The sequence below is a fragment of the Pleurodeles waltl genome, chromosome 8, assembly GCF_031143425.1.
Source record: "Pleurodeles waltl isolate 20211129_DDA chromosome 8, aPleWal1.hap1.20221129, whole genome shotgun sequence".
NCBI lineage: Eukaryota > Metazoa > Chordata > Amphibia > Caudata > Salamandridae > Pleurodeles > Pleurodeles waltl.
In genome coordinates, this window is record NC_090447.1 from 510688599 (window position 1) to 511842031 (window position 1153433).

Consider the following 1153433-nt stretch of genomic DNA (forward strand, 5'->3'; position numbering starts at 1 on the left):
GATGAGGTCAGCCCACCGGTGCTTCAGCTGGTGGTCACTCCTCTGGCTGGCATACACATGCTGCAGGTGATGCAGCACCTTTCCCCACCGGCTTCTGCGCGCCTCTGTTGGATATCCCTGTATCACCCTGCCCCCTGCCTCAATCATGAGTGGCAAGAAATGGCACACAAGCCATATGAACCCCCCCCCCCCAACTCCTCTTCACCCATCCTGCCAAGACGTGGCCTACCAGACATAGTGGAAATGTGAAAGGGAAAAGGGGCTAAATAAATAGAGAGGGGAAAAGGGGGAAAGTAGGGGTACAAATACAGGTGAAAAGTAAACTTAACCACTAAAAGAGCCCAACTATCCCCAAACTAACACTACCCACAACAGACTCCCACAAACAACAAAAACACTAGAATACTGGAAAAATGTAGACAAAACACAGTAGTACAGTATACACCAACAATATTTATTTCACAAATTGACAATACAGATAGCACACAGGACAAAAAAGCACAAAATCTCAGGACACCACTCTACACAGCCACACGGTCTAGAAGAATCATAAGACTGCAAAGTGAAAGTACACCCACAATACATGATCTGTAAACAGGATATCCTATTACATCACTTCCTGTATGAAATGTCTGCCCTTTTTCACGTTATGCGTCATTTTTTGTCCACCAAAACTGTATTTGCGTAATTTTTTTTGACGCACAGGAGTGAAAATTAGCCCGCATCCAAATAATAGTACATGGCCTGTACAAATATCTGGATGCGGGCTAATTTTCACTCTTGTGCGTCAAAAACAAATGACGCAAATACAGTATTGGTGGGCAAAAAATTACGCATGACGCATAACGCTAGGAATGTCAAAATTTCAGTGCATTAACTGGTTTGGGGCAATTTTCCTGTTTTTTTGTTATGTTACATTTGGGACACATCAGAGATAGGCTGATTGAACACACTATGGTGTTGATGGTGAATGTTCACATGTGTGACATCATACTGCAGCAGACCATGATCTGCTACTCCCTTCACAGTATTTTTACGGTTGGCTGACGCAATAGATGGTCATAAGTGTGGCCTACATATATGTGTTGCACAAATTGGGCATGTTTGGCATAAGGAGAGGATAGCAATGTGACGCACATATGCACAATACCTAAATGCCTTTGTCTCAAAGTGTGTGCTTTGGCAACTAATGTATTTGTTGACCAAGTGTGTGTGTATCACATGAAGCAGTATTGCACATATGCTTGTATGAATGTGACATCCATGTGTCCAATCCTTAGATGCAAGTCATTGTGGAAGCGAGAGAGGGCATGTGTTAGTCATGCATGTAGCAACATCCGTAATGTGGACTTCCAAGATTTAGGGTAACGTAGACACCACGTGTGACAAAGCATGCACCAGATAGATGGCAGACGCTTGTTCATGTCAATGGTCCACATTTTCAACATCCTATGTCCTAGAGTTTTGGTAACAGCTTCCTCGGCACTAGTTGGTGAATCCCACAGTGAGTTATACACATGCATTGAGGAAGTGGGTACCATGTAGTTTGCCCAGACAGCCAAAGGTGAACCACAAATGTATGATGACACCACAGTTGAGGCCATAGAAGTGAGCCCCAACTATCAAGTGGCTGTGGTGGACCAGCATACAAGACAGCACGTGTCCACATATTTCCAGTGATCAATTGCACATAGGTGTCTTGTTCATGTGTGTGGTCCAATGATGATCCTGTATATAGTTTGGGGTGTAATTTGTCACAGTTCGGTCCAGGACTCATCATGAGTCAGTGGCAGCTATTCCTGTATCTACTGAGTATCCTTGGTTGATCAATGTGAGTAAAGTGGATGAGGACATGTGAACCTACATGGGGATGGTCCCACCCTGTCACGAAAGACGTGTAATGAGACAGTCAACAGGGCAACCTTGGTGTGCTGAGTGAGATAATGTCTCAGGTGTCATGTTCCGGCAGGTGTCATTACAACATTTGTACACAGGTTAGCCTCTGCAATTCCCACTGCATCTGGGAACATCATAGCCTCTGTGCTGATTATTCTCGCAGCTATTAACCACACACAGCCCAGCAATATGTTGTGAGCACTGTGATTCTGTGTTTGAACTGTCATGGTCCTGACATGTGTATTTTTCATGGACATTATCAGAGGTTGCTGGTTCTGGGACACTGTCACACTTTGTCATTCATGCATAAATGAGACCCAGACAAGGGATGGGCCATGAATTTTGCTTTTCCCAGAGGATTTAACTCAAATGGTACAGTTAAAAGGCAGATGATGCTATCCAATGTATTTGTGTATGCATTGAAGAAGCCCATGCCCAAATACCCCCTGATGAATGAGAGGTTTGCTAACGCAAGTGTGGTACATATGTAGACACAGGGATACTTTAGTGATACGCACAGACAGATGCCAGTCAGGCTGACAGAATGCAGGGTGATTCAGGATCCAGCAATTTCACAAGTTACATAATCAGTGGTCTGACTCAGACTGTTTGGAGGACGAACTAGACAGTTGACATGTCAAACTGTGTACGTCCTTTGTTTTTGAAGGTGAAAAATGAACCCAAGGGTTGTGTTACACAGCTTAATTAGTATCAATGCTTAACGGTGTATTTGACAAAATGGCAACTCCTATGCTGTTCCAGGCATCAGCAGGGGCAGTGCTTTTTTAAATTGGTGGTGTGCATGGAGGTGATCACAGGTGTGGGCTGCATCTGTTTCTCACCAGTCCTGTAGGTGAAATTTGCATTCAAAGGGCCAACAGACATTTTCACATGGGAAGCAATCTACAGGTGCTGACAGGGCTTTGAAACTAGAAGACAGTGTATAAATTAACCTGACGTCCATGCAGTCAGATGTTCAATGACAATGGCATACCATAGGAAAGGGTGTAGCACACTGGATTGCTATTGTTAGTCTGTGTGTGTAGAGGAGGTAATATCAGGGTACACATCTTAGTATTCCAGGGACCTCTTCAGACAGGTGGGTTGTGACCAGGTGCATGGGTGTGTCAGGAGTTGGGAAATGGGCTGACGTACATGGAATGTCATGTGTGCAATGCTGCTCATATGTGTGGCACTAGCGCTGTCTATGTTCTGCTTCTATGGAACTCTGGTCACAGATAGTCCTTGCAAATATTGGATGCAGTTGGACTTACTGCTGTCAAGGGTCTGGTCAGACATTCCTGTTACTGATGCTAAAGCACATCGACTGCCTCATGTATGAGGCTTGTTTTCCCCTTATTGAGTGATGGTGTCTTAGTTGTGTGCCATATGCTGCGTTGGACCTTGATTTCAACAGGTATGTGTGAAATGGGTGTGGTCCTCTGCTATTGGCCTTCAAAGGAGAAATGTACATGATATATGTAATTTAAAGTGTGTCTATGTGACCATTGTATGTTACGCATCACATTAGCTCTGGGATTTTCAGTGTCCTAATCAGTATCTCAGCAATGCTCCATGAGGCAACACTCTTAGGGCCATATTTATACTTTTCGACGCAAAACTGCGCTAACGCAGTTTTGCGTCAAAAAGTTTAGCGCCGGCTAACGCCATTCTGAGGCACCATGTGGGCGCCGTATTTATTGAATGGCGTTAGCCGGCGCTAGCAGACCGACGCTGCCTGGTGTGCGTGGAAAAAAACCACGTACACCAGGCAGCGCCGGCGTTGGGGAAAATGGCGTTAGGGCGTCTTAAAATGGGGCAAGTCAGGTTGAGGCAAAAAAAATCGCCTCAACCCGATTTGCGCCATTTTTAACGACGCCCAGACGCCATTTACATGACTCCTGTCTTAGTAAAGACAGGAGTCATGCCCCCTTGCCCAATGGCCATGTCCAGGGGACTTATGTCCCCTGGGCATGGCCATTGGGCATTGTGGCATGTAGGGGGGCACAAATCAGGCCCCCCTATGCCACAGAAAAATATAAAATAAAAAAATATATATACTTACCTGAATGTCCCTGGGATGGGTCCCTCCATCCTTGGGTGTCCTCCTGGGGTGGGCAAGGGTGGCAGGGGGGGTCCCTGGGGGCATGGGAGGGCAGCTGTGGGCTCATTTTGAGCCCACAGGTCCCTTAACGCCTGCCCTGACCCAGGCGTTAAAAAGAGGCGCAAATGCGGGGTTTTTTGACCCGCCCACTCCCGGGCGTGATTTTTGCCCGGGAGTATAAATACGACGCATTTGCGTCGCAGTCATTTTTCTAGATGGGAACGCCTACCTTGCATCTCATTAACGCAAGGAAGGCGTTCACGCAAAAAAATTACGCTCATTCCTCATACTTTGGCGCTAGACAGGTCTAACGCCAAAGTATAAATATGGCGTTAGTTTTGCGCCGAATTTGCATCGAAAAAAACGACACAAATTCGGCGCAAACGGAGTATAAATATGCCCCTTAGTCTGATAAGTAGAGATGAAGGTGTGCAAAAATGAATAGCCAGACCATGATATGGTGATTATTATAGGTGTTTATTTAAATTAGTTAACTAAAGTGGTGAAGGTGATTATATTTAAAAGAAATTGTTGACAATATGTTGCCGCCTGCGTATACCAGCGGCCGTGTTCTGTAGTTCCCCCTCATGTTGGAGGCCAGCATCATCCTCTTCCGCCTCTTCAGGCATGTGTGGCTCTGGTTCCAGGAGGGGAATGTTCCTTTTGATGCAAATGTTGTGCAATATTGCACATGTCAGGATGATCTTACAGACCATCTCCGGGGAATATAGGAGGCTACCACCAATGATGTTGAGGCACCGGAACCTTGACTTGAGGTTTCCGAAGGTCCTCTCGACTATGCTGCGTGTCCTCCTATGTGCGTTGTTGTAGGCACACTCTGCAGCAGTACTCGGGTTGCAAATAGGTGTCATAAACCATGGCTGGATGCCATACCCCTGATCAGCTGCAAGAGAAAACAAATGGGATCATGTTGATGCAGCTGGCCCTATTGAAATGACCTTGCATGGCAGTAGTTGTGTTGTCTGTGACTCTTTTGTGTTATAATGTAGCATCCTAAGCTTGTAGGATGTACCATCTGCATTGTGTTGTTTCCTTGGCTGAACAAGTGTTTGGCTGCTGACCGTTTGTCAGCAGAATGTTTTGGGATTTGCAGTACAGTGTGCCCTCCCTAGCATGGTGACTTGTGATACAGGTGTCCCTGTGTCTTCACTGGGGGTGAGATGATAGTTCCATACACAGGTTAAAATTGACAGTGTTGTTAACATGTTCTAATCAATGTACCCTGGACATCCCATACCTTTACACTTATGCAATGGATTAATGTAAACGTCATTGGGACACTTACAATTTGCAAGGTGACATTTAGGCAACCCTCTCCACACGTAATCTTTGACATCTTAACATTAGGCTGTACAGTAATTTCAGATGTGTGACAGGTTCACTGCAGACCTAAGAAACATTGCTAGCGATGTCACGACCTCAGTGTGTTCCTGTTCACATGTTGCTGTTGTATGTGTTGTGTGTCCTAGAGGGTTGCTGTGCAGTGTGTATATAAGTAGGTTTTTGTACTTACCAACAAGTAGTCCATTGCCATACCGTCCATCCTGGAAGTGCTCATTGATGGTGCAGTGACGGAAGATGAAGGAGTCATGTACACTCCCAGGATATTTAGCCACGATGTTGGTGATCGACAATAGCCTGCACGTTGATGGAATGTGTGTGCTTCCTGTTGCGGTAGAGGTGTTCAGTTGCAGCAGGTGGCACAAGGCGTACATGTGTGCAGTCGATTGCACCAAGGACGTGTGGCAAGCCACTGATGAGGTAGAACTCCTGTTTTGTTTCCTGCTGCTTCTGCAGTGTGTTAGGGAAGCAGATGTGGCAGGGTGTCAGTCCAATGATGGCATCCAGTACTTTGGCCAAAAAGGCAGAGAATAATGGTTGTGATATTCCAGCAACCAGGGCACCAGTTGTTTGAAAAGAGCCACTTGCCAGCATGTGAAGTACGGCAAGCAGCTTGGTTTCTGTTGAGATGGTGCAGGGTGTCAGCAAAGTGGGGGCCAACTGCGGTTCAATGTTGTGCAGCAGCTGCTGAACGGCCTGCCAGTTCAACCTGTACCTCTGGATGATGTTGTGTTCCCTGAGGCCATGAAGGGTTGTTCTGGGGCGGAATATCCTCTCCTGCCTTCTGCGCTGCCTTTGGGGTCCCTGCTGGTGGTGTTGTAGCTGCTGTTGTTGCTGCTGGGCTCTGCGTCTGCGTGCACGCTGGATTAGAATCACCTCCATGTCTCCCTGTTGCTGCTCTGCTGCTGCTTCTGTCTGTTCTGATTAAATACAGGTGTGTTTGCCCCATTTTAACGCCTGCCCTGACCAGGCATTAATTTTTTACGCAAATCGGGCTGTGCGTCATTTTCTGGCTCTGTCTCCCGGCCGTGCGTCATTTTTGCCCGAAAGCATAAATACGACACACGCCCGTTTAAGTCATTTTTTGGACGGGAATTCCTACCTTGCATATGATTAACGCAAGGCAGGTTGCCGCATCCAAAAAATGACACACACAGCGGAATTTTGTCGTCAGCGGGCTCAGGCGTCAAAGTTTAAATACGGGGCAACGTTTGCGCTGAATGTGCGTAAAAAATGTTGACGCACATTCAACGCAGATGGAGTATAAATATGCCCCTAAGTCCGCAGCAGGTCAACCTTTCAGTGGATGCAGATGGTGCGAAGTATGGAAATGTTTCTGGATCCAATCTGGTATCGGGGAGGATTCAAGATCTGTTAATTGTGGGTAGTATTCATCAGAAATCCTTACATTATGAAAAGTGCAGGCATTGTTAGTAAATTTCTTTCCTGTAGGTTGTTAAGCCCATTTATAACTCAATCACAATACTTGATCCACTGACACTCAGTTTGGACGGCAAACATCATCCACTCACAGGGGTTGGAGATTGTTTTTATCTTTTACCATCGGATATTCTGGTCATGGTTACATTCTGGGTAATGTGCAATTTGCAGTAGATTCTACTTCAAACCTGTATTAGAGCACCTTAAGTTGATGTAGGCAGGCTGCTGCATTGCACATTAATATCTCACACAAAAGTGGCAAACTAATATGCATCAAAACATTTTGTCCCACTGCCAACCAGATAGTTAAGGCCAGTCAATGTAACTGGCATAGTTTAGGTGCAGGAAATGTAATGCTTGAATCCCTGTGATCTGAAAGCGAAAGGGGACATTGTTTTAAAGATCATTTGGTCCAACCTGTAACACAAAGAGTAAACTGATCACTTCATCAGAAGTCAGTGGGGTCTCTCCATACCCCTCCAAATCATGGGCCAGTGATAGTTGCTTTGTTTGTGACAACACTAGGGCCTAGATTTATAATTTTTGAGGCAAATCTGCATTGTGCAGTTTTAGTTCAAAAAGTAGAGCGCTGGCTTGCGCCATTCCAGGAAGGCAGCCGGGCACGAAATTTATGGAATGGCAAATCTGGCGCAAAGGGTGGGCCAACATCATGTAAAATTACGTTAACCTGGTGGGGGTGGCGGTATGGGAGAATGGTGTTTTGCACCAAAAAAATGACATTAGGCTGGTTAGAGTAAAAAAAAAAAAAAAGATGACTACCCAGATTAGCGTCATCTCGATGCAAAACAATCCATAACACATGACTCCTGTCTAATAAAAGGTGAGGGAGGATTTGGAAGCACAGGAAGAAAAGTATGGGTGAAACATCCAGGGAAAAAGCCAGAGGCAGGAGAGATATTGAGTCAAGGGGTGGGGAGTACGTATATTGTACTTTTATAGAACTCTAATGTACCTGTGTTTGTACCTGCAGTGAGACTTACCCCACGGTCATAAACGATGACATCTGCGTCGATGACATGGTTCCTGTTTGCGGTCAGACCGAATGTAGCAGAGAATGTCGTTACGCACCTTCATGTCACTTTTGCATCTCAAGCCGCTAACGTAACTGATGACCAGAGATATGTTTCACTTTGCAACGTGAAGGTACCTGGAGGCAAGTGGATGGCTGCCACAGTTGTGAGCTGTGACCTGGAAGGTAACTGGACAGCAAATCCGAGATGCCAATGGATTGAACGAGTTGCAAGGGACGCCAGCAACAGTACAGGCTTTGAATTACACGCTAAACATGATATGTAAATATTATAATACCAGGACATATAGTGGTTGTTACAATGAACAATGGAACCAAAGGAGTTCGATACTCCAAACCACTAACCTTCATGTTTTATGTAACCGAAAGACGCATGATTGGCAACTTAAGCACCACTTCTATAGCTCAATATAGAATAGGATGTAAGCAAGCTCTGCATGCAAGTATAATTAATCGTATTGTGTTACAGATAAATATTGCCAAGAGGAATGTCTCAAAGTATGATCCATTATGTGCACCACAGTTATGGCCCTTTCCAAAGTTAGGCATTAGAAGAGATCTAGGGTCCTTGATAGCTGGGGCCATCGGAATCGGGGTAGGGGTTCTGAATTCTTTTGAAGTTGAAGCCATTATGAATAAGCTATCTTCTACAGGATATAGTACAGGAGAGGCCATAAAAGTAATTTCTCAATGGGGGCCCACACACTCACAAGAAGTATGGAAAGTCCTGCGTGGGTTGTATCACGATTGGCAATGGCGTAATTTCACTTATGAACAATTTGTAAAAAAGCTTTTAAAACACACAAGCAGTGTCCAAGGGCATCCAGTGCATACTATGGCAAAGCATTGTTAATCAACAGTATGCAGACTTTAAAGCAGAATGGGGACAGCTTCAGGGTGAATATTGGAGACAATTACATTTGCCTGAAGAAATATGGGTAAAGCCCATACAGGTTCACTGTGAGGAAGAAATGTGTTATGCTCTTTTTGATATAGCAAGAAGTGATCTTCCTCCTGCCATATGGTGCCCCTTTATATTGCTCCCCGTAGTGATAAGTAAAAGAATGGTGGATACCTCACACTGACAAAAAGTGGATTGATTAAACAAATCACACTATAGATCCCACTAGATGTGCAGATTGGTCTAAGGGGTGGGTATGTACCCACACTGGACGGGTGCTAGATCCATGTCTTCACATAATACCGGGAGAATGTGAATTACCTTATCCTATGCGGTTACCTTATCCTAATAAATGGCACAGACTTATATCAGATAGGGACAGAAAGCATATGTTATGTCATTAATCATCCCTTACTTATTAACGGATTTATACAAACCACAGGAGAGCAAGTAATGTGTATGCGCAATATTACCAGCAATATTGACATAAGCACTCACATCTTGTACCGACCGACTAAGTTCACCATAACCACATTACAGACGCAAATGCGTGCGCAGTTAGAGTGGAACATCTCGCTTGTTGTTAAGCTACCCAGATTAGAGGCGATCAGGCACTACGCACAAGTTACCTTTGCTAAATTTGATATGGCAGCTAAATACACCAAGGATACAGCCATACTGATGACCATAAATGCTAAACAGCTTATGCACACTCCTTCATGCATCCAGCAAATAACTGAGCATCATTGGTATGACATCTTCTTAGGCTGGGCACTAGGAGCTATGAAGACGCTAAATGGAAAATGTCACTTACCCAGTGTACATCTGTTCGTGGCATGTTGCGCTGCAGATTCACATGCTGTGCATTATCCTGCCATCTAGTGTTGGGCTCGGAGAGTTACAAGTTGTTTTTCTTCGAAGAAGTCTTTTCGAGTCACGGGACCGAGTGGCTCCTCCCTTTCGGCTCCATTGCGCATGGGCGTCGACTCCATCTTAGATTGTTTTCCCCGCACAGGATGAGGTAGGAGTTGGTAAAGTAAGGATACTAGAGGTGCCCATGCAGTGGAGTAGAAATGTATGTACATATTGTGTATCAAAGGAATGTTTATTTACATATTTACAATTTACATGCAACTAAAACAGCTACAGGCTCCCGGGGAGGTGGGAGGGCGCATGTGAATCTGCAGCGCAACATGCCACGAACAGATGTACACTGGGTAAGTGACATTATCCGTTCGATGGCATGTGTAGCTGCATATACACATGCTGTGCATAGACTACAAAGCAGTAATCTCCCCAAAAGCGGTGGTCAGCCTGTAGGAGTTTCCGTTGTCTGAAATAATGTTCTCAGTACAGCCTGTCCTACTGTGGCTTGTTGTGTTGCTAACACATCTACACAGTAATGCTTAGTGAATGAATGGGGCATAGACCAGGTGGCTGCCTTACAAATCTCTGTCATTGGTATATTTCCAACAAAATCCATTGTGGCGCCTTTTTTCCTAGTGGAATGTGCCCTTGGAGTAATGGGTAATTCTCTCTTAGCTTTAAGGCAACAGGTCTGAATACATTTGACTATTCATCCGGCAATGCCTTGTTTGGATATAGGGTTACCTGCGTGAGGTTTTTGGAAAGCTACGAATAATTGTTTTGTTTTTCTAAATTGTTTTGTTCTGTCAATGTAATACATTAGTGCCCTTTATGCAACTGATTGTGGTTGTGGAAAGGAGTCTGGGAGTTCCACAGTTTGGTTTAGATGAAACGGTGATATGACTTTTGGTAAAAATTGTGGTTTTGTACGGAGAACCACTTTATGTTTATGTATCTGTATAAAGGGTTCTCGGATAGTAAATGCCTGTATTTCGCTAACTCTTCGTAGAGAAGTGCTGGCTATTAGAAAGGCTACTTTCCAAGTCAAGAATTGGATTTGACAAGAATGCATGGGTTCAAATGGTGGACCCATGAGTCGTGTTAGTACAATATTAAGATTCCACGAAGGTACTGGTGGTGTTCTTGGGGGTATGATTCTTTTTAGTCCCTCCATAAAGGCTTTGATAACTGGGATTCTAAAAAGCGATTTTGTATGTGTAATCTGCAAATAAGCAGTTATTGCAGTGATATGAATTTTAATGGAAGAAAAAGAAAGATTTGCTTTTTGTAAGTGTAGTAAATAACCTGCAATGTTTTGTATGGAGGCGTTTAGCAGCATAATTTGATTAGCCTGGCAGTAGTAAACAAACCTTTTCCATTTATTAGCATAACAATGTCTTGTTGTGGGTTTTCTTGCTTGTTTAATGACCTCCATACACTCTTTTGAGAGGTTTAGATATCCAAATTCTAAGATTTCAGGAGCCAGATTGCTAGGTTGAGCGATGCTGGGTCCGGGTGCCTGATCTGTTGTTTGTGTTGTGTTAACAGATCTGGTCTGTTTGGTAGTTTGATGTACGGTACTACCAAGAAGTCCAACAGTGTGGTGTACCACGGTTGACGAGCCCACGTTGGCGCTATGAGTATTAGTTTGAGTTAGTTTTGACTCAGTTTGTTGACCAGAAAAGGAATGAGCAGGAGAGGGGGAAAAGCGTAAGCAAATATCCCTGACCAGCTGATCCATAGAGCATTGCCCTTGGACTGAGGGTGTGGGTATCTGGACGCGAAGTTTTGGCATTTTGCGTTTTCTTTTGTTGCAAACAGATCTATGTTTGGTGTCCCCCAGTGGTAGAAGTGATCTTTTAGAATTTGGGGATGTATTTCCCATTCGTGAGACTGTTGGTGATCTCGACTGAGATTGTCGGCTAGCTGATTGTGAATGCCTGGTATGTATTGTGCTATCAGGTGAATGTTGTTGTGAATTGCCCAGTGCCAATTTTTTTGCGCTAGGATACACAGTTGTGACGAGTGCGTCCCCCCTTGTTTGTTAAATAATACATTGTTGTCATATTGTCTGTCTTGAAAAGAATATGTTTGTGGGCTAGAAGGGGTTGAAAGGCTTTTATTGCTAGAAAGACTGCTAGCAGTTCTAAATGATTTATATGAAATTGTTTTTGCTGATTGTCCCATTGACCTTGTACGCTGTGATTGTGGAGGTGTGCTCCCCAACCAATCATGGAGGCATCTGTTGTGATAATGGCGTGAGGTACTGGGTCTTGAAAAGGCCGCCCTTTGTTTAAATTTACAGGGTTCCACCATTGAAGCGAAAAGTGTGTTTGGCGGTCTATCAACACTAGATCTTGGAGTTGACCCTGTGTCCATTGTTTTGCTAGGCACTGTTGTAAGGGACGCATGTGTAGTCTTGCATTTGGGACAAAAGCTATGCATAAGGACATCATGCCTAGTAGTTTCATCACAAACCTGACCGTGTATTGTTGGTTTGATTGTATGCTTGATTTTATATTTTGAAACAGCTGGACTCTTTGTGGACTTAGAGTGGCAATTGCTTTTTGCGTGTTGAGTGTTGCTCCCAAGTATTGTTGTATCTGGGATGGTTTTAAATGTGATTTTTGGAAATTTATAGAAAACCCTAGTTTGTGCAGAGTATCTATTACATATTGCGTGTGATTTTGACATTGTTGTTGAGTGTTGGCTTTTATTAGCCAATCGTCTAGATACGGGAATACATGCATGTGATTTCTCCTTATATGAGCTGCTACTACGGCTAGGCATTTTGTAAATACTCAGGGGGCCGTTGTTATTCCGAATGGCAACACTTTGAATTGGTAATGTTTGCCTTGTATTACAAACCTGAGGTATTTCCTGTAATATGGATGGATGGGTATGTGAAAATACGCATCCTTTAGATCCAGTGTTGTCATGTATTCCCCTTGTTTTAGTAAAGGGACTACATCCTGTAGTGTTACCATGTGGAAATGATCCGATTTAATGAAGAGATTCAGTGTTCTGAGATCTAAAATAGGCCTTAACGTTTTGTCTTTCTTTGGTATGAGGATATACAGGTAGTAAACCCCTGTTCCTCTCTGGTGATAATGTACTAGTTCTATGGCTTCTTTAGCTAGTAGTGCTTGGACTTCTATTTGTAATAGGTCTAAGTGTTGTATTGACATTCTGTGCTTTCTTGGGGGAACATCTGGGGGGAATCTTGTGAACTCTATGCAGTAACCATGTTGGATAATTGATAGAACCCACGTGTCTATGGTAACGTGTGTCCAATTGTGGTGGTATTTTGTTAATCTCCCCCCCCCACTGGTGATGTGTGTTGGGGACGTGTGACATTGAAGTCACTGCTTGCTACCAGGGGTCTGCTTGGTAGGCTGGAATTTCCCTCTTCCTCTTGGGAACTGTCCTCTGTAGGAACCACGAAACCCCCCTCTCTGGTACTGAGATTGGTAAGTGGGTTTTGTTTGGGAGGTGGATGGTTCTAAGGGTTGCTGTGTAAACCCTCCCCTAAATTGTGGTTTCCTAAATGTTCCCCTGTATTGAGAGGAGTAGAGCGCGCCCATGGCTTTGGCCGTGTCCTTCTTCATTTTTTCTATTGCAGTATCCACTTCCGGGCCAAATAGTTGATGTTGATTGAACGACATATTCAATACCGCTTGCTGTATCTCTGGTTTAAACCCAGAACTTCGCAACCATGCATGCCTTCTAATTGTTACTGCTGTATTTACAGTTTGTGCCGCTGTATCAGCAGAGTCTATTGCAGAGCGGATCTGGTTATTTGATATGGCCTGTCCCTCTTCAACCACTTGTTGGGCATGTTTTTGATGCTCTTTGGGGAGGTGCTGGATGATGTCTTGCATCTCGTCCCAGTGTGCTCGGTCGTAGCGGGCAAGGAGGGCTTGTGAGTTGGCAATTCGCCACTGATTGGCTGCTTGCGATGCCACTCTTTTCCCAGCCGCGTCGAATTTACGACTTTCCTTATCAGGGGGTGGCGCATCCCATGATGACTGCGAATTAGCCCGTTTTCTTGCAGCCCCCACAACCACTGAGTCCGGAGGGAGCTGTTGTGTAATAAACACAGGGTCTGACGGGGCGGTTTATATTTCTTCTCGACCCTTGGCGTGATTGCTCTCACTTTCACTGGTTCTTGGAAAACCTGTTGTGCATGTTTAAGTATGCCCAGTAACATTGTCAGGCTTTGATTCAATGCATGCGTGGATGCCAGAGTGTTAAACAGGAAGTTGTCTTCCACTGGTTCTGAGTGCATTGTTACATTGTGAAATGTTGCTGCTCTGGCCAGTACCTGCGTGTAGGACGTACTGTCCTCTGGCGGCGAAGGTTTTGTCGGATAACACTCTGGACTATTGTCCGAAACTGGTGGGTCGTATAGATCCCAGGGGCCCGCATCGTCTTGAGTCATTCTAGTATGTGTGGGTGACTGTGCCATTGATGTACCCACTGGTGACAACTGTGGAGACTGAAGTAGGGACGTTTGTGGTGAGAACTGTGGGGGTGGTGATCTTTCTCTAACCACTTTGGCCTTTGGTTGCATCTCTGTCTCGTGAAAAGTTAGTTTTCTTTTGGACTTGAGCGGAGGGATAGTTTGTATCTTCCCTGTATGTTTCTGGATTTCTAGCCTTTGCTGAGTTTGATCATACTCTTCTAGATCCAGTTCCTGCTCAAATCTGTGCTTTTCTTTGAGCTGTAGAGAGGGCCCCTGCTTTTCCGTGTAGGACGCCTTTTTCGGCTCCGAAGCCGTTTTTTTCGGTATCGAAACCCCGATGGAGCTTGTTGGTTTCGGCTCCGAGTGGCTTTTTCGAGGTTTACTTGATTCAATTATTCGATGCAGACTCTTTTCGGTGCCGGTTTCTCAACCGGAGTCGGAAGTCTTCGGCACTGATTTGGCCTTTTTCGGTGCCGATGTTACTTGGTCGCCGTCTTTTCTGTGGGTTGAGCCATGGCCTTCCGGCAGGGACTTCCCCGAGGCCTTTTGTTTCTTGACCTGACCTTGGGTGTGGGATGGGGCAGGTGTACTCACTTTTTGTGCCACCATCGGTGGTCGATCCCAGTCTGATTCATCCGAGTCCGAACCCTGGATGGATATCCGCATCTCTTCTTCCTCGGCGTCGAGATGCTGCAACTGTTTCGATGCCATCTGTAACCGTCTTGCGCGTCGATCTCTTAAGGTCTTTTTGGATCGAAACGCTCTGCAGGCCTCGCAAGTATCCTCTCTGTGTTCGGGCGATAAAAACAGGTTACAGACCCGATGCTGGTCTGTGTAAGGATACTTGGCGTGGCACTACGGACAGAAATGGAAAGGGGTCCGGTCCATTTGTTTTTTGTCGGTGCCGATGTGATAATACTAAACCGGTCCCGAACGCAAACAATACCGGCGAATTTCGATGATTTTCTAAGTTTCCCCGATTCGAATTACAGAGCGAAGAGGAACACGTCTGAACCCGATGGCTGAAAGAAAACAATCTAAGATGGAGTCGACACTCATGGGCAATGGAGCCGAAAGGGAGGAGCCACTCGGTCCTGTGACTCGAAAAGACTTCTTCGAAGAAAAACAACTTGTAACACTCCGAGACCAACACTATATAGCAGGATAATGCACAGCAGGTGTATCTGCAGCTACACATGCCATCGAACATAGTGTTACAACAGCTAATTTGGTTATTGATTGTTTGTGTTACGCTAATGACTATACTATGTAGACTATATGTATGCACAAAACAGCTTTATACTAAGATGCAGGCGCTTAGAATAACGCTGACAAGTATTAGTAGCAACCTAGCTAGCGGAATGTCAAAGTAAATGATATCTGTTTCGCATGCATCGCGCTCATCTAAGGGGTGGAGTGATCAGTATAGGGAAAGGTGCGGAAGACATTGTGAGGCGAAGGGTTAATTAGCTTGAACAGTGTAGATGAGCGTGATGCCTGCTGAAACCTCCGAACAATGTGGAAAAGTTCATGATATTATTTTCAAGCTTGTTTGTGTAGAAGACTCCGTCTCAACCTTGAGAATGAGAGTACAGGGAGAAGATGGAATGAAAACAAAGGCTGGGGAAGGGCAGAGCAGACAAGTGCTGATAACAAAGCTTGGATTCTATCTCTTTCTGGTATTTTCTAGCTATGAGTTATTTTAAGCACTGAAGTGCGGGTGAGGGATTTGAAGCTCGCAGATGGGGTTGTGAAAGCTGCCATGGCCCAGCGCTGTCTCCCTGTTTTGCTTTTCAGAGACCGTGACGCTTGAGGGAGAGAGAGGTCCAAGCAGGCGCTAGAGGGCTTCCCAGCATTTTGTGGACTAAGTTAAGTTCCACACAGGGATGAAAGGCCTTTGTTTCTCTGCTCTATTATTATGATTGATTATTATGCTTGCACTGTGTTGATAATCTGAAGTATTCAGCTTGTTTATATTTAGCTTTTTGAACATCGTAGTGTGAGCTTGCTGCAGTAATTGAAACATGCATTTTGGTATGCAGTTAATCAAAGCTAATCTGAAGTATTCAGCTTGTTTATATTTTTCTTTTTGAACATCGTAGTGTGAGCTTGCTGCACTAACTGAAACATGCATTTTGGTGTGTAGTAAATCAAAGCTTATCTGAAGTATTCAACTCGTTTATATTTTGCTTCCTGAACATCGTAGTGTGATGCATTGTGGTATACAGTTAATCAAAGCTTATATCGGTCAATGAACTCTATGCTTATACATATATGCATAGATGCTCTTTGTAGTGTACTCATATATAAATAGATGCTTTTTCATTGCTGTTCTTATTCTACTATTGTTGATGTGCTAAATACATATATTCACCTGAAATTCTAGTAAAGCTAAATTGTAATCTTAATTGGCGTGTGGTCCTTCATTGAGCGTCCTTATTGACTTATACCGAACAGGTGTCAACCAGTCACCTGGATAAGACACTAGGGCTTCCAGTTTTCTGTCTTTACACATAAAAACAGACATAAAAACTATTTGTTTTCCTGTCTATATTTATTTTTAAATATGGAAAAATACAGAAAATAGGTCTCCTTTGGACGATTATCACTACTGTCAATCGCTAATGTTAGGTTAGTAGATACGCATATTGACAGGTAGGGGAGTTAAAAAAAGAAGCTTATCTAATAAAGCTTAAATAAGTGCAGATATACAGGTGAGTACACTATTCAACAACACACATGTTTTTAGGTGACCGAATTCTACTGTATGTAGCAAAAACCTGCATTCAAATGTGATACAATTCCCAATTAAATAAATGTGGAAATATATCCATCCATTACAACTTCATTTACACTAAATACAAAATAAACATGGATAAATACAGAAAAAATAAACAAGAAAATAAAAATGGATAAATACAGGCAGAAATGACAAAAAATAAACATCATAAAAGAGGCAACCCTATGTATAACATACCAGTAAACACAGAACATTTGGAAATTATTCAAGAGTTGATTACTGCATTTGTGGACGATGCCAAACGGGATTATTGCATTATACAATGCTCTGTAGTTACATGGTCACATCAAGGTAACACTGGATGAATCAGTTTCCACAGTTGTGTCCCTGTGTCTGGAGATGACTGTGTAGATCCTCGAGGACAGACAAGCCTCGGATTTGGGGAATTGTTTTTATGTGAAATAAACACCGTAAGTTTGATATAAGATACGAGGCTATATGGTAAACGCAGAAGACTTATTGAGTGTTAACATTCCCTAAGTAGCAATTCGGGACCAAATTCAGACTGAAGTGGGGTCAGGTTATTTCAGGTTCTGGCCAGCACCAGAGGGCAGACATAACCCCCTGTGACTCAAGACCACAAATAGTCCTGTGTGAAGAGTTGCACGTAACTGTGGCTCCAATTGAGTAATTTGGAGGGGTTAGTAACTGGCCTGTCTAACCAATCTTGTATTCTGTGTGGTCCCATAATCCTTGTTCTCTCCAGCCAGATCTACAAACGAGACTTAAAAAATTGTCTGACGCGGGGTGTCCTTGAGCAGGAAAGAGCTGCATCAAGCTGGTAAAGATGGTTTATAAAAAGAAATATTGAGGCTGAAGTCAAAGGACAGCATTAGAACCGGACAATGTGGTTTGAAACGTAAAGGGATCTGCCATGTACAGAAACAGGGATGATGATGATGGCGGTGGAAGGGGCAATTCATAATACTTCTGCACTGCTTCTAACTCTACGACATTTTACTTTCTGATCTTAAACGAAAATTCAACAACACAACAACACGTGTATGTTTTTAAATCGAAGGCCGGTGGCACAACTAAACTGGACCACAGAGCCAATAAAGTCTTCAGCTGAACAGGCAGGTTTTTAAAGAACTCGGACACCCATGCGGTTCCTTTATCAACTAGATGTCTGAAAAAACGACTAAAAAAGATGCAAAGTGAGAATGAGGAACAACTTACACGCTGCTCTGTTAATAGCTGTAATAATTCGTGGTGGTTATAAAAACGTTATTTATTAATATTGGACAAGCTGCGAAAACGGTATACAAAGATCCCCCTACACCACCCAAATTTAAAAGCAAGGGAACAGATTCATCTGTTAACAGATTCTGTAAGAGGTTGGAAAAATACAGAAACAAAAACAAGGTATTTACATTTAAATATATAACATATTTACATACGTGATTATGTTGCTGTCTAAAAGATAAGCAAGGTACTGGTGATAATAAAAAAACAAAACAAATATGTTTACAATTTGACGGGCGCCCATGTACTCAGTCGACATGTTTTTTTTACGAAATGGGATACTCGAATGCTAGATAATACACCAGGATACCTAGCTCGAATCGGCAAACCTTTAATCGGAATGTATTTTAATCATTAGTAGAAATATCAAAATTTACAGCATATGAAGTACTTTAATAAAATATCTGTATGTAAGACAGAGAATTTCTCGAGGACAGCGATTGGTAAGGTCAGTCCTCATGTCTGCGAGGAAAACATTGTGCTGGCTAGAAATGTACTGATAACACGAATTCCTCTGTGCAAGACAGTCTGGTACAACAATGATATATTTACAGTTCTGCTTAACACCAGGAGCTGGCCGTAATGCCCAAGAAAGGGAAGAAAGACTGTTTGTAGCTCTAGATGGCAGATTCCTGTCTACGACGCATCTGTAGCCGGTGGTAAATTCTGCTGACATTCTTGAAATGTCTTCTTGAAGGAATCAGCCATCGCCTGAGTTTTAAATCTAACGGCAAACTGTTCAGCTCTTTCTACGCCATCTAAAAATGAAAGGGAAAAGACAGCAATTAATGCAAGTTCATGAAATCGAACGAATTGCCTGTAGTTTTATCATTTCGTACTCGCTCAGATTTACAGCCTGGAATATCGTAATTGGAATCATGTGGCCGTGACGAGCTGCAGTAAAGTTCACTTCACAGACATTGCAAGGTAATGCGAACTGAGTTAAGGCCAACACTAACTAGTCACCAAACCTTACGTTTCTTGAAAACAAACAGTAACAAGGAACCGTACTGAAGGAGTTCGGAGCATTACGCAGTTGACAGAATATAAATCTTTGAGAAATTGCAAGTTATGCAAATTTTAAGCACTCCAGGTCTTAAATTTCCATGTTTTAATGGCTGGCAGAGCCAAAGATATCACCAAAGGACCACGCCGAGGGATAGGCTGAAAAGGATACATACCAAGACAATGAAAACACAAGCTGCCCACAATAAGTACTACTCGCCCTAGTAAAGGTCATTCACTGTCATACTACCTACACTGTGCATGGATGGGAAAATAAACAAGAAAAAAACACACACTGGACATATGTTGATACTTCTGTTATCCGTGGGACATTGAAGAGAGGGTTGGATATGCCTGCTACTCTTCCTCAGATTAATGAGAATGGTACTAACACTTTTGAAGGCTGCTGTTTCGCAGGCGCTCCAACACTGACTAGATCAGCATCAATGGTGATTACAATCAGTAACATTCAATAATAATATTTACAAAGTTCTTCTCCTTGGCGGTCTACGGGGAGTGAACCTTGCGATAGGGCTCATGAGGTGGTGCAGTCATACTGCTGTCTGACCTCATACAGAGATCCATCACGGGCGAAAGATGAGCTTCAGTACACACTTAGGATTCTTTGGAAGGAAAGGCACTCTACTGTTTGGAAATGCTAAGTGACTGCCCCAGAGACAGCAGGGTTCCTAGGACTTCAGGAAAAATGGAGCCTGCAACTGAACATTTTCAAGAATAAAGCAATACCCACAGAGCATGAACCCACTAAGCAACAATAAGGCCAATTTGTTATGGAGTGGGTTTGTTGGCCAAAGTAAACAGGTGGCTTAACCGCCACTATCTTACTAAATGAGCTCGTCAATAACGAGCCACAGATCCTTGGTTTGACTACATGAATTATTGGCAACGTTTCCAGGTAGAAATGAATGAGAATCAATCTGAACGTAATTTTGAAGCAAAAGGATCGGTAAGCACTCAGGTCAACAGCTATTAGCTAGCCAATAAAGGAGTCAGGAGGGTACACTGGCAACCCATCTTCAGAAGGGAGTTGCCATCAGCTACAGAGACCTGTCTGCTACATGACATCCCTTAATGACCTGACACTGGTAATGGAACACCTCAACTTCCAACTCCACAGAGATGGAAAAAGCACCATCAGAGGCACCCTTGCCTAGAGACCCCCAGGACTAGGCCCCTGCTTCTGCAACACCATCCCAAAACTCATCGCCGGCAAGCAATCGACTCAGAGAAATACATATTCCTAGGGGACCTCAACTTCCAACTTGACAATCCCAGCAACGCCAACTCCACCAACCTCCTGGAAAGCTGGAGCAGCACTGTCCTCAAGCAGCTTATCACCGACCCAACCCAAATTGCAGGAGACATGCTCGGCCCCATCTTCATCTCCAGCGACAGTCAGGTATATCCACACCACTCATCTGGTCTGACCACGAAAGTGTACACTTAACCATCTCCAGACCCACATACCTCAGCACCGTGTCCCCCAGATCCACACAAAAAACGAAACAAAAAAAAAATAGAAAAAGGTATCAGAAGACCAGTGGAACAACACTCTTTACTCCCATCTCCTCCCAGACTCTACGCACGACCCTGAACAAACAGCAAAGAGCTTCTCCCAGTGGATCAAAGAATGTACTGATGCCATTGCCTCCGCCAAGATCAAAGAACAAAGCAAAAGAGCAAGCTGGTTCACAGAGGAACTGCACTCCTCTAACTGAAACTGCTGACAACTTGAAAGGAAGTGGTGCATCAGCAGAAAATACAGAAGACCGCACTGCCATCAGGACCGCCCTCAACATGTATCACCGCCTCCTGAAAGAAACCAAGAAGAATGCACTAGCAGACCACATCAATGCCAGCAGAAACCACAGAAAATAACTCCTTGCCATTGTGAAGGAGTTCACCAATCCTTCAAGCCACCAAAAATGACATCACTGTCTCCCAGGAACTGTGCAACATCCTCGCAGACTTTTTCCACAACAAGATCTCGGTTATCTACGAAAACTTCAAATGTCAACACTCTGCTGCAGACAGCATCAACCAGCTCACATGCACAAACCCCTTCTCACCCACTGGGAACTCCTCACCACGTAAGACACTATCTGTATTGTGAACTCCCTACACTCACAAGCACCCACATACCCTTGCCCCCACTATGTCTTTAACCACAGAAGCAAGACAATCCGTGACAAGCTCAGAAAGATCCTGAATACCTCCATCACCGCTGCCTCCTTCCCGGATGTCTGGAAACAACCTAAAGTGAGGCCCTCCCCTGAAAAAAAACATCCACCAACCAAGCCAAACTGAAGAACTATGGCCCATCTCTCTGCTCCTATCCAGCATGTCCTTGAGAAATCGATCAACTAGCAACTCAACCAACACCTAGAGCTCCACAATCTTCTGGACCCCTTTCAATCTGGATTTCGAGCTAACCGCAGCATAGAGAAAGCCCCGATTGCAGCCATAGATGACATCAGAGCCCTCCTGGACTGTGGAAAAACAGCAGCCCTCATCCTCCTGGACCTGTCCGCCGCATTTGACACTGTTTCCATCCACATCCAGATCAACAGACTTCACCACATCAGGATTCAAGGAAACACCCTCAAATGGATCGCCTTGTACCTCACCGGCAGAACCTTTATTGAGAGAATCACAGCACGCCACCTGAAGACTCCAGACAATACAGAACTTGGGACCAAGACTCTTAACGACCTCTCCAGAAGGACCCACATCACACCCCATCTAAAAAAAACTACAATGGCTCCAGATTCAGAGGAGATGCCAGTTCAAGATGCCAACCCCATGCCTACAAGGCCCTGCACAACGAAGGACTAGCATACATCAACAAACGCCTGACCTTCCGCCAACTGACCAGAGATTTCCAATCAGCTTCCCTCTCCCTCGCAGACACCCCACAGATCTGTGAAGCCAACAGCGGAGGGCACTCCTGGCCACTAAGACTTGGAACAACCTCCTCCCGCAATCTCACGACTGCACCGTCACTCCAGCTTTTCAGAAGAGAACTAGAGACCTGGATGTTCGAATGATCATTCCTCCACGCAGCAGCATACAGCTCCAGCGCCTCAGGACACTCCATGGTGATTTGCAGAGCTTTTTAAATGTTTGATTGATTGAAAAGAGAAGTTTTCTCAGTCAAACAGTAACGTCTATGAAACTAATTTAAACATATTGCAGGATTTGCACATAGACTGCCCCATGTAAGAGTTAGCTGGCAGCACAGGCTGCAGGATCTCAACGCCTTAAAGAGCTCTACTCAGGAAAGCCCTGTCTATTCTGTTGTCTCCTCATTTACAGTTGTAAGAGTAGCCTGATAAAAACATTTAATTAGTAAAACACAGCTACTCACAAACAACAAAGCAGCCTGGAGTTCCAAAGGGTTGTCTAATTTATCTTGCTTTACTCTCGCTCCATAAGTAAGCAACTGCCCTGTCATCGTCAAGCTAGCAGAAATTTTTATAAAATTAGTGTGATACAACACACAATAAGCCACTGGGTGAATACATTTTATCAATAATTCAGAGGCTTACACCAGCAGTCTCATGATTCAGTGGAAAAATACATCAATATGTAATCCCATCTGGTAAGAGATACGCTTCGTGAAACCTTTGAGTCTTTTCCAGTAAAACCTAAAGTGTTGCCTCATACTGAAGATCTTATTTATGTTACATATGAGTATTTGCTAGACAAGATATGCACAGTTTCTTTTTTACCTAGATGTAGATGGAAAGACAGAGGGAACGCAATGGTGGATGACATATCAGTCGACATCTGCGAAGGCAAAAAAGCCTTACTGTAATGCTAACTAAGCTGAATGTTGCAACTAGTGTGAACCATATTCAATAATTTCCTACCCATTGAAAATTGTGATAGACTAAAAATTAAAAGTGTGTTCAGAACTCTACCTGTATCTAAATATTAACGGTCTCCTCCTAATTTACTATTAAGAGCTTTTCACATTTAGTTGGATGAACAGCACAAGCCAAAAACCATTACCTCAGGCAAATAATTAAAGATAGGTAACTCATCTATCATAGTCGCACATATGTTTCACCTCTCCAAGACACATCGTAACAGTAACAAGGGTAGAAGTGGAAGCCCAACATCCTACCAGAATAAGCGTGGTAGGACAACTCAAAAAGCTGAGTTACCAATATTTCCATAGAAGTCCATAAATACAAGGTATATGACAGGCCAGGCATCTCGCTAGGTGCCATCATGTGTCACAAAATACTGGCTCCCTTCATAAGATCATTTGGTGCACAGCAGATTTCACATGGGTGCAGGGAAGAAGGGCTGAAGGGTGAAAACCACAGCAGAATACATTCATTTCTGGCTTGTCTTTAGAGGCTCTGCATGACCAATGTCCATTTAGGGGGGTGGGAACACCCCAGGTCATCGCCGGCAGCTGCCTCAGCAAGTTTTTGATTGCTTGCAGCTGTGCCTCTAAGACAGTTCTTGAAACAAGGCCCCACCCATTCCAAGACCTCACCCCCTCCTCACATGGTGAACTATTTTTTGTAGTTGGCAGGTCTGTCTGAGTAGCCCTGGGAACAAAGAGAAAGAAACAGATAGTTTGCTCCAATCCTCAGGAAAAGTAACATTTTCCAACCAGATGGCTTGGTTTTCCATGAAAAGGCAGCTTTCAGGTCTTAGGGGCTCTTGTCACTTCTATTTAAAACCAAATGCTACATCAGTTCATCAATGGATGAGGTCTTGGAAACAACTCTGACAAAAACAGAGGATATACAATTTTGAGTAACTAAGCTAAAGAATAGGACAATTTCAGCACACCTAGTCTTGGTTGATAATGGTTTTGAAATAGAATGCAAGAATTTCACTTGTTAGTTTGGCAGGACTAACTAGGACCAAAATACTGACTCTTGACAGCACAGAAGCCCTTCAAATAAAGTTCGATAAGAACATCAAGTTGAAGGCATACATTCATGCATTTGATAAAAAACAAAAGTAGTGCAGATAATCATTACAATTCTCGGAGTTGTATATGAAAGTTTTTTTTAATACATGCAGACAGAGTACTTAATCTTACACACTAGGGTGACCAGGTTATTTTGCCGAACAAGTTGGGAAATATTTACCTCTTGGCATCTAAGTTTGTTATTAAATGTTTTCTCTGAATGTTGGGTCATTGGCAAACTACTCAGAAAAACTAAGGCCTGGATGTAATCACCTCATGTCATTAGAGTCAAGGTCCCCAAGTAGTTTTAGGAATCTTTCACCTTTATCAGCTAAAGCTGCATTATGGCTACCTGGTTTGCTTGTAGTAGATCTAGGGAAGGATCTGCCAACAAGTACCTAAGGTTTTTTTTTGATCCAAAGTAATACAATTTGTTTTGCTAAGCCATTTGGTCTCTTCATCAGATGCCTTTGGTTTTTTTCCAGTATGTTTATTAAGATACATTCAACTTGATTTAGTCTGCACATGCTCTTTCCCATTTCACAGAGCTAAAGGCAGCTGCTAAGAGTAAGCCAGGTAGTCCTAATTTTTTTTTTTAACTTTGTTTATTGGTACTTTTAAAAGCATTACATCTCATAATCAGTGTAGGCATAGCATAGTATTTGGTTCATATACAAGATCCAGTAGTATTATTGTCTTCTGGCAGCTATTGCAGTGGGACCGTGCCCATTTCAGGTTTATACGTTGACACCAGTTTAGACATTCAGCATGAACGTACCCATGGATCATTACAGTAGGGTCATCATTTCTGAGATCAATTATTCAACATTATCTTGGTATTATTAATCAAAACTGTAAGCAAAACTAGAAATATTTAACAAGGTGCCTGAGGAACATTTTTTTGCGGAAGTGTGCAAGGGTAATCATGGTGTGGTGGTGGAGTCCAGTTGGTGGATCCAGTGCTTTTAGGCCTTGCAGTCTCTAGCAACGGGGCAAGGTCCTTCTAATTGGGTATGGGGTGTATCTATAGCCTGCATGTATAGCTGACGCACTTCGGCGTGGCATGCCACTAGCAGTTTCCACCCATCAGCCTCTGCTGACGCTCTCACAGGTTGGTATCTGCGGTGCGTTTATTAGGTGTGTTCCCCTCTTGGGGTCTCATCCACTCAGGGGTTTTGTCAGGGCTTAATCAAGTTTCCGCTCCCTGTCCACTGTTTCCCATTAGTCTTCCCGCCTCTGCCCCTCCCACATCTCCAGCACCTCTGATCACTGGGGGGCAATGGGACGCACCCCCACTTCTTGTGCCTCCTCACTTTTCAACGTGTGTGTCTCTGCTTGTGGCCACTTCGTTACATCACGCCTCCAGTCAGCCTGGAAATCCCCCGTAGGCCCGATCTTGGCAATAACTATACTGTGTTTAGCCAGTACCAAGGCTAGATCCAAAAACGTGTTGCCAACGTTCCTAGGGGTTGGTCTGGGGAATAGCCCTAGCAGGCTGAGAGATGTGCCTGGTGCTAGGGGACCAGTTCAAGACCTCTCCCAGGGTTCCCAGGGCCTGGCACCAAAACTGCCGCACTCTGGGGCAATCACATGTCATGTGGAGCAAATCTGGTTCCGCAGCATTGCATCTGGGGCATCCTCTGGGCTCCCCGCCATATATTGTCGTAAGTCTGTGTGGGGTTAAGCAGGTTCTATAGACATAATTATACTGGGTATATTTGAATCCTAAATTACAGGACACCCTCTGGGGGTAGGTCAGCACCCTCTGCCACTCTGAATCTGTTACCTCTCCTCCCAATGTTGCCTCCCATTTGGTTCTCAGCGTCTGCAGTGACTTCTGAGTCATCTTGTTGAGGGCTCCGTAGAGCCAGGCAACCGAGCACCCTCTCCCATTGTCACTAAGAGGTGGAGTATTTTGTGCACGCCAGGTTCTGCGTTCACCATGCTCCACAGGCCCCTCATAGCATACATCAATGCTCGGTAGGTGAGAAACTGCCCCAGCGGTACTCCAGTCTCTGCTGCGAGATCCTCGAGTGGCATTAGAACACCAGTCCGGAAGCAGCCCCCAGTGTAGTCACCCCTGCCTCCGTCCAGGTCTGCATTTGACATACCATGAAGGGGTGAGCCGGGGTCTCATAAGGTACGCCCGTCAAGGGTAGGTTGGGGCGTATGGGACCTTCACGTCAGTGCGCCCCAGGGTCCTTCGCCAACAGGTCAGGGCCGCCTTAAGAGCATACTCTGGGTCGGAAGGTGAACCTTGGGATCGGGCAACTTAGCTAACAGGTCATTGCTGACCCTCCCCTGGGATATGGCCAGCCAGGTAGTCCTCAAAGAAAGAAGTTTACCTAATAGGAAAAAGACTGCTTATATTTTGTGGGAGCTCAGTAACGACTCACATCAAGACTGTGACCACTCTACCTTTCAGCTTAGCAACCTGGTTTATTACAAACCCTGTCAAACACTGCAAATGAACAACTCCAGAAGCCCCAATTTAAATGACAAGTGCAATGTCATGAATTCCTTAATCAGAAACATTGAAAAAAATCAGAAAGCATATTGACAACACCGAACACACCCCTGTTCGTCCTTTCCCTCCTTGAAATGCAATAAAATTAAGCAAATCTGAACTCATCTGTTCACAGAAAACCACCTCAACTCCCTAAGCGCTACCAAATAAGAAGGTTGACAGGATCCCATTTAAATAAATCCACTGTCTTAATCTAGATGCTCTCCTACCCATTTCAATATATTAAACGACTCCATGGCACAAGGCAGTCTTTCCAGACAGGCTGAAGGTTGGAAAGTTCCTTCCTCCACTGAAACAAAAGTGAATGTCAACTCACAGAGCTTGCCAGTTTTTCACAGTTCTACATTCAACATACCATGGCAAGATACTCCAAAAAGTACCAGTCCAGCAACTACAAGACCAACAAGCATTGGCAAAGCCATTAGGAATCACCTATGCGGGATCTATTGACTTTGTCAATTTTCTTTGTTTAGTGGTGTGCTATACAATGGCCTGACATTCCATATTGTAGTATGGCATGGCATGGCCTGTTATTCTATAGTTTGGTATGGTATGACCTGTCATTCTGTAGTATAGTATGGTATGTTCTGGCCTGCCATTCTTTAGTAGAGCATGGTATGGCCTGTCATTCTGTAGTATGGTATGGTATGGTCTGTTATTCAATGGTATTGAATATATGATATGGCTTGTCATTCTATAGTAAGGTTTGGCCTTTTATTTTATGGAATGTTATAGCATGGCCAGTCATTGTTTGGTATGGTCTGACATTGAACATTATAGTATGGACTATCATTGTCTAGTACAGCCGGTATTGTCTGTCAATATATAGTATGGCATGGCCTTTAATTGTACAGTATAATATGGTATGGTCTGTCATTGTATAATATAGTATGGTACGGCCTGTCACTGTATAGTGTGGTATGGTATAGCCTGTTATGGTATGGACTGCCATCGTAGAGTTTAGTGTGGTATGGTATGGCATGGCCTATCATTGTATTGTATGGCCTGTCCTTGTATGGTATGTTATGGCTGTCACAGTATGGAATGGAATGGTATGGCCGGTCATTGTGTAGTATGTCAATGTGTAGTAGAGTTTAGTATGGTATGGTATGGCCTGTCATTGTAAAGTTCAGTATGGTCTGTTACGGACTGTCATTGTAGAATATGGTATGGTATGGTATGGTATGGTATGGCCTGTCATTGTAGAAGTTTATTATGTTTTAGTACTCCCTTGAATAGTTTAGTAGGGTATGGCTTGACTTTGTATGGTATGGGCTGTCATTATATGGTATGTAATGACCATTCATTGTATAGTATGAAATGGTATGATACTGTGTGGTATGACCTGTCACCGTATAGTATGGTATGGCTTGTCATTGTATAGTATGGTATGGTATGACCTGTTGTTGTATAATATAGTCTAATATAGCCTGCTGTTGTACAGTATAGCATGTTTTGGTATGGGCCGTCACTGTATGGTATGGGCTGTCATTGTAGAGTTTGATATCGTATGGCATATCATTGTATGGTATGGTCTGTCACTGTAGAGTTTGGCATGGTATGGAATGGTATGATCTGTCACTGTAAAGTAAGGTATGGCTGTCTTTGTAAGGCATGGTACGGGCTATCATTTTATGGTATGGTATAGGATGTCAATGTATGGTATGCAGTGTTTAATTTTAGCCAGTGGTTTCTGGTGCTCAGCACCGGCACTCAATTGCCAACACCAGCACTTGTGATAGTCTGTCACAAGGTGGCGCTACCTGGCTAATTTAGAGATGACCACAACAACAGTTAATTCTTAATTCAATCTACATTAAAAATGACTATTACCTGCTGTCCAAGCCATTCACAGCTTTGGGCGTATTGAATAGTCTGCAATGTCATACTTGTAGGAGTGTGATAATTAGTCGTTGTGTTGTTACTATCACTGGCAACATGGCAGGGACAATGTGTGGTGCAAGCGTCAGTGGCCTCCTGACAAGAGCCCTGGCACTTATGTATTTACAAATTAAGCACTGATGGTATGGTATTGTCTGTCAATGTACAGTATGTCTCAGGCAACACCTTAAAAAAAAAAAAGGGCCATATGATGTCTGAGACGGGCCTGGCCTGGCTCTGAATTACACGATTCACTGAATGCTTAGGCTTCACAAAGACAAATAAAATTGGAAAGATAAAAGCTTGCAATGGCGTCAGATTATTTTTACTGCTTAGTGGGTTTAGGAACAGCCCCAGAACAGTTATACTGTATTGAATGTAGGCGTCTATTGAGCTGTGTATCTGTCAGAAATTCAAAGGCTTTCCATGGCTGTGGGCAGAGGAAGGCAGTGAGCTAATGGCGAACAGGTTGAATAACAGCGAGCTCTTTGTGGGATAGGGAGAAAACAAATCGAAACAGGCTAATTAATAAACGTTAATTTCACAACAAATATTAATGGTGGATGTCCATAGTCTTATTTTTTAACGGCTCTGGTTTTTCATGACTTAATATAAATGTGCTGCAGTGGGCTTTGCAGAACCTGTCTCTGGATGCTTTTTTCTCTGCGCTTGTCGCAGGGCGGCTCGAAGGATGGTAATTAGAGAACGTTTGTGACTATTCATTGTTTTATCAGCCAGGTTTCTGCATCACAACAAAATATATTTTTTGTGCAGTTTTATGAGGCAAACTCAACCCGAAAGAATTGTCACTAAGGGATCACGTGATTTACCCAAAATCAAAGGATGCTGAGCCAACGGTAAGACTAACCTGCTTCTAGAGCTCCATAGGAGGCAGCTTTGGCCATGACACCAGATCTCTTCTTAATGAAATACAAATAAAATAAAGAGAGTTGTTGCAAAAGAGCATGAGACTTTAAAACAGTGGTGCATAGCAGTTGTGGTTACATGTTCATTGATGTGCTGTGGACGTTCAGATGAAAACCAGCATTTTGTCGCAATGAGACTGCATTTTGGCAGGATGGCACAGAAATAGCCCTATTTGAATAAGGCACATTCAGGCAGCCTGCAGTCCACTGTTGATGACTGCAATAAAATGCCATTGTTGAAACGTTATATTCCTGTCCAGGTGAGAATCTTGTGAACAGAAGACAAACTGCTGGAAACTAGGAACTAAGACGTCGCCACAAGAATGGCATACGGGGACTGTGGATGGAAAGCAGCCCCTTTACAAAAGTGCCTCATGCCACTCACTTTCATCCTAATTCACAGACATTTTTAGTGAAATTTATGTGCAGCGCACAGCCTAATTTTCCTGTCCAAACACACCATCTTGAAATGAACACTGCGTCACCTTACCACAACAACTGGGAAACCAGCCCAGGGAGGGTTTGAAGGATGAGAAATTGTACCTCAATCACATCATAAGCAGCAGACGGATACTAGTTAAGTTTGATAAATCTGTGCTTGGTCCCTGCTCCACAGAGGCAAGGAAAGTGATGTTTGGCCTGCGCAGGCCAGTTAAGAGGCAGTAAAAAAAGACTGAAGCTGAAGCCAACAAATGAGAAGCAGTGGGTGGGTTGCAAGTCCTTTACTGAGCACAAAAGGGTGGCCCACGAGCACATGTGCTTACAGGCTCAACCCTAAAAAACAAAGGGACAGTTTGACAAAGGTAAATATACATATGTATATCACTTAACTGTATAGTTACTACTATGTCTAGGTGTAATGCAACACTTTGTTATTCACAATTTTAGAGTGTAGAGTTACAGCTTGGTGTAGAATTAAATGCTGGCACCTTCTAAAACATGATTTGTGAGTCTAAAGTTATCACTAGTAACTTAGCACACATAGATTAATGGGGCCTAGGACATCCCTCCTCAAGCCCCTTTTGACCCAGAGACCCCATTCCCTAGGGCCAAGCACATGGGGGAGGGTGGCATGTACCCCCCCCCCCCCCCCCCCAAAGACTATTTCGGCCCGTGGACCCCATCTTCAGGTGCCAGGCACCTTATTCACATAGAAGGGATGCACATGGCCCCTCTCTGCAGGCTGATTTCAGCCCCAGGGACCCAATCCCCCCTTGGCCAGAACAACAAAAGGTAGGTTCCCCTGGTGCTCACTTAGGGCACCCACCGCACTTTCATTGGGGGCTGCAGGGGGAGCCCCAAGGCACTCGCAGCCCCAATCAGTTCTTCCCATCCAGCGGGAGCCAGCGTTGCTCCCGTCTGCAGAGAGCAGCTAAAAATGCTGCTCTCTGCGAGCGGTAACAATCTTTAGATCTGTTTCTGTGCAAGCATCACTGCGGATGTCAGCTCCCAGCAGGCAGCAGCATTTTTCAAAGGCTATTAATGGCTCAGGGAAGTGGGGCGCAGAGCAGCCCTCCTCCACAGTGCATATATGGTGTGGTCCTGGGGGATGGGGTACCTGGGGCAAATAACAGTTGAGCCCTGGGTATGGGGATCCATGGCCTAAAACAGCTGAGACAGGAGGGCTTTGTGTCCTCCCTCACTCTTTACTATGCAACAGAGCCCCAGAGGATAGGGTCCCTCGGGCCCTAATAAGCCTGGGGAGGGGGTGCCCACGTACGCCCCATCCTCCAATTATAAATATTTGTTGCCCCCCAGGAGCTGCCCGGGGGGTGAGGGGTGTGGACAGACGAGGGGGGACACACAACCTTTTATTGTGGATTCATGCCCCTGTCTCTTTTTGCGTTCGTTTTTAGTACTCTAGATGAAGTCCAGAGTCCTAAGATGGCTGCTACCACTTCCTGCCTGAGGTGGTGGCAGCCAATCAGATCTCAGTTTGAGATCTGTCTGGATCCACAAAGCCTCAGTGTCCCTAGATATACACATTTTTTTGCATTATTTGCTCAAAAACAACTGTGTAGATTTATAGCAGAACACAGATCTAACATTCTGCCAAATATGGTATAAATCCGTTCAGTGGTTTAGGCTGTAGCTGTGTCTATAGTTCCTAGGAGAAAATGAATGGAGAAAACAAGTTTTGGGCCCCCTTTTTTTCCCTCTGCCACCTCTTGACGGATCACCCTGAAATTTTCATATGCAAAATAGGCCAAACAACACCCCCCCCCTTTTTGGGAGGGGGGGGGAAGCTGGAACGTTTCATGGAGATTTAGCAATAGCAAAAGGCTACAGCTATAATTTCCCAGTGCGTAATGTATAATAAATAAATATATATTTAGAAAAGCACACAAAATAATTAACATGGGGTGTGTATTTAATTGGGTGTTTCTACTGATTTCTTTTGGAGTGTGTTGCAATACCTGTCGTCTGTAGTTTTGTCTCTGTCATTTCCTGTCATTAAACCCTATCCATGAATTTTCCTAATCCTCTCCCATTTAGTATTAAGTATTCTCCATTTTCCAGGCACTCCCCCTTGTTTCTCCCAAATGCACTACAAAAGGTTAGACGTGTGCAGAGATCTCCGCAGAAGACAGGAGAGGTGAAGATTTCCAGCTGTAAGTTTGTGAACAGCTTTTTGTAGTAAGTAGTCCTTCTGTAGTACTCGGTTACGTATTACAAAATGCAGTTTGTGAACAGGGCCCAACATCCATACTAACAGCATCCCCTTGGCAATGCAATTGCGAAATAGACAATACTGCATCGTGAATAAACAAGGCTGTAGAATATGCCTCCCTGTTGGTAGTCCTAGATCTGGCAGCAGTCTTCCTAACAACCAGCCATCAAGCCCCACTGAACAACTTTCTTCCAAAAACAGGCTTCAACACCACCATGTGGAAATGGTCTACTTCTGACATGTCACAGAGAAATCAAAAAATCAAAATAAACTTCACCAGATTACGATGGGTTGCAATGACCTTTAATACACTGCAAGGGTCTTAGGGCATCTAGCACGTCTACATGAAAGCAATCAGCACACTAACTAATCACAGGAAATTACACACCAACATGACAACTACACTGAACTCTATATGAAAATCTCAAGAAACACCAACATTTTCAGAGACAGAATTGCACTGATCCAAGTCTGGGGCTTTAGATTTATTTTAGCGGTGCGCACATTAATTCTTAAAATCAATGAACTTCTATAGGAACTGCAGACAGCTCGGAAACAGAGGGACAATCATGACTTGGTTCCAAGCTTCAATTGTCTGAAACTCATGCTCTTACTCAAAGATTTTGGGAATTAATTCATGTGCTATAGGCAACACAGTTTTAGAATAATCAGGTGCATAAACCTGTTCTGAGTCTACATAGTGCTAAAATGGGATCACGATACAGCCCCTGGAGGTTAACTGGATATCTGAAATTAAGCCATATTAAAACAGAGCTATCTTCATTGCCAACAGCTCCACCATGTCAGAACTTTACAGTACCACCCCTAAAATACCAGCGCACATTACAGTGAAACTCGAGCAACACCCATCAAAACAACTTATCTGGCAGCAAAAAATCAGCATCTTAAGTTGTTAATTTAATAGTCAGTCTTGATTTTTCCGAAGTAGAAACTCTGATGCAAAAAAATACCTTCTCATGCTATGTTCACAGGATTAACAGCATCCCTCGACAAATCCACTTTGTCCCTTCATTCTACCATTTCAGAAAGAAGCTATAAACACTCGTGACTGAGGGCACTATGAAAAATGGGGCCTTTCTAACATTTAATGCCATAAAATTATTACTCAATATCTGAGGCGCAGGAGACTCGGAACCTCCAGAGTCCTCGTTACTCACCACTATCCTAACCATTGGCAGTTCAAAGAGCATTATTACCACACTATATAAAGCATTGCTCGAAGCAATATGCACTACACTGCCACACGCGAAGGCGCGTTGGGACTCTGTCCTTCCTGCCCCACTACCACAGAAGACCTGGGTTACCGCCCTCGCAACGATTAAATCAATATCCCGCAATCCTTGCCTACGTTACACCCAATTTAATTATCTTCACCAATCATATTTATCACCAGCCCGCATCCAAAGAATCTACCCCAACACAACACCAACATGTCCTAGATGCGCTACGCCAGCAGCTGACTTCTACCACATGGTCTGGAGTTGCCACTCCATAAACTCGGCCTGGCAACGAGTGACGGAGATCATAGCAGATATCTCATCTCATACCCTGGTACCCACGCCTGACTCCTGCTTACTCGGCATACGACATCGAGCCAAAACAGACAAACATACACACAAGTTCATAGACTTGGCATTTGTGGTGTATAAACGTTTGATAGCAACACATAGGAAAGCTCCACATGTCCCTTCCCACGCGACATGGCTGCATGATTTACATAGCCGTTCTCAAGCTGAAGCCCAGACACTTCACCTGCTACAACACAGAGGTCTCATTCTTGAGGGCCCAGAAGTTTGGGACACTTTCGTGGTAGCAATAGAGGTCAGAGACGACATGTATCCCCCGTGAACAGGATACTATACACAAACATCACAGCTTGGGCTGGCACTGTTAATATCTTAGCCACACAACATCAATTCTGGTTGTTCTCAAATGCACTCATCGCTAATATCCTTCTTCTTCCTATCTCTAAGCTGTGCCCAGACACGCCCCACACGTTAATACATGCATGCAACATATATCTATAACACGCAAAATATGCCTGCCCCTGAACCTGTCAACCCCACAGACATTTTATATCCTTGAGGTGATCTCCACCTTAGTTACATTTATTAGCTGTGCTTCTACTCTTTTTTCCCCCCCACGCACTGCAGGGGATCACTTAAATTAGTATTGATACCGATAATGATTGGCCGGACCCTTAAGCTGCAATCAGCTCCCACAATAGCTTGCACGCTAAATGCTGCTGCACCTTCCTTTTACCTTGCCCTTAGTTACTTCGCATTCTTATGATTGTTTACAATTGTTTTCCCCTCCCGTTATCCTCGTTCTCCTCTCTCCCCCCCTTCCCTTCCTTTTTTTGGATACCTTATGGTTTAGCAATGCTGTGTAAAATTATACAAGTGTGTAAACGGACTGCAAAATAACGAACAGCTATTGTATTGTTGTGTGAAGATTGTGTTTAATAAACAGATTTAAAAAAAAAAAAAAAAAGCTATAAACCCTCAACACCATGATCAAGATAGATGGAACAACCTGAACCTCCGCTACCAGAAGACACATATCCCTTTCCCTCATTCCTCTTGTCAACATATGTTTTCTTAGCACTCTGCTGCTCTTGAGAAATGTTGACGCTACACAAGCAGCAACACTAAGCTTAAGTCACAGAACAAAACACAGGAAACACTACATTTCAGTTGCCTAAGTATGCTACTATGCAATAGCCCAAGCAGTTGCACTGTATTGCGTATAGCTGTGGTGCTATGTTAACAGCACTTCTCATGGTCCCAACAGATGTCTATTTTTAAATAAATCTGTTAGCCAAAGCAATAGATTTTCAAGCTATGTATGACTCATTCCATACCATTGGTATCCTATGTGCAAACTGCCATAGGAAATTGGCCTCAAATCTTCTGTGAAAATTCCAGAGATAGGAACAGAAGAAAATGCATCAAAACAAACTATTGGCAGTGTTTGGAAAAACATGTAATTGAAGCATGGGTCTAATGTACCTAACAAATAATCAGACGCATATCATAAAGGAGAAATAATTGATCATGTGAAGCGTTTTTTTAAATCTCTCATTAATGGGGTGGTGCCTATATATGCACTGCACATTCGTGGTCTGAAGGTGTCAGAAGGCCTTGTGCCACCTAGTGTGCTTCACCAGTAGGATGCATGAGGCCATCAGACTAGGCAGTCTCAGGAGTGTCGCTGAGATCCAGGAATAAGGCAGAAACATCAAGATCAAAAAGAAGCAATCACCGCTACACCTTTCGGTAACACTCAGAGTGTACTGTGAGGCCAAAGGGGAGCAATGTAAATGTAAACTGGAAATCCTCTGAGCCCACTGTTAACCGTAGGTACCATCTGTGGGTCCACAAAAAGGGCATGAAAAAGTAACTGCCTTGCAGGTCCTACACTCCCATCCAGTTTCCAGAGTCTAGGGCAGACAGCATCTGGGCAATGGTGAGCATTTGGAACCCCCTGTCTTTTCTCAGGAAGGCATTTGTGATGGCTAAGATCTAGAACAGTGAAGAGGCCACATCCTTTTTCAGCACCAGAACGTAGCAGATGTATCAACCACAACCTGCTTCTGTTGTCAGCACCTGCTCAATGGTTCCTTTGACCAAAAGAGTCTGCACATCTTAAAATAACAAGGATCGATGATCCTCAGACAGTCGTCGTATGGGTGGTGGCATAGAGGGCATGGCTGTGACAAATGGGAGAGTGTAACCCTACCAAACAATCTGCAACAGCCTCTTATCTGAGGTGACATTCTGCCACTCCAGTAAGAAGTGCTGGTTCCTCCTCCCTACCGGATGTTGCTGCCCTGAAGAGGGCACAGTAAAGAGATTTGGGAGGGGTGTAGGAAAGTTTGCTTTTTGACATGGGCACCTCCACTTATTGCCTGGTATTTGATACAATTTTGACAGAAAGTGCTCTGGGTTCCTGCTAGCCAGGTTCCCAGTGCCAGATCTTTTCCCCTAAAACTATACAATTGTTCCCCAGGAGGTAATACATTTAGCACCCCTGTAAGTCCCTAGTAAATGTTACCTCAGGTGCCTAGGGCAGGGGTACCAAAGAGGGTCCCCAAGGGCTGCAGCATGTATTGTGCCACCCTCAGGGACCCCTCCCCTAGCTCATGCAGTATGCCGTTGAAGGCTGTGTGTCTTGGTGCAGCTAAAAGTGAAAACATGGCATGGCACACAGTCTGTGTGCCAGGCCCACTAACACCATGCAAGTTATGCAAGTCACCACCATAGCAGGCCTTCCAGCCCTAAGGCAGGGTGAATTATATAACCTGTGCTGATTTCTGCACGAACAGAGCCCATGCTATGTCTTCAGTTATTCTTAGACATAGCAAGTGATCAGGGGAGCCATTTTAAGTAAATGTGCTGAACACTGGTCAATACGGGTTCCCCAGCTATATGATGTCTTCACTGAAAATAGGGATGTGTGGTATCAAACCTTTTGTATTAATAAACCCTCACATAGTCCAGTGGTGGATTTATTAATACATGCACCCAGAGGGGACCTTAGAGGTGACCCCTGAAAAACCTACCAACTACTAGTGTGCTGGCAAACTGGTCTTAAGAAAGACACGTTTCTGACCCTCCTCTACCGGGAGTGACCAGGGGACAAAAGCCTGATGCCTCAGGACACCTCTGCACCCAGCCACCCCAGACAGAGGAGAAGAGGACCAAAGGTGCCCCTACATTCCAAGCATCGTGAAACCCCCTGGTTGGTGCTGCCGGACTGGTCCCCCAGCCTGCAGCATCTTTTTAACCTGACCGTTCCATGAAGTATAACATTAGGGCATCTGACGCTGAAAAGCACATCTGAACCCAGATGCCCTAGTGCCTCCCGAGGTGACCTTTTGGTACTGCCTTGGACCCTGCCACAAACTCACCCTAAGTCTGGAAGATTGGTCCTGTAAGTTGCTGTAAAGTACCTGTATGCAGTATATGCCATTCCTCCAAAGGATAACATTACCGCTTCAGAAACTGCAATGTGTTGATTTTTCAAACCTGTAAAAATTCATAACTCGAAACGAACTTGCTTGATGAACTTGGTGCCTAAAGTTTTATAAAGATAAGTGTTATTTTTATAAATTGGTGTGGATCTCCTTATTGAGTTGTGTGTATCATTTGACTGAGTGCATGCAGCAAATATATAACACTCCTCCCTGATAAGTCCACTTATAAGGGAACCCCTGGACTCTGCAGGATAGACCACATTTTGGTATACCGTATAAAGAGCTAACTTCCTACAAGGGGCGGCAGAAAGTGGGGTTGAACTGGGCAGAACAGTGTCTTTGCTGACCATGAGGTCTGTGGGAATCTCAGGCACAGCCACAAAAGGGTTGGGAAGCCTGCTGGCCCTTTGGGTATGGCTGATATTTTGGTGGGGGTGGGGAGGGATCTGAGACCCCCATATCGTAGCCATGGAAAAGGTGAAAGGAGAAGAGTGGTTGATGTGGAGCAGTGGACAATTCTAGTGAATGAGCTGTGACCCTACTCTCCTTAAAGCACTCCAACACTGCATCTGCCTGGTCACCAAAAAGGTGAAAGCCAATGGAGACCATGTTCATGAGGCTCACCTGGGCATCCCCTGAAAGGTTTGTTGACTGCAATAAAATGTGGTGCCTAATGGCCCCCATGGAACCCATTGCTCTGCTGAGGGTGTCTGGTTTCTAATCATACCTGATGGTGAACTTTGCTGCGTCACTGCTGGCAAGCATGGCTTGTGTAAGGATCACCCAAGTCTCCTCCGGGAATATGGGCAGCACTTGTGCCAATGAGTCCCTTTCCAAAAGGAAAGCGGTATTCTTATCAAAGGTCTCCAACCTTTTGCTGTCCCGCTCTGTCTCTAGAGGGGTAGTAGGGAAAACGCTTAGGTCGACTCTGGCCATCGAAACCTGCACCTCCAAACTCTCAGGGGTGGGGTGATGTGTGAGGAACGTGGGATCCCCTGTTGCAGGACTGTGATGATGTGCAACCAGACAGTTAACGTGGAAACCAGAACAGTGCTTGGACCAGGTCCCTCGGAGGGCATCCATGAGGGCTTTGTTAAAAGGAAGCAAGGGCTCTGCACTGGAGTGCCCCAGCTGAAGCACCTCAGTTAAGATATTAGGCTGGAACATCTCTGGGAGCAGACCCAAAATAGTCTGCGGAACCAAGATAGTTCCCCAGCCCGTAGAGGATGCAGGGTATTCTGTTGCCCTGACAACCTTCAATTCTCGCTCACGACTCCATCTCTCGGTCCTGAATCACCTTGAGTTACGACGACAAAAAGCCAGAGCAAGTGTTGGAGTGGTGGACTCCCAAGCACCAAAGACAGGCCTAATGAGGATCAGTCACATACACGTCTGACATTACCTCCAAGTTATAAAGCCCCACCTCAACTAATGTCAAGAAAAAGTTGGTCAAAAAGTGAATGAGGTAGCGCTCTGGATCCACAATTGTCAGTACAGAAAAAAATGACCCGACATCAGCATTCTGGAGTAGCGTCTATAAAGGCTCTGTGCACGTTGTCTCTGCTACAACTGACACTGGTGCCACCTACCAGCACGCAGAGGTACTGCTCAAGATTTTCCGTTTCCAGCCTGACATCTGGGGAATATTCCAAGGTCGGAAATATTCCAAGGTAATTAATCTGTGGTTAGAAGTCTCCTCCAGAATATTGTTTTACTAAATATTGTTTGAACATATTTTCTATAATGTTTGTTTCTTTTATACCTCTTTCTGTGGTTAGTTCTAGGGTGTGTCCAGAAAAGCACCATTTACTTGTCTGTGGTTAAAACTTGTCATTGATAACTCAGCACGTGTGCAGCTCAAAGGCCAACTTGTCTTTTCCCGGCTATTGATCATTGTCTCCTGATAACAGACAGATCTAATTTTTGACCTTCGGTTATCTTTGCGGAATTGTCTAATCTTTTTCCAATAAATGCCCTTGAAATTAGGTACAGAATAAAACTCCATTTAATAGATGCAACTTCAGTCTTAACCAATTTGTTGTTCAAAATGTTTTTTGCAGAATTCCACCTTTATCTTTCAGCACTGTCTTACATACTGGTCTTTCGCTTTTACATGCGTGTGCATGGAAATGTCAATGTTAATGTCTTTATCATCCCTTCTGTTTAGGATTCTCACATGATCTCTCGACAAGATGCAGATCTGGATGAAAAAGACAGAATCAAGGTGTTACCTGGAGGAAGGCTGACAGACGGGCTGCTGCAAGGTGAGCATTTTAATTGCCTAGCAAGGTGTGGTGATGGGTGGTAGCAACGGGTAGCATTTAAATAGTTTTGGAACCAAAATTACCTTTGAGAATTGCAGATCTTTCATATCTGGTGGTCTTTATTTTAAGTATCCTCGAATGGCTCCTATACTATGTGTAGCTGTAGGAAAATGGCTCCTTGTTGCAGTTACCCCCCCACGTTTTGCCTTATATTGATGCTGACTTGACAAAGTGTGCTGGGACCCTGCTAACCAGGCCCCAGCACCAGTGTTCTTTCACTAAAAATGTACCATTGTTTCCACAATTGGCACACTCCTAGCACACAGATAAGTCCCTTATAACAGGTACCACTGGTACCAAGGGCCCTGTGACCAGGGAAGGTCCCTAAGGGCTGCAGCATGTGTTGTGCCACCATAAGGGGGCCCTCACCTAACACATGCACACTGCCATTGCAGATTGTGTGTGTTGGTGGGGAGAAAAAGGCAAAGTCAACATGGCATCCCCCTCAGGATGCCATGCACACAAAATACTGCCTGTGGTATATGTAAGTAACCTGTCTAGCAGGCTTTAAAGCCCTAAGGCAGGGTGTACTATACCACAGGTGAGGGTATAGCTGCTTTAGCAATATGCTCCTACAGTGTCTAAGTCTATTCTTAGACATTATAAAGTACAGCTGTGGCCATACTAAGTAAATGGTCTGAGAGTTTGTCAAAATGAACTCAACAGTTCCATAACGGCTACACTGAACACTGGGAAGTTTAGTATCAATCTTCTCAGAATAATAAACCCACACTGATGCCAGTGCTGGATCTATAAATAAATGCACACTGAGGGCATCTTAGAGATGCCCCCTGTATTTCACCCAATCCATCAGTGCAGGATTGACTGGTCTGTGCCAGCCTGCCACTGTGAGAAGAGTTTCTGGCTCCCAGGGGTGAGAGCATTTGTGCTCTCTGGGGCCAGAAACAAAGCCTGCACTGGGTGGAGGTGCTTCACACCTCCCCCCCTGCAGGAACTTTAACACCTAGCTGCGAGCCTCAAAGGCTCAGGCTTCATGTTACAATGCACCAGCCTCTCCAGCTAGTGGAGATGCCCGCCACCCGGACACAGGCCCCACTTTTGGCGGAAAGCCCAGGGAGATAATGAGAAAAACAAGGAGTCACCACCCCCGCAGCCAGGTCCACCCCTATGGTGACCAGAGCTGAAGTGACCCCATCCTCGGAAAATCCTCCATCTTGTTTTGAAGGATTTAGCCCAATAGGGATAGGGATGTGCTCTCCTCCCCAAAGGGAGGGAGCACAAGGAGGGTGTAGCCACCCTAAAGGACAGTAGCCATTGGATACTGCCCTGTGACCCTAACCCACCCCTAAATTCAGTTTTTAGAGGCAACCATGAAATCAGATTCCTGACAACCTAACAAGAAGGACTGCTGACCTGAAAACCCTGCAGAGAAGGAGGAGATGACAACTGGTTTGGCCCCAGCCCTACCAGCCTGTCTCCAGATTCAAAGAACCTGCACCAGCGACCCATCCTGCGGGCCCAGTGACCTCTGCCAACTCAGAGGACTGCCCTGCAACTCCGAAGGACCAAGAAACACTCGTGGATAACGGCTCTGTCCAAAGCAAGAAGAAGAAACCATCTTTAAAGGGACTCTCACCTCACCCCTGAAGCGCAAGTCCCCACCACTCTGCACCGACCCCCCTGGCCCGTGTCCAGAGAAACCAACACTGTAGAGAGGATCCCTAGTCGACTTCAATGACGTGTCCACCCTGAGCTGACCTCCTTGTACCCCTGCGAAGACGATTTCAGAGGGAATGCAGAGGACCCTCTCATGACCGTGACTGCCCAGTAACAAAGAACCCGACGCCTGGAAAAAGCACTGCACCCACAGCCCCCAGGCCCTTGAAGAACCCACCACCGGTGCAGCAACAACCAGCAGGTGGTCCTCACCTTTGCCCAGTCGGTGACTAGCCAGAGAAGCCCCCCTGTGCCCTGCCTGCATCATCAGAGTGACCCCCGGGTCCCTCCTTTAATTTCAATACAAAACCCAACACCTGGTTTGCACACTGCACCCGGCCGCCCCTGTGCCACTGAGGGTGTTTTTTGTGTGCCTGTTTGGGACCCCCCCCCAGTGCTCTACAAAAGCACCCTGGTCTGCTCCCCAAGGACGCAGGAAATTACCTGCTAGCAGACTGGAACCGGAGCACCCCTAGTCTCTATAGGCACCTATGTTATTTGGGCCCCTCTTTGACCTCTGCACCTGACTGGCTCTGTGTTGCTGGTGCTGGATGTTTGGGGCTGACTTGAACCCCCAACGGTGGGCTGCCTATGCCCCAGAGACTGAACTTGTAAGTGCTTTACTTACCTCACAAACTAACCTGTATTTACCTTCCCCAGGAACTGTTGAATTTTGCACTGTGTTCACTTTTAAAATAGCTTATTGCCATTTTATGCCAAACTGTGTACATTGCTGTTTTTATTCAAAGTCCTATCTTTACCTAAGCAAAGTACCATACATTTAATGTACTTACCTGCAATTTGAATCTTGTGGTTCTAAAATAAATTAAGAAAATAATATTTTTCTATACACAAACCTACTGGCCTGGAGTTGTCATTGAGTGTGTGTTCTCATTTATTGCCTGTGTGTGTACAACAAATGCGTAACACAACCCTCTGATAAGCCTAACTGCTCGACCACACTACCACAAATCGAGCATTAGTATAATCTATTATTGCCTCTGTCAAGCCTCTTGGGGAATCCCTGGACTCTGTGCACACTATCTCTCTCTTTGAGATAGTATATACAGAGCCAGCTTCCTACAGTAGCCATTAATGCTTTTTAAGTTGTAACTTTTAGGAGGAAACAAGTGATGAGCTGTCACATTTCCCAGTTTCTCACCTGTCAATTCTACTGACAAGTGACATGCTTCCAAGAAATTGTGCCACTTGAATGTACTCTAGTTCTGGTCATGTCACATAGGCGCCCTATTCCTACACTGGTCAAATCAGCGAAGAACCTGGGCGTCATATTTGACTAAACTCTCAATTTTGACACCCAGACCAATCGTATGACGAGTACGTGTTATCATAGCATCAGAATTCTTATGAAGATTTTCCCTTACATTCCAGAGGACTTAACGCTAGTTGGTCATTATTGCACTCATGATATCACATTTGGAGTATTGCAACTCGTTTAGCTTAACATCAACGCCTCTTCGGTCAACAAACTACAGGTGGTGACGAAGGCAGCTGCACAACTCATTCTGAACACACCTAGGTAGATTTCGGTCAAGGTGGTTTTATGGTCTCTTCATGGACTCCCAACAAAAAAAAAAAAAAGATTGTTTTCAAGGCTTGTGTATTACCTTTCTGGTCCGTCTAGCCCTACACCAACAAAGCTTGGCTCAAAGGAACACCTTATTTCACTGGTATTCTCCTTGTAGACTACTCGGGTCCTCCTCTCATAAACTGGTGCACACATCCAGATTTCATAAAGCCACGTTGCGGGGAGAGAGAGTAGAGCACTCTTGGTGGCGGCCACTAAACTGTAGACCACTATCGGCCCACAGCGTTGTCTTGATGTCTCTCTTGATCTTCAAAAAAACAACTGAAAACATGGCTCTTCAACCTCCATCTTTCTTAAGCACGGTCTCTGCCATGATCTGGGTTTCTTCAGCTAAGCGCTTTGACACTCACAGGTTTATTGCGCTCTACAAATTTCAAATGCATACATATACTATTATTCATGATTTCACTGAGTTCTTTTCTGTTAAGCAGTATTCAGCAATCTTGCAAATATTTTTTTTTCTAAAAGGGCCAGGTTCAAATGTTATGCCATTAACAGCATCCCACCTGATATTTTCATCAATAGAGGCCCTATTCCATCTAGGGTGTTGGTCTGAAGCATAACAGGAGGATATATAAGACATTTTGATCCTATGCCCTTTCTAGATCCTTGCACCACTTTGCAGCAGCCACATCGGTCCAGGCAGGTTTTCTGACTACAAGAGGTGTTCATTTCTTGGCTACTCCTCTAGAGTCATGGTTGTGATGGTCAAGAGCTTAACCAAACATGAGAAAACGTTCACTGTATACTAGGGGATATAAATAGCCTACAACCATGAACCTTCACCAACTCAGCAATATAATATTGTTTTTTGAACCTTGATTGTGCAGCCTAAGTCAACACTACAAGAAAGCCTACAATGATGGGGGTCGAAATGGCCATTCTCAATAGGAGTAGCGTGTTGGGCTCCCACTTTCTGGCCTTTTTCACTGCCCGTAGTCCTATGGCAGCGTAACAGCTTGGGAACAGCTTTGGGAACTTCGGTGCCTACGTCACATAAATGGAGGTCGGTGGTGGATGACAAATCAGTTCTGAGGCCATCCGCACTCCTCACTGAGGTGCATCAGAACATATACCCATGTGACTTCTGCAGTTCCCATACTTCAGCTGGTCTCAGGGTAAGAGGAGAGTCAGTGCAAGGATGCTAGCAGATTGCTAGCAAAGCCATGGCTGGCAGAACAGGCAAGAGGTTGTGCTGTAAAAGGAGCCATGATGTGTGACTGGCTCCCAGGGGGGTTTGGACAGGCCTCTGAACCTAGGGAGTGATATCCATCTGGCAGACGGGAGCCTATTATCCGTTTTTTTTGCTGGGCAGAGGAGCAGCTCCTTGCTGACATCCTCCCTCAAGCAGTAAGCCTGAAATTCTCTGTGGCACCTGCAGCCTGCTGAGATGTCAGAATGGAAGCGCCCCCTAAAGAAAGTGCTAGGGAATTCCAGAACACTTGACTTGAACCCCAGAGTTCTTACAATTTGCCAGGCATAGCAGGCAGAAGAAGGGATAGGAAGGAATTCTTTGAGCCACAAAAAAAACATAGTTGAAAAGAAGCAATGGGGAGGTGTCCCTCTGCCTGTTGATGATGATGCAGCCCTGTCATGGAGCAAGAAATTGCTGTTAAAGAACTACAACAACCCTTTATAGTAGAAGAAACTAGCAGCATTTTCAACCTTGGAGGGATTGGGGCAGTCTTAATTGTGGAGCAAAGATCAATGGGTGCTGCAACCAAGGGGTAGGTCCTGGGGGAATTGTACACAGGATCTGAGGGAGGCGGGAAACAGCAATTACAAAGCAGCCGGAACCAAGCATGCCTTACAACACATGTGTATTTACCACGCATGCATTCGCAATTAATTTTAGTTGTGAAGGCATGAATGGTAAAGGTATATGTGTGGTAAACGTTTTACAGGGAAAATCAAGTATTCCCCAGGGTAAAGAAATGGCTCCCTGTTGCAGTTACCCCCCACCTTTTGCCTGATACTGATGCTGACTTGACTGAGAAGTGTGCTGGGACCCTGCTAACCAGGCCCCAGCACCAGTGTTCTTTCACCTAAAATGTACTGTTGTCTCCACAATTGGCACAACCCTGGCACCCAGGTAAGTCCCTTGTAACTGGTACCCCCTGGTACCAAGGGCCCTGATGCCAGGGAAGGTCTCGAAGGGCTGCAGCATGTCTTATGCCACCCTAGGGACCCCTCACTCAGCACATACACACTGCTTGCCAGCTTGTGTGTGCTGTAGGGGAGAAAATGACTAAGTCGACATGGCACTCCACTCAGGGTGCCATGCCAACCTCACACTGCCTGTGGCATAGGTAAGTCACCCCTCTAGCAGGCCTTACAGCCCTAAGGCAGGGTGCACTATACCACAGGTGAGGGCATAGGTGCATGAGCACTATGCCCCTACAGTGTCTAAACAAAACCTTAGACATTGTAAGTGCAGGGTAGCCATAAGAGTATATGGTCTGGGAGTCTGTCAAAAACGAACTCCACAGCTCCATAATGGCTACCCTGAATACTGGGAAGTTTGGTATCAAACTTCTCAGAATAATAAACCCACACTGATGCCAGTGTTGGATTTATTAAAAAATGCACACACAGTGCATCTTAGAGATGCCCCCTGTATTTTACCCAATTGTTCAGTGCAGGACTGACTGGTCTGTGCCAGCCTGCTGCTGAGAGACGAGTTTCTGACTCCATGTGGTGAGGGCCTTTGTGCTCTCTGAGGACAGAAACACAAGCCTGCTCTGGGTGGAGGTGCTTCACACCTCCCCTCTGCAGGAACTGTAACACCTAGCAGTGAGCCTCAAAGGCTCAGGCTTCGTGTTACAATGCCCCAGGGCACTCCAGTTAGTGGAGATGCCCGCCCCCTGGACACAGCCCCCACTTCTGGCGGCAAGTCCAGGAGAGATAATGAGAAAAACAAGGAGGAGTCACTGGCCAGTCAGGACATCCCCTAAGGTGTCCTGAGCTGAGGTGACTCTGACTTTTAGAAATCCTCCATCTTGCAGATGGAGGATTCCCCCAATAGGATTAGGGATGTGCCCCCCTCCCCTCAGGGAGGAGGCACAAAGGGGGTGTAGCCACCCTCAGGGCTAGTAGCCATTGGCTACTAACCCCCAGACCTAAACACACCCCTAAATTGAGTATTTAGGGGGCCCCAGAACCAAGCAAGATAGATTCTTGCAACCTAAGAAGAAGAGGACTGCTGAGCTGAAAAACCCTGCAGAGAAGACTGAAACACCAACTGCTTTGGCCCCAGCCCTTTCCCCAGGGACCAGCGACCTCTGAATCCTCAGAGGACTGCCCTGCTCTAGAAGGACCAAGAACTCCAGAGGACAGCGGCCCTGTTCACCAAAGACTGCAACTTTGAAACAACGCAGCAACTTTGAAACAACTTGCGTTTCCCGCCGGAAGGGTGAGACTTGCCACTCTGCACCCGACGCCCCCAGCTCGACTTGTGGAGAACAAACACTTCAGGGAGGACTCCACGGCGACTGCGAGACCGTGAGTAGCCAGAGTTGACCCCCCTCAGCAACGCCTGCAGAGGGAATCCCGAGGCTCCCCCTGACCGCGACTGCCTGCTCTCAGATCCAGACGCCTGGTAAAGACTCTGCACCCGCAGCCCCCAGGACCTGAAGGATCCGAACTCCAGTGCAAGAGTGACCCCCAGGAGGCCCTCTCCCTTGCCCAGGTGGTGGCTACCCCGAGGAGCCCCCCCCCCCTGCCTGCATCGCTGAAGAGACCCCTTGGTCTCTCATTGATTTCCATTACAAACCTGACGCTTGTTTGCACACTGCACCCGGCCGCCCCCGTGCCGCTGAGGGTGTACTTTCTGTGTGGACTCGTTTCCCCCCCGGTGCCCTACAAAACCCCCCTGGTCTGCCCTCCGAAGACGCGGGTACTTACCAGCTGGCAGACTGGAACCGGGGCACTCCCTTCTCCATTGAAGCCTAGGCGTTTTGGGCACCACTTTGACCTCTGCACCTGACCGGCCCTGAGCTGCTGGTGTGGTAACTTTGGGGTTGCTCTGAACCCCCAACGGTGGGCTACCTTCGACCCAAACTTGAACCCCGTAGGTGGTCTACTTACCTGCAAAAACTAACAAACTCTTACTCCCTCCAGGAACTGTTGAAAATTGCACTGTGTCTAGTTTTAAAATAGCTATATGTGATTTATGTGAAAAGTGTATATGCTATTTTGCTAATTAAAAGTTCCTAAAGTACCTACCTGCAATACCTTTCATTTGAAGTATTACATGTAAATCTTGAACCTGTGGTTCTTAAAATAAACTAAGAAAATATATTTTTCTATACAAAAACCTATTGGCCTGGAATTGTCTCTGAGTGTGTGTTCCTCATTTATTGCCTGTGTGTGTACAACAAATGCTTAACACTACTCCTTTGATAAGCCTACTGCTCGACCACACTACCACAAAATAAAGCATTGGTATTATCTCTTTTTGCCACTATCTTACCTCTAAGGGGAACCCTTGGACTCTGTGCATACTATTCCTTACTTTGAAATAGTGCATACAGAGCCAACTTCCTACACCCAGGTATTAAGTGTTTTATATATTTTTTTTTTAAGAGAAAAAAATATAGATCTTCACTTCAAAAAAAGCAAAGGTTACAGGGAAGTTATAGTTAGGCTCACATTTTAAACCTATAAAACCATAGAAATTAATCTATCATGGTAAGAGCTATTTCAAGTAACTATAACTCACGCCTTAAGATAACTATAACTTGCGACCCCCCGCACGCATAGTTATCTGATCAATAATTTTACTGCAGATGTTACAGTGACATTATCAATTATGTCATCAAAGATGTCATGAGTGATGTAATTTGTGGGGTAATTAGCAGTGCATGTCCCTGGAACCTTTGTTTTTTTCCAGTAAATTTCTATGTTTTTTTTTTTTAATGTAAAGTAATTTTCATTACTATATGTTAATCCAACCAAGGCGCACATGGCCTATGGCCGTGCACCGAAGTGGCTAGCCGCCAACACCTAAAACAGCCCAACCCCGCGCTGCTCATGGCCTTTGGCCATGTGCAGTAGGAGCTGGCAGCAGGGCCTGCATCCAGCCCCTATAAATACCCAACCTTGCACCGTGCAGTGTCTTTGGCCTTACACAGCCTCAGGGCCCTGCGATAAACCCCTATAACCACCCAACCCTGCGCACGGCCTTTGGCCATGTGTGGCAGGAGTTGGCTGCGGACTATCTTTATGGGTGTGAGAATAGGTGTGAAAGAGTGTATTTGGGTGTGAGTGGCTGTGACATGTCTGTCTGGGTGCGAGAATGGGTGCATCAGTGTCTCAGTGGGTGTGTGAGAGGGGGCGTCAGTGTGTGTGGGTCTGAGGATGGGTGCGTCAGTGTGAGTGGGTCTGTGAGTAAGTGGATCAGTGAGTGAATGCGTGAGGGTCTGAGTAGGGCTGTTAGTGGTTGCACGAGAGTGAGTGGTTCTGTGAGTGGGTGAGTAAGGGTCTGTGTGGATGTGTGAGTGGGAGAAAGATTGAAAGAAACAGAGAAACTGAGAGGGAGAGAGATGTTTAGGTTTTGATGAATGGTATACTTAGAATGTGATATTTCTGGACAAACTGAGAAGGAAAATGTATTTCAATTAAATTAAAAAGAGTGAGATCACCTTTCAGTATGAACCTTAAACTTCTGAAGTTTCAAAGTACTTAAGGAAGGAAAATGACTATGGGCACACCTGTAGTAGAACCCTCAACTTTCCGTGTGAGTTTCTTTGACCTTAACCTTTAGGCCATAGGTGACTCCTTACTGTGATGCTTCCAGACATACCTATGATAGTCAACCCATGCATGTGATTGAAAGAAACATGAATGTTCCATCCCTAGGAAGGCTTAAGGTGTTTTGGTTTAACAGTTGGGGGTGTCCTAATTAGGTTCCCGCATCCTGTGGGAGCCAGCATTGCTCCCAGAAGTAGGGAGATATTTTGTGTGCCAAAGGCCATGCGCGATGGAGGTTGAATTACCGTAAAGATATGAAAATTACTTTACGCTAAAAATAACACACAAATTCACTTAAAAAAAAAAAAAAAAGGTTACAGGGACATTATAGTTAAGCTAACATTTTAAATGTACAAAACAATAGAAATTCACCTGGTATAGTTAGTTTTCTCAAGTAACTATAAATCGTGCCCGAGGTAAATATAACTCGCGTCCTCGCCATGCACTATTGCTGGGGATTCCAGCTCAGGCTCCTGTAGAGACCCTTGGGAATAAGCTATAGGGAGTATTTGGCGATCTTTTGGGTTTGCAGCAAATAAAAAAGTGTGACACTGTCAAAAGACTTTTTGGCCTGCCCACTGCCATAGCGAACTGATCCAAAAGTGATTTCGGCACCACCTTGATCGTTATGAAATCAATGGAGGTAATGGATCAGAATTTGAGAGTGGCAGTATGACAAAGAGGTGCAATGGGTGGAGGAGAGGGGGTAGAAACTAATAGGTGACCTATTTGAGTGAATCTCCTTTTCCCTATATTCTCCATTAGAAGACCGGAGTTGCTATTCAAATTTGTTTAATCTTGTGCTTGCCCATCTTGAATAGATGATTACATTTGTGACTTACTATTAAGCAGGAAAGTATTGAGTGGTATGATCCAAGGCAACTATATTAGTACTTCTGTGATACAAGGGATCCCATTTGACTTCTGGGATTTCCAATAAAGAGATGTAAACACTAAATCAACATTGCAATTGTAGGAAGCTGGCTCTTTATATAGTATGCCAGAAGGAGATATACTGAGTAAAGAGTCCAGTGGTTCCCTTATAATTGGACAGGGGCTTACACTAGAAATCCCCAAATGCTCTCTTAGGGGGTAGTGTGGTTGAGGAGCCTTAGGTTTATCAGAGAGGACTTTCACCATAAGCACACAATCAATAACTGATACACACAACTCAATAAGGAGATCCACACCAATTTATAGAAATAACACATAACTTTATATATTAAGGCACCAGAACCAATAAAATCAGGTAAGTATGTTTTGCTTCAGAAATTATTACAGTTGTAAAAAGTGAACACTTTTCTGAAGCTAAAATGTTAAACTATTGAGGAAAAACAGATACGACAAACAGGTAATCACCAGTGACTTACAGGACATATCTCCCATACTTAAGGTGAGTATGGTCCTAGGCCACACCAACAGGTCACCATGGGCGGCAATGGGGCGGCAATGGGGCGGCTGGGTGCAGTGGTGCAGTTCAGCGTCCGGTGCCCTGCGGAAGTTAATGGCAATCAGTCTGGTCAGGAAGGTGCTACAGGTAGAGACTGGAGGCCGGCCTGAATGAATCAACAAGGGAGTTCAGAACCTGTGATGCTCAGGGACATGGGGACACCTTTGGTGGCAAAATGCAGGGGTGTCCTTAGGCATCAAGTTTCTGTCACTGGAGGTGGTAGAGGGGGGTCTGCAGAAAGAGAAAGCAAGCAGGGACTAGGATTCTAATCTGACCGAACCAACAAGTGGGCTCAGGTCTCACAAGTTCACAAGGCTGGGGGGATGTGGTGACACCTTTGGTCCTCTTCTCCTCGGTCTGGGGCAGCCGGGTGCAGAGGTGTCCTGAGGTGTCAGGTCTTTGGCTACAGGTAACTAGTGGTAGAGGGGAGGGCGCTGCACAAAGAGGCTGCAGGCGAAGGTTACAGTGGGAAGACCTAGGGTGGACTCTGTCTGTGGAGTGTCTGGGGACCCTGCTGGCCCACTTCCACTCAGGCTAGAGAGCACAGGTGCAGCGGTGATGTTAGGTGTTGGGTTTTTATGATCCGGAGTCCTCTCAGTTCTTCTTGGGATGCCTGCAAGATGCAGGGAAGCAGTTCTTCAACTCCACTGGAGTTCCTGGATTCTGTGTGAAGAATAGCAGTCCTCCCAGGTTTTTGAAGGCACAAGGAGCAGCAGGACGAGGCGTCTTTGTTGCAACTGGCGAAGTCAGCAGGCAGGCTGCCAGGGTTGGCACAGAGTCAATCACTGGTCTTCAGTTCTTCTTTTTGCATCTCTGTAGTGTCCTTTGTCTTTCAGGTCAGCAGGATCTGATTTTCTGGTGCCAGAGGCTCCCCTGAATATGGAATTTAGGGGTGTTGAGGGAGTGTAGGGTAGTAGCCAATGGTCTACTTACCCCTTGGATCACTATGCCCCATTTATGACCCCTTCCTGTGGAGTGTGGGCATAACCATGTCCCAGAGTTCCTAGTTCTGCCATCACCAAGGCAATGGCAGACTTTCAAATTTTGTGTCCAAATCAGGAAGATCACCTTAGGGAATATAATTGACCTGAGCAGTGGACAAGCCTCTCTGACTTCTAATTTTCCCACCTATCCAGGTGACAAATGGGCACTGGGGTATTGGCATCTCCTCCTCTGAGAGAAGCCGAATCTGCATACCAAGAAGGGTGAGCTCTTTGAAGCCCCATGCCTTGGAATGCAGATTTGGAGGTCATCTTGTTGGAAGGGGTGTGTTAACACCCCTGCCAGACCAGGCTTTGTTCCTGACCATCAAAAGCATATACTCTCACCCCTAGGGGTCATAGGTGTGTCTGTGGTGGCAGGCTGGCTAAACCTAGTAAGCCAGTATACCAACAGTTGGTAGATTTTTCAGGGGCACATCTGAGGTACCCTCTGGATGTATGTATTACTAAACGCATCACTGGAATCAGTAAGGTTTTATTAATACGAGATGTTTGATACCAAACATCCCTAGTTTCAGTGGAGCCATCATGTAGCTGGGTAAATCGTATTGACCAGTGTCCAGCACATGTCCTTAAAATGGCTTCACTGATCACTCAGAATCGATAGACACAGCACGGGCATATCTGCTCTTGCAGATATGTCCATGCACGAACTTGCATGCAGTGTTAGTGGGCATGGCACACAGGCTATGTGGCATGTCATGTTTTCTGTTTTGACTGCAACAAGACACGCATCCTGCAATGGCAGTCTGTCTGTGCTTGGTGAGAGGGTCCCTGAGGGCGGCACTATACCATCTGAGCCCTTGCGGAACCTCTTTAGTGCTCCTGCCCTAGGTACCTGGGGTACCATTTACTAGGGACTTACATGGGTGCCAAAGGTATTGCCAATTGGGGAACAATTGTACAGTTTTAGGGAAAGAGATCTGGCACTGGGGACCTGGTCAACAGGAACCCAGTGCACATTCAGTCAAAAACGCACTGAATAGCAGATAAAAAGTGAGGGGTGACCATGCCGAAAAAGGGGCACTTTCCTTCAGCAATTATGATTATTTATCATATTAGGCTTATAAAAGGCTTTTTGTTAGAAGACAAATGTGCAAATAATTAAATAAAAATATGGCAAAATAGTAGAATTTAAGAAAAAAAACATTTAAGCTATCTAGTAGTTGAAAAACGTTTGTAATCAATGTTTAAAAACATTCTTAAATACCGTAGGGCTCTTGTAATACTGCACATATGCTATGCTCATGACATGACAGAGCATTCTGAATTTCTAAAACAGTATAATGTTGTTCCTGTATACCTAGCAACTCAGAAGCTGCTAAACCTGCACAGCTGAGCATCGGTCCTAACAGAGATGAAAAAGAAGAACAGTACAACTATTGAAATTAAAGTTGGATTGGCAAATTCTACTCACCAGAATAATCCATAGCTGTCCAAACTAAAGCGTTATTCGATGAAGCCAAGGGCTGGATATCCATCAATGTGGAGAGAACATGGTTGGCACACACTTTGAAGATCTGATCTCTTCTCATCAGAATACGGTAACATTTCTTTTCTGGGCGAAACAGGATTTTGATTTCTCCTTCACCACGCTCCTTCCACTGAGTGACATCCCTGTCCCACCTGTACAGCTTTGCTCGCTCTTTAAATAAAATCTCTTCATCTTCTTCTCCTGATTTAACTTCCACCTACAAAATAATAGGAAAATAAACAATTCATTACATGCAGAAATTGCAGTGCATTGTTGCTTCCTTAAAACCCAGGCGGAACCTGCTTTGAGACAGACATCACAAAGGTAATGCAATCACCAATGACATTTCCAGTCATTCCAATGATAATTTTCGGTATGAACTTACAATGTAAAACTCAAAAATATGGTGGTTAGGTTTAGAAAGGGTACAGCATGAGTTATGCTGGAAGCTATCCATTTGCAAAGAATAAAGTATTTGTACATTTTCACCACATGGCATGTGTGATTTATCAAGAGCACTTGTTATGGTGCCTTATGCCTCTAGTTACAGAACTCAACCATGATCTTTACTACACACATGCACACCAAAAACATGAAAAGTATATTGCTACCTATTATGTAACAGTGTGTTGGGCAGGGAACTGGCTGACAACTTGACATTATGTTGGGGCACACAGAGAACACTATATTTATTAAAGTGGAAAAGGGGTAATGTACACACAGGCACAGAGTGTTTCAGGGAAGTGGCTCATTCTCATCTTTCATGCATTCATTTGTAGATGCACCTTTGCATCATATTACTGTCCGACAATGCTCCTGCTACGCAGGAGTTTTATGAGATCAAGGAAATGGTAAGATACAATTCAAGCTACAAAAAGTACAATCAATCTCTATGTGAATAAACTTTATGGTTTCAAACAGGAAACAAAAAAACAAAATTACATTCCATTTCTTTACCAGAGTTTACGTATAGCCCCTCTTGTAACATCCAAAACCAGATGTGCTTTAGAGGTCTGGGGCAGGAAAATCCTAACAGCAGAGCAAATGTTACATTCATCACAGATAGGTAATGAGGCTTCTCAAAGTCATCCGCTTTGGAAACATCCACAATCTTAACTCTTGGTGCCCTCTGGAACTCTAGGTTGACGCTAAGAATCATGGGGGCAAGGGCAATGGGAAGCCTGCGCAAAGGGCAGAACTTCTAACCCACATTACACATTAGGGCAGTCTAGCTTCTTACATCTTCTCTGTTACTGATGCCTTGCACCCTTTGTGATCAAGCAGATAGGCCAAGTCCAGAATTGCGTATCAAGAGAATAAAAGCATCTGAGAAACACTGCAATTGAACCCACAGTTTAGTTGCAGAATGAAAGGCTTAGCTGGTTATTTTGTGTATATTAAGTGAGCAGGCTTTCTTCATTCCAGGAAAAACACACACACTGGAGGATTAGAAAACTCCCACGAAGTGTCTCCTTATTGATGTTCTGAACGTCCTGAAAAGTACAGAGAAAACAGCTCCTGTACTGTGGATAAAGAATTAAACTAAACTCTGTCTCATACACACACATACAACACCTAACACAAATCCCAGTTGTCTTTACGCTAAAGATGTTCTGCTCACTCCGTAGCCACAAAAGGCAAATATAGCAGCCCCAGGTTGTAAAGGACTTATTGGAAATTTGGAGGGCATTCTGGAGGTGGGCGGGGAAATCCTTCCAGACGCTAGGTACACAAAACATAATCTGCCACTCACACATTTTACTGGCACACTGTAGAAAATAGAATTTACATCACACTGGCATTCAATACATATGGTACATATAAACCCATTGTTCCAGTACAGCAACCTACATGCAAATGTCTGGGCACAATTACACGAAGATTTATTATTATAATGAGACAAACTATACAGGTTCAGGCCGAAGGCCATGAAAGCAGGGCCTTCTTTGTAAAAAGAGCAGTTCTTGGCCAAAATAAACAAAACGAGAGCCACAAACCTGGTACTGGTGAAATGACGGATGTTTTCTCATCAGAACAGTACAGCAGAAACAAGAAGACATGTGAAGCATGAACATAAATAACTAATTGCTGGCTGGCATACATATGGAAGCATAATTCATTGGCCTTAAAATTAGCTACAAATATTTATTTTGTTTGACTAGGCAAGAAAGCTGTGGCAAGCTATAATAAATGTGCATGTTTGGTAACTTGGTAAACAAGCATAGGCAAAGCCAACAGGTCTTGCTTGTACAAGAGCTATTGGGTTTGGCAATGTGTTTTGCCATGGTGTACACCAGTGGGTCTGCTGTTCAGCACGGCTAAACGTTAGTGGCGTGGAGTGTCAGAGTGGAGAAGGGGAGTAGAGTGTTGTAGAGTGAATCTGTTGGAGTGTCGTAGAGTGGAAAAGTGTCGTAGAGTTGAGTAGAGGGAAGTAGAGTTCAGTGGCAAGGAGTGTCACAGGGTGGAGTGGGGTGGAATAGGGTGGAGTGGGTTGGAGTGGATTACGGTAGTTGGGTGGATTGGATTGGGGTAGTGTGGGATAGAATGAGTGGGGTGGATTGGTGGGGGAGGACTGGATTACACTGGGGTGGACTGGATGGATTGACTGGAGTCGGGTGAACTTAACTGGGACGCAGTTGAGTGGCTTGGGATAGGGTGGTTGGTTTGGGATAGTATGGGGTTGAGTAGAGTGGTAGAATGGAATGAGTGGGGTGGATTTGAGTTTTCTGCAGTGGGATGGAGCGATGGACAGGATTGGAGGGCGGTGTGTTGGATTGGATTGGGGTAGATTGTGTTGAGATAGGGTAGATTGGATTGGGGGTGGGGTAGATTAGATTGGAATGGGGTGGGGTGGACTGAACAGGGATGGAGTGGGGTGCCAAGAAGCGAGGTGGATTTCACTGAGGTGAGGTCGAATTGGATTGGCATGGGGTGAAATGGATTGGAGTGGAAGGGAGTGCAGTAGATTGGACTGAGTGGGGTGGATTGAATTTAGTGTGGTAGATTAAGGTGGGATGGGATGGACTGGATGGTGTTGTCCACTGGACTGGGTGTACTGGATTAGATTGGGGTGTGGTGTGGACTGGATTGAAATGGGGTGAATTGGGATGGAGTGGGGTGGGTTGGATTGGGGTGAGGTGGATTGGACTGGAGCGAATTGGAGTGGGGCAGATTGTTTTTGGAATAAACTAGGGCAGATTGGAGTGGGGCACACTAAAATGGATTGGAGTAGGCAGGCTTTTATGGATTGGAATGGGAGAGGTTGGAGTGATGCAGATTGTTTTGGATTGGAGTGGGCAGATTGAAGTGACGCAGATTGTTTTGGATTGGAGTGGGGCAGACCTGGAGTGGGACATATTGTATTAGGGTGGACTGAGTGGGGTGAACTGGACTGGAGTAGGGCAGATTAGATTGGGGTGGAATGGGATGGTGTGGGGTGGACTTGATGGGATTGGGGTGGAATTGAGAGGGTGACCTGGGATGGAGTGGGTGGATTGAGTTGGGGTGTGGTGGGCTGCAGTGGGATGGAGCAATGGAATGGATTGGAGTGTGGTGTGTTGGATTGGATTGAAGTGGATTGTGTTGAGGGGGTGGATTGGAGTGGGGTGGGGTAGATGGAATGGAGTGAAATGGATGGATTTGACAGGTGTGGTGCGGGGTGGATTGAACTGGCATGGAGTAGGGTACCATGAAGGGTGGGGGATTTCATTGAGAAGAGGTTGATTGGATTGGTGTGGGGTGAATTGAATGGGAGTGAATTGGACTGGGTTGAACTGGAGTGGATGAGATGAGGTGGATTGGACTGAGTGGGGTGGATTGGATTCAGTGGGGTAGATTAAGGTGGGGTGGGATGGACTGGATTGAGTGTGGTCGATTGGAATGGGGTAGATTGGATTAGATTGGGGTTGTGGTGTGGACTGGATTGAAGTGGGTTGAACTAGGGTGAGGTGGATTGGAGCAAATTGGAGAGGGACGGATTGTTTTGAAAAAAAAGCGGGACAGTAAAATGGATTGGACTGGTGCAGGTTGTTTTGGATTGAAGTGAGGCAGGTTGGAGTGGCACAGATTGTTTTGGATTGGAGTGGGGTAGATTGTTTTGTATTGGAGTGGGGCAGACTGTATTAGGGTGGATTGGAGTGGGGTGGACCGAACTGGAGTAGGGCAGATTAGATTGGGGTGGATAGAGTTGGTATGGGGTGGACTGGATGTGTCTGGAGAGGGATGGAGGGGGTGAACTGGGATGGAGTGGGGTGGATTGGATTTAGGTGAACTGGACTGGAGTGAGACAGATTGTTTTGAATTGGAGTGGCGCAGACTGGAGTGGGACAGACTGGAGTGCAGAAGATTGTTTTGGATTAGAATGGGGCAGATCGGAGGGGCGGATTGGAGTAGGACAGAATGTCTTAGAGTGGACTGGGGCAGACTGGGATGGGGTGGACTGGGGCAGACTGGGATGGGGTGGACTGGGGCAGACTGGGATGGGGTGGATTGGGGCAGACTGTTTTGGATTAATGTGGGGCAGACTGGAGTAGGGTGGACTGAAGTGGAGCAGATTGTTTTGGATTGGAGTCAGGCAAATTGGAGTGGGACCGATTGTCTTGGACTGGAATGCAGCAGATTGAAGTAGGGCAGATATTTTTGGACTGCCGCAGATTGGAGTGGAGTAGGGCACATTGTTTTGTAGTGGTGCAAACTGTTTTTGGAATGGAGTGGGGCGAGTTGGAGTGGGGCAGATTAGACTGGGGTGGGTTGGGGGATTGGAGTGAGGTGCGTTACAATGGATGGATTGGGGTGAGTGGCTTCGATTGGTGTGAGGTGGGGTGGAGAGGATTGTAGTGGGGCGGAGTGGGGTGTACGGTTCGATGTGTTAAAGCATTTCAGAAATTACACATAACAAAGAGACAATATCACTGCAATATTCAGAACAAGATAATCATCTTTTGAGAACTGCCCACAAGCAAAACAAAAAAACGTGAGTACAAAGTGAGATACGACGACTTGGCAAAATAAAAGAAAGCTGGCTATGATGAATGTAAAATTAAAAAAATAAAATACAACTTTGCAATTTTGTTTGTCCTGCTGGGCACGTTTTTGCCATTCACAAGCCTTCTGTTTGCAGGACACTAGAAGTTAAAAGAACAAAATAGTACCTCACTCACGTCGGGAGCAGCGGATGGGCACTAATTAAGTTGAATCAATCAGTGCTTGGTACCTGCTCCTCACAGAGGAACGGAAATGATGCTTGGCCTGCAGTGACTAATTACGAGGCTGTAAAGCAGAGTGCCACAAAGGCCAACAAATGGTAAGCGACAAACTGGCTCCAAGGCCTTTATAGTGTACACAACAGAGTCTTGCAAGCGAGACGCACGTGCTAGCATGTGAACTCGCAGGCTTGATCCTAAAAAGGCAGCAAAATCAAGTGTTAGCTTTGTGGATGGCAGACAACAGCTTGAGAGGGGGCGGGGTTAGGAGCACTTTGCCTTCTTCCAAATGATTTTCAGATACTAAAAATTTAAACTATTAATTAACAAGCAGTAGAAAGGAGATAACTGCAGTTTCAGCGCTGCCTGCATGAAACATAACTGTACTGCAACAAAAGAGCAATTCCTGTTTCTAAAATATTACAAGACACATCACACCCTTGCCTGAAACACACTCAGTAGGGGATGGGCAGCAGTTTTAATTTAAAAATACAATCTGAAACGCTAATTGTTCAGTCATACCCAACTGTGTTAACACAGAAAATACAAAAACGTCTCTTTATGCACATTTCTGAAGAGACACTTGATTTATTAAACTCATGTGTAAGACAGGTCAAGGATCGCAAAAGATATCATTTGACATGTCAAGCTGTTAAAGTTTTTGTTCAAATATCGATGTAGTTGAAAGAAATAAACTAGTTTTCTTTATACTTTGTTCCAATCTTTTTTCCAGCTTTTATGGTATTGCCATGGTTGTATAGAATTGAGATCTCTATATTTTGTAAGTTTCTTCTAGTGCACGAGTCAACATTTTCTTAATTTTGCCACTTCTAACTCCATGACTGCAGTCTCAGTTTCTTGACAAGCCCGTAAAAAATATACCATTGATGAGAGATGGAGTAGCTGTGGGAATGAAGAAGTCCCTTAGGAGATCATTTACATCAACTAATAAAAAACTAGTTTTAAGACAGCAGACATGCCCCCGCATGGAACAGGCAAATATTATGTTTCAAACTACAGATACATTAAACAACGTTACACCCTGTAGTCCTATCTGTTATGGAAAGGTGTGCCCCCATCCATCGGAGCTCATCAGACAAATGTTCTCATTTGAGCTTCACAACCTCTACCAAATTACATATTAAAATCAATTAAGAACTTGAGAATCTGTGTTATGTTTTGGTATTTTTAGATTTCTACAAAGCACTTCCCCTTTCTTGGGCCTGAATGCTTAAACTGATTGAAAATCCTGTTATGGGTCTTGAGCATTTAACTGCTATGTCCAAAAAAGGTAAAACACAGGGGGGACTGAAAATGCAACACAGCCAGGGTAGTTTGTTTTACAGAAACTACCGTAGATAACATAGATCATTTCGCAAAATCCTTGGTCTTTTACGCATCGAACAGTGAATGTACAAGTACGATAAAGACAACACTTATGTAGCAGATCTGTGCAAACATTTTTCTAGGCTTTGGGGCACCTATAACCTGCAGCCATCAAGTAAGAGCTATTTAAAAATGTGTATTTTCAGAATGGATGTCAGAACAAGGATTCCTGTTGAAGATACTTACATTGGGTTTTCCATCGAAGAATTTCAAAGGTGGGAAGGTGTGTGTCTCAGTAAGCTTTTACTTGATGGTCTTAAATATTTTTCCAGAAGTGAGTCAACAGTGTCAGTCATGTGAGGGGATGTCAGAAAGTTAGTGTATTTGATTATCAGACACAAACATTTGAAAACAATACAATCCTCTACTGTAAACCAGTGAACATCTCAAATTGCCACAGACAGTATCCAACTAACTCTCACTCCTGCATTCTCAGTGGGATTAGAGTGATGAAGATGAAATATGACAATGCCAGACACCTCGGAATACTGATGAAGATTTGAAAAGGGTGGGGGGGCGCAAGATGGTCTTTTCTGCAGAAGAACTAAAGTATTTACCAGTATGAGGGGAATGGTGAAAGGATACAAAAAGTTGGTTAGGCAAGGTGATGGGATATGGAGTGCAGGTTACTTTTCGTGCAACTGCTGTGGAGTTGGTGGTTTAGGAGGAACTAGAGCTAGTCAGAAAACTGAAACAGCAGGGCTTATACAACATCGCATTCACAAAGAATTAGTATTTGGCACAAACACCAGACTATGGGTGCGCAATACTACAGCGTTAGTCCAAAGGCTAGTCAGGGAAGGCAGTAAAGATTAACTCTGTTGCAGAGACCACAAACTCCCAGTTGAGTTCTCCTGGCAAACCAAGTTATGAGATGGATTTTCGAATACCGATCGAAGCTCTTATCCTTTTCAGAATAGATTCGGTCAGTGCGTCATTGGCTGACCCTTACAAATCCTCACTGACATCTAATAAAATAAGGCTGCATCTTAGTCAATACCCAGTCACAAAAAAGGTTTATATTTAACAGACTTCTTGTAGAAAAGGTAAAGTTTAAGATGGTGTGCATGAAAACCAAGTAGTTCATTTTGAGACAAAGATAATACACTAAACGGGGTGGGAAAAAGCACTCTACCATTCCTTTAGGTCTACCATTAAGGCTACCTTGTATCCATACAAAATCAGTTTTGCTGTTGGAAAATGTCTGAAGCAAGCAATCAGCAACATAACATACCTGAAACCCCGTTGTTCCCAAGTATTCACTGCTCTGACTTAAACACAGTGAAAAACGATTTTAGTTTTCAAATGCTCTGGCATACTGCGATCCTCTGTGACAAAGGGTTTACGGACATCTTATCGAGGCAGTGAAAAGGTAAAGGACAGTTTCACAGCTATTTCAGGTCATGGATCTGAAAGGGGTGCTCGAAAGCAGGTGACAGTGCCCTTAGCAAAGAGTCTCTGACAGTGCAGACCTGAGATTGACAGGGGATGTCTTTTCATGTTGGCAGCATGGTGCCTACTCTCGGCTCTCTCATTTCTAAGTAATACGTGCAGTTATATAGGACTCACCTGGAATAACTGCTATTACACTGAAGATCACCTTTGCATGCTATCTCCCATGATCACCATTAATGTAGTAGGAGTCGTAATGGAGGGGTTGCCTGGATTTATCTACCCTAATCTATGGCTGATTGTTGAATCGTGCGCAGAACTGGAAGGTTCACCTGGAGATTGATGCCAATGTATCAGCCTGTGACTTCCATGTTCTTGCCATCCTTGATAGCTATACAAAGATATGCACAGGCACAAATACACAGGGCTTTTCTGTTTCTGGTTAATGCGCTAGACACGTAAGATTACACACAGGCACATTAGGCAGAACATCCCATACTTAAACTATACACCAAACTGCACACTTTTCCAACAGCTCAGACGATCCACAAATATCAATATCTCACTCAGTCTATCACTGATTACTGGTAAAGGGCAGGTTAGTGACCTAAAAGATGCAGAAACAATCTGTTAAACCCTCTTGTCTCACTTCTGCGGCACAACAGTCATACAACCAATGCTTAATAAAAGTATTGCTAAACTGCCATCTAACAGGACCAAAGATGACTCTTGCACAGGATAATAAGCCAAATGCGTTAAATGCAGCACAGCTCTATCAAAGGATCAGATTGGAACAGCCAAAACAATAAACCAAAGGATTCTTGACAACGGTCTGAGATGGAAACCTTAGAGTGGCATTGACGGCTGCTCTGGACCCCGGGCAGCACTGAAAAGCTACACGAATGGTGCATTTTATTCCCTAGACACCCCCAGTAGGATGATACTACTGAGCTACTGCAAGGGCCAATCTCCCTTTTCTGCGATTTACCCGACAAAAACAAGTAGTAGGTTTACATTCATTGCCACCATTAATCATGTGCCCTTCCATATCTTTTCTATAAAGACACCTTTGTTTCTTGCGACAGACATGCTGGAAAAGTAGGTGTTCTTGTTTTTTTGCCAGAAGGTGACCTTGAGAAATGTTTATTCTACTTTCCTTAACCATACCAAAATGACACCCACAAATAACTGGTTAACACAACACAAAAGCTTTACATGACTGAATAGCAATTCAATCTAGTAACAAAGCGATATTAGCACTCTACACTCATTGTATAGCTTGATATTTGCATACGAAAATGATGAATGGTTGTCCAGAGCCACAAATCATACAGTCCTACCTGCGATCCTATCCCTAAACCATATCGCCTCCAATGAGATGGACATTGCTAAGAAGTCAATCAACAGCTCTCTTCTCACTGAACTAAGGTAGCCAAATAAATTAAACAATTTAGTTAGTATACCTACCTTTTGGCACCAAAACATTGGTACGAAGTAATTCTAGAAAGCAGCAAAAACACTACTAACGTCTTACTGAACTTAAAGATCCTACAAAGATCCTACACAGACACCATATGGCCAAACTCTGGCTCAATTAATGAAATGCCTAAAAAAGGCAATCACCTGATCAATGTTGAGATGGCTGACGTACCTTGGTTTCCGCATTCAGTAACCTGCCAACATGCCCCTAACTGTGTGGAGTCGAGGGAAGAGGACAGAGTAGTATAACTGCTTCCCATACTCATCAGTAGCTAGTTGGTGATGTCAGTTTGGTAAAATAGTTAATTATTCCTGTGCAATCTGGTTTTAAATAAAGATCTTAAGGAACACTTATTCACTATGTATTTGTCTGGTTACTGTTTTAGTCGTCGATTTTATACTCCATTTAAGACTGTTCTTAGTTGCTTTATATTGTAAGGTTTCGCTTTGAAGTGCAGTTCTCCAAAACAGATAGAATAAATCGCATCATGTAAAATAACATTCTGTATTATTAAAATGGAGCTAACACTAAGGTAACAGAAATGTAATGTACTATGGTGAAAATTAAATGCCTATGCCACCTGGAACAAACATTCCGTTATAGCTATACGAGGTGTGAGTGATACATTTGATGCCATCTTTACAAGGCCCTGTACAGACCACTGGTGGTTACTGGCTTGCTTAAAAATGACCATGCATCAATTCAAACACTGATGAGGGACGGTGGCCCAGCAAGAAGCGCTAAGACTAAATTAACTAGAAGCTGGTGGGGTGGAAGTGTGGCCTTGCTGGATATCTCGAAATATCAGAACACAGCCCAGCTCATAACAGTAAATGACTGGGCCTTCAATCCAAATAGACAGACTTGTGATGGGAGACAGGAGGTATCCAGAGGCACTTTATGGGAGACAAACCCTGCCTACATTGCCCCCCCACACTAACACAGTAATTAAGCTATGGAAACAGGTGATGAGTTACAGCGGAAGGCAAAACAAACTCATGCAGATACCCTGCAGTGGGGTGAGGTGATCTTGGGATCCCTGAGAGGGCTGCAGGGATTCGCTGCATGGGATTTGCTTAGTATCTGCACATCTGGAGCTCTATGGAGGGGTGTGTAGTACCCCTAACAGAACTTGGAACGGCTGGAACCTGGCAATTAGAGATTTACCAATATATGCAGGTCAGGCACACCCTGAGAGCTACCACTCCATGAGGTACAATGCTAGAGGAATCCACCCCTCTGGAGGGCAGACTACTGGGAGACACTATGCAAAGGAAAGCCAAGTCTCTAACATATAAAAAGAACCAAAACAACTCAACTAACATTTTGCCCGGGGTAAGGACTAAATGGGAAGGGGACATAGGTATCCTTGACAATGAGTGGGAAGAGTAACGTAGAGGCAGAGAGGAAGCAGCAACAAAATCCGGTTTCTGACTGGTTCAGCTCAGAATACTACACGCCCCTTTTATTCTAGAACGACCCTAATAAAAATGGGCAAGGCTTTGTCCAGTCTATACATACAGGGATGCTGACAAAGGTATATATTTATGCATATACTATGGGTCTGTCTAATAATCCAGGTGTTCTGGACGGAATTTACGGATTACATGAAACAGGTAGGAAGGACATGCTTGACTAATGAAGAGAAACAGAACATCTTGAATGTGTGGGGAGAAGCAGAGACCCTGATAAACGAGAAAATATGAACAGTCCTGGGCCTGCGAATAGCGAAAAAGGAATATTGCTCAACTCTGAGAGCTGGGGACAATGCTGGATATTGAAACCTGGGAAAAAAATATGGACTGGGGTATGCTTGCTGAAAATGTGGTACAGAGATGTGTGGGGGTGCAAATAAATGGGAGAAAATCTGACATGGATGGGGTGTCCTTGGAAATATTACCATACATTAGGGAAGCGATATACCGAGATGGTGTCATGGTCGATGACCCACAGGTCGAAAAAAAGACAATTAGGGGTAGAGGTGGGAGGGTAAGGATCAGCAGGATTACTAATTATGCTAGGATACAATATGTGATCTGCAAGACAGTGCATGGTTATACCCATTGGTATTTGTTTTTTCTAATAAAAAATACTACGCATCATCTGTCCTAACTGTCTGTAATGCATATTCTGGAATGTTCTTGGTTTCTTGAGACATGCAAAAGTGAGATCAATCAAACAACCAATCATTTATAAAGCACAGCACAGACACCCCTAGGGGTATCTGGGCACTTTGGAGCGGTCTCTATGTCGAACAGCCAGGTCTTGAGTTTCTTTCTGAAGTCCCCCAGGGAGGGTACAGTTCGGAAGTGGATGGGCACAGCATTCCAGACCTTGCCGGTGACACAGGATAAGATGCAGCCCAGCTGCAATGGATGCAGGGGTGTGGGCGTGTGCAAGAGAGTAGGAGCAAAGGTTTTTTGCGGGTAGATGGAAGTTCAGTGGCTGGTTATTGTAGGGTGGCCCTTGATCGCGTAGAGTATTATAGGGATGCATGAGGATCTTGAACAGGCATCTCTTGTGGATGGGGAGCCAGTGGAGATTTCCGGGGTGGGGTCAGGGTGTCATATAGACATATGGACTAGCTTGGGGATGCCAAGGATGAGTCTGACTGTAGCATTTTGTATGGTCTGGAGTCTTCTGAGGAACTGGATGGAGATGCCAGCGTAGAGGGCGTTGCATTAGTTGAGGCGGCTGGTGACAAGGGCCTGGGTGATCATCTTTCTGATGCTGACTGGGAGTCATCTGAAGATTCTACGGAGCATGTGAAGGATGTGGAAGCAGGAGGAGGAGACTGCACTGATTTGTCGTTTTATGGTCAGTTCGTTGTTGAGGATGATGCCTAGATTGCGTGCATGGTCTGATGTTGTTGGGGGACAGAGTTCTGTGGGCCACAAATGTGGTCTAGACAGAGGTTTTCTTACCAAAGATCAGTACTTCTGCCCTGTTGGAGTTGAGTTTGAGGCAGCTGCCTCTTATCCAGTTGGCGATGTTGGTCATGGCACTGCAGAAGTTGGTTTAGGTGTAGGAGGGGTCTTCATTGTGAGAGGATTGTCATCTGCATAGGAGATTATGTTGAGTCAGTGGGATCTGATGATGTCTCCGAGGGGAGTCATGCAGACATTGAAGAGGGTGGGGCTAAGGGATGATATTTGGGGTACGCCGCGTATGATGTTCTTTGGCTCGGAGGTGAAAGGAGGCCACTGAATGCTCTATGTTCATCCTGTGAAGGAGGAGGCGATCCATTTGAGGGCATTTTGCTGTATGACTATGTTTTAGAGTTTGGTGATGAGGGTTTTGTGAAAGAGGGTTTTAAAGGCAGCAGAGAGGTAGAGGAGGATGAGGGCCAGGCTTTCTCCACTGTCGAGGAGAGTTCTGATGTCATCTATGGCCGCGATTAGCATGGTCGCAGTATCCAGATTGTGAGGAGCCGAGTAGGTGGTTTTGCCTCAGGTATTTGGTGAGCTGTTGGTTGATGGCTTTCTTGAGTACTTTGGACGGGTATGGGAGGAAGGAGATTGGATGATAATTTTGTAGATCAATGAGGTCAGAGGAGGATTTCTTTAGGAGGGGTGTGACATCAACATGTTTCAATCTGTCCAGGAAGGTTGCAGAGCAGATGGAGGTGTTGATGATGCTAGAGAGCTTGGTGCTGATTGGGTTGGATCCGAGGCTGAAGCGGCAATGGTCAGTGGGTGCCAGGAGTGGATGGAGGGCATGATGGCCACAGTGGTCTGAGCGGTGAGTGGAGGCCCCAGGTGGTGATTATTCAGCTTGTGTGTGCTGGTTGGTTGAGGTTGTTGAGGCTGAGAGTGGTGGGTTGGGGGTCGAAATTGTACTAGATGGTGGCAGTCTTGTCATGGAAGTAGTCAGAGAGGGAGCCGCAGAGCTCTTGGAAGGGGTGGATGGTGTTTTCTGTGGCTGCCTTTGCTGATACGTTGGTATCAGATGTCATTTCCCCTGCCTTTCTGCTGCTTCTCTTCCTCTCACCTCCACTTCCATAAATAGTCCTGGGAGGTGGGACAGGCCAGCAGGAAGCTGTAGAAACACAGACAGGCAAGGAGCCAGCAGTGGGATCGTACCTGAGGCTCTGTGAAGTGAAGTGCAGTGCAGACAACTAGCTATGTGAGCCAGGGCTGATGAGGGCAGCACAGAGGGAACAGTGCTCTGGGACGTCATGTGCTGCTCACTGGGGCTGTGCGACGACCTTCATAAATAGTCCTGGGAGGTGAAGGGGCTGGTGGGAAGTGGCAGAAAGGCAGGAGAAATTGAGTCCGATACCAGCTTATTGGTAAAGGCAGCCAGTATCACAAAGGAAAAAGGAATAAGACAGGGGAAAAACGAGGCAAAACAAACCTCAATTACACAAAGTGACAATCGGGCAGAATAAACCAAAATTAAAATGCAGCTAAAATACAGGTAGACAAGGAGCCAAAAGCAGGGATCGAACCTGTAACTCTGGGAACTGTGGTACAGACAACTAGCTCAGTGAGCCAGGGCTGATGTAGGCAGCAGTGGGGGAACGTCTATCAAGACCAGGGAAGTCAAGTTCTGCTGGTCAAATGCTGAGGGCAAGTGCTGCTGAGATCATAGCACTGTTAAAGGAATATACTTTCTTTAAAAGTACTCTGGAGAAAAGAACATCTACTTAGTGATTAATACGGTTACAATTGGCTATTCAGTGTCAACTACAATGTGTAATAGGGATGGGCAGATGAACAAGTAGGGTCATTAACTAAATTAATAAGCCACAAGATCTCCTTTATGGGGTTCCTTCACATCATTTAAACTGTAAAATGTTGAGCTAATTGCTCTCCTAGTCACCTCCACTCTTCAATGCCCACTCTAACCGATTTGAACAGAAATAAGTTATTTGTAGCAGTAAGCATTTAGTGAGGGTTTTGGTTCTGAAAAGCTGCACTAGTGATAACCAAGGGCTTTAGTCTTGGTCTTCTGCATGAATGCTGTAACCAGAAGCTATTAATTTACCAAAGATTTCACATTTCAAGTTTCTGCAAAACAAATGTAATGCAACACAAGCAATCAGAATTACCAGCAACTAAAGGTGCTTTGAATCTCCTATGCTATAAACCTCTAGAGATATAAAAAGAATGAGCTTACCAGTGACTCAGTCATTTGGGTGAGAAAACTGCAATCCTAATGTTGCTATTAGCTGATTGTCAAGGGCTTTCTTTCAGGTGAAATATACAATTGAAGCATTACATTAATACAAATACAGTTTTGCCTGTTAGCCACGCTTTCTTCATCTTCAGGCTGAGCTCCAGAGAGATGAGGAGTGCTAGAACAAATGGACATCACAAAGAACTGAAGTATCTGTGGTTCTAGATCACAGGTCCATCACACAGGCAAGGATATTTCATTATGGTGACCTCACAGGAGCTGATATAAACTTGCCTCCATGGCAACCAGGAAGTGAAAGAAACATTAGAGGCAGCCTTTTATAGCTCCAGAGACACAGAAGCACATCCTAAATGGCACCAGATCAAAACAAAAATCACAAAGATACTAGGACAAGTCTTACATATCAGATGATAATGCTGTTCATCATCAACTTAAAGTCACATTTCATCACAACTTAAAGGAGCAACAAAATTCACATAAAATATGCTGTGGTATCTTAAGTAGGAGGGGATGTAGTTCATATGGTGGTCGAGTGAGTCTGCCAGTAACATGCTGTCAGTATGCTGATGCTTGAATTCCCAGAGGTTCTTTTGATGATGTGTGGATAGGTCAAGCAGGGTGGTTTCAGGCATTCTGGTTAAAAGGGAACAGTTTGTAGGGTCCTTAGAGGCCACAGGTAATTAACTCCTCCTCACATAATATCCATGCAACATCATTTCATTGGTAACAAGGACCATTAAGGGAGACCTCAATTTCCTAAAGGCAGTAACAAACCACTTGCTAAAGTATCATCATGCCTTCAGGATTCCAGAAAACGTTGAATCCACCCTCCTAGTCTGTTAATAGGGAGAAAGGGGATATGGATGTGGCAAGCTGGAGGGTTCAAGGGGTCTCTGCTTCAGTTACGTTCGCTGGAGGATGAAGCTGCAGCAAGAGCAGCTGAGGAGCAACAGTGGAAATAATTTGTTTAATGAGGCCCTTACAAAGTATAGACGGATAGGGAATCTGCAGAGAGCCTAGGATCTCATGGTACATAGTGATTCATAGGCAATGCCAGTATGTTGCCCACTGGCAAATATTTGAATCCACCAATTACTACGTAGGGTGACAATTTCACAGGAAGAGAGTCTCTTTCGAAATCTAGATAGTGAGCTTAATTCTGGAAATATATGAGGAGGCCCTTGATCAGAGTATTTATCACTTTGATACACCTCATGAAGCCATAAACGAACAGAGCCACATACCCCATAGAGTTCCTCTTATATCACAGGTGACTTTTGGAGACAGCAATGAGGAGTATTTTCACATCTCCTCCTATTTAGTCAAACATTTGTTCCAGACAACCTGCATAAGCATCACTCGTATGAAACTGAGACGTGACTTTGGAGAATCACACAACTAATGGCAAATATGTGATTCTTTCATCTTACAGTCTTTCTAATAGTCTCTCTCTCTCTCTCTCTCTCTCTCTCTCTCTCTCTATCTATATATATATATATATATATATATATATATATATATGGAAAATGTCACTTACCCAGTGTACATCTGTTCGATGAAATGTTCTGCTGCAGATTCACATCATGTGCATTAGTCCACCTTCTAGTGTTGGGCTTGGAGTGTTACAAGTTGTTTTTCTTCAAAGAAGTCTTTTCAAGTCTCGAGATCGAGTGACTCCTCCTCTTCGGTTCCATTGCGCATGGGCAACAACTCCATTGTTAGATTGTTTTCCCGCAGAGGGTAAAGGAAAGAGTGATAGAGTATATAGGTATAAAGTAAGAGATGTCCATGCAAATGTAAATGTATCTACATATGTGCAAATGTTTGTAACTTAAACGACTACAGGCTTCTGGGGAGGCGGGAGGGTGCATGTGAATCTGCAGCAGAACATGCCACGAACAGATGTACACTGGGTAAGGGACATTTTCCGTTCAATGGCATGTGTAGCTGCAGATACACATGCTGTGCATAGACTACAAAGAAGTTTGTCCTCCCATAAATTAGCGGTGGTCAGCCTGTAGGAGTTGAAGTTGTTTGAAGTAATGTTCTTAAAACAGCTTGACCTACTGTTGCTTGTTGTCGTGATAATATGTCTACACAGTAGTGTTCAGTGAATGTATGTGGTGTTGACCATGTAGCTGCTTTACATATTTCAGCCATTGGGGTATTCCCTAAACAAGCCATTGTTGCACCTTTTTTTCTTGTAGAATGCGCTTTGGGAGTAACTAAAAGTTGCCTTTTTGCTTTAATGTACAAGTTACTTACCTTCGGTAACGAAATATCTGGTAGAGACATATTCTAGTTGCAGATTACTTACCTTAAAATTTTCCCCCAGGCGTCAGACTGGATCCGGAGATTTTTTCTTCGAGCAATACCCTTGCACGTCGGTCGACTCCGCAGGCATCGTGGTTGCCGTGATGACGTCGGGAGTAGTACATAGACGCCTCCCTCGCGCAGTGACGTCAATTTCTTTTAACGACTTTCCACGCCAGAGCGCAGAGCCGCTAAGAACACTGATATTGGTGCGCCAGAGCTAAGGATCTGAAAGGGGGGAATCCCTGTCCCTAGAAATCAGTTTGCAAGCGGGGAGGATGGGTGGGCGGTAAGGAATCTGCAACTAGAATATGTCTCTACCAGATATTTCGTTACCGAAGGTAAGTAACTTGTACATCTGAGAGAGACTTCTAGTTGCAGATTCCTTACCTCAGAATAGATACCCAAGCAATACCATTCTCGGTGGTGGGCTGCAAACTAAGATCATACTAGAAAGTCCTGCAGGACCGAACGACCAAAGTAGCCGTCCCGACGGACCTGACTGTCCAGGCAGTAATGCTTAGCAAACGTGTGCAGAGACGCCCACGTAGCTGCCTGACAGATATCCAGGACAGGAACTCCGCGTGCTAACGCAGTGGATGCAGCAGTGGCCCTGGTAGAATGAGCCCGCAAGCTAATCAGGAGGTTGCTTTTTCGCCAAAGTGTAGCACATTTTGATGCAAAGAAGCACCCATCGAGAGATGGTACGTTTCTGCACCGCCTTCTCTTTCTTCGCACCCACATAGTCAACAAAGAGTTGATCGTCCACCCGAAAGTCTTTAGTATGATTGAGATAGAACACCAGCGTTCTTCTTGGGTCCAGATGGTGGAGTCTCTCCTCCTCATGGGAAGGATGTGGGGGTGCGTAGAAGGTAGGCAAAGTGATGGACTGGCCTACATGAAACGGTGTAACCACCTTAGGAAGAAAGGAAGCTCTAGTGCGGAAAAACACTTTGTCGGGGTTTACGGACAAGTACGGAGGCTTTGAAGAAAGGGCCTGAAACTCACTCACCCTGCGAGCAGAGGTGAGATGGCGATAAGAAAGACAGTTTTGAATGTGAGGAGCCGTAAGGGACAATTATGCATGGGCTCAAAGGGAGTACACATCAAGAAAGTAAGCACAAGATTAAGATCCCACTGAGGCATGATGAAGGGAGTGGGATGAAATAAGTGGGAGAGCCCCTTTAAGAACCTACTCACAAGAGGAGATTTAAAGAGTGAGGGCTGATCAGGAAGCCTAAGAAAGGCGGAAATGGCAGACAGATACCCCTTAAGGGTGCCCAATGCAGAGCCCTGCTGGGCTAAGGAAAGAATGAATAGAAGAACCTCTGAAAGAGGGGCAGATAGGGGGTCAACAGGTTTGTTGGTGCACCATTCCACAAATTTATTCCAACGACAGGCGTATACAGTTACAGTCGAGGGACGCCTGGCTGCCAAGATAACATTGCAGACTTCGGGTGGAAGTGCAAATGCCGTCAACTGTTGCCGCTCAATCTCCACGCATGAAGGCAGAGGTTGGACAGGTTTGGGTGGAAGACCTACCCCTGCTGCTGCGATAGAAGATCCGCCCGAAGGGGCAGTCTGAGTGGAGGATCGATGGACATGCTCAATAGCTCTGGATACCACACTCTTCAAGCCCAGTCCGGAGCCACCAAGATAACTTGGGCCCGGTCGCTCTTGATCTTCTTGAGAACTCTGGGCAGAAGAGGGATAGGCGCGAAGGTGTAAAGAAGGCCGGAGTTCCACTCAAGACGAAAAGCGTCTCCGAGAGAGTGCCACCTTGGAAACTCCAACGCGTAAAATAGCTGACATTACGCGTACTCTGCGGAGGTGAACAGATCTAACCAAGACTCTCCCCACTTGAGAAAGAGAGCTTGCGCCACCTCCGGATGGAGACGCCATTCGTGATCGACAGAGTGTCCACGGCTGAGTTTGTCTGCTCTGGCGTTGAGAGAGCCCGCCAAATGTTGAACCATCAGGGTAATGCCCTGATGTTCCAGCCATGTCCAGAGGCGTAGTGCCTCCTGACATAAGGGCCCAGGACCCTACCCGCGCCTTGTTTGTTTGAGTACCACATGGCAGTAGTGTTGTCCGTGAACACCTGCACCACTTTCCCTTTGGGAGAGGGAAGGAATGCTTTCAACACAAGTCTGATCGCTCAGAGCTCCAGCATGTTTATGTGGAGTCCCGACTCCGCCGGAGACCAGAGGCCTCTGATCTCCACCTCTCCCATATGGCCCAACCCAGAAGCGACGCATCTGTCACTATTGAGAGATCTGGTTGGGGAAGGGAGAGGGATCTGCCATTGACCCGATTGGGATTCGAAAACCACCACTGCAGGTCTTTCGCAGTCCCCTTCGAGATCTGGACCATGTCGGAGAGATTCCCCTGATCCTGTGCCCACTGGAACTTCAAGTCCCACTGCAGAGCCCGCATATGCCACCTGGCATGTGTTACTAGCAGGATGCAGGAGGCCAAGAGGCCCAGCAGCCTCAGAGTCTGTCTCACCAAAACCCAAGACCAAGGCTGAAAGATCGGAATCATAGCCTGAATGTCTTTGACTCCCTTTTGGGGAGGATAAGCCTGAAACCGCACTGTGTCCAGATCTGCCCAATGAAAGGGAGCACCTGAGAGGAAGTCAGGTGTGACTTTGGCACGTTGATAGTGAACCCCAGCTGGTGCAGGAGGTTTGCTTTAGTCTGGAGGTGTGAGACCACTGTCTGGGGCGAAGGCGCCTTCAACAGCCAGTCGTCTAGGTAGGGGAAGACTGAGAGCCCTAACCTGCGCAGATTGGCTGCAACCACCACCATCACTTTCATGAACACCGAGGGGCACTGGTAAGGCCGAAAGGGAGCACGGTAAACTGAAAGTGCTCATGACCTACCACGAATCGTAGGTAACGTCTGTGGGCAGGCAAAATGGGGATGTGGAAATAAGCGTCCTGCAAGTCCAACACTACCATCTAGTCTCCCAGGTCTAAGGCAGACAGAACCTGAGCCAGGGTGAGCATTTTGAACTTCTCTTTCTTGAGGAAGTAGTTCAGGTCCCGAAGATCTCGGATAGGGTGCAAGCATTTGTCCTTCTTTGGTATCAGAAAGTAGTGGGAATAACAACCACAACCTACTTCTGGCACAGGGACCCTTTCTATAGCTCCCTTGGCCAAGAGAGCTGCGACTTCCTGGCGGAGAAGTACCAAATGATCCTCCGAAAGGGAATGGAAGGATGGTGGCATGTGTGGTGGTGCGGATTCCAAAGGCAGGGAGTAGCCCTTCCGAATTATTTACAAAACCCACCCATCCGTGGTGATATGTTCCCAGTGGGGCAGGTGATGGCAGATTCTGCCACCTACTGGGCAGGAGTGAGGGGACGGACTAGGAAGGTTTGGAGGCTGCTGCGGGGGCAGGGGTGGACTGGACAGACCTCTGGTTCCCTGTCCCATGACCAAGTGGGATTCTGCGCCTCCGGCCACGCATAGGCTGTCCAGCGTGCATGGCCCGGTGGTTGGGTTGAGGACACAACAGGGCGCCACGGAAGGGACAAAAAGGGGACTGTGGGGGGCTTGTGGCAGCAGAAAGGCCAAGGGACCGATCCGTAGCCTTGGACTCCTTGAACCTCTCAAAAGCCGAGTCCGCTTTGTTCTCAAAGAGATGGGTGCCATCAAAGGGCATGTCCGTGAGTGACTGTTGGACATCCCCCGAGAAACCAGAAGTACGTAACCAGGCATGGTGCCCTAAGGCCACTGTCGTAGCAACCAATCTGCCCAGAGAGCCGGTCGTATCCAGCCCACAACAGATTGTGAACTTCGCTGCGTCTCTCCCATCTTTGACTGCTTGGGAGACGATAGCACGGGCCTCCTCCGGTATCTGCGGCAGGACTTGCGCAACCATATCGCAGTATTCACGGACCGCAGCGCGAGGCTGGAGGAAGAAAATAACTTCTTACCAAATTATCCCAGCCTTTTGGATTCCCTATCCGGGATGCGGAAACGAACGTGCCAGAAGAAGAGGACGCCTGGATAACAAGACTCTCAGGCATAGGATGTTGGGACAAGAACTTCGTGTCGTTCAACGCAGGCTGATGGCGACAAGCGATCGTCCTGTTCACAGGAGCCCCTGTGTTGGGTTTGGACCATGTACCCAAAAGGACGTCAGTGAGGGCTTCATTAAATGGGAGAAGGGGTTCAGATGTAGAAGCCCCAGGCTGAAGCACCTCCGTCAGGAGGTTAGACTTGACTTCGACAGTAGGTAGCTCAAGGCCAAGGACCTCATCCGCCCTACTAACCACCATATCATAGGTAGCTCCCTCCGCCGTTGCCACGGTAGGAGACAGCATGCCAGAGTCAGGAGAAGTATCAAGACCACTGGCTTCGCCCAAGTCCTGTGCCCAGTCCATAGTAGGGTCTTCATGGTATTCATAAGGGTCCAGGGACCCCTCCAATTCCTCCCTGTATTCGTACCCATAGAAAAATGGGTCAGAATCTGACCTCAGGCGAATGGGGCCCACTGAAGCCGATGGCAGCGTCGGCCGACACCGCTCTGACTCCGATTCGTCGGGAATGAGAATCGGGTTGACGTCGATAGTGGGCACTACAGACGTCGGGAGCCCCGCGAAACGACCCGGTGCCGGGGAAGGTCTCGACTGTGCGACCGACGTTGGTGCGGATCCGCACACGGATCCGGAGGTGACCTCGGTGGCCGGGGCCGGGGCTGAAGCTGTGGCGCGGAACCCAAAGGCCCCTCAGCCAAGCCTCTTGGGCCCGAAGGCGCCGCATTGGGGTCGGCACGCCCGAAGATGAGGCGCATGGCCTCGTAGAACTCCTTAAGTTGGGCAAGGGTCGCTCCGGCTCCGGGAAACTCGGGGAAGCACGGAGTCGACCCAGACGTAGGCTCCGAGGACGGAGTCATAGTTCATGGACGCTCGTCCCGCGTCGAGTCGACCGAGCAACGGGGTGAAGTCGGAGAGCGATGGGACTTTAACTTCTTCTTACCTTGACCCGAAGATTTCAAAGAAGACGAGTGGTGGTGGCTTCGCGACAGATCTCGAGACCTTCCTCTCGAGCGAGATCTACGTGGAATTGAGTGCCGGGCCGCCATCAGCTTTGGGTCGTGGTCGCGCTCGAGGCACCAGAGGCAGACACGATGAGGGTCCGTCACCGACATCATGCAGTGGCAGTCCTCGCACGGCTTGAACCCGGTCTTCGGGGACATCCTTGATGCACCAAAGGTCGCCCCAAAAAAATTTACAAAATGGTTGAATTCGGCCAAAAAATAGCCGAGGGTAGCTCTCTCTCGGATCAGCGCGTGGCGCGGAAAGAAAAGAACTACCGTCACTGCGCGAGGGCGGCGTCTATGTACTACTCCCGACGTCATCACGGCGCCCACAACGCCTACGGAGTCGACCGACACCACCTACCGACTCGCAAGGGTATAGCTCAAAGAAAAAATCTCCGGATCCAGTCTGACGCCTGGGGGAAAATTCTAAGGTAAGGAATCTGCAACTAGAATATGTCTCTACCAGATATTTCATTACCGAAGGTAAGTAACTTGTACATTAAAGCAAAAAGGCAACTTTTAGTTACTCCCAAAGCGCATTCTACAAGAACAAAAGGTGCAACAATGGCTTGTTTAGGGACTATAACAATGGCTGAAATATGTAAATAAGCTACATGGTCAACACCACATACATTCACTAAACACTACTGTGTAGACGTATTATCACGACAACAAGCCACAGTAGGTCAAGCTGTTCTAAGAACATTACTTCAAACAACTTCAACTCCAACAGGCTGACCACCGCTAAGAAGTCTCTATCAGATATAGCATGTTTGGATGCACCTTACGATCCATCGTGCTAAACCTTGTTTTGATATAGGATTGCCTGTATGTGGTTTTTGGAAAGCTACAAATAGTTGTTTAATCTTTCTAAACGGTTTAGTTCTGTCTATATAGTACATTAAAGCTCTTTTAATGTCCAATGTATGTAGCGCTCTTTCGGCCACAGAATCTCCACTTTTTGATTTAAATGAAATGGTGATACAACTTTTGGGAGAAATTTTGGATTTGTTCTTAGTACAACCTTATGTTTGTGCACTTGGAAGAAATGTTCTTCAAGAGTAAAGGCTTGGATTTCACTTACTCTTCTTAAAGAAGTAATTGCCACTAGGAAGGCAACCTTCCATGTTAGAAATTGAATTTGGTACGAGTACATAGGCTCAAATGGTGGTCCCATAAGTCTTGTAAGCACTATATTTAGATGCCAAGAAGGTACTGGTGGTGTTCTGGGTGGAATGATGCGTTTTAATCCTTCCATGAAAGCTTTAATGACAGGAACTCTAAATAAAGAGCTATGTTCTATATTTTGTAAATATGCTGAAATTGCAGTAAGATTAATTTTTATTGAAGAGAATGCTAAATTTGATTTTTGTAAATGAAGTAAATAACATATCTTGTATTGATGCTGTAAGAGGGTCTATATTTTTGGACTGACACTAATATACACATCTTTTCCATTTGTTTGAATAGCACTGTCTAGTAGTGGGTTTTCTTACTTGCTTAATAACTTCCATACATTCTGATGGGAGTTGTAAATATCCAAACTCTATGACCTCAGGAGCCAAATTGCTAGATTGAGTGTCTTGGGATTTGGATGCCTGATTTGACCTCTGTTTTGGGTCAACAGATCTGGTCTGGATGGGAGTTTGGAGTGTGGTACTACCAACAGATCTAATAATGTTGTTTACCACAGTTGACATGCCCATGTTGGTGCTATGTGTATCATGTTGAGTGAAGTTTGACGCAACTTGTTGACTAGAAACGGAAGGAGTGGGAGAGGGGGAAAAGCGTATGCTAATATCCCTGACCAATTGATCCATAGAGCAGTGCCTTTGGATAGGGGATGTGGGTGCCTGGATGCGAAGTTTTGGCATTTTGTGTTTTTGCTTGTTGCGAAAGTATTTTTGAAGTACTTGAGGATGAATCTCCCATTCTTGAGTTTGTTGGTGATTTCTGCTGAGGATATCTGCCAAAGACTATTCCTGGAATGTATTGTGCTAATAGATGAATTTGGTTGTGGATTGCCACTTCAAAATTTTCTGGGCTAGAACGGACAGTTGGTATGAATGTGTCCCTCCCGGTTTGTTGAGATAATACATGGTTGTCATGTTGTCTGTTTTGATAAGAACATTCCTCTGTGTGAGAAGAGGATGAAAAGCTTTGAGTGCTAGAAAAACAGCTAATAACTCCAAGTGGTTTATGTGTAGCTGTTTGCCTTTGACATCCCATTGCCCTTGAATGTTGTGATTGTTTAGGTGAGCTCGCCAACCAATCATTGATTGTATCTGTTGTGATTATGGCCTGAGGCACAGGGTCTTGAAATGGCCACCTTTTTTTTTAGATTTGTGGAATTCCACCGCTGAAGGGACATTTATGTTTGGTGGTCTATCAACGCTAGATCTTGGAGTTGACTGTGTGTCTATGACCATTGTTGTGCAAGGCACTGTAGTAAGGGCCGCATGTTTAGTCTTGCGTGAGGAACAATTGCAATACATGATGCCATCATTCCTAAAATTCTCATGACAAATCTGACAGTGTATTGTTGATTTGTTTGTATTTGTATGATTATATTTTGTAAAGCTTGTATCCTTTGTGTATTTGGATATGATAGAGTTTGTTGAGTATTTAGTATTGCACCCAAATACTGTTGTATTTGTGCTGGTTGAAGGTGTGATTTGTTTGTAGTTTATTGAGAAACCTAGTGTGTGTAAGGTTTGTATTACATAATGCATATGATTTTGGCATTGTGTATGACTCTGATTTTATTAGCCAATCGTCTAGATATGGAAAGACCTGCATATGTTGTCTTCATAGGTAGGCTGCCACTACTGCCAAGTACTTTGTGAATACCCTTGGCGCTGTTGTTATTCCAAAGGGTAACACTTTGAATTGGTAGCGTTTTTCCCTGAATGACAAATCTGAGATATTTTCTGCGTGCAGGATGGATGGGTATGTGAAAATACGCATCCTTGAGGTCTAAGGCTGTCATGAAGTCTTGTTTTTGTAATAGTGGGATGAGATCCTATAAAGTTACCACGTGGAAATGTTCTGACAGGATGTAAAGATTGAGAGGCCTGAGGTCTAATATTGGCCTGAGGGTGCCATCGTTTTTGGGAATTAGAAAATATAGTGAATAAACTCCTGTTCCTATTTGAGAGTGTGGAACCATTTCTATTGCTTGTTTGAGTAGTAGAGATTGGACCTCTTGTTGTAACAGAATTGTGTGTTCTGTGGATAGTTTGTGTGACCTTGATGGAATATTTGGAGGAGTGTTTATCAATTTTAGGCAATAGCCATTGCGGATAATTGACAACACCCAGCTGTCTGTGGTAATATTTTGCCAATTTGTGTGGAACTGTTGTAGTCTTCCCCCCACAGGAGAGGTGTGGAGTGAAAGGAATGAGGGAAGTCACTGTTTTGGGTGGAGGCTGGTTAGAGGCCTGAAATTTTCCTCTATTTCTGGGGTATTGTCCTCTATATGTGCCCCTAAAACTACCACGTTGGTATTGCGGTTGGTAGGTTGGCTTTGTCTGCGAAGTGGATGCCTCTGAGGGCTGCGTTCTGAAACCACCTTGAAACTGAGGTTTACGAAAGGACCCCCTACATGGTGAAGAGTAGAGTGCACCCATTGCCTTTGCTGTGTCAGAGTCCTTTCGCAATTTTTATATGGCTATGTCTACTTCTGGCCCAAAAATATGTTTTTTGTCAAACGGCATGTTCAACACAGCCTGCTGTATTTCTGGCTTGAATCCAGAAGATCTGAGCCATGCATGTCTGTGTATAGTGACTGCAGTGTTAACACTCCTAGCAGCGGTATCTGCTGCATCTAGGGCAGACCTTATTTGATTGTAATGGCTTGCCCTTCCTCCACTACTTGTTGTGCCCTTTTCTGGTGTTCTTTGGGGAGATGCTGTATTATGTCTTGCATCTCGTCCCAGTGAGTTCGGTCACAGCGAGCTACTAGTGCTTGCAAGTTCGCTATCCTCCACTGATTTGCTGGCTAGGACGCAACTCTTTTCCTTGCAGCATTGAATTTCCTGCTCTCTTTATCAGGAGGGGGTGCATCTCCGGATGACTGACTATTTGCTCTCTTTGTGGCAGCGCTAATTACCACGGAATCAGGAGGTACCTGATGGGTGATATAATCAGGTTCAGAGGGTGCAAGTTTATATTTTTTCTCTATCCTAGGTGTTATGATGCATGCCTTAATTGGTTCACTGAAGATCTGATCCACATGTTTGACCATGCCTGGGAGCATCGGGAGGCATTGATACCTAGAATATGTTTTGGATAGAGTGTTAAATAGGAAATCCTAATCTAGGGGCACTGTATGCATGTTAACACCATGATATGCTGCAGCCCTAGCTATGACTTGATTATAGACAGTACTATCCTCAGGTGGTGATGGTTTAGATGGATAGCGGTCTGGATCGTTACTTGAATGGAATCAGGGTCATAAAGATCACATGGATCCACACTGTCCTGTTGTGAATCGTAAGAATGAGTGGGTGACTGCACTGGTGTAGGGCTGGTAGGAGAAGAGGTAGGTAGGTGGGGGAGAATGAGGAGGAGAGTGAGGAGGAGAAGATTGAGAAGGTGGTGGTTTCTCCTTCTGCTTTGGCACTTTAGCTATAGGCTGCATAGTGTCCAATTCCTCCTGAAAAGTTAGTTTCCTTTTTGTTTTTAAAGAAGGTGCTGTCAGAATTCTCCCATTCTCCTTATGGATGTGGATCGTGGATTGCCTTTCATCCATAATTTCTAGAATTGGTTGTACCGCTAACATCTCTTCAGAGGTTTTGTGGCTTTCTTTAAGTCTTTTTGAAAGTCCATGCTCCTCTGTGCAAGTTGGCCTTTTCGGCTCCGAAGCGTGATTTTTCGGGATCGAAAAAGATGAAGAGGACGTAGGTTTCGACTCTGAAACTGGCTTTCTAATTTTCGACTCTGAAAAGTGGTGCTTAGTGGATATGGAAACGGAGCTCTTAGTTGTCTCCTATGTTTTCGGAGGAGTGGCCTTTTTCGGTGCCGAACTGGGAAGGTGGTCACCAACAGTCTTTTTTGAGCCGAGCCATGGCCTTCCAGCAGTGGCATACCCAAGGCCTTGTCCTTTTTCTTTTGTGAGGGTGCAGGGGCAGACGTACTCACATGTTGTCCTGCTGTGACTGGTCTGTCTTTGTCCGATTCCTGCTCGGACTCTGAATCTGGAACCGAGACTGCAGTTTGCTTCAACTCTTCCTCTTCCACGTTGAGATGTTCCCCACTCCTCTACGCCATTTCGAGCCTTCTTGCTCTTCTGTCTCTAAGAGTCTTTTTCGATCGGAAGGATCGACAGGCCTCGCAGTTTTCTTCCCGATGGTCTGGGCAAAGGCAGAGGTTACAAACCAGATGCTGGTCTGTATAGGGGTACTTCGCGTGGCACAGAGGACAGAATCTGAATGGAGTCCGGTCCATGAGGCTCCCACACGGTCGGCCCGAATAGGCCTGAGTTGGGCATGCGCGCCCCAAAGGGCGAACAAAGTTGTTTTCCCGACGGTAGTGCTGTGTCGATGCAAGAATATGAACCTAATCGATACAATACCAACGAAAAGAGTTTTCTAAAGTTTTCCGTATCGAAATCTCAGAGCAAAGGGAAACATGTCCGAACCAGACGGTGAAAAGGAAACAAACAATGGAGTCGATGCCCTTGCGCATTCGAACTGAAGAGGAGGAGGCCCTCGATCCCGTGACTTGAAAAGACTTCTTAGAAGAAAAACAACTGGTAACACTCCGAGCCCAACACTAGATGGTGGACTAATGCACAGCATGTGTATCTGCCGAGCCCAACACTAGATGGCAGGATAATGCACAGCATGTGTATCTGCAGCTACACATGCCATCGAACGGAAAATGTCACTTACCCAGTGTACATCTGTTCGTGGCATGAGACGCTGCAGATTCACATGCGCCCTCCTGCCTCCCCGGGAGCCTGTAGCCGTTATAAGTTGATGAAACTTGTACATTTGTAAATTTGTAAATATATACTATCCTTTATACACATTATGTACATACATACTCACTCCATTGCATGGGTACTTTTACTATATACACAACTCCTACCTCACCCTCTGCGGGGAAAACAATCTAAGATGGAGTCGACGCCCATGCACAATGGAGCCGAAAGGGAGGAGTCCCTAGGTCTCATGACTGGAAAAGACTTCTTCGAAGAAAACAACTTGTGACACTCCGAGCCCAACACTAGATGGCAGGATAATGCACACTCCGAGCCCAACACTAGATGGCAGGATAATGCACAGCATGTGTATCTGCAGCTACACATGCCATCAAACATATATATATATATATACACACACACACACACACATATATACATACTTATATACATTCACACATACACACACACACACACACACACACACACACACACACACACAATGATGTTTGCAGTAATTCGGGTGGGGTGGAACTTTAACAAAGTTTGAACCAGCAAGGCCAGCAGTGGCCGTGTCACCTCCTAAAACCACCAATGGTAAAGTTGTGTGTGAGAGTGGATCGACTTAGCCTTTGAGGATTGTTGTGTTAAATGACCACAAATGGGATATTGTAGTACACAACTTTATTGTCTGAAGCCTCACAAATTACACGTCCGCTCCTCTCCAGGTCGGCTGTTATCCTTGCATGTCCACATTCAATATGGAACATATGCTTACATGACAACAGCAGAACGTTGGAATGAAGCTTAAAACATAACATCCCCCCTTTTCCTGACAAAATAAAAACCGAACAATAAAACTAAATAACATGGCAAAAATATAATACTCGAAGAATTGTACCTAATTACATAAAAAAATAACACTATAATAATCTTGGCACTGTAATCAATCATTGTTAAAATTCACGTACTTGCAAATGTAGTCCTGGAGCCACTTAGGGGGTTTCCTTGCTCAAGTACCAACCATTACCTCCCCTTTTCTTACTCCTTCTCCCAAATCATCCTCCATGTGTGCCATCAATTCACTTTTCAATGCATCCTTTCCACTAGCATCAACCCTAGATTCACTCACCGTCTACAAGTGGTGGTTCATTACCTCTCACATCCAATTTATCAATACTGGCACTCTCAATTACTTCTCCATCGTTTTCCATAGCATCCTCTAGTGGTCTGTGCTGATCCAGGTCTTTAGATCCTTAACTTTCGAACTCCAGCCATCTGAAATCCTACTTCAGACAACTTCTCTCACCTACCTCTTTACTCACTTTAGCTACTCGTTTCATATTCCATACTTTCCCACTAGTTACTCTGATTGAATAATTAAACACTTCCACCACTTCCTCAGGTTCATAAAATTGATTCTGACCTTTTATGACCTTAACAGGTTTTTTTTTTATCCTGACCCAATCACCTATTTCTATATTTACTGGTTTTACACCATGCTGCTCATCATAAAACTTTTATATTTTTAAATGTTTGTCTGCCACCCTATTCTGAAGTAACTCCAGAGACCATTGTTCAACACACGATTGATTCAGCCAACTTAAATTATACTTTGTTCTGGGTTTACGTCCTGTCATTATCACAAATGGTGATCATCCTGTGACATCACTCTTCATAACCCTGGAAGCCCACACAGCCTTGTGTAATTGTGTTTCCCAATTAACACCGTTTACAAGTGCTGACTGGATTACACCCTTTGCAACCCGTTTGAACCTTTCAACCATACCGTTTCTATTCGGATTGTAAAGAGATGTGGTTTTGTGTTGAACTTTAGTTCCTTTAAAATAGTCTTTAGAAGCATTAGATAGGAATTGTACCCCATTGTCACTTAAAATTGTTTTTGGTAACCCCTCCAATACAAAAACCTTATCCAAAAATTCTAGTACACTCTTAGTATCTGCTTTATCTACAACATCTACAACAGGCCACCTAGAAAATAAATCAATCGGCACAATGACATACTTTTGTTCTTCACCTAACGGACAGGCAAAATCTACAGCTACTAATTCCCAAGGTTGTTTAGGAACAAAATTGTCACACATTGGTGGTCTCAATGTTTGTAAGGTTTTATCTGCACCAGCGAAGCCGATGCATCCTCTCACAAATCTTTCCACCTCTATATCCATGTTCGGCCACCAGAATAAATTCCTTACTACTACTTTTGTTTTTACAATTCCAAAATGCCCTTCATGACACAATTCTATAATAGTTTCCTGTAAACGTTTTGGAGGAATCACTCTTTCCCCTCTTAAGATTGTACCACTATCTACTGACAATTGTGGTTTAACTTCCCAAAAGGGTTTGGTCCCTACAGGTATTACATTTTTTCCAGGCCAACCATCCTGCATACATTTCTTGACAATTGCTAATACATTGTCTTTGCTATATTCAGTTGCCCACTCTTCCTTGCTTATAGCCTGTCTTCCATCACCAGGCACAAAAGTTATTTGAAACTTGTTCCAGTATTCATCTTCACACTCTTCCAACTTGTTCGGTAGCCTAGATAAACAGTCTGCCACAACATTATCTTTACCAGGTAGGTATACTATTTCATTGATATAATTCTGCATTCGCATGGACAGTCTTGTAATTCTCGCTAAAGTATTCACAGTACCTTTGGTTGTCAGTATTTTCAGAAGAGGTTTATGATAACACAATATGGTTACGGGTTTTCCCCATACAAATGTCCTAAAATGGTTTAAAGCCCACATGCATGCTAAAGCTTCCTTCTCAATTATGGGATAGTTCTCTTCAGTGGGAGTCAAGGCTCTAGATGCAAATGATACAAAACATTCCCTTCCTTCTTTGTCCTTTTGACTTAGAACAGCTCCCAAACTTTATAGCTTGCGTCTGTTGTGATGCAGCAGTTTAAGTTAGGATCAAAACTTTGTAAAACAGTATTTTATTTCCATTTCTGATGTCAGATTTAGGAATTCTTCCTGGCATTCCATGGACCACTCAAAATTTGTTTTGTTTTTAAATAATTGACTTATGTGCAAACATTTCTCTGCAAACCTAGGAATATATTTAGTACAATATTCTACCAGCCCCAGAAATGACCTGACTTCATCCCTACATGTAGGAATAGGAGCTTCTTTAATAGCTTTTAGCAAGGTTTCTTTCGGTCTGACTCCTTGCACTCCAATTTCGTGTCCTAAATAAGTGACATTATCTCTTGCAAACTTGCATTTAGAAAATTCCAATGTCAAACCATTTTTGTTTAGAATGTTCACTCCACTCCACAGTCTTGAGTCATGCTCAACCTTATTGCTTCCAAGATAAAAATATCATCCTGAATTTTGTTTTCCCAAGCATTTTCCCCAAACAAGTTGAACATGAGCCTCTGAAAAACTGTGGCAGGAGATGCAAGTCCAAAGGCTTCCTTGTGAATTGGAAACACCCAAAAGGTGTGATAAATGCTGTACATTTCCTAGACTCATGTGTTAGGGAGATATGATGGTAAGCTGCTGATAGATCGATTTTGGATTTTTTTTTTCTTCTTTCAGACACATTACCATTTCATGAATTTTTGGTAAGGGAAACCTGTATCACAATATTATTGTTCAGGTGTTGCAGATCCACACATAATCGTATCTTTCCATTACTACGACCAATGGCGAAATCCATTCAGATTCTTCAATTGGTTCGACCACACCATATGCTTGCAGTTTGTCAAGTTCCTTAGACACTTCCTCTCTTACCATTATAGGAACGTTCCTAAATTTATGTATCTTTGAAGTGGCATTTGATTTCAAAATTATAGGGTGTCCAAACCCTTTCAAATGACCTAAAGTAGCACTGAAAACAGATGGAAAATTATTCAACAATTCCTTTGCAATATCAGTTCCCTCATCCACCACTTTCACTTGTTCCTTAAAATCAGGATCAAGAATGATATACAGTTTCCTCTGGTCACACGAACCAAGGACTGGAGGTCCTTTCTTTGATACATATAATTTAGCTCATGTGCACCTTTGTTTAAATCTGAAAGTTGACCACCTATAACCAAGTATTTCAATTTTCTCTCCACTGTACCCTTGTGGTTGAATATCTGGTTCACATAACTCCAAGTTACCCAATAAATTTTCCCATCCCACAAATCCTCGTTAATTATAGTGTATGGAGAACCAGAGTCAGCAAACATATTTATTTCAACTCCACCAATCCTCATCCGACAAACAGGTTTGTTCTTTATGCATTCTTCACCTATGTTAAGAATAATTTTGATTGAAAGATTCATAACACTTCCAAACTTAGTGTCAGTATCATTTCCATCCTCATCCTCTACATCTGGCTCCCCTGAATCTTCTAATACGCATTTGATATTTTTACTCCTTCTACATGCTCTTGCAACATGTCCTGTAATGCCACAATTGGTACATTTTTGTTTTAATGCAGGACAAGATTTGCAGTATGCTAAATGGTCCTTACTATCACACCTGTAACATCTACCCTTGTCCTTGGAATTGGCTGTATATTGACAGTTGAAGCCTCTAGGTGTTGAGGTGATCTTGCTAACGGTTCCTGCACCCTTGTCCTTAAATAAGATCTCTTTGGCACACCTTCCAGAAATTTCTGCCTTCTGCACTATATGTTTATAACATCTTCAAGTGGTGCATCACCATTCACCCATAACCATTCTTGAATATTTTTTTTACATGCATGACTACTTGGTCTCTAATCAAATCATCCTGTAAAGTTCCAAAATTGCAATCAATAGCTATTTTTTTTTAGCTCTGCTTCATAATTGTCTAATGACTCTTCTGCATTTTGTTTGCGTTGGAAAAACTTGTACCATGTTACTCCAAAGCAGACTTTTGGTGCAAAGTAATTGTCCAAATCTTTCAAAGCAGTTTCAAATACATTAATCGCCCACACTAGTAGCCTTTGGCATCTGGATGTAGACCTTTAACCCATACGGGCCTAAAGAATGTAGTAAAATTATTTTCTTCTGTTTAGATGACATTTTACCAGGCTCATCAACAGTGGCTATGTGTAGGAAGTTGGCTCTGTATATACTATCTCAAAGTAAGAGATAGTGTGCACAGAGTCCAAGGGTTCCCCTTAGAGGTAAGATAGTGGCAAAATTAGATAATTCTAATGCTCTACTTTGTGGTAGTAGGCTTATCAGAGGGTAGTGTTAAGCATTTGTTGTACACACACAATGACTTAACTCCAGGCCAATAGTTTTTATATAGAAAAATATATTTTCTTAATTTATTTTTAGAACCACAAGTTCAAGATTTGAAGTACATACATAAAATGCAAGGTACTCCACACAGGTAGGCTTGGAACTTTGAATTAGAGCAATAACATACAGTTTTTGTTAAAATGGCAATAAGCTATTTTAAAAGTAGACAGTGCAAACATCAACAGTTCCTGGGGGAGGTAAGTAATGGTTAGTTTGTGAGGTAAGTAAAGCACTTACAAGTCTCAGTACCTGGGCATAGGCAGCCCACCGTTGGGGGTTCAGGGCAACCCCAAAATTACCACACCAGCAACTCAGGGCCATTCAGGTGCAGAGGTCAAAGAAGTGTCCAAAACACATAGGCGCCTAGCCTATGGAGAACAGGGGTGCTGCGGTTCCAGTCTGCCAGCAGGTAAGTACCTGCGTCCTCAGCGGGCAGACCAGGGGGATTCTCTAGAGCAGTGGGGGGGGGGGGGGGGGAGAACAAGTAGGCACACAACACAAGCTCAGCGGCATAGGGGCGGCCGGGTGCAGTGTGCAAAGCAGGCATCGGGTTTTGTATTGGATTCAATGAAGGGACCTGGGGGTCCCTCTAGCGGTGCAGGCAGGGCACAGGGGGGGCTTCTCCTCAGGACACCCACCGACTGGGCTAGGCAGAGGGTCGTCTGGTGGTCACTCCTGCACTGAGATTCGGTTCCTTCTGGTCGTGGGAGCTGCGGTGCAGTGCTTGGTCCAGGCGTCGGGTCCCTTGTTACAGGCAGTCGCGGTCAGGGAGAGCCTCTGGATTCTCTCTGCATGCATCACTGTGGGGATCAAAAGGGTCATCTCGGGCTACATACGAGGTCGCAGTTGCCTGGGAGACCTCCCTGTGGTGTTGGTTCTCGAGCCGGGGGCGTCGGGTGCAGAGGGTGAAGTCTCACGCTTCCGGCGGGAAGAGTGAAGTCCTTTAAAAGTTGCAAAGTTGTTGCTGGTGTCCAGCAGAGCTGCTGCTCACAGGAGTTTCTTGGTCCTTTGGTTCAGGGCAGTCCTCTGAGGCTTCAGAGGTCGCTGGTCCCGGTTGGATGCGTCACTATTGCAGGTTTTCGAGTCAGGAGACGGGCCGGTAGGGCTGGGGTCAAAGCAGTTGTCTCTGCAGGGCTTTCAGGTCAGCAGTCCTTCTTAGTCCCGGTTGCAGGAATCGGATTTCCTGGGTTCTTGGGTGCCCCTAAATACTAATTAGGAGTGTGTTTAGGTGTGGGGGGCAGTCGCCAATGGCCACTGTCCTGGAGGGTGGCTACACCCTCTTTGTGCCTCCTCCCTGAGGGGAGGGGGGCACATCCCTAATCCTATAAGGGGAATCCTCCAAAACCAAGATGGAGGATTTCTAAAGGCAGGGGTCACAACTTAGCTCAGGGTACCTTAGGGGCTGTCCTGACTGGTGGGTGACGACTCCTTGTTTTTCTCATTATCTCCTCTGGACTTGCTGCCAAAAGTGGGGGCTGTGTCCAGAGGGGCGGGCATCTCCACTAGCTGGGATGCCCTTGGGTGCTGTAACAAAAGGCATGAGCCTTTGAGGCTCACCGCCAGGTGTTACAGTTCCTGCAGGGGGAGGTGAGAAGAACCTCCACCCAGTGCAGGCTTTATTTCTGTCCTCAGAGGGCACAAAGGCTCTCACCCCAGGGGGGTCAGAAACTCGTCTCAGTGGCAGGCTGCCACTGACCAGTCAGTCCTGCACTGAAGGATTGGGTAAATTACAGGGGGCATGTTCTAAGATGCCCTCTGTGTGCATTTTGTAATAAATCCAACACTGGCATCAGTGTGGGTTTATTATTCTGAGACGTTTGATACCCAACTTCCCAGTATTCCGTGTAGCCATTATGGAGCTGTGGAGTTAGTTTTTGACAAACTCCCAGACCATATACTTAATATGGCCACACTGTACTTACAATGTCTAAGAATGGACTTAGGCACTGTAGGGGCATATTGTGCATGCAGCTATGCCGAACCTGTGGTATAGTGTACCCTGCCTTAGGGCTGTAAGGCCTGCTAGAGAGGTGACTTACCTATGCCACAGGCAGTACTTTGTGTGCATGGCATCCTGAGGGGGATGCCATGTCGACTTTGCCTTTTTCTCCCCACCAACACGCACAATCTGCAATGGCATTGTGCATGTGTTAGGTGAGGGGTCCATTAGGGTGGTCCAACACATGCTGCAGCCCTTAGGGACCTTCCCTGGTCACAAGGCCCTTGGCACCACTGGTACGTTTACAAGGGACTTATCTGTGTGCCAGGGGTGTGTGCCAATTGTGGAAACAATGGTACATTTTTAGTGAAAGAACACTGGTGCTGGGGCCTGGTTAGCAGGGTCCCAGCACCCTTCTCAGTCAAGTCAGCATCAATATCAGGCAAAAAGTGGGGGGTAACTGCAACAGGGAGCCATTTTCTTACACAATGTAATTTACAAAGAACTCCTTAAATTCTGCCCATTTTAGAACAGGTTCGTTACCCGACGGCCAAAACGCCTGTGGTGGGCTGACACTGTCATTTTGAGTGGTCATGTTCCCTGTAATATGCGTTTCCAAGTCTTAATAAATGTGTAATATATTATTCTGCACAAATTCTTACTTCCAAGTGAAGCTGTATTGCTTGAAATTGTTCCTAAAGATCTGAGCGTGCGTAGTGATTTTTTCCCTCTCTTCTCCGTAGTGCGCAATGTTTGGATTTGTTTCCATGCTACTAGTAGTAATCCACTATGGTTCCCACATAAGGTCACGTGCGTGACCTGTACAATAAATATGTGGGCGCCGGCAAACACTCGCGCCTCCTAGGATACGGCACAATTGCTACTTAGCGGCATCTGAATGTAGCGCGGGCTGCATTCCTTCACCGTTTTCTTGAAACGTTACAGCAATATTACTTCCAATCCTAAATTAAAGTCTGCACTTCTTTTAAAAAAAAAAAAAAAAAAAAAAAATGAGGCGGCTTCAACTGTACCTTTTAACTCCTGTGTAGATAGTTTCTGGACGTGTAGGTTAGTTTTGTGAAGATCCTATCATAATTTTCCACATACAATCCTCTGCATAGGTTCTAGCTTCAGACTCTTGTCACCAATTTGTTGTGTTAAATATCCACAAATGGGATATTGTAGTATACAACTTTATTGTCTGAAGCCTCACAGATTACATGTCCGCTCCGCTCCTCTCCAGGTCAGCCGTTCCCCTTGCATGGCCGCATTCTATAAAGAACATATGCTTACATGACAAGAGCAGAACCTTGGAATGAAGCTTAAAACATAACAAGGATGTGTCAGACTAGAAAATTCTGTTAGAATTAGGCAGAGCTGCCAATTTGATATCAGGATCAGAAGCCTTGGGCCACGATGGGCACCTCAGAATGGAGCCAGTTTTCTTTTGGTCACAGGGTACCCCTGAGTGAGCCTGTATATGAAGCATGTGACGACCCTGAGAGTTAGCAAGGAAACTGCCTGCTTCAGCAGACAATGACAAGAGACAACAAGTGAAAACCCAGGAGCATCCATCTTAAGCCAGTACTACTTGTGAGCTGCAAAATCATAGATGTTTTGCAACGTGGTGAATTCATACAGAGAGGAGTATTCACATGCACTTTAGGAAAACGATCAACATATTCAACAAAAGGTGATTGGGACAGGGTCAAAACAATCTCTGCATCGCCCAGCCAACTTTAGAGAAAAGACATTCACTCAAACAGGTATGACATAAGCATATGGTGAAGGTAAACTGAAAAAGAGACTCCCAACTTGTGAAGCACAGTTCAATCACCTCGATCTGATCAAGAGGACAGAGGGTTTTAGGAAAGCAAATGCATAAGGGGCTGTAGCTGTTCTTTTGAAAAGCCAGAATCTAAAATATTATCTGGTAGGCTGAAAATGTATAAATCATACTAAAAAAATGCAAATGGAAAAAAATAGCTCTGTACACTGGGGAAAACAGTGGAACATTAAGATGTGCAGTACTTGGATTTATATTCAACTACAGTCAGGAGGGGAGTGCAGACAGACTGTTGGCCCGAAACTTTAGAAATATCCCACTTTTGACAAAGGCTGCATGCTACATACACCCTATAAATCTTTCTAGGATGAAATCTGCAGGGTGAAAGATATCTTGCACAAGGTTTTTCTTGAGATCATGGATTGTCAGATGTTAGTGGGCTTTACCCCAAATAGGTAAGGTAAATTACCACTATGTTCTAGGACAAACTAGTGCACTCCAAACTGGATAGCCAAAATAATTTTTATTTAGGCCCTTGACAATCTATGTAACTAGGGCAAAAAGTTGAGGCTTACTAACACTGAATAACTTCAATGTTGAGTGAGTGCTTTTCTTTATTAAAAAATGAATACTAACTGGTAATTAACAGTGCACATAGAAACACAACACTTTGGAAACCAAAAGGTTCTAACACCTGCAGAGCCCAAGTTATAACCCCAAATGCCTTTAAAGTGCACCCCCCCTCCACTGCGCTATGTCGTAGAATTCTTCTGGGCACTGAACCCCATGGCCAAATCTATGCAGATGGGGGATGCTTGGGTCATTGGAAGGTGTTACAACAGGTGGCCTTCTGGTCTATCCAGGGAACAAAGATAAATAAAATAAGTATGGGCATTCAAGAGGCATGGGTAAGGTGTGAAGGTGGCTGACCCTTTGACTTCTGAAGGAGATGGAACTGTTACTTGGCTTAGTGATAGACCATGCTTCTTCTAACCAGGGAAGTTGGGGCAACCTCACAGTTTCAAGTTAGAGATGGCCCTGCCAGTGAATGGTGACTTGTGCTGTCTTCTTGAAATCTGGTCTTTCAAGTCAAACAGCATGAAGGGGCAGCAGACTTCCCACACATAGTCCAGTCATGCAGGAGGAGTGAAACCATGTAAAGGTTCACTCCTGGTTTTCATCTTTATCAGTTGTGTGAAAGCACCTTTCGTGCTGGTTAACAGGAGTTAGTGTTTTCTCTCTGGTACTGGAAACCTGCACTAAAGTAAAGAGGCTGGGCTGGACCCTGCCCCCACCCCCTCCGTCCCACCAGTACACTGTTTTTGGAGAGGGTGACAGAAGAGTCTATTAGCAAATACGCATTCTCCCCATTGAGGAGCAAATAAAAAGGACTGCATAATGATTGTATTCATACTGCCACCATCTGCACTAATATAGACCTAGCTGAAAGGGCAGAAGCCACTCTCACTAAAAAGTGGGACACTTTGGGTGGTGCAAACATCAGAGCCCAGCACCATTCTGGGTAATATAAAAAACAGCAAAAGAAAGATCCTCCAGTGGGCTTAGATGATTGCAGAGCTCACTACAGTGCAAAGACACAGCGTTGTCCCGGAACATACAACACCACAGCAGAACAGCTTAATAAAGGAATCAAGGAGACGTTCATGACAACAGTCTATAGTATATTTTAAATCAATTTTCGGGTTTTACAAGCAGTGATCTGAATAGAATTCAAATCACAATTTTTTTTAAAGAATAATTTAGAAAAGCTAGAGATATGCAGTTTGCCTATGCACAACAGAGGCGAATCAAACGAGGAAATGACTTAAGAAGTGAGAAATTGAACGTGTATTTCAAAATTTTAGAATACATTTAAGCAGTCCGCTTTTGACTAAAATTGATTAATGGTGAAATGAATGAGAAGTGCATGACTGGAAAGCATTAATCCCCAAGACACCCTGTGTCTTTGGTGCGCACACTGTTATTAGGCTTGAAATAAAACAAACAGAATACAAAATTTCTATTACGTCAAGTGCATGAGTTTGACTAAGCGTGGTGTTACCTCAGCTAAGGACACGATTGGCTCAAAATGTACATCCTCGTTTTGGGTAGCTTCATCACCATCATCGTCTTCGTTATCACCACTTTTACTGGCTGCTTGTGAAGAAAAAATAACCGCTCCAGAGTTCTCCCATGAGAAGTTCTTATCTACAAATGTGAAGAAAGACTTATTTAGAAAGCAGATGGCAATCTGGCTAAAAAAAGCAAAAAACATGCTTTTGTTTTGCTATTAAAGGAAAGGGCCCCTTTTTGGCACTGTTAGCCCCACACTTTTTGCCTGATATTGCTGCTGACTTGACAGTGTGCTGGGATCCTGCTAACCAGGCCCCAGCATCAGGGTTCTTCCCCCAAACTGTACCATTGTACCCACACTTGGCAACACCCCTGGCACACAGCAAAGTCCCTTGTAAAAGGTACCCATGGTACCAAGGGCCCTGTGGCCAGGGAGGGTCCCCTAGGGCTGCAGCATATATTGTGCCACCCTAAGGGACCCTTCACCAAACACATGCACACTGTCATTACAGTTTGTGTGTGTTGGTAGGGAAAAAAAGGCAAAGTCGGCTTGGCATCCGTCTCAGGGTGCCAAGCCCACAAACTACTGCCTGTGGCATAGGGAAGTCACCCCTCTAGCAGGCCTTACAGCTTAAAGGCAGGGTGCACTATACTACAGGTGAGGGAACAGCTGCTTGAGCAATATGCCCCTACAGTGTCTAAGTCCATTCTTAGACATTGTAAGTGCAGTGTGGCCATACTGAGAACATGGGCTGGAGGTTTGTCATAACGAACTCCACACCTCCATGATGGCTTCACTGAAGTCTGGGAAGTTTGGCATCAAACTCCTCAGCACAGTAAACCCACACTGATGCCAGTGTTGGATTTATTGTAAAATGCACCTAGAGGGCATCTTAGAGATGCCCCATTGTATTTTAACCAACCCTTTAGTGCAGGACTGACTAGTCTGTGCCAGCCTGCCACTACCATACAGGTTTCTGACCTCATGGGGTGAGAGCCTTTGTGCTCTCTGAGGCCAGAAACAAAGCCTGCTCTGGGTGGAGGTGCTTCACACCTCCCACTAAAGGAACTGTAACACTTGGCGGCGAACTTCAAAGGCACAGGACTCCAGTTACAGTGCCCCAGCTCTCTCCAGCTAGCGGAGATGCCCGTCCCTGGAAGAAGCCCCACTTTTGGCGGCAAGTCTGGCAGGAAAATTAGGTAAAACAGGGAGGAGTGACCACTCCAGCTAGGACCACCCCTGGAGTGTCCAGAGCTGAAGTGACCCTCTCCCTGTACAACCTTCCATCTTGGTTTGGAGGACAGGGACCAATAGGGTTAGGTCTGTGACCCCCTCCAGAAAAGCAGAGGACACCAGAAGGGTGTAATCACCCTCAGGGACAGTAGCCATTGGCTACTGCCGTCTGACCCCTGTAACGCCTCTAAATCCAGGATTTAAGGGCTCCCCTGAACCTAGCTCATCAGATTCCTGGCAACCTCAATAAGACAAGAAGACAGAAGGACTGCTAAGCCGAGCCCCCCAGCAGAGAAGACTACAGACACTAACTTACTTGGCCCCAGTCCTACCGGCCTGTTTGCAGCTTCAGAAGCCCTGCTCCAAACAATTGACGCATTCTGTAGGACCAGCAACCTGTCCAAACCACCAGAGGACTGCCTGCCCACCAGAGGACCAAGAACTCCAGAGGTCTGGAACTGACCCCCTGGACCCTGCCTGCCGCATCTTTGTGACCCCCAGGGTCACCCTACTGAAAAGGATTGAGAGCACGCCGCTGTGTTTGCACCCTGCTGCACCTGTGCCGCTGAAGGTGTGTGTTTGGTGCTGACCTGTGGTCCCTCGGTGCTCACCTAAACCCCGCAAGCTCTGCCCTCTGAATTCACAGGTCCCATTCTAAACTCGACAGCAACTTTGACCTCAGCACCCGGCTGACCCGTGTTGCTGTTGGCGTGTGCTTGGGGTTAACTTGAACCCCGACCAGTGGACATCCTAACCCCTGGAGACTGGAACTGTAAGTCAAGTACTTACTGCAAAACTTCACTAACTTCTTCCCCTCCAGGACTGCATTGAAAATTGCACTGTCAACTTTTGTAACAGAAAACTGCTACTTACTTGTAAGCTTTCTTTGCCAAATCTAAACAAAGTGGTGATAAATATGTTTGATACTTACTTGCTAATGTACTTACCTGCACAAGATCCTTTCGGTTCTAGAAACAAAGTAACAAAATATATTTTTGCTATATAAAAACAACTGGACACGAGTTATTTATTAAATGTGTGCTTCATTTATTGCCTGTGTGTGTACAACAAATGCTTTTCACTACCCTCTGATAAGCCTAACTGCTCGACCACACTACCACAAAAGAGAGCGTTAGTACTATCTACTTTAGCCTCTGTTAAGCCTCTGGGGAACCCCTGGATTCTATGCACACTACATCTCATTTTGATATAGCAAGGTTTCTACCTCTACCTTAAGTCTTATCTAGTTTTAAAAATATGAAACTTGTGGGATATGCTACTAGAATATGGAACTTGACTGAATTCAATATCTTGTAAAAGCAAAGTACTTGTTGGCTTCAAAGAAAGGTGATTGGGTATAGTAAAGTTGTCAAAGATCTAAACATGAAAACAATTATAGTCAAAGAACATACAAGTAAAAATGGAGTAGTTATTTGAAAGAGACAGGACAAACTATAGGTTCTTTGAGGAGACACTCCCCATTAGATCGATTTTTGTGCACCTTTTGGAAAGTAGGATTTTGGGGCACGACTGATGCAGTAAAACCCTGAATCTGAATTAGTACTCTAGCACTACTCAATCGAAAAATATTCTTAGAAGTAAAGGTCACATTATGAGACAGTGGAGTGCAGTGATTTTGCTAAGGAGCTAAAGAAGAGGGTATTATAGAAAGGCTTGCAAATGGCTGGCGTAGGATTCCTGGGAAGGCGGCTAGGACAAAAATAGTAAATTAGTTCATGTGAGCAATAGTTAAGAAAGTAAAAGTTGTTATACATCAGGTCTCTGTGTAAAGTGAATATAGTTGTGATCCTTCCTGACCACTCATGACTTCCATCTGACGGAGTCTCAGACTTTGGAAGCATATGAAATGCCCTATCTTTCCACATTTTCAGGTTGCCCCTGAAGATTGTGTCAAAGCTTTTTTATGACAGCAGGGCAGGAAACGGACCGGTGAATTATCTGTGACAACCCAATCATCCAAATGTAACTGTTTCTCCAAAAAAACAACAACATTTTGATCAGCATCCCAGAAAACTGTTCCATAAGCAAATTTACTTTTCTAATCTAATAGGGGCTGAATTAAATGCAACTTAATAGTCATACATAAGGGAAGCAAGTAAATGCATTAATACAACCAAATGGGTTTCATCTATGCCAGAGGTGGAGAAGATACTTTCCCTACTGAGGTTAAAGAAAAGTGAATTGACAAGGTCACTGGCATTTGGCATCCAGCATACAATTGTGGATTTTTCAATAACAGAGTTTGTCGGAAAGAAATATGCAAAACTTTCAACAGATTATGTCGTAAAACTGTGACTGGGGCACATTTCTAAGTCTAACCTGTGATGGTTTTGTGAATTTCTTAAAAGTGTAAAACTACAGCCATCTCAGAGCCTAACTCGCCAGATATAGCATCATGCTTTTGTTTGTGAATTGGGACCACTGTCACCAAACCCGGACAAAGGACTGGTAGAAGGCATCTCGCAAATAAGTTAATGCACAACGAAGCCCATTTCTGCTTCCAAAGACTTGTAGTTAAGGGAACGTTTGCATACTTGTTTGAATACAACCTAGAGCGCATATTTTAATAGACTTACTGGACTGAAACATGGGTCAAAGTGTATAAGCAGCAATCGCTAAACTAGTGGTAGGTACTCTATTCACTTGCTCCCCATTCCAAGGACATTAAGCATTCATACGCCTAAAAATATTACAGCCTGTGGAATTGTGACTGTCCACTGAAGTGTAGCTTTAATCCAAAGTTATTTACCACCCAGTACCAACTCTAGACATTAATTATCCTTTAATAAATTACCAATTATCCATTACTAAACTTACAAAAAGTTAATCAATCACTTGCTCTCAGGTTTAAACACATGATCATCAAACTGAGCTGGATAAACATGCAAGTAGAAATCCTCAGTTATTTCCAACTTGCCATTAAAGCTTAAGCTAGTACCCTGCGGAGCCAGCTTAGTAAAAAGTGAGTTTGTCCTCATGATGTACTTGCCCTATTACTCCTAACTACAGTTTTCACCTTAATATATATTTTTGAGGACATACAGATCTTTGTCAGTCAGCAACCTGTCCTCAGTATGTTTGAAACCGTAAACCACAAATATTAGTCTTCTCTTATGGCTTTGCAATTAAACACTAGTTAAGTTTCTCTCACGATGCTGCTTACGTTAATTTATGAATGCTTAATGGTGCAACATTTTCAGATCTGTAGGGTTTCTACTGCACATTGTGCTCAAACAGCGTTTAGAGGCGAAAATTGTACCAGTTACCATAGTTGAAGTGAAGAACTATTGTTGTGACAATTGGCCACTGTTGCCAACATTCTTTCGCCATCTTGTGCAATAATGGATGTTTGCATATGCCAAATAATTTTTCCTCACACAGCATCTGGTTGGTTAATGACCCTCTAAGCACAAAAGGGAAATCAGGAAGGGCAGAATGCACTACACAGTGTTTCTTAACTGTGGGTCGGGATCTGTTTTTGGTGGGTGGGGAAAGTCAGTGCAATAAATAAAGATGCCATTAAAGTTTGTGTTTACCTTGTAACATTTGCCAGTGCTTTTAAGACAGAGGTCAAATGTCAGGTTATGTTGTCTGACAAACTGTTTATTCTTTTAACATGGGATTGGTGTTTACTTTTCTTTCTCTGACTGCAAAGTAAGAAGAGTTTTTAAAGTGAATTATGTGAAAATCTTGCTGGAGTGCAGATAGTGTGAAAGGAAAAGCAACACAACAAAATCTAAATACTTGTTAACTGAGCACATTTTGCGATTAAGAAAGCAAAAATGAAGCACTTTTTTGTAAAACAGATTTTATTAGGTCCATAACAAATCAAGACACTTTACTTGGTGATGCACAAACGATAAATATTCATATAAACCCGATTTCCACATGTTATCATATGCTTGCTACAGAGTTTTGTCAGTAAAACTGTATGTGCAAAGTAAGTATCCGTTTCAACGGAAAATGTGTTGGCTGTAAATGACAATGTACTACTACACAATGCTTTAGTTACATTACATCGTCCCTCCTCGTCTCCATTAACGGTAGGCGTGTCCCAAAACTTTGTTGTTCTACAAAGTGGGTTGCGGTTGTAAAAAGTGCATATTGGTTCTCAAAAGTCTGGGAACCACTGACTACAAACAGAGGATCTGTGCCTGGTTCACCCCCACCCCCATACTGCTCTTCAGAGGCTAATGCTTAAGTTTTGTAACAGTATTTCAAGTTTATGATGGAGAATACTACAGAGGGACTTGCAGAAAATACTGGGGTCAGGAGACTGTAATGCGCAAGCAATACCCGGAGTGATTGCCAGAGGTTAGACTTATTGCAAGCCTTTCGCCAATCGCCGTTTGTTTGCGCTGGACAATATGGCATTAGCCATTAAAAACAGCTGCAGAGTAATTTGTAAATGTATGCACAGTAGTCCATGAGGAAGTGGTGAAAAGTGTAACTATGGGGTTTGTTTCTGATGTTAACACATGTTAAATCTTGTAAAATATGCTCTAATCTCTAATTTTCGAAATCTGTTCTCAATTCATGAAAGCTGGCTTGGCAGTATAAAACCAATTTGGGGCCAAATTAATTTGTAAAACGCCCACTGCAATATTTGCTCCATAGCACAGCACACATAACAGTAGGGGTTCCAGGCCTTTCATTTCTTCTCAAATTGAGCCATACTGTTCTTTGAACAAACAACCAGTCGTGGCTTACAGTGATTCCTGGTTGCAGGGTGGGCCGGTGCGTGGGGGACTGGTGGGTGATGATGGGAATTACCAGAGGAGGCTGGCCAAACACACATGCGCTCTGAGGGGAGTGCACAGTGCACTCCTCTCTGCTCATCACCCCCAATACTCTGCCCCTTTCACAAGGAAAGGGTAATTAACACAGTTTATTATCTTTTACTTGTGAAAGGATTTGCAGTGGTTGCTGCTGAGGGGGGCCACGCTCCTCTGCCCTTATGGAGGAGCTGCCCCTGCAAACAACATCGTAACAGCCGAACCTTAAGTGAAATCTGAGGCAAAGAGAAATACACCAAGAATGGCAACAGGGTCAAACAAAACAAAAATGTATTAACAGATATTAGTGCTAGGAAGAGCTGTATTTGGATGCTGAATACAGTGGGTTGAAAAATGAAAACACACACTGATCTCCCTGCGGAAGTGGCAACACAAAACACTGTGTTACAAGGTTTAAAAGATGAGTCAGTAAGTACAAACTGAGGTTTTGTGAACACATTTAGAACTGTATTTAAGCCCCACACGCGGAACTGTAATAGCTTGAAACACTTTAAATCCTCTGTGACCTTTTCAGTAACTGACAAAAAAACACACCATATCCCCCAGTTCTCAGTCTATGATCTCAAGTGGTGGAGTTATGGATGCTACAGTCTTAGATCAAATGCTTGACTAGGTGTAGAACGGACAATCCTTTTGTAATGAACTTAGCATCACAGGTAGAGGCAACAGGTACTCAAGAGTATAAAACAGTTTACCTTCAATAATAACCCAACTTGGTGCTTGCATGAAATGTATAGGCCCTCAAATTACAGCTTTAAAAAGATAGACTCAAATACTGGAATTGTCTGGCTGAGAGTGCAGGATAATTCCCTACCTTTGAAACCAGAAGTCCTGAAAAACTGGGAATCTTTCTTGGACGAAGAACGTCATTCATTACAGTTTTGTCAACAAAAGGTGCTTATCACCCCATGAAGTAACTATCTGAATTACTGTGATCCTTCCAACTAAACCCATTGTCCACTGTGTGTATTGCATGGAACAAGAAGGGTGACTTGTAATAAGCAGTGTCTCTGCCAGTCCTAGATTCAATGAACATCGCTTGATTGTATGGTATAGAACTCTGTGCTGAACCCAGGAACTACCACTCAACGTCCCGACGAATGAACTAGGTGAACAAATAGAAAGGCGTTTTTACCATCTTTGTCGAAAAAAAAATGATCCTAAGAAACACACAAAACTTTCATTCTTCAGCTACAGAAATCCTTTTGGACCTGTAAAATGTGTTTATGGGTCCAAAATTATATCTTTAGTGAATACATAATGACAGGGTGCACACTGTTTTGTTTAAACCATTAATTAATTCATTATGATTCAAATCGGGATAACACTTTTTGATGCCATTTTTTCCAACCTGTTGACCAGCTATTGATAAGTGACTCCTGCCAGCTAATTTGTACAGACTCTACAGAGGAGATATCTCAGGCCTCGAGAAATCTACTTGCTCACTCGTTACGGCATGTCAGATTTTATCAGGGCAAGCTACTTTTAGGGCCCACTGGCCCGGTCTGGTGAGAGAGCTCAGACTGGCAAAGAACAGGCGTCCTGCTCATTCAGAAAGTGAATGAGCAAAAAAGATGCCTTTAAATCCTGTTATCTCATCGCATTTGCTCTATGTCTAAAGACAGATGTCAAAGGTCAGCATGACTTCTTACAAATTGCTGCTAATTTTATCCTGGAGATTGGGGTTTACAAAATTCTTTACGTTTGCAGCCAGAAAAAGAAAAGTATAGTGAACTATCTGATAATCGTGCCGAGGTACAGGCAGTGTAAAATTAAGGGCTGTAGGATGTCAGTTTTGAAAAGCAATTTTTTAAAATTCTAAAGGTCGTTGGAAACCAATATTTTAATAGGATCAAAAGAACTAACAATAACACTTTACTTGGTAATGAACATATGATAAATATTTGCTGAAACCTAATTTCCACACATTATTCCTTGTATGCAATATAAATATTGTTTTATCAATAACACTGCATGTCAGTGGGAAGGTTTATTACAATTTAAATACCTTTGAGGATTAGTGTATAAGAAAAATTCTCACTGTTAACATAGATAAGACTAAGATAATGGTGCTGGGGAAAGGACCAGAAGGTTACAATTGGCATTTGGATGGGAATAAAGTGGACGTGGTTCAAAAATATGAATATTTGGGTTTGTGGTTCGATACAAAGGTAAACTGGAGAAAGCATATCGAATCACTAAACTCGAGCGCTTTGACAACCTTATGAGCCTCAAAACAATTTAGGCGTAAGTATGGTGAGTCATCTTTACACCCCATTCTGTCAACTTATTATGCAATGGTCCAACCGCAATTCCAATATGGGGTAGAAATTTTAACCATAGGTGGTAAAATTGGATTGGAATTGCTAAGAAGGTAAATGCATGAAAAGACTCCTTGCACTTCCTCCCTCAGCGAAGGTTCAAGACTTAAGGGTGGAGTGCCAACTTACTGACCGAAGCTACCTGAGCTCAGTAGCCATACTGAGATTTTGGCAGAGACTAACCAGGGAAGGTACCCCTAAAATAGCACATCTTTCTAAAGATGGGTTTGAAAATAGCTAGCTAAAATTGGCTAATCAGACACGCCAAGCATTGACTGGAATTTGTAATAGGTTGGGAATAAAATCCGACCTGTGGAAGAAGAAATTTCAGTGTCAAAATGAGAGTTTTGGACGCTCACGTATAATCGTGCTAGAGAGGATAATCTGCAGTATCCGAGGGGGAAATCTTCCATTCAGTTTTTGTTAAAAGGTTGGATTGAGGATGACAGTTTTTCTTATATCGAGGCCTTACCCAACCCAAAATTTAGGGATGTAATATTGAAGCTTAGGGTTGGGCAAAATCCCTGCTATGTTGATAGGAGGACTAAATTGGCCATGATAGACTGGCAGGGTATGTACACCTGTGTGATGAAGATAAAATGCAATGGCGAACACATTTTATTAGATTGTTTAAGATTTTTAAACATCTAGAAAATGTTTTTTCAACCAATATTAATTAAGTAGGGAACAATAAATCAAGATCAGGCCCTTAGCCTAATGGTGTATATGAGATTTCTGAATCTCCCATGAGCAATTGGGAGATTTTTAATTATGGTCAAGGGGGTTTTAAAAGGTCTGGTAGAAAATATGCAGGGGATTGGTCGGTAAATATGGGACTCCCCGACTCCCTTTCAATGTATGTATTGCCCGTGGGATGTTTTTATTGTATGCGTTTTAGGATGTATTTGTGGTGGCTTTGTAGACATCTGTCTAAATCAACAATGTTTCTGACTGACTGATCATTTCAATAGAAATGCGCTGTCTGTAAATGACAGTGCACTACCATAACATGTTTTAGTAATACTTTTACTAAAAGTGAGAGTTTTTAAAACATGAACAGGGAAACATTCCAGCCCTGATGACAGTGCTATTAGTGAACCTAGGGCCTAGTTAGATGTTAGTGGTGTGGATACTTCATTGCAACGGCAACAGAGTATCCATAACTGCAAGACTGTGGTCCGCCCACCAGATTTATATGCAGGCAACCCTCTGATTTAATCATGGCAGAGACTACTCCATCTCTGCTGTGAATAAACTCCTCTCAGATGGCCTGACCGCCGTGACAGACAGTAATGAATGCTCATTTTGCCATGGGAGATAACCCCCATGGTGAGGAGAGCACTTTCCTTTGTATTTTCAAAAACAAAATCCCACTTTGGGATTTCCTTTTTGGGAAAAAAAGAAAAAAGCAAACAGCTGGATGACGGCTCCATCATGTTGACAGAGCCATGCACCAAACTTCAAAAAGCATTGCCAGGAAACGTTACAGCTGTTCCTGCCTTCTACTGATAAAAGGTTGAACCCAGAAACACATGTCTAGAGATAACAGCACTACCTGCACCAACTTTGGGGAAGAACTACAGAAACTTTGAAAAAAGCATGCTCGTTTAGCAGAATGCAATGGGGTGAAATGTGCTGGGAGGAGAGGCAGTGTCCTTCCTCCCCCCTTTTTGTTGAAAAGGCTCCCTTGAGCTAACAAGCTGACAAGCTCACCTGAGATGCACCTGTGTGCCTAGAGAGTGGTACTGTGACTTGTGAAGACTTGGGCAGCATTTCAGCAATCCCAGATGACTTCTCTCTGCTCTGTACTACTTCTGCCCTCTACTGATGAAAAGTTGAACCCAGAAACATGTGTCTAGATATAACAACATTACCTGCACCAACTTTGGTGAAAAACTACAGCAACTTTGAAGTGTACTGCATTTACCAGAATGCAATGGGGTGAACTGTGTTGGGATGAGAGCCAGTGTGCTTTCTCCCCTCTTGTGTTCCTGCCAATGCCTTAGAAATGACTGCCAACTTGGTGATTGTTTTTTAAATTTGTCAGGTAGAGTAGTCTCAGTCTGGAGGATGCGGAGTCCTTCACCAGCCTAGCAGAGATTTCTCTGTCTGCCAAATTATAAATCCGGCTCTAAGAGGTAAGTCTGGGGCCATGTTTAACCTATATGTGGGCTAGATTTTCATTATACACGGAACCAAAGTTTAGTCTATTAAATAAAACAAACAAAAGAGTTTTTGTACAGCAGACATGCTGAACCCACATTTTAGAAGGTGCTCTCAGATGTGATGAAGAAGAAAAATGTTTGACCAGGATCACACAAATAGAGACCAATTTATGTGTCAATCACATTACAGATAAATCCAGTAGATTATTCAGGTCACTGGACCTGCTGGTAACATTTTTATGATTTTTTTCAGGCTTGCCTCTCATGAGCTATCATGAATAAGGGGCAAATCCACAGCCGTTTATTTAAAACTTAGTTGATGAACAGCACTCAAGGTTGGGGGGTGTCCCTGTTTAACTGCATGCACTAAGACACCATTCTACCCAGGGAAATATGCAAAGACTGCACTTTGTAAAGAACACAGACTTAGGGTCTGGATACGAATATGTCGGTCGGTGCGCCACCATGGCGGCGGCTGGACCGGCATCTGCTTGATGGTTGACCACTGTATTACGATGTTGACAGGCCTACCGAGCAAAGACCCATGGCGGTCGTGTTGCAGTCATTCAATCGTGTTGAAAAACCACCAAAAAGCCTAGGCAAATGCAGTAGTCTGTGAAGAAGGTTTTGCAAGGCTGAAGAGGACCAGCAAGTTCCAGAGGACTCGACCCAAGGAGGGGAGTCCGAGGTGACCTTCAGCAGCGGAAAGAGTCCCAAGAAGAGAAGGCACCAAGCACGTGTGCCATTGTGTTCACAGTCAGTCATTCATAAAGAATGACACATTCACAGCCATTAAGCGCCCCCCTTTGGGCATGAGACTGCACTGCCACATTCCACAAAAACACACGTCTGCCCATCTCAGGCACAGGGGCAGCGAAGTGTACACATTACTGCCACATAACCAACAACAAGTGACACCCTGACATTGCACACATACCATAGACTGTCGTCAGACTGAACACATATATATGGATGTTTCATTCAACACAAACATTCCTTCCTTTAAACATCCTTGTAATGGACACACACATCATCCACAAACGGAGGGATAATGGGATGCACAATAGTGTGAGAGATAAATATCAAAAGTTCACAGTGCAAATAATACCTGCACAATAGGGACGGGGGCATCAGGAACACTCATGGAAAGATGCTGCCCTGGGACACATTATACTTTGCACATGCCCCTAAAACAACATTTGCACAGCAACTGGCCTTTCAGGTATGCCTGGGACAAACAATAGTAGAGCCAAGTGCCATTCCTATCTGCATATTGTGGAAGTGCAAGTCAAGAAAGCAAAAACAACTGCTACAGCATAGGCCATACATCTAGCCAAATGCAAAGGAAGCTAGCATAACTGAATACCCTCCATGTGTGGACAAATTAGGGTGGTAAGTTGAACACCATACATACGGACACTGGACAACACAAGATGAAATACTTACCATATCAAACATAACACAATGCAATGACACACCATTTGGACTAACACCCACATATCCACGGTCAACAACTAACTTCGTCTTGGGTCACAACAGCACTGTCCACAAGGTCATATGGGTGAAAATGCACACAACTGTAGGCATACAACACAATTTACTCTGGAACAACATAAAGGTAGAAAAGGAATTGCAGGACAAATGTGTACCCAAAAACACACAACAATTTGGGTTTATTAATTCAAAATGCGTAAGAGGAAAGGCCATTGGCCAGTCCATATAGATATATCCAAGTACATCACTGTGCCCGCTCGACTCCAATCACTGCAAGTGAACCTCCACAGGAAGGGGCATCAAGTGGGCAGGCAGGCACCTCAGGGATTGTCCTTCAGTGGGTCGGATTTGGGATGGGTGGGCTTGGGGGGTGGGGGGAGAAGAAATGTTTCTTTGGAGGAGCAGGCTTCTTCTCGGAAGGGGTATGAGCGCTAGCGTGAGGGGGCGAAGGTGTGACAGGGGAGGACTTCGATGTAGAATGTAGATGGGATGGGTTGGGATGTAGGTAGGGGCCTGGGGTTTGGAAGGGGGAGGGAGGGAACAGGGTAAAGGGCAAGCTCAAAAAGGAAACCCTCCTTGGGAAAATGAGGAAGGTCAGCAGAAGGGGTTGGGGATTTGGAGGTTGAGGGAGTGGCTGCTTGGTGTGTGGGTGTAGATTTCTTGGGTGTGTTCGTGAGTGAGGTATGCTACTTTTTTAAAAAGTGTCTGTTGCATGTGTGGGGGTTTGCATGTCTTGGGGGGCTGGGAGGTGCTAGGTGATAGATGCGTGTATCAGTTGGGTGGTGTCTGTGTCTATACTGTATGTTGTGGATGTTTGTGCACCTTTTGGGGTGGTGCCTGCGGATATGCTGGATGTGGTGCATGTTTGTGTGTCTGTGTGTCTGTTGGGATGGTGTCTGCAGGTATGCTAGATGTGGTGGATGTGTCTGTGGGTGGTGTAGTGGTGTCTGTGGGAATGGTGGATGTGTCTGTATGTTGTGCTGGTGTTGGGGTGTATGGTGGTGGTGTGGTGGATGTGTCATTGGCTGTTGTGGTGGTGTCTGTGGGCATGATGGATGTGGTGTGTGGGTTGGCGGGGATGGCGTGGGTGTCTGGTGAATTGGTGGCTGATGTGTTTATGGGCATATGTTGAGCACCTGCATGATGATGTGTCTTATGGTGTTTGTGTTGTGTGCTGCTTGTGTGTGTTGAGGTGGGTGTGGGTGGATGTGTCTGTGTGCTTGGGACAGGTGAGGGAATAGAGATTTTGGATTAGGAACAGGAAGGGGGAGGGAGGGAGGAATGTGGGGGGTAACTGGCTTCCGTCAGTGAGGAGGCCAGAGCCTGAAAAGATCTCTATAGGCCAGACTTGGCACTATGAATGCCTTACAGGAAAGCATTGGTCTGATGAAGTTGGCTGGCCAACCCCTGAATGGCATTCACAATGGCAATCTGCCCCTCAGAGATTTTCTTGGGGAGGTCAATAGCCTCCTTACTCAGGGCAGCAGGGGTAACAAGGGCTGGGGCAGAGGGTGCCAGAGGCAAAGGAGAAGCCCACCCTCTTGGGTAAGTGGGCACGGCCAACTGGGTGGCGAGCAACAGGGAGGGTGGCGATAGAACTGGGGGTGGCAGACAAAGATGGTACTGGAGTATATCCTGATGGGTTCACCACCACTAGGGAGTGGCCACTGGAGGTAGAATCAAATGATGACAACGTTGATCACGTCTCCCTCGTGGCACTACCCTCACCCTCCGGGCCACGTGGTCCCTCTGTGTAGATGGTGTCAAGACTGGAGGTACTGTAGTCAGATGCTTCCCCACTTAGTTGAGCCTTGTCTCCTGCGCTTCCCTGGGCTGATGCTGCAAATACAAAGAGGAAAAGGGTCACCACATGTTCCTGAACACACCTGAACAACAGCTGTGACTAACCAACACTACGATGACCTGAAGTAGGCCCCAGCAACAAACTACATCAAAGTGCCTACTATACGCACCATACCATATGCATGCATGTTATCTGAACTGTCAACAGTTGCCCACAGGAAAATCAGGAACTCAGACAACTAAAAATGCATGGCTGAAGTTGTGCAATCACAGTAACCATTGAATAAGAAGGAGACCACATCACCTCCAAAGCTGTGCCTCATGGAGCATACCTCAGTTACCTGTTGTCATACAATAGTAGGACAATGCCAACTTCATTGCCACAGATCTCAAACAAGGTCATGCATACATCTATCTGCCACATGCACAATAACACAACAATAAGAAATGATGCTCCTAAAACCTGCCATGTTGCCGACAACAGTACAGGAGCCTGGAGAAGGTGAAATGGAAATACTAATTTCACACTGGAAACATATTAACAATGCACACTTCACCACGTGAAATGTGTCCTAATGGAGTCATGGAGGTAGTGCTAATGGTGCTCAGATATACTACATATTCGCCATGGCAATGTACACTGTAGACAAAATGTCAGGGAGAGAAGTCTCTAAAAGTCAAAACACAATGAATCAGCAAGCCCAGGGAAATCGCCACTAATGTCTAGTACCCCTTACAATGACATTGACTGACTGCATCAGTAGACACTATTAGTCCTTTGTATGTTGGAGAGACACAGATATTTGTAAGTACTTGTAGAAGGCTCTCAACAAGTTTTGCCAATTAGAAGCTACATCACTGTTTCCATTTTGGTCCTGCAAACCTAGATGTGTGTCGATGAAACGTTGTACCCAACCACATATGATTTCAAAATAACTGCGAGTCACTCCATGATGCATGCCAACAGTCAGGTAACAAACCTTAACCATTACACATGTGCAGTGCACTTTTCCACATGATGCCACACCAATAGCATGGAAATGCAAATTGTGTGTAAAAACTCTAGTCCCACCCGTCATGTCCCTCATTGCTACTGCAGTTGTACATGCCAAAAGACATGATATGACAGGTGACGAGGGTGTGTGTCAGCCAACAATGGTGACACTCATGTCTGCTGCACCACATGAAACTTAGCCCCAATGCAAATATCCTATTCCAAACACAGGCTGGCATGCACATTTATGTGAGGGAATACAGAAAATCATTCCATGAACATAGGTAGCCCATTCATGAAACAGCAGTGTACACATTTTGTCAAAAGAGAAAGGGACACATGCTAACATGTAGGCACAAGAAATGCTGGCAACAGAGACGGCAAATAAATCATGTTGATCGACATTCCCCACTTACCAAGGGAATGTACTGATCTGTAGCTAACCCAAAGAACAATATATGCTGTTTCATGTATGATCATCATTGTCGCATTACAGGCAGTAGTGAGGTACCAGCACTCATCACAGTTGTGTCCTAAATCCCTGGGCCAATGGGCAAGGCACATCAGTATGCACTATATTACATATCTACAGTTACTCATCTAATGTGTCACACATGGCTCATCCCTAATCACCAGGGGGAGATGTCAGAACCTAACACATTAACTTGGCAATGTGACAGACAGGAATATGCCCTGTACTCACCACCTTGTAGCTGCTGTGCCCCGCTCAAACGCCCATCAAGGTCTAGGTACGCCACTGCCAGAATAAGAGCCATTGGGAGGGGGAGGGGTCATGGTCTGAAGTGAACCCCACCCACATTGGGAGGGCAGCCCCAGCTGGACCTCCGCGATTTTCTGGGCCAACGTCTCAGGTTCTCCCACCTCTTGCAACAGGGGGTGCTCTGATGACTGTGGACCCCACAGGGTCAGCACCGTCCGGGCAATGGCTCTCCATATCTCCTCCTTCTAAGGGGCGTTTACGTGTTTGGATGCAAGAGACAAATCAAGCGAACCCAACTGATTGTGTCACACTGGTCACAAACACCAAGCAAAAAATTGTCAATTTGTCAACACACCACAAGTGTAAAGAACACAAGCCAATAAGTACAGGGACATGACTACAGACGTTTGTAGTCATCTGCAGTCTAACCCACTACCCTGCTCATGGCCTACAATGACTAAGCAAGCCTACCCACATCCGGTAGCCCAGTGGTTCCCAAAGTTTTTTGACCTGCGGCTCCCCTGACCTATTGGCCACTGGCCATGGCTCCCCATTATGTTACTTTTTTTGGGCGGGCGGGGGGATGTAAGCCCGGCCTCTGGAGTAGTTCCTTTTTTCACTCTAAAACATAATTGGGATGTAGCCGATGAAGGTACCATATTCATAAATATAACAAAATGAAAATGTAACAATTGTTTAGTTTAAAAAAAAAAAACTTTAATTTGTAAAGTCAGAAATAATACCCTTCAACACTTGGGTGTACATTTGGATTTTTTTAAAACAATAGACCCAAACTGGGCTAACATGACAGGAATTTTCTCAGTTGAGAAAAACGGATTGTTACCCACGCGCAGGAATGGGTTTGCTCAATAAAAAACATAAAGGTGTTTACACAGAACCTGTGGGAAAATATATGTAAGCAGTTTCCCCCTCAACCGGCAGGTTGCCCACATGCTGAGCATTGGAATAACCAAGTTCATTAGGTAATAAATAACCATGCTATGTATATCATACAGAAATAAATGAAGTAGTTTAACATGAAATATTCAATCCCTCTCCAGTAGGTGGCGTCCGAGCCTGTGAAATGCTGTCTATGTAACTAGCATAGTCCTCGATGAAAATGCCAAATTAGGGCTTTGGTATCTGTTTGTATATTTGAATTATGTGACTTTTGTGCAATTTAACAAACTCCAGGAATGAACAAAAAAACGATTATTATATAAATTTACAGTTTTAAAATGTTATTTCCTATTATGTCATAAGATTAAAAGGCACCATCAGCACATAACTTTCATAAATTGCATCTTTTCACAGCGCCCCTTGCTGGCTTTAATGGCGCACCGGGAAGCCGCGGCGCACAGTTTGGGAACCTCTGCGGTAGCCCATACTCCAGCAACATGTACTGTGATGTGAGCCAAAATGAAACACTACACACGTGGCTTCTGAAGAGTAAACTCCTTAAACCTGACTGTACCAACACATTCACTCTATGAGATTGACTCATTGGATACAGTCACTACAGACAACATCCAAAGTACAGACTTCACCCTTACACTTGAGTGACATTGAAGGGGCTGGCATGGTGGGTACAGAAAATGTCTTCCCTGTGCATGTGTGGAAATGTGGCCTACCAAATGCAGAGTCATGCCACTTCAAAGGTGGGAGGGTCCTCAGGTATGTACTTGTAACACTGAACACTCTTTTGACAGATGTGTCTAAACTACAGAGATGGCATCGAATATACAAAGATATGCATTGTACAATTTCTGCTATGTGACCATGTTACTGAGTCACATGTCATGGCCTCCTAGGAATCTACACACTGTCTGCACTACTGTGGGTCTCTCATTTGTTAATAAGCCTGTACTGGAGAAGTATGACTTTTGTCAAGGTGACAACAGAGCTGTGGGAGTAAGGGACCTGTCATTAGTCAAAGACACACATTGACAATGATGTAAAATGCGCATATTGACTACTTTTGGGATGTACCTTTGTACCCATTCCTAATCTATTCAATGGACTGCGGCAGTCAGGGCAAGTTTTGCCACTACTGCATTATAATGTCCACATGACAGGATCTGCAGTTGTACAGGGAGTTGGCACAGCTTCTGCAGTTGCATAGCCAGTGTGACTCTCCCATAATCTGGTTTATGTCCAATACTAGGGGATACATTTGACAGGCCCAGGCCTCTGCAGGCTGAGCATGCAGAACCTACATGGCACTCACATTTCCATCACTTCCATGCACAACAGCACATCATGTGGCTTTCAGCAATGTGGCTTGTGTGGCATCCTGAAGGGCAGTATGAGTCATGATATGCCTTCCAGACAACAGATGCAGGCTGAAAGATCTGTGGCACTATACACATTTCTTACAAGATCCTCAAATGACTCAGACAAGATGCATACCAAGCTCATGCTGTCACGCACGTTGTATAACATTTACAACCATCATATAGAAATAGATGTCATTGGATGGCAGTAAAGTCTCCTTGCCTCACTATGTGCATCCAACACAAGGAGCACATAGAACCACAAAAAACATCACACAACACATGTTAATAAACACAACATACAGTACTGGTCAATAATATCTGCATCATGTACATCCATTCATGCCACACAGAGTTCAACAACAGGCACACTAACTGGCACACAGGGACACATTGTAGCCTGTGAAGAGGGGAAGGATGATGTTGAACACAGTCAATTGTGCACATGAGGTACTGACCTGCTCTATTGGTGAGCCACAGAGCTGGCCATACAGAGCTGTCCTCTGGAGAGAAGGCAGGGGCCCTACCACATACTGGACGTGGCATGATTGTTCCCAGAGGTGGCATACAGCAGCTCAAATAGTGGAGGTGTTGCTGGCAGCAGTGTCAGGAGTCAAGTGAGTAAATATGCACAGCATGGCGGTCATGTCTGTCACGTGCGTGGTCATAACCGCCGACAGACACAGCCACTGGGCTGTGACCACCATAGACATTAATGTTAGCCTATCGCTGTGTCCGCCGTGGTTGGAACTGCCTACCTCTCAGATGATTTCTGCTGGTGGTCATGTGCGGTTCCTAAAGACCAGTGGAGTAGGTCAGGCATCCGTCATTTTGGCCTTCTAAAATGCTGTATATGGCCTTGTAAACTGTCACACCTAAAATATAAGTGTTGTATCATCACAAACATCTTCATTCTGTCTTCTTATGTAGGTCTTACTACACAACGACTAGTGTATTGTGTTGCAGGGCACTGATGGCACATCACGGCTGTGCACGGTCCACCATTGCAGACAGTGTTTTTGGCGGTAGGAAAATACAGTCACATTTTAAGGAGCAATTGTGTAGCAGATAGTTGGGTTTTGCCTGAATCCTTGTTGTGGACATATGTTGACAACCATGGGGCTCACATGTGACCCTTGTATACTTGCAAGCTGGGGTGAGTACTGTGTGTCATGTCTATCCAGTCAGTTCATTTCCCAATTATAAGTTGTGTTATATCCCTCCTATGGTCTTTTACTGTGACACGGTGGCCTCCTCAGGGGTACATCTCCACCTCACCCATCCCCAGGTGAGTTTAGAGTGTTCGAGGAATGGAGGCTCGGTGCAATATTTGAAGCTTTCTCACTTGCGTCAACTGGTCACTGTACCACAGTGGTGTCATGTGGGTAAGCTTGCCCCCCTCCCTCCAACCATCCCAGGTGTTTAGTGGCCTCTCTCTAGGTCCTTACTAAAGTCTGTGTAACTGGAGCATACGTTCACGACCCCAGTCATACAGGGTGGACTGGTAGCCCCGGATCCCCCTAGCCTTGCTGTCGATAGGCTGGGTCACTGACATCGGCAAATACCCACTCATTGATTGTGATCAGCTGTGACCCCCAATAATAGGCATGGATCTCAGAGCTCACCAGGCCCCCCCTTGAAGACTCCACACTGAAGCTGAAGTTCAATCAAGGAAATGCGCAAGCTACCCCCGTCCCACAGAAGTTTGCGTACCACACTGCTGATCCTGGTAAAAAAGTCCAGACACACTATAGGGAGTGTTTTGCAACACATATAAAAGGCGTAAAAACAACACAATTTTAAAGAGTGCCGCTCGCCCCATTAAGGACACCGGAAGTCCCTGCCAGTGGGCTACATCGCTGCGGAGGCTCTCCAACTGTGGTAATAGGTCTTGCCTCTGAAATTCCTCCAGACTTCACATCACGAAGATCCCTTGGTACTGAAAGCGCTCCATCACCACTGAGGCCGCACATCGTCGGGGGTGGCAGGAAGTATGGGCATCCCCTCAGCCAGAGGAAAAACCAGGGATTTATCACAGTTAATGGTGTACCCTGAATTGGTACCAAATATCTGAAAATATGGAGTATCCCATCTATCGTAGTGCGGGGACGCTTGATATATAGTAGGATATCATCCACGTATAGGGAGATTCTCTCTTTCCATCTGCTGTTCCCCTCAATGCCTCTTACAAGCGGCTCCTGTCTCACCCATGTGGCCAGCGGTTCCAGGGCCAGCGCAAAGAGCATTGAAGATGGAGGGCAACCCTTCCTTGTGCCTCTTCTCAAAGTAATGGGGCGAGACAGACCCCTGCTCACTCTCACTCTCGCCAAGGGCCTTTGATATAAGAGCTGGACCCAGCCAGAGAACTGGGGGCCAAAGCCCAGTCTATCAAGGGTTGCAAAAAGGTATGGTCATTTGACACTACTGAACGACATTTTTGCATATAAAGAGAGCAGCACCGCTTCCTCATTAAACGGTGGACTGGTCATATTGAGGACCCCAAAAAGCCGTCTAAGGTTGAGACGTGTACTATGAGGCAGAAAGCCGGATTGATCTGGGTGTATCACAGAGGCCAGTGCTTTCAGTAACCTGATGGCCAGGACCTTAGCCAGGGCCTTGGCCTCTATACTGAGGAGTGAAATTGGGTGGTATGAAACGCACTGTGCTGGTGGCTTACTCTCTGTGAGAACCACAATTAAGGTGGCTAACCAGTAGGACAACCTCACAGCGAGCCGTATAAGACATTTCTAACATGTATTTTGCAACTTTGTCAGACACACATTTGTACAATTCCAGGGGGAGACCATTGGGACCCGCCACTTCGCCAGACCTTATTCCGTAGATTGTACTCCTCACTTCCTCCACCATCAGGTCGAGCTTAAACTCCCTCCTTTCCTCCCCTGAACAATATCTCCCAAGAGTTCTGCACATTCCTCAGTGGTGGTCACATTGGTCGTAGCATATACCCCTTCATAGTATGTTGCGAAGGCCTCTGCTATCGCTTCCCCTACTGTATGCACCTCCCCCTCCTCATCCCTGATGTCTACCCCCCAGTTCCTACCCTTTTCTCTTCTATCTAACCAGGCTAGTAACTTGCCGGTCACATCACCCACCATCATCATAGAGGTGGCATTGCACAGCCAGCACCTGGGACCGAGCAGGATCTTCCGCTAGGTCTTTAAAATCCTGTTGGAGAAGTCAAAGATGGTGCACCCGTGCACAGTCAGGGGGTCCCCCCTCTAGTACAGCTGATTTCAGTTCAGCAGTATCTTACTCTAAAGCCTTGCACTTTAACGTTACTCCTTTTTTTCAGCCCCCCTGTTAACGCCTGGACTTGGCCTCTCAGCATAGTCTGGAAGGCCTCCCATAGGGTGCAGACCAAAGCAACCATACTCTAATTTTCCTGAAAGTATTGCTCCGTATGTTTGAGGAGCTTACTGCGGAGCGATACCTACTTCAGGTACCACAGATTTATTCGGGACCTACATTTGAGTCCGCAGGGGGCCAGTGAGCATCACTTCAACTGAGGAATGGTCAGAAATACCTCTCAACAGGTGCACAGCACTATGGAAGCAACCTGCAGTTGTAGTATGGGTGAATAGATAATCTAGCTGTGCGAAACTATTGTGTGTGGCTGCCAAGTGCGTTTATTGTCAAGCCAGTGGATGGTGCTCGTGCCAGAGATCTACTAGGCCCATTGCTTCTACGAAGGTCCAAAGGGCAATGTTGTTCGATCCCCCCTGCAAAGGAAAATCCTGTCCATGTTCAATGCCATGGTGGCATTCATATCTCCCCCAAGCACCTAAACACCAGCTTGTAGGTCTAAGAGAAGAGTGCTAGGCGCCAGGAGAGTGGCCGCATGTAGTCGTGGTAGTATATAGACTGAACAGAGATTCAATGTGTGCCCCTCTCCTAAGTGCCAGTCTGGGCCTCATAGCGGCCCAGAGGATTTGATTAGGATGACCACCCCACTAGAATTGGAAGCAAACCCTGAGTGGGCTGCAAGGGAGTATCCCATGCGGTTAAGTGCTTTGTATGGATTCCCTTTAAGATGTGTTTCCTGCAACAAGACGATGTTTGGAGAGTGTCTACGAATGTACAGTAGGACCAGAGTACGTTTGTTGTTGTTGCCCAGGCCACTGAAGTTCCACGTCATGACCTTTAACTCTGATCTAGTGTGGGACCCCATATTGTAGAGTAGCGTAGGGCATATCTCCCATAGTGTAGTCTGAAATGTATAAAACCACACATCCTCAAAACCTCAAGCTGCCCCTCCACACTACCCACTGTAGCTGAGCTTGAACACAACAAGCCATGCAAACAATCAGAACATATGGTCACAACTGTTCCCAACCACTAACCCCCACACTGCTACCCTGCACTTAGGTAATTGTCCACCCAGTTCCCCAACTAGCAGAGCGTCCGTAGCCCAACAAATAACAAGAAAAGCACAGCCAAGGGGTGGCCAGCTCAGCCACAACAATCTACGAAACCACAACTTAATAGTTAAACCCCAACTTAGTAGCATAATCTGTTAGTCCCACATCCGTAAGCTTAAACTTTGCAAGCATTCCTAGTTTCAACTTGTACAAGCTTTTAGCTGAGTGACACCTTCAGTGAAGTACATGCAGTGAGAATACATCTCCTTCGGCTTCTAGAGCCCGTTCTCAGTCCCCAGAGTCTCCACTGCCTGGGGCCTAATATTGTCCTTTACTGTCCCCTTCTGCATTGTTTCAGTGGGCTCCCCTTCCTTCCCTCACAAGCGGACCATGCCCATCCACTCCCAGACCTCTGTCAGTGTGGAGATGTATCATGACTTACCATCTGAAAGCACTCGTAGTTTTGCAGGGTAGAGCATCATATATTTAATCTTTTTAGCTCAAAGCCCCCTTTTGATCTCGTTGAAATTCCAGCGCTGACACTATACCGGGAGTGTGAAGTCTGGGGGAAAAACATATTACAGAGTTCTCAAAGTGTATATCACCATGGGAGCGGGCTGCCTGAAGGACTCTCGGTCTCGGCAGGGGGATGGGGACAGGCACACGGTGCGCCCGCTCAACAGAAAATAACTTTGAAAGGTGCTTGGGCCGGAGGATGTTTAGTATAAGGTGTTCTAAGAAGAGGTCCAAACTCGGCCCGCCGGAACCCCCACCACTCTACTGTTATTTCTTCTGGATCTTCCTTCCTGATCCTCACGTTTAGCAGCCATGATTGCATCCTGTTTCGTGAGATGTTAAACTAGGTCTTCCATCCTTTAAGTGATAGCCTGAAGCGTGTGAATGTGTGTTTCAACAGTCTTGACTTTTTCAGGCATTTTTTGAAAGTCCGCCCTCAGAAGATTGTCATTGACTGTTACTGCAGCTATCTTTGGTTCAAGAACTTGTTTGAGTTCTTGAATGGTGGCCATAATAGCACCTAGGGAGGTTTCCTGCACTGCAGGTGTCTCGTGCCTCAACTCAGTAATGTTCAGAGGTGGTAGGATTACCACACATTTATCCATTCTGTTGGCTTGCATCTGCGGGGGTCCCTTAGGCTTCATCATCCGATGCGGCCGGATTATGGTCGGATGGCAGGGTAAATTTCTTACTGACCGTGGAGTGGTCTCAAGTTGCAGCCATCTTGGCCGAGGCCACTCCACGCTCTCCTGTCACATGATATTGATGGCATGCATCATGCATGTTGTTCTGGACATACTGTTACAAATCACGTCTTTGCACATATAGGTACCTCGGGAGAGAGAGGATGTAATAATCTCCTGTCTATCGTCCACTGCCAGACCTTCAGACTACGGAGGGACACCACATAATCCAGTTATACTGCCTGGATAGGCAAACAATAGTGGCCTTATGCCGTCAGCTGGCATCATATCTGTCTCGAACTAACAGTGATCTAACTTGCATACCACTCATAGTACAAGTCATGTAAGTATTGCACTTCCTGGCCACACGGTCCTTCCAACATACAGATGCTCTATCTGGTGGCATGTCCTAACCTATGTTCAGTCTGATGTTGAAGGATTTCATCTCAGCAATGTTGAAACACATTGAATGCTATATCAGGTTCCCCCGATGTGATGATTTAGCCAATGAGAAAGCGGACTTTTATGGTTTTGCCCGCCTCCCACATGTGGTGGGGGCCACTGATGGCACACATGTTGGCTTGGTGCCACCGCATGCCACTAAACCAGTCTATCACAACAGAAAGAACTTCTATTCCATCAACATGCAAGTTGTCTGTGTGGAGGATCTCTACTTCTGAAATAAGTGTGACTGTTATCCTGGATCAGCCCATGATTCCTTCATAATGTGGAACAGCGCAATACCCCAGCTGATGTCACAACTGCACCCAGAGAGTGCCTAGCTGGCTGGCAAGTCACGTCTGTCCTGATTGTGTGTGAGCAGTGTCAGGTGCTACAATCTTGAAGTGAGTGACTCATTGTTGCACATAAGTCCCAATCCTTAACAGGAGGCTCAACATATCCAAACCGTAGTTGGTTGTTGATGCCGCTGAGGAATCTAACTACGCCAGCGGAAGCCCGCTTAAATGAGGCCCATGGAAGAACGTGGCGGGCAGTGGAGGGGGCTTTTGGGCTCCTGAAGGCCAGATTAAGGTGCCTGGACAGGACTGGTGGAGCCCCCTCCTCTACTCACACGAGAAAGTGTGTCAGATCACTCTGGCATGCTGCACGCTCCACAACATCGTCCTGCTGAGGAATATCCTGTACATCCCAGAGGAGGCAGAGCCTGCAGTGCCACTGGGTGAGAATCCAGAAATGCCAACTGAGGATGACAGTGGTGAAGAGGAAGGAGCTAACTAGTAAAAAGATCCCATCCATAGCTACTTCTCACGAGTTTAAGTATGTCATTTGATGTCATGACTGTACAATGAACTGTAGTTGTGAGAATGTGTGTAGTTTGGTGTATTAGCAACAACTAGGGAGCTGATACTCTATAATTATCAGCCAAAGGCTGCTTGATAAGATATCTTTTGACATCCCCACCTTGATGATGTCACTTTGTGTGTGTCAATTTCCCTGCTTTGTTTCCAGATGCTTGCTATGTGACTTTTGTTATATGTATGGTTTCAAGCCTGTACTTCTTGTTTATTTTGTTTTACAGGTACGTTCACCATGACACCTTCATGTGGGCATTTCAGAGTTGTGACATGGGCAGGTATGTGATGCTGTTCTGACACACAAAGTGGACATGGATTGTTCCAGGTAATGTAGGTCAAAGGGTTTGGGTGTATGGGACCTGTGCCAAGACAGCTTGCACAGTGTTTGGGTGGAAGGTCAGAAGTGCCCATTGGACATGTTTTGTGTGCTGGGGTAGGCCTGATGCATCAGATGTGTCATCATGGAGCCATAAAATATGTAGTCCTAGACCACGACAAAGTAATTTTTCCTTCACATTGACTAAACACTATTTGTATGACCTGTATGTACATGTAGATGTGTTTCATCATTGTAGGCCACAGTGCCTGTGGGTCACAACAGTGACATTTGTTTGTGTCATACCACCAGATGCATGGGCATTAGATTATGATGGCCCTGTGATCAGAGACTGTTGTACTACCATCTGTCTGCATCATGTATTATTTGATGTTGAATTACGTTGGCGTGGTATGTGATAAGCCCAAGATGATGACATCAACCACATCAATTTTTGCCTATTCTACAGGACCATGTCTGACAAATCCCTTCCTTCTGTGGTCTGAGGGTCTGTAACTGTCAATATTTTCATTTACTCAGTATGAGACAATCATTCATGATTTCCAGTAGTACAGGCATGTTAACAGCCTATGTGCTGAAAAATGCAATACAATATTAGTTTGAGCAGGTACTTGTATGCATGTGTTTGTGTGGGAAGGTTATAATCCTGAGTTGGACACTGTGTACACGCTACATATCCAATCTTAAACAATTACCTTGGATCAGCACTGTATGGTTCATATGGTCTGACATATCTACAAGGCCAAACAGGAAATCAAAATCAGTAAACAAGGAGTCAGTGAAGGGTGAATTTATTGGGAAGCTATGATTAACATAAAATATATGTGACATGACAACACATTTCAAATGTGAAGGGGCATGTCATGGTGAATGAAACCACTGGAGTAGATGACACACCATTGGGAGTCCAAAGTCCAGAGTACTCCTCCCATTGGAAATGGTAGATGTTTCAGGATCAGCCCAGAGTGAATTTATATCACACAAAGGAGGTCCTTTAGGAAGAGGGTTATTACTGGCAGTGGTGGGTGTCTTGCCATCTGCACCTCCTGGATTCTTTGCTGGACATCCCCACCTGCGTTGGAGGGATAGGGGGTGGTGGGTGTGTGGCGAGGGTGGTGTCTGCTGCTACAGAGAGAGGGGTGTCTGGGGCTTGTTGTTCTTCTGGCAGGGCCTCCCTTCCAGTGGCTGGCACCGATGTTGATGGGCCTGCTGTTGATGAGCCGAAGGAAGGGGTATACTGGTACTGTAAACTCCTACTCAGGGTAGTGTGTATGTCACTCAACACCCTTGTTAGGGAGGCCATGTTGGTATTGTGGGCCTCCATGTGTTCCTGCATGTCCCACTGTAACTGCTTCATTTCCCAGAGTTCTGTCAACACCTGGCCTAATCACACCTTTGGACTCCGAAGAGACCCCCCCAAGTCATGGCTGATGGTATCCTGGACAAGAGCAGTCCCAGTGGCCTCACTCCGCTGACCCATACACCCTATCCCTATGGGTCTGTGCCATTGCCACAGGGGTCCCTCTCCAACTTGTTTCTGGATTCTCATTGTCCAAAGTGTTCCTATGCACCTCAGGATTCAGGGCTGGGAGGTGACATTGAGGGCCCAGTGAGACTCACTGTAGTCATCTGATCAGATTGCCCAGATAGGCCATAACTGTCCTCCACGTCCAGGATAGTCATCGTCACGAAGGGCTTCATCCAGGGGGGTAGTGTCAGTCTGTTCCGTGGCCTCTGCGTGCCCAGTGGCAGATGCACCTGTTGATGTAAAACATACATTGGTACTGATTGTATTGTGACCTCTACCTTTAATGGATTAGTGTTACAGTAAGTAGTGACCTTTGACAAAGTTAAGTTGTAGTTAATCCAATTGTGGCAAGTAACTATGGTATTGGGTGATTTGACATAACGTGTGAAGCATTCCAACCCAATATGACTCAAGCAGCTGCTGAAATGTGCAGATCAGCTGCACTTTTGAGGATGGAATCAATATGACATCTTGCCACCAGTGCAGCCAACACAGTGTAGAGTTAAGATATGGCTTTACCATTTTGAGGTCTACCTGAGTGGGATGCAGGCAGACCCAGGACTTTGTTGTACATGTGACTGGAGTAATGTACACAGTGCTGTGTCAATGTGTTTCTTACTGCTGCCAATCTGGTGATGCATCTTGAGGCCTTATGAGTATTTGCTGTGCACACTGGGTAAGGTGTCATTCCTGTCCTCAATAGTTTCATCTTGGCATAGCAAGTCAAGATGGAGCTATGTAGATAGACACGTCTCTTATTTGAGCATGATCTGTGCTGAATCACTCTCCAGTGAGTACACTTCATTGGTGAGTTGGCAAACAGATTTTTGTACAAGGTAACACTGTGCTGGTGTTTGGAGTTACAGAAACAGGGCCTCCTGGGAGTTGCAGTCATTTCACTCCCTCTACTTGCTAACACTTGAAAAATGGTATCCTCGCAGGTGAGTAAACTTCATTTGGGAGTTGACTTACAGATGTATTTGGGCAAGTGAACACTGGGATGATAGTTGGAGTTAGAGAAACATACCCTATTGGGATTTGCAGTCAGGTCAGTCCATCTACTTCCCAACACTCTACAAATGGTATCCTCCCATGTGAGTACACTTTAATTGTGAGTTAACAAACAAGAGTAATTGTGAAAGTGAACCTTGGGTTGGTGTTTGGAGTTACAGACGACAGCCTCCTGGGAATTGCAGTCAGGTCACTACCTCTACTTCACACACTTGACAAATAGTAACTTCCCAGGTGAGTAAACATCATTTGGGAGTTGACAAATGTTTTATTTTTATTTTTTTACAAGTGAGCACTGAGATGGTGGTTGAGTAACAGACACAAGACCTCCTGGGAGTTGCAGTCATGTCACTCCCTCTACATACTGTACAAACAATATCATCCCAGATGAGTACACTTCAATTGTGAGTAAACAAACAAAGATAATTGTGCAAGTGAATCCTAGGCTGGTGTTTGGAGGTACAGACACGAGGTCTCATGGGAGCTGCAGTCAGATCACTCTCTCTACTCCACATACTATACAAATCTTGGGTATTACATATCTGTATGCAGACTGCATCTAGGTTTGGGCATACATTTACAAGCTGAGACATATCATGAGTCCTCGGATTATTTTTTGATATTGAAAGACTAACAGATCCCTTTTGGACATATGGCATGTGATGAGCCTTGGTAGCTGCGACGTTGGGTCGTCCAACACACATTGACAGTGTTTACACTCAGATACTCTGTGTATTGAATGTTGGTTAAGTACATGAAGACAGTGGCAAAAAGTGAGCTGTGAGCATGCATGACATTGCATTTTTGTGACATTTTATGTGTTGTTACTTACCAAACTCCACCCCCGAGGTATTCCTGTCAAGCCCTTGGGATGCAGGATAGCCAAAACCGTCTCCCAAAGAAGAGTATTAATGTGGTACTGGGAGGGCCAGTGCCAGTCTTCTTGGCCTGAAGCTGGTGCCTGGAGAACAGGGAACGAACCTTGCCCCTGAGGTCGTTCCATCTCTTCCTAATGTCCTCCTTTGTGTGCAGGGTGGTGCCTACAACATTTACTCGGTTGACGATCCTGTCCCACATTTCAATCTTCCTACTGAAAGGAGTATGCTGGACATGTGCTCCAAACAATTGTGTCTCTTTTCTTATGATTTCATCCACCATGACTATGGTTCTTAACTCATCTTCAGTAAAACTGGGATTTTTTTTTTATTTTTTTAACGTGACGCAGTGGGGAAAAAAAAAAAAAAAAAAAAAAAAAAAGGGTGACCGGGACTTACTTACTTAGGGGTAGTGCAATAAGGTGTGGATGGACAAAAGTGTCTGCAAGGTGCTCTATGGGATTGTGGAAAAAAGGGATGCCTGATCTATGTACTCTACAAAAAAAGGTGCTCGGGCTTCGTTGGCTTGCAGAGGAAATGCAAAGGATTGTGGTCTGTGAAGGGCTGTGTTTTATAGTGTCCTTTGCAGATGTGTCCACTTGGCCAATGTGTGTCAGCTGTGTTGTTTTAGAATTCATCCAATGTGCACTTGTCTGTTACTTTGCTGTCCGCGAACTGCTGTGGTCCTGACCATCATTGGCTGACCGCCACGTCAAAATGTGTGATTGTAATATGCTCAGTGGCTGGCAGAGACGCTGGACGTCGAACCGCCTATATCCAGGCTGTCGTGCCTCTGGGGGTCTGCCTTTTTTGCTTGATGGTCAGTGCTTAATGCCCTCACCACAGGCACACTGGGGTCAAGAAACTATAGCGATCAGAGGCTAAACACATCCTCTCTGAAGAGCAGTGGCACTTTGTTAAACACCTGGTGAAAACACTGTAATAAATAAGAACATTTTAAGAACCTTAGAGTCTCTCCCTTTCTGAGAGTGACACTAAAATATGTTTAATCCAGATGATTCAAATGGTGTGCTCCAGGTCCTACACTAGCAAGGCCATTCAATATCTGATGTTTGGAACTACCAGTTTATTTTTGGCTGGTTTGAGGGACTGATCTGAAATGCTGTGCAGCAGCTCAATCAAAGATCTGCATAAAAAACATGTATTCATTTTTTTATTCAAATGGTACTATGATGGCCTTTTTTGAAGGACCTTCTGTATTTTCTATGACAGAATGGGCAAGGGTAGATTATGTTAAAAAAATGGAGGGAGACAGCAACTGTGGAAAAATGCAGAAAACAAGGGAACTTCTATCTTAGTCTATGAACACAGAAACCATTAAGCTTTTTCAATATCAATACATTGACCATCTAATGTAAACAGCAAACAGAATGAACTATCCACTATGAATGACGTACAAGTTACTTACCTTCGGTAACAAAATATCTGGTAGAGATATATTCTAGTTGCAGATTCCTTACCTTAGAATTTCCCCCAGGTGTCAGACTGGATCCGGAGATTTTTCTTCTAGCAATACCCTTGCACGTCAGTAGGTGGCGTTGGTCGACTTCGCGGGTGGCGATGCAGTCGCCGTGATGACGTCGGGAGTAATAATTAGATGCCACCTTCGCGCAGTGACGTCAGTTTCTTTTAGCGTCTTTCCACGCCAAAGCGCAGAGCTGATAAGAACACTGAGATTGGTGCCCCAGAGCGAAAGACCTGAAGGGGGAATCACTGTCCCTAGAAATCAGCAAGCAGGGAGGATGGGTGGGCAGTTAGGAATCTGCAACTAGAATGTCTCTACCAGATATTTCGTTACCGAAGGTAAGTAACGTGTACATCTGATAGAGACTTCTAGTTGCAGATTCCTTACCTTAGAATAGATACCGCCTTACCTTAGAATAGATACCGAAGCAATGCCATCCTCGGAGGTGGGCTTCTGAACCAAGATCATACTAGGAAGTCCTGCAAGACCGAACAACCAAAGTAGCTGTCCCGACGGACCTGACTGTCCAGGAAGAAGTGTTTAGCAAACGTGTGCAGAGACGCTCACGTAGCTGCCTGGCAGATATCCAGGACAGGAACTCCGTGTGCTAACATAGTGGAAGCAGCAGTTGCTCTGGTGGAAAGAGCACGCAAACCCTCAGGGGGTTGCTTCTTGGCCAAAGCGTACCACATTTTGATGCAAAGAAGTACCCATCGAGCGATGCTATGTTTTTGCACCGTCTTCCCTTTTTTAGCACCCACATACTCGACAAAGAGATGATCGTCCACCCAGAAATGTTTGGCACGATTAATATAGCACGTCAATGCTCTTTTTGGGTCCAGGTGGTAGAGTCTCTCCACCTCATGAGAAGGATGTCGGGGAGCGTAGAAAGTAGGCAGGGTGATGGACTGTCCTACATGAAAAGGTGTAACGACCTTTGGAAGGAAGGAAGCTTTAGTGCGCAACATCACTTTGTCAGGGTGCACAGACAAGTATGGAGGTTTAGACGAAAGGGCTTGAAGCTCACTCACCCTGCGAGCAGAGGTGATGGCAACAAGAAAGACAGTTTTGAAGGTGAGGAGCCGCAAGGGACAATTGTGCATCGGCTCAAAGGGAGTACACATTAAATAAGTAAGGACAAGATTGAGGTCCCACTGAGGCATGATAAATGGAGTGGGAGGAAATAAATGGGTAAGGCTTTTTAGGAATCTACTCACAATAGGAGATTTAAAAAGTGAGGGCTGATCAGGTAACCTAAGGAAGGCTGAAATGGCAGATAAATATCCTTTAAGGGTGTCCAAAGCAGAGGCCTGCTGGGCCAAAGAAAGAAAGAACAAAAGAACTTTGGATAGATGGGCAGAGAGGGGATCAACAGATTTTTTGGTGCACCATGCCATAAATTTATTCCAATGACAGGCGTATACAGCTTTAGTGGAGGGACGCATGGCTGCCAAGATAACATCGCAGACTTCAGGTGGAAGATCAAAAGTCGTCAACTGTCGCCGCTCAATCTCCAAGCAATAAGGCAGAGGTTGGACAGGTTTGGGTGAAGAATCGTCCCGTGTTGCTGCGACGGAAGATCAGCCCAAAGAGGCAATCTGAGGGGAGGATCGATGGACATGCTCAATAGCTCTAGATACTAGACTTTCCGTGCCAGACGCCAGTGGTCTGGATACTTCTCCATATGCTGGCATGCTGTCTCCTCCTACTGTGGCTATGGCGGAGGGAGCAACTTATGGTATGGGGGTCAGTATGGTAGCTGAGGTCCTTGGCCTTGAGCTTCCTTCTGTAGAGGTCACGTCCAAGCTCCTGACGGAGGTGCTTCAGCCAGGGGCTTCCACATCCGAACCCCTTTTGCCGTTCAGTGAAGCCCTGACTGATGTCCTTTTGGGTACTTGGTCCAAACCCAATACAGGGGCTCCTGTGAATAGGACTATCGCACGCCATCGGCCTGCTCCGAACGGCCCTAAATTCCTGTCCCAACACCCCACGCATAAGAGTCTTGTCGTCCAGACTTCCTCTTCTTCAGGCGCATTCCCTTCCGCAGCCCCTAGTAAAAATATGTTAAAGTCAAAACATACCACAGCAATCATGGGAATAGAAAATAATTCTGGAGCCACCAAGATGACTTGGTGTAAGGAAATGCCTCCTTGGCATGGTTGCCCCCTGACTTTTTGCCTTTGCTGATGCTATGTTTACAATTGAAAGTGTGCTGAGGCCTGCTAACCAGGCCCCAGCACCAGTGTTCTTTCCCTAACCTGTACTTTTGTATCCACAATTGGCAGACCCTGGCATCCAGATAAGTCCCTTGTAACTGGTACTTCTAGTACCAAGGGCCCTGATGCCAAGGAAGGTCTCTAAGGGCTGCAGCATGCCTTATGCCACCCTGGAGACCTCTCACTCAGCACAGACACACTGCTTGCCAGCTTGTGTGTGCTAGTGAGGACAAAACGAGTAAGTCGACATGGCACTCCCCTCAGGGTGCCATGCCAGCCTCTCACTGCCTATGCAGTATAGGTAAGACACCCCTCTAGCAGGCCTTACAGCCCTAAGGCAGGGTGCACTATACCATAGGTGAGGGTACCAATGCATGAGCATGGTACCCCTACAGTGTCTAAACAAAACCTTAGACATTGTAAGTGCAGGGTAGCCATAAGAGTATATGGTCTGGGAGTTTGTCAAACACGAACTCCACAGCACCATAATGGCTACACTGAAAACTGGGAAGTTTGGTATCAAACTTCTCAGCACAATAAATGCACACTGATGCCAGTGTACATTTTATTGTAAAATACACCACAGAGGGCACCTTAGAGGTGCCCCCTGAAACTTAACCGGCTGTCTGTGTAGGCTGACTAGTTCCAGCAGCCTGCCACACCAGAGACATGTTGCTGGCCCCATGGGGAGAGTGCCTTTGTCACTCTGAGGCCAGTAACAAAGCCTGCACTGGGTGGAGATGCTAACACCTCCCCCAGGCAGGAGCTGTAACACCTGGCGGTGAGCCTCAAAGGCTCACCCCTTTGTCACAGCCCAGCAGGGCACTCCAGCTTAGTGGAGTTGCCCGCCCCCTCCGGCCACGGCCCCCACTTTTGGCGGCAAGGCTGGAGGGAACAAAGAAAGCAACAAGGAGGAGTCACTGGCCAGTCAGGACAGCCCCTAAGGTGTCCTGAGCTGAGGTGACTCTGACTTTTAGAAATCCTCCATCTTGCAGATGGAGGATTCCCCCAATAGGGTTAGGATTGTGACCCCCTCCCCTTGGGAGGAGGCACAAAGAGGGTGTACCCACCCTCAGGGCTAGTAGCCATTGGCTACTAACCCCCCAGACCTAAACACGCCCTTAAATTTAGTATTTAAGGGCTACCCTGAACCCTAGAAAATTAGATTCCTGCAACTACAAGAAGAAGGACTGCCTAGCTGAAAACCCCTGCAGAGGAAGACCAGAAGACGACAACTGCCTTGGCTCCAGAAACTCACCGGCCTGTCTCCTGCCTTCCAAAGATCCTGCTCCAGCGACGCCTTCCAAAGGGACCAGCGACCTCGACACCTCTGAGGACTGCCCCTGCTTCGAAAAGACAAGAAACTCCCGAGGACAGCGGACCTGCTCCAAGAAAAGCTGCAACTTTGTTTCCAGCAGCTTTAAAGAACCCTGCAAGCTCCCCGCAAGAAGCGTGAGACTTGCAACACTGCACCCGGCGACCCCGACTCGGCTGGTGACGATCCAACACCTCAGGAGGGACCCCAGGACTACTCTAAGACTGTGAGTACAAAAACCTGTCCCCCCTGAGCCCCCACAGCGCCGCCTGCAGAGGGAATCCCGAGGCTTCCCCTGACCGCGACTCTTTGAATCCTAAGTCCCGACACCTGGGAGAGACCCTGCACCCGCAGCCCCCAGGACCTGAAGGACCGGACTTTCACTGGAGGAGTGACCCCCAGGAGTCCCTCTCCCTTGACCAAGTGGAGGTTTCCCCGAGGAACCCCCCCCTTGCCTGCCTGCAGCGCTGAAGAGATCCCTAGATCTCCCATTGACTTCCATTACAAACCCGACGCTTGTTTCTACACTGCACCCGGCCGCCCCCGCGCTGCTGAGGGTGAAATTTCTGTGTGGACTTGTGTCCCCCCCGGTGCCCTACAAAACCCCCCTGGTCTGCCCTCCGAAGACGCGGGTACTTACCTGCAAGCAGACCGGAACCGGGGCACCCCCTTCTCGCCATTCTAGCCTATGTGTTTTGGGCACCACTTTGAACTCTGCACCTGACCGGCCCTGAGCTGCTGGTGTGGTGACTTTGGGGTTGCTCTGAACCCCCAACGGTGGGCTACCTTGGACCAAGAACTAAGCCCTGTAAGTGTCTTACTTACCTGGTTCACCTAACAAATACTTACCTCCCCTAGGAACTGTGAAAATTGCACTAAGTGTCCACTTTTAAAACAGCTATTTGTGAATAACTTGAAAAGTATACATGCAATTTTGATGATTTGAAGTTCCTAAAGTACTTACCTGCAATACCTTTCGAATGAGATATTACATGTAGAATTTGAACCTGTGGTTCTTAAAATAAACTAGGAAAAGATATTTTTCTATATAAAAACCTATTGGCTGGATTTGTCTCTGAGTGTGTGTACCTCATTTATTGTCTATGTGTATGTACAACAAATGCTTAACACTACTCCTTGGATAAGCCTACTGCTCGACCACACTACCACAAAATAGAGCATTAGTATTATCTATTTTTACCACTATTTTACCTCTAAGGGGAACCCTTGGACTCTGTGCATGCTATTCCTTACTTTGAAATAGCACATACAGAGCCAACTTCCTACATTGGTGGATCAGCGGTGGGGTACAAGACTTTGCATTTGCTGGACTACTCAGCCAATACCTGATCACACGACAAATTCCAAAATTGTCATTAGAAATTCATTTTTGCAATTTGAAATTTTTCTAAATTCTTAAAAAGTCCTGCTAGGGCCTTGTGTGTTAAGTCCCTGTTTAGCATTGTCTTTTAGAGTTTAAAAGTTTGTTAAAAGTTTGAAATTAGATTCTAGAAACAGTTTTAGATTCTTTAAAAAGTCTTCCAACTCTTAGCAAAATAATGTCTGATACAGAGATGCAGGTGGTGGAACTCGACACCACACCTTACCTCCATCTTAAGATGAGGGAGCTAAGGTCTCTCTGTAATATCAAAAAAATAACCATTGGCTCCAGACCTACCAAAATTCAGCTCCAGGAGCTGTTGGCAGAGTTTGAAAAAGCCAACCCCTCTGATGATGACATCACAGAGGAAGAAATTAGTGACTTGGAGGCCAATGTCCCTCCTCCAGTCCTAAATAGGGAGAACAGGACCCCTCAAGTCCTGTCTCCAACTGTGTTAGTCCGAAATAGTGAGTCCCTCACAGGAGGGTCCCACATTTCTGAAATCACTGAGGATACTCTCAGTGAAGATGACCTCCTGTTAGCCAGGATGGCCAAAAGATTGGCTTTAGAGAGACAGCTCCTAGCCATAGAAAGGGAAAGACAAGAGATGGGCCTAGGACCCATCAATGGTGGCAGCAATATAAATAGGGTCAGAGATTCTCCTGACATGTTAAAAATCCCCAAAGGGATTGTGACAAAATATGAAGATGGTGATGACATCACCAAATGGTTCACAGCTTTTGAGAGGGCTTGTGTAACCAGAAAAGTGAACAGATCTCACTGGGGTGCTCTCCTTTGGGAAATGTTCACAGGAAAGTGTAGGGATAGACTCCTCACACTCTCTGGACAAGATGCAGAATCTTATGACCTCATGAAGGGTACCCTGATTGAGGGCTTTGGATTCTCCACTGAGGAGTATAGGATTAGATTCAGGGGGGCTCAAAAATCCTCGAGCCAGACCTGGGTTGACTTTGTTGACTACTCAGTGAAAACACTAGATGGTTGGATTCAAGGCAGTGGTGTAAGTAATTATGATGGGCTGTACAATTTATTTGTGAAAGAACACCTGTTAAGTAATTGTTTCAATGATAAACTGCATCAGCATCTGGTAGACCTAGGACCAATTTCTCCCCAAGAATTGGGAAAGAAGGCGGACCATTGGGTCAAGACAAGGGTGTCCAAGACTTCAACAGGGGGTGACCAAAAGAAAGGGGTCACAAAGACTCCCCAGGGGAAGGGTGATGAGACAACCAAAACTAAAAATAGTAAAGAGTCTTCTACAGGCCCCCAAAAACCTGCACAGGAGGGTGGGCCCAGAGCCTCTTCACAAAACAATGGGTACAAGGGTAAAAACTTTGATCCCAAAAAGGCCTGGTGTCATAGCTGTAAACAGCATGGACACCAAACTGGAGACAAGGCCTGTCCCAAGAAAGGTTCCACTCCAAACTCCCATCCAGGTAACACTGGTATGGCTAGTCTCCAAGTGGGATCAACAGTGTGCCCAGAGCAAATCAGGGTCCACACTGAAGCTACTCTAGTTTCTGAGGGTGGGGTGGATTTAGCCACACTAGCTGTCTGGCCGCCTAACATGCAAAAATACAGACAGCAACTCTTAATTAATGGGACTAGAATAGAGGGCCTGAGGGATACAGGTGCCAGTGTCACCATGGTGACAGAGAAACTGGTTTCCCCTGGCCAATACCTGACTGGAAAAACTTACACAGTCACCAACGCTGACAATCAGAGAAAAGTACATCCCATGGCAATGGTTACTTTAGAATGGGGAGGGGTCAATGGCCTGAAACAGGTGGTGGTCTCCTCAAATATCCCAGTGGACTGTCTGCTTGGAAATGACCTGGAGTCCTCAGCATGGGCTGAGGTAGAACTAAAAACCCATGCAGCAATGCTGGGTATCCCTGAACTGGTGTGTGTGAAAACGAGAGCACAATGCAAGGCACAGGGTTAACAAGTAGAGCTGGAGTCTGGAAGAATGGCCCAGCCTACCAAGAGAACAGGAAAGTCAGTTGGGAAACCAACTGCAACACAGCAAAAGAAAGGGAACCTCTCTTCTCAGGAAGAAGTTCTGCCCTCTGAGGGAACTGAGCCTTTGGAGCTTGAACCTTATCAGGTTGAGCTCTTAGGCCCAGGGGGACCCTCAAGGGAGGAGCTGTGTAAGGGACAAGAAACCTGTCCCTCTCTTGAAGGCCTTAGGCAGCAAGCTGCTGAAGAGTCCAAAGGCAAGAAAACTGGAACCCATAGGGTCTATTGGGAAGATGGACTCCTGTACACTGAGGCCAGAGACCCCAAACCTGGTGCCACTAGGAGAGTGGTAGTGCCTCAGCTGTTCAGAGAGTTCATCCTAACATTGGCCCATGACATTCCCCTTGCTGGACATTTGGGACAAACCAAGACGTGGGAGAGGTTAGTCAACCACTTCTACTGGCCCAATATGTCCAACATGGTTAAGGAGTTTTGCCTCTCCTGCCCCACCTGCCAAGCCAGTGGTAAGACAGGTGGGCACCCAAAGGCCCCCCTCATTCCACTCCCAGTGGTGGGGGTCCCCTTTGAAAGAGTGGGTGTGGACATAGTTGGTCCACTGGAACCTCCCACAGCCTCAGGAAATATGTATATCCTGGTAGTAGTGGATCATGCTACCAGGTATCCTGAAGCTATTCCCCTTAGGTCAACTACTGCCCCTGCAGTAGCCAAGGCCCTCATTGGTATCTTCACCAGAGTGGGTTTCCCTAAGGAGGTGGTGTCTGACAGAGGTACCAACTTCATGTCAGCATACCTAAAGCACGTGGAATGAGTGTGGAGTGACTTATAAATTCACTACACCATACCATCCACAAACTAATGGCTTAGTTGAGAGATTCAACAAGACATTAAAAGGCATGATCATGGGGCTCCCAGAAAAACTCAAAAGGAGATGGGATGTCCTCTTGCCATGTCTGCTTTTCGCTTACAGAGAGGTGCCACAGAAGGGAGTAGGATTCTCACCCTTTGAACTTCTGTTTGGTCATCCTGTAAGGGGACCACTTGCCCTTGTTAAAGAAGGCTGGGAGAGACCTCTCCATGAGCCTAAACAGGACATAGTGGACTATGTACTTGGCCTTCGCTCTAGAATGGCAGAGTACATGGAAAAGGCAACCAAAAACCTTGAGGCCAGCCAACAGCTCCAGAAGTTTTGGTATGACCAAAAGGCTGCACTGGTGGAGTTCCAACCAGGGCAGAAAGTCTGGGTTCTGGAGCCTGTGGCTCCCAGGGCACTCCAGGACAAATGGAGTGGCCCTTACCCAGTACTAGAAAGGAAGAGTCAGGTCACCTACCTGGTGGACCTGGGCACAAGCAGGAGCCCCAAGAGGGTGATCCATGTGAACCGCCTTAAGCTCTTCCATGACAGGGCTGATGTGAATCTGTTGATGGTAACAGATGAGGATCAGGAGGCAGAGAGTGAACCTCTCCCTGATCTTCTGTCATCAGACCCAAAAGATGGCACAGTAGATGGAGTGATCTACTCAGACACCCTCTCTGGCCAACAGCAAGCTGATTGTAGGAGAGTCCTACAACAGTTTCCTGAACTCTTCTCCTTGACCCCTGGTCAGACACACCTGTGTACCCATGATGTGGACACAGGAGACAGCATGCCTGTCAAGAACAAAATCTTTAGACAATCTGACCATGTCAAAGAAAGCATCAAGGTGGAAGTCCACAAGATGCTGGAATTGGGAGTAATTGAGCGCTCTGACAGCCCCTGGGCTAGCCCAGTGGTCTTAGTCCCCAAACCTCACACCAAAGATGGAAAGAAAGAGATGAGGTTTTGTGTGGACTACAGAGGGCTCAATTCTGTCACCAAGACAGATGCCCATCCAATTCCAAGAGCTGATGAGCTCATTGATAAATTAGGTGCTGCCAAATTTCTAAGTACCTTTGACTTGACAGCAGGGTACTGGCAAATAAAAATGGCACCTGGAGCAAAAGAAAAGACAGCATTCTCCACACCTGATGGGCATTATCAGTTTACTGTTATGCCCTTTGGTTTAAAGAATGCCCCTGCCACCTTCCAAAGGTTGGTGAATCAAGTCCTTGCTGGCTTGGAGTCCTTTAGCACAGCTTATCTTGATGATATTGCTGTCTTTAGCTCCACCTGGCAGGATCACCTGGTCCACCTGAGGAAGGTTTTGAAGGCTCTGCAATCTGCAGGCCTCTCTATCAAGGCATCCAAATGCCAGATAGGGCAGGGAACTGTGGTTTACTTGGGACACCTTGTAGGTGGAGGCCAAGTTCAGCCACTCCAACCCAAGATCCAGACTATTCTGGACTGGGTAGCTCCAAAAACCCAGACTCAAGTCAGGGCATTCCTTGGCTTGACTGGGTACTACAGGAGGTTTGTGAAGGGATATGGATCCATTGTGACAGCCCTCACTGAACTCACCTCCAAGAAAATGCCCAAGAAAGTAAACTGGACTGTGGAATGCCAACAGGCCTTTGACACCCTGAAACAGGCAGTGTGCTCAGCACCAGTTCTCAAAGCTCCAGATTATTCTAAGCAGTTCATTGTGCAGACTGATGCCTCTGAACATGGGATAGGGGCAGTTTTGTCCCAAACAAATGATGATGGCCTTGACCAGCCTGTTGCTTTCATTAGCAGGAGGTTACTCCCCAGGGAGCAGCGTTGGAGTGCCATTGAGAGGGAGGCCTTTGCTGTGGTTTGGTCCCTGAAGAAGCTGAGACCATACCTCTTTGGGACTCACTTCCTAGTTCAAACTGACCACAGACCTCTCAAATGGCTGATGCAAATGAAAGGTGAAAATCCTAAACTGTTGAGGTGGTCCATCTCCCTACAGGGAATGGACTTTATAGTGGAACACAGACCTGGGACTGCCCATGCCAATGCAGATGGCCTTTCCAGGTTCTTCCACTTAGAAAATGAAGACTCTCTTGGGAAAGGTTAGTCTCATCCTCTTTCGTTTGGGGGGGGGTTGTGTAAGGAAATGCCTCCTTGGCATGGTTGCCCCCTGACTTTTTGCCTTTGCTGATGCTATGTTTACAATTGAAAGTGTGCTGAGGCCTGCTAACCAGGCCCCAGCACCAGTGTTCTTTCCCTAACCTGTACTTTTGTATCCACAATTGGCAGACCCTGGCATCCAGATAAGTCCCTTGTAACTGGTACTTCTAGTACCAAGGGCCCTGATGCCAAGGAAGGTCTCTAAGGGCTGCAGCATGCCTTATGCCACCCTGGAGACCTCTCACTCAGCACAGACACACTGCTTGCCAGCTTGTGTGTGCTAGTGAGGACAAAACGAGTAAGTCGACATGGCACTCCCCTCAGGGTGCCATGCCAGCCTCTCACTGCCTATGCAGTATAGGTAAGACACCCCTCTAGCAGGCCTTACAGCCCTAAGGCAGGGTGCACTATACCATAGGTGAGGGTACCAATGCATGAGCATGGTACCCCTACAGTGTCTAAACAAAACCTTAGACATTGTAAGTGCAGGGTAGCCATAAGAGTATATGGTCTGGGAGTTTGTCAAACACGAACTCCACAGCACCATAATGGCTACACTGAAAACTGGGAAGTTTGGTATCAAACTTCTCAGCACAATAAATGCACACTGATGCCAGTGTACATTTTATTGTAAAATACACCACAGAGGGCACCTTAGAGGTGCCCCCTGAAACTTAACCGGCTGTCTGTGTAGGCTGACTAGTTCCAGCAGCCTGCCACACCAGAGACATGTTGCTGGCCCCATGGGGAGAGTGCCTTTGTCACTCTGAGGCCAGTAACAAAGCCTGCACTGGGTGGAGATGCTAACACCTCCCCCAGGCAGGAGCTGTAACACCTGGCGGTGAGCCTCAAAGGCTCACCCCTTTGTCACAGCCCAGCAGGGCACTCCAGCTTAGTGGAGTTGCCCGCCCCCTCCGGCCACGGCCCCCACTTTTGGCGGCAAGGCTGGAGGGAACAAAGAAAGCAACAAGGAGGAGTCACTGGCCAGTCAGGACAGCCCCTAAGGTGTCCTGAGCTGAGGTGACTCTGACTTTTAGAAATCCTCCATCTTGCAGATGGAGGATTCCCCCAATAGGGTTAGGATTGTGACCCCCTCCCCTTGGGAGGAGGCACAAAGAGGGTGTACCCACCCTCAGGGCTAGTAGCCATTGGCTACTAACCCCCCAGACCTAAACACGCCCTTAAATTTAGTATTTAAGGGCTACCCTGAACCCTAGATAATTAGATTCCTGCAACTACAAGAAGAAGGACTGCCTAGCTGAAAACCCCTGCAGAGGAAGACCAGAAGACGACAACTGCCTTGGCTCCAGAAACTCACCGGCCTGTCTCCTGCCTTCCAAAGATCCTGCTCCAGCGACGCCTTCCAAAGGGACCAGCGACCTCGACATCCTCTGAGGACTGCCCCTGCTTCGAAAAGACAAGAAACTCCCGAGGACAGCGGACCTGCTCCAAGAAAAGCTGCAACTTTGTTTCCAGCAGCTTTAAAGAACCCTGCAAGCTCCCCGCAAGAAGCGTGAGACTTGCAACACTGCACCCGGCGACCCCGACTCGGCTGGTGACGATCCAACACCTCAGGAGGGACCCCAGGACTACTCTAAGACTGTGAGTACAAAAACCTGTCCCCCCTGAGCCCCCACAGCGCCGCCTGCAGAGGGAATCCCGAGGCTTCCCCTGACCGCGACTCTTTGAATCCTAAGTCCCGACACCTGGGAGAGACCCTGCACCCGCAGCCCCCAGGACCTGAAGGACCGGACTTTCACTGGAGGAGTGACCCCCAGGAGTCCCTCTCCCTTGACCAAGTGGAGGTTTCCCCGAGGAACCCCCCCCTTGCCTGCCTGCAGCGCTGAAGAGATCCCTAGATCTCCCATTGACTTCCATTACAAACCCGACGCTTGTTTCTACACTGCACCCGGCCGCCCCCGCGCTGCTGAGGGTGAAATTTCTGTGTGGACTTGTGTCCCCCCCGGTGCCCTACAAAACCCCCCTGGTCTGCCCTCCGAAGACGCGGGTACTTACCTGCAAGCAGACCGGAACCGGGGCACCCCCTTCTCGCCATTCTAGCCTATGTGTTTTGGGCACCACTTTGAACTCTGCACCTGACCGGCCCTGAGCTGCTGGTGTGGTGACTTTGGGGTTGCTCTGAACCCCCAACGGTGGGCTACCTTGGACCAAGAACTAAGCCCTGTAAGTGTCTTACTTACCTGGTTCACCTAACAAATACTTACCTCCCCTAGGAACTGTGAAAATTGCACTAAGTGTCCACTTTTAAAACAGCTATTTGTGAATAACTTGAAAAGTATACATGCAATTTTGATGATTTGAAGTTCCTAAAGTACTTACCTGCAATACCTTTCGAATGAGATATTACATGTAGAATTTGAACCTGTGGTTCTTAAAATAAACTAGGAAAAGATATTTTTCTATATAAAAACCTATTGGCTGGATTTGTCTCTGAGTGTGTGTACCTCATTTATTGTCTATGTGTATGTACAACAAATGCTTAACACTACTCCTTGGATAAGCCTATTGCTCGACCACACTACCACAAAATAGAGCATTAGTATTATCTATTTTTACCACTATTTTACCTCTAAGGGGAACCCTTGGACTCTGTGCATGCTATTCCTTACTTTGAAATAGCACATACAGAGCCAACTTCCTACACTTGGGCCCAGTCGTTCCTGATCTTCTTGAGAACTCTGGGCAGAAGTGGTATAGGCAGAAAGGCGTAAAGGAGGCCGGGGTTCCACTCGAGACAAAAAGCATCTCCGAGCGAGTGCCGCCTTGGAGAATCCAACGCACAAAACAGCTGACATTGTGCATTCTCTGCAGAGGCGAACAGATCGAACCAAGGCTCTCCCCACTGCTGAAAGACTATGTGCCACCTCTGGATGGAGACACCATTCGTAATTTGCTGTGCATCGACGGCTGAGTTCGCCCGCTCTGGCGTTGAGCGAACCTGCCAGATGTTGAACCACCAGGGTAAAGCCCTGATGTTCCAGCCATGTCCAGAGGCGTAGTGCCTCCTGACAAAGAGTCCAGAACCCTACTCCGCCCTGTTTGTTGCAGTACCAGATGGCAGTAGTATTGTCCGTGAACTTTTTGAGAGAGGGAAGAAATGCTTTCAACGCAAGCATGATCGCCCGGAGCTCCAGAAGATTGATATGTAGCCGAGCCGAGACTCCGCCGGAGACCAGAGGCCTCTGATCTCCGCCTCTCCCATGTGGCCGGCCCAACCCAGAAGTGATGCATCTGTCACTATAGATGGATCTGGTTGGGGAAGGGAGAGGGATCTGCCATGGACACAATACGGATTTGAAAGCCACCACTGAAGGTCTTTTGCAGTCCCCGCCGAGATCTGGACCATGTAGGAGAGGTTCCCCTGATGCTGTGCCCACTGGAACTTCAAGTCCCACTACAGAGCCCGCATATTCAATCCGGCATGTGCCACTAGCAGGATGCAGGAGGCCATGAGGCCCAGCAGCCTCAGAGTCAGTCTCACCGAAACCCAAGACGGAGGCTGAAAGATCGGAATCATAGCCAGAATGTCTTGGACTCGCTTTTCGGGAGGATAAGCCCGAAATTGCAATGTGTCCAGAACAGCTCCAATGAAGGGGACCGTCTGTAGGGGGAGTCAGGTGTGACTTCGTCATGTTTATAGTGAACCCCAAAAATTGCAGGAGGTTCGCCATAGTCTGAAGGTGGGAAACGACTTTCTGGGATGAGTCCGCCTTCAACAGCCAGTCGTCGAGATAGGGTAAGACTGATACACCTAACCTGCGCAGATGAGCTGCAACCACCGCCATCACTTTTGAGAACACCCAAGGGGTGCTGGTAAGGTCAAAGGGGAGCATGGTAAACTGAAAGTATTCATGACCTACAACGAATCGAAGGTAACGTCTGGGGGCAGGCAGGATGGGGAAATAAGCGTCCTGCAAGTCCAACGCTACAATCCAGTCTCCTGGGTTCAAGGCAAACAGAACCTGAGCCAGGGTGACCATCTTCAATTTCTCCTTCTTGAGGAAGTAGTTTAGGCCCTGAAGTTCTAGGATACGACGTAAGCTGTTGTCCTTTTTCGGCACAGAAATGAGCTGGAATAAGAAACACAACCTACTTCGGGCACAGGGACCGTCTCTATAGCTCCCTTGGCCAAAAGAGCTGCAACTTCCTGGCGGAGAAGCGCCAAATGATCCTCTGGGAGGTGCCTGAAGGATGGAGGCATGGCTCGTGGTGCAGATTCGAAAGGGAGGGAGTAGCCCTTTTGAACGATCTGCAAAACCCACCTGTCAGTAGTGATGGATTCCCAGTGGGGCAGGTGATGGCGAATCCTGCTGCCAACTGGATGGTTTGGAGGACTAGGAGGGTTTGGAGGCTGCAGCGGGGGCAGAAGTGGACTGGGCAGACCTCTGGTTCCCTGTCCCACGCCCATGTGGGATTCTGCGTCCCCGGCCACGCAGGGACTGGACAGCATCAGTGGCACAGTGGCTGGGTGGAGGACGCGACAGGAAACCCCTTCCGTGGCCACGAAAGGGGCGAAAAGTAGACTGCGGGGTGAGGGGCAGAGGAAAGACCAAGGGACCGAGCCGTAGCCCGGGAATCCTTGAATCTCTCCAAGGCCGAGTCCGCTTTGTCTCCAAGGAGACGGAAGCCATCAACGGGCATGTCCATGAGGGACTGTTGGACATCCCAGAAAAAACAGAGGTACGTAGCCAGGGGTGGCATCTCAAGGCCACCGTCATAGCAACCGACCTGCCCAGAGAGTCGGTCGTGTCCAGCCCACAACGAATTGTGAACTTCACCGCATCTCTCCCATTGTTCACAGCTTGGGAGACGATAGCACGGGTCTCCTCCGGTATCTGCGGCAGGACTTGCGCAACCATGTCCCACAAAGAATGGGTATAGCGGCCCAAAAGGCATGCGGTGTTCACAGACGCAGCGCGAGACTGAAGAAAACAACTTCTTACCAAACTGTTCCAACCTTTTTGATTCCCTATCCAGGGGTGCGGAAGGGAATGCGCCTGAAGAAGAGGAAGTCTGGACGACAAGACTCTTATGCGTGGGGTGTTGGACAGGAATTTAGGGCCGTTCGGAGCAGGCCGATGGCGTGCGATAGTCCTATTCACAGGAGCCCCTGTGTTGGGTTTGGACCAAGTACCCAAAAGGACATCAGTCAGGGCTTCACTGAACGGCAAAAGGGGTTCGGATGTGGAAGCCCCTGGCTGAAGCACCTCCGTCAGGAGACTGGACGTGACCTCTACAGAAGGAAGCTCAAGACCAAGGACCTCAGCTACCCTACTGACCCCCATACCATAAGTTGCTGCCTCCGCCATAGCCACAGTAGGAGGAGACAGCATGCCAGCATATGGAGAAGTATCCAGACCACTGGCGTCGCCCAATTCCTGTGCTCAGTCCAAAGGTGGGTCATCCTGGCATTCATAAGGGTCCAAGGACTCCTCCAATCCTTCCCCGAAGTTATACCCATAGGAAAAAGGGTCCGAATCCGACCTGGGGTGAATAGGCCCCATCGAAGACAAGGGCGTCGTCGGCCGACGCCGCTCAGACTCAGAATTGTCAGGGATAAGGATCGGGTCGACTGAGGGGACCTCGGTGGCTGGAGCCGAAGCCGCCAGCGCGGAACACGAAGGCCCCTCAACCGAACCCCTTGGGCCTGAAGGCACCATATTGGGGTCAACCTGCCCAAAGATGAGGCGCATGGCCTCATACAAATCTTCAAGTTGGGCGGGGGTCGCTTCGGCTCCGGGAAACTCGGGGAAGCTCAGAGCGGACACCGACGCAGGCTCCGAGGATGGAGGAATTGAGCGTAAACGCTCCTCCTGCGTCGCGGCAGCCGAGCGATGGGGCAAAGTTGGAGAGCGATGGGACCTCTTCGACAACTTCTTTTTCTTACCGGCACCTGAAGATTTTGAAGACGAGTAGTGGTGATGGCTCCACAATCGGCCTCAAGACCTTCCTCTTGATCGATACTGGGACTTACGGGGAGTCGAGTGCCGGGCCGCCATGATTTTGAGGGACCGCTCCCGCAAGGGCCTTCGGGTGCTTGGCTCGGCACTCTGAGCACGACTTCAGGTCATGGTCACGCTCAAGATACCACAAACACGATGCAGATCCGTCACAGACATCATGCAGTGACGGTCCTCGCACAGTTTGAAACCGGTCTACGGGGACGCACCAAATATCTCACAAAAACTCGACAAAACGGTCGAAGTCGGTCAAAAAGAGACCAGGGTAGCTCTCTGGATCAGCGTGTGGCGCAGAAAGAAAAGAACTAACGTCAATGCGCGAAGGCGGCATCTACGTACTACTCCCAATGTCATCCCGGCGACTGCGACGCCAACAAATCCCGCAGAGTCGACTGATGCCACCTACTGACGCGCAAGGATATTGCTCAAAGAAAAATCTCCGGATCCAATCTGATGCCTGGGGGAAATTCTCAGGTAAGGAATCTACAACAAGAAGTCTCTATCAGATTCTTGTCTTCAGTCAGGATTTCCGTCCAAATAACATTCCTCAGATTTCACCTCCCTGAGCTGATTGCCTATTTAAGAACAATGCTTGATAAAACAGCATCAGCCTCTGAATCCACTAAACTCAATATATGTTGAACTGCAATTTTAATTTTGAACTACTCTTTTAGATTATTGTGACTACATATGAAACATTAAGAGGCTTTGTAAGGTCCTCTGTGACTAACTTGGATATACATTTTGTACTGAGGAAAGAAATGTGCTTGATGTTAAGTTTGTTATAGTTCTAATAAACTCCACAATAAAGGATTACTTACTTGACAATGGGGAAAAAGCATACCCTGCATGCAAATCCCTGCAGCTTAACATTCCCAAATACTTGTCTCGGAAACAGAGAAAGTTCCAGGTTACACAAGTGCAAAAACAAACTCTTAAGTCAGACCCTCAAACCTGCCTTCCCTTGCAAGAAATAAAATGTTGACCAGATCTCTCTTAGGTAAAGCACCAAGTGTCTCAATATTCTCCCAGCCCACATCAAGAAAGCATCTAGCTTTAACATATTCAATACACCTAACACAATTGCTCATAAAACCACTGAAATAAAAGTGTTATTTGTGGTATAATTTCTCAGGCTCCATTTTCTGGTACTCTGAACCCAGTTACATTATCATTTTATCCCGTGGGTTTGTACTGTCTTAGTAGGTGTGGGCTACATTGTATGCTACTCAATATCACAATCAGGCCTGCACCTCACGAACAATTACTCTTCTCACACAACAGGCGAGAATGATATACAGATGGCCTCTCCTGATCACTTCCTCACTACCTGATTTTAGACGCTGGTTCATTGTATGGTGATAATGATATAACCTACTTGACATTTGATCTTAGACATAAATACAGATGTCATTTGCTACCAACTAAATTAAATAAATGCTTTTGTAAAAAAAAACAACTTTTTGTTAACTTCTTTGAACAGTGCCACCAAATTCATCTTATCCCATCACAATACAATCCTTAGTCATCCTTCTTATACCACTATGTAAACCATCTTCATTCCACTATGACTTACATTATTCTCTATGCCTCATTCCCTTGACTTCTATACTATGTGACATAAAGCACTTAATTTCCAGAAACTTAGTCTAGCCTGTAAACAGCCTTCTGAACTAATGGGTTTACATCCTTCCTTTTCTCACCACCATTTTGTTAGCATAGAGTAATTTTACTGTTAAGTGAAACTTCCTAAGAAATGATTCTGAAGTAATCTTAAATTCAGTATGTTCTACCTCAAGATGAATTCCATTCTCCAGGCGTCACATAAAATGGATTATTAATATGCAATTTTTAAAATCAAGATTACTTTTTAGAATTGTATTTTTAATCTATGTGTTGTTTACTACCACACACCTTAAAATCTTTTAAGCAGCAATAAAGAAAGACTGCATAATGTATATGCTTTGCAGTGATATAAATTGGATGGAATATGAACAGACATCAGACACAACAAAGTTAACATGGGAGGAAAACTCTGCTCATATTAATCAAAATATATATTTTTTAAACTTCCTACTACTATGTCATTACAAAATGAACTACAAGTTCTTCCCTTCAGGAATAGGCAACTCAAGGAGCATTTGCTATTTCATGAAATGTAACACACAATACCCTGCCCTTCACGTAATACAGAAACAAATACTTAAACTGTACCTGTACTGCCAAAAGCAAAATTCCCAGAATTACTCGTAGCCAAATCTGCAAATGACTGGCCAGTCGATGAGCTAAATCCAAATTGGTCAAAGTTCTTCAGCCCTAAAATGAATAGTAAAAATATGTTAAAGTCAAAACATACCACAGCAATCATGGGAATAGAAAATAATTTCACATTTGCATATCCAACCTTAGATCAACTCATTTGAAAATAGTTTTTCTTTTGAAGTAATTTGCAGATATTTCCTGGGTTCAACATGTTTAACTTGTACAGTTATCATTTAGGCCTTGGGAGACAATCTATTCCTTAACCACCAGCTCCATACGCCAAATATATGATTAGGTTGCTGTATAACTGAGCCCTATTGATGGGCAAAGTAACTTTGAATGCAATCTCTGGCTAAAGTTTAGGTGCAAAGGTCAGCTGGAAATCTGGTGGAACAAGTATTGGCAAAGCCAAAAGGTTTGACGTTTGTATGATGTGCTGATTGGTTGTGTGCATGCACTACAAACATTGGTCCTATTAGTTCTGCTAATGCTTGTTGGAAGCCGTCACAGATAAAAGTATTTGAAATATGGATGCAACCAAAAATCAAGCAACCCCTTTTCTGTAGCATCCACTATTCTGATGTTTTTGTCAGAGCACACTACCCTGTGTTACAGATTGAGCTCAGATGTAAAATTGTCATGCATTCCAATGGAGTAGGATGTAAATGTAGAGAAAAACAGCCAATTGAAAGACAGTGACAATGAAAAACGTGTTTTACACTATTCATGATGTGACTGACAAGGTCTCACAGCAATAGCTGAAGGTTCTGGAGACCATGGCTGGAAGACTGGCCAAAAGCGCTTGAAAGTAAGTACAGGACAACGATTCCCCACAAATGGCACAAAAATGACCAACCTAAAAAGAGAAGTGACATTGGAAGTCCATGAAAAAACAATGAATTACTTGGGCAGGTCACCATCATCTTTGGGAGCACTTGCACACGATAAGGGGCTCCATGCCCCAAATACTGTGTCGCCCTCACTGGTGGACTCCAAGCTCTACCGGACATCGCAGTAGCAAGGGGGCGAGGCTTGCTTCCGAAACACGCTATTCCGCGCTCACAGTAATCCTGCTGTGCATGACGCACCTTGGCTAAGCTCAGGCCAAGGGCAGGTCTGTTCTGCGCCCGTCAGACAGGAAGAGGCAGGGCCATCCACTCTGGCCCATCTGTTTGGTGAAGTAGCCTCCACTTGTCACAGTGAGTATTCATGAAGAGGGATTTCACTATGGGTGAAAGGAAGGCTGCTGACTCCATTCCTGAACACTAAAAGGAGCCTAAGCTGGCAAAGAAATATGACACAGAAAATTGTACTTTAAAGGACATTGATTGAGGAGGTAGAAGACTTATTAACCAAAGGGTTAAAACAGTCTGGCTCACCTAGCACCAAACCAAAGATAACCTCTTTTTTTTTTTTTTTTTTAAGAGGGAAGGTGCATACGTCAAGTCATACTCGGTCAACCTCCCAATCAGTCATTTCCCCAGGCCTTAACTGTTACAGGCCAAGAAGCCCCACGATTTCCAAACTCCTCTAGTGTCCAGCTGCTTCCAGTTCAAAGCAAGACTGTTAAACTTGCTGTCCGAATGTACCATGTTGAAACCAATTTACCCTGTTGGCCAGTCTCCACCTCAAGAATCCCTTGCCTCCTAAGCCTGTCAGAATCACTGCCACTATGAGCTTGGAGGACCTTTTAGCACTTGTCAGTACCCTAAGGGCTGCACTAGATGCCTTAAAAATCACAGTTTGAACAGTGAGTGACAAAGCACTGGAAATGTCAAACCCAGTCACCATAAAAGAAATTCAATTGCCAGCAAAGACTAGTGAATGTGACAGAGGGGGCATCGCCCAAGCAAATAAATATTAATAATAATTAATATAATATTTCTAATGCTATGCCAACTAGCCAGCTCACACAAAGTTAGTTGTGGTCACGAAGGTCAGGGGAATACACTAGCCTTAAAGTTAAGGCTGCACACTGGTGGGGGGGGGATCATTCCTCAGCCCCGAGTCATGTAAGACCACCTTCCCTCAAATGGTGTTAGATATATGCACCTTTCGGATAGGTCCAGATTCATTAGTTGGCCCAATATTCCATTTGTACCTGTCAGGAAAGTTATTGCCTCCACAGATTGGTCTAAGGAACCTTTTATCTAAATGACTTATAAATCAAATACTCAATCAGGTGTTATTTGTATAGTGTGGTTTGTCCCCCGAGTGGGTATCCAGGTGCTTCCTGCAGGTGTTTATTGGATAAGCCAGGTTTTCAGTCCCTTTCTGAAGTGGGTCAAAGAGGGTGTATAGCAGAGGTGGAGGACATTCCAGGCTTTGGCGGCGAGGTGGGAGGAGCAGCGTCCTCTGGCACGGCGTATGCGTGGTATCTTTGCAAGGGCGGTGTGTGCAGAGAAGAGGTTTCTGGTCAGTTGATGGAGGTGAAGGCGGTGGTTCAGGCGGGTCCTTGGTTATGGAGGGCTTTGTAGGGATGAGTCAGGAGCTTGAAGTGGTGTCTTTTCTGAGTCAGGAGGCTATGGAGGTCCTTCAGTTGCTGGTTGATGTGGGTTCTATTGGGCAGGTTGAGGATCCGTCTGACAGCTGCGTTCTGGATCATCTGGAGTCTCTGCATGACTTCGGTGGTGGTGCCTCGATAGACTGTGTTGCCGTAGTCCAGTCGGATGGTGATGAGAGTCTGCGTCACTATCTTCCTCGTGCCAATGGGGAGCCACTTAAAGATCTTGCCAGACATGCGGAGCGTGCGTAAGTAGGCTGAGGAAATGTCGTTGACCTTGCGTTTCACGGAGAGTTCACTGTTGAGAATGATGCCGAGTTTGCGGTGTGATATTTCAGTGTGGGGGTGGGTACAAGCTCTGCTGGCCACCAGGAGTCGTTCCAGAGGGTCTCGTGTCTGCCAGAGTTCAGATCCTCCGTTTTGTCCATGTTAAGCTTGAGGCAGGTGTTTTTCATTGAGACGGATATGTTCTTCATACAGTTGTGGAAGTTGGTGGGGTCCGTTGAGAGAGAGAGAGAGCGGACTAGCAGCGTAGAAGATAATGATGTTGTGTGATCTCACAACATCTGCGAGTGGTGCCATGTAGACGTTGAAGAGAGTCGAGCTTAGGGAGGAGCTTTGGGAGACATTGCAGATTGTGGGCTTTACCTGTGAGGTCGGTGGAGGGGGCAGGGGCAAGTTCTGTTGCTGCGCTCAGAGCTGTCTTGGTGCTGTGACTGGCTTTGAAGCCTGACTGGGAGGGATCTAGCAGGTTGTTTCTCTCTAGGTGTTCAGTGAGTTGGAGGTTGATGACCTTCTCCAGGAGTTTGGTGGGGAACGGGAGCAGAGTGATCAGGTGGTAACTCTGGAGCTCTCTTATGTTCCAAAACTAAACGCAGGCTAAAGTGAGTCCAGAGTCCCTCGTTAACAAAGTGACCCACTGGATTCGGAAATGTCTTTCGTTAATACAGTCTGACATAACATATGAACAGCCCTTGTCAAGCCATACACGACTACTACACAATTAAATTGTCCCTGAGAAATCATACCATAGCAAATTGGTTTTTAGCCCTACTTTCTCTCCTCATGGTTCTAATATACAAGTTAAGAGCACTATAAGCATGCAACCCGACAGTTTAAATAGGAGTAGGGGTCCCCATCATGCAAGTAACCCTGAGCAAACAGTTGCCCAAAACCCTCCCAGCGATTCAATTGGAGTTAGTGACAGTTCACTCAAACCCCCAAGAAGTTGTTAGTTCTGTACAATCTCTATCAAAAGAAGCTGACTGACTGTATCAAGTAATGTCTATTAACAAGCAAGTGCGTACTCTTAGGCCCAAACTTCATCATGTAAATTATGGGATAGTTTTCAAATCTTACCAATATTAATTCCTGTGACTAGTCTTTACAGCTTAGTAGCTTACAAAGCAACTCCCATCATCCTTTATCCATAAACACCAACACAAACAACTACATTCTTCTCCCATGTAAATCAGGACAGTCACCATCATGCTTTCAAATGAGCCCCTTCCCCCTCTCCAATTACTGTCCTGGAACACTGCAGGCCAGCATTAGAAAATAAAATGACAAGCCCAGATTGGGGAACCTTCATTAGCCTTTATGACAATCTTTTGCAAGTGACGTGGGATGTAGAAAAATATCAGACTGGGTTACTATACCTTTAGTGTAGAAGCAGTACCTTCCAGAGCTGGGCACCCTTCTGGTGGCATTCTAATTTGGGTCAAGAAATATGCCAAACATAACTTTAAAAAGATTAGAGCTCACTAATAATATCTTGAGTATGTCTGTAAGGGGAAGAAACAGTAGTAAGGTAGATTTATACAATGTATACATCCGCTCTGCATAGAGAAAAAGAATCACCCACGCTAAAAATGCTCAACCAACAACTCTGATAAATAGGATAGTGCATCTCTCATAATTGCCCAAGACTTTAATACCTCATTTGAGCCACAGGATGACTTGGCTTCAGCCACTGACCTAGAAGACGAAGCCAGAAGCATACTTTTACTGGAGAGTGAACCTTTACCTTCATGGACAATCTCTGTCGTACAACTATTGTCAATTACTCTGAATAAGGGGTTGCAAGCCTGTAATGGGAGATTCACATCTGACAGAGAGTGTGCCTACACATTCAGTCGGTGCGCTAGCCAGAGCAGAATTGATTATGTACTCTTAGACATGGACCTCTGGCACGCAGCTACTGATTTTGAAATTCTGAATAAATTGGGTAGCAATCATAAAGCCATCTCTGAAAGGTAATCTGTAGAGTAACACCACTGATTTGGGAGCACAATCAGAGACAATCATGACATTGGATAATCACAGAAAATGCACTAAATGGTCCAAGCTATGTTTCGACATTGATCTTCTAACACAAGTTTATAACACCTTTATTGACATCAATGAACCTCTCACTGAGCATCCATCAGATACAGCTCCTATACTTGATCTCCATGAAGACCTATTTAAGGTCCTGCACTATTTGTGTGCAATGGAGTAAAATGGAAAAACTGCACTGTTCAGCATGGTACCCTGAGTGCCGTAAGGCCAAAGGGCAATTCATTGAAGCTGTTAAGAAGGCAACCCGAGAGGCAATTTATATTTAGAACGAGCAATGCAAACAGATCACTACTACCAAACAGAGTTGGAATAATTCAAATTGGTTTGCCCTGGGTGAGGCATTGAAACAAAGACTCCCAAACCTTGACCTTGTGGCAAATAATCGCTCATGACAGCTCCGAAGCCTATATCTCCATTAAACTATATATTCAATCACAACAGTGAGTGGAACGCTTTATGGATATGTATGCCCAAATCAGTACAGAAAATGAGATAAGACTGCCAGATGCACAACACCTGGCAACTGCTATCGATCCTATACACTTCCAGCGCAAATGCACCTGGCCCTGATAAAGCTCCAGGAGATCTGTTTCGCTCAGAACCCTCTACATGGGACCCCTAAATAAATGCATTGTCAAACAGGATTATGGCAGGAGGCAAAATCCTCGATTCATGGTGTGGTGTTGAGTTAACCTCATTGTTTAAAAAAGGTGACAGATTAGTCCCAAACTACTATCGGCCCCTCAGCCTAATTGATAACCTAGAGAAGATGTTTTACTATCAAGTTCTGGTTAAACTACTTGACTGGGTTGATAAGGCCTCTATTCACTCTCCTCTTTGGGCAGGCTTTTGTTCCAGGCTGAGCAAAGTCAATCAGATCTTTCGATTAAATCTTATTGTTTGGAAATACCTTAGGCTCTCCAATGACCACTTATATTTGGCGTTTGTGGACCTTAGGGCTGCTTTTGACCTAGTGCATAGACAACTGCGTCAGGGATGCGGTCTTGCGCCAACTTTGTTCTCTTTGTATATTAATGACATTATTCATTTTCTTAGCCCATGTGTTCATGACCCCCCAAGGCTGGGTGGCTGTCCCATCCCAGGGCTATTTTCAGACAAGACGCTTCTGTTATCTCAAACCCCGTCTGGGCTCCAAAATTTGCTTAGTTTGTCGTTTTCTGTGATCTTTGCGGGTTAGAGGTGAACACCACCAACACTAAATTCATGGTATTCAAACCCCATAAATCAAGCAGAGATGGGTTCACAATGAAAGGGTTGACACTGCACATAGTTGATCAATTTGATTATTTGGGAGTCAGAATTGATAAATCCAGAAATTGGAAACCTCACATTAAAAAATGTGAATTAACTTTGCTTCACAACGCTTCAGCGATAATAAACAAGAGATACAAGGCAACCCCGCCCCCAAATCTGTCTTTCCCACCACTGAAGCCTATAGGGCAAAGGCAGCAGCCCTGTGTGGGGCCGAAATTTGGAGGATTGAAATCATCAGTGGTCTGACCCTCAAAGAGAACAGCTTTCTGAGATCCCTGTTTAGATTACCTCAGAGCACCCCTATATTCTTTGATACAGGGGTCAAAAGGATTGGTGAAGTAGTATTGATAAAATCCCTTCTCCATCGGGTTAGGTTGTGGTTCACCCCGGAGCTTCAGCAATAGAGGCCTGCCGCAGAGGAAGTCTTGAACTCGGGCAAAACACACCTTTTGCCTTGGCTTGCATATGTTGAATTCCATCTTAATGGCCTGAGATTAAGTAGTTACTGGATAAATCCCTTAATCTATCAATAATGGTACTAAGGTTGCAGTAAAAACTGCTTTTTGGAATAGTAAAGCCACTGCCCATCACTTTGATGCTAAATCTGGGGGCTGGTGGGAGAATTTCTATCCATCAGAGCACAGCCATGTTGAAACAGTAAATGGATGCAATCCAACTGCCACAGGCCTGCACTTTGCTTAAAAGTTCAGCCTGGGTACATTATTGGTTAGTAATTTTACAAGCAAATGAATAACCTACCAAATCAAATCGGCAGCATATGCACTCTGTAATCATGCGTTAGAAGACGTTTTTGGACTAAGTTGATATTTATATGTGATGTGGTTACACAGGAAGGGGAATGGGTATCACGTTTTGACAATTTAGGTCACTCTCTTTACAATTTTATTTAATATTTTTTTTTACTGCTGATCATTTGTATATGTTCGTATGCCTGTTGTATGTCTACCAACATGGTTCTATGCAATCAGATTGAACTTTGCACTTGATTTCACTATTAGCTGCTATGGATCACTCCGTAATTAATATTTAAGATTGTAACTGCAGATGTTATACTATTCTATCAGTACCCAATGTCTGCTGCATGTTAAATTTTAAGCAGAATTAATTATATGCATACAGTTTTTCAATAGGTGATTTTATAATGTTATGACATGTTTTATGGGCTAGTTCCTGAAATAAACGTAATGAACTCAACTACCTGGGTGGATTAGCAGCGCTGTGCAATGAGTTATGTATAACAGAAGAGAAAATGAACAAGGGATGCTGATTAAACCCATTATGCTCAAGTAAGAAAAACTGAAAGACTTGTTTGACTTTGGTAATGAGGAAGAAAAATAAATGTTTTTAACATTCATATACTTTTGTTAGTTATGTACAGAGCATACAGTGAAATGTTATTAGGGCAAGCGTTAGAACTAAGATTGGATTAGGGTGAAGGGGTAGGGAAAGGATTAAGATTAGTTTAGGTGTGGGAAAGGTTTAAATTCACGGCTGGGTCATATCCAGGGTTAGGAATGAGGCTATGTCTTCAATTAAATTTAGACTAAACACTAGGATTGTAGTTCGAATAAGTGTAATGGATGTGTCAGGTATTTTCTTCATTGTGGCATTTGTTTTAAAGGTTATTGTAAAAATATTTTTCGTCATGATAGGTTTGGCTTATGATGTATCCTCATACTGAACTTGAAGCGACACATTTCAAAGGCAATCATTTTCTTATTTAAACCCCCCATTCCTTAGTTAAAAAGATGCAAGCAGCCTCCTCAACAAAGGCTCTGTTTAGTGTTTTTTATGGTGTTTAGATTCCTGCAGCCTACAATCTTAATTAGACGTGGTGGGCGTCTGTCTGCATAGCAATAACAAATTCCGGCGAGAACCCATGTGACTAGTTAACTACCTTATTTTTCTTTACACTTACAGATTAAAAGCTGTACGGTGCAATATGTAACCAGAAAGGAGTTCAGACACAATTAGGGAAGGAAAAGGGCCTGCAAAAGATCACATTAAAAATGGACTATGATTCTCTAAATAGTGACAATACTATTTACAAGCTGTGTTTGAGACCAGATAGCAGCTGAAACTTCCAAAAGCCTGGGAAGATTGCCAGCCTTCACCCCAGCACTAGGGAACTCCCATGGAGTAGCAGAGCTGCTCCCCTGCATCCTTGCAGTCACCCAAGAACCGCTGAAGTCGTCTTCGGACCGCCAAAACCACTGTCGAGCAGCACCATTGCACCCGAGCCACCTAGCCTGTATTGAAGTGTGCCAACAGTGCAATCCTGGCTCCCCGCCTCCCCACAGACAGGGTCTATTATGGATTTCCCACTGGGACCTTCATTCGGATGCCTGTAGCCTCTTTGTGCAGGCCCCACTCAACCGCGAACGTCTCTAGTGACTGCTACCCTGACGGTCCACTGCACCTCTGCACTCAGCCACCCTGGACCAAGGAGAAGAGGACCACTGGTGCCCTTCCATCCCCGAGAATTGCAAGGCTTAAACCAACTCAGTGGTTCAACTTGACTGGCCAGAGCCTGCAGCCTCTTTTCGCAGTGATCGATCTCCATGGGAACTTATTGGACACCTGACACTCTTTTACAGTCTGCACCCAGCCGCCCCAGTGCCGCTGAGGGTGTACTGTGGGTGCTGCTTTGCACCTTGCCCAGTACTCACCTTAACTCCAGGATATTTGTCTTGTGAGTCGCTGTACTCTATTACTTTGCAGAACTTGTTTTTCCTCCCATTGGATAACATTACAGAACTCCGAAATTACATTGTGTCTACTTCTTAAAGTGAAAATAATTCCTATTTAAAAAGTACATACCTGAGTGGTATTTTCTGATGCCTAAACATATAAAATACCTGCTATTTTTTATAAATTGGTGTGGATCTGCTTCTTGAGTCATGTGTCTCATTTATTGACTATTGTGTGTATTTGTGGATGTCTTGCACCCTCTGTGCTAAGGCTGCTCAACCACACTACCCCTAAATAGAGCACTTTGGGATTGCATAGCAAGCTCTGTCCACTAAGTGGGGAACCCCTGAACCCTTTACATGGTATCAGCATATCACATAAATGACCAGCTTCCTACAACCTATTTTAGGATTCTTGAGAACAGAGTGGATGAGGTGCTTTCTGATTTTCTAAATCTAGATACTGCTGCCAGATGGACCCGTATTGACAAGTATTTATGACCACTTGGCTACGACTAGCAAGAATTGGAAGATGCATATAAGCGGCATGGAATACTTTGACTTTGCACCAGGACAAAAGCGCTTCCCCTTGGCCTTGTACGTCTTTGTGGTTGCAGGCGCTCATTCCTGCATTCACTCGACAGATTCAAGTGGCTTAATTTTAAGTGGGCGGGTACAATATTTTCAGGCTCAGTTACTTGAAGCTGTGATGCATTATCTCTTCATTGTGTTTCGGGAAGAGCCTGGAGTAGTTTTAATGGTATTGCCAAGAGTGCAGATCGTTTCAGTAATTCGCTGTACCAGCACTGGCATGGCCAAGTCGGTGCAGTAAGAATTAGGGTACAGTGATCTGTCTTCACCTTCATCAGGACTCCGGGGATCAAGTAAAATTGGAGGAAAGGCATGTACAAAAATGTTGTACCGTTTGATTGAAAATACATGGCCCTTGGTTGCTGGTTGTTGCTCTGGGTGGCAAACAATTTCTGTGTGGGGTGACCCCGCTTGTTGAAGATGTCATCCACTTCCACCATTTAGAGCTCCCACTCGTGGTAGTCTGATATTATTTGAGTGAGTCCACCTGATCACTCTTGCGCCCTGCAAGATTATCCAGAGTGATGTCAGCTTGTTGAGAAAATACCCAGCCCCTTAACAGCTGTGCCTTTTCTGGGAGAGGCTAACACCTCATTCTCCCCTGCTTGCCAATGTAAAACATTGATGTCCTGTTGTCTGTCATGATGAGGACTGCTTTAACTGCCAGTCCCGGGAGGAATGCTTGCAGGCCCAGTCTTATTGCTGGAACCTGCAACGTATTGATATGGAGCATCTTTTCTGCTTCTGACCAGAGGCCACTGGTCTACAGTTCCTGCATGTGGTCCCCCAGCCATTTATAGGCACATCCGTCGTTACCCCTACTCTACTCGATTAAGGATGGAAGGAGAGGCCTAGATTGAGATTTGTGGAGAAATTCCACCAAAGCAGTGACTGCTTCAGCGGTCTCGTGACTTGGACTGTTTTGCAGTTCTTGTTGGACCAGTCTCATTGGGACCCTGCAAAAGGATATAAAGCCTATGCAGGACGACTTCAGGCCTAGCAGAGATCTGTACTACCCGGCTGTGACTGATTGCCTGGGAGAGGTTATTTGCAGTGGCCTGGAACTTCATCGCTCTGTCCAGTGAGGATAATGCCTTTCCCAAATGTGTGCCAAGTATCACTCCCAAGAACTAAAGCTTAATTTTGGTTTCACCGAGGATTTGTTGATGTTTAGAATCAGTCCTAACCTGTAAAACTGATTGATGCAGCAGCTGTAGAAGCCCTTGCATCTTTCCTTGATGGACCCCCCTATTTTTTTTGTAAACAGATTTTATTGACAACTTTGAATAGCAGTACAGCATAAGATGGCTGGTGTGTTCACACAACTCTTCCCTTACTAGTATAGGCGTAAATCTAATGCTAGATGCAAGTCTAATTTTCAAATACAATGCCATTCCCCACATAACTCCCCCATCCCTCAATTCGGAGTCAGGGTCATAACACGCTGTAGTGAAACAGTTGTTGGGCTATGCGAATAACCTTTTAGTAGAATGTAGCATACGTGGAAAAGGAACGAGATTTCAAATCTGGGAAAGAGGACCATCCGGACTAGTTAGTCTGGTCTTTAACCTCTCACAGTAGCACTCAAAGGTGTAGCCAGTCGGCACATGCTGATGTCTCTGCTGGTGAAATTTCCTCTGACTGCTCCTCCGGCTCTTTTAGTCAGATCACCAGTCTCTCCCAAGCTGGGCAACCTCTAGCCAGCATAGCCCCCCCATCTAGCTTCTCTGATGGGCACCTCCCCTTTATAAGTCGCCCATCTCTCAAGTTCTCTGCGCCAGGCGTCAATGCGAATGCCCCCACACTCCCCAAGTGCATTCCAATGTCATGTTATTTGCCTCTTTGCAAAGACTAAGGCTAAATCCTGGAACCTAAAAGTCACCTTCATCTTAGCCGTATGGGGGAACCTTCCCAGTATTCAATGTTCCATCAATTCCGGGACCTCTTTAACAATTACTTTTGCTACTACTCTGGTAATCGCTCTCCAATACTATTGCAGATGAGGGCAGTCCCATAGCATGTGCTTAAGCTCAGCGCCAATCTTCCCACAATGGGGGCACGCCACGGTCTCCGGGTGTAAGTATCTAATATGGCCTGGGGTGAGGTAGGCCCTATGAAGTATGATATAATTAATCAGTTTAAATCGGTCTTCTGGAGTCTCTCGAGTACGACTGCCCAGCCTTTATCAGGAATGGGGGCCCCAGGTCCTCAACCATTTCGTCTGTAACGTTTCTAATGGATGAAGCATGTCACCGCACAGTGCTCTATATAAGCATGTGACTGCCTTAACTGTTCCCGACGAAAGGACCCAATATTGGCTAGCAGCGTGTCTTCTGGGTTTTGTCTATCTGGTCTTCCAATATTTACGAAATGCCGCAGTGACTGCTCTGTGGAATAAAAAGTGACTTTGTGGGATAGCCAAATCTGTAATGAAGTCCTCAAATGGGAGAATCTTCCCTGCTTACCCATCTGTGTCGCCCCAGCCATTCCGTTATCCCATCCCAACTACCGCCATGGGGGAGGGTCTTCAGCATAGTCATAGGCATGGCTAGAGAGTATGGGATCTGCGCTCCTGTTTTCTGTAGGCAGTGATACCAAAATCTACGCATTAATCTGAATTCATGCGAGTCATCCTCCATGGCACACCCACACCCCTGAGAAGTGTTTTAGTCAAGGTTTTTAATGTGGGGGTAATATTCCTCCACCGGGTCTGGCAATTCCCTAACCATTGTATATACTATTTAAGTTGTGTGGCCAGGTAGTAGGACTTGAATTCTGGGACTGCCATACCACCGTCAGTCGATGGTCTTTCCAATTTCATAAAAGCCACTCTCCCCTGCCCTGCCCCACAAAAAGGGATGTCATAAGAGTGTCAAGCTCTTTAAACACTGCCCTAGGAATCCACAATGGCAACACTGTAAAAAAACAGAGTAACCTGGGGAGAATAGTCATCTTTAGGGGGGGCACTCTGCCCGCCAACAAAAGAGGATGCGTGCGCCTAAACTCTGTGCAGGCCCCGATTGATCTAAAGGCTTGGGCCACATTGCTATCCAACAGGTCCTCCTATCGTGGTATATTTTGGTCCCCGTGTAGGATAGGCATCGGGGTTCCCATTGCAGCTCTCCAAGAGCTTCTGGTGGGTTTACTGTTGACTCTCATGGGAAACAGGAATGACTTTTGCCATTTGACTTTCAGACTCGATAAGTCGCCAAATATCTCCAGCAGACCTCTGGCTCCATCTAGATCCGAGGTCTTATTTGGGAGAAGGATCACCAGGTCGTCAGCATACAAGGCTATGCAATGATATGTATCCAGTTGGAGCCCTTGGTATTAGCTTCCCTCTCTGGCCACACTGGCCAAGGGTTCCATGCCCAGAGCAAATAATATGGACAAGGGGCAGCCCTGCCTAGTCTCTCTCTCTCTCTCCAGAATAATTCTCCAAGATCATTTGCCCTGTACGGGCATTTAGTTGTAGGATGCATGTATAGTATCACATCCATGATGTGAAACTTTACGCCCAACACCATCTTAGCCTTGACTGCATAAAGGAACTCCCATTTTAGCCTATCGAAAGCCTTCTCAATGCCGACAGCGAAGGCCGCAGCCTTCCCACTGTCGTAAGCAGTATCCTCTATAACCGCCAGAAGCCTGTGGACATTAATCGCTGTGTTGCGACCTGGGATAAACCCCACTTGGCCAGGGTGCACTAGCCTGGGCATCAGGGGAAGGAGTCTGGTGGCCAAATTCTAGTCAGAATTTTATAGTCCAAGTTGAGCATGGAAAGAGGTCTATAGGCTTTCAATCCTGCACTAATTTTCCCGGCTTTAATAAGGGTACTATTAGTGCTTCTCGGGTTGTACTCGGTAGGACACCCATGTCTTCTGCCGATTTGTAAAGATCTGTTAATTTAAGTGTCAATCTGCCACAAATGCTGCATAAAATTCAGCTGGAAGCCAGTCTGTCCCCGGGGTTTTACCTCGCACCATTTCCTTGATTGCTGCCTTTATCTCCTGGGGAGTTTTGTCTCCTCTAAGATTCTCTGCTTCCTCCTGCGTCATAGTGGTAAGGGCGACCGGCACAATAAAGTCACGTAGCCTCTCCCCGCATACCCAGCCAGACTCTTGCAGAGTTTAGAATAATAGTGCATGAAATGTTTATTAATATCTCCTTGCTTATATAGGTGGTGACCTTCCTCTGTGTGCATTTCCACAATTACTGAGCTTCTCTTGGCCGGGTTAGCTAGCCAGGCAAGTAGGAAGCCAGTGCTATCCCTTTCTGTGTGAGCCCGTATCATGTACTGTTTGTAATCGAAACAGCGGAGTCGCTTTACAAGACTCACTACTGCCTCTTTGGCTTCCAGCAGTGCTTGTTGCAATTCCAGGTAAACTGGCCTGCGTTTTCCCTCCTCCCTCAGATTTTGCTGTTTGCTTAACCTCTCCCAATAAGGTATGCCTGACTCCCACAGATTCTGCTTTGCACTTACCCCTTAATACTGCCTTAACGGTACCCCATTCCACTATCGGCATGGAGGCTGTACCCTCATTCTCTGTAAAATACTGGTTGATGAGATTTCTAATCGCCTCCTAATAGGTCTGGTCCTCAGCCCTCATGTGGGGATGCTTGCTGTGAGACACCCCCAGCGTAGGTGGAGAAGCACTGGGATATGATCCAAGGCTGTGCAGGTCAGGTATTCCACCTTGTGTACCAAGTCGTGGGCATCCATTGAACACAGTAAGGTGCCTAATTGCGTGTGGAGGTTGTTATAAGTTGAGAAGAAGGAATAGTCGCGCTCTTGTGGATGCATGCTGCGCCATGAATCTATGAGGCCCCACTGTTTCCGCCATTCTGTGAAGTGGTGCGCTGGTCTAATTATTGAGGAATCCTAAAGTAGAGGATGTGAACGGTCTAGGAAACGTTTCGCCACACAGTTTATATCTCCCCCAATAAAAAAGGTGGGGACCAAGAGAGGCATGCCAGGGAGGGGTACTGATCTATATTTGGAGCTTATATATTTCTCAGAGCTAGGTCTTGTCCCGACCCTCTAGGCAACCAGTTACCACCATGTATTGGCACTCAGGGTCAATGAGGTCACAAATATGTTGTAATGGTACCCCTGCCCTAACCCAAATCAAGGTTCCCCTGGCATAGGCAGAGTACGTGGTCTAGTAGGCCTGGACTCCTTAGCATCTATGTAGCACAGCTCCTTATTTGGTTGTGAGATGCTTTGCTTGTAAGAGCACCACACGTATCCCTCTCTCCTGTTCAGATAGGGGAACACTTTATAGTGCTTTGGCATTGTGTGCATCCCCTTTTTGTTCCAGGACAAAAACTTGTAAAGCATAGTAGAAACCAGTATGGAGGTGTATATCTCTCCCAACAACTCCTCCCTCCTTCCTATCAACATTAGCAATGCAATATCCAGTAGCTGTACAAACACAAATGGCACACGACTCCTAAACACCCCTATAAACATCCGACAACTTACAACCCAACTCTCACTTCCAAGGACAAGCAGGCATACACCACCCCCCATCCAAACAAGCAAACAATTTTCAACGCTCGCAGGAAGGCATGCTTGCAATATAGAAGAAGGGTTCGTAGCCGTTACCAGGGTTCCCATCCAGCCATCCCACCCAGTGAAGATAAGCAATGTTATATTTGTGGCATACGGTGAGCACCACTTTGCCAGAACCCTCTTTTACAGGCTTGTTTGTGGAGTATCTGTTATCCTTAGCAAGGGAGCACTATTAAATATTTCATCTGATGTTCCTGGGGTCACCACTGGCAAGGCGCTATCCGGTTTGTCAAATGGTATTTGTACCATGATCAGAGTCAGAACCTTGTGAGTCGTCCTCCGCCAACTATAGTTGTGGACTTGCTTTGGCGCTACTCATGGATGCCACCACTTTGATTCTCTTGTTGCAGCTCTTCTCTTGAAGGGGCAGCTGTGGTGGTCATCCGGGGACATAGCTGAGATCGGGGTCTATGTCGGTAAACTCCGTGGACCCCCGGCTTGAGTTTCTTGGTTGTTTGAGGTCTATCCAGCTGCACACCTCATCTGGGGTTTGGAAGAACTGTGCACCCTCCACCGTTTCCACCCTAAGGTAAGCAGTGAATAGCATCACATAAGGGATGCCCAGCTGCTGAAGCTTGGATTCGGCTTCTAGGAACGAGGAGCGTTATTTCTGGACTTCTTGAGGGGGGAGTACTGAAAAATCCGCATTTTGCTGTTCTCTATGCTGAATTCTCCTTTCTGTTGCTCTTGGTGCAGGATGTTGTCTTGCTCTTTATAGTGGAGTACTCTTGTCAAGAGTGGCTGCGGGGTAGACCCCGGGGGGCAGAGGTCGCGTCTCCAGACTGTGAGCTCTAACCATAGTAAAGAAGGGGGTGAGCCCTTCTCCCACCACCTCTTTTTGGAGCTAGTGCTCTAGTTAGCCCACTAGGTCTCTTCCTTCTACTCGTTCCAGTAGTCCGGTCATCCTTACGTTATTGTGACAGAACCTTTATCTGCATCTTCAGCACTTCTCTCCCAAGTACAGATTTTCGTTTCCATAGCAGTCAGTCTATCACTGACCTCACTCCTTCTCAGTCGTGGTGACTTGCTCAGCTAGGCGGCAATGATCACCAATCAGTATCCCCATATCTGTTGCCAATGAGTGCATTTTGGCCTCTAATACCTCTCTGGAGGCAGTGACAGCTTGTAATATGTCCTGGAAGGAAGGGCTGCCAGTGGTCTCAGGTCCAGCAGTCCAGACACCTTCCACAGATATGATGCAGTGGGGTCCTCAGATTGGCCCCCCTTTACTCTGGTCTTTCTTTTTGGTAGACTACCCCATAATTTTTTTTGGGGGGGGGGGTTCGATTCAGGAGGCTACATGAACGGCAGGCTGCGGTTCCCACGGGGGGACCTCTCAGAGTGACGGTGATGGACTCCCCCCTAGTGACGAAACCACTGTGAGGGAGAGTAGGCAATCACAGTGCTGGCCAATTTGAGCTCTTCATTGGTGTCGAGTCTGGCCCATCTCATCCTGGCAATTAGGTGCAATGACTTGCATCACCCGGTTCAGTCCAGGAGCTCCCACAATCGGATATGGTATTTCAGCACGAGTCACTCTCTTGTCATGGCACAGTCTCAGAGAAGCCCTCTAACAGCAAGGGAGGCCGCCCTCTTATCACCCTTGTGCGGCCTAGTGCCGAGGCACTCCAGGTGGTCTGCTAAAGTTCTAGTAGGCCTCAATCCAGGTGGCATGCACGGGTAGAAGCCTCTCACCTCTTTATGTATGCGTATGAGAGTCCACTTAAATGTTGCCAGTGGGGATGGTAAGGAATTGCTGCTCGTCTCTTTATAGGGTTTCTTCTTGTTAGATTTTGCTTTTTATGGAGCTTGTATCCGTGTTAGTGGGTTCAGCACCTGGTCACAAGGTGCACCACCACCAATATTTCACATGGGGGAGGTAAGAGGATATTACAGTATCCAGTCGGTCACCAGCGATGTTCACCGCCCCAGGCGGGCGGTGCTGCTCCCACCTCAACGTGAGGTTGTGGCACTACGTCCTTCTACCGCAGTGGCCGCCTTCGCCGATCTCGCCTCAGGACTCTGCTGCAGGCATAAGTTCCTTCGGAGCCATCCCCGTCTCACAGCTCCAGTGTCATTGTTACACCAGATCCCAGTTCTGCTCAACTAGGTATGTAGCCATGGTCTTCGCTTGTCTCGCTATGCACCCCAGGTTCGCAGGGCCCAGTCTTTGTGTCATGCTACCAGCCCCTACCGCTTGCCTCAGGGGCATCCACACTTCACCATCTGGAGTTCCTTCTCAACACTGGTCGTGATCACACAAGTCTCACTCTCTGCATCAGGCCCCGGTCACCATCTTGAGACTGCCTTTACTTTTCGTGGGTCAATGCTCCTTGCTACTATGCACCACCATATGCGCCAGCATTAAGATGTCTTATCCAGCACTCCTGGAGTGGGTATCCCCGACTTTAATGGGGGTGTCTGCAGCAGCTTATTGTGTCAGAATGGTGCCAGATGGGGTCTGCCGGCAGGAGCCTACTAAATGAGTGTCATGCTCCATCGGCTTCAGGCCACGCCCCCTCTCCCTTGGTAGACCCCTGACAAGCCAGTGGTCCCAATACGGGAAAACTTTGTGTCCATGTTATCTGAAGAAGGCAGCAACTTGTGCAAGGCACTTGGTAAATATCAAGCAAGCTGATTTGAAGCCAAATGGAAGAGCCTTGAACTGGTACTGTTGCCCCACCACTGAAAGGCAGAGGTATGTCCTGTCCTTCCGGTATATAGAATGCAGAAATAAACATCTTAACGATACAGGGAGGTCATCTCCTGTCTGGAACACCCAAAGAACTTCTTAGAAGGCAACCATGCCAGAACACTATTTTTCAGGAACTTGTTCAGCTCTCCGAGGTCTACAATTGGCATCCATTGTCCTATTTTCTTCTTTATTAAAAAAGAACCTGGTTCTTCTTGGATTTTCTGAGATCTTGGCAGGGCTTTAAGTGGGATGACAAAAGGGGCGGGGGTTTATACAAAAGGTGTGCAGCAAACATTTTAATGGGGCGCAGCAAACATTTTAAAGGAGTGTGGCCAGCACAATTAGGGGTATGGCTTAAATCATGAAAACTAGAATCTAATGCTTAAGAAATTCATAAAGACACATTCAACAAAGGATAATAAAATAGAAAAACGGTATATTTATTAACAATGACCACTAAAAACAACTAATGCTTTAGAAAGCATATACACATTTCTTGCATTGCTTAGAAATCTACTGTAGGATTTCCAAAAACCCTTGAAAATATTTATTGCGTCTGAATTGCTGGTGTTTCTCACAACATCATTCATAAGTAGACATTCTACCTTTTGCCCGCCAACACTTTACGTTCAGCTTTGCATCATATATTTCCGAGTGGAGAAGCCCTGCATTTATCCAAAATCACGAACAAATGGTATCTACAAGAGAGGCCCTTGTTGGAGAAGAAATAAAGGGGTTTTCTCTCAGAGAAAAATCTTTTAACAGCCTAAAGGCATAGACAATCTCTTGCTGGCACCTTAAAGTCTGAACACTGAACATCTGCTTCAGCACAAATAATACATTTGTCACCAGCAGGCAAGTTTCCTGCATCTACCACGCTGAAGCCGTCTAGGAGATTTTTCTCTTAATCTGGGGAACATTGTTTATTAATGTTTACAGACTTTGGTAAAACTGCCTTTCATTAAATCAACAGAGTTACCTATTCCCTGGAAAAGAGAAATATTCTTGAATTTGCCCTCGATTGCTCTGAGCCAAAGAATAGAACGAGCCAAAGAATAGAACTAGCCAGGTGAGTCCTTCATTGCTCTGGGCAATAATCGTAATGTCTCTCCTTTGTAAAGAGAGTGATAAGTCTGAGTTCATGAAGTAAATCACACATTGCCCTCAAATCTCCAATAAAAGAACTGGACGTAAGCTTCTTGAAGAGATCTTCATACTATCTCCAGGCTTTGGAACCATCCACAAAATGTTTACACAAGGCAGGGACACAGTTCCAGACAGCTTTCAAAGGTCTGGAACTGAATGCTACTCAACTAGTATCAAGCATTTTACCAAACATCTGAAGCTGTACACACAGCTAACTGGCGGCCAGGTTAAACTCCCTCTGTTTTTTTTGTGAAATACTGTAAGTGGCATGGAAATCTTGAAGAGATTGACCCCTGCAACATCATAAACTATCTGTCAAGCAAGTTCTAGTCAATGAGCCAGACAATGCAGTGACAGTACAAGGTTGCAAAATCTCCTCCTCACTTTTTATAAAACATCACCACTTCTCCATTCGAACATACAGTTATCAAGATATCATGTAACAGACATTTTGTGATTCCAACTTTTTCGAGATAGCTTAGAAGAGTTGCTTTTAAGCTAAAAGCATTTGTTTCCTCCATCTCCAGAAGACTGAAAAATATTGGCACTGGGGTACTTTAATTTCTAAAAATACCACAAACGTAGATGGTAGATGCCTGCCCTGTCACTTCCACCCTCTCCCACTTCATTGTTGCTTGCTTCTCTCACTCCTACCCACTCCAGCATCCTTCCCCCCCAAACCTGTGGCCCACTCCTCCATCAGAGCACTTTTTTCTTTTTAGGATAGGTTGTGAATTCCCTCTGTAATTTGTCTCTTGGATTGCTTGTCTTTTGCCTATTCTCAGGCATAGACATGTGGTAGGCATCCAGTAATCACATTAAGGATAGTAAGCAGGGGTCAATTTCACTTAGTTTGCATCTGCTTAACTCCCTTGTCTACTTCATTGTTCTAGTCAATGCACTCTGACTAGATCAAGGAAGAATGTACTGTAGAGTAAATTAAGTACTTGGGACATTAAAACTTTAACCTCTCTCATGAGGCAGCTTTTGTTTTTTGTTTACTTGGAAACCTGTGGATTTTCCACTGAATATGTAATGTGACTATTTATGAAAGAATGCTAACCTATGCCTCAAAATATGCACTTTATTACACTGTGCATGCCATAGCCCTCCCAAATACATCTTCCCACTTTATAACCATTCAAAACGTTCTGCAATTATTTGCATAGTGGATTATATGTGGAGGATTCTGAAAAATGTGCTCTGTTTCTGAGACACAGAGATTTGGCTATGTCACTCAGATTTAATGCTAGAGTGTTTTTTGTACAGTTTGTGGACGTCATAAAAGGAGTTTGGTATTTGGCTCAGCTCTCCTTTGCAGTGAGCGAATGCGAGCCTGTTGATCCACGGGGATTTATTGGCTGTATCATGTAACGTGCAGGATTGCACATTGCGTTTTCAAATCATACGTACAAACTGTCTAGGTTGGGAAAACAGAAAAATGAACTACTGGTCTTGACGCAAACCAGATATGCAGTATATAAATACCTCATGAAATAAGCACTGGCAAAGCCAAAAGATATCAACTATGCGAAATGTATTGCCTTTGTCAATGTTTTTTTAGACATGTTGCACAGCATCGTGGGTTGATGTGCAACATGGCTGAGAGTAAAGAAAAAAATAGAACTAAGACGCTGTCAATGGAAGGAATGGAAGGATCTTTTGAATTTTTTTTTCACCAGAGACCGAACATAAACAGAATGGTTTTGTGGCGGAAGTGGAATGTGTGACTTGATTAGCGATTCGTGAGCCATGTTTGTTAGGCTTGTCTATCAGTTTGTGAGGCCGGGGCATAAAATCAGAACCAGACAGGGCCCTGTTTTGATGACCCCTTTTTAGAACTACCAGTTCTCAGCATCGACAAGACCCGGACTTACATACAACCTTGAATCTCGGGATAGTTTCTATCACTCCCTTGAAGGAGGAGGAGTTTCCTGTCGTAACTCCCTCAAGCGAAGTGATGTTCTTTTCTGGGAGGGCACAGAGGCTGTTTCTGTGCAACCTCACATCAATGCCCCATTGTACAACCTGCTGCACCCATTGGGACAAAGTTATGGATTCCCATGCTGGGGTAAAACGGTAAATTTTAGCCTGCTGAGTTTAGGCTGGTGGGGAGAGAGAGGGTGGGGGTCAAACTTTTTTTTGTTGTCACTGGAGTGCATTTGAGAGGTGCTCCTTTTCCATCCAGACAATCTGCCATACCTTTGTTTTTGCTTCCTGTCGGCTGTACATCCCTGGTCATATTCGGTTTGTTGTATGGAGTGGTGATGTCGGCCTTGACCTCCACAATGACAGAAACCTCCTCTTTAAGCCTGACCATGAAAAGTGGCTGAGCCGTGATGTCAATACTGAAGAGCTCCTAAGGATTTTGCCATATCCAGGTTTGTATTTATGCTTTCTAGGGCATCAGCCATGTTTTCCAAACAGAGTGAGTCTGTCATATGGCATATTGAGGATCTCCGCTTGGACCTTTGGATGGAATGCTGTAGATCTCAGCCATCTCTGCCTTGTCAAAACAGCTGCTACTGCAAGCTTACAGAAACCTGTGTTGACTACGTCCTCTACAGCATTGATGACAGCAGCAGATGTTATTGCTTTCTCCTTGATAATTTCCTTCACAGATTCTTTCATGTCATTCAAGGTCAAGTAGAGGTGAGATGTCATGCCACATCTGGATCTCGTAACAGCCTAATACTGCTAAGGCATCTGTACCTTTGATTGATGTGACGGCCATCAAACTAACCTTGCAGCCCAAATTATCCATTCCCTGGCTTTCTCTGACCGGGGGCCCAATAAGTTTACCACAAATATACCTTAACCACATATGCCTTTACAACAAAATGGTTAGGTATTTATAACGCAATTTAAACCCCTACTTTTTATTTATAAATGTATATATATGTGTGTATTTATCAATATACATGTAAGTGTACATTTATAAATGTGTATGTACATATATACACAGACATAAATACACACACATACATATAACCCTAAAAACACCCGCACCACCCTATACTCTTTCCCACAACTAAAGCACAAACACACCCTTACCACTATTTCCTTACCCACCTAAACATACACACACACACACACACACACACACACACACACACACACACACACACACACACACACACACAAACATTCACACATTTACTTATGCTTCCAAATTTGTTGTAAAGGCATGCATGCTAAAGGTATATGCATGGTGTAGGAAGCTGGCCTGGTGTGTGGTGGGTACCTATGGTACTTACACCTTATACCAGGTCCAGGGTTCCCTTATCAGTGAAATGTAGGCGGTTTCTAGAAGTCAGGCTCTCCAGATGTAGCTGTGAATGAGCAGCCAGGGGGTATCTAGGGGACATGTAAAGCTCATGCAATACTACTGTAGTCACACAGCACTTACACAAACGAAGTAAAACACTCAGTGTTACGAAAATAAAGGTTATTTATTACAATAACAAAGTGCCAAAGCACTAAATAGGTAATACTCCAAAAGGAGGTAAGTAAACACACCAAACATTTACACTAGTAGTCAGTAAAAGGTATAAAAAGTGAGAGAAAAACTGTGAAAATAACAATAGACAATAGTGACCCTAAGGGAGCCCAAACCATATACAAAAAAATGGAATGTGAATGCAGGACCCCTACCTAGGTAAGGTGGAATGTGTAGATGAGAGGTGGGGGCCCCCCAGCGACCAGGAAGAAAGGGGTACGTTACTGGATTTTCCCTAAACCACCCAAAAGGACAAAAAAGAAGATAATACAACACCCAGACAAGACTGCAAGAAACCAGTGGTGGATTCCTGAAGAGGAAGACCTGAAAAAAGAAGGGGGCCAAGCCCAGAAGTCGCAGGAGTGTCCGGTGGTGGCAGAAGCAAATACCCACCCGTCTGTGGTTGCAGGAGTTGGTTGGCAGTAGGACAAAGACAGTCAGCAATGAAGCCCTGGAGTCGGTGAAGAGTTCCTGGAGGATGCAGTCGACGTCCCACGCTGGAGGGAAGACTGCAGTCTGTTTGTGGCGTGGAAAAACCACCAACCATCCTTGGCAAAGGCAGAAGTTGCAGTGGATGAAAAGTGTAGCAGCCGGGGACCAGCAAGGTCCAGGAGGACTCAACCCATGGGGGAAGTCGTAGAGGGATCATCAGCAAGGCAGAGAGTCCCAGAAGAAGAGGCAGCCCCCCACAGGAGATTCACTGGAAGAGGACCCAGGAGTAGGGGAGCCCATGCAGCACAACTGAAGAAGGGTCCCACGCCGCAGGAGAAGCACGCAGAGGGCTGTGTGTCGCAGGGAAGAGTGCTGAGGCTACACAGAGCCTTAAGATCCCTTGGAGGAGGTGCCAACAAGCCTTGGTAGCTGCAAGAGACAAGGTGCACAGTGGTACTGTTCTGAGTGGGAAGGCAATGGCTTACTTTTACTAAAGTTGGAAAGCTGGTAGAGAGGACCAAGGGGACCACTCCAGAGCACCACCTGTGATGCAGGATCCACGCAGCTCAAGATGAGGAGATCCATGCAGCCGGTTGGCGTTGCAGTTGGTGCCTGCAGATGCAGGGGAGCGAATCCTTCACTCCAAAGGGCGATTCCTTCTTCCTTGGAGTGCAGGCTGAAGACTTGCCACCCTCATGGGATGTACAGCCGGGGAAATGTTGCAAAAGCTTGAAGGAGCTGTGGAAACAATGTTGCAAGCAGTGTTTTCGTAGTGAATGTAGACTGTCCATTCCTGGAGGGTCCAGTCACAGTTCCAGTGGCTAGAAGTAGAGGTTTGCAGAGGAGTCCTGCTGGAATCTAGAAAGTTGAATCTGAGGACCCCACCCAAGAGGGAGACCCTAAACAGCCCTGAAAGGGGGATTGGTCACCTAGCCAGGTGACCACCTATCAGGAGGGGGAACTGATGTCCGCTGCCTGACCTGGTCACTCAGATATTCCCAGAGGGCTTAGCCCACCTTGGATTCAAGATGGTAGAATCAAGGGACCCTCTGGAGCAGCTCTGGGAAGGGGAGTGGCCACTCACTTTTCCATTGTCCAGTTTCGTGCCAGAGGAGGTACTGGAGGTCCCTGAAACGGTGCAGACTGGTTTATGCAAGGAGGGCACCAAATGTGCCCTTCAAAGCATACCAGTGACTTGGGGAGGCTACCCCTCCCAAGCCATGCAACACCTATTTCCAAAGGGACAGGGTGTTACCCCCACCTCCCAAAGGAAATTATTTGTTCTGCCTTCCTGGACTTGAGCTTCTCAAGCAGCAGGAGGGCAGAAACCTGTCTGAGGGTTGGCAGAAGCTTGGGCTGCCCTGAAAATCCCAGAAAGCTGGAAGGAGCAATGCTGCGGGTCCTCTAAGGAGCCCCCAGATTGCATGGAATTATTCTTTCAATACTGACAACAGTATTGGGGTATGATTTCGACATGTTTGATACCAAACATGCCTAGGTTCAGAGTTACCATTATGTAGCTGGGCATAAGTAGTGACCTACGTCCAGTACACAAGTAAAATGGCGTCCCTGCACCCACGAAGTCTATGAAAATGGAGCTGGAGTTCATGGGGGCACCTCTGCTCATGCAGTGATGCCTTCGTACACAGGTACTTGCACCCTGCCCTCTGGGCTAGGAGGGCCCACCATAGAGGTGACTTACAGTGAAATGGTGCAATGACCTGTAGTAATAAGGGTGCATGCACCCTATCACACAGGCTGCAATGGCAGGCCTGCAGATACACTTTGCATGGGCTCCTCATGGGTGGCATAATACATGCTGCAGCCTATGGGGAACCCCTGGTGCCCCAATGCCCTGGGTACCATATACTAGTGACTTACAAAGGGGCAACAGTATGCCAAATATGGGGTGTGTGTGGTCCAAGCAACCAAATTTGAAGGGAGAGAGCACAGTCACTGGGGTCCTGGTTAGCAGGATCCCAGTGAACAAAGTCAAACACACGGACAACAGGCAAAAAAGTGGGGTTAACCATGCCTGAAAGAGGGTACTTTCCTACACATGGTATAAACACATGTGGTAAAGGATGCTGTCTCCCCCTCTGGGACAGGACATCAAAGGAATTGAATTTCAGCTATTTTATTCATGAAGGTTGGTGTTTGTCCTTCCTGGGGTGTTTTACAGAGGAAACGGCAGTTTTTTTCCAGTGAGAAGGTTGCTGCATGGGCTTTAGATTTGAAGTCCAGCTCTGGAAACCCTTCATGTTTACTTTTTTGCACTTCCTTTGTGGAAGCGCTTGGTGGAACATTTGTCACAGAACCATCCCAAGGAGAGGGAAAATCCCCCTTAGGAGTATTTCTTGTTGTCCAAAACATACGGTGCCAACCTCCTCTCCCTTTCCTTTAGGGCCATTGAAGGAAAAGTTGTACACATTTCACAGAGCGAGGGCCTGTGCACTCAATAAAGGCAATAAATGCATTGTTCTTGTGGATCACCAGCATACATCTTTTGAAGTCCTGCTCCATTTGTGGACAGAAAGACATTTATTTTCTGTCAGTCATTATTACAGATGGCGAAAGAGGTGTGGTCCACTTGGCCCAGAAAGGCGAGGTTATAGAGAAAATCTACCATGAAAACAACTTCCAGTACTCTTAAAGCTGAAGGGAGAGCTGGATCAATTCCAGGCTAGACTAGAAATGTAACAGACTAAGGTCACAGAGGGTAGAGTGGAGCTATGGTGGCCTCTAAAGGAAGTAGAATAGCTTAGGACTTCCTCTTCATTGGCTGAAGTTTACTACTATTTAAAACTACTGTGGATTCCCAGCTGGATGACTGGGAATGATTCAAGCACATGAATATATGAAAGATTCAATTTTGGAGAACTGGCATGACCTTGTACCTGAATTGTGGGAAACTGATTCTGTTATTCATAAACATTTCAACTATAAAATCAGGTATATTTAGTAAACCTGAAATACCATACCAGTCTGAGCTGCAGAACACTTATGAAAACTTTCAATCCCCAACTCCAAAGAGACTCTGAAGCCCAGAAGATGTGCCCTTTATTATGAGATTTTTTATGTGAAAGTATGATTTACGAGTGTGAATAAGAGGTCAATTCAGATTTATCAAGGTGTTACACTTGCCATACGTCCTTAAGTCTGAGGAAGCAAAGCCAATCAGAGTGCTGTCATTCTCCAGTCCCTCCCAGGGTAATTGGCAAGCTGAAGTGACCTCTAGGATGGTCATACAGCTGGGAGCTCCACTAGGAAATTATGAAAGGACCACTAGGGTGGTATCAATAAGTGTCAGGGGGAGACAGGTGCTCACCAGTGTCCAAGGGATCACTTCCAACATTCAGATAACCTTCACCAACCTACCCAGGGCATTGTTAAGGGCATATGGTACAATTAAAAAGGATTTATGCAGAAAAATGACCACTCCCTTTGAGCCTCGGGTAAACTTGGTGTGGTAAACTCTGCTGTAGCTGTGTCTGCCCAAAAATATGCAGTCTGCCAAGTAAGAGTGCCTTGTAAGAGAAGCACTTTAGGGGAAAGCTTTTTAACATAGGTCATGACTGCTCCCCTTTTTATTTTGCCATTCAGGCCAATTCTGTTCCATTATAAGCAATGTTCTAGGTTGTGGTGGTCATGGAGGAATGAGTTCAAGATTACCATATCGAGTCTCGTCAATGTGTAAAAGGAAAGAAACAAACACAACCCCATTTAAACTCCAACTCCGCCCCCGCAACATGAATCATCTGGCACCCACATAACATGAAAACTAAGAACAAAGGAAAAAAATCTAATAACTAGTATGAGAGCATTAGGCAAGACCATGCTAAAGCCTCCAACAGTGTCGGAAGTCTCTATCTTTTTCAGGTTTTTTTGCTTCTTGGAGCCCTGTTTTAGTCTATTCCTACAAGGAATCCTGTTCTGCAACCATGTTCTCTGGTCTTTACGTCCTGTGGCCTTTCCACTGTTGGTAGGGCCATGCTCACCATTCAGAGATTTCCGTTCCTCTACCCACTCATTAGCAGACTCTGGGTTTTGACAAAGAAGGTTTCCCCTGAAACAGGAGCTTCAGCTTAGCTGGGTCAAGTAACACATAGTAAATTTGCATGGCCTGAAGTTTTTGTCTTCAATATAAGATTTCCACTGTTGCTGAACTTTGTATAGTCTGGAAAAGTTAATATTTTGGCAGAGTTGCAGCAAATATCTGACACCTGCTGGGCTTTCCTAAGGACAGCATTCCTTAGCCACATAACTGAAGAGTCTTAAAATCATCAGATGTGAAAGTGCTGCAGGAGGAGGGCTAAGCATCAGTGCCTGGTGCGCCCTTTGAGTGGTCTGTCTCCGGGATCCATTATTTGAACCACACAATAGGAAAGGATTCAGGTTGCTGGCCTTCAACCCTCTTGGGAATTCCCACTAGTCTCAAGTTGTTTCGACGTGATCTTTCCTTTGCTCATTAAATCCAGCTGAAAGGCAAGGGCTTGCCATTTCATGACTTCGATTATAAGGGAGTGAATTACATCTTCCACTGTGAATATGATTTTTTCTGCACCTTTTATACATTCAGACAAATTGAGTAGGCCCTGCCTTAGGAGAGCCACCTCTCGTCCCTCAAACCCCCTGCCTCCCGATTCACTTATCAAGGGATTGGTGGGTGTTTCAAATACCCTGCAAGATTGGGACATTCGCGCACTCCACTGGCTCCCCAGTATGTTAATTCTGTGCAAGAGTGGGCTTTGTGTACTTGTCAATATTTTATTACTGTGTTCCGCTCTGGGCTCTGTTCTTGATAATAATGCCGGCCCTCGTTTGCCACACAGGATGAAGTAAGCCTGGTTCCACTATTCAGAGTGTCTGAAACTGCAACTGGTCAAAGCGGTGGGGCAGGAGAAGAAGCAGCTCCATCTCGAACCACTTTAAAGAATTCAGAGTCCTGAATACCTCCCCACAACCCACAGCAAGTTTCAAGGATCTGTGCTAAAGAGATCATCCAAGGGGCTCTAAGGGTTCCTCTTCAGTCAAGAATTAGAACAAATGTTCTCCATTTAAAGATCCAGTCCAAGAATGAATCTAGTTAGATGCCCCTCCATTTGTTGGTTCGCCACTAAGGTGCTAAAACTGGTAATTTCCGAGTCCCCGATGGCCGTTATTGTGCCGGACCTTCATGCCCCTTTCGGGTGCAGCCTCTGCCATTTCAGAATGAACAACAGCAGGAATTGAGGAAATGTGGCAACCTCAAAGCACAGATGCTGATGGGTCTTCTCCCACAGCTACAGGGCTAGAGTGGGATGGGGAGGAATACAAATGAGGGGTTCTCAGCCATAAGATACCTGGGGGGCCACAGAATGAATGCATTTCCAATGTTGATGTCCATACCTCTGCACTAGGAACGTAGAATTTGTAACATGCTACTAATGTGTAGCAGCCAAGGGTTCACTATTCCATTCACCACCCCCCCCCACAGACAGACAAATCAAATAGAGTAATTCTAAATTACTAGCTGCTACCACTACTACTATGATTACAGTCCTTCCCTTAGCCATGCTAAATCTTCCAGTTCCAAAATATTGAACGCTCCAATGTCTTCACTTCCTTATCATTTCTATGTGGAGTCTTACCAGCCTAAGGATGCACAGCATGCGAATGAAGAACAGCCGCATGCTGCAAAACCTGTTAAAATCTTCAATGTCAATGCATCTTTTTCATGGGTTTTACTCCTAAATAGAAAGCAGTTCAAATACAAAAATACCTTCACAATGCTTGTTAACCCTCTTCTACATGGGTTTGCTTAAAAAGCATTGACTCATTTTGATTCACTTGACTAAAGAAAGACATTTTTACTCTGGGCGACTAAACATGTCCATACAGAGCCAGAAGGCCTACATCTATGGCAGCCTCAGTGGATGGAGATCATCGTAGTTCTTACTGAAGAACGTTACAACGATGATAATACAATTAAGAACTATGCAAATAAATAAATATTTATGTTTGGAAACACTGCACACAAGTTAGTGTATGGCATTAGTCTTGAATGCCTACCTGACCTCGTCAAAGTCAACAGAGAATAAGCCTTCAGACTCCTTCAATGCACTGAAAAACTTGATGCAGCGAAGCGACTGTGCCCAACAATGGAACTGGCCTCTGATGTTACTAATAGAAATGGAAAACTATTTTGTCCTAGTGCAACTACAAACAATACTCAAATTAAGGGACAGAGTAATGAAGATTAAAGGAGTGCTTTGATAGCTGACTGGTCATTAGTACTGGCTGGAGACCAGAATAATCACGGGGGCAGACAGCATGCCCCAAAATCCAAGGCATGCAATGCTGACCTAGTGCACTGTTATTAACAACTAGAAATCTGTGGATATGTTGCCTCTCACCTCTAGACACTGAGACATCTGGCAGCCCTTAACAACATATCTCCTTCAGCAAACTGATGATCATGCACCCGAGAGCCTGCCCATATCCAAATAAATGAATGAACTCAAACAATATACCGGAAGTTCCTCTTGCATACAGCCCCACTGGGGCACCCAAAGTCCCTTCCTTTTGATTTTGCTGAACTGTGTATTGTAGTGCCTTCCCACTACGCACAACACATTGTATTATCATTGCTGATTTGAGCCTAATCTCTTACTTTTATTGTATTCTTCATGGCACCTTCTCTGCCCATTGTAATGTCACACTATGTATTTTAAGAATACACAATTAACTTTAATTACACCAGACAGTACTGAAGGATGGGAAAAAACATAGCATACCTCTAAATTTGGAATCTGGATTCTGGAATATACTTGACATATCCCCAGGAGCATTACTAGCAAAAGGAGAAGTTTGTATTTGTTCAATATTGGAATCTTCTTCCTCCTTGAATGAAATGGTTGGTTTTGGAACTTCAAATTTAAACGAGTGTGTTGTATTAATTGAACTTGAAACTTCCTTCTCTTGAGTCTCCTGAAACAATTTACATTGAAGATATATCAAAATTGGTGCGTAATAATAACAAAATAACATTAAATTGAAGAAAAACCACTAGATTAAAACCTTACATTTTTTATTGCATTTCAATAGTATTGTAAATTGCCTTAAACACCTCAAATGTGTGATGAGATATTACAAGACAGTAGCTTTTCATTGTTGCTTTTGATCAAGTTGTATAATACAATAACCCTCATATCTTGTTCAAAACAAATATATTTTCACTTTGCAACCTTGTGACTGCCACTTCTGAACCAGTTTGTCTGAGGTGTGTAATTTGAAAACTTGTCTTCAAAAATGACATCTTTGCTGATTGTGGGAGTTAACAATACTATTTGAAAGTACTTACTCGGCAACAAAAGAATGTCAATGTTTGACTCACAAACACACTTCAAACAAATATAGCAAGCTGCAGCTAGTGCAGATTCCCTTTTCCAAACACTATACTGCAAATGTCTTCCACCTCATAGGAAAGCACCTCTTATGGTCTCTGTAGCCATTCTGCTAGGTTCAGTGTGGTCGGGCAATAGTGAAGAAATACTATTGCCATGTCTGGTGGTCATTCCCTCCATCATTAATATCTTCTTATTTGGGGAGAATAAGCTGTAAAAGCCATGGCTTTCACACCCATTCAGGTGCAATGAAGATTGGCGTAATCAATGGTATTATACAACAGCACAAATCATAAGGTATTCCATTGCAATCAATTTTGCAGGTATATATACCCGATGCTCTCACACTTACTAATTTATCTTACTGGACTGATCAGCCAAAATGTCTTTCATTACTGTAGAAAGAACTATAGTTATGCAACTGACCAGTGTGGGAACAGTAAAGCTCTTCAGTCATGTGTCAAATTTCAAATATTTAGCTTTATTCGGTTCAAAATAGATAAACCATAAAAGCAAGACAAAAAACACCAAAAAAACAATAATAAATATCACATAAAATAGATATAAAACATCAATACTCCTAAAAACGGATAAAATATACAGCAGCAAAGATACAGAGCGTAACAAACTTGTGATGACCACCATAAAATATTCCAGACTCTTAATCACAGCTATTCCTCAGCCTAGTGGCAACCTTAAAAAATCTAAGTACATTAAAAATAATTTCCCCCAAGAGCATTTGCAGAATACACAAGGGCCGGACTAACTTATAAAAAACTTCACCTCTTTAAAACAGGTAGAAAATAGGCCTTCCTGCGCATAGCATAAAAGCTACAAACCATCTTAAAATGTAGGGTATCCTGTGAAGACCTATTGTCGCATCTGCAGGATGCAAATTTATACCCCCTGAGTTTGCCCCGGGGATAGGTTAACAAATAGGGTAACAAGTCCATTCGAAAACCAAGTTTTCATTCTTAATGAGAAGAAGGCAGGGTTTAATAGTTAACACTGTCTTCAGTATTATGTGATGGAGGACACTAGGCTTCACCAAAACAGACGTCTCTCTTTCCAAAGGCCTTTGTCTAAAAAATGGCTTTTGACCCGAGTATAATCAGCCTTGCAAATCCCCTCTAGAGATAGAAAAAGAAAAGTCACCCCTACATAGCTTCTGAAAAGCGGTCCTGACATACTTAAGACAGGGGAATCTGGAAAGCGAAATCAAGGGACAAAAAGTCCTGCAAGATCTCCTTACTAAGTTTAACACCTGGGAAAGACCAGATGTTTAACCAAAGGGTGAGCAAAAGTCCGTAAGATACAAAATAAAGGCGAATCCCAACGCCTCATGCACCAAAAATGAGGGAGTACTCTGCGGAAAACACAGAAGCCTCCTCAGGAACTTATTCTCCACTAATTGCAGCTCAGCCCGATTAACATACCCCCGAATTTCACTCCCATAAGTCGCTTTGGAAATACATTTTGCTTTATAAATCTGCAAAAAAGCCCTCAACGGTCTTCTGCCTAATCTAGAGGCAAAACTAAAAACAGCCACGTTTGCGGTCATAAAATCCACCCTTTTCCAGATAATAAGGGGACACCAGCTTAAATCTGAGTCAAAATACAGCCCCCAAATAGGAGAAAACTAAAGTCTTTGGGAGGTTTGGTGGTGTGAGACCCCACTACCCTCGCACATAATTTATTTTCATTGATAGATAGATCCAGCTCTTCCAAGAACCTAACAAACTAATTTAATGAGGACTGGAGACCTCTAGCTGTTCTAGCCATAAGAACCGTGTCATCCATGTAAAGTGGAACTGGGAGCCTGTGAGGAACCACACACGGACAGTCTGCTTTCACAACGACCAAGACCTGCTCTAAGTTGTTAATATACAGGTTGTATAAAAATGAGGCCAAGATGCAACCTGGTTGCACACCTCAGTTGATTCTAAAACAGAGCTAACAGTTAAGGTCTTTTGAAAAGCAGACAACTGCTTTAGAGTCCATATGAAGATCACGTTGGAACAGGACAATGTCCTTCTCCACCCCCAACATCAACATGATCTCCCACAGCTTAGATCTGTTAACCAGAATCATATGCGGATGAGAGATCCATGAAACCTAAATCGATCATGCCCAGGAGTGCAACTGTATATTTAACTAGGGTCAAATACAAGTTGAAACATTAGTCAAGAGTGGATCTCTTTGCATGAAAACCCATATTGAACTTCTGACAGCACATTATTGTCCTCCGCCCACACAGAGTCTTTCCAAAAGGATTTGGCCAACCACCTTAACTACCGAATCAAGAAGGGAGATGGGCCTATAGCATAACGGACTATCTTTATCCCTCTACTTGAAAATCGGTACAGTGGTGAACGCAGCCCATAACTGTGGCAGGCCTACCATCATGCCAAATTAATGATGGCTGTCAAAATAGGGACCTATACACCCACATCATTAACATAAAAATGAGGCAAAATTCCGTCTGGGCCTGGGGCCTTGTTGGCTGATAGACCCAAAATTTCCTTCCTCACTGGAGACAGTTAACACGAAAGCCCCTGACGGCTCTTGCACCTTCATCTGTGCTTGCAGGGGAACCAAGCTATAGATGTGCTCGAAATGAGCCACCCAAGAGTCTTCCATGATGTGTGACTCTACTGAAGCAGACAGCTCTGGGGCAAATAGAGGTCCATTAATGATTCTCCAAAATTTTGCACTGCAGTTCAGGGCTAGCCTCAGTTAAATCCGCTCATGTCTCCTCCCTTAGATCATGTTTACGTCTAGGCAGCTTCCTTTTATACAGGCACTGACACTTCTTAACCAGGGCTGGGTTCATAGGCTTATGGCGTACTGCACGCTTCAATTCTCCCAGTGCCCTAGAGTAGCTGTGGTCAGGCCATCTGGAGAACTGTTCGCCCTTGTGAGGCATAAGCACAACCACGAGTTTAGAAAAAGCCTAACTAATCTCAAAAAAGGACCGCATGACGTCACTGGTGGTGCTAATAGGGGATCTATAGACATCAAAATCCTTGGCACAATAGGAATATAATGATGTATAAAAGTCTTCTGAAATAACCTGGGACCACTTTAGTCTCCTCCACAGGCTAGTGGCCTTGACAACCCCAGCAGCCTAGGGTGTGGAAGCAGAGGAGACCAGCAAAAGGAGACATACTGGGTTACGATCACTAAAAGGGGGCACAGGAATTCATGATTCGGATAATAGGAGGCAAAAGTGAAGTAGATACAAAAATAAAATCTATAAAATAATCACAGCCTCTGCCAGTAAAGGTCACATTAATCTCCCTTCAGGGCAACAACATCCTATCCAGGGTAAATGATAGGTTGAACTTATGCAACAAAAGATTGAGACTGGTGCCCTGATAGCTATGCTCTAAATTAGTGCCCGATACAAGGGAGCAACCTGCATCTAAACCCTCCTCGGATCCCTACACAAATGAACATTAAAGTCCCCAGCCAGCGCAATGAAGGATGAAGGTACTGTGCAAATCTATACCCATTAAATTGTTCACAAAGGAGCCCAGGAAATTAACATTACAGGCCTCTGGGGGGGGGGGGGCAGGTTTAGCATTATAAAAGTTTAACAATAAGAGCTTATTATGCCCAAAGAAAGTAATAAGGTCTGCAGGGTGGAGACGCCAGAGGATAAAACCTTAAGACTTCCTGTAAATGCCGAGCAGACAAAGATGATCAGCTTCCCCTTGGGGTGACCTACCCTGGATGCCACTGCTGGTGAAACAAAGGTTTTTGTAATCCAGTAAAAAAACAGCCACTCTCAGTAACCCAGGTTTGTTGGAGACAGATCACTTCAAAGCCCCTTTTAAAAGCCAACCAATTAACACCATCAAATTTCCTGACAATGCCAGCAATATTCCCGGTAATAAGCTTACAATCATTCCTGGAAATGGCAGCCACCTGGCTATTAATTGGCTGTTGAGGCTGATCCTTTTCTACCCTAATCCATTCCATTGCTACACTAGCCCCTTGATGGTCAATCAGAAGCTTCCATGGAAGACAGGGGTTCAAAGCTGTGAAAAAGAGACAGATCAGATCGTACCAAAGGACACCCGCCCCTTGCTTGTACCTGCTGTCTCGTTAATTGCCAGGAGTCTGCCACAGGGGCGCTAATCACTGGCCTATAAAAATAAAACAGCGGAAGACCACAATGGATGAGCCCAGGCCATTACATGACCCACCCCTAAAACAATCCAAGATCAACCCTTTAACTTGTGGCCTGTTGAAAATAATCACCACACAGTCACCTTCCAAAACTTTCTCCCCATGCCCCAGCCAGCTCACTCCCTGGACCATATTAATATGGACCCTGTATGTGCCCCCCACTGGAGTGTTCTTACTTAGCCAATGCACCACCTTATTCCTCAACTGATGAAACGACTCCAAAGAGACCTCTGAAAGATGGTGGACATTAACCAAGATGATGACATAAGGTGCTGCTTCCGAGGGTAAGTTGCGGTGTGCTAGTCCAAACCAAGGGGATCTTGGAGGCCGACTTCTGAGGGCCTCTCTACCGCCCCTGCTGCCCCTACTACCCCTGTCCATAATATTCAAACTGGTGCCTTGTAAGCGGGTAAATGCCTAACTGTCCACAATACCACCTGCAGATCCATGGGAAAAAGCATTTGTTGTTTCAATGACCAAGGGCCCATCAGCCCTCTCCACACTTGTGACCCTGCGTTCCTCCATGTCCTGTGCCAATAGTCTGCGGACAACTAAGAGGGGGATGAATAAATTAACGGGAACAAGGTCCGATACAAGAGTACCCATATACCTAGATGAACGAAGTAGCTTTAGAAAGTTCTGACTCAATAGCTGTCAAGTGCTGTAAGATAGGTTCTAGTTTCACCTCCAGCGCTGCAACTATGGTGGAGCAAACGGAATCCATCAGGAAGTCCAGATGAGCTCCCCCCACTTCCAGACTAACAAACCTTGCTGGTTGAGCCGAGTTGGCCCCGGAACATTTAGGATTCCCATTAGGTTCCAGTCTCTTCCTCTTTCCAGTGGCTCGACGGCTTGTCAAGGCGACAGGCACATCTGCAGCCATGTTACTGCCAGAGGAACCGGTGCTAGAGGAAGGAGGCGGACCCTGGGCTGTGGTAGTAGGTGGGGGCACTGGGGAAGTAGCAAAGGAAGGGGTTTCACAGCTGCCACATGAGGGTAATGGCAACAGTGGGAACATTCCCAAACCCGAATTAGCAGCTACGAAGGAAGTGATGGCTGACGGCTCCAAAGGCAAAACCATAGAAGGAGAACAAGAGAGCCTGTGTGTGGATAGTTCAATTTCCTTGTAAAGGATGCCTGCAGCCCTGTGCAAAAAGGCATCTATAGTCGTCACTAAGTTAGTCTGGGCCTTATGCTTCCCCATTACAGGCCCACAAATGGCCCACTTTCAGTTAGGCTGCTGCAACTACACAATCAGATAGTCAATAAAAACACAGCGGTAACACGGGAGAGCATCAAGTAAAAGCTTATACTGGCTACTGCTGTCAAGACAAGATATAGGCCCCGCACAAATCTGCCAGACTAGGCCACCTTCAGGATGGGGGAAAAAAACAGACCCTCCAAAACAATGAGATTCTCCACAAGTACACGGAGACACCGGCAGGTCGTAGAGCCAAGAGGGGGGGCCCAGCCGAGCAAAATGCCAGCTCTGATGGGCACGGACAGCCTGCTCTTGGCCCGGGCGCTTCCTTAACCAGGAACAGCTGTGTGCACTGTGGGCCGCCCTGCTCCGCACGGCCCACTGGGAGATGAAGTCCTGAAGTTCCTTGTTGGTCATGCAAAGGTAAAAAAAAAAAGTCATGCGTCATTCACTTTTGAAATAAACACAAAAGCCTCAATTTGTGTTTTTTATATGAGTACTTCAGTGAACTGTAATGCGAGTACGCCGATTTTGACATTCCTATGTAAACTCACTGAGGCTTAAGGAAAAGCATTTTCTAAAGAAGCATACCAATTGCACTTGTCATCTCTGCTTCTTATTTTATGCCATGTACCTGTTGCTCAAACTAAAAAGCTGTTTATTGTCTGGTGGATTCTCTATTTACCTGCAGATTCCTCAGCTTTTAAATCTCGCAAGAAGTCAGACCAGGCCCTGATACGATGCAACAGCTCTCCCGTGCCAGTAGGCGATGCTGGCTCCATCTCAGCTAAGGACGCAGCACAGTTATGTGACATCACTGGAACCAAATAGCACCATGCCGGTGCCCTGATGTCAGTTCCTCATGCATTGTTTCCGAGCCTGAAGAGGCAGAGATGAGGAAGCATACGATCGAACATGAATGTGTTGTGCCGCAGAATTAGGTTAGGACCTTATTACTTTTTAAAGGTGCATGATCATCTTTCGCAATGGGAATGTGAGCAGAATCTGTGTGGAATGTGCAGGAAGAGTATCCACCAGAAAGACTGCAACCAGAAGTAAGTAACTTTCTTCTGATTGATACTCTTACCTGAAGATTCCAGAGCTTTGAATAGACAACCGTATCAGTACTCTCTCCCAGGTGGTAGGAATGAAGAAGCAGTCAGGCTAGGAAATCTTGCTGCACGCAACAAGTGAATGACCTTCTCACTTCGAAATCTAAACAATAATGCTTTGCAGAATTGTGAGGGGAAGTACATGCCACTGTATAACAAATCTCAGCTGAGGGAACTCTTCTGGTCAGAGCTGAGGTTGAAGCCTTCCTTACTGGTGGAACGGGCACAGGTTCCCTCTGCTGGTTCCTTCTTAGAAAGGGCATAACATATTTTAATGCAGGAAAGTCCTCTTATAGACCTCTTCACCTTTTTTGGTGTCTACGTAGCCCATGAAGAGATGGATGTCAGACAGGAACTCTTCTGTCTGATGTAAAAATTGATTGCCATATGAGGGCCCTGCTGATGTAATCTCTCCTCTTTGGTGGGATGGGGTTTGGGGGGAGAGGAGCTAGGGGGAATGTGGAAAGAGGAATGGACTTCCCTGTATGGAAAGGAGTCACTATCTTGAGCTAGAAAGCCACATTAGTCTTCCGGGCCAGTCTGTCCAGGTAAAAACAGGTGAAGGTTGGACAGACACACAGCGCTTCCTGATATGTTCCAGTGAAGTGATATCACCAAGAACACAAGTTTAGAGTGTTAACAGTCACAACTGCCAACTATGTAGAGGTTCAAAGGGGCCCACATCAAGAATGTTAGAACCAAATTGAGGTTCCATTGGGCAATAACAAAAGGTGAAGGAAAGAACATGTATGTGAGCCCATTCAAAAGCGTAAAACAATGGGAGGCTTAAACTAAGAGGGCTGATTTCGAAGGAAAATGAACACCGAAAGGACTGAATCTGAACCTAACTGTGCCCGCTGTACAACCTTGCTGGGCTAGATAAAGAAAAAAACACATTTGACAGATGTGTGTAGGGAGCCACATGGTCATTTGCACACCAGGCAACAAAATTGTTCCAACAACTGGCGTAAAGCAATTTTTGTGACAGGTGACGAGGTGACAGAATCACGCTGACTATCGGTGTCGCCGCTCAATCTCCACATGGAGGAGGAGACCCTGAAGACTGGCGTGGAGAACCTGCTCCTCCGACTGGGAGAGAGAAGTCCACCCTGAGAGGTAACTATAGCGGAGGATACAGAGCGTTAAATAAAGTCTGTATATCATAAAACACCATCCTTCACCAATCCAAGGCAATCAAAATGACTTGGGTCCGGTCTTGGCACAATTTCCTCGAGACCTAAAGTATTAAGATGGTAAGATAGACTATCCACAACAAAGATTGTTATCTAATATACATAACCTATTCTGATGGATACTTCAAACTGGAGATTCTCACCTCAGAATAGATACCAAGGCAGTAGCTCCCGAGGCTAGAGAGCTTGTGGAGTGGACTCAGACCAGACTGAGTGGGCGAAATGTCCTTCCAACCAAACCTGTCTGTCAAAAACAAAGTAGTGCTTCTGAACATATGCCCGCTGTAGCCTCGCAGATGTCAAAGACAGGCCCTCTGTGTACCACTGCGGTATAGCAACCTAAGGCCTGGTGGAATGGGCTCTCAGATCTCCTGGTGGCTGCTTGTAGACCAGTGCATAGCAGATTCTAATACTGAGGACAATTCACATTGACAGGGTCCTCTTCTGCACAGCCTTTCCTTTCATTACCCCCCAGAGAACCCCACAAAAAGCTGATCGCCTTTTCCTTAGTTCGATTAATATAAAAATGTAAAGTCCGTTTGGGAACCAGCCAATTAAGCCTTTCCTACTCGTTCCAGGGGCAAAAAAAGTAGGCAGGTTGATAGACTGTTCAATGTAAAAAGGAGTCAAAACTTCATGCAAGAAGGTTGCCCAAGTCCGCAGCATCAGTGTGACTGGAAAAAAAGGGGCAGAGAGAATTCACCAATAGTACCTGAAGCTCATTCATGCGACAAGTTGTGGCAATTGCAAGATCATTTCAAAGTCAAAGAGACACAGGGAGCAGCAATGCCTCAGCTTACAAAGCATGCACATGAGAAATGGTAAGACAAAATTAGGGTTCCACTTTGGCATCACAAATGGATGAAAGAGAAACAGGTCTGACAAGCCTTTTATGAATCTCACCCAAACAGGTGATTTAAACAAGGACTGTTGACCCGGGAAACGTAATAAGGCTGAAAGGGCAGGCAAATTACCTTTAATAGTGCCCAATGCAAGGCCTTGGTGGGCCAAAGACAAAACAAACATCCAACTGCTTGGTTTGTCAAGGGTTAATCTTGTACTTTCACACCATGCCACAAACTCTCCCATCGCCTGGCACAAACAGACTTTGTGGAAGGGTGTGTGGCGGTAATGAGTGAATTCACTACTTTCAGTGAGAGATCATATGCATACGAGGATTGGGATGCCTAATCTGACCCTTGGTTTGAGTCAATAGGTCTGGTCTTTTTGGGAGCTTGTGAAGTGGTACTACTGACAGATCCAATAATGTTGTGTACCAATGTTGATGTGCCCATGTGGGAGCTACAAGTATCATAGTGAGGGAAGTGTGATGAATCTTGTTGACTAGAAACAAATTAACGGGAGAGGGGGGAAAGCGTAAGCAAATATCCCTGACCAATTGATCCATAGGGCATTGCCCTTTGACTGAGGGTGTGGGTATCTGGACGCAAAGTTTTGGCATTTTGCTTTTTCGCTTGTTGGCAAAAGGTCTATGTTTGGTGTTCCCCACATTTTAAAGTAATGTTGAATTACTTGTGGGTGAATCTCTCCCTCGTGTCATTTGTTGCTGCGTCCTGCTTAAGAGGTCTACTAGCTGGTTGTGTATCCCTGGGATGTATTTCGCGAGCAGGTGAATGTGATTGTGAATTGCCCATTTCCAAATTGTTTGTGTTAAGAGTGACAATTCGGATGAGTGTGTCCCCCTGTTTTTGCAGATAATACATTGTTGTCATGTTGTCTGTTCTTATTAAGACTGTTTTGTGTACAATCTGTGGTTGAAATGCTTTTATGGCTAAGAACACTGCCAGCAATTCCAAGTGGTTTATGTGGTAAGTTTGCTGAATTGAGTCCCATTCTCCTTGGACTGTAAGATTGTTGAGATGGGCTCCCCAACCTATCATCGATGCATCTGAGGTGATTATGGTCTGTGACACAGGGTCCTGAAATGGCCGCCCTTTTGATAAGATGGTGTGATTCCACCACTGCAGAGATTTGTAAGTTTGGCGGTCTAACAACACTAGATCCTGTAATTGACCCTGTGCCTGAGACTATTGTTGCGAGGGACACTGTTGTAGTAGGCGCATGTTAAGACATGCATGGGGCACTACTGCTATGCATGATGCCATCATTCCTAATAGCTTCATGACAAATCTTACTGTGGAGGTTTGATGGACTTGTAATTGGGATATGAGATTGTGAAATGCCTGGATTCGTTGTGTATTTGGGTAGGGTAATGCTGACTGAGAGTTCAGAATTGCTCCTAAATATGGTTGAATTTGTACTGGTTGGAGGTGAGATTTGTGGTAATTGATTATGAACCCTAACCTGTGTAGGTTATCTATTGTATACTGTGTATGCTGTTGACAGTTTCAAATGGTGCTGGCTTTTATTAGCCGGTCGTCTAGATATGGGGAGACATATATGTGTTGTCATCTGAGGTATGCCGCAACTACTGCAGGACATTTTGTTAATATCCTTGGTGCTGTTGTTACTCCAAAGGGTAGTAATTTGAATTGGTAGTGCTTGCCTGCTATTACAAACCTTAAGTACTTTCGGTGTGCTGGATGCATAGGAATGAGGAAGTGAGCACCCTTTAAATCTAATCCTGTCATTTAGTCTTGCTTTTGTAACAAGGGAATTACATCCTGTAGAGTGACCATCTGGAAATGTTCTGGCAGCATAAATTGATTTAGAGGTCTGCGATCGAGAATTGGTCTGAGAGTGGCATCCTTTTTTGGTATGAGGAAGTATAGAGAACATACCCCTGTCCCTTGTTGACTGATGGGAACCATCTCTATTGCACCTTTGAGTATCAGAGATTCTACCTCTTGTTTCAACAGAGCAATGTGTTCGAGAGAAAGTCTGTGTGAGCGGGTTGGAATATTTGGTGGAGTGAAGATGAGTTCTATGCAATAACCATTGAGGATAATTGACAGTACCCATTGATCTGTTGTAATTTGTTGCCAGTGCGGATGGAAATATTGCAGTCTTCCTCCCACAGGAGATGCATGCTTTTTGGGAATGTAGGGAGTCACTGCTTCGATGTGGTGGAGGCACCTCATGCGGCAGGGGATTTACCTCTGGATCTGAAATTGTGTGCTCTATAAGAGCCCCTGAAAGATCCCCTGGGATAATATTGGTGTCCCTGGGACATGGAGACCTCTGAAACTTGTGGTTTAAAACCTCCTCTAAATTGAGGTTTGCGATATAAGCCCCAAAAAGGTGTTGTATAAAGGGCTCCCATGGCCTTTGCTGTTTCAGAGTCCTTTTTTAGTTTTTTAATGGTTATGTGCACTTCTGGTCCAAATAGTTGCTGCTTATTAAAGGGCATGTTAAGGCTTAAAGCCTGAATACCTCAACCAAGCATGTCTTCTAATTGTAATGCTAGTGTTTATCCCTCTAGCTGCTGTATCAGCTGCGCCTAATGCTGATCTGATCTGATCATTGGCAATGGCTTGTCCCTCTTCCAGGACCTGCTGTGCCCTTTTCTGGTGTTCCTTTGGGAGGTATTGCAGGAACTCCTGCATCTCATCCCAATGTGCCTTGTCGTATTTAGCTAAAAAGGGCCTGGGAATTAGCAATACGTCAGTGATTTGTAGCCTGAGTTGCCACCCTTTTGCCTGCTGCGTTGAATTTGCGGCTTTCCTTATCGGGGTAGGGGTGTCCCCTGTGGACTGGCTGTTAGCGCATTTTCTGGCTGCACTAACTACAATGGAATCTGGTGGTCACTGCTGGGAAATTAAAACTGGGTCTGTTAGTGCCGGTTTAGATTTCTTATCTATTCTAGGTGATAACACCCTGGCCTTGACTGGCTCTTTAAAAATATCATCTGCGTGTTTGAGCATACCAGGCAGCATTGACAAACATTGGTATTGTTTGTGCGTTGAGAAAAGAGTGTTAAAAAGAAAATCCTCTTCCAATGGCTCAGAGTACATCTGCATACTATGATATGCGGCTGCCCTGGAAATGACCTGATTATATGCTGTGGTGTCCTCAGGTGGAGATGGTCTTGTGGGATACAAATCAGGATTATTAGGTGGGATTGGACCAGAGTAATACATGTCCCATGGATCCATGTTATAAATACTATCACCAATATAGTCCTCATGTCAAGAAGCATGAGATTGTGGGGGTGAAGTTGGTGGTGGTGGAGTAGGAGGTGGTGGAGAAGAGGAAAGATAAGACGAATGTGGTGAAGAAGGCTGAATAGTCTTTCGCTTTTTCTTCTGCTTAAATATTTTCACCGGTGAAGGACCAGCATCCAAACTCTCCTGGAATGATAATTTCCTCTTTGTCATTGGAGGAGAAGGAGGGACAATAATGTTTCCAGTCTCTTTCTGAATGTGAAACCTCCTTGTTTCTGGTCCATGACCTCAAGAATGGGTCTAATGTCTGACTCATCCCCCTCATGTTCTGAAGATGAAGCATGTTTTCTGCCTTCTAAAGAATGTTCCGAAGGTTTGGTGGCAGTATGCTTCATACTGGCTGAAAAAGTGGCTTCAGCAGTAGGGAAAAGTTTTTTCAGCTCCGAAGATGGGCTTCGATGTCTTGGCTCTGAAGAGGCGTGTGGATGTTTCAGCTCCGATGCAGTTGGAAGCCCACTTGGTTCGGAAGTGGAAGCCTCCATCTTTCGACTTGACACCGAAACAGGCATGGCAGTCTGTTGGGGGTGAGTTTTGGCCTTCTTCGGCACCAAACCTCAGGGTAGGTCGACAAGTTAATGTTTTCAGGTGGAACAATGGCTAGCAAGCAGTGGTGTACCCAAGGCCTTGTGTAGTCTTTTAGTTTGTTGAGTAGGGGCTGGTGTACTCACATACTGTGCCACAGGGAGTGCCTGGCAGTCCTCCTCTGAATCTCAGTCAGAGTCACAATCTCGAATGGAAACTGCCGTCTGTGCCTGTTCTTCACCAAGGATGTCAGGCATGAGCTCAGTGGATTTCTACACCATCTCCAACCGCCTTGCTCTCTGATCTCGTAATGTCTTCTTTGATCTAAAAAACCGATACGCCTCATAGCTTTCTTCTCGGTGGTCCGGAGAAAGGCAGAGGTTACACATCGAATGCTGGTCCATGTAGGGGAACTTGGTGTGGCACTGAGGACAGAATCGGAATGGAGTCAGATCCATAAGCCTGTGATACAGCAGGCTCTAAGAGGCCCGAAAAGGCCGCGGGTGCCTTAAAGGGCACTTAATCGACCCAGATGCTACAATCGGATCGAGTGTCGTGGGAAACCGTGTTCAAAAACTATACAGATGGTAAGATAAAGGATAGAGAAGTTCAGATAATACTGAACCGAAAGTACCGGAGCGAAAGGGAACATGTCCAAACCAGACGGTGGAAAGAAAACAATCAACAAAGGAGTTGATGCCAATGCGCACTAGCACCGAGAAGAGGAGTCACTCGATCCTGTGACTCAAAATAAAGCTTCTTCAAAGAAGAACTTGTAACACTCCGAGCCGAACACTCGATGGCGATATATGCACAGCATGTGCATCTGCAGCTACACATGCCAACAAACATATATATATATATATATATATATATATATATATATATATATATAAAAAAGGAAAATGTCACTTACCCAGTGTACATCTGTTCGTGGCATGAGACGCTGCAGATTCACATGCTGTGCATTATCCTGCCATCTAGTGTTGGGCTTGGAGTGTTACGTTGTTTTTCTTCGAAGAAGTCTTTTCGAGTCACGACATCGAGGGACTCCTCCCTTTCGGCTCCATTGCGCATGGGCGTAGACTCCATCTTAGATTGTTTTCCCCGCAGAGGGTGAGGTAGGAGTTGTGAGTATACTAGATGTGCCCATGCAATGGAGTAGGTATGTATGTACATAATGTGTATTAAAATAATAGTTATTTACAAATTTACAATTTTCATTCAACTAATAACGGCTACAGGCTCCCGGGGAGATGGGAGGGTGCATGTGAATCTGCAGCGTCTTATGCCACGAACAGATGTACACTGGGTAAGTGACATTTTCCGTTCGGTGGCATGTGTAGCTGCAGATACACATGCTGTGCATAGACTAATAAGCAGTAATCTCTCAAAAAATGCAGTGGCTTAGCCTGTAGGAGTTTAAGTTGTCTGAAATAATGTTCTTAATACAGCCTGTCCTACTGTGGCTTGTTGCGCTGCTAACACATCTACACAGTAATGCTTAGTGAATGTATGAGCCGTAGACCAGGTGGCTGCCTTACAAATTTCCGTCATGGGTATATGCCCAAGAAAAGCCATTGTGGCGTCTTTCTTCCTAGTGGAATGTGCTCTTGGTGTAATAGGTAGATCTCTTTTTGCTTTAATATAGCAAGTCTGAATACATTTAACTATCCATCTGGCGATGCCTTGTTTGGATACAGGATTACCTGCATGAGGTTTTTGGAAGGCTACAAACAATTATTTTGTTTTACGAAATTGTTTTGTTCTGTCAATGTAATACATTAGTGCTCTCTTTATGTCTAATGTATGTAAGGCTCTTTCGGCTACTGAGTCTGGTTGCGGAAAGAATACTGGGAGTTCCACTGTTTGGTTTAGGTGGAATGGTGATATGACCTTTGGTAGGAATTTGTACGGAGAACCACTTTATGTTTATGTATTTGTATAAAGGGTTCTTGAATAGTAAATGCTTGTATCCCACTTACTCTTCTAAGTGATGTGATAGCTATTAGGAAGGCTACTTTCGAAGTTAAGTATTGCATCTCACAAGAGTGCATGGGTTCGAATGGTGGTCCCATGAGTCGTGTTAATACAATATTAAGGTTCCACGAAGGTACTGGTGGTGTCCTTGGGGGTATGATTCTTTTTAGTCCGTCCATAAATGCTTTGATGACTGGGATTCTAAAAAGCGATGTTGTATGTGTAATCTGCAGATAGGCAGATATTGCAGTGAGATGTATTTTAATGGAAGAGAATGCTAGATTAGACTTTTGTAAGTGTAATAAGTAGCTTACAATATCCTTTGTGGAGGCATGTAGTGGTTGAATCTGATTAGTGTGGCAGTAGTAAACAAATATTTTCCATTTGTTTGCGTAACAATGTCTTGTCGTAGGTTTTCTAACTTGTTTAATGACCCCCATACACTCTTGTGTAAGGTTTAAAGGTCCGAATTCTAAGACTTCAGGAGCCAGATTGCTAGATTGAGCGATGCTGGATTCGGGTGTCTGATCTGTTGTTTGTATTGTGTTAACAGATCTGGTATGTTTGGTAACTTGATGTGAGGTACTATTGATCCGGTTGGCGAGCCCAGGTTGGTGCTATGAGTATTAGTTTGAGTTTGTTTTGACTCAATTTGTTGACCAGATAAGGAATGAGTGGGAGAGGGGGAAAAGCGTAAGCAAATATCCCTGACCAACTGATCCATAGTGCATTGCCCTTGGATTGAGGGTGTGGGTACCTGGAAAACAAGTTTTGGCATTTTATGTTTTCTTTTGTTGCGAATAGGTCTATGTTTGGTGTTCCCCAGCGGAGGAAGTGATCCTGTAGGATCTGGGGATGAATTTCCCATTTGTGAGTTTGCTGGTGATCTCGACTGAGATTGTCGGCTAACTGGTTCTGAATGCCTGGGATGTATTGTGCTATTGGGCGAATGTGATTGTGAATTGCCCAATGCCAAATTTTTTGTGCTAAGAGACACAGTTGTGACAAGTGTGTCCCTCCTTGTTTGTTGAGATAATACATTGTTGTCATGTTGTTGGTTTTGACAAGAATGTGTTTGTGGGCTATTAGTGGTTGAAATGCTTTTAATGCTAGAAACACTGCCAACAGTTCTAAATGATTTATGTGGAGTTGTTTTTGTTGATTGTCCCATTGTCCCTGTATGCTGTGCTTGTTGAGGTGTGCTCCCCACCCCATCATGGAAGCATCTGTTGTGATCACATCTTGAAGCACTGGGTCCTGGAATGGCCGCACTTGGTTTAAATTTATAGGGTTCCACCATTGAAGCGAGAAGTGTGTCTGGTGGTCTATCAACACTAGATCTTGGAGTTGACCCTGTGCTTGTGTCCATTGTTTTGCTAGGCACTGTTGTAAGGGAGCATGTGTAATCTTGCGTTTGGGACAATGGCTATGCATGAAGACATCATGCCTAGAAGTTTCATTACAAACCTTACTGGGTAGTGTTGGTTCGGCTGTATGCTTGATGTTATATTGTGGAACGCTTGGACCCTTTGTGGACTTGGAGTAGCAATCGCTTTTTGAGTGTTGAGTGTTGCTCCCAAGTATTGTTGTATTTGGGATGGCTGCAGATGTGATTTCTGGAAAATTTATAGAAAACCCTAGTTTGTGTAGAGTTTCTATAACGTATTGCGTGTGAAGAAGACACTGTTGTTGAGTGTTGGTTTTTATTAGCCAGTCGTCTAAGTATGGGAATACGTGCATGTGCTGTCTCCTTATGTGTGCGGCTACTACTGCAAGGCATTTTGTGAATACCCTTGGGGCTGTTGTTATCCCGAACGATACCACTTTGAATTGATAGTGTACGCCGTGTATTACAAACTTTAAGTATTTTCTGTGAGAAGGATGGATGGGTATGTGAAAGTAGGCATCCTTGAGATCTAATGTTGACATGTAGTCCTCCTTTTTTAGTACGGGAACCACGTCTTGAAGTGTTACCATGTGGAAGTGATCCGACTTGATGAAGAGATTCAGAGTTCTGAGGTCTAATATAGGTCTTAACGTTTTGCCCTTCTTTGGAATTAGGAAATATAGTGAGTATATCCTGTTCCTTTCTGATGGTTGGGTACTAACTCTATTGCTTGTTTTTGTAATAATGTTTGGACCTCTATTTGTAATAGGTCTAAGTGTTGTTTGGACATACTGTGTGCCCTTGGGGGCACATCTGGCGGGAAATTTGTGAATTCTATGCAATAACCATGTTGGATAATGGCTAGGAACCATGCGTCCGTAGTAATGTGTGTCCAGTTTTGATAGTATGCGGTAAGTCTCCCCCCCACCGGTGTTAAGTGTTGGGGTTCTGTGGCATTGAAGTCACTGTTTGGTTTGGCTTGTTTTAGGTGTCTGGAACTTTCCCCTTCCTCTTGGGAATTGTCCACCTCTACATGAGCCACGAAACCCTCCCCTCTGGTATTGTGCCTGATAGGTGGGTCTGGTTTGCGAGGTGGAAGGCTCTGGTTTTTGCATTCGAAACCCCGCCTCTAAATTGTGGCTTTCTAAATGTGCGTCTGCCCTGTGGGGAGTAGAGCACGCCCATGGCTTTGGCCGTGTCCGTGTCCTTCTTTAATTTTTCAATTGCTGTGTCCACTTCCGGCCCAAACAATTGTTCCTGGTTAAAAGGCATGTTCAACACTGCTTGTTGGATGTCTGGCTTGAATCCAGAGATTCGTAACCATGCATGCCTGCGAATGGTTACCGCAGTGTTGACTGTTCGTGCTGCCGTGTCTAATGCAGACCTTATTTGGTTGTTGGATATTGCTTGTCCTTCTTCCACAACCTGTTGGACACGTTTCTGGTGTTCTTTGGGCAAGTGTTGTATAATGTGTTGCATCTCGTCCCAGTGTGCCCTGACTTAGTGAGCAAGTAGGGCTTGTGAGTTTGCGATCCGCCATTGATTGGCTGCCTGTGCTGCCACTCGTTTGCCCGCTGCGTCAAACTTCCTACTCTCTTTGTCAGGCGGTGGAGCGTCTCCTGGCGATTGAGAGTTTGCCCTCTTTCTGGCTGCTTCTACAACCACCGAATCTGGTGTAAGTTGCTGTGTTATAAACACAGGATCCGTTGGGGGAGGCTTGTATTTTTTCTCCACCCTAGGCGTGATAGCCCTTCCTTTAACTGGCTCCTGGAATACCTGTTTTGCATGTTTGAGCATACCCGGGAGCATTGGCAGACTCTGGTAGGAAGTGTGGGTGGATGCCAGGGTATTGAACAGGAAATCATCCTCTATTGGCTCAGAGTGCATTGCTAAACTGTGGAACGTAGCTGTCCTTGATAGTACCTGCGTATATGCAGTACTGTCCTCTGGAGGTGACTGCTTTGTTGGGTAACAGTCCGGACTATTGTCTGATACTGGTGCATCATACAAGTCCCATGCATCAGGATCATCCTGCGTCATCCCTGTATGCGTAGGTGACTGCATAGGAGGTGTTCCCACCGGAGACAACTGTGGTGAGTGTAGTGGGGAAGGTTGTGGAGAAAAACTTGGTGGTGGTGTTTTTTCTCTGGCCACCTTCGCCTTGGGCTGCATTTCTGACTCTTGAATTGCCAGTTTTCTTTTTGTTTTAATTGGAGGAAGAGTTTGTATTTTTCCAGTTTCCTTCTGGATATGCAACCTCCTTTGCGTATGGTCTGGCTCAACCATACTTATTTCCTGCTCAAATCTGTGTTTTTCATGCATTTGGCTAGAAAGTCCTTGCTCTTCTGTGTAAGAGCTTATTTTCGGCTCCGAAGCTGCTTTTTTCGGTACCGATGTTTCCGATAAAGTCTTTCTCGGTTCCGACGTTATTTTTCTCACCTTGGGTGAGTCGAACTCTCGGTGTCGCGATTGTTCGGTGCCGGAATCTCGACCGGAGTCGGAAGTCTTCGGCAAATCTCTCTCTTTTTCGGTGTTGATGTTTGGTCACCTTCTTTTCGATGGGTTAAGCCATGGCCTGCTGGCGGTGGCGTCCCCTTGGCCTTAACGATCTTTGTGTGAGTTTTGGACGGGGCAGTTTTACTCACTGTTTTCTGCATCGTCGTGGTTAGCTCACTTTCGGAATCGTCAGAGTCCGTCCCCTGGATGGAAATTCTTTCCTCCTCCTCGGAGTTGAGTTGTTCTCTCGGTGTCGACACCATTTGTAGTCTTCTCGCTCGATCACAAAGGGTCTTTTTTGATCGAAACGCTCGACAGGCCCCACAAGTATCCTCCCTGTGTTCTGGGGATAAACACAGATTACAGACCAGGTGTTGGTCTGTATAAGGATACTTCGAGTGGCACTTTGGACAGAAGTGGAAGGGGGTCTGATCCATTAGTCTTCGTCGATGGATGCGTTCGGGCTGACCAGGCACCGCTGAAGAGCGGAAGCCCCGAAGGGCCGCCGGAGCGCTTCCGCGATCGGTGGCGATACGATAACACTAACCCGGTACCGAGCGATAACAATACTGTTGAATTTTCGATATTTAGCTAACTTTCCCGATTCGAAATACGGAGCGAAGAGGAACACGTCCGAACCCGATGGCGGAAAGAAAACAATCTAAGATGGAGTCGACGGCCATGCGCAATGTAGCCGAAAGGGAGGAGTCCCTCGGTCTCGTGACTCGAAAAGACTTCTTCGAAGAAAAACAACTTGTAACACTCTGAGCCCAACACTAGATGGCAGGATAATGCACAGCATGTGTATCTGCAGCTACACATGCCACCGAATATATATATATATATATATATATATATATATATATATATATATATATATATATATATATAATCTAGTGTTGGGCTCGGAGTGTGAGAAGTTTTCGAGTCACAGGATCGAAGGACTCCTCCCTTTGGTGATGGTGTGCATGGGCATCAACTCCTTTGTTAGATTGTTTTCCTCAAGAAGGGTGTAGGAAGGAGTGATAGAGTGAAAGAATATAAATGTAAAAGTAAATGTAATAAGTAGATAAGCTGTCCATATAAATGTAAAAAACTTAAATTTCAATACTGAAACAACTACAGGCTTCCGGGGAGGAGGGAGGGTACATGTGAATCTGCAGCACTACATGCCACGAACAGATGTACACTGGGTAAGTGACATTTTCCGTTCGGTGGCATGTGTAGCTGCAGATACACATGCTATCCATAGACGAAAAAGCAGTCCTTCTCCCAAAACAGCGGTGGCTAGCCTGTAGGAGTTGAAGTAGTTTGAAAAAAAGTTTTAAGTACAGCTTGACCAACATTGTCCTGTTGTTTTGAAAATACATCTACAAAGTAATGTTTAGTAAATGTATGTGGAGTGGACCATGTGGAAGCTTTACATATGTCTGCCATTGGTATGTTCCCTAGAAAAGCCATGGAAGCATCTTTTTTCCTAGTGGAATGTGCCTTAGGGGTTATTAAAAGATGTATTTTTGCTTTAATGTAACATGTTTGGATGCATTTAACAATCCTTCTAGCTAATCCTTGTTTAGAGATAGGATTTTGTTTATGTGGTTGGCGAAAAGCAACGAAAAGCTGTTTAGTTTTCCTAAACTCTTTTGTTCTATCAACATAGTACATTACAGCTCTTTTAAGGTCAAGAGTATGAAGAGCAGTTGAGTCTGGCTGTGGGAAGACGACTGGCAATTCCACTGTTTGGTCGCTGTGAAAAGAAGCTACTTTTGGCAAAAATTTGGATTAGTCCCAAGTACTACTTTATGTTTGTGTACTTGAAAAAAGGGTTCCTCCAGAATGAATGCTTGTATTTCACTAACTCTTCTTAATGAAGTAATTGCTACTAAGAAAGCCGCTTTCCAAGTGAGAAATTGAATATCACATAAATGCATGGGCTCAAATGGTGGTCCCATTAATCTTGTGAGTACAATATTTAGATTCCAAGCAAGAACTGGTGGAGTTCTCAGTGGAATAATACGTTTAAGTCCTTCCATAAAGGCCTTAATAACAAGAACTCTAAAGAGAGGTATGTTGTATAGTTTGTAAGTATGCTGATATAGCAGTAAGATGAATTTTAATAGAGGAGAAAGCTAAATTTGTTTTTTGTAAATGAAGCAGATAGCAAACAATATCTTGTATTGATGCTTTAAGTGGGTCTATATTTTTAGGTCGACAGTAGTAAACAAAAGGTTTCCACTTGTTAGCCTAGCATTGCTTGGTTGTAGGCTTGCGTATCTGCTTTAGAACTTCCATACATTCTAATGGAAGTTGTAAGTATTCAAATTCTATGACTTCAGGAGCCAAATCGCTAAGTTGAGAACACTGGGATTGGGATGCCTGATTTGACCTTTGTTTTGTGTTAACAAATCTGGTCTGTTTGGAAGTTTGCGATGAGGTACTACTGACAGATGTAGGAGTGTTGTGTACTAATGTTGCCATACCCACATGGGGGCTATGAGTATCATGGTAAGAGAGGTGTGACAGTTTGTTGACCAGAAATGGAATTAGCGGGAGAGGGGGAAAAGCGTAAGTAAATATCCCTTACCAGTTGATCCATAGAGCATTGCCCTTGGACAGAGGGTGTAGGTGTCTGGATGCAAAGTTTTGGCATTTTGTGTTTTTGCTTGTTGCATATAGGTCTATTTCTGGTGTTCCCCACATCTGAAAGTACTGTTGAAGTACCTGAGAGTGAATCTCCCATTCGTGTATCTGTTGCTGTGTCCTGTTTAGCAAGTCCGCTAGCTGATTGTGTACCCTGGGATGTTTTCCGCTAGCAAGTAAATGATTGTGAATTGCCCATTTCCAAATTTCTGGGGCTAGAAGAGACAGGTGAGATGAATGTGTTCCTCCTTGTTTCTTCAGATAATACACTGTTGTCATATTGTCTGTTTTTATCAAGACAGTTTTGTGCATGAGAGGTGGTTGAAAATCTTTTAGGGAAAGGAACACAGCTAACAATTCTAAATGGTTTATGTGATAAGTTTATCTGTATTGAATTCCATTCCCCTTGTATGGTAAGGTTGTGGAGGTGAGCTCCCCAATCTATCATTGATGCATCTGTTGTTATTGTGGTCTGAGGCACAGGGTCCTGAAATGACCTCCCCTTTATTTATTTGTTGGGATTCCACCACTGAAAAGATTTGTGTGTTTGGCGGTCCAACAACACTAGATCCTTCAATTGACCCTGTGCTTGAGACCATTGCTGTGAGAGGCACTGTTGTAGAGTTCTTATGTTTAATCTTGCAAACGGTACAATTGCTGTGCAGGATGCCATCATTCCCAATAGTTTGATGATAAACCTTACGGTGTAATGTTTATTGGGCTGTATCTGTGTTATAAGATTTTGAAAAGCTTGTATCCTTTGTGTATTTGGATAGGCTAAAGTATTTTTGGGGTATTGAGAATATAACCTAGGTAAGGTTTAACCTGTGCTGGTTGAAGATGAGATTTTTGGTAACTGATTGTGAACCCTAATATGTGTAGGGTTTCTATTGTGTATTGAGTGTGTTGCTGACATTGTATAATATTGCTTGATTTTATTAGCCAGTCATCTAGATAAGGAAATACATGTTTGTGTTGTCTTCTTAGGTAAGCTGCTACTACCGCAAGACATTTTGTGAAAACCCTTGGAGCTGTTATGCCAAAGGGAAGAACCTTGAATTGGTAATGGTATCCTGCTATTACAAACCTTATGTATTTTCGATGAGCTGGATGTATGGGTATATGAAAATAGGCATCTTTGAGATCTAATGCAGTCATGTAATCTTGTCTTTGCAGTAGTGGTATGAAGTCCTGCAGAGTTACCATGTGAAAGTGTTCCGACAGAATATTTAGATTTAGTGGTCTGAGATCCAGAATGGGTCTGAGAGTGCCATCCTTTTTGGTTATGAGGAAGTATAGTGAATATACCCCTGTTCCGTGTTGAGATTTTGGAACCAATTCTATTGCTTCTTTTAGTAATATCTATTGTACCTCTTGTTGTAACAGAACGTTGTGTTCTGGGGTCAACCTGTGATAATGAGGGGGAATGTTTGGAGGAGTAGAAATTAGTTCTAGGGAGTAACCATTGCGGGTAATTGAAAGTACCCATTGGTCTGTGGTGATATTTTGCCATTGGGAGTGGAACTGCTGCAGTCTGCCCCCCACAGGAGATGTGTGGGGTTGTGGTATACTGAGGAAGTCACTGTTCTGATGAAGTGGTGACACTCTTTGAGGCTTGAAGTTTGCCTCTGAAGTGTTGACCTCTATAAGAGCTTCTAAAAGCTCCTGTTTGGTATTGTTGACTTTGTTTAGGTTGTGAGGTGGAAGCGTCTGTAGATTGGGGCTTGAAACCTCCTCTAAATTGTTGTTTACGAAAGGAGCCTCTATAAGGTGTAGTGTAAAAAAGCTCCCACAGCTTTTGCAGTGTCAGAGTCTTTCCTGAGCTTTTCAATAGTTGAGTCAACCTCAGTTCCAAATAGGTGTTTTTAATCAAAAGGCATATTGAGCACTGCTTGTTGGATTTCTGGTTTGAAACCAGAGGATCTTAACCATGCATGCCTACGTATGGTTATGCTAGTGTTTATGCTTCTAGCTGCTAGATCGGCTGCATCAACAGCAGATCTTATTCGGTTGTTGCTAATTGCCTGACCTTCTTCAACAATTTGTTGAGCTCTTTTTTGATGTTCTTATGGTAGGTGCTGTAGGAATTCCTGCATTTCATCCCAGTGTGGCCTGTCATATCTCACTAGTAAGGCTTGTGAATTGGAAATGTGCCATTGGTTAGTTGCCTGTGTAGCTACCCTCTTACCAGCAGCATCAAACTTTCTGCTCTTTTTGTCAGGGGGAGGGGTATCCCCTGAAGATTGGCTATTGGCCCTTTTCCTAGCAGCACTGACAACAATAGAGTCTGGTGGTACCTGTTGTGTGATATAACCTGAGTCTGTTGGTGTAGGCTTGTATTTTTTGTCTATTCGTGGTGTTAAAATTCTAGCTTCAACAGGTTCTTTAAATATGTCGTCTGCATGTCTGAGCATGCCAGGCAACATTGGCAAGCACTGGTATTGTAAGTGGGTGGAGGACAATTTGTTGAAAAGAAAATCCCCCTCCAAAGGCTCAGCATGCATTTGTACCCCATGGTACGCTGCTGCTCTTGAAAAGACCTGTGAATATGCTATGCCATCCTCTGGTGGTGAAGGTTTGGAAGGACAGAGGTCTAGGTCATTTAGTGGTATAGGATCATGATCATACAAATCCCAGGGGCCAACTGTATCACCATGCAAATATGTATGGGAGTGTGTTGGTGAAGGCAACGGTGGGGGGGGAAGCAGGTGGTAGTGAGAAAGATAGTTGTGGCGAATGTGGTGGAGAAATTGATAAAGGTAATGGTTTCTCTTTCCTTTTAAAGATGTTTCTGGTGGTGGAGCAGTGTCAAGATTTTCTTGAAACGCCAACTTTCTTTTGGTTTTTGGAGGAGGTGAAGCAATGACCCTCCCAGTCTCCTTTTGGATATGTATCGTGTTTGTTTGGCGTCCATGATTTCAAGGATAGGCTGAATATCTGATTCTTCAGAAATATATCCTAATGTTGCAGTTAGTTTAGAGGACTGATCATTGAATGTCTTTCAGCTGTGCTTTAATTGGCTTGAAAGTCCTTGTTCCTCTGTATAAAAAGATTTCTTCAGCTCCGAACTGGATAACTTTTTCGGTCCCGAAGATACAACCTGTGGTTTCGGCTCCGAAGCTGGACGTTGAACTTTCGACTCCGAAGAGTGTGGACTTCGGCTTGGATGTGGAGCTTTTAATAGATTTACTCGACTCCGGCATCGAAACGGGTGTGGCCTTTTTTGGCGCCCAAACCGAAGGTCGGTCGCCGACGATTTTCTTTTGGGCGGAACCATGGGTCTGTGGCAATGGTGCACCCGAGGCCTTAACAGGTCATTTGGAAGTGGGCGTAGGGCAGTTGTACTCACATGCTGAGCCACAGTGATCGCTTGGCTGTCTTCGTCCGAGTCTGCTTCAGAGTCTGTGTCCTGGATCGAACCTGCCGTCTGGGCATGTTCTTCTTCTACGGTGTCAGTGTACTCTGTATGTATCGATGCCATTTCGAGTCTCCTCCCTCTCCGGTCACGCAGTGCCTTTTTCAACCGGAATGACTGACAAGCTTCACAGTCTTCTTCTCGATGCTTGGGAGAGAGACAGAGATTACATACCAAGTGTTGCTCTGTATACGAGAATTTTGTGTGGCATCGAGGACAGAATCGGAATGGAGTCTGATCCATCAGGCTCCCTCATGGTGCGCCCAAAAGGGTGTTTTCTGGTTTCCAACAGTACTATTGGCTCAATTACAGATGGACACGCAATCAAAACAATACTGATGGTGAAACAGTTATTCTAAAGTTTCCAAATCGAAAGTCTCGGAGCGAGAGGAAACACGCCCGAAGCAGACAGTGGAAAGAAAATCTAACAAAGGAGTTGATGCCCATGCGCACTATCACCGAAGGGAGGAGTCATTTGATCTCCTGACTCGAAAAAAGACTTCTTCGAAGAAAAACAATTTGTAACACTCCGGGCCCAACACTAGATGGCTGGAATATGCACAGCATGTGTATCTGCAGCTACACATGCCACCGAATATATATGTGTATGTGTATATATATATATATATATATTCGCCACCAGTTGTATTGCAGTTGCAGCTTTTGTTTTCAAAGCAATGCACATATTTCAACTGACGTGTTTTAACTGTAGCTTTTAGACAGCAATAACAAAGTCACGTAACTCTTGTGATTAGGTTTCTGCTACAAAGGGATCAGACTTTTGTCTAGTGGCAGTTTTGATGCTATAAAGTAGCGCAGAAGGCTTATATGCCTACTGTAAAGATCAAATCTGTATTTTATGTAAATAGCTGAGTGGATTAGTAAACCCAGCCATTATTTGAGCTATAATGCAAATGAAATGCATGTGCGAGGGGGGCTATGGAGAGATGAAGGGCACTTGTGCTTGGTGGTACTGAGGGAATCCGAGGAGGAGGTCACAGAAGTGGGAGCACCAATGATGATTGTTGTACTGGGCACCAGAAGCGCTAAAGACTGACCATTGGTGTGTGACAAAGTGAAGTAATAGTGTGTCATTTTTGTTTTTTTGAGTGTCTAGAAAGCACGTGCTGATTGAGGGAAGAAGCAAAGGTAAGGTGACTGACCTTTACTGCTGCACGCATCACACACACACCCACCAGAAACTTTGTGACTGTCTACATAGGCTAGTGTTTTAGAGTGAGAGTTTAGCAAGTAGCAGAGATGGCGTCTGGTTGGATGACTGCCGCTCAAGCTCGAACTCAGGTTTTAAAGGACAGCTCTGACGTAGGATCAAAGACTGAGACAGCAGATACTGATGACAGCATCTGAGGGATAGGACAATGGCGCAGACTCAGGCAGTGATTTTTCAGACAACTCCTCTTCAAAGTGATTATGAGGGAGGTGATGAGGACAGTCCTGCTGTCCCTTCGCAAGTACACTCTGTGCAGCGGGACAGTAGCGGGTTAGCCCAACCCACAGAGCAGGTGCACGTGGCGGCAAGCACAGAGAGAGTTCTATCTTGGGAGCTCCCCAATTTAGTTCAGTCACAAATTCCACTGCCCAAATCGTACTGTGGAGACATCAAAATTATCTATCACAAAACAACTAGGTTTTGAAAGGCAGGCACCTGCGTTTTTAGTCCTAGGCTTGGCGGCCATATAGGGAAACCTACCGAACCCAGACATTTCTGGAAACTAGACACCAGGGGGAGTGAAATGTTGAATAAAAACTCAATTTTTTCTTGCATTTCTGTCACACAAACTACAGGAATATGCAGGGATCACAAAATTCCTACCACCAAGTGTTTCCCCACCTGTCCTGATAAAAACGTTATCCAACTTGAGTGCTTGTACCTTGTGCCTGTGTCAGGAATGGATCACCCTTGGTTCAACACTTGCCCTCATGTAAGGACTAACACTGACGTTGTGTGATCCATTCCGGACACGGGCAGTAGGCCTACCCACACAAGTGAGGTACCATTTTTTTTTTATCAGGAGACTTGGGGGAATGCTGGGTGGAAGGAAATTTGTGGCTCCTCTCAGAACTTTTTGTCACCGAAATATGAGAAAAAGTTAGTTTTTTTGCCAAATGTTGAGGTTTGCACAGGATTCTACGTAACAGACCTGGTGAGAGCGCCACAAGTTACCCCATCCTGGGTTCTCCCAGGTGTCTAGTTTTCAAAAATGCACAGGTTTGGCAGATTATCTTAGGTACCGGCTGAGCCAGAGACCCAAAATCTACAGCTAGGCACTTTCTAAAAAACACATCCGTTTTCAATGTAAAAATTTGATGTGTCCATGTTGCATTTTGGGGCGTTTCCTGCCGTGGGCACTAGTCCTACCAACACAAGTGAGGTACCATTTTTTATCGGAAGACTTGGGGTAATGCTGGGTAGAAGGAAATTTGTGACTTCTCAGATTCCAGAAATTTCCAACACCAAAATGTGAAACGGATTCTGGGTAACAGAACCTTGTGAGAGCCCCACAGGTCACCCCCTATTCTGAATTCTCCTAGATGTCTAGTTTTCAAAAATGTATATGTTTGCTAGGTTTTCCTAGGTGCCAGCTGAACTAGAGGCCAAAGATCACAGCTACGCACTTTGCAAAAAACACATCAGTTTTCTTTGGGAATATGCAACGTGTCCACGTTGTGTTTTGGGGCATTTCCTGTAGAGGGCACTAGGCCTAACCACACCAGTGAAGCATCATTTTTTTTTCATCAGGAGACTTGTGGGAATGCTGGGTAGAAGGAAATGTGTGGCTCCTCTCAGATTCCAGAACTTTTCAGCACCGATATCTGAGGGAAAAGTGTGTTTTTTGCCAAATTTTGAGGTTTTCAAAGGATTCCGGGTAACAGAACCTGATGAGAGCCCCCAAGTCACCCCTTCCTTGATTCCCCTACGTGTCTAGTTTAAAAAAAAAAAAAAACATGCACAGGTTTGGTAGGTTTCCCTAGGTGCCGGCTGAGCTAGAAGCCAAAATCCACAGCTATGCACTTTCCAAAAAAAACACATCAGATTATAATGTAAAAATGTGATGTTTCCAAGTTGCGTTCCCTGTCGTGGGCAGTAGACCTACCCACACAAGTGAGGTACCATTTTTATCAGGAGACTTGGGGGGAACACAGAATAGAAGAACAAGTGTTATTGCCCATTGTCTTTCTCTACATTTTTCCTTCCAAATGTAAGACAGTGTGTAAAAAAGAAGTCTATTTGAGAAATGTCCTGTAATTCATATACTAGTATGAGGACCCTGGAATTCAGAGATGTGCAAATAACCACGGCTTCTCCATACTTTATCTTGTGCCCATTTTGGAAATACAAAGGTTTCCTTGATACCCATTTTTGACTCTTTATATTTCACCAAATGCTGTATTCCCAGTATACGATAAAAACCCTTTGCAAGGTGCAGCTCATTTATTAGCTCTGGGTACCTAGGGTTTTTGATGAACCTACAAACCCTATATATCCCAGCAACCAGAAGAGTCCAGCAGACATAACGATATATTGCTTTAAACAATCTGCCATAGGTGGAAAAAGTTATAGAAGATAACGTAGACAGAAATGGCTGTTTTTTCACCTCAATTTCAATATTTTTTCATTTTCATTTTAGCTGTTACTTTCTGTAGGAAAACCTTGAAGGATCTACACAATGACCCCTTGCTGAATACAGAATTGTATCTACTTTTCAGAAATGTTTAGCTGCCTGGGATCCAGCATTGGTTTCACACCCATTTCTGTCACTAACTGGAAGGAGGCTGTAAGCTAAAAAAGAAATGTAAAAATGGGGTATGCCCCAATAAAATGTCAGAATTTTGTTGAAAAGTGTGGTGTTCCGATTCAAGTCTGCCTATTCCTGAAAGCTGAGATGATGGTGATTTTAGCACGGCAAAACCCTTTGTTCATGCCATTTTCTGAAGAAAAAAAACTAATAGCTGTGTTTTGGCTAATTTCTTGATTTCCTCCAGGGGAACTAGGACAAGAAAATATTATTATACAGTGGCTAACTGAAGAGCTAGGCTAAAAGAGGGGCCAGGTACTGGTAGCAGGTCTGGCAATCTTCTAGTTTCGGCAAGCAGTCTCAGAGTTAGCCTGAATGACGGAATTCAAGAAGACAACTAGGTTAACCTATAGGTAAGAAAAATCATAATAGAACAGATATATTAGCAAACTGGGGTGGAGGGAGAGGGCGGGGAGCGTAAAGAAAGTTGAGCTCACTGTCTGTTTGAATTCAAGGTAAGTGATGAATAACAATGTATTATTTTGGAACCTATCACCAAAATATATTGGACTAAAGTTTTCTTGTAAAATACAGTCCAGGGATGTGGAATTTTTGAAAAAATGTACTTGTACAAAGGACAAACTTCCACAGTGATCTTCTAGCCCTGTACAGAAATCCACTTGCCCCACCTACTATATAAATCCGCTCAAAGGGCTTGCATCAATGCATTACTACAGCCTCTAAAGTAAACTTGCCTTTCTCAGCATCTTGGCTCACTGCCCTCCATTAGTAAGCAGCCTTGTAACTCCTTTTAGAGCAGCATTTTATCTATCAAGCTGTTTTCTTGGCTGTTTTCTTGACATAGGCGTAAACTACTTACCTTTCTCTCCCCGACTTTTGAGCCAATATCTCTTCTACTGACTCAGAGGATCCATCATACTTTCTTGCTTAATACATATGCTGTTAACATACAGCACTTTCTTTACAGATAGTTCCACCCTACATGAAGAGGAAGAAATACAGGCATACATACACAAACATCCCCACCCCTCTCTCTACAGGTTCCATACCCTCTTTTCCACTATCCGACCAACGGCCGCATGCCCCCATGTCCAGTCTTACCAAAGATTTCATGATTGTCCTCTTCTTCACCCCTCTCGCAATAAGTTTCATTACCCATCCTCCACTCCCACCACAGGCTGTACTTACCTTTCTTTCACCTCGAATACAAAGGCTAACACGCCCCCCCACCCCAAGCGATTGTCAACTGCTACAACTCCCTTGCCTTCCACACTTCCATCACGGACTGCCCACTTTTCCTTACCTAGTAGTACTTGTGCCTATCTAATAGAAGGCCTGTCAGCAGCCCCTTTATCTTAACTAGCCCGCTTTGTTTCATGTCCTCCTGTAGCCCTGCAACCTGCCCCCGCAGTAACACCAGTCTTGGAAGTGTGTTGTAAAGAGCTACGCAGGTCTAGTCAGGGAAATGTATAAACTAATTCATTTGTCCTGGGCTGTGATGACAAGATGATAAAAAAATTTAATGTAAGCCAAAATATCTATTTCAATCGCTCAATGAAGAACACACAGTTGCAAAAAAATTGTAAAGGTGCCACAGTGTTAATTGGGTACAAACTGAGTGCAATAGGAGGGGAAAAAAAACAGGGCAACAGGTTTAGACAACACAAGTTTTAACAGGGGGTGACGTGGCTTAATGGCTACAGCTGCTGACCAAGCAACATGTAGAACCAGGTTCATAGAGAATTATCACTCATCACACACCTACGTGTATTTTGGACACAAAGCCTACTTTGGTGCTCAGCTCTAATGTTTATCCCACAGCATGGGTTTACTGGAGGTGCTCGCTTATGGAATTTAACCGTATGGTCGTCATAACATAATTGAAATAATATTTTGCTAGAATTATGTGACACCAGGCCTGCCTCTCTGTAGCATACCATTTGTTACTTACAATGTCATTGTATCGTATAATTGAAAAATGCTAATAAACATTCAAACAGAAAAAAGTAATGTGGAACTCGTTCAAATTCAGTCCCAGCTCAGCATCCGTTGAATCCCAGCAAATCCCTTGTTGATTAAATAAGTGCAATGTAGTCTGTGTCTGTTTCGAATCACTAGGTTTGTGTAAAACAGATTAAAGAAAACATGACTTGTTCCTGTCACAGACGCTCTAGTCTCATTCTCGAAGATCTAAGGACAAAGCATTAAGCTTTGATGTGAGAAAGAAATACCTATTTAGTGTCTGAATTTTACAGTGGAAAACTGGGAACCTGGGATCAATCCCGGCATCCCTGCTTTACCAAACTGTGTGATAGTAGGCAAATACTTTATTTCACTAAGCCCCCTTCTCTCTACAAAAGCACCTCATGTTTTATTCAATAGTCTATAATGATGCTCTAAGTATAATAGCAATTAAGGCCACGTGTAGGGTACACAAGATTACTGACTTGTATCTGAGTTCACTAACAGCACTGTCATCATGGCGGAGGCAGAATTGTTTCCACAGTGCATGTTTGAAAACCTGTAAATTTAATAAATGTCTCTCAATGAAGTGACATAATTTGACGTACTATGCCGAAAAGCTAAGAAAATACACGTCTTTGAGTTGTGAAGACACCATGTCATATTCTGACATGATGGCTATTGCATGATTGAAGTGCCAAATATTTTCAAGGCCTGGCTCATGCACGGGCTCTTAGAGGCAGAGTCAATGCTTGGCAATTCTGTTCATTTGTTGGCTCGTCTACCTTTAGGAACCAGAGTACAATCAGTATTACCCCCTAGCTCAGCAACACTACAGCTTGGGAAAAACAGTAAAAGTACTCTTAAACATTTGAAAGCAATCCCCACTGATTGCTTTGGTGAGGAATCTTGGTCTTTTTTACACCATGATGATATTTACAGCAAATCTGAACACGCCATCAGAGCCAGCACATGACATCCACTTGTTACATCTTCTTTGGGTTTTCCACTCCCGGCAAGTGACGCCTTTCAGGAGCTCATGCTGCGCAGCTGGCATCCCACACTTGGAAACTCATGCATTCCTGCACAGGGAGAGCCAGTCTGCCCCTGTAACCTACATCACAAGCCCTTCACCATTCCACTTAACAAATAAGGGCAGTCCAGAAAACTGTGAGCAGCTAAGGTGAAGCATTTACTGATAAGCAGTCTACTCACTGTCAGCTCACTGGTATGCCATCCTGGAAGACATTGTGATCATGGGCCTCTTGTGCCTCGTTTCTCTTCAGATTTTCATCATAGATGGGATGCAGCAAGGAGTTCACCTAGATTTGCCACAATATTTCAAACACACAGGTACTTCATACTAATATCATCCCTCCAGGGATTGCGACTGGCTTTGTTTCACTCTCTGGGAGCAGCTTTACAGCATGTATGTTATTTTTAGTGTCTGGGCCCACAACCAATAAAAAGATTGGATCTGAGTTTGCCTTGCTTATCAGTTGTGACTTGTGAGCAGGAGAGTGCTCATAGCTTTCTCCCTGCTTATTATGGTTACCATATTCAACCATGAAAACAAGCACTCCCACAGTTTTCAGTATGCAATTTAAAATAACCGACTTAGTACTTGTATAAGTCGCAGGAGAGCATAGCAGAAAATATGGTTGTCCAGCAGACTATTTAAAGATTAAAAATTCTTGTCTGCAGCAGGATTCATCATGTCGTGGGCACTGTCAATTCCTCACTCCTGAAAAAAGTTATTGAAGAAATTTGTATTAACGGATTATCTTACCCAAGTGGTGAGGCTCTGGGAGTGAGATTCAACTGCTTTGATATCTCGAAAGTTGAGCGTTTCTATAAATACTGAAGAGCTAATGGAAGGCTTTGGCTGCTCTGATGCGGATCCCAAACAAGAAGGGGCACTCTGCAGCAGGAATAATAGGAGACACTAGCAAATAAATCATGCTTCAGAAGGTGTTTTGGGCAGTGCAAACAATCTTTGCACGTGTAATGCAGCTTGCAACTGCCTTTGGCGTGCATACAGGTGTGATATGGGTATAGTGCAAACCACCACTATCAGGGAACGGTTGATGTCGTATGAGTCGAGAACAGGGTAAAGAAGGTCTGGGTTGGATGTGAAACACATGCAATGCAAGAAAGAATCATGAAATAGAATAAAGAAAAGAAAAGAGAATTAATTTCTAAGGTAGCGATAAAGGAAAGACTACAGCAGGGGAGTCAGCAGAGCTCTTCATGTGTAAGGATAAAGGAAGCACTGCTACTCCCCATCTGGATAAGAGCAACAATACTTATCTAGGGTTTACACACAGTACATTCTAAATGTAGGCAAGCTATTTACAAAACGTCAAGACGCTTGTCATGCCTACCATGAAACGCTTGGCCTCCTGCTTCTTAATATTCATGAGGCTGGATTTCTTCCAAGACGTAGAGTCTTGCTTCAGCATTAAGCACCACAGACAGACTTGTAGGGAGTCAGAGACGAAAGCAGCAGGCTTTAAATCCTGACCGCTTCAGGGGAACATCCCTAAATACTGAAAATGTTCTGAATTTGGAAAACAAAAAAGTGAAAAAACTCATGGAGAGCAACTATGGATGAGCATCATGAGGTGTAGAAAAAGGACGTCATACCTGTCCTCTATCCAGCGCAGATATGGAGGCAAAGCCGATTCCCGGGCATTAAAACTACTACAAAGTTTATTAATCCAGTCTGATGCCCAAGGATATTTAAAAAGTGAGGATTCTGTAGTAAACCTATCCGTCAGAAAGTGATACATAATCAAATTATATTGATTTGGACCTCAGCCCTGAAATCTGAACATCTGAGGTACAAGTACTGATGAGAAATGGACCCTGTAGTTATCTCTACTAAGGTGAAATCACAACATCAAGGGATTCATCAACATAATTGTCAATGTTCAGCTCACAGTGATTGCGGTCTACCTTAGCAACTACATGTGGAAGAAGAGACAGGGCCCTAATTTGACAGTTCTTTTGCACTAGTTCACTATTATGCATTAGTCCTTGACCGATGTGCCAATTCTCTTGCCATCTCTATTTGTAGGGAAATTAATTGCAGGGGCCAGATTGATCATACTGTTCATTGCAGTCTTCATCATCACATAGTCCACTGTCAGATTTCCCCTGATATTTTCCTTACTGTTGTGCTGCTTGCCCATATTCATTTTCAGGCAACAGGGTCATGGTTTCCATGGTTGCTGGTGTGAGGAAAAGGTCAATGGATTCCTGAAGTCTCTTAGTAACAGGAAAAAGGTCTTCTGATATATGGGTGGGTCAAATGTCTACTATTAAAATGAGAAAGAAATATATAATTTTTTTACCTACAGGTGGTTGCCAATAGGTAGTTATAGCTAGGACTTAGTTTCCACAGGAAAAGCTTTTTTAGTTTTTCTAATAACTGTGGCACCCTTTAAAGAATTTTCACAAAATATTCAAAACTAGTGTGCCAGTCACTTCGGCTGCTGTCTGTAAAGTTTTGGGGCTGATCTGTCAAGTGGGAGCCGAGAAAAAGGGGGCTCCCAAAACAAGTTTTCTCCATGTAATTAGCCAAAGAGGTTATAGACACCACTACAGTCTGAACCGCTGAATGGAATTCCACCAAAATTGGCAGACAGCTAGATCTTGGTCAAGAAATTGTGTTCTTTCTAATTTGGAGTAAATCTGTTCAGTAGGTTTGGAGTTAATAAACTAAAAAGATGTATGTATATTTAGAGACGTCTATGTGCCGAGCCATCTGCCAACAGCAATGTTGTGACTGGTTGGCCACAACCTGAAAGGAAAGTTTTGGCCACCATTTTGTTCATCAGGACTTGGTTCCCAGTGGGGAAAATAACATTTAAAAGTGATACAAGGGTCAGGGTAGAGGTACCCTGACTGCATGGAACTGATAGAGGGGTCTGTGTGGGACCCTTTATAGGGAAGAAAGTGTCCAAAAACTATTTTTTGTTTGAATGTGCGAGAGGATCCACCTGGATCCTCATGGATTCAGGTAGATCCTCAGATTAAAGACCCCATTTAAAATTTTTTAAAAAACACATACACCCACTCACAAACCCAAACACCTGCTCACAGACCTACAGACCCACTCACACACTGCTCACACAGCCACTCACACACCCACTCACAGAACCACAAAACCACAGAAACGCAGGCACTCACACACGGGTGGAGCCACTCACACACCCACTCACAGACCCACCCAGATAGTCTCACACACATCCAAGTTACAGGGACTTTATAGATGGGAAATAGCATTGAAAAAACATAGAAATTCACTGAAAAAAAACCAAGAGTTACAAGAAGCTTATACTTGGGAAATAACATTTAAAAAACCTTTGAGATTCACTGAAGAAAAAAAAAAAAGGTTACCGGGACGATACAGTAAGGTTCAGATTTTACACACACACACCACCATAGAAATTCAGTAGTTATAATTATCTTAACTATAACTCGCACCTTCGCCATGCACTGCTGATTAAACCACTTTTTGCATCACTCATGACATCATCTATGACATCATTGATAATATCACTGTAACATTTGCTGTCAAACTATTGATGAGCAAACTGTGCATGACAGGGGAGCGAGATATAGTTACCTTAGGGCACAAGTTAAAGTTACTTGAGATGACTATAACTGCTGAATTTCTGTGTTTTTTGTGCGTTAAATCTGAACCTAACTATAAAGTCCCGGAAACTTTTTTTATTTTTTTAAAGTGATATATATTTTATATTACATAGTGGCATCATACTACTTAAACTCTAAATCACAACTCTACCATGCACAGTGTCCTAAAATATCATCTCAATTGAGATGTCATAATTAAGCTGTTATGAAAGCGATGTTTTCACACAGTATAAGTAATGTCATATGAAAGGGTATAATCAGTGCATCGAGAAGGCGTGAGTTATAGTTTATGTAGTATTACAAGTTAGGTGAGAACACTGAACAAAGCTGTGCAACTTATAGTAAGTCCAAGGTGGTGTGTTAAGTTAAAATGTAAGTTACGATTAGCACTGTGTACGTACGTGGGTGTTTTATAGTAATGTGAAGGTGATGTGCAAATTGTAAATTAGTTATAACTTTAGAATTTCTAATGTTTGTGTAGTTTAAGTATGGTTTATATATAAATAAACTTTTCCTAACTATAACTTATCTGTAACCTTTGGTTTGTTCATAGAATACATATACAATGAAAAAGCCAAAGCTAAAGTAACATTATAATTAGGTGAATTTCTCAGTGACAATGTTAATGTTGTGTGGAGCATAATGAATACAGGTAAGCTGTTGCTTGCACACAGAGTTACCCTTGAATACAAACATTTATAACATGTTTAGTATGTCTACACATCTACGGTACATTAGGAACATGTATTTTGTAAACACTTAATCCTGCTAGCTGGACCCAGGCTGTACAAAATTAGGTGCAAAAGTATTATGGTAGTTACCTGCCACTATGCAAGCTATAGAACGAACCAACATACTTACTGGGTGGTGTCATCAGTGATGTCATAAATTATGTCATGAGTGATGTCAGATGAGCAGTCATAAGCAGTGCAAAGTGGGGGAACAAGTTGTAGTTAGTGCGGCTAACTATAACTGCTTAATATGTGTTTTTTTAATTTCAAAACGTAAATGTTGTCACCGAGTAATTCACCCAACTATAACATTGCTTTAAGCTTTGTTTTGTTCTGTGAATATATATATTAATCATAGTTTTGACAGTAAACTGTTCTGCTGTCTAAATAGACTTTTGGGTTAGATTCTGTATTTGGCATTGGTGTCAAAACAGTTTTAAGACTCAGTAGATCTTTTAGAACAGGTTTCTCACAGTGCTCTTTTTCTACAGGATCACAAGGCAATTTCATGGCAACACAGACGTTGAAGAGGTCACTACAAAGCATCCTGAATTCTCTAGTGATGCTTTGAGGGAGGTAATCAGTGTGCTCTGTGTCTAGAATTTTGGAAGTCTTTGGTACCGCCAGGCTTTTGGGGTTGTAAATATATTGCAAATGATGCATACTAAGAGGAATACAGCACTATGCAAATCTGTGATACATGACTGTTGCAGAAGCTGAATTCAAAGAAAATCAACACAAATACATATATTAGGAAGTTCAGACACAGGGCAAGAAACCACTGCAATACATGGTACTTACTTCAAAGGCACAAGCTGTAACCATGAGTGCTTGACTGCAGGTGTCTTTATCAGTTACACCAAAGGAAGATAAATGAAGAGATTTCAGATTTTCAGATTTTAACTCTTCAGAAACATCCACCTGTCCTTCTGCTCCTAGAATATTACCAATGATAAAGTAAAGATAACTCTGTAATCCAGGTAAAAGACTGCAAATGACATTTGTCTACACTTAATACATGAGTAATCATTAAACAATTGTGTAATCAAAACATCTAAATATATCAAACGTATTTTAATTTATTAATTTCATAAATTTCTATCAGTATGTTGAGAATAGGGAACAAAATTGCTGAAGTGGTAACTTCTGTACAAGTCCTAACTGTCCACGCTCTTTTATTAATAATATTGGAACCAACACACATGGGTTCACAGCGACTCACTGCACAGAACTAGAAGAGTGCCAAAACTAGTGTAAGGTGATTAAGACACATGTTTTATCCTCCTTTAGGTCCCTACCTGCTGGTACTTTCCTGCAGTTCCCAAGCACACTACTAGTCAGATGGGCAGTACTTCGATTGTGACAGGTGTGCTGATGCTGGTTGATGGCGTTTACAACAGGCATGCCTAAGATATGACATAAGGCAACTTGCTCCTAATCTTACACTCCAACACCTTGTTTCGCAATATGCCGGAGAATTATAAAACAAGAAAAACTGGAAAATGGCAACAATGATGTTAAAAAGCAATTGTATTAATACATTTCTCAAGTGTCGGTCTAAGTGGTGTGCTTGACCTTGTAGTATAAAATAATTCAAACAAACAAGTTACTTACCTTTGGCAATAGCTTTTCTGGTAAAGACTAAGTGAAGATTCCTCACCTATTGATTTCACTCAGGCGCCAGACTGGATACGGAATATTTTCAAAGAAACTTCCTTGCACGCCTATAGGTGGCATCTTGTGCCTCCACGTCAGCTCTGTCCCCTATGTGACATAGTGTCCACTATATTGAGTTACTAGTTGTACAGGATGTGTGGCTTGCACAAGAAACAGGTCCACAACTATCCCCTCACAGGGAACTAAGCACCTCATTGTAGAACTTGACTATCTCAGGGTAGCGAAGCAGAGCAGTCCAAGGCCTACTCAGGCGAGGTGGTGTGGGTTAGTAATCATCATTCGCTAACACAAAACAATAACACTCAACAAATAACTGTCCAGACAGTGCTTTTTCGTTGAAAAAGGAAAAGTATGCTTATTATTCACAGACTACTAAATACTACACTATAATTTACAAATATATATTAAGGAGGTGGAAATACCTTTGGTAACATTTTGAAATCTCATTTGACCCCTAGTGGGAGACAATCTCTACAATCACAATACCTCCACTTCTACAACAGATAGAACATCTAATTATAAGGGAGTGGCTCTCAATAACACATACCTATTGACTTTGTCAGGAAGTCCCCACACCAGTGTATCAGGCAAGACTACTGGCTTTGTCGGGTCACCATATTGAAAGATAAATAATCACACATTAAAAATCACTATCTTGGCACTGAACCCAGTAACCATGTTTAATTGCATGAATTGTTTTTAATAGAAAAGCTCTGACTATTCATCAGAATCACTTAACATTGTACTTCTAATTAAAGCATTTAAAATCAGCACAACTCTCTGTCTTTCTTCAACATCTTTAGGTCACGTAACATGAAGCCAGAGGACCAACCATTACAGGTCTCAGCAATTCCAGTCTGTAGAACAAAAGTTCCAGCCTTATGAATGCTTGCAACAAAGGCAAACGTCTCCCTCAGGTCATGCGTCCTTTGACGTGGGAGACAGGGTTAATTTTAAAGTTACTATTGAGGGTTAGCTGTGTATCCTACAGCCTCAACATCTGATGGTGGTACCCTTGTTCTCCAGAAGGCACCACAAAGCCAAATTTACCAGCGTTTGAGCCATGCAGGACACTATGAGGTGCTCCCTCAAAGAAGCATTAATATTTGATTAGTGTTGCTGACCTTTCTCATTACTGTGTCATGCGTCTTTTTTTTTCTTTTTAAATCGTAGGGGTGCCCAGTCTCACCTCGATTCATATTTTATTTCGGGCAACACAGGGAACACACTCCCGCCCTGCCCAGCCAGCTCCACACCTGGCCGGCACTGCTTTTTGCCGGTGCAGCAGCCAGCAACTGCATTCTCCTTGCTCCGTCCGTGCTGGAAGTGGTGGATCTTTGACGGCTGCCTCCCTCCCCCCAGACACAGGCATGGGGAAGCAGGGGATGAGGACACTTCCACTGTGGGGGGAAGTTCAGAGTTGCTTCCCCTATCTTTCACCTTACTCTGTCCCTGGGTTGGGGTCCAGGGCCTCCGTCCTTGCCGTGACAGTCTTCGGGTCCCAATGATAAGATCCCTCCTCTCATCGCCAGGCCTGAAGTCCAGGGCTCCATTTCTGAATACGCTGCCCAGGAAATGGAGTACCCAGGCCTAATAGAACACAGAGGATGGGACCCACGCACACATCCTCCTAGGGAATTCAATATTTATAAAGCTTTCGTGAACACCCAGTCAATGGCACACCCTGGGGTTCTCTTGAACATGAGGCAGAGCTTTGCATGCTCAGTTGCTTGAGCCAAGGTCAAAGATTAAATCCTTTCCCTCTGCATACCTCAGGCCCTGATGGGCCAATTTTGATGATCTTTGGCTTCTTCTGGCCCGGTTGAGAGCCCTAAGCCACCTGGAGCTGGCCTCAAAAAGGGTGCACTCTTTGAGAAGCTGGTCTCTCTGGCTCCCTGGGCCAGTTTTTCTCCTTTGATGGGCTTCTGAATTTCTCACCTCCCACTGGGGAAAACAAGTCCAAGTCTTCCCCCAACTGGTCCTCCGGGGAGTGTAAAAGGGCCAGCCTCACTGCATGGGGGGCAGGCTGAGTCCTTAGTCCATCGGGGTGGGGCTTACGCTTCCAGTTGCCCATGATGTTGCCACCATTCAGGGTCTAATCCGGTCTCTCCCTTGTCTATAAGTTTATAGTGTAGGTGGAAAGTTTTAGATGCCAGGCATCCCTGGCCAGTCCTTTGGTGCTACATAACCACACCAACTTTCCTGCCCAGTATGGTGGGACAATCCAGTATGGTGCAGTCAAGTGGTCTATGTGTACAGCTCCTTTGGGGCCTCAGCCTCCTCCCTAGCTGACATCACAGCCAGAGGACTTTTCTATCAAACCTTCAAAAGGGAGTCCCTCCTGTGTTGGCTCCAGATTTCTGGATGTTCTCTTTTCTTCAATGGGCCTGGGCTTTCCCAACCATACTACAGTGTGACCGCTAATAACCAGATGCAGATATTCCTCCTCATCCTTTCCTCCTCAGGAGCGGATCGAAGCACTGATAACTGCTTCTTGTGTGTGGGGGTGACTTTGTTCCCTCTGCTGGGAAGCATAATAATTAACTTGGACTAACAGAGTGACAAAAGGTCTGGATTCGGATCCTGAGCTGAGCCAGAGAAACAGGACTATTCTGGACGATCCACAAGGCATACATGTAGGCTCTTGGAACCTGCATATTCATACTTGCAGTGCATGTTCCGCCACAGTTTGATACATGACTGTACAGTGTCGGCCTAACTGGAGCAAAACTATAATTTAAGGCAGATTTCCCCCTGTGTTTATAATACAGTAATCCAGCAAACCCTACTGATCTATCCGAGTGCCCACTATTATAAGGCCCACCCCCGGGCCAAAAGTTATCCATGTGGAGCCCTTCTGCACCAGGCTACAGCGCACAATTAGTGGTCTGTGCACAATGATAGAGTCCATACAGAGTCTGCACATATGTTCACGCGTAACCAGCCCAGTGCTCTTCACCCCAGCTGCGCCGCAGTGAGTGCCTATCTTAAAAGGCTGACACTCGCAGTAAACAGGCGCAATTATTCTGTGGGTAAGACTCAAAGAATGAGTCTCACCCACACTAAAGGTCTTAAAACTGGGTAATCAAAAAGAGTAAAATCTGAGTGTATTAAATAGGGGGTATCCATTTTTGCTAAAGCTCAGATCTCCAATTTTGGGATCTATTAATGACTGTATGATTTCATTACACAGAACAGAGAAGAGAAGAGGGCAGGCAGGTGAAGAATATTGGGGGTTTGATAGAGGCTCCATCCGAAACAGCCATACTAAAGGTAACTAACTTGTTTTTCTGACTTCTAACCGCAGCTTTCCTTGTGAATAGATATCAAAGAAGTACCTCTCCAGGTGGTGGGTTTGTAGAATGTTTCAGACTAGGAAATCTTGCAGGACAAATCGGGCAAGATGCCTGTCCCACAGGACTGGGCTGTTCAGGCAATGGTGTTTTGTGAATGTGTATAAGGTTGTCCAAGTAGCAGCCTGACGGATGTAGAAGAGGGGCACACTGCACACCAGCACAGAGTAGTAGCAGGCTGTGCTTTGATAAAATAAGTGTGCAAGACTTTCGGGGGCTGCTTCTTTGCTGGTCGATAGCTGACATTTATGTATAATGCAATTCATCAGGAGATGGTTCTCTTTTGCACCCCTCTTTGGGGCCAAAGAAGCCCACAAAAATCTGATCATCTATCCAATGGAATACGGTCTGTTAAATGAAAAAAAACGAAAGCTCCACTTAGGATCAAGACAACAGAGCAGCTCCTCTTCCATGGACGAATGAAGTGTGTGTAGAATGGCAGCAAAGTAATAGATTGGTCTGTGTGAAAGGGCATGACTACCATTGGCAATACTGCCTTTGTTCAGAGGGCCAGTATGCTCAGAAAGGATGTGTGTGAGGCTGGTAGGCGGACAAAGCCTGGAGTTCACTCATTTGTCAAGCAAAGGTGACCGTGATGAGGAGCACTGTCTTTATGGTCAACAGTAGTAGTCAGCAGCTGTCACTGGTTCAAAAGTTGTGCATATCAAGTAGGTGAGAACCAAACTAAGGTCGCACCGCAGTATCATAAAAGATGTTGGAGGGAGCTTGTGGAGCAGCCCTTTGAAGAACAACACAACAGGTGATCTGAAAAGCGATTGCTGATCGTGTAACCGTAGGAAGGCCAAGACAGAAGAAAGATGAGCCTTAACTGTTGCTACTACAATCTAATGTGGTGACCAAGTGAACCTCAGGACCTGGGTAGCAATTAGTACATTCAAACAAAGGTCCTGTCGGTGACAGAAACAAATCTGGAGAACCAATATTTCTTTAGGTAAATTAAAAGCAGAACACAAATTATATATCAAATTAATTGTTGCAACAGCATGGCCTTGCTATGCCAAAGAAAGACTATTTAAAAAAAAAAAAAAAAAAAAAAAAAGACAACTGTGCCTGTAAAGGCTGAATGTCATGGGAGGACACCAGAAAACAAACTTCTCTCAACGTCCTCCAGTACAGTTTTTGTGGAAGGACACCCAAAAACCAGCATGACACTAACTACTTTGGGAGGAAGATCAAAAGCCATCAATTGACACTGTTTCATCTCCACACATGGAGTCGGTTGAAAAGACTTGGATGCAGGACCTGGCCCTGTTGCTGCAACAGGAGGCCCCCTTGAAGGTGCAGCCAAGTTAGAGGACTTAGGCTCATGGCCAGAAGTCACAGGTGTCCCACTCTCCTCGTTCCATCTGGAGCTACCAGTATTATTTTGGCCCAATCTTTCTCAATCTTTTTCAGTATTCTAAGCCAGAGAGTCATAAGTAGAAAGGCAAGAGGAGTCCTAAACCCCAGTCCTGGTGAATGAGTCTCAGTGGGAGAACCGCCTTGAGAACTCCAACACACCTGGACATTGTTTTTTTGTTGCAGCTATGAGATAAAGCTAAGGTTCTCTCCATTTTTGGAAGACACCCTGTGCTGTCTCCAAATGTAGGTGCCATTTGTGATCTGCTAGGCAACGTCAACTGAGCTCATCCGCCACTGCATATAAAGATCCTGCCAGGGGCTCAGTGCTCAGGGAGATGCCCTGAGCGGTCAGCCACTTACATAGATTTACAGCCTCCAGGCACAAGACTCACAACCCCTCACCACTCTTTCTGTTGCAGTTCTTCATGGAAGTTGTGTTGTCTGTGAGAACCTACACCACGTTCCCTGATGGATAAAAGTAAAGCCTTAAGTGGCAAATAAACCACCTGCAACTCCAGCAAGCTGATATGGAGACAGGCCTTTGCCGGAGACCAGAGTCCTGTGATCACCATCACTTCCCGATGAACTCCCCACTTCAGGAACAATGCATCCATCATGAACGTTAGCTCTGGGAGAGGTAGGGCGGGTGGACTGGTCCAACTGCAGTTGAGCAGACACTACTGCAGGTCTTTTGTTGTCACCTCAGACTCCTGGACGGAATCCCCGACACCTCACAAGAGTTTGAAACAACTGTTCTTGCAATTTGAAAGATTAATGGTAAAAGAAATTTCAAAATGGTGGGAAGCACAAACTTTAAAACAATATATCGAAAGAAAGATAATACCTAGAGGTTTACATATTAATCTTTTCCGTTTTGCTGATGATATGACAGCTGAAATGGCTGAAAAATGGCATTCAAAACCACAGAACACTTCCTTTGAATTAACAGAAATGTTGATAGAGTAAGAGGAAGTCACCATTATTAAATTACAAGAAGAGATTACTAACCTCCAAAAAGACTGATTATTTGAAATGTGAGGAGCTGACTAAGAAAAACTATGAGATACTAGAAGGCATTTTGGATACATATCAGGATGAGATGAGAAACTAACATAACGCACTGAACTAGAACGTGACACTCATGACTATCATTCAGGAAGGATATACTCATATGCAAAGAAATAGGGATGGCGTATCCAATAAAGACCAAACTCATGTAAAAGAGATAAGTGGTTCAGAAACCTCTTTGAACAGCACAAACAGTGGAGCCAAAGATATTGAACCCTCTCCCAGCTCTTTTTTTAGAGGAACTGCGTAGAATACAAAAAGCAGAAAGGACAGCAGCGTCACTAGCAAGAAAGGATATGAGGAAGAAAATCCCTCTGGAAGAATTCAAAAGAACAGACGAAACCAACAGAAAATGAATGAGAACAAGGTTACAATGGAAGCAGAGTTGAATTTAGTGTTCAATTAAACAACATATAGTTTAACTGCAGAGCAACTGTTTGTGTTGAGTAAAGGTTTGAATTTTGTTCCTTTTAAAACATAATGACTTTTTCACTTTTAAAACTGATCTACTAAAGTTTGAGTCAAATTCCCCCCCATAGAGAGAAATTAGATTTTGATAATTTCTACTGATCATTATATTGGTGATGTGAAAGACACACAAACGTTACTTTCTGTATGTGAGTCTGATGCAGTGGCACTAGAAAATATATTAACATATCTTGACATAGTTTGTGATGTGCTTATAGACAGTGCCCTGAAGCCATAGTCATTTTTTTCCTAAGTTCAGTAATGGGGATAATATTGATAGTTTTGAGAAATGTGAACTAAGAGATATTACAAGCCTAAAATGAAATCATAAGACTCATAATTTGAATAAGAATAAACGTTTAGCTCTTTCAATTTTGCAATTTATTAAAGAAATTGTCATTCGGAAAGTTGATAAGGGTGGTTCTATAGTTATTAAGAATTACTGTGATTACCATAAGCAGCGGTGTGGAATTTAATAAAATATCCTCTTGCCCAGGAGGCAGACTGATTTATAAATCTACTTGTCCTTCAAAAAAATCCACTTGTCCAGTGCAGTGACAAATTCTGTAAATTATATAAGAACAATGATGATAGCCTCTGATTATGCCAGGGCTCATACCGTACTAAGGTATGAATGCCAGCAATTCCCTTATTTTGCCACCTTTTCGCAAATCTACATACTGGGGTTGGAGTGTAGCGCAAGCAATAGTTCCTGGGCTTGAATGCCCTTTTGAGTCTGAGCAAAACTACTAACTTGCATGTTAAAGGGTCTTTCAATAGCTCTTCTCTAAAGAACTGGGCCCCTAATTACGTCTGGCATTAACCAAGACATTTTGTTTTTATTAAAATCCTATCTCTACAGATCAGGTGGCTTCACTGTGAGTGACAGCATTCTGCTCTTTTACAAGGAGCATATCGGCAGAGAAAGTAATTTTGTTCAGTCCCAGGCTGAAAAACAGTTTTGCTTTTGCCAGCGTTTGTTATAATGTTGAAGACCGGCAGCCCCAACAATAAAGTTTTACAAAAACCAGGTCAAAAGAAGAATGCATTAACAACACTAAAAGACTGGCCACCAATGCCTGAACTATTGTCTTTGCCAATACTTTTTCATGTTTCCATAGGTGTAATGATACTTGTACTATATTTCTGGATGTAAAATACCAGTCGGGCGCACACTGTACTAAGCACAGATTTTTTTGCTGACACGTTTTAAAGCCACGCCCTTAATTACATTGGCCACGCCCCTTTCAGAGACCCTTCAGTTTTTTCATCCCACTCAAATCCCTGCCGGGGAATCATTTCTTGAGCAGTAATAAGTCTACAAAGAATTGATAAAGCACCCAACCCGCTCAGGTGCAGCGTCCTTTACCACAGGGTCGTGCCAACTCCCGACACTACCAGGATGTCACTCCGTCGGCTCAGTGTTTACAATCAGTGCTCATATCAGTTCTGTCTGATACATCTTAGGGTTTCCTCCTGTGCTGTTGCATTATATTATATCATCTCTGTCAATATTTAGGAAGTGGCTGTTAATGGTGTCAATGGCTTTAGAACAATCAGAAATAAACAAGTTGAAAAGGATGGGGGCAAAAATGCACCCCGCTTTACACTCCTAGTGGTGGGGATTTTTCTTGATATGCAGGCACCATCGAATTTAGGTATCAGATTGTAACTGAGTGATGGACTATAGGGGTTTGGATGGGATGGCCCATTTCTTTAGTTTTAACTAGGGGTGGGTAGAATGTTTGATTCCACCAGCAGAATTGGAGAATTTTGTAATTCTGCGTTTCTCTTGTAATGCGAAATTACTAATAAATTCCACCGCTCCCCCAGCGTAATTGATCAGCACTGAACTCTCTTGAGCAGCCCTTGCTGCCTGCGGTCCTCGCCGAGTAACCAGAGGATACATTTTTTGGCAGCTACCAGCACCGGTAGGTTCATCTGGTTATAAGCTCCGTTCTCTTGATGACGGGTGCCCCCAACGGACCGCCACCAATAAGAAAATGGATCAGTCAAAGAAACATACGGGCTCCACAACCAATGAAGACATTGGAATTCCATTTGCTGCACTAGATTTGCTGGGATCCCCCCCCCCCCCCTAAACGCTGCAATCCTAGAGCAGCTTACATACAAGCAGTACTGCCCACTCCAGAGTGACTCCCAGCATATGTTCAATTTGTTTATCTGTATTTTGTGAGTGGTTGTTGTAAGATCCGAAAGTGTTGAAATTAAGGGAAATTACATTTGGGTATGGATGAATGACATGAGACAAAATTTATGATCTCCCAAAAACCCTACTAAGTTCTCACTCATTTATTTCACCTTTAACTCATCCAAAACCCCTCCTGCTACTATGATCTCCCTAACCCTTTCCACAGACTTCCCGCCTATATCCCCCTTTACTCATTCCAAGCCTAAATCCAATTACTATAAACTCCCAATTAACACTTCTGGATTCTTCCCTCCTCTACCCCTCCATTACGCCAGTCAATCCAACTAACAAACTCACATATCCGCGGCGCAAATTAACTCATAATAATACTAAAACTGTACTCATGTTTCCCTATGCTAAACCACCACTAATTCCTTTTGGGTTTCGGAGAAGCGTGCTATTCACCGAAAAGCATTTCGACGCCTCGTCAGGGGTAGTAAGCGCTATATAAATACTATTATAATACAATACTCATGTTGAAACTGGTGAAACTGATTTTCCATTGTGAACATTGTTTTGGAAATAGCATGCAACAACTCGTTTTGCTAAATGATGCTTCAAAGAAATGGTTCCTAATAATCATTTTTGCTTTAAAGACACTGCAAACATTTGCATCTAATAAAGAGCATTCGGGGAGCATTATACTCATAGCCTCATATCGTTAAACTGCGAACGCGTGTACATATTTGTATACTGGAACCACTGTCAGTAATGCAGTCCGAGCTTACAACATTTCCTTAGAGAGCTTACCCTAAGCATAAAGGATTCGCATTAATGAACCATAGATAAAAGTTTGAACAATATCAACAGTCAAGCACAAATACTACCTTCCCTGCATCCAATGGCCTTCCCTGATACATAATGTAGTATTATAAACTGTCAGGCAAAGGATTTGTGCCGCAGGGGATTTGGCCCACATGTCCCAAGGACAAAGTAAACATGAAAACTTGTTGCCCTTGACCCCAAACAAGATGTCCTGGGCACCGGGCTATAGGAATTCCACACCCCTGCATAAGGAAGCAATATGACAGTTATCTGACCTAGCAAGGTATGAATCATCTACACTACACATAGCAAAAAAAGGAACATACCCTTCTTTTACAGAAATGGGGAAATGTGGGCTTACTTTCTGATGAAGAATATAATTACTTGAATGTTCCTCATTCCAAAAACACCTGTAATCTATTTTTTTTTTTTTTTTAAACAAAAATAAATAATCTCACCTCCCCACAGGGAAGGACCATAGACTCCAGTAACAATACATTGACAGAAAGATTATCAGAGTTCACGGACATCCACATTGCACCTCTAGTCAAGGTATTACTTTCATATATAAAGGGTACCACTGATTTCTTTACTAGAATTGACAAAATTCCATGTCAATACAATATGCTTTACCAACATTGGATGTACATTTTTTAAATACTTGTATAACACACTGACGGACTAGCTAGCATAGAACATTAGAAGAGCACAGCAAGATGCTACAAGAAATGGCTGATTTTATACTTAAAAATATTACCTTTTAAAAAAAAATCTTTGTATCATCAAACCTGTGGAACTGCAATGGGTTCAAGATTTCCTCCTTCATATGCACCCTTATTTATGGGTGAATTTAAAAATGATTCTCTCACTGGTACAGCTGCAGATGCTTTTGAAAATAATTTCCGGTTACGGCTTAGATTTATAGATGATATTTTCATAATCTGGAAGGGGGATGCTATCACAATGGCAACTTTTCATTCTATTCTAAATCAGAATTTAAGAAACACTGAGCTATCTTTAGAATATAGTGACAAAAAGATTGAATTTTTAGACTGCACCCTGTACATAGAAGGCCAGAGAATAGTGAGTAAGATGATAACGAACCAAACTTTGTGAACAATACTTCGCACTCCAGTTCTTAACATCCCAATCATCAGAAACATAATATTCCCTTTGGTGAGTTACTCAGAGCTCGCAGAATTTGCAGTAAAGATTCTGAGTTTGAAAATGAGGCAAGTGACATTCGTACTCGCTTTTTGGAAAGAGGGTATAGTTCAGCCACAATTCAAAAGGTGTACAAATGGGTTAAATAGATTAAAATGAATGATCTTTTCTACAAATAACAGGGTGACTTAATCACACTAGAAACCAATAAAAAGCAATAGTGATCATATCAGATTTATCACTAAGTATAATCTAGAAAGCTCTTGGTGTACAAAATATTTAACACACACTGGCATTTGCTCAGATTAGATCATAACCTTTGTAGATTTCTGAATACACACCAGGAGGAGGCTTTTCAGAGGGGCAAATCTCTTAGGGGGATACTATGTCCTAGTGATACAGCATGCTACTCTAAATAGACTCATGTAAAGGGGACCTTGTGTAAATTGCTGAGTTTAAAAAAAATGTAGTTACAGTATTTGTTGCGAATTAACTTATGGTAAACAAACACATTTCTCTGATCTTGAAAAGAAACAGTACTATCCTATAACTGATTTAATTAATTGCAACACTCGCTTCTGCATCTATGTCGTAACGTCTGTATGTGGAAAAAAAAAAACAAAAAAAAAACATGTAGGCTCTACTATTCGCCCAGTGAAAGAAAGGTGGAAAGAACACCTCAGGGGCTTTGATGTTTCATTTACGTGTTCCCCAATGTGGATCCAACCTTCATGACATACAATTTGTTTCTATAGAATATAACAAACCACACAGAAGAGGTGGGGATCAAATACACAAATTAAGGGACAGGGAGACCTTAAGGATCTTTAAACTTCAGGCTTTAACCTTGGCTTTCAACAAGGAGGACGAGTTGCACTATATGTTATATTAGAAATTGTTTGTAGGTATAAATCCTCCAAATGGTTGGGGTTGAATCAAAATTATAACTACGATGCCCTAAACCTTTTTATGTCATGTTTATCCTTCCTGCATGTTAATATACCCTTCATTTAATTGAACCTAGGTAGGCATTTTGTGTTACTTCCACCTACATACACAGTATGCGGTGCCACCAATCTTATGTTACACTGCTCTCTGTTTCTCGGGCATTTGCTTAATGTACATGTTGCACACAAAATCATTGTTTTCACCAACCTGGAGAAAATGAGTTTATTTCATCATTTGAGCACACTGCACATCCTTTGGTATATATTCTTTTATTTCCTCTTATCAGGAATCTCATACCATAACTAACGGTGTTGTTTGATGCTGAAGCTGCACTTGAGATACATTTGTGTTCTGTTATCCACTGCTTTTCCTGTATGCATTTGTTTGACGATACTGGAGTCTAACTGATGTTGATGCTTTTATCCGCCTTATTTTGGTTGAAGTGTCTATTAGTTTTCTAATATTGAGGTCAGAAAAGTCTCACTGGTCGGACAGTAAGTAGTCACTGGTTGTCAAAATAGTGAATTAGAGTATGACCATGCTGTCACAGAGGCAATACAATGCCCCATTTCTTCCCTTTTTTCTTACCCTGTACACATTTTGGTGAGTCATTTTCTCTTTACTTTTTATGTTAATCGTTTAGGGTTGATTATTCTCTAAACATGGATGCTCTTTTAAAATAAATTAAATTGGTTTGTTTATGGTGCAGCTTTTCAAATGCGATCACATAGCTGATCATGTGACTGCCTCTACCAGTATTTTTTGACTTCCACTTTGAGCAACGGTGTCTACTGCTTTGCAGCCGCGTCCACTTATCTGCACGGTTATCAGGTCGGTATGTTGCTCGTTACCTTAGTTGTTGCAATTCATATTTTTAGGTTGAGCATTCAAGACCTATTGTATATACATTAGTATATGCTTCTATACTTTTGGGCACACTCTGCTTTTTTTTTTACTGGTCTGTTTCAGTGTCCTTAAAAAAATCAGTGCGTACTAGTGGTCAAACCTTGCTCTTTGTCCCACCTTTTCCACAGTTGTACACTCCCCTGGAGCATTGCCGCAGTACTTGTACCCTTCCACTAGTGCTAATGTAACATGTGCTTAGGGACTACTTTTTTCTTACGCTAACAGCATTTGACCAGAGGGCTGGATGTTTTCAGTGGCTGCAGTCTGTTTCTGCTAACAGGGCTCTTACCCATGTTCACCTCTGGTTGCATATGCTGTGGATTCAAAGACCGGGGTCAAATCTTAGAGGCTCTTGTATGAGGGTGCATGTTTCCACTCCCTGCCTCCACACTTTAGTGTCATAAATATTTGTGCCAATGGCTCAGCTTGGCATCTCCTTGTGCCCTTCAGCCTGGGGCAGGGTGTGGGCTTGAGGTGTCCTCCGAAGCCGAGCCTGCACTCCCTCATTAGAACCTCCTGCCTTCATTGAAAGAGCAAGAACCCATAATGCATTGAAAAAACTGCTTGTTCTTTGTCTTGGAGCACTCGTGTTTTCACACGATCCTTCTCCTCCTCCTCCCACTGCCCCATGTCTATTAATTATTTTCATCCGCAGTCATGTGTGACTTTGTTTATTCCATTCCTTACTCTCGCTCGAGCCTTTTCTGTTCTATTTTATGACTTTAAAAAAATATTGCGCTTCACTATTGAAAATACATCTTAAACAGAAACAAAACACTTTTCTGTTTTCACAATGTCCGTCTCCTCCCACCCACCCCCAAACCTGTTACTTCTTTCCGTCCGCAGATCCATCAAGCAGGAATGTGTGACTTTGTTTACGCCCTGCGCTGGTTCTGTATCATTTAGTGACTTTTTAAACATTTCATAGTGTTTTATTAGTCAACGTTCACCCACTGCGCCTCTCGCTTTTAAATATAATTTCTAGGCTTCCAGCTTCTGGAACAAAGGTCGTAATGGAGCACACAACACTTCAGCTGAAGCAATCAAAAACAGGTCTGCTGTGAGGGTTGGGCTGAAGCAGATGCTGCTTGGGCGCTTTATTTTCCTTATAGAAATAACTGCGTTAGTCAGAGCCAACTCAAGTACATTTCATCAGATTTCAGTGAGCGAAAATCCCGCTTAAGTAGCGAAGATAGATGACAGTTTTCTCCCTCACCCATAACATACTTTGCAAGGTTTCTGTCCCATGATCTTAATTTTGGGTTTGTTCTTCTTTAAGCAGCTTGACTGATTATGCTCAAGGGTTTCCTTGTGTTTATAGAGCTGCTGGCACGAGGAGTAGATCGCAGTTGTTTTGATCTACAAGTTCTTAATTGAGATACTCTGCATTTTGAAAATAAAAAATAAAAAGTCACATAGACTTTACAAAATTTGTGTAAGCTGCAGACACACAGTATCACCATTGACAATTATTACAAAAACCAAGTATCAGCAGCAAAGCGCATGTCTGCTTGTATATTGTATGTAACAATTATATGGCACTTAAAACCACTAAGAGGGGTGCTGAAGCGCTTGCACACATGGGAAGCATGCTACAAAATCAAGAGTGTGTGGCTGGGAGAGCGCTGTCTTAGCCCTGAGCCTATCTAGGAAATCTCTCCCTGTGGTGTGTGACATTTCCTTTGGGTGTTACGATCACCTAGGGGCTGTCGTTGTAGTATGGGATGCAATGTTTAGGAGTGTGGTGAATGAAAGGAAATAAGTGTGACCGGGCACTGAGCTCAGCCACAAATTGGTTTTATAATGAGTGAAGTATGCATGTAAATAAGACTGGTGTATTTTTCCATGCATCAGTTTTATTTTGTCTTAACTTAACTTTTTTTTTTTTTTTTTAAACACGAGTAGAAATGTGCATACAGAGTATTTTGCCAGCGTGTTGTCAGTAGGGCGTACCGTTCCGTTTAATCATCCGTCAATGCACCAGGGTCTGAAAAAGTTATTTGTGGCTTTTGTTTAAGTTCTTTGAGTGTTTAGCACACGCATACCAACCTCGCAAAAGTGCCTCAGTGCAAATTAAGCGCTTCACTCAGTTACGTGATTGAAAGTAACCTGGCAGACTTTATGGTTAGTTTGAAATTTGATGTGCTTTTCGTTTTTTGTAGTGTGATACCTTCTAGTTCAACAAACAAAGGGAAGGTATAAAAACTAGAAAGTGAGAACGCTTTCAACTGAAAAATAAGCATTCCTAGATTAAAAACCAAAACCGTGATTAATGTCCAATGGCTCTGTCCAATAAATTGTTAGTCTGGTCTCTCAGACGTGAGCAACTAAAAGGCCCACCTCCGCAGAGCTGTTTATCAGAATATATTTGTCAGCTTTGTCACTATTTTTCACAGCAGTTTTTGCACTGTGACAAACTAAAAGTTGTATCTTTAGGCTTAAAGGTTTTTTTTCGTTCACACGGTTTTAATCAAGCTACTGATTGTTTAAAAAAAAAAAAAAAATTCCCATCGAAAAGGAATGTAACAAATAATGCATTGTCTGACCCCAGGGAAATCAATCTTATTCTGTGCAGAGTGGTGACTCTTAAGGTTTCCCGAGGCTCGGTATTAGACTAGACTTCACAGTTTGTACCTGAAGCGATGACAGTTTCCTTACTTAGGAGAGATCCTCACACCTGTATTTGTGTGATGACAGGCAGAGCTCATCTGCTCTAATTGCACAGTAAATGTCATTCTTGATCACTAATGGTAGACTGGTGCTTGGGCGACGCCAGAGTGAGCTTCGGCTGCTGCCAGGCACACGTGTGTGTGTGTAGTTTTTTTTTTGCTGCAGAGAAGCTGTGATGATGAAACGGTTATAGCCACCGAAATTACTTGGCAGAGAGGACCAAATAATGCAACAGGGTTCACCAATGTATGTGGCAAGAAAAGTCGAGTTATGCATTTACTGCCCAAGCTCTAACTCAAACAAACGCGAGACCTATTTCATTGCAAATGCTTGTTTTATCATATGTTTGCATTTGGTCTGCCATCAGTATTTGTTTAGGTTGATATTTATCGACTAGGTTTTCATGAACACGTTAACAACTGGCATTAATTACATGAGCCCCTTTTTTCTTTCTTTTTCAATGATTATTGGCAAACAACATCTGATACTACATTTATTTATGCAAGTACATATTTTTGGAATCTCTAGGATTAGTTTATTTGCATCTTATTTGGTGGTCTTGTTTTGGCCACTTATTACATTTCTTCCTCTGTGTGTGTGCCTTATTTACTTTTTTAGATGGATGCTAATATGATCGCCATCTTGTTGAATTCAATTTGGTTTTCTTTCAAATTATGGTTTGTCAAGACCATATTTTGGTATGAAACAGTGTTCTATTGCACAATACTCTTTTCTTGGGTATATTTTTCTTTGAGGTTGTGACTTCACTTGAATATTTGTTTTATCTGCTTAAGCTATTCTGTCAACTTTCTAGTCAGGTGTTACACCATTGAGAACCCTGTGTCTATCTCTGGTATTGTGCTTCTGTAATTGTGGGCCACTTGTTTTAAGATTTTGCTAGTACATATATATATATATATATATATATATAGAGAGAGAGAATTGGTAAATCATTTCCAGATACTTAGGATATGGCACTCCTTTCATTCTCTTTGCCTTCAATTTAAGTAACTTCAGTAGCATTTTTTAAACGTATACACATTGCCAATATTTTCAGTTTTGTATATTCATTTAAATTACTAATTAATATAAAGTTTTGTTGTATTTTTTTTCTTTCTTCTTGCAAAATATTTCTGCTCTTGCTTTATTTCTTTTTTTCCCCTCTCAAATCTGATGCATATTGTATTCCTTTTCTCTGAATCCTTCCGGTATTTGATGCTTGTCTTGTATTATTGAAATTCTGACATTTCACTTGTACTGGCCCTGAAGAAGCATTTTGTGTCATGAAACGTGTTGGCCTCAGAATATTCAATAAACTTGAGCTTGAGAGCTAGACTAGTTGCAAGAATTTTTAACCTTAAGAGATCATTTTGATATTTCAAAAGAAAAACTTCAGTAGATTCTTTAGTTTCGAATCTGAAAGCTTGACTAGGTGCGGAAGCCACTGAGACTTCAGATTCCAATGCAGAGCCTGCATGTGCCACCTGGCATAGTCCACAAGTAGCATGGAGGAAGCCTAGAGGCCAAGCAACTTTGGAGCCATCCTCACCGAGACCCAGGTTTAAATTGGAAACATCTTGATCATAACCCGAAAATCCTGGACTTGTTAAAGCGGAAGAAAGGCTTGGAAGAGTACCATATTCAGAATGACTCTGATGAAAGGAAGCATTTCTGAAGGAGTCCGATATGACTTCGACATACTGATGGAAAAACCCAACAATGTCAACAAGTCGGCTGTCATCTGGAAGTGGTTTGTGACTGACTGAGGAGATTACGTCTTCAGCAATCAGTCGCTGAGGTACAGGAAGACTAATATTTACAACCTCCACAAATAGGCTGCAACCACCACCATCCACCTTTGCAAACACCAGAAGTGCACTGGTAAGGCTGAAGGGGAGCACTGAGAACTGAAAGTGGTCTTTGTCTACTTGGAACCGCAGATGCCTGTGGGACTCCAGGACAGGGATGTGGAAATAGGTGCCCTGCAAGACTAACACCACCATCCCGTCTCTTGGACTCAGGGCAGACAGAACTTGAACTAGAGAAAGCATTCTGAACTTGTCCTTCCTAAGGAAGAAGCTCAGAGGACAAAGGCTTAGGATAGAGTGGTGGCCTCTGGCCTCTTTTGGCACCTCTATATCTGATGCTGGCAAACCCTCTATGGCTCGCTAGGCAAAGATAGCCTGAACTTCCCCTCGGAGTATGGACAAGTGGTCCTCCAGGCGGTGTTGAGAGGCTGGGGGCAAATCCAAGTGATGTAACAGTAAGTGTAGGAGTAACCATTATGTGGGGCGCCCATTGGTCTGATGTGATGCTCCTCCATTCGGGGAGGTGAAAGGTGATACCAACTACCACACACTCGCGCTACCGAGGATGACAAAATGGTCTTTGCAGCAGGCACAGGGGTAGCAGATGCTACGGGAGGGTGTCTGGGGGTCTCTGGTTTAGGCAGACTGTTGCCTCGGAGGACTGAACTTTGGCAGCCAGATCCCCTGCCGCTATCTCAAAAGGACTCAAAGGCCAGCCCTGAGGAAAGTGTCAGCATTGCCTCTGCTGCTACTGCCCCATCCATCCTCGCCCCCCCCCCCCCCCCCCCTTGAAGTCTTGGAAGGGGTGAATTTGGCCTCGGGTCACAAGTTCAAATAAGCATGCCATTGCCTTATGGTCTTTAAATAGCTCGAAGGCTTCTCAGAAGGGGATATCGAGCAACAACTGCTGGACGTCACTGGAGAATCCAGTATAAGGAATCCAAGCATGGTAACTAAGTAAAACTCTGGTGCAGACTGCTCTACCCAGTCAGTTGTGTCCATGCCTGATAGAATGGATTACTTGCCCAACTTGAATAAGGCACTGGAGGCTTGTCCTTACATCAACCAGGACTGTAGGCAAAATATTTGCCACCATGTACCATAATGCCTAAGTGTATCGTGTGGGATTAACAGGCCTGAGGGCATAGCTGGCTGAATACAACATCCTTTGGGTGAATGCCTCCATGCATTTCAACTCTGTCTGGCGGGATGGTCAGAAATGCAATGGAGTTCAATCAGCTGGTAAGGGCCCGTACAATCAGGCTTTCTGGTAACAGATGTTAGAGGAGGAAGGCAGAGTTATCTGAAGCAGGCCTGTGCTGCCTTGCGATCTGCCAGATAACAGAAGGACAAGATCCTGGTTTTGCCCAGCTGCCCCACAGGGCGTCCGTATGGGCCTCATTGAATGGCAACAGAAGCTCTTAGTTAATTTGTCCGGGATGAAGCACTTCTGTCAAAACATTAGTTTATACCTCAGTGGTGGGAAGTCCAAGATGTCTGCTGCCCTCCTTATCCCTGTGGTAAAGGAGGTAGATTCTACTGTAGCTACATTTGGAAGAGACAAGTGGAGAACAGTGTCAGGGAACATATACAGACCACTGATGTCCTGAAAATCCAGAAATATGTTCTGGTCAAGGTAAACAGGTTTAAAATCATCACTGTCGTCTCTGAATTCATGCTGGTTTTGAGAAAATTATTCTGGGTCAGAATGACGATAAAGGTGAGGTCACAGAGTGGTCAGTGGCAGTTGCTCTAGTTTCGTCTCAGAGTCAGAAAGGCTATCAGCTTTCCTTCCAGCTTTGGTGTTGTCATCAACACTCAGAGCTGCAGTGCCATACAAAGCACTGGTGTTGAACAGGGGCGACGTCAGGGCAAGTCAACTGTGAGGCAAACTCACAAAGGGCTGGACCGACAGGAGGCCACCTTAGATCCATAGGATTTAAAGACATACAAGAGTGTCCCAATTCGGTTCCGAAGATTTGGTCCATTGACTCTTTAAATTCTCAAAGCTATTGTGGCATCACTGGAGGGCCAGAAAGGTGTGGTAGGCAAAGCGTAAGTGTTGAAACTGGTTCTGGGTTTGGAGACAGACTTCGGTGCCTTGCGCGATCTGTGTGGGGGGGGGGGCTTAGGGGTTCAACAACTCCAAGTGATGGGAGCAGTGGGAAATGGGATAGCTGTAATTAGAATTTGAGGTTTTTGTTTAAAAAACAAAACAAAAAAAAAAGACTTAACCGACTACCTCGATTTTGAAGATGACCAATTGTGAAATCAGCCCTGGGAGCAGGAGTGCGATCGTGCCCTCGACATGGATTGGGCCTTCTTCATCTTCAGTTGATGTTCTGCGATGTATAGCTTCGCTTTGTGGTCACGGATAGCTATGAAGTGTATGTTGGAGCAACTATTGCATGTTATGGAATCGTGCTGGAAGTTCAGACACCAGAGACAGATGATGTAGAACAGTCACTGACCTCTTCTTGAGGCACACCTTAAATGAATCAAATCCTGTAGTCTTACTAGACATGGCCTTTGCTCACTGAAAAAGTTTGTGGGGAAAAACTGTCAAGTATAACAGACTCGAGGGAGCAAGCCTTGAATCCACGCTGGAAGGTACAGAAAGAAAACAACTGACATCGACATGCGAAGGTGCTGCAGATAAAGTGGCCTTGACGCCACATTCGGGGTGGGACAGGCCTAACGCGGAGTCACACTGGTGCGCAAGGGAGTTGCTATGAAACTCTGTTGGATACAGTTTGGCCCTGGGAAATTCACAATGTGAGAATCTGCATGCTAAGTCTCTACTGGAAATGTGGTTATCTTTTTATATTAGGCACAGAAGTTACTGTTCTTCATTCCAAGAGGTCAGACGATTTCTGTCTGATGCTGCTACACAGGATGGTATTGGCCCTTCCCAACTCCACAGAGGAACTGAAACCAAACCAAACCACACTAGGCCTTGCTTGTTTGCCAAACATTCTAAATGTTTTGTTCTGAGTGAAAATAAATGGCATGTGTTGCTATCCATCGAGGACTTCTTCATTCAAGGGTAACTTCGAACAGGATGAGCCCCAACACTGGCTTACAAATCAGCCAGATGATCATTTTCACCAGACAGTAAATGTTGTCAAGCGCCTTCCTTGCCACAGGGGAACATTTATCTATACGAGGTACCTTGACATGCTGCAACTACTGCTAAAGGTCACCCCCTGCTACCAATGGGGAATTAAAAGCCTGGCACCAAAGAGGTTGATGACTAAGCAAAGAAAGAACATGGCACTGCTTGGTTTTTTGAGACAAGTTTAATGAAACTCCAAGCCAGAAAACGAGTATTTAAGCACTCATGAAAGAGGTTGTAGGTTTGGCTAGAGGTCTAATTGTTTACAGCAAGCAGTTTTGAGCTGAGAGTCCCTAAAGAAGACTTCTGATGCTTTAAAATAAAATTGCAAACAGTCTGATCTAAGCACACTAAAACATTTCTTGATACCTCATTCCTTAAAGAGGACGTCTTATGTTTTAAAATAAAATTTTAAATGATGTGGTCTAAGCACACTAAATTGTTTCCTGATACCTCAACACTATGTAACACAGGAATGTCTACATGAAAATCTGTTGGATGCACTGACATGACAAGACTAAGGGGGTTATTCTAACTTTGGAGGAGGTGTTAATCCGTCCCAAAAGTGACGGAAAAGTGACGGATTTACCACCAGCCGTATTACGAGTCCATTATATCCTATGGAACTCGTAATACGGCTGGTGGTATATCTGTCACTTTACCGCCACTTTTGGGACGGATTAACACTCCTCCAAAGTTAGAATAACCCCCTAAATTTCCAAAGTATTGGCACTCCCATGACACTTGTGTATTCCTGTCATCACAGTCATTGTGGACAATATCTATATGTATCTCCTGACGCATTTCACAGTCCAGGCGTGGCTGCCATTCGTGGTTCCCTAGGTGTGGCTGACTGAGGGAGTCTACCATGGTATTTAAAGAACCCTCCTGGAGGTCAACAACCTGCTGACTCAGCCAGTTACAGAGGTGGAGAGCCTTCTGCTATACAACCCAGGGTTATCACCTGCTTGTTGGAGTACTACATGGCGGTGGTGTTGTCCGTGAGCACCTAGATCAGCCTCTCTTTGATGGAAGGCAGGAATAGCCCGCAACACTAACAGACTCATGTGGAGGCAGGACTTTGGCAGAGACCAGAGTCCTCTCATCATCAACTCTCCCAGATAACCTCCCATCTCAACAGCAATGTGTCCATCACCGTTGTCAGCTCTGGATGGGATAGGGCAAGGGATCTGCCACTAGTACAATTGCTGTTAGGCAGCCACCACTGCAGGTACTTCACTGTGTCCTCCGAAACCTTAGTAGAATCTATTGCTCCCTCTAGAGGCTGAGCCCACTGAGACTTCAGATCTCACCACAGAAGCTTAGTGAGACATTTGACCTAGTTCTCTAGCAGCAAGCAGAAGGGCAGCAGTCCAAGAAGTATCCTAGCCACTCTCAATGAAACTCAGGTCCAAGGCCGAAACAGCATCCTCATAGTCTGAATGTCCTTGACTTGTTGATCTGGAGTGAAGACTCACATTTGCTCAGTATGAAGAATGACTCAGATGAACAGAAGCCTCTCAGGAGTCATGTGACTCCAGCACAATGAACCTCCTGACATCCTTGTGGTTCTCGAACACACTCATGTTAAAATGGCCTATTACTGACTGGCGAACCTGCCTTCTTCAGCTAGTCGTCAAGGTAGATGATGACTGGTAACCTCAAACACTGAAAGTCTGTTGTAACCACTACCATCGCTTTCGTCAATACCTCAGCAGCACTGGTCCTTTTTCAGAAAAAAACAAAGGCGAAAGTTTAAATAGGCCAGCAGCCTCTGTTATTGTTTGGCACCAAAAAAAAACCAAAATGGACAAATGGTCCTCTGACAGCAGCTCTGACGTAGGTGGAATGTGCAACAGGTCTAAAAGAAATGATAGGGCAAACCTTGCTGGATGATTTGAAGCATACACCAGTTGGATGTGATGCTCTGCTGCCCATGGAATTAATACTTTACCCTGCCTCAAAAAGTATGGCCTTGTGCCTCCAAGTGCAGGCTAAAATGGTTTCAAGGCAGTACCAGGTGGTGGAGCAGAGCACTGCCCAGGAGGACCTGGACATTGTCAGCTGTATTTAATCCCCTGCCTTGAAAGGCCTGAGCGGGCTCTGTTGCTGTAGAGGTGGACCTTGCGGTCAACTCTGCACCAAACCCCTTACTATGCCTCAAATGAGGTAAAACTGTTGGTGATGCTGCCACATGGGTGCAGAAAGGAAGAGACAGCACACTGTAGGCCTGCTTTCATTTGAGCGCTTCAGGACAAAGTGTGCCTTATCCTGAAAAAGACGGGTGCCATCAAATAGCATGTCCATTAATGACATTCAAGAAGCCTGTGGATTTCATCCGCGCATGGTGCTGAAACACCATGCTGATTTAGACTGTCCTGCCAAAGCAGTCAGTGGTGTACAGCCCAGAGCAGATGATGTGCTCAGCTGTGCCTTGACCAGCTTGGAAAATCTGGTCAAGGTTGGGAGAGTATGGGGCGTTACAGCCAGAGCTGCTGTTTTTACAACTGGGGAACCAGGTTCAAGTCCCAGAGTCAGCTCAACATTCTGTGATTCTGGGCAAATCACAATCTCCTTAAAAACAGAATAATCTGATCTAGTGTTATGTAACTAGTGCTCAGGTAAAGCGCTCCAATGCTCTTGGGCAGAGTTTTCAGTGTGTAAAACTGCACAAAAAACTAAAAAGCAAACAGTTCTTCATCAACGGTCACCAAGATCTCACTGAGCATATCCCACACATGTGATTATCATTCCATCATCCCAATAGGCATCTGCCATTTATTGAGAATAGAGCAAGGCTAGCTGAGGAGAACATCCTCTTCCCGATGCTTTCATGTTGTATTCCTATGGAAAGGCGCAATAGGTAATGAGTTAGAAAACGCATACTCGTAGGTGCCTGGGTCACCAATCTTTCAGGCACAGGGTGTTGCAGAAGGAAAGGAGATTGTAAAGAAATGGCTCCCTGTTGCAGTTACCCCCCACTTTTTGCCTGATACTGATGCTGACTTGACTGAGAAGTGTGCTGGGACCCTGCTAACCAGGCCCCAGCACCAGTGTTCTTTCACCTAAAATGTGCTTTTGATTCCAGAATTGGCACACCCTGGCATCCAGGTAAGTCCCTTGTAACTGGTACCCCTGGTACCAAGGGCCCTGATGCCAGGGAAGGTCTCTAAGGGCTGCAGCATATCTTATGCCACCCTGGGGACCCCTCACTCAGCACAGACACACTGCTTGCCAGCTTGTGTGTGCTGATGAGAACAAAACGAGTAAGTCGACATGGCACTCCCCTCAGGGTGCCATGCCAACCTCACACTACCTATGCAGTATAGATAAGTCACCCCTCTAGTAGGCCTTACAGCCCTAAGGTAGGGTGCACTATACCACAGGTGAGGGCATATGTGCATGAGCACTATGCCCCTACAGTGTCTAAGCAAAACCTTAGACATTGTAAGTGCAGGGTAGCCATAAGAGCATATGGGCTGGGAGTCTGTCAAAAACGAACTCCACAGCTCCATAATGGCTACACTGAAAACTGGTGCCAGTGTTGGATTTATTAAAAAATGCACCCAGAGGGCATCTTAGAGATGCCCCCTGTATTTTACCCAATTGTTCAGTGCAGGACTGACTGGTCTCTGCCAGCCTGCCGCTGAGAGACGAGTTTCTGACCCCATGTGGTGAGGCCCTTTGTGCTCTCTGGGGACAGAAACAAAAGCCTGCTCTGGGTGGAGGTGCTTCACACCTCCCCCTGCAGGAACTGTAACACCTAGCAGTGAGCCTCAAAGGCTCAGGCTTCGTGTTACAATGCCCCAGGGCACTCCAGCTAGTGGAGATGCCCGCCCCCTGGACCCTGCCCCCACTTTTGGCGGCAAGTCCAGGAGAGATAATGAGAAAAACAAGGAGGAGTCACTGGCCAGTCAGGACAGCCCCTAAGGTGTCCTGAGCTGAGGTGACTCTGACTTTTAGAAATCCTCCATCTTGTAGAAGGAGGATTCCCCCAAAAGGGATAGGAATGTGACCCCCTCCCCTTGGGAGGAGGCACAAAGAGGGTGTACCCACCCTCAGGGCTAGTAGCCATTGGCTACTAACCCCCCAGACCTAAACACGCCCTTAAATTTAGTATTTAAGGGCTCCCCTGAACCTAAGAATTTAGATTCCTGCAACTACAAGAAGAAGGACTGCCGAGCTGAAAGACCCCTGCAGAGGAAGACCAGAAGACACCAACTGCCTTGGCCCCAGACTTACCGGCCTGTCTCCTGCCTTCCAAAGAACCTGCTCCAGCGACGCTTTCCAAGGGACCAGCGACCTCTGAATCCTCTGAGGACTGCCCTGCTTCGAAAAAGACAAGAAACTCCCGAGGACAGCGGCACTGCTCCAAAAGAACTGCAACTTTGTTACAAGGAGCAGATTTAAAGACCCCTGCAATTCCCCGCAAGAAGCGTGAGACTTGCAACACTGCACCCGGCGACCCCGACTCGACTGGTGGAGAACAACCAACTCAGGGAGGACCCTCCGGCGACTCTACGACTGTGAGTAACCAAAGTTGTCCCCCCTGAGCCCCCACAGCGACGCCTGCAGAGGGAATCCCCAGGCTCCCCCTGACCGCGACTGTCTGAACTCCATTTCCCGACGGCTGGAAAAGGCCCTGCACCCGCAGCCCCCAGCCCCTAAAGAAACGGAACTTCTGTGCAGGAGTGACCCCCAGGAGGCCCTCTCCCTTGCCCAGGTGGTGGCTACCCCGAGGAGCCCCCCCCTTGCCTGCCTGCATCGCTGAAGAGACCCCTTGGTCTCCCATTGAAACCTGAAGGAAACCCGACGCGTGTCTGCACACTGCACCCGGCCGCCCCCGCGCTGCTGAGGGTGTACTTTCTGTGCTACTTTGTGTCCCCCCGATGCCCTACAAAACCCCCCTGGTCTGCCCTCCGAAGACGCGGGTACTTACCTGCTGGCAGACTGGAACCGGGGCACCCCCTTCTCTCCATTATAGCCTATGTCTTTTGGGCACCTCTTTGACCTTTGCACCTGACCGGCCCTGAGCTGCTGGTGTGATAACTTTGGGGTTGCTCTGAACCCCCAACGGTGGGCTACCTTGGACCAAAAACTGAAACCTGTAAGTGCCTTACTTACCTGTTGAAACTAACAATAACTTACCTCCCCCAGGACCTGTGAAAATTGCACTGTGTCCACTTTTAAAACAGCTTATTGTGTTTTATGTGAAAAGTATACATGCTAAAGTAATGATTCAAAGTTCCTAGAGTACTTACCTGCAATACCTTTCAAAAGAGCTATTACATGTAAAATTTGAACCTGTGGTTCTTAAAAATAAACTAAGAAAATATATTTTTCTATAACAAAACCTATTGGCTGGATTTGTCTCTGAGTGTGTGTACCTCATTTATTGTCTATGTGTATGTACAACAAATGCTTAACACTACTCCTTGGATAAGCCTACTGCTCGACCACACTACCACAAAATAGAGCATTAGTATTATCTCTTTTTACCACTATTTTACCTCTAAGGGGAACCCTTGGACTCTGTGCATGCTATTCCTTACTTTGAAATAGCACATACAGAGCCAACTTCCTACAGAGATCACCAGGGGCAAGTATGTTTCTTCTGGCAATGTCTGCTGACTGGTGGACAAATGACAGATTTGGCCCAAGTACCCATTAGTGTATTTGTCTGGGCTTCTTTAAAAGGGGAGGTGGTTGCGTGGCAGTCTATCCACGTTATAGGACTTCCGTCAGAACATTAGTCTTTACTTCTACAGACGAAAGTTACAGGTAAAAAATGTCAGCAGCCTGTCTGAACATAACAGCAAAAGAAGCTGATTCAACTGTGGGGGCGGGTACGTGGAGAGTTCAATCCAGTATCCAGAAAGGTTGTGCAGGACAAGACTTTGGGCAAGGTCGTGTCAGGCTCACTTCCGAGTCTGATAAGATAATGGGTCCTTCCTCCGGTGTCGATGCTTGAGGGACCAATGAAAATCGTTACACTGTATTTGAAGTTGGGCTGGACTTTGTGGCACTGTATTTGAAGTTGGGTTGGGTGTTCAACCCCAGAATCTTGGCAAACTTTGTAGCAGAGCAACTTGTTGAGGCATCACCAGTGAACCCAGGAATTCAGGTTGCGCCATTATTAGCTGCGCAATAGGTCCTTTTGTAGATGACCAAGATTAAAAGGCACCATGACATCCACATAACGTCTCCTCAAGAGAGTGATGGGATGAGGAAGAGGAAGAGTCACGCTTCAATTTAGTAGGTTTATTTTTTGATCTTGACTTACCTAACTACTTGGAGTGTGGAGAGGACCATTCGCAGGAGGGGCGTTTGAGAACAGGAATCAGTCCACATTCTTGACTTCGACTGGGATCTGCTCTCACGCGCTTTCCAATGGAGTTCGGTAACGGAGTTTAGCTTCACAGATCTGGATCTTGTGATTCATTTGGGTGCAGTCCCCGCAAGCCCTGGACTTGTGCGAAGACCCAAGGCACCAGAGTACGAATCTGTCACAGACATCTGGTTTGTACAGTCCCGACAATTGTTAAAACATGTAGTCTTTGGAAGGGACATAATACCCTGCATTGAGGCAAAATGTTTTTACAAAAACTTGTCAACAAAACAAAAAAAAGTTGAGGAAGCGAGCTCTGAATCTACGTCTGAAGGCAAAGAAAGCATTGAATTTCATTGAATTGATATCAGCACGCAGAAGTGGCATGCATATATGGTTCTGGTGTCACTCCTGGGGCGAGGCAAAGCCACATGACGCCACCTACCAGTGCATGGAAGCAATGCTGAGAAAAATATCCAGATCCACTCTGGCATCTTAGTGTAGTCACACGTAAGGAATCTGCGTTTAGAAGTATCCATCAGAAAAAAAAGATCTAGTCACAGCAGCAACACCAAAAACACAATAGGGTGCAACCACAATTTTATTCGCTATACCCAGGAGTGGGACAATGGTCCTCAGACGTCTATGAGGGCATGCTTAGTGTGCTCCTCCAGGACACATAACTTCAGGGCCTCACATATTCAGCGACAGGCGCAGGCCTCTCTGCACACATGCAGATTATTGCGATGACCAGGACAATTAAAGAAGCCAGTATACCAGATGCAGCTGGGCATTCAGGGCAAAGGAACATGCCTATATAACATGCAAAAGACAATTCCGTCACAACAATGGCAACATGGAACCAAAGACTGTATATTACTACTACTGTTCCGACACCATCATTAGCTACACCAAAATAGGGCAATATTACAAGAAAACACAATAGAATAGCAAGGAGCTTTACTACACACACACACAAACACACAAACCTAAATACTACACATTAACTATAAATAGCTACATGTAGGCAGTTGGAAATACCTTTGGTGACACCATCAGACTGCTTACACCCTAGCAACCCTTAAACCCATAATCGCAATCTCTCCGAGGTATACAACATATAATATCAAAATATAAGGGGGTGTCTTTATCAGTTTGTCAGAGTGTCACCACATTAGTAGACGCAGAAACACATTAAAATCCATCATTGCAACACCAAAAATCTATAGGGCTTGTACGTTCAGAGCTATTCAATGTAACACAAAGTCTTGCATTGTCAATCATCAACATAGTCAATAAAGCATTTTATTAATATGGTGTCCAAAAGTCCTATTTCTACCTTTACAATGTTTCCATTGCATCTTAAGGCCCTACCAAGAGAGTCCCTACACTCTGCAGCCTATATGCAAAAGCTTGAGCTTCAGCAGTGCTTAAACCATGAAAAGTCTCCCGAGGGGCAGGTATTTACTCTTCTGGGAGACTTGGGATGACACTTGGGATGACACGGGAAAAAACATGAGGGGTGAACCCCTGTGGTGACTGCCATGCTCTTGGCAGCTCCTACGAACATTTCCACTTTTCTATTCGTTGGTAGCACCCCTACCTTTCCTGGAGCACTACAAAGAGCCACATGCCAATTAATGAGCTAATGTGGTGTGTGAGGATTGTGGTGCATTATATGGCATAGTTGTGCAACCTTACAGTGTAATACACTCGCTAAACTGCCTTGAGGCCAATGCAGGCTCACTAGTAAAACTTTTACCTCAACCCTGGGTAGCTGTGTCTTCGAGCAGCATGGCTTAAACAAAGGAGCTAGTATTAAGTACTTAGAAGTACCAAACAACGAAATAAATAAGTCAGACAACGCCAAAGAAATCCGACAGCAATTTATACAAATTAATTATATTTTTATGGATTTTTAGAATACAAGATGAGCAAAATCCACCAGAGGTTCCGGAGATATAGACTTTCAAGAAATGTAAATCTCAGCTTTTTAGTCCAAAGGTCAAACAAGCACTGGTAACCGTAAGGTTTCCAAACTTTTGATAAGTTTGAAAGAGTTATTTTGGCTACTCCGGCCAGATTAGTTGACCAAATCCGACAGGGAGAACGTCCTGGTGGGGGTATGGGGTTGGTTTGAGTAAATGGACAGTTACCTGGTCACTAAACCAGTCTCAAATATAGTTCCACACTTTACATCAAGACCACCATAGACTAAAAGATGTTCTGGGTGCTGTGCGGTTGACGGGGATGTCCTTGCAGTTATTTCTCGGTCCACGGGTAAGGTGGGGAGACTTTGGGCACAGGGGTCGGTTCCCTCAAAGTCCTCTTTGAGCCAGTAGAAGGCCAGATGCAACTGAGCTACCGATCTGCATACCCAGAGGGTTAGCGGTATCTTTGGTGAAGGCTGGTGTCCATCTTTGGCTACCAATCTGGACTCAGATGACACTGCAGGGTGCACAGACTCTGGGGCAACTTTTGCACATTGAGAATTTGTCTCTTGGGTCACCCAGCAGCAGTCAGCAGTGATTCTAAGAATGTGACTACAGACTTGCCACAGTGGGCTCCTTCAGCTTTGATGACAATGGTGCTGTTTTCAGGAGGTGACTTTTCCACAAGCGAAGAGCCACAGGCACAGTCCTAAAGTCCAGCAGATGGTGCATCCTCTCTTGCCAGGGACACAGAGACTTCAAGTGGCCTATGTAGAGTATTTCCTTGGGAGTCTCAGCGCCATTCCCCAACTGATACAGCTGCATTACTCCTCATTTCAGTGGGCTTGTCCAGGCCAGGTGCAGTGTGAAAAGTTAATTACCAAACACTGTTAATGTCCCTATTGTTGGGAGGCATTTGATTCTCTGGCTGGCCAACAAAGTAATTAACTTGGCCCAGTAGGAGGGGACAAAGGCTTAGAATCTGATTATAGCTGAACCAGGGAAATGAGAGAATTCTCAAAGTGCCATAAAATGAAAATGTCACTTACCCAGTGTACATCTGTTCGTGGCATCAGTCGCTGGAGATTCACATGTTCTGCATAGCTCGCCATCTGGTGTTGGGTCGGAGTGTTACAAGTTGTTTTTCTTCGAAGAAGTCTTTCGAGTCACGGGACCGAGTGACTCCTCCTTCTGTCTCCATTGCACATGGGCGTCGACTCCATCTTCGATTGTTTTCCCCGCAGAGGGTGAGGTAGGAGTTGTGTTGTAGTAATAGTGCCCATGCAATGGAGTGACTAAGAATGTACCTATTTAAGGTTAAAATAATATATATACAAATGTACAAAGTTGAAGCTAACTTCCGAACTGCTACAGGCTCCCGGGGAGGCGGGTGGGCACATGTGAATCTCCAGCGACTGATGCCACGAACAGATGTACACTGGGTAAGTGACATTTTCAGTTCAATGGCATCTGTCGCTGTAGATACACATGTTCTGCATAGACTAGTAAGCAGTAATCCCCCCAAAAGCGGTGGCTCAGCCTGTAGGAATGGAAGTGGTTTGAAATAATGTTCTTAACACGGCTTGACCTACTGTGGCTTGCTGTGCGGATAGCACGTCTACACAGTAGTGCTTGGTGAACGTGTGTGGCGTAGACCATGTGGCTGCCTTACATATTTCTTGCATTGGGATGTTTCCTAGAAAGGCCATGGTAGCACCTTTTTTTCTGGTTGAGTGTGCCCTTGGTGTAATGGGCAGTTGTCGTTTTGCTTTAAGGTAGCAGATTTGGATGCATTTAACTATCCATCTGGCTATACCTTGTTTTGATATTGGGTTTCCTGCATGAGGTTTTTGGAATGCAAAAAATAGTTGTTTAGTCTTTCTGATGTTTTTCGTTCGGTCAATGTAGTACATTAATGCTCTTTTGACATCTAATGTATGTAGTGCCCTCTCAGCTACGGAATCTGGCTGTGGGAAGAACACTGGTAGTTCAACTGTTTGATTTAGGTGGAACGGTGAAATAACCTTTGGTAAAAATTTAGGATTAGTCCTTAGGACGACTTTATTTTTGTGTAGTTGTATAAAAGGTTCTTGTATTGTAAACGCCTGAATTTCGCTTACTCTTCTTAGAGATGTAATGGCGATGAGAAATGCAACCTTCCAGGTTAGGAACTGTATTTCGCAAGAGTGCATGGGTTCAAAAGGTGGACCCATGAGTCTTGTTAAGACAACATTTAAGTTCCATGAAGGAACAGGTGGTGTTCTTGGTGGTATAATTCTTTTAAGGCCTTCCATGAATGCTTTAATGACTGGTATCCTATATAGGGAAGTTGAATAGGTAGTCTGCAGGTATGCAGATATTGCTGCAAGGTGTATTTTAATGGAAGAGAAGGCTAGGTTAGATTTTTGTAAGTGAAGCAAGTAACCCACTACATCCTTTGGAGTTGCGTGTAAAGGTTGGATCTGATTATGATGGCAGTAGCCAACAAACCTCTTCCATTTACTTGCATAGCAGTGCCTAGTGGACGGCCTTCTGGCTTGCTTTATGACTTCCATACATTCTTGGGTAAGTTGTAAGTGTCCGAATTCTAGGATTTCAGGAGCCAGATTGCTAGATTCAGCGATGCTGGATCTGGATGTATGATCTGTTGGTTGTGTTGTGTTAACAGATCCGGCCTGTTGGGCAATTTGATGTGGGGTACTACTGATAGGTCTAGCAGTGTTGTGTACCAGGGTTGCCTTGCCCAAGTTGGTGCTATTAATATGAGTTTGAGTTTGTTTTGACTCAATTTGTTTACCAGATAAGGAAGGAGAGGGAGAGGAGGAAAAGCGTAGGCAAATATCCCTGACCAGTTCATCCATAGGGCATTGCCTTGGGACTGCCTGTGTGGGTATCTGGATGCGAAGTTTTGGCATTTTGCGTTCTCTTTTGTTGCAAACAAGTCTATTTGAGGTGTTCCCCAGAGTCTTAAGTAAGTGTTTAGAATTTGGGGGTGAATTTCCCATTCGTGGACCTGTTGGTGATCTCGAGAGAGATTGTCTGCAAGTTGATTCTGGATCCCTGGAATAAACTGTGCTATTAGGCGAATGTGGTTGTGAATTGCCCATCGCCATATCTTTTGTGCCAGCAGGCTCAACTGCGTTGAGTGTGTCCCCCCTTGTTTGTTTAGATAATACATTGTTGTCATGTTGTCTGTTTTGACAAGAATGTATTTGTGAGTTATAATTGGTTGGAAAGCCCTTAATGCTTGAAAAACTGCTAGCATTTCTAGGTGATTTATATGCAGTTTTGTTTGATGTACGTTCCATTGTCCTTGTATGCTGTGTTGATCGAGGTGTGCTCCCCACCCTGTCATGGAAGCATCTGTTGTTATTACGTATTGTGGCACTGGGTCTTGGAAAGGCCGCCCTTTGTTTAAATTTATACTGTTCCACCATAGAAGCGAGAGGTAAGTTTGGCGGTCTATCAACACCAGATCTAGAAGGTGACCCTGTGCTTGTGACCATTGTGATGCTAGGCACTGTTGTAAGGGCCTCATGTGGAGTCTTGCGTTCGGGACAATGGCTATGCATGAGGACATCATGCCTAGGAGTTGTAATATCATCTTTGCTTGTATTGTTTGTGTTGGATACATGCGTTGTATGATCTTGTTGAAATTTTGAATTCTTTGTGGACTTGGAGTGGCTACTCCTTTTGTTGTGTCTATTATGGCTCCCAGGTATTGTTGTACTTTGCACGGCAAAATGTTGGATTTTGCAAAGTTGACGGTGAAACCTAGTTTGTAGAGGGTTTGTATGATTTGATTTGTGTGGTGTAAGCACTTTGTTAGTGAATTGGTTTTGATTAGCCAGTCGTCTAGATACGGGAATACATGTATTTGCTGCCTTCTGATGTGTGCAGCCACTACTGCTAGACATTTTGTAAAGACTCTTGGTGCGGTTGTTAAACCAAAAGGCAATACTTTGAATTGGTAATGTATTCCTTTGAATACGAACCGTAGGTATTTTCTGTGCGATTGATGTATTGGTATATGGAAATACGCGTCTTTGAGGTCTAAGGTTGTCATGTAGTCCTGTAGTTTTAGCAATGGTAACACTTCTTGTAGCGTGACCATGTGAAAGTGGTCTGATTTGATGTAGGTGTTTAGTATTCTGAGGTCTAGGATTGGTCTCAGTGTTTTGTCCTTTTTTGGTATTAAGAAGTACAGTGAATAGACTCCTGTGTTTGTTTGTGTGTTTGGTACTAATTCAATTGCATTCTTTTGCAATAGTGCTTGAACTTCTATTTCCAGAAGTTCGGAATGTTGTTTTGATAAATTCTGTGCTTTTGGTGGTATGTTTGGAGGGAATTTTAGGAATTCTATGCAATAACCATGTTGGATAATTGCTAAGACCCAAGTGTCTGTAGTTATTTCCTCCCATGCTTTGTAATAATGACCTATTCTTCCCCCCCACTGGTGTTGTGTGGAGGGGGTGAGTGACATCTGAGTCATTGCTTGGTTGTAGGGGTTTTGGGGCTTTGAAATTTTCCTCTATTCCTAGGGAATTGCCCTCCTCTGTATTGGCCCCGAAAGCCTCCCCTGTACTGTCCCTGGTAGCTGGACGGTGTTGCCTGCGAGGTGCTGGCTTGTGAGGCCTGACCCCGAAAGCCCCCTCTAAAGGGTGTCTTGCGGAAGGTGCTGTAGGTTCCTCTGCTCTGCGGGGAGTAGAGTGCGCCCATGGCTTTAGCAGTGTCAGTGTCTTTTTTTAGTTTTTCGATTGCCGTGTCCACTTCTGGTCCAAACAGTTGTTTTTCGTTGAATGGCATATTGAGCACTGCCTGCTGTATCTCTGTTTTGAACCCAGACGTTCTTAGCCATGCGTGCCTTCTAATGGTCACAGATGTATTAATTGTTCTTGCAGCTGTGTCTGCTGCGTCCATAGAGGATCGTATCTGGTTATTTGATATGTTCTGTCCTTCCTCAACCACCTGCTTTGCCCTCTTTTGCAGTTCCTTGGGTAGATGCTCGATGAGGTGTTGCATCTCATCCCAATGGGCTCTGTCATAGCGCGCAAGTAGTGCTTGAGAGTTAGCGATGCGCCACTGGTTTGCAGCTTGTACTGCGACTCTTTTCCCAGCTGCATCGAACTTGCGGCTCTCTTTATCTGGGGGTGGTGCATCCCCAGATGTGTGGGAGTTGGCTCTTTTCCGAGCTGCTCCTACTACGACGGAATCTGGTGGCAGCTGTGTGGTGATGAAAACAGGGTCTGTAGGAGGTGCCTTATATTTCTTTTCCACCCTTGGCGTTATTGCCCTACTTTTGACCAGCTCCTTGAAGATTTCCTTTGCGTGCCGAAGCATACCTGGCAGCATAGACAGCCTTTGGTAGGAGCTGTGGGTGGAGGAGAGGGTGTTGAATAAAAAGTCATCCTCGACTTGTTCTGAGTGGAGGTTTACGTTGTGGAATTGTGCTGCTCTAGCCACCACTTGAGAATATGCTGGGCTGTCTTCTGGTGGTGAGGGCTTTGTTGGATATGCCTCCGGACTGTTGTCCGACACTGGGGCGTCATATAAGTCCCAAGCGTCTTGATCCTGGTCACCTTGGCTCATGGTGGTGTGAGCCGGGGAATGTGACGGAGTTTGTGCTGGTGAGACGTTAATTACAGGTGGAGGAGAGGGTGGCGGAGTCACCTTTTTCACCATTTTTGTTTGTGGCGCCTGGTCTGTTTGAAACTCCAGTCTCCTTTTTCTCCTAATAGGGGGAAGGGTGCTTATTTTTCCTGTTCCCTGCTGTATGAAAATACGTTTTTGCGTATGGTCCACTTCGGTGGATTGCAGCTCTTTCTCAAACCTATGCTTTCGCATCTGAGAGGACAGTGATTGCTCCTCTGTATAAGAGCCTGGACCTGGGTCGGTTACGGGTTGTTTCGGCACCGAAACCCTGTCTGTATCTTTTTTCGGCTCCGAGGTGGCTTTTTTATTTTTTGGAGTCGAAACCTCTCTGCGTCGAACTTCGTCGGTGCCGCCGTCTCGGCGTCGAGCCGATTCTACACCGCTATCTCGGTGTCGTTGCTTTTCTCCAGCACTTTCTCGATCCCGGGAAGGCTGCGTGCCGGTGTCTCGACCGGAGTCGGACGATCTCGGCACTGTTTGGGCCTTTTTCGGTGCCGATGGTCGGTCACCGAATTTATGGGTGGAGCCATGGCCTGGTGGCAGTGGCGTCCCCTGGGCCTTGTCACTTTTCTTATGTGTTGTTTTCGACGTCTTACTCACGGTTCTTTGATCGTCGAATTCCTCGGAGTCCGATTCGTGGATCGAAAAGGTTTCTTCTTCCTCTTGTTCCTCGAACTCTCGGTGCGCTGTCGGCGTGGACGCCATCTGAAGTCTCCTGGCTCGACGGTCACGGAGTGTCTTTCGGGACCGGAACGCGCGACAGGCCTCGCAAGTCTCCTCACTGTGCTCAGGTGACAGGCACAGGTTACAGACCAAATGTTGGTCTGTATACGGGTATTTGTTGTGGCATTTGGGACAAAAACGGAACAGGGTCCGTTCCATCGGCGTTGTTCTACACGCGGTCGGGCCGACCAGGCCCCGACGGGGGATCGAAAACTACCCCGAAGGGCACCGGAGCACGTCGATCTTCGATGCAGTGTCGAATCTAACTACGCCGATCCCGAACGCAACAATACCGACGAAAATCTTCCGATATTTACTAACTTTCCGTTCCGAAACTCGGAGCGACAGGAACACGTCCGAACCCGATGGCGGAAAGAAAACAATCGAAGATGGAGTCGACGCCCATGCGCAATGGAGACAGAAGGAGGAGTCACTCGGTCCCGTGACTCGAAAGACTTCTTTGAAGAAAAACAACTTGTAACACTCCGACCCAACACCAGATGGCGAGCTATGCAGAACATGTGTATCTACAGCGACAGATGCCATCGAACTGTACAGTTATTACAAACGTGACCATGGATCTGTGCTCAGTTTACATTTTTACTCTAAAACTGATCCCGGACTTGTATCTCTAGGCTTAAATATGGTGAAACTATGCAATGAGCACATTGCCTCTCAGTGAGGACTAGAGACCTACCCTATAAATGCCCACTCATTATCAGGCCTACAAGAGGTCAGCATCAATCCCTGAATGGTCCTTACGTGACAGGCTACCTGTGGGCAGGTACTGGGGCTGAGCTAGAAAGTCTCACATGCTCAGCCTGAATGCATATGCACACATGTGCTCACATGTTTACGTGTAACCAACCAAGAACCCCTTAACCTAGCTGCACAGCAGGGGCCTTGCCAGTTTCACAGATTTCACAGTGAGTGAGATTCAAGAGGTGAGACTCAGTCAAAGTGCAAGTACAAAGTCAGGTACTCAAAAAAAAGAATTAGATAGGCAGAACACATTTCCTACAGTCAGTTTTCATGCCATTTTTAAATGTCGTTAGCACTTTCCTGTTCTCCATCATATTAGGCCTAGCCTTTTCAGCACAATAACCAAAATGTTTGATGCCATCAATGAATGGCAATCACAGCCAAATGCTTCCATTTTATCAACTTAAAAAATACTTTCCATAGGCGAGTGATCTGAACAGTGAACTGAGTCAGTGCAAACTATACAGCTCAAAAGTCAAAGATAATTGTAAATCAATTTGGCCTTGAAATTCTATCCACATGCACCTAAAATGCTTCCGATATTCAATTACAGGCTACCATCAGGTATTCAACATCACTTTCACTAGCACGATACCACTAAACATTGATGATCCATTCGCATCTTTATCAAATAGAAGATGCTAGACCGATTCCATAAAATCTTTAAATGGACCATGCAGATAAAGTCACCTGACATAACACTTCCTCCAAATATCTCTCTGGATAGTGATGCTGGTCTAGAAAACACTACATGAGCCAAACATGATGGACAACTGAACACTCAGCTAAACTAACTATACCCATCCATCCTATAAAATATTCCAAATATGCCTATCTAGATTAAATTAGATTTTCTTTTAAAACAAACATTACTAAACATTTAACAACGTCCTAACCAAGCGCAATCAAGTACCAAACAAAATATACAACTGATCAATGAAATTCCTAGAAATACAAACGTATTCTATATTGTGCTTTTGTGCCATACTAGTAGTAGAAATGGTATAAAAATGATGATATCATAAAATATATTCTGATGAGTTAAAAAAGAAATCTCAATTCCCTCCAGTTTTCTCTTTTCTGTGTATGAAAAATCTAACAAAGAATTTGAAATTATTTGCAGGATCAAAAGAATTGTGTTTTGTATGAGAACTCCCATCCACCAGTCTCACATTTTCAAGAGGTGTCAAAACACTGATGTATTTACCTTGCACTTGATCATTTGAGAAACCATCACAGGCAACGTGACGATAGAGCTGGCCATTTAGTTTCTTCACAGCAGTTTCAAAATCTTCATCTTCAGGGAAAAAATAAAACTCATTCAAAACAGTAATTCATCTAAACAAATGACAATCTTCAGATCCATTCCTAATGCTCAACTGAGGGAATACAAACAGTAATTAATTGCACAGTTGTGGGTCACGGTGTATCATCAGAAGGCAATGCCAATTTTGTTTTAGGTAGTCTCTGCATAGTAGACACAGGATGGAAACAGCAGCTTTAGCTACGCAAATAACCACTGCTGCTGCATGACACCCTTGTTAGAGCTCCCCCTGAAAGGTACAGCTGTCTCTTAGTGGCACAAATGGGGTGGGATATTTTTTAAATTCTGATGGGATTCTCATACTTGCAGATTCCTCATCTGCTGAATACCCCCAAAACATTCATAGCTCTCCTGCGCTGGTAGGGGGCTCCTGAGTCTGTCTTGAAGCCAGAAACAGCATCCTGGTGACATCTGTGGAGCCAAAAAGGACCCACCTTGGCACAGTAACTTCACTTCCTCTTTTCCCATGCTCTTAAACATAGATCTGGAGCTTAGTCTCATCGTTCTGAGATAGTTTTCTCACAAGATTTCACATCAAATATATGTACAGTTCTAGTGAGGTTGAGATCTTGGTGTTCTCATGCTTGGCAGCTTTCCTTTCCAAGGCAGTGATCACTTTACATTTGGAGTGATATATCACTCTTCCCACTTTTTAACCCCCGCCCACCCCCACCATCCCACTGAAAGCGAGGCTAAACCGACTGGTTTCCAGAAGAGTGGTGAGGAACTATATGGATCTCACTAGTCTGATGACCAGATTTATGCAAGGGCAGCATGGCAGAGGGAATCCAAAAGAGCACTTTATCCAGATTGATATTGTTGTGCCTCATTGTGTGATACGCCCTTGCAAAAAAGGATTCGGCAGAGAGAATCCGAACAATTCCATTAGGGCAAAGTTTTTCCACTTTGGCATTAGCCAGGGGTGTGCCTGTTTCTGAGATCTGTCAGGCAGCAACATGGGCTGACCTTCAAGACCTTTCCCAAGCATTACTGTCTGCATTCAGAGGTGAGGAGGGATAGTCATTTTGCATGCTTGGTGCTACAGGATTTCCTCATTTACCATTTTTTCAAGCCCATCAACCTTTGAATCTATTTAACAGGTGAGAAACCTGCAGGTAGAAGTATTCATCAAAAGGAAAATGTAATTATGTACAGTAACAATCTTTCAGGTGACTACTACATCTGCCTGCCGATTTCTTGCTAATAACACCCTCCTCCCAACTTTGAAAGATGGTTATAGGCCTGGAGAAGTGGTTACAGTTAGATTGCTGCACTGTTTCTAGTCTTGGACTGTCATGTTACCGAAAAATGGACATCTAAATGACGAGGTTGCACCAAGGTGGGCACTTTATGGCTCCTAGAAATGTCACCAAGACACCGTTTCGAGAGAAGATACGAAGTTCAGTGTCTCCTATCGGCACAAGAGAGCTACGAAAGTTTTCAGAGCCAGTCTGGCACCTGAGGGTATTGAACAGAAGAGGAATCTTTCAGCACGGAGGAAGGTATCCACTAAAAGGAAAATGTTACTTACCCTGAAAGCATTTGTTTGTGGCATCCAGTGCTGTATATTCACATGCTCTGCATACTCCTGACATCTAGTTTTGGGCTTGCACGTGTACCACTTGTTTTTCTTCGAAGAGGTCTTTTGAGTAACAAGGTATAGTGACTCCTCCCATGCCCGTAATGTGCATAGGCATCGGCTCCATTGTTAGGCTGTGTTGCCACCCAGCAGGTCGAGGATGGAGGTGAAATTCAGAAGTAACAAAACATGACCATGCAAGTGAATTGTGAAAATAAAAGTAAATAAAAGCATCTTGAACAACCAAAGGCTTTTGGGGGAGGTTGATAGGTGAATGTGAATCTATGGCACTACATGCCACAAACAGATGCTTTCAGGGTGAGTAACATTTTCCATTTGTGGCCATGTGTAGCTGTAGAAACACATGCTCTGCATAGCCTATAAAGCAGTTTTCCCCTAAATGGTAGTTAGGCAAAGAACATTGCAGAGGATTGAAAAAGTGTACATAGTACAGCCTGGCCCACAGGGGCTTGTTGACATGTTAGTACAGCCACACAGTAGTGTCTGGTATATGTGTGTGAAGGTGACATGGTAGCTGCTTTACAAATATCAGCTATTGGGATGTTAACTAAAAAGGCCATGGATGCTGCTTTATTGTGTGTAGAATACAGCCTAGGTGGTAGCAGGAAGGAAGCGGTCTTTCGGTCTTAACATAGCAGGTCTGAATGCACTCAAATAGCCAGTGAGCTATCCCTGCATCGGAAAAGGCACTGCCTTAGGGTCAACAACCAATAACTGTTGCATTTTCCGAAATGGTTTCGTCCTTTCAATGTAGTACATGAGGGCTCTATGAATATCTAATGTGTGAGGAGAAAACACTGGGAGTTCAGTTGCCTGGTTCAGGTGGAAAGGGGAGACCACCTTTGGCAGAAATTGGGTTAGTTCTAGCTATTACTTTGGCAGTGCAGATCTAAACTAAAAGAGGCTCTCCCAGCGCGGGTGCTTGGATCGATCTCACTCACACGCATTAGGAATGTGATTGCAACTTGAAAAGTTACGTTCCATGAGAAATAATGCAGAAGGCATGCACGAAGGGAGTGAATAGGGAGTCCCGTCAGCCTAGTGATGACTACATTGAGGTGCCAGGATGGGGCTAGGGGCCACTGGTGGGGTGCGGGGGAGGCAGGGTGGAGATAACCCTGTCCCTCAATAAAAGTGTTATTGACGGGGACTCTGAATATTGAAGTGTTCTCTGTTCTGTAGGTATGCTGCAACTGCAGGAAAATGCAAATGTTTGGAAGTGTAAGCCAGTCCTGAGTGTTGAAAGTGATACAGGTAGCAGATAATACCTTGCACTGCTTGTTTGAGTGGATTGATGAGTATGGGTTGGCAGCAGTGGACAAACCTCTTCCACTTGGCCGCATAGGAGACTCGAGTAGAGGGACGGCTTGCCTCCAAGGACAGACAGACCAGCATAGGGCAGACGGAGGTAGCTACCTCTAGGACCTCAAAAGCCAAATTGCTAGGTTAGGCTGCTTAGGGTTGGGATGTCAAGCTGTGCCCTAAGACGATTTGGCTGGTTGTGAAGCTTCTCATGAGGGACTACAGATAACTCTAGAAGGGTTGTGAACCAGGGTTGTCTGGCAAACATGAGAGCCACCAAAATGAAGGTGAGAGATCTCTGCCACAGCCTCCAGACCATGTATGGCAGAGGATGGAGAGGCAGAAAAGTGTAGGCCAATATCCCTCACCAGTTCATCCATAGTGCATTGCCCACGGATTGTGGGTGAGGAAATCTTGGAGGCACAGCTTGGGCATTTGACGTTTTTGGCAATTGTGAACAGATCTAAGTTAAGAAATCCCCAATGCTGGAAGTATGCTGAGCAAGTCTGCGTAGTCGTCCACTACTGGAAGGTACTACGCTAGCAGATGCACCTTATAGTGGATCACCCGCTTGCCAATGTTCTATGGTAGCACTGACAGCTGGAGAGAATGAGTGCCCCTTTTTTTCTGGAAGTAGTACATAGCAGTCATGTATGTTTGGACAAGGACTGTATTGTGATGGACGTGTCAGAAGAAAGCTTTGCGAGCTAGTTGGATTGCCTGTAGTTCTAGTTAATTGATGTGGAATGTCTGTTGAAGGGGTGTCCACATGCCCTGAATGGCATGTCTTTGAAATTCACCCCCCACCCTGTGGATCCGAATGAAGCAAAGATATCCTGGGCACAGAACTGGGACAGAGTTGAAAAGTCTGTTGCAAATGTGTTTGTTCATTGCCAATAAGGGTAGAAGTACCGGAAGGCCCCGACAAAGAGCACTACATGGTGTCAACTAGCTTCAAGCAACACATGCCCACACCCAATGGCGTAAGAAAACAATCTAACAATTGAGGTGATGCCCATGCGCATTACCAGTCATAGGAGGAGTCATATCAGTGATTCGAAAGACTTCTTCGTTGAAGAAGAAGTTGTACATGTCCGAGGACAACACTAGATGGCAGGAGTATGCAGAGCATGTGTATTTTGCAGCTATACATGCCACAGACATGCTGTTATCAAAGGTAATGAAAATGTCACTTACCCAGTGTACATCTGTTCGTGGCATCAGTCGCAGTAGATTCGCATGTTTTGCAATAGCTCGCCATCTGGTGTTGGGCCGGAGTGTTACAAGTTGTTTTTCTTCGAAGAAGTCTTTCGAGTCACGGGACCGAGTGACTCCTCCTTTTGTCTCCATTGCGCATGGGCGTCGACTCCATCTTCGATTGTTTTTCCCCGCAGAGGGTGAGGTAGGAGTTGAATTGTAGTAATAGTGCCCATGCAATGGAGTGACTAAGTATGCACCTATTTAAGGTTGAGATGATACATATACAAATAGTTGAAGGTAACTTCCAAACTGCTACAGGCTCCCGGGGAGGCGGGTGGGCACATGCGAATCTACTGCGACTGATGCCACGAACAGATGTACACTGGGTAAGTGACATTTTCAGCTCAATGGCATCTGTCGCTGTAGATACGCATGTTTTGCATAGACTAGTAAGCAGTTATCTCCCCAAAAGCGGTGGATCAGCCTGTAGGAGTGGAAGTAGTCTGAAATAATGTTCTTAATACGGCTTGACCTACTGTGGCTTGTTGTGCGGATAACACGTCTACACAGTAGTGCTTGGTGAATGTGTGAGGCGTAGACCATGTGGCTGCCTTACATATTTCTTGCATTGGGATGTTTCCTAGAAAGGCCATGGTAGCACCTTTCTTTCTGGTTGAGTGTGCCCTTGGTGTAATGGGCAGCTGTCGTTTAGCTTTAAGGTAGCAGATTTGGATGCATTTAACTATCCATCTGGCTATACCTTGTTTTGATATTGGGTTTCCTGCATGAGGTTTTTGAAATGCAATAAATAGTTGTTTAGTCTTTCTGATGTTCTTTGTTCTGTCAATGTAATACATCAATGCTCTTTTGACATCTAATGTATGTAGTGCCCTTTCAGCTACGGTATCTGGCTGTGGAAAGAACACTGGAAGTTCCACTGTTTGATTTAGATGGAACGGTGAAATAACCTTTGGCAAAAATTTAGGATTGGTCCTTAGGACGACCTTATTCTTGTGTAGTTGTATAAAAGGTTCCTGTATTGTAAACGCCTGAATCTCGCTTACTCTTCTTAGGGAAGTAATGGCGATGAGAAATGCCACCTTCCAGGTTAGGAACTGTATTTCGCAGGAGTGCATGGGTTCAAAAGGTGGACCCATAAGTCTAGTTAGGACAACATTTAGGTTCCATGAAGGAACAGGTGGTGTTCTTGGTGGTATAATTCTCCTAAGGCCCTCCATGAATGCTTTAATGACTGGTATCTTATATAGGGAAGTTGAATAGGTAGTCTGCAGGTATGCAGATATTGCTGCAAGGTGTATTTTAATGGAAGAGAAAGCCAGGTTAGATTTTTGTAAGTGAAGCAAGTAACCCACTACATGTTCTGGAGTTGTGTGTAATGGTTGTATTTGATTAATATGGCAGTAGCAAACAAACCTCTTCCATTTACTTGCATAGCAGTGCCTGGTGGATGGCCTTCTGGCTTGTTTTATGACTTCCATACATTCTTGGGTAAGTTGTAAGTGCCCGAATTCTAGGATTTCAGGAGCCAGATTGCTAGATTCAGCGATGCTGGATCTGGGTGTCTGATCTTTTGGTTGTGTTGTGTCAACAGATCTGGCCTGTTGGGCAATTTGATGCAGGGTACTACTGATAGGTCTAGCAGCGTTGTGTACCAGGGTTGCCTTGCCCAAGTTGGTGCTATTAATATGAGTTTGAGTTTGTTTTGACTGAGTTTGTTTACCAGGTAAGGAAGGAGAGGGAGAGGAGGAAAAGCGTAAGCAAATATCCCTGACCAGTTCATCCATAGGGCATTGCCTTGGGACTGTTTGTGTGGGTATCTGGATGCGAAGTTTTGGCATTTTGCGTTCTCCTTTGTTGCAAACAAGTCTATCTGAGGTGTTCCCCAGAGTTTGAAATAAGTGTTCAGAATTTGGGGGTGAATTTCCCATTCGTGGACCTGTTGGTGATCTCGAGAGAGATCGTCTGCGAGTTGATTTTGGATCCCTGGTATAAATTGTGCTATTAGGCGAATTTGGTTGTGAATTGCCCAACGCCAAATCTTTTGTGCTAGCAGGCTTAACTGCGTGGAGTGCGTCCCCCCTTGCTTGTTTAGATAATACATTGTTGTCATGTTGTCTGTTTTGACGAGAATGTATTTGTGAACTATTATTGGTTGGAAAGCTTTTAGTGCTTGAAAAACTGCTAGAAGTTCTAGGTGATTTATATGCAGTTTTGTTTGATGTACGTTCCATTGTCCTTGTATGCTGTGTTGATCGAGGTGTGCTCCCCACCCTGTCATGGAAGCATCTGTTGTTATTACGTATTGTGGCACTGGGTCTTGGAAAGGCCGCCCTTTGTTTAAATTTATGTTGTTCCACCACAGAAGCGAGAGGTAAGTTTGGCGGTCTATTAACACCAGATCTAGAAGATGACCCTGTGCTTGAGACCACTGTGATGCTAGGCACTGTTGTAAGGGCCTCATGTGCAGTCTTGCGTTTGGGACAATGGCTATGCATGAAGACATCATGCCTAGGAGTTGTAGTACCATCTTTGCTTGTATCCTTTGTGTTGGATACATGCGTTGTATGATGGTGTTGAAATTTTGAATTCTTTGTGGACTTGGAGTGCCTACTCCTTTTGATGTGTCTATTATGGCTCCTAGGTATTGTTGTACCTTGCGCGGCAGAATTTTGGATTTTGTGAAGTTGACGGTGAACCCTAGTTTGAAGAGGGTTTGTATGATATGATTTGTGTGATTTGAGCACTCTATTAACGAATGGGCCTTGATTAGCCAGTCGTCTAGATATGGGAACACATGTATTTGCTGCCTTCTTATGTGTGCAGCGACTACCGCTAGACATTTGGTAAAGACTCTTGGTGCGGTTGTTAATCCGAAAGGCAGCACCTTGAATTGGTAATGTATTCCCTTGAATACAAACCTTAGGTATTTCCTGTGCGATGGGTGTATTGGTATATGGAAATAAGCATCCTTGAGGTCTAAAGTTGCCATGTAGTCGTGTAGTTTTAGCAATGGCAATACTTCTTGTAGTGTGACCATGTGAAAGTGGTCTGATTTGATGAAAGTGTTCACTACTCTGAGGTCTAGGATTGGTCTCAGCGTTTTGTCCTTCTTTGGTATCAGAAAGTACAGTGAGTAAACTCCTGTGTTTATTTGTGTGTTTGGCACTAATTCGATTGCATTCTTTTGCAATAGTGCCTGCACTTCTATCTCCAGGAGATTGGAATGATGTTTTGTCAAATTTTGTGCTTTTGGTGGTATGTTTGGAGGGAATTGTAGAAATTCTATGCAATAACCATGTTGGATAATTGCTAGAACCCAAGTGTCTGTAGTGATTTCCTCCCATGCTTTGTAATAATGACTTATTCTTCCCCCCACTGGTGTTGTGTGGAGGGGGTGAGTGACATGTGAGTCACTGTTTAGTAGTAGGGGTTTTGGGGCTCTGAAATCTTCCTCTATTCCTAGGGAATTGCCCTCCTCTATATTGTCCCCAAAAACCTCCTCTATACTGTCCCTGGTAACTGGACGGTGTTGCTTGTGAGGTGCTGGCTTGTGTGCTTTGACCCCGAAACCCCCCTCTAAAGGGTGTTTTACGGAATGTGCTGTAATTCCCTCTGCTCTGCGGGGAGTAGAGTGCGCCCATGGCTTTGGCAGTGTCCGTATCTTTTTTGAGTTTCTCAATCGCTGTGTCCACTTCTGGACCGAACAGTTCTTTTTCGTTAAAAGGCATATTGAGAACTGCTTGTTGAATCTCTGGTTTAAATCCAGACGTTCGGAGCCATGCATGCCTTCTGATAGTTACAGATGTATTAATTGTCCGTGCAGCTGTATCTGCAGCGTCCATAGAGGAGCGGATCTGGTTGTTGGAAATGGTCTGTCCCTCCTCAACCACTTGTTTTGCCCTATTTTGTAAGTCCTTGGGCAGATGTTCAATGAGATGTTGCATCTCGTCCCAATGGGCTCTGTCATAGCGCGCAAGTAGTGCCTGGGAGTTCGCGATGCGCCACTGGTTTGCAGCTTGTGCTGCGACTCGCTTACCAGCTGCATCGAACTTGCGGCTTTCTTTATCTGGGGGTGGTGCATCTCCAGATGTGTGGGAGTTGGCCCTTTTCCTAGCTGCTCCTACAACGACAGAGTCTGGTGGCAGCTGTGTAGTGATGAAAACCGGGTCTGTAGGAGGCGCCTTATACTTTTTTTCCACCCTTGGTGTGATTGCCCTACTTTTGACCGGCTCCTTAAAGATTTCTTTTGCGTGCCGGAGCATACCAGGGAGCATAGGCAGGCTTTGGTATGAGCTGTGGGTGGAGGAGAGTGTGTTGAATAAAAAATCATCCTCGACCTGTTCTGAGTGGAGGCTTACGTTGTGAAATTGTGCTGCTCTAGCCACCACTTGAGAATACGTGGTGCTGTCCTCTGGTGGAGATGGCTTCGTAGGGTATGCCTCCGGACTGTTATCTGACACTGGGGCGTCGTATAGGTCCCATGCGTCTTGATCTTGGTCACCCTGGCTTATGGTGGTGTGAGCTGGGGAGTGTGATGGAGTTTGTGCTGGTGAGACGCTAATCACGGGCGGAGGAGAGGGTGGTGGGGTAACTCTTTTCACCACTTTTGGTTGTGGTGTCTGTTCAGTTTGGAACTCCAACCTTCTCTTTCTTCTAATAGGGGGAAGGGTGCTTATTTTTCCTGTCCCCTGCTGTATGAAAATACGCTTTTGCGTATGGTCCACATCAGTTGATTGTAGCTCTTCCTCAAACCTATGCTTTTGCATTTTGGAGGTTAGCGAGTGCTCTTCTGTATAAGAGCCTGAAGCTGGGTCAGTTGCAGTTTGTTTCGGGACCGAAACCCTGTCTGCGTCCTTTTTTGGCTCCGAGGTGACTTTTTTCATTTTCGGGGCCGAAACCTGTCGGCGCCGATCTTCTTCGGGGCCGCTGTCTCGGCGTCGAGCCGTGTCTACACCGGCATCGATGCTTGTCTCCAGCACTTTCTCGGTCCCGAGAAGGCTGCGTGCCGGTGTCTCGACCGAAGTCGGACGATCTCGGCACTGTTTGGGCCTTTTTCGGTGCCGACGGTCGGTCACCGAATTTATGGGTGGAGCCATGGCCTGGTGGCAGTGGCGTCCCCTGGGCCTTGTAAATCTTCCGCTGAGTGGTTTTCGACGTCTTACTCACGGTTTGTGTATCGTCGAATCCTTCGGAGTCTGAGTCTTGGATCGAGAAGGTACCTTCCTCTTCTTGTTCCTCGAACTCTCGGTGGGCTGTCGGCGCGGACGCCATCTGAAGTCTTCTGGCTCGACGGTCTCGGAGTGTTTTTCGGGACCGGAACGCACGACAGGCCTCGCAGGTGTCTTCACTGTGCTCAGGTGACAGGCACAGGTTACAGACCAAGTGTTGGTCTGTATAGGGGTATTTATTGTGGCATTTGGGGCAGAAACGGAACGGGGTCCGTTCCATCGGCGTTCTTCAGCACGCGGTAGGGCCGACCAGGCCCCGACGGGGGATCGAAAAAACTACCCACGAAGGGCACCGGAGCTCTTCGATCCTTCGACGCGGTGTTGAATCTAACTACGCCGATCCCGAACGCAACAATACCGACGAAAATCTTCCGAAATTAGCTATCTTTCCGTTCCGAAACTCGGAGCGACAGGAACACGTCCGAACCCGATGGCGGAAAAAAAACAATCGAAGATGGAGTCGACGCCCATGCGCAATGGAGACAAAAGGAGGAGTCACTCGGTCCCGTGACTCGAAAGACTTCTTCGAAGAAAAACAACTTGTAACACTCCGGCCCAACACCAGATGGCGAGCTATTGCAAAACATGCGTATCTACAGCGACAGATGCCATCGAACATACTTTTATTGTTATATGCACATTAGTGAGAAAAAGTTTCACCTTAAAGAACACTGTAAAAGTTGGGTTATTTTATTCATTGCTGTTTCTGCTTCCACCTGAATACATTTCTATCAGTGTACGTCATCTCCATGATAACTATGTAAAATTCACCTCAGGTAAGGACACAATGACTTACAGGGTACTCAAGCAGTCTTTCTTCTTAAAGCTTATGTAAATTTAAAGGGGGTGTTGATAGGCCTGGGAGTGTTATTGTTATGTGTGGAGAGCATATGTGTAGAGAATGCAAGTGTTATGTATGTGTGTGTGTGTGTTGGTACGTGTGTATGATGTACACAAGCAAACAAAGAGGTGACAAGCTGTGACAGGCGAGATAATTCTCTTAGTTGTTGCACTGTTTAAGCACTCACACACATATGGAGGAAACTGTGTGAGGAGTTTCTCATTTATTAATGATCTAAATTTGGCATATTCATTGTTTTTATTCTATTTTAATATTTCTGGGTGATGATGTACTATGGGGATGAGTAATTAAATCTCCGATCTGATAAGAAGCAAAGGTAAGCAAAAATGGCCCAAGGCCACGAGAGGATACAAATAGTGGACAATGGATCCAAAGCAAGTGCAGCCCTTTTATGAGGTGCGGGATCTCCTGTCCCCTACACCCTCATTCCTGAGAACTGTACATATGTTATTTCTCAAACAAGGAGGGCATCAATTTGGCTACATAAACCCGAAGGGCAGCCCTTAGTGGGTCTCTTTGGTCAGTTTCTATATTGTTGGTGCTGCAAAACTCAAAATCCTCTCATTTAAGAATCTAATAAAGGAAAAACTACTATACCTGCAAAAGACTTGCAGTTTTTAAATTTGCTGGATGGAAATTAAAGCCCTCATTATTAGCAACCACATATGTCCGAAGAGTCAGGAAACATAACTTGTTAGGTTGATCTCAATCAGGAGATTGGTGTGACACTGCAGAACTGTTTGCTTTCACCCAGCAGTTTCTCCAGGTGAAAGCCTGGGGCTAGAAAAAATGATTTTTGTAATACCACCCGGAATTACTGATTCTCTCAGGAGCTGCTCCTCCCACTCCCCCCCCTAGTTACTGACCCCTGGTATGGGTAAATCTGGGAGTAAAGGAGTAAAAGTAACAGACCCAAATGCAAGGCAGTTATGAGGTTCTAAGGATTCTCAGCTCTATACTTGTACTTAACCTTTTTGAAATGAGTCACAACTTTGCTTTCCGTGCAGATTGACAGACTGGCAAAGTATTTTCCTCCATGTGACATTAGTATCACATGAAATTGTTAACAATAAGAACATAGTAAAAGATGGTATTGCGGAACAGAGAAGAAAAAGCAATGAAGGAATGCCCAGCACAAACAAGAAAAACATTGGATGGAAAAGATAAGGATACTGTTGCTTAGGAGTAAACTATACCTAGCATGGGTGCTGCATCCTTTCAGACATTTTTCCAATCAAAGTTAGAGCACAGTCTACAATGTTAAAAATATTATTCAATGTTAAAGTCACAATAAACATGTAACAGCGGTACCCTGGCAAACATCTAAACTGAATAAGTATAATCTTAACATTTTCCTCATTGGTGAAGTAGAATTTGTCAAAAGGCATTTTCCAAGACATCCCTTAAAATCAAATGATTTACAACTTATATTTGTAACTTACCATCCTGGTCGTCATCACTTTCATAATGAGGTCTGCTCTTGTAGCAGAAGAAAGTGGGAGGCAGTTGAAGACTTTCAGCTAGAGCTTTTTGCTCAGGTGTAGGTGATAGCTCATAAACAAAGACCACATCATCAGAAAAAAGAATTGCATCTTCTTTCCTATTTTCATCTGACACACCAAAAACAAAATGATATCATGAATGTGGGTGTAATTATGAAGAAATAAAATGTAAACAGCTTTAAAATAAACAGATCAAATAGCTACATAATGAACCCACAGGGAGCCACCCACATCATTTGAAGAGCATTTTGTTTTGAAAAAAAGTATTTTTTATTGGCCAATAGTCACCAAACATAATGGCTCACTATTTATATATGGGCCGCTTCTACTTTTACAAATGCACCACCACCATTGTTTTAATATATGATTATTAGTAATATAATTTTTTTAAATCTAAACTCAGAACAACATCTTTGAATTCTACCACCTCCTAATCCAAGTAATGACCAATAACAAGAGGGAAGGGGAGAGGAAAATTGGTAACATGTAAGTAAAAAAGACCTCAATTTAGCGCAATTTTAGGTAAGAGTAAGAACAACTCTTGAATTGTCAAGTTATTTAGCCTACCTTCAAAAACTTTTGAAGTTCACTCTATAGATGTCATCTATGTTGGCAGCATATTTGCTATTGGTGCTTCAACAACACTAGGGGGTGGTCATTATGAGTTTGGCGGACAGAAAGGGCCGTCTGCCAAACTCTATCGGCCTTGTTGCCGCCAGTGCATCTGCCTTCCTGTGGGCCTCATTAGGAGTTTCCCACTGAGTCAGCGGGCAGAAACGGTGTTTCCGCCTGCCAGACCAGCAGGAAACAGCCTGCAACATAGACGCTGGCTCATAATTGAGTCAGCAGCAATGCTGCACTGCGTAGGGTGGACCAGCACCTGTCGTGCTGTTCACTGTCTGAAGACAGTGAACAGCACAATGGGGCTGGCCATGGGGGCCCTTGCACTGTCCATGGCAAGTGCATGGGCAGTGCAGGGGCTCACCATAGGCCCCCTGCACCCATCTCCGCCAGCCTATACATGGTGGTGCTTGCAGCGCTGCCCTGGCGGATTAGGACCGCCAGCACCGCCAATTCACCTGTGGAGGAAAACTGGTGGTGTTGGCGGTCCGTCCGTGGCGCAACCGCCACGGTCGTAATGTGGCGGTCAGACCGCCGCCAAACCATTTGGACCACTGCTTTGGCGGCAGTAAGACCGCCACCTCAACCCTGGCGGTCTCAAAACTGCCAGGGTCAAAATGAGGCCCTAAGTCTGATAAATGGGAGCATCTCTTGAGAACAATTGATACTTTTCATGAATCAATTTACACCCTTACAAACTGCAAAACATGACAATAGGTCCCTAAATGTCCAATACACGAAACAAATAAATCTTGCAATATAGCACATTATTTACATAGCAAAGGGCTGTTTTAAAGTTTGTTGGAGGGTGCTCCATCACATATAAGACCATTATCCCGTTGCCATACTGTAAGTGCATTAGGTCATAAGCAACTTATTTTGGGGCACAAGGAATATCGCTCATGTTTATGACAAAGTACCCGTTTGCTAAACTAGGCCCTAAGTCTTTGTAATTTCTCTAAAACCCTTACTGCCTTACTTTGTGAATCAACTCTTATTGAGTAAGCTAGGGACGAATTATAAAGAAGCCTGGTGCAGCAAACATTAGCAACATGGCTTACCCCATAGTCTGCAGTAACATCCCCAGCAAGACTTTTTCTGCAACAGATTGCACAAAGAAATACTTCTTAAAAGTGTCTGTCTATTCTATGAGCACAAAGACTTCAAAGTATTCATGAACAAAAGCTTATCCAATCACAATTTCAAATCACACTCTGAAACTGAAGGTGGTCATGGCTATTGCCAATGAATTCTTTGGTGTTATGGATAGGTCATTATATTAAAAACACAAATCACTTATTTATTGAAGTATTTTTGTGCGACCTGGTCAAACAAGTTCTTCATGGAGGAGCGATGGTTGATTGGGGTGTACCTTTATCTGATATTCTAGATTACAGGGAAAATCCAACTAAGTCAATTTCGAAAGAAAATACATGGTCACATACTTTCCCTCTGGTTCTCTGACAAGCCACATAGTGCATGATTCCAGTCACAAAAGTATTCACACCTTAGAAATGCAAGAGGACAATGGAATGTACAACTTGGAGGACGGTAGTTTCAGTGATGAGTAGCTTTTTCCCCCTGACGTAATTGGTACTGGTTACAAGCAGTTTAGGTTCTTTTTGGCACCTGGGCTTGCATGTTCGTTCAAATAAAATACAATGATGAAAATTAAGGATCTGGCAAACAGTATGAGGGTTGGTCTAACATCCAAACAAATGTTTAAGTTTCTTAAGCCACAATTGTAATCTGGATGGTTGGAGGAGGGGGGGGGGGGGGGGGGGGGGAAGAAGCTATTTGTATGCAAAGCAGTAACATTACATTTTTTTCAAGTTCAGTTTAAAAAAGAAGTCATTCAATCCGTTTTCTAGTTTACACAGAAAGATTTTAGCACTGTCATGTGGTCCAGCAATACTACCTTACGGTAACGCTGGATTTCATCCGCACTGATGGTCATCTTCTATCTCCTAATATCAGTGTTTCAGTTGAGATTAAATATTGTGGGCGACATATACAATCCTTGAGGTACTTGAGAGACCACTGCAGCCCATAATATCTGAATGAACAGGAATTTACATTTAAGAAGATTGAGGCAGATCAGCACTGGTTTGTGTAGGAAGTTGGCTCTGTATGTGCTATTTCAAAGTAAGAAATAGCATGCACAGAGTCCAAGGGTTCATCTTAGAGGTAAGATAGTGGCAAAAAGAGATAATACTAATGCTCTATTTTGTGGTAGTGTGGTCGAGCAGTAGGCTTATCAAAGGAGTAGTGTTAAGCATTTGTTGTACATACACATAGGCAATAAATGAGGAACACACACTCAGAGACAATTCCAAGCCAATAGGTTTTTGTATAGAAAAATATATTTTCTTAGTTTATTTTAGGAACCACAGGTTCAAATTCTACATGTAATATCTCATTTGAAAGGTATTGCAGGTAAGTACTCTAGGGACTTTGAATAATCACAATAGCATATATACTTTTTACATAAAACACATTTAGCTGTTTTAAAAGTGGACACACTGCAATTTTCACAGTTCCTATGGGAGGTAAAGTAATGTTAGTTCTTGCAGGTAAGTAAACCACCTACGGGGTTCAAATTGGGGTCCAAGGTAGCCCACCGTTGGGGGTTCAGAGCAACCCCAAAGTCACCACACCAGCAGCTCAGGGCCGGTCAGGTGCAGAGTTCAAAGTGGTGCCCAAAACGCATAGGCTTCAATGGAGAGAAGGGGGTGCCCCAGTTCCGGTCTGCCAGCAGGTAAGTACCCGCGTCTTCGGAGGGCAGACCAGGGGGGTTTTGTAGGGCACCGGGGGGGACACAAGTCCACACAAAAAGTACACCCTCAGCAGCGCGGGGGCGGCCGGGTGCAGTGTGCAAACTAGCGTCGGGTTTCCAAAGGGAGTCAATGGGAGACCAAGGGGTCTCTTCAGCGGTGCAGGCAGGCAAGGGTGGGGCTCCTCGGGGTAGCCACCACCTGGGAAAGGGAGAGGGCTTCCTGGGGGTCACTCCTGCACTGGAGTTCCGATCCTTCAGGTCCTGGGGGCTACGGGTGCAGGGTCTTTTTCAGGCGTCCGGATTTCAGAGTCAGGCAGTCGCGGTAAGGGGGAGCCTCGGGATTCCCTCTGCAGGCGTCGCTGTGGAGGCTCAGGGGGGACAACTTTGGTTACTCACAGTCTTGGAGTCGCCGCAGGGTCCTCCCTGTAGCGTTGTTTCTCCACCAGTGGAGTCGGGGTCGCCGGGTGCAGTGTTGCAAGTCTCACGCTTCTTGCGGGGATTGCAGGGGTCTTTAAATCTGCTCCTCTGAAACAAAGTTGCAGTCTTTTTGGAACAGGGCCGCTGTCCTCAGGAGTTTCTTGTTCCTCTTGAAGCAGGGCAGTCCTCTGAGGATTCAGAGGTCGCTGGTCCTGGGGAAAGCGTCGCTGGAGCAGGTTTCTTTAGAAGGCAGGAGACAGGCTGGTAGGACTGGGGCCAAAGCAGTTGGTGTCTTCTTTCTTCTTCTGCGGGGGTCTTTCAGCTCAGCAGTCCTCTTCTTCTTGTAGTTGCAGGGATCTAAATCTTTAGGTTCAGGGAAGCCCTTAAATACTAATTTTAAGGGCGTGTTTAGGTCTGGGGGGTTAGTAGCCAATGGCTACTAGCCCTGAGGGTGGGTACACCCTCTTTGTGCCTCCTCCCAAGGGGAGGGGGTCACAATCCTATCCCTATTGGGGGAATCCTCCATCTGCAAGATGGAGGATTTCTAAAAGTTAGAGTCACTTCAGCTCAGGACACCTTAGGGGCTGTCCTGACTGGCCAGTGACTCCTCCTTGTTATTCTCATTATTTCCTACGGCCTTGCCGCCAAAAGTGGGGCCGTGGCCGGAGGGGGCGGGCAACTCCACTAGCTAGAGTATCCTGTGGTGCTGGAACAAAGGGGGTGAGCCTTTGAGGCTCACCGCCAGGTGTTACAGCTCCTGCCTGGGGGAGGTGTTAGCATCTCCACCCAGTGCAGGCTTTGTTACTGGCCTCAGAGTGACAAAGGCACTCTCCCCATGGGGCCAGCAACATGTCTCGAGTGTGGCAGGCTGCTAGAACCAGTCAGCCTACACAGGTAGTTGGTTAAAGTTTCAGGGGGCACCTCTAAGGTGCCCTCTGGGGTGTATTTTACAATAAAATGTACACTGGCATCAGTGTGCATTTATTGTGCTGAGAAGTTTGATACCAAACTTCCCAGTTTTCAGTGTAGCCATTATGGTGCTGTGGAGTTCGTGTTTGACAGACTCCCAGACCATATACTCTTATGGCTACCCTGCACTTACAATGTCTAAGGTTTGGCTTAGACACTGTAGGGGCACAGTGCTCATGCACTGGTGCCCTCACCTATGGTATAGTGCACCCCGCCTTAGGGCTGTTAGGCCTGCTAGAGGGGTGATTTATCTATACTGCATAGGCAGTGTGAGGTTGGCATGGTACCCTGAGGGGAGTGCCATGTCGACTTACTCGTTTTGTCCTCACCAGCACACACAAGCTGACAAGCAGTGTGTCTGTGCTGAGTGAGGGGTCCCTAGGGTGGCATAAGATATGTTGCAGCCCTTAGAAACCTTCCCTGGCATCAGGGCCCTTGGTACCAGAGGTACCAGTTACAAGGGACTTACCTGGAAGCCAGGGTGTGCCAATTGTGGATAAAAAAGTACAGGTTAGGGAAAGAACACTGGTGCTGGGGCCTGGTTAGCAGGCCCCAGCACACTTTCAATTCAAAACATAGGATCAGCAAAGTCAAAAAGTCAAGGGGTAACCATGCCAAGGAGGCATTTCCTTACAGTTTGCCTATCCTTGAGGTCTAGGATCTTGTGCTGGACAATATCAAACACAACTGACAGATCCAACAGCATCATTAGACTACATTAGCTTGCAGTCTCTGCATGCCAACATGTACTAGGATTGGTAATTGCAGAGAAGGTTATTTCTTTGCTATGTGATGGGGAATTATGATATTAAGTCCTTTAAAGATAATCTTCCCAAGAAATGAAGTTTGATGATGGGAAGATCTGTGGCACTGCTGGAAGAAGGTTTTGTTGTATTTTGAACTAGAATTAGTTGACCTTGCGGAATTGAAAGGTGGCTGGAGTAAAGCCTGATCAGTTTGGGCAATACGCAATCACCTGTAAACACAGCACTGATGGCTGATGAAAGTTGGAGCGTTTATTAATCATCCATTTATACAGAAAGTGGCTACTACAGAAAGTATCTATGTGCTGTATTGAGAACAACTGCAGACATTAACACCTTTATAGAAAACCATGTAGGAACAGTCAAAAAAGAGCAACACGCATAAGGATAGTCTGAGGCTGAGTAGAATATTAACAATAGAAGTCAAGGATTAAGTGAAGTGACATGGGCAGTTATGAGCAGGGAATAATAACAGATGAGTGGTTATTAACAGAAGGGGGTGGACTGGAGTAGGGCAAAAAGATAGGGCAAAAGTAGCAGTTATCCAATTACGTAGATAAAGGTAGGAGAGGAGTAGAAGGAGGTGGGTGGAGTGGGAAGAAAGATAAAGAGGTAGGTTTAGGGTACATAGAGACTACATGGATCCGCTCAGTATATCTTAAATGGAGTAAATCGATTTGAACCAAGGAAACCAATGTGCCACAGTGTAGCCTCCTTACTTGTTAGTAACAGAATCTTAATTCTGCTGTTTCCCACTATAGAAAAATGTGCCAATGTTGGTGACAATTACTGGAAAGCAGAATAGGAGTTCGACAACTGGCACAGTGTTTCAACTGTAAAACTGCCAGTCCTCAAATTTAGAAAGAACATTTTGAGATTTCCTTTCTAATTAGTTTTCGTATTTCACTAAAAGATACTGACAAACTATTTTCATCAGGAACTGATAAAAAAATGTGAACACATTCCTTATCTCTGATTGACATCTATCTAAAAAGGAGCATGGTACTTGAATGGTACCCATATGAAAACCCTATTAGTACAACTATTGCGCCAGTCTTTGGGTTTCATAGCAGAACACTTGTATTCCTTAGTTGCAAATTGCAGAGACAAAGGGAAACCACACTCTCAGTCTCCGGTCCAACATTATGGCAGACACTGGGAGTAGTGTTTACCCAGTAATTATAGGGTTCATATCTTTACCAAAAATCAGCAGGCAGAGTTTTCCAAAATATTCTAAAGTTACTATTTATTCAACATTATATTACATGCAAAAGCAAACCATGGAACAGAAAATGCTGCAAAATCACATGTCTGTTTCCACAAATGCATGGTACCTGTGCAATGTGTGTTTATTTTACTGCCAACCCCCGCCACCCCCCCGCATAGTAATCTGATCACTTGCATTATACAACAAGTTGTAACTTACTTTTCCCTACTTTTTCATTCTCTTAGTTGCATGCTCATTGTGCTTTAAAATTGCTTTTCACCATGTATAATACTAAAAGTGGATTATTAACACTACTTTCACAGTTCCCTTCCTATGTTACATTTATAGTAAAGTTAAATCATGGTCTGCAGCAGCTCGGAGTGTCTAATATAGAACATCTATTGGTAGAGAGCCTGATACTTTGCAAGATGTTTTCACATGACTGGTATGTGGGGCTACACTGCTGGTCAGAATAATTACTATAAGTAAATGGGAGTTTTGATACTTTTTCTTATATAAATCAAAATGTAAGTGTGCTTTCTAATCAGTGCTACATATGATTGATCTAATTTGTGCACTTAGTTATGTATATTATTTTCTTAATAAAGTTTTGGTTGGATCACTATGGTGACCATCAGTTAATAGGGTTAAATTCTTATAAAAATAATTCCTCCAGGAACATTTGATTCTGTATATACTGCATAGAAAGCATAGCTCTTTAACACAATGAACATACATTTCAGAACACCACTTTTCTTACCTGTCATGGGTATCTGACATATTTCTTTTTCAGTGTAAACTTCCAGCGTTGAGGACATCAAACGATTTCTATATGCATTCTTGTGACTGATGATTGAAACCTCGCTTGATTCAGCTCCTTTATCAAAGTCCAACCTTTTTGCAGTTGTATTGTGAGTAACTGAAGAATTTCTCTCACCTTCACTCTTCAAAGGATTAAAACTGAAGCCAAACGGAGTCCCTGCAGTTGAGGTGCTACCAAAAGAAAACGACTGTGGTTTCCCAGAACTAAAAATGTTTTTTACAGAATCTGAACCAAACACAAACTTAGGTGGAGTAATAAAGGTTTTTGTTTGCTTTTCTGAACTGTCATTGGCTTCAAATTTCACTGGCGACACAACAGTTGTGCTATCGTCTAGATCCTGATCAGTTCGCTCTCTGGTGGTTTCTTCCAGCACCGCCACTGCGATTTTCCCACAAAGGGTTGGTTTTAGGGGACTGTCCGCTATAGGCAATGGTGAGAGCAACATCCCACTCTCTTGGGCTTGTTGTGACTCCACAAAAGCCTGATGAAATGAGTCAGCTACACTCTGAAGTTTAAAACGCACTGCAAATAGTTCAGTCTTTCCCTCACCTTCTGCAAAGTCATGCGCAGTCCATATCCATGCTCTTTCCATTCCAGCCATGGGTTTCAAATGTATGCCTGATGTAATCCTATGATTGGCACAGAGTTTAAGCACTTGGTCTCTTCTCATGATTATACGAACAGTTTTGGTATTATAATTTTGCAATATCTTAATATCTCCAATGCCTCTTTCCTTCCACTGGTTGGCCTCTTTATCAAATCTGAAGAGTTTTGCTCTATTTCTAAACAGCACTTGCTCGTTTTCCTCACCACTCGAGACTTCAACTAAATCAGGTAATGGTACAACTGGCTCAAAGCATGGCCCATCTCTTTCCTCTTCCTGAGTAATATCAGACTCCTCATCTGTGCCCACAGAAACCCTACTGTGGTTCAGGTTGGTTGGAGACTTAGATGGACTCAGGACTGGCTGAAAGTTAAAATTAAAACCTGCAGCTGCCTCACCAAAAGAAAAGAGACTTTTCTTAAAACTTTTAGAAACAATAGGTGAAATAGAAACTGTATTAGCTAAGCTAACTTGAAGTGTTTTTTCCCCCAAGCTGTCACTTTTAGATTTAGAACACTCAACTGGCTTGGCCTCTACAGAAGGACTATCAATCACTGAGGTATTTTTTGGTGTGTCTTTTTCATGATGCTTTCCTTGCTGTTCTGCAATACGGTCACCCCCTGCAGGCTTTCCTTCTTTGTTAACGTTAGAACTGTCCAGTTTAAGAGTGTTCCCAGAAGTCTGCAGAGACTGATTCATCAGAAACTTCTGACTCTCTTCAAACTTAGATTTAAAATCTTGAGCCTGGTCCGAACTTTTGAATTTGGCTGCCAGCTGCTCCAGCTTGACATCACCCTCAGAGAAATCACTGGCCAACCACATCCATGCTCTGTCAGAGCCAGATAATGGTTTTAACTTTATGGAGTTTGTAATCCAATGATTTGCACATACCTTTAGCACCTGATCACGCCGCATGAGCAGTCTAAGAGCACCTGTCCTTTCATTTCTAAGGATCTTCAGGCTCCCCACCCCACGCTCTTTCCACTGGCTTGTGTCTGCATCAAACCTGAACAGTTTTACCCTCTCTGAATAAATCACTTTCTCATCCTCTTCTCCAGTTACAATCTCAACCTTTTCTGGCAACTGTACCACTGGTTCAAAATGGATATCATCACTGTCCTCAGTTTGATATAGCTCATCACCTCTCTCTTGCTCTAAGGTGGTGCTGCCCCCTCCACCTACCACACTGTTCTTCTGTGAAATACTTTTGAAGTTTAAGTCTTTTTTATCAGCTTGTCTCTCTGATGGGGTTGCAAGATCAGTAAAGGTAGTGATTTTCTGTCCAAAGTCAACATCATTAGGTTTGAGACTTCCATCACGAGGTGCCAAAATACCACTTTCTGTGGGTTTCTGACTTGCATCAATTCCAGGAACCTTTAGGGAAGTAGCAGTGTGTTCCTTTGACTGCCTATTTTGTTGGTCATTTTTGGGAAGATCCTGGATTCCGAACTTAAATCCCCCAGATGGCACAGGATCTGAGAAAGCAAAGCCTTTTTTTACAGGGTTAGATTTGCTGTTAAATGAAGGCATCTCAAATGTAGAAGATGGAATTTTCTCTTTTTCAGGGAGTCCAAACTGAAAATTGCTCCCTGTGAAAGCACTATTTGATACAGTATTTGCCTGTGCAGCTTTAGGGTCAAAGATTACGTTCTTAAAACCAAATGTCAAGGATGACGGCTTAGGGGCTTGGCAGGCAGAACAATTTGTTACAGAAAGTTTATTTCTGACTGAACAAACAGTGCAATCCCACTGCCCTTCAGCTTTCGAAAACTGTGACCCAAAGCCACTTGGCTTTATAGCACTTGACTCTGTACTAGAACCAAACTTAAAGCTAGAACTAGGTGGAAATGTCACTGAAGTGGTGGGTGCGGCCTGTGGATTAGGAGTGAGACAAGCAGCACAGCTCACTGAAGATGCTTCATTTCTCACCAGGCACATGCTGCAGTCCCACTGACCTTCCCTTTTGGAGAATTGTGAGCCGAAGCCACTTGGCTTTAAAGTACTCGACTCCGTGCTAGAACCAAACTTAAAGCTAGGACCAGGTGGAAATGTCACTGAAGTGGTGGGTGTGGCCTGTGGATTAGGAGTGAGACAAGCAGCACAGCTCACTGAAGATGCTTCATTTCTCACCAGGCACATGCTGCAGTCCCACTGACCTTCCCTTTTGGAGAACTGTGACCCAAAGCTACTTGGCTTTAAAGTACTCGACTCTGTGCTAGAACCAAACTTAAAGCTAGGACCAGGTGGAAATGTCACTGAATTAGTGAGTGTGGCCTGTGGATTAGGAGTGAGACAAGCAGCACAGCTCACTAAAGATGCTTCGTTTCTCACCAGGCACATGCTGCAGTCCCACTGACCTTCCCTTTTGGAGAACTGTGACCCAAAGCTACTTGGCTTTAAAGTACTCGACTCTGTGCTAGAACCAAACTTAAAGCTAGAACTAGGTGGAAATGTCACTGAATTAGTGAGTGTGGCCTGTGAATTAGGGGTGAGAGGCAAGCCAGCTGGCTTAATAGTGCTTGACTCTGTGCTAGAACCAAACTTGAAGCTAGGTGCAGGTGGAAAGGTCACTATTGTAATGGGTGTGGTCTGTGGATTAGGGGTGAGACATGAAACACAGCTCACTGAGGAAGCTTCATTTCTCACCAAGCACATTTTGCAGTCCCACTGACCTTCCTTTGTGGAAAAATAAGCTCCAAAGTCTACTTTGACGGCATTACAAGTGTCCCCCGATCCAGAATTGTTTGAGGGTGCCAGCAGAGAAGACCTCTGTACTGTGCTTGTTGTAACTGGAGTCTGGCACGCAGCACACATTTTAGCTGCTTCTTTATTGACCACTAAACATACAGAACAGTCCCACTCACCTTTTTTTTTACCGAAATGTTTACTAACTGTAAAGCTACTTTCTGAAGACCCACACTTAGATTCTGTTCCAGATGTAACACTATTAAGTCCAGAGAGTTTGTTCTTCAATCCAAATAAGGCAGACAAATGTGGAATGGAGGAAGGGACAATTTTATCACACAGGTTAGATGTTTGGCAGGCAACGCAGTTTGCTAAGGAAGGATCGTTTTTAGCAAAACATGTTTTGCAATCCCACTGCCCTTCTTTTTTTGAAAACTCTGATTGAATGCCACTTGCTTTTAAAGTACCTGCCTCCGAGGTAGAACCAAACTTGAAACTCAAAACAGATGGAGGTGCTACTGAAGTGGCAGATGCCACCTGCGGATTACAGGTGAGACAAGAAGCACAGCTGGAGGAAGAAGCTTCATTCCTCACCAGGCACACACTGCAATCCCACTGTCCTTCCTTTCGGGAAAAGAGAGCTCCAAAGTCACTTTTCAGAGAAGTTGAATTGTCACCCAATACAATAGTATCTGCAGACACTTGCAGTTCAGATCCGGGTACCAGAGTTGTTACTGGATTTCCGCAGGTTCCACATAATTTAGCTCCTGCTTCATTGGTCATAGAGCACACCCGGCAAACCCAAGGGCCTTTCTTTTTTCTCGAACGACTACTGCTCCCGCTTACAGGACCAGAAGTTTCGTTACTAAAGTTGAATGACTGTGGAAGATGCATACTAGCTGGTGTAGCAAAACTAGAGCTAGGAGTGGTCAATGTAGCTACAACCTCACTACCAGCATGTTGATGAGAAGTCTGGCAAGCAACACATATGGAGGTGGTGGCAGCATTCCTAACTAAACAAACATCACAGTCCCACTCTCCCAGTTTCTTGGTATACTGTCCACCAAATCCAGCTCCACTAGAAGTGTCTACAGCTATCTTACCAAAGCTGAATGTTGGAAGAGCAGTCACACCAGGTGCAACAGTAGTGCTTGTTTTAGTATCTCTAACAGGTGCCACTTTTACTTTATTCGTCATGTTTGGAGGAGGCGCCTGGCAAGAAATACAAACAAGGGCTGTGCCATTGTTTCTCACCATACAACCATCGCAGTGCCACTCGCCTAATTTCCCGCTAGACTGTTTTCCAAAAGTGGCACCAGCAGATGAGGACTTATCCATACCCTTGACCTTGTTTACCAATTGATGGGAAGCCTCACCACCTTGCTGTGGTGGTGAACCCACAGTTGTTTTTTCCTTTAAATGCTTTTGGGACTCTTCAAATTTCTGCTTGAACAGCTGTGCTTCTCCTGGGGTTTTGAATCGGATGGCAAGCTGCTCAGGCTTTGGCATTTCATCTGCATAATCCAATGCATGCCAGACATAGGACTTATCAGAGCCTGCATTTGGTTTCAGTGTCATATTTGGACTGATATAGTGATTGGCACAAATTTTCAATACTTGCTCGCGCCTCATTAGGAGTCGTACTTTGCCAGATTTTTTATGCCTTAAAAGTTTCACAATCCCAATGCCCCTTTCCTTCCATTCCTTCAAATCATTATCAAAGCGGAAAAGCTTTGCTCTGTTAGAGAACAGTTCTTCTTCATCCTCCTCACCAGTCTTTACTTCAACCTTATCGGGAAGAGGAACAACCGGTTCAAAATGTGGACCGTCATCAGAAGCTCCGAGACCGCTAGCATCAGATGCATCGCTCACATTGGCTACATCTGCTGTTGGAGTTTCAAACACCAACGTTTTGGTGTCCTTTATACTGAATGTGGGGTACCCCTTATCAAAAACAACAGGTGTCTTATCTAACTTTTGAGCTCCATTTTCTTTAAGAGAAGGGCCTGAAAAATGTTTCTGCCCAAAATTAAACAGATTTTTTTGCTTGGATTCCTGGCTGTCAGCAGATGCTTTGTGGCCTCTTTGGCTATCTTCACACAGTGTTTCTGAAGTCAAAAGACTAAAAAGACTCTCACTGCCAGAAAAGGATGTGCTGGGTGGCACAAACTGTGGTGTGGAAAAGGTGAAACCCCCATCATTAGACTGAAAATTAGATGTGAACTTGAAGGCTGACGGAGTATCCTGTGATGAGTTTATAAAGGGTGGGATTTTCAATGAATCTGTTTGTGAGGTCAGGCTAAGGTGCATCTTTTCTAATTCTTCAAACTTTGAATATAACCCCTGAGGTACTGATGTAGGCTTTGTAAAATATCCTGGTTCAGGCAGTGGTGGATTAGCTGTGGTCTTTGGCACACCGTAGCTGTAATAATCCTCACCACGAGGAGACAAACGTCCAGGGCCTGGGGAACTGTAGTGTACAGATGAACCAAAGGTTTCTTGAGGAAGTTTAGAGGATGTGCTCTGGACAGGTAGATTTGGAATCGGTTGTTGATATGCATACATGTGGGGTTGAGATGCAAGCTGATTGCCTCCATAGAGAGGGGCCTAAAAAAAACAGAAAAATAATGTCAATTTGTGCTTGGACTAGCCTTACACAGTTTGTTGACATGCATATGGCTGATTCTAAATAGCTTTTAATAATCATATATTATACAAGATGTTCATTTTCACAATTTAATTTTGCTGAAAGTATGGACCTGCAAAATAACCCATAATCGCCTTGTCACACCAATTTTGGAAAAGCAAATCCAGCTCAGTAAAAGCACTATTTAAATGCAAAAAAATGATTACTAGTTAATAAAAATGTTACTCTGTTTCCACTGGAAGAAAACCAAACCGTCTTTCATGGCACAAAATCAGTGATGGTGAGCCGTCTTAGTGACTGAACGCCGATTAGTAGCGTTGAAGGAAGTCCTCCGTATAAAGGCATTGTGGAGATCACTGCTTGACCATTTAGCCCAGTGGCTCTCTAACATATGCCCACTCAGGTGGAGGGCATGGGACTGCTCGTATGAAGGTCGACAAACATTGAAGACTACACAGTCACAGTGTTGTGGGCAGGAAGACCAGTTAAGAATTACCCCAAGTGTACTTTGGGCAAGGATCGAGCTTTTGATCAGAATGGGAAGGAATGGGTGGTCAAAGAGGAAAGGGAGTCTGCAAATGATTAGGTTATGATGCATTTAACTGTTTAACTTTACTTCTGAGATATATTTTTTCTGATATATAATTAACCAAATGGGGAAAAGTTAGTCCTCTCCACAAAAACCTTAATTGTGCAACCACAGTAAGTTTTATAAGCGGTCTTCTTAGTCAAATAAAACGAAAATATGTGCTTTCCTAATGTGTGCAGTAATAACCAAGCACTGTGAAGGTAAACAGGTCTAGCTTGCTTTAGGTGCATTATTTTGTTGCAAAGGTGTGTTATAAGATAATTTGCATAGACCGGCAGCAAATGCAATTTAGCTGCTAAGTGGCCCAAGTGTTTTTCCTTCTGCAAATCCTAGCACAACAGACCACAGCTAGCTGCATTCTAGGACTTGTAGTTTTGCTTTTCAGGTCAAAGCCTATCATAGAGCGCAGATGTATGGTTTGCGAACGACTTAATGAGTGCATTCTGAAAACATTTCACCCATTGCTTACTATTGATGTGATGGTTTGTAACTCATGGTTGCTTGCTTTCTATTTCCTGGCTTTATTTGCTTTAGGCTGTCCAGTCATGTTTGCCCTCCTGTGGAGCATCTTTTGTTTACTGAACCCACACGAGTATTTGCTTTCTCTAAACAGGCCTTTAAATCTTGTTCTTATCCTGTCACATTTTCTGTGCGTCCAAAGTGCTCAAATGTCAGACTCTGTCTTCTGAGGGAGCTTGGTGTTTTCTGAGAGACATTATGTGACAATCCTGCTGCATACCCATGTGACAGTAGAGGTTGTAGGGTGTTACGTTTTATAGGACACCCCAAAAATAACTGTGCTGGTTTTTCAGAATATATCATAATTAGGTAAGTACACATGAAGCACATGTTTTGTAATGCTGAAGTATGGTGGAAACAAATATTTGAACACAATCAAAATGCATCAATACACTGGGTGGTGACATTTCCCTACATTATCATCTGTGAGCAGTAAAACTGTATATCTGTGCAAATTAAATGGTCATTTCAATTGAAAGTGTGACGTCTGTAATGGCAGTGCGTTGCCATACCATGCATACTCCACACTAGACCACTCCACTTTCCACCACCCCACAACACTACTCTATGCCCTTCTCCTCTACTTCACAACATTCTATGCCACTGTACTTTACGGCATGCCACTCCACACTCTTCCACTCTAACTCCTTACTCCACTCAAATCTACTATACTCAACTCCACTACAATCAACCCCAATTTACTCCAATCTACACCACTCTACTCCAGTGTACCTAACTCCAATTTACCACAATCTATCCCACTCCATCCTAACCCAATTTAAACCCATTCCACCCTAATCTATTCAGCCCCAGCCCACTCCATTCAACTCCAATCTACTTCACCCCAATCCACTCCAATGTATCCAACTCTACCCCAATCTACTCTAATCTATCTCACCCCACCATACCCTACCCCAATCTACCCCATTCCAATCCAATCTACCCCAATCTATCCCACCTCCACTACAATATGCTTGAATCCAATCTACCCCACTCTAACCCATTCAACCCCACTACAATCTACCCCAATCTGTCCCACTCCCCCACATCAATCTACCCCAATCTAATCTATCCCAAGCCACTTCAATCAACCCCAATCCACTCCATCACATTCTACCCCACTCCAATCTACACCACTCTCACATACTCCGCCCAATCTACCCACTCCACCCCCAATCTATCCCACCCCACCCCAATCTACCAAGATTCTACCCCCATTCCACCTCGATCCACTAAACTCTACCCCCAAACTACCATGCCCCAATCCTCACCATTCCATCCCAATCCACACCATTCAAGCCCCTCTACACCACTCCAACCCAATCTACACCACAATCCATTCCACTCTACCCCAATCCAAATCACCCAATCTACCCCACTCCACATCTAGCCCACTGCATCCCACCCTACACCACTCCACCCATATCTACCCCACATGACAATGCATACCATTCCAATCTACCCTATTGCACCCCCAATCTGTCCCACTTTACTTTACCCCAAACAACTCCCATCTAGCCACACAATTCTAATCTATCCCAATCCATTCCAATCTACCTACTCCAATCCACCCAATCTACCCCTATCACTCTATCCCACATCTACTCCAATCCACCGCACCACAATCTACTCCAACCCTATCTACCCCACTCCAATCTATCCCATTCCACCCCAACCTACCCCACTCCAAGCTAAACTTTCCCAATCCACCCATTCCACTCCAATCTATCCCACTCCCTCACTGCAATTACCGCAATTCACCAGTCTATCCCATTCTACTCCACTCCAATCTAACCAAATTCATTCTATCACAATCAATCCCAATCTACCCCAATGATGTCCAATGTACCCCAATGAGCTCCAATCTACCCCCAGTGAGCTCCAATCTACCCCCAGTGAGCTCCAATCTACCCCCAGTGAGCTCCAATCTATCCCAACCTCTCCCTCAATCTGTCTCACTGAAAATCCCAGAATGAAAAGTGCTCTTAGCTATAATGCTGAAGGAATCGTACTTGACGGGATCACTTGCGACAAGATAAAAGTTGTGTCTATTAAAGTGAAACCCATGTGCAAGCAAAAGAGAACAAGGGATGCTCCACGTGTAGGAGGAATATGCTGAGCATGATAAGTGAGTGATTTCTGGTCTGTCTCGAACATTGGGCCAACTAACAGAGAAATGCTCTGAATTCTTCGCCTAGGGTGCAATCATTATGGAATACTAACTGGCTACACAGCAGCAAAACCTTCTACTTAGACGTCGCTGAAAGCAAGTGCTACTAAAATAGAATATTTCATTTTGTGGGTGAGGGTGGTTTGGGGTCTCCTCTCCATAATCCAAAACATAAAATTGATTGTGATCTTAAAAGGCGTTGTTTTGCTTTATAGGGTCAAGACTGCGAGTGCATGCGCTAGCTCATGCATCTCGCTTGCGAGAGACCATTGTGTGTTTCGTTCCGTAAAGGGCTTAGAGCCCACTTGTCACTCACCATTTGTTGGTTTGCATGCCACTCTTTTTTAAAGCCTCGTAATTCTTCATTGCACAACTGGCATAATTTTTGTTTCTCTGTTTTCTTTTTTTTGCTCGTGGGCGCTGTTGTCAAAAGATGACAACTTGTTCAAAATATGCGAGACCTATTGCATTGTGAATGCTTATTACATCAGCATTTAGGGCAGAAGAGGACCTTTCAATCAATAGAATAATATCCCTCTGAATTTGGCATAATATCCGCTTAATTCACACGGTTATATAAAAAATGGGATTAGTTCTCAGTGTTACCAATTTGTCTTTAAAAAAAAAAAAGAAAACTGGGAATGTTTTCACTATGCTACATTCTTTTTAAGCTTTGTGTTTAATTAAGCTGAGTTTCACTTACAAGGCTTGTCAGGTTAATTAAAAACAATTAAGGCGGCTGACCCAAGTTATCGACGTAAGGCACGTCGGTGGCCGTGTCTCCCTCTGAAGCAAGACTTCTCACAGATGTTCGGCAAGCTCACCCTCAGTGAGTCGCATACCCTACCTTTCTTCTGTTGCATGCCCGTGCAAGAAAGCTTCAAGGCAATAAATGTGCTCTGCCTGCTGCCAGCTTCACTCAATGCAGCAGTTCCAATGGTTTGTTTTTATTTGTGCCAGACATTCTAGGGATAACGCAAAGCATTGCTTCCATATACAGAAGTTACAACTTAGATTTTCGTTCTTCATAAGCCTAATCATGTCCCAGAGAGATTGCTTGTGCATTACATTGCCTTCCTGGGAGTAAGGCTGCCTTCCACCCTCTATTATGCAACTTTTTTCCAGGACTGTTGCATTCAGCAGACTATATTTGTGCATGGAGGTTAATTTTGTTTTACTCAAAGGCGGTGTGCCATGCTTCTAAAGATGTAGCTCTTCTCTATCCTTGCATTAGGTTTCATTATCCCTCTCACAGATAAGGGCCAACAAGTGAAGTAGGGAAGTTACTGTTGGAGAACAGCTGATGTATAATAGACACTATCAAACAGACTGTTTAATTTAACATTTCATGAGGGAGGGGGGGGGGGGGGAAGAGAGAGAGAGAGAGAGAGAGAGAGAGAGAGAGAGAGAGAGAGAGAGAGAGAGAGAGAGAGAGAGAGTTTTTTTTTTTTTTTCATGGCATTAGTCGCTGCAGATTCACATGCTGTGCACATCCCGCCATCTGGTGTTGGGCTCGGAGTGTTACAAGTTGTTTTTCTTCGAAGAAGTCTTTTCGAGTCACGAGACCGAGGGACTCCTCCCATTTCCACTCCATTGCGCATGGGTGTCGACTCCATCTTAGATTGTTTTCCCCGCAGAGGGTGAGGTAGTAGTTGTGTATGCTAGTAATAGTGCCCATGCAATGGAGTGAACACGTATGTACATAATGAAGTTTAAAGTAATATATTTACAAATTTACAAATGTTCAAGATCAACTTCTAAACGGCTAAGGGCTCCCGGGGAGGCGGGTGGGCGCATGTGACTCTGCAGCGACTAATGCCACAAACAGATGTACACTGGGTAAGTAACATTTTCCGTTTGATGGCATGTGTAGCTGCAGATACACATGCTGTGCATAGACTAGTAAGCAGTTATCTCCCCAAAAGCGGTGGTTCAGCCTGTAGGAGTTGAAGTTGTTTGAAACAATGTTCGTAGTACAGCTTGACCTACTGTGGCTTGTTGTGAAGTTAACACATCTACACAGTAATGTTTGGTAAATGTATGAGGCGTAGACCATGTTGCTGCCTTACATGTTTCGTTCATTGGAATATTTCCTAGAAAGGCCATGGTAGCACCTTTCTTTCTGGTTGAGTGTGCCTTTGGTGTAATAGGCAGCTCTCTCTTTGCTTTAAGATAGCAGGTTTGAATACACTTAACTATCCATCTAGCAATGCCTTGTTTTGAAATTGGATTTCCTGTATGAGGTTTTTGAAAGGCAATAAATAGTTGTTTTGTTTTTCGTATTAGTTTTGTTCTGTCAATGTAGTACATTAGCGCTCTTTTGATGTCTAATGTATGTAGTGCTCTTTCAGCTACAGAATCTGGCTGTGGGAAGAACACTGGTAATTCTACTGTTTGATTCAAGTGGAACGGTGAGATTACTTTTGGTAAAAAATTTGGATTTGTCCGTAGAACTACTTTATTCTTGTGCATTTGTATAAATGGTTCTCGTATGGTAAATGCTTGAATTTCACTCACCCTCCTTAGAGATGTGATGGCAATCAAAAATGCAACTTTCCACGTTAAGTATTGCATTTCACAAGAGTGCATGGGCTCAAAAGGCGGACCCATGAGTCGTGTTAAGACAATGTTGAGGTTCCATGAAGGAACTGGTGGTGTTCTTGGTGGTATAATTCTCTTTAGGCCTTCCATAAACGCTTTTATGACTGGTATCCTAAATATTGAAGTTGAGTGCGTCATTTGCAGGTAAGCTGAAATTGCAGTGAGATGTATCTTTATGGAAGAGAAAGCTAGTTTTGACTTTTGCAAATGTAGTAAGTATCCTACTATATCTTTTGCAGATGCGTGTAAGGGTTGAATTTGATTATTATGGCAGTAATAAACAAATCTTGTCCACTTATTTGCATAGCAGTGTCTAGTGGTAGGCTTCCTAGCTTGTCTTATGACCTCCATACATTCTTGTGTGAGGTCTAAGTGTCCGAATTCTAGGATTTCAGGAGCCAAATTGCTAGATTCAGCGATGCTGGATTTGGATGTCTGATCTGTTGTTTGTGTTGTGTTAACAGATCTCGTCTGTTTGGTAGTTTGACATGAGGTACTACTGAAAGGTCTAGTAGTGTTGTGTACCAAGGTTGTCTTGCCCATGTTGGCGCTATTAGTATGAGTTTGAGTTTGTTTTGACTCAACTTGTTTACTAGATATGGAAGGAGTGGGAGAGGGGGAAAAGCGTACGCAAATATCCCTGACCAGTTCATCCATAGCGCATTGCCCTGAGACTGATGTTGTGGGTACCTGGATGCTAAGTTTTGGCATTTTTAATTTTCCTTTGTTGCAAATAGATATATTTGTGGTGTTCCCCAAACTTGGAAGTAAGTGTTCAGTATTTGGGGGTGAATCTCCCATTCGTGGATCTGTTGGTGATCCCGAGAGAGATTGTCTGCTAACTGATTCTGAATTCCTGGAATAAATTGTGCTATTAGGCGAATGTGGTTGTGAATCGCCCAATGCCATATTTTCTGTGTCAGGAGACACAACTGTGTCAAGTGTGTCCCTCCTTGTTTGTTTAGGTAATACATTGTTGTCATGTTGTCTGTTTTGACAAGAATGTATTTGTGGGTTATCATGGGTTGAAATGCTTTCAGCGCTAGAAATACAGCTAACAGTTCTAAGTGATTTATGTGAAACTGTCTTTGCTGTATGTCCCATTGCCCTTGGATGCTGTGTTGATTGAGGAGTGCTCCCCACCCTGTCATGGAAGCATCTGTCGTTATCACGTATTGTGGCACTGGGTCTTGGAAAGGCCGCCCTTGGTTTAAATTTATACTGTTCCACCATTGAAGCGAGATGAATGTTTGGCGGTCTATCAACACCAGATCTAGAAGCTGACCCTGTGCTTGTGACCATTGTGATGCTAGGCACTGTTGTAAGGGCCGCATGTGCAACCTTGCATTAGGGACAATGGCTATGCATGAATACCTCATGCCTAGTAGTTTCATTACCATTTTGACTTGTATGGCCTGTATTATATTGTGAAATGTTTGAACTCTTTGTGGACTTGGAGTGGCAATCCCTTTTGCTGTGTTGATTGTTGCTCCTAAGTATTGCTGTGTTTGACACGGCAGAAGGTGTGACTTTGCGTACTTGAATGAGAAACCTAGTTTGTGTAGGATTTCTATGACATATTTTGTGTGTTGTGTGTGTTTTGATTAACCAATCGTCCAGGTACGGGAACACATGTATTTGCTGCCTTCTGATATGTGCAGCTACTACTGCCAGGCATTTTGTAAAAACTCTTGGCGCAGTTGTTATTCCGAATGGCAACACTTTGAATTGGTAATGTATCCCTTGGAATACAAACCTTAGGTACTTTCTGTGTGAAGGATGTATTGGTATATGGAAATATGCATCCTTTACGTCTAGTGTTGTCATGTAGTCTTGTTGTTTGAGCAGTGGGATTACGTCTTGTAAAGTAACCATGTGAAAGTGGTCTGATTTGATGTAGGTATTTAATGTTCTGAGATCTAGTATAGGTCTTAGACTCTTGTCTTTTTTGGGTATCAGAAAGTACAGTGAGTAGACTCCTGTGTTTAATTGTTGTGTTGGTACTAATTCTATTGCTTCTTTCTGTAGCAATGCCTGAACTTCTAGTCCTAGAAGATCTATATGTTGTTTTGACATACTGTGTGTTTTCGGTGGGAAGTTTGGAGGGAATTTAAGAAATTCTATGCAATAACCATGCTGGATAATTGCTAAGACCCAAGTGTCTGTTGTTATTTCCGCCCAATGTGTGTAAAACTTGGTTAGTCTCCCTCCGACAGGTGTTGTGTGTTGGGGATTTGTGACTTTGAAGTCACTGTTTGGAGGAGTTTTGGGACTTTGGAACTTTCCTCTGTTTCTTTGAAACTGTCCTCCTCTATATTGTCCCCGAAAACCACCCCGCTGGTACTGGCTCTGGTAAGTGGGCTTTGTTTGTGAGGTTGTGGCTTCTGTGGTCTGCCCTCGAAACCCCCCTCGAAATTGTGTCTTTCGAAATGTGCCTCTGCTCTGCGGGGAGTAGAGTGCGCCCATGGCTTTGGCTGTGTCAGTGTCTTTCTTAAGTTTCTCTATTGCAGTGTCCACCTCCGGCCCAAACAACTGCTGTCCGTTGAATGGCATATTCAGCACAGCTTGCTGTATCTCTGGTTTAAATCCTGATGTACGCAGCCATGCATGTCTCCTTATTGTTACTGCTGTGTTGATCGTTCTAGCAGCTGTGTCTGCAGCATCCATTGCTGATCGTATCTGATTATTGGAGATACTTTGTCCCTCTTCTACCACTTGCTGCGCTCTTTTTTGGAACTCTTTTGGTAAATGCTCAATAAAGTGTTGCATCTCATCCCAATGGGCCCTATCATATCCGGCTAACAAAGCTTGTGAATTAGCAATACGCCACTGGTTTGCTGCCTGTGCCGCCACCCTTTTGCCTGCAACATCGAATTTTCTACTCTGTTTATCTGGAGGTGGTGCATCTCCTGAAGTATGAGAGTTGGCTCTTTTGCGCGCTGCTCCAACTACAACAGAGTCTGGTGATAACTGTTGTGTGATGTACACTGGGTCTGTTGGTGGCGGTTTATATTTTTTATCTACTCTTGGAATAATGGCTCTCCCTTTGACAGGCTCCTCAAACACTTGTTTGGAGTGTTTCAGCATTCCGGGTAACATCGGAAGACTCTGATATTGACTGTGTGTAGACGACAGTGTATTACAAAGAAAGTAATCTTCAATGGGTTCTGAATGAAGGCTGACATTGTGAAATGCTGCTGCTCTTGATACCACTTGAGCGTAGCCTGTACTATCCTCTGGTGGCGATGGTCTTGCTGGATAGCATTGAGGACTATTATCTGACACTGGTGCGTCATAAAGGTCCTATGCGTCAGGGTCATCTTGACTCATTCCCGTATGAGTTGGGGATTGCATCATTGGTGGCGTGGCTACCGGTGATGGTTGCGGAGAGTGATGTGGGGATGGTGGTGGTGTTACTTGTTTAGCCACCTTTGCTTGTGGCTGTTTGTCCTTGTCTTGGAAGGCAAGTTTACGTTTTATTTTAATTGGAGGAAGAGTGCTGATCTTCCCTATATCTTTTTGAAGAGCCGCCTGTGTGTGTGATCTGGCTCTATTGTCTCTAATTCTTGTTCAAATCTGGGTGTCTTCATTTGTGAGGACAGTCCTTGTTCCTCTGAATATAAGCTTATTTTCGGTGCTGAGGACGGATGTTTAGGTACCGAAACCTTTTCGGCTGCTTTTTTCGGCTCCGATGAAATCTTTTTTACTTTAGGTGTCATGCCCTCTCGGTGCCGACCCATTTCGGTGCCGCTGTCTCGATGCCGAATCTTCTCGGAGCCACTCTCTCGGGCCAGAGATTGCTGTGTGCCGGTATCTCAACCGGAGTCGGATGACTTCGACACCAGCTCGCCCTTTTTCGGTGCCGATGGACGGTCACCTAGTTTTCGGGTTAAGCCATGGCCTGTTGGCGGTGGCGTCCCCTGGGCTTTAGCGGTCTTCTCGTGAGTTCTTTGTTTTGACGTTTTACTCACGGTTTTCGGCGTTTCTTCGGGATCGATCTCCTCCGAGTCCGAATCCTGGATGGAGAATGTTTCTTCCTCCTCCTCGAAACGCCCTTGTCCTGTCGGCCCCAACGCCATTTGCAGTCTTCTTGCTCTTCGGTCCCTGAGTGTCTTCCTGGACCGAAACGCTCGACAGGCCTCACAAGTATCCTCCTTGTGTTCTGGTGACAGACACAAGTTACAGTCCAGGTGTTGATCCGTATATGGATACTTGTTATGGCATTTTGGACAGAAGCGGAATGGGGTCCGTTCCATCAGCCTTGAAGAGACACGTGGCCGGGCCGACCAGGCCCCGACGGGGATCGGAAAAAAACCCGAAGGGCCACTGGAGCTCTTCTTAATTCGGTGTTGATCTGTTGTAACTAACCCGATACCGAACGCAAACAATACAGACGATTTTTCTGAGATTCTAACTAACTTTCCGACCCGAAACACGGAGCGAAAAGGAACACATCCGAACCCGATGGCGGAAAAAAAACAATCTAAGATGGAGTCGACGCCCATGCGCAATGGAGTCGAAATGGGAGGAGTCCCTCGGTCTCGTGACTCGAAAAGACTTCTTCGAAGAAAAACAACTTGTAACACTCCGAGCCCAACACCAGATGGTGGGATGTGCACAGCATGTGTATCTGCAGCTACACATGCCATCGAACATATATATATATATATATATATATATATATATATATATATATATAATGTCACTTACCCAGTGTACATCTGTTTATTGCATGGGACGCTGCAGATTCACATGCTGTGCATTATCCTGCCATCTAGTGTTTGGCTCGGAGTGTTACAAGTTGTTTTTCTTCGAAGAAGTCTTTTCAAGTCACGAGACCGAGGGACTCCTCCCTTTCTGCTCCATTGAGCATGGGTGTCGACTCCATCTTAGATTGTTTTCCCCGGTGAGGTAGGAGTTGAGAGTATACTAGATGTGCCCATGCAAAGGAGTAGGTGTGTATGTACATAATGTGTCTTAAAATACTATTTATTTACAAACTTACAATTCTTTTTTAACTAACAATGGCTACAGGCTCCCGGGGAGGTGGGAGGGCGCATGTGAATCTGCAGCGTCCCATGCCACGAACAGATGTACACTGGGTAAGTGACATTTTCCATTCGGTGGAATGTGTAGCTGCAGATACACATGCTGTGCATAGACTAATAAGCAGTAATCTCCCCAAAAAGCAGTGGCTTAGCCTGTAGGAGTTGAAGTTGTTTGAAATAATGTTCTTAATACAGCCTGTCCGACTGTGGCTTGTTGTGTTGTTAACACATCTACACAGTAATGCTTCGTGAATGTATGAGGCACAGACCAGGTGGCTGCCTTACAAATTTCAGTCATCGGTATATTCCCCAGAAAAGCCATTGTGGCGCCTTTTTTCCTAGTGGAAGCGCTCTTGGTGTAATAGGTAGATCTCTTTTTGCTTGAATATAGCAAGTTTGAATACATTTAACTATCCATCTAGCAATGCCTTGTTTGGATATAGGATTACCTGCATGAGGATTTTGGAAGGCTACAAACAATTGTTTTGTTTTACGAAATTGTTTTGTTCTGTCAATGTAATACATTAGTGCTCTTTTTATGTCTAATGTATGTAAGGCTCTTTCAGCTAGTGAGTCTGGTTGTGGAAAGACGACTGGGAGTTCCACTGTTTGGTTTAGGTGGAATGGCGATATGACCCTTGGTAGGAATTTGGGATTTGTACGGAGAACCACTTTATGTTTATGTATTTGTATAAAGGGTTCTTGTATAGTAAATGCTTGTATCTCACTTACTCTTCTAAGTGATGTGATAGCTATTAGAAAGGCTACTTTCCAAGTTAAGTATTGCATTTCACAAGAGTGCATGGGTTCGAATGGTGGTCCCATGAGTCGTGTTAATACAATATTAAGGTTCCACGAAGGTACTGGTGGTGTTCTTGGGGGTCTGATTCTTTTTAGTCCCTCCATAAATGCTTTGATGACTGGGATTCTAAACAGCGATGTTGAATGTGTAATCTGCAGATAGGCAGATATTGCTGTGAGATGTATTTTAATTGAAGAGAATGCTAACTTAGACTTTTGTAAGCGTAATAAGTAGCCTACAATGTCCTTTGCGGAAGCATGTATTGGTTGAATTTGATTAGTGTGGCAGTAGTAAACAAATCTTTTCCATTTGTTGCGTAACAATGTCTTGTAGTGGGTTTTCTAGCTTGTTTAATGACCTCCATACATTCTTGTGTAAGGTCTAAATGTCCAAATTCTAAGACTTCAGGAGCCAGATTGCTAGATTGAGCGATGCTGGATTCAGGTGTCTGATCTGTGGTGTTAACAGATCTGGCCTGTTTGGTAATTTGATGTGAGGTACTACTGAGAAGTCACGCAGGGTTGTGTACCACGGTTGGCGAGCCCAGGTTGGTGCTATAAGTATTAGTTTGAGTTTGTTTTGACTTAGTTTGTTTACCAGATAAGGAATGAGTGGGAGAGGGGGAAAAGCGTAAGCAAATATCCCTGACCAGCTGATCCATAACGCATTGCCCTTGGATTGAGGGTGTGGGTACCTGGACGCGAAGTTTTGACATTTTGCGTTTTCTTTTGTTGCAAATAGGTCTATTTGTGGTGTTCCCCAGCGTAGGAAGTAATCTTGTAGGATCTGGGGATGAATTTCCCATTTGTGTGTTTGTTGGTGATCTCGACTGAGATTGTCGGCCAACTGGTTCTGAATACCTGGGATGCATTGTGCTATTAGGCGAATGTGATTGTGAATTGCCCAATGCCAAATTTTCGGTGCTAAGAGACACAGTTGTGACAAGTGTGTCCCTCCTTGTTTGTTGAGGTAATACATTGTTGTCGGTTTTGACAAGAATGTGTTTGTGGCCTACCAGTGGTTGAAATGCTTTTAATGCTAGAAACACTGCCAACAGTTCTAAATGATTTATGTGCAGTTGTTTTTGTTGATTGTCCCATTGTCCCTGTATGCTGTGCTGGTTGAGGTGTGCTCCCCACCCCATCATGGAAGCATCTGTTGTGATCACGTCTTGAGGCACTGGGTCCTGGAATGGCCGCCCTTGGTTTAAATTTATAGGGTTCCACCATTGAAGCGAGAAGTGTCTCTGGTGGTCTACCAACACTAGATCTTGGAGTTGACCCTGTGCTTGTGTCCATTGTTTTGCTAGGCACTGTTGTAAGGGCCGCATGTGTAATCTTGTGTTTGGGACAATGGCTATGCACGAAGACATCATGCCTAGAAGTTTCATTATAAACCTTACTTGGTAGTGTTGGTTTGGCTGTATGTTTGATGTTATATTTTGGAACGCTTGGACCCTTTGTGGACTTGGAGTGGCAATCGCTTTTTGTGTGTTGAGTGTTGCTCCCAAGTATTGTTGTATTTGGGATGGCTGCAGATGTGATTTCTGGTAATTTACAGAAAATCCTAGTTTGTGTAGAGTTTCTATAACGTATTGAGTGTGAAGAAGACACTGTTGTTGAGTGCTGGTTTTTATTAGCCAGTCGTCTAAGTATGGGAATACGTGCATGTGCTGTCTCCTTATGTGAGCGGCTACTACTGCAAGGCATTTTGTGAATACCCTTGGGGCTGTTGTTATCCCGAACGGTAACACTTTGAATTGACAGTGCACGGCGTGTATTACAAACCTTAAGTATTTTCTGTGAGAAGGATGTATGGGTATGTGAAAGTAGGCATCCTTGAGATTTAACGTTGACCTGTAGTCCTCTTTTTGTAGTAAGGGAACCACGTCCTGAAGTGTTACTATGTGGAAGTGATCCGACTTGATGAAGAGATTCAGTGTTCTGAGGTCTAATATAGGTCTTAACGTTTTGTCCTTCTTTGGAATTAGGAAATATAGGGGGTTATTACAACTTTGGAGGAGGTGTTAATCCGTCCCAAATGTGACGGATATACCACCAGCCGTATTACGAGTTCCATAGGATATAATGGACTCTTAATACGGCTGGTGGTATATCCGTCACTTTACCGTCACTTTTGGGACAGATTAACACCTCCTCCAAAGTTGTAATAACCCACATAGTGAGTAGACACCTGTTCCTTTCTGATGGTTGGGTACTAACTCTATTGCTTGTTTTTGTAATAATGCTTGGACCTCTAGTTGTAATAGGTCTAAGTGTTGTTTGGACATATTGTGTGCCCTTGGGGGCACATCTGGTGGGAAATTTATGAATTCTATGCAATAACCATGTTGGATAATGGCTAGGACCCATGCGCCGTAGTTATGTGTGTCCAGTTTTGGTAGTATGCAGTAAGTATCCCCCCCCACTGGTGTTAAGTGTTGGGGTTTTGTGACATTGAAGTCACTGTTTGGTTTGACTTGTCTTAGGTGTTTGGAATTTTCCCCTTCCTCTTGGGAATTGGCCACCCCTATATGAGCCACAAAACCCTCCTCTCTGGTATTGTCCCTGATAGGTGGGTCTGGTTTGCGAGGTGGAAGGCTCTGGTGTTTGCATTCGAAACCCCCCTCTAAATTGTGGCTTTCTAAATGTGCCTCTGTGCTCTGTGGGGAGTAGAGCGAGCCCATGGCTTTGGCCGTGTCCTTCTTTAATTTTTCAATTGCTGTGTCCACTTCCGGCCCAAACAAATGTTCCTGGTTAAAAGGCATGTTTAACACAGCTTGTTGGATTTCTGGCTTGAATCCCGAGCTTCGTAACCATGCATGTCTGCAAATGGTTACCGCAGTGTTGACTGTTCGTGCTGCTGTGTCGGCAGAGTCTAATGCGGACCTTATTTGGTTGTTGGATATTGCTAGTCTTTCTTCCACAACCTGTTGGGCACGTTTCTGGTGTTCTTTGGGCAAGTGCTGTATAATGTGTTGCATCTCGCCCCTGTGTGCCCTGTCGTAGCGAGCCAGTAGGGCTTGTGAGTTTGCGATCCGCCATTGATTGGCTGCCTGTGCTGCCACTCGTTTGCCCGCTGCATCAAACTTCCTACTCTCTGTCAGGCGGTGGAGCGTCTCCTGACGATTGAGAGTTTGCCCTCTTTCTTGCTACTCCTACAACCACCGAGTCTGGTGTAAGTTGCTGTGTTATAAACACAGGGTCCGTTAGGGGAGGCTTGTATTTTTTCTCCACCCTAGGCGTGATAGCCCTTCCTTTAACTGGCTCTTGGAATACTTGTTTTGCATGCTTGAGCATGCCCGGGAGCATTGGCAGACTCTGGTAGGAAGTGTGGGTGGATGCCAAGGTGTTGAACAGGAAATCATCCTCTATTGGCTCTGAATGCATTGCTACATTGTGGAACGTAGCTGCCCTTGATAGTACCTGCGTATATGCAGTACTGTCCTCTGGAGGTGACGGCCTTGTTGGGTAACAATCTGGGCTGTTGTCTGATACTGGAGCATCATATAAGTCCCATGCATCTGGATCATCCTGTGTCATCCCTGTATGCGTAGGTGACTGCATTAGAGGTGTTGTTACCGGGGACAGCTGTGGTGAGTGTAGTGGGGAAGATTGTGGCGAAAACCTTGGTGGTGGGGTTTTATCTCTGGCCGCCTTCGGCTGCATTTCTGACTCATGAAATGCCAGCTTTCATTTGGTTTTGATTGGAGGAAGAGTTTGTATTTTTCCAGACTCTTTCTGGATATGCAATCTCCTTTGCGTATGGTCTGGTTCCCCCATACTTATTTCCTGCTCAAATCTGTGAATTTCATGCATTTGGCTGGAAAGTCCTTGCTCTTCTGTGTAAGAGCTTCTTTTCGGCTCCGAAGCCGCTTTTTTTCGGTACCAATGCTTCCGATAAAGTCTTTTTCGGTTCCGACATTACTTTTCTCACCTTGGGTGAGTCGAACTCTCGGTGTCGAGATCGTTCGGTGACTGAATCTCGACCAGAGTCGGATGTCTTCTGCAATTCTTTGGCCTTTTTTGGTGCCGATGTTTGGTCACCTTCTTTTCGATGGGTTAAGCCATGGCCTGCTGGCGGTGGCATCCCCTTGGCCTTAACAATCTTTGTGTGAGTTTTGGATGGAGAAGTTTTACTCATTGTTTTCTGCATCGTCGTGGGTCGCTCACTTTCGGATTCGTCAGAGTCCGTCCCCTGGATAGAAATTCTTTCCTCCTCTTCGACGTCGAGTTGTTCTCTCGGTGTCGACGCCATTTGAAGTCTTCTCGCTCTTCGATCATGTAGGGTCTTTTTTGATCGAAACGCCCGACAGGCCTCACAAGTATCCTCCCTGTGTTCTGGTGATAAACACAGATTACAGACCAAGTGTTGGTCTGTATAGGGATACTTCGAGTGTCACTTCGGACAGAAGCGGAAGGGGGTCCGGTCCATTAGTTTCGTCGATGGATGCGGTCGGGCCGACCAGGCCCCGCTGAAGAGCGGAAGCCCTGAAGGGCCGCCGGAGCGCTTCTACTATCGGTGTCGATACGCTAACACTAAACCGTTACCGAGCGCAAACAATACTGTTGAATTTTCGATATTTAGCTAACTTTCCCCGATTCAAAATACGGAGCGAAGAGGAACACGTCCGAACCCGATGGCGGAAAGAAAACAATCTAAGATGGAGTCGACGCCCATGCGCAATGGAGCCGAAAGGGAGGAGTCCCTCAGTCTCGTGACTCGAAAAGACTTCTTCGAAGAAAAACAACTTGTAACACTCCGAGCCCAACACTAGATGGCAGGATAATGTACAGCATGTGTATCTGCAGCTACACATGCCACCGAACATATATATATATTATCTTAACTTCCTCCTTGGCAGTAGTGTCATGATAATCTAAGCATGTTTGCTGAGACCTAAGTCTGTTACCAAGTATATGAGATCTCAGACCTGTCCTCTGACATAAAGGGACACACCAAGCATGCTCCCATGGGAAGTAGAGGACTACTGTTCCTGTCCTGGTTATAGGGCATGAAGAAAAGGACTCCACGAAGGAGTGGTTGCAGCATACCACACTTTGGGATTGACAATGTAACCAGACCTTTTCACTGGTGTCACAGAGGTTGGCTTACAGGCCTCACTTGGGTGAGGTTTGTCTGGTATGTGCATACTCAGAATCTTGTGCTTGCCTCCTGTGTGTAAATTGAGGGCATAAGTAGTTAGTGCCTGTGGTGTGTGTATATAATGTGTGTGCATGTAGAAAATGTGCAACATTTGTGCTTTGTGTATTAGTGGGTCTGAATTCAGTAGAATAAATTTAGGATGCACATAGCTTGCCACTGCACAAAAATGGATGAATTCAGCTTCCCAAACAGAGAATGTTAAATGCCTGCATTCCTGCAGATGGAGGGTGGAAATCCAGACATTAAATAAAGTAGGACAGTGATAGGGCTAACTTTAGAAATTCCATGAAGAGTTTAGCAAGGAGCTGTCTAGGCACTGCCATTTGGTTGATGATACAGGTGAAAGGTGGCACTGCAGTTTCTGTTGATGGGTGAGGAAGCTCTTACGCCAAGCCTGCCCATTGGTTTATCCCAGATAGCTATTTCAGAAAGACCGATGACACCAGGTGCATAAACCTCACATTTAATTGTGCCTGTGTTGAGAGGGCTCCAGTCTGGAGACAGTTTGAGTGTCATCTGCTATGAGAAGCAAAGGTGGTGTCTGAGGAGCAGCTAGAGAAAAGCATTTGAAAAGAGAGCCACTCCAAACTAGTTCTGAAGTTTGAGAAAGTAGAGTCTTGCCTCTGTCAAGAAGCTGTGTATAAAAGTGGGACTCAAAGCACCCCACTTTGTTCCAGTTTCAAGTCTTTCAGCACAAAGACAGACTGCTCCACAGAGTAGTTGAAGGACTGCTGTGTGACCAATATCACCTGAATTCTGCACTTCCATCTGCCCGAGTGCACAGAAGCCTCTTGCTGAAAGAGAGGGAAGAAGTCCGCTCGGTACTGCCAGAGCAGAGAGACTGTCCAGAAGGAGAAGCCTACCATGTCCCTAGGGCTGTGGGACATCCAGAGTAAGTAAGCTACCCAAGAGAGAGCTATGAGCAACCCGTGCTATAAATGCCCCCATGGTCTTAAGATCCTGATTTCTGGTGAGAACCACTTAAAGCAACAGCCTGCTCTGGCCAGGTGGGGCTGCACCTACTGTGTTGAAAATATTGCCCGATTGGGACCACAAGTGCCTGAATCGATCTGTCCGGGGCTGCACCTGCCATATGGATGTTGTGAGCCAACCAAGCCTGCATCTGCTGTAGTAACACATAGCCAGGTTGAGAGCCCAGATTAGCTTCATGTTTTAGTGGAGCAGCCGCAGTACAGGTGGCATCTACACTCCAAGCGCAATGGCTCTTACACCACAGTTACAGCCAGGCCACTGTGTGCAGATGTAGGTGCACCTCTCCTATATGGGGGTCCCTAAGCCTGTCCTGTATCGTCTTGGTTCCACCAGTGATAGGGAATTTGAGGCTGCTAGTTATGCATCAGGGAGGGGCACCACAGACTACTGCTTCATCCACTACAGCACCGGACTCGAGACTTGAACCAAGGTGAACAAAGTGACATTTGACTCAAGGGAGACATTTCAGGCTGCACCTGAGCCTGATTCATACTTCTGCCATAACTAAAGTGTATGGGGGGCTGTCATCTAGGGGCCACCTATGTAGGATCTGGCAGCAAGGTCGTGTGTGAGTATAGCACCACAATGGAGAAGTGACACCAGAGACACTGGTTTTGTATCCCAAGTTTTATTGTGTCAAATTTCATGTTGCCCTGTGATTAAAATCAAGCCTCGAAAAATCATAAAAATGTTACTAAACCTGCAGGTTGAGAAGCTTGAATATTCTACTCAACCCAACTGTAATGTACTTGACCCAGAAACAGGTCTCAAATTGTGTGATCCTAGGCAAATATTGTATTTTACAGAATCACCTTTTTCTTTATTCTCACGTTAGTGCACCTTCACATATGTGAGTTCAGCATTTCTGCTGTAAAAAAATCCGCTTTTTTTATTAAATACACTTAACGTTTGCTCCATGTATATTAAATCTAGGCCACATATAGGGTACACATGATCCATGCATGACTTGCCTCTTAATTTACTAATAGCTTTGCCATCAGAGCAGGAGTGTTTCTCAGTTTATGTTTAAACCCTCACTTTTAATAAGTATATCAATAAAACATGATGTGGTAGCACACTATCATTTACAGACAGAAAATTTCCAAGAAATGTCCAAAAACCTTCCCATGAACTTGCAGCTTTTCCGATAAACCTATATAGTGTATTAATAATCTGTGAAATTGGGTTTTAGAAGACATTTATCATTTGCCACCAAGTAAAGTGTTCTTAATTTTTTCATCCTATTAAAATATTTTTTTCATCACACAGAAGTACAAAAAAATGGTCTTTCACCGCTACTGAAATATATTTTGAAATGTTTGTAAAGCTGACTTAGTTATATGAATGTTGTGTGTTAGGAAAAACCTGATACCAACAACCTTTCAGTTCACACAGGGCAGACAGTTCACATTACAAAATCCTGGAAGTCCGCAGTTACAAGGAAAAGTATTTGCATTGCAAGAAGACAAACTGACTTTTGACATTGGTCTCTGAACACACAGCAAATGTGACAAGAATAACATTTAGTGGCATCTTAATTGCCAATTCAGTTTCTGACTGAACAGACCACATGTTCTTTGTCCACTTACCACAGGGGACAAGTAGGTTCTAAAAATAGCTCGACCTGATAAAAAAAATGACTCGCCATAGGGAGTGGTCAAGTAGATTTTTTTAGCCCTGAAAAAGTACTTCCATTTCCTAAAACACAAGCACTGGAGCTGGGCACTGAAATCATTATGTCTGTTGGTTGATTTTTGGGTTCTGAGCTTGTGCCCTCCCAGACTGCCTTCCTGAAAAGTACGTCACTACTTGCCCTTACTACTTTGAAAGGCAAATTAGGAAAGGATTGTACTTGGCCCATTCTACAAAGACAAGGTAGGATATACCCACAGAAACGAGTGGCAAATCACCTTAACCACCTCAGCTGGGACCCAGTAGACACCGGACTAGACAGGGGTCCCTTTTTGTATGAAAAAACTTGTTCTCTATGCATTGAAAACCTATGTAATCAAAAGCTTGTAAGAATGTAGGACAATGCTTTTCATTCTTAGAACGGGGTTAGTCGTAAATGGGCCGACCGCCTTTTCCCTCCACGACCAGTCCACACAGTCTTTGTCAAAATTAAAGTTTCTTCATGTGAAAATAATCCACATTGGTCACTTTTGTACATTTTCTGCAAATTCAATCTTTATTTAAATTATTGAAGTACAATATTTAAAATAAAGATTTAATTTGCAGAAAATATTAAATAGTGACCAATGTGGATTATTTTCGCATTTAGACATACTCAGCAAAATTGTAATTTTTGAAAGGAACTGAAATCATTTCATACCTTCATTAAGGTGAATTTGTAATGCTTTTAATTATTTTCCATGACCCTAACAGAGACCCCAAAGAATAAGACTTTAGGAAATACATAGAGAACCGGTTAGTTTTCAAACAAAAAGATACACATGCCCTGATAAACGTCCGAGATCCTCTAGGATCTCTTTCATTGGTTGAAACATGTTAACACTTAGTTCATAACAAGGATCTGCATAGAACCTGACCATTACGCATCTTTGTTTTTACTGATGTGACTGGAAAGACTGGAAAACTCCAATGAAATGTATTAGCCTCCCTTGACACACTTCTAACTGGGTTCTGGTTGCAGAAGATCCCCCCCCACACACACACACATACTTTTTGCCTGCTTTTTGATGCAACTTTGACTGAAGCGCACTGGGTTCCTTTTAATGAGGTCCCCAGAGCCAGTTTTCCTTTCCCAAAAAAAAGCCCATTGGTCACTTGATCCTGAACTGACCAGGAATTTAGCACCATTTGTAAGTGACACCTCTGGTACCTAGGGGATAGGTACTAAAGAGGGTCCCTAAGAGCTGCAGCATAACTTGTGCCACTCTAAGGGACAAAGCACCAAACTCATGCAGACTGCTACTGCAGGCTATGTGACAAGGGACTCCAAAAAGTGAAAATCTGACATGGCACTCACTTGTGTGACATGTCCACTAATGCTGCCTGTAATATGTGTAAGTCACCCCTAGGGAAGGGTGCATTATATTACATGCGTGGTCATATCTGCTAGAGCAGATATGCCCCTACTATGTCTCTGTTGATTCTTGGACATAGTAAGTGATAAGGGTAGCCATTCTAAGTAAGTGCTGGACACTGGTCAATACGAGTTCCCCAGCTACATGATGGCTTCACTGAACCTAGAAGTGTTTGGTATCAAATATCTAATAATAAACCCTCACTGATTCCAGTGATGGATTTATTAATACCTTACAGGTGCCCCCTGAAAAACAACCAACTGCTGGTGTGCTGACTGACTGGTTTCCACTAGCCTGCCACCAACATATGAGTTTCAGACCCCCAAGGGTGAGAGCCTTTGCCCCAGGCAGTCAGGAACAAAACTTGCTCTGACAGGGGTCTTTACACACCCCTCCCAACAGATTGGCCTGCAAATCTGCATTCCAAGGCAGAGGGCGCATACAAGAAGCCCATTGCCCATTGTATGCAGATCTGGATACCCTCAGAAGGGAGATGTCGACCTCCCCATGACCCAGGGCCCATTTGACACCTGAACAGGTGAGAAAATTAAAAATGCAGGAGGCGAGTTGCACTTGCAGGCTGAACACACCTCTAGGGTGACCAGCCTGAAGTGCCTTTGTCTGCTGCCGCCCCTGTTACACCCCCCCCCCCCCACAACCACCTCTGGTGACAGAGCCAACGGTCCACTGCACCTCCGCACCTGGTTGTACCGGAACGAGAACAGGACCACTGGTGTCCCTATGTCCAAGGTTCATGAGACCTGAGCCCACTTGTTGGTTCACTCTGATGGGACCTCCAGTCCACGTTGCAGCCTGTTTCTGCAGGCCCCACTTTACCGCGACCACCACCAGTGACGGAAATCTAATAATTCAAGAAACCTCTGCATCCAGGTGCCCCAGACCTAGGAGAAGAGGACCACTGGTGTCCCTACATCCCGAGCAAAGCAAGAACAGAAGCCCCTGGATGGTTCACCAAGACTGGATTTCCAGTCCCTACCTGCAGCATCTTTGTAACCGGACCGATCCCCATTGACTTGAATAGGACACCCAATGTCTTAACACACCTCTGGACCAGGACACCCCAGAGCTTCCCAGGGTGACCTTTGGGGTGGCCATGGACCTTGCCCAATACTCACCTTAAGTCCTGGAGAACAGTACTGAGAGTTGCTGTGGAGTACTTGTTTGCCATACATGTTTTCTCTACCATAGGGTAGCATTGCAACTACAGAAAAATGTGTCGACTTATGAAAACTGTAAAATTCATAACACATAAAGTGCTCACCTGATTCTGATGATCTTGGTATGTAAATTAATATATAAGTATGTATTAATTTTATAAATTGGTGTCGGATTTCTGTATTGAGTGTGTGTCTCACTACCACAAAAGAGAGCATTTGGGGTGTCATTTATGCCACTGTAATTCCTTTGAGGTTTGCCTGATTGTCCCCCTTTTTTTGGTTCTCTATATAAAGAATCAGCTTCCTACAACCTGACCTAGTGGTAATAAAACATATTAAAAAACAACTTGAAAGAACTCCGGGTGGAGCCCATAGCAGACACCAGGACTGAAATCTATGATAGAGAGGCCTGATGATAAAGCATACCATCTTGGTGGGTGAAGGGTTTACATTTAAAAAATATATATAAATACACTGTAGAAGCATATTTAGAGGTATGGACCAACGGTCCCCAACCTGTGGTTTACAGCCCCCCCCCCAGCAGTCCAATACGCATTCCCAGGGGGCCCACATGCCTGGAATGGCAGGAAGGCACTTCTCCAGCAGGGGCCTCTCCAAAGAAACACATGCATGTTTTAATATTTCCTACTTCCTTTGTGCATAAGTTTTAAAAGCACTGCAAATTTTCTTTGTACATCTAGCAGGTTTCAGGAAAAAATAAAAGCGTCAAGATAACTCTGGTGATTAATGTACCTGCTGGAGAGATACAGGAGTTTTGTCTTGTGGCAGTTTTGACTCATCTAAGGTAGCACAGATGGTTAATTTGCCTGCTGCAAAGAGTGTATCATCCAAAAAACAGTTTTTCAAGAGCAAAGCATAGTGGGTTACTGCTTGTCACAGCGATTCTTTCGTTATTGTGTGGTTCATAAGTTACAATCGTAATCTAGCACAGTGCGCTATGAACTGCCATCAAAGAGCTGCAAGCAAACTGCATGGCACAAATTAGAAAGTTATGATTTTTCCCAGTCTTTCATGATCTTTAGGCTGCTAAAAAAAAAATTCCTGTGTAGAAATCCGCTCTTATTATTAAAGTCAACACTAACCACTGTGTTATGTTCTAAAACCCGAGTTTGAGCTTCTCCAGTCCAAGCTCTCTTAGAAAATGCCTATCAGTGTGTAAGACAAGTGAATCCTACACCTTGTAGTCCCCTGTAAAGCGCTCCAACACCATACACTGGTTTGAGAGGGGCTATAGAACAGATTAATTACATGTGACAGAGAGGCTATAGAGAGATGAGAGAACCCTTTTGGTTTTACTTCCTTTCCCCACACATATTTATGTGAAAAAGCTTTCTCAGGTCTTATGTACCTACAAAAATAAAAACAGAAATCACTTGGGAAATATAGAATCTGAATTGAGGATTCAGTTTTCCTAAATAAAAGTACAACTTGAAAAGTTAGTAGCCAAGATGCAGCACCAACCTGCCCATGAACATTTTTCGATTTTTGCATATATTCTTTTCTTTAAAATAATTATATCCTTAGTATTTGTTTGGTGTGTAGTTGCTTGTGTATTTGTAAGTTGAAAATTACAAATTTTACAAATTGCTTGGGGGTCCTTGGCTTCCAGTAGTGATTCAGTGGGGGTCCTCATGAGTCAAAAGTTTGGGAACCACGGCTGTAGACCGTCCCCAACTTTCTAATAATACACCTTCCTGTAGACGTGCTTTCTCAAAGTTAGAGTGTTTAAGGAGTCTTTCTATCCTCCTGAAATGCCTTCTCAGCGCCGGAAGGCTCTGGCAGTATTCCCTTCATCTAGACGTGCATCCCTGCCTTGTTTTGCCTGCTCAATAACATAGGATCTCAGCAGTGAATGATTTATCAAGATGCATCTGGTCAATGCTTAAAAGACACTAGTATCTGCTCACCGTTTTAGGTTCAATCAGCCAGAGGGTCTAGTTTTCTTATTCTTGCTTTTTTCTTATTTTATTTCAAACTCGTGTTATCTCGAAACCTTTACACAAACTTGCAGATTCAGGCAACGAGAATGCGGTTCCCTGCATTGGTTGGTACTAGCATCTTGAGGATGCGTTTGCCCCCTCGCCTCAGAATATTGCGGTTTCCTACTCACATTTTGTGGTCCACTGCACAGAGAGCAGCTCGAGGTCATGTGTACAGTACTACATGAAACAGAGGGCGTCTGTGCTGACTGGGGAGAGGTGAGGCCTTCCTAGGACCCTGCCCAGCTTCCAGGTGGTTTAGGGGTGCTTTTGGCAGCTCTAGACAGAACAGGGGCAACACACAGGGCCACTGATGCATGTTTTTTTCTATGTACAGAATGGTCCAGCATCATACTTTTGAAATAGCTGGGTCTTAGTTTTTGTCTGAAAAGCGCACTCAGTAACCGCTTTCTACCTCTTTAGGAGATATATATTTTTGATGTAGAACATGCTAATGTGCTTTCCTTAGCTCAAGTCGTTAGCATCACTGTCACCTTTCTTTGTTGTCTCCTAAATGGCCAGAGTGTGCCGGACATTGCTTCCTTTTTTCTGTGAAGCCTGGACCAAGCACAGATTGATTCATCCTAATTTGTTTCCATCTACTGCTTGCACTGAGATTGGGCACTACTTCTTCCTCTTCCACACTCCCCCCCTCCTTCCACAGTGCTTCTTTTCCTTCCTACAAACCGCTTTTCAGTGTTGCTTCTTCCCCTCCCACCACTCCAGCGTCAGAGTCTCCTGATTGAGCGCTCTAATTTTCAACTCTGGAATATCTTTGGTTCAAACCACCGACATCTCTTCTCAGAACAAGGCGATTGTTACTATCATTCTCCATCATGATTCACTACTGCACACGTCTGCGAAAAGCTTTTCTTTTTTAAACATTGGCATCTCCATCTCCGTTACCCCAACAGGTACGATATATGTTGCTCCCTCACCCACTAGCCCCTCCAGGTCTAAAACACATTTATTTGTGAACAAATCAGTTCTCACAGAAGCTTTCTGCATAGTAAGAAGCTCTTGCATCGAATCAAAGCCAGCAGATGTTTACATAGATCATAGGTCGAGATAACTGGTAACATGTTAGATTATAAATGTATTTATGTAGCACAAGGCTTTGAAGTGCTATAGGGCAATTCAGTGGCAACTTTAGATACCACACACTGCCACTTCACTCAATGCCACTCAACACAATACCATTTTGCAAACCACACAAATCCTCTCTACACAACTCCACATATTTCCACGCCGTATATTTTCATGCCACGTCACACAATTTAAATCCATGCCACTTGAATCCACACAATGACACTTCAAGCCACTCAGTGACACCCCATACAATGCCACTCCACACAACACACCACTTCACTCAATTGTATTTATGTAAGTGTCCTGCCCCTGACGAGGCGTTGAAGCACTCTGCAGCATACCACTGCATGCCATACAATGCTACGCCACTCCATTCAATGCCACTCCACGATACATAATACAACTGTACTCCACACAATGCCACACAACTTCACTCCACACCACCCCACACAATTCCAGTCCACATAATGCCATTCACCCCACACTAGGCCACACAATGTCATTCCAATCCTTTCAACGCCACTCCAAGTTACACAGCGCCACTCTACTCCACACAATGCCACTCCAAGGCACACAATGCCACTCAATGCCACACAAGGATACTCCATGCCCCCATAGATTGCCACTTTGCTCCACTAAACTGAAACTGTATTGATATAGACAATAATACCCTGATGAGGCATTGAAGCACTTTTCTGCATGCCACTCCATGATACACAATGCCACTCCACGACAAATAATGCCATTCCACTCCTCTCAATTGTAATTGTATTTATGTAGCACTATTCCTGAAGAGGCATCAAAGTGATTTGCGGCATGCCACTCCATATCAATTCACTCCAGCCACAAGCAATCACACTCCAAGTGATAAAGTGCCAGTCAATACAACCTAATGCCATTCCACACCAAGCAGTTCCACTCTATGCCACACAATGTCACTCTACAGCACTCCACACAATGCCACTGCACTCCACCAAAGCAACAGATTTTACATAGGTGAGAACTATTGGCTTTGCCAACACTTATTTAAAGTTTTCACCGTAAAATACTCCTACTATAAAGCAATTCAATAAGAAAATATCATTATTCTTTCCACCACAGCAAAATGTCATGTGTTGGTTGTGGATACACGTTGATAAGCAACAAGCAACTTCTTGTGGGCCATGAATATGGAAGTGCCCATTTTACCCATACACAAACACTTTATGAAGAGTACAAGTTCTAAGAAAAACAGTGATGCCACTAATTTGCATATGTAATTCACAACAACCTAACAGGCAGTGACATCAAAAGTAGTAATATTGTGCACGCTCTAATATACTTCTCTTATGATGAAACATGCCTATTTTACAAAAACAAGCTAACGATCACGAAGAAAAGCGAAGAACTATTTTTGTTGTATTTTACTTTATCATTCATCACACAGGTTTCCTACATGTGAATGTGTAAAGGAGATCAGAAATGGCTCAAAGGAACACTTTTTAAAAATAGATTAGATGTGGATATGGAACCTGGTCTTGCTTCTTTAAGTGCGTTGAGAGACTAAAAGCGTGGTGGGTGTATATTTTTAACAGCAAGCTTGCTGTTAATGCACGTCTAATTTCTGCTGGTGTTCTTCAAATCCAGCTTCAAAGCACAAAAGTGTAGCAAGTGTGCAGGTCATTGGGCCACATAAGGCTTAGTCGAGTGAAGTACTGTTTTCTTCCTCCGAAAAGTAATTCAATGATAATCCCCTACTTAGTCTTTTTTCATAAATAAAGGGGATGCTGCCAGTGAAAATTGTTTTTAAAACACCCGGAGGCCGGGTTACCACATAAGCAGCTGGAGTGCTCGGACACATGATAACATCTCTCACCACTTTACGCCTCAGCTAAGGGGAATGGAGTTCCCTAACAAGCACTGGCAAAGCCAAAAGGTTTCGCCTATGCAAATTCTATTGACTTTGTCAACTTTAATTTTTTTGTTGTTACATATTGCAGAGCAGTTGAGCTGCTGTGTAATGTGACAAAGTTAAAAAGAAAAAATGCCATGACACGAACAATAGGCAAACCCTATTGGCTTTGCTAATGCTTGTTAAAAGATTCATTTGCAGGTTCACCAAAGATCACTGTGACAAATAATGGTACACACTTCTCATCACATCACATGTGCACATTTTTGAATTTCTATAATGTACAACAACTTAGAATAGCTCTCTATTCCTAGCCTTCAAACGTTTTAGTTGAGAGGGCAAATAGAGTAGTGAAAAAGGGTATCCCAACAGATTATCGTCAAGCAAAATGTTCAGGATTTTGTAAAAGCAAAATTATGGAGCTAAAATACTACTCCACACAGCACCACTGGCTTGGCTCTATTCACATTACTCAGAAGTAGAAAAGTGCACACAATCTTATTCCCAGATTGGTTAAACTGCGCAGGTAATTTGGAGGATGTGTCAGATGGGAAAGTGGGTTCTCATGTAATACAGAAGCACAAAATCATGAAAGAATATTCTGATGAAAGAAAAAGTTTAAAAAATATGAACTTGCAGGTTGGTGACTGCGCAGAAAGGGATGTTAACATTTTTATCACCTGTCCACTTCATGAAGGTAAGCAAAGGGTCAGCCCTTCTTGAAAACAAGGGATGGTGGAACAAGAGGAATCTTGTTTGTTTTTCCAAACGGGCAAATTCTATGAGGAAACATTGTAGAGGTAACACTGATCAATGTGATGGGTCGTATTGGTTACAGTCACAGCAAGACGTTACGTCACTGAAACCCAGTGTTACTATAACAGGTGGTGATTTAACTCAGGATGTCATCAGCACTACCTCTCGGGACTCTACGGTAGATGGACCAGATAAAAGAGAAGTAGTGTTGTTAGAGAAAGACACCAAGCAGTTTCAATGACTATGTCATGTTTTAATTTGCTTATTTTAAAAACACCAACATTTCATGTTATTTTTATTAGTCTGCTAAAAACAAGAGGGAGGGGAATGTTGTACACCTAGATTTCAAAAGATTTTTTATTTTATTTTTTAAAAAGGGAGGGATGTTGTAGTATTATGTAAGCATGTTTGCTTTCAAGTTGTAGTATTATGTAACTGTGTTTGCTTTCAACTGTAGTTCTGGTTCCACTCTGAGGAGTAGAATGGTGCTTTTGGGACTCACAGCGCCTTTAGATTCAGTTGCTGTGTGAACCTCAGAACGGCTGGATTCTCCGGTTACGGGTGTATCTATGGATAGTAATAAAGCCTACTAATTCATACTTCAACACCCCACCCCCAATTTTACACAGTTATTCTAGTATCATTCTATTTATGACAATTTATTCTGCAGGGTTGTGGTATTTAATAAAATAACTACTTGTCAATGGGACAGTTTGCTTTATAAATTTACTTGTTCTGTAAAAAAAAGAAAAATCTTAAAAAAAAGTCTACTTGTTCTCTGGTCCAATGTAGCATGGCAACAAATTATGGCAGCAATCTCATTATATAAAAGCTCTGGTAACAGCCTCTCTGATTATGCCAGGTCTAATACTAAACGACTTCAATACTAGCAACTTCTTTATTTGGACAACTTTCTGTATATCTACATATTGGGGCTTGAGGTAGTGGTAAGCAATAGTTCCAGGATTGGAGTGTCCTTTTGAGTCTGTGCAAACCTACTTACTTGCATGTTTTAAGGATTTTCACCCTTACTGAGAAAGGTTGGAAATTTACTCCAGACAAAAGTCAGAAGTAAAAATTATTTTAGGGTTGGGAAAAATGTGGCTGGAGGGAAAACGGACTGGTAAACGCTCAACAGATTGTCACATCAGCAAATCCACACATGCATATTTGTCCAAGCTAAAATACAGTTAAATCTTTTCTAGGAGTAAGATTTCCTGATCTACTTATGTGAATTCATGAAATATGTAAATCTGTTCTAATGCAAAGACATATCGCATGGGTTCACTTTTGTGAGAAGGGGGCCTCTAAATAGGTTGAGCGTAAACCAAGCCCTTTTGTTTTTGTTAAAATTCTATCTCTCTCTATCCATCTATCGGCTGGCTTCAGTGTGAATGATCACAATCTGCATTTTCACAAGGAGCATATTAGAATACAAAGTAGTTTTGTTCTGTGCCGACTACTGGGGCAATGTGTGTTTTTGGGACCAAAAATATTATTGCTTTTTGCCAATGTTTGTTACAATAGTGAGGGCCTGTCAAATCCCACAACCAAAACGTTTTATAAAAGCCATGTCAAAACAAGGTACATATTGACCAAAACAAAAGAATGACCACCATAATGGGACCTTTGTAAAACTGGTTACACTGATTTTCCATTATGAATATGTTTTGTAGATATCAGCATACATCAACACATTGTATTAAATGATGTTTCAAAGAAATGCTACCAAAACGTTCACAGTAGTTTAGCAAATTTCTTTTCTTCCTGGCTGAGTTTTTTGTGAACATTTTATTTTTAAAGAAAATAAAGAAAAATCTTGCTTTAAAGCTTCTGCAAATATTTACATCTAATCAGATAGTATTGTGAGAGCATTACACGTAACCTCATATTGTTCAAACTTTGCCAACGTATGTACACTTTTTTTTTTTCCCCACTTGAACCACTGTCAGTAGTGCAGCCCGAGCTTACAACATTTCTTTAGAGGGCTGACAATAATAAAGGCTTTGTATTAATGAAGCATAAGAATTTTTTTTTATTGTGTTGAGTTTTCACTTTATTACTGTTTGGGTGCTGCATAAAAGCTTTATTACCTTGCCTCTAAGCTAAGCCTGACAGCTTTTGTGCCAAGCTACCCCTCAACCACTAACACAATGTCTCATTGCTGCTATTCCAGACCAGACCAAGAAGTCAGTGTTTATTTCAAATGAATGAGAGCAAAACATAGCAAGATAACGCAGAGATGGTCTCAAGCAAACGGCAAGGTTGAAAGATTAATACAAATACAGCTCTGAATAAAGTGGCATGCATCGCAGAGGTTGAAAGAGATGATCTTGAGTGGATCCTGCACACACTCCTGAAGTAATATCACAACTCACCATACTCTCATACAGACTGTGCACAAGTAAGTCTGCTGCTGGGAAGAATACTTCTGGAAACACTACACTGCTTCATGACGTTCAATTATTGGTGGAGGACAAAATACAGAGACCTCACAGTAGGGTATACAGGAAGAAGCAAATTCAAGCCTGTTTGACCCAAGGCCCTGGGTCAAAGGGACAATGGTATTGGTTACATGTGAAGATTTGGAGATGCCTTGCAATGTGTCCTGGTTCAAAACGTTTCAAGGTCACCCGTTATCTGAAGATGTAGTAGCAACTGAACTGTTCAATAATAAGGTTAAGGAGAACCACAGCATGTGTGGAAATGATCTTGTGAATCTGTTCACAAAACTAAAATGCCGGACAGTCTCTAGTCTCACAGAGGTAATGACTAGCGGGGCACTGAAAATCAGTGCAAAATACAGTCTCCATTCCAATGTTATTACGTATTTTAAATGTTTATATTTTAAAATTTACTCTGCAGATTTCCACCAAAGCTACGGAAGGAAGATAAGAGGTACAGGCATGAATCTTATGCAAAATTCTGTTTAAATCCATTGAATAATTTTTACTTTAACAAACTGGCATCTGGAAACGTTTTCTATGACCTAGAATATGCCACATAATTATATCACCCACTATTTTGCCCTGGCTCGAGTCAAAGCTATCTGCTTGAAAATTGACAAAAAGCTATTGAGACAACTTGACCAAAAATTTTGTATAGACTGGTCAAACTTGGACAAATTAGCGATCGAATAATGCTTCACTTGCATCAGTCTAACTTGAGAACAGAGATAGTTCATCTACGTTATTGCGTGCATTTGAAAATCGAGACGTCAAACACTGCCTCCTACGTTCAAGAACGCTCCTCTGCTGCTCAGCAAACCCTGAACTTAAATTTATATCCTTAAAAAGGCAGATGAGAACTGGTTTGCTGCAAGCGTTGCTGCCTCCAGTACCAAGTGCACAGGATCTCTAGCCCATAACAACTATTCATCAGGGGCTAAAATCCACTGTACCCGTGTGCTGAGCCTTGCCATTGCCTTGTGACCTGCCATAACACAAACAAGTGAGTGAGGGTGCACACGTGCACAGGCACATACAGATATGCACACACGTCATGCAGGGATGAACACACACACACACACACACACACACACACACACACACACACACACACACACACAGATAAATACACTACATCCAGCAGTTAAAGGATCTTGGAAGTTTTATATTTACTTACTGCGCTTTTGTGTGAAACCTGGAGCCTTATGCTATAGGAGCAGTTCAGAAAATAGCTTCTTGTCATTGCAAGGGGATGGTGGTTTAAAGCGGAATGAGTACGCCAGAGGAGGGCAGGGAAAGTGCAAGAGAAAAAATAGCGATTCAGGGTTCAAGACTTCAGGGAGGAGAGAGAGGGCCTGCAGGTGCACTTGTATTGAGTGCTTGTTTGTAAATGTAAAAAATAAAAAAAATAAAGTAAAAAAACAACAAAAAAAAGTGCCTGCATCAGTGACCGGCAGCTGTACTTCGCCCAAGAGCAACAGCAGGCAAGAGAGGAAAAAGCAGACGTGAAAGTGGATGACGTGCTGCCAATCAGAAGCAAGGAAACTTGAGTGATGTTGGGCTAAGCCAATGGTAAGTTCTGTTTTTTTAAACATTTTTAATTAATACCAAAAGACTTCATGAGCACAGCAGCAAGCACGGGCGGTGCAGGCAAAACCTAACAATATAGACGGATGGGGGCTACGTACATGCAACTTGTGACTTTATGACTAAATGCTTTGTGTTCGCAATCTTTTACCCTCACAGCTACATCTATCAAACATGCACTGTCAAAGACAATGGGTTTCGCCCATGCAAGAACTATTGGGTTTGCCAATATGTTTTAGCTATGTTGTACACCAGTGTGGCTGCTGTTTAGCACGGCTAAACGTTAGTGGCGTAAAGGAGAGTGGCATGGAGCGTTATAAATTAGAGTGCCATGGAGTAGAGTATTTCATTGATAAGGCCAATTATCTGTACTCAATTTTTGCACTCGGACTTTAGAAATCCATTGCAATATGTATTGTAGTCCAGTTCCATGAACTGTAATATTGATCTTATAAACGTAGGAACGGGAAATAATTGATAATACAAACTATTTCTGCTGGCAAGATGTAAAAAGGTGCTGTTAATTAATGAGGGGTTAGTACTATTGCTGTTTTATGAACTATTGAACCCAGGTCTGAATGTTCTTATTTACTTTTGAAGTGGAATTTTGTTGCATACGGTATTAACTTTGAATAGATTTTACTCTATATTTTTATTGTATTTATCTGTGCTTTTATAGTTTTTGTACAAACCAAATAAAGAACACTACTATAAAAGAGTGGAGTGTTATGGAGTGGCGTAGAGTCGTGGAACGGCGTGAAGATGAGTAGAGTGGAGTATTGTAGAGTGGAGTGGGTTAGTGTTTCAGAGTGGAGAAGTGTGTCAGACTAGAGCGGAGTACAGTGGCATGGAGTGGCACAGAGGGAGTTGCGTACAGTTTCAGAGTGGAGAAGTGTCAGAATGGCATAGAACAGAATGTTGCAAACTGGAGTAGAATGTCAGAGTGAGATAGTGTTTAGTGGAGTAGAACATCAGAGTGGAGTATCGTGAAGAGTAGTGTCAGAGTGGAGTAGATTGTTGTAGACTCGATTGTCAGAATAGAGTTTAAGGGAGCAGAGCTTCATAGAGTGGAGTATTGTGAAGTGTAGTATCAGAGTTGTGTGTCGGAGTAGAGTGGCCTAGAGTGAAGTGGTGTAAAGCAGGTTGGTGTAGAATGCAGTACTGTAAAGGGTACTTTTCTTTGTAAAGTGGGGTTGAGTGCACTGGCGTAGAGTATAGTGATGCAGTGTAGAGTAAAGTGGTGCAGAGTAGAGTAGTGCACTGTGTAATTGAATAGCATAGCTTAGCATAGATCGCAGTGGTGAAGAGTAGAATGAAGTGGTGCAGATTAGAGTAATGTACAGTATAGTGGCGTAGAGCTGCGGGGTGAAGTGTGAGGTATTGTAGCCTGCATTGGCATAGGGTTCAGTAGAGTGGCATACATTTGAGTGGTGCAGAGTGCAGTGGTATGGAGTAAAGGGCCATAAAGTAGTGTAGAGCTCAGTGGCGGAGCCTGCAATGGCGCAGAGAGCACAGGGGTAGAGTAGAGTGCTGAAGAGTTGAGTGCCGTGGAGAGCAGTGACGTAAAGTACAGTCGACCAGAGTAGAATAGTGTAGCGTAGAGTCCAGTGAAGCACAGTACAATGGTGTAGAGTGGAGAAGCATGCAGTGGAGTAGAGAGTTGCAGATTAGAGTTTCGTAGAGTGCAGTGATGCAGAGTAGTTGGCACAGAGTGCACTGGTTTTGAGTAAAGTGGTGTACACCACAATGGAGAGTGGAGTGACACAGAGTGGAGTGACGCAGAGTGCAATGGAGTAGAGTAAATTGTTTCAGAGTGGACTGAAGTGATGTAAAGTGAAGTGGTGCAGGTAAGAATGGAGAGTAAAGAGGGAAAACAGCATTACCACAATGGCGAAACAATGACATGGCGAAACAATGACATGCCGGGACAATGAAAGAGTCTTTACAACGAAAGTCTTTAAAATTACTTTTTACTTTTGGGTGGAAAGGGAAATTTTAGGGCTTAGGGTGGGGTATGGGTATTGGGTGGCAAGGTTTTTTTTTTTTTTTTTTTTACGGTTTAAGTTGGGCATAGGCTTTTGGGTTGAAAGGAAAACTTTTGGTGTTGAGGTGGGTATGAGTTTTTGGGTGGCAAGGGAATTTTTAGGGTTTAGGGTGGGCATAGGTTTTTGGGTGGAAAGGGAATTGCATAGGTTTAAGATGGGTATGGGATTTTGGGTGGTAAGGGTATTTTTAGTGCTTAAGGTGGGAATGAGGTTTTGAGTGGCAAGGGAATTTATAGGGTTGAGGGTGGGTATTGGTTTTAAGTTAATAAGCGCACACACGTATAAATAACTTACTGGTGGTAACAACTAGGTAGTTATAATTAGGACCTAGTTTCCATAGGAAGAGTGTTTTTTTTGTTTTTCCAATAGCTTCTCATAGGGGTTTTCAACAGCACTACAGCCCGAACTGCTGGACAGAATTACACCAAATTTGGCAGAAAGCCAGCTGGTGGTCCAGAAAGCATGCTTTTTGTGATGTGGTGTAAATCCTTTTAGTGGTTTTAGAGATATTAGAAGGACAAAAATATAGATATCTAGGGAAGCAGATCCTCTGTGGGTCTACTTCGGATCCATCCGCATATCCATGCGTCAAACCAAGAATAACTGGCTGGCCGCAACCTGACAGAAGTTGATGCTGCCATTCGGAGAAATAGTCCAGGGGTTGAAATGCCGGGGGCAATTTACATGATAGGGTCAGGGTAGCTGTTCCCTGATACCATAGAGGTGATATACATGTGATACAGCAGTAACTAATGCACTGGAAATGCATAGAAACTTTTTGGGGGTATTTTTCAAGATCTGCGGATCCACCCGCGGGGCTCAGCACGGCCCCTGGTGTAAATCCGCAGATCTCAGTGAATGTAAAAAAAATAAATAAAAAATAAATAAATAAAAAAATGTGTATATATATATATATATAATCACACAAACTCAAACAGGTAAACACTCTCATAGTCACTCTCACACCCAGACACCCACTTTCACAGCCGCTCACACCCACTGTCACATACACACTGACAACCGCTCTCAAAGCCACTCATACCCAGAGACACACTAGCAGTCCCTGGGGCTGAAATGCAGGGGGAATTGAAATTATGGGGTCAGGGTAGAGGATTCCTGACCACCCTGTGAATAAATAATGTGTGGGTATGATTAGCTGGCCGAAACCTATAGAGAAATTGCTGCCGCCATTTTGATTCGGAAATTCAATTAATAAACAAAGGTTAAAGGGATGTTAGAGATAGGTTCAGATTTTAAACATACAAAACCATATAAATTCACCTATCATAGTTATTTCAAGTAAATATAACTGGTGCCCTAAGGTAACTACAGCTCACGCCCCTGCCATGCACTGCTAATTACCCCAGATATTAAAGCACTCATGACATCTTTTATAACATCACTAATAACATTTTGTAAAATTATTCATTTAAAAAACTGTGCACGGCTAGGGCGTGAGTTATAGTTACCTTAGGGCACGAGTTATAGTTACTTGAAATAACCATGCAACAGGTGAATGTCTATGGTTGTGTATGTTTAAAATCTGAGCCTATCTATGTCCCTGTAACCTTTGGTTTAAGTGAATATATGTTTTTACACACACTCACACACACTTATTTTTACATACACATACATATAGGGGTTTTACTTACATGTAAAAAAAATTCCACAAATATTCCTTTACCATTCATGCCTTTATCACGAAAATATAAGTATTTTGCAGGTAAATATAAACTTATTAAACATATATAAAAAGAATACTTTTTTGTGGTAAAGGCATATTCTTGGTAAAGAAAGGCAATGCAAAGACTTTTGTTGTAAAGACCCATTTGTTGTTCAGGCATTGTTGTAAAGGTATTCACTCAGGCAGTCGTGGTTGTGTCATACAACTGGTATAGAGTAGTGGCATAGACTGCAGTTGTATAGAGTGGAGTGGCCTTGATTGCAGTGGTGTATAGCAGAATAGTGTACATTGGCACAGAGTAGAGTGGTCCAGAGTAGTAGAGATGTGTAGAGTGAAGCGGCGAAGTGCAGACTCTGAGTGCAGTAGTGCACATTAGATTACAGTGGTGTAGAGCGTAGTGGCATGTAGTGCAGTGACATACAGTGCAGTGGCACAAAGTGTAGTAGTGTATAGTAGTGCACAGTAGAGTTACGTGGAATAGTGCAGTGGTATAGAGCAGAATAGCGTGGAGGTCAGTGACAGAGAGAGCAATCGAATGGTGTAGACTAGTGTGTGTAGAGTGCAGTGGTATAGACAAGAGTGTGGTAGAGCAGTGGTTCCCAACGTTTTGACTCCAGAGGACCCCCAGTTAATCACTAGGAAGCCGGGGACACCCAAGCAACTTGTATAATTTCAATTTTAAACATTAAATTAATATTTCTCAAAATATACACAAACAAGTACACGCCAAACAAACACTCAAATTACTAAAGATATAATTTTATATTGAAAAAATATGTTAAAAAAACATTGGAAAATGTAATGGGGAAGTTGGCGACTAACTTTTCAATATTTGGTATTAATTAAGAAAGCCGAATTGTCAGGTCAGTTTCTACATTTCCCAAGCAATCTCAGTTTTAATTTTGTTAGCTACATAAGATCTGAGAAAGGTTTTTCACATAAATTTGTGCTGGTTAAGGAGAGGAAGTAAAACAATAAGGGAATCATCTTTCCATAGCATCTCTGTCACATGTAATTCATTTGTTTTATAACACCTGTCATGCCAGTGTAGGTGTCAGAGAACTATACAGGGGACTACGAGGTGTAGGATTCACGTCATCCACACTGGTAGGCATTTTCTAAGAGTGCTTGGTCTGGGGAAGCACAAACTCAGGATTCAGAACATAACAGTGGTTAGCATTGACTTCAATAATAAGAATGTATTTCTATGCAAGCAATTTTTTTTTTAGCAGCATAAAGAAAATTAAAGCCTGGGACAAAAACATAACTTTCTAATTTGTGCCATGCAGTCTGCGTGCAGCTCTGTGGTTCATAGCTCACTGTGCTAAATTACAATTGTAACTTATGATAATATTTACATATTAATATGATTCCAGTGGCCGCAGGCATCCGGGGAGGAGGGAGGGCGCATGTGACAGCACTACATGCCACAAACAGATATCTACTGGTAAGTAACATTTTCCATTCTATGGCATGTGTGGCTGTAGATACATATGCTGGGCACAGACTGAAACGCACAAAAATGTGTTTAATTTTTCTGAACTGTTTGGTTCTCTCTCAATAATACATAAGAGCCCTTTCAACATCAAGAGTGTGTAGAACCTACTAACCCACATATGACTGTTGACCTTAAGTCGTCTTATGGGGTTCGGTAACAATTGGAAAAGGATATAGAAACCCTCGAGAATAACCTGGGGAGAATCGAACAGGAGCTCCCGACACAACTTGATCGCCCGGGGGAATGGAGTAAAACCCATAGACTACTATTGGATGCAAGGGGACATTTTAAAAAACATCTTTACACTGCCCGTTGCCAGAGTCTTCAAGCTGAAGGTGATAGGATTGGGGCAATTTTGGCTAGGTTGGTCAGGCAGGAAAATTATCACAGTCCTATCCTTTCCGTGACTGACACAGCACCTGTTAAGATCCTCCACCCTCTAAACACATAGGGGACATTGATGAGTACCTAGCATGGGTGACTGCCAGTGCTGACACCAAAGGCCCGTGAGAACCTTGGCTGCCTTATTACTAAAGAGAAGTTAGTTGCAGTAATGTGTTCCGTTAAAACCTCAAAGACCCTGGGTAATGACGCGGATAAACACCTTGAAGTCTTTGGGGAATTCTTGAATTATGGCCAGCTTCCACCCACAATGTGTGAGGCACTTATAATTATGGTTCCTAAGCAGAACAGGGACCCCACTGTACCGTCGGCTTATCGACCAATATTGTTACTGAACACTGACGTTAAAGCGCGGAGTGGCACTTTAGCCCTCCGCCTTCTGCCCTATGTTTCTTCCATGGTTCATTTGGACCAATCCGGGTTCATTCCGAAATGCAGCACTTTACATAATTTATGTGGGCTAGCCCATGTATATCATTCCACACAGTCTCATCCGGAGGAAATGACCTTAGCCTTTCTAGATATAGCACAGGCCTTCGATTCTTTGCATTAGCAATATTTATGGCAGGTGTTGTATAAATTTGTTTTCGGACCAGCCTATCTATGCTGGGTCCAGCTCCTCTGCATGGACCCATGTGTTCGGGTGAAAACTGGAACAGCTGTATTGTCAATTTTTACTCTTGGTAGGGGGACGAGGCAGAGATGCCCTCTTTCACTATTACTCTTTGTGCTGGCTATGAAGCCATTAGCAGCACATCGTCGTCAAGTATTATACCCATGGGGCATCCCAACTGGAAGGACCATGCATGTAGTCTCCCTATATAATGATGACACCTTGATTTATTTGCACGACCGGTCAGTATCAGTGCCCCACTTCATGCTTGCGCTGCAGGATTTTGAGAGTGTCTCAGCTTTGAGAGTTCACCCCTCCAAATCGAAACTATTCCCTTTGGGCTCAGAGGCGGGCCAGATCCTCGAGAACCTCCCTCGGTTGGTGATACAATAGGAGGCCACGGATGTGCGTTATCTGGAAATCCGTCTGGCACCCACGGCACAATCTTTACATGAACTTAAGATAGAAAGAGTGATAGTGGGTCTCTAGGCCTCTGTAGAATTCTGGCGGGGGCTGCTTACGTCGCTCATGGGGAGAATCGCTATAACGAAAATGATCATACTTCCTTGTGCCTTTTTACCTTGCAAGGGTTGTTCTATATGATCCCTAGAGAGTACTTCCGGAAAATACAGTATTATAGTCGATTTGCTGTGGGCAGATAACCGTAAAATGGTCCGACTTCCCTGCTTGCAGCGCACATGGGAGAAAGGGGGTTGAAGTTCCCTAATATTGAATTGTATTACATGACGGCGCATCTGCAACACACAATATATTGGCTATCATCGGATGCTTCCTGGGAGAAACAACTGCTGGAACACCCATGCGAAACAGTAGATCTGCCAACCCTCCGAATGAGGGGAACTACATTACCCCAGGACACCCCATATGTGGTATGATAAGTAGCTAGTATTTGGGAGCACGCAGTCACCAGGGTTGTTCATTGTGCACCCTCTGCCCCTGATATGCCTCTGTGGTCCCTACAACCATTTCGAAAAATTGCAGAATCTATGTCGGTTCACTGATGAAGGGACATTTTATTTCAATGGCGTAGGCGTTTGATACCTTTCACTTAGGGCCAGGTCAATTCTTATAGTACAGCAACATTTTGGCGACAGCCAGGGAGATATGGCTCACATTTCCAGATACCCACCGTTGTCTGCTACACTTTCCACGCTCCTACGAATGGCAAGGAGTGACACTTGATGTATCAGATGTATTGAGCAGTACAAGATGATCTGCCTAGCACCCCGCTACGAGTTGAGACCGGATGGGAGGCGGTGGTCCCTGAACCTCCATACAAGGGGGACTGGATGAAGATTTTCACCGGAGTGAGACTGACAAGTTCCGACGCCTGATCAAAGTTAACGCAATATACTTTTTTTTGTTTGTTTGTGGTTTTTTTTTAACACATCAAACTTATCGCACTCCATTGAAATTATGCGACAGGATATCTGCCCTCTGTGTGGAACCCCTTGAGCCACTTTCCTACATATGACATGGAACTGTGAGAAACTGCACTCCTATTGGGAGCACGTTTTGGAAGATGTTAATGGAGCCTCGGGGTGGCACATTCAGTTAAAAAAAAAAGACAAGTCATACTGGGCCTCATACCTAGCCTAGCCAAGAGAGCACTTAGTAGAAAATGTATCCTCCTCTGTGTTACATTAGAGAAACTTCGCTTAGCAATTTGTTGGCTTTGAAATGTGAGGGGTGACAAAGGAAATCCGTATGAAACGTGTGCGTACAGATGAGAAATTAGACGAGGATGTTAGAGCATGGGAACCCATGCTACACACTGTAGGTCAACGGGTGGAAGATCCCCATTCTAGTCCAACGTCCGCTGATTAACGATTGCCCTGTAATACTCCATGGATGTCTTGCTGACTGTCCTGAGCGCTCTGCTCCCTTAACACACAAGTACAAATAGGATTACATATATACACAATAGATACCACGGATGCACAACTGGGGGGAGAAGTGGGTGGGGTAGAGTTTTCTCTGTTACGAGTAATTTTCCATATCATGATACAAGCTCTACATAACCACCTAAGTATATTGAGCTGTATAATATGTGAGAGTCTCTGTTGTTAAGCCAGGTAATGTATGGCATATGAAGTTGTTTTGTTGAAAATTCAATAAAAGTGATTTTTTTAAAAGTGTGTAGAGCCCTTTCTGCCACAGAATTTGGCTGGGAAACTAACTTTGGTGGGAATTTAGGATTAGTTCAAAGAACAACTTAATCTTTGTGAATTTGGAAGAATGGTTCTTCCAGGTTAAAGCTTGGAGCTCACGGACACATCTAAGTAATAGCCACAAGAAACGCTACCTTCCATAATAGGAATGGTAAGGGACATGAATGTAGTGGCTCAAAAGGGGGACCCATGAGCCTTGTGAGATCAATGTTAAGATTCCGGGATGATGCCGGAGGGACGCTTGGTGGAAAGACTCTTGAGTCCTTCCAAGAATTATTTAATGACTGGAATTCTAAATAAAGAAGTAGGATGTCTGCTTTGAAGGTATGTAGCTATAGCTGCTAAATGAATTCGAATGGATGTGTAAGCTAAATTAGCTTTTTGTAAATGCAGTAAGTAACAATCTCTTGAACAGTTGGCTTGAGAGGGTCAATGTTTTTCGAGTGGCAATAGCAGACAGTGTTTCCACTTTGCTGCATAACATTTTCTAGTTGTGGGGCTACACGCTTGTTCACAAATGTCCATACATTCTTGTGGTAGTTGTAAATATCCAAGTTCTTTGACTGCAGGAGTCATATTGCTAGTTTGAGTGACTTGGGGTCTGGATGTCTTATTTGTCCTTGATTCTGTGTTAGAAGGTCTGGCTTGTTGGAGAGCTTCTGGAGTGGAACTAGTGAGAGATCCAGAAGTGTTGTGAATCATGGTTGACATGCCAATGTGGGAGCTACAAGTATCATGGTGAGGGAAGATTGTTTGAGTTTCCGAACTAGAAAAGGAATGAGTGGGAGAGGTGGAAAAACATAAGCAAATATCCCTGACCAACGCACCCATAGACCATTGCCCATGGACTGAGGGTGTCTGGATGAAAAGTTTGGGTTTGGGCATTTAAAGTTTTGTGCAGTGGTGAATAAATCTATTAGAGGTGTTCTCCACTTTATAAAGCACTGTTGGAGGACTTGCGGGTGGAGTTCCCACTCATGGATTTGTTGCTCCATCCTGCTGAGTAGGTCTGCAAACTGATTGCCCGTTCCTGGAAGATACTGTGCCACTATGTGAATGTGGTGATGAATTGCCCATTTCCATATTATCTGTGCAAGATGGGATAGCTGAGATAAACGTGTCCCTCCCTGTTTTTGAAGATGGTACATGGTAGTCATGTTGTCTGTGCGTACTAATACTACTTTGCGTTGCAAGTGTGGAAGGAACACCTTAATTGCTAGGAAGACTGCATGCAATTCGAGGTGTTTGATGTTCCATAGGCCTTGCACTGTAAGGTTGTGGAGATGAGCTCCCCAACCGGTCTGTGATGCGCTTGCAGTGAGAATGATCTGAGGAAAAGGGTCTAAAAAAGGCTGCTGTTTCATAAGGTTTGTAGAATTCCACCACTGCAGACAGCGATGAGCTTGGGTGGTCCAACCACACCAGATCTTCCAATTGACCATGTACCTGAGACCATCGATGATACACTGTTGTAGGGGGCGCATGTGAAGTCTGCCATGAGGTACGATGGCAATACATGATGCCATCATCCCTAGCAGACACATGAAAGTCCTCACTGTGTATGAATGGTTTTCCATTAACTGAGAAATCAATAAGTGAAAAGTCTGAACTCGGATGAGCTGGGGAATGCTAGATTCAATTGTGCAGTGAGAACCGCGTCGAGATAAGGTTGTATCTTAAGCGGTTGGAGATGGGATTTGAGTTAATTATTTGTGAATGCCACAGTGTATAGGAGATTGAGTGCGAGTTCAGTGTAATGGTGACATTGTTGTAGGGTGCTGTCTTTCACTCAACCAAGTAAGTTAAGACTTGAATGTGTTATCTTCTGAGGTGTGCGGCAACTACTGCGAGACACTAGGTAAATACTCTTGAAGCGGTTGTGACCCCAAAAGGTAAAACCTTGAACAGGCAATGTTTTCCTCCCATGACAAATCTGAGATATTTGCAGTGTGCTGGACGGAAGGGAATGTGAAAGGAAGCGTCTTTTAGATATAATGTTGTCATAAAGTCGCCTTTTTGGAGAAGGGTAATGACATCCTGAAGGGTGGTCATATGGAAATGCTCTGATAGGATGTATTGGCTTAACGGTCTGAAATCTGGAATTGGTCTGAGTGAACCGTCTTTGTTTTGGTATAAGAAAGTAAAGGGATTATACTCCCGAACCTTTATGTTTTAATTTAACTGGCTCTATGGTTCCTTTGAGGAGAAGAGATTGCACTTCCTCCTTGAGAAGAGTGAGATGTTCTTGTGAAAGTGAGTGAGTGTGAGGAGGTATGTTTGGTGGAGTGGAAATGAGCTCCAGATGGTAACCATTTTGGATAATTGAAAGAACCCACTGGTCGGTGGTGGTATCTGACCACTGTGGGTAAAAATGTTGAAGTCTTCTCCCTACATGAGTTGTGTGTGGTGGTGGGAGGTAGGTGCAGTCATTGTATGGCAGTGGAGGTGGAACCTCTAGAAGTGGATGGCTTTCCTCTGCCTTTATTGTTGGTTCCTCCATAGGAACTTCTATAAAAGCCTGTGGTATAGGATTGAGAGGAGGCCTTGGTTCGTGTGGAAGATTGGCCTGTATAGGATGGCCTAAAACCTCTTGTGAAACCTGGGCGACAAAAAAAGTACCACAGTGTGCAGTGGCTTGGAGTGTCCCAATAGCTCTGGTGGTATTATTATTATTATTTTTATTTTTTTACTTTTCTAGTGTACGGTCGACTTGGGGGCCAAACACATGCTCCTTGTCGAAAGGCATGCTTAACACTGCCTGTTGTATCTGTGGTTTGAACCCTGAACACCTCAGCCAAGCATTTCTTATTATAATGATGCTGGTGTTAGTGCTGCATGCAGTCGTATTAGCAGCATCCAGTGCATAAGGAAAATAATTATTAGTATTATTTTGCCCTTCTACCACAATTTTGCTACTCCTTTTGCGATGCTTCTCAGGGAGGTACTGAAGGAGCTCTTCCATGGCATCGCAATGCCCCCTGTCATATAGTGCCAGCAAGACTTGTGCGTTCGCAATACGGCAGTGATTAGCTGCCTGAGCTGCAACCCTTTTGCCTGCTGCATCTAATGTTTTGCTTTCCTTCTCATGAGGGAGAGTGTCGCCTGTGGATTGACTATTGGACGTTTTGCGGCAGTTGTTGGAACAACAGAGTTGGGAGAAACCTGAATCTTTATGAACAGAGGGTCTGTGGTGCAGCCCTATATTTGTTATCAACTTGTGGAGTGATAATGCATTTTCTTACTGGCTTCTTCAAGATTTCATTGAGGTGCTGGAGCATGCCTGAGAGCATAGGAAGGAATGGACTTTATGTGTTGCAGTAAGGGTATCAAACAGAGTCTTCCTCAATAGGATCAGTTTGCATCTGTGCATTATGAAATGCTGCTGCCCTAGCTATGACTTGCTGATATGATGTGGACTCCTCCTCCGGTGGTGATGGTCTAGCTGGATCGAGATCTGGATCATTGGGTGTGATAGGATAGGGCTCATATGTGTCCCAAGGATCTTGGCCATCTAACATGTATCCTAAATCATGAGCCCCATGTGGAGGTGAGTCTGCTGGCATAAATCCAGAGGGAGGGGGAGATGTTGGAGGAGCAGGAAGTGGAGAAGAAGGTGGAGAGGATTGAGAAGAAGACTGTGGAGAAGAAGAAGTCTTATTTTGCGGTGGGCTTCTTTGGAGGCGGAGAGGTATCAAGCGCCTCTTGAAAAGTCAGTTTTCATTTTTAAAGGAACGGGGCTGCTGTCATAATACAACCTGTTCCCTCCTGCATATGAAGTTGGCGCTGCCGAGCGTCCATTACTTTGAGTATTGGTCCCATGGGTGAAGGGGTGGTCGAAGACTGTCCCGAATCCACAGGAGTGTAAGGAGTCTTTTTTTTTTTTACAGTTTTCAGCTCTGAAGTTTTTAGTTGGTGTGGTGTTGTCAGCACTGAAACAGAGGAGGCCAGTTTTTTGTACCAAAACAGTGTGTGTAATTGGTTGAGTCGGTGCAGAGATGGAGCTACGAGAGCCTGAGGTCGAGGCCGGTGCTGAGCCTGGGTTTCTGAAATGGTTTCTCGGTTCCGACCATGGCCGGAAGGCAGTGGTGGACCAGTGACCTCTTTGGATGTTGTCTTTACAGTCTTTGTCGGAGTTGCAGGGTTCTTTGTACTCACGGTCTGCGCCAACTGCAACAGCTGACTCTCGATATCTGACTGCAAATCTGAGTCAGAGTCTTGGATCGAAAAGGCCCCTTCTTGCTCAGGCTCTCCTTGTGCGTGCACCTCCCGAAGAGGTCTGGTGTGCCTTCTGGAGTTCGAGGCACCATTTCCAATCGACAAGCTCTTCTGTTCCTAGGATCAACAAGTGTTGCAGGTTTGATTATTGTGGTCGGGTGAGAGACGCAAATGGCGCCTGGTGTTGATCGTTGTGGGGGAATTTGGAATGGCACTGAGGGCAAAAGCGAAATGGAGTCAGTTCCATCAGGTTTACAGAGCCAGATGCCACATGAAAGACGTAGGTCTAAAGAGGGGCGCGGATGCTGAGAAGGGCAGGGAGTTGGTTTTGGAATTAGACTTCAAACCAAGGATAGACTATGAGATAGAAAACGCAATCAAAACAATACCATCACTGAAAGGAAGACTGAGGGAAAACCGTTTGGGATTGTATCGAGCTGAGAACTCAGTGCGAGAGGAACACACGTACGAACCAGACAGCGGAGACAAAAAAATCTAACAAAGGTCTCAATGCCCATGCGAACTATCACCAAGAGGAGGAGTCACTCGGTCCTGTTACTCGAAAAACATTCTTCGAAGAAAAACAAGTTGTACCACTCCAAACCCAACACTAGATGCCGAGGTTATGCACAGCATGTGTATCTACAGCCCCAAATGCCATCAAACACACTGTTCCTTGCATGATACACACTCTTTGCAGGAGGCATACTAACCACCTGCGCTACCTTAGAGGAGGTCAAAACTGAAACTAGACATAACTTCCATCTCTCTCCAGCAGGCACATTAATCACCAGAGCTATCCTGACAATTTTATTTTTGCCCGAAAGCTGCTGTATGTACAAGGAACTTTGTAGTGCTTTTAAAACTGTGCACAAAGGAAGTGATAAATATAAAAAAAAAAAAACATTTCAGTTGAGAAGCCCCAGCTGGAGAAGAGCCGTCCTGCTGGTCCAGGCCTGCGGATGCCCTGGGAATGTGTCACGGTCCCCGTTGTTGTACAGTATAGTGGCTTAAAATGCAGTGGCAGAGTGTATTGGTTTTGAGTGCAGTGGTGCAGAGTGGAGCGGTGCAGAGTATACAGTTTCAGAGTAGAGTGAAGTTGTGCAGAGTGGTGTGGTGCACAGAAGAGTGGAGTGCTGCAGGGTAGAGTGCAGTGGTGTAGAGTAGATTAGTGTGGCGCAGGATGGATTGGCATAGGGTGCACTGGCATGTAGTGGTACAGAGCGGAGTAAATTGGCATAATGTGCAGCATTACAGAGTTAAGTGGTATAGAGTGGAGTGGTGCACAGTACAGTGCAGTGGCATGGAGCAGATGGGATTTGGATGGGGGTAAATAGAATACACATGGTATGGTAGCACACTGCCATTACAGACAACACATTTTTAATAGAAATTACCATTACTTTTGCAGACATTCCGTTTTATTGATAGAAGTACACAACTCACCAATGGAAATGCGTGGAAAGTCACCTAGTGCATTGATTTGCTTTGATAATAATAAATTGTTTCCACCTCAGTTCAGAATTGCCAAAATGTGCTTCATTTGTGCTTTTGTAATTCTGATATATTCTGAAATATCTGCACAGTTCATTTACAGACATCTAAAATTAAATGTGTGCTAGGAAAAAAGCAACATAATATAGCCTTCCTCCAGCACACCCCCATTAGCCAGCATGATATTCACATAAATCCTCCTATTTTGAAGCTAGAGAAAGAAAACTAAATCCCAAGCTCCCTGAAAAGGCAGAGCCTGACAAGTGATCTCGGTCTTCGAATGCACATTAAATATGACAAAATAAGAACAAGATTTAAATGCCTGTTTGCGGAAAGAGAGCACTCAAAAGGATACAGTTAAATAAGATATGGGCCACAGAAGGGACTAACTCCAGCTGGACAGCCTAAAACAAATAAAGCCAGCAAATAGCAAGCAAGCAAATGTGAGTTACAAACCACAAACCCATTTGTAAGCAATGGTGTAATGCATTCTCAAGGAAGCTTTCTGAATGTCCCCAAGATGCTGCTAACAAACCAGACAACTGTGATGTTTGGTAGGCTTCGACCTAATAAAAACTGAAAATGATATTCTAGACTGCCAGCATCAAACAAGAGTTAATGAGATTACTTTGAATATAAAAAATACAAATATATGTATAAACATATGCATAAAATAAAAGCATTAGTACTGTTTTTGTTCATTTTACCCATCCTAAACAATATCCTCTCTGTTTACATGGTTGTTGGGGCATGAACATGGAACTATTCATTTCCTTTAAATCACACCTAGGACACCTTGTTGAATTTGCACCACTTTTCCTCAAGCGCTTCAAACAGGCTTTCTGCAATTTATTTTAATCTGTTAAAAACAAAGCCCCAGCCAAAAAACTGATAGTGAAGAGTTTGGTCACATTATGAGAATGGATCTACAACATTTTTTTTTTTTTTTGCACCAAGTGAAAACTGGAATCCGTGAATACACTCAAAGAGCTTATCATATGCAAATTGATTAATAGAGACACATCCAATGGTAAAACGGTCCACATATGCAATTAAAAAATACAAATGTCCAACTCATATGCATGGAAATCATTATCTCTGTATGAGGCTATAGATTTTTAAATCTGAAGCACATTTGCAAAGCTTTCAGATTGCTTATGTGTAACATTTCTATGGCCTCGGTTGGTGTATGAGTGACATTCTACTGTTTAATTCGAGACACTTTGGGTGACACTTTCTTGTGAATAAATCAAAACAATGACCAGTATATCTCAGTGCCATTCGGGGAGGTTAATATTACAATATCGAGACATATTGAACAACAATGGACATAGGGCTAGAATGCGTGTTAGCAGTATTAAATACAGGAATAATAATGGTTTTATTGTGAATAATTAGAATTGGGAAAGGTTTCAATTCTGAGAATATGAGACTGAGTTGAATATTATTAGGTCTGTAGGATGGTTAATGGCCTTCTGAATGCCTTAATCTCTCCTACCCTTCGCTACACACCATTTACATCTGCAGTCTCACTATAAGACATTTAGACCCCTTTTCTCGACATCTTTGAGAAATCCTCAACCAACTTACCTCACAAACCCACACCATCTTCTTACTTTTCAGCCCTGTCTTTTCACTTTCATTCTGCATGTATGTCCTCTTGCCGCCCCCTCCCTTTACATACACACACAAGGACATGGGTCCCTTGCTCAATGTGCCACTGTGACGAAGCTACATGCGACTCAAAAGGCCCAAAAAGTCTGAAACTAGGCTTGGGTTTCTTGCGTTTCTGTTTAGATAGGACCTGGCTAGGAAGCTGGTGCTGGACTGTTCCTCTTGGAGCAGGACCAATACTGAATTGGAGATGGCTGAGTCTAATCTGAGATGGCATGCTGGGCAAAACAACAATGGGTTGTATTGCTACCCAAGCAATTGCCAGTGGTTAGACTAACTGCAAGTATTCAAACCATCACCTTTTGGGGTGTTTGATCTAATACAAGTAAACAATCTAGCTGTGCCAAGTCTGATTTCTATAGCATCTATCCTCAACCGGAGCAAGGGTCATAATTATCGCCTCGAGCAGTACAGCAAAAGCGCCTGATCCCGCTTAGAGGAGGTGTAAATATGTGTGACACTAGAATTTGAGTGTAGAAATGAGGTCACAAGCACTAAAATGCACGAGTCTAACATCTGATTCATTGTACTTGGCAGGGTTGCTGAAGCCACTGAGTGGCCCTTAATGCCCGAGCTTCTTGGTTTGAGGAAGCTGAAATTCAAGCAGCCAGAAGCCGTGAACAGGAATGGCATGTGCTTCACAGTGACAGCAGCACCCTGCACAGGGGTGAAGAAAGACCGATTCAGCTGCAAATGATCTCAGGTACAAAAATGTGTTTTTCTCTCAGAAGGCGTGAGCTCAGTGTGTCCTCTGAGAACGTTCCTGGCATGGGTGGAAAGAGGGTCCCAGAGGCAACACCAAGGCACTCAATGAAGGTGAGTGAAATAATGCACTACAGCCTGCCTGCATGGAAATGCTTTCACTCTGTGCACCAGATTTGTAAATTGGGTCCTGGAGGTCAAAGGTTGAGTAGTATGAATACTGTAAACTGGTGCTCTGCCTAAAATAAGAGGAAACAGCAGCTGTGTAAGAAACTGTTAAGTTTCTGTAGCACAAGTCAGCTGCTTCTGAAAATAAAATTAGAAAAAAAGTACTAAATATTTGTAAGATATTACTTTTCAATACAATCATATCTTTCACTTACCCTCATCTTCGGGAAAAAAACACAGAATTTAGTTATACACACACATTTAGATTCTACTTTGCATAATGCTTTGTTGAGGGCATGGAATGCGTTGGTTTTACAAGTGGAAGCCGCCTTTTCAAGATGTCTGCCACATTTAACTAAACATTTACTGCTTCTGAGAACAATGCACCCCATGCGATGTAATGGGCACTTCCCAAGATACGTACTATCATACCCAAAGGCCAACAGCATGATGGTGAGAACCTATTACTCCTCTAGATGTAGCAAAAAAACATTTTCTGTATATTTACAACCATAGGTAATAATGGGCCAACCATACAGATGTGCTATCAACCTAAATATAAAGATAAACCAGTAGCTCATAAGTCTACTACTATTTCTACTACTCTCTGTGTTGGTCCACCTTCTTAATCCACTGCAAATACCGATGTTTCTTGGGTTTCAGCAGCTTGCCTTCTCGTACAGTAAATGTAGATTAATATATCTGCTTGGAGGAGAGCAGCCAAAGAATACAATTTCGGGCTTCTAGCTCACTTAGGTCTGCCATTTACAGAGAAAAAGGGGTGAACCCTATCAATATACAGTTGGAGCTCAACAATGAGCACCACCACATACTCAGTCCAGCCTCCACCCCTCCAGGGTGGTATCGCATCTGGTCAGTATCCAGTTGAGGATGGTAACATTTGCCACTGATTTGAATAAAATTCTGAACTTGGGTTATAACTGCCTTTTCCTGTGGTTTCAAAGAATATGGTAAATATAGTATGGTGAAATAATTAGTTGGCACGCTAAAGTCCATAGATAATTGCTCCCTTTTTAAGTGAGTACTAGAAATCTTGAGCTAGGCATTTATATTGCTGATTTCTAAAGTACGTAGTACACTATTGGGCTTATTTCAACCATAGCCAAAGCATATGTGTCAACTGGACAGTCAAGGGGTAAACATTACAAGCATCATATGCAGAATTGCCATATGTAAACAATAACTTAACAAGAATTATTAAAAGACATATAAAAAATGCAGTCAATGTGGATGGGCGCAGTTTCCACTTCTTAAATAGGTCAAGTACTACAAAAATAAGAAAGGTAAAGTATCAGCTCCACCAAAGGGATTGCTAATGTTTTTAGTAGTCACCTGCCTTTACTCATATTTTGATTCCACAAGGCCCTCAGGAAGTTCTGAGTGACAATTTTAAATCTAATCCAGAGTTGCTTTCCATGACGGGTAGGCTTCCCTCACAGATCTGCATTCAACACCTTTAATTTCTGGGACCTACAGAGCAAACTTCAGGCCCATATAAAAGGGAAATGAGAAGAAATCGAAGGCAGATTCATATGAGTAGACCACCCAGGCAAAAATAGGTGTATCCAATTATCGGTCTAGCAGGAGTCATCGGCTCCTGCTAGTAGCTAATTCATTCTATAAGGGTTGTTTTTTACTTCACCTTCGCTGGTGTGTCACTGGTTGCAGTTCTAAGCAGGTACTTGGAGCTGTAAGCTGGTGCTTGATTGTAATATTCAGCTGCTCCTGGGGTAGAAACTGAAGAAAAAGGCATTGGAAAGGGGTTAATACACTGCAGACATAAGTCATTGAAAAAAGAAATACTATTGTATTTCAAGTTGCCCACAAAACAAATAGTGTTGATACAACTTTGTAGAAAACAGGTTTGATTTAAAAAGAATAAGAGGTATTGTATCACAAATATACCATCTACTGCTTAGCGCAGCTTAAAAAGAACGTCAAATTAATAAGCTGCATATAGTTTATGTAATTTATTTTTTTAAACACTAACATGTATTTACCTGTTAGGGGGGTGCCATGAAAGCTTGGGGTCCCTTGATAACCATCTGGCATAACTTCTGGTCCAAAACCCTCAGAAGACCATCTGCCAGAGTGTGCATTGCCACTGTAACTGAGTTTCAATTCACGAACCTCATTCTATTGGATAAAAATCATAACATAAAACAGTAGGTGTAGTAATCAAGGGCAATAAACAAATACAGTACTGGAAATGAAAACAGGATGTCAAAATTTACAAAAAGTAATGCTCCCCTCACCAAGGGAGTCACCTCGCATGGCGAGGGGACCATTATTTGCATTTTATGGTCACTCTCTGCCAGGGATTTCCCTGATGGTGACGGACAATTAAAAAAAAAGTAAATAAATGACTATATGTCTGCCCATCATGATTGGGTGTGCGGACATCCATCCATTTCTCCGGCGGCCCTTACTTCGTTGGGCTGTTGGAGATGTTTGTCTATGGTGATGTCATAGTAGCAACCACAGTAGCCTTACGTCCACATATAAATCTGGTGGGCAGACCATTATATTGGTGGTATGTATACTCAGTAGCAACAGAGTATACATCTCTCCAATGCATAAATCAGCCCCTTAATCCTTAACTCCGTATTCCTTTATAACAGGTAGGGTGTTTAAATGTCCAGTTTGACATAATTGGATCAAAGGTAAAATCATACACTTATAGACACAAGGAGAAAGATGGGAGGGTTACCTTAAAGAATATGGTGTGAAGGATAAAAGAGTTTGTATAGAACCTTGGAGCCCACCCCAATGGTCTTTAAAATTCAGAAATATATCTGGGGATGCAGCAAAAGATGCCATCACAGAGGTCTAGCTAAAAAAAGTTATTCACCCTTGGCAGCAAGGTTTGTCACGGCCAAAACCAGCCAAAGATAACCATTTGTGCTTGGAACCTTCCCCATTGACTCCGTGACCCGGGGCAAAACAGGTATAAAAAGAAAGCGTTCTACCTAACTGGATACAGTTCTGAGGAAGAACTTTCTGGTATGGACAAGAGAAACTGTGTCACACTCCCTGCCACACATACCCAGAGACTCTAATTAAATGGGTCTGACCAAGGCATGTGCTTTAGCAACCATCTCCCTCATTCAACAGTTTGGTCCGAGTAGAAGCACCAGGACAGAGATGTGTGTGGGAGAGCTGATGAGCCATATCTGAAGACCGCAGTTTAAATTTAGAGATGCCAGGAAGATGTTAAATTTAAGAGTTGCCTTGCTGCTTCTTTGACATTAGAGGGAGGGACACCTCAAGATGAGGCCAAAAATCAAGTTCCATTAGCTGGATTGAAAGAATCTATGAGCCAGATATAGCACCAGTTAAAGATATTTTAAATGCATGAGCGTACAAATGTCTAGACATTCACCCTGCACACATTTGAAGTATCTATGGGGACAAGGTTAGATTAGCTTCTCCTGAAGAAAGAGATGATTTTTCTTAAAGCCACATGTCTAGGACACAAAGGCTACCCTTCAGAGAATTATTCAGATGAGCAGCAAATGGACAGGGAGTAACTTAGGCACCTCCTAAATCTGTTACAGTGCTCTACACCAACATGAACTTGGAGAACAGATGCACTGAAAAAACATTCAGAGGGAACTGCAATTAAAGAAGCATGTAAACAGAGTTCTTACAACAGATACATTTTACTGTCATAGTTGTGGTTTGATTTCTATGCAAGGCCCTAAGTACAGTGGGCATGCCCAAACATGGATCCTTTGCTAACAGTACCACAGACCTCAAGCTACACCATACTGAAGCAGCCCAAATAGGACGAATTTGGTCTGAGGTTGCTTGTTTTTCCGTTCAGAGTGGCACTGACCTGACAATTCAGACTGGACTGCTCCCACTGGAGCAGAACCAAACCTTATCTGCGTATGGTTGGTTTCTGTGGTATATTGATGCCCAAGAATAGGACACTATGGTGCCCAAATTCTGATGCCATTTCCCCGGGAGTTTCATTTGTATGTGATTTGTATAATAACTCAGATAGAAAAACTTCTTCAGGAGAACCCTCTTCTACAAGCTTGGGCTCAACTGAATGCCATTCAGAGAATAACAAATTCTACTTGGTGAATGTCCTTCATGTTCCAAGAACTCCATGTAGTTTACAGTTTTTTTCAGAATAACTTTTTTGTTTTTTACTCCTACCAAGCCAATCTTCTATACTTTCTTCATCTCTTCACTGCCTGATTCTCCCCTCAACTTTTTACCTTTGTCCTCAACTCATGCCTACTACCCCATTAAGTCTACTCCTACCTCCTACTGTACGATAACAACTGCCTAACGCTAGTAGCTCTGCCCATATATATAGCCTGTACCACTAATCTAGAACCTCTCAGCTGCCTTTATCCTTGTATTTCTAAATCTACTTTTAGAACAAGCTACTTACCTTGATAACACTTTATCTGGTAGAGGTAATATCTAGCTGCAGGTTACTTACCTCTGAATTCTTCCCAGGTGTCAGACTGGATCCAGAAGATTTTTGTGAGCAGTACCCCGCTCGCCGCTAGGTGGCGTTAATCGGCTCTGCGTCAGTCGTTAGCATCGTCTGCGCTGGTGAAGACGTCCCAGGTCCTATATAGGTGCCACCCCAGAGAGCTGAAGTCAGTTTCTTTTCACAACTTTCCACACCATAAGCGCAGAGTCCTCAACAAAATGACTACGGGTGGGTCAAAACTCAGGCTCTGAAAGGGGAGTCCCTGGCCCAAAAAATCTGTTCTCAGAGCATCGAGGATGGGTGGGTCGGTAACAAATGTGCAGCTAGAAATTGTCTCTACCGGATAAGGCGTTACCAAAAGTATGTAACTTGTTCATCTGATAGAGGCTTCCAGCTGCAGACCCCTTATCTTAGAATAAAGGCCCAATCAATACCATCTCCGGAGGTGGGTCCGACCAAGTTCATACTAGAACGCCCTGCAGGACAGAACGGGCAAACTGGCCCTAGTGCGAAGCACCCCTTTGTCAGGATAGACTGAAAGGTACGGTGGCTTAGATGACAATGCCTGCAGCTCACTCAGTCAGAGGGGAGATGTAATGCCCACAAGGAAAGCTATTTTCAAAGTGAGGAGCCTGAAAGGACAGTTGCGGAGAGGCTTGAAAGGACCGCACATCAGAAAGGTCAAAACCTAATTCAGATCCCATTTGGGGCATAACAAATGGGTATGGAGAAAAAAGATGTGTAAGACTTAAGGAATTTATGTACAATAGGGGACTTAAAAAAGGCGGTTGATCAGACAACCGCCAAAAGGCAGAAAAAGCAGATAAATATTCTTTAAGAGTGCCTATAGCAGAGCTCTGTTGGGCAGGGAAAGGATGAACAGGTACTCAGACAGAGGAGCAGAAAGGGGGTCAACAGACTTGCCTGTGCACCATGCCACAAGTTTATTCCAACAGCAGTAATATACTGTTTTGATGGAGGGATGCCTGGCTGCCAACATTATGTTACAGACTTAGGAAGGTCAAAGGCTGTCAACTTTTGCCGCTCAATATCCACACAAGAAGGCGGAGAGTGGTCAGGTTCAAGTGCAGACCCCTCCCTGCTGCTGCGACAGAAGATCCTCCCGAAAGGGGCATTCTGATCAGAGGATCGATGGACATGATAACGAGCCCAGGATACCAGACTCACTATGCCAAGCCCAGAGCCACAAGGATTACTTGAGCCCTGTCGTTCTTGACCTTCCTGAGAACTCTGGGCATAAGTGGTATGGGCGGTTAGGCGTATAGGTGGCCAGAGTGCCACTCGAGATGGGAATCATCTCCAAGCGATTGCCGCCTCCGAAACTCAAACACACAGAACTGCTGACAGCGCATTCCCTGCGGAGGCGAACAAATCAAACCAAGGCTATTCCCACTGCTGAAAGAGACCTTGTGCCACCTCCAGATGGAGATGCCATTTGTGATCTGCTAGACATTTTCAGCTGAGCTCGGCCGCCCCCCCCGTTGTTCAGAGATCCTGCCAGATATTGAACCACCAGGGATATGCCCTGCTGCTCCAGCCATGTCCAGAGCCTCCTGACAAAGGGTCCACGACCCCAGCCCACTCAGATTATTGTTGTACCACATGGCGGGTGGTGTTGTCTGTAAACACCTGCACCATTTTACCCTTGATAGAGGGAAGAAAGGCTTTGAATGCCGGCCGAGTTGCACAGAGCTCTAACAGGAGGCCAAAGGCCAGGGCCAGAGGCAGATCTGACTCCCTTCCCCAACCAGACTGTCAGGTGTGGTTGGGGAAGGGAGAGGGATCTGCATCTGCCCAATCATGATTCATTAATCACTACTACAGATCTTTCTCAGTTCCCTCTGAGATCTGGACCTTGTCAGAGATTTCCCTGATGCTGCGCCCACTGGAACTTCAAGTCATACAAGAGCCTGCATATGCCATCTGGCATGTGTCATCAGCAGGATGCAGAAGTCCATAAGGCCCAGCGTCCTGAGAGTAATTCTCACTGAAATCCAGGGTAGAGGCTGAAACATCAGTATCATAGCCTGAATACCCAGTAAGTGTGGCTCAGGAGGATAAGCCTGAAACTGCATTGTGTCCAGACCAGCTCTGATGAAAGGGAGCATCAGAGATCTGACTTTGGCACATTGATAGTGTACCCTAGTGAATGCAGGAGGTCCGTGGTAGTGTAGGTGTGGGAGATGACTGCTTTGGGTGAGCCCGACTTCAACAGCCATTTGTCGAGATAGGGAAAGACTGAAACCCATGATCTCCGCAGATGAGCTGCAACCATTACCATCACCTTGGTGAACACCCGAGGAGCGCCTCTAAGGCTAGAGAGACGCAACGTGAACTGAAAGTGCTCATGGCCCACCATGAATCGTAAGTAAGTTCTGTGGGCAAACAGGACAGGGATATGAAAATAAGTGTCCTTCAAGTCCAACGCTACCATCCAGTCTTCTGGATCCAAGGCAGACAGAACCTGAACCAAAGTGACTATCTAAAAGTTCACGTTCTTGAAGAAGAGATCGAGGGACCAAAGGTCTGGGATAGGGTGGAGACCCTTGTCCGTTGTGGGACCAAAAAGTAGCAGGAATAGAAATCACAGCCTACTTCTAGCACTGGAACCCTCTGAGGCTCCCTTGGCCAAGAGAGCCCAAACATCCTCGCGGAGAGGGGGATTCTCGGTCATCCGATCCTAGAATGGTGGCATGGATGGAGGAGTAGACTTGAAGGGGAAGAATGACGTGATGGTAGCAGGGGGGTGGGGAGGAAATGGGTGTTGTGGACTGTCCAGACCAGTGGCTGGGAATGGACGTGGTTGGAGTCCCTTTCCATAGACACAAAAGGGGCAAAAGGCAGACTGGGGGAGGGGGACATGGGGCTGCCGCGAGGCCCAAGGACCTGGCCTTAGCCCAAGAATCTTGAAGCACTCCGGCACCAAGTCTGCCTTGTCTCCATCAAGGAAGCTTGGACATCCCCTGAAAAGGCAGACCTCCTCAGCCAGGCGTGGGGCCTCAAGGCCACTGTCAATAAAACTACCCTGCCTAGTGCATGAGTCATGTCCAGTCCGCAACAAATTGTTGACTTTGTGAGGCAATTGTCAACGGGAGAAAGATAGCAGAGTATAACCCGAGCCTCCTCTGGGACCTGTGGCAGCACTCGTGCAAGCGTATCCCACAGAATGTGAGAATAGTGGCACAATAGGCATGAGGTGTTCATTGACTTCAATGAAAGGCTGGCAAAAGAAAACATCTTCTCCCTAAGTGACTCCAACCTTTTGGATTCCCTATCCGGGGGAGTGGAAGGGAACATGCCCTGGGAGATAGAGGCTTGGGCGACCAAGCTCTCGGGAGTGAGGTGCTGCGTCAAGAAACTTGGGTCCCCATGTATAGGGCGATGGTGGCAGGCAAGTACGATGGGTTTGGACATTGAAACCAGTAGGAGCTCAGTGAGGGCTTTGTTGAATGAGATCAGGGGTTCTCAGGTGGCTGCTCCTGGTTGCAGCACCTCTGTCAGGAGCAGAAGATATCTTGCACAGAGTTCCTTGAAGAGTCTTGCTCGACGAATCTGAGGACCCATCCTCAGGGGAGCCCTTAAGTAACCCTTAAAGGGGGTTGGTTACTCTTTGAAGTGACCCATCGATCAGAAGGGACATCATCTACTTGGCTTAACCAGTCAGATGCTCCCAGGGGCCTCTGCACATCTTATTTTCAAGGTGGCAGAATCAATCAGACCCCTGGCAAAATTCTGTGCACCTCCCTAGGGAAGGGGCTGGACAGGGATGTGGGCACTCCCCTGTCCTTTGTGTGGTTACGCACCAGACCCGGGTTCCTGAACTGTTGCAAACTGGATTATGCAAGGAGGGCACCGAATGTGCCCTTCAAAGCAGCATGGTGGCTCTCAGAGGCCATCACACCCCAGCTCAGAGACACCAGTTTCAAAGGGAGACGTGGCGACACCTCTCCTTTTAAGGAAATCCTCTGTTCTGCCTTTCCCTGCTTGAGTTAGGCCCATCAGCAGAAGGACAGAACAGTGTCTGGGGTCGGCAGTAGTTTGGGCTGACATCCTGACCCCGTAAGGCTGCATAGGCAGAACTCAGGGATCCTCTAAGGAACCCACAGAGTACATGGTATCATGCAACTAGCACTGGAATCAGTGTAGTTGCAGGATTCAAACATATTTGATACCAAACATGCCTAAGTTCGGAGAAGCCGTTATGTAGTTGGACCACTCCTGTTAACCAGTGTCCACTACATACCTTAAGATAGCTTCCCCGCCCTTACAAAGCCCAGGGAATGGAGTCTGGTGTTTGCAGGGGCACCCTCACACTTAGGGACATGGACCCTGCCCATGGGCTGAAGAACCTACCAGAGGGGTGACAATGTCTAAGTGCAGAGACCATGATATAAGGCAAGACTTATATCTGAAGTGAGAGGCGCATGCACAATTTCACACAGGCTTCAATGGCAGGTCTGCAGACAGTTTGCATGGGCCACAATAGGTGGCACAATACATGCTGCAGCCCATGGGGGTCTCCTGGTGTACCAATGCCCTGGGTTCCCAAGTACCATATATCACTGACTTACATGGGTGCACCAGTACGCCAATTGTGGGTCTAAAAAGTTTACCAGCAACCAAATTTAGAGGAGAGAGCACAGGCACTGGGGTCTTGATTAGCAGGATCCCAGTGCACTACAGTCTAAACACACCAACACCAGTGGCACTGACACTATGCCTCCTACTTTTGATCCAACGTCCTAACCAAACTGAGGTTTGGCTGGCCATTCATCACTGCAGCCAAAGGCACAGAGATGGACCTTTCCAGCTATTTTAAAGCTGTAAATAATAGCACTCCCCTGTCTGAGGTATGGGGCCCGGAAAACAAGTTACATGTACACTGTAGCTCTCCATTACTGACATCTTTCAGAGATTCACATACTTGAATCTTCCCAGTCATCGAACCAGGAGTCCCACAGTAATTATAACTAGTAGTACAAGGAAAATGTTGTACAGCAAAGATTAAATAAGTGACAATAACCAATTAACATCGTTTTTGTAAGACTCAAACGTCAACCAATCAGGAAGCAACTCCTGGAGCACTCTTCCCCTCAATCGCCACCATTGCTCAGATTTTAAAGCTTGAGTGTAAAGGGAATATGAAGGATATACTTCAATGTGGTGAGCTCCTATAGAGTATGAGGGAGGGCTGCATATGAATTTATGAAAGATATCAATCCTGGGGAGCCACAGTGTACACATAAGTAATTTGTTTTTTCTTCAGTATCAAATCATTCATAGGTTCACATGCTTGAATCCAAATAGCAAGCAATGATACATTGTATAAAATTCATGTTATATATAGATTAATATAAACAAGCATTTGCAATGCAATAGGTCTTTCATTTGGGAGAGTTAGAGCTATTGGCATTGTAAATAACAAAGCCTTTTCACTTTGTGTTTTGGTTTGGAGTGCAGTGAATATATGAACAGAGATGCAGCTTGCAGCATTGTCTAGAGGACTTAGAATGAGGAACTCCAACAGAACCTGTGAAGCAGCTAGCAGCACTTCCCAGAGGACTAAGAATGAGGTATTACCACTGGGTCCAGAGAAGCAGCATTGTCTAGAGGGCTTAGAGTGAGGAATCACCACTGGGACCAGAGAAGCAGCTGCAGCATTGTCTACAGGACTAAGAATGAGGAATTACCACGGGGCCAGAGAAGCAGCTAGCAGCACTGCCTAGAGGACTTAGCATGAGGAATTACCGACGGGACCAGAGAAGCACCTTTCAGCATGGTCTAGAGGACTTAAAATGAGGAATTTCCGAAGGACCAGTGAAGCAGCAAGCAGCACTGCCTTTAGGACTAAGAATGAGGATTTACCACTGGGACCAGAGAAACAGCTGCAGCACTGTCTAGAGGACTTCTAATGAGGAATTACCACTGGGACCAAAGAAGCAGCTGCAGCATTGTCTACAGGACTAAGAATGAGGAATTACCACGGACACCAGAGAAGCAGCAAGCAGCACTGTGTAGAGGACTTAGAATGAGCAATTACCGATGGGCCCAGAGAAGCAGCTTGAGGCACTGTCTACAGGACTTTGAATGAGGAATTACTGATGGGACCAGAGAAGCTGCTAGCAGCACTTCCTAGAAAACTAAGAATGAAGCATTGCCACTGGGACCAGGGAAGCAGCTGCAGGACTGTCTAGAGGACTTAGAATGTGGAATTATCACTGGGACCAGAGAAGCAGCTGCAGCATTGTATACAGGACTAAGAATGGGGAATTACCGATGAGACCAGAGAAGCAGCTAGCAGCACTGTCTAGTGCAAATTGCAATTAAGACTGTAAAGATTATGTAATACTTGCTGCTATATATTTAGAGAGCAAGAGAAGAGCCGCAGTTTGATACATTCCCAGGCACCATTTAACATGTATCTCAACTAAATGTTTATTTACCGCTCCCAGTTTAAAACGCTGGAATTGTGTATAATGAGACCTGGTCAGAGAGCAAAATTCAGACCCGTGCCCAGACCGATAATGTAGGATCACCAAACAAGGGTCGAAGCATATTAGGTAGAAGCCTGTTTAAAAAAACATGAAGGCATCATACACCGAGAAGAGATGAATGTGAAATTCCCCTAGTCAGATCCAGGGTGCTGTACTGTGGCTCAGTCCCTCCTCACGTATAAATATATAAGTGCCAATATTGCCAGAGAGAGGTAAGGTGGTACAAACTGGTGGCCTCTGCGATCCACACGAGCTGCATCAGCGTCCATGCGGATTTCTTCTTTCTACCCGCGCTAAAGGCCCATCACGGCTGGGCCTTGACCACTAATGCATGCGTTAGCACTCCCACTAGCAAACACACCTGTCGGACCTGCTACAGTGCGTCCTTTAAGACATCGTTGACTCCCCCAGGAGGTGTGGCAGAGCTGAGTGGGGGAACAGTAGAATAGTCAGCCATGGCAAGAGATATGCTCCTTCCTCTTGCTGCTTTGCAAAGAAAGAAGTAAAATGGTGGATGGTAGCTGCATTACACATTCCGACAAGACGACGTGAACCAATCTTGTGAAGCGGCAAAGAAATACCACGAGCTGTGTACTATCCAATCACTATCCCTATTAGCCTTTGATGTAGTACATAGCAAAGAAAGAATAGTGCGTTAATGATTGAGGCAAAAGAATAAGCCCCGTCCCTCAAAAATAAGTGCCGGTGCTCAGCACCGGAAACAACAAGCACAAATTAAGCACTGGGGGAGGGGCCTCATCCGAAGGGCCACGTCTTGAGGTTCTTCCTGAAGATGGTGAGTGACGGGCTTTGTCTGAGGTGCAGGGGGAGGTTGTTCCAGCTCTTTGCTGCAGTGTAGGTGAAAGATCATCCTCCGGGGGTGATTTTGCAGATGCGAGGGACGGTGGCCAGGGCCATCTGGGCGGAGCGGAGGGATCTGGCTGGGGTGTGGAAGAAGACGCAGTGGTTCAGGTAGGCTGGTCCTGCGTTCTGTATGCCCTTGTATGTGTGGGTGAGAAGCTTGAAGGTGATTCGTTTCTCAACCGGTAGCCAGTGGAGAGTCCTCAGGTGTTGAGAGATGTATTCTTGGAGAGGGAGGTCCAGAATGAGTCTGGTGGCGGCGTTCTGGATGAGCTGAAGTTTTTTTGATGCTTCTAGTTGAGGTGCCGGCATAGAAGGCATTGCCGTAGTCGAGCTTGCTCGTGACTAAGGCATGGGTGACTGTCCTGCGACAGTCTGCTGGGGTACATCTGAAGACCTTCCAGAGTTTGCGGAGTGTGTGCCAGCAGAAGGAGCAACAGAGTTTACCTGGCGGGCCATGGATAGGGAGGAGTCGAGGATGATTCCTAAGTTGTGGGCGTGATTGGTCAGTGCGGGGGGGGCAGTTGCTGAGGGATGTGGGCCACCAGGCGTCGTCCCAAGCTGGGGTGGCGTTTCACAACCATGATAAGCTCAGTCTTGTTACTCCTTTACTGACCTGCATTATGGAGGTGGGGATCTTACCGACTGGTTGGAAAAAAGCCTCCATTCTCCCTCTGATTAGTAAACCCTCCCTGAATCCAGGTGAGGAAGAAAACTATTGTCCCATCTCTCGTCTCCCTTTGCCAGCAAATATATTTGAGAGGCATTTCAATATTTCTCTCTAATCGTATTTAGATCAAAATGAAACTCTGGACAGAACCCAGTTTGGTTTAAGAAAGGGCCACAGCACGGGGTCAGCTTTAGTAGTGACTACGAAGGAAATACGTCACATGATGGATAATGGAGGAAAGGCTGCATTGATACTTTTGGACCTATCTGCATCCTTCTATAATTTGTTTTATGTGAGCCTAAAGGAACACCTTGAAGAAATAGGGATCGGTGTTTCAGAACTCGATATCCTTTGTTCATTCCTCATTGACAGGGAGCAAGCGGTCAGGTTTAGGGAATTTACCTCCTGTTCTTTCTCTCTGCCCTGTGGTGTCCCGCAAGGGTCATCGCTGAGTCCCATGCTTTTTAATATGTATGTGGCTTCTCTAGCCAAACTGATCAGGTCATATAGATTTTCAACTATTTCTTCAACCGATGACACACAATGTGGCATCCATCTCTAGTAATAAAGAGGTGGTGCAACGCTTCAACAGCTGTATAAGCTCAATAGTTAGCTGGATGAGCAGTCACTGTTTCAAGCTGAATTCCGAGAAAATTAAGGTGGTCATTTTTGGGAAGGACTCCTCCTACTGGAATACGGAAAGGTGGCCACAGGCACTGAGTTTGCTTCCCATACCTGTGTATACATTAGGGAATTTAGGGGTGCACTTCAACACAAAACTTTCTTTTACAGACCAGGCCAACAAGCTTATGTCACCTTACTCTTTTGTTAAGAAGCCTTAAAAAAAATGTATCTTTTAGACCACTTGAGTTGCAGAAGACAGTCATAATTTCATTAGTCTTGTCAAGACTTCACTACTGAAATGCTCTCTATTTAAGAGAATTCAAAAAGGCTCTCTAAATAAATTGCACAGGCTACAAAATGCAGCAGCAAGGCTTCGCACGCAAATTCCATAGTTCTACTCAGTATCTAAAGCATTTGAGGAGCTCCATTGGCTCCCAGTAAGAAGGAGTGGGTTTTAAAACACTTTGCACAGTTTATAAAGCCCTCTACACCTCTGGCTCAAAGTATCTGAAGGAGGAATTTCACTGGTACATTGCTAACAGATGCTTACACTCAGAATCAGCCAAAACTGAGTACTTTCAGGAAACATTTGAAAGCCTGGCTCTTCTCAAGCTCCTCGTAGTTTTTTGCTCTTGCAGTCTTGCGGACTCAAGCTGCAAGACGACTTCGGGCATTTACTGCACTTTATACATTTATCATTATAATGTGGAGGTGGGAAGTGTAAGTCACAGGTAAAACCATGAACTGATGGTAGCATCAGGTCATCTCAAAAGTAAGATATTTTTGATGTTTTATGTGAATAGGCAAATTGAATCAAAAATAAGTGTCCAAGTGGTCTAGAGAGGTCATAAAAACCCTGGATTTAATAACTAGAGTATATTCGGGAGCATAACCTCCCTGCAACACTGGTTTTTGAACAGGTTTTTGAACAAATTTTAGGGTGTGACCATGCTGAATTATCTCCAACACCCACTATCTGAAGAAATAGAAATCCAGCTGTTGTAATAGATGAAAAGGCTTTTACTCCCAATGTGAGGTGTTTCTAGGAGGGGCGGTGGGGAGAAGGAGAGACAGAGTTATCACTGGTGCCTCCCTGACAGGAGCTTCCGGTTTTTTTTTCCTGGGGGCTTGCCTCGAACACATTGTAGCAGGTGTCCGTCCGCCTGTACTGCTGTAGTGAGTATGGCTGGCGGCAATCCTGTTGTGACTGAGGATACACTTGGTATCAATAGGATTGGGAATTTCCTCAGTATGAGAAGTGTCCCCTTCCTTGATTGCCATGAAAGGGATGCTTATGACGATGTATCATTCCTGAATATATTGCAGTCTTTGTATCTACCTTAACTTGGAGGTCATGGTCAACACAGGCTTACCAAAAAGATTAGCAACGCTGCGTGGCATATACAATTTTTTGTCTGAACCTCTGGCTGGAAAGAAGTTGTTTTGAACCATCACTGTCGCTTTAAGACCGCTGCTCCAGCAATCTGATAAAAACCAGTAGAGGTAATGTCTATATAAAAAAGAACAAGTGATGGACGGAATCCTGAACAATGTCAAACAGAGATCTGGGCCTAAATCCATCGTTTTTTTGCTACCCATGCCGCTCCAGTTTGGACCCAGCCATATGCAAATCAGTCTTGATCCTGTTCCCCATGGGAACAGTCCAGCCCGAACTGCCAAGCCAGGTCCTTCCTGGACTAGAAACAAGCATCCTAGGACCGATTTCGGGGTATCACCCTTCATCAGCCAGGCTAGCTTGATTCCAGTGGCATGGGGAGCACGGGACCCACGTCTGGGCATACCCTTCCCACTTGGGGCAGCAAATGCAAAAAAAGAACAAGTGATGGACGGAATGCTGAACAATGTCAAACTTTCACCCCCAGTACAGAGATCTGGGCCTAAATCCATCGTTATTTTGCTACCCATGCCGTTCCAGTTTGGACCCAGCCATATGCAAATCAGTCTTGACCCTGTTCCCCATGGGAACAGTCCAGCCCGAACTGCCAAGCCAGGTCTTTCCTGGACTGGAAACAAGCATCCTAGGACCAGTTTCGGGGTATCACCCTTCATCAGCCAGGCTAGCTTGATTCCAGTGGCATGGGGAGCACAGGACCCTGACCTCAAGCAACTGTGCCAAGTAACCCTTGTGCACTTGACTCTCGATGGTACTTGTGGGCAAGCACTTAACAGCTCTCTTGTTGTGAGAGGTGGGGTGGCACTTATTAATGTCAATAAATCAACATCTAGTCAAAGATTTGTTTTTATACTAAAAAGAAGAATCTTACTTGTAACCCTACACATTCAAGAAGTATTACAACATTCGCAACGAATAACACTTCCCTTGAGGTCAGGGTTCCAGTGTTTATCTGGCAAGCCCCAGTCCCATTCTCTTCCTTGAAATGTGTTTGGGGTTATTCCCCATACTGTGGTGGCCACATCCAGGGAATGCTCGCTAGTAGGCCTTATTCAAGAGTCCATTATAACTCTTTAGGAAATCATTGAGCGTGTCTATAGTGCTGCAGTAACTTTAGCAGTGAGTTCCCTGGAAAATCAAGTCTTACGGGTGCCAGCAACCCATAAGGGTTCAGAGATTCACTGGTTGCCCTAACTGCAAGCACTTGTAATATTCCAGTCTTGCTTGGTCAAGTTGGTAGGCACATGGGACGCACACCAGCAGCCGCCAGGCACAGGCTCTTTCCTGAGTGCCTCAGCCAGCCTCAACAGTGATCAGAGGTGCTCCAGGATTTCATTGGGTGGGAAGTACAGCTCAAATTGGGTTCCACAAACAGAGAAAGGTCATCTCAACGTCTTCCCAGTCCCTGGGGCAGGTTAAGGCACACATCTCAATGCTCAATTTTGACCCACAGAGCATAGCTTCAGTTTTTCCCGGGAAACAGTGCAAATTTGGCAATATTCTGGACTGGCAGCCCCTCTTGGCATACAAAGTTGCAGCGGCACAGACTTCTCTGGTACAGCCACCTATACCACAGTGGCCCTTCCTGGCATACCGGGTCACTTCTAAGGTGCACACGAGTCTTGCCGCTATGTTGCCCTAGTCAGTTCTATGGTGGCCTCCTCTGGCTTACGGGGGTCATCACAATGAGGGGGGGGATGGGCTTTGTGCTCCCTGCGTAGCGCTCAATACACAGCTCAGTCTACAACGGCCCTCTCCTGGCATACAGGGATCACGATTCAATCCTGCACATTATCAACATCTGTTAGATGCACAAACATCTCGCCACACTTTGCATCAGGAGTCCTCTCTGCAGGTGCCCCATTCCTGTGCCCCCCTCCCCCCCCCCCCCCCTTTACTTTGCTCCCTCCAACACCATTCTCTTCCTCACAGGGGACACTAGTCTTGGTAATTAGGCAGGCGCTGGGGCTTCAGCGCAGGTGCTCTTGGCTTCCCTGGGTGATGGCCTCTCACCCAGCAGGGAAACTAGCAGGCTTTGGCCTACAACTCTATATTTCCTCTTGAAAAGGTGTCTGTTAAAGCAAGCGGGACTCCGAAGCAGTACCCAAACACAGGCCATGGGAGTGACTTGAGTTTACACCTGGATGTCAGCCACAGTAATATGTACATCAAAAAGTTAATGCTGTGCTTTAAGGCCTACGCTTTAAGATTCCCTTATCAGCCCCATTGCCTTCCTGAGATGTGTCCAGGCCCGTTCTATTGTAATCTATCACTGAATCAAAGAGCACTCTTTTGAAGTGCCATCAGAGCGCTTTAAGCTTTTGAAGTATATAGGGTGAGAGTCGCTTTTCCTGCCTCCAGTATGTCCCATCTAGCTCACTGGAATGCAGCAATACTCAGATCTGTTGTGTCACGTCTAATGCACAGCACTACATTTCCTACATAATGTGTTCCTTGCAGGTAAAAATCCCCCCCAGTACACACACACTAACCATACAAGTACTGCACAGCACTGCTCTATCCCCGTACTATACCCTTTCCAGGCACACATACATCCAGCGCAGAATCCCCATTCCTGCACTGCGCAGCACTTCACATCTAACTAATGCCGGTCTAGGGTAAATTAAGCACACAAAAGCGGAACTTTAAAAAGGTGAGTGAGCCTGTAGACCTCACCTCAGTGCCACAGGTTAAAAAGTACCTGTTCAGTCATATTGATCACTACACGGTATGTAGTCACCACCATGCTGGTTATCTGCTGATGAAGGCAGAAGCCTTCCATCGCAATGGAGGTTAGCACGCTGGGCATCACTCAAAGTCTAACAAGACAACAGTCTAACACCGGCCTATGTCATGTCAAACATACATAATCCGTGACTGCCTATGACAAAAAAACAGTCAGCATTAGGGATCCAGACAAAGATACAGTTGGGCACTCAGGCCAGTGGTACATCTCCATAACCATGCAGAGGTCTTTTCCATACCAACAATCCGCCTACCTTGAATTACCCGTTTTAAAAACGAAAACTAAGAAACCATTAAAAAATAAAAAGCTGATTAAGAAATATAAATAAAATAGGAAAATGAAACCAACAATATTATGGGAGGGGAAGGAGAAATAAATCTTCTGTATTAAAAATAGTCCCAATTTTGGAACTGAAACGGAATTACGCAATGAGTTTTTGAATTATGATCACCAGAACCCACATTTAAAAGGTTCTCCATCTGTATCAACAAAATTGTGTCATCAGGAATCTGCCCTTATGAACATTTCAAATGAATCAATGCTGACTAACTCAGTAGCTAACAAATCTGTAGAACAATCCAAAAAGGGACTCGGATCAGGAAAAAACAATAATAAAAGCTTGTAAACAGAACAGACTGAAGACAAAACAGAGAAGCAACGGATACAGAAATGCAAAGCTTGGTTATATTAAACACTTCCATTAAAATATACATGACAATTTTGATTACGTATCATACTGCATCAGAATCATCCTCAAGTCAGTCCAGCTATAGCTACTGAGCACATTATGTCACTAAATCACCCCTTTGCTACTATAGAGAAGAAATAATAGGTGAAAATATAAAGGACCTCCCTCAACCAAAATACAAATCTCGGCAGAGAAATAACATTCTGAATCTTTCCAATACCATAGGGTGGCCAGCAGCTGTGAGAGCACTGAAAGGTATGGAATCCAAAGACACCATGGCAATAACTATTAAACCAAAGTTTGTAAAACAAACCAAACTCATAGACGTAACTTTTGCAAGGAAAGAAACTAAGTCACAACTGGGATTACAAATAACATCTCCTTAATTGAGGAAGTAGGATCCTGCTCCGGGTGTCTGTCAGGCATCCTCATGTATCTTATTGTAATCTGGCTTCGCAATTACTACAGTTGTGAACAAATAATAATGTCTCCCTGTAGGAAGCAGTCTATCTATGTAGTGTACCAAATGTAAGGGACAATATGCAGATAGTCCAGGTGGCCCTTATTGGTTTACAGGAGTTAAAATCATCCCAAATGCTCTTTTTTGTGGTAGTGTGGACAAGCAGTTTAGGCTTATCAGAGGGCAGTGTTTAGCATTTATTTCACACACTGAGTCAGTCAGTGAGAGACACACTCAGTAAAGAAATCCAACACCAATTTATAAATATAACAGACTTTATATGAATTTAGACACCAAGATCATCATAATCAGGTAAGTACTTCGAGTTAACATCTTTTGAGACACAGCAAATTACATGTACTGTGGGCTTCACACAGTAATGTTATCCTACGGGAATAAACGTATACTGCATAGGGTCACTTAGCAACAACTTACAGGACTGTTCTCCTGGACGAAATGTGAGAATAGGGCAAGGCCCAAGGCAGCACCAACAGGTCACTTGGATGGCACTATGGTATACGGGTGCTGTGCCGAGTTTCAGCATTGGGTGCCCTGGTCACTTCAATAGGAAAAGGGCCTGTGTAAAAGAGGTTGCAAGCATGGACTGGAGGGCCAGTCCGGTTGAACCCAAAGGGTGGGGGGAGGGGGAGTTCAGGTCTTGGGCATGCAGGGGCACAGTCAGTTCACTTGAACTCCGGCTGGCAGGCTCGTGTGCAGTGGTGCTTTGGTCCTGCAGAGTCGAGCTGCTCTGGACTCTTGCGGTTCTCAGTCCCTGCACAAAGAGGTTGCAGGCAGCAACTGGGGGACCAATCTGAACAAACCCAAGGATGGGCTCAGCTTTAGAGGGTCTCTGGACTCCGTTGGCACCGTCACCTCTCTCAGTGCTTTGAGGCGCCGGGTTGTGGAGGTCAGTGTATCAATCTGTATCTTGTTGGCCTAGTGAAGAGGGGAAATAGGGCAGTAGGCCACTCAGTGCTGGTCTTGTGGCTTCTGATGTCCCTCAGCAGGTCTGTCTTTGAGCTGCTGGGAGTCCGGATTGGATCAACAAGAAGCCTTGGACTCTGCAAGCGCTCCAGTACCCAGGAGATGTCAGAGTTTCGGGCTTTCACTGAAGCGGTGGGGCTGACCACCTGAGCTCCAAAAAATCTTCTCCTGGCTCGATGTTCCCTCGGTGGGCCTCAAGGCCAACAGGACGGAGCAGCAGACTTGCAAGTTGTGCCTGCAGATGCAGGGGGAGCAGCTCCTCTTCTCCAAGGGAGACCTTTGCCAGTTGTTGAGGTGCTGGGCAGGGTTTTGGGAGGTTGTCCAGCACATTGCAATTTTGGTCCTGTCGATGGTCAAAGTGCAAGCAGCTTGGCAGAGGTTTGCGCCACTTCTTGGTGCAGGTCTTCAGTTTTTATTCTCTTTGGTCCTTCTTTCTTCCTCCATTCCCAGTAGTTGAATCTGATTTCATGTGTCAGAAGGCCACTTAAATAACCTATTTAGGGGAATGTAGGGTAGTAGCCATGGGTTACTTACCCCTGGGGTCACTATACCCTCTAGATGCCCACTTCCTGTGGTGAGCTGGCATCACCCTGTCCCAGAGTTCATAATTCCACTACACACAAGATAGTGGAATTCTCCTTTTCGCATTCACTTCAGGTAGCCCGCTTTAGGGGGTGGTGACTAGTATGACAGTGTAACACGCCTCCAGACTGTAATTTCCTATCTTCCCTGGTGTCAAATGGGCCTCAGGGCAGAGGGTTGCTTCTCCCAGGTCTGGGGGAAGCCGGTTGCATATCAAAGGAGACAGGGCCTTCGAATTCCCGGGCCTTGGTATGCAAATTTACTAGCAATCCTGCTGGAGAAAGTGATAACACTTCCTGCCAGAGCAGGCACTGTTTCTGAACTCAGAGTGCGGGGTCTCACCTCCGGGGGGTAGCACTTACTAGGGACTTAGTGTCATGCCAATTGAGTTACAATAAGACTTTTCTTGTTTTAGGGAAAACAGCACTGTCACTGAGGCCTGGCTAGCAGGAGGCCTCAGTGCATTGTCAGTCGAAAATCAGCATCTAGTAGTTCTAAAGGGGGCAAAACGTGTGTGTGTGTGTGTGGGGGGGGGGGGGGTCACCTACAAAGAAATCCAGTTCCCACTCTCCCTTTTGAATGGAGCTCTAGGATTTTATGGCAATCTTGATAAAAAAAATATATATATAAAAGGCCTAAACTGGAGAGAGAGGTGTAAACCCAGGTAAAGAACGAACTAGGAATTAGTGTCACCAACTCACTACTCCCAGCAAAAGAGCATTTCAAGACCACTCAATGATAATCTGCTCAAGAAACATCAGGGATATTAAACCAATCACCTTAACTTCAGAAGCACTGCAGGGAAATAGTCCGCTTCTACACTGCTCAAACTTTCTTTGTACCCACATAACCGACAAAGAGTTGATCATCCACCTGGAACTCTTTAGTGCGATCAATGTATCTTCTTTTTGGGGTCAAACAGTGGAGTCTCTCCTCTTCCTAGGAAGCATTTGGGGACGTGTAACAAGCAGACGAGGTGATCGACTGGCCTATACGAAAGGGCGTGACCACTTTTGGAAAACAAGGAAGCCCTAGTGCGAAGCACCACTTTGTCAGGATAGATGGAAAGATAGGGTGGCTTAGGTGACAATGACTGCAGCTCACGCACCCTGTGAGCAGATGTAATAGTCACAGGGAAGGCGGTCTTTAGGGTGAGAAACCTGAGAGAATAATTGGTGAGATGCTCAAAAGGAGCACACATTAGGAATGTCCTAATCATATTCAAATCCCATTGGGGCATAATGAATGGGGATGGAGGAAACATATGAGTAAGACCTTTAAGTAACCTAGAACAAAATGGGAGATTTAAACAAAGAAGGCTAATCAGGCAACTTCAAAAATGCAGAGATAGCAAATAAATAACCTTCTAAAGTGCCCATAGCAGAGCCCTGCTGGGCTAGAGAAAGGATAACCAACAGGACCCCAGAGAGAGGGGTGTCAACAGACTTGTCTGTGCACCATGCCAAAAATGTATTTCAATGACTGGCGTATATCGTTTTGGTGGAGGGATGCCTGGTTTCAAGATTACGTTACAGACTTTGGGAGCAAGGTCAAAACATGTCCACTGTAGCCGCTCAATCTCCAAGCGAGAAAGCAGAGGCTGGACAGGTTCCAGTAGAAAACCCAACCCTGCTGCTGTGAGAGAAGATCCTCCCGAAGGTGCAGTATGATTGGAAGATCGAAGGCCAGGCTTAGTAGCTCGGGATACCAGACTCTCCATGCCCAGTCTGGAGACACACAAATAACTTAGAACCGGTCGTTCTTCATCTTCTTGAGAACTCTGGGCAGAACTGGTATAGGCAGAAAGACATACTGGAGGCATGAAAAGATGATGAAAGAAGGTGAAAAGCGTCTCCGAACAGTGTTCCGCCTCAGAAACTCCAACGCACAACCCTGCTGACATTGCATGTTCTCTGTGAAGGCCGATCAGATCTAACCAAGGCTCTCCCCTCTGTTGAAAGTGACCCTGCGCCACCTCCGCATGGAGACGACATTTGTGATTGACTAAGTATTGTCAGCTCATCTGTTCGGAGAGCCTGCCAGATGTTGAACCAACCGGGATATGACCTGCTGTTCCAGCCCTGTCCAGAGGCGCAGAGCCTCCTGACAAAGGGTCCACAACCCCACCCAACCCTGCTTGTTGTAGTACCACATGGCAGTGGTGTTGTCCGTGAACACCTACACTATCTTTCCCTTGAGAGAGGGAAGAAAAACTTTGAAAGCTAGCCTGATCACCTGGACCTCCAACAGGTTGATTTGGAGTCCGGACTCCTCTGAGACCACATGCCTCTGATCTCAACCTCTCTCAGATGGCTGCCCCAGCTGAGGAGTGACACATCTGTCACTACGGTCAACTCTGGTTGCGTAAGGAAGAGGAATCTGCCTCTTACCCAATCACAGTTTGCTACGCACCACTGCAGCCCTCATGCAGTTCCCTTCGAGATCTGGACCATGTTGGAGAGAGTCCCATGATTCTGTGCCCACTGGAACTTCAGGTCCAAATACAGAGCCTGCCTATGCCAACTGGCATGATTCACCAACAGGATGCAGGAGGTCATGAGGCCCAGCAGCCTCAGAGTCATTGTCACCAAAATCTAGGATAGGAGCTGAAACATCAGTATCATAGCCTGAATATCCTAGACTTGCAACTCGGGAGGATAAACCAAAAACTACAGTGTCCAGAACAGCTCCGATGAAAGGGAGCTATTGAGAAGGAGTCGGGTGTGGGTTCAGCACGTTTATAGTGACCCCAGTGAATACAGAAGGTCTGCGGTAGTCTAGATGTGGGAGATGACGCCTGGGGCGAGCCTGCCTTCAACAGCCAGTGGTCAAGGTGGGGAAGACTGAAACCTCTTACCTGCGCAGATGAGCTGTGACTACCACCATCACCTTGGTGAACACCAGAGGGGCACTTGTAAGGCCAAAGGGGACAACGGTGAACTGAAAATGCTCATAGCCAACCGTGAACTGCAAGTAACATTTAGGGGCAGGCAGTACAAGAATATGGGAATAAGTGTCCTGCAAGTCCAATGCTACCATTCAGTCTCATGGGTCCAGGACAGTTAAAAACTGAGCCAGAGTGAGCATTCTGAACTTCTCCTTCCTGAGGAAGAGATTGAGGGACCGAAGTTCTTGGATAGGGCGGAGACCGTTGTCCTTTTTGGGTACCAGAAAGTAGCACGAATAGCAGCCACGAGCTACTTCTGGCAATGGAACCCTCTCTATGGCTCTCTTGGCCAAAAGAGTCATATCTTTCTCCCTGAGAAGTGCCAAGTGATACTCCCTCATCCGACCGTAGGATGGTGGCATGCATGGAGGGGTATTCTCGAAGAGGAGGGAGTAGCCCCTTCAGACTATCTGCAAAAAACACCTGTCTTACGTGATGACCGCCAATGGAGCTGTTGATGGGGGATCCTGCCTCCGACTGGGCCTTGATGGGGATGAATCAAACTAGGACAATTTGAAGGCAGCTGCAGAGAGTGAGGGAGGAGAGGGGTGGACGGCTGGCTCCCTGATCCATGAGGGCAATGGATCCCACATCCCTGGCCAGGCAGAGGATGCGCGGCATGGTGGCTGGACAGGAATGGACGTAGTAGGGTGCCTCTTCCATAGTCACAAACAGGGCAAAAAGTAGACTGAGGGGGACGAGGGGGCGCCGCGAGGCCAAAGGACCTGGCCATAGCACAAGAATCCTTGAGCGTCGAATCTGCTTTTTCCTCCAAAGAGACTGGTTCCATCAAAGGGCATGTCCATAAGATTGGCTTGGACATCCCCTGAAAAACCAGACGTCCTCAACCAGATATGGTGCCTAAGGGCCACTTTCGATGCAACAGCTCTGCCCAGTGAATTGGTTGTGTCCAGTCCACATCAGATAGTGAACTTTGCTGTGTCTCTCCAATCAGCAACTGCTTGGGAGAGTACACCCAGGGCCTCCTCAGGGACCTGTGGCAGCACTTGAACAACTGTATCCCACAGGGTGAGGGAATAACGGCCCAAATGTATGCACTGTTTACGGACCGCAATGCCAGGATGGTGGTAGAAAACATCTTTTTCCCAAGTGTGCCCAGCCTCCTGGATTTCATATTGGAGGGGGGTGCGGAAGAGAACGTACCCTGGGAAGTGGACGCTTGGATAGCTAAGCTGTTGGGTGTGGTGTTGAGTGAGGAAACTTGGGTCACCCGGAGGAGGTCAACGGTGGCAGACAGTTGTCCTGTTCACAGGAGCCCCTGTGCTCGGTTTGTACCAGGTACTCAGTAGGACATCTGTATAGGTTTCAATGAAGTGGAGCTGGGGTTATGAGGATGAAGCTCCAGGCTGAAGCACCTCTGTCAGGAGGTTAGTCCTGACTACCACCGAAGGCAGCGCAAGGTCCAGGACTTCAGCTGCTCTTTGCACCACCAGAGAGTATGAAGCACCCTCCTCTGTAGTCATGGTAGGAGGAGAAAGCATGCCAATATCTGGGGAGGTGTCCAGTCCATTGGCTTCTCCCAAGTCCACATGCCAGTTCAAAGAGTCTTGGAGCTGGTATTCTAAACAGTCAAGTGTTACTCCCATTTCTCTGTGTACCCCAGCCCATAAGAAACAGGCTCAGAAGCTGACATAGAAGGCACAAATCCTGTTGGCGCAGTCGCCATACGACACCCATGCGGCTCTGTGTAGGAGTCGGCATTGAGGATGGGGACGCCGCCGTCCAGGGGCAAGGACGGCACCGGGAGCATGGACGTCAGGAGCAGCATCAGGGAAGGTCATGATGGTACAACCCACGTCGTCCCGGATCCAGGCATAGATCCATGGGTGCCCCTCGGAGCCAAGGCTGAAGCTGCCGGCGTGGAACCCAAAGGGGCCCCTTCCAACTTCACTAGGCTCAAAGGCACTCCCAGCAGTGTCAGACTACGCAAAAATGAGGCGCATGTCATCATAAAACTCTTAGCTGGGCAGGGGTCACTACAGCTCCTGGAAACTCAGGGAGATGCGCAGTAGGCCCAGACACAGGCTCCGCAGATGGAAGCCTAGAACTATGATGCTCCAGTTCCCTTGTCTCGTCAGCCAACGGAAGGGGTGAAGTCGAACAACGGTTTACTTTCTTCAACTACTTCTTATGCTACAACTTACCCGATTGTCCTGAGGGCTTGGAGTGGAAAGACGACAAGGGGGGCTCCGACTGCTCCCAGGACCTTACTCTCGACTGGGACCTCGGCTTACGCAGTCAAGCATCGGGCCGCCATCACCTTTAGGGACTGCTCCCTCAAACCCTTCGGATGCATAGCCTGACACTCGGAGCAGGACTTCGGGTCAAGGTCGTGCTCCAAAAACCTAAAGGCACATGAGGTGAGGATCTGTCACCGATATCGACCTATGAAAGGATCCCCAGGGCTTGAGCCAGGTCTTCCTAGAGGACATCCTCGATGCACCAGGAATTGTACAACCTGGAAAAAAAGTTGAAAAAAGGGCAGTCAAAAAATGACTGAGGGGTAGCTCTCTTCGGCTCACCAATGGCTGGCGCGGAAAGAAAAGAACGGATGTCAGCGCGCAGGGTGGCGCCTATACAGGACCCCTGACCTCATATCCGGCGTGGACGATGCGGACAATGGAGCAGATTGATGCCACTCAACGGGGGGACATGGGTACTGCTTGAGAAAAATCGCCGGATCTAGACTGATGCATGGAGGAATCTGCAACTAGAAGTCTCTATCAGAGAACTGCTCTGCACAGCTTGGGTTTTTGAAAATGAAATGGATATTTACCACAAGATCAACCTACACCCACCTCTTGCCACAGAGACAAGCGGTATTACAATATACCCTGATAATGGCAGAACTGTGAATTTGTAGAGTATTTTTAAACAGTGTTTCTACTGGGCAGTGATTTCTTCCAGCAACACAGTTGTTAAATGCAAACTGGTAAGAAATAAATCCTTGGTAATGCTGGAAAATTCCACCAATACCAAACCTATTAATAAAGTGAAATGGGTCTTAAAGTGGTTCCCCAGAATGCTTTTCTAAAAGGAATAATAGAGGAGAGTAAACAACATGTGGAGAGGAGTGCTAATTCACCTTTATCATTTATTCAATTATTACAATGCTCCTTTTTTATAATCACACTTCAATGAAAACAAACTACTGGGGCTGTAAATGACAATGTCTTTTACCTACATGTTTTGGTTTGGAGTATGATAGGTGCCACAACAACACTCCCAGGTCAGTCGCTGCAGGAGAGATGACACAACAATGCTGTCATCTTGGGAGTGTTTTTGCTTCATTCCAACAGACTGGCTGTGATATTATGCACATGAGTCCAGAGGGTGATGAAGAAGAACTCTGCGCCTGTGGAGGGTATTATAGGTGGGGCCTCTTCAAACAGGAAGCAGTGCTATTTGAGCAATGTTTTAGACAGTGATTCAGAATTGCCATCTGCAAGGTCACAGTAGCTGTGAAGGGACTGTCAAAGCCATGACACCAGTGAATTCTGAGAGGTGGAAGTGATGGAGTTTTCTTCACTTTTGTGCCTTTTGATCTGCTGCTCCTCTCATTGTAGCACCCTTGTGTTAGGTTCTTTGCGATACAGGGTTAGTAAAATGGCTGCCTCTACTAACTCAACTCTATTTGAATAGGCCCAATTTACATCTGAAGGCTAGATGCCTTTTGCTATCAAGCCTGAGGCAGTGAAGTGCTTGGGTCTAGAGTCATGACTCCTTTTCCACCATTATGAAAACACCACCTTTAGGCATCTTCTTGCATAGAACTAACCTATGTGCTTGGTTGGTGACCCTCCGGAGGTTATCAAGAGCATGTGCTATCGCCTAGTGTTAAGCTCTACTCAAGTCAACTGGTTAATGCACCCACTGCAGAGGTCTTGACAGAACAATAAATGTCACAGGTTGCAATCCTGACATAGCTTTTTCACCTTTTCATCTCTGCAATGTCGATGCAAATGAATTATAGCACTTTTATTAAGAATGGCACCTGGTTTGCAGTGCTATGAAATGACAGAACCTGTATAACCAAGCACTATATAAAAAACAAAACTAGTTATTACCATACTCCCCCTAAACGCACCAGACAAAGGCCAGAGCTGCCAACTTTGGAGCTGGGGAACACGATTTGAGTCTCGGCGCCGGCTCAACAGCCTGTGATTCCGGGCAAACGACTTCAAGGCGATAACAAAACAGCCTCAAGGCAGGACAAAGAAAAGCATTTATCAACGACATTAAGGGATTTATGAAAGGCAGGCCACGAAACCAATTGAAGTGATGGCCATGAGATGGGTGTGGTTAAAGCCCAGAGAATAGATTATATGTTTAGAAGAGCAGCGTTTTCACGCTGCTACGCTCAACCTAAAAAGCCGATTTGCAACGCTGTTTAAAGGCACAAAATGTTATAGGTTTATTTTTAGGAGCTCACTTCCACTTTGATAGGGGTAATATTCAAATAGGATTATAAACTATCAAGGATTCAAAAGTTGAACATTCTAATATGATAAAATGCTGAATATATCCAAACCACTTACATTTAGTGCTTCTACTTGGTGACAAAGCATTTGAAGTATGGCTCGCTGATCTTCTACCCAGGAAGGCGGTGTCTTTGGAGACAACTACAAAACACAAAAAAAGAGTTATTACATTGGCTATTTATGAAAAACAGTGAAGCACTGACTACAAAATAAAGTTCAATTACACAACCATATCCTTTTAAGGTAATGTTTCATTTCCAACAAAGGTTTCTCGGAGAAGACTGCAGAGAGGACTAACATATTTACATGTTCAGTCTTGAAGCATTCAACAGTTAAGTACAAAAACAATGTTGTGCACATCTGGAAAACCAGTAACTAGCACAAACACCTACATACATACACACATGGAAAGTATATGCACTACAGGAACACTGCTGCTTAGAGAATACTGCAGAATCACACCCAAAATACTGGGGATTATTTTAGAAAGTTAATTTGTGTTGGGTCCCAGGCATTATCATTTAAACGAGTGGATTCATATCTATACATCTTCCCTACTATTGCTTATTCCAAAGGCCAGGGGATGATTGCATGTTCAGAAATCCATAAAATCACTAAACATTCTGCACCCAACCTAATAGAATCCTTTTTGAATTTTGATCTACTTTATATTATTGGGGCTAGGGAATGATTAAGAATTTTGCAATATCTAATAACATATCAGAGACACTATCCCTACTACTGAGTCATTATACATTTCAAAGTTTTTGGCTAGTAGAGAAAGAAAGGGTGCAACACAATAGTCTGAACATTTGACAGGGAACAACAGACAATGACCACAAAATCATGAAGAATCCTTGCCATGTGCACCAAATGAGCTATAAGTCATGTATCTCTGCAGAAGGATGAGGGCTGAAGGAAAATCCATTTTGATAGAAGTAGCTGACACTTAGCTGCGACCTGTCACTTATAACCTTCCTTAGGTAACAGAGTAGGTGCAAGGTCTTTTCTTCGGCTCATTTGGTGGCTGCAAAGCAGTCTCAAGGGCAAATACACAATAACCTGTAACTCCTGTTCTCCATGCCTGAATGACTCCCCGTCGTCCGGCTGAAATAATGTTAAAATGAAAATGGCCACAGACTCACCAACAGTGTCTGATTATTATCACATCAACATCATTGGAAACAACACAAACTAAGTCAATGAAGTGTGTCTGCTGCACTCTCTGCTCCCCTTAGAAACCAACCAATCTTAAAGTTCACAGCACACCTCTGAATGAAACTCTAGCAGTATAGCTGTAAAATAAAAGACCATTATTTACCAAGCGGAATGCAGGGCAATTAAAACAAGTCTTCTGTTTGCGGAGCACTGGAAGTTAGACCAAAATAGCACCTCAATCCCGACAGGAGGGGCAGACGAACACTAATTAAGTTGAAATCAATTAGTGCTTGATTCCTGCTCCACACAGAGGAACAGAAATGATGCCAGACATCCCTTGACGAATTATGAGGCTGTAATGAAGAGTGCCAATTAAACCAACAAATGGAGCGACAGGCGGACTCCAAGCCCTTTACTGAACACAACAGTGTGTCGCATGCAAGATGCATGAATAAGCGCATGCACTCGCAGGCTCAACCCTAAAAAAATGCTTGGAGTGGAGCTAACCACAGGGCAAGATGGCTGCTCTATGATTCTCTCCAACAGTAGGGGATATCCACCAAGGCCCCTACAGAAAATCCAGGCGGTAGAGCAATCAAGAGGAGATGCTCCTCATCTACACAGAACATAGGAACACTCCTGAGCATGACCACCTCACTCTCCACCATGCTTCTGGGGTCGAATGCAGGAAAAGGCCTTGAAGCCAGAAGACTGCTGCTCCCAATAATGCCTGTGAGAGGAAAGTTTTAGCGCACAACATGGTGTCAATGTGCCTAAACGGATAGGGGCACCGACAACAAGGAGACCACAGAGATGTAGGGCAGGATGAGCTGGCTGCTTTGGTGGCAGCAACAAACAAGGGACAGCATACTACCACATAGCACACCTTAAAGAACACACTACTTCCACATGGTGCAAGAGTATGAGAGGGAGCTGAACAAGGACACCGCACCAGAGACTCATCACGAGTTAAAGATAAACGTCATACAATAGACAAGGAGCAAATGGGCAATGAAAATGTATTCCTGTGATAATATGAGCATTTAATACTGCCCTAGTCATGAAGTAAAACAATGTGCATCTATTGCCATGAATCATGAGACAATACAGTCTCATTAGATTAGACCAGATATGGATACTCAGTAGGCACCAACTGATAGTACCTTGGAAGACTCACCTCTGTACCTGCCCTAGGAAAGTTTTTGCCCGATCTGCAGCCTTGCTTAGTGGGTACTTGAACAGGGGGGCACCTTTCTTCCATTTTACTGCTTCACAAATACTGCCCTTATTATCTACTAGTACATCGGAGAGCGATTCTACAGCAACTGGACCTCGTTTATGCCTAGGCTAATGGAATATCTGGAGATGTTTAACAGTGTGGCATGAAAAGACACCTACACAAAATACTGTGTCTAGACTAGAATAATGCTCTGCCTTACTGGACAGAGCAGTTTACGTAGGCACTTGAACACGGGTCGCAATTACAGCAAAGACAGAAGGCAAAGCGCTGTAAACATCATAACTTCAACATGATATGCTAGGAGACAGACTAATAAGATAAATGGTCCCAAATTCATAAGACAAATAGTCATACCTAAAATTATCTAAAGATATTGCTCATCTATATCTTTCCCAAGAATGAATGGCAAGGCAGCTGCTTTTCTCTGAAGCCCTACTTGTTTGCAAACAAGCCTCCAAAAGACTGCAAAAAAACCCTCCAAGATGTCAGAGGCCCAGCTCAAGGCAATCATGGAAGAAATTTAAACCATCAATATGACAAAGAGCACATTCAACACCACGTGACCTAACCAGATAACTGGAGGATGTCAAAAAACAACTAAACATGCAAACAGTTGAGAGCACATAACTTTTAGATTTCATACAAAGTTACATATTTGAAAGTCTGATCGTGAATAGATAACATCCACATTATTAGTACTTTTTGGCGATAAGAAAAATACATGATTTCCTTCCTGAAGAACTTAATTCCTCGCTTCATGGATAAACAAGTTCCTGAACACTTAGAAATCCAGTGAGCCGACAGATGACTACGACTGAACTCTCATATAACACACAAGCCAAGCCCAATAATAGCCTACATCATCTATTACACCATCAGTATACATGTGCTATCCTTTAGGCAGCAAAACAAAAAGGACCATCTTGTAGGAAGATCAACATATCTGCATAACAGCAGACTACTTGCATGAATCCTTAAATCAAAGAAAGAAGTTTTATAATCTTTAGGCCTAGATTGAAACAGGGAAATATGCTCTACTTGATCCTGTTGTAACGACAGTCACATTGACAATAAAGCACCTGAATTTATGGAACCGGACGACCTAACTCAGTCTTTCTTAATGAGTGGTCAGGTACCCCTGGGGGTCTATGAAGCCAACTCGGGGGTCTGCAACTTATTAGAAAATAAAATAATAGTAACAGATTAATAAAGTGTACATGAATTAGGAAACAACATTGAAAAAAACTAAAACATTCAGTAAATGTAAAGGAATTTGAAATTGAAGGCTAAAAATTAAGCTAGTATCCTAAGAGTGATTTATGGGACCAGTGCAAGTGTATCAAAATAATTTAGAATGGACGATGAGTGGCTTCAACTGAATTTATAAAGTCTCCAGTCTTCCCATTAAAATTATCATTTTGCCTTTTCCATATTGGTTTATTAGTTAAATAAATACAATATTTGATCATTTATGTATTTGACTGATGAATGCCTATTTCTGCATTTTTGTGTATTGTTTAGCGCTTATTATTATTGAAAATGCTTAGACCGGGCCGCTTGCTTCCAGCAATGACTCAATGAGGGTTTCTGGATTCCAATATTAATTAAGTAGGGGTCCCCAGGTTCAAGTGGTGATTAAGTGGGGGGTGGGGGGGCTGATGGCCCATACCCATGACTGACAGGCTCAGGTTTAAATGGCACTTTATTAAGTTCAATTTCACTTATCCCCTTCTAAAACTCTGCAACACATTTTAGAATTATTAGTATGTTTCATACCAGATTTAAGGGGTTTAGGAAAGTTCATCACGACCAGCAGGCCATGCAGTAACAATACTTTAGTGACCACACAGACTCCTACATAGAAGTGACCTAGGCCAAGATCACCTTAATTGACAATATTCTCTGCCAACCTTCCTCCCATCTCCAGACCCAAACCTCTGTTCACTTTCTATCCCCCCTTATTTAATATCAGCTCCTGATAATCCCTGGTGACTCTTCTACCCACTAGAACCGTAGTTAGGCCATGTTTCACAGAAGGTCCAAGGAACTCAGTGCGGTATTAAAGAATTCAACACTTGCTGCAAAACACATCTCACTTATTAAGATATGAAAGTACATTCAGAGCATCTCACCACATCACAGCATCCATATCTGATCATGTGTACCCCTTGAAATACTTAAGACTATAGGTTGACTCATATTTGAAACTTCTTTCTCTAACATATCCGTACACACAAGCTCTAACAAATCCTTAAAACACATTATCTTCTAGAGCAGTGGTCTCCAAATTTTTTAATGCTGTGATGCCCCCCCCCTCCTGTTTAAAAATAATAATTATTAGGCCCCCCCTCAGAACTTTTCACAATTATTTTATAAAGATGGCAATGTTTAAATATGTCTAGACCTATTTAAACATTGCAATTAAGTACTGTTACCTTTTTAAAAATGCAATAACATGCTTCTGCTTAAAACAAAGCACTGTTATCCGTATAATGCTTCTTTTGGCTAGAGTCTGCCCCCCCACCGGGACCACTTGAGGCCCCCATAGGGTGGCTCACACCCCAGTTGGAAGACCTTTGCTCTAGAGCTGCAGATACAATCCTGGACAATGTCCCCTGGACAAATCATCAAATATACCATTGTGCATTCTCTCACTGAATGCCAATGGTCTATCCAACAATGTAATGTGAAGGAAACATTTGCAGTATTTAAATAATAGGGAAAAAGACAAAACCCACCTCCCTCAACATGAAAAACTTAAACAAGACTGAGTTGGAAAGGTGTTTCCAAGAAGATGTACCTGTGCTTAGGAACCTGCTCTTGAACACATCACAAACCAGGCCAGGAAGTGCAAAGTAACAATAGTGATTTGGGAGTACCTTTTTATATTTTATACACTGTCCTATAACCCTGGCCAGATCCTGAAGGCTGCCATGTGTTCACAAAAATAAAAAAGACAAGTCGGACAATAATAATGGGGTCGGGTCTAGGCCCTTAATTCTAACAGAAATAGGTTCTTAGCATGGCTATCTAGCCTATTCACTGAATTTGGCAGGATTCTGATCATTGTTGGTGGGGAATGAAATCTCTTCACTGGTACGATTCTTGATAGGACAAGAACGGCGTATAAACACAACAAAAGGGATAGGGCCTTTACCCAACTGTGGGACCCACATTTCGGCTGAATACAGGGGGGTGGGAAGGATAACTGAAGGCATACTCCTTGATGAATGTGTGACTACACCTGATCAGACCAGGAAGAGCATGGATAACCCTAGTAGGGTAAAATATACGATATTTAAAGGCAGGTAGGTCCTCACCTTTATTTTCTATCACAATAATTATAAAGTAGGAATCCTTTGAGAGCCCTGATAAATGTCCAAGACCTGTTCATGGCTATAAGAATTTAGCAACATGTTGGCGAAACAGCGTGATGAACACCTAGAAATGTCCTCTGAATATATATTATAGCACTGGTTCCCAACCTTTGCTCCGGGGACCCCTGGGGGTCTGCGAAGCCTTCTCAGGGGGTCCATGACTGCTTAGAAAATAACTAATATGAACAGACTATTAAAGTGTATATAATTAGACTGGCTAAGTGTACAATTTTAAAACGTACTGTCAAGGAATTTGAAATTGGGGTCTAAAAATTAAGTATCATCAGATTGGTTCTTGGGAGCAGTGCAGGTGCATCAAACAGAATACAGAATGGACAATGTGTGGCTTCAGCTGAATTTAGAAAAGCTCCAACCTTCCTATTAAATATTTTATTTATTTGTTTCCAAATTAAATAAAATGTGTTATTATTTGTGTATGTGTTTGATGAAATGCTGGTTTCTGTATTTTTTGTGTATTGTTTTGCAGTTCAAATCATCTACATGGTTAGGTCTTGGTCCCCAGCTTTCTCCAATGACTCAGTGGAGAGGTCCCCAGATTCAAATAATGATTCATGGTGGGGGTCCCAGGATCCAGCAATAATAAAGTGGGGGTCCACAGAAGTCAAAAGATTGAGAACCATTTGATTATAGTATTTATTCATACCAAAGGTACCACCTAATAAAGACAACCTATGTGGCACACCTTAAGGTATTTTTAATAAGTTTAAATTGAATCCCCAAACTGTTATCCAGAAAATAATATTATAAGAACTCAATTAACAATCTCTTCAAGTTGAGTCCACTCTGGTAGTACTACCATACCAGGGTGGGATGATGTGGCCAATGATGAATCATGCCACATTAAGTGGGTGAGACCACCTCACCCAATATCTTAAATCTCTGAGTTAGAGTGATCATCTAGGGCAGGTTTCTGCAAGGGCGGTCCTGGAGAGCCGAGTCCGTGCCAGGTTTTTAGCATATCCACATTTAGATAAGTGTAGATTTCTGAAACATCTATTTTCTAAATGTGGATATGCTAAAAACCTGGCATGGACCCGGCTCTCCAGGACCGACTTTGCAGAACCCTGATCTAGGGTAACTACACTGGAGAAAACAGTAGGATGCAAGTGACCCTTCTCCCTCTCTAAATAGAGGGCAACATCCTCTTACAGTAAACCAAGACTGAAACAGGCTTTGAGTGATGAACCCTGCTACACCTGTCAGTGTGAGAGCGAGTTCAAGTGATTAAAAAAGGTAGTGGCCACAAGATTTGTTAGTGTGTTAAGGATGTTACCTGTCATGATAAAAAAAAAAAAAACACCACTGACACTACCATCAATTTTTTAGTTTGGAGAAACTCGAAATAGAAAAAAACTGTACACACAGAGAAGCTAGATGATTGTAGATGTCCCAGATTCATTCTTATTGCTATGCCAATCACTTTTCACAAGTATTATACTTTGACATGGCAACCAACATGCATCCTTGGTTAGCAATATAATGTACCATTCTAGACTGCGAACACAGCATAGCTGCCCTATATTGGCACTCTCCACAACAATGTCTGATTGATAGTCCAATAGCTAGATGCATACTCCAGACCTGGGGCATGCAAATCCTCAAAGTTGACACATGGCTTTATTCCTCAGCTCATTTAAGCACAATATCGGTATTACGTTTGGAGGTTTGCCAACAAATTGGAGTATGTGGAAGTCGTCTGGCACGGGCCAAAAATACAATTTAATAGAAAACAATACCATAAGGGATTACATCAACATGAAAGGCAATTATAATCTTAACCCTAAACAGAACTTAAGATCCCACCAAATTGTAGGCAGAATACAAAGTATATAGGGCATAGTAACTATAAACATGTTATTCACTCTAGTTAGAATATACATAGAGAAAATAGGGAAATTTAAAGGGCGGCCTCCAGGCTTTATGGCATCATGGATCATTTTTATTTAACCCTTGTACTGACAACCTCGAAAGTTTTTGACATGAAACACAACACTTTGAATACTCCCCTGAAGACTGGATAGAATTACTATCTACATATGATAAACTGTTAGACAAATCAAGACTCAAATTCCCCTACTTTAAAGTGCTTATAATTGATACAAGAAGGAAAGTCTGAATAGGCCATGGGCTTAATTGCCACAACTGCTTATTCTCTATATAGTTTATAATATGAGTTATAGGACCTGGGAATACACAGATGTATATTGTTTTCTATAGTTTGTCTTTTTTATTTTGAATTATCCACCTTCTCTTGAATATTTGGAAGTATGATGATTAGATGTATTGACTTTACTAATTAGGACTGTATCCTTATTCTCCTAAAAAAAAGTTTATTAAAAGAAAGTGTAAACAAAAAATCAAGAATGTGCTGGAACCTACTGGAGCTCCAATATGCCCCCAAAAAACTATACTAGTGATTCCCAGAGAAGGGACTAACTTCAGTTAACATGGGGTCCTACAGCCAATGTTTGCTATTGGGATACAAATCAGGTGTCCTCTGCAGACTTCATACATGGTCTACTTTACACGATTCCATTTACCATGGCCAGTCTATAGGCTTTTAGAAGCGCATCTTAGATTGTGGTTTCTCAGTAGAATGGGCTACAAAGTTGGTCATCTCAAACGAGCAAAGCCCAAGCAGCTGGCTTTCCGGTGAAAAAAAACAGCATAAAAACAAGTAAACAACCACATCACAGATTTGAAACGACATTTGGAGTGCTAATATGCCAGTTCACAATGTCTGTGTCCCATTAATGGTGCTTCAAAAATACATTAGCCATACATCTGTGGCACTGGGAACAATGAAGGGGAGAGGGAGCAGTTAAGGGTCAAACTAGTGCCATACCCTAAGTAAATGCATGGGGGACAACGTGTTCCAAGACAGGACTAGTAGGTGCACTGTTGTACCAAACTCAGGCACCCCGCATATTAGACAAAGACAGTTCTGGTCAAGATGCTAAGAGCATCCGGTGACTCTGGTTCAACTGCAACATTTCCAGAAATAAAAGAGCAAGAAAAAAAAATCCATTTATCCTACAATAAAAAAAAAAAACTGCCTCAATGAATTACCACCCCAAGAACAGGATTTGTGTGTTAGATGCAGCCAATATCAGACGATCCCAACCAATGAACTTATTTGGCAGACAAGACCCTCCACAACACAGGAAGGTGGTGGGGAGCTTAGATGCTGTGGAAGACAGACCCTAGCTCTTCAGGAAAGACACCTCTTCCCTCCTGCATGCTAGCCATGTTACAGAGTTTATGGAGCAAGGCCCTAGTTGCAATCTATATATAGTTTATGTGCTCAGGAAAGTCTGAAAACAAACTGGTGCGGTGATGAACACTTGGTGGAGGCACCCACCATGTTATCAATAGACACCACTCACTCAACCCCACAAACAGTCCATCATCCATATCCACAACTTAGGCAAGCCACAGAAAGCATCCTAAAGTGTAAAGACGACTTGGCTAACAACCGCTATTATGGCGGTCAGGAAGAATTTAAAAAGGAGATGCCAGAAGGCTTCTCTGCCAGCACCACCGGTGCTGGCAAAAAGCCTTGTGCCCTAGACTACAAGTGAGCTGTCACCATACATTTAATCTCCCTACAGTTTTTTTTATTTTTTTTATAAAGGGTGGAAATCTTCTCAGGCTATGGGTTGGTACAGTTTGGGTGCAGTGGGCTGGGCAATAATGTCAAATTTCCGTTAATCATGGTACACAGTTGGCCCAGAGATGTTCAAGTCCACTCAGTAAAATGAGGAAAGGTGGCATCAAGCTAACATAGCTGTGCAAGGGCTATTGTTAACACACTAGGCCAATGTAACCCTTTAATATACTTCAACAACTTTGAAACTTACACAGGAGAAAACACTGATTTAAAACTATGAAGCAGGCGGATACAAAAGTAAAAGGTAAAATCACAGGAATACATTATGCAGAACATAATTCAATTATGTTGCTGACAAACTGCACAGAATTGTCTATTTAGCAAAATAGCTTTCCTTTGTGGGTAATGTGTAGCTTATCTAGCTGGGTGCCAAACGCTTTTATGATCACTCACAGCAGTCTTCCTTAGGTCTTGTGATGCCTTACTCTTACAGTGACAGGGCTCAGATCAGAAGACAATACTAGCACTTTTTCAGAATGGTTAACTTCTGATGGAAATCCAGTACTTCTAGCATACACGTACTAGTATTTCAATGATGTCTCCTTTAATATTCCAAGGATTCTCTAAAAATGCATTGGGGTTACCATGGAATATTAATTTGGTCAGTTTTTTCCTCCACAACCTCCTAACAATTGACATTTAGGAAAGCAAGCAGTCTCCAGCTCTCATTCTAAGAATACAAATCAGCATCTTATTATGGTAATACTCACATACCTCAACACTGTATGATTTTCATATAATTCAAGATGGAGAGCCATGTAGTTAAAATTGTACTGTATTATCATGCAGTGCTATCATCAGTAAACATAATAGTCAGGCTTGTTTTGGCTTGGGTTTCCTATTTTAAGTGACACCTGTGTAGTTGTCAACTGGATTGTTGGGTGAGTAGGAATAATTTGTATAAGACCTAAAGAATTGGAGAGTTTAATAACGGAGGATAATCTAGTGCTACCTTTGCATAATCACTCAGTTTTTTTCTTATATATATGCTGCATTTGTACCCCAATTCATCGCAGTCCAAATTTATGTTGTCTATCTAGTCCCAGTGTACAGGTCTTCCACCCTACCAATCCATATCTTTAGACTTCTGTATTTGCCCTGTTAGGAAGTTCTATAGTACCTTGTCCCAATGTGAAACTACTGGGCACCTGCTTTCTTCCATGCGTAATGTTATACTTTCAGCACTACACGATGTTAGGACTGCATTTCCAACATTGCTGTTTTTCTTTTGGGAGTGCCATGGAATTTCTCACAAGTATCCATGATAGCCTGGCAACAGGTTAAGCAAGCTCTCATATTTAAAGTCATACTAAAACGGTCGAATTTTGCCTCACTGGACAGCTGCAGAATATATTGTACCGCACAATGCTGAAAAAGCTGTCTAATATATCACACCAATTTCTCTCTCTCCCTCAACTTTAGCCTTTCCAGAGAGGTATCTGTGGCTGCCACCACAGCCCCAACAAGTTCAAATATAGTCCCCTTTTTAGATTCACCTAAAGATGTGCAATTGGCTTGAGTTGTATATGGTGAGGATTATAAAATGTCCCCTCCTATTGCGAGTGGCCAATATGTTGAAATTCTTACAATGTAATGAAAGGTCCAATGGCAAAACATCCTAAAATGTGAAAAGTATATTACAGCATTAAGTGACTCATGAAACAAAGTCTAGGATGTACATGATAAAACAGTCTCTGTCATACAGTATGGACTGATGAAACATTTTTGGACACTATTTATATAATGAACATATATCTATAAAACATATACACAACTTTAGATTGCCATTGGCAAACATTTCATTGAAACGTCAGCTATTGTACTGCAGCTCATATTTCACATTTGTGGAGGAGTCAATACTGGGAGTTTAATACAGGAAAGCTGCTAGACTGACTCCTTAGAAACATGGCACAGCAGATACAATCCTGACCACGCCAGATTATGAACAAATCACAAAGAAAGAACTTAACAGACTCACAACATTTAAAGATCAAAAAGGAAGCACTGCATTATATATAAGGCGCAATCTGTTTCTAAACCTTACTCAATTTTTAGTAGAGAACAACATTTTTTAATAACATCCAAATCAATTTAGGCTGACTGAGTGAAAGGAAAAGTTACTGCTAAGCAGAAACCCAATAATTATCCAAGTTGGGCACATGCTATATACTTGTTTGAGTTCTGTTGAATGAATTAACTGTATGCTCTAAAAAAAAAGTGATGGAATTAACTTTATTCTTTCACCAGCGATTCAACTGCATAGGTGTTATACACAGAAGACATAATACAAGTATGCACGCACCTTATAGCTTTTATTTGGTGATATGGAGAGCTTCGTTGGTGTATGTGTTGAGAGCTTGATTTCTTCATCTTTTTGGGAAGCTTCATCCTTCAAGACAGAATTATCCTCTCCGCAGTACTCGCCAAGCTCCTTCAATACTGTATCTAGCATCATTTTGACTGTTTCTAGGGATACAGGCAACTGAAAAAGATAACAATTTCTACAGGATGCAAAGGGTCAATTTTGTAAAACTCCCCTCATTGAATGGGAGTAATAATGCATTATGTACATTAACATTACAAGTAACACATTAACATAAGCCACTGTATAACAATTGATTAATTTTAGAGTATGCTTTTTTTTTTCTTTCAATTTTCAGCTACTATATATGTATTTGCATGATGTATGGAAAGCAAATCACTTCAATTTTTGTTCTGTAGCACATGTACACTACCATAGCTTGTGTCTGGGAACAGAAAAATGAATGCATTACTTACTTTCTGTAAAGCTTTTTCTGGTAGGGACTGTACCTAACCCCAGATTACTCACTTTAGAAAATTTCCCATACATCAAACTGGATTCAGAAAACCTATCTCTGCACATCAGTAGGTGGTGTCGGTGGCTCAGTGTCAACATCGCCTGGGACAGAAGTGACATGCACAGTTTATATACAGGTCCCATCCCTGCAGGCTGAAATCAGTTTCTATCCAGACTATTTTACTGCCCAGAATGCAGAGCTATGTTAGAATTCTTTATTTTTTTCAGTGTGCAGAGGCTAATGGGACCTTGTAGGTGAAGAGTCCAATTCCCAGAATGGGACGGATAGGAGGTTAGGGTAGGAGAGGAATCTGCAATTAGTGTGTCTACTACAAAAAAGATTACCAAAAGGCAAATAACTTTCCCTTCTGATAGAGATTTACAACTGTAGATCTCTCGCCTTAGAATAGATGCAAAAGCAATACCTCCCCAGAGTTTTGTCTGGGAACTAGCTTAAACCAAAAGGTTCTGGCGGACCGAATGGGCAAAACTCCTGAACTGACAGACCTCACTGCCCAGGGAGTAGTATTTTGTGAATGTGTGAAGTAATGTCCATGTGGCAGCTTGACAGATACCCTAATAGGCACTCTACATGCTAACACATCAGAAGCAGCCTTGACTCTGGCGGTATCACCCTGCAAGCTTTCGGGAAGCTGCTTATTAGCTAGTGCACAGAAGATTTTAAAGCAGAATACAATCCATCAAGAGATGGTCTGTCTCTGCACCTCCTTGCCTTTTTTTCACTCCAGCGAACCCAGTGAAGAGCTAATCATCCACCTAGTGTTCTTTGGTGTGATCAATTTAAAAGGACTCTTTTTGAGCCCAAACAATGGAGTCTCCGCTCTTCCTTGGAAAGATGAGGTGGAGTGAAAAATGTTGGCGGCATGATGTTTAGGCCAACATGGAAAGGGGTCACCACCTTCAGGGGAGGCACAAGTGGAACACAACCAGTTTGCATGGGTAGAAGCTGGTGTACTAGGTGTTAACAGAAAAAGCTTGAAGCTCGCTCACCCTCCTGGTCCATATAATTGCCACTAAGAAGACTAACTTATGTGTCAGAAGTCTCTGAAGAGAGGTGTGCATGAATCCGAAAGGAGAATACATAGATATGTTAAGACCAACTTAATGTCCCACTGGGACATAACAAAGGGGTAAGGTCAGAAAAGGTGTTGTAAGCCCTTAAGAAAATGTGTCACAACCAGTGACAGAGAGGGCTGGCTCAGCAATCTCACAAAAGCCAGAACGGCAGAAAGGTTACCTTTAACACTGCCCACGGCAAGGCAATGATGGGCTAAAGACAACACAAATAACACCACCTTCAACAGAGACAGAAATTGGATCAAACTGTTGTGAGGAGCACTAAGGCAAAAACTTGACCAAATGGCAGGCATAGGCAGATTTTGTTGAGGGACACCTGGCTGCCAGAATAATGTTGTATAACTCAGAAGGACGGCAGAAAACACTTGGCTGTCATCAGTCAATCTCCAAACACGAAGATGGAAAGTGCGCAAGCTTGGATGCAAGACTCTGCCCTGCTGCTGCAACAGGAGATCCTCTTGAAATGGCATCCTGAACAGAGGACAGATGTTCATGCGCAGGGGTTCTGGCTACCACAACCTCCGTGTCGAGTCCAGAGATACTAGGATGATTCTGATCTTCTTGACAACGCTGAGCAGGAGGGGTATCAGCAGAAAGGTGTACACGAGTCCAGAGTTTCATTCTAAGCGGAATGCACGCTGAGTAACTTCGATTTTGGAAAATTCAACACGTAGACGTGCGGACATTGCACATTCTCGGCAGTGGCGAGCAGATTACGTCAAGGTTCTCCTCATTCTTGAAAGAGTCCTTGCAGCATCTCTAGACAGCAGTTAGAATCTGCAAAACTTATTCAGCAGAGTTCATCCATCCAGGCATTCAGAAATTCTGAAAGGTTTTGGGCGGCCAGGATAATATCCTGGTGTTCCATTCATGTACAGAGGTGTAGGGTGCCTCCTGACACAGGGTCCTCGATGCCACTCCTCCCTGCTTGTTGAAGTACCACTTGGCAGTGGTGTTCTCAGTGAACACCTAGACCAGCCTTCCCTTGATGGATGATAGGAAGGCTTTCAACACCAATCAGATGCACACAGCTCTAGAAGATTGAACAGGAGCCGTGCTGCCAGACACTGGAGTCCTCTGATCGTCACCTCTACCAGATGGCCACCCCAGCCCAGAAGTGATGCATCAGTTTCCACCGTCCGCTCTGTATGTGGGAAGGGAGATAGGTCTGTCGCTGACTCAATTGAAAATCAGCAAACTCCACTGCAGATCTTTTGCAGTCTCCTCTAAAATCTGGACCAGGTCAGAGATTTTCCTGGGGCTGCACCTACTGGGACTTCAGATCCCACTCTAGAGCTCACCTATGCAATCTAGTGTGCTTCATCAGAAGGATGCAGGATGCCATCAGAATCAGTAGCCTCAGAGGTAGGCTCACCAAAATAACAGACTGAGGCAGAAACATCAGGATCACAGCCTGAATGTCCTGGGAACTGCTACAGAGAGTAGGCACAGAAATGCACCATGTCCAGAATGGTGCCGATCAAAGGGAGCGTCTACGAAGGAGTCAATGGTGACTTTGGCAGGTTAATAGTGAAGCCAAATTAATGGTGGAGGTCGCCGTAGTCTGGAGGTGGGTGACAACTGGCTGTGGTGACCCCCCTCCTCAGCAGCCAGTCATCAAAAAGTATGGTAAGACTCAAACTCCTGACTTTAGAAGATTCTCCGCAACCATGGCCATCACTTTTGTGAACACCTGAAGGGCACTGGTGAGGCCAAAACTGAAAATGGTTGTGGCTCATCATGAAACACAGGTAACGCCTGTGGGCCTGCAAGATGAGAATGGGAAATACACGTCCAGAAGATCAAATACTACCATCCAGTATCCAGGCCAAGCAAGACCTGTGCCAGGGTGGGCATTCTAAAAATGTTTCCTTTCCCACAAAGGCATAGAGAGGGCGAACATTTAAAATAGGGTGGAGGCCTCTGTCCTTTCTCTGCACCAGAAAGTAGCAGGAGCCTACACCTTCTGGCACAACAAGAAGAAGTGGTCCTCGGTCAGATGATCTGAGAACAGCAGTAAAGGTGGGTTGGGTTTACGGAAGCAGCAAGGCGTAACCTGGCTGAACAACTTGAGGTACAGACTTGTCTGATGTTATTATTTGCCATAGGGGCAAGTGGTTCATGATTTTGCTGCATCATCATGCTGTGTTGAGGGCACGATAAAGGGGCTTGGAGGCTGCATCAGCAGAAGGGGTGGGGGTATTGGACAGTACACTGGCTTTGAGTCCAACATTCTCTGTGAGAACTGCGTCCACAGCTATGAAAATGGCTGGGAAGTCTGGTGGCCTTGATGATATGACTGGTATTGCGGACACACTTAGGAGCCCCTACCATAGCCATGGAACAGGTGGTTGGCACAGTGCCAAAGAAATTCCCACATCCTGGCAGTGACCTAACACCCCTTGAAGAAGCGATTAAGCGCTCAATCGGCCTAGACACCAAACAGGTGGGAACCATAAAAATTAATGACACCAATGCTGCATGGATGCCTCCTGAGAAGCCAGTTGATCTTAACCAGGAACAGCAGCCGAGTGCCACCATGGATACAACAGCCCTGCTCAGCGACTCTGTGTACAATCCACACTTGACTGTGAACTTTGCTACACTCCTGCCATCAAGTATGGACTGGTTCAATGTGGCCCAGGATTCCACCGTGACCATGGGAAGCACTTGGGCAGCAAAGTGTGAGAGTTATCAGCCCAAGAGGCATGCAGTGTTCACCGACCACAATGCTATGTTGGTAGATGAGAAGATTCTCTTCCCAAAGAAGTCCAGCCTCTTGAATTCCCTATCTCGATGAGAGGTAGAGAACACACTAGGAGTTACTTTGACGGCTGCGGCCTGCGCCACTAGACTCTCAGGGGAGGGGTGCTGGATGGGGAAAGCTAGGGGGCGAAGGTACCCCAGAGAAAGTCCGCGGCTAGATATGGAGTTCATGGCAGGATAGAGATTCCTAAGTTGGGCAGGGGCTGCTCTGGAGAATTCAGGAAGGCGCAGAGCAGACCTCGCCTCCAGTACCGGAGGAAAAGTGTGGGAGCAGAGCCTACAAGCATGAGGTCAGGGGGGACGAAGAACAATGCAATTACTTTTTTGTGCCTCTTAAACTTACCCAACTTTGATGATGACTTCCCTCAGGATGGGGACCGGGAACATCACTGAGCCTTCTCATGCTGTGCCACTAGGAGCTTCTTCGCTCGTTCGTGAATCAACTTCGGATGCATTGACAGACAGTCCACGCCGGCCCTGGGCCAGACCAAGTGGGGATTAGACATAGATAACTGTCTGTGATGTTCCCCACAGGGTTTGAAACCTGTAGGCTTGTTAGGGGACACGTCCCTAGTACACTGTCAGCAGTAGCTCAAAAATAGTTAAATCTAAGGTTGAAAAGGTTGGTCAAAAAGTGATTGAGGAAGCTCTCCGGAACTGTGCCAACTGCGCAGTTGGTGTGATAGAAAGGAATTGCGCTCAGGGGTGGCAGCTACGTATGGAACGCACTCATTACTTCTGACAGAGACGATGTTGATGCGGAGCCGCCAATGCCACCTACCAGCGCGCAAAAGTAGTGCTCAAGATTTTCCAGATCCAGTATGACTATTGGAGAATACTCTAAGATGAAGAATCTGCGGTTAAACGTCTATCAGAATAAGGAACTATATAATGGCACACTACTGTTTATTTTAACCATTCTCCTCCTCCCTCTCCATGCCTCTTCTCCTATGCACAATAATGAAATATTTCTAAACAGCAAGGCAAGGCAAGGGACGCCATTCCTCACTTTGAATATGCAAGTGAAGACCTGTTGTGTCAGTAGTAGTAACAAACCATACAGGCTGTAACCTACTGAGGTGTTACAGTGCAAAGGTGGTCTAAAAGCTATAAAAACATATGCATTTCTAAAATTAGTCTAACATAGTACTTCATGGCTCTTCTGGTATCAAACAGTGCTATAACATGCCAAATTCACCCGTGGGCAGAAAAGACTGGTGGATCAAAGGACTGGTGACATAAAATCATAACTATTGCATTTCTATGAAATAATGTCTGAATCGTGAGTCCCACAAGTTAAAATTCCAATTTGCAGTCAAAGGAAGTATGTTGATTTAACCAGAGTTCTTTTTACCCTTTTTTGTATCTTTAAGTAGTTACTCAGCTGGACAACACACACACACACACACACACACACACACACACACACACACACACACACACACACACACACACACACACACACACACACACACACACACACACACACACACACACACACACACACACACACACACACACACACACACACACACACACACACACACACACACACACACACAGATGTACAAGCTTAATGAACTTTTAGAAGAATAAAACAACAATACAAGACTAAACTAAAACCGGTACTAAAAGCAACTATTTGAAAATCTCTCAGAAAAGTTGGCATACTTTGAAATGTGACAAACATGCTTCCATTTAAAAGCATTAATTTGCCAGTATTGGGGAGGGGGGCTAACTAAGGTTAAGGAGTAATTATAGTTAAAAAAACATTATTCTTTCTATACAAATCTAACTTCAACTACATCTACACTGGGTGCTCCCTTGTGGCTGGGATGGTATTTTACTAATCCAAAGCTGTAATACTGTGCCTGTAGTGGTAAAAGGCTTTTGAAATTGTACAGCTCAGCATGTGTAGGACTAGCTAATTCTATGCTTAAAGAATGTGGTGTAGAAATGGCAAAATACCTTGGCCCCGATTATGAGTGGTAATTATTACATGCAGAGGTAAAAAGTGCATGGCTTAAACAAATCGTCTCATCACAAGTTAAAAACCAAATGTGTTATTTAGCACATACATCTATTTAAAGTGTTTATTAAGTGCTCCATCATCCACTAAGGGGTAACCCGCAGATGAAGCAATTATACCAGACTATATATACTAGCCACCACGGGGGGGAGGGGTGCCTTTGGAAATTCATCTCCAATGAGATGAATTTCCAAAGGCAATGGACTGCCACTAGAAGATTAAAAGAGCAGCCACCCATTCTGGCTTTCTTAGTTCGCCAGCTGGTAGATCATCAAAACACTTGTACTGGTTCGTAAAAAGCCACTCAGTCACACAGAACTGTTTGCCTGGTGTTGTGTCTATGAAAAATGCATTGGGGAAAACGCGTTTTGGGGCATCCCCTTTATTTCTTTGCACCCCCTTGACCCATCACCACAAAACGTAACATCACCCGCTCTATTGTCACTCTGTAATTTATATATATATATATAAATATATATATATTAATATTAAAGGGGCATTATAGTTAGATTAAAATGTTATGTTTTAACTGACATTTTCTCCTTAAAAAAACAATGAAATTCACCAGCTCTAGTTATCTCAAGTTGCTATAACTTGTGCCCTTAAGTAAGTAGAACATGCGCTCCTGACAAGCACATTGTTGTCATAAACGATGTTATCATGGATATCATGGAAAATGTCCTGAGTGATGTAATATGTGAGGTAATCAGCAGTGCATGGCGAGGGCATGAGTTATAGCACACCTCTATTGTTCTCCAAAGGGCAAATAAATCTTGAACTACCTCCGGATGGTGGTGCAACTCATGGTTGACAATAAGGCTGCCCTGATGTTTAAGGAGCTGGCTAGGTGGTTTGCAACAACCAACAGCTCCTGAGAGTGAGCCCAAGCCCAGAGTTTCAGCGGGTTCTCGAGATAGAAGATAAAACAGATGCCTCTCTACTTGTTGGTGAACCACATTGCAGTGTTATTGTCTGCCAATTCCTGAGTGGACTGACCGAAGGCATAGCAGGAAGGCCTTGAGTGCCAACTTGATCCCCTAATTTCTAGGAGCTTTAAGAACAATTCCTTCTCTTCTGGGGACCAGAGTCCTCTGATCTCTTCCAGATGTACAACCCACCATAAAGTGAATATATGTCACTATAGTGGCCCCTGCTGACATAGAACAAAATGACTTCCCCATAGCTAGGCTCTCCTATATCAACCAGCATCTCAAGTCTGTTGTAGTGCCCTGAGAAATCATAGTAGAATCTGCCAAATCTCCTTGATGCTGGAAACACAACTTGCAGGGGCACTACTGGGCGTGGGGGGAGGGGGGTAATGTGTACCGCTACATGTGCGACCATGCATGTGTGACCAGGAGCATGCAAGAAGCCAATAGGCCAATCAGGTTTAAAACTGGAATTAGAGTTTCTGCTATAAACTTCAGAATAGTATCCTGAATGTCCTCGCTCTTTGGTGGAGGAGGAAACACCCAGAGCATGGCCATATCCAGGACTGGTCCTAAGAACTGGATTACAGGTGAGATATGGGCACACTGACTGAAAACCTGAAGTCAAACGGAAGCACTGCTGTTCTCTGTAGGTGGAGTGACACCATCTTTAGCGATCCAGCTTTGAGCAGCTAGTCATCAAAGTATGGGAAAAGAGCAACCCTCGACTTCTGAGATGGGCTGCAACTACTGCTATCACCTTGGTGAAGACATGAGGTGTTGAAGTTGACCCAAAAGCAAGAGCAGCAAATTTGTATTGAACAGAACCTACCACAAATCGTAGATACTGCTGATGGGACCGCAGGATTGGAATATGAAAATGTGTGTTGCTGGGGGAGGGTCATCATCCAATCTGCCACATCCAGCATCAACAAAACTTTAGCCTGGGACATCCTCCTGAACTTTTCCTTGCACATGAATACATTCACGACGCTGACTGCGATAATCGGATGAAGGCCACCATTCAACTTGGAAACCAGGAAATATTACGAATTGCAGCCCTTGGCCTCCTTGTGGGCAAGGATCAGGAAAATTACTAACTTATCGTATTACAGCAGTAGGGCTCCAATTTGGGACTCCCCTGGAACTCCTGAATGTTTGCAAGATGCTCTTGCTCGCCCCTGGAAGGAAGGAGGTATTAGGCAATGGGGGCAAGTATTACAGGAGGGGAGTTTAAAATCCCGGGAAACACTTCTTACTAGTTCTGGTTTGATATCCAGATTTAAATACTATCAATTGCAGGCATGGGCAAGATCATTAAAGGCAGGAGAAAACTAGACTCACGAGTTAGTGGAGTTCCTGCATGAGAAACAAGCATGTAAGAAGGAAGCCGCTACTTATTATAGAATGCTCTTGGAGTGTTTAGATGATTCAGAGGAGGTACAGAATTTTCCAGGCTCTTTATGGGAGGAGGGGGCCACCACTGAGGAGATCAATACACTATGGACGGGTTCTTGGCAACGTCTCTATAGAGTGATTAAATCAGCGGCGCTTAGGAAAAATCACCTATTTGTTTTGCATAGAGCATATTATACCCCAAAGAAGCTAAATAGATTCAACGATAATGATCATATAGCCTGTAAAAAGTGTGGGTTAGTGGGGGCAGATGATATTCATATGTTGATGTCATGTTCTTACATTTTAAACTTTTGGAATGATGTGTTTGAGACTTTATCTTCTGTGATACAGGCCCCACTGACGGTCTCTCGGGCCTTCGTTTTCTTTGGTAGTACTTTAGAAGAGACAAATCTTTCAAGTGTTCATAAGAATTTGGTGTTCTATTTAATACTTTTGGCAAGACACGAGATTTGTAGACTTTGGCTTTCTTCCACCCCTCCCACCTGGTGGGAATGGGTGGAGGCTGTAATGAAAGTTTGTCAGCTAGATTTGTGTAGAACTGGAGTTAAAGGTGTTAAGGAATTATGACAACCATGGGTTTGTTGGTTTTCTCCAAACATGAGCATTAATTTTAATGCTTGAGTATATAGTCCAATGATTATTTCCTTTCAAGGTACGGTTGATACAGTTATCTTTGCCATTACACGAAGGGTCTTCCGGGAAGGACTGATCCTTATCTGGTTACAACAGGATCCAGATGGGTATTGGTCTGGCTATTATTGAAGTGCTAAAAGAAATACGAGAAAAAAAAAAAAAAGAAAAAAAAAAAAAAGAATTGCAGCCCTTCCCAATTCCTTGATCTAGCACCAATTCCAATGTTTCCTTCTGCAACAACATCATCCCCTTCTGCTGCAGCACCGGTGGATAGTCCTCTGATGTACGGAGATGCCGGGAGGGCTTTGGGAGCTGAGTGGAAGTGTAGGGTATACCTTGTGCTTAACTGGAAAAAGAAAAATGTGCTGGTGCCCAAGGCTCTGGTTAGAAGCTTGCAGGTGGTGCAATTAAACATTGGTGTGCTGAATACCAAGGCTTATAGTTTTAAATAGACCTTATACTTCTCTAATTCACTGCCAGACACTCCTTGCCCTTTATATCATTCTTACAGGTTTCTGCTTTCTCCTTGTGTCTCTTGCTGTCAGGAAATATCTGATGTGGAAAAACAAGTGCTGGTGCCCCACACCAGCACCCCCTGGCCCAAAGCAAGCACTGGGTTTACCCCTTTTCCACAATGTGCAGGATCCACTGCTAGCTTGCCCAAAACAGGACCCCCATCATACCACCAGCAAAATGCGCTCCAGTCACACTACTGCGGCTTTCCTGCTGGTGCAGGTAAGAAAAGGAGCCATGGAAAGGTGGAGAAGGATAAAACCTGGTGTCCTTGTCCCTTGCCTCTGTATTTATATTGCCTGACTAATGGGTTGGGCTGCTGCTAACCCACCTGGGAAAATGGACGCTGCCTGTTCTGGAATCCTTTGCTAAAAGACCTGGGCTCCTGAAAGGGGTGAAAGCACTGGAAGCTTGAAACTCTAGAGATCTTGCTGTGGGGCTCTTCCCTCTTTAAAACGTTCAAGAGCAGTGTCTGCCTTCTGGCCAAAGAGTCACTCTCTATTGAACAGCATAGCCAACAGGGTGTTTTGCACCATCAGCAGAGAACCCTCTTGAGTGCAGCCTTGCATGCCGTTTCAAAGCCATGAAGGAACCCATGGCTCTTGCATATCACAGACTACTTTGATGTGGTGAGAGGTGTACTTTCCATCATGTAATACATCCCCAAAATGGTTTCACAGGTATTTGAGCAAATTAGGAACAACCATCACCACCATATCCCAGATTGCATAAGAGTAACGCCTCAACAAGCATGCTGCTTTCAGGAGTGTGGAGACAAACTCCGAACAGATTGAGCGTTCTTCAGTTCAGGCTTTTTTAACTCTGTCTGAAGGCTGGGACAGAAAAGATGCTACATTCAGCCTAGAAATGGAAGATGTAAGGAATACTAGCGCTAGGCTCTCTGGTAAAGGGGTAAGAAAGCTAGGTCCCAAGGGACTGGCGGTTGGCAATATGTTATGTTATGGGTCACTGCAGAACATGATGTAGGCTTTGACCACAGTTCCCTTAACGCCTCAACCAGGGCCTCATTACATAGGAGGAGTGGTTCTACCATAGTAGGAGCTACATGCAGCACATCCTTAAGTATGTTAGGTGTGTTTTCTACTGAGGAGAGAGGAATTCTTTTTCTCTCTTAAACAGTGTAAAAAGTGTGTATGAAGTCCATCTTTGCTGGTGCTGGGCCAGGACTCTCTCAATGTCTGGAGAAGTGACAAGTCCACTGGCATCCTGCAGGGCCAACAAATCAAAATCAGAAGGTGCAAGGGTTTGTTGTCATCCTTCGATCATAGTGGGGCTACTACCCTGAATCCAACCCCAAAAAGGGTATGGATTGTCTCCCAGAAATGAGGGGTAGGGGGTCCCTTACCCAGGTATTGATCCTCCTTCAGGAGATATCATCTGGATTTCAGCTGTTTTAGAGGTGACAACATCCAGCATCAGAAGTGGCGCTGGGGTCATTGGAATGGGTGCTGGTAATGACATCAGAAATGGGAACGCCGTCAAGGGGCCCAGTGTATAGTGAAAACAAGGTTACATCAGAAGAAAACCTGTAAGGTGCCAGGGGAGCACTAGGCAACGATGAAGAGGTGCAGAGCGAAGCCCCATAAGGTCTTGCACAGCCAGAGAGTGTACCAGAGGGGACTTCCGCTCTTCTGTCCACATCTATCACAGCCTCTAAAAAGAAAGCTGGCTCTGCAACCAAAGTTGGGAACTTGGCGAATACTGGTGCTGGTTGAGGTGCTGGCGAAGGCGACATCGAAGTTGGGGATACTCAAGGAGGCATGGGCATTAATTGAGGTTACGACAATGAAGGAGGAGGAGCAAAGCACAAGGAAACAACTTTCCCCTGGACTTTGATCCCCATGGAGAAGAGGAATGTTGCTTCTTCTTGTGGTTACTCCTCTTTTCCCTTGAAGATATGGCATGTAGGGGCAAGGGTTATCTTGATCTGGACCTGACAAAAAGCTGGTCCTCGACCTTTCATTACCCCTATGCTTATCCCTCCCACAAGCCATGCAAAGTTTGGCCTAGCGTTCTTTGATGGCCTTAGAAATTCATCCATAAGTAGAGTTCAAACGGGACATCACAAAAACAAACTGAATAGTAGGAAGAATCCCTTTGTCTGTGGCCTAGCAGCAAAAGGGTACATAATATACAGTTACCAATGCAGAGATTTCCCTGTCAGGTAGGCTCAAACTATTACCACCAAGTACAAGAAGACAATAGGCAGTGACAGGCAACAAAGGAGATTAACACAGGCACTGATGCAACAGGTAGCATACAAAAAGGAAGAGGGGAACTAGGAAGAACTGAAACACACCAAGGGGACAGGTACACCAGACAAAGCACCCAACACTTTAAAAAACGAGGTGCAGACCAAAACATCTATGCACCAGATTTTCATTTACATTGTCAGAAATGAGTACAACTAGAGAAGAGCAAACACCAAATCTCAGGACATCAACAAGGATGCTGACAACAGAGTACATGTACTGGAGAAAACCATAGAATAACAAACTGAGGGCCAAGAGGAACTGAACAGAATTCTACAAGTGAAACATTAATATTTAGAGGATTGGTCCTTCAGAAATATTTGGATCTGAGGCATGGCTAAGGGGGTAGACTTTCAAGATTGGTTGCTAAAGGGGATGCTGGCAAACTACTAAAATCCAGAAGCGAGAATCAAAGTCAACTGCTAACCAACGGAGGAGTCTTATAAGTAAAGGCACAAGGTAGGTTTATTATCCACTCTTGCCACTAATCAGGGGCAGCCCAGACATTTAAGGGCAGAAACGAGGTTGCAATCATTTTAAAGTTACAGCCTGGAAGAGAACATTATACCTCTTCCTCTGCAGCCTTCAGATTTCAGTGTTGGTTTTGCTGTTAGAGTTGCAATGCTTCCAGGAAGCTCCCAGTTTAAGAATCAAATTGTCCAAGTATGAGAGGTTAAACATTGGTACATGCAAGCAAACACTTGGGAGACCTTAACCTTCCAGTTCACTTCTGCAGCGTAGATAATGAGACCCATAACTTCGGAATCATGATATTAAAAAGCCAAATAAAAATTAAAGTAGTGTGACCTACGCAGTCAACTCTGATCTTTCTAGCTGGCATAATCACAATATTTCCTGGGTGTGGTGCTTATCTCTGGTCAGAATGACAGCAATACTTCGACCTAAAGAGACACAAGGGCCTGGATATAATATGTGGTTGCTAAAAGTACTGTTGTTGTTCAGAGTTGAAATAAACAGCATATGAAATGGTACAGAAAATAAACCAGTTAGGAATGTTTGAGGAAGGTACTTCATTTCCTGGCTAAAGATTCAAATGTCACTATCTATCCCAGGAAACTGAAAATGTTCAGTCAGAGATCGAGGAATCATCAGGGGTCATTAGGGTATCCAGAATATAAGCTCCTGCTGACAAGGTGAAGTCAAGTGAACCATACTGGTGTGTTTGGTGTGAGAGAACAAATGCACACTGTGCTGTCCAAATGCATTTCATACCATACAACGTTGTCTATGTTAAAAGAGAATCAATTCAACTTTTAAAAGTGGAGGTCCAAAAACTAAAACACAGATCCATGACCTATTAACCTGGAGAAAGTCTAAGGTTATGATGAGATTGTCATGCTGAACATGACAATATTTATGATTGAATATAAAGATTTAGGCTAAAAAAAATATTTATTGATGAGCGCATGATGGATAACTAATCCCGGATCTACACATTGTAGTCCTAAAAACAGAAAGCCCAATGTTTTAACAAAAGCTGTGCAGGACCAGCATAAAAACGATTATTTGAAAATAAACTGAATACATGACAAAGATGTAATTGTAAAAGGTATTCTGATTAACTACTTTCCAAATGAGATAAACAATCAGAATTCACTAAAGTGTCATAGAGCAGACAACCAGATCCTACACTCACATCAAACAAAGGACCAAAAGGCATAAGGTTTTGTACAAAGAAACCTGTTATCTATCATGTCAATGATAGCTGGGGTAAAACGCACAAAAATCACTGCGAACATGTGACCAGAGCATGAAGCTAGGCACACATTAAAAACACAGTATATTTTTTAATCTTATAATGTTAGGTGCATTAGCGTGATGTGCTTGTGTCTCACCAGGGAACCGTTCAAAACCAGGGATTAACCAACGGTTGGAATCTGGAGGTACAGAGTTTTGCCACTGTGTAATTACATAGATCCACTGATGAAAATTAGTGTTGTGAGGGTTTTATTGTAGTATAATCTAGAATAAAGGGGTTGCAAAATGGTGGAAGTGTAGGCATTGTAGCTGAAACAACTGAAATATTTTTTTTGCATTGTAGAGCAATAGTGTTGTAATTATAATGAAGTGGTCTTGCTTGTTGCAGGGAATAAAGTAGGGTAATTATGGCTAAGTGGATGAAAACGTTTCTTAGCTGTGCCCACAGCTCTCTAACACTGGTATCTTTCATAGTCATATTCTTGCATTATCCCCAGTCCTACAGTAGGAATAATTCAAGCACCTGAATCTATGAAATGGGCCAATAGTGGAGAAGACAAATGACAGCAAGAGAGCAATCAGCCACCTGCATTCTTAGTGATACAGAAGAGTCGTAGAGGCAGGTTTAACAACCACAGCAACATGGTAAGTTTTCTAATGGCAAGTCTTTTATGGCTGGGGCTTCATTTATCGCCATACAATGTTGACACTCAAGGTGCTGTTAATATTGGAGTAATCATCGTCATGTACACAAACAAAGTTGCATTACCATTATTAGATTCCGCTGTCGTGAACTCTGTCAACCCCAGCACAAACATTAATGGTCAGGCAAGCTCTGAGACCTAGGCCTCAGGTTACAGACTGACAGGTCAATGGTGGGGTGACACTTAACTGGATGACAAACGCGCAAACAGGAAAACTTAGATCAGATCCCACAGATAAGCACAGTGTCACCACATTCGTCTAAGGAGAATGGCCCCAATAAAACACACGGCCAGAGGGGTGTGTGCATTCCCAAAAACACCATTATGATAGATGCTATATGTAGTTAGAAACACTTAGCCAACCCGAACACAGCACACGCAGCAACCATGCACTCCTCAGGCCAGACATCTGGACACGTATTCAATGGCATACATAGTGTCCATTCAAGGTTGAGGCCCACCTGCATTTACCTGGACCTTTTTTACAACTCCTTAACAACTGTTTGCCTGCTTAACCAAGAAAGCAATGATTTTTTATTACTTTATGGTACTCAGAGAAATGTATAAACCTTACTGCAAACTGATGTACATCGAGAGACAGTCCTCAGACCGTGGTTCTTTAACTGCTCTCCCGGCCATAATATTTAATTAAACAAACTGTTCCTGTTTTACCAGACGCCTCTTGACTTTTTTTAATTTTTTTTTTTTTTTTTAAGGTAAATTTACATTCAAGCAACATTTTGGCGAGCTAGATAGGAGCTGACTGCGACCAAAGGAAGGGGATCCCGCCCAGACAGATTCACATTTGTGCAACAAGAAAGATGAGTAGATGCTGTAATTGAGTGAAAGTTCTTCTGAATCTGTGGGGCGGAGGTCCATCTTGAAGCTGCCGTCAGAAGGGTAAGAGACTACATCAGAGCCTTAGTCCTAGCATTTGGCGTGTGGCAAACTAGGAAAAAGCATTCCCCGCGAAGGCACCTTTTTTTTTTTCTTCTTTTTTTTTTTAATTGTCAGAGTTAGAAAAGGTGAATATTGTTTGAATCTTTTTTCGTTTTGTTTTCTACCAATTTCTTAACACTGTTAGTATCTGGAAAAAGTGAGAGGTGTGTTCGTTTGGACTGCTGGTGTGACACAGATGGTATGCAGAACCCCTGGGTGTGACATAGGGTGCAATTAGGACATTAGAGAACTAGAACGACTGGGATCCAAGAGATTAGGCATAGCTTGTGTTTGGCCAAGAAGGACCTATGGTTGCGGACGTAATTCCTTTCTTACTTCGCATAAAATTCTTGCAATCTTTATCTAGGAGCTGAGATCGACAAGGTTAACAGGCTCATTTCGTCCCAAGCAGTGCACGGAGCTTACCCTGGTCACAGGATAACATGCGCTAGGTGAGGGTTAAGGTATTTCTGACAAATCGTTACCTTTATTTTTTTTGTGCCCGGTCAGCTTTTCATCACGCCAGTTGAAATGGTGTTGTTTTGACACTGTGACTGCTTGCGTTATGTGTTGCGTTTCGTCAATGATTTAATGTGCTATTACTATTTTGATGCCAAATTTCAAGTTTTTGAGTTAACAATTACACTTTTTCCTAGGTTGTGATCCTTCAGATGCATTTTTTATTTGTGTTTGTTAAATGTTTAATTTCATGCATCTGTGAATAATGTTGAGCTCCTTAGGTCTAGTAATCCACATTTATATTTCCCCCACTACCAGAGAAACTGGTAATCCTAGTGTACATATTTCCCTGCCACCACAGTAAAACTTAAAATCCCCTAAAAACAGAAAAATTAGATGCGTATACTTTACAGTCCCCTAAAAGCACAAAAACTAAAAAGTGTGACAATCCCCTAAAAGACTACCCATATCTATCATGGAATCAAAGCATATGCAAAACAGGTCACCCACACAGGCAAAAAAGCTTAGCAAGTTTTGCTAAGAATGGAACACACACCAAGGCACACGTTTCCCTGGCAAAAAGAGGGAACCTTTGACACCAACATAACTGAACACACAAGAACATACATTCGAACAAAATATACAGGGCAACAGAAGGACAAAAGAGAGGCATTTCTAGAATTAAGGGCCTTCTTTGAAGAAGCCCAGGCCGATGACACCAATCTGCAATCAGCAAGCAAGGCATCCGCACCCCCCCGCCATATGTAGGTATCGAGGTAATCTCCCTGATGCCTGCTTTCCCCGCATTAGCATACACCAATCTGCCGGTCGAGGGAGGCCAAGGGCCCCTACCCATCAAGCTGTCACGTCTAGACATGACAGACAACATGCCAACAATCCCAGGCACTCATAGCACATCCCAGTCCGGCACTAGATCTCCCCAAAGTTCAACCCCACCCGTTTAATTCGAGCCATTGAGTCTCAGCAGCACGGAGAACACACTCCGACTGGTTCTGGGGAAAGCACTCAAGTGACAGGGAGATTCATAGCAGTTCTGGACAATGAGACAACGAGTGGAGGTGAGGAGAGTGGTCCCAGTCTCCGGGATCTGTAAACGAGGGGGGAGTCAAGGGGTGCTCAGGTAGATGAGGAAACAACAGAGTGAGCTTGAGGGCAGGTCCCGACTAAGCAGAACAGGGCATAGCTCAGAACAAAGGAAGGAGTTAGAGGAGAGATGTGAATTACGGAGAGAGAGAGAGAGAGAGAGAGAGAGAGAGAGAGAGAGAGAGAGAGAGAGAGAGAGAGAGAGAGAGAGAGAGAGAGAGAGAGAGAGAGAGAGAGAGAGAGAGAGAGAGAAAAGAGAAAAAGAGTGCAAGAGATCTCACCTTGGAAGCACGACGAGAGAAAAGAACAGCGCACCCTCCATCTGAGGAGAGCAGGGGTAGATACAAAGCCTCAATTGCGGAAGAATCAGAGGTAGACTCAGAGGGGAGGCTTTTGACTGGGGTCCGAGCCTCACCAGGATGCCAACGCAGAAGAGGGGCTGACGAGGAAATTAGGGACCAAGGTAGCCTGGAGCAAACTCAGCTTAGACACAGGAGAATCAAGATGATACCTTTGCATGCGCACTAGAAGAGCAGCAATGAATACGCCCTCTGCTCCTCCCGAATGTCAGGACAAATAAACTAGCCCCAAGGGTTATAGTAGCTTAGGAGGAAGGTGAGATCTTTGTGCAACCCTTTTGACACCCGCTGGACCAAAGGAAGTGACCAGTATGATAAAACCTGGCCGGAAGAGGGATCCTTCGAACCAGAGGACATAGCTGTAGCAGAAGACTGCATTCGGCATGGAGGGAGAGATCCCAAGTGGAACATCCCTTACATGCAGGATTGTCTAAGGAGATGGAAACACTATGTTGAGGAGAAACCACGGGAGCTGCCCAAAACAAGAATAAGTCTGCTACTGCAGAAGGTCACATCAGGGACAATCTATGTGCCATGGGTTCTGATGGATAAGGAAAGACTAAATGGCCACCGTTGTTGGATGGGGCAGGGAAATGGAACTCATGCTTTGAGAAGAGCACCACGGGAATAACCCTGGTGATAGGTGATGTTAAAAGTCTGCTAAGCAGTATTATCAGGTAGCAGACTAACACAGTGTTCGCCCGAACCCGCAATCACGCTAACAAACACAGAGCCTGAAGGTGTCACATTTAATTCATACAGGCACCAAATATGGATGATCCTGAGGGAAACGTTTCCTGCCTGCCCAGATGTAGAAAGACTGATGGCAGAAACCATGAAACCTGGGGAGACCATAACATATTTCCCAGACAGGATGAAATAACAGTGGGGACAGGACAGACATGGACCGAAACGGGCTCCAGGTCATCTTCTTTTGCAATCTCCTCAAGAAGGGGCTGTCCGCCGAAATACAAAGCTGTTTGAACAGCGTAGTAGAGCTGGATATCAATCCCTGAGGGAGATACAAGCACACACATTGCACTTTCATAAAAAGAAACAGGAAAAGGACAAGGAAAAAACAGGAGCAAGCCCAGAGAGACACAGTTAAGTTGGTCCAACACAAACTAAAGGAGGCCGCCCTCAAGTGGGCCACATTGGCAAAAAGCATACAAATGGCACCAGTCCTGAAGGATGCTCCATCACAAAACCCCAGATGGTTTCAATATAGCTATAATGACAGAATCCAGGAAGGATGGAAGCAGCCAGACCCCACAGAATGTCACAGTTGCCAAAGAATGGGCCACATGGCCGACAGATGCTGACTAAGGGCCTATTACAAGCAGAAGTCGATGAGTCAGGGCCAGTCCCTGCGGAATTTCTATCCACAGGACAAAACCCAGGGGAATCTGAATGCAACATACTCAGCCGCAGGGAAGTCAGTCCACAGCCGCACCACTGTAACATGGGCCAGGTAGTTGGACCAACACATGGCATCAGCAACCAGAGACAGGGAACCCAGCTTAACAAGGAACAGGGACACAACTGTGGCAGGGAGGGATAACTGTTTGAGCGATCAATGCCTTCGCGCAGGTGCCTAACTCAAATGCGCAGCAACCCTTAATATCCCCAAAACAAAGCATCCATTTCGCGCTCATATTAAAATTCACTGCAGTAAAACTCAGAAGAAAGGCAAACAAGACAACAGAGTTTTAAACTTTTACTTGCATTCGGGAAATTCAGGGTTGCTGTGAGGCTGTTGAATGGGTATCCTCAATAGCGTCCACCATTCAGGGTTGTTGTGAAGCTGTTGATTGGGTTCCCATACTACTGTCTGCCTTCAGGGTTCCTGTGGGAGCCTAGGTCCCACTCTGCTGCTTATTCCCCGGTGCGGGGTCAGTTGGCCACACCACGGGGCAGGGCAGTCTGACGATGAGGGGCAGAGCAACTCCCCGATCAGTGCTTAAAAAGCAGGAACCCAGGTTCCCCCACTGATCAGTCAAATGGGACAGGTTCCTATAACGAGGCCAACGAGCATTCAGCTGAGACAGAGTTCCTTTGGGTCTATAGCCCACAACAGCAATAGAGCCCACAGAAAGTTAATGGACTCCAGACAAATGGATGCCCCCTTTCAGTTCCAAAACGTAATTGTTCTCCAGTGTCAGGAGCCAGGCTTCCTGCACAGTTGGGCTAGCAAAGACCCAATAACCTCCACAGTACACTCACGGGTTCTGGCAGATTGCGAAGCACCACATGGAACTGAGTCAATAAAGGTACACAGGGGAATACAGATCACCCACGCAAGTGTAAGCTGAAAAAAAAGCCCAACCCCAATGGCACCCACATGCACACACTAGGGGACTGAAAGGCAGGCAAACCCCAAAAGAGCACCAGTTAAAAATTGAATTTACACACACACACAAAAATCATCCTGTAAAGCATACCTACAGATGTAAATTTAGTCAGGCAAGGAGAGGGGGGGAGGCCCAACATCCCATAAAAATGAATATGTGCCTAAACAATAACCATTTTTTTTAAACTAGGTATCCCGGAGTTGGGCCACCTGCCAGTGCCTTACTAAAATCAGGGCAATTCTAAGGAATAATTGGCTACATGCAAGGCTGTATTGTTTTTTTCTTTTATAACAACCAAACCGGACTCTCATTTAACAGGTCTGCAGTTGAGCTGTTAATTACACCAAGTCTTCAGCGGACCATCTCTTCTGAGTAGCCACACCAGAACCCCCAACAGGATCAAGAGCCACAAATTGCTCCAGGAACTTTCCACAGCAATACCCCCAACAGGATCACAAACTACACATTGCTCCAAAGACTTTTTCTGAACTGTTTCAACTAAAGAACTCATCACCAGAAGACCATGGACATCTCCACCGGATTCATCTCAAGGTCTGCAATGTTTTATAAGTTATGCATTTTTATAGATTTACACACCCTCTGTTTACTAGGGGTGCCTTTGCATCCATGCATTTTCAAGGAAGAGCCTAGTCCAAGGGAGTCTACTCTGAAATTGTCACTGTGTTTGCTTAGGGACCTCTCCCACGTCACCTATAATTACACCACACCTAAAACTAGCATTCCACACTTACTATATAGTGCCCTTTTACACAAAAGGTGGTATCAGCACATGACCACCATGGGTTTCAAAATATCAGCCCGGACATGTTACGTCTGTACGCTGATACGACATGCAGTAGGCACAGATAGGCTTTACTTATCTCAAGAGGTAGCCCCTAAAAAGCAAAATGCCTTCTCCATCTCTACCTATGTAGGAATAGGGCTGACATACAACCTAATTGAGTCCTATCAAGTAGTAGCAAATCTGACCCGCTACAAGACAAAACCTACAGCACTGTACCTTCTCATCGAGCCTAGCCATATCCAAACTGAGCTAGACAGGATGCAGAGAAAGGGAGCTATAGAGGAGGATGCTGTGTGGCCCTGAGATTTTCTAGAGAAGACATTCTTGGAAGTAACTACACCATGTAACCACTGCACGAACGCATCTGCTCCTGCTTCCATCTGTGGTCCCAGGGTGGCCCTTAGAGTGTCTGTGGCTGTCTTCGTTAACAACTGGGGGTCCCCAGACATGAAGTTTCAGTGCAGGGCCATCTACTTTGATGATATGAAGAGAAAAGGGTCACATAGGGGATGGTTAAATAACAGCGCAGATACTCTGTGCCAGGAGATCTGGACACTGAGATAAATAGGTACACATAGACAGAAGAGAAGGGCCAACTATTCATTGTAAGGAAACTCATGCTATATTCCTAATGTTTTCAGAGGCAACGGAACCATTCAGCTGGATACGAACAAAAACTGTGGCACAATCCTGCACATTCCCAACATGCAATGGGGCACCTCCACGCTGATGGGCACCTACTAGCAATGCAGTGAGTTTGCATAAACTCACCTCATCCCTGGATGGTGTGGCCTCTGCTCCCTCATCACCATACACATCCCAACCCTGGTCATCCCCAGAGAAGATCTGTCTGAACTGTCCAAACACCTGCTAAGGAAGAAAACAACACTGCTGCATCAGGCTTGAGAGAAAAGAACTGCTGACTATTTTGGCTGGACTCAGTACAAAAACATTCCTGAGGAATTCAGACTGTTCACCGAAAGCCCAAGTATCGGGGGGAGGGTGCATACCCTGCTACACCCTGCAGACAAAAGCAAACACCCGCTGGTTGCAAATAACCCAGTGGGAAATGCTCAGAATTATGAACAGCACTGAGCTCGGCCTTAATGCAATCAAGGAAGAACTGAGAGACATCCGCCTCATGGTGATGCAACATTGGTATGTGCTGGACTTGACGGCCGCAATGGAGGGTAGGGTGTGTAAAAAAATCTATATATTCTGCTATATTTTCATACCTGGCGATGACACGGACAATGAGACTCTGACTACTGCCATCCAAGCATTGCACCAATTACAAAAAGACAAGTGTGAAGAGAGAGGTGCCCATGAGCAGGAGTGGTTCACAAACCGGATCTCCTGGCCCCCCGGTGGCTGACTGGTCTGTGCACATAATTCTTTCCCCATTTACATCTTATTACTGTTTTGTTTCCTGCAAGTCGGGGTTTCCTGCTGTAAAAACGCAGTCCTCAAATTGGGTAGAATGCTTGCAGCTAGGGTAGTGGGACAACAAGCCACAAAAACGTGACTGTCATGACATATGGGTTTGATGGTGTAGTTGAAAATTCAACTAGAGGGGGGAATGTTAATATTGGAGTAATCAACGTTGATGCACACAGCGATACATTCACATACACAAACGAAGTCACATCACCATTATTCGATTCCCCTGTCAGGAACCCTCTGTCAAACCCAGGCCACAGAAATGTGGTCAGGTAGGCTTTCAGACCTAGGTCTGAGTTTACTGACTGACAGGTCACAGGTGGGGGTAACACTTAGCCGGCAGACAAACAAGCAAACAGGAAAACTTAGATCAGATACCAAAGATAGGCACAGCGACTTCTCCGAAAAGATTGGCCTCAATAAAACACACAAGGCTAGAGGGATGTGTGCATTCCCAAAAACACCATAAAGTTAAATGCCACGTGTAGTTAGAAACACTTAGCCAACCAGAACACAGCGCACACAGCACAAGCAGCAACCACGCGCCCTTCAGAACGGACATCTTGACACATACTTGCTGGTCCACATTGTGTCCACACAAGGTCGAGGCCTACCTGCATCTGTTATCTGGACATTATTTACAACTCCATGACAACTGTTTGCATGCTTAACCAATAAAGGAATGTTTTTTATTACTTTATGTTACTCAGAGAAATGCATAAAACCTTACTGCAAACTGATGTACACTGAGTCCTCAGACCCCGGTTCTGTAACTGCACTCCCTGTCGTAATGTTTAATTAAACAAACTGTTCCTGTTTTGCCAGACACCTGTTTTCTTTTGTTTTTTTAACGTTAATTCACATCTGAGCAACAGTCCTACTGTCTAAAACTGAGTTTTGCATATTGGGTTGGTATTTCAAAATGGCTTTCCACATTTTAAGTCTCTTGAGGCCATTTAGAAATTCTTGCTGTTCACCGAGACCCGAACTAAAAAGGCACAACCTCTTTCCTTTGTAAGCAGATAAATCTGACCAGTCTGCTGAAAAGTTTCTTTTCAGGACACGTTTTTACCTCTGCAGTTTTCCCCATTAGTAGTTGCTGCCCTATTTACTATTTGATTTTTAAACAGGCTCGCATTTCATCAAAATTTATTGTGGCCTCATAATTGTATACCGCACTGTTTCACAGCTACTGTTACATCTCTGACAACATGTTAGGAGACATAAAAGGAGGATGGATTATACTATATGCTGCAAAGGTATAGATTTAAACAAGCAGACAAAATGTATGGAAGTAACAGCTTCATTGAGAATTTTCCTAACCACGACATAAGAATTTCAGGATTGCAGATCTACTGAACAACTCCAGATAAAAATACACTGAAGATAGTATCAACATCACCTTCTCAGAAACACTGGAGTCTGCAAAACTTTGATCTATGATCTTAGACAAATACATCTTGCTTTTCTGCAAACAGTTTGCACACTCCTCTTGCTCCTCTGCTGAGATTGCGTCATTTTCAATGTCTTCTGCTTTTCTCTGGAAGATCTGAAAAGAAAGCATTTTTTCTTTTTAAAAAGGAAGAGCACTGCTCGCCTGTATCATTTGTCCATTACTATCATTGAGCAAATATCCTGGAATTTGAGGCAGTGACCCTGTAAAGTGCCTCTGTAACTCACATACATTATTTAATAGTCTTGTGCATATACTGTAGCATTAAGAGTATAAAGGGGAAGCACTCTGACGTCTCTGGGGCTTATAAAAGTTAAAATAAATAATAACTGCAAAAATCTCAGGGAGCTGTCACCCACTAAGATTTGCGGAATAAGTGTACAACCGTCCAGTTTGCGTGCCTCACTACTGCTTATCATAACCTTCCCTCTTAAAGGGGTATCACCTGGCACCACAGAAAGTAAGCTACACATACTGATATCCACTATTCAGACCAAACTTTGCTGACCAAGGACCCAGTATAACGCAGCTTCTGGTAACTTATCACCCACATGCGTTTTATATCAAGGTACATGCTATTGATATTGATGATGTCAGGAACTCTACACAAAAACAAATCTTAACAATACCTAAAGACCTGAGGTATATGACTTAAACAGCACACACCGCACTTCTCATAAAACTGAGTAACCAGGTCCATAAATATGTGAAAAGAAAGTTGGAGTGCGAGTGTAAGGTAAGCACATTAAACCAGAAGTATTTTTTCTTTTAAAAATACACACTGATATGGGATTGGCCAATCTACTGCATTTTTCATTTGTCTTTATGTAATCAAAACAGTATGCAGAAAGGAAAATGTTACTTACCAGTGGAGATCTGTTTGTGGCATGTAGTGCTGTAGATTCACATTCTGTGCATAAGCTGTCCATTTAGTATTGGGTTCGGAGTAGTACAACTTGTTTTTGTTCGAAGAAAGTTTGAGTCACGGGATCGAGTGACTACTCTTCTCGGTAATACTGTGCATGGACATTGTTTGTCCGCTGGCGGGAGAGTGAGGTAGTGAAAAGAGTATATAGTAGTATAGAAAAGATGTCCATGCAATTTATTTACATGCACATATATAAATAACTAAACTGCAATCTGTACACACTTCCGGGGAGGGTGCATGGGAATCTACAGCACTACATGCCACGAACAGATGTCTACTGGTAAGTAACATTTTCCGTTTGATGGCATGTGTAGCTGTAGATACACATGCTGCGCGTAGACTGTAAAGCAGTCTCTCCATAAAGCTTTGGCTAGTGTGTAGGGATTGCAATTGTTTGAAAAAAGTGTTTTAAGTACAGCTTGTCCAACATTTGCCTTTTGTCTGGAAAAGACATCTACACAATAATGTTTAGTAAACGTGTGTGGTGTAGACCATGTTGCTGCCTTACAAATGTATGCCATAGGTAGGTTACCTAAAAAGGCCATAGATGCACCTTTTTTCCTAGTGGAATGTGCTCTAGGTGGTGCAGGTAATTGTTGCTTAGCTTTAGTATTGCAAGTTTGAATGCATTTGCCTATCCATCTTGCTATAGTTGTTTTAGATATTGGTTTGCCTTTGTGTGGTAACGAGAAAGCCACAAAAAGTTGTTTTGTTTTCCTAAAAGCTTTTGTCCTGTCTATATAATACATAAGAGCTCTTTTCACATCCAGAGTATGAAGAGCTCTTTTCACATCCAGAGTATGAAGAGCTCTTTCTGCCACTGATTCTGGTTTTGGAAAGAAAGCTGGCAATTCTGTTTGATTAATATGAAACTGCAAAATGTCTTTTGGAAGAAATGTTGAATTTGTTCTTAATACAATTTTTTCTTTATGAACTTGAAAGAAAGGTTCTTCCAAAGTTAATGCCTGAAGCTCACTGACACGTGTAAGAGAGCGGTGATAGCAATTAAGAATGCTACTTTCCATGAAAGGAATTTTAGGGGGCAGGAGTGAAGTGGCTCAAATGGTGGAGCCATGACTCTTGTGAGTACAATGTTTAAATTCCAAGATGGAGCTGGAGGAATCCTTGGTGTAATTATTTTTTTTGGTCCTTCCATAAATGCTCTGATAGCTGGAATTCTAAACAAGGAAATATGTTGTCTATTGTGCAGATATGCAGCTATAGCGGCTAAATGTAAACAAATAGATGTGTAGGCTAAATTAACCTTTTGTAAATGTAAGAAATATTGTACAATGTGCTGTATGGTTGGTTGAAGAGGGTCAATGTTTCTAGTTTGAGAGTAACAAACAAAACGTTTCCATTTTACTGCATAGCACTGTATAGTGGTAGGTTTGCGTGCTTGTTTAAGGATACCCATACATTCCTGTGGTAAATTTAAATATCCAAATTCTATGACTTCAGGAGCCATATCGCTAGGTTGAGTGATTTGGGTGTCTTATCTGTCCCTGTTTTTGTGTTAGACGCTCTGGTCTGTTGGGAAGTTTTTGATGAGGAACAACTGAGAATTCCAAGAGTGATGAATGCCATGGTTGACGTGCCCATGTAGAGGCCACTAAGATCATGCTGAGGGAAGATGGTTTTATCTTCCGTACTAGGAATGGTAAGAGTGGGAGAGGGGGAAAAGCGTAAGCAAATATCCCTGAACTGACTCACAGAGCACTGCGCTTGGACTGAGGGTGTGGGTAACTGGAGGCGAAGTTTTAGCTGTTTTTGTTTTGCTGTGTTCCGAACAGATCTATTTGAGGTGTTCCCCATTTTGTGAAGTATTCTTGAAGGACTTGTGGGTGGAGTTCCCACTCGTGTGTTTGTTGATGTATCCCGCTTAGCAGGTCTGCTAAATGGTTGTCTGTCCCCAGGAGATATTGTGCCACTATGTGAATATGGTGACAAATCGCCCATTTCCAAACTGACTGTGCTAGTTGGGACAGTTGTTGACATTGTGTCCCCCCTGTTTTTGGAGATAGTACATGGCAGTCATATTGTCTGTATGAATCAACACTGTTTTGTGTTGCAATTGTGGAAGGAATGTTTTCATTGGTAAGAATATCGCTTGCAGTTTGAGGTAATTGATATGAAGAGACCGGTGAGTGTCGTCCCATATTCCCTGAACTGTTAGGATGATAGAGATAAGCTCCCCAACCGTTGTTTGAGGCATTCATTGAGAGTAATCTGAGGCACAGGGTCTATAATGGGCCACCTCTTCATAAGGTTTGTGGTATTCCACCAATGTAGAGAGAGAAAAGTCTGGTGGTTCAATAACACTAGATCTTCCATTTAACCCTGTGCCTGAGACCACCGACGAGAGACACTGTTGAAGAGGACGCATATGAAGTCTGGCATGAGGCACTATGGCAATACAAGATGCCATCATTCCTAACAGTTTCATAACAGTTCTTACTATGTATGTTTGGTTCTGTTTAAATGTTGCAATTAATGTATGAAAAGCTTGGACTCTGTTTTGGTTTGGAAAGGCTATTCCCAATTGTGTACTGAGGATAGCTCCTAGGTATGGCTGTGTTTGCAAAGGTTGGAGATGAGATCTGACGTAGTTTATGGTGAATCCTAGAGAATGTAGGAGGCGATTTGTAGTTTGAGTATCTTTTTGACACTGTGGAAATAAATTTGCTTTGATGAGCCAATCGTCCAGATAAGGGAAAACATAAATTTGTTTTCTTCTTAGATGTACTGCAAGGCATTATGTGAATACTCTGGGAGCAGTTGTGACTCCGAATGGTAATACTTTGAATTGGTAATGTTCTTCTGCTACTACGAATCTTAGGTATTTGCGGTGTGCAGGATGAATGGGAATGCGAAAATAAGCGTCCTTCAGATTTAGGGCTGTCATGAAGTCTCCTAGTTGTAATAGAGGAATAACATCCTGAAGGTGACCATGTGAAAATGTTCTGATAGGATGTTGTGGTTTAAGGGTCTGATATCTAATATTGGTTTGAGAGAACCATCTTTTTGGGGGAATTAGAAAATACAGGGAGTAAACGCCTGTTCCTTGGCATTGCAACGGTACTGGTTCTAAAGTTCATTTTAGAAGAAGGGAATGGACTTCCTTTCTTGAGAAGAGTTAGATGATCTTGTGAGAGTTTGTGTGTACGAGGGGGTATATTTAGTGGAGTAGAAATGAGCTCCAGACACTAACCATTTTGGATAATTTGAAGTACCCATTGATATGTGATAATTTGAGTCCATTAGGGGTAAAAGAGTTGTAACCTTCCCCATACAGGAGTGGTGTTTTTTAGTATTGTGTCTGGTAAGTCACTGCTTAGTGATTAATGAGGAACCTCTAGATGTAGATGGTTTCCTTTTCCCATATTATTGTTTCCTCTATATGATCCTCTAAAGTAACCTCTGGTGTATTGAGAGGTGGATTTAGTTTGATTTGTGGCTTGTTCTTGAAATGATGACCTAAATCCTCTGCTAAACCCTGCACAACGAAAATTACTCCTATGTGTGCTGGCCTATAAAGCTCCCATAGCTCTGGCAGTTTGATTGTTCTTATTTAACTTTTCAAGTGTGGTATGCACTTGTGGACCAAATAAGTGCTCCTTATCAAAGTGCATATTTAAAACTGCCTGCTGTACTTCTTGCTTAACAACACAAAAGGATGATGGACGGAGTGCTGAACAATGCAAACACTCACCCGAGTCACAGATCTGAGTTTAATCCATCGTTCTTTTGCTCACCATGCCACCCCAGATTGGACCCAGCCATAAGCCATAGACTTTCCTCTTGGTCTTTACGTGAGCTGCGCAAAATGGCCACCTTAGACACCCTTATGCAAGTAGTCACTCAAATGCAAAGGGATTTGACAGACTCAAAAAATGTTACAGCCGATTTAGTTAAAGTAACCCAGTTACAAAGTAAGGTGGATGGTTCTGAATCTGAGTCTCGTCCCACGCTTTCCACACCTACTAACATAGATGTGAACGTGCCGACACAGATTCCTCTAGCTGCACCAGAAAGATTTTCTGGGGACCCCAATAAGGTTCAGGTTTTTCTCACACAGGTGGAATTACATTTTACGTGTCGTCCCAGTGCCTTTCCGGATGCACAATCTAGAATTGAATTCCTTATATCATATCTGAATGGTGATGCATCTACTTGGGCAGTGCCATTAGTCCGATTAATCAGTCCCCTTTTGTAGAATTGGCGTCATTTTGTAGAAGAATTTGTAAAGGTATTTGACAGGCGTGCAATAACTATGTCTGCAGACAAAGAGTTACTAGAACTGTTGTGTAGCCATTTTAGTTATAGCTCCATGTACGTTAGTTTAATACACCAGGCCGCTGTGCACCTTGACCTAGATATATTTTATTCAGCTTCGCATTGTTATTTTTACAATAACCAGTTTTAAGGTCTTGTTTTAATTTCTTCTATCTAACTGTTTTGCTTAGTTCAGCATTGTGTTCTCAAACAACGCATTATTGATCACTCTGTGCTTCAGTCAAGGCTACAGTCTGGTACATTGTCGGTAAACGTGGTAGAAGTTTAGTCTCCAACATTCGTAGAAAATACACATCCTTACGTAGGGACATTTTCTTAGAACATCTGCTGTGTTAATTATAAAAACACTTTCTAGTCCCATTACACGTCAAGAGGGAGATTCCTGCCAGGGAACCACAACTGTATGCTGAATGCTTTGCTGCAGATGCTGATGCAGATTACAGGCCTTTGGTCAGGTATGAGGGTTGATGTCCTCCCAAGGGAACCTGAAAGGCAGGATTAGAGCTTAACATGCTGTGCTCAAAATATGATTTAGATAGGAAATAGTCCATCGATTCTAGTGGCAATATGATAGCATTATTCTTATGCTTCACTCTCATCGTCACCATTTTAATATTGTTGTGTTGTGTCGTTCTGGTTATTGCAGCTCACGCTTTGCTATCCAAAATGCAGTCGTTTTATTAAACCAATCTTTAAAACTTATACTACTTTTATTGTCATTTATATATGAGACCGAATTGTGAGAGAGAGAACCAGCTTTGTGACCTGAGTGACCACGACTTCCCTGAGAAGTACGATATGTCAGGCGCTCGGCTGCCCAATCACCTCTACCTTTCGGGAGAGATGAGAAGATGAGGCACTGCTATTTAGCCGGAGCAAAGCCCGGATTTGGAGCGACAAGTGTCACCCGCCATGGGTCAGACTCAGTCCCCCACACTGTGGATGATCTTGCTGCTCAAAATCCAGTAGTCTCATTAGAATAATGAGAGCCTACGCGACAGAACTACATCAAGGAAACAAAGACTTGATAACGTATTTGTCACACTTCAACCGGTTAGTAGTGGAAACCGCTTGGCCAGAGGAAAAAAGGTCAGCAGTATTTTATCAAGGGCAAAAAGACGAACTGAAAGACGTATTGGCCCAATTTGAACCGCAACCGGAAACCTACACTGAGTTAATTAATCTAACCCTGTGGATAGATCATAGACTCTCAGAGAGAAAAGGAGTGAGGAAAAAATGGGAAAAACCCAACTGGCGAATGGAAAGGTCCAGACACCTTCAGTTGTCCTCCGATCCTATTATAGAACCGATGAATATCGGAACTGTTCGCCCATCATTGACCAAAGAGGAGAAAGACATGCAACGAAGAAATGGACAGTGTCTGTATTGTAGAAAAAAGGGTCATTTGTAAAGGAATGTCAAAAGAAACCCAAAGGTAAAATTGATCCAACATTTGTGACAAAGAAAGAGCGATTGCTTTGGAAAATTCACAGGAAAACTAAAGTGCCCAAGAAAAAATGAAGGGGACCTCTTGGGCAAATTGACAATCCCTTCAGTGTGGTCTTGCACAAATCGCTATGTCAAACATTTTCGAATTTTAGTACAACTGACTTTACAGGGAAAAAGACAATGTACAAGTTCTAATTGATTCAGGGGCAACAGGACATTTTGTGGACCAACAAACTGCACTAGATTTACATATACTCCGTGTCAAGAAAAAGGTTCCTCAAGTTGTTTATGCAGTTGATGGTAGTGAATTGGCAGGAGGCCCCGTTATTAAACAAACCTCACGAATACAAATGATTTGCAAAGATGATGAGAATCTGAACCACTGTGAGATAATTCGCTTCAATATAATCCAAGCTCCCACATATGGTTTTATCTTAGGAATGCTGTGGTTAATGTTACACAATCCATGCATTGACTGGCGCAACCAGGTTTTGCGTTTTTCTTCTTGTTCAAAAAAATTTCTCCAACCAACACGAGACAAAGAAGGAAATCTTCAACACTCTATCGCTACTGCAGTCGAGAAAGAAACTGAGCTACCACCACATTATTCAGAATATACTGACGTTTTCTGTGAAAAGAAAGTGAGCACCTTACCACCTCAAAGGCCGTACGACGGTCAGATCCACCTAGTACCCGGCGCCAATATGCCAAATTGTAGAATCTTATGCATTATCAGAGAAAGAAAATCAAGTCCTACGAGAATACCTTTATCAATGCTTAGCCAACGAGTTAATTCGGCCATCACGATCTCCAGCGGCTTCTCCGCTGTTTTTCGTACCCAAAGCTAATGGCGAATTGAGACCTTGTATTGACTTTAGAGCGATAAACAAGATCACTGTTAAAAATAAATATCCAGTACCTCTCATACCAGTCTTGTTAGACCAGGTGAAATCCGCCGTTATTTATACCAAACTTGACTTACGAGGTGCTTATCACCTAGTTCGAATTCGAGAGGGAGATGAATGGAAAACAGCTTTTAAGACTCGTTATGGTCTATTTGAGTATCTAGTGATGCAGTTTGGTCTATGTAACACTCCAGCAGCTTTCCAATATTTCCTAAACGATGTTCTGAGAGAATACCTAGACATCTTTGTCATCGTTTATATTGACGATATATTGATCTATTCAAACTCTGAAGAAATACATGAAGAACATGTAAAAAAGGTATTACAAACTCTTTGAAAGCATAATTTGTTTTGCACATTAGGGCAATGCAAATTCCATACCAAAGAAGTTGAATTTTTGGGAGTCATTTTAACACCTGATGGCATGCAAATGACTGAAAGAAAAATTCAAGCAGTATCAGAATGGCCCACACCAAAATCAGTATGTGACATCCAATTTTTTTTAGGATTTGCAAATTTTTAATCGACGCTTAATCCATCACTTCTCCCAAAAGGTGGCACCAATTACCAAATTGCTAAGGAAAAAGGCTGTCTTCAAGTGGTCCCAAAAGACAGAGGAGTCATTTCAAGACTTAAAAAAGGCCTTTACTTTAGCTCCCATTCTAGCTCATCCCAATGTGGAGGAACCATTCATTGTGGAAGCCGATGCATCCAAGGTCGCTGTTGGGGCCATCCTATCCCAACGTCTCTGAGAAACTGGACAATTGCACCCCATAGCATATGTGTCAAGAAAACTGAATGAAGTAGAACAGAATTACACCATAGCAGAAAAAGAATTACTAGCAATTTGCAATGCTTTCAAAGAATAGAGACATTATCTACTGGGAGCAAAACACACCATAACTGTATACTCTGACCATAGAAACTTACAATTTATGAGCTCTGCCAGACTACAAATTCCCAGGCAACTGAGATGGATGCTATTCTTTGCAGAATTTGATTTCATAGTGACTTTTAGACCACGAGTAGATAATCCTAAGGCCGACGCATTGTCTAGGCAAGATTCTTCGATCACACATACTGAACAAAAACCCATTATTATTTTAACGCCTTCAAAGGTGTTGTGTTTAATAGCAGCCTTAACGTTCTTTGATCTTATTCGTAATCATTTTCACATAACCAAGTGGCAAGAGTGGTTACAGCAAGACACCAAAAGGTCCATTCAACAAGTCCTACCTCTACACGAATCTAGAGTATTCCTGCCCACTGAGGAGTTGAGAGACAGCTTTTTATTGGTTGCAGTCATCCTCTGGCAGGTCATCCAGGTCCTCAAAAAACACTAGAACTCATGAAAAGGTATTTTTGGTGGCCAACATTTGATCATGACTTAAAGCAAATGCTACAATCATGTGAAGTATGTGCAAGATGCAAAAGCGAACATAGCAAGCCCAAAGGTCTATTGATACCTCTACCCGTTCCCAATCATCCACGGGAAAATATTTCTATGGATTTTATTACAGGTCTTCCTCGAGTAAAGCAATTTACAACCATTTTAGTGGTGGTGGATAGTCTTACCAAATATGCTCATTTCATTGCCTGTAAAGGTCTCCCAACCTCTGACACCTTAGCAACTATCATCTTAGAAAACATTGTTCATCTTCATGTACTTCCAAGAGTCATCCACTCTGATAGAGGAACACAATTTTCTGCACATTTTTGGCAGCAATGGTGCAAGGCTTTACAAATTGATTCGACTTTATCCACTAGTTATCATCCACAAACGGATGGTCAAACAGAGAGACTAAACCAAACTCTAAAACAATACTTACGATGTTATGCTACAAAATCTTTTGTGGATTGCAGAACTGGCTTATAGCAACTCTCACCACTCTTCAATAAACTCAACTCCTTTCTATGGTTTATATGGGCGTCATCCGCACATTTTGCCAGTTACGCTACCTGTTTCTACTCAAACCACTCCAGCAGTCATGGACATGTTAACACACATGAAAAAGGTACATTCACAATAGCAAACAAAGCTACACCAAGAAAAGACAAAATATAAAATGCAATATGACAAAAAAACACCAGCCTGGTCCTCAGTATACAGACAAAGATAGAGTTTGGTTATCCACGAAAAACTTTGTGTTAAAAAATAAAAATATGTTTCATCCAAAATTCATAGGGCCCTATGAAGTTCTGCGACAAGTGAACCCAGTAACCTATCAACTAAAATTGCCATTGTCCTTGAAAAGTCATCCGGTGTTTCACACTTCACTTCTTAAACCTGCTTCGCCCTCAAGTGTCACACAACCTTCTCCTCTATTAGTCCAAGGTCATTGGGAATATGAGGTGCGAGCTATCTTAGACTGCAGATATCGTGGGTCTTCCCTTTGGTACTTAGTGTCCTGGAAAGGATACGGACCAGAAAATGACTCCTGGGAACCTGCAAGACATGTCCATGCACCACGTTTGTGCGACGCTTTCATCTCCTCCATCCTGATAAGCGGGGCCCTGGACCGTGCTTGGGAGAGGGGTGTAATGTCAGGAATAAGGCTGTGCGCGGTCCAGGTCCCGCCCGAAACTCTGCTGCGTGTATTTGCAGCGCTTCATGCGCACTACGTGTCATCCCCTCCTGTTCTAAAAGTGGTCATCAGCGTTGCCTGCCCTGTGGTAAAGCTCATGTAGCTGCAGGGTCAGGACATTGGTGGACAAGATGCACTTAACAGTGCTATTCTATGAGGGGACTACAATTCCCAGGTTTTTAGAGGCAGTGGCCATCTTGGGGTGTGGCAAGCCTATAAAGCCCAGCCACACCCAAGCACATTGCTCACTATTTTGAGGACTTAGATGTAGTCAGACCTCGTGGGGGTTCCTCTGAAGAAGAGCAGATTGACAGCAAGTCGGAGTATCCTTGTTTCCATAGTGAATTCAGATAGGAGTAGGTCGTACTCGTAGCGGTAAGGTCTTGATGAGCCCAATCTTGAAGGGAGTTGTTACTTCCAAAAGTACAGTGCCCCTTACCACAACGAGAAAAGCGTTTACAGTTCTAAGAGTAAAGCGGCCTTGGCGCGACGATCAAAGCGCTTCGGATCACAGAGTAAAGCGCCCCTTAGCACAACGAGCAAAGCGCTTCAGGCCACACGCGTAAGGCACCCTTGGCACGATAATTAAAAGTGCTTCAGGCCACATGAGTAAAGCGCCCTTGGCACGACAATCAAAGCGTTTCAGTCCACAGGAGTAAAGCGCCCTTGGCACGACAAAGCGTTTCAGTCCACATGAGTAAAGTGGTCTTGGCACGAGGATCAAAACGCTTTAGTCCACTTGAGTAAAGCGCCCCCTTAGCACAACGAGCCAAGCGCTTCAAGGCACATGAGTAAAGCGCCCTTGGCACAACAATCAAAGCGTTTCAGTCCACATGAGTAAAGCGCCCTTGGCACGACAACCAAAGCATTTCAGGCCACATGAGTAAAGTGGTCTTGGCACGAGGATCAAAATGCTTTAGTCCACATGAGTAAAGCACCCCCTTAGCACAACGAGCAAAGCGATTCAAGGCACAAGAGTAAAGCGCCCTTGGCATGACAATCAAAACGTTTCAGGCTACATGAGTAAAGCGATCTGGGCACGAGTATTAAAACGCTTCAGGCCACATGAGTAAAGCGCCCCCTTAGCATAACGAGCGTACCGCTTCAGAAAAAGCAAGTAAAAGCGCACTCTGGCATAATGAACAAAGCGCTTCATGTATGATGATCAAAGCGCTTCATGAACAACAAGCAAGGCGCTTCTGCCCAACGAACAAAACGCTTCAAGTTCAATGAGTAAACTTTCAGGCCTAGGTAGTAAATGTGAAAACGTTTCAGAGATAAGCAAATTATAGTTTCATTGTTTTTTGGAAAGCATAATATGTGCGATACATATTTAAGTCTTTGAGAATTTCTAGGCTGAGATCAAACGTTTATCTTATGAATGCATATTTGATATTCAGAGTATGGCCATAATCCAAAGCTCTTGCCATCTCTAGGTTCAGCGGTTGCAGTTTGTTCTTGTTCCAACATTCAAAGAAGGGGCTACGACCAATTCACAAAGGGTCTCAATCTGATATCACGGAGACGCCTTTATTCAAGAGTCTATTGGTGAGTTATACTGTTATGAATGAATGTATGCATATTTGTTCTAACTGTTTCTTTTCAGATCTCTCTCCCTGCAGTTCCCTACCTTAATTCCCTTCCCCCCGCCTGGCTTCATCATAACTCTGTGCTATAATAGCTTTCTGAGTTGGTGACGTCGGGAGGTGGGCCTTTTGTTCAGCAGCGTGCGGATCCCGAGGAAAGGGCACTGTGACAGACTGTACAGAGTCACTGAAAGTGTTTTGGTGTTTTTTCTGTTCCGAAGATTTTTGTGGATGGAAAAGTTTCGGAGCCGAAATCGAAGCTGCTTGTTGTTTCTTTTTCGGTGCCGAAGTGGTCGGTACCGAAGCCCCATATAGTTTTTGTTTTGTCGGTGCCGAAATAGAGGTACTGGTTGTCAATGCCGAAGACTTCTCTTTGGCTCTTTTCAGTGCTGAACTGGTATACTGGGCATCCGAATAAGTTTCTCAGCTCCGACCATGACTGGAAGGCAGTGGGGGACCAGTGACCTCTTGTTTTATCCAATGGGAAAGGGGGCTTTTTACTTACAGTTTGTGCTGGTTTTAATGGTTGACTCGCGATCTCCAACTACACATCAGAGTCCGAATATTGAACGGAGAAGACCCCCTCTTGTTCCACATCTTCTTGTGCGTGCTCGTCTCCAAAGATGTCCAGTGTATCTTTTGTCTGTCGAGACACCATTTCCATTCGACTACTCCTTCGGTCTGTAAGGGTCTTTGACTGAAAAGAACGGCACTCTTCACAGTTCTGATCGGTGGGGTCTGGTGAAAGACACAAATTAGAAACCTGGTGTTGGTCGGTGTGTGGGGATTTTGAATGGGATCAAGGGCAAAATCTGAATGGAGTACGTTCCATCAGGGCTGCGTTGTTCGATACCACATGGAAGAGGTAGGCCCAAGGAGGGCCCGAACAGGCCTTACTGTCCCCGAAAGGCTCGAAATTTTTTTATTCCAAGTGTAGAAAAAGGAACCAAGAGTTGAATATTAAGGAATACATGTTTGGAAACAATACCAACGACGAAAGATGGAAAGAATCACATTTTAGACTGTTTGGAGCTACCAACTCAGAGCGAGAGGCACACACATCCAAACACGACGGTGGAGAAAAACAACATAAGAAACGACTCCATACCCATGTGCAGTATTACCAAGAGGAGGAGTCACTTGATCCTGTGACTCTAAAACTTTCTTCGCACAAAAACTAGTTGTACTACTCCAAACCCAACACTAGATGGCAAGCTTATGCACAGCATGTGTATCTACAGCTAGACAAACCATCGAACATATCTTTTACACCATTCATTATATCATGGGCTAAGCCGGTAAACCTCAACAATCTTTTCAAAAATAGAACTGTGCTTATAGGCTTTTTCTCCACAACACTGTTTCTGCAGAAACTATGTGACAGCAGTTGTATGCTTTATTCCCTAATAACTCACAATGTAGAGTTCACAAGTTTGACAGCTGGGATAGAACACATCTGCTACATACACTAGAGTGCAAGGCCTCCATGATTTTAAAAGGGCATGTGCAGCCTCACTCTGCAAATGCAAAAACAGTGTAACATGAAGATAAATAAATTACAATGACTTCCACAGTTTATAAATCAGCTCAAAGGGCATTAGGACTTATGGTATTCTATACACATTGATATTTGTGAAAAAAGCATGACTTGTACTGCTAAGTTTAACACTGTTACTGGGCATGGTGTCTGTGTGCAACATATGCTCCCAAGTTCAACTACATTTATCCATGTAAAGTTATTTTGAAATGTTAGGGGAAAAGGTGTGGCCAAGACCGCGCCTGTGTAGTTGCACTATCGAGGAGCTCTGCTGCACGAGTGCAGATCACAGATTGGGAAGCACTGCTGGGCAGACTGAATCCTCCCTGTGCCTCAAAAACACAACAGAAACAAAGCGGCATTGACTTTGGGGGTCCAGAGTGTTGCTCCTGCAACCGTGCTGCGATCGACACCACTGAGACCTAGTCGCCAAAATTGCAAAATAGCAGCCGCCATCTGATCTGACCCGGTCTGACCACTAGACGGCACGGAGGCCTGTTCTGGCCCTGTGAACCAACAACAAGAGGTTTGTGGCTGACAGCCAAATGCGGAGTGTTGATGCCTGGGGAAGGAGGCAGTGATTGTGACGCCCAGCACAGGACTCCCCCTATGCATACAAGGGGCATGCACCAGCACCACGCTGAAGGACTATCATACTTCCCGGGTCTGATAAGGTGAGAAGCGGGCCTGACACCCTTTCAATGCTTACCACTGTGGCTAACGTGTGGACAAAAGCCCCTGACAACACGCTGATATCCACATCTGGGGCATTAGCGGAGAGCTGAAGTTGCACACCCTTAGCGGCCTGGAAATTACGCAATGTGGCCCGATGAGGCCTACCAGGACAGATACAGCAATGCACCCACATTTTCTTCAACAGAAGTAGCTGAAAGGACTGGGCACCACAAGGGTGGGATACTGTGGCTAACCAAGCTCTTTGCTGCTGACAATACACATGTGCTCGAAGGAGACCCCTCACCGCACTGGAGTTGAGCTGCTGGGCGCTCATCCACTTAGCCTCTGCCAGTTGTGTACTGGCAGTGTGAGTGGGATAAACGGCTCAGAGGCTACCCGACGAAGGATCTGGTGGTGCTGCATGATACAGGGGTGGCCTGACACCCTCAAGAGGGCCAAATCTACATAGCAACATGACAGCGCATGAATCTAAAAAAGAGATGCTCAATAAACAGTCAACCAAATAAATCAGTGCTCTGCCCGGGCTCCCCACCTGCCGTGTCCTCTCAGTCCGTTACAGTAGACATTGACCTACTCGTGTCGGAGTAACCAGAGACCCCTGCCTTCCTGGTACGTTTGTTCTGAACACCGCATCATGATATTGCTGCTCTTAAACGAGATATGGCTGCAGACATTAATGCCTTATGAAAGGACATGACTGAACTGGGGCAGATGATGGATACCCTGGAGCAGACGGGTGATCTCTAGAAGTAAGAACTCCATGAACACAGGTGAGAATTGCTGGAATTGAAAGACAAAAATAACCTATATCACTGCCTGGAAGACCTTGAACATAGGTCCTGCCGCTCCAAGTCTGCATCAAAGATGTCCCATTGCATGCGGACTCAGGGAAGCTAGAGGACTATGTAGCAAGACTGTTCCGCCATGTGGCACCAGACTTACTAGAGAAAGACATTGTTCTGGATCGCACCGATAGGGCAGGTCGTCCCATCAAGAACACCTGCATGCCTCAAGACATCCTTATGTGTCTCCACTCCTACAAACAAAGAAGCCATCATGGCAGCTGTGCAAGACAAAACAACTGTAACATTTGAGGGTGTGAAAATCTGGATATTTAAAGATATATCCACCATCACGCTTCAGCAGCGGAGAATGCTACGTCAAGCCACAGTGTTACTGCAGGAAAAGTGAGTGCGTTATAGGTGGGGCCACCCCTTTCGCCTCCTTTTTGTCTGGAACAGAGAGACTCACGCAGTCTGCACCCTAGAGAAGGTGCAATCTACCCTGGGCTTCAATGACACTCCAGGGAGCGATGTACCCCCTTATAAATGGGTGTGCCCCATCGCTCTGAGGCTGAGCTGAGGAAATATGCCTGAGGGGCAAGAAAATCTACAGTTACACCCAACCAAGGCGAAAAGACATCAAGAAATATCAGGCCTTATTCGACAACTCCAACAGCAGGGAAGTGCATCAGATCCTGAAACTGAGTGATCCCCACTACATGGCACTGCCCACTGAGTAAGGCAATCCCAACTACGAAATAAGTATCCTTCTTCACATTGGATTGACCCGACGGCGTGGCCCTCATACTGGCACTACCTTTGGATCATGTGGCAGAGTTCTAAAACCCCCCCCGACAAAACGGCCACAGATTGCTTGCACACCCGCCTTGGATACGGACCCCATCGTTTGGTCACATTCACTCCAAGGATGCGAAGCTTTGTTGTTTTAGTGCCTTATTTGTTTTCCCCTATCCTCTCCCTAGACAACACATACTCCTAAGCACCTTTTCTGGCTCACTCAAACAGCCTGGCTCAACAGGAGGCTTGGTGTCTTTTTGGGTCCTGGGTTCGATTGTCCTATTGAGAAGCCATGCATGATTCTTATCCCTTGCTATGATAAAGATCCTTAGCCTAAATGCTCCAGGCCTGAATGCTCTAGTGAAACTCCAAACCCTATTTTCCATGCTCAAGGACTCTAAATGTGACATATGCTTGATCCAGGAGACGCATCTCCTTAAGAAGGACTGGCACCACCTTTGCTCCCGCTGGTTAGACCACAGTTCTTTTCATGGTGCCCCTAGAAACTGGCTGGCGTTGCTATTCTCTTTGCTACCCATTCCCTGGCCCAGTACTCCAAACACAAGTGGACATAACAGGTAGACTGCTCTCCCTTCGTGTATCCCTGCACACATATCTTTACAGTGGCCACGGTCAATGCTCCCATCATCTATCAAGAATCTTTCCTCTTAGACACACTGGGTCAAGTGATGACATCCCTCGACACTGACATCCTGAATAGGGGAGACTTTAATTTAGTACCGGACACCCTCACAGACAGGTCATCCCAAAGGAGAGGGGAAACGGGGGCGTTTACTGTAGCTGGTCTCCAATGGCTAAGAGACATGGGGCTAGACTGCCTTACCTCCCACTTCTATAAGAGGATTGCTCCTACCTTGGTCCCATTTTTGGCCCACCTCTATAACTTCTTTAGCACCTCATGTACACTCACAGACACCATGAAAAACCGCTATAATTACAGTGATACCTAAACCAGGTAAGGACCCAGTGTCCTATGCATCCTACCGCCCTATCTCCCTCCTAAACGTAGATGCCAAGGTATTCACAAGTGTGCTAGCAGCAAGGCTGGCCCCATACATGCAGGGCGTGAATGATCCAGACCAGGCCGGCTTTATTCCCAAAGGGGGCTGTAGTGACAATATTAAGCGTATTTGTCACCTGATAGACAAAGAGTGCCGCTTCCACACACCAGCACTTCTACTTTCAGTTAACGCAGAAAAGGCATCTGATCGGGTGCACTAGTCATACCTCAGGTAGAGTTTGAAAAGAAAATGAAAAAAAAAAAAAATGTGTCTTTGGCCCCCGCTTTTGACAATGGGTGTGGTGTAGTTATGCTCACCCCAGGGCACAGGTCCGGACGAAGTGTGTATTGTTGCGACCTTTTGACATCACATGCGGCACTAGACAGCAGGGTTGCCCCCTTGCCCCTCTCCTTTTTGCTCTCGAAATGGAATGGCTGGCAGAGAGGAATACGGGGCAACCCAAAGACAGCGGGGGTAACTATGGGAGGCAGGGAACACAAACTGGCTATGTACGCAGATGATGTTATGATTATGGTCACTTGCCCACAAGGGTGCCATCAACACTTGATGCCAGAACCAGAAATCTTTGGAAGAGAGTCAGGCTTCAAGGTGAATTTTTAGAAAACACAGGTACTGGGCCTCACTATCCAGCAGACAGATCACCTTACTCTTAGGAGCCTGTTCCCTTTTACAGGGGCTACCCTAGGTGTACCCTGCCTGGACTTGCAAATTTGCCCTACGCTGGAGGGTACATCAAAGTCAAAACACAACTATGCTTCCCTCTTATCTGTAGCCATAACAGATTTGCAGTCCTGGGCAGATGGGACTCATAGCTAGATGGGTAAACTGGCAGCAGTAAAAATTACTTTACAGGCCCAAATCCCATACGTGATGCAAAACTTGCCACTCCCATCCCCCCCACTCACAAACATACTGGAGAAGTTACAGCACTTGACTGAACATTACATCTGGGGCGGAAAAAAGCCCTTATGCAAAGAAGCAAGCTTACTGGTCCACGAAGGAGGGTGGTTTGAGAATCCACCATCTCACTTACTACTATGAGGCAGAACAACTCAGATGTATGGGTGAGTGGTCTTGGACTATGACAGAGAAACACTGGTGTTTTACTGACCAGGAGGTAGCTGGAATACATATTTGGTAAATACCTTCGCTCCCAAAGGCCCAGATCAGTGGGGGTTTACATCTCCCCAGGCTTTGGGTGACAGCGGGCATATGAGATAGGGTACAGCTAACAAAGAAACGGTCCTCCTGCATCTTCCCCTAAACACCGATTATAAGAAATCCAGATTTCCCGCCTGCCATGCATGGCATGTCGTTCATGCAATGGCAGATTCCGGGTTGTAAGAGGGTTGGAGACTTCTTCGATCAGGATGGTTTCCTTGATTTTGCACAGATTTAAGTAGACTGTGGTGCTCCCTGTGGGAATTCCCTCTGTGACTGTCTACCGCCTTCCTTTTGTGACCCAATTCTTACCCCTCCCCCATCCTCCCTTCTCCCCCCCACCAGTCTATACAAACAAGTTTTGATTTGTATTGTTTTCTCTTGAAAACTCAAAAAACAGACTTAAACCTAAATGTTAGGTGAAAAATAGGTTGCATGACCTTGAAATCCAATGCGGATTTGGAGTTGTATTTTTAATAAGCTCAATATAGAGTATCAAAATGTAAAGTGTTTGGATATTGATAGACAGAATTTGACAGGTGTAGATGTAGCACATGTATATGCGTGTTGAATGGACATATGGAGTTGTAAACGGGTGAGTGAGTCTGCAGAAGCATAAAAAGCCTTGAACAATATGGCCATAGACTGTCATACCACTAAGAAAAACTTGAGTAAAGGGTTGCCACAATGATTAGCTGCTATTAGAATCGGTATTAATAATTCAGAGACTTATTAAAACTCATGTGTGCAATGGGTTTGTCATTTTTGAACAGAAAGGAAATAAAAATTGAACAAACTTCAATCCAAAGTTTGAAATAGAAGTTCAACAATTCTACGTACTTTGGAGCACTAGCCAAAGCTGACAAACGATACGACGAAGAAAAAAGATTCACTACAGAACTGTCAATCAACACAGTAAAAAAGTATTAAACCACTTTATCCATGCTTACGCGTGCTAGATTCCAATAGGACACTACATTCTTTATTTCATCAAAGGTCCTTATCGCATCATCAAATTTGCCATCAACCACATCCAATGATGCAAATGCTATGCGTGCCTCCTCTTCATAGTTAGAAACTTCGTGAATCTGAAAAGAAAAAGAAAATAAAAAAATCTGACAAATTAAGTAGCGAGACTCATGATCAGAACTGCAAAAAATGTACACTCCATTGCATAATTTTCAAAGCTGTAAAAACATAAGTTAATGCTGTACCCTAGAAAACAGCTTGCTTTGTCATAAAACTAAATTTATGTAAATAAAATAGAAACATTTCAGAGTTCAATTGTGGAAGCATAGCATAAAAAACAGCTGGGGAGCATCTGTCGTAGTTTAGGGACTCATTTAACACTTTACTTCAGTCCACACATATGTAGAAATAAAAGGGCCACTGCTACATTTAATTTTAGGTCATACCTGGATATCTTGGCTGTGAAAATGCTTGAATAATGGGTCAATGGGTTCCGGAATATTCTTTTTTTTTTTAATACAATCTAATAATGGCAAAATCTTCTTCCAGTAATGGACGCAGCGCACCATGTAGTCCTTCTGGTCATAGTATGAATTCAAATTGCTGCCCTAGAAACAATATAGATAAAGGGGTGGTAAGGTCATTCTAATCTTCTGAGAATATTGGTGGTAACAGCCTGAAAGTGCATTTCTGTAATACCTCCACCGACTCGTATCAGTCCGCATCCTTCTACTAAATACAAATGTTGCACCATGATATTAGAACAGCCCTGTTTTCAAAATGAGAGTAGTACTATTAACAGTAACAGTACTGCTATAATATCAGAACACCTTCACCATTACACCTTCCTGCCTGACAAAGAATTAGTGACAAATTACTTATTTATATTGTAATAAAGAGGTATGGACTGAAAGAAAAGAAATGAAAGGACACTGCTCACTTTTTGTGAATGTAGAAAAAACTAAGCAAGTATTTTAAAAAGGCATTTTTCACTTGATTCTAAGGTCAAAAAAGTCCATGTCAAATTCAGAGTAATATTATGCAACTATTTTAAAAGAGATGAGCAGGCACCAAAAATGTAATACAAAATAATGTAAAGCAACAAAAACATCCCAGCTCCTGTTTATACAGTCAAACTAAATGATGCAGCTTAAATGAACTGCTGTTGACAGGACTTGCAAAGAGGTGATGAACCAGGCACCTGCTTTCAAGTATTAATCTGGTTGTCCTAGCCAGTTTTTCTTCCAATTATAGGTCTGCCTCAACCACCCACCACCACCCTGCAGAAGGGGAAAAAACATCTGCAAACCCCTGAGGAGTACATTCTGACTACAGTTTGTCACCGAAACCGTTAAAGGAAAGTCCTGGGTAATTGTCAGCTTTCCAAAAAATACCTACACATCGAGCATGGAATTGTAAAAAGGTGGCCTGGTCTCTTTTTGTCAAAGAACGTGACTACCTTGTGATGCAAAGCTATAGGTACCTTATTCTATGTACAATGCATGGAATACTGACATCATCCTGACATTTTAATATCAATGGGCTATTTGTGAAATTAGTGAGCGTATTAGCAGTTGATTTCTCACACAGCATGCCGCCCGCAAGAGTTATTTTGTTATCACTTGTGTATACCTGAAGGCTTAGTGAGGAAGACTGTTTTCTCAGTCTCTACAATGAGGACAGTTAGGCTTGCTGGCAGATGTGACAGAGTCTAAGTTGCATGCAGTCATATGCATTGTGATGACAGCCATATAATTTACTTGGTTTTCAAAGGGAATGAAGCATTCAGTTTGAATAAAGGTTAAGAGCTGCAGATTTACCATGTACGATTTATGTCTAGTTTGCATGAAAGTATAACAATTGATCGTAAATGCACCAGAATTTAGGAATGATGTTTTGCATATATTTGCATGCATCTAGAATTCTGACTTAACGTTTATTTCACTGTAGCTGAATTCCTTCAAATACTTGCATGCAAATTCGGTTTATGGAGTCTCTAAGTAATTACACTGGCCCTTGATGTGACCTGATTGAGTACAGCTAATGATGTGTCCCAGTTCTGACATCAAAGACCCATAAGACAATAGGGCCCATTCCAGAGTGTATCATTCTGCTGCAGGAGGAAGGGTGGGATTATGAATTTCACAGGCCAATAGGTCCACCTTCTTTGAATTAGGTCAGCAGATTCTCTCAGCTTAGAAAGGTCACTCTAAAGTTTGACTGGGAAAGAGGAGATCTAGGAGTAGAGATCAATACAGTAGAGCTGATCAGACCTTACGTTAGAGGCCATTTGTAAATGCCCCAGCACACAACACAGAGGAAGAACAGTCAGTGGATTGAACTCTAATAATGAAACTTTTATGTGGCTGAATCATTTGGAAATATTAGATTAAGAGAGAACTCACCTATGATAATTCTTCACCTCCGTTTATAACTTTTTGAGCAGAATGCATGAACTAAGAACGGGAATTAGAAGAGGAATGCCAGCTGTGCTGCTTGACCCCGGTCAGAAGGCATGGGTAATGCCTGCTCTAGACTTGCATCTCTGGACTATCATCAGACGTCTACCACGTTTTGTGTTGTTGGTCTTTTGGGGTGTGGACTAGTTATGACCTGGGGGGGGGGGGGGATACCACACAGCATTATCTGCTATCAAACACCAACGGTGTGCAGTTGTAGGGGTTGTGTGACCTTAAGTCAGAAGCATTATGGCTGGGCAGAAGGGTAGGCCCACAGTCCTACCAAAGGAGATGAAATTTTTAGGAGGAAGCAGCAGTGGCCCGGAGGCTTAAATTGTCCTCCAGATATGTGGGGTTGAGGGAAAGGAGCCACACTTTATTGCCTGTATCTAATCCACTGTGCAACCCAGTAGGCCTCTCGCTGCAATCCTCAGTGGCTACTGGAGACATCAGGAGTTACAGGTGGAAAAAAAAAGTGAACAACTTGAAATAATGTTTGAGATATCTTAACTGAAAGGGAGAACTTCTTTTTTCACTTCTCGGGGTTTCTCTGAGGCTCTAGGCACCAGTTAGTGCAGGAAAACCTTAAGTGTAATCACTTGCTTCAAACATATAGCCTTTTCAAGCTTAGCAATGTTGTAATAGCTTTACTGCGTTGAGCCTTGTAGGAAAGTGCCCAATTTTGACACGGTCACCCCCCCTACAAACTGCATGCAGACTGCCAATGCAGACTGTGACCTGGTGCAACCATGAGTGAAAACACAACATGGAACACTCACTGTGTGCTTTGCCCAAATTCCTGCATCTAAGTCACCCCTACAGCAGGCCTTAGAGCCCCAAGGCAGGGTGCATTATATTTCGTGTGAGGACATATCTGCATGAGTTTTGTTTGATTACTAGATATTAGAAGTGAACAGGGAAGCTATCTTTAGGTATGTACAGGGCACTGGTGATTAGGAGTTCTTCAGCTACATAATGGCTTCATTGAAACCTATGGTGTTTGGTATCAAACACCGCTTAATAAATCCATACTGATGCCAATATGGGGTTTATTAGGACATGCATCCAGAGGAAGACCTACTAGTCCTCTAGTGTGCTGGCTGATTAATATCGACCAGCCTGCCACCACAGACGAGTTTCTGACCCCCCCCCCCCCCCCAAGGAGACGAGAGCCTGAGCTCTTAGAGGCCAGAAAAAGGTGTTATCACCTTTCCCACATGATAGCTAGTGAATATGCATACCAAGGCCAGGTACTTCAAAGTCCCAGTCGCCTTTAATATGCAAGCCCAGCTTACCCCAGACATGGGAGATGCCACCTCCTGCCCTGAGGCCCTTTTGGCACCAAAACATGCAGAAAATTAGCTAGGCGTATTGCACTACCAGTCTAGTCACACACCTAAGATGCACTGCCTGATGTGCTTCACGAAAGAAGGGTTCCACCATCTCAAGTGGTCATATAGGGGGTGTAGTCACCCCAGGTGAAAGTAACCCATTGGATACTAACCTACACTCCCCTAAACACCCATAAATTGAGTATATAGGAGCCCCAGCCACCAGGAACTCAGAGTTGACTAACTAAATTAGAAGATAAACAAAGAACAGCTAACCAGCACAAGAACGGTGAACCAGCTGAGGACTCTGGCGCAAACCCTGCCTAGCTGCTCCAGTCCAGACAACTGCAAAAGACCCAACTCATCCTGCAGCTGTGCATCTTCCGATAACCTTGGATGTCTGCCAGCACTGAGCCAACATCTCCCTTGGAGTGGAGGAGCACTTTCCTGCACCATCAGGCACCATCAGGCACCAACCGAAACTGTCCAGTTACTCGTTTTGCTGACAATCAGGTCCACTGTGAAAGCATCACACCAGGAAGAGGATCTCGAGTATCCAGGAGTGCAGCCTCGTCAACCCATCCAGTCTTTGAGATGCTGAGCCTGCCGGAAGCCTCCCTGCACTAATACCCAGGGTACTGATGCCAGCTACAAGCACCAGGGCTTGTCTGTGTTCAGCTGGAATACCACCACAGCAAAAACTTACCTACATGTCAAAAGACTTCAGAGGCCGGCTCCACACTAGAAGCTGTTCTGGTGTGTTTCTTACCCCCCACTTGCTCGTACCCAAACAACGGTGAGAGCCTCTAACTTGCTGACCCGTCAGACAAAACACCTATGCACCTGAACCCCCAGCTAGGTGCCACTGACAGTGTCCCTGTGGATCTCAGACTCTCAAGGACCCCCCCACCCCAATCCCCCCACCCATGCCCCCACCCCCTTCCCACTCACCCTGTTGTTCAGCTGGACTGGTCACCCAGTCCCCAGTTTTCTTCCAGGTACTGCTCGAATTGACTAACACGTCTGAAGCTACCACCTGTAGGCGCACCTCTGCACCTAGACACACCAGGGCAGATAACCAGAAACTGCTGGTAGTTCTAGAGACCTTGGCCCCTACTTACCTTAGGTCCAGAAGAACAGTCCTGTAAGTCGACTGCAAGTAACCCTGTACAGTGTATGGTTTCCCCGTACAATAACATTACTGGGTTTGAGGCCGACGCCTCAGATTTGACAGCTGTATTTTCGATTCTCCATAAAATCACTAACTCTTAACGTACTTGCATGATCTGGTAGATGTTGGTGTCTAAATTAATATAAAAATGTGTACTATTATTCAACTTTGGTCTACAGTTTCTGCTTGAGAGTGTGTCTCATTTATTGACGATGTTCTACAAATGCTTAGCACTACCCTCTGATAAGTAGGGACCACAATCCTAGTCAGGGTAAGTCACAACACAATCCAAATTATCCTGTGCTCACCCCTGTGGTAGCTTAGCACAGAGCAGGCAGGCTTAACTTAGAAGGCAATGAGAAAATAATTTGTGCAGTAACTCATACAGCGACACAGTGAAACACCACAAAAAGTACTCCACATCAGTTTAAGAAAAGGAATAATATTTTTCTGAATAAAATAAGACCAAAAAAAACAAAAATCGAATATGCATAAGTCAAGATATCATTCTTTAAAGGCTTAAATGAGTCTGAATCCATAAGAATCAGTGGTAGTATCCTTGTAACACACAGTACCTCGGATGTGTAAAAAAATTACAACGCACGGGAGCCACAGAGAAGATGCATTAAAAAAAAAAAGTGCAGCATTGGTTTTTCCAGCACAGCACAAACAATGCGTAGTTTCTTTCCACAATGCAAGGAGATACGCCGAATTCCAGGAGTGCAGCCCTGGTTCCTCAGTGCGATGCAGAGATATTTTGACGCCCAGAAATGATGAGTTGAAAATCCTTGACGCACTGGTAAGAAGGGGCAGGTGCTCATCAATCCAGTAGGTGATGCAGTGATTTTTCAGCCACTAGAAAGGCACGGCGTCGATTTCTGCAGGCATTGTGTTGATTTTCTGACGCACAGGGACTTTCTTCTCTTTGATCAAGTCTTTGTGGCCCTGAGACTTCAGAACAGGAGGCAAGCTAAATCCAAGCCCTAGGATATCACTTGTGGGGAAGATAGAATCCTTCTAGTAGAGTCAGGGGCCAGCAGGGCAACAAGCAGGACGGCAGCCCTTCCAGCAAAGTAGTCCAGATGAGTCATTTGGGGAGCCAAGCAGTCCCTACAGAGTCCAGTTGTAGATCCAGAAGTGTCTAATTTTGGAGGGTCACAGACTATATATATATATATATATATATATATATATATACACATATATATATGTGGAAAATGTCACTTACCCAGTGTACATCTGTTTGTGGCATGTTCCGCTGCAGATTCACATGCTATGCATAGTCTACCACCTGCCATTGACCGGAAAATGTCACTTACCCAGTGTACATCTGTTCGTGGCATGTTCCGCTGCAGATTCACATGCACCCTCCCACCTCCCCGGGAGCCTATAGCCGTTTAAGTTCAACATTCACTTGTGTATATATATATATATATATATATATATATATATATATATATATATATATTTTCATTTTGCATGGACATCTCTTTTCTTTATACTCTATCACTCCTACCTTACCCTCTGCGAGAAAACAATCTAACATGGAATCGATGCCCATGCTCAATGGGGCCGAAGAGGAGGAGTCACTCGATCCCGTGACTCGAAAACACTTCTTCGAAGAAAACCAACTTGCAACACTACAAGCCCAACACTAGATGGCAGACTATGCATAGCATGTGTATCTGCAGCTACACATGCCAGTGAATGAAAATATATGGAAAATGTCACTTACCCAGTGTACATCTGTTCGTGGCATTAGTTGCTGCAGATTCACATGCTGTGCACATCCCGCCATCTGGTGTTGGGCTCGGAGTGTTACAAGTTGTTTTTCTTCGAAGAAGTCTTTTCGAGTCACGAGACCGAGGGACTCCTCCCATTTCGACTCCATTGCGCATGGGCGTCGACTCCATCTTAGATTGTTTTCCCCACAGAGGGTGAGGTAGGAGTTGTGTATGCTAGTAATAGTGCCCATGCAATGGAGTGAATATGTATGTACATAATGAAGTTTAAAGTAATATATTTACAAATTTACCTATGTTCAAGATCAACTTCTAAACGGCTACAGGCTCCCGGGGAGGCGGGTGGGCGCATGTGAATCTGCAGCGACTAATCCCACAAACAGATGTACACTGGGTAAGTGACATTTTCCGTTCAATGGCATGTGAAGCTGCAGATACACATGCTGTGCATAGACTAGTAAGCAGTTATCTCCCCAAAAGCGGTGGTTCAGCCTGTAGGAGTTGAAGTTGTTTGAAACAATGTTCGTAGTACCGCTTGACCTACTGTGGCTTGTTGTGAAGTTAACACATCTACACAGTAGTGTTTGGTAAATGTATGAGGCGTAGACCATGTTGTTGCCTTACATATTTCGTTCATTGGAATATTTCCTAGAAAGGCCATGGTAGCACCTTTCTTTCTGGTTGAGTGTGCCTTTGGTGTAATAGGCAGGTCTCTCTTTGCTTTAAGATAGCAGGTTTGAATACACTTAACTATCCATCTAGCAATGCCTTGTTTTGAAATTGGATTTCCTGTATGAGGCTTTTGAAAGGCAATAAATAGTTGTTTTGTTTTTCGAATTAGTTTTGTTCTGTTAATGTAGTACATTAGCGCTCTTTTAATGTCTAATGTATGTAGTGCTCTTTCAGCTACAGAATCTGGCTGTGGGAAGAACACTGGTAATTCTACCGTTTGATTTAAGTGGAACGGTGAAATAACTTTTGGTAAAAAAAAAATGATTTGTCCGTAGAACTATTTTATTCTTGTGTATTTGAATAAATGGTTCTTGTATGGTGTAGGAAGTTGGCTCTGTATGTGCTATTTCAAAGTAAGGAATAGCATGCACAGAGTCCAAGGGTTCCCCTTAGAGGTAAGATAGTGTCAAAAAGAGATAATACTAATGCTCTATTTTGTGGTAGTGTGGTCGAGCAGTAGGCTTATCAAAGGAGTAGTGTTAAGCATTTGTTGTACATACACACAGGCAATAAATGAGGAACACACACTCAGAGACAAATCCAACCAATAGGTTTTGTTATAGAAAAATATATTTTCTTAGTTTATTTTAAGAACCACAGGTTCAAATTCTACATGTAATATCTCATTTGAAAGGTATTGCAGGTAAGTACTCTAGGAACTTTGAATAATTACAGTAGCATATATACTTTTTACATAAAACACATTTAGCTGTTTTAAAACTGGACACAGTGCAATTTTCACAGTTCCTGGGGGAGGTAAAGTATTGTTAGTTTTAGCAGGTAAGGAAATTACCTACAGGTTTCAGTTTTGGGTCCACGGTAGCCCACCGTTGGGTGTTCAGAGCAACCCTAAAGTTACCACACCAGCAACTCAGGGCCGGTCAGGTGCAGAGGTCAAAGAGGTGCCCAAAACACATAGGCTTCAATGGAGAGAAGGGGGTGCCCCGGTTCCGGTCTGCCAGCAGGTAGGTACCCGTGTCTTCAGAGGGCAGACCAGGGGGGTTTTGTTGGGCACCGGGGGACACACAACTCCACACAAAAAGTACACCCTCAGCAGCGCGGGGGCGGCCGGGTGCAGTGTGCAAACAAGCGTCGGGTTCTCTGTAGATTTCAATGGGAGACCAAGGGGTCTCTTCAGCGGTGCAGGCAGGCAAGGGGGGGTGGGGGGCTCCTCGGGGTAGCCACCACCTAGGCAAGGGAGAGGGCCTCCTGGGGGTCACTCCTGCACTGAAGTTCCGTTCCTTCAGGTGCTGGGGGCTGCGGGTGCAGGGTCTTTTCCAGCCGTCGGGATTTTAGAGTCAGGCAGTCACGGTCAGGGGGAGCCTCGGGATTCCCTCTGCAGGCGTCGCTGTGGGGGCTCAGGGGGGACAACTTTGGTTACTCACGGTCTCGGAGTCGCCGGAGGGTCCTCCCTGAGGTGTTGGTTCTCCACCAGTCGAGTCGGGGTCGCCGGGTGCAGTGTTGCAAGTCTCACGCTTCTTGCGGGGATTTGCAGGGGTCTTTAAATCTGCTCCTCTGTAACAAAGTTGCAGTCTTTTTGGAGCAGTGCCACTGTCCTCTGGAGTTTCTTGTCTTTCTTGAAGCAGGGCAGTCCTCTGAGGATTCAGAGGTCGCTGGTCCTTGGGAAAGCGTTGCTGGAGCAGGTTTCTTTGGAAGGCAGGAGACAGGCCGGTAGGACTGGGGCCAAAGCAGTTGGTGTCTTCTTTCTTCTTCTGCAGGGGTTTTCAGCTCAGCAGTCCTCTTCTTCTTGTAAGTTGCAGGAATCTAAATTCTTAGGTTCAGGGGAGCCCTTAAATACTAAATTTAAGGGCGTGTTTAGGTCTGGGGGGTTAGTAGCCAATGGCTACTAGCCCTGAGGGTGGGTACACCCTCTTTGTGCCTCCTCCCAAGGGGAGGGGGTCACAATCCTATCCCTATTGGGGGAATCCTCCATCTGCAAGATGGAGGATTTCTAAAAGTTAGAGTCACTTCAGCTGAGGACACCTTAGGGGCTGTCCTGACTGGCCAGTGACTCCTCCTTGTTAGTGGGGTCGTGGCCGGAGGGGGCGGGCAACTCCACTAGCTGGAGTGCCCTGCGGTGCTGGAACAAAGGGGGTGAGCCTTTGAGGCTCACCGCCAGGTGTTACAGCTCCTGCCTGGGGGAGGTGTTAGCATCTCCACCCAGTGCAGGCTTTGTTACTGGCCTCAGAGTGACAAAAGCACTCTCCCCATGGGGCCAGCAACATGTCTCGGTTGTGGCAGGCTGCTGGAACCAGTCAGCCTACACAGATAGTCGGTTAAGGTTTCAGGGGGCACCTCTAAGGTGCCCTCTGGGGTGTATTTCACAATAAAATGTACACTGGCATCAGTGTGCATTTATTGTGCTGAGAAGTTTGATACCAAACTTCCCAGTTTTCAGTGTAGCCACTATGGTGCTGTGGAGTTCGTGTTTGACAAACTCCCAGACCATATACTCTTATGGCTACCCTGCACTTACAATGTCTAAGGTTTTGCTTAGACACTGTAGGGGCACAGTGCTCATGCACTGGTGCCCTCACCTATGGTATAGTGCACCCTGCCTTAGGGCTGTAAGGCCTGCTAGAGGGGTGACTTATCTATACTTGCATAGGCAGTGAGAGGCTGGCATAGCACCCTGAGGGGAGTGCCAGGTCGACTTACTCATTTTGTTCTCACCATCACATACAAGCTGGCAAGCAGTGTGTCTGTGCTGAGTGAGGGGTCTCCAGGGTGGCACAAGACATGCTGCAGCCCTTAGAGACCTTCCCTGGCATCAGGGCCCTTGGTACCAGAGGTACCAGTTACAAGGGACTTACCTGGATGCCAGGGTGTGCCAATTGTGGATACAAAAGTACAGGTTAGGGAAAGAACACTGGTGCTGGGGCCTGGTTAGCAGGCCTCAGCACACTTTCAATTCAAAACATAGCATCAGCAAAGGCAAAAGGTCAGGGGGTAACCATGCCAAGGAGGCATTTCCTTACATATGGTAAATGCTTGAATTTCACTCACCCTTCTTAGAGATGTGATGGCAATCATAAATGCAACTTTCCACGTTAAGTATTGCATTTCACAAGAGTGCATGGGCTCGAAAGGCGGACCCATGAGTCGTGTTAAGACAATGTTGAGGTTCCATGAAGGAACTGGTGGTGTTCTTGGTGGTATAATTCTCTTTAGACCTTCCATAAATGCTTTTATGACTGGTATCCTAAATAATGAAGTTGAGTGCGTAATTTGCAGGTAAGCTGAAATTGCAGTAAGATGTATTTTTATGGAAGAGAAAGCTAGTTTTGACTTTTGCAAATGTAGTAAGTATCCTACTATATCTTTTGCAGATGCGTGTAAGGGTTGAATTTGATTATTATGGCAGTAATAAACAAATCTTTTCCACTTATTTGCATAGCAGTGTCTAGTGGTAGGCTTCCTAGCTTGTCTTATGACCTCCATACATTCTTGTGTGAGGTCTAAGTGTCCGAATTCTAGGATTTCAGGAGCCAAATTGCTAGATTCAGCGATGCTGGATTTGGATGTCTGATTTGTCGTTTGTGTTGTGTTAACAGCTCTGGTCTGTTTGGTAGTTTGACATGAGGTACTACTGAAAGGTCTAGTAGTGTTGTGTACCAAGGTTGTCTTGCCCATGTTGGTGCTATTAGTATGAGTTTGTTTTGACTCAACTTGTTTACTAGATATGGAAGGAGTGGGAGAGGGGGAAAAGCGTACGCAAATATCCCTGACCAGTTCATCCATAGCGCATTGACCTGAGACTGATGTTGTGGGTACCTGGATGCGAAGTTTTGGCATTTTGAGTTTTCCTTTGTTGCAAATAGATCTATTTGTGGTGTTCCCCAAATTCGGAAGTAAGTGTTCAGTATTTGGGGGTGAATCTCCCATTCGTGGATCTGTTGGTGATCCCGAGAGAGATTGTCTGCTAACTTATTCTGAATTCCTGGAATAAATTGTGCTATTAGGCGAATGTGGTTGTGAATCGCCCAATGCCATATTTTCTGTGTCAGGAGACACAACTGTGTCAAGTGTGTCCCTCCCTGTTTGTTTAGGTAATACATTGTTGTCATGTTGTCTGTTTTGACAAGAATGTATTTGTGGGTTGTTATGGGTTGAAATGCTTTCAGCACTAGAAATACCGCTAACAGTTCTAAGTGATTTATGTGAAACTGTCTTTGCTGTATGTCCCATTGTCCTTGGATGCTGTGCTGATTGAGGTGTGCTCCCCACCCTGTCATGGATGCATCTGTCGTTATCACGTATTGTGGCACTGGGTCTTGGAAAGGCCGCCTTTGGTTTAAATTTATACTGTTCCACCATTGAAGCGAGATGTATGTTTGGCGGTCTATCAACACCAGATCTAGAAGCTGACCTTGTGCTTGTGACGCTAGGCACTGTTGTAAGGGCCGCATGTGCAACCTTGCATTTGGGACAATGGCTATGCATGAAGACATCATGCCAAGTAGTTTTATTACTATTTTGACTTGTATCTTTTGTTTTGGATACATGGCCTGTATTACATTGTGAAATGTTTGAACTCTTTGTGGACTTGAAGTGGCAATCCCTTTTGTTGTGTTGATTGTTGCTCCCAAGTATTGCTGTGTTTGACACGGCAGAAGGTGTGACTTTGTGTAGTTGATTGAGAAACCTAGTTTGTGTAGGATTTCTATGACATATTTTGTGTGTTGTGAACACCGTCTTAGCGTGTTGGTTTTGATTAACCAATCGTCCAGGTACGGGAACACATGTATTTGCTGCCTTCTGATATGTGCAGCTACTACTGCCAGGCATTTTGTAAAAACTCTTGGCGCAGTTGTTATTCCGAATGGCAACACTTTGAATTGGTAATGTATCCCTTGGAATACAAACCTTAGGTACTTTCTGTGTGAAGGATGTATTGGTATATGGAAATATGCATCCTTTAAGTCTAGTGTTGTCATGTAGTCTTGTTGGTTGAGCAGTGGGATTACGTCTTGTAAAGTAACCATGTGAAAGTGGTCTGATTTGATGTAGGTATTTAATGTTCTGAGATCTAGTATAGGTCTGAGAGTTTTGTCTTTTTTGGGTATCAGAAAGTACAGTGAGTAAACTCCTGTGTTTAATTGTTGTCTTGGTACTAATTCTATTGCTTCTTTCTGTAGCAATGCTTGAACTTCTAGTCCTAGAAGATCTATATGTTGTTTTGACATACTGTGTGTTTTCGGTGGGACGTTTGGAGGGAATTTAAGAAATTCTATGCAATAACCATGCTGGATAATTGCTAAGACCCAAGAGTCTGTTGTTATTTCCTCCCAATGTGTGTAAAACTTGGTTAGTCTCCCCCCCACAGGTGTTATGTGTTGGGGATTTGTGACCTTGAAGTCACTGTTTGTTTGGAGGAGTTTTGGGACTTTGGAACTTTCCTCTATTCTTTTGAAATTGTCCTCCTCTATATTGTCCCCGAAAACCTCCCCGCTGATACTGGCTCTGGTAAGTGGGCTTTGTTTGTGAGGTTGTGGCTTCTGTGGTCTGCCCTCGAAACCCCCCTCGAAATTGTGTCTTTCGAAATGTGCCTCTGCTCTGCGGGGAGTAGAGTGCGCCCATGGCTTTGGCCGTCTCAGTGTCTTTCTTAAGTTTTTCTATCGCAGTGTCCACCTCCGGCCCAAACAACTGCTGTCCGTTGAATGGCATATTTAGCACAGCTTGCTGTATCTCTGGTTTAAATCCTGATGTACGCAGCCATGCATGTCTCCTTATTGTTACTGCTGTGTTGACAGTTCTAGCAGCTGTGTCTGCAGCATCCATTGCTGACCGTATCTGATTATTAGAGATACTCTGTCCCTCTTCTACCACTTGCTGCGCTCTTTTTTGGAACTCTTTTGGTAAATGTTCAATAAAGTGTTGCATCTCATCCCAATGGGCCCTATCATATCTGGCTAACAAAGCTTGGGAATTTGCAATGCGCCACTGGTTTGCTGCCTGTGCCGCCACCCTTTTGCCTGCAGCATCAAATTTTCTACTTTCTTTATCTGGAGGTGGTGCATCTCCTGAAGAATGTGAGTTGGCTCTTTTGCGCGCTGCTCCCACTACAACAGAGTCTGGTGTTAGCTGTTGTGTGATGTACACTGGGTCCGTTGGTGGCGGTTTATATTTTTTATCTAATCTTGGAGTAATGGCTCTCCCCTTGACAGGCTCTTCAAAAACTTGTTTGGAGTGTTTGAGCATTCCGGGTAACATCGGAAGACTTTGATATTGACTGTGTGTAGACGACAGTGTATTAAAAAGAAAGTCGTCTTCAATGGGTTCTGAATGAAGGCTGACATTATGAAATGCTGCAGCTCTCGATACCACTTGAGCGTAGCCTGTACTATCCTTTGGTGGCGATGGTCTTGCTGGATAGCATTCAGGGCTATTATCTGACACTGGTGCGTCATAAAGGTCCCATGCGTCAGGGTCATCTTGACTCATTCCCGTATGAGTTGGGGATTGCATCATTGGTGGAGTGGCTACAGGTGATGGTGGCGGAGAGTGATGTGGGGATGGTGGTGGTGTTACTTGTTTAGCCACCTTTGTGTGTGGCTGTTTGTCCTTGTCTTGGAAGGCAAGTTTACGTTTCATTTTGATTGGGGGAAGAGTGCTGATCTTCCCCGTATCTTTTTGAATAAAGAGCCGCCTGTGTGTGTGTGTGATCTGGCTCTATTGTCTCTAATTCTTGTTCAAATCTGTGTGTCTTCATTTGTGAGGACAGTCCTTGTTCCTCTGAATAGGAACTTGTTTTCGGTTCCGAGACCGGATGTTTCGGTACCGAAACCTTTTCGGCTGCTTTTTTCGGCTCGGACGAAACCTTTTTTTACTTTCGGCGTCGTGCCCTCTCGATGCCGACCCATTTCGGTGCCGCTGTCTCGATGCCGAATCTTCTCGGAGCCACTATCTCGGGCCCGAGATTGCTGTGTGCCAGTATCTCGACCGGGGTCGGATGACTTCGACACCAGCTCGCCCTTTTTCGGTGCTGATGGACGGTCACCTATTTTTCGGGTTAAGCCATGGCCTACTGGCAGTGGCGTCCCCTGGGCTTTAGCGGTTTTCTCGTGAGTTCTCTGCTTCGACGTCTTACTCACTGTTTTCGGCGTTTCTTCGGATCGATCTCCTCCGAGTCCGATTCCTGGGTGGAGAATGTTTCTTCCTCCTCCTCGAAACGCCCTTGTCCTGTCGGTGCCGACGCCATTTGCAGTCTTCTGGCTCTTCGGTCCCCGAGTGTCTTCCTGGACCGAAACACTCGACAGGCCTCACAAGTATCCTCCTTGTGTTCTGGTGACAAACACAAGTTACAGACCAGGTGTTGATCTGTATATAGATACTTGTTATGGCATTTTGGACAGAAGCGGAATGGGGTCCGTTCCATCAGCCTTGAAGAGACACGTGGCCGGGCCGACCAGGCCCCGACGGGGATCGAAAAAAAACCCGAAGGGCCACCAGAGCTCTTCTTAATTCGGTGTCGATCTGTTGTAACTAACCCGATACCGAACGCAAACAATACAGACGATTTTTCAGAGATTCTAACTAACTTTCCGACCCGAAACTCGGAGCGAAAAGGAACACGTCCGAACCCGATGGCGGAAAAAAAACAATCTAAGATGGAGTCGACGCCCATGCGCAATGGAGTCGAAATGGGAGGAATCCCTCGGTCTCTGACTCGAAAAGACTTCTTCGAAGAAAAACAACTTGTAACACTCCGAGCCCAACACCAGATGGCGGGATGTGCACAGCATGTGCATCTGCAGCTACACATGCCATCGAACATATATATATATATATATACACATATATACACACACACACACACAGAAATACCTTTGAAGTGGGGGAGACTTCAAAGAGTGGTTTTGAAGTGCACAAGTACCCCTTACAACCCAGTCGGGTCTGCCAGGATCCCTGTGAGGGGTTCTCAGTCCTTTGTGTGAGGGCAGGCCACTGGCTTTTGAAGTCTAAGAGAGAGCCCCTCCACCGTTCCTGCCCAGGCAGACCCATTCAGTATGCAGATGTGACTGAATGTTCTATGTTTATGGAAGTCTGGGTGAAATGCACAAGGGGAGCTGTCAACCAGCACAGACCAGATGTGGATTAGAGACAGGCTGTAAGGCACAAATGCAGAGAAAAGCCCACTTTCTAAAAGAAGTATTTCTAGAATAGTAATATTAAATCCAACTTCACCAGTAAGCAGAATTTGCTATTACCATTCTGGCCATACTAAACATGACAGGGCTATTCCTTTCAGATCATTATCTACTACTTAAAAGTATATAAGGGGCAGTTCCAATGCTGGCTTATGAGAGGAGCAGGCGTGACACTAGTGAGGAATGAATTTGCAAGTTTTTCACTACCAGGACATGTAAACACATAAGTACATGTCCTGCCTTATACTTACATTATACCCTGCCCTATGGGTGCACCTCTAGTGCACTTTACTAGAGACTTACATGTAAATTAAATACGTCAATTGGGTATAAGCCAATGTTAGCAACACAAAAGGATGATGGACAGAGTGCTGAACAATGCAAATACTCACCCCCAGTCACAGATCTATTGTTCTTTTGCTCACCATGCCACCACAGTTTGGACCCAGCCCTATGCAAATCAGTCTTGACCCTGTTCCTCATGGGAACAGTCCAGCCCGAACTGCCAAGCCAGGTCCTCCCTGGACTGGAAACAAGCATCCTGGGACCGGTTTCAGGGTTTCACCCTTCATCAGCCAGGCTAGCTTAAATTCAGTGGCATGGTGAGCAAGGGACCCATGTCTGGGTATACCCATCCCACTTAAGGCAACTTTAGCAACACAAAAGGATGATGGACGGAGTGCTGAACAATGCAAACACTCACCCCCAGTCACAGATCTGGGTTTAATCTATCGTTCTTTTGCTCACCATGCCACCCCAGTTGGGCCCAGCCATATGCAAATCAGTCTTGACTGTGTTCCTCATGGTAACAGTCCAGCCTGAACTGCCAAGCCAGGTCCTGGGACTAGTTTCAGAGTTTGATGATTTGCATATAGCTGGGTCCAAACTGGGGTGACGTGGCAAGCAAAATAATGATGGATTAAACCCAGATCTGTGACTGGAGGTGAGTGTTTGAAAAGTTTCAACACTGTTCATTATTTTATTTTGTGATATTGCAAAGGAGCCAATGTTACCATGTTTAGCAGGGAGAGTGCATGCACTCTGTGCACTTTACTACTGCTGACCAGTGCTAGAGTCCTAAATCTAGCAAAAACATTGTCAGAAAAATGAGGGAGTCAGGCAAAACTTTGAGGAGTGACCATCCTAAGGCTGTCAGGTCTAACACAGGGTTATTATTTTAACATATGTCAGCCACTAAGGGTGGCCTGTGATATCTGCATAGTGCACACCTACGTTGGTACACTGAATATACAACCAGCTTCCAACAAGCGTGTTCAACAATATCACCCTTCAGAGCACTCAAAAGGGAGTGATACTGATATTTTTTGGAACTGTGCATGGCATTCTTCCTGATGACACTTTTGCGAGGAGAAACCGTGGTGGAGCAGAGTGCACCAGCCCCAGCCCAAACGTATGTCGCTAGCAACCCTATGCACTAGGGACTGGGTTGGCACATACGTGGCAGTGAACCACAACAGCAAAAGCTACCAAAGTTTCCTTCCTCCAGCTTCCTCTTCCACAGGGGCAGGTGCCTGGATACAAGACTAATAGCTGCAAGCACCCAAAGACACGGAGTCAGTTGTGGTAGGGTGTACGCGGTTCAATGCATACAGGGGTATGTCTATTGAGTAATTACTAGCAAAGGGTGAATTTAGGACTCATGGCGCTCACTTGACAGTAGACAGTTTATTTTAGAAGTCTCTAAATATTGCAGTGCTTAAAAGGGAAGGGGGGGGGGGGTCCACCCAATATCCTCCTACAAACCCAGAAGGTTTCAAGTGGCATAGAGTAGCCTCTGCCTGGCTCTGGCTTCTGAATACATGTCTGGGTTAGACTGACAGTTGGGCTGCTCGTGAATTTACTCTATACAGTCACACAAGGGGAGCTGAGGCAGGTCCTGCATATCATGAGGTGTCTTCCTGGACTATAGTGGAGAGGGGAGCGAACACTTCCACCTGAATAGGGCTGTGCATATCCTTACACAAAGCAGTCTCCTACCCTCTAGAGTGTGCCTGGGGCCAGGACAAGGAGAGGCAGGGTCTTGTGCACTACAAAGACTTTCCTTTGAAGTTTGTCTACTCCAAAGGCAGAAATGAGTATAGGTTTTGGACTGCTGACCCCACAACTTCAGAACACTTCTGGACTGAGGACATTCTGCCAGGAAGAAGAGCTGGATGCTGTAGGTGCAACTGCCACTCTGCCTTGCTTTGCAAACTGCCACTCTGCCGTGCTTTGCTGTGCTGGCCTGCTGCTTCTGTCCTGGGAGTGAAAGGACTGGACTTGGATTGCCACATCCTGCTTTCCAAGGTTCTCCAAGGGCTTCAACTGAGCTTGCCTCCTGTTGTGAAGTCTGAGGTACATCAAAGACTTCATCTGCAGTGCCTGGGATTTTCTGCTGAGAGTCCTGGCTTGCTAAGTGGTGCCAAATACAGTCCCTGGGCCCTTAGAAGTGGAAGCTGTTAACCAGAGTGAAAATCCATGCACTGAGGCCGTTGCAGCAGAAAAATCAATGTAGCGCCTGCACCGTGGCTGAAAAAAACGACACAGCGTCTATCTTGCAGCAGCAAAATTGATGCACTGCCTATTTCAGTGCAGATCCATCATTGCCATGCTTCTGAGTTTTCCACACATCATCCCTGGGTGTCATTTTCTTCATCGACATTTCTCCACAACCAGGAATCAACGCATCGCTAGGCTGGTGGGAAAGGAATCCACACAGGTTACTCGGATGTTAAAGTTAGGCTCATATATTAAACGTGCAAAACCACAGAAATTCACCCGTTATAGAGTTACCTCAAGTAACTATAACTCGTGCCCTAAGGTAACTATAACTTGCGCCCTCGCCATGAACTGCAAATTATCCCACAAATTACAGCACTCATGACATCTTTGATAACATCATTGATAATATCAATGAAATATTTGCAGTAAAATGTTGGACGAAAACACTGTGAATAGCAAAGGTGCGAGTTCTAGTTACATCAGAGTAACTAATATAAAGGTTAACAAAGCCCAAAAAACAAGCCCCGCTCCCTCCTGAGTCTTTCTGGATGTGTAAGTAAAATGTGAACAATGTGGGTCAATCTAGTCAAGGATCGAATGGTGGTAGAGGTAGCAGCTTGGAGTGGGTGGGGGGATTCACAACAGTTTCAGGTAGGAAGGGCTGGTCAATTAGTTGAATTCCTTAGATAAGATGCATATTACAGGGGCCCAGTCTGTGGAGTAATCCTCTGGTCCACTGTGAGTGGCATCCTTTCCATGCCTAAGATCAACCATAATTTTTGTAACCAGGTTGAATGTTGAGGGATTCTGTCGGTGTCCAGAGAGTGAGAATTGATTGGTGTGTCGCACCTATTGCCAATACTGTGTTTACCTCAGCGTGAGTATAGGGGATACGTCAGGGGGTTAGGAAGCCCAAGAATCTTGTAGGCTGGGAACCTAGGGATAGAAGTCTCAAATGCTTTGTCAATGTCGTCAACGTGAGAATTTGGGGCAATGCCATAACAGGTGGAGTAGCGTGCCTGTCACTCCACAGCCCCTCCAACACTCTTTGGAGCGATCGGAGTGAAATATGCCAAGTGTGCCCGGGGTTAGATGCCAGTAGGACATTATTCTATATGCTTGAGCTGTTGTGTGCCCCTGGTCATGCTCTGTGCTAAATGTCTGCCCATTCTGCTTCAGAAAGAAATCTGCCAATTAACTCCCACCGTTTCTGTCCCAGTGAATGGGTGCTGCTCTTTTCCCTATTAAGGAGGGTGTGCAACTCAGTGAAAAGACACCTGTCATTGTCCTTTAGGATTAACTATTTTTCAAAGGGTGTCAAGTAGCACCCATTGGCGAACCTGAAGGTATTCAACCCAGTCCGCTTCCTCTAATCCGTAGTCAGCTATGAGCTGGTCAAAGGGAGTAATCCATTGTGGGCCGAATAGGCATCCAATCAGTTTACAGCCCCCTCTCGCCAGCGCCAAAACCAGTTGGATTCGAGCCACAGAGTGAACTCTGGGTTGCAAAGGGTTTGGGTCATTGGTAAGGGGAAGGTTGTTAGTCCTGCTTTGCTGCCACCGCATCCCACATGTGTAAGATAGAACTCGTTACTGGGGAGAAGTAGAGTCCCCAAGCCCTGTGTCTCTTAGGGAGCCAGGATCCCTTCCAGATATGGGAATCAGCTACTGCCTGATCCATAAAACACCAATGCTTCTCAGTGAGCGGTCTGCTTCATTCCACTAGGAAGCACAATTGTGAAGCTTGGTAGTACTTCAGGAGGGAAGGCCCAGCAAAACCGCCCATGTGCGCAGATCGGCAGAGGAATTGTCTGTGTAGGTGGGATCTCTTCCCCTCCCAGATAAACCTATTGATACCGGACTGCACGGAGTGAAGTGCTTTTTGAGGCGGGGTCAGTGGCAGAGCTTGAAAAAGAAGGAGAATATGCAGGAGAGTAGTCATCCAGATGTCTACAAACCTGCCAAGCCAGGAGAGGCCCAGGTGTTAATATCTGCCTTGACTTGTTTAGCCAGGTTGCTATAATTGAGGGAGATGGTTTTAGGAATTGTTTGCTAGTTGGATGCGAGGTAGGGTATATGTGTTCAAACGGGAATTGGGCCTGCAAGGAAGAATTGGTCTTTTGTGGTGGGCAGGGGTGAAGGGGGGGGGGGGGGGGGGGGGGGGGGGGGTGATTTTTTGCATATTAACCTTGAAACCAGAAAAGGTTCCAAAGGTTTAAAGCTCTGTGACCAGAGCAGGGAGGGAGGTCGAAGGGTCTGAGATAGCCTCTATTCTGAAGATATGATATTGGCTAATTAGCTGTTGCTCACCTCCAAACATGATGGCAGTAATATCTGGGTGAGCTCGTATGTGTTGGGCCAGAGGCCCCAAATATAGGGCGAAGAGGAGAGTGGACAGGGGATATCACTGTCGCGTGCCCTGACAATGAGACAGGGCGAGGAAGAAAGTCCACTGACGCGCACTGTGGCCCTAAGAGAGCTGTATATACTTCTCACCCAGCCACGGAATAGAGCGCAAAAGCAGAAAGGTTGTAGGGTCTGGTGCAAGCAGGGCCATTGAACTCCATTGAACGCCGTTTCTGCATGGATTGAAAAGAGTAGAGCTTCTTTTTGTGCCCTCGACACCTTGTCTATCAGGTGGTCAAAAGGCCTAGTGCGGTCTCCGCACGTGAGCACCGGTATAAAGCCAGCCTGGTCTGGTGAGATCAGTCACCGCATACATGGAATGAGTCGTTGGGCCAGTATGCTAGTAAATAATTTGGTATCAACGTTGAGGAGGGATATAGGCCTATTAGTCCCGCAGAGCGTTGGATCCTTTCCGGGCTTAGGGATGACTGATATGGAAGCTTCAAACATAGAATCTGTAAGGAAGTCAGAGGAGGTGAAAGAGTTTAAGAGTCGCACAAGGATTGGGGCTAGTTCATGACAGAATGTTTTGTAGAAGTTAGGAGAGATGCCATCGAGGCCCAGGAACTTCATGCGTTTTAGACAGGCAGTAGCTGAAATTACTTCTTCAATTCGGATGGGTTTATCCAGGGAGTAAGCTGTTTGCAGCTGGAGCGGAGCTGGAGGGCAAGGTGAAAGACAGTTAGAAGGGTCAGCGGGAACTCCGGGCTGCTCTGAGTAAAGGGAATTGTAAAAGTTTTGCAAAGTGTCAGCGATCTGCGAGTCTGAATGTACTTCTGTAGAAGGAGTAGGGTGGATTGTTTGGAAGGACCTAGATTGTATCTTAGCACTCAGGCGGTGGGCTAACATTCTACCACATCGGTTTCCACCTAGGTAAAACTTATGCTTCAGTCGGATGAGGGAATATTCTGCTCTAAGTCTAAGTCTAAGTCTAACCGCTTGAAGAGCAAGCGCATTCGCTCAAGCTCTCTCCAGACTTGTGGACCCCAGTGCATTTGTGAATCATTTCAAGTTCTAGGACTTTCAATTCAAGCTTTTTTGCTTCTCCTTCCGGAGATCATTTTCTGAGGCGGATATGGTGACAAATTCTCCCCTGACAACCAATTTCAGGGCTTCCCACAGAAAGGTTAGTGCAACCTTGTCAGAGTCGTTGGTCTGTAGGGAGTCAACAACAGTCTTTTGTATGGCTGTGGTTGCTGCAGGGGATTGAAGCAGCAAGTCCCTAAGGCACTACTGCAGGGTTTTTTATACACATGGGGCCTATGGACATGGTGAGAGTTAGACGTGCACAGTCCAAGAGTGACATAGGAGGTATGGAGGAGTCACTAACTAGTGTCTGGATGGCGGGAGTAGCTATGAAATAGTCAATCTGAACATATGTTTTATGGGCTGTGGAGTAGAGAGTGTAGTCCCTGGTGTCAGGGTGGTGAGAAAGTCAATCATCGACTAGTTCACAGGCTGCTAGCTAGCAAAGTCCTTGGGGCGATAGGGCCCTTACTTGGTTTGAGCGCTGGGAAGAGCAGTCAAGTTCATTATCCATTACTAAATTTAGGTCTCCCCCAATCAATATTGCCACGTCTGCAGTAGGGGTGTGAGGGCGTTCAGGGCAAATGTTTCCTGTTGGTCATTTGGTGCATATATGCTTGCTAGAGTGAATTGGAAGGCCCCCCAATTGGAGTTGGTATGTAATGAAGCATGCCTTTAACTCTGTCACTTTGGAAACAATGTCACCCCTAAACCGAGAGGAAAACAGTATGGCCACCCCTCTTTTCCTCAAAGAACCAGCAAATGATAGCTGTCGTGGGAACCAGCATTAGTGCATGCGGAGTACATCCTTGGCCAGTAAATGGGTTTCTTGGAGTAGGCATGTATCGCTGCCAGAGTGTTCCAGAAGGGAGGGGATCACCTTCCGTTTGGCGTTGTTGTTAAGGCCTCTAATGTTGAGGCTTGTAATTTTGACTTCCAGGGGTGTCAATCATAGGGATGCTAAGGTCGCACCAGTCACCAACGGAGGGAGGGAGGGACGTAGAGTGGAGGGCCCGAGAGTTACCACTGCCAACCCAGCCTAGACATCAATTAGTGCCACCATGCAGGATGAATGAATAACAGCCCCAGTAACAATTAAAAAACTGATAACATCATACATAATAATGCAACAGGTCGAAAAGATCCATCATCGATGGTAGTAAACATAATCTGGCAGGCCAACGGAGTAAGACACAGCGGTTCAGCAAAGACAGAATTGCAAGATCATCCCAACTGCGTGAGGCCACCAAAATAACCTGTTCTTCTTGTTGTCTGGTGGCCTATCACAACTGACACTTGTATCAGAATCCACTATGCCAAGGAAGGAGCAGGCCTCAGTAAGCGATCTCAGTTGGAGCAATTTTTCATTGTGGTGGAAGATGATCCTGAAAGAGTGGCCCCAGGGATATGTTATTCTGGCCTGGCATAGGTGGGCCATGACGGGGCAGAATTCTCACAGTTTTTGAAGGGGTATTGCTGCTAACCCCTGGAATACCACAGGGGTATGGACCGAGAATTAGATCGGTTGGGACTCCGGGGCAGTGCGGAGAATGGTTTTCTTTCATTTGAAAATCATGGACACAGGTCAAGATATCAGCAGGGGGGTTCCTGCCTGGCCTTGGGAGGCCTATGTGGTGAACACGGTCCAGTTGTGTGTTTTTATCTTCCGGTACTCCCAAAATATGGCAAAATTGGCACTCTACATATTTTCTGAGTTTTGATCCCTCTGTGTGCATTGGCACTCCCCTAATTCTCATGCTGTTCAGCTGCGAGCAGTTGTCTAGATCTTCAGCGTGAGCATGGAGTTCAAAGTGCAGCTCAATCAGGCGCAGGACTTCTTGTTGTAGCCACTGTACCTCTTCATCTCGACCAGTTTTGCGTTCTTCCATAGGAGATATCCTGTCACCAACTTCTTTTAAGTTCCGTCTGACCTATCGTAGGTCTGCGGAGAGGTCCATCTTCAACGCTTGTAGATCATCATGGAGAGAGGTAAAGACAGCCTCCAAGAAGAACCTTTCAAGGGGCCCCTCCTGGTCCCCCAGGTCAAGAGGGTGGTCTATGACCTGCATAATGCTTTGCTATCGTCCGCAGGCCCGGTGGATTTTGTGAGCATGTCAGAGTGATCCTTTATGGCCCGGGCGGCGGATATGCTGGCGTCCCTCTAAGATGTCTCACCAAGTTGGGGCTCTGTGCGTGGCAGGGGTAGTGTTCTGTCTCCGTGCCCCTGAGGATGGTTGGCTGAGTCCAAGATGTGCGAGTGTGTTACCAAAATACTTCCGCAGAGCAAGGCATCAAGTGCTGTCTAGAGCCCCTGGGATAGGAAGATCAAGCCAGTGCAGGAAAACGAGGAAGCCAGGTTCTGGGTCAGGAGTGTACGAAGCCTTGCCCTCGCTATTGGTGCACCTCCCATCTAGTATGGCAGGTTGAGGGGTTCTGTGTCCGCTTCACTGACAGTGGGGGTGTGCAGGAGGCACCAGGGGGAGGGAAGACCGCTGGATGGTTCACTTGCCAGTGAAGGCAGCAGCCCGGCGCATGTTCAAGGGCCTGTGGGATCAATGCTGCGATGTGCCATCAAGCCTGGCTGGGGCCCTGGCAGGAATTGGCTGGCCTTGTTTGCACCCCCAGGCCTCTTGGGCACAATGTGGTCGTCCCAAGGGCAGTAAAAAGAGGGTGGGGGGAGAGGGGCAGGGAGGGACGGACTCTTATCTCTTCCTCCGCCCTCCTCTCGTAGCAGACTAGAGGAGCCCCAGGAGGTGCTGCGTACTCACTGCCTGTTTGGCTGCAGGCTTATCAGGCAGCGATCTCTGTGGTCCTGTGGTCCCAAGGGAGTGATGTCTGCCTGGGGAGGGGGGTGGGGGCTGTCTACGGCCCCAGGCAGGGGGGGACCCCCGCCCGAAGCAACACAGGATCCCGAGCGCTGGGCGCAGTATCTCCCAGGCTGGGATGTGGCCATGCAGGCGGCCACTCACTTCCTCGTCACGGTGTTCGTCATCTTGCCTGGCGGCCCAGCCTCGCAAAGTCCTCAGTCTCAGCCCACGGAACCCAGTCTAAACTGCCAAGGAAAGCTGGAGAGGGCTATTGGCATTGGGGCAGAGGCATGGGTCCACAGTTTCTTGGAGGGGTATGTGTGGTGCAGGCAGTAAGGGCGCTATAGCTGGCTAATGGATCAGCTAGGATGGAGAGACCGAAGGGGGCATCTCACTCGCCCTCTATCTTGGTAACGCTCCTCCCCCTCGTGATTGAATTTTTTAGATGCAGGAATCATAGTACAGGACTCTAAGCTTACCACTACGATGTATAGGAAAACTACTGCCAGGCATAGTACTTAACATGCAAGTTGTCAGGATCCAACAACTCTGCCTAATTTGTCAACATCCTCAGGGGCGTTGCTTTAATCATGTGCATGTAGCACCACTGGCTTGCTTGTAACATCATTGTAATGTCTGAATTTCAGGATAGATGTTACCAATGCTTGTTGCACCATATAGTTGTTTTCACCAATGCTTGTTGCACTATATAGTTGTTCTCACCAATGCTTGTTGAACACATGTGACTGTGTCAAGTCCTCCTGCTTCTAAAAGTGTCAGGTTAAGCTGTTTGTTGGTTGCCAATCAACCAACACCCCCAAGGTCTCCAGGGAGCAGGTGTTTTCAAAAGCATGAGTCATGCTGGCTATAAATACCCTTGCTGTGCACATGACTCTGCTTGGCTTTCTTCCTGTCTGGCAAGGAAAGCCCTCTGCACTCGAATTCCCTCCAGGCCCCACCCGCTGCCCTCTGGCTGGCAGCAAAGAACCTCAGCAGAGATCTTCTAGAAACAACACACTTCTGTCAGCTAAGTGGAGCACGCTGTCTGGAATCTGTTTGTGTAGAATTTTATTATGGTCACTTTGTTGTTTGGTGAAAGCTGAAAACTGAGACTGATTGCACTCTACCCTTCTTGAGACTTTGAAAGGCCTCTTCCAAGGACACAGACATGATTTATGAGCGGGGGCCTTGATGAGGGTTGAATAACAGATTTAGCGCAGAAGCCTTGACAACTTTCATTTTGTAATTGAGAACTGTGACAGAACATCACTATCTTCCACTTGTTTATTTTTTGTACTTAGTGATTACGCAATTCAGTGCTAGGATTACTTTATGTATGAGTTTTCTTGCTTTTGGTATTGCAAATCATTTTATGTTGTAGTTTTACCATAGAAAACCTAATGTGAAAGTGCAGAGCCATGAAAAAGACTTGCAAAACTTCCTAATTTGTTTAGAGGCATTCAGATTTCATCATCTTTTGTATATATTAATCAGTGATAAGAGAAAGAGGGCCAAGTTCCTGATCTTACCAAGTGACTGTACTGTGATAACCAAATTAGACCAATCTAATGAGATCAGTACATGCCTTTTGAATGCTGTTTAATGAGACCAGTGCATGCTTTATTGAATGTTGTGAAACAGTCTCTTAATAGCACATAGCTTCACCAATACCGTAATTCATCACAGAAAGGCAACTTCCAGGGGCTCCACTGACAGTCCTCCAAAACCCGAAGAACCGCACCCGGCTGGACCTGGTGAAAAGGAGTGCAGTGTTTCTTTCCCTCTTTTCCCAAATACCCTTCCCTTTTGGGGCACCTGCTGGGGCTCCTGGTACAATCAGCAGCGCCAAGAGGTGCCTCAGGAGGTCAGGAGAACAGTCATCGCCCCTGCAGACAGCCTGGTTTTCAGTTGAGTGGCCGTGCCACAGCACAAGTAGCTCCCATCAGGTTGCTCTAAAAAAAAAAAACGTATCCCATTTGGAGACTTAATGAGGGCCAAACGTATTTGCAGTACAACAACAAAGTTTGAGGCCATACAAGAAGAGACATAAGTAGATTAGGAGCACGGGAGTCTAAAGAGGAAACATTAAAGGTGGCCCGATAAAGAGAGTCTAAGTACAGGAGGGAAAAATTATTATTTGAAAAGAGGAAGGAGCAGTTGGATGGTGGCTCAGTGAGGTGCATTACAACCTACCATTTAAGACACCAGGAACAACGCAGCCTGATTAACAGACATTGGCATCTCATAATAAGTGACTCAATAATTGGCAGCATGGTGTCAAAAAAAGCCACAGATTACTTTTAGGCGGGCCTGTTGTATGAGAGACTATTTAGTCAAAAGTGAAGTGGTAGCAAAGACATGAATGGCTGAAACCCAGTCCAGGTTTTAAGAAACACCTGAAGTGTAAAGATAGTCCTAATGGCAATAGTATCAGTGAGTTGCAGACACCATTCAACAAGACAATAAAAATAAGAAAGTCACTGAATTTCAAATCTGAGTTTGCAGTATAGGTGTTGATCTGCCCATGCCCCAAAGTGTAAGGGGGAGTACAATTCTGCCAGCATATAAACAAATATTCCAACACTTGAGGGCCATCAAAAAAAAAAAAAAAAAAAGATTAACTACTAAGTGGCACAGCAATTTCATAATACACACAATGGTGATTATACATTACTTCTTTACAGTGCCACAGATATTGTACTGAAGAAAGCGAGAGGAGGTGACAGGGAAAGGGAGTTAAGGATATTGGAGTCAATATACATTTTGGACATGGAAGCAATGTGCCCTTTGGGTTGAATATTGATGAGGAGCTACATGTTTTTCTCTATCTTCCTTAGCAGCCATTAGCAATCTCCACACTGCTTTTTATTCGTTTGAAACTGTCAATTTTTTGTATACATGTTTTTGGAACAGAGTAATGAAGACAGCAGCATTGGGAAAAATAAGAAAACTCAGAAAACCTTGGCAATGAACATCATGTTAGGCGTTAGGTCCTTTATGAACACAAATGACTGCTAAGGTAAGTTAGAAAATGTATTTGTATTAATTGGGACAAGATATGGGATGCAAGGTTTCTTGACAGCCCCCCCTCCTGGTCCCAGACAGTTAAAAGAAAAAAATACAATCCTCATAGCTCAGTGTGAAGGTCACAGACCTTCAACCTGAGCTTTGGGGGGTTGAGTCCAGCTAGACTCATTTCTTTTTTTGTTTTTTTTTTATGAAAGAAAATATTTTATTTAAAATAATAAATATATATTTTTTTAATTTTAAACTGAACACAAATATCTCATTCTGACTATATGAGATACTGAAGCGTAAAAAACTTTCCCCCTCACTTTCTTTCTTTCTCTCTCTCCTTCCATCAATTTCTCCCAACCAGAAGCATCCACTCACCCTCATGCACCCACTCAGAGACCCGCGCACACATGGATGTACCAACGAAAACACTGATGTACGCACTCTTACACCCAAACAGACAATCTGACAGCCACTCTCACCCCCAAATACACTCTCACATCTATTCTCACAACCAGAGAGGCTGCGTGCAACTCCTGCCGTGCACGGCCAAAAGCCTGTGTACAGCATAGGGTTAAGTGGTATAAGGGAGTTGCCCACAGGACATGTCTTGCGGGCAACCTCTCCTGCACACGTGTGAAGGCTGCATGCGGTGCAAGTTTGGTTGCTAATAGGGGTTTGTCCTCAGGGCCTAGCCAGAGGTCAGGCTCTGTGGCCAACCACCGCTGTGCACGGTGGTTGTTGGAGTAATGTATTCTAATTAAAATTACTATATGTTAAAAAAACTATAGAAATTCACTGAAAAAAAAAAAAAGTTACAGGGAAATTATAGTTAGGAAATAGAGGTTTTTAAAAAAACTATATAAATTCACTGGAAAAAAACAAAGGTTAGAGTGACGTTATACTTAAGCTCACATTTCAAGCGAACAAAACCATAAAAATTCAGCAGTTATAGTTAGAGTTACCTCAAGCAACCATAACCTGTGCGCTAAGGTAACTATAACTAGTGCCCTCACCATGCACTGCTAATTACCCCACAAATTATGGCACCCATGACACCTTTGATAACATCCTTGATAATATCAATGTAATATTTGCACCGAAAGAAAAATTAGGAGAAACTGTGCAAGGCAAGGCGCAAGTTATACTTACCTTAGGGCACGAGTTATAGTTACTTGAGGTAACTATAACTGCTGAATTTCTATGGTTTTATACGCTTGAAATGAGAGCCTAAATATCACATCCCTCTAACCTTTGTATTTTTCCAGTGAATTTCTATATTATTATTTTTTTAAATCTATTTCCTAACTATAATGTCCCTGTAACCTTTGTTTTTTTCAGTGAAACAAACAGTTTAGTAAGGTTCAGATTTTACACAAACACAACCATAGAAATTCAGCTGGTATAGTTCCAAGTAACTATAATTCGTATACCTCATGCCCTAAGGATACTATAACTTACACACTTGCCATGCCATTATAATCAATAATTTTACTGCTAATGTTACAGTGATATCATCAATGATGTCCTAGAAGATGTCATGAGTGATGTAATATCTGAAGTAATTAGCAGGGCATCGTGTGTATGTGGTGAAGGAGTAATAGTTACCTTAGGACATGAATTATAGTTACTTGAAATAACTCTCACTATACCAGCTGAATTTATATGGTTTGTGCGTGTAAACTATGAACCTAACTATACCATCCCTGTAACCTTTGTTTTTTTCCCTAGTGAATTCGGGTTTAAAATGTATTTTTATTTTTATTAATGTTAAGTAAAATGCTCTTCGAGTTGCAATGTGGAGGGGAGGGGTGGGGTGGGGCGGGGTAGGGGGGTGGGGGTGGCTAGGGTCTAGGATTTGGACACAGGGCCTGGCATTGTGCTGCCCCCACCCATGCTTGCTGCTTCTGTATCACTCCTCCTTGCCATCCACTGAACAAGCCCATGGCCTTGGTCCCTCATTACAGCTCTGTGTGGCCGTTATTCCACTGCCCTTCACAGTTAATTTGCTGCCCAATCTACCTCCTCCCTACCCTTTGCTGTCCAAGTCCATGCAAAAGCCCGCTTCCTCCGGTCCTGCATTGTCCGTCGTGCTGCCACTGCCCTCCATTTAGCTCTATGTCACTGCCCACACCTCCTTCCCCCCGTTGCCCAATTCTATGCCCTGTCATGCCCTCCTTCTTAGCCTCTGTGCTTAGCTTGCTGCCCCTCCCCTCCTCCCCCGTCCTCTATTTTCTGTACACTTGCCCTGCTCCCTCCTTTTTGCCCACCATGTTCCATGGACCTGCCCCTCCTATCTACTCTGTGTTCTGTTGAGCTGCAACTGGCCTAGCATGGTCAGATGACTGCTGTCTTTCCCTGACATCTCCATTCTGCCTGTACAAGTTCCATGCCCCTATCCCCTTCCTCCTGTACTCCATGGTCTATTTCGTAGACACTCCCTTCTGCTCTCCATGCTCTGTGGTGTTGCAACTGCTCCTCCTGACTACCTGTGTGGTCTGTTGTGAGGCCTCTACCCCTGCCCTCTCTTGTCTGTGTCCAGCCCCTATCCATCCCTTCTGTCCTCCATGGTCCTTTGTACATGCCCCTGCCCCCTCCCTCTTGCCCACCATGGCCACTGACTCTAACCCTACCGCTTGGAATGCACGGCCTTCTGTGCTGACACAGGCCCTCACACCTGCCCTGTGTGGTCAGTTTGCTGCCCCTTTCCTCGTCCCACCTCCCTCTGTTGTCTGTGTGCATGCCATTATAGTCTCACTGTTGCCCTCCATGGTATGTTAAGCTGCCAGTGCCCACCCCACCTGTCCTCCATGGTAAGCTTGCTGCTCCAGTCCTGCCCCCTTGCCCCCTGCCCTTTGTTTTTCATGTGAAGGCCACTATTTCCTACCTCTTGTCTGCTCCGTTGTCATGCCCTTCCCACTCCCTCCTGTTTTCATGGTCCGCTATGCTGCAACTGTCCCTCCTGTCTGTCCGATATAGTCCTCTTGCTGCCCTTGCCTCTTCCCCCTATTCTCTCTTGCATGGCCCTATCCCCTCCCTATTGTTTTCCACGGTTGTGCTGCACTGCCGTCCCTCTTGCCCTGTGTGGTGTATTGTGCTACTGCAATCCCTTACGCCTGCCCTCTAAGGTCCTTTTGGTGTCCCTGTCCATCTCCCTCCTGCCCTCTGTTATCAGAGTCCATGTCCCTACCCCAGTCCTCTGGCCCTCAATGATCAAATGTATCATACTTACCAACATTTTGAAAAATAAGAGGGAGATTTTGAAAAAAGAAGCCTGAGGAATTGATTTTCCCTATTGACTTACATTGAAAAACAGTAGATATTAGGCAGGATACAGATAAAATAAAGCCCTTTGGGGCTTAGGAACATTGGGAGTCTCCTGCCTGAATGGGGTCTGTTGGCATGTATGGTTGTACCACCACTGCCTCTTTCTTCTGCCTTTAGTGGTTTGTTATATTGCTACAGCCTCTCTTGCCTGTCCTGCATGGTAAGCACTTTTAAATTATTTGCCATCTTGATGTTTTTTATTCAGTTGATCACTTGATTATATGTTACACTTAGGGGAGAGAATATGGCGCTATGGCCAGAGCTGCAGACTTTACAACTGGGGAACCAGGTTCAAGTTTGGTCATCAGCTTGTCATCCAGTGATTCTGGGCAAATCATTTCATCTCCCTATGCCTAAAGCCAAAAAGGAGGGTGTTCTTGTGTAATGTAACTGATGTTCATGTAAAGCACTCCAATACCTTCGGGTCAAGTCTGCAATATACAAAAACAATTGCAAAATAACAAAAAAAGTGCTTTGCACACTTCTGTCACAGAGCTATAGTCGGGCTGCATCTGGGTGATATTTGGGCAGTTTTATCACTGGTGGCCATTTTTGGAGACTTATTTGTTATGAAACTACCTAATCTCCTCATTTACTGCTTTCAGTTTTTCATTTCGATTCCATGAAGCTGCCAGTCAGAGGTGCTACAGTTTTGTCATAAATTCAGAATCTCAGCACTCTAGTTGCTCATTTGAACACTGTAGTAAAGCTGCTGATCACCCAGGAGTTAACCGACAATGTTTCTTGTGTTGAGTCTACATGTCAGAATGTAATGAAATAGAAGAGGAAGATATTCGAGATCTCACTTAGAACGTGTCCTAATTTATCTTTCTACAGCACTAATTATAATTTCTATGACAAAATTAAATCCATCATTTAGTTTCTTTCAAAATTAAATCTTTTAAGTTTTACCAGTTTGATTTAATAAAAATGGCTTCATGTGTGCAACACTTTTGCCGCAAGACTGTTAGTGCTCTAGTTGTTCTTTAGAACACTCTGGGAGGCTGCAGTAGAACACAAGGGAATCAACGGACAGGCTTCTCCTGTTGGAAGTATGTTTTACTGAGAATGTCAGACTTTATTCTTGTATGGCTGCGAAAGATAATGTGAATATACCAAAAATATGCTCTCTTTTTAGCTTCTAGAGCACCTTCTATAACCAATATGGGGAAATCAAGAGAAAAAAGTTTTCTCTTTAACATGATTCATGAAACCCCAGCAGAAGGCTTTTTCATTGGGTAAAATCACCTTAGCAACAAATGATTTATATTGTAACTAAAATCTGCTATCACCCTTTAAACATTCTCCTTTGTGTGCCCTCAAAACCTGACAATCGCTAAAATACATTTCAATGGGTCCTATCATGCATATTGGTCCCAAGATGGCTGCCAACAGTTTCTGATTTAAGGGCTGACAGCCAATTGGATCTCATCATTAGATCTGTGCTTGGGCTCCACCCCGACATACACATTTTGTTTTTTAATATCTCAAAAAGTACTGAACGGAATTTACACTAAATAACAAAGAGGGCCCTTTCTGGACCAAGAGCTATCTTTCTGTCAAATTCCATCCAGCAGTTCGGGCTGGAGTCGTGTCTAAAATCCTAATCGGAATTTCACGGGAAACACATCTTTTGGACCCCGCGTTCTCTTGGCCCCCGCTTGATGGATCAACCCGAATCTTTCCATGTACAGGACACGAAAGGACACTTTTTTAGGAACATTTCATGGAGATTTCTCAAACGGTGTCAAAGATATAGCAAAGCCAAAAAAAGGACATGCACACACACCGTTTTATGAAGATTTCTTGCCCAGTGTATGATGATAGCAGGTTGCAGGCCATGCTTTTCCAGTGCTCTCAACGTAATTAGTTCATGTTGAAACAGTAGCCTCAGTTTTGCTGATTCCCCTGGCCTAAAAAGAGACAGAAAGCAGACATTCAATTTGCAGTCAGCACTGCCTGCCTTATTACATTTAAAAACAGATTCACATGTGATTTTTCAGTGCTGATTATGTTATTAGAACTTACACTGCACAATAACACCAACAGAATTAAAAAATAAAACTTAATGCAAGGTCATATTACCACAATGAAATAAGTAAAATACATTAACCAGAAAAATGAACGCTGAGACTTGGCAACATGCATGCCAGCACCCCGCACGGATTGTGCTACCACCCTTTGTTACAGGATTTCCTTATATATAAAAATTCAGACTTTTCGTCGAGTGAAATACATCAGTCCACCTTACAGCCCAAGATGGTGGATTGTACAGACAATCGAAGAATACTCAGCACAGGCAAACCATTACAACCTTTACAAATCTGTCTTAGCTCCTATGATCTATATTTCCATGGAATCATCACTGTAAACTGACGATGGTTTGGAAACAATGGTTCCTTCGGAGCCATTTACACAAATTCATTAGTTGGAGGAAAAAGAGCGAGAAAGAGAGAGAAAGAGAGAGAGAGAGAAAGAGAGAGAAAGAGAGAGAGAGAGAAAGAGAGAGAGAGAGAAAGAGAGAGAGATAACACATACATACATTAAATAGTGGTGATTGCCACTCAGTAGTTATAGGTATGACCTAGTTTCTAAAGAAAAAGCATTTTTTTTTTTACTTGTCAATATCTTTGGTGCCAGATGATGAACCTTCACAAAATTTCACCTAAACATACGATGCTCAGGTCAGCTGCTGCCTCAAAAGGTTTGGGTTGATTCATCAAGCAGGGGGTAAGAATTTTTTTTTCCCTATGTTGATTCCCATTTTTTTTTTAATTTTTTTTTTTTTTAACAGGTCTACAGCCAGAATCACTGGATGGAATTACACCAAATTTGACAGAAAGGTAGCTCTTGGTCCAGAAAGTGCCCTTTTTCGTTATTTGGTGTAAATAAGTTCAGTAGTTTGAGATATTAAAGAAAATTAAAAAATTTATATTTAGGGATGCGAAGGCTCCGCAAACCCTCTCAATCATCCTGAGATTGGCTGCCAACACTTCAACAAGTAAGTGTTGGCAGCCATCTTGACACTCTGCTTCAGCTGAGTCCCTGAAATTCTTTTTAAAAAATAAGAAAAGGGGCCATGGTAGGGAAGCCCTGAACCCTTGGCTTGGCTCTGGTGCTGGGGACCTAGAGGGGACCTCCCCTTCACAAACCAGGGCAAAAGTACTTATTTTTTTTAAAATATATATTCAGCCGCACTTGTTTTACTAAATCCCCAGGTGGGCCAGAAGCTAAGGGCATATAAAAAAATTAAAAAAAAGAGAGAGAGAGAGAGGGGCTCATGGGGGGGCCTTCCAGGGCTTATTTATGCCCTGGGCCAGCCACCTCCATAAAGCTTAAATCAGAAGGCAGGAGGGGGGCTGCATGACAGTCTGTTATATGCGGGGAGGCAGCGCAGCCCCCCGCGACCGCCACCTCCCTGGGGCAACTGTACCATAATAAGGGGCAGGGCATGGACACCCCAACCCCCACTGCCTCCGCAGGGCTAAATGAAAATGATGTAGGGGATCCATTGTGGACCCCCGGTCCTTGGGGACCACCACCTCCCCAGGGTAAGTTATTGCAAATAAGGCTGTGTCCGCGTGCCCCCTACTTCTCTCTGCAGCCCGGGAATCGCCACCTCTTCGCGGTTGAAATAATATAATGAAGGGCAGTCCCCTGAAACCCAAGGGCTACCATCTCCCCAGGGCAAAGGTAAAGGTTTGAAGGGGGAGGGGGGAGGGGGGGGGGGGGGGTTGCATGCCCCACGATTGGAGAGGGGCCTTCAGAAAGAGGCTGCAGGAGGCGACTGGAATTTAAGTCTGACCAAGCCCAGAGATGGTGTAGGAAGTTGGCTCTGTATGTGCTATTTCAAAGTAAGGAATAGCATGCACAGAGTCCAAGGGTTCCCCTTAGAGGTAAAATAGTGGTAAAAATAGATAATACTAATGCTCTATTTTGTGGTAGTGTGGTCGAGCAGTAGGCTTATCCAATGAGTAGTGTTAAGCATTTGTTGTACACACACATAGACAATAAATGAGGTACACACACGCAGAGACAAATCCAGCCAATAGGTTTTGTATAGAAAAATATATTTTCTTAGTTTATTTTAAGAACCACAGGTTCAAATTTAACATGTAATATCTTGTTTGAAAGGTATTGCAGGTAAGTACATTAGGAACTTTGAATCATTTCAATTGCATGTATACTTTTCAAGTTATTCACAAATAGCTATTTTAAAAGTGGACACTTAGTGCAATTTTCACAGTTCCTGGGGGAGGTAAGTTTTTATTAGTTTTACCAGGTAAGTAAGACACTTACAGGGTTCAGTTCTTGGTCCAAGGTAGCCCACCGTTGGGGGTTCAGAGCAACCCCAAAGTTACCACACCAGCAGCTCAGGGCCGGTCAGGTGCAGAGTTCAAAGTGGTGCCCAAAACGCATAGGCTTCAATGGAGAGAAGGGGGTGCCCCGGTTCCAGTCTGCCAGCAGGTAAGTACCCGCGTCTTCGGAGGGCAGACCAGGGGGGTTTTGTAGGGCACCGGGGGGGGGACACAAGCCCACACAGAAATTTCACCCTCAGCGGCGCGGGGGCGGCCGGGTGCAGTGTTAGAACAAGCGTCGGGTTCGCAATGGAAGTCAATGAGAGATCAAGGGATCTCTTCAGCGCTGCAGGCAGGCAAGGGGGGGCTTCCTCGGGGAAACCTCCACTTGGGCAAGGGAGAGGGACTCCTGGGGGTCACGTCTGCAGTGAAAGTCCAGTCCTTCAGGTCCTGGGGGCTGCGGGTGCAGGGTCTTTTCCAGGCGTCGGGACTTAGGTTTCAGAGAGTCGCGGTCAGGGGAAGCCTCGGGATTCCCTCTGCAGGCGGCGCTGTGGGGACTCAGGGGGGACAGGTTTTGGTACTCACAGTCGTAGAGTAGTCCGGGGGTCCTCCCCGAGGTGTTGGTTCTCCACCAGCCGAGTCGGGGTCGCCGGGTGCAGTGTTGCAAGTCTCACGCTTCTTGCGGGGAGATTGCAGGGTTCTTTAAAGCTGCTTCTTTGGATAAAGTTGCAGTCTTTTTGGAGCAGGTCCGCTGTCCTCGGGAGTTTCTTGTCGTCGTCGAAGCAGGGCAGTCCTCAGAGGATTCAGAGGTCGCTGGTCCCTTTGGAAGGCGTCGCTGGAGCAGAGTTCTTTGGAAGGCAGGAGACAGGCCGGTGAGTTTCTGGAGCCAAGGCAGTTGTTGTCTTCTGGTCTTCCTCTGCAGGGGTTTTCAGCTAGGCAGTCCTTCTTGTTGTTGCAGGAATCTAATTTTCTAGGGTTCAGGGTAGCCCTTAAATACTAAATTTAAGGGCGTGTTTAGGTCTGGGGGGTTAGTAGCCAATGGCTACTAGCCCTGAGGGTGGGTACACCCTCTTTGTGCCTCCTCCCAAGGGGAGGGGGTCACAATCCTAACCCTATTGGGGGAATCCTCCATCTGCAAGATGGAGGATTTCTAAAAGTTAGAGTCACCTCAGCTCAGGACACCTTAGGAGCTGTCCTGACTGGCCAGTGACTCCTACTTGTTATTCTCATTATTTTCTCCGGCCTTGCCGCCAAAAGTGGGGGCCGGAGGGGGCGGGCAACTCCACTAGCTGGAGTGTCCTGCGGTGCTGTGACAAAGGGGTGAGCCTTTGAGGCTCACCGCCAGGTGTTACAGCTCCTGCCTGGGGGAGGTGTGAGCATCTCCACCCAGTGCAGGCTTTGTTACTGGCCTCAGAGTGACAAAGGCACTCTCCCCATGGGGCCAGCAACATGTCTCTAGTGTGGCAGGCTGCTGGAACTAGTCAGCCTACACAGACAGTCGGTTAAGTTTCAGGGGGCACCTCTAAGGTGCCCTCTGGGGTGTATTTTGCAATAAAATGGACACTGGCATCAGTGTGCATTTATTGTGCTGAGAAGTTTGATACCAAACTTCCCAGTTTTCAGTGTAGCCATTATGGTGCTGTGGAGTTCGTGTAAAACAGACTCCCAGACCATATACTCTTATGGCTACCCTGCACTTACAATGTCTAAGATTTGGCTTAGACACTGTAGGGGTGCAGTGCTCATGCACTGGTACCCTCACCTATGGTATAGTGCACCCTGCCTTAGGGCTGTAAGGCCTGCTAGAGGGGTGTCTTATCTATACTGCATAGGCAGTGAGAGGCTGGCATGGCACCCTGAGGGGAGTGCCATGTCGACTTACTCATTTTGTTCTCACTAGCACACACAAGCTGGTAAGCAGTGTGTCTGTGCTGAGTGAGGGGTCTCTAGGGTGGCATAATACATGCTGTAGCCCTTAGAGACCTTCCCTGGCATCAGGGCCATTGGTACCAGAGGTACCAGTTACAAGGGACTTATCTGGATGCCAGGGTGTGCCAATTGTGGAATCAAAAGTACATTTTAGGTGAAAGAACACTGGTGCTGGGGCCTGGTTAGCAGGGTCCCAGCACACGTCCCAGTCAAGTCAGCATCAGTATCAGGCAAAAAGTGGGGGGTAACTGCAACAGGGAGCCATTTCTTTACACAAGCCCCCCCCCAGCCCACAGGCCAGGAGACTCAGCCAAAGCTGGGAGAGTCTTCCTAGTCTGTCAGGCGAGGAAGAGTAGAGGAAATAGGCTGGTTTGTTGCAGGGCCTACTCTGCCTTACATCCTCCTGTTCAGGTCATTCCCTCTGGGGAACTGACCCACTTCCACAGTGATAGGACCTAGTCTGAACTGCCTCTTGTCTGTGCTTTTTATGTCTTCACCCATTCTCTCTATTTTGGGGTTAGAGGTATCCACCTCTGCTAATCTTATCTTAGCCAGGGTCACCCCTAGCTTACCCAACGAGGTTACCCAGAGCTGGAGTAACCCCACCATGACCAACAGGGTCAGGGGGCCTAACTTGCTATTTGGCATGGGGTCAGACCACCATGCCAAGGATAGTGCAGCCATAAAGGCTAACACCCAGCAGAGGCCACTGACCGCTGTCAGTGCCCAGAACCACACCTTTAGCTCTTTTCCTACAATGGAAGGGGCTAAGTTACAGGCTTCTTTGGGTTCAGGGTGCCTGTCTGCTGTATTAGAGTGGGGGGTTACCACATCTTGGAGTAAACACTCTTCTTCCACTCTTTCTTCTGTTAGCTGAGGAGCCACCCACTCAGGCTTAACAGTTGCCTGACTAGCCAGGACTTCTTGTGGGTCAGGTTGGACTTTATCAGAGCCACTTTTGGAGTTCTCCCCTACTGGAGCAGAATCTCCTTGGCTTGCTGGAACCTTGGCTAAAGGTTGTCCACCTTTCCTACTCTGTTTCCTTTTCTTTTTCTTCTGGGGCCTACTTGCATTTACTGCAGAGGTAGGCACTCCAGAATCCTTGGGAGAGGACTAGCACTGGACCAGTTCCTCTCTTGGGCTCTGACTAACCTTTGGGTAGTCATTTCCAAGGAGACAATCAAGGGGGAGGTCTGTACTGACTACCACCCTTCTCCAGCTAAAAGTCCCACCCACTTCTATGGGCACAAAAGCCACTGGCCTACAAGTGACCCTGTCTGGGCTAACTCTTACTCTGGCAGTCTCACCTGGGATGTACTGGTTTGAGAACACCAGCCTGTCATGCACAATAGTGTGACTGGCACAAGTGTCTCTCAGGGCAGTGGCTGGGATTCCATTCACCAGTAGGTGGTGGAAGTGTCTACTTCCCTCTGGAATCTCCAACTCACCTGTTGGGCCCTTTTTCCAGTTGAAGGCTATGAAGACCTCCTCATCTGAGGAGTCATCTCCAATGGCTACACTGGTTACCCCTGGGATTTTGCTAGGGGGTTTGTTTTTGGGACAAGAAGTGTCCTTGGTGTGGTGCCCTGTCTGTTTACAGTTATGGCACCATGCCTTAGTGGCATCCCAGCTCTTACCCTGGTACCCACCTTTGTTTTGGGTTGGGTCTCTGGGCCCACCCACCTGGTCTGGTTTTTGGGGGCCTACAGGGGACTCTTTTTCTTTGTTTCTAGTGTCACCCACTTTCTCCTGGGGAGGCTTTGTAACCCCTTTCTTTTGGTCACCCCCAGTGGAAGTTTTGGTTACCCTAGTCTTGACCCAGTGGTCTGCCTTCTTTCCCAATTCTTGGGGAGAAATTGGACCTAGGTCTAACAGATACTGATGCAACTTTTCATTGAAGCAGTTACTTAAAATGTGTTCTTTCATAAACAAATTATAAAGCCCATCATAGTCATACACTTAATTTCCAGTTACCCAACCATCCAGTGTTTTCACTGAGTAGTCAACATAATCAACCCAGGTCTGGCTCGAGGATTTTTGAGCCCCCCTGAATCTAATTCTATACTCCTCAGTGGAGAATCCAAAGCCCTCAATCAGGGTACCCTTCATGAGGTCATAAGATTCTGCATCTTTTCCAGAGAGTGTGAGGAGTCTATCCCTACACTTTCCTGTGAACATTTCCCAAAGGAGAGCACCCCAGTGAGATTTGTTCACTTTTCTGGTTACACAAACCCTCTCAAAAGCTGTGAACCATTTGGTGATGTCATCACCATCTTCATATTTAGTTACAATCCCTTTAGGGATTTTCAACATGTCAGGAGAATCTCTGACCCTATTTATGTTGCTGCCACCATTGATGGGTCCTAGGCCCATCTCTTGTCTTTCCCTTTCTATGGCTAGGATCTGTCTTTCCAAAGCCAATCTTTTGGCCATCCTGGCTAACTGGATGTCCTCTTCACTGGAGTTATCCTCAGTGATTTCAGAGTTGTTGGCCCCTCCTGTGAGGGAACCAGCATCTCTGACTATTATTTGTGGAGTCAGGGCTTGAGAGGCCCTGTTCTCCCTAAATAGGACTGGTAGGGGGGAATTTTCCTCCAAGTCACTATCTTCATCCTCTGTGTTGCCATCCTCAGAGGGGTTGGCCTTTTCAAACTCTGCCAACAGCTCCTGGAGCTGTAGTTTGGAAGGTCTGGGGCCCATTACTATTTTCTTTATTTTACAGAGTGACCTTAGCTCCCTCATCTTAAGATGGAGGTAAGGTGTGGTGTCGAGTTCCACCACATTTATCTCTGCACTAGACATTATGCTTCTAAAAGTTGGAATACTTTTTAAGAAACTAAAACTGGTTCTAGAATCTAATTCAAACTTTTAACAAACTTTTAAACTCTAAAAGAAATGCTAAACAGGATCTAACACAAGGCCCTAGCAGGTCTTTTAAGAATTTAGAAAAATAGTTCAAATTGCAAAAACAATTTCTAATGACAATTTTTGGAATTTGTTGTGTGATCAGGTATTGGCTGAGTAGTCCAGCAAATGCAAAGTCTTGTACCCCACCGCTGATCCACCAATGTAGGAAGTTGGCTCTGTATGTGCTATTTCAAAGTAAGGAATAGCATGCACAGAGTCCAAGGGTTCCCCTTAGAGGTAAAATAGTGGTAAAAATAGATAATACTAATGCTCTATTTTGTGGTAGTGTGGTCGAGCAGTAGGCTTATCCAAGGAGTAGTGTTAAGCATTTGTTGTACATACACATAGACAATAAATGAGGTACACACACTCAGAGACAAATCCAGCCAATAGGTTTTGTATAGAAAAATATCTTTTCTTAGTTTATTTTAAGAACCACAGGTTCAAATTTAACATGTAATATCTTGTTTGAAAGGTATTGCAGGTAAGTACATTAGGAACTTTGAATCATTTCAATTGCATGTATACTTTTCAAGTTATTCACAAATAGCTATTTTAAAAGTGGACACAGTGCAATTTTCACAGTTCCTGGGGGAGGTAAGTTTTTGTTAGTTTTACCAGGTAAGTAAGACACTTACAGGGTTCAGTTCTTGGTCCAAGGTAGCCCACCGTTGGGGGTTCAGAGCAACCCCAAAGTTACCACACCAGCAGCTCAGGGCCGGTCAGGTGCAGAGTTCAAAGTGGTGCCCAAAACGCATAGGCTTCAATGGAGAGAAGGGGGTGCCCCGGTTCCAGTCTGCCAGCAGGTAAGTACCCGCGTCTTCGGAGGGCAGACCAGGGGGGTTTTGTAGGGCACCGGGGGGGGACACAAGCCCACACAGAAATTTCACCCTCAGCGGCGCGGGGGCGGCCGGGTGCAGTGTTAGAACAAGCGTCGGGTTCGCAATGGAAGTCAATGAGAGATCAAGGGATCTCTTCAGCGCTGCAGGCAGGCAAGGGGGGGCTTCCTCGGGGAAACCTCCACTTGGGCAAGGGAGAGGGACTCCTGGGGGTCACGTCTGCAGTGAAAGTCCAGTCCTTCAGGTCCTGGGGGCTGCGGGTGCAGGGTCTTTTCCAGGCGTCGGGACTTAGGTTTCAGAGAGTCGCGGTCAGGGGAAGCCTCGGGATTCCCTCTGCAGGCGGCGCTGTGGGGACTCAGGGGGGACAGGTTTTGGTACTCACAGTCGTAGAGTAGTCCGGGGGTCCTCCCCGAGGTGTTGGTTCTCCACCAGCCGAGTCGGGGTCGCCGGGTGCAGTGTTGCAAGTCTCACGCTTCTTGCGGGGAGATTGCAGGGTTCTTTAAAGCTGCTTCTTTGGATAAAGTTGCAGTCTTTTTGGAGCAGGTCCGCTGTCCTCGGGAGTTTCTTGTCGTCGTCGAAGCAGGGCAGTCCTCAGAGGATTCAGAGGTCGCTGGTCCCTTTGGAAGGCGTCGCTGGAGCAGAGTTCTTTGGAAGGCAGGAGACAGGCCGGTGAGTTTCTGGAGCCAAGGCAGTTGTTGTCTTCTGGTCTTCCTCTGCAGGGGTTTTCAGCTAGGCAGTCCTTCTTGTTGTTGCAGGAATCTAATTTTCTAGGGTTCAGGGTAGCCCTTAAATACTAAATTTAAGGGCGTGTTTAGGTCTGGGGGGTTAGTAGCCAATGGCTACTAGCCCTGAGGGTGGGTACACCCTCTTTGTGCCTCCTCCCAAGGGGAGGGGGTCACAATCCTAACCCTATTGGGGGAATCCTCCATCTGCAAGATGGAGGATTTCTAAAAGTTAGAGTCACCTCAGCTCAGGACACCTTAGGAGCTGTCCTGACTGGCCAGTGACTCCTACTTGTTATTCTCATTATTTTCTCCGGCCTTGCCGCCAAAAGTGGGGGCCGGAGGGGGCGGGCAACTCCACTAGCTGGAGTGTCCTGCGGTGCTGTGACAAAGGGGTGAGCCTTTGAGGCTCACCGCCAGGTGTTACAGCTCCTGCCTGGGGGAGGTGTGAGCATCTCCACCCAGTGCAGGCTTTGTTACTGGCCTCAGAGTGACAAAGGCACTCTCCCCATGGGGCCAGCAACATGTCTCTAGTGTGGCAGGCTGCTGGAACTAGTCAGCCTACACAGACAGTCGGTTAAGTTTCAGGGGGCACCTCTAAGGTGCCCTCTGGGGTGTATTTTGCAATAAAATGGACACTGGCATCAGTGTGCATTTATTGTGCTGAGAAGTTTGATACCAAACTTCCCAGTTTTCAGTGTAGCCATTATGGTGCTGTGGAGTTCGTGTAAAACAGACTCCCAGACCATATACTCTTATGGCTACCCTGCACTTACAATGTCTAAGATTTGGCTTAGACACTGTAGGGGTGCAGTGCTCATGCACTGGTACCCTCACCTATGGTATAGTGCACCCTGCCTTAGGGCTGTAAGGCCTGCTAGAGGGGTGTCTTATCTATACTGCATAGGCAGTGAGAGGCTGGCATGGCACCCTGAGGGGAGTGCCATGTCGACTTACTCATTTTGTTCTCACTAGCACACACAAGCTGGTAAGCAGTGTGTCTGTGCTGAGTGAGGGGTCTCTAGGGTGGCATAATACATGCTGTAGCCCTTAGAGACCTTCCCTGGCATCAGGGCCATTGGTACCAGAGGTACCAGTTACAAGGGACTTATCTGGATGCCAGGGTGTGCCAATTGTGGAATCAAAAGTACATTTTAGGTGAAAGAACACTGGTGCTGGGGCCTGGTTAGCAGGGTCCCAGCACACGTCCCAGTCAAGTCAGCATCAGTATCAGGCAAAAAGTGGGGGGTAACTGCAACAGGGAGCCATTTCTTTACACAAGCCCCCCCCCAGCCCACAGGCCAGGAGACTCAGCCAAAGCTGGGAGAGTCTTCCTAGTCTGTCAGGCGAGGAAGAGTAGAGGAAATAGGCTGGTTTGTTGCAGGGCCTACTCTGCCTTACATCCTCCTGTTCAGGTCATTCCCTCTGGGGAACTGACCCACTTCCACAGTGATAGGACCTAGTCTGAACTGCCTCTTGTCTGTGCTTTTTATGTCTTCACCCATTCTCTCTATTTTGGGGTTAGAGGTATCCACCTCTGCTAATCTTATCTTAGCCAGGGTCACCCCTAGCTTACCCAACGAGGTTACCCAGAGCTGGAGTAACCCCACCATGACCAACAGGGTCAGGGGGCCTAACTTGCTATTTGGCATGGGGTCAGACCACCATGCCAAGGATAGTGCAGCCATAAAGGCTAACACCCAGCAGAGGCCACTGACCGCTGTCAGTGCCCAGAACCACACCTTTAGCTCTTTTCCTACAATGGAAGGGGCTAAGTTACAGGCTTCTTTGGGTTCAGGGTGCCTGTCTGCTGTATTAGAGTGGGGGGTTACCACATCTTGGAGTAAACACTCTTCTTCCACTCTTTCTTCTGTTAGCTGAGGAGCCACCCACTCAGGCTTAACAGTTGCCTGACTAGCCAGGACTTCTTGTGGGTCAGGTTGGACTTTATCAGAGCCACTTTTGGAGTTCTCCCCTACTGGAGCAGAATCTCCTTGGCTTGCTGGAACCTTGGCTAAAGGTTGTCCACCTTTCCTACTCTGTTTCCTTTTCTTTTTCTTCTGGGGCCTACTTGCATTTACTGCAGAGGTAGGCACTCCAGAATCCTTGGGAGAGGACTAGCACTGGACCAGTTCCTCTCTTGGGCTCTGACTAACCTTTGGGTAGTCATTTCCAAGGAGACAATCAAGGGGGAGGTCTGTACTGACTACCACCCTTCTCCAGCTAAAAGTCCCACCCACTTCTATGGGCACAAAAGCCACTGGCCTACAAGTGACCCTGTCTGGGCTAACTCTTACTCTGGCAGTCTCACCTGGGATGTACTGGTTTGAGAACACCAGCCTGTCATGCACAATAGTGTGACTGGCACAAGTGTCTCTCAGGGCAGTGGCTGGGATTCCATTCACCAGTAGGTGGTGGAAGTGTCTACTTCCCTCTGGAATCTCCAACTCACCTGTTGGGCCCTTTTTCCAGTTGAAGGCTATGAAGACCTCCTCATCTGAGGAGTCATCTCCAATGGCTACACTGGTTACCCCTGGGATTTTGCTAGGGGGTTTGTTTTTGGGACAAGAAGTGTCCTTGGTGTGGTGCCCTGTCTGTTTACAGTTATGGCACCATGCCTTAGTGGCATCCCAGCTCTTACCCTGGTACCCACCTTTGTTTTGGGTTGGGTCTCTGGGCCCACCCACCTGGTCTGGTTTTTGGGGGCCTACAGGGGACTCTTTTTCTTTGTTTCTAGTGTCACCCACTTTCTCCTGGGGAGGCTTTGTAACCCCTTTCTTTTGGTCACCCCCAGTGGAAGTTTTGGTTACCCTAGTCTTGACCCAGTGGTCTGCCTTCTTTCCCAATTCTTGGGGAGAAATTGGACCTAGGTCTAACAGATACTGATGCAACTTTTCATTGAAGCAGTTACTTAAAATGTGTTCTTTCATAAACAAATTATAAAGCCCATCATAGTCATACACTTAATTTCCAGTTACCCAACCATCCAGTGTTTTCACTGAGTAGTCAACATAATCAACCCAGGTCTGGCTCGAGGATTTTTGAGCCCCCCTGAATCTAATTCTATACTCCTCAGTGGAGAATCCAAAGCCCTCAATCAGGGTACCCTTCATGAGGTCATAAGATTCTGCATCTTTTCCAGAGAGTGTGAGGAGTCTATCCCTACACTTTCCTGTGAACATTTCCCAAAGGAGAGCACCCCAGTGAGATTTGTTCACTTTTCTGGTTACACAAACCCTCTCAAAAGCTGTGAACCATTTGGTGATGTCATCACCATCTTCATATTTAGTTACAATCCCTTTAGGGATTTTCAACATGTCAGGAGAATCTCTGACCCTATTTATGTTGCTGCCACCATTGATGGGTCCTAGGCCCATCTCTTGTCTTTCCCTTTCTATGGCTAGGATCTGTCTTTCCAAAGCCAATCTTTTGGCCATCCTGGCTAACTGGATGTCCTCTTCACTGGAGTTATCCTCAGTGATTTCAGAGTTGTTGGCCCCTCCTGTGAGGGAACCAGCATCTCTGACTATTATTTGTGGAGTCAGGGCTTGAGAGGCCCTGTTCTCCCTAAATAGGACTGGTAGGGGGGAATTTTCCTCCAAGTCACTATCTTCATCCTCTGTGTTGCCATCCTCAGAGGGGTTGGCCTTTTCAAACTCTGCCAACAGCTCCTGGAGCTGTAGTTTGGAAGGTCTGGGGCCCATTACTATTTTCTTTATTTTACAGAGTGACCTTAGCTCCCTCATCTTAAGATGGAGGTAAGGTGTGGTGTCGAGTTCCACCACATTTATCTCTGCACTAGACATTATGCTTCTAAAAGTTGGAATACTTTTTAAGAAACTAAAACTGGTTCTAGAATCTAATTCAAACTTTTAACAAACTTTTAAACTCTAAAAGAAATGCTAAACAGGATCTAACACAAGGCCCTAGCAGGTCTTTTAAGAATTTAGAAAAATAGTTCAAATTGCAAAAACAATTTCTAATGACAATTTTTGGAATTTGTTGTGTGATCAGGTATTGGCTGAGTAGTCCAGCAAATGCAAAGTCTTGTACCCCACCGCTGATCCACCAATGTAGGAAGTTGGCTCTGTATGTGCTATTTCAAAGTAAGGAATAGCATGCACAGAGTCCAAGGGTTCCCCTTAGAGGTAAAATAGTGGTAAAAATAGATAATACTAATGCTCTATTTTGTGGTAGTGTGGTCGAGCAGTAGGCTTATCCAAGGAGTAGTGTTAAGCATTTGTTGTACATACACATAGACAATAAATGAGGTACACACACTCAGAGACAAATCCAGCCAATAGGTTTTGTATAGAAAAATATCTTTTCTTAGTTTATTTTAAGAACCACAGGTTCAAATTTAACATGTAATATCTTGTTTGAAAGGTATTGCAGGTAAGTACATTAGGAACTTTGAATCATTTCAATTGCATGTATACTTTTCAAGTTATTCACAAATAGCTATTTTAAAAGTGGACACAGTGCAATTTTCACAGTTCCTGGGGGAGGTAAGTTTTTGTTAGTTTTACCAGGTAAGTAAGACACTTACAGGGTTCAGTTCTTGGTCCAAGGTAGCCCACCGTTGGGGGTTCAGAGCAACCCCAAAGTTACCACACCAGCAGCTCAGGGCCGGTCAGGTGCAGAGTTCAAAGTGGTGCCCAAAACGCATAGGCTTCAATGGAGAGAAGGGGGTGCCCCGGTTCCAGTCTGCCAGCAGGTAAGTACCCGCGTCTTCGGAGGGCAGACCAGGGGGGTTTTGTAGGGCACCGGGGGGGGACACAAGCCCACACAGAAATTTCACCCTCAGCGGCGCGGGGGCGGCCGGGTGCAGTGTTAGAACAAGCGTCGGGTTCGCAATGGAAGTCAATGAGAGATCAAGGGATCTCTTCAGCGCTGCAGGCAGGCAAGGGGGGGCTCCTCGGGGAAACCTCCACTTGGGCAAGGGAGAGGGACTCCTAGGGGTCACGTCTGCAGTGAAAGTCCAGTCCTTCAGGTCCTGGGGGCTGCGGGTGCAGGGTCTTTTCCAGGCGTCGGGACTTAGGTTTCAGAGAGTCGCGGTCAGGGGAAGCCTCGGGATTCCTTCTGCAGGCGGCGCTGTGGGGACTCAGGGGGGACAGGTTTTGGTACTCACAGTCGTAGAGTAGTCCGGGGGTCCTCCCCGAGGTGTTGGTTCTCCACCAGCCGAGTCGGGATCGCCGGGTGCAGTGTTGCAAGTCTCACGCTTCTTGCGGGGAGATTGCAGGGTTCTTTAAAGCTGCTTCTTTGGATAAAGTTGCAGTCTTTTTGGAGCAGGTCCGCTGTCCTCGGGAGTTTCTTGTCGTCGTCGAAGCAGGGCAGTCCTCAGAGGATTCAGAGGTCGCTGGTCCCTTTGGAAGGCGTCGCTGGAGCAGAGTTCTTTGGAAGGCAGGAGACAGGCCGGTGAGTTTCTGGAGCCAAGGCAGTTGTTGTCTTCTGGTCTTCCTCTGCAGGGGTTTTCAGCTAGGCAGTCCTTCTTCTTGTTGTTGCAGGAATCTAATTTTCTAGGGTTCAGGGTAGCCCTTAAATACTAAATTTAAGGGCGTGTTTAGGTCTGGGGGGTTAGTAGCCAATGGCTACTAGCCCTGAGGGTGGGTACACCCTCTTTGTGCCTCCTCCCAAGGGGAGGGGGTCACAATCCTAACCCTATTGGGGGAATCCTCCATCTGCAAGATGGAGGATTTCTAAAAGTTAGAGTCACCTCAGCTCAGGACACCTTAGGGGCTGTCCTGACTGGCCAGTGACTCCTCCTTGTTATTCTCATTATTTTCTCCGGCCTTGCCGCCAAAAGTGGGGGCCGGGGCCGGAGGGGGCGGGCAACTCCACTAGCTGGAGTGTCCTGCGGTGCTGTGACAAAGGGGTGAGCCTTTGAGGCTCACCGCCAGGTGTTACAGCTCCTGCCTGGGGGAGGTGTGAGCATCTCCACCCAGTGCAGGCTTTGTTACTGGCCTCAGAGTGACAAAGGCACTCTCCCCATGGGGCCAGCAACATGTCTCTAGTGTGGCAGGCTGCTGGAACTAGTCAGCCTACACAGACAGTCGGTTAAGTTTCAGGGGGCACCTCTAAGGTGCCCTCTGGGGTGTATTTTGCAATAAAATGGACACTGGCATCAGTGTGCATTTATTGTGCTGAGAAGTTTGATACCAAACTTCCCAGTTTTCAGTGTAGCCATTATGGTGCTGTGGAGTTCGTGTAAAACAGACTCCCAGACCATATACTCTTATGGCTACCCTGCACTTACAATGTCTAAGATTTGGCTTAGACACTGTAGGGGTGCAGTGCTCATGCACTGGTACCCTCACCTATGGTATAGTGCACCCTGCCTTAGGGCTGTAAGGCCTGCTAGAGGGGTGTCTTATCTATACTGCATAGGCAGTGAGAGGCTGGCATGGCACCCTGAGGGGAGTGCCATGTCGACTTACTCATTTTGTTCTCACTAGCACACACAAGCTGGTAAGCAGTGTGTCTGTGCTGAGTGAGGGGTCTCTAGGGTGGCATAATACATGCTGTAGCCCTTAGAGACCTTCCCTGGCATCAGGGCCCTTGGTACCAGAGGTACCAGTTACAAGGGACTTATCTGGATGCCAGGGTGTGCCAATTGTGGAATCAAAAGTACATTTTAGGTGAAAGAACACTGGTGCTGGGGCCTGGTTAGCAGGGTCCCAGCACACTTCCCAGTCAAGTCAGCATCAGTATCAGGCAAAAAGTGGGGGGTAACTGCAACAGGGAGCCATTTCTTTACAGATGGGCTCAGCTCCAGAGGGTTTAAGGACCTCGTGGGCAACGCCGACTCCCTTGGATTTGAGCTGTGGTGCTCAGGTGCAAAGGTGCAATGAGGCATCAGGTCGCAGTGGTCAGAGACTCGCTCTGGGTCACGTGACCTGGCTAAAAGGGGAAACAGGACAATGGGGCCACTCTCCTGAATGACCTCATGGATCTTGATGTCCCTCGGCAGAAGAGCTGCTTTGGTTCTGTTGGGGTGCGGGAGTTATGGGGGACTACCAACAAGCCTTGGTTGCTGTAAGGAGTCCAGTACCCCACATAAAGGTGCAGGAAGCTTCTGGGTGGGGTCAGCATGTCTGGACCTCCGTGAAGTGGCAGGGCTGGGCTCCAAACACCCTTCTCCTGGCTTGTTGCACTCTCGAAGAGTCAGATGGCCAACGGGGCAGAATACCAAACTTCACGAGCTGTGCTTGCAGATGCAGGAAGCAGCTCCTCTGCTCCAAGGGAGTTCTTGGCAATTTGCAAAGCACTTGCAGCTCTCCCAGTTTCCTGGAAGCTGCAGCCACAGGACAGGTCAGTTGCTTCACAAGGGTCGGGTGCAGCAGACAGAATGGTAGGGTTGGTGCCAGGTCAGTTGTGCGCCTCACTTCTCGAGTCAGCATACTTCTCTGTCCTCTCCTCCTTTTGCATCCAGCAAAAATCTGTTTGGTATCAGGGGCCCCCCAAAAAAACTCAACTTAGGGGGCATTAAGGGGAGTGAAGATTAGTAGCCAATGGGCTCCTTAACCTTGAGGTCACTATACTCCCTAGATGACCACTTTCATTGTGGAGTAATCATCACCCTGTTCCAGAATTCCTAATTCCAACACACACACACAAGATGGCAGAAATTCTAAGGCTGTGTTCACATTAGGCTGGTCACCCTAGAGGTGTGTTCAGCATGCAAGCGCAACATGCATTCTGATTAGCTAATTTTCCCACCTGTCCAGGTGCCAAATGAGCGTTGGGGCAGGGGAGTCGGCATCTCCGTCTGAAGAAAGCCAGATCTGCATACCAGACGTAGTGGGCTCCTTTGAATCTGCCTGCCTCGCAATGCAGATTTACAGACCATCCTGTTGGAAGGGGTGTAACACCCATCCCATAGCAGAAGTTTTTGTCCCTGATATCCAGAGAGCAAAGGCTCTCACCCTTAGAGGTCAGAAACCAGTCTTTTGGAGGCATGCTGGCTAGAACTGGTCAGTTAGCCCACCAGCAGTTAGTAGGTTATCAGGGGGCTCCTCTAAGATGCCCTCTGGGTGTATGTATTAATACATTTGAACTGGAATCAGTGAGGGTTAATTAAAACAAGATATCTGATACCAAACATCCCTTTTTAGGTAGCAGCCTACCAGACAGCAGAGCTGTCTAGTTTGCTAAAGGCATCATGGGGACATTCAGAAAGTTGACACAGGAATGCATTCTGCTCACTGCTTGCCATTGGCTCTGTGGTTTATAAATTAAATTTTCTTGCTTTCCATTTGCTGGCTTCATTTGTTTTAGACTGGCCAGTTGAGTTTGGTCTTTCCCTTGCCAAAACCTTATTCATAGAATCCTTCGGAGCTCTCCGTTTCTCTAAAAAAAAAAAAAGGCTGTACATCTTGTTCTTAACTCATTACATTTACAGTGCATTCAAAGACCTAGGTCAAATGCCAGGTACAGTCTTCAAATGGCACTTGTTTACTTTCTTGGTCTAAGTTCAAAGCAAGTGATTTATTTGATAATCTTGCTGGATATTGGTACAAAAGAGTTACTTGTAGCATACAACAACACTTAAACTGTACGTATTTCAGAATATATCAGAATTATAAACGCAGAAATAAAGTAAATGTTTTGTTATTTCTGAAAATTGTTGGAAACAAATACTTTAAAACTAAAGTTTTTTTTTTTCCAATTTTTACTTTGGCCTAAAATCTTGCAAAGGTGCCAAGCCCTGCTCCCCTCAGGAGCCCACAATAAAGGCTGGCGAATATCATCTCTTAAACGTCCCCAAAGGAAGGTACCCCAAAAGGGTAATCTCTCAGAAGGGCAGGCACAATGTCCAAACAGAAGGTAAATATGGCCCCTATCGGGCACGGTCAAGCTCAGGCCCTAATGCCTTTAGAATCAGGACCTTGGGTCTCTTGCGTGCCAATCTATGGGGCTGAAAATGCGATTGCTCCTAAAAAATGCAGTAGTCAACTTGCCTTCTTCAGCAGTTCAATTAAGGACATAGAGATAGCCTCATTATATATTGCAGTGAGCTCACTCGATTTGACAGCTGATCTGGTTAGAAAAGAGCTGATCGGTCGACCCCAGCTAAATCCATCACTGCATGGGGGAGAGGCTCCAGGAAGCAGCCTTCATATCAGGTGCCCAGGAAGCCAGCCCCCCAGGCCTCCCCCCACCTTGCTCAGCCCAGCAAGCTCCCCCACCATAATCAGCCCAAAAATATGTTTTGGACAATATAAAGACCACAAAGCTGACAACGCATTGGATCATTTCCGAAGGACAGTCAGATCACCACCTCTGGCCCAGTCAGCACCGGCCGGTAGGGATGGATCCATCACACCTGGAGATGAACTGCATAACAGAACAGGCCTGGGAGACCACTGTGATTCCAGAAACTGGTGGGACTTTGAAAATGGCTTTCAACAGTGCAACTCCCCACTCCCCTTCAACTTCAAACCATCGGACACGAGTGGCAAGCAAGGATGTTAATCAGTCAGCTGCTATCTCAAGAGAGAAAGGGCATTGCAGGACCCCATTCATTGGGTCTTGGGTCCTGTAAGAGCTGCACTCCGTTATACCGATGTGAGGTGTGAGATTCTAACTGAGGCTGGGTCCCTGACAATGTCCATTTCCAGTCTCAGGACATGATTGAAGCACTATCGGTCCCACCAGAATTGGCTATTATCCCATTATATACTCCTAAAAGGGTACATGACATATTAAACAGGGGCAACCTGATGCGCCTGTTCCAACATATCTCTAATTTGAAGCACCTAACCACGGTCAATTTAATCGCGGTAAAGCTTGCCCACATTCTGGACAGAGGCTCATCAGATGTCACAATCACAATATGCTGCAACCCGGCCATACTGGATGCTATCATAGGTGAAGCCAAAACCTTTAAGCACTGGGGTATTAACCTGTCAGAAAATATCCATATGTGCTTTTGCCCCCCAATTCTCCTAAATTCCAACCAAGTGTCTTGAAGTGTGCATTGGGGGGGCAAACTCATGACTGGCTTCCACAAGCAATGAAAGCCATGAATTCTCTTGAAATGTCACTGTCCCATAGTGCAAGAAAAGTAAGCCACGTGGTAGGAAATAACAGTAGCGACTGATGGGGCACCTTCAGCAATCAGACATGTTCTGATCGATGGGATTATTACTAGCCAACTTAGATCTGACTGCCCATGCCCCAGAAGTCTATGCCGACACACAGGCTTACAATTTGTTTGTGGAATTAAGCTGGTTTAAGTTCCATACTGAAAAGTAAATCTGCCATGGCTACCTTAAGCTACAGCAATATAATCTGACTGCAGGAAACATGGGCATTAGTCCCTATGCTGATACTTGGTTATCATGAGCTTTTTAAGCCAGCATGGCAGGGAAACCATTTTGGCTGCCCTTCTGGTGGCCTTTCCATCTATGTTAGGCATAAAGCTAAGATTACTGTAAGTCCAACTCATTCTCATCCTGTTGTGCAAGGAGCACTTATCCATGGACTACATTTTCAACACACAAAGATACCTTTACTTCTGGTAAACAGCTATAACAATCCTCAGATATCACATAAAACCGTATATACTGACCTTCGCAACTTTTTGGAGTCCCTGCTGCTCAATTATTCCTCTTATGAAACAGTGCTGCTGGGGGATATTAATATCAAGGGTCTGGGGCACAGCCCTACAAATTTGGGAAGAGGCATAGATCATGAGATAATGAATGATTTCCTCTCCGCATTCAAACTTCTCTGCCTAGCTGGCAACTAAACACCGAAATCCTGACATCTACCTCCCGGGTGTCAACAATTGATTACATCTTCTTGTCGGAACAGCTATTAAACCGTGTCCTCAGTTTTTAGATCAGCAGCAGGGACGAAAGTGATTATAACCCAGTGACTATATCCCTGAATCTTGGAATTGCCCCAGCAGCCCAGCATTTAGCAGTGGAGTCCTCATCTCAGACTGAAGAATTCAAGCTAGTTAGGTGGATTAAATGGAATCCAACGGAGAACCTAAAGGTAATAAGCTGGCAACAAAAAACACTTGCCACCCTCAATCTTGCTGAGGTGGCAATTGGGCCGGGTTGGAGCAGTCTTTTATTGGACCTGATGGCAAAGCTGCAACCTGACAGGGAACACTCACATAACCATTTCAGGGCATCTCACGTGGGAGCAATTCACATTTTACCAGATCCATTGTCCATTCATGCAGAAAACTAAAATCTATTTTGAGACAACACAGGGCAAATCCCACACCTGAATCGGCCAAGCTGGTAATCAGGAGGGGGGAAAAAAAGAAGAAAAAAAAAGCTTCACTGGGATTTCAACAAGGCTATAGAAGATAAACATTGGCTGAAGATCCACAGGCTGCTCCAGGAAAGAAGCCTAGCACAGTTCTGGTTCTTTGTAAATAAGTTGAACTCTCCCTTTGCAGGCAGAAGTAACAAAGTTCTGGAGAGTGTCTGGGCTACACACACTACTGCATTGTATTCAGCGCACACAGTTTGATCTGCGACTACGGAATTCCACAAGGATGTTAATCAGACCACAATCAAGCAGCCGGTTTTTACTTCTTCGGGGCAGGTGATTGAGACCATCAAGGTAATGAGAAAGGATGGGGACCCAGGCCCAAAAAGTCTCCCTGTGGGGGCCTTCAAATGTGCCCCAGAGGAGTGGGCTACGATTCCCACCCCACTCTTCAATCAGTCCTTCCTTTCTGCAAGTATTCCAGATGCATGGAGGGGCTCCATCTTGTGCCTGAGATTTAATAAAGGGGATCCTACAAAACCAGCAAATTTTCATCTGATTGCCTTACTAGACCTCAAGGCCAAAGCTTACGCACAACTTCTTTTGCAGCAGTTGGAGGACTGGGCAATCGTTAATGAGATCTTATCTTTCTTCCAGACGGGGTTTCGAGCTTCAGCTTCAACCACTGACAACGCAGTTTCCCTGTCCTTGCTTGCCCAGCAGGCTGCTTCCCGTAAGCATTTGCCACTTTTCTGCTGCTTGATAGATTATAGTGCAGCTTTTGACAAATTTGAGTGCCCCACTCTATGGAGGAAGCTAGCGTCATAGGGGATCCAAGCAAATCTTCGCCAAGATATCATCTCGCTCTACTCTGAAACATGGGTACCAGTAAAAACTGAACCATTTACCATCACCAAGAAAATTCCAACCCAATGAGGTCTGAAGCAAATATGCGTTCTTGCTCCCTTGCTCTTCAACCTGTATACTGCAGACTTGGGTAAGGCCCTGGCGAACCATTGCTTCGCCCGTCTCGTCTGGCCAGTCGCCTGTACACATCCTCCAGTATGCAGATGATAGTGCGATTATGGATCACACCAGATGCAGATTGCAATGTGCTTTGAGCAGCCTCCACGAATTTAACACCAAGAACTACCTAACTGTAAATGAGGATAAGACGAAGGTGGTCATTTTTGAGTCCTATAGGAAGAATACATTTCATTCCTGGAGTCTGGGGCTGCTGACAATTAAATCTGCAGCACAATACAATTACCTGGGGGTTTGACTATCAGAATCTGCCAAGTCAGATGCATAAGTAGCCACCATTAAGAAGAAAGCCATTGTGATAATGACTGGCTTAGCTTGTCTCAGTAAGAGCCTAAAGATTCTCTGTGCAACATCAAGGTCATCAATGCCACTCTCCTCCCCGCTTTATGCTACGGGCAAAATGGTCTTCCCTATGGCTTGCTCACCAATACTGGAAAAAGTAGAGTCACTGGGCTACAACATGATGTTCCACCTTCCGAGGCACTACGGAGATCTGGAATTCGCTTAGAATTTGGTCTGTCGTGGCAAGGGCTAACCTGTGAGGAGGAAATCCTGAAGTATACCTGAGAGTACTGAAGGCCCCCGAGAACTCACTAAAGGCCCGTCTAAATGATACTTTCCAAAGTCCAGGAAATCCATGCCCCGACCTACTACAGAAGGCCATTAAGATATTCCAAATTGTTGACTCAGCCCAGGTATCGACATCTATCCCTTCCCCGGCATGGAAAGGGGAACTCGATCAACAGTGCCTTTTAATTTCTTTTCAGCAAGACACTGCCTCACTGAACGCCTCTGATATTGTTCTTCCATTAAATTCTTCCTATCTGGTAGGGAGACCCAAACCCTACCTTGCTGACCCAATGAACTCCCAGACATGGACTGATATTTTGAATACAAGACTTCTGGAGCTCCTGATAAAAGACCTTAATCCAGCCTGACCTCTCCAGCCTTTTTTTTTCTATTTTTATGGCCGTTTTTTCTATTCTTATGGTACTCACTGGTATAATGTACATCAGTAATTTTATAATAAGCATGCAGTCTGCTCCCTCATTTACATGAGCATTCAAACATGTTATAGCTTCATACTCTGTTATGATCGGTCGATCTTGTAATTATAGGATCAGGGCGTGGTATCATGGTCTTTTAGTTGATACTATGTTCATTATGCATGATTACCTTGTATTACAGACTAGTCTGGAATTCTTGCTTTTGGTTGAAGAGAAGTTTGATTACTGTGCCACACGGACACAACTCTCTGGGTCTTTTCTCATGTGAACAGGTATTCTTTGTCCTTTTCGCCCGTTCCTCAGTTCTGACTAGTATCTGATTGTTCTGACTGACATAAGGATATAGCTTATCATTCTTTATTACAATGGTTTCTTATTGGAATGACTGCACTAGCAGTCTGCCGTTACTTTATTCTCACTTGCTGGTAGGTTCTGGCTTGATTAGGTACTTGTTTAAACTTATTTCTCCTCACACTGGTGCTTCTTTGATAGTCTTTGTTGTTTGCTTCACTTTTGCACACTTATCAACTCACTGAGGACTCGCACAACTTTCGATCTTTGGTTGTTTGTTCTATACATCACTACAGTGTTCACACTACATTCGGTGTTATGTATTGTTACTATACACACCCGCTTTTGGGAGAACCATTTGGATGAGCCTATAGGTCCTTGGTTCTTACCTACCTACCCACTCTAAAACAATAGGATGATGATTGGATGTTGTGTTTTATGATCTTACACAGTCCCATTTATACCTTATGCATATTCTGTACTTTGCAGCCTTGATAAAGTCACATGTTGTGACGAAACATGTGTTGGCTGTTGAAGTGCTACTTGACTTATGAAAACTGTTTTTCCTGATTGAAACTGTTGATGTCTTCTTGATTGTGAGAGAAGTACAAAGAAGAATATGGAACTCATCGGATAATAGAGAGCTGGGTGGGATTGGAATCTCTATATTCATTACATTGCATTAGAATTACTTTTGAGTGCTGTGGTTCCATTCTCTGTTTACTGTAGTATAAGTGCAGTGTTTAGTACATCTTTATCCCTTGGAGTAGTGGGGCATTGGCAACCATACCGCGCCACCTTCTAATACGTTCGATGAAGCAACATTTGGAATTGCTCCTAACTACTGTTAGACACTCATAGGATGTGCGGCTAATACATCATCACTAACCTTTTTTTTTAAGTTTGCCCTTTTAAACATTGTTTTGTTATGGTTTTTTATTAACAAAACAATAAAATTACCATTACTTTCAACTGATCAAAACATTTTCATTTGTGCACTGTATAGCTTTATTAGTAAAACAATATGCGTGTGCAAATGCAATGGTTATTTTAATTGAAAATATGTTGCCTGTAATGGCAGTGTGCTACTATACCATGAGTACTTTACTCTACGCCACTCCACTACATTCTACTCTGCACCACTCTGCTCTGCCACTTCACACTACACCACCCCACTTTTTCGCCATGCAATCTACAGCACTCCAATCTAGGCCACACCAATTACTCTGCACAACTCCACTCTGCGCCGCTGTACTCTACAGCACTCTGCAACACTGACCTCTATGCCACTGCACTCTACACCAATACACTCTATGCCTCTCTAATTTACTCTGCACCACTGAACACAACTTCATTTTACTCTACACCATTACGCTTTATGCAGCTGCACTCTACCCTGCACTACTTCACTCTACTGGGAAACAATCTACTCTATGTCGCTGCACTCTACTCTTTGCCACTCTACTCTTAACCACTGCACTCTATGCCAATGCACTCACCCCCAAATGCACTGTCACTACACTCCTCCTCACTATACTCAATGACACTCTATTCCACTGAACTCCAACACTCTACTGTGCAACACTACACATTGTCACTCTACTCTGCACTACACTACTCCAGTCTATGCTACTGCACTGTAAGCCACCCCACTCTTCTCTATGCCACTAACTTTTAGCTATGGTAAACAGCAGCCATGCTGGTGTACAGCATGGCTAAAACACACAGGCAAAGACATTAGCTCTTGCATAGGCAAGGCCTACTGGCTTTGCCAATGCTTCTTTCAGTGAAACCATCATGTAGCTGGGTAATTCATATTGACCAGTGTCAAGCACATACATTTAGAATGGCTTCCCTGTTCACTTACTATGTCTAAGAATTGACAAAGATACAGTAGGGGTATATTTGCTCATGCAGATATGCCCTCACCTCTAATATAATGCACCCTGCCTTAGGGCTGTAAGGCCTGCTGTGGGGCGACTTACAAATATTACAGGCAGTGTTAAGGGACATGGCACACAAATGTGTGGCATGTCATGTTCTCACTTTTTGGAGCACCTTGTCATGCAGCCTGCAGTGGCACTCTGCATGAGTTTGGTGTGGGTCTGTTAAAGCAGCACAAGTTTGCTGCAGCTTTTAAGGACCCCCTTTAGTATGTAGGCCCTAGGTGACAGAGGTACAATTTACTAAGGACTTACAGAGGTTCTAAAGGGCCTGGCCACTTCGGGATCAAGTAACCAGGTGTCTTGCTTTGGGGAAGGAATACTGGCACTTGGGAACTGGTTAGCAGGAGCCCAGGGCACTTCAAAGTTGCATCCAAACACAGACAAACAGGGTGTGTGTGTTTATTTGGGGGGAGGGTTGGGGCAGGGGGGTGCTGCATCTGGAACCCAGCTTCCTACTGTTATTTACTTTTTGTCAATGCTCCGTCTATATAGGCTAGCTAAGATTTTAAACCCTTCCAGGTGCTAGGTTGGATCCCAAAAAATGTCAACCGCTCCACAGTACTCAAAGATGGTGCTACTGAACTCCGCATCGCCTCTACAGCACCTCAGAACATGACCCCTAAAAGCGGACCTCTGTTTTTATCATTGATTTCCAAACCCTTAAACATGGTGCGAATGAAAGTTATGTCAACAGTACCTTAAGCCTAACTAGGGATCTTACTAACCAGACAAGTCCACTCTACAAGTAGGGGAGGATGATGATCAGTGAGAAATGTGAAGATAAATCATTGTAACACTCTACTTCAAAAACAAAGAGGAAAAGTGAGTACAAAAGAGCCACGTGCTCACTTTTAAAACAATGAAGTCAACGAGTCACCATAATACCACCGCCACAGCTGCCAAAAAGCACCATTAATGGATTGTTGCAGCGGGCCCAGGGAGCCAGAATAAATATGGATGGAAGAAAGCGGTTGAGGAGTTGCGTAAAAAGAGGTGGGGAGTGAGACGGCAAAACTGAGATAGATATTTATCTAGACTGGAACATTTAAATGACAATTACATTGCAGGGAAAAATGTGAAATGAAAACCTAGAACTTAGCAAAAAAAAAAGTCTAATAGTAGTAACAAAAAAAGGACTTTAAGGAGAGTCTTCATCTATCATGCGACAAGTAGCGACGGCTTGGGAACTGGCGGTGAAACAAGTATTAAGTAGATACTCATATGCTTGGCTTTCCCTCTCTGGTGGCTGAACCCTTTTTAGCATATGTAGTCCTTGATGGATATGTGCCAATAGATACCTGCAGCTACCAGTGGGCAGGGGGATCTATACTTGAATGGCTCCTTTGTTACTCTGGAAGAGGAAGGCCCATTGTTCCAGGTGAACCCACAACTATTCCTGCAATATTCCAAGCTTTCCCCTACCGCCTGGGAGGTCTTTCTGGAGTAGCCAGAGAAGTCCTGCAGTCTTAATATCACACTAGATCCGGGCTCCAGTAGACTTCTTATTTCCCAACTGTATGCGGCGCTGAACGCAGACAGGAGCACGGACATTGCTCCTACCCGTAATAGTCGAACTGCAGACCTGGATGATCCACTCATGGCTGGTGAGTGGAAATATGCATGTGCGCCCAAGTGAAAGACAAAGCTAGTAATGTGCACTTTAAGTTAGCTTAATTTTACTACCTGCACCAAACTTGTGTTATGCCGCAGCGCCTACACCAGAGGTCTTTAACTAGCTCAGTGTCTCGAACACTGGATGGGTCAATCGTAGAATACTGGTAGCTCACGAGCATGCAGTGAGGATCTTGCGCTACCAACATCTATTTTAGTGGCCTTTGGTGACCTGCATTGAGGGTAAATAGAGTATATTGTTATCATCTTCTAAATTTCAGGCCTCTTGCCCATCCTCACCCAAAACCAGTTGCTCACATTGGATGAAATGAGCTTAGCTGGGGCAGAGCGAGTGACGTGACTGCCAAAAGAGCAGTAAGGCTTCCCAAAAGTGCTACCCACCTCCCTTCAGCTGCCTGTCACAGCATTTTAATCCTGAGTGCCAAGTGTAGCCGGAGCGCCTGCCTTGACGCCAGAGCCTTAATATAAGTCCCAGGCCTCCAGTTTACTTTGTTGTAGCTGCATAACACAGCTCACCACCTTAGGCCGAAGGTTCAAGTTTCCTGACTCCAGTTTATGGCCTACTTGCAAGAGGTACTTTATTTAAAATAATAAAAAAACACACTTGAAATGCTGTTTTATTGTTTCATTGTTGAGATGAAAGGTGAAATGTAAATGCGAGCAGTACTTTATTTAAAAGAAAATGATCCCTGTGAAATGCTACTTTAATTAGAGTATGCATCTTCCGGCTTTTTCCAATCAGCGACTTTAAGGCAGGGCTACACTAAACTTTCTTAATGACCCTCCGAGGGAGCTGCTGCTCCTCTCTGACTGACACGCTTCATATTTCGTGCCATCGAGATGTTTAGTGCCTTAGGGTCACACATTCAGAACACTTAGTGAATGTTAGGACAAAAAGCTCTCAGAATACATGTTGATGAAATGTAAAAATGCATGGCTATTGATTTGGGCAACTTAGACTACCTTCAGGCGCTTGAATGACAGGAGTTATGGGTACAGAACAACATGAATGTTAACAGACCTTTTACAGATGGCCGGCAAAGAAGGGCCTGATGGAATTCAAACCTGTTACGTAGATCTTGGGGCAGAACTTCAGCCAATTGAGGTGTCCTACCTGCCTACATGGGCACTCTACATGATCCAGCGTTATTTGCATCAGGAACATGTCAAACCTGGGGTACATCTTATACACTTAGTGCGTGACGAGAGGAGCAGTCCAATAGAAAAGGGAGACATACAATTAGAACACTACTGCACAGGAGCCTGTCAAATCATTGTTGTATAATTAAATTGCACTATGCACTTGCAGGTACAGACATTTAACATTTTAATAAATATGGAAGTAATGTAATTTGTCCAGAATCAGACAACATTTTGGTCAAGTGCAAACCTGTGATTCATATACAAGTCTAAAATGTGCAAGATTAGACCTGAAACTACCAGGAGACGTGTCTTGATATTGGACGTTGTGTCAGACAAAGTGCAAGTGTGACTGATGTGTCAGCACTTGGTTGTTTTCCATCCATACTTGAGTGAGAGCACCACTACTGCCCAGAGAGCACGTCATTTGTAAGTGTGCTCCTCCCCCACAAGTTTCCATTACAGATGATTTAGGGGGCATGTAAAATGTTTTTCATATTTATAAGTGATTTAAGGTTTCAAAAATGTACACATATGATTTAAAAGCACCACAGAAATTGTGCTAGTGGTGTGCACAAACACAACGTTTCAGACACTTGTATATATAACAATACAATAGGATAGGATGAGAGGTCTGTTGGTGGGATTGCTAGCAATAGTACCCTGAGGTCTGTGTTTTGGCCCTACTTATTCTAATAGCACACACCAGGCCACCCAGTGGCCGAGTTGCTTCTTTTCTTAAAAACAGATACAAGGTTCATGACTTTCAGTCCCAGAGAGATGCAACTGTAACACACTTTTCAGGATAACCAACAAGTGATTCATTCTAATTTAAAGGCACTGTACCCGATTTTAAAAATAAATCTTTTTGCTTTAAAAAAATAAATAAAACTGACCACGGTGAAATCCAAGCATAAGTGGAGAGTGGGGCGGGAGGCATGTCAGAAGCGGTAAGATGTTGGGGGAAATATGTGCTGTGACGCTACCAGCGATGTCTGCGTCATAGCACTTGTTATGGCAGGTGGCAATGGGCAAGCAATGACAAAAGAGGGGAATGAGGGTTGACATTTTTTTTTTCCTTTTTAAAAGTGCTAGGATGAGGCCAGTGCTGGCTTTTATTTGTTAAGGCGGGTAAAGGCAACCAACAACATGGAGTGGAAGGGGGTAAGCAACAACACGGACAGTGACAAGGGGCACCCAACACCAAAGAGGGTTACAAAAGCACAAGGGTGAGAAAGTGACACCGGGGAGGGGGAAGAAAAGCACAGGAGGGAGAAGGCCTGCAAACACGTGTACTTTTATGGAATGCATAAACAAAGATGAAAAAAAGTAGCTCCAAAGCGCAAGCAGTGGAAGGATGCAAGTAATTATGCCATTCTCTGCGGGCAGGAGGAAAGCATGGTATGCAATGGGCAGCTGTTTCGCTGCCTTTAGTAGCTCACAATGATTTTCACTGATTAGAAGTAGATTTCGCTGCAGAGGAGGTTGGCAACACCATCATATATCACCCAATAGAGAAGTAGAATCCAGTACAAGCTCCAAAATGCTCTTTTAGTTGATCACTAGACTTCACCTAACCATACAGAAAAAGTGAAAACTATATTTTTCGGCCCGTAATTAATGTTGTGAAACCCCCACCCTGTGGAGGAGGCCATTTTAACCAGAACTGGAATGGAAATGGAATTTCCGAAATTACTCTATAAACAGACTAAACATCTGTGAAATTAAATGGCATTCTATAACATTGAACTACTCTATCAGTCCAGGAAACACCATCTTACACCAAAACCCACTAGCAGCTGATGCTTTCTGTAAATTATAAACAATCAATTATGCATATACAGCAGATGAATAGTAATTTTTCTGTGCAAAGTGTGGATCTGTTTGCCTATTTTCATGTAAACTAAGTAATGTGACATTGCATAGAAGAAAGCAACTGTATTTTATTACTCCATTATTTTGTTGGGTTGCAACAAATTCATGCCAATTATTGTGCATTACATGTCCCACCATGCATTGGCTCGCCACTGCCTTCTCACAAGTTCCATAATTACTTCCTTAACTGTTCAGAACACAAGTACTCGGCCATGCACTGATACAGCCATAAATCTTTATTGCAATTTGATCCTACCCCATGCCATGCAAAACTGTGCTTTTTGTCTTTTAACTGAATTGATAGAAAGGTACATTATAAACAGTTCCCCCGTCTGCATTCCATCTGGTGCTGGTCTCCATGCCCCAAAATGGAGTGGGTCATGCTCTTGACATGGTCTTACTTCACCTGAGGCAGCACTACATCATTGTTGGTTACCTTGCGCTTGTATGAAATACAGTACTTGTAGATTCATTCTACATGGGGGTTGGGGGAGGATTAACAATTCTCCTAGTGCCACTTTAATATATTTAATGCAATTGAATCCTCCAATTGGGCCCTTCCGCGAACTGTGATGGCATCTCTTTTGTGGAGGCCGCAAACATCTCGCCTCCCTCCAAACCTAGATAGGATGTAGATTCTGGATACATGTTTGTCTCTCCCTACAAACAGTAAATATTAAATATAAAGTTATTTCTTACTATGAGTATTTGTATTTACCTACCAGCTGTTAATGTGCACTGTAATGCCACTGTATTATTCCCCATTTAGACCTGTCCATTAATTTTACTCTAAGAAAGTATGGGGTCTGTGATTCACATGTGCCAGCTGTATCATCAGTCTTTCACCTCTTCACATTTACGGATTTCACATTACCTTGTTTTATTCATCAAGAGGACTATCACAAACTAGTCTTGAAATCGTTTCTCCTTTGTGATGAGTGTCCCAATGCAACAGACTGTGCAGAATAAAAAATGTTTACACAACAAGTCCCGACTAATCTTCGCCCACGCCTTTCATTTTCAGTGATTTCTGCCTCATCCTAGGACTTCCAAGAGTAACTTGGTTCCTGGGACCAACTGGACCGCTGTAAGTCACTGCTTACTTTTTCCCTCTATCATTTTGTGCACTATGGCCAATCCTGTTGCCATCTGCATTACTAATTTGTTTATCCCCTTCAATTTATCTCACCATTGCTTTTAAAGTGACCATTAGTCCTGATGACAACCTTCAAGTACATATGGAGGTTGAAACGCCATTGGCGTATATTCAGTTAGACTCAAATGACCATGTTTAGCTATGAATCCTCCCATGTTTAGTCATTTGTGTCCTTTGCATACATGTCACGTACCACATTTGTTGCACTGTGTGATTACCCTTTCTTGCAAAATCTATTGTTGCTAATGAATGAATAAACACTTTAAATAAAACTATTGAGGCATATGCATTTAATATGGTTAGGGTTCAATTTGGGCCACATGGGGAGCTTACTGAGCCTTTTCAGCTTGCCTGTTGCACGCGGCAGGGCTCTGTTTCGGTACCACTGCTTTTTATTCTTTACATAAACAACACAAGTCCCATTTTAATTGAAGTCTGAAAGGACGCCCTTTTAATAGGTGAAAAAGGCCATCCCTGCATTGTGTAATGCATTATGCATGCGGGCCATTAAAACCAGGTCGTCCACGTACAGCAAGTTGGTTGACTCCTGCTCAATTTGTGGCCAGCCTATATTCGACAACTATGTTTAACAAAATGCAGGTTATAGCTACTGGCTTTAATAGATGCAGGGTTTCTTCTTTAGCGTGAAGGACCTAAGGGCTAACGAACATGAGTAATTTTCCATACCTTGGAAACACGTTTGACTTCTCAGGTACATGGGGCTCCCACATTTCACTTACATTCCAAAATTTAAAAGGGAGAATTTAAAATTAATTAGGGTTATTGGGACACTGATGGGAATCCAGTGGCCTACCAGTTGTAAGGGTTTGTCATCCCTTTTGACCATTTATAAATCTGCATGTCCCAACAGACAGTTATGGTGCAGGTTTGTGAGACTTTGATTTGTCATCCCTTACAGGCCGAGGAGAATCAGCTTGCAGGCATCTGCTGAGTTGCCACCAACCAGCTCGCATTTTATTTCTCACAGTGAGCGGAGTCTGGCATATATGGAAGATGATGTTAAGGTGGCCCTTTTTGGGGTCGAGCGAGCAAGCACTCTGGCTTATTCCAATCTCTCTGTGGGCTTTTAATCACACCCACTCTTGCTATTTATTCTTTGTTGTGCTTGTTTTAAATGCTTCATTTTTACTGATGCATTTTGTAAAATGTCCCTCCTTTGTGTGTGGAGTTCCAGCCCAGGCAATTTCACTAAGTGAAGATTTTTGTTGGCCAACTGACTACGTTACGCTTCCTCCTGTGACAGCGTGTGATGGCCCCTCCTCCGGATTCGGTTTGCCTTACATCCCAGCCACAATCCTTTCTAGACATTCACGCAGGGAGACAATAGCTCTCACGCTCACGGCAGAGGTGGTGCTTTGAATTTACTTGCTTATGTCAACTGTTTTACTTTCCATTTTCAATTTATGTGACAAGAAAAGTCCAGTTAGGAATTTACAAAGCTAACAGCTCTAACTCGAGCAAACGTGAGACCCATAGCATTGCAAATGCTTGTTTACTATGGCTCTTGGTTTGGTCAACCCCCGAGGCCACCATGAATAGGGCCATTACCAAGGGTTGCCTATTACACAAAAAAAAAAAAAAAAAAAAAAGGGAGCAGATATCCTGTGGATCGCTTACGTCGATTCATCCCTAAAAGATCTAAGCCAACCAGAGCGTTTTCATTTCCCATCTCATTTGGCAAGGACACCAAAAGGTTGTGAGATGGCTCTTCCTGAAGAAAAGACGAGACTCGAGGGAGCACACTGAACTTAGTAAAATTACTGTGCAGCATTGTTTTATGTGATTTTTGCTAAACAATTGTGACTACGGAATTTAGAAAATTCTGGTTTGTCTCACTGCAGGGTGGCTTTTCGCTACTTGCAACTGTTAGGCAATGAAACTGTGTGTTATGGGGTGGCTTACTTTTAAAAATCTGCTGTGTATCAAGAAGTATTCGATATTGTGTTTTTTTCTTTTTTTAAATGCCCACATTTTTGTCTTGTCTCCTTTTAATGCACTTTTGTTTTTTTACATCAGAAACATTTATATTTCTTATTGGATTTTACTGCAAGATTAGCAATTCATGAATTGATGTGTTATTCACTTGTTATTTATTGTTTTAACATTTGCTTTTATACTTGATATGCGAATAAAGAATTTTGATTGACTGAATATACAATCAATAGCTAGGCATGTTTTAAACGTGACAATTAGCACATAGGTGGGTGAATTTGACATCGACCACTTTTAGCATTGTTTTTCTATAATAAATTTATAGTGAACCACTGCTGCTTGTACCTCATTTAAATCACCTGTGGTTCCTGACGGGAATAACGGATATCCCTTTTTATCTGTTTATTGCTTTTATTGATGTTACATCTCGTTATCAAAGCCTACCACCATGTCTACAAGTGTGGTTTCTAGTACGGGGTATCATCTTTCACGGTAAGTACTGCACTTTTCTTACATATTGTGAACATTGCATACTGCATGTTTCAAGATGGACAGCTGCCACAGATCATAATGTGCATTTTAACATTACCAATTTCACCAAACTAAACATAACTTGCACAATATGATCATACGAAATACTAGGGTTATATCCTCAAAGCACAGGTCTTACAGTGGGGGCACCACACTAATAATATCCCGCCCTGAGGGGTTAAGTCAAACCACAGCGTTGGATCCAGATGCTCAAATGTCTTCAGGTTTTCCCTCCAGGTCTCTGCAATGGGGTAGTTCCTGCATTGCCTGCTCTCTTCTAGTTTCAATGCCACCCGTTCTTTCTGCGTCCATTAGAACACGTCTCTCCTTTTCGCATGGCGGCTGGGGGCCCTATCAGCTTTACAACTCATGGCAATGAGCCTTTTGGCCAGGGTGATTGCAAGCGACAGAAACCTGGAACCCACTCAATCCCTCATCGCCGATTGAGTCCCTATAAACATATTTAGAGGAAGAAGGGTATCTCTTGCCCTAGCGCCATGCCCAAATGTTCCATGAGCTCCCTCAAAAACAATGCTGTCACCTTACAGTTCGATACCATATGCATTAAATCAGCATCTACCTGTTCACATCAAGGGCAAATAAAAACATTGTTGGAGGACATTGGTGTCAGCCTCTTGGGTGTTAAATAGGTTGCGTGAAGGTAAGTGAATTGTATATATTTGAGCCTTGTATAACGGGAGGCCTTCTGTAAGGTTCCCAGTGCTGTTTCCCACTGCTTGTCTGTGAGTGGGTTCTGGGCACCTGTTTCCCATTTAGCGCTGAGGATGTGTAGTTGTGGGACAAATATTTGAAGAAGTGTTTAGAGAAGAAATGTGTGTTACTAAGGCTGTGGTCTCCTGCCATTTCCACACCTGTGAGAAATTTCTCATTAAAGTAGTCTCCAACTGTAAGTTTGTCCAGATTCTCCCACCCTCTCGGTATTGCCACTTGGGACTCAGGCAATGCGAGCAATAGGTCTTTGACTGGGATCGTGAAATCAAAGTGCACCGCCCTCCCTTGTTTTATACTCACACCTGTTCAAGCTTTTCACAGCAATAACGCCCAGCTGTGATAGATCACCCGTTTCCACCGGAGCAGACAGACGATGTACTGCTCCTCAGAGCTGCCAAATTGGACAGGTTCTGCCCCTCCATCCATCCCTCTGGCGGCCTATTGTAGTTGGGAGGCTAAATAGAATTGGAAATCAGGGACACCCAGTCCTGGACTCTATTTGTGACTTCAGGACCACCAAGTTCACTCGGTCTCCCCGCTCCCCACAGAAAGTCTTGCAGTATGTTATCAGGTCTCAAACCCAGCCAGGTTCAACACACCGGGAGGTTGGCAAAATAGTACAACAGTAGCTGCACATGATAATCTTGGTCAGAACTACCCAGCCCATCACCAATAGGGAGGCATGCTCCAGAATTCCATGCCATCTTTTAGGGATCAATTAACCATCTCTAGGTTGACTTGTAATTTAATAGCGATTAGATTAAGCATTAGCAGAAGACATCTTGTATTTAGCAACTATTGTGAACATTTCGCGGAATCCATTTTTTATTCATGGTAGCCATTTTCTCTGCCATGTGCTCGCCATGTGCTCTGTCCTACCTTTCTGTTAACTACTCTTGAAAATCTGTCTAGTGACAAATTATATTTAGCATCTCCCACTTTCGCACATGCCCAGTAAGATCTGCTGCTGTTAGTAATCAGTAACAGAAAGTAATGTGTCAACTAGCCCTTGAAACTGTTAGCCCCTCCTACCTGTCGACTGTGCATTTCCATACGACCTTATATGTATGTAAATCTTGCTTCTATAATTGTACCACCTTCTATTAGCCCCTGTGTGGGTATAAAAGGACCATGCTCTCTTAGTTCAGTGTGCTACTTCAAACATTACCGAAGGGTGCTGTTTGAACTGCAGTACCACCTTATGAGGTTTAATAAACGGTCTTTTATTTCAGTTTCTGTGCCAACTTCTTCCTATATGGTCTGAGGACTTTGTGCAGAGAAGGGCAAACCCCTTGCACTAGTAGGCCTTGTTGAGGCTTACTTCGACAGACTTCCCAAACGGCATCGCTGAAGTATACCCTGACTCCAAGGTATCGAAAGGTGCATTCACACCAATCGAGGGCCATGTCTGCAAGTACCTCCGGCGCCTCCACACCTTGCAAGTCCAAAGGGAATGCACTGGTATTTTGCCAGTTGGTATGAAGCCCGGAATCTTTCACCAGCTCTTCCAGCAATGGCAGTGTATTAGCCAGGTCTGTCAGGATGTCTCTAAAATACACAATCATGGAGGATGGATGGTATTCCATGTGCCAACTCCACACTTTTCGAAGTGTGCTATGTCCTGAATATGGCAGCGAAGGCTTACACAGTCAACACAAAAAAGCTTTGGTGACAGTGGGCAATCCCGCCTTGTGCCTCGGCCAACGTCATAGGGCTCAGACATTAAACGGACTTTGCGATGCCGGGCTGTCCGCTGGGCGTACAGCAGGGTTATACATTCACCAACATTCGCCAATGTTTAGCTTACGGAGGATCACCTGTAGGAACTGCCAACTCAGCAAATCAAATGCCTTCTCCAGGTTTATGGACAAAGCTACCATTGTTTTTCTGTACTCCGCCGGGGTTTCCTGTAGAATGCGGAAGAGGCGTCAATATAAACCTGCATTGATCCAGAGGTACATAACAGGCAAGAGGCAGCTGCCTAATATTTTGTAGCCATGATTGAGCATAGAAAAAAGGCGGTATAAGGCCACATCAGCTGGATCCCTATATGGCTTTGGAACACCATCACCACCATTCCCTCTCTCCGAGTCAGTGGCAGTTGCCCTTCCTCTTTTGCTGCCTCATATACCTTGGTGAGGTTGGGGGGCTAGGACGTCTGCATACGTTTTATACAATTCGGCCACCAGCCATCCATAGCAGGTGTTTTATCTGTCACTAAATCATCGAAGGCGGCTTTAACCTCCATTTATGTGATGGACTCGCCTAGGTCATCTCTCTGGTCTACTGTGGCCTGAGGGAGCCGACATCGTGACAAAAAGTCTGAGACTGGCGCCCCCCCTCATGGAAGGCCTATAATATTCAAGAAACAATTTGTTGCTATTCTGTTGCGAATGCCCGATACATCCCTGTGCAACAGTAACCTGTGTAATGAGCCCCCCCTCATTTCAGTTTTCACAAGCCATGCTAGGAGTCACCCTGATGTGTCACCTTCTTAATGCTGTCACACTAAATGCTCCCTATAGTTGAAACTCTTAAGCCCTCCCTCCCCCCTCTTGCTCCCCCTGAGTGGCATAGTTCTATCCCCTCCCCCTCAATGATGTATTTTGTGGTACCTTCTTGGTTGGGGACCATCTTCCTCCCCAGTTATCCAAAGGTATTTTCTAGAACAGTCAATTCCCTCTCTATTGTTGTTCGTTCCCCCAACTATGGCTCCAAAGCAGTGGCCCCACATCACCACCCTGAAAGGCCTCCCAGTCTGTCCTCTTGGAGGAGGCTGCATCCTGGTTTCATCAAAAGAATAATTGATAACTTGCCTCAGTTCCTCCCAGAAAGCACTGTCCAGGAGCAAAGCTCTCCAGAGTCTCCACATGGGTATCAAAGGACGGAGTGTGCATCATTGCATATGTATTAATAAGGAATTATGGTCTGACACGGTCCAACCCAGATATTTGGCGTGCGTGATCCTCGGGGAAAGGGGCCTCAAGCAAAGAACCTGTCTAATCGGACATATATGTCATGCATTGAGGAATAAAAGGAGTATTTCCAGTGAGAGTGTTGCATGTCTGACTAACGTCATCCAGGTCCCAACTCTGGAACCATTTTTTCAAACGTTTGTGCCACTTTGCTGAGGCAGTCAGCAAGGGTGGGCGGGAGCCAGCACACAATGGCATAATGAATAATCCCTTGTGTTAGTTTACTATTCAATACCAATATTTATATTACCAATAATGTTTACAAAGGTTTGCTGAGAAACTAGACAAGAATTCAATTCTCCAGACTACAGTGCATTCAAATAACATCAAGAACAGGACCTTACTATCAACAAAATATGATCCAATAATAATCCCCTAGGATGGCCTCACCATTCAATGTATACCTATCAACAACAGAGCCAAATAAACCATCAGAATTCAAGGGTAAAAGAAGATGTAATCGCTGACCTTGAACACCGTAACTCATGGACAAAATGTACAGTCTTGTGGCCCTTGTTAAAAAAATAAAAAAAAACATTTAACAGACTCTAGCCACGGGAGCCTTTGAAAGTATAGGGAGGAAAACATGGAAGCAAAATTATTGTCAGGTTAGCAGTAATATGAAAACCTACATCTCAAAATAGATAGAGGAACTCTTATGCTGAAAACAATATGTTCATCACCACATTAAGCAGGTGCCCTCCTCGCCAAAATGGAAAAATGAAAGAAAAAAAAAAAAAAAAAACACGCTAACCAACCGTGGTAAAGTTCAAGTTGTTTGAATATGACCAGGAGCACATTCGTTTTTTACTTTTGTAAGCCAATATGGAAGAATGCCATTGTCTAATGTAAATGGAGGGTTGGCTTGGAAGTTTCAAGTATATGCAAACAGCGGAGATGTATTCTAAAATATGTGTTTTCCAGGAGTATCTATTAGAAATAAGTTAATTTATTATGACATCAACCACGTTAGCGAATACAATTCTGCAGTCCAGCACCAAGTAAACAGGCTTTGCCTTCATTCTATACAATTTTATGACAGAAGATTTTCTGGCAACAGCCACTTCATCCACTGCCTCTGGAAAAAGCACAAAATATTATGCCCTAGCTAGGCAGAAAGCAAAATAAAAAGAGGAGTAATGAAGTACTCGCTTTTCTGGTTAGCAAATGGCACATATAACATGGGTCCAAAACCCTTATCCTGCACTACCAAAATGTTGCTCCCAGCGCTCCAGTGTGACTTATTTGATCCAGGTTTTGTACCTAAGGGTATTACACTCTAGCTGTTGGGAGTAGCTACTTCCCCATCAATGATGGCAGCCAAAAAGCCCACAGCTGAGCACTGCCTCTGGACACCAGCGGCAAGACAAGCTTTACTCCTCACTTTCTACACAAACTACTTCAGCGTGACCAGCAGATCACAGGATTTGTTTCCCTTGTTGACTTACATACGGGGGTGCCTGGCTCCAATATTGCTGGCTGACTTGTGCGCAGTGCGAGTCTTTCTTTTATCACATAATTATTTTATCTTCCATCGCTTTCTGCAATATAGGATGCAGAGGAGCCTGTCTCGGGCCACAAGGGATTCTCAGCTCAGAAGACAGGTCTTTCTATACCTGTCTGAGTCCTAGCCACACAAAGCACCAAGAACCTGGTCCAGAATTAGAAATGAAAATTAGAAGCATACTCAGTGGCACTTGTAATATTTAAAGCTCTTGAGGAAGTAACTAAAAGGTTGTCCTGTTGTCTTCCAAACCTGCTTATCCTGTTGCATTTGTGGTTGATCTTATTTCAGTCCACTGCCTGCTGAAGAAACAGCATCAGTTTGGAGTAATTGTTCACCAACCATCTTAAAACCTAATGCAGTTACATTTTCACTCCCAAATGTTAGATTATTTTCTAAACACAATATAAAGGTATGGGACTTCATTCTGTCCCCTAAACAGGATGGAGACCTGACTGAAATCCTCTTCAGACCCAGTTAACTAGCTCGCCATTCCTCAAGGCTACTCTTATCTGAAGCAACATGGGAGAACACCCTCCAGGTGGCATTGGTATTATCTTTGAATCCGCCTACACATGTACTGCAAATCCAATAACAAGTATGCTAAGAAGTGAACTACAATACCTCTATTTAACTTTTAATTACACATTCTCTTTTAACTGAGTCATAATTGCAGCATATTTTCAGGATCAAATCCTAGAAACGTATAGGGCTTCTGATCAGCAAAACCCACAAGAGTAACTCTCATGCTAGGAAGAAACTTTTTGACCAAATTATTTATCCCTCCCTCAATTTACAGCCGCTATGGGTACATAACTCAAAACTGAAATCTTGGCATGTAAATCTGGCACTCCTGAAGATCCTTGCCAGTTAAGCATTTATCATAAGATCGCCAAATTCTTGGCATCAGAGTTTGCCTTACCCATAAGCAAAACTGAAAAAGGCGGCACTGAGTGCATTACTCAAGAAACTATATGCAGACCGTAAAATCTTTGCTATTTTTGCTGAGAAAGGTAATAATAGGACGAAAATAGCCAAGAAGGTAGCAAATATGCAGTTATCATTATACCTGAAAAGTGATAATCATTCAGACTATACTCAGTCGTGCTTTAGGCCAGAACATAGTAGAAAACAGAATTATTAGCTGTATCTGAGAATCTGCTCACAATACTTGATCAGGATTGGTTTAGGAGCTCTGCAAGTGCAGGACCTGTCTCTAGCCTTCTATAATGTCTCATCTTTTATTCTAACTTAACTGCTTTTTTAAAAAGAGAATCTGCATGACCACCCTACAATAGCAGGCCTTTTTTCTTACTGACAAGTTAGTCAGTTATGTTCAGTCAGTTTACTTTCACTCCCATTCAATTTTCATGTGGGGTGCATGTCTTAAATAACGAAATGGATGAGTACAAGCTGTTGGAAACTAAACTAAGTAGGACATTAAGACAGAGGTACTGTTTGGGAAACAGTTTATCTTGTCTGATAACTGGTTGGCACATGGGTTAGGCACATCCCCCATCCCGACCAACTAAATCAGACAGATATGTAGCCACATACTTTGAAGAGAATATATCTTTCACCACTAAGATCATCACAGTGACATACTAGCTTTGCTCTCATGAGGAAAGTACTTCCTTATTTGTTTATCATTTTGATAAAGACTATGGACTCATGCATTATTTACATCCAGGCTGGACTATGAAAAAGCACTATACCTTGACCTTCCAGATTATGTACAGATTAGACTTCACATGATCCAGAACGTGAATGAAATAACTGCACTTAACCTACCAAGCAGAAAAATCAGTTTCTGCACATCTAAAAAAAACTCTTCATTGACTTCCTGTCAAACAGAATTATTTTTAAGTCACTATATCTGGAATTCAGGGCTATGGGGAAAAAGGAGCTTCTCGTCTCCAAGACCTATTGCAATAATGTACTTCCAACGCATACTCTCCACTCATCCAAATTCAATTTGGTTTGTATTCCTAGATATAAACAAGTATCTGGGAAGGTCTACAGCACCTGGCAGTCTCTCAAAGGAACACGCTACCCTTAGAAATGTGCCTTATTAATTCAGAAATAGATTGTTGGAAAATCCCCCAAACTTGATTATTTGTTAAATACTTCTAACTTTCTGTTTGCAAGCTCTGCAGTTATGTTTCTTAGCACTAGGATGACTGAATACGCTGGGTAGCAGATGTGGTGTCTAAAAATCTTTCATTCACTGTCAATTGCCATATTTGAAACTGGATACACTGCCTGGTCAAAGAAGTCCAGCAGGACAGAGATCCTCTTTTCAACATTCAACATACAAGAATACGCTGTTTTTCCCAGATTCCAAAGTAAGTCAATCGTTTAAACACTAGTGCTTACAGAAAGCAGTTCTATGTAATGTACTCTAATCAGGACGTTAGCCTTACAGCAAAAGGAATGTTTTTCCTGTTACAACAATTACCCTCAGGAATACAGCGTAGCATGTCCTCACTACATATTATTTAACTTATAGTATTAACCAACACTGGGATAGAATGGCAGAGCATTACGTTGCTGGACACATTTTATTGTTGATCTAGAAAGGGCATTTATCAAACTAGAGGAACCAACATTAGTGAGTGCTTGATTTAAAATTACGTTTGATCTTGGAAGGCCTTTGTGGTATTTTATGTCCATGGGTAAGTATGCCAAATTACTTTGATGTTCCACGTACAAATACAAAAAAGGACGCAATCGAGAGATCTGAGCCAACTACAAGTGAACAGTATTGTTAGGAGTGCTGAGAAAGCACCAAAGGCAAAGCAGGACACATGCAGGTACAATCTTGGGATTAGGAAATAGACTAATGCAGACCTGAGGCATCCATCAGTATCACAAGGGAAGAATTAGGAATTTCTAGCATCATAGTGTTCTTGAGACATAACAAAAGGGCTGTGCAGAATTTCTGTAAAATTAGACAAGGCCTAGAAATATCACTATGACATAGGACAGAAGAATTAATTTCAGCTATGTAAAAAGACACAATGTATTCTTGAAGGTTATTGTTAACTGTGGAGCTAATTCCCAAAGTGCATGGGAATAGTTCAACAACAAGCAAGAGATGTTTGAGGAGTGTAGGGCAGGCTCCTAAAAGATTTTTCTCCCACTAGCACCAATGTTTCTCACTCCTGATTAGGGAGAGTGGACAGGAATTATTGGTGTTTGGCTTAGATGAAGGGAGTGGCACTCCCAAACTTTCAGGTAAAGGATGGGTAGAAATGATCCTGGGCTCTTAAACGCAGGTCATAGCACCTAAAAACCGAACAGTTCACATTTTAAAATCACAGAAAGGTTTGCCCCAAGCTGCATGTGCTGAGACCAGGAAAAACGAATTAAAGGGAAGAACATAAATAGACAGGATGCACAATCTCTAGTTTGCAAGTTAGTCATGAACTCTTCAGCAAGAAGAGATTGCTCCAGTACTTTTACAGCAGTTACCTACAAGGCTGCAGAAGAGGCAACTTTAGTAGTGGGGCTAAGGCACTCCCATTAAAGTTCAGACGAGGTGTCCAGTGCGCAGCCATGTTGCAATTTGAGGTACTGACCCACATCTGCATAGTGGGAAGCAGACTAATTGTCTCACTATCATCAACCCCCCAAAGCAAGGCATCATGGTGGACGTTTGGATGGTTTTGGAATCAGAGCTGAAAAGGAAATCCGTCCCTGCAAACACTGAAAATGTGGGTGAGTGTAATCCTCAAAAGAGGCCTGTTTTCACTGGGGCCTGGCCAAGATGGTAGAAGCACTTTGAGGGAGCTCCGCAACACAGCCCTGTTACCCTGCATTAATCCTGCCTTCCTAAGAGCATAAAGCATCTGGACTACCTCCGCTGCGCTCCCCAGGGAACACCGCTGCTGTGGACTGCTGCAGGTCTGGTTTCAGTCTGTGACTGCATGCCGGAGGCAAGCGCAGCTTACTGCTGCTGCCTGTATCGCTGCGGGTCTTGTAGCTGACCTTGGTGGGGCCTGGCCCATGTGGCACTGTGGATCGTCACCTTCCTCGGAGGCTGGAGGACCACTGCGGATGCCGCCCGTGGCAGCTCAGGGTCTGTCGCCAGCCCTAGTGGGAGCCACCCTGATCCACGAAGACCTGAGGCTTGCTGCCCTCCTTTGTAACTGAGGGATGATCCACGCCTCGAGCCGAGCGTGGCATCAATAGCCCCCTTCGCTTGGAGGACAGCTGTAACACAACAGGCGCAGGACACAGGTGAGCCCAGGGCCTATAATACACCTTTGAGGCAGTAGCGCTGCCATTGGGAGCGGGTCCAAAGGTCATATTGGGCCCAGGACTGTGCTGCATTTCACTTCTATTAGGCCCTCCCAACAGCCTCGGGGAATTTACCATTGGGTACCTGATACCAACATGACTCTCCGCATTGTACTGCTGTCGCAGCAATGTTGATTTACCTTGAGGTGGAGGCTGATGAGGCACAGGGGCCAGGTCAGAGACTAGCCATTATGATCATCATACTGAAGGCTGGAAGAGTGGCACGTCTGTTTGCTCGAGACCACATCCCACCTAACTGCCCTCCGGTCCTTCACACAGTCTCCTATTACAAATTACTACTGGTGGGTCAAGTGTACAGTAACACAGAACTGTTACCTAAGTGGAACAATGCACTCTCCATAACAGACGCACAGTACAGTGTAGAGGAATAAAATAGACATAACAGTGGCCACAACAACCCCCTCTAAGAACACCAAAGTCCACTAGCTAAAACTCTCCAACAGTACATATACATGGTGGTACTGTGGCTATGAGTGAGCTATCGTACCAGTTGTCAACAGACTGATCCTTATGTGCCTGGGCCTTTCCTCACCGAGCTCAAACCCAACTGCACGCCCGAGGGTTTGACCTACCCTTTGCATTGCTTACTGAAACACTAGCACTGCCAAAGACTCCTAAAGCCAACCCACATCCACATTCAACCCTGCATGAGCGCAAACTTTTATCCGTTTCTGCTGATGAGAGACATGCTACATTTATCATTTAAATGCTAATACGTGTTGTGCACTAAGCAATTGGTTAAACCCCACTGATGCTGCCGGCTGAGTATTGATACTGTGGTCTCTTCCTTCACTCACCCTAATTCACTAAGGAACATCATTGGGGGTCCCAGCTGCATTTAGCACACTTGGATTGTGCTCACCAGCAATGGGCCATTTACGCAAGAACACCAAGGGCACCCCAATGTGTGCACCAGAGGCCTCCTCCACCTCTCACGCAGAAAACGCACTGATGGCACCCTACTTCACCCAGTGTCCATAGATGACAAACTTGACATAGTACTGGTTGTCATTGATTGCTCCAGAGAATCCCTGAAGCGAAGATAGATAGTGTGGCATCAAACCTTACATTTTTGCACACAGACCACCGCACGTTAGTCGGCAGAGTCGCCCTGGCGAAATAAACCCTCATGGATCTACAACCACAAATTAGAAACATGGCTTCCTCTCTACTGTCGCTGCAAGACCGCGTCAAGATTTTGGCAGCGCTGAAGAGACAGCCCACACACCATCAGATCCTCTCAACCTGGCTCACCTATGGCCCGAGAAACAATCAGAGGCTGCCAGCGTCAAACAGGTGTGGACTGACTTACTGCTTCTAGGACAGCACCAAACCTGGAGCAGATCACGGTACGCCGACAGGCACTGCAACAAGCTGCTACCATTGCGGATGGAACCAGATTCTCTGGTCTTGAGGACTACCTGATACATTTTTCCAGTGACGAAAGTTTAGTCCCAACTTGGCCCTCCCGAACAGAATCCAGGCACCCACCAGAGAGGACTCGCAAACAGGTGACGATATTATATAACCTGTTACTCGTTATGTAATACCAGCTGGATGTCCACAAAATGGAATGTCAGGCTACTGTATGCATAACTCTGTTTACCTAATGTCACATGCCTACTGGTTTGACTATACATCAACTCCAGAACTATGCAATGGGTCGGAACTGCCAGCCACCTTCTGTTATTATGGACTTCAATGTGGTAATGCTCCTTACTGTTTGCAAATAGAGGTTATGTAGCACTGAATGCTGTTGGTCCCCCCCACCCTAATATAGCAACTTCATATAACTTCTATATACATATTATGGATTGATTTGGGTGGTCACTCGTTTGGTGCACTGCTCACATGGTATTTATCATTTTGTTTTTTGCTGTTGTGTTACATGTTCTTATGATTCACATTCTCATCACCCTGGCAACCCCATCGTGGCTCATTAACAGATTTGCCGCTACAATTTATGGATCATCCCTTTTATATCTACCATCACTATCATGACCACTGACATGGAATGTTCGTGGGATACATCTGCCCAAACGCAGATGTTCTTTTGGCAATCTTTACTTTTATCTGTAGCAAGCAAAGTGGCTCTACTGAAAATGGTCGTCCTCCTCCGGCTACTATATTACTTTGCTAACTTGCCACTCTATATTCGCACCTCATTTTTCCATTCTTTTGAAGGTATCATCTGGCACTTTGTGTGGAACACTTCCCGATTTTGTGTAGCACTCAGTAAGCTAGATCAACCTGTGGATGGGGGCGGGAGGAGATAGCGATCCCTAACTTCTGACATTATTACTTAGCATCCCAGCTTCATAGGGTTGCGAAATGGCTCTGACACCGCTACATTACTGCCGGCCTGGAGCCAAGATAGCATACTCAGGCTGTTCCACCCCTGCACTCAACCTCTGCAACCTCAACCAGCACTATTGCTGGTAGCACACTGATGCTTCAGGTGAAGTCTTCTTACCAAGTCAGTCACGCCCTATGCTCCCACCTTATCGCTTCAGGGCATACCACGTGGGAGCTGTTTCACCACTGCGTCAGCACTATCCACATGGGCAACAACAGGAACACTGACAATTAGTGATCTATATAGAGTGGGAGAACTTTTATCATACGAAGCAATGGCAGAGGAAACAGGTCTCCAGTCCACACCCCCCAGCCAATTCTTTCTGCAAGCATCCCTCATCGGAGCACCAAGGCAAAGAAAGGGGAAGAGAAAGCCAATGAACCTCCTATGCACCTAATGATACAATACCTCCATATCATGGGCCCAGGAACGTCACTTGGTACAGCACTCTGCGATCACACACAGCGCCATCACTCACATTCTTACACAAGATGTAGGGGATGAATCTTAATCATCCTTGTTTTGTTCCGATGAATCCAATTTGACATTGTGCGCAGGGCCTAACTCACTCCCTCAAAAAAAAAAACAGATACTTCCACTGCACGGATGCAGGCTGCCCACACTGCGAGGTGGTCAATGCAGATACATGCATATGCTCTGGGCCTGCCCACGACTACAGGCTTACGGGGATGGGATAATGCATCACCGACCACACTGTATGGACAGGGTACTATCCAACACATGGGAGGTGTGTATATTGGGGCTCTACCACAGAGGTAAAAAATAAAGTCACATCCCGCTTTATTGATCTGGTACTGATCTTAGCTAAGCGTTTGATCACACGCAGATGGAAATCACCTGACCCTCCTCAACTAAAGGCCTGGATCTGTTCATTCTCAAATTGGGCAGAGGCCGAAAGCATGGGACTACGCAGGGAGGATGTCATGGACTTATATAGGTGCTCAACAGCTAGCAGTTGGAACGCTATAATGGCAGTCCTCCACAAACATACCTGAAGCACACACGCCACAAGATTAGCCTGTGCAGTTTTTCGGCTTTGATGTTATCGAACGCACAGTGTAAACCACATACCTGACACATTTCCTGCTATGGGTTGGTTTACTGATATAGACATATTCCTACTTTAACAATGATGGGGTAAACGCAGCGAAGTTAGGGTCAGCACATCAGTTAATGTTTTCCTTCCCATTCCGATTTTAGATAGCCCTTTTGAAACCTTTAAGTTATACACATAGTATACTGTGCACTGTTGCTAAGAATAGATGATACTCATGCATACCTACACCGGCTTCTATGTTAAGTATTGTTGTGCTGCTAATTGTATACCATAAATATACTCCTAGTTGTAATCAAGATGGTGAAAGCTCTATGAAAGCAGCAAGATGCCATTATATTCACTATGGACCCCATAGCTCCTTAGCTTTTATACGCTCACCACTGTATGGTACATTTCGGTATGGGTAAACAATTCTATGCTCTGAATGATGCATCGAACTTTGTTTAAATCTGTTTATTGTTGCTTTTTGTTTTGAATGTTACATACAAACAAAAAAAAAAGAGTCATACTTTCAAATGTATTAATAGGGACATTGTCTGAGAAGCGGAAGGAGTAGATTCTCGAACCAGTGCAGTTAAGACTATTGACAGTAACAACATCTGTAAAGCTGCTAAGGTTGCCCCCGCCACTGATGCATACTTGGGGTGGCTCCAAACCGAGCCAAGCATTTTCAAGGCTGTAGCCACTTGAGGAATGGTTGAAGGTCAAAATGCCCCATGGAGCTAGCAAGAATACAACAGGGAGACTAAACAGTCTTAAATATTTGGAGCACGGCCTGAGTAAAATCGGACACTTGCAACGGGTTAGCCTCCAGTGCTGGAGCTGAAGAAAGATGCTTCTGTCTTTCAGACATGTCCCAGGAAAACTGTAGTGATAACTGGGAATTTAGGAGGGTAGTTTACAAAAGGGGAGTGGGGGTAACTTCAGTTTGCATTGCCTTTATTAGCTTTATATGGAATTACTGGTCACTGAAATATTTCCTTTTGGGCTTCTCTGACAAAGAAGAGGTAGAGTGGTGATTGTTCTACATCTTAATGGGCTGGGCCAGGTTTCCATTCTCCTTTACAGCCTTTCAATGCATGAGGCTCTAATTCACATAGGAATCAGTGTTGTTTGAGGCCCGGGGACCAGAGGTGGACATAATGGTAATCAGAGGTAGACATCTACTGCAAGCAAGTCTGACATGTCAAAACACCTCACTTTTGTTGCAGTGTGACATCTCTAAAAAGATTATAACAAAAACTATTATATGCCAGTGTAAACACAAAAACGTGGAGAAGGGTTCTGAATCCACTTTGAAAAGCATGTGCGGAAAAAAGGAACAGATGTTTGCACATTTTGTAGCTCATTTTATAGGTCCATGACATCACATCCAGAAGGGGTACAGTGTCTGGAGCTAGAGCCATGGCCCACCATCTGCCAGTACTTCAGAGCTATTGCAAATTTTCCAGATCCAGTCTGGAGTCCAAAGAGTAATTTTAACTTGAGGAATCTTCAGGCATAAGCATCCATCAGAATTTGAATATATTGCAATGTATCAAGGGATTTTCTGCATACGCCTGGTAGGCCATACTATAGTCAACTAATCAGGCCATGCCTATTTTGCTTTGCTCCACCTGGTATTCTGTTTGAAGGTGTAAAGGAATCTTGTAGTGTAAAAATAGTTGGAAATTAATTCCTGCTAAGATAAGTGTTACTTTGAGGAGCATATAAGAAGCCTGAATCTATGATTACTTGAATTATGGACTAACCAAGATTGAAGATTTAAATTTAATAGCTAGAAAACCCGAAAGTTCAAACCTAAAAGTAAGAATAAGAGTTTGAAACTTAGTAAGTAAATGTATGTGGCTATTACTTTAAAATCTAACTGTTAGACATTCTCATATTCTTTAAGATATAAGCCAAGCTGTGAGAACATTATCTCTGTTATTTACCAAAATACCCACCACTACTGTTAACTTCTTTGCTCACTCTATACTGTTAAGTATCATAACTCTAACCAATATCGCAATGCAGCCCCATTACTTACTCAAGCCATAACATCAATACCAATTTTATCCTTACTGCATCCTAGCATTAACTCTAATCCCAGTCCCCTGTTGGCGATCTCAAACTACCCATCATAGCTCAGGTCTCATTGTCCAACATGGCGATGTTGCCCAGTTTCCTGTATTTCTTTACTAATCTCCCAGTCAAGATACCACGTTCATGGTTCAGACAACTAGATACCCTACTGAGAGAATTGTTCTGGGATGGAGGCTGCCACACGGCGTCGCTGGAGGTTCTGAGGCACCCCCCTGATGGGGGAAGGTCTGAGTACCCCAGACTACGAATGGTATTACCTGGCAGCACAATTGCAATGAGTCGCACACTGGCTTAACTGAATTTAAAAAGAGAAGATAGTTGGAAGAGGCAGACCAATGAGGAGCACTACTGGAAAAATTACTGGCACTTGCTCTGAGATGCTGGAATAGTTGCTTACTTAAAACGTCGGAGCATCACACTTTACGCCCAGCGCTGCCCCTGGTGGGTCTGCCACACAGAGTTCCACTTGCTTACTTCTCAGAAGCCCATCTCTCGACCTCGATTGATGCCGGACTGATGTCAGTGGGGCACTGCTACTAGTTGGGCACATTGATGCCCCTGGGAGATCTAATGGACCAGTTTTACTTACCTCAGGCCAATTTATAACATATCAGGCATTAGTGAGGACCTTCAGGGACCTCTAACTAGGCAGAGAAGAAGAACCCAAGACACATGCAGTTCTGCAACTAATGGTAAGTAACTGGGCTCTGCAAGACATCTTGTGAAATGACTTTACAAGCCGCTGGCAGGAATAGTGAGAAGGCCCTTGTTGAAGATCGGGGAGAAGTGAGAGACATTGTTGGGTCAGATCAACACAGACACAAAGTGGGTTAGGGTTCTGGAGTACCCTATAAGAATTTCGAGGAATATGAGACTTAAGTACATCCACTTTAACTATGTACACGACATACTTGACACCTCACAGAATACAAATCATCTATGGTGGCGAGCACAGACCTTGCCCCAGATGTACAATACTGGACGCTGACTTTGCACATATGACCTGGAGCGGTCATCCTCTACAACCGTTTTGGGAAGGGGTGACATATACACTCACCACAACTCTTCGTCACACTCTTAACGGTAACCTACAAACTTGCCTGTTAGGTTTATTCCCCAGACCACGGACGCTGAAAGTGAGCACCACATTTACAGACCTGGCCTTTCCCTTAGCTAAAAGATGTATAGCCCTGATGTGCAAGTCCGGAACGGGCCAATCACTTGAAGCATGGGTGAGGGAGCTCTCAGTTTTAGCACGGGCAGAAGAGAGATTTCTCCTTGGAGATGATGTCCGTGGCATACATCGATATACAATCACGAGGATGTGAGCGGAGATTCAAGAGAACTGGGAACACCCGGAGAAGGCTGCAGGAGACGATGTAGCGGGTCAGGATATGGTGGCTGAAAGCCCTAGTGCAGACCACATTTAAGGCCATGAGAAAGGAGTGTCTCCTACGAGACACGCAGATGAGAGGGGTAGATGGGCGCCTGGAACAGCATATTTAGGATGTTTTCATACTTTTAGTTCTTTAGGTTTCAATACGTGGGCATCTACAAACCCCCCTAGGAGTCTTCTTGAAATGTCACTTAACACAGATACTAGACTTAGCAAAAAGGCCTAATTACTCCTGATACATATAGGACTAGCAGGACTGCTTAAATTGCAAACAGGCAGATAGGAGGCCAGCTAAACAGAGATTGCCATTGCAGGGTCTGGTGAGTGAGCAGAAAATATTTGCATCTGAACAGTGTGTAGCATATTAATGCATGTGGCTCCACTGTACTGAATCAAATAATACAGCCATTATATATTTGTTAAGTGTCCAACATTAATGTTTCCCGACATACACATTGTTACCACCATGGGGCCAACTGAGCACTATTTCTTATTTCTGTATCTTAATAGTGACATAATTGTAACAGTAATGCTATGCAGAAAGGCCAATAATGAAAATGTCACTTACCCAGTGTACATCTGTTCGTGGCATTAGTCGCTGCAGATTCACATGTTTAGCACAGTCCGCTGCCTGGTGTTGGGCTCGGAGTATTACAAGTTGTTTTTGTTCGAAGAAGTCTTTTTTGGTCACGGGACCGAAGGACTCCTCCTTCTTCGGCTCCATTGCGCATGGGCGTCGACTCCATCTTAGATTGTTTTCCCCGCAGAGGGTGAGGATGGAGTTGTTTGCTATAAATAGTGCCCATGCAATGGAGTGAATACGTATGTACATAAAAGGTTTATAATAATTATTTACAAATGTACAAATGTTTAAGATTTAAGATTTACTTCTAAACGGCTACAGGCTTCCCGGGGAGGCGGGAGGGCACATGTGAATCTGCAGCGACTAATGCCACGAACAGATGTACACTGGGTAAGTGACATTTTCAGTTCGATGGCATATGTTGCTGCAGATACACATGTTTAGCATAGACTATAAAGCAGTTACCTCCCCTAAAAGCGGTGGTTTAGCCTGTAGGAGTTGAAGTAGTTTGGAATAATGTTCTTAGTACAGCTTGGCCCACTGTAGCTTGTTGTGCATTTAGTACGTCTACACAGTAGTGTTTAGTAAATGTATGAGGCGTAGACCAGGTTGCAGCCTTACATATTTCGCTCATAGGAATGTTTCCTAGAAAGGCCATTGTAGCACCTTTCTTTCTGGTTGAGTGTGCCTTTGGTGTAATAGGCAATTCTCTCTTGGCTTTAAGATAGCATGTTTGAATACATCTGACTATCCATCTAGCAATGCCTTGTTTAGAGATTGGATTTCCTATGTGTGGTTTTTGAAAAGCTATGAACAGTTGTTTTGTTTTCCTGATTAGCTTTGTTCTGTCAATGTAGTACATTATTGCTCTTTTGATGTCTAATGTATGTAGTGCCCTTTCAGCCACGGAATCTGGATGTGGGAAGAACACTGGTAATTCTACTGTTTGATTTAAATGGAATGGTGAGATGACTTTTGGTAGAAATTTTGGATTTGTTCTTAGAACTATTTTATTTTTGTGTATTTGAATAAATGGTTCTTGTATGGTAAATGCCTGTATTTCACTTACCCTTCTGAGGGATGTGATTGCAATGAGAAATGTGACTTTCCACGTTAGATATTGCATTTCACAGGAATGCATGGGTTCGAAAGGTGGACCCATGAGTCTTGTTAAGACGATGTTAAGGTTCCATGAAGGAACTGGTGGTGTTCTTGGTGGTATAATTCTTTTTAGTCCTTCCATGAATGCTTTAATAACTGGTATTCTAAATAGAGACGATGAATGAGTAGTTTGTAGGTAAGCAGATATTGCTGCGAGGTGTATTTTTATAGATGAAAAAGCGAGGTTTGCTTTTTGCAAATGTAGTAAGTATCCCACTATGTCCTTTGTAGAGGCATGCAATGGTTGGATTTGATTGGTATGGCAGTAGCAAACAAATCTTTTCCACTTAGATGCATAGCAGTGTCTAGTGGAAGCTTTTCTAGCTTGTTTTATGACCTCCATACATTCTTGTGTGAGGTCTAAGTGTCCGAATTCTAGGATTTCAGGAGCCAAATTGCTAGATTCAATGATGCTGGGTTTGGATGCCTGATCTGTTTGTGTTGTGTTAACAGATCTGGTCTGTTGGGTAGTTTGACATGCGGTACTAGTGAAAAGTCTAGTAGAGTTGTGTACCAAGGTTGTCTTGCCCATGTGGGTGCTATTAGTATGAGTTTGAGTTGGTTTTGACTCAACTTGTTTACTAGATATGGAAGAAGAGGGAGAGGGGGAAAAGCGTATGCAAATATCCCTGACCAACTCATCCATAGAGCATTGCCTTGTGATTCGCGGTGTGGGTACCTGGATGCGAAGTTTTGGCATTTTGCGTTTTCTTTTGTTGCGAACAAATCTATCTGGGGTGTTCCCCAAATTTGAAAGTATTTGTTCAGAATTTGGGGGTGAATTTCCCATTCGTGGACTTGTTGGTGGTCTCGCGAAAGGTTGTCTGCTAGTTGGTTTTGGATCCCTGGATTAAATTGTGCTATTAGGCGAATGTTGTTGTGAATCGCCCACTGCCATATTTTTTGTGTTAGGAGGCACAATTGTGTTGAGTGTGTTCCTCCTTGTTTGTTTAAATAATACATTGTTGTCATGTTGTCTGTTTTGACAAGAATGTATTTGTGTGTTATTATGGGTTGAAAGGCTTTTAACGCTAGAAATACTGCTAACAGTTCTAGGTAATTGATATGAAATTTTGTTTGGTGTACATCCCATTGTCCTTGAATGCTGTGGTGATTGAGGTTTGCTCCCCACCCTGTCATGGAAGCATCTGTTGTTATAACGTATTGAGGCACTGGGTCCTGAAATGTCCGCCCTTTGTTTAAATTGTTGCTGTTCCACCATAGAAGCGAGAGGTATGTTTGGCGGTCTACCAACACCAGATCTTGAAGTTGACCCTGTGCCTGTGACCATTGTGATGCTAGGCACTGTTGGAAGGGGCGCATGTGTAGTCTTGCGTTTGGGACAATGGCTATGCATGATGACATCATGCCTAGGAGTTTTAGCACCAATTTTGCTTGTATTTTTTGGTTTGGAAACATAGCACTTATTACTTTGTGGAATGCTTGCACTCTTTGTGGACTTGGAGTGGCAATTCCTTTTGATGTGTTGATGGTTGCTCCTAGATATTGTTGTGTCTGACACGGTTCGAGGTGTGATTTTGTATAGTTGATGGAGAAACCCAGTTTGTGAAGGGTTTGTATGACATATGTGGTGTCGTTTGTGCACTTCTTTACTGTATTGGTCTTGATTAGCACATCGTCCAGGTAGGGAAACACGTGTATCTGTTGTCTTCTGATATGTGCTGCTACTACTGCTAGACATTTTGTGAACACTCTTGGTGCAGTTGTTATTCCGAATGGTAAGACTTTGAATTGGTAATGTATTCCTTTGAATACGAACCTTAGGTACTTTCTGTGAGAAGGGTGTATCGGTATATGAAAGTACGCATCTTTTAGGTCTAATGTGGTCATGTAATCCTGCTGTTTGAGCAGTGGAATGATGTCTTGTAGTGTGACCATGTGGAAGTGGTCTGATATGATGTAGGTATTTAGTGTCCTGAGATCTAATATTGGTCTTAATGTTTTGTCTTTTTTTGGAATTAGAAAGTACAGGGAGTAAACTCCTGTGTTTTTCTGTTGTACTGGTACTAGCTCTATTGCATCCTTTTGCAGTAGTGCTTGAACTTCTAGTCCTAAAAGTTCTAAATGTTGTGGTGACATTTTGCGTGTTTTTGGAGGGATGTTTGGTGGGAATGTGTGGAATTTTATGCAATATCCATGTTGGATTATTGCTAATACCCAATTGTCTGTTGTAATCTGTTGCCAAGATTGGTAGAATTGGCTTAGTCTTCCCCCCACTGGTGTTGAGTGAAGGGGTTGTGTGACTTGAAAGTCACTGTTTAGGTGGAGGTGTTTTTGGAGTTTGGAATCTTCCCCTACTCCTTGGGAATTGACCCCCTCTATATCCCCTGAAACCTCCCCTTTGGAATGAACCCTGATATGGTGTGGTTCTTGTTTGTTGGCTGGTGGTGTCTGTGGGTTGGCCACGAAACCCCCCTCTAAATGGTGTTTTTCTAAAAGAGCCTCTGCTCTGCGGGGAGTAGAGTGCGCCCATGGCTTTGGCCGTGTCTGTGTCCTTTTTAAGTTTTTCAATGGCTGTGTCCACTTCAGAGCCAAAAAGTTGTTTCTCGTTGAAGGGCATATTAAGGACAGCCTGCTGGATTTCAGGTTTGAAGCCTGAAGTGCGTAGCCAAGCGTGTCTCCTTATGGTGACAGCAGTGTTGACTGTTCTTGCTGCAGTATCGGCTGCGTCTAGTGAAGAGCGGATTTGATTGTTTGAGATCGTTTGTCCCTCTTCAACTATTTGCTGCGCCCTTTTTTGGTATTCCTGGGGAAGATGGTCTACGAGAAGTTGCATCTCGTCCCAGTGTGCGCGGTCATATCTGGCCAGCAGCGCTTGTGAATTTGCGATGCGCCACTGGTTGGCTGCCTGTGATGCTACTCTTTTTCCTGCCGCATCAAATTTTCGGCTTTCTTTGTCCGGAGGTGGGGCGTCGCCAGATGTATGTGAATTTGCTCTCTTGCGAGCTGCCCCTACTACCACGGAGTCAGGTGGTAACTGCGAAGTAATAAACACTGGGTCTGTGGGTGGTGGTTTGTATTTCTTATCCACCCTTGGGGTGATGGCTCTTGATTTTACGGGCTCTTCAAAAATTTGTTTTGCGTGCCGTAACATCCCTGGTAGCATTGGGAGACATTGATATTGGCTGTGTGTAGCCGAGAGGGTGTTAAATAAAAAATCATCCTCTTTAGGATCGGAATGCAGTTGGACATTGTGGAATTCTTCTGCCCTAGCCACCAGTTGCGAGTATGAGGTACTGTCCTCTGGCGGTGACGGCTTTGTGGGGTATGAATCGGGATCATTGTCCGGCACTGGGGTGTCATACAGGTCCCAAGCGTCTTGATCCTGATCGTCATGACTTATGGTAGTTTGCGCTGGTGAGTGCATTTGTGGCGGTGTTTGTGCCGGCGATGCCTGTGGTGGAGAGGGCGGAGGCGTGATTTTTTAACCACTTTGGCTTGTGGTTGTGCGTCATCCTTTGGAAGTCCGATCCTTCTTTTCCTCATTATTGGGGGAAGGGTTGATATCTTCCCTGTGTCTTGCTGGATGTACAGTCTCTTTTGTGTGTAGTCCGATTCTACACTTTGGAGCTCTTGTCCAAATTTGTGCATCTGGCCACTTATTCCTTGTTCCTCTGTGTATGATGAAGGTGTGGAACTTTTCGGCGCCGAGAGATCTTTTTTCGGCTTCGGCGCAGACAGGATTTTTGTGGCTTTCGGCAGTGTGTCTCGATGCCGATGTTTTTCGGTGCCGGCATCTTGCTTTTGCCTCTCAGCGCCGCTATCTCGGCTCCGAGGTTGCTCCATGGCGGTCCCTCGACTGGAGTCGGGTGTCTTCGCTATGGGCGTGCCCTTTTTCGGCGCCTTCGACGGTTCGCCGGTTTTATGGGTCGAGCCATGGCCTGTTGGCAGTGGCGTCCCCTGGGCTTTTGTCTTCTCAATGGTTTTACTTTTCGACGTCTTACTCACTGTTTGTAGCTGTTCTTCGACGTCGGAGTCTCCGGATTCTGATTCCGGAACCGAGAATGTTTCCTCTTCCTCGTCGAAACGTTGTTTTGTCGGCGTAGAAGCCATTTGAAGACGCCTGGCTCTTCGGTCCCGGAGTGTTTTTCTGGACCGGAAGGCTCGACAGGCTTCACAGGTATCCTTCTTGTGCTCGGGGGACAAGCACAAGTTACAGACCAAGTGCTGATCTGTATAAGGATACTTACTGTGACATTTTGGGCAGAAACGAAACGGGGTCCGTTCCATCGGCTTCGATGTCGCACGCGGTCGGGCCGACCAGGCCCCGATGGGGGATCGAAACTACCCCAAAGTCTTCCGATGATCGGTGTCGATGTACCTAACTATCCCGATACCGAACGGAACAATACCGACGCTTTCTTCCGAGATTCTGACTAACTTTCCGAACCGAAACACGGAGCGAAAAGGAATACGTCCGAACCCGACAGCGGAAAAAAACAATCTAAGATGGAGTCGACGCCCATGCGCAATGGAGCCGAAGAAGGAGGAGTCCTTCGGTCCCGTGACCAAAAAAGACTTCTTCGAACAAAAACAACTTGTAATACTCCGAGCCCAACACCAGGCAGCGGACTGTGCTAAACATGTGTATCTGCAGCAACATATGCCATCGAACACATATTTAAGAAAACATCTAATCCTAGTCTAGCACCTAACACTATCTCCAACTATAAACCTACACAGCCAATGCTCTAAATCTAATCAAATGCTCATCTCCAACTTAACCCTAGACCTAAACCCAACTCTAAACACAATCCTCAGCCTAGACAGATCACTCATCCTTACATTTATTCTAACATTTAGCTTTAACCTTATCCCAAAGCTAAACTAATTGAAAGGAATCATATTCGTTCCAAACACATTCATTTAAACGTATTTTACCTTTGTCAAGGTGTTTTCAGGCTTCTGTTTGCTTTCTCCCAATCCTTTTTAGGTTCCAGCTATTAATTTTTCAATCTATAACATCTAATCTTTTGAGATGTCAGACTCCTTCATTCAAACCGATCTAATGTCATTTGGGTTAGTGGGAGGGTTATACCAACGGCTGAAAGTCATGCTTTTGTATCTTTAAATATATTACAAACAAGTTTTAGTGCCACTGAGGTACAGAAATCTGGAAAGCCATCCCTGCATATATAGGAAATGCAATGGAACTCTCATATTTACATTCTAAACAAAAAATAAAAACATCCTAAAAAGCAAACATTTACATGCTTGATCCCTGCACTTTCTTCGTTCTTATTCAAAGCAGAGCTGCTAACTCTGCTTTTAAAAACTTCATGTCCTTATTAGAAAGACAATGGTGCAAGTCTTAAACAGAACATGTGTATATATTTCAAAAGTTATGCTTAAGATATCTCAACTTCAGTTAAAACAGATTTATAATTGATAGAACACCACAGATGGAGATGTGCTTTGCTGCACTTTTACTGCTTTGGCACTTGCTGATGTCAGAGCACGGTAAGTGCAGTCTCTACTTCTAAACACTTTTCTGTGATCAATGTCTACCACAATGACCCACACTGTAAGGTCAAAGGCCATGAAATGTATGAAATGTTTAAGACGCCCTTGTGACCATGCACAAGAACACCTGGGCCCACAAGACCTACTTCCTCTTCTCTTTTATTAGCTCAGCTCATCTCATATAGCTTCAGTTTGCCGTTGACAGGTTTCTGTATAGTAGACACAGGTTCGGAAGTGAATTCTGAGGAGAGTCTCAGTCCAAGACAAGGGTACCAACAAGACATCAGTCTCTTTCAGTGAGAGAGTGTTTTCTAAAGGCCCAGATTTCAGGATTCTCGCAACAAAGATCATTGTGCAGTAAGATGCCGCCTCCAGAATCTTTGTTCCCCCATAACTCTCTGCAGCTGACACACCTTGTCCTAGAGTTACACTGTGATGGTCTCAAAAGCAAGCCTATGTCAGCTGCAATTGCTCCCAAAGCAGCATCAGGGACCATATCACAAACATCTTTAGTGCTTCGCTAAGAAAACTATTATATAGCCATAGAAGTACATAAATATACATACATCATAATCATATCCTAATCCCTAATCCAAATACAAGCTAACCATAAAAGATAGAAAAATAAATATATAAAAATGCTTGGTGCAGACCATGCCGGATTCATGATGACAATTTATCATAAAAGGGAATAAATTAATAAAACAGGAAGAAGGATTAGTTACTTACCTGTAAATCCTAGTTCTCTTCCAGGGGTATCCTCATCAAAGTCATAAACATTGAATATTCCCGCCCTTGTGCGGGGACCCCGGAGCATATATATATATAAAATACATACATATTATCATGTGTAAAACAGCAATGCAGGCTATAATCATAAATAGGCTAAAATGCTTTATTTCTATGCAAGTTTTTTTTTTTTTTTTTTTTTTTTTTTTTTATATTATAAAATCACAATAGATCATAAATATCTACCTAAGCCTCAAAAACTGGACTTAGGGAAGTAAACAGCAGTAAATATCAGAGAAAAATAGAAAAAACCACATTGAAAAACAATGAAGCATTCTTAGCCAATAGGCTGCATGCAGGTTAACACAGGAGAACCATAAAAACTTTGGCACCGTGCCTTTAAGACCCTGAGCACCTCCAGTATCCCACCATGCCTCAGGGGTGAAGGGAAGGTGACAGTTGGTTCACAGTTAGGTCAGTACTTTTTTTACGGTGACAATCTGTGTAACTGATCAGAAAGATAATCTGTCCTGCACTTCTAGGAGACTTAAGTCCGGGGAGGAGGGTGGGTTGTTTATGACTTTGATGAGGATACCCCTGGAAGAGAACTAGGATTTACAGGTAAGTAACTAATCCTTCTCTTCCAGGGGATCCTCATCAATAGTCATAAACATTGAATAGATTAGCAAGCCCATCCCTAAACTCTGCGGACTGTCCGAAAGAAGTGCAGGAAAGAATACATATTCATGCAAATAGATTTCTAAGAGAGGCCTGCCCCACCTGGGCATCCGCTCTTGCATCCGAGTCTAAACAGTAATGCTTAGTAAAGGTATGCACAGACTTCCATGTAGCAGCCTTACAAATCTCGGAAATTGGTACATTGTTAAGGAGGGCAGCAGTAGCCGCTTTTCCCCTTGTGGAATGCGCTTTTGGCCTAGCCAGTAATTGCTTATTAGCCAGTTGGTAAGTGTTAACAATACAAGACACAATCCATCTTGATATAGTTCGTTTAGACGCTGCCTCTCCTGTTCTTAAATGACCATAATTCAGAAACAAATGGTTAGAATGTCTAATCGGTTTTGTTTTGTCCAAATAGAATTTCAGCACTCTTTTTAAGTCTAAAGAATGCAATGCTTTCTCAGCCGGAGTCTCCGGATTGGGAAAGAAAGTCGGTAAAGATATAGTCTGATTGATATGGAATTCTGACACCACCTTCGGAAGGAAAGATGGGTGAGTTCGCAGAACCACTCTATTATCGTGAAAAACCGTGTACGGTTCTCTGCAAGACAGAGCCTGAATTTCGCTGACCCTCCTCGCTGAAGTAATGGCCACCAAAAAAGCCGTCTTCCACGTAAGGTGCTGTAAAGAGGCCTCGTGGATAGGTTCAAAGGGAGGGCCCATAAGTTTTGACAGGACTACATTCAGTTCCCATGGAGGAGAAGGTCTCCGAATGGGAGGAAAAACCTTTTTCAAGCCTTCTAAAAAATCCTTGACTACAGGTATCGTAAAGAAGGATTCCTGAGAAGGCGACTTACGATACGCTGTAATTGCAGATAAATGAACCTTAATAGAAGATACCTGCAGACCAGACTTCGCCAGATGAAGTAAATAGGATAGTATGACGTCCTCCTGAGCTCGTATGGGATTTATACCTTGTTGAGAGCACCAGATGTAAAATCTCTTCCACTTAAAAGCGTAAGAACGCCGCGTGGAAGGTCGTTTTGACTCTTTCAAGATGCTCATGCACTCCTGTGAGAGCCCTAGGTGCCCATACTGTAGGAATTCAGGAGCCATGCTGTCAAGCTCAGAGAGGGAAGGTTGGGATGTAGGATTCTGCCTTCCATTCTGCTCAGGAGATCCGGTCTGCACGGCAACCTCCTGTGAGGTCTTTCCGATAAGTTGAGTAGGTCCGTGTACCAGAATTGGCGGGGCCATTGTGGCGCTATCAGAATCATTCTGGTTCTGGAGTTGTAAAATTTGTTGATTACTGCCGGTATGAGGGGAATCGGTGGAAAGGCGTAGAGAAATGTCCCTGACCAGTTGATCAACAGGGCATTCCCTTGAGATCCCGGACGGCAGAACCTGGACGCGAAGTCTGGGCATTTCTTGTTTGTTTCGTCTGCAAAGAGATCCAACTGAGGTCGACCCCATTGACCGAAGATGTCCTCGACGACTTCGTCGTGTAGCACCCAGTCGTGCGCGTCTTCCAGATGTCTGCTCAGGAAATCTGCCTCTACGTTTTGCTGACCTGGCAGGTGTACCGCTGTGATAGACATTCCCCTGGCCAGGAGCCAATGCCATATCATTTGGGATTCTCGAGACAGAGGTAGTGATCTTGTTCCCCCCTGTTTGTTCAGGTAATACATTGTGGTTGTATTGTCTGTCTGAATTAGGATAGATTTCCCCTGAACCAATGGAGAGAAAGATTTGAGAGCCAGATGGACTGCTCTGAGTTCCAGTAGATTTATGTGATAGTTCTTTTCCTTGTCGGACCACAGACCCTGAGCTTGGAAGGAACCCAGATGAGCACCCCAACCCTGAAGAGACGCATCCGTTACCAGAGTGTCGACTGGAATTGTCTGGTGAAACGGAGAACCTATCGACAGGTGAGGTCTGTGCATCCACCATTGTAGTGATTGAAAAGCCACTGCTGGTAGTCGAACTCTGTCCTCCCAGTGACCAGTCTTTTGGCTCCAATTGTTCTCTAATGCCTCCTGAAGGGGCCTCATGCGTAGCCTGGCATTCGGGACAATGAAGATGCATGAAGCCATGGAGCCCAGAAGCGATGTCACCTGACGAGCTGTAGGTGCATCGGTTGTTAATAGATGTTGACACTTCCTGTGGATTGATAAAAGTCGTTCCTCCGAAGGATACACTCTTTGGAGCTCTGTGTTTAGTATCGCTCCCAGGTAGTGGAGGTTTTGTGTTGGAATCAAGGTTGACTTGTCGTGGTTGATTTGAAGACCTAGAGACTCGAAAGTTCTTAGAACGATATCTCGATGTTTTCTCGCCTGATCCGGAGATGAGGCCTTCACTAGCCAGTCGTCCAGGTAGGGGTAGACGAATATTTTTTGTCTTCGAAGGTGTGCCGCTACCACTGCTACACATTTTGAAAAGACTCGGGGTGCAGACTTCAGGCCGAATGGAAGGACTCTGAATTGGTAGTGCTGTGACGCTATCTGGAAACGTAAAAATTTCCGATGTTTGGTTGCTATTGGGATGTGAAAATATGCATCCTGTAGGTCGATGGAGCACATCCAGTCTCCCTGATGCAGTTGCGGGACAATCTGGTGAAGGGCTAGCATCCTGAACTTTTGTTTTCTTATGTACTTGTTCAGGAGCCGTAAGTCCAGAATTGGTCTGAAGAGGCCCTGTTGACCTTTTTTCGCCACCAGAAAGTAACGGGAGTACACTCCTTTTCCTTTTTGTGCCGGAGGAACCTTTTCTACAGCTTTCTTTTGTAGGAGTGCGAGAACTTCCTTGCGTAGCAGGCTGAGATGAGAAGGAAAACACCTTGCTGGCGGCAAGTGTGGAGGAGGTTTTTTGAAAAGGAGAGAATAGCCATGTTCGACAATATTGAGCACCCATTTGTCTTTTGTGATTGAGTGCCACTCGCGAAGATGATGCGTAACACTTCCCCCCACCGGAGTGGTGCACAGTGCTGAGGGAAGCAATGCCTCATTGCTTTGATGGTGTCTTTGCTGTAGACTGTTGAGGTCTACTTGACCCTCTGTCTCTTGTGGGTCTACGTGCCTGAAACAGGGGACGTCCCTGTCGTTGTTGTGGCCTTTGAGACCAGTGAGGGGTTTGAACCCTCTGCTGGAATGGTCGTCTGTCATACGGCCTGTACCTCCGCCTGAAGTCTTTTTTACATTCCAGGCCCACTGCCCTCATCGTGTCGACTTCCGTTTTCATTCGGGCCATCTCTTCATCCGTGTGGGTACCGAACAACGAACTCCCGCTGAATGGGAGGTTCAAAATGCGCTGCTGTGCTTCCTGTTTCAGACCCGTGAGCCGTAGCCAGGAAGACCTCCTAGCGCAGATTCCGTGCGCATACCCATGCGCAGCCAAATCCGCCCCGTCCGCCGCCGCGCTGATGACCTGGTTAGATACTAGGCCCCCTTCCTGCAAGATTTCCTGGAAGTCCTGTCTATCTTCCCTGGGCAACTTTTCTGTAAATCTGTGGAGTGAGTCCCACAGAGAGCGGTCATATCTGCCCAGAAGTGCTGAGGCGCTGGAGACCTTCATAGCAGATGCCGCCGTACCGCACATCTTTCTCCCCAGAGAGTCTAGGTGTCTGCTCTCCTTATCCGGGGGGACTGTGGAAGATGATGCCACAGAGTGTGTTTTTCTGGCTGCGGCTAAGATCACAGAGTCCGGTGGCGGATCCTTCCGCAGGAATAAAGGATCTTGTTCCGGAGCTTTGTATTTCTTTTGAATCCTAGCCGGGGCAGACTTGAGAGTGGCTGGAGACAGAAAAGTGTCCATAGTCGGTTGCAGCAAACCCGGTACTAGTGGCAGCAGTTTTCTCGAGACTGATCTGTGTTGTAGGGTCTCAAAGATAACTGAGGATGAGGTGGCCGGTTCCGGTACCTCAATATTTAGCTTCTGCGCTCCCCTTAGAAGAACCTCATTAAAAGTGGTGATATCATCCACCGGGGAAATCCTAGCAGGTGGAGAATCTGTGAGTGTGGGGGAGTAGCGCCCCACAGACGATCCTGAAGAAGACCAAGAAGGTGATCTTCTGCGTGGTGTTCGTGACCTGGTTCTCCTTCGGGAACGGGACCTGCTCCGAGAGGCTGTAGCAGAGTGTGCAGGTCTTGTGGTCGGCTGACGAAAAACAGAACGAGCCCGTCCTGCTCTAGCTGTAGGCGATGGCGTTCTCGGTAATGAGGCAGTAGGAGAATACATCCTCGAGTATTGTGAATCCGGGGATGCTGTGATGGGAGAAACATGCCCCGATGCTCTGGAATGGGATGATGCACTCCTTATAGAGACCACCGGTGAGGGAGCTTTGTCCGCTGGCTCTACTGCCTGTGACACAGCTGCAGGTTGTGTCGACGTCGATTGCATCCTCGACGTCGAAGGTTGCGATGGCTGGTCTGCTCTCGACGTCAAAGGTCTTGACGTCGGAGGTCTTGCCGTCGAGTGTCTTGACGCCGATCGCCTATCGCGGGACCTGGACCTACTCGCCGTCGTGTGTCTCGACGTTGAGCGGCGAGTGGTCGACGGCGGATGTTCATGCCGTCGAGATGTTTTTGGTGTCGTGTCCTTCGACGCCAAGGGGTGAGACGTTCTCAACGGCGAACGGGAGCGCCGGAGATGACTCGACGCCGAACGGCGGCCTGCCGTCGACGGAGATGTACCCCTGTGTCCATGTTTCGACGTTTTGTCCCTCGACGTCGGTCTGGTCGCCGTCGACGGCGATCTATGCCGGTGAGACGGTGGTGCCGATGACGTCGATGGAGAACAAACAGGTACAATCCTACCTGTCGACGTCGATCGGGCCATTCCTTCTGCTGTAGGTCTGGGAAGTGAAGAGGATGTTGACTTTTTCCTCTCCTGAAGCCCATGTAGCCTGATCTTCTCTCTGTCTTTGAGAGTCCTCCTTGACATGTTCTTACAATAGTTGCAGGTGTCAGGACAGTGACTCTGTGGCAGGCAGACAATACACAGAGAGTGTGGGTCTGACTGGGCTTTCTTCTTCCCACAAGAGGGACATTTTACAAAAAGAGATGGCATTTTTCTGTCAGAAAAAACCTTCCTAGCTCAGACAAAGATGTTACTTGTCGAGTGAAAAGTGAAAAAACGCTTTTGTAAAGAATTTTTCTGAGGAAAACTCAGAAAAACTGAGAGCTCAATGCTCCAGGATCCTCTCAGAAGAAGCCGGAAAAAAGAACTGACCTAACTGTGAACCAACTGTCACCTTCCCTTCACCCCTGAGGCATGGTGGGATACTGGAGGTGCTCAGGGTCTTAAAGGCACGGTGCCAAAGTTTTTATGGTTCTCCTGTGTTAACCTGCATGCAGCCTATTGGCTAAGAATGCTTCATTGTTTTTCAATGTGGTTTTTTCTATTTTTCTCTGATATTTACTGCTGTTTACTTCCCTAAGTCCAGTTTTTGAGGCTTAGGTAGATATTTATGATCTATTGTGATTTTATAATATAAAAAAAAAAAAAAAAAAACTTGCATAGAAATAAAGCATTTTAGCCTATTTATGATTATAGCCTGCATTGCTGTTTTACACATGATAATATGTATGTATTTTATATATATATGCTCCGGGGTCCCCGCACAAGGGCGGGAATATTCAATGTTTATGACTATTGATGAGGATCCCCTGGAAGAGAACAGAACAATTACACTTAACCAGATTCACCAAAAGTACAAACAAGACTTTTCCTAATTTGTTTGGCATACAGGATTTATAGTGCCACCCTATAGCACACATGTAGGTTGTTTTGAGTTAATAAAAATCCAATGCCACCAAGTGTGTTCTTATATAATATATAAATATATACAGGGAGTGCAGAATTATTAGGCAAATGAGTATTTTGACCACATCATCCTCTTTATGCATGTTGTCTTACTCCAAGCTGTATAGGCTCGAAAGCCTACTACCAATTAAGCATATTAGGTGATGTGCATCTCTGTAATGAGAAGGGGTGTGGTCTAATGACATCAACACCCTATATCAGGTGTGCATAATTATTAGGAAACTTCCTTTCCTTTGGCAAAATGGGTCAAAAGAAGGACTTGACAGGCTCAGAAAAGTCAAAAATAGTGAGATATCTTGCAGAGGGATGCAGCACTCTTAAAATTGCAAAGCTTCTGAAGCGTGATCATCGAACAATCAAGCGTTTCATTCAAAATAGTCAACAGGGTCGCAAGAAGCGTGTGGAAAAACCAAGGCGCAAAATAACTGCCCATGAACTGAGAAAAGTCAAGCGTGCAGCTGCCACGATGCCACTTGCCACCAGTTTGGCCATATTTCAGAGCTGCAACATCACTGGAGTGCCCAAAAGCACAAGGTGTGCAATACTGAGAGACATGGCCAAGGTAAGAAAGGCTGAAAGACGACCACCACTGAACAAGACACACAAGCTGAAACGTCAAGACTGGGCCAAGAAATATCTCAAGACTGATTTTTCTAAGGTTTTATGGACTGATGAAATGAGAGTGAGTCTTGATGGGCCAGATGGATGGGCCCGTGGCAGGATTGGTAAAGGGCAGAGAGCTCCAGTCCGACTCAGACGCCAGCAAGGTGGAGGTGGAGTACTGGTTTGGGCTGGTATCATCAAAGATGAGCTTGTGGGGCCTTTTCGGGTTGAGGATGGAGTCAAGCTCAACTCCCAGTCCTACTGCCAGTTCCTGGAAGACACCTTCTTCAAGCAGTGGTACAGGAAGAAGTCTGCATCCTTCAAGAAAAACATGGTTTTCATGCAGGACAATGCTCCATCACACGCGTCCAAGTACTCCACAGCGTGGCTGGCAAGAAAGGGTATAAAAGAAGGAAATCTAATGACATGGCCTCCTTGTTCACCTGATCTGAACCCCATTGAGAACCTGTGGTCCATCATCAAATGTGAGATTTACAAGGAGGGAAAACAGTACACCTCTATGAACAGTGTCTGGGAGGCTGTGGTTGCTGCTGCACGCAATGTTGATGGTGAACAGATCAAAACACTGACAGAATCCATGGATGGCAGGCTTTTGAGTGTCCTTGCAAAGAAAGGTGGCTATATTGGTCACTGATTTGTTTTTGTTTTGTTTTTGAATGTCAGAAATGTATATTTGTGAATGTTGAGATGTTATATTGGTTTCACTGGTAATAATAAATAATTGAAATGGGTATATATTTATTTTTGTTAAGTTGCCTAATAATTATGCACAGTAATAGTCACCTGCACACACAGATATCCCCCTAACATAGCTAAAACTAAAAACAAACTAAAAACTACTTCCAAAAATATTCAGCTTTGATATTAATGAGTTTTTTGGGTTCATTGAGAACATGGTTGTTGTTCAATAATAAAATTAATCCTCAAAAATACAACTTGCCTAATAATTCTGCACTCCCTGTATATTTTTTTTTTTATTTTTTTGTAAGAGTTTTAAGATGTTCATAAAACTTACAAAAATGCAAAGTGCTCTGTTTGATAGCCCCATCACAGGGGCAACTGTCTGTCTCATGAGGACAGGTCCTCATAATAGGGAATGCTACGAAATGGTGCACTATTCCAAGTCTTAATTTTGTCAGAACAAACCGATGGTGTTTACTGGTAACACTTAGTAGATAACCTTCTCTGCTTGCCTCCAATGAAAGGGACATATATATATAGAGACAGTGAATTTTATGGATTCAGTAGTTTTCCTGCCGTCCACTCTATATTGCAGAAAAGTGTCCTTGATAAGTTTCTTTGGTAATGTCAACACTTTCTCTGGGTCTGGGTTTATTTTTTATATTAAATACAGATTCAAAAGAAGAGTCAATATAGGCCAGCCATGGAATACACAGGGCATTGTCCAATTTTATGCAATCTAGGACAAGCTGCTTAGTAAAAACAGTTTCCTCCTTGGACCAGGTGCTACGCCATAGGATCAAAGGGCTCACTTGTAACACGCCCTCCAGGTATTGGAGACCCACCTCCTGATGTACAATCCAGTCAGATGCTGAAGTAGGTAAACATAGCAAATGTTTTAAAAAACAGTTTCCTCTCATTGTAAAGGGGTGCTTTTTGTATAACCCCCATACTCCTGCTCCATACTCTACAGTGGATAATGCTCTAGCCCTGTAAATATATACCATGGGGGTTATGGGCGAATCCCTATTTTTCTAGCAAATCTAAAAATAGTGCTAGACTTCCTCCTTAACTTATCCTTAACAGAGTGAATATGCTATTCCCATAGCCTATTGCTTCAGAACAGTACACCCAGATAAATGAAGGAATTAACAGAACTAATCTCCGTGTTGTGAATATAAAAGTTCCTGCATTTGTTTGCTTTTTGGCCACAGGCCATTGTGAAAGTTTTAGATTTGTTAATCACCATACCCTTTGAGGTCATGAACTGCTCAAAACCATTCATTAGTTTCTGAAGCCCCAATGGGGTCCTGGAAATCAGAACATCATCATATAGTAGTGCAGGTATGGACCGCCCTGCCACATATGGAGGGTCTGCCTGAATTTCCTGCAGAAATGTATCCACCCCATTGATAAACAAAGAAAACAGTAACGGGGCGAGGACACAGCCTTGGCGAATGCCTCTTCCAATCTTAAAAGGGGTGGTGCATTCTCCCATTTGCCCAAAGCAAACTTTGAATGTTAAATCTTCATATAAATGGGCCAAGAAATTGATAATATACCTTGGGGCACCCATATCTAGTAATGTGGGCCATAAGAGGGCATGCTCTACTAGGTCGAAGGCACTACTGAGGTCTGCAAAGCAAAGGTAGAGTGCACCTTTTTTGGCCTTTGTATACTTCCCTATGATCAAATCTAGGTTAACACATTGCTCGATAGTACACAGTCCTTTCCTGAACCCACAATGGACAGGAGAAAGGAAATTGTTGTCTAGTGCCCAATCATTAAGTCTAGCCAAAATCACCCTGCTAAGGATTTTCAAAGATGAGTCCAACAATGATATTCAGGAGGTGCCCATTTGGCAGAAAGGGGGCATTTACTATTTCCCAAAACAGTTTGATATTATTTGTATCCGTCACCAGGGCTAGTTTTGACCATGTCTTTTCCCTCAGCTCTTTCTTTCTTCGCTCCAGGACTTCCCTGTATTTTATATATAATGACATAATTGACACTGGGTCTCTGGGTGTTGTGTCTCACCCCAGTATTCTAAGGGCCTCTACCTAGTTCATGGTGGTAGGGAACACATCCTTTGGGCCCCAAAATACAGTTGGAAAAATAATCTGATCGTGATCACTCAGTAATGACTGGGGGTATCACATACATTATTGGTGAATGAGGACACTAATATGATCAATAACAGATGAAGAACTAGTACCCCTAAAGGATGGTATTACCTCACCATTAACACCATGTTTACATTTCATTAATATCAAATCATATTTAGACAAAGTCACGTTGAGCACCTCATAATCATTATGATAAAAATGGTCACACCCTACCTCCTTGTGACTGGTAAGCCCACAGGTCTGGGATGATGGCAGGGAACATTATTGAATGGTAAATGTTAAAATCGCCAACCCATAATATAATGAAATTAGAATGGATAGGACGCAAAAATTCGTGTAAGCTCTGGTCCAGAGCATGAACTACTCTGTAACGGGTGGAATCAAAAACATAGTTATAATAATTAATTAGTACAACGGTCATACTTTTATACTTTAACCCCAAGAGTTAAAAGTTCGTAGTCTCCCAGGAAATATTTTTGGCCACTACAGGGAGTTTATATGAAATAAGCACCTGAAGCCCACCCTCGGCCCTCCCAGATTGGGAAGGAGTAGCAGGCAGGAAATGTGAGGTAATTCCTTCCATATGGATAGGAGAAATGCACCATGTTTCTTGGATACAAACCAGGTCAAGTTTATTAATGATGTTACACCACTTCCCGGTCCCAACATTACTACGTAGACCTTGGACATTCCATGTAGCGAAATTACGGCGCTCATTATTATTTGTAAAATACTCATTATCCCCTTTCCCTGCCTCTCTCTGGCTATTGGTGCTTAACATATTTTCCATTGATGCCCCATCAAGGTTATTAATCCAGGCCACAGGGTCCACTCCCTCTGGCCCCTGGGTCACTGTAGGGGCATTGCTAAAACCGATAGACATTGTCTGATCAGAGGTCCCCACCTTAGAAGGCCCCCTTTCTTGACCGTCCACATGGCCCTTTTTGTCAATCGTTATCTGAAAGTGAACTCAAGGCCTGATATCTATTACTTAATGGCACTGAGAGGGTATAGTTTTAATTATTGATTGGCTCAGGGCAAGGGTGTACTGGGGGGGAGGGGGCTTTGCCCTGGTTGTACAGGTTGAAAATGTCAATAGAATTCACCCCAGGGGAGTAATAATGGGGTATTGCCATGTTGGGGAGTAAAGTAGCCCTAAATAAAATGTCCCCACAGTCTTTCTCTAACCATCCCACCCAGCCTACTCTTCGAGTTAGGATGATCTGGTGGGCATTATCTCTTGTAAATAAATTATTTTGGACCAACCAGTGCACAGCTTTGTTCTTCAGATCCCCCTTGGGTTTTGCTCTGGCCAAGCTATAGAGGAGGGACATTAGCCATGATAACAACATAAGGGCAACATTCTGGTGGTAAATTTATAGTAGGAAGATCCTCCCTCACGTGCGTTGGGGCAGAGACAGTTTTCGGCGAGTTCAAGGTGTTACATGGCTGGGTCATGCCAGATGCTTTGAGGTTTGTAGGGGGTCTTAAGCCATCCAGTGGCAAGCCGTGCTGCTTCTTACTGATGGCTGTATGCCACCCGCTAGATTGGCCTACACCGCAGGCCTCCCTTTGCTGCCCTAAAGTAAGGTCCCTCCGCCGAGGGCTTGGTGCTAAACAACATTCATCTATAGGGTCTGTGCCCTGTGATAACTATGGGGCCTAACTCATTTTGTGCAACATTCTGTACAACAGTAGTTTGGGGATTAGGGGCCACCATGGGCAAAGAAAGCTTCCGACACATAACCATTATTTTCTCCACCTCCCCCTCACGTTTATCCAATTTATCTTTGAGTGGCTTAAACAGATCATTAAGAAAAGATATAAAATGATTCGAAGGTATGGGTTCTGGATTAACTGACATAATAGGGCCCAGGTCGCTGTCAGATCCCTTTCTGCCCCGTTTCTTCCATTTTACGGCAGGTGAGTAACTGGCTAATGTAGGGGTAGCAGTAGCTGTGGTCGTATACCCTGAATGGTCATCACCATTCCTACTTACCTCCGGTTCTAAAGTAAGATGAGTATCAGTTACCAGATTTAATGGTCTGGGGGATCCCTCCATTCCTTCACTCAATCCAGCTGTCCCCAGGGATAGACACCTTACTGCAAGATCAATTTCCTTAGCGATTACCCCTACTGCTGGTACTAAAAAGGAATCAATTGTGGAACAACAGGGTTCAATATCTATCTTCTGACTTTAAATTTCCCGTTTGCCCATATTTTATGGTATATATTAGCACCCACTTCAATAGATCTATTTGCAGGCGGGCATCTAGTGTAGAGAAACAATAATTGCACACTTTAACGTCCCAGTTACTTACTCACCGTTGCTTGTGACCACACATCGTTATATAAGCGGCGTAATATAGCAGCAATAAGAAACACAAAACCAAGAGGGCAGGCCTATCCCAGCCTTGTCCGGGCGCAGGCGGGCCTGCCCTTCGCCCAGGCCTTGCCCGGGCGTGTCCCGCGCTGTGCTCTCTAGCACTTTATAGCTCTGGTTGGTGTGACGAGTGGGAGCAGCTGTGGCAGGAAATGGCTGCCTCCTGGGGCCAAAGAGCAGTCTGGGATATACAGTCCCCCTCCTGGATGTAGCACTTCCCGCGCTGCGGTGTGCTCACTAGCACTTTATAGCGCTCGTTGGTGTGACGAGTGGGAGCAGCTGTCACAGGAAATGGCCGCCACCTGGGGGCAAAAAGCAGTCTGGGATATGTAGTCCCCCTTCTGGGTGTAGCACTTCCCAGGCTGCGATGTGCTCCCTAGCATTTTATAGCACTCATTGGTGTGACAAGTGGGAGCAGCTGTGGCAGTAAAATGGCAGCCTCCTGGGGCCAAACAGCAGTCTGGGATATGTAGTACCCCTCCGGGGTGTAGCACTGGATTGTCACACTTTCAAAGGGAAGCACCATCAGTTGGAAAAAGGTCCAATATGACATGTATCCCAAATCAATCTTTATTTCCTTTGATGACACAAAACGAGACAGCCAATGGGTTTCGTTCATCTCCTGTGAACTTCATCAGGGCACTTAAAATTTCAGTATCAAATAATCTGGAAAATGTAATTGGTTGATTTAATCGGTCATCAATTCGACTCCAATTGTATTTGTGTGCTCAGGCCACATGACTGGTCCACTTATCCTCAATAAATCAAGGTTATCGCACCATTAATGGCCCCTCTGTGCCTCTATCTCCGGCTCCAGCGTGCTGAGCAATGCAGTCCTGCCTTAAACAAGCAACGTAGGCTCAGGAAGAATCAAAGTGCAAGTTTTACTGAAACTGTGGTCCCTTAAACACAACATTAAGCATGAAAATTCCTCAAGTTGGTATGTAGCTGTAAAGAATACAGGTCAGAAACATGAAGAGGCAATCACTGCTCTGTGCTTCCTAGTATGTGCTACAGACAGCACAATTTCAGCAAAAAAAGAAGCTGGGACTGCCCTTTGGGCTTGGGCACCATTAGGTTTCTTTACTACTGCAGAAACCTTCTGGTACAGCAGCATAGTTTAAAGTGCACCAACATCCCTATAGCTAACTGTGTACATACATTCCCTTTCAGAGTTTTCTATCATGCAGAGAAGCAATAGTCAGAAATCTAATATTAAAACATAAATTTATTAGAACAGTCCTTTCTTGATAATTCAAGACAAAACACGGTGGTATGAGACTGACTTGCAATAAGAGAATACCAAGCACCAAACTGTAGATATCTCATGTTCAAAGTAGGAAATCTTTCTTCATCCTAATTGTCATATTAGTCTGTATAATCAGAGCAGCAACATATTAAGTGCTCAACATTAACATTTTATATGTTGCAATCAAATGTCAACGAAGAGCAAACATTTATCCATCTATGCACATCCTCAACATGGGTGGAGCTGGCCTTCTTGTAAGAGGAGTTGCACACATCAACAAGATAGAAAATAAACTGCTTTTCCACAAACATTCAGGTACTGCTTCTAGATGGAAATCAACACTTTGCAAATAAATACATTCTTAATTGGCAAATAAAATAAAAAAAAATAAAAAAAAAAAAAAAAAAAAAAAAAGGAAAGCAAATTTACTTACTGTGTTTTTTTGTGAATCAAACTGTAAACTGCACCCCACCAAGACCTTTGTCGTTCTGTGCCAAGTGATGTGCAGATTGGCAGTGGTAAGTATTTTGGCTGGTTTGGGTGGTAGTGAATATTAAAGTGGTTTTGTAACTGTAAGTTACTAGTGAATATTACTCCAAGTAGAAATATCTAAATTGTGAAAGCAAATAAAAGCAAGTTAGAAACAATAAAGATTAATAGCTTTAAAAAAATGTACCTTTAGAGTTGTACAAACCTCAAGATCTAAAATACAGATGGATTCCGGAGCATTAGTGTTGAGCCTAGGGGTTTCCTGGGGCAAGCGCGGGAAGAGCTGCTTCAACCACTTGCGGATTTCAGACGGAGAGGACATGTGATACTGTAGACCAAGCCAAGCTAGGTGGTGGAGATCCCCACAATGCAAACGAATTGAGCCTAAGAATCAACCATATACATACTTATAAGAATGCAACATAGACAGTGCTTCAGGACACAAAGGCAAAACATCGTGAAGAACAAATTCCGTAATAAAAGCAGCAGTTTTGCCCTGATACCAAAGATTCAAGGTATGCCTGTTTACAAATATAAACATAAATTGGGAGAGAACACAACTTTTTGTTGAACTCTGCTGTAAGACAGCAAAAGCTCTAGCCACCTTGGTGAATTTTATTGAATTTAAATATGTTAGTAGACTAAAGAAACATGAAGTGCCACAAAGGAATTCCACAACTTTATCTACATAAAGGATGCTTTTTCCTTTGATTGTGCAGCAAGCTTTTCACTAAACCAAGGCCATTCTACCAACTGTCAATTGCACTTTGTCACCCTTCTTGTTCTGTCAGCCTTCCCAGAAGATTCTCCCTTTGTTGTAACAAAACAGTGTAATCTGGCTGATTCCAATGTGGTGCTCTTCAAGCTAAGATCAACTTTGGTTCTGAAGAAAAAGTAAATTTCCCCTTTAGGAACACGGGCTCTGGTGGATACTTTATCCACCTACAGATTCCTCACATCTTGAATCGTCCAAGCCACAAGAGTGGAACCAGAGAAACTTGCAATAGCACTAGTGCGTGGTGGCCTCCACAACTAACCTGTCCTGCCACAGACTTGACAGTCACCTCTAGAAACCACCTCTACATTCGGACATCAGATGTCCTCTTTTTTCCATACCTTGGGCACGGAAACCTGAGTCACAAGATTGCTAAGGTAACTGGCAATGAGTTAATCTAACATATTAGGATTTATTATTTCCTGAAAGTCCACTCTAAAGAATGGGGCAGTAGGCAGTGTCGAATATACGGCTAAATAGAGTACCCACCAGAAAGATGATGTTTTCAGGTAAGCAACTTATTCTTCTCACAGACACTTCCATCTGCAGATTACTTACCCTTTGAATCAGTACCAAAGCAATTCTCCCAAAGATGATGATGATTCTGAGGAGTGAACTTACACCAGGAAATCCTGAAGAATTGAATGGGCAAAACAGTCCTCGCTATGGAGCTGATAACCAATACAGAAGTGCCATCACATGTTGGACTTGGCAGATGTCCAAGATAGAAATACCCTGAGCTAGGGCCATAATTGCAACCTTTTCCCTTATGGGATGAGACACAAGGCAATCAGGAAGAACATTTTTGCCAATGCATAACAAAGTTTGATGCAACCAACAAACCACAGGGATATGGTTCGCCATCCAGATGGCCTTTCCCTTCATCACATTGGTAAAACTCAAGAAACAGATGCTTACTAGTAAGATAGTCTTTAGTGCAATCAATACAGAAGCTAACAGCATGCTGTGGGTTCAACTAGTATAATCTTTCTTCCTCCTTGGAAGAAGTTGGATGTAGAAGCATGTGGGAATTGAAACTGACTACACCATGTAAAAGGGTGGTACCACTTGTATAAGAAAAAGAAACACGTTTTCAAAGAATCAGTTTTCCAGGGAATAAGACTGTATATAGAGGATGAACCTATGATGCCTGAAGCTCACTAACACGATGCATAGAATTGACTGTAGTGAGTAATACACATTTCAAAGTAAGAAGCCACAGAGTACAACTATGGCGCAACTCAAAGGTCAGTACAAGGCTGAGGTCCCTCTACAGCACAATAAAGGAAGCAGGAGAATTAAAGGATACAGTCCTCTAAGAAAGTACATCCTAAAAAGATATTTGAACAATGATGGCTTATAAGTAACCTTTAAGTGTGCCCACTCCAAAACCTGGCTGGGCCAAAGAGGAGACAAACAACATACAACAACCTTGCCTGTAGGCAAAGGATAACCATGCTTCTCCTCACACCAGGAGACAAATGGAGTCCAACCATCTTAGTTTAAGGACATGGTAAAATGAAAGTGAATGGCCACAATGATGCCTAGCTGTAAGGTCAAGGCCTCTATGTTAATTGGGCATTGGACAGAAGATCATCCTAAAGGGAAGCCAAAGTTAAGGGCAGATGCTCACTTTTGGACATTTGGAGTACCAGATCCCCATAACCCTTTAAGATAGGGAATGTGTTCAGGGTCAGGAGTATCGATCAGAGCTTAAGCAGGCAGATGCAGGATTTGTGCTCTGAAGGGGACCGGAGTTCTCCGATTTCAAGCACATTAGGAAGACTTCTTGAAGCAAGGTAAGATGCATCTGTCACCACAGACAATGGAGAGAGTAGTCTCCTGCACAACGTGTTCTGCCACTACCCACCATTGCAGGTCCCAGGCCACCTCCTGGGAAACCTGGATGCTATCCTTGAGGTCGCACCAGTGCTGCGCCCACTGAAAAATAAGACACCACTGCAGGGTGCTTCTGTGCCACCAAGCAAGAAGTTAGTCAGGGTCAAAAGGGCTTCCTCACTAAATAGTGGGATCATAGCTTGAATGTTAGTCTGAAATGCTTGTTAGTGGAGCCCACAACGAAATACAGTTCTACCTGTGCAACTTCAGGTTTGGCATATGACAATGCATGTCATGCAAATCGAGTAACACCATTCAGTCACCTAGCTCCAAAGTCAGCAGAAACTGTGCCAGACATAGGATTTTGAACTACTACTTGTGGAGAAAATAGTTCGGAATGTGAATATCCAGAAAGAGACAGAGGAATACTATCTTTTTTGGGAACAAGAAAACACAGAGACTATCAGTTTTAGCACATGCTCCATAGCTCCCTTGCTCAAGAGTGCAAAGACTTCCTGCTGTAAAATGCAAGCATGTGTTGTTCAAGGTGACTGGGTGAATGGGAGAGTGAGAAGCCTGCAAGTAGAGGGCGCAGTCTTGTTGAATAATTTAGAGGACCCAACGGTCCATAGTAATTAACTGCCAGTACGGCAGAGCTGCCAGTACTTGGGATGGTAGGACACACTCCCCCGCTTAGCTGGGAGCATTTAGAAAGAGGAGGAGGAGGATGTTTGCTGCTGCCGTATGGACCCTGGAACCAAAATGCTCTTTTATATTGCTGAAAGACTTGTATGGCTGCTGCATAGGGTAAGAGAGCAGGTGGCTCTGAAAGGGCCACTGCTAGTAATCTCTGAATTTGCAGTAATGCAGATGAAACTGGTATGTTGAGGAGGCCAGGTTCCAAGAGTTGGCCTTTTCACAAAAAACAGAACTTCATCAAAGAGCATGTTCATCAGGGTGGCTTGGACATCACCAGAGAAAACTGGCAGAAAGCATCCAGAAAGAGCAACAAATGGCAATGCAGGAGGCCATAAGACAAACCACTGAACACAATGAGCCTAGACCACAGTGGGGAACTTGTTTCACTGCCTTCTACATATTATGCAATCCTCTGTGAAATAATCGCTGAGCTGGTTAGGAATGAGAGTAACTAAAACGCCAGAAAGCAAGTTACCTTAGTAGATTGCAGGCTCCCAGAAAAGAAAATCACTGTCCCTTTCTAAGACCCCCAAATCCAGGGAAGTGGAGAGGAAGGAATCTGAATTCCGGTTGGTAGAAGAGGCCTGGGCCACTAGGCTCTCTGGAGATGGATAAGCAATCAGAAATAGTTGTTTTTAAGGTACAGGGTGATAGTGGAGTATAATCTGATGATTAACAGCTAGTGCAGAAGCCAGCTTACCTCACAGCGAACAATATAGGATACAGGAAGGTATCAATGAAGGAAACAAAGGTTGAGTTGCAGACAAGGATGTCTGGAGAATCTTAATGAGGAGATGAGCTTCTACTCAACAGGCAAAGTCAATTCAAGGTTTCTCAGCCTTACAAAAGGACTGCTGTAAGTGAAGCGATTTCTTCTTGATGAGGTCCCACAGGGCAGGCTGGATGAACCTCCTAAAAAGTGTCCAGGCCACTGGCGTTTTTGAGGGGCAGATAATCACCTTTATCAGTACTCAGAGAAGGAAGGAGATGGCTCGCCGCACTACAGTGATCATCATCATGAAGGACAATATCTGGCCTCCGAATAGGATCAGAGTAAGAGCAAATATTTCATACGTTTGCCACAGTACTCATCACACGTTATAGGTATGTAAGACAGTTCTTTCAACAACCGCTGCGCCTTACGTCTGGACCGCAATAGAATGGTATTTGGAAAATATATCATGTGTATAAGAAGCAGACTCTTTATATAGTTGACCAAAAGAGGTACACTGTGCAAAGACTCCAAGCAAACCCCAGAGGAATTACAGAGGCACAAAGTACACACCAAATGCTCTGTTTTGTGGTAGTATGGGCGAGCAGTTAAACATATCAGAAGATAGTGCTAAGTAAGTAAGGCACACACAGGCTGTGAAGCACAAACTCAAAGAAATCAGACACCAATTTAGGTAAATAACACATACTCTCATATAAATTTAGATACCAAGAACACCAGAATCCGGTAAGTACTTTTTGAGATAGGAATTTTTAGAGTTCTCAAAAGTCGACACTTAGGTAATTTTTCTGTAGCTGCAATGGTACTCTATTGGAGAGAAAACACACAAGGCAAACGTGTACTTCACAGCAATTTACAGGACCAGTCTTCTAGAGACTTAAGGTAAGTACAGATCAGGGTCCTAGGCCACACCAACAAGTCAGCGCACTGGGACGGCCGGGTGCAGTGGCACAGTTCAGCATTGTGTGCCATGTTTAAGTCAATGGGGTTCGGTCCAGTCACAAAGATGTTGCAGGGATGGACTGAGAGTCCAGCCCGGGTTAACCAACCAGGGAGCTCAAGTTTTGCAATACTCGGGGGATGTAGGGACACCAGTGGTCCTGTTTTCTTTGCTCCGGGGTGACCCAGTACAGTGGTGGTTTAGACAATCGCGTTTCTGTCACCAGGGCGGTAGCAGGGGTCCACAGAAATAGGCTGCAGGCGTGGACTGGGGGACCAGTACGCTTGAACCCTGTCCCAGAAGTTCTAATTCCACCAAACACACAATGGCATGATTCCTAAGGCTGTATTCATTCCAGGCTGGTCCCCCCTAGGGATGTGTCCAGTCTCGCAGTGCAACAAGCCTCCTGCATAGCTAATTTTTCTGCCTGTCCAGGTGCCAAATGGCCCTGTTTGGGAGCGGAGGGTTTTAGGGGTGGGGAAATGTTGGCATCTCCCTCTGAGGAAAGACAGATCTGCATACTAAAGGCCAGTCTTCTCCTTTGAAGCTGCCTGCCTTCGAATGCAGAACTGCAGGTCATCCTGTTGGGAGGGGTGTGTAAGGCGCCTGACAGAACTGGCTTTGTTTCTGACTTCCAGGGAGCAAAGGCTCTCACGCTTGGGGATCAAAAACTTGTCTGTTGGTGGCACACTGGCTACAACTAGTCAGTTAGCCCACCAGCAGTTGGTAGGCTATCAGGGGGGACCTCACCTATAAGGTGCCATCAGAGTACCGTTATTAATAAATTAATTACTGGACTCAGTGAGGGTTTCTTAATATGAAATGTTTGATACCAAACATACCTTTTTAGGTCACAGCCTAGCAGACAGCAGAGCTGTCTGGTTTGCTAAAGACATCCTGGGGACATTCAGAAAGTTGACATAGGAATGCATTCTTCCCGTTGCTTGCCATTAGCTCTGTGGCTTGTAACTCACATTTTCTTGCTTTCCTTTTGCTGACTTTATTTGTTTTGATATAAAACAATACTATTTTCAGTGAAGCCATCATGTATCTGGAGAACTCGTACTGACCAGTGTCCAGCACATGTATTTAGAATGGCTTTCCTGTTCACTTACTATGTCTAAGAATCGACAAAGACATAGTAGGGGCATATTTGCTCATGCAGATATGCCCTCACCTGTAATCTAATGCATCCTGCCTTAGGACTGTAGGTGTTACTTACAACTATTACATGTAGTGCCTAGGGGACATGGCACACAGACTGTGGGTCATGTTCTGTTTTCACTTTTAGGGAGCACCTTGTCACACAGCCTGCAATGACAGCCTGCATGATGTTGGTGGTTTGCCCTTTAGAGTGGCACAAGCTGTGGTGCAGCTCTTAGGGACCCTCTTTAGAACCTAGGCACCAGAGGCAGCACCATTTACTAGGGGCTTACACAGGTGCTAAAGGGGCCTGTCCACTTAGGGATTAAGTGACAAGGAGTCTTGTTTTGGTGAAGGAACCCTGGCACAGGGGACCTGGTTAGCAGGAACCCAGTGCAGTCAAAGTTGCATCAAAACCCAGGAAAAATTGTTTGTGGCCCAGATACGTCAGAAGCACATTTTTGGACCTACATTTATAGTGATGGTACCAAAGGCATTAATAGCAAAGACTGACTCGCAGTTAATTAGGATTGCATACTGAACCGTTTGGAGGTTTTAGGATTGGCCAAATAAAAGTACTACAACGATTTTACATTGCTACGCTCTGCTAGCCACAAGCAACCAACACAAAAAAGTGCCAAGAATTAATGATGCTATCCTTTGATTCCAAAGAAACGTTGGGTACCAGAATAGGAGGAGCACTCTTTCAAAAGTGTTCGGATATATCGGTGCAACGATTTTATACTGAAATCCATCACCCAGAAGTAAAATATGTCTGCCTTTTATTTAAAAGAAATTGTGCAACATACAGAACACTTTATGGAGAAATAATGGTTGTTCAAGATAAAGGATGCAGTCCTCATTTTCGAATACGTACCCTGGGAAAACAATTGCAGATGCTCACCTTGCAAGCCAAAATGGAGCCCGTATTTGAGGGTTTAAGAGGAAAAGGTGCCCCAAAAGAGAGTGGTCAATTTTGTTTCCAATACTATGGGTGTCCCAAAAATGGTGGGTTTCTTTTAATAAAAGCAGTAAGGAAGCCACGTAGTCAGCCAGGGTGTCCTCTTACTACTGAAACATTGAAATGTAATCAGCTTTTTAAGGTTACATCCTGCTTTACAAAGCTCTGCTAAATGTAAGCAACATGCATGTAATCTTATGAGGCTAATTTATTGTACAAGCCTACCCTTTATGCAGATCGTCCAAGCAGGCAAAAGGAAAAAGCTGACCAACCCTCTTATCTGTTATGAAAGCAGCACAATGGTTAATCATTGGGGTCTTACTCAGGAGTCAGGTTGTGTCGCTGCTCTCATTATGCAAGAGCATACGGCTAAGAGGAAAAAGCACAGAGGTTGTTGCTGGTCTGATTGCCGGGGAGCTGAGGAACTAACTGCTACAATAGTTGAAATGACTGGAGGATTGTGTCGCTGGTGCATTAGGCTCACTATGCAAAGCACAAAGTGGCTGTTGAAAAATGTAATTATGACCTGCAATATCGGGCTGCCTGTATTTGATGGATCAGTATGAAATTTGCATTTGTATAGAATAAAATTCTTACCATTGTCATATCTTGCCAGCTCTACAATCTCGGGTTTGGTGCTGTCAATATCACAGATGTCGTCGGATCCCAGGAAGGATTGATCCATTGCCAATTTTTTCTCAAAGAAAACGTCAAACAAAACACTTCGTCCACTTTTGTTTGCAAACGTTTCAACAACACCTTTCAAGAAGCCTTCCTTGTTGAGGCTTAAATTACACAGCATGTGACCTGTGAAATAAAACAGTTGGTAAAGTTTCAGACTTCAACAGTTGCAATTTACCAATCTTGTTAAAATATATTCCAATTTAAGGAAAATAATCCTCGCAATGTATTAATATGTCATGTATTAAGGTAAGCTGAGAAGAAAGGGTGAGATTATTTCACATGGCATCGAAATTATTTTACCGTCTTTAATCAGAGCCTAGCCCAACTCCTAGCCACCATGAAGTTATTCTTCCTTTTCTGCGTCCGAGGCCTCCTTCACTTCAACTACCTCGGACATGGGTTTCAATCATTTTTCATTATGGAACAATTTCAATGGAATGCCTACTCCTCTGACCTAAGAATGATCACCTCACATCTCCTCTCAAGCACCAAATAAAAAGAAACACAATGTCTGGTAGACGTGTAGACAAGAAAGGGCAGATGTGCATACTTATCAATTTGCGTTTCAATGTACAGTCAATTTAGTATACTACTTTCCACACTTTCAATAGGGTTCTACGTTTTAGTAACTGAAATGAGTTCAAAATTTCGACTTAAGCAGGCTGCAGAGGGCTGTACAACATACAAGAGTACAAAGGATAGTAACAATATGGTGCAAGACCAGTTACAATACAATAGATTCATTTCAGAGGACATGTTTAGAGAATTCCTTTTTTAATTTTTTTTTATTATTATTATTATTATTTTTAAAGGAACTGGGTTATGGTTGGTGCATGCATATCTGAGGAGGGATAAAAGTAAACTGGGAAGGTATGTAATATAAAACTGAGCCATAAAGGCATAAGGAAATGAAGAAGACAGTATAAAAAAGTAATTGTGAAATGAAATACATGGTTAGAGTGTTAAGTACCATTACGGACAATGCACACTTGATATGTTGCAGGTGAGTGTCGGGAAGTAGCAAATACATTGCTCATCTTACAGACAGGGTGAAAGGATGTGAAAAAACACTAGACGAGCAGCGAGTCCATTTTTTAAAATTCTGAAGTGAAGGTGTTTTTTTCCATTAAGCAACTTTTTGGGTAATTTTATAGGGGGCATTTCTTGCATGGATGTGAATAGGTCTCATACCCTCACTGAACTGAACATGAAGTATTTAGCCAGAATGTTGTTAAAGAGGGCTCAAGCTGAAGGCTTTCAGTCTGTAATAGTTAGCGGGAGGAGGCGTAATTTGGTCTTAAGGGAATTTCATTTGTACCCACTTCATCCATTTATGTTCATGATCCATGCATTATTTCACGGTAAAAACAGTTTCAATTAGATCAACCTTGGGATATAACTGAGTATCGTATATTGGTGAAGAGATATACCAAGTTCTTTAAATCAGTTGCTAGGTGTCTGACAAAAATTGACAACTATGGGCTACACAGAACTGCTGCTAGCTAAGCGCACAAATGAGCAAGTTACTTATCTTTGGCAACATCCATCCGTTGGGTATTCTATATAACAGATTCCTCACTTTTAGAATTTTATCCAGGTGCCAGCCAGATTCCGGAGGGATCCACAGCAATGCTCCTGCATGCCACTAGGTGGCCCCGTGCAGCACCAAACTGGCTTTGTTCCACCCCAGAAGCAATACTCCTGAGCGTTGTGCGCCCTCAGACGTAGAGCAAAGACAACTAGAGGTATCAATGTGCAGATTTCGAATTTGGGGTCTTTTTAGATGGTAAAATGAGGTCACTGCACAGAAATAGAAGGAGGAAGGGCAGTGAGGAATCTGGAATTGGATAAGAGTATCCACCAGAAAAAGTGATACTGAAGGTCAGTAACTTGTTCTTCTAGTGGGCTCTCTAGTTCTCTAGTGAGCCATTTCCTCATAGTAAAATAAAAAGGTGCAACTCTTCCAGAAATTATGCACATAAGCACAAATAAAACAATATTGAGGACACTGATGAAACTAGTAATTTACAGGGATTCAGATCAGAGTCCTAACACTTCATACCTCAGATTACTTAGCAGTGGCTGCACACCTCAGATTTGTAAGTAGTGTAAATGTCAAATTACATAGTGCTGTACCTCTCAATTGACTTTGCACTTCTCTCCTAGGAGTTCCTAGAACTCTGTAGATCAAAAACCTAAGCTCTATCTAAATGTGATTGCACAGCACCTCACAGCTCAGGATGCTCTACATTATCCACCCCAAATGCCTAAACCCCACATAGATGAGGCACTTAACATTGCAAAGCCAGCTTACCATTCCCGAGGTGCTCACCAGGTGCCTGGATTCACCGACTATCCCGTCAAAGCTCCATGCATTGTGCAGACTGAGCGCTGCCCCTCTATAACCCAAGGACCAGAGGTGGAGGGAGGAAAAGGCCCTTTATTCTGAGTGAGGAGGATGAATAATGCGGAAGAACTCTGTGGCATTTGTTACATGCTGGAACCGTCGGCTAACGAAGAAGATATAAGACGCATAATTATGGAAATTAACTAACTGGCAGGCCTTTTGTTCCAGCAGGGCAGGAATGCAATGTTTCAGCTGGTCCCAAAAATGCCTTGTCTGGTAAAGGGGAGAGGGAATGAGGCAATGAGTCTTTTAAAGGGCACTTTGTTTTCATTATGTGTGCAAGATGCTTTAAGCAGCGCTCCTGGTTGACCAGATGCCTGTAAAAGACAGGGGTGAAGCGGAGAGAAGGTATAAAGCAAGATCTCCTAGCCCTTCCCCCTTGACACACTGAGGCTTTCTGCATGGGTGGCCTCTCTGCCAGGCTGCCCCATGCACCCTAGGCAGATTATCTAACTTTGTAAAGAAGTATAACAACCTTATAGATGATGAGATGTTCGCAATGGCGGTTCTACTTAGGCTATGAGGCTGCTGCATGCTAAAAAGGTCAGACTGGATGAAACTCCTGGTCCACGCAAATGTGAACATAACCAACCCTGAAGCTGCTCTCATGCGGTTTACCGTATGAGAGAAGCATCAGGATCGGATTTAACAGGCTAACCCAGGCTGGGGGCATGTGCAATGCCCCAGCTGTTTAATAGGATAGGTGCGGGCAGAAGTGCGCATGTTGGGCTGGCCGTCTCAAGTAAGCCTTGCACTCGACTTGCACCCTCCACTCTTTAGCTGGGGTCATCCCTCTGCTGCTCTGCTAATTAAATCAGAGCTTCACCCCTGACTCGCCCTCACACTCGCTGGTGGCATGCAGAAAGTAATAAAATGGTAATGAGACCATTTCAGTATGGTATGTTGGTTTACTGCTGCACTCCCAGCAGGCAGGGCCGATGCTCCTCAATCCTAAAGGAGGAACCACCAATATGCTGTGTTTCATCCTCGTAATAATCTCAGCTCATGCTCTTTATCACAGAATGCAGTTGCTTCAATAAATACATTGAAACCTATCCTTCATCTCTTTTCTGCCTTCAGGTGTGTGAGGCTTTGTGTAACTGAGAGACAAGGATATGATCTGTGGACCACAACTTTTCTGAGGAGTCAGTGTCATGTTTCTAGGCTGCCATAATCACCTTTACTGTCTAGGTTTGGGTGAGGTGCTCCTACCTACCTGAAAAGGTCAGCCCAACATCTTCCAGACGGTGTGGGACTGATTCAGTCACCCGCAAGCAGTCGTGCTGCTGCCCGAAACAAAGCAGTCTTACCCCCATGGTAAGAGTGCTACGATATGGCACCACCAACGTTTGGTCAGGCACTAATTTAACAGATCTCATGAGTATCTCTCGCTTGCATGCTAAAGGTAGCCTAATTACCTTTATACGGAGACGTTTGTGGTGATAGGGAAATATTCTCCTCTGCTAAATAAGTAGTATCCATCTTAGCTTTTGAGTTGTTCACGCCTGAACCTTGAAACCATCCCCAGTTTGGTGTTTCCAACTCTGATCTCTATCTTTTGATGTGACGGATGCAAGACCAGTAAATGCAACAGCAAACTGCAGACAACCAGTCACACAGTATATACTTGCCAATAGACTTATTAATGAGGGTGGGGATGTTACGTTCGTGGTTGGGGCCCACGATGTGTACAGAACAGAAATGTTTTACTCAGTGTCACCTTTCCTGCAGTCAACACAGACACAAATACATTTCATACATTCACTGTTGCAAATGTACCTCAACGGTACAGAGCATACCAATTTTTAGAGATACCTCTAACTTAGCAAGATCACCAAAATTTTGATTTGAAGGCACCCTCCCACATGTAATAAAATACGTTTGATTAGATCACTTAAGCAATGATGAACCTACGTGGCCAGCACTGGCTACATTGAGACCACATCCCAATGTACAAAATATGCCAGTAGCAGAATGACACTATATACAACAATTGTGCTGATACTTACAGATGCTTAGTACAATTCGTAATGCGGACATTAAACACCACCCAAGTGAGGGCTGATCCAGCTGCAAATCAATTGGCTGTAACAGGGTTAAATCCACAAACATTACATACATGCAATGGGTAAATCACCCATCGAACAGGATGACATTCAGTTTTGAACTGCACAAAAAACAAAGTCAGCTGGAAGCAGTTTTTCCCCATATGGGGCTTAAAGGTAAACACAGAATACTCCAAATGTGTTTGCCTTTTGGAATAGTTCCCTCCACTGATGACTAAGCCACTTGGGGCTCAGTCTTTGCTCCGGAAGTGTTAAACAAATTGAAAATGAACAAAGGGCAGCCCCTGCCCTGGATATTTGGATGAAATTAATGCACAACTTTCAAACAGTATCCTCAATTATTTTAAATAACATTAAGGGGGAAGCAGCAGTAGCTTTGGTAATACACCAGCGGCTCTGGAATGTTCCTCAACAAGATCAGGAACATGAGCAGCCAGAGATTATTTTCGTACCAGTATAGGTCGAGATAGTCTGGGAGGCATGACCAAATAAACCACAATTACAAAGTAATTCTGGTAAGGATAATACCAAGTAAGAGGGTTCTAAAAATGCTGAGATAAAACAAATCTATTAGAGATAAAAGAAACCACAGAGAGATTTTGCATTCAGAGCCCTCAAAAGAAAATAAAAGAAATTAAAAATAAAGGTATAACCTTAGAAATAGAGAAACTTTAAAAACTCCCGACATATCAGTATACTAATACTCGCCCATCTCGTTCCTACCAGAACTCACCTGACAAACAGAGCGAGAGAGAAGGGCAGTCAGACCACTGAAACAAGCGTGTGAAACTGGGAAAGGGGTCAATGCTTATCGGAGAGTTCGGTTAAAAAGGAAGAGAAACTTCCACAAGAAAAATCCTGGTTTAAAAAGAAAAAGTGTGCAGCAATTTCGGCTAAACATGTCACACATACTGAGAACATTACTGTAGGAAGTTGGCTCTGTATGTGCTATTTCAAAGTAAGGAATAGCATGCACAGAGTCCAAGGGTTCCCCTTAGAGGTAAAATAGTGGTAAAAATAGATAATACTAATGCTCTATTTTGTGGTAGTGTGGTCGAGCAGTAGGCTTATCCAAGGAGTAGTGTTAAGCATTTGTTGTACATACACAAGACAATAAATGAGGTACACACACTCAGAGACAAATCCAGCCAATAGGTTTTTATATAGAAAAATATCTTTTCTTAGTTTATTTTAAGAACCACAGGTTCAAATTCTACATGTAATATCTCATTCGAAAGGTATTGCAGGTAAGTACTTTAGGAACTTCAAATCATAAAAATTGCATGTATACTTTACAAGTTATTGACAAATAGCTGTTTTAAAAGTGGACACTTAGTGCAATTTTCACAGTTCCTGGGGGAGGTAAGTTTTTGTTAGCTTTACCAGGTAAGTAAGACACTTACAGGGTTCAGTTCTTGGTCCAAGGTAGCCCACCGTTGGGGGTTCAGAGCAACCCCAAAGTCACCACACCAGCAGCTCAGGGCCGGTCAGGTGCAGAGTTCAAAGTGGTGCCCAAAACACATAGGCTAGAATGGAGAGAAGGGGGTGCCCCGGTTCCGGTCTGCTTGCAGGTAAGTACCCGCGTCTTCGGAGGGCAGACCAGGGGGGGTTTTGTAGGGCACCGGGGGGGACACAAGTCCACAAAGAAATTTCACCCTCAGCAGCGCGGGGGCGGCCGGGTGCAGTGTAGAAACAAGCGTCGGGTTTTCAATGTTAGTCTATGAGAGATCTCGGGATCTCTTCAGCGCTGCAGGCAGGCAAGGGGGGGATTCCTCGGGGAAACCTCCACTTGGGCAAGGGAGAGGGACTCCTGGGGGTCACTTCTCCAGTGAAAGTCCGGTCCTTCAGGTCCTGGGGGCTGCGGGTGCAGGGTCTCTCCCAGGCGTCGGGACTTTAGGTTCAAAGAGTCGCGGTCAGGGGAAGCCTCGGGATTCCCTCTGCAGGCGGCGCTGTGGGGGCTCAGGGGGGACAGGTTTTGGTACTCACAGTATCAGAGTAGTCCTGGGGTCCCTCCTGAGGTGTTGGATCGCCACCAGCCGAGTCGGGGTCGCCGGGTGCAGTGTTGCAAGTCTCACGCTTCTTGCGGGGAGCTTGCAGGGTTCTTTAAAGCTGCTGGAAACAAAGTTGCAGCTTTTCTTGGAGCAGGTCCGCTGTCCTCGGGAGTTTCTTGTCTTTTCGAAGCAGGGGCAGTCCTCAGAGGATGTCGAGGTCGCTGGTCCCTTTGGAAGGCGTCGCTGGAGCAGGATCTTTGGAAGGCAGGAGACAGGCCGGTGAGTTTCTGGAGCCAAGGCAGTTGTCGTCTTCTGGTCTTCCGCTGCAGGGGTTTTCAGCTAGGCAGTCCTTCTTCTTGTAGTTGCAGGAATCTAATTTTCTAGGGTTCAGGGTAGCCCTTAAATACTAAATTTAAGGGCGTGTTTAGGTCTGGGGGGTTAGTAGCCAATGGCTACTAGCCCTGAGGGTGGGTACACCCTCTTTGTGCCTCCTCCCAAGGGGAGGGGGTCACAATCCTAACCCTATTGGGGGAATCCTCCATCTGCAAGATGGAGGATTTCTAAAAGTTAGAGTCACTTCAGCTCAGGACACCTTAGGGGCTGTCCTGACTGGCCAGTGACTCCTCCTTGTTTTTCTCATTATTTTCTCCGGCCTTGCCGCCAAAAGTGGGGCCTGGCCGGAGGGGGCGGGCAACTCCACTAGCTGGAGTGTCCTGCTGGGTTGGCACAAAGGAGGTGAGCCTTTGAGGCTCACCGCCAGGTGTGACAATTCCTGCCTGGGAGAGGTGTTAGCATCTCCACCCAGTGCAGGCTTTGTTACTGGCCTCAGAGTGACAAAGGCACTCTCCCCATGGGGCCAGCAACATGTCTCGGTTTGTGGCAGGCTGCTAAAACTAGTCAGCCTACACAGATAGTCGGTTAAGTTTCAGGGGGCACCTCTAAGGTGCCCTCTGTGGTGTATTTTTCAATAAAATGTACACTGGCATCAGTGTGCATTTATTGTGCTGAGAAGTTTGATACCAAACTTCCCAGTTTTCAGTGTAGCCATTATGGTGCTGTGGAGTTCGTGTTTGACAGACTCCCAGACCATATACTCTTATGGCTACCCTGCACTTACAATGTCTAAGGTTTTGTTTAGACACTGTAGGGGTACCATGCTCATGCACTGGTACCCTCACCCATGGTATAGTGCACCCTGCCTTAGGGCTGTAAGGCCTGCTAGAGGGGGGTCTTACCTATACTGCATAGGCAGTGAGAGGCTGGCATGGCACCCTGAGGGGAGTGCCATGTCGACTTACTCGTTTTGTCCTCACTAGTACACACAAGCTGGCAAGCAGGGTGTCTGTGCTGAGTGAGAGGTCTCCAGGGTGGCATAAGACATGCTGCAGCCCTTAGAGACCTTCCTTGGCATCAGGGCCCTTGGTACTAGAAGTACCAGTTACAAGGGGCTTATCTGGATGCCAGGGTCTGCCAATTGTGGATACAAAAGTACAGGTTAGGGAAAGAACACTGGTGCTGGGGCCTGGTTAGCAGGCCTCAGCACACTTTCAATTGTAAACATAGCATCAGCAAAGGCAAAAAGTCAGGGGGCAACCATGCCAAGGAGGCATTTCCTTACACAACCCCCCCCCAAACGAAAGAGGATGAGACTAACCTTTCCCAAGAGAGTCTTCATTTTCTAAGTGGAAGAACCTGGAAAGGCCATCTGCATTGGCATGGGCAGTCCCAGGTCTGTGTTCCACTATAAAGTCCATTCCCTGTAGGGAGATGGACCACCTCAACAGTTTAGGATTTTCACCTTTCATTTGCATCAGCCATTTGAGAGGTCTGTGGTCAGTTTGAACTAGGAAGTGAGTCCCAAAGAGGTATGGTCTCAGCTTCTTCAGGGACCAAACCACAGCAAAGGCCTCCCTCTCAATGGCACTCCAACGCTGCTCCCTGGGGAGTAACCTCCTGCTAATGAAAGCAACAGGCTGGTCAAGGCCATCATCATTTGTTTGGGACAAAACTGCCCCTATCCCATGTTCAGAGGCATCAGTCTGCACAATGAACTGCTTAGAATAATCTGGAGCTTTGAGAACTGGTGCTGAGCACATTGCTTGTTTCAGGGTGTCAAAGGCCTGTTGGCATTCCACAGTCCAGTTCACTTTCTTGGGCATTTTCTTGGAGGTGAGTTCAGTGAGGGCTGTCACAATGGATCCATATCCCTTCACAAACCTCCTGTAATACCCAGTCAAGCCAAGGAATGCCCTGACTTGAGTCTGGGTTTTTGGAGCTACCCAGTCCAGAATAGTCTGGATCTTGGGTTGGAGTGGCTGAACTTGGCCTCCACCAACAAGGTGTCCCAAGTAAACCACAGTTCCCTGCCCTATCTGGCATTTGGATGCCTTGATAGAGAGGCCTGCAGATTGCAGAGCCTTCAAAACCTTCTTCAGGTGGACCAGGTGATCCTGCCAGGTGGAGCTAAAGACAGCAATATCATCAAGATAAGCTGTGCTAAAGGACTCCAAGCCAGCAAGGACTTGATTCACCAACCTTTGGAAGGTGGCAGGGGCATTCTTTAAACCAAAGGGCATAACAGTAAACTGATAATGCCCATCAGGTGTGGAGAATGCTGTTTTCTCTTTTGCTCCAGGTGCCATTTTTATTTGCCAGTACCCTGCTGTCAAGTCAAAGGTACTTAGAAATTTGGCAGCACCTAATTTATCAATGAGCTCATCAGCTCTTGGAATTGGATGGGCGTCTGTCTTGGTGACAGAATTGAGCCCTCTGTAGTCCACACAAAACCTCATCTCTTTCTTTCCATCTTTGGTGTGAGGTTTGGGGACTAAGACCACTGGGCTAGCCCAGGGGCTGTCAGAGCGCTCAATTACTCCCAATTCCAGCATCTTGTGGACTTCCATCTTGATGCTTTCTTTAACATGGTCAGATTGTCTAAAGATTTTGTTCTTGACAGGCATGCTGTCTCCTGTGTCCACATCATGGGTACACAGGTGTGTCTGACCAGGGGTTAAGGAGAAGAGTTCAGGAAACTGTTGTAGGACTCTCCTACAATCAGCTTGCTGTTGGCCAGAGAGGGTGTCTGAGTAGATCACTCCATCTACTGTACCATCTTTTGGGTCTGATGACAGAAGATCAGGGAGAGGTTCACTCTCTGCCTCCTGATCCTCATCTGTTACCATCAACAGATTGACATCAGCCCTGTCGTGGAAGAGCTTAAGGCGGTTTACATGGATCACCCTCTTGGGGCTCCTGCTTGTGCCCAGGTCCACCAAGTAGGTGACCTGACTCTTCCTCTCCAGTACTGGGTAAGGGCCACTCCATTTGTCCTGGAGTGCCCTGGGAGCCACAGGCTCCAGAACCCAGACTTTCTGCCCTGGTTGGAACTCAACCAGTGCAGCCTTTTGGTCATACCAAAACTTCTGGAGCTGTTGGCTGGCCTCAAGGTTTTTGGTTGCCTTTTCCATGTACTCTGCCATTCTAGAGCGAAGGCCAAGTACATAGTCCACTATGTCTTGTTTTGGCTCATGGAGAGGTCTCTCCCAGCCTTCTTTAACAAGAGCAAGTGGTCCCCTTACAGGATGACCAAACAGAAGTTCAAAGGGTGAGAATCCTACTCCCTTCTGTGGCACCTCCCTGTAAGCGAAAAGCAGACATGGCAAGAGGACATCCCATCTCCTTTTGAGCTTTTCTGGGAGCCCCATGATCATGCCTTTTAATGTCTTGTTGAATCTCTCAACCAAGCCATTAGTTTGTGGATGGTATGGTGTAGTGAATTTATAAGTCACTCCACACTCATTCCACATGTGCTTTAGGTATGCTGACATGAAATTGGTACCTCTGTCAGACACCACCTCCTTAGGAAAACCCACTCTGGTAAAGATACCAATGAGGGCCTTGGCTACTGCAGGGGCAGTAGTCGACCTAAGGGGAATAGCTTCAGGATACCTGGTAGCATGATCCACTACTACCAGGATATACATATTTCCTGAGGCTGTGGGAGGTTCTAGTGGACCAACTATGTCCACACCCACTCTTTCAAAGGGAACCCCCACCACTGGAAGTGGAATGAGGGGGGCCTTTGGATGCCCACCTGTCTTACCACTGGCTTGACAGGTGGGGCAGGAGAGGCAAAACTCCTTAACCATGTTGGACATATTGGGCCAGTAGAAGTGGTTGACTAACCTCTCCCACGTCTTGGTTTGTCCCAAATGTCCAGCAAGGGGAATGTCATGGGCCAATGTTAGGATGAACTTCCTGAACAGCTGAGGCACTACCACTCTCCTAGTGGCACCAGGTTTGGGGTCTCTGGCCTCAGTGTACAGGAGTCCATCTTCCCAATAGACCCTATGCGTTCCATTTTTCTTGCCTTTGGACTCTTCAGCAGCTTGCTGCCTAAGGCCTTCAAGAGAGGGACAGGTTTCTTGTCCCTTACACAGCTCCTCCCTTGAGGGTCCCCCTGGGCCTAAGAGCTCAACCTGATAAGGTTCAAGCTCCAAAGGCTCAGTTCCCTCAGAGGGCAGAACTTCTTCCTGAGAAGAGAGGTTCCCTTTCTTTTGCTGTGTTGCAGTTGGTCTCCCAACTGACTTTCCTGTTCTCTTGGTAGGCTGGGCCATTCTTCCAGACTCCAGCTCTACTTGTTCACCCTGTGCCTTGCACTGTGCTCTTGTTTTCACACACACCAGTTCAGGGATACCCAGCATTGCTGCATGGGTTTTTAGCTCTACCTCAGCCCATGCTGAGGACTCCAGGTCATTTCCAAGCAGACAGTCCACTGGGATATTTGAGGAGACCACCACCTGTTTCAGGCCATTGACCCCTCCCCATTTTAAAGTAACCATTGCCATGGGATGTACTTTTCTCTGATTGTCAGCGTTGGTGACTGTGTAAGTTTTTCCAGTCAGGTATTGGCCAGGGGAAACCAGTTTCTCTGTCACCATGGTGACACTGGCACCTGTATCCCTCAGGCCCTCTATTCTAGTCCCATTAATTAAGAGTTGCTGTCTGTATTTTTGCATGTTAGGCGGCCAGACAGCTAGTGTGGCTAAATCCACCCCACCCTCAGAAACTAGAGTAGCTTCAGTGTGGACCCTGATTTGCTCTGGGCACACTGTTGATCCCACTTGGAGACTAGCCATACCAGTGTTACCTGGATGGGAGTTTGGAGTGGAACCTTTCTTGGGACAGGCCTTGTCTCCAGTTTGGTGTCCATGCTGTTTACAGCTATGACACCAGGCCTTTTTGGGATCAAAGTTTTTACCCTTGTACCCATTGTTTTGTGAAGAGGCTCTGGGCCCACCCTCCTGTGCAGGTTTTTGGGGGCCTGTAGAAGACTCTTGACTATTTTTAGTTTTGGTTGTCTCATCACCCTTCCCCTGGGGAGTCTTTGTGACCCCTTTCTTTTGGTCACCCCCTGTTGAAGTCTTGGACACCCTTGTCTTGACCCAATGGTCCGCCTTCTTTCCCAATTCTTGGGGAGAAATTGGTCCTAGGTCTACCAGATGCTGATGCAGTTTATCATTGAAACAATTACTCAATAGGTGTTCTTTCACAAATAAATTGTACAGCCCATCATAATTACTTACACCACTGCCTTGAATCCAACCATCTAGTGTTTTCACTGAGTAGTCTACAAAGTCAACCCAGGTCTGGCTCGAGGATTTTTGAGCCCCCCTGAATCTAATCCTATACTCCTCAGTGGAGAATCCAAAGCCCTCAATCAGGGTACCCTTCATGAGGTCATAAGATTCTGCATCTTGTCCAGAGAGTGTGAGGAGTCTATCCCTACACTTTCCTGTGAACATTTCCCAAAGGAGAGCACCCCAGTGAGATCTGTTCACTTTTCTGGTTACACAAGCCCTCTCAAAAGCTGTGAACCATTTGGTGATGTCATCACCATCTTCATATTTAGTTACAATCCCTTTAGGGATTTTCAACATGTCAGGAGAATCTCTGACCCTATTTATGTTGCTGCCACCATTGATGGGTCCTAGGCCCATCTCTTGTCTTTCCCTCTCTATGGCTAGGATCTGTCTTTCCAAAGCCAATCATTTGGCCATCCTGGCTAACTGGATGTCCTCTTCACTGGGGCTATCCTCAGTGATTTCAGAGGTGTTGGTCTCTCCTGTGAGGGAACCAGCATCTCTGACTATTATTTTAGGAGTCAGGGTTTGAGGGACCCTGTTCTCCCTAGATAGGACTGGTAGGGGGGAATTGTCCTCCAAGTCACTATCCTCTTCCTCTGAGTTGCCACCCTCAGAGGGGTTGGCCTTTTCAAACTCTGCCAAAAGCTCCTGGAGCTGTATTTTGGTAGGTTTGGGGCCCATTGTTATTTTCTTTATTTTACAGAGTGACCTTAGCTCCCTCATCTTAAGATGGAGGTAAGGTGTGGTGTCGAGTTCCACCACAGTCACATCTGTGCTAGACATTTTGCTTCTAAAAGTTGGAATACTTTTTAAGAATCTACAACTGGTTCTAGAATCTAATTCAAACTTTTACAAACTTTTAAACTCTAAAAGAAATGCTAAACAGGATCTAACACAAGGCCCTAGCAGGTCTTTTAAGAATTTAGAAAACTTTTCAAATTGCAAAAATCAATTTCTAATGACAATTTTGGAATTTGTCGTGTGATCAGGTATTGGCTGAGTAGTCCAGCAAATGCAAAGTCTTGTACCCCACCGCTGATCCACCAATGTAGGAAGTTGGCTCTGTATGTGCTATTTCAAAGTAAGGAATAGCATGCACAGAGTCCAAGGGTTCCCCTTAGAGGTAAAATAGTGGTAAAAATAGATAATACTAATGCTCTATTTTGTGGTAGTGTGGTCGAGCAGTAGGCTTATCCAAGGAGTAGTGTTAAGCATTTGTTGTACATACACAAGACAATAAATGAGGTACACACACTCAGAGACAAATCCAGCCAATAGGTTTTTATATAGAAAAATATCTTTTCTTAGTTTATTTTAAGAACCACAGGTTCAAATTCTACATGTAATATCTCATTCGAAAGGTATTGCAGGTAAGTACTTTAGGAACTTCAAATCATAAAAATTGCATGTATACTTTACAAGTTATTGACAAATAGCTGTTTTAAAAGTGGACACTTAGTGCAATTTTCACAGTTCCTGGGGGAGGTAAGTTTTTGTTAGCTTTACCAGGTAAGTAAGACACTTACAGGGTTCAGTTCTTGGTCCAAGGTAGCCCACCGTTGGGGGTTCAGAGCAACCCCAAAGTCACCACACCAGCAGCTCAGGGCCGGTCAGGTGCAGAGTTCAAAGTGGTGCCCAAAACACATAGGCTAGAATGGAGAGAAGGGGGTGCCCCGGTTCCCGTCTGCTTGCAGGTAAGTACCCGCGTCTTCGGAGGGCAGACCAGGGGGGGTTTTGTAGGGCACCGGGGGGGACACAAGTCCACAAAGAAATTTCACCCTCAGCAGCGCGGGGGCGGCCGGGTGCAGTGTAGAAACAAGCGTCGGGTTTTCAATGTTAGTCTATGAGAGATCTCGGGATCTCTTCAGCGCTGCAGGCAGGCAAGGGGGGGATTCCTCGGGGAAACCTCCACTTGGGCAAGGGAGAGGGACTCCTGGGGGTCACTTCTCCAGTGAAAGTCCGGTCCTTCAGGTCCTGGGGGCTGCGGGTGCAGGGTCTCTCCCAGGCGTCGGGACTTTAGGTTCAAAGAGTCGCGGTCAGGGGAAGCCTCGGGATTCCCTCTGCAGGCGGCGCTGTGGGGGCTCAGGGGGGACAGGTTTTGGTACTCACAGTATCAGAGTAGTCCTGGGGTCCCTCCTGAGGTGTTGGATCGCCACCAGCCGAGTCGGGGTCGCCGGGTGCAGTGTTGCAAGTCTCACGCTTCTTGCGGGGAGCTTGCAGGGTTCTTTAAAGCTGCTGGAAACAAAGTTGCAGCTTTTCTTGGAGCAGGTCCGCTGTCCTCGGGAGTTTCTTGTCTTTTCGAAGCAGGGGCAGTCCTCAGAGGATGTCGAGGTCGCTGGTCCCTTTGGAAGGCGTCGCTGGAGCAGGATCTTTGGAAGGCAGGAGACAGGCCGGTGAGTTTCTGGAGCCAAGGCAGTTGTCGTCTTCTGGTCTTCCGCTGCAGGGGTTTTCAGCTAGGCAGTCCTTCTTCTTGTAGTTGCAGGAATCTAATTTTCTAGGGTTCAGGGTAGCCCTTAAATACTAAATTTAAAGGCGTGTTTAGGTCTGGGGGGTTAGTAGCCAATGGCTACTAGCCCTGAGGGTGGGTACACCCTCTTTGTGCCTCCTCCCAAGGGGAGGGGGTCACAATCCTAACCCTATTGGGGGAATCCTCCATCTGCAAGATGGAGGATTTCTAAAAGTTAGAGTCACTTCAGCTCAGGACACCTTAGGGGCTGTCCTGACTGGCCAGTGACTCCTCCTTGTTTTTCTCATTATTTTCTCCGGCCTTGCCGCCAAAAGTGGGGCCTGGCCGGAGGGGGCGGGCAACTCCACTAGCTGGAGTGTCCTGCTGGGTTGGCACAAAGGAGGTGAGCCTTTGAGGCTCACCGCCAGGTGTGACAATTCCTGCCTGGGAGAGGTGTTAGCATCTCCACCCAGTGCAGGCTTTGTTACTGGCCTCAGAGTGACAAAGGCACTCTCCCCATGGGGCCAGCAACATGTCTCGGTTTGTGGCAGGCTGCTAAAACTAGTCAGCCTACACAGATAGTCGGTTAAGTTTCAGGGGGCACCTCTAAGGTGCCCTCTGTGGTGTATTTTTCAATAAAATGTACACTGGCATCAGTGTGCATTTATTGTGCTGAGAAGTTTGATACCAAACTTCCCAGTTTTCAGTGTAGCCATTATGGTGCTGTGGAGTTCGTGTTTGACAGACTCCCAGACCATATACTCTTATGGCTACCCTGCACTTACAATGTCTAAGGTTTTGTTTAGACACTGTAGGGGTACCATGCTCATGCACTGGTACCCTCACCCATGGTATAGTGCACCCTGCCTTAGGGCTGTAAGGCCTGCTAGAGGGGGGTCTTACCTATACTGCATAGGCAGTGAGAGGCTGGCATGGCACCCTGAGGGGAGTGCCATGTCGACTTACTCGTTTTGTCCTCACTAGTACACACAAGCTGGCAAGCAGGGTGTCTGTGCTGAGTGAGAGGTCTCCAGGGTGGCATAAGACATGCTGCAGCCCTTAGAGACCTTCCTTGGCATCAGGGCCCTTGGTACTAGAAGTACCAGTTACAAGGGGCTTATCTGGATGCCAGGGTCTGCCAATTGTGGATACAAAAGTACAGGTTAGGGAAAGAACACTGGTGCTGGGGCCTGGTTAGCAGGCCTCAGCACACTTTCAATTGTAAACATAGCATCAGCAAAGGCAAAAAGTCAGGGGGCAACCATGCCAAGGAGGCATTTCCTTACAATTACTGAAGAACAGGACGTGGGCAGTGACTGCTAGACAGCATGGCAGAGGTCACAATTGTTTTTCAGAATATTCAAGATCTTCTAGATGTGACAGCAACTAGCAACTTCTTTGAAGTTTAAAATGCGGACAGGCGCCTCTCCACTCACAATAGGGTCTAGAGATTGAGGATTCAAATTGAGGTAGACACAGAAGAGCGCGCCATTAAAGTAATCTTCTGGGCAAGGTCAACACTAAATAATGGACCATTGGCAGAAAAAGACTAACCACCTGAATTTGTCTGCATGATCCCCCAAGATGAAAATGTCATTTTGCCTTCTCTTTCAGTACTTGCTCCAGACACAGTAAAATAGGTTTATGCCGCAGATTGGGCTTTGGCGCAGGCACCAGCGCTGTACCACAGCCACGTGGGGTGGAATAGGTATTCCCCCCAACACGTTAGATCCACTCTACAGATACACCCTCAAAATCCCATTACATATGAGGCTAAAGCACACAAGGAAAATTCTCTCACAACTGGAGTACCAGGTAGTAATGGAACCCAGTGTCTCTGCTATGAATAACTTTGTTTCCCGTAGCTAAACCAGATCACTCATACAGAATAGTCTTAGATTAGACACTTAAACATTCATACATGTACATTTTCTATACAAAACATATCACAGCACTAATGAACATCGTGCACAAGAAATACAAAACAACATTGGTTATTTTCAATGTTTTTTTCTGCTAAAATCCAGCACCTGAAAGCTGGGACTTTAGCACCTTCTCTGGGCAAGGCTCTGAAAGAAGATTTTGCTGTTTACCCCAAGGGTATAATAACAGCCCAGGATTGTTCTCAGCTGTATGACATCAATATAGCATGATACTGATACTGAGGCATTGTCTTATGTTGAGGAAATCTACCTCACAGATGACAACCTCAACACACATTTAGCCAGGGCGAATCGCATTGTTTGGTGATTCGCCGCACAGGGATTAAAATACAATTTCAAGAAAACAAAATTGCTTTTCTAAGTGTCCTATTGTTAGGATTCAAATTAGCAAATTGTAGATAACTGTGCGCAATTACAGCCACTAAATACCATCAAGAAATGACAGTTATAGCTGGGTTTATTTAATTTTGGCAAAACTTGAATTCCAGAATATGCACAACACATAAAACCACTTTATGATTTAATCACCCAGACTTCTTAAGAAAACAGTGGACACCACAACGCACAGAAATTCTTAGTGCATTACAGATTGACATGCTTGAAGCAAAACGTTCACACATACATGATCACAAAACAAATTTGGTAATCCGGGTCATTCCTGGTGCCATGGGGTTCACATATGTCACATTTAATGAAGGGGACACTGTACCCATAGCATAGAAATCTCATTTGTACTCTAACGCTGAACAGTGTTTTGCACCAACAGAAACAATACTGACTTCAGATGGCGATCATAAAGAATAGACCACTAGCCCAGGGGAAACGCATTATTGTCGTTACCCCAATACCAGCCCTAGAGGCAGTCACAAAAGCAAAGTGTCCCGAATGCGAAAGCATTACATCCACTTTGGATTCAATGTGCTACCTCCTTGAATGCCACTGATGTTGATTATGTTTTTAATCCAAAACTTCAGACCAAAGAATTTCTCCAGTATGAACTAGAGTACCTCCATGTCCACTAACATTCTGCCTCTTGACTGAATCAAGATTTACACTGATGGCTCAGCACAACCAGCTGTAAGTTCAAAATGCCAGTACTCCGCGGCTTGTGCAGGCGTTTGTCGAGTGATGTGGTATGGTGAATTCTACCTTCAACAGAATTACACACAGACCCTAGGGGACTGCACTGCACAACTTGCAGAGCTTAAGGCTCAAATTTTTGCACTGGAACACACAGATCCTGAACTTTCTACCTTGACTGTGTGTGATTTGTATTACAGTGTCCAATCTTATAATGAATACTTACACTACTGGCACCTTAAGGGATTCAGAGACTCCAAGAGAAACACCATAAAACACAAATTCATGTCAACTAGGCATGCCGTTGTGCACTTTAGCCCTGGTACATTTTATTCAGCAGTGCTTTATTTTCCTAGCACTAGCAACAATCGCGGTGCTGTTTTATTTTCTTTATCTCGTACTTTCGCCTAGGAAAGCATTGCGTTCTTAGTAGGACATTTTATTCACTTTGTGCTTTCTTCAAGACTACAGTAAGATGGGGATGCCGACACGTGGTATTCTGTGTCTACAACATTCATAGAAAACCTACACTCATACGTGGGGACTATTTCTTAGAACGTCAGTTATTTTATTATAAAACACCCCTTTGTCCCAGACCCGTTAGAGGGAGATTCCATCAAGATGACCACGACTCCATGCCAATTGCTGATCACTTAGCTGCAGCTACTTGCCTAGACGGCTGGACCCCTGAGCCACATGGGGACAGTGTCTCCCTAGACCACAAGCTTCTTCCTCCAGGTATAAGGGATGATGTACCCCGGGGGGAACCCTAAGGGTGTTTGTTTTATTACGCTGTGCTCAAACATAGTTTAGGTAGGAGAAACATATACATCACTCCTCGTGACAGTTTGGTAGGACTATTCTTGTGTTTTACTCTGTTAGCCACCTGTTTGCTTTTATTGTGTTTTATCATCCTAGTTATTGCAATACACGCCTTTTTATCTAAGATGCAGTTACTTCAATAAATCCTTATTTAACTATATTCTGCCACTTTTCTCTTTGCTTGTGTGAGACTCTTTGGTAACTGAGAGAAAGGGATGGGATCTCATCAACCACAATTCCCCTAAGGAGTCTTCTTGTCATGCGCCCGGTTGCCACAATCATCTCGGCCAGAGATGAGGTGCTGCTAGTTAGCCGGAGAACCCGGATTAGGTCGAAAGAGGTCATGTAGTGTGGAATCATGCTTCGAACCCATCATTCATGTAATCCTGTCCCCAAATCCAGTAGCCTCATTAGCATAATGAGAACCTACACGACATGGCGCCACCAATGTTTAGTCAGGCACCAATATTCGGATCCACCTAAGTATCTCTGTCTCATCTAAGGCTAAAGACACCTCAATACTATATACTGAGACGTCTTTGGTATTGAGGATTTCCTCCTCCGCTATATAGGTAATACATATCCTGAGCTGAAGGTTGTTCAAGCTTGAACCTTAAAAGGACTAATCCCCACTAGGTATCTCTATCTCTGAACATACATCTACCATTAACATGGTGAACCCACAATGGGTAGCAATTGTAGTAAATATGCAACCACCCCTTACTGCACATTTTTTGGCCAATCCAGCCCACAGAACAGAAATGTTTTATTCTTGTGTCACCTTTCCAGCAGTAGATGGGAACATAAATATATTTCACCACTATACACTTGCAAACATACCTGCACAATACAGAGCTTATACATATTTAGAAATAACTATCTTATCAAGACCATAATAACTGGCTTGATGGCGCCCTACCACATACAATATTACATGTTAAGTTAGGTCCTCTGAGCAATGATGGCCCGACCTGGCCTTTATTGGCCACCTACACCATACGCTGATGCAGCAACTTTAGCAATAGCTGAAGTTCGCCGCTCATATTTAGAGCTCACATCAATATACAGATTATTAGTACAGTTTGTCATGCAAACATTAAATACTAACCCAGCACGTGCTGCCCCGGTGCAACAACATACAGCTACACCAGGCATTAACCCTGCGACTGTACATTCGATCATGGGAAAGGTACCCACCAAGCTGGAAGAAATTCCGTTTTGGTTAGCTCAAAAAATAAAAGCACTGGAAGCATTTTTTTCACATACAGGACCTCAGGATAAACAGAATTTTTACTATGTGCTTGTCGGTTGGGATGGTTCCCACGTTTGATAACTGCAATACATGGGGCACGGTATTTGCTGTGCTCTATACTACCGCCCATGGTACAACAACACCTGCCAATCTTCCGGAGGTGTTAATACAAATTCAAGATGAATACGTGGCAGCCCCGGCCCTGGATTTGGGGATGCAATTAATGGGCAACTTCGCCACAGTGTCCTCAATAATATTAAGTATTCTTAAAGGGAAAGCAGTTGCATTAGCAGTGTGGATGCAGCTCTGTGATGTTCCTTTACAAGAACAAGAACAGGAGCTACCAAAGATTATCGCAGAGATCTAGTCTAGCATTGGTCAAGATAGTCTGTGGGCCCGACCAATTAAACCACAATTTCAAGGTAGATCTAATGAAGATACTACCAAGCAAGCGCATGAAGGTTCTAAAAAACCCTGGGACAAAAAAACAACAAACACCTAAAAAAACTGAAAGGGGAGAATCTCTGCATTCAGAGACCCCACAAAATAGGTATAACCTTAGAAATAGGGATAATATATAAACGCCTGACAGATATCAATATACTGATACACGCCAATCTCGTTCCTTTCAGAACTCACCGGAAAAACGCAGTGATTGGGGTGGGCGGTCAGAGCAACGAACTGAGAGTGTGAAACCAAGAAAGGACTCAACACTCGTCTGAAGTTTCAGTTAAAAAAAAAAAGAAGAGAAACTTCCCCAGCAACATTCCCAGTTTAAAAAGAAAAAGGTGGCAGCAGTTACAATTCGACTTGCCACTCAAAAAGAGGGCTTTACTGAAGAACAAGAAGTGGGCACTGGCACTGCTCGACAGTGCAGCAAAGATCACAAAAGTTTGCCAGGATCTTCAAGAGCTTCTGGAGGTGAAAGCAACTGACAACTTCTTACAAGTGGAGACTGTGGGCATGAGTGTCTCCGCACCCGATAGGGTGTACAGAGTAACTATTCAGTTAGATAGGGACATTGAACACATAATTGATGCTATCTTTTGGGACAGCGTCGTCTCTATGATATTTTTCTAGCTGAAAAAGATTAGCCGCCAGAATTCATCCGCAATCTCCCTTATGGAAAGGATGCAACTGAAAAATCTTTCTCTCCGCTTGTTCCCAGAAAGCTTGTTGAAATGTATGACATTGATTGGGCATTGGCACAGGCACCTGCATTATATCGCAACAATGTAGGATGGGACAAAGATTCCCCCTACCACATAATACCAATAAAATCTCAACAGCAACCACAATACCCTATAAAATATGATGCTAAATCCTCAATCAATTGGAGTACCAGGTTGTAAATGAACCCTCTGACTCATCCACGAATAATCAGATATTTTCCGGTCACAAAACCCGACCATTCATATAGAATAGTCTTAGACTATAAACATTTAACCGGTTCTGTGCCTTGGACGAGATGATATCGTCCAAGGCTACAGTTCCCCTGTGCCTTGGACAAGATCATCTCGTCCTAGGCATAGGGGAACTTGGTGGAGCGCTAGCGCGCCCCCCCGTGCACCCACCTCCCCCCAGGCGGGGATGGAAGGGGAAGACCTTCCCCTTCCACCCCCGCCCCCCCCCCCCAACGGCAATCCGATGACGTTAGCGCGCGCACAGCGCGCTGATGTCATCTAGTGTTGCCGGGCGCGCTGGAAGCCATTTGCTTCCAGCGCGTCTTCGGAGGAGGACATCAAAGGTGAGTCCTCTCCGTTTTTGGGGGGCGGGGGGTGGTGAAAACAGACACGGGGGAAAGGAAAGGGTTTTTCCTTTCCCCCTGTGCCTGTTTTCACAAGATTCCTGCTCCACGATCGCGGGCAGGGCCCGCGATCGTGGAGCAGGAATCTCACTAGCCACCAGGGATTTTCTTTGTTGGTTATTTTGGGGGCGACCCCTTGGGCAAGGGTGGCCCCCCCCCGGGGGCAATTTTTTTTTGTATTTCGCCCCCCCCAGGGGCAGATCCGCTGATTTTTCGGCGGATCTGCCCCCGGGGGGGTGAAAACCACTAGACACCAGGGATATTGTTATTTATGTGTATTTTGGGGGCGACCCCTTGGGCAAGGGTCGCCCCCCCCCTCGGGGGCCATTGTTTTTTTTTTTTTTTCGGCGGATCTGCCCCGGGGGGGGGGGGGGGGGGGGGGGAAACCACTAGACACCAGGGATGTTATGTTTTATGTGTATTTTGGGGGCGCCCCACTGGGGGGATATTTTTTTAGTATTTCGCGCGCCCCCCCCCCGGGTGCAGATTGCCAATTTTTGGGCTGATCTGTCGCTGGGGGGGGATCGAAATACACTAGACACCAGGGACTTTGTTTTTATTGTTTATTTTTGGGGCAACTCCAATGGCAGACCAGCCATTTTTTGGACGATCTGGCCCGGGGGGGGGGGGGGGGGGGTGGGTGGAAGCACACTAGGCGCCAGGGATTGTGGTGTGTGTGTGTGTGTGTGTGTGTGTGTGTGTGTGTGTGTGTGTGTGTGGTGTGTGTTTGGGGGCACCCCTTGGGCAACGGTCGCCCCCCTAAGGTGGGGCAAATTTGTATTGGCCATCTCTGCCCCTAATTTTGTAGGCCCATCTGCCCCAAGGAGGGCAGAAACCACCAATACAGCAGGGATTTTTTTGTTTTGTTTTGTGTTGTGCTGGGGGTGCCCCCTTTGGGAAGGGTCGCCCCCTGAAAGGGGGCACAGAGGTGTTGCCCATTTCTGCCCCCCTTGGGGGCAGATTGGCCAATTTTTTTACACCCATCTACCCCCGAGGGGGGCAGGATCCACTTAGGTACCAGGGACAACTTCTAAGTTCTTGGTGGTGGGGTGTTTGTCAACTGGCAAAGTATTTGTATTTATTATATGATTATAACAATTTATTTCTTCTTTTTCTTCTAGTTCAACGCTTTTGCTTCCTTTGCTGTGGATCTTTGCGGTTTTGGCAGTAGTTGTCCTGTGGTTTGCATAGTTGCATGTTTTAGGTAAGTGAAAGCAATTTACTCCAAAGGAGTATTGTTGACATGCATGAATGACATGTTTGTAGGTGGTGTACTAAATGCAGTATTGTGTGTTTGACATTGTCCTTAGATTTGAGCAAAGTGATGTTTGTGTTGTCATATGTCTAATTTGCTTTTTTCTTTTTAGTGGGATATCATTGGTCTGTGCAGAGTAGTTGCTTGGTGAGTAGCTATTTCAGGCAACTGAGTGGTATAGTTTTTTGTAGTACATAACTCTTTGTGATAAAGCTACACTTTGTTTATTACTTATTTTAGTGCTAGTTGTTGTTGGCAATCCATTTGTTGTTAGGATCATGGCTAGCCGCAAAGTGACCGCTCACCAGGTTGTTCGCATGCTCTTTGAGTCGTCTTCAGACCAGGATTACGACACGGACTCTGCATCTGAGGCAGAGGAGGGAGCAGGAGATTCTGGAAGTGAGTTTTCTGTCCGAGAGTATTCTTCTGATGAGGAAGCTACTCTCAGTGCAGATGAAGGGCCTGTGTTAGAGGAGGACATTGATGTGCCAAGAGTCCAGCAGCCTGGGGCTGAAGGGTTTCCCATTGGAAGACCTGACACCTGGATTGCCCCAAACATGGAGCAGCCACAGTTACCTGCATTTACTGGTCTCCCAGGGTGTAGAGTTAATACGGAAAACTTTCTGCCTGTCCATTTCTTTCACTTGTTTATGGACGATGTATTATTGGAAGAGATTGTGGAGCAGACAAATGTGTATGCAGAGCAATATTTGCGGGACAACGCTGCCAGACTTAAGCCTCAGTCTAGAGCTACTCATTGGGTTCCCACATATCTGGAAGAGATGAAAAGGTTTTTAGGTTTGTCTTTTTTGATGGGGTTGATCAGGAAGCCGTCACTGGCTTCTTATTGGTCTACTAGTCCCTTGATGGCAACTGCTATATTTCCTGCAACTATGACACGTAATCGGTATTTTCTTCTTCTTCGTATGCTGCATTTTGTAGACAATGCTTTAGCCTTGCCACGAGATCACCCTGATTGTGACCACCTTTTTAAGATTAGGCCTGTCCTTGATCATTTTGTGGATCGGTTTTCAGAGGTCTATGTTCCAGGCAAAGAGATAAGTGTGGACGAGTCTTTGGTCCTTTTCAAGGGGCGTTTAGTTTTTAAGCAGTACATTCCTAGTAAGAGGGCACGGTATGGGATTAAATTGTATCTGCTGTCAGAAAGCAGTAGAGGATATGTGTATAATTTCCGGGTCTACACTGGTAGGGATTCCAGTATTGACCCTCCTGGTTGTCCGGCCACTTTTGGAGTTAGCGAAAAAATTGTGTGGGAACTTGCTAGACGGCTGTTTAACAAAGGTCACCATTTGTACGTAGATAATTTCTACACTGGAGTGCAGTTGTTCAAGGAGTTGTTTAGGGTGGACACTGTTGCTTGTGGCACAATCCGTTCTAACCGGAAAGGCTATCCAAGGGAGCTTGTCTGTAAAAAACTTAAGAGGGGACAGTGCAGTGCCTTGCGGAATAATGAGCTGCTAGCTCTGAAATTTTCAGACAGGAGGGATGTGTACATGCTATTGACCATCCATGATGAGAGTACTTCCCCCTGTGGCTGTTTGGGGTCAGGTTGAGGAAGTGCGCAAACCTGCGTGCATTTTGAACTACAATAGGCACATGGGTGGTGTTGATAGAGTAGATCAGAGGTTAGAACCTTACACTGCTCTTCGTAAGTCTTAAGTGTGGTATAAAAAGTTGGCCCTACATTTATTTCATTTGGCAACTTTTAATGCCTTTATTGTATACAAGGATTGTTCACCTGAGTCAAGGATGACATTTGTTAAATTTCAGGAGTCGGTGATAGAAAGCCTTATTGTGGTGGAACCGGCAAGAGTTCCTAGAGTAGAAGTGGTGGAGGATGTGGCTAGATTGAAAGATCGGCACTTTCCAGATCACATTCCAGCCACTCCCAAAAAAAGACATGCCCACAAAGAAATGTAGAGTATGTGCCCGGAGATTAATCCGGAGGGGGAGCCGGATGTACTGCCCCGAATGCCCTTCAAAGCCTGGGCTGTGTGTTCCCGGCTGTTACAGAAGTTACCATACCCCAAAAAAAATCTGGGAAATACCTTGAGCGTAAGCTGTCTGTTTTATATTTTCATATGTTTCACGTTGGCATCTCGGTCATGTATTTAGTTAGAGCTTTTGAGTTTGTAGTTTTGTGCTTATTTTATAATTAGTGGTTTCTTTGTTGTTTATAAACAAAAAAAGTGATGGTGGTGTGCTTGGGGTGGCGCTTGGCTGGCGGTGTGCGTGGGGTGGCGCTTGGCTGGCGGTGTGCGTGGGGTGGCGCTTGGCTGGCAATGTGCTTGGGGTGGCGCTTGGCTGGCGGTGTGCTTGGGGTGGCGCTTGGCTGGCGGTGTGCTTGGGGTGGCGCTTGGCTGGCGGTGTGCTTGGGGTGGCGCTTGGCTGGCGGTGTGCTTGGGGTGGCGCTTGGCTGGCGGTGTGCTTGGGGTGGCGCTTGGCTGGCGGTGTGCGTGGGGTGGCGCTTGGCTGGCGGTGTGCGTGGGGTGGCGCTTGGCTGGCGGTGTGCGTGGGGTGGCGCTTGGCTGGCAGTGTGCTTGGGGTGGCGCTTGGCTGGCAATGTGCGTGGGGTGGCGCTTGGCTGGCAATGTGCGTGGGGTGGCGCTTGGCTGGCGGTGCCAGCCAAACGCCAGTCCACACTCCCATCAGCTGGTGTGATTCTTGTATCAGGCATGTGGGCGTATGTAAGTGATGGGCCCTTGAGTGGCGCGGTCTGTCGATGTGAGTGTTGTAATGTGCTGGGCCCGTGGCTGGCGGTGTGAATGGTCTTGTGCGTGTCATGTATGAAAGGTGTGTGAATGGACTGTAAAGCGGTTGGTGCCTTGTCGCGGCTTTACAGCTCACGAGCTGCGAGTCATTGGTTCAGTTTTTTGCCTTTCAGTTATTAGCAGTGCATTTCATTTTTGTGAAATCTCTTGTTAATAAAATTTGATCCACTGAACCATCACTCACCCTCGTGCCAAATCCAACCACTATGTGTGGTAAAAATGACAAAACCTGCTCCGCTGTAATCAGGCGTCGCAGCACACCTGTGATACGCTAGGTGCCTCGGGTGGGACCCAGATGATGAAGCATGCCACCAACTTGGTTGGTGGGTGAGGGGTCTTCTTCACATAACCTAAGTGTGTTTCTTTTCACAATTTTAGTGTTTGGCACATCACGGACGTATGTGCACACATCAATATGATATATTACAAAAATACCTGTTTTTGGGGGGGGAGGGCCCACCTATGTTTTTGGTCCTGGGTGCGGCTTTATCTAGGGAAACCTACAAAACCCAGAAATGTTTTAAAACTAGACACCCCAAGGAGTCCAGGGAGGTGTGGCTTGCGTGGCTCCCCCAACATTTTCTTACCCAGACTCCTCTGTAAACCTCAAAATTTGCATAAAAAAAGCATATTTTCCTGACTTTTCTTAGTAGGATCACCGCGCCAGCAGAAAATTCCTACTCCCCAGTTTTCCCCTCAGTCTCCCAAGTAAAATGACACCTCACTTATGTGGGTCCCCAAAGCAGAGTCCGTCTAAAGATGTATAAAAGAATATGCCCTTATAAACTCGCTGTGCTATCCCTTCTATCTCTTCAAGTTTTGGGCCTTATTCTGTTGTAGGCACCTGGCTCACCCACACAAGTGAGGTATCATTTTTATTGGGAGACTTGGGGGAATGCTGGGTGGAAGGAAATTTGTGGCTCCTCTCAGATTCCAGAACTTTCTGCCACAGAAATGTGAGGAAAATGTGTTTTTTTTAGCCAAAGTTTGAGGTTTGCAAAGGATTCTGGGTAACAGAACCTGGTCAGAGCCCCACAAGTCACCCCATCTTGGATTCCCCAAGGTCTTTAGTTTTCAAAAATGCACAGGGTTGGTAGGTTTCCCTAGGTGCCGGCTGACCTACAGGCCAAAATCCACAGGTAGGCACGGTTTTCTTTCGAAAAATGGGATGTGTCCACGGTGCGTTTTGGGGCATTTCCTGTCGCGGGGCTAGGCCTACCCACACAAGTGAGGCATCATTTTTTTCGGGAGACTTGGGGGAACGCTGGGTGGAAGGAAATTTGTGGCTTCTCTCAGATTCCAGAACTTTCTGCCACAGAAATGTGAGGAAAATGTGTTTTTTTAGCCAAAGTTTGAGGTTTGCAAAGGATTCTGGGTAACAGAACCTGGTCCGAGCCCCACAAGTCACCCCTCCTTGGATTCCCCTAGGTCTCTAGTTTTCAAAAATGCACAGGTTTGGTAGGTTTCCCTAGGTGCCGGCTGAGCTAGAGGCCAAAACTACAGGTAGGCACTTCGCAAAAAACACCTCTGTTTTCTTCCAAAATTTTGGATGTGTCCACGTTGCGCTTTGGGGTGTTTCCTGTCGCGAGCGCTAGGCCTACCCACACAAGTGAGGTATCATTTTTATCTGGAGACTTGGGGGAAGGCTGGGTGGAAGGACATTTGTGGCTCCTCTCAGATTCTAGAGCTTTCTGCCACAGAAATGTGAGGAACATGTGTTTTTTTTAGCCAAATTTTGAGGTTTGCAAAGGACTCTGGGTAACAGAACCTGGTCCGAGCCCCGCAAGTCACCCCTCCTTGGATTCCCCTAGGTCTCTAGTTTTCAGAAATGCACAGGTTTGGTAGGTTTCCCTAGGTGCCGGCTTAGCTAGAGGCCAAAATCTACAGGTAGGCAACTTCGCAAAAAACACCTCTGTTTTCTTCCAAAATTTTGGATGTGTCCACGTTGCGCTTTGGGGTGTTTCCTGTCGCGAGCGCTAGGCCTACCCACACAAGTGAGGTATCATTTTTATCTGGAGACTTGGGGGAACGCTGGGTGGAAGGACATTTGTGGCTCCTCTCAGATTCTAGAGCTTTCTGCCACAGAAATGTGAGGAACATGTGTTTTTTTTAGCCAAATTTTGAGGTTTGCAAAGGACTCTGGGTAACAGAACCTGGTCCGAGCCCCGCAAGTCACCCCTCCTTGGATTCCCCTAGGTCTCTAGTTTTCAAAAATGCACAGGTTTGGTAGGTTTCCCTAGGTGCCGGCTGAGCTAAAGGCCAAAATCTACAGGTAGGCACTTCGCAAAAAACACCTCTGTTTTCTTCCAAAATTTTGGATGTGTCCACGTTGCGCTTTGGGGTGTTTCCTGTCGCGGGCGCTAGGCCTACCCACACAAGTGAGGTATCATTTTTATCGGGAGACTTGGGGGAACGCTGGGTGGAAGGACATTTGTGGCTCCTCTCAGATTCTAGAGCTTTCTGCCACAGAAATGTGAGGAACATGTGTTTTTTTTAGCCAAATTTTGAGGTTTGCAAAGGACTCTGGGTAACAGAACCTGGTCCGAGCCCCGCAAGTCACCCCTCCTTGGATTCCCCTAGGTCTCTAGTTTTCAGAAATGCACAGGTTTGGTAGGTTTCCCTAGGTGCCGGCTTAGCTAGAGGCCAAAATCTACAGGTAGGCAACTTCGCAAAAAACACCTCTGTTTTCTTCCAAAATTTTGGATGTGTCCACGTTGCGCTTTGGGGCGTTTCCTGTCGCGTGCGCTAGGCCTACCCACACAAGTGAGGTATCATTTTTATCGGGAGACTTGGGGGAACGCTGGGTGGAAGGAAATTTGTGGCTCCTCTCAGATTCCAGAACTTTCTGCCACAGAAATGTGAGGAACATGTGTTTTTTTTTAGCCAAATTTTGAGGTTTGCAAAGGATTCTGGGTAACAGAACCTGGTCCGAGCCCCGCAAGTCACCCCTCCTTGGATTCCCCTAGGTCTCTAGTTTTCAGAAATGCACAGGTTTGGTAGGTTTCCCTAGGTGCCAGCTGAGCTAGAGGCCAAAATCTACAGGTAGGCACTTCGCAAAAAACACCTCTGTTTTCTTCCAAAATGTTGGATGTGTCCACGTTGCGCTTTGGGGTGTTTTCTGTCGCGGGCGCTAGGCCTACCCACACAAGTGAGGTATAATTTTTATCGGGAGACTTGGGGGAACTCTGGGTGGAAGGAAATTTGTGGCTCCTCTCAGATTCCAGAACTTTCTGCCACAGAAATGTGAGGAACATGTGTTTTTTTTAGCCAAATTTTGAGGTTTGCAAAGGATTCTGAGTAACAGAACCTGGTCCGAGCCCCGCAAGTCACCCCTCCTTGGATTCCCCTAGGTCTCTAGTTTTCAGAAATGCACAGGTTTGGTAGGTTTCCCTAGGTGCCTGCTGAGCTAGAGGCCAAAATCTGCAGGTAGGCACTTCGCAAAAAACACCTGTTTTCTTTAAAAAAAAATGGGATGTATCCACGTTGCGTTCTGGGGCGTTTCCTGTCGCGGGCGCTAGGCCTACCCACACAAGTGAGGTATCATTTTTATCGGGAGACTTGGGGGAACATAGATTAGCAAAACAAGTGCTATTGCCCCTTGTCTTTCTCGACATTTTTTCCTTCCAAATATAGGAGAGTGTGTAAAAAAGACATCTATTTGAGAAATTCCCTGTAATTCACATGCTAATATGGTCACCCCGGAATTCAGAGATGTGCAAATAACCACTGCTCCTCAACACCTTATCTTGTGCCCTTTTTGGAAATGCAAAGGTTTTCTTGATAGCAATTTTTTACTTTTTATATTTCAGCAAATGAATTGCTGTATACCCGGTATAGAATGAAAACGCACTGCAGGGTGCAGCTCATTTATTGGCTCTGGGTTCCTCGGGTTCTTGATGAACCTACAAGCCCTATATATCCCCGCAACCAGAGGAGTCCAGCAAACGTAACGGTATATTGCTTTCGATAATCTGACATTGCAGGGAAAAGTTACAGAGTAAAACGTAGAGAAAAATTGATGGTTTTTTCACCTCAATTTCAATATGTTTCTTTTTCAGCTGTTATTTTCTGTAGGAAACCCTTGTAGGATCTACACAAATGACCCCTTGCTGAATTCAGAATTTTGTCTACTTTTCAGAAATGTTTAGGTTTCTGGGATCCAGCATTGGTTTCATGCCCATTCCTGTCACTGACTGGAAGGAGGCTGAAAGCACAAAAAATTGCAAAAATGGGGTATGCCCAGTAAAATGCCAAAATGGTGTTGAAAAATTGGGTTTTCTGATTCAAGTCTGCCTGTTCCTGAAAGCTAGGAAGCTGCTGAGTTTAGCACTGCAAACCCTTTGTTGATGCCATTTTCAGGGGGAAATCCACAAGCCTTCTTCTGCAGCCACTTTTTCCAATTTTTTTGAAAAAAACGAAATTTTCACTGTATTTTGGCCAATTTCTTGGCCTCCTTCAAGGGAACCCACAAAGTCTGGGTACCTCTAGAATCCCTAGGATGTTGGAAAAAAAGGATGCAAATTTGGCTTGGTTAGCTTATGTGGACAAAAAGTTATGAGGGCCTAAGCGCGAACTGCCTCAAATAGGCAAAAAAAGGCCTGGCACAGGAGGGGGGGAAAAGGCCTGGCAGCGAAGGAGTTAAGTAGTCACACACAAACATTTGCAATACAAAATGCACATAGCAGAGCACTTATGAACAATATAGTGAGCAGAAAATACAAGACGACCCTGGATATATCCATCTGTTTTTTCTGACAAAAAAATAGTGCCTGAAAGTAGGGACCTAACAAGTTTTAGTGCCCTTGGTTCCCAGAAAAAAGTTTGCCAACTCCCACAGGGGTACAAGAAGAGCCCAGGACTGTTCTCAGGTCATGTAACATCAATCTTACACAACATCGACCCTGAGGCGTTGTCATATGTGGATGGCCTATATCTCACAGACGAAGACCTCATGCAACATTTAAGATGAGTAGCCCTCATTGTTGTAGGATCTGCCTAAATTAGCTGCAAATTTAACTTTAAAAAAAAAAAAGAAAATTGCTTTTCTTAGTGTCCTATTTCTGGGATATGAATTGTCGGATGAAGGCAGGAGCCTGTCACCCCAATATTTAGAACAATGCGCACAACTACAACCTCCAAAAATGATAAAGAAGCTCCAGTCAGTATTGGGCTTCTTAAATTTTGGCAGAACATATATTCTGGATTGTGCACAACGTATCAAACCATTGTATGACTTAATATGTCCGGATTTTACTGGTAAATTTTGGACAGTCGAACACACATGCATCCTAATAGCTTTGCAAAAAGACATGCTTGAAGCAACACACTTGCATACAAGAGACAATAAAAAACATTTGGTCATCAGAATAATTGCTGGTGACATTGGTATCACCTTTGACATTTTATGAGGGTGACACCGTCCCAACTGCATATAAATCACACTTATACCACAGCTGAACAACGCTTTGCTCCCACTGAGAACATTCTCACTGCTGTCCAGATGGCAGTCCTTAAAGAGAGACCTCTTGCCCAGGGGAAGCGTATCATTGTCGTATCCCCGATTCCAGCCCTTGGGGCTGTTACTAAAGCAAGTGTTCCAAATGGTAAAGCACTACATCCACGTTGGATACAATGGGCAACGTCTCCGACAGCCACTGATGTTGATTAAGCCTGACTACAAATCACATACCCAGGAATTCTTACAATATGAATCAGAGTATCCAGTTCCAGCAAATACATTGCTTATCGAACAATATCATAACATTTTCTACACTGATGGTTCAGCTCAACCAGCGACAGGAACAAAACACCAATACTCCACGGCTTGCGCAGTCACGAGTGGTTCCATGAAGGATGGCAAGTTTCATCCAGAAGATATTTATACGCAGACTCTAGGTGATTGTTCTGCACAACTTGCAGAGCTCAAGGCTCTGGTGATGGCACTGGAACACACGGATCCGGAATAGACAACGCTGATTGTCTGTGATTCATAATATTACATCCAGTCATTCAATGAATATCTGCATTACTGGCCCCAAAATGGGATCAGAGATTCAAAAGGTAACACCATTAAACACAGATTTCTATGACGGAAGGTAGCGGATCTGAAGGAAAAACTACCCAATGTCCATGTTGAACACACACTTGGACATCAGCGTGTTGGAATACACGTTGAAGGCAATACACTGGCTGATGAAGCTTCCAAATCAGCAGTAGCTATGGCTTCTGTTGCTGCAGTAACTCGTTCTAAACTAAAAGTGGATGATGAAACACTGGCAGCCGTGGCAGCTTCGGTTGACAGCACACCTTTTCCTAAAGCATATACAGCTAAATATTCCTACCGGATGGCAGATTTGTTTGACACACAAGTAACAATACCAGGTGTGGAGTTCGAACACTCCCCAATAAAGAACGAAGACCTGCGATGGTGAAAGCAGCGCAGGAGGATGTTGATTCTGCCCATGCTGGTGTGGCAGCTACAATTTCAATATTGCAATCACGATATTGGTGGCTAGGTCTATATAAACAGACTAAGCAGTATCTCCTTTGTTGTGACATCTACCAGCAAATAAAAGGGTCCACCGTGAAACGCCCACCACAGACACCCCTCTTAATTTCCAACAAACCATTGCAATGTGTATATTTTTACCATTGTGGTCCCTTGACACCAGACAGTGCAAAAAAATGCCTTCTAGTAGCTGTTGACTTATGCTCCAGATTTCTGTGGGTTTGGCCACAATGCTTGGCTGATGCTCGAACTATTATAAAAGATTCGCAGGACATATGCATTCACAGCATTTCATTCGGTCCACGGCCTTACCTTTGCCTCCAGAGCATTCAGGGACACCATGGCAACAATGGGTAATAGGGTACATTTATTGTCTCCCTATCATCCCAAGGGAAATTTTATTGTGGAGCGGAAGAACCAAGACTTAAAGCAATCCTTAACAGCTAGAATATTATGTTTAGGTCATAGTTGGCGCCATCTCCTGCATGGAGTCCAGAAATGACTAAATAATCTGCCCAGAAGGTCTTTGGAGGGGGTGGAGGGTACCCTTCATGAAGTCCTGTTTGGTATAGACGTGCATTTCCCAGATCTTGATTGCCCTGTGCAGTGGCGGCAGAAACACCATTCGACATAAATTAACAGGTCACTGTTTTGCAGGAATTAAAACAGTTCTGGGATGAAAACTCATCAGCATATGCCTCCACCTTGGGAATGAGGTATTTGCCACCATCTGCAGGTTGGATTGCCAAAGTCTGGGATCTGGTTCATGAAAAGATACCTGTGAAGAAGGAGTCTGGTCCATCATACTGAGGACCGGTTCCAGTTTTGGAAATACACGGTACCAGAACTGTTATTCTACCACCGCTACTTGCTTCTAAAGACGAGATTAGCTTCAACTGATAACGTCAAATTGCACCATGTGGCCAATCCTGAACAGTACACCACAAGGATTCCAGGGTGGTTCTCGTACCTCTCACTACCATCCAAGATATACCTCTGCAAGAACTAAATAAAGCTGAGATAATTTCCCTGATCTTGGGGAGGGCGGAGAATGAACTTTTCTTGATTCCAGTCACCATTTAATTTCAAGAAATGTCCACGACATAAATCTGTAGTTTTCAAACGCAACACAAACAGATGGAATCTTTTATGATGAACCACCTAATGAGCTGATGTGCATAGAAAAATAATCAATATATTTTGTATGAATGACCTAATGTTGTGAAAATGATGGGAAAGGACACTAGAAATTATACTTTTGTATGCAATATTGTTTTTGCAGAAACTAAATATGTACGGGAAAAGAAGGACATGTATCCATTCCCTTCAGTTTGTGAAGACTGCAACATCTCAAGAAAACTTTTAAAATGTTAATCATCGTAATGATTAACAACGTGTAAAAAGGAGTCCGAGGGAAAGAGTAGAAGATGAAGAAAATAAAGCGGAGGGGAGTTGATGAGCTGAACCATAGTTGAGACCCCTGAGACGCCATAATGACTATCACCTCCTCCGTGTAACCTGCCTGGCTCTTGGGTTGAGTATGAGATAGTTATTTATTCCCCTGCAGAGTAGACTTAAGCATTGTACTGAGACAGAGTATTCAATAAAGTGTTTCAGAGTAGAATGATAGCAGTAAGCACTTGGAACTGATAGAAGTGGGAAACTGTTAGAGTAGGAATGTGAATACTTTTTAACCTATTTACAAAATATTCCCAGAATGAATCGACTGAGGATTGGCTTCTACAAGTATTTTTTCATTCTGTAAAGCAGAGACGAGCAGTGTAGGGGCAGATTCTGGACATACTTTATGCTTCTATACATCTTTATTGGTTATTAAAGATTAATAATTGATTCTTACAATATATAAAAATTCTCTAAAACACTTTGACTCCAAATATACAAACTATAATTACACTTGTAACTTAGAAGTAATTTGTTGCAGCTTAGTAATACCCAACAGCCACCTCAAAGAAAACTCCATACCGAGGATCCAGGCAATAAAGAGTAAGAGTAGCAGAAAAAGTAGCTGTCCATCTATAAATGAGATGGTGCTTTAATGTGTGTGCACCCTGCAGTCTCAGTTCCTACTTTGTCATTTAATGTCATCTGCCTGAAGCCCTGGCAAACATCAGTCAGTCTATTTAAAGGCAGAGTGAACCACATTTGCAAGTACAACCTAACTGATGCAGCTGCAATGTAACAGCCAGTATTGTGGAACATCTTGAGTAAAACCTTCCACACACTAATTATGCCAGCACTTCAAGAACTTTTCAATGTAATTAGAAGGTCTCTCCATGTACATGATGCAAGATTCTTGAACACATTTTTAAGTATAAAGTCCTTCATACAGTGTTACCCGTTGCAGCAGTTATGATGGCTAGGTTTGGGTTAAATAGTTTTTTAAGGTTCACCCAGTGCCTCTGATGCTACTTAAACGTCTGTTGGAAAAGAGTCTGGACATACTAAGGTTCATAGGATGTGCACACAGGAAAGTATTGAGCATTCATAAAAATATGATTTTCTAAGACTGAGGAAATCCTTTATTTTGACCTGATTTCATGGTCTACTAAGGGCCTATTTAAACACTGTAGTACAAAAAACAACACTTTACAAAAAAAGGATTGAAGGAAAGAAGTTACAGATTCAAGATAGATTTCTGATTTTGCACCCATCTGAAAACACTCGGTCAGCAGACAATTAATTTTTTGGAATATGCCATTAGGAGACTATTTTACTCCTAACTCCACAAGCACAAGTAAAACACTAAAAATGCAAGTCTTTATCTGTACCATTAATAAAACCAACACAAACAGACTGTGATCAAGTAGCACATAACTTCCAGGTATAAATCCAGATTAAGCAGACTACCCAATTACTTGAAATACTTTGTAAGCTTGTCCTTAACTCTGGTGATTTTTGCAGTGGCACACAATTTTTATTATATACACAGAGCTTACCAGAAGAGCGGGTAGCATCCAGTGTCTTATCGACAGCTATGCACTGGCTCTGATTAACACTATGGTCTCAGCACAGCCCCTAAACCAGAGCTTTTCTGGCAAGATCACAGGAAGCAAAAAATAACTGTGCTGCATTAGCACCTCTTCATCTATAAAGTCCAGAGAAGGGGCAGGATAGGGTCACAGTCTAAGCAACAATCATCTTTTGAAAGTTGCACCTGGTACAGGACGGAGTTCAGTGTCTGTGCTTGTCCTACATTTAACAAGATGATAAATATATTTATCTCTAGGGTTTAGGGGTGGGCAAGGGATAAGGATGGTAAGGGGGTTTAGGGGTGAGTAAGGGTATTGGTTGGTAAGGGTTTTTTTGGGGTTTAGGAAAGGGTAAGGGTAAAGGGTGATAAGAATGTTTTGGGATTTTAGGGGTGAGTAAGGGCAAAGGGTAGTAAAGGTGTTTTTGGAGTTATGGGGTGGGTAAGGAAATAAGATAGTGAGGGTGATTGTAGGGTTTATGGATGGATAAGGTAAATGAATGGGAAGGGTGTTTTAGGACCTAGGGACGGGTGAGGGAATTGGGTGTTAAACAGATGTAGGTTGATGGGGGGCCCCAATTAAAAGAAATTATATATAAAATTTCACTTTCCTTATATATACTTGTGTGGTAGAGGTGTAAGCGTTGTAAAGGTGTATGTGTGGTAAAAGTCTGCATTGTAAAAGCAATGCACGGTAAAGGCACTGTGTTGTAGTGGATGCTTGCTAATGTCATAAAATCCATGAGACAGAGATTAATCTTTAACAGCTGCTTACAAGCTTTTTCTGAGAGTCCTTCAAAATATTTTACGCCCTCCAAAACAAGGTTTTGTTCCAACAAAACAAAGACACTTTGTGGATACTCTACACTTACTGCAAGGCATCACCTTCCGAAACCTGGAACGGTTCTCTTGCACTGTGTGTACAGCATTTTCTAAAACTTTGGTTACCCGCTGTCTGGTGAAAGGTATCAAACACATTGCGGAAATCAACATGTTTTATATTACCTGACTGGCTTTGACGATCACAAGCTAGCATTTCCAACAAATCTTGTCCATTTTCAGAACCTTTTATAGATTTCATTTTTGGTTTGGGGACCTAATAAAGAGATCAGAAATTAGAAACATAATGTTGCTTCAAGACAACAAGGTTGACAAAGAGGGTTACAGTTCTTAATAGCATAATAAACAATGCCATCTGTAATCAAATAATAAGTAAAGTAACTTCATGACTGTCAAATATCAAACAGGATGCAGGACATTTAAAAAAATAAAAAAAATAAAAAATTCTTACCTGGAAAGCAATAAGATAGCATAAAGCAGCGGGTTCAGCTACTGCTCTCCAATGTGCCTCACTGTTCTGTGCCATTTTCAACAGTAATGTTCCAGCGTGCATGTAGAACTGACCTCTCATTTCCAGGAACATAATGGACAGATCATCAGTGCCAGTAGCATACTGCTTTATAGCTTGCAGAGTTTGATCAAAACTGAAAAAAAAACGTCAGCAGAGTCAGACCATTTGGTGTTCTAATAAGTGTTCCAGGTGATACCTCATAACCTAATTGCAATCTATTTACCCCCTCTGTTGAAGTTACTAAAAGCTATTAATGGCTTACCCTCATGGTCATGAGCCTGAACAACATGGAAAATGTAATGAGAAGAAAGGACACCTACCATCCATTAATGCCCAGTAGCATGACAAAAGATTATCAACATGCATCGAAAAGGTCACCCATCCTGTGAATCCAAGAAGTAGCCACTCTTTAACCACTGTGCCAGCCCACTCCAAGTCCCTGCTCTGTTCATCTAAAGAATCGAGTAAGGCTTAGAGTACAGGCAACCAAGGGGCGTTAACACAGGCATTCTAAACTTTCTGACTAGCTGACCAACCACAGCATTCCAGGGGCAGTGTGCACATTCTATTTACTGTTCAAATCTGTCAAATATCAGATACCAAAATAAAACTGTTTGTGTATCAAGCACATTTATAATAGTGCATATGTGGAGTGGAACTAGACCAAATTCTGGCAGGAGACATCTCATTTTTTAAGTCAAAAATGGCTTTATTTTAGGTGTCTCCAGTATAAAACTAATTGCCTTTGTTTCAATATAAGTCTATAAGGAAAAAAATTAACCAATTTTTTTTTAATTCCCCACTTTCCAGTTACAAAAAATGTTGGCATGTAGAAGAGTTCCACTTTGGTATTATTCTTCTCTACCAGAGTAGTTGCTGCAGGTGTTAATACACAACAAAATGAACTCAAGATTCTGTTTGGAAGACGAGGACAGCTTTGCCCAATCAGTAAGATTACAGTCACATTTAGGGGAATTAGTGGAAAGGACTGGAACTCTATGTTCCAATAAGATCCCTGGAGACTTGCATCTGCCACAATTGTGCATTCGGCTCAAGTGGAAGGAGGGGGCAAATGTTGGAATCACTCACTAACAGAACATGGCATTCTTAGCCACAAAGTTGAGCTGCAAGTAGCACGCTTTACACTAGAAACGTCTTAAGACTGAACTGCATCTATTGCATTTTTTGCAATGTAAGGGCACATCGGTGTTAAACAAAGCCACAACAGTGGTAAAATGGGCAATAGACAACAAAGTTAATTAAAAAGATACCAATTGCAAGTGTGACCACATACCTTTGGAACACTTTTCTACATTCTTGTACATCTTTACTTGAAAGAGACAGCAACATGAGATTGCAATGAGCCAGAAGCAGTTCCTTATTGAGTAATCTCCACAGCCTTTTATCAGGCCCAGTTCCTTGAAAGGATTTCAGATATTCCTGAAACAAATAGTTTTCAAGTGAGCATTCTTTACAAAAAAAACGGAATAAAAATAAGATCTGTAGCAACAGGGGTGTGTGGGTCTGTGTGGGCGCGGGAGGGAGAATACCTACTTACATCACCATTTCAAGGCAGCAGCCAAAGTACAGCTCGTTAGGGTGGGGTTAAAGATATAGGGCAAAGCAGATCAGATTATTCTATTCATTATAAACATGACAGAAAATAATCAGGAATCGCACTTTCATGCATATTCTGTCACACACCCGCCCGAGTTCTCTGGCCTCCTGTCTTCTCTCCTCACCCAAGCTACATCCAACCTTCTTTATACATAACCTTCTTTTATGTTCTTCGTTGCAGTACATTTTTTTGCAGTTCGCCATGGTTATGGCTCCTACTTTGAGAATGTTTTATTGAGGCTTCATTGATTTCAGACGCTAGACTCTGATATTTGCCTCAATTTCATTCTCCAGCACCATCCTGAATGTTGAACTAGTGCAATGAAAAATACGCTATGGAAAACTGCTTCCTGGGATTGAGCACACTGGCTCCTACACTGAATGTTCCTTTAAGGAAGAATTGTAATCACTACTTGCAGAAGTTATAAACAAAAACGTTTTGGGCATTTAATAAAAACTATTTGCATTTCTAGTATGCGCATTTTGAAAAAGGTACAAAATGAAAAAGTAAGAATTTTAATATCATTTTTTTGCTTTAACCCAGGCCTTCTTTGCAGTCTGGAACAACGTAAATGAAATAATGGCATCTTTGCGTTCAAGCTCTTCAAAATTAAAAAGGAACAGAACTACAGAACTAAAAGAAGTTTCTTTTCAGCAAGAGTGCTGATGTCTCTGATCTGGAAACACCACTAAATAAATCCAAGAGGAAAGCTTTGCTGAGTTTTCCGTTTCTGTAACTTCCTTTTTTTGTTAGTATTACTTGCCCAATTACAATGAGAAAAAAAGCTATGTATTTGACATATGTGGTGGGCGGATTGGAAGTCAATTATGAGCCTTACTGTTGCATGGCTTCACCTAGTTGTCCTTGAATTATACAAAGAGCTTTGACAGTGGCTTTTGAAGAGTTCAGGCTTTTTTACAAACATTAGCAAGATGCGTGCCATACTTACTATTGCTCCCAGAAAGGCTGCTACTGTAACCAGGTACAGAATTCAACTTCTGACCTCAGAGTGTGCTGAACAAACAATAATCACCCATTATGTTTAAATAGGGGCCTCACTATCTCACTGCTTCCATCTGATATATACCTCAGTCCCAATACTTCCATCTCAACTGAGAAAACAAATGCAGCATGCCAACTACAAAATGCAAAACTAAGGTAGCTGAGAATGGAACATGGTGTAGGTATGTAAGACTGCCATAGTAGTAGCAGGTTTTAGTGGGATTCGAACATCATTTAAAACTTAGGTAAATCAACAGCACTGCAACTTATCCATGATGGGCACATAAATGGCTTCTTTCTTGGGGTCCCAGGGGATCAGAAGTTACTGATCTTCAACAATAACTAATGTTATTTACCACTGGTGGGTGAAGGCTGCATTACTTTTGCCCTCAATGTTGATGGCCAAGTGCTTCCTTTTGGCACTTGGATATCTCAGGGTAGCAGGGTCTAGACTTACTCCAAGGGATGGTGACAGGAGACACTCAAAAGATTATACAGACAGGGAACATAGTCCATTGCTTTTGGAAAGAAAGGAATATGTTACTTAGCCTGTAAGCATCTACTTCTGGCATGTAGTGCTGTAGATTCACAGGCTTTGCATACTCCTGCCATCTAGTGTTCGATCCAGATGTGTGCAAGTTGTTTTTTCTTCAAAGGAGTAATTTGAGTCATGAGGAAGAGTGACTCCTCATCTCAGCGATAATGCGCATGGGCATCAACTGTTGTTAAAACGTTTTCCCACAGGTGGGTGAGAATAGAGTGTAGAGTAAGTGTAAGTAATGAGATACTGATGTGACTATAAAGTAGAAAACTGCAACGGACACAGGTGTCTGGGGTGGATGGTGGGTGAATGTGAATCTACAGCAATACATGCCATGAACAGATGCTTACATGGTAATGAGCATATTCCGTTCGAGGTATGTGTGGTTGTAGATACACATTTTACATATACAGTAAAGCAGTCTGCCTTAGAAGCAGTGGCTAGCCTGTGGGTGTTCAGTTGTCTGGAAAAGTGTACTTAGGAAGAGTCCCTGGAGGGTGAGGCCCCAAGGGGTCACGGTTGAAGCGCATCAGCCAGATATTCGATGTAGTTGTTCCTCGATACGCAGAATAAGAGAGTGATCAAAACAATACCGACCAAAGTGAAGCACAAACCGAAAAGAGCACCATAACGGTCTGGAATCGGAGCATAAGCACACACGTCCGAACCAGACACCTGAAAGAAAGAAATCTAACAATGGAATCCATGCCCATGATCAGAGAGAGGCGGATTCACTACCTCGTTACTCAAAATACTTCTTAGAAGAAAAACAACTTGCACACATTCGGACCCAAAACTAGATGGCAGAAGTATGAAAGCAGGTGTATCTACAGCCACACATGACTCAAACAGTACCATTACAGGCAATTAAGAGTCTCTATACACAGATACAGATCATGCTCTGCAGTTTCTGAACCAATCTCAAATAATTCAGCTCTAGAGACAATGTTATTCAACAAGGAAAATTTTGGCTGCACTAAATACTGTCCAGAATTAAGCGGTCACAAAGTACTAGCACAGAAATATCAGGCCCATTTGAAAAACAACTCTGTGGCTTTAGAAGGGTTCTACTATCCACATAATCTGGCTTCATGCATGAGCTCTGCGCTAAAGGTTAGATTTTCACAGCTGTGCATTTTACTCGCTATTGTCAAATGTACAGTGTTCGTCAGCAAAAAATCAAAGGCAAGACAAACAAAAGCTGGTGAATATGTTGAGAATCAAGGTTTCTTGCTCCGTTCTACACAAAAGTCTGTCCGGAAGTTTTAAGTCCACTTCAAAGCCACAATTTACTGCCCCGTTAATTATGACAGGCAGTTTTTTCTTTCAAATGCAGGTCCCATCATGTGCCTGGTGCAATGCGTATGACACTCAAAAATGACCAAAGGACACAGTACCAAATCAAAATGTTCACTCTTCAAAACCAGTAACTATAGTTTCCTTTTGGAGCCTCACATGGTGTCAAATAAGGTGCGGAGATAAGGTGAGCTGTCACATAGCCCAGGGGTCAGTGGGCACAATCACTGGAGTCCAAATCCAGGAGCCATATGCAGATACTGTTAACGTTTAGTATTGCTTCTCCTGGACAGCTGGCACAAGTGATCTTGTGGATTCTAGGAAGTCTCTGTCTGCCGAGTACTCTTTTCCTTCCAATCAGCTGTGCCTTACTCTTTTTGACTTCTCTTTGCAGGCACAGTACAGCTTTTCTACACTGCAAAGCACTAGTAAGGCAGGTTCACAGATTTACCACAAATATAGTCCCAGCCTAGAAGGACCGTGGTGACTTAGCAACTCTCAACCCTGGATCTTGGTCTTCTTCTCTCCTGCACATATGCATAAGACCTCTCATTTGTGAAACTGAAATGCTAGACAAAGCACCACCTCAGAAGGCAATTACTTATCTTCTCCAGATGGCCTGGCTATTTAGGTGATCCGCAACATTTGAATCCAAGGGAGCCTCAATCCTTGAAGGAGCACAATCATGTCTGATCACATCCTAGCCAGGTATTGCAGTAAGGCTGCCCCTCTTGAGAAAGGTTTGGGTTGGCCACAGTGAAGGGTGAAGGTTGGATGGCTCTTATACAGGAGTCCATCTCCCCCAAGAGATGCATATGAAAACAGCTTAATGAAAGGGGAAGATTTCACTCTGGCAGGGGAAGTACAGCCATATCAAAAGGCATATGGGCTAGCTGTATTCATACATAGAAATAACTGGTTTTGTGAAGGGACCAGGAGAGTGCATATGTGCAGGCACAAATAGCAAAATTAGCACAGGCAGCCTTCCACAAATGGGATCATTAGCTTCAGTATGGCACACACTGTGGAGTCCTATTGACTTAACATTCTCTGCGGCACATACAAGAAACCAACACACAGAAAACAAATGTATTTCCACTGATCATAGATGTAAAGGGCTCAACTATAGAAGACTGTGCAGACTTTATGCCTCAGTATCATGCGGCAGAGTAGATGAATAATGACAGATTGGAACGCTACCCAGATCGATTGCCACTGGTTTCAAGCATTCCTCCCACCAACATTTGTGTTTTTGGTACAAAGATCAAGTCTTGTAGTTTCAGTAAGGGAGGGACTTAGGTGGCAGTACAGCCTCAATTTGTCAGCGAAGTAAGCAGAATAATATTCAATGTGATTTGTGATGAATTGTAATGGGTCTGCATTGAGAGAGTCCCATGGCCATAGACACATTAGCTGCGTGGTAGAGATTTATGTGCTATGTGCCATGGCTGAAGGACACAGGCTAGCCAAGGGAAATGCTCATATTTCTATTGATCAATAAAGCTAACTTGGTGTACACCCTTGGAGAATGCCACATCAGGACAGCGAGAATGTCTGCATTCAACTTTCATACTTTTGCAATGCCCGACTTTTACATAAGCTCCATGCTGCCTTTAAAAGTGAAAAGCACAAATTGTCTTTCGACTTAAAGGGCAATGTTTTGCTAGCTATGATCCACACAGATTAAAGGTTCTGGCAGTCTTATCTAGCACTATTGCAACTTTTTGTCAATACAAGAGAACAGGAGTAGGTCCTTGTAGGAAGCTGGCTCTGTATGTACTATATCAAAGTGAGATATAGTGTGTGCACAGAGTCCAGGGGTTCCCCAGAGGCTTAACAGAGGCCAAAGTACATAATACTAATGCTCTCTTTTGTGGTAGTGTGGTCAAGTAGTTAGGCTTATCAGAGGTTAGAGCAAAGCATTTGTTGTACAGACACAGAAAACAGAAGACTCACACACACTCTCAATTACTTAACTCCAGACCAATGCTGATCTATGAGGAGACCCTGGGGTCACTTAGAGGCTGCAGGTGAGGATCCTTGGTGTCTCGGGCACACCACCGGTTGGACAGGGAGGTGGGCCGCCTGCTGAACATTGGGGCACCAGGGGTTGGTTTCTCCTAGGCCTGGGGGCTGTGGGTGCAGTTGTTCTTAGGCGTCGGATATCTTCCTCTGGATCTTTGTGGTCAGGGGGGCCTTCAGGATTCCCTCTGCAGACGTCGTCATGGAGGGGTAAAGGGGTCAACCCAGGATGGGCACTTCCTCGAAATCGCCTGTGAACCCTCACTTGCTGGTTGGACCACTTGGACACGGGCCGTGGGCGTCGGGTGCACAAGGGTCAAGACTCACGCATCCGGAGCGAGGTGGGAGTCCTTGGTTGTAAGTTTCTTTAGACAGAGCCGCTGTCCTCAGGAGTTCTTGGTCCTTTTGGGTGCAGGTCAGTCCTCTTGAGTTGGCAGAGGTCGCTGGGCCCACTGGATTTGTCACTGGTCTTTTTGCAGGTTTTTTGAAACAGGAGACAGGCCGATAGGGCTGGGGCCAAAGCAGTTGTCTTCCTTCTTCTCTGCTGTGGGTTTCAGCTTAGCAGTCCTTCTTCTTGTAGGTCACCAGGAATCTGGTGAGCTGGGTTCAGGGAGGCCCTCAAATCCTTCATTTAGGGGTGTTTTAGGGGTCAGAGGGCAATAGCCAATGGCTACTGTCCCTGAGGGTGGCTACACCCTCTTTGTGCCCACTCCATTTGGGGAGGGGGGCCACATTCCTAACCCTACTGGTCCCTGTCCTCCAAACCAAGATGGAGGATTCTGCAGGAAATGAGGGGGGTCACCTAAGCTCTTGACACCTTCGAGGTGGTCCTGGCTGGGGGTAGTCGCTCCTCCCTGTTTTCCCTAATTTTCCCACCGGACTTGCTGCCAAAAGTGGGGCTTTGTCGGGGGTGGGGGTGGAGGCATCTCCACTAGCTGGAGTGCCCTGGGGCACTGTAACCTGAGGCTTGAGCCTTTGATGCTCACTGCCAGGTGTTACAGTTCCTGCAGGGGGAGGTGTGAAGCACCGCCACCCAGGATGGGCTTTGTTTCGGACCAGAGAGTGCACAAAGGCACTCACTCCATGTGGTCAGAAACTTGTCTGAAAGTGGCAGGCTGGCACAAACCGGTCAGTCTTACACTAGCGGTTTGGCTAACATATAGGGGGCATCTCTAAGATGCCCTCTGTGTGCATTTTTCAATAAATCCCACACTGGCATCAGTGTCGGTTTACTGTGTTGAGAAGTTTGATACCAAACTTCCCAGTATTCAGTGAAGCCATTAAGGTGCTGTGGGGTTCATAATGACAACCTCCCAGACCATATACTTAATATGGCTACACTGCACTTTCAATGTCTAAGAATGGACTTAGACACTGGAGGGGCATATTGCTCAGGCAGCTATGCCCTCACCTGTGTTATAGTGCACCCTGCCCTGGGGCTGTAAGGCCTGCTAGTGGGGTGATTTACCTATGCCAACAGTGGCACTTACCTACAGTCCTCCATCTACACATTATTTCCGAAACCAGACAGTAGTAACTAGTCACCAAAAATACTACATGCCCTACAAAACTCTAGAAATTGTAGTCTGTAGCAAAGCACCAATCACATTTCAAGTACTTCTATGCAATATTTTAAGTACATGCCTCTCCTTCTAGCAGAGTACAAGTACTGCTTTGCCTTTCTGGGTTCATATTTTTCACTACATTGTTTAACGTGTGTTTTATTGCTCTGCATATTGATGATCTATGGTCCTTGGAACATTTCATGTGTGTGCGAAAAGGTGGAACAGCAGCTAACATTTCCTTTCTAGGAATCCTAAAAAGCAGTCTTTCTGGTGGCCTGCCCACCGAAGACAGAGCAGAGTGAGGCCCATGTGAGCTCCTCACGCTCTATCCCACTTCAGGACTCTTTGCTTTACACCAGTGTGAAGCAGGTCATGTTCCATGTGGAGATTCCTGCATAGAATCTGAGTGGGAACCGACTGGAGCAGTGCCAGGATAGCAGATTTAGCCTGGTCCATCCCACAATAACACCTCCAAGAGGGTTTACATCAAGTGTGCTGTTTTGATAGGGACACCATATGGGCATATTTACCCTCTGTAACCAAACAGGTGCTTGTGTACCTGAACTCATCCTATAAAAACATATGCAATATGTATCTTTAATTAATATGGAGACTAGATGCTTTTCTCCAAGACTGGAGTACTGAGAACGAATACGCATTCTCACCCATCACCATGGCTGCAAGTATAGTGGTGCAAGTTTGGAGACAAGGGGTGGACTTGATTCTCATCAACCCCATCTGAAGATCTCAAGTATGGTTTCCAGTTGTCATGGAACTTTCCTGGAATTTACCAAACTATCTCCTCCATGGTCTAAAGCTGCTGAGGAACCTAAGAGGTTCCTTCTACAGACGTCTAACTGATGGTTCTCTCCACCTTGTGGCCTGGAAGGTTACAGGGAACATTGTACAGTTCCAGGTCTTTCTGTATAAGCTGAAAAACTCATCAGAAGAGCTTGGGCCTATAGTGCGGTCAAGAGGTACAAATTGGTTTGGAGAAGATGTTCCCTCTGGTTATGGAACGGGGGTCTGGATCCCAAAGCGTCGGGTTCTATCCTGATACTGAATTTCCTGTGTGAAGTGACCTTAAAGGGTGAGAACTGCATCTCAGTCAACACTGACCGATCAGCCATATCGGTAGGTCACATTTTGGCTGGCTTGTGTTACAGGGAGGTAGGGGGCAGGGGGCATCCCATAGAATATAGACTGTTGAGAGGAGTCTGGCTCTAGATACTTCTGAAGCGAGCTAGTATAAAATTTAAGTTCTCCTAAGGACACAGGCCAAGATTATCCCATCAGACAGAAACATGACAACAGTGAATGATCTCTTAGTTTATGAATACCATACAAGTGTTGCTTGCTAAACATTAAGTAAGAGGTCTACAGAATTTGCTTCTCCAGTAATACTGCTAATCTGATTTGGAGGATATTACCTGCATGAAAATTTTGGAAATGTATTTTAAATCACTAAGGGGATGTAGTCTGTGAAGCAGGCGCAAAGGAGAAGCAGGAATAAGGAAGCAGCGTACGAGTGGAGAGGCTGATGCCACATGAAGAAAATGGGAGAAGGTCCACTTGGAGGATTATAAAGGAGTATATGCACAGAAATTGGTTCTTTGCTATGAATTACACATTTTCTGAGATTCATAGGAAAATGTAGTTGAGTTGTTACTATTGGCAACTTTTAGAAAACAAAAATGAACACAGCTTGCGTAATTCAATTCTCAGTGTCAACAGAATTCAAAATGTAATTTAAGATAGCTAGAACATTTTATATCCAGATGTCTGAGCTTTCTCAAGATCACACACTGGAAAACATGAACTTTACTCAGTGACTTACTTTGAACAATTTGCAGACAGAAGCATATGCTATGTAGAGGCACCCCAAAACTGATTGCTGAATCACCTTTAAAAACAGGCATAAGATTTCTCTATGGTTCCGAATGTGGGAACGTATGAATTGGGTCTGCTGAGAGAATTTTACAAAGAATGGAATGATTGAACATTTCTCTTGTCATTAATGTCCCTGTGCCTTCTGGGTGGCATCCAGTACCTCTACGTCTTCTTGAAATCCTTTTACTTAACTCCTCAAGAAAGGATTTGTATAGTGTCTTTTACTTTCTTGACTTGCCTGCAAATTTCTGAATAAAACATTTGCTCACCTGATGTGTTCCATGACTACTGCTCTCGGAAAATACTTTGTTACACTGAAGACCACAGCAGGGCAGTGTCCCATGTGACATGTAGTCATCTAGTTACCCACTAATGCTCGAATTCAAGTAAGTCAAATGTCTTCAGATTCATTGCATAAAAAGAGCATTTGACAAATGTCTAAACCTCTAAGGACATCACAAAAAAATTGCCAAAAGCAGACAAGGTTAAGATTAAGAGTGAGGGATACCAAATATTCTTCTGTGCAGTGTGAGATAGAATAGGAAAGTGCTCAAACCGTTTAACTGTTCAGAGATTGTGATTCAGCTTACCTCAATTATTATTCAATTAGAAATCTAGAAAAAAACTATTTCCCTGTTTTGGTTAATTCACATATCTCAAATAGTGTCAGCAATCCTATTCAGCAACTGGTAAAGCTCTAAATTCCAAACTGGAGAACCACAAAAATTACCAACATGTTTTGGCAGTAGAAATTATAACAGACTAGTATCAATCAAGCTGCAAATAGAACTTATGTCGAATGGATACAGGCTGGAAGCCTACACTTATAGTATAAACTGGGGAAATATTCCAGAGAAGTAAAGATCTTGGATGAAACTAAGGATAACCAGCTACAACAGACATATTTAGGTTTTGCCAGCACAGAGGTTGTGCTGTGGTAGCAAAATCTCTTTTATATATATATATATATATATATATATATATATATATATGGAAAATGTCACTTGCCCAGTGTACATCTGTTCGTGCCATGAGACGCTGCAGATTCACATGCTTTGCACATCCTGCCATCTAGTGTTGGGCTCGGAGTGTTACAAGTTGTTTTTCTTCGAAGAAGTCTTTTCGAGTCACGAGATCGAGGGACTCCTCCCCTTTCGGCTCCATTGCACATGGGCGTCCACTCCATCTTAGATTGTTTTCCCCGCAGAGGGTGAGGTAGGAGTTGTGTATTATAGTAATAGTGCCCATGCAATGGAGTAAATATGTATGTACATAATGTGGTTTAAAGCGATCTATTTACAAATGTTCAAGATGAACTTCAAACGGCTACAGGCTCCCGGGGAGGCGGGCGGGCGCATGTGAATCTGCAGCATCTCATGCCACGAACACATGTACACTGGGTAAGTGACATTTTCCGTTCAATGGCATGTGTAGCTGCAGATACACATGCTTTGCATAGACTAGTAAGCCGTTATTTCCCCAAAAGCGGTGGTTCAGCCTGTAGGAGTTGAAGTTGTTTGAAACAAAGGTCGTAGTACTGCTTGTCCTACTGTGGCTTGTTGTGCTGTTAACACATCCACGCAGTAGTGCTTGGTAAATGTATGCGGCGTAGACCATGTGGCTGCCTTACATATTTCAGTCATTGGAATGTTTCCTAGAAAGGCCATGGTAGCACCTTTCTTTCTAGTTGAGTGTGCCTTTGGTGTTATAGGCAGTTCTCTTTTTGCTTTGAGATAACAGGTTTGAATGCATTTAACTATCCATCTAGCAATGCCTTGTTTGGATATTGGGTTCCTTGTATGAGGTTTTTGGAAAGCAACAAACAATTGTTTTGTTTTCCGAATTTGTTTTGTTCTGTCAATGTAGTACGTTAACGCTCTTTTGATGTCTAATGTATGTAGTGCTCTTTCAGCTACAGAATCTGGCTCTGGAAAGAACACTGGTAGCTCTACTGTTTGATTCAAGTGGAACGGTGATATGACTTTTGGTAAGAACTTAGGATTTGTTCGTAAAACTACTTTATGCTTGTGTATCTGAATAAAGGGTTTTTGTATGGTAAATGCTTGTATCTCACTTACTCTTCTTAGAGATGTGATGGCAATTAGAAAAGCTACTTTCCATGTTAAGTATTGTATCTCACATGAGTGCATGGGTTCAAACGGTGGACCCATGAGCCGTGTTAAAACAATGTTAAGGTTCCACGAAGGAACTGGCGGCGTCCTTGGTGGGATAATTCTCTTCAGACCTTCCATAAAAGCCTTTATGACTGGGATCCTAAATAGTGATGTTGAGTGCGTAATTTGCAGATAAGCTGAAATTGCGGTGAGATGTATTTTAATGGATGAAAAAGCTAGCTTTGACTTTTGTAAGTGCAGTAGGTAACTGACGATGTCTTTGGCAGATGCGTGTAAGGGTTGAATTTGTTTATTATGGCAGTAATAAACAAATCTTTTCCACTTATTTGCATAGCAATGTCTTGTGGTTGGTTTCCTAGCTTGTTTTATGACCTCCATACATTCCTGTTGAGGTCCAAATGTCAGAATTTTAAGATTTCAGGAGCCAAATTGCTAGATTCAGCGATGCTGGATTTGGGTGTCTGATCTGTTGTTTGTGTTGAGTTAACAGATCTGGTCTGTTTGGTAGTTTGACATGAGGCACTACTGAGAGGTCTAGTAGTGTTGTATACCAAGGTTGTCTTGCCCAAGTTGGTGCTATTAGTTTGAGTTTGAGCTTGTTTTGACTCAATTTGTTTACCAGATATGGAAGGAGTGTGAGAGGGGGGGGGAAAGCGTACGCAAATATCCCTGACCAACTCATCCATAACGCATTGCCCTGAGACTGCTCCTGTGGGTATCTGGATGCAAAGTTTTGGCATTTTGCGTTTTCTTTTGTTGCAAATAGGTCTATTTGTGGTGTTCCCCATTTTTGGAAGTACGTGTTTAGTATTTGGGGGTGAATCTCCCCTTCGTGGATCTGTTTGTGATCCAGAGAGAGGAGATGGTCTGCTAACTGATTCTGAATCCCTGGAATAAACTGTGCTATTAGGCGAATGTGGTTGTGAATCGCCCAATGCCATATTCTCTGTGCCAGGAGACACAACTGTGTCGAGGGTGTTCCTCCCTGTTTGTTCAGATAATACATCGTTGTCATGTTGTCTGTTTTGACAAGAATGTGTTTGTGGCTTATTATAGGTTGAAATGCTTTCAGTGCTAGAAATACTGCCAGTAGTTCTAAGTGATTTATGTGAAACTGTCTTTGCTGAGTGTCCCATTGTCCCTGGATGCTGTGTTGGTTGAGGTGTGCTCCCCACCCTATCATGGAGGCATCTGTCGTTATTACGTATTGAGGCACTGGGTCTTGGAAAGGCCGCCCTTGGTTTAAATTTATATTGTTCCACCATTGAAGCGAGGTGTATGTTTGGCGGTCTATCAACACTAGATCTAGAAGTTGACCCTGTGCCTGTGACCATTGTGATGCTAGGCACTGTTGTAAGGGCCGACTGTGCAATCTTGCGTTTGGGACAATGGCTGTGCATGAGGACATCATGCCTAGTAGTTTCATCACCATCTTGACTTGTATCTTTTATTTTGGATACATGGCCTGTATTACATTGTGAAAAGCCTGTACTCTTTGTGGACTTGGAGTGGCAATCCCTTTTGTTGTGTTGATTGTCGCCCCTAAGTATTGCTGTGTTTGACACGGCTGAAGGTGTGACTTTGTGTAGTTGAGTGAGAAACCTAGTTTGTGGAGTGTTTCTATGACATATTTTGTGTGTTGTGAACACCGTTTTTGCGTGTTGGTTTTGATTAACCAATCGTCTAGGTACGGGAACACATGTATTTGCTGCCTTCTGATATGAGCAGCTACTACTGCCAGGCATTTTGTAAAAACTCTTGGTGCAGTTGTTATCCCGAATGGCAACACTTTGAATTGGTAATGTACCCCTTGGAATACAAACCTTAAGTACTTTCTGTGTGAAGGATGTATTGGTATATGGAAGTATGCATCCTTTAGGTCTAGTGTTGTCATAGTCTTGTTTGAGCAATGGGATTACGTCCTGTAATGTCACCTTGTGAAAGTGATCTGATTTGATGTAGATATTTAGTGTTCTGAGATCTAATATAGGTCTTAGAGTTTTGTCCTTTTTGGGTATGAGAAAGTACAGCGAGTAAACTCCTGTTCCTCTCTGATGAATTGGTACTATTTCTATTGCATCTTTTTGTAACAACGCTTGGACCTCCAGTTGTAGAAGATCCATGTGTTGTTTTGACATAGTGTGTTTTCGGTGCGACATTTGGAGGGAATTTGAGAAATTCTATGCAATAACCATGCTGGATAATTGCTAGGACCCAAGTATCTGTTGTTATTTCCTCCCATTGTTTGTAGAACTTGGTTAGCCTCCCCCCACAGGTGTTATGTGTTGGGGATTTGTAATGTCTAAGTCACTGCTTGTTTTGTGGAGTTTTGGGACTTTGGAACTTCCCTCTACTTTTTTGGAATTGTCCCCCTGTATATTGTCCCCGAAAACATCCCCGTTGATATTGGCTCTGATAAGTGGGCCTTGTTTGTGAGGTTGTGGGTTCCTTGCTTTGTCCTCGAAACTCCCCTCAAAACTGTGTTTTACGAAATGTGCCTCTGCTCTGTGGGGAGTAGAGTGCGCCCATGGCTTTGGCCGTATCAGTGTCCTTTTTAAGTTTTTCGATGGCAGTGTCCACCTCCGGCCCAAACAACTGCTGTCCGTTAAATGGCATATTCAGCACGGCTTGTTGTATTTCCGGCTTGAATCCTGATGTACGCAGCCATGCATGTCTCCTTATTGTCACTGCTGTGTTTACAGTTCTAGCAGCTGTGTCTGCTGCATCCATTGTCCTTCTTCCACCACTTGCTGTGCTCTCTTTTGGAACTCCTTGGGCAAATGTTCTATAAAGTGTTGCATTTCGTCCCAATGAGCCCTATCGTATCTGGCCAACAAAACCTGTGAGTTGGCAATACGCCACTGGTTTGCTGCCTGTGCCGCCACCCTTTTCCCTGACCCGTCGAACTTACGACTCTTTGTCTGGAGGTGGTGCATCTCCTGAAGTGTGTGAGTTCGCCCTCTTGCGAGCTGCCCCCACTACCACTGAGTCCGGTGTTAACTGTTGTGTGATGTACACGGGGTCTGTTGGTGGCGGTTTATATTTTTTCTCCACTCTTGGAGTAATGGCCCTTCCTTTTACAGGCTCCTCAAACACTTGTTTGGAGTGTTTTAGCATTCCAGGTAGCATGGGGAGACTCTGGTACTGGCTGTGTGTGGACGACAGTGTATTAAATAGAAAGTCGTCTTCAATTGGCTCTGCATGCAGGCTGACATTATGAAACGCCGCTGCCCTTGACACCACTTGTGCGTAGGCTGTACTATCTTCTGGTGGTGACAGTCTAGCTGGATAACAGTCAGGACTGTTATCTGACACTGGCGCATCATAAAGATCCCACGCGTCTGGATCATCCGGACTCATCCCTGTATGAGTTGGGGATTGCATCATTGGTGGAGTGGCTACCGGTGATGGTTGCGGAGAGCGTTGTGGAGACGGTGGCGGGGTTACTTGTTTAGCCACCTTTGCCTGTGGCGGCTTGTCTTTCTCTTGGAAGGCAAGTTTGCGTTTCATTCGAATCGGAGGGAGAGTGCTGATCTTCCCTGTTTCTTTTTGGATGTGGAGCCTTCTTTGGGTGTAGTCTGGCTCCATTGTCTCCAGTTCCTGTCCAAATCTATGTGTTTGCATTTGTGAGGACAGGCCTTGTTCCTCTGTGTAGGAACTTGATTTCGGTTCCGAGGCCAGATGTTTCGGTATCGAAACCTTTTCGGCTGCCTTTTTCAGTTCCGACGACACTTTTTTGCTCTTCGGCATACAGATTTCTCAGTGCCGACTTGGTTCGGTGCTGCTCTCTCGGTGCCGAGATTGCTCTGACCCGGTGTCGAGTGTGCTCTGTGCCAGTATCTCGACCGGACTCGGATGACTTCGACACATGCATGCCCTTTTTTGGTGCCGATGCCCGGTCACCTATTTTTCGGGTTAGCCATGGCCTGTTGGCGGTGGCGTCCCCTGGGCTTTACTGGTCTTTACGTGAGTCTTGTGTATCGACGTCTTACTCGCGGTTTTCGGCGTCTGTTCAGGATCGACCTCTTCAGAGTCCGAATCCTCGATGGAGAAGGCTTCCTCTTCTTCCTCCATGTGTTTTTGTCCTGTCGGCACCGACGCCATCTGTAATCTTCTTGCTCTTCGGTCCCTTAAAGTCTTTCTGGACCGAAATGCTCGACAGGCCTCACAGGTATCCTCTTTGTGTTCTGGCGACAAACACAAATTACAGACCAAGTGCTGATCTGTATAAGGATACTTGTTGTGAAATTCGGGGCAGAAGCGGAATGGGGTCCGTTCCATTAGCCTTGAAGACGCATGCGGTCGGGCCGACGGGGAATCGAAAACCCCAAAGGGCCGCCGGAGCTCTTCCGAATTCAGTGTCGATCTGTTGTAGCTAACCCTATACCGAACACAAACAATACCGAATTTTCCGAGTTTTTCACTAACTTTCCGAACCGAAGCGCGGAGCGAAAAGGAACACGTCCGAACCCGATGGCGGAAAGAAAACAATCTAAGATGGAGTCGACGCCCATGCACAATGGAGCCGAAAGGGGAGGAGTCCCTCGATCTCGTGACTCGAAAAGACTTCTTCGAAGAAAAACAACTTGTAACACTCCGAGCCCAACACTAGATGGCGGGATGTGCAAAGCATGTGTATCTGCAGCTACACATGCCATCGAACATATATATATCTAAAAATAAAAAATAAAAATCTTGAAAGGGGCTTCAAATCCACCCATTACTTACCATTGGCTGGCTCTCCCACGCCACTTTACTTACCACTGGCTGGCTCCCATATGGCTCATATGTCACTTCACTTACCTTGCTTCCTCTTGGTCAGCACCTCCTTTCCTCCGCTTCCTCCTGGGCTGCAAGTCTTTATCGTGCCCTGGAGCCCGGATCAAGACTACTTCTGGTGGCCAGGGTCCTTCCACTACAGGCTCCTGCAGATACTTTTTTGTCTTTATTTTTTACTTTTTGGTGAACCCCCCCCCGCCTTCTTTTTCAACCCATTCTTTTTTATTATAGGTTCATATAGCCTGAATTTGACACAAAGGTATTGCAGCGTTTACATAAGCCCTGCTCAGAGGCTCATTAGTTTACCTCCCATCACCACGCCACCTCTTGATGTCTGTTTCAGTGAGAAGTGGTGATTAGGGTGGTCAGGTATGGCTCGAGGATTAGGAAGGCTAGGAACTGCAACGCCATTCTTTTCTTCCGATTCCGTGTCTTGACCCACACGAGCAGGCTCGCCATAAAAGATAAACAAGCATTGGCAAACCAATAGGTTTTGCCTATATGAAATTTATTGGCTTTGTCAATTTTTACATGTTACACAGCAGTTCAGTTGCTATGCAACATGGCTTAAAGTAAAAAGAAAAAAAACACAATATGAAGCGGTCAATGCTGGTTGGGTCATATTGCTTTTTTTTTTTGCTTCGTCATACCCCCTTTTTTTTTTTTATACAAGTCATGGTGCACCGCAGCTAAACAGCAGTGCAACATGTGGAAAAACATTGACAAAACCAACAGACTTTGCAAAGGCGAAATCGATTGACTTTTCCAATGTTTCTTCTAGAAGCAAACAATCTTAGATCTCCAATGAACTGAGCAGTGCCATATCTTTTTTAGATCTTACAACGTAAATAATTCTGGAACTCTAGGACTGCACTACAATATCATACCCTTGCCTGATTTCATTATTTTACTTAAGATTTCATTTATCAGCAATGAAATTAGTGAGCCTACTCAAATTGTTCATACTAGATTAACAACAATATATTACACTATACATCACGTTCCAGACAATGGTTCCGCAGTGTAGATTTGACGGAATATGGAGGATATAGCTCACCTTTCAAGGGAGTGGTGTTCCACGGAAGACAGCTCAGCAGATGGTCTTAAAAACAGAGACTTACAACATCAGTCCTTACCTTCAGTATATGCACAACACAGGTGCACCACTCCAAATTGGCACGCAGGGCCCCTTTCTTCTCAGCATTGAGACAATGATTGACAGCTTCTTCCATTCTTTTATTTGTCCGATACAGCTCCACCAATCGAATGTTAACGTAGACATCATCCGGCCGCGTGCACAGCTCTGACTGTATTAAGTCAAACAACTGATTCCAACCTACTTCTCCTTTAAAATTCAGAAGTTTTTCCTGTCAAAACATGTGTAAATGTAGAAAGGATTAGCTAAAATGTCTGACCAGGAGTGTCTTGCAACTGTTCAATGGATTCATGGTTTCTAAAACCAATAGGAAGTCATAGTCTTTCATTAAGTGTTTTGGTTTCACTCTAGTATGCACACATTGCATGGTATTAAAGCCAGACATCAGGCAGCATCTATAATGAAACTTAATATAATTAACTAAGCTTAGGAAAGGAAGAATGTAAAGACACAACTATATTTACAGATGGCCATTTAGAAGGCAAGGAATTACACAGAATAACAATCAAAAACTTATGAAGAAGCAAGAAAAGATACAAATATTAACAAGGAGAAAATGTTAAGAGTATCAAGCCAGATGAAATGGAAATCTGGGCTTCAGAGCATGATAAACAAGATAACATTGTTACCTTGCAAATTATAAGAGACAAAAAATGGATTTTGGTACACCAGGTAAAGTAATACATAGGCCAAAGTTACACAATTACCAATAATTTAATGTATAAAAAAAGTAAAACAGCTAATTGTAAATGCTTTTAGCAAAACCTTTTTAATTTACTTAAAAACAATAGCATAGTAAACAAATATGTACTTAAATAAATGTTAGATTACAATTTCCAAGAGACAAAGAAATGTACTTACTTTCAGTTTATAAACAGCAGGGCTTCCCGGAAAGAGTTTCGATGCTCTTTCAACCCAATACTCTGCTCTTCCATCATCAACGTTCTTGTCACAGAGTAATTCTGCAATCTTTAGAACAAGGTCCTTCTGGGTCGGGTTCAACTCTACAGAAGACTGCACATTTCCAAAACAGTGAAATATGGTTACTATAAAAGCTGCATAGGTTTTACAGTAGTTTAACAGGCGAGATGCTGACAGAAGAGCTAAGACACGCTTTGTGCCATATGATGAACAATGGAGCATAACAGTTCCAAACTACACTTCTTCTGGCCCTCTGAGCTAACTGAGATGAGTCCTTGTGCATCACAGACAGTTTATTTTTTATTTTTTTAAAGGCCTTATCAACTTTAAATATGACCACCATGCGCAATACAATACACTGCAAAAAGTCAGTACACATGACCTTGGTAACAATTTGAGATCCTCATTATGTTCTCCCTCCCCCAGTACATACTCTCACAATGCACAATGTAAAAGTGCCCCTTTAGGGAAGTACCCTCTTTCTCGGCATGGTTAACCCCCTTTTCTGTCTGTTGTCTGTGTGTTTGACTGTGTTCACTGGGATCCTGCTAACCAGGACCCCAGTGATTATGCTCTCTCCCTTCTAACTTGGTAACTTGTACCATTTATCACCCCACATTTGGCATACTGGTGCCCCCCTGTAAGTACCTAGTGTATGGTACACAGGTAACTGGGGTATCGGGGGATTACCCATGGGCTGCAGCATGTATTATGCCACCCATGGGGAGCCCATGGAAAGTGTTCTGCAGGCCTGCCATTGCAGTCTGCGTGAAAGGGTGCATGCACCCCTTTTCACCATAGGTCACTGCACCAGATCACTATATGTCACCCCTATAGCAGGCCCTCTTAGCCCAGAGGGCAGGGTGCAAGTACCTGTGTGTGAGGGCACTCCTGCACTAGCAGAAGTGCTACCACGAACTTTAGTTCCATTTTCATGGACTTCGTGAGTGCGGTTCGCCATTTTATGCGTGTACTGGACATAGATCACTATGTCCAGCTACATAATGGTAACTCCGAATCTAAGCATGTTTGGTATCAAACATGTCTAAATCATACCCAAATACTGTTGCCAGTATTGGAAGTATGAATCCATGCACTCTGGGGGCTCCTTAGAGGATTTCCAGCATTGCTCCTACCAGTCATCCAGGGTTTTTCAGGCAGCCCAAGCTGCTGCCACCCCTCAGACAGGTTTTTGCCCTCCTGCTGCTTGAACAGCTCAACCTCAGGACGGCAGAACAAAGGATTCTCTGAGAGAAGGGGATAACAGCCTCTTCCCTTGGTATTAGGTGTTACATGGCTTGGGAGTGGTAGCCTCCCCCAGCCACTGGTATGCTTTGAAGGGCATATTTGGTGCCCTCCATGCATAAACCAGTCTACACCAGTTCAGGGACCTCCAGTCCCTGCTCTGGCACGAAACTGGACAATGGAAAGGGGAGTGGCCACTCCGCTGTCCATCACCACCCCAGGAGTGGTGCCCATAGCTCCTCAAGAGGGTCCCTGGTTCTGCCTTCTTGAATCCAAGAGTGGCAAGGACCTCTGGGAGTATTTGAGTGGCCAGGCCGGGCAGGTACGTCAGAGCCCACTCCTGATAGGTGGTCACCTGGCTAGGTGACCAACCCCCCTTTCAGGGCTATTTAGGGTCTCTCTCTTGGGTGGGTCCTCAGATTCAGCTTGCAAGATTCCAGTAGGACTCCTCTTCAACGCTACTTCGAATTCCAGCCACTGGAACTGTGACTGGACCCTCCAGGAACCAAGAATCTGCATCCACGAAGGAGACACTTCTTGCAACATTGTTTCCACTGCACCTTCCAGCTTCTGCAACATGTTTTCAGCTGTGCATCATCTGGGGGCTGCAAGACTTCAACCTCCACAAGAAGGAAGAAGAAATCTCTCTTGGAGTGTAGGAGTCACTCCCCTGCATCGGCAGGCAATTACTGCACCGTCGACCGGCTGCATGGATCTCCTCTCATCCTGAGCCGAGTGGATCCTGCATCATGGGTGGCGGTCCCCAGTAGTCCTCTTTGCCAGCTGTCCAACTTTGGTGGAGGCAAGCCCTTGCCTTCCCACGGAGGACTGTACCCTGTGCACCGTGTCTTTTGCAGCTGCCAAGGCTTTTTGCAACTCCTCCAAGGGATCTTCAGGCTGCCTGTAGCTCCAGCCCCCAGCACTCCTTCCTGTGACGCAAAATCCTCTACATAGTTCTCCTGCGACGTAGGACCCTTCACCAGGCATGCTGCATGGGCTCTTCTGGGACTCCTGTGTCCCCCATCCTGTTGGACTCCTGTGGGTGCTGCCTTTGCTTCTGTGGGCTCTCTGTGTCTTCTGAGGGTCCCTTCAGACTCCTCCTCCTGGGTTGAGTCCTCCTGGGCCGTGCTGGTCCCGGGCAGCCCCACTTTTCGTCATCTGTGACATTTGCCTTTGACACACCACACCGCACTCCAATCCAATCCAAACCGCACTCCAATCCACTCCAATCCAAACCGCACTCCAATCCACTCCAATCCAAACCGCACTCCAATCCACTCCAATCCAAACCGCACTCCAATCCACTCCAATCCAAACCGCACTCCAATCCACTCCAATCCCCACTCCACTCCACTCCACTCCAATCCCCACTCCAATCCACTCCAATCCCCACTCCACTCCACTCCAATCCCCACTCCACTCCACTCCAATCCCCACTCCACTCCACTCCAATCCCCACTCCACTCCACTCCAATCCCCACTCCACTCCACTCCAATCCCCACTCCACTCCACTCCAATCCCCACTCCACTCCACTCCAATCCCCACTCCACTCCACTCCAATCCACTCCACTCCACTCCACTCCACTCCACTCCACTCCAATCCAATCCACACTCCACTCCACTCCACTCCAATCCAATCCAATCCACCCCAGCAGTACTATCACTCTAATTCAATCAACCCACCCCAATCCAATCTACCCCACTCCAATACACTTCACCCAGATTCAACTAACCCCATTTCAATCCACCCCATACAAACCACCCCACGTCGCTCTAGCCCAATCCACCAGACTATCGCAATTCAATCGAACCCACTCCCCCATTCCACCGCACCCTGCCACCATACTCGATTGCCCTTTACTCTATGACACTCTAGTCCCCCTATTTCAATCTACCACACTGTACTCCAACCAATCCACACTGTGCTCCAACCAATCCACTCTACAACACTACTCCCCCATTCCACTCTATGGTACTCCACTCTACTATCGTTTAGCCTTGCTCAACAGCAGCCAATAGCTCTTGTATAGGTAAGACCTATTGGCTTTACCAATGCTAGTTGCTTTGGACGCGGTTGGTTATGACTCTGAAAGTGCACTAGAGCCTTCTAAACAGGTCCCAGTACAAGTGCCCTCTCCCCAGATTGGTACTTGCGAATTGGTATCCCCAAGTGGCAAGTACTTCAACCCCCTTATAATTCCCTAGTATAAGGTACCAGTGGTACCCAGGGCATGGCTGTTAAAAGGGTAACCGGGCCTGAAGCACTGGTTGGGCCACTCTGCGTGACCCAAGCAAACTACTGACAGCAGGCCTGCCATTGCAGAATACACGATTCATGCAAACTGGAAAAACTCAACTGCGCCCACATCAGGTGTGGCAGAGCCCCAGCACTGATATAAGTTACACCTAAGGTAGGCCTCCAGAACCCAGGAGGTAGGGTGCACTACATTAAAGGTGTGAACATACAAGTGCAAGCTTGTATGTCCTTAAAGTGGCATGTTTCCATTAAAAGCTACTATAAGTGAGTGAGTGTTCATAGGATAACCTTGGCTGGCACCTGGGCAAACCTGCCAAGACAGAATTGTGACCCCCACCCCCAAGCCAAAGATGTGAACACTCCCAGGGGTCAGGACAATTTTCTGGATAGGAAGGAGTTCACATCACCCTCCATCCCTCCCAGAAAGTTTAGTTAAGTTGCACATTAATGCGGTGAGCTTCAAAGGGCACACCTCCTCTGATAGGCAAGCAGGCTGTCTCCCAGTGGAGGACAAAGCCATCCCCTTGCCCCCAGGCATATTTGCACCCAGGCAGGTGGGAAAGTGAGTTAGTCAGTTGACTTCTAGCTCAGACCACTAGTCACACCTCTTACGCGGGTTGCTTGCTCTGTACAGCCAAGGAAGACTTTTAGAATCTTGGAAAGAGGATTCTGGGTAGAAAAGGTGCCACAACCCACGGAAGGGCGCAGTAGCCGCTGGAGCTAACAGCTTATTGGCTACTTGTACCCACACCCGAAACACCCATAAATCTAGGATTCAAGGGGCTCCCCTGGCACCAGAACCTCAGATCTGCCACAACTTATGAAGAAAGGACTCGAGAAGACCTGCATTGTTGACAACAGGAACCTGCAACAACAAAAGGCCTGATACCTTTAACCTATGGTAAAGTCCTGGAACTGCTGGACTGCGGATCGTTCTGGACCAAAGACTGCTTCCCCCAGCAAGAGGGAACCCTTTATGAGCCAAAAGGAAGGACAGACTTCCCTTGACTAGTGGCACTAGTACCCTACTTACCTTGAGTAAAAAGTACTCAGAGGATGCAAAAAGGCGCTGGTCATCAGGCCCTCTGAGGGAATCACCCAAAGATAGGTAGTCCGGTGCACTGTGAAGTGCATTCTAGCGCCCTGCCAAGTTACAGCTGACTACCGTTTTCCACTGGACCTCTGGAAAGAGATTAGCATCTCCTCCACCTTATCACAGCCAAGACTTGTTGGTGGCCAGTCCTGTCATCACCACCTTTACTCAAGGCTGCAACCTGAGGGCACACCCCAACACCTTCAACCAACGTTACCTGTTGCTCCGTTGATTTTTTTGCATCCGTTTCCTCACCTGCACCATCCCAGTGGTAAATTGAGCAAACAGCTCCCATTCAGCACCAAGGACAGCCAAGCACACCTCTCACCCGAGACACCAAGACTAGGTGGAGTTCTGCCTGGTGAATCCTGGTCCAGGTGACCACATAAGCTTGGCTCTCACAAACTCGGCCTGCAAGTGACCAACTGTCACAAGTACATTTTTTCAGCACTTGCGGCTCCTTTGTTCAACCCCAAGGACTGCCAGGACAACTTTGAACAAGGGCCCCATGAGCCAGGTAAAATTGGTCTGACTGTCGAAGCTGGATACTGGGACCCGCACAAACGTAACCACAAGGAGGTTCCTCTGCACTCACCCCGCGAGTGACAGAGTGTCACTAGTAACTTTTCCCACTGACCACAATGGTGAGCTTGGACAGCTTGTGAATGCACAGATTTTACTTCTGCTTTAAAATCCATAACTCCAGTTATACATAACGGATTTGTTTTGTTGTCTAAAATTAAATAAAAATCTGCTTTTATAAATTGGCATTTGATTTATTTTGAATCGTGTCAATTACTTATCGCCCAAGTTGGTACTCTGAAATGCTTAACACATGTTCCTCTGGTAATGCCTGACTGCTCTTTGCAGCACTACCAGGACTGAGCTAGGGTTATTATTTTGAATTTGAGGGACCATCTTTGTGGTATCATGAGAGTATTACATAATGAAGCCTATCCAGCCTCACTGAGTAATAAACCACTTTTCTACACTGCCAATGTAGATCCCAGCAAAAGAATACTTTGGCTTAGTATACCCATTCTGTGTACTTTATTGAAAGTTTTATTACACTAATGTGGATGCTTGTTTAGAGCAATTCACCAACAAGCCACTAGGTCTACATAAGTACATAAGTGGCAGGACTCAGCACTTCTTTAAAGCTATTGCCTGCTTTGAGACCCTTGGTTGGCTTTCTTGTCAGTCTCATTTGCTGGGTCTTATTTTATGTTTTTCCGTCTTTTTCCTGCGTTTATCTCCCACGTTTAGCTTCTTTACCATCCTTTTGATTGGATGATTTGCAATCTCCAACTGCAGACATTCAGAGAACTACTTTTTAGGATCAAGAGCAAAGCCCTATGTCCCTGGTGTAATCTCTCAAATTGGCTTGTAACCACGCCCATGTCACCCCCATCAGTTTGGTTGGTTTGTGGGCTGGCCTTTTAAAATTTGCTTCATGTCATTAGTTAAAGGCATGCATACGTCATGCCTCCTCCGCTGTTTAGCCCTCCTCGAGCAGACCAACCAACTACTGAAAACATTCAAGGCTCAATATTTTCCGTATGGTTTCTGGACTACATTTTCTCTTTTTTTTCGTAGCATGATCTCACTGGGCAGTAGTTGAGAGCTTTGCATGACATCTGCACTGTTACATGGATATCTGCACTTTTTCCAGTTACATGGATAATTGCACTATTGCCGATATGTTTCACTGCGAGGGAACTTCTGTTACCTTTTGTGTGTCTGCTTTGCACGGATGGTGGCCGTCAGCTCCCATATTTGAAACTGTTTTACTTTTCAGTATATGTGGAAAGAAATGTCCTGTTAGTTATGTGAAACGGTTTTACTTTTCATTTTCAATTTATGTGGCAAGAAAAGTCCAGTTAGGAGTTTACAATGCTAATAGCTCTAATTCGAGCGAACGCAAGACCCACTGCATTGCAAATGCTTGTTTCATTTACTTTGAAAACTACGTGGAAATGCATAGGTTCTCTTGCAGTCTCCCTTATATATGTGCTGCTTTTCCAGTAAAACCCACGTTCCTTCACAATCTTCGTGTTGCTGACACTTACCCCAGCGTACCCACTGCTCTCTCCACCCTGATCCCAATGTTTTTTTGTTGTTGTTTAATTCTTTTTTAATCATTTATTTTTTAAACGTAACATGCTTGTAAAGAAATGGCTCCCTGTTGCAGTTACCCCCCACTTTTTGCCTGATACTAATGCTGACTTGACTGAGAAGTGTGCTGGGACCCTGCTAACTAGGCCCCAGCACCAGTGTTCTTTCACCTATAATGTACCATTGTTCCCACAGTTGGCACAACCCTGGCACCTAGGTAAGTCCCTTGTAACTGGTACCCCTGGTACCAAGGGCCCTGATGCCAGGAAAGGTCTCTAAGGGCTGCAGCATGTCTTATGCCACCCTAGGGACCCCTCACTCAGCACAGACACACTGCTTGACAGCTTGTGTGTGCTGGTGGGGAGAAAATGACTAAGTCGACATGGCACTCCCCTCAGGGTGCCATGCCAACCTCACACTGCCTGTGGCATAGGTGAGTCACCCCTCTAGCAGGCCTTACAGCCCTAAGGCAGGGTGCACTATACCACAGGTGAGGGCATAGGTGCATGAGCACTATGCCCCTACAGTGTCTAAGCAAAACCTTAGACATTGTAAGTGCAGGGTAGCCATAAGAGTATATGGGCTCGGAGTCTGTCAAAAACGAACTCCACAGCTCCATAATGGCTACACTGAAAACTGGGAAGTTTGGTATCAAACGTCTCAGAATAATAAACCCACACTGATGCCAGTGTTGGATTTATTTAAAAATGCACACAGAGTGCATCTTAGAGATGCCCCCTGTATTTTACCCAATTGTTCAGTGCAGGACTGACTGGTCTGTGCCAGCCTGCTGCTGAGAGACGAGTTTCTGACCCCATGCGGTGAGAGCCTTTGTGCTCTCGGGGGAAAGAAACAAAGCCTGCTCTGGGTGGAGGTGCTTCACACCTCCCCCCTGCAGGAACTGTAACACCTAGCAGTGAGCTTCAAAGGCTCAAGCTTCGTATTACAATGCCCCAGGGCACTCCAGCTAGTGGAGATGCCCGCCCCCTGGGCACAGCCCCCACTTTTGGCGGCAAGTCCAGGAGAGAGAATGAGAAAAACAAGGAGGAGTCACTGGCCAGTCAGGACAGCACCTAAGGTGTCCTGAGCGGAGGTGACTCTGACTTTTAGAAATCCTCAATCTTGTAGAAGGAGGATTCCCCCAATAGGAATAGGGATGTGCCCCCCTCCCCTCAGGGATGAGGCACAAAGAGGGTGTACCCACCCTCAAGGACAGTAGCCATTGGCTCCTGCCCTCCCAGACCTAAACACACCCCTAAATTCAGTATTTAGGGGCTCCCCAGAACCTAGGAAACTAGATTCCTGCAACTTACGAAGAAGAGGACTGCTGAGGTGAAAAACCCCTGCAGAGAAGACGGAGACACCAACTGCTTTGGCCCCAGCCCTACCGGCCTGTCTCCCTCCTTCAGAAGAAAACTGCTCCAGCGACGCTTTCCCCAGGACCAGCGACCTCTGAATCCTCAGAGGACTGCCCTGCTTCCAAAAGACCAAGAAACTCCCGAGAACAGCGGCCCTGTTCAACAAAGACTGCAACTTTGTCTCCAGAGGAGCAGATTTAAAGACCCCTGCAATCCCCGCAAGAAGCGTGAGACTTGCAACACTGCACCCGGCGACCCCGACTCGACTGGTGGAGAAACAACGCTACAGGGAGGACCCCCCGGCAACTCCAAGACTGTGAGTAACCAAAGTTGTACCCCCTGAGCCCCCACAGCGACGCCTGCAGAGGGAATCCCGAGGCTCCCCCCTGACCGCGACTGTCTGACTCTCTGATCCAGACGCCTGGACAAGACCCTGCACCCGCAGCCCCCAGGACCTGAAGGATCGGAACTCCAGTACAGGAGTGACCCCCAGGAGGCCCTCTCCCTTGCCCAGGTGGTGGCTACCCCGAGGAGCCCCCCCTTGCCTGCATCGCTGAAGAGACCCCTTGGTCTCTCATTGAAACCTATTGAAAACCCGACGCGTGTTTACACACTGCACCCGGCCGCCCCGCGCTGCTGAGGGTGTACTTTTTGTGTGGACTTGTGTCCCCCCCGGTGCCCTACAAAACCCCCCTGGTCTGCCCTCCGAAGACGCGGGTACTTACCTGCTGGCAGACTGGAACCGGGGCACCCCCTTCTCCATTGAAGCCTATGTGTTTTGGGCACCTCTTTGAACTCTGCACCTGACCGGCCCTGAGCTGCTGGTGTGGTGACTTTGGGGTTGCTCTGAACCCCCAACGGTGGGCTACCTTGGACCCCAATTTGAACCCCGTAGGTGGTTTACTTACCTGCAAGAACTAACCAGAACTTACCTCCCCCAGGAACTGTTGAAAATTGCAGTGTGTCCACTTTTAAAATAGCTATATGTGTTTTATGTAAAAAGTATATATGCTATTGTGATTATTCAAAGTTCCTAAGGTACTTACCTGCAATACCTTTCGAATGAGATATTACATGTAGAATTTGAACCTGTGGTTCTTAAAAAACTAAGAAAATATATTTTTCTATACACAAACCTATTGGCCTGGAATTGTCTCTGAGTGTGTGTTCCTCATTTATTGCCTGTGTGTATGTACAACAAATGCTTAACACTACTCCTTTGATAAGCCTACTGCTCGACCACACTACCACAAAATAGAGCATTAGTATTATCTCTTTTTGCCACTATCCTACCTCTAAGGGGAACCCTTGGACTCTGTGCATGCTATTCCTTACTTTGAAATAGCACATACAGAGCCAACTTCCTACAATGCTCAATCCAGCTCCTCTGTTACTGCCCATGCTGTTCCTGCCATTAGCATTTAATTAACCTGCACTACAACCAAACCTGCTCCATTGTTCCTGTCCCCCTCACTTCCTGTCACTTTTTATTCAATTTTGTTTTTTAGAATTTAAACTTTCTTCTGCTGGGATGCTCCTTTATGAGAAAAATACACCTTGGCACATTTTTTGTACTCTTTGTGGTTTTAGGCCCAAAAACGGGCATCAGACAAATAACATATACTGGAACGCTATACTAAAAACAAACAAAATGGCTGCTTCGTAATGGCATGTGTGTTAACACATGCATAAGTATCTCATCACACTAGGGCTACAATAGAGTGAATACGTATAAGCGCATGCACATTATGGACCTTTTTTTTTGCCAAAGCTGAGAACATTGCCAAAAAACTTTTGCTTTTCCCAATAATGAACAGGATTAACAGGTACACCCACCTATTGGCCTTGCCAATGCCTGCTGTATAAGGTCAAATATTATCACTGAGTTTAAAAAGTATAATAAATCTTACTTTGTAGCACCCAACAGCTTTGTCTACAAGGCCTTCAACTTCATGCAAATGCCCCAGAAACTTCAGTGCTTTAGGATCCCTTTCTTGTACATCCAAGTAAGAAGAGATGTATCTGAAACAAAGCAATATGAATTTCTAAATTAAAAATACATACTATACATGAAGAAAGCCTATATACACTCTCTCAACATGTGGAATCCACTTCTTGCCCTCCCTGCACAAGCAAATAAAGGACTGTCCTGAGAAACAAAATCAGCCATTTAAAAAAAATGCAAATTCTTATTGGAAGGGAAACCTCTAAATCCCCATTCGAAAAATAATGAATTTAATCAAGGGGATGGGATTTAATAAATTATCTTCTTGCCTGTGGGACAGGTTGCTTCATTAATGTACTTATCCTGTAATAAAATCCACTTGTCCCTTAGGTTCCTTGTAGTGGTGCGACACATCACAGCAGCAACCTCAGTACATAAGGACTGTGACAATAGCCTCTCTGATTATGCCAGTGCCCATATTATAGGAGGGTTGGAATATTGACAAATCCCTTATTGTACCACCTTTCTACAGATGTACATATGGTCTGTGGACGTGGCATAAACAATAGTCCAATAGTTGGAATGCGCTGTCGAGTCTGTGCAAACATACAAACCTGCAAGTTTTAAGGTTTTCCACAAGCTCCTCTATATTATTTTCCTTGTCTAAGAAAGCTTGAAAATGTATTACTGACAGTTGGGGAAAAATGTAATTGGAGGGAAAGGGAACTTGCAAATGACTTATGTACATTCATGAAAGTCATAAATCTGCACTAATCAAAGGACATACTGTGGGTGTACTGTTGTAACTTCCTTCACAAATTGGGTCCCTAATTAGGTCTGGTGTTAATCAAGACCCTTAGTTTTCTCTCGCTTACTCTCCGACAGCATTGTGCTCTTTCACCAAGCAGCATATCGGCACACAACATAGTTTTGTTCAATATTTTTGCTTTTTGCCAGTGTTTGGTATAATAGTGAGGGCCCGACAGCTCCCACAACAATAAAGCTTTAAAAAGCTGTGTTAAAACAAGATACGCACTGACAAAACCAAAAGGTTGTCAGCCTACGTCGTACCCACTGACTTTGCCAATGCTTGTATATTTTCATGTTTCCCATAATCATGTTGAAACTGGTTACACTGATTTTTCCAATATGGAAATATTTTTGGGAAATACTAGCGTGCATCGACACATTTTACTAAACGATGCTTCAAGAAATGGCACCATACATTTTGCAGTAGTTTAGCGAAACGTTTTTTTCCTAGTTGATTTGTTTTTTTTAAATGAACATCTTGATTTTGAAAGCAAAGAATCCTCAATCTTGCTTTGAAGCTTCTGCAAATACCTGCATCAAATCAAACAGCATTCTGGAAGCATTATACATAGCCTCTTATTGTTAAACTCTGAAAACAAGTATACACATTTTTATATTGGAACTACTATTAATAGTGCAGTCTGAGGTCACAGCATTTCCATAGCGCCCTCACCCTAATAATAAAGGCTTTGCAAAACTGAACCATAAATACAAGTTCGAACATCATTAACGTATGGACACAAATGCCAACGGTAGACAATGGCCTTCTGTGATCCATTATATGGTACTGTAAACTGGCAGCCTAAGGTTTTGTGCTGCAGGGAGTTGGGCCTACTTGTCCCAATGACATAATAAATATGAAAACGTGTTGTTCTTGACCCCAAACAATGTTCTGGGTGTCGGCCTACAGGAATTCCACACCCCTGCTCATATATTAAGGGATAAATAATTCCAGAATAGAGACAAATGGACTTCTTCTACAGGAAAGTACTTCAAACAACAGTCACATGATACTGGATGGGCCCCGTCACAGTAAATAAATGTCTCTGAAAAATGCATAGTTATGGGTAACTTTGAGGTACCCAACCTCATAACCCAAGGATATATCTTGTGTACTACAGCACAGAACCTCCCTGCTCTCCAACTTTGTCCTGGCAACAGTGAGTGGCTCATCAATGCTTGCAGTCCTCAGAGACTATCTGCTGCAAGACCAAATGTATGAAAGCTTATGGAGATAACACTTTGGAATCCCGCTGTACAGCTAGTTTGTAGAGCAGGCAATAGTTGCCAACCCATGCAAGAAGTCTCTACGAGAGATTAAATGCAAAGCTTTTCAAAGGCTTGATCTAATGGTTATCAGCAGGAAATCAGCTGCAGCGTGCAATGGCAACTAGGTTTTTAGCCAGCATTGTGCTGGCTAAAAACCTAGTTGCCATTGCACGCTGCAGATGGAGACAAAAAATTTTGATTCACTTAATTTACTGCTGGCAGCCAGTGGAGACTAAACAAGTTTTCCAAACTGAGGTAGTTAAAGCAACTATATTACATACCACTGTCTTAATGAAGCAAGGCCGCATGCATTCAAGAAACAGCTCACATGCATTTATATTCTCTTGTAGTGAGAAAACAGACTATAAAGCTATACTCAGCAGGTCCAGCATTTACCAGAGGCCGACATGGAGCCAGACTATGGAAGACATGGACATAAGCATCTTGAAGATGGAGATCCTGACTCAAAAAATCTAGAGCATGCCTCAGGATAACCTTGTCTAGTGATCGCTCAGGCCTCGAATGCTCGCTAACCCCTCATTAGGTCATCTAGCATGGTTGTGGACCAAGACTCACAGGAATGAGGTTACTTACGAGCATGTTAAACTTAGGGCACTTTGCTTTTTAACTTTCAGGCTGTTTTAGAGAAACAATGTTGTTTCAGATCAATATGACAATCTTGATGCTTTTGATTTCCAGACATTTTCAGATTACAAGTAACACTTTTCACATTTCAATGGTGATTAATGCATACACTTTTACTAGAGATCTATATTCATCTGGCCCTTAAATGGAATACAGCCAAAAGGTAAATAGTTTAACAGGATAATTCCTGCACTCCAAGCATCTCGGCTTGGTTACACACAGAACGTCACCATTGCCCCTAAAATAACAATGAGCATGTGACCCACCTCATCTATGAACAAATGGATTTGGGGTATTGATGAAACACAAAAAGACTACCTAAGGTCTCTAGTTTGCTTTGCAACGGTAGTCTGCGGGTGTATTACTTAACTGCACTCTTAAATGAATTATAAAGAACAAAATATGTATTTTGTAACAAAACATAGTATCCATAGCTGTGGTGAACAGAAATCTTAAATACAGTACGCTGGGTGATAGCAACTAACAAGATGGGAGTGTGGCAGGAATCTCACAAAATGGATTGGTAACCTGTGAGTTCCAGCATTGAGGTAAAATGATATACCCGAATATACAAAGAGAACAGTACAAGCGGTAACCAGATGACAGCAAGAGCTAGATGAGATGCAGAGGAAGGGAGAACATTGGCTGCTTATCTTGGCATGTATCTCAAAATCCAGATTACTGCACTTAAGTTTTTCAAAGATTCTGCCAATGTAAAAAGCTCACTGGAAAGGGGCAGTATCAATTTAAAACTACATTAGAGATCAGCAAGAGACCACTCCACTGTGGGCCTTTGACCATGGCAGATGAGGCCTACACTTAGAAATAAAGTACTGTGACACACACTGGTAGGCATGGGGACAAAACAAATTGTCTCGGCAAGACTGAATAAGAGGGCATGTACTGAAGCAGGCGACTGGGGAGAAAGAAGGAATTTGTCTGAGTCACATACACTTTATTCATCAGAGTGTTGGTGTATAACTATTTCTGTAAATAAACACAAAATGGCAATACATTTTTACGTCATCTTAAAATAAACAACATTTATGCAACAGTATAGGCAGGCATTCCGTTATGAACAGCAATAGCTACCTACCACTGGGGACTGTACATTGGATCTGTAATCATACTTGTTGAATTGGGCTACTCCATTCTGCTCACTCTCCCATTCTCAACAGCCCCGGTGCCATGCACAAGTACAGAACTCAGACAGGTCACTCACAATTACCTTTTAGCGAGTTCGTATTCCTTTGCCTCGTAGTACAGTTTAGCGAAAAAGAATCCTTTCATGGATTTCTGAAAGGAAAACAAAAATGATATATGAGAAACTTAATGGTGTTTCACAGACTCCTGAAAAACAGTGTTTTTAAGTGTAGCTTTACTGCAGGTAATAAAGTTACAGTCCATCCACTACTTTAAAAAATGCTGGTTAGTCAGACTAGTAATGATGTCAAACCACTGTTCCAACATTTGTTACAATTTAATTTTAACATGTTTCTACTTTTAGAACAACCTAGCAAACCACCAAAACATGTTTCAATCGTATTTCAGCTACTGTGCGATTCAGAATGCAGAGAAAAGAGAAACAGGAATAAAAACAACAGTTGCCAGAGGTCATATGCATAGCCTTTGCACGTTGATTTGATAACATTTTTCTTATCACATGAACACATAGTTATCACTGCGACTGTAAAAAGACATTTGCTGAAGAGGGTGGAACAAGTGCCCCATGCTGTATGATACAGCAGGCAAAAGTAAAATGTGATTGGCAGTTCTACAGACTAATGTATTAAAAGGTTGCACGCCTAAACCCCTTCCAAGTAATTTTTCGGATTTCATTTCTTTCATGAGGCAAGCAAAAAACTAAAGCGGTCTCAGGTCTGATCTAAAACTCAGTCTACGAGTGATAGTAAAGTCTGTGTTGTTATAAAGACTTTTGAGCAGTGATCTATTGTTCACCAAATAGTCTCAAATAGAAAAGGCTGAATGAGCACCAATTTCCTTTGAACCCCAACTCATCCAACCGGCTCATTACCGAAAGCAAAGTCTTTCAGTACGTCTCTCAGCTAGGAAGAGTTTTTACTGAATCATGCTCTAACCACAAAACACCTGGTGAAGGAAAGGAGCAGGCTCAGTGGAAAAATGTGAGCTCTCCAGAACAAATCAATGCTACAAGCAATACACTTTTATCACTAGCACAACACCTGGGGCACACATGAATCTCCTTGAAAGTGTACCATCACAAGTGTAGAATACAGCTATGGATCTTAGGTCTCCATTTTCTGCGGATTGTTACATAGAAATATGGGTGTAAATCAATCTCTTCCCAGTCTGATTATATTTCTAAAGAAAAGCTTTTTGTTTCACAACCCATATGATTACACGGCTTCCAGGCCGATGGCTGAGCAATGGTGACACGACAAAGTGTAAAAAGAAATCAGAAATGGCGCTCCAATCCAAATGCTTCGCTATGTAAGATTAGGGAATTTCAACAGTATTTAACTCAGCTAAGTAGGAAACCTGCTATGTTTTGACATCTGTAAATGAAGATCGAGCTAAAACAGTTTCCAAAAACAGTAAAGTAAATCTGGCTCAACAATTTTGTGAAGAAGTTGTTTAAACTACCTACTGAAACTCAGAAGTGGGCTCTCTGCAAATTGGTGGGCAATGTGAACTGTCTGCCACCCCTGAGCAGGACCTCAGTTTCCAATGCTCTTAACCTGAAACCTTTGACATCATCACTAATATTGGCAATGCTTGGACACCTTTGAGTTTATTTACTGTAGAAATTCAATAAAATAACACTAAGTGCAGTTAATATCAGTTGTAACCTTAACAGAGCAAACAAAAACGTGGATTAATATCGATGAAATCATAAAACAAACATGGATAGAGTAACATGTAAGAAAATAATATACCATACAGCAGGGTGATTAACTGTATTCTCGTTTGTACGTGCAATGTAACAATTTATATTTGGTTTATAGAAACATTCCCTCCAATGACCAAAATTTCCATCAGTTGCTCTTCTCGGAAGGTAGTGTCCCGCTAGTTTGTCCATTTTGCTGGGGCAGTTAAACACAACTTGGGCCTTCTAGTAGGTGGAGGCCAAGTTCAGCCCCTACACAGCAAAATCCAAACCATTATGGATTACGTTGCTCCAACTACCCAGACTCAGGTCAGAGCCTTTCTAGGCTGGACTATGTATTACAGGAGATTTTTAAAAGGGTATGGGTGCATTGTGAACCCCTTGAACGATCTTGCGCCCCAAAAGATGCCTAAAAAGGTACAAAGGATAGTTAGCTGTCAAGAGACCTTTGATGCACTAAAAAATGTAATATTCTCAGCTCCAATTCTTAAAAGTCTTGACTATTCAAAACAACTCATTGTCCAGACAGATGCTTTAAAAATAGCAGTACTATCTCAACTTAATGAAGAAGGCCAGGATCAACCAGCAGCTTTTATCAGCAGAAGGTTGACCTTCAACGAAAAGCATTGGTCAGCCTTGGAGAGAGAGGCCTTTGCTGTGGTCTGGGTCTTGAAGAAGCGGAGGCCATACCTGTTTGGGACTCATTTCATTGTTCAAACAGACAACAAGCCCCTCCTTTGGCTTAAACAGATGAAAGGTGAAAACCCAAAACTTTTGAGGGGATGTATTTCACTACAGGGGATGGACTTTTCAGTGGAACATAGACCTGGGAGTAACCATGCCAATGCAGCTGGACTTTCCAGATATTTCCACTTAGAGAATGAAGACTCAACTGGGCAAGGTTAGTCTCCTTCCCTTACGTTGGGGGTGAGGGGATTATGTAGGAAAGTAGTATATTTTTGGCAGTTACGCCCACTTTTTGACTGGTGTCAGTGTGTTTAGACTGTAGTACACTGGGATCCTGCCTGTGTTCGCTCCTCCAAATTTGGTTGCTTGGTGAACTTTTACACCCCACAATTGGCATACTGGTGCACTAGTACATGGTACATAGGTAGGGCACTGGTACACCAGGGGTCCCTAATGGGCTGCAGCATCTATTATGTCACCTTTGGGGGCCCATGCAAACTGTGCCTGCAGGCCTGCCATTGCAGCCTGTGTGAAATGGGGCATGCAACTTTCACTTACAATATAATGCTTGCCTTATATTGCGGTCACTGCACTTGAACACTTTAGATCACCCCTCTGGTAGGCCTTTCAGCCTAAAGGCAGGGTGCATGTTCCTAAGTGTGAGGGTACCACTGCATGAGCAAAGGTACCCCTACAAACCACAGACTCCAATTCCTGGGTTTTGTAAGTGCGGGGACGCCATCTTAAGGTATATCGTAGACACTGGTCAACAACAGTGGCTCAACTACATAACGGCACCTCCGAACCTAGGCATGTTTGGTATCAAACATGTTGGAATAATGCATCTACACGGATTCAAGTAGTAGTTGCATGATACCATATACTCTGGGGATTCCTTAATGGATCCCCCCCAGTCCTGCCTGTACAGCCTTTGAGGGTCTGTCTACCAGCCCAGCTGCTGCAGATCCCAGAAATGGTTGTGCCCTCCTGTTGCAGAGCCTAACTCTAGCAGGGGAAGGCAGAACAAAGAGTTTCCTGTAGGAGGGAGGTGTGACCTCCTCTCCTTCAGAACTAGGTATGTCTGGTCTAGGGTGGGGTGGTGTGGTCTCCCAGCACCACCAGACTGCTTTGGTGCCCTCCAAGCATAAACCTCCTTGCACCAGGCCAGTAACCCCCGTTCCCGCTCTGGCACGAAACCACACAAAGGACTGGATGTGACCACCCCCATATCCAGCTCCTCCCCTAGAGGGGTGCACAGAGCTCTGCCACTTGACTGGATAATTCTGCCATTTTGGAAACAAGGTAGGCAGAGGCCCCTGAGAGCATATGACTGGTCAGGCCAGGTAGTTTAGGTCCCTGACCCCCTCTGATAGATGGGTCACTACAGAGAGTTACCAACACCCTTTTAGGGTTACTTAAGGGCTCCCTCAAGGGTGGATCCTCAGATTCATCGAGCAAGATTCTTCAAGGAACTCTGCAAGACATCTTCTGCTCCTGGCCTCTCAAACTGCTGCTGGTCTGCTTTTGGAACTGAAACAAGACTGTAGCCAGTTGGGACCGCTCCTACTGAAACATTGTTTCTCCAGCTTCTGCAAGATTTCTGCAACATCCATGGCTGTGCGTCCTCCAGGGTCACAAGGACTCTGTTTGCATCCAGGAAGCAAGAAAAAATCTCCCTTGGAGTGAAGGAGCCACTCCCCCTGCATCCGCATGCACCTCAAGAGGACAACAACCGGTCGGTGGATCTTGCTGTCCCATGAACAACAAAAAGGCTCTGCTCACAGGTGGTGGCTCTGTGGTCCTCTCTAGGTTCCTCTTGTCTTCTGACAAACTTGGGAAATGGTGGGCCCTTGCTGCAGCCACCTGGTCGGAACCCCTGTGCACCACAACTGTTGCTCTTGCCAAGGCATATTGACTCTTCCTCCATGAGATCTTCAGGCTCCAAGAAGCCCCAGCCTCCAGTACTCTGCATCTCGAAGATCAGCTTCCACTCTGCAGCTCCTACAATGTGGGGCTCCTGTTTTGTAGTGCTGCTGATGCAGCCCTGTGCCTGCTACCAGTGGGTCACCCATGGGGGCCCCTCCGAATCGAGCTGGTTTTCCTCCCTGCTGAAGGCCTGCTCTGACTCTTTTCGAAGGGTCGAGTCACTAGGACCTTTGCTGGTCCTCAAGAACCTACAATCTTCCTAAAAAGAAAGAAAAAAAAAGAAAGAAGAAAAGAAAAAAAGAAAAAGAAAAAGAAGAATTGTTTTGTCAATTAAGAGTGAGATCACCTTTCAGTATGAAATTTAAGTATTTTTATTTGAAAAGAAAACTAAAGCAGGAAATGGCCACAGAACCTTAGACTACAACCCTTAAGCTTTAGTGTGCATGTCTCAGAACCTAATCACTAGGCCAGAGGGGACTCCTTTCCATGCAGTGCCCAGACTTAGCTACGATATTCAGCCCACAGATTTTAAGAGGAAAAAGGCTTCAATGTTCCACCACTAGGGATGTTTAAGAGTCAAAAACACTAGAAAATAAACAGACACTGTCATGAGCTACTACGATTTGAACCTTCAACTTGGCAGTTCAAGAGTTTACCATTAGGCCCGAAGTAGCCCTTCTATGCTGTGCCTCAAAACATAGGTATAACATTGTTATCAAACATCTTGCTAGTCTGTTTGAGGTCATTGCATGGAGAGACCATTATAATTAATATATATATCTACTTCTCATCCCACTATGGGACAGGGAACTGCGGGGAAAGCCTCAAGGCCCCCACATTCCTAGCCAGCTCCCACATTTAAACAGCACCTCCCTGCTTGTGGGAGCAATGTTCTCATGTGGCAAGCGGTCCCCTCCATTTAATTAAACACTAGCCCAGGGGAGGTGGCGGTGTTCCATGAGCTCCCCCCCCCGCATCCTTTTTATTTAAAGCCCTGGGGAGGTGGCGGTCTCTGCATCCTTTTTAGTTAACGCCTTAGGGAGGTGGCAGTACACAGGGTTTGGGGGGGAATCTGAAGGATGCCCTGCCCATCACATCCATTTTTTTTTTTTTTTTTTTTTAAACACCGGGAAGGTGGCAGTCCCTGGGCCTGCTTGTGTAGGACGGGTCGGGGGGCAGGGCCCTACATTTAAACAAGGCGCAGGAGCCCTAGTTTTTTTTCCTAAACAATTTTGCCAGCTCTGCCGAAAATTAAAACAAAAACAAAAAAATGTTTTTTTGCTCAGATGGCGGGATACCCTTTTTTTTTTTCCCCCAGGGACTTGGCTGAAGTAAAGTTCCAACATTGCTCCCAACACTTCCGTGTTGAAGTCTTGGCAGCTAGTCAGATCTCAGCACAAGATCGGGAGGGTTTGCAGAGCCTTTGCGTCCCAATATATACTAATTTGGATTTTCTTTAATTTCTCAAAGATTAATGAACGGATTTACACCACATAACAAGAAGAGTGCTTTCTGATCCAAGAGCTACTTTTCTGTCATATTTTGGTGTAATTCCATCCAGTGATTCAGGCTGGGAATTAACATTAAGAACTCACTGTTTTTAATCCCCTCCCCCCCTCTTTCCAGCCTCTACATGATGGATAATCCTGAAACTTTTCAGACACTAGCTGACGTGACTATTAAATTCTTTTGGAAAATTCCGTGAAGATTCGTCAAGCATCGCTGAAGATACAGGCAAGTCAAAACACACTTTTTGTATAGAAACTAGGAGTTAACTAGAACTACCTAGTGGCGACTGCCACTAGGTTTGGTATATATATATATATATATATATATATATATATATATATATACACATATATATATATATATACACACATACGCACATACACACACATACAGACAGACAGACACACACACAAAAAGCCCTCGGCCAACACCAGATTAATTTAGGGAGCCAATTATCAGAGTCACACCCATGGTAGATGTCCTCACACTAGTGCAGATTTATGACTCATGAATTCACTGGTATTTACAGAAGTAGGACTGAAAACCGTACTCTTTTGTGAACTTTATTTTTGCCTGAACAAATATACATGGGCATCTCTGCTAATGCACAAAAAAATGCGGAGCATTTGCAAGGAAAGTTTTACTTTCTGTAGAACCTCTTTTTTTCCCCCGCCCTGGAAAAAGTTTTACTTCATCGGTCAGGAGTGAATTTCCAAAATGTTGGGAGAGATTATAGATGAGTTGGTAAAAACCTTTAAATATGCAAGATTGTAGGTGTGTGTAAAACTTAAAAGGATACTCCAACCCTGTAAATACCACTTCTTGCTACATCCAGCTCCAGTTTATAGCTCTGTGGAAATAAATAAAAATCAGGGCATTGCGAGAATGAATTCTACTACAAAATCAGTCCTAGCATAACCAGAGAGGCAATTTTTAGAACTCTGATTCAGTGAGAAGAGTGCCATATTTTGTCACTTCACTGCATGGCACTATTTTGTCACTTCACTGCATGGCACTAAAGAAACAAGTGTATGTTTTATTTTTTTTAACTACACAGGACAAGTAGATTTAGGAATCACCTTGTCCCATAGACGAGCAAATATTTTCTAAAATTCGACACCCCTGCACTCAGGTTCTCCCTTTTGTTTGGGAGCTGCAGTAGGCCTTCCCACTCTTCAGTCAGTGTTCCTGCAGCAAGTGCATTTAGCTACATTTAGATGGCGGCCCTTTACATGGGTAGAGGGGAAATTGTGTTGGCAAAAAGTGGGCTTCTTAGTCATAGTCTGGCCTTCTCCTTCCGGACAATGGATGTCTTGTGGTCAGTTGCTCAGACCTCCCTAGAACAATGCATCAATGTTGTCCTCTTAAGTACAAGTCAGAGATAGGAAACTGTTGATTTAGGGGCTTTTGAGCTGCACCAGCTGGATCCGATCGAGCACGCTTGGTTTACGCACCGCGGCAGCTATTTAGTTGCTTTAGCACAAGTACCTAGAAGTAGCAGCTTTCACTTCCTACACCATAACCTGCACAGGCATTTCACTGATAAACGCTAGGGGCTAGCCTCAATCTTAGGCCACTGTGCACACTTCGGTGCATACTAAGCTTCACATGTTTCTTCTTCCGCCATGTAGACTACTCGGGCACACAAGGGCGATTGTCACAGATACATGGAGAGCTAATTCTGTCATGTTAACAAGTGTCACAAGTCAGGGATGGTCCCTTCTTCAACAGCATAGACGGCTTGGACAGAAGTAGGCAAGTGCTGTGGCTGCAACAGCCAGGCTGATGGGAGAATAGGCTAGGACACACTTCAGCAGTGTTGCAAATCCTCCACTTCAGCCTCAGTGACTGGCTCAGAGTTGGGAGTATTCTAGTCACACTCTCTATAAGTCTCTGGTAGATGGCACCAGGGTCAACTGCTCTTGTACAAACCAGCAGTCAGCTTCTCCTGCAAGACTAGCTCGCTCACTCTCCCTTTTTCTAGGTTTTTCAGGGCACAGAAAGTAGTTCTTCCCCCAGATCAGAATTGCCATCCCCTCTGGGAAGCTGGCTGGCTGGCAGACACATACTATTAGGTGGGTCAATACCCACTAGTCGTATGCATTGATTGCAAACACAGGATGTCTATTCGGTGTTGGGCCCCCACAGAACCAGCTTGGGTTTGTTCTCTTTCATGCGTCTATCTCAGACTGTATTCCAGACTCAACCTTTGTCTAGGGTGATGCTCTTCACAGCTGCACCACCCAGGGCTAAGAGGTGTGATCAGTCTGCACCTAACAACTAACAGTCCCACCTGACAATGTTCAAAGGAACACAAACACAAAAATTTCCTTCTAAAGGATCTTTCACACTGACAAAAGGAACTGCAGCCCTACCCGTAACTCCTTCCATGCACCAAATGGAAGTCTTCAGGAACACTAACAAGCAGTCCTGTGTCTCAGAAGGACCTACACTAATTTCTAATGGGAAGCCTGTTCTCTTTCCCAACTTCAGTGTCGAGGTCCCCTCTTCTCTCCAGTCTCAAGAATGTCATGAATACACTTACACTGTTAGGGTAAGTAACCCACCCTCTTTCTTGTGCACCAAAACAGGATAGGGGCTTCCAAAACGAAACATGCGTCGCTCAAACAGTCATTTGGTGTGTATAACACACACACACACACACACTATTCCACACACTTGATGCTAGGATCCGAGTTTATCAGTAGCTGTGGAAATTTACACAAGTTTTACCAAAAACTATGATATGCTGCCACCAATGTGCTATGTGCATAAACCAGCAGCAGGAACTGTAGGCTTTAGTCACAATGGAGACTTCATGCGCCCCTCCAAGTTTAAAATGGGTCAAGGATCGGACTCTATGTCAACAGCAGGCGTGTGCAGTCGCACACCTGCTAGATCAGTAGAAGGTTGAAATTAGAATTAAAAAAAAAAAAAAAAAAACACACAGGACATCCGATACTCGTAGCTTGACTACTCAAGGCAGGGGACACAACTGCACGCATGCAAAAGACATTCTTGTCCCAACAGAGCTCATCAAAACAGGCGCATGATCAAAAATCATAACTACAGCCATCCTGAGTGAAGAGCATATGGCATGGGAGTGGTTTTATTTTTATTTTTTTAACTACAGAGGAGAAAAAGGGGCAAACTTGTCAAGAAAATGTAGTTCCCTGGAGAAGAAATGGCACCCTCGCCAAGTGAGATATCTGAGATTGCCAGACAGTTGATAAAAAAAGGTAGAAGGATTTAGCATAAGCTACCTTAAGATACTCCCTCACGTGACACACCTAGAGAGGGTGTCAGCTATCTGAAGGAAGTGCTGGCAGAGGAATAGGCCAAGGAGTCAAATCAGTTTGCGTAGATCTTTTCAAACCAGACCTGTCTGAATACAATGTATATTTAAGCAAAAAAAGGGTCTGAGGCAGCATGCCAGTGTCTGCTCCATGAAAGCCAGTATGCACTTAGCCTGTGCGGGACACCAATATCCTGTGCTGCATGTAGCATGACCTCAGAGAGGACACCATTCATACCACGTTCTGTTCTCAAAGCAAGTCCCATGTAACCACAAACCACACATCCATGGAGTAGACAGATACAGCAGATTTAACATAGGGAGTGTTGAAGAATAGCACTAATTAAGTGGGATGTTATCCTGATGTCCCTCACCCTAGTCTTTACTTCTGAGGTATTCCAAAGCTCATTGGACTTGAAGCATCCAAGAAAAAAAATGTAACGCACCTGAAAACAAAATGTTAAACTTTTAGCAAGTTACTTATCTAATACTGCACTCAAAACATTGTTAACAACAGAACATTCCCAGCAAAACCAACCTCCTCAATTTTCTAGTGTGTGCTGAAGGTATGCAAAGAAAACCCAAGTAACAGGTCTACATATTTCATTCAATTAGACCCCTACATTCTCTGTCCAAGAAGTAGAAATACACTTCGAAAAGCACCCCTGAAATCTCTCCAGAAACAAACAGAATAAGTTATATAAATAGAGTGACTCCATCTGCTAACAGAAATGCTTGATGTATCCTTGTCTATTTGTACCAAATAAAGTATCAGACCTTCCTAAGTAAACAGAAACTACTATCTTCACATGAAGTACATGTCACTGGTCTTCTTTAAAAGATGGGCTAGTAAAGAATGTTTTTAACCTGAGCTCCTGCTCACCTAGACATTTAGTATAAATCCTGGGACGAAACACAGGATTAGGCTTCAGTACAGTCACTTCCTCTACCATCCTTAAAAAAAAAAAATATATGAACAAAGCACCAAGTTCCCCAATCGTTTCTTTCAGATTCAAATGCCACCAAAACACCACCTTGATTATATTTTCAATACCAATCGATCCCAGGAAGGCCTCACAGACTTCATTACAGCCCTTCGACCAGACAGATATTTACCAAAAGTGTAAAAAGAGCAATACTACTATCACCTTGGCTGCTTCATGTTGAGGCCTTAAAAGCAGTCAAAAGTTTAAAAGAACTGGAGAAATGCATAGAGGAGATGATGAGGCCAAGGTATAGTTTTGGAGTCAACACCCTCTCTTCACAAGTGTGTCCTAATAGGCTGCTGCCCAACCAATGTCTTGCCAGAGATTCAGAAATCTACTTGTGCATGTCATCCAGCAGGTACGATCTAGACATACATCTAGGCACCCTTATTTTATCAGGGGCGCTCTTTTCATGCATTATTCAGACCTTGAAAAAGCATTAAAATTTTACTAGGCCTGCAGGTCGAGTAGCTTGAATAATCTACTCGACGTAACTAACTTTCTAGACCCAGAAATGGGTCTCAAATTGTGTGATCCTAGGCAAACATTATATTTTAAGTCGCTTTTTTCTTCATTCTCACCTATGAGTGCACCTTCAAATATGTGAGTTAAGCATTTCTGCTGTGAAAAAAAAATCTTTTGTTTGATTAAATACATAAAATGTTTGCACCATTTCTAATAAATCTCGCCCACATATAGGGTACACATGATCCATGCATGACTTGCCTCAGTTTACCAATAGTTTTGCCATCAGGGCAGGAGTTTTTCTCGGTTTATGTTTAAACACTCAGTTTTAATAAATATATTACTAAAGCATGATGTGGTAGTGCAGACAGTAAATTTCCAAGAAATGTCCAAAAACCTTCCCACCAACTTGCAGCTTTACTGACAAAACTATATAGTGAATTATTAACAATAATCTGTGAAAATTGGGTTTCAGAAAACATTTATCATTTGCACATCACCAAGTGTTTTGACTTTTTTCCATTCTATTAAAAAAAATATTTTCAATCACACAGAAGTAGAAAAAATGGTCTTTCACAGCTACTGAAATATGTTTTATATGTATGTTTGTAAAGCTGAATTAGTTATATAAATGTTGTGTGTTAGGAAACACCTGCTACCACAGTGGTTCCCAACCTTTTGACTCCCACTGAATCACTACCGGAAGCCAGGGACCCTCAAGCAATTTGTACAATTTAAATTTCAAACATTAAAACAGTATTTCACAAAAAAATACACAAACAAGTACACACCAAACAAATACTCAAATTAGTAGAACTATAATTATTTTATATTAAAAACTTATATAAAAATCAAAAAAATGTAATGAGTTGTTTGCCGCTGCATCTTAGCGACTAACTTTTCGATATTTGGATTTATTTAGGAAAGCTGAATCCTCAGGTCAGAGTCTACGTTTCTCAAGCGATTTCTGTTTTTATTTTTTAGGTACATAAAAACTGAGAAAGCTTTTTCACATAAATACGTGGTGGGGAAAGAAGTGAAGCCATAAGGACCTCTCATGTTTGCTTAGCCTATCTATCACATGTGATTCATTTGCTTTATAGCACCACAAGTACCAGTGTAGTGTGTCGGAGCACTTTGCAGGGGACTATAAGGTGTAGGATTCACATGTCATCCACAATGGTAAACTTTTTCTGAGAGTGCTTGGTCTGGAGAAGTACAGACTCAGGATTCAGAACATAACACAGTGGTTAGTGTTGACTTTAATAATAAGAATGTATTTTTACACAAGCAAATCTTCTTTTTTTTTTTAGCACCATGAGGATAATGAAAGGCTGGGAAAAAAAAGAACTTTCTAGTTTGTGTCATACAGCTCTTTGATGGCTGTACATAGCTCACTGTGCTAGATTAGGATTGTAATTTATGAACTACACAGTAACAAAGAATCTCTGTGACAAAAGCAGTAACTCACTGTGCTGGGTACATAAAATAATTTTCTTTGCATGATACATGTTCTCTGCATCAGCCATATTAACCATCTGGCCTACCTTAGATGAGCCAAAACTGCCACTAGGCAAAACTCCAATTTCTCGCCAGCAGGAACATTAATCACAAAAGTTATCTTGACGCTTTTATTTTCACCGGAAAGCTGCTGGTTGTACAAGGAACTCAGACGTGCTTTTACAACTGCTGCACAAACAAAAACATGCACGTTTCTGTCAAGCCCCAGCTGGAGAAGTACCTTTCTGTCGTCCCAGGCCTGCGGACCACCTGGGAATGTGTCACAGACCCCTGGGGCCCGCGAACCACAGGTTGGGATCTGCTGTGCTACCAAAAGCCTTTTATTTCACATAGATCAGACAGTTCACCTTACAAAATCCTGGAACTCTGCAGTCACAAGGAAAAGTATTTGCATTGCAAGAAGACAAACTGACTTTTGACCCCTGTCTCTGAACACAGAGCAAACGTGACAAGAATAAGATTTAAAAAGGCATCTTAATTGTTAATTCAGTTTCTCACTGAACAGAACACCTGTCCTTTGTCCACTCGCCAGAAGGTGGGTCAAGTGGAATCTAAACAGAGCTGGACCTCATAAAATAAAACTCGCCATAGCGAGCGGTCGAGTAGATTTTCCGAGCCCTGAATTATGACACCCATAACATGTTGATGAATGGCTGAGCCGGGAGAAGGCACTCTTAACTCTGCCTAATAATAACAGTGGATGGTGGAAATCCAAGCATGACAGACTTCCCTACTTCCTATCCTAGACTCACTCATGAAACTTGAGAATAAACCTAAGGTTTTATGAGTAGGCTTAGCCTTATAGCAGCACAAGGGTTGGCAGAATTTGACTATGTAATTCCTATTTTTCTCATATCTGCAGTGAGACCACCTCAAAAGTAATGAGCGGATGACGACGAATGACATAGCGATAATGCAAAACCAAGTGCTCCTCACCAAATGAGCTAAGGTCAGCTGACAGAATGCTTGTCTAGGGTTTTACACTGTCCAAAGCTCAGAAACTGTGCTCTGGGTACACTCAGCCAATCAAGAGAAAGGTCATGGACTATGGCAACAGTACCAAAATCCCCACAAGTACCTGGATTTGAAAGCAGCTAGGTTGCTTAGCCCTCGTCTCTCCTGTCCCACATCAATGGAATGGAGGATAAATAAGAAACCAGTTTCACGTCTGAGAGAGCAGCATACTGCCAACTAACATGTAACAAAGCAGCCTATGCCACTGCCAAGCTAATTTATGTCTTACATCTGCAGAAACTAAGACACTGGACTTTGTGCAATAGCTTCGGTCAGCAGTTTGCTGTTTTGTCCCCAAGACTCCTGGAAACAGCAGCAGTAATGGTCTCCACTGTGACACGAGATATTTTTTCATGTCCCACCCCTAGCAGAAGAGCATGTAAAAAGACATTATGCGGCGTGCATGCAGTCCGAAAAAAGAAATTCACCCCTGACTGAGACAATGCCTACATGAACCCAGCACTCACACAGTGAGCAGGCAGTGAAAGATTTTAAGAGTGAGAGGATAACTTATTCACTGCTATAGGAATATAATGAGTGTGCAACTACCTGGTGCTTCATTTGCCATCTGGCAAAAGGCATAGATAACTCTGCTTAGGCAGTGTGCAGCATTCTAATGTAGCTTTGGATCAGAGGAACCCTTATGGCAGTGAAGCAAGGGAAATTAAATATAAAAAGGACGGATCTTTAGCAAGAGGAGCTGATATGGGACATCTGTGCTAACGCACAGCTTTCATGGTCCCTTTGATGGATTTACTGTTTGAGGAGATTGATGTACTTACCTGCATGGCCCATCCATGCTTGTTACTGTTAAGGTAGGGTGACCAGATGTCCCGAATTTGCCAGACAGTCCTGGTTTTCCAAGGTCTATCCCAGCACTTGTGGCTGAAACAACTACATGTTTCGGTTTTTAAGAGAGGGCCAGGGGAACCTGCACTGTAATTACAGTGCTCTGCAGGCTCACATTTCACCCAACCCTCTCTCAAAAAGCAGGAACAGAAGTTCCCCTATTAAGACTGCCTGCTGTGTTGCCTACCCGCACTAAAGCAGCACAGCAGGATTTAATGAGGTGTGAATCAGGGGTGCAGAGCCCGAAACGCAAGGTCTGGCTCACCACCAGCATGACCCTGGAGCTCTTCACAGAAATGGGAGGACTGGTAAATTTTTAATATATGCACATAGCACACACACACACATTTTTTGGAACATACTGTTAGAAGTGGGGTCTATAGTAGGCAGTGTTTTGCAACCTGTCCAAGTAGTGACCTTCACTCTAGTCAGGGTAAGGGAGTCACACAGCTAAAATAACCCCTGCTCACCCCCTTGGTAGCCTGGCTCAAGCAATGTGTAAAGTATATGGACACAAACAGAGTAACACAGTGAAAACACTACAAAAGTACTCCACACCAGTTTAGAAAAAAAATCAATATTTATCCGAGTTAAACAAGACCATATACTACACAGATCTAACATACACAAGTCAAAATATCTCTTTTTAAAATTTTAAGCAAGTCTTATCGCATAGGAATCAGTGGATGTATCTCTTTATCACAAAGTACCTGAGATGCGTCAAAAACAAAGACCATGTGGGCCACAGGGGAAGTGAGGAGCCAGAAAAGCAAAGCAATGCGTTGGTTCCTTATTGCACAGGGGAGGTGATGCGCTGATACTTTCCTCACAGGTGAGATGATGCGTCCGTTCCTCACTGGCAAGGGAGATAATGCGCAGATTCTTTCCTCATAGGAAAGGCGATGCGTCGATTTACGGACACGCAGCCTCAGTTCCTTACTGCGGTGCAGGGCTGATGAAAAATTGGCACACAGGGAGGATGTGTGGAAAATCTTGATGGGACCGAGGTGAAACAGGCAGTGTGTCGATTCTGCAGCTGCGAGGCAGCGGCTGTGTCAATTATCCAGCCATGAGGCAGGCGCTACGTCGATTCTTCCGGCACAACGATGCATGGATTTTCTCCTTCAGGACACCAGCTTGTACTTTCAAGGGCCCAGAGACTCGAGTTGGCACCATTTAGCAAGTTAGGAATCTCAGCAGAACAGCCAGGCACTGGCAGATGAAGTCTTTGACGTCCCTGAGATTTTGTAACAGGATGCATGCACAGTCCAAGCCCTTGGCGAACCTTAGGAAGTAAGATGTAGAAAGCCAAGTCCAGTCTTATGATTTCAAGGACAGAAGCACAAAGCAGCAGGCCAGCACAACAAAGCAACAGGCAGAGTGACAGTCCTTCCTACAGCATCTAGCTCTTCTTCCTGGCAGAAGTATTTCAGCAATCCAGAAGGATTCTAACTATGTGGGGTCAGAGGTCCAGTACTTATAACCATTTCTGTCTTTGCAGTATGCAAACTTCAAAGAGAAGTCTTTGTGGAGCACAAAACCCTGCCTTTCCCTGCCCTTGCTGCAGACACACTTCAGGGAGTTGAAGAGTGCTTTATGCGAGGACAGACTCAGCCCTATTCAGGTGCAAGGTTCAGCTCTTTCCGCCACTCTAGCTCAGGAAGACCCATCAGCCTGGTGATGGGCCATCAGGATACGCAGGGGACAACTCAGCTCCCTTTGTGTGACTATCTAGAGTGACTGCACAAACAGCATAACTGTCATCCTGACCAGAGATGTATTCAGCAGACAGGCAGAAGTACAGAATGGTTAAGCAAGAAAATGCCCACGTTCTAAAAGTGGCATTTTCAAACTCACAATTCAAAAAACAACTTCACCAAAAGATGTATTTTTTAAAATTGTGAGTTCGGAGACCCCAAACTCCACTACTCTATCTGCTCCCAATGGGAAATTACATTGAAAAAATACTTCAAGGTGATCCCCGTGTTACCCTGTGGGAGAGATAAGTCTTGCAACAGTGAAAAACGAATTTAGCTATATTTCACTATTAGGGCATGTAAAACACACCAGTACATGTCCTACCTTTTAGATACACTGCACTCTGCCAATGGGGCTGCCTTGGGCCTACTGTAGGGGTGACTTACACGTAGTAAAAGGAAAGGCTTGGGCCTGGCAAGTGGGTGAACTTGCCAGGTCAAAATGGCAGTTTAAAACTGCACACACAGACACTGCAGTGGCAGGTCTGAGACATGTTTACAGGGCTACTCATGTCGAGCACAATCAGTGATGCAGGCCCACTAGCAGCATTTGATTTACAAACCCTGGGCACATCGGGTACACTGTACTAGGGACTTACTGGTAAATCAAATATGCCAATCAAAGACCAATCACTAATACAATTTACACAGGGAGCACTTGCACTTTAGCACATCAGCAGCAGTAAAGTGCCAAGTGTCCTAAAGCCAACAAAAACTAAATTCAGCACAGGGTCAAAAACTAAAGTCAGAATCAAAAAGACTGGGGAAACCACACCAAGAGCAGGCAGGTCTAACACACCACAAAATGTTAATATCTGAAATTGAACTGTACACATTCAGCAGTTAGGAAAGCAAAAATGAAACACTTTTTTAAATCCGAAGTGTGACGGAAAGTACGATTTAAAAGGGTCAAAACAAATTGAGACACTTTACTTTGGTGATGCACAAATGCTTAATATTCACTGAAACCCGATTTCCACTCATTTTTAGCATGCAAAATATATTTTTGCCATTTAAACTGTATACCTGTGCAAATTTAGTGGCCATGGCAAAAGAACATGTGCTGTCTGTAAATGACAATGTTCTACCACACAATTATTTAGTTACATTAAAAAGAAAATGTTTGTTGTGTAATTAAAGCTAGGTGGGTGGCTAAAGTTGGTTATTTTAAAAATTGGGCTGTAGTTCTAAAACGTTTGGAAAGCACTATCCTACAATACTGTTATTTGTACAACTACCATGTGAATTATTTATGTATCTTGACGGAATATATTTTGAACAGTCACGGTACTAACCATTTATTGAAAATGTAACTGATTTGTATATTTTAGTGAAGTATGACAGCAATTTTATTAATGTTTTTACATGAGAGTATATTTTCCATTTTCACTAACATCTATTTCTCAGATTTTAATACAAAGGTCAAGTAATGTCACTTTTTGGGAGGCCACCAAGTGAAACCTGGGTGACAAGAACTTAAGCACCAAAGAGGACGTATCTGGGACCCGACAAATGGTGAGACAACTTTAGGGCGCTCAGATTATCTACGCAAAGTTAGAGTATTTAACTGAGGCACATCTTGTTAATGTAAATTCATATACTTTACGATTCACAGAATAAAAGCATATTCTGAGAACCCCGGACGCAAAAAGTCACGCTATTGGTCCAGTTCATCAACTTCAAATGAAGTCTCACTCAATAATTGTCAAAGTGTCAAACTAGCCACATAAACATCGCACACACCCGTACAAAGCAAACATAGTCACTATGAAATCGTGTTCCAAAACGTCAGAGTTCCACATTCGAATCGGCAACGATGCGCAGAGCCCAGGATCTGTGCGCGCGGAGAATCTCCCTTTCTCACCTCTCGAGGGGACGGTGCAGAACTCTGCACAGAAGCAATGTAACGCTCCACCTCAGCTTTGCTGCGCCGCATGACAGCCACCAGTGTCCAGATCAGGAGTAAGTGAACTGACTTTATTGTATATTATTCCGTTTCCAATCTCTCTGCTTTGAAGACTCCAAACCAAGCGCGCTCTCTGACGTCACATGTCAGCGTCGACAAATGAGGAAGAAGGGGATTTCCTCAAAGTAGAGCTAGAGAAAGGCCGCAGGCTTTGACAGGTGGGGAAGACTGGTGCACCGAAAAGGATAAAGGTGGCGGCCATCTTGCTCTATCAAAATGTGACTCTCTTGCGATACATAGAAAACAACATTCTCGTGTTTATAAAACGAGAAATCACCACTTCATTAACCCCTTCGCTGCCAGGCCTTTTCCCCTCCTGTACCGAGCCTTTTTTTGGCTATTTGGGGCAGTTTGCACTTAGGCCCTCATAACTTTTTGTTCACATAAGCTACACACGCCAAATTTGCGTCCTTTTTTCCCCAACATCCTAGGGGTTCTAGAGGTACCCAGACTTTGTGGGTTCCCCTGAAGGAGACCAAGAAATTAGCCAAAATACAGTGAAAATTTAGTTTTTTTTTAAAAAATGGCTGCAGAAGGCGGCTCGTGGATTTTTCCCCCGAAAATGACACCAACAAAGGGTTTGTAGGGGGCAAGATCACCATCTACCCAGCTTTCAGGAACAGGCAGACTTGAATTGGAAAACCCGATTTTTCAATACAATTTTGACATTTTACTGGGACATACCCCATTTTTAGGGTCGAGCCTCCGTTGCATGCGCTTGCGCATGCGTATCGCAGTGAGACACTATAGGGTTTAGAAAAGGGCTCGGAGCCCTGTTGACGTCACATCCGTGTTTTTCATTGGTTCGTGGGCTTGCCTATTAAAATCTGCTTGCTTTCATTAGTCGAAGGCATGCATATGTCATGCCTTTTCCGGTGGCTAGCCCTCCTCGAGCGCAGCGACCAAGTACAGAGAACATGCGAGGCTCGCTGTTTTCTGTCCGGCTCGTGGACTACCTTTTCTCTAATTTACTAGCGCGATTTCGCTTGGCAGAAGTCGAGCGCTTTACACAGTTAATTGCACTTTTTCGGGTTATGTACATAAATGCACTTTTGCCGATAGGTGAAAAGTCGGGTTAGGAGTTTACAACGCTATCAGCTCTAACATGAGCAAACGCGAGACCTGTTGCACTGCAAATGCTTGTTACTATTTTTTGTGCTTTCAGCCTCCTTCCAGTTAGTGACCAAAATGGATGAGAAACCCATTTCTGGGATCCAATGCTGGATACCAGAAAGCTAAACATTTCTGAAAAGTAGACAAAATTCTGAATTCAGCAAGGGGTCATTTGTGTAGATCCTATAAGTGTTTCGTACAGAAAATAACGAGGCAAAAAAACAGCCATTTTTCTCCACGTTTTACTCTGTAACTTTTTCCTGCAATGTCAGATTGTTTAAAGCAATATACCGTTACGTCAGCTGGACTCTTCTGGTTGCGGGGATATATAGGGCTTATAGGTTCATCAAGAACCCTAGGTACCCAGAGCCAATAAATGAGCTGCACCTTGCAATGGGTTTTTATTCTATACCGGGTATACAGCAATTAATTTGCTGAAATATAAAAAGTGAAAAATAGGTATCAAGAAAACCTTTGTATTTCCAAAATGGCCACAAGATAAAGTGTTGAGAAGCAGTGGTTATTTGCACGTCTCTGAATTCCGGGGTGCCCATACTAGCATGTAAATTACAGGGCATTTCTCAAATAGACGTCTTTTTTACACACTGCCTTACATTTGGAAGGAAAAAATTTAGAGAAAGACAAGGAGCAATAACACTTGTTTTGCTATTCTTTGTTCCCCCACGTCTCCCGATAAAAATGGTACCTCACTTGTATGGGTAGGCCTAGCGCCCACGAAAGGAAATGGCCCAAAACACAACGTGGACACATCACATTTTTCCACAGAAAACAGAGATGTTTTTTACAAAGTGCCTACCTGTGGATTTTGGCCTCTAGCTCAGCCGGCACCTGGGGAAACCTTGCAAACCAGCGCTTTTTTGAAAACTAGACATCTAGGGCAATCCAAGATGGGGTGACCTGTGGGGCTCTGACCAGGTTCTGTTACCCAGAATCCTTTGCAAACCTCAAAATGTGGCCCAAAAAACACTTTTTCCTCTAATTTAGTTGACAGAAAGTTCTGGAATATTAGAGGAGCCACAAATTTCCTTCCACCCAGCATTCCCCCAAGTCTCCCGATAAAAATGGTACCTCACTTGTGTGGGTAGGCCTAGCGCCCACGAAAGGAAATGGCCCAAAACACAACATGTACACATCACATTTTTTCACAGAAAACATAGGTGTTTGTCAGAAAGGAGCCACAATTTTTCTTCCACCGAGCGTTCCCTTAAGTCTCCCGATAAAAATGGTACCTCACTTTTGTGGGTGGGCCTACTGCCAGCGAAAAGAAATGACCCAAAACACTATCTGGACACATCAAAATTATCAAATACAAAACTACCTGTTTTTGCGGGGGGCACCTGCGTTTTTGGTCCTGGGCTCAGCCTCCTTCTAGGGAAACCTACCAAACCCAGACATTTCTGAAAACTAGACACCCAAGGGAGTCCAGTGAGGTGTGACTTACGTGGATCCCCCAATGTTTTCTTATCCAGAATCCTCAGCAAACCTCAAATTTAGCTAAAAAAACACATTTTTCCCACATTTCTGTGTGGGACCACCGCACTGGGACACATTTCATACCACCCAATGTTCCCCCCAGTCTCCCGGTAAAAATGATACCTCATTTGTGTAGGTGGGCCAAGTGCTTGTGAAAGGGAAGAGACAAAAACATGTCGATATTGAGGGGGAACCAAAGGGGGTCCAAAAGGGCAGTTTGTAAAAAAACATTTTTCGGCTGACAAGTGCAGCAGACGTTTTATAGGTATAGATGAGACAATGCTGGGTGGTAGGAATTTTGTGGATTCCTGCAGATTACGGAAGGTTCCATCACAAAAACGTGGGGAAAATGTGTGATTTCCAGCAAAGTTGGAGGCTTGCAGGGGATTGTGGGTACAAAAATGGTGCGGGGTGCATGTGAAACACACCACCCTGGAATAACCCAGATGTTTAGTTTTCAGATGTGTCTAGGTCTTGTGGATTTTTCTACATGGCAACGTCCCAAAGTCCATAAAGTGCAGCCCTCACCATTCCAAGTGGGACAATTTTGAGAGTAAGCCAAGCTTTCATGGCCCAAATGTAAAACTGAAACCCAAAATACCCCAAAATGTCTTCTTGCTTGCTGTGGGATAAGATGTTTTAGAGTGCGGGGGAGAGCTGAAAGACTGTTGCCCCCTTCAGTTGAGGTGGGGGCGTAACCGGGCCCATACTGGTTGGTAGCCACCACCCCAATATATATATATATTTTTTTTTAATTCCCTGGCATCTAGTAGACTTTCTGCCCCCCCGGGGTGTGGATCAGGGGTAATTGCCCCATCTGCCCACTGGTGGGCAGAACTTTGGCACCATTTATTTGGGGTGGAGGTATGGCCCCTTGGGGGCAGATGGGCCTTTCAAAAATAGGCCCATCTGCCCCCAATGGAGGGCAGATATGGCCAACAGTAATGTGCCCCCATGGGGAGTGACCCTTACCCAAGGGGCTGCCCCCCTAAAGAAAACACACGCATACACACACACCAATCCCTGGTGCTAAGTGGTTTCTGCGCTCATGGGGGCAGATTGGCCTAACAAAAATCGGCCGATCTGCCCCCAAGGGGGGCAGAAATGGTCTAAATATAATTTCCCCCCCCAGGTGAGCGACCATTGACTAAGGGGTCGTTCCCCACCTCTAAAAAACAAAACAAAAAAAAACTTTTTTTTTTTCATCCCTGGTGCCTAGAGGTTTCTGCCACACCTGGGGGCAGATCGGCCTAATAACAATAGGCCGATCTGCCCCTGGGGGGGCCGAAAAGGCCTAAAATAAATTTGCCGCCACCTCCCCGGGGAGTGACCCTTGCCTAAGGGTCTAAAAAACAAAACAAAACAAAACAAAAAATATTTTTTAATCTCTGGCGCCTAGAGGCTTCTGCCCCCCCGGTGGAAGATCGGCCTAATAACAATAGGCCGATCTGCCCTTGGGGGGCAGAAATGGCCTAAAATATATTTTCCACCATGCCCCCCCTCCCCCATCCACCCCCCACTGGGGAGCGACCCTTGCCTAAGGGGTTGCTCCCCTTGCGTGACATTGGTGCAAAAAAAAGATCCCCGGTTCCTAGTGGTTTCTGCCCCCCTTGGGGGCAGATTGACCTAAAATCGGCCGATCTGCCCCCAAGGGGATCAGAAATGGTCTAAATACAATTTGCCCCCCAGGGGAGCGACCCTTGCCCAGGGGTCGCTCCCCTTATGCCAATTACCTACATAAAATAAATCCCTGGTGTCTAGTGGGCTTCGCAATCCGGCTGCTAAAATGCTCAGAGAGACTTCAAAGGGAAGCCTCTTAGGTCTCCTCCACGTGATCGGAAGAGAAATGCTGAGCATTTCTCTTCCGATCGCGCGATGGGAGGAGACCTCTGTGATAGGCAGCGTGCGATTGTGCGCTGACGACACAGGGGTGGGGGGGGCCGGGGGTCGGGGGTGCTGTCAGGGGTGGAAGCAGAAGGGCTTCCCCTTCCATCCCTGCCTTTGGGGGGTGGGAGGGAAGAACACAGAGGGAGCGCTAGCGCTCCCTCTGGGCTCTGTGCCCAGGACGTAATGGTTACGTCCTGGGCACACGAGCACTGTGCCGCAGGACATAACCATTACGTCCGCGGCACAGAAGGGGTTAATATCAAGGAGACGTCAGAAAACAATCATTCTATTGTTTGACAGTAAGATTATTGAAGGAGCGACCATCAAATCTTTGGCACCTTGCGTGGGAAATAGTTAAAAAAGTATGTACTTCCTTGTGCCGCGTCTTTGCTTAATTCATTCAGTTGACTGTGTGGAGGGCTCTCCAGTATTCACTCGGTGTGAATTTTTTTTTTATAAGAGATATATGATTTTGTGTAACGGTCAAAAAAAGAAAACGTGCACATATAAATGCCGTACGTTTATTTGAATCTATAAAATGTTATTTTATGGCAGGACCGGAGGCTCCTATTATGCATTTGTCTTTTCTTTATTTTTAATAGCAGCTCCAGTCAAGAACAAACTACAAATCTCATGAGGCTAATAACAAACAGCCAATGGGAGACAAAAAGTAGTTTCAACCAGTGCACCAATCACAGGCGATCCAACGTAATAATACCTATCTTGACAGAGAACAGCCCTCTTTTCTTGCTGCTCGCAGTCAAGATAAGTATTATTTTTTCCTTCACTTTCACTTCCTTATATGTAATTTTGGTGTTTAATGTTGGCTTTGTCATTTATTTATGGTACCGCTTTACTTAAGGTTTTTATAACAGTCGGCTTGTAGCCGCATGAGTGCTGTTCGTGTCGCGTGCTTCATTCCAGTGACCGTTTACCGGTATTTTCATTCTCCTCAGCGCACATCGGTTAATTGCTGCGTTCGCTGAGGAGACTGCCAGCACTTACCTGTCCTCCTTTGGAGTTCGTTGAAGTCTCGTTGAGGAGACAGCCACCGCTTACCACTCCTCCTTTTCAGTTTGTTTGAAGCCGTAGTTATCAGGTTTCACGCCGCGTCCAAGGCGGTGCCTCGGGCAGTTACTTGATCAGCTTGCACTCGTGTCCCGGCTGGGATTTTCCCTTCACAGGTAGCTTTGTCCCACCCATAGGCGGAGTTTAGCTGTCTTTCTCACCCTGTGTGAGAAAGTTAACCCTTTGTTCACACTTTTTTGGCTTTAGTATTAACTGGCTGTTTACCATGGACAGTAATATGTCCCATATTTCTCATGATGAGGATGAAGACGTCCTAAAGGAGAATTTAAGTGATTTTATTCAATTATCAGTTGACCAGGCTGTGTCAGCTTCCTGGCAAAAGCTGTCAAAGAATTTGGAGAATTATGTGTCTAAACCCATGGTGGCCCATTCTGCGGGGGAAAGCAGAAAGCGTCCGACCACGTCAAAAAATCCTAAAACGTCGCTGTTGGTGAGTGACAAAGCTTCACTTGTGGCAGAGGACACGGTTCCTGAAAGGCCTCCTGGTAAGGAGGGGTTAACGTTGAAGACTTCAAGGAAGTGCATGGTTAAATCGAAACATTTATCCTCACCCATTAAGATAACAAAATTCTAGACACTGATGATCAGGTGCAGGACCCTAACTCGGACTCAGATTTTTCCGATAGGGACGTTGGAGATCTTTTCTCCCCTCCTCCTTTTAAAAAACCCAAACCTGGGGTTCAACATTTATCAGGTCCTAGCACAGATACGCAAGGGGTCCCTATGTTCGACCCAAGTGATATACAACATCCAAATTCCACGGAATGGGTCCCTACTGAACATGTGGCGCACTGCGTAACAGCCAGATTACGTACCCCTTTAGACAACCAAGTGAGGGAAAAGCTTAGATCGGAATGCCCTCGTCCTGCCTTAGCCTCTAAGATCACTGCAACCCCTACGATTGACTCTTTTTTAGTCACCTTCTTTACCAAATACGGCAAGGATCGCCGGAAAGGGGTAGATAAAGCCTGGTCTATGTGCCAGGACAAGCTCTTGGACATTGTGGGTCCTTTAACTCGAATCTTGGATTTGGCCGAATTGGCCAGACTGGAACACGTCTCTGTTGACCCTGCTGAACTTTCATTATGGGCACAACGCGCTGTTTGTTTGTTAGGAAATGCAAATTCCTCAATTATGCATGAGCGCAGGAAGGGACTCTTACTTAAACTCGATCCAAAGTTGGTAAACATTGCTGGTTCGGATCCTGGCGTAAAAGCAGAAGGCTTGGTGTTTGGGGACTCTTTCATAAAAGAGTTAAGCAAGTATGTTGCAACCTTCTCGTCTCTGGACAAGGCACAACAGTCATTAAAAAATATGTTTTCAGCTCGGGTTTTCACCAGGGCCGGCCGAGGTAGGAACCGATTTACCGGCCGTTCCTACGCTAATCAAGGTTCCCGCGTTTTCTACAACAATGTCAGCTCTGCCCAGGACTACAGACCGTAGTTCTACCCTCAAAGGAGCAGAGGCTTTAGAAACAAAGGAAGTCGCAATGCCAGATTTGTTGCGCAATCCGGTAAGTCAGAATGTCTATTCTCCAATTGTGGGGGGTCATATTTCTCGGTGCCTGCCAAAATGGGCAGGGTTCACGAAGGACCCGTGGGTCTTAGATACTGTCCAAGGTTATGTTATAGAACTCTTTTCAGAACCTTTTCAAGAAAGTTTCCCCCCCCCCTCAGTTTTCACTCCAAATGACATGATTAATTTCTTTAGAAATTCAATCTCTTTTGCAAAAACAGGCAGTAGTTCCTTGTTCGCTAGATCCTTCAGGCTTCCTCAGTTCTATATTTCTAGTTCAGAAAAAGAACAAGAAGATGCGCCCGGTTATCAACCTCAAGCAGTTCAATCAATTTGTTCTATATCGCCACTTCAAGATGGAAACCATCCTTCATCTCAGGGACGTATTGCTTCAAGGAGATTGGATGGTAAGGCTAGATCTCCAAGATGCATATATTACGGTTCCCATTCACCCGGTCTCCCAGAAGTTCCTTCAGTTTCAGTGGGCCGGTCAGACTTATCGTTTCACCTCCCTTCCCTTTGGCCTGTCCTCCGCTCCTTGGTGTTTCACAAAATTAATGAAGCCAGTGGCGGCTTTTCTCAGAGCTCGAGGCATCAGACTAGTCAACTACTTGGACAACATTCTGATTATGAACTAGAATCGCGCTTCTCTTCTGTCTCAAATGCATCTTACTTGCGTCCTTCTTTCAGATTTAGGTTTTATTAAGAATTATGAAAAATCTTCTTTAGATCCGGTCCAAAGGATCGAATTTTTGGGTTTTCTGGTGGACGCTGTCTCAGCCACTGTTCTCCTTCCGTCTTCAAAGATAAAGTCCATCAAGTCGGAGATACTTCTGATCTTACGCAGTTCGTGTCTATCCCGCAGATCCTTAGCAAGGGTGGTAGGCCTTCTCTCTTCTTCAATTCAGGCTATTTTCCCAGGTCCTCTGCATTAACGGGCTCTGCAGAGACAAAAAATTTGTCACCTTGAAAAAGGGTTAGCCTACACGGATTTCATTTCTCTAGACCAAGATTCCCGTGCGGAACTTCAGTGGTGGATAGACCATTTAGATGCCTGGAACAGCAGGACTATCTTCGCATCAGCCCCAGATCTTGTATTAGAGTCAGGTGCAAGTCTGTGGGGCTGGTGGGCCCGGTGTGGTACAATCTCGACTGGAGGCTCAAGGTCTCTAGAGGAGTCAAAACTGCACATAAACTGTTAAGAGATGCTTGCCGGCTCCTTTGCAATCAGGAGCCTCGCAAGAGACAGAATTTCCTGTTTGGTTCTTCTCAGAATGGACAACTTTTCCGCAGTCTGTTACATCAACCGCCTGGGAGGCACAAAATCCAAGCCTTTAGCGGAATTGGCAAAAGGGTTTCGGGAGTTTTGTCTACAAAACAAGATTTCCGTTCATGCAGAGTATCTCCCGGGCAACCTCAACTATGTAGCGGATTGGTATTCTCGCCATTTCCGGGACTCCAGCGACTGGATGCTCAATACGCAGGTCTTCAACACCCTTCTCCACAAATGGGGCCCCTTCCACATAGATGTATTCGCTTCCCGTCTCAACGCTCAACTCCCGCAATTCTTCAGTTGGCATCCGGACCCTCTTGCACTTGCCTTCGATGCGTTTTCCCAGGATTGATCATCCTCCCTGAATTACGCATTCCCTCCCTTCATTGTGATTTCCAGGGTATTGGCGCAAGTAAGGCTACAACAAGCCTCTCTAGTGCTCATAGTTCCATTCTGGCACTCCCAGGTGTGGTTCCCTTCTCTCCTGAAATTATCAATCGAGCCTCCGTTCCAAATTCCTTCCATCCCAGATCTCCTGAACAATCCCCAGGTCCTCCATCACAGTCTTATACTCCAGAATGTTCTTACGCTTTCAGCTTGGAAAATATCAGGGAGACCCAACCTGGCGGCCCTATTTCGGCAGAGGCTTCAAAATTCATTGACCTGCCGACGGCCCCAGGAACAAAGAAGGCATATAGATCAGCTTGGTCTCTCTGGCATAGCTGGTGTATGGGAAAACACGCCGATCCCTTTACTGCAAATGTAACCATGATTGTTAACTTTCTGGCAGCAGAGGCCAGTACAGGTAAGTCCTTTCGCACGATTAACTTATATAGGTCAGCGATTTCTGCCACACATTCTTACATTCAAGGAAAACCGGTTGGAGAACATCCCTTGGTCTGCCGTCTTCTAAAGGGAGTAACATTTTCTAATCCTCCACAACCTAAATATAGTTCTTTATGGGGCGTTAATACTGTACTAACGTTTTTTGTTTCCTGGCCGCACAACTCTTTGTTGTCGTTGAAGCAGCTTTCAGCGAAGCTTACCATGCTTTTATGCTTAGTATCTTTTAAACATTTATCTGATGTTAGAGCCCTAGATGTTACAGCTCATCAGTTTAATCCCTCTGGTGTTATGTTTAATGTATCAAGGCGTACTAAAACTAATCTTTCTTCTGTTTTTTATCCCTTTTTTCCTGATCAGCCTAAACTTTGTGTTGGTCAATGTTTAAAAGTTTATGAGCAACAGACAACCGATCTGAGCAATTCCTCCTCTACCCAATTGCTGATTTCTTTTAGAAAACCTTTCAAACCTGTGTCCTCTCCTACTTTGGCTCGCTGGGTCCGTTGGGTTATGTCCCTGGCTGGCATTGATATCTCTGCTTTTGGTGCACATTTGGCTAGAGGAGCCATGGCGTCCAAAGCTTTTTGGGCAGGTTCTCACCTGGAGGATATTCTCAGGTCAGCTGACTGGTCTAATGAAAATGTTTTGAAAGTTTACCATTGTAAACCAATTCAACATGCCTCGTTAAATGTAATTGATACGCTTTAAAATTGCATAATAGGAGCCTCCGGTCTTGCCCTAAAATGTAGATTTTCCTAGTAATTTATGAAGGAAAGTCTTAATTTTTTTAAAGACACGGAGGCGAGTATTATCCCGCCTCTACAAATATTAACGCTGTTATTTGTTACCCTCCCTTGCAGCATCCACATCCACGCAATAGACCTCGTCTTAGAGATCCTTCCATACCTTCTAAGTCCACGATGTCTCCTTCAGCATTACTCGGCAAGGACTTCCATTTGGTGGATCACCACGAGCTTCCGGTTTTCATCCAGAGACTGTTATTACTTTTACAGGACATTCTATCACTTTGTTTGGAAGTTTGTATTTGCTGTTCTATAGTTCAATTATTTGTTAATTACTGATTCTCGCACAAGAAAAGAGGGCTGTTCCCAGTCAAGATAGGTATTAGTACAGTGGATCGTCTGTGATTGGTGCACTGGTTGAAACTACTTTTTGTCTCCCATTGGCTGTTTGTTATTAGCCTCATGGGATTTGTAGTTTGTTCTTGACTGGAGCTGCTATTAAAAATAAAGAAAAGACAAATGCATAATACTCGCCTCCGTGACTTTAATAAAATTAAGACTTTCCTCTAATAAGTTACTAGGAAAATCTACATTTTACAAGGAGACAATGTAACTTTCAGCATTTATACGGAGGCATATACACATGCATCAAGCAAAGTAGGAAAACACAACACTAAAGTTGTGGTGCTGGAAAACATACAGGGACTGCATAGTAAACGGGACCATAAATAAGGTCTATATGACAACAAAGGAAAGAAGGAACATAAAAAGGATTTACGGGGAATTCATAGAAAGTATGCCTAAAGCTTGTTAATAAACAAAAATAAAACAAGCATTGGCAAAGTCATTAGCTCCCGTCTATACACGAGCTATTGACTTTGGCAATGTGTTTTTGCCATGTTGTACATCAGTGTGGCTGCTGTTCAGCATGGCTAGAAATTAGTGGCACAGAATGTCATAGAGTGGAGTCAGGGGAGTAGAGTGTTGTAGAGTTGAGTGGAGGAGAGTAAAAAATGTTCTAGCTTTCGCGACAAGAATTTTCAATTCTATTAAGGACACGGAGGTGAGGATTATGCTTTTCTCTCTCTTTACTGTCAACACACAGCAGCCAATAGAAACACAATAAAATAAAAACTACATTTCCCATAGTCACAGAGCCTCGATATGACCCCCCAATCAGGGCCAGCCAACCCTTATATGTCACACAGTCAATAAAGTCCGTCCTCTTTCTTTGCACGTCTATGCCAAGGAGAACAGAATAACGAACCAATCGCCAAGAACGCTGAAATCCCAACCAAACAATGTCTTCCCAACAAGGAAGCTGCAACATTGCACAACCGGTGGCAAGGAATCGATTCACCCTCCTCCAGATCTGAAGAAAATTTCCCAAACGTGTCCATCAAGTAGGTTTCTCATCTGGAAAAAGATAATAAGGCAGTAACATCCTAAACTACTATTCCATGTTATCAAATATCGGGTGGGACAACAAACATTTCAATCTGATATTAGTGAAAATACATTGTAACATATTATAGATACCCAGGGCGGGATAATCCTCGCCTCCGTGCCCTTAATAAAATTGAAAATTCTTGTCGCGAAAGCTAGAAAATATTTGATTCTATGTCAGGACCGGAGGCTTCGGATTATGCTAGTTTAAAGCTGAGCGATCATTCCAGAAGCTACATCAACAATTGGTTTATGATAGAACAATTTAAAAGTAGAATCTGATGACCAGTAGGTTGCTGTCATGATATCTTCCAACTTAGAACCTGAATTGAAAGCCTTGGAGGCCATAGCCCCAAGAACAGAATGAGCCCCAAAAATAGAGGTATCAGTGCCTGCTTCTTGCAATAATCATCTGACCCAGCTCGCAAGATTTCGCGAAAGAAACAGGACCAAAAGTCTTTTGCAAGGGAATCAATAATTACCCAGCTCGATCCCTTCGTAATTCTCGAGTAACATCTTCATGTACCTTTAAGCAATTTACCACACATAATTTAGAGTTATCTTTAAACGCCGGATAGCTAATACACTTTGAGTTTGATTTTGTATGTTTAGAAATGCAAAAAGAGACTCCTGTAGGAGTAAAAACTCTACCTGTAATGTCCAAGGCTTTTAATTCAGAGACTCTCCTGCATGACATTAGACAAAGTAACATGGTCAGTTTTGCTGACAATTACTTCCATGAAAGACCTTCATTGGCTGACCAAGCAACCAAAAACTTCAAAATGATAGTGACATCCCAAAGAGATGAATATTTTGGCAGAGGAGGTCGAAGCATACAAACACCACACAGTAATTTGCAGATTAACGGATGTTCACCCACAGGTTTACCATCAATGTGTGGGTGTTTAGATGAAATAGCTGACCTAAAATTATTCACCGTTCTGTATGCTAAACACCGTGCCACTATATGAGACAAAAAATTTGCTATCATCTGCACTAAGGCCCCAAAGGGATCCACACCCCTCTGACAGCACCAATCCAACCATCTCCTCCAGGCAGAGGCATACTGTTTATGTGTACTAAGTGCCAAGGATTGAGAGAGGAAAGATCTAGTGTCTTCTGAAATTCCTGTTCCCCGAGAGGATCCCCTGATATCCTCCAAGCCATGAGCAACAACTGCTCCTCCAAAATCAGAGGATTTGGACTCCCCATTGGGTCCAATAAGAGATCGTCTGAACGGAGGATTTAAACTGGAGCAGCACAACATAGTGTCAACGCCACCGGAAACCATGACTGAGCTTTCCAGCACGGGGTTATCAAAACTAATTCTGCTCTCTGACGAATTACCTGGGAGAGAACTCGGAGAATCATGGAAAAGGGGTGAAAGGCATAATGCAATCCTCCCATCCAAACTTGTCGAAAGGCATCCGAGCAGAGAACGCTCAGGTCCGGTCTCCAACTGTAGAACTGTGGAAGTTGTGTATTCAGTTGGGACACAAACAGGTCTATTGAGCACGGACCCCAAAGCTGATTTAGAAATCGAAATATTCTGGGGTGAAGACGCCAATCGCTGGCATCCCTCAGATGTCTGGAATTCCAGTCCGCTCCCACATTCACTTTCCCCAGGATATATTCCGCAGTTATGGAAATCTGATGTTCTAGACAAAAATGCCAGAAGTCCTTTGCAATTTCCACCAGCATCTGAGACCATGTTTCCCCCAACTTGTTGATGTACCTTACTGCTGAAATGTTGTCCATCTTCAGAAGGATACAACATTTCGATTTGAAAGGGGACAAAGGGGGTCATTCTGACCCTGGCGGTCACCGACCGCCAGGGCCAACGACCCCGGAAGCACCGCCAACAGGCTGGCGGTGCTTCCATGGGCATACCGCCGCGGTCAGAAACGGGAAACCGGCAGTGTCCCGCCGGTTTCCCGCTGCCCCAGGGAATCCTCCATGGCGCCGCCATGGGGATTCCGACCCCCTTACCGCCATCCTGTTCCTGGCGGTTTTCACTGCCAGGAACAGGATGGCAGTAACGGGTGTCGTGGGGCCCCCTAACAGGGCCCCACATTGATTTTCAGTGTCTGCTTGGCAGACACTGAAAATCGCGACGGGTGCAACTGCACCCGTCGCACCCCTTCCACTCCGCCGGCTCCATTTGGAGCCGGCATCCTCGTGAAAGGGGGTTTCCCGCTGGGCGGGCGGGCGGCCTTCTGGCGGTCGCCCGCCAGCCCAGCGGGAAACTCAGAATGACCGCCGCGGTCTTTTGACCGCGGTACGGTCTTCTGGCGGTTCCCGCTTGGCGGGCGGCTCCCGCCGCCCACCAAACTTAGAATCAGTCCCAAAGTCTTCACTGCAAAGGAGCCCGCCAGAAATTCCAAGCAATTGATGTGCACTTGAAGTTCCTCTGGGGACCACCTTCCCCCCATCTCCATCTGACCACATCTGGCTCCCCAGCCCCATCTGCTGGCATCTGATTGTATGATCACTTCCGGAACTGAGGCAAAAATTGCCTTGCCATTCCAAGTGTCCATATGAGTCAGCCACCATTGAAGCTCCGTCCGTGCTTCCTGAGAAAGAACTATCAGTTCGGAATAAGTCAGACCTCTGCAAAGGTGAAGAATTTTCAACCTCTGGAGAGCTTGATAGTATAGTGGATCTGGGAAAATGGCCTGAATGGACGATGCTAGAAGGCCCACCAATTGGGCCAGTACCCTCAAGGAAATCGAATGAGCAGACAATGCTTTCTTCAACTCTTTCTTTATAGCCAGTCTCTTGGTTAAAGGGAGTTTCAGTTGAGTCAAGACAGAATCTATCTTGAAGCCCAGGAAGTCTATATTTTGCACTGGTACTAACTGGGATTTTTCCACATTGATTATGAACCCTAGGTCTTGAAGGAGTTGCATTGTCCAGGAAAGATAGAGACGAGCTTGATGCTCCTCCTGAGCCATGATGAGGATTTCGTCTAAATAAACTATCAGACGCCCACCCTTTTCTCTTAGCCACTGCATGACCGGGTGCATGACCTCGGTGAAGCACCAGGGGGCAGAAGAAAGACCGAAAGGAAGGGTGGGAAACTCGTAACATTGGTTTTTCCAAAAGAACTGAAGGAACCTGCGATGGGGGGCAAAAATAAGAATGGTCAGATATGCATCCTCAAGGTGTAAACGGACCATCCAGTCCCCTCCCAATAAGAGATCCCTGAGAAGATGAATGCATTCCATCTTGAAATGTCGGTAAACAATCCATGAGTTGAAGTGTCGCAGGTTGAGTACCAAACGGGAACCCGCCTCCCTTCTTTTGGACTAGAAAGATCGTACTGATAAAACCCCTTGGGTGACGATGAGATGTGACATTGTGCCTTTTTGAAGAAGGGCCTCTATTTCTTGATCTATAAAAACTGTCTCTTGATGGAAAAAACTGAGAAGAGGAGGGATCTCTGCTTGCTGGGGGTTTGAATAAAACTCTAGATGATAACCTGAGATTGTGTCCAGTACCCAAGCATCTTGCGTAATCAAAGACCAATTTTGAGCAAATAGACTCACTCTTCCCCTCAGAATAACATACCTAGAAGATATGATTGTAGGAAGTTGGCTCTGTATGTACTATTTCAAAGTAAGAAATAGCATGCACAGAGTCCAACGGTTCCCCTTAGAGGTAAGATAGTGGCAAAAAGAGATAATTCTAATGCTCTATTTTGTGGTAGTGTGGTCGAGCAGTAGGCTTATCAGAGGGTAGTGTTAAGCATTTGTTATACACACACAGGCAATAAATGAGGAACACACACTCAAAGACAATTCCAGGCCAATAGGTTTTTATACAGAAAAATATATTTTCTTAGTTTATTTTAAGAACCACAGGTTCAAGATTTACAAACAATACTTTGAATGAAAGGTATTTCACTCAGGTATCTTAGGAACTTTGAATTATCACAATAGCATGTACAGTTTTGGCAAAAATGGCAATAAGCTATATTGAAAGTGAACACAGTGTAAAAATCAACAGTTGCTGGGGGAGGTAAGTAAATGTTAGTTTCACAGATAAGTACAACACTTACAGGGTTCAAAGTTGGGTCTAAGGTAGCCCACCGTTGGGGGTTCAAGGCAACCCCAAAGTTACCACACCAGCAGCTCAGGGCCGGTCAGCTGCAGAGGTCAAAGTGGTGCCCAAAACGCATGGGCTTCAATGGAAATAGGGGTGCCCCAGTTCCAGTCTGCCAACAGGTAAGTACCCGCGACTTCAGAGGGCAGACCAGGGGGGTTTTGTAGGGCAATGGGGGGACACAAGCAGGCACAGAAAGTATACCCTCAGCGGCACAGGGGCGGTCGGGTGCAGAGTGCAAACAGGCGTCGGGTTTTCAATAGAGATCAATGGGGAGACCCGGGGGTCTCTTCAACGATGCAGGCAGGCAAGGGGGGGGGGGGGCTCCTCGGGGTAGGAAGAGGGCCACCTGGGGGTCGCTCCTGCACTGGAGTTCGGTTCCTTCAGGTCCTGGGGGCTGTGGATGTAGTGTGTTTTCCAGGCGTCGGGTTCCTTGAAGCAGGCAGTCGCGGTCAGGGGGAGCCTCTGGATTCCCTCTGCAGGCGTCGCTGTGGGGGCTCAGAGGGGTCAACTCTGGCTACTCACGGGCTCGCAGTCACCGGGGAGTCCTCCCTGTAGAGTTAGGTTTCCGCAGGTCGAGCTGGGGACGTTGGGTGCAGAGTGGAAAGTCTCAGGCTTCCGGCGGGAAACGTGTGGTCTTTAAAAGTTGCTTCTTTGTTGCAAAGTTGCAAGTTGGTTGAACAGGGCCGCTGTCCTCTGGAGTTTCTAGGTCCTTTTAGATGCAGGGTAGTCCTCTGAGGCTTCAGAGGTTGCTGGACCCTGGTGGATGCGTCGCTGTTGCAGTTTTTCTCGAAGTGGGGAGACAGGCCGGTAGGGCTGGGGCCAAAGCAGTTGGTGTCTCCGTCTTCTCTGCAGGGCTTCATGTCAGGAGTCCTTATTCGTCTTCAGGTTGCAGGAATCTATCTTCCTTGGTTTTGGGGGCCCCTAAATACTCAATTTAGGGGTGTGTTTAGGTCTGGGAGGATAGTAGCCAATGGCTACTAGCCCTGAGGGTGGCTACACCCTCTTTGTGCCTCCTCCCGGTGGGGAGGGGGTCACATCCCTAATCCTATTCGGGTAATCCTCCGTCTGCAAGATGGAGGATTTCTAAAAGTAAGAGTCACCTCAGCTCAGGACACCTTAGGGGTTGTCCTGACTGGCCAGTGACTCCTCTTTGTTTTTCTCATTATCTCCTCCGGCCTTGCTGCCAAAAGTGCGGGCAGTGGCCGGAGGGCGGGCATCTCCACTAGCTGGGATGCCCTGTGGCACTGTAACAAAGGGGATGAGCCTTTGAGGCTCACCGCCTGGTGTTACAGTTCCTGCAGGGGGAGGTGAGAAGCACCTCCACCCAGTACAGGCTTTGTTCCTTGCCACAGAGTGACAAAGGCACTCTCCCCATGTGGCCAGCAACATGTCTGGTGTGTGGCAGCCTGGTAAAACTAGTCAGCCCATACTGGAAGTCGGGTATTTATTAAGGGGGTATCTCTAAGATGCCCTCTGGGTGTATTTCACAATAAAATATACACTAGCATCAGTGTGCATTTATTGTGCTGAGAAGTTTGATACCAAACTTCCTAGTTTTCTGTGTAGCCATTATGGTGCTGTGGAGTTCGTGTATGACAGACTCCCAGACCATATACTGTTATGGCTACCCTGCACTTACAATGTCTAAGGTTTTGCTTAGACACTGTAGGGGCATAGTGCTCATGCACCTATGCCCTCACCTGTGGTATAGTGCACCCTGCCTTAGGGCCTGTAAGGCCTGCTAGAAGGGTGACTTACCTATGCCATAGGCAGTGTGAGGTTGGCATGGCACCCTGAGGGGAGTGCCATGTCGACTTAGTCATTTTCTCCCCACCAGCACACACTAGCTGGCAAGCAGTGTGTCTGTGCTGAGTGAGGTGTCCCCAGGGTGGCATAAGACATGCTGCAGCCCTTAGACACCTTCCCTGGCATCAGGGCCCTTGGTACCAGGAGTACCAGTTACAAGGGACTTACCTGGGTGCCAGGGTTGTGCCAATTGTGGAGACAAAGGTACAGTTTAGGGAAAGAACACTGGTGCTGGGGCCTGGTTAGCAGGGTCCCAGCACACTTTCAAATCATAACTTGGCATCAGCAAAGGCAAAATGTCAGTGCGTAACCATGCCAAGGATGCATTTCCTTACAATGATTGTTACATGTTTGAGAGGAATTTTGACTATAATATCCTCCTTTGTGTGGTCCTCTAGGATTGAGGTCCCTATATCCTCAGCCTCTGGCTGGGTAGAAGTTGGAGTTAGATTGGAAATTTTAGTCTCCTCTACTTCTCTGATATGGGCGATAGGTCTGGATTGCAAAACAGCCAGACGATCGACCCCTGAAACGCCCATCGCGGTGAAAAAGGCCACTGTTGAATATCTTTTTAATTGAGGTTTGGGCCTTGTCCAAGGCCGAAAAGGTAGCGACATATTTAGCAAGATCTTTGACGAACCTGTCGCCAAACAAAAGGCCTTTAGCAGCTGGACCAGCGTCTGCCGAGGCTAATTCCGCTAATTTTGGGTCAATGCGCACCAAAAACTACTTCCTACTTTCAGTGGATATAGAGCAGTTAGCATTCCCCAAAAGGCAAATGGTCCCTTGGGCCCATTCCAACAAAATATTCGGGTCAATGGGTTCTTGCAACTCTTTGGCCTGGACAGCTAAGTCAAGAATCTTAGTGAGTGGACCGGAAATATCCAGAAGTTTGTCCTGGCATCCATGCCAGGCCATGTCAATAACTTTTTTTCAGGGGTCCTTTGAATATTTCTTATGGAAAGTCTTCATGTGCGGGTCCAATTCAGGGGTCTCTGCTACTTTCCCCTCTAGAGCTGGGCGCGGACACTCCGAACGTAGTGTACTACAAATGCCATTTTCAAAACCTTTTCTGAGACGGGATTGCACATAAGAAGCCACCTCTTGACAAGGAGTCCACTCTGAGGACCTAGGATGCACTATATTATCTGGGTCAAATAGGAGATTTTTTGTCGGAGGGGGAAAAGGATCTGAGTTTTCGGAGTGGCACGTTTTGCATTTGCGCTTGCCCTTGTGCTTTTCAGAAGGCAAATTCTCCTTGGAATCCGAAACTGAAGACTCATCAGTGGAATTATGCGCGGAATGCGAAATTGGTTCAGCTCCTTGACTCAGGAAGGCACTATATTCGTGGTCATTTAGCACCGAATTAATGGTGTGTTCCATAGGGAAAAATCTGACTGGCCAGGCTCATTTACATTGACCTCAACTCGTGTGGGGTTCCCAAAGCCTGCACCAAAGCGCCTGAGACCCAAATTAAATATAGGCTTCACAAATGGACGTAAGGCCTTTACGAAAGCCTTATTTACAGAGTCTCGCTCATGAAAATCAAGCGGCTCCACCAGGTGTTCCTCCACTGGTCAGGCTGTCCAGTATATTCCCCATAGTATTCATCCTCATTATACTGGGCCATATTTGCAGTGTAAGTATCAATGTTAAAGGTTCCATGTACACACTGCGTCAGTTATATGGGGGGGGGGAGACCCAGGTGCCAAAAGGGTCAAACAGACCCTTGCCGGTAGAATAGAAAATGTGAACAGAGGAGCCCAGCACCACTTTCCCTTAGAGCAACGCTCTGTCAGTAATTATTGCAGCCCTCCACGGGTGTAGGACGGGGAGCGCCGGAGCTAAAAGACGTCCTTTCACTGCCGATGCTGATCGCACGCTCACAAACTCGAAAAAACACGAGTTGTGCGCATGCACGATCGCCACGGCAGCAAGAGGGCTGCTCCTCCAAGGCTGCGCTTCCCCCAGTATTACTCACCGGCTTCGATCAACAGGGTCGGAAAGGACCGTTGTTACAGCAACGCAGTGCACGCCGTCGGAATTAAACAAGAAAAAGGCGCCTGAAGGCAAATCACCGCGCCTGATAAACAAACAACAGCAACTTCAGTAAAATTCAAAAAGATATAAGATTGGTAGTACTTATCTCTGCGTGAAGTAGCAAAGAAAGAGGACGGACTTTAATGACTGTGTGATATATAAGGGATGGCTGGCCCTGATTGGGGGGTCATATCGAGGCTCTTGTGACTATGGGAAATGTAATTTTTATTTTACTGTGTTTCTATTGGCTGCTGTGTGTTGACAGTGAAGAGAAAGAAAAGCATAATCCGAAGCCTCCGGTCCTGACATAGAATCAGGTGCGCAGCGCCCCTTGGGCTAAAAAGGCTTTAGCCCTCCCTGTCAGCTGGTTGGGGGAGGCTGACTGGGCTGGGGCTGCAGTCCCGATTGCTCTCCCTGCTCCTCCATTCATATCGAGGTCATTTTCAGTTACATGCACCCTCTTCACTTTTCAGCATTTATTTTTTCAATTGCTAATTCCACACTCTCTCCCTAATTGTTACCCCCGTATTTAGAATAGCATTGTGTCATACGTGTTTGCAATTAGGTGTGAAAGCTGCTGATCTCCCATCAGTTCATTAAAAAAAACAGCAGGATGTTCATGTAATATTCACCAGCATTATTGTTTAATTAACAAGCAGTATTGTGGCAGATACTATCCTGCAACGATTTTGCCATTTCGAGAAAATGTAAATAAATGATTTTTGAAATTAGAACAGAAGGCTTTCTTATGATTTTATTTGCTAGTGCTGTGATGCCTTTCACAACCGGCAACGCTATTTAAATGAATGTAAACACAAAACAAATGCTGCATTCTGACATCTGGTCAAGAAAAGGTTTGCTGGTGTGTTATTTTATTTAATGCCTTATATTACATTTGTGCTGCCTCTAAGCACTGGACATCGAAGATATTACTACTACACAATTTAATGGTGTTCAGCTTACCTACCTCAAAAGCATAGATCCCTTAGTGTACCTTGCTGGATTCAGACTTCTGACCTGAATGATCACATCATTTCAACATCCAGCAAATGTTGTACCAATGGTTCTTAATGCACATTATGACCATGTATATGTATGTGAGTATTAGCATATATTTATGGCTATATGTTTCAGCAATACACATTCTGAAGGGATTTACGTGTAAACTGCAGGGTTCTGTTTGATTCTTAGTAGGGGGTATCGCAAGCTTTACTTCTTATGAGGCAGACAGAATGGCTTCACTAACTTGACAATGGGACACTTGTTAATTACAGTATTGTTCCGGCAAAACCCGCTGAAGCAAGTATTACATAAAACATTATGGGGGTCATTCTGACCCGGCGGTCTCTGACCGCCGGGGCCAGGGTCGGCGGGAGCACCGCCGACAGACCGGCAGTGCCCCGCAGGGCATTCTGACCGTGGCGGTTCGGCCGCGGTCAGATGCGGGAAACCGGCAGTCTCCCGCCGGTTTCCCGCCGGTTTCCCGCTGCCCTGCAGAATCCTCCATGGCGGCGGAGCACGACACCCCCTCCCGCCATCCTGTTCCTGGCGGGTCTCCCGCCAGGAACAGGATGGCGGTAGGGGGTGCCGCGGGGCCCCTGGGGGCCCCTGCAGTGCCCATGCCTATGGCATGGGCACTGCAGGGGCCCCCCTAAGAGGGCCCCACAAAGTATTTCAGTGTCTGCTATGCAGATACTGAAATACGCGACGGGTGCCACTGCACCCGTCGCACTTTCCCACTACGCCGGCTCAATTCTGAGCCGGCGTCCTCGTGGGAAGGTTGATTTGCCCTGGGCTGGCGGGCGGCCTTTTGGCGGCCGCCCGCCAGCCCAGGGCAAATCCCAAAATACCCTCAGCGGTCTTTAGACCGCGGAGCGGTATTTTGGTGGGAGGCCGCCCGCCGAAGTTAGAATCACCCCCTATATATTAAATATTTCTAATGAAAAAACAAATAAGTTAATGAAAGATATGGTTACAGCGGATACAGATTGCAGTTACTAAAACATATCTTACAGCTCTACACAAATGTTTTAACTTTTCCTGAACAATACACCTATTTGGGTGTTATGTTGTGTAGTACTGTTAATTTCTCTGAATTAAGGGTGTAGTACAAGAAGGGCCCGATTTATGAAAAGTTTGTGTCGCCTTTGCGTAAATTTTTTACACAAAAGCGGCGCAAACTTACAAAATACAATTATATTTTGTAAATTTTCACCGCTTTTACGTCGAAAAATGACACTAAGGCGTTGCAAACTTTTCAGAAATCAGACCCTAAGTGTTACTGAAAAGCACATTTGCTGATTTACACCTGCCTTAATGTGTCGCTAGCAGTGTGTAGTGAAGTGTGCCACACTGTAGCTGGAAGATGCAATATTGTTTTTTTACTGAGTGCGACGAAAGGTGGGCAGCACACCAAGCAAAACCATTTTGACTTGTAATGTCAATAATCCTTAGATCCTTCCTGTCTTCACCGTTTGTACCCTTGAATCCCATAGAAAATCTGGTAGTAAATCAACAACCGTCATTAAGTCCTTCATTCTGAGTGGCAGTATTCCACCCAAAGTGGTAACTTCTGATGGAATTACCTCATGTATGAATTGTGTTCAAAAGTCAACTGCTAAAAATTATCCTTTGAAATGTGAAATAGTTTGTTATTGCACATTAAACTTCACATATGTAAGCATACATGCATCCCAAAAAAGGTATTCCAAATTTGGTGTATTTTAGTTAAAATTTCAATAATTATAACAATGTCACTATTATAAGATACATATATGTGTCTGTATAGTGAGCAGATAAAAACATTAGTGACTGAGCATAATGATTCCGTAATGCCAAAATGTGGTTTCAGAAGAGTGAAAATAATAAATCCTTCATTAGGGAATCCTGGCTTAATTCATATTCATAGTTCATCATTGATTCCCTTTTGTAGGAAAGTGGCTATATTATGTGGCATGACTAGGGATTCCTAACATGTAATACTTGCTCATTACCCTGAGGTGGACCTCGAGTTCACACTAGTAAACCTTAGCTCAGTCATGGTAGAGTGGCAAAGAGAAGTCAGGCTACTTAGAGGAAAATGTGTAAAGCATTTCACAACACCCACATGGACGATAAGTAAATGACACAACTCAAAAGAAATACAACACTAATTTAGGAAAATAAAGCAGATTTTTTCTTAATACAACCAGAGTTATGATTTGTTAAAAACATTGAAAAATAGAGTACTTTTAATGGTCAAATGTCAACCATTGAAGTCAATGGGAAAAATCACAGTGTGCAATCAGTCACTTGTGAGGTGAGCTCCGGGGAACCCACTTGGAATTAAGGTCTTAGGGGCCCATAGACTAAGTCTCAACAGTCTGTTTTTAGTTACCTTGCCCAGTGAGTCTGGGTGCAGAGGTGCTCTGGCTGTCCTTGGTGCTGACGTGATCTGGGGGCACTGTCAAGATTGCAGCACTTGAGGCATGGCTTGACCTTGCATGGTGCAACACACATGGCTCCTGAGAGACGTGGAACCCTGAGGTCCATTTCTCCTGAAAAAAACAAGACATCTAGCCACACAAAATACAGCCTCTGATTTCATGAAAGTACGCAGTTGAAACTGGAGCACTGCGATACTAAAGGGAGTAGCGGACGGGGGGGGGGGGAAGAAAAACCCTGAGGAGCCCTGCAGCAGACACCAAAAATGGCAGCTGACATAAAGCACTGAGACGGAAGCTGACAGTGCCTGTGAGAGCGAGACAGAGCCAGAGGTAGTAGTCGGTCACAGCTGGGAACGAAGTGGCTATCAGAGGTGAGAGCCATGACCGAGGGCAGCTGCAGGAAGTACCTGAGAAGAGAAGAGCCGAGGCCCATTTCAGACCTGTGGGGAGCAGAGCGCACGAGTCGGCGGCCGTGTGCGCTTCCTGGGGCACACATGAGAGAAGTAGACACCGGGTATGAAGGCCACGGAATGCAGGTAGCACTGAGACAGAGGCCTCGACCCTCACCCCTGCGAGTATTCCCTCCCCTACTTATGCTACGCACTACAGGGGGAGGGTGAATTTCGGGGACATGGGAAGCGACCAGAACAGACACATCCCCGGGAGGCAGACCACGTGACAGGAACAACACCCACCCCCTGCAATTTCAGCAACACCCCAGGATCCTGGCAGTAAAGGGATATAGATGTGGCTCACTGGAGGGGGAATACAATATTGAATGCAGTGCGAAAGATGACAGAGACAGTCAAGTAAGATATCACACCTCACAGCACAGAAAACATTGATGGTCCAGGGATGTCCTTCAGGCCCTCAATCCCCCTCTCCGAGTAATAACCATCTGTGGTGGTACCAGTGCCATGAGTGACCATGATCGTTTTGTGGGGCCTGAGGACCCCGGCGCCTATGGCAGAAACGAATGAGAATGCCAGCTAACAGCCCGGTGTGGAGGTGACACAGGTTATTGGGTCTGCCTAGGGAGGCACAGCTGAGGGGCTCAGACAGCATTGGTGCGAGAACAGAGGCGTGGGGCCCCTCCACGTTGGTGTGTTCCTGGTGGGTGCAGCACTGCGTGGACATCCTGGGTGGTCGGCCCTGGGGCCCATCCGTAACCAACTGTCACTAAGAACTAGCTACTGGCAGCTCGACAAATCTTTACAAAGACTGCAATAGATGAGATCTGGGCACAAGGGAGAAGCGAGAAGAGATAAAGAACTTAGAGCTGATGGGACACTGTCCTCCTCACACCCTTTTGGCTTCCTGGACACAATAGAGCAAAACAAGACAGAGATTTGACCCAGGCGGATCACACGGGGTCCTGGTTCCAAACAAACTAAAATCACAAGACAGGGCAGGACCAGGAACATAACCTCCCATAGAAACTATTTACCACACCAACCAACGAAATGGTGAGACCCTACATTGGAGGGAAAGGTGTCCCATCGGGAGCGGAAGGGGCCGATAAGGAAGAGGATTCGGATTCACTGGAAATGCATTCGGCAAATATCCTACAAGCCATTAAGGACACAAACAGTCCTTAGAGACCTAAATATCAGCAGTGGCAAGTGAAGTAGGATTATTGCGGGAAGACCACCGAAAGTTAACAGACTGCGTTAAAGAAGCGGAGGCAAAAATAGAGACAACACTGCCCCAAATCATGGATCTTACAAAGCAGTGTACTGCCCTAGAGAAAGGGCTGCAGCAATTGATAAACAGACTGAAGGATGTGGTGGGACGGTCGAGATGCCACAATGTGAGGCTAGTGCGGGTGCCTGAAAAAGCAAAAGGACACAATATCAAATTATTTGTGGAAGACTGGCTCACAAACAATATACTGCAGGGCAAACCGTCCAAATTCTTCTCAGCAGAAACAGCACATAAAATCCCAACCCACGCCGTGCAACCCCTCCTAGACCGATAATCGCACGGCTGGTGAACCTCAGAGACAGGGATGTCATTCTCCAGATGTCAAGAAAACACGGCCCATTGTTCGTTAAGAGCAATGAAAACCACATATCTCCAGACTACACAAACCTAGTACAATGCCAAAGAGGAGCATTTGTACCAATAAAAAAGTACTCAGACACCAAGGTTTAAAATTCTCACTTATCTACACAGCAAAACTACGGATAGAACTGAAAGAGAAAACATATTTTTTTCAAAATTCTCGGAACACCTGGACATGGATGGAAGACCAGAGCCTATGGTCGGGCTCACAGCCAAGCAGAACACAGCGGGCAGCTGGAAAACCACATCAGTCGGATGTCGGAACAAAAAGCGGAGAAAAAGTGCTGCACCACCCACCAAAGAGCAAATGAAAGAGACACAGGAGCAGGCAGTTGAAGAACTGAAACAACACCTGAACACTCAAACGGATAACAGATGAAGAGCATTACTGGTTGAGGGCAATAGAAGTGATTCTGACTGCATGGAAATAGGACAGGAAACAGAAGATTAACAATTACCAGCAGTGATGCCAATGACGTCAGAACACTTGGAGTGAGACGGAACAAGAGAGTAACAGACTGGAAAGGAAAGGAACCAACCTTGGAGACCAGTCTCTCACCCGAGAAGCTGCTGTAATACACAGACAATCACTACGGAATGCGTGATTTTAGGGTTACTCCTCAAATGAAGGACGCCAAAGGTCGGTCAACACGCACTGGTGACAACTGCACAAAATGTTTGATATGGTTTAAGTTCGGGCTAAACACATACCATACATTTGAGGGGTGGTTATTTCAGATTACACCATTTGGTAAGGTAGGGAGGGTGTGAGTTATAAGGGCTTCCAGTTCACCAAGACTCACAGATATGCGAAACAAGGGTCCTGACCAATACACAGAGGAGGTTTTGCACACACAACTATACACAGGTTAAATCCACCATGAAACATCTGCAAACAATATTGATTTTAACTTGGAATGTCAATGGTCTAGGAAACAGGGTAAAGCAGAGCCTCATTCAGAGAACACTAAATAGACAAAAAACGGATATAGTGTTCCTACAGGTGACTTACCTGGTAGACCAACAACATCATTGCATGGGCAGAGAGTGATATAGACTAGGAAGCTCTGCACAATATGCCACAGGCTCAAGAGGTGTTACAATATGGCTCAAGAGATCAGTACCCTTTCACGAAAAGCACACCTGGACAGATAAGCAGGGAACATACACTGCTATACTGGGGGAATTAGAATGAGAAGATATCTTGCTGGTGAATGTGTATGCTCCACCAGGGCTCCAAAATGAACTGCTTAAAAAACTCGGTGAAGTACTGCTGGAGACCCCCTGTGCTCCAGTGGTGCTGGGAGGAGACTTCAATCTGGTACTGGATACCATCAGAGATAAGGATAGTTCCCGTACAGAGGGAGGGAGACTAGAAGAAGTTTGGGAGGTTTCATACAGGCACTGGGCCTATGTGAAATATGGAGAAGCCTCCACCCAGAAGAAATATGCTACTCCTTCTACTCAAGGGCACACTCAATGCGTTCACAATTAGATTACTTCTTCACCACAGGGGAATCACTCAGTCGGTTTAACGAGGAAACAAACCTAGTTAGAGAGCTGAGTGACCACTCTTCACTCTGGATAACACTCTAACGTCAAACTCAAAGACCCAAACAATTATGGAGAACGGAAACATGGCACCTCACTAAGAAACAAGAGATCAAATGCTTAAATAAGGCCTTGAAAAATTACTTTGTTGAAAATAAAAACACGGTGCAGAGTGAAATGACAATATGGGAAGCGTACAAAGCAATGAAAAGGGGTACAATCATTTCAGAGGAGATAAAAGATAGGAAAGAAAGGCAGGCAGCATTAGTCAAACTAGAGGAATAAGTAATACTCCTAGAAGAGGCGTACATTAAAAATGGGGACCTGACCAGTAAGACAGCAGCTGAATTTAAGAGAGCTGAATACCAAGCACTAGCAAAAAATGAGGCAGAACCATCATGCATGGCGAAGCAAAAAAAAATATACGAAGATGGGAACAAAACAGGCAAATTGCTGGCATGGCTGGGAAGCAAGGAGAGGGACAAAATGACGATTAGTGAAGTCAGACAGCCTTCAGGGAGCTTGACCCGCATAAGTGGGAATATAGCTGAGGCGTTCGCCGCATACCTGGAACACTTTAATGACTCTCACATAACAACCTCTGAGCTAGACACACAGGCTTTCATCAAATATTGTCCATTAAAGAGATTGAGCAAAACCAAACAACGACCTTAGAAGCAGATATCACTGTAGAAGAGATCGCACTGGCCTTGGGACAGATGCAAACAGGGAAAGCCCCCGGACTGAATGGATTCCCAATTGAACTATTCAAAAGACTCCGAAAACATACAACCGCCACACTCCATGCTGCCCTGATGGAACCATGCCGGACAGGTAAACTGTCAGAGGACACACCACAACCGTGATAGTGATCCCAAAGGCAGGGAAACCGTTGAATAGCTGTGACTCCTATAGACCCGTATCACTGATCAACGGGGACATAAAAATACTTGCAAAGCTTCAAGAAAATAGACTAAAAACAGTACTATTAGATTTAATACATCAGGACTAAAATGGATTCATGCTGGGTCATTCGACCAGGCTGAATCTTAACAATCTGGCTATGGCCCAGGACTCGCCAGCAGAGAAATTAATTGTCTCCCTGGATGCTAACAAAGCATTTGATTCAATAGAATGGATCAACCTCTTTGGAATATTGGAAGGGATGGGATTTGGGCCTTAATATATACCATGGGTCAGACTCCTTTATGACCCTCCTACTGCAAGGGCTAGGGTAAATGGCCAGATCTCCCAGAAATGTAATATCCGGAGAGGCACCAGACAAGGCGATCCATTATCTCCGATGCTATTTGCATTGGCTATTGAAGCACTGGCAGCATGGATTAAAATGGACACACAAGTATGGCACTGGCCGGGTGGGGAGGGGGAAGGTGATTGTTTCTCGTTACATGCCGATGATATTCTGCTATGCTTAACCAATACAACATGAACACTGGACAGGCTCTGACAGATATTTGACATATTTGTAGCACACTCAGGATTCACAATTAATTGGGATAAATCGTTAGTGTTTCCAATGGAAGACAGTCTGCTAGGTACCCAACTCACACTACCACTCCGGATTGAACAAACCAAATTTAAATACTTAGGGATATGGATAACACACTCCTCCGAGTAATATTATGAGGCAAATCTTGCACCCCTTCTGCATCGCCTTGAACAAGATGTGGAGCACTGGCAATTGCTGCCACTCTCCTTGCTAGGGAAAGCAGCCATGTTTAAAATGATGGTGCTCCTCAGACTGTTACACATCCTACAGAACACACCATATAAGGTAATGGGAAGATTCTTGACTAAGATAGATAGACTAGCACGAACACTGCTGCGGGTCGGAGGACAAACCAGAATATCCGTGAAAACCCTACAAAGGTCCAGATTCGATGGGGGCATTGCACTGCCTAATGTGCGGAGGTGCTATAAAGCAGCACAAGTGAGCGTAGTAAATGACTGGGCATATACAGAGGCTGATAACCCCGCGTTCTGGAGAGACAGAACAAGGATGGGGACACATAGCTATCTCCATGTATTATACGGAGGTAAACTCCCTCTGCAAATGTACCCGGCAACACACAGCATAGTGGAAAGTCAGAGGAGGCTCATGAGAGAAGGGGCTAAAACGAGAGACTGACTCCCAGAACCCCACTATGGGACGGTACCAGACTAAAAGAGATCTGGTCATTGCAGGGATTCAAGGGTTGGGATGACATAGGTTTATCCACATTGGCGGATGTGTGGGACGCTAACGGGGTGGTCCCATTCTCATATTTACAGAAATAATACCAAATGGCCAACACACAGTGGCTCAAATGTGGGCAGTTATCCCATGCCCTTAAAAACAGCATTACTCCTGACGAGGAGACCCAAGACGACTCCCCACTGGAAAACAGGTTGCTAGACGAAGGGGGGGCGAAAAAATTGGTGTCACAGACATACAGCACTGCGATGGGGAATACACAAAGCCCATTGACAAGACTACAAGATAGATGGACACTAGAGACAGGGAACTTAGAAGAAGAAAATTGGAAAGAGGCACTGGAATTCCCAACAAAAGTGGCTATAAAAGCAAGCTTTCAGCTGATCCAGCTCAACAATACTACACTGGGTCTACTACCCATGGACCTTTCTATAAAACGGTAGGATGGATAAACGAGGCGGGCTGTAAGAGAGGCTGCGGATTAGAAGGCTTCTTTATGCATATATTGTGGAGTTCTCCCCGAATTCAAGGGTATTGGGGAAGGGTGGAGAGTTCTTTAGCAGGTGCAATAGGCACAACCTTAAGTCTGACACCAAGAATAGCACTACTGGATTATGGGAGACTTCAGATCACATGCGCTATCAAAAATCACTTATAAATTTGGGATACATGGTGGCCAAGAGAGACAGAGCTCAGAGATGGGGTTCGGGCTTGCTCCCTACACACCAGAATTGGGAAATGAGAATGGAATACTGGAGGATTATTGAAAAATAAATGTACAAGGGCATATGGGGAGAATGGGATATGAAATATGTACGGACACAGACCTATGAAAGATTTAATCCTTCAACATAATAAATACAAAAGCCGGACGGCATAAAGGACAGCTCGAAAGTCATGTGGAGGAAACATATTCATACAAGTAAATAAACTGAACAACATCTGTGGGTGGGATCCAGGAGGTGTAGAAGGTGAGATTGGATGTTATCAATGTTAATTGTTTGGTAGAATAAAACTCAATATTTTTTTAAAACTTCAGCACTTGACAAAAGCACACTTTGGGGTCGACTTACACTATATCCTCGGAAATTATGGGCCTTTGGGGTCCCAGGACCTGGATTTCACAGCTTGAACTTCACCACCACACCCGGTGTGTCTGGGTGCAGAGGTGGTCTTGCAGCTGTCAAACACAGGTTTGGTCGTGCCAAAGATGCTTTGCTGCTTCTCTCAAAGTCACTTCCTTCAGGATGCAGGATCTCAGGAGTGGGGTTGTTGCCAACGTCAGTCACTATGCTGGGATCTGCTCTAGAGTTAGTGATGTCTGAGAAGGCATTGGTTACTAGGCTGAAGAAAGACAATCCTTAGCGGTGCCAAAGTGGTACACGGTTACTTTGTTGGCTGGAGGTCAACCGGAAGGGGTAGGCGCTCAAAACTTGGTGAGAGTCTCACTACCACTCCTGGGGTGCAAGTCACTGACTTTTTTCGGGCTCACTCAAGAGGGAGCCCAATAGGTTGCACTTCTTGTGACGCAGAACGACGATTCTTCTGCAGGTTGCTGGTGACTGGTTCCACCAGTAAGGAGAGTCTGCTTTACTTTCTGGCATCCACTGGATTCCCTCTTGCTGGGAGCAATGGGTTTTCTCCATGGGCATACCTCGATCACATAGTTCCAGTATATGGTCTCCTCAGAGCACTTAATCCTCTATTTATATACGCCGGCGGAGTTCCAAGTCCATGTTGGTGACAGCGTCTTCTTTGTGCCTTTTCTTGGATTCAAACTCAGAACTGAGGTTCTGGTGCCAGGGTGCCCTTTAAATTCTGGTTTAGGGGCGTAAAGGGAGTGAGGGATAGTGGCCAATGGGCTACTGGTCCCTGCAGCTACTCCGCCCCTGAAGTGGCAACTTCCCGTGGGGATATGTCACTTTTCTACCCAGAATCCATTATTTCTAAGGTTTTCCAACATGGCAGAACCTTTATTTGGCTGTACAGACCTACCTCTTAGCTCACCTTAAAGGTGTGGCTAGCCTTTTGGAGGTGTCTGCCTCGTGAATAACTAATTTTCTCACCTGTCAGCCTGGACGGGGCGGTAAGGGCTTTGTCCTCGAGTGGGGGACAAGAGATTATACATCAAGGGCAGTAAAAGCCTTTGAGGCTCACCACCTTGAATACTGTAAACACTAGCCATCCTGGGAGGGAAGAGGTGTGACCTCCTTCCTACCTAGGTCCTTTGTTTCCATCCTGGGGGAAGTGTTAGCACGATCAGCAGGAAGGCAGACTCTTGTCTTTACAGCAAGTGGCCCAGGAGAGCCTACCAAGACAAGAGAAGCTGTATCTTGGTGGACATCCTCTAAGGACGCCACCAGGGTACATGCTAACTAATACTGCGCACAAGAATCGTGCTCAGGGTTAAAAAGCACAATGTTTGATACCAAACATGGGGGAATTGGCAAGGCCATCATGGAGCAGGGTTTCTGGGGACTGCCCAGGTACCAGCTCAGGTTATCCTATGATCCGCTGGCCACTTGTGACAGCATTAAGTTTTAAATACTATCACAGGGTCATATTTGCTTGTGCATATATGTCCACACTCCTAACATAGTGCACTCTGCCTCCTGGGTTATAGGAGACCTGCCTTCAGGGTGACTGACCTGTATTAACACTGGACATTGGTGTGGACAGAGTTGAACTTGAGCAGACAAGCAACTCTTGCTGGCAGACATGGCAGCTCTGCAGGCTTTGCTTTTATGTGGGTCACACGAGATGGCGCAATCAGTGCTGCAGCTCTGGTGACCCTTTTACCATCCCTGCCCTGGGTACCACTTGTACCATTTACTAGGGCCATACAGGGGTGATAAAGTCCTTCCCAATTGGGATTGCAAAATCTCAGTACAATTTAAAGGAGGATCACTGGTACTGGAGTCTGGTTAGCAGGCCTCAGTACATTTTCAGGTCAAAAGCAACAGCATCTGGCAGCAAAAAGTAGAGGGGGTGATCATCCAAAAAGGGGACTTTACAACACCTTTTAGCAAAGATAATGCCATCATTCACAAATGAGACAAATGAAACAGGATGGTGTTATCACTATCATTTCAAGAGTTATTCAACTGCACTTTCTTCTACTTTTGAATGTTTTACTTGCTTCATCAGCTTCCTTAAAGGCCTATTCATATGTCAGCTATAACCCACTCAATCACAACTCAAAATGTATTGACCAAATCACAGAGTACCCATCCCTCTGCCTGATAATTTTGAAAATACAATTTTCATGGGTAATTTCAGCCTTAATTATGGCAATCCTAAATCCAAATTATTCATTACCCTAGAGAATGTTGTAAACCTCAATAAACTTGTCCAGCACTCGCCCATTCTTCCTGTTTCACCTTCAAAAAAAGCAAGGACTCTAGATGTTATTGTTGCAGACTTGGATGATAAAATGCTTGCTCTGCTCAGTATCAACCACTGACATCATTTTCCATTTTCCTTTCTCAACATTAGTGGGTCAGATTATTTACTTTTTGCGATGTGCACCACATTATATTTCTTTAACCCCAAACAAAGAACACTTGGTTTTGATCCATGAAACCAGTGACATTTTTAGTAGCTCTAGAGGATCTCATCAAGTCTGAACTCCAACACATCAGCGTTTCCACAAACAAACAATCAACATAAGACTCCTTAGCTCAAAAATGAGACCCAGAAGATAAAAATAGAAATTCCTGCACTCAAACACCAAATGAAAAAATCGAAAGCTAGCATGACAAGCTTGTCTCCTACTGAACAGGATCTACAAACCATCCATAAAGAATGGGATGGAAAGCCACTGTACTCAACTGGTTCCCTTCCTAAACTGGATGTTTCATGTGAAACCGAACCTTAATATAGAAAAATAATTTCTTCACCCTCTCCTCTAAATGTAATAGATTGTAAGGAAATGCCTTCTTGGCATGGTTACCCCCTGACTTTTTGCCTTTGCTGATGCCAAGTTATGATTTGAAAGTGTGCTGAGGCCTGCTAACCAGGCCCCAGCACCAGTGTTCTTTCCCTAACCTGTACCTTTGTTTCCACAATTGGCACACCCTGGCATCCGGGTAAGTCCCTTGTAACTGATACCCCTGGTACCAAGGGCCCTGATGCCAGGGAAGGTCTCTAAGGGCTGCAGCATGTCTTATGCCACCCTGGGGACCCCTCACTCAGCACAGACACACTGCTTGCCAGCTTGTGTGTGCTGGTGGGGAGAAAATGACTAAGTCGAAATGGCACTCCCCTCAGGGTGCCATGCCAACCTCACACTGCCTATAGGCATAGATAAGTCACCCCTCTAGCAGGCCTTACAGCCCTAAGGCAGGGTGCACTATACCATAGGTGACGGCATAAGTGCATGAGCACTATGCCCCTACAGTGTCTAAGCAAAACCTTAGACATTGTAAGTGCAGGGTAGCCATAAGAGTATATAGTCTGGGAGTCTGTAATGCATGAACTCCACAGCACCATAATGGCTACACTGAAAACTGGGAAGTTTGGTATCAAACTTCTCAGCACAATAAATGCACACTGATGCCAGTGTACATTTTATTGTAAAATACACCCCAGAGGGCATCTTAGAGATACCCCCTGAAACCATACCCGACTACCAGTGTGGGCTGACTAGTTTTAGCAGCCTGCCACACACCAGATATGTTGCTGGCCACAAGGGGAGAGTGCCTTTGTCACTCTGTGGCTAGTAACAAAGCCTGTACTGGGTGGAGGGGCTTCTCACCTCCCCCTGCAGGAACTGTAACACCTGGTGGTGAGCCTCAAAGGCTCACCCCCTTTGTTACAGCACCCCAGGGCACTCCAGCTAGTGGAGTTGCCCGCCCCCTCCGGCCACGGCCCCACTTTTGGCAGCAAGGCCGGAGGAGATAATGAGAAAAACAAGGAGGAGTCACTGGCCAGTCAGGACAGCCCCTAAGGTGTCCTGAGCTGAGGTGACTCTGACTTTTAGAAACCCTCCATCTTGCAGATGGAGGATTCCCCCAATAGGATTAGGGATGTGCCCCCCTCCCCTCAGGGAGGAGGCACAAAGAGGATGTATCCACCCTCAGGGCTAGTAGCCATTGGCTACTAACCCCCCAGACCTAAACACACCCCTAAATCGAGTATTTATGGGCTCCCAGAACCTAGGTAACTAGATTCCTGCAACCTAAGACGAAGAAGGACTGCTGAGCTGAAAATCCTGCAGAGAAGACGGAGACACCAACTGCTTTGGCCCCAGCTCTACCGGCCTGTCTCCCCACTTCAAAAGAACTGCTACAGCAACGCGTTCCACAGGGCCCAGCGACCTCTGAAGCCTCAGAGGACTACCCTGCATCTAAAAGGACCAAGAACTCCAGAGAACAGCGCCTCTGCTCCAAGGAAGAAGCATCTTTGCAACAAAGAAGCAACTTTGAAACAACACACGTTTCCCGCCGGAAGCGTGAGACTTTGCACTCTGCACCCGACGCCCCCGGCTCGACTTGTGGAGAACCAACACTACAGGAAGGACTCCCCGGCGACTGCGAGCCCGTGAGTAGCCGGAGTTGCCCCCCTGAGCCCCCACAGCGACGCCTGCAGAGGGAATTCAGAGGCTCCCCCTGACCGCGACTGCCTGCTTTTAAGAACCCGACGCCTGGTAAGGACACTGCACCCGCAGCCCCCAGGACCTGAAGGATCCGACCTCCAGTGCAGGAGCGACCCCCAGGTGGCCCTCTCCCTTGCCCAGGTGGTGGCTATCCCGAGGAGCCCCCGCCTTGCCTGCCTGCATCGCTGAAGTGACCCCATGGTCTCCCATTGAACTACATTGCAAACCCGACGCCTGTTTGCACACTACACCCGGCCGCCCGCGTGCCGCTGAGGGTGTACTTTTTGTGCTGACTTGTGTCCCGCCCCCAGTGCCCTACAAAACCCCCCTAGTCTGCCCTCCGAAGACACGGGTACTTACCTGCTGGCAGACTGGAACCGGGGCACCCCCTTCTCTCCATTGAAACCTATGTGTTTTGGGCACCACTTTGACCTCTGCACCTGACCGGCCCTGAGCTGCTGGTGTGGTTACTTTAGGGTTGCCCTGAACCCCCAACGGTGGGCTACCTTGGACCCAACTTGGAACCCTGTAGGTGGTTTACTTACCTGCAAAACTAACAAACACTTACCTCCCCCAGGAACTGTTGAAAATTGCAGTGTCCAGTTTTAAAATAGCTTATTGCCATTTGTGTGAAAACTGTATATGCTATTTTGCTAATTCAAAGTTCCTAAAGTTCCTAAGTGAAATACCTTTCATTTAAAGTATAGTTTGTAAATCTTGAACCTGTGGTTCTTAAAATAAACTAAGAAAATATATTTTTCTGGATAAAAACCTATTGGCCTGGAATTGTCTTTGAGTGTGTGTTCCCCATTTATTGCCTGTGTGTGTACAACAATTGCTTAACACTACCCTCTGATAAGCCTACTGCTCGACCACACTACCACAAAATAGAGCATTAGAATGATCTCTTTTTGCCACTATCTTACCTCTAAGGGGAACCCTTGGACTCTGTGCATGCTATTTCTCACTTTGAAATAGTGCATACAGAGCCAACTTCCTACATTGGTGGATCAGCGGTGGGGTATAAGACTTTGCATTTGCTGGACTACTCAGCCAATACCTGATCACACAACTAAATTCAAAAAATTGTCATTAGAAACTGATTTTTGAAATTTGAGCTATTTTTCAAAATTTTCAAAACTCCTGCTAGGGCCTTGTATTAGTCCCTGTTAGCATTTCTTTTAGAGTTTAAACGTTTTGTAAAAGTTTGAATTAAGTTATAGAAATAGTTTTAGATTCTTAAAAAGTATTCCAGCTTTTAGAAACATAATCTCTAATGCAGAAGAGATAGTGATGGAACTCAACCTCACCCCTTACCTGCATCTTACGATGTCAGAGATAAGGTCTCTCTGCAAACTCAAAAAGATTAAAACTGGTTCAAACCCTACCAAAATACAGCTCCAGGAGCTTTTGGCAGAGTTTGCTAAAAACAAACCCTCTGATGATGGCCTCACAGAGGGGGACCCTAGTGACATGGAGGATTTCCCACTCCCAATCCTAGATAGGGAGCCCAGGGTCTCTCAAACCCTGACTCCAAATGTGATAGTCAGAGATGCTGCTTCTCTCACAGGAGAGGCCAGCAACTCTGGAAGCATTGAGGGCAGCCTCAATGAAGATGACCTCCTGTTAGCCAGGATGGTCAAAAGATTGGCTTTAGAGAGACAGCTCCTAGCCATAGAAAGGGAAAGACAAGAGATGGGCCTAGGTCCAATCAATGGTGGCAGCAACATAAATAGGGTCAGGGTTTCTCCTGACATGTTGAAAATCCCACAAAGGATTGTAACTAAATATGAAGATGGTGATGACATCACCAAATGGTTCACAGCTTTTGAGAGGGCTTGTGCAACCAGAAAAGTAAACAGATCTCACTGGGGTGCTCTCCTTTGGGAAATGTTCACTGGATAGTGTAGAGATAGACTCCTTACACTCTCTGGAAAAGATGCAGAATCCTATGACCTCATGAAGGCTACCCTGATTGAGGGATTTGGATTCTCCACTGAGGAGTATAGAATTAGGTTCAGGGGGGCTCAAAAATCCTCGAGCCAGACCTGGGTTGATTTTGTAGACTACTCAGTGAAAACACTGGATGGTTGGATTCATGGCAGTGGTGTAAATGATTATGATGGGCTGTACAATTTATTTGTGAAAGAACACCTGTTAAGTAATTGTTTCAGTGATAAACTGCATCAGCATCTGGTAGACCTAGGACCAATTTCTCCCCAAGAATTGGGAAAGAAGGCAGACCATTGGGTCAAGACTAGGGTGACCAAGACTTCCAGAGGCGGTGACCAAAAGAAAGGGGTCACAAAGACTCCCCAGGGGAAGAGTGTTGAGACATCCAAGGGAAAAAGTAAGTCTTCTATAGGGCCCCAAAAACCTGCTCAGGAGGGAGGGCCCAGAGCCTCTTCACAATCCAATTTTTGGTACAAGGGTAAAAACTTTGATCCCAAAAAGGCCTGGTGTCGTAGCTGTAATCAGCCAGGACACCAAACTGGAGACAAGGCCTGTCCCAAGAAAGGTTCCACTTCTAACTCTACTCCAGCTAACACTGGAATGGCCAGTCTCCAAGTGGGATCAACAGTGTGCCCAGAGCAAATCAGGGTTTACACTGAAGCTACATTAGTCCCTGAGGGTGGGGTGGATTTAGCCACACTGGCTGCCTGGCCCCCTAACATGCAAACATACAGGCAGCAACTCTTAATTAATGGGACAAGTGTAGAAGGCCTGAGGGATACAGGTGCCAGTGTCACCATGGTGATAGAGAAACTGGTTTGCCCTTTCCCCTGGTCAATACCTGGCTGGACAAACATATCCAGTCACCAACGCTGACAATCAGACTAAAGTACATCCCGTGGCTATGGTAACTTTAGAGTGGGGAGGGGTCAATGGCCGGAAACAGGTGGTGGTCTCCTCAAATATCACTGTAGACCGTTTGCTTGGAAATGACCTGGAGTTCTCAGCATGGGCTGAGGTAGAACTCAAAACCCATGCAGCCATGCTGGGTATCCCTGAACTGGTGTGTGTCAAGACAAGGGCACAGTGCAAGGCTCAGGGTGAAAAAGTGGTGTTGGAGCCTGGAAAAAGGGCCTAACCCTCCAAGAGAAAAGGAAAGAAGACTGAGGAACCAGCTTCCCCACAACAAGAGAAAGAGAACCCCTCTTCTCAGGAAGAAGTTCTGCCCTCTGAGGGAACTGAGCCCATGGAGTTAGAACCTTATCAGGTTGAGCTGCTAGGCCCAGGGGGACCCTCAAGGGAACAGTTGTGTAATGGGCAAGAAACCTGTCCCTCTCTTGAAGGCCTTAGGCAGCAAGCTGCTGAAGAGTCCGAATGAAAAATAACAGGAACACATAGAGGGGGTCATTTCGACCTCGGCGGTCTTTTCAAAAGACCGCCGAGGCCGCGGGAGGCAGAATACCGCCATTGCCGGCGGTATTTCTGTCTCCCTATTATGACATTTCCGCTGGGCCAGCGGACGGTAACAGTGTTATCGTCCGCTGGCCCAGCAGAAATGTCACATCAACATTGTAGCCGACTCGTAATAGAGCCGGCGGCAATGCTGATGTGCAGCGGGTGCAGTAGCACCCGTCGCGCATTTCACTGCCTGAAATTCGGACAGTGAAATGCGCGACGGGGCTATGCCTGGGGGCCCCTGCACTGCCCATGCCAAGTGCATGGGCAGTGTAGGGTCCCCCAGGGGCACCCCAAGTCCCCTTACCGCCGGCCTTTCCATGGCGGTGTGTACTGCCATGGACAGGCCGGCGGTCGGGGACTCATAATCCCCAGGCGGAATCCTGGCGGGAAAGTGAAGGGGCCGGCGGTATGGCCGTGGCAATTCCGCCACGGTCATAATTGCTGGCGGAACACCGCCAGCCTGTTGGCGGTGTTACAGCCAACATACCGCCGGCCGCCAGGGTCGTAATGACCCCCAGAGTCTATTGGGAAGATGGACTCCTTTACACTGAGGCAAGAGATACCAAACCTGGTGCCACTAGGAGAGGGGTAGTGCCTTAGGAGTTTAGGGAGTTCATTCTGACCTTAGCTCATGATATTCCTCTTGCTGGGCATTTGGGACAGACCAAGACGTAGGAGAGATTAGTCAACCACTTCTATTGGCCCAACATGTCCCAGAAGGTCAAGGAGTTTTGTGTCTCCTGTGCCACCTGTCAGTGGTAAGACAGGTGGACACCCAAAGGCCCCCCTCATTCCACTTCCAGTGGTGGGGGTCCCCTTTGAAAGAGTGGGTGTGGACATAGTGGGTCCACTTGAACCTCCCACAGCCTCAGGGAACCAATACATACTAGTAGTAGTGGATCATGCTACTAGATACCCTGAAGCAATTCCCCTTAGGTTGACTACTGCCCTTGCAGTAGCCAAAGCACTCATTGGTATTTTTACCAGAGTGGGATTTCCTAAGGAGGTGGTGTCTGACAGAGGTACCAACTTCATGTCAGCATACCTGAAGCATATGTGGAATGAGTGTGGGGTGACTTACAAATTCACCACACCATACCATCCACAAACCAATGTTCTTGTAGGTAGATTTAAAAAGACACTGAAAGGCATGATCATGGGGCTCCCTGAAAAACTCAAAAGGAGATGGGATGTCCTCTTGCCATGTCTGCTTTTCGCCTACAGAGAGGTGCCTCAGAAGGGAGTAGGGTTTTCCCCCTTTGAACTTCTGTTTGGCCATCCTGTAAGGGGACCACTAGCTCTTGTAAAAGAAGGCGGGGAGAGACCTCTTCATGAGCCTAAACAAGATATAGTGGACTATGTACTGGGCCTACGTTCAAGGATGGCAGAGTACATGGAGAAGGCAACTAAAAACCTTGAGGCCAGCCAACAACTCCAGAAGTTGTGGTATGACCAAAAGGCTGCTATGGTTGAGTTTCAGCCAGGGCAGAAAGTCTGGGTTCTGGAGCCTGTAGCTCCCAGGGCACTTCAGGACAGATGGAGTGGCCCTTACCCAGTGGTAGAGAGGAAGAGTCAGGTCACCTACCTGGTAGACCTAGGCACTAGCAGGACCCCCAAAAGGGTGATCCATGTGAACCGCCTCAAACTCTTCCATGACAGGGCAGATGTGAATCTGTTGATGGTAACAGATGAGGACCAGGAAGCTGAGAGTGAACTTCTCCCTGATCTCCTCTCCAAAGACCCTAAAGATGGCTCAGTTGATGGAGTGATCTATTCAGACACCCTCTCTGGCCAACAGCAATCTGACTGTAGGAAGGTCCTGCAACAGTTTGCTGAGCTCTTTTCCCTAACCCCTGGTCAGACACGCTTGTGTACCCATGAGGTAGACACAGGAGACAGTATGCCTGTCGAAAACAAGATTTTCAGACAGTCTGACCAAGTTAAGGAAAGCATCAAAGTGGAAGTCCACAAGATGCTGGAATTGGGAGTCACTGAGCACTCTGACAGCCCCTGGGCTAGCCCAGTGGTCTTAGGGCCAGATGTAGGTAGATTTCCTTTTGCGAGTTGCAAATTGCGAGTCCCAGCGAAAGGTGTCTCAGACACCTTCTGTGACTCGCTATCGGGTCGCAAAGACCCACCTCATAAATATTTATGAGGTGGGTCGCAGTTTGCGACCCCATAGCGAGTCTAGGCGCTCACGGGGATGGTGGCCTGCTGGAGACAGCAGACCACCATGTCCGTGACTGCTTTTCAATAAAGCAGTTTTTTTTTCTCTTTGCAGCCCGTTTTCCTTAAAGGAAAACGAGCTGCAAATAGAAAAAATACGGAAATGTTTTTGTTTCGGTTTTTTTCAGAGTAGGCAGTGGTCCATAGGACCACTGCCTGCTCTGAAAAAATTATATTGTGAGCATTCACAAAGGGGAAGGGGTCCCATGGGGACCCCTTCCTGTTTGGGAATGAGTTACCATCCACTTCAAGTGGATGGTAACTGCGAGTTGATTTGCGACCGCTTTTGCGGTCACAAATCAACTCTACATCGCGGTGCGAATCGCAAATAGGAAGGGAACACCCCTTCCTATTTGCGTGTCGGAAACACATTTTGCGAGTCGGTACCGACTCGCAAAATGTGTTTCTGCATCGCGTGAGGGCTTTTGCGCCTCGCAAACAGCATTTTTCGCCGTTTGCGAGGTGCAAAAGTCTTCCTACATCTGGCCCTTAGTCCCCAAACCTCACACCAAAGATGGAAAGAGAGAGATGAGGTTCTGTGTGGACTACAGAGGTCTTAATTCTGTCACCAAGACAGATGCCCATCCCATTCCAAGGGCAGATGAATTGATTGATAAGCTAGGTGCTGCCAGATACTTAAGTACCTTTGACTTGACAGCAGGGTACTGGCAAATCAAAATGGCACCAGGAGCAAAAGAAAAGACAGCATTCTCCACACCTGATGGGCACTATCAGTTCACTGTGATGCCCTTTGGTTTAAAGAATGCCCCTGCTGTTGTAGTTTAGCAGCGATTAGATTAAGCATTAGCAGAAGACATCTTGTATTTAGTAACTATTGTGAACATTTCGCGGAATCCATTTTGTATTCATGGCAGCCATTTTCTCTGCCACATGCTGCCATGTGCTCACCATGTGCTCTGTCCTACCTTTCTGTTAACTACTCTTGAAAATCTGCCTAGTGACAAGTTATATTTAGCATCTCCCACTTTCGCACATGCTCAGTAAGGTCTGCAGCTGTCAGTCCTTGAAGACTGTTAGCCCCTCCAACCTGTCGACTGTGCATTTCCGCATGACCTTACATGTATGCAAGTCTTACTTCTATAAGTGTACCACCTCCTTTTAGCCCCTGCATGGGTATAAAAGGACCATGCTCTCTCAGTTCAGTGTGCTACTTCAAACATTACCGAAGGGTGCTGTTTGAACTGTGGTACCACCTCATGAGGTTTAATAAACTTTGTCTTTTATTTCAGTTTCTGTGCCAGCTTCTTCCTACATGGTCTGAGGACTTTGTGCAGAGAAAGGTGAACCCCTTGCACTAGTAGGCCTTGCTGAGGCTTACTTCAACAAAGTGGCGCCTGAACAGGGACTCATCGGCGACTCGGATGCCCAACGGATTGGTCGCGACAAAGGATTGGGATCTCGCTGCGGACGATCAATGCCTGAGGAGACCCGAGTCTTGGCAACCACAGCGTTTTTCCCTTCTTTCTGATTTGACCATCCAGGTGGCGCCAGTCCTCGACTGAGATCCTTTTTGTTCATTCGTCATGCAGTGACCATTTGGTCGATTTTGGAACTTGGCAGTTGGAACCTGGACACCCTGTGATTGGTAAGAGCCGTTTTACGGCACTTGCTGTGGGTTTTGATGCCTTTGTTTGGTAATGTAGTTTAGCACTACTTACTGTGGCTCTCGTGTTTTGGGTGACTAGTCAATTTGTGTCCTTTGAATTGATATATAAATTGCAATTTATATAGGCAGGTAATGAGGAGAATTTTCTCCAATTTAATTTTGATTTGAACAGCACTTTAAGTGCTACTTTGATTATAATATTGCATATTCTGCACTATTTTTGGCATGCCTGTTTTTAGCGCACTTCGTAGGATGTGTTGCTTTTGTAATGGTACCAATTTGAGACTGGAAGAATCACAACCGGCACCCCCAGAGGGGACACCCAATAGAGATATGTATGTTAAACATGGTCTTTCTTCTATAATGTACAGCACATTATGGAATAAATACACTCGTGCGGATCCTGAGTTACGTTGGCCAATGCATGGGTCATTTGATTTGCGAAAGATTGAGTATGTGGAACAATGTATGTGTAAGCGAAAGTCTAGGCAAGATATGTTTGACTTGTACGAATGTGGGAGAAAGAAGTGCGTGGACGAGTGAAGCGTGAGCATGCCTTGCTTGAGAAAGAGCAGCAGAAGAATGTATATGTGAAAGCATTGGAAATGAGAGAAAAAAATAAATGACTTAAAGGAGCTAGAAGATAAAGAACGTAAATTACAGGTAACTGGCCAATACACCGTTAGGCAACCTCTCTATCCTCTCCTTAATAAACCACATGATGATTTTTTGTTACTAGATCGCCCTCCACCTCCGTATGTCGTTCCTTCTGCCCCTCATGAGTTAGCTAAGGTCTCCAGTTCGGAGCAACAGAAGATGCGAGACAGTCGCTCTATGTTGCCTGCTGACCGTGCGTCTGAGCTTAGATCTTTTGCTCGTAAAACAATTCGTAGCGTTGTCTCTGCTTCTGAACTTTTAGACAACATGAAAGGGTGGACAGAAAAGGAGCAGCTATATTTTACTGAGGCATTTGGCTCAGAAGTTATTGAACTATATCGGAAATATTCTGATGAGTTAGAGCCCGATGATGTAGCAGCTGATCATAAGCAAATGCGTGATGGTCTTTTTGTTTTCTCCCAGGTGGCTGATGCAATCAGGCGTTTGGTGAAATTATGTGTTGTGGCAGTCCGTTTGCCAGAGGAGAAAAGGGCTGTGGACGTAGTTGAAAAGACATCTCAGACCGGTGGGGTGCAAGCTTCCATCTTCGGAACAGATAAGACTATGATAGTTCATGCGAAACCAATGCGGGAGGCCGCGCCTTTGTATGTTCCTCCTAAAGGATTGGGTACAAGTGATGATAAAACTTCTGTTGATGCTAAGGGTTATTTTATTTATAATTGGGTGTATACTCCTTGGAATAGGGCAGATGTAATGGCACTTAAAACAGCATTACCTGACCCGCGGAAAAATCCAGCCGCCTTTTATGAGGAAGTTGAGGGAGCAATTAGTTCTTGTACTATGACTTTGGCTGACATTGATTTATTTTTCGGATTGATATTACCGCCAGATATATGGAGAACTGTTCGTAAAATTGATGATCGTGTAGTTTTTAGGGCGTCATGGAAAGAATTAGAACAGATGGACGGGGATAGGGAACCTGCGAAAAAGCCATATCAGTTGATTGTAGATCTTCCTGCAGCCATATTAGTTAAGTTAAAAACGATTATTCCCCCTAAAAAGATAGATTGGACTGTTTTAGCGTCTTGTAAGCAAAAGGCAGATGAAACGGTCTCTGATTTCTTTACACGCTTTGAAGAAGCATTTCATGATTTTAGCGGCCAGTTATTGTCAGATGATACGGGCAGACATTTGTTTGTCGATAAATATGTCGCAAATCTGTTACCAGGAATAGCTAGTCGTCTAAAAGCTAGTGAAAGTTCATGGACTACCTCTACTCCGGTTTCTCTTTTGACTATGGCTCAGTATTATGAACGTCAGGTATTAGAAGCAAAAGGTAGCGAGGATAAAAAGATCAAAGAATTAAAGACGAAGGATATGTTGGCTCAAGCTTATGGTCCGCCTTTTCGAGGTAGTGATAGAGGTGGACGTGGATCTTATGGTTCTTCTTACACTCGTTTGAATTTGTCTGTTGATCAGAGTGCGTATTGTAAGAAATTTGGGCATTGGGCTGCCGATTGTCCAGCACTACGTGTTCAGCAGGGTTCACGTGGTCGGGGACAAATAAGAAATCGCTCAGGATATTCAGGACCTAGAAGAAGCATGAATGATAATGCTAGGGTTGATGCTAATGTACGAGGGCAGGATGGGTTTAACACTTTTGATAGACGGAACCAATACCAGATGTCTAACCATGTGCAGCCTGATTTCTAAGATTCTGCTTATGCATAGGATTGCCTAGAATGGGGTAAGGAATCAGTTGAAGTTCCAGTAGATCAGAGGGGTCCCTATGTTACAGCACATGTTTTAGGTTCTACTGATCAGTTTCTGGTTGATACAGGAGCTACTCGTAGCGCCTTGTCTAAACAATTGATTCCAAGGGCTCCCCTGTCTGGCTTAACCATTACATCGATGGAACACCTTCCCCTAGCCCATTGTCACAACTACTTGCATTCCATGTTGATAAATTTACTGCTCCATGTCCATTGTTGCTTTCTCCAAATACACCAGACAATATTGTGGGTCTTGATATGCTCAAGTATTTCAGGGCTACAATACGATGCTCTACTGAAGGGGTGCGTGTTATTTTAAATGATAATCATCCTGTGATGGAAAGAGTTTGTCTTGTTAAAGAGGATATTGCATTAGCTTCACTCCCTAGTACTTTGTGGGCTACTTCAGATACTGATGTGGGACAAATGATTATTCCACCGGTACATATTAGTGTCAAGGAGGGAGCTGTATTGCCACGTTTGCCTCAATACAAAATTTCACAGGAGGGCGAAGAAGCACTCACACGAATTGTGCATGATCTTATTGCAGTTGGAGTTGTTGAGGAAGTTCGGTATAATGTTTGTAACAGTCCGATTCTTCCTATTCTTAAAAAGGATACTGATACCAGGATTTACTGATTCATTATTTATTTACGAGAAGTCAATAAGATTGTGATTCCAAAATATCCTGTGGTATCTGACATCACGACACTTCTTACTTTGGTTCCCCCGACAGCAACTACGTTCTCTGTGATAGACTTGAAGAATGCTTTCTTTTCGATCCCTATTCATCCTGACAGCCGATATTTGTTTGGTTTTACTTTGAAAGAAGGTTCATATAGATTTTGCAGAGTTCCTCAAGGCTATACTGAGAGTCCAAGTATTTATAGTCAAGCATTAAAACGACAACTTGATTCTTTTGTTTTGCCTGAAGGTGTGGCTCTCATACAATATGTTGATGATATTTTGTTGGCGGCTGATACCCCTGAGCAATGTGAAAAGTGCACTTTGTCCTTACTTTCTTTTCTTGCTTCACACTATCATAAAGTGTCACGAAAGAAATTGCAATATTGTAGACCAAAGGTAACCTATTTAGGTCACCTTTTGTCTAAGGAGGGCCGTTCACTTACATCAGATCGTATTCAAGCAATTTTAGACACACCAGTACCCTCTACTCAGAAAGATGTTCGTGCATTCCTTGGTCTTACTTCTTTTTGTAGGCAATGGATATTAGGGTTTTCACACATTGTCAAACCTTTGCTAGCACTTTTGACTAAAGATACTCCAATGCCCCTCCCATGGACAGATGAATGTGAGACTGCTTTCCGGCAGCTACGACAAGCCCTTTGTTCAGCACCAGTGTTAGGTACTCCAGATTACATGAAGCCTTTTGCACTTTACTTACATGAGAAAGATGGATGTGCATTGTCAGTTTTAGTACAGACACATGGCGATAAGCAGCGTCCCTGTGCATATTTTTCAGCAGTACTTGATCCTGTCGCTCGAGCGTTGCCTGGGTGTTTTCGTTCAGTTGCCGCAACAGCTGTGTCAATACGTCAGAGTGAAGGGATAGTTTTGTCACATAAGCTGTTGGTGTTAGTACCCCATGCGGTTGATGCTCTTTTAAATCAAACAAAGACACAACATTTAACTAGCGCTCGCATAACAGGATATGAATTGACATCGCTGGCTCCTCACATTACACTGAAGAGAGGTGCAACACTAAATCCAGCCACTTTGTTGCCATATCCGGTGACTCAGCCTCAGTCACAAGAAACACATGATTGTATATTCCTTACCGAAGAACAGACAAAGGGTCGTATTGATTTACAAGATACGCCACTTCCAGATGTAGACGGGGAATTGTGGGTTGATGGGTCTTGTTTGAAGTTGCCAGATGGTACGACCTCAGCTGCATATGCAATCACCACAATACACACGGTAGTGGAGACAGCTCGTATACCACAGAAGTCAGCTCAAGCAGCTGAACTAATAGCTTTGACACGAGCATGTGAGCTTAGTACTGACTTATGTGTGAACATTTATACAGACAGTCACTATGCTTTTGGAGTGGCTCATGATTTTGGTTTGCTTTGGAAGGAGAGAGGCTTTCTCACATCGCACGGGATACAGATACTGCACGGAGAATTAGTGCATAACCTCTTGACTGCATTGACATATCCAAAGAAACTAGCTATTGTGAAATGTAGTGCACACAAGAAAGTGACCGATAAGATAGGGCAAGGTAATGCTCTTGCGGACCGCGTAGCACGTGAGACTGCGATGCAGCGAAGTACTACTTCTATGTATGTAGTGAAGTCACAAGCTGAACGTTGGCATAATGCTAGATAAGACGTATTAGATATACAGAAATCTGCTTCTGTGAAAGAACGTGAGCAATGGTCTGAAAATGGAGAATTGGATGATGAGGGCTGTTGGCGGAATAAGCAGATGGATAAATGGAAATTGCCTATAGCTTTTGTACAACCTATGGTTCAGATTGCACATGGGCTGGCACATGTTGGAGCTTCAACAATAACAAAGTTGCTTACGCAAGTTTGGGAGCATCCAGAAATTTCCAGTACAGCTAAGAGAGTAGTACAGTCTTGTTTGATCTGTTTACAATACAATCCTGGAAAAGGAACACATACTCCTGCGGGAGGGTTTGCTACACCAACTGCACCTTTTGAAGTTCTACAAATGGATTATATTCAGCTTGAATGCTGCAACAATTTAAAGTATGTCTTGGTGGTGGTATGTGCCTTCAGTAAATGGATAGAGGTGTACCCCACAAAGGATAAAACTGCCATTACCACAGCGAAGGTGCTTTTGAAATAATTTTTCCCTAGGTTTGGTGTTTGCAGACTTTTATGGAATGATAACGGACCTCATTTTGTTGGGTAAGTTATTAAGTATGTCCTGAAAGGCTTAGGGATCAAACAGAAGTTCCATGCGGTTTTCCACCCACAATCAGCAGGGTTGGTGGAAAGGTATAATGCTACTTTGAAGCTGAAGTTAGCGAAGATACAGGCTTCCACATCCTTAACTTTGCCGGATGCATTACCGTTGGCATTGTCGTCTATTAGGTCAGTGCCACACTCTCGACTCGGCCTTAGTCCATACGAAGTGGTATTTGGAAGGCCAATGAATATTTGGGGAGTCCCTAAGCCAAATTCTGTATATGATGTACCTTGTGTCCTGATGAATGATTATTTAGCACAGTTAACCGACAATTTGGTTTCTATTCATCAACAGGTTCGAGAAGCACTTCCTGACAGATCTACAGGTGAAGGCCATGAACTCCGACCTGGTGACCAGGTGATAATTAAGTCCTTTGAAAGATCAAGCAGCTTAGAACAAAGGGGGCGAGGCCCAGAACAGGTGCTCCTTGCGACAAGGACAGCAGTTCGAGTGACGAACCGAAAGAATTGGGTCCATAGTACTCACTGCAAGAGAGTGCTACCTACCTTGGTGGAACCTGCTGTGCTGACCGATCATCGAGAGATTTTGACTACGGAGAGAGGCTGTGCTATATCACCTGATGAATCTGCAGAGGTCTTCCCGGACCATACGACTTCTTGAGTGTCGCGATATAATTTGAGACGAAGAAAGAATCTGAATTTTGTTTGAAAAAACTGGTTGAGCTACCGCCCTGGGTTAGTGAAACGGAGAGCCAATGTGGCAAGGGGGGGGGGGGGGGATCAGCCATGCATTAGAGTAGTGACACCCGTCTTGGCCCCTGGTGAAGAAATCAGCGGCTGCCCAGGGATAAGAGCTCCAACGATTGTTTTTAATTCATTTCTGAAAGGGTCGATTATCACTGTTGCTAAAATGAATAACAAACTGATCACTAGTACTATGGGGTTTGTTGTTGTTTTGGTGATTATAGCAATAATCACTTGGTTTGTTGAAAAGAAGGCTCCTGCTCGTGAGCTTTTTGTTGCCACTACTCCAGTACCAGAGGATCACTATTACTTTACGCTTCCCTATCAGGAGCAGAAGCACCGTCAATCGTACTTCAATAATACTTTCATTCAGATGTTGCATCATACTCATACTGCTACGAATACTACTAACTATTGGGTATGTGGAATGATACCTGCGCATCAAAAGAAAGGAGGAACACCTTTCATTCCTCTTCCTTTTTCACACAATGGTTCTTGTCAAGCTTGGTATACGCTTTTGTTTGCATCTGGAAAACGTACAGAGGGCGGACTTCTTTTTCGCCTTAATAAAGTATGCTACCAAGACAAAGATGGGTATCCCCAAGCCAAAGGAACTAAATGGAAATGGGAAGAGTATCAACCGGATAATGTTTCAATACCATATGTCTTCACAAAAATAAGAGACTTTGACAAGAAAGAACAATTTGTGTAAATAATAGTAGTTTTACAGCTTCACATAATACATATTTTGTTTGTGGTAACTATGGATATTACCAACTACCTGTTGGGTGGTTAGGTGTGTGTTATGTATCTTTTCTATTACCCCCTGTGTTTTTGGCCCCTGCATCATATCACCAAGATTTTAAACTGTTCAATGACATCATTAAAAATAGATATAAAAGGGCAATAAGTACAAATGAGGTAGACCAAACGGATACTAGCCTGCAACAATATGTTGATTTTAATTTAGGGTTGTTCCCCTTTGTGGGTGCTGCCTTAAACAGTAGGAAAGTGCGACGATTGACTAGGGTTGTGGAAGCTGTTACCAATCAGGCAGCTCTGGCACTTGGGAATATTACTGAGGAGCTCTAAATTGCGAGGATTGTAGCGCTCCAAAATCGTATGGTACTAAATGTGATATTAGCTGACCGAGGTGGTGCATGTCGCATCATCGGTAGTAGTTGCTGTGTTTTTATTCCTGATCACTCACCTTCAGTATATGATGCAATATCTAAATTGCATAAAATTGCTGCAGAAATCTACACAGAGACTGGTACTTGGACTTTTTCTGGATGGTTATGGGCTCTTGTTTCCGCCTGGGGCTGGAAACTACTGACTATCCTGTTTGTAATGATTGCAATATTTTTCAGATGCTGTATCTGTATTCAGTGTGGTCCAATGTTCTGCTCCATGTGTATTACTGCTTGTATACCTACCAAAAGAAATATTACAGAAATGAAAGCACAACATATGTTAGATAAGGAAATAACTGAAATGATGAGCATAAATATACAAGATGAATATTTAGATTATCCTAGAAAAACGAATGTCTTCAGCTAATGCTGAAAGGGTCGTCTGTTGTAGTTTAGCAGTGATTAGATTAAGCATTAGCAGAAGACATCTTGTATTTAGTAACTATTGTGAACATTTTGCGGAATCCATTTTGTATTCATGGCAGCCATTTTCTCTGCCACATGCTGCCATGTGCTCACCATGTGCTCTGTCCTACCTTTCTGTTAACTACTCTTGAAAATCTGCCTAGTGACAAGTTATATTTAGCATCTCCCACTTTCGCACATGCTCAGTAAGGTCTGCAGCTGTTAGTCCTTGAAAACTGTTAGCCCCTCCTACCTGTCGACTGTGCATTTCCACATGACCTTACATGTATACAAGTCTTGCTTCTATAATTGTACCACCTCCTTTTAGCCCCGGCGTGGGTATAAAAGGACCATGCTCTCTCAGTTCAGTGTGCTACTTCAAACATTACCGAAGGGTGCTGTTTGAACTGTGGTACCACCTCATGAGGTTTAATAAACTGTGTCTTTTATTTCCGTTTCTGTGCCAACTTCTTCCTACATGGTCCGAGGACTTTGTGCAGAAAAAGGTGAACCCCTTGCACTAGCAGGCCTTGCTGAGGCTTACTTCAACACTGCCACCTTCCAAAGGTTGACAAATCAAGTCCTTGCTGGCTTGGAATCCTTTAGTGCAGCTTATCTTGACGATATTGCTGTCTTTAGCTCCAGCTGGCAGGATCACCTTGTCCCCCTGAAGAAGGTTTTGAAGGCCCTGCAAGCAGCAGGCCTCTCTATCAAGGCATCCAAATGCCAGATAGGGCAGGGAACTGTGGTTTACTTGGGACACCTTGTAGGTGGAGGCCAAGTTCAGCCACTCCAGCCCAAGTTCCACACTATTCTGGACTGGTCAGCTCCAAAAACCCAGACTCAAGTCAGGGCATTCCTTGGCTTCACTGGGTACTACAGGAGGTTTGTGAAGGGATATGGATCCATAGTGACACCCCTCACAGAACTTACCTCCAAGAAAATGCCCAAGAAGGTAAACTGGACTGTAGAATGCCAACAGACCTTTGACACGCTGAAACAAGCAATGTGCACAGCACCAGTTCTCAAAGCTCCAGATTACTCCAAGCAGTTCATTGTGCAGACTGATGCCTCTGAACATGGGATAAGGGCAGTTTTGTCCCAAACAAATGATGATGGCCTTGACCAGCCTGTTGCTTTCATTAGCAGGAGGTTACTCCCCAGGGAGCAGCGTTGGTTTGGTCCCTGAAGAAGCTGAGACCATACCTCTTTGGCACTCACTTTTTAGTTCAGACTGACCACAGACCTCTCAGATGGCTAATGCAAATGAAAGGTGAAAATCCAAAACTGTTGAGGTGGTCCATCTCCCTACAGGGAATGGACTTTATAGTGGAACACAGACCTGGGACTGCCCATGCCAATGCAGATGGCCTTTCCATGTTCTTCCACTTAGAAAATGAAGACTCTCTTGGGAAAGGTTAGTCTCATCCTCTTTGGTTTGGGGGAGGGTTGTGTAAGGTAATGCCTCCTTGGCATGGTTACCCCCTGACTTTTTGCCTTTGCTGATGCCAAGTTATGATTTGAAAGTGTGCTGAAGCCTGCTAACCAGGCCCCAGCACCAGTGTTCTTTCCCTAACCTGTACCTTTGTTTCCACAATTGGCACACCCTGGCATCTGGGTAAGTCCCTTGTAACTGGCACCCCTGGTACCAAGGGCCCTGATGCCAGGGAAGGTCTCTAAGGGCTGCAGCATGTCTTATGCCACCCTGGGGACCCCTCACTCAGCACAGACACACTGCTTGCCAGCTTGTGTGTGCTGGTGGGGACAAAATGACTAAGTCGACATGGCACTCCCCTCAGGGTGCCATGCCAACCTCACACTGCCTATAAGCATAGATAAGTCACCCCTCTAGCAGGCCTTACAGCCCTGAGGCAGGGTGCACTATACCATAGGTGAGGGCATAAGTGCATGAGCACTATGCCCCTACAGTGTCTAAGCAAAACCTTAGACATTGTAAGTGCAGGGTAGCCAGAAGAGTATATGGTCTGGGAGTCTGTCATGCACAAATCCACAGCACCATAATGGCTACACAGAAAACTGTGAAGTTTGGTATCAAACTTCTCAGCACAATAAATGCACATTGATGCCAGTGTACATGTTATTGTAAAATACACCCCAGAGGGCATCTTAGAGATGCCCCCTGAAACCATACCCGACTACCAGTGTGGGCTGACTAGTTTTAGCAGCCTGCCAAACACCAGACATGTTGCTGGCCACATGGGGAGAGTGCCTTTGTCACTCTGTGGCTAGTAACAAAGCCTGTACTGGGTGGAGGTGCTTCTCACCTCCCCCTGCAGGAACTGTAACACCTGGCGGTGAGCCTCAAAGGCACACCCCCTTTGTTACAGCACCCCAGGGCACTCCAGCTAGTGGAGTTGCCCCCCCCCTCCGGCCACGGCCCCACTTTTGGCGGCAAGGCCGGAGGAGATAATGAGAAAAACAAGGAGGAGTCATTGGCCAGTCAGGACAGCCCCTAAGGTGTCCTGAGCTGAGGTGACTCTGACTTTTAGAAATCCTCCATTGTGCAGAGAGGATTCCCCCTATAGGATTAGGGATGTGCCCCCCTCCCCTCAGGGAGGAGGCACAAAGAGGGTGTAGCCACCCTCAGGGCTAGTAGCCATTGGCTACTAACCCCCCAGACCTAAACACACCCCTAAATTGAGTATTTAGGGGCTCCCAGAACCTAGGTAACTAGATTCCTGCAACCTAAGACGAAGAAGGACTGCTGAGCTGAAAAACCTGCTGAGAAGACTGAGAGACCAACTGCTTTGGCCCCAGCTCTACCGGCCTGTCTCCCCACTTCAAAAGAACTGCTACAGCAACGCGTTCCACAGGGTCCAGCGACCTCTCAAGCCTCAGAGGACCACCCTGCATCTAAAAGGACCAAGAACTCCCGAGGACAGCGGCTCTGCTCCAAGGAAGAAGCATCTTTGCAACAAAGAAGCAACTTTAAAAGAACACATGTTTCCCGCCGGAAGCGTGAGACTTTGCACTCTGCACCCGACGCCCCCGGCTCGACTTGTGAAGAACCAACACTACAGGGAGGACTCCCCGGCGACTGCGAGCCCGTGAGTAGCTAGAGTTGACCCCCCTGAGCCCCCACAGCGACGCCTGCAGAGGGAATCCAGAGGCACCCCCTGACCGCAAATGCCTGCTTCTAAGAACCCGACGCCTGGTAAGGACACTGCACCCGCAGCCCCCAGGACCTGAAGGATCCAACCTCCAGTGCAGGAGTGACCCCCAGGTGGCCCTCTCCCTTGCCCAGGTGGTGGCTACCCCGAGGAGCCCCCCCTTGCCTGCCTGCATTGCTGAAGGGACCCCTAGGTCTCCCATTGAACTACATTGCAAACCCGACGCCTGTTTGCACACTGCACCCGGCCGCCCCGCGCCGCTGAGGGTGTACTTTTTGTGCTGACTTGTGTCCGCCCCGGTGCCCTACAAAACCCCTCTGGTCTGCCCTCCGAAGACGCGGGTACTTACCTGCTGGCAGACTGGAACCGGGGCACCCCCTTCTCTCCATTGAATCCTATGCGTTTTGGGCACCACTTTGACCTCTGCACCTGACCGGCCCTGAGCTGCTGGTGTGGTAACTTTGGGGTTGCCCTGAACCCCCAACGGTGAGCTACATTGGACCCAACTTTGAACCCTGTAGGTGGTTTACTTACCTGCAAAACTAACAAATAGTTACCTCCCCCAGGAACTGTTGAAAATTGCAGTGTCCAGTTTTAAAATAGCTTATTGCCATTTGTGTGAAAACTGTATATGCTATTTTGCTAATTCAAAGTTCCTAAAGTTCCTAAGTGAAATACCTTTCATTTAAAGTATTGTTTGTAAATCTTGAACCTGTGGTTCTTAAAATAAACTAAGAAAATATATTTTTCTATATAAAAACCTATTGGCCTGGAATTGTCTTTGAGTGTGTGTTCCCCATGTATTGCCTGTGTGTGTACAACAAATGCTTAACACTACCCTCTGATAAGCCTACTGCTTGACCACACTATCACAAAATAGAGCATTAGAATTATCTCTTTTTGCCACTATCTTACCTCTAAGGGGAACCCTTGGACTCTGTGCATGCTATTTCTCACTTTGAAATAGTGCATACAGAGCCAACTTCCTACATGGATTATCACCAGTATGGCTTGAAAAACTAGGGACACTAGCTATTACCACCAAATCTGTCTCAATAGCCAAGCCTCAAGCAAACATTCTATATTATAGCCATATCCTTCAAGAGCTGGTGCTAAATTTCCATCCCTTCACCTATGAACTCTAAGAAACATCACACATTTCGGTCTCATATCTGACCTAAGAGACTTGGTTCAAGCACTGCTCATATCTAGAATCCAATATTGTTACATACTCTTAATAGGCTTCCAGGAATATAGGAGGTCATTATGATCCTGGCAGTCATGGTCCCGGCGGCTGTAATCCACCAGGGCAGCACTGCAACCAGCGCTGCCCTGGGGATTACGAGTCCCCATCCGCCAGCCTGTCCATGGCGGTTTACACTGCCATGAAAAGGCTGGCGGGATAGGGGACCCTGGGGGCCCCATCGCGCATTCCACTGCCTGAATTATGCACCAGCTGCACTGCCACATTGCCGCCGGCTCCATTAGGAGCCAGCTGCAATGTTAAGGCCCTGTTTCTTGCTGGGTCGGCGGGCGGAAACGCTGTTTCCACCCGCCTGCCCAGCGGGGAACTCAAAGTAGAACCGGCGGGGTTCATACCGCCTGTGTGGCCGAATGGCGCTATGACATTGGCGGGCAGGCGGGCGGCCTCCCCCACCTGCCAATTTCATAATGAGTGCCATAGTCTCTCTCTTTTAAAATCAATCCTTCATCTTGTGGCCAGTTTTATTGATGGAAAGAAGGCATTTGATCACATCTCTTTTATTCTGAAGTCTGTACACTGGCTACCCCTGGAGGCACGCAACACCTTCAAAAATGTATTATGTAAAAAGGCTTTACACTCAGAGTCCCCTTCATATTCAGCATGCAAACTGACTCTTTTCATTGAAACAAACCATTTGAGAGGGCAAGCAGCACATCAACCTCAACGTCAGGAGAATTAAAAAAGAACTCACCATGAAAAAAGTATTTTCTAGTAACGCATCTAAAACCTGGAATGCTCACTCTCTTTGATTTCTCACACTGTCCCCTCTTTGTCGTTGTTCACATATAAATCAAAAACACCTCTACCAGATACTGGGAAGAGTCATATCCCTCTCACCCTGACCTTTTTAAGCCCTCAACAGTCCCAAAGAGACCGCTGCCAATACTACCTCTTTTTTGCTTATCAACTGCTTTTCTCGTAACATATTTGTTTTTGTATCTCTGTTGTATATCTCGCCTCTGCTTTTAATATGATATTGTTTAGTATACCTCATATGTTTTGCTCTCAGTAAAGCACACTGTCACCCTCTTCCCGGTTAAGCTGTGCCACATAAGAACCTAATAAAATAAAAATTACAAATCTCTATGATCAAATGGCATACTAATTAAATTCATATGAACCTCATGGAAGATACAATCCAGGGCACCAGTGTAAGGAAATGCCTCCTTGGCATGGTTGCCCCCTGACTTTTTGCCTTTGCTGATGCTATGTTTACAATTGAAAGTGTGCTGAGGCCTGCTAACCAGGCCCCAGCACCAGTGTTCTTTCCCTAACCTGTACTTTTGTATCCACAACTGGCAGACCCTGGCATCCAGATAAGTCCCTTGTAACTGGTACTTCTAGTACCAAGGGCCCTGATGCCAAGGAAGGTCTCTAAGGGCTGCAGCATGTCTTATGCCACCCTGGAGACCTCTCACTCAGCACAGACACACTGCTTGCCAGCTTGTGTGTGCTAGTGAGAACAAAACGAGTAAGTCGACATGGCACTCCCCTCAGGGTGCCATGCCAGCCTCTCACTGCCTATGCAAGTATAGGTCAGTCACCCCTCTAGCAGGCCTTACAGCCCTAAGGCAGGGTGCACTATACCATAGGTGAGGGTACCAGTGCATGAGCATGGTACCCCTACAGTGTCTAAACAAAACCTTAGACATTGTAAGTGCAGGGTAGCCCTAAGAGTATATGGTCTGGGAGTTTGTCAAACACGAACTCCACAGCACCATAATGGCTACACTGAAAACTGGGAAGTTTGGTATCAAACTTCTCAGCACAATAAATGCACACTGATGCCAGTGTACATTTTATTGCAAAATACACCCCAGAGGGCACCTTAGAGGTGCCCCCTGAAACTTAACCGACTGTCTGTGTAGGCTGACTAGTTCCAGCAGCCTGCCACACTAGAGACATGTTGCTGGCCCCATGGGGAGAGTGCCTTTGTCACTCTGAGGCCAGTAACAAAGCCTGCACTGGGTGGAGATGCTAACACCTCCCCCAGGCAGGAGCTGTGACACCTGGCGGTGAGCCTCAAAGGCTCACCCCTTTGTCACAGCCCAGCAGGGCACTCCAGCTTAGTGGAGTTGCCCGCCCCCTCCGGCCACGGCCCCCACTTTTGGCGGCAAGGCTGGAGGGAACAAAGAAAGCAACAAGGAGGAGTCACTGGCCAGTCAGGACAGCCCCTAAGGTGTCCTGAGCTGAGGTGACTCTAACTTTTAGAAATCCTCCATCTTGCAGATGGAGGATTCCCCCAATAGGGTTAGGATTGTGACCCCCTCCCCTTGGGAGGAGGCACAAAGAGGGTGTACCCACCCTCAGGGCTAGTAGCCATTGGCTACTAACCCCCCAGACCTAAACACGCCCTTAAATTTAGTATTTAAGGGCTACCCTGAACCCTAGAAAATTAGATTCCTGCAACAACAAGAAGAAGGACTGCCCAGCTGAAAACCCCTGCAGAGGAAGACCAGAAGACAACAACTGCCTTGGCTCCAGAAACTCACCGGCCTGTCTCCTGCCTTCCAAAGAACTCTGCTCCAGCGACGCCTTCCAAAGGGACCAGCGACCTCTGAATCCTCTGAGGACTGCCCTGCTTCGACGACGACAAGAAACTCCCGAGGACAGCGGACCTGCTCCAAAAAGACTGCAACTTTGTTTCAAGAAGCAGCTTTAAAGAACCCTGCAACTCCCCGCAAGAAGCGTGAGACTTGCAACACTGCACCCGGCGACCCCGACTCGGCTGGTGGAGAACCAACACCTCAGGGAGGACCCCCGGACTACTCTCCGACTGTGAGTACCAAAACCTGTCCCCCCTGAGCCCCCACAGCGCCGCCTGCAGAGGGAATCCCGAGGCTTCTCCTGACCGCGACTCTCTGAAACCTAAGTCCCGACGCCTGGAAAAGACCCTGCACCCGCAGCCCCCAGGACCTGAAGGACCGGACTTTCACTGCAGAAGTGACCCCCAGGAGTCCCTCTCCCTTGCCCAAGTGGAGGTTTCCCCGAGGAAGCCCCCCCTTGCCTGCCTGCAGCGCTGAAGAGATCCGTTGATCTCTCATAGACTAACATTGCAAACCCGACGCTTGTTTCTACACTGCACCCGCCCGCCCCCGCGCTGCTGAGGGTGAAATTTCTGTGTGGGCTTGTGTCCCCCCCGGTGCCCTACAAAACCCCCCTGGTCTGCCCTCCGAAGACGCGGGTACTTACCTGCAAGCAGACCGGAACCGGGGCACCCCCTTCTCTCCATTCTAGCCTATGCGTTTTGGGCACCACTTTGAACTCTGCACCTGACCGGCCCTGAGCTGCTGGTGTGGTAACTTTGGGGTTGCTCTGAACCCCCAACGGTGGGCTACCTTGGACCAAGAACTGAACCCTGTAAGTGTCTTACTTACCTGGTAAAACTAACAAAAACTTACCTCCCCCAGGAACTGTGAAAATTGCACTGTGTCCACTTTTAAAGTAGCTATTTGTGAATAACTTGAAAAGTATACATGCAATTGAAATGATTCAAAGTTCCTAATGTACTTACCTGCAATACCTTTCAAACAAGATATTACATGTTAAATTTGAACCTGTGGTTCTTAAAATAAACTAAGAAAAGATATTTTTCTATAACAAAACCTATTGGCTGGATTTGTCTCTGAGTGTGTGTACCTCATTTATTGTCTATGTGTATGTACAACAAATGCTTAACACTACTCCTTGGATAAGCCTACTGCTCGACCACACTACCACAAAATAGAGCATTAGTATTATCTCTTTTTACCACTATTTTACCTCTAAGGGGAACCCTTGGACTCTGTGCATGCTATTCCTTACTTTGAAATAGCACATACAGAGCCAACTTCCTACATTGGTGGATCAGCGGTGGGGTACAAGACTTTGCATTTGCTGGACTACTCAGCCAATACCTGATCACACGACAAATTCCAAAATTGTCATTAGAAATTGATTTTTGCAATTTGAAAAGTTTTCTAAATTCTTAAAAGACCTGCTAGGGCCTTGTGTTAGATCCTGTTTAGCATTTCTTTTAGAGTTTAAAAGTTTGTAAAAGTTTGAATTAGATTCTAGAACCAGTTTTAGATTCTTAAAAAGTATTCCAACTTTTAGAAGCAAAATGTCTAGCACAGATGTGGCTGTGGTGGAACTCGACACCACACCTTACCTCCATCTACAGATGAGAGAGCTAAGGTCACTCTGTAAACTAAAGAAAATAACAATGGGCCCCAAACCTACCAAAATACAGCTCCAGGAGTTTGAAAAGGCCAATCCCTCTGAGGGTGGCAACTCAGAGGAAGATGATAGTGAATTGGAGGAAGATTCCCCCCTACCAGTCCTATCTAGGGAGGACAGGGCCTCTCAAGCCCTGACTCCAAAAATACTAGTCAGAGATGCTGGCTCCCTCACAGGAGGGACCAGCACCTCTGAACTCACTGAGGATAACTCCAGTGAAGAGGACATCCAGTTAGCCAGGATGGCCAAAAGATTGGCTTTGGAAAGACAGATCCTAGCCATAGAGAGGGAAAGACAAGAGATGGGCCTAGGACCCATCAATGGTGGCAGCAACATAAATAGGGTCAGAGATTCTCCTGACATGTTGAAAATCCCTAAAGGGATTGTAACTAAATATGAAGATGGTGATGACATCACCAAATGGTTCACAGCTTTTGAGAGGGCTTGTGTAACCAGAAAAGTGAACAAATCTCACTGGGGTGCTCTCCTTTGGGAAATGTTCACAGGAAAGTGTAGGGATAGACTCCTCACACTCTCTGGAAAAGATGCAGAATCTTATGACCTCATGAAGGGTACCCTGATTGAGGGCTTTGGATTCTCCACTGGGGAGTATAGGATTAGATTCAGGGGGGCTCAAAAATCCTCGAGCCAGACCTGGGTTGACTTTGTAGACTACTCAGTGAAAACACTAGATGGTTGGATTCAAGGCAGTGGTGTAAGTAATTATGATGGGCTGTACAATTTATTTGTGAAAGAACACCTGTTAAGTAATTGTTTCAATGATAAACTGCATGAGCATCTGGTAGACCTAGGACCAATTTCTCCCCAAGAATTGGGAAAGAAGGCGGACCATTGGGTCAAGACTAGGGTGTCCAAAACTTCCACAGGGGGTGACCAAAACAAAGGGGTCACAAAACCTCCCCAGGGGAAAGGTGGTGAGACAGCCAAAAATAAAAATAGTCAAGAGTCTTCTACAGGCCCCCAAAAACCTGCACAGGAGGGTGGGCCCAGAGCCTCTTCACAAAACAATCCTGGGTACAAGGGTAAAAACTTTGATCCCAAAAAGGCCTGGTGTCGAAACTGTAGTCAGTCTGGACACCAAACTGGAGACAAGGCCTGTCCCAAGAAAAGTTCCACTCCAAACTCCAATCCAGGTAACACTGGAATGGCTAGTCTCCAAGTGGGATCAACAGTGTGCCCAGAGCAAATCAGGGTCCACACTGAAGCTACTCTAGTCTCTGAGGGTGGGGTGGATTTAGCCACACTAGCTGCCTGGCCTCCTAACATGCAAAAATACAGGCAGCAGCTCTTTATTAATGGGACAAGTGTAGAGGGCCTGAGGGATACAGGTGCCAGTGTCACCATGGTGACACAGAAACTGGTTTTCCCTGGCCAATACCTGACTGGAAAAACTTATACAGTCACCAATGCTGACAATCAAACTAAAGCACATCCCATGGCAATGGTAACTTTAGAATGGGGAGGGGTCAATGGCCTGAAACAGGTGGTGGTCTCCTCAAACATCCCAGTAGACTGTCTGCTTGGAAATGACCTGGAGTCCTCAGCATGGGCTGAGGTAGAACTAAAAACCCATGCAGCCATGCTGGGTATCCCTGAACTGGTGTGTGTAAAAACAAGAGCACAATGCAAGGCACGGGGTGAAAAAGTAGAGCTGGAGTCTGGAAAAATGGCCCAGCCTACCAAGAGAAAAGGAAAGTCAGTTGGGAAACCAACTGCAACACAGTCAGAAAAAGAGAACCTCTCTTCTCAGGAAGAAGTTCTGCCCTCTGAGGGAACTGAGCCTTTGGAGCTTGAACCTTATCAGGTTGAGCTCTTAGGCCCAGGGGGACCCTCAAGGGAGGAGCTGTCTAAGGGACAAGAAACCTGTCCCTCTCTTGAAGGCCTTAGGCAGCAAGCTGCTGAAGAGTCCAAGGGCAAGAAAAATGGAACACATAGGGTCTATTGGGAAGATGGACTCTTGTACACTGAGGCCAGAGACCCCAACCCTGGTGCCACTAGGAGAGTGGTAGTGCCTCAGTCGTTCAGAGAGTTTATTCTGACCTTAGCCCATGATATTCCCCTTGCTGGGCATTTGGGACAAACCAAGACGTGGGAGAGGTTAGTCAACCACTTCTACTGGCCCAATATGTCCCAGAAGGTTAAGGAGTTTTGCCTCTCCTGCCCCACCTGTCAATCCAGTGGTAAGACAGGTGGGCACCCAAAGGCCCCCCTCATTCCACTTCCAGTGGTGGGGGTCCCCTTTGAAAGAGTGGGTGTGGACATAGTTGGTCCACTGGAACCTCCCACAGCCTCAGGAAATATGTACATCCTAGTAGTAGTGGATCATGCTACTAGGTATCCTGAAGCTATTCCCCTTAGGTCGACTACTGCCCCTGCAGTAGCCAAGGCCCTCATTGGTATCTTTACCAGAGTGGGTTTCCCTAAGGAGGTGGTGTCTGACTGAGGTACCAACTTCATGTCAGCATACCTAAAACACATGTGGAATGAGTGTGGAGTGACTTACAAATTCACTACACCATACCATCCACAAACTAATGGCTTAGTTGAGAGATTCAACAAGACATTAAAAGGCATGATCATGGGGCTCCCAGAAAAACTCAAAAGGAGATGGGATGTCCTCTTGCCATGTCTGCTTTTTGCTTACAGAGAGGTGCCACAGAAGGGAGTAGGATTCTCACCCTTTGAACTTCTGTTTGGTCACCCTGTAAGGGGACCACTTGCTCTTGTTAAAGAAGGCTGGGAGAGACCTCTTCATGAGCCTAAACAAGACATAGTGGACTATGTACTTGGCCTTCGCTCTAGAATGGCAGAGTACATGGAAAAGGCAACCAAAAACCTTGAGGCCAGCCAACAGCTCCAGAAGTTTTGGTATGACCAAAAGGCTGCACTGGTTGAGTTCCAACCAGGGCAGAAAGTCTGGGTTCTGGAGCCTGTGGCTCCCAGGGCACTCCAGGACAAATGGAGTGGCCCTTACCCAGTGCTAGAAAGGAAGAGTCAGGTCACCTACCTGGTGGACCTGGGCACAAGCAGGAGCCCCAAGAGGGTGATCCATGTGAACCGCCTTAAGCTCTTCCATGACAGGGCTGATGTGAATCTGTTGATGGTAACAGATGAGGATCAGGAGGCAGAGAGTGAACCTCTCCCTGATCTTCTGTCATCAGACCCAAAAGATGGCTCAGTAGATGGAGTGATCTACTCAGACACCCTCTCTGGCCAACAGCAAGCTGATTGTAGGAGAGTCCTACAACAGTTTCCTGAACTCTTCTCCTTAACCCCTGGTCAGACACACCTGTGTACCCATGATGTGGACACAGGAGACAGCATGCCTGTCAAAAACAAAATTTTTAGACAGTCTGACCATGTTAAGGAAAGCATCAAGGTGGAAGTCCACAAGATGCTGGAATTGGGAGTAATTGAGCGCTCTGACAGCCCCTGGGCTAGCCCAGTGGTCTTAGTCCCCAAACCTCACACCAAAGATGGAAAGAAAGAGATGAGGTTTTGTGTGGACTACAGAGGGCTCAATTCTGTCACCAAGACAGATGCTCATCCAATTCCTAGAGCTGATGAGCTCATAGATAAATTAGGTGCTGCCAAATTCTTAAGTACCTTTGACTTGACAGCAGGGTACTGGCAAATAAAGATGGCACCTGGAGCAAAAGAGAAAACAGCATTCTCCACACCTGATGGGCATTATCAGTTTACTGTTATGCCCTTTGGTTTAAAGAATGCCCCTGCCACCTTCCAAAGGTTGGTGAATCAAGTCCTTGCTGGCTTGGAGTCCTTTAGCACAGCTTATCTTGATGATATTGCTGTCTTTAGCTCCACCTGGCAGGATCACCTGGTCCACCTGAAGAAGGTTTTGAAGGCTCTGCAATCTGCAGGCCTCTCTATCAAGGCATCCAAATGCCAGATAGGGCAGGGAACTGTGGTTTACTTGGGCCACCTTGTAGGTGGAGGCCAAGTTCAGCCACTCCAACCCAAGATCCAGACTATTCTGGACTGGGTAGCTCCAAAAACCCAGACTCAAGTCAGGGCATTCCTTGGCTTGACTGGGTATTACAGGAGGTTTGTGAAGGGATATGGATCCATTGTGACAGCCCTCACTGAACTCACCTCCAATAAAAAGCCCAAGAAAGTGAACTGGACTGTGGAATGCCAACAGGCCTTTGACACCCTGAAACAAGCAATGTGCTCAGCACCAGTTCTAAAAGCTCCAGATTATTCTAAGCAGTTCATTGTGCAGACAGATGCCTCTGAACATGGGATAGGGGCAGTTTTGTCCCAAACAAATGATGATGGCCTTGACCAGCCTGTTGCTTTCATTAGCAGGAGGTTACTCCCCAGGGAGCAGCGTTGGAGCGCCATTGAGAGGGAGGCCTTTGCTGTGGTTTGGTCCCTGAAGAAGCTGAGACCATACCTCTTTGGGACTCACTTCCTAGTTCAAACTGACCACAGACCTCTCAAATGGCTGATGCAAATGAAAGGTGAAAATCCTAAACTGTTGAGGTGGTCCATCTCCCTACAGGGAATGGACTTTATAGTGGAACACAGACCTGGGACTGCCCATGCCAATGCAGATGGCCTTTCCAGGTTCTTCCACTTAGAAAATGAAGACTCTCTTGGGAAAGGTTAGTCTCATCCTCTTTCGTTTGGGGGGGGGGTTGTGTAAGGAAATGCCTCCTTGGCATGGTTGCCCCCTGACTTTTTGCCTTTGCTGATGCTATGTTTACAATTGAAAGTGTGCTGAGGCCTGCTAACCAGGCCCCAGCACCAGTGTTCTTTCCCTAACCTGTACTTTTGTATCCACAACTGGCAGACCCTGGCATCCAGATAAGTCCCTTGTAACTGGTACTTCTAGTACCAAGGGCCCTGATGCCAAGGAAGGTCTCTAAGGGCTGCGGCATGTCTTATGCCACCCTGGAGACCTCTCACTCAGCACAGACACACTGCTTGCCAGCTTGTGTGTGCTAGTGAGAACAAAACGAGTAAGTCGACATGGCACTCCCCTCAGGTTGCCATGCCAGCCTCTCACTGCCTATGCAAGTATAGGTCAGTCACCCCTCTAGCAGGCCTTACAGCCCTAAGGCAGGGTGCACTATACCATAGGTGAGGGTACCAGTGCATGAGCATGGTACCCCTACAGTGTCTAAACAAAACCTTAGACATTGTAAGTGCAGGGTAGCCATAAGAGTATATGGTCTGGGAGTTTGTCAAACACGAACTCCACAGCACCATAATGGCTACACTGAAAACTGGGAAGTTTGGTATCAAACTTCTCAGCACAATAAATGCACACTGATGCCAGTGTACATTTTATTGCAAAATACACCCCAGAGGGCACCTTAGAGGTGCCCCCTGAAACTTAACCGACTGTCTGTGTAGGCTGACTAGTTCCAGCAGCCTGCCACACTAGAGACATGTTGCTGGACCCATGGGGAGAGTGCCTTTGTCACTCTGAGGCCAGTAACAAAGCCTGCACTGGGTGGAGATGCTAACACCTCCCCCAGGCAGGAGCTGTGACACCTGGCGGTGAGCCTCAAAGGCTCACCCCTTTGTCACAGCCCAGCAGGGCACTCCAGCTTAGTGGAGTTGCCCGCCCCCTCCGGCCACGGCCCCCACTTTTGGCGGCAAGGCTGGAGGGAACAAAGAAAGCAACAAGGAGGAGTCACTGGCCAGTCAGGACAGCCCCTAAGGTGTCCTGAGCTGAGGTGACTCTAACTTTTAGAAATCCTCCATCTTGCAGATGGAGGATTCCCCCAATAGGGTTAGGATTGTGACCCCCTCCCCTTGGGAGGAGGCACAAAGAGGGTGTACCCACCCTCAGGGCTAGTAGCCATTGGCTACTAACCCCCCAGACCTAAACACGCCCTTAAATTTAGTATTTAAGGGCTACCCTGAACCCTAGAAAATTAGATTCCTGCAACAACAAGAAGAAGGACTGCCCAGCTGAAAACCCCTGCAGAGGAAGACCAGAAGACAACAACTGCCTTGGCTCCAGAAACTCACCGGCCTGTCTCCTGCCTTCCAAAGAACTCTGCTCCAGCGACGCCTTCCAAAGGGACCAGCGACCTCTGAATCCTCTGAGGACTGCCCTGCTTCGACGACGACAAGAAACTCCCGAGGACAGCGGACCTGCTCCAAAAAGACTGCAACTTTGTTTCAAGAAGCAGCTTTAAAGAACCCTGCAACTCCCCGCAAGAAGCGTGAGACTTGCAACACTGCACCCGGCGACCCCGACTCGGCTGGTGGAGAACCAACACCTCAGGGAGGACCCCCGGACTACTCTCCGACTGTGAGTACCAAAACCTGTCCCCCCTGAGCCCCCACAGCTCCGCCTGCAGAGGGAATCCCGAGGCTTCCCCTGACCGCGACTCTCTGAAACCTAAGTCCCGACGCCTGGAAAAGACCCTGCACCCGCAGCCCCCAGGACCTGAAGGACCGGACTTTCACTGCAGAAGTGACCCCCAGGAGTCCCTCTCCCTTGCCCAAGTGGAGGTTTCCCCGAGGAAGCCCCCCCTTGCCTGCCTGCAGCGCTGAAGAGATCCGTTGATCTCTCATAGACTAACATTGCAAACCCGACGCTTGTTTCTACACTGCACCCGCCCGCCCCCGCGCTGCTGAGGGTGAAATTTCTGTGTGGGCTTGTGTCCCCCCCGGTGCCCTACAAAACCCCCCTGGTCTGCCCTCCGAAGACGCGGGTACTTACCTGCAAGCAGACCGGAACCGGGGCACCCCCTTCTCTCCATTCTAGCCTATGCGTTTTGGGCACCACTTTGAACTCTGCACCTGACCGGCCCTGAGCTGCTGGTGTGGTAACTTTGGGGTTGCTCTGAATCCCCAACGGTGGGCTACCTTGGACCAAGAACTGAACCCTGTAAGTGTCTTACTTACCTGGTAAAACTAACAAAAACTTACCTCCCCCAGGAACTGTGAAAATTGCACTGTGTCCACTTTTAAAGTAGCTATTTGTGAATAACTTGAAAAGTATACATGCAATTGAAATGATTCAAAGTTCCTAATGTACTTACCTGCAATACCTTTCAAACAAGATATTACATGTTAAATTTGAACCTGTGGTTCTTAAAATAAACTAAGAAAAGATATTTTTCTATAACAAAACCTATTGGCTGGATTTGTCTCTGAGTGTGTGTACCTCATTTATTGTCTATGTGTATGTACAACAAATGCTTAACACTACTCCTTGGATAAGCCTACTGCTCGACCACACTACCACAAAATAGAGCATTAGTATTATCTCTTTTTACCACTATTTTACCTCTAAGGGGAACCCTTGGACTCTGTGCATGCTATTCCTTACTTTGAAATAGCACATACAGAGCCAACTTCCTACAACCAGTCAAAGGAAAAATCATTCTCAAGACATGAGCACATGTTGGATTAGGAAAGCCCTGATCCAATCCACATTAAGCTGATGGTGTAAAGCATTGAAGGCACAATTCCACTAAGGTCCTCATTAAGGGTTAAGGGCTAAGTTTCATTCCCTGTACAAATACGTTTGCACATGGATCAGAATTATGAGATGTATAATAACTATATCACCCTCACAGTTGTCCCATGATAAATTCTGGCAAGTCAAACCTGATTAAATCCATGTGTGGGAAAAGGCACAGTAAAAGGCAAAAACATGCAGAATTTGGTGTATTAAACACTTGTGCATTTTATGCCCCATTTTCTTGTTGAAAACTCAGAATAGGAGGTATTTACCACACACAGTGAATATCTTATCCTCAGTTAATGGTATTAAAAGACGTATTTACAACCTTGTTATTGTAAGTCCATTTTGAAACACTGCTTGCTATTTCCCTGTACATTTAAAGGTAGCAGTCGCACTGTCATATTTTCCTATTTAGTATTACGTTCTGTGTGTAGAAAACTTTTACTTTAGTTAAGATAAAGCAGTGCTTAATTTGTGCTTGTTGTTTCCGGTGCTGAGAACCGGCACTTATTTTTCAGGGCCGGCGCTTATTCTTCTGCCTCAAGCATTTGCTGAGAGCAAAATACACACATGGGAAAGACAGAGGAAGAGAAAAAGGAAAAGGTGTCACAAAGGTAGAAAGCTGTTAGTGTGCGCTGAAGGGGCGGTGAGTGGCTTTAAATAGATTGAAGAGGCCCGAGATGGCTTCAGGATTACGCTGCCTCAGTATTCCGTGCTCGCACATTTACTTGCAGCAGCCGTGTGTTTCAGAAGAGGGCTTTGAGCACCGGCACGTTTCATTTACAAATTAAGCATGGAGAAAAAGTACTGACGTTATTGATTTAGTAAATTATATTTTAATAGTTTGTGTTCTGATTGTCTAAGTCTCATCAACTTTTTGTTAAAGCCTTGCACTGCTTTGTCAGCTATGTTTATGATTAAGTGCCAAAGGGATGTAGTTGGTGTTCAGTTTTTAACAGAAGGAAGACTCCAGGAAAACAGAGGAAAGTGGGCCCAATTGATACAACAGGAGCAAAGTAGACTTTTTTCCCTGTGGCTCACGAATAGTACCCATACATGTACTCATAATTAAAGATTCAACTCTAAAATATGCGCTTGAGCTGGCTAAAGCGAACCTCTGTGAGGTAACATACTGTCCATCCACTCTACAAGGTCTATTGTCTGACCTTGCATGAGTGTCTTGCTCATATTTAGCTTTAGTTGTCTTCCCGCAGCTGCAGATGGAAAGGGATTGAGAGAGGAGCTCTTAGAGGACAGACATCTTTAGGTTTAGAAATGCCAGATCTTTAACTATGGTTTAAGAGTTACATTCTGTGTCAGGCACGCCACACCTACTATCAAATACTGGTTTTGCTGCCTTGGAGTATCTACTTCCAGTCAAAAGTTAAAGTACGCTGGCCCTGAAAATCAGATTTCCAAGGCAATACTTTTTGCTTTCCTTCTTGACAGCTAGAAAACAGAAGACCCTAGAATATTGCAAAACACGCATTTCTCATAATTATTCCTGTTTGTCAAAAATGTTTAAAATGTTGTTTCTTTTTAGTTCACCACTCCTGCCATTCTCTCTGCAAGAGCTTTGTTATGCTATTACTTTTCCTCACCTATATCATCCTCAAACATTCTACAGACTCTAGTTATAGCAGTTTCTCTTCATGTACTGTTGCCAGATATTTTCACAAATCATGCTACTTTGTAATATTCTGCTGCTACCTGTGTTCATGAGTATGTTCAAGGGTATACTGAAAGTTGTGTGTACGTGTAAATGTAGTAGAAACAGAATAACCAATGAAAAGTGATCAACTAGCACCGTTTATTGCCATTTTCCCAAAACACGACTTAAAGAAGTGGCACCTGAATATCTTTTAAACTTTGTTTTTTAACTTTGATTTGTTTGAAGAATACACCTTTTGCCATTGCTAGTCCCAGACACTAAACCTAATATTCGACATCCTGTTAAATCTACAAACTCAATGTGTTTTAGGATGCAACATACGTAATGTGTTCTTCTAAAATGTTTTATAATTCATATATTGCCCAGAACAATGGCACCCCATTTAAAACAAAGTACCAGAACAGTGAAGAGTACCTACAAATACTCTAATAATTTTGACTTGGGCACTGAAATTAGCACTGCCACTGTTGGACCCCCAAAACTTTGAGCCTGCCCCCCCCCCCCAAGGAGAGCAGAGTTCAGTGGTTCAGTGGCAGAGAGTGCCGTGGCATGGAGTAGCGTGGGGAGGAATAGGATGGAGTAGGTTGTAGTGGACTGAAGTAGTGGGGTAGATTGTAGTAGAGTGAAGTGGACTGCATTTGAGTAGAGTAGAGTGGGATTGATTGAATGGAATGGGGTAGATTGGGGTGGGGTGGATTGAAATCGGGTGAGGTGGATCGGAGTGGGGTGATTACATTGGATTGGGGTGGGTGGACTGGACTGAAGTTATAGGACTTAAGTGGTGTGGATTGGCTTGGGGTGGTTTTAAGTAGGGTGAATGGAGTGGGTTGGATTAGACTGGACTAGAGTAGGGAGGAATGGAGTGGAGTGGGGAGGATTGGATGTGTGACTGGAGTGGGGTTGACTGGATTGGAGTGGGTAGGATTGGACTGGAGTGGATTGTGGAGTGGATTGGACTGGAGTTTAGTGAATTGATTGGGGTGGGGTGGGGTAGATTTGATTAGGTAGAGTGGGGTGTATTGGACTAGAGTGGGGTGGATTGGACTAAAGTGGAGTGGTTGGTTTGGAGTGGGATGGCCTAAAGTGATGTGGGGCGGATTGGAGTGGGGTTGACTGGATTGCATTGGGGTGGGGTAGCCTGTAGTGGGGTGGATTGGAGTGGCATAGGGTGGATTGGGGTGGGGGTGGGTGGGATGGGGTACAGTGGACTGGAGTGGAGTGAATTGGACTGCAGTGGGGTGAATTGGACTGAAGTGAGGTGAAGTGAACTGGAATGGAGCGGGCTGAATTGGACTGGAGCAAATTGGATTGGACTGGAGTGGGGTGGATTGAACTAGAGTGAAAAGGAGTGGGTGAAATTGAGTGGGTTGGAATGGAGTGGGGTGGATTGGATTGAGTGGGGTGGACTGGATCGGGTTGGGGGATTGGATTGGGTTGATGTGGACCAGATTGAGGTGGGGTGAATTGGAGTGGGGTGGGGTGGGGTGGATTGGAGTGGAATGGAATGGATTTTTTTGGAGTGGGATGGATTGGATTAGAGTGGACTGGATTTGAGTAGTGTGGATTGTGATGGATTCGACTGTAGAGGGATGCAGTGGACCGGAGTGGGTTGAACTGTATTGCAGTGGGGGGGGATTGGAGTAGGGTGGATTGGATTGGAGTGGTGTGGGGTGGACTGGATTGAGTGGGGTGGATTTAATTGGTGTGGTTTGGGTGGGTTGGATTAAGGTGGTTTGGAGTGGGGTGGATTCAGGTAGATTGGACAGAAGAGGGGTGGATTAAGGTGGACTGTATTGGATTGGAGTGGGATGGGATGGGTTAAGGTGAATTGGACTGGCATGGGATGGACTGGAGTGGGCTGGAGTGGAGGGGATGGACTGAACTTGGATAGTGTTGATTGGATTGGGGTAGAGTGGGGTGGATTGGAGTAGAGTGAAGTGGCGTGGAGTAGTGTGGATTGGAGTCGAGTGGGGTGGGGTGGAGTGGAAGTGGTTGAGTGAATGGGGTGGAGTGGATTGGATTTGATTGGATTAAAATAGGGTGGACTGACGGAGTGGATTGGAGTGGGATGGATTGGATTGGGGTGGACTAGATTGGATTGGGGTGTGGTAAGGTGGATTGGAGTGAGGTGGAATGCATTGAGGTGGGGTGGGTGGATTGGATTGGTGTGGCGTGACATGGATTGAGTGGGGTGAAATGGATTGGAGTGGGTCAAATGCATTGAGGTGGGATGGATTGGATTGGTGTGGTGTGACATGGATTGAGTGGGGTGAAATGGATTGGAGTGCAGTGGACTGGAGTGGGGTGGAGAGGAATGGAGGGAGATGAATTGGATTGAGTGGGGTGGATTGGATTGGGGTGGGGTAAATTGGATTAGATTGGATTGGGGTGGATTGCATTGGAGTGGGGTGGATTGGACAGGAGTGGGATGAAATGGATTGGAGTGGGGTGGATTAAACTGGTGTGGAGTGCAATACAGTAGATTGGACTGGTGTGAAGTGAGGTGGATTGGATTGAAGTGGGGTGGATTAAGGTGGTTTTGTGTGGATTGAATTGGAGTGGGGTTGATTAGGGTGGATTGCACTAGGGTGGATTGGATTGGAGTGGGATGGACTGGGGTGAGGTGGGTGGATTGGGTTAGGTGGGTTGGACTGGAGTAGGGTGGGTTAGACTGTAGTGGGGTGGGTTAGACTGGAGAGGGTTGGATTGTGTCAAATTTGAGTGGGGTAGGTTGGACTGGATTGTAATGGGGTGGATTAGATTGGGGTGCATTGGGATGGTGTGGATTGGTGTGGGGTGAATTGGAATAGAGTGGGTGGATTGGATTGGGGTGAGGTGGACTGGACTGGAGCAGGGAGGCCTGGTGTGTGCCAGACTGGAGTGGGCAGATTGTTTTGTATTGGTGTGGGGCACGCTGTTTTGGATTGGAGTGGGGTAGATTGTTTTGGATTGGAGTGGGACAGATTGTTTTGGATTGGAGTGGGGCAGATTGTTTTGGATTGGATTGGGGCAGGTTGTTTTGGATTGGAGTGGGGTAGATTGTTTTGGATTGGAGTGGGACAGATTGTTTTGGATTGAGTGTGGCAGATTGTTTTGGATAGGAGTGGGGCAGATTGGAGTGGGGCAGATTGGTTTGGTCTGCGGTGGGGCAGATTGAAGTAGAGCAGATTGTTTTGGATTGGAGTGTGGAAGATTGTTTTGGATTGGAGTGTGGCAGGCTGAAGTGGGGCAGATTATTATGTATTGGAGTGGGGCAGATTGCTTTGAACTGGAATCGGGCAGCTTGTTTTGGTTTGAAATGGGGCAGACTGTTTTGTATTGGAATGGGACAGATTGTTGTGGATTTGAGTGGGGCAGATTGTTTTGTATTGGAGTGGGGCAGATTGCTTTGTATTGAGTGGGGCAGATTTATGGATTGGAGTGGGGCAGATTGTATTCAATTGGAGTAGGGCAGATGGTTAAGGATTGAAGTAGGGCAGACCTTTTTGGAATGGAGTAGGGCAGATTGTTTTGGATTGGAGTGGGACAGACTGTTCAGTATTGGAGTGGGACAGATTGGAGTGGGGCATATTTGAGTGGGGTGGACTGGGGTGAGGTGGACTGGATTAGAGTGGGGTGGACTGGAGTGGGGGAATGGGAGTTGGGCAGATTGTTTGGGATTGGAGTGGGGCAGATTGTTTAAGATTAGAGTGGGGTAGATTGTTTTGGATTGGAGTAGGGCAGATTGGAGTGGGGAAGATTGTTTTGGATTGGAGAGGGGCCGGTTGGAGTGGGACAGATTGTTTTGAACTGGAGTGGGCAGATTGTTTTGGATTGGATTGAGGCCAATTGTTTGTAGTGGGACAGATTGTAGTGGGGCAGATTGTTTTGGATTGTAGTGGGGCAGTTTTTTTAGTAGTAGGCAGACTGGAGTGGGACATATTGGTTTGGATTGGAGAGGGGCAGATGGTTTTGGATTGAAGTGGGGCAGACTTTTTTAAAATGGAGTAGGGCACATTGTTTTGGGTTGGAGTGGGACAGATTGGAGTGCAGCAGATTATTTTGGAATGGAGTGGGGCAGATTACAGTGGAACATATTGGAGTGGGGAAGACTGAAGTGGGACAGATTGGGGTGAGGTGGACTTGAGTAGGGCGGATTGCAGTGGGGGAATTAGAGTGGGGCAGATTGTTTTGGATTGGAGTGGGGCAGATTGTCTTAAATTAGAGTGAGGTAGAATATTTTGGATTGGAGTGGGGCAGATTGTTTTCAGAATGGAGTGGGGCAGTTTGTTTTGGATTGGAGTGGGGCAGGTTGGAGTGGGCAGTTTGTTTTGGATTGGAGTGGGGCAGGTTGGAGTGGGCAGATTGTTTTGTATTGGAGTGGGGCAGATTTATGGATTGGAGTGGGGCAGACTGGAGTTGGGCAGATTGTATTCGATTGGAGTAGGGCAGATGGTTAAGGATTGAAGTGGGGCAGACCTTTTTGGAATGGAGTAGGGCAGATTGTATTCAATTGGAGTGGGACAGATTGGAGAGGGGCAGATTGTTTTGGATTGGACTGGGGCATACTGTTTTGGATTGGAGTGGGATAGACTGTTCAGTATTGGAGTGGGACAGATTGGGGTGGGCCATATTTGAGTGGGGTGGACTGGGGTGAGGTGGACTGGATTAGAGTGGGGTGGACTGGAGTGGGGGAATGGGAGTTGGGCAGATTGTTTTGGATTGGAGTGGGGCAGATTGTTTAAGATTAGAGTGGGGTAGATTGTTTTGGATTGGAGTAGGGCAGATTGGAGTGGGGAAGATTGTTTTGGATTGGAGAGGGGCCCGTTGGAGTGGGACAGATTGTTTTGAACTGGAGTGGGCAGATTGTTTTGGATTGGATTGGGGCCAACTGTTTTGCTTTGTAGTGGGACAGATTGTAGTGGGGCAGATTGTTTTGGATTGGAGTGGGGCAATTTTTTTAGTAGTGGGCAGACTGGAGTGGGACATATTGGTTTGGATTGGAGAGGGGCAGATGGTTTTGGATTGAAGTGGGGCAGACTGTTTTAAAATGGAGTAGGGCACATTGTTTTGGGTTGGAGTGGGACAGATTGGAGTGCAGCAGATTATTTTGGAATGGAGTGGGGCAGATTAGAGTGGAACATATTGGAGTGGGGCAGACTGAAGTGGGACAGATTGGGGTGAGGTGGACTTGAGTAGGGAGGATTGCAGTGGGGGAATTAGAGTGGGCAGATTGTTTTGGATTGGAGTGGGGCAGATTGTCTTAAATTAGAGTGAGGTAGAATATTTTGGATTGGAGTGGGGCAGATTGTTTTCAGAATGGAGTGGGGCACTTTGTTTTGGATTAGAGTGGGGCAGATTGTTTTTGATTGAAGTGGGCAGATTGTTTTGGATTGGAGTAGGGCACATTGGATTGGGGTAGATTGTTTTGGTTTGTAGTGGGGCAGATTGTTTTGGAATGTAGCGGGGTAAATTTTTTGGATTGGAGTGGGGCAGATTGTTTCGGATTGGAGTGGGCAGGTTGCTTTGGAATGCAGTGGGGCAGACTTTTTCGATTGGAGGGGGGCCGAGTGGAGTGGTTAGATTGTTTCGGATTGGAGTGGGGCAGATTGTTTTAGATTAGAGTGAGGCAAATTGTTTTGGATTGTAGTGGTGCAGATTGTTTTGGATTGTAGTGGGGCAGATTGTTTTGGAATGTAGCGGGGTAAATTTTTTGGATTGGAGTGGGGCAGATTGTTTCGGATTGGAGTGGGCAGGTGTAGTGCTTTTGCTCTTAGCTAGTTTCTAAGCACTTACATAACACACCAGAAATGCACTTCTGAGTTCAAAGAAGACTTTTATTGTTGTTAATTCTTCCCCAACCACTATTTTTATGAATGACGAATTATTAGCTTTCAAGCACACGTCAATGCACGGTTTGCAATATACACAGCAGGTTATATTTATAAGATATTGAATGCAAAGCAAAACAAATACTTCACCATGTGGGAAACTATTTACAGCTTCATCTTTCTGGGGTCTGCAAGCTGATGACTCCCTGTCAGCTGCGAGAAAGAGATTCATCTACCCACACGGGATGCTGGCAACTGGCGCCAAGCTCCAGCACGAAGTCAGGCAGATTCGAATCTGAATCTCTGCAGCCTGTTACATTCGTTACAAAGGTGTGCCCCCTCCTCTCAGACCTGGGAAAACTGAGCAAGCCTTTTGGAGACTGGCCAGGTCTCCGAGACTACTCCTCTTCCCAAGCTCAAGCGGAGAAAAACAACCAGTGTACCCTCTCTTATCAGGTCTAGTCTACTGTGAGAAAAACATCTTGGTTCATCTTGTGCAAAAACACAGCTTGGAAAAATACAGCTTGGATTCTCAACTGCAATGTCTAACTTCACGTTAAAGGCAATAGGCAGCTAACCTAGATATCAAATGCAATGTCTAATGTCATATCAAAGCCAATAGGCAGCTGAGTTGAATACAAAATGCAATGTATAATATCATGTCAAAGCCAATAGGCAGTTAAGCTGAATATAAAATGCAATGTATAATATCCTGTCAAAGCCAATAGGCAGCTGAGCTGAATACAAAATGCAATGTATAATATCATGTCAAAGCCAATAGGCAGCTAAACTGAATACATCATGTCAAAGCCAATAGGAATGCAATGTCAAAGCCAATAGGCGGCTAGACTGGATACAGCATGTCAAAGCCAATAGGCAGAATACAGAATGTAATGGCTAATGCAATGTCAAAGCCAATAGGCGGCTAAACTGAATAAAACATACCATGTGCTACCGGTGAACATTGAGCAACTAATATGCGCAGTGGTAAAACACAAAGTCATTGGTCAAACAAACTTAAGCCAATAGGCAGGACAGCAGGTTGCTTTGGAACGCAGTGGGGCAGACTTTTTCGATTGGAGGGGGGCAGAGTGGAGTGGTGAGATTGTTTCAGATTGGAGTGGGGCAGATTGTTTTAGATTAGAGTGGGGCAATATTTTTTGGATTGGAGTAGATCAGATTGTTTTGGATTGGAGTTGGGCAGATTGTTTTGGACTGGAGTGGGGCAGATTGGAATGGGGAAGATTGTTTTAGATTGGAGTGGGGCAGACTTTTGGATTGGAGTGGAACAGGCCGGAGTGGGGCAGATTGGGAATATTGGAGTGGATTGGATTGGAGTATGGCAGAATGGATTGGAGTGTGGCGGATTGGATTGAAGTGTGATAGATTGGAGTGAGGCAGATTGTTTTAGAGTGGGGCCGACTGTTTTGAATTGGAATGGGGCAGATTGGAGTGGGGCATATTGTTTTGGGCTGGAGTGGGGCACATTGTTTTGGACTGGTGTGGAGCAGAATGGATTGTGGCAGATTGTTTTGGAGTGGATTGTGGCAGATTGTTTTGGATTGGAGTGGGGCCAATTGTTTTGCGTTGGGGTGGGGAAGATTGTTACACACTTGAGTGGGGCAGATTGTTTTGGATTGCTGTATTGGAGTGGGGTAGATTGTTTTGGATTGAAGGGGTAGATTGGAGTGGGTGGGTTGGGAGTATTGGAGTGGATTGGATTGGAGTATGGCAGATTGGATTGGAGTGTGGCGGATTGGACTGAAGTGTGATAGATTGGAGTGAGGCAGATTGTTTTAGAGTGGGGCCGACTGTTTTGAATTAGAATGGGGCAGATTGAAGTGGGGCATATTGTTTTGGGCTGGAGTGGGGCACATTGTTTTGGACTGGAGTGGAGCAGATTGGATTGACGTAGGGGGATTGGATTGGGGCAGGTTGTTTTTGATTGGAGTTGGGCAAATTGTTTTGGATTGCAGTGGGGCAGATTCACCAGCAGCTGCTGCAAATCTTAAGGGGAGGGGCAGGCAGGTTGAGGGGGGGGAATAAAAAATGTGTTTAAAAAAACGTACCTGTTCCCCTCGCCGCCTGCCGCCTCACTCCTCTGCTCTTCTTCTGGTGTTCCAGCATTCACTGGGACCCCAGAACAGGCTCCCCAGCAATACTGGTGCTGCTTTCATGCTAAACCTAGCATGTGAGCAGCACCAAGATTGGTCTGCACAGCTTGATCTGCCTCTCAGACAGTGTACTGGAGTCTGTGTAGTTTCTGCAACCCAGCTGTGTAGCACAGCCGGATTGAAGAAACCTGAGTGTGCATGAATTTTTGGCTGGACTGAGATGGCCGACCAAACACACATGTGCACTTAGAAGTGCACAGACTCCACTTCTCCTCCCCTCTCCCACCTCCCATGGCCCAGCCCCACCCTCCATTCACATGCTGCTGGCTGAGCCAGGAGCTGAAAAATAAAAGAATAATGATATATTGTTTTATTTGTCAGCTTCTGGCTTAGCCAGGGGGTGATGCCCCTGTGCAGATTGTGTTAGATTAGAGTGGGGTATATTTGTTTGAATTGTAGTGGGCTAGATTGGAGTGAAGCAGATTGTTTTGGATTGGACTGGAGTGTGGTACATTGTTTAGAGATTGGAGTGTGGCAGAGTACTTTGGATTGGAGTGATGCGGATTGTATTGGGGTAGATTGTTTTGGTTTGTACTGGGACAGATTGTAGTTGGGCAGATTCTTTTGGATTGCAGTGGGGCAGATTTTATGGACTGTATTGGTCAGACCGGAGTGGGGCATACTGTTTTGGATTGGAGTGGGGCATATTGTTTTAGATTGGAGTGGGGCAGACTTTTGGATTGGAGTGGAACAGGTCGGAGTGGGGCAGATACTTGTGTATTGGAGTGGGGCAGATTGAAATGGGGTGGATTGGGGTGAGGTGGACTGGATAGGAGTGGGGCAGGTTGTTTTGGATTGAAGTGGAGCAGATTTTTGGGATTGTAGTGAGGTAGAATGGAGTGGGGCATATTGTTTGGGATTGGAGTGGGGCAGATTGTTTTAGATTCAAGTGGGGCAGGCTGTTTTGGAATGGAGAAGGCAAACTGTTTTGGATTAGAGTGGGACAGATTGGAGTGGGGCAGATTGTCTTGGATTGGAGTGGGGCAGATTGGAGCAGGGTGGATTGGAGTCAGGGAGATTGGAGTGGAGTGGATCAGAGTTAGGTGGACTGGATTGGAATGCAGTGGATTGGGGTGGATTGGATTGGAGTGGTTTGGATCGAAGTTGTCGAATTGAAGTGGGGCAGATTGTTTGGATTGTAGTGAGGCAGAATGGAGTGGGCACCTTGGTTTTGATTGGAGTGGGGCAGATTGTTTGGGATTGAAGTGGGGGAGACTGTTTTGGAATGGAGAAGGCAGATTGTTTTGTATTGGAGTGGGGCAGACTGGAATGGGGCAGATTGAGTGGAATGGATTGGAGTGGGGCAGGTTGGAGTGGAGTAGATAGGGATGAGGTGGACTAGTTGGTGTGGATTGGAGTGGGGCAGATTGTTTCGGATTGTGTGAGGTAGATTGGAGTAGGGCAGTTTATTTTAGATTAGAGTGGGGCAGATTGTTTCAGATTGGAGTGAGGCAGATTGGAGTGGGGCAGAATGTTTTGGATTGGCATGGGGCAGATTAGAGTGGGAAATATTGGAGTGGGGCAGATTGAAGTAGGATGGATTGGGGTGAGGTGGCCTGGATTGGATTTAGTAGGGTGGATTGGACTGAAGTGGGACGGATTGGACTGGAGTAGGGGAATTGGAGTGGGGCAGATTGTTTTGGATTGGAGTGAGGGAGATTGTTAGATTAGAGTGGGGTAGATTGTTTTGGATTGGAGTGAGGCAGATTGTTTTAGATTGGAGTGGGGCAGATTGTTTTGGATTAGAGTGGGGCTGGTTGGAGTGGGGCAGATTGCTTTGGATTGGAGTGGGCAGTGGAGTAGGGCACATTGGATTGGGACAGATTGTTTTGGTTTGTACTGGGACAGATTGTAGTGGTGCAGATTGTTTTGGATTGTAGTGGCAGAGCTTTTGGATTGTATTGGGGCAGAATGGAGTGGGGCATATTGTTTTGGATTAGAATGGGGCAGATTGGTTTGGAATCAAGTGGGGGGAGGTATTTTGGAATGGAGAAGGCAGATTGTGTTGGATTAGAGTGGGAGAGATTAGAGTGGGCAGACTGTTTTGGACTGGAGTGGGGTGGATTGGAGTTGGGCAGATTGGAGTGGAGTGGATCGGAGTGAGGTAGGCTTGATTGGAGTGGAGCAGATTGGATTGGAGTGGGGGCATTGGAGAGGGCAGACTGGTTTGGATCGAAGTGGGCAGATTGGAGTGGGTCAAATTGTTTTGGATTGGAGTGAGGCAGAGTGTTTTAGATTAGAGTGGGGCATAATATTTTGGATTGGAATGGGTCAGATTGTTTTTTATCAAAGTGGGGCAGATTGTAATTGGGCACTTTGTAAATGTGGCGAAGGAGAATTGCCTCCTAACGCCAAATTATTGTAAAAAGAATGATGCTAGTGTGGCGCTAAGAGGCGATACAGCCTTGTAAATCTGGCCCATAGAGAGCATCAAATGGAGAAAGATGGTCTGGAGAGACATAGCAACAAGAGAAAAGTAGCAAAGAGCAAAAATGCAAGCGAACACATGAGAGAAATAGAGGCAGGCCACACAAAAGGACTGGGACAGAAGAGGGGAACAACTGGAAATGTGCCAGAGGAGAAGAAAGCTACAAAAGAAAGAATTGACAGATTAAGGAAACGGTGAGCAAAAAAGGAGTGAGAGCAACAAAATAAGGAGGAGAGAGAGTAGACACAACCAGATTAACAGAATTAGTGAGAAAGGAGAGGGAGAGACAGGGAAAGCTAAAAAGAAAAGGTCAGAAACAAAAGAATGAGAGTAGAAAGACAGATCAAGTAAAGTAGAGAGAGAGAGAGAGACAAAAAGAAGGAGCAAAATAATTGAGAAGATGGAGGACCAGACTGTAGAGAGAAATGCAGCACAGGGTTGTTTAGATTTATCTTGAGGTTTGAGATTTAGGCATATCCAGCCTGTCCTCCACTTCTGGTCTGTACATTGGTGTCAGAAGCAGAGGTAACATGGTTTTGAACCCTTTTTATGCCACATTTTTTGGCAAAAAGTCCTCAAGAACACAACACTATGGTTAAGACGAGGGAGGAAGAATTTATTGAAAAGCAGAAATGTTAAGGCTCCTGCTTTTTGTTATAGTTTTTACTTGTTCTTTTTTGTATACATTTCTAAACGGTGAGCACTTATTAAAATATTAAATCTGTGGGATTAAAATCAGGACAATTCTACTTTATGAGACCTGAGCCAGTAAAATCCCTCTAAAATGATGGCCAGCTCTTATAGATAACTTCTAGTTGAAATGCTGTAAGCAATGGAACAGGGTTGCTATTCAGCTATCGAGCCTGCAAGATGTTGGCAACACAAAATTGAACCCTTTAAACATATATCAAAAGTTGGTAGGACATTATTCTATAAGGATTAATTCTGCTATTCCATGCCTAATCCTGTTAAATCATCCATTTGAGGGACACCTCTGAAGCCTGAGCCAATAAAAACGTCTTGGGCTTGAGCCTAGGCTTTTAGGATGATTGAGCCCCTTACAGTCTGAGCACTGGTAGTGAAAATGGGTGTCCAAAGAGATCCCGATCAGGCCCTCTTTTGAGGGCCTCACCTCATAGTAAAAAATTTGGAAGCCAACTACAAAAAACAGAAACCCTAAACTCGAGCTTCAATACAATGTAAGCTGACCATTAACATAATTTGGTTCTGTTCCTTGCTGGTTTCTATGATCAGCCTTAATTAAGGTGAATATAATTCTCCTAATTAGCATTTCTAAAGCTAAACATGTTTCTAAAGCTGATTTTAGCAGCAACTCTGCACTAAGTATTTTGCCCCCACCCCCCGGTAATCTTGGTACCTCAATAAATCCTGTTACACACAGACACCTGTGCACAGCTTGGCTTCACATTAAGCATGGACAATGAACACCTCAATATTCCCAGGGGTGTAGCTGTTAATAGTGCAGCACGTGCAGTTGCACCAGGGCCCAGGTTTGTGAGAGGCCCTCTGCACCACAATTATGACTGTCTTTTACTACCTAACTTGGAGAAAAGGTGGCATATATTCCTTGCTTCCATCAGGGCTCGAAATAGCTTTGCTATGCCCCCCCAAGTCTGATGCATATTGAATGCCATACCTGACCGAATTCCGGTGGGCATAGTGTACTGTAGGAGATGAAAGAAGTGGTGGGGCAGTCAGATGAACTACAGGACCAGAGGGATAAAGGAGAACCAGGAAGATGAAAAGGAGGACCAGGTAGAAGAGGAGGATTAGGAAAAATGGCAGGAGAAGGAGGATGAGGATGAGGACCATCAGGCAGACTAGAACCACTTGGAGGACTTGGAGGCAGATGACCAGGATGAAGGTGGTCCAGGAAGACGAGGATGAGAAAGAGAAGTAGGAGAAAGACCAGGATAAGAAAGAAAAGTAGGAGGAGGAGAACCAGGGGCCACAATGACTAGGCACACAAGGACCCAGGTCATAAGGAGGATGAGGGAGATAAAGAGGATGAACAGAAAAAGCAGGAGGATGTGAACTAGAAAGACAAACATCAGGATCACTAGGGGGATCCAGGTGAGAAACCAGGATCTGGAGGGCTATGGCCAAGACAAAGAGGAGGACCAGGAAAGAAAGGAGGAAGAAAACAAGGCCATTAAGTCCTGGACCACAATCAGAAGGAGCAGGGTATGGAAGTGGAGTATCAGAAGGAGGAGACCACCCGTAAGGTCACAACCTCCAGCACCAGGAGGACCAAGACCAGCAGCACCAGGAGGAAGACCAGGAGGACCCAGGACTGACACCAACAGAAATCCCATGTCCTCCCGTACATGACCCCCAGGAGGACTACAATGAGGAGGAGTAAAGTGGAGTAGGATTACCAGGAGGAGGGCCACTGGTAGTGTGAGGATGACGAGGATTAGGGCCTACAGGAAGGCTATAACCAGATCCAGCAAGAGGAGCAGGACCTTAAGGACATTTAGGGCCAATACTATGAGGACCAAGAGGATGCAGAGAAAGAAAAGGAGAAAGAGTAAGAAGAAACCCAGGAGAAGAAGGGACAGGGGATTGAAGAGGAAAGCCAGAGGAAACAGGAAAACCAGGGGGAAATATTAGTAGTAGGAACACCAGGCAAACTGGAGGGTCAGTGCCACCAAGAAAATCAGGTCATGATGATTAGTGCCTGGACGACTAAGATCATGGCACTAGGGCAAGACCACAAGGTGGATCTGGGGAACAGCTACCAGGAGGACCAAGACCAGCAGGAGGCGGAGAAATAGAAGAGGAGGAACAGGAGTGGGGAGGTGACTAACACCACCAGTGCCACCCAGAGAGCCAGGAGCTCAAGGACCAAAACTAAGAATTCAAGGGCAAGGGCTATATTAAAGTGCCCTTTCTGACATGGTCACTAAGGGACCCACACTCAAACACATCCAGACTGCCATTGCTGAATGTGTGAAATGGTGCAAACCATTTTGAAAACATGACATTGCACACACCCTGTATGCAATGCCCAAAACCCACTGCATGCAATATACGTGTCACCCCTGCAGCAGGCCTTAGAGCCCTATAGATTCACTAAAATACATGTGAGGCATGATCATATGTAGCCCTGTGATGTCTAGTTCCATTGCTAGATACTGGAAGTGATCAGGCAGCCATCTTAAGAATGTGTTCTGGACACAGGTCATTCCGAGTTACCCAGCTACAAGATGGCTGCACTGAAACAAATGGTGTTTGGTATCAAACACTTCATCTTAAGAAATTTGTGCTGATGGCAGTATCAGATGTATTATGACATGCGCCCAGTGTGCACCTTAGAGGTGCCCCCTGAAAGCCTACTAGTCTCTTAAGGGCTCATTTACAAGCCCTGTACGCAGCCGTAGTCATCTTCTTTTACGCTACGGTAGTGCAGAACAGCCCCTCACCCCCCACAATATTTACAAACTGGCACAATGGGACCACTGCACCAGTTTGTGAACCCTAGCTCTACATTATGCCTGCGCCAGGTATAATGTATGCAAGGGAGGCGTTCCCCTGCTAGGAGGCCCGCGGGAATGGTGCATCGAAATCTACAAGATTTTACTGCATCATTCTAGCGTCATTTTTTAACACCTGCTCAAGGGAAGGTGTTAAAGTGACGCTAGGCTGTTTCAAACTTTTTGACGCTAGTCCAGCAAAGCACCACAGCTGTGTCAGAAATTCTGACACAGCTGTGCTAACGAGCACCATGGTGTCCTTAGGGGGTTACAGGGTGGCGCAAGCAAACTGGTGCATTGTGATCAATGACCATTTTGTTGTAAATGAGGCCCTTAATGTGCTGGTTGACTGGTATCGACCAACCTGCCACCACAGACAGGTTTCTGAACCAGGCTACCAGAAATTGACACTTGAGGAAGGGTTCCACCATCTTATTTTTGTGAAACTAGGAACACTGAATCAGGAATATGCCCACTTCCCACAGGAAGTTATTATATAGGGAGTGTAGTCACCCCAGGGGCAAGTAGCCCATTGGCTACTACTCTACACTCCCCAAATGCCTCAAAAGTCAGTATTTACGGGTCCCTCTGACACCAGGACTTTAGATTTGTCTACTGGGAACTGAAGAAAGACTAAGGAAGAGCCATCACTGTGAGAACAGAGGACTTAAACACCACTTGGCTGCAAACCCTGCCCTGCTGCTGGAACTTCAACAATTCCACCGATCCAACTCATCCAAAAGGTGTGCATCCTCCCAAAGTTGTAGGGGACCCTCCAGCGCTTCAACAACCAGGCAGCATCTCCCTGGATCTGCAGGCACCAACCACATCTGTCCAGCACAATGTTTTGCTGGCCACAGGCCCACCGAGGGAGCATCACGCCAGAAGGGTTTGGGGTTCTAGGTCAGCCTTGTCACTTTGCTAGGTTTTGAGACCCTAGACCCTCCAAAAGTCCCTTTGCACCAATACACTGACTACCGGGGCACTTGCACCCAACATGGCTTGTTTGTGTCCAGTCCGGACACTACAGCAGCCAAAACTTACCTGCACATCGAGGGACTTCAGGACAGACGAGCTTCACATCCACAGTGGCCCTACTGTTTTGTTTTTCCCTCCTCTGCAGGTTGACCGAGAACCACTGGACTCTTCAACAGTAAGTGGCCAGCCTGCTAGCTCCTCTGCACCCAAGCCCCCCAGCCCGGGTACACAACTTCTCCCTGCGTCCCCTTTACCTAGGAGCCCCAACAAGCAGAACCCCACGTTAGGTTCTGCTGGAATTGTCCCCAAGTCCCCACTTACAGACTTGCAGACTTTGTTGTTTTGACAGGTCCCTTTAACCTTTTACTGACGTAGCACTTGAAGCTACCTACGTGACTAGCCTCTCTGCACATGGCCACACCAGGGCAGGTAAACCTGAACTGCTGGTGGTATTTGGGACCTGGGCTCCCAGCAGTTTAAGTCCTTAAAGATACCCTCTTCAACCGTTTGCAAGTATACCTATGCACTGTATGTTTCTCCCATAGGATAACATTATTGCTTTTGAGGCTCACGCCTCAAATATGACAGCTTGTTATTTTTACTGTTTTTCCTTTAAAAATCAATAACATCTAAAATACTTACCTCATATTGTTGATCTTGGTATCCAAATTTATAAAAAAATATGTGTTATTTTTCTAAATTGGTCTCAGATTTCTTTTGGACTGTGCGTCTCATTTATGGACTTGGTGTGTTCAACAAATGCTCACCACTCCTCTCTGATAAGCCTAAACTGCTCAACCACATTAACACAAATAGAGCACTTGGGATTATTAAAGTAAGCCCCTGTAAACCAATAAGGGTCACCTGGACTTTTGCATGGTGTACCCCTACATTGGAACACTACATAAAAACCCAGCTTTATACAAGGACCACCAAGAGGATCAAAACAAGAGGAAGCAGGTCATCAAGAGAACCAGCACCAACAGGAGGATTGGGACTAGGAGAACAAATACCATGATGACCATAACTTATTGCAGGGCATGTGCCAAGAAATGTTCCTAGTTTTAGAAACCACTTCTTCTAAAAACAGTTCTTAGTCGTACGCCTAGGCCACTCCTCCTTTAGAGACCACCCATCTTTTCATCCCCACAAAGCACAAATTGAGCCTATATGATCAATGTAACCAGAGGCCTCGCACTGCTTTTTGAGACATGAGCCTATAATGTCTGCGTAACAGGAGGGCTCTGTTTTGTTATCTCAATTGTCGAGAACATGAGCCCAGTATCAGTGTAACGTGACATACAGATGTGCTGTCCGCAGCAGGAGCCCACAAGATTTCTGTACTTAGTGGGGTAGCCTGGAAATCTGAAGTAGGTGACATTGCACTAGTACTTGATGTGTCTTACAGCTGCATGAGGCCAATTCAAGCTAATTATATTCCATGAAAGTGAAAAAAAATTAGAGGTATCTTGGTACATAAATATAACTGGTTTACTACTAACAGTCACTACCGGTTTCTCATAAGGAATTGAAATGTCACACATAAGCATGCTGACAACATAAAAACACCACATCTTTATAACCACAACTATTGGAAGATGATATTTAAATGAAAATAGATATTTTTTGTTTTTCTCCAAATAGCCTGTGCCGGTGCACATGAATTGTGGGTCGCGGCTATAAATATTGGGTTATTTAAAATCTGTTTTTTTAGCCCAGTGCTGGAATGTAGGGGGATCCAGCTGGGTCTGACAGCTGTTATTGAGCTGGATCGGGCGATCCACATGGGCCCATTGAAAAATGCTGAGTTTGCCCCACTGTAATTTGCAGGCACCGGGATATGTTCAGCAGTGCCGCACATTTTCTGCTTTTTGTTCGGTGCAGCAACATGCAGGCTGTGAGGGGGCTTTCTTATTTTAGATTTTAATTAGGCCAAAATAAAGGCAGAATTTAAAGGGACATTATCCCTCCTTTTTTTTACTATAATACTGTGTGGGACCGGTCTGGAGCCTAACACCTAGACAACAATGAAACAGAGGGGAAACAAAGGCATGCAACTTGATGTCACTTCACAAGTACTTAAGAGAAACTACGATTGGAGGCAAGCCTTTGACTTTGTTCAATCCCTGTATGTAAGTGATATGTATGTACTGTAAGAATGTCAGATGTATTGGTCTCTACAAGTATTTACCAAATAATTTAAATAGCACTTACTTTTTTTTTATTTAATTCTTTTATTGTGCTTCTCATCCCAATGTAAGGTGTCTAATAGTTTTATATCACATGCATACATTATACATCGCCATAAATCATACAAATGTTTAAAAAAATGTACAAGAAAAGTCACATAAGACAAAAGGTTACAAGATGTAGGAGTTACATATTATCCATACTACTAAACATGATGGCCCTCATTATGACTTAGGCGGTCTTTTCCTAAGACCGCCGAAGCCGCGGGCACCAGAAGACCGCTAGTGCAGATGGTCTTCCGACTGCAATATTACGTGTTCTGAAGGATTTCCGCCACAATAAGGGTGGAAATCCTTCAGCAGTCGTGCTAGGGGTCGACGGTGCAGAGGCGATTCCACAACCATCACTGCCATGCCAGTAGGACTCTGACTGCCGTACTGCGAGCAGTAATACGGCGTGGCGGTGTCCTGATGGTGGGGCGCTTCCGGCGGTGGAAGCACTGGGTCTCATTTCCTGGCGGACTAAACCCTCACCAGATAAGACAAGTCGATCATCCAACAGGGGAGGGTGGGGGGTGTTGTGTGTGCATGTGTGAGTGGGTGTATGTCTGCGTGTGGGTATGCGTGATTGTTGAAGTGAGTGCGTGTTGGTATGTTTGTGTAAATGCATGTCTGTTAGAGCGAGTGAATGAGTGTATGTATGCGTGTCGGTGAATGAGTGTATGTATGCGTGTTGGTGAATGCGTGTATGTAAGTGTTGGTGAATGCGTGTATGCAGTGTGTGTGTGCTCTCTTTTGTGGTAGTGTGGTCGAGCAGTTAGGCTTATCAGAGGGTAGTGTATAGCATTTGTTGTACACACACAGACAATAGAAGAAGTACACACTCAGGCCCTCATTCTGACCCTGGCGGTCGGTGATAATGCGGCGGCCAAGCCGCCAACAGGCCGGCGGTCCAAAATATGCAATTCTGACCCTGGCGGGAACCGCCAACACAGCCCGCCGCATTAACACTCCGCCCGCCACGGCGGAACAAACAAACAGCGCGGCGGTCCCCGCCAACAGCCAGGCGGCAGACAATGTACCGCCCACCCTATCACGACCCACCAATCCGCCACCTTTTCCGGGGCGGGAGCACCGCCGATAAAAACACGGCGGAAACAGACTACGAACGGGAAAACGCTCACCTCTACGCACTCCACGCGAGATTCCGGCAGTATGGAACCCGAGTTGCAGGTCATCCCCGCACTCCTATACCTGCTCCTGTACCAGGAGCACGCCCGGCGGCGCGGAAGACATCGGTGAGTACTGCATCTACGACACAGGGGAGGGAAAAGAGTACCGGCACACACCCACCCACCCACACCCACTACAACACACACATCAATGCATTCCCACAGATCACTGTCACAACCCACAAACCCCCCCCTCCGAAATAATGCAAAGACCAAAAGAAGAGATCATAAACGGGCAGATATATTGAAATATGGACACCAGTAATCCCAATAAATAAATAAACTATGTACAAAATATATACAGCTACTAAATGTAGTCCAACCACTGTCCGTGGACCACAGGGGTCCTGTGCAAAGGGGCAAGGCCCAGTCCCACGACAAGAACTCCACGGAGAGAACACTGCAGGGGCATCAGAAAGAAAATAGGACAGGCACCTCAGGGGGAAGGGAAGGGGGGGCACCTCAGCCACTTGAGTACACGACGCCAGATCCACAAGGGGACTCCATGACCACTGGCCCATCCTGGGGAGAGCAAAGCCACAGTCCATACAGTCCATACAGTGGGTGGCCTGCCCACTGGGCCATCCTGGGGAGAGCAAAGCCACAGTCCATACAGTCCATACAGTGGGTGGCCTGCCCACTGGGCCATCCTGGGGAGAGCAAAGCCACAGTCCATACAGTCCATACAGTGGGTGGCCTGCCCACTGGGCAATCCTGGGGAGAGCAAAGCCACAGTCCATACAGTCCATACAGTGGGTGGCCTGCCCACTGGGCCATCCTGGGGAGAGCAAAGCCACAGTCCAAACAGTCCATAACAGACTCCACTGCCACTGGAGGAGGCATGTTGGCCAGAGGACATCCTGCAGCCCTGCCCGAGACAGATCCTGCCCTGCCACGTCTGCCAAAGGGCCAGCGGTTCTTGCCTTGAAGGGCCCAGTTCAGCGCTTCTTGCCTTGAAGGGCCCAGTTCAGCGCTTCTTGCCTTGAAGGGCCCAGTTCAGCGGGTCTTGCCTTGAAGGGCCCAGTTCAGCGCTTCTTGCCTTGAAGGGCCCAGTTCAGCGCTTCTTGCCCTGAAGGGCCCAGTTCAGCGGGTCTTGACTTGAAGGGCCCAGTTCAGCGCTTCTTGCCTTGAAGGGCCCAGTTCAGCGGGTCTTGCCTTGAAGGGCCCAGTTCAGCGGTTCTTGAGACGGCGGTCCCCAGCGGAGCGGTGCTTGAGACGGCTGGGCCCAGTTCAGCGGTGCTTGAGACGGCGGGGCCCAGTTCAGCGGTTCTTGAGACGGCGGTCCCCAGCGGAGCGGTGCTGGAGACGGCGGGGCCCAGTTCAGCGGTTCTTGAGACGGCGGTCCCCAGCGGAGCTGTGCTGGAGACGGCGGGGCCCAGTTCAGCGGTGCTTGAGACGGCGGGGCCCAGTTCAGCGGTTCTTGAGACGGCGGGGCCCAGTTCAGCGGTGCTTGAGACGGCGGGGCCCAGTTCAGCGGTGCTTGAGACGGCGGGGCCCAGTTCAGCGGTGCTTGAGACGGCAGGGCCCAGTTCAGCAGTTCTTGAGACGGCGGTCCCCAGCGGAGCGGTGCTGGAGACGGCGGGCCCAGTTCAGCGGTGCTTGAGACGGCGGGGCCCAGTTCAGCGGTTCTTGAGACGGCGGGGCCCAGTTCAGCGGTTCTTGAGACGGCGGGGCCCAGTTCAGCGGATCTTGAGACGGCGGTCCCCAGCGGAGCGGTGCTGGAGACGGCGGGTGCCCAGTTCAGCGGTGCTTGAGACGGCGGGGCCCAGTTCAGCGGTTCTTGAGACGGCGGGGCCCAGTTCAGCGGTTCTTGAGACGGCGGTCCCCAGCGGAGCTGTGCTGGAGACGGCGGGGCCCAGTTCAGCGGTGCTTGAGACGGCGGGGCCCAGTTCAGCGGTTCTTGAGACGGCGGGGCCCAGTTCAGCGGTGCTTGAGACGGCGGGGCCCAGTTCAGCGGTTCTTGAGACGGCAGCCGGTCTATGGCCAACTGCTCATTGCCTGGTGGTGCCCTCCTGGGCAGCGGGGATGGTGCTCCTTCAATGCCCACCTGGGCTGTGGGTGGTGGGGCCCTCCTGGCCAGCTGGGCTGGGTCCTCCCTGGCCAGCGGCTATGGGGGTGGTGGGCTCCTCCTGGGCAGCAGGCCTGCAGCCTGACCTCTCCGACTTGCTGCCCTTGCCCTCCTTAGTCGGGAGTCTGTGGCCCTTTCCTCCCTTTGGAGCTGTGGCTGGTGACTGTGTCTGGGTGGTGTCCGGGGGGGATGTAGAAGCCGGGCTCCTGCGGCGCCCCTTCCGCCTTCTGCTCCTCTTCCCAGGGGGTGGGCTGGCTGTCCCCTTGCTGCTGGGCGAAGATCCAGACATGCGGGCTGGTGGGCTCCAATACCCCTGCACCCTTGTCAAGGGGGCTGCAGGGCTGGTGGTGGCTGAGGTGCTCTTCTTACCCCGACGAGAAGGAGGGGGGGGCTCAGGGTCAGGAAAGAAGTTAGCAGTGGCGAGGAAGAGTTTCTTGGGACAATGGAGAGTGGTAGGTACAGTGGGAATGGGAGTGGAGGGAGAGGATTTGGTTGTAGGTGAGTCACGTTTGCTGTCTTTGGGTGCAGGTGCAGGAGGGATAGGCTGCCGTGAGGTGGATGGCTGTTGGGTGGGTGGGTGGCTGCGTTTGTGTGGTGTGGAAGAGGGGGTGACAGACACAGTGGGAGAGGACACAGGGGACGTGTAAATGGCAGTGGGGGTGGTGACTGCACGTGTGCGGACTGGACTGGAGGGTGTGCTGGTGATGGAAACACTGGCTGATGGTGAGGTGAATGGAGGTGTGAGTGTAAACGTCACAGGGAGGGAGGAGGGATACGAGGAGGTGGGGGTCACAGAGGTGGTAGTGACTGTTGGCATGTCTGCATCGGAATGTTGCGTGTGTGAATGTCTGCGTGATCTGTGGTGCTTATGTTTGGATGAGCTTCTCTTGGGTGTTGAGGTGTGTGCAGGCTGGTCTGATGGTGTGGGTGGGACAGGCAGAGGAACAGGAGACTGGGAGGAGGGAGTTAGTAGAGGGAGGCAGGAGACAGGGACAATGGCTGCCGTCAGTGCTGAGGCCAGAGCCTGGAACGATCGCTGATGGGCAGCCTGACCCGAATGAATGCCCTCCAGGTACGCATTGCTGCGATGAACCTCCCTCTCCACCCCCTGGATGGCATTCAAAAGGGTAGTCTGCCCAACAATGAGCGTTCGGAGGAGGTCAATGACCTCCTCACTGAGGGCAGCGGGGGTAACAGGGGCAGGGCCTGAGGTGCCTGGGGCGAAGGAGATGCCCGGCTTCCTGGCAGAGCGGGCACGGGGCAAACGCTGAGGGGCTGCTGGGAGGGCGGAGATGGTGCGCTGGGTGGCGGCTGTACCTGTAATGGCGGGGGGCACGGATGGTGCCACCCCCGCAAGGGAGCTCCCTTCCGAGGACGTGTCCGTGTCGCTGCAGGGTCCAGTCGTCCCCGTTGTGGAGCTCCCCTCGCCCTCCGTCTCACTGGTCCAGTCAGACTCTGTGGCATGGCCCTCCTGGGCCATGTGAGATGCAGCTCCCTCCTGCCCCAATGCCACTTCTCCTCCGCCTGATGATGCTGATGCACACAAGCACAGAAAGACAAACAAAAAGGGGGGGGGAGAGAGAAATAAAGGGATATTGAGTACATGGATCTCCGGTACAGTTAGCGGACATGACAGACACAGATGCCCCCTGCACTAAGTTGCGCTCTTGGGGTCCGCTACGCATTCCGTGGAACATGCCCTACACGCCTAGAGTTGACAACTGCACCCATGGATGACACGGCCCAGGGATGGCTGTACTGACACACTACTGAGGGTGGTGGCTGGGGACACAGGGGCTTACGGGGGTGCCCAGCCTACAGATATATCCCTGGCCTAGGGGGACCCACAGCCCTCCTCCCCCACCCAGACACCTCCACTGCGCGACAACAGAGTAGATAATGCTTGGACTCACCCCCTTGTGTCTGCTGTGCTGCCCTCACGCGCCCATCCAAATCAGGGTAGGCCACCGCCAGGATCCGGAACATCAGGGGGGTCAGTTGACGGCAGGCACCCCGCCTACGTTGGGAGGCCATCCCCAGCAGAGACTCAGCGGTCTTCTTGGTCCCGCGTCGGATGTCCTCCCACCTCTTGCGGCAGTGGGTGCCCCGTCGATGGTGGACCCCCAGGGTCCGGACTTCCTTGGCGATGGCACGCCAAATCCCGATCTTCTCATGGGCGCGGACCTATGTGACACGTACAGGGAGGGAGAAATACCACGTTCAAGTTTGTCTGCATTTTCGTTGCCAGTGGCCCAACGCCCCCCATCCCCGCCAGGCCCCCCGCCATGCCCCCCGCCAGCCCCAACATGCCCCCCATCCCCGCCAGGCCCCCCGCCATGCCCCCCGCCAGCCCCAACATGCCCCCCATCCCCGCCAGGCCCCCCGCCAGGCCCCCCGCCAGGCCCAACATGCCCCCCATCCCCGCCAGGCCCCCCGCCATGCCCCCTGCCAGGCCCAACATGCCCCCCATCCCCGCCATGCCCCCCGCCAGGCCCCCCGCCAGGCCCAACATGCCCCCCATCCCCGCCAGGCCCCCCGCCATGCCCCCCGCCAGCCCCAACATGCCCCCCATCCCCGCCAGGCCCCCGCCATGCCCCCCGCCAGCCCCAACATGCCCCCCATCCCCGCCAGGCCCCCCGCCATGCCCCCCGCCAGGCCCAACATGCCCCCCCATCCCCGCCAGGCCCCCCGCCAGGCCCCCAAGCCAGCCAGTGGCCCCAAATCCATATTGAATTAAACTCACTTGTTGGTCTGGAGGACCGTAGAGTAGCGCATACTGGGGGAGGACCCCATCCACAAGTTTCTCCAACTCCTCTCCAGTGAAGGCAGGGGCCCTTTCCCCAGTCGCAGCAGCCATTGTCCCTTCCAGACCGAGGTCACAGCAACACTTGCAGTATAGGTCCTCTCCTGTGAAAGTTCAAGTCGCAAGTGGATAAGTAGATAGAAAATGGCGGTCACGTCCGCGGCGGTGCGTACCGCGGCGGTGCGTACCGCCACCGCCGGCGCCCTTCGCCATTGGCTCCTGAAACCCATAGGCTTCAATGTTAACCAATGCGGCTTCGCGCTGCGGTCTTCGACCGCTGACCGCCGCGGTGTGCCACGCCAGCGCATTGACCTCACATCCCATTGTCACACTTCACAGGTCAGGCAGCCGCCATTTCGAGGGTCCACATGGCTCAATTTCAACTGCGTCACACAGGCCTAGACCTTGCATAGCCACTCAGACACGCCATTCACTGCATAGAGAATCGTTTACTGTGCTAGCTGTGAGTACGTACCTGTGGGTTGCTTGACTGTGTGCTCCATGTTGTCCTTCCTAGGCACCGTCCGCTGGGTTTGGCGAGGAGACGGATGAATCCTCGCGTGTACCGACCGCTGGTGGACCTGTCGACAATGGAAGAACGCCACATTATCCTGACCTACCGTCTTGACCGTGCCACTATACATGAACTGTGTGCCCAGCTGGAGCCCGACCTGATGTCCCCCATCCGCCAACCCACAGGGATTCCCCCTCTGGTGCAGGTCCTGTCAGTACTCCATTTCTTGGCAAGTGGGTCATTTCAGACAACAGTGGGAATTGCTTCTGGGATGTCTCAGCCCATGTTTTCGAAGGTGTTATCCAGAGTGTTGTCTGCCCTGATGAAATACGTGAGGAGCTACATCATTTTCCCTGAGGTGGGCGAATTGGCTACAGTGAAGGGTGATTTCTACACCCTTGGACATATTCCCAACGTCATTGGTGCCATTGATGGGACCCATGTGGCTTTGGTTCCCCCAAGAGACAGGGAGCAGGTGTACAGGAACAGAAAGAGTTACCATTCCATGAACATCCAGGTGGTGTGTTTGGCTGACCAGTACATCTCGCATGTAAATGCCAAATTCCCAGGGTCAGTGCATGACGCCTACATCCTGAGGAATAGCAGCATCCCTTACGTGATGGAACAGCTAGAGAGACACCGTGTATGGCTATTGGGGGACTCTGGGTACCCCAACCTGTCGTGGCTACTGACCCCAGTAAGGAATCCCCGGACCAGGGCAGAGGAACGGTACAATGAGGCCCATGGGCGTACTAGGAGGGTGATCGAACGCACCTTTGGCCTCCTAAAGGCCAGGTTTAGGTGCCTGCATATGACAGGTGGATCCCTAATGTACTCACCTAAGAAGGTGTGTCACATCATCGTGGCCTGCTGCATGCTTCACAACCTGGCTTTGCGCCGCCAGGTGCCTTTCCTGCAGGAGGATGGTCGAGACGGTGGTGTTGTGGCAGCGGTGGAACCTGTGGAGAGTGACGAGGAGGAAGACGACGGGGCTGAAACAGACAACAGGGACAGAATCATTGAACAGTACTTCCAATAGGACACAGGTAACAATTCAAAGATAATTTAGTAAATCTGAACTATTCTCCTGCATCTCTGCTGCCTGTCTATTTGCCCCAGTGTATGATGACTGAGTTGTGGCTTTTCCCTCCCTATTTCAGATCTGGGGTCCCCACTACGAGTCCTGTGCTTCGTTTCCCCATGGACTACAGCTTTGTGGCAGCTGTTTGTTGACTTCACTATGTACAAGGACATATTTGCACTGTCATGTCAATTACAATATTTTGAAATCACAGCCAGACTCCAGATAGTTTTGTGCAAAATAGGTGTTTATTTCAGTGCTCAAAATGGGATGGGTGGTTTCAAGTGGGTGGGGGCTATGGTGAAGGAATGTCCATGGCAGAGTCCAGAGTAACAGTCACACAGGTGCATTGTCCAGAGGCCTGTGGAGAGATGGAGCATGGGCAGTTCAAGGATGGACAGGGTGACAATGTGGGACAGTGGGATGACATCAGGTGGTATCCTTTGCTGGCGGGGGTCTTGACATCCTACTCTGTCTTCTTGCGAGATCTCAGGGCCCTCTTGCGGGGTGGTTCTTCTCCTGCAGGAGGTGGGGGTCTGGTGGGTTGCTGTTGTGCGGGGGCCTCCTGTCCACTAGCGCCGGCGGGGGTGGTTGGCTGTTCTTGGTCCAGGCTAGTGGCAGGGGCCCTTTGTTGTTGTTGAGTGTCCGTCCTGGTGTTGATGAGGTCCTACAGCAGCCCTACCATGGTAACCAGGGTGGAGGTGAGGGCTCTGATGTCCTCCCTGTACCCCCGATAGTGTTCCTCCTGCAGTACCTGGATCTCCTGGACCCGGGCCAGTACCGTCGCCATCGTCTCCTGGGAGCGGTTGTATGCTCCCATGATGGTGGTGAGGGCCTCGTGGAGAGTGGGTTCCCTGGGCCCGTCCCCCCCCTGTCGCACAGCTGCCCTCCGAGTTGCCCTGTTTCCCTGGGCCTCTGCCCCCTGGCCGGTGTGCCCACTACCACTGCCCCCAGGTCCCTGTTGTTGTTGGGGTGGTGGGTTATCCTGGGTGCCCTGTAGTGGTAGACACACCGCAGATTGACGCGCCCTGGAGACAGAGGCATGGGCCCGCTGGGTGGGAGCTGTGCTGGTGTTCCCAGAGGGGTTTGGGTCTGTAGTGGCCTGTGCCTGTGTGAGGGGAACCGACTGTCCAGAGGTCCCCGATGGTCCGGGCTGGTCATCAGTGTCCAGGTCGACAGAGCTGCTGTCATCGCTGACGGCCTCTTGGGTGGGGGGTGTGGAGAATTCTGGGCCCTCCGCGGCGGTGTGTTGACGGTCGGGTCCTGCAGGGGTATAGAGGTATGGTTATAGTTTCAATGTGTGGCATATGGGTGTATCTGTGGGTTCCCGTGTCCCCAAGTGCTGGCATTCGTGTGTGGGGGCTTTGGTGAGGGTGGCTTGTGGGGGGGATGTGTAAATGCATTGGGCATGCTTTGGTGATGGGTATCCATGCTTAGTGGACGCATGCAGGCCTAGGTTTTGGGATGTCTGGGTTGTGATGGTGAGACATTGGCAGGGAATAGGTGTGCTGGGGGTGGGGGTGAGGATGGTGGTGGGGGTGAGGATGGTGGTGGGGGTGAGGGTGGGGGTGAGGATGGGGGTGGGGGTGAGGGTGGGGTTCGAGGATGGGGGTGAGGGTTGGGGTATGATTTGGCATGCAGGTGGGGGGGAAGCAGTAGTGAAGCTTCAACTTACCAGTATCCATTCCTCCGCCGACTCCTGCGAGGCCGTCAGGATGCAGGATGTTCAAGACTTCCTCCTCCCATGTTGTAAATTGTGGGGGTTGAGGTGGGGGTCCTCCGCCAGTCTTCTGCACGGCGATGTTGTGCCTGGATACCATGGAACGCACCTTCCCTCGTAGGTCGTTCCATCGCTTCCTGATGTCTTCCCGATTTCTGGGGTGCTGTCCCACAGCGTTGACCCTGTCGACAATCCTCTGCCATAGCTCCGTCCTCCGGGCAATGCTGGTGTATTGGATCTGTGTGCCGAACAGCTGGGGCTCTACCCGAACGATTTCCTCCACCATGACCCTGAGTTCTTCGTCTGAGAAGCGGGGGTGTCTTTGGGGTGCCATGGGGTGGTGTGTATGATGTGTGGGGTGGAGTATGTGTAGTTAAGTGTGTTGAGTGTGGTGGTGTGTGTTGTTTTGTGTGTGGATATTGTGTGGGTGATGGTGTTGAGTGGCTGTGGCTGCTAGTTTGTGGATGGTGGTGTCTCGCTCTAGCCTTCTTTCTGAATTTTTGGTCATAGGGGTTTGTGGGTGATGTGGGTGTGTGTTTTATATTGTATTGTGTGTGTGGGAGTGGTGTGTGTATGTGTATCAGGTGTGTGGAATTCAAATCGGCCAATGTGGCTGAGTTTTGTTCGTTTGTGTGTATTCTGACCGCGGCGGTGTGTCCCGCCAATGGAAAACCGCGTTTGAAAGACCGCCGCGTGGATTCGTGGGTCGTAATGGCATGGGCGTATTTCTGTTGGCGTGACGGTGGAGGTTTTGTCACCTCCACTTTTCCGCCGACCGCTGGTCTGGCGGTCTGTTGTGGCTGTCGGATTTTCGGAGGTTTGGCTGCTGCGGGTCAGAATGACCGTGGCGGGTTTCCGCGACCGCGGCGGGATTATGGAGGATTTCTGACCGGCGGTAGGCGCCTTTTACCGCCGAGGTCAGAATGACCACCTCAATGTCTTAACTCCAGACCAATGGTTTTTATATAGCAAATATATATATTCTTAATTTATTTTTAGAACCACAAGATTCAAGTTGAAGGTAAGTACTTCAATAGATGTGTATTCGGGGAGGGTGGGGATGGGGGAGGGGGAGTGGGGTGCTGTCATGGAAGGGGGCTGGAGGGTCATGGAATCGAAGGAGGAGTGGTTAGGAGGGTCATCTGCCAGCGGCGTGAAGGTGCTACTGCGGCGGAAACCCCGGGCGAAAAGCTCACTCTTAAAACCACCATCGGTCTTCAGTGGACAACCAGCCCGGAGGTACTGTCCTCCAGCCTAGCTGTCCTACCACCCTGGCAGTACCACGGAGATGTGGTGGTTTGGCAGAGGACAAACCGCCACACTCGTAATGTGGCGGTCGTCACCGCCGGCTCGTTGGCAGTGAGACCGCCACCGCGGCCCTGGTGGTCTTCGGACCGCCAGGGTCGTAATGAGGGCCTATATGTTAAGAATGTATGGTTGGGAGAGACATAGGGCCTGATTTAGAGTTTGGTGGATGGGGTTACTCCATTACAAATGTGACGGCTATCCGATACGTCGTATTACAAGTCTGTTATATCCTATGGGGATCATAATATGGTGGATGGGATATCCGTCATGTTTGTGACGGAGTAACCCCTCCCCCAAACTCTAAATCAGGCCCATAGTCAGGATTTATGGTTTAAATCTTTTTATTGTTATCTGCATTTCAAAAGTACGTCAGCCTCATAACAACATGAGCAGTAGACAATGCAAACAAGGAAATAAAACATCCTTAAACATACAATGAAGTGTGAACCCTTTACTCCTCCCTATCCCATCTCCTGGTGGACGCTCAGGCAGAATTACACAAAATAGGATGGGACAGCTATGAGTGCATTACATACCAAAATATAACATCTAGCTATGGACAGTCCAAGAGTCGCAACAGTCGTAAATATCTGGGGCATGTCAATTCTCTAAATTCATGGGATAGTAACGCAACGAATGAGCTCCAGAGGTTGATATAGGAGTCTCCTTGGGACACTAGTGTCTGAGAGAGTTTTTCCATTCACAGTATATGCCAGAGCCTATGAAGACAAGCCCGATGGGTAGGAACCATACTGGTGCACCAGAGTGTGAGTATTGTTTGGTGGATAGCTCCAAGCGAAGGCCAATCTTTCGCCCTCTATGTATCTTAGGCAGGAATGTGAGTGGATTGGGGAGGCCAAGTATGGTATAAGCTGCAAACCTGGGTAACTGGGTGTTAAGGTGGGTATCTATGTCTTGCAGGACGAGGTCCCAGAACTGGGAGATCTTGGGACAGTTTCAAAGAATGTGGAGTAGCGTACCCTGCATTCTGCATTGTCTCCAACAGTCGGCTGAGCGTGTGGGGTAGCATTGTCGCTTCGGGGTCAGTGTTTGGTACCAGTAGGTGGTGATTTTAACTGCTGTCTTTCTATTTGCCGAATTGCTAGCCATATGACGAGCTCTGTAGTGTATCTCCACCCATTCTGCAGGGGTCAGGATTCTACCTGGTTCCTGTTCTCAATGGCGCTGTCCGGGAATCGAGGGATCAGGGATGCCTGAAGGAGAATGGCGTATAAGTCTCATATAATTCCTTTGTCTGTGAGCTTCCTGAGAAGCCACTGTTCGAAGGATGTCAACGGTCTCTGGGTCCCTGATCCAAAGTCAGAATTTAAAATGTAGCATTGTTGGAGTTGTTTGTACTAACAAAATCTTACTGCTACCCAAAGAATCCATTTTTAGCAGCCTTCTAATAACAACTGTAGGAAGCTGGCTCTGCATATACTATATCAAAATGAGTTATAGTGTGCACAGAGTCCAGGGGTTCCCTAGAGGCTTAACAGAGGCTAAAGTAGATAATACTAATGCTCTCTTTTGTGGTAGTGTGGTCGAGCAGTTAGGCTTATCAGAGGGTAGTGCAAAGCTTTTGTTGTACACACACAGACAATAGAAGAAGCACACACTCAATGTCTTAACTCCAGACCAATGTTTTTATATATCAAAAATATATTTCCTTAATTTATTTTTAGAACCACAAGATTCCAGTTGCAGCTAAGTACTTCAATAGATTTGTATTTCACACATGTATCTACAGTACTTTGTTTGAAATCAATACGTTATACAGTTTTTGAAATATTGGCAATAATCTGTTTTAAAACTTGACACTGCAATTTTCAGGAACAGTTCCTGGTGGGAAGAAAAGTTAGATTGTTTTACAGGTAAGTACAACACTTACAGGTCCAGTCTTCAGGGTGCAGAGGTCCAAGTGTAGGCAAAATTAGCATGGGCTCCTATGGAGACTGGGGGCACCCAGAATCAGTATCAGTACCCATGGCTTCGGAGGCAGACTTGGAGATTTAGAGGAGCACTGGGGGGGGGGGGCACAAGTAAGCACTAAACACGCACCCTCAGCGGAACTGGGACGGCCGGGTGCAGGGTGCAAACAAGGCGTTGGGTTTCCGATGGTTCTCTATGAGAGGACCCCAAGGGTCACTCAGATGCTGCAGGTGAGGTCCAGGAGGTCGTCACGGGCAAACCACAGGCTGGATAGGGAGGAGGGCTGCCTGCTAAACTTTGATGCACTGGAGGTCGGTTTCTCCAAGGCCTGGGGGCTGCAGGTGCAGTGGGTCTCTGGGCTTTGGGTATCTTTGTCTGGATCTTTCGCAGTCAGGGGAGTCCTCGGGATTCCCTCTGCAGGCATCGTCGTGGAGTGGTGGAGAGGTCAACCCAGGGTGAGCACTTGCTCGCAATCACCCGGGGACCCTCTCTAGTTGGTTGGACCACCTGGACACGGGCCATGGGCATTGGGTGCAGAGTGGTCAGGACTCACGCATTTGGAGTGGTGCTGGAGTCCTTAGTTGTTGTTTCCTTTTGGACAGGGCCGCTGTCCACAGGAGTTCTTGTTTCCTTGGCAGTCTTCTGGAGCTTAGCAGAGGTCGCTAGTTCCGCTGGATGCATAGCTGTTCTTGTGCAGGTTCTTTGATGCAGGAGACAAGCCAATAGGTCTGGGGCCAAGTCAGTTGTCATCTTCCTTCTTCTCTGCTGGGGTTTAAGCTTAGCACTCCTTCTTCTTTCTTGTCAGGTTGCTAGGAATCTGGCGAGCTGGGTTCAGGGACACTGGCTACTGTCCCTGAGGGTGGCTAAACCCTTCTTGTGTCCACTCCCTTTGGGGAGGAGGACACAGACTTAACGCTCTTGGTCACTGTCCTCCAAACCAAGATGGAGAATTCTGCAGGGAGGGGGTCACTTCAGCTCTGGACACCTTAGGGGACCGCCAGGGTCACGAATGACGGAAGCACCGCCAACAGACTGGCAGTGCTTCACATGCCATTCCGACTGCCTGCGGTTTTCCGCCGTTTTTGCCCCGGCTGGGGGAATCCACCAGGGCAGCGCTGCCCTGGGGATTCTGACCCCCGTACCGCCAGCCTGTTTCTGGCGGTTGTCACCGCCAGGAAGAGGCTGGCGGTAAGGGGTGTCACGGGGCCCCTGGGGGTCCCTGCACTGCCCATGCCACTGGCATGGGCAGTGCAGGGGTCCCCTAACAGGGCCCCGGCCAGCTTTTCACTGTCTGCCTAGCAGACAGTGAAAAGCGCGACGGGTGCAACTGCACCCGTCGCACGGCCGCAACACCGCCGGCTCCATTCGGAGCCGGCTCCTGTGTTGCAGGCCTCATTCCCGCTGGGCCGGCGGGCGCTTACTTGGTTAGCGCCTGCCGGCCCAGCAGGAATGTCAGAATGGGGGCAGCGGTATTTTGGCCGCGTGGCGGCCAAATGGCGGTTCCCGCCTGGCGGGCGGCAGAGTTGGGATCACCCCCTTAGTCTACTTAATCAACCAAAAGAGTTTTTTTTTACCGCAGAAATGCTGAGTTCGCGTATTTGAAGGTGCAATCATATGTGAGAATCAAGAAAAAAGGTGACTTTGTAAACTAAAATATTTGCCTAGGATCACACAATTTGAGACCTGTTTACGGGTCAAGTACATTACACTTAGGTTGAGTAGATTATTCAAGTTACTCGATCTGCAGGTCTAGAATCATTTTTATGATTTTTCGTGGTCTGTAGGGCAGGGAGCTGTTATACTGGAAAGTTAATGCAGCAGAGTATACAGAGTGTGCACACGTAGTGTGCAAGGTCAAAGTGCTTTGTGAAGTGCGAAAAGATGATAAAAGGCTGTTAACTTGTAAAGGAGATTCAAATGGAGGTACATTGGATTCAAAAGCAAAGGACAGCATGCAGTACAAGATCGGAGTGTATCAAAGAGTGCGAAAAGGCATAATAGGCGGAGTTGACATGATAAAATAGTGAAGCTGTTGTCTTTAAGGACCGGCGCCTCAAACGGCTGCACTGGTGGTTTTTGGTCTGACCCGTCTTCAATGCCCCAGTTAAAATGAATGCTCCTTAGCCGCCCTAAGGCGACGGTTCAAGCCTGCTGTGTACAATAATCCGTTATCAGCTTTTGAGTTATTTTGGGATTGTGAGTGCCAGTGATTTGCAGACGGAGCAAAGCCCTGAGTTCTTTTAAAATTTCCCATATGTTGGAAGGTGGGTCATTAGTTGTGTGGCCTGCACAAGGAAAGGGTCCGCACTCAGCCACCACTGGGAAACAAACACCCTATTGTAGCGCTTGACTTTCATAGCATAGTGTTGCAGAGCGGTCCAAGGTTTACTTAAGGGAGGTGATTTGGGCTAGTAATCGCCATTCATGAGCAAACAAGAATAACATTCAATAAATGAGTGTCCAGTTTGTGCTTTTGCTTTTGATAAAGTAAAAGTACATTTATTGCACACACACACTACTCAATACTATGCAACAATTTACAAATCTACACAAGTTGATAGAATTACTTTTAGAGGACATTGCATTATCATTCTTGTCTCCCCCCAGGGGAAATATAATCCAGCAACCCACATGGCAAAACATTTACTTGTATCCCAATGCAACATTTCACTGTAACTTGGAGTGAGAGCACCTAATTCTGGCAATAAAATCATCTACGTTGATCAATGGTGGCTGTCAGTCTCATTACTCAAATAAGCATGAACAAGAACATGTATAGGCATGCTGGAATGATTTGTGCTGTTATGATTACTTTCAGATTACCTTCAGATTACTCTTGATAAACATTGTGTAATACCATCCTGCACCTCTAGAGGGTGCCTTCTCATATGACCTTTCACAAGTCATACCATTGGTCTCCATACTAGGACCACACATTTTCAGAATACATTTAGCATAACATGCTACGGTTTCAACCACTGCTGTAAGCACTTGCAATTGCAGCCATTCACACCTAGAGGATGTTTACCATTGGTGCTGTTCCATCGGTCAGAAGCAAAAGTTCCAGCTGGGTCATGGTTAAAAATACATTGGAACCCTTGTGTGGTCATCATTCTCCAGTCCCACCTAAACTAGGGTGGGGACACAAAACTTTGTGTTGGGGGAGGCTGTGAAGCTCCTGCAGCTCCCTTTATCCATGGGCGTTCTGTTTGTGGTGATCCCATCTTCCAGGGGCCACCACAAGCTGGAAATGGGGCCAAAACAAACCATGTCTTGCAGGGCATTATGGGCACTGTGCCTATCTTATGAGCAGTTCTCCCATTGCGCTGGGGAGAGCTGCGAGGCTGCCATGGACGGCTCAGTGCCTGGTCGCGCCTGGTCGCACCCGGACACCTCCCTTCACAAGGTACATGGTTCCCTGTTGGGGAGTGGTGCAGTGTGCCCACCACTGGCTGCTCCCACTGGCTGCCGGCCTTTCATTTGGTATCTGTCTGCTCCTGTGGGCAGATGTGTGCCGCTGCGGCCGGGTAGGCCATCTCGGGGGAGTGCAGCAGCACTCCCCTTCCTTCGCTCCACCACCGGGACCCCAGGGTGGGGTCCAGGGCCCATCTTCGCCTTCAAGGGAAGCGTGACGGCACACCCCAAGTTCCTCCTCTTCGAGAGGCTGCAGGATGGGGTCTGTGGCCCTTCTGGGCATCTTCACGGGGAGTGTGACTGCACCCCCCTGGCTTTGCTTCTGCGTGGGCCCCAAGATGGGGTCTGGGGCCACTCTGGAGAGTCTTTACTTCAGCCCCACCAACAGCCGGCAGCCACCTTCCCGGGGGACATGATGGGGTCCCCCAGCTTCTATTCTTTGCGGGAACCCCTTTCACCACCTTCACGGGGAGTGCGACAGCACTCCCCAACTTTGCTCCTGGGTGACGGCCCCACCCATATTTTCGGTGGGGCCTGTCTCTGGGGCTCCTTCTTTTGCAACTGGAGGAGTGAGACAGCACTCTCCCGCACTCCTTTTCTTCTTGGGGGCAGCTCCCGGGCCCACCCCAGGAGCAGTCTGGAGCAGCAGCGGAGCCCCATGAGCTTCGGTGCATGCTCAAAGAAGGCCAAAGGTCGCAGACCTTCTCATTGTGATATCTTGGGCCCCTGAGGGCCGTTTTGGATGTTCTTGGTGTCATTTTGCTCCTGGTGGCAAGCCTGTGCCACCAGGAGCACTTTCATTAGGCTGTCTCGCCTGAAAGGTTCCCACATTGGTAGGGAGCCAGTCTCACTGACTCCCTGTGCCAGCCTTTCTTTTCTTCAGGGCTGTGCGCTCTCCTTGCTCCAGCCCAGTCTCTCCCCCCCAACTGGTCCTTGGAGCAGCTTTCCTGGCCCTGGCACGTGCCTTGCTGTGTCTGAAGTCATTCAGGGGCAGAGTCCTTGCCACAGTGGGCAGTCAGGGGGTTCTTTTTTCCAGTTGTCCATGATGCCTATCTTCTGTCCCAGTGTCCTCCAGTGAAGCACAGCCAAGAGAGGACCCTTCCCTGTGCATGACCTTTTAAGTGGGGACGAAAGTGACCAGCAAGCCTGCAACTCTGGCCTATCCAGATGTGCCACATCATTTCCTTGCCCGGGTTCCCTCCTTCCTGCTCTGTCTTCTGGGATAGCTCAAAATGGTGTTGGTTGCCACATGTGCTCTGAAAGTCTCAGCAGCTCCTCCCTGACATTCCTTCCAGGTTCTCTCTGACCAGTTCCTGGCAATGGATGACAGCTGGCTGATTGATGCAAGGCCCTGCTCTGGTAGCTGGACAGAGCAATACTGGGCCCTTATATTTTGTAACCTACTGCATTATTCTTTTCATACAGGTTACAGTGCACATTGGTGTGACTCTGGAGTCTGTAGACCCTAGGGAACTGAAATTGCACCCTAGATCAGCATTTCCCATTGACATGTAATGGAGTGTACCTACAATGAAAAGACAGTAAGCACACTGACTATCTATCCCTAAGATGTGTACACCCATTTTATAAGCCCTTCTCCAGGTCACCACCTACTCTGCAGAGTCCCTGCTGCGCCATGATACCTAGGTGCAGTTCTTGGGCTATGCACGCCAGGAATAATTCCCGCACAGCCCTCACACAGGTGTACACCTGTGTGCACACGAGATCTGGTGTAACCAGCCCTGGGTCTCCTACCCTTGCTATGTGACAACAGCCTTTACATAATAAGGCGGCACCGGTGGTAAACATGTGCAGTCCATTTTACCATAATTTTATTGTGGGTGAGTCCCAAACTATGAGGCTCCCTCACAGTAAAAGGTCAAAAACTAGGGGATTGAAAAGCGAAAAATCAGAGCAGACCAAATAGTTAGAACCATCCTCTTACACCGTACCTTAATAAGACACCTGAACCAGAGTGAAGGAAACAAAGCGATGACGTGTCCAAGCAAGTACGGAAACCTAGAGTCTGGAAGACTGGATTCAGCAGTATCCTCCTCGGAGCATTTAACTTGGGACAAAAACAGTGAAGGTGCAGCCATGATTTGTGTCTTTGGCTGCATAGCCTCCAAGCTCCTCCCCCGCCCTGGTACCAGGGATTGCCTGTGGTCTCAAAGATGCCTTACAGAGGCCCTTTACCAAATTGGCAGGTGCTTTCAGGACCTGTAATATTTCAGATTATCTGGTTTGCAGGCTAAAGTTTGTTTCAGAAAGCCAAATTCCAGTTTAAGGTGGTCATTATAAACAAGGCTGTCTGGACGGCCATGCCGGCGGTGGCGCTCATTACCGCCAACGGCATGGTGGTCCAGACCCCCATATTCTGAACACAGTAGGGAACTGGCTGCAAAGCAGCCAGTTCAGTACCACTCACCGCCAAGCCAGATTTGACCGCCATGCCAACTGTGGGCACATTCGACCTGGAGGTGAAGGCTGGACAGGCGGTGGGATTATGATCCCATTTCCACTAGGGATTCCCTGGCAAGTTACCCCGCCAGGTACTCCTTGCCGGAAAGCATACGGGTGACAGGAATAATCATTCCTGTCACCTGTACGTGACACGCCAGGCCCCTCCCCCCCTTCTCACAACACCTACCCACCCCCCAAACCCCTAGAACAGCCCCAACCCCCGAAAACCGACCCCCAACCCTCCACCCCCAGAACCCCATGTAGGTCCCCCCACCCCGATCATCACCATCCCCCACCCCTACATACAGGTCCCCCCAAACCCCCACATCCACATGCACCCATTCTCTTACATGCACACACGCATACATGCACTCAGACACCCCCCCACATTCACTCACGCACACCCCCATGCACTCACACCCCCCCCCCCCCCTTGGACGGCACTTACCTCTTCAGTCGTGCTGCTTAGGGAGGGAATGGGCTCCCTGGAGGCTGCTCTGCCGCCATCGCCGCCTCTCCATACACCGCCATGCCTATAACTGCTTCATTATAGGCGTGGCAGTGTATGGAGTGATGTGGCGGTGAGGGTGGAGCAGCATCCACCCCTGCCACTGACCACCAGAATGGCGCATGGCGGCCCTCACAGCCATCAATGGTGGTGAGGCTCCATGCGTCATTATTTGGTGGTCTTTCATTGACTGCCAGCATGGTTGGCGGCGGGGCATCCTGCCAAAAACATAATGACCCCCTAAGTCTTGTCCTGTGAAAATAGCATGGCTGTTCGAATATTTTCTTGTAACCTGTGCAGTAAATCTGATCTGTGCTGGGGAACCAGGCCATAGGATAGGCCTGATGTTCATACTGAAGAGCAGGAAGCAGGAATGCCTTCATGACCCTGCGTATGGGGGCTGCAGTTGGTTAATGCCATGAATGATTGCTGCACTTTTTTTTCAGGGAGTTTTTTTGAGCAGTGGGTTTAAAGGTCTCTGAGAACCAAAAACCCAAGTAGTTGTAATTCCTGGCTGTTTTGATGATCTTGCTGGCAATGTGCCATGTAAGGTGGTTCTTATTTCTATAACTCCCAGGGATTATGACCTTGGTTTTATCCTGATTTACCCTGAGGTGATTTTTTTTCTTTGTAAATGTTTAGGCTGCTAAGGGCCCTTTGCATGCCAGCTTTAGTGTGGTCCATTATCACTAGGTCATCCGTGTATTGAAAAATGTGTAGTTTGGATTGGCCCAATTTTGGAGAAACTAGACAGCCACCCTGCATGGCTTTTCCCAAGTTTGCTGTGTATAGATTTTAAGGAGAGGGGCAAGAACTGAGCCCTGCTTTAGGCCACGGTGGGTGTTGAGTTTAGGGCTAATGGTGTTAGGTCCTGTTTTCACTTGCACCCACATGCCAGTGAATAATAGTGACTTGTGTATTTTTAGTGCTACTATGTACCAGTCTGTGACAGAAAGCACTGTGAAAATGCAAGTCATTATTTTAAACTTGCATTATATACAGTATGAGACAGGCTGTTACAAAATGTCCAAGATGGTTCAAGATAAAAGTGCTTCCAAAATATAAGTTTGAGTAATAACCGGACTGTACATAGTGCAATTTTTTATAACTGCCCATTAAAAGCGCACACTTCACAGCTCAGCCAGTAACTCCTTTGCAATACCACTCAAATAAAGAAATCTGTCCCAAGGAAGCTTTTTTGTGATTCCATCAATTAAAGCCAATAAAGGCTTTCTAGCACCCTTTAAATTTGCAGATTCACCAGTTGTAAACTTTTATGTTTCTTTTAGGCAAGCAGGCACCCTGACTAGAAGGCTTGTTTAGCTGTCTGCCCTTCCCTCGGTTTCACAGCAGAGACTCCCTGCATTTCAGCTGAAATATTTCAACTCTTGGTTTTAGACATCCCACTGCGGCTGTATTTTTTTCTCAAAAAGTAGGGGAACTGTTTTTCTTAAATTCAAAGAGTATGGGCAAGGGTCACCCCTTAGATCCCGCTCACTTCGACCATTGCATAAAATAAAAATCTGTCATCTGCGTGTTACAAGATGTGCTTTGCAGGAGACTCTATAACCTTGCATGCTATTGTATGCGTCAAAACTGTGACTAGACAAAACACATACCTCTCCAGCAGGCGTGCTAACCACCAGTTATTTTACCATTGTAATTTTTCCGAGATTACCGCGCAAAAAAAGCGCCCTGAGTGAATTAAGTGCCTCAAACCCATACGTTTTTTTAAAATGCATTCTTAGCAACCAGGCCAGAGCAGATTTACTGTCACTTGCACTTTGTTGGCAATTCATTTGTAGTCGATTTTTAAAAAATATAAATGTATAATTTGATTGTTAAACCGGTTTTTTGCGACTCCACGCCTTGTGACTCCACCAACTTTTTTTGTTGCTACACCCTGCCAACCAGGGAATACGTTTTTCACAGTAGAACCGATTTAGTTCTGCCCTTTGCTACTCCGTAACACCCATGTTTTCATTATAACAAAATAGAGTACAGGCGTTTCGGACTTCGTCGCGTTCCACAACGCATGGCTATCGCAACAAACGATATAGACTGACAAATTTAAAGCCATTCGTTTTTCGGTGACTGTCCTCCTGACATGGCGCATAATGAGCAAGTTGCCATGGATACGCACGCGGCGTCAGTGACAGGGGAAATACGTGGAGCGTACTGACGGTTAACCTAATCACACCTCACGGGCTGAGATGTTGGAGGGCCTCCTTATGGCATCCGGGGACTTGAAGCGACCACAGATCGTGGGGGCTTCCTCGCCTTTAGATCTAACGTTGGAGCGCCTACAACGTCGGTATTTGCGCGGTAGCGGAGATTATGAGGTCTGTACGCGAGCGTTTTCTCAGAGGATACATTTCGGTCCCTATTTGCTGTGAGCATAGCAGCATCACAGATAGTAAACACGAGGCGTGGCTGTGTCTTGGGGGGCAGCCATCTTAAAGTCAGGCCAGTGCCAAAGTTTGCTGAGAACTGACATTTTGCCTGACAGTAACATGGCCGTCACTTAATGTATTTCTGTTGATCGTGAATATGTACCAAGGCTTCATTGCTTTTCAAATCTTGGGTTGTTCAGTTATATGTGAGCCCGTTTTCATTTTCCTTTTTAGTAGTGGTGTGTGGTGAGGGGGCAGGCAGTGCGGAGGGTGTGGATGAATAGTTTCTGTGGATATTAAAGTTTTGCTTTATCAATGTATATGTGTATGTTTGGGATATCTTTATTTATCTCTGTGCCAGCAGCGCCACACTTCAGATTATGTTGTCTTATTAAGAAGATAGCAGCATATGTTTCTTCAGCATAGAGGCAGGTCCCAGTGTGCAATGAAAGAGACCAGCATACATACATAAAGCCGGATTTTAAAAGCCTTCTAAAGCCCAAAGCTGTTGAACTGCCAGCCCAAAGTAGGCCCAAAATGAACCAGAGTCCTAGTCCAGACTTTCAACACTGAAATAATGCAATCATAGGCTTAAACAAAATTTTAAAGCATAAATCGAATTTCTATTTAAATAAACATTGAATAATGGTCACACACTTCTTATGATGAGCAGCAGATTGGAAAAAGTAGTAAATCTGGGCTCAGTGAGACAAGTTTTTGATCATGTGCACAGCAGTCCTTCTTTGACACATCTTTTCACACTGGAGCCTGTAGCAGCTTCTTTATTTTCTTTTGTTTGGAGACAGAAAGCTGAACGTCGCTTTGATCAAGTTCACAGCAGTCCTTTTAACACCTGTTTTGGCATTGGGGCTCCTTGTAGCAGGCAGATTATTTTTCATTGTAGAGAGAAACTGAGGTCCTCATCCTCTGCTCCACCCCCTCAGCATGGGACGACTCCTGGTGGCCTGCCACACCGGGAACCGCACTGACACCCACCAATCACGCACGCAACCTGGGATTCATCCTGGACTCATAGCGATCAATGACCCAGCAAGTCAACGCCATCTCTTCCTCCTGCTGAAACCAGAAAAAAGCTCACCCAAACCCTAGTAAGCAGCAAACTGGACTATGGCAACACCTTCTGTTCAGGAACCACGGCCAAGCTCCAGAAAAGACTGCAACGCATACGGAACGCCTCCACACACCTCATCCTGGACATCCTCCGCCACTGCCACATCACACCCCGCCTGAGAGACCTGCACTGGCTCCCTGTCAACAAGAGAATCACGTTCTAACTCCTCACCCATGCTCACAAGGCACTACATAACACCGGACCAGAATACCTCAACATCTGGCTCTCCTTCTACTCCCCGACCCGACAGCTTCGCTTCACTGACCTTGCCCTCGCCACCGTCCCATGCATCCACAGAACTACCGCTGGCAGCAGATCGTTCTCCCGCCTCGCCCCCAAGATGTGGAACACTCTTCCAACCCACCTACGACAGACACAGGACCTACTTACCTTCAAGAGACACCTCAAGACCTGGCTGTTCGATCAGTAGCAGAATCCCCCCCCATCAGCGCCTTGAGACCCTCACGGGTGAGTAGTGCGCTTTACAAATACTTTGATTGATTGAGAAAGCAAGGGCCATAGCCACATCCTATGCAGCAATATGCTTGCTTTAGAGTGAAACTGCGACTGGTTCATTCAGTCACATACGGTTTGATCCTTTCTAGGTTTCACAGCTTTTGGCTGAACGTCACTTTGATCAAGTTCACAGCAGTCCTTTTGACACCAGTTTTGGCATTGGGGCCCTTTGTAGCAGGCATATTGTTTTCCTATGTAGACAGAAAGCAAGGCCAATTGTCACATCCTAGGCTGCAATATGCTTGTTTCAGAGTGCGAGGCATGCACAGGTAAGTAAACATGGCTGGTAAAGTGAAACTGCAACTGGTTTATTAAATAACTTACACTCGGTTTGCTGTAGGTTGCTTCAATTCATTGGAATATATATGCAATTTTATATGGCAGCATTTAATGCTGCCTTGGTATTATTTAATTTTACAGGGCAGTCAGTCCTTTTAATTAAAAAATCACTGCCACTCTTTTTAGGGTCGAGCCTGCTTTGCATGCGCTCGCGCATGCGTATAGCAGGGAGACTTTTGTATTTAGAAAAGGGCTCCGAGCCCTGTCAACTTCATGTCAGTGCTTTTTATTGGTTCGTGGGCTTCCCTAATTAAATCGGCTTGCTTTCATTAGTCGAAGGCACGCATAGGTCATGCCTTTTCCGGTGGCTAGCCCTCCTCGAGCGCAGCGACCAAGTACAGAAAACATGCAAGGCTCGCTGTTTTCCATCGGGCTCGTGGACTTTTTTTTAACTAATTTACGAGCCCGATCTCGCTTGGCAGAAGTCGAGCGCTTTACCTACTTGATTTCACTTTTTCGGGTTACGTGCATAAATGCACTTTTGCCCGATAGGTGAAAAGTCGGGTTAGGAGTTTACAACGCGATCAGCTCTAACACGAGCAAACGCGAGACCCGATGCATTGTAAATGCTTGTTATTATGATATTGTAATATTAAGCCCACTTGCCATTGTTGCAATAATTACACTGCCAAGATCCATTAAAGTAAGCTCATGGAAACGATGGGTGCCTGCAGCTTCAGTGTAGTTATACACTTCTATTAATAAAGTTACCAGGTCTTATGTCTTAGCAAATGCGCATACATTGTTTTGGGACTTCAGCCTTAGATCATTTATACATCTGTACTGGCATAACTGTGGTAGTACTAGAGCTAATACATGGCAATGGCACTGCCTTCATCGAAGTAAGGAAAAGTAGGTTTAGGAAAGTGCCACTGTTGGCAAGGTTACTTCCCCCACCCCCTACTTTTTGCCTAGTGTTGATGCCAACTTTGATTGAAAGTGTGCTGGGATCCTGCTAACCATGCCCCAGCACCAGTGTTCTTTCCCAAAATCTGTACCTTTGTTTTTACAATTGGCACACCCCTGGCATACAGTTAGATCCCTTGTGAAAGGTACCCATGGTACTAAGGTCCCTGTGGCCAGGGAAGGTCTCCAAGGGCTGCAGCATGTATTTTGCCACCCTAGGGGACCCCTCACCAAGCACATGTACACTGCCTTTGCAGCTAGTGTGTTGTGGTGGGGAGAAAAAGGCCAAGTCGACATTGAACTTCTCTCAGGGTGCCATGCCCACAAACCACTGCCTGTGGCATAGGTAAGACACCATGCTAGCAGGCCTGACAGCCCTGAGGCAGTGTGTACTATACCACAGCATAGCTGCTTGAGCAATATACCCCTACAGTGTTAAGTCCATTCTTAAACATTGTAAGTGCAGTGTAGCCATATTGAGTATATGGTCTGGGAGTTTGTCATTTCAAACTCCACAGCTCGATAATGGCTTCACTGAATACTGGAAAGTTTGATATCAAACTTCTCAGCACAATAGACTCCCACTGATGACAGTGTGGGTTTTATTGAAAAATGCACCCAGAGGGCATCTTTGAGACACCCCCTGTATGATAGCCACATTTCTAGTATAAGACTGACTGGTCTGTGCCAGCCTGCCACTTTCAGACAAGTTTCTGACCACATGGGGTGAGAGCCTTTGTGCTCTCAGTTATCAGAAACAAAGCCTGTCCTGGGTTGAAGTGCTTCACAGCTCCCTCCTGCAGGAACTGTGACAACTAGAGGTGAGCCTCAAAGGCACAGCCCTCAGGTTATGGTGCCCCAGGGCACTCCAACTAGTGGAGTTGCCTGCCCCCCGGACAAAGCCCCACTTTGGCAGAAAGTCAGGTAGGAAAAGTTGGGAAAGCAGTGAGGAGTGACCTCCCTAGCTAGGACGACCTTTAAGGTGCCTAGAGCTGAGTTGACCCCCCCCCCCCTGCAGAATCCTTCATCTTGGTTTAGAGGACAGGGACCAATAGGGTTAGGTTTGTGCCCCCTCCCCAAAGGGAGTGGGCACAGGAAGGGTGTAGCCACCCTCAGGGAGAGTAGCCATTGGCCACTGCCCTGTGACCCCTGTAACGTCCCTAAATCTTGGATTTAAGGGCTTCCCTGAACCCAGCTCACCAGATTCCTGGTGACCTGACAAGAAGAAGGACTGCATAGCTGAAACCCCCAGCAGAGAAGAAAGAAGACCCCAACTGACTTTGCCCCAGCCATACCGGCCTGTCTCCTGCTTCAAAGAACCTGCAAAAGAACAGCAACGCATCCATTGGGACCAGCGATCTTGGCCAATCTCTAGAGGACTGCCCTGCAGTTGAAAGGACCAAGAACTCCTGTGGACAGCGGCCCTGTCCAAGAAGAAAACAACAACTAAGGACTCCAACCTCACTCCCAATGCATGAGTCCTAACCACTCTGCACCCGATGCCCACAGCCCGTGTCCAGGTGGCTAGAGAGGATCCCCAGGAGGGCGATTCCGAGCAAGTGCCTATCCTGGGTTGACCTCTCCACCCCTGCATGGCGATGCCTGCAGAGGGAATCCTGAGGGCCCTCCTGACTGCGAAAGCTCCAGATGAAGATATCCGATACCTAAAGACACACTGCACCCGCAGCCCCCCCTGCCTTGGAGAACCCGACCTCCGGTGCATCAACATTCAGCAGGCGGCCCTCCTCCCTGTCCAGTGTGGTTTGGCCGAGACGACCTCCTGGACCTCGCCTGCAGCCTCTGAGTCACCCCTGGGGTCCCCTCATAGAGAATCAACGGAGACCTGACATCTTGTTTGCACCCTGCACCCGGCCGCCCCAGCACCGATGAGGGTGTATGTTTGTTTCCTACCTGTGGCCCCCCCAGTGCTCTCTAAACTCCCCAAGTCTGCCCTCCGAAGACGCGAGTGCTTACTTGCCTGTAGATCTGAAACTGAGTGCCCCCATTCTCCATAGGAGCCTATGTTAATTTTGCCTACACTTTTTGTCCTCTGCACCCGGCCGGCCCCGAGTTGCTGGTGGTGGGTGTTTGGGGTTAACTTGAACCCCGTCCTGTGGACTTCATAACCCCTGGAGACTGGAACTGTAAGTGTTTTACTTACCTGCAAATCAATCTAACTTTTCTTACCCCCGGGAACTGTTTCTGAAAATTGCACTGTTAAGTTTTAAGCAGATTATTGCCAGTATTTCAAAAACAGTATAACTTATCAATTTCAAACAAAGTACTATTGATACATTTGTGATATACACAACTATTGAACTACTTACCTGCAACTTGAATCTTGTGGTTCTAAAAATTAATTAAGAAAATATATTTTAGCTATATAAAAACCATTGGTCTGCAGTTAAGTCATTAAGTGTGTGCTTCTACTATTGTCTGTGTGTGTACAACAGATGCTTTGCACTACCCTCTGATAAGCCTAATTGCTCGACCATACTACCACAAAAGAGAACATTAGTATTATCTACTTTAGCCTCTGTTAAGCCTCTGGGCAACCCCTGGACTCTGTGCACACTATATCTCATTTTGATATAGCATATACAGAGCCAGCTTCCTACAATAGGTTTGGCTGCTCTTGATAAATTTTGTTGCGCATTCTTGATGCATACCATTGCTACACATAGGACACCATACAAAAGCGTAATTTTAAGACATCAAGACATCGTGATGCATCTTTGCTGCATAGCACTCTTCCACATAGGATGTTGTGCTAAAGTGTAATTTTAAGGCAACATTGTTCTAATAAACGCTCTACACAATCTGCCATCAGTAGTACTTGCGTTTCGCAAGGCGAAATTAGTTTCAGCGACAGGCCTCTGTCCAATGTGAGATACAAATCCTTCTAGTCAGCCTGGCATTTTGGTGAGTGGGAAAACCAGTTGTAAATTTCTCAGATCATCATAAATTCTATATATTACTTGGAATGCTCCCTATTGCTTTCTTAGCAATAATGTTATGGAACTGGTAAATGCAGCGCACAAGTTGCAAGGAAGGCTGCTTTTCTTTCAACAAGGTAAACGCTGCGTGATGCTTTCCGCACATGACTCTTGCCCCATCTGTGCCTATGCCTATTAAATTTCCAATCTCAAGGCTACATGTTTTAAACGAGTTCTTTACTTCAATGTCCATTGCTTAAAGTAGGAGCAAGTGGAGTATGGTGCTCTTCTGGGCTTAGCACCACCTTCAGGAGTGGCATGCAGTGCTTTGGGGTTGACAATGGCAAGAGCAGGTCTGAGACAGTGTTCTTCTGGTTCTGTCACTAGAGGGCTGGGAGGCATGGCTCCTTCTGCAGTTGACAGTGGCATGAGCAGGTCTGAGAAAGTGTTCTTCTGGTCCTTTCAGTAGAGGGCTGGCAGGCGTTGCTCCTTTTGCAGCTGACAGTGGCAAAGGCAGGTCTGAGACAGTGTTCTTCTGGTTCTGTCACTAGAGGGCTGGGAGGCGTGGCTCCTTCTGCAGCTGACAGTGGCATGAGCAGGTCTGAGAAAGTGTTCTTCTGGTCCTTTCAGTAGAGGGCTGGCAGGCGTGGCTCCTTCTGCAGCTGACAGTGGCAAAGGCAGGTCTGAGAAAGTGTTCTTCTGGTTCTGTCACTAGAGGGCTGGCAGGCGTGGCTCCTTCTGCAGCCGACAGTGGCAAGGGCAGGTCTGAGCTGCATGCATCCCCTGGGAAGGCTGAAATGGATAGGACTCAATACCAATGCATTTCAGTCTAAACTTTATGTAGAGAATATTTGATTGTAATTTTAGACCCATTCTATTTCGTCTATCATTTTTTAGCAGCATCATTTGGGAAATTAACCTTTCAACATGAGCATTGGATATCGAGAGTGTCAACATTTGTATAGCACCTATTGCAAGTTTGTGAAAGCAATAGTTGCCAGCAGCATCAGTGTAGTTATACACTTCCATCTAGAAGACTTCCATCTTAGAAGTCTCAGGAAATAAACATGAGGATATAATTCTCCACTGTGACTCCAGTACTTCCAATGGGTATGTGAAAAATATATGTGGTAAGTCAGTTACAGGAGGTTTGCGATCTGCAAGCACTTTTTGGGGACCTGAAAGTAACGTTTTAAGCATGCTTAGTGACTCTGGAAGGCAAGACTGATATTCACATGCCAATACTTTTATGAACTCCTGGCACCTTTTCACAATTCCATCCTTTGAAACGGAGGTGAGTTTACTTTCCTACAGGTTCCTACGGAAAGCCAGTCCAAGATCCACATCCTCCTGAGAAAGATAAATGGCAGAACTTTGTAAATCTAGGCTCTGCAGCTGTTCTTGATGATTACTGGTGAAAACACTTGGTTTAAGAATCCTTTTCAGTGTGGACATTTACTGAGTATATAGGTCGTGAAAGATGTGGAGTGCGTCTCCAGATTCTAGCTGAAAGATTGTTTTAACAACCTTTATGCCTTGAAGAATAGGCTTTAAGAAGGTAAGGTAAAGTAGGTTGGTCTCATCGTGATACATTTCTTGAAGCATCCTTGCTGCATAGCAGTGTTCCACAGAGGATGCTGTGCTAAAGTGTAATTTTAAGGCATCATATTGTTCTAATAAATGCTCTACACAGTTGGCCTTCGTCCAATGTCAGACACAAATCTTTGTAGTCGGCCTGGCCTTTTGGTGAATGGGAAAACCAGTTATATGTTTCTCTGATCATGAATTCTATATTGCTTGAAATGCTCCTTATTGCTTTCTTTGCAATGATGTCCAAGGAATGACAAATGCAGCTCACAAGTTGCAAGGAAGGTTGCTTATCTCACAACAAGGTGAATGCTGAGTGATGCTTTCCACACATGGCGCTTGCTCAATCTGTGCCTATGCATATTACATTTTCAATCTCAAGGTTACAAGTTTCAAGCAAGTTTAGGATTGCATTTGCTACATCTTTGGCACAGGCCTGATCTTATTCTAGCATGCCAAGTAAGGTGCTTACTAATTGTTTGTGCTTTTTTGCAGATATACTTCACGCAAATGAAAAGCAGTTTTTTTTACTTCAATGTCTGTTGACTTATCAATTAATAAGGAGTAGGGTGATGTTGCGATATCTTTCAGCTTTTCTTATTTGAAGTGTGGGCCCAACACATAATAAACTAGTGCTATACATTTGGTACAGTGTATTCGGAGGGCAGGGAATTTATCCTTCAAAATGTCACCTTATCCATCTACATTATTAGTGGATGTGCAACAAGCAGTTTATATGGTAACCCTAATTTCTATTCTTTTCTGGTCGTTACATATTGAAGGAATGGGTTGTACAAAGGATGCCATAGAAGTACTTGCTGAGTTACACCGTTAGTGGAGTTTTGTGGTTTCTGCATGTTGCTTCAACTCATATAATGGGCATGCAGGTCTATATGGCAGTACTTGCAGGCCGCTTTGGAATTATCTGATTTGACAGGGGCAATCCATCTTTTTAATTCAGGATCCAACTCCACCTCTTTTCTTTATATTTTTTATATTGTGCCCCTTGCCCATGTTGCAACAATTAAACTGCCAAGTCAGATGGGAGCTGATCAATGATGAACTGTGTCAGGATGCGAGCCCAGACAGGCCTTGAAAAATCATAAAAATGTTACTAGACCTGCAGGTCGAGTAACTTAAATAATCTACTCAACCTAACTGTAATGAACTTGACCCGTAAACGGGTCTCAAATTGTATGATCCTAGGCAAATCGTTTACAGTCACCTTTTTGTTCATTCTCACATATGATCGCACCTTCAAATATGTGTGCTCAGCATTTCTTTAGTACAGACAAATCTTGTTTATTTGATTATTTAGACTTAAGTTTGCTGCGTGTATCACAGGAATCTATCCCACATATAGGGGACACATGACCCATGACTTGCTTTTAGTTTACTAACAGCATTGCTATCAGGGCAGGAGTGTTTCTCTGTTTGAACACTCACTTTTAATAAGTATATCACTAAACCATGATGTGGTAGCATATCGTCATCAACACACAGTACATTTCCAAGACATGTCCAAAAACCTTTTGACTAACTTGCAGCTTTACTGATAAAACTATATAGTGTGTTAACAATCTGTGAAAATTGGGTTTCAGAAAACATGTCCTTTGCACATCAACACGTAAAGTATTCTGATTTGTTTTCAGCCTCTTAAAATATTTTTTCATCACACAGATATAAAAAATGGGCTTTCACAACTACTGAATTATATTTTGAAATGTTTGTACAGTTAACTTAGTCATTTAAATGTTGTGTGTTAGGAAAAGCCTGCCAATCATATCCTTTTACTTTACACTTTAAACAGCAAGTCACACAGTTCACCTTACAAAATCCTGGAACTTTGAAGTAAGAAGGGAAATTATTTGTAAGACAAACTGACTTTTGACCTCTGTCTGTGAACACAGAGCAAATGTGACATAAGAACAAGATTTAAAGGCATCTTTTATTGCCCCTCCACTTTCTGACTGTACAGAACACCTGTTATTTGTCAACTCACCAAAAGGGGCGAGTAAGTCATAAAAATAGCTTGACCTGATCAAATATAACTCGCCATAGCAAGTAGTTTTAGTGGATTTTTCGAGCCCTGCCAGAGGACCACCTGAAATTGCAAGAGAAATGGCAATCATTGTCACTAATTCGCTGAGAATTAAGTGCAAAAAAATAACAAAATACTACCTAGAATTGCCAATGGTTACTGTAGCATACCTCTACTTTGAGTGTCCAAGGACGTCATGTACTTATTCTGGGATACAACACCAGTGAATTCAATGAAAATTCAAAGTGGTGTTGAATCTACGCTGGTGCAAGTAATTTATTTCAGGGTAGACAGTTGACTGTTTGGATTTGTCATATTTTGAAATGGAGAATGAGGCAAAGGGTGGTGACTCATATTCAGGGTTAAATAATAGGTAGGCTCTCGCTTTCAAACTGGTTTTATAATCAAGCATGAACAGTTCACTGATAACAGCAATATGGAATATATATTAATGGACTACCCCTCATACTTACTCAGTTTTTCATGCTGGACTCAAGTTTGTGGAAAGCAGACCCAATCTTGTTTTCCCTTTGCATTTTACATTTCAAGTCCTGTTAATCCCAATATAATGCCAGCCCCAACAAGCAAAGATAGCATTTGCTGCATTAGCTCCATCATTAACCTACGATAATCAACAGCCCTACCAAATGGATTCAAAGCACAACCTGTTCTTTTCACTGCCTTTCAGATGCACGCGGTGCATGCTAGATAAAGTTGAAACGCAAGGGCCCATCTAGCATTACCAGTGTGTATCTGTAGTCTGTTCTACTACTGTTCTACTTTCTGGACTTTTCATCAAAAGGCAGAAGCCCAGCCTGTCACTAATTTTCCGGCCTCCTCTAGATGTACTCAAGCACTACCCCTATACTTGTATTAGTGGTCTACCTCTGCCCTGGACTTTGGAGGTCAACAGGGCCCTGCAGAAAAATACATCCTTGTACTTTTCTCCTTTGTTGATACAGCACATCTGTTTATCCTCCTTCCTGCCGTCTCAATGCACTTTCTATTGATCCAATACACAGAACTAATTGAATGCTAGACTACGCGTGGAAAACACAACCATATGAAGGCAGATGAACAATTTTGTTTCCTCTCTGGGAGTTGTTAAACCATTAGTACTAGAAAATACACATTTTATTCAAAAGTATACACCCTTTTGGTCGATGATACGCTTTCCTTTTTAGTGAGAGTAAAACATTTCACACTAATATTTAGCAAAATATGAGCTGAGCTGTGAAGTGCTTGCTTGTAAGGGACACATGTATTAACAAAAAAACTGGCAAAGTGTGGGTGTTTCTAACATATATATCTAGGAAGCACCATTTTTAAGCATTTTTGTGCATTTTGGAGCAGTCCATCTTACATTGTGTATGATGCAAGTTTAAACTAATGTCTCACATATTCATAGTGCTTTCTGTCACCGGCTGCAACATGGCCTGCAGCACTAACAGTACACAACTCGATATTCTCCAAAATATACACTGCACCAAAATTTAATTCTGTGCCTCTCTGGTTACACCCCGGCCTCTGCAATGTATTAACTAACAGAGGTTTCATAATTTTACTATTTTCTCATTTAAGTTGTGCGCTATTTTATATATAGCTACCTGAAGGTTGAAGGTCAAAACCACTTACAGAATATTTTAATTTTTTACCACTCTTGATCCCAACCCCATTGCATGCAGCATCACATTTCCCATACTTAATGCACAGAAACTCAAAAGTGTATGCAATCCCCGTTGCTCAGCAAAGTACCACATAACCATGAGAAGGGAAAAAAGAAATAGAGGTGTCACGTCACTCACAACAATTGAAATGTCATGCTCATGTAAGAACCTAATGCAAAAACTACAGATGATGGACGGAATGCAGAGCAAATCAAACATTCACCCCCAGTCACAGATCTGGGTTTAATCCATCAGTTTTTTTTGCTTGCCATGACAATCCAGTCTTGACCCTGTTCCCCATGGGAACAGTCCATCCCGAACTGACAGGCCAGGTCTTCCCTGGACCAGAAACATGCATCCTGGGACCGGTTTCAGGGTATCACCCTTCATCAGCCAGACTAGCTTGAATCTTGTGGCATCGCAAGCATGGGACCCACGGCTGGGCATACCCTTCCCACTTGGGGCAACACATGCAAAAACAACAGATGATGGGCAGAGTGCAGAGCAAATCAAACATTCACCCCCAGTCACAGATCTGGGTTTAATCCATCAGATTTTCTGCTTGCCATGACATTCCAGTTTGGACCCAGCCATATGCAAATCAGTCTTGACTCTGTTCCCCATGGGAACAATCCTGCCCGAACTGCCAGGCCAGGTCTTCCCTGGACCAGAAACAAGCACCCTGTGACGGGTTTCAGGGTATCACCCTTCATCAGCCAGGCTAGCTTGAATCTGGTGGAATAGCAAGCATTGGACCCACGTCTTGACATACCCTTCCCACTTGGGGCAACAAATCCATAAACAACAGACGATGGATGGAATACAGAGCAAATCAAACATTCACCCCCAGTCACAGATCTGGGTTTAATCCATCAGTTTTTTGCTTGGCATGACATTCCTGTTTAGACCCAGCCATATGCAAATCAGTCTTGACCCTGTTCCCCATGGGAACAGTCCAGACCGAATTGCCAGGCCAGGTCTTCCTTGGACTGGAAACAAGCATCCTGGGACTGGTTTCAGGGTATCACCCTTCATCAGTCAGGCTAGCTTGAATCTGGTGGCATAGCAAGCACGGGCCCCCCGTTGGGGCATACCCGGTGCACTCATGGCGACAAAAGCAGAGAAAACAAATGATGGACGGAATGCAGAACCAGTCAAACATTCACCCCCCAGTCACAGATCTGGGTTTAATCCATCAATTATCACACATTATCTTCTCACGTTGGGGGGTGGGAGGTGGCGGGTCCGGCCAGAGGCCGGCCCTGGTGAGGGTGACGTGGTCGACGTTTGTGTTGCTGAAGTGCACTTCTGAGGCTGGGGCACCGCCCCAGCTTACAATTTCCACACAATGGGCTAATAAACGCCCAAACATTAGACACCCGCAATTTTGGAAAAAATATCACCCATTTGTGCGGGAAATAGCCCAATCTGGCAACACTTCTGCCGTTATTTACCATTGATTGGCTTCCGGGTCACTCTTGTTTCATTGCTTCTTATTGGTCACTGCCTCCTGCTCGCTTCTTATTTCCTGCAGGGTCCTCATTTGTTTGTCTCTGCCATGGAGAATGGACCAAGTACAGTTTCCGGTCTGCAGCCATTGAACTTCCACTGGCCGCATGCTCTCGCAAGTACTTTTTATAAATTGTTTTACATGCACTCTATGAGTGCATGTATAAAACAATTACATGCTCTCACAGTCTGTTCTCTTACCCACACCCAACACCCGCCGTCCGTTGCTGCTCTCTCCCTCCTCCCCACAGCTTCCTTGTGTTGTTTGCCCCTGCACTCTCCTCACCCTCTGTTGTGTTGGTGATCCGTTCCTCGTCCCCCACACCTTCATCGTGTTGCTTTCTCCCCCTGCCCTCCTCCCCATGTCCTTTGTGTTGCTGGCCCCCCTCCCCCCACGGGTTCCTCTGTCCCCTCTAATCCTCCCCTCCCCCACAAAAGCATTATACAAAACCAAATAGCTGTTGTGAATGAGAGTGCTGTTTGGCTATGTTTAATGTTTTTTAGACATATGGCACAGCAACACATATGGCTCTGCAACAAAGCTTAAAGAAAAAAGCGATATGATGTGCTAAATGCTGGCTGCATCATAGTGTTTAAAACATTTTTTTTTTTTTTAAGCCATGATGTACAGCAGCCCACGCTGCTGTGCAACATGTCTAAAAAAAATAGTCAAAGTCTATAGATCTTGCATATGCGAAACCAAATAGCTTAGCCAGTGCTTGTTTTATTGTTACAGTTACACAGAATCAGTACCCTGTCATGATCTGACTCAGAGCACAACACAATCACTACTGGGTTCCTCACATGTACTGTTTGAAAATAAAAAGGCTGGACGTATATACATTTAAAACAGTACTACCTCTTTGTTCTCTCTTTCGTCCTTATTTTTAACTTCTTACCATTCCCTCTTGGTCTCTCACCATCTATATATATATATATTATTCGTCCCACAAAAAAACAAGGTGCCGGAGCTTCTGTAAACTTAAAAATCCTGCAAAGTGTTGGCCCTTTGCACCTTAGAGGAATGTGGCGTCTGTCCAAAAAATAAGGCAAAGGAGGGAATTATCACATACTGCTGTGTAGCTATTGCAGTCTGGTCAATAGATTGCATTCTAATATATAACAGGGTGGGATTTTCACCTTTGTAAACCAAGAGTAACATGTATTTATATGTGTCTGTGTGTATGTGTATATAATCTATATTTCAACCAAATCCATCTACCCCATGTGAATAAACATGCAAGGCATCCAAACTTTATAATTACTTTATTGGCAAGAGGAAAATTGATGTGTTTCGGTTACACAAGCAAACTTGTTCACAAAAAACACCATTACGACCATGACCACATCTAATATCATGAATGCAGAAAGTTTTTGGTCCATACGAGGGGTAGTATATGCCTAAACTCCCACGGCAAAGAAAAATCTCCCTCTCCAAAGGTATGATCTAACTCCAACTGAATATGGTAGAGAAGTGCTTCTTTATTCTTTAGCAAATCAAGCTCTGTCTTAAATCAATATACTAACTTCAATTGTACCATCAAGAAATATCATTAAAAACTGATGGATGAAGAATAACGATGCGCCTACAAAATTACACCGCAGTGAAAAGTGAGTAAGTGAACTTAAAGTGCACCAGTGATATTTACAAATCTATACAATCAAAAGGCATGTGGCGGTAAAAATGCAGTGTTACCACAGTACTACACACAGAATTTGGAATTTCATAAGTCCTCTAAAAATGTTTTAAGTAACAGTCCACATAAGTTAACAACAGGTCATCATCAGGACCAATAAGTATTGTAGAAAGCACCAACAAGGCACTCGGACGATAATTCAAGCCACAGTCGTAGTGCATCTGTGCCTCAAGGGGTCGGGAGGCCGGTGCCTTTGATGGCAGTGATAATTGATACAGCTTGGTTGTGCTAATTGTTCCTGTTTGTGACAGGCTTATAAGCACATCAACATTTGATGATGGCCTGAGGAAGTGATGCAGAGTCTGGCTGCTGGGCCGGCGTGATTAAAACGGAGAGTCTTTTGATATTTAGGATTCTGGCAATGCAAACTCAATTTCCGTTTGACTGATCTTAATAGTAAATCTTATATTCAAATAATTTGCATTAAGTTCATCCACACATTTTCCAGCCTGTATATCCTTGCCATTCCGTAATACAAACAGATCATCAATTTATCTGACCCACAAAATGATCTGGTCAGTCCACTGTATCATGTTGTTGCCTCCGAGCACCTGCTCCTTCCATCAGCACTTATGCAAATTAGCATAGAAAGGGGTGAAGCAGGTGCCCATTGCAGTTCCCATAAGATTTTGAAAAATGTCACCATTAAACAGAAATATATTGTTAGACAAGCACCATTCCATTTTAGTGAGTAGCATTCCATTGTGCTCCACAAACTTTTTGGATCTCATTCTCAGGAAGTGTCTTGTGGCTGTCAACACATAAGAGTGTCTAATGCTGGTATGCAGCACTGCTATGTCCAAAGTAGTCATGTACATATTGTCTTCCCACCTCACATAAAAAATCTTGTTGAAAAAGTTGGCAGTATCCCTAATGTAGGATGACAGGGTAGAAGCCAAAGAGTTAAGGAAAAAATCAGTGTATTTGGACATGTTTTCAAACAGATTATGAAGGACTCCTATGATTGGCTGTTCTGGATGTGCATTTTTGTTTTTATGAATCTTTGAAATAAGATAAAATATTGGTCATTTATGGTGGGTCTGTTTCAAAAGCCAAATTAATCCCAACTTAGCAGACCTTGATCTTGCCACTCATGTACGTAAAGTCATCCTTAACCTACAAATATTCTTCCATGGTGAGCATTCTGCATCATTGAGATGTGCATATGCTCTCGAACCTCATCGCCTTCCTTTAGTGGATTTGAGTTGTATGTCTCTTATTTCTTTAATCATGGCTTCCAAAAAGACGTGTGTGTGTGTGTGTGTGTGCGTATATATATATATATATATATATATATATATATATATATATATATATAATTTATATTTTATGTATATATAATGTTCTAACTGCGTCAGTTTGTGGATTTCTTTCTGTTCTTTCTGATATATGAACTCTGTATATATGTGTGTGTGTGTGTGTGTGTGTGTATATATATATATATATTAGGATGATGATGGACAGAGTGCTGAAACTTTTCAAATACTCACCCCCAGACACAGATGAAGGTTAAATCCATTGTGTTCTTTTGCTTACCATGCCTCCCCTGTTTGGACTCAGCCATATGCAAATTAGTCTTGACCCTGCTCCCCATGGGAACAGTCCTGCCCGAACTGCCATGCCACTTGATATAGATTGATCAAACAGGGGCAACGTTAGAAGCAGATGATTATTCTATTGACACCCCACCCCCTTTTAACATTGTCCTTCCTTTATGTATTAGCACAAAACGTAATCCTTCTGAGCATCTGACAGATTTTGTGCAGATTCATTTCACAGTGTCAGACCAATTAGAAAATGAACAGTGGGTAATGGGATAAAGGATCTAAGTGAATCTTGTAGGAAATCAACGAAGAGCATAATTTTTCAAGATTAATCGCATCTTTAAAAAATAAAGAGGAAAATACAAATTTGGATTGAAAAGAAAAACATATACTATGAATTGGTTTCTTTGACATGGTAAATGCCATTCATCTTGCAAATTTCCATTTAACAGGTTTAGGTGAAATGGTTTGTCAGTTATAGTATTTCATTAACTCATTTTTCTCTGAAACCCCATACAACCCAGCAATAGCCTTAATTCCTAGGCATGCATTTCTTGACCAAGGTTCATTAGAGCCTACAAAGTCATGTTGGTGTTCTCTGTGCAGTGCTAGTGTTTCTTCATGACTTTTCTCCTTTGGTTGGGGTACAGTGCTCCTTTGGTATGTGGGGATGTTCACCCTTGTTTGAATCAGGCATCTACTAGAGACTCGTCAGTTTGCATGTTCTGCAACCAAGAGCATTTTTATTTCCTTCCTGTCAGTATCTTTTTGATCATGGAACACATTGACCAATGATGCCTGGACAAATAGTCAACTGGGTTTGCAATCGCAAACAAAATCCCACACTGAACTTATAGCAGTGCATATGTAGCATCACTGGTTATGTCTAGACTGGTTGTAGCTGAACACTTTTGTACCTTGGGCAGCAGTGCCCTGCTTGCAGACACTGCCAGGAGAATCAGTAATAGTTCAGCTTCTTATATCAACAGAATGCCAATCCCTCATATGTTTCAGTGTCTGTTCATTGTCAAAATATGCCATTGTGATGTCTGCCAGCAGGGCGCACTCTGATCATTCAAATGCTTTCTGATGTGGTTGCGTTCAGCCTCGCTCAGTATTTTCATTATTTGTTCCCTGATGAGGGCTAGATTTGGATGAACGTTTTGAAGTAATAAGCTATGTCTAGGTAATTCCTTGTGTCTGATATACCATATGGTGGTTCTGTTTTCAATTTATCCTGAATCTTTTAAGGGTAAGATGATACCCTATCTTTCCAAAGAATGTTACAGTGAACTCAGTGAACAGTATAAAAAGCAGGTATTGGAAGGACAGGAGACTCCAAGTAGACTTCCTGGACTAAGCTACTTCACAATAGTAAACAAAAATAATTAAAAAAACTTTTGGAAAACTATAAATGCAACATGTGTCATACTGATTTGCAACATAGTATACAATGCAGGTATCCTGTGGGGAGCACGATACAGAGCACAAATGATTTCTGGTCTGCAGGTGAGGGTTGAGGTGAGAGCTGTGGGCAGTTGTAGGAAAGTACCTCTTTTGTTACATGGTTACCCCCACCTTTTGCCTGGTATCTGATGTGATTTCGACTGGAAGTGCACTGGGTTCCTGCTAACCAGGTCACGAATGCAAGATATCTTTTCCTAAACTGCACAATGGTTTCTTCAATTGGAAAATCCTTTAGCACCCTCTGTAAGTTCATAGTAAATTATATTCCTGGTACCATGGCCTGAGGTGCTGATGAGGGTCACCAAGGGCTACAGCATGATTTGTACCATCTTACTGGACCCCTCACCAAGCACAAGATAGGTTGACATTGCTGGCTGTATGTCTTGGTGCAAACAAAAGTGAAAACATGACATGTCAATCATCACTGTGTGCCATGACCCCTAACACTGCATGCACTATATATAAGTCACTCCCACAGCAGGCCTGAAAGCCCGAAGGTAGGGTGCATTATATCACATGTGAGGGCGTATCTGCAAGAGCAGATATGCCCCTGCTATGTCTTTGTCAATTCTTAGACATAGTAAGTGGACATGGAAACTATTTTAAATGCATGTGCTGGACAGTGGTCAATACAAGCTCCCCAGCTACATGATGGCTTCACTGGGGATAGGGATGTATGGTATCAAACCTCTTGTATTGATAAGCCCACACTGATTCCATTGATATATTTATCAATCCATGCATCCAGAGGGACCTCAGAGGTGCCCCTGAAAACCTACCAACCTCTGGTGTGCTTGCTGACTGGTTTCTGGCAGCCTGCCACTGAGACACTGTTCTGGCCCCCTAGGGTGAGAGCTGTCTGCTCCCAGGAGACCCAGAGAAAAAGCCTGTCCCAGAAGAGGGTGTAACACCCCCTCCCACAGGATGACCTGCTGATTAGTCTTCCAAAGGCAACAAGCCTTAAGGGGCTGCCTCCTTTAAAATGTGAATCTAGGCTCTCCCTCACAGGATAGGAAGCTGACCCCCTTGTACAGATCCCTTTGGCACCTGGACTGGTGGGAAGATTAGCTAATCAGCTAGGCATGCCATCCTCAGGCTAGTACCATCCCTAAGGTGGGCTAAGCTGTGGTGAACACGATTTTGCAGAGGTAGCCGTGTTTGAGATGGCATACTTAGGAATTCTAGGAAAGGGTTATGCCCACTTCCTACAGGAAGTGGTCATATAGGAAGCGTAGTGACCACAAGGGTCAGTAGCCCATGGGCTACTACCCCACACACCCGTAATACCCCTACAATTCAATACTTAGGGGATCCCCTGGCACTAGAGAAGCAGATCCTTTTGATCTAAAAAGACCAAGGAACCTGAAGAGCCACGAAAGCAGAAGTGGAGAAAAGAAGCTGCTGATCTCGTACCAACACTGCCCCCCAGTCTGCATACCTCGTTGAAAATCTGCACCAAAGTTGACTCTCCCTGCAGCTGTGTCTTCAGAAACCTGGGAGGACTGCCTGCCTTCTAAATAGACTCAAGACCTCCCGTGAAGAGCAGACTTGTTCTCCAGCAAAGTCCAAAGAAGGGACTCTGAAGCCTCTGAACTGCCAAAACCCAGCACCTGAAGTCACCACTGCACCGCCATCTCTGACCAAGTTTAAGTGGACCACCGGTGCCAACATGGTTCCCCAGACCTCCAGAGTCCGAGTCCATCGTGGTTTCACCCCTCCTGGACTCTCTGATGACACTGCAGCCTCTGCAAGCAGGTCCCCTCTAACGCGACCGCTCGGGCATCTAAAGATACATCTGCACCTGTTGCCTTTGAGCTGTGGAGAAGAGGACCAAAGGGGCATATCTGTGTTTGAGCACTGTGAGGCCTGAGCCCCGCTCTTAGTTCAGCCTGACTGGCTTCTTGGCCAGAGCCTGCAGCCTCTCTTCGCAGTGACCAGTCTCCATTGAAACGCATTGGGCACCCAATGCTATTTTGCACCCGTGCTGTACTGCTGGTGGTGTACTACTGGTGCTGCCTTGGACCTTGTCCATTACTCACCTTAACTCCTGGAGATTGGTCTTGTAAGTCACTGTAATCTACTTGTTTGCAGAACTTGTTTTCCTCCCATAGGATAACATTTCAGAACTCAGAATTTGTACTGTGTCCACTTTTTGAAGTGAAAAGAATTCCTATTTAAAAACGTACTTACCTACCTGAACGATTTTTCCCCGATGCCTAAACATATATAAAGATACTTGCTATTTTTATAAATTGGTGTGGAGCTCCTTTTTTAGTCACGTGTCTTATTTTTTATTATTGTGTGTATTTGTGGATATCATGCTCTCCTCTGTGTTAAGCCTAAGGCTGCTCAACCACATTTCCTCTAAATAGAACACTTTGGGATTGCATAGCTCATTGGGGAACCCCTGGACCCTTCACAAGGTATTGACATGCCACATAATGGGCCAGCTTCCTACAGCAGTCACAAACGTTGCACCAAAATCCCCACCATCAAGACCACATCTGTATTTTCTGAGATCAGCTTTAGACAGCTGTTGTCCATGCTTATCAGAGTAGGTAAAACGAGAAACCTCCCTGCATTCAGTTCTGATATATGTGTAATAAAGTTTTGAAATAGGTAATGCAGTAAGTGTTGCTCAATTTATATTGCAGGATATGGCATATCATACATTTGATGTCAATTTTGTGTCTGTTTATAAGCCATCCTCAACCCAGCATTCTTCACAGCTGAGACTATTTTGGTATGTTTCGCTGAAATCCAGGGGTAAATTGGTAATGCATGGTATATTGACAATAATTCTCTTATGTTCTTGTTTCTTGTGGTTAGCAGTGTTGTTGATCTCCTTTGTATCGCATCATGATAGCCGTCAAGGCACCATATCTGTGCTGGGTTTTGGACGCATGTAAAGTGTTTTGTAAAGTGCTGATCTACCCTTGTTATTGTGCAATCAGTGCAGTCCTTGCAGGCACAGTTGAAAGGAACATATAAGTATCCATTTAATTTATGATCAGGCATTGACTAAGGAAGAGAGTTCGCTATTGGTCCCTTCACATGAGCAAAGGGCAGATGAGACCGTTTTTTGCAGCATGTGCATCCCTTCACAAACTCAGGTATGGTCTTAGTGCTCTAAACCAGCAGCCCCAGTTCAGCAGATGATGTGGTAGTAGTGTGAGTATCAATTGTCCGCAGGGTTGAGTGATAACATGACCATTACATCCAGGTCTCTGTAGCAGATGCAGTGACCCATGAAGATCTTTTGTTGTTATCTGACCCTGTGACTTGCAGATTAAATACAAATATGTTTTATTCATCAATTTATTTAGGAGATGTTTTATTATATTCATTGATTCAATTGAACACTTGATTTTACATATCAGGAAAAATGAGAAATGATGGAGTATGGTTAAAATAGATTGGAACAGAAATTACAATACTTATAAGACCAGTTCTAGCATTCCATCTGTTTTCCAATCTGAGAAACTAAAATTCTTTGCTTCTGAATGGACAAGTGACTGTTGAAATTAACCAAATTGATTAACTTGGATACACATGTTTTATTTTTGGTGGACTTTAGGACTTCCATTGACAACTATGCTTTTTGCTATCCAAAAAGTCTTTAATATGCAGTTGTTATAAAAATACTTGTTTGGAGACTAATGATATCAATGCGTTGTCTCAGTATATGGGAGATATGCATTGTGTTATATAATCACGCATAGAAACTTTTATTATCTTGAGTATAATTTTTAAAAATATAAAACTGTTATTATTAGTTGTGCTTCCCAAATTTCCTTAGCAGTGTTGCCTCATTTTTTGCAAGTAAGAGTTTGGACTTCAAAGAGGACAACATTACTATTTAAAAAAAAAAAAAGATATTGTTTCAAGTTCTCTGTGCTTCAGTTGTTTATTCATACCGGATGTTAAATATACAGAGAATGTCATGTTCCAGTAATTAGTAAAGTCACATCTGATCGATTTCCTAGGCCCCAAAAGGAAACTGTAACCCTTTTAGAGAACAGGAAAACTGCCCAGGGTCTCTCACTCCACTAGGTGATGGGTGTGTCAGTAGTAAGGCAGACTCATCAACAAGTGAAATGCAGAGCCCTGTTCTGAACTCAAGAAACACAAGTATTGATATTTTTTTTAAAAACTAACATTTATTAGAACATTGTAATGTTGGGAGCTGAATACATTTGAAGTAGCCTGGAGCTAATAATGTCTGATACAAACCTTCTCCAAAATTCCAATGCCTGTCTTTTTGTTTCTCCCTCTTTATTTTAGAACAGTGATTCCCAACCTGTGGTCCGGGGACCCCTGGGGGTCCACGACTGCCTAGAAAATTAAATAATATTAACAGGTTAGGTCCCCAGCTTTCAGTAATGATTCAGTGGGTGGCCCTGGGTTCCAGTAATGAGTAGGAGTCTACAGAAGTCAAAATGTTGGGAGCCACTGTTTTTAGAATATTGTATGGGTGGAATATTCTGTCATATTATAGCCATTCTGCCCTGGACTATACTGGTTGTTAAATAAAGTCTGTCTCCTTTGTTACAGGCCCTCGCTTGCTGCCTGGGCTTGTAACTTAAGCTTGGGCCTTTAAGAATAGTTGCAGCAGGCTATAATGCTTCATTATAGCCTATTCTACAAGTAATATGAGTAAGAATTATCACTGGTATGTTTTATACCTTTTTATTATGAAAATGTATCTGCTCATGCACGACTCTTTTTCATATGTACTCTTGTTGACGTGAACTGCAAGAAAGGATATAAAATATAAGGCACTTGAGCATGCATGTTTTTAAAGATGAGAGGTCTGTGTTCTGCATGGTCCACTTTTGTATTACCGGTCCTGTGTTCTAGGCCCTGTACTACTATCACGTACTGCAGTACCCAGGCACCTGTCATGTTAAACTGCAGGAAGGCTCATACCACATGTAACATCACATTTATGTTTATTAAAAAACGAAAATGTTTACGTGTCATGATGAAAGGTAAACATCTGAGTAGGTACCTATGTATTTCAAATACGTTTTTCTTTTTCTCCTAGGATAACTGTCTGTCAGATGCACTGTTGACCAAAGCAAAACGAGGAAGATCAAAGTCACAAATTGGTAAGATCAAGTAGAGTTATATATTAGGTTAAACGAGCGGTTACTAATGAGGGCACTAACGATTGCCTCGTCATTAATCTTGGGTGGATATTCCAGTGGCTATTTGCTGGGTTCCAGCATATCAGTAGTTGGACATTGGACTGTATCTGTTTATGGTGGGAAAAAGGTGGCATTGTACTGCTGAAATACAAATTATATATCCCTGCAAAGAGTCCTGTCAACGAATTGCCAAGACATAAAACCCCTTACAGTAAACTCCCACAACAATAGTTTTATCAAAACATTAACTCCCACAATAATGCTGCTGAAATAACATCCTCCAGGATGGAAATAGTTTTTTACTTCCTTTATTCTGATTCTAGCTCATGTTATCCATGTCACTTAAGTCTTTGATTATTATTGTAGCCCCCAACCCTTTACCCTAATTCTAAATCTGTTTTTCTCAAGCCCTATCAATAATCTTAACAATTCCCTAAGCCTAGCACCTATGTTCCAGCCCCCAACCCTCTTATCAGTCTTACAAAGAAACCGATGCCTTAGGAAAACACTAACATTCTGTCTAATCATTTCACTAAAAGTAATACTAACCCAAACCTTTATGTCATTAGAGCGACATTTAGAACACAAATAGCTCATTGTTTGCATTGATAAAAATAAAAGTAGTTCTATTGACTTACCTGAACTATTCTTTGTGTTCTCTGTTTCGAATTATGTGCAAAAACCCAATCCTAAAATTAGTAACTAAAAGAAATGCACAGAAATAACAAGTCTAAAATGCAATTGCAACTGTTCTGTGGAAGCCAGAAATCCCAACCACCAATGGTTTAATACAGCAGAAACCATGCCCAGGTAGTGAGCGGGAATTTTTACCAGGAGTTTTCTAAATTTCCTTTTATGAAGGTATATTTTCTTTCCTCGCTTGGGCATTTCTCAGTGACTGAATATCAATAAATATTTTGTGATATTTTACAATGCAAAGAAATTGTGATATTTTCGCTTTTCATAATTGTTTCTAACCAAATTCTATTGCTTTTTCCGGTGTACACAATAACAAATCATGTGACAAACCACTTGTGAGGATAGTAATCATCCAACATAGTATTGAGGAGCTTGCAATGTGAATAAAGGATGTGTCTTTTGCTTTTCATATTTTAAACCAGTTAATAGCAGAAAACTCTCCTTGAAAGGCCATCTTTTTTTACATTGAATTAGACTTTGGCAAATCTGGTATATTTGTTAAAGTTGAATGTCTTGCTCAAGAAGAAGATTGGGAAACAGAAGAACTCAGCACCAGCCGGAAGGAGAATCCCTCTGAGAAGGGACTGATGTACCATCATCAAACATAAATCTGGCCATTTTTCCCCCAGCAACCTCTAATAAACTTGCAAACAAATACAAAAGAAAGGAGGAAGCCTTCTTGCGAAGGAGATTGCCATGATTGTGCAGTGCCTATAGGGCCACTGTTTTGTCATCACTTACAGTAATCTTTGCTAGATACAATTTGTCCTCCTAATTTAAGTTAGGTGCATTGCCTAACATTCTGTGAGTGGGTTTGGAAATGTCAAAGAAGCTACAGTTGATGTTTGAGATGGTTAGAACTCTGGTTTGGAAAGCATGGTCTTTACTGTGATGTGCAAGACTGGGCACAACATGGACAACATGTTGTGGAAACCTTTAGAGGACCCGAGGACATGGCCATCACTGAAATACATTGTACTGAATGCCAGACTTTGAGAGTCACAAAAAGGAGCACATATAAAGGGTGCTAACAGATTTTAGTCACAATGTAAATCGTTTGTCGGTGGTGTTAAACTCATTTTAGGGATTTTTGGTGAGTTCACAGGTGATTTTTAGCCTGTGAAAAAGGCTAACCACTTGCTGTGGTTTGATGAACCACGTTTGAGAGAAAACTGAGGTTATGGAAGGTGCTCCAGCAGCTAAAATTAGAGCACATTTCACTACCTGTTCACACCGTCTCCCTCTTGTGGGAATAAAGTCTGACTTACTGAGTAGAACATGTACTTCTGACAGCAGCAATCTGTCAGCTAATTCCTCAGTTTTCTACTGTAGATTCACCACAGCGTTCTAATGAACAACTGTTGCCTAACATTCGGTTTTTATGACAAAAGTGCAGCATACCTGAATGTCCTCTTGATTGAATCAAAGCTGTAAAAACTGATAGCATTTCCATTATAAATTAACAAAATTGGGGTCCATTTGGTCATATAAATTATTATTAGTACTCCAAAAAGCTAAAATGAGGACACATTTTCTTTGAGTTCTCAAACGTCTTCCCCATCCATGTTATTAAAATATTCCAACATGCAGAGTGAAACATATACTTCCAGGATCAGCAACAGTCTCAGTTAACTCGCTAGTGATCAACTGCAGCTGCACCACAGAGTTCTAAAGAGCAGTAGGGCACTAAAACCCGGTATTTTGTAATAAAGATGTGGCACCCCTAAATGCCACCTGGATGGAATTAAAATGAACTAAGGGTCAGATGTACGTAGGTGTTTGCGATTTGCTATTTGGTAATCGCAAACATCAATGTACAAATGTGTCTTTGACACATTTAGGGGGTGATTCTAACCCTGGCGGTCGGTGTTAAAGCGGTGGCCAACCCGCCAACAGGCTGGCGGTCCAAAAAATGGAATTCTGACACTGGCGGGAACCGCCAACACAGACAGCCACTTTAACACTCCGACCGCCATGGCGGTACAAACAAACAGCGCGGCGGTCACCGCCAACAGGCAGGCGGCAGACAATGTACCGCCCACACTATCACAACTCACCAATCCGCCACCTTTTCCGGGGCGGGAGCACCGGCGATAAAAACACGGCGGAAACAGACTACGAACGGGAAAACGCACACCACTACGCACTCCAGGAGGAAGGAGGACAGCATGGAACCCGAATTAAACATCCTACCTGCTCTCGTCTACCTTCTCATCTACCACGAGTACGAAGTCCGGCGCAGACGACAACGGTGAGTACTGCACCTACGACACACGGGAGGGGGAGGACGAAAGGTTACGGCCACACACATATGCGACCCCCCCACCCCCAACTATGTACACACCAATGCAGAGCAACAAGTCACAGTGACGCCACCCAAACACCCCTGAAAAATGCTATGACATAATCAAATTTGGAATAAATATTTATGTACAAAAAAGCTCCTGAAAATTATCGTACAACCATGAAAGATATTTACAAGAAAACAAATGATATACACATCAGTGTATAACTGAAGTAACAAGTCCTGCACATCCTACGAATTCATCATGTCCGTGGGCCAAAGTTTTGAGAAACAAGGGCAAAGCCCACACAGGAGACCTGAGTCCTTTGGAGAGAACACTGCAGGGGCATCAGATGTAAAAACTACAGGCACCTCAGGGGGAAGGGAAGGGGGGGGGCACCACAGCCACATGAGTCCACGACGCCAGATCCACGAGGAGCCACCATGCCCACTGTACCATCCTGGGGAGTGCAAAGCCACAGTCTCTCAATGTCTCTACAGTGGGTGGGCTGCCCACTGTACCATCCTGGGGAGTGCAAAGCCACAGTCTCTCAATGTCTCTACAGTGGGTGGGCTGCCCACTGTACCATCCTGGGGAGTGCAAAGCCACAGTCTCTCAATGTCTCTACAGTGGGTGGGCTGCCCACTGTACCATCCTGGGGAGTGCAAAGCCACAGTCCATCAGGTGGATGACAGTCTCCACTGGTCAAGGAGGAGGCATGGTGGGCACAGTGAACCATAAACAGTGCTTGAGACGGCGGTGCCCAGCGGAGCGGTGCTTGAGAAGAAGGGCCCAGCGGAGCGGTGCTTGAGATGGCGGTGCCCAGCGGAGCGGCGCTTGAGACGGCGGTGCCCAGCGGAGCGGTGCTTGAGATGAAGGGCCCAGCGGAGCGGTGCTTGAGACGGCAGTGCCCAGCGGAGCGGTGCTTGAGACGAAGGGCCCAGCGGAGCGGTGCTTGAGACGAAGGGCCCAGCGGAGCGGTGCTTGAGACGAAGGGCCCAGCGGAGCGGTGCTTGAGACGAAGGGCCCAGCGGAGCGGCGCTTGAGATGGCGGTGCCCAGCGGAGCGGCGCTTGAGACGGCAGTGCCCAGCGGAGCGGTGCTTGAGACGAAGGGCCCAGCGGAGCGGTGCTTGAGACGAAGGGCCCAGCGGAGCGGTGCTTGAGATGAAGGGCCCAGTGGAGCGGTGCTTGAGATGAAGGGCCCAGCGGAGCGGTGCTTGAGACGGCGGTGCCCAGCGGAGCGGTGCTTGAGAAGAAGGGCCCAGCGGAGCAGTGCTTGAGATGAAGGGCCCAGCGGAGCGGTGCTTGAGACGGCGGTGCCCAGCGGAGCGGTGCTTGAGAAGAAGGGCCCAGCGGAGCGGTGCTTGAGAAGAAGGGCCCAGCGGAGCTGTGCTTGAGATGGCGGTGCCCAGCGGAGCGGCGCTTGAGACGGCGGTGCCCAGCGGAGCGGTGCTTGAGACGGCGGTGCCCAGCGGAGCGGTGCTTGAGATGAAGGGCCAAGCGGAGTGGTGCTTGAGACGAAGGGCCCAGCGGTGCTTGAGATGAAGGGCCCAGCGGAGCGGTGCTTGAGAAGAAGGGCCTAGCGGAGCGGTGCTTGAGACGAAGGGCCCAGCGGAGCGGTGCTTGAGACGAAGGGCCCAGCGGAGCGGTGCTTGAGATGGCGGTGCCCAGCGGAGCGGCGCTTGAGACGGCGGTGCCCACCGGAGCGGCGCTTGAGACGGCGGTGCCCAGCGGAGCGGTGCTTGAGACGGCGGTGCCCAGCGGAGCGGTGCTTGAGATGAAGGGCCCAGCGGAGCGGTGCTTGAGATGAAAGGGCCCAGCGGAGCGGTGCTTGAGATGGCGGGGCCCTGTTCAGCGGTGCCTATCTTCACGGCGGGGCCCTGTTCAGCGGTGCTCTTCTGCACCGCGGGCCCTGTTCAGCGGTGCTCTTCTGCACGGCGGGCCCTCTTCAGCGGTGCCTATCTTCACGGCGGGGCCCTGTTCAGCGGTGCTCTTCTGCACGGCGGGCCCTGTTCAGCGGTGCTCTTCTGCACGGTGGGCCCTGTTCAGCGGTGCTCTTCTGCACGGCGGGCCCTCTTCAGCGGTGCCTATCTTCACGGCGGGGCCCTGTTCAGCGGTGCTCTTCTGCACGGCGGGCCCTCTTCAGCGGTGCCTATCTTCACGGCGGGGCCCTGTTCAGCGGTGCTCTTCTGCACGGCGGGCCCTGTTCAGCGGTGCTCTTCTGCACGGCGGGCCCTGTTCAGCGGTGCTCTTCTGCACGGCGGGCCCTCTTCAGCGGTGCCTATCTTCACGGCGGGGCCCTCTTTAGCGGGGCTCTTCTGCACGGCGGGCCCTCTTCAGCGGTGCCTATCTTCACGGCGGGGCCCTGTTCAGCGGTGCTCTTCTGCATTGCGGGCCCTGTTCAGCGGTGCCTATCTTCACGGCGGGGCCCTGTTCAGCGGTGCTCTTCTGCACGGCGGGCCCTCTTCAGTGGTGCCTATCTTCACGGCGGGGCCCTCTTCAGCGGTGCTCTTCTGCACGGCGGGGCCCTGTTCAGCGGTGCTCTTCTGCACCGCGGGCCCTGTTCAGCGGTGCTCTTCTGCACGGCGGGCCCTCTTCAGCGGTGCCTATCTTCACGGCGGGCCCTCTTCAGCGGTGCTCTTCTGCACGGCGGGCCCTCTTCAGCGGTGCCTATCTTCACGGCGGGGCCCTGTTCAGCGGTGCTCTTCTGCACGGCGGGCCCTGTTCAGCGGTGCCTATCTTCACGGCGGGGCCCTGTTCAGCGGTGCTCTTCTGCACGGCGGGCCCTCTTCAGCGGTGCCTATCTTCACGGCGGGGCCCTGTTCAGCGGTGCTCTTCTGCACCGCGGGCCCTGTTCAGCGGTGCTCTTCTGCACCGCGGGCCCTCTTCAGCGGTGCCTATCTTCACGGCGGGGCCCTGTTCAGCGGTGCTCTTCTGCACGGCGGGCCCTGTTCAGCGGTGCTCTTCTGCACGGCGGGCCCTGTTCAGCGGTGCTCTTCTGCACCGCGGGCCCTCTTCAGCGGTGCTCATCCAGCAGATCAAGGGAGCCAGACCTGTGCTGCACTCCCTGCTCAGTCGCCCTCGGACCGTGACGTTTCTGGACCCTTCGGGGACGGACTCCTGGCCTCTTTAGTGTCCTCCTTCCCAGCTGGGATGTGACATGTGGGGTCCACCTTCTCCGCGCTCCTGCTGCCCTTCCGCTCCTTTGATGGGGCTCTCGGGCCCTTGCCTCCCCTAGATGGTGTGGCTGGTGAAGTGGGCGCACATTGCTCCTTGGGGGCAGCCCTGTCAGTCCTCGCACGGCGGCCCTTGTTTTTGCGGGTCCTCTTGCCGGGGGGGGGGCTGGACGTGTCCTTGCTGCTGATCGAAGTGTCACTGCTGGCAAAGGGTGGACTCCAGAACCCATGCACAACAGTGACACTCGAAGCTGGGCTGGTGGTGGCTGCAGTGCTCTTGGGACTCTTTGCAGATGGAGGGGGTAGGTCATCGGAGGGAAAGAGGTTAAGATTAGCCAGGAAAAGCTTTTTAGGTCCAAGGTAAAGGGTAGGAGAAGTGGCGATGGGAGTGGAGGAAGAGGATGTGGTTGTAGGAGAGTCAGGTGTGCTGTCATTGGGTGAAGGTGCTGGTGCTGTAGGCTGTCGTGAGGTGGATGGCTGTTGGGTGGGTGGCTGCCTGCGTTTGTGTGTCTTGGAAGAGGGGGTGACAGACACAGTGGGAGAGGACACAGGGGACGTGTAAATGGCAGTGGGGGTGGTGACTGCACGAGTGTGGACTGTACTGGAGGGTGAGGTGGTGATGGAAGCACTGGCTGATGTTGGGGTGCATGCAGGTGTGAGTGTAGACGTCACAGGGAGGGAGGAGGGAGACGAGGAGGAGGGGGACACAGAGGTGGTTGTGACTGCTGGAATGTCTGCATCTGTGTGTTGCTTGGGTGAGTGTTTGTGGGATCTGTGGTGCTTGTGTCTGGATGAGCTGCTCTTGGGTGTTGAGGTGTGTGCAGGCTGGTCTGATGGTGTGGATGGGATAGGCTGAGGAACAGGAGACAGAGACAGGCTGGAGGCAGTCAGAAGAGGGAGGCTGGAAACAGGGACAATGGCTGCCGTCAGTGCTGAGGCCAGAGCAGTGAACGCTCGTTGATGGGCAGCCTGACCCGAATGAATGCCCTCCAGGTACGCATTGCTCTGTTGCACCTCCCTTTGCACACCCTGGATGGCATTCAAAAGGGTAGTCTGCCCAACAATGAGCGTCCTCACCAGGTCAATGAGCTGCGCACTGAGGGCAGCAGGGGCAACAGGGGCAGGGGCTGAGGTGCCTGGGGCGAAGGAGACACGCGCCTTCCTGGGCGAGCGGGCACGGAGCGTAGGCTGAGGGGCTGCTGGGAGGGCGGTGCTGGTGCGCTGGGTGGCGGCTGTACCTGTAGAGGCGGGGGGCCCGGATGTTGCCGCCACCGCTAGGGAGCACCCATCCGAGGACGTGTCTGAGTCGCTGGTCTCACCACCGGTCCCCGTTGTGGTGCTCCCCTCGCCCTCCGGATCACTGGTGCCCTCGGTGTCTGTTCCTGGGCCCACCGGGGCCTTGTGTCCTGCAGCTCCCTCGTGCTCCGATGCCAAATCTCCTCCGCCTGATGATGCTAATGCACACATGCACAAGAAGATGAAGAGAAAGGGTGGGGGGAGAAAAAAGAAGACCAGGTTGAGTGCATGCAATGTCAACACCGTTGGCGGAGAGGACAGACACAGGAGCCTCATGCACTAAGCCGCGCATTCGGGGTACACTACTCAGTACTACTGACTAGGACAACAGGCCAAGAGACGTCAAACGCGCACATGGGTGATGCTGGACCATCAATGGCTGTACTTGTCACCCTACAGAGGTGGGGGCCGGGGGCACAGGGCCATGCCTAAGGGAGAGGACTACACTACAGAAAGCGCCCTGGCCTAATGTCACCCACAGCCCTCCTCCCCCACCCAGACGCCTCCACTGCGCAGAAAGATAGGAGAATGTGCTGATACTCACCCCCTTGTGTCTGCTGTGATGTCTTAAAGCGCCCATCCAATTCAGGGTAGGCCACCGCCAGGATCCGGGACATCAGGGGGGTCATGGTGCGACTGGCACCCCTCCTAGGTTGGGAGGCCATCCCCAGCAGTGTTTCTGCGGTCTTCCGTGTTCCGCGGCGGATGTCCTCCCACCTCTTGCGGCAGTGGGTGCCCCGTCTGTTGTGGACCCCCAAGTTCCGGACTTCCTTGGCGATGGCACGCCAAATCTCGATCTTCTGATGGGCGCTGACCTATTTGACATGTACAGGGTGGAAAGGAAAAAATCATCAATGACCTGCATGTTAGATGTGATTGGCCCCCTCCCACCAACTTTGCCATATGGCACATGCTCTCATCTGTCGTGCGTTGCACTCCTCATTCGCCCCCCACCCCACCAACTTACATCCACCCCAATCCACACAGGCATAGCCCATTCCATGTGCACCCGGTGTACTCACTTGTTGGTCTGGAGGACCGTAGAGTAGCGCATACTGGGGGAGGACCCCATCCACGAGCTTCTCCAACTCTTCAGACGTGAAGGCAGGGGCCCTTTCCCCAGTCGCAGCAGCCATTGTCACTTCCAGACCGAGGTCACAGCAGCACTTGCAGTATAGGTCCTCTCCTGTGGATGATCAGGTCTCGAGTGATCAATCGGCTAGGAAATGGCGGTCACGCCCGCGGCGGTGCGTACCGCGACCGCCGGCGCACATCGTCATTGGCTCCTGAAACCCATAGGGTTCAATGTTAACCAATGCGGCTTTGCGCCGCGGTCTTCGACCGCCTACCGCCACGGTATGCCCCGCCAGCGCATTGACCTCACATCCCATTGTCCCACTTCACAGGTCAGGCAGCCGCCATTTCAAGGGCCTACATGGCTTAATTTTGACTGCGACACACAGGCCTAGGCCTTGCATTGCCACACATACACGCCTTTCAACCCATTGCCATTCTTTAACTGTGCAAGCTGTCTGTACGTACCTGTGGTTTGCCTGACTCTGTGCTCCATGTTGTCCTTCCTAGGCACCGTCCGCTGGGACTTGCGAGGAGAAGGACGAATCCTCGCGTGTACCGACCGCTGGTGGACCTGTCGACAATGGAAGAACGCCATATAATACTTCGATACAGACTTGACCGTGCCACTATCCATGAACTGTGTGCCCAGCTGGAGCCAGCCCTGATGTCCCCCATCCGCCAACCCACAGGGATTCCCCCTCTGGTGCAGGTTTTGTCAGTCCTCCATTTTTTGGCAAGTGGGTCATTCCAGACAACAGTGGCCATGTCATCTGGAATGTCTCAGCCTATGTTTTCAAAGACTTTGAGCAGAGTGTTGTCTGCCCTGATGAAACTCATGCGGAGCTACATCATTTTCCCAGAGGAGGGTGACTTGCCTACAGTGAAGGGTGATTTCTATGCCCTTGGACATATCCCCAACATCATTGGTGCCATTGATGGGACCCATGTGGCTTTGGTACCCCCAAAAGACGATGAGCAGGTGTACAGAAACAGGAAAAATTATCATTCGATGAATGTGCAGGTGGTCTGTTTGGCTGACCAGTACATCTCCCATGTAAATGCCAAGTTCCCAGGGTCAGTGCATGACGCGTATGTTATGCGAAATAGCAGCATCCCCTATGTGATGGAGCAGCTACAGAGACAACGTGTGTGGCTAATTGGTGACTCTGGTTACCCCAACCTGCCTTGGCTACTGACCCCAGTGAGGAATCCCCGGACCAGGGCAGAGGAACGGTACAATGAGGCCCATGGGCGAACTAGGAGGATCATCGAAAGGACCTTTGGCCTCCTGAAGGCCAGGTTTAGGTGCCTGCATATGACAGGGGGATCCCTGATGTACTCACCAAAGAAGGTGTGCCATATCATCGTGGCCTGCTGTATGCTTCACAATCTGGCATTGCGACGTCAGGTTCCTTTCCTGCAGGAGGATGGTGCAGATGGTGGTGTTGAAGCAGCTGTGGAGCCTGCAGAGAGTGAAGAGGAGGAAGACTCAGAGGACGACACAGACAACAGGGACAGAGTAATAGAACAGTATTTTCAGTAGCACACAGGTAATAATCACCCATGCCATTTTACATTTCCTGAAAGCCTCCTGCATCTCAACTTTGTCGATTTCCCCCCAGAACTATCAACATGATGTTTGATTTTCCCTTCCCTTTTCTGTGCTGTATGAGCCACTGCGTGACCTCGGCTTGGTTGGCCCATGGACTAATGCTAAGTTACCTCGGTATGTGTAATTCACAATGTTAAAAATACGTAATTGATATGTAATGTGTCATACATTTGTAAATAAGACAGGCTGAGTCCTGATTGATTTCAGTGCAATGTGTGATTTATTATTAGTGCATAGATATTGGTACATGATAGTGAAACAGTGATGGGTGGGGGTGGAGTAATGTCCATGGCAGAGTCCAGTTCTCAGTCTGACAGGTGCATTGTCCATATGCCTGTGGCAGGATGGAGCAGGGGCAGTTCAAGGTTTGACAGGGTGGCAATGTTGAACAGTGGGAGGACTTCAGGGGGTATGTGATGCTGGCGGGGGTCTTGACATCCTACTCTGTCGATTTTTTTGATCTCAGGCTCCTCTTGCGGGGTGGTTGTTGTTCAGCAGGAGGTGGGGTTCTGGTGGGCTGTCGTTGTGGTGGGGCCTCCTGTCCACTAGCGCCGGCGGAGGTTGTAGGCTGTTCCTGTTCCTGGCTAGTGACAGGGGCCCTGTGTGATGCCACATGGTCCCGAAACGTGTCCTCTATACGGTTCAGGGCCTGGACTATGCTCCCCATAGCGGTTGAGATGTTGGTGAGTTGGTCGCTGAACCCCATGTAGCGTTGCTCCTGCTGTGCCTGGATCTCCTGGAACCTGGCCAGTACCGTCGCCATCGTCTCTTGTGAGTGGTGGTAGGCTGCCATGATGGTGGTGAGGGCCTCTTGGAGAGTGGGTTCCCTGGGCCTCTCCTCCCCCCCCTGTCGCACAGCAGCCCTCCGAGTTGCCCTGTTTCCCTGGGCCTCTGTCCCCTGGACGGTGTGCCCACTCCCACTGCCCCCAGGTCCCTGTTGTTGTTGGGTTGGTGGGTTACCCTGGGTGCCCTGTAGTGGTAGACACACCGCTGCTTGACCTGTCCTAGAGACAGAGGCATGGGCCCGCTGGGTGGGAGCTGTGCTGTTGTTCCCAGAGGGGGTTGGGTCTGCAGTGGCCTGTGTCTGGGTGAGGGGAACCGACTGCCCAGAGGTCCCCGATGGTCCGAGCTGGTCATCAGGGTCCAGGTCGACAGAGCTGCTGTCATCACTAGGGGCCTGTTCCGGGGGTGGGATGGACATTTCTGGTCCCTCCTGACCGGTGTGTTGTCGTTCGGGTCCTGCATGGGGTAAGAGGGTATGTTATTGTTTCTGTGTGTGCATTAGCTTGCGTTTTATGGGTGCCCTTGTCCCCCAGTGCTGGCATTCCCTTGGGGGAGGTGTTGTGAGGGTGTTTTGTGGGGGGGGGATGGGTATGTGCAGTGGTCATGCTTAGGTGATGGGTGTCCATAGTTTGGGGATGGCATGCAGGTGTTGGTGTTGGGTGGGTTGTGCTGGAGAGACATTCTCAGGGAGGATGTGTGCTGGGGGGTTGGGGGTGAGGGTGGGGGTTAGCATGCTGGGGGGGGGGTGAAGTGGTTGGGCTTGTACTTACCAGAGTCCATTCCTCCGTGTACTCCAGCGAGGCCATCAGGATGCAGGATGTTTAGTACCTCTTGCTCCCATGCTGTGAATTTGGGTGGAGTGGGTGGGGGTCCCCCGCCAGTCTTCTGCACTGCGATGTTGTGTCGCGAGACCATCGATCGCACCTTCCCCCGTAGGTCGTTCCATCGTTTGCGGATGTCGTCCCTATTTCTGGGATGCTGTCCCACCGCGTTGACCCTGTCCACGATCCGCTGCCAGAGATCCGCCTTCCTAGCTATCGTGGTGTGCTGCACCTGTGTGCCGAAGAGCTGGGGTTCAACTCTTATAATTTCCTCCACCATGACCCTGAGTTCTTGGTCCGAAAAGCGTGGGTGCCTTTGTGGTGCCATGGGGTGGTGTGTATGAGGTGTGGGGTGGTGTATGTGATGATGTGTGTGTTGGTGTGTGGTGCTTTGTGCTTCTATGTGGTGTGTGTGATGTTGTGGTGTGCCTCTGTGTGTCTGGCTCTCTATTCTCTGATGTGTCTCTCTCTCCTTCGTCTCTGGTTTTTGTTGGTAGGGGTTTGTGGGTGATGTGGGTGTGTGTTTTATATGGTATTGGATGTGTGGGAGTGGTGTGTGTATGTGTTTCAGGTGTGTGCCTTTCAAATTGTCCAATGTGGTAGGGGTTTGTAAAGGTGTGTGTATTTTGACCGCGGCGGTGTGTACCGCCAATGGAATACCGCGGTTGAATGACCGCCGCGTGGATTTGCGGGTCATAATGGGATGGGCGTATTTCTGTTGGCGTGGCGGTGGAGGTTTGGTCATCTCCAGTTTACCGCTGGCCGCTGATGTGGCGGACTGCAGTGGAGGTCGGATTTTTGGAGGTTTTGCAGTTGTGGGTCAGAATGTCCGTGGCGGCTGACCGCGGCCGCGGCGGTATTGTGGCGGCCTTCTGACCGGCGGTAAGCGGCTTTTACCGCCGAGGTCAGAATGACCCCCCTTAGTGTTTCCCAGTGGGTCGCAAATAGACCTACCTCAGCAATATTAATGAGGTAGGTCTTGGTTTGCAACCCAATGGGAATCGCAAAAATCACAGGGATGGTTGCCTGCTGGGGCTTGCAGACTGCTAAGCCAGTGATTGCTTTTAAATAAAGGAATCTTTTTCTTTTTTTAATGCAGCCCGTTTTCCTTAAAACTTTTTAAGAAGAGGCAAAAACCACTTCTGCTCTTTAAAAATGTTTTACAAACATTCACAAAGGGAAAGGGATCCTTTGGGCACCTCTTCACGTTTGCGAATGGGCTACCATCTTAAAAAGCAAATGTTTTGCGACCGCATTTCGGTCAGAAAACGTTCCTACATACCTCTACGATTCAGTATTTGGAAGGGGCGACCTTGACACACCCCATCCTAATACCGAATCGGTATGTAGTCGCATTTCCAATTTGCAATTCGGTAACAAGTTACTGAATAGCAAATTGGGATTCATACACCCCAAAATGCGTGATACATCTGGCCCTGGATCTCTTATCTGTTGAGTTATTTCTTGCTACTTATGCATGCTCATCAGGAATTTTGAATATGAGCACTGGTTATTCATTTTGTGAAGCACATGTTCTTTCTGGGAAAAAATAAGTCCCACAGAACGTTCCTCTCCTTGAGTAGTGTCTTGGGACTATGAGGCATCAGAATGCCTTTTGTAGATCTTGAGACTCAGCAATAACTCTTTCGGAGCAGAAACTTTGCTTCATTTGCTCTCCTCTCCTCCAGCCTCCCGTTGCACTGAATACAGCGATTGTCAAAGGCCACTAATACTATCCTCTACGGCCATGACAGCTCTGATCCTGCCCTTAATAATTGTCTTTTTTATAGTTCCCTGTCGTCTTCCCTCTCCCGATCTTATGAAATGTTACACCACAGACTCATTGTCATCGGAATGTCAAATCAGTTTGGTCTGTTGGTGTACCCAATACCAAGTCCTTTTGCACCATATTTACTTATGCACATGTCGCTTCTGCCTTTTAGCAAGTTTCTATATGTCAACTGTCCACACCCATGATCCCAAACACAGGCAGAAGATGACCACTACCATGTGTGACCCTGTAGTAGCTAAACAAGGCAGTGGACACCATAGAGTTGGGAGGCTCTAAATCCTTCAAAGTAGGAAGTCAGGTGAAAAGCATCAAACTGAACATGTCTGCCTTCTTCACTAGCAGGAGTCAGTACTAGCTAAATCACTAAATTTGCCTCTAGGCTGATATAGCTCCTCCTGGTGCACACTACACGCAACAATGGGGAGCTGAACAGCCCTTTGAAACAACCCTTCGAAACACCAGGAAAAGGCTCAAAAGTGTCCAGAAAAGCCTGTACCAGGTCATATTAACCCCCTCATTTTCGGCAAACGATTTCAAAGGTCCAAGCAACAACAAAAATCTTGTGGAGAGTAATGGAAAAGTATGGAGATTTACTCGGTTCTTAGCCAAAGAACGATTGACAAGTATTACCCAACAAGATGCACAGATTTTTAACAAACGCTGCAGAGGGCGTAATATGCCCAGTGGTCCAAAACTGTTAATTTTCAAAGATAACTACCTTGTTTGTGCAGAGTTTAGTTTAAAAACCGCTTTGCTCCATCCTTATATTAATGACTATGATACAGACTAGTCTTCTGATGAACCCAGATGTCGATGCAAACACAGGATCTACAGACAAAGTTTGCAAATACATATTTAATAGCCACTCAGTACAGGAAGTGACCTTCAAAGTTGGCTTGATAGATTTCCACTGAAGTACTGTGTGGTCTGCAGTGTCAAGAGCAACTGAAAAAAAGTTATAGTCATTTGAATATATGTTCATGCTTTGGTTTCCACTGCCTGAAAAACACCAATGTGCAAACACAGCTGCACACATTCTCTCACGCTTTAATTTTCTAACTCGCTCTCTGTGCAACATATTCATTCAGTAACGGCTCCCCAGATTGGAGGATCTTTTTTGAAAATATGAGTTTGAAGTTTGTGGTAGGTCATTGTTTGCTTCTGAAGCATCAAATGTTCTCATTTCTAATTCATCAAAGTGCACTATCTTTGCGCACTCTCATCCTCTAATTGAACTGTTGGTTGCATCAAGACAGGTTATTTTTATTTAACACTTTTCTTCAGTCGTTACTGAAGATGCAGTGTGTAGCCGGGGATATTGTTACTTGCAGAAGGGAGTCCATATTTTATTTTATTATTGTATTAACTCATTTGCAATTGCAGTATTTTGTTGGGTTCAAAATGTCTAACTCCCACGAAAATAGTGATAGCTCTTTTTAACGTCACCCATTTACTATGATATAATAATTATTCTTCGAGTTATTTGTGTATTATTTTATATAATAAAAAGAGACTGAACCCCTCTAATCCTTATTTTTTAGCTGGACTTCACAGATTGACTGACATCTCTTCTCTGTTTCCAAAGTCCTCCGAATCCGCTGCTATTCATCCTAATAGGAAGTGTTACAGCAAGGCTCTTCGCGAATTGTTTGAGCTGGTGAAAAATGTTGATAGGTAAGCATTATGCTTTCTCGGTGTTTTTAACAGATAATCAATTTGGAGGTAATGTAGCACGAGTACAGCACTGTAACTGGCTGTAAGTCTGAAAATGTGGTGCTAATTCTGGTGCTACAGCAGAACGAATACCCGTTTCACAAAGTTGAAGTTGATGAATTTGTTTGATTGATGAATTCTCAGAAGATTACCCTAAATCCATCCCCTCTCCTGGCGTGGCATCCACCCTCGCGCACAGCTTCAGACAAAGTGTAACTTTCACCTCGGATATCTAAAGTGTAATAATCTGCAAAGGCCGAGATAGATACGGAGCAGGAGAGAGAGAATGAGGACGGAGTGTGAGTAAAAGCTAGAAAAATCAGGGCTCATTGGAAGAGAGAGAGGAATAGAGAAAACGTGACAGGAATTAAGCTGCAGCTGTGTGAGGAAAAAGAGAGACAGAGATGTAAATGCAACTATTATCAAACTTTTTTGGGCTTCTTTTAATATCACATTTTATATGACATTTTAACGAAAATGATATCCAGAATAATAAACATGCATCTCATTTTGGGCTCCACTACTTTCTAGCCCACATCGGGAATTTCAAATATAGCTAATCCGTGTCAGGAACCCAGGCTGTGATAACAGTCCAGGCTAACAACAGTGTTAAACTCAAAACGAAACTGTCTCCCTCCCACATCCCTTTTTTCCACTCAGGAACAGTTCACTACATAACTTACAGAGCTACTTTCTTCCACGGTGCGTCTGTTTTCAGTATCCATTTTTATCGTGTGCCCATCACCTGCTATAACTACATTCAAACAGTTTGGGCTTGCTACCATTCTGATCATTTTTTAGAGTCAGTTGCAGTTTCCAAATTTGAACTAGCTCGCATCTTTTATGTTGCAGATCAGCTGGCAGCTATTCTATAGCTAGCATATGTTCTAGACTGTGTAGCCTCTGCCTTATTTGAAGATTGTTAGATTGCGTCCACATTCCTGCTGTTTTAGGTGTGAGCAACGAGAATTTTATCACGTTTTGACTTTCGCTCAACTCTCCTGCCTCTTATTTCCAGCCCAGTTGCATTTGGGTCTTCCTCAACTGGGCACCTTCTCCATTTGCATAGTCCAGTGTGTACCTGATTAAACGTAGCACCTACTTTCCAAGGTAGCTTAAAATACTCATGCGGTCCCTACACATGTATTATTGTGCCCTCTTCCAACATTGTGCTGTCGGACATCTTAGATGGGAAAGAAAGGCTGTTAACTTATGGTCTGTTTGTAGGGTATCCAGTATTTCCATCACCATCTTTGCGACCTTACTCGCATATTAATTGTGGAGCCTTGCCTGTTTTGGGAGCCAAAGTATATCCCAGAGGGACCTCCCAGTTCCAGCAATATCTTCGTCCAAATGTACCCTAATTTCCCATCTCATGGTCCACGTTTTCAGTGATCTTATGTGGGCAGCTGTACTTGACCACATACATTTTCCAGGTGTTTCTGCACCTCCATACTCTCAGATTTTCAATGCTTGGAAGCTATATATGTTCATTTTAAACACACACATATATATATATATATATATATATATATATATATATATATATATATATATATATATATATATATATAAATATATATATATAAATATATATATCATAGCTAGGATATAAACAGGTTCTTTCATCTCTTAAGACTTAATTTGATCACTTAAAACCTAATTTGATGTCATTCTTGACTTTAAGTCAATGATGTTTGGGACTCCATGAGATATATGGCCACATATCTAATTGATTCTTGTGGCCTTTTAAAGGGAGGTATGCTCACTGACTCACTGCTGTTGGATGGACTGTGAGGGTCAGTATTTCTGGCTTTTCTTGATTGTTCTTAAAGCCAAAAGCATTGTTGAACGAGGACTTTGATGGAACACTGGATCAGTATGTGCCATCAGGCTTAAACGTTCATTTTATGCTCCTGTCTTCCAAAGGGAATTTATTTTACTTATGAGCTCTTCCTGTTGATAACTATTCTTGCTGTCACTACAATACATCTGGCCAAGATTCAGTTCTTTATTGTAGGTGCCAATGTAAACCTGGAATGCACGACCTTTGAGAAGTCCCAACTGACCCTGTCAACCCCGTTCTCCATGTCTGATACCAAATGGACAACTTGACTGTTCCTGTGAGTGGCATTTTCTGTCACATTTGTGACGTCCTTATATTCTTCTGTGCTTGCCTTACTCTCTTAAAGCAGTATTGATCCTCTTGGATCAGGAAAGGCATCACCACCTCTTGCCTGTGCCCTGGAGTTGTGTTATTATTTTATTAACAATGTTCTTTAGAGCTATAGGTTTGTAAGAAGTACAGTCAGCTGGATCTTCCTTGATGGATTATGGTAAAGACTGCTTCAGTTGTAGTGGGCATAACCCCTGATTCTGCTGTAAAAGAGTTGTAAAGAGTTACTAGGGGTTTAGCCAGAAGTCTCTCATACATTTTGTGGATTTTTGGTGTGTACATATCATGACCTGCCATTGTTAGGTTTCAAGGCTAAGATTGCCTCCTTAATTTCTTCTTCAACTACTGGCTTCTGTAGGCTCTGAATCTGGCACCACATGAGAGTAACCATTTGTTAAATGACAAAGTAAACTGCACAGCTCGTCATTTTGGGGCTGCTACAAAAAAACCTTTAGCAACATTCCTTGAACGTGTTCAGCTCCCCCTGTTTGTGTTTAACTAATGCCCCTGAGTTGTATCTAAGTTCTGTGATAAAAGTTCTGCTCTGCTGTGTTCACAACTGCCTTGCCAGTAAATTGCCTTTTTTGTTCCCCTTTTCATATCATTTCTACTTTAATCTAACCATTATCAAGGTGTGGAATTTTGTAGAATAGCTATTTATCAGCTTCACAAAGGAACTGAAGACATGGCTTTTTTAATCCTCCTCCGGTACACGCTATACCCCCCCGAGCTCTTTTAATAGCCTCTCTGATTATCTCAGGACTCATATTCCAGGGTTTAGATTTTAGCAAGGCTCTATTTTGCCACCTTTCTGCAAATCTACTTACACAGTCTGGAAGTAGACAGCCTGTGTTAGTGCCAGTGCCGAAATGCCCTTTGAGCTTGTACATGCCCACAAATTTACATGTGTAAGGGTATTCACCTAGTCCGCTTTAATATCTTTCCTCACTGGAAAAGGTCAACATTTTGGACCTTATTTAGAATTTGCAGAACGGGATTCTCCATAATAAACGATGCCCCGTCCACAGTGTTACAAGTGCATAACAGCCTATGGAACTTGTAATACGGTGGACAGGATATCCATTTAATTTTGTGTCCACCCACAGCCCTATAAATAAAGCCCTTAGTCTTGACAAGAGCTGGAGTAAAACATTTTCTAGGGTTGAAAAATAGGTGGGAGTTTAGAGGAAGGGGATTCTCCAAGTGGGATAACATTTTCTTCCCTGAGAAAACAAAACAATTAACAAGTTAATTTGTAATTATTCAGCATATTTTTCTCATGGGAAATATACATATGTATATTTGCTCATACAAAAAAGGAACTCACAAAAGTTTGCTAGTAATACGGTTTCTAGGCCTACATATGTTAACACCTGTGCATTCTCAAAAGTTGTAACTCGGCACCAATACTAGAGCTAGAACCCTGGAGGTGTACATGTGTAAATTTCGATTCAAATGAGTTCCCTAATTTATTTTCATGTTGCCCAAAATAGTTTAACCATGCCTTTTGAATACTAATCTTTTTTCCATATCCATGTGCGTCAAAGATGTTTTCTTTGGTGCCTCTGGGAAGCAGTGTTTAAACTCACACAATAGTTTAGCAAATTTTTTTTTTTCATCTGCAGTTTTTATATATATTTTATTTCAAAAGTAACCACCAGTTTTGCTTTCATTCTTTTACATGTTGGCTTAAAATTAGGAAGCATTCTGAGAGAACTGTACATAACTTCCAACTGCTGTATTGTGCAAAAATGTGCACACGCTTTTATATAAAATCCTATGGCTCAAGCCGAGCTTTCAGTTCACTGCATCTCCTTAGAACACCCACTCTAAAAGTAAAGACTTTGCATTACTGAATCATATATACAATTTAGCTAACTTTACTTATGGACACAAATCTTGATTTAGTGACCAACAGTTCTCTTTCTCGTAATTATGCTGTGCTACTGTGAACTGGGCGCCAAAAATGTTTTTTGATGTAGGGAGTTGGGCATGGCCAAGTTTTCCACTGGATAAAATAAATATAAACACTTGTAGTCCTTGACCCCAGACGATAAGTACTGAGGGTCAGTCCGTAGGAATTCCACATCACTTATGAATTCTGAATTTATTTGCGTGTAACAAGTTGATTTACCCATCTAATGTATTGATCTGCTGATCAGAGTCCTGATAGATATGTCTTGTTCACCATCTCTAAATCTGCTAATTGTTTAGTGAGCTTATTTTGGAGTAATGTGGATACCCTTCATGTGCATGTTTTACATACTAACTGAACAGACTTCTGAATCTAGAGCAAGCACATTAATAATCTTGCCAAGGAACCATAGTTCCAATGGAGAGTGCTCTGAGATATTGAACATCTGTATACACTCCCTTCTGTCAAACAGTTTGCCCTTGGCCTTGTACTGTCAAGATGATTGGATTACAGCAACTCCCTACAAGCAGAGAATCCCAAAAACCCTGACTCCCCTTCAACCAATTTTACTTACAGCTGTGACTGGTCACCAGATCCAAATAATTTGACACAGTCTTCCCAGTTCTTATATTTCTGATGTGGCTCCCCAACTACAGACTTGCAAGCCTCACCTGTTGGGCATAGACGTGCATTCCGAAATCCCTCACTCTCAAAATCTGCAAGTCTTTGGTGGCCAGCATGAGCCCAGGAGCTCCAGCATCTTTAAAACACCAGCCATGAAGAAATAAAAGAAAACAGAAAAAGTAATTGTTCAAGAGTAGCCTTTAGAATATTGAATTCCATTCCACTGGATACCTGGGGAGTTCCATTTTATGAAACATTTAAGAGATTACTGAAAAAGCTTGTTATCTCAGTACCACGCCCTCATTTAGTTGTATCAAATTCTTTGGCTTTCAAGAAAACTCATTGATACCTCTAATTGCTTTTATGACTAACCAGTACAAAAGCTCCTTGAAGATTGTTATCTTGTAGGAAAGACTGATCTGATGTGATAGGTGCTATTTATTGCAAGTCTTGTTTGTTATGTCAAGATGCAAATGTTACTCATCCAGAACTTTAACCTGGATGAAAATTATATGACCAGGGCCTGCTTTAGGGTGGTGTGACCGGTGCAGTCGCACTTGGCTCTGACTTTGGTGTGGAGCAATGTATTTAGAATTAACTTTTGGTTTACAAGCAAGTGAACTTCTTAGTGCATCCAGCAGTTTTCAGGCAACAATAAAAATGTCAAGATAACTGGTGATTAATGTTCCTACTGGCATGAGATCACAATTTTGTCTAGTGGCAGTTTAGAGTCATAAAGTAGCTCAGAGGGTTAATGTCCCTGCTGCAAAGAATGTGTACCATGCAGATCACAAAACTGAGTGTGAGGGAACTATGAGTACCACTACAATAAAATGAAATGTTTGTCAAAAAGAAGCAATGGAGAGATGAGGTGCCCAGGTGGAGAGTGGTAGTGAGGGAGTTCATGGAGAAGGAGAAAATGGGGGTGTGAGGGTGCCAAAAAAAACTGTTGCACCAGGCACCACAAACGCTAAAGGCGCCCCCGGATATGACAGTGACATTATGTAATTGTAGGAATGTCTGTCGCATGGTGGGCAAAAAGCGCTTTGTCACTCTCGGGCCTTGTCCACACTCTACAAAACTGCCAAAATAAATTTAACTGCTTGCAATTTCCCACTAACACAGACCGTTAAGGTGCCCCAGCTGATTGAATCAGAAGCCCCACATTTTTATTCATGAGAATATTTCTGTGGATACATCTACCTGTGGATTCCTCACCTTTTGAACACCCCCAATGCGCTAGCATTCGACTGATATTTTTTCTCTCTAGCTCTCCACGTCGACGAGGATGTCACAGTGGAACGGCTCCGCACGCGACTCCGTCTGTGCTCATGGGAGCCATAAGAAGTCCTTTCCGGCGTGCTGATGTCAGGTCCCTTTTTCCCCGCCTTCGAGGAGTAATGTTTTTTTTTCAACCTCTCCGTGTGGTTACACTGTTTCAAGGGAATTTAGTTTCTGTGTCTCGTTAGGCGACAATGTCTCCACCTAAGAAGTCAGGCTTCAAACCTTATTGGGAGTGCAGAGGGCAGATGTAGGTAATGGACCCACGCGAAGATTGTCTTTAGTGCCTTAGTTCAGATCATGACGTCGGGAGCTGCACTTCATGTCACAGCATGAATCCCAAAGCTCTGAAGGAGAGAGAGGCGAAATTGTTCTTGGCTAAAGCTAAGAAGGACAAGTGAGGCCGTCCTACATCCTGGCCTTGAGAGGAATCATTTTCTCATCAATCCCCGAGGTCGCACTAGAAGAGACCACTTTATAGGTTACTGCGGCGATCATCTCGAGGAGCTAGTCCTCGGTCTCTGTCTCATGCTTCAAAGAGTCCCAGTGCCGATCGACTTGGGAAGTGAGTCATCATCCTCTGAAGAAGTTGCCTGAAGTTTCCCCAGCACCGTCCTTGGTAGAGATCCTGGCGTCACCTTTGACTCCGACAGCGCAGTTCTGTCCTGTTACACCTCCTGATCAGGAGACTGAAGCGCAGGCAGTAGATCCTGTTCGACCTCCTCTGCAGGAGCAAGAATATCTTGCTTTTCCAACTCCAGGGACAGACCCAGTGAACGTCTGAAATGCTATGTATTGCATTTTCAACAGGGCAGTGACCATTTCTGGTGCACCAGCTGGCCCCACAGGTCCATTGTCTTTCTCCCTGGGAGGTTTCCCGGCACCGTATAGGCAGTGTCCGTGCCTGTCGCTTGCGCCAACAGCTCAGTATCCCTGGCCTTTAACGGCGCAGAGGAGGAGGGGGGACACATTCGCCGACTGATGTTCAGCAGGATTTATCTGTGCCGGTACTGATGATGGAGAGATCACGTCTGATGTCACATCACTCTACTTCTGCTCGACCAGTTTCAGGGTCTAGGTTACCAGCGCCAACACCGGCTTCACCGGCGCTGCAACAGACATCTTCAACATCAGTATATTCCCTTCTGACACCGTTGCTAAAGTCAAGATTGAGATCGCAAAGGGAAGCCTTGAGGCTCCTGGAGGAGCAACAATATTTAGAGGAACAACAAGACCCTGAATTAGAAGAGGGTGAGATTCCAGTACCATCTCACGAATTCGAAGGCATTGATGTGGCAAGTGGTCTGGACACTGCCCCAGAGTGGGATTTATTATATCCAGGGGTCATACCTCTGCCGGAGGTTACATCTTACCATGGGGTAAAAAGAAAAGCAGCAGAGCTTTTGGACTTACCTCTTCCACAACTGACAAAGTCTAATATACTGACAGAGGTTCTTCATTCTTGTTCGTCTGCATCAGAGCCTTTGTTGCTATTTAGTGACGCTCTGATGGAACCAGTGTTAGATGTGTGGCAGAAGCCGGTATCAACTCCAGCAGTGTTAAGGTCGATTGCTACGAGGTATTGGATGGCGCCAGGGGATCCTGGATTTTTGAGTCCGCATCCGACACCATAAAGATTGGTGGTCCAAGCTTCTTGTTCTTCTAAATTTGGCCCTTGTTCCTTTCCAACAGCTCCGGCGTATAGGGAATATAAACGGATGGAACAATTGTCGAAGAAGCATGGCGTTGAAATCTGTGAATGCTACTTGTCTTCTGGGCAGATATATACAAACTTTAATGGATTCGGCCAGGGGCGTCATTCCCAAGCTTCCGCAGGATGTTCAAAACTATTTTGTGGAGCTTGTAAATGACAGTAAAGCTGCAGCATACAGGTGATTCAATCAGGCCTTGATACAGTGGATTCAGTGGCTAGGGCCATGGGAACTTCAGTCGGCCAATAGACGGCACACCTGGTTGAGAGGCTCGGAATTTGTCCCCGGATGTACAATCCACATTCATGGATTTGCCTTTTGTCTTACCCAGACTGTTTGGGGCAAAGGCAGACTCGCCTTAGAATGTATCAGGAAGTGCAAGGCAACTGCAAAATTGTTGGGTCTTCAGTCACTCTCTATGACCTACAAACTGCTACATAGTTTCAGGGGGTTTGACAGGGGCTCCTCTTTTTGAGGGAAGCAGCATTCCCAGCAGCAGAAGCTGGCCAACCCCCTTTGCAGAGCCTAAAGAGGTTGTGATATAGTTAAGCAACGAGGTGCAGCCCACCAGTCTTCCTCCTCCTCTTCTTCTACCACCTCTGCTTTTCAGGGAAGGAGTCCTAATTCCCCCATCTTAAGTGAGCATGCTTTACCTGTGGGAGGGAGGTTTATTCATTTCCTGCAAGAATGGAAGTCCATAACAACAGACAGTTGGGTGTTAGACATTGTAGAAAATGGATATGCCATTCCCTTCCAAGAGCTTCCCCCTCCCTTTCCTCCCCAGCAAAGTTTTTGTTCGAAAGAACATCTACTGCTACTACAGCAGGAGATGCAAAATCTTCTTTTAAAGGGTGCAGTAGAGTTGGTTCTGTAGGAGGAAAGGGGTTAGGGATGTTATTCAAGATATTTCCTGATCCCCAAAAAAGATAGTGGTTTACGGGCGATCCTAGACCTCAGGATTTTGAACTGGTTCCTCAAACAGAAAAAATTCAAAATGCTGACCCTAGCACAGGTGCTTCTTGCGCTGGACCGAGAAAACTGGATGGTTTCCATAGACTTGCAGGATGTGTATTTTCATATTCCCATTCTGCAGTCGCACAGGAAATATCTCCGATTCACTGTACGGTCGCAACATTTCCAGTTTGCAGTCTTTCCGTTTGGCCTTACTTCTCCACTATAAGTCTTCACGAAGGTGATGACAGTGGTCACTGTGCATCTCCGGTGGTGGGGAATACCAGTATTCCCTTACCTGGAAAATTGGTTGCTCAAAGCCAAGTCTTATGAGTTGGTGCAGCATCACTTGCATTTGACAACTTAGCTGTTCAATATGGGTTTTTCCATCAACGTACTAAAATCTCACCTGGAGCCCTCTCAGTACACCCTCTTCATAGGGACAGTACCGGACACCACAGTGAATTATGCCTACCCTCTGCATCAGAGGATTCAAGACATTCAGACTATGCTTCCGATGTTTCAGAATGAAGCGCTCGTTCTAGTCCTGATGGTTTTATGTCTGCTCGGTCTGTTTGCTTCCTGCATTCTGCTGATCACTCATGAATGCTGGCACAGGAGGGCCCTCCAGTGGTGCCTCTGCAAGCAGTAGTTTCAACACAGCGGAGATCTCAAGGAGTAAATAAGGATCTCCTGGAGCACTGCAACATATTTTCAGTGGTGGGCTGTGGATGGCAACCTGACACAAGTAAGACCGTTTTGCATACCACCTCCAGTGACCACAGTCATAATGGATGCTTCCACTCTAGGGTGAGGACCACATCTGGGGGATCTGGAGATCAAGGGTCTTTGGTCTCTGGAAGAACAGATGTTTTACATCAATCTGTTGGAATTACAGGTGATACTTCTAGCTCTCAAGGCCTTCCTCCCTTCTATTCGCAGTCAGTGGGTACAAGTCTTGACAGACAACACTACCGTGATGTGGTACATCAACAAACAGGGAGGAGTAGAGTTGTATCTACTCTGCAGAGGGGCTCTACGACTCTGGACCTGGGCTCAGGACCATTGGATTTTCCTAAAAGGAAACCGGTGGCAAGAGTTCTCAACATATGTGCGGACATTCTCAGCTGGCACTTTTCAGCCGACCACAAGTGGCGACTCCATCTGGTTCTTCACGTCTTCCAGTTATGGGAGACGCCTCAGAAAAACCTGTTTGCCACTCGTGAGAATGCACACTGCGTGCTGTTATGCAGCCTCCAGTATCTGATGCAGGGAGTGCAGAGGGACGGGTTTCATTTGGACTGTAGCAGCCAGTTGCTTTATGCGTTTCCTCCCATACTCTGGATTCTTCGTGAGGAAGATTCAGCAAGACCGAGCCCATGTCATATTTCTAGATCCAGATTGGCCAAGAAGGGTGTGGTACACAGACCTCCCCCATCTCTCACTGTGTCCTCTGTTCTGTCTCCCTCACAGGGCAGACCTCCCCTCGCTGTTGCAAGGGCAGGTTCTAATCCCTCACTTCAATAGCCTGCACCTACATGCCTGGAAATTAAATGGGGCAACCTGAATTTCTTCCTGCTGATGGTAGATTGGCCAGGTTTGTCAAATGGTGTGAAGAACGACATGTTGACCCTTAAATGGCCCACTTATCCAATGTTTTGAAATGTGTTCTTTCTTTAGCACAACAAGGTTGTGCAGTTGCGACAGTGAAGGGCTATTTGTCTGTACTGTCGGCATTTATTTGCTTGCCTGATCACCCTCATTGTTTAAGTCCCCTATAGTTTTAAGGTTTCTTAAGGGTTTGACCAATATGTATCCCCCCACTCTGTTCAGCATGCCTCAGTGAGATTTAAATTTGGTTTTAACGTACCTGATGGGTACACTGTTTGAGCCTATACATAGTTGCCCGTTGAGACTCCTTACGATAAGGGACGTTTTTCTAGTGGCAATCACGTCAGCTAGATGTGTTAGTGAGCTGCAAGCTCTGCGTGTTAAACCCCTGTTTACCACTTTTCATGCCAACAAGGTGGTTCTGAGAACCAGGGCATCTTTCCTGCCAAAAATAGTAACTCCTTTTAATTTTGGGCAGTCCACCACCCTTCCAACCTTTTACCGTCCTCCCCATCCCTCTGCGGAGGAGGAAAGGCTGCATTGTCTGGATCCAAAGAGAGTGTTGAGCTTCTTCATGGACAGGAAGAGCGAATTTAGAATGGATGATCAGTTGTTCATTGGCTACGCAGGCAAGATGAAGGGCAAAGCCATCTACAAAAAGAACATTGTCAAGGTGGGTCATCCTTTGCATCAAAATATGTTATGCTTTGGCAAAGAAAGAGCCTCCTGAGGGTATAAGAGCTCATTTGACCAGAGCTAAATCTGCTACATCGGCCTTGGGTAGAGGTGTTCTTGTTAATATTTGCACGGCGGCGACTTGGGCTTACCTTCACACTTTCGTGAAGCATTACTGCTTGGACTCAGAAGTGAGGAGGGACGGTCACTTTGGCCTCTCTGTTTTCAGGACTTCTTGTTATAGGCTGACAGGCACCCACCTCCGAGTGCAGAACTGCTTTGGGACTATGTACAAAAGGTGAGGAATCTACAGGTAGATGTATCCATCAGAAGAACAAGTTACTTACCTTTGGTAACACTTTTTCTGGTGGATACAGTATCTATCTGTGATAGTGATATGGCCATAGTCTGAGAAAGATGTAGTGTCTGTTTCTTCATACAAGGCATTTGCCTGTTGAACATGTGAAAAATTAAATCTCTGTCCCCCGACATGTAAAAGGTGCCATGTGCTCACAAGACGCAGCTCTGTTACTAGTGCTTATTCTCTTGTTTCTAGCTGCTTTGGTGGATTCTTTGAATGGGTTAGATCAATTTACAACCCAAATAAGATTGAAATCACTTTCAGGAAACTTTTGATTTAGCCATTTGGTTGATCAGGAGCATCAATAACAACAAATTGTGGCTAGAGTTGGCACACCTACATTTAGAAAACTTACCTTCCTTACTTCTATTTCTAATGTGATCCTGGGAGTAGTAGAAACCACCCCTGTATCGCTTCTCTTGTGGATATTTATCAATTAAAGTCTTTTATTTAGCAGAATGTCCACACCTGCCGTTTCAGTTCCACTTGAGGACAATATTGTGTATGGAATGTGCAATGCCTATGTCTTGCAAAGTCAGATTTCTCCATATTTTATGTATCCTATTTGGTAAGTTCAGCCTTTTACATTGATTAATATCATTCGCATTCCTTCAGTGTCCTGCCTTTGGTCACTAGTTGTATGATCATCAAACCTGTTAAAAATGCTTTACTCTTCTCCAAACTACATTTCTCAACCCCAATAACAAACCCCAAATGGTGTGTACTCCCCAGAGTGCCCACTACCTTCCCTAACTTTCGTGCCTGGATGAATTATCGTGCTCGACTGAGATTTAAGTTGGATCCACTCAGGACACCCAACTTGGATGACTCTGCTATCCCCTACATAAGGAAAACTTAATCGAAGATAATATAATACATAAAACGTTCCCTCCCTGACCTCGATAAAACTCCTGCATTTACATCCATAGCCTTCTGCCAGCAACTTATCAAAATCTCCTTTGAGGTTATTTAGCTATTCCTTCAGATCTATCTTTGTCTGCATCTGTGGTGCTTCGGAAGTGGTTATGACTTCTCCACCTGCTTTCACTGATCAAGACCTCAAAATGCAACTCTTGATCTCTTTGGCTGAATGGAAGCATGCAACTTACTTTGCCTTGTTTTCTGAGGGGGTTGAGACAGAACAAACGCTTACTCTGATTTGAGAAACACCCCTCACATGGAGATTCTTCCTCGTCTCCAGTGGGGTAGGCATCATTATTTAATTTGCAGTTTTTTTGTATGAAGAAGGAGAGGAGTCTCCTCTTATCTGTTTCATTCATGTGTGTTTGTTATCAGTGCTGAATAGTGTGGTAGGCTTGCCACACAATCTCTGTGTTACTTGTTCCCTCTTCACCAACATGACATTATGGAAGATTCAATTGTGCTCAGCAGGTGCATTTTCATCAGACACCTTCTGGTGTCTGGCCTGTCTCCAATGTTCTGCCTATGCCCTGTTTGTTGCTGTATTTTCACATGGAGGGCATGCCTAGTACACTTGAAAAGTGGTAACGCTCACCGAGTCTCCACCTATTTTTGGTAGGCTTCAAGAGGGGGCTCCTTAGTGTGAGGTAACCTCTAGTGAGGCTGTCATGTTAATTCAACCTCTTATCCTTGCAGTCACTCTCTCTCCTTACTTCGCCTGACAAATGTGGCCTCTGTCTTCCGGTTTCCTATGACCTATCGCTCATTCGTCTCATACCTGGAAGTTATGTCCTTCAACCCAGTCTCATCTTTCCTGCTCCTTTAGTCCCATGCACAGTATCTGTTTGAGGGTACTGCTGACAACATGTTATGTCTAGAGTCAGCACTGCAGATCAGAGAGTCTCAGTGGGTAATTACAAACACCTGGCAGATGTACCCACAGATTTCCAATTATTTCTGAAACTTAGGGTATAGTGAAAAGGAGCACCTTAAAGCACAGATTAAGCTCCAGGTATAGCAGGGCACAGATAATGATTTTACAACAGCTGGTGCTTCTCACCAACACATTAACTCTCTTGTTGCTTTCCTGAGACTGTAAAGAAACAAACACAAGAATAGAAGAGCGATAACTGAGTAACCCATTGGGTAATTCTGTGATGATGCAAATTATCCAACTCAGAGAAGGTGTGGAGGCTAGTAGGTCTTTCTTTGCGAAATTAAAAAGGAGATTAATTGGCCCTACATGGATTTGTTTTAAGTTTTGCCAGTCTTGATAGACAACAATATTTTATCAGTGGAGACCACATTAGAAAGCCTACAGCCAGTGGCGGTAGATCAGGCCAGTGATCAGGCTGACACGTTGCCAAGCATTAAAATATAACTCACTTGTCCTCATAGGGGTGCTACATTCTTTTAGAGGGGATGAGAAGGTTGGCTGGATGGATTGATGAGGTGGAGATGCCTCAGGAGTGCTCTGGACCCAACTTCACCCTGGCTATTGTTACACATGCTGGGGAGGGGCTTTTGGGTATTTAAAACCATCAGGGGAGTGCAGGTGAAAGTTGTACTATAGTTATGTCTTGTACAGGGAAAAATTACACGTTAAGAGTTTTTTTTATTTTTCACAGATGGCTATGTGACAAGTTCATGAAATTAGTCAGGATATGATGTTACTGATTCAGAGGCAATAATGTTGTAAGACTGGCAAGCGTACCATATTCACGAGCCAATAACAGTTGCCTCCTTAGGATCACCTTCAAGAGAATGGTCAGTTAACAACGGCTGTTCAGAGAAGTATACAAATCTCTGTAATGTAGAGTCAGTTTGGAAAGGATTTATCCAGTCCATACTAAACTCTCAGAAATTTGAATAGGAAGCATGTTTTAGAGTCTCATTGTTTCCTCACCATGATATACTTTTGGGTGAGCATATCCACTTCAATTCCGAAACTCTATCAACCATATATTTCACATTGCCCATTTACATAGAGGCCAGATCTTTAAAAATAAGAGTAGTATTCCCAAATAATTCAGGAGAACTTGTTTTGCCACTTCAGATTCTGTTTTGTCCAGGCTGATGGCAAGTTCCTGGGAAAACAGTGTGTTCTTGTCACTGGTCCTATATGATGGGAAACTGTTGAGATAGCTGGCATATTGGAGTGTGAGAGACGTGTGACATGAGAGCTGTGTGCCCTGATGAGACTGTTTTGAGTCTGTACTGAGAAATGGGCAGTATCTTGGGAAAGTGATGGTTGAAAGAGGGGGGTCACCTAACAGAATGGTTGGTTGTGAGTGATGTGATAATTAGTTAAATGTATCTACATTTGAGTCTTTAATATTTGGACAGTTTTAACTATCCCACCCCTCATCACCCCTAGAACTATATCGCCTTGAGACCAGTAAACCAGATTATTAAAAAATATTACAAAATGTTTCTGTAAAGGTTCATATTACTTGTATTAGTTGCTGTGTAAGTCTGGGATTACGAGCATTACATTTTTCAGCATTGGAAAGGATGTGAGTCATCAGGATTCGATTCATCAAGCATGGGGAAAGGAAGTTCTTCATAACAACGACGATGATGATGATGATGATGAAGATGAAGAAGATGACAGGAATGCAGTCAAAGCTCAGGATTCCAGTACACATATCTATACTGAAACTGGTACGGAAAAAGTCAGTGAAATACCTACATGTTTACACTGCATACATTTTAAAATGTTCTCTCTATTTATATTTGTTATATGTACAAATGATGATTGCACAGTTTTACAAGAGAATGTCATTATGACTGTTAATTTTCACTCATTAGAGTACTTGGTGAGATTACTGAGCATAATGTTTGCCCTGCAAGCCGTGCTCATTGGTATGGTAGAAGTGGCCATAAAGCATTTCTATGATACCACCTGCGTGGTCACTCTTGCAGTGGGTGTACTGTCTAAAGAGGGCAGTTCATCATTAGCAGGTGGGCGTTGCTCAATGTAAATGATTGAAATTGATTTTGATGTGTGTTTTTCCCTTATTATTGAAGACACTTTAAAGATTCTTCTTCACTAACCTCAAAGAGTGGCCCTGGAGACAGCACTCCATCCCATGGATTATGAGCAACTTTCCCTCTTTCACTGCAGACTAGGGGTGCCCTTGTAGGCCTGACTGTGTGATAGGTGTCTCACTGTTAGAATTTTTTCTCAGACACTGTGGCAAAATCTGATCTTCTCTGTACCTGTCATACTAGCTACACTAGGGGGCATATTTATACTCCGTTTGCGCCGAATTAGCATCGTTTTTTTCGACGCAAATTCGTCGCAAAACTAACGCCATATTTATACTTTGGCGTTCGACGCGTCTAGCGCCAAAGTATGGGCAAATAGCGTCATTTTTTTGCGTGAACGCCTTCCTTGCGTTAATGAGATGAGAGGAAGGCGTTCCCGTCTAAAAAAATGACGGCGACGCAAATGCGTCGTATTTATACTCCCGGGCAAAAATCACGCCCGGGAGTGGTCGGGTCAAAAAACCCCGCATTTGCGCCACTTTTTAACGCCTGGGTCAGGGTAGGCGTTAAGGGGCCTGTGGGCTCAAAATGAGCCCACAGGTGCCCTCCCCTGCCCCCAGGGACCCCCCCTGCCACCCTTGCCCACCCCAGGAGGACACCCAAGGATGGAGGGACCCATCCCAGGGACATTCAGGTAAGTTCAGGTAAGTATACATTTTTTTTTTTTGGGTGGCATAGGGGGGCCTTATTTGTGCCCCCCTACATGCCACTATGCCCAATGACCATGCCCAGGGGACGTAAGTCCCCTGGGCATGGCCATTGGGCAAGGGGGCATGACTCCTGTCTTTACTAAGACAGGAGTCATGTAAATGGCGTCTGGGCGTCGTTAAAAATGGCGCAAATCGGGTTAAGACGATTTTTTTGCGTCAACCTGACTTGCGCCATTTTTAAGACGCCCTAACGCCATTTTTCCCTACGCCGGCGCTGCCTGGTGTACGTGGTTTTTTTCCACGCACACCAGGCAGCGCCGGTCTGCTTGCGCCGGCTAACGCCATTCAATAAATACGGCGCCCGCATGGCGCTTCAGAATGGCGTTAGCCGGCGCAAAACATTTTGACGCTAAACTGCGTTAGCGCAGTTTAGCGTCAAAAAGTATAAATACGGGCCTAGGTGTTCTGACCTGACTGCGTGGTTTTTAAGGAAATGGGGGGTTGTGCAGGGTTGGGTAATCCCTCACGTTCAGTCCCTTCTCCCTCACCGGTCTGTCGGTTTTCATCCACTCGATCCACCATTTTGTTCCATTTCTTTAGGCCCGCTCGGCATTCTCCTGAGTTGCACTCCCTCCACCACTGCCCATTCAAGCACATCTGTCCTCCACTTATCATAAGTTGGGGAGGGGGCGCACTCGCCTTTTGAATGACAACGAGGTGCCTGGCCAACACAAAGCAGAGGAGAGAGAACATCTTAGAGAGCGATACTTGGCCCAGAAGACAATGTTGGATTGTCTAGGCTATGTGGGTACCAGTTATACAAGTCACTGAGTATATGATTTCCATTCAGTATGTCAATAACGCCCTACAGTTCCACTGAGTATGACTAAAATTAGCAGGGGACTCGCCACACCATTTACAGCCGGGCGACCATGCGGAATACATCTTGCTAAGTCTTTGTGGAGTTAGGTACTCTCCATGCAGGTAGTAAACTTGTGTTAATTTAAATCATGCATTGCTAGTGGTTTCCCTCACCTGTACTCTGGCGCTTCCACTGTCTTATTGCTTTTACATCAGTTATAAATAGGAGTTACTCATGTGAAAACATTTCTTTATGTCCTCTTTTAAAGATGTCACCTTACCATCCTACTTGGCTGCAAATACTGCAACAAGTACAGACCATTCTTTTGAGCCAAGTCCTGTGCCTATGAAGACTAAACCAAGCAGTCAAAAAACAAGCATTTTAAAAGATGAAGGCTTGTTACCCGCTCATGTGAATCAGATATATGATGAATTGCTAGTCATATATCACAAACTGCAGGTAAGAAATAGTTTTTTATTATGATTGGTCTATATTTAAATACTTTTTCAGCGTACTGAGATGTAAAATTATGTTTGAATATATGTGTATATATGTGCAGTCTTCTGCTACTGAATTCATAAAAATAAACCGCCCGTATGACCAGACAGAGGTTTGAGGAATAGACAGTTTTTTCTATATTGTTCTAGGCTGGTAAATGACCCATAAAATGCCTGTGCAGTAACTTAACGGGTGTCGAGTGTCAACTGCAGAGATCTCTGTAAAATGGCAACGGATAATTGATTATGAATTAATGACAGTGCTGCTGGAAGGGATGCTCAGTAGTATCCACTGGCCCAACAGTCCAGTTTTCTCTTCTCAATACATCTAAATTGTAAGCACAGAATAATTGCTGCACAGTTATTCTTCCTCTGCTGTGCTTTCTTTTAAGGACCATGTATCTGTGGCCTGCAGTCGGTGGGACCTCATAGGAGAGCATGACGTTGAGCAATTGCTAGAGCAGTGGGATTAGGGAATGCGTGGTGCAAGGAACTTGGGAGAATATAGGGATGCCATCTCAAAGTTTGTCCTATTTATACAGGCTCTTCAGCTTGCTGGGCCCCATTATCATGAACGCTAAGGGTTAGCTAAATCTTGCAGAGATGCTTTCCAGCAAAAATATCTTTAAATGTTCCTAGTCTAAGGCCAGTGCTGGGCAGAAGCTACCTGAGGAACTACATAAGGAACTGTAGAATCGGCATGGAGAAAAGTATTAGTGGAAAGTAGACTAAATCAACACAGTACTGTTGGAGATAAACATGATTTACAATCAAAGCCCTCTACTTCCCCAGGACAAATGACAGTATGTGACATGGCATGCATAGCACTGATCACCATTATGTCTCAAAAAGCAAAATGGTTTCATTAAAAAGGGCTCCATTGCTCCCAGTCCATGTTAAGAAGAACTGAAAGCTCTGGTGAGTTGCCTAATCTAAAATTAAGAAAATTGCAAAATAATTGCAGAAAACCACAAAGACAAGTACTGCTATCCCTAAAAGAACCAAGTATATATTGTTTGTTACAGACCGTTTTGACAAATTCTATGCCACGAAGAAACTAAGAGTATTTTCTTGCTATCAAACCTGGGATGTCCCTTTCCTAATGTTAGGAAATACTCAGCAGTTTCAAATGACTGCACAAAATTGAAAGTCCATCTCATCACTGTCCCAGTATGTGCTGTAATGCTCTTGAAAGGCACAGAATCAATAAAAGAGTCAAGTGCATGCAGACATTTATTACCAGCCACTCATATATTCCAGCTTTTCTGCATACCCTAAATGATACCCTCTCAAATGTCAGTTCCCAGCTATTCTCTGGTCAGTTGTAAATCTAATAAAACACTAGTTCCCATAGCTGGTAGCCCCAAACTAAATTACTTTATATTAGCTGTCTGCAACATCGTTATTACAGATGTCCAAAAAACTTCTAGTCATGAGCCTTTGCAAGATTTGAGGAATAAAACTCTGACAAAATTTTGTCACACACTCACAACAGGCCTATCTGTTCTTGCATTATAAGATTACTCGGGAGGATGCACATCCCTGAATGAAATCATGCAAAATCCTGAATATTTGTGGGGTGGCAGTAAACAGCTTATTTGGAGTCCCTCAGAGGAGCATGGAACCCTCTAAAATAAAATTCCCAAGTTTCCTCTATCTAATATTCTGATTGACCTCCTTTTTTGCCGCTTGCTCCTATTTTATGTTTAATCACTGAGTGCAACAAATATGTGACCACATATCGAAGGGAGAGCCACTGTGAACCAAATGCCTAATAAAACTACTTGCTTCAATGGTGTAAGAAGGTGGCATGCATTCCTAGATCTACTTTGTCTCTTCTTCTTACCTTTATTAAATGTAAGGTAAAAGAATGTTCCAAACCACCTTGTTAGAGGAGAGTAGTTAATGGGCCTAACTTTTAAAACCCTTCACAGTTGTAAACCTTGCGACTCACAAAATCATAAGGTGTGCAACCATGACAGGTCTTTTTAGAATGTATATAGCCATTTCATGATTAAGAATGTTATTCCAGCTCTTAAAAGTAATCTTGCAATCCTTTCCAAATCATAAATAGAAGGGGTATTGAAAGGAGCGTCCTCCTCCTATTTCCAAGTCTGGGAGTAATGTATCATTAGGTTGTGACTGCAGCCACAATGCATTGATGAGTTACCAATTCCTGAGTTGGGATGGTAACTGATTTCCAAAGTCGAATGTGTCCCTTTGTAAATCATGACAGGAGTCTCGGGGTCCCCAATGTTTTCATAAATGGGAAACGTCTTTTTATGTAAAATGCTTTTATTGTTTCTGAGCAGTAAGATTACAGCATACAGCTCCACACTGAATGTCTGTTACATGGCATAATAGCAGTTAAAGTGATTTATTCCCTAAGAAAAAAAGACATTCTCCCCTGTTACGTATACCCAGCAATCTCAACTATCCCCACAGGATGGGCATTTCATGAACTCCCCACTCCTGAAGTCCACCTTCTCTGGACCCTCCCACACCCCAACTCCAGGCAAGCTTCCCACCTTCAATGGTAATGAGTGAGTTGGAATCTTTTACCTCCTTTCCATGTCCAGGAGAGCTATGAGCACCAATTTACCCTTCCATGGAGCTGAATAGTTGAAGTGCTGTCAATTGAGAGGGTGGTGAGGAGGAACTAGTTGTAAATTGGGCTAACTATGTCAAGTGTTTAGCCAGTGGACTCCAGATTTTATCAAAAATGATACTCAAGCGCATGAGTGAGGTATTCAAGAGGGAAGGCTTGCCATAAGCAGTAAAAACCCACTGTAATACCACTGGAGATTCCTTCTTTTCCTAGTCTGCAGTATTGAGTCTTCTCCTAGTAACTGCTAATAAATCCAACAAAAAATTGATGGGTGAAATGCTTGAATTAATCTCAGTCCCCAGTAATTGCTCCTGTCCATGTACCAGGTCAGCATTTTGTTACCCATCATGCAATCTCAGATTACACCCAGCCAAATGTAAATCAGTTGTCCTGCTGCTCCACTGGGAACGCTCCAACCCAAACTGCCAACCCACATCCTCTCTGAACCGAAAAACAAGCAATCCAAGTCCAGTTTCCCATTAGCTGGGGCTCTTCAGTCAGTGCAGTTTCGCTCCAGTGGCACATCTGGACATACTCATTGCACTTAGAGCATTCCACTGAAGTGAATAGAAATTTGAGGTAGCATGGTCAACAAAAGAACAATGGTTTGGGATGTGGACCCAGAAAATACTAGTGACTGTGATTAATTCATCATTCCATCCATCTCTTTTTTTGCTTACTCTAGTAATAGGATAAACAGATTTTTCTGTGTAGTAAACCCCCTGGCTATGCCCAGTTTTTCTGCATGCAGTAGAATCACACCAGTATTCCTAACCACTGGCCTACAAGGAATCTGATCTATATGAATTAGCACTTCTTTCCCATATGATAATATCATATCACACTCCATCTAAATTTGCTACCTTCTCTCCACATGGAACATAGGCCTAAGGCACTTAGGAAGGTTTGTATCATTCTTTTCGTGGTATCTTACCACCACGTGGCCAACTTTTTCTAATTTTCTGTGTTGTAAGCTTTGGAAGCATTGGGGTATGTATCTCCAAATATGATCCCACGACTCATCAGAAATCTTCCTTCTTAGCTCATTCTTGCACTGCAACTGACAACTCCATCTACTCTTTCCCCAATCTCCATTCATTATATAACATCAATATCTGATCTTTCATCATCTCATATACTTACCAAAGGGGATAACTGGTCTAATGGCTGCTTCCTTGCTATAGGGCTCCAGATCCGAATGCCTAATTTGAACATATTGAATTCTTATGCTGAGAAATTGACCTGCTAACTCTGTCTCACATGCAAACCATCAACTATGATATGTAGTTGTGATGTGAAGTAGTATTTCAGGCTATCTGGGCAAGCTGGTTTTCACTTTTCCAATGTGGCTATCATCACTTTCTTGTAGCACAACTGCCTGCCCAGACAAGGTCAAGCACGAGCTTTTGCATGGCTTTAATTACTGTAACCAGGATGGGAGTTGTGAGGGCCTGAAAGAGCTAGAGCCGAGAGGGCAGAATATATTCATTTTTACAACAAGAATGCATTCAATCCAAGAGATGCAGAATGCTTCCTACTTAGCCAGGTCTGTATTTATCTAACCTTGCAAGATAGGCAAGTTAGCTTTCTTTCACCTTCCCATCAACCTTGTATGATTGATCCCCAAATATCTAATTGAGCGTTTGCCCCATTTGATCAGGTAGATCCCTTTCAAAGTCACTTCCCGTTCCCAGATTTGTCCTTATTTATTTTAAAGCCAGAGATGCTCTCAAATCTACCTTGTTGTAATTTGACTGCAGGCAGCGTGGGTTCAGGCTCTGTAACAGATGCTAGCATGTTGTCTGCAAAAAGGCTTACTTTATGTTCTGCATCCCTAAACAGGATCCTCCTTATCCCAACATTTGAGTGTATATAGGCTGCTGGGGCTGTATTACCATTGCCAAGGGACTTAGGGAGAGGGGACATCCCTTCCTTCTTCCCTCTCTGTAGGTGCATCTTGCCTGAGTATGCGACAGTCACTTCAACTTGTGCTTCAGGGGCTAGTAAGTTAGACAAGATCCATCCTCTTATCTTCAGACCTGTCCCCTGGTTGAGTAAGGCCACCATTGGGAATTCCCAGCCCATGCTCCTCAACACTTTTTCTGCCTCTTTTGCCACAAGGAGAGCTGGGATTTTGTTCCGCTGGGATTTGACCCCTAGACAAGCAACTTTTCGGTGTTGTCTGGGCCCTGTCCTATAAAGTTCACCTGGTCCAGTTGCACTAGGGCTGGCAAGACCTTGTCCAGCATACTTGTGATCACTTTCATAGAGATTTTTCCATCAATGTTTAATGAAGCTATGGGAATGTTGGATTTCCATTCTTCTGCTTCCTTGCCCAGTTAAGAAATTGCTGTAATCTCTGTGTAAAATATTGGATTATTATTTGTGGTTGAGTGACAACCCACCTCAAGGAATATTCACAGCCTGTGTCAGGGTGAACCCTCAAAGTCACTGAATTAACTGAGCTCAGCATCGCTGGTAGCTATGGTACAGAGCAGACAGCCGTAATTTAGGGAAGTGTGTAAAATATTTATAGCAGCATCAAACCAGTAATAAAATCAAAATACAAAACAATAACAATTCCAAACCGAATTTGTTGAAATGTAGAGTAAAAATGTAATAAATAAAATTACACAAAACTGACAAAAATCCAATAAGAGGAATTGAGGATCTGATTTTTCAAAGTTTTAAGTTGAAATGGCGCTAAAAGGCACACAGCACCAATGATAGTCAAGGTTCTCAGTAGACCAGGACTTAGGCACAATTTGAGGCTGACCGTAATAGAGCGTGGGTTAGATACACCAAAGATCGGTCGTCCTGGTTAAATATTTCACGTTATGACTTAGGGCCTGATTTAGAAATTAGCAGGCAGGTTACTCCGTCACAATGGTGGCTGATGTCCTGTCAGCTGAAATCTAAATCCCATTGGATCCAATGGGATTTAGATTTCGGCAGACAGGACATTGGTCACTGTTCTGATGGAGTAACCCTTCCGCCAAGTTCTAAATCAGTTCCTTAGGTTCTTTAAGTCCCAATCCACCACAGAAGCACACTTCTAATGCCCCCTCTCCATCCAAGATCTCTGGGGAGGGCACTTAATGATTCACTGGGTGTCACGCAGAGTCCAAAAGTAGGGCCCCGTCAAGGTCCAGTTTCCAATGGTCAGCTGTGTAATTCCAGGAAAAGGCCTTTTGTAGCTTCTTGTATCCCTGCATCTTGAACAGGTGGAGAACCTTATGACACTTGAAGTCCATTGCTTTGTCTTGGGCACAAGAGGGAGCAGGTTCAGTCTTTCTGGGCTTCTCTTGGGTCTTAGACAGCAGGCCTTTTGCTCTTCTGATCTTCTATAGGTACAAGAAGTCTTCTGAAGTGAGTGCCTGGGTGTGCCACATTTATACCTGGCGCTACCTACTGGGTGTAAATGGCTCCTGGCTCTAACCAATGGGTAAAGTATTCAGAGTCCAATCCTACTCACTTTGGCCATTTTCAAGATGACAAAATTGTTCGACCACTCTAAACTAGGTCGTTGAGGGCTGGGGGTGTGTGTAAGGGGTGCACTTTGGTAATTCTAATTTCCTTGTACAACCAACAATTAAGGGGAAGAAGAGGAAATGTTTAACATGGTCCAGTACTACACAACCTCCCCGGGCTGACAAATTACACAACAGATTGGTAAACTGTTCCACTGTAGGACTAAGGAATAAATGTAAAATTTGCTCCACTGATATCCACAGATCTCGGGGATCCTTATTTCAAGGATGCAGTAGCCGTCACCCACCTTGGTGGCATGCTTCATCATTGGGCTAGCTCCTCGCTGGGTGGGCACAGCAATACCCAGTGGCTCTCAAAAAATGGGTCTCTCAGTCGTAGATCTTTTTTCTTTCCACCAGTGGAAATCCCACCCTGCCTCCTGAATCCCTGACTTGTTTAGGTTGTACGTGGTCAAGGCATTGCTGCCTTGGGGGAAGTCCGGAGGGTTTGTCGTGTGGAGAGATTTTGTCACCTTGTTTGCTTAACCAGCTCTGTGTAGCTGACTCTGAGCATAAACACATCCCATCACTAACACTTTAGAGGAGGATGATCATGATTAGATGGCAATTAAAGGCCTTTAGAGATTTCTGTTGATCCCTCTATGTGGCTGATCGGTCATAGACTTCTCATCAGGAGGCATTATCTAGATTCTGTGGAGCTGTCCCACTTCTCAGCTGAGCAGAGGGCAGAACTGGAGGCCCCTATCTCTGAAGAGGAGGTCGGTGTGGTTATTAAGTCCTTAAAATTACATAAGGCGCCTGGCCCCGGTGGGCTTACCGCCCAGTTTTACAATTTTTTTGCGGCCAGATTGTCACTCCTTTCCACTCTTTAACTCAGTTAGTCTAGAGCCATTGTAACCCTCTTGATGTCTAAAGGCCAGATCTTTTTGCTCCTTAAACAAGCGAAAGTGGCTTGTTTTTGGTCCTCATATAGACATATCACCTTACTCAATCTTAAGTCAAGTTGTGTGCAAAGTACTGGCTTCTAGATGGCTTTTGGTTTGATAGAGCTGGACCAATCCAGCTTCTTCAAGGAACGCCAGATCCATGATAATATTAAAAGGGTTGGTCAACTGGTCGAAATGGTTAACAAAAAAAAAAAATCACAGCTATACCAGTGTGTCTTGATGTCAAGAAAGCTTTCAACCGGGTGGACTGGAATTTTCTGCGACTCACAATTGAGAGCTTTGATTTTGGCCCTATTTTCATCCATGTGTTATCGGTGGGGCAAGTTGTCTGCATTCTTTCCTTTGCAGAGAAGGCTGCCCCTTCTCCCCAATCCTCTCTGCCTTCGCATTAAACCTCTAGCAGCGATGATTAGGTGGGTGGGGAGATATCGGAGGCATCAAAATCACCTCCTTTAGAGAAGTTATCTTACTATCCATGTTGAACGCTGCTTCTTCCTTACATCACCTCTTTTGGCTGCTCTGATATAGCTACACTATACTCGAAAACACAGCTCCTCTGGGCTAAAAAACACATTAAGTACATAGGTACTTACATTGTGCTTCAACTCCGTGATCTTTACATTGCAATTATCCTAAATTCCTCTCCTCTGTTCGTGACAATTATGGATGTGGGTTCACACTCTTCCACTCCTGGATGGGGAGGATAAACTGGGAAAACATAAATATTTTCCCATTGGCTTTATACCTCTGTCAGGCCCTCTCTATTACTCTTCCCCCATCACTCCTCTCAGAGCTGCACTTGCTGACCTTATGATTTATTTGGCAAGGTCGGAAAGGTAGATGAAGTCATAAAGTTTTACAGCTTGTCAAGTCAGTTAGAGCGCTTGATCTCCCAGATTTCACCCTCTGTTATAAAGCAGCTCAGCAGAGTTTTTGCTGACTTATCCCTTAGAGCTTCCAAAAAACACTGGTCTCATAATGGTTGGGGACTGGTTTGAGGTTTCTTTGGGATCTTATATTGAAATCTAGGCGAGACAGACTGCCCAATTCCTACCTCAGCACTCCTGCTAGAGCATCTCTGGAGATGTGTGCCTCTATCGCCTATCACTGGATACATTTTGCCCTTCACCATAAACTCCCATACACCGCAATCCAGCTTTTTCTCCCACCCAACACCAGGGCCCTTTTGGCCAGTGGGAGGTGAGTGGCAGTTCACAATATTCTGTAATCACAAGGTCTTCTCTTTTGAGGACTGCAAGCAGAAATTCCATCTCCTGGAAAACTAACTTTTTCATTATAACCAACTAAGACACTGGGTTTTGCATCCACACATTCGCTCAGTGGCCACTTAGGGTTGTTCTCACTTGAAAGATTTGTGAAATCAGCAAATGGTGGTGGAGGGGGCATATGGGTAGAAAATCATCACTATACATTATTCTGCTGGACATGGCAACTTCCCGTCCCTGACCATTGCGGTCACTTTTTGTCTGATTAGACTGTTTTAGTTAGAAATTCCAGCAACCATCAGAACAATACTGGGCTATCCTCTTCTATAAGATTTCTCCTTTGGTATTGTGCATCCGAGTTCCACACCTTACTACATCAAACATGATCATGTGATTATTCGAAATTGTCTGGGGCCTCTAAAATCACACTGGTTGCTTTTTGGACAAACTTAAAGCCTCCGCCTGTCTCCCGTTGGTGCCTCTACCTATAGAATATCATAGCTATGGAGCAGCTGTCTTCAACTTTTGATGTTTCTCAATCATTGTTTGAGTGAGCTTGGACCCCCTTCTTACCTTTTTGTCGAAGGGTCTGCCTTGGACTGCTTGTCTAACTAGGCTGAGAACTATGAATCTGTTCTACTGTTGATCATCGCTGCTTGGCCAAAGGAAAACTAGCCATTTGTCAATGCTGTCATACCATCTGTGTGATGGTGACTCTATTTTGTGTCATTGTTTGATTTTATTGTTTTGTCCTTTTCATTTGTTGGGGTGGGGGGTTAGGGTGAAGTTGGATGGAGACTGGTTTGGGGTTCCCTTTGGAATTGCTACCAAGTTTGCCCATATTGTGGTACAATAGTGTGCTTTGTGTATTTGATCATGTTCTACCTAAAATCAATAAAAAAAAGGTTTGGAAAAAAGAAAGGTTGCCTGAAATCAAAATGTGGCAATGACTTAAGATTTGTTTTTAAGTGTTAAAAAAATTGGATTAGTGGTAACACATACTAGTGTTTCAGTTATAGACTTTGGTGTGATTTCAAGAGGTTGTTTATCTTGGCTCATTTCTTGAACTGCTTGATTATTTGTGTCTGGTAGGAACGTTGTGAAGATATCTGCATGTTTGGAAAAGGTGAACAGTTCATGAATAAGCACAAAAAATAGCTTACAGTTAAGTTCTTTTTCAATGATCTCGGACAGTATCTGTCATAACTCAAAAGAGAGTTCTTATCTGCAGGTTTTTTATATTCCTTGGTGGCTAGACTCCTATCTTGTGGGTAGATCAGGATGAATTCATATTTTTTCTTCAATCCTGTGTTCTGTTCACAAGTGGTAGTGTTGTCAATGAAGTTGAAGAAACTCTACCGACATAGCTCTATGAAGAAGTAAGACAATTCTGTCCTGATGGAAAATATAGGCATGATTTAGATATTGGCGGACGAGTTAAGCCATCACAATGGTGAGGAACACAGCGTCCGCCAAAATCTAAATTCCATAAGAATTAATGGGATTTAGATTTTGGCGGACAGGATATCCGTCACCATTGGGACTGAGTAACTTGTCTGCCAATATCTAAATCAGGCCCTTGTCTCCTACATATGTAGGTATAAAACCTATTCCCTTTTTGAAGACCTCCAGTTCTTTGGTGGACAGTGTGGTCACTCAGGTTGTTGGGTCATTATTCGACTCTGGGTTTGTCATGATGATGATGGTGGATTCTGTTGGACTTGTGGGTTGTCTTTTATTCCTCTTCCTCTTGCCCTGCCTCTTCCTAAAAAGGGGCTTTGGTCCAAGGCTGTGGTTTCCACTGTGATGGGGAGGTGGGAGGGGGGGCTGTATCCAAATGGTTGTAATTGGTAGCCTGACAGCTCTGCATGATTGTACGTTTATTTGGTGTCATATTGGAGTCGTTGTTGCTAGTACTCAATCCCTCTGAGTCGGAGGTTCATTCCTGGGTACCTTTACCCCAGCGTTTTCTTATGTTCTCCTGGTGGGTTTCATTATAGTGTAATGTAGGGTTAAACCCTCCCATGTGTGAACCTCGCACACTATGGGGGTCATTCTAACTCTTCGCCGCCCGCCCAAGTAACCCCGACGAAAGACCGCTCCGCGGTCAAAAGACCGCGGGGGTCATTTCGACTTTCCCGCTGGGCCGGCGGGCGACCGCCAAAAGGGCGCCCGCCGGCCCAGCGGGAAAGACCCTGCAACAATGAAGCCGGCTCCGAATGGAGCCGGCGGAGTTGCAGGGGTGCGACGTGTGCAGTTGCACCCGTCGCAATTTTCACTGTCTGCAAAGCAGACAGTGAAAATCTTAATGGGGCCCTGTTAGGGGGCCCCTGCACTGCCCATGCCAGTGGCATGGGCAGTGCAGGGGCCCCCAGGGGCCCCACGACACCCGTTCCCGCCATCCTGGTTCTGGCGGTGTAAACCGCCAGAAACAGGCTGGCGGGAAGGGGGTCGGAATCCCCATGGCGGCGCTGCAAGCAGCGCCGCCATGGAGGATTCTCCGGGCTAGGGGAAATCCGGCGGGACACCGCCGGACCCCTTTTTCTGACCGTGGCTTTACCGCCGCGGTCAGAATGGCCCTGGAAGCACCGCCAGCTGTTGGCGGTGCTTCCGTGGTCGTCGACCCTGGCGGTCGATGACCGCCAGGGTCAGAATGACCCCCTATGTCTCTTTTCAGTTTATTAATCCTTGTTTTGAGCCAGGTTTTCTGCAAGTGTCTTGTTTAGCTCATCTATATCTTTTTAAATATTGTCAACTGGATAGTGTTTTTCATATTGTTTCCAGGGACTGTATCTGACTAAGTAGTTTTTCTGAAAGATATTTGGCTGTGTTGACAGTAAGTATAAAACAGTCTCTAGTACGCCATCAGTATTTTGTCTGAAAATCTTTTCTTCCAATAAGATATGTGGCTCATTTAATAATGATCAGTTCTTGAGGAGGCCTGTTGCTCCTCAGGCATTCTGTCATGACTTCTTCATACAGGGCAGTCCTGACCTGTAGTTTGTTTCAATAAGGACAGTTTGTCTCACTCATCTGTTTATTTCAGAGCAATGTTAATGTTAAATGTCAAGGACTGTCAAGATGTGTTGAACTATATAATCATTGTAACACCAAACATGTGTGGCCAGTCATAATATGTCTAATCTGTGAATTTCGGAACTATTGTTCTGAAAAATGAGGGAAAGGAGAGAAAGAAATGTATGATCCCTGTATATAATTACTATGATTATACTGTAATGTGAGGTAACTTCTAAAGAGTCCCCAGCTAAGCTGCTGTGCTAAAACATTAAATAACAAATGGGGATGAAACTAGAGGCAAGGACAAACAGCCTCACTGAAACTACCCCTTCGAGGGTGGAACAAATCTAATCACTTCTCAAAAGTATCCCAGAAGTATGCTAATTTTCAGGGTGGAAAGCCCTTACTCACCCAATGGGTGGCACGATTCATCTCTGGGCCCTACATTTGCATTGGTCAAAGATGATCCAGGTGCAAGCTCCTACACTAATCTAGGGGAGCCCATGAGGTGTTTTTCAAGGTTGGTACCCAGATGAGTGCCTTTTGATGAGTGCCTACGGGTTTTCGAGTGTAGGGCCTAGTTGCAAAGGTGATCACCATCGTCTGGCTTGCATTTCAGTTCTGAATCATGGATATGCCATTTGCTGGGCAGAACATTTTTCATCAAAAAACCAAATTGATGAAACCTTATTGTTAGTCAAAATTGATACTGTCACAGCAAGATCTTTAGGCTCTCTGCAAAACCATCAGCCATACAAACAACACACGTTATAATCTGAGGAATTTAAACATGGATCTAATTTTTGTCAATTCAGGCAGTATGGCCAGAATGGTTCCCAACAGTCTTATTCCAACCAACAAAGGCAAGAGCCAGTGGGAGGCAGGATGTATAATTTCTATCAAAGCCAGCTGAACTTAACCACAAAGGGGTACTAGACATAGTCAAGCATGGGCATGTGCTAAAGTTAATGGAGAAGCCACTATCTGACCCTTCAATAGTGGCAAACACAAACATCTAAAAGAACTGAGGTTAGATATTGCTAGCTCCTTAGAAAGAGCGCTATTGAGGAAGTTCCTCTGAAAGGGGTCTCAAATTTTTATTCAAGATTTTTTTTCATACTAAATCCATAGGATGCAACCAGTTCTGAACTTGAGAGCAGGGGTTTCGATGATCCCACTTCAAGATATCATTCCATTCATCATGCAAGGTGATTTCTTTACCTTGCTAGACATGAAAGATACATACTTCAACATCCCAATTCACATAATGCACAGGAAGTTCCTTCATTTTATGGTGGTGGAGTTCCTTTTACAGTTCAAGGCACTTTGTTTCTGGCTAGATTTGGCTGTGTAAATCTTCACCAGCTGATTACTCCAGTGGCTGCACATCTTTGAGAAAGAGGCTGCACAATCTAGAAATTGCTGGACGATTGGCTGATCTGAGTGCCAATGCAGAAACAGTCCACTGTAGTGCCAAGACTCACACTGGATACCCTGACAAGTCTGTACCTGGCTTTCAACAAAGAGAAATCAGCTGTCATCCCGACAAGAGCTATCATATTTCTCGGAGCCAGGTTATCGTCAACAGAAGCATTAACTTATCTATCAACAGAGAGAGGAAACATGCTGACGTGACTAGCATTGTTCCTTTGTTCAACCCAAGAAACCATAATTCAAAGATTAAAAGCCTTGTTTGTGACTATGTCCTTGTGCATTATCTTGGTGCCTCACTGCTGCCTAAGAATGAGGACATTTCAGGAGCAGCTAAGTTTGTAATAGGGGAAAGTAACTGTGTACTGGGACAATGTTCTGTTCATCACCCCATGCCCCCGAATGAGGCAAGGCCTGTAGCGGTGTGAAGAAAGAAGCAACATTTTCAGAGGGCAGGATCTGATCCCCCTGCAGTCCTCAGGTATAAAAACAACAGAGGCTTTTTTTTTACTTTTATTTTATTGGCATTTCGATTGAAGTTAAAGCAGGTATAACATAATACTCTGTGACATATTTCTTGACATTTGTACAAATGACACATGTAGGCTTCACTGGCATAGTGATCTTACAGCATAGCATAGTAGGTCTGTTTAGTCGCAAACGTTCTCACCCTTTTGTTAATATGCCAGCAGTATTCAGTTGTTCATTGGTTTTTAACAGTACTCTAGTGTAGTGAGGGAATGGGGGTGGCAGTGTTCATGCCCCTTAAGTTTATTTTCTAATGACTTCAGCAGTGCGTGTTCATTCTCTCTAGGGATTACCCATCAAATTCAAAATCCGCAATGCTTATCAAGAGAGTCAATCGGAAATGAAGCCAATAATATAACAAAGCCAAGAGAAACAAAGCAAACAATCTGGTCGTGGTCCTCATGTGTAGAAGCGAGCTGTATGGCGACAATAAACAAGGAAATCTTGAAAATCTTCATTCAAGTACTGTCCCGGAGTCTGTACACGGGTGGGGGCCACCCACCCATGTGTCGTTCCCCTGGGGGTCCTGGAGCCACTACAAGGGTACACCCCCTGCATCTCTTCCTACAAACTCACTGTAGTACTTCCGGTGTCACTCTCATGATCAGAGTCCTTCCAGCAGCACTGTTCTCCCAGCTATCCATCACCTCTGACCACAGTTGGGCCAGTGGCCTACGCCTCATCCCCTTGCCTTCCTCCCTCTTCAGGGCTCTCTCCTCCGCTCTACCCCACCTTGTGACATCCTGTGTCCAAATCTGTAGGCTGGGACCCTCAGCTTTTTTCCATGCCATTGACACTCGGCGCTTAGCCAACACCAGGGCCATATCCACAAATCTGTTGCCCACTTTTTTGGGGCGTTGTCGAGTGAATAACCCCAGGAGGCATGTTTCCATTGTAGGCTCCAGTCATCTATGTAGTATATGGTTAATGTTATGAATGACCCCCCTCCAAATTTCTTGCAACTGTGGACGTCCCCATTTTATGTGACCAAATCTTACGTCCAACAATCGGCACTGTGGACAACCCACCCCAGCCCCCCCATAGATGAACGTCAGCCGCTGTGGGGTTAAGTAACTCCTATGTGTGTAATTATATTGTATATATTTTAGTCTGGTGTTTCGGGAGACCAAGGAGGCATATGCAAGAACCCTGTCCTATTCTCCATCAGTGAGGTGTCTATCTAGGTCCGTCTCCCACCTAACCCGCAGAGTATCCATCGGGTTATATACCATAGCCAGCAATGACCTGTAAAGCCAGGAGACCAAATGCGAGCCACCCCCAATGGAAAGCATAGTCTGTAGGACCTTGTGTGTGGGAGGTTCACCCTCTACCCATTTCCAGAGGGTACGGATAGATCCCATTATCGCCTTGTATGTCTGGAACCGCCGCGAGGCAGACCAGTCTGTTCCGTAAGCTTGTCAAACGGGATCAGCGATCCCTGACTGTACAATGTGCCCAGCATGTACAGGTCCGTGGCCGTCCAGCAGTGTAGTTGTCGTTGTGCAAAACAAGAGGGGGGATCACTACGAGGCATTCCCACTAAGGGAATGGCTGGTGCGTAAGGCACCTCCGTGTGTGTTCTTCTAAGGACTCTCCACCAGTTGGCAAGAGCCGTATTAGGCAATACTCCCCTCTTAATGCCGTGCGCGGCAGGCAAGAGCAGCCCAGCCACCATTCCAGTACCACTGTGGTCTCCCCCTTCTGCTGTCAGCTTCATTAGTCCCACACCGCTAAGCCACCGTGCCAGCCATTGTAACTGGGCTGCAAGGAAATAAAACTCAAAGTCGGGGACTCTGAGTCCCCTGGAATCCCGGGGCAGTCTCAGAGTGGTCAGTGCCACTCGTTGTCTTCCCCCATCCCATATCAGCTCCCTAAGCAGCATGTCCAGCGGTCAAAACCAGGAGGATGGAACGGTGATAGGCAAATTAGCAAAGTAATAAACAGTCTGGGCAGCATGACCATCTTGATAAGAGATACGCGGGCCATAGTCGGCAAGCGCAGGGAGCACCAGAAAGTGACATTGGTCTGCAAAGCCCTAATCTCTGGACCCAAGTTGCCCTCCTTGAGGTCCCGCGTCTCATGATAGATCCGTATGCCCAGGTAACAGAAGGTATGTGGTGCCCAGGATACCTCCTCCGGACAAAAAAGCAGCCGGCTCGTTCCACGGACCTATTGAGGCGGAGACCAGAACAGGCCCGAACTCATCTAACAGCTGGACCACCAGGGGTAGGGATTCTAGTCCATTGTGGAGGTAGATAAGTAGATCTGCATACAGGGAGACTATATGGAAACTTCCCCGTCTACATATGCCCCATTCTTGGGCCTTATCTCGGAGTCTAGCCGCCAAGGGTTCTATCACAATGGCGAATAGCAAGGGGGATAGAGGGCATCCCTGCCGGATTCCTCTGTATACCATAGCTACAGGAGATCATTCGTCCCATCCTGACCCGGGCCGTAGGTTGTGTGTAAAGTAGCCTAACCCAGGCACCCCAGGCCCTGCCCAAGCCCAGCCGCTCCATAGTGGCATCCAAAAATTCCCAGCTCACCATGTCGAAGGCTTTTTCAAAATCCACAGACACAGTCATTTCTGCCGGATGGGGGGGATGAGCCTCATCATAGAGCAGGGAATATAACCTACGGAGGTTATTGGAGGTGCTGCGGGTAGGAATGAACCTGCACTGGAGTGCTCATGTGGGGCAGCAGTAGTGTGGCAAGAGCTTTGCTAAGGATCATGAAGTCAGTGTTGAGCATGGACAGAGGCCTGAAGCCAGTAACCCGTCTGTCAACCTGCGCAGTCTTGGGTAATGGGATCACTATGGCCTCTTTGGTTGTGGCCGGCAACAGTTTGGTCTCATAGGCTTCGGCATACATCTCCGTCAATCTAGGGGCTAGGACATTACTACCCAGTCTATAGAACCCAGAGGGCAAGTCGTCAGCATCTGGAGTCTTACCCGCCGCTAGCGTTTTAATGCCTGCCTTAATCTCCCCTAAGGAGATCTGTACACCCAGCTCATCCCTATCCTCGTCAGTCAGAACAGTCCGAGGCAGTGCAGATAGAAAGCCCTCCCTTATGATAGCTGAGTCCACATGAATGGAGTTGTACAAGGATTTATAGTAAGCCGTGAATTCAACATTGATCTGAGTAGGTGTGTAAATATCATTTCCCTCCCTAGTCAGTAGGCGGGTGATCGGTCTCCCTCCAGTCTCCGGACAAATCAGCCACGCCAGTAGCCTCCCAGCCCTCCCCTCCTCGCCGTGCACTTTGGCCAAATAGCTCCTGTAGTCATGACATCTAAGGCGTTCTAGTGCCAATGAGTATTTCTCCCTGAGCTCCAGCAGATTTGTCTGTGCCTCTGGTGAACCATCTAGGTCATTGTCACTTCTATGTAAGTCGTCCTGTAAGTGTGAAATGTCCCGTTCAAGGTCCCGGCGGATGCCCACTGTCTGCCCAAGGCAATGGCCCCGCACCACTACCTTTAAGGCCTCCCATTCAGTACCCATACTGGTCGCCGAGCCCGGGTTCAGTGTCAAATATTCCGACAACCTATTGAGTAGTGCTGTTGGGGAATACATCATCCTCCAATGCTGTTGAGTGCAAGCGCCACTTCGGAATGGGCTGGCGAGTCTCCATCGTGGTTAGATGGATCAGCAATGGACAGTGATCAGATACAGTCCTGCCCAGGTATTCAGAGTACGTTAACAAATCACTAAGAGAAGTTGAGCAAAGCATTATATCTATTCTATTGTGCACATGGTAGAGGTGGGAATAGTAAGAGTAGTGTTTGCCAAGTGGGTTCTGGAGGCGCCCGATATCTACCAGGTCCCAATGTGAGATCCAGGTTGACATGCCCTTGGCCACTCTGACAGCAGCTGCCCCCCTGCAGCGGGTTGGTAGAACGGTCCAAGTCAGGGTCCAGTACCCCATTGAGGTCCCCCCCAAGTAGGAACGTAACATTAACAAAACATGCCAGACGGGCAGATAATGTGTGTAGGAACTGAAGCTGGTCCTGATTCGGGGCGTATATACTGCCCAGGACCAGCAGTCTGCCATACAGTCGCCCCTCCACTAATATATATCGACCCTCTTTATCTGTGTCAATATTGATGTGCTCAAAGGGGACCCCTGCTCTCACCTATACTATCACCCCTCTTGCATAGGCCGAGTATGTGGTTGCAAACAGCTGCCCCCGCCAGCGCCGACGTAGGCGGTGCGCTTCCACCTGGGTGAGGTGAGTTTCCTGCAACATGGCAATCTGTTTCCCTCTGCACTTCATATAGGAAAGTATCTTGTGACGTTTCGTAATCGAACCCATACCCCCGACATTCTAAGACAGTATTTTGGAAAAAGCACGTGTCATAGCCATATCTTCCAAGTAGTCCGTCAGGGAGCTCGTACCTCCCTCCCACGCAGCTCCCTAATGACCATTGCAGTGGCACATCACACATGGCTAAGGGGCCACAGGCTAAAACATACAATATTAACATTCCCCAACTCCTCGTCCCAAGAGCAGACAAGCAAATGCTCCCCTCCCAAACCATTATAACCAGTATATGAACAAATGATGTCATCATCCGACTGGAACGCCTGGTGGGTGATGTGGGGGCTGGCACAGAGCACAAAGGCGGTCCACCATTGGCCCGCCACTGATCCACATAGGAGCAGCAGAGCTGAGAGTATGTAGGCCCCCTGATCTTAAACAATGTCGTCTGATGTTTGTGGCGTCACATGGGGGAAACCCTCTGCCACACTGGGCATTGATTCTACATCCGTTGAGGGTTCTCCGTTCAAGGATTCAGGCTCCGATCTCTGGCCATCCTCAGAGCTTCTTGTCTCCGTCAGCGAGGCCGCCGCCCGCAGCGCGGCTCTCTTCCCCTGGTGCGCCTTTTGGCTTGTGTGCTTTGTCACCTGGCGGTCGCCCAGAGAGTCTTTGGTGTGCCGTCTCTTGCCACGACATCGAGGTTGTTTGCTCTTCACTTGTTTGGGATGTGTAGAGCCCGCGCAGTAGGACTCCAGCCATGTCCACACCTCATCAGGTTCCTGGAAGAAGTGTGTCGCGCCATCTAGCATAATCTTCAATTTAGATAGGAACAGCAAGGAATAACGGAGCCCCTTTTCCCGCAGGGCCCGCTTCACCTCCAGGAAGGTGGCACATCAAGTTTGGGCCGCCAATGTAAAGTCTGGGTAAAAGGTGGCACGGCTACCCTCCACCTGGAAGGGGCCCTTCTTGCGGGCAGTCTGTAGCAGCAGTTTGCGGTCTCGGTAATGTAGAAGCTTTGCCACTATCAGTTGGGGTGTTCTTCCCGGCTCGGGACTTGGTGCGCCCTCTCCAGAGCAAAGAAGGGCATGAGGGGGAGTTTATTCATAATGGTGCGCAGCCAAGTTTCTAAGTAGGCCACAGCATCAGTGCCCTCAACGCCTTCTGGCAGTCCCAACAATTTGTATGTTATTGCGCCGGCTGCGGCCCTCCGCGTCCTCCGCACAACGCTCCAACACCTGAACCCTCTCAGATAGGCAGGTGAACTGAGCTCGGAGGGCCCGGTGTGCGGGCTGCAGCTCCTGCAGGGATGTTTCAGTAGCTTCTACCCTGTCTGCCAGTTTGTGGTGATCAGTGCGTAAGTGACTTAGTTCAGAGGAAACCTTCCCAATTTCCTGACTCAGAGTTAGCTTGGTGTCTTCAATCGCCCCAAGGATCTTGTTCAGGGTGTCCTGCATCGTGGTGGGCGCTACACCCTCCTCCGGTTCATCACTGGCAAACCGGCGGACATGCCCCTGCTCCACTTGGGGCGTTCCCTGTATTTTGTGCCTGAGTTCTCCCATAGTCAGATATGGTCTGTGAGCAGCCGGGATCCACCTCCGCCCAATGTCGAACAGTGTGGGTGAGCCTCGCAGCGTAGAGCACTGGCGGCCCTCCGCTTGCAGACTCCCATGCACAGCGAAGTAGTTCCCCCAGTCAATTCTTCACATGAGGGTCAGGTCTGCGCCATCCCAGCCATTTCCGCTCCAGCATCTCCTATCTTCGCCCGGACGGGCCCGCCCGCCATACGGGGGACGCTATGGGGGCATCCACAGCCCGGGCTCCACTTCAGGTACCCCCAGATCAGTCCCTCCTACGTCTGTAGGGTAGGGTGGGGCATGGGACACCCCCCACTGTTCACACTCCTCGGGGGGCCCTCCAGCACCTGCCTGCGCCGCAGAATCCAGGGGCCTTGCTCGACCACCTCACTGTCTCCTCACCTCAGTTCAGGCTCCCCTCGCTCCTCGCTTCCGCTCCTGTCAGGAGCCGCCTTCCACTGCAGCACCGCCAGTGCTTAATATATGGATTCTATCCGGGCCGCACTGCCAGTGCCTCTTTAGCCACGCACAGGGTGGCGCAGTGCGTCTCCTGCCGGGGCCGCGCCAGTCTTTGATGCGCCAGCTTGGCTTGCGGCGTCTGCAATGGCTTCCGAAATCCCGGGGGCCCTCCGGGTATCAGCCGGGCCTCGCCACCAGTGCCTCTCCAATTGCTGCCGGGGGCTGCGCACCGCTCCCCACAGCCTGGGATTATCAGGATTCTAGGCGGGCTGGCTCGGAGCTCCAGCTCTAAGCGGCCGCCATCTTAGGCAGTCAAGCTCCGCCCCTAACAATAGAGGCTTTGCTGCCAGGATGGGGAGTCCATCTGCAGAACCTTCATGAAAACTGCTTATAGATTCAGGAAGAAGCTTGTCTCTATATCAATCTGCTTGAGCACAGAGCACTCAGATTTGCTCTGAGAGTGTTCCTTCAGAATACAGGCTGTCAAGTCATGGTGTATGGACAACACCACCGCCCTCTTTTACATCCAGAAACGGAGGTACAATGTTCCTTCATTTATCACAACAAACTCAGAAGCTGTGGCTGTGGTCTCTTGAGCACAACATATAACTGTCTGCGAAGCATGCCGCAGGATTACAAATTGAGCTGGCAGATCATCTCAGCAGAAATAAATTGAACATTCACAAATGGAAGATAGACAACAAGCAGTTGAATCTGAATTTTCACAGGTCTGGAAAATCACACTGGGACTTGTTTGCCACTGATCAGAACAAAAAATATCTATTGTTCTTGAGCAGGTGGTAATGTTATGGATCCAAAGGTGAACCTCTGGCACCAAGTAGAATAAGGAAGTTCATTTATGCATTTCTCCAGCTACCCTAATACCAAGAGTTCTCTGCAAAATCAAAAGAGTTGTGTGCTGATCTTGGTGGCCCCTGACTATCCAAGACAAAATTGGTTCACAGAGCTGTGGAATATGTTCATTCAGACCTCTATGCATTTCAAGTTGTTGCCAGTCTTCTTTCGAGGAATAAGGTACAGACACTTCACCCTAGTCCTCAGTCCCTGCAGTTGACTGCCTTGCTCAGTAAGGCTTAAATTCTTGCCATCTATATGTACCTGAAGATTCTAGGCAAGTATTCAGAACAGTTACAATGCTATCCACGATCTAAACATATTCTCTCAAATGGAGGAGATTTGTTCTCTATGCAATGAAAGAACAACTAAATCATCTGAAATGGACATGTTCCAGTCTTTGCCATGCCTACACAAGTTGGCTAGGTCTTGTTCCAGGTTTGCTTCATATACGTTTCAACTTGCAGTAATTTAGAGACAGCTAAGAAGAGCATAAAAGCCTTCTCTGTATGCTTTAAGTAACATTAAAGAGTTCATGAAAAGGTTAATCTGGTGTTTCCACTTGGGAACTTAACATCATGTTGGCAGCCCTGATGAGACCTCCCTTTGAATCAACTTACAGACCAACGATGCAACACCTTTCTTGGACGACTGCTTTCCTAGGTGAGCTTTCCACAGGCTCCAGGTTCATTCTGAAAGTACCCACTTCATTTCATGTGAATCAGATCATTTGTTTGTCTTCATTCGTTTCAGACCCCATAACAGCAACCGAGAAAGCTCTGCACTATCTGGATATTAAAAGATCCCTTGTATTCTACCTTCAAAAAAGTAAAGATCTGCACCCAATTGTGCGGACTCTGCTCTGGATGGGGTTCCAGCCCCATACTGCACTGAGGGCCTTGCAGAGATCTAAGTATGCAGGAGACATAGCCCTGCCCAATGTCGAGAAACACTATGAAGCAGCACAACTGAGCATAGTTAATGACTGGGCATACACGGAATGGGAGGATCCGGCATTCCGTCCGGGCAGGATAGGAGCTATCTGCATGTGCTGTACAGGGGTAGACTGCTGCCTGAGGTGAGTCAGCAACAGGGACAGTGGTAGAAATATGGAAAAGATTTACCAGAGAGATGTGGTGGGGCTGCAGGCTGACCCCGCGGACGCCATTGTGGGAGGGCTCCAGGTTGTGACCAGAGTGGGCTCTGTAGGGTTTTCAGGGGTGAGAAAATATTGGACTGTCTACACTGGTGGACTTATGGGACGCAAAGAGGCTTGTTCCCTTCTTCTTACGGAAGGAATACCGGATGCCAGAGACACAGTGGCTGAGATATGGTAAGTTATGACATGCCTCATGAAAATGCATGTCTCTGGAAGAGGAGACACAGGAGGACTCCCCACTGGAAGGAAGACTACTGGTGGGGTGTATTGGCAGGAAACTGATTTCACTGACATATAGTATGGTGATGAGAAATACACAACTGTCTCTGCTAAGACTGCGAGACAATTGGGAACAAGACCTGGGAGAAATAGATGAGGATGAATGGAGGGAGACTCTAGAGTTTCCGGTGGCGGCAGCAGTAGAAGTGAGTTTCCACCTAATCCAACGTATGATCACACACCGAGCTTACTATACTTACACCCTGCTCTGTAAGATAGGCAGGGCAGTTGAAGCAATTTGCCTCAGAGTATGTGGGTCGGAAGGCACATTTATGCCCACACTCTGGAGCTTCCCCTGCATATGAGACTACTGGCAGGTGGGTAGGGGCTCTTTGGAGGAGGCTCTGTAGTTAACCCTGGAATTTCAGCTGAGAATGGCACTGCAGGGTATCTGGGAACCGGCAGATCACTCTCGCTATTAGAAGCTGTTGGAGTACTTAGGCTGTATGGTGGCAAATTGAGACCGCTCAGAAATTGGGTTCTGGGATTCCCCCTAGCCACCAGACATGGAAACTAGGTATTGAGTATTGTAAAATTATGGAAAAAGAAGTATACAAAGGAAGAGGGTGCCAGAGGAAATTTGAAGGCTGGGGAGGATGAAACACAGAAACAGGTTAAGGGGAGCGAATACAGACACACACATCATTGATGTGAGTAAGAAGGGATGGATTGATGGATCCAGTAGGCCCATACTCACAAGGATACGAACCTAGAGAAACATGGCAGGGTGGTGAAGGTAGGAGGAGAGGAGGTGAACAGCATTCCTGTGATTATTCTGATCATACTGTGCCAGAATACGGGACAACTGGGGTGCTAAAGGGATATTGTGACTACTGTAAAAGGTACTTGTTGTCATGTATAAAGTAATAGGCACATACCAAAAACAGTAAAGATCTTCAACAGTCATATCAACATTTTGTAGATTATAGACCTTTGACTAGGATGGCCCTATAATAAAGTAGACTCCCACCAAATGAATCATTTCTTGTCACTCAGTGGCCAACAGATTGATAAATAGACCACTGACCTGAGATGTTAAAGCATACTTGACTAGGAGCATGGCTACCACAAAATGTCTCTTCTATGGAGTGCATCTCAAACACATTTGTAAGGCAGCAGCATGGAGGACAAGGCATGGAGCCTCCTAATAGTACTGTGTCGCTGTGAAAACCAGGAAGGACTCATCAATAGGAGGACCATGGGTCTTTAACCTTCCATCTTATTATGAGCCTCATTCCAATCTTCCTCTTTATTATTTTATATTGCTATTATATTTTTGATTCAACCATGTGAATTTATAAAAGACCCAGAGCTGGAGAAGAAAACAAATTATTTCCTCTAACTTTAGTTCTCCTGAATTGGAATCTTTCATAGAATCACTTGCAACCCTCACTTGTCACCTTTTTTTGAGGCCCTTTATGCACTGCTAGAAACTAGAAATTCTAGCAGTTGGTAGCTACGTCCGAAGTTCGGTTCATCCCAAAGAGACTGACTGTGTACTATAAGGCATTTTCAGTGTTTTGTAGTGTAATACGACTGCATTGCTAACATTGAATACCAGGTGTTCTCAGCCTGACATCTGGGAATGATTCAAGTATGTGAACCTACAATTCACTGGAGGCCCTCTGTGATAGTGTGGCTATAGGTAGGTTTGACTTTAGAATATGATCAAAAGACTCGAGACATTTATTGAAAACAGAAAGATTAAAGTGACATTATAGTTAGGTTAGTTTCTAACCTAACTATACACCCCTATCTTGCATTGCTTAGGAACTCACATTTGTACATTGGTGTTTGCGATTACCAGATGGCAAAAATTTGCTATTTGGTAATAGCAAATGATTACCTACGTACATCTGACCCTTAGTTCATTTTTAATTCCATCAAGGTGGCATTTAGGGATACCATACTTTTATTACAAAATACCGGATGTTAGTGCCCTACTGCTCTTCAGAACTCAGTGGTGCAGCTGCAGTTGATCACTAGCGAGTTAACAGAGACTGCTGCTGATCTTGGAAATGTATGTTTCACTCAGCATGTTGGAATATTTTAATAACATGGATGGGGAAGATGTTTGAGAACTCAAAGAAAACGAGTCCTTGTTTTAGCTTTTTGGAGCACTAATAATAATTTCTATAACAAAATTGACCCCAATTTTGTTAATTTATAATGGAAATGCTATCAGACATTCAGGTATGCTGCACTTTTGTCATACAAACAGAATGTCAGGGCAATAGTTGCTCATTAGAATGCTGTGGTAATTCTACAGTAGAAAACTGAGGAATTAGCTGACAGATTTCTGCTGTCAGAAGTACTTGTTCTACTCAGTATGTCAGACTTTATTCTCACAAGAGGGGGGTAGTGTGAACATGTAGTGAAATGTGCTCTCATTTTAGCTGCTGGAGCACCTTCCATAACCTCAGTTTTCTCCCAAACATGGTTCATCAAACCACAGTAAGTGGTCAGCCTTTTTCACAGGCTAAAAATCACCTGTGAACTCATCAAAATCCCTAAATTGACTTTAACACCACCAACAAATGATTTATAATGTAGCTAAAATCTGTTATCGCCCTTTATGTGTGCTCCTTTTTGTGACTTTCAAAGTCTGGCATTTACTACAATGTATTTCAGTGATTGCCAAGTCCTAGAGACCTGTAAAGCCTTCCACAACATGCTGTATCCAGTCAGTCAAGTGGGCGATCCTATTTGGGACCCTCAAGAGGCCCCTGGGGGTCAGGGTTGCTCATCCTGCCCCTTTATATTTTTTGTTTATTTCATTTTCATGATGCAAGGACCTTGTTTCGGAGTGCTCTAATGGCTGCCACAACATATTGTTCATGTTGTGGAGAGCTAATCAGGAGTGTCCCCATTAAACTGACCAATTAGAGCTTATTTGGACATGAACATTCCAGATACAGCTAATATTTTAACCTGTTCATGCCCAACCTGGGCACTTATCTAGGCACAATTTATTTGAAAATGGCTGAAGAGAGTTACACCAAATTACAAACGCATTCTTTTGGAGTAAAGTTGTAATTTTTTTCAGATTTAGCGCAATACAGTTCAGCCATTATTTCTGTATCATAGAGCAAAGTTTCCTATGGGATATCACACACTTGGGGCCCCTACCTTTTTTTAGCCCTAGCTTGACGGATTAGCCCAAAACTTTCCATGAAGATGTCGACATGGATGAACTTTTTCTTTTTTGGAGGTTTTGTGCAGATTTGTCAAATGGCGCCAAAGTTATCAGCAAAACAAAAAATGTTCTGCCCATGGTAATCCTGACCTAACCATAAATCCACTGTGTAAAAAAAAGTGATGTTATATTTAGGTTTTGGAATGAGATATGAGCTAATGTTAAAAACCATCAAAACCACTGAAATGTATGCCAGTTATAGTTTAGCCAAAAAACTACAATCTGCACACCTGTCATGCACTGGCCTTCGGACAGGCCCTGGACCCATCCATGCACAACTGACAACCCACATTTTCACCTTTTTTGTATTTTAACATGTCATAACTTGAAGTTGGTGGTAAATTGCGAATGTTTTGCAACTGCATTTCGGTCGCAAAATATTCATACATACCACAGCGTTTCGTGATTCGGAAGGGATTTTCTAAACACGGCACTTCCTAAAACCGAATCACAAACCCAATTTGCAATTCGGTAATAGATTATAGAATCGCAAATAGGGCTTTGTACATTTAAAAAAGCCTTTTTGTGATTGTCCACGGGCCGATTCTGCGAAGTGGCCTGTTTGCGACCACAAAAATGAATATGTATATATGGCCCTAAACCAGGGGCTTCTGTTTTTTCATAGAAATTATGGTTAGTGCTGTGGAAAGCTAAAATGAGGATACAATTTCTGTGAATCATCCGATATCTTTCTCATCCATGTCAGTAAAACATTCTGAAATGCAGAGAGAAACATGTACTTCCAGCAGCAGTATGCCAGTTAACTCCCTAGTGATCAACTGTAGTGTAATCACAGAGTTCTAATGACCAACTACAGCACTAACATTTTGTGTTCAAGACAAAAGTGAGTTACTCCTGAACACCAGTTTGTAAGAATAAAAGCTGTGCTGTGGAGTGTAACTCCTTTCCTGAGGAGCATTCAGATGTTAATGCAGGTATGAAACCATGGATTCAAAATGTGAGGGGAGGCATGGTTCTTCAGTAATTGGAGGCATAATGAATTTTTAATGGGACTGAAACGCAAGTGGTGTTTGCATATGTACAGCATCCCCTTGCCATATATAGTTTTCTCAGTTTACCCATTTTCTCAGTCGCTTCATATGTCTCTAATTTTTAAAAGGGTCACATTTAGGTAAAAATAAATAAAATATATGGATAAAATGTCAACCTAATTATGATGTCCCCTTAACCTTTGTTTTTTTTTCAGTGAATATATATATATATATATATATATATATATATATATATATATATATATATATATGTTCGAGGGCATGTGTAGCTGCAGATACACATGCTGTGCATACGTCTGCCATCTAGTGTTGGGCTCGGAGTGTTACAAGTTGTTTTTCTTCGAAGAAGTGTTTTCGAGTCACGGGATCGAGTGACTCCTCCTCTTCGGCTCCATTGCGCATGGGCATCGACTCCATGTTAGATTGTTTTCTTTCCGCCATCGGGTTCGGACGTGTTTCCTTTCGCTTCGATAGTTCGATTCGGAAAAGCTTGAAAACTCTTTATTTCTCGTTGATATTGTTTCGATCGACTTACACCTTCTATCGTAATTCGGTACTGTCGGTTCAAACATCTTTACTCGCCCTTCGGGGCGCCCGCCCCCAACTCAGGCCTCGTCAGGCCAACCGTGTGGAAGCCTCATGGACCAGACTATATTCCGATTCTGTCCTCGGTGCCACGCTAAATTCCCTTATATGGACCAACATCTCGTCTGTAATCTCTGCCTTTCCCCAGACCATCGGGAAGAAAATTGTGAGGCCTGCAGATCCTTCCGGTCCAAGAAGATGCTCCGGGACAGAAGAGCACGGAGAATCGAGATGGCATTCAAAAGCACCGAACATCTCAACTTCGAAGAGGAAGAGATCATGCAGACTGCTGTCTCCGTTCAAGGATCCAACTCCGAGCAGGAATCCGAGGAGGACAGACCGGTCACAGCAGGACAGCACATGAGTACGTCTGCCCCTCTCCCATCCAAGCCGAAACATAAGGCCTTGGGGACGCCACTGCATGAAGGCCATGGCTTGACCCGAAAAAAGACCTTCGGTGACCAACCCACAATTCGGCACCGAAAAAGGCCACTCCTCTGAAGCCATCGGACTCAAGTCGAAGCTCTGTTTGCAAACCGAGCAAACACTGCACTTCCAAGTCCAAATCTCGAAAATCTTTTTCGGAACCGAGATCATATTCAACTCCATCTTTTTCAATCCCGAAAAAGCCAGTTTCGGAGCCGAAAAAAGTGGCTTCCACTGAGGAGCATGGACTTTCAAAACCACATAAAGAAAGCCAAAAATCTACTGAGGAGGACTCACCAATGCAGCCTATCATAGAACAAATGGATGAAAGGCAAGCCTGGATTCATATCCACAAAGAAACTGGGAGAATTGCACCTCCTCCAAAACCAATCTCTCCCACTACCAGCCCTACACCTATGCAGTCACCATCACATTCATTTGATTCACAGCACGACAATATACAGTAGATCCATGGGATCTTTATGATCCAGATCCCATTCCCGATAACGTTCCAGACTGCTATCCCTCAAAGCCTTCACCACCTGAAGATAGTACAGGGTGCAGTCAAGTACTAGCTAGGGCTGCAGCATACCATAGTGTCACCATGCACACTGAACAGTTGGAGGATGATCTTTATTTAATACACTCTCCTCCACGCACACAACATACCAGTCGCTCCCTATGCTCCCAGGCATGCTAAAACATGCTGATCACATTTTTTGCGAGCCTGTCAAAGTGAGAATAATAACTCCCAGGGTAGAGAAGAAATACAAGCCACCTCCCTCTGATCCTGTGTATATAACTCAGCAACTCCCTCCAGACTCAGTAGTAGTAAGCGCTGCTAGGAAGAGGGCAAACTCGCAGTCGTCAGGTGATGCACCCCCACCAGACAAAGAGAGTAGAACATTTGATGCTGCAGGGAAGAGAGTAGCATCCCAGGCAGCTAACCAATGGAGAATAGCCAACTCACAGGAGTTGTTGGCTAGATACGATAGGGCACATTGGAATGAGATGAAAGATATAATTTAGCATCTCCCCAAGTAACATCAAAAGAGGACACAGCAGATAGTAGAGGAAGGGCAAGCCATCTCCAATAACCAAATTAGGTCTGCCCTAGACTCAGCAGACACAGCTGCCAGGACGGTCAACACTGCTGTAACAATCAGGAGGCACGCATGGCTCAGGTCCTCCTGGTTCAAACCTGAAATTCAACAATTGGTGTTGAATATGCAGATCAATAAAAAACAACTTTTCGCCCCAGAGGTGGACACTGCAATTGAAAAATTGCGTAAGGACTCAGACACTGCAAAGGCCCTGGGTGCGCTATACACCACACAACACAGGGGATCCTTTCGGAAGCCCCAGTTTAGAGGTGGATTTAGGCCCCAGAGTGCAGAGCCATCCACATCACAGCCGAAATCACCCTACCAACCTCAGTATCAAAGAGGTAGTTTCAGAGATTATAGAGGCCAGTACCCCAGAGGCAGGGGAAAATATCAGACATCAAAACAAGCCTCACAAGGTAAACAGTGACTTGTACTATTCCTTTCCAATTCACACCTCCCCTGTGGGGGGAAGACTGCAAAAATTCCACAACAATTGGCTAAACATTACCACAGACAACTGGGTATTCTCTCGTAGGGGATTTCCATGTATAGTCATAAGCACTGAATAGTTCCGCGCGCCTGCGGGGACCCCGGAGCACTGTTGTGTAGTATATTCTTAAGTGCAATCATCAGCTCCTTGACAAAAAAGGTCTGTGAAAAACACTTAAGGATAACAATGTGCAGCCTATGTGAACAGCTACACAGGCCAAATTGTTAGAAGAAAAAACAGTTGTAGTGTAAATTTCACGTTTAAACCTCTATTTATTCTATAAATACATAAATAAATACATTCTCATATTTTATTTACACCTCTCATGAGAATAAAACAATGTAGGGCAGTGTAGCCCACAGGCTGCCATTATACAGAATGAAAATAAAGCTGTGCCTTTAAGAAAAGTAAAGTCTTCCTGTTTCCCATCATGCACAGCAAAAGGCAGTTGCCTCAGTTCTTTTTTCCGGCTCCTTTCTGACAGGACCCTGAAGCATTGAGCTCTACCTCACAAAATCCTTTTGTGACAGAAATTCATTTAAAATCTTTTGAATTTCATTTTCACTCGACGTTTTTAACATTGAGTGATAATTTTCTGTTTTTTTCTGTTAGATTCTGACAGAATTTTGAGGTTTTTCTACTTCAGAAATGCCTTCACTGTTTGACAAATGTCCTTCTTGTGGCAGAAAAAAGGCCAAAACAGATCCACATCGGGTCTGCATAATTTGCCTTCCATCCAGCCGCAAACCGGAGTCGTGTGACATCTGCAAAACCTTCTCCAGAAGGACCCTTCGTGACAGGGAGAAGATCCGACTCCAGGCGAAAGAGGACAGGAGGAAAAGTGGTCATTCTACCACAGAGCGAGGAGAAGGTCAGTCTTCTACCAGGGCTCACACTGGTTCCTCTACAACTCCGACCAGACCGGCTCAAAAACGGCACAGGTCTCCGACGACGTCGAGGGCGTCGACGTCGAGGCAAGGAACGGCGCCAACATGCTCGCCGTCGAGGAGTGGTTCGCCGGCGAGAAAGAGACATCGCTCGCCGTCGATGACGATTTCGCCGTCGAGACGGCGTGGACTTTCGCCGTCGAGATCTGGGTCACCGTCGACACGGCGAGGACGTTCCACGTCGAGGAGATCTGAATCCGGTTCGCCGTCGAAACGGCGAGATCGATCAACGTCGAGGGGTGCTCGACGTCGTAGACGTTCACCGTCATCACGGCGACGTCGAGGGTCGTCGTCGAGAGATTCTCAACGGCGAGAAGAATCGACGGCGAAGGGCACTCGCCGTCACCGTACTTCGACGTCGAGGAGTGTGTCGACGTCGAGGCAATCAAAAAGACCGAGGAGGGTTTATACAACCTCAGAATCCTCGGCTTCACTCATCCTCCTTCCAGCGTCTCCACAACTCTCTCCTCGACAATCACCATTGCCACAGACGCCGGTAACACCTACGGCGCCTCTTCCGGCTCCGCCTTCAGAGTCTGTTTTGAGGACTCCAACGCGGTCTGTAAGACGTTCGGGACATTCCTCTAGACGCTCTTCTTCCTCTCGGCACCGTCATGACTCACAGAGATCTCAGCATTCACATCACAGGCGTTCTTCTTCGTCTACACGGGACTACTCTCCAACCCTATCGGACTCACCGTCCCCGAGAGTGTCCCCCATAGATGATGTGAATACGTTCCAGGAGGTCTTAGTACGAGGGGCAACCAAGCTGAACATCCCGCTGGCGGTACCTGCCCCATCAACGTCAGTGATCTTCGAGACCTTGCATCACAGGACATCTTCCAGACCTTTGCTTCCACTGGTTCCAGGTCTCCTTGAACCAGCAATGGATATTTTCCTTGCACCGGCCGCAACAAAGTCTGCTCCTTCCAGACTTATTAAAAAATATCGTCCACCAGAACAAGATCCTCTATTCTTGAGGTCGGACCCAGTTCCTGATTCGGTGGTCATAGTAGCGGCAAAGAAACTGCATTCAACCTCACCATCTTCTTCTTCACCTCCAGATAAAGAGAGCAGAAAGATAGATGCTGCAGGACGAAAAGTATGCTCTACTGCAGCCGTCACGATGAAGGCAGCCAGCGCTACTGCGTTATTAGGGCGGTACGACCGTGCCCTCTGGGACTCTTTAATGCAGTTTGCGGAACATCTTCCTAAGGATAAAAGGGAAGATTTCCTGGAGGTCGTGGGTGAGGGAGCCATGGTGTCTAACCAAATTATAAGTGCTGCAGCTGACTCTTCGGTGCTATCCGCACACAATTATGCACACGGGATAGCGCTCAGAAGGCATGCATGGTTGAGGCTTACATCACTCAAACCTGAAGCGCAGCAGAGAATACAAAACCTGCCTTTCTCGGGCTCCACCTTGTTCGGTTCTCATGCCGATGACGAGATGGCTAGAATGAAAGCTGAACTAGATACCTTGAAAGCGGTAGGCATGGAAAGACCGAAAGAACAAAGAAAGGTTTTCCGGCCATATCAACGACGACTTTTTACCCACCGGTATCAGTCGCCACACTGGATGTCTTCGCGCCCCCAGCAGCAGCAACAACAGCAGTATCAAAGGGGTTTCTCTACTCAGCGAAGGTCGACAAGGGGTCGTTCAACACCTCAAACTCAGGCAACTCGACAGGCTCCCACGTCTAAGCCCTGAATCTTTGCTTCCCCCTCCTCCGTTATCCACTCCGGTAGGGGGAAGTATCTCAAATCATCTGGACGAGTGGCTACGCATCACAACAGACGCCTGGGTATTGAATATTGTGAGACATGGTTACGCTCTCAGATTCACCAGTTCTCCACCATCTGTTCCACCCAAAACAGCCAACCGCCATCTCGAAGCTCTACAGTTAGAGGTCAATATCCTATTGCAAAAAAGAGCCATAGAACCCGTTCCCATCAGCCAACAAGGGAAGGGGATTTATTCGAGATATTTCCTTGTACCGAAAAAAGACAAACAAGAGTTTCGTCCCATCTTAGATCTGAGGACAGCAAACAAATGGATTTGCAAAGAAAAATTCAGGATGTTAGCCTTACACCAAATTTATCCACATCTACGTCAGGGCGACTGGCTATGTGCGATAGATCTTTGCGACGCTTACTTTCATATCCCAGTAACCAAGAAACATCGAAAATTCCTAAGGTTCACCGTCGGAAAACGCCATTACCAATTTGCAGTTCTACCTTTCGGCCTAAAATCAGCGCCAAGAACTTTTTCCAAATGCATGGCGGTAGTAGCCGCCCACTTGAGGAAACAGCGAATATTCGTCTACCCCTATCTAGACGATTGGCTCATAAAGGCCTCCAGTTGTCTCGAGACACAGCAACATTTCGAATGGACTCTACAACTGCTGCAAAAACTTGGTCTTCAAGTCAATCTCCTGAAATCTACAGCAACACCTGTTCAGAGGTTGCATTACTTAGGGGCCATTGTAGATACCAGGCTAGGAAAGGTGTTTCCTTCGGAGGAACGACGGTTATCGATTCTCCAGAAGTGCAAACAACTGCAGGAAAGACCTCAAGCCACTGCAAGAATAATAGCTTCTCTACTGGGCTCGATGGCGTCTTCTATCCATCTGGTTCCCAATGCTCGCCTCCATATGAGACCATTGCAGGAAAATCTGGAGGATCAGTGGTGTCAACTGAGGGACGATTGGGAGAACAAAGTCCTTCTTTCTCCTCACACCCTACAATCCCTCAAGTGGTGGTGTTTACCCAGCAATCTCTTGGTGGGGATTCCGTTCCAACAACAGCCTCCATCTCAAACCATCGTAACAGATGCGTCACTGATCGGATGGGGGGCGCACATGGAACATCTTCGAGTCCAAGGCGAGTGGTCACAGAGGGAGAGTCTCTATCACATCAACCTGCTGGAACTTCGCGCAGTCCACCTTGCGCTCAAAGCCTTCCTTCCCTCTCTGAGAACGGAAACTCTCCTTCTCCAGACAGACAACGTGGCCACTATGTACTACGTGAACAAACAAGGAGGCACCAGGTCCAGAATTTTATCCAGAGAGGCTCAGACAATCTGGCATTGGCTTCTAGCCAGGAACCTGTCACTAGTGGCAACTCACCTGCCCGGCATCCAGAATGTTCAAGCGGATGCCCTCAGTCGGGTAATGGACGAGAACCACGAATGGGTACTACACGACGACGTCGTTCATTCCATTTTCGCACTCTGGGGTACCCCCTCTACAGACCTATTCGCAACCCCAGAAAACAAAAAATGCCAAAACTTCGCCTCCAGATATTACCATCCAGGGACACTGGGGAATGCCCTGTGGATAAGCTGGTCAGGAGCATTTCTTTACGCCTTTCCACCGCTTCCCCTGATTCCGGCGGTCCTCCAGAAGCTGTCCAATGTTCAGACCAAAATGATCCTAATTGCTCCGGAGTGGCCACGCCAGTGGTGGTTCCCAGACCTTCTTCACCGGTCACTCAAACCACACATCAGGCTACCATATCGTCCGGACCTTCTCACGAAGTTCAGAGGGCAGATATCTCATCCCAACCCCTCATCGTTGAGTTTGGCAGCATGGCTCCTGAGCTAGTGCAATATGGACACTTGAACCTACCTCAGGACTGTATGGAAATTCTGAAGGAAGCAAAGCGCCCTTCCACACGATCAGCCTATGCAAGCAAGTGGAAGAGATTCTGCATTTGGTGTTTACACAACAACATTGATCCGGTTTCCTGTGGGGAACAATCTATCCTGCCATACTTGTTAAGTTTGGCAAAATCGGGCTTACAACTGTCGTCAATAAAAGTTCACTTGGCGGCGATAACGGCATACAGAAAGAGTCCTTCACAAACTTCCTTTTTTCGGATTCCGATTATTAAGGATTTCCTAGAAGGTTTAAAGAAGGTTTTTCCTCCCATTAGAAAGCCTTCTCCTCCATGGGAACTGAACGTTGTCTTATCACGTCTGATGCTGCCGCCATTCGAGCCGATACATAAGGCATCGCTGCAGCATCTCACATGGAAAGCTGCTTTTCTGGTGGCAATCACTTCAGCACGTAGGGTCAGCGAAATCCAGGCCCTTTGCGCTCAGGAACCCTACACGGTTTTTCATTCTGCGAAAGTGGTAATGAGAACTCATCCAAAATTTTTACCTAAGGTAGTCTCCGACTTCCATGTGAACCAAACAATTTCATTACCGACTTTCTTTCAGAATCCAGCTACCCCTGCTGAGAGAACTCTGCACTCTCTGGATGTAAAGAGAGTCTTGAAATTTTACCTGGACAGGACAAAAAGCTTACGAAAATCACAACAGCTTTTTATTAACTATGGCCCAATCAGAACAGGTTTGGGCACATCTAAACAATCGTTATCCAGGTGGATTGTTTCATGTATAATGTTATGTTATCAGTTAGCAAACAAATCCCTTGGTGGTAGGCCAAAAGCCCACTCTACCAGAGGGAAAGCAGCTACTGTAGTCTTGATGAGAAATGTCCCTTTGGCAGAAATATGCAAGGCTGCCACTTGGAGGTCGGTCCATACCTTTACTAAGCATTACTGCCTTGATACAGACGCTAGGGCAGATGCTCAGGTTGGACAGGCTTTGCTCAAGAATTTGTTTGCATGATTCATGTTTTTTCTCAGTATTCTTATATCTACTCCACCGCGGTTATGGGGATGGGCTTGCTACTCTATTCAGTGCTTATGACTATACATGGAAATCCCCTACGAGAGAAGGAATGGTTTCTTACCTGTAACTCCAGTTCTCTCGTAGGGGTATTTCCATGATAGTCATAAGCAACCCTCCCTCCTCCCCGGTGGAGTTCACATAGAACATGAATATTATGGAGGTTGGTACTCCAACAAATGTTTTGTTTTTTCTTCATGTCAGGTTAATAGCCTCCAAAAAAGAACTGAGGCAACTGCCTTTTGCTGTGCATGATGGGAAACAGGAAGACTTTACTTTTCTTAAAGGCACAGCTCTATTTTCATTCTGTATAATGGCAGCCTATGGGCTACACTGCCCTACATTGTTTTATTCTCATGAGAGGTGTAAATAAAATATGAGAATGTATTTATTTATGTATTTATAGAATAAATAGAGGTTTAAACGTGAAATTTACACTACAACTGTTTTTTCTTCTAACAATTTGGCCTGTGTAGCTGTTCACATAGGCTGCACATTGTTATTCTTAAGTGTTTTTCACAGACCTTTTTTGTCAAGGAGCTGATGATTGCACTTAAGAATATACTACACAACAGTGCTCCGGGGTCCCCGCAGGCGCGCAGAACTATTCAGTGCTTATGACTATCATGGAAATACCCCTACGAGAGAACTGGAGTTACAGGTAAGAAACCATTCCTTCTCAATTATCTGCAATGGCTATTGCCTAGAATTGATACAAACTCCACCAAACATTCCACCAAAACCACACAGGCTATCCACAGACCATATCACTCTGTTACAGGAAGAGGTCAAATCTCTATTACTCAAACAAGCAATAGAACCCGTGCCACAAAATCAAGTAGGAACAGGAGTTTACTCACTGTATTTCCTCATTCCCAAAAAGGATGGCACCTTAAGGCCAATATTAGATCTCAGAACCCTCAATCTTTACATTATGTCACAACACTTTCATACGGTAACACTATAGGATGTTATCCCACTACTTCGGCAACACGATTTCATGGCAACATTAGACCTCAGAGATGCGTATTTTCACATACCCATCCATCCTGCGCACAGAAAATATCTCAGGTTTGTCATTCAAGGAAAGCACTATCAGTTCAAAGTGTTACGCTTTGGAATAACAACAGCTAGTCGCAGCCTACCTAAGAAGACAACACATACATGTCTTTCCATATCTAGACGATTGGCTAATAAAATCAAACAGTCATACGCAGTGTCAAAACCATGCGCCTTATGTAATACAAACCCTGCACATGCTAGGGTTCTCAATAAACTGCCAAAAGTCACAACTACAGCCTGCGCAAATACAACAGTATTTAGGGGCAATACTAAATACTCAAAAAGCGCTTTCAAGTCCAAATACGCAGGGAATACAAGCATTCCACAATATATTAGCACAAATACAGACAGGTCAACAATACACTGTCAAATTTGTCATGAGACTATTAGGTATGATGGCATCATGTATTGCAGTTGTTCCATATGCAAGACTAAACATGCGGCCCTTGCAACAGTGCCTTGCACAACAATGGTCACAAGCACAGGGTCAACTTCAAGATCTAGTGTTGATAGACCGCCAAACATACATGTCCCTTCAGTGGTGGAATTCCACGAATCTAAACAAAAGGCGGCCATTTCAAGACCCTGTGCCTCAAACCATAGTTACAACAGATGCATCAATGATTGGCTGGGGAGCTCACCTCAACAATCACAACATTCAAGGACAATGGGATTCACAACACAAACAGCTACACATAAATCACTTAGAGCTTTTAGCTGTCTTCCTAGCACTCAAAGCTTTTCAGCCTCTCCTTATTCACAAGAATGTCCTGATCAAAACAGACCACATGACCACCATGTATTACCTAAACAAACAAGGAGGGACACATTTGTCCCAACTCTCCCTCCTGACTCAAAAAATGTGGAAATGGGCAAAACACAATCAAATTCACCTGGCAGCACAATACATCCCAGGGATACGCAACCAGCTAGCGGATGTTCTTAGCAGAAATCATCCACAGACACAAGAGTGGGAGATTCACCCTCAAGTACTTCAAAAATACTTTCAACAATGGGGAACACCAGACATAGATCTGTTCGCCACCAGCAAAAATGCAAAATGCCAAAACTTCGCATCCAGAGTTTGGGTATTTACAACTACCAACTGAATGTATGGAAGTAATTAAGCAAGCAAGAAAACCCACTACCAGACAGTGCTATGCCAACAAATGGAAAATATTTGTATGTTACTGTCAGTCTAAAGAAATTGCCCCTCTTTCAGCATCAGTACAAGATATTGTATGTTATTTGCTTAATTTGCAAAAATCAAATTTAGCATTCTCTTCCATAAAAATACATCTTACTACAATTTCTGCATATTTGCAAAATATACAGTGCACATCTTTATTTAGCCCCTTCTGTGCCCAGGACGTAATGGTTACGTCCAGAGGCACAGTGCTGCTGTGCCCAGGACGTAACCATTACGTCCTGGGCACAGAACCCAGAGGGACCTTCCTCTTCCACCCCTGACCCCCCCCCCCCTGTGACATCAGCGCGCGAGCGCACGCTGATTGTCACAAGGCCTCCTCCCATCGCGCTAGAAGCTCAGCTTCCAGCGCGATCGGAAGAGAAATGCTTTGCATTTCTCTTCCGATCATGTGGGGGAGGCCAAGAGAGGCTTCAAAGGGAAGGGAAGTTATTTCCTTCCCTTTGAAGTCTCTCTCAGCGTTTTGGCAGCCGGATTGAAAGCAATCCGGCTGTCAAAACGCCCACTAGACACCAGGGATGTCTGTTTTAAAAAATGAAATTGTCATAAGGGAGCGACCCCTTGGGCAAGGGTCGCTCCCAGGGGGGGCATTTTTTTTAAAGGCCTTTTCTGCCCCCCCCTGGCGGCAGATCGCTTATAATTAGGCTGATCTGCCCCCAGGGGGGGCAGAAACCACTAGGCACCAGGGAGTATTTTATTTTTTTTGTTTTATATTTTTGAGGTGGGGAGCGACCCCTTAGGCAAGGGTCGCTCCCATAGGGGGGAAATTATATTTAGGCCATTTTGGCCTATTTTTATGAGGCCAATCTGCCCCCAAGGGGGACAGAAACCACAAGACACCAGGGAGTTTTTTTTTTTTTTTTTTTTTAGCAAGTTTCACGCAAGGGGAGCGACCCCTTGGGCAAGGGTCGCTCCCAGGGGGGGCATTTTTTTTAAAGGCCTTTTCTGCCCCCCCTCGGGGCAGATCGGCCTATAATAAGGCCGATGGGGCAGAAACCTCTAGGCACCAGGGATATTTTGTTTTAGGTTTTTTTGTGTTTTTGTTTTGTTTTGTTTTGTTTTTTTGAGGTGGGGAGCGACCTCTTAGGCAAGGGTCACTCCCCTAGGGGGCAAATTATATTTAGGCCATTTCTGCCCCCCTTGGGAGCAGATTGGCCTATTTTTATGAGGCCAATCTGCCCCCAACGGGGACAGAAACCACTAGACACCAGGGAGTTTTTTTTTCTTTCGTGAATTTCATGCAAGGGGAGCGACCCCTCAGGCAAGGGTCGTTCCCCTGGGGGGCAAATTTATTTTAGGCCATTTCGGCCCCCCTGGGGAGCAGATCAGCATATTTTAATTAGGCCGATCTGCCCCCAAGGGGGGCAGAAACCACTAGGCACCGGGGATTTTTTTTTTTCTTGTTGTCTTACAGATGGCGAGCGGCCCCTTAGGCAAGGGTTGCTCCCCTGGAGGGGCAAATTGTATTTAGGCCATTTCTGTCCCCCTTGGGGGCAAATCGGCCGAAGCAGAAACAACTAGGCACCGGGGATTTTTTTTTTGCGCCAATGTCACACAAGGGGAGCGACCCCGTAGGCAAGGGTCGCTCCCCAGGGGGCCTGGGGGGGGGCGGGGGCACATTTATTTTAGGCCATAAACCTCTAGGCGCCAGGGCAAATTTTTTGTTTGTGATTTTTTGTTTTGTTTGTTTTTTTAGAGATGGGGAGCGACCCATTAGGCAAGGGTCGCTCCCCTGGGGGGCAAATTGTATTTAGACCATTTCTGTCCCCCTTGGGGGCAAATCGGCCGATTTTAGGTCAATCTGCAACTAGGCACCGGGGATCTTTTTTTTGGCGCCAATGTCACGCAGGGGGAGCGACCCCGTAGGCAAGGGTCGCTCCCCAGGGGGTTTGGGGGGGGGGAATTTATTTTAGGCCATTTCTGCCCCCCCTGGGGCCGGCTGATCTAGAGGCCAAAATCCACAGGTAGGCACTTTGTAAAAAACACCTATGTTTTCTGTGAAACAATGTGATGTGTCCACGTTGTGTTTTGGGCCATTTCCTTTTGTGGGCGCTAGGCCTACCCACACAAGTGAGGTACCATTCTTATCGGGAGACTTGGGGGAACGCTGGGTGGAAGGAAATATGTGGCTTCTCTCAGATTCCAGGACTTTCTGTCACCGAAATTAGAGGAAAAAGTGTTTTTTTGGTCAAATGTTGAGGTTTGCAAAGGATTCTGGGTAACAGAACCTGTTCACAGACCCACAAGTCACCCCATCTTGGATTCCCCTAAGTGTCTAGTTTTCACAAAAATGCGCTGGTTTGCTAGGTTTCCCCAGGTGCCGGCTGAGCTAGAGGCCAAAATCCACAGGTAGGCACTTTGTAAAAAAACACCTCTGTTTTCTGTGAAAAAATGTGATGTGTCCACGTTGTGTTTTGGGCCATTTCCTTTTGTGGGCGCTAGGCCTACCCACACAAGTGAGGTACCATTTTTATCGGGAGACTTGGGGGAACGCTGGGTAGAAGGAAATTTGTGGCTCCTCTCAGATTCCAGAACTTTCTGTCACCGGAATGAGAGGAAAAAAGTGTTTTTTTGGTCAAATGTTGAGGTTTGCAAAGGATTCTGGGTAACAGAACCTGGTCAGATCCCCACAAGTCACCCCATCTTGGATTCCCCTTGGTGTCTAGTTTTCAAAAAAGCGCTGGTTTGCTAGATTTCACCAGGTGCCGGCTGAGCTAGAGGCCAAAATCCACAGGTAGGCACTTTGTAAAAAACACTTCTGTTTTCTGTGAAAAAATGTGATGTGTCCACGTTGTGTTTTGGGCCATTTCCTTTTGTGGGCGCTAGGCCTACCCACAAAAGTGAGGTACCATTTTTATCGGGAGACGAGGGAGAACATAGAATAGCAAAACAAGTGTTATTGCCCCTTGTCTTTCTCTACATTTTTTCCTTCCAAATGTAAGGCAGTGTGTAAAAAAGACGTCTATTTGAGAAATGCCCTGTAATTCACATGTTAGTATGGGCACCCCGGAATTCAGAGGTGTGCAAATAACCACTGCTTCTCAACACCTTATCTTGTGGCCACTTTGGAAATACAAAGGTTTTCTTGATACCTATTTTTCACTTTCTATATTTCAGCAAATGAATTGCTGTATACCCGGTATAGAATAAAAACCCATTGCAAGGTGCAGCTCATTTATTGGCTCTGAGGACCTAGAGTTCTTGATGAACCTACAAGCCCTATATATCTCCGCAACCAGAAGTGTCCAGCTGACGTAACAGTATATTGCTTTCAAAAATCTGACATCGCAGGAAAAAGTTACAGAGTAAAACGTGGAGAAAAATGGCTGTTTTTTTCACCTCAATTTCAATATTTTTTTATTTCAGCTGTTATTTTCTGTAGGAAGCACTTGTAGGACCTACACAAATGACCCCTTGCTGAATTCAGAATTTTGTCTACTTGTCAGAAATGTTTAGCTTTCTGTGATCCAGCATTGGTTTCTCACCCATTTTGGTCACTAACTGGAACGAGGCTGAAAGCACAAATATAAGAAAAATGGGGTATGTCCCAATAAAATATCAAAATTGTATTGAAAAATTGGGTTTTCCAATTCAAGTCTGCCTGTTCCTCAAAGCTGGGAAGATGGTGATCTTGCCACCGCAAACCCTTTGTTGGTGCCATTTTCAGGGAAAAAAACACAAGCTGCCTTCTGCAGCCCTTTTTTCCAATTTTTTTGAAAAAAACCAAATTTTCACTGTATTTTGGCTAATTTCTTGGTCTCCTTCGGGGGAACCCACAAAGTCTGGGTACCTCTAGAATCTCTAGGATGTTGGAAAAATAGTACGCAAATTTGGCGTGGGTAGCTTATGTGAACAAAAAGTTATGAGGGCCTAAGCGCGAACTGCCCCAAATAGCCAAAAAAAGGCTCGGCACAGAAGGGGGAAAAGGCCTGGCAGCAAAGGGGTTAGAGTACCTGTTATCAAAGCCTTCATGGAAGGCTTAAAATGCATCATTCCACCCAGAACACCTCCAGTTCCTTCTTGGAATTTAAACATAGTGCTTACACGACTTATGGGCCCACCATTTGAACCTATGCACTCACGTCAACTGCAATTTTTTACATGGAAAGTTGCCTTCGTAGTCGCAATTACATCATTGCGAAGAGTTAGTGAAAATCAAGCTTTCATTATTGAAGAACCATTCATACAGGTACACAAACATAAAGTTGTACTACAAACTAACCCTAAATTTCTTCCTAAAGTAGTATCACCTTTTCATATCAATCAAACAGTGGAATTACCAGTCTTCTTCCCACAACTAGATTCTGTAGCAGAAAGAGCTCTACATACATTAGACATTAAAAGAGCTCTAATGTACTACATTGATAGAACAAAACCATTCAGGAAAACTAAACAGATATTTGTAGCTTTTCAAAAACCTCATGCTGGTAACCCCATTTCAAAACAAGGTTTAGCTAGATAGATAGTAAGATGTATCCAAACATGTTACCTTAAAGCTAAAAGACAACTCTTAGTTACTCCTAAAGCACATTCCACAAGGAAGAAAGCAATGGCCTTCTTAGGAAATATACCAATAGCTGAAATATGTAAAGCATCTACATGGTCAACACCACATACATTTACTAAACACTACTGTGTAGATGTTTTAGCAACAAAGCAAGCCACAGTAGGCCAAGCTGTACTCAGAACATTATTTCAGACAACTTCAACTCCTACAGGCTAACCACCGCTTTTATGGGAGGACAAACTGCTTTTTAGTCTTTGCACAGCATGTGTATCTACAGCTACATATGCCATTGAACAGAAAATGCCACTTACCCAGTGTACATCTGTTTGTGGCATGTTCCGCTGCAGATTCACATGCACCCTCCCACCTCCCCGGAAGCCTGTAGTCGTTTAAGTTAACCACGTTTGTGTATATGTATATATATATATATATATATATATATATATATATTTACCATTCCATTAGCATGGACATCTCTTTTCTTTATACTCTATCACTCCTACCTTACCCTCTGCGGGAAAACAATCTAACATGGAGTCGATGCACATGCACAGTGGAGCCGAAGAGGAGGAGTCACTCGATCCCGTGACTGGAAAACACTTCTTCGAAGAAAAACAACTTGTAACACTCCGAGCCCAACACTAGATGGCAGACATATGCACAGCATGTGAATCTGCAGCGGAACATGCCACGAACAGATGTACACTGGTGTAAGTGACATTTTCCATATATATATATATATATATATATATATATATATATATATATATATATAATATTCGATGCAATGTGTAGCTGCAGATACACATGCTGTGCATATATCACCCTCTAGTGTTGGGCTCGGAGTGTTATAAGTTGTTTTTCTTTGAAGAAGCTTTTTTCCCAAGTCACGGGATCGAGTGACTCCTCCTCTTGGCGATAATGTGCATGGGCATTGACGCCTTTGTTAGATTGTTTGCTTTCTGCTGCCGGGTTCGGACTTTTTCCCTGTCACTCTGGGATTTTCAGTTTGGAAATTCTCTGATCTTTCTACCTTTTCTCTTACCGTCAGTATTGTTTTGAATGCCGTTTCCTTCTGCACTTGATCTGATCTTACCGTCGGGATCAATTAAATGCCCTTTTTGGGTGCCCACACCCTTCTGGGCCTCTTCGGGCCTACTGCGTCATAGGCTCATGGATCGGACTCCATTCCGATTCTGTCCTCGTGCCACACCAAGTTTCCATACACTGATCAGCACTTGGTGTGTAATCTCTGCCTTTCTCCAGACCATCGAGAAGCAAGCTGCGAGGCGTGTCGGTCTTTTCAATCGAACAAAACCTTACGCGATCGAAGGGCAAGACGATTGGAGATGCTATCGAAATTCACAGAGCCCACCACCGACATCCTTGGTGAAGAACAGGCACAGACGGCAGTCTCAATTCCAGATTCCAACTCCTAGCAGGATTCAGAGGACAGCCAGACAGTATCTGCAGCACAGTATGTGAGTACACCAGCCCAAACCCCAGCAAGTAAAAAAGAAGGCCTTGGGTGCACCACTGCTTCTTAGCCATGGTTGCACCCGAAAAAAAACAATTGTCGACCGACCCTCGGGTTTGGTGCCGAAAAAGGCCAAGACAGTCCCCCAACAGGCTACCACACCTGTTTCGGTGTTAGGGTTGTGCCGAAAGATACAGGCTTCCACCTCTGAACCGATTCGGCACCCTGTTACATCGGAGCCAAAACAAGTGTGCTTCACTTAGGAGCTGAAACATCGGAGTCCATCTTCGGAGCCGAAAACATCTTCCTATACAGATGAAACAGGACTTTCGACTCGAATGAAGTATGTTGGCAAAAAACTTTCAGAACATTCCTTTAACAGCACAAAACACGCTTCAGAACAACAAGGAGATGAATCGAACATTCAACCCATTCTGGAGGTTATGGATAGTAAACAAAGGAGAATTCAAATCTAGAAAGAGACTGGAAAAATTATTGCTTCTCCACCTCCTCATACCAAAAGGAAGTTAGCATTCCAGGAAACTCTGGATACTGCCCCATCACCAGTGAAAATCTACAAGCAAAAGGAAAAGCCAAAAACTGTTGAGCTTTCTCCACCATATTCGCCTCAACTTTCCTTTTCACTACCTCTTACTCCAACACCACCGCCCACACACTCTCATACTTTCTCACAAGATGAAGAAAGAGGTGATACTAGTTACACCATAGATCTGTGGGATATGTACAACTCTAATCCCATCCTACCTAACTATCATGATTTGTATCCCACAAGACCATCTCCACCCGAGGATACAACAGCCTACAATCAGGTTATCTCCAGGGCAGCTGCATATCATGGGGTGCAAATGCATGCTGTACCATTAGAAGAGGATTTCCTTTTCAACACTCTATCCTCCCCTCACAAGCAGTACCAGTGTTTACCAATGCTCCCTGGTATGCTCAAACATGCAGACGAGATTTTTAAAGAGCCTGTTAAAGCTAGAGTTCTAACACCCAGAATTGATAAAACATATAAGCCTGCACCAACAGACCCAATTTACATTTTGCAGCAGTTACCACCAGACTCCATTGTAGTCAGTGCAGCCAGGAAGCGCGCGAACAGCCATTCCTCTGGGGATACTCCTCCCCTTGAGAAATACAACCGTAAATTTGACCCGGCAGGTAAAAGGGTAGCAACACAAGCAGCCAATTAATGGCGTATTGCTAATTCCCAAGCGCTGTTAGCTAGGTACAACAGGGCACATTGGGATGAGATGCAAGAATTCTTGAAATATCTCCCCAAAGAACATTAAAAGAGGGCACATCAAATTGTAGAGGAAGGACAAGCTATCGCAAACAACCAAATTAGGTCTGCTGTAGATGCAGCTGATACTGCAGCTGGAGGAATAAGCACCAGCATTACCATCAGACGACATGCTTGGTTGATGTCCTCAGGTTTTAAACTTTAGATACAGCAGGTGGTCCTTAATATGCCATTCAATAAACAGCAGCTTTTTGGACTAGAAGTGGACACAACAATTGATAAACTAAAAAAAGGACTCAGAAACAGCAAAGGCCATGGGAGCCCTTTTTACTACACCATTTTGGTGTTCCTTTACTAAAACCTCAATTTAGAGGAGGATTTAAATCCCAAGCTGCAGAGGCCTCCACTTCCCACTCAAAACAGGGACAACAGTATTACACTAAGGGGTCTTTCAGGGATTCTTGCAGAGGACAACATTTCAGGTCCAGTGGTAAATTCCCTGGCTCAAAAGGTCATTCTGCCTCCTCAAAACAATGACTTCCCATACGTTCCACAGCAACATACATCTCCTGTGGGAGGTAGACTGTAACATTTCTATTCTCACTTTCAACAAATTACAACAGTTTAATGAGTACTGCCAATTATCCGCAATGGTTATTGCCTAGAACTCATCTCTACTCAACCAAACATTCCACCCTGTTTTCACAATTTCTCTCTCGAACACACTGCTCTGCTGAAACAAGAGGTAGAGTCTCGCCTTCTAAAACAGGCAATAGAAATAGTTCCCATCAATCAGCAAGGCACAGGAATATATTCTCTATACTTCCTTGTACCAAAAAAAGATGGTACTCTCAGACCCATTCTCAATCTGAGGCCTCTAAATCAATATATCTTGTCAGAGCATTTTCAAACGGTCACTCTACAGGATGTCATTCCCTTGTTACAAAAACAAGATTTCATGACCGCGTTAGACCGAAATGATGCTTACTTCCACGTTCCTATACACCCAGCTGATCGCAAGTACCTAAGGTTTATAATAGCGGGAAAGCACTATCAATTCAAAGTACTACCCTTTGGGGTAACAACAGCACCAAGAGTATTCACAAAATGTCTAGCTGTAGTCGCAGCATACGTCAGAAGGCAGCATATACATGTCTTCTCTTCTCTAGACGACTGGCTAATAAAAGCCAGCACCAATCTTAAATGTCAACAGCACACACAATACACAATAGATACCCTACACAAATTACGGTTCACATTCAGTTACCAGAAATCTCACCTTCATCCAGCACAAATTCAACCTTATCTGGAAGCAATTCTCAACACTCAGTCAGCATTAGCCTACCCAAATCCACAACGAATACAAGCGTTTCACACTCTCATTTACCACTTGAAGGTGAATCAAACTTACACAGTAAGATTTGTCATGAAGCTATTAGGGATGATGGCATCATGCATAACAATAGTGCCAAATGCACGTCTAAACATGAGACCACTGCAACAGTGTCTCTCGCAACAGTGGTCTCAGGCACAGGGTCAACTACAGGATCTAGTGTTATTGGTCTGCCAACCTTACAAATCTCTGCAGTGGTGGACTCACACCAACTTATCAAAAGGGAGGCCATTTCAGGACCCTATGGCACAGACAATAATTACCACAGATGCATCCATGGCAGGTTGCGGAGCCCATCTCAACAATCTTACAGTACAGGGAGAATGGGACTCAGTCCAGCAAACGTACCACATAAACCATCTGGAATTGTTGGCAGTGTTTTTAGCCATCAAAGCATTCCAACCACAGATCATACACAAAATAGTCTTAATAAGGACAGACAACATGACAGCAATGTATTATCTGCAAAAACAGGGGGGGACACACTCATCCCAATCGTCCCTCTTAGCACAAACAATTTGGAAATGGGCAATTCACAATCACATCCACCTGTCAGCGGAATACATCCTAGGGATCCACAACCAGCTAGCGGACGCAGGACGCAGCAACAAATACACAAATGGGAGATTCACCCACAAGTAATTCAATATTACCAGATTTGGGGAACACCAAATATAGACCTTTTCGCAACAAGCGAAAACGCAGAATCCCAAAACTTCGTGTCCAGATACCCACACCCTCAATCCAAGGGCAATGCTCTATGGATCAGTTGGTCAGGGAAATTTGCTTATGCTTTTCCCCCTCTCCCATTAATTCCGTTTATGGTCAACAAGATGCATCACACTTCACTCACTATGATACTCAGCTCCCACGTGGGCACGTCAGCACTGGTACACAACACTATTGGATCTGTCAGTAGTACCACATCTCAAGCTCCCAAACAGACTAGCCCTGCTAACTTAAACAAAGGTCAAATCAGACATCCAAATCCCAGGATTCTCAACCTGGCGATTTGGCTCCTGAGGTCATAGAATTTGGATATCTACAGCTTCCATCATAATGTTTGGACATCCTAAAACACGCACGGAAACCTACAACCAGGCAGTGCTACGCAAGTAAATGTATATTACTGCCAACCTAAAAACATTGATCCACTTAAAGCATCAGTACAAGATATTGTGTGTTCTTTGCTTCATTTACAGAAAGCCAATCTTGAATATACATCTATTAAAAAATTTGTTTAACTGCAGTATCATCCTACCTCCAAAACAGACAACATACCTCTCTGTTTAAAATTCCTGTCATAAAGGCTTTTATGGAAGAGCTTAAAAGAGTTATTCCACCTACAGCTCCACCAGCTCCTGCATGGAACCTTAACATTGTGCTCACAAGACTTATGGGACCACCATTTGAACCAATGCACTCTTGCGCTCTCAAGTTTCTCTCATGGAAGGTTGCTTTCCTTGTAGCAATCACTTCAATAAGAAGAGTAAGTGAAATACAAGCATTTACTTTAGAAGAACCCTTCTTCCAAGTACACAAACACAAAATAGTACTTAGGACAAATAAAAAAATTCTACCCAAAGTGGTTTCACCATTTGACATTAATCAGTCAGTTGAATTGCCAGTCTTCTTTCCGCAGCCGGATTCAGTTGCTGAAAGAGTTCTTCATACTCTTGATCTCAAAGGAGCTCTAATGTGTTATGTAGACAGAACAAAATACTTTAGAAAGTCAAAGAAACTTTTTGTTGCTTTCCAACAACCTCATAAAGGTAATCCTATTTCCAAGCAAGGATTAGCAAAATGGATAGTAAAGTGTATTCAAACTTGCTATCTTAAAGCTAAAAGGCAGCTATTTGTAACTCCTAAAGCACATTCCACTAGAAAGAAAGGTGCTTCAATGGCATTCTTAGTAAACATATCAATGGCAGACATATGCAAAGCAGCCACTTGGTCCACACCACACACATTTACTAAACACTACTGTGTAGATATGTTATCTAGACAACAAACAAATGTTGGTCAAGCAGTGCTTAGAACACTATTTCAAACTACTTCAACTCCTACAGGCTAACCACTGCTTACTTAGAAGGAGAACTGCTTTTCAGTGTATGCACCATATGTTTATCTGCAGCTACACATGCCATTGAACGGAAAATGTCACTTACCCAGTGTACATCTGTTTGTGGCATGTAGTGCTGCAGATTCACATGTGCCCTCTCTCCTCCCCAGAAGCCTGTAGCTGTTGTAGTACTTTATCATGTAAATATGTATATACATTGCATGGACATCTTCTTCACTTTCTATATATATTTGTACATACACAATTCTTCACTCCTTACCTCACCCTCCTGCGGGAAAACAATCTAACAAAGGAGTTGATGCCCATGCGCATTATCAACGAGAGGAGGAGTCACTCGATCCCGTGACTTTGGAAAAAAGCTTCTTCGAAGAAAAACAACTTGTAACACTCCGAGCCCAACACTAGATAGCGTAAATGTGATATCTGCAGCACTACATGCCACAAACAGATGTACACTGGGTAAGTGACATTTGCTATATATATATATCTATATATATATATAGATATATATATATATATATATATCTATATATATAAAACACCTACTTTTGAGTCAGTAGGTAGTTATTGTTAAGACCGACTTTGGCTATAGAAAAAGCATTTTTATTTTGCTAATACATTTGGCGCTGTTTGATGAACCTTCACAAACTTTTTAAAACTAATACACGTTAGTTGAGCTGCCTTCTGGAAAGTTTCTGGGTGATTTGTCAAGCGGGGTCCCAGAAAAAGGTGGGTTCCCAAAACACTTTTTCCCCATGTTATGTCTATGGGGCTTTTTGCATTTTTTTAATATGACTACAAGCCGGACCACTGAATGGATTTACACCAAATTTTTTTGTCCAGATTGGTCTCCCCTTCCTCCAGTCATTGTTTGCGTCCTACACTGAGTTACTTAGCAAGAGACTTTAGTCCTGTAAGAGGAGGGAAGGGGGACGCTTCATTAGCTGCCGCCGCTGGGGGCAAAGTTAGACTCCCAGCTACCTGTCGGTTTTCCCTCAATAAGCTTCTTTGTTGTAGCAGTTCAGCTGGTTGATATTTGCTCAGGTATGAGTGGCGGGGAGGATGTGAACTCAGTTAATCACCAGGTGTTCATTACAGTAGATCTGGGGGGATTTTGGAAAGTGAAGGCTATGGACAAAGAATTGACCTGTTGAAGAACCTGGACAAGAGGCAAGTGGGCTCCAAGCTAAGGCTCCCCCACTGTAAGTACTCACTGATCCGTATAGTTTGGGTGTGTGGTGACAAATTACAGCCTCTTTGCTCGATGTGGTGTCCGCATCACAGTACAGCGTAGAAAGTAGAGTAGAAAGATTAATGAGTTTTCAGCATTTAGTAAAGTGCTCCGTGCCCGGTGGCATCGAGGGGCTCAAGCCACCGCCGGCTATTGTTGGCTGCAATGTGAGTACAGTTGCTGATTTTTAACTGTCCTGGAACAGAAGGTCTGCTACTCTGGAGGGCTCAACTTCTGCGCAGTAGCTGATAAAGCTGAGCATCCAGGCCAGTAGAGCATCAGAGTCATGTAGCTCCTGTAGCTTGGGGCAGCAATGAGATATGTAGGCCAAATATGTTTCAATTGGGGGCTATTACATGAGAATCTGTCTCATTGTAAAGCCATGTGCTAGGAACGCTTAGCCAGGGTAAGTTGTTCGTAGGAAGCCCCATGGGTCTGCATGGGCCAAGGAGATTCACAGCGGGGCCAGTGCAGGAGAGTCTAATGCGCCAATGTGCAGTGCGCTGTTCATGCTCCACCAGTCCTGATCATTAGTAAAAAGCCCTCCAGGCCCGCAGCCGACACTGGGGAGACTCACCCAAATCGTCATACTTCATGAGGATGCCTCCGTCACTGGTGCTGCCAGTGTCAGTGCAGGGGCAGGGCCGTGCACCGCGGCTGGCTCTTTATGCCGCTTAACGTTGGAGGTCACCTGGCATTGCGTGCACTTCACCTCATCAGGCCAGTTCCCTTCTTACGCGGTGTGAGTACGCGAAGTCGCGGCTCCACCTCGCGGCACAGGCTTCACCTCTTCATTCGTTGCAAAAGCAATGTGGAGTCATAACAGTTACATTCTAGGCATTGCCACAACAAGTAAGTCACAGATAAGAAGCTTTCTCATTGCGGCTGAGAGATAGAAGAGCAGATGTTGGTGCATCGGTTCGACGGGTAACAGGAGCCACTTTAGAATGTGGCCATCCTTTGCTGCGGTTGACCACACCTCCTAAAAGCTAGATCATGGTCCAGGAAGATCTCTTTTTGTTATTTGGTGGAAATCTGTTCAGTAGTTTATTAAAGAAATAAAAAAATTGTATTTCTAGGGATGTAGATCCTTTGTAGATTAGCGGGTACCTGTGGATCCGAAGCCCAATGGGGGTTCAGCGTGGGTTTGGATGCATGTTGGGGTTGGCATCAGAGCTTGGCTGCCAACCCACTCCACACACTGCCAAAGGCTGTGCACGGCAGCGGTTGTACTAACCTCGTCCTCAGCCACGGTGGTCATGATTTTTTTTTTTGCCTCTGAAGCTTCCCCAGCCGCCAGAGGCATTTTTTTTTGTGGTTAATATAATGACAATCGCGCAGGGTGCGCTGATGTCATTACATTGAAAATGAAAGTGAAATGAGGCAATCAGCTCATTTTACTTTCACTGCTTTGGTAATTGCGGGGCTATCTCTGACCCCCAAGCACCAAAGCACACGGGAGAGGTATCAACAATTTCCCCTTTCCAATGGTGTCTGTCCCAAGTGGATCCCTGCTTGGGGATCGCCCAAAGAGGGCGATCCCCAGCAGGGATCCACCCCACTAGACACCAGGGAAATTGTTTGGGAGCAGCCCCTTAGGCAAAAGCTGCTTCCCAATATTTGTGAATGAAGTTTGGCAATTTTCTGCCTCCCCCGCCCCGGGGGCAGATTGGCCTTACTTGTAGAGCAATCTTCCCCCTAGGGGGCAGAATACCACTGGATACTAGGGATTTAAAAAATCTAAGCTTAGTAGTGCCCCTTGGGCAAGGGCCACTCCCCATTATGGGGTGATTATTTTGTCCATTTTCTGCCTTTCCCCCCAACCCCACTGGGGAGCAGATTGCCTTTAATTTTAGGTCAGTCTGCCCCCGGGGGGCAGAATACCACTAGGCACCAGAGATTACTTTTATTTTTTTATTTGTAGGGGTGGGTGCTGCCCAACATGAGCATGGGCATGGCCTTGCCCCCAGAAACATAAAAACAGTCTTTTTGCACTGCATCCATCCCACACTATTTTCTTACCCTCAATGTCTTGCAAACCTCAAATGTTGACTAAAAACACATGTTTTTCCTCATAGTTCTGTGATGGAAACTTCCGGAATCTGCAGGAATCCACAAAATTCCTACCACGCAGCATTGCCCCACTTCTGCCGATAAAAATGCTTTTCAAATTGTGTGGCTGGGCCTAGTGCCACAGACAGGAAGATATTCAACCAATGCCATTAGAAGTCCCCAAGCAAGGGCTCCCATTGCCCTTGGTTTGATAAGTTCCTCTCACCGGCACTAGGCCCAGCCACACAAGTGAGGTACAGTTTTTATTAGAAGACCTAGGAGAATGCTGGGTTGAAGGAAGTTGGTGGCTCTGTGCCAATTCAAGAGCTTTCCATCACAGAAATGTGAGGAAGATGTATTTTGTAGTCAATGTTTGAGGTTTGCAAGACATTCTGGATAACACAAGCTGGTGAGAGCCACGCAAGTCATCCCATCCTGGATTCCCCAAGATGTCTAGGTTCCATAAATGTACAGGTTTGCTAGGTTTCCCTAGGTGCCGGCTGAGCTAGAGCCAAACATCCAAAGCTAGGCACATTGCAAAAAAAGGGGTTGGTTTTCATTGAAAAAATTTGATGTATCCATGTTGTGCTTTGGACCGTTTCCTGTCATAGGTCTACCCACACAGGTGAGGTGCCATTTTTATCGAGAGACTTAGGAGAATTCTGAGTGGAAGGAAAGTTGGGGCTCTGTGCAGATTCCAGAAACTTCCCTCACAGAAATATGAGTAAAATGTGTTTTTTAGACAAATGTTGAGGTTTGCAAGGGATTCTAGGTAACAGAACCTGATGCGAGACACACAAATCACCCCGTTGTGGATTCCCCAGAGTGTCTAGTTTTAAAAAATGTACAGGTTTGGTAGGTTTCCCTAGGTGCCGGCTGTGCGAAGGCCCAAAATCCACAGCTAGGCACATTGCATAAAAAAGGAGTCCGTTTTCAGTGGAAAAATGTGATGAGTCCATGCTGTGTTTTTAGGCCATTTCTTGTCGCGGGCATTAAGCCTCATTTTTACTGGGAGGTTTGGGTGAACACAGAATAGTAGAATCAGTGTTTTTGCCAATTGTCTTTCTCTGCATTTGCACCTTCCAAATGTAAGACAGTGTGTAAGAAAGAAGTCATTTTGAGAAACACCCCCTACTAGTATGGGTACTCACAAATTCATAGATGTACAAATAACCACAGCTTCTAAACTCAATATTTTGTGCCTATTTCAGAAATCATAGGTGTCCTTGACACCTATTTTTCATTCTTTTACCAAATAAACTGCTGTATACTCGGTACACAATGAAAAACCATTTCAGGATGCACCTCAGTTATTGGCTCAGGGTACCTCAGGTTCTTGGTGAACCTAGATGTCCTATACATACCTGCTACTAGAAGGGTCCAGCGGGCATAACAGTAGTTTGCTTTTGAAAATTTGCCATAGTTAGAAAAAGTTACAGATGAAAACATAGACACAAATGGCTGTTCTTGTCAACTCACCTTCAATATTTGTTTATTTCAACTGTTACTTTCTAGAGAAAACTTTAAAGGATATACACAAATGACCCCTTTCATAATTAAGAATGTTGTCTACTTTGCATAAATGTATAACTATAACTGCTGAATTCCCATGGTTTTGTGTGGATAAAACATGAACCTAACTATAACGTTCCTGTAACATTTGTTTTTTTTCAGTGATTATCTCAGAAATTCACTGGAAAAAACAAAGATTAAAGTACTGATATAGTTCAGTATTGAAATAAGATTTTTTTTAAACTAATGTTTAAAAAACAAAACAACACTGAAATACACAAGTTCTAGTTGACTGAGCTAACTATAATTTACACCTCAGCCATGCACAGTTTATGACCTCACTTTTCATGTCTCATCAAAAACAGCATCTTATGGGCTACACATGTCCAGTTTTTTTCACCTATCAAGTGATAATGGACCTAATCTTTGACCACATATTTGACATATAGGCATACAGCATATCTGTCACATCAGTCATGTTTGTTGGAAGTTGCTTTTTACTGGTATTCACTTATCTAACAAAATGCCTCCTTACACATCAATGGGGGTCACTCCCTTTTTAATCGTTGAACACCCTTCAAAAAAGTGTTTATATTCTATTCACTATAACAGCATCCCTCTCCTAAAAACATCACAGGACCTGCAATTTTAAGCCGAACGGTTCACAGGTACTCATTTGCCATTGATAGACACCTTCTACCCAGCCCTATGGGCAACCCTTTAGTTTTGAAAAATGCACTGCACATATTCCTGGATGGACACAATTGCATACAACCTTGATTACAACCCAGTATGAGGTAAACCCACTCTAAGTGGGACACCACTACATTATAAATCATTCAACAATCTGCAGTGCCTGAATATGTTCAGTTCTGTAAATAAATATTCACACCTTATAAACATCCTTGTTACATAGAATGAAAATATTCCTAGATGTCATAATGGAACGTTTCAACTCTATTAAGGACACAGAGGTACAGATAAAATGTTCCTTCCTTGGCTTTAATACGTTATTTCACAAACAGCAGCCATTTAGTTTAACAGAAAAAAATAAACTATTGTTCCCAGACACACCAGGGTAGCACAACATGCAGCGAGACCCTGTAGACAACCTGCTGCAAATGGGCAACCCCCATTCTATGCCCGACCCCATGCAGGCATCCAGCCTATCCTGCACATGGCTTCTGTCCCAATCCGCTGTGGGCCGGCAGCCCATAACCTTTACCTATGCGCAGTGGGGGGGTTGGAAGCATGGCATTGCCAGCAGAAAGACTCAGCAGCCAACCTGCTGCAGGTGTGCATCCCCTTTCCTGTGTGTAACCCACTGCAGGCAGTCAGCCCCCACTTCAGACACTTTTCCTTTTGCTGCATGTAGCAGATTTTCTTTTCCTATTTTTAAATAGAAAAATCATTTTGTCATTGTAGGAAGCTGGCTCTTTATTTAGTGGATCAAAATAAGGTGCATTGTGCAAAGAGTCCAAGCAAACCCCTGAGGAATTACAGAGGCACAAATGACACCCCAAGTACTCTCTTGTCGTAGTGTGGGCGAGCAGTTAGGCATATCGAAGGGTAGGGCCAAGCATGTAAGGCACAGACATAGACAGTAACTGAGACACACACTCAATAAAGAAATCCAACACCAATTTATAAAAATAACACATACTTTCATATAAATTTAGACACCAAGATCACCGGAATTTGGTGAGTAATTTTTGAGATAGGAAACTTTTAGAGGTCTCAAAAGTCAGCAGTGCATTTTTCTGCAGCTGCAATGTTTCTCTATGAGTGAGAAAACATACACTGCAAAATGGTACTTCACAGCAACTTACAGGACCAGTCTTCTGGACTTAAGGAGAGTACATGGCAGGGTTCTAGGCCACACTAGCAAGTCACCCCAGACAGCACTTGGGCTGCCGGTTGCAGTGGTGACGTTCAGCATCAGGTTCCTCGTGTAAGTCAATGGGGATGAGACAATCACAAAAATGCTGGTGTGGTGGACTGAGGGTCCCGTCCAGGTGAACCACCAAGGGGTTTCATGTCTTGTGATGTTCATGTTCAGGGGCATAGGGGCACCAGTAGTCCTGTTCTCCTTGCTCTGGGGTGGCCGGGTACAGAGGTGGTTTGGACCGTCGGGTTTCCGTCATCGGTGGTGGTCGCGGTAGAGAGGGCGTAAAGAAACAGGCTGCAGGCATGGAGTGCGGGACCAGTCTGGCCAAACCAACAAATGTGCTTGGGTCTCACTGTCCTGGGGAATGTAGGGACACCAGTGGTCCTGTTCTCCTCAGTCTTCGGGGTCTGGGTGCAGAGATGCAGTGCACCATTGGGTCTCCGTCACCAGAGGCGGCCACAGTTGAGGAGGGTCTGCAGACAGAGGCTGCAAGCGCTGTTGGGAAGTCTACAGTGGGTGAACTATAGATGGGCTTTGACTCTGGAGGTCTTAAAACTACGTTGACACCACGGGTCCACTTCAGCTCGAGCTAGGGGGGTTGGGTGCAGTGGTGATGTCCGACATTTGGTTTTGGGGGCCCCGGGTCCTCACAATTCTTCTTTGGTTGCCTGCAGATGCAGGGAAGTAGCTCCTCTGCTCCAAAGAGGTTCTTCTTGTGATTTGTGAAGCACTGCAGCTCTCCCAGTTTCTTGGAGGCTGCAGCAGCAGGACTGGTCAGTTGCTCGGTAAGGGTCGGGTGCAGCAGGCAGGCTGGCAGGGTTGGCGCAAAGTCTGTCGTGCTCCTTGGTTCTTGGATCAGCAGGCTTTTTGTCCACTCCCTTGGTGTCCAGCAAAGATCTGAGATCCTGGATCCTGGTTTCAGGGGGTCCCCTAAATACTCAATTTAGGGGGCATTAAGGGGATTGAAGGGTAGTAGCCATTGGGCTCCTTACCCTTGGGGTCACTACAACCCCTAGATGACCACTTCCTTTGAGGTGGGGGGCATCACCCTGTGCCAGAATTCCTAATTCCACCACACTCAAGATGGCAGAAGTCCTAGGGCTGTGTTCCCTTCAGGCTGGTCACCATAGGAGTGTGTTCAGCCTGCAAATGCAACATGCCCTCGGCATAGCTAATTTTCCACCTGTCCAGGTGCCAAATAGGCCCTGGGACGAAGGGGAGGGGAGGTCAGAATCTTCCTCTGAGGAGAGCCAGAGCTGCATTCCAAAGTTGGTGGGCTTCTATGAAGCTTCTTCCCCTGGAATGCAGATTTGCAGGTCATCCTGTTGGGAGGGGTGTGTGACACCCCGGCCAAAGCAGGCTTTATTTTTGACCTCCAGAGAGCAAAGGCTTGGAGGTTGGATCCTTGTCGGTTGGGGGCAGGCTGGCTAGAACTAGTCAGTTAGCCCACCAGCAGTTGGTAGGTTTTCGGGGAGCACTTCTAAGGTGCCCTCTGGGTGCACGTATTAATAAATCCATCACTAGAATCAGTATGGGTTTATTAATATGATATGTTTGATGCCAAACATTCCTAGTTTCAATGAAGCCATCATGTAGCTGGGGAACTTGTATTGACCAGTGTCCAGCACATGCATTTAAAACTTTTCACTTACTATGTCTAAGAATCAACAAATAGATATTACGGGTATATTTGCTCATGCATATATACCCTCACCTTTAATATAATGCACCCTGCCTTAGGGCTGTAAGGCCTGCTGTAGGGGTGACTTACAAATATTACAGGCACTGTTAGGGGACATGGCACACAAGTGTGTACCATGTCATGTTTTCATTTTTTCGAGCACCATGTCACATAGCCTGCAGTGGAAGTCTGCATGACATGGTGCTGGGTCCCTTAGAGAGGCACAAGTTATGCTGCAGCTGTTAGAGCCCCTCTTTAGTACCTTGGCCGTAGGTATCAGAGGTGGTTACATTTGCTAGGGGCTTACAGAGGTGCTAAAGGGCCTGGTCACTTGGGTATCAAGTGACCAATTGTTTTGTTTTGGGGAAGGATCACTGGCACTGGGATCCTGGTTAGCAGGAACCCAGTGTACTTCAGTCAAAGTTGCATCAAAACCAGGCACAATGTGTGTGTGGGGGGGGAGAGGGGGGGATACTACAACCAAAACCAAACTTCCTGCACTCATATTTTCCAATGTTTTTCAGTCATTTCCTTGTATCCCTTGAGACCTTGAACCACACACAGTTTGGAAACCACGTGGAAAGCCGATTAAGAGATTATTCAGGTGTTAGAATTGAATTGTCTACTCACGTACAGGAAACCCCATCAGGGGAAAACACCCTGTCAGGGAGGTCAAGAGCTCTCACATTTGAAACAAGTCTGCACAAAACCAGACAAAGATGCATTGGCAATTTGACTGAGAGCTCTTTCTGAGCTAAAAACGTGGTTGCCAAGACAGAAAATGATTTAGTACCTGGTTAACATCACACAGTGCCGGGTGGTGGGGTTACAGTGGAAGGGAGAGGCGGCTCTAAGCAACCGGCAAACAAATGGGTGTTCCCCCACTGGGGCGCCATTGACAGGAGCATGCCCTGCTGAAATGGCAGACCTAAAGGCATTAATAGATCGACAGGAAAGCCCGTCCTTTGCTAAGCTAGACATATAGGTGAGCACCTGCACTAAGTCAGTGCGCCAACGGGATCCATATCCTGCCACAACAACCAACCCACCCATTGTGGCCAGGGCGACTGGTATTGTTTGGTTGTGCTGTCTGCCCACGCCTTGGACAGAAGGAAGTCAGTGTGTGGCGAAAGCCCTGGGAACGTCCAGCATCACCTGTAATCCACCAGGCCTTCAGCTGTAAGGACCACTCTATCACCAACCAGTGTGGTTCTAGATCTGGATTCAAAAGAATGTGTGGAAAGAGGAGTCGTCGAATTGGAGAATCCTAAGAAAGTTCAGAACACTTAGGACCTCCACAAGGGTGTTATCATGACCACATCTGCCTGTTACCACATCACCTAGACTGGCGCCCTGGTGATCATCGAGAAGAAGGGGGAAAATGGTGTTGCATAGGCCTCCTGAATAGAGTCCTGGAGAAACGTGTCCGTCGCCACTGCTTGAGGGTCCAGTCTCCAGCTAAAGAACCCAGCTAGTTGGTGATCGAGACAGTAAGGAAACAAGTCAGTTGAGAATGGACCCCACCTCTGAGCACTTTCGGAAGACCTGAGGGTCCAGTTTTTAAAGACTTGAGTCTCTTGAAGTGGAGTGCCACACTACCACCTGGTCCTCCTGACCATGGAGATATTCTGTTGTGACAGAGACATGATTCTCCAGGCAAGAGTGCCAAAAATTATTGCAGAGTCCATCACAGCTCTGGATCTGGTGCCTCCCATGTGGTTGATATGATGCACATCGAAAACGTAGTCCATCTTTATAAGAACACAAGACTGGATACTGTCCTTTGTCCAGCACCAAACCGCAAACCAGCTGGCAAGGAGCTCCAAACAATTGATATGTAAACTTTGTTCTTGTTGTGACCAACTTCCTCCTGTGGTGTAGTCCCCTCACCTGGCGCACCAGCCTGTCCTGCTGGCATTGGACTCTATGACTAAGTTAGGGGTGGAACCGAAGATCGCTGTCCCATTCCATGCCTCTATGTGGCCACCAGTTGATTTTTTTCTTTGGCTTTTCACGGACAGTGGTACCGATCTACAGTAAATTAGACCTTTCCACAGGTGGTGCTCTTTTAGTTACTGGAGAGCACGATAATAAAGAGGGCCGTGGAAAATTGTTTGGAGCCAGGATGAGAGGAGACCCACAAGGCATACAATCTACCTCAGAGATGTGTGAAGTTTGGCTAATGTTTGGTGCAATTCGTGCCGGATCTTTGACATCTTTTGCAATGGAAGGCACAGAGAGGCAGTAGGAGAATCATTCACGAACCCTAGGTAAGTCATTCTCTGAGCGGGAGACAAGAGGTTTCTTCTTGTTGATAACAAATCCTAGCCCCTGTAAAAGATCTGCCGCAGTCTGAATCTACAGGGTGACTTTATGGAGGCACTTGGGCAGAAGCAGAATGTCGTCCAAACAGACAAGAAGGTTTAGCCCTTGTGCCCTAAGGTACTCCACTGCCAGCTTGAGGACCTTCATGAAGCACTAGGGAGAACTCCCTGAGGTAGATTAGCAGAATCTGATAAAAACTATTTGGGTGTACCACCTAACAGTAAATGGCCCTTTTCTTTAAGAGGGCCTCGACTTCCTCGTTGATAAGCGCGGTAGCGTGTTGAGAAAACAGATGGGTCGTGGCTTAGAGTCCTGCCAAGGCGACCAGTAAAGCTCAGTTTGGAAGCCCTGTACGGTGTACACAACCCATGTGTCTAAAGTGATGGAGAAACATGCTTGGAGAAAATGTGCAAGACGGTTTGATGCCCTTAGTCTGGAAAAAGGGAGAACATGCACAGTTATTAGCGAAATTGCTGGTTTGGCCTTTTAAACCACCTTGTCCGTGAAACCACTGGCCTCTAGTGGGGTAGAAGGAGGTGAAGAGTGCATTACTTTGTCACTGGCCCCACTGGTAGCCTTGTACCCTGAGGGGTTTGGAGAGGAGTCACAGCCGGTCACGTGGCTCCTGCCCCAAACTGCCCCATGGAAAGCCCTTGGGGAAAAGATACGCATTATGTTAGTTTGTGATTTGTCAAGTGACATGAAAGTTGACACAAATTTTCCCAACTCCTTAATGAAGGGATAACCAAACAAACTTCCTTGGGCCACTGTGCCCACCTCCAAGGAGGCGTGGTGCCCCAACTTGGGATCAGCCTTGATTAGTAACAAGCGTCAACGCTCCATGGACAAAGCACATTTTGCATTTCCTAAAAAGATAATTATGTGCTGCGCCCACCCAGAGAGGGCATCAGGTGGAATGAGAGAGCCAGAGACCTTGACTTCCTCTGCCATATCCAGGATCTTTGTCATGGGCCCTATGGCATCCAGCAACTTGTCCTTACACCAACATCAGGAACTATTGATACCCTTTTTAAAGTCCTTCATAAATTTGGCAAGAAGGTGGCCACCTTGGGGACTATTTCAGGGGTAAGGGCATCTTTCCCTTCTAAAGAGGGGCGGAAGCATTCTGCTTAAAAAGGCTGCAGGTGTCCTTCTCCAAGGGTTTGCGAAGATGCCCTGCCACCTACTATGCCTTCTCTGCTGGAACCCATGCTGTAGGTCTGGGGTGAGTGACATAGTTGTGACCCAGCATGTCTAAAACGTCATCATCTGGTGTGGGAACGGAGTCTGGCGTAGATGGGCCTGCTTCGTCCTCTGAATCCCCATGGGAATCTCCCCTCCAACCGTCCATTTGGTCTGGAGAATCTGGCTGTAAAGGCCCTGGATACGCATCAGAAGGCTCAGATCACCTTCAAGAGAGGCACCTGGGCAGGAAGCCCTCTTGAGGTGTGTGAACATGTCGTTATCAACCCCTGAGTCACATTTTCTGTTTTAGAGCAGGGAACCCTCACTCGGGGCATCCTAGGGGTTGGAGTCCTAGGCTGGGATTTCCGGTCTGGGAATTTTGGCACATTCATGTGCCATCTGCTGGGCAAGGGGCTGCTCGAGGGGGCCCATGAATTTGTTAACAACCCTGTACATGATGTCAACCTCCTCATAAAACTGATCGACCCACTGCAGAAGGACAGTGAGTTATCTTCATCGGCCTTCCTAAAGGTCTGTATGATCCTAGCCCAGTGGTTAGGTGTGCTAACCGTGCTTTCAGCACGCAACAGGGATTCCCGGTGGCAATGGAGATGGGCCTGAGGCCACTCAGAATCATATAGGGCTAAGCGATGTTTTGGTGCACGCAGCCCATGATGTTGTGGACTGGGGACCCAGAAGTTGTGGTTGGGCCAACAGCCCACAATTTAACGGGCGTACTCCCCAGGACACTAATCCTCTTTATTTTAAAGGGGGAACTGTGTCACAAAAGACCGGCCCGCACGGCAGGAAATACAGACCTGGGGGGGCAATCTAGAATGTAGCTCATGAGACAGACCCCCTGGGGGCATCAACGGTATGCTGGGGGAAATGCAGACCCCGTTGCGGGGCGTCACCCAGCCAGGCGTGCGTCTGAATCGTGCTGTGCAAGAGACACGCGTCTTGGAGCTACAGAGACGCATCCTCTAGCAGGCCGCAGACCGTACTGCTTGCTGGTCGGTGTACAGGGAAAATATAGTTGCGTGAGGAGCGCTTTAGCAGCCCCGCAACATAAGGGAATCTAGAGCAAAGAAAAATTCATCAAACATTAAGCAGTCGCATCATATACCACATAAGCAATATGAATAATAATAATACCAAACAAGAAAATGAGGAGAGCAGATCAAGTGAACTTAACTAGGGCTCCTGAGCAGTGAAGAAAGAAGATGTTCAGACAGCGATGATGCTCTATGTTTGGGACTTTCTATTGCTGATTGGATGATGAACCTGTTGTGGTTCTCTGGTGTTTGTGGAAACAGTAGTTTATGTTTTTTTTGTTGAACTAAATGGCTGCTGTTTGTTAAATAATGTATTAAAGCGAAGGAAGAAAAACATAATCCTCGCCTCCGGTCCTGATTTATAATTTGTCGATAGCACTTTATTGGAACTGTTTAATAGAACTGCACCCGTTAACACTAGTGCATGATCTATTGTCAAGCTTTGGCCTTCTTCACAGATTTATTGCAACGGACTTCAACTTTAAACCAGAGCCTAGTTTCAAACATACTTCTGCAACTCACATCAGTCTTTATTTTACCCTGTTTAACATCGAGTACTAATTGCGCCCGGAACTTTGAACATTTGTTAAAGGTGTATCATATAACTTTCAACATGCGCCCTAGGGCATACTTAATTTCCATGCTATGCACTCACATGTGCACGCACAGTACTTCTGTGATGTGTATGACTATGGTGTTATAAGTGATGGCATCACTAATGTCATCAGTGTTGTCATTTGAAATTTCGTCACTGATATCAGTGACGTGTATTAGGTTCTAATCTTCAGTGATGTGTAGTATGTGAGATTATAAACAGTAGATGAAGGGGCACAAATTATATTCAAACACTATGAGAGGTACCTGACCCAGGACGGTGCTGTAGGGAACCCTGAGTTGTGGGAAAATGCACAACCTCCCCAAAACGGGCTCAAGGCATGAAAACCGTGACTTTTAATTACATTCGCGATCCTGCAGCAGCCATTTTGTGAACAGTAAATAATAATTATTGTTATGGTTGTACGTTTTCACAAAAAAAGTAAACATTTGAAAATATTACAAAATTATTTTCCTATTTAAAAATAAATAAATAAAAAAATAACTGCTACATGAAGCAACAGAAAAAGTGTCTGAAGTGGGGGCTGACTTCCTGCAGTAGGTCAAACACAGGACAGGGGATGCCCACCTGCAGCGGGTTGGCTGCTGAGTCTTTCTGCAGGCAAGGCCGTGCTGGTGGTCCCCCCACTGCGCACAGGTGCAGGTCATCAGTTGCCTGCCTACAGCTGATTGGGCCAAAAGCCAAGTGTAGCATAGGTTGGCTGCCTGCTTGGGGTCAGGTATAGGATGGGGGTTGCCCATTTGCAGCAGGTTGTCTACAGGGCCTCTCTGTAGGCCAGGCCCTGTGGCAAGCCCCTGGTGTGTACAAGTGTAGGGCAGATCTTGCTCGCCCACAGCAGACTGGGCGCAGGTTCTATCTGCATACTGTATGAATTTGGAGTTTTCCTTGCCATTTTGGGCAAGGACAGAACAAGTTAATTCTTGATTGCAGTGAGTGAAGCTTTCTGACAGTGACTGCTGGTTGTTGACCTCTCTAGCATCGACCTGGATTGGAATACCTCTGCAGACTTCGTTTTGCTGATTTTTCTAATGAAGTCACTTAAACTCTTTAAGCTACTTCCCCTGCTACACCATATGGCAGCGACATCAACATGTCTGTGGATCTCTGTGGCCTGTGCCACTTTATCTTTCCTGCCCCTGAAGAGCAACCGCACCACAGCAGATCAGCGGGGGCACAGCAAACAATAACATGTTATACACCAGCACCTCTCTTTTTTGTAATCGCACACAAGCTTCTGTCATTTCACCCTACAGGACTTGTGGTTCCACCCTGCGATACAGATGAACTTAAACGTGAACCTGCACTTTCACTGTCTTTTTATGCCTTGACCCTTTGCCTTTTACTATGGAGCCAGATTGAGTGCAAGCGGCGCTCATAAAGATTTTCATTTCGTTTCTTTTCTCTTATTTTTTGTGTTATTAGAATTTTGGGCTTAATGATGACATCAAAGACTTGTGGGCCAGGCAGCTCAAGTACTCCTCTTCACAGAGCTTGTTGCTAATTGAGCATCAGTTGGATCTCTGTGTTAAACATAGTGTGATTCAAGATGGCACCTATGGTTTTGACTGTTGAGCAGGTTTTGGCCCCACACAAACCTTCACCCCTATATCGAGTAGCGAAGTGGTGAGCCAATCCGCAAGGTCTAATCCGTTTATACATCCCATCCTTCTGAGCAGAACAAGAGGCTTTGAGAGAGAGAGAGGAAGAAAAAGAGAAACACCCACAAATCAGAGAAGAGGGAGGCTGAATAAACATGAATTACAAAGTCTTTGGCATCTATTGGCTTTGCCAGTAGTTTTTAGCCATGCTGTGCAGCATGGCTAAAGAAGAATTAAAAATAAAAAAACAAAAAAGCCTATGACCCGGCAACCCACGTAATTCTGTAGACACGATCACCATACATGAGCACGCTGACAAAATGATGCAGGCACTTTTTTTCAACTTTACCAACCTGCGTTGAGATGATAACCTAAAAAGGAAAAAAAGAATGAAAGGTGTTTCTTTTCTCTTCTTTAAAGTGGGTTGGTGCAAGCAACACAGAGGGGTGGGTGTGAAAGCAACCAAGGGACCTGGGGAAATGGAAGCTACATGAGGGCATGGGTAGGGAGAAGCCACACAGGGAGTGCTGGTGGAGAGGAGGAAGGCAAACAGAGGAGAGCGAGAACACTATGGAGCAAGGGGGTGAGAAAAATAAATGGATGAGAGATAGTACAACATGCACTTAAAGTAGAAGCACACATGTGAGAAAACAATGCGGGGGAGATGCACACGAGGGCAGATGTATCACAGAGGGGGTGGGCGATGAGCACACGGGTGAGAGAGCATGAAGGGAGGGGGAAAGAGAAACGAACTAAAAAGGCATCTGGAAAACATGCACTCTTGTGGAGTGCTTAAGACAAAAGAAAAAGAAGTTCCATGAAAGTGAGCACTGACTAAGTAAATTAAAAAATACCGGAAAGGTGTGGACATGTATATGATGGTCAAGGCAAACCACTGAATAAGAAGCGGACAGATGAGTGTCAGCAAAGCCAACTAGTGGTCAGCAATGGGCAAGCAGCAAGCGCCAGCATGTTGTTGGTAAGCTCACAATATGTCATTCCCAACGAAACCGCTTCCGCTGTCTGGTGGGCTTGACTTAAAGGCCTACTAAACATTTTGGGTACAATGCTAGACATACCAAATTATTAAAACCACTTTAAAAGTAGGTTATGCACTCGTGTTTGCAAAGTGCAAATTGAAAGTACAGAGAAACACTCTTTGAAAACCTGTAAGTTTTGTATTTTGATGTTTTTTCTGCTATTTCTAATTATTTGTTTTTGAAACAGCAAGAAAGTGCAGCTCTGCATGAATTTTCACTGCGACTTAAAAAGAGGGAGCAATGTTTAGCTGAAAAAGAAACATTGCTCCTCAGACATCAGACAGCCGTAACCAAGATAAGAGGAGTGGAAGAGGAAGTTCATGCAAAAATTCAAATAATAAAGGAGGTACTCATTCTCTTTGATCAATCACTCATTTGAAATATTTTGATGTCTGGCATTATTACGGATATATCTAAAATTGTAGTGTATGTATCCTTTTTTGAGAAGGAGCCTTGTATAACTGGAGATAAACTTTTTGATTCTGTATATTTTATGTTATGAATGTTTTTGTATCATCCATGCCTACTACTTTTGATTTCACAGCAAGCTTATTCCAATGGTAGGAAAATGGCGAGGAGAAAAGGGTGTTGAAATAAAGGATGAGCGGGGATCGGGGAGGTTGGGAGCTATTTCATAAGCTTAGAAAGTGCGGTATGAATGTGGATTCCAGGTTGAAGGCCAGCCGGAGAATGTGGGTCTTCACTTTTGTGTATCTTATGAGATATCTTTTTCACTTCCATACGTGCCAGAGATATGGCATAACCAGCAATGGACCCCAGTGGGGGGAATTCCCCACCTGCAAATTTCGGTTTACTCCTACTTTTGGAATGGTGGAGGGCAGATTGCATTTTTGGACAGCTTTACATTAGTTAATAGAAGCAACACACATTTATACACACCATCACTGCTGTCGCTGTCGACACCACGACCTCTTCATCTTCCTTCTCACCTTCTTCCTCCTGTTTTTCCTCTTCTTCTTCATCCAATGGAGCCTGAAAAAACATTGTGCATTAGATCTGTGTTTTAACAATTATATTGAATTAACTCTTGTACTGAAAAAAAGTAGTGTAATCCATAATAAGGAGTCTTGCACAGTTTAACTCAAAGTTAATAAACATTGTAACAAACACAGACCTGGCACAAACTATAGAGACCAGTAAGGGGAACATTTTGCACCTGTCTCGAACTTCATGAAGAGGAAATAAACTGCGGGTGTTATATCTGTCAAACACTGTAAACATTACAATAGCACAACTCCCCTCCTCATTGAGTCACCGAGGTGTCAAAGAGACACTGAGGAATATTGTCTAAACATGTAATAATGTTGTTACTGATAGAGATAGGAATACCCTCAAGCGAGCAGGGTAAAGTTAATTCACTTGAGGCTTATAATCATGAATGAGAGTTCCCTTCTGAGGTAGTGTAGTTTCCTCCTTTAAGAAGCTGTGACACAGCTGTGGCACACTTCAGGGAAATATAGTAGCATTTAGTCTGTGTGCATCACTGCCCAGTTTTATGGTTAACTGCTACATTTTGTGATGTAACAATACGTCTTGAAAAGTGAGTAGCGCTGCACCGTGAGCTGTCTTCCCATTCATTTTCCAGCCTGATGTTGTGTTATCAGTTGCCTCAGAGTAATGACCTTGGGGTCTGTAGCTGGTCCTATTTTATTCCTCAATAAAGATATAAAAGAATCCCACAAATCCAGGTAGTCCACCTGGGTCCATCAGCCCAGCAAGGAAACATTTGTCACTCTTTTTTTTGGTTTTCAAAGTTGTTGCTTAGTAGTTGAATGTTTTCCTTGCACTGTGTTTTTTTTTGCAAGGTATAGTATCTTTTTGTGTTCATGGATCTTCGAGGGCTCCCTTGCATTACGCTAGTCCCCGGCATCAAGGAATCTGTACTTAACATTTAGTTTCGGCTTGGTGGCACTGACTTTATTTCATTGCCTGCCTTCCCAGCACCAAATATATGCATTTTCTCTCCAAGGGAATCACTTTCTATTTCAGTTCTCAGGCTTCACCAGTAGGTGGATATCTTTGGCTGCCAAGCCTCTGCTGAACTATCAGAAAATCATTCCTAAAACATTGTAGGACAAAAAAAACACCTTTTTCTAACGTCGTCTGACTGGATGACAGTTCTGGTTAAGCAATCCCATTATGACGGGGACGCTTGCAGTCACTGGCCATGTTTGTTCAATTACCTCTATTTTGAGGGGCCCCTGTATTGTGTCCCTGTGACCTACTACTTGGTTTCGTTAATAGTTAATGCCTGGGCTACTAATGTGCTTTCAGGGCCTCTTGTCATTACCAATTTATGGTGACACTACTGAATGCTGTGTACGCCTCTCATCAAAGTCATCTGCCCAAAAGGTAACAATACCCAAATAGAACTCACATGCACCACGTCATTGTGGTTTCCCTGTTTAAGGGATGGCTTATAAATGTTTCCAACATGCTGGCACTTGACGTGTCTGAGCAAGGCAACCTCGGGACGTCGGCTGCAGGTTCCATAGAAAGGGTTCCATCCCCTTTTACATAACCGTCGCAATCAAGGACCTCAGTGCATGAGGCCTTCTTCCGAGGTGGTTTAGGATTTTGGCACCTGGTCTACATTCCTTTCAGTGGATAGGGCAGAGTTATTACTTGTGCAATTCCACCTTTAGTTATGTTATGCTAAAGATAGTTTATACAGTGGTCATTCACACAAAGCGTCTCTTGGTGCTAAAAAGATAGGGCTGAAATAGCAAAGGAGGGACAAGGTTTTGCTGATTAAAAATAATAGTTTTGAACTTTTTACTGAAAGGGAGATTCAGAGAGGTCTTAGTTAATAACGCAGAAGTGAGTTCCTAGGAATGGAGCCCAGATTGAAAAGGTGCAGCTACATCATCTGGTTTTCCGAGCTTGCATGACACTAAGGAAAAGAGTCTGAAGAATGAAAAGTTCTGGAAGGAAACCTGTAGATCGAACAAGAGAGAAATAAATTATGAAGAGCACTTTGAATTGTATTCTATCCGTGAACAGGAAAAGGCGTAAGAATGGGAGTAACCCCAGTAAAACAGGGATGAGTCTAACAACCAGATTCAGTAGGCTCTGGAAATGATTGAGGTGTGACACGCAGCGTTACAGTGATCAGAAAACAGTGACCAAGGACATGGTAGTATGTTGAATCTCCGGCATAGGAAAAGGGTAAATCCTGTAAAGCTATTGCATCTGAAGGGTACTGGAGGAGGGGACAACTGCAACCTAAGAAGAGGTCTGAAAATCAGCGTCCAATTGATAGTTAGACTTTTAACAGTACAAGAAGACTGAGGGGTGTTGGCTGGCTCAAGGCCACAATGTGTGTTTCCTGAGATCCGCTATTTCACTGGCAGAAGGCACTTCGGCTTTAGAGCCACTGCCTTCCCATCCACTACGTGATGTCAAGCAAACATTGCTTAACTTTGGAGTCATGTATTTACTTAACAAAGTAGTTTAAACAACTATTCAGTGTCATTGGCAAAGCTGTAAGAAAAACTGGAAACAATAAGGAGGAATGAGAGAGGCTAGGGGTCTATGATTGACGTTAAACCTGTATAGAGAGAGTGTGCAACCATAAAGAACTCTACAGGAAACAGGTAAGATAAAATAAGTGAAAGGACCTGACGTGATTTATAGAGTACAATCAGATACTGAGGGAAAATCCGCTCTCTATACTCCTTTGAGAGAATCGTCCACAAAGATGACCAGTCTATCGCAAAAGACTTACGTCTATGTTCCATTGATTAAGTGATCTTTTCTGTAGTCGGGGTCCCACAACCAAATCAAGAAGTCGTGCAGAGCTGGCCCTGTCTCATTGACCTTCAAGGCAAGAATAGTTTGTGTCTTTGAGACTATAGCTAGGTTTAGTTGCTGTTCTTAAGGTTATAATACATACCATTTCCACTCTATCGGTCGGAAGGAGTATAATCTGGTCCTGTGTTTCTAGCTGCTAATTTGTAATTGTGACATTTACAAACCTGATAACCTAGAGGGTTTATCAGTGCTTAATTTGAGCTGTTGATTGCTCGTGAGGGCCACCAGCACTTATTTTTTTGGAACCAGCACTTACTTTTCCGCATCAGATATTTAGCAAGTGCAAGAGAGTGAAAAACACAGATTGGAAAAACACGGAAGAGAAAGATGGCAAAACCATCACAAAGGAAGAAAGCAGGAACCTGCAAGAGCGAGAAAAAAGTACAGGGAATTTCTGGTTGTGGATTAAAGGACTACCAGCTTTGGTATTCAGCACACGGACATTTAGTTGTACAGGCCGCTGGCTTCTCAGCAGAGCTTCAGGCACCGGCACATGTTTTTTTCACATAATAAACACTGGGGTCTACAAATGTTTTACTTGGTATAGTCATCTGGAGCATTTGTGGAATCCAGAGGCAATGGTTCACAACACAGTCTATGAAGAACACTATAGCTGGACAACTATTGTTACCTATAAGAAACCTTTCTTTTGATTACATTGAAGATTTCTGAGCAGCTTACCCATCACTCGTCAGTATCATTATTCATATTGTCAAACTAAGTGTTTTGCAGCCTTAGTACAATCCTTTGCTACAATTTTTCTTTCATTTCCTTCTTCACAGCAACATGCGGCAGAAGTTAAACAATTATCAGAAACTCTCAAAGAAAAAGTAAAAGAGAACAAAAGGTTAAAGTCCTCGTTTGACACTTTAAAAGATCTGAATGACAGCATGAAAAAACAGGTATGATTTTAAATTTGTTTCCCTTTAGAAGCTAATTAGCTGGAATAAAGGAAAGGGGGGTCTTTGAAATTAGCTCACTGTCACGCTTTATAGCTTTTGCTCTTGTGAAATGTTATCAGGATCGTGGAAATGACTCATTACAATAATTAGATCTGCAGCAACTTGCTGTAGAACAGAATTATCATGTTCAGTTAAATATTTTTCCAAAATGGATTGTGCATTTGCCTGCTAGAGATGGTCTGGGTGCATATTTCTGTCTGCAGTATCATCCTTCACAGTGGTGGTAATCTGTGCTTTGGTTTATGCACCCAATGCTAATTCCTCTTTTCATAGTATGTCATATTGGACAGGTTTCGAGAGTGCCCTTGGTCTTTCAAGAAAGACCAGAAGTAATAATAAGCTTAGTGAGTATGGCATATCAAGTCAATCCTAGTTTGAGAAACACTCAGATGAAGACAGTATTTATTTGCAAGGAACAAACAGAAGATTGTCATCAGGAGATTATTTTCTTTAGTGTTCTTAATGCACTAGATGAATTGGGCATTCTTGTCAAGATAGAATAACTGTGTCTCCTTGTGTAGGTCTTTTCTTTCCGTGTATGGATATTTATTTATGGTACCTAGATCAAGTTGGAAAATCATTCAACTTCTTCCATTGTCCAATATGATAGTCTGTGGAGACCGGAGGTCATGTTACAGTTTATTTGTTTTTTTCCTTATGATTTTGTGACATATAAAATATAGTATCTAAAGGCAACAATTGGCATCTTAATGTACCTCAGCTATTATTTACTAATGCTTCTCCACAGCTAATTCTCCTAGTTATGAGAAAGGTTTAGCATTTGACCTTCTGTCATCCCTCTCTTATGCCAAAAAGACTATTTAGGTGGTCATTACTACTCTACATCCTCTATAGATTTTCAAATACTTAGGCCTAGGGAACACTTCCTCCACACTGTATTCTGCTTTTTGCATACTTTTTGTTGCCCTACTACTTTTTCATTGAACAGCCTTCAAGGAGTGATCAGGTTGCAGCGTTTCCTTATCCACTTTTCGTATAGTGTATCTGTTTTAGATTCCCTCGTTTTGAAGACTATGTGGAAAATGTGGAAACCTTCAACACATTTTGCAGAGCAGCTTTTTAATGGGGACAAATTATGAATGTTTCTAAACTAATCCCAGTTTCTAAGGAGACATCTAGGCACAAATCCAAATTCACAACCACATCAGAAAAATCAACACAAACATTGAGGGAATTATCACTAATCCTGTGTTAGAATCTGTTGTCAGTGAGGATGCCTGGTGCTGACGCTTCAGTCAAAGCCTTGTTGGCAGAGTTGTCTTTGTCTGTGGGGCCATTCACGAAAAGCCAAGTCAATAAAGGTTCTCTTAATGAAAATGCCCATGTCCATGACTAAAATCCTTTTGAGTATGCAAAAGCCTTGCGCAACAGAACCTTTCACTTTAGAGCTGTTAATACGTTTACTAGGACGATAATTTGAAACACTGCTTGGCATCATTACAGAAGAAACTATTGCACTCTTAGATGAGGATGACTCATTTGGCCATATTTCCTCTTGATTGATTACAGGGCAGGAAGTAGAAGAAGAAAAATGTATGGAGGTGGATGACCCAGCTTAGCCTCAGGAAACCAATACTTCAAGTAAATAGTTGCTTGCCTGGTGGATTGTCTAAAAAGGACTCATAATGAGGGATTTGTGGTAGCTCTAAGTAATGGTCCACATGCTGAACCACATCTGTTGAAAGGACTGGATACTCTGTATCCTAGGATGTTTTTGTTATTGATAAATTACCTTTCATTTCTAACCCTATATTCCTAGAAAGACATTAGCGCCTTTATCCAAAGGACACTGACAGGAGCAAAACATAAGAGTTGAAAAAACATTAGAAGAAGTGGACTTCGATGAGGAAGAGCAGTGAGGCAATCTGTAGCATAAATAAGAAGCCAATAAGAAATGGATAAATTGATTCTACTCCTACATCTTCACCATGTGATAGCCTTATTTCATGTGCTAGTAAAGAAGCCATCAAATATACCTGATCTCAGCTTCCATTCATTACAGGTCATTGTGTATCTGCACCTACAGACGAAAGAGTGATTCAATTCTACCCACACCCAACCCCTTTGAAAACAAAGCTTTGAGTTCTTGGAATTCAGACACAAAGACATCCAAGTTAACTATCTTACAGCCTGAAATGCACCAGGAGCACTATTAGAAGTTTAAAAATGTTATTGTACGTTAATAATATATATATTAATTGAAGTGTCTACCCACAAGGGTGTCCTGGCTCTAACACAGAAAAGAACAGTATCAAGCGGGAAGACCCAATAGCAGGAGCTTACTCAAAGAGCAAGAACTTAAAGAATCCTAAAATGAATACGGTTAGCTGTTTTCCCTAAGAAGAGAGGGAGGCCATTCCAATATTTAGCTGCCAACTGCTAAAATGTGGAATTACCTTACTGGATACAAAAGCTGTGTGACGAGATCTGCTGGGAATATATTTCTTAATGTTTTCTTGGGGATATCTTGGGCATAGTTTAGCTGTGGCCAGGTGAGTAAGGCATAATGTTTTAAACAAGATTCTCTTTTTAACCATGAGTCAGTTTAATTTGTGCTGATGAGGTGCGGCATAAACCTGTCTCTATAAAGAAAAGACCATTCAAACTGCAGTATTCTTAATCATTTATAATTTGGCAGTACACTTTTTAGGAGAACTATGATACAAACTGTTAAAGTATTTAAGCCTGAAAGTGATCATTGGTTGAAATACTTATTTCCAACATTGTATCAGTAATAAAGTGGAAATCATCTTAAGCATATTTAAGAAAAGGACAGCATTCAGAGGTTACGCTGTTCACCTGGGTGTTTAAAGAAAGAACATAACCTAGAAGGAATTTGGCTGTTTTTACACTGGTACTTGGAGTCAGTGGAGTTCCTAGATTCTAGGTTGACAGACACCAACCGTCAGACCAAGTCAATTTAGATTGACTCAACCAAGAACTTCAGTTTCATCGGTGTTACATTTTAGGGCAATTGGTCATCCATTTGGCCACTTGGGATAATCAGTTCTTAAAATTTTCTTGTGTTGTTTCAACTTGGCCTCATTGGCATACATCATAAAGTGCAACCAAATAATTATCAAGTGAGCAAGGAGGTGATGTAGGTATTAAAGAACATTGGGCTCAAAGAGGTACACCATGTTTAGCTAATTTGAGAAAGAAGAGGAAATTATTTTTCTATTTGCATCTTAGGCTGTAAGATGTCAAAGAGTCAAAAGCCCAATCTCTAACACCAACCTCAGACACCTAACAGAGCTCATTAGCCACTGCCACCAGCACCTTTTTCGTACTATGTAGTGCTCTGAATCCAAATTGTGCAGCATCAAGGATCGAGTGCACCTTTGAGAATGATGTAAGAACCAAGTTAACATATTTTTCTAAGATCTTAAGTGGAACAGAACAGAGATGGGACAGTAATGTCAGTGAATGCCAGGATAAGCTGAAGGCTTTTTTAGAATAGGGGAAACAACTGCATGTTTCCAGATGGGACAAACAACTGCCTCAGTGAGAGAGGCATTCTACAGTCCAGAAAGAGCTGGTACTAAATGATCAGGCGATCTGGGCAAAGCAGTGTAACTTGATTTAAATGAGTAGTGGACTCTTAAAAACTTTGAGGTAAGGTTTAGAGATACAGTTATTTCCTGGTGAAAATTGATGATATATGTTTGTGCCCTAACCTGGAGTGTAATTATTTTTGCCACTAAATAATTTGCTAGACCATTACACAAGTCCTGTACATTATTGATTTCATAAACATCACATATAGGATGAATGAACAAGTATATAAACTTTTTTTTATAACAAAACGTTTTATTTTTATTGGAAATGCATAGAATCCAACAAGCCAACCATGTCACACGGTCAGTGCAGTTAACATCCAGAGTCGTACAAATCCAAGCAACATTTAAACTCATTCTAGGCCATGGTGGCCCCACCATCGTCCCCATATTTTCTTATGTTTGTGAGGGCAGCTTCTGGCCACGCACACAGGCTCTGCAAACTTCACGCACCAGTCTATTTCTTTGCGCCACACTTGTATCACAGAAGGCACAGTCTAGACATGGGCAATGTCTTGTTTGGCCAAAAGGGTACCCAAACCCACATGCGCCCTCTCTCCTCTGGATCTTCAGACCTCTTCAAGTAAACCCAATAGTGCCACCCATGGAGAGGTTGCAATGGAAAGCTCCAACACCCAAGATAGGGTGTGAAACACGACCCCCCCAGTCTTAGGAGGTCACCGGACAGCCCCACACCGTATTGAAGAAGTCCGTTCTTTCCTCTCCACATCGTGGGCAGTCTGGGGATGCACTTAGTTGAGCTCACCGCTGCCTGGTTTGCATCAGATATGCAGTGTGGAAGTACTTCAGTTGGATCAGGTAAAGCCTAGAGGAAATCGCTACCTCTCTTGGTGCCATGAGGGACACAGGTGTACAATCTTAAAAATGTCTTTAATAGGGCTGGCCGGTGATTGAATTTTGTGATATAAGGTAGTTTGATCTGGTTGTCTGACATTTTTGCTGCTGAAATAAGCAATTAAACACAATGTTTGTCTGCACTGCATTATAATCATATCTTAACATGTGCTCTATTTTTCTTCTTCGTCTCTTTGAGTGCATCAGTTCTGATGGTCTAGAACAATGCTGTGAGAAAGTGGAATATTAGTTGGGGTGAATGGTAGTCCACCACAAGTAATAATATCACTACACCTTTTGGTCCAGTATATGTTTCATTAATTGGAACCTGAGCTTCGTCCCTGGTGGCTATGGCACAGGGAAGACAGGTTTAACTTCAGAAATGTGTAAAGCATTTAGAAGTACCAAAACAGTTACAAAGCCGAAAACAAAACACAATAAAAAAAGTCCCATACCAAGTTATAAAATAAAGGAACGAAATGACACAAAAACAACAAAAATCCAATATAGGGATCCTAGAGATATACATTTTTAAAGATTGAATTCAATTTTAGCACTAAAATAGCACAAAACACCATCATGCTAGATAGGGGAAAAGGTAAGGTTTGAGGCTGACAGCGATGGCTCATGGGTCGGATACAAGGATCAGGCAGGTCCCTGTTAAAGAGTTTCCTTTGGATTTAGAAAGTTTCTGAGAAGGTAGAGTCCTCCTTGGGCCAAGATTATAGGCTGGATCCGCAGGATTTGGCAAACAACATTTTTGGTGATGCCATCGGAGAAGTCAAGAAAAGCTCGGAGCAGGAAAGGTTTGGAGTTTGTGATCAGGAAATTGTCGACATTGACTTGATGCTACTCTGGGTCGGACCCAGTGAAGATTTCTACCTTTGGACTTTGTAACCTTTCTGAAAGTTGAATAATTTTTGCCAGAGCGGGTTCAACATCCTCGGATGCCATTAGGCTCCTGGCCCCTGAATCATTGCTGCTGCTGCTGAGAAGAACATAGCGGAGCTGTGGCGAAGTCAGGCCCACTGGAAATGCTCCCTTGGCGGATCGGCTTGGCAGGTTGGTCCCAGTCTTTCTGTCTCAGGTTTTAGAGTTAAGCAGAGGGAGCATACACTGATACTTATCTAAGTGCCCCAGGACCTTGAGAACACCACAGAGGTTAAGACTTAGTCTAATAGAAGCCACCAACAGGCCCAGGAATGGTCCAGTTGGAACTCATCAGTTGGGTTCTGCAGGAAAGTAGGCTTCTTGCTTCCTTTGTGCCCCTGTAGCTTAACAGAAGGTCAGTTAACTGATCCTTAGAATTCAGTTCTCAGTCCTGGGGGCAAGTGGGAGCAGTGCCTGCCCCAAGGCTTCTCGTCACCAGTCAGAACAGCAAGTGCAGTCCATCTTCTGTCTTCCAACAGTCCAGCAGTGTTTTGAGGAAGGTACTGAGGGTTCCACATTCATTCCCTGTGGGTAGGGAAACTCCTGGCCACTCAGTAACGAATGAGGTAAAAGTTCCCAGAGGTGCCCTACTTACTTTGCAGCACTCTTATGTGTTTTGTTGTAAACTATACCACAACACCTCTCTCAGCCTAAAACAAAGATGTCAGAGCCTTTCTTCCACTGTGCAGAGTTCCTGTGCTTATTCTAGTGGCTGGATAAATGAGCAAACACTCCGATGGGACAACTCAAAACCAGTTGTGTGGACAGCTTCGCTCCCACTGGGGTTGGTGCCTGACTGGCTATCAGGACAATAGTAGCAGCCCCAGGTGTGAGCTTCATCTGCTTGTGACAGGGTAGGCATCCTTTGAAATTAGTTAAGTTACTAGGCACAACCACATAGCTATCATTTCAGTGGAAGGTCAACCCGTCTCCCTTTGTTTCAGCTCTGGGAGCCACTTCATACCTAATCAAGGAGAAATCCAGCTCCTCAGTGACAGTGAACACTGTCAGAAAGGCACATTTAGCTCAGTTAGGAAAATGATAAATTTCTAAAAGTGTCATTTAAAAAATCGCAATATAAAATCCAGCTGCATCATTAAGTTGGATTTTAAATTACTATAAAAATAAGTGCCTGAATCATTTTTCTAGCAACTGTAGTTAGACATTGTAAGTTGTATAATGTAACACATTGCTTTGCTGCTGAATTGACAGCTTTTAAACAAGTCTGCCGGGGCAGGTCTGGAGACATGGTTTAAATTGTCACTTTAGCGGCTGCACAATATGTGTTGCAGTCCACTATTAAAAAAAAATAAAACAATGACACTTTTATTTATTGGCATTTCACCTTATGCGAGCAGAGCTTAATACATCTTATTTAACCAGCACATATATTTAATATTAATGTAAGCAATTACACTCATGACTTACAGTATTTTTACCAAATGTATTGCTTATTGCATTCACATGATCTTTTAATAATACCACTCCTCCGATAAGGTATTTGGTGTAGGTAAGATGTTCAGGAGAACAAGTTAGGAACTATGGTTGGGAGAGGATTAAAATATAAGTGAGCATATAGTATATGACCAGTGTACAGTTTTTGATCTGATCAATAAATGCCATCCGAGGAATACTAATCAACTTCTCTGTTTTAGACAAATGATACCATAGAAGAAACCAAAGAAATAAGAAAGTGGTAACTTGCCTGTGGTATATACATTTGTGCAGACAACCAGGTTGACAGCATCAAAATTATGTTGCATCATTTATGTAGCATCGTTTAAGTGTTCCATGGGGATGTTTCCCTAAGAGAGTGTGGGGGAGGTGTCGGTCCGGCCATGTTCCAATCTCCTCCAAATCTTTTAGCTGTTCTAAGAGCACTCTTCTATCTGATCACTCCTATCGAGCTGTCACAGTACTCCCTGTGTTACCCTCAGAATTTGACTCTACTCTCGTGGTAGTGTTTTCCCAACAATCGATGACCTCTATTCACAGCGGGGCTATCGGCCTGTGCCTCATCCTTCTACTTTCTTCTCTTCTCAGAGCTCTCTCCTCCGCTCTCCCCCATCTCGTTACATCCAATGTCCAGGCTAGCAAAGCTGGGTCCCTTATTATGTTTCCATGCCATCGACACTCTACACTTAGCCAGGGCCAGGTCCACAAATCTGTTACCAAATTTTTTGGGGCATAATCTGGTAAACAACCCTAACAGGCATGTCTCTGTTGTGTTCTCTAGTCGTCGTTTTTGTATGACCCCCCTCTCAGAATTCTTGCAGCTGTGGACATCCCCATGTCATGTGGCCGAATCCTACATCAGGCAAAAGTAATCGTGGGCAACCTATCTCATCCCCCCGTATATGAGCCTTAGTCGATGTGGGTTAAGGTAAGTCCTCTGTGTGTAGTTATACTGTATGTATTTTAGTCTGGTGTTTCGGGAGACCAAGGGTGCATACACCAAAACTCTACTCCAATCTGCATCAGTGAGCGGCCTGTTTAAGTCTTCCTCCCACTTGGCCCGGAGAGTGTCCAGTGGTCTATGTACCAATCCCAATACCGCTTTATATAGCCAGGAGACCAAATGTGAACCCTCTCCAATGGACAGCATAGTATGTAGAACCCCGTGTGTAGGTGCCTCACCCTCCACTTTGCTGCAGAGGTCCCGAATAGCCCTCACCACTGCTTCGGAAGTCAGAAACTGCCCATGATGCAGTCCGGTCTGGTCCACGAGGTCCTCGTATGGGTTCAGCATTTCCTGGCAATACAACACGCCTAGTGTATGTATTTCTACAGCCGTCCAGCAGTTCAGCTGTCTTTTTGTAAATCAGGAAGCTGGGTCACCGTGAGGGATCCCCACCAGTGGTGTAGCTGGTGCATAGGGTACCTCAGGTTTTGTTTTCTTAAGAACTCTCTGCCAATTGGCCAGGGCTGTTGCTAGTAATATACCCCGCTTGGGGTCCCGCGATTTAGGCGTAAGCATCCCAGCTACAAGTCTACTGAGACTGGGGTCCCCCCCATCAGCCGTTAATTCCATAAGTCCCACCCCACTGAGCCAACTTGCAGGCCATTGTAACTGAGCCGCTAAGCAATAAAGCTTGAAATCCAGGACTCCAAGCCCTCCAGCCTCAGGAGGTAGGCGGAGAGTGGCCAGGGCCACCTGCTGATGTCCGCCGTCCCACAGCAGTTCCCTGAGGAGCGCGTCTGATGGACGAAACCAAGAGGCCGGCAGTGCAGTGGGTAGGTTAGTAAAGTAATAAAGCAGCCTAGGAAGCATCACCATTTTTACAAGAGAGATGCGCGCCATAGTAAGCAAACAGGGAGCGCCAGAAAGTGACAGTGGACCGCAATGTTCGCAGGGCTTTCCCCAAGTTGCCCTCCCTGATATCCTGCAACTCATGATAGATCTGGATACCCAGATAGCGGAATGTAAGTGGAGCCCACGTCACCTCTTCGGGGCAAGTATCTGGGCGATTTACTCCACGAATCATTGGGAAGACACAAGTCTTTCTTCTATTTAACCGGAGGCTGGAGCAGACACCAAATTTGTCCAGCAATTTAAACACTCGTGGCAGCGTTGCTGGACCATTTTTTAAGATAAATAAGGAGATCATCTGCGTATAGGGAGATTATGTGAAACTGCCTGCGAAGGCATATTCCCCATTCTCGGGCCATGTCCCGGAGTCTCGCCGCTAGCGGTTCCATGCCGATGGCAAACAACGGTGACAAAGGGCACCCCTGCCGGGTTCCTTTATATATGTGATAGCTACAAGAGAGCATCTGTCCTGTCTTAACATGTGCAGTGGGGTTTGTGTAAAGAAACCTAACTCAATCGCCCCAGGCATTGCCCATACCCATCCTCGACATGATAGCCCCTAGGAAATCCCAGCTCACAGTGTCGAAAGCTTTCTCAAGATCCACCGACACAATCATTGCCGCCGGATCTGGAGGGTGAAGATCATCGTAAAGCAGGGAGTACAATCTACGGAGGTTGTTGGAGGTGCTACAGGTGGAAATGAACTCATTCTGATCTTTGTGTATGAGGTTATTCATATGGGGTAGCAATCTCATGGCGTCTTGTTGAGGATTTTAAAATCGGTGTTAACCTTGGACAAGGTCTGGAAATTGGTAACCCTCCTGTCGACTTGCTTAGATTTGGGTAAAGGGATCACCATGGCTTCCCTGGTCGTGGCCGGCAACATCATGGTTTCATAGGCTTCGGTGTACATCTCCACCAGCCTTGGTGCCAGGGTTCCGCAGCCCAATTTATAGAACTCTGATGTCAAGCCGTCAGCGCCCGGGGTCTTACCCGTTGCTAACTTTTTATTGTGTGCCTTGACCTCTTCCACCGATATTCACGCACCTAGTGCATCTCTGTCCGTATCAGAGAGAACACTCCGAGGTAGTACGGACAAAAAGTCCTCCCTTTTGTCGGACGTGTCCACCTGTAGGGGACAGTACAAAGACTTATAATAGGCTGTGAGCTCATCATTTATGTGGGTAGGTGCATATATTGTATCACCCTCCCTGGTCGTCAGCCGCGTGATCGGTGTCCCCCCCAGCCTCTGGGTGAACCAGCCATGCCAGTAGCCTCCCCACCTTTCCTTCTTCATGATGTACTTTGGCTATATATGTTTTGTAGTCATGACATCTAAGACGTTCTAGAGTAACCTTATATTTCTCCCTGATCTCCAGTAATTTTGCTTGTGTTCTGGGGTGCAATCAAGGTCGTTATCATGTCGGTGCAAGTCATCTTCCAAATGCAAGATGTCTTGTTCAAAGTCTCGTCTGATACCCACAGTCTGTCCGAGGCAATGACCCCGTACTACCACCTTTAGGGCCTCCCATTTGACGCCACTACTAGACGCCGACCCTGGATTCAACGGCAAGTACTCCGTCAACCTGTTGAGCAATGCTTCTCGATAGACGTCGTCCTCTAACGCTGCAGAGTGTAATCGCGAAGTCGGGACGGGCTGGCTAGTCTCTATCATTTTCAAAAAGATCATCAGTGGGCTATGATCAGATATAGTCCGGCCTAAGTATTCCGCTTGTGTTACCGTACCACTAATGGAGGCCGAGCATTGGATTTGGTCTGTTCTGGTGTGTACTCGATAAAGGTGTGAGTAGTATGAGTAGTCCCTACCGAGAGGGTTCTGAAGGCGCCAGAGGTCTACCATATCCCAATGGGACATCCAGGTCGACATACCTGTTCCCACGCTAACAGTTGCCGCCCCCCGCAGTGATTCGGTTGGTCGGTCCAGATCATGGTCTAAGACTCCATTAAAGTCCCCTCCAAGGAGCAATGGAACATCAGTAAATCATGCTAGCCGGGTAGATAAGGAGGGCAGGAGCTGGAGCTGGTCTTGATTCAGGGCATAAACACTTCGCAGAACCAATGGTTTGCCATAGAGACGTCCCTCTGCTAATACATAGTGACCCTCCTTATCCACGTCAATGGAGGAGGCCTCAAAGGGTACCCCCACTTTTATCCATATTGACGCCCTCCTTGCAAAGGCTGAATATAAAGTTGCGAACAATTGTCTTCGCCAAAGCCTATGGAGCCGGTCTGCTTCTGCCTGAGTGAGATGTGATTCCTGCAACATGGCAATATGTATCCCCCTGTGTTTCATGTATGAAAGGATCTTGTGGCGCTTTACTATCGAACCCATGTCCGGATATTCCAAGACATTATTTTAAAATGGAGGTGTGCGGCCCCCATACTATCTAAGTAAATTTTCAGGGAACATGGTCCTCACCCCTCTACAATTCCCCACAGGGCACTCCAGTAGTGCATTATGTACTCCTAAGTGACCACAGGCTAAAACAAGCAATCCAAACAACACCCAGCTCCCCACCCCAAGACTAGACAAGCAACCGCTGACCGCCCAAACCATTCAAACCATTATATAAACATGTTGTATCATCATCTACCTGGATTATCCGGTGGTTGATCTGTGGGCCGACACCAGGAGCACAAGGACGATCTGTCTGAGCCCTGGTCAGCCCGCATCAACAGTTTGTAAACCTATCTTAGCTTAAGGTAGGGTCCTGTGGACTCAAACAACATCATCCGACATCTGCGGTGTCACGTGGGGTAGCTCCTCCATTACACTGACTTCAGAATCTGCAGGAGTCCTCTCTGTCCATGGGTTCAGGTCCCGGCCCTAGGTCTCCCTCTGAGCTTCTTGCCTCCATCATGGAGGCTGCTGCTTGGAGTGCCACCTTCTTCCCTTGGTGAGCCTGTTGCCGTGTGGGCTTTGTCACTTGTTGGCTGTTTGTGGAATCTCATGTATGTCTTTCCGAGCCACATCGTCGGGGTGGTCCGTGTTCTGTGTTCTTGGCACCCACTTTACCTGCGCAGGATTTTCTTGAGCCAGATCCATGCTTCATCAGATTCCTGAAAAAAGTGGGTGGTGTCATCTAGGATAATCTTCAGCCTAGAGGGGAACAACAGAGAGTACCTGAGCCCCTCCTCCCGCAGAGCTCGTTTTACCCTCATGAAGGTGGCTCGCCTAGACTGCCATCGTGAAGTGCAGAAATAAGGTGGCCTGGCCGCCCTCCACTTGGAAAGGGCCTGCTTTGCGGGCTCTCTGCAGCAGCAGATCTCGGTCCCGGTAATGTAGGAGTTTTGCCACTATTGGTCGGGCGGCCTCTCCGGCTCCGGTCTACGAGCCGGGATTCGATGTGCTCTTTCCAACTCAAAGAAAGGTGTGAGGGGTCTCCCGCCCATAGGCGTGCGCAACCAAGACTCCAGATAGGTCACTGCATCAGGTCCCACCATGCCCTCCGGCATTGCAACTATTCGCACATTATTGCGTCGACTGCGGCCCTCTGCATCCTCAACACGGCGCTTGAGTCTCTGGATCCGTTCGGAGAGGTGGGTAACCTGGGACCTATGGGTCTGGTGCGCAGGTTGCAGATCCTCTAGGATCGTTTCAGTAACTTTCACCCTATCAGCCAGTTTGTGATGGTCTGTACGCAGGTGGCTTAGTACAGTGGAAACCTTTCCAGACTCTTGACTCAGAGTCAGTTTGGTATCCTCAATCGCCTCTAAGATCCTGTTCAGGGTATCTTGCATAGTCGTAGGCATCAAGTTTTCCCCAGCGTCATTGTCAGTTGACAATCAGGCGCCAGAGCTGTCAAGGGCGTCCCCTGCGATTTAGGTCTGGGTTTCCCCATAGTCAGTATATATCAGTAAATAGTTGGAGCTCGCAGCTATCACCCCCACGTCTAACATCCATGTGACCCCCAGTGCAGGGCTGCAGCAGCTACCTGTCCTGTAGGCCTCCGGTGCAGTGAGAGAGCTCTATAATTAGGCCCAGTGGAACGGAACCAATCTTCTATTTACACTAGCCTCCAAGCACATGCTGTTGCAGTGTCTCATCCTATGCTTTATGAGGCCCCATCAGGTCTCTAGCAGTGTTCCACCTATACGATTGCTCCAAGTGCAGTCTGCAGGTCCACCATTCAGGAGTCAACTATGGTCCAGTGTTCCACCAATGAGACCAAAATGCGAGGGGGCCCTCAGTTACGCCACTGTCACTGAGGCGGCGTCAGACTCCAGTTCATCCAACAAACTCCACCCCCAGTCACTGCTCACTGTCCCCGACTATCCAAGCAGGGGGCATATAGGGGTACCCGCAGCGCGAGAATCCAGCTGAGGCACCCCAACGATGGCACTTCCAGTCCACACCAGCTGGGTTGGAGCGAGGGGGTACAATCCACCAGTCGCTCCTCTGCGCAGGCCCCCTCACCAGGGCCGCCTCTCCAAGGAGACCCAGGCAAGTCTCCACCAGGCCAGTGTCCCCCTCGACATCCCAGGGAGGGGCCCAGTCTACCTCCAGTGCCTCTCACCTCTCCACCGTGGGTTAGTCCTTTGATTCCCCCCATTTTCTCTCTCAGACTGGGGGGATCACTCCTCGGCTGGGGCTCCTCAACTTCACCACTCAGAGCAGCAGGCAGGGTTAGGCCTCCACCCACCTCCCGTTCTCCACTAGGCCGGGCCGCGCATCCTTCCAGAGCGCTGGTCCTCACCAGCCGATCGTGTAGGAGGTCTCAGCACACTCCCGCAAGTCTCCCAGGCAATCTACTGGCTGCTGGGCCTCTGACCTTGCGCCCTTGCAGCAGGCGCCTCCCCACTCCAGCCGCTCTCAGCGCTGATGGCCGGCATAGCAGGTGGGACCAGGCCTCACCTCTCCGGCCGGTCGGAGCAATTGGCAGCTCGAAGAGGCCACCAGCGTCGTCTGGTGCCCCTGGACCGCCTCGCCTGCAAGACCCTGTTCTGGCAGGCCTCCGCCTCACTTCAGTGCCATTGGTGCCCCCCCCTTGTTGGTTGAAAAAGACAGGATTATCGGCGGGCTGGCCCTGAGCTCCTGCACTAAGCAGCCGCCATCTTGGTTGGGCAAACTCCACCCCCGTTGCAGTCCACTAATGACATTTAACTTACAGGCCCTGGTTACACTTGTGTACCATACATTAGAGACCTTTAGCCAAGTTAAATATGTTGCTCAGGAATGTAGTCAATTTCGGCATGCTTTAGGGGTCAGAGGTCATGCAATGGGGCCTGATTAGTGATGCCACAGTTTGTAGAGTCGAAAAACCATCAGCATCAAGCCAAAGAAATAGGGGTGATTATGCCAAAAAGAGGCATTTTCTTACAGATGTGTTAAAAGCATGTTCATGGGAACTAGAGTCCACAGGTTTTAGAGGCCAATCTGTTGTTTTATCTTAAAAGAGGCAGGTATTTCCCTTATTAAAACTAGGGGGAAAAGCATTGAGAGACGATTGAAAGGTGTCATGCGTAACCTTAAGCCAGGCTCAACCTCGAACCGTGACCTTTCATACTGCTTTGTGTAAATTACCTCCAAGATCCAAATCAATCAGAATACAAACGTACCTGTCTACGAAAGGGGATTGCTTTTGACCTTTTCAACATTACTGAGTGTGGCTCTTAGCATGGATACAACAGTTCCCAAACTAACTTGGACACATGGTTTGACAGGCCTCAGAGAAACTTTTTGTGTCTAAACCAGTTGGGTTGCTGCCCAAATAATGAAGTGCCCTAGGTTAGGATTAGGAGGACGATAAATTAAAATGCCTTAAAATGTACACGAAGCAGACAGCTCAAGTATAGAACCGAACAATTCAGCTGCAAGGAAGGTCTGAGGGCCAAAGGTAGCACCAGGAAGGATCCTTTGAATATTACAGCTAATCCACCCTGCTTCCTGAGGCTTCTGTCTATGTCCAGTCTGTCAGGAATAGCCTGGACTAAGACTGGGGTGGAGGCTTAGTTCAACCTATTCTCCGTAAGAAAAATGTGTGTATCTATTGCAAAGGTAGACCCTTTTATATTGCTTTCTCATCTTGTACTAATCTAGTTACAACCTTAAAAGCTCTCTTAGCAGCATTGTCCCAGTTTATGAGTGACAACCAGACAATGCTTCACAAAATTTGTCAGATATAAATTAACAGGAGGACACATGTAGAATTTATTGCAAAAATGCCTATAGAGTGCCACATTAACTGGGCCCTTTCTCGACCTACCTTTTTTCAGACTTACTCTTCCTTGGCATAGAGTACTCATTATACTTTTGATGTAGAATGCAGAGTAAGGCAGTGTTACAGAGCCTGAATCCTTTCTGTCTCACAATGAACTGATGTCCTGCCTGCTAAGATTTGGAAGGTAAAGCCAGATGTATTGTTTTGGGGGTTGTAGTATTACGGTGTTGCAATGGTTCAACAAGAAGCCGACTTGCTTAAGTTTGGGAAAGTTATGTTTAAATAGTTTTAGAGCATTGAAATGTGAAGAGCTCCACTGGACAATGATGTGGCCCAGGGCAAATAATGGGTAGTAAGCCTTCTGGTCCAACATTTGTCTTTTTGTTTTTCCCTGTATTTTAGTATAGTGCAGTCTACTCTCAATGGGTAGAAGTTTTGTAGGAAGATGGCTCTGTGTATACTATCTCAAAGTGAGAGATAGTGTGCACAGAGTCCAAGTGTTCCCCTTAGAGGTTGATAGTGGCAAAATTAGATAATACTAATGCTCTATTTTGTGGTAGTGTGGTCGAGCAGTAGGCTTATCAGAGGGCAGTGTTAAGCATTTGTTGTACACACACACAGACAATAAATGAGGAACACACACTCAAAGACTTAACTCCAGGCCAATCGTTTTTATATAGAAAAATATATGTTCTTAATTTATTTTAAAACCACAAGATTCAAGATTTGAGGTAAGCACATGAAATGCAAGGTACTTCACACAGGTAAGTATAGAGCTTTGATTTAAAACAGTAGTACGCACAGTTTTGGTTAAAATGGCAATACGCTATTTTAAAAGAGGACAGTGCACAAATCAACAGTTCCTGGGGGAGGTAAGTTTGGTTAGGTTTCTCAGGTAAGTAAAGCACTTACACAGTCAGTCTTCTGGGCATAGGCAGTCCACCGTTGGGGGTTCAAGGCAACCCCAAAGCCACAGCACCAGCAACACAGGGCCGGTCAGGTGCAGAGGTCAAAGGAGGGCCCAAAACACGTAGGCGCCTATGAAGAACAAGGGTGCTCCGGTCCTACTCCTCGGGGAGCAGACCTGGGGGGTTTTGTAGAGCACTGGGGGGACACACACAAGCCCACAAAACACACCCTCATCGGCACAGGGGTGGCCGGGTACAGTAGGCAAGATAGGCGTCAGGTTTGCTATAGAAAGCAATGGAGGGACCTGGGGGTCACTTAGGCGATGCAGGCATGGTACAGGGGGGCTTCTCGGGCCAACCACCGACTGGGCTAGGATGAGGGCGACCTGCTGGTCACTCCTGCACTGGTAGGTGGTTCCTCTCGGTCCTGGGGGCTGCAGGTGAAGTGCTTGGTCCAGGCATCGGGTTCCTTTGTTATCAGGCAGTCGCGGTCAGGGGGAGCCTCTGGATCCTCTCTGCAGGCGTCGCTTTGGGGGTGCAGGGAGTTCGACTCAGGGTGTCCTCGTTGTTGGAGTCGCCTGGGAATCCTCTCTGCGGTGTTGGTTTCTCAAAACTCAAGCCGAAGGTGTCGGGTGCAGAGTGTGAAGTCTCATGCTTCCGGCGGGAAGGGAGAGTCTCTTTAAAAGTTGCTGCAAAGTTGCAAAGTTGTTGCAGTTTCTGAACAGTGTTGCTGTTCTCGTGCGTTTCTTGGTCCTTTAGGTGCAGGGCAGTCCTCTGAGTCCTCAGAGGTCCCTGGTCCCGTCAGATGCGTCGCAGTGCAGGTTCTTTGAGTCTGGAGACAGGCCGGTAGGGCTGGGGCCAAGTCAGTTGGTGTCTCCGTTGTCTCTGTGAGGTTTTCAGGTCAGCAGTCCTTCTTCTTTCTTCAGGTTGCAGGAATCTGATTTCCTAGGGTTCAGGGTCGCTCCTAATTACTAAATTTAGGGGGGTGTTTAGGTCTGGGGGGCATTAGCTACTGGCTACTGTCCTTGAGGGTGGCTACACCCTCTTTGTGCCTCCTCCCTGAGGGGAGGGGGGCACATCCCTATCCCTATTGGGGGAATCCTCCAAACTAAAGATGGAGGATTTCTGAAGGCAGGGGTCACCGCAGCTCAGGGCACCTTAGAGGCTGTCCTGACTGGTAGGGGACTCCTCCTTGTTTTTTCTCATTATCTCCTCCTGCCTTGCCGCCAAAAGTGGGGGCAGTGGCCGGAGGGGCGGGCATCTCCACTAGCTGGGATGCCCTGGGGTGCTGTAACAAAAGGCATGAACCTTTGAGGCTCACCGCCAGGTGTTACAGTTCCTGCAGGGGGAGGTGAGGAGCACATCCACCCAGTGCGGGCTTTGTTCCTGGCCACAGAGTGACAAAGGCACTCTCCCCATGTGGCCAGAAACTCGTCTGGTGTGTGGCAGGCTGGCAGAAACTGGTCAGCCTAGCACTAGGAGTCGGACTGGTGTTCAGGGGGCATCTCTAAGATTCCCTATGGGTGTATTTTACAATAAATCCCACACTGGCATCAGTGTGCATTTATTGTGCTGAGAAGTTTGGTATCAAACTTCCCAAATTTCAGTGTAGCCGTTATGGAACTGTGGAGTTCGTAATTGACAGACTCCCAGACCATATACTCTTATGGCTACCCTGCACTTACAATGTCTAAGGTTTTGCTTAGACACTGTAGGGGCATAGTGCTCATGCAACTATGCCCTCACCTGTGGTATTGTGCACCCTGCCTTAGGACTGTAAGGCCTGCTAGAGGGGTGACTAACTTTAACACAGGCAATGGTATGTGGGCATGGCACCCTTAGGGGAGTGCCATGTCGACTTAGTCATTTTCTCCCCACCAGCACACACAAGCTGTGAGGCAGTGTGCATGAGGGGTCCCCAGGGTGGCATAATACATGCTGCAGCCCTTAGAGACCATCCCTGGCCAAAGGGCCCTTGGTACCAGGGGTACCATTTACAAGGGACTTATCTGTGTGCCAGGGCTGTGCCAATTGTGGGAACAAAGGTACAGTTTAGGGAAAGAACTCTGGTGCTGGGGCCTGGTTAGCAGGGTCCCAGCACACTTTCAATCATAACTGGCATCACTAAAAAGCAAAAAATTAGGGGATAACCATGCCGAAGAAGGCATTTCCTTACAAGGTTCTAACATCATTATAGCCTTTCTTGCATGGGCTATACTGGTTGTTAAAGTTCCTTTCCCTCATTATAGGCCAAAGCCTGGTGCTATAACTTTTTTGTAGGGCCATAATAAGTTTTTTAATGTAGCACTCAACACAGAACATAATCTTTTTCTAGCTGCTGTGAATAACCAGTGCTACTATTACACAGCTTATGGAAATCCATTTACCTCCCATAGAAGACTGGAGTACAGAGATGTTCTTGGCTGGATTCGGATTCATTTTCTTCAGGTCAATGTATTCTGTTAGCTCTGATTGTCCATCTCACTGAACCATCCTGCTGGCTAAATATAGGCACAGAATTGTCAAGTCCCATAAGTTCATTCAGCTTGCTGATGGTTGCCACAGCGCTAATCTTACCAGATATCACATACATATACGTAAGACTCTGTGAATCAGGTATCAGGCAATACAGCACTGCCCAATCATGTTATTCCGCCAATAGCCCTTTGGCAACATCCTTTACAGACATATTGGTGGTCATTAAATAATTCACTGGACAACTGTGATCCTCTTCCAAAAAGCAGGAGCACAACTTGTTTGGTCCCCTGGTACATGGTGTAAAACGGCTCTAATATGTTTGAAGGAGGGTTACAGGAAAACCGTGAGCATAAACTGGAGACTATACGTTTTTATTTGTTGAAGTAGAAGGGAACTTTTCAGTGATATTCAAACATATTGACTTTTAGGAATGCACCTAACTAATGAGCCTCACCAGAGTTTTGGGATCGGGCATTGTAAAGACTAAACCCCCCCCCCCCCCATATTGGCACCATTTTTTTCTATTATATATTTTTCTTTATTTGTAAACTGAAGGTGATAACGATTGTGGACATTTATCGCTATTTTCATATACGTATTGAACAACAGTGTATGTTTGTCTAACAATGTTCTAGTCACTTTTCAGGTTTTTTTACGTGAGTGTTGTAATTTAAAAGGTGCTTGAAGTGAAAATCAAATAGGCTTTTTTCGACTGATTTCAAACTCCATAACAAACGTAGTTCATTGCTTTTCTATTTAGGAAGAAGGCAGACTCTGCCATTTATTTATTTTGCCACAGTTCTTTTGCAAAAAATGCAGTGGGAGATTCTTTGAAACTGTTGTTTGTTGCTTAAGTGGTTCATTCGCCTTTCACATTATCTTTAATTCTCAGTCTTCTGTTTTTTGTAGCTAAATGATGTCAGCGAACAGAACAAGAAGCTAGAAATTCAAGCAAAAAAACTCCAGGCTCGATTGGAAAATTTGCAAGTACGCATTTAGGTTTTTTAAAAATCTATATTGTATATCAACTCTTTTAAAAAGGCAATTTCATATAGCTTGTAACGTCTCTTTTTTTCAGAGGAAGCATGCCTTTTTGAGCGTACAAAAATGTAAAGACAGTGTTTCACAAGCCGCACAAATGGTTAAACCTATTAAAATGGAAAAAACAGTGATACCCTCTAAAATGTCCAAGGTAAGATCTAATCAATTAACCACATTACCTCTTTCCTTCTTTTATAGCAGATGTCCTGACACAAATCTGTTCAAAAACTCAGCTCTGCTTGCTAACTAGCTGTGTGGAAATAGTGTTTCCTGTCAAAATGTATTTAATTTTGCTATAACGCAATGCTTTGCCTTTGGAGTATTCTATCAGTGTTTGAATTAGGAATATATGTGTGCAAATGTTGCTTTTTGTCTTAAAATCACTTTATACCTAAAGATATTACGTTTATTAAACATCCTCTCACACTTCAAGGAGTATTAATTGGTGGAGGCTCAAGAGGTCATTGCATAAACTATCCTGCTAGTCTCCAATATTCAGCTGTACGCTCCCTGCAAAGCAAGCAGTGTTGGAATGTTCATCCAGTGCTTGGAAAAGGCTGTTTTTTTTTTTGCAGGCCTCTTTTCCAGTTTAATTTGGCCTGACTCTTGATGCGCATTCAAATACATTATTTTTATGAATGTATTTATTTATTTGGTTTAAAAAAAGTTATAAACAGTTAGACAAACAACATCAGCCAGTATATAGCGAAAGGCAATGTACATTAGCAAGTCTTACTTTCCGCGACATAGTGCATTCAGCACTCGTATAATTTATGTCACACTACAACTAGTAAAAGAATTTAACGGAAAGTCACACATCACTAGGGTCAATTTTCCATGGTAGTCTTGTCAGCTGTACTATAAAAGTGGGACCCCTTGTTGCTGAAGAAAAAGTAAAGACACTTTCACCAAAATATAAGTGACACAGCATAAGGGCAGGTATTGCATAAATTGTGTTAACCCAGTTAGCAGTTGGTGATATATTCACAGTTCAGTCAGTCAGACAATAACTTTATTCGGTCCCAATTAGACCATAAAAGTACATAAAGAAATCAGCATATTCATACATTTAAAAAAATAATAATTAAAAAGCAGACATTTAAGCATAATAATCAGTAAAATAGGCCATCAAAATATTTCATAACCAGATGGGTTTATGAGTGATTTCCCACCTTGTGACTTAAAAATGCATGACTGTTCTGCCTGTAAAATTGACAAGACAAAACATGGGACAATCATCATCACCCTATTAAAGGAAAACGTTAAAACACAGTCTGTGATTACGTAAAACACTTATTATAAACATACTAAGTTAAAATAGGATAGACCTTCAAGCCCCAGTGCCATATAACTTCCATGATTTTAGGGAAGCCCTGATAAAATTAATGATATCATAGCAAACTTCAGGTGTGGCAGCAGATTGCAGGTATCTCAAACCATGATTATGCGACATAAAGTGCATGCGTTTCAAAATGGGCCAAAGAAAATAACCTCGAAACACATAATATAATTTGCAAATTAGCATAAAGTGCATTGTGGATTGAATTGAAACACTATCACAGGGACACCGAGTACAGGTTGTTTCTCTTGAGCCAGCTACTGGGAAAGCAACCAGGTAATGAATTAAATTAGGCCTCATCCTTGTCATTTGAAACCTGTGTTGGGGGTTGGTTAGCCATATCAGGTATGTATTTACCTCTGAAATCTTATCAAGCCACATACAATTCAACAATTAAACTATGTTGAGTGCCCTTTAATGCGCCCTTCTTCGGTGTAAGACAAATAATGCCTTTTAACACATTCTTTACACTGGGGGCGGGTCTTATCAGGAAAATCAAAAAGTGCATTCATTTCGAGATTATAAAAAATGGCTTTTGACATATGCCAGCCATGGGATGGTATGCCAGTTATCCAACTTTAAGCAGTCTGCTAATACTAGATGGGAAAAATGTACCTTTGGGGTACCCCTTATTTTTATCTATAACAACAAAGGAGCCATAGTCACAAAATCCTCAATATAGTCCATGCCTAATTCATGGTGAAGAATAAAACTTGCTGTACTTTGTGGTAATGCTAGCAAACGACAGAGAAATTTATTTTCAACAGCTTGCACTTGGCCCGAGAATGCACACCCCGGCACCATACACTCTGAGCGAGAAACATTTGCTTTTGTACACCTGGACTAATTCCCTAATAGGTTGCAACCCAGGCAGTTAGCAAATCTAAATGGGGCATCGGAGGCTGCCCCCATTTTATTCACAGTTAAGCCCCACAATCATGGGTTGGTACCCCTTAATCAGAAGTCTACTAGGAACCATCACCATTCCCTTGTGCCTCCGCTCCCATCCCAGCTAGGTAAGCCTGAAATGGACCCCAAATATCCTGGGGACAGCTACAGCTGGGGAGAAGTTTTCCATACGTGTCAGATTGTACGTTGCAGTGTCATATCCCTAACCTATTCTCTGAGCATCAGCAAAGGGCCCCTTCCCCAGCGCATAGCCACCCTCCACTTCGCTAGCAGCAGGCCTATTGCCATCAGGCATTGCACTGCCATCAGTACATTCTTATCATAGACAAATAGTGCCAGCTGGGGGTCGGGGTCCAGTGACTCTTTTACAGTGATACTCAGCTCCCTTAAAACTAATGCCAAATGCTGTGTAGGCCCGGGCAGCCCCAAGCCAAAGAAGCCAGCCACTTCCTTTGGCATCGGGAACATGTTGCACTGTCTCGAAGTCCGCAATTGTGTAAACGAGATGGAGTGTAATAAACCCGATTAAGATATTTAAAACGGATAAGTCTGTGTCTCCTATTGAGGGAGATCGTCTTATTTACTGAACAACAGTTTGTCTACTGTTTATCGTCTATAATTGTATCCAGATCGCTCTGACATGCAAGATGGGCTTGCGATACTCCCAGCCTACGCGCCTTCTGTGCAAACGCATAGGGGGTCATTCTGACTCCCGCCGGACGCGGTCACCGCGCGCCCGGCGGGAGCCGCCAAAATACCGTACCGCGGTCGGAAGACCGCGGTGGGTATTTTGAGGTTTCCCCTGGGCTGGCGGGCGGTCGCCAAAAGACCGCCCGCCAGCCCAGGGAAAAACTCCCTTCCCACGAGGATGCCGGCTCGTAATCGAGCCGGCGGAGTGGGAAGGTGCGACGGGTGCTGTTGCACCCGTCGCGTATTTCACTGTCTGCCAAGCAGACAGTGAAATACTTGTAGGGGCCCTCTTACGGGGGCCCCTGCAGTGCCCATGCCAGTGGCCCCGCGACCCCCCCTACCGCCATCCGGTTCCCGGCGGGCGGACCGCCGGGAACTGGATGGCGGTAGGGGGGTCGGAATCCCCTCGGAGGATTCCAACGGGCAGTGGTAAACCGGCGGGAGACCGCCGGTTTACCCTTTCTGACCGCGGCTGAACCGCCGCGGTCAGAATGCCCTCAGGAGCACCGCCAGCCTGTTGGCGGTGCTCCCGTGGTCGGTGGCCCTGGCGGCCACCGGCCGCCAGGGTCAGAATGACCCCCATAGTGTCTTGATATAATATTGTGAGGCGTAGATGTCTGCAAGAGTGAAGTCAAGGGAGGGATAGCTGGGGGTTCCAGCAGTTCCTCCCTCAAATGGGGACGCATCCCAGCCTGCATCCTATGATAATAAAACTCCATCAGTGGGGTAGCATGGGGCACACGCTCTTGTAGTTCTTTCCAGCCACATGGGCAGTTATCCATGAACAAGTCCCCCAATGCATTGATCCCTAGGGCTTGTAGTGCTATTACAGCGCCCTGTTCGTGTGTCAATGGAAGCCACATGAACCAGGCTAAGGGCACTGCAGGGAAGTACATAATTGAACCCGCCTGTTTCTCGAAAAGCTGGTGCCAGGCGAGTAGCGTAACTAGTGCCCGTAGCGTCGAACTGGATGCTCGAATAGAAGCCAAAGCAACTCACGTGGTGCCACCATCCCGCCCTCCAGTGGGACATGCAGTAACTCCTGTGGGCCATGCGCCCAATAGTATGCAAACTGAGATTGTGCGACCAGGTAATACGTAGGCTGAATTTTTATGTCTGTTCAGGCAGAGTCTAATTGCAGATTTGTTGTGTATATGCACAAAGACAAAATCAAGTGAATTGTGTTCGTGGACTGGTATTATTTAGCAGAGGGGTCCTGTCAAACATCACTTAATATTTTACTATTCAGTCATTTTAGGTCTTGCCTACACAGCGCATGCTCTGTGCTACAAGACTGTTGTTTACTAATCTGTTGCCTTAGATCCCACCCACAGAATACCATTGGTTGTCTGGAATGTGGAATTTAACAAAATATCTACTTGGCCATGGGACCGGCTGCGTTCTAAATCTACTTATCCTGCAAAAAATCCACTTGTCCCTTTGGTGCCAATTAGTGCAGGGACAAATTATGACAGCAATTTCATTATATAATAGCTCTGATAGTAACGTCTATGATTATGGTAGGGCTCATACAATAGGACAGTTTGAATACTACCATTCCACAGATAATATACTGGGGCCGGAAGTAGCAGTGACCAATAGTTCAGGGATGGTATGCCCATATGAATCTGTGCAAACCTACTATCTTATGTGTTTTAGGAATTTTCGCCCGCTCTTCTTTGGTCTTTTTCCATTCTGAGAAAGGTTGGAAATTCACTCCTGACAACGTCAGAAGTAAATCTTCTCCCAGAGTTGGGAACAAAAATGGACGAAAGTGAACTTGTAAACCCTCAAGAGATGTTTGCATGAGAAAATCTACGCATCCATAGTTGCTCGTGCTAAAATGTAGTTAACAAATATTTTCTAGGAGGACGATTTCCTGGCCTACTTCTGTAAATTCTTGTGAATTCACAAAAGTCATAAATCTGCACTAATGCAAGGATGTATACCATGGGTGCACGTTTGTGACTTTCTTTAAGAACTGGACTCCTAATTAGGTCTGACATTAACCAACACTTTTTGTTTTTATTAAAATTCTATCTCTCTGTCTTTACTGTGAGTGACAACCTTCTGCTCTTTTATAAGGAGCATATCTACAAGCAAAGTAGTTTTGTTCAGTGCCAGGGACTTCTGAGCAATGTGTGCTTTTTGAGACCAAAAGATATTTTTTCTTTTTGCCAATGTTTATTATGAAGTTGGAGGCCTGGCAGCTCCAACAACAATGAAGTTTTACAGAAACAGTGCCAAAACATGACACGCACTGGCAAAACCAAAAAGCTGACCACCAATGTCGTATCTATTGGCTTTGCCAATGCTTGTTTATTTTCATGTTTCCTATAATCTTGTTAAGTATGATTATACTGATTTTCCATTATGATTTTTTTTAGCACACATCAACATATTTTACTAAACAATACTTCATAGAAATGGTGCCTAAAATTTCACAGTAGGTTAGCTAAACCTTTTTTCCTAGTAGCAGTTTTTTGTGAATATTTTATTATGAAAGCTAAGAAACAGACGTGCTTTCAAGCTTCTTCAAATATTTGCATCTGATCTGAGAGCATTCGGAGAACATAATACGTAGTTTCATATTGTTAAACTTCGCAAACGCCTGTACACATTTTCAGAATTGAACCAATCTCATTAGTGCATTCTGAGCTTACAACATTTCCTTAAAGTGCTCACCCTAATAATTAAGGAGTTTCATAAATGAACCAAAAGTACAAGTGCGAACAGTATTACATATGGACACCAGTAATACTCTAACTGCAGACAATGCCTTTCCCTGATCCATTATGAGGTACTGTAAACTGGCAGCCAAAAGGTTTATGCTGCAGGGGGTTGGGACTATTTGTCCTAAGGACAAAATGAATATGAAAACTTGTAGTCCTTGACCCCAAACAATCTGTCCTGGATGTCGGGCTATAGGAATTCCACATCCCTGGTTGTCCTCGGTGTCCCTCTCATTTGCAATCTTTTACTTGCTTAACTCCCCTAGGCTTCCCTTCCTTTCTTGTGCTAACTTCTCCCTGTAGCAGGGACCAAGTACATTTGTTGTTCTTCGTCTTTGTTCTGCCTCGTCTTTTTGAAACACGCTATTTAAAAAAAAAACATTTTGGTATTATTCCTGCATGTGCAATGTAAATACATTTAAAAATCACACGATTAAAAATACTCTCAAAAAGGTGCCATAAAATAAGTACATTACCTAATTAAACAGTTCGGCTATGAGCTGACATAGCATAAAACTTAATCTGGGAGCATCGACCTCCTTCGCGAACGGCAGCCTGAAGGAATAAAAGCATGTTTGCATATTTCATAATCTGCTAGTCCCAATTAAAAATAATATGCAAGAAGACAGAACCCTAGATTCCTATGCTTCAGTAGAGGTACAAGAAAACATTTAGGCCCTTATTATGACTTTGGCGGTCTTCTGTGAAGAGGCGCCAGGAGACCGCCACTTCTGGTAGTCTCCTGCTCGCCATATCACACGTACTTCCGGATTTCCGCCACACTTTGGGTGGAAATGCGGCAGTGGTTCTGCTGATGGGCAGAGGCGCTCTGGCGGTTCCACCACCGGCCCGGCCCCGCCATATTATGGCCCATAATATGGCCTGGTGGTGTCCTACTGGCGAGGTGCTGCCAGCGGTGGGAGTTCCCCATCCCATTCCCTGACAGACGTCCTTCTCCCCACAACAGGTAAGGTGATCGTCCGACAGGGGAGCGGGTGGGGAGCGTTGTGTGTGCATGTATGAGTGCGTGGTGTCTGTGTGTGTGCGTGTATGAGTGTGTGCGTGGTTGTATGCAGTCTGTATGTTGAAGTGAGTGCGTGTCTGCATGTCAATGTGTATGCATGTGAGTATGCGTGTTTGGATAGTTGTGTGTGTGCATGCATGAAAGCGTGTATGAATGGAGTTATGAATGCATTTATGGATGTTGTGAATGCGTGTGAGTGGATGCGTTTATGTAAGTGTAGGTGAGTGGTTGTATGCGTGGTGCATGTGGGTGTCTGTGCATGTATGTGGGGAGGGGGACGATGTGGCTGAAGGGGTGTGGGGGCGATGTGGCTGAAGGGGTGTGGGGGCGATGTGGCTGAATGGGGGGCGATGTGGCTGGAGGGGGGAGGGAGGGTTCTAGTGCTTGCTGGTGGGGGAGCCATCTACCAGTGACAGGGAAAGAATTCCCTGTCACCGTTAGCCCTTCCGCCATGGTTTTCATGATGGTGCTACCGCTGCGAAAACCATGTCGGAAGGCCGGCTCCTAATACCACCTGCGGTCTTCTGTGGACCACCGGGTCGTAGATGATCATCTCCAGCCTGGCGGTTCCAACTGCCATGGTGGTATGAGTGGAGATGTGGCAGGTTGGCAGAGGCCAAACCGCCTCACTCATAATGTGGAAGTCTGCACTGCCAGCCTGTTGGTGGTGGGTCCGCCACATTTACTGACCGCCTGGGTCAAAAGGACCCCCTTAGTGTACATTCTGTAATAATCACAGAAAAAAAGGAAATGCAACATAGTTTGCTTGTGCAAGTTATGGCTTGGGCATACTATAGAGTCAAGCTTCGATTGAAATCCAAACAGGAAACAGAGTGAATATTTCGCTATTCCTGTCGGAAAGCTAAACAAAAAAAATCTAGGCCAGTTCGTGTTAATGTTCCACAGATAGTTGGTAAGAATATCACCCGGGTTAAGGTACAAATAGCTCTTTATACTTGGCTTTAACCCTTCTACCCGCAGTCCCTCTTCTTTAGCATTCTCCAACAATAAGCCTTACATGTGCCATCCATCAACTGAAGCCCCCAGCCTTTCGTCAGAGAAGAAGTCAACCAAACCAGTTTCCTCTATGGATTTACTAGCATAAGTTAAACACAGTATAGCAAGGCCCTTGTCGCAAGCCAGGTAGTCTAGAATTATCTCTTTGGTTAATACTGATTCTTCTGAGCTCCAAACAGACATCCACAAAAGAACCGGCCTGCATGAAGTCACACAAATCACCTAGGCCAAGTTCACTATGGCATATAGCTAGAAGTAGAGGGAGGCGCTTATAGATTTCTCTGCCAAAAGCGATTTTTCTCCCTTTGGTGGTTTATCAGAACACCCAAGCCCCAAATTCCTGCTCCATAAGTTGCTGATGGGACACACTGGCTAGAATATATTTGCATAAAGGAGCTAAGGGGTCACTCTTCCTTGGGCAGTGGGAGGCTCAACAGAGAGCCAACAGCCCCCAAAAGCTTAACCCTGCTTTATGCAATATGATGGGCCCATGAACCAGTTGAGCTAAAGTGACCCCTTGGTAGGAGAAAGTGCTAGTGCTTTAAACACATCAGTACTCATGCACGCTGATAGATAATGACCTCCTATGTTTTAACCCATACATCATTAAAAAAGACTTATTAACATTATTCTTCAAATTCATTTTCGTCATAAAATCAACAAAAGAGTCGAATAATTTAAAATCAGTGCCCATGTCCCTTCAAATACTCTTCCATCATCTGCTACTATAGCTGGTATTCTATCCATTTCTAATACGTTCTACATTCTATGTAACTTGACCTCTTTGGTTGAATATTTTTCCTGTCTTCACAGTGCACTATTTATCGATTGACTTCTTAGTAAGTTTATTACAGTTGTTTATTGCTATCTTAGGGTTTCCCCTTGATCCTGCATCCTTCCAACAGGTGTTTAATGTATCTTCACATACAGTATGTATTCTGGCTGATGAATAATGTCATCTCTATGGGATGTTTTATATGAATTATTTACCTTGTGTGTACTTTGTAAAATGACTTGTAACAAAGATCTCTGACTAACCCTATTCACAAACAATGTTGATATATATTCAGCTTAGGGCACATGCATGCGGAATGCTTATATTTTTATTCTTATATTTCCCAGATGGTTAGTCTAAAATGTAATAAACCAAGAGAAAACACTTAATGATAGAGATGTGACATTGAAACTTGTTTGACCTTTTTTTCAGTGATTTTGGGTGTATTCATGGGGAACCTTGCCTGATATGCTAAAATCCTGGTTCCTTTGAAAAGTCGCATGTTTTGGAAACCTACCCTTTATAACATTTGATCTTTTTGACCAATATTTGTTGAGTTTTTCAAACACAAGGGTTGATGTGTGAACATGTTTACCCCATGTTTGGTTCATATTGCTTAGAAGGGTGCAAGAGTTATGAAGGGTGAAAAGTGTATTTTTCCAAAGAGTGGTGTGTCTGCCTTAAGTTGCAACTGCAATTCTGTAATTTGTTACTTGTCCAATTATGCTATAGTTGCAAAGTAAAACTTAAAAACACTGTGGCATCACTGTACTTAGAATGATAATGTGTGATGAAGAACGTGTTCAAGAAAAGAGAGCCCAAGGAATGGTTGAAGACCATATTCTCTACCCCCAAAGAACTGAACGTGACTCAACACTATATGAAGGCACTGTATCTGGAAAGGGATGTAACTGCAGAATTGCAAGGCCACACTGCTGACTGCGCACAGCCTTTGGCCACATTCTGTTTCCACATATGTATTCCCAGACAGTGCACTCACGGTTGGGGAAGTACAAATTCTGAGATGGCTGTATTTGGCTTTTGGATATGTGCAGCTGCTCCACTTTTCCTTTTCTTCCAAAAACTCCCAAAGTCGCAAGTCCAGAGATGTTACTTTGCACTGCCTAAGCACACAGTAGAGACTGAGCTCAGTCTGTGGCCTTCAACCCACCCTTACTTCCTAGACCTTGGTTATTGCTGATATCATATAGGATTTATTCAGTCACATCATTCGAGGTCATGAGCAGTGCATGAAGAGGATGTGAGATATGGTTTGAACAGCTTTCCACAGTTGGGAATTTTATTTTGTTTTCAGATTTTTTATTGTAACCATAACATCTTTTTACATGTAGTTTTTTAAAAGGACGTGCTGACATGCTGATATTTTTATAATGAAACATGAATTTGTTGTGATCAAATGTACCCACTACATCCCCTCAACAGTTTATTTATCAGTACTGCGGCCCTTTATTATCCCCCATATGGGCATAAACCATTGTGCGGAACATCCGGACACGAGCAGAAGGGGTTGGGCAGGCCCTATTCAGAATGCTGTGTCGGTGGATTTGTGCTAACGCCTGGCCTGTGGCCATGCCCTGCACATAGTCTACCTGTGGACATAATCCTCGATGCACGACCTTTGGCCCTGTACAGGAGGTCTGTTTGCAGTTCCAGTCCTTGACGTTTACCCTGTGTGGAGGGGATATCATTACAATACTCTAAAAAGATGCAATTAATAAAATGTTTATCGGGAAACATCACCTAGCACCAGAACACAAGGAGCAGAATTCTTGTGTCTTCTCTTAACCTTTATCATTTTTTAGAATTCAGTTGCATAAACAGCACAATAGCAAAACCTCCCAATAACATTTTAAGATGTCATTTAAAAAAAAAAAGAAAACTAACAGAATTCGAAAATTCTAAATTCCGACTCCAACTGTTGCAAAATCTCTAGTTTGCACCTCATTTCACCCCTAGTTTCTTAGCTTTATTGCAAAAAAAAAAAAAAAAGGCTGAATGGTCTTTAACAAAATCACTTTTTATCTACAGGACTAAACAAAGGGTTTTGCACTTTTGAGACCTCCTTTACCTATTGCCCTATTTTTTTTATGAATCTTCATAAAACCCACCGTGATCAAATAACAGTGGTTGAATCAAACAATCAAAGTTTTGTGCAGTTTTGCTAAATGGCAAAAAATTATTGAAGATTCAGAAAATTGCATTTCCTACAGGTAGTTGATATGACCATAACTATAATCACTACTTCTGACTCAGTAATACGTAAGTTCTAAAATGACTAAACATACTAGAGGAACTGGCCCTTGTACCACTGTGGCCCTCCCACAGATGATGTGTTATATCTCATTGTTTACCAACACTATTATGACCTATTCATTCCCCATAGTTTATGCGGCAGAGAGAGATCTATGTATATAGAGAGAAAGACACACACATGCACTCAACAACCCAGCTCCTTAATGATTATACTTTCCTCACAAGAATTATGAGTGCTTGAGTTTGAAGTGCAAAAAGCAGTTGCCCTCCTTTGACTTACAGACTGCAAAATCTTCAATTTATTTCCATTATTGACAGTGCTACCGGTTAAAGACATTGGTTTACACAAATAGAAAGCTCTGTTTGTGCAAAAAAAGTAGCCTGTCTAAATAAAGTCAAAAGAGATAAATGTTTTTAATTACTTTACTGTTTTACAATTTTTCTTAATCTGCTGTGGTTTTTGTCTCCCTGGGTGGATTGTAGGTGCCTCCAAATGTTCATGTCTACGAACTTGTGGCTGGTCTCACGGAATGGATTTCAGATCACCAACTTAGGAAGTTGTGCCCTGAAGAAGAAACAAAAGCCGACACAGTGTTTAATCTGCAGTCATCCTTCAAAAGTGATCTACGGGACAAGTGTACTGTTGTATGTGAAATTATCAAAATATGTTTTTTTTATTTTCAAATCTGTTTATTGCAGTGATTCACCAAAAAGCCACTGTGACAGAACACAACTGCAATTCAAATAACTAAACGATCTCTGTGCTAGCCATGTTTCTTAAAATGACACACTTTTCTCATTTTATGTTCAGTAGATTCTACTCAGTGAACTTCAACACTTCTGTCTCATTTTACCTGGTGGTCTTATGGCTTGGATTTGGGGTAAGGGAGAAGGGAACAAAACATTGAGGGACAAGCAAATAGCATAAATTGTCAGTAATAGATACTATCCCCAGCTCCATGAGCAACTGCTCTTGACTTCACATCCTCACGTACCTTCACATAGCACCATCAGAAGACCAATTATTACATTAGCTATTTCCACCTGCCGGTTTGCTGAACCTCCAAAATGGCCTGCTTTTTTTCTCCTCCTGTATTACAGCAAACGGTTTAGCTGAATATTCCACATTTAGCTTTTCAGGGTGACATAAACATGCCAGTACACCCAGAGAGAGCACATCCTTCGTTGTTCTAGCCAACATTTCTAGGCTCAAATTTGGCAGCAGTAAAAAGACACCGATCACCAATTTACATCTCTTTCCATATAGTCACTTCCTGTAGATTTTCCCCCCTTTTTTCCATTGATTTTAGAATTACTTTCAGTGCTCTCATGGTCTAGTTTGTATCACATTTCATCTTCCTTGTAGGAGGTCTGTAAACGTGACACTTCAGGGAGTGTCCAGATGGAGCCTGAGGCAGTACAAGATCTAGAGAATGGACTTCTTTTTCTGTTGTAGTCTCTTCAGGCAGATGCGATAAACCCTCACCTGGATACTGTTCCATAGGTTGTCAAGTATATTCATCTTAACATCTAGTTTCACCATGTGTTTTACTCATTTAAGTCTTTAATTCCTCCATCTGTTTGAGGGAAGTTTCACTGTGCACTCTGTATCCTTCTAGAGATCTTAACTTACATTGTATGTGTCCCACCACCTGCTCATATTACCTACTGTCTCAGTTAGACTCTGTGATTATGCTTCTATAGCTTGACTGCAGTGGTGATAGTCTCCATTTTTATATTAAAGTTCTCATTAATTGACTTAGCAATTCTACTTCATCTTGAGCATTGCATCGTCAGATTCCATTCCTTTATGCAGTTTCCTCTCTAATGAGCCCACAGCATTTGAAAAACCTTTTCCTGAAATGTTACATTTTTTGAGAGTTCACCAACTAGAACAAGGTGACTGCCGCTTTCCACTGTCACTCTTTAGTCCTTCCCATTCCACATGCAGCAGAATTGGAGGTGGAACAGTAATCCTTTTTTGCAGATGAAGTTGATGAAGGCTGAAGGAAACTGGGAGGCGCCTTCTGTCCTTCCAGACAGTTGTTAATCCCCCTCTACCACAAAGGACAAGATGGCTGCAATGTATGTTCTGTGGCTCTCTGCACTTGATTCTTCTTTCCCATGCATCAGATAATCGCCATTTACAGTGCCAGTTATACAGCAGAACAGCCATATCATCCATCTACCAGCATCCAACAACCATTCTTGCAGGGGCTACCTAGCCTAACATACCTAATCCGTCAGTGGATTTTGCCTAAATTGCAACTGATGTCTTCCTTCCTTTTCAGCTGCTGTGTCTTCGGCTAAGGAGGAAGGTGTAGGCGCATCATTTGTGCCCCAGTTTCCATAACTACACCTGGGTGTAATACCTTTTCTCCCACAGACCACTTCTGCCCTGAGTGATACTCAAATGTGTGGGTCAGTGCATTGATGCTATTAAGGAGCTTTCAGCTGTAGACCTTGGAATAAGCCACCATTTTCTTTGCTGGTCAGCTGAGGCTCTTGTTTTTTCTTGTTCACATTTATGGGCATATTTATGTAAAATTTGTGTCAGTTCACTTAATTATTTGTTTTAATCTTGTATTTAGTCGCAGATCTAAATTACAGTGGATTGCCAAATGTATTCTTGAATGTATATAATACTAGTAATTGTAAACAGTGTTGCCAGGACAGCTGTAAAATATTGTCCTTTTAACATTTAATTATGTTGCAAAAGTACCCTTTACATTTCTTTACCTATTAATAAATCAGTTGATATATTTATTGCATTGAGTTTTTCAAAGAACGAAGGGAATGGGAGCAACTGCATTAATATGAAGTTTTTTTTTTCTTCCAGCTTTTACCAGTAGTTGCTGAGCAACTGCAGTGGATGCCCCTTGTTAATACCAAATGGCATTTGCCTTTAATAAAATTCACATATTGGTCAATGCGGCAGCTAGAAAGTGGGTCTCAGGTAAACAAACTTTTAATTTACCACAGCTCTCTATGAGTAATTCCGTATACAGTACATTTTGTGGGCCGAATGATTAATGAAGTTGATTTGCTAACTGAAAACATACTTTGATGAGGAACCTATACGGAAGCAGATGATATCTGATTCAGTGCCCATTGTTTGCATCATAATCCCTATTTTGTACTTGCTGATAAGGATTTTTAAAATCCATTTTACCATTTTCCTTTAAACTGAATCATTGGTTCACCTTTTTAAATTGTAACTTGTATATACATAAGATGTAGCTCTTCCTAATCCTACTTTTACAATACGCCTCTCTAAATTTATGTAATTTGTATGTAGATGCAATGTGGTCCTTCCTAATCCTACTTTTACAATAAGGCTCTCTGGATTTATGTTTCCATTTAGTTTTTACTTTCATAGTTGAGATATTTTCTGTGGTGCTGACCGCATCCCAGGGACCCTGGGGGTGTTCTAAGATGCACATTTCCAGATCTCCAAATTCTTTTAGCTTTTTTAGGTACCTAAATTCAAATTACATGTGCAAAAAGTCCTATTGATGAGCCTTACGATCTAATATTGATCCAGAGAATAAAGAATGGTGGAATATTATTGCTCTAAATGACATTTGTGAATAAGGAAGGTCTGGAGGTAGAGTTGCATTTCCAGTTTTGCACATTTTTTAGTCTAAAGGTGTGTTTGCAGAATAGGGTGCCATGCACAGGACGTTTGTTGGTGCTGCCATCCACTTTGCTTGTAGTTTCCCACCATGGAACCACTGTCAAAAGTACCCCAGTCAAAGACACGAGTAAGTGTATTTTCTGAAAGTGATTTGGGAAGGAGTACCAGCATAGTTCATGGGTGCACTGAAGGAGGTCTTTCTCCACAGGAAAACAATTTCCTCAAGGTAAGTTAAACGTGGAAATGCACAATAGGGTCAACTTTCATTAAACAAAAATGGGCAGCTGGTAAATATTCGCTATGTGTGAGTTCTCTTGGAATGCTTTGACTGCCATAGTTTACCTGCTGAACTTCTGGATTCCTTTGAGGATTTCCAAAAAGTAGGACATTTTTGCTGAACGTAGTTGTACCTTGCAAGAGCAAATTGCTGCCTTGTTTCTATAACTTTATGAATGAAGCCAATTATGCTACCTGAATAACACAGTGCCCCCCTCTTACAGGCATGTGCTACAAAAAACATTTGTGTTCTTTTTGGTAGAAAATTGCTATTTCAACCAGTAGCATTCTTGGTTGTGTGCAAAGCAGTAAACAACAATTAGGAACGTGTTCTCGTAAGCATTAAAATGGTTAAGTACAGCAGTAAACATTAATATTTCTTGACAGAGAATTAGCACCTCTTTTGAAGCTAATTGTAATCATATTGTTGGCAATATGCTTCTATCATAACTATCATCATTTTAAGGGTTACACAATTGTCCGCCACTTTTCACTATCACTCTTCAAGCCTTTCCACACCTCATGTTGCTTCACTGGAAGTATTCATGTAGCATACTATTGTCAAAATCTTGCCACTAGTATTCCAGATAATAAACTAATGACCCTTCAATATAGAATTTAACACGTCCTCCACAAATCAGAGACTTGGCTGTTGCTATCGACCTTTTGATCATCCACGTTTGACCATTTGATCTTTATTGATGCCTGTAAAGAAGATCAGAAATAGGGGAATTTCTGATGTATTTTCATTAGTCCACTTTATCATTCCCTTGGAATAGATTTTTAACTCTTTATAAAATCTTCACGCAGAAGTCCAGTGTCATGCTGCAACATATTTAGTCGTAATTAATTGAAGACTTGCCTTTTCCAGGTACAAATCTGTAAAATGCAGGTAATCGTCTGAGGAAAAATACATTTAATATTCTCAGTCTAGCACATAGCATCAGCTTGCAAAATGCAAGCTCTATTTGGATTTGCTCATAGAAACATTTGGGACATTAAATAGGTGTTCTTGACACATATATATAGGTATATATATTGCTACAAAGCTAATTAAAAGATGCATTAATTGTTACGTGACCTCAAAGGGGTTTATTGGTGGAGGCACTTGTTTTCTTTGTATGTGGATGCCAATGGAAGGCACATTTTGCTTCTACAGGCAGTAAGCCTTTTACTATGTGTAAAGAACTTAAATCCACTTCTGTGTGACTAATGCACAAATCTGCCCCCTCCACCCTGTTGCTGGACCTTACAAATATTTTAAACACCCCTACCACCAAAAAGTGATAGGCATGTTTTTTTATTTGTAAACATGTCCTAGACTTCTATTCTTCAAACTGGAAGCCTTACGTTTCAGTTAGATAGCATAGTATCTTCTAAAGCCGAGCTTCTCCTCCCAGATTGCTAAATAGTTATAAGCAGCACCCACCCATTTGCCACCTACAGTTAGATGCTTACTTTTTCTGCTAAGAATCACTTTCAGTTTCTTAATGGTTTAATAAAAAGCAGATTGTTTCGCGAATTGAATTCATGTAAGGCCTTTGAAGTGCTTAGTAACCTGACGTCAGTTAGATGACAAAGCCCAGTACCGTCTGCATATTGTAACAAGCAATGTCAAAGCCAATAGGTCTTGCCTATGCAAGAGCTATTGGCTTTGTTACTGTCTTTTTGTGGTGTTTTATAGCAGCATGGCTGAAAGTTAAGGAAGAACATCTTAATGATGCGGCTAGGCCTTTTATTCTGGTGGGACAGGAAGGGGCAAGCAACAACCCGGGTGGGGGAGGGGATGCAAGCAAAAATATGGGTGGCAGGGGGATGGGTCAAGCAGCAATGTGGGAAAAGTTGGGGTAGGGGCAAGCAACAACAACAGGATTGGGCGGGAGGGACAGTGCAAGCAGCAGTGGGGATAGCAGCAGTGCAGGTGGAGGGTGGAAGGGACAGGGCAAATTGCATGAGAATCAGAAGGGGACAGGACGGACGGGGTAAGAAACAATGCAGGAGGGGGGGTAGAAGGAACTAGGAAGCAACAACACAGAAGGGACAGATCAAAAAATAACACAGGAGGGGGAGCTGGAGGATGGAACAGGCAACAAAGAAGGGGCATACTACAATGTGGGAGGGACAGGGTAAGCAACAATGCAGGAGGAGGGCGGGAGGGACCTCATTCCAGCTTGACTTGAAACTGTGTGTTTTTGTTTATTGATTGAATGGTTCTCAGAAAAGTTGGGGAGATGCTAAGCTTGTCAACTTTGTCCAAAGGATATTCATCCAAATACCATCAAATGTGGCTTGTTAATCAATGTAATACGCAGAAATAGACACTTTTCCTGCCAATAACATGCTGGTGAACGAGCATGATACAATTACCTTTGTTATTTTATGCCTGCTTGCAGCGAGGAAACCTATCTAATAATTTGGTCTTATTGTTCAGCCCAAGATTGCAGTTTTATTAATAAAATATGAGCACAAACTTAGTTTCTACATTGTAATGGGTGATTGAATGATGATTTTCAGAGCTAGCTGGATCGCCCTTTTTTTATTTTTTACAACTGGTGATTCTGGAATGATTTAGGACTCATTAAATGTCGTAAATAAGGGGTTTAAACCATCAACTTTAAGTGCTGGGTCTGTTTAAATGTCGCAGTTGGAAGTCCAGTTGGGCTGGTGGGGGCACTCATTCAACTCCACCTTATAACATTTTCAGTCTGCACCATTATAATATCACACTTTACTATAGCCAGGCTGTACTGTGAGTCCTTTAAGACTGGATCCTGATACATATTTTTCATGCGATTTTGAAGTCCATCAGACATACAGAACGTTGTTTCCTTGAGCAAGATGACAATCAAAATCATTAATAAATTTCCAGAATCTGCTGCTTGTGCTGCTTTAGGGGAGCTAATATCAGTACAGCCACTATTTGTGATGGAGTTCCTGTTTTTGTACTTTTTAAATATTTTGTGTCACACCCAAAATGTTATCTTAGTCTACTGACTCGGTAAGAAGGTTGTATGGGGAACCCCACATGCATTTACAATGCAGTCACTACCCCGACTGTGACGTTACCACTTAATACTTTAGCACGCAAGTCATTACAATGACTTGCCTTAGGGGGCTCTGGACTTAGGAATAGTATAAACTACTATTCCCAATTCCAGTCTAGGCAACAGTAGGGAAGGTATTGGACTTAAAAATCCAATGCCAGTCGAACAACGTGCCCCCTAAAGCAAGTTGTTGTAACGACTTGCAGGTTAAAGGAATGCGTGGTAACATTGCAGTCAGGGTAGTGATTGTGTTGTAAAGGCAGGTCGTTGTGACTGCGGGGTACAGGATGTTTCCTCTGTATAAATCCAAGCTCACTGTTTTTATTTTAACCTTAGCTGTCCCCTTAACTTACTATTGAACCAACCTTTTAGAGGACTAAGGTTGGAATATTGCTTGTTAGTGTTCAGAGTAAAATTGTTGAACTAAGTTAGAAACAGTATGGTCCTAAGTGAGGTGGTCCAGTTGCTCAACACTCTCTTCCAGATGCCTTTGCAGTGCACCCATCCATACTGTAGCACGAATTGTGAGTTCTGGTGACCATTTGATTTGTCTGCCTTGGTATGTAGTGTTAGTTGAGACACAAGAGTGATATATTATGGTCTAACATATGGACAGTCAGCTCTGTACGAAAACTATTGCTGTTAACTCTCAGGGTTATTCTTGGTTCCTTTCAAAGATGGAACATGTCTATTGTAGTTAAAATGTGAACCAGAATTGCCTTTCTCTGAAGTATTGTACAAGTATATTTCATGTGACTATCGGGTGGAAACTAGCTATGTGATGTCCTTAAATGTAAGGGTTTGCAAACCCACAAATAAAGGCTTACCTAGAGGTTCTCTATTTTGTATTGGTTGATCTGCCCACAGATTGCACCATAAGGCATTGTATTATTCCTCCAGATCATTATGGGGGTGTTACCAGGACGCCATATATGACAGCTTTTATCCTGCTTTAAGTTGGTGAATATGTAACATACAGATTCATTAAAATTACATTGAAAGCATATTTAACTTTGAGAAAAGATTGAGATAATTTAAACTGCTGTTCACATTGAACCCTTCTCCACTTCAGCCTTTAAAGTTCTTGTTGATATATTTGCTACTACCAAATTACAAAATATACCTTAATCCAGCATTCAGTTCATCCTGCAGCATCAGTTCTGTGTACCAAAAGTGGCCACTAGGCACTCCCATTCGATGCCTGACTCCACATAAGCGAGTCAGGTTTCTTACCCATTTAAATTTTGAGAATAGGTTGATATTTATTTATATTTGAGTAACCTGGTTTTAAGTGAGAGTAGCTCTGTGTAACTGATGCAGAGTAAACATAGCCATGTCTGTTGCTGCTCTGCCAAATCATTTTGTGTCTTGTGCAGTTTTAAATGATTAGTAATACCCATTTAAATAAAAATTATTTTTGGGGCCAGTTTATTTGTAAATAAGCACTATCATGTTTGATTAAAAAAAAAAGAGTTCTGTCTGAATCACTCGTATGGCAGACCTCGTCGCTCCCGCTCCCCTACATTCCAAAACAACACTTTCAATCTATTTTTAGCAGTAGGTTTAGGTGTAACTGTTTTTTAAACCGCCAAATTTGGCGGGGGCAAGACTGAGGCAATTAGCCAGTTGAAGCCTCCTTCTAAATCCTTTTTTTACAAGATTCATGAACTAACCAGATGCTCTGGATAACATCCACCTGTATTTGTGACAATGAATTAATCATATCACATTTTTGTGATGTCCTATCTTTTAGTTATAAAATTGAGTGGCGTTTAATTGAGTTTTAATAAGCCTTTTGTGCCTTGCATAGATGCAAGCTCAATCGTATTAATATCTGAACTGGTGAAAAATAGGTTTAGGTGCATCGCTAGAATTGTTTTCATGTTCTTTATTTAATATGTTCAGAGGATCTTCATATTTATATTCTGGGTGGAAATGTTTTATTTGACTCACATTTGCTATATGTTTAGTTAGGTCAAATTTAACAGAATGACCAGTTGCATTATTGGGCTACACTTGAACTGAAGCTTTCAAATGAATCATTGCTCCACTGTTTGTTACGCTATTCCCTTTCCTTGAAAGGTAATATGCTAAGGATATGTAACTGAGATTTGTGCAGCCCTCAAAGTGAAGTAAGGTTTGTGTAACGTGTTAACTGTTCCTTTTGCAATTATTTGCAGCCTTCTTAGGACAAAATGGGTGCAAAAATATGTCTGTCTTATGGTTGAATTTGCTGCAGTTTGTTAAGCACAACATAAAATTGCTGATGGTGGGGAAGTGAGAATATTGCTGTCTCTTATCGGGGCGATGTTAATAAATATTTGGCTTTTTCTCTCATATATGTGGGTTGTCTTTGTCTGCATCACTTGTTAGCTTTTAAATCCAAAACTGTGTTAATTGCTTTAGAGATAGGATATATTTGTTTCACTGGACACCATTTAGGTTGCAAGCCTCCAAGAAAATTCAACAAAGTGACTTTTTAGCATCTTTTAAAATTGCTTACAGTTTTTTCAAAGACATCAGAGGAGCTCAGATATTTTCCACTGTCTGACCACAGAGACAGAATTCACAACAACTCTGCTTAACAGCTATCAATAAACTGTAATAGAGAGCAGCATCAACCCAGTGCAAGTATGCCATGGTTGACACTGAAGAGAAGCCAGAGATCACCCTAAAGAGACGTCTTTCACCCCCTGGGGTTATTTTGAACATGCTACAGAGTGGTCACCATTGCTAGGATACATGCTATTTTGTTAACTTGCCTAGTGTTATGTATCTTAAGAGTTTTTTTCCTGTTTGTAACAGCAATCTCCGATGATGGCTACTCTGAGGAGAATAGGGGAGGACTTCTTCAAAGGAACTGTCATTCGAGCAACTCGCGATTGTTCACCTGAGCCTTCTCCTGAGACCAAGACAAAGTCTGCTGCTTTCTTTAAGAGTGCAAATCTACCCTTGAGACTTGTATCTACCTTAGTAGTCATCAAAACAATTAATCAAGGTGAGTTTTTAATAAATGCAGTGAACATTGTGTGTCTTAGCAATTCATAAGTAGACTTGTTACAAGATTAAGAGAGTGGACAGGAAACCATGATTTATTTTTATATTGTGTGTGCCAGATTCACTGAATCAAAGTAACATAAAGTTTTCACTTTACATCAATAGTTACACATACCTCAATATTTACACAAGTTTAAAAGGCCTCAGTGTTATTATAAATGCCATTTCAGAATTGAAGATGGAAGTGAGGCAGTGACTTTGCACAATGTTTGGTTTGCTGGACTAAGCTTTGATTACTGTTTGACCGTGTGGTTTCTATGTGTATTTGGTTCTTTGAGCTCGATTATTCTGCTGCAATATCTATAACTGATTTATGTTGTGTTTACAAAAATATAATGTTGTTCTGCATCATAGGATTCTTGCTGATAGTCATAAACAGAGACCATCAGCACATTGATATATATATACATATAGTCAGCTAGTGGCGGTCACCACTAGGTAGTTATAGTTAAGACCTAGTTTCTATAGAAAGAAACGTTTTTGTTTTACTTATAACATTGGCACCATTTGATGAATCTTCACAAAATTTTCTGAGGAAAATGCAACACTTACTTCACCGTCTGTCTGCAAAGTTTCACGGTGATTCGTCAAGTAGGGACCTAGAAAAAGAGAGGGTTCCAAAATGCCTTTTCCCCCGTGCCTTTTTCCATTGGGATTTTGAACACGAATAGTGCCCGAACCACTGAACGGAATTACACCAAATTTGGCAGAAAGGTACTTCTTGGTCCAGAAAGTGACCTTTTTGTTATTTGGTGTAAAACCGTTCAGTAGTTTTTGAGAAATTAAAGAAAATCCAAATTTGTATATATTGGGACACAAAGGCTCTGCGAACCCCCCCTGTCTTGTGCGGAGATCTGATTGGCTGCCAACACTTAAAAAAAAAAGTGTTGCCAGCCATTTTGGGACTTGGCTTCAGCCAAGTCCTTGAAAAAAGATTTTAAAAAAGAAGAAAAAGGGCTGGGGTAGGGACACCCTAACTTCTTAGCTCTGGTGCAGATGGACTCTACCCCTCCCCCCATGAGCATAAAAGCATTAAAAAAAAAAAACAAAGTTGGCAGGAATCGCAGCAGATCCGCTGAAAAAAAAAAAAAAGTGCCGGCTCCCGCAGGATGCGGAGAGCCGCTAGGACCACGGGGGCCTTGAGGCTCCCTGTGGTGGTCCTGTCATTCGGTCACCATAGAAATTGAGCTGTTATAGTTAGTTTTTTCAAGTAACTATAAATCATGCCCTAAGGTAATTATGACTCTCTCGCCATGCACAGTTTTCTAATCAATAATTTTATTGCAAATGTTGGAGTGATAATATCAATGATGCCATAGAAGATGTCATCAATGATGTAACATGTGGGGTAATTAGCAGTGCATGTCGAGGGCGCGAGTTATAGTTTCTTGAAACAACTCTAACTATAACCCCTGAATTTCTATGGTTTTGTGCATGTAAGTTCAGAACTTAACTATAATGTCTCTGTAAACTTTGTTTTTTTTTTCAGTGAATTGATAAATATATATATATATCTATATATATATATATATCTATATGTATATATGTTCGATGGCATGTGTAGCTGCAGATACACATGCTATGCACAAGTCCTGCCATCTAGTGTTGGGCTCGGAGTGTTACAAGTTGTTTTTCTTCGAAGAAGTCTTTTCGAGTCACGGGACCGAGTGACTCCTCCTTTTCGGCTCCATTGCGCATGGGCATCGACTCCATCTTAGATTGTTTTCTTTCCGCCATCGGGTTCGGACGTGTTTCTTTTCACTTCGGTTGTTCGAGTCGGAAAAGTTCTACAAACTCTCTAAATTTGACGGTATTGTTTTCGATCAAGTACCATCTATCATCGACACTTCGGTACCGGCGGATACAGATCTCTACTTGCCCTTCGGGGCACCCGCGCCCAACTCGAGCCTCGTCGGCCCGACCAAAAGTCTTGTCGAAGCCTCGTGGACCGGACCCCGTTTAGCTTCTGCCCTCGGTGCCACACCAAGTTCCCTTACACGGAACAACATCTAGTCTGTAACCTTTGTCTATCTCCAGACCACCGAGAGGATACTTGTGAGGCCTGCAGATCCTTCCGCTCGAAAAAGACTCTACGAGACCGAAGAGCGTGAAGGTTAGAAATGGCGTCGAGAAGCACTGAACGCCTCGATGCAGAAGAGCAGGAGATGATCCACACCGCAGTCTCCGTTTGGGGGTCCGACTCCTAGCATGAGTCAGACAACGATCGACCAATAACAGAGGGCCAGCACGTGATTACGCTTGCCCCGACCCAATCCAAGCCCAAAAACAAGGCCTCGGGGACGCCACTGCCAGAAGGCCATGGCTCCACCCGTAAGAAAACTACCGGTGACCAAGCAACATCTTCGGCACGAGAAAGGCCACACCACAGAAGCCTTCAGACTCGAGCCAAGGCACAGGCTCTGAAATCCTCAAGCACTGACCCATCGAGTCGAAGCCTCGAAAATCCCTCTCAGAGCCGAGGCCAACAACTACTCCAGGCCATTCGATCCCGCAGAAACCTCACCAGTCTCCTCCTCATTCTCCTCACCTAACTGTCTCCCCACCTATTACCCCCACTGCACAGTCTCCAGTACACTCTGCACAATCCCATTTCTGACAATAGTCAGAGTGCCATCCGTCAAAGCCATCACCTCCAGAGGATAGCACCTCATATACACAGGTTCTGGCTATGGCAGCGGTATATCATAACGTAGCCATGCACACAGAACCTCTTGAGGATGATTTTTTATTTAACACGTTGTCCTCAACTCACGCCACCTACCAGAGTCTACTCGTGGTTCCTGGCATGTTAAAAAATGCGCATCAAATCGTCCAGGAACCAGTTAAAGCAAGAGCGATCACTCCAAGGGTGGAAAAGAAATATAAGCTGCCTCCTTCAGACCCAGATTTTATCACCCAACAGCTACCCCCAGATTCCGCAGTGGTCAGCGCAGCAAGGAAGAGGGCTTACTCCCAGTTGTCTGGGGACGAACCCCCACCGGATAAAGAAAGTAAAAAATTAGATGCTGCTGGTAAAAGGGTGGCATCACAGGCAGCTAATCAATGCGGTATAGCCAATTCCCAAGCGCTAATGGCCAGACACGACAGGGCCCACTGGGACGAGATGAAAGACATTATCCAGCATCTCCCCAAAGATCAACAGAAGAGAGCCCAGCAAGTAGTAGAGGAGGGGCAGGCAATTACCAACAATCAGATCAGGTCAGCGTTAGACTCCGCAGACACAGCCGCAAGAACTATTAATACGGCTGTCCGCATTAGACGACACGCATGGCTTCGGTCGTCAGGCTTTAAACCTGAAATCCAGCAAGCTGTTCTGAACATGCCTTTTAACGAACACCAACTCTTTGGCACACAGGTTGATACAGCCATTGAGAAAATGAAAAAGGACGTCGACACTGCCAAAGCTATGGGGGCGCTTTACTCAACTCAATACAGAGGCTCATTTCGAAAGCCTCAGTATAGAGGAGGCTTTAGACCCCAAACATCTGGGCCATCTACCTCCCAATCCAAACCCTCTTACCAGACACAATACCAGAGGAGGGGGTTTCGGGGAACCTACAGAGGACAATTTTCCAGAACTAGGGGAAAATATCAGCCCTCAAAGCAAACCACACACACCAAGCAGTGACTTGATCCACATCTTCCCTCACCACACTTCCAACTGTAGGAGGAAGACTGCAAAAGTTCCACACACACTGGTTACACATCACAACAGACAATTGGGTCTTATCCATTATCCAACATGATTACTGCATAGAGTTTGCACAAACTCCTCTAGATATACCTCCAAAACCACAAAAACTCTCCTCTCAACACATTTCAATGTTGCAAACAGAGGTACAGTCATTATTACTCAAACAAGCTATAGAGCTTGTACCACATCATCAAAAAGGAACAGGGGTTTACTCCCTATAGTTCCTCATTCCCAAAAAGACGGAACATTGAGACCAATACTAGATCTCAGAACTCTCAGTCTTTACATCCTATCAGAACACTTTCACATGGTAACACTACAGGATGTAGTCCCATTGTTACAACAACAAGATTTTATGGCAAAACTGGATCTAAAAGATGTGTATTTTCACATACCCATCCACCCACCGCCCAGAACATATCTCAGGTTTGTTATACAAGGAAAGAATTACCAGTTCAAAGTGTTACCTTTCGGGATAACAACAGCTCCCAGGGTATTTACAAAATGCCTTGTGGTAGTTGCAGCCTACCTAAGAAGGCAACACATCCATGTCTTTCCATATCTCGACGACTGGCTAATAAAATCCAACAGTCATACACAGTGTCAAAAAAAATACACATTATGTAATACAAACCCTACACACTCTAGGGTTCTCTATAAACTACCCAAAATCCCACTTGCAACCGGTGCAAATTCAACAGTATTTAGGAACCAAACTAAATACGCAAACAGCACTTGCAAGCCCAAGACCACAAAGGATACAAACATTCCACAATATATTGGCACAAATTCAGTCAAACCAAGAGTACACAGTCAAATTTGTCATGAAACTGTTGGGCATGATGGCATCATGCATCGCCATTGTCCCAAATGCAAGATTAAACATGCGGCCCTTACAACAGTGCCTTGCAAAACAATGGTCACAAGCACACTGTCATCTTCAAGATCTAGTGTTGATAGACCGCCAAACATGCATTTCGCTTCAGTGGTGGAATTCCACAAATGTAAACAAAGGGCGGCCATTTCAAGACCCTGTGCCTCAAACCACACTTACAATAGATGCATCAATGATTGGATGGGGAGCACACCTCAACAATCACAACATTCAAGGACAATGGGACAACAGAACACAAACAACTCCTCATAAATCACCTAGAATTGCTATCCGTATTCCTAGCACTCAAAGCCTTTCAACCTCTTCTCGTTCACAAACACATTCTGATCAAAACAGACAACATGACTACAATGTATTACCTAAACAAACAAGGAGGGACCCACTCATCGCAACGGTCCCTTCTAGCACAAAAGATTTGGCATTGGGCTATACACAACAACATTCACCTTGTAGCACAATACATTCCAGGAATACACACCCAATTAGCAGATGTTCTCCGCTGATGCATCCAATGCAGGCACAACATTTTATACATATTACTTTCAGTTCAACCATTAACCAGAGTAATCTATAGCTAGATATGGAATACTTGTACCATGATTCCCTCGTCCATAAAACTCCTACTCACACATATTATTAAACATTATTAACTGCATGCATGTCATAAGCTAAATACTGAGGGTCACGTAGTTGAGCTGCTGAAAGGCGGCATGCAGTTAATGCACTGTGACAAATTGAATTTAATAATATGTATGAGATCTGAGAGCGAGTGGTTCTTCTTTTCTGGAGGAGACGGTAACTGCATTGTGGATATCAGGCATGCCGTACTAGAATGCATGCACCACTCCCATGGGGGTAGCCTAGATGTTGAGTCGCTGGTTCAGGTAGGCTGGTCTGGTGTTGTGGAGGGCTTTGTGTGCATGGGTGAGGATCTTGAAGGTGATTCTGTTTTCTATGGGAAGCCAGTGCAGTGTACACAGGTGTTGCGAGATATGGCAGCGTTGAGGTAGCTCGAGGACCAGTCTGGCAGCAGCGTTCTGGATGTTATGTAGCTTGCGGGTGAGTTTCTTGTTGATTCCGGCGTAGAGTGCGTTGCCGTACTCCAGTCAGCTAGTGATCAGGGCGTGTGTGACGGTTTTTCTATGTTCGAGGGGGATCCACTTGAAGGACTTGCGTAGGAGGCGGAGGGTGCGGAAGCAGGTGGAGGTGACTGAGTTGATTTGCTGGTGCATGCTGAGGTTGGAGTCCAGGATGATTCCGAGCTTGCGGGCTTGGCATATGCGGTGGGTGGCCGTCCGAGGGTGGGTGGGCACCAGGAGTTGTTCCACACGTTGGGTTGAGGGCCCATGATGAGTACTTCTGTCTTGTTTGCGTTGAGTTGCAGGCAGCTGTTTCTCATCCAGTTGGTGACTGCTTCCATGCCTTCGTGGAAGTTGTGTCTGGCTTTGTCGGGTTCATTGGAGAGGAAGAGGATGAGTCGGGTGTCATTGGCGTAGGAGATTATGTTGATCCTGTAGCTTCTGACGAGGGTGGCTAGTGGGGCCCTGTAGATGTTAAACAACATGGGGCTGAGGGAGGATCCCTGGGGCGCTCCGCAGGTGGTGGGTGTGGGGTCTGCGAGGAAGGGAGTGAGTCTTACTCGTTGAGTTCTACCACAGAGGATGGATTGGATCCAGTTGAGGGTCTTGTCTCTTATGCCGAGCTTTGTGGAGTCTTCTTATCAGGGTGTGATGGGAGACTGTGTCGAAGGCCGCTGAGAGGTCTAGTAGGGTGAGTGCCACCGTCTCTCCCTTGTCCATCAGGGAGCGGATGTCGTCTGTTGCGGCCAGGAGGGCTGTTTCGGTGCTATGGTTTTTCCTGAATCCGGAATGGGAGATGTCGAGGATGTTGTGGTCTTCCATAAACGTTGCGAGTTGGCTGTTGACTGCTTTTTCAATGACTTTCGCAGGAAAGGGGAGTAGGGAGATGGGGCTGAGAGTTTTTGAGGTTGGTGGGGTCTGCTGAGGGTTTCTTAAGGAGGGGGTTGATCTCGGCGTGTTTTCAGTCGTCAGGGAAGGTGGCGGCAGCTAGAAAGCGGTTGATGGAGCTTGGGGGCAATGGTGTCTGTGGCTCTTTTGAAAATGTGGTGGGGGCATGGGTCCATGGGGGCCCTGGAGTGTATGGATCTCATTGTTCTCAGCGTATCTTCGGTGGTGAGGGGGGTCTAGGTGGTGATTGTTGGTTTGTTGGTGTCTGGTTTTGGTAGAGGGGGTTTTGTGCATAGGTTGTCCTTGCGGAAACTGTCGTAGATGAGTCTGGATTTTGTGGTGAAAGTAGGTGTTGAGTCTGTCACAGAGGTCCTGTGAGGGTGGGATGTCCGTTGTTTTGCTGTTGGGTTGGGCGAACTCCTTGATGATGCTGAAGAGCTCCTTGCTGTTGTGTGCATGTGAGGAGATTCTGTCTTGTACAGCCTTCTTTCTGGGGTTTCTGATGAGTTGTTGGTGTATGGTGGTGGCGGCTCTGAAGTTGCTATGGGCTTCTGAGGACTTGGTGTTTCTCCAGATTTTTTTGAGGTGGCGACAAGTGCGTCTAGATTCTTGGAGTTCGGGGGTGAACCAGCTGGCTTTCTTTGCGTGGGTCTGTTTTTTTTTTTTAGGGGGGCTATGTGTTGGCGCAGTTGGCGATCCATTTGTGGAAGGTACTTGCTGCAGTAATTGGGTCATCGTTGTGTGCGATGGTGGGGGCGGCGATGCCTTCTTGTCCAGTTTCTATGTGGTGGTTGGTGTTGGGGGTCTGATGACGGTGGGTGTGTTGAATGTGAAATGGATGCATTGGTGGTCTGTCCATGGAAAGTTCTGTGGTGTGACTGAAGGTAGCAAAGGTTCCTGTAGTGAAGATGGGATGGAGGGTGGCTCCGTCACAATCTGTCAGAGTCCTGTGTTGTGTAGGTTGTCTAGGAGGGATGCGGGGTTGGGGTACAAGGAAATATAAATTTGTATATCTAGGGACACAGAGGCTGTGGGTTTCCCAGAGATCTCATGCTGAAATCTGATTGGCTGCCAACACTTCAAGAAGTGTTGGCAGCCATTTTGTGACTCGGATGAGTCCCAAAAAAAAATGTTAAAAAAAATAAAAGGGGGGCAGGGTAGGAATACCCTGACCCCCTAGCCCCGGTGCTGGGGTCCCGCTGCGACCCTGCCAGCATTTTTTTTTTTTATGGAAACTGCGGAGGATCAGAGAATCTGGTGAAAAATTAAAAAAAACAAAAACAAGAACACCATTTGACAAATGTTTCACAAAAATGTCAAAACTAGTTTGACATTCACCTCAGCTGCTGTGTGGAAAGTTTCGGGGTGATTCGTCAAGCAGAGCAGAGAAAATGGGCGGGTCCCAAAACGTGTTTTCCCTGTGCAGTTTTTCATAGGGATTTTAGACACGACTACAGCTTGAACCACTGAACTGAATTACACCAAATTTGGCAAGAAGCTTGATCTTGGTCCAGAAAGATCTCTTATTGTGATTTGGTGTAAATCTGTTTGGTAGTTTTGCATTAGTAAAGAAAAAGATTTACTGCAGTGGATCCATTAATCCACGAGCCTAAAGGAAGGACGTGATTGGCTGTCTGCAACCTGATAGAAACTTTGCAGCTGCCATTTTGATTATCTGCTCGGTCCCAGGAAGGGGAAAAAATTAAAAGTGACATAAGGGGTCAGGATAAAGGTACCTATCGTGGGCAAGAAATTGCCCCAAACCTGTTTTCGGTAGGCACTGTAGATCTACGGATCCTCCGCTGCACTCAGCTTGGCCCCCAGTGTAAACTCACGACTGATCCGCAGATCCTGACCACAATGAAAAAACATAAACACCCGCTCACTCACTAAACCCCTGCTGCACACGGCCAAAGGCCGTGCTCAGTGTAGGCTTGGCTGCATTTGGTTGGGGGGGTTGGCTGCAGCCAGGCCTTGTGGCCAACTCCCCCCCTCACATGGCCAAAGGCCGTGCATGGCGTGGGGTTGGGTGCATGTGGGGTGTTGGCTGCAAGGCCTGGCCTTTGGAAATAGACACTTCAGTGTTGACCACCTTTATGATACTGCCATAAGTCTGAGACAAGCCATCTTTACCTACGTTTTTTTTGTAGAAAACTACAAAATTCAAAACCACATTGCAGCATTTAGAGTAGAAATGTGCTATATAGTTAGCCTTTAACAATGAAGGGAAAGGTGCCTGTCAGGTCACAATTCCCCCAAATGTATTCAGCATACACTATAACTTTGAGGAAGCCATCGCTTTTCATTATCCAGCATGTACTGTACTGGCAATTTGTGTCTCAGCCTCAGTTCTGATTTTTTTGTTTGTGCAGGATGGATCTGAAATTACCGAAATTATGCTAATTACACCAGAGTGATATAAGTTTTACCCATGCCTTCTTTAAACCCGGAACCGAATTAAGGCAACAATGTCTGTATCATACCCTTCAGAGCAATAATGCCTACCCTCTCTACTTGTTCCTTAGGCCCTTTTCATTCTGTTAATACTGCTAATGAAGATGTATAAATAACATTAGTGCACTCAGTTACTTACCTTCAGTGTGGGAATCTTCTGTTTTACAGAAGAATGATCATTTCCCTCATTCCTTCTCAACTTTTACTCTCATCATACATCCTAGCCCTTTGTTTTCGGTTTGGTTTGAGACAGCATCAGCTGTCTCACAAGAGGTAATATTATCCAGGTCAAAGAGAGTGGCAATAGTCTCCCGCATATGCCATTGGTTGTCAGAGACACACCTTAGTAAATAATAATAAAGGGGTGTGAGTATGAGATTTCTTACTACAAATCAGGGTACCTAAATAGAAAGACGGGGCAGGCTGAGGCAAGTAGAAGTGTTAATGGACAGTGTTTTGGCTTTGCAGGATTAGGTTAATTAGGATGAAATTATTTGGGAAATTCTTGGTCGTGCTAATCTGTGCATAGAAACGCACGCCACAGAACAGGCTAACACATGACTCAGATTGCCTTAGGCCGTTGAATAGTGCTTTTTTAAATAGGTTTTTTAAAGAAGGTCAGAATTTAAAATATTACCAATACAGAGGCATCAACCAAATACCTGTGCACGGCATATATAACTGGGCATAGGAAAACCTATGAAAAGGCAACAGGAACAAGATGGCACCTTATCTCTGACACCTCTCTTCCTGCCCCTATCATCCCCTGTACAGAAGCTAGATATTCAGCTTGAAATGGGTCTTACATGATAAAAGCAGCAGGAGAGCTTGCAGGCAAAATAATGGCATATTCTGTTGCCTGCACCGAGTCTGTTGTTGTGTAGTCTACACCAAGGTCCCGGTTTTATGTCAGATTAGCTGGTTCCAGTGATAAAGTGTGGACAATATGGTCCAGCCCAGTTCCTTACTGCAACAGTGTAGGGCAGGTAAGCGAAAGACAGCCGCCCACGTGTAGCAATGTCAAACAAAACTTGGGAGGGAAGTAAGAGTAGGCTTTGTAGCTGCAGTCATAGCAGGACATGGAGATCAGGAAGAGCAAGTTCAGAAGCAGTAGCAGAAAAGGTAGGCAGCGGTACTGCAAAGATAACTTTTAAACGGCTAAATGAAAATCAAAAGTTGCAGATGCAAGAAAAATCGTAGAAAAAGTGATGTGTAATGAAATGACACCCATACCTCTAGGGCCACTGTGGAGTGTTTGCCCCTTGCCAAACAGCGAAGCACCCCCGACTCTGATGAGGGACACAGACTGTTGGTGCCTCAGGCTGTCCCGAAGCACTACCATGACCTCTTCACCAGTGGCTGAATCACAGAAAGGTTAAGGTTGCCAGAAGACTCCATGTTGTGAAGAATCCAGTGCTGCTGTGTTGGGATTTTCGACTGGATTACGTAAAGTGAACCAGGTCTAAAACTCGGAGAATAGATTGGCTTGTTATATGAAAAGACCACTGGACCCTCAGTTGACCTAGTTTACTGCTCTCTAGTTGCTGCATATCGGGCATTTGCAGTTTTACTGCCTTAGTTTTCCTTTCCAAATAGATACTTTGTTTCTCCCTTATAGGTTCTGATCTACAAGTTCCAGAATGCCAAACGTAACTTCAGTATTGGATGAGCTACATGATTTAACATGAGGAAACGCAAAGCAACTGTAATATCTTGTTATGGTTAGGTGGGATGAAGGGCAAAAGGTACACGAAAGAGCACGAAGTATATCCTGCATGTGGAAAGAGAATAAAGTGGGAAGATAGATGCCAAGTCAGTCTAGGACTAGTCATAGTCCTGGAGTTTTAGTCGACATAATTTAGCATACAGGAATTTTTTAAACACATGCTGCTGGTTCCAGATTGCCAAGTGCTCTTGGCTGCAGATCTGGGGTTGGCATGATGTCTTGCACATAATGCGGGCCAAATTGCAGTTTTGCTCAAGAATAAATAATTGTTATTATTTGTTTTCCCTACACATAGGAACAAAAGTAAAGCATTAATCTGATTTGGACATGGGGCAACTAGACATGGGAAAATCAAGCAGGCTCACAAACATATATCTTGTGAGTTGTTTAATAGGACAAATTAAGAGATAATATTTATAGGAGTATAACATACAGGTACAAATGCAGGCAGACCATTGGACCTACAGGCATCCATGTACATACAAAAGCATCTTCATGCGCACACACATATTGACAAACGTACAGACACATATGTACGCATATTGACGTTCACATGCAAAGGTGGAGAAAAACAGCAAACATCATCTAAGCAGACATAGACAACCATATAAAAGGCCTTGGTGTACACAAGTCAACAGTTATATGGGCACACCGATGGACACACCAGAACGCACCTTCAGCACTCGCGCACACAATGACTAACACAGATAGAGACATCAAAATAGACAGAAAACATGCAGAGTGCCATAACACACGCATTTGAACACACGTGGGTGGAGAATGCATGACGGCAAGTAGATGGGTAAGGGATGCACGAGTGTGTGGATCTGTGGAGGCTTAGATGAAAGATGATGTACATCTGGAAGGATGGATAAGTTACTTGGTTGATGGAGACACTGTTTTTCGATGCAGGGGTCAATGCAGAGGCGTCTGTACTCAGCAGGTCATGGGTGTCTGGACACAACGCAACTCAAACTTTGGGGAGGGCTAACATGTCAAGTAAGGGGCTCGGAGACATTACTTATCTGGAATGCTTGTGGCAAATAAGCATTTTAAAGCACGCTGGCTATGTAACACTGTGGATCTAATATAACTTTTAGGGGTTTGGGGTTCTAAACAAATTGTAGCACATTGAGCGGCAAATGTTTTCATTTATTACAAGTTGGAAAACTATGAAGATGTAGAATGTAAAGTTCTATTTTATGTGTCAAACATTGACAAATAAGACATTCCAAACACACTGAACTTGTTGCATCAACCTAATGGGACTTAAAAACCACACAACGTTAACAGACATGTGAGCATGCATCTGCAAAGTAAGGTTTGAAAAACAAGTAGCAAACAGTGCAGTTTAAGCACACTTCTTTAGTTATTATGTCCATGCTGTATTTACCTCAGCACATAATTTATGCTATTTGTTCAATAGAATGTATGTATTATAACTACTCTCTTGCTGTCTTATAGGGGATGCCTCATTTACAAGCTCTAAAACACATACATACAATTTAGAAAATATATTAATTGGTACTGATACAACTCCCATCAAGTATGCTTGGTTTTGAGACTTGGTAGGCATACAGCGTGAAAGGCAACCCATGTTTTGAAAGCTCTGCTGAAATAGTGAGAAAGAAGGATAAGCCATGCTAAATCCACATCACACATGGAATTTCATCAAGGCTTACCAGGTGTAGCAGTTGCTGTCCCTAGTTCACTCTATGGTACCCACAACACTGCCCTTATTACTTATTGTCTCAGGAGTCATGATGGCAGTGGCTGGATCTAAAAAGTGAGCAGCCCTTTTTTAAGTTGACATTCTTTTAATTCCACCTTGACACTGGGCAGCAAATACCAAGATGCTGAAGAGCTATGAATGTGTATGTCAAACGGTCAACCTGTGCTGCCTTTGGTTGTGAAAGGTAGGTGAAGTCACTTCAACCACTTCTGGCATTTTAGTGAATAAATGCCCATGACAGTACAGAACTGGCACACAAACGTGTAACATATCCATAGATGCCGTCAGATGCAAATTATAAAATTGCAATACCTTTCATGAAAATATTTAGCAACAGTGCATAAGGAATAATAGAAGCTGATTTATGTAGATAGCTTGGTTAGTATATTTCTGTAGATTCTTTTCCAAAGCAAATGGAGATTGAATAAGACTTATCTGGGAGAATGTTCAGTAGTTGCATGACAAAGTTATTCCGGAAAGAAGTGTGAATAATGAGACTAGGTCTAACAGGATAATGGGGCTAAATCAGAACTACTAGGAAAAGGTTTTGGGCAAAGAGGAGTATTTTTAGTGTGGGTAAAAATACAAAGTGGTATATACTATGTTTAGTAGGCAGTTAATTGGGTACAATAGCTAGCCAATGCAAATCTAATCGCACCCTCATTTTATTTTCCGAGATGTAATGCTGTCTTGTGTGACCAGGAAGCAATTACTCCAGAAAATACCTATACTTCATATTACCTATTGTAAGCATTTCCTCTCCTGCTAACCCTGCCTTCTCTCCTCCATCCCCTTGAAACATTGTTACAGATATGATCCTCACTCTCAACCTCCCACCCTAAGCTCACATCAACCCACACCCTGAAGACCTCCACTGGCTCCCAGTCCAGTAATGAGCACTCTTCAAACTCCTCACGCACACATACAAAGCCTTTCACAACATTGGCCCTACGTATGTCATACTGGTAAACTTCCACAAATGTACCAGTCACCTTAGTTCAGCTGGATTTCTCTTCGCACCCCCACACGCAGAACCAGATCCAAAGTTTGTGCCTTCTTCTTCTTCACTACTAAAGGCTATAACAACCTGTCTCCTCACATCAGAGCCACCTCCTCAGTTTTTGAATTCTACAAGAAAGTGAGGGCCTGGCTCTTCACCTAGCCTTAGGTCATATAGCTCCTACTTCATCTCCAAGTGCCCTTCCGGGTGAGTTATGTGTGATACAAATGCATATAACATGTAACATTACTAACCCTGTTGGCCTCTGTTCTCAAAACAGCCAATCTCCCCCTTCCACTTTCCCTCCTGGTCCCTCTTCTGCTAAATGCAACTATTGCATGGATGCTCATGAAAGGTCTGTCTTTAGATACTACAAAGTGAGTGGTCAAATCCTTCTTCCTAGGGGCTCTTTTTGGTCTGACAAATTACCCCTGCCCTCATTTCTAACCATTATGCTACCATTTGGAAACAAGACACACGAAATATGACTGTATACTGTTGAGGTGCTTTGAACGCTTATGGACCCAGTCCATTCTCTTCTAAACCCTCCCCCGACCCATTTTGGTAGCACTCAATGAATTTGGAGAGGGGGCTAGATTCAAGATCAGTCTTCAAAAATCTCAATTTCTGGACTTATTGTTCCAAGTCAAATGGTGGAGACTATACGGTCACAGTTTTTGCTGATGTGAGCAGATAAATCCATTGACTATCTGGGGGGTAAAAATCGCCCCCTTCATTGGAGGAAATAGCCTGGTCAAACTGCACAGAGCTGCTGCAATTAATACGAGCCCAACTCCGCAAGTGGCAAAATGTAGATTTATCACAGCTGGGCCATTTATGTCTGGCCCAATCTCTTCCCCTGTGATCACCATAAGGAATCCCGAGAGATCTAGAAACTAGGATGAAGGACTTTATCTGGGGAAGGAAGGGGGTAAAAAGCCAGCCTACCTAAACGTGTAATGCATTGCCAACAGGCAAAGGGTGTCCCCCTTCCACAGTCGCGTGAGCCATGCTGGCCTCCTGAGACAGGTTTGTCCTCTTACCCCTCATCTCTCACTCCTATTATAGGGAACCCGGACTTCACCTTATGAATGGGCAGCATGCAATTTGCTGAAATTCAAAAAAACTGTCTGTAAACGTCTGAGATGGGTTTCACCTCCAAGGAATTAAACTATTTGAACAGCTCAAACAGGATTATGGCCTCCCCAAAACTGAGAATCTGCAGTACTTTCAAGTGAGACAATGGTTGGTTGACTCACAAAAGGACGAAACCAGGAGCATCCTACTCACTCGAATGCCTTGGAAAAATGAATACTCTTCAAACGGGATGATAGGCTGTTTATTTCAATATCTATAAAGCTATTAATTTGGACCTCTTTCAGACCCACATGACGTGTCAGCACCGATGGAAGGCCAAGGTGGGGAGGTCACTCGCAAACAAAGAATGGTCCAAGATATGGCGAGATCCCGGTTAAGTGAGGCCAGTGCCTCAATGAGGGAGACTCTTACAAACATCATGCATTACTTGCACAGCACCCCTAACAGGGTTCACATACAGCCCCCTGAAAAGGTGGTCTCTGCTGGAGAATGTGGTAATGCAGGGACACTGTTGCACCTGCTCTGGAATTGCCCAAACTTCAGAAGTATTGGGAAGTGGGTTCTAAATGACATTGATAGTATGTTAAAGATACAAGGGCTGAGGTTCCCGGCGTATGTAATCCTTTGGATAGCAGATTGTCTCATGTACTTTATGAAAACACACAGGGGATGCCAAATTGCACTATTGCGAGGTGTAGCCAAACCAGCTGGCTATACCAGGCATGGACATGTTGGGGATGGAAAAGATCACTCTTGGTTAGACGGACAGAAATGCTAGTTTTGACTTCCCTTTGAAGCCGTACCTCTTCGTGCTATAAACTGAGTTCTACAAAATCACCTGCTCTAAATACTTTTCAGTTTTAAAGATCGTACTGTTATCACACAGCAACCCTAACAACAAGTCAAATATAACCCCAGTGTAGAGATAGACTTCTGCGAGGAGGATATTAGCAACTATAGGCTCCTAATCGCTGGTGGGGCCTTCCGAGTCTCTGGGGAGGACTTTTAGCACAGTGCAGTGCTGTTTTGTTTTCCTTCATAGCGCCTTGTTAAATGTGGACACTGTGATTAATTTGCTCCGTTCTTCATACTTTTCATGGAAACCGCTTGCAGTTGTTCCCATCGGCCTTGTGATGTAGGCGGGTGGTTTTGTACTAAAACAAATGAACAGAGTTAATCCTAAAAAATGTTGCATAACCTGTAGTTTTTGGTGCTTTCTATACCAAAGCCGCATTTTTCCCCTGGTAACTTTCAGCAGTTTTCCCTGACATAACTTACTTATAGAAAAATGTGAGATTGTGGTGCTTCCCCCAAAACATTTGAAACTGATATGTTTCATAACAGGAGATACTGCGCATATCAGAATGACCTGGGCCAGTTGTAATCACGGACTTACTTACTGAAAGTCACTTATTGCAAAGTTGTACACCAGAGTTAAGGGTACAATGGTGTACATTACTGCACCTAATGAATATATTGTAAAGATTTTGAAGTGCATCAGTGAAGGCAATTTTGCACAACAAACACAGCACCCTAATCTAATTTCAAATGGCCACCATTATTTTGCAATACATGATATAACTCTATTCATTATTTGGGAAGAGGTAAAATACTTGAAAAGGACTTTGATTTTCAAAGCATCCTAACCAATGCCTTTTAATACTTTTAAACTTAATTTATATGTGTCGTAGTATGCAGCGTTAATTTTTCTAGAAACCTGTTTTTTCATTTGACAGATTATATAATTTGTATTCTGCACAGCACTTGCAACAGGATATTTTACAGTTTTGATAGACTGGAAATATTCTGTAGTCTTTTTTTTTTTTTAAACAAATGTTTTATTGATTTTAAAACCACAACTGACACACAGGCAGTTAGCATAGTGAAATATAGGCAGCGATAACACATAACTGCAATCCTCGAGCAGTACAGAAGCAGAACATTGAACATAACCCAGAATCTTGCACCAGATACAATATTTAAGCAAAGGAGCCCAAACACTTCCCCAAACTCATCCATGTTTACAGGGCAGCCCCTAGCCTCATAAACCACATGTTTCTGTTGTGTACTCCAGTCTACCCCTGTCGCCATTCCAAAGTGTAGGAGGAGTAGGGGACATCTGACGCGCAGCAACATCTTGCATAGCGACAAGGAGGGCTTTGTCTAAAAAGGTTCTCTCAGTCCTCGTGCCCCCGGAACCCTCAAACACTCCAAGCAGTATCAGCAGGGGGGAAGGGGCACCTCCCACTCAAGAACGTCCGACAGTTCCTCTACCACTCTGGTCCAAAAGGATGTTACCGTTGAGCAGGACAATACCATGTGATAGAAATCAGCTGGTTCTATCTTGCACCAGGGCCAGGAAGGACTGGGATAAAGGCCCACCCGGTGTAACCGAGCTGGGGAGAGTTAGGCAAAAGGAAGGTAGTGTGTTTGTATCACTCGCAGCCGGGAGGAGATGGCAAGCTCTCTCTGGGCCATCAAGGCATCTCTGCAATCCTCATCTTAAATGGGCCCCATCCATCCCTTCCAATGATCTAGGAGATGTTGCAGCATGCCAGGTGAGGTAATTATTAGAGTACAGTAGATCTGAGAGATCCCGCCATGGCCAAGGTTACTCATAAGGAGCTTCACTTCAAATGGATTAAATTGTGGTAAAGCATTGAGGATTGAAACTTGAATGTTAAATGTGTGTCGAAGTTGGAGCTACTTGTAAAATTGAGTGTATGTCAGGGCATATGTAGCCTGGAGGTTCAAAAAGGAGCGTTAGTGTGTCCCAGCCCAGATGTCTCCCAAATGAGTGATGCCAATAAGATTTCAGGTCTTGAATCCTAGAATCACCGCTACCTCTCCCAACCACCCACCATACCATAGGGGGGGTCTGTTGTGTGAGCTTGGAATCCCATTGCACATGCCAGAGCAAGACCCCCCAGGCCAGGATCACTACTCTAGTAACCTGCGGCACAGAAGTTGGGACTGCGGAGCCACACATCATGGCCTGTAGTCGGGGAAATCTCAGCATGGACATTTCTAACCGGTAGGCAGGGTGAGACCAGTCCCCATTAAACCATCATGAATGGCAAGCAGGTGGGATGCCAGATAGTAAAGATAAAGGTTGGTCATCCCCAAGCCACCATCATCAGAAGGGCCCCGTTGGCAGTGTGTGAGGGCCAGCCGGGGTTCGAGATCTGTGCCACAGAAACGTTGTCGCCACCTGGTCGAGGTGGCAAAACTACTTCTTATGTAGGTGAAGTGGTAGATTTCGAAAGACATACAGAAACCAAGGCAGAACCATCATTTTGTACAGTGCAATGCACCCCATAACATGGAGTGGGAGGGGTTGCCATCTGGCGAGGTCAGACTCGACTTTCCAGAACAAAGGCTGGAGATTTAGGGTCCAGGGGAGTTCAATATTCTGTAGTCTTACCCATTGTATCATTCCTTGAAGGATGAAACACAGTGGTATTCCTGCTGAAATTAGAGCTTGAGTTTTAAATCCCTATATAAGAGACATATGGCATACAGACGCATATTTCTGCTTGTTTTGGAATTGCAATTATATACATAGTCTTTAAACTCCTTAAATTAAAATACTATATTTCGTTTTCAACTTATTTAGTTCTACACATTAAAAGTGGTTAACTTGCAACTAAAATATGAAACAAACTGCTTCTGATATTAGCGTTTAATATCATGTACTGGTATGTCCTCTTGTCTTTGAAACCCAAAATCTGTCAGACATGCCACTGTTTCTGTTTTATTAACCCTGTGATGGGATTTAGTGTCTCGCTCTCATTGCTCTGGAAGTGTTACAGAGAACTCCTGTGGGTGGGGGGAGATCTGATAACAAGAGCTTTTATCCCTTACTGCCGCTTTCATGCCTGTGCAATGGGCACATTTCCCTTGAAATGGAAACAACGTTTCTCCAGTATTGGATTTTTTATAGATTCACATGCTTGAATCATCCCCGTCGTCGAGGTGGGAGCCTCACGGTAACTTCAAATACATATAGCAGTAAGTGTAACACACTAGGCCCTAATGGCCCAAATAGACACTGCTATAGCCTATCCATGTTCTTTTATATAAAAAAAGAACCAAACTTGAGCTACAGCCAATCAGGCGTCAACACCCTCTAGAACACTCCCAACAGAGGCTGGTTCCCTCACATTTTCTACCGCACGTCGTTTGAAGTAAGTCTCCCTGAGCTCTGCTCAGTTTATTCTTCTGACAGGAACATTTTCTCTCAGAGAACTCAGCTTTTCAGTGGACAGAATGTCCCAACAAACTAAAAAAGGACTTTTCAGAGACTGTGACAGTTGTGGTAGAAAAAGGCTTCACATTGATGACCCCCACAAGAAATGCATCTACTGCCTGCATCCAGATCACAAGGTGAGGGACTGTAAGATCTGTCGCACCTTCAGTCATAAAACCCTGAAAGACCGAGAGGGTAGACTTTTGTTGTGGCTCCTAAAGCAGAAGGACATTGAGAATCCTTCTTCTGATGAGAGTGAAGCTTCTTCACACACTACTCACTCCCTAAAAAGGCCTGGAGGGGAGGAAAAACTGCCTACAGAGCTTCCAAGAAAGGTGGCTAAGAAATCTAAATATCTCTCTTTGGAGAAACATAAACGCCAGGAGAGTGCTGCCTCGGGATCAGAGACCCACGTAAAACTCTAAAAAAAAAAAAAGGATCACTCAGAGCCTACCACACCTTTGGGAAAAAAGGCACCCCCAAAAAGTGCCTCTCTGTCCCTATCACCGGGGAAAGAACCAGGAAGATCCTCCTCAGATTCTGCCAAAAAAGGCCCGTCAACGACAATATTGTCGACGACGATCTTGTCGACGACCGTGTCGACGGCCACTGCGACGACGTTGATTTCGACGTTTACCACGGCGGTGTCCCCTATGATTATTACATCATCAGCACTTTCAACGACGACAATTATTACTGCAAAAAATTACAAGAAGGCATCGTCGACGAGAGAGAGGATCCGTTGACGGTGGCACTTCTCTCGACGAAACACCAGACAACTAGGGCGAAGAATGTACTGTCGACGAGTATACCATCGACGACCGTACCGTTGACGAGGGAACCGTCAATGACGAAAACTCAGCCGATGAGGTCATCGGCGACGGGAGAACTGTCGACAAGGAAGACGGCAGTTTCGTCTGTGCAACCGTCGACGACGACACCATCTTCAGGGGTTTTCATGGCTCAGCAAGATTCCTTCCTCTTTCTTTCATTACCGTGGGAGAGAAGACATCTCCAATCCTCCCGATGCATACCTCCCCAAGCAAGGTGTTGCCGTATCCTCCTCAGCATCTCTTAGATGAAGACGACAACGTCTATTCTCAGGATGAGGGGATGTTTGGTGCAGCCAGTAGTCCGTCACAACTCCATGTCAAATGCGAAGACTAGGATGACGACGATGATGATGGACAAGAGCAGCACACCTGTTCGTCAACTAGAGTCCAACCGGATCTGTCATACCCCACGTTTGAGACAGAGGCTTCTTTTCCCATACCTAGATCTTTGGTGTTGGACCTCCAGGGTATGTTGCAGGATTACTATCGAAGATTTCCGCCATCACTACCGGCGACTTCATCCAGGCCGTACAATTCGCAGATGGATCTGCAGTCCCCAGTCATCCGATGACGCCACACAGAAACATTCTGTTTGTGCAACCACCGCAGGATGATCATAACTCCACAGACGAGGAGAGAGAAGAAGGTGAGATACCGGAGACAACTCCTAGTGAGTGGGATGAATACCTCATCCCTACACTATCGCCACCACCAGCAGGACCAGTGGATTCACCCCCGGAGGACATAGGGGTCTTCCATAATTTGATGGAAAGAGCGGCCAAAAGATTTGAGCTACCCATTATTTCCCAGGAAACTGATTGTTTCCTATACGACTTTAGAGAGCCATCAAGGAAGTTGGTTAGGGCTATTCCTATAGTGGATTTTTTATGGCAGGAAAGATTGAAGGCAATGAAAAATCCAGCTACAATACCTTCTCAGGTGCCGCGGCTGGAAAAGAAATATAAAGCCCCGGAAAACACTCCAGCCTGCTTAGTAACCCAACCGAAGCCGGATTCTGTCATATCTCAGGCGGCGCAATGTCGCTCAAAGAATCCTCCAACGCCAATCACCCCCAGACAGAGAGGGGCAGCGTTTGGACAACATTGGGAAGAGATTCTCCTCTGTGGCAGCGATTACAGTGAAGGCGGCTAACTCGTTGGCCATCCTGGGCAGGTATGACCTCCAAATGTGGGCAGACATGTCTTCTTATGTAGACCTTTTGCCTCAGGATGCCAAACTGGAGGCAAAGAAGGTGTTACAGGAGGGTGAGCGAATCGCAGCCGAGGTCATTGTAGGAGGCTGGACTGGCTTGTAGTGAGTACCAAGGGGTACTTGCACCTTGCACCAGGCCCAGTTATCCCTTATTAGTGTATAGGGTGTCTAGCAGCTTAGGCTGATAGATAATGGTAGCTTAGCAGAGCAGCTTAGGCTGAACTAGGAGACGTGTGAAGCTACTACAGTACCACTTAGTGTCATATGCACAATATCATAAGAAAACACAATACACAGTTATACTAAAAATAAAGGTACTTTATTTTTATGACAATATGCCAAAGTATCTTAGAGTGTACCCTCAGTGAGAGGATAGGAAATATACACAAGATATATATACACAATAGCAAAAATATGCAGTATAGTCTTAGAAAACAGTGCAAACAATGTATAGATACCATAGGATGCAATGGGGAAACATAGGGATAGGGGCAATACAAACCATATACTCCAAAAGTGGAATGCGAACCACGAATGGACCCCAAACCTATGTGACCTTGTAGAGGGTCGCTGGGACTATTAGAAAATAGTGAGAGTTAGAAAAATAACCCTCCCCAAGACCCTGAAAAGTGAGTGCAAAGTGCACTAAAGTTCCCCTAAGGACAAAATAGTCGTGTTAGAGGAATAATGCAGGAAAGACACAAACCAGCAATGCAACAACTGTGGATTTCCAATCTAGGGTACCTGTGGAACAAGGGGACCAAGTCCAAGAGTCACAAGCAAGTCGGAGATGGGCATATGCCCAGGAAATGGCAGCTGCGGGTGCAAAGAAGCTTCGACTGGACAGAAGAAGCTGAGGTTTCTGCAGGAACGAAAAGGGCTAGAGACTTCCCCTTTGGTGGACGGATCCCTCTCGCCTTGGAGAGTCGTGCAGAAGTGTTTTCCCGCCGGAAGGACGCCAACAAGCCTTGCTACATGCAAATCGTGCGTTTGGCGTTTTTGGACGCTGCTGGGGCCCAGGAGGGACCAGGAGGTCGCAAATTGGACCTGCAGAGAGAGGGGACGTCGAGCAAGACAAAGGGCCCTCACTGAAGCAGGTAGCACCCGGAGAAGTGCCAGAAACAGGCACTACGAGGATGCGTGAAACAGTGCTCGCCGAAGTTGCACAAAGGAGTCCCACGTCGCCGGAGACCAACTTAGAAAGTCGTGCAATGCAGGTTAGAGTGCCGTGGACCCAGGCTTGGCTGTGCACGAAGGATTTCCGCCGGAAGTGCACAGGGGCCGGAGTAGCTGCAAAGTCGCGGTTCCCAGCAATGCAGCCCAGCGAGGTGAGGCAAGGACTTACCTCCACCAAACTTGGGCTGAAGAGTCACTGGACTGTGGGGGTCACTTGGACAGCGTCGCTGGATTCGAGGGACCTCGCTCGTCGTGCTGAGAGGAGACCCAAGGGACCGGTGATGCAGCTTTTTGGTGCCTGCGGTTGCAGGGGGAAGATTCCGTCGACCCACGGGAGATTTCTTCGGAGCTTCTGGTGCAGAGAGGAGGCAGGCTACCCCCACAGCATGCACAAGCAGGAAAACAGTCGAGAAGGCGGCAGGATCAGCGTTACAGAGTTGCAGTAGTCGTCTTTGCTACTATGTTGCAGGTTTGCAGGCTTCCAGCGCGGTCAGCGGTCGTTTCCTTATCAGAAGGTGAAGAGAGAGATGCAGAGGAACTCGGCTGAGCTCATGCATTCGTTATCTAAAGTTTCCCCAGAGACAGAGACCCTAAATAGCCAGAAAAGAGGGTTTGGCTACCTAGGAGAGAGGAAAGGCTACTAACACCTGAAGGAGCCTATCAGCAGGAGTCTCTGACGTCACCTGGTGGCACTGGCCACTCAGAGCAGTCCAGTGTGCCAGCAGCACCTCTGTTTCCAAGATGGCAGAGGTCTGGAGCACACTGGAGGAGCTCTGGACACCTCCCAGGGGAGGTGCAGGTCAGGGGAGTGGTCACTCCCCTTTCCTTTGTCCAGTTTCGCGCCAGAGCAGGGGCTAAGGGGTCCCTGAACCGGTGTAGACTGGCTTATGCAGAATTGGGCACATCTGTGCCCAACAAAGCATTTCCAGAGGCTGGGGGAGGCTACTCCTCCCCTGCCTTCACACCATTTTCCAAAGGGAGAGGGTGTCACACCCTCTCTCAGAGGAAGTTCTTTGTTCTGCCATCCTGGGCCAGGCCTGGCTGGACCCCAGGAGGGCAGCTGCCTGTCTGAGGGGTTGGCAGCAGCAGCAGCTGCAGAGAAACCCCAGGAAGGGCAGTCTGGCAGTACCAGGGTCTGTGCTACAGACCACTGGGATCATGGAATTGTACCAACAATGCCAGGATGGCATAGAGGGGGCAATTCCATGATCATAGACATGTTACATGGCCATATTCGGAGTTACCATGGTGAAGCTACATATAGGTAGTGACCTATATGTAGTGCACGCGTGTAATGGTGTCCCCGCACTCACAAAGTTCAGTGAATTGGCTCTGAACAATGTGGGGGCACCTTGGCTAGTGCCAGGGTGCCCTCACACTAAGTAACTTTGCACCTAACCTTTACCAGGTAAAGGTTAGACATATAGGTGACTTATAAGTTACTTAAGTGCAGTGTAAAATGGCTGTGAAATAACGTGGACGTTATTTCACTCAGGCTGCAGTGGCAGGCCTGTGTAAGAATTGTCAGAGCTCCCTATGGGTGTCAAAAGAAATGCAGCAGCCCATAGGGATCTCCTGGAACCCCAATACCCTGGGTACCTCAGTACCATATACTAGGGAATTATAAGGGTGTTCCAGTAAGCCAATGTAAATTGGTAAAAATGGTCACTAGCCTGTCAGTGACAATTTGGAAAGAATTGAGAGAGCATAACCACTGAGGTTCTGATTAGCAGAGCCTCAGTGAGACAGTTAGTCACTACACAGGTAACACATTCAGGCACACTTATGAGCACTGGGGACCTGGGTTACCAGGGTCCCAGTGACACATACAACTAAAACAACATATATACAGTGAAAAATGGGGGTAACATGCCAGGCAAGATGGTACTTTCCTACACAACCCCCCCCAAACGAAGGACAATAAGACTAGCCATTACCTGATGAGTCTTCATTGTCTAAGTGGAAATATCTGGAGAGTCCATCTGCATTGGAGTGGCTACTCCCAGGTCTATGTTCCACTGTATAGTCCATTCCCTGTAGGGATATGGACCACCTCAACAATTTAGGATTTTCACCTTTCATTTGTTTTAGCCAAAGTAGAGGTTTATGGTCTGTCTGAACAATGAAGTGAGTGCCAAACAGGTATGGCCTCAACTTCTTCAGAGCCCAGACCACAGCAAAGGCCTCCCTCTCAATGGCAGACCAACGCTTTTCTCTAGGGGTCAACCTCCTACTAATAAAAGCAACAGGTTGATCCTGGCCCTCAGAATTAAGTTGTGATAGGACTGCCCCTACTCCTAATTCAGATGCATCAGTTTGGACATAGAATTTTTTAGAGTAACAAGGGCTTTTCAGGACAGGTGCAGAGCACATGGCCTGCTTCAGCTCCTCAAAAGCTTTCTGACAGCTTGCTGTCCATAATACCTTTTTAGGCATTTTCTTGGATGTGAGGTCATTAAGAGGGGCTGCAATGGAGCCATAGTTCTTAATGAACCTCCTGTAATACCCAGTGAGGCCTAGAAAGGCTCTCACCTGAGTCTGAGTGGTAGGGGGAACCCAATCAATAATGGTTTGGATTTTCCCCTGAAGTGGTGCAATCTGTTCCCCACCAGCAAGGTGTCCCAGATAAACCACCTTACCCTGCCCTATCTGGCACTTTGAAGCCTTGATAGTGAGGCCTGCCTTTTGCAGGGCCTCTAAAACTTTCCAAAGGTGGACCAGGTGATCATCCCAGCTGGAGCTAAAGACAGCTATATCGTCCAAATATGCTGCACTGAAAGCTTCCAGCCCTTGCAGGACTGTGTTCACCAACCTCTGAAAAGTGGCAGGTGCATTTTTCAAACCAAAAGGCATTACAGTAAACTGGTAATGTCCTCCAATGGTAGAAAATGCAGTCTTAGGTTTAGCATCTTCTGACAATTTGATCTGCCAATACCCTGCAGTCAAATCAAAAGTGCTTAGATACTTGGCAGATGCCAGTGTATCTATGAGCTCATCTGCCCTGGGTATAGGGTGAGCATCAGTTTTGGTTACCAAGTTGAGACCTCTATAGTCTACACAAAACCTCATTTCCTTCTTTCCATCTTTAGAATTGGGTTTTGGTACCAGTACCACAGGAGAAGCCCATGGACTGTCAGAGTGCTCAACTACTCCTAGTTCCAACATTTTCTGAACTTCTTGCTTTATGCAGTCCCTGACATGGTCAGGCTGCCTATAGATCTTACTTTTGACAGGTAAACTGTCTCCAGTATCTATAGTGTGCTCACACCAAGAAGTGGTGCCTGGCACAATGGAGAAGAGTTCTGAAAATTGTCCTAGGAGATTTATGCAATTATCTTTCTGCTCAGCAGTAAGACAATCAGCCAAAACTACACCTTCCACAAGAGCATCTTGTTCTGTGGAAGAGAAGAGATCAGGTAGAGGATCACTGTCTTCTTCCTGTCCCTCATCTGTTGCCATGAGCAGGGTGAGATCAGCCCTGTCATAGTAGGGTTTCAGGCGGTTGACATGGAGCACCCTAAGGGGACTCCTGGCAGTGCCTAAGTCAACCAAGTAGGTGACTTCACCCTTCTTTTCAACAATTGTGTGTGGTCCACTCCATTTATCTTGGAGTGCTCTTGGGGCCACAGGCTCCAAGACCCACACTTTCTGCCCTGGTTGGTACTGAACCAAAACAGCCTTCTGATCATGCCATTGCTTCTGGAGCTCTTGGCTGGCCTGAAGGTTTTTACTGGCCTTTTTCATGTACTCAGCCATCCTTGATCTGAGGCCAAGTACATAGTCCACAATATCCTGCTTAGGAGCTTTTAAAGGTTGTTCCCAACCCTCCTTTACAAGTGTGAGTGGACCCCTAACAGGGTGTCCAAAAAGAAGTTCAAAGGGGCTGAAGCCCACTCCTTTCTGGGGTACCTCCCTGTAGGCAAAAAGGAGGCATGGTAGAAGGATATCCCATCTCCTGCGGAGTTTTTCAGGGAGACCCATAATCATGCCTTTGAGAGTTTTATTAAATCTCTCCACCAGTCCATTTGTTTGTGGATGATAGGGTGTTGTGAACTTGTAAGTTACACCACACTCCTTCCACATGGCCTTTAAGTATGCAGACATGAAATTGCTTCCCCTGTCTGATACTACTTCCTTTGGGAAGCCCACCATGGAAAATATTCCCAGGAGGGCCTTTGCCACTGCAGGTGCTGTAGTGGTCCTTAAAGGGATAGCTTCAGGATATCTTGTGGCATGGTCCACTACCACCAAGATAAACCTATTGCCTGAAGCAGTAGGAGGGTCAAGGGGGCCAACTATGTCAACCCCTACCCTTTCAAAGGGAACCCCAACCACAGGCAGTGGGATAAGGGGTGCCTTTGGAGTGCCACCTGTCTTGCCACTGGCTTGACAGGTTTCACAGGACTTACAAAATTCCTTTGTGTCCTCAGACATCCTAGCCCAATGAAACAATGGTACCAATCTGTCCCAAGTTTTCATTTGACCCAGGTGCCCAGCTAAGGGAATGTCATGTGCCAGTGTTAGGAGGAACTTTCTGTACTCCTGAGGAATCACTAATCTCCTGGCAGCTCCAGGTTTAGGATCCCTATGCTCAGTGTACAAGAGGTTGTCCTCCCAGTAAACTCTGTGAGAGTCACTGACATCCCCATTAGCCTGTTTGACAGCTTGCTGTCTGAGACCCTCTAATGTGGGACAGGTTTGCTGTGCCACACTCAGCTCCTCCCTGGCAGGCCCCCCTTCACCCAAAAGCTCAGCAGTGTCTGCTTCCAGCTCCTCTGGTGTAGGTTCTGCACAGGGAGGGAATTCTTCTTCCTCAGAATTAGAATCCACTGTAGAGGGAGGGATAGTAGGAAGTGGTTTGCTTCTACTAGCCCTAGCTTTAGGGAGCACTTGGTCCATTGTTCCAGGATCCAAGCTTCCCTGTCCTTTTTGCTTTTTGGCCTGAGCCCTTGTCAAAGCAAAAATATGCCCTGGGATGCCCAGCATTGCTGCATGGGCCTCCAACTCCACATCTGACCAAGCTGATGTCTCCAAATCATTCCCTAATAGACAGTCTACAGGTAAACCTGAAGCTACCACAACTTTCTTTGGACCAGTTACCCCCCCCCAGTTGAGATTTACAACAGCCATGGGGTGGCTTTGTGTTATGTTGTGAGCATCGGTTACTTGGTACTGGTGTCCAAGTATGTGTTGTTCAGGGTGCACCAGTTTCTCAATCACCATTGTGACACTGGCACCTGTGTCCCTGTAGGCCTGGACCTCAACACCATTTATTAGGGTTAGTTGCTTGTACTTCTCCAAGTTATGGGGGCAAGCAACCAAAGTGGCTAAATCCATAGCCCCTTCAGAGACTAAAGTAGCCTCTGTGGTCTCCCTAATCAGACCAACCCCAACTAAATTACCAAAAGTGAGCCCAGCTACTCCCTTGGATTGGCTATTAGTAGGTTTGCTCCCACCACCACTGCTATTAGTAGGGACACTAGGTGTAGCAGTAGGGGTTGTAGTGGTAGGAGCTGTGGTGCCTTTCTTTGGACAACTGGGATCTGTTGTCCAATGGCCTTTTATTTTACATAAATAGCACCATGGTTTCTTTTCCTTGTTCTGATTAAAGGAGGATTTGGACCCACCACCCCCACCAGAGTGTTTTTGTGGGCCTGATGAAGACTCATTTTTAGATTTGTCCCCACCCTTGTCAGAAGACTTACCATCCTTCTTTTTGTTGCCATCTTTGTCACCCCCTGTATGAACTTTTCTGTTCACTCTTGTTCTGACCCATTTGTCTGCCTTCTTTCCCAATTCTTGGGGAGAGGTCAGATCAGAGTCCACCAAGTACTGGTGCAACAAATCAGACACACAATTATTAAGAATATGCTCTCTCAGGATCAAGTTATACAGGCTGTCATAATCAGTAACTTTACTGCCATGTAACCACCCCTCCAAGGCCTTCACTGCCTGGTCAATGAAATCAACCCAGTCTTGTGAAGACTCCTTTTTGGTCTCTCTGAACTTTATCCTGTACTGTTCAGTGGTTAAGCCATAACCATCCAGGAGTGCATTCTTAAGAACTTGGAAATTATTAGCATCATTTTCTTTTACAGTAAGGAGCCTATCCCTACCTTTTCCACTAAATGATAGCCATAGGATAGCAGCCCACTGCTTTTGAGGGACATCCTGTACAGCACAGGCCCTCTCAAGTGCAGCAAACCACTTGTTAATGTCATCCCCCTCCTTATAAGGGGGAACTATCTTGTGCAGATTCCTGGAATCATGCTCTTTTGCAGGATGACTATGGGGAATACTGCTGCTGCCACCATGGGTATCTAAACCCAACTTCTGTCTTTCCTTCTCTAATTCTAAAGACTGTCTATCCAAATCCAGCTGTTGCTTCTTGAGCTTCAGTCTGGTTTGTTCCACTCTCAATCTATTGAGCTCCCTTTCTAACAATCTGTCATCAGGGTGGGTGGGAGGGACATTTCTAGATACAGAGGTATGATGGGAATGAACAGAAGGAGACCTGTCCCTTACAGAGGGCACCCTAACAGCTTGGCTAACAGTATAATGTGAGAGCACACCATCAGTATGGTGTGATTCAACCTCTGTACCAACTATGCTAGACTGTCTAGTAATGGGCAGGCTGAGAAGTTTCTTTCCTGAATCTTTTCCTGGGGGAGTCCCTGGATCAGATTGAGAACCATTAGCTACTTTTTCACCAGATTGGGCACTTATGGCCTTATCCTGTACTCTAAGCATGTTAATTAACAGTTCTAAGGAAGGATTCTTCCCTACACTCAAACCTCTCTCTATGCAGAGACTCCTTGCTCCTTTCCAGCTAAGGTGATCATATGCAAGTTTGGACAGTTCAACATTTTGGCCTGTGCCAGACATTTTTAAAGAGAGTTAAAGTGATAGAAAAAGAGAAAAAAGTTTTCAGAACTTTTTGGAAAGACAGAAAAAAAACTTTTTAAACTTTTAAGAACTTTTTGAAAGTTTTTAGAAGTACTTTTCAGCACTTAGAAAAGAGTGAAAAGAGGAAAATGCAAAACTTTTTGGCTATGTGTATATACACTGACCTTGTTTTGTATATTTTTCTCTTATGAAAAGTACAATGACAAGAGTGGTAAGTAGTCTCAAGCACTTATCCCACCACTGCACAACCAATGTAGGAGGCTGGACTGGCTTGTAGTGAGTACCAAGGGGTACTTGCACCTTGCACCAGGCCCAGTTATCCCTTATTAGTGTATAGGGTGTCTAGCAGCTTAGGCTGATAGATAATGGTAGCTTAGCAGAGCAGCTTAGGCTGAACTAGGAGACGTGTGAAGCTACTACAGTACCACTTAGTGTCATATGCACAATATCATAAGAAAACACAATACACAGTTATACTAAAAATAAAGGTACTTTATTTTTATGACAATATGCCAAAGTATCTTAGAGTGTACCCTCAGTGAGAGGATAGGAAATATACACAAGATATATATACACAATAGCAAAAATATGCAGTATAGTCTTAGAAAACAGTGCAAACAATGTATAGTTACCATAGGATGCAATGGGGAAACATAGGGATAGGGGCAATACAAACCATATACTCCAAAAGTGGAATGCGAACCACGAATGGACCCCAAACCTATGTGACCTTGTAGAGGGTCGCTGGGACTATTAGAAAATAGTGAGAGTTAGAAAAATAACCCTCCCCAAGACCCTGAAAAGTGAGTGCAAAGTGCACTAAAGTTCCCCTAAGGACAAAATAGTTGTGTTAGAGGAATAATGCAGGAAAGACACAAACCAGCAATGCAACAACTGTGGATTTCCAATCTAGGGTACCTGTGGAACAAGGGGACCAAGTCCAAGAGTCACAAGCAAGTCGGAGATGGGCATATGCCCAGGAAATGCCAGCTGCGGGTGCAAAGAAGCTTCGACTGGACAGAAGAAGCTGAGGTTTCTGCAGGAACGAAAAGGGCTAGAGACTTCCCCTTTGGTGGACGGATCCCTCTCGCCTTGGAGAGTCGTGCAGAAGTGTTTTCCCGCCGGAAGGACGCCAACAAGCCTTGCTACACGCAAATCGTGCGTTTGGCGTTTTTGGACGCTGCTGGGGCCCAGGAGGGACCAGGAGGTCGCAAATTGGACCTGCAGAGAGAGGGGACGTCGAGCAAGACAAAGGGCCCTCACTGAAGCAGGTAGCACCCGGAGAAGTGCCAGAAACAGGCACTACGAGGATGCGTGAAACGGTGCTCGCCGAAGTTGCACAAAGGAGTCCCACGTCGCCGGAGACCAACTTAGAAAGTCGTGCAATGCAGGTTAGAGTGCCGTGGACCCAGGCTTGGCTGTGCACGAAGGATTTCCGCCGGAAGTGCACAGGGGCCGGAGTAGCTGCAAAGTCGCGGTTCCCAGCAATGCAGCCCAGCGAGGTGAGGCAAGGACTTACCTCCACCAAACTTGGGCTGAAGAGTCACTGGACTGTGGGGGTCACTTGGACAGCGTCGCTGGATTCGAGGGACCTCGCTCGTCGTGCTGAGAGGAGACCCAAGGGACCGGTGATGCAGCTTTTTGGTGCCTGCGGTTGCAGGGGGAAGATTCCGTCGACCCACGGGAGATTTCTTCGGAGCTTCTGGTGCAGAGAGGAGGCAGGCTACCCCCACAGCATGCACAAGCAGGAAAACAGTCGAGAAGGCGGCAGGATCAGCGTTACAGAGTTGCAGTAGTCGTCTTTGCTACTATGTTGCAGGTTTGCAGGCTTCCAGCGCGGTCAGCGGTCGTTTCCTTATCAGAAGGTGAAGAGAGAGATGCAGAGGAACTCGGCTGAGCTCATGCATTCGTTATCTAAAGTTTCCCCAGAGACAGAGACCCTAAATAGCCAGAAAAGAGGGTTTGGCTACCTAGGAGAGAGGAAAGGCTACTAACACCTGAAGGAGCCTATCAGCAGGAGTCTCTGACGTCACCTGGTGGCACTGGCCACTCAGAGCAGTCCAGTGTGCCAGCAGCACCTCTGTTTCCAAGATGGCAGAGGTCTGGAGCACACTGGAGGAGCTCTGGACACCTCCCAGGGGAGGTGCAGGTCAGGGGAGTGGTCACTCCCCTTTCCTTTGTCCAGTTTCGCGCCAGAGCAGGGGCTAAGGGGTCCCTGAACCGGTGTAGACTGGCTTATGCAGAATTGGGCACATCTGTGCCCAACAAAGCATTTCCAGAGGCTGGGGGAGGCTACTCCTCCCCTGCCTTCACACCATTTTCCAAAGGGAGAGGGTGTCACACCCTCTCTCAGAGGAAGTTCTTTGTTCTGCCATCCTGGGCCAGGCCTGGCTGGACCCCAGGAGGGCAGCTGCCTGTCTGAGGGGTTGGCAGCAGCAGCAGCTGCAGAGAAACCCCAGGAAGGGCAGTCTGGCAGTACCAGGGTCTGTGCTACAGACCACTGGGATCATGGAATTGTACCAACAATGCCAGGATGGCATAGAGGGGGCAATTCCATGATCATAGACATGTTACATGGCCATATTCGGAGTTACCATGGTGAAGCTACATATAGGTAGTGACCTATATGTAGTGCACGCGTGTAATGGTGTCCCCGCACTCACAAAGTTCAGTGAATTGGCTCTGAACAATGTGGGGGCACCTTGGCTAGTGCCAGGGTGCCCTCACACTAAGTAACTTTGCACCTAACCTTTACCAGGTAAAGGTTAGACATATAGGTGACTTATAAGTTACTTAAGTGCAGTGTAAAATGGCTGTGAAATAACGTGGACGTTATTTCACTCAGGCTGCAGTGGCAGGCCTGTGTAAGAATTGTCAGAGCTCCCTATGGGTGGCAAAAGAAATGCTGCAGCCCATAGGGATCTCCTGGAACCCCAATACCCTGGGTACCTCAGTACCATATACTAGGGAATTATAAGGGTGTTCCAGTAAGCCAATGTAAATTGGTAAAAATGGTCACTAGCCTGTCAGTGACAATTTGGAAAGAAATGAGAGAGCATAACCACTGAGGTTCTGATTAGCAGAGCCTCAGTGAGACAGTTAGTCACTACACAGGTAACACATTCAGGCACACTTATGAGCACTGGGGCCCTGGGTTACCAGGGTCCCAGTGACACATACAACTAAAACAACATATATACAGTGAAAAATGGGGGTAACATGCCAGGCAAGATGGTACTTTCCTACAGTCATCGATTGTGCAATTGACATTTCACTGACTGGTTTCAGGCAGCTAACAGGTGCAGCGGTCTTGCGTAGGCAGGGGTGGCTGAAGTCTACTTCCTTTCGCCCGGAAGTTCAGAGTAGAATTCTGGACATGGCATTTGATGGGGAAAGCCTCTTTGGGAAGCATGTGGATGAGATGCTACAATCCACAAAGGCCGATACAGATATGGCCAAATCCCATGGTACGTTACAGTACAAGAAACAGCCATTTCAAGGTATGAGGGGCAGAGGAAGTTACTCCTTTCGTGGAGGTTTCCAGCAGTATAGACCACAGTATCAGTCATCTCCAGCAGGACTCCGACCACAGTACGGACAGCATCAGCAGCACCCCACCTACCGCTGCTTATAGACACCCCGCAAAGGGAGATCCGTTGCCCGTGGCAGAGATATGGGCAGAAAGCAATGACCGGACAGCCATACCAGCTACCAACACTACCCAGATGTCGAAAATTGGGGGTTGCATCACTCGTCACTTCCTTCGGTGGTCAATCATAACATCCGACAAGTGGGTGCTAGATATAGTGGCCAAGGGGCATACTCTGGAGTTCATACAGAAACCACCAAATATCCCTCCATCAGGCCCGCCACCTCCACGATTAAAACAACTCCTCAAAGAAGTGTATGTGATGTTGCGCAAAGGGGCGATAGAACTTGTTCCAACTCTTCACAGGAACCACGGATTCTATTCACGCTTCTTTCTAGTAAAGAAGCCTTCAGGAGATTGGCGCCCCATTCTAGAATTAAGATCCTTAAACAAGTTCATGAAGAAGCAGTCGTTCCGTATGTTAACGCTACAGGACATCCTACGCCTCTTGAATTCAGGAGATCACATGACATCCCTAGACCTACAGGATGCGTATTTTCACATCCCAATACATCGCAACCATCGCATATTTCTCAGGTTCAGTGTAGCTGGTATGCATCTGCAGTTTCGTGTCCTCCCATTCGGATTAAAGTCGGTCCCCATAATTTTTACAAAGATGTTAGCTCCAGTAGCAGCTCACCTACGCCAGTTGGGCATGCAAGTTTTTCCCTATCTCGACGACTGGCTCATCAAGGCATCCTCAAGAGCTCAGGTGGTAGACCATACAACCGCTTGCCTCCAAGTGTTCTAGAATCTCGGTCTTACGATCAATTATCGCAAGTCACATGTTCACCCCACGCAGAAACTGAATTTCTTGGAGGCAATACTGGATACTATCCAAAGCACGGCATACCCGTCTCAAGAGAGAAAACAAAAGCTGTCCAGCTTGGCTCACAAGCTATCGACAAAAAGGTTTGTTTCAGTTTGAACTTACAACTCATTAATGGGAATGATCTTGTCATGTATTCCGCTGATCCCAAATTGCTGACTACGAATGCGACCTCTACAGGAGCAATTGGATGCTCAGTGGCTTCAGGTGCAGGGCTTCTTTGAGGATCAAATTCTCATCACACCAGCAATGCGAGCTGCCATGTCTTGGTGGACGAGACTGACCAACTTGTACCTCGCTACATAGTAACAACTGATGCATCCTTCGAGGGATGGGGTGCCCACCTTCAGGATCTGCGAATAAGTGGGTCGTGGACTCAAATGGACAAACAACTCCACATAAACCAACTGGAGCTCGAAGCAATAGATCTGGCTCTAAAGGCTCTTTTACCAAGAATTCGAAACTCAGATGTTCTGATCAGGACGGACAATACCACGAACATGTTTTACCTAAACAAACAGGGCAGCATAAGGTCCTTACGGCTCTCACAAGAAGCTCAGAACATTTGGAAATGGGCCATAAGAAACAACATTTCTGTGAAAGTGAAGCACGTGCCAGGGCAGACCAACGTGCTAGCAGACATCCTGAGCAGGATGGTTATCCCGTATCACGGGTGGGAGCTCGATCAAAAAGTTCTCAACCAACTCTTCCGGATGTGGGGCAGACCAAGTCTCGATCTGTTTGCCACATACGAGAACAAGAAATACCCATATTACGCAAGCTGGCTTCCCCAAAAAGGATTGTGGGGGAATGCGTTTTTGATGAGATGGTCAGGGGTCTCTGCCTACGCTTTTCCTCCGATCGGACTCATCCCCAGGGTTATCAGCAGTCGTGAAGACAGAAGGATGTCGCCTCCTGCTAGTAGCACCCAGGTGGCCCAGGCAGGTGCGGTTCACAGAACTCCTCATGTTTTCGGAACAGCCACATGGTCTACTCAGACAGACACCAACCCTGTTGACCAGGTCCAGGTCAGGCATCCGGATCCGTCATCTCTACACTTGTCGGCCTGGCTCCTGAATCCAATGAATACGCCACTTTAGACATCTCATCAGAAGGTAGGGCAATACTAGCCAAGGCCAGAGCGAACACCACCAATAAGACTTATAGGCTTAAATGGAAACGTTTTTGTTTGTGGTGTGCTGCGGAAGGAGTCCATCCTATCTCTTCGCTCCTGGAGCAGGTACTTCCTTATTTGTTACACTTGGCAAAATCTGGGCTTCCGTATTCCTCCATTTGAGTGCATGTAGCAACAATTTCAAGATACCGCCGATCTCAGAACACTGCCATGTTATATTCTATTAGGATTGTGAAACAATTTCTTAGGGGCCTTTTTTGAGTTTTTCCACCGGTGGGTAAACCCCCACCGTTATGGTTCCTAAACTTGGTATTGGGACAACTCATGAAAGCCCCTTTCGAGCCAATCCACAGCTCTGAACTGAGATTCATCTCTTGGAAGACGGTGCTGTTGCTGGCTCTTACTTCGGCTAAAAGATTAAGCGACATAGAGGCCTTCACCTCTAAAGGGGTAATTCTTAGGACAAATCCTAAATATATTCCGAAGGTATCCTAAAATTTCCATTTGAATGAGCCAGTGATTTTGAAAACCTTTTTTCCTAACCCACAGACGGTAGCGGAAAAAGCATTGCACTCGCTGGATATTAAGAGGTGTTTGAAATTTTATCTTAAAAAAACATGGGACATTTGAAAATCAGACAAGTTATTTGTAGCCTTTGGGGATGCAAGGAAGGGTTCCCTGGTATCTAAACAAGCCTGATGCCAGGTGGATCGGGCTAGCAATACAATTCTGTCATGCCCAGGCCGGAAAGACGCTCCACAACAAGGTTAGAGCCCACTCTACAAGGGCGGTGGCCACATCAGCGGCACTCTTCGCGGGGGTTCCCTTGCAGCACATTTGCTGAGCGGCCACATGGTCCAGCCAGCATCCATTCACAAGGCACTACTGTCTCGAAGAGACGAATAAAATGGACACGGCGGTTGGGCAAGCAGTGCTGAGGCATTTATTCCGTTACGGTGAGCCTCTCTGGTCATCCCACCTTCCACTTAAAGGGTATGTGAACTACGTTTCCTTAATCTGGTCAATGCTAACCTTTCTGGTTATAATGATTACTGTTATTATTATAATTAGCTTGATGTTTATTGTGATTGTTGATGATTATGATTATCGTTATTATAGATATCTTCCTGGAAATATTGATGTATTGCTATCTAATATTAGCTAGGAGTAGAATTACTCCTATTATTATTATTATTATTATTATACAGCTATTACGTAGTTAAACAATATTACTGCTCGCTACTCTAATTCAAGCATGTGAATCTATGAAAGATCCAATACTAGAGAAGAAAATTGGTTACTTACCTGTAACTGTGGTTCACCAGTATTGGTATCTTTCATAGATTCACATGCGACCCACCCTCCTCCCCACATAGGCTCCCCTTATAAATTAACTTTCTCCTTCACACTTGTACTAGAAAATCTGAGGAAAACAGCCTCTGTTGGGAGTGTTGATGCCTGATTGGCTGTAGCTCAAGTTTGGTTCTTTTTTTATAAAAGAACATAGATAGGCTATAACAGTGCCTATTTGGGCCTTTAGGGCCTAGTGTGTTACACTTACTGCTATATGTATTTGAAGTTACTGTGAGGCTCCCACCTCGACGACGGGGATGATTCATGCATCTGAATCTATGAAAGATACCAATACTGGAGAACCACAGTTACAGGTAAGTAATCAATTTTCATGCAGAGCGGGTGGCATGTACACCTTGCATGGTGAAAACAAACTGTTCTGTTGTAAACGTGCTTACGAAGCAAGCAGAACACTTTACAGTGACTGACCTGACCTGGCAGCCCCAGCCCAAAGGCCCCCACCCGGCCACGGCAGCTGACGAGGGTGGGGGGGCTAAAGTTCTTTAAGCCCTATTGGTGTTGCGCACCTGCTGACAGGCCATACTGTTCTGACACCTAGTGCTCATCTCAAGATATTTACATTTTTCATTTAGGCGTTTGGACATTTTGAGTAGCAAGCAGAAGGAACGTTACTGAATGTAAGTATGTGTTTATTTTAATTGGAAATGTTCCTGATGCAGCTCTCCCTTTTGACGTTTTCACTTTAGCTGATTACCTGGCACAAGCCTTTGATTCGCTTTGCATGGATTTGAAGACTGATGAAGGAAAGAGCCTGTTTTTGGAGTACAAATCTGTGGCAATCATTTCAAATCATCTTCGGCCTTCAAACAAAGGGTTGCTGTCTAGTGCTGTTGATGTTTTACTGCAGATGACTTCAGAATCAAGTGAGTGTGTCATACAAAACAGCCACTGTCAAAAGGTTACTGATAATTGACTCTAAAAGCCTCAAAAACACTTTTGTTGTTTGTGAGATTAATTTGCATGGCAGGCAAACGCTGTAAATGTTAGCATTTGGTAGTCTTTGAACGTCCCTAAATGGTATACCTAACTGAGCTATTTCAGGTGCTATGAGTAGTCCCGTTCTTGTACTCTGCTACACACAGATGTTGCAAATTGAAGCCTTTTATACATCTTGTGCGCAAAGGCATGTGTTAGAATCATTGTGGCAAACCCTCTGTATGTTTCTGTGAAACACTACCTTTATTAAACATACATGACTTTCAAACTCACCCATCCTGCAGGAGAGGTAGGAGTGTGTTGCTTGCTAAATAGATTGTGAAGTATTCCTTTTAACATCCACAAATATATTTGGTGATGTTGACTTGCCTCTTAGGGGTAGATTACAAATACCCCAGTAATCCTGATAGGGCTGTTTGGTAACTGCAGTTAGCATCCCCATTGGGATTACAAGATCTAAATCCACCAATCTTGTGCATCTCAAAGTTAAATACCAGGGAATAATAAGGAATAACTAGATGAATTGGGGTTAGAGTTACCTACTCCACTGGTAATTCATTTTTACTAAGGAAACCCTCAGAGTCCCACGTTTAATCTCTGTTACCTTCATCCCCAGAGTTATAGATGCCCCTCGTACCAGGAACTTTAGTTGGCCTAAAGAATTAGTTTAAAAAAAGTAAAAATTTACATTAACCTTGCTCTTACATAAATTGCACCTGAGTAACCCTAGATAATAGAAAAATGTTATTTTTTGTGCTCAAAATATTTTTGTCATCAACATAAATGTTCTTTTTCTTTTCACTCAATCCATCATTCCGCCGCAAAGTGCTCTTATGCCAAATTTATCTTGTTTCTCTAAATTGACCTGAATCAATCTACTATTGCTACATGTGCATCACTTTGTTTAAAAATAGCTGTGTTTTTTTTTTGTCTCCAAGAATCTCGTTGGACAATAAAAAATGTTTAAAACCGAAATAGCCCATTTCACGGCATGGTTGTTTCACTTTCTCAACAAAATGTTATTAATTGTACCTTTCAGCAGTCACCTTTATTTCGTCAAACATGTAATACATTTGCCTCTCTCTGCTGCCAGACTTCAGTTGCAGTACCGGCGTTAAGCCTTTAGTGGGGCTGATGTGCAGTATTGGAGTTGGCAGGCAAGGAGCTATTTGTATTCCACTTCTGCGACTTTTCCTTACAACATTGGCTGCTGAAGCTTGCAAACTTTCTTCACTTGACCTACTCTAACCACAAAAAATGATTACTTAAACAGGGGCATGGGCATGCACATGTTTTTTAGCTCACAGCCTACCAGACAGCGCAGCTGCGTGGTATGCAAAAGACATTTTGGGGAGTCTCAGAAAGTCTCAGAAAGTTGACCTGGGAATGCATTCTGCTCATTGCTTTCGATTGGTGTTGTGGTTTGTAACTCATGTTTTCTGGCTTTCCATTTGCTGTTTTGATTTGCTTTAGGCTCCAGAGCTTGAGTTTGTACCTCCCAATGACAATGCCTTGCAGTCTTCCGCAAACATGTTTTCTTTAATAAACAGGCCCATAAATCTTGTTCTCATCTCTTCACATTTGCTGGGCATTTAAAGACTGAGGTCAGATGTCAAGCTTTGCCTCCGAGGGAGCTTGGTGTTTCTTTTAATTTTGACTGACTTCAAAGTGAGAGTGTTTCCAGGAAAGAGGATTGCAGCGTACTTTCTCCATGGAGCCTGGTTGTGCCCCTTTTAAAAAACATATTTTAGACTTAGCCATCTCAAAAGGTTATCTCATTCTTCAGCTGCACAATACATTTGCCTTTCATTCGAGGGGCATGAAGTTCACTGTTGACATTGTGAGGGTGGGTGGAAGCATTAGTGTTTCCAAAATTATGTTTGAAAACTATTACTTACAAACAAAACTTGCACTGATTTAGTCTTATGTGCTAGTACTGCTAAGATGAAGCAGTTCTGCGTGTTTTCAAATTTTTGCAGAGCCTTTTTTCATATTTATTGCATTTTGTGCAAAATGCCTTTACAAATGAAGATGGGCCGAAAGTTACCTGTGCAGGACACCCTTGTTACTTGCTTTCTTTCATGTCGATTAATTTGTAAATAAATGCTTTTCCATTTTCAACAGGGGGGCCACATGCAAAGTTCAGAAGGGTGATGGCAAACGCACTGATTTAGGGCCTGATTCAGATTTTGGCTGTCAGGTTACTCCGTCACAAATGTGATGGAGAGCCCATTCGCTGTATAACGATTTCCATGGGAAATAATGGAATCGTAATACGGCAGACGGGATATCCGTCACGTTAGTGATGGAATAACCCTGTCTGCCAAACTCTAAATTAGTCCCATAGTCTGACGTACTAGTACTACTAAGATGAAACAGATCCACATGTGAATGAAATACATTTTTTGAATTTTTAAGAGACTTTTACTTATTTAACACGTTTTTGGGAAAATTCCTCTTTGGTGATTCCATTTAATTTGTCAAACTGACTTTTTAGGAACAAAGTACAAAACCGCGATTCACTCTCTACTTCAGCCCAACATATGGTGATTTGGGGGCAATTTACTCTATTTATTACTGATTCACTGTCAAGCATATAATATGGTCTTTTCACCGGAAAGAATCAGCTACATTGTAACCCAACCTAACAATACTTGGTTTTCACTTTGATGTGCAAAGCATATGCTTTATTGATGACATCTCTGGCAACTCGTTTTGGAGAGTTGGCTATGTTTAAGGGCACTTTTTATGAAAGCTTTTGTTATTCTTTAGCTGCAAAATAATTATGTATTCCTCTGCAACTGTGCCTTTTTCGAAACACATATATTACTGGATATAAACGATTTCCTCATTTGTCCTTGGAGGCACAAGGGTCATGATTTGAATAGTGCAGCAAGTGCAGTGGTACAGGGGGCAAAAGGTCAAGGGAACCTTCTGAACACCGAACATTGCTATATTTCACTACTAAACAAGCATTGGCAAGTGCAGTTATCTTGCAGGCTGTAGGTTCATGATTTGAGTGGTGCAGGAGGTGCACTGGCACAGAGGCTAAAAGCTCTAGGAGACCCACTCAACACCGATTATTACAATATTTTTCTACTAAACAAGCAGCTACAAATGCAGGTACCTTGGAGGCACCAGGGCCATGATTTGAATGTTGCAGCAGGTGCAGTGGCACAGGGCCAAAAGGCCTATGAAACCCACAGAACACAGAGCATTGCTATATTTTACTACTAAAAAGCAGTAACAAGTGCAGTTACCTTGCAGGTACTAAGGACATGATTTGAATGGTACAGTGGGTGCAATGGCATAGGGGCAAAAGGTCTAGGAAACCCACTGAACACTGATTATTATTACTATATTTTACTACTACCCCAACTCTGAACTAGCTAGGACCGATATCTCCCCGCTCCCTAGCAACCGTCTGGCGCAGTGTGGGTGCTGCCTCCGTCACCGTGGCCGCCACGCTTCCTGACCCTTTTTCTTTCCCCTCACTGGCTTCCTCCCTTGCAGGCTTCCTCTTCTCCTCACATAGGCAGTGCTTAATTTGTGCTTGTTGTTTCCGGTGCTGAGCACTGGCACTTATTTTCGAGGGCCGTGGATTATTCTTCTGCCTCAAGCATTTGCTGTGAGCAAAAGACACATATGGGACAGACGGAGGAAGGGAAAAACGAAAAAGCGTCACAATTTGAGAATTCAGAAAGCTGATAGAGTGAGCTGAAGGGACAGGGAGTGGAGATTGAAGAGGCCCGAGATGGCTAAAGTATTACGCCGCCTCAGTATTCCGTGTTCCCACATTTAATTGCAGCAGCTGCGTATTTAAGAGGAGGGCTTTGGGCACCGGCACTTTTTATTCACAAATTAAGCACTGTACATAGGACTCTGGCACACCTTAAAAGTGTATGGGTCACCTTTTTCCACAGTACGAGCAGCTTGGTAAAAAAGCACTTAAAAGTGCTGTAAAGTATTTCAGCGCTCTATAACAGCACCAGTTATATTGCTCAAAGACACTTTTTTATGGAACATGATTTGACCAGGATCACAGGATATTGAGCTGACACTGAGACTCAAACCCAGGTCCCCAAGTCGACAGCTCTTTCCGTTACTTCACATCTTTATTATAGTCATCTGCAACATGTACAAAAAACATTGACAAAGACAATAGATTTTGCTAAGGCAAAACCTGTTGCCATTTTCAATGCTTGTTCTTTATTATTACATACCTTTAGGCTGTGCGCTGTGCGAAAACTTCTCCAACATTTGATTTTACTAAAATGTCCATATAGAATTACAACCAAGACCACCCAAAGGGTGCACATAACTGATTTGCCTCTTAGTTCACTATTGGCATTGTCATGGTGGGTGGAAGCATGAACGTTTCAAAATTCATGTTTGAAAACTATTCCTTAAAAAAACATACTTGCACTGGCAATGATTTAGTCTGATGTACTACTACTACTAAGATGAAACAGTTCTGCATGTGATTAAAATATATTTTTGGAATTTTTGAAGAGACTTTTTCATATTTTACACATTTGTTGCAGAACGTCTTTAGAAATGAAGGTGGCCCAAACGTTAACTGTGCAGGACACCCTAGTCACTTGCTTTCTTTCATGTGGATTAACTTGTAAATAAATGCTTGCCCGTTTTGAACAGGGGGGGGGCGCATGCAAAAGTCAGGAATGCGCTTGCGGCCCCCAGAATATAGATCTACAGGGACGTTATAGTATAGATTATACAACAGTACTGGCTTCAGTGCAGCATAGCTGCAAGTAAATAGAAAACGCTATAATGCAATCAATGCTGGTAGTGTCAGCTTTTTGCAACATGGCTAAGACCATTTGCTGCGAGCAAAGACACATATGGGAAAGAAGGAGGAAGAGAAAAACGAAAAAGCGTCACAAAGGGAGAAAGTAGAAGGCTGTAAGAGTGAGCTGAAGGGGCAGGGACTGGCTTTATGTGGATTGAAGAGGCCCGAGACGGCTTCAGGATTATGCCGCCCCAGTGTTCAGTGTTCACATATTTAATTGCAGCAGCCGCGTGTTTAAGAGGATGGCTTTGGGCACCAGCACCTTTTTATTTACAAATTAAGTACTGGTTGTACTGTCACACTAGGGTGAGCAGCCATGAACGGTTTCTTTGTTTCACTGTAGTATGATTGTAGTTTCAGTGTATTATTGTACTTGTGAATTGACTGATTTCTATGGGTATGGTTTATCTTGCATACCATCGCTAGCTTATGGGCCAGCTTCTCCTGTGGTTCTGTGTTCCTACAATGTGAATGCATGGTCGCATGTGGATCTCTGTGGTTGTGTGAGGTGGACGGATGTGTCTCTGTGTAAGACTTCCTTGCGTATGAGTGGTTCAGATATTTTATCTAAGAGTATTCTGCTGTCACGTGGGTGTTCTTGTATATTTAGGTGTTAGAACATCCGGTGTCTTGTTTGTTGATGGGGTTGTACAGCTTGACTAACAGGTCTTATATGTAAGTCAAGTACGTTATAGATAGTTTGCATCTCCTGGAGTTCTTGAAACGGTACGGTGTATGATAAAGGCGTTATTCTATTAATTATTTTGAAAGAAAGTGTTTTTTGTCGTGATTTGCAGTGCTCCATATACCTTTTCAGTTTCTTTAAATGACAAATGCTAGTTGTGCCATGTGTTTCTTCTGGCAGAATGTGTTTGTTTTTCTTTGGTGTGCCTTGTGTTTTATTCTGCTGTTCATTCAGCACGCTGCATTTCATGTCTGGTCTTGAATGCCGTTAGCTGGGATGTCAATTGGTTGAATGTATTTCACCTTGCAAGATGTAGGAGTTATTTTTGTTTATAATGCTTTAGAAGTGTTATAACTACAAAGAAGTAACTGCCGGATTGTTGATATTTACTCGGCCATAATAAATATGCTATTGTTACCTACTTCTGTTTTTGTGTTGCCGGTAGAATTTAGCTTCTTTTCACAAAGCGGGTAGGATGGGAGGGGAGAGGGTGGTAATGAATGGCCTGTTTCCATTGCACAGGGCCTGTGTTCCGACCATTCGCACTAGTCTGTACCATAATGTGTGTGTGTGTGTTTGTATGTCTGCACAAGTTTGTGTGTGTGTGTGTGTCTCCGTCCTGCCCCTGAGGTGAATGGAATGTTGGAAGAAGGCACGTTCTGGTGGCCACTGTGGCAGCTCGAAGTGACTGTAGGGTTCACTTCTGTGAAGATAGCAAGATAGATTACAATGAGCTCTATCACTTGACTATTACCTTCCAAAGAAGTGCCACTGAGTGGTTACTGACACTTGAGAGGACTTGGCAGCATTTGCAGCAACCCCAGAAAAAAACCTGCTACTCTACTGATGAAGGGCTAAACACGTGTCTATGAATTTACAGCACTAGCTGCACCCACTGAGGTGAAAAAGTACAGATGAAGTAAGCACAAATTCGTACTGCACTTACCATAATGCAATGGGGCAAACTGCATGCTGGAGCGTGAGGCAGTGTGTTCCCAACTGTTACCTTCCACAGACGTGCTCCCGTTCCCTTAGCTTCTTCATGAGTGAGGGTACTATTTATTCTCTGTCTCCCTCCCTTATCTGCATTAATTTCCCTTATCTTGAGGGGAGTCAGAAAGGGGGGGGCTGAAATGTTGATAGCAGCATGGCCTGTAGTAGTGCATACATCCCGCTGCTTTAACTTCAATCGGGTTTTCAGCATTCTAACGCAGTTTAAAGCAGAGGTATATTAAGTGCTCTAAAAGAAGATATATTTGATTTTGCTAGCACACATCCATTTTACTTTTGTGTATGCGTGTGATAAATATACTCCTTTTTACTTCTTTTATACGTGATGCGTATTTCCAGGTTAGTGTAAACTGTATGACTTCTTCATTTACATTGTTCACAGTGATAGCTTTCTTTTACATGGGCACTGTAACATGAAGGGCTCAGGTTTTCTAGCTTAGGTGCTAACAGTTGGTAAAGTATTTTTCAAGGTGCATATTGTAAAATGTTTCACATGAAAAAAAGTTCATGATGATATTTTTATCTCACAGGGTATCTGAAGGCTTTCCTGGAAGCTTGCAGCAATGAATCTTTTTTTCGTACCTGCGCTGTGTTACTCCGAGATCCTAAAACTGATGGGCACATATTAGAAAAACTCAGCATTCTACTTCAAAAACTCTCAAAAATCAAGTAAATATTAAACGCATCTTCTCTCTGTGGCACTTGCTTCTTGTTTCACCTTTTCTTTCAAACCACTTTTCTTTCAGTCGATCAGTCCAATTAATCATCTTAATGTCTCATGTAGTTAAGGTGAAGTCACAGCTTTTGTGCAACATTTCTATAAAATGTTGTTGTTTTTTTTTACACTGTCGTTCTTACATGTTTTGCCCTCTCAGTAGTTATCTTTTTCACAATTTTACAATACTTCAAGTGGATTTTGTCGTTGTTGATATGAAGATTTTTTCAGTTTAAATTACCCAGAAAAAAGTTACGATGAAGGTCATCTACATATACATTATTTTGTGGTGGAAGGGGGCAGGTGGGAGGGTTGGCAGTGGGAGTGGGTGGGTGGGTGGTTTCGGGGCAAGCATCATTGGTTGCAAGGGGTTGTTGCTGGGTGTCACGAGGCAAGCAGCAACAGTATGGGGGAGACAGGGGAAAGAACAAGAATGGTGTAAGCAGCAATTGGCAAGCACTATGCGGAAGATGGTGGAGGAACAGGCAAGCAACAACACGGGAGGAGAGGGAGAAAGCAATAACAACAAAGCAAGTAACGACTAGCAAACAGTGATGCGGGAAGGTCCAGAGGGGCAAGCAACAAGGTGGTGGAGCATGGAACAATGACAGCGAAAGAAGAAAAGACAAGTACCTGAGTCCCAGCTCGAGCAGCAGAAAGGCACTGATCACACAAAAAAAAAATCAATACTTGATCCATGCTCCAACAGAAGGGAAAAACAAATGAAAAGTAAGTGAAACCGGCATGCGCTGACCAATCAGGAGCCAGCAAATAACAGTGAAAATTAAGCCAACACAACATCAAAACCACATCCTGGAAGGAAATTCTGGGACACATCAAGGGCACAGTGGGGTACCAATTCTCTGCCCCCTACTTCACAGTTATACTAGGCAGACAACCCCTCAGTGTAGAAGAAATGGAACACTCTGGTTGTAAGCTCATTAGCCATATGCTGAGTGCTGCCCAGCAGCTGGTGGCATTGGCTTGAAAAAAGACAACACGTTCCCCATCCCTCAGTGGTTCATGCATCTTTGGTACGTGGTGACGATGAAGCAGCTCTCCCAAAACCTGGCTTAGACTGACGCCACGTTTCAGAGTGTATGCCACCCACTGTTACAGTGTCTGACTCGACTGGAGCTCAGCTACCTTAGCCCACCAAAACTTAGGGTATTGCAGCTCTTGCTTTCTGATGCCTGCCTCCCCAACAGTCCCCCACCCATGGTAAGTAGGGTACTCTCGTACACCACTGCAAGGCACTTCCCATGTTTTGGAGATCACTGCTGAAAGCATTGACCTGAACCTAACATGCATTGTTTTTTCCATGTTTTTTCTGGTTTGCGACATGTCCTACGGCAGGAGATTCCCTTGCATAGCCTTCTTGCACCTCTTTTGCCTCCTGCTGTGAGCAGTTACTGGTGTCATGTTATGTCTTACTGCTGTGCAATGCTTTGCTTAATATATTATTGCAATTTCTCACTGAAAATGTGTCGTCCTCTGTTGTGCTCTGTCTTAAACTTTCAATAAAAATATTACAAGCAAAAATAAATAAATAAAGCCAACAAATAGTAAGCCATGGGCGTGCGCCAGGCTCCCTTTTGGTTAAAGAAATGTCTTTAAAATGTGACGGTTGGTGCGTTGTCTCAGGCGCGATAGTTGTAACTAGCATTGGCAAAGTCAATAAGTCTGCCTTAATATTCCAACGCATGTAAACACAGGCATTCACAAAATGCGATGCATGCACAAATTGTGTTTCACACTTTACAGCATGCCTAATTGGGTTTGCAGATGCTGTGAAAAGGCAGCAAAAAAAAGATTGCTTTCTATGCATCAAACCTTTCAATTAGTAGTGGAATATTACCACATCTGTTGACCTTGAACATCCTTTGTAGGATGTAGGATGTAGAGCCAGTTTGGTAGATAGAGTATTGTGTTTACAGAACAATAAGTCAGCCTCAAGGTCTTCAAAACGAGTTTTAACGTCTCACAGTCAACACCAACTTTGACTGTGGTCTGGTCTCTACATTGACTTTGACATTAGAACTGGAACTGGCTTTGACAACTGGAAAAATTGCGCAGGATGATGTGGAAAAGTGCAGACAGGAGAAAGAGAAGAGGAACAATGTTCTGTTCAAGAGAGAGTGGGGGAACACCTGGTTGAACAGGAGAAAGGACACATCAGGAAGAGACACTTCTCACAAAGGCAGAAGAGGCACCTCATGCTTCTCAAAGAATGTGTGAGAAGTATGTTACATTATGTTACATCACTGAAAATGATCTTCAAGGACCATATAAGGATACTATGCAGATGCAGACCATTCAGGGAAGTATCCTGATAATCCCTTACAATCCACATAGGCTTTGGAAACCAAGTTCATGGGGAAATGACGCTCTATATCTAGATGATGACTCTGAGAAAGAGGTCAGTATTAGGACCGACTGCACACAAAATCAGTATGCATCTCTTACGGTTGTCCCCAAACATTTTTTTTATAGACATATTTTATTAGCTTGCATTTGAATAACAACACATTTGCTTTGCACATTTGTATCACCGTAACAGATTGATCCACTTCCACCCCCCAGACTCAGTTTCAGGTCAATAATTCTGAATTTTAACTAGGTTCTGAGACCGTAATAGTCCCACTGGTTCTTCTACGATTTGTTTGAATTTACGGGGACACCCCTGTGTCTCATAAATCGTTTCTTCAAGCTTGTCGCACCAGTCCATGTCTTGAGTCCATACCCCCAATTGATAGGGCCATGGAGGCTTTCCAATTTCGTGCAGTATCTCTTTTGGCAATTAACAGACCCAGGCCCATCACTGTCTTGTCTCCTCAGGGCCCACCAACATCATCAAGAATTCTAAGTAATGCAACCCTTGGGTGTGCTTCAAGTTGTGTGCCTGTTATGACAGAAAGAACATTACTAACGGCGGTCCATTAAACTTGTATCATTGGGCATTTCCAGACAACATGGAAAAAATCCCCCATAGGGTCTTTACACCTGTAAAATGTAGTAAGTCAGTAATACTCGCCCTCCACATTAGATAAGGTGACATGTAGGCTTGGTGCAGGTATTTAAATTGCACAAAGCGGAGTCTGGCAGAGATTGCTAGCATTCGGTTTGCCATACAGGCGTCTCTCTAGTCCTCCTTGTCCAATTCCTCCACCTGGGTTTCCCACGTGACCCTCAGGTAGTCTAAGAACATAGGTGAGTGTACGAGCAGAGATTTGTCGATTTGCAATACCCCACCTTTACCTAAGGGGCCCCTCAGGATCTTGTTTTTTATAGAGCTTTTGTCTGGAATGTCCTCTAGCATTTCCTAATTAGTGTGTAGGGTGTGTCAGCGTTGCAGATAGCAGTACAATTGTGATTTTAGCTTTCAGAAGTCACTTGAATTTCCTAGAAGAATTTCATATGCCCCCCCACCCACAAACGTCACCTATTCATGAGATGCCAATAGAGTCCCAACCCCCGAATCCCTCCAGCAAGGATACCTGAGACAGCGGTTCTCCCTCCCAAAGTGTGGGGTTTACCTTGTCAGTTTCTGATTTCACTTCATCCACCGAATGGCAGACCTCTATGCTCTGAATACCACTTGGGTCTCTTCCAGGAGCTCAGAATCCCCATGCATTTGTTAATGCCAGTATCGGCCCATCATCAATCTAGCCAGCTTGTAATGAGGGGCGATGTCTTTCATAACATTCGCCTGCACATCTTTCTGGATCCCAAGAAGTGTTTCTGGAAAGCCTCTTGAGAATGCTAAGATTATGATTTCTAGTGAACACAGAATGTGTACTATGGGACCCTCAGGGCAGACTATTTGTCTTTTGAAATGTAACAGTCAAACATGAACTGTAAGGATTTTTAGGCATGTGCAGATTCAGTTCGATCCTACCTCTGGAAAAGCTCAAGATGTTCAGCTCCTGAGAGCTGTAAAGTAGGGGGATTATATGTGTTTGAAAGGCTACAGGATGTCTAGTTTTATATCTTTATGCAAGAAATCTATCCTCAGTCCTCAAGATTTGTGGTTGGGTTGCTGCGCTACAATTCAAAATGTAGATTTTCCACAGCCTGGTGGCCTGAAAATCCAGATTTTGTGCCCACCAGGTTGTGGTAAATCTACATTTTATGTCAGGACACAGGCTAATAGTATGCAGGTTTAAAGTGTAGTTAAAACATTATCAAGTGCATTCACCACAGGCTTAAACTAGCAACTTCTAAAAATATTCTCATTTGACTAGTCTGCAGCCCTTGAAATGTCCCTCAATCCACTACCCAAAACAAATGTTTTTGATGCTGACGCACCTCTAACCAAATGTTCTCCAGATCTACTCACATCTACACCTGCTTCTCGATCACCTCTTTCACCCATCTAGCCAATGTTGATGGTGAAACCGCCCTATGGGGGCACCTGCAAGAAGGTATTAACTGCAACATTATTCCTCATATTCTCAGTCCTTCTCTCATACTCCTCTAAACATTTTATCATGCACAGTACTTTCATTAGACTCAAAATATGGATAGAATATTGTTTTTGATAAGGTCTTAGTTCTCCTCTTAATTTAAAAACAAACCCCTTCTGTCTAATAAGTCCTACATGTCACATCTGAACTCCTCCTAGATGATACCAAACAAAACAGAATTGTTAGTTTCCCCCAAAAAACAATCTGCTACCCCATTGCTTAGGCTAGGAATATGCTCTGCCACTAATTAAATTCTCTTGCTGAGACAGTATTCCCAAAAGCCTTTTGGCAAATCTGCTAAGCCCTTTGATTGTGTGCTGTCCATCTTTTTGACATAGCTCACTGCCGACACGTAGTCCATGCGAAGCATTACACAACACTTCATTGTCCCCTGAGTAAAACAATGAATTGCTAATGAACCTGCCAACAATTCCAAACAATTGATATATAACTTCTTCTCTTGAACTGTCCAACAGCTGCCGGTGGATGAGTTCCCACATCTTGCTCCCCATCCTTGCAAACTCCCATCTGACTCTATCACTACCTCCGGGGCCTTCCCCAAAATAGCCCTGCCATTCCATGCTTCTGCATTCCTCTCTCCATCTTCGACTCCTGATCTAGTGTTGTTATTTGAGAATATGGCCAACTGATTCTGAAGCTCTTCATTTTCATTCTCTGCAGGGCCTGGTAGTACAGGGGTCCTGAGAATATTGCCTGAATCGCAGAGGATAATAAATTGATAAGCCTTACCAAAACCCTCAAAGGTATCACCTCCATCCCTAGCACCTTCCTCAATTCCTCTCGTAGCCTCCTCAACTTCTCCCTTAGTAACTTCAATTCTGCCTAAACCGTGCCCACAACAAAACATAGAAATTGAGTTTCCTGACCCGGAATCAAACAGGATTCTGTCTGTTTATCACATAAGCAACTCCATAGCCATCTCTGTATGCTTCAAAACAACTTCCTTGTTCTGACCCATTATTAAAATGTTATCCAGATATATAATTAACCTTATTCCTCTCGACCATAGCCATGCTTCTACTGGACAAAGTACCTTCGTAAAGCAAGAAGGTGCTGAGGATAATATGATTTGGAGACTTCTGTATTGCTATAACTGTCCAGTTCAGATGGATGGAAGATATCTCTGATGTGGTGCCCAAAATTGGAACAGCCAAACATGCATCCTTCAGATCTAACCTTGTTAGCCAGTTTCATTTCCTTAACACATCTCTTAACAGATGAATCCCCTCTATCTTGAAATGGTGATATACAGTCCAATTGTTCAACTCTGTTCAGTTTATCACCGGCTGCATACCTTTGTCTTTTTTCTCTACCAAAAATATATTGCTGATGAACCCTAGAACACCACCTATGACCTCCTGTATGGCTTCCTTTGCAACCAAGTTCTCTACCGCTTGTGTAACCAACCTCATTTCTGCCTCTGGGAATTTTATCTCATAAGGTGTCCTTATCTGTATAGGTGTATCTTTAAATTCCAGTCTGTATCCCTTGACAGTCTCTAGAACCCAGGGATCCTGGGTCACCAACCTCCAGTTCCCACATAACTAGGCCAACCTGCCAGTCAACTTTACTGCGGTATCTGAACAACCTTTTAAGGTTCTTACCTGCTGACATTCCTCTTTGCCTTCAATCTCCTCTGGGTGACCTGCCTCAAAATCTGTTTTTAGGGATAAAATCCCTGATGGGTCCCAAATCCCATCTGGGTGTATCCTGCACCTCTTTCCAAATAGGGTCTAGTTCCAGCCTGTCCTCTGCCGCAGAACCGCCCACTCGTTCTCCTGGCCCTACCGTAAACTCTGTCAGCATCTATTTTTTTATATATCTTTTGGGGATTTCTGTACTGAACTGAAAACCCAATGTATTTTGCAATGTCTCCTATAAAGTCCTCCCAAAAAAGAAAGATAACCCTTAGAGGACGGACCCCCTTCCTTACTGGCCAGTTCAATTAATTTAAGGTCAATTTTTAAGAATATACTTTTCGTCCTCATTTGATAGTGCTTTATTGGCATTGCCCAATAGACAAATAGCTCTTTGGACCCACTGGTGTAATTCCCTTAACTCCACAGGATTCTCATTGATGTAAGCCCCTTCAGCCATTTCAAATATCTTTGTTAGGGGTTCAATCATATCCAAAAGACAATCCTGACAGCATTTTAACCCCATATCTAGGTCCTTCCTTTGGCCCTTTCTACTTTTATTTATGAATGCCACTACCTTAGCATCTAAGTCTTGGGTCATGGCAACCTTACCAAGTAGAGAAGGGCATGGGCATTCCAATCTCAGTCGAAATGTAACCTTTTGTAGTATCTCACAAATGGAGATATAGTTTGCTGCATGCTGTGATGGCACCCTTTTTGGGGATAGAGGGTGCCTTATTAAAAGAGGATTGACCATTTCATCCCCTAATGGGTCAAGCCTGGCTGTTTTTTTACCATAAGGCTTTGCTATCTTCCTGTGATGTTCCTTTTTTCTTGCCTTTAATTACATTGTGATCAGAGTCAAACTCCAAAGAGTATGACAATTGTATTTCTGGCTCTGAAGTCTCATCAGTGTCAATTGTTTCCAGAACATCCCTAGGGCCTTTTTCTTGCCCATAAACAATGACTGTTGCACTGATCATATCAACACCATCAAACGTAATTCTTTTCTTTTCTACCTTAGCTTTCTTACTTCTCACTTGATAGTCGTCTCTTGAAGTTCTTTTTCTTTGAACTTTACCTACCCATCCTGAGCACTCTGCTACTTCTGCACTTTTTCTTTCTTTAGTGCTTTATATCTTGGAAATATCTTGTTTTGTGCATAGGGAATCAAACTTCCTGTCAATAGTGTCAGTTAGCGACCCCATCAACTTTTCCAAGGCTTCACTCACCATACCTTCCAATTTCTCCTCTAATCTTCCCTCTAACTCTTCCTCCGTCATCTTTGCCACTCAATATAAAATATTGTATAATATTTAAAATATCTTATCTCTCCTATGTATTTTCTAACCACACGCCTCACAACTGGACCACAACTGCCAACATCCACCTCACGCAGCATAAAATATATTTGTTTTGTTTTTTCCCAATCAAATAAAAATGACTGACTATATTATAAAATGACTCTTCTTCCGAATTCCCTAATATGGCCATCAAGGCGCAGATCACATGACGTGACCAGCACATTCCGCGTTGCTAACTATATTCATAAAACAAATGAACATAGTATGTGGCCCCACTAGGGCAGCCCAAAACCAAGACACTGTTTGCCTTCTTGTGCCACGTCCTAAACGCAAATCAGCATTGCCTGAGCGTGTTGGACTGAAGACGCGTGCCCGCCTCAGAGACCACGTCTCTCTAATGAAGCCAGCCTGTTTGAGATGCGCCTTCCAACAAGATACGCATGCGAGAGCTCAAATATTTTTTAAACACCAGCACGTGAGAAGAAACATTTAGTGTGAAACACCACTCACACACCATAGATGAAGCTCAAAATATTTGAGCTACACCTCCCATACCGTAAGTTGGGAATTAAATATTCAAGCATGAATCATGACACTACCAATTAGAAAAATCATTAATTAAGAAGACAGCAGGTCTCAGACAAAAAGTGTTTTCAACATTAACCCATAGGTAATCATCACCATCATCCACACACATGCATTAGGATACTTCTCAAAAGCAATCTCAAATGAGCCTATGAAGGATACTTATCTTGTGAGCAGCATCAACAAAAGAAGGAGGAGAGCTGTGTGTTACTGGACTTTATAACCTAATGTTTTAAATGTTTTGAGTTCTCACTCAATTGTTGCTGCTGTAAGCAGGCAATAAAAGGAGTATTGCATAATATTAGCCTCTGTGTCCTGACATAAAATCCAGCTCTTAGGTTGAATGTAATCCAAGGTTTTTTAATTTTGCTCTCCATGTACAGCATCTGTCCATTGGTCAAGTCCCCATGAGGCATGTGGGAAAGTTCTGGCATGATCACTATTAGCTTTCTAATCTGCAGTGTCCAGGGGCCAAACTAAGCAGGTTTAGGACTTTAGGTACACTGGTAGGATGAGTACTGAATTTGAAGGGAGCCCACTCAAAGTATAAGCTTCCAGCTCACTTATCATGTAGATCGAGAGCTGCCAGAGCAGTGAAGAGGTAATGTGAGTTTGTTTTTATATTTTTGTGCCCTTGAACCCTGGAAGACAAAAACTCAAATTTGTATGATTAGCCAGCCACTATGACATTAGGTAATATGTTTAGGGCACATCCTTTCCACAAAATGACACTCAGACTTGTTTTGACTGTAACTAGTTTGACTACTCACTTCATTGGCTCCCTGTTCTCTAATAAATTCTATAATTGAGCTTTCCAAAGGACAGGCCTCTGGAGTTGTGTTGGAAGTTCACAGGTATGTTGTAAGGAAATGCCTCCTTGGCATGGTTACCCCCTGACTTTTTGCCTTTGCTGATGCCAAGTTATGATTTGAAAGTGTGCTGAGGCCTGCTAACCAGGCCCCAGCACCAGTGTTCTTTCCCTAACCTGTACCTTTGTTTCCACAATTGGCACACCCTGGCATCCAGGTAAGTCCCTTTTAACTGGTACCCCTGGTACCAAGGGCCCTGATGCCAGGGAAGGTATCTAAGGGCTGCAGCATGTCTTATGCCACCCTGGGGACCCCTCACTCAGCACAGACACACTGCTTGCCAGCTTGTGTGCGCTAGTGGGGATAAAATGACTAAGTCGACATGGCACTCCCCTCAGGGTGCCATGCCAACCTCACACTGCCTATAGGTATAGATAAGTCACCCCTCTAGCAGGCCTTACAGCCCTAAGGCAGGGTGCACTATACCATAGGTGAGGGCATAAGTTCATGAGCACTATGCCCCTACAGTGTCTAAGCAAAACCTTAGACATTGTAAGTGCAAGGTAGCCATAAGAGTATATGGTCTGGGAGTCTGTCATGCACGAACTCCACAGCACCATAATGGCTACACTGAAAACTATGAAGTTTGGTATCAAACTTCTCAGCACAATAAATGCACTCTGATGCCAGTGTACATTTCTATTGTAACATACACCCCAGAGGGCATCCTAGAGATGCCCCCTGAAACCTTAACCGACTACCAGTGTAGGCTGACTAGTTTTAGCAGCCTGCCACACACCAGACATGTTGCTGGCCTCATGGGGAGAGTGCCTTTGTCACTCTGTGGCTAGTAACAAAGCCTGTACTGGGTGGAGGTGCTTCTCACCTCCCCCTGCAGGAACTGTAACACCTGGCGGTGAGCCTCAAAGGCTCACCCCCTTTGTTACAGCACCCCAGGGCACTCCAGCTAGTGGAGTTGCCCGCCCCCTCCGGCCACGGCCCCACTTTTGGCGGCAAGGCCAGAGGAGATAATGAGAAATACAAGGAGGAGTCACTAGCCAGTCAGCACAGCCCCTAAGGTGTCCTGAACTGAGGTGACTCTGACTTTTAGAAATCCTTCATCTTGCAGATGGAGGATTCCCCCAATAGGGATAGGGATGTGCCCCCCTCCCCTCAGGGAGGAGGCACAAAGAGGGTGTAGCCACCCTCAGGGCTAGTAGCCATTGGCTACTAACCCCCCCAGACCTAAACACACCCCTAAATCGAGTATTTAGTGGCTCCCAGACCACAGCAAGATAGATTCCTGCAACCTAAGATGAAGAAGGACTGCTGAGCTGAAAAACCTGCACAGAAGACGGAGACACAAACTGCTTTGGCCCCAGCTCTACCGGCCTGTCTCCCCACTTCTAAAGAACTGCTCCAGCGACGCGTTCCACAGGGTCCAGCGACCTCTGAAGCCTCAGAGGACTACCCTGCATCTAAAAGGACCAAGAACTCCAGAGGATAGCGGCTCTGCTCCACAAAGACTGCAACTTTGCAACAACGAAGCAACTTTGAAAGAACACACGTTTCCTCCCTGAAGCGTGAGACTTTGCACTCTGCACCCGACGCCCCCGGCTCGACTTGTGGAGAACAAACACTACAGGGAGGACTCCCTGGCGACTGCAAGCCTGTGAGTAGCCAGAGTTGACCACCCCTGAGCCCCCACAGCGACGCCTGCAGAGGGAATCCCGAGGCTCCCCCTGACCGCGACTGCCTGCCTCAAAAACCCGACGCCTGGTAAGGACACTGCACCCGCAGTCCCCAGGACCTGAAGGATCCGACCTCCAGTGCAGGAGCGACCCCCAGGTGGCCCTCTCCCTTGCCCAGGTGGTGGCTACCCCGAGGAGCTCCCCCCTTTCCTGCCTGCATCACTGAAGAGACCCCTTGATCTCCCATTGAAACCTATTGCGAACCCGACGCCTGTTTGCACACTACACCCGGCCGCCCCCGTGCCGCTGAGGGTGTACTTTTTGTGCTGACTTGTGTCCCTCCTGGTGCCCTAAAAAACCCCCCTGGTCTGCCTTCTGAAGACGAGGGTACTTACCTGCTGGCAGACTGGAACCGGGGCACCCCCTTCTCCATTGAAGCCTATGCGTTTTGGGCACCACTTTGACCTCTGCACCTGACCGGCCCTGAGCTGCTGGTGTGGTAACTTTGGGGTTGCCCTGAACCCCCAACAGTGGGCTACCTTGGACCCAACTTTGAACCCTGTAGGTGGTTTACTTACCTGCAAATCTAACAAACACTTACCTCCCCCAGGAACTGTTGAAAATCACACTGTCTAGTTTTAAAATAGCTATTTGCCATTTGTGTGAAAACTGTATATGCTATTTTGCTACTTCAAAGTTCCTAAAGTTCCTAAGTGAAATACCTTTCATTTAAAGTATTGTTTGTGAATCTTGAACCTGTGGTTCTTAAAATAAACTAAGAAAAGATATTTTTCTATATAAAAACCTATTGGCCTGGAATTGTCTTTGAGTGTGTGCTCCTCATTTATTGCCTGTGTGTATGTACAAGTGCTCAACACTACCCTCTGATAAGCCAACTGCTCGACCACACTGCCACAAAATAGAGCATTAGAATTATCTCTTTTTGCCACTATCTTACCTCTAAGGGGAACCCTTGGACTCTGTGCATGCTATTTCTTACTTTGAAATAGTACATACAGAGCCAACTTCCTACATATGTTATGTCTCATGCCCTCAATTATTGTTTGCTCTTTTTTCTCTTTTTGGTCCTATTCCAGACGCTCTCATTTTGGGGATCAAGCTTTCTCTGTTCTTACACCCCCAGCTGTGGAACGGGCTATCTTTGACTGACCTTCATGGTTTTATGAACCCTTGAGATTGTCTGTTCAGTTATTATTGACCTTGGCAAATCTGAAGTTTTAGGACCAAGAAGCCTTTTAGTGTAATTTGTGCTTATAAATGTCCTCACTCACTTTAGTCTTTATTTTTGTGGCCTATAAAGATTAATTGCATTTTGCCATGTTATCAATGGTTCCATGAAGAAAAAAGTAAGAGAATAGAAAAATAATTTCTTTACAACCTGTGAATTCTCTGAGTTGTGTACTTTATTCCTTTCCAGGAGTAATAAGAAGCTGTTTGAACTCCACACAATCCATTTAACACTTCAAGAAATGCAAAGGACAGCAAGCCACGACCAGGCGTTCCTCATCATAAACCTCAATTCGATTCTTTTCAACTTGGGCTGTACAAAGATCACCGGTCTCACTACCAGCCAATAGCAAGTAATGCTACCATGGAAATCATTTGTTTCATTTTTTGCCTACTGTGCTTTTTATCTTTTTAATAAACTATTTTTTATAGTTTTGTATCACTGTCCCTTAAATTGGGGTTAGTTTTATTGTTCGAGCAATACCTTTGGTTGTTGAGTGTATTGTAAAAAAAAAAGGTGTAAATAAACAGGTCTTTGCATAGGTCAGTGTCCTCCATCTTTTTGTTGGTCTAAAACTTCCAGATAAGTATCTTAAATCAACAATCATCATTTTGATGAGATTTTGAATAGTTGTCTGAAGCTTTTTTAGCCACCTTTAGTTCCTAAAAAAGCAGTTCCTGCAGACCATGATAGCTAAAGAATAATTTGGTCCCCTGGGAAAGACAGATCCTTGGAGCCTCTGCAGTTCAGGACAACTTTGAATTTATTACCCACGTGGAATTGTTTGAAGCTGTTTTTTCATGGTTACACTGCTCAGACAGAACAGAGAGCTCTTCGGGCGAGATGGCACAGAAAACACTGGCCAGATTGATTGTAAAAGGCCGGTTTATTAGGACAGGTAAGTATCTGCACTTTAAGTAATGTTACAAACCTTGAACAACCGTACCTCAAGAATACAATAAGATGACCTGCCCCCTTCCCTGAAACCCCCAACATTCTAACCTTTTTCCTTGTCATTCCATCCACAGTCTTTTCACAACTACCCCCAGTGACTGACACTAACCTGTACTTCTTCTGCCAGTGTCCCCCTGGTAAGGCTCCAAACCATTCCGGCCTATTCTGCAATCTGCCTAACTGCTACCTGTTCTAAGTGACAACTAAAACTTAGCTTCTGCTTGTAATACCAATATCGCATGCTACAGCTGACTAACATATAAAACTTATCTTACACAAAACAGAGGGAGGGTGCAAAGGAAACCTACTTTGACTAGTTGGACCACAACGCAACGCAACTAACTGCGCAGTCCTGCTGGGAGAGCTAACTGCCACTAAGACCCTTCCGCTGCTCACGAACAGACCGATGGGAGAAATGGGAGAAACTCCTCAGTCTGCTCTGCACCACTTGCCTGAACTATCCTGGGGGTGGACTACTTCCCGGAGCCCATCGGGCGAGACATCGCACAAAACACAGGCCAGATTAAGAGTAAAAGGTCGCTTTATTAAGACAGGGAAGCAGCTGCACTTTAAACAACGTTACAAACCTTGAACAACCTCACCTCACTAATACAATATATACTCCCCAACTGAAGCTCCCAGCATCCAAATCACTCCCTGTCATTCCTCACTGTTCTTTCACACCTGCCCCAAATATCACTCTTCGGGACTTCTGCCAACGCTGTACCGGAAAGGCTCCACACCATTCCTGCCTAGTGCGTGATCCGCCGTCCAAGGAAACCCTGCATGGTTGTTCTTCTCTCCCCACCAGCCTTTTATCTTGAGATATTGGCCCTCATTATGACCCTGGCGGTCTTCGGACCTCCAGGGCCTCGGTGGTGGTCCCACCGCCAACAGGCTGGCGGTAAAGACAGCCACATTATGAGTGTGGCGGGTTGGCCTCTGCCAACCCGCCACATCCCCAATCATACCACCAGGGCGGTTGGACCCGATGGGCCAGAGATGAGCATCTCCAACGCAACAGTCCACAGAAGACCGCCAGCTGTATTTAAAACCGTCCTTCCACCAGGGTTTCCGTGGCGGTAGCACCTCCACGAAAACCCTGGCGGAAAGGCTACCTTTGACAGGGAATGTCTTCTTTGTCACCGGTAGACGACTCCCCCTGCCCTCAGCAAGCACAATACCCCCTCACACCCCCTCCACCACCCACGCAATCCCCCTGCATACATGCACAAGCATACAGACACCCACACGCACCACGCATACACTCATTCACCAACAGTGACATACACGCATTCACTCACCTGCAGTGATACATGCATTCACCTCAACATTCATACATGCATTCACTTCAACATACATATCCGCATTTACTTCAGCACTCATACATGAATTCACTTCAACAATCATACACATACACACACGCAGACAAACATGCATACACACAAGCAGACAAACATCCACTCACACACGCATACACAAAAAACCCCACCCTCTCGCCCCCTCCCCTGTCGGACACCTGACTTACCTTATCTGTCGAGGAGGTTGTCCGGCAGGGAACAGGAACAGGGCCTTCCACCACCGGCAGAGCCCGCCATCAGGACACCACCAGGCCATATTACAGGTTGTAATACGGCTGGTGGCGTCCTTTTGGTGGGGCCAGTGGTGGAACCGCCCATGTGCCTTCACCCACCAGCACGACTACTGCTAGATTTCCACACAAAATGTGGCGGTACTCTAATATGGTGGGCAGAAAACTGCCAGCACTGGTGGTCTTCTGGTGCCCGCGGCTTTGATGGTCTTTAAAAAAGGCTGCCAAAGTCAAAATGAGGGCCATAGTTGTCTCTCTATCAACCTATCTGTTTACTATTATACCTGGTTGTCGCCTAACAGACAACATACCAAAAAATAGAAGAGAAAAGACAGATGTCCCCCATCCTGCCAGAATAATGTAAAAGCCTCATTTCTGATATCTTCATGTTTAATCAAACCTAATCCCCTAAACTGAGCTGACAAAAAAACTTCAGGGCATATTTATACTCTGTTTGTGCCAGATTTGCGTCATTTTGTTTTACGCAAATCCGGCGCAAACTTAACTCCATACTTATATTTTGGCGCTAGACATGTCTAGTGCCAAAATATTGGAGTTAAAGTCATTTTTGCCCGTGGAAAACTACCTTGCATCAATGAGATGCAAGGTAGGTGTTCCCGGGCAAAAAATGACTCTAAGGCCCTAGTGTCTTATTTATCCTCCCATGCAAAAATCATGCACGGGGGTGGAGGGGTCAAAAATGGTGCAAAGCTTGCCCTGGGTCAGGGCAGTCATTAGGGGACTTGTGGGCCTATTTCCATGGTGGAACAGGACAGGAGTCATGTGGTATGGGTGGTTTTGTGTCAGAAAATGCAGTCAGCACACATTGCTGCTCCATCAGTGCACCTCAGTTCACACACTCCAAGCCGTCAGCTGTGCCAGTGCCAGAAATCCAACATGTGCTGTCTGCCAGAGCACCTTAGTTCTTACAGTCAGTACACTCTGCTGCTCCAGTACTGGGACCTCGGGCGCCACTCCATCAATGCACCTCAGTTCACACACTCCAAGCCCTCTGCCGTGCCATGAACCCCACTTGCGCTGTCTGCCAGAGCACCTCAGTTCTTGCAGTCAGTACACTGCTTTTCCAGTACTGGGACTTCGGGTGCCGCTCCATCAGTGCACCTCAGTTCACACACTCCAAGCCCTCAACTGTGCCAGTGCTAGGAACCCAACACGCGCTGTGTATCAGAGCACCTCAATTCTTACAGTGAGTACACTCTGCTGTTCCAGTACTGGGACCTCGGGCACAGCTCCATCAGTGCACCTCAGTTCTACCCCGGAAAGGTCTCTTCCTTTCCTATACTGGGATCTCGCTCGGATACAGTTCGATTACAACAGCTCAATTCTGATATTCAGTCCCACTGCCAAGCCAAAAGAGCAAAACACAACTCAACAAGTGCACCTCAAGTCTAACATCCAACGCCACTGTTGATGGGAAGCATCACAGCTCTGCCAGAATCCATCAATTATAACATTCAGTACACATTTCTTCTCAAGACTCATCTCTTCTGGGCTTCAGAAGCAAAGCCACTCCCATGCTGGGCCCCACTCGCAGCTTCACCAGGGCACCTCCAGACTAACACTCAGCAACACTGGTACGCCAATACTAGGTTCCACACGTAGCTCCATTAACATACCTCACTTCTGACCTTGTGTGCCTGTTACTATTCCAGTACTGCAGCCCACATACAACTATGTCAGTGCACCTCAACCCTAACCTGCACTGCCCCATTATTCCAATACCAGGAATTACATGGTGCTCTGTTTCTCATTCCTCACCCGCTGTCTTTCTGTTATTCCAACACAGCAAAGTCTATACACCCAATCCTGATCTGAAGCGCCCCAATATTGCTGTATTGGGGTTAAGATACAACTCTGCTAATGCACATCATGCTGTTCTGTAGTGCCCCCTGCTTTTGTAATTGTAATCGCATTTATATAGCGCTTACTACCCCTGATGAGGCGTTGAAGCACTTTTCGGTGAGTAGCACGCTACTCTGGAACCCAACAAGAATTAGTGATGGATTAGTATCAGGAAATAATGAGTACAGTTTTAGTATTATTATGAGTTAATTTGAGCCACGGATATAAGAGTTTGTTAGTTAGATTGACTGGAGTAATGGAGGGGTGGAGGAGGAAAGAATCCAGAAGTGTTAATTGGGAGTATATCCTTCATTTACTCAACCCAAAGGCTTAGGATGAGTAAAGGGGGATGGAGGAGGGAAGAGTATGTGGAAGGGTTAGGGAGACCATAGTAGCAGGGTGAGATAAATGCGGGAGAATTTAGTAGGGTTGTGTGGGAGATCACGGTAGTAGAGTGAGGTTTGATGAGTTAGATGTGGAAGCGTAGGGAAGAGCTGAGGTAGAGTTATTTAGGAGATGACAGTAGTAGAAAGGATTTGGGATGAGTCAGAGTGAGAATGGAGGATAATCTGATAGAGACATGGCATATGATGATGGGTAGATAAGTGTGATAAGATGAGAGCAGGAATTCATAGATATCTAGTATAACAACCCACCCAGGAGCCATGCAATGACCCACGAACATGCCAAGCACAGAAACAACATATACACACACATACATACATACATACATACATATATATATATATGTTCGATGGCATGTGTAGCTGCAGATACACATGCTTTGCACATCCCGCCATCTAGTGTTGGGCTCGGAGTGTTACAAGTTGTTTTTCTTCGAAGAAGTCTTTTCGAGTCACGAGATCGAGGGACTCCTCCCATTTCGGCTCCATTGCGCATGGGCGTCGACTCCATCTTAGATTGTTTTCTTTCCGCCATCGGGTTCGGACGTGTTCCTTTTCGCTCCGCGCTTCGGTTCGGAAAGTTAGTGAAAAACTCGGAAAATTCGACAGTATTGTTTGTGTTCGGTATCGGGTTAGCTACAACAGATCGACACCGAATTCGGAAGAGCTCCGGCGAGCCTTCGGGGGTTTTCGATTCCCCGCCGGGGCCTGGTCGGCCCGACCGCGTGCGTCTTCAAGGCTAATGGAACAGACCCCATTCCGCTTCTGCCCGGATGCCACAACAACTATCCTTACACAGATCAGCATCTGGTCTGTAATTTGTGTTTGTCACCAGAACACAAAGAGGATACCTGTGAGGCCTGTCGAGCATTTCGGTCCAGAAAAACTTTAAGGGACCGAAGAGCAAGAAGATTACAAATGGCGTCGGTGCCGACAGGACTAAAACACATGGAGGAAGAAGAGGAAGCCTTCTCCGTCGAGGATTCGGACTCGGAAGAGGTCGATCCTGAACAGACGCCAAAAACCGTGAGTAAGACGTCGATACACAAGACTCACGTAAAAACCAGTAAAGCCCAGGGGACGCCACCGCCAACAGGCCATGGCTTAACCCGAAAAATAGGTGACCGGGCATCGGCACCGAAAAAGGGCATGCATGTGTCGAAGTCATCCGACTCCGGTCGAGATACCGGCACAGAGCACACTGAACCCCGGGTCAGAGCAGACTCGACCCCGAGACGCCGGGTCAGAGCAATCTCGGCACCGAGAGAGCGGCACAGAACCAAGTCAGCATCGAGAAATCTGTACGCCGAAGAGCAAAAAAGTGTCGTCGGAACCGAAAAAAGCAGCCGAAAAGGTTTCGATACCGAAACATCCGGCCTCGGAACCTAAATCAAGTTCCTACACAGAGGAACAAGGCCTGTCCTCACAAATGAAAACACATAGATTTGGACAGGAACTGGAGACAATGGAGCCAGACTACACCCAAAGAAGGCTCCACATCCAAAAGGAAACGGGGAAGATCAGCACTCTCCCTCCTATTAGAATGAAACGCAAACTTGCCTTCCAGGAGAAAAACAAGCAGCCACAGGTAAAGGTGGCTAAACAAGTAACCCCGCCACCGTCTCCACAACGCTCTCCGCAACCATCACCGGTAGCCACTCCACCAATGATGCAATCCCCGATTCATACAGGGATGAGTCAGGACGATCCAGACGCGTGGGATCTTTATGATGCGCCAGTGTCAGATAATAGTCCTGACTGTTATCCAGCTAGACCGTCACCACCAGAAGATAGTACAGCCTTCGCACAGGTGGTGTCAAGGGCAGCGGCGTTTCATAATGTCAGCCTACATGCAGAGCCAATTGAAGACGACTTTCTATTTAATACACTGTCGTCCACACACAGCCAGTACCAGAGTCTCCCCATGCTACCTGGAATGCTAAAACACTCCAAACAAGTGTTTGAGGAGCCTGTTAAAGGAAGGGCCATTACTCCAAGAGTGGAGAAAAAATATAAACCGCCACCAACAGACCCCGTGTACATCACACAACAGCTAACACCGGACTCAGTGGTAGTAGGGGCAGCTTGCAAGAGGGCGAACTCATACACTTCAGGAGATGCACCACCTCCAGATAAAGAGAGTCGTAAATTCGACGCTGCAGGGAAAAGGGTGGCGGCACAGGCAGCAAACCAGTGGCGTATTGCAAACTCACAGGCTTTGTTGGCCAGATACGATAGGGCTCATTGGGACGAAATGCAACACTTTATAGAACATTTGCCCAAGGAGTTCCAAAAGAGAGCACAGCAAGTGGTGGAAGAAGGACAGAGTATCTCAAACAATCAGATACGGTCAGCAGTGGATGCAGCAGACACAGCTGCTAGAACTGTAAACACAGCAGTGACAATAAGGAGACATGCATGGCTGCGTACATCAGGATTCAAGACGGAAATACAACAAGCCGTGCTGAATATGCCATTTAACGGACAGCAGTTGTTTGGGCCGGAGGTGGACACTGCCATCGAAAAGCTTAAAAAAGACACTGATACGGCCAAAGCCATGGACGCACTCTACTCCCCACAGAGCAGAGGCACATTTCGTAAAACACAGTTTCGAGGGGGGTTTCGAGGACAAAGCACAGAACCCACAACCTCACAAACAAGGCCCACTTATCAGAGCCAATATCAGCGGGGAAGTTTCCGGGGACAATATAGAGGGGGACAGTTCCAAAAAAGTAGAGGGAAGTTCCAAAGTCCCAAAACTCCACAAAATAAGCAGTGACTTACACGTCACAAATCCCCAACACATAACACCTGTGGGGGGGAGACTAACCAAGTTCTACAAACAATGGGAGGAAATAACAACAGATACTTGGGTCTTAGCAATTATCCAGCATGGTTATTGCATAGAATTTCTCAATTTCCCTCCAAATGTCCCACCGAAAACACACAATATGTCAAAACAACACATGGATCTTCTACAACTGGAGGTCCAAGCGTTGTTACAAAAAGAAGCAATTGAATTAGTACCAATTCATCAGAAAGGAACAGGAGTTTACTCTCTGTACTTTCTCATACCCAAAAAGGACAAAACTCTAAGACCTATATTAGATATCAGAACGTTAAATACCTACATCAAATCAGATCACTTTCATATGGTGACATTACAGGACGTAATCCCATTGCTCAAACAACAAGACTACATGACAACACTAGACCTAAAGGATGCATACTTCCATATACCGATACATCCTTCACACAGAAAGTACCTAAGGTTTGTATTCCAAGGGGTACATTACCAATTCAAAGTTTTGCCATTTGGGATAACAACTGCGCCAAGAGTTTTTACAAAATGCCTGGAAGTGGTAGGTGCGCATATCAGAAGACAGCAAATACACGTGTTCCCGTACCTAGACGATTGGTTAATCAAAACCAACATGCAAAAACGGTGTTCACAACACACAAAGTATGTCATCGAAACCCTCCACAAACTAGGTTTCTCACTCAACGACACAAAGTCGCACATTCAGCCGTGTCAAACACAGCAATACTTAGGGGCGACAATCGACACAACAAAAGGGGTTGCCACTCCAAGTCCACAAAGGGTACAAGCATTTCACAAGGTAATACAGGCCATGTATCCAAAACAAAGAATACAGGTCAAGATGGTAATGAAACTACTAGGCATGATGTCCTCATGCATAGCCATTGTCCCAAACGCCAGATTGCACATGCGGCCCTTACAACAGTGCCTAGCATCATAATGGTCACAGGCACAGGGTAAACTTCTAGATCTAGTGTTGATAGAGCGCCAAACATATACCTCGCTTCTATTGTGGAACAATATAAATTTAAACCAAGGGCGGCCTTTCCAAGACCCAGTGCCTCAATATGTAATAACTACAGATGCCTCCATGATAGGGTGGGGAGCTCATCTCAATCAACACAGCATCCAGGGACAATGGGACACTCAGCAAAGACAGTTTCACATAAATCACTTAGAACTACTGGCAGTATTTCTAGTGTTAAAAGCATTTCAACCCATAATAAGCCACAAACACATCCTTGTCAAAACAGACAACATGACAACGATGTATTATCTGAACAAACAGGGAGGAACACACTCAACTCAGTTGTGTCTCCTAGCACAGAGAATATGGCATTGGGCGATTCACAACCACATTCGCCTAATAGCACAGTTTATTCCAGGGATTCAGAATCAGTTAGCAGACAATCTTTCTCGGGATCACCAACAGATCCACGAATGGGAGATTCACCCCCAAATACTAAACACTTACTTCCAAAGATGGAGAACACCACAAATAGACCTATTTGCAACAAAAGAAAACGCAAAATGCCAAAACTTCGCATCCAGATACCCACAGGATCAGTCTCAGGGCAATGTATTATGGATGAGTTGGTCAGGGATATTTGCATACGCTTTTCCCCCTCTCCCACTCCTTCCATATCTGGTAAACAAATTGAGTCAAAACAAACTCAAACTCATACTAATAGCACCAACTTGGGCAAGTCAACCTTGGTACACAACACTACTAGACCTCTCAGTAGTGCCTCATGTCAAACTACCAAACAAACCAGATCTGTTAACTCAACACAAACAACAGATCAGACACCCAAATCCAGCATCGCTGAATCTAGCAATTTGGCTCCTGAAATTTTAGAATTCGGACACTTAGACCTTACACAGGAATGCATGGAGGTCATAAAACAAGCTAGGAAACCAACCACTAGACATTCCTATGCAAATAAGTGGAAAAGATTTGTTTATTATTGCCATAATAATCAAATCCAGCCATTACACGCATCTGCTAAAGACATTGTAAGCTACTTACTACATTTGCAAAAGTCAAAGCTAGCTTTTTCATCCATTAAAATACACTTTACCGCAATTTCAGCTTATCTGCAAATTACGCACTCAACTTCATTATTTAGGATACCAGTCATTAAAGCGTTTATGGAAGGCCTGAAGAGAATTATACCACCAAGAACACCACCAGTTCCTTCGTGGAACCTCAACATTGTCTTAACTCGCATCATGGGTCCACCTTTCGAACCTATGCACTCATGTGAAATGCAATACTTAACATGGAAAGTTGCATTTCTAATTGCTATCACATCTCTAAGAAGAGTAAGTGAGATACAAGCATTTACCATACAAGAACCATTTATTCAGATACACAAGCATAAAGTAGTCTTACGAACAAATCCTAAATTCTTACCAAAAGTCATATCACCGTTCCACTTGAATCAAACAGTAGAACTACCAGTGTTCTTTCCACAGCCAGATTCGGTAGCTGAAAGAGCACTACATATATTAGACATCAAAAGAGCATTAATGTACTACATTGACAGAACAAAACTAATTCGGAAAACAAAACAATTATTTATTGCTTTCCAAAAACCTCATACAGGAAATCCAATTTCAAAGCAATGCATTGCTAGATGGATAGTTAAGTGCATTCAAACTTGTTATCTCAAAGCAAAAAGAGAACTGCCTATTACACCAAAGGCACACTCGACTAGAAAGAAAGGTGCTACCATGGCCTTTCTAGGAAATATTCCAATGAACGAAATATGTAAGGCAGCCACATGGTCTACGCCTCATACATTTACCAAACACTACTGCGTGGATGTGTTAACGGCACAACAAGCCACAGTAGGCCAAGCAGTACTACGAACATTGTTTCAAACAACTTCAACTCCTACAGGCTGAACCACCGCTTTTGGGGAGATAACTGCTTACTAGTCTATGCAAAGCATGTGTATCTGCAGCTACACATGCCATTGAACGGAAAATGTCACTTACCCAGTGTACATCTGTTCGTGGCATTAGTCGCTGCAGATTCACATGCGCCCACCCGCCTCCCCGGGAGCCTGTAGCCGTTTCGAAGTTGATCTTGAACATTTGTAAATTTGTAAATATATCACTTTAAACTACATTATGTACATACATATTCACTCCATTGCATGGTCACTATTACTATAATACACAACTCCTACCTCACCCTCTGCGGGGAAAACAATCTAAGATGGAGTCGACGCCCATGCGCAATGGAGCCGAAATGGGAGGAGTCCCTCGATCTCGTGACTCGAAAAGACTTCTTCGAAGAAAAACAACTTGTAACACTCCGAGCCCAACACTAGATGGCGGGATGTGCAAAGCATGTGAATCTGCAGCGACTAATGCCACGAACAGATGTACACTGGGTAAGTGACAATTTCCATATATATACATACACACACACATACAAACACACATGAATACACACACATATGCATATACAATACATAATTAGAACCATGGGTAAAATATACTTAGTCAACCAGGTTTAAAGAGTGTGTGTGTATTTTATTGTTATGACATAGTAGCGATACATATTTTCTAAAGAACTAAACATAACTAGAAAGATACACATAATCTGAAAGAAATATTTATCAACATAGGCATATGCAGTCCATAGTTGTTTGAATATGGTGGTTATGAAGGAAAGAGCCAACTCTTGAGTAGTTTTCTGAAGACAAGAAAGTTATCTGTGGCTCTTATAGTTGGGGGTAATGAATTCCATAGTTTGGCTGCTTGAACGGAGAAGGATGTACCACCCATAGTCTTTTTCTTGTATGGTGGTGTTCTAAGGCGGGTGCCAATCTTGAGCGGAGGTTTCTTTGTTGGATGTTGTAGGAAGTTGGCTCTGTATGTACTATTTCAAAGTAAGAAATAGCATGCACAGAGTCCAAGGGTTACCCTTAGAGGTAAGATAGTCGCAAAAAGAGATAATTCCAATGCTCTATTTTGTGGTAGTGTGGTCAAGCAGTAGGCTTATCAGAGTGTAGTGTTACGCATTTGTTCTACACACACAGACAATAAATGAGGAACACACACTCAAAGACAATTCCAGGCCAATAGGTTTTTGTATAGAAAAATATATTTTCTTAGTTTATTTTAAGAACCACAGGTTCAAGATTTACAAGTAATACTTTAAATGAAAGGTATTTCACTTCGGTAACTTAGGAACTTTGAATCAGTTAATAGCATATAACGTTTTCACAAAAATGGCAATAAGCTATTTTAAAACTAGACGCAGTGCAATTTTCAACAGTTCCTGGGGGAGGTAAGTATTTGTTAGTTTTGCAGGTAAGTAAACCACCTACAGGGTTCAAAGTTGGGTCCAAGGTAGCCCACCGTTGGGGGTTTAGGGCAACCCCAAAGTTACCACACCAGCAGCTCAGGGCCGGTCAGGTGCAGAGGTCAAAGTGGTGCCCAAAACACATGGGCTTCCCCGGTTCCAGTCTGCCAGCAGGTAGGTACCCATGACTTCGGAGGGCAGACCAGGGGGATTTTGTAGGGCACTGGGGGGGGGACAAGTCAGCACAAAAAGTACACCCTCAGCGGCACGGGGGCGGCCGGGTGCAGAGTGCAAACAGGCGTCGGGTTTGTAATGGAGTTCAATGGGAGACCAGGGGTCTCTTCAGCGAAGCAGGCAGGCAAGGGGGGGGGCTCCTCAGGGTAGCCACCACCTGGGCAAGGGAGAGGGCCACCTGGGGATCGCTTCTGCACTGGAGGTCGGATCCTTCAGGTCCTGGGGGCTGCGGGTGCAGTGTCTTTACCAGGAGTCAGGTTCTTAGCAGCAGGCAGTCGCGGTCAGGGGGAGCCTCTGGATTCCCTCTGGAGGCGTCGCTGGGGGGGTCAGGGGGGTCAACTCTGGCTACTCACAGTCGCCGGGGAGTCCTCCCTGTAGTGTTGTTACTCCGCAGGTTGAGCCGGGGGCGTCGGATGCAGAGTGCAAAGTCTCACGATTCCGGCGGGAAACATGGAGTCCTTTAAAAGTTGTTTCTTTGTTTCAAAGTTGTTTCTTCTTTGGAGGAGAGCCGCTGTCCTCGGGAGTTCTTGGTCCTTTTAGATGCAGGGTAGTCCTCTGAGGCTTCAGAGGTCGCTGGACCCTGAGGGACGCGTCGCTGTTGCAGTTTTTCTTGAAGTGGGGAGACAGGCCGGTAGGGCTGGGGCCAAAGCAGTTGGTGTCTCCGTCTTCTCTGCAGGGCTTCAGGTCAGCAGTCCTTCTTCGTCTTCAGGTTGCAGGAACCTAGTTTCCTAGGTTCTGGGGAGCCCCTAAATACTGAATTTAGGGGTGTGTTTAGGTCTGGGAGGGCAGTAGCCAATGGCTACTGTCCTTGAGGGTGGCTACACCCTCTTTGTGCCTCCTTCCTGAGGGGAGGGGGGCACATCCCTATTCCTATTGGGGGAATCCTCCAAAATCAAGATGGAGGCTTTCTAAAGGCAGGGGTCACCTCAGCTCAGGACACCTTAGAGGCTGTCCTGACTGGTGGGTGACTCCTCCTTGTTTTTCTCATTGTCTCCCCTGGACTTGCCGCCAAAAGTGGGGGCTGTGTCCAGGGGGCAGGCATCTCCACTAGCTGGAGTGCCCTGGGGCATTGTAACACAAAGCCTGAGCCTTTGAGGCTCACTGCTAGGTGTTACAGTTCCTGCAGGGGGGAGGTGTGAAGCACCTCCACCCAGAGCAGGCTTTTGTTTCTGTCCTCAGAGAGCACAAAGGCCCTCACCACATGGGGTCAGAAACTCGTCTCTCAGCAGCAGGCTGGCACAGACCAGTCAGTCCTGCACTGAACAATTGGATAAAATACAGGGGGCATCTCTAAGATGCCCTCTGTGTGCATTTTTTAATAAATCCAACACTGGCATCAGTGTGGGTTTATTATTCTGAGAAGTTTGATACCAAACTTCCCAGTATTCAGGGTAGCCATTATGGAGCTGTGGAGCTCGTTTTTGACCAACTCCCAGACCATATACTTAATATGGCCACACAGTACTTACAATGTCTAAGAATTGACTAAGACACTGTAGGGGCATATTGTTCATGCAGCTATGCCCTCACCTGTGGTATAGTGCACCCTGCCTTTGGGCTGTAAGGCCTGCTAGAGGGGTGACTTACCTATGCCACAGGCAGTATTTTGTGTGCATGGCACCCTGAGGGGGGTGCCATGTCGACTTTACCTTTTTCTCCCCACCAACACACACAATCTGCAATGGCAGTGTGCAGGTGTTAGGTGAGGGGTCCTTAAGGGTGGCACAACACATGCTGCAGCCCTTAGAGACCTTCCCTGGTCACAGGGCCCTTGGTACCACTGGTACCTTTTACAAGGGACTTATCTGTGTGCCAGGGGTGTGCCAATTGTGGAAACAATGGTACATTTTAGGTGAAAGAACACTGGTGCTGGGGCCTGGTTAGCAGGGTCCCAGCACACTTCTCAGTCAAGTCAGCATCAGTCTCAGGCAAAAAGTGGGGGGTAACTGCAACAGGGACCCATTTCCTTACAGATGTATTTGGTTATTTTGTTCCTGATAAAAAGCAGTCCTGTTACATGTATAGCTTTGTGGGTGATACAAAGCAGCTTGTAAGTGCATCTTCTGGCAAAGGGTAACCAGTGTAGTGCTCTCAAGGCAGGGGAGATGTGGGCTTGCGGCTTTACGTGTAATAGTAGCCTGGCTGCGGAATTCTGGATAAGTTGTAGCTTTTTCATAATAGATAGAGATGATCCATGGTAGAGGCCATTGGCATAATCCAGTTTGGATAGCACAAGCGAGATAGTAGCTTGCACATTGTGTGGAAATCCGAGGTGGGGGAAGATGCGTCTTAAAGTCTTCAAGGTGATGAAGCTTGTTTGTGCTAATTTGTCCACTTGGACATTCATAGTTAACTCGGAATCCATGGTGATTCCTAGGTTTTTAACTTCCTTGGATAATTGAGGAGTTGGTCTGAGATCGTCAGGCCAGACGCACAGAGGGTCATAACTTTTCCAGTCACCACATATGAGTATTTCTGTTTGGAGGTATTTAGTTTGAGATGGCTCCAGGTCATCCACTGATCAATGGCTCTGAAGCAACTGAAGATTTGTGAGTTTTCAATGTTTTTGGGGCATTCTAATTTAAGTAGTATTGGTGTGTCATCTGCATAGTTGTAGCATGTGAGATGGAAATCATTGATCAGTTCTGGTAAAGATATCATGTAGATGTTGAAAAGCAAAGGTGAGATGATTGATCCTTGGGAGACCCCTGCTTTTGTGAGGTAGGGTTCGGACGAGAAGGGGGGCGAGTGGATGATATTAGATATTTTTTGAAGATAGGAAGTAATCCAGTGGAGAGCAATCCCTTGTATGCCGGCTTCGTGGAGTCTTTGAGTTAGGGTGTCATGGTCAACCAAATCAAAGGCAGCTGAGAGGTCCAAGAGAAGTAGTGCAGCAACTCCATTTCGGTCAACTGTGTTTTTAAGATCATCCCAGATTGCTATGAGTGCCGATTCAGTGCTTCTTCCTGGGCGGAATCCAGTTTGGAAGTCTGAAAGTATAGAATTGTCTTCAATGAATTGTGACATCTGGGCGAATGCTGCTCTTTCTATCAATTTGCCCAGGAAAGGTCCATTTGTGATTGGTCTGTAGTTGTTGGGGTCTTGCGGGTCTAGGTTTGTTTTCTTTAATAAAGGTCGTATGTATGCCTTTTTCAGGTGTACAGGAAAAGTTCCTGAAGTTAAAGAGTTGTTGATGATTCTTCTTACAGGTGTGGCAGCAGAAGTAGATAGAAGAATGTTCTTGAAGATTTATGGTGGGCAAGGGTCAGAAGGGCAACCGGAAGGTCTGCTTGCTTTGACCAAATCCATAAATTCACCCTGGGATATTTGTTTGAAGGACTGTAGAGGTTGGGTTGGTTTATTCTTAGAGGGTATTTTAGGAAAGGGGTTGGTGCTGATGTTTTTCTTCTGTTTTAAATAGGAGTCCAATGTGTCTGCCTTGGTTGTGCAGTGAGTTGCCAATTTGTTTGTGACATCTTGAGAAGTGGGATGACTTCCTTCCATGCATGTAGGTTTTCAAAATTCATTGAGAATTTTATAAAATTCCTTGGTTGTAGATTGAGCATTTTGAATTCTGTCTAAGTAGTACCTTTTTTTTTAGCTTTTTTGATTGATGATATGTATATCCTGTTAAGTTTGTGTAGCTGCAGTTTGTCTTGACTGTTTTTTGTTTTGAGCCAGGTCCGCTGCATCTTTCTGATTTGTTGATTAATCTTTTTAAGTTCTGTGTTTCTCCAAGGTGTTGGTTTTCTTTTGTCGTATTTAGTTTTTCTGAGTGGTATTAGGATATCAAAAGCTTCCTGTAGCCACTTATAAAGTTTTGGCACAGAATTAATTGTATATAGATCTGTGTTGGCTGTTATTTGTGTTTCTAAGTCATCCAAATTGAGTTTGCTCCATGGTCGATAGGTGTATGATGTAAGTAGTTGTGGGGTGTGTTGATATGTGGAGTTGTATGTCAGAAAGTTATCAGATGGTGGTCTGACCAAGTGATTGGTGTGATGCTATGAATAGTAACTAGTTCAGGCTTAGCAAAAATGACGTCTAGGATGTGTCCAGCGATGTGTGTGGGATTGTGTACAATCTGATGTAGGTTCAATGCGACTAGGCCAGTGGTGATAGCTTTTGGATGGGGCATATTGGGTTTGTCAAACCAAATGTTTAGATCCCCAAGAATGCATAGGTTGGAGTATGATGTTATCTATTATATGTGTGGTGCTTTTATAGCACAGACCAAGCCAAAAGGCAGCCGAACAAGGTGAAAAGCAAGCATAGATCAACAACTGATAGGAGAGGTAGCTGGGTTTTGGGAGCAGGAGGGCATTGATGCCAGGGAGATGCCCTTCCCTAGTGCAAGATCCAGTGGGCAGGTGGTAGCAGGTAGGTGATCTTCCATAATGGCAGGGACGTGCCCTTCCCTACTGGCATGTAGATAATGTACCAAGAGATACAGTGGGCAGCTGATGACGGTAGCTTCGCTTGTGATGGTAATTAGGTGCCCTGCTCTGGTGGTAGGGATATATACTTTGCTCATAGCATGTGGATGTATTCCTAATACAATATATCATGAGCAGGCTGTGGACGTAGGAGATGCCCTTCCCTTGTGGCAGGTAATTGCCTTCCACAGTGTTGGATTTCATGGCTGTGTTAGACATGTCTCCTTCACTGATGGCAGGGAGGTGGCATTTAGATGCCTTTCTTAGTGAGATGTTAGTGGTGTAGTGGGCAGGCAGTGATCAGTATCTGACATTTTATGATGGTATTTGTGGGCTCTTCCCTTGAGGCAGGTGGTTACAACAGTGGGCACGCTGTAGACGGGGGTGGACTTCAGATGTAGTAGGTAGGTGTCATTCCCTGGAGGCAACTAGATGCTTCCCCTAATGGTAGATGTCGTGGTCTCCCTGTGACGGGTACTTGGTATTTGTCCCTCCCTTGCGGCAGGAAGGAGCCCAGTCCTGGGGGACATGCAGGGGAACTTCCCTCATGATAGGTAGGTAGATACCTTGCGCAGGCTCTGCTGGGTACATAGACTTTCCTGGTGCTCGGCATGCAAATATCATGTCCCTTTTACCCCCCTGGTATCGTCCCTTACCTGGAAGCGTTTCTTCACCCAGATTTTCTTCATCGCGGGGCTCCCGGGGGTGGGTACCGGACCCATCTCACCTCCGGATCCAGACACCGAGGTCACCCGGCCAAATGTCACCGCGGCGGAAGGGACAGTGAATGGGCAGAGCTCAGGCATGCGGGGTGGCAGGGACTGAAGGGCTACCTGGAGCGGTTGGCACCGGCAGCATCACCACATTTGACGATCCCTGCAGAGAGCAAGGCCGCTTCCCGGGAGGGTGCTGCTGGGGGTTCTATTCTGCACCCGAGTAGGGCACCTCCGTCGCTGAAGAGTGCTCTGCCGGGACCCCTTCCACGGCTACACAATGACATCCACACTCTGACTTCTGTTTGAGACCGTGGGGGAGCAAATGAAATCTATTCTTAGCTGCCATCTTTATTTGGGAGGGTCTGTTTCACCTATCTCACTCTGTTCTTTCCTTTTCTCTGTTTACTCTCAATGTTTTCTTTCTCCATCACTTTTCTCGTTCCAGCTCTTAAAATCCACAATCGCTCTTTCTTTCAACTGTTTTTTTTTCTACTCCTCTCCCTTTTTTAAATTTCCCTCTTCCTCTTGCTACCTCCTCTTTCAAACTCTCAAACGTGGTTATTTCTTTCCTTGTTTCATTCCTCCCTTTTTTCTTCATCAGGCGTTCATTCACTATTTTTTTCTCTCCCCTTCATTCTTTTTTTGGCTTTTTTATTTGCTCTTTCCTTTGACTCGGTGTGCGTCCTTTCACTTTTTTTTTTTTTTTTTTAGATCTTTTTTCCTTTCCCTGGTGTTTTTGTTATCTTTATCTGTCAATTCACGTTTTACTTTAAATCCCTCTTTTTCCCCTCTGGATGTGGAAGCCACAAGTTACTTGTCGGAACCCGCAGTGTCAAAGTGGTTTTTCCATTCTGTGTCTGTGAGAATTGTGTCAGTACATACATGACCCGGTTCTTTTACAGCCTGTTTCTCTCACCATCTCTCTTTTTTCTCTAATGTTAATTTTTTCTTTTTTTTCACGCGTCTTTCATTATTTTTTCCTCTTTATCTTTCGCTAGCTTTCTTCCCTTTTTTCTTTTGTCTCACAAGTTTGCTCTATTTCTTCTTTTAGTTGACTTTCCATTTTCTCATTCTTTCTTTCCCTTCTTTCTTTTAATTCTTTGCGACCTCTTGTCTTTCTTCCTTTTGTCTGTTGGATTCCTTTCGCTTCTCTTTTTTTGCTCCATCCGCTTTCTCTCCTGAGGCCTAGTTATCAATAGAGCAACAGGTGCAGTGGCACCGAGGCCTAGAGACCTACAGACCTCACTCAACTCTAATTACTGCGGTATTTTCCTACCGAAATTCCTGTCAATCATTTGCCTTTCTTGCTCCAGGGCCCATGACACCGTTACTACACCACTTGTCCTCTCCATCTTTACTCCCGACTCCCTCTTTCCTTTCACTCTCGAATCCGTCCCAAATGATATTTTTGTTACGGTGTTTTGAGCAATACAGTCTAATGCCAAATGTTTATTTCTGATAAAGGCTTATGTGATAATTGTATATGTTTTAAGACAAAGGAAGAAGGTAAATGGAAGTGCTTCAGTTACATGCAGGGCCACTGGAATTATATGGCAGGAAAAGACAAAATTATGTGGCAAGAAAAGTCCAGTTATGAATTTACAATGCCAATAGCTCTAACTCAAGAAAATGTGACACCTATTGCGTTGCAAATGCTTCTTTTTATGCCTATATTTATTAGATTATATTAGCATTGAAAAAGCCTTAAGTGTGCCTGCCACAGGGGCCGAAACTAGTGTTGGCTTTCTTTAGGTCATACTTCATATAGTTCAACAACTAAAAACACAAATACAAAGACTGAAATAAATCAAAGTCATGGATATCAATTTCTAATCTCAAATTTCTATTTTGGAAACAAACTGTTATGTTCAAGGGCACAACCTATCTCCATTACCATATTCCCATTATATTGTGGATGCCAGATCCATTCAATAGGTTGACCTGCGTGGAACACATATTTGAGGCCTTGTCTAGGTTGGCATAAACTCCAGGAACCTCACCCCCCTTGTTAATTGAAGGTATTGCGCAGCAGGCACTGCAAGAGTACAACAATATGAGGTTCTGGTAAGCAGAGCCTCAGTGATACAGTTAGGCACCACACAGGGCATACTTTATGAGCACTGGGGTCCTGGCTAGCAGGATCCCAGTGACACAGGCAAAAACAAACATACACACAAGTAAAAATGGGGGTAACATGCCAGGCAAGATGGTACTTTCCTACAGATATCACCAAATGGTTCACAGCTTTTGAGAGGGCTTGTGCAACCAGAAAAGTAAACAGATCTCACTGGGGAGCTCTCCTTTGGGAAATGTTCATTGGAAAGTGTAGGGATAGACTCCTCACACTCTCTGGTAAAGATGTAGAATCTTATGACCTCATGAAGGCTACCCTGATTGAGGGCTTTGGATTCTCCAATGAGGAGTACAGGATTAGGTTCAGGGGGGCTCAAAACTCCTCGAGCTAGACCTGGGTTGATTTTGTAGACTACTCAGTGAAAACACTGGATGGTTGGGTAACTGGAAATGAAGTGCATGACTATGTTGGGCTTTATAATTTGTTTATGAAAGAACAGATTTTAAGTAACTGCTTCAATGAAAAAATGCATCAGTATCTGGTAAACCTAGGTCCAATTTCTCCCCAAGAATTGGTAAAGAAGGCAGACCACTGGGTCAAGACTAGGGTAACCAAAACTTCCACTGGGGGTGACGAGGAAAAAGGGGTTAGAAAGCCTCCCCAGGAGAAAGTGGGTGACACTAGAAACAAAGAAAAAGAGTCCTCTTTAGGCCCCCAAAAATCAGACCGAGGGTGGGCCCCAAGACACAACCCAAAATAAAGGTGGGTACCAGGGTAAGAACTGGGATGCCACTAAGGCATGGTGCCAAAACTGTAGAAAGACAGGTTACCACACCAAGGACACTTCTTGTCCCAAAAACAAACCCCCTAGCCAAATCCCAGGGGTGACCAGTGTAGCCCTTGGGGATGACTCCTCAGATGAGGAGGTCTTCATAGCCTTCAACTGGAAAAAGGGCCCAATAGGTGAGTTGGAGACTCCAGAGGGAAGTAGACACTTCCACCACCTAGTGGTGAATGGAATCCCAGCCACTGCCCTGAGAGACACTTCTGCCAGTCACAATATTGTGCATGACAGGCTGGTGTTCTCCAACCAGTACATCCTAGGTGAGACTGCCATAGTAAGAGTTAGCCCAGGCAGGGTCACTGATAGGCCTGTGGCTTTTGTGCCCATAGAAGTGGGCAGGACTTTTAGCTGGAGAAGGGTGGTAGTCAGAACAGACCTCCCCCTTGATTGTCTCCTTGGAAATGACTACCCAGAGGTGAGTCAGAGCCCAAGGGAGGAACTGGTCCAGTGCCAGTCCTATCCCAAGGATTCTGGAGGTGCTGCCCCTACAGTTACTGCAAGTAGGCCCCAGAAGAAAAATAAAATAAAACAGTGTAGGAAAGGTGGACAACCTTTAGCCAAGGTTCCAGCAAGGCCAGGAGGTTCTGCTCCAGTAGGGGAGAACTCAAAAAGTGGCACTAGTACAGTCCAACCTGACCCACAAGAAGTCCTGGCTAGTCAGGCAACTGTTAAGCCTGAGTGGGTGGCTCCTCAGCTAACAGAAGAAGGATTGGAAGAAGGGTGTTTACTACAAGATGTAGTAACCCCCCACTCTAATACAGCAGACAGGCACCCTGAACCCAAAGAAGCCTGTAACTTAGCCCCTTCCCTTGTAGGTGAAGAGCTAAAGGTGTGGTTCTGGGCACTGACAGCTGTCAGTGGCCTCTGCTGGGTGTTAGCCTTTATGGCTGCACTATCCTTGGCATGGTGGTCTGACCCCCTGCCAAATAGCAAGTTAGACTCCCTGAACCTGTTGGTCATGGTGGGGTTACTCCAGCTCTGGGTAACCTCTTTGTGTAAGCTAGGGGTGACCCTGGCTAAAATAAGATTAGCAGAGGTGGATACCTCCAACCCCAAAATAGAGAGAATGGGTGAAGACATTAAAAACTCAGACAAGAGACAATTCATACTAGGTCCTATCACTGTGGAAGTAGGTCAGTTCCCCAGAGGGAATGACCTGAACATGATATAAGGCAGAGTAGGCCCTGCAACAAACCAGCCTGTTTTCCCTACTATTCCTCGTCTGACAGACTAGGAAGACTCTCCCAGCTTTGGCTGAGTCTCCTGGCCTGTGGGCTGAGGGGGGGGGGCTTGTGTAGGAAAATGGCTCCCTGTTGCAGTTACCCGCCATTTTTTGCCTGGTATTGATGCTGACTAGACTGACATGTGTCCTGGGACCCTGCTAACCAGGCCTCAGCACCAGTGTTCTTTCACTAAAAATGTACCGTTGTTTCCACAATTGGCACACCCCTGGCACACAGATAAGTCCCTTGTAAAAGTTACCAGTGGTACCAAGGGCCCTGTGACCAGGGAAGGTCCCTAACGGCTGCAGCATATGTTGTGCCACCCTAAGGGACCCCTCACGTAACACATGCACGCTGCCATTGCAGATTGTGTGTGTTGGTGGGGAGAAGAAGGCAAAGTCGACATGGCATCCCCCTCAGGATGCCATGCCCACAAAATACTGCCTGTGGCATAGGTAAGTCACCCCTCTAGCAGGCCTTACAGCCATAAGGCCAGGTGCATTATACCACAGGTGAGGGCATAGCTGCATGAGCAATATGCCCCTACAGTGTCTAAGCCAATTCTTAGACATTGTAAGTATAGTGTGGCCAAATTAAGTATATGGGCTGGGAGTTTGTCAAAAACAAACTCCACAGCTCCATAATGGCTACACTGAATACTGGGAAGTTTGATATCACACTTCTCAGAATAATAAACCCACACTGATGGCAGTGTTGGATTTATTAAAAAATGCACACAGAGGGCATCTTAGAAGATGCCCCTTGTATTTTACCCAATCCTTCAGTGCAGGACTGACTGGTCTGTGCCAGCCTGCCACTGAGACGAGTTTCTGCCCCCCTGGGGTGAGAGCCTTTGTGCTCTCTGAAGACAGAAATAAAGCCTGTACTGGGCGGAGTTGCTTAACACCTGCCCCCCACAGGAACTGTAACACCTAGCAGGGAGCCTCAAAGGCTCAGACTTCGTGTTACAATGCCCCAGGGCACTCCAGCTAGTAGAGATGCCCGCCCCTCCGGACACAGCCCCCACTTTTGGCGGCAAGGACACCGGAACCACGGCCAAACTACAGAAAAGACTCCAACGCATCCAGAACGCCTCCGCACGCCTCATCCTTGACATCCCCCGACACAGCCACATCTCCGGACACCTGAGAGACCTGCACTGGCTCCCCGTCAGCAAGAGAATCACGTTCCGCCTCCTCACCCACGCACACAAGGCCCTCCACGACCTGGGCCCCAGGTACCTCAACAACCGCCTGACCTTCTACACTCCCACCCGCCAGCTACGATCGACCAGCCACGCCCTCGCCGCCGTGCCTCGCATTAGAAAAGCCACCATGGGAGGAAGATCCTTCTCCTACCTGGCAGCCAAGACTTGGAACTCCCTCCCCATCCACCTCCGTCTGACCCAAGACCACCTCTCCTTCAGGAAGCAACTCAAGACCTGGCTGTTTGAGCAGTAGCGGTCCCCCCCTCCCCCAGCGCCTTGAGACCCTCCGGGTGAGTAGCGCGCTATACAAATTTCTTGATTGATTGATTGATAGAGGAGATAATGAGAAAAACAAGGATGAGTCACCCACCAGTCAGGACAGCCCCTAAGGTGCCGTGAGCTGAGGTGACCCCTGCCTTTAGAATTCCTCCATCTTGATTTTGGAGGATTCCCCCAATAGGATTAGGGATGTGCCCCCCTCCCCTCAGGGAGAAGGCACAAAGAGGGTGTAGCCACCCTCCTGGATAGTAGCCATTGGCTACTGCCCTCCCAGACCTAACCCCCCCTAAATTTAGTATTTAGGGGCACCGCAGAACCCAGGAAATCAGATTCCTGCAACCTGAAGAACCAGAAGGACTGCTGACCTACAAACCTGCAGAGAAGACGGAAGACGACAACTGCTTTGGCCCCAGCCCTACCGGCCTGTCTCCAACTTCAAAAACCTGCAACCAGCGACGAATCCAACAGAGACCAGCGACCTCTGAAGCCTCAGAGGACTCCCCTGAACTAAAGGACCAAGAAAGTCCCGTGAGTAGCAGCTCTGCTCAAAACCAGCAACTTCTTTGCAACATAGAAGCAACTTTCAAAGACTGCACGTTTCCCGCCGGAAGCGTGAGACTCCACACTCTGCACCCGACGCCGCCGGCTCAAGATCCACAGAACCAACACCACAGGGAGGACTCCCCAGCGACTGCGAGCCCGTGAGTAGCCAGAGACGACGCCCCTGAGCCCCCACAGTGAAGCCTGCAGAGAAAATCCAGAGGCTCCCCCTGACCGTGAGCGATTTACCGCGGGACGCGCCGGCGAGTTACCGGCATTTTTCTCTTTCCCTTAACACCGAATAAGGGTTCTATCTACAACTGTGACAATTCAATGTCTGAAGTTTTTGTAATATGCTCTGAATTAGCCTTGAGAAAGCCCCCGCTTACGCGCCAAAGGGGCGAAACACGTGTTGGCTGTTGCATCAACGTATACTCCTATCTGATTTTGCATCCAACTTGTTGATCAATGAAAATTACCTTAACTTCAAGTTCATCTTTACCTCAAATGGACTAAATATTTCTGGAACTCTCCTTCACAATTAAACAATTTTTTGAAGTAATGTACTTATGAGTTGATTAAATTTTTGTGGGGAATCACCTCTGCATTACCCTGACCGTGACTGCCTGTAACAAGGGACCGACACCTGGAACCCGCACTGCACCTGCAGCCCCCAGGACCTGAAGGAACCGAACCTCAGTGCAAAAGCGACCCCCAGGTGACCCTCTGCCTAGCCCAGGTGGTGGCTGTCCCGAGAAGCCCTCCTTGTGCCTGCCTGCAACGCTAGAGTGACAACCGGGTCCCTCCATTGTTTCCTGTCTGAAACCTGATGCCTGCTTTGCACACTGCACCCGGCCGCCCCTGTGCCACTGAGGGTGTACTTTGTGTGCCTACTTGTGTCCCCCCCCAGTGCTCTACAAAACCCCCCTGGTCTGCCCTCCGAGGACGTGGGTACTTACCTGCTGGCAGACTGGAACCGGAGCACCCCTGTTCTCCATAGGCGCCTATGTGTTTTGGGCACCTCTTTGACCTTTGCACCTGACCGGACCTGAGCTGCTGGTGTGGTAACTTTGGGGTTGCCTTGAACCCCCAACGGTGGGCTGCCTACGCCCGAGAACTGAGACTTGTAAGTGTTTTACTTACCTCCCAAACTAACCTTTACTTACCTCCCCCAGGAACTGTTGATTTTTGCAGTGTCCACTTTGAAAATAGCTTATTACAAAGACTGTATATGATATTGCTTTTATTCAAAGTTCCTAAAGAATCTAAGTGAAGTACCTTGCATTTAAAGTATTTACTGTAAATCTTGAACCTGTGGTTCATAAAATAAACTAAGAAAATATATTTTTCAATATAAAAACCTATTGGCTTGGAGTAAGTCTTTGAGTGTGTGTTCCTCATTTATTGCCTGTGTGTGTACAACAAATGCTTAACACTGCCCTCTGATAAGCCTACTGCTCGACCACACTACCACAAATAGAGCATTAGAATTATCTAATTTTGCCACTATCTTACCTCTTAGGGGAACCCTTGGATTCTGGGCACACTATTTCTTACTTTGAAATAGTATATACAGAGCCAACTTCCTACATTATGCATTATATCTTAGCTTTATTAATTGTAGGCCTTAACTTAGCGGAGGTCTTGGCCTAATTACACGGCCTCATGACAAGCTGCATTTTCTTAGGCGTTTAATAAAATGTCTGCTTAGAGAATTAAATTGTGATTTTCCACTGTGCTGACCTAATGTGCTTGTAGCTAAAAGGCTTTCTCATGAGAACTGCTTGCTAGAGGATGATGTACTAGCTAATGCAACATTGTTTTATGTAATGTGTGTAAGACTGACTTTCTCAGGAGAATACAATGAAGACACTGACTAGAGTATAACCTGCTACAATATTGTTACCTGACGAGCCGGATGAATGAGAACAGTACGAAAGGAGACAATCATGAGCCATGTACTATTAGAAATGTAGATTTGAAGTTTTAGTTTTATTGGACAAAGTGTGAACATGCAATCCCTTGACCAATAGGGACTTGGGAAATAGTTTTAGGACTGCACTGAGAAGAAGTCACCATTTGTCCATGTTGGACTTTTTTTCCTTATGCAGGGTCGTCCCCAGTCTTTTTGCCTCCTTCCTCCTATTTGTTCTGAACTCTCGCTGTTGGCTCTAGGACTCTGAGCACTTTATCACTGCTGACCAGTGCTATAGTGCAGGTGCTCTCCCATCTAAAGTTGTTATGATTGGCTTATACCTCATTGACATATTTAATTGCCCTGTAAGTCTCTTGTACAGTGGTATCTCTATACCCAGGGCCTGTAAATTAAATACTACTAGTGGACATACAGCGCTGTTTGCGCCCCCCACTGAAGTAGACTTTCAAACCTGTCTCAGGCCTGCCAGCGCAGGGCCGGTGTGCACAGTTTTCTGCCACAGGGACCAGGCACCTAAATTTACTTGCCAGACCCAGAACTTCCCTTTTACTACATGTAAGTCACCTCTAAGGTACGCCCTAGCTAGCCCTATGGGCAGGGTGCCATGTATGTAGAAGGCAAGACATGTGCCAGGTAGCGTGGCCTGTCCTGGTAGTGACAAACAGCCTAACTTGGTGTCTCACTGCTGTGACTGCTGCCTTCTCATAGGATTACATTAGAAATGCCCTGCCTTATGTGTAAGGGGTATTGTCTGATTTATGAGGAGTAGCATAGGCATGTTTGGTATGGTTGTGATGGTGATAATAAATGCTGCTTACTGGTGTAGGTGTGTTTTTTATTACTATTACAGAAATGCCACTTATAGGAAGTGCGCATTTCTCTGTGCTTATGATTCTGGTGTTTTGCAGCTTGACTCCAATCCAAGTGTGGGCAGAGTGACAGTTGGGGCTTTGTGCATACTTTTCAGGCAGCCTGTACACAGGGAGGGTTGAGGTGTCATAGAGGTGCATCTGCATACTGAATAGTCTTCCGGTGCTGAGAAAAGGGAGAGGCAGGGCACACCTACATTTTTAAAGGCTGTGCCCTGGCCTCACACACTAGGGTTGTTTACCCCCTACTGATGTTTGGAGCCTGTGCTGAAGGAGAGAGGGGGCACTCTGTAGGAGGCTGGCCTGGCTTGTAGTGGGTACCAGAGGTACTTACACCTTGTGCCAGGTCCAGTTATCCCTTATTAGTGTAGAAGAGGTGTTTCTAGCAGCTTAGGCTGATAGAAGGTAGCTATGGTAAAGCAGCTTAGGCTGAACTAGGAGACATGTAAAGCTCCTACTATACCACTTATATCATATGCACAATATCATAAGAAAACACAATACACAGAGTTACTAAAAATAAAGGTACTTTATTTTTATGACAATATGCCAAAAGTATCTCAGTGAGTACCCTCAGTGAGAAGGTAATATATATATATATACACAAATTATATGTACACAAACCAAAATTAGGTAAGTAATAGCAAGAAAAGTAATGCAAACAGTGTAGAATCACAATAGGTTGCAATAGGAACACATAGGTATAGGGGCAACACAAACCATATACTCCAAAAGTGGAATGCGAACCACGAATGGACCCCAGACCTATGTGAGCTCGTAGAGGGTCACTGGGACTGTAAGAAAACAGTGAGGGTTAGAAAAATACCCCACCCCAAGACCCTGAAAAGTAGGAGTAAAGTGCACCTACTACCCCCAGAGAGCACAGAAGTCGTGATAGGGGGATTCTGCAGGACGAACACACACCAGCAGTGCACTGACAACGGATTTCCGGACCTGAGTACCTGGAAGACAAGGGGACCAAGTCCAATAGTTGCGACAGTGTCGAGAGGGGGCAGGATCCCAGGAAATGCCAGCTGAAGGTGCAAGGAAGCTGCCACCAATTGGAAGAAGCTTGGAGTTCTGCAAGAAATAAGAGGACTAGGAACTTCTCCTTTGGAAGATGGATGTCCCACGTCGCGATGAAGCTTGCAGAGGTGTTCCCACGCAGAAAGACCGCAAACAAGCCTTGCTAGCTGCAATGGTCGCGGTAGAGGTTTTTGGGTGCTGCAGTGGCCCAGGAGGGACCAGAATGTCTCCACTTGGAGGAGGAGACAGAGGGGGCGCTCAGCAACTCAGAGAGCCCCCACAGAAGCAGGCAGCACCCGCAGAAGTACCCCAACAGGCACTTGGAAGTAAAGTGAACCGGAGTCCATGCGAAGTTGCAAAAGGGAGTCCCACGACGCTGGAGGACAACTCAGAAGGTTGTGCACTGCAGGACGGAGTACTGGGGACCCAGGCTTGGCTGTGCACAAAGGAAATCCTGGAAGAGTGCACAGGAGCCGGAGCAGCTGCAAATCACGAGGTACACAGCTTTGCAGTCTAGCGTGGGGGGGCAATGGCTTACCTCCACCAAACTTGGACTGAAGAGTCACTGGACCATGGTAGTCACTTAGACAGAGTTGCTGTGTTCCAGGGACCACGCTCGTCAGGATGAGAGGAGACCGAGAGGACCAGTGATGCAATCTTTTGGTGCCTGCGTTAGCAGGGGGAAGATTCGGTCGACCCCCAGGAGATTTCTTCTGAGCTTCTGGTGCAGGTTGAAGTCAGGCTACCCCCAGAGCATGCATCACCTGGAAACAGTTGAGAAAGCCGGCAGGATTAGGCGCTACAATGTTGCTGGTAGTCGTCTTGCTACTTTGTGGTGGTTTTGCAGGCATCCTGGAGCAGTCAGTGGTCGATCCTTTGGTAGAAGGTGAAGAGGGAGATGCAGAGGAACTCTGGTGAGCTCTTGCATTCGTTATCTAAAGAATTCCCCAAAGCAGAGACCCTAAATAGCCAGAAAAGGAGGGTTGGCTACCAAGGAAGGAGGATTGGCTACCAAGAGAGGTAAGAGCCTATCAGACGGAGCCTCTGACGTCACCTGCTGGCACTGGCCACTCAGAGCAGTCCAGTGTGCCCCCAACACCTCTGTTTCCAAGATGGCAGAAGTCTGGGACACACTGGAGGAGCTCTGGGCACCTCCCCTGGGAGGTACTGGTCAGGGGAGTGGTCACTCCCCTTTCCTTTGTCCAGTTTTGCGCCAGAGCAGGGCTGGGGGATCCCTGAGCCGGTGTAGACTGACTTATGCAGAGATGGGCAGCATCTGTGCCCATCAAAGCATTTCCAGAGGCTGGGGGAGGCTACTCCTCCCCAGCCCTTCATACCTATTTCAAAAGGGAGAGGGTGTAACACCCTCTCTCAGAGGAAATCCTTTGTTCTGCCTTCCTGGGCCAGGGCTGCCTGGACCCCAGGAGGGCAGAAACCTGTCTGAGGGGTTGGCAGCAGCAGCTGCTGCATTGGAGACCCCGGAAAGGCAGTTTGGCAGTACCTGGGTTCTGTGCTAGAGACCCGGGGGAACATGGAATTGTCCCCCCAACACCAGAATGGTATTGGGGTGACAACTCCATGATCTTAGACATGTTACATGGCCATGTTGGGAGTTACCATTGTGACGCTATACATAGGTAGTGACCTATGTATAGTGCACGCGTGTAATGGTGTCCCCCCACTCACAAAGTCTGGGGAATTTGCCCTGAACGATGTGGGGGCACCTTGGCTAGTGCCAGGGTGCCCACACACTAAGTAACTTTGCACCCAACCTTCACCAGGTGAAGGTTAGACATATAGGTGACTTATAAGTTACTTATGTGCAGTGGTAAATGGCTGTGAAATAACGTGGACGTTAGTTCACGCAGGCTGCAGTGGCAGGCCTGTGTAAGAATTGTCAGAGCTCCCTATGGGTGGCAAAAGAAATGCTGCAGCCCATAGGGATCTCCTGGAACCCCAATACCCTGGGTACCTCAGTACCATGTACAAGGGAATTATATGGGTGTACCAGTATGCCAATGTGAATTGGTAAATTTAGTCACTAGCCTGTTAGTGACAAATTTGGAAAGCAGAGAGAGCATAACCACTGAGGGTCTGGTTAGCAGAGCCTCAGTGAGACAGTTAGGCATCACACAGGGAACACATACAGGGCACATACTTATGAGCACTGGGGCCCTGCCTGGCAGGGTCCCAGTGACACATAGACTAAAACAACATATATACAGTGAAATATGGGGGTAACATGCCAGGCAAGATGGTACTTTCCTACACACTCCCAGAACCAGTTGTAACTGGTTGTAACCTCCTCTCCCTACCATTGTAAAACACTGTGAGGACTGAGTATAAGTACAGGGGACTTTTCCCCATAATGTGGAGACTCTTGGAATCACCTGGGAACTGGACACAAAGGACTGGAAGGACTCACCAGGAACCACCAAGGACTGCTGCTGCTATGCTGACCTGTGACCTGCTTGGTCACTGTAAAGGACTTGCCACCTGCTTGCATCCTCTGTGCTGGCCTGTTGCTGGGCCCCTCCCCTTTTGGGCCTTTTTCTATGACTCTTGTCCCCCAAGTGCAGGGTGCTGTGGCCCCTGACCCCTGCTACGATTTTCAGGCACAAAGAGTGTCTCCCCAGGTGTCTAACTAGTGCTGTGGAAAGCGCTACCTCTGGAGCGTTGTTAGCACTTGAAAAGCGTTCTTTCGTATTGTGGCCTGAAATTCACCCCTGTAACCCAGGCTTAATTCAATGCCCAAGCGCTTTGAAAAGCGTGTCGCTGTGCCCAGAATCACCGCCGCAGCCGGGGAGGCTGTATAACCAAAGTTCAAGTGAAGCGCGCTTCACAGTGCCCCCGGGGCACCAAGGAAATCCTGTTGTTTTTAACTGGAGCAAGCGTGCACCTATTGGTGCTCCAGGGGCGAGGAACGCTCTGTAGAGCGTCCCCTGGGCACCAGTAGGCCCTGATTCTGGCCTGGATCTCGCCGGAAGCAGGAAGGAGAGTAGGACGCCCCTCCTTGGCCTGCCGAGCCCAGGAGGGCTCTTTGTCGGACCGCGGGCGGGGCGAGAGCCTCACCGGAGGCTCGCCCTCACAGCAGGTCCCCTGTTGGCCTCTTGTGGGCCAGTGGCAGTTCTGTGGTTCACCCCTGCCTTGGAGGGCCAGTGCAGGCCCAGGGGGGTACCCTGAGAGATCGCAGGCCTCAGGAGGGGCCTCTCACCAATAGGAGGGGGTGCGTGGTGTCCCCCTCCCCCCTAATTACTTGGAGGACTTTGGCCCCCCTCACGAGGGCCGGTTGAGCCCCCAGTGATTGCGTGCCCCTGGAGGGGCCCGTCAATAGCACAGAGGAGGTGCATGCCACCCCCTCTGCCTCAAAGGTTATCAGAGGCCCCCATTGGCACAGAGGAGCGCCGGGGGCCCCATGTTTTCGTCTTCCAGGCACCGGAGGTGCCTTCATCATCAAACCAGGTACTCTTTACAAAGGACAATATATATCATAGGTTCTTTCTACAGACTTTGGCGATGCATATATTGCCTACTTGTTTTTGATACCTTCATATATGTATGCAAATGTTCCTATTATGGGCATACCATGCTAATATGTTCTTATAGCTTGCCATACATTTTCTAATGTTCCTAATATGGGTGTTTATGATATTCTTATGACAAGTGCTTTGGTGTAATAACGTGTTTTCCTGACTTCTGCTTATGTTGCAGAATACTGAGTAACCTGTGTGTTATATATGACTACTGCTAGTTTGCAGAGTAACTATTGTGTAACGTTCTGACAACTGCTAAGGTAGCAGGATAGTACTGATATGTGATGTTTGGTCTAATAATTGTGTTGTGTACAATACAGTATATTTTCATATAACTGGCTGTTGTGTTTCCTTTGTGGTGGGGATAGTGCATCATGTGTGTTGTGTGTGTTGTGCAAACGCTTTACATATTGCCTCTGGGATAGGCCTGACTGCTCGTGCCAAGCTACCAAGGGGGTGAGCAGGGGTTATCTTGGACGTGTAACTCCCTTACCCTGATTAGAGTGGGTGGGTTCTGCCTGGCTGAGGTGCATACCCTAGCCATCCAGAAACCCCATTTCTAACAGTCCATTTTTCTATCTTGCCGAAAAGCCATTATTTTCTTGACCGTCCTGAGAAGAGACGTGCTTAACTGTATTGTTTAAAGACTTTGCCTTTTCTGCACTGTGATGCTGAACCCTGATGCCTTGCTGACCAGACTGATGTCCTGATGACGAACACAGTCACAGCTTGCTGATCCAAACTGAGGATAGGTATATTGGCTATGATGTTGTTTGCTATGTCTATTCGCTTTTGTTTCTAGGTACCAATGTCACTATTTTGACAGAGCCATAGTTAGATGTTTTCAAAATTCGTGTTGACTAAATTGTTTTGCATGAAGCCTAAACATGCTAATTCTAATCTGATGTTAGTTAGGAAGCTCATTGTCTTTTCTTTGCTGAATCTAAATGTATGTAATATTGTTTGCACACTTGTTCTTGTTATTAATTTGCACTATAATTTTAGTGTTTACTAGCTCAAGCTTTGATTAGATTGCGATTCTTTCGTCGTTTTGTCAACCAGTATTGTTTCTGTATGTTTATCAATTAATTTTGAAATTAACCTACATCACATTAGCATTGTTAATATAGGGAAATAAACATTCTAACTTTTATATAAAGGTATGGTTATTCGTGACTGCAAGGTCATGGTGTGTGACAATTACTGACTCCTATTGATTACTAATGCTATTGTTTTTTATTGATTATTGGTGTTAATGATTAATTATTGATTTGCATGTACCGGATATATGGTGGGAACATCTTAAGCGTAGTCAAAAGGTTCATCAACCTATTTGCGTCGCCTTGTAAGTTCACTTATTAAGGTCAGACGCGCTATAAGAGATGGTAGCAGATTGATGGTTTGTCTCCTTAGAGCCCATCATATGGTCCAGAAAGAGAGATAGTAGAGTATTTGGTCCCAGAGATTGAAAGCGAGAAATAATAGGTGTCCCCAGAAATGGTAGTAGCTTGATGGTTATGTCTTTTGAGAGCACATCATCACTGAGGTTTAGATTTATTTATTAAATGATAAAAATAGGAGAGAAAATGTGTCCCTAAGTCCTGAAATGACTTTCCCAGAATCTTAGAGTCTGCCAATGATTGTTTGAGGATGTTCTCGGCATTCTAGTGATAGTGTGAATGAAATAGGTTTTGCGCTTGCACAACTTCTGCAAATTGCAGGTGAATTGTGATGTTTGTGAGGGCTTAGGGAGTTTGCGTACTCCAAATGAAGTTGTAGAAGGAGTGTGCATATTCGGAAGTGTGAAATTTTTGACTGAGGTCTGGCAAGGTCTATGTGCACCAGGACAGACCCACTGATCAGTTGAGAGTGAAATGTGCAGGTCGAATTTTGCTTGTGAATCAGGGAAGCTGAGAAAGAAGGAGTAGCTGCTACAGCGAGAGCCATCAGTGAAAACTCCGTAAAGTTTCTGAAGCGATTCTGCTACCTTACCTGTAGTAAACGGACAAATTGGGTTTTGATTTCATTTAGTGCTTGCAATATTTTGCATTAGTTTCATGTGAATCTGAGTTTGGGAGGACAAGCTGCAAGACTTTGTCAGCCGCAGTACGTTTGAGTGTGACATCATTGGAGCCGCGCTGGGATATGTTGGTTAGTGAGAATGGTCGCACACGGATTGGCAGCCGCCCATGAAGCACAATTGGTTGAGATGGTGGGTGAATTCTGGGATTAAAAGTCACTTCCTGATTTGATTTTGAATAATATAAAGTTCGTAAAGATGACATTTTTCAAAGCTTTAAGGGGGGATACGTACATTACATCGGGTATAGGGGATATCGCTTCCCCAGAAGGTACATCAGCTTACATTGTATTTGAAGAAAAGGGCGCTGCGCCATGTCTTTGGCTAAAGCAGTGGTGCAAGGTGACAGAGAAGGATGGGAGCTTAGCATTTACTGCTAATGCAACGTTCAATCTGAGGAGTTAGAGTTTGAGGAGGGTGCTGTTTGACTTGAAGCTCCCTCCGAGACCAGTACAGTTTGAAGCATTAGCGATCTGGGAGTTAGTAGCCAGACAACAACAACAGAAATTTGAGAGGACAATGAGAAAGGAAGAAAAGATACTAGCAGAGGCTAGGTGGGACGATGTTCAGAGATTTTGGAGAACCAAGACTTTACTTGGGATTAAATTGTTTCCCGTGATTACACCGGACAGCGAGAGAGAAGGGAGGAAAGCTACCAGAAAGACTAACAGAAGCCCTTCTGAGAGTAGGGAGGTTAAAAATCTTCGACTGTGGAGGAAGAGTCAGATGACAATAAGTTTATTTAGCAATTATTGAGAAATCATCCACCACCATATGCAGCACATGAGAGTGGTCCGGGTACCAGTGCCGATCCTTCAGCTCCGACACAGGCTAATGTCATAACGAGTCCGGTGCAGGTTAATCCTAGCCCAACACAAAGCCCAATACAGAGCAGTCTTAATGCACCTACTACTCCAGTAGTACAAACTCAGGTGCCACAACCAAATGCCCAGAGAATTTACCCTGATGTGTCCATTGTGGAAACTGCCACAAATCTAATAGTGTCTACAGAACAGGTTTTCCCGAAACCGATACTGGTTTAAACAGAGCCAACTCCACTTTTACTGCTACGAGTGCAGCCACAAGTAATGCCGAGATACACTCCAATAACAGGGACCCAGACAGACAGACAGACATCAAAAGTTTGCAGACCTGGCAGACAAGTACGGCATAGAAATAGAGAAAACAAAACATTTGAGAAGGAGTTACAGGTTAGATTTTGAGAACACAGATCTTGAACACAAAAGATCAGCCGGATTAAAGGCACACCTTAGGGAGTTACTTCAAAGTACCCAGACCTGGGGAGCATTAGACAAATGGAAAGGCAGGTGGCTAAAGAAAAGAGAGAAGAGGAAAAGGGATTCTGTAGAGTTAACTGCAAATGTGCAGCAGGAGACGGATCCAGTGAACATTTTACCAACGAGAGAGATTCCAGGAGGGAATTTTGTTCATGTCCCTTGGAGAAGAAGTGCCATTCTGTCATTTACGAATGATTATCCCAGTTTGAGAGAGAAGCCAGTAGAATGGTACCAGCAGACAGACAGGTTTGTGAAACTAGCAAAGAGCCTGTGGGAGGACTTGAACACTTTATTAGAGATACTAGTTCCAGCTGATCTGTGGATGGAGTGTAAGAGCAGTATAGATTGGCCGACAAAAGATCCAGAGAAAGATCAGGTTACAGGTGTGCCGTCTCCTAAAGTAATGAAATATTACTACACGGTGATTGAATTCCTGGCAGAGAATAGACAGGACAGCTCAGGAAGCAAAAGAGTCAATACAAGCGTATTAAGAGAGATTGTTGCAGGCGTTTAAGCAACGCGGTGATACAGAGACAATTGAGCCAAAATACATGATCTATTTTGTGTTCAGATTTGTGGAAGGATTGAGACCTGAAATTAGCAGATGATTAAGAGTCATTTGATTTGCTGGCAAGCAAAGCCGATTGATGAGGTGTTGCAGTATGCCAAATGCTGTAGTGATGAGACTGAATTGAAGCAGATACAGTTGAAAGAGAAGGCGATGCTGATGCAGATTTAAGCTACACAAACAGGGATGCAGGGAAAATTTCCACAACAGCTACCACAGCAGCAGTAGGGAAACATGGTATTTCAAAATCAGATGAGGAGAGGTCGTGGTCCAGATATGGTTACTGTAGTGGTTCAGAATGATGTGCAGGGAATGTAGAAATTGTTGCCTTGTCATACTTGCGGAGCGGTCGGACTTTGGAAACAGGAATGTCCGATGATGGTGCAGGAAGGTGTTGTTCAGCAAACTAATGACATCAACTCATTTCAAAACATGAGAGGACCAAGAATGGGAGGTAATAATCTGAATTTCCAAAATAATGTGAATCAAATGCAGAATTTTCAACCCATGCAGCAGGTGCAAATGCCGCATGTGCAAATGACACAGTTGCAGCCCATGCAACAGCAGGTTCCCACGGTACCTAGACAGCAAATTGAAATACCTCAAGCTCCAATGGAACAGCAGCAAGTGATGCTTCCTCAACAGGTTACAGGTCAGAGGTCCAAACAAATTAATAACATAGTCTACCAATTCCCATTACACAGTGAGAATGTAATAAACAATGACTGGATGAGTGAAAGTTTGGATGAGGAGACGTGTGTCCTTGCAGCTTCCTTAGAAGTCGATCAGAAAGGTCCCTATGTGAAGGGAAAAGTCATGGATCGCCGGGTTTCATTCTTGGTTGACACAGGAGCTACACGCTCCACAGGTAGATCTGCAGAAGTTCCAAACTTGCCACTTTCAGGAAAAACAGCCCAGATTGTAGGAATAGCAAACCAGTATTAGACCAACCCAATTACAGATCCAGTACTGGTTAAAATTGGCAACTTCCAGAGATTGCACAAATTTGTAGTCTGTGATTCAAATCCGGTATCCCTACTGGGAAGAGACTTGGGGCCTGATTCTAACTTTGGAGGACGGTGTTAAACCGTCCCAAAAGTGGCGGATATACCACCTACCGTATTACGAGTCCATTATATCCTATGAAACTCGTAATACGGTAGGTGGTATATCCGCCACTTTTGGGACGGTTTAACACCGTCCTCCAAAGTTAGAATCCGGCCCTTGCTGTGTAAAACAAGGTGCTCGTTTACTTTCTCAAATGATGGAATCGAGATCCAGACGAATAGCGATGATGAGGATGACCCAGCTCCAGAGACAGAGTGTGAAATCACAAATAAGGAATACCCGCTGATTGATTTCTTTCCAGTGTTCACAGTGAGGGAGCTTCACCCTGATAAATGGGGGACAGTTAAAGAGAAAGTGTGGGATTTGACAGGGAAAGAGATAGGTCTAATAAAAGAAGTTGAGCAAGTTAAAGTTTCTGTAAAGCCAAATGCAATTTTTCCTCAGATCCCCCAGTACCATATGCCATAAGATGTTCTTATGAAGGTCACCCAAATAATTGCAGAATTTGTGGAACAAGGGTCCTGAAAGAAGTGTTGAGCAGCCCATGTAATTCACCAATAATGGGTTTGAAAAATCCCTGTGGGAAAGATCGAATTGTCCAGGATTTGAGAAAAATAAATTACATTGTAGTCAAATGTTGCCGCGTGGTACCAAATCCAACTGTGATAATGTTTCAGATTCCATGTGAAGCTGAGTGGTTCACTATCATAGATTTGTCACAAGCCTTCTTTTCTGTGCCTCTTCATGAGGACAGACAATTTCTCTTTTGTTTCAAATTTTTAGATTGAGTCTACTGTTGGTGTCAAATTCCTCAAGGATTTTCAGTCACCTTCCGTATTCAATCAGATCTTGTAAAAGAATTTGGAGTCGTTGGAATTGCCTTTCCAATCGACCTTGGTACAGTTCATTGAGGCCTTACTGACTGCGTCCAAAACAAGGGACGAGTGCAAGTATGACATGATTGCCTTGCTGAACCATTTCGAAAGAATAGTCATAAAGTGTCACCACTTAAATTGCTGTACTGTCAAAAAGAGATGAAATATTTGGGTCACCAGATTGAGAAGGGATCTAGGAAGATATCCAGAGAAAGGGTCACAACAATATTGCAGAAGAATTCCCCGACCACACAGAGAGATCTCAGGATGTTTCTAGGGATGGTAGGCTACTGCCAACAGTGGATTCCAAAGCCCTTGCAGAAGCTGACCCATAAAGAGGTCACCGATCCCATAGTGTTAGACCAGGCTTGCATGAAAGCGTTTTCTGAATTGAGAGAGAGCCTGTGCAAAGCTCCGGCTTTGGGTATGCCTGACTACACTAAACCTTTCACATTGTTTTGTCATGAGCGTGATGCATGTTCTATGTCTGTCTTGACGCAGGTCCCTGGAGGTGTAAACCACCCAGCAGCATATTTTTCACCTACTTTGGACCCAGTCGCAGCAGCTTTATTAGGCTGTTTGCATGCAGATGCAGTGGTTGGACAGAGCCTCACACAGTGTGAAGGCATTGTGATGGGACATCCTTTAACTACCATGGTCCCTCACTCAATTGAGATCCTACTTACAAAGATGAAAACCCAATATCTGACAGGTGCAAGATCAACCCGTTATGAGACAAATATTTTAGGGTCAACAAATGTATCTTTGAAAAGATGTACAGTGCTGAACCCGGCAAACTTACTTCCAAATGAAATGTTGAAATTGAAAAAGTGGAAGACATTTGTAAGGAAATGCCTTCCTTGGCATGATTACCCCCTGACATTTTGCCTTTTGTTGATGCCAGTTATGATTGAAAGTGTGCTGGGACCCTGCTAACCAGGCCATACCACCAGTGTTCTTTCCCTAAACTGTACCTTTGTTCCCACAATTGGCACAGCCCTGGCACACAGATAAGTCCCTTGTAAATGGTACCCCTGGTACCAAGGGCCCTGTTGCCAGGGAAGGTCTCTAAAGGCTGCAGTATGTCTTATGCCACCCTGGGGACCCCTCACTCGGCACATGCACACAGCTTCACAGCTTGTGTGTGCTGGTGGGGAGAAAATGACTAAGTCAACATGGCACTCCCCTCAGAGTGCCATGCCCACCCCTCACTACCTGTGGCATAGGTAAGTCACCCCTTTAGCAGGCCTTACAGTCCTAAGGCAGGGTGCACTATACCACAGGTGAGGGCATAAGTGCATGAGCACTATGCCCCTACAGTGTCTAAGCAAAACCTTAGCCATTGTAAGTGCAGGGTAGCCATAAAGAGTATATGGTCTGGGAGTTTGTCAAATATGAACTCCACAGTTCCTTAATGGCTACACTGAAATCTTGGAAGTTTGGTATCAAACTTCTCAGCACAATAAATGCACACTGATGCCAGTGTGGGATTTATTGTAAAATACACCCAGAGGGCATCTTAGAAATGCCCCCTGAATACCAGTCCGACTCCTAGTGCTAGGCTGACCAGTTTCTGCCAGCCTGCCACAACCAGACGAGTGTCTGGCCACATGGGGAGAGTGCCTTTGTCACTCTGTGGCCAGGAACAAAGCCTGTACTGGGTGGAGGTGCTTCTGACCTCCCCTGCAGGAACTGTAACACCTGGCGGTGAGCCTCAAAGGCTCATGCCTTTTGTTACAGCACGCCAGGCATCCCAGCTAGTGGAGATGCCCGCTCCTCCAGCCACTGCCCCCACTTTTGGCGGCAACGCTGGAGGAGATAATGAGGAAAACAAGGAGGCGTCACCCACCAGTCAGGACAGCCCATAAGGTGCCCTGAGCTGAGGTGACCCCTGCCTTTAGAAATCCTCCATCTTGAGATTGGAGGATTCCCCCCAATTGGAATAGGGATGTGCCCCCTCCCCTTAGGGAGGAGGCACAAAGAGGGTGTAGCCACCCTCCAGGACAATAGCCATTGGCTACTGCCCCCCAGACCTAAACACACCCCTACATTTAGTATTTAGGAGCGACCCTGTACCCAGGAAATCAGATTCCTGTAACCTACAAGAAGAAGAAGGATTGCTGACCTGAAAGACCCACAGAGATGACGGAGACGACAATGACTTGGCCCTAGCCCTACCGGCCTGTCTCCAGACTCAAAGAACCTGCACAGCGACACATCCGACAGGGACCAGTGACCTCTGAGGACTCAGAGGACTGCCCTGAACCCGAAGGACAAAGAAACTCCAGAGAACAGCGGCACTGATCAAAAACAGCAACAACTTAGCAACTTTTTAGCAACTTCCAAAGAACTCTCTCTTCCCTCTGGAAGCGTGAGACTTCTCACTCTGCACCCAATGCCACCGGCTTGAACTCCAGAGAACAAACACCGCAGAGAGGACTCCCAGGCGACTATGACGACATGAGTACCCTGAGTCGACCCCCCAGCACCCTCATACTGACGCCTGTATAAAGGATCCAGAGGCACCCCCTGACCGCAACTGCCTGGTAACACAGAACCCGACACCTGGACCAAGCACTGCACCCGCAGCCCCCAGGACTGAGAGGAACCACCTACCAGTGCAGGAGTGACCAGCAGGCGGTCCTCATCCTAGACCAGTCAGTGGCTGGCCTGAGAAGCCCCCCTGTGCCCTGCCTGCATCGCCTAAGTGACCCCCGGGTCCCTCCATTGCTTTCTATAGCAAACCTGAACCCTACTTTGCACACTGCACCCGGATGCCCCTGTGCCGCTGAGGGTGTGTTTTGTGTGCCTGTTTGTGCATCCCCCCCCCCCCCCAGTGCTCTACAAAACCCCCTTGGTCTGCTCCCCGAGGACACAGGTACTTACATGCTAGCAGACTGGAACTGGACCATCCCTGTTCTCCATAGGCACCTATGTGTTTTGGGCCCTCTTTTGACCTCTGCACCTGACCGGCCCTGTGTTGCTGGTGCTGTGGCTTTGGGGTTGCCTTGAACCCCCAATGGTGGGCTGCCTATGCCCAGGAGACTGACTGTGTAAGTGCTTTACTTACCTGAGAAACTTAACCAAACCTAACTCCCCCAGGAACTGTTGATTTTTGCAGTGTCCACTTTTAAAATAGCTTATTGCCATTTTAACCTAAACTGTGTGTACTACTGTTTTAAATCAAAGTTCGCTACTTACCTGTGTGAAGTACCTTGCATTTTATGTACTTACCTCAAATCTTGAATATTGTGGTTCTAAAATAAATTAAGAAAATACGGTGGTCATTACAACCCTGGCGGTCGGTGTTTAAGCGGCGGTAAAACCGCCAACAGCCCGGCGGTAAATAAAAAATGGAATCATGACTGTGGCGGAAACCGCCAACATAGACAGCCACTTTAACACTCTAACCGCCACGGCGGTACAAACAAACACTGTGGCGGTAACCGCCAACAGACAGGCGGAGGACAAAGTACCGCCCACAGTATTACAACAGGCAAATCCACCACCTTTTCCGGGGTGGAACAAAAACATGGCGGAAACAGGAATTGGAAGCGAAAACGCTCACCTCTACACACCCCACGAGGAACCAGGACGCCATGGAACCGGAAGACCAGATTCTCCCTGCCTTTGTCTTCCTGCTCCTCTACCAGGAGCACGAACGCCGGCGGCGACGACCATGGTGAGTACTGCACCTACGACACAGGGGAGGGGGGAGGGAAAAAAGAGTGACACACACACGCAACACCCCAACCCACACCCTCACCCACTACAACACACACACTAATACATATTGATACGTTACAGTTACACCCCCCAACCCCCCCTCGAAGAATGCAAAGACAAAAGGAAATGATTTGAATGTTTGTAATCTATTAAAATCCAGTACTCAAAAATATATATACCCTACAAACAAATATATACAGCAAGAATACAAGTCCAGGTATTGCACATTAAAGTCTGTGGACCACTGGGCCCAAAATGCATGGGCGAGGCCCACACTCAATACCCGATCAAAACGGAGAGAACACTGCAGGGGCATCAGATGGAAATACAACAGGCACCTCAGGGGGAAGGGAAATGGGGGCACCTCAGCCGGATGAGTGCACGACGCTAGATCCACGAGGGGGCTCCATGCCCATTGATGTATCCTGGGGAGTGCAAAGCCACAGTCTCACAAGTCTCTCCAGTGGGTGGGTTGCCCAATGCTTTATCCTGGGGAGTGCAAAGCCACAGTCTCACAAGTCTTTTCAGTGGGTGGTTTGCCCACTGCTTTATCCTGGGGAGTGCAAAGCCACAGTCGCACAAGCCTCTCCAGTGGGTGGGTTGCCCACTGCTATATCCTGGGGAGTGCAAAGCCACAGTCTCTCAAGTGGATAACAGTCTCCACTGGTTCTGGAGGGGGCTTTGTGCCCAGAGTGCTTCATCCTGCCAAGGACAGAGGTAGTGGATGTTTTTCTCCACTGGTTCTGGAGGGGGCTTTGTGCCCAGAGTGCTTCAACCTGCCAAGGACAGAGGTAGTGGATGTCTTTCTCCACTGGTTCTGGAGGGGGCTTTGTGCCCAGAGTGCTTCATCCTGCCAAGGACAGAGGTAGTGGATGTCTTTCTCCACTGGTTCTGGAGGGGGCTTTGTGCCCAGAGTGCTACAACCTTCCAAGGACAGAGGTAGTGGATGTCTTTCTCCACTGGTTCTGGAGGGGGCTTTGTGCCCAGAGTGCTACAACCTGCTCGTGGTGGACTCAGTAGCGTATGAGCTTTCTGCGCTCATTGGCCTGCGGTGCTGGTGGCGGCGGTGTCCTGTGAAGCGGTGCTGGTGGCGGCGGTGTTCTTGGCAGCGGTGCTGGTGGCGGTGGTGTCCTGTGAAGCGGTGCTGGTGGCGGCGGTGTCCTTGGCAGCAGTGCTGGTGTCGGTCTTGTCCGTCGTGCAGGTTTGCGGCGCCTTGCCTTTCTTTCTGTGCCCTTTCCCCTTCTTGGATGGTGGCACAGCTGTCTTCCCACTCCCAACTGAACTCCTGGGAGAGCCCTTGGTGCCAGATGTGTTGCCTTTCTCCAGCCGGGCAGTGGCCAACTTTTTATGCTTCTGAGGTGGGGACTGTCCGTGGTCTGGCTCCATGGCACACTGGCTGCCCTGCTGCTTGGCACACTCCAGAAGCCGGTTGCTGCTGGCACCACTGTTCCCAGTGATGTGGTTGATGAGGTGCTGGGTTGGGACCTGGAAAGGCGGTTCCTAGGGGACCGAAGGGGTGTGGGAGGTGAGGGGAAGAGGTCAAGGTTGGACAGGAAAAGTTTTTTGGACACACTGGGATGGGTAGATGGAGGGGGTGTGAGAGTGGAGGAAGAGGTAGTGGTTGTAGGGGGTGTACGTTTGCTGAATTTGTGTGAAGGTGCATGGGCTGGAGGCTGTTGTGAGGTGGATGGCTGTTGGGTGGGTGTGTGGCTGCGTTTGTGTACCTTGGGAGGTGGGCTCACAGACACACTGGGAGAGGACACAAGGGATGTGTGAATGGTAGTGGGGGTAGTGAGTGCACGTGAGCGGGGTGTGGTGATGGGTGTGCTGGTGATGGACGTAGTGGCTGAAGATGTAGTGCATACAGGTGTGAGTGGAGACGAGACAGGGAGTGTAGGAAGTTGGCTCTGTATGTACTATTTCAAAGTAAGAAATAGCATGCACAGAGTCCAAAGATTCCCCTTAGAGGTAAGATAGTGGCAAAAAGAGATCATTCTAATGCTCTATTTTGTGGTAGTGTGGTCGAGCAGTAGGCTTATCAGAGGGTAGTGTTAAGCATTTGTTGTACACACACAGGCAATAAATGAGATAAATGAGGAACACACACTCAGAGACAATTCCAGGCCAATAGGTTTTTGTATAGAAAAATATATTTTCTTAGTTTATTTTAAGAACCACAGGTTCAAGATTTACAAGTAATGCTTTAAATGAAAGGTACTTCACTTAGGAACTTTAGGAACTTTGAATTAGCAAAATAGCATATACAGTTTTCACATAAATGACATATAGCTATTTTAAAACTAGACACTGCAATTTTTAACAGTTCCTGGGGGCGGTAAGTGTTTGTTAGTTTTTGCAGGTAAGTAAACCACCTACGGGGTTCAAAGTTGGGTCCAAGGTAGCCCACCGTTGGGGGTTCAGGGCAACCCCAAAGTTACCACACCAGCAGCTCAGGGCTGGTCAGGTGCAGAGGTCAAAATGGTGCCCAAAACGCATGGGCTTCAATGGAGAAGGAGGTGCCCCGGTTCCAGTCTGCCAGCAGGTAAGTACCCGCGTCTTCGGGGGGCAGACCAGGGGGGTTTTGTAGGGCATCGGGGGGGACACAAGTCAGCACAGAAAGTACACCCTCAGCGGCACAGGGGCGGCCGGGTGCAGTGTGCAAACAAGCGTCGGGTGCTCAATAGGATTCAATGGGAGACCAAAGGGTCTCTTCAGCGATGCAGGCAAGGGGGGGGGATCCTCGGGGTAGCCACCACCTGGGCAAGGGAGATGGCCACCTGGGGGTCGCTCCTGCACTGGAAGTCTGATCCTTCAGGTCCTGGGGGCTGCGGGTGCAGTGTCTTTACCAGGCGTTGGGTCTTTGAAGCAGGCAGTCGCGGTCAGGGGGAGCCTCGGGATTCCCTCTGCAGGTGTCGTTGTGGTGGCTCAGGGGGGTAAACTCTGGCTACTCACGGTCTCGTAGTCGCTGGGTAGTCCTCCCTGTGGTGTTTGTTCTCCACAAGTCGAGCCGGGGGCGTCGGGTGCAGAGTGCAAAGTCTCACGCTTCGGCGGGAAACGTGGGTTGTTTCAAAGTTGCTTCTTTGTTGCAAAGTTGCAGTCTTTGTGGAACAGAGCCGCTGTCCTCGGGAGTTCTTGGTCCTTCTAGATGCAGGGTAGTCCTCTGAGGCTTCAGAGGTTGCTGGACCCTGGGAACACGTCGCTGGAGCAGTGTATTTAGAAGTGGGGAGACAGGCCGGTAGAGCTGGGGCCAAAGCAGTTGGTGTCTCCGTCTTCTCTGCAGGTTTTTCAATTCAGCAGTCCTCTTCTTCTTAGGTTGCAGGAATCTAGTTACCTAGGTTCTGGGAGCCCCTAAATACTCGATTTAGGGGGGTGTTTAGGTCTGGGGAGTTAGTAGCCAATGGCTACTAGCCCTGAGGGTGGCTACACCCTCTTTGTGCCTCCTCCCTGAGGGGAGGGGGGCACATCCCTATCCCTATTGGGGGAATCCTCCCTCTACAAGATGGAGGATTTCTAAAAGTCAGAGTCACCTCAGCTCAGGACCCCTTAGGGGCTGTCCTGACTGGCCAGTGACTCCTCCTTGTTTTTCTCATTATCTCCTCCGGCCTTGCCGCCAAAAGTGGAGCCGTGGCCGGAGGGGGCGGGCAACTCCACTAGCTGGAGTGCCCTGGTGTGCTGTAACAAAGGGGGTGAGCCTTTGAGGCTCACCGCCAGGTGTTACAGTTCCTGCAGGGGGAGGTGAGAAGCACCTCCACCCAGTACAGGCTTTGTTACTAGCCACAGAGTGACAAAGGCACTCTCCCCATGTGGCCAGCAACATGTCTGGTGTGTGGCAGGCTGCTAAAACTAGTCAGCCTACACGGGTAGTCGGTTAAGGTTTCAGGGGGGCACCTCTAAGGTGCCCTCTGGGGTGTATGTTACAATAAAATGTACACTGGCATCAGTGTGCATTTATTGTGCTGAGAAGTTTGATACCAAACTTCCCAGTTTTCAGTGTAGCCATTATGGTGCTGTGGAGTTCGTGCGTGACAGACTCCCAGACCATATACTTTTATGGCTACCCTGCACTTACAATGTCTAAGGTTTTGCTTAGACACTATAGGGGCATAGTGCTCATGCACTTATGCCCTCACCTATGGTATAGTGCACCCTGCCTTAGGGCTGTAAGGCCTGCTAGAGGGGGGACTTATCTATACCTATAGGCAGTGTGAGGTTGGCATGGCACCCTAAGGGGAGTGCCATGTCGACTTAGTCATTTTATCCCCACTAGCACACACAAGCTGGCAAGCAGTGTGTCTGTGCTGAGTGAGGAGTCCCCAGGGTGGCATAAGACATGCTGCAGCCCTTAGAGACCTTCACTGGCATCAGGGCCCTTGGTACCAGAGGTACCAGTTACAAGGGGCTTAACTGGATGCCAGGGTTTGCCAATTGTGGAAACAAAAGTACAGGTTAGGGAAAGAACACTGGTGCTGGGGCCTGGTTAGCAGGCCTCAGCACACTTTCAAACCATAACTTGGCATCAGCAAAGGCAAAAAGTCAGGGGGAAACCATGCCAAGGAGGCATTTCCTTACAGGGAGGGAGGAGGGAGACGAGAAGGAGGGGGACACAGTGGAGGCAGTGGATGTTGTTATGTGTGCATGGGTATGATGCTTGTGTGAGTGCCTGTGGGATGTGTGGTGCTTATGTTTGCCAGAGCTTCCCTTGTGTGTTGAGGTGTGTGCATGCTGGTCTGATGGAATGCTTGGAATAGGCTGAGGTAGAGGGGATTGGGGCTGGGTAGAGGAAGTTGGATGGGGGAGGCTGGACACAGGGACAATGGCTGCCATCAGTGCTGAGGCCAGAGTCTGAAAAGCTCGCTGTTGGGCTGCCTGACCAGAATTAATGCCCTCCAGGTATGCATTGGTCTGTTGCAACTGCCTCTCTACACCCTGGATGGCATTCAAAATGGTAGACTGCCCAACAGTGAGGGATCTGAGGAGGTCAATGGCCTCCTCACTGAGGGCAGCAGGGCTGATAGGGGCAGGGGCTGAGGTGCCTGGGGCGAAGGAGATGCCCACCCTCCTGGGTGAGCGGCCACGGTCACGCTGAGGGGCACGCTGAGGGGCTGCTGGGAGGGCGGTGCTGGTGGGGGGGTGGCAGCTGTACCTGTAGATGCGGGGGCACAGAGGGGCCCGCCACTGCAAGGGAGCTCCCATCAGAGGAGGAGTCTGTGTTGCTGGTCTCAGCTCCCATCCCTGCCGTGGAGCTCCCCTCGCCCTCCGTCCCACTGGTGGCTTCAGACTCTGTTGTGTCGCCCTCCAGGGCCATGTGGGATGCAGCTCCCTCCTGCTCTCGTGGCACAGCTCCTCTGCCTGATGATGCTAATGCACACAAGAACAGGGAGACCACAAAAAGGGGGGGAAGACAGAAGAAAGATGTTCAGTGCATGCAATACCGCTACCGTCGGTGGACACTACAGACACAGAAGCCCCCTGCACTACGCCGTGCACTTTGAGCACCCTAATTAATCACAGGGACATGGGTTACAAGACCTACACCCGATTGCTGCACACATGGAAGTCACAGGAGCCTGACTAGGTGTAGTTGCCTCTGAACACAGGTGGGGGGGTGCCACATGGCCTGCCTCACGAAGGGACCTAGCCTACTAAACACGCCCTGGCCTAGGGGAACCCTCAGCCCACCTCCCCCACCCAGACACCTCCAAAGCGCGCTGAATCAGCTGAATGAGAGTGTACTCACCCCCTTGTGGCTGCTGTGATGCCCTCAAGCGCCCATCCAACTCTGGATACGCCACCGCCAGGATCCGGAACATTGGGGGGTCATGGTGCGACGGGCACCCCTCCCACGTTGGGAGGCCATCCCCAGCTGGGCCTCCACCGTCTTCTTGCTCCAGCGGCGAATATCCTCCCATCTTTTCTGGCAGTGGGTGCTCTGTCTGTGGTACACCCCCAGGGTCCGGACTTCCTTGGCGATGGCACGCCAAATATCCTTCTTTTGGTGGGCGCTGACCTACAGGGATAGTACAGGGGAAAAGGAGAAGATATAACCTTCCGCACCGTCACAGTCATTGGCCTGCATCCCTACCCTTGCCATGACGCACATCCACTCACCTTCGTTTCATGCACGCCTCATTCTCCCCCCCCCATCTTCGATCCACATCACTCCACACAGGCATTGCCCATACAGCATGCTCACAGTGTACATACCTGTTTGTCTGGAGGACCGTAGAGTAACGTGTACTAGGGTAGGACCCCATCTGCTAGTTTCTCCAACTCCTTCATGCTGAAGGAAGGGGCCCTTTCCCCAGACACATGAGCCATTGTCTCTTCCAGACTGAGGTCACAGCAGCACTTGCAGTGTAGGTCCTCTCCTGTCGAAGATCAGGTATCAAGTGAGTGAACAGAGAGAAAATGGCGGTCACGTCCGTGGCTGTGCGACCCGTCACAGCGGCGTACATCGTCATTGGCTCCTGGGACCCATAGGGTCCAATGTTAACCAATGCAGGATTGCCCCGCGGTCTTCGACCGCCTACCGCGACGGTGTACAACGCCAGCGCAGTATCCCCTTGTCCCACATTACAGGTCAGGCAGCCGCCATTTCAGGGGGCCACATGGCATTCATTTTAAATGTGTCACACATATCTAGGCCTTGCATACACACTAAGACAGGCACATAGCGGATTTAAAAATTTGTGGAATAAAGTTGTGTTTTCGTACCTCAGTGTTGGCTGACTCTCTGCTCGCTGTTCTCCTCCATAGAGCACGTCCGCTCGGGCAGGTGAGGAGATGGCGGCATCCTCCGGTGTACAGACCGCTGGTGGACCTGTCAACAATGGAAGAGAGACATGTAATTGTCACCTACAGACTGGACCGTGCCACAATCCAGGAACTTTGTGCCCAGTTGGAGCCAGACCTGATGTCAGATATCCGCCATCCCACAAGAATCCCCCCTCTAGTGTAGGTGCTGTCAGTACTCCATTTCCTGGCAAGTGGGTATTTTCAGACGACAGTGGCCATAGCATCAGGGATGTCCCAGCCTATGTTCTCCAACGTGTTGTCCAGAGTGTTGTCTGCCCTGCTGAAACAAATGCGCAGCTACATCGTTTTCCCTCAGGTGGAGGATTTGCCTACAGTGAAAGGTGACTTCTATGCCCTGGGACATATCCCCAACATCATTGGTGCCATTGATGTTACACATGTGGCCTTGGCCCACCCCGCAGGAGTGAACAGGTGTACAGAAACCGGAAGAGTTACCATTCGATGAATGTGCAGATGGTGTGTTTGGCCGACCAGTACATCTCCCATGTGAATGCCAAGTTTCCTGGCTCAGTGCATGACGCTTACATTCTGAGGAATAGCAGCATCCCTTATGTGATGGGGCAACTCTAGAGGCACTGTGTGTGGCTGTTAGGTGAGGACATGGATCCTATACAGTGTGACTAGGTGTCTGGGTCTGGGGATATCCCTAAGAGTTAGTGTGTGTCTAACAGATTTCCCTCAACATTTGCAGGTGACTCTGGTTACCCCAACCTGTCATGGCTACTGACCCCAGTGAGGAATCCCAGGACAAGGGCAGAGGAATGCTAGAATGAGGCCCATGAGCGAACTAGGAGGGTTAGAGAGAGGACTTTCGGCCTCCTGAAGGCCAGGTTCAGGTGCCTCCATCTGACAGGTGGTTCCCTATTCTACTCACCAAAGAAGGTGTGCCAAATCATCGTGGCCTACTGTATGCTTCACAACTTGGCTTTGCGACGAAAGGTGCCTTTTCTGCAAGAGGATGGTCCAGATGGAGGTGTTGTGGCAGCTGTGGAGCCTGTGGACAGTGAAGACGAGGAAGCAGAAGAAGAGGATATCAACAACAGAAACATGGTGATTCATCAATACTTCCAGTGAGACACAGGTAAGAAGACATTACTGCCTGCTACATCTGATACCCTGTTCTACCTCTCATCTGTCTGTCACTTTCACCCAGTGTATGGACCCTAATTTGTCTCTTTCCATTTCAATTTCACAGATGTGGGTCCCACTGTGTGACATCTGCTTTGTTTCCTCATGGACTAGAGCTGTGTGACATAGGTATGTTGACAATACAATGGATATAACAGTTTTCCACAGTTATTGCAAATACACATTTTCGAAAGCACAGACTGACTCCAGATAGTTTTGTGATTTAAGGGTGTTTATTTAAGTGCTAAATAGTGGAGGGGTGTAAGGAAATGGCTCCCTGTTGCAGTTACCCCCCACGTTTTGCCTGACACTGATGCTGACTTGAGTGACAAGTGTGCTGGGACCCTGCTAACCAGGCCCCAGCACCAGTGTTCTTTCACCTAAAATGTACCATTGTTTCCACAATTGGCACACCCCTGGCACACAGATAAGTCCCTTGTAAAAGGTACCAGTGGTACCAAGGGCCCTGTGACCAGGGAAGGTCCCTAAGGGCTGCAGCATATGTTGTGCCACCCTAAGGGACCCCTCACCTAACACATGAACACTGCCATTGCAGATTGTGTGTGTTGGTGGGGAGAAAAAGGCAAAGTCGACATGGCATCCCCCTCAGGATGCCATGCACACAAAATAATTACTGTGGCATAGGTAAGTCACCCCTCTAGCAGGCCTTACAACCCTAAGGCAGGGTGCACTATACCACAGGTGAGGGCATAGCTGCATGAGCAATATGCCCCTACAGTGGCTAAGTCTATTCTTAGACATTGTAAGTACAGTTGTGGCCATATTAAGTATATGGTCTGGGAGTTTGTAATAAATGAACTCCACAGCTCCATAATGGCTACACTGAATACTGGGAAGTTTGGTATCAAACTTCTCAGAATAATAAACCCACACTGATGCCAGTGTTGGATTTATTAAAAAATGCACACAGAGGGCATCTTAGAGATGCCCCCTGTATTTTACCCAATTGTTCAGTGCAGGACTGACTGGTCTGTGCCAGCCTGCTGCTGAGAGACGAGTTTCTGACCCCATGTGGTGAGGGCCTTTGTGCTCTCTGAGGACAGAAACAAAAGCCTGCTCTGGGTGGAGGTGCTTCACACCTCCTCCCTGCAGGAACTGTAACACCTAGCAGTGAGCCTCAAAGGCTCAGGCTTCGTGTTACAATGCCCCAGGGCACTCCAGCTAGTAGAGATGCCTGCCCCCTGGACACAGCCCCCACTTTTGGCGGCAAGTCCAGGGGAGACAATGAGAAAAACAAGGAGGAGTCACCCACCAGTCAGGACAGCCTTTAAGGTGTCCTGAGCTGAGGTGACCCCTGCCTTTAGAAATCCTCCATCTTGATTTTGGAGGATTCCCCTAATAGGAATAGGGATGTGCCCCCCTCCCCTCAGGGAGGAGGCACAAAGAGGGTGTAGCCGCCAGTCAGGACAGCCTCTAAGGTGTCCTGAGCTGAGGTGACCCCTGCCTTTAGAAATCCTCCATCTTGATTTTGGAGGATTCCCCCAATAGGAATAGAGATGTGCCCCCCTCCCAGGCCTAAACACCCCCCTAAATTCAGTATTTAGGGGCTCCCCAGAACCTAGGAAACTAGATTCCTGCAACCTGAAGACGAAGAAGGATTGCTGACCTGAAGCCCTGCAGAGAAGACGGAGACACCAACTGCTTTGGCCGCAGCCCTACCGGCCTGTCTCCCCACTTCAAGAAAAACTGCACCAGCGACGCGTCCCCCGGGGTCCAGCAACCTCTGTAGCCTCAGAGGACTACCCTGCATCTAAAAGGACCAAGAACTCCCGAGGACAGTGGCTCTGCTCCAAAGAAGAAACAACTTTGCAACAAAGAAACAACTTTTAAAGGACTGCACGTTTCACGCCGGAAGTGTGAGACTTTCCACTCTGCACCCGACACCCCCGGCTCGACCTGCGGAGAAACAACACTACAGGGAGGACTCCCCGGCAACTGCGACCCTGTGAGTAGCCAGAGTTGACCCCCCTGAGCCCCCCCCAGCGACGCCTGCAGAGGGAATCCAGAGGCTCCCCCTGACCGCGACTGCCTGCTTCTAAGAACCCGATGCCTGGTGAAGACACTGCACCCGCAGCCCCCAGGACCTGAAGGATCCGACCTCCAGTGCAGAAGCGACCCCGAGGTGGCCCTCTCCCTTGCCCAGGTGGTGGCTACCCCGAGGAGCCCCCCTCCCACCCTTGCCTGCCTGCTTCGCTGAAGAGACCCCCGGGTCTCCTATTGAACTCCATTGCAAACCCGAAGTATGTTTGCACTCTGCACCCGGCCGCCCCCGTGCCGCTGAGGGTGTACTTTTTGTGCTGACTTGTGTCCCCCCCGGTGCCCTACAAACCCTCCCTGGTCTGCCCTCCAAAGTCGCAGGTACTTACCTGCTGGCAGACTGGAACCGGGGCACCCCCTTCTCCATTGTCTCCATGTGTTTTGGGCACCACTTTGACCTCTGCACCTGACCGGCTCTGAGCTGCTGGTGTGGTAACTTTGGGGTTGCCCTGATAAATATATTTTTCTATATAAAAACCTATTGGCCTGGAATTGTCTTTGAGTGTGTGTTCCTCATTTATTGCCTGTGTGTGTACAACAAATGCTTAACACTACCCTCTGAAAAGCCTACTGCTCGACCACACTACCACAAAATCGAGCATTAGAATTATCTCTTTTTGCCACTATCTTACCTCTAAGGGGAACCCTTGGTCTCTGTGCATGCTATTTCTTACTTTGAAATAGTACATACAGAGCCAACATCCTACAAGGGGGTTGTAAAATGGTCAGGGGTGATGGTGGAAGAATGTCCATGGCAGAGTCCAGTCTATTAGGCTCACAGGTGCATTGTCCAAAGGGGCATAGGAAGTGGAGCTGGTGCAGTTTAAGGATGGACAGGGTGACAAAGTGGGACAGAAGGATGACAATCAGGGTGGTCTCATTTTTTGGCTGGGGTCTTGGCATTGTTCTCTGTCTTTGTCCTGGATCTCAGGGACCGCTTGCGGGGTGATTCTCCATCTGCAGGGGGTGGGGTGTTGGTGTTGTGGTCCTGTGGTGGTGCCGCCTGTCCACTAGCGCCGGCGGAGGTGGTGGGCAGTTCATCGTCCAGGCTAGTGTCACGGGCCCCTTGTTGTGCCACAGTGTCCCTCCTGGTGTTGACGAGTTCCTTCAGCACCCCTACAATGGTGCCCAGGGTGGTATTGATGGATTTGAGTTCCTCTCTGAACCCCAAATACTGTGCCTCCTGCAGCTGCTAGGTCTCCTGAAACTTGGCCAGTACCGTTGCCATCGTCTCCTGGGAATGTTGGTAGGCTCCCATGATGTTGGAGAGGGCCTCATGGAAAGTGGGTTCCCTGGGCCTGTCCTCCCCCTGTCGCACAGCAGACCTCCCAGTTCCCCTGTGTTCCTGTGCCTCTGTCCCCTGAACCGTGTGCCCACTGCCACTGCCACTGCCCCTGCCCCCAGGTCCCTGGTGTTGTTGGGGTGGTGGGTTAGCCTGGGTTCCCTGTAGTGGTGGACACACTGCTGCTTGACGTGTCCTGGGGACAGAGGTATGGGCCAGCTGGGTGGGCGCTGTGCTGGTGTTTCTAGATGGGGGAGGCTCTGTTGTGGCTTGTGCCAGTGTGAGGGGAAGCGACTGTCCTGAGGTCCCAGATGGGCCGGGCTGGTCAACTAGATCCAGTTGGACAGAGCTGCTGTCATCACTGTGGGCCTCTTCTGTGGGTGGAGTGGACATGTCTGGAACCTCCTGTCCGGTGACGTTGGGTAGGGGTCCTGCATGGGTGTAAAGGCATGATTATTGCATCTGTGTGTGCCATGGTATGCAATGGGTGGGTGACCCTGTACCCCAGTGCTTGCATTATTGTGTAGGACCTTGTGTGGTAAATGTTTAGGGGTGTGTGTGAGTATGTGCAGTGGCCATGCATTGGTGATGGGTGTCCATGCTTTGTTGTTGCATGCAGAGCTTGGTGTTGGGATGTGTGGTTTGTGATAGTGGGACATGTGTAAGGAGTTGGAGTGATGAAGGTGAGGGCAAAGGTGGGGGTATGTGATAGCATGCAGGTAGGGTGGGGGATGAAGTATGTAAAGATTTGCCTTACCAGAGTCCATTCTTCCAGCTACTCCTGCGAGGCCCTCAGGATGCAGTATAGCCCTGCTCCTCCCATGTTGTTAGTTCTGGGGGAGGAGGTGGGGGTCCACCGCCAGTCCTCTGAACTGCAATCTGGTGTCTTGAGACCACGGAACGTACCTTCCCCCGTAGGTCGTTCCACCTCTTCCTGATGTCATCCCGTGTTCTTGGATGCTGTCCCACCGCGTTGACCCTGTCCACGATTCTGCGCCATAGCTCCATCTTCCTAGCTGTGGTGGTGTGCTGCACCTGTGATCCGAATAGCTGTGGCTCTACCAGGATTATTTCCTCCACCATGATCCTGAGCTCCTCCTCAGAAAACCTGGGGTGTCTTTGCAGTGCCATGGGGTGCTGTGGGTGATGTGTGGGGTGGTGTCTGTTGTGATGGGTGGGGTGATGTTTATGGGTGTGTGGTGTTTTGTGCGTGGATGTTGTGTGAGTGATGGTGTTGAGTGCCAGTGTATGCTAGTTTGCAGATGGTGGTGTCTCTCTCTGGTCTTCAGTCGCAATTGTGGTAATAAGGGTGTGTGGGTGATGTGGGTCTGTGTTTTATATTGTATTGGATGTGTGGGAGTGGTGTGTGAATGTGTATCAGGTGTGTGTATTTGTAATTGTCCAATGTGGTTGTGTTTTGTAAGTGTGTGTGTATTTTGAGCGTGGCGGTGTGTACCGCCAATGGAATACCGCGGTTGAAAGACCGCCACGTGGATTCATGGGTCGTGATAGTGTGGGCGTATTCCTGTTGGAGGGACGGTGGAGGTTTTGTTATCGCCAGTTTATCACTGACCTTTGGTGTGGCAGACTTGTGTGGGTGTGTGGATTTTGGCGGATTCCGGGCTGTGGGTCGTAATAGCTGTGGTGGAATTCCACGGCAGCGGCGGTGTGTTGGCGGTCTTCTGCACGGCGGTAAGCGGCATTTACTGCCAATGTTGTAATGACCCCCTACATTTTTCTATACAAAAAGTATTGGCCTGAAGTTAAGTCTTTGAGTCTATGTTCCTCTTTTATTAACTGTGTGTGTGCAACAAATGCTTAACACTACCCTCCGATAAACCTACTGCTCGCCCACACTACCACAAAATAGAGCATTAGTATTATCAAATTTTGCCACTATCAACCTCTAAGGGGAACCCTTGGACTCTGTTCACATTATCTCTCACTTTGAGATAGTATATACAGAGCCAACTTCCTACAGTGGTGGATCAGCGTTGGGGTCTAATACTTTGCATTTGCTGGACTACTCAGCCAATACCTGATCATACGACTAAATTCCAAAAATCGTCATTAGAAACTGATTTTTGAAATTTCAACTATTTTTCTAAATTTTTAAAAGTCCTGCTAGTGCCTTGTGTAAGTCCCTGTTAGCATTTCTTTTAGAGTTTACAAGTTTGGAAAAGTTTGGATTTAAGTTCTAGAAATAGTTTTTAGATTCTTAAAAAGTAATCCCAACTTTTAGAGTGATAATGTCTAATACAGATGAGATGGTGATGCAACTCAACCTCACCCCTTACCTGCATCTTGGGATGTCAGAGTTAAGATCTCTCTGTAAACTTAAAAAGATAAAAACTGGGTCCAACAATACCAAAGTAAGGCTCCAGGAGCTTTTGGCAAAGTTCACAAGGGACCACCCCTGTATCCGGGCGTCTATCGCCGCGGTTACTCTCTCTCCGACAGAGCCTGTAACACCATACCCCCGGGGCACTCCTGGGAGCCCCGAACGGATGACGTCAGACGCGGACGGCGTCTCCTTTTGCCCTGAAATAGGCAACGGACAAGAAAACCTGTGTTCAAGGAAGCAGGAAGGAACCCTGCAAACACAGACCGAGAGAAAAGATACGCCGCTGCAAGGGAGATTCCAGGAAGGACGCGAAGCGAGTGGAAAGAAGCCGGAGGAAAGGGAAAGTCTCGGAGCGCCTCCCGCAAACGCCGAGGAGAAACCAATATACCACGAAGGGGCCAGCCACGTCCCAGGAGGGGCGTAACAATCACAGGTACGATCGTACCTAGCCTTGGTTTTCTTGCCAGCTTGGCTACGGGGAGAGAAGCCGAGTGAGGGAAATACGGGGAGTAGGGAGGGGAGGTGCTGCAGAGAAGGGGAAATCTGCTGACCCCTAGCAATTAATCTCACTGCGAGGGAAATCTCTCTTAGCTAAAGGAAGATTAAAGGGGGGGGGAAGGAAACAGAAAGGTTCACGGGAAGGTGAAATGCACTAATGAGTGAAGTTACCCAAACACAACCCTACACAGTCCACTCCTACCACCAGCCCTATTAACCCTATTAAATCCCCTACCTTACCTCTACACTTACCTGTTGTCCCGTTCTTCTTTTTGTTTTGGGGAAAACCTGGGCTGCCGCCACAAGAGAGAAACCAGTGGCCTCCTTCTGCCAGGGGACGGGCTGCACTGGAACCTCGACCCAGAAACCTACAAGAGGGGAAAGAACCCGGATGAATACAATAACAAACCCACCTGAGACATAAGAATCAAAGAGGACAACCTTAAATACATATCAATAAAACAATTATCCCCTAAGTCCTGAGCCTATAGAGTTATTCCAATATCCCTCCCACCTGGAGGCAAAGAACCCATTACAACCCCTCTGAGGATAATCCCTCAGATGGGGAAGTTAGTGAACAGGAGGATGAATTCCCCCTCCTGTCCTAACCAGGGAGAACAGGGTTCCTCAAACCCTGACTCAACAAATCATAGTCAGAGAGACTGGTTCTTCCACAGGGGAGACCAGTAACTCTGGAAGCATTGAGGGCATCCTCAATGAAGAGGACCTCCTGTTAGCCAGGATGGCCAAAACATTGGATTTGGAGAAGCAGCTCCTAGCCATAGAAAGGGAAAGACAAGAGATGGGTTTAATTCTCATCAATGGTGGCAGCAACATAAATAGGGTCAGAGAGAATACTGACATCCTAAAAATCCCCAAAGGGATTGTAACAAAATATGAAGATGGTGATGACATCACCAAATGGTTCACAGAGTTTGAGAGGGCTTGTGCAACCAGAAAAGTAAATAGATCACACTGGGGTGCTCTCCTTTGGGAAATGTTCACTGGAAAGTGTAGGGATAGACTCCTCACACTCTCTGGTAAAGATGCAGAATATTATGACCTCATGAAGGCTACCCTTATTGAAGGCTTTGGATTCTCAACTGAGGAGTACAGGATTAGGTTCAGGGGGGCTCAAAAATCCTCGAGCCAGACCTGGGTTGATTTTGTTGACTTCTCAATCAAAACACTAGATGGTTGGATAACTGGCAGTGGTGTAAATGATTATGATGGGCTGTATAGCTTGTTTATGAAAGGACATCTGTTAAGTAATTGTTTCAATAACAAACTGCATCAACATCTGGTATACCTAGGTCTAATCTCTACCCAAGAATTAGGAAAGAAGGCAGGGCCCCAAAAACCTGCTCAGGAGGGTGGGCCCAGAGCCTCTTCACAGTCCACAAATAGGTATAAGGGGAAAAGCTTTGATCCCAAGAAGGCCTGGTGTCGAATCTGTAGTCAGCATGGAGGCAAGGCCTGTCCCAAGAAAAGTCCCACAACAAGTATTACTCCAGTTAGCACTGGAAAAGCCAGTCTCCGTGTGGGATCAACAGTGTGCCCAAAGAAATCTGAGTTCATACTGAAGCTACATTAGTCAAGTCTCTAAGGGTGGGGTGGATTTAGCCACACTTGCTGCCTGGCCACCTAACATGCAAAAATACAGGCAGCAGCTCTTAATCAATGAGACTAGAGTAGAAGCCCTGAGGGATACAGGTGTCAGTGTCCCAATGGTGACAGACAAACTGGTTTCCCCAGGACAGTACCTGGCTGGACAGACATATCCAGTCACTAATGATGACAATCAAAGTAAAGTCCATCCCATGGCAATGGTAACTTTAGAATGGGGAGGGGTCACTGGCCTGAAACAGGTGGTAGTCTCCTCTGCAATTCCAATAGAATGTCTGCTAGGGAAGGATCTGAAGTCCTTAGCATGGGCTGAGGAAGAGCTCAAGACCCATGCAGCCATGCTGGATAACCCTGAACTGGTGTGTGTCAAGACAAGGGCACAGAGCAGGGCTCGGGGTGAAAAAGAAGTGTTGGAGCCTGGAATAATGGCCCAACCTTCCAAGAGAAAAGTAAAGGAGACTGGGGAACCAGCTTTAACACAGCACAAGAAACAGAACCTCTCTTCCCAGAAAGATATTCTATCCCCTGAGGGAACTGAGTCCATGGAGCTGGAGCCTTACCAAGTTGAGATCTTGGGCCCAGGGGGACCCTCAAGTGAACAGCTGTGTAAGGGGCAAGGAACTTGTCCCTCTCTTGAAGGCCTGAGGCAGCAAGCAGCTGAGCAAGAAAAAGGAACTGTCAGTGGAACCCACAGGGTCTATTGGGAAGATGGGCTCCTTTACACTGAGGCAAGAGATCCAAAACCTGGTACCACTAGGAGAGTGGTAGTGCCTCAGGAGTTTAGGGAGTTCATTCTGACCTTAGCCCATGACATACTCCTTGCTGGGCATTTGGGACAAACAAAGACATGGGAGAGATTAGTCAACCCTTTCAACTGGCCCAATATGTCCCAGAAGGTAAAGAAGTTTTGCACCTCCTGTATCACCTGTCAAGCCAGTGGTAAGACAGGTGGCCATCCAAAGGGCACCCTCATTCCACTTCCAGTGGTAGGGGTCCCCTTTGAGAGAGTGGGAGTGGACATAGTGGGTCCACTTGAACCTCTCACAGCATCAGGGAAACAGTATATCCTGGTAGTAGTGGATCATGCTACCAGGTACCCTGAATTAATTCCCCTTAGGTCCACTAATACCCCAGCAGTAGCAAAGGCACTCATTGGTATTTTTACCAGGGTGGGATTTCCTAAGGAGGTGGTTTCTGACAGAGGAACCAACTTCATGTCAGCTTACCTAAAGCACATATGGAATGAGTGTGGGGTGACTTATCAATTCACCACACCATATCATCCACAAACCAATGGTCTTGTGGAGAAATGTAACAAGACATTGAAGGACATGATCATGGGGCTCCCTGAAAAACTCAAAATGAGATGGGATATCCTCTTGCCATGTCTGCTTTTCATCTACAGAGAGGTGCCACAGAAGGGAGTAGGGTTTTCCCCCTTTGATCTTCTGTATGGTCATCCAGTTAGGGGACCACTGGCCACTTGTAAAAGAAGGCTGAGAGAGACCTCTCCATGAGCCTAAACAAGATGTGGTGGACTATGTACTAGGCCTATAGTCAATGATGGCAGAGTACATGGAAAAGCCACGCAAAAACCCTGAGGCCAGCCAACAACTCCAGAAGTTGTGGTATGACCAAAAGGCTGCTATGGTTGAGTTTCAGCTACAGCAGAAAGTCTGGGTTCTGGAGCCTGTGGCTCCCAGGGCACTTCAGGACAAATGGAGTGGCCCTTACCCAGTACTAGAGAAAAAGAGTCAGGTCACCTACCTGGTGGACCTAGGCACTAGCAGGACCCCCAAGAGGGTGATCCATGTTAACCGCCTCAAACTCTTACAAGACAGGGCAGATGTAAACATGTTAATGGTTACAGATGAGGACCAGGAAGCAGAGAGTGAACCTCTCCCTGATCTCCTCTCCACTGACCCTAAAGATGGCTTAGTAGATGGAGTGATCTATTCAGACACCCTCTCTGGCCAAAAGGAGGCTGACTGCGGGCAAGTCCTCCAGCAGTTTGCTGAGCTCTTTTCCTTGACCCCTGGTCAGACACACCTGTGTACCCATGATGTGGCACAGGGGACAGTATGCCTGCCAAGAATAAATATCCAGACAGTCTGACCAAGTCAAGGAAAGCATCAAAGTGGAAGTCCACAAGATGCTGGAGTTATTAGTGATTCAGCACTCTGACAGTCCCTGGGCTAGCCCAGTGGTCTTGGTCCCCAAACCTCACACCAAAGATGGCAAGAAAGAGATGAGGTTTTGTGTGGACTACAGAGGGCTCAACTCTGTCAGCAAGACAGATGCTCACCCCATCCCAAGGGCAGATGAGCTCATAGACAAATTAGGTGCAGCCAGATACTTAAGTTCCTTTGACTTGACAGCAGGGTACTGGCAAATACAAATGGCACCTGGAGCAAAAGAGAAAACAGCATTCTCTATACCTGATGGGCACTACCAGTTTACTGTGATGCCCTTTGGCTTAAAGAATGCCCCTGCCACCTTCCAAAGGTTGGTGAATCAAGTCCTTGCTGGCTTGGAGTCCTTAAGTACAGCTTATCTTGATGAGATTGCTGTCTTTAGCTCTAACTGGTAGGATCACCTGGTCCACCTCAAAAAGGTTTTGCAGGCCCTGCAAGCACCAGGCTTCTCTATCAAAAGGCCTTTGACACCCTGAAGCAAGCTATGTGTACAGCACCACTTTTGAAAGCTCCAGATTATTCTAAGCAGTTCATTGTGCAGACTGATGCCTCTGAGCATGGGATAGGAGCAGTCCTGTCCCAAACAAATGATGATGGCCTTGATTTTTTTTGCTTTTATTAGCAGGAGGTTACTCCCCAGGGAGTAGTGTTGGAGTGCCATTGAGAGGGAGGCTTTGCTGTAGTTTGGTCCCTGAAGAAGTTGAGACCATACCTTTTTAGTACTCACTTCACAGTTCAAACTGACCACAGACCTCTCAGATGACTGATGCAAATGAAAGGAGAAAACACTAAACTGTTGAGGTGGTCCATATCCCTAAAGGGAATTGACTTTGTAGTGAAACACAGACATAGGACTGCCATCGCCAATGCTGATGGCCTTTCCAGGTTCTTCCACTTAGAAAATGAAGACTCTTGTGGAAAAGGTTAGTCTCATCCTCTTACGTTTGGGGGTGGGGGGTTGTGTAAGGAAATACCTTTCTTGGCATGGTTACCCCCTGACTTTTTGCCTTTTCTTGATGCCAGTTATGATTGAAAGTGTGCTGGGACCCTGCTAACCATGCCCCAGCACCAGTGTTCTTTCCCTAAACTGTACCTTTGTTCCCACTATTGGCACAGCCCTGGCACACAGATAAGTTCCTTGTAAATGGTACCCCTGGCACCAAGGGCCCTGTGGTCAGGGAAGGTCTCTAAGGGCTGCAGCATGTCTTATGCCACCCTGGGGACCCCTCACTCAGCACATGCACACTGCCTCACAGCTTGTGTGTGCTGGTGGGGAGAAAATGACTAAGTCAACATGGCACTCCCCTCAGAGTGCCACGCCCACATCTCACTGCCTGTGGCATAGGTAAGTCACCCCTCTAGCAGGCCTTACAGCCCTAAGTCAGGGTACACTATACCACAGGTGAGGGCTTAAGTGCATGAGCACTATGCCCCTACAGTGTCTAAGCAAAACCTTAGACATAGTAAGTGCAGGGTAGCATAAAGAGTATATGGTCTGGGAGTTTGCCAAATAAGAACTCCACAGTTCCATAATGGCTACACTGAAATCTGGGAAGTTTGGTATAAAATTTCTCAGAACAATAAATGCACACTGATGCCAGTGTGGGATTTATTGCAAAATACACCCAGAGGGCATCTGAGAGATGCCCCCTGAATACCAGTCCGACTCCTAGTGCTAGGCTGACCAGTTTCTGCCAGCCTGCCACAACCAGATGAGTTTCTGGCCACATGGGGAGAGTGCCTTTGTCACTCTGTGGCCAGGAACAAAGCCTGTACTGGGTGGAGGTGCTTCTCACCTCCCCCTGTAGGAACTGTAACACCTGGCGGTGAGCCTCAAAGGCTCATGCCTTTTGTTACAGCACCCCAGGGCATCCCAGCTAGGTGAGATGCCCATCCCTCCGGCCACTGCCCCCACTTTTGGCAGCAAGGCTGGAGGAGATAATGAGGAAAACAAGGAGGAGTCACCCACCAGTCAGGACAGCCCATAAGGTGCCCTGAGCTGAAGTGACCCCTGCCTTTAGAAATCCTCCATCTTGAGATTGGAGGATTCCCCCAATAGGATTAGGGATGTGCCGCCCTCCCCTCAGGGAGGAGGCACAAAGAGGGTGTAGCCACCCTCCAGGACAGTAGCCATTGGCTACTGCCCCAGACCTAAACACACCCCTAAATTTAGTATTTAGGGGTAACCCTGAAACCAGGAAATCAGATTCCTGCAACCTACAACAACAAGAAGGACTTCTGACCTTTAAGCCCCGTAGACACGACGGAGACAAGTGACTTGGCCCCAGCCCTACCGGCCTGTCTCCAGACTCAAAGAACCTGCACAGCAACGCATCTGACAGTGACCAGCGACCTCTGAGGTCTCAGACGACTGCCCTGAACCCAAAGGACAAAGAAATTCCCGAGAACAGCGGCACTGTTCAAAAACAGCAACAACTTTGCAACTTTTTAGCAACTTCCAAAGAACTCTCTCTTCCCACTGGAAGCATGAGACTTCTCACTCTGCACCTGACGCCCCTGGCTCGAGCTCCAGAGAACAAACATCACAGAGAGGACTCCCAGGCGACTACGACAATGTGAGTACCCTGAGTCGACCCCCCTGCACCCCCATAGCAACGCCTGCAGAGAGGATCCAGAGGCGCCCCCTGACCGCGACTGCCTGGTAACAAAGAACCTGACGCCTGGACCAAGCTCCACACGCACAGCCCCCAGGACCGAGAGGAGCCACCTATCAGTGCAGGAGTGACCAGCAGGTGGCCCTCATCCTAGCAACATCACAAAATAAAATGATGGTCGGAGTGTTGAAACCTTTCAAACACTTACCCCCAGTCGCAGATCTGGGTTTAATCCATCGTTATTTTGCTTGCCACGTCACCCCAGTTTGGACCCAGCCATATGCAAATCAGTCTTGACCCTGTTCCCCATGGGAACAGTCCAGCCCGAACTGCTAGGTCAGGTCCTCCCTGGACAGGAAACAAGCATCCTGGAACCGGTTTCAGGGTATCACCCTTCTTCAGCCAGACTAGCTTGAATCCAGTGGCACAGCGAGCAAGGGACCCACGTCTGGGCATACCCCTGACACTTAGGGCACACAAAGCAACATCACAAAACAAAATAAAACATCCTAGCCCAGTTGGTGGCTGGCCTGAGAAGCCCCCCCTGTGCCCTGCCTGCTTTGCCTAAGTGACCCCTGGGTCCCTCCATTGCTTTCTATAGAAAAGCAGACGCCTACCTTGCACACTGCACCCGGCCACCCCTGTGCCTCTGAGGGTGTGTTTTGTGTTCCTGTTTGTGTGCCCCAGTGCTCTACAAAACCGCCCTGGTGGCTGGGTGCAGTGTGCAAAGCAGGCATCAGGTTTTGTTTTGGAAGTAATGGAGGGACCCAGGGGTCACCCTAGCGGTGCAGGCAGGGCACAGGGGAGCTACTTGGGTCAGTCACCACCTGGGCTAGGCAGAGGGTCGCCTAGGGGTCACTCCTGCACTGGAGTTGGGTTCCTTCTGGTCCTGGGGGCTGCGGGTGCATTGCTTGGTCCAGGCGTCGGGTCCCTTGTTACAGGCAGTCGCGGTCAGGGGGACCCTATGGATTCTTTCTGCAGGTGTCGTCTCAGGCTACTCACGGGGTCGCAGTCACTGGGGAGTCCTCCCTGTGGTGCTGGTTCTCTGGGCCGGGGGGTGTCGGGTGCAAAGGGTAAAGTCTCACGCTTCTGGCAGGAAGAGTGAAGTCTTTAAAGTTGCAGAAAAGTTGCAATAATGTTGCTGGTTGTTGAGCAGAGCTGCTGCTCATGGGAGTTTCTTGGTCCTTAGGTGCAGGGCAGTCCTCTGAGGCCTTCAAAGGTCACTAGTCCCTGTTGGATGCGTCGCTGGTTGCAGTTTTTCGAGTCAGGCGACAGGCCTGTGAGGCTGGGGCTAAAGCAGTTGTCGTCTTCCATCGTCTCTGTAGGCTTGTAGGTCAGTAGTCCTTCCTCTTAGTTCAGGTTGCAGGAATCTGATTTCCTGGGTTCTGGGGTGCCCCTAAATTCTAAATGTAGGGGCGTGTTTAGGTCTGGGAGGGCAGTAGCCAATGGCTACTGTCCTGGAGGGTGGCTACACCCTCTTTGTGCCTCCTCCCTGAGGGGAGGGGGCACATCCCTAATCCTATTGGGGGAATCCTCCAAACTTAAGATGGAGGATTTCTAAAGGCAGGGGTCACCTCAGCTCAGTGCACCTTAGGGGCTCTCCTGACCGCCAAAAGTGGGGGCAGTGGCCAAAGGGGCGGGCATCTCCACTAGCTGGGATGCCCTGTGGCGCTGTAACAAAGGGGGTGAGCCTTTGAGGCTCACCACCAGGTGTTACAGTTCCTGCAGGGAGAGGTGAGAAGCACCTCCACCCAGTACAGGCTTTGTTCCTGGCCACAGAGTGACAAAGGCACTCTCCCCATGTGGCCAGCAACTCATCTGGTTGTGGCAGGCTGGCAGAAACTGGTCAGCCCCACACTAGAAGTCGGGTTGGTATTCAAGGGGCATCACTAAGATTTTACAATAAAATCCACACTGGCATCAGTGTGCATTTATTGTGCTGAGAAGTTTGATATCAAACTTCCCAGATTTCAGTGTAGCCATTATGAAACTGTGGAGCTCGTGTTTGACAAACTCCCAGACCATATACTCAGTATGGCTACCCTGCACTTACAATGTCTAAGAATTGACTTAGACACTGTTGGGGCATAGTGGTCATGCACATATGCCCTCACCATTGGTATAGTGCACCCTGCCTTAGGGCTGTGAGGCCTGCTAGAGGGGTGACTTACCTATGCCACAGGCAGCGTGAGGTTGGCATGGCACTCTGAGGGGAGTGCCATGTCGACTTAGTCATTTTCTCCCCCCCAGCACACACAAGCTGTGAAGCAGTGTGCATGTGCCGAGTGAGGGGTCCACAGGGTGACCTAAGACATGTAGCCCTTAGAGACCTTCCCTGGCATCAGGGCCCTTCGTACAAGAGGTACTACTTACAAGGGACTTATCTGAGTGCCAGGTCTGTGCCAATTATGGAAGCAAAGGTACAGTTTAGGGAAAGAACACTGGTGCTGGGGCCTAGTTAGCAAGGTCTCTGCACACTCTCAATCATAACTGGGCATCAGCAAAAGGCAAAAGGTCAGGGGGTAACCATGCCAAGGAGGCATTTCCTTACAGCCGTGTCAGGAGCAAAGAGGAAGGAAGCAGTTGTTGACACAACAATCGAAGAAGAAGTAGATACAACAAGGAGAGAAGATCTAAGTGAGGGAGAATTGAATGTTGATCGAAAATTGAAAAGAAAGAGAATAGCAGGTGGAAGGTACGCAGGTCCTGAATGGGCATATGCAACTACAAGTGAATGGCAGAAATAATTTTTGTCTTTTTGTTTTGATCGAGACATTCCAGGTCAATATTTTGGGACTTGAAGGAAGCTAATGAACTGAACTGTGGAAACTAATTTGAGAAAAGTGCAGAGAGAAAAAGACACTGTTGAAAGTAACCGGAAAAGACGTTAATAACCTGATTTGACTTTTGAAAACCTGATTTTGACAAGCTGCTAAACCGATTTTTGACAAAAGGATCCTGGAAGTGAGACTGAAAGCTGTAAATAACTGCTGGAAGAAGGTTTTTGTTTTGAATTTTGCTGCATTTTTCTACATTTTCTCTTCTGCTTTCTGTTTTTTTTTCAGATCATGAGTAGCACTAGTCAGCAGCGTAGGAAGAACAGGTGCTGTAAATACATGAGTATTGGTTTGGCAATAGTGTGGGGGATTTTGTTCATGATATTGATTGTAGGTATGACTGTTCTTGACAAGAGAAAAGCCAACCATACTTCAGCTTTAGGGACAACTACTGTATTAACAGCTATAGAGAAGTTTAGGTTAGATGAGAAGTATTTACACGAGGGTACTAATGCACAAGGAGAACTTTCTTCAAATGTCTTCTATCGCTTGTTGAGTGAGTATGTTGAGACAATGGATTCAAATATTTGTTTTGTGTGTTTGCAGATTCCTTCATCAGTCGAAGAAGGAGTTACCTATCATAGTTTGCCTCTAACTTATGGGATAAGGTGTAGTCTGTTACTAACACGATTCTATAACCAGGAGTACATTCAATATTTCTATTCCAACCACGATTTGGTGTTTTCGTTTGTCCCCATAATTAGATATCTGAGTAGAGTAGCTAAGGTTAATGACATAGTATTAGTTAGGGGTTTCTTTGAACCTACATTAACGTTTGGCACAGCTTCCGTTCACAGAAATAACCTGACATGCTTGCTTACACCTTTAGAAAAGAGCTTCTTAGATCACACAGAATACAGGAGAAAGGCATTGCAGGAGAAGTTGGAAAAAGGCTTAGAGAAAAGGACTTACACCAATGATTATGCTTATAGTACAATGAAAACACAGGGGAAATTAGCTCTAGATGCGTGACACGTAGGGAAGCTTTGTGTATCTAGGCCTAAATCTCACACTGACACTTTATTTGTGGGAACAAGAATGTAGACATGTGTTTTTGTTTCAGTGTAAATGGACATTTAAGTTGAATGGACAGGATCCAGCGATTCCTGGGATATATTACATCTGTCGGCCAAATGCTTATTACCGTCTTCCAAGAGGATGGTATGGCACTTGTTACTTGGGAAAAGTTTTCCCAAAGATTTTTCAACTTGATGACTTAAAGAAATTCTTGAAAGTGACTGAGTTACATCATATTAGACAGAGGAGGGAGTCTCCTTCTGGTATAGTGAGAGATATATTTGGAGCAATAATTCCTTCAGTGGGAGTTGTTCTGAATTCGATAAAGATTCAAAAGTTGTCTACTATTGTGGATAACATGCTGACAAATTTTTCAGGACCCATGATCCTGATAGATTCTGAATTAGCTTCTGAAAGAGCTATGACTCTTCAGAACCGCCTTGCGTTAGACATTCTTTTAGCAAAGGATGGCGGAGTTTGCAAAATGCTTAATTCTAGGCACTGCTGTTCATTCATTCCTGACAATAGTAAAGAAATTAGAAGCTTACTTACTAATCTGACCAACAAGAGTGCTGATTGGCAAGAGTTGAAAGAACCAGGTGTTTGGGAGAAAGTTGGCAAGGTATTTGCTTCAGTGAGAAATTGGCTCAGCAACATTGGTAAAGGGATCTTATTGAAAAGAATACACAGAATATTATGATTTGCTTAATTGGAATATGTGGTGTAAGGAAATGGCTCTCTGTTGCAGTTACCCCCCACTTTTTGCCTGATACAGAGGCTGACTTGACAGAGTAGTGTGCTGGGACCCTGCTAACCAGGCCCCAGCACCAGTGTTTTTTCACCTAAAATGTACCATTGTTTCCACAATTGGCACACCCCGGCACACAGATAAGTCCCTTGTAAAAGGTACCAGTGGAACCAAGGGCCCTGTGACCAGGGAAGGTCCCTAAGGGCTGCAGCATATGTTGTGCCACCCTAAGGGACCCCTCACCTAACACATGCACACTGCCATTGCAGATTGTGTGTGTTGGTGGGGAGATAAAGGCAAAGTCGACATGGCATCCCCCTCAGGATGCCATGCACACAAAATACTGCCTGTGGCAAAGGTAAGTCACCCCTCTAGCAGGCCTTACAGCCCTAAGGCCAGGTGCACTATACCACAGGTGAGCGTATAGCTGCATGAGCAATATGCCCCTACAGTGTCTAAGTCTATTCTTAAGCATTGTAAGTGTTGTCATTTAGTAGCGATTAGATTAAGCATTAGCAGAAGACATCTTGTATTTAGCAACTATTGTGAACATTTCGCGGAATTAATTTTTTATTCATGGTAGCCATTATCTCTGCCACATGCTGCCATGTGCTTGCCATGTGCTCTGTCCCACCTTCCTGTTAACTACTCTTGAAAATCTGTCTAGTGACAAGTTATATTTAGCATCTCCCACTTTGCACATGCCCAGTAAGGTCTGCAGCTGTTAGTAATTAGTAAATGACAGTAATGTGTCTACTAGTCCTTGAAAACTGTTAGCCCCTCCTACCTGTCGAATGTGCATTTCCATATGACCTTATATGTATATAAGTCTTGCTTCTATAACTGTACCACCTTCTTTTAGCCCCTGCGTGGGTATAACAGGACCATGCTCTCTTAGTTCAGTGTGCTTCTTCAAACATTACCGAAGCATGTTGTTTGAACTGTGGTACCACCTCATGAGGTTTAATAAACTTTGGGCCATATTTATACTTTTTGACGCAAAACTGCGCTAACGCAGTTTTGGTCAAAAAATTTAACGCGGGCTAACCCCATTCCAACGCGCCAGCCGGGCGGCATATTTATGGAATGGCCCTAGCCGGCGCTGCTGCCTGGTGAGCGTAAAAAAAAATGACACGAACCGGGCAGCGCTGGCGTAGGGAATAATGGGGGTTGTGCGTCAAAAAATGGTGCAAGTCAGGTTAGAGTAAAAAATGTTGACGCTAACCTGACTCGCGTCATTTTATGACGCACAACCACCATGGAAATGACTCCTGTCTTAGCAAAGACAGGAGTTATGCCCCACTGCCCAATTGCCATGCCCAGGGGACTTCTGTCCCCTGGGCATGGCCATTGGGCACAGTGGCATGTAGGGGGGCCCAAGTTAGGCCCCCCTATGCCACTTAAAAAATATAAAAAAAATACTTACCTCTACTTACCTGTACTTACCTGAGATGGGTCCCCACATCCATGGGTGTCCTCCAGGGGTGGGCGATGGTGGCAGGGGTGTCCCTGGGGGCATGGGAGGGCCCCTCTGGGCTCCTGCCGAGACCACAGATCCCTTAACGTCTGCCCTGACCAGGCGTTAAAAAATGACGCAAATGCGGCTGCGCATCATTTTTTAAGGCCAGCCCCCTCCTGTGCGTCATGTTTGCACGGGAGTTTAAATAAGGTGCAAATGCCTTAGAGTCATTTTTAGCGTGGAAGCACCTAACCTGCATCTCATTAACGCAAGGTAGGTGTCCACGCTAAAAAATGTCGCAAACTCCAAGAATTTTGACGCTAGACGGGTCTAGCGTCAAAATATAAATATGGAGTTAGCTTTGCATCGGATTTGCGTAAAAAAAACTACACAAATCCGGAGCAAACAGAGTATAAATATGCCCCTTTGTCTTTTATTTCAGTTCCTGTGCCAACTTCTTCCTATATGGTCTGAGGACTTTGTGCAGAGAAGGGTGAACCCCTTGCACTAGTAGGCCTTGTTGAGGCTTACTTTGACAAATTGGTGCCCGAACAGGGACTTATCAGTGACTCGGACGCCTGACGGATTAGTCGCGATGAAGGATTGGGATCTTGCTGCGGACGATCAATGCCTGAGGAGACCCGAGTCTTGGCAACCACGGCGTCTTTCCCTTCTTTCTGATTTGACCATCCAAGTGGTGCTGGTCCTCGATTAAGATCCTTTTTGTTCATTCGTCGTGCAGTGACCATTTGGTCGATTTTAGAACTTGGCAGTTGGAACCCGGACGCCCTGTGATTGGTAAGAGCCGTTTTACGGCACTTGTTGTGGGTTTTGATGCCTTTGTTTGGTAATTAAGTTTAGCACCACTTACTGTGGCTCTTGTGTTTTGGGTGACTAGTCAATTTGTGTCCTTTGAATTGATATATAAATTGCAATTTATATAGGCAGGTAATGAGGAGAATTTTCTCCAATTTAATTTTGATTTGAACGGCACCTTAAGTGCTACTTTGATTATAATACTGCATATTCTGCACTATTTTTGGCATGCCTGTTTTTAGCGCACTTTGTAGGATGTGTTGCTTTTGTAATGGTACCAATTTGAGACTGGAAGAATCGCAACCGGCACCCCCAGAGGGGACGCCCAATAGAGATATGTATGTTAAACATGGACTTTCTTCTATAATGTACAGTACATTATAGAATAAATACACTTGTGCGGATCCTGAGTTACGTTGGCCCATGCATGGGTCATTTGATTTGCGAAAGATTGAGTATGTGGAACAATGTATGTGTAAGCAAAGGTCTAGGCAAGATATGTTGGACTGTGTACGAATGTGTGAGAAGGAAATGCATGGACGAGTGAAGCTTGAGCAAGTCTTGCTTGAGAAAGAGCAGCGGAAGAATGTATATGTGAGAGCATTGGAAATGAGAAAGAAAGAAATAAATGACTTAAAGGAGATAGAAGAGAAAGAACGTAAATTACAGGTAAATGGCCAATACACTGTTCGGCAACCTCTCTATCCTATCCTTAATAAACCGCACAATGATTTTTTTTTACTAGATCGCCCTCCACCTCCATATGTCGTTCCTTCTGCCCCTCATGAGTTAGCTGAGGTCTCCGGTATGGAGCAACAGAAGATACGAGAGAGTCGCTCTATGTTGCCTGCTCACCGTGCGTCTGAGCTTAGAACTACTGCTCGTAAAACAATTTGTAGCGTTGTCTCTGCTTCTGAACTACTAGACAATATGAAAGGGTGGATGGAAAAGGAGCAGCTATATTTTACTGAGGCATTTGGCACAGAAGTTATTTAACCATTTCGGAAATATTCTGATGAGTTAGAGCCCCATGATGTAGCAGCTGATCATAAGCAAATGCGTGATGGTCTTTTTGTTTTCTTCCAGGTGGCTGATGCAATCAGGCGTTTGGTGAAATTATGTGTTGCGGCAGTCCATTTGCAAGAGGAGAAAAGGGCCGTGGACATAATTGAACGTACATCTCAGACCGGCGGGGTGCAAGCTTCCATCTTCGGAACAGATAATACTATGATAGTTCACATGAAACCAATGCGGGAGGCCGCACCTTTGTATGTTCCTCCTAAAGGATTGGGTACAAGTGATGATAAAACTTCTGTTGATGCCAAGGGTTATTTTATTTATAATTGGGTGTATACTCCTTGGAATAGGGTAGATGTAATGGCACATAAAACGGCATTACCTGACCCGCAGAAAAATCCAGCCGCCTTTCATGAGGAAGTTGAGGGAGCGATTAGTTCTTGTAATATGACTTTGGCTGACATTGATTTATTTTTCGGATTGATATTACCGCCAGATTTGTGGAGAACTGTTCGTAAAGTTGATGATCGTGTAGTTTTTGGGGCGTCATGGAAAGAATTAGAACAGATGGATGGGAATAGGGAACCTGCGAAAAAGGCGTGTCAGTTGATTCTAGATCTTCCCACAGCCATATTAGTTAAGTTAAAAACGATAATTCCCCCCAAAAAGATAGATTGGACTGTTTTAGCGTCTTGTAAGCAAAAGGCAGATGAATGGGTCTCTGATTTCTTTACACGCCTTGAAGAAGCATTTCATGATTTTAGCGGCCAGTTATTGTCAGATGATAGGGGCAGACATTTGTTCGTCAATAAATTTGTCGCAAATCTCTTACCAGGAATAACTAGTCGTCTAAAAGCTAGTGAAAGTTCATGGACTACCTCTACTCCGGTTTCTCTTTTGACTATGGCTCAGTATTATGAACGTCAGGAATTAGAAGCAAAAGGTAGCGAGGATAAAAAGATTAAAGAATTAAAGACGAAGGTTATGTTGGTTCAAGCTTATGGTCCGCCTTTTAGAGGTCGTGATAAAGGTGGATGTGGATCTTATGGTTCTTCTTACACTCGTTTGAATTTGTCTGTTGATCAGTGTGTGTATTGTAAGAAATTTGGGCATTGGGCTGCCAATTGTCCAGCACTACGTGTTCAGCAGTGTTCACGTGGTCGGGGACAAATGAGAAATCGCTCAGGATATTCAGGGCCTAGAAGAAGCACGAATTATCATGCTAGGTTTGATGCTAATGTACGAAGGCAGGGTGGGTGTAACACTTTTGATAGACGGAACCAATACCAGATGTCTAACTATGTGCAGCCTGATTCCAAGATTCTGCTTATGCATAGGAGTGCCTAGGATGGGGTAAGGAATCAGTTGAAGTTCCAGTAGATCAGAGGGGTCCCTATGTTACAGCACATGTTTTGGGTTCTACTGATCAGTTTCTGGTTGATCCAGGAGCTACTCGTAGCGCCTTGTCTAAACAATTGATTCCAAGGGCTCACCTGTCTGGCTTAACCATTACATCGATAAGTTTCGATGGAACACCTTCCCCTAGCCCATTGTCACAACCACTTGCATTCCATGTTGATAAATTTACTGCTCCATGTCCGTTTTTGCTTTCTCCAAATACACCAGACAATATTGTGGGTCTTGATATGCTCAAGTATTTCAGGGCTACAATACGATGCTCTCCTGAAGGGGTGTGTGTTATTTTGAATGATAATTGCCCTGTGATGGAAAGAGTTTGTCTTGTTAAAGAGGATATTGCATTATCTTCACTCCCTAGTACTTTGTGGGCTACTTCAGATACTGATGTGGGACAAATGATTATTCCACCAGTACATATTAGTGTCAAGGAGGGAGCTGTATTGCCACGTTTGCCTCTATACAAAATTTCACAGGAGGGCGAAGAAGCACTCACACGAATTGTGCATGATCTTATTGCAGTTGGAGTTGTTGAGGAAGTCCCGTATAATTTTTGCAACAGTCTGATTCTTCCTATTCTGAAAAAGGATACTGATACTAGGATTTACCGATTCATTATTGATTTATGAGAAGTGAATAAGATTGTGGTACCACAATATCCTGTGGTATCTGACATCACGATACTTCTTACTTTGGTTCCCCCGACAGCAACTACGTTCTCTGTGATAGACTTGAAGAATGCTTTCTTTTCGATCCCTATTCATCCTGACAGCCGATATTTGTTTGGTTTTACTTTGAATAAACGATCATATAGATTTTGCAGAGTTCCTCAAGGCTATGCTGAGAGTCCTAGTATTTATAGTCAAGCATTAAAACGACAACTTGATTCTTTTTTTGCCTGAAGGTGTGGCTCTCATAAAATATGTTGATGATATTTTTTTGGTAGCTGATACCCCTGAGCAATGTGAAAAGTGCACTTTGTCCTTACTTTCTTTTCTTGCTTCACACCATCATAAAGTGTCATGAAAGAAATTGCAATATTGTAGACCATAGGTAACCTATTTAGGTCACCTTTTGTCTAAGGAGGGCCGTGCACTTACATCAGATCGTATTCAAGCAATTTTAGACACACCAGTACCCTCTACTCAGAAAGATGTTCGTGCATTCCTTGGTCTTACTTCTTTTTGTAGGCAATGGATATAAGGGTTTTCACACATTGTCAAATCTTTGCTAGCACTTTTGACTAAAGATACTCCAATGCCCCTCCCATGGACAGATGAATGTGAGACTGCTTTCCGGCAGCTACGAAAGCCCTTTGTTCAGCACCAGTGTTAAGTACTCCAGATTACACGAAACCTTTTGCACTTTACGTACATGAGAAAGATGGATGTGCATTGTCAGTTTTAGTACAGACACATGGCGATAAGTAGCGTCCCTGTGCATATTTTTCAGCAGTACTTGATCCTGTAGCTCGAGCGTTGCTTGGGTGTTTTCGTTCAGTTGCGGCAACGGCTGTGTCAATACGTCAGAGTGAAGGGATAGTTTTGTCACATAAGCTGTTTGTGTTAGTGCCCCATGCGGTTGATGCTCTTTTAAATTAAACAAAGATGCAACATTTAACTGGCGCTCGCCTGACAGGATATGAATTGACATTGCTGGCTCCTCACATTACACTGAAGAGATGTGCAACACTAAATCCAGCCACTTTGTTGCCATATCCGGTGACTTAGCCTCAGTCACAAGAAACAGATGATTGTATATTCCTTACCGAAGAACAGACAAAGGGTCATATTGATTTGCAAGATACGCCCCTTCCAGATGTAGACGGGGAATTGTGGGTTGATGGGTCTTGTTTGAAGTTGCCAGACGGTACAACCTCAGCTGCATATGCAATCACCACAATACACACGGTAGTGGAGACAGCTCGTATACCACAGAAGTCAGCTCAAGCAGCTGAACTAATAGTTTTGACACGAGCATGTGAGCTTAGTACTGACTTATGTGTGAACATTTATACAGACAGCCGCTATGCTTTTGGAGTGGCTCATGATTTTGGTTTGCTTTGGAAGGAGAGAGGCTTTCTCACATCCCACGGGATGCAGGTAATGCACGGAGAATTAGTGCATAACGTCTTGACTGCATTGACATATCCAAAGAAAATAGCTATTGTGAAATGTAGTGCACACAAGAAAGTGACCGATAAGATAGGGCAAGGTAATGCCCTTGCGGACCGCGTAGCACGTGAGACTGCGATACAGCGAAGTACTACTTCTATGTATGTAGTGAAGTCACAAGCTGAACGTTGGCATAATGCTAGACAAGACGTATTAGATATACAGAAATCTGCTTCTGTGAAAGAACGTGGGCAATGGTCTGAAGAAGGAGAATTGGATGATGAGGGCTGTTGGCGGAATAAGCAGATGGATAAATGGAAATTGCCTATAGCTTTTGTACAACCTATGGTTCAGATGGCACATGGGCTGGCACATGTTGGAGCTTCAACTTTTACATGCGGTTTCACGTTCCCGGAGGGTAGGTCCAGAATACGGACCGGCGGGTGATCATACTGATAGCCGAGTCCTTGGGACGTGCTTACCAAGGAGCCTAGTCCCAACTTGGGGGTGGGCGACCTGACTGTGACTTAGCCTAGTATTCCTCAAATGTAAGTGACCGGCTTGTGGAGTTCTTGATTATAATACCATATTGGTTTAATTGGAGTAGAGCTTAATTCAAAAATTTTTGGTCCTGATGAAGCGTCACTGGATCCGTAGGGACCACACGACGCGAAACATGTTGACCCTGATTGCGTAGGATGCCTAGATGGTTATTCCTCCGAGTTTATTGTTCATTGGAAGTAATTGAGCATTGATACTCAATATCTACTTTCTCCTGGTTTTTAACTTTGGCCTCATCCCTGACTATTGATTAAAATGATGATATATGTAGTGATGATTAACCAATTTTATCCTTGCTGCTTCTTTTTGTTCTCTCCTTAACGTACTAGTGCTTGAATGTAGGCATGCCTGTTGAGATAGTTAGCATTCACCAGTAACTATCGAAAAATACGGCTTAGTGCTCCTCCATGTGGGGAGCCCGTCAGGCATTGCACTGCCGGCTTGACGAGGAGCAGTACCCAATGATGATGCCAGCCATCCATTGTGATGCTTGAGGGCCCCTGCTCCTGATCTTTCAGATCCCCCTAGTTTCTTTTTCTTTCTCTTTATGGAACAGTGTACTTTGGTTGTTTTGCACTATTGTAGGGAGAGTGTACACTGGACCAATCAATCTCCCGGTCCCTTCCCCCCTCTTACATTAGACAGCTCGTATACCACAGAAGTCAGCTCAAGCAGCTGAACTAATAGTTTTGACACGAGCATGTGAGCTTAGTACTGACTTATGTGTGAACATTTATACAGACAGCCGCTATGCTTTTGGAGTGGCTCATGATTTTGGTTTGCTTTGGAAGGAGAGAGGCTTTCTCACATCCCACGGGATGCAGGTAATGCACGGAGAATTAGTGCATAACGTCTTGACTGCATTGACATATCCAAAGAAAATAGCTATTGTGAAATGTAGTGCACACAAGAAAGTGACCGATAAGATAGGGCAAGGTAATGCCCTTGCGGACCGCGTAGCACGTGAGACTGCGATACAGCGAAGTACTACTTCTATGTATGTAGTGAAGTCACAAGCTGAACGTTGGCATAATGCTAGACAAGACGTATTAGATATACAGAAATTTGCTTCTGTGAAAGAACGTGGGCAATGGTCTGAAGAAGGAGAATTGGATGATGAGGGCTGTTGGCGGAATAAGCAGATGGATAAATGGAAATTGCCTATAGCTTTTGTACAACCTATGGTTCAGATGGCACATGGGCTGGCACATGTTGGAGCTTCAACAATAACGAAGTTGCTTACTCAAATTTGGGAGCATCCAGAAATTTACAGTACAGCTAAGAGAGTAGTACAGCCTTGTTTGATCTGTTTACAATACAATCCTGGACAAGGAACACGAAATCCTGCGGGAGGGTTTGCTACACCAACTGCACCTTTCGAAGTTCTACAAATGGATTATATTCAGCTTGAACGCTGCAACAATTTAAAGTATGTCTTGGTGGTGGTATGTCCCTTCAGTAAATGGATAGAGGCGTAACCCACAAAGGATAATACTGCCATTATCACAGCAAAGGTGCTTTTGAAATAATTTTTCCCTAGGTTTGGTGTTTGCAGACTTTTCTGGAATGATAACAGACCTCATTTTGTTGGGGAAGTTATTAAGTATGTCCTAAAAGGATTAGGGATCAAAAAGAAGTTCCATGCGGTTTTCCACCCACAATCAGCAGGGTTGGTGGAAAGGTATAATGCTACTTTGAAGCTGAAGTTAGCGAAGATACAGGCTTCCACATCTTTAACTTGGCCGGATGTATTACCGTTGGCATTATTGTCTATTAGGTCAGTGCCATACTCTCGAACAGGCCTTACCCCCTATTAAATAGTATTTGGAAGGCCAATGAACATTTTGGGAGTTCCTAAGCCAAATTCTGTATATGATGTACCTTGTGTCCTGATGAATGATTATTTGGCACAGTGAACCAACAATTTGGTTTCTATTCATCAACAGGTTCGAGAAGCACTTCCTGACCGATCTACTGGTGAAGGCCATGAACTCCGACCTGGTGACCAGGTAATGATTAAGTTGTTTGAAGGATCAAGCAGCTTCGAACCAAGGTGGCGAGGCCCAGAGCAGGTGCTCCTTGCGACAAGGACAGCAGTTCGAGTGACGAACCGAAATAATTGGGTCCATAGTACTCACTGTAAGAGAGTGCTACCTACCTTGGTGGAACCTGCTGTGCTGACCGATCATTGAGAGATTTTGACTACGGAGAAAGGCTGTGCTATATCACCTGACGAATCTGCGGAGTTCTTCCCGGACCATACGATTTCTGGAGTATTGCGATTTAATTTGAGACTGAGGAAAGATTCTATAGTGCTAGAAAAAACTGGTTGAGCTACCGCCCCGGGTTAGTGAAACGGAGAGCCAAAGTGGCAAGGGGGGGTGGGGTCAGCCATGCATTAGAGTAGTGACATCCGTCTTGGCCCGTGGTGAAGAAATCAGCGGCTGCCCAGGGATAAGAGCTCCAAAGATTGTTTTTAATTAATTTCTGGAAGGGTCGATTATCACTGTTGCTAAAATGAATAACAAAGTGATCATTAGTACTATGGGGTTTGTTGTTGTTTTGGTGGTTATAGCAATAATCACCTGGTTTGTTGAAAAGAAGGCTCCTGCTCGTGAATTTTTTGTTGCCACTCCTCCAGTACCAGAGGATCACTATTACTTTACGCTTCCTATCATGAGCAGAAGCACCGTCAATCGTACTTCAATAATACTTTCATTCAGATGTTGCATCATACTCATAATGCTACAAATACTACTAACTGTTGGGTATGTGGAATGATACCCGCGCATCAAAAGAAAGGAGGAACACCTTTCATTCCTCTTCCTTTTTCACACAATGTTTCTTGTCAAGCTTGGTATACGCTTTCGTTTGCATCTGGAAAAAGTACAGAGGGCAGACTTCTTTTTTGCCTTAATAAAGTATGCTACCAAGACAAAGATGGGTATCCCCAAGCCAAAGGAACTAAATGGGAATGGGAAGAGTATCAACCGGACAATGTTTCAATACCATATGTCTTCACAAATAAAAGAGACTCTGACAAGAAAGAACAATTTGTGATTTCTGTTACAAAAACTAAAGCAGATTTATGTATACATAGCATTGGGCGAATTCCAGTGGAGACAAGCAATTGTACCTTGATTTTAACTATTGAGGGTGTAAATAATAGTAGTTTTACAGCTTCACATAATACATATTTTGTTTGTGGTAACTATGGATATTACCAACTACCTGTTGGGTGGTCAGGTGTGTGTTATGTATCTTTTCTATTACCCCCTGTGTTTTTGGGACCTGCATCATATCACCGAGATTTTAAACTGTTCAATGACATCATTAAAAATAGATATAAAAGGACAATAAGTACAAATGAGGTAGACCAAACGGACACTAGCCTGCAACAATATGTTGATTTTAATTTAGGGTTTTCTCCTTTGTGGGTGCTGCGTTAAACAGTAGGAAAGTGAGACGATTGACTAGGGTTGTGGAAGCTGTTACCAATCAGGCAGCTCTGGCACTTGGGAATATTACCGAGGAGCTCCAAATTGCGAGGATTATAGCGCTCCAAAATCGTATGGTACTAGATGTGATATTAGCTGATCGAGGTGGTGCATGTCGCATCATTGGTAGGAGTTGCTGCATTTTCATTCCAGATCACTCACCTTCAGTATATGATGCAATATCTAAATTGCATAAAATTGCTGCAGAAATCCAAACAGAGACTGGTACTTGGACTTTTTCTGGATGGTTTTGGGCTCTTGTTTCCGCCTGGGGCTGGAAACTACTGACTATCCTGTGTGTAATTATTACAATATTTTTCATGTGCTGTATCTGTATTCAGTGGGGTCCAATGTTCTGCTCCATGTGTATTACTGCTTGAATGCCTACCAAAAGAAAAATTACAGAAATGAAAGCACAACACATGTTAGATAAGGAAATAGCTGAAATCATGAACCTAAATATACAAGATGAATATTTAGATTATCCCAGAAAGACGAATGTCTTCAGCTAATGCTGAAAGGGTCGTCTGTTGTAATTTAGTAGCGATTAGATTAAGCATTAGCAGAAGACATCTTGTATTTAGCAACTGTTGTGAACATTTCGCGGAATCTATTTTGTATTCATGGCAGCCATTATGTCTGCCACATGCTGCCATGTGCTCTGTCCTACCTTCCTGTTAACTACTCTTGAAAATCTGTCTAGTGACAAGTTATGTTTAGCATCTCCCACTTTGCACATGCCCAGTAAGGTCTGCAGCTGTTAGTAATTAGTAACTGACATTAATGTGTCTACTAGTCCTTGAAAACTGTTAGCCCCTCCTACCTGTTGACTGTGCATTTCCATATGACCTTATAGGTATATAAGTCTTTCTTCTATAATTGTACCACCTTCTTTTAGCCCTTGCGTGGGTATAAAAGGACCATGCTCTCTTAGTTCAGTGTGCTACTTCAAACATTACCGAAGCGTGCTGTTTGAACTTGGTACCACCTCATGAGGTTTAATAAACTTTGTCTTTTATTTCAGTTTGTGTGCCAACTTCTTCCTATATGGTCTGAGGACTATGTGCAGAGAAGGGCGAACCCCTTGCATTAGTAGGCCTTGCTGAGACTTACTTCGACAGTAAGTACAGTTGTGGCCATATTAAGTATATGGTCTGGGAGTTTGTCAAAAACAAACTCCACAGCTCCATAATGGCTACACTGAATACTGGGAAGTTTGGTATCAAACTTCTCAGAATAATAAACCCACACTGCCAGTGTTGGATTTATTAAAAAATGCACACAGAGGGCATCTTAGAGATGCTCCCTGTATTTTACCCAATTGTTCAGTGCAGGACTGACTGGTCTGTGCCAGCCTGCTGCTGAGAGATGAGTTTCTGACCCCATATGGTGAAGGCCTTTGTGCTCTCTGAGGACAGAAACAAAAGCCTGCTCTGGTTGGAGGTGCTTCACACCTCCCCCCTGCAGGAACTGTAACACCTAGCAGTGAGCCTCAGAGGCTCAGGCTTCATGTTACAATGCCCCAGGGCTCTCCAGCTAGTGGAGATGCCCGCCCCCTGGACACAGCCCCCACTTTTGGCGGCAAGTCCAGGGGAGATAATGAGAAAAACAAGGAGGAGTCACCCACCAGTCAGGACAGCCCCTAAGGTGTCCTGAGCTGAGGTGACCCCTGCTTTTAAAAATCCTCCATTTTGATTTTGGAGGATTCCCCCAATAGGAGTAGGGATGTGCCCCCCTCCCCTCAGGGAGGAGGCACAAAGAGGGTGTAGCCACCCTCAATGACAGTAGCCATTGGCTACTGCCCTCCCAGACCTAAATACCCCCCTAAATTCTGTATTTAGGGGCCCCCAGAACCTAGGAAACTAGATTCCTGCAACCTGAAGACGAAGAAGGACTGCTGACCTGAAGCCCTGCAGAGAAGACGGAGACAACAACTGCTTTGGCCCCAGCCCTTCCGGTCTGTCTCCCCACTTCAAGAAAAACTGCAACAGCTACGCATCCGCCAGGGTCCAGCGACCTCTGAAGCCTCAGAGGACTACCCTGCATCTAAAAGGACCAAGAAACTCCTGAGAACAGCGGCCCTGTTCAACAAACCTGCAACTTTGCAACAAAGAAGCAACTTTTAAAGACCACACGTTTCCCGTCGGAAGCGTGAGACTTTCCACTCTGCACCCGATGCCCCCAGCTGGACCTGCGGAAAACTCACTCTACAGGGAGGACTCCCCAGCAACTGCGAGCCTGTGAGTAGCCAGAGTTGACCCCCCTGAACTCCACAGCGACTCCTTGAGAGGAAATCCAGAGGATCCCCCTGACCGCGACTGCCTGCTTCAAGGAACCCGACGCCTGGAAACCACAATGCACCGCAGCCCCCAGGACCTGAAGGAACCGAACTCCAGTGCAGGAGCGACCCCCAGGCGACCCTCTGCCTAGCCCAGGTGGTGGCTACCCCAAGGAGCCCCCCCTGTGCCTGCCTTCATCGTTGAAGAGACCCCCGGGTCTACCCATTGATTCCGATTGAAAACCCGACGTCTGTTTGCACTCTGCACCCGGCCGCTCCTGTGCCGCTGAGGGTGTACTTTCTGTGCCTGCTTGTGTCCCCCCCGGTGCCCTAAAAAACTCCCCTGGTCTGCCCTCTGAAGTCACGGGTACTTACCTGCTGGCAGACTGGAACCAGGGCACCCCTATTTCCATTGAAGCCTATGTGTTTTGGGCACCACTTTGACCTCTGCACCTAACCGGCCCTGAGCTGCTGGTGTGGTAACTTTGGGGTTGCCTTGAACCCCCAACGGTGGGCTACCCTGGACCCAACTTTGAACCCTCAAAGTGTTTTACTTACCTGTGAACTTAACATTTACTTAGCTCCCCAGGAACCGTTGATTTTTGCACTGTGTCCATTTTTAAAATAGCTTATTGCCATTTGTGCCAAAACTGTACATGCTATTGTGATTATTCAAAGTTCTTAAGATACCTGAGTAAAATACCTTTCATTTAAAGTATTGTTTGTAAATCTTGAACCTGTGGTTCTTAAAAAAATAAACTAAGAAAATATATTTTTCTTTATAAAATCCTATTGGCCTGAAATTGTCTTTGAGTGTGTGTTCCTCATTTATTGCCTGTGTGTGTACAACAAATGCTTAACACTACCCTCTGATAAGCCTTCTGCTCGACCACACTACCACAAAATAGAGCATTAGAATTATCTCTTTTTGCCACTATCTTACCTCTAAGGGGAACCCTTGGACTCTGTGCATGCTATTTCTTACTTTGAAATAGTACATACAGAGCCAACTTCCTACATTGGTGGATCAGCGGTGGGGTATAAGACTTTGCATTTGCTGGACTACTCAGCCAATAACTGATCACACAACTAAATTCCGAAAATTGTCATTAGACACTGATTTTTGAAATTTGAGCTATTTTTCAAAACTTTTTAAAGTCTTGCTAGGGCCTTGTGTTAGCCCCTGATATCATTTCTTTTCGAATGTAAAAGTTTTTGTAAAAGTTTGGATTAAGTTCTAGAGATAGTTTTAGATTCTTAAAAAGTATCCCAACTTTTAGAGAAATAATGTCTAGTACAGATGAGATGGTGGTGGAGCTCAACCTCACCCCTTACCTGCATCTAGGGATGTCAGAAATAAGGTCTCTCTGTAAACATAAAAAGATAAAAACTGGGTCCAACCCTACCAAACTAAAGCTCCAGGAGCTTTTGGCAGAGTTCACAAGGGACCATCCCTCTGAGGATAATCCCTCAGATGGGGAAGTTAGTGAACAGGAGGATGATTTCCCCCCTCCTGTCCTAAATAGGGAAGACGGGGTTCCCAGAACCCCGACTCCACTAATCATAGTCAGAGAGACTGGTTCTTCCACAGGGGAGACCAGTACCTCTGGAAGCATTGAGGGCAGCCTCAATGAAGATGACCTCCTGTTAGCCAGGATGGCCAAAAGAATGGCTTTGGAGAAACAGCTCCTAGCCATAGAAAGGGAAAGAAAAGAGATGGGTTTAGCTCCCATCAACGGTGGTAGCAACTTAAATAGGGTCAGAGAAACTACTGACATGCTAAAAATCCCCAAAGGGATTGTAACAAAATATGAAGATGGTAATGATATCACCAAATGGTTCACAGCTTTTGAGAGGGCTTGTGCAACCAGAAAAGTAAACAGATCTCACTGTGGAGCTCTCCTTTGGGAAATGTTAGCTGGAAAGTGTAGGGATGGACTCCTCACACTCTCTGGTAAAGATGCACAATCCTATGACCTCATGAAGGCTACCCTGATTGAGGGCTTTGGATTCTCCACTGAGGAGTACAGGATTAGGTTCAGGGGGCTCAAAAATCCTCGAGCCAGACCTGGGTTGATTTTGTAGACTACTCAGTGAAAACACTGAATGGTTGGGTAACTGAAAATGAAGTGCATGACTATGTTGGGCTTTATAATTTGTTTATGAAAGAACACATTTTAAGTAACTGCTTCAATGAAAAGTTGCATCATTATCTGGTAGACCTAGGCCCAATTTCTCCCCAAGATTTGGGAACGAAGGCAGACCACTGGGTCAAGACTAGGGTAACCAAAACTTCCACTGGGGGTGACCAAAAGAAAGGGGTTACAAAGCCTCCCCAGGAGAAAGTGGGTGACACTAGAAATAAAGAAAAAGAGTCCTCTGTAGGCCCCCAAAAACCAGAGCAGGTGGGTGGGCCCCACGACACAACCTAAAACAAAGGTGGGTACCAGGGTAAGAACTGGGATGCCACTAAGGCATGGTGCCAAAACTGTAGAAAGACAGGGCACCACACCAAGGACATTTCTTGTCCCAAAAACAAACCCCCTAGCAAAATCCCAGGGGTGACCAGTGTAGCCCTTGGGGATGACTCCTCAGATGAGGAGGTCTTCATAGCCTTCAACTGGAAAAAGGGCCCAACAGGTGAGTTGGAGATTCCAGAGGGAAGTAGACACTTCCACCACCTACTGGTGAATGGAATCCCAGCCACTGCCCTGCGAGACACTTGTGCCAGTCACACTATTGTGCATGACAGGCTGGTGTTCTCAAACCAGTACATCCCAGGTGAGACTGACAGAGTAAGAGTTAGCCCAGACAGGGTCACTGATAGGCCTGTTGCTTTTGTGCCCATAGAAGTGGGTGGGACTTTTAGCTGGAGAATGGTGGTAGTCAGTACAGACCTCCCCCTTGATTGTCTCCTTGGAAATGACTACCCAGAGGTTAGTTAGAGCCCAAGAGAGGAACTGGTCCAGTGCCAGTCCTTTCCCAAGGATTCTGGAGGTGCTACCCCTGCAGTAACTGCAAGTAGGCCCCAAAGGAAGAAGAAAGGAAAACAGAGTAGGAAAGGGGGGAAACCTTTAGCCAAGGTTCCAGCAAGCCAAGGAGATTCTGCTCCAGTAGGGGAGAACTCCAAAGGTGGCACTGGTAAAGTCCAACCTGACCCACAAGAAGTCCAGGCTAGTCAGGCAACTGTTAAACCTCAGTGGGTGGCTCCTCAGTTAACAGAAGAAAGAGTGGAAGAAGGGTGTTTACTACAAGATGTAGTAACCCCCACTCTTACACAGCAGACAGGCACCCTGAACTCAAAGAAGCCTGTAACTTAGCTCCTTCCCTTGCAGGTGAAGACCTAAAGGTGTGGTTCTGGGCACTGACAGCTGTCAGTGGCCTCTGCTGGGTATTAGCCTTTATGGCTGCACTTTCCTTTTCATGGTGGTCTGACCCCCGCCAAATAGCAGGTTAGGCCCCCTGATCCTGTTGGTCACGGTGGGGTTACTCCAGCTCTGGGTAACCTCTTTGGGTAAGCTAGGGGTGACCCTGGCTAAGATAAGATTAGCAGAGGTGGATACCTCTAACCCCAAAATAGAGAGAATGGGTGAAGACATTAAAAGCACAGAAAAGAGGCAATTCAGACTAGATCCTATCACTGTGGAAGTGGGTCAGTTCCCCAGAGGGAATGACCTGAACAGGAGGATGTAAGGCAGAGTAGGCCTTGCAACAAACCAGCCTATTTCCTCTACTCTTCCTCGCCTGACAGACTAGGAAGACTCTCCCAGCTTTGGCTGAGTCTCCTGGCCTGTGGGCTGGGGGGAGGCTTGTGTAAGGAAATGGCTCCCTGTTGCAGTTACCCTCCACTTTTTGCCCGATACAGATGCTGACTTGACTGAGAAGTGTGCTGGGACCCTGCTAACCAGGCCCCAGCACCAGTGTTCTTTCACCTAAAATGTACCATTGTTTCCACAATCGGCACACCCCTGGCACACAGATAAGTCCCTTGTAAAAGGTACCAGTGGTACCAAGGGCCCTGTGACCAGGGAAGGTCCCTAAGGGCTGCAGCATATGTTGTGCCACCCTAAGGGACCCCTCACCTAACACATGCACACTGCCATTGCAGATTGTGTGTGTTGGTGGGGAGATAAAGGCAAAGTCGACATGGCATCCCCTCAGGATGCCATGCACACAAAATACTGCCCGTGGCATAGATAAGTCACCCCTCTAGCAGGCCTTACAGCCCTAATGCAGGGTGCACTATACCACAGGTGAGGGTATAGCTGCATGAGCAATATGCCCCCACAGTGTCTAAGTCTATTCTTAGGCATTGTAAGTACAGTTGTGGCCATATTAAGTATGTGGTCTGGGAGTTTGTCAAAAACGAACTCCACAGCTCCATAATGACTACACTGAATACTGGGAAGTTTGGTATCAAACTTCTCAGAATAATAAACCCACACTGATGCCAGTGTTGGATTTATTAAAAAAATGCACACAGAGGGCATCTTAGAGCTCCCCCCTGTATTTTACCCAATTGTTCAGTGCAGGACTGACTGTTCTGTGCCAGCCTGCTGCTGAGAGACGAGTTTCTGACCCCATATGGTGAGGGCCTTTGTGCTCTCTGAGGACAGAAACAAAAGCCTGCTCTGGGTGGAGGTGCTTCACACCTCCCCCCTGCAGGAACTGTAACACCTAGCAGTGAGCCTCAAAGGCTCAGGCTTTGTGTTACAATGCCCCAGGGCACTCCAGCTAGTGGAGATGCCCGCCCCCTGGACACAGCCCCCACTTTTGGCGGCAAGTCCAGGGGAGATAATGAGAAAAACAAAGAGGAGTCACCCACCAGTCAGGACAGCCCCTAAGGTGTCCTGAGCTGAGGTGACCCCTGCCTTTAGAAATCCTCCATTTTGATTTTGGAGGATTCCCCCAATAGGAGTAGGGAGGTGCCCCCCTCCCCTCAGGGAGGAGGCACAAAGAGGGTGTAGCCACCCTCAAGGACAGTAGCCATTGGCTACTGCCCTCCCAGACCTAAACACCCCCCCTAAATTCAGTATTTAGGGGCCCCCAGAACCTAGGAAACTAGATTCCTGCAACCTGAAGACGAAGAAGGACTGCTGACCTGAAGCCCTGCAGAGAAGACGGAGACAACAACTGCTTTGGCCCCAGCCCTACCAGCCTGTCTCCCCACTTCAAGAAAAACTGCAACAGCGACGCATCCCCCAGGGTCCAGCGACCTCTGAAGTCTCAGAGGACTACCCTGCATCTAAAAGGATCAAGAAACTCCAGAGAACAGCTGCCCTGTTCAACAAACCTGCAACTTTGCAACTAAGAAGCAACTTTTAAAGACCACACGTTTCCCGCTGGAAGCATGAGACTTTCCACTCTGCACCCGACGCCCCCGGCTCAACCTGCAGACAACTCACTCTACAGGAGGACTCCCTGGCGACTGCGAGCTCGTGAGTAGCCAGAGTTGACCCCCCTGAGCCCCCACAACGAAGCCTGCAGAGGAAATCCAGAGGCTGCCCCTGACCGCGACTGCCTGCTTCAAGGAACCCGACGCCTGGAAACCACACTGCACCCGCAGCCCCCGGGACCTGAAGGAACCGAACTCCAGTGCAGGAGCGACCCCCAGGCGATCCTCTGCCTAGCCCAGGTGGTGGCTACCCCGAGGAGCCCCCCCTGTGCCTGCCTGCATTGTTGAAGAGATCCTCGGGTCTCCCCATTGATTCCTACTGAAAACCAGATGCCTGTTTGCACTCTGCACCCGGCCGCTCCTGTGCCGCTGACAGTGTACTTTCTGTGCCTGCTTGTGTCCCCCCCGGTTCCCTACAAAACCCCCCTGGTCTGCCCTCCAAAGTCACGGGTACTTACCTGCTGGCAGACTGGAACCGGAGCACCCCTATTTCCATTGAAGCCTATGTGTTTTGGGCACCACTTTGACCTCTGCACCTAACTGGCCCTGAGCTGCTGGTGTGGTAACTTTGGGGTTGCCTTGAACCCCCAACGGTGGGCTACCCTGGACCCAACTTTGAACCCTGAAAGTGTTTTACTTACCTGTGAACTTAACATTTACTTACGTCCCCCAGGAACCGTTGATTTTTGCAGTGTGTCCATTTTTAAAATAGCTTATTGCCATTTGTGCCAAAACTGTACATGCTATTGTGATTATTCAAAGTTCCTAAGATACCTGAGTGAAATACCTTTCATTTAAAGTATTGTTTGTAAATCTTGAACCTGTGGTTCTTAAAATAAACTAAGAAATTATATTTTTATATAAAAACCTATTGGCCTGGAATTGTCTTTGAATGTATGTTCCTCATTTATTGCCTGTGTGTGTACAACAAATGCTTAACACTACCCTGTGATAAGCCTACTGCTCGACCACACTACGACAAAATAGAGCATTAGAATTATCTCTTTTTGCCACTATGTTACCTCAAAGGGGAACCCTTGGACTCTGTACATACTATTTCTTACTTTGAAATAGTACATACAGAGCCAACTTCCTACATGGGGCATATGTAAATTATGAAGAAGGATCAAGTTAAAGAAGACAAAGAATAATCACAGGAGGGAAGAAAAGAAAAGGGAAAAATTGTTTATGGAAAATTCGAAAAGAGAACCAAGATTTGAAGGGACTGAAATGACAGAATTTTAGCTGATGCAAACATTTGTGAAAGGTTTAGTATGATGACACATTTAGTCATCAGAGGAGGGATTGTTAACCTAGAAGTTTTATTGAAATTACTAATGAATATTGAGTGTTGAATTGGCATAGAAAATGTAATAACATAGAGAAAATTAATGCACGCATTTGAAAACGTGACCACGTGAATGGCCGCCAGTGATCACGAATTGTACTCATTAATGGCTTATTAATATGAAATGTTGAGCTTATGATTGATTAATGTAGTAATATGTCATACTGAGAGTTATGCATTATGTCGTAGCTTAATTAATTGTAGGCCTTAACTTAGCGGAGGTCTTGGCATAGTTGCACGGCCTCATGAAAAGCTGCATTTTCTTAGGCGTTAAATAAAATGTCTTCTGATAGAATTAAAATGTGATTTTCCACTGTGCTGACCTAATGTGCTTGCAGCTAAAAGTCTTTCTCGTGAGAACTGCTTACTAGAAGATGCTGTACTAGCTAATGCACCATTGTTTTATGTGATGTGTGTAAGACTGACTTTCTCAGGAGAATACAATGAAGACACTGACTAGAGTATAAGCTGCAACAATACTATTACCTGACAGGCAGGATGAATGAGAACAGTACGAAAGGATCCAATTATGGACATGTGAACAATGTACCAGAAGAAATGTAGATTTGAAGTTTTAGTTTCATTGGACAAAGTGTGAACATGCAATCCCCTCACCAATAGGGTAGTTTCAAGAAACCAACTTAGCCGAACTGCACTGAGAAGAAGTCACCATTTGCCCATTTTCCATCTTGCCGAAAAGCCATTATTTTCTTGACCGTCCTGAGAAGAGACGTGCTTAACTTTATTGCGTAAAGACTTTGCCTTTTCGGAACTTTGATGCTGAATCCTGATGCCTTGCCGACCAGACTGATGTCCTGATGATGAAGACTGTCACAGCTTGCTGATCCAAACTGAGGATAGGTATATTGACTATAAGATGTTGTTTGCTATGTCTATTTGCTTCTGTTTCTAGGTACCAGCTGTGCTATTTTGACAGAACCATAGTTAGATGTTTTTTAAAATTCGTGTAGACTAAATTGTTTTGCATGAAGCCCAAACATCCTAATTCTAATCTGATTTTAGTTAGGGAGCTCATTGATGATGTTCGCTATATGTAATAATAGCTGATGTCTTTTCTTTGCTGAATCTAAAAGTACTTAATATCGTTCGCGCAGTTGTTCTTTTTTATTAATTTGCACTATAATTTTAGAATGTTTAGTAGCTCAAGCTTTGATTAGATTGCGATTCTTTTGTCGTTTCGGTCAGCCAGTATTGTTTCTGTATGTTATCAATTAATTTTGAGATTCATTTACATCACATTAGCATTGTTATTATAGGGAAATAAACCTTCTAACTTTTATATAAAGGTATGGTTATTCATGACTGCAAGGTCATGTGTGTGACAATTACTGACTCCTATTGATTACTAATGCTATTGATTGTTATTGAATATTGATGTTAATGATTATTGATTTGCATGTACGGGATATATGGCGGGAACATCTTAAGCGTAGTCAAAAGGATCATCAACCTATTTGCGTCCTCTTGTAAGTTTTCTTATTAAGGTAACACGCGATATCAAAAGTTTGATAACATTTTCACTCCTCGCTTTTATACTCCGACATATTGTTCAAGTCAAACCTGAAAACATGCAGAATGTTTTGCCTTTAACGCCAAATTCATGTTATGCCTTTTTCCCAAGTGTAAAATTTGGAATAGGAGGTACATCACCCCAAGAAATTGGCCATCGTCAGACCCACTTATAATCGAGACCTAAACTATAAAATCTCATCTGCTACGGATTCTTAATTGACAAAATAAGAGGCTCTATTAGATATGTATCATACATTCATTCCATATTTTCCTTTCACGGCACAGTTTACTGATCTATTATTTATTCGAGCAGAAAGCACCACTTATCCCAGCGTGTCATTAATTATTTTATTAATTGAGCTCTTAACCCACATTAGCTGCTGTGTGCACTAAAGTGGGATCTCCATTTCCAGCAAATTCACACCAAAAGCAGTCTCATCTAAAAGCAAAAAGAGGACTTTTCCTATTGAAATCCAGCAGAGCGTGTGGCCGCATGTGCCTGATTTAAATGGCTGTCCGGACCTATTTTGGTTATATGTAAACGGGAGTCCCCCAATGCAGCTTAATGATGCACATCTGAAAAATGAAGGAACTCCTGTAAAAAAGGCACTCATTTTTTTGTTGAGTGTGATGTGTTTTCTGGTGGTTCGTCCCTGTAGTCTGCTGTGGTTGCCTTTCATAATGAAAAGCGGCGTCACACTGCAGAGGTGAGTTTCGGAATACACCGCTGAGATGTGGACATGTCCCCTTTCAATAATTTCACAGACAAATAATATATCTACGGTGTGGGAGAATGCCGCAGCGACAAAAATCGAAACAGCAGAAATTGCAATTAAAAACGCAAGCAGATAGTTATCAACAACATTTCAGGCTTTTAAACCTGATCGTGTGTGCTGCTACTGGGAAAACTGTTTTATGCTCGGCTCAAATGGCTTCTATTTAAAGTTGCCAATATGTGATAAATAGCCAAATGAAAAAAGCAAGACATTAAAACCAGGCTATAATGTTCTGGGCTTATGAAATGGCAAAGTATACAACATCATTCGTTCTTTGTAATCCTGCCTGGGGCTTTGCATGTGCACAGCATTTATAATTGGCTCTTGTCAGTGTTTTCTGTCAGTCGGATGCTACTGAGTCCCAGTTGTGTGCCTATTTCATGTCCAGCTTAGCAGAGACATTTCCCTCTGTAAGTTGGTTGCTGGTCTTCAAAGCTCCTCCCAGACATCCTAGGAAACGTGCACGAAGGAAGAGTGTGAGATTTAAAACAAAATGTAAGCAACACATTTCCTTGCCTAATTTACAGTCCTCAGAGCAGATAATGAAGCCTGCAGAGAGATGTCAACACCATGTTATACTTATCTTCTACACCAGAGATGTGCTGTGACTGCACTAAGAATTTTCAAACTGGAATGAAAAACATTGTTCTTGAGATGGAATCATTAAAGTTATTTTTAAAAAGTCGACATAAATCACGCTTTCGATTTCCAGACAGCAGAGTGTTCCATCTACTTTGTGTATGAGTTACAACATGGAGCATTAAAAGAACTTTCGACATCTGCGAAGCAACACTTGCTGCTTATTACCAAGCCGAGTTGCCCAAAGGCAACCACTCACAAAGACGATATATATTTAACATTAGGCGAAAGCTGCAAAATCCATGACAACATAACTAATGAGCTGGGATGTTAACTAAGGGAGCCAACATACATACAGATTCACAACAATGGCCTAGAAGATAAAGTTAAAAATGACACTGTAAAGATGCATTTTGTTTATATTGAACATCACCCAGATCTTTAATTATTGTTTTAAAGAGACATCGGTGGGGGGAGGGCCAGTAATGAAATAGGCATTTTCAACTTTTTGAGGAATATCAACTGCACTTCGCTTTTTAATGTTATCCATAGCAAACTTGCCACACTTTTGCTCTTCGTGTTTATATGGCCAGGTTTGAATCCTCAGTGGACTAATGCATTGACCAAAGGGATCCGTGTTTGACCCTGTGGGCCCACTTAACCATTCATCCTTCCGAGGCTGATTACATGAGTATCTTTGAGATGAGCAATAAAAACATCTATTATTCAATTGCTGGATGCTCCAGAGGGTGAACGTGTGCTTTACAAATACGCACGTTATGTTACAGTGCTTATTGGGGCTTCCAGCCCCTTTAAGATGAAAGCAGGTTTGCTAAGCGAGGAAAGGAGGTCACCATCTGACTGCACTCTAAACAATCATTGCCAGATATCTTTTTCATGCAGCTATATATCTCAGCATATCACTTGCATGTGTTTTTTTCACTCATTCTCCACATTTAATTTCACCATGCTTAACTGTTGCAGTGACGTGCTTGATGACTCACACAAGACCCGCCCCTGTTATCGCTTTTTGTAAATAGGTAATTTAAGAGATAACCCCCTTACCTGAGCAGATCACTCTAACGTGAGAGTGATAATTCGATGGGGTGAAGAACTTTACGAGAATCCATCCCCAAATAGAGAATGATTGCACATTGAGCCATAACCTAATATATCTTGGTTTTCATCGAATCAGTAGATCGCAGCAGAGAATATTTATCGGTTTATATCAGTGCTTTAAATAGAAGAAGCACTTCTGAGAAGTGCCGGTACTCTCCGATTAAAAGTATTACGTTTTTCTTGAGATATGCCGGTACTCCACCTCTCAAAATAAAACAGTGCCGGTACTCAGTACCGGAGAGTACCGGCCCATTTAAAGCACTGGTTATGCCAAACTAAGAATTGGAAAAAGAACGTACAAGGGCGACTCCCAAACGTGTCTTCTGGAAGTCCTTAACTGAGAAATCCTCTGTCTGACAGGTTCCTCATTCTTTATTCTCTCTAAGATATTTTCTAATTCTCCATTTTAGAGTGTGCTGGAAAGTTGCTGAATTGAAGCGCACGACTGTCCCGGCTTTGACGGATATTCTGACTGTCCTGTCTATTTTTAGACTGCATGCCATCTGGAGAGCACACCTAACAGCTTTGCCGCCAATTGGCTTGCTTTTCCATTTGTGAAGGAGAGAGAGGAGAGGTCTAGAGTGGAAGATAAACTTAATTACAACGCAAGAATTTGTTTATATAAGATATTATAACACTTGGTGAAGAAATCTATGATTGGTTTGTTTTCAAGGTCGATATAGCATCTAATCCTCAGAGAGTTGTGTTCACCTTATGGGCATCCTGATTTAACTGCGGTTTTAACATTGTTTAGAATTCTGAAGACAGGACTTGGTCATTGTACATTTTCAGGTTTAAGGCTTCGATCTTTCGCTGTGACATACTACACAATCCAGGCTCTAGGGCAAGAAACTATTGTGAGCTTGACACAAGGACTACCCTTCTGCTTTCGAACTTCTCATTGTCATTTTTCTTGTATTTCGAACACAAGGTACAAGAGAAAATTATTAATAATTAGTCAATATGTCAGCTGTTTTCCCGAATATGATCAACATAGTTGGACAGAAGGCTAGTGTTGTTGAATGTACAACACGATTTGGAAGTTATGACAAAACACAATCTTTCTCCGCTAAACATTGCAGATTGTGCAAATGAGGCGAATATCAAGCTCTGCTTTCGGCTCTGATACTTCTAGTTTCTCATTATTATTTGGTTATTTGGACAACTGCCTGGAACAGGCGTTTTTTCAAACATAGATACAGATTTTCATTGTTGTTTTTCCCACTTTCTGTAGTTCGTAAGTGTTTATAATATGTTTTATTGGGGAAGCGCTGTGAGGCTGGAGGAGGGGCAGGAGCCCTTTAAAACACTTTCGCGCTCCCGCCGTCGCGGGAAGCGCTGTGAGGCCGGAGGAGGGGCAGGAGCCCTTTAAAACACTTTCGCGCTCCCGCCGTCGCGGGAAGCGCTGTGAGGCCGGAGGAGGGGCAGGAGCCCTTTAAATCATTATCGCGCTCCCGCCGTCGCGGGAAGCGATGTGAGGCCGGAGGAGGGGCAGGAGCCCTTTAAAACACTTTCACGCTCCTGCCGTCGCGGGAAGCGCTCTGAGGCCGGAGGAGGGGCAGGAGCCCTTTAAAACACTTTCGCGCTCCCGCCGTCGCGGGAAGCGCTGTGAGGCCGGAGGAGGGGCAGGAGCCCTTTAAATCATTATCACGCTCCCGCCGTCGCGGGAAGCGCTGTGAGGCCGGAGGAGGGGCAGGAGCCCTTTAAAACACTTTCGCGCTCCCGCCGCGCGGGACGCGCCCGGGCAAAGCCCGGACCCAGGGCGGGCCCGTCCTGCGCCCGTCAGCGGCTGACCGAGGCTGGGCTGGGCCACCCCCCTGACATCTATCACCCAAGAAGGCTACATTGGACTTAGTCCCATTTGCTATTGCCAACTCTGTGTCCCCAGTCAGCTGCTCCACTAAATCTGACACCTTATCGTTCAACCTTGCACCTACACCAACATCAAATGGGCAAAAGGAAAGCAATAGAGGCAGGGGCCGGGGTAGTGCTAAAAGCCAAGCGAAAAAGGCATAAGCATGCAGCTAGCAACTGCGTCATGGATAGAATCGACTCTCTCCTGGACGAATGCAATGGAATACTAACTAGCCCCCAGGGAAATATTTCTATTGAAACTGGGGGGGGCCCCACTTCAATTAACAGGAAGGATGGTCCCATGAAAATCGCTGAGATTTTCGTGAAACGTGGGCAACAAGTCACTGACACTACAGGGGTGGGCGAAAGTAGGAATGTTATCACCCATACCGCCCCCTCTCTAGCAGAAGACCTACCACTTGCCACCAACGATTCCATCCAGCTCAGTAACCGTTTCAATCCCTTAACCAACATCCCTGAATCACACGACGACATCAACCCAGACACCCTGGCAGATGGGCCAGCAGCAATCAATATGCACTCTCCTCATGTAACCCCACAGCATATTGAATGCATACAAGTTCTAAGGAAGGAAGTCACAGAACTCAAGCATATGGTTAACTCCTCACTTGCAATAGTAAAACAGCTAACCCATGCAAATAACACGACCACCACTAACCCTGCCCAAAACCCAACCCTATCAGGCATCACAACAAACCCACCCAACTCCTCAGCTTCTAGCCACGTCGGCCCTCACCATATCGGAGAAAAGACCATGAACTCTTACCAGACACCCTTTTTCCACAATTCAGGCATAGGAAATTCACTAGACATCTATCATAAAACCCCCAAACCCATGACAAACACTGCCTCAAAATACTCTGCACCACCTGCCACTGATCAGTCCCATTTAGGTAATATAGTTCTAATGGTTAACGTTCCCAAGTTAACCACATTGACACGCAAGGAAGGGGCAGACTCTATCAAAAACAAGGCAATCCACTGGATTCGCCATATTAGAGGCTGCCGATCCATAATACGCGAGGACCTAATTAATGTAGTACGACGGCCAGACCCGGGAACTCACTTTGATATCCTAAAACTGACACTCAAGAACAGGACCATGGTGAACAATCTGGTGGCCCTAGACGCAAGAACAAGCCCACCAGCACACTCACGCATCCAGTTTAAACACCACAGGCTACCCACGCTCCACGAGGAGTGCTCGAGTTACCACCCAGCAGAAAACCTATCCTCTCTTGGTAAATATGATTGACTCACAGCCTCACCTAAAATCTATGCAGGCAAACCTTGCAACCTTCTAACATCTATCACCCCCAGATCCTCCTTTTATCCCACCACTGTTTGTCCATGTATTCTCTCCCCTACCCATGACACCGAGACCACTTCCGGTCCACTGAACAATCATGACAACGATGCTCCTTCCATCTTGCAGGCACATTGCCCACCAAACCAAGTGCTGCTGCCTAGGCCTGCAAGCACTTCCTGGACCAGGACCAGGTCAGTTCCAACAGAGGAACATCACCAACCACCGCAAGCCTCACGGGCAAACATTGGTATCAACCCATCTCTGCTCACTCAACCACATCTGCCAGACCAACCCCCGACAGCCAACCTTACAAACCCCAGGCATTTAGACAGGATAATTCAGCCACAATCTGGGGTACGACTTGTTTCATGGAACGTGGCAGGTCTGAAATCTATTCTTCCCCTTCCATCCTTCTCCTCCTTTATTGACGAACATGACATATGTCTCCTCCAGGAAACATGGTCACTCGACCCACTTTTCCGAACAGGCTACACAAATTTCCACATCCCCGCTGTGGCCAGCACGAGAGGCAGGCCCTCAGGGGGTCTGACCATCTGGATCAAAACATCACTTAGCTGCCATATATCACAGCTACCTACCGTCTCTCCTGACCTGTTAGGCCTTCGTCTATCCTTTGGGCCTGCCTCTGTGGTGAACATCTTTAATATCTACACTCGAGGGGTCAGGGGGGATCAAGTCTCCAAAACCCTCTGCGCCCTCGTAGCCCTCTTACAAAATTATCCCCGCCATCACAAAACCATTGTGGCTGGGGACTTCAACGTCACATTCAAACCCCTTGACTGGGACGATCTCAGGTCCACCCGCGAGGAAGATCAAGCCTGGTCTATCCCGCCCTGTCAATCCCACCCATCAAGAGATGGACGTCGGTCGCTATTCAGGTCAAATCACTGACCATGGAGTTTGGACTCAGGGCCCTAAATGGCAGAACCAATTCAGACACCAATGGCAGTCACACATACAACAAAACCAACCACACCAGCAGAATCGATTATTGTCTATTCGATATAAGATTATGGCCTCTAGTCATCGATATGACGATCATCGAAAGGACTGAAAGTGATCACAACCCTCTCTCTGTCCACACATTAGCTCTAGGTAATCTCCCAGCCACGTCTAACTCCGCAGCAGTAGCACCCGAGGGTATTAGCCTGGCCAACAATAAAAGACACTTAAAATGGGACAAGGTCGTGGCTCGGCCCGCACTCATCAACGCTGCCAATAACACCCTAAAATCCACACTAATGGGCCTAGAGGCAGGTTCTGCAATTCCCCACCAGGAAATAAGCTCAATCCACACCTCCTGCTTTAGGGATATCGCAGCTCACTTCTCAGTACCCCCAGCCCACGACGACAAACGACCCATAGGCAGGCACCGCTGGTTCAACAAAACGTGTCGGTCCCTAAACAAGCGCCTAGTTCAAGCCATTAAATCCAAGGACCCTACCGCCACCCGCGTAGCTAGGAAGTCCTATAAATCTGCAATATGCATAGCCAAGCGTGATCAAGATAACAAATGGTGGACAGCACTCAGCGACGCTGTGCGCGAGAGGAATTATAGTCTGTTCTGGTCCCTGGCAGCGCGAGGCCCAGAAACTAGTGGTTTGGACATCACAACCAACATTGCCCCAAGAGACTGGATAGTTCACTTTAGTAGTCTGTACTCCCCTGATCATGATAGCCCCACCCCTGTTTGTATGGGCCCCCACCTAAATCACTCATTAGCACCCACCACCGCAGCACCCCCGTTGTTTTCCCAAAGTGAAATAACCTACTCTCTAAGCACTTTAAAACGCGGCAGGGCCCCTGGATCAGACTGCGTCCCAGCAGACCTGTTCTCAACAGACCTAGCATCCTGGTCAAGATACCTCACCATTCTAGCTAACGCAATAGCATCTGGGGCGCCAATTCCCGAGTCTTGGAAAGCAGCTATTGTTATTCCAATCTTTAAAAAGGGCGACAGATCACTTCCCTGCAACTATAGACCTATTAGCCTAATTGACTGTGTCCAAAAAGTCTTCTGCCACTGCCTCCTAGGAAAGATCGAAGAATGGATGACTGACCGCGATATCCTTAGCCCCCTCCAAGCCGGTTTCCGAAAGAAGATTTCCACCACTGATCAAGCCCTCAGATTCCTATTATTATATTGGAAAACAGTGTTCATTGGTAAAGGCAGCCTTTATGTAGCTTTTGTGGACCTCAAATCTGCTTTTGACCTAGTACCTCGCAACAAACTTTGGGTCACTCTCTCTCGGATGGGAATCCCGGAGCACATTCTTGCCATTTTGATACGACTCCACAAGGACAACTACGCACAAGTCAGGTGGGGCAACAAGGGCCAACTAACTGATAGAATCCACGTTTCCCGGGGTGTGCGGCAAGGTTGCGTACTTGCCCCGACCCTCTTTTCCCTGTATATCAATGAAATTGTCCCCTCCCTCCTCAGTCTGCAGGCTGATGCACCTTCACTTGGCACACAAAAAATCCCAGTCTTACTTTTTGCCGATGACACTCTTCTGATATCCAAGACCCCCAGTGGTCTAAGGAAACTCCTTGCGTGCTTCGAGCATTTCTGCTTATCACAGGGACTCGAAATCAACGCCTCGAAAACAAAACTAATGACCCTTAATCCCCACAGATCTTTTAAAGGGAAGTTTACTTTAGAGGGCTCCTCACTTGAGAAGGTGGGCATTTTCAGCTACCTGGGCATAACAATCACTGACAACATGTCCTGGAAGCCACACATAGGAAAAAAAGCCCTTAAACTAAGACAAACAACGGGGGCTCTACTAAAAAATTTCCGCCTCTCACACACAAAACCAATTCGCCCAGCATTACAGTTATACGAAGCCCAGGCCGTTTCCTCAGCGCTTTACGGGGCTGAACTTTGGGGCTATACCAAAACCCAAGACTTAACCACCGCTGAAAACAACTTCCTAAGAAACCTTGTGTCCCTTCCGCTAAGCACCCCACTGTTCCCTCTTTTTAAGGATCTCGGCATCAAACGCATTGGTCACAAAGCCCGCCTGCGACCTCTGCTGTACTGGCGGCGTCTCTGGACCACTCCGGAGCTCGACATCTTCACTGAAGCTCTTCAGGTCATCCTAAAAGCCGACCATCTTCACAGAATCCCCTGGCTACGATGCATCAAGGATTTACTGTACTCACTCGGGCTCGATGATCTCTGGAACTCACCAGCCACGTCAGTCTTTCCCTCGAAAAGCGAACTAAAGAAACTATACTGGCAAATGGCCAACTACGAAGACACAAGGGCTGCACTCCACACTACACTATCTTGTGACTTCGCCAACCTAAAAGAGTCATGCAAGTACGAAGCTTTTTGGGACCTAATCACAGCCCCAAGGGAAAGGAAACTGTACTTCCAGCTCCGCATTGGAACACTCCCATTAAGACTTTTCACCAGTAGCTGGTCACACAATGAATCAACCGCATGCCCAGCTTGCAAAGCCCCCGTCGAGAATCTCCCTCACCTCCTTTTTGCTTGCCCCGCGTATACCGCCCCCCGTAGGAAATGGCTGGCCCCGGCATGCAGACTACTGGGAGTCCGCTGCTCTGCGCTAGCCCTGCGAATCCTCAGATCAGACACCAGGCCAATGCTAGTGATCGCCATCGCCAAATTCCTCGGAGCTAGTTGGCTTGTCAGAGGGAAAACTCTTCTGGATAAAGACTCCAAATAGGACTGTCCCAACATCCTGCACAGCGCATTTTATTCCATTTTTATTCCACTTTTTCCATTTTCTCTTATCTTTTACTCCCTTTTATCATTATATTTACCTGTAATTTTCTTTATGTGTATTTATTTGTATTTATTACTGCTCGCGCTTTTTTGGCTCTTGTAGCCGCAATAAAGCTCCTTTGAATTGAATTGAATATGTTTTATTGTTTTTAAATGTAACATGGTAATTATTGTTTTGCTTCTTCATTGTATGAATATGCAATAAGGACAGCAAATTAGGTCTCAATTTTGAAACATAAACCTTCAATCAAATCAATCAGTAATTTTTAAAGCGCAGCTAATCACCATTAGGGTCTCAAGGCGCCGAACACCTTGAAAAACCGTCCCAGGTAGTACTATTTATTTTTATTATTAAAAATTAATACAATTTCACATTGTATTCAAAATATGTAGCATACTGTAAGGAGTGGTAGGGAATATCTTTGCCTAACAGTGCATTTTAGATTAAGTCAGGTGCAAATTACAAAATACTGGTTGTAATTTGAGACCAGTATTTTTGCGACTATTAAAGATTTTTAAGAAGTGACCTATGTACTAAAAGGTCAGTTCTTAAAAATTCCAACTGAAGTAGGTCAGAATCCGTCCTACTTCATGCATATCTGAGGTAGATTGAAAACTGCTACCCACTATGACTTGTTGCTGTCAAATGGATTATGGTCTGCTATGGTCAGCAATCTGGTATGTCTGTGATTGCTTTTAAATAAAGACCGACCAATCTGCATCTGCCAGAACCAGGAGGTGGCTGGGCTGGGTCATCCCTCTTTTGCTCTATCTTTGGAACCCACCTCATCTATTTTTAAATTCTACTCTACCATGAATAGTGGATAATGGCTAGCTGGAAACACAAATCCCCCTTTCAAAGGAACTATCAATGACAGCATCCTAGAGAGCAGTTGGGGTCATGGCAAAATAACTTGATCTTATTGAAAGAAGACTTTCCAATGAGAATATGAGCTGTGATATATGCTCTGTAGATTAAAGAGCTCCTGTCTCCAGTCCTGCTGGATTGGATCCTTGCACCCTAATTCGGTCTTGCACAATACCAGAAATTATATCCCCCCATTGAAACGGAAGCTAAAAGGAAGAAAAAGGGCATGCATTGGTGGTACTTGAGGATAACAAGTGGGTCCAAGGAAGCCAACGTCATACCAGGGCAATTCAGAATGAATGGTTCAAGAAAAATGCTGTAATATGTTCAGACTGATTCTGCAAGATCAGTTACAACCTAGCCTTGATCTTCTATAGCAGATTGAAATATACATGACTGGCTCCCTCTCTATTGAGGTCCTGGTTTCTCAGTCCTCACTTTCACATCTTGGGTTGCATCCTTTTGCAGCATGGCTGTGATACCTGGCCCTGATTGTCCACTGTCTGATGTTCCAGTATGAGCTACATTTTCCAAAGAGGTTCAGCCATGAGAGAAGTGCAGCAAACATTTGGCATATAAAGACAGGGCTTCCTATTCTACTAATTGTGTCAGTATAGATTTTTGGCCTGCGCTGGGCCCCTTGGCTAATGAATTACTTAAAGTTGAATGCCTCAACTTAGTGAATGCCAACATTAGGACTATTTTAAAAATCTTGCCATCTGACGGCCCTTAAATTCTTGTTTTAGCTGGAGTTCCTGTGCTCAGATGTGATTGGGGGAAACAATTAACTAACAAAGTAATATATTGGTTTTCTCAGAATAGGGGATTGATTGTTAATAATGGCAACCTGACCCTCAATACCAGAAGGGTGATTTGGGTAGATCCCTCCAGCAAAATCTGAATGGTGACTGTATTGTCATAAATTTCCAAAATTCAAATTCTTGCATATGTTGTGCCACCCTAAGGGACCCTTCCCCTAACACATTCACAAAGGACCAAGAAACTCCAGTGAGTAGCGGCTCTGCTCAAAACCAGCAACTTCTTTGCAACAAAGAGGCAACTTTCAAAGACTGCATGTTTCCAGCTGGAAGCGTGAGACTCCACACTCTGCACCCGACACCCCCGGCTCGACCTGCGGAAAACAAACACCTCAGGGAGGACTCCCCGGCGACTGCGAGCCCGTGAGTAACCAGAGACGACCCCCCTGAGCCCCCACAGTGACGCCTGCAGAGGAAATCCAGAGGCTCCCCCTGACCGCGACTGCCTGTAACAAGGGACCTGATGCCTGGAACCAACACTGCACCGCAGCCCCCAGGACCTGAAGGAACCGAACTCCAATGCAGGAGTGACCCCCAGGTGACCCTCTGCCTAGCCCAGGTGGTGGCTACCCTGAGGAGCACCCCCTGTGCCTGCCTGCATCGTTGAAGAGACCCCCGGGTCTCCCCCTTGATTCCAATACAAAATCCGACGCCTGTTTGCACTCTGCACCCGGACGCCCCTGTGCCTCTGAGGGTGTACTTTCTGTGCCTGCTGGTGTCCCCCCCGGTGCCCTACAAAACCCCCCTGGTCTGCCCTCCGAGGACGCGGGTACTTACCTGCTGGCATACTGGAACCGGGGCACCCCTATTTCCGTGGAAGCCTATGTGTTTTGGGCACCTCTTGACCTCTGCACCTGACCGGCCCTGAGCGGCTGGTGTGGTAACTTTGGGGTTGCCTTGAACCCCCAACGGTGGGCTACCTTGGACCCAATTTTGAACCCTGTAAGTGTTTTACTTACCTGTGAACTTAACAATTACTTACCTCCCCCAGGAACTGTTGATTTGTGCACTGTGTCCACTTTTAAAATAGCTTATTGCCATTTTTATCAAAACTGTACATGCTATTGTGACTATTCAAAGTTCTTAGAATACCTAATGTGTGTGTACAACAAATGCTTAACACTACCCTCTGATAAGCCTACTGCTCGACCACACTACCACAAAATAGAGCATTAGAATTATCTCTTTTTGCCACTATCTTACCTCTAAGGGGAACCCTTGGACTCTGTGCACACTATTTCTTACTTTGAAATAGTATATACAGAGCCAACTTCCTACATTGGTGGATCAGCGGTGGGGTACAAGACTTTGCATTTGCTGGACTACTCAGCCAATACCTGATCACACGACTAAATTCCAAAAATTGTCATTAGAAACTGATTTTTGAAATTTGAGCTATTTTTCTAAATTTTCAAAAGTCCTGCTAGGGCCTTGTGTAGGTCTCTGTTAGCATTTCTTTTAGAGTTTAAAAGTTTTGTAAAAGTATGGATTAAGTTCTAGAGATAGTTTTAGATTCTTAAAAAGTATCCCAACTTTTAGAGAAATAATGTCTAGTTACAGATGAGATGGTGGTGGAGCTCAACCTCACCCCTTACCTGCATCTTAGGATGTCAGAGTTAAGAACTCTCTGTAAAATCAAAAAGATAAAAACTGGATCAAACCCTACCAAAGTACAGCTCCAGGAGCTTTCGGCAGAGTTTGCTAGAGACAACCCCTCTGAAGACAACCTTACAGAGGAGGAAGCTAGTGACCTGGAGGATAATTTCCCACCTCCTGTCCTAGTTTGGGAGACCAGGGTTTGTCCAACCCTGACTCCACAAGTGATAGTCAGAGGTGCTGCTTCTCCCACAGGGGAGTCCAGCAACTCTGGAAGCATTGAGGGCAGCCTCAATGAAGATGACCTCCTGTTAGCCAGGATGGCCAAAAGATTGGCTTTGGAGAAACAGCTCCTAGCCATAGAAAGGGAAAGACAAGCGATGGGCTTAGCTCCCATCAATGGTGGCAGCAACATAAATAGGGTCAGAGAAACTACTGACATGCTAAAAATCCCCAAAGGGATTGTAACAAAATATGCAGATGGTGATGATATCACCAAGTGGTTCATAACTTTTGAGAGGGGTTGTGAAACCAGAAAAGTAAACAGATCTCACTGGGGAGCTCTCCTTTGGGAAATGTTTACTGGAAAGTGTAGGGATAGACTCCTCACACTCTCTGGAAAAGATGCAGAATCCTATGACCTCATGAAGGCTACCCTGATTGAGGGCTTTGGATTCTCAACTGAGGAGTACAGGATTAGGTTCAGGGGGCTCAAAAATCCTCGAGCCAGACCTGGGTTGATTTTGTTGACTTCTCAGTCAAAACACTGGATGGTTGGATTAATGGCAGTGGTGTAAATGATTATGATGGGCTGTAAAATCTGTTTATGAAAGAACACATTTTAGGTAATTGTTTCAATGATAAACTGATTCAGCATCTGGTAGACCTAGGTCCAATTTCTCCTCAAGAATTGGAAAAGAAGGCAGACCATTGGGTCAAGACTAGGGTGACCAAGACCTCCACAGGGGGTGACCAAAAAAAAGGGGTCACAAAGACTTCCCAGGGGACGAGTGTTGAGACGTCCAAGGGAAAAAGTAAAAAGTCTTCTACAGGGCCCAAAAAACCTGCTCAGGAGGGAGGGTCCAAAAGCCTCTTCACAATCCTCATTTGGGTACAAGGGTAAAAACTTTGATCCTAAAAAGGCCTGGTGTCGTAGCTGTAATCAGCAGGGACACCAAACTGGAGACAAGGCCTGTCCCAAGAAAGGTTCCACTTCTACTACTACTCCAGTTAGCACTGGAATAGCCAGTCTCAAGGTGGGATCAACAGTGTGCCCCGAGCAAATCAGGGTCCACACTAAAGCTACATTAGTCTCTGAGGGTGGGGTGGACTTAGCCACACTAGCTGCCTGGCTCCCTAATATGCAAAAATACAGGCAGCAACTCTTTATTAATGGGACTGGTGTAGAAGCCCTGAGGGATACAGGTGCCAGTGTCACAATGGTGACAGACAAACTGGTTTCCCCAGGACAATACCTGGCTGGACAAACTTATCCAGTCACCAACGCTGACAGTCAGACTAAAGTACATCCCATGGCTATGGTAACTTTAGAATGGGGAGGGGTCACTGGCCTGAAACAGGTGGTAGTCTCCTCTGCTATCCCAGTAGACTGTTTGCTTGGAAATTACCTGGAGTCCTCAGCATGGGCTGAGGTAGAACTCAAAACCCATGCAGCCATGCTGGGTATCCCTGAACTGGTGTGTGTCAAGACAAGGGCACAGTGCAAGGCTCAGGGTGAAAAAGGTGTTGGAGTCTGGAATAATGGCCCAACCCTCCAAGAGAAAAGGAAAGAAGACTGGGGAACCAGCTTCAACACAGCAAAAGAAAAAGAACCTCTCTTCTCAGGAAGAAGTTCTATCCCCTGAGGGAACTGGGCCTATGGATTTGGAACCTTATCAGGTTGAAGTCTTGGGCCCAGGGGGACCCACAAGGGAACAGCTGTGTAAGGGGCAAGAAACCTGTCTCTCTCTTGAAGGCCTTGGGCAGCAAGCTGCTGAGGAAACAAAAGGAAATATCAGTGAAACCCACAGGGTCTATTGGGAAGATGGACTCCTTTACACTGAGGCCCAAACCTGGTGCCACTAGGAGAGTGGTAGTGCCTCAGGAGTTTAGGGAGTTCATTCTGACCTTAGCCCATGACATTCTACTTGCTGGGCATTTGGAACAAACCAAGGCATGGGAGAGGTTAGTCAACCATTTCTATTGGCCCAACATGTCCCAGAAAGTAAAGGAGTGTTGCACCTTCTGTGCCACCTGTCAAGCCAGTGGTAAGACAGGTGGCTACCCAAAGCCCCCCCTCATTCCACTTCCAGTGGTGGGGGTCCCCTTTGAAAGAGTGGGAGTGGACATAGTGGGTCCACTTGAACCTCCCACAGCCTCAGGGAATCAGTATATCCTAGTAGTAGTGGATCATGCTACTAGGTACCCTGAAGCAATTTCCCTTAGGTCCACTGCTGCCCCTGCAGTAGCCAAAGCACTCATTGGTATCTTTACCAGAGTGGGATTTCCTAAGGAGGTGGTTTCTGACAGAGGTACCAACTTCATGTCAGCTTACCTAAAACACATGTGGAATGAGTGTGGGGTGACTTACAAGTTCACCACACCATACCATCCACAAACCAATGGTCTTGATGAGAGGTTTAACAAGACATTGAAGGGCATGATCATGGGGCTCCCTGAAAAGCTCAAAAGGAGATGGGATGTCCTATTTCCATGTCTGCTTTTCGCCTACAGAGAGGTGTCTCAGAAGGTAGTAGGGTTTTCCCCTTTGAACTTCTGTTTGGCCATCCTGTTAGGGGACCACTAGCTCTTGTGAAAGAAGGCTGGGAGAGACCTCTTCATGAGCCTAAGCAAGATTTAGTGGACTATGTACTAGGCCTACGTTCCAGGATGGCAGAGTACATGGAAAAGGCAAGTAAAAACCTTGAGGCCAGCCAACAGCTCCAGAAGATGTGGTATGACCAAAAGGCTGCTATGGTTGAGTTTCAGCCAGGGCAGAAAGTCTGGGTTCTGGAGCCTGTGGCTCCCAGGGCACTTCAGGACAGATGGAGTGGCCCTTACCCAGTTCTAGAGAAAAAGAGTCAGGTCACCTACCTGGTAGACCTCGTCACTAGCAGGGCTCCCAAAAGGGTGATCCATGTGAACCGCCTTAAACACTTTCATGACAGGGAAGATGTAAAAATGTTAATGGTTACAGATGAGGACCAGGAAGCTGAGAGTGATCTCCTATGCTCTGACCCTAAAGATGGCTCAGTAGATTGAGTGGTCTACTCAGACACCCTCTCTGGCCAACAGCAAGCTGACTGTAGGAAAGTCCTACAACAGTTTGCTGAGCTCTTTTCCCTAACCCCTGGTCAGACACACAAGTGTACCCATGATATGGACACAGGAGACAGCATGCCTGTCAAAAACAACATTTTTAGACAGTCTGAACAAGTTAAGGAAAGCATCAAAGTGGAGGTCCACAAGATGCTGGAGTTAGGAGTCATTGAGCACTCTGACAGCCCGTGGGCTAGCACAGTGGCCTTAGTCCCCAAACCTCACACAAAAGATGGCAAGAGAGAGCTGAGGTTCTGAGTGGACTACAGAGGGCTTAATTCTGTCACCAAGACAGATGCTCATCCCATCCCAAGAGCAGATGAGTTAATTGACAAATTGGGTGCTGCCAGATACTTAAGTACCTTTGACTTAACAGTAGGGTACTGGCAAATAAAAATTGCACCAGGAGCAAAAGAGAAAACAGCATTCTCTACACCTGATGGGCACTTTCAGTTTACTGTGATGCCCTTTGGCTTAAAGAATGCCCCTGCCACCTTCCAAAGGTTGGTGAATCAAGTCCTTGCTGGCTTGGAGTCCTTTAGTGCAGCTTATCTTGATGATATTGCTGTCTTTAGCTCCAGCTGGCAGGATCACCTGGTCCACCTGAAGAAGGTTTTGCAGGCCCTGCAAGCAGCGGGCCTCTCTATCAAGGCATCCAAATGTCAGATAGGGCAGGGTACTGTGGTTTACTTGGGACACCTTGTAGGTGGAGACCAAGTTCAGCCACTCCAACCCTACATCCAGACTATTCTGGACTGGGTAGCTCCAAAAACCCAGACTCAAGTAAGGGCATTCCTTGGCTTGACTGGCTACTATAGGAGGTGAAAGGATATAGATCCATAGTGACACAACTCACGGGACTTACCTCTAAGAAAATGCCCAAGAAGGTAAACTGGACTGCAGAATGCCAACAGGCCTTTGACACCCTGAAGCAAGCTATGTGCACAGCACTAGTTCTAAAAGCTCCAGATTACACTAAGCAGTTCATTGTGCAGACTGATGCCTCTGAACATGGGATAGGGGCAGTCCTGTCCCAAACCAATGATAATGGCCTTGACCAGCCTGTTGCTTTCATTAGCATGAGGTTACTCCCCAGGGAACAGCGCTAGAGTGCCATTGATAGGGAGGCCTTTGCTGTGGTCCGGTCCCTGAAGAAGTTGAGACCATACCTCTTTGGTACTCACTTTGTAGTTCAGACTGACCACAGACCTCTCAGATGGCTGATGCAACTGAAAGGTGAAAATCCTAAACTGTTGAGGTGGTCCATATCCCTACAGGGAATGGACTTTATAGTGGAAAACAGACCTGGGACAGCACATGCCAATGCTGATGGCCTTTCCAGGTTCTTCCATTTAGAAAATGAAGACTCTCTTGGGAAAGGTTAGTCTCATCCTCTTTCGTTTGGGGAGGGGGTTGTGTAAGGAAATGCCTCCTTGGCATGGTTGCCCCTGACTTTTTGCCTTTGCTGATGCTAAGTCATGATTTGAAAGTGTGCTGGGACCCTGCTAACCAGGCCCCAGCACCAGTGTTCTTTCCCTAAACTGTACCTTTGTCTCCACAATTGGCACAACCCTGGCACCTAGGTAAGTCCCTTGTAACTGGTACCCCTTGTACCAAGGGCCATGATGCCAGGGAAGGTCTCTAAAGGCTGCAGCATGTCTTATGCCAATCTGGGGACCACTCACTCAGCACATGCACACTGCTTCTCAGCTTGTGTGTGCTGGTGGGGAGAAAATGACTAAGTCGACATCGTAATCCCCTCAGGGTGCCATGCCAACCTCACACTGCCTGTGGCATAGGTAAGTCACCCCTCTAGCAGGACTTACAGCCCTAAGGCAGGGTGCACTATACCCCAGGTGAGGGCATATGTGCATGAGCACTATGCCCCTACAGTGTCTAAGCAAAACCTTAGACATTGTAAGTGCAGGGTAGCCATAAGAGTATATGGTCTGAGAGTCTGTAAAACACGAACTCCACAGCACCATAATGGCTACACTGAAAACTGGGAAGTTTGGTATCAAACTTCTCAGCACAATAAATGCACACTGATGCCAGTGTGCAATGTATTGTAAAATACACCCAGAGGGCATCTTAGAGATGCCCCCTGAAAACATGCCCGACTTCCAGTGTAGGCTGACTAGTTTTTGCCAGCCTGCCACACATCAGACATGCTGCTGGCCACATGGGGAGAGTGCCTTTGTCACTCTGTGGCCAGGAACAAAGCCTGTACTGGGTGGAGGTGCTTCTCACCTCCCCCTGCAGGAAATGTAACACCTGGCGGTGACCCCTTTGTTACAGCGCCACAGGGCATCCCAACTAGTGGAGATGCCCGCCCCTCCGGCCACTGCCCCCACTTTTGGCGGCAAGGCTTGAGGAGATAATGAAAAAAACAAGGAGGAGTCACCCACCAGTCAGGACAGCCCCTAAGGTGTTCTGAGCTGAGGTGACCCTTACTTTTAGAAATCCTCCCTCTTGTAGAAGGAGGATTCCCCCATTAGGATTAGGGATGTGCCCCCCTCCCCACAGGGCGGAGTCACAGAGAAGGTGTAGCCACCCTCAAGGACAGTAGCCATTGGCTACTGCCCTCCCAGACCTAAAAACACCCCTAAATTCAGTATTTAGGGGCTCCCAGAACCTAGGAAACTAGATTCCTGCAACCTAAAGAAGAAGAAGGACTGCTGACCTGAAGCCCTGCAGTGAAGACGGAGACGACAACTGATTTGGCCCCAACCCCACCGGCCTGTCTCCCTACTTCAACGAAAACCTGCAACAGCGACGCATCCAACAGGGGCCAGTGACCTCTGAAACCTCAGACGACTGCCCTGCACCCAAAGGACCGAGAAGCTCCCGTGAACTGCGGCTCTGTTCAACCATCTGCAACTTTCTGCAACAAAGAAGCAACTTTAAAGACTCCATGTTTCCCGCCGGAAGCGTGAGACTTTCCACTCTGCACCCGACGCCCCCGGCTCGACCTGCGTAAAACAAACACCTCAGGGAGGACTCCCCAGCGACTGCGAGCCCGTGAATAACCAGAGACAACCCCCCTGAGCCCCCACAGCGACGCCTGCAGAGGAAATCCAGAGGCACCCCCTGACCGCGACTGCCTGTAACAAGGGACCCAACACCAGGAATCAACACTGCACCCCCAGGACCTGAAGGAACCGAACTCCAGTGCAGGAGCGACCTCCACGCGACCCTCTGCCTGGCCCAGGTGGTGGCTACCCTGAGGAGCCCCCCCGTGCCTGCCTGCATCGTTGAAGAGACCCCCGGGTCTCCCCATTGATTCCAATACAAAACCCGACGCCTGTTTGCACGCTGCACTCAGCCGCCCCTGTGCCGCTGAGGGTGTACTTTCTGTGCCTGCTGGTATCCCCCCTGGTGCCCTACAAAACCCCCCTGGTCTGCCCTCTGAGGACGCGGTACTTACCTGCTGGCAGACTGAAACCTATTTCCATTGAAGCCTATGTGTTTTGGGCACCTCTTTGACCTCTGCACCTGACCGGCCCTGAGCTGCTGGTGTGGTAACTTTGGGGTTGCCTTGAACCCCCAACGGTGGGCTACCTTGGACCCAACTTTGAACCCTGTAAGTGTTTTACTTACCTGTGAACTTAACAATTACTTAACTCCCCCAGAGACTGTTGATTTTTGCACTGTGTCCACTTTGAAAATAGCTTATTGCCATTTTTACAAAGACTGTATATGATATTGCTTATATTCAAAGTTCCTAAAGTATCTAAGTGAAGTACCTTGCATTGAAGTATATACTGTAAATCTTGAACCTCTGGTTCATAAAATAAACTAAGAAAAGATACTTTTCAATATAAAAACTTACTGGCCTGGAGTAAGTCTTTGAGTGTGTGTTCCTCATTTATTGCCTGTGTGTGTACAACAAATGCTTAACACTGCCCTCTGATAAACCTACTGCTCGACCACACTACCACAAACAGAGCATTAGAATTATCTAATTTTGCCACTATCCTACCTCTAAGGGGAACCCTTGGACTCTGTGCACACTATTTCTTACTTTGAAATAGTATATACAGAGCCAACTTCCTACATTGGGGACAGCGGTGGGATCTAAGAGTTTGCATTTGCTGGACTACTCAGCCAATACCTGATCACACGACTAATTCCAAAAATTGTCATTAGAAACTGAACTTTGAAATTTGAGCTATTTTTCTAAATTTTTAAAACTCCTGCTAGGGCCTTATGAAAGTCCCTGTTAGCACTTCTTTTAGAGTTTAAAAGTTTGTAAAAGTTTGGATTTAAGTTCTAGAAGTAGTTTTTAGATTCTTAAAAAGTAAACCCAACTTTTAGAGAATTAATGTCTAGCACAGATGAGATGGTGGTGGAACTCAACCTCACCCCTTACCTGCATCTAAGGATGTCAGAGTTAGGGACTCTCTGTAAAATAAAAAATAAAAAAACTGGGTCCAACCCTAAAAAGGACAGCTGCATGAGCTGTTGGCAGAGTTCAAAAGGGACCATCCCTCTGAGGATAATCCTTCAGATGGGAAAATTTGTGTACAGGAGGATGAAGTCCCCCCTCTTGTCCTAAATAGGGAGAACAGGGTCCCTCAAACCCTGACTCCTCAAATCATAGTCTGAGAGACTGGCTTTGGAGAAACAGCTCCTAGCCATAGAAAGGGAAAGAAAAGAGATGGTTTTAGCTCCCATCAATGGTGGCAGCAACATAAATAGGGTCAGAGAGAATACTGACATCCTAAAAATCTCCAAAGGGGTTGTAACAAAATATGAAGATGGTGATGATATTGTAGGTGGCTGGCCTGGCTTATATTGGGCACCTAGTGGTACTTACACCTTGTGCCAGGTCCAGTTATCCCTTATTAGTAGATTAGAAGTGTTCTAGCAGCTTAGGGTGATAGAGGTAGCTATAGCAGAGCAGCTTAGGCTAAACTAGGAGACACGCAAAGCTCCTACTATACCACTTATATCATATAGCACTATATCATAAGAAACACAATACTCAGAGTTACAAAAAATAAAGGTACTTTATTTTAATGACAATATGCCAAAAATATCTCAAAGGATATACTCCCTTAGGAGGTAAGTAAGATACACAAAATATACACAGAAACCAAAATCAGGTAAGTAAAACACTTAGAAAAGTAGTGCAAACACTGTAGAACACAATAGAATGCAATAGGAGACAATAGGACTAGGGGCAACACAAACCATATACTCTGAAAGTGGAATGCAAACCACAAAGAGACCCCAGGCCTAGTGTAGTGTGTAGAGGGATGCTGGGAGTGTAAGAAAACACTAAGGGTGTCCAAGATACTCCAGTTCAAGACCCTGAAAAGTAGGAGTAAAGTTACCCTACTACCACAGAAGGACAATAAAGTCGAGATAAGGGATTCTGCAAATACAACAACTGACTGCAAAGCACTGAAGATAGATTCCTGGACCTGAGGACCTGCAAAGGAAGGGGACCAAGTCCAAGAGTCATGCAAGTGTCCGGGGGGGCAGGGGCCCACTCAACCTCGGATGAAGGTGCAAAAGGGCTGCCTCTGGGTGGAAAAAGCCAAAGATTCTGTAACGACGGAAGGTGCCAGGAACTTCTCCTTTGGTCAGAAGATGGCCCACGGCGTGCTGGAGGATGCAGAGTTGTTTCCACGCATAAAGACTGCAAACAAGCCTCGCTAGCTGCAAAGGGTCGTGGTTGAAGATAGAGGGTGCTGCCCGGGCCCAGAAAGGACCAGGAGGTCACCACTTGGATGAGGAGACAGAGGGGGCACCCAGCAACACAGGGAGCCCATGCAGAAGCAGGCAGCACCCAGAGAAGCACTTGAACAGACCTTCAAGAAATCTGAGCACAACGGTCGACTCAGCAACACAAAAGAGGGTCTCACGAAGCCGGAGGTCAACTCAGCGAGTTGGGCACCCCAGACAGAGTGCTGGGGTCCTGGGCTGTGCTGTGCACAAAGGAATCCTTGCAAGAGTGCACAGAAGGCCTAGCAGCTGCAGTTCATGCAGTGCACAGGATTACTGTCTGGCGTGGGGAGGCAAGGACTTACCTACACCAAATTTGGACAGAAGGGCCACTGGACTGTGGGGGTCACTTGGATCCAGCTCCTGTGTTCCAGGGACCATGTTCGTCGAGATGAGAGGGGACCCAGAGGACCGGTGATGCAGAGGTTTGGTGCCTGCGGTAGCAGGGGGAAGACTCCGTCAACCCACAGGTGATTTCTTTGGGATTTCCAGTGCAGGGTGAAGGCAGACAGCCCTCAGAGCATGCACCACCAGGAAGCAGTCGAGAAGGCCAGCAGGATTAGGCGCTACAATGTCACTGGTAGTCTTCTTGCTACTTTGTTGCAGTTTTGCAGGCGTCCTGGAGCAATCAGCGGTCGATCCTTGGCAGAAGTCGAAGAGAGAGATGCAGAGGAACTCTGGTGAGCTCTTGCATTCGTTATCTGAAGAGAAACCCACAGGAGAGACCCTAAATAGCCCTCAGAGGAGGATTGGCTACAGAGAGAGGTAAGCACCTATCAGGAGGGGTCTCTGACGTCACCTGCTGGCACTGGCCACTCAGAGGTCTCCATTGTGCCCTCACACCTCTGCATTCAAGATGGCAGAGGTCTTGGACACACTGGAGGAGCTCTGTACACCTCCCCTAGGGAGGTGCTGGTCAGGGGAGTGGTCACTCCCTTTTCCTTTGTCCAGTTTCATGCCGGAGCAGGGCTGGGGGGATCCCTGAGCCGGTGTAGCCTGGCTTATGCAAGGAGGGCACCATCTGTGCCCTTCAAAGCATTTCCAGAGGCTGGGGAAGGTTACTCCTCCCCAGCCCTTCACCCCTTTTTCCAAAGGGAAAGGGTGTAACACACTCTCTCATAGGAAATTCTTTGTTCTGCCTTTCTGGGCCTGGGCTACCCTGACCACAGGAGGGCAGAAACCTGTCTGAGGGTTGGCAGCAGCTGTAGCTGCAGAGAAAACCCCAGCCAGCTAGTTTGGCAGTACCCGAGGTCCATGCTGGAGCCCCGGGGATGCATGGGATTGTCCCCCTAATGCCAGAATGGCTTCGGGGGACAATTCCATTATCCTAGACATGTTACATGGCCATGTTCGGAGTTACCATTGTGCAGTTACATATAGGTATTTGACCTATATGTGCTTCACGCGTGTAATGGTGTCCCCACACTCACAAAGTTCGGGGAAATTGCCCTGAACGATGTGGGGGCACCTTGGCTCACACTTAGTAACTTTGCACCTAACCTTCACTAAGTGAGGATTAGACATATAGGTGACTTATAAGTTACTTAAGTGCAGTGAACAATGGCTGTGAAATAACGTGGACGTTATTTCACTCAGACTGCAGTGGCAGTCCTGTGTAAGAATTGTCTGAGTTCCCTATGGGTGGCAAAAGAAATGCTGCCGCCCATAGGATCACCTGGAACCCCAATACCCTGGGTACCTAGGTACCATATACTAGGGAATTATAAGGGTGTTCCAGTGTTCCAATCAGAATTGGTAAAATTAGTCACTAGCCTGCAGTGACAATTTGTAAAAGCAGAGAGAGCATAAACACTGCTGTTCTGGTTAGCAGAGCCTCAGTGATACAGTTAGGCACCACAAAGGGAACACATACAGGGCATGCTTTATGAGCACTGGGGTCCTGGTTAGCAGGATCCCATTGACATAGGCAAAAACAAACATACACACAAGTAAAAATGGGGGTAACATGCCAGGCAAGATGGTACTTTCTTAGACAACCCCCCCCCAAACGAGGGACAATAAGGATAACCTTGCCCAGGTGAGTCTTCATTGTCTAAGTGGAAATATCTGGGGAGTCCATCTGCATTGGAGTGGGTACTCCCAGGTCTATGTTCCACTGTATAGTCCATTCCTTGTAGGGAGATGGACCACCTCAACAATTTACCTTTCATTTGTTTTAGCCAAAGTAGAGGTTTGTGGTCTGTCTGAACAATAAAGTGAGTACCAAACAGGTATGGTCTCAACTTTTTCAGTGCCCAGACCACAGCAAAGGCCTCCCCCTCTATGGCAGACCAACGCTTTTCTCTAGGGGTCAACCTCCTGCTGATAAAAGCAACAGGTTGATCCTGCCCCTCAGTATTAAGCTGTGATAGTACTGTCCCAACTCCCAATTCAGAAGCATCAGTCTGGACTATGAACTTTTTGGAGTATCAAGGGCTTTTTAGGACAGGCGCAGAGCACATGGCCTGTTTGAGCTCATCAAAAGCTTTTTGAAAGCTAGCTGTCCACAATACCTTTTAAGGCAACTTTTTACTAGTGAGATTATTGAGAGGGGCTACAATGGAGCCATAATTCTTAATAAACCTCATATAGTACCCTGTGAGGCCTAAGAAGGCTCTCACCTGAGTTTGGTTAGTGGGGGGAGTCCATTCCATAATGGTTTGGATCTTCCCCTCCAGTGGTGCAATCTGTTCCCCACCTACCAGGTGGCCCAGGTAAACCACTTTCCCCTGCCCTATCTGTCACTTTGAGGCCTTCCTTTTGCAGGGCCTCCAAAACTTTCTACAGGTGGACCAGGTGATCATCCCAGGTGGAGCTAAAGACAGCTATATCATATAGATATGCTGCACTAAAAGCTTCCAACCCTTGCAGGATTGTGGTCACCAACCTTTGAAAAGTGGCAGGTATATCCTTCAGACAAAAGGGCATTACAGTGAACTGGTAGTGCCCTCCAATGGTTGAAAATGCAGTCTTGGGTTTAGCATCTTCTGATAATTTAATCTGCCAATACCCTGCAGTTAAATCAAAAGTGCTTAGATACTTGGCAGAAGCCAGTGTATCTATCAGCTCACCTGCCGTGGGTATAAGGTGAGCATCTGTCTTGGTTACTTGGTTGAGACCTCTATAGTCATCACAAAACCTCATCTCTCTTTTACCATCTTTAGTGTGAGGTTTAGGGACAAGCACAACTGGGCTAGCCCAGGGCTTTCTGAAGGCTCAATCACTCCTAAGTCTAACATTTTCTGAACCTCTTGTTTAATGCAGTCCCTGACATGGTCAGGCTGCCTATAAATCTTACTTTTGACAGGTAAACTGTCTCCAGTATTGATTATATACTCACACCAAGTAGTGGTACCTGGTATCAGTGAGAAGAGTTCAGAAAACCGACTTAAGAGATTCACACAGATGTCCTTCTGCTCAGCAGTAAGGCAATCTGCTAACACCACTCCCTCCACTGAGCCATCAGCTTCAGTGGTGGAGAAGAGATCAGGGAGAGGGTCACTCTCTTCTTCCTGTCCTTCATCAGTTGCCATGAGCAGGGTGAGATCAGCCCTGTCATAGTAGGGTTTTAGGCGGTTGACATGGAGTACCCTAAGGGGATTCCTGGCAGTGCCCAGGTCTACCAAGTAGGTAACCTCACCCTTTTTCTCAACAATGAGATGGGGTCCACTCCATATGTCTTGGAGTGCTCTTGGGGCCACGGGCTCCAATACCCACACCTTCTGTCCTGGGTGGTACTGGGTCAGGACAGCCTTCTGGTCATGCCATTGCTTTTGCAGCTCTTGGCTGGCCTGAAGGTCTTTACTGGCCTTTTCCATGTACTCAGCCATTCTTGATCTTATGCCAAGTACATAGTCCACAATGTCCTGTTTAGGAGCTTTAAAAGGTTGTTCCCAACCCTCCTTAACAAGTACAAGGGGACCTCACACAGGGTTCCCAAAGAGGAGTTCAAAGGGGCTAAAGCCCACTCCTTTTTGGGGTCCCTCCCTGTAAGCAAAAAGGAGGCATGGCAACAGGACATCCCATCTCCTTCTGAGTTTGTCAGGGAGTCCCATTATCATACCTTTGAGAGTTTTATTAAACCTCTCAACCAGACCATTTGTTTGTGGATGATAAGGAGTAGTGAACTTGTATGTTACACCACACTCCTTCCACATTGCTTTGAGGTATGCAGGCATGAAGTTACTACCTCTGTCTGACACCACTTCCTTAGGGAAGCCCACTCTGGAAAAGATTCCCAGGAGGGCCTTTGCCACTGCAGGAGCTGTAGTGGGCCTTAAGGGCATTGCTTCAGGATACCTAGTGGCATGGTCCACGACCACTAGGATAAACCTATTGCCTGAAGCTGTTGGAGGGTCATGGGGGCCAACTATGTCAACCCCTACCCTTTCAAAGGGCACCCCAACCACAGGAAGTGGAATTAAGGGGGCCTTTGGTGTGCCACCAGTCTTGTCACTGGCTTGGCAGGTCACACAAGAACGACAAAACTCTTTAGTGTCCTCTGACATATGAGGCCAGTGAAACAGGGGAACAAGCCTGTCCCAAGTTTTATTCTGTCCCAAATGCCCAGCCAAAGGAATGTCATGTGCCAAGGTAAGAAGAAACTCCCTATATTGCAAAGGGATGACCAATCTCCTGGCAGCTCCAGGTTTAGGGTCCCTTGACTCAGTATAGAGGAGGTTGTCTTCCCAATACACCTTATAGCTATCACTCACCATGCACACTGAACCACTGGAAGAGGATTTTTTGTTTAATACCCTATCCTCCACACATTCGAAATACCAGTGCCTCCCCATGCTCCCAGACATGTTAAAACACGCCGATCAAATATTCAATGAGCCAGTTAAGGCACATATAATTACGCCCAGGATAGAGAAAAAGTACAAACCTCCTCCCTCTGATCCTGATTACATACCACAACAATGTACCTCCAGATTCAGTAGTGGTTAGCTCTGCCAGAAAAAGGGCAAACTCCCAGTCATCAGGAGATGCTCCCCCACCCGAAAAAGAAAGCAGAAAGTTTGATGCTACATTGAAGAGAGTTCCATCCCAGGCAGCAAATCAGGGGAGGATAGCTAACTCACAAGCACTGTTAGCTCGATATGACAGGGCCCATTGGGATGAGATGCAAGACATAATTTAGCATCTCCCCAAGAACACCAGAAGAGGGCACAACAAGCAGTGGAGGAAGGCCAAGCCATTACAAATAATCAAATTCAATCTGCCCTAGATGCAGCAGACACCGCTGCTAGAAGTGTCAACACTGCAGTAACAATACAAAGGCATGCATGGCTCAGGTCTTTGGGTTTTAAAACCGAAATACAGCAAGCTGTGTTAAATATGCCATTCAATAAGAAACAACTTTTTGGCCCAGAGGTTGACACAGCCATTAAAAAATTACACAAAGATTCAGACACCGCAAAAGCAATGGGTGCACTATACTCCACACCATGCAGGAGATCCTTTCGGAAACCGCAGTTTTGAGGTGGATTTAGACCACAGACAACAGAAGCATCCACATCACAGGCAAAACCAACCTACCAACCACAATACCAACAAGGTGGTTTTAGGGGCACATATAGGGGGCAGTATCCCAGAAATAGAGGGAAACTTCAGACCTTAAGCAACCTCCACAGCACCCTAAGCAGTGACTTGTCTCATCCCCTTCCAATCCACACCTCTCCTATGGGGGTACAACAGTTCCACGCAAATTGGCAAAAAATTACTACAGACAATTGGGTACTATCAATTATCCACAATGGCTATTGCCTAGAATTGATACAAACTCCCCCAATCATTCCACCAAGGTCACACACACTATCTACAGAACACATCAATCTGTTACAGGAAGAAGTCCAATCTCTATTACTCAAACAAGCAATAGAATCCGTACCACAAGCTCAAATAGGAGTTTATTCCCTATATTTCCTTATTCCCCAAAAAGATGGCACCCTCAGACCAATATTAGATCTCAGGACCCTCAATCTTTACATCCTGTCAGAACAAATTCACATGGTAACTCTACAAGATGTTATCCCACTACTCCAAAAACTCGATTTCATGGTAACATTAGACCTCAAGGATGCATATTTTCTTATACCAATCCACCCTGCGCACAGAAAATATCTCAGATTTGTCATTCAAGGAAAGCCCTATCAGTTCAAAGTGTTACCCTTTGGAATAACAACAGCGCCAAGGGTATTCACAAAGTGCCTTGCGGTGGTCACAGCCTACCTAAGAAGACAACATATACATGTCTTTCCATATCTAGACCATTGGCTAATAAAATCAAACAGTCATACACAGTGTCAAAACCATACGGATTACTTAATACAAACCTTGCACACCCTAGGGTTCTCAATAAACTACCAAAAGTCGCATCTATAACCGGCACAAATACAGCAGTATTTGGGTAAAATACTAAATACTCAAAAAGTGCTAGCATGTCCAAATACGCAAAGAATACAAGCATTTCAAAATATAGTCACACAGACATAAACAAATTAACGGTACACTGTCAGATTAGTCATGAAGATTTTAGGGATGATGGCATTTTGTATTGCAATTGTTCCACACGCAAGACTAAACATGCGGCCCCTACAACAGTGCCTTGCACAACAATGGTCACAGGCACACGGTCAACTTCAAGATCTAGTGTTGATAGACCGTCAAAAATGCATGTCCCTTCAGTGGTGGAATTTCACAAATCTAAACAGAGGGCGGCCATTTCAAGACCCTGTGCCTCAGACCATAATTACAACAGATGCATCAATGATTGGTGGGGGAGCTCATCTCAACAATCACAACATTCAAGGACAATCGGATGCCAAACAGCTACACATAAATCACTTAGAGTTGTTAGCTGTCTTCCTAGCACTCAAAGCTTTTCAGCCTCTTCTCACACAGAAGAATGTCCTTATCAAAACAGACAACATGACAACCATGTATTACCTAAACAAACAAGGAGGGACACATTCGTCCCAACTCTCCCTTCTAGTCCAAATAATTTGGAAATGGGCAATCCACAGCCAAATTCACCTGTTAGCACACTACATTCCAGGGATACACAACCAATTGGCACATATTCTCAGCAGAAATCACCAACAAACACATGAATGGGAGATTCACCCTCAAGTACTTCAAAAATACTTTCAACAATGGGGAACACCAAACATAGATCTATTCGCCACATGCGAAAATGCAAAATGCCAAAACTTTGCATCCAGACACCCACATCCTCTATCCAAAGGCAATGCTCGATGGATCAATTGGTCAGGGATATTTGCTTACGCTTTTCCCCCTCTCCCACTCATTCCATTTCTAGTCCACAAGTTGCATCAAAACTCAGTCAATATGATACTCATAGCATCAACGTGGGCCCGCCAACTGTGGTACACAACATTGTTAGACCTGTCAGTAGTGCCACACTCCAAACTCCCAGACCAACCAGATCTGTTGACACAACACAAAGGACAAATCAGGCACCCAAATCCCAAAACACTCAATCTTGCGATTTGGCTCCTGAGGTCATAGAATTTGGATATTTACAACTCCCACCAGAATGTGTGGAGGTTATTAAGCAAGCAAGAAAACCCACTACTAGACAGTGCTATGCTAACAAATGGAAAAGATTTGTATATTACTGTCAATCTAAACAGATTGCCCATTTTACAGCATCAATACAAGATAATGTATGCTATTTACTTCATTTACCGAAATCAAATTTAGCATTCTCTTCCATAAAAATACATCTTACTGCAATTTCAGCATATTTACAAAATATACAACACAGCTCCTTATTTAGAGTTCCTGTTATTAAAGATTTCATTGAAGGTTTAAAATGCATAATTCCACCCAGCACACCTCCAGTTCCATCTTGGAATTTAAACATAGTGCTTACACGATTTATGGGCCCACCATTTGAACCTATGCACTCATGTCAAATGCAATTCTTAACATGGAAGGTTGCCTTCCTAGTCGCAATTACGTCTTTACGAAGAGTAAGCAAAATACAAGCCTTCACTATTGAAGAACCGTTCTTCCAGGTACACAAGCATAAAGTTGTACTAAGAACAGACCCCAGATTTTTCCCAAAGGTCGTCTCGCCTTTTCATATAAATCAAACAGTGGAACTGCCAGTCTTCTTCCCACAGCCATATTCTGTGGCAGAAAGAGCTCTACATACATTAGACATTAAAAGAGCTCTAATGTACTATATAGACAGAACAAAACCATTCAGAAAGACTAAACATCTTTTTGTAGCTTTCCAAAAACCTTAAACAGGTAACTCCATATCAAAGCAAGGGTTGGCAAGATGTATTGTAAGATGCATCCAAACATGCTATGTTAAAGCCAAAAGACAACTCTTAGTTTCTCCTAAAGCACATTCTACAAGGAAAAAAGGTGCTACAATGGCTTTTTGGGGAAATATACTAATTGCTGAAATATGCAAAGCAGCTACTTGTTCAACACCACATACATTCACTAAACACTACTTTGTAGATGTTTTAACAAGACAACAAGCCACAGTAGGTCAAACTGTACTCAGAACATTATTTCAAACAACTTCAACTCCTACAGGCTGACCACCGCTTTTATGGGAGGACCAACTGCTTTGTAGTCTATGCACAGCATGTGTATCTGCAGCTACACATGCCACCGAATGGAAAATGCCACTTACCCAGTGTACATCTGTTTGTGGCATGTTCCGCTGCACCCCACCTCCCCGGGAGCCGGTAGTCGTTTAAGTTAAAAACATTTGTACATATGTATATATATAGAGAGAGATAGATTTGCATTAGCATGGACATCTCTTTTCTTTTCACCTATATACTCTATCACTCCTACCTTACCCTCTGCAGGAAAACAATCTAACATGGATTCAATGCCTGTGCACAATGGAACCGAAGAGGAGGAGTCACTCGATCTCGTGACTCGAAAACACTTCTTCGACGAAAAACAACTTGTAACACTCAGAGCCCAACACTAGATGGCAGAAGTATAATACACAGCATGTGAATCTACAGCGGAACATGCCACAAACAGATGTACACTGGGTAGGTGACATTTTACATATATATATATATATATATATATATATATATATATATATATATATATATATATATATAGGGTCTTTAGGTTGGAGATGGCCATTTTTAGCTTTCAGGAGATTCTGGGTTTTGGGGTGGGAAGGGCAATTTTAGGGTTTAGGATGGGGTTAGGTGTTGGGGTGGTAGGGGCATTTTTAGTTTTTAGGGTGGGTATGGGATTTAGCGTTGTAAGGGTAGTTTTAGATTTTAGGGTGGGTATGGCTTTTGGGGACATAAGGACATTTTTAGGCTTTAAGGTAGATACTGGATTTAGGGTGGTAAGGGTATTTTCAGGGTTTAAGTTGGGTATGAGTTTTGGGGTGGTAAGGGCATTTTTGATTTTAGAGTGGATGTGGGTTTTTGGGTGGTAAAGGCATTTTTAGGTTTTAGGGTCAGTATGGGTTTGGTGTGGTAAGGGTATTTTTAGGTTTTAGGGTGGGTATGGGTTTTGAGGTGGTAAGGGCATTTTTGGGGTTTTAGGGTCAGTGTTGGTTTTAGGGTGGTAAGGGAATTTTTAGGGCTTAAGGTGGGTATGGTTTTTGGATGGCAACATGTGTGTGTGTATATATACATAAATATATGTGTGTGTATATATATGTGTGTATATATATATATATATATATATATATATACGTATATATATATATATATATATATATATTTAAAATATATATATTTGTAATATATACTTAAACCTATCCACAAATATATACATAAATAGTATATACATGTTTAAATATATACACACATATATATAATGCCTCAGAAACATTTGAGAGATGGAACATCTTAGAAGCCTGATAGAATTGGAAGAGTCCAAAGGCAATGATGATATGATAAATTGACAAATTCTAACTGATCAAGAACTATGCCACGTTATTGGTATTACAACAGATGATGCAGATTCTACTGGATGTAAACCCAAATTACTATTTTGTCCTCAACTCCCCATGGGAAATAGGATAGATCTATTTCAAGAAGTGGCGTTAGAAGGCTTGATGAGAGTTGCTCGGGATACAGACAAAAACAAACAAACTAACATGAGGCAAGAAGATTGGGAAGCACTGAAAGATTTGAGAAATGATGATACCATCATCATCAAAGCATCTGTTAAGGGAGGCAACATTGTTATCCTTGATTGCACAGAATACGTCAAGAAGGCAATGAGTCAACTCAATGATAAAGCAAGTTATATCAAGCTAAGCAAAAACCCTATTGTTGAGAATATGGTGGAGTATCATGATAAACTGAAAATTGGCAAGATACTGGTCTTTTAGAGGAAGAATAAGTGAAGTATTTAAAGATAGATGATCCAAAATTTCCAACAATATACTTATTGCCATAAATACATAAGACCAAAACAAATCCACCAGGAAGACCAATAATGAGTTCCAAAGGATCTTTACTAGAAAACACTTCAAGATTTGTGGATATATTTCTGTTTCCCTCTGTTCCTAGTCTTCCGTCCTATTTGAGAGACTATATGGACTTCTCAATCAGATTAAAAACATCCTATGGAAGAAGGAATACATTATGGCTACAGTTGATTTGGTTTCCCTCTACATCTCCATAAGACATGAAGATGGCCTTGAGGCTTGCAAATATTTTTTAAGAGAAAGGTCCATTGGTTTATTCAACATACAGAGATGATTTTGGAGATGCTGCAATATTGTTTAACTCATAACATTTTCCTCTTTGATGGTCAAAACTATGTACAAAAGAGAGGAACTGTGATGGGTACTTCCTTTGTGCCAACTTATGCCAATCTAGTTATGGGTTGGTGGGAAGCAGAAATAATTTGGTGCAAAGAAAATTTAGAACATGTGGTATTATGGATCTGGTATATTGATGACCTATTCTTGATTTGGATGGGAGAACAAGAAGCACTAGAGAAATGTATCATCTCTTTCATTGATAACCCACAACAATTAAAATTCACATATGAAACTAGTACAGCAAACATCACCTATCTGGATGTAAATGTGAATGTAAAGGAAAATATGATATGCACACAGATTTACAGAAAGCCCACAAGTGTAAATAGTTTGTTGCACGCTAATAGTGGTCATCCTCAAGCTCTCAAATGGAGTATACCATATGGTGAGTTTTTGAGGGTTAGGCATAATTGTTCAGATGACTCTGTCTTTGAAAGACAATTGGGAGATATGTATATGCGCTTTGTACAAAGAGGATACCCAGATACTGTTTTGAAGGATGCAATGATGAGGGTGAGAAAACGTAAACAAAATGAACTCTTGACACCTAAAAATAAGAATATCTTAGCGACTGCTGAGGAACATGAGATTAGCTACATTATGAGTTTTGACACTGCTAGTCTTGAGGTTAAAAAATTGTTGAATAAAAATTGGAATTTATTGCGCTGAGACATTGAAAAGGATGCTACCAGTTCACCCACAAGTTACATACAAAACAGCATTTTCGTTGGGAGAACATTTGTCCAAGAGTCACATGGCCCCACAGAAGAAACATATTTTGCCCTGGTTAGACCAGAGTAAATTTGGATTTTGGAAATGTGGAAAATGCAAAGTATGTCTATTGGAAAAAAAACAAATGCATAATGGAAAGATTATGAAAATTAGAGAAAGAATTACTTGTGAGACAACATTTGTAATTTACGTGTTGAAATGTGTATGCAGTAAAAAATATGTGGGAAGTACTGTGAACAAGCTAAAACTCTGTATACTCCAACACCTAAGAGCAATTAATAATAAAGACATGACATACTCCATGGCAAAGCACATCTGGGAACAACACAATGGAGAATATACAGGACTACAGTATTATGGGATACATTGCATCAACCCCAATCCCAGAGGTGGAGATCAAGAACAACATCTGCGGAGAACTGAATCAAGATGGATAATTCTAATGGGAACTGAGAGTCCCTGGTGGTTGAATGCAGATGCAGAGCTATATGTTCATCTGTGATATTGGATCCCAACAATGTTATTATGTTCTATTAGAAGTACATATTAAATCACAGTGAGAAGAAATCTGATAATAAAAATAAAAATAAGATGAACAGGTATCCCCCTCAGGAACTCACTTTCTGACACTCATCAGTAACAAATAGAGAAAAAATGTTTAGAACGTAAGACATGTGCACTTTCATGGTATTTCAATGTAATAATAATATAAAGTAGTTTTTTTTAGGGATAGGCACAGGCACTTTATAGGGCATCCTCCCCCCAAAATTTCCTCAGTCACAAAAATCTCTTTAGTCACTATTAAATCAGAATCAAAATAATTTGCAGAATGATTTTTAACATCAACGGGAAGAAATGATTTAATATACTATTATTATTTTTTTTACAAATTAATGGGTTTAAATATATTGTATTTCCTGCGAGTTATTGGAGTATTATGTTTTATCAAATCAATTTTAAACATCTTCTATATAATAATGAATTTGCACTTTTAAGAGGTCCTTGACCTGAAAAGTGCAATGACAGCGATAACTCACAGTGCACATCATCTGACATGTAATGTGCGTTCATTTTTTATACTTGTGAGTATCTGATTATATTCCAATACAAAGACATCTACAATGACAACAATGTATTTTACCCTAAATATCCCCTAAATAATAATAAGGCAAATTTAATTAATTGGTCAGCGGTATAACAACAACTGATAGGACATGCCGGTCTTCGATATTTTAGAGTAAATATGGGAGCTATACAAAGATTAGAGAATAAATAATTGTTAAGGAAGTAATTCTACATATATATATATATATATATATATATACATATATATATATTTTTTTAAATCTAGTCCTAGTGGCGGTCACCACTAGATATTTATAGTTAGGACTTTTTTTTTACCATAGACAGAGCGTTTTTTGTTTTGCCAATATCTTTGGAACTTCACGAGTCTTCACAAAATTTATGGGGGGATCTGTCATGAGGGGGCAGAGAAAAAGGGGGAGTCCCAAAACACTTTTTCCCCATTCTATGTCTATGAGATTTTTCAAAATTTTGAACACAACTACAGCCTGAACCACTAAACAGAATTACACCAAATTTGGCAGATAGCTAGATCTCGGTCCTGAAAGCACAGTTGGTGATTTGGTATAAATCCGTTCAGTAGTTTCTGAGATATTAGAGTCTAAAAAATATAGATATAGAGGGCCATGGATTTGGATTCGAGGAAAAACCAAGGCCCTAACTGGCTGGCTGCAACTATACAGAAAAGTTGTGCCCACCACGTTCTTTTGTCCCATAAGCACTGGGGAGGGGGGGAAGTGATCAAAGAAAAAACACATAAGGGGTCAGGATACCTGTATATACCACAGGACACATAAAGGGGTCCTTCAGGGACCTCCTCGGGGGCAAAAAATTGCCCACATTTTTTTCCTCCCGATCCGTGGATTAATAGCTGGATCCATGGATCGGCGAATCCACAGGTGGATCCACAGATAAAAAAAACCAAAAAAAAACCCACCCACTGCATTCAAGCTTCTGCTGCGCACTGCCGAAGGCAATACGCAGCTTGGGTTTGGGTGCATGCAGGAGGGTTGCCCGCTGGGCCTGGCCATAGACCAGGCCAGGCACCCAGCTAACGCTCCACAAGGCCAAGGACCGTGCACAGCACATGGTTGGGTGGTTATAGGGGTTGGCCGCACAGGCCTGGCTGCAGGTGAGGCCCTGTGGCCAAATCCTGCTGCACACTGCCTTTAGCCGTGCACAGCGTGGGGTTGGGCTGTTATCGGGGTTGAGTGCAGGGTCTGGCCGCAGACCAGGCCCTGTGGCCAACCACCACCCTGCATGGCTGGAGGCCATGCGAAGAGCTGGTTGTATTAACGTATAGTAATGAAAATTACTTTGCGTTAAATAAAAATTAACTGAAAAAAAACAAAAGTGATAGGGACGTTATAGTTAGGAAATAAAATGTAAAAAACATAGAAATTCACTTAAAAAAAAAGGTTACAGGGACGTTATAGTTAGGCTCACATTTTAAACCTACAAAACCATAGAAATTCACCTGTTATAGAGTATCTCAAGTAACTATAACTCGGGCGCTATGCACAATTATATGATCAATAATTTTACTGCAGATGTTACAGTGACATTATCAATAAAGTTAACAAAGATGTCACAAGTGCTGTAATTTGTAGGGTAATTAGCAGTTTATGGTGGGGGTGCGAGTTACAGTTACTTTAGGGCATGAGTTATAGTTACTTGAGCTAACTATAACTATAACAGGTTTATTTCTATGGTTTTGTACATTTAAAATATGGGCCTAACTATAACGTCCCTGTAACCTTTGGTTTTATTCACACATACATACATATACATTTAACTGTAAGTAAAATATACATTTATTAAATAGGCCTAAAGACTATGTATATATATTTTAAGATAAAATAGTTATTATACACATTTGTACAAAGAAATATACTAAATGTGTACTAACACAGGGATATGCAGTCCATTGCTGTTTGAGTATGGTGGTTATGTGGGAAAGAGCCAACTCTTGAGTAGTCTTCTGAAGATAAGATAGTTATCTGTGGATCTTATGTTTGTTGGTTAATGAATTCCATAGTTTGGCCGCTTGAAAAGGGAAAGATGTACCACCTATTGTCTATTTCTTCTATGGTGGTATTTTGAGGCAGGGTGCCACTCTTGAGCGGAGGTTTCTTTGTGGAATATTTTTGGTTATTTTATTCCTGATGAAAAGTGGGCCTGTTCCATGTATAGCTTTGTGGGTGATACAAAGCACCTTGAAGGTGGATCTTCTAGCAACCGGTAACCAGACAGTATAGAAACTTGGGAAGGACCACCGTTTTGATAAGGACCATCCTTCCCACTATTGTGAGGAGGAGTTTTAGCCATCAATCAATTTGATCCTCGAGCAGGCTGACCACTCTGCAATAATTAAGCATAGTGACTTCCTCTCTATATGTGCAAATCCAAATTCCCAAATATTTTATACGGGTATCGCACCACTCTAGAGGGTAGTCCAGGTCAACCCTGCATATGCCCTGGCTGAGCAAGAACACTGCTAACTTGTTCCAATTTATCATAGTGCCCAGCAGTCCTTGGAAACTGGTAAATTTTCTAAAGGTGGGATTTAGGCTGCTGTGAGGGTCTTTTTAGAATAGTGCATTTACATCCATGTACAGAGATATCAGCAAAGGCCCTTCTCTGAATTCTAAGTCACATAGAGCACAGTGCTGCCTTATTTTGACTGCCAAACGCTCCAGGCCCATGGCAAAGAAAGAAGGTGATGGGGGAATCCATGTCATGTGCCACGAGCTACAAGTATAGTGCTCGAACATTTCCTGTTGACATAAAGATTAGCCGTCAGGGAAGGAGTCAATATTGTATCCAGGTAATGAATGACTTCGGAAATCCCATACAAGATTGGATCATAAACATTTGTGGCTATTTGAACTAATTGAATGCCTTAGTCGCATCCACAAACACTCTCACAGCTCTTGTCATGCATGACTGCAAACAGTGTGCGTAAATTAAGGGAGGTCGCTCTTTCAGGAATTAACCCCACCTGATCTTGCAGTGCCTATAGCAGGATTAACGACAAGAGCCAATTAGCTATCACTTTTGAGATGATTTTAGTGTCACAGTTTATTAGAGATAGTGGACGACAGGAGTCACAGCAATTCACTGATTTAGGACGACATCAGTATAGTTATTTGGTGGCTTCCCGCATAAAGGGGGGCAGGTAACCATTTGTTATAGCCTCCTCAAACACCGCTAGGATGCCAATAGGTCTGCATAAATCTTGTAAAAGACAGGTGGGTACCTGACTGAGCCCAGAGCTTTCCCACTTTGTAGTGTCCTAATGGCCTCCCGGAGTTCTTCCGGTGTCATTGGGTGAGCCAGAAACTCCCTTTGTGCTGCTCCTAGCCATCAAATTGCGGTGTTACCAAGGTAGTGTGTATATCCGGGGGGCTGGCAGCGGGCCTCATAAAACTTGCTATAATATTGAGCAAATTCATCAATAATGTCTGTTGCCCCATATAGACAACTTTTCCGGGTATTTCACTCTCTCCATATGCTCTAGTGTATTTTCCTAGATATTTGGCTTCACTGTCAGCTATTGCATTTTATTCCATCACTTTGCATTGTATATGTTCATTAGTTTTGTCACAGTCATGCATCATGAGATCTGCTTCGAGTTGTCTGATTTCCATGTCTAATTTGAGCAATTGTCTCAGGGTTTTCAAGACCCTGTGCTGCTTGGCGATTCAGTGATCCCTTAGCACTACCTTGAACGCCTCCACAGTGCGGCTTGGGTCTCCTCCATTCCTTGATTAGTCTTAAAGTAGTGTGCAATTTCTGTGCATATTTCCTCCCTGAATGCACTGCCCATCGTGCCAAGCGCCACAGTATGCACGGTGTCCATGTCCCAGGGACTTTCATTTGCAGAGGCACCGGGGAGTGCCATGACCTGTCTTTTCTTCCTAGTATCCTTGACGCCTCTCACATTCCACATGAGGAACATCATTGTCGCTGTCTATTAGAGTGCCATGACCTGTCTTTTCTTCCTAGTATCCTTGACGCCTCTCACATTCCACATGAGGAACATCATTGTCTGCTGTCTATTAATTCTTGGGGTCATGTGGCTAGAATATTGTGGAGTTGTATGAATGTGATGTATGATGCTCTAGTTTCTGTGTCATCAGGCATGCAATCTAGCTTTGACACACACTGCCCGTGGTGCACTGAGTGATTCACATGTCTGTCCATTTCTCCATCCTTCCTGCCTCCTACACCAGCCTCCGAACTTGCCGGTGAATATTGACCCCCTCCCACCTTCATCATAACAGGTAATAAACCAAACCATCTTATATTTATTGGTAATTCTTATATCTCTATGAAGAAACCTGGAGTGTACCATCAGTAGGACTCTTGCCCTCAGCCATGTCCGTTTGCTCACAGTCCTAGCCAAGGGGTCGCTCCTTTAGAAGAAATGTACATAGATGAGTGTCAGCTTCATGCTTGCCACATGCAAGCCCCAGTGCTCCGGAGCCTCTGCTTCTCATTCGTCAGTGGACATGATTCTGTTGGCAATTGTCACAGTTGCGACAGAGTTCGCGAGGTGCCCCTGCCTCTTCATTCCATGTCTTCCTCAGAGTTTTGAGGCTGATAGTATTTTTCTTTTTTGCTCAAGTTGTATTTGTTTTATTAGTCTGCTGCTTGCTGAAGGGTGTTAAATATCATTGATTTATAGTGGTGCATGATCTTTAATCAAGCAGGGTAGAGCCTAATGTTCAGTTGTGTTATTTTTTTTCATCGTCAGACAGTCTCTGCTGCTACAGTGAAGTCAAGATATAGTGGGACCTTAGAATAGATCCGTTATGCTGCAGGTGTCCCTTCTTCCTCACATGCTGGAGGGCGTGGTCACGATCTCTGAAATTTAGCAAGCCGGCAATGATAGGCCGAGGTGGTGCCCCTGGTGGAGGGTGCACTGTCAATGATCTGTGTGCTTTTTCTACTACAGTGTTGAGACATGTTCCGCGCCAAATAGTGTAGTCAGATCTTCCGCATACTTTTCCATTTTGTCAGTGTTTGTTGTTTCTGGGATTCCAAGAGTTTTTAGGCTATTTCTTTGGGACCTGGCCTCGAGGTCTTCATTTTTGTTTTTGATGAACATCAGTATGTTTTCCATATGGAGCAGTTTTTCTTTGTCACTATTTTGGTGGTCTTCGTGATAGAAACTCTCTGCTCCACCTCATACCGACAAAAGTTATGCGTATCTAGTCTGACTGTCACACTACTAATTCCGCTGTTGAGCGTGTATATTTCATGACCTATCGATAGAAGGCTCTGCTGGGTACTCAACATCTGCATCTATGATTCCTTCCTCAAGCGCTCCTGCTTCAGCTGCTTAATGCTCCAGGCCCGGCGCTCTGCTAGCCCGTTTTGCTTTGAAGGTTATCATGACTGCTAGGGGTTGTTTGTTTTTCAAATGGCTGCCTCTTTGCCAGTTATTCTCCTCTCCTTTCACAAATGCTCTTCCGCTCTATGTATTCTCTCCTATGGCACTGCTGGTGATTTCCAACACCAGTCGCTGTGGTGCGAGCGGTCTGTAGAGAGCCACCCGACCTCTCCTATAATTTGTAACTGGTTTGGCGTGTCCGGACGGAACCCGGAACTGAGGTGGTTAAATAAATAAGGGACTGCGCTGACGCAGTTTCCCTGCAGAGCACTTACCGAGCATGCGTGTTTTCCTTGTGCTCAGGGCTGGTCGTGGCCCATGCTGCAACCCTACAGTGGCGACGAGCGGGTCATCTGCAACCCCGCGTCGTTCCCAGAAGAAGAAACGAAGGGAGGAGAAAAGGGGCTGGAGCTCCATGCCCGGCGTGGCGTTGACAGCGTCGGATCTCCGACAGGCAAGTGGCGCGGGGTGCTCTGATCTGCGAGGCGCGCCCCGCCTCTTTGCCGTGAGGTTACATTTGGCATCCCGTGCCCCGTTGGGTTGCTGTGCTGTCGCCCGGAAGGCGCGCACAGCACAGGGAAGCTGCAAGCGCAGCTAGAGAAAAAAAAAAGGAGAAAAGCAACGGGACCGGAGGCAGCGCTCCGGCCCGGCAGCACCACGTGGGGCATGTGCGATCTCTGGCACACGCACCACCGCTTTCAGGCCACTCGGGCTGTGCTCCCCAGAGTGGGGAACACAGCACAGGAGCTCGGAGGGGCAGAAGCCCCCACAAAATGTTTTTAAAAAATATATAATAATATAAACGGGAAAGGACCTGAATAAAGAGGGCAGGAGGCCCTAGAAAAAAAAATACACAGCAGAAGATAGACAATTAACAAAAGACCCCACACACAAACAAAAAAAAAAAAGGACTTGAATCTATAAGTAACCTGGAACATCAAAGTGTACATCAACAAACAAGTGCAGCCCCAGTAGGAAGGAAAAAAAAGTGGGAAAATAAACATATAAAGAAGTAGCGGCACAAGAAACCAAAGCACACCATGAGTGCCCCACCACAGGAAAAACCCCAGGTGCATGTGCAAGCGGGCCCCAGTGCCCACTCATCAGTAACCGCACTGCCACCATTCAGCCAACTGATTGACCCGGCCACTGCCTCGCCAAGATGGCGCTTATGGCTGAACCGACTGGAGAATTACTTCTGCGCCACGAGAGAGACAGATGGGGCCGTGCGCAGATCTCTCATGCTGTTAATGGGAGGGGATGAGCTGCAAGAATTGTTTGATGAGCTTGCCAACACGGGTGATAAGTCAGACTTCAATGCGGCGGTCGAAGCTCTGAACAAGCATTTTGACCCACAACTAAATTCAGACTTTGAGCGTTTTAAACTTCGGCAGGCTCAACAAACTGATGTTGAATCAATGGACATGTTCTATGCCCGATTAAGAAAACTAGCAAGCTCGTGCGTAGGCCTGAATCAACAAGAGGAGATCAGGGCACAGATCGTTCAAGGATGTCGTTCAAACGCGCTAAGGAAACTCATCTTACGCCAGCAGGGTATGCCCCTTGATGACATTCTGGTGTTAGCGCGTTCACATGAGTTATCGGCAGTGAGAGCAGATGCCATGGCAGCAGTAAGGGGACAGTCCCTGGCAGCTGCGTCAATTGCACACCCAGTCCAGGTGAAGGAAGAGCAAGTGGAGGCCATCCAAACGCGTCAACCATCAGGACGAAAGGTGAACTTTGGTGGACAAAATGCTCGCACCTGCCGAAGCTGTGGGTATGATCACAAACCACCCATGGCGTGCCCCGCCAAAGGAAAACAATGTGACAAGTGTGGCAAAGATAACCACTTTGCGAGGGTATGCAGATCTGGCAAAGGCTGGCAAAGGAACCAGAGAGGAAGAGACACCAAGGTCAGAAGTGTGACCACTGAGGCTGATAATTCTAGCGAGACGATGGCTCAGAAAACCCCCGTCTTCGAAGAGGATGAAGATGAAGATATCTTGGTCATCTCGTTCACTGGTGAGAGGCAATAGAAAAAGCGACCTCCACCCATGAGCAAGGTCCACATCAACGGCAAGTCAGTGACAGTGCTCATAGACACAGGCGCATCAGTGAATGTGATGGACGAGTCTCTGTTCAGACAGCTGACCCCCGCACCAGCGCTTTCTCCAACTACCACCCAAAATCTACAACTATGGAGGCAGAGAATCGCTTCCTCTGAGGGGCACGGTGGATTTGTCAGTGTCCAGCAAACAAGTGTCAGCACTGGCGAGGTTCTATGTGGTGGCTGGAGACCGAGGTACGCTGCTGGGGTGCCACACGGCGGAGGAGCTTGAATTAATATTTTTCGCGCGACAAATATATGACTCTCACGCTGAACGTTTAGTTAATGAGTTTCTTCAGCTCTTCGAAGGCCTAGGGCGACTCAAAGGTAAAAGTGTCAAGCTACACATAGATCACCTGTTGCTCTCAGGCACCGACGAGTTCCGTTTCACCTACTCCCCGCCGTGGAAAGGGAGCTACAACTACTCGAAGATCAAGGAGTGATCGAGAAGAGCCCACACCGTGTGTGTCGCCGTTGGTAATAGCGCCGAAACCTAAGCAACCTGGTGCTATCCGCCTATGTGTCGACATGCGCCTACCCAACAAGGCGATTAAAAGGGAGCTGCATATAACACCTACAATGGATGATATCATAGCGGATCTGAATGGTGCACAGTGGTTCTCAAAGCTGGACCTCAATGCTGGGTATCATCAGCTGGAACTGGAGCCTGATAGTAGAAATATCACTACCTTTTCAACGCATGTGGGATTTAGGCGGTACAAAAGACTGAGCTTTGGGGTATCCTCGGCCGCCGAAGTATTTCAAAATGCGATAAGAGAGACGCTCTCAGGACTGCAAGGGGTAATCAACTTGAGTGATGACATCCTCATATACTCAAAAACCCGAGAAGAACATCACCGACACATAAGAGCTACACTGCAAAGGTTATCAGAGGCAGGTCTAACACTCCATAAAAAGAAATGTGCGTTCTATCAGACGTCAGTAGAGTTTTTCGGCTATGTCTTTTCAAAGAATGGTCTGCAAGTTGACCCTTGTAAAGTGGATGCTATCCGTCAAGCAACGATTCCGAAGAACACCACAGAAGTGAGATGTTTCCTGGGCATGGCAACAGATTGTGGTAGGTTTATCCCGCAGCTTGCGACCATGGCTGAACCCCTCAGACAACTCACAAAGACTGTGCATCAATGGGAATGGAGCCAAATGGCGGACAAAGCGTTTGCCGACATCAAGACAGCGCTACTAGACAAGTCAACAATGGCGTACTTTAACCCTCACCGGCGAATGGAGGTCGTGGTAGATGCTAGTCCAGTAGGGCTAGGCGCCATTCTTCTGCAGGAGCAAAACCCGCAGGAGTGGGTTCCGGTTGCATATGCCAGTAGAGCATTGTCGTCAGTAGAAACATGCTATGCCCAAATAGAACGGGAGGCTCTAGCAATCTGGTGGGCGTGTAAACAATTCCATTTGTACCTGTATGGCCAAGAGTTTCGGGTGGTGACGGATCACAAGCCTTTGGTCGCATTGTTTGCCGGCTGTCCTCGTCTGGCGCCCCACGGATAGAACGGTGGACTGTTTTGTTGCAACCTTACTGATTTTCCGTCGTCTATCGGCCAGGAGTGAATAACTCTGCAGATTATTTGTCTCGTCACCCGTCCCTAACCACATCCAATGACTCTCAGGAGAATAATGAGGAGAGCACAGAGATATTTGTCAACGTGGTGGTGCAATCGGCGTGCCCTAAAGCCCTGAGTGTAGGAGACATTGTAGACGCCTCCAAGGTTGATGCAACCCTCAACCAGGTTAAAGAAGCGCTTGATCACAAAAAGTGGAAGCTATTCCTGGAAAGGACTAAAGAAGCCAATCAGGAGTGTAAGGCAGCGATGCAAGCAATGTGGAGGGTGCGAGAGGAATTGTCCATGGATGGACAAGGACTGGTCCTGAGAGGAAGGAGAATCGTGCTGCCCCAGAGTCTGTGGGCCAAAGTAGTGGAGCTAGCACATCAGGGCCATCAAGGCGCTGCAAAGACTAAGGCAAGATTGCGGGCTAAGGTATGGTTCCCCGGCATGGACAGCCAGGTGGATGAACTGGTGGGAAAGTGCCATTCCTGTATCATCACCTCAGGGGAGCCACCCTGTTGTCCCATGGTCACCGAGCCTGCGAGTGTGAAGCCGTGGACAAAAGTGAGTATGGACTTTGGGAGCTTCCCGGATGGGCGGCTGACGGTCGTCATTATTGACTCGTGCACAAAGTTCCCTGTTGTGGACGTCGTGTCTTCCACGGCGTTTGAGAATGTGAGGCCGGTACTTCAGAAAACGTTTGCCATGTTTGGTCTCCCCGACAAAGTCAGAACAGACAATGGCCCGCCCTTCCATGGACAGGAGTTTCGGTCTTACCTTGAAGGTTTGTCCATACGTCATCGCAGGGTTATGCCCTATTGGCCACAGGCGAATGGGGATGTTGAAAGGTTTATGCGAACTCTAAACCGAGCCCTCAGAATAGGTTTGGAACAAAGAGAAGACAGTGAGAAGTGTCTACAAGAATTCTTGAGTGCTTATCGCCAGACCCCCCACAGTACTACAGGGTGTGCCCCGGCCACACTGATGTTCAAGGTCCTCCCAGGGATTGCATTCCGTTTAGTCCTCAGTGGGTCACACCCGAGCTCGATGTTGAAGCCACGCAACAATGCAGAGAGTGTACTAATCGTAAAGCCACAGAACGACGGCGAAGTAAATATCGAGGGTTTCAAAAGGGAGACAAAGTGGTGGTGAAGAATCGCCGGCCGGGAGGAAAATTCCAGACTCCGTTTGAGCCCGAACCCTGGCAAGTTGTCAGTGTACGAGGTGCCATGGTGACAGCAGCTTGAGGCAGTCAGAGGGTCACCAGAAATGTATCGCATTTTAGGATTGCCGGAACTCCAGTCATAAATCGGGAGGAAGAGGTCGTTATAATCTACGCCCCAATCCGGTCCCGAACAGTCGGCTCCGAGATTTTGTATGTTCGCTGGGTCCATAGGAAGCTGTGTTAGGTCCTGGCTATTTTGTCATCAGAAAAGTTTTGTCCTCAGATGCTGCATGCCTCCTAATGGTGTTGTGACATTTTATCGTGTTCGCATGTAACATTTGTGTTTTTGTTTTGGGTTGTTTCTCCTCTTCTGTGTGAAGTAAAACATGGGAGGGATGTAGAGAGACACCCGGCCTCTCCTATAATTTGTAGCTGGTTCCGCGTGTCCGGACGGAACGCGGAACCGAGGTGGTTAAATAAATAAGGGACTGCGCTGACGCAGTTTTCCTGCAGAGCACTCATCGAGCGTGCGTGTTTTCCTTGTGCTCAGGGCTGGTCGTGGCCCATGCAGCAACCCTACACTGTCCTCTGCCTGCAAGCCGCGAGACAAAAAGAGCTGTGTCAGCCGCTAGAGACCTGCCACCATGGGCGCACGAGCAGTCTCCCAGCGGCAGGGGCTCTAACCGAGGCCCAGGATCAGACCCTGGGCAAGCAGCAGCTGCCCCAATGGTATGCAGCATTTGTCAGCTCTCTCCTACGAGTGTTTGGGGAAAGTATTGTTGGCTTGCCGGCCTGTCCGCTGTGTGGCACAAGTTCTCTCAGGACGGATGCCCTCTCACCGTGTCTCAAAGTCAGTCTTCATCATACCGCCACTCGGTCATCATGTGGCTCTGCGTCTGCCTCGCCTTGCAGCCTGCAGTCAAATTCACTTCACACGTGGAACTCATGTTGTTCATCCAGGCATTAACAGCTCAATAGTACCCCACTTCAGCTCCTGGCCGACTCGTTCCCTCATTGGCCCACCACACCTGTAACATTGCAGCCAGCGTCTTGTTTGCGACTTCCCACTGCAACGCAGCCCCAGTTTTTAGAGGTAAAACCAGTGTTCTGCACCTGTTTTTGTTGGTGCTCCTCGGTTTTCGCCTCCTTCCATGGGTGGTCCCTGGGTTACAACCATGGCGGCACTGTTGGCAGCATAGATTTGTTCAGGACTGTTGTGTCTCAGCTGGTGAAGCTCCGCGTTATGAGGCCATGTTGGTTGCTGTCCAAGCCACTCCCCCGACAGGGCCATGGGCTTGACTTTGTGCTGTGTACTGCCCAAGAGTCACTCTACTACCCCCTTTTAAATCCACCCCGAAAAAAACACCCAAAAGCTTCCAAGGCACCACTAACGTTCTCGGTAGGGTTCAAAACCACTTACAGTAGAGCTTTTACATAAGTGCTGGAAACTCACTTTGGTCAGGGTTTTCCAGGTCAATTGTGATGTTGGCTTTTCACCAGGAGACTCTGTGGAGAGAACTTTTTTATTGTGATGCGTGGTAGCCCCCTGGGTGTTGGCAGGTCTGATCTAGAGGAAGGCCAGCTCACTTAAGTCGAAATTCATGTTTATTGGTTGATTTGTAATGCAATTACCATGAAATGTAATAAAAAGAAAAACATAGTTCCTGTATGGTCACTGTACCTGGCACTGACTCTCAAAACAAACACACAGACATTAGCGCCAAGTATATTTCAAACAAACATTTTGACAAAGTCGTTAAAGGCCACTGATTGGAGGATTGGTATAAATTTCATTGAAGTATTTAAATATGCGTTAGTACGAAACTACCAGGTCACTGCTTCCTTAAGGCCAATCAAGTAAAATGGACGAAGAAATAAGGCAGGGACTGCTCAGGGAGGGTATTAAAAGGAGAATGAAAACATAGCTGTCACGATTTCAGTTTGCTGGTGTGAGGGGCATTTCTATGTCTTGGCAGTACTTCACTTTAACATTACAAAGCTGTATGTGTTACAAACTGAGTGAGACTTCATAGCAAGTTGGATTGAAATACATATTAGAAATCACCAGTTCATTAGGCTATAATGGTCCAGAAACTGCTTTGAAACAGCTACAACTGTTGAAGTGCTAATGGGAGGCTACTAACGCATCCCTTCCTAAACATGACACGGGCACGTAGCAGCTGTGGTACCTCAATGGTCTTAACTCTTTGTCCTATGTTCGTAAAACATTTCAGACCAGGACAGCGACAGTGAGTCATGTAGTTTCAAAAATTAACACACACATACGCAGACATTCGCAGATGTGGCACATCCTCCATAGACGTTCGTGCTTCGGGGTCTTTGTATTGTGAGTATCATGCGATCTATGTGCTTCTTAAGGCCAGCCAGGGAACCTAAGAGGCCGTGCTCTGATTTACCGATGACTGCAACAGAAAAACTCCTGGAGGAAAGCATAAACCGGAAGCAAATTCACCCATGGCACGCCTGCCAACCATACTATCCATATTGTAAAATACATTTTGGCTATGAGATTCACCTTGTCCTAAATCACGACCTCCACCAGGAGCCGGAAGATTCACCATCACCATCTACCTTGAAACCAGGCATAGGTATGACGTCCTAGCCTTCCTTCCCTTGTGGCTACATACCTCGAAACTCCTGAGACCGTCTTCCCCTCCTTTGCCATCTCCATCCTACCCTTTATTACAATACTCCCTCTCTTTCTTTGTCATCTCACTCCTCCCAACTTTCATATCCCACCTTCATTCCTATACCCTCCCTCTCACCACCTTTCGTTCTATCACCTCTCCCAAGTCACCCTATCTTTCCTCTAACTATTATCTTCCCCTTCTATTCTTTCCTATTTCTCCCACTTATCTCTTTCCTTCCTTCTCCCTTTTCCATCTCTGTATCCCTAACTTTGTTTTCCTCCTTCCTCTAGCTTTTTTTCCCTGTCTATTGTTTTTCCCACTCTCCTCTCATTTTGTCTCTCACCCCCTCTTCTGCCTCTTTCTTTTCCTTTTCTAACATTCAATTGCAACCTTCCCAATTCTTCTATAGTTCCCTCTTCATCCTCATCTATATCTCTCCACACTTTGATTTTTTTTCTCCCCCTCGTCCATTTTTCTCTTCAAACTTTACTATTCCTGTCTTTGTCTCTTTATTTCTCCCAGTGGCTTGTTTGTCCCTCTCTCCTTGAAGCTCAGCCTTCTCTTTTGTGTCTCTTCTTCCATCAGTTTCTTTTACAGCCTCCTATCCTTTCCCTATTCTCACATTTGTCTCTCCCTCTTCCTCACTCTTCGATCTTGTTTCCTTCATTGTCTTTTCCTCCTTGTCATTCTCTTTACTTCCTTTTTCTTTTCCCTCTCTTACTACTTTCCTTCACCTATTTCCATTGTCTTCTCTCTTATATTGCTTCTTTCTTCTTAGGCACTGTTGACATTACATGACAAAAGTAAATTCATTTTGGCCATCGTGTTACTCAGAGACGTTATAGTTAGGTTCTGAATTTACTCGCCATGCCCAGTTTTTCTCTTCAATAATTTGACTGCAAATGTTTCATTGATATTTTTAATGATATTATACGAGTTGTCATGAGTGATGTAATATCTGGGGTAATTAGCAGTGCATGGCGGGGGCGCGAGTTACATTTAGCCTAGGGCGCGAGTTATAGTTACTTGAAATAACTCTAACTATAACTGCCAAATTTCTATGGTTTTGTGCGAGTAAATTCAGAACCTAACTATTCCTCCCGGTAACACAGTAATTCCCAAACTGTGTGCCGTGGCACCCCGGTGTGCCACCATACTCAACAGAGGGAGCTGTGGTCACTACAAAATTATCAATTCTGCACAGTTGTTCATCAAGGAAGCTTTGCAGGTCGTTTTAACAAACTGCAGTTCCTACAATAGCCACTAGATGCCAGTATGAGCACAAACCTCCAGACTTGGAAACACAAGCTCAAGTTGCATCATTGTGATTGCTGAAGGATAGCTTTGGTTCTACTTATCTGTATTTCCCTTTTTGTGAATCCACCACATCCAGACAAAAACACAGTTTTTAAGAATAATGGTACCCCTACCCTACACACTAAAGGTGACTTAGTTTTGTTTTCACTGTTGTACTGTCTCAGCCTTGCCATATTACTGCTGATATTTTACATCAGGAATCTCTTTTGAAGTAGTGAAACATGCTGGTGTTCACATATTTTTCTACATCCAGTCCTGTGTTTGCAATAGTCACTCTGGCCCTTATATTACCATAGTTTCTCAGGCTTACCCCTGTAACAAACCGTGTGATATCATTTTTATTCCAGAATGTATGCACTAGGGAATTACATGTATCCTCTTTCAGTATCTGTTGGTGTACAGAAACAAAAAGCTGCCTGGATTGCATTTGGCATTTTAATGTATTGTCTTTCCCTTTGCTGTGAACTAATGCTGCATTAGCCATAATTATATAAGGTTTCTGCTATAAGGCTGATTACTGAGCATTACCGTGCATACAGTGCTAAAGCAAAGTGCTGTTATTCACAATCAGGTAAGTCAATGGTTGAAGTGGGCCTGCGTTGTGCCCCATTCAATGTGTTGTGGTGGGCAGAAGCAAAATGTGAATGACACCACAGTAGACTGATAATGGGTGAACATGGCTGACAGAAAGCCCCTGAAAGTATGTATAGTATATATTTTGTTGTTTATTAAAACCAAAAGGTTGTGGGTAATGCCCGACCTAAGACGTTCCTGGTAGTGACAAACTAAACAATGCAGTTTCTTCTTATGCAGGAAAGGCGTCCACTAAACTGCCATATCCAGATTTAAAGACACCTTTGGATTGAAAACAATTGTCTCAAAACAGAGACACATCTAGCCATATTACAGCTCTTTTTTTGCACTTTTATATAGCACAACTTCGACCCCCACCCGCTAAAAAAACAGTAATGTAATGGGGAGCTGCGTCCAAAGGCCAATTGGTCAAGGGAGCCGCGGGTCAAAAAAGTTTGAGGACCACCGCTGTAATCTTTGTTTTTTTAAGTGGATTTCTATGTTATTTTTAATTCTATTTCCCAACACAAATGTTCTAATGTTTTTTTAATGTAAAGTAAGTTTAATTACTATACCTGAATCCAACCACGGCAAGGCCCGGCCGGGGGTTGGCTGCAGAGCAAGGCCCTATGACTACCCAAGTCTGCACTGTGCATGTCCGAAGGGTCTGTCTCTCTAGGTGTGAAAATAGGTGTGAGAGGGTGTCTGAGTGTGAGAGTGGGTGAGTGAGGGTCTGAGTGGTTCTGTGAGTGGATGTGCGCAGGGGAGGAGTGGGTCTGTGAGTGGGCCTGTTAGTGTCTGAGTGGGTCTGTGAGTGGTTGCATGAGAGTCTGAGTGGGTCTGTGAGTGGGTGAATGAGTGTCTGAGTGGGTCTGTGAATGGGTATGTGAGGGTCTGAGAAAGTATGTGAGTGCGTGCACAAGTGTCAGAGTGGGTTTGTGAGTGAGAGCATGAGGGTCTGAGTGGGTCTGTGAGTGGGTGCGTGAGGGTCTGAGTGGGTCTATGGGTGGATGTGAGATGGTCTAATGGGTATCTGAGTGGGTGATTCAGTGTCTGAGTGGGTCTGTGAGTGGGTGCGTCAGTGGCTGAGTGGGTCTGTGAGTAGGTGTGTCACAATCTGAGTAGATATGTGAGTGGGTGCATCAGTGTTTGAGTGGGTCTGTGAGTGAGTGTGTAAAGGTCTGAATGGGTGTATGAGTGGGAGAAAGAGATTGAAAGAGAGAAATTGAGAGGGAGAGAAAGAAAGAGGGAGAGAGTTTTTTTAAAGGTTTGATGAACTATATACTTAGAATGAGATATTCTTGGACAAATTGAAAAGAAAAATGTATGTCAATTAAAAACAGTGGCATCACCCTTCAGTACGTACGTTACAAAATTCAAGTTGAAAAGAAACTAGGGTATGGAAATGACCACAGACACACTAAGGCTCTCATTACAACATTTGCGGTAAAAGGCGCTTACCGGCGTGCAGAAGACCACCAACACACCGCTGCGGCCGCGGAAATCCACCACGGTCATTATGATCCACTGCCCGGAATCCGCCAAAATTCAGACACCCACACAAGTCCGCCACACCAAAGGTCAGTGATAAACTGGCGATAACAAAACCGACACCGTCACGCCAACAGAAATACGCCCACACTATCACGACACACGATTCCACGCGGCGGTCTTTCAACCGCGGTATTCCATTGGCGGTACACACCGCCGCGCTCAAAATACACACACTCTTATAAAACAGCCCCACATTGGACAATTCGAAATACACACACCTGATACACATACACACACCACTCCCACACACCCAATACAATATAAAACACACACCCACATCACCCACAAACCCCTACGACCAAAATTCACGAACGAAGGCCAGAGAGAGACACCACCATCAACAAACTAGCATCCACAGGCACACAACACCATCACCCACACAACTTCCACGCACCTCACACAACACACCACTACATATCAGCACACTTATCACTACACACTCCAACCCACACATCACCCACACCACCCCATGGCACAGCGAAGACACCCCAGGTTCTCGGAGGAGGAGCCCAGGGTCATGGTGGAGGAAATCGTCCGGGTAGAGCCACAGCTATTCGGAGCACAGGTGCAGCACACCTCAATTGCAAGGAAGATGGAGCGATGGCGAAGAATAGTCGACAGGGTCAACGCAGTGGGACAACACCCAAGAAATCGGGAGGACATCAGGAAAAGGTGGAACAACCTATGGGGGAAGGTGCGTTCCGTGGTCTCAAGACACCACCTGGCAGTTCAGCGGACTGGCGGCGGACCCCCACCTCCTCCCCCACAACTAACAACATGGGAGGAGCAGGTCTTGGATTCTGCATCCTGAGGGCCACGCAGGAGTTGGTGGAGGAATGGACTCTGGTAAGTCAAATCTTAACTATTACATCCCCCACCCTACCTGCATGCTATCACATACCCCACCCTCACCCCCATCACTCCAACACCTCACACATTCCCCACTATCACAAACCACACATCCCAACACCAAGCCCTGCATGCAACAAGAATGCATGGACACCCATCACTAAAGCATGCCTACTGCACATACCCATACACCCCCCTAAACCATCATCACACAAGCTCCCACACAGGAATGCCAGCACTGGGGTACACGGTCACCCACCCATAGCACACCATTACACACACAGATGCAATAATCATGCCTTTACACCCCTGCAGGACCACTACCCAACGTCACCAGACAGGAGGGTCCAGACATGTCCACTCCACCCACAGAAGAGGCCCACAGTGATGAAAGCATCTCTGTCCAACTGGATCTAGATGACCAGCCCGGACCATCGTGGGACTCGGGACAGTCGGTTCCCCTCACACTGGCACAGGCCACCACAGACCTTCCCCCCTCTGAAAACACCAGCACAGCACCCACCCAGCGGGCCCATACCTCCGTCCCCAGGACACGTCAATCAGCCTTGTGTCCACCACTACAGGGAACCCAGGATAACCCACCACCCCAACAACAACAGGGACCTGGGGGCAGTGGGCACACGGTCCAGGGGACGGAGGCACAGGAACACAGGGGAACTGGGAGGGCTGCCGTGCGACAGGGGGCGGACAGGCCAAGGGAACCCACTCTCCACGAGGCCGTCTCCTCCATCATGGGAGCATACCACCACTCCCAGGAGACGATGGCAATGGTCCTGGCCAAGTTTCAGGAGACCCAGCGCATGCAGGAGGAACAGTATTTGGGCTTCAGGGAGGAACTCAGAGCCATCAGCTCCACCCTGGGCACCATCGTAGGGGTGCTGAAGGAAGTACTAAACACCAGGAGGGACACTGTGGCACTCCAAGGGGCCCCTGACACTAGCATGGACAATGAACTGCCCACCACCTCCGCCGGCGCTAGTGGACAGGACGCCCCACCACAGGACCACCACACCAGCACCCCACCCCCTGCAGATGGAGAACCACCCCGCAAATGGTCCTTGAGATCCAGGAACAAGACAGAGCACGATGCCAAGACTCCACCAAGAAATGAGACCACCCTGATTGTCATCCCACTGTCCCACTTTGTCACCCTGTCCATATTTAAACTGCCCCAGCTCCACTTCCTATGCCCATATGGGCAATGCACCTGTGAGACTAATAGACTGGACTCTGCCATGGACACTCCTCCGCCATCACCCCTCACCATTTAACTTCCCCCTCCAATTATTTTGCATTTAAATAAACACACCTAAAGCACAAAAAGATCTGGAGTCTGTCTGAGATTTTGAAATTGTGTATTTGCAATTACAGTAACAAAATGTTCTTGAAATAGTAATGCCAACATACCTATGTCACACAGCTCTAGTCCATGAGGAATCTAAGCAGATGACACACGTTGGGACCCACATCTGTGAAACCGTAAGGGAAAGTGACAACTCAGTGACCATACACTGGGTGAAAACGACACACAGTAGAGAGGTAGTAGTGTAAAAGTACATGTAGTAGGCAGGAATGTACTCTCACCTGTGTTTCACTGGAAATATTGCCGGATCACTGAGTCCCTGTTCTGCATGTCTTCTTCCTCTGCTTCCTCCTCATCACTGTCCACAGGCTCCACAGCTGCCACAACACCGCCATCTGGACCATCGTCCTGCAGAAAAGGCACCTGGCGTCGCAAAGCCAAGTTGTGAAGCATACAGCAGGCCACATTGATCTGGCACACCTTCTTTGGTGAGTAGAATAGGGATCCACCTGTCATATGTAGGCACCTGAACCTGGCCTTCAGGAGGCCAAGGGTCTGCTCGATCACCCTCCTAGTTCGCCCATGGGCCTCATTGTAGCGTTCCTCTGCCCTTGTCCTGGGATTCCTCACTGAGGTCAGTAGCCATGACAGGTTGGGAAAACCAGAGTCACCTGCAAATGGCGAGGGACAACTGTTAGACACACACTAACTCTTAGGGACATCCCCAGACAACCATTCCCACTGTCTTGCTTCCAGGGGCTCACCTAATAGCCACACACGGTGCCTCTGGAGCTGACCCATCACATAAGGGATGCTGCTATTCCGCAGGATGTAGGCGTCATGCACTGAGCCAGGGAACATGGCATTCACATGGGAGATGTACTGGTCGGCCAAACATACCATCTGTACATTCATGGAATGATAACTCTTCTGGTTTCTGTACACCTGTTCACTCCTGTGGGGGGGGAACCAAAGCCACATGGGTCCCATCAATGGCACCTATGATGTTGGGGATATGTCCAAGGGCATAGAAGTCACCTTTCACTGTAGGCAAATCCTCCACCTGAGGGAAAACGATGTAGCTCCGCTTGTGTTTCAGCAGGGCAGACAACACTCTGAACAATAAGTTGGAAAACATAGGCTGGGACATCCCTGATGCTATGGCCACTGTTGTTTGAAAAGACCCACTTGCAAGGAAATGGAGTACTGACAGCACCTGCACTTGAGGGGGGATTCCTGTGGGATGGCGGATAGCTGAAATCCGGTCTGGCTACAACTGGGTATACAGTTCCTGGATTGTGGCACGGTCAAACCTGTAGGTGATTATCAAATGTCGCTCCTCCATTGTCGACAGGTCCACCAGCGGTCGGTACACCGGAGGATTCCGCCATCTCCTCACATGTCCCAGCGGACGTTGCCTAGGAAGGACAACAGCGACCACAGAGTCAATCAACTCAGAGGTACGTACCCACAGTTTACACAGAACACCAATCTTACACAAAATGTGGCCTGTATGTGTGTTGAGACTAGGCCTAGGTATGTGTGACGCAGTTGGAAATTAGGCCATGTGGGCCCCTGAAATGGCGGCTGCCTGACCCCTAAAGTGGGACAATGGGATGTGAGGTAACTGCGCTGGCGTTTTACACCGTTGCGGTAGGCGGTCGAAGACCGCGGCGCAATGCTGCATTGGTTAACATTGGACCCTATGGGTCCCAGGAGCCAATGACGATGTACGCCGGCGGTGATGGTACGCACCGCTGCGGAAGTGACCGCCGCGGACGTGACCGCCATTTTCTATCACTTCAATCACTCAATACCTGATCTTCGACAGGAGAGGACCTACACTGCAAGTGCTGCTGTGACCTCGGCCTGGAAGAGACAATGGCTCGTGCGTCTGGGGAAAGGGCCCCTGCCTTCACATCGGAGGAGTTGGAGAAGCTCGTCGATGGGGTCCTCCCCCAGTACACGCTACTCTACGGCCCTCCAGACAAACAGGTAAGTACACAGGGAGCATGCTGTATGGGCTATGCCTGTGTGGAGAGGGCTGGATGTAAGAAGGAAGGGGGCAGAGTTCTGCGTGCATGAAAGACGGTGGGTGCATGTGCCACATGGCAAGGGTAGGGATGGGGGCCACTCACTTTAACGGTGCAGTTGGTAATGACTTCTCTTCTTTCCCTCTACATTTCATGTAGGTCAGCGCCCACCAGAAGAAAGATATTTGGCGTGCCATCGCCAAGGATGTCCGGACCCTGGGGGTCTACCACAGACGGAGCACCCACCAACGGAAAAGATGGGAGGACATTCGCCGTTGGAGCAAGAAGACGGCGGAGGCTCAGCTGGGGATGCCCTCCCAACGTGGGAGGGGTGCCCGTCGAACCATGACCCCGCTGATGTTCAGGATCCTGGTGGTGGCCTACCCGGAGTTGGATGGGCGTTTGAGGGCATCACAGCAGACACAAGGGGGTGAGTACACTATCATTCAGCTGACTTTGCGCGCAGTGGAGTTGTCTGGGTGGGGGAGGATGGCTGTGGGTTTCCCTAGGCCAGGGCGAGTTGCGTAGGCTAGGCCCCTCCGTAAGGCATGGCCCTGTGGCCCCCCACCCCACCTCTGTAGAGTGCCAAGTACAGATATTCATGCCCCTGTGTCTTCTATGTGTGCAGATGTCGTCCATAGCCTTGTAGGACATTTCCCAGGAATTGCACTGTAGAGCCCAAGAGCGCGGCATAGTGCAGGGGGCTACTGTGTCTGTCTTGTCCGCCAACAGTAGCGGTAAGCCATGCACTCAACATGTCTTTCTTCTGTCCCCCCCTCCCTTTTTATGGTCTCCCTGTTCTTGTGTGCATTAGCATCATCAGGCGGAGGAGCAGTGGCACCGGAGCAGGAGGGAGCTGCATCCCACATGGCCATGGAGGGCCACACTTTGGACTCAGAATTCACCAGTGGGACGGAGGGCGAGGGGAGCTCCAAAGCGGGGACAGGAGCTGAGACCAGCGACACAGACTCGTCCTCTGATGGGAGCTCCCTTGTGGTGGCAGCAACATCTGTGCCCCCCGCATCTACAGGTACAGCCGCCACCCCCCCTACCAGCACCGCCCTCCCAGCAGCCCCTCAGCCTTCGCCCCGTGCCCGCTCACCCAGGAGGGTGGGCATCACCTTCGCCCCAGGCACCTCAGGCCCTGCCCCAGTCACCCCTGCTGCCCTCAGTGAGGAGGCCATTGACGTCCTCAGGTCCCTCACTGTTGGGCAGTCTACCATTTTGAATGCCATCCACGGTGTAGAAAGGCAGTTGCAACAAACCAATGCATTCCTGGAGGGCATTCATTCTGGTCAGGCGGCCCTTCACCGAGCCTTTCAAACTCTGGCCTCAGCACTTATGGCAGCCATTGTCCCTGTGTCTAGCCTCCCCCTCCAACTTCCTCCACCGAGACCCAATCCCTTGTAACTCTGCCTATCCCAAGCACACCATCAGACCTGCCTGCACACACCTCACCACACAAGGGAAGCTCAGGCAAACATAAGCACCACATATCCCACAGGCACTCACGCAAGCATCAGACACATGCAGACACACCAACATCCACTGCCTCCACTGTGTCCCCCTCCTCGTCTTCTCCATCCTCCCTCCCAGTCTCGTCTACACACGCACCTGCATGCACTACCTCTACAGCCACTACGTCCCTCACCAGCACACCCACCAGCACACCCTGCTCACGTGCAGTCACCACCCCCACTACCATTCACACGTCCCCTGTGTCCTCTCCCAGTGTGTCTGTGACGCCCCCTCCCAAGATACACAAACGCAGGCACACACCCACCCAACAGCCATCCACCTCACGACAGCCTCCAGCGCATGCACCTACACCCAAAGTCACCAAATGTACACCTCCTACTACCACCACCTCTTCCTCCACTCCCAAAACCCCTCCAGCTACCCGTCCCACTGTATCCCAAAAACTTTTCCTGTCCAGCCTTGACCTTTTTCCCACACCTCCCCCACCCCGTCCATCTCATAGGTCCCGTACTAGCACCTCAGCCACAACATCTCCGGGACCAGTGGTGCCTGTAGTCACAGGTATGTGGAGTGCACCATCCACCAGGACAGCCAGTGTGTCACGGAGCCACAGCACAGCCAGTCCCCCCCCTGTGAAGCACCAGAAGACACTCGCCTTCCCCGAGTTCTGCGATCTAGCAACTCCGGAACACGGACCCCTCCGGCGGCCCAAGAAGGCACTCTCCCGCACCCGACGTGGTGCACGAGTGTTCTGTAGTGTTCCCGGGCCGCCGTGGTGATCTCTCAAGGATCGGAGGTGGCTGGTGTCCTGGGGGCGCTCCTGGGAGTGGACTGTGCCACTGGGGCACCGACAGGAGCACGCTTGCTCCGGTTGGTTTTTCCTTGTGCCCCGGGGGCACAAGATTGGCGCGGACCTCGCGCTAAGGCAAAGTTCAAAAGCCCAGGCCGCAGCAGTGAATTTTAGCAGCAGGGGAGCGCTTGTGAAAGCACGAGGGCTTGTTTCTCAGCCCGGGTTGCGGCGGTGATTTGGGGAGCAGAAATAAAGCGCTTTTCTAGGCGCTACGGCAAATACGAAGCCCGGGCTGCAGCAGTGATCTTTTCCACAGCAACGAAGAGAGCGCCTTTTCAAAGCGCTCTCGGCAAAGATGTAAAGATCGATGCAGGGGTCAGGGGCCACAGCACCCTGCCCCTGGAAGCAAGCAGGACAAGAAGAAGCACAGGGCTGGTGGGCCCAGCTACAGGCCAGCACAAGGGGTGCGGATGGTGGCAGTTTCTCCTAGTGACCAGGCTGGTCACAGGTCAGCACAACAGCAGCAGTCCAAGGTGGTTTCCTGGTGAGTCCATTTATCAGCGTTCTGTGTCCAGTTTCAAGTTCCAAGAATGTTCAAATTGTGAGGAAAATTCCCCTGTACTTATACTGGGTTAACAGTGTGTTTTACAATGGTAGGGAGAGGAGGTTCCAGACAGTTACAACTGGTTCTGGGAGTGCCCCATCTCTCCTTTCAGCACAGGCTCCAAACATCAGTGGGGGGTTAACGACCCTATTGTGTGAGGCCAGGGCACAGCCTTTACAAATGCAGTTGTGCCCTGCCTCTCCCTTCTCTCAGCCCAGGAAGGCTTTACAATATGTAGATGCACCTCCGTGACACCTCCACCCTCCCTGTGTTCAGGCTGTCTGAGAAGTATGCACAAAGCCCCAACTGTCAGTCTGCCCAGACGTGGATTGGAGGCAAGCTGCAAAACACCAAAGTCATAAGCACAGATAAATGTGCACTTTCAAGAAGTGGCATTTCTGTGATAGTAATAAAAAATACACCTACACCAGTAAGCAGCATTTCTTACCACTATCACAACCATACCAAACATGCCTACGCTACCCCTCATAAATCAGACAATACCCCTTACACATAAGGCAGGTCATTTCCAATGCAATCCTATGAGGAGGCAGCACTCACAGCAGTGAGACACCAAGTTAGGCTGTTTGTCACTACCAGGACAGGCCACGTAACATGGCACATGTCCTGCCTTCTACATACATGGCACCCTGCCCAAAGGGCTAGCTAGGGCGTACCTTAGGGGTGACTGACATGTAGTAAAAGGAGAGTTCTGGGCCTGGCAAGTAAATTTAGATGCCAGGTTCCTGTGGCAGAAAACTGCGCACACAGGGTCTGTGCTAGCAGGCCTTAGATAGGTTTGACAGCTACTTCGGTGGGTGGCGCAAGCAGCGCTGCAGGCCCACTAGTAGCGTTTAATTTACAGGCCCTGGGTATAGGGACACCACTTTACAAGGGACTTATGGGTAAATTAAATATGCCAATTAGGTATAATCCAATCATACCAATTTTGTAAGGGAGAGCATATGCACTTTAGCACTGGTTAGCAGTGAAAAAGTGCTCAGAGTCAAAACGTCAGCCAACAAAGGTCAGAAAAATAAGGAGGCAAAAAGCAAAAAGTCTGGGGAGTGACCCTGTAAAAGTGCCAGATCCAACACCATTTAAATGGAAGATTTACCAAACCCCGTCTACTGAAATGTTACTGTTTTAAAATTGGAGTCATTTTAATATAGATTGAGGAAATAGATGTGGAAATGGCATGATGTTCGCAGGTAAGTATCTCTCTCACAGACTACATTTAGACCTTTGAAAATGTATTATACCTTAAGGGACTAAAAATCCACACTCTCTTTCACATTTGTTTTTTTAAATGGTTGGTTTAATATCTGCATTAACACCTTCAGTGCTCATTTACTTCAGTCTGCTCTAGAAAAAGCTTTAAATTGATCAGTTCCTATTCAAGCAACATGGCATTCAGGAGTGCTTTACTTCCTGAGTATAGAAAGTATCATGTTGGTGAACTAGTCATTCATTTGCCTTGAGTGGAGAACCTGCAGTAGATCCCTGGGGAATCAATAGACAGAGTGCTGCTGCTGTTGGAAGCACATATTTTACTCAGCATGTCAGACTTTAACTCATGTGGAAAAGGTAGATATTTGTTCATTTAAAAAAAAGTACTACAATTTATTTTCAAGAGAAATCTTGTATGAAAATTGTTTACAGATGGTTCATCAGGATTAGCATTTTTCACAGAATGAGATCACTTTGGTACTCACCACAATTGTTTTTAAATTATGTCACCAGCAGCAATTGTTTATTATAGTGGCTACAATCTGTTATCACTCTTTCTTATTGCTCCTTTTTGTAACCCTAAGAACCAGGCACTCACTTCAATGAATTTGACTTTGACAGCCTTATAACTAAAATATCAGACAGCTATACTTGTAACCCTTCATCTAAATAGTACCATAAAAAACACATTTTTGTTGAATTTCATCCCAAATTTTAAGGATCTACTTTACTATAACTATGCTATCTAGAGGGAAGGCACTCTCTGGTTGTTATAGAGGAGTTTGGAATCTCATGCCTCCCAGCTTGTCACAAGATGTAAAAGTCTTTGTGAGTGTATTTGCTGAGGCGGAGTGTTTGTGATGTTCAAGTGTGGTAGGTGACAGCTCCTCCTTGAATCAAGTCAGAGGTGCCCAATCCTGCCAACATCTATTCCCCCTTTGTCTCACTGTCTGAAAGCAATACTTAAAGACTAAGGCCACTTACCGCCATGCTGACTGCCGCTAACATACCGCAGCGGATATCCGTTCACCATATTATGACACACACACACACACACACCAATCGTCACTATTCAGCCCTAGATACAAGTCCGCCACAACAAAGGTCAGTGATAAACTGGCGTTATCTAAACCCACACCGTTACGCCAACAGAACTACGCCCACCAAATTATGACCCACGAATCACCACGGCGGACATTTAATGGTGATAAACCATTGGCGGTACATACTGTTGTGCTCAAAATACACACATGCATACAAAACAACACTACATTGGTCAATTTAAATAACAAACACCTGACACCCATACACACACCACACCCACACACCCACACCACTATGAAACACACACCCACACTACCCAGAACTCTTTATGACTACAAACCATTGGCACGAGACAGACACCACTACATACAAAACCAGAGCCACACACCACCTAAACCTATACACCACCCACGCACCCCACATCACACACCCCAACACATCACCCTACACACCCTCACCTACACAACTCTCACAACACCCATGGCACCACAAAGACAGCCCAGATTCACAGAGAAGTAGCTAAGGGTCATGGTGGAGGAAATCATCCGGGTAGAGCCTCAGCTATTTGGACCACAGATCCAGCAGATATCTATTGCTAGGAAGATGGAGCTATGGTGGAGGATCCTGGACAGGGTCAACACCATGCGACAGCACCCCAGAACAAGGGACGACATAAGGAAGAGGTGGAACGACCTACGGGGGAAGGTGCGTTCCATTGCAGCAAGATACCAACTCGCTGTACAGAGGACTGGCGATGGACCCCTACCTCCTCTCCCTCAAATAACAACATGGGAGGAGCAAGTCTTGGCAATCATGCATCCTGCGGGCCTGGCCGGAGTAGCAGGAGGACTGGACTCTAGTAAGTCAACTCTATACTACTAGTACCCCGCTACCTGCATGTCATCACATACCCCCACCCTCACCCTCACTCCCATCACTCCACCACCTTCCACACCTCCACCATCACATCTCACTCATCCCAATGCCAAGCCCTGCATGCCATACCAATGCATGGGCACCACTCACAGACCTGCATGGACACCTGTCACTAAAGCATGCATACTGGAGAGAACTAATCATCTCACCATACACCAACGTACACAAGTGAAAGCTGCCAAGGCACATACAAACAAAGAGGGCAACCCACTGATGCACAATATGTCAGACACAGAAACATTAATACTGCATTTACATCCCCAGAGGTGTCCCAGCCAATGTCATCGGCGAAGAGGTGCCAGCAATATCCAGTCCCCCAACTGAAGAGGCCCACAGTGATGACAGCAACCCTGGTTGCCTGGATCTGGATGGCCAACCTGGCCCATCAGGGCCCTCTGGACAGTCAGTTACCCATGCACAGTCCCAGACAACCACAGAGCCTCCCCCATCTGGAAACACCACCACAGCACCCACCCAGCGTACCCACACATCTGTCCCCAGGACACGTCAATCAGCAGTGTGTCCACCACTACAGGGACCCCGGGGCACACCTCATACCCAAGACAATCAGGGACCAGGGGTCAGTGGCAGTGGGCACACCGTTTAGGGGACAGAGGCACAGGATAACAGGGAAACTGGGAGGAGTGCTGTGCGCCAGAGGGAGGACAGGCCCGGGGAACTGACTCTCCAGGAGGCACTTGCATAGATCCTGGGAGCCTACCAACATTCCCAGGATACACTGGGCCAGATCCTGGACAACATGCAGGAGAACAGCCGGCTACAGGAGGGACAGTACCAGGGGATCGGGGAGGACTTGCAGGCCTTCAACACCACCCTGGTCTCAATAGCAGGGGTGCTGGCAGACATGGCTAACATTATGAGGGAGGCAGCCTCACAACAGCGGGCTCCTGCCACTAGCCAGACATCCGAACTGCCTTCCACCTCTGCTGCCGCTAGTGGCCAGGAGGCCCCGCCACAGGACCAACGGGCCACCAGCACCCCTCCCCCTGCAGAAGGTGAACCACTCTGCAAATGTTCCCTGCGATCCAGGCAGAAGCCAAAGACTATTGCCAAGACCCCCACCAGGAAATGAGACTTTCCTGATTGTCACCCTTGTGTCCCACTCAGTCACCCTGTCCACCTTGAACTGCCATTGCTCCCCTTCCTATGTCCCCATGGACAATGCACCTGTGCTACAAATAGACTGGAACTACACCCTGGACTTTCCTCCATCATCACCCCATCCCAATGCACTTGCCCCTCTACTTCTTAGCACTTAAATAAACACCCTTTGAAAAAATACAAGTATGGAGTATGTCAAACTTATTTTAGCATGTATTAATTTAACCAGGTTCAAACATTGCAATTCAAATGTACAGTAATGGTCAAATATGAAAGACCTGTAGTTGGCTGCAGCGATCATACCAGGAGCGATAGTGGGGCACTAACATCTGCAAAATGAGTTGCCAAATGGTACAGTGAGTGGGCATAGAAGTGGGAAATAACAGAATGCCAATGCCAAAGATAATCGGAATAATGACAATGAAATGTGAAGTAACACTGTCTTACCTGTGTGTCATTGGAAGTATTGTCGAATCACTGCAGTTCTGTTGTCCTCATCCTCATCCTCTGCCTCCTCATACTCACTGTCCACAGGGTCCACTGCTGCCACACGGCCATCTCCAGCCTCCTCCTCCTGCAGAAAAGGCACATGGAGTCTCAAGGCAAGGTTGTGCAACAAGCAGCATGCCATGATTATCACTTGGAAAGAACCAGTTGCCAAGAAATGGAGCACCAATAGGACTTGCACAAGAGGGGGGATCCCAGTGGGGTGATGGATAGCAGATATCAGGTCAGGCTCCAATTGGGCACACAGCTGTATTGTGGCCCTGTCCAGTCTATAGGTGAGGATAACATGCCTGTCCTCCATTGTTGCCAAGTCCACCAGGGGTCTGTATACGGGGTATGTCTCTATCTCCTATTCATTTGCAGTGGTTGCTGTCTACGGGACAAAAGAGTGAGGAGCCAGTCACAAACTGAACATCTGAGCCACAACAGTACAATGCATGATGTTAATTTGTAATGGGTAAGTTGTATTTGTCCTGTATGTTCAATTTTTATCTGTGATGCAGTTATTATCCAGGGCCTGCCTCCTCCTGAAATGGCGTCCGCCTGTCCTGCGTGGAGGGACTGGTGAAAGTGAGGTAATTACGCTGACGTTGTACACCGTTGCGGTAGGCGGTTGGGAGCCACCGTGCAACTCCGGCGTACATCACCATTGGCCACTGTGCCCTATGGGGTACAGTGGCCAATGGTGATGTATGCCGGCGGTGACGGTATGCACCGCCGCGGAAGTGACTGCCATTTTCTATGTGATCACCCACTTGCTACCTGACCTTCCATAGGAGAGGACCTACACTGCATGTGCTGCTGTGACCTGTGTCTGGAACCTACCATGACTCGTGTGACTGGGGAAAGGGCCCCTGCCTTCACCTCGGCGGAGTTCGAGCGACTGGTGGATGGGGTCCTACCCCAGTATGGACTGCTGTATGGGCCTCCAGACCAATAGGTGAGTACACTGTGAGCACGATGAATTTGTGGCATGAATGCATGTAGTGGTGTGTGTGAGGGACTCTTGTAGGGAGAATGGGTGGATGTCCCCTGGGTGGCGTACAGCTTGTGTGCTGGGTCATGTGTGTGTAAATGGTGATGTGAAGGGGCCATAAGTGTAACAGGCAGGGCGGTCTGACTGATACCATTTCTTGTGTGTCTTTCTCTGCAGGTCAGCACCCATCAAAAGAAGGGTATATGGCGTGCCATCGCCAAGGACGTGCGTACCCTGTGGGTCTACGGCAGGCGGAGCACCCACTGTCGGAAACGGTGGGAGGACCTGAGACGCTGGGCACGGAAGCCGGTGGAGGCCCAACGGGGGTTGGCCTCCCAACGAAGAAGGGGTGCCCATTGAACCCTGACCCCCAATAGCCCCCATACTGGTTGTGGCATATCTGGAGCTGGATGAGTGCTTGAGGGCATCACAGCAGCCAAAAGGGGGTGAGTACAGTGCCCATCATTTCGACTAATGCATGGTAGGGGGTACCCGGGTGGGGGATGTGTGTCAGTGGGTGCCCCTAGGCCAGGCCTGTCATTGCAGAGTAGGTCCCATGTTGGCCAGGGTTCTAAAGTGATAATCCTGCTACCTAGCTCGTAGGCATCCACAACCGGTCAGGGCTGTGTGGGTCCCAGGTGTGCTGCATTTGGCTGTATGTGCCCCTCCCCATGCCTTGGTGGATAGCATTATAACTGCTAGTGCAATGCATAGTGCGTAGGGATGTTCCCTGTGTGTGGCAGTGGTGTCTATGCCAATGGTGGTGTTGGTGCAGCCATTGACCCAGTGTATCCTTTGTCTCTCCCCCCCTTTTTGTTTTGTCATCCTGGCCTTATGTGCATTAGCATCATCTGGGGGAGGAGCAGAGGCACTGGCGACGGAGGGAGCTGCATCCCCCAGGACCCAGAAGGCAGAGTCCACCGACGCTGAGGGGACCAGTGCGACGGAGGGCAAGGGGAGCACCACGGCGGAGACAGGATGGGACAGTTCAGACACAGATACCTCCTCCAATGGAAGCTCCCTGGTGGTGCGTACACCTGTGACCACCCCAGCTACAGGTACAGCCGCCACCCCCGTACCAGAACCACCCTCCCAGCAGCCCCTCAGTGAGTTGCCCATGCCCGCTAACCCAGGAGGGTGGGCATCTCCTTCGCCCCGGGCACCTCTGGCCCTGCCCCAGTGAGCCCTGCTGCCCTGAGTGAGGAAGCTATTGACCTCCTGAGATCCATCTGTGTAGGGAAGTCAACCATTGTGAATGCCATCCAGGGGCTGGCAGCCCAAATGCAACAGACTAATGCATTCCTGGAGGGCATTCACACTGCCTTGGCGGCCCAACAGAGATCAATCCAGGCTCTGGCCTCCTCTCTGTTGGCAACTATTGTCCCTGTTTCAACCCTCCAACTTCCTCCTACCAATCCCATCTAACCCCAACCTATACCAAGCACACAGGCAGACAAGCATGCACACAAAACAACACACAAGAGTGGAACTGGCAAACACAGGCACCCCACATCATCCTACAGGCACTCACACAAACACCATCCAGATGCAGACATACCAACATCCACAATTTCCACTGTGTTCCCCTCCTCCTCCACCTCCCTCCCAGTTGCATCTACACTCACACCTGCATACACTACATCCTCATCCACTACCATCATCACCACCACACCAAGCAGAACACACACCTCACTGGCAGACACCTCCACAACAGCCATGCACACGTCCCCTGTGTCCTCTCCCATTGTGTCTGTCCCCCCCTCCCAAGGTACACAAACGCAAGCACACAGACACCCAACAGCCATCCACCTCACAACAGCATCCAGTCCATGCCCCTGCACCCAAACACAGCAGACAGCTCCTACAACCACTCCCTCTTCCTCCACTCCCAAACCTTCTCCCTCTTCCCACTCCAATGTCCCTAAGAAGCTTTTCCTATCCACCATTGACCTCTTCCCTACCCCTGCCCCCATCCTTCACATCTGGCAGGAAGGACAAGGGGCCTGGTGCAGGGAGTCAGAAGGAGCACCCACCACCAACCATAGTTGTGCAGCCGTCTGAGACTGCAGGAGATGGGCTGGAGCCTCCCCCCACTACCACCAGCAGCAGCACCAGTGGGCAGCCATCTGAGGCTGCAGGGGATGGGCTGGAGCCTCCCCCCACCACCACCAGCAGCAGCACCACCAGTGGGCAGCCGTCCGAGGCTGCAGGGGATGGGCTGAAGCTCCCCCCCACCCCCCACCCCCACCACTAGCAGAAGCACCACCAGTGGACAGCCGTCTGAGGCTGCAGGGGATGGGATGGAGCCTCCCCCCACCAGCGGCTGAAGTAGCACCACTAATACCACTAAGCAGCCATCACTGCTGGCGGATGGTATGTAGTCCTCCATCCATGGGCTGCTGTACGGCCTGCCCCCTGAAAATCCTGTAGGTATGACACCCAGCTGAGAGACTGTGACCTTGCACTCCTCAGGATCAAGAGCACAGGGCACGATGCCACCTCCAGAACCACTGGGTAAAACACCCACCGACCCCAGCCTTCCAGGTCAGTGGGCAAGTCATCCACTTGAGAGACTGTGGCCTTGCACTCCCCAGGACCAAGCACAGGGCATGTTACCCCATCCAGACCCAGTGGTGTTGTTCCATCTGCTGGCTGAGGTGCCCCCCGTTCCCCGTCCCCCTGAGGTGCCTGCCTATTTTCCAGCTGATGCGCCTTCAGTGTTCTCTTCGTGTTGGTGCACGTGACAAGTGGGGCCTTGGACATTAGCCTGTGACCCCGTGACCCACGCACAATATGGACTGGGCAGTGTCCCTTGAACTGTACATATGAATGTACCATTACATTGCATTTTTGTATTTCTACTGTCTTGTTATTATTACACTCACTTTTGCACAATCCTGTTATCCTTGCATTATTCCTCAGGGTTACGGGGTAAATATGTCTTATTACTGCAGCTGATTGTGTGTATGGTGTTGGGGGGTGGGGGTGTATGTTGCACGTGTGTGTGTCACTCTTTTTTTCCTCCCTCCCTCCCCTGTGTGCTAGGCGGCTGTACTCACCGTGGTCGTCTTCCCCGTCGTTGGTGTTTGTGGTGGAGAAGGACGCAGAAAATCATCAGGAATATTTCAAGTTCAGGCTCCATGGCTGCGTGGTTGTTCCCTGTGTCTGCAAGGGTGAGTCCTTTCCCTTCTGTGCAGTGTTTCCACCAGGCTTTTGATGTTGTTGGTACCGCCCCAGAAAAGGTGGAGGTTTCCAGGGTCTTAATATGGTGGGCGGAACATTGACTTCCGTCTGGCTGTAGGCGGCTACCACCGTGGTGGCTGTTGTATCCGCCCTGGTGTTCGGTGTGGCAAAGTGGCTGTCTATCTGAGTTCTCACCACCACGGTTATAATTTGGCCGTAATTATCACCTGCCTGTTGGCGGTATTACTGCCACTTTATCACCGACCACCAGGGTTGTAATGAGGGCCTTTATGCCAGCTACACCTAATCATGTGACCCAGAGTATAGGCTGCGTGCACTAAATGGTTAAGACAAGAAAATACAAACTTTCTAAAAGTGGTGTTTACAGAATTGTAAGTTAGAATCCCACTTTACCATTAAAGAGTTTTTCAAATTACAATACTTTAGACACCAAACTTGACTTCCTTAGCTGCTTCCAATTTAAAGTTATCATTTATTAAATGCAATAAGGTATTGTTATCAGATGGGAGAAGCAGGCGGAGAAGTAATGAAAAACGAATTTAAGAGTTTTTCATTACCAGGACATGGAAAAGTTAAAAGTAAGTGTTGAGCTTTTTATATACACTACACCATGTCCTGCCCCCTGGGCTGTGAAGGACCTACCCTAGTGGTGACTTGTATGCATTAAAAAGGATGGTTTAGGCCTGGAAAAAGCTTTATTTGGCCAGGTCGAACTGCACATACAGGCTGCAGTGGCAGGCTTGAGACATGTTTAAATGGCTACTTAGGTTGGAGGCACAATAGGTGCTGTGTGAAATACCACTTTACTGACAAGTAAATTAAATGTGCCAGTTTGGTGTAAGCCAACTTTACCATGTGTTAGGGAGTGAGGATGCACAATTTGTTACTGGTTAGCAGTGGTAAACTGCACAGAGTCCTAAGGTCAACAAAATGAATTCAGCAAAAATGGAGGCGTAAGGCAAATACATTGGGGGAAGATGACCCTAAGGTTGATGGGTCTGACAGCATTAATTCCTTATTTTGCAAATTGTACATTTGTTAACCCTGTCTTGGCACAGGCTTCACCTCATTAGTACCAATTTAACTGTCAAATGCAGCAATAAGCTACTGATGGGTGACCAATCAGCCTTCCAGAAGGGCTTTCCACTGCGCAACAACACAAGCCTGCTCATTTGTAGTAACGTTTGATCTGTTTGAGCTAGAAACAAAAAGTTTTTGCGAAAATCTGAACATCAAGCAGTAGATGATGGATTATGTGGCAAATGAGGCAAGTATATAATTATGTGAAAACAGCCACAGCCGCAGAATAGCAAAAGCTTATTTTAGCCCTTGAACAATGGAATATTAGGAGATCCGTTGAAGAGGATGGAGTGGCTGGTAGAGGGTTCCTACTCCAGCATTCCGTTGCTCTAAAGCACTTTTGCCACAGGACATATCAAGAAACCCAACCTTGAAGGCTCTTTGAAATCTACAGAGAGCACTCACAAGATTCTGTACTCATGTTGCAGAATAGTTGTGTTCTCATAAATCTAAGACCTAACATTTCAGACTGAAGGAAAACTTTAATATAGCACAGCACAACAAATCACATCACCCAAAGAATACCATCCTTACTGTGAATTGTAGTGGGGCAGCGTCATATTTGGGGGGGATGCATCTCACCAGGAGGGACTTGGACACTCGTCATTGTAGAAAGAAACATTAGTGGACCACATTACAGGAAAAGTCCTGGAGGAAAAGCTGTTTCCTTGTGCTAGAAAGTTGAAAATAGTATAAACATTCACCATTCAGTGTGCATGTGATTAAAAGAACACAACCAATGCTAGAAGGTGTGGCTAAGGAACTTAAAAGGCACATATACAGTAGTTCAGTGGTCTTGTCAGAAACCCAACCTAGATCTAATTGAAATTTTGCGGCACGATTTGAAGATTGCTGTGCATCAACACTCCTACAGGAACTTGGCAGAGTGTGAACAGTTTGGCAAAACAGAATGGTGGAAAACTTCCAAATATTAGTGTGTAAGCTTGGTAGAGACTCATCCCAACAGTAGGACAGCTGTAATTGATGCCAAGAATGTTCCCACCTCGCATTAACCTAGGGGGTGTGGAGACTTATCCAATTATGATAATTCAGTTCTTCCAAACAATTTCACGATATTAGTATGTTTTTTGTTCTATATTATGCTTTTATATAACTACTTTTGTACTTTCATATTCATATTGTTTTACATACAAACACCGAAAAGAAGTGAAAACATTACAAGAGGATATTTATCTCGATTTTCATATAGTTGTTCCATATTCAGTTACACAGCAGACATATAAAACTCTCGCATTTGCATTTTAGTGGCTGCCATCACTGCTCATAGACAAGGAGGACTAATTGTAGTGAAATTTCAGATTTCTATGTTTGCCATACATTTCTTTCAACTTAAAATATGGAGTATGTTATTTAGATAAAATCCTCATTTAAACATTTTAAATTCAACGGTGTTGACACAGCAAAATGTAAAAAAAAGTTTCGAGAGGTTGTAAACTTGATATAGACACTGAACCACACACTTGCACATTCACAATCACACAAACCCATGCACACACAGGCAGACAAACACACAAATTAGTGGGGCCTAGCATCATAGCTGTCTTGCTAAAAATCAATAGAATGTATCCATGTCTCTTTCAGAAACCTCCCCTCCAGAAAGGAGATTGCTGGAGAGGCACCTCTCCTCTAATCTCTTTCCAGTAACTACAGACGCATCAGATCATCAAATTAAATCTGTATAATAAAGATTTATGGATGCCCTGGGAATTTTGCCTAAAATGCTTCAGGCTAACAAGAGTAAAAGAGAAAAAAGTACAACGTTGATAAAATACATAGGTGTGGTGGTTAGCAGTAGCACCTTTGGTTGATAGTTGGAGAACTGGAAATGTCCTGGCTTTCAAGATGACAGAGAAAACACCTTCAGAAATTTGACATGTGAAGACTCATGTAGGTTCTGACCTAAAATAGGCTGAACTAGCATCTTAATGCTAAGGGACATAGCCTCAGTGGGGTGTTTGGAGTGTTATATCCTCCTAATAAATGCATTTTCTGGTAATTAGTTGGGTACAGGTGCTTTCAGTTGGGTATGGTGAGGTGTCTGTTGGATTTCACAAGAACCTTTACATACACACAGACAAATACGTGCATACTCTCTCCCTGTTTTGAAAGCCTTCAAACATTTTGGTTATTTTACCAAATATTGTGTTTTCTCTCACCTAATACCCCCACCAATTCGTATTTTCTCTGTTTCCACGGGCACTAAAGCCCCTCTCATGTGCCCTGCTTGTCTGTGATACATTTTAACATTCTATGCCAGAGTGATTGTTGGAAAATCAGAATCTCCACCCCCCAATCTTTCAGACTAAGTTATACCCCTGTCAATGCTAGAGGCGCTAGCCATGGAAGGTCTTATCTCTGGCATTGAAGTGTTAGTTCAGCCTTTTTTAATGTCATGAATTACCAGAACCTAATTATTTACTCAAACACTTATACTTTATTTTAAACAATATATTAGGTTTTAAGGATCAATCAATTAAAGCAGAAAATATTCAAAAATGTAGTTACATAATAAATATTGGAATATATCGCACAACATTTCATTTCCAGAAAATATAGAAACAAGGTAACGATAACCATTCACAAGCTTTCAAAAATATAGCCTATCACTGTAATATATATTTCTATGAATTGATGTGTAATTATAACAGTGTAATCAGAATAATAAATAGCAACAACACATATAAACTTCACAATGTCTTTGGGGGCGTGGCTAGCATCTGAAAATGGCAGACACATTTTTCTGAGACTCCTGTGATCACCTGGCAAATCGCATATTATGCATCATGATCCTGGGCTGGGAAACTGCCAAATATAAGCCCTCATTACAACCCTGGCGGTAAATCCTGCTTACCGCCGTGCTGATGGCCGTCAAGATACCGTGGTGGAAATCTGCTACAGGTATTACGACCCACATCTCGTAATCCGCCACAATACAGACACCCACACAAATCTGCCACACCAAAGGTCAGTGATAAACTGGCGATTGCAAAACCTACTCCGTCACACCAACAGGAATACGCCCACACTATCACGACCCACGAATCAACGCAGCGGTCTTTCAAACGCGGTAATCCATTGGCGGTACACACCGCCGCGCTCAAAATACACACACACTTACAAAACACAACCACTTTGGACAATTCAAAATACACACACCTGATACACATACACACCACACCCACACACTCACACCACTATAAAACACACACCCACATTACCCACAACCCCTTACAACGACATTTTTGGAAGAAGCAAAGAGAGAGAGAATAGCAAACACAACACCACCATCCACAGGCACACAACACCATCACTCATACAACATACATGCACAAAACACCACATACCACACACCCCTGTGCTATTTGGATCACAGGTGCAGCAGACGTCCATTGCAAGGAAGATGGAGCTATGGCGGAGAATTGTCGACAGGATCAACACAGTGGGACAGCACCCAAGAACACAGGATGACATCAGGAAGAGGTGGAATGACCTACAGGAGAAGGTGCGTTCCGTGGTATCAAGACACCAGGTAGCCATACAGAGGACTGGCGGTGGACCCCCACCTCCTCCCCCACAACTAACAACATGGGAGGAGCAAGTCTTGACGATCATGCATCCTGAGGGCCTCGCAGGAGTAGAAGAAGGACTGGACTCTGGTAAGGCAAATATTTACTATTATATCCCCCCACCCTACTTGCATGCCATCACAAACTCCTACCCCTACCCTCACACCCAGCACCCAAATACCTCACAGATACCCCACTGTCACAACCCACACATCCCAAAACCAAGCCTTGCATGTAACACCAATGCATGGACACCCATCACCAAAGCATGTCCAGTAGAGAGACTCACCGATGCCACAAGATCACCACTCACACAAGGGCCAAGGCAATAATGCAAGCACAGGAGTAGAGGGTAACTCACCCATTGCACAAGATGGCACACACAGATACAATAACTATGCATTTACACCCCAACAGGACCCCTACCCAACGTCACCGGACAGGAGGTGCCAGCCATATCCAGTCCCCCACAGAAGAGGCCCACAGTGACGACAGCAGCTCTGCCGCCTGGATCAAGATGACCAGCCCAGCCCATCAGGGACCTCTGGACAGTCGGTTCCCCTGCCACAGTCACAAACCACCACTGAACCACCACTGAACCTCCACTGAACACCACCACAGTACCCACCTAGCTGGCCCATGCCCCTGTCCCCAGGACACGTCAATCAACAGTGTGTCCACCACTACAGGGACCCTAGCAAACTGTCAGAGTGACCAGATCCTAAGGGTCTGTGTACGTTCCCAACACGTCCACCACTGAACAGCTCCAAGACTCTGATAGATAAATCACAGAGACTGAGAGAGTCCAAGAGGGGAAGAGGGGATTAGGAAGGGAACAGCTGGGAAGGAGACCTGTAGTAAGAAAAAGGTTAGAACACACAATTTGAAAATTATATCTCCTGAAATCAATACTAGACTATGATTCTAAGCCTAGTCACTCTGAAAACATGAACAATCTAAGAGTTAAGTTTAAAATGACTAAGTTTCAAGATGGCCGGATACCTGTAGGGGAATCAAGATGAATTAAATGAAAACTTTCTTATTCAAGTACTTTCATTTACCTGAGAATCAGAAAAAACATTCTGACTAAATTTTAAACCAGTCATATAAATCCTGTTTTTAGAATGTATACTAGGACCATACAATATTGCATCTAGAAACTCTGGCCTTCTGTGTACTCTTAAAATGTTTCAACACAAATTGCGCATATTGCAGATATATATATATATATATATATATATATATATATATATATAGTAAACACCATAAAAGGATTGTGCACCATCAATAACACAATGTGGATTCAGGAAACAAATCACATAACTTGTCAACTCGCATATTACATAATAAATATCGTAGAATAGTAGGGTACAATAAACAACATGAATTAAACTTGTGGAGAGAATCGTGCGTCTTGCCAATTCGAGTGTTACCACGTAAAATACCAAGAAATGGTAGCACGCAATGAATATCAAAGTCAAATCATCATTAATCGAATCGTGTGTCTTGCCGATTCGTAAAACACAATGTAAATGTCAAGGAATAACAGCTCACAATAAATAACAAGATCAAAGTACAATGAAACGAATCGCGCTTCTTTTGCCGATTCTTAAGGCACCATGTAAAATGTCAAGAAATGGTAGCGCGCAATGAACAACAAAGTTAAATGCTCATGAAACGAGTTGTGCGTCTTGCCAATTCGTAAAAAATCATGTAAATGTCAAGAAATAGTAGCGCGCAATGGACAACAATGTTTAAACACCATAAAACGAATCGCGCGTCTTGCCGATTCTTAAGCCACCATGTAAATGTCAAGAAATGATAGCGCGCAATGAATAACAAAGTCAAACCTTTATGAAATAAATTGCGCATCTTGCCTATTTGTAAACTACCATATAAATGTCAAGAAATGGTAGCGCGCAATGAATAACAGAGTCAAACCTTTATGAAATAAATCGTGCGTCTTGCCTATTTATAAACTACCATATTAATGTCAAGAAATGGTAGCGCGCAAGTAATCTGTTACTCCTTTAAGAATTTAAACCAAGAATATGAAAATTCTAAATAACGGTGTCGGAACAGTCCAACCACCGTCTTACCGCCTGGAACAATGATCACCAATGAAGGATTAGGGCAGAAGACTGGAAGATCCAAATAGGCCGCCGGGACAGGAGCTCAGGAAGAAGCTGCTGCTCTGCACCGGGACCTCTGAATAGTGAGTACTGGGAGTTGGGCTGGCTCTGTTTTATAGAGTCTTGGCCCAGCCCAGAACCATGCCCAGGCATGTTGCAGGGAAAGTCTCTGGAAGGCCCTGGAAAGGGGCCACACCCTAACACACTCTGAAAACCTGCAGCAATACATTGCAAAGGAACAGTATTTGTAAGCATATTAAAAATAGGTTTTCAGGATTGAACTCTGCAATGCAAAAGGTTAAACCACAACATATCAGCACAATGCATAAATTACTTTGTTTTGAGAGTGCTGGGTTTTTGCATTTTTGTCGCCAATAGAGCGCGTATTGCTCTGGTGTTGACACAAACCCACTAACCCAAGACAATCAGGGACCTGGGGTCAGTGGCAGTGGGCACACAGTTCAGGGGACAGAGGCACAGGACAACAGGAAAGCTGGGAGGACTGCTGTGTGACAGGGGGAGGACAGGCCCAGGGAACCCATTTTCCATGATGCACTCTCCAACATCATGGGAGCATACAACCATTCCCAGGAGACCATGGGCACGGTACTGGCCAAGTTTCAGGAGACCCAGCGACTTGAAGTCCATTAACACCACCCTGGTCACCATTGCAGGGGTGTTGGCAGACATGGTCAACACCATGAGGGACACAGTGGTACACCAACGGGCCCTTGACACCAGCCTGAACGATGAACAGCCCTTCACCTCTGCCGGCGCTAGTGGACAGGAGGTCCCACCACAGGACCAACAGGCCACCAGCACCCTACCCCCTGCAGAAGGAGAACCACCCCGCAAATGGTCCCTGCGATCCAGGGACAAGACAGAGAACATTGCCAAGATCCCCGCCAGGAAATAAGTCTCTCCTGATTGTCACCCTTCTGTCCTACCCTGTCACCCTGTCCACCTTGAACTGCCATTACTCCACTTCCTATTCCCCCTTGGACAATGCACCTGTGATACAAATAGACTGGACTCCACCATGGACATTCTTCCACCATCACCCCAGCCCATTGCACATACCCCTCCACTGGATAGCACTTAAATAAACACCCTTGAAACACAAAACGATCTGGAGTCAGTCTGTACTTTCACAAGTGTGTTATTACAATCTCTCTGACAAATATCAATGTCAATGTTCATTTTCACATACCAATGTTTGACAGTTGTTGGGCAGCAGTAAACATAGCAGAAGGCAGAATGTGGTACCCAGATCTGTGAAAAGTAAAGGCAAAGTGAAATATCAGGGTCAACAGAGGTAAAAAGGCAGAATCATGCAATGTCCTACAGTAGTCTGATATGAGAGGAGCAGCGCCAGTCTCTTACCTGTGTCTCACTGGAAGTACTGTTTGATGACGTTGTTTCGGTTATCTATATCTTCTTCTTCTGCCTCCTCTTCTTCACTGTCCACAGGCTCCACAGCTGCCACAAGACCAACATCAGGCCCATCCTCCTGCAGAAAAGGCACCTGGCGTCGCAAAGCCAGGTTGTGCAACATACAGCATGCCACGATGATCTGGCACACCTTCTTCGGTGAGTAGTATAGGGAGCCACCTGTCAGTTGGAGGCACCGGAACCTGGCCTTCAGGAGGCTGAAAGTCCGCTCTATTATCCTTCTAGTTCACCCATGTGCCTCATTGTAGCGTTCCTCTGCCCTTGTCCTGGGATTCCTCACTGGGGACATTAGCCATGACAGGTTGGGGTAACCAGAGTCACCTGCAAATATCGAGGGGTATCTGTTAGACACACACCAACGGTTAGGGACTCTCCCATACTCAGACACCTATTCAAAGTGTGTGGGGACCTTGGGCTCACCTATTAGCCACACACAGTGCCTCTGGAGTTGGCCCAACACATAAGGGATGCTGCTACTCCTCAAAATGTAAGCATCATTCACTGAGCCAGGATACTTGGCATTCACATGGGAGATGTATTAGTCTGCCAAATACACCATCTGCACATTCATGGAATGGTAGCTTTTGCGGTTTCTGTACACCTGTTTATTCTTGCGGGTGGGACAAATGCCACATGTGTACCATCAATGGCACCAATGATGTTGGGGATATGTCCCAGGGCATAGAAGTCACCTTTCACTGTGGGCAAATCCTCCACCTGGGGGAAAGCTATGTAGCTGAGCACGTGTTTCAGCAGGGCAGATAACGCTCTGGACAACACGTTAGAGAACATTGGCTGTGACATCCCTGATGCCATGGCCACTGTTGTTTGAAAGGAACCACTGGCCAGGAAATGGAGTACTGACAGGACCTGCACTAGAGGGGGGATTCCTGTGGGATGCCGGATAGCTGACATCAGGTCTGGCTCCAACTGGGCACACAGTTCATGGATTGTGACATGATCAAGTCTGTAGGTGATAATGATGTGTCTTTCTTCAATTGTCGACAGGTCCACCAGGGGTCTGTATACCGGAGGATGACGCCATCTCTTCATCTGCCCCAGCGGATGTGCCCTATGGAGAAGGGTGAGCATAGGGTCATATTCCACATAGCTTGCACAAGGGTGATTTGCACTACTGTGATGTAATCAGTGTGTGGCGCTGTCTGTCTGTATTCCTGCCCAAAAGTGCTGTGATGCAGTTAGTTGCCCTGCCATGTGGCCCCCTGAAATGGCGTTTGCCTGACCTGTAAGGAGGAACAAGGTGAAATTATGTAACTGCCCTGGCATTGTGCAGCGTCACAGTAGGCGGACGAAGACCGCAGCGCAATTCAGCATTGGTTATCATTGGGCCCTATGAGTTACAGGAGCCAATGACGATGTACGCCGGCGGTGACGGTACGCACCGCCGCGGACAAAAATGCCATTTTCTATCTGTTCACTCACTTGATACCTGACCTTCAACAGGAGAGGACCTACACTGCAAGTGCTGCTGTGACCTGAGTCTGGAAGCGACAATGGCTACAGTGTCTGGGGAAAGGGACCCTGCCTTCACTGCGGAGGAGTTGGACAACCTGGTGGCTGGGGACCTCCCCCAGTACACGCTACTCTACAGTCCTCCAGACAAACAGGTGAGTACACTGTGAGCATGATAGATGGGACATGAATATATAGAGTGGTGTGGATGGAAGATATATGTGGGGGGGCTGTGGCCAGCATGTGTGGATGGGCAGTGTATGTGTTTCAGGGCATGGTTGGGAAGTTGTGGCCAATGAGTAAGAATAACCGGACAGGGGAGTAAAATCCATTCTTACTTTACTTTTCCTCTAGGTCAGCGCCCACCAGAAGCAAGGTATTTAGTGTGCCATCGCCAAGGAAGTGCAAACCCCGGGGGTCTACCATAGACGGAGCACCCATTGCCACAAAAGATGGGAGGACTTGCGCCGCTGGAGCAAGAAGATGGCAGAGGCCCAGCTGGGGATGGCCTCCCAACGTGGAAGGGGTGCCTGTCACACCATGACCCCCCTGATGTACCGGATCCTGGCGGTGGCATATCCAGAATTGGACGGGCGCTTGAGGGCATCACAGCAACCACAAGGGGGTGAGTACAGTCTCATTCATCTGACTCTGTGCACTTTATGAGGTGTCTGGGTGGGGGCTCCCCTAGCCCAGGGCGAACTTGCTAGGGTAGGTCCCTTGTTAGGCAGGCTCTGTGGCACTCCAAACCCAAAAGTGGTAGTGGCCATCTACACCTAGTCAGGCTCCAGGTGTGCAGCAAATGGTTTTAGGCACAGTCTCCCATGGACAGGTGATTTTCCTACTAACTGCTAGTGCATGGCCTAGTGCATGGGGCTGCTCCCTGTGTGTTGTGTCCACCAACGGTAGTGGTGTTGCTGGCATTGACCATGTGTCTCCTCTGTCTTTCCCCCCCTTCTTGTTTTGTCACCCTGTCCTTGTGTGCATTAGCATCATCTGGCGGAGGAGCAGTGGCACCGGAGCAGGAGGGAGCTGCAACCCACATGGCCCAGGAGGGTGAATGTACGGAGTCTGAAGGCACCATTGGGATGGAGGGTGAGGGGAGCTCCACAACGAGGACAGGAGGAGACACCAGCGACAGTGACTCCTCCTCTGATGGGAGCTCCCTTGCGGTGGCGGGCACCTCTGTGCCCACAGCAACAACAGGTACAGCCGCCACCCCCCCTGCCAGCACCGCCCTCCCAGCAGCCCCTCAGCGTGTTTCCGGTGCCGGCTCACCCAGGAGGGTGAGCATCTCCTTTGTCCCAGGCAACTCAGGCCCTGCTGCCCTCAGTGACGAGGCAATTGACCTTCTGAGATCCCTCACTGTTGGGCAGTCAACCATCCTGAATGCCATCCAGGGTGTCGAGAGGCATTTGCAACAAACAAATGCATACCTGGAGGGCATTCATTCTGGTGTGGAGGCCCAACAGAGAGCATTTCAGGCTCTGGCCTCAGCATTAATGGCAGCCATTGTCCCTGTGTCCAGCCTCCCCCCTCCAACTCCCTCTACCCAGACCCAATCCCCTCTACCTCAGCCTATCCCAAGCACACAAAAGTGGCTCTGGTAAACATAAGCACCACACATCCCACAGGCACTCACACAAGCACCATACCCATGCAGACACACCAACATCCACTGCCTCCACTGTGTCCCCCTCCTCCACGTCCTCCACCTCCCTCCCAGTCTCATCTCCACTCACACCTGCATGCACTACATCTTCAGCCACTACCTCCATCACCAGCACGCCCATCCCCACTCACGTGCAATCACCACCCCTACTACCATGCACACATCCCCTGTGTCCTCTTCCAGTGTGTCTGTGAGCCCTCCTCCCAAACTACACAAACGCAGGCACACACCCACTCAACAGCCATCCACCTGACAACAGCCTCCAGCACATTGCACCTTCACCCAAACTCAGCAGACGTACGCCTCCTACAACCACTACCTCTTCCTTCACTCCCAAACCCCCTCAATCTTCCCGTCCCAGTGTGTCTAAAGAACTTTTCCTAGCTAACATTGGCCTCTTCCCTACACTCCAGCCTGTCTTTCCCCTAGGGCCAGGATGTCCAGATCCCAGCCCAGCACCTCAGCCACACAATCCACGAGCACTGTGGTCCCTACAAGTCCGGGAACATTGAAGGCGGCACCCATCAGGGCTGCCAGTGTGCTACCTAGTGAGGCCAAGGATCACCCTATTCCGCCACCTGCCAAGTTGAAGAAGGGGCCCACATGCCGAAGGGAAAAGCCGCACCAACAACCCAGCAAGGCCTCTTCCAGAACCAAAGAGGACATTGCCAAGGTCCCAGCAGTGACTTCCAAGGTGGGGAAGGGACACAAGGCCAAAGGGAAGTCAGCTCAGGGCACGGAGCCTCCGGGTGAGGGTCTGGTGTCACCCCTTCTGAAAGACAGAACAGCAACCGGTACGGTGGTGGCCCCCGCCGCAACCTGCACCGCCACCTGCACGGTCACCTACAAGTCTGCTGCCTCTGCTACAGTCCCCAGCATCATCCCCAGTGGGCACCCTTCAGAGACTGCAGGAGACGGCCTGGTGTCTCCCTCCACAGGTGCTGACACCAGCACCACCGGCAGCATCTCCGCCGCAGCCACCGCCACCTGCCCCGCGACGTGCCCAACCAGTGCAACCACAGCAGACATCAACAGCATCCCCAATGGGCAGCCGTCCGAGGCTGCAGGAGCTGTCCTGGACCCTGCACACACTACATGAGGCACCACAACCAGCACTGGCAGTACCAGCAGTTGGCAGGCTAAGTCGCCGCAGGGTGGAGTGTGTCTCTGCCTCCATGGAGTATCATGCTACCTGGTCCCTGAAAATCTCGTAGCTCACACACCCAGGTGCGGGAATGTGAACTGCCACACCCCAGGTGCAGCACTCTGGGCACCAAGCCCCCTCCAAAACCAGTGGAGAACAGCATCCACTACTCCAGTCCTTGGCAGGATGAAGCACTCTGGGCACAAAGCCCCCTCCAGAACCAGTGGAGAAAAGCATCCACTACCCCAGTCCTTGGCAGGATGAAGCACTCTGGGCACAACACCCCCTCCAGAACCAGTGGAGAACAACATCCGCTAGAGAGACTGTGGCCTCGCACCCCCTAGGACCAGGCAGTAGACAAACCACCCACTTGAGAGACTTGAGAGACTGTGGCTTTGCACTCCCCAGGAGCAAGCAGTGAGCAAACCACCCACTTGAGAGACTGTGGCTTTGTACTCCCCAGGACCAAGCAGTGGGCAAACCATCCACTTGAGAGACTTGAGAGATTGTGGCTTTGCACTCCCCAGTAGCAAGCAGTGGGCAAACCACCCACTTGAGAGACTGTGGCTTTGTACTCCCCAGGACCAAGCAGTGGGCAAACCACCCACTTGAGAGACTTGAGAGATTGTGGCTTTGCACTCCCCAGGAGCAAGCAGTGGGCAAACCACCCACTTGAGAGACTGTGGCTTTGCACTCCCCAGCAGCAAGCAGTGGGCATGGAGCCCCCTCGTGGAGCAGAGACGTCATCCCATCATCCGGCTGAGGTGCCCCCCTCCCCTTCTCCCTGAAGTGCCTATGTTTTATTCGACCTCATGCCCCTCCAGTGTTCTCTCTGTTTTGAGGCAGGTGTCATGTGTGGGATTCGCCCATGCTTTTTGGGACCACTGGTCCACGGACATGTAATGGAACAGTATACGGACTTGTGTACTTGCTGTAAATATTTGTATATACTGATCTTTTAAAGTTATGTTGGCCTTTCTAGATTTTCGATGATTACACTTGTTACAATCACTTCATTTGGTCCTTGTGTTCTTCTAGGGGGTGACGGGGTGTATCTGTGATGTTATTGGATGTGTGTGTGTGTGTATGTTGTTGTGGGTGGGGGGTGGTAATGTTGCATGTTACGTGTGTGTGTCACTCTCTTTTTCCTCCCCCCTCCCCTTTGTGCTAGGTGCAGTACTCACCGTGGTCCTCGCCGCCGTCTTTGATGTTCCTGGTAGAAGAGGAGGTAAACCAACATTGGTAACACCTGTAATTCGGGCTCCATGGTTTCCTGGTTCTTGTTGGGTGTCGAGCGGTGAGTGGTTTCCGTTCCACAGACTGTTTCCGCCGTGCTTTGGATGGCATTGGTACCGCCCCGGAAAAGCTGGTGGATTGGTGCCTTGTAATAGTGTGGGTGGTACATTGTCTTCCGCCTGTCTGTTGGCGGTTACCGCCGCGGTGTTTGTTGCTACCGCCGTGGCTCTCTGTGTTGGTGGTTTCCGCCGTGGTCGTGATTCCAATTTGTTTACCACCGGCCTGTCGGCGGTATTACCGCTGCTTCATCACCGACCGCCAGGGTTGTAATGAGGGCCATAATACCTTTCTATAGGGACTATCGCAGCAGAAATAATGAGCTGCTTATGCCCCTTGCAGAGCTATAGGGGACCGAATCAGTAGACCAGAGACGGTGCGATCCTGGACCCAGGCACTCAGGGCTCCGGCTGCACCATACGTTGAAAAACCCAGAGCAGTGCTGAAACTGAGGCCTTGACTACGGCCCAACGAAACCTGCTGAGCAACCTGTGCTGACCCGATCCACAGCCCTGAAATCTGCTGAGCAACCTGTGCTGACCCGATCTACGGCCCGGAAACGCTAACTTCTGACATCCGGGCCCTCTCCGTCTGAAGAATTCGGGCTGGATTGTGTGCCCTGAGGCTGCGGCATCTGTTCCGTGCCCTCATCGAAGGGGTGAGCTCTTCCCATATGGGCCACATGCGTGGACCACATGCCCGCTTAATTACCTGGGAGGCCCCACAGAGGTGGCGATACTGTGTGACATGACGAGTAACCACTGGTGAGTGCACCAAGTCACATGCTAAGTGTGGAGCTGGCTGATGAGGAACAGACATAGGGGTGTGGGCACAGTTGCATAGCATGTGACCCATTGATATCGGGAGATGTTCAGGCTGTGGGTTCCTCCCCCCGTCTGGCATATTGTTACCCGCAAGAGAGGTCCGGGGCTTGTGTGCGCCCTGTGTTCACTGACTCAGTCAGAAGTGTTGTTGGAGTACCACATAGACCCCTTGATTTCTTGGCGGCCCGGTGAAAATAACAGAACAGCATTGCAGACCACCCATGGGAAATTGTGAAGCTAAATAGGCAGCCCCTGGAGATTAGACTGTGCGTTTTCTACAGAAGAAGAATCGCCTCTGCCCTATCTACTTGTCAGCATGCTATACTAACCACAGAGTGACCAAAACTCATTGCGACACTTGTGAGCCAGTAGAGTCTATCGTAACTAACAGTGGTGAATGGGGTTGCACCCGGACATGGTCCTCCTTCATCGCCGTTGTTGCATGATGGCCCGAGTGCTTGGTAGAACTGCTGCCAAGTTTCATTAAAGTAGAGTACAACACCACTGTGGTGGACGCACTGAGATTAGGGTACATGACTCTTGGTGAGTGCGGACTACCTGCTGTGCCCTCTTTCAGTTATCCTTAAGCTTGATAATGGTGCAATCTTACTGGGCTGGTGACCCTCCAGGACTACTGCTCATTACTAAGCCGCCAGGGGCCGTACCACAAATGCATGATCATTCTCCCAGCGTGCCCCCGAATTATCACAGAAAAGTGGTTCAGTGGGCTCCCCTACCCGCACACAAGAAGACTGCATCCCACCCACCAATATAGACCCCCACCTCCAGGTAAGCTAGAATTGATACCTCAAGGACAGCTATTGAACAGCGCATAGACTCATTGGCAGCAGACCTTGGTATATTGAAGGAGGAACATCGTAAATTAAATGATTGACTTAAAGCAGCCAAAGCAGAGATCTTGGAATCTGCTCTACACAGGTATCTGACGCCGCTACCTTAGCGGATCTTGGCAAACAAACAGCAGCCTTACACGAGAGGGTGGAGGACGCAGAGGGTCGTGCACACCAAAATAATGTCTGCATTATAGGATTACTAGAAAGAACTGAAGGATCCAAATACTGGTAGCTCGCCAGTACCCAGAAAGTATCTCCTTGAAGTGTAGTCCAGAACAGTATGCAATTTAGAGTATTTAGCCACATTGAAGAAGGCACGCTTAAACACTTCCAACCATTAGTGTGGCATCCGCACCAATGTTGGGGTCATACTCTTACATACAAATACACACTGTGACAGTGTGAGGAACTTGCAAGATGACCACTTTCCTCCACTCTCAACTTAGCAAAGTCAAATGCTTATATGTGTTATGTGTGTGGTAAAAACTCAAGATGTTCTTGAAGTGTAATTACTCAAAGTGAAAAAGATATACTGCTAGAAAAAATTGTTTTAGAAGGTGATATGCTGATGCTTGAAAACAAAGTGATTGAAAATTCAAACCTGTTTAAAGCTGCTCTGTGAATGGCAATTTACACCTGCTAGTATTTCCTTTGTTACAGTGGACATTTGTTGCTGTAATGTTATTCCATTATCCTAAGAAATAAAAAGGGTACACTGTTCCAATGAAAAAGGAAGAAGAAAGGGGACCTAATTCTACAGGATCAAGAACCCTCATGCATCACACTGGATGACTGGCTTCATCACTGGGAAAGCTCCTCGTCAGTGCCTAACGGGCTCCCCGAAGGGGGCCCTCAACCGTGTTGCTCTGAAAGTAGCAGATGAAATCAGATCATATAGGTGAGGTGCCTAGATTCAAGTACCTGAGCAAAATGGAGAGAGGAAGAGTAAAATTGGTTATCCATCGAGAACATTCATCGTAAATTTATTCAGTGTTGATAGGATGGAGACCAAGATTAAAAACAAGATGGGAGTAAATGGGTGAGTAATAATGATCACATACTCTAAAAAAAAACACGAGAGGACTAGACCTATTTTGGTGCCTCTAGTCATGAGGTCTACACGTTTTGCGTCTAGTGGTCCAACCGGATCCACTGACGCTTCATCAGGATCAAGAAAAATAAACAACTTCCCCAAACTATAAATTAGTGCAAACCCTAATAGGGAGGAGGATTCAAAAAACAAAAAGCAGTCACTTACTTATAGTCTACTTGTTATGTCAAAAAAAGGTCACCCATCCTCAGTCTCAGGATAGAGCTCCTAGGAATCACGTCAGGAATTGGAACTGACATTATTTGTGCCACGTTCGTAGGTCAATTAACCTACCCTCCTGACAGCATTCCCGAACCAAAGGAAAATTTCCCTGCACAACAGTCTGTGAGTGGATTTTCAGTTCTTGTCTGCCATCTTCACCTATCAAGGGCCCAGGAACTGGATAGGGCACCACTTGGCAGGGAAGGAGTCTCAGCAGAGAGTCCAGATGCTGGCAGGGGAAGTCTTTGATGGCCCTTCAACAACAGGAGGCAAGCTCAGTTCAAGCCTTGGAGATTCTCCAGAAGCAGGAATGCACAACAAAGTCCAGTCTTTGCCCCCTTTCACAGGCAGAAGCAGCAACTACAGGATAGTCTAGCAAAGCACAGTCACAGGCAGTGGCAGCACTTCTCCTCAGCTCTTCAGCTCTTCTTCTTGGCAGAGGTTGCTCTTGATTCCAGAAGTTATCTAATTTTCAGGGGTTTTGAGTCCACTACTTATACTCATTTCTGCCTTTGAAGTAGGCAAACTTCAATGGAAAGTCTCTCTTGTTTGTAAGATCCTGCTTTGCCCATGCCAGGCCCCAGACACACACCAGGGGGTTGGAGACTTCAGTGTGTGAGGACAGGCACAGCCCTTTCAGGTGTGAGTGACCACTCTTCCCCTCCCTCCTAGCACTGATGGCTCATCAGGATATGCAGGCTACACCCTGTTGAAGTAAGCCTCAGCAAGGCCTACTAGTGCAAGGGGTTCACCCTTCTCTGCACAAAGTCCTCAGACCACATAGGAAGAAGTTGGCACAGAAACTGAAATAAAAGACAAAAGTTTATTCCTCATGAGGTGGTACTACAGTTCAAACAGCACCCTTCAGTAATGTTTGAAGTAGCACACTGAATTAAGAAAGCATGGTCCTTTTATACCCACGTAGGGGCTAAAAGGAGGTGGTACAATTATAGAAGCAAGACTTCTATACATATAAGGTCATGTGGAAATGCACAGTCGACAGGTAGGAGGGGCTAACAGTTTTCAAGGACTAACAGCTGCAGACCTTACTGGGCATGTGCGAAAGTGGGAGATGCTAAATATGACTTGTCACTAGGCAGATTTTCAAGAGTAGTTAACAGAAAGGTAGGACAGAGCACATGGTTAGCACATGGCAGCATGTGGCAGAGAAAATGGCTGCCATGAATACAAAATGGTTTTCCGTGAAATGTTCACAATAGTTGCTAAATACAAGATGTCTTCTGCTAATGCTTAATCTAATCGCTGCTAAACTACAACAGACGACCCTTTCAGCATTAGCTGAAGACATTAGTCTTTCTGGGATAATCTAAATATTCATCTTGTATATTTATGCACATCATTTCAGCTATTTCCTTATCTAACATATGTTGTGCTTTCATTTCTGTAATTTTTCTTTTGGTAGGCATACAAGCAGTAATACACATTGAGCAGAACATTGGACCACACTGAATACAGATATAGCATGTGAAAAAATATTGCAATCATTACACACACCTGACCACCCAACAGGTAGTTGGTAATATCCATAGTTACCACAAACAAAATATGTATTATGTGAAGCTGTAAAACTACTATTATTTACAACCTCAATAGTTAAAATCAAGGTACAATCGCTTATCCCCACTGGAATTCGCCCAATGCTACGTATACATAAATCTGCTTTAGTTTTTGTAACAGAAATCACAAATTGTTCTTTCTTGTAAGAGTCTCTTATATTTGTGAAGACATATGGTATTGAAACATTGTACGGTTGATACTCTTCCCATTCCCATTTAGTTCCTTTGGCTTGGGGATACCCATCTTTGTCTTGGTAGCATACTTTGTTAAGGCGAAAAAAAAGTCCGCCCTCTGTACGTTTTCCAGATGCAAACAAAAGCGTGTACCAAGCTTGACAAGAACCATTGTGTGAAAAAGGAAGAGGAATGAAAGGTGTTCCTCCTTTCTTTTGATGCGCAGGTATCATTCCACATACCCAACAGTTAGTAGTATTTGTAGCATTATGAGTATGATGCAACATCTGAATGAAAGTATTATTGAAGTACGATTGATGGTGCTTCTGCTCCTGATAGGGAATCATAAAGTAATAGTGATCCTCTGGTACTGGAGTAGTGACAACAAAAAACTCACGAGCAGGAGACTTCTTTTCAACAAACCAGGTGATTATTGCTATAACCACCAAAACAACAACAAACCCCATAGTACTAATGATCAGTTTGTTATTCGTTTTAGCAACAGTGATAATCGACCCTTTCAGAAATTAATTAAAAACAATCGCTGGAGCTCTTATCCCTGCGCAGCCGCTGATTTCTTCACCACGGGCCAAGACGGGCGTCACTACTCTAATGCATGGCTGATCCCACCCCTTGCCACATTGGCTCTCCGTTTCACTAACCCAGGGCAGTAGCTCAATCAGTCTTTTTAAAAAAAAAATCAGATTCTTTCCTAGGTCTCAAATTATATCGCAACACTCCAGAAGTCGTATGGTCTGGGAAAAACTCTGCAGATTCGTCAGGTGATATAGCACGGCCTTTCTCCGTAGTCAAAATCTCTCGATGATTGGCCAGCACAGCAGGTTCCACCAAGGTAGGTAGCACTCACTTGCAGTGAGTACTATGGACCCAATTATTTTGGTTCGTCACTCGAACTGCTGTCCTTGTCGCAAGGAGCACCTGTTCTGGGCCTCGCCACCTTGGTTCCAAGCTGCTTGATCTTTCAAAGGACTTAATCATCACCTGGTCACCAGGTCGGAGTTCATGGCCTTCACCTGTAGATCTGTCAGGAAGTGCTTCTCGAACCTGTTGATGAATAGAAACCAAATTGTCGGTTAACTGTGCCAAATATTCATTCATCAGGACACAAGGTACATCATATACAGAATTTGGCTTAGGAACTCCCCAAATGTTCATTGGCCTTCCAAACACAATTTCTTAGGGAGTAAGGCCAATTCGAGAGTATGGCACTGACCTAATAGACAATAATGCCAATGGTAATGCATCCATCCAAGTTAAGCCTGTATCTTCTCTAACTTCAGCTTCAAAGTAGCATTATACCTTTCCACCAACCCTGCTGATTGTGGGTGGAAAACCGCATGGAACTTCTGTTTGATGCCTAATCCTTTCAGGACATACTTAATAACTTCCCCAACAAAATGAGGTCCGTTATCATTCCATAAAAGTCTGCAAACACCAAACCTAGGAAAAAATTATTTCAAAAGCACCTTCGCTGTGGTAATGGCAGTATTATCCTTTGTGGGGTACGCCTCTATCCATTTACTGAAGGCATATACCACCACTAAGACATACTTTAAATTGTTGCAGTGTTCAAGCTGAATATAATCCATTTGTAGAACTTCAAAAGGTGCAGTTGGTGTAGCAAACCCTCCCGCAGGAGTTCGTGTCCCTTTTCCAGGATTGTATTGTAAACAGATCAAACAAGACTGTACTACTCTCTTAGCTGTACTGGAATTTTCTGGATGCTCCCAAGGTGCGTAAGCAACTTTGTTATTGTTGAAGCTCTAACATGTGCCAGCCCATGTGCCATCTGAACCATAGGTTGTACAAAAGCTATAGGCAATTTCCTTTTATCCATCTGCTTATTACGCCAACAGCCCTCATCATCCAATTCTCCTTCTTCAGACCATTGCTCACGTTCTTTCACAGAAGCAGATTTCTGTATATCTAATACATCTTGTCTAGCATTATGCCAACGTTCAGCTTGTGACTACACTACATACATAGAAATAGTACTTCACTGCATCGCAGTCTCACGTGCTACGCGGTCCACAAGGGCATTACCTTGCCCTATCTTATCGGTCACTTTCTTGTGTGCACTACATTTCACAATAGCTATTTTCTTTGGATATGTCAATGCAGTCAAGAGGTTATGCACTAATTCTCCGTGCATTATCTGCATCTCGTGGGATATGAGAAAGCCTCTCTCCTTCCAAAGGAAACCAAAATCATGAGCCACTCCAAAAGCATAGCAGCTGTCTGTATAAATGTTCACACATAAGTCAGTACTAAGCTCACATGCTCATGTCAAAGCTATTACTTCAGCTGCTTGAGCTGACTTCTGTGGTATACGAGCTGTCTCCACTACCATGTGTATTGTGGTGATTGCATATGCAGCTGAGATCGTACCGTCTGGCAACTTCAAACAAGACCCATGAACCCACAATTCCCCGTCTACATCTGGAAGGGGTGTATCTTGTAAATCAATACGACCCTTTGTCTGTTCTTCAGTAAGGAATATACAATCATGTGTTTCTTGTGACTGAGGCTGAGTCACCGGATATGGCAACAAAGTGGCTGGATTTAGTGTTGCACATCTCTTCAGTGTAATGTGAGGAGCCAGCAATGTCAATTCATATCCTATCAGGCGAGCGCTAGTTAAATGTTGCGTCTTTGTTTGATTTCAAAGAGAATCAACCGCATAGGGTATTAACACCAACAGCTTATGTGACAAAACTATCCCTTGACTCTGACGTATTGGCACAGCTGTTGCCGCAACTGAACGAAAACACCCAGGCAACGCTCGAGCAACAGGATCAAGTACTGATGAAAAATATGCACAGGGACGCTGCTTATCGCCATGTGCCTGCACTAAAACTGACAATGCACATCCATCTTTCTCATGTACGTAAAGTGCAAAAGGCTTCATGTAATCTGGAGTACCTAACACTGGTGCTGAACAAAGGGCTTGTCGTAGCTGCCAGAAAGCAGTCTCACATTCATCTGTCCATGGGAGGGGCATTGGAGTATCTTTAGTCAAAAGTGCTAGCAAAGGTTTGACAATGTGTGAAAACCCTAATATCCATTGCCTACAAAAAGAAGTAAGACCAAGGAATGCATGAACATCTTTCTGAGTAGAGGGTACTCGTGTGTCTAAAATTGCTTGAATATGATCTGATGTAAGTGCACGGCCCTCCTTAGACAAAAGCTGACCTAAATAGGTTACCCTTGGTCTACAATATTGCAATTTCTTTTATGACACTTTATGATGGTGTGAAGCAAGAAAAGAAAGTAAGGACAAAGTGCACTTTTCACATTGCTCAGGGGTATCAGCTGCCAACAAAATATCATCGACATATTGTATGAGAGCCACACCTTCAGGCAAAACAAAAGAATCAAGTTGTCCAAAGTCATAGTACAAGAACTAATTGCTCCCTCAACTTCCTCATAAAAGGCAGCTGTATTTTTCCACGGGTCAGGTAATGCTGTTTTAAGTGCCATTACATCTGCCCTATTCCAAGGAGTACACACCCAATTATAAATAAAATAACCCTTAGCATCAACAGAAGTTTTATCATCACTTGTACCCGATCCTTTAAGAGGAACATACAAAGACGCGGCCTCCCGCATTGGTTTCACATGAACTATCATAATCTTATCTGTTCCAAAGATGGAAGCTTGCACCCCGCCGGTCTGAGATGTCCGTGCAACTACGTCCACGGCCCTTTTCTCCTCTCGCAAACGGTCTGCTGCAACACATAATTTCACCAAACACCTGATTGCATCAGTCACCTGGGAGAAAACAAAAAGACCATCACGCATTTGCTTATGATCAGCTGCAACATCATCGGGCTCTAACTCATCAGAATATTTCCGAAATAGTTCAATAACTTCTGTGCCAAATGCCTCAGTAAAATATAGCTGCTCCTTTTCCGTCCACCCTTTCATGTTATCTAAAAGTTCAGAAGCAGAGACATCGCTGCAAATTGTTTTAAGAGCAACAGATCTAAGCTCAGACGCACGGTCAGCAGGCAACATAGAGCGACTGTCTCGTATCTTCTGTTGCTCTGAACCGGAGACCTCAGCTAACTCATGAGGGGCAGAAGGAACGACATACGGAGGTGGAGGGAGATCTAGTAATAAAAAAATCATTGTGCGGTTTATTAAGGATAGGATAGAGAGGTTGCCTAACAGTGTATTAGCCAGTTACCTGTAATTTACGTTCTTTCTCTTCTATCACCTTTAAGTCATTTCTTTCTTTTTCTCTCATTTCCAATGCTTTCACATATACATTCTTCCGTTGCACTTTCTCAAGCAAGGCTTGCTTACGCTTCATTCGTCCACGCACTTCTTTCTCCCACATTCGTACACAATCAAACATATCTTGCCTAGAACTTCGCTTACACATACTTTGTTCCACATACTCAATCTTTTGCAAATCAAATGACCCATGCGTAGGCCAACATAACTCAGGATCCGCACAAGTGCATTTATTCCATAATGTGCTGTACATTATAGAAGAAAGACCATATTTAACATACATATCTCTATTGGGCATCCCCTCTGGGGGTGCCGGTTGCGATTCTTCCAGTCTCAAATTCGTACCATTACAAAAGCAACACATCCTACAAAGTGCGCTAAAAACAGGCATGCCAAAAATAGTGCAGAATATGCAGTATTATAATCAAAGTAGCACTTAAGGTGCCGTTCAAATCAAAATTAAATTGGAGAACATTCGCCTCATTACCTGCCTATATAAATTGCAATTTATATATCAATTCAAAGGACACAAATTGACTAGTCACCAAAAACACGAGAGCCACAGTAAGTAGTGCTAAACTTTATTACCAAACAAAGGCATCAAAACCCACAGCAAGTGCTGTAAAACGGCTCTTACCAATCACAGGGTGTCCAGGTTCCAACTGCCAAGTTCTAAAATCGACCAAATGGTCACTGCATGACGAATGAACAAAAAGGATCTCAGTCGAGGACCGGCGCCACCTGGATGGTCAAGTCAGAAGGAAGGGAAAAATGCCGTGGTTGCCAAGACTCGGGTGTCAGGCATTGATCGTCTGCAGCTGGATCCCAATCCTTCGTCGTGATCAATCCGTTGGGCGTCCGAGTCGCCGATGAGTCTCTGTTCGGGTGCCAATTTGTTGAAGTAAGCCTCAGCAAGGCCTACTAGTGCAAGGGGTTCACCCTTCTCTGCACAAAGTCCTCAGACCACATAGGAAGAAGTTGGCACAGAAACTGAAATAAAAGACAAAAGTTTATTAAACCTCAAGAGGTGGTACTACAGTACAAACAGCACCCTTCGGTAATGTTTGAAGTAGCACACTCAACTGAGAGAGCATGGTCCTTTTATACCCACGCAGGGGCTAAAAGGAGGTGGTACAATTATAGAAGCAAGACTTCTATACAAATAAGTTCATGTGGAAATGCACAGTCGACAGGTAGGAGGGGCTAACAGTTTTCAAGGACTAACAGCTGCAGACCTTACTGGGCATGTGCGAAAGTGGGAGATGCTAAATATAACTTGTCACTAGGCAGATTTTCAAGAGTAGTTAACAGAAAGGTAGGGCAGAGCACATGGTGAGCACATGGCAGCATGTGGCAGAGAAAATGGCTGCCATGAATACAAAATGGTTTCCGTGAAATGTTCACAATGGTTGCTAAATACAAGATGTCTTCTGCTAATGCTTAATCTAATCGCTGCTAAACTACAACAACCCCAGCTCCCTTAGTGTTACAGTCTAGAGGAGAGGTGCAAACAGCCCAACTGTCAAACTGACCCAGATGTGAATCCACAAACAGACAGAGTCACGGAATGGTTTAAGCAAAAGAAATGTCTACTTTCTAAAAGTTGCATTTTCAAACATACAATCAAAAAACAAACTTTACTAAAAGATGTATTTTTAAACTGTGAGTTCAGAGACCCTAAACTCCACATTTCTATCTGCTCTTAAAGGGAATCTGATCTTTAATAATATTTAAAGGCAGCCAACATGGTAACCTATGAGAGAGATAGGCCTTGCACAGCGAAAACCAAATTTGGCAGTATTTCACTGTCAGGACATATAAAACACATATGTATATGTTCTTCCTTAAACATACACTGCACCCTGCCCATGGGGCTACCTAAAACCTACCTTTCGGGTGCCTTACATGTAAGAAAAGAAAAGGTTTAGGCCAGGCAAGTGGGTACACTTGCCAAGTCAAATTGGCAGTTTAAAACTGCACACACAGGCACTGCAGTAGCAGGTCTGAGCCATGTTTACAGGGCTACTCATGTGGGTGGCACAACCAGTGCTGCAGGCCCACTAGTAGCATTTGATTTACAGGCCCTGGGCAGCTCTAGTGCACTGTGCAAGGGGCTTACTAGTAAATCAAACATGCCAATCATGGAAAGCCAATTACACATACATTTTACATAGGATCACTTGCACGTTAGCACTGGATGGCAGTGGTAAAGTGCCCAGAGTATCAAAAACAGCAAAAACAGAGTCCAGCACACATCAAAAACCTAGGAAACAGAGGCAAAAAGTTAGGGGAGACCACGCCAAGGATGCCAAGTCTAGCAGACAGCAATATGGTTGAGGGTGGGCGTACCATTTGATACACAGGATACAAAAACTGATACACAGGGAAGATACATCTTTATTTGAGGCTGTTAGATGGTGAAATGGTGCTTCTGGGTAGTATAAATACCCACAATTCAGAGCAAGATGTTTTTCTACAACACCTTTTAGTGGCTCTGTCCGAATGGCCTCACTTACCATGGTTTATAGATGGAGATTTTAACACAGTCTGAGATATAGATCTAGATCGCTCACACCCTCCCCTTCCAGTCACAAATTCCATCAGACAGGCCTGGGCTCTAAGAGACTGGCCTGCTCACTGGTCTATGATGTTTGCTTGGAGGGCCCACAATGAGGTAATGTGCATTCTTTTTTTCACGCCACATAATCTATATAGCCGTCTGGATCGGGTCCTAATGCGGGATGTCTCTCTTTGAATTTACCTCATGCGTTTGACACCCTGGATTGGGAATACATGTTCACTGTACTGTGAAGGTTTAATATTTCTTCTGCATTTATATGTTGAATTAGGGTACACTACACCAACCCAACAGCCCATGCCAAGACATGCGCTCATGTTTCAGAATCATACTTAATAGGCCATGGCACGCACCAGGTGTGCCCGTTGTTCCCTCTATTATTTGTACTAGTGATGGAGCTCTTCGCCCAAAAGATCTGACAAAAAGCCTCAAATTGGAGTATTCCCAATAGACTCCGGTCTCATGCAATATCATTATATGCAGATGATATGATCAGATATACACAACACCTTACTACGGACCTTACGCCTGTCTTGTAATAATTACAGAAATTTAGTAACCTTTCTGGTGTACATGCCAATCATTCTAAATGCCATGTGTTTTCTTTTAAATGCACAAATTCCGAGAAAGTGATCTACCTGGCGAGTGATACCGTTCCAGTAGCCTGTGACACATTTAGCTACCTAGGTATCCGAAAATACTGGACACCAGCAGACCTCCTAGATGGTAATCTTATTAGGGCCATTACTGCATTCAGAGCCCAAGTAATATTCTGGTCTCCCCTGCCCCTCTCAGTAACAGGTCGACTGACCCTCTCGAAGATGGTCATGCTCCCAAAATTGCTATATTATTTTGTGAACTTACCAATCGCCATCCCAAGCTCATTGTTCCGAACACTAGACTCTCTTTTGCTTGATCTCATATGGGGGACCGGCCGTCGCTGGGTCAACCTCTCCAAAATGCATTTGCCACCAGAGGAGGGTGGTCTGGGAGCACCGACTTCCAATCTTATTGTATAGGGGCCCAGCAGCAGTGGCTCTCCTATTGGTTAGCAGGTTTTCACCTGCATGAAATAGGCTACACCAGTGGTTCCCAACCTGTGGTCCCGGGACCTCTAGGGGTCCGCAAAGCCTCCTCTGGGGGTCCGCGACTACTTAGAAAATTAAATAATATTAACAGATTAGGTCCCCAGCTTTCAGTAATGACTCAGTAGGGGGTCCCCGGATCCCAATAATGATTCAGTGGGGTCCCAGGGTTCCAGTAATGATAAAGTGGGGGTCTACATGCATTGTTACTTCCTGGGTGTTGGAAGTCTCCCAAACTACCCCTTTTATTAAGCAATGCCCTACAATACTGGAAAACTGCATGTAAACTCACCTGTTATAGACTTCCCTATTCCCCTATTATCCTGCTGTGCGGCATCCCTCACAATTAATAACTTATTGCCCTGGACAGAAACTGGAATCTCCACTTTGTGATATTTGTTTGAGAACGAGACCTTAATTCCTCACAGAGATTTTATGGAACTTCATGACTTACCTGGTTCCTCGTTCCTAATACATGCCAACATATTACACGATATATGAAAGTATTGGACACCAACAGGGGACAGACCAGCCACTAATGACTTGGTATGGGCAGTGCATTAAATGGGCATGGGGTGACACCTGGTTAGATGGCTGTACAAAGGTTTGTGCTCCCATCTGTAAATACCACTGACCACGCTGTGGGAGGCTTGGGAAACAGATATAGGGCAACCATTTCATAACACAGAAAGGCAATTCCTTTTAGAATATCACAGCATAATACCTCGGAACACACGATTGAAGTTTATCCAATTCTCTGTATTACATTACATAGAGCATACCGTACACCAGCCAGAATACATCACATTTTCCCTGCAGCCACAGCTTTATGTTCTAGATGCTAGACTGAAGATTGAAATCTCTGAACATGCTGTGGTTGTGCCCCTCCCTGTCATCCTATTGGACAGAGGTAACCAGGTCCCTTAGGGCCCTTATGGACAAACAATATTGGGACATTGAAGAACACTAAATAATGAGATTATATCCAAGGTCCAAAAAGTCTATACAGAAACACACTTTATTATTTTGTCACTCCTACTGGCCAAGGGACAAATCACAAGGCGATGGAAATCACCTACACCACCTCTTATCCTGAGTTGGCGTGAAGAGGTAACAAAATGGGGTTCCGCCGAGGTACTGAGGTTTCATAGAGAGGAATATAGAGCACTAGGCAAGAGGCCCATACCCATCATTTGGGACACCCTTCTAGAACAGTTCATAGCACAGATGGAAGACAACGGTTAGGTTTTGCACAGTACTCCCAAATATCACAGGAGCATGCATGCTATCCTCTGACCACAACTACCAGTATAAGCCATCACACCAAATCAAGTACGGGACACACTTTATTTTGACATGTGCCTTTTATATATCATAACTGTAATGAAAACTAAAGCTTGCTACGGTGCAAATATTAAAAGGGTAGGGAAGGGAAAGAGATGATGAGTCAATGTCTTGATTATTGTTGGTACATTAAATTCATTAACATGTGAAGTTAAAACCAGCAATGATTGTACTTCCAGTCATATATTGTTACAAGAATATCCGCTACAAAGACACATGGAGGAGAATGCGTCCAATGATGTAACCTTAACTGGAGATGTAAGTAATGCAAAGACATGATGATATTGTTAACTTACAATTGAAATGTAATACAATCCGTAAAAAAATAAACTTCACAATGTCTTTCAAGCCTAAATTCTTAAAGTATATTCTCTCTCGTCCTAAAAAGGCAAGATATTTTTCATACCCAATTATGTACCAAACGTACTACTGCTGACTACTACTCTACTATACCTTTATATTTTTGCAAGATTGTATTTTTTTCGATTTTCCTCTTGTGATCAAAATCTTTACACTAGAGGCAGGAGAACTAGCATGTTTAACACTACTGACAAGCTATGAGAGGCCTACTTTTTAAAATATATTCATTAATTGATATTACACCTTGAACTCCATTCAGTGCACAGAAAATCTCATTTTTTTACTTGAGTGTTCAGTTGAATTCCTTTCTTAATTATTTGCATTTAATCAAATGACTTTGGACAACTGCAGAGAGATATGTGAATAAATGCAATTAAAATAATGCTTCCTTTTTTAAAGACGTTTTTATTAGTTTCATTAGTTTGTGCCTTTACACATAGACACAAGTTTTACAAACAATGAGAGAGTATTGCAAAGAAATCTCACATGCTACATCTCTTTCAATCAGCGTAGGACTGCAATTGTAAATTTAGAGTATGTTGCACAAAGTGTGTGTCATTGTAGGAACATCTCACAATATATCAACAAAGCAGTGATGGGATTATAGGGGCTATGACCCCGTGCCTCTCAGCCTACATCAAGGTAGGGCTAAATATGTAGCTCCATCACCCTATAATAATGTCTCCTTGACAAATCAACAGAGGATCTTCCCATGTGAAAACTACAGCAGAAAAGGGTGTGTTTTACAGATTGAATTAAACTGGACGGTGATTGGTATTTCATCTCATTGCCTTGATTTCAAATCAAATGACAATTGTCTATAAATGACGACACTCAAGGCCATTATGAAGAGTATCCTTGCCCAAAACATAACCTTAGTTCTACTCTCTTTAATATCTATCTAGGTTTCTGTCATCCATGTACCATTGACCATAATTGCGTTAACTGAGTGAGCTCAGTGTTTGAATTAAATTTTAAGTAGTGTTGGGGGTCATCAACATAAAAATGGTGCACTAAAGAAGAATCACTGCTGAAAAGTCTCCTTTCATATCTTTATGTTTTATTAGGGCATTGAGCTAGCTAAAATATTCCTAAGGTAAATGCAGGTGTTAACAATGACTACACTAAGGGGGTCATTCTGACCCTGGCGGTCGGTGACCGCCAGGGTCACCGACCACGGGAGCACCGCCAACAGGCTGGCGGTGCTCCGTCGAGCATTCTGACCGCGGCGGTTCAGCCGCGGTCAGAAACGGAAAGTCGGCGGTCTCCCGCCGTCTTTCCGCTGCTCGGGAGAATCCTCCATGGCGGCGGAGCGCGCTCCGCCACCATGGGGATTCTGACACCCCCTACCGCCATCCTGTTCCTGGCGGGTCTCCCGACAGGAACAGGATGGCAGTAGGGGGTGCCGCTGGGCCCCTGCAGTGCCAATGGCATGGGCACTGCAGGGGCCCCCGTAAGAGGGCCCCACAAAGTATGTCAGTGTCTGCAAAGCAGACACTGAAATACGCGACGGGTGCAACTGCACCCGTCGCACCTTCCCACTACGCCGGCTCCATTCGGAGCCGGCGTCCTCGTGGGAAGGTAGATTTGCCCTGGGCTGGCGGGCGGCCTTTTGGCGGCCGCCCGCCAGCCCAGGGCAAATCTCAAAATACCCTCAGCGGTCTTGTGACCGCAGAGCGGTATTTTGTCGGGGGAACATTGGCGGGCGGCCTCCGCCGCCCGCCAATGTTAGAATCACCCCCTAAGTGTTGATACCATGTGCTCACCTGTTGTAGAATATATGATCTTGGCCTTCAATGACATGCAACGTTTGGGATGCAAATGCAAGTATGCAGACCTATGAGAGACAAAATACCTAAATACCTACAGTCGCAGGATGCTTTAATGTTTTAATGCAGACCTTGCTCTTTAAAGAGACAAAGGGGAGCAGAATTTGGGAGCATACACTAGAACCTTGGACCAGTGTCTTTCCCTCCCTATGCTGACAACCCACATTGACAAAGTGGGAGATGTCCCTCTGAGAGAGCTTCTGCTTTGAAAATGGATATCACCCATTTTGGGAGTTGTTATCTGGTGACGGTGTGGTCGCAAACCACAGCTACTTTTCATTGCAAAATGCAAAGAGGAATGAGATGTCCCTTCACACCCCTTCCACCTTCTGAATTGCAATGGGTTGTGAAATATCTTTTCTACTTCGTGGCTATGGGTTTTACAGTTACAAAGCATGTGATATTGTGTAGTTCAAGCTTTGGCTGCTCAAATCATGTTTTTTTCCTCAGTTCCATAAAGACCAAATGAACATCAACAATCAAAATTACATTAAATTGCTGTTCTGTTTTTCAGTATCCTTGCAGAGATTTATCTTCATGTGAACAGTTTTTAGGGAAAATACATTGATGGAGTTGATTGAGCTATCCCCTCTTGTGCATTGCCGACTCATCTTTGATCAACATGGCTCCATTATCAAGACATTGTTCCAGGAACTCCTATAGGTTTCAGTTTAGAAAGGCGTCTACATTACAGGTGGTGGAATAGTCTATAACGATTACGTGTGCCGCTAAGACCCATTTGTTGGTTGCAGTGCCAGAGCAATGACACCAACATTACTAAACTGTTTTTCTCCTTCTGGAAGTTCTCTAGATGGAAAGTACTGCGGATTGAACATATCAAAGCATCAATGGCATACTCATTGCTGTTCTGTAACTGCCCAGTTACCGCCATCATGGTGAAACTAGTGGTTTGTGAACCAAGCTTTAATCAAAAAACTTATTTGGGATTTTATAGTATAACAAATGAATGTTTCTGTATTAGCACATGTGGTTATTAGACAAATTACGCACATACATAAATAAGTAGTTGAGGGACGAGAAGCAACTGTATTGTTAACAGCAAACTTTAGGGTGGTTCACAAGAAGCGTGAAATATAATATATTTTTTATATTAATACAATTTTGATGGGCTTTTTGGTTACGGGTGCAATTTGCTAGTGGCAACACATGCATGTGTAGATTGGTAATCCCCTTTTCTCTTCCATCTGCCGCAATATTTGCTTGTTGTGTATATCCCATATAATACGCATGGTGGTTCGTAATTTGTCCTCTTTTTTTCAGCTCAAGAAGCTTAGTTTCCTGTTAGGAAATATTTGCAGCTCTCATCCAGTTCCCTCTCACAGTTCTCAATAAGGTGCATTCAGTGTCTACCCATCTACCATTATCAATCAGCCATCCATTTAACTTAGATCTACTAGCCGTTTCCAAGACATGGCAATCCTTCGTTTTGCCAACATTTGAGACAAGTCAATACATGATTTTTATGCTGATGTTGTTTGGACCTTGGCATCAATTACAACAAACATACTTAAAGCTTGCACTCAATCATACTGCCGGTCAATGAGACAACACCTCTGTTACTAACATACAATAGGACTGAAGAATTGGGCATATCCTTGGTAGTAGAACGCAGAATCTACTGTCTTGCAAATAGGACAGTGGTCTCATATATAGCTGTAAATTTAGCACAGCTGTCTTGGGGTCATGTCACGACTGGTGAATAAAATCCAAAATCACAAACTTGATTGTCAAGCTTAGTTTGCTTCTGACAACCTTATCTGTTTGTTAAATGCACGTCTGTTGGGAGTTCTGCAACTACAGAGCTCCACTTCCTAGGGGAAACAACTAATGTCCAAATGCACGTAGCACTAGTCGCAATTTGCGACCAGTACTTTTGTGACCAGTTTGGTAATTTGTGAACTGACCTATGTACTAATAGGTCAGTTCACAAATTACCTATGTCTTGTGGGTCACTCTTCAACACACCTCATGAACAGTGATGAGATAAGTTGCGAATCGCGACCTAATGGATATCACAGCCATCACAGGGATGATGACCTGCTGAGGTCAGCAGACCATCATGTCTAAGATTGCTTTTAACTAAAGCAATATTTTTTGTTTAAATGCAACCTGTATTCCACAAAGGAAAACAGGAGTTGTTCAAAGAAAAAATAAAAGTTTATGTAACATTTTATGAGTAGGCAGTAGCCCATGAAACGACTGCCTACTCGTAAAAAATATTTTTTCCAACATATTCAAAGAGGAAGGAGTCCCTTGAGGACCCTCTTCTCATTTGCAAATGCCTTACCATTACATTTCAGAAGTTCGTAAAAAGTTTGTTTTGGAACCAGAACTTGGTTGCAAAACATTAATACATACCAATCAGATTTGATATTTGAAACATGCCCCTTCCAAATACTGAATCCGTATTTGGTTGCAAAGCTAAATTGCGATTCAGTAACGTATTACCAAATCACAATTTATTTTTGTACATTGGCAAATGTAAAAACGCTTGATACATCTGGTGTTTAGTGTTCCACAACCCACAGGGCATGGAATGTAATATGAAGTCGGACATGCCCCATTCTGTGATTCTGTCCATATATGTAGTTTGTTTTGGCAAATCAGAACGGATGAACTATTCCTCAGCCATTTTGTATGGCCGGTGAAACAGAAACAAGTAATAAAGTGAAATCTAATCCAATTGGCTGCTATATGCAATGTACAACCTGCACTATTTAAATGGAAAAATTGTTTTACTCATGCCCTAATCACATAAGCATAACACAGTGTACTTCTTTTATTTCCATAGCAGCTTTAGATGTCTTTACAGACCCACCCATAACATACACCAAGTGCAAAGCTCTTGCAGATTGCATCGAAGCTGGCACTAACAACAGCAAGGAAATCTTCCCCATTATCAAACATTTCACTGCGCCGTGTGCTGCCTCCAGCAACATCACTCCCCTCAAAAGGCCTTTGCAACAAGCTCTCGGAATTCTTTGTATCAAATTCACTTCCAAATATGAAAACTTTGACTCTCAATCAGACCCCATCACCATTGCAACTCAACTTCCCATCACAGATGAAGGGCGAACCCTGACCTCTCAGTCTGCTGTCACTACCATTGAAATCACTGCTACCACAAAGACCATCCACTTGGGCCCACACCTGACCCTTGCCCCCACCACGCCTTCACCAAAGGACTCATACTGATAAGTGAATCAATAACTCTCATCCTCAATGCCTCTATTGACTCAGCCACATTCCCATACACCTGGAAACATGCTACCATCACGCCCATGTTTAAGAAACCATCCACTGATCCTGCCACGCTTTTCAACTACAGACCCATCTACCTCCTACCATACCCTTCAAAGGCCTTAGAAAAACTAATGAAATTATGCCTCAGCAACCACCAGCTTCTTGATGCCACTTAGTCCAGATTCAGGCCCAACCAAAGCAAAGACACAGCACCCATCACCACCACAGACGGCACCTGCTTGAACTCTGACAAAGCAGTCATAGCAGCCCTCATTCTCTTGGACTTCTGTGCAGCTTTTGACAAGGTCTGGCATTCCATCTTCATCAGGCGCTCGCAGGAGATTTGCATCCCAGGACCTGCTCTCTGCTGGAGCTCCTTCTTCTTAACAGATAGAAGACAAGCTTTCAGCCTGGCAACTTACTCCTTGGAAGCCCGCAAACCCATCTGCGGAGTGCCTCAAGGTTCATCTGTCAGCTCCACCTTCTTCAATGCATACATGATCCCTCTGGCTAACATCCTCTGTGCACACAATATTAACATTTTCTTGTATGCCCATGACACGCTTTTCCTGTCAGACAAGAGTCTAACACAATAAACAAGTCCACTAACTGCATGACCGAATTCACTGAATGAAAGTCGAACTGTCTCAAGCTCAACACCAAGGCAGAAGCAGTGATCTTCAGCAAGAACACCTCACCATAGGACTCCAAATAGGTGGTTGAACGCGACCCGCACTCAGCACCCATACCAGGAACCTTGGAATATTCATCAGCAGCAACCTGGACATCAGCGCACAAGTCAGCACCCTCACTACATCTTGCTTCCACACTCTGAAGATGCTCAGGAAGGTCTTCAAATGGCTCCCAAGAAAACTAGAAAAACTGTCACTACCAAGTTGGATTACGAAAACACCCGTAACATCGGGATCACCATACAACTCACTAGAAGACTATACATCATCCAGAACTCGCCAGACTCATCCTCAACCTCCCACACAGAAATCATATCACATCAACCACTTTCTCCCAATACACAAACATGCTCATTTAAAACTCACACACACATTCGAGGCACTACACAACTTTGGTCCTACCTACAGGAACAGTCACATCTCCTTCAACCTAATACCCAACCACATCCACTCTGCAAGACTCCTACCCACAGGCATACCTCACATTCACAGAAGCAGATCAGGTGGACAGGTATTCTCTTACATCGCTCCTAAAGCGTGGAATGACCTCCTACTTAACAGAACTTCCTCCTCACTTCTTGAATTCCATAAGAAGCTGAATACCTGGCCTTTAAATTAAACATATCTACCATAGCAGGGCTAGGCACACACATCTACTTTGCGCCAAGATACCCTCACGGGTGATAGTGTGCTTCACAAATACATATAACATAATATTACATAACACGTACCCTTTAGATGGCGGTAGTGTTCCATTATTATGCTTTACAAAAGTATTTAGATCAATTGTGGTTACAACCCAAAATATAGGCTGTTTTCTTATCAGTCAGCTGTGTACAATAGAGTAGAAATCGACTGAGGAGAAAACAACAGTTAAAAATAACTATCTTCTCAAACTATCTTTCATTGTGTGTGCAACAAACACTGTGTTGAAAATGAAATGCATGAAAGGGAAGCTGGCGAAATGTAGTGTATTCTATACCAAGGTGCTTATACCACATATGCGCGCGTTATGAGCAGTATAGAGGGCCACTCAGACTCTCCTATACTGTGTTGCCTCTGAGGGCACGAGGGCGGGCGCAAGCCGGAGCTATTAAATAAAGGAATGGCTGTTGACCCCGGCAGTCCTGTGTATAACAGCATACGAGCGTGGTGTGTTCTGTCAGCGCAGAGGGCGAGGGCCCTCACTACAAACAGTATCAATTAACGTATTAAAAATAAAATTCTGAATGGGCTAAAAGGAAGGCATTTAAAAGACATTGTGGGTAGGTTTGCACCACATCTGAAAGGAGGGCGTGGCCTCTAACCCTCACATAAGAATGTCATAGCTTATGTAGGATAACAAAATGAAGGCCTGCCATTCACACGGAAATCCTTTTGCAGCCCTGCGTTCTTTCATCCTGCCTTGTCTGCGGTGTATCCTTCATTCGATCGCTGTTTTAAAACAAAGAGCTATTATTCTGCGCTCACGGCTTTTATTCCCAAATCCTTTAATTAGGAAATAGCGCATTTTGATCTGTTTGACTGAATCTGAATGTGGCGCAGGCGGGAGACGTAAACCTAAGCGGATATGTATAACGGAGCTTTTCAGCTCGCACCAACTGGAGCATGCAGAAGTTTAATGGAAGCCGTCTCCTCTGCTCTTTAATATTACAACAATGTGCGGTCTTCTCGAGGGCCCTGCTGTGGGTGTGGAAGGACACAGGGCTTCTGGAAGTACCACTTGAGTGCCCTGCTGTGGGCGTGGGAGGACACAGGGCTTCAAAGAGTACCACTTGAGCGCCCTGCTGTGGGCGTTGAAGGACACGGGGCTTCAGGAAGTACCACTCCAGGGTCCTGCTGTGAAGGGGCACAGGGCTTCACAGTGTACTACTTGAGTGTCCTGTGTGGGTGTGGAGGGACACAAGGCTTCACAGGGTACTACGTTCAGCACGCGCAACACTCCTAGTTTTGTTTAGAGTAGACTGCAGTCAAGAGAGGTGTTACATGAAAAAGACGTGAAAAACTACTAACAGTTTTAAAAGGTTTTTTGTTGTTGTTGGGGAAGCTCGGCTACCAACGGCAACCTCTGATTCAACACTTGGGAGTCTTGGCACTAAATGATAATAATGTTTTATTTCACCAAACTCAATTGTACTAATTTCATTGATGTCAGAAGGATGAAAGGCTGAGCTGACACAATGGGATGCGAACCTGCAACAATGTCTTCAGCACATACACTAACTCAAAAAATCAATGTATGTTAGTGCATGTGCATCTGGCGGCAGAGATCATAGTGCAGCCATTGCTTCTTTGTGTTTTCGAGCTCTGCTGTTAGCAAAGCATGCACTAACTCTTAGAAGTTGTTGAGTTAATGTATGCGCTGTAAACACAAAAAAAGTATGTACAGTTCCCCTCTGTGCTGCTGCAGTGCAGAATATTGAATCATGATACGGCCCCTGTGTGGATACTTCAGTCACTGTGCCACCAGATGTGGTCTGTTAGGTGAAGGACACACTGGGAATGATTCTGAATAGCAGTCCTGCCAACCTTAAGAAAATCTTCACTGCATGATCATACAGAAAAATGGGCATGCCTTTTCAAGGGGGCGGGAACATGGTGAGTGTGGCTTTGGACACCCTGCTGTGCTTAAACAGCCACCCACCTTCCCCTCCTGCCTGCCTCTGAAAGCGCGGGTAGATAAGGAACATATGTTGCTTAACAGTAAAGACAGAGAGGACATTTGCAAACGATGAAGGTTTATTAACAAATTAGTACATTTACAATCTCAAATCAGTAAATTCAATCACAAATCAATAATCACCTGGTTACAGCATAGTCGTAAATCGGCCAGGGAGTCTAATGAGCAGTAGAGGTTCAATTATTTAAGGGCAGAAGTGAATTACATGAAGATTCAGCTTCCCTCAAGGGCCCTACACAATGCCACTCTGAAGTGGCAGTTAATGTTGGGGAATTCATAAGCAGGAGGTGTCAGTGGATGTAGAATCTCAAATAGTACGTGCTCTATAAAGTAAGTCTATGAACAGAACTATAAGGAGATTTGTATCTCAAGGGAGAGAGAGAATGTCCACCTGCAAGGGTGCATAAGGTTAAGTGTCCTGACTAATTAAGGCCCATAATTATACCTCTTGTCGCAAAACTGTGCAAATGCAGTTTTGCGTCAAGAAGTTGCTTCTTTGCTGGGCACCAAATTTATGGAATACCGCAAGTCGGCGCAAAGGGTGGGTTAGCGTCTGGGAAAATGACATTAGCTGGGAGGGGGTGAGGTATGGGGGAAGGGGTTTTTGCACCAAAACATGACTCTAGGCTGGTTATAGGCCAAAAAAAGCTGTAAACCAGCCTAGCATCATTTCCTGATACAGAACCATCCATACCACATGACTCCTGTCTTATAAAAGACAGGAGTCATGCCCACCACCCCAACAGCCAGCACAGGGGACAAGGGTCCCCTGGGCATGGCCATTGCACCCAGTGCCATGTAGTGGGGGCCATTTCAGGGCCCTCAATGGCGCTTTAATATTTTTTTAAATACTTACCTCTACTTACCCTACTTACTTGGGATGGGTTCCCCCCATCCTCACGTGTCCATCTGGTGTGGGTGTTCCTGGGGCTTGGGGTGGGCCCTGTGGGCTCTTTCCATGGTGTATGACCATGGAAATGGGTTCACAGGTCCCCTAACACCTGCCCTGACCCAGGCATTAAATAATGGGGCAAAGCAGGCTTAGCACCATTATTTAGGCCCGCCTCCCCTGTGCACATTTTGTGCACGGGAGGATAAATAAGGTGCATGGGGTTTGAATCATTTTGTGGACTGGAGCGCCTACGTTGCATCTCATTGACGCTAGGTGGTTTCACACATCCCAAAAATTACTTTACCTTCAATATTCTTAAATAGGGAGTTAAGTTTGTGTAAAACAATTATGCTACTTCAGCGCAAACAAAGTATAACTATGCCCCTAAGTTCACACAGTTCAAACTTAAAATTAAATCAAAGAGATACACTGTACAGGTTTCCACCACATCCGAACCAATCAAGATCAGTGTTCTTGCTGTACTTGGTGTCAGCCACCTTCTCACAGATAATACAATGCCAGATTCCTCCATCATCGTGGCCTTCACAATATTTCACAAAGGAGAATCCACCTCTCCTAACTCCCATTGTTGTTGCTGAGGATCATTGAACAAGCCAGTTAATTGCTCCTTCATAACCTTTAAACAGTAAGCTAATAAAGAATAACATTTTAACAGAGACACAAAGACTCTGGCACATGAAAGAGAGAGAGTGTTATGCACAGCAAGCAAAATTACGTTTACTTTAACATGGAGTCAGCAACATAGGCCCACTCCTTTCAATGTAAAGATGCACATTCTATTGAAAGTTAATCAAAAACATATGACTCCTTCAGTTAATTGTGCACTTTACCCATTCTAACCAGTAGTACAGTGCCTGTGATCCCCCTTTAAACATGGCTGAATTGTCTTATTCCTAATTGGTGTATTTAACTTGCCTATGCGTTCCTCGAGTATGGAACAAAATGTACCTAGCTCCTGAAAGTTTAATGCCGCTAATGGACTACAGCACCTATTGTTCCACCCACTATAGTGGCAGTGCAACATGGTTTAAAAGCTATTTTCACTGTAGTAGGCGTAGCGAACCTTAGCTAAATCCCAATGTTGATCTTAAATCTTTAGTGTCTATTAACACAATTGACTTGGTTTGTTTTTGAATAATTATGTTGTCTGACAAAATGACATTTACACAAAAAGTTGACTTAATGTCTTTAACGCCCAGTGTCTAGTGTAATTTGCATCAGGCATCTTGTTAGAGACTCATATTTAATCACATGCCTAGACTGAATAAAGTAGACTTTGCAAAGGTATTTATGATCTGAGGATTTTCCACTTGCTCTTAAGTGAAGACAATCCTGTTTCTGAACTCTGGTGTTTCCCATTTGGCCAAGATATCAATGATCTTCCAGGTTTGAAGAACCACATTATTTTCCCTCTATTATATAGGCAAACATTTTTTAGGGTGGTGATTATCAGTGCATTCATAGTTAGGGCCAGATAAGGTTTAGAAAGTCCTGCAGTTCACACAACTACTTGGCTTAACATTGCGTTTAAATGCACGTCAACAAAGAATTAGAAATCTCGCCTTAAAAATCAGAATATTCTGTGAATATGAAGGCAATAAGGAATTTCTAAAGATCTCTAAAAAATGGATAATTCTGCAGAAACAGTACAGGATAAAAAATTCTGCTTTACTGTACACATGATCCATTTTGTGAGCCCAACCTTTTCCCTGCACCCTAATACAGTAGAGGCCAGTGATCAAGGAATCCTAGGAGACCTAGGTAAAGAGCCCCTGACTTTCTGAAAAATCTTGTTATTTGTTAAAAAGTGTTTTGTACTGCTACCCGTGCCTGTTTACTGTACGATCCATGTGTTTTGGGCAGGTTGGCCTTTTTAAAATGCTGTTTTTTTTAGCTGTGACTTTTTGAAATTTCCCTTTTAGTTTGTGGCAAAAGACTGCATAAAGCCCACCCCCCTTTTTAAAAGTAAAAAGGCTACATACACCTCAGTTGCTAACCAGAGTGTGTTTAGGACGCTGTCTAACCTGTTTCTGTGATTTAAACTGTGTTTGGAAAGTGTCTGCATCACCTGTTTTTGCCTTGAAAAAGCCAAATATCTGAGTGTGCGACAAGCAATATTTCAGTGTTTTACAATCTCTCCCTTACCTGGAAAGTAGAATCTGCTAGCTTGGAAGTGTGGATTCAGCTTGTCTGTATCCAAGGAGATTCTGAATAGAGCAGCAATTCCCTCCTCCCTTCCCACAGGTGCTTGGTTTTCAGTTAACTTGGCCCTTATATAAGTTTCTATTGGTTGTTGCTTATGTTGTTGTGATTGGTTGCTGGGATTAGTATTTCTGTTGGCTTAAGGATTAAGGTTGGTGTTGTGATTGGTACTAGGGTTGAGATTCTTATTGGTTCATAATTTTAGAATTGGTGTTGTGATTGGTACTAGGGTTGAGATTCCTAATGGTTCATGTTTTTGGGGTTGGTGTTGTGATTGATACTAGGGTTGAGATTCCTATTGGTTCATGTTTTTAGGGTTGGTATTGTGATAGGTGCTAGGGTTGGGATTCCTATGGGTTTCTGGTTTTAGGGTTAGTATTGGGATTGGTTGTCAGGACTAAGCGTATGATTGTTGAATAGGGCTGGGTCTCCCATTGGTTATAGGGTTTACGGCTACAAATCTGATTGGTTAGGGTTAGTACTAGGTTTCTATTGGCCAGTATGACTATTTAAGCCTAGGGCTCAGAGTGTCTCAGCCAGGGGGTCCCAGCTAAAGGGGGAGAGGACAAGGGCGTTTGCCTGTTTGGGCCTGTTAGGGACTGGTCAGGCCTAGGGCCAGAAATGCTGCCCAATTTTCCAATTACCAGAAAGGACCTTACCCCGTACACATCCATCAACATGCAAACATATTAACAGCAAAGATATCCAACTCATTCATCACAAACTGACCTCATACAGATTGCAATGTCTCATCAACCAACACAAAACCCTGCATACCACATCTATACATATATCCACCACACCTACAACAGTAAAACACCTTCATTCTCATACCAAACACTACTGTGTCCATTCCCACCAACACAACCTACCATCACCCCCACAACACAAAACCACATTATACATTACTTTCAGCCATCCAGATACACACTCCCTATTCATACAAACCAACAGCACTATCCTCTATTTGCTCCTGCCAGACCCCCTTTTATCATGACAATACCTAAGCCCAGCCTTCCAACACACCATCTACAAACACCCTCCATGTCTTTTCACCAATTACACACAGCCATACAATCCTTACACTCCACTTCACCACACATTATATATTCCAGTGATCAAAACTAACACAAACACCCCTGACCCACATCCATCCCCTTTTATACACCTCATACACTCTTCTCCAAAACACATCAATACCCCCAGTAACATTCTAATACCACTCACCAGCACTAACTCACAAATCCTTCACAGAAAACCTCTGTAGGAAGTTGGCTCTGTACTATTTCAAAGTAAGAAATAGCATGCACAGAGTCCAAGGGTTCCCCTTAGAGGTAAGATAGTGGCAAAAATAGATAATTCTAATGCTCTATTTTGTGGTAGGGTGGTTGAGCAGTAGGCTTATCAGAGGAGTAGTGTTAAGCATTTGTTGTACACACACAGGTAATAAATGAGGAACACACACTCAGAGACAATTCCAGGCCAATAGGTTTTTGTATAGAAAAATATATTTTCTTAGTTTATTTTAAGAACCACAGGTTCAAGATTTACAAGTAATACTTCAAATGAAAGGTATTTCACTTAGGAACTTTAGGAACTTTGAATTAGCAAAATAGCATATACAGTTTTCACATAAATGACATATAGCTATTTTAAAACTAGACACTGTGAAGTTTTCAACAGTTCCTGGGGGAGGTAAGTGTTTGTTCGTTTTTGCAGGTAACTAAACCACCTATGGGGTTCAGGTTTGGGTCCAAGGTAGCCCACTGTTGGGGGTTCGGAGCAACCCCAAAGTTACCACACCAGCAGCTCAGGCCCGGTCAGGTGCAGAGGTCAAAATGGTGCCCAAAACACATGGGCTTCAATGGAGAAGGGGGTGCCCTGGTTCCAGTCTGCCAGAAGGTACCCGCGTCTTCGGAGGGCAGACCAGGGGGGTTTTGTAGGGCACTGGGGGGACACCACTCAACACAAAAAGTACACCGTCAGCAGCACGGGGGCGGCCGGGTGCAGTGTGCAAACAGGCGTCGGGTTCGCAATAGGATTCAATGGGAGACCAAGGGGTCTCTTCAGCGATGCAGGCAGGCAAGGGGGGGACTCCTCGGGGAAGCCACCACCTGGGCAAGGGAGAGGGCCACCTGGGGGTTGCTCCTGCACTGGAGGTCGGATCCTTCAGGTCCTGGGGGCTGCGGGTGCAGTGTCTTTACGAGGCGTCGGGTCTTTGAAGCAGGCAGTCGCGGTCAGGGGGAGCCTCGGGATTCCCTCTGCAGGCGTCGCTGTGGGGGCTCAGGGGGGTCAACTCTGGCTACTCACGGTCTTGTAGTCGCCGGGGAGTCCTCCCTGTGGGGATTGTTCTCCACAAGTTGAGCCGGGGGCGTCGGGAGCAGAGTGCAAAGTCTCACGCTTCCGGCGGGAAACGTGTGTTGTTTCAAAGTTGCTTCTTTGTTGCAAAGTTGCAGTCTTTGGGGAACAGAGCCGCTGTCCTCGGGAGTTCTTGGTCCTTCTAGATGCAGGGTAGTCCTCTGAGGCTTCAGAGGTTTCTGGACCCTGGGAACGCGTAGCTGGAGCAGTGTCTTTAGAAGTGGGGAGACAGGCCGGTAGAGCTGGGGCCAAAGCAGTTGATGTCTCTGTCTTCCCTGCAGGTTTTTCAGTTCAGCAGTCCTCTTCTTCTTAGGTTTGCAGGAATCTATCTTGCTGCGTTCTGGGAGCCCCTAAATACTCGATTTAGGGGTGTGTTTAGGTCTGGGGGGTTAGTAGCCAATGGCTACTAGCCCTGAGGGTGGCTACACCCTCTTTGTGCCTCCTCCCTGAGGGGAGGGGGGCACATCCCTATTGGGGGAATCCTCCATCTGCAAGATGGAGGATTTCTAAAAGTTAGAGTCACCTCAGCTCAGGACACCTTAGTGGCTGTCCTGACTGGCCAGTGACTCCTCCTTGTTTTTCTCATTATCTCCTCCAGCCTTGCCGCCAAAAGTGGGGCCGTGGCCTGAGGGGGCGGGCAACTCCACTAGCTGGAGTGCCCTGGGGTGCTGTAACAAAGGGGGTGAGCCTTTGAGGCTCACCGCCAGGTGTTACAGTTCCTGCACGGGGAGGTGAGAAGCACCTCCACCCATTACAGGCTGTGTTACTAGCCACAGAGTGAAAAAGGCACTCTCCCCATGTGGCCAGCAACATGTCTAGTGTGTGGCAGGCTGCTACAACTAGTCAGCCTACACGGATAGTCGGTTAAGGTTTCAGGGGGCACCTCTAAGGTGCCCTCTGGGGTGTATGTTACAATAAAATGTACACTGGCATCAGTGTGCATTTATTGTGCTGAGAAGTTTGATACCAAACTACACAATTTTCAGTGTAGCCATTATAGTGCTGTGGAGTTCGTGCATGACAGACTCCCAGACCATATACTCTTATGGTTACCCTGCACTTACAATGTCTAAGGTTTTGCTTAGACACTGTAGGGGCATAGTGCTCATGCACTTATGCCCTCACCTATGGTATAGTGCACCCTGCCTTAGGACTGTAAGGCTTGCTTGAGTGGTGACTTATCTATACATGTAGGCAGTGTGAGGTTGGCATGGCACCCTGAGGGGAGTGCCATGTCGACTTAGTTGTTTTATCCCCACTAGCACACACAAGCTGGCAAGCAGTGTGTCTGTGCTGAGTGAGGGGTCCCCAGGGTGGCATAAGACATGCTGCAGCCCTTAGAGACCTTCCCTGGCATCAGGGCCCTTGGTACCAGAGGTACCAGTTACAAGGGACTTACCTGGATGCCAGGGTGTGCCAATTGTGGAAACAAAGGTACAGGTTAGGGAAAGAACACTGGTGCTGGGGCCTGGTTAGCAGACCTCAGCACACTTTCAAATCATAACTTGGCATCAGCAAAGGCAAAAATTCAGGGGGTAACCATGCCAAGGAGGCATTTCCTTACACAACGCGCCCCCCCGCCCAAACGAAGGAGGATGAGACTAACCTTTCCCAAGAGAGTCTTCATTTTCTAAGTGGAAGAACCTGGAAAGGCCATCTGCATTGGCATGTGCAGTCCCAGGTCTATGTTCCACTATAAAGTCCATTCCCTGTAGGGAGATGGGCCACCTCAACAGTTTTGGATTTTCACCTTTCATTTGCATTAGCCATCTGAGAGGTCTGTGGTCAGTTTGAACTACAAAGTGAGTACCAAAGAGGTATGGTCTCAGCTTCTTCAGGGACCAAACCACAGCAAAGGCCTCCCTCTCAATGGCACTCCAACGCTGCTCCCTGGGGAGTAATCTCCTGCTAATGAAAGCAACAGGCTGGTCAAGGCCATCATCATTTATTTGGGACAAAACTGCCCCATCCCATGTTCAGAGGCATCAGTCTGCACAATGAACTGCTTGGAGTAGTCTGGAGCTTTGAGAACTGGTGCTGTGCACATTGCTTGTTTCAGGGTATCAAAGGCCTGTTGGCATTCTACAGTCCAGTTTACCTTCTTGGGCATCTTCTTGGAGGTAAGTTCTGTGAGGGGTGTCACTATAGATCCATATCCCTTCACAAACCTCCTGTAATACCCAGTCAAGCCAAGGAATGCCCTGACTTGAGTCTGGGTTTTTGGAGCTGCCCAGTCCAGAATAGTATGGATCTTGGGCTGGAGTGGGTGAACTTGGCCTCCACCTACAAGGTGTGCCAAGTAAACCACAGTTCCCTGCCCTATCTGACATTTGGATGCCTTGATAGAGAGGCCTGCTGCTTGCAGGGCCTTCTTCAGGTGGACCAGGTGATCCTGCCAGCAAAATCGTCAAAATAAGCTGCACTAAAGGACTCCAAACCAGCAAGGACTTGATTCACCAACCTTTGGAAGGTGGCAGGGGCATTCTTTAAACCAAAGGGCATAACAGTAAACTGATAATGCCCATCAGGTGTGGAGAATGCTGTCTTTTCTTTTGCTCCTGGTGCCATTTTGATTTGCCAGTACCCTGCTGTCAAGTCAAAGGTACTTAAGTATTTGGCAGCACCTAGTTTGTCAATTAATTCATCTGCCCTTGGAATGGGATGGGCATCTGTCTTGGTGACAGAATTAAGTCCTCTGTAGTCCACACAAAACCTCATCTCTCGCTTTCCATCTTTGGTGTGAAGTTTGGTTACTAAGACCACTGGGCTAGCCCAGGGGGTTTCAGAGTGCTCAATGACTCCCAATTCCAGCATCTTGTGGACTTCCACTTTGATGCTTTCCTTAACTTGGTCAGACTGTCTGAAAATGTTGTTTTTGACAGGCATGCTGTCTCCTGTGTCCACATCATGGCTACACAGGTGTGTCTGACCAGGGGTTAGGGAAAAGAGCTCAGCAAACTGTTGCAGGACCTTCCTACAGTCAGATTGCTGTTGGCCAGAGAGGGTGTCTGAATAGATCACTCCATCTACTGAACCATCTTTAGGGTCTGTGGAGAGGAGATCAGGGAGAGGTTCACTCTCAGCTTCCTGGTCCTCATCTGTTACCATCAACATATTCACATCTGCCCTGTCATGGAAGAGTTTGATGTGGCTCACATGGATCACCCTTTTGGGAGTCCTGCTAGTGCCTAGGTCTACCAGGTAGGTGACCTGACTTTTCTTCTCTAGCACTGGGTAAGGGCCACTCGATCTGTCCTGAAGTGCCCTGGGAGCAACAGGCTCCAGAACCCAGACTTTCTGCCCTGGCTGAAACTCAACCATAGCAGCCTTTTGGTCATACCAACACTTCTGGAGTTGTTGGCTGGCCTCAAGGTTTTTACTTGCCTTCTCCATATACTCTGCCATCCTTGAACGTAGGCCTAGTACATAGTCCACTATATCTTGTTTAAGCTCATGAAGAGGTCTCTCCCAGCCTTCTTTTACAAGAGCCAGTGGTCCCCTTACAGGATGGCCAAAGAGAAGTTCAAAGAGGGAAAACCCTACTCCCTTCTGAGGCACCTCTCTGTAGGCGAAAAGCAGACACAGCAAGAGGACATCCCATCTCCTTTTGAGTTTTTCAGGGAGCCCCATGATCATGCCTTTCAATGTCTTGTTAAATCTTTCAACAAGACCATTGGTTTGTGGATGGTATGGTGTGGTGAATTTGTAAGTCACCCCACACTCATTCCACATATGTTTCAGGTATGCTGACATAAAGTTGGTACCTCTGCCAGACACCACCTCCTTAGGAAATCCCACTCTGGTAAAAATACAAATGAGTGCTTTGGCTACTGCAGGGGCAGTAGTCGACCTAAGGGGAATTGCTTCAGGGTATCTAGTAGCATGATCCACTACTACTAGTATGTATTGGTTCCCTGAGGCTGTGGGAGGTTCAAGTGGACCCACTATGTCCACACCCACTATTTCAAAGGGGACCCCCTTCACTGGAAGTGGAATGAGGGGGGCCTTTGGGTGTCCACTTGTCTTACCACTGGCTTGACAGGTGGCACAGGAGACACAAAACTCCTTGACCTTCTGGGACATGCTGGGCCAATGGAAGTGGTTGACTAATCTCTCCCACGTCTTGGTCTGTCCCAAATGCCCAGCGAGAGGAATATCATGAGCTAAGGTCAGAATGAACTTCCTAAACTCCTGAGGCACTACCACTCTCCTAGTGGCACCAGGTTTGGGATCTCTTGCCTCAGTGTAGAGGAGTCCATCTTCCCAATAGACTCTATGTGTTCCTGCTATTTTTCCTTTGGACTCTTCTGCAGCTTGCTGCCTAAGGCCTTCAAGAAAGGGACAGGTTTCTTGCCCCTTACACCACTGCTCCCTTGAAGGTCCCCCTGGGCCTAGGAGCGCAACCTGATAAGGTCCTAACTCCATGGGCTCAGTTCCCTCAGACGGCAGAACTTCTTCCTGGGAAAAGAGGTTCTCTTTTTCTTGTTGTGTTGAAACTGGTTCCCCAGTCTTCTTTCCTTTTCTCTTGGAGGGTTGGGCCCTTTTTCCAGGCTCCAACACCTCTTTTTCACCCTGAGGCTTGCACTGTGCCCTTGTCTTGACACACACCAGTTCAGGGATACCCAGCATGGCTGCATGGGTTTTGAGTTCTACCTCAGCCCATGCTGAGGACTCCAGGTCATTTCCAAGCAAACAGTCTACAGGGATATTTGAGGAGACCACCACCTGTTTCAGGCCATTGACCCCTCCCCGCTCTAAAGTTACCATAGCCATGGGATGTACTTTAGTCTGATTGTCAGCGTTGGTGACTGGATAAGTTTGTCCAGCCAGGTATTGACCAGGGGAAACCAGTTTCTCTGTCACCATGGTGACACTGGCACCTGTATCCCTCAGGCCTTCTACACTTGTCCCATTAATTAAGAGTTGCTGCCTGTATTTTTGCATATTAGGGGGCCAGGCAGCCAGTGTGGCTAAATCCACCCCACCCTCAGAGACTAATGTAGCTTCAGTGTGAACCCTGATTTGCTCTGGGCACACTGTTGATCCCACTCGGAGACTGGCCATTCCAGTGTTAGCTGGAGTAGAGTTAGAAGTGGAACCTTTCTTGGGACAGGCCTTGTCTCCAGTTTGGTATCCTGGCTGATTACAGCTACGACACCAGGCCTTTTTGGGATCAAAGTTTTTACCCTTGTACCCAAAATTGGATTGTGAAGAGGCTCTGGACTCTCCCTCCTGAGCAGGTTTTTGGGGTCCTGTAGAAGACTCTTTACTATTTTTCCCTTTGGATGTCTCAACACTCTTCCCCTGGGGAGTCTTTGTGGCCCCTTTCTTTTGGTCACCCCCTGTGGAAGTCTTGGTCACCCTAGTCTTGACCCAATGGTCCGCCTTCTTTCCCAATTCTTGGGGAGAAATTGGTCCTAGGTCTACCAGATGCTGATGCAGTTTATCATTGAAACAATTACTTAACAGGTGTTCTTTCACAAATAAATTGTACAGCCCATCATAATCATTCACACCACCGCCTTGAATCCAACCATCCAGTGTTTTTACTGAGTAGTCAACAAAATCAACCCAGGTCTGGCTCGAGGATTTTTGAGCCCCCCTGAACCTAATTCTATACTCCTCAGTGGAGAATCCAAAGCCCTCAATCAGGGTAGCCTTCATGAGGTCATAGGATTCTGCATCTTTTCCAGAGAGTGTGAGGAGTCTATCCCTACACTTTCCCGTGAACATATCCCAAAGGAGAGCACCCCAGTGAGACATGTTTACTTTTCTGGTTGTACAAGCCCTCTCAAAAGCTGTGAACCATTTGGTGATGTCATCACCATCTTCATATTTAGTTACAATCCCTTTTGGGATTTTCAACATGTTAGGAGAATCTATGACCCTATTTATGTTGCTGCCACCATTGATGGGACCAAAACCCATCTCTTGTCTTTCCCTTTCTATGGCTAGGAGCTGTCTCTCTAAAGCCAATCTTTTGACCATCCTGGCTAACAGTAGGTCATCTTCACTGAGGCTGTCCTCAGTGATTCCAGAGGTGCTGGACTCTCCTGTGAGAGAAGGAGCATCTCTGATTATCACAGTTGGAGTCAGGGTTTGAGGAGCCCTGGCCTCCCTAATTAGGACTGGAGGTGGGAATTCCTCCAATTCACCAGCTTCCCCCTCTGGGAGGTCATCCTCAGAGGGGTTGTTCTTGGCAAACTCTGCCAAAAGCTCCTGGAGCTGTATTTTGGTAGGGTTTGACCCAGTTCTAATCTTTTTTGTTTTGCAGAGAGACCTTAACTCTGACATCCTAAGATTCAGGTGAGGGGTGACGTCGAGTTCCATCACATTCTCTTCTGTATTAGACATTATGGGGGTCATTACAACCATGGCGGACGGTGTTAAAGGTGCGGCAATACCGCAAACAGGCCGGCGGACCAAAAAAGGGAATTATGACCCTGGCGGAAACTGCCAACAAAGACAGCCACTTTAACACACCCCCCGCCACGGCGGTACAGACAAGCAGCACGGCGGTCACCGCCAACAGACAGGCGGAAGACAATGTACTGCCCATAGTATCACAACCCGCCAATCCGCCACCTTTTCCGGGGCGGATTCACCGTGGATAAAAACATGGCGGAAACAGTTACTGCAATGGGAAAACGCTCACCTCAACACATCCCACGAGGAACGAGGACTCCATGGAGCCCGAATTACACATTCTTCCGACCCTTGTATTCCTACTCATCTACGAAGACCAACAGCGGCGCGGCCGAAGACAACGGTGAGTACAGCACCTACGACATGGGGTAGGGGGGAGGCAAAAGTTAGGGGGACACCCACGAAAAACTCCCACCCCCACCCCCACCCTCACATATTACAACATACACACCAATGCATCCAAAAAAATCACAGTAACAACCCACAATCCCCCCGGAAGAATGCAAAGACAAAGCAAAATCTGTTCAAACATTATAATGTATCAATATACATGTCTGTCAAAAATATACAGATATATAAGAAAATCAGCCAGAAATATATACATTACGAGAAGTAGTGCAGATATGCACATAGCAATGTCCGTGCACCACTAGTCCAAAAATGCATGGGTGAGGCCCACAAAAGATACCTGTCCTCAATCGGAGAGAACACTGCTGGGGCATCAGATAGAAATACCACAGGCACCTCAGGGGGAAGGGAAGGGGGCCACCTCAGCCGGATGAGTGCAAAGCCAGATTCACGACGGGGCTCCTTGCCCATTGATGTATCCTGGGGAGTGCAAAGCCACAGTCTCTCAAGTCTCTACAGTGGGTGGGTTGCCCACTGTACCATCCTGGGGAGTGCAAAGCCACAGTCTCTCAATTCTCTACAGTGGGTGGGTTGCCCACTGCCATATCCTGGGGAGTGCAAAGCCACAGTCTCTCAAGTAGATAACATCCGCCAGTGGCTCTGGAGGGGGACTGGTGGCCAGACTGGATCAGTCTCCCCGTGAAAGTTCCTGTCCCGTCACTGTCCCAGATGCACATGGGATAAGGATGCTTGATGTGACGGTCTTTACATTCTTACCCGGTGCATGCCCTGTTCAGCGGTGCTTTGCCATGGCGGTGCTTGCCCTGTTCAGCAGTGCTTTGCCATGGCGGTGCTTGCCCTGTTCAGCGGTACTATGCCATGGCGGTTTCTGGACTGTTCAGCGGTGCTTTGCCATGGCGGTGCTTGCCCTGTTCAGCGGTGCTTTGCCATGGCGGTGCTTGCCCTGTTCAGCGGTGCTTTGCCATGGCGGTTCTTGCCTTGTTCAGCGGTGCTTTGCCATGGCGGTGCTTGCCCTGTTCAGCGGTGCTTTGACATGGCGGTCTCTGGACTGTTCAGCGATGCTTTGCCATGGCGGTGTCTGGACTGTTCAGCGGTGCTTTGCTATGGCGGTGTCTTGAACGGGCATTCGTGTGTGGCATGACGATCCCTAGACTGGGCATTGGTGTGTGGCATGACATTCCATGGACTGGGCATTGGTGTGTGGCATGATGATACCCAGACTGGGCATTGGTGTGTGGCATGACGTTCCCTCACAGCGCACCGGGGCTGTGGCAGCCGGGTCCCTCCTGGGCACTGACTCTGGCGGTTGTCTCCTGACTAGTGACGATACTTGGGCCCTCCTGGGCACTGACTCCGGCGGTGGTCTCCTGACCAGTGACGATACTTGGACCCTCCTGGGCACTGACTCCGGCGGTGGTCTCCTGACCAGTGACGATACTTGGGCCCTCCTGGGCACTGACTCCGGTGGTGGCGGTGGTCTCCTGACCAGTGACGATACTTGGCCCCTCCTGGGCACTGACTCCGGCGGTGGAGGTGGTCTCCTGACCAGTGATGACGGTGCTGGCAGTGGCGTCTCGACCGCCGGGAATGATGGCGCTCTTCTCCGCCGTGAGACTCACAACAGGCTGGGCAGACTTCCTCTGGCCCTTCCCCACCTTTGGTGGAGTCACAGCTGACTCTCCAATCCCCTTGGGACCCCTGTGAGTTGTTTTCCCACCAGGAGTCTTCACACGGTCCCGTCGTCCACTTTCCAATTTCAGAGCCTTTACAGGGGGTGGGCTGCCAGTGCCTTGGCTCCGGGTCATACTGCCTGCCCTGGTGGCCGGTGCACTCCACATACCTTGAACAGGCACCACTGGTATCAGAGGCTTTTTAGCTGAGGCGCTACGACAGGACTGATGAATTGGAGGGGGGGTGGGGGCAAAAAGGTCAACTTTACACAGGGACAGTTTCTGACGAACACTGGGATGGGTAGTTGGAGGGGGTCTGGGAGTGGAGGAAGAGGAGGTGGTTGTAGGAGGTGTCACTTTAGGTGTTTTGGGTGCAGGTGCAGGTACTGGAGGCTGTTGTGAGGTGGATGGATGTTGGGTGTGTGGTTGCCGGCGTTTGTGTACTTTGGGAGGCGGCGTCACAGACACACTGGGAGAGGACACAGGGGACGTGTAAATGGCAGTGGAGGTGGTGAGTGCAGGTGAGCGGCTTGTGGTGCTGGGCGTCCTGGTGCGATTCCTGGTGCCTGTAGATGTGGTGCATGCAGGTGTGTGTGTAGACGAGACTGGGAGGGAGGAGGGAGAAGAGGAGAAGGGGGACACAGTGGAGGCAGTGGATGTTGCTGTGTCTGTATGTGGGTGAGGCTTGCTTGAGTGCTTGTGGGTTGTGTGGTGCCTAGGTTTGCTTGAGCTACTTGTGTGTGCTGACTTGTGTGCATGCTGGTCTGTAGGTGTGCTTGGGATGGGCTGGGGTACAGGGGATTGGGTCTGGGTGGAGGAGGTTGGAGGGGGAGGCTAGACACAGGAACAATGGCTGCCATCAGTGCTGAGGCCAGAGATTGCAGGGTTCGCTAAAGGACAGCCTGACCAGAATGAATGCCCTCCAGGAATGCATTACCGTGTTGCAACTCTTGTTCTAAACCCTGGATGGCATTCACAATGGTAGACTGCCCAACAGTGAGTGACCTGAGGAGGTCAATGGCCTCCTCACTGAGGGCAGCAGGGGTGACTGGGGCAGGGCCTGAGGTGCCTGGGGCGAAGGTGATACCCACCGTCCTGGGTGAGCGGGCACGAGGCGAACGCTGAGGGGCTGCTGGGAGGGCGGTGCTGGTAGGGGAGGTGGCGGCTGTACCTGTAGAAGTGGGGCGCACAGATGATGTCACCACCACAAGGGAGCCCCCATCGGCGGACGAGTCCGTGTCGCTGGTTGGTGATCCGGTGGCCGACGTGAAGCTCCCCTCGCCCTCCGTCCCACTGGTGCATTCTGAGTCCGTGGTGTGGCCCTCCATAGCCATGTGGGATGCAGCTCCCTCGTGCTCCGGTGCCACTGTACCTCCGCCTGATGATGCTGATGCACAAAAGAACAGGGAGAGCACAAAAAGGGGGGGGAAGACAGAAGAAGAACAGGTTGAGTGCATGGCATACCGCTACCGTTGGCAGACAAGACAGACACAGCAGCCCCTTGCATTACGCCGTGCTCCTGGCCTCTGCATATGCAATTCCTGGGATATGGCCTACATCGCTATGGTGGACATCTGCACACATGGATGCCACAGGGGCAACTATACCTGTACTTGGCACTGTACTGAGGTGGGGTAGAGTGCCACATGGGCTGCATTACAGAGGGGTCTAGTCTACGTATTTCTGGCTGGCCTAGGTACACCCACAGCCCTCCTCCCCCACCCAGACCCCTCTACTGCACGCAAAGTCCGCAGAATGAGGTTGTACTCACCCCCTTGCGTCTGCTGTGATGCCCTCAAGTGCCCATCCAACTCCGGGTAGGCCACCGCCAGGATCCGGAACATCAGGGGGGTCATAGTGCGATGGGCACCCCTCCAACGTTGGGAGGCCATCCCCAGCTGAGCCTCCGCCGTCTTCTTGCTGCAGCGGCGAATGTCCTCCCATCTTTTACGGCAGTGGGTGCCCCGTCTCTGGTGGGCCCCCAGGGTCCGGACCTCCTTGGCGATGGCACGCCAAATGTCCCTCTTCTGGTGGGCGCTGACCTACATGACATGCACAAGGGAAGAAGAGAAGTCATTAACAACTGCACCGTCGATGTGAGTGGCCCCCCTCCCTACTCTAGCCATGTGGCCCATTCATTGACATGCATTAATGTTCCCTGAACTCTGCCCCCTTTCCTCTTCCACCCAGCCCTCTCCACCCAGGCCTAGCCCATACAACGTGCTCCCTGTGTACTAACCTGTTGGTCTGGAGGACCGTAGAGTAGCGTGTACTGGGGGAGGACCCCGTCTACCAGTTTCTCCAACTCCTGAGCAGTGAAGGCAGGGGCCCTTTCCCCAGACGCAGTAGCCATCGTCGCTTCCAGACCGAGGTCACAGCAGCACTTACAGTGTAGGTCCTCTCCTGTCGAAGGTCAGGTATCTTGTGATTGAACAGATTGAAAATGGCGGTGACATCCGCGGCGGTGACGTCTGCAGCGGTCCGTATCATTACCGCCGGCGCACCTGTTCATTGGCTCCTGGGACCCATAGGGTCCTATGTGAACCAATGCAGCATTGCGCCGCGGTCTACGACCGCCTACCGCGACGGTGTGCAACGCCACTGCAGTTACCCCACAATCCCATTGTCCCAGTGTAGAGGTCAGGCAGCCACCATTTCAGGGGCCCACATGGCTTCATTTAATTCTGCGTCTCACATAGCTAGGCCTACACTCAACACACATACAGGAAGGGTTTTGTGTGTGGTGTTGTGTTCTGTGTAACTGTGGGTACATACCTGGATGAAAATTTACTTTATCGTCGCTCTTGTCCTTCGTAGGCGCCGTCAGCTGGGACATGTGAGAAGATGGCGGAATCCTCCAGTGTACCGACCGCTGGTGGACCTGTTGACAATGGAAGAGCGACATGTCATCGTCACCTACAGGTTTGACCGTGCCACAATCCAGGAACTATGTACCCAGTTGAAGCCAGACCTGATGTCATCAAACCGCCATCCCACAGGAATCCCCCCTGACGTGCAGGTGCTGTCAGTGCTCCATTTCCTCGCAAGTGGCTCTTTTCAGACAACAGTGGCCATGGCATCAGGGATGTCCCAGCCTATGTTTTCCAACGTCTTGTCCAGAGTGTTGTCTGCCCTGCTGAAACACGTAAGGAGATACATCATTTTCCCTGAGGTGGAGGATTTGCCTACAGTTAAAGGTGACTTCTATGCCCTTGGACATATCCCCAACGTCATGGGTGCCATTGATGGGACCCATGTAGCTCTGGTCCTCCCCTCCCCCACAGGAGTGAACAGGTGTACAGAAACAGGAAGAGTTATCATTCTATGAATGTACAGATGGTATGTTTGGCAGACCAGTACATCTCCCAGGTTAATGCTATGTTCCCTGGCTCTGTGCATGACGCCTACATCCTGCGGAATAGCAGCATCCCTGATATGATGGGTCAACTCCAGAGGCACCGTGTATGGCTATAAGGGGACTCTGGTTACCCCAACCTTTCCTGGCTACTGACCCCAGTGAGGAATCCCAGGACCAGGGCAGAGGAACGCTACAATGAGGCCCATGGGCGGACTAGGAGGGTGATCGAACGCACCTTCGGCCTCCTTAAGGTCAGGTTCAGATGCCTCCATATGACAGGTGGCTCCTTATTCTACTCACCGAAGAAGGTGTGCCAGATCATCATCGCCTGCTCGATGCATCATAATTTGGCTTTACGACGCCAGGTGCCTTTTCTGCAGGAGGATGGTCCAGATGACGGAGTTGCGGCAGCTGTGGAGCCTGTGGAGCCTGGGGACAGTGATCCGGAGGAAGCTGAGGAAGAAGACAACGACAACAGGGAGTCAGTCATACAGCAATATTTCCAGTGACACACAGGTGAGAACATTTTCAGATTTTACATTACATTCACTGTCACACGTCTTCCTCTATCCTGTGTGTAATTACTTGGGATTATTTGGTAATTGAGTTGTTTCTTTCCATTACGGTTTCACAGGTGAGGTTACCAACGTGTGTCATCTACTTGCATCCTTCAAGGACTTTTGATGTGTGACATTGGTATGTTGCTTTTACATCTCACAACGCCTTTTCACACTGTCATTAATATCACATTTTAACAAATCATAGACTGACTCCAGATTGTTTTGTGTTTCAAGGGTGTTTATTGCAGTGCTCAGAAGTGGAAGGGGGTTGTTAAATGGTGATGGATGATGGCGGAGGAATGTCAATGGCAGAGTCCAGTCTATTAGTCTCACAGGTGCACTGCCCATCTCGGCATAGGAAGAGGAGCTGGGGCAGATCAAGTATGGACTGGGTAACAAAGTGGGGCTGTGGGGGGACAATCAGGATGGTCTCATTTCCTGGCAAGGGTCTTGCCATCTTGCTCTGTCCTGTTCCTGGCTCTCAGGGACCGCTTGCGGGGTGGTTGTCCGTCTGCAGGGGGTGGGGTGCTGGTGTGGTAGTCCTGTGGTGGGGCATCCTGTCCACTAGCGCCGGCGGAGGTCGTGGGCAGTCCATCGTCCTGGCTAGTGTCAGGGGCCCCTTGGAGTGCCACGGGGTCCCTCAGGGTCTGCTGTATGTCCTTCAGCACCCCTACGATGGTGCCCAGGGCGGAGCTGATGGTCCTGAGCTCCTCTCTGAACCCCAAATACTGGTCCTCCTGCAGGTGCTGGGTCTCCTGAAACTTGACCAGGACCGTGGCCATCGTCTCCTGGGAGTGGTGGTATGCTCCAATGATAGAGGTGAGGGCCTCGTGGAGAGTGGGTTCCCTTGGCCTGTCCGCCCCCTGTCGCACAGCAGCCCTCCCAGTTCCCCTGTGTTCCTGTGCCTCCGTCCCCTGGACTGTGTGCCCACTTCCACTGCCCCCAGGTCCTTGTTGTTGTTGGGGTGTGGGTTAGCCGGGGTTCCCTGTAGTGGTGGACACACCGCTGATTGACCTGTCCTGGGTACGGAGGTATGGGCCCGCTTGGTGGGTGCTGTGCTGGTGTTACCAGAGGGTGGTAGGTCAGTGTTGGGCTGTGCATGTGCGAGGGGAACCGACTGTCCTGAGGCCCACGATGGTCCGGGCTGGTCATCAGGCTCCAGTAGGGCAGAGCTGCCATTGTCACTGTGGGCCTCTTCTGGGGGTGGAGTGATGTTGTCTGGACGCTCTGGTGCGGGGACAGTCCTTTGTGTTCCTGGAGGGGCATAAGAGCATGATTATTGCATGTGTGTGTGTCATGGTGTGCAATGGGTGGGTGAGCGTGTACCCCAGTGCTTGCATTCCTGTGTGGGGGCTTGTGTGATGATGGTTAGGGGGTTGTTCTGGGTTTGTGCAGTGGCCATGCTTAGGTGATAGGTGTCCATGCTTCATTGTGCCATGCAGGGCTTGGTGTTGGGATGTGTAGTTTGTGTTATTAGTACATTAGTGAGGATTTGGGGTGATAGGGGAGGGTGTGAGGGTGGGGGTGTGTGATAGCATGCAGGTAGGGTGGGGGATATGTTAGTTAAGATTGGACTTACTAGTGTCCCATCCTCCACCGACTCCTCCGAGGCCCTCTGGATGCATGATGGTCAAGACTTGCTCCTCCCATGTTGTTAGTTGTGGGGGAGGAGGTGGAGGTCCGTCGCCAGTCCGCTGAACCGCGATGTTGTGCCTGGAGACCGTTGAACGCACCTTCCCTCGTAGGTCGTTCCACCTCTTCCTGATGTCCTCCCTATTTCTTGGGTGCTGTCCCACAGCGTTGACCCTGTCCACTATTCTTTGCCATAGTTCCATCTTCCTGGCTATTGATGTGTGCTGTACCTGTGAACCAAATAGCTGTGGCTCTACCCGGACAATTTCCTCCACCAGGACCCGGAGCTCCTCCTCGGAAAAGCGGGGGTGTCTTTGGCGTGCCATGTGGTGGTGTGTGTGATGTGTGGGGCGGTGTGAGTGTTGATGTGTGTGGTGATGTGTCGTGGTGTGTGGTGTTTTGTGCGTGGATGTTGTGTTGGTGATGGTGTTGTGTGCCTCTGCGTGTTGGGATTGTCTGATCTGTGCTGTGTCTCTGGCCTTCGTGATAGATTTTTGGTCGTAGGGGTTTGTGGGTGATGTGGGTGTGTGTTTTATATTGCGTTGGGTGTGTGGGAGTGTTGTTTGTATGTGTGTCAGGTGTGTGTATTTGGAATTGTCCAATGTGGTGGTGTTTTGGAGATGTGTGTGTATTTTGACTGCGGCGGTGTGTACCGCCAATGGAATACCGCGGTTGAAAGACCGCCGCGTGGATTCGTGGGTCGTAATAGCATGGGCGTGTTTCTGTTGGCGTGGAGGTGGAGGTTTTGTTTTCGCCAGTTTATCACTGACCTTTGGTGTGGCGGACTTGTGTGGGTGTCTAAATTTCGGCGGTTTCCGAGATGTGTGTCATAATAGCTGTGGCGGTCTTCTGCACGGCGGTAAGCGCCTTTTACCGCGAATGTTGTAATGACCCCCATAGTTTCTAAAAGTTGGAATACTTTTTAAGAATCTAAAACTATCTCTAGAACTTAATTCAAACTTTTACAAAACTTTTAAACTCTAAAAGAAATGCTAACATGGACTAACACAAGGCCCTAGCAGGACTTTTAAATTTTTTGAAAAATAGCTCAAATTTAAAAAATCAGTTTCTAATGACAATTTTTGGAATTTAGTCGTGTGATCAGGTATTGGCTGAGTAGTCCAGCAAATGCAAAGTCTTGTACCCCACCGCTGATCCACCAATGTGGGAAGTTGGCTCTGTATGTACTTTTTCAAAGTAAGAAATAGCATGCACAGAGTCCAAGGGTTTCCCTTAGAGGTAAGATAGTGGCAAAAATAGATAATTCTAATGCTCTATTTTGTGGTAGTGCGGTTGAGGAATAGGCTTATCAGAGGAGTAGTGTTAAGCATTTGTTGTACACACCCAGGCAATAAACGAGGAACACACACTCAGAGACAATTCCAGGCCAATAGGTTTTTGTATAGAAAAATATATTTTCTTAGTTTATTTTAAGAACCACAGGTTCAAGATTTACAAGTAATACTTCAAATGAAAGGTATTTCACTTAGGAACTTTGAATTAGTAAAATTGCATATACAGTTTTCACATAAATGACATATAGCTATTTTAAAACTAGACACAGTGCAATTTTCAACAGTTCCTGGGGGAGGTAAGTGTTTGTTAGTTTTTGCAGGTAACTAAACCACCTATGGGGTTCAAGTTTGGGTCCAAGGTAGCCCACCGTTGGGGGTTCAGAGCAACCCCAAAGTTATCACACCAGCAGCTCAGGGCCAGTCAGGTGCAGAGGTCAAAGTGGTGCCCAAAACACATAGGCTTCAATGGAGAAGGGGGTGCCCCGGTTCCAGTCTGCCAGCAGGTAAGTACCCGCGTCTTCGGAGGGAAAACCAGGGGGGTTTTGTAGGGCACGGGGGGGACACCAGTCAACGCAAAAAGTACACCCTCAGCAGCACGGGGGCGGCCGGGTGCAGTGTGCAAACAGGCGTCGGGTTCGCAATAGGATTCAATGGGAGACCAAGGGGTCTCTTCAGCGATGCAGGCAGGCAAGGGCGGGCTCCTCGGGGTAGCCACCACCTGGGCAAGGGAGAGGGCCACCTGGGGGTCGCTCCTGCACTGGAGGTCGGATCCTTCAGGTCCTGGGGGCTGCAGGTGTAGTGTCTTTACCAGGCGTTGGGTCTTTGAAGCAGGCAGTCGCGGTCAGGGGGAGCCTCGGGATTCCCTCTGCAGGCGTCGCTGTGGGGGCTCAGGGGGGTCAACTCTGGCTACTCACGGTCTTGTAGTCGCTGGGGAGTCCTCCCTGTGGGGTTTGTTCTCCACAAGTCGAGCCGGGGGCGTCGGATGCAGAGTGCAAAGTCTCATGCTTCTGGCGGAAAACGTGTGTTGTTTCAAATTTGCTTCTTTGTTGCAAAGTTGCAGTCTTTGGGGAACAGAGCCGCTGTCCTTGGGAGTTCTTGGTCCTTCTAGATGCAGGGTAGTCCTCTGAGGCTTCAGAGGTTGCTGGACCTTAGGAACGCCCTAGGAACGCGTCGCTGGAGCCGTGTCTTTAGAAGTGGGAAGACAGGCCGTTAGAGCTGGGGCCAAAGCAGTTGGTGTTTCCGTCTTCTCTGCAGGTTTTTCAGTTCAGCAGTCCTCTTCTTCTTAGGTTGCAGGAATCTATCTTGCTGTGTTCTGGGAGCCCCTAAATACTCGATTTAGGGGTGTGTTTAGGTCTGGGGGGTTAGTAGCCAATGGCTAATAGCCCTGAGGGTGGCTACACCCTCTTTGTGCCTCCTCCCTGAGGGAAGGGGGCACATCCCTATCCCTATTGGGGGAATCCTCCATCTGCAAGATGGAGGATTTCTAAAAATTAGAGTCACCTCAGCTCAGGACACCTTAGGGGCTGTCCTGACTGGCCAGTGACTCCTCCTTGTTTTTCTCATTATCTCCTCCGGCCTTGCCGCCAAAAGTGGGGCCGTGGCCGGAGGGGACGGGCAACTCCACTAGCTGGAGTGCCCTGGGGTGCTGTAACAAAGGGGGTGAGCCTTTGAGGCTGACCGCCAGGTTTTACAGTTCCTGCAGGGGGAGGTGAGAAGCACTTCCACCCATTACAGGCTGTGTTACTAGCCACAGAGTGACAAAGGCACTCTCCCCATGTGGCCAGCAACATGTCTGGTGTGTGGCAGGCTGCTAAAACTAGTCAGCCTACACGGATAGTCGGTTAAGGCTTCAGGGGGCACCTCTAAGGTGCCCTCTGGGGTGTATGTTACAAAAAAATGTACACTGGCATCAGTGTGCATTTATTGTGCTGAGAAGTTTGATACCAAACTTCACAGTTTTCAGTGTAGCCATTATGGTGCTGTGGAGTTCTTGCATGACAGACTCCTAGACCATATACTCTTATGGCTACCCTGCACTTACAATGTCTAAGGTTTTGCTTAGACACTGTAGTGGCATAGTGCTCATGCACGTATTCCCTCACCTATGGTACAGTGCACCCTGCATTAGGGCTGTAAGGCCTGCTAGAGGGGTAACTTATCTATACCTGTAGGCAGTGTGAGGTTGGCATGGAACCCTAAGGGGAGTGCCATGACGACTTAGTCGTTTTATCCCCACTAGCACACACAAGCTGGCAAGCAGTGTGTCTGTGCTGAGTGAGGGGTCCCCAGGGTGGCATAAGACATGCTGCAGCCCTTAGAGACCTCTCCTGCCATCAGGGCCCTTGGTACCAGGGGTACCAGTTATAAGGGACTTACCTGGGTGCCAGGGTTGTGCCAATTGTGGAGACAAGGGTACAGTTTAGGGAAAGAACACTGGTGCTGGGGCCTGGTTAGCAGGGTCCCAACACACTTTCAAGTCATAACTTAGCATCAGCAAAGACAAAATGTCAGGGGGTAACCATGCAAAGGAGGCATTTCCTTACAGCACTACACTGTTTACCCGTTGCCAGAAGATCCACCTTCAGGCTGCTTCATATCACACACAAAGCTATACATGGAACAGGACCACATTTTCATCATAAACAAAGTAACCAAATACATTCAACAAAGAAACCTCTGCTGAAGATTGGCACTCCGTCTTAGAACACCACCATGCAAGAAAAAGACAGTAGGTGGTACATCCTTCTTCGTTCAAGCAGCCAAAATATGGAATTCATCACCCCCAAAAAATAAGATCCGCGGATTACTATCTTGCTTTCAGAAGGCTACTCTTTCCTTCATAACCACCATATTTAAACAACAATTGACTGCATATGCTTGTGTTGATAAATATTTATAATCTGATTATATGTATATTGTAGATATGTATATTTCTTAAAGAAATATGTATTGTTACTATTTCATAATAGTAAATTATACACATACTCTTTAAGCCTATTTAACAAATGCATATTTACTCACAGTTAAATAAATATATAAATATATAAATATATGTGTGTGTGTGTGTGTGTGTGTTTGCATGTGTGTATGTATATAGGTGTGTGTGTATATACATATGTATGTGTATATTATTTTATGCTTAACATGTTCATAGGTCATTGCGTAGCTCCTAGATAAGTTGTTATATTCGATACTTATGATTCTCCGCTTTCGTTTTTATATCACAATGATCAAATGTTTTATTATCATAAGCATTTCGCTATTCAAAAATGAGGATAGATAAATGAATGTTTAAAACGTACACTTAGTAAATAACTTCAAATATTACAAATCTTGAAAGTCTGTGTTTATACAATACTATGGTTCTTCTCATATTATTATACCCATTATTATATTCCTTGCACATATATTCCCTTACTATGTATTTACATTTCAATGTATTTATTGCTCTAGTTCTACTGTACTAGAGAAAAATGTAATAAAAGTAAATAAAATAAAATCTATAAATAAAATTCAGATTATAAATAAATAAAATAAACATTAATATATATATATATATATATATATATATATATATATATATATATATATATATATATATATATATATATATATATATATAATAAAATAATAAGTAAAAATAATATAAATTTACTCTCTTGTGAGTATTACTCTGTCTCCCCATCATCTTATGTCTCTATCAATCTATCCTCCATCCCCACTCGGACTCATCCCAAACCCATTCTACTACTTTCATCTCCAAAATAACCCTGCCTAAACTCTTCCCTCTTCTACTGCATCTGGCTCACCACAAACATCAGTTTACTACCACGATTTCCCAAACAACCCTAATAAATCCTCCCTCATTTATCTCACTTTTGACTCATCCAAAACCCCTCCTGCTACTATGATCTCCCTAATCCATTCCACAGACTCTTCCCTCCTCCATCTCTCCTTTTCTCATCCCAAGCCTCATACTATTACTATAAACTCCCAATTAACACTTATGGATTCTTCCTTCCTCTATCCCTCAATTACTCTTGTCAATCCACCTAACAAACCCACATATCCTCTGCTCAAATTAACTCATAATAATACTAATACTGTACTCATATTTCCCTGTACTAATCCACAACTAATTCCTCTTGGGTTCCGGAGTAGCATGCTACTCGCCAAAAGGCTCTTTGATGCCTCATCAGGGGTAGTTAGCGCTATATAAATACAATTACAATTACATCCTTAGCACAAAATAAATGCAACGCTTAGAAATACAAGAATATTATTCAGATGTGTATCATATGAAACTCAGCTGTAACTGAGACAATTGTATTGGAAGTTACAGATGCAATTCATTTTTTGGTGAAGGTATATTATGGTTTGCCTGTCATTTAGACAACAAAAGATGTGGTATTATGGTGCTAAGAGCAATTCTTTCCTCACGGTACTTTCCATAAACCTACTTCCCCCTTTACTTTTGCAAACTGGTCTGAAGAATTTATATAGTCCCTGAGAAAGACAGTCTCAGACAGTGTTTTTGTAACAGGTCTTTGTAGTGAGTTTTAGGTTTAAAGGAAATCTTTGCAAAATCCCAGATAATATATTAATTTCTTGCTCATCAATTTACAGGTAATTCTCTTAGTGTTCCCCGTAATTTACCTAAGAACGTTCATGAATCCAGTGATAATCAAAGAAATAAAAAATAACTGGGTTAATCATTGGCAATTGTATTTAAATAGAAATGTGTAGAGACTCACAACTTGTGATTGACTATGTTTCTAGAGTCCCTTTTCTACTGCAAAACAATTGACTGTCCTTGTCCCATTGTATGGGGAACAAGAACTTTACATTTGGTAAACGTGTTCAGTTCTAAAAGCTTCCATTTTCTAAGTTTGCCTCAGAAAGAACCCGGAGCAGCATTGTCACAGCATCTAACTCATTGATAAGAAAAAGATTTATTTAACAGATATTTTTTTTTTATTTCTCGTGAATAACTATTAAAAAAGTTGTTATAATTTGCCTTTTACACACTCACTTTAAGCTTGCTGACCAGTGTAGAGAGTTGTCCGGAGAGCCATCCGGGCTCTCCTCTATTGTGTAATGTGCTCTGCGCATCCAGGCGGGGCGCAGAGCGAAGGTATAAATAAAGTAGAAACTGCGATGACGCAGTCCCTCGTGTGTTGGCAACTAAGAACGTTGTCTGTGCCATGTTTCCAAATGAGGAGAAGGCCTACACTACATTGGCTATGAGCGGGATATCAGATGCTGTGCGGCCGTCGCGATCGATGTAGTAGTGCAGTAAAACGCTAAGAAGAGAAAAAAAAACCCTAAGGAAAAGGCGCCCCCGTGGTGACGACGTACCGTTGGCAGTGATCGGGCGGTGTCCAGAACGCTGTGCTGTGCGGCGTCCTGCGAGAGGGCGTGTGAGGCACTGCCCTGCCTCAGCAACGAAGGCGCTGGAAATCCCTGTCTCGTGCGGAGCCTGAAGACCCAGCTTCCTGCTGAGAGGGAATGTGGAAGGTGAGCCACGCATGCGCCCCAGGGGAGTTGTCACGCAGAAGAGGAGCGCTCTGAGAAAACGAGGCTTCTGTTGCTAGGGAAAAGCAACAGTGAACGCCAGTCGCGTCCTGGAAGCTAGAGGCTCGGAGACTGAGCCGTCAATAGCGGTGGAGGGGCGTGTCCATTTATTCATGATTTTGAACGGAGATATGTTCAGTGCTCCGTAAGCTTAATCGCAGACAAAAAAAGAAGTCTGGAACTACAGAGAAAAAAAAAAGCTGAACTAAACTGGAAAAAAAAGACAAAAACAGTTGAAATGAAATAAAATAAAAAAAAAGTATAACTGCACTAAGAACTACAAAAGTTGCACCAAGAGAAAAACAAAAGGGGGTGAAAAGAAAAAAAAAGGTTGAAGTGATAAAAAAAAAAAAAAAAGAAAAAAGAAAAAAGAAAAAAGGCATTCAAAGTAAAAAGCTTTAGTCTTTCAGACAAGTGTAGTTGTATAGTGCTAACATGAGTGTGCCACCACAAGAAAATGCGCCACCACCACCAGGAAATCTCCAGCTCCCGGTGCAGTTAAACAACAGTGTTCATTCCTCAGTCACATCATTACCTCTGTTTAGCCAACTGATTGATCCGACCACTGCCGCGCCAAGATGGCGCCTGTGGGTAAATCGACTAGACAACTATTTTTGTGCCACAAGAGAAACAGATGGAGAGGTGCGCAGGTCTCTAATGTTGTTGATGGGCGGAGATGAATTACCAGAATTGTTCGATTCACTCCCAGACACAGGGGACAAATCTGACTGTGATGCGGCTGTAACAGCTTTGAATAGGCACTTTGATCCCCAACTAAACTCCGACTATGAACGTTTCAAACTTAGACAGGCACAACAAACAGAAATTGAGTCAATGGACATGTTTTACGCAAGTTTAAGAAAGCTAGCGAGTTTGTGTATGGGACTCAACCAGCAAGAAGAGAAAAGGGCTCAAATTATCCAGGGGTGCCGGTCCAATGCCTTACGAAAGCTTATTCTTCGACAGCAAGGTATGTCCCTTGACGAAATCCTAATTCTTGCACGCTCTCACGAACTGTCAGCAGTACGGGCAGACGCCATGGCGGCTGTGCGAGGTCAGTCGCTGGCTGCAGCGTCGTCTACCCGTCCAGTCCAAGTGAAAGAAGAGCAGGTAGATGTGTTCAAGCACGCCAGGCACCAGCACGCCGGCCAAACATTGTTAGACCCGGTGAACGTGCCTGTGGGAGCTGTGGGTATGAACACAAAGCAAACATGGGGTGCCCGGCAAAGGGACAGTGTTTCAACCGCTGTGGCAAAGCAAATCATTTTGCTAAAGTGTGCAGGTCTAGGAGGAACAAGCAATTGGATCAAAAGGGAAAGGATGCCAACGTCAGGAGTGTATCCAAGAGTGCTGAAGAGGTGAGAGATCACACAGCATCAGGTGCCCCCGTTTTTGAGGAAGATGAGGAAGAGGACATTTTCGTGATTTCATTCACTGGCGGAAGGCAACAGAAAAAGAGGCCACCTCCCATGAGTAACGTACAAGTTAACTGCACGTTAGCATCAGTACTTATTGACACAGGGGCCTCAGTTAATGTTATGGTTGAGACCCTATTTCAGCAGTTAACTCCCACACCGCCTCTTACCCCAACTGCCACCAAGATATACAACTACGGAGGACGGGAGCCTCTTCCTCTAAAAGGAACTGTGGAGGTGTCAGTGACCAGTGGGGAACGGTCGGCAAAGGCAAAGTTCTATGTGGTGGCAGGAGATCGAGACACCTTATTAGGGTGTCACACTGCGGAGGATTTGGAGCTGGTATTTTTTGCACGCCAAGTATGTGACTCTCAGGTGGAATGCCTCGTCAGTGAGTTTCCACAACTCTTTGAGGGGTTGGGACGGCTAAAAGGGAAGTGCGTCAAACTTCACATAGACCCAAACGTTGTCTCTGTGGCTCTGAGGCATCGTCGTGTACCGTTCCATTGGCGGCCCGCAGTGGAAAAAGAACTACAACTGCTCGAAGACCAAGGAGTCATAGAAAAGGTAGATGGGCCAACACCCTGGGTTTCACCTTTGGTGATAGCGCCAAAACCCAAGCAGCCTGGAGCTATTCGCCTCTACGTTGACATGCGTTTGCCTAATAAAGCCATTCGGAGGGAGAGACACATAACGCCCACCATGGACGACATCATTGCAGATCTGAATGGGGCGCAATGGTTCTTAAAACTGGATCTTAACGCTGGCTATCATCAGCTGGAGCTGGACCCTGATAGCAGGAACATTACTACTTTCTCAACACATGTGGGGCTCCAGCGCTACAAGAGGCTGAGTTTTGGGGTGTCCTCGGCAGCCGAAGTGTTCCAGAATGCCATCAGGGAGACCTTTATCAATTTAAGTGATGACATCTTGATACACTCCAGGACCAGAGAGGAACATCATCATCATCTAAGGGCTACCTTGCAAAGACTTGTAGAAGCAGGATTGACACTTCACAAGAAGAAGTGTGCGTTTTATCAAACGTCAGTAGAATTTTTTGGTTACATCTTTTCAAAGGATGGTCTACAAGTGGATCCACATAAGGCTGAAGCTATTCGTCAAGCCCCAACTCCCCAAAATCCCACTGAAGTACGCAGTTTCCTGGGGGTGGCCACGTATTGCAGGAGGTTCATACCACAGCTTGCCACAATGGCAGAGCCTCTTCGACAGCTCACAAAAGGGCAACACCGCTGGGAGTGGAATCCGGCTGCGCACAAGGCGTTCGAAGACATCAAGGCAGCGTTGTTGGATAAGTCAACCATGGCTTATTTCAACCCCCATAGGCGGACAGAAGAGGTGGTGGATGCGAGCCCCGTAGGGCTTGGGGCTGTTCTTCTTCAAGAGCAGAGACATCAAGAGTGGATTCCGGTTGCATATGCCAGCCGGGCGTTGTCGGCAGTTGAAACACGATATGCGCAGATTGAGGGCGAAGCCTTAGCAATTCGATGGGTATGCAAGCACTTTCATTTATATCTGTATGGACATGACTTTCAAATAGTAACTGATCACAAACCTTTAGTTTCACTGTTTGCGGGAAGCCCCCGTCTAGCACCTCCTAGAATTGAACGGTGGACTGTTCTACTTCAACCTTATTGATCCGGGGCAAATAACCCAGCAGATTAATTGTCTCGTCATCCGTCTCCAAAGGTACTTGATTCTCACCAAGAGTAAGATGAAGAAAGCACTAAGGTCTTTGTCAGCATGGTTGTGCAGTCTGCATGTCCCAATGCCCTTCTCATAACAGACATTGTGAATGCCACCAAGGATGATGTGGTACTTAATCAGGTGAATGAAGCGTTGAGTCACAGGAAATGGAAACACTTTCTAGAAAAGACAAATGCATCTAGCCCAGACCAGAGGTTGGCTATGCAGGGTATATGGAAGGTGCGTAATGAACTGTTCACCAATAATGCTGGACTGATCCTGAGGGGAAGGAGAATTGTACTTTCTCAGTGCCTGTGGTCTCGAGTGATAGAGTTGGCACATCAAGGGCATCAAGGTGCTGCCAAAACAAAAGCCAGGTTACGTGCCAAAGTGTGATTCCCTGGCATGGACAGTCAAGTTGATGAAATGGTGGGGAAGTGTCACTCCTGTATCATCACGTCGGCGGGACCACCTAGTTGCCCGGTAGTCACCGAACCAGCCACTTTGAAACCGTGGGCGAAGGTGAGTATGGACTTTGGGAGCTTTCCGGATGGGAGGCTGACTGTCATTCTGATAGATTCCTATACAAAGTTTCCTGTGGTTGAGGTCATAATGTCTACGGTGTTCGAAAATGTGCACCCAGTTCTCCAGAAGACTTTTGCGTTGTTTGGGCTACCCGACGAAATCAGGACAGACAATGGGCCCCAGTTTCAGGGGCAAGAATTTTGCTCTTACCTTGATGGGTTGGCCATTCGTCATCGCAAGATCATGCCGTATTGGCCTCAGGCGAATGGTGATGTTGAAAGATTTATGCGAACTCTGAATATGGCTCTCATGATAGGAGTTGAGCAAAGGGAGGAAAGTGAGCAATGTCTACAACAGTTCTTGAGTGCATACCGTCAGACACCTCATAGCACCACTGGGTGTGCCCCAGCAGATTTGATGTTCAAAGTCTCTCCATGTGACTGTATCCCAGCTGGTCCACAGTGGAAGCCACCTGCGTTGGATGTTAAGGCCACTCAGAGACGTTGAGAAATTACTAATCAGAAAGCCAGTGGAAAACGGCGAGCCAAGTATAGAGAGTTTCGGGAAGGTGATCGGGTGATAGTGAAAAGTCGGAGAGGAGGAGGAAAGTTCGGAACACCTTTCGAACCTGAAATCTGGGAAGTCATCATTGTGCAAGGGGCAATGATAACAGCAGCCAGAGGAAGACAGAGAGTGACGAGAAATGTGTCACATTTTCGTAAAGCTGGAGTTGTTGTCCCTGCGGAAGAGGAAGGAGAGATGGAGGATGCCACAGGCGGCTCACTGAGGAGACCTGAAGAGACTGTGAGTATTGCTGTGCCCGTGCCTGCTGAGCGGGCCTGGCCGTGTGATGGTCCTGGACATGGGGGTTTGCTTGCCAGAAGTGCGAGGTACAATTTTCGCCCCAATCCTTCCCCCAGCAGCCAGCTGAAAGACTTTGTCTGTAAAGTGGGCTGGTTGTGAACTGTAGTTCGTTGTCATCATCCACAGACTGAACACTGGTGATGCCTGATATTGATGGTACGAGTAGGTGTCCTTTGGTCAAAAGTGAACACTTTGTCGTGCTTGAAGTTTGGGTTTTCTGGATTGTTTTATTCAGTTTCTTTCTTTCTTTCTTTTATCTTCCCTTTCACATTCACCCTTTTGGGGGTTTGCGGGGTAATGTTCTTTTTGTTGTCTTATATTTATAAAGTAACCCTTTTCCGTGAGAAGTAAAACATGGGAGGGATGTAGAGAGTTGTCCAGAGAGCCATCCGGGCTCTCCTCTATTGTGTAACGTGCTCTGCGCATCCAGGCGGGGCGCAGAGCGAAGGTATAAATAAAGTTGAAACTGCGATGACGCAGTCCCTCGTGTGCTGGCAACTAAGAACGTTGTCTGTGTCGTGTTTCCAAATGAGGAGAAGGCCTACACTACAACCAGCCTCTGCTGCCTAGCTAAGTTTCCCACAGAGCACAAATAATTAGTTTCCTTCAACTTTCTCTCCAATTGAGGAAAGGTGTAAAGAGGTATGAATGGGCTGCATGTCTCATGCTGTCTTGAGGCTTGACTATTGGTAGCGTTGTGAGAGATGACTGCCGGTCGAGCAGACTCAAATGATGTCAGAACCTGCATAATATGTTTTGTTAGCTTATCCTGCCAAATGACAAACGTGGCTGACTCTGCCTCGCCCCTGTGTTACATCACATGATGGTTTGTATTGTTCAGCCAGTCACTTAAGAATATGCAGACTGGAAATTGATTGAGTCATAATCTGCTATGTAAGTGAAAGCTAGGAAAACCTCATTAACAGCTTCTGGCCTATAAAGATATATCTGAAATGCACACACCTATCGTAACATACGAACGTTATCTTCAGAAGCCCTGTTTTTCGATTTTACGAGGTTCTGCTCAATCACATTCATGCAATGTGCTTCTGCCAGTACATGCACAAAGTATCTGCCATTGCTAGGCATAAATCCCTTGAAGTGAAGACTTACATTTGAAGACTTACATTTTTTCAATAAAAGACTTGGGGGCAGATGGACGTAGTTAATCCTTTGTGATTACCAAATAGCAAAATTTGCGATTCCCTATTTAGTAATCGTAAAAACCCATGTACAAATGTGTGTTTTACACATTTTGCGAGTCCCAGTGGGTCGCAAATTGATCTACCTCTTGAATATTAATGAGGTAGGTCTTGGTTTGCAAACCATTGAGAATCGAAAAAAATAAAAGGGATGGTGGCCTGCTGGGGCCAGCAGGCCTCCATGTCAGCGATTGATTTTTCATAAAGCAATCTTTTTTATGCAGGCCGTTTTCCTTAACCCCTTCGCTGCCAGGCCGTATCCCCCTCAGGTGTCAGGCCCTTTTTTTGGCTATTTGGGGCAGTTTGCGCTTAGGCCCTCATAACTTTATGTCCACATAAGTTACCCACGCCAAATTTGTGTCCTTTTTTCCCAACATTCTAGGGATCCTAGAGGTACTCAGAGTTTGTGTGTTCCCCTGGGAGAGACCAAGAAATTAGCCAAAATACAGGGAAAATTTTGTTTTAAAAAAATGGGAAAAAAGGGCTGTTTTTTTTCCTCTGAAAATGGCATCAACAAAGGGTTTGCAGTACTAAAATCACCACCTTCCCAGCTTTCAAGAACAGGCAGACTTGAATCAGAAAACCAAATTTTTCAATACAATATTGGCATTTTACTGGGACATACCCAATTTTTAGGTCGAACATAGCAGGGCGCATGCGCTGCTTTTCCGATGTGTTGGTATGTATCTGGGCTTTTAACAACACCCACCTCACGCCCATCACTATCACTTGTTCGTGAGCCTGCCCTTCAAAAATCCTTTGATGACATTGGTAAACGGTTTATGTTTGTCCCTCCTTGAGGCGATTTAGTTACCGCCTTGGCTATCGACCGTGTTACATGGCTAATTGCACTTTTGCCGATAAGTTTGACTGAGAGCGAACTTCTTTTTCCTTTTGTGTCTTTCGTTATTGCTGATGCTCATGGCGGCCGTGGCTCTGTGAATCTGCTCACTTATGTGAAACTGTTTTTCTTTTTATTTTCAAGTCATGTGACAAGAAAAGTCCGGTTAGGAGTTTATAACGCTAGTAGCTTTAACTCGAGCAAATGCGAGACCGATTACATTGCAAATGCTTGTTACTATTTTGTGTGCTTTTAGCCTTCTTCCAGTTAGTGACAGAAATGGGTGTGAAACCAATGATGGACCCCAGACAGCTAAACCTTTCTGTAAAGTAGATACAATTCTGAAGTCAGCAAGAAGTCATTTGTGTAGATCCTACAAGGTTTTCCTACAGAAAATAACAGGTGAAATAAACATATATTGAAATTGAGGTGAAAAAGACAGCCATTTTTCCCCACGTTTTACTCTGTAACTTTTTCCTGCAATGTCAGATTTTCAAAATCAATATACCGTTACGTTTGCTGGACTCTTCTGGTTGCGAGAATATATTGGGCTTGTAGGTTCATCAAGAACCCTAGGTACCCAGAGCCATTAAATGAGCTGCACCTTGCAATGGGTGTTCATTGTATACCGAGTATACAGCAATTCATTTGGTGAAATATAAGGAGCGAAAAATAGGTATCAAGGAAACCTTTGTGTTTCCAAATTGGGCACAAGATAAGGTGTTGAGCAGCAGTAGTTATCTGTACATCTCTGAATTCTTGGCTCCCCATACTAGCATGTGATTTACAGGGCACTTCTCAAATAGATGTGTTTTTTACACACTGTCTTACATTTGGAAGGAAAAAATGTAGAGAAAGACAAGGGGCAATAACACTTGTTCTGCTATTCTGTGTTCCCTCAAATCTCCGGATAAAAATGGTACCTCACTTATGTAGGTAGGCCTAGTGCCCGCAACAGGAAGGCCTAGTGCCGCGCACAGGAAACGCAGCATGGACACATCACATTTTTACATTGAAAACTGACCTGTGTTTTGCAAAGTGCCTAGCCATTGATTTTGGCCTTTAGCTCAGCCGGAACCTAGGAAAATCTAGCAAACCTGGACATTTCTGAAAACTAGACACATAGGGGAACCCAGGATGGAGTAACTTGTGGTGCTCTCACCATGTTCTGTTACCCAGAATCCTTTGCAAACCTCAGAATTTGGCCAAAAAAACCACTTTTTTCTTACATTTCGGTGCTGCAAAGTTATGGAATCTGAGGGGAGCCACAAACTTCCATCTACCCAGCGTTCCCCAGGCCTTGCGATAAAAATGGTCCCTCACCTGTGTGGGTAGACCGAGTGCCCGCAACAGGAAATGCCCCAAAACACTATGTGGACACATCCAAATGATCAAATACAAAACTACTTGTTTCTGCGGGGGAACACCTGCGTTTTTGGTCCTGGACTCAGCAGCCATCTAGAGAAACCTACTAAGCCCAAACATTTCTGAAAACTAGACACCTGAGAGAGTCCAGGGAGGTGTGACTTGCGTGGATCCCCAGTGTTTTCTTATCCAGAATTCTCAGCAAACCTCAAATTTAGCTCAAAAATCACATTCTCCCCACATTTCCGTGTGGGATCATATCACCGGCACAAATTTCCTACCACTCAGACTCCCTGTAAAAATGATACCTCACTTGTGTAGGTGGGTCAAGTGCCTGTGACAGGGAAGTGCCAAAAACATGTTAAAAATGAGGGGAAACCAAAGCAGGTCCAAAATGTCAGTTTGGAAAAAAACTATTTTAGGCTGACAAGTGGGGCAGAAGTTTTATCTGTATGGATGCGACAATGCTGGGTGGTAGGAACTTTGTGGATTCCTGATGATTCCGGAAGGTTCCATTACAAAAATGTGGGAAAAGTGTGTGATTTCAAGCAAAGTTGGCGGTTTGCAGGGCATTGTCGGTAAGAAAATGGTGCAGGGTGCATGTGAAGCCCACCACCCTGGACTCACTCAGATGTTCAGTTCTCAGATGTGTCTAGGTCCCGTAGATTTTTCTACATGGCAGCATCCCAAAGTCCAAAATGTGCAGCCCTGACCATTCCAAGTGGGATGATTTTGAGAGTTAAGACAAGCTCTCATGGCCCAAATGTAAAACCAAAACCCACAATAATCAAATGTCTACTTGCATGCCCTGGGATAAGATATTTTAGTGTGCGGGGGGAAAACTGAAAGAATGTTAACCCCTCAGTTGGGGTGGGGGCATAACCATGCCCATACTGGTTGGTAGCCACCACCCCACTATTTTTTTTTATTCCCTGGCATCTAGTAGGCTTTCTGCCCCCCACCCCTTGGGACTGGATCGGGGGTAATTGCTCCATCTGCCCACCGGTTGTCAGAATAACTTTGTCCTCACTTATTTGGGGTGGCCACCCCCCACCCTCTTTTTTTGAAAAACAAAACCTTCCCTGGTCTCTGGCAGAAATGGCTAACAGTAATGTGTCCCCATGGGGAGCGACCCTTGCCCAAGGGGCTGCCCCCCAAACAAAACACACATACACACATACACACACCAATCCCTGATGCCTAAGTGGTTTCTGCCCCCCCGGGGGCAGATGGGCCTTATAGAAATAGGCTGGTCTGCCCCCAAGGAAGGCAGAAATGGCCTAAAAAAGATTTCCCCCAGGGGAGCGACCCTTGCCTAAGGGGTCACTACCCATCAGTAAAAAATAAAAAAAATAAAAAAAATCCCTGGTGCCTAGTGGTTTCTGCCTCCCTTGGAGGCAGATCAGCCTAATTAAAATAGGCCGATCTGCCCCCAAGAGGGGCAGAAATGGCCTAAATGGCCTAAAATCAATTTGCCCCTCAGGGGAGCGACCCTTGCCTAAGGGGTCGCTCCCCTTGCGTGAAACTGACGTAAAAAAAAATCCCTGGTGTCTAGTAGTTTCTGCCCCTCTTGGGGGCAGATCAGCCTAATTAAAATAGGCCAATCTGCCCCCAAGAGGGGCAGAAATTGCCTAAAACAAATTTGCCCCCTGGGGAGTGACCCTCGCCTAAGGGGTCGCTCCATATGCATGAAAGTGGTGTAAAAATAAAAGCCTGGGGTCTAGTGGTTTCTGCCCCCTTTCGGGCAGATTGGCCTAAGAAAAATAGGCTGATCTGCCCCCAAGGTGGGCGAAATGGCCTAAAATAAAATTGCCCCCAGGAGAGCGACCCTTGCCTACAGGGTCGCTCCCTGTCTGTAAAAAAAAAAAATGGAAGGGGAAGCGATTCCCCTTCCATCCCTGACAGGGGTGTGGGCCGGGTGCAGGAGCCGTGGCCGAGGACAAGACCAGCTCTTACCGGGCACCCTGGGGGTTAAAGGAAAAGGGGATGCATTTCAAAGAGAAAAATGAAAAGTTTTCTTTTCATTTTTTAAGAGTAGGCAGTGGTTGGTGGGACAACTGTCTGCCCTTAAAAATGTTTTTACAACAATTCTCAAAGGAGAAAGGGTCCATTGCGGACCCCTCCCCATTTGCAAATGGGCTACCACTAACTTGAGGTTGGTGGTAAAATGCAAATGTTTGGCGACTGCATTTCAGTTGCAAAACAAACACAAATACCACTGCGATTTTGTATTAGGAAGGGACGTCCTAAACATGCCCCTTCCTAATACCGAATCGCAAACCCAAATTACAATTCTGCAATAGGTTACTGAATCCCAAGAATCGGTCCATTTGCAAACACAAAAACGCTTTTTACAGCTGACCCCTAGATTCCTCAGGTGAAGACTTACATTTCCTCAAGATGTTGATAACTGAGTGCAACTTCTTCATGCGCAACATAGCAATAGTAGTATGTGTATGAAAACTTTGCAGAGAAAACAAAGATTTCTCTGGTGACAGGTTCCTAGAAGTTAGCCTTATGTTTCAAGATGTACATACAGTCTACATGTAGTCAAAAGCAGTGCTTCTTTTTCGCATTGTTGGGTATTTGTTGTGCACTACTAGCAACATTATGTCGTTAGCAATTATTGGGAAGCTGAAGCACATCAATGGTGAGGTATATGTGGCCCAATAGCTTCCAATTTGGACAAAGAACCTCAACATATTTGTAAAATCATTCTTCTTCCTCTAAAGAATTTCAGAGGAGTTCAAGTGCCAACATTTCAGCTAAAGTCCCATTCTAAAAAAAGACAAAAGTATGGTTTTAGTATGGACTTTGTAATATTAATGTAATGAGCCATAAATCCAGTTTAGATTTTAAAAGAACAAAGTAAGGTGGCTGTTGAGGTGGTCACTCATTAGTGTGGCCATCCCTACACTCAAGGACCATGAAAGAGTAGGGGTGGCATTGCTATGTCTCCTCAAAATTGGAATTGGTGGATTTCCTGACATCATTAAAAGGATCATGGGTACCTGCCTTTTGCACCATCATCTTCATCAAAGACTGAGGATACTGAAGAACCAGTAGCAACCAGTTCTTTTGCGGTTTATGCTCTTCCTTTTATAATTCTTTTCAAGTGATGTTTTTGGTCTACCCATGTTATCAAGTGTAACCGCTTTCTGACAGTCCACAGCTTTTTTGCAGTTTCTGCAGATTGAACATTGTTTTCGAGAAAAGTAAAAAAAATCCCACACTAGAACTGCTGTTTCAACAGCATCAAAGTCACTTAGAGGTTTTGTTGTGCTACTGCTGTACAAGCTTTTCAAACACTCACCCCTAGTCAGAGATCTGGGTTTAATCCATTGATCTTTTGCTAAGTTTCAGCACTCCGTCCATCATCCTTTTGTGTTGCTAAAGTTGCCCTAAGTGGGAAGGGTATGCCCAGACGTAGGTCCCTCACTGTGCCACTCCATTCAAGCTAGCCTGGCTGATGAAGGGTTATACCCTCAAACCGGTCCCAGGATGCTTGTTTCTGGTCCAGGGAGGACCTGGCCTGGCAGTTTGGGCTGGACTGTTCCCATGAGGAACAGGGTCTGATTTGCATATGGGTGAGTCCAAACTGGGGTGGCATGGTGACCAAAGAACGATGGATTAAACACAGATCTGTGACTCAGAGTAAGTGTTTACATTGTTGAGAATTCTTTCCATCATCCTTTTGTGTTGCTAAAGTTGCCCTAAGTGGGAAGTGTTTTGCCAGACGTGGTTCCCGTGCTCACTGTGCCACCTGATTCAAGCAAGCCTGGCTGATGAAGTGTGATATCCTGAACCCAATCCCAGAATGCTTGTTTCGGGTCGAGGGACGACCTGACCTAGCAGCACTGGCTGGACTGTTCCCATAAGGAACAGGGTCAAGACTGATTTGCATATGGCTGGGTCCAAACTGGGGTGGCATGGTGAGCAAAAGAACAGTGAATTAAACCCAGATCTGTGCCTGGTGGTGAGTATTTGAAAAGTTTCAGCACTCCACCCATCATCCTTTTGTGTTCCCAACACATTGAATTTCGCCCAGGATCTAAGTGATTCTGCTCCCGCCCTGCGAATCTTTTGTACTGTTAAACAAGAGACCTCCATTGTTAGCAATTCAGATAATTTGTATTAACAGTTACAATCGCCATCTGCTTAATGCACAAATTATAGTAGTAATTTAACATTTTTTTATATGCATCGAGATCTGTAAAAATTGTATTAATAAATTTATATACCTTTGGTATTTCGGAACCAATATTTAGCTGTAATTATTCTAGAAACATAATTATTTTAGACATAGTAAGAGGAAAGGTACATCCATATATATTTCATTCACATTCAATGGGCCGATGTCCTGAAACACGCACTGAAAGTGCACAGACTGTGCGTTGTAAGCATGTTGGGCCATATATATGGAAAAGGGATGGAGTGCAGCTCAGCAAGTCACCTTGCTGAGCTGCACTGCATCATTGGGAAAGGGCAGGAATGCGCAGTATTTAAAAAATACCCCCCACTCTTGCTTTTTCCCCTGCTCTGGTGCCATTTTGGCAGCTTAGCGCCAACGCAGCCTCCCTTCACCGTGGTGCAAGGGTGCCTGTTGCATGCAGGATTGTTTTTATGCATGAAGGCACACTTTCCTGCACAAAAACAATCGCAAGAGGCATGTTGCTCTTACATAGAATGAGGAAGTAGTAAGGAGAAATAAAGATATTTCTCCTTGTCACCTTCCCTGGGACGGCGTAGTATTATGGCTCATTCCTAGGTTTGCATTAGGGAATGCGTCAACGTTCTTGGGAGCTGCATGATAACACCCACACAATGCCCATGGAACGCCTTCTAGGGCAGAGTAAAGCAACACATCGATTTCTGCTGTGTTGCGTTACTCCAGATTTATGAAGCCACACAAGGCCACCTTAAGGTGGTCTTGTGTGGCTTTATCAATCGGCCTTAGGAGTTGCATCGCTCTTGCACCACGTCATGTGGTGCAAGAGCAACGCAACCAGGGTCATAAATATGGTCCGTAATGTTGTTAATCCCATTTTCAAGAGCTTGGTATTATTTTGTACACATAGCCCATTGTTAAATGGGATAGGGTGGGGGCAAAAATGAAGTTAATTGCACAACAAGCACAATCAATAGATTTCTAGCAAAAATAAAATGTAATTATAAGGGCTGTCACTCTAGGCAGTAGCACACTCTCCTGCCTCGTGTGGTTGGATGCCAGAAAGGGTCATAACAAATGGAAAAACAGTTAATAATATTAGTTGTCTCACGGTCTGGCACATCTTAAATGCCACAACAGCCCTTTTCTTGTCTTTCTGAAATTGTAGGGAAAATTGTGTCCGCGAAGAAAGCTGCGTATACGACTTGCCGGAATAAAAAAGCTTCAGGTTGAGCATCTGTCTTCAATCTCCGCCCACCTCTCCCTTTCCGTGCCAACCAACACCAGTAAAATTACAAAAACATAATGTTTGCTTTTCATCCTGTCGTAGACGCCTGTGCCTCCGCAAACGTGTAGGACACACATAAAAACAAGCGTTGGCTTTGAGCTTTTTCCACCCACCAAGCCCTCATATCCAATGCTGGCCAGACATGAAGCATAACTGGAAATGGACGATGTATATTCTTTGCACAGTGAAGCACAGTGCTAATTGTTTCTATCAGGCTTTTTAACTTTTAGTAAGTTATTTTTGAGAAATGAACTTGGCAAATAGTGTTTTGCGAGACTGATTATTGCTGGAATCTAAAAAAATGAAACAAAATCTATTTTTCGAACGAGGTTCAAATTGCTTTGTGGGGGGATAAAAAGCTTAGGACCTCATTTGGAGGTTCCAGGATTTAGGTGCGGGAATACCAGCGAGTTGGGGTTTCAATGTGTGGACGTTATTACACATTTGAATTATGCATGTGCATTATTATTAGTTGCTCCACATTTTAATTCACAGGTGTATTAACATGAAACAATTGCAATGGAAAATAAAACAAATCTGTATGATGTGCTTTAATGTGTTTTTCTGCTTAGACCAAGGCCTCAGTTTGGCCTCTACTCCATCTTTATAAAATGGCTAACGTATCATGATGTTCATTTGGTTTATATTATTTTCAGTTGAAACCACCTCCTGCAACAAGATGTGCACTGTTAATTTGATATGACATACTGATCTCAAAGAACCTGTCTGAAGGAAGCCATTTTACTACTTTCCAAGGCTCTTTCTGCTAACACACTGTATTGCATGTATTCAAAATAGTTTTCTGTTGTTTATGTAATTAGTTTATTCTGACACCTTCACATGCCATTAGGTCAAAAGGACGAGCCAACAATTGTGTAATGAGTTAGTGCTAGGGTGGCATGGTTATATGATGTTGTAGAACAAAGTAATATGATTTATTGAAATTATGATACGTTTGCTCACACCATGCCGGCTTTGTAGTTTCCATCACTTTCTATGGTGAAATTCTTTTTTTTTTTAAATCACTAGATCTGGGGTTGAATCTGATCTTTTTGGTCTCTACGTGGTATGCTGTCCAGTTTTCTCTGAAATTTGCTGCACATTTGGCACTTGTTCAATTTACCGATTTTGCTCATTAATGCATTTGTTTCTAGCACTAATTGTCTTTAAGGCAATTGATTACTTATGTCCCATTATTGATCAATTGAACTAATTGAGTCTTTTTTGCCTTCTGTATCACATTTTTAGTAAAACTTTTATTTTTTTCTGAATTATTGATCTCAAACACTCTTTGTGAGTCTACCTTTTCTTATTGACCTGTATTTTTAAAATATGTATTCACTTTTGTCTCCAGGGTCACATTGCTTCATAGTCCTGGAGGTTAACACTGTACCCGACCCCGCAAACTAGGTGCAACTATCATACAGATTATCTAAGTGATAGCATGCCCACAAACGTTATTTCCCTCGGACTTGGAAAATAACGAGGGCCTGGGAATACCAGGTTCAAATCCCCAGGGCTTCCCAAGGGAAATAATGGGCCTAAATCTGCACAGAGGCTATGTTCATAACAGTTGTGGTGGGGAGGGGTGCATGGAGAAACAGTAGATTACTGTACATATGTGGGCATATTTGTTGCTTTCTACATACTGCAGTGCTTGGACAGGTAGGGACAGGCACAGCAGTTGCCCCAATTCCCGCTGCTTCATTCAGATA

General features: G+C 45.4%; 2 protein-coding genes across 5 annotated transcripts; one reads left to right on the forward strand and one right to left on the reverse strand.

Moving 5' to 3' along the window:
* Positions 1-16619: 16619 nt before the first annotated feature.
* LOC138250083 (E3 SUMO-protein ligase RanBP2-like) lies at positions 16620-596878 on the reverse strand. Of its 3 annotated transcripts, XM_069204483.1 has the most exons (28): positions 596689-596878; positions 579175-579242; positions 575188-575299; positions 565148-565300; positions 564267-564497; positions 547577-547722; positions 546223-546415; positions 545937-546027; positions 509842-510051; positions 502360-502538; positions 502099-502274; positions 430986-431109; positions 398976-399137; positions 398511-398648; positions 379744-379890; positions 356286-356465; positions 344575-344658; positions 319069-319204; positions 318711-318805; positions 262479-268437; positions 254905-255072; positions 243133-243222; positions 205815-205948; positions 168986-169178; positions 139395-139496; positions 91316-91461; positions 52327-52600; positions 16620-18889 (listed from the first exon to the last, which is right to left on the reverse strand). In XM_069204483.1, the coding sequence occupies exons 1-28, from the start codon at positions 596758-596760 to the stop codon at positions 18768-18770; spliced, it is 9885 nt and encodes a 3294-aa protein (XP_069060584.1). In that variant the 5' UTR covers positions 596761-596878; the 3' UTR covers positions 16620-18767. The 3 variants fall into 3 exon arrangements, with proteins under 3 accessions (XP_069060584.1, XP_069060585.1, XP_069060586.1); XM_069204484.1 differs by lacking the exons at positions 16620-18889; positions 52327-52600; positions 91316-91461 and adding an exon at positions 104983-105196; XM_069204485.1 differs by lacking the exons at positions 16620-18889; positions 52327-52600; positions 91316-91461 and adding an exon at positions 117895-118137.
* Positions 596879-701949: 105071 nt separating this feature from the next.
* On the forward strand, positions 701950-921955 carry CCDC138 (coiled-coil domain containing 138). Of its 2 annotated transcripts, XM_069204486.1 has the most exons (15): positions 701952-702137; positions 724577-724640; positions 739763-739895; positions 754665-754825; positions 756993-757183; positions 820881-821039; positions 825310-825429; positions 844640-844717; positions 844809-844922; positions 856015-856176; positions 858371-858487; positions 865294-865486; positions 902182-902358; positions 909468-909606; positions 921604-921955. In XM_069204486.1, exons 1-15 carry the CDS (start codon positions 702009-702011, stop codon positions 921761-921763), a joined length of 2097 nt encoding a protein of 698 aa, XP_069060587.1. In that variant the 5' UTR covers positions 701952-702008; the 3' UTR covers positions 921764-921955. The 2 variants fall into 2 exon arrangements, with proteins under 2 accessions (XP_069060589.1, XP_069060587.1); XM_069204488.1 differs by lacking the exon at positions 902182-902358 and having other exon boundaries at positions 701950-702137.
* The last annotated feature ends 231478 nt before the right edge of the window (positions 921956-1153433 follow it).

Excerpts from the sequence above, each read along its gene's own strand:
- LOC138250083 (XM_069204483.1), bottom strand. The coding sequence starts at position 596,760 with ATGCGGCGCAGCAAAGCTGAGGTGGAGCGTTACATTGCTTCTGTGCAG. Across the intron at positions 579,243-596,688 it reads CTGCACCGTCCCCTCGAGAG|AAATCCATGAAAGGATTCTT; the intron begins GTGAGAAAGGGA and ends TTTTCCTTTCAG. Across the intron at positions 139,497-168,985 it reads TCCAGATTCCAAATTTAGAG|GGCTGAAGAACTTTGACCAA; the intron begins GTATGCTATGTT and ends TATTCATTTTAG.
- CCDC138 (XM_069204486.1), top strand. The coding sequence starts at position 702,009 with ATGTTGGAGGGCCTCCTTATGGCATCCGGGGACTTGAAGCGACCACAG. Across the intron at positions 825,430-844,639 it reads ATGACAGCATGAAAAAACAG|CTAAATGATGTCAGCGAACA; the intron begins GTATGATTTTAA and ends TGTTTTTTGTAG. Across the intron at positions 902,359-909,467 it reads GCAGATGACTTCAGAATCAA|GGTATCTGAAGGCTTTCCTG; the intron begins GTGAGTGTGTCA and ends TTTATCTCACAG.